The sequence below is a fragment of the Peromyscus maniculatus genome, chromosome 6 (genome assembly GCF_049852395.1).
Source record: "Peromyscus maniculatus bairdii isolate BWxNUB_F1_BW_parent chromosome 6, HU_Pman_BW_mat_3.1, whole genome shotgun sequence".
In the NCBI taxonomy this organism is placed as follows: Eukaryota; Metazoa; Chordata; class Mammalia; order Rodentia; family Cricetidae; genus Peromyscus; species Peromyscus maniculatus.
Window position 1 is genome coordinate 118,284,997 of NC_134857.1, and position 1,118,941 is coordinate 119,403,937.

At 39.9% G+C, this 1,118,941-nt stretch overlaps 4 protein-coding genes, 1 non-coding gene and 3 pseudogenes across 14 annotated transcripts; 5 read left to right on the forward strand and 3 right to left on the reverse strand.

The window, feature by feature from the left end:
* Positions 1-1,650: 1,650 nt before the first annotated feature.
* Tspan5 (tetraspanin 5) lies at positions 1,651-176,641 on the forward strand. 3 transcript variants are annotated; one of them, XM_006995504.4, is made up of 8 exons: positions 1,651-1,790; positions 134,015-134,065; positions 162,580-162,726; positions 166,174-166,344; positions 168,700-168,825; positions 170,558-170,605; positions 170,711-170,827; positions 174,603-176,641. In XM_006995504.4, the coding sequence occupies exons 1-8, from the start codon at positions 1,710-1,712 to the stop codon at positions 174,666-174,668; spliced, it is 807 nt and encodes a 268-aa protein (XP_006995566.1). In that variant the 5' UTR covers positions 1,651-1,709; the 3' UTR covers positions 174,669-176,641. The 3 variants fall into 3 exon arrangements, with proteins under 3 accessions (XP_006995566.1, XP_042135941.1, XP_076431170.1); XM_076575055.1 differs by lacking the exon at positions 1,651-1,790 and adding an exon at positions 16,611-16,761; XM_042280007.2 differs by lacking the exon at positions 134,015-134,065 and having other exon boundaries at positions 1,673-1,790.
* Positions 176,642-193,706: 17,065 nt separating this feature from the next.
* Positions 193,707-193,778, forward strand: LOC121830618 (small nucleolar RNA SNORD113/SNORD114 family). Its single transcript, XR_006073831.1, has one exon. It is a non-coding gene; the product is annotated as a small nucleolar RNA SNORD113/SNORD114 family (small nucleolar RNA).
* Positions 193,779-198,477: 4,699 nt separating this feature from the next.
* Positions 198,478-336,871, reverse strand: Rap1gds1 (Rap1 GTPase-GDP dissociation stimulator 1). Of its 6 annotated transcripts, XR_013052392.1 has the most exons (16): positions 336,667-336,810; positions 312,447-312,554; positions 281,127-281,249; positions 274,001-274,126; positions 250,293-250,439; positions 229,642-229,770; positions 226,446-226,571; positions 221,694-221,837; positions 221,122-221,253; positions 219,926-220,060; positions 218,643-218,768; positions 217,916-218,055; positions 209,016-209,142; positions 204,722-204,850; positions 199,982-200,245; positions 198,478-199,167 (listed from the first exon to the last, which is right to left on the reverse strand). XR_013052392.1 is itself a non-coding variant. In XM_076575056.1 (15 exons), the coding sequence occupies exons 1-15, from the start codon at positions 336,668-336,670 to the stop codon at positions 200,118-200,120; spliced, it is 1,824 nt and encodes a 607-aa protein (XP_076431171.1). In that variant the 5' UTR covers positions 336,671-336,857; the 3' UTR covers positions 198,478-200,117. The 6 variants fall into 6 exon arrangements, 5 of the variants coding, with proteins under 5 accessions (XP_076431171.1, XP_076431172.1, XP_076431174.1 ...); XM_076575056.1 differs by having other exon boundaries at positions 198,478-200,245; positions 336,667-336,857; XM_076575057.1 differs by having other exon boundaries at positions 198,478-200,245; positions 217,916-218,052.
* A 111,663-nt stretch (positions 336,872-448,534) lies between these two features.
* LOC121830571 (small nuclear ribonucleoprotein E pseudogene) lies at positions 448,535-448,829 on the reverse strand (annotated as a pseudogene).
* A 13,628-nt stretch (positions 448,830-462,457) lies between these two features.
* Positions 462,458-929,486, forward strand: Stpg2 (sperm tail PG-rich repeat containing 2). 2 transcript variants are annotated; one of them, XM_042280009.2, is made up of 14 exons: positions 462,458-462,863; positions 468,698-468,810; positions 472,341-472,469; positions 475,088-475,252; positions 499,133-499,245; positions 502,240-502,351; positions 557,966-558,073; positions 560,950-561,106; positions 563,823-563,983; positions 571,926-572,018; positions 636,812-636,971; positions 729,410-729,528; positions 924,639-924,784; positions 929,063-929,486. In XM_042280009.2, coding segments are annotated over exons 1-14 (1,686 nt in total). In that variant the 5' UTR covers positions 462,458-462,754; the 3' UTR covers positions 929,064-929,486. The 2 variants fall into 2 exon arrangements, with proteins under 2 accessions (XP_042135943.1, XP_076431176.1); XM_076575061.1 differs by lacking the exons at positions 729,410-729,528; positions 924,639-924,784; positions 929,063-929,486 and adding an exon at positions 663,666-664,456 and having other exon boundaries at positions 462,477-462,863.
* LOC143274000 (mitogen-activated protein kinase 6 pseudogene) lies at positions 780,303-783,341 on the forward strand (annotated as a pseudogene). Its single transcript, XR_013052393.1, has one exon. The product of XR_013052393.1 is annotated as a mitogen-activated protein kinase 6 pseudogene (transcript).
* Positions 912,956-914,226, reverse strand: LOC102910587 (glyceraldehyde-3-phosphate dehydrogenase pseudogene; annotated as a pseudogene).
* A 92,102-nt stretch (positions 929,487-1,021,588) lies between the features above and the next one.
* LOC143274067 (uncharacterized) lies at positions 1,021,589-1,083,665 on the forward strand. Its single transcript, XM_076575336.1, is given in 3 exon segments — positions 1,021,589-1,022,077; positions 1,022,178-1,023,818; positions 1,083,456-1,083,665. Coding segments are annotated over 3 exon segments (2,340 nt in total).
* The last annotated feature ends 35,276 nt before the right edge of the window (positions 1,083,666-1,118,941 follow it).

Consider the following 1,118,941-nt stretch of genomic DNA (forward strand, 5'->3'; position numbering starts at 1 on the left):
CTCCTGTCTTTTGGGTATCCTGACTCATAACTGGGGCTCTAACCTAACTCCAATCCCTCTGAAGGCTAGGCCCTTGCAGAAAGGGTTTACTGCAAGTAAAGGTAGACTCGCCTTACAAAGCTTCACTGCAGGTTGCCAACTCGAAACCAGTTTATGAGCAAAAGCAGAGGGAGTTACTTAGCAAAACCGTGCTCAGGACTGTTCTGGACCTCCAGCCTCCTTAGACCCCGAAGTTATCACCCGTGGAGCTTATTAAACATGCACATTCCTGGGCCTGGTAAGGCCATCTCCCTGGGTGGTTCTGGATTTTTTTTCTTTATCTCTATCATAGATGTTTGAAGACATAAGCAAATTCCCATAGATGTTGCCACACACTTCTTAGCTGTTCTTCCTTCTCTTCCCACGAAACACTGTCACCTGTTTCCCTGCACTTGAGAAGAGTGTGGATACACAGTTGCTGGATATCTGCTCACCCGTGCTTCTCAGTTTCCACCCTCGGTCCCGTGCTTTCCTAGCGGTCAGGAGTGGTCTGAGTCTATAAATTTAGTTGGGATCCCCCAGAGGAAGATGGTCGGTCGGTCCTGTAACTCCTGGATCCGCTTCCTCAGTTAGGAAGCAGGTGTGTTCCTTGGGCGCTATTCCACCAAGGGTGGGGAGATGTTCGTGCTGTGGAAGTGGACCTGGGTCAAGACTCCTCTGGGTCGGCTTCCCTTCCTCGGCCCCATTTGCAGGATGAAATCGTCTCTGTGGCCAGTGGGAAGGTTGGGTTAGTCACAGAGAGATTCGGAGTATCCTTTGCGACGCCCACACCCCCATCCTCTTCTCTTCAATTCCCTAACTCCCCTTGTACCCTTCAGCAAAGCCCCGCATAACACTCTGCTCTGCTGTTGGGTAGCAAGGCGTCTGCTCTTCCACATAGCGGTGCTGGGGGACGTAGTGGTTAGATCGCATGGGGACCTTGTCCAGGCGTGTATGTGTTGGGGAGGGGTTCATCCAGCCCTCTCGCCCCGAAGCCACTCTCTTTTCTGGGGTCCCTCCAGAGCTGCTGGTGGCCGAGAGAAGGAAGACCCTCAGCTCATCCACCACGGTCGGTCCCTCTGCCCAGGCTGCTCTGGACCAGTGCGCTGCGGGGTGCTCCCTCGGATCCCCGGGGCAGCATGGGGCTCGGGAAGAAGGGCCGGGGAGCAAGGAGTCGAAGCAGAGGGACGGGTGGACCGCGACAGAGGTGGCGCGGCTGCGTGGTGCGGCCGCCTCTCGGGAGCTCCCGGGCACGAGTCGAGCGCGCGCGCGCGCCTGGCCGACCCGGGCGCCGGGCGGAGCTGCGAGCCGGGGCGGGCGGAGCGAGCGGCGGGCGGAGCGAGCGAGCGGTGGGAGGCGCGCGAGCGGGCGGCGGGCAGCGGGCAGCGTCTCCGCCGGCATCTGCGCGGCCGCCTCTGCCCGGAGCCCCGGGACCGAGCGCCGGACCCGCCGCCTGGCGCACGGACGCGAGGCTCCCGCTTTGTGCTCCGTGCCGGTTCGGCGAGGCTTCCCGACGGTTGCGGCCACCGCGTCCCGGCGGCCTCGGAGGCCCGCGGCTGGAGGTGCCGGAGCCGCTCGGTCCGCGCGGCTGAGCCCCGCGTGCCCCGCTGCTCGCCGGGCTGCTCCGAGCCGCGGTGCTCCGGGGCTCCAAACTCGGGCTGGCGGGGAAAGTGTCTTCATGAACCCAGAGGATGTCCGGGAAGCACTACAAGGGTCCTGAAGTCAGTTGTTGCATCAAATACTTCATTTTTGGCTTCAATGTCATATTTTGGGTAAGTTGGAGCGCTCCCGGGCTTCCAAGTGCTGTGGCGGATGGGTGGGCGACGGTCCCCCGCCGTGGTCGCTGCCTCTACTTTTCGCCGCCCCCGGGGCGCCTGCCCTAGTCGGGGCGAGAGGCGTCTACCTTCCGCCTTCCCGGCTCGAGCGCGGGGGAGAGAAACACTTCATCCTTTCCAGGACCCGGAGGAGGTGAAAAGAGGAACCGAGCCGGGCAGGGGGCAGCCAGGCCTCTGGGTGGCTTTTTTGTTTTTTCTTTCTTTCTTTCTTTTTTTTTTAAAAGGAGGGGTAAATAGGTTGGGTACGGATGGGAGGACGGCTCGGCAGTTTGAGAAACGAGCGAGCACACCGATTAGATTTGCTTCCCGTGGGATCTGGATGTTGGGCAGAGCGTGGTGTCATAATGGGGCAGGCTAATCGGGCAGAGCCGACCCCGAGATCCACCTTCCAGCGCCGTTCTGATTGGCCGAGGGCTTGGCTCGGTGTTGCCGCGGCTGGTCTGTGCCGTGCTCAGCGTGTATCTCCTTGCACCATCTCGGGCTTTGTGTAGGATGCAGATGCCGTGGCGTGTGGTTCTGTAATGTGCACGTAAATAACACGTCCTGCAAGCTCCTCTCCGGCTGTAAAGCGCTCCCTTTGCATAATGGACTGGTCAAGTGGGCGTGTGGGGTGGAGGGATTTATTTCTCTGTGTATCCTTGTGGAATAACTAGTCACCAGTCAACATATGTTTCGGTGTGCGCGTGCCTCACGTCCTCCCTTTTTAAAGGGGTGACACACAGCGGGCCGGGTTTTAGTAACCCTCGGAGAAATAAACGCAAGGGAGAAGGTGTGTGAGACCTGTTTTACTGGCCAGGCAGGAGAGCAGCTGCTTGCTTGCACACCGGGTTCAAACCGTGCTCTGTTTGGCACTGCCTTGTGCCGGGCGCCTATTGTAATCAGGCTGGGACCCTACTCTTTTGTTTTGATTCTTTTCTGCGACCTCACAAACGTGTTCAACCAGACAAAGAGTTCCCCAGGACAAGGGGGAAATGGTTGGTTGGAAGACTATGTTATTTTTCAGCCCACCTCTTCCTATTCGGCTGTCTTCCTCACTGGCACCCTCTCTCCATGGGCGGTAAAGATGGTGGCCGTCCGTGGGGGTATTACCAAGTTTCTGCGAGGTAAATAAACCATGATCCAGCGGTCTGAGTACAGGGCATTTTAATTTGGACTGCCCTTAATTGTGGCTGTTTGCTGTAAATGTGCACATCTGGGAGACTAGTTGTAGATCCTCTTCACGTTCAGTTTCCCCCCTCACTTACCAGCTTATTTTATTTTCTGTCAGAGTGGCCATGTGTGTTTTGTGAAAGGAAATGGACTTTGTGTCAGCATGTCATCTGTTCTCAGGACTGGACCAGGTTGATGAGGGGGTGTGGGAATAGATACCATGGCCAACCAGTCAGTTTTTGATTTTTTTGTGTCAGTGATCGTATGTGGTACCCCCACTCTCCCAACACACACACACACACACACACACACACACACACACACACACACACACACACTGCTGTAAATAGAGCAGGAGGAAATGATTTTTTTTTTCTTCTCTCCTGGACCCTTTCTGGAAATGTTTAAAACTGGTGGGTAGGCTATTTCCCAGGGAGGTATTCTGATAGCGTTGAACTATGAGAGGCAAGGGCCCGGAATGGGGCTGCAGGGGCGGTGCGTCCAGGCCTCTTCATTCGCTTGAACACTTCCAAAAGTTGCACATTTCAGCTACCAGGCAACAAAAAGCACCCACAGGCTTTCTCCGCAGTTTCATAGCAGGGAGTGAAAAGGAAATAAAAAGGATTGGGGACTGTTTCCCTGGCAGTTGGGTGTAATTTTGCAGAGAGCACAAAGGCAAATTTAGCCCTGTCTCTGGATTAGGCTGCAGCAAAACCCCTGAGCTGTGGAGAGCCCCGACAAAACTGCAGATTGCTGGCATGGGGAGTTCCAGAATAGGGCCCACAGCTCGCCTGATTTTGAAGGTATTCCCGTGGGCGGTAGGTAGTTTTGTGGGAAGCCAGAGAACAGACTGAGACTAAAGGAGCACTCCTGGGCAGCGCCGCTGAGGAGGCGCCTACTTAGGTGAGTCCTTTCCACTCGCTCCCTGCCCTTTCAGTACCAAGGTCCACCCCTAGTCCTTTTTTATACTGCTCGCTGTCTCCAAATTACCTTGCATTTAAATGTCCCATTTTATCAGGGCCAGTAGCTCTAGCAGAAAGCAGCAGGAAAACGTCCATGTTATAATTAAAGCAATCCACACTAAAATGCTGGTGACTGGGAGCTGGCAGCGGCTGTAAAAACTTGCACACCTCTACTCTCTTGAGCCATCAGCCTGCCTGTCATTGCCAGAAACGGCCGAGTCGGTGTTCCGGCTGTACAGTTAGTTATGAAGGAGAAATTGCTCACAGAGACCACGGGCTCCCAATCTTTCATTTTCACATTGACATGTAGACTAAATTTGAAATTCATTGAAGACATTTGAAAGTAATAGTTCCTGTAAAATAAAAGGGAGCACACAGAGGCAGCTGTGACAGTTCAGATCTCGTGCTAATCACCACTTTGACTGGTAGTCACTTCACGGCCCTGGGCCTTCGTTACTCCGACGTTCAAGTGAAGGATTTGGGTGAATGGCGAGGTTCTTTCTGTTTTTGACAAAGAATTTGTTGAGTTCTAGTATGTCGTGAAAAATGAAATATAAGAGATGAGCAGTAGCCTGGGATGGGAAAGCATTCATGGGAAGGCTTGTCTAGTGATAGACTGTCCTGTACCGAGATGCACTCACAGACTAATTTGTTTTTCATTTCTTCCTCAGTGAGTCTTCCACGAAATTTTCCTTGCTTGCTGAGTTATTGGCGTGGCAGGCATCTTTCCCTATCTGCACCGTGAATCTCAAATGTAGTCCTCTGAGTCATTAGCTATATTTTTATTATTAGAATTACAGTTTCATGTGTAAAACTCTAATTCTTTTATATAACAGTTGTGATATTCTGAGTAACAAAGCCAACATCTTGTACAGATTCCTTTCTTGTTAGTTATTACAGGGTGGTAGGGGAAAACCTTTGTTTTTCTTGTTCTATATTGGAAGAACTCAAGCCAGCAGGGATTGATTTTATTGAGGGTGTCACCATAGGAAGATATTTCTCAGAAACACTGAGTTGTCTTTGGGGGGAGGAGGAGAGGGGAGAAGAGGGGTCTTGTTTTAAGTTCAGCCCTTTGGGGAGTTAATCCTCGTATCTCATCACTGACCAACCATTCGTAGATGTTTTGTTCTGGACCTTGGCACTTAACTGTTTCCCAGCAAGTAAATGAATGTCCACATCCTGGTTATTTATTGCTGCACATAACAACCCCCCCCCCAAACTTTAGTAGTTTAAAACAAGACCTCATTATTACAGTTCCAAGTTTGGCGATTGAACTACTCATAGGGATGATTCTAGGCTGGGGATCTCTGTGCAGTTGCTGTGAACTGTGGCTGGCCTTTTTTGAAGTCTCCTCTGGGTGGGGAGCCCTGGCTGGTGCTCACCTGTGACTGGCAGGTGGTGCTTACTGATGGCTTGGCTGTGGTTGTCGGCTGTAACGCAACATCTAGACTCTGCTGTCTCTCAGACTTGAAGCAGCTTCCAGGCAGTTTCACTGCACTGCCCTTTGGCACATTAATAAAAGCCCCCATGGAGTCTTCTCAGTTATTAGTTCTGTCTTGGATAGGGAAGCGTCAAGGTCACTTTGTAGGAGATTATGTGGTGTTCTGGCTAGGTTTGTGTCAACTTGACACAAGCTGGAGTTATCCCAAAGGAGAGCATCCCAACTGAGAAAACACCTCCATACGATCCAGTTATAGGACATTTTCTTAATTAGGACATTTTCTTAATTAGGGAGGGTCTCGTCCTCTATGGGTGGTGCCGTCCCCGGGCTGGTGGTCCTGGCTTCTGTCAGAAAGCAGGCTGAGCAAGCCATGGGGAGAGAGCTAGTAAGCAGCCCCCTCCATGGCCTCTGCATCAGCTCCTGCCTCCAGGTTCCTGCCCTGCTTGAGTTCTTGTCCTCACTGCTTTTTTTTTTTGTTTGTTTGTTTTTTTGTTTTTCGAGACAGGGTTTCTCTGTGTAGCTTTGCGCCTTTCCTGGGACTCACTTGGTAGCCCAGGCTGGCCTCGAACTCACAGAGATCCGCCTGGCTCTGCCTCCCGAGTGCTGGGATTAAAGGCGTGCGCCACCACCGCCCGGCATCCCTCACTGCTTTTGATGACAAACTGTTACATGGAACTGCACGCGAAATAAATTCTTCCCTTTTCAAGTTGCTGTTGGTCGTGGTGTTTCATCACAGCAATAACCCCGACCAAGATGTGATTTCAGCCATCTTTAGAAAACGACTTATTAGAAAAAACTGACCCCATTGGTCCGCAGAAGCCTTGAGTTAGTTGGTAGGACCACTTGTTATTTTGTTCTCTGTGCTGTCCAAGGACTGAGGAAGCTATTGTGTGTTTGAGGCCCAATGTCTCTGTGGTGTACTTTCAGATCTTACTCTGTGTTGCCAGCAGAGGTTTACCTAGAATAGAAGGCAGAATGTTGCATGTAATTTGTTTCCACGGGGCTTAAATTCCAAGAGGAGGGAGATTCAGGGAGCCTTGGGCTGGGGGTGGGGCATCAAGTCTTATCTTATGATTCAGTATAAATTTCGAGATGTTCTGGAATGATGGTACATCAGCAGTTTATAAGTCATAATTTTTGTTTTAATTTGCTAGACATCTGTTAGCTTCGATGGCAACCATATGGGAGTCTAAATTGCCTTTTGAATTACAGGGAGATGGTAGGAAGAAAGCTAAATGTGGCTATGGGAGTGTCGTGAGAGAGAGGTGTAGGAAAGGTGTGCAGATCTCGAGGGGAAAGTCAAGACGCACGATCTTACCACTCCAGCCTTCGCTCTGGGGCCGCGCATTCTTGCTGCTGGGTGGTGGTCTTGAAGGTTGAGATGGAGCCAACGGCAAAAGCCAGAAAACCAGGTAACATTCGGTCCTGCATGAAGTTGCGGCTGGCAGCTCATTTAGTTGGATCCCTCTGTCCGACATTCAGATTGGCATGTTGTGCCTTACAAAAGTACAAGCAAGGCGCTCTCGATTTCTGTGTGGGGTCTTGCTATTTAGCCCAGCCTGACCCAGCCTGGTTCCCAGCTCTGGCTCACATGATACTTCTTCCTCAGTCCCATGAGTGGCTGGGGCTGTAGATGCAAGCTGTTGTGCCTAGGACTGTGTGCGGTTTCAAAAGCCACAACTTCACAAAGACGTCCTTTGAAAAAGCCCGGAAAGGTATCTATCTTACAAAAACATAGGATGGTATTTTTGTGACCAGTAAAGAAATTGGAGCACAGAGATGTGAAATGGCTTTGTGGTGCTGGGGCGCTTGCAGGGCTTGCTTTGGGGTGTTAAGTCTGTTCTGTGGCTGTAGCCCCAGTTTCTCAGTCTGAGACTTATTTTAGAAGAAGCTTGTTATTCTAAAATTAAACATCAAGTAAGTCATTTACATCTGTTCATAATTGAAAAGTGATAAAGTTTTTTGCATATGCCACAATTAACACCACCCACAAGCACACACACCAAAGTTTAGGATGAAATGTTCTTAAAGAGTATGCTAGAATAGTAAATTATTATGTAGTCTGTTGAAAAACTCATAAATGACAATTAGAGTACTAACGAGGGTATTTTTGAGTCATATGTTTATTTCTACACATAATACCGACTGCCTGAAAATGATTGTCTTCAGAATTCTGACTTTATCACCCTGTATGGGATGATAATGGCCTCCTGTGTGGGGACCGTCTCTCAGTCATTTCCTTAAGCCCAGTATGTTGTCTGAAACACAGAAGTATTTCGTAAATGCTTGTTGAATGAGTGACGTTCAGAATGTTGAGAAAGTCCGTGGGATTCGTCCTTTTGGTCAAGGAAGGCTTCGCTTCTGTAACAGGCCACCCGCATCTAAGGGGAGCCTGTCTTTGGAACATTTGGTTAGAGTTGCATCTGTCTTCAAACCCGATGGAACGCCTCTCTGAAATTGTCAGCCTCCCAACTTATGGTTGGTTCTTTTTTTTTTTTTTTTTAAATTAAAAATACTAAAAATTCTTTATGTATGGGTATTTTGCCTACATGTATGTCTGTGTACCACATGCGTGCCTGGTTCCTGCAGCAGCCAGGAGAGGGTGTGGGTCCCCTGGAACTCGAGTTCCAGATGGTTGTGAGTCACCACGTGAGTGCCAGTGCTCTGAACCACGGAGTCATCCATCTCTCCAGCCCCTAGTGTTGACTGTTCGGTTTAATTTTAAACTGAAACCTGTAGGAAGATAACAACTGATAAAGTTTTATATTTAAAAAAGTTATTCATTTTTAAGTTTCCCAACTTGTTTTTGTCACGGTCAATGACAAAGAAGTTGTCTAGTTGGTGGCTCTCACAAACACTCTCAGTGTCAAGTTGGTCTCCGGGAGTGTTCTCCTTGATAGCCACAGTACCGCAGTCGAAGCCGGGGAACTATACATCTCCCTCCCTGTCCTTGGCCTCCATCACTCTCCCCATCTCAGTAATGCCATTGAAGGCAAAGGCGTGCAGGCCAGAGAGATGCAGCGTGTCTGCTTACGTCTCTTAAGTGTCTTTCAGCCCTTCCCTCTTAGGATCTTGATACTTCAGAAGATGGTAAACCCATGGCGGACTGACTGCTTTCTGTGTGGGTTACCGGCGGGACCAGGCTTAGGTTGCCACTGTGTGTTTGGGGAGGCAGAGTCCAGGAGGATGTTTGCTTCCATGCATCTCATTAGGTGGCGTTGTCTGCCAAGCTTCTCTGCTCACGTAGGTACTTTTGTTGCTTTGGCAACTTGTAACTATTTTTTGCCAAGTCACTTTGAAACTACACAATAGCCCCCTTCTTGTCTTTTCAGCTGACTAATGTGTTATCAGTAACGTTTTATGACTTCCTCCTTTCCATCTTTGTATGGCTTCAACAGTGAACCCAAATTAACTGCTCGTCTCCTGAGTTGCTTCTGCAAGGTATTTGGCCACAGTGATAAGAGAGGTACCAACCCTTTGCCCTTGCCTGCCGGTGCCCAGGCACCCTGGCCCACAGCCCCTTACCCTCATGGGAGCACCCTTCTTCAAACTATGGTGTGAGCTCTAGGCTCCCACAGCATCCTTCTGTTACCTGAACCTCTATGAGAAGCCTGCCTTGCATGGTCCTATCCAAAGACTTCTATCCCTCCTCTGTGGTCCTTCCTTATTTTAAATAGCCGTGATACCATCTCTAAACCCATTTTTCAAGGATCCCAGGTCCTCCTGTGTCTCACGGACAGGCTGTGCTCTGGCCTGGTCACAGGCTCTGGTCATGATGTTCCGCCCAAGGTTTCATTTGCATGCACTCTCATTAATGTAGGAACCGGAATGGAACAAATTTTTCATGAGTTGTTCCCACCCTCCAGAGGGCTGTTACCCTTGAGCTCCAAGCCGGGTCTTGAGCCAGAAGCCTCTACTCTGCTGATTTGGCTTGGAAGAAGTTACTCTCACATTAGAGAGCAGTGTTTAGTTACTCATCGGGAAGACTGGGAAACTACATTTCCAGAGCCATTATCCTGCATTAAATGAGATTATACATGTGAAAGCACTTTGTAAGAAGCAAATCTCTCAGTGCAAACATTAGTTATTAACTCAGGCTAAACTGCAGCCATCTCCCAACAGCCAGGGAACATAGTTGACTCAGGCTGAATTTCTAGTGAAGTTACACCTTCCATCTCCTTTTCAAGTGAACTTCCGCTAAGCCTATGCATCCAGGGTGGGCACTAATCTCGGAAGCCTTACCCTTTGCACTAACGGTTTCAGCTTGGATCTGCTATTGAATAGACCGGCTTAAATGTTTATTCTGGCCCATTGCTTTTCAAACTCAGCAGTACCCATAAGCATCCTCAAGGGCTGTAGGGGTGTTGTGCATGGGGGAGACTGAGCCAGTATGTCTCTCTTCTCCAGAGAAGTTTGGCTGTTAGTTTCATTATTTTGAAATTCCATTAAGTGTTTTGCATGGAGAAAGAGGGAGAAAAATATTAGTCAGCCTTCCATCACTCTGACAGAATCCTTGAGATAACCACTTAGGAGGATGAAAGGTATATTCTGGTTCACAGTTCCAGAGGTCTGTGGTTCTGTGGTCCTGTTGCTTTGAGCCTATGAAAACAAGTACCTCATCTTGGCAGGAGTGTGCAGAAGAAGCCGCTACTCATGCCATGGTGATTGAGCTGTAGAAAGAGGTCAGGGAAAGGGCCATGGTTCCAGGATCCTTTCAAGGTTATGTCTCCAATGACCTGACTTCTTCCAGAGAAGCTCCGCACTTAAAGGCTCCGTCTCCCTTCAACAGTACCAGAAGCTGGCACTAAGATTTCGTACTTTATGTGGTACAGATCATAGCAAAAGGTTCCTGCTTAAATTAGAAGAAGAGGAGGACGAAGAGGGTGAAGAAGAAGAGAAATCATAGCAGTCTTTAGAAGTCCATGGGATTCATCTTTCTAGTCAAGGAAGCCGAAATGGCTAAGGTAGGTTTAAAAACATTGATGCTGGGACTGAGGAAGAAGCTCATTGGTGGAGTTCTTGCTCAGTATGCACAGGACCCTGGCTTGTATCCCCTTCAATGTCAAAAGTCAAAATGGTAGGTAGTAGGTAGTGATAAGACAGGAAAGTAAGCAAATATGTAAGTATATTAAACAATAGCTCCAGTATGGAATTTTCTCATGGATGATGTGACTTCTGTAGGATATGACAAATTGCGATTTCACCCCCCTTTGGACACACCAGCAAGCTAGAGAACCTCAATCTCTTTTTTTTTCATTGGGGAAATCTGATTTAGTAGGTCCAGACAGGGTATAATTGGTGAAATTAGTGTTGTATTAAAAGAAAAAGTCTTACAGATAACTCTTATAACCAGGCTGCAGTTTATTTTTTGGGGTAGGAGAGATGTGTCTTGACCTGGCCCCTCCGTTTTTTTGAGGGAGATAGGTGGTACAAGCGTGAGCAAAGGGTGATTGGCTGCACCAGCACAGGAAGCGGCTGCTGTTCGCTTACTGGGATAAAAGATGCAGCCCATTTAATCCCGCAAGGAATCTCTTATTAATCCAGAAGTGCCACTTTATTTTTAAACCCGAGGGCCCTAAAAACAAAATGAGAGCATGCCTTTAAAGAGCGCATGTGCCGTAGTGAATGTGCCGACCATCAGGGCCATAGAAGGATGGAAGCTAGTTAGAGCAGGCAGGCCAGAAAACTCCGCCTGTGTAAACCACAGATGGCGAGGTGCTCCGGAGCATTGCCGTACACCGTCCTCCCTCCGGAGCACTGCCCTCCTGTCCACAGAAGCTCTTCCTGCTGGCCTCTGTGTCCTGGGCTGCCAGAGCCTCTGACCTTGCTAGCACTCTCTTCAGAGGGAGGCAAGTCAGTGGTGAGGCCAACCTGAGGACCTCACAGGTGACTTCGCTGCAGGGCACGGTATGGAAGGGACGTTTCTTCCCCCAGGTCTAGTTCAGCGGTAATGTCGCTAGGACCGGGACAGCGAAGCAAACATGGAGGACAAAGACGATGTCTCAGCTTTCTTTACAGTGAAGTTTCAGTATAATATCCGGAGTATTCTGTCCGGTGCAGGTGCCCGCCCGCCCTCCCTCCCTCCCTCCCTCCCTCCCTCCCTTCCTTCCTCCCTCCCTTCCTCCCTTCCCTTCTTCTCCATCCCCTAGTTTCTCTCTTTCTTCCCCCACCCCCTTAAAAACTATGTATTTTGATTACAGTCGGGTACCTAAAGTGGAGGTATTTTGAAAGAGTTGAAATTTTCAATTAAAACCTCCATACTTTGAGACATTTCATTAGGGATAGCCCCACTCCTAGAGTAGAAAACAAAATAAAAACAAACGAAAAAATGTAAAACCAGAGTGGCACACAAACCCTATGGCTATCCTTGCGATACTATCCATATATGTGTAAAGGATTGCTAATTAAGAATTTTAAGGTATAATTTAAAAATATATAGTCAGCAGTCTTATTAACAGAGTAGGTTCAAGGATGGGTGGCAGGACAGTTTGCCACCCTTGCCGCGGGCGTGGTGATGTTCTGCCGGCTTCCAGCGACTATTTACTATTTAGATGTAGGCGCACGACATAGGCTTCTACTTGTCCAACGTTCTTTCCAAATTACACTTGGCACCAGAGCTTGAATTTCTAAAAATCTGGAGGGAACAGCTGGTGCTCTAATAAATATTCAGGCCAGCTATTTTAATGCTGTGTACTCAATTAAGTTGTCCTAATAAAAGGGGAGCACTTGCCCTAAGCATTTCTCAAAGTATAACGTTTTGCTTCTAACAAAAATTTTCTCCCAGTGTTGATATTTCTCCCAAGGAACCTTAAAACCTCATTGTGCCCAGTAGGTCTTTTATCCAACCATGATGAGGTTCCGTCCTGAAGTCTGTGTTTGCATGGCCCAGACCTTTAGCTGATGAGGACTGTAGGCCATGCATTCATTTTCCAGGGAAATTCGAGGTTTTTGTTTTTTGAGATGCTCTTCTATGTTCAGACCGCCTTGGACTCACGATCTTTCTGCCTCAGTGTCCCCAGTGCTGACATTACTGGCACGTGCGTGCCACCACATCCAGCTCAGGAGAACCATTTCTATGATTCAGCAGTACAGAGTAATCCGTAGTGCGTTTTGGTTTAGGCACTGGGTGTGCACCTGTTATGCGGAGGAGTCTGCTGTTAAGAGTTTGGGCTTCAAGAATGTGGCAGTTCTTACCCCAGCCCAGTCCAGCCTTAGGACCTTAGACAAATTGCCTACGTCCTGGTTAAGTCTTTTCTCCCTTTGCAAAATGGCATGTTCAGTAGTAGTTTTAATATTATGTTTAGTGCTAGGAGCTCTGTTTGAGTGCAGGACCTCACACATGCCAAGCAGGCAAGCAGGCAGGCAGGCAGGCAAGCAAGCAAACAAGTGTCTTACCATCAAGGTACACCCCCCCCCCCGGCTTAATTAATGTCTCCTTTCTTGAGATATGGTCTCACTGTGATGACTGTCTGGTCTGGAGTTTACTGTGTGGACCATACTGGGCTCCAGCTCCCAGAGATCCGCCTGCCTCTGCCTCCTGAGTGCTGGGATTTAGGCGTGTACACCACTGGTTAATTAATATTCTTAGCAGGATTATTAAGACCTAGAATCTAGCTGGGCAGTGGTGGCAACGCCTTTAATCCCAGCACTCTGGAGGCAGAGCCAGGCGGATCTCTGTGAGTTCGAGGCCAGCCTGGTCTACAGAGTGAGATCCAGGACAGGCACCAAAACTACACAGAGAAACCCTGTCTCAAAAACAAACAAACAAACAAACAAACAAGCAAAAAAGACCTAGAAAGATCTATCCCAGTCACGAGGACGAGAGAACAGATGTGTATACGCAGCCGGGAATATTCTGTTCATATTAGCAGCCACCACTGCTTCTTCAACACCACCTGTCTTTTGATGGCTTTCCCCTCCCTTCCTGGGAACCATTAAGATAATTGTACAGTGTAATATGTATTTTTTGTTCTCTGTAAATGCATTTTCAGAATAACTAAAGAAAGATAGACCCAGCAAATGTTCATGGTGCTCTTTTACTGTCTTAGATGGCACAAAATTCTTATCATGACGCCCAGGCTGTGAACTCATAGCTGTTGTTTGTTTATCGTTAACTTCTCACTTTCAGTAGCCAGTGCATTTGTTACTTTCTCATTGCTGTGACTAATTGTCTGTAAGAGGCAATTCAGAGGAGAGGGATTCGTTTTGGCTCACATTCCGCAGGTGGTGGGCAAGGCATGTCAGTATTCATGGCTGGGTGGTCACATGGCTGGGACTTCTCCCATTTTGATCGGCCAAGATGCAGAGAAAGTAGAATGCTGGCTCTTGTGTTTCCTAGGTAGCCCAGTCAACTGGACAGTGAAGAGGAACCATCGCACCTGGTTATAGTGACTCTTTATTTTCTTTGCAAAACCATACTATACTGCCTGTGTTAGAATTTTGCACCAGGAAGTCACGTTGCAGAAGCTCAGCTCTGGTACTAAGCCTGACATCTGGTATTGGGCTGAAAGATGGGGAGTACTCGATTAGCATCTGCTAAGCTTGGGTATTCTTGAGCTCTGTAGGTAGCTTAACTATAGTTTCAGCTTCTCATTGTAAACACTGCACATTTGGTGTCATGTCATATTCTATATTTTTTGATATATTCTTCAAGTCATAAAAGTGAAAACCCTGTAAGTGATAGCAATGACTTGAGAGTTTCCCTTTGTATGTCCCTTCAGGGGATGCCCAGCTAGGATTTTGGCCCACACCACCTGGATCATTGGTGGATTGGGCCACTCATCTCAGTGAATGAGTGAGGGACTGACTAGCTTCTCCTTTGGTACATAAATGGGATGTGTGATGTTCTTGTATCTCAATATAGCTATCGGACATAGAAGGTACCAGCTGTCATATCTAAGCACGGTCTTCCTCCTGGCTAGGCTCCCTTGTCCCTGGAAGAAAAGGCTAGGACATGCAAGACCGCAGGCAGGAAGAATATCACCACTGGTTCCCATGTAGAAGGTGTGCTCAGTCCCCTTCCAGCCCCCATGATCCCAAGCTCAAGCTCCAAGGAGCAATCATTGCAAGCAAGTAGCATGGCCTTGGACAAACTCTTGTGTCTTCCCAGAGTCTTTCAGGGGCATGCATGTCACATGGGATTCTTGTAACCCATGCTTGGATTCGGTAGTTGAGAAAGGGGCCAGTGATGTGGCATGTGTCTTGAGTAATCTCCTACTTGATGCTTCCAGTTAGCTGATGATATTTTGAGTCGTAGGGATCAGTCCATTTCAAGCTTATTCTTTTCTTTGAAATAAATTCTGTGCTTTAAACCTTAAATATATATTTAAAAGGGAAAAATTTAACATATCTACTCAACAATACGGCTTATTAACTTCTAGGTAGCTGGTGGAACCCACTGGCAGGCTGAGCCAACAGCTTGTTCCCTCTGTTGTAGTGGAAGTTAACAGGTTTAAGAGGGTTTGGCATTTTGGCACCAAATGCAGAATTTTCCTCGACTAGAGCAAAGGATTAAAAGGGAGTTGAAAGGAAACAACTTCCTTACTCAAGTTATTTGCTGCTGTGGTTTGAAGTTGTCTCTTCTGGAACTCTGAATCTCTAGGAATCTTACTTTGTAAAACCCCATGTTTAAACAGTTTGAAAAGTCATGTGTGTATTAAGTCACAATCTCTGGAGGTGCTGCAGTTGTAGAATGTGTTTACGTGTTTGTCTTCCTGTGTTCTTTTTCTTGTAAAGTGCTGGACCTGGGAAGCCAAAGTCTCCTCCACTTCCAGAAATATGTGAACCCCATGGCCACCGAGGAGTTCAGGCACAAAAGGAAAAATAATTTGGGGTATATCTCAGATTAACAGGAGGTTAACTTTAAATACTTCAGAAGTCTGTCTTAGGAGGTCCCCTCCTTTTGCCGCCCCCGCCCCCATCTTACTATTAGTTCAGCTTGGGAATGAGTCTTGTTAATTGATGCATTTTTTTTTTCTTTTTTTTTTTTTTTTGTGATATATATTTTTTATTTTACAATACCATTCAGTTCTACATATCAGCCATGGGTTCCCCTATTCACCCCCCTCCCACGCCCTCCCCTTACCCCCAGCCCACCCTCCATTCCCACCTCCTCCAGGACAAGTCCTCCCCCGAGGACTGTGATCAACTTGGTAGACTCAGTCCAGGGAGGTCCAGTCCCTTCCTCCCAGACTAAGCCAAGTGTCCCTGCATAAGTTCCTGGTTTCAAACAGCCAACTCATGGAATGAGCACAGGACTTGGTCCCACTGCCTAGATGCCTCCCAAACTGATCAAGCCAATCAACTGTCTCACCTATTCAGAGGGCCTGATCCAGCTGGGAGCCCCTCAGCCTTTGGTTCATAGTTCATGTGTTTCCATTCATTTGGCTATTTTTTTCAATAATTGAGTAAAACTGAAATTGATTATATGCCACAGTCATCCTAGGGACCTCCATGCTATATATATAGCCTCTATGGTTCTATGGGTTGTGGTCTGATTGTTCATTTTATATAATTGATGCATTTTTAAACAGGGCACTTTCTGTATGCTTTTCTGTTGTGAAAGCAATACAAAAACATTGATAGAACTTTGAAGGAATGATGCTTATTTTCCCAGTAATACTTCTGATTCAGCTATATTAGACTGGAAACTCCTGCCCAAATGCTGAGAGCAGCAAACAAATGCACAAATCAACTAATCAACTAACCAACCAGCCAACCAACCAACCAACCAACCAACCAACCAGCCAACCAGGCAAACATCTTAGAGTTTCACTCTAGTCATCCTCGAGGCTGTGAATGTAGCAAACCAAGGTTCCTTAACTTGGAAGTGGAAACTGTTACATCACTACCCTTTAAGCATGTGTTTTGACTTTACCAGTGTCTTACCCCTCAGGATAACATTTAGAATAAATGTTTTCAACATACAGAGCAATTCCTTGTGAATAAACACTGGTTTCACTCAACCAGAAAGAGGGGGAAAAATCAATAAACCTCCCGCAGGCATTTGAAAAACTGTGTACCTTTAGAAGAAGGAATTGCCAGGGATAAGAAGCTGCAAGGGGAGCGTCCATCTTTCGTTTCTGTGTTTTTGATGACGACTTTCTGTGGGCGGAATACTATAGCTGCCCTGATCGCCCGCTCTGTTGTTGGTGCTCCATGGAGCCAAGGAAGGGCAGCCACCCCCACCCCCACCCCCGACAGCCCAAGGAGAACAGCTCTGCAGCCTTCTTAGTGTCTGAATGTCATAGCAGGCATCCTAAGGAAAATCGTGTCTCTTTGGTTTCAGCTCCTTTCGCTTTGCCTGTTGGTTTTTGAGAGAATAAATGGAACGAAGAGCTGTCTAGATGATCTAACTGTATGTGGCATTTTCATTTTTTTCCTTGAGTCTGTAATATTTAATATTTCTTGGTATTCTCGCTGTATGCTTGGAGTTTTAAATTGCTGTTCAGTTAGGGTTTGAAACAACTGCATGTAAGTTTGAGATAGCGTTTTACTTATTTTTCCTTAAGATGAAGGAACAATATTTTAGAAATGAAGGCACCAAAACAACAACATGGGAATTCTTATATTTTGTGAAATATACGAATATTCAATTTAAATATAGATATGTATCATTAATGGATATTAAATACCAATTTAAATCCTTGGATTGTCTTAAACATAGGTGTGTATTGTCTTTGTGTGTGTGTGTGGGGGGGGGGGGGGAATGACCTGAATTACTGCTGTCTGACCTCTAGACAGTTTCATGCATGTTAAGAGAATAAAATGTCTTTATCATAGCATACTATAAGATTTCAAACTATATGGGACCCTTGGTTAATTTGTTTGAGACACGCTCGCCCGGGCTAGTCTCATAGTCTCATGGCAGTCTGTCTGCCTCAGCCTCTCCAGTGTTGGAGTTACAGGCACGAGCTACCAGACCTGATAAAATAAACCCTTTTGAAGTTCAAAATAAAGTCTGGAGACAGCTTCAGTATTTACAGTACGTGCAGAAAGAGCACAGTTGTGTTTTTGACTTGTAGATAGGACTAGAAAATAAACCCTGAACTGTGAGATTATTGCATCACAGCCAGGGACAGCTCACAGCTCATTCATTACTGCTAAGCACCTTTCAAAACACAGTTTTAATTTTAAAGGTCCTTCCTTGCTCACTTCCTTCTCTGACTTTAATTCCAGAATTGAGAGACGGGGAGTTTTCTTAAGGGAAGCCAAATCTTCCTTAGTCTTTAAAAAAAGGTTAGCCTGCAGTGGGAAGAATAGAAGGCTGGAATTCTTTTGAACAGGAATGGCTGTGCAAATATTTAATTCATTGTTCCTTGGTTGGTCTATTTAGGGCAGAGCACTGGAAGGAACCGTGCTTTAATTGGCCTTTTGCGGACCTGATTATGTAACCTTGGGACTTATAAGTTGAAAAGGACATGGAAAATCATCTAGTCTCTGTTGCTTATAAGTCACCCGATCCTCTCTCTCAGTGATGGATTTTTGTTGTCCAACCACAAGTTATAAACCAGGGGACAGAGCTTCCTCCTGGCCGCTCAGGGGTTTATGGGTCTAAGATGCCTTCAGCCTCACTTCTCGGGACAGCATGCAGAGGGACAGCATGAGGAGTCCCTGTGGCCAGTGGTGAGAGTGTCTGCACGCCATTTACACACTGAGCTGGGGTGAAGGTGGCGTTTGGTGGGCACTGTTGGTAGGATGCCTGCATCCCGAATCACCCAGGCTGCCAAGTCCCAGCACTTTCACTCCATTTGGCTCGACTTGACAGTTTTGGCTCAGTCGTTTTGATTAACATCAACTTTGCTTATGTTAAGTAACTATTCAGGTTATTTATTATGTATTACTCTTATGCTTTGGAATGAGCGGCCAAAGACTTCTGCCTCATATGGACTCCATATGCAGCTGTTAAGCTAACAGAAACGCAATTAATTGGCACATAAGCTGCATATTGAATAGATTAAGCTAGATAGCACAGGCATTGTTTGAGATTGTTGTCTCTAATATTTAAGAAAGCTATTAGATGTTTGAAGTTGTGGTGGTGATAAACAGTCTATGCATTCACATATGTCCCGTTTTGTATTTTTATTATTGAATGCAAATATCTGTGGAATCTTTGTTGTTTGTTTTGCTCTGATGAGCTCCAGAGAGTATGAGATGACATGGTCTGTGGAAAACAGATGTCTCCTCTTTATTTCCGCCGTTCCCTCGCCCTCTCAGGCTAGACAGAGAGTGTTTCAGTGGGTAGGGGACAGCCTGGGCTCAGGTGTAGGGTCATTGCAGAGACCGGTGTGCTGAGGATCGCTCCAGAACACTGACAGCCAGAGAGCTCCCCGCTGTCACTGTGTGCTCTGGGTCACTGTCCCCTGAGAAGGGTGTTTGTTGTCCATGTCCAAGAATCTCCAGAAGCCGGGCAGTGGTGGCGCACGCCTTTAATCCCAGCACTCGGGAGGCAGAGCCAGGCGGATCTCTGTGAGTTCGAGGCCAGCCTGGGCTACCAAGTGAGTCCCAGGAAAGGCGCAAAGCTACACAGAGAAACCCTGTCTCGAAAAACCAAAAAAAAAAAAAAAAAAAAAAAAAAAAAAAAAAAAAAAAAAGAATCTCCAGAGCCCGTGTTCCCTGAAGGATAGAATCAATCACTTTTCAAGCTTGCTTTATATTGTCCTTCTCCCGTGGAAGGAACTCGGGAGTCCATCTTTTTTCTTGGCTCTTAAGGTTTTCCAGTGGGGTCAGCTGCCACGTGCTCTATGTGGCTCACTTCTTTAAATGTTTAACTGCAGCCGGGCGGCAGTGGCACATGGCTTTAATCCCAGCACTCAGAAGGCAGAGCCAGGTGGATCTCTGTGAGTTCGAGGCCAGCGTGGTCTATAGAGCGAGATCCAGGACAGGCACCAAAACTACACAGAGAAACCCTGTCTCAAAACCCCCACTCCGCTCCCCAAAAAAGGAAAAAAAAGTTTAACTGTATCTGCCCCCCATATCCATGTGTTGCTGTGGTCTTTTCCTGTGTTGTCTTGAAGCTTTCCTCTTCTTATATGGGGGTCCTTGCATGTGTGTATTGTGTGCACATGTGTGCATGGGTATGTAGAGGTCAGAAGTCAACTTTGGATGTCAGTCTTCAGGTGTCATCTATCTTATTTTCTGAGACAGGGTCTCTCATGGGCTTGGAACGCACCAATTAGGTGATGTTACTGGGTATCTCCAATCCCTGCCTTCTTAGTATTGAGATGGCAAATGTGTACCAGTGTGCTTGGCTTACAAAACAAACAAAACAAAACATAGGTTCTAGGGAATCCAACTTAGGTCCCCATGCTTGTATGGCAGGCACTTTACCAACTAAATTATCTTCCTACTAGGGGGTCCTTTTGAGGCCATCTATATACACATTGTAATTAGAATTAAATATACATAAGTATGCCTAAAGATGGCTTAAATATACTAAGTAGTAATTATCTGTTAAAATAATTTAATTAAATTTGAAGTATTTTTTTTTTCATTTAGGAGCAAAATAAGCATCCATTTGGCCCCTACTACAAAAAAAAATTGTTATACACAAATAGGTATGTTTGTGAAATTACTTAGTTTATTAACATATAATTCATCCTAAATATTGCATTCTCTTAATTGAATTTACGCTTGTATGCTTGCAATTTTTAAAATATTTTTAAATAAATGGTGCCTGTGAGCTGCTGAGCTTTAAGGACCCTGGCATTTTAAGTTGTTTTTCTGTTGTCTGAGAAGTAAAATTCTAGGTCTAAAAGAGAAACAGTTGATGTTATAGTATAATATAGGTGTCCTGCTCTCTGGTGCTATCATAGGTGATTTCTCTTCCTTCCTTGACGTGGGGGACTCCTGGAACTCAACTTTGACCAACACTGGGACCAGCTTCTGCCTCCTCATAGTGCTGTAGTTCACTTTCTTGTATTTGGGCACAAATCTCTAAACACAGACAAGTTTCTGAAGGTGAAGAGGTGGGTTGGAAAGGGGGACGAGAGGCCGGAGCTGGGGGAATCACCAGGTTGAGGGAAGTGTGCACCTGAGAAGAGCAGACTCTGCCATTGGCTTCTGTTAAGTTACGCGGGCGGATGTCAAAGCCCCTCCGGGAGGCCTTACTGCCCTCTGCCTTTGCCACCTGTGATGTGAAGAACGCAGCGAGGCTCTTGGGAAGGAACGGCTGGGATTGGGAGCTGCAGAGGGATAGTCCTCTGTATTTGGAAGTCAACACAGGCATTGGGAGACCCTTCGCACAGCATTCCTGACACTTGTACGGTGAGCCAGCTTTACCTGGGCCATTGCTCTGGGTTGTGTTCGCAGGGAGCAGGCTTCAGCCTTCAGAGGTGATATAATGTCTTTCTCCAGACAAGGAGCAGCCTCTGTGGACAGTGAAGCACCAGCATCCCAACCCTTGGTCCTCAGCTGTGACGCCTACCCACTGCACATACAGGTCCCTCTTCGACCTTTAGAGCAAGGAGAAGTAAGGCCAAAGTGATGTTCCTGCTGCCTCCTGTACTCTGTATGATAAGTCCTTAGTGCCAATCCAGAAATCTGTCTTCTTCCAGGCTTCAAAAAGCAGGCTAGTTAATTTATTGCCTTGTCTATGGGATGAGGTCAGATCTAGACTGGACTGGGTCTCCGTGTACAGCTTAAACGTGCTCACATATGTCCTGCATAGGAAATCCTCATGCGGGCCTCCTCCACGAAGAGCGTGGTTAGGCAGTGAGGGTTCTTAACCCGAGGAGACCCCTGAGATAGTTCTTTCTGTGCCACTGTGCTTCCAGGGAAGTGAGGGAGACAGACTGTGGCACCTTCAAGAGTTGTGTCCTGTGTTGGGCGAGATTGAAACTGTCCAAGTGTGACTATTGGCTGTGGAAGAGGAGCCTGAAGCCAGAAGTGTAGGCAGCCACTTCGGGCACAAACTCCAGCCCAGCTGAGGCAAAAATGCAGGACTTGCCAGCTGCCTGGCCCTCGAGGACCGGTGGAGACAGGAGAGTCCTGGCGAGGTGGTTCTAAGGTAGGCAGAGAGAGCATGTCTTGACAGCAGTTGGCCTCTGAGGAAATGGGGCCAGACAGACCTTGAAATCTGCTCTCTGGTGTTTATAAGTTGTGTTCAGGCACTTGGTCACGATGCTGGAGAATGCCTCTGAGCTCACCTCCAACCAGGCTTAGGGAAGTTAGGGAGGAATTCGTGATCACCAGTCACGCAGCTGGCCGGAGCCAAGTGTAGACATTGGTTCAGAGCAATTCTGTGTGCATTTCTTTATGATTTCCCTATAAACATATGCAGTTATCTGCACTGGGAAATTCCCCACCCCCATCAAAAAGAATGATGTCTTTAATTGGGCCTAAAATTAAGGCACTAGATGGCAAGAGGCGCCCAGGTAGGAAATACAATGTTGAACCTTCCTCATATTGTTTCCAGGGTGAATCTTACAGGCATCTTGTCAGATCCTAAACTGAAATAACATTTTTTTTTTGTTCACTTAATGATAGGAGAAAATTATTATCTGTCTGTGGCTGCTAATTGAGATCCAGCAGGAATCGGGCTGGAACCCAGGAATTCAGAAACAGAGTAAAACTAATCATGGATCAGGAAATGGATTTTAATAAGAAGATATATATGGGAGGGGGACCCCTGTGTCTGCGGGCTGCCACATACAGGTTGTGAACTGCACAGCTCTCCTGGATATGATGGTTTCCATTGGAGCTGTGCTGTGTGCGGTGGAAGAGGGGGTATGGCTGCCACCCCAAGCTTTAAGTGGCACAGAAAGGGGACAGACGGTTCTTTTAAGGTTGAATGTCTTCGGGCGTTTCTGTTGGTGTAAATTATATCGTGTCTCCCCCATTTTGACGAGAAGCTTGGTGGTTGGAATGAGGGGCTTCTCGTGGTGGGGCTCCCTGCCAAGGGAGGAGAGAAGGCCCCGCAGCTGGCAGCAGTGGCTCAGAGGCATGGGGACTTTGCAGAATGGCCCGAGAAACCTCCCACTGTGTGTGCGTCTCAGCCAGTCCCCGGGGAACACCAGGCACAGCAGTTGCTGAGGCTGCCCTTGAAGACAAGGAAGTGGTGTTGGCCAGCGCGAATCAGTGTGGGCTTGGTCATTCAGGGACAAAACTGTTGTCTCTTGGCTGTGATCCTTTTCATCTTTAGTTCATGATTTCATTCTCTTTAAAAATTTTACACATACAGCTTTGAATATTTGTGGGGTTGTTTGTAGAAAGCCTGTAATTACCTCAACTCTTGGGCACTGTGTATTTATTATCAAAGTGAAGAGTCCGTGTACTATTTTTTTTTTAAAAAGCAATTTCACTTTTATTTATGCATATGAGATGTTTAAATGCATAGGTTAATAGAAAGATAATTTTTGTCGGTGTTTTTTTTTTTTTTTTTTTTTTTTTTTTTTTTTTGAGGCATGGTCTCTCTTTATAGCCCTAGCTGTCCTAGAACTCGCTATGTAGACCGAACTGGCTTCGAACTCACAAATATCCACCTGCTTCTGCCTCCTGAATGCTGGGAACAAAGGCATACGCCACCATATCCAGTAAAAGGTAATCTTTAATATATAGTTATTTTATGGCAAATAATTTTAGGAAAAAGACTTGAATATTAACATGCTTTTCATTACCACGGAACATAAATTCTCCTAAAAAAGATGAAGCCTTTTCAGGGATTTGGAGAGGCCTTAAAATACTCGGACATGGGACTGGTCCCACCCTCACCTCCAGGTACCATGGTTACCTGCTGCATGATCCTCTTCTGTGCCACCGTCTGAGTTTTGAAGTACCCGTGCTACTTCCCCCAGTCCCTTGGCCCCCGTCTTGGCTCCTGCTCAGAGGAGCTGGGTCAGGCGCTTTGGTAAGAACATGGAGGACCTGTCCTGTTGTTACTGCCTTTCCTCTGCCTCTCTGCAAGAGACTCGGGACTTGTGTAATAGGATTTTGATAGTGGAAGACTGTGAGGCTTGGCATCAGAAAGTCTGAGTTTGAATCAATCAATCAATCAATCAATCTCTGCCTCTGTCTCTCTCTGTCTCTTTGTCTCTGTCTCTCTCTCTGTCGGGGATGGTGGTACTGGGGATTGGGTCCAAGGCTTCACAAATGCAGGACAAGTATTCTGTCACTTTAGTCCTTTCCCCCAGCACTCACTTCTCTTACTTCCCAGGAGTTATTTTGCCTCGGGTTAAACATTTTGAGTCTTGTTTCCCTGTAGATGAAGTGGGTGTTGGGACACCGTTCTCCATAGGTCACTTGTGTTTTTGCATGGGAGCTGAGTCGGGTATTGGTTGCTTTTGAGGTCAAGGATGTCTGTCTGTATAAGAAGCTTTTGTAAAGTCAATGAGTGTCATACAACATGTGGGTTCCTTAAACTCAGGAGTCCTCAGTGACCCAGAGCTCTCTGCGATGTCCTGTGAGAATCTGGGCTCGAGGGACCAGCACACGCCTTCTGGGAGCCAAGCCCTTGCCAGAACCTGGGATGAAACCCCATCATCTAGATCTTCTCCCACAGGGACCCGAACAACCATTGGGAAATGGGCCTCTAATGGAATCAGCACCGTTGGGGGTTATTGGAGCAAGGACTGTAGAGTGCTGTCCACTGCTGAAAAGCTGGGTTTAGGAAATGACTCTTTGCAGTAGTAAACTGTTCTGTCTCTGCCCCTAGAGTCTCATGCGTTGTTTTGGTAGCTAGTTACCGTCCGTGTAGGCTGATCCTTGCATGGTACTGTGAGCAGTAATGCTCGGTCTTGCCTTCATCCGTGAGGGCTCATCTGTGTCTTCTCACTGGACCTCAGGCTCTGGTCATTCTCTCTCACCTATTGTGATGTCTCCTTCCCTCGCCTCTGGGCCATGGAGCTTGAGGAATTGTGTCTTGTAACTTTGTGCTGATCTCTGCTTTCGTTGACATTTCCACCATCTCTGTCTTTTATCGCATGTGTGGTGTGTACCAAGATGAAACTGTAAAGGTAAGAAGGTCATGAGCAAAGCATTGACCTCAGAAGGCAGGCTAGCTGCTGCCATCTCTGTCACTGTTGTCGCTGGAAGAGCTTGGCACTCCGGAACAAGCTTTTTCCTGAGCCTCTGCCCCTCACGCTAGTCTGTCACTTAGGGAGACCCCATTGGGTCCTTCAGCATCTGCCGAGGAAGATTCAGAAATCATCAAAAACATACCTGTTTTTGGTGTTGGGTTGGCGAGATGGCTCAGCAGGCTGGAGACTTCTGTCTGACCTGAGTTTGATCCCTGGGTCCCGCAAGGTGGAAGGAGAGGACGGAGTCCTGAAAGTCATCATCCGACCACCACATGTACCACACCTAGTATTAGGAATGTGGGTCAGTGTGCAGTGTGTGCTAGCCACCTGTAGCCTCACAAAAACAAGACAAAATTCTGAGTTTTTTGTAACATGAAAAAGGAGAGGTAATGTAGTTTCCCACCATTTTGGTCAGTTTGGCACAAAGGGGTCTGGCTATGGACTTCTCCCAGCCCATTCCTACCCCGTGCCCTTTTCAGTATGGCGGGCTCTGGGCAGTCTTCTTTGTTCCGTTCTGTAGTCTGTCCTTTTTCTCTCTGCACCTCCGTTTTTTTACCTGACGATTTTTGAGTCACAGCAGATTGCTTATTGTTTTTAAAGGCTATGTCAAAGTAGCCTTTAAATGGTTAATTTACAAGCTGGCTATTAAACTGAGTTTTACAGGCTTCTAGGTCAGATGGGCTCAGTTCTGTCTGGCTAGGTCCGCCTTGCAATGGTTTGAAGCACCAGTGCAGAGCTGAATACATCCGTCAGCAGCTTGATGCCTCACTGCCTCACGTAGGCATCCAATGGTGGACCGCACCGGCACACTTCCTTGTCTTAATGCTGCTCCCCCTTCCCCTGGCCCCGGGATGATGATTCAGTTAGAGGCCCATATCCCAATCATCTTTCAGGTCCATGTGGGAGAAGATCTAGATGAGAGAGTTTCAGCCTAGGTTTTGGCAGGGCTTGGCTCCCAGAAGGCATTCCATAAATTGTTTTGCATGCTTGAGTGACTACGAAAATATGAAAGTGCTTAGTTAACTGTAAAGGGTTAGTCACATGTGAGTTGCTACCCCGCCCCCCTCCCCGGTCAGCCCCATCTGCAAAATAGATGGATGCTCAGGTGCAGCGGAGGCGAGCTGGCGGAGGAGACCTGGGGGATGGAAAATACCCACGGCACTCACCCTTCTCTCCCCCAGTAGTTCTGTGCTCCCTTGCCCTGCAAGGGTGTCAGGCTAGGCTGTGGAGCAATCTCCAAGGAGCAGGTGGTCCCAGCTCTTGCTTCCATGTATAACAAGCCCAGAGGTCTCTCCAAGGAAGGACATCTTTCGTTTCTTCTACCTCATCTCGTGGGCTTATAACCTCTTGAACCCTTTGATCATCCTGCCTAATTCTCCCTAGCACTTTTCTGTCTTCATCTGTAGGGATTTTATCTGCCACCATCTTCATGTGTCCAAAGTATCTTTTCTTCTAGAGCCGTAGAACCCGTTCATGGTTCTTGGGTGCTTTCTGGAACCCTCTATTGAGTGGACTGGGCTATATCTGGTAAGATGGGGTGAGGTCCCTATGTGTTTTAGAGTCTCACTTGGGGACAGAGAAGCTCCTAAGGAACCCCTTCCGTGTATGGACTTGTTTTTATAGCAAACATCTGAAAACAGTACATGTTAAACTATCCATTTAACGAATAGAATTTATTATCCATTACGAAGAGGAAAGGTGCGTCTCTGTGCATGTAACTTGGTAGTATTTGAAATGGAAGTTGTCATTAGCTTTTACTGTGCGTGATCATTTTATTTTAAGTAACACATTGTTGTGTGTTTGTGTGTGCATGTCTGGGTTAGCACTTAGGCAGGAAGATGGGAGTACAGCTTCCAAAAGTCTCTTCATTCCTTCTGCTGTGGGTCCCAGGGGTTGAAGTCAGGGTGCCAGGCTTCTGCAGCAAGGGCCACGTCACCAGCCCCGTTGGTGCTTTCAGTGCCTGGGAATCCTTGGTTTTGTGTGCAGAAAAGTCTAGATACTGTTTCTTTGCCTGTTTATGACGTGTTTCAGGAAAACGTAGACTTTGAAGTTTCAGGGTGGTGCCACCGTTGTAAACATTGGGGTTCCTTTGTTTATTTATTATATTTCTCTGGAAGGGTGACAGTCAATCATTGTGAATTCTGTTTGAGAAATAAAATTGTTCCTCAAAGTGATGAAAATAAGTGGGGACCAGATGTGATTTTGAGATTTTTCGATTCGGAAAAGCACCCAGGGTTGCAGCGCTTCATCTAAAGCAGAAGGCTGATGTCAGCAGCACTCAGAACTCTAACAACCTCATCGCTGGCTGTGCTGTTGGGTGGCATTCTGAACAGGTCACCACATACACTGAGAACTACTGAGTTGTTTAGGTGAATGTGTCTTGTTTAGGTTGCTGAACAGTACGTTGATTTATGGATGTGGAAAACTGTGGCAGGATAATTTTTAGCGTCTACATTTCATTTTACCACAATCGTCAGGGAGTTTTGAGGCTGTGTGAACAAGATTACAAGGCCACCTTCAGGCAATGGAGGGTTATGTAAGGAACCTTCTTTGCTTTCTTACATCCAAGCCCTGCTTTTCTAGATGACCCAGAATCTTGGTAAACCCCTCACCCATCTCCAGATTTGAAGTGCGTCTTGAAGTCCTCCTACATTGACATCACCCTGGTCCAGCCTCCATCCTACAGTGACATCACCTTGCATTGATATAACAGCCTCCATCCTATAGTAACATTACCTTGTTCCAGCCTCCATCCTGCATTGACATCACCCTGGTCCAGCCTCCATCCTACATTGACATCACCCTGGTCCAGCCTCCATCCTACATTGACATCACCCTGGTCCAGCCTCCACCCTGCATTGACATTACTGTGATCCAGCCTCCATCCTACATTGACATCACCCTGGTCCAGCCTCCATCCTACAGTGATATCACCTTGTTCCAGCCTCCATCCTGCATTGACATCACCCTGGTCCAGCCTCCATCCTACATTGACATCACCCTGGTCCAGCCTCCATCCTCATTGCCCCGAGGGTTCTGTCACCTGCCTCCTGATTCCCTCCTGTGGTTCATACATCACCTGTGTCAGAATGCCCTTGCCCTGGACCCTTTACGTTCCTCGGAGTCACCTTGAGGCCTTATGTCCTTCTTCTCTCACTCCAGCAATTCCCCTGCTTCCCTGTTAGGCTAACCCTTGAACTGTTCTGTCATACTTCCCAGGACTTGTCCTTCCAAGCACCTATCATAACTAGATCAGATCACTATTACATGTTCTGGTTATTATGTGGGAACTAAGCATTCTGTTAGGGGTGGAGCCATAGATGGTGTACACCCCAGGCAGGGGGTGGAGCCATTGATGGTGTACACCCCAGGCAGGGGGGTGGAGCCATTGATGGTGTACACCCCAGGCAGGGAGGGTGTGGAGCCATTGATGGTGTACACCCCAGGCAGGGTGTGGAGCCATTGATGGTGTACACCCCAAGCAGGGGGTGGAGCCATTGATGGTGTACACCCCAGGCAGGGGGGTGGAGCCATTGATGGTGTACACCCCAGGCAGGGTGGTGGAGCCATTGATGGTGTACACCCCAGGCAGGGGGGGGTGGAGCCATTGATGGTATACACCCCAAGCAGGGCCTTAAAATGCCCCGGAAGACTTGGTTTTCAATAACAGTGTGGTTCACACCCGCAATCCCTGAACAATTATTAATACTGTCCCCTTTTGATTTTGATAGTTACTAATTTGAGGTGACAGTATGTATGGTGATCCCTTTTAAAGCCCCAAAGCCACTGAAATAGAAGATTCCATTTTCAGAGAAAGAGAGCTGGGTTGCAGATGATGTGGCTTCATTTTGCTCCTGATTGAAGATACATTCTGCTCTACGCTCTGGCGCTGTATGTAGATGCCCAGGCTTTTAGCATTTTGAGGAAGGAAGAATATTCTCTGTGCACCCGGGACTTTGAGATGTGATGGTGAGGGGCATTGGACTGCTCCAGAACTGGAAATTAGACAGAAGGTAGTGAGGGAGACCCTTCTGCTGGCCAAGGGTAATGGACTTGTCAGAAGGGGTGGAGTCTGCTGCTGTGTGCACTTTGGGGAGATGTTCTCACACCAAAGGGATCTGGTCTCCAGGTGGCCATTAGTAAGGGAGACTATGTGATTAGTAGGGCCACATGATTAATAGGGCCATTTGATTAGTGTGTATGTGGGGGGCGCTGTGTGATTCGTGGGATCTCCTGATTTTGGAGGACACATGATTAGTGATGGGCTCTGTGATTAGTGGGGACCTGTTACTACTGGGGTCATATGATTGGAGAGGCTGTGATTGGTGAAGGCCAGGTGGGGAGTGGACAGACTGTGGTGTGATTAGTGGGACCACTGGATGAGTGTGGGTCATGTGATTGGTGTGGGTCATGTGATGGAGGTGATTAATGGTGCAGTGAGGGGACACAGGCTTCCCTTTTCTGCGCCCATTTTTATACTCAGAGAAGTATAAAATCTGCTGGGTGGAGTGGACAGTGAGCTTGGTGAATCAGAAATAGTAAAAACCTCAAGGTGGCACGAGGCCCCGTTTCTAAGGCCTGCTCTCTGCATGTCCCCGGAGACTCAGTTTCCTCTCTTTGAGTTGGTGTCGACACTGGCCTGCCTCGGGGAAGGCTCTGAAGAATGGAAGCACAACATGCTTTGCCAGGCACTTTCAAATTGCTCGGTCCCTTCAGGGGAAAAGGGCTTTTTGTGACAGCAGTCTGAAGATAATTTTTATCAGATTCTGTAGCCTGAGGACTCAATAACAGCAAAAAGCCCTTCTAGGGCCAGGCTTCCGCACTGCCATTGGACCAGCCCTTGAAGTGGTGGATTCCTCCATGCTGGCCCTGCAGCAGGTCCAGGTGCCCCCGGAATGTTCCCCCGAGAGGCCTGCACAGTCAGAAGGAGGTGCCAGAAAGCAAAATGAACTGCCGAAGCCCTGGCAGGTGGCCTGTGCTTGCTCAGGGCAGGTGTGTACAGGGCTCATGTTCAGCTACCGTCGCAGGGTCAGGGTGGAATTTGCACATGACATGCCCCGTGCTTTTGACCTGCCAGGGTGCACAGGAGGCCGGGTGGGAGGCTCCATGAAGTGTGGCCTGTTTGGTTTTTCTGGGTGTCAAGGTTGCCCTGCCAGGGGTGAGCTGTGCTCGCTCTGGGGAACAGAGCCGCCCCAGCATGAGAATGTGGGTGATTCACAGCCAGCTGGCTGGCTCAGCAGAGTCTTTGCGAGGCCCTGCTAATGGTTAAATGGCTCCAGCAGGCTGAATTTGGATTGGCTGAAGAACAAGGTGAACCGAGGTAATCATAATTACATGATTTTTTTTTTCCCCAAGTTCTGGCATCTTGTATTCTCTGCCAACCAGAAATATTCCAGCAGAACCATGACAATGCCTGTCTGTGGAGCTTTCCAGATGGCACCTTCTCAGCCAGTGAGCAGAAGAGAGCTTTGGAAGCCCAGGGGTCTCTTAGTTCCTCTCCTCCATGTGACCCAGTGAACTCTTGTTCCCTGTCTGTCCTGGGTGCCAGGACAGGCCTGGTGTCTTTTAAAAGGCCTTGCACAAGGCCTGGTGTGGTGGTACACACCTGCTCTCCCAGCATTTGGGAAGCTGAGGCAGGAGGATTCTCAGTTTGAGGCCAGCCTAGGCAACATATTGAGATATTTGTCCCCACTGAAAACAAACAAACAAAAAGCCACTAGGCCTCAGATCTCAAGGGAGGAGTGCGTCATTTTCCCAGTAGTAAATGACCCCCTGCATAGAGCCCTTTAAAGGTTTTCTCAGAGAACTCTGTCGGCTAAGAGGACCTTGTTCGTATGGACAAAGGCACTCCCCCCTGTGGGAAGCATAGTCCCAGTGGTCTACCTGAACACACGTTTCCTAGCTGTGGCCCAGCCTGTGCAGTACCTGGCATCGAGACACCCTTCCCCGACTGAGGGACTGTCCCTCCTAAGCATCCAGTTCAGTGAGGTTTATAGAATGAATTTGTCTGGGGCTATGAGAGAGTTGGGTTGCATCTTCTCCTTTGGGAGTTGTGGTGGTATTGTGTTCCCCAAAATATTGTGTACCCTAATGAATTTATCTGGGGTCAGAGAACAGAACAGCCACTAGACAGACATAAAGGCCAGAAAATGGTGGCACTCACACCTTTAATCCTAGCCTTCTGGAGGCAGAGATCCATTCAGATCTTTGTGAGTTCAAGGCCACACTGGAAACAGCCAGGCATGGTGACTCACGCCTTTAATCCCAGGAAGTGATGGCAGAAAGCAGAAAGGTATTTAAGGCGTGAGGACCAGGAACTAGAGCTGGTTAAGCTTTTAGGCTTTTGAGCAGCAGTTCAGTTGAGATCCATTTGGGTGAGGACACAGAGGCTTCCAGTCTGGGAAACAGGATCAGCTGAAGAATTGGAGAGGTGAGGTAGCTGTGACTTGTTCTGCTTTTCTGATCTTTCAGCATTGACCCCAATACCTGGCTCAGGTTTTTTTTTTTTTTTTTTTTTTTTTTAATTAACAAAACTCTTTAAGATTCCTGCTACAGGGAGTCCATGGTGAGGGGAGGGAAGACACATGAATACACACACACAAGAAAGTGGTGTGTAAGCCTGAGAATGGAGCAGATGGGCGTGTTCAAGGCTGTGTTGTGTGGGTGGAAGGACCATTAAGGATTTGCTGAGCATGACATTGGCCATGTTTCTCGATGGCCCAGTGGCCTGTAATAGCGGCAGGGCTATTGAGGGCTTCATCTTTTCCTCTCCTTCAGTCCCCCTGAGAACCTTTGCAGCCTACCCTGGGGGTGCTCTACACGAAACTCTCCCGCTGTTCCATAGACACTCTGAAGCGACCACTTTCTGTCACTTTCCTTGCCCACCTTGATTGTAACTCACTGAAGGCAGGCCCTGCTCCAGCCACATCAAATACGGTTAGTACGAATGGCAGACTTTCGGGCAGACTTAGGGTCAGGTAGTCAGAGCGGTTTATACAGGTCATTGTGACAGACCACTCAGCACCGCTCTTTCGTACAGCAGCGTGTGACTTTTAAAGCACGGTGCTTTCTGTAGCGCGGGGGCATGGCTTAGTCAGTAAGTCCTTGCTGTACAAATGTGAGGATGTGAGTTAAGTTCTTACTGTTTGCGTAAAAGGCCCAGCCTGTCAGCATGTTCCTGCTCTAAGAGATGGAGACAGGGGCATCCCTGGAGTTCAGTGGCCAGCATTTTAGCCAAATCATGAGCTCCAGGTTCAGGGAGAGAACTTGTCTCAGAAAATAGGTGGAGACCGAAAGAGTAAGACAACCAACATCAACTCTGGTCTCTACATGCACCATGCACACGTGTATGTACACACATATGCACACACACATACACACACACACACACACACACACTTTACTTTGCATACACACACTCTATTGGTTTTGTTTTAGAAAAGCACAAACTTGTGGTTGGCAGCCCATCATCATTCATTTGGTGTCCATTCATTTATTTTTTTCATTTATTCATTTACTCAAGCTATTCCTTTCTTGTAATGCCAGACTTTTTCTTGTGTGATATTTTTTGAATGTTGGATATTTTTACTGCTCTAGGGATTTTCTTTCAACTTGATAATTATTTTGATAAATCTTTATCACTTAGATAGTGGCTTAGAGTTAATTCTTTTCTATTAAGTACATTTTAGAATATAAACCTTTTGAGAAATCACATTTTATTAATGACTTATGAGACTTAGTAGCAACTTACATTGATGGTAGTGGAATGTGCTCTGGGTAGAAATTCTTTAGGCAGACGCACCAAGGTGGAGATTAAGATGTGTACAGCAGTACGTGATTTATTGTTAATTTAGGCCAGCGTGTGAAGGTAACAGAAGACGGGCAATGGCTTTTGTTTACTTTTCTCATGTAGCACTTATGATGTGGTAGGCACAAGCTTGCACATGCTAGCGTGGATTAATTCTCCAGATACCCCTATGAGGCACCTGCACTATTCTTCATGTGGGTATGGTGAGGGCCTGAGACATGGAAAAGTTGTTCATGGCCATGGTTTTATGCCCGCCAGTAACCCCTCTGAAACTGAAGGTTTCTGGTTATACAACATAGATTACAATGAAGATTTTGAAATTGTTGAGAAACAGATTATAATACTCTTTTGCCAGCGTAGGCTCAGTGTGTCTTTTAAAAGGTATGTGGTTATTTAGCAATGTTTCTTTTTTACTTTTTACTGTGCTAAAATATACATAGCCATGATGGTTGGTTTTGAACCCATTTGAAAACAGTATTGTCACATTTTCATGCTAAGAGACATTCCAAACATCATATCCAAGGCAAAGTGTAACCAGTTAAAGATGAAGATCTTCACCACTAGTACCACATAAGAGAAATGTTAAAGTAACGTCCAGGTAATATCGGCCAACACATGCTCTCTGAAGTCTTGTTGGGATGGGGCCTTGTTTTTAAAATCTAAGGTTGCAGGCCACTGGAGGTGGGCAGTCCCGGGGATGCCGTGTGCAGTGCAGGGGATGTAGTGTGGAATTCTGGAGAGTAGGGTGACCAGTTGGCAGTCTTATGCCTTGGAGCGGAGGTGATGCTCGCCTCCAGTTGATAGTTGACCTGGGAATGTGTGCATATGTTGTCAAATTTAACCATTTTCTAGGAGTAGCTAGAACCCCACACAGTTTTCACTTGAGAGTTTATCATCTTTAATACTCGAGAAGGAAGGAAATTCAAATTAAAGCAAACAGCACTGGACAGTGTTGGTGGGGGCACCTGCAGAGAGAAGTAGGAGCATTTGGAACTGTGCCATATCAAATCTGTGGGCTGTCTGTACCGTATCCAATGTGTTGGCACAGTGGTCATATGCCTGCTTTCATTTGTCTTTTGAAGGTTTGGCTGTACCGTCTGCATTTATGCCTTTCCAAGGCTGTTTGCAAGCTAATTTCTTTTTTTTTCCTGAAATTTCTAAGTAGTCTCTTCCACTGGATGGGAGGTTGGGGGCTTTTGATGAGTCTCTGTACAGCGAGTAGTCACTCGGTGTATTTCTTCTGCGCATGTGTGCTTTTGTGTTCAGAGTGGGGAACGCTGTTAGGGATCGCATACAGCTTGAGTTAAGGGGTCATTATCTGGGCCTGTTCTAGATTACACAGAGATTCTTATAGCTGTGGTGTTTGTTGTAATGAGATTTGACCTGCCCGGGGAGCTGTAGATGCTTGGGCTAGTGTTCAGTCCTTAATATTGGCATCTAAATTCTCAGCATGTTGCCTGCAACTTCCAGCCTCAAAAAAAATCTATGTCAATCTGTTCCTTTATAACCTAGTGCTATTGCTTCCCCCTTGTTTTATATTTAATCATTCTCTGTGGCTCACAACGCCAGACCAGCCCAGAGATTGACTTTTTCTATTTCCAACCCCATCATTATTTTTATGTAAAAAGTATGTTTTGAGTTACAGCAATTCCTGGAGATCAAGCTTGGACTCTGTAGGGAGAAGAGAGGTGTCATTTACAACAGATTCTAACAGATGAATGTTCTGCTGCGTGCTGTTTTCCACGGTGATCCAGGGGGTTTGTTTGCATTTACACTGAAAGAAGAATGACCATATTTGGGCTGACTCTAAGCCAACATGATATAGGCCCCAAATCTTTCTTGGAGGAAGGGGGGCGGGGAGCAAGGTGAATAGAAACATTTGGAAGAAATCGTTTATTCTCTGTTTTCTTTGCATTTCATTTAGATTATCTGATGTGTGATGTTTGCTCATATTAGTCTAGTTTCCCTGTGTTTTCTAGCCTCTTTCTTTTGGAAACCCTTTCTGACAGAGGGGGAAGTTACAGAGAGAAGAAGAGCACTATGTTCTTCTATAGATCTCTCCTCTTCAGGTTCGTCTAGTTGGATCGGAAAGGCGGGGCACACAGGCCCACACCTCCCGCTCCTGTCTCCTGCATTCCCTTGGTCTGTGAGTCCTTCCTTCCTTATCTCTCTGGGCAGTCACTTTTCAGAGCGCTGAGACGTGGTCTTCGTGGCCTTCGTCTTCAGCCCAGACTGGCCTGCACTCACTCTTGGGCACTGGCTGTCGAGTGTGAGTCACCATACCTGGCCGTGGTTGTGATATTTTTTTGAAGATTATAGTCAGTTGATGCACACAATGTCCTTTGTTTTCTCCTCTCAGAGGATGTTTTCTGTTCTCTACCGTCCTTCAATACTGGCTGAGCTTGTGTTCTGTTCTGTGGGAGAGGCAGGGTATGCCCACAAAGACCTGTAGTTAGTTCTCTCTCCTAGATTCCTACAAGATTCCTCAGTCAAATGTTCTTTATATGGTATTTATATGATGTTTATTCTTTCACCCAGTAAATACACACACACACACACACACACACACACACACACACACACACACACTACATTTGTAGTCACTGTATACAGATCTTGTGTTACATTGTTCCCTAAACAATGTAACATAATGGGTATTTCTGTACAATTTACATTTTCTAGGAATAATGCATAATCTAGAGATGATCTGAAGCATATAAGGGATATGTATAGGTAATGTGCAAACAAGGTACCATTTTATGGAAGAGACCGAAGTATCCAAGGACTTTGGTGTTCTCGGGAGCCCTGGAACCAATCCCATAAGGATGCTGAGGGACAGCTATGCTTTGGGACTCCTGTGTGACAAATGTCCTACATTTGTGGGGAAAGCTGGTAAGTTATAAAATCCTGCTCTCATGCAGCTTACCTTTTAGTGGGGGTAACAAATGAATAAGATAGTAAATATGTTAGATAGTGATAAATGCTGAAAAAAATCAAGTCAGGAAGGGGAGGAGGGAAGAAGAGAGAGAGAGAGAGAGACAGAGAGAGACAGAGTTCTTGATAAGAGGGCAGGGAAGGTCTTCTGTGAATTTGGTTATGGAGCAAGGGTCCCAGGGAAGTGGTATAAAGGCCACGGCAGGAGAGCAGTCCTGGCAGGGGAAGCCGTTGGAGCAAAGGCTTGTTGAGAGGCATCCTGGTAGCTGGAGATGGGTAGAAACAGAAAGGTGCTGGTCCAGTATTGTCTGTAAGGGAGATGAGAAACCCTTGGAGAGTTTCGAACACAGAAGCTATTCGATCCAACTTGTGCCTGCCTCAGGAAGAACTCCTTTTGCAGGAGCAGAGCAGGTGAGGTGCAAGGTTAAAGGCAGAAGAGAAAAGAATTAAAGCAGGCTGGTGTAAACTGCACAGTGGCATGTCCTCTTGGCATAGCAGAGGCACCCAGTGGTTGTCAGACTTAATCATTATCACCATCACCATTATTGTTATTCTTTTTGAGACAGGGCCTCACTCGTAGCCTTGGCTGGCCTGGAATTTGCTGTGTAGACCAGGCTGGTCTTGAACTCAAAGAAATCCAACTGCTCCTGCCTCTGGAGTGCTGGGACTCAAGGTGTGTAGCACTGTGCTTGTCTGAGGATTGAACCAAGAATCTCATGCATGTCAGGCAAGCATGCTACTTGGAGGTCCTCCTGCTGCCCTGACACAGCAGAAGCCATGAGGCTCACCTGGGCCGTTTGTAAGTGGCATCACCAGGAGTCTGGAATTCTTCGGGCCTCACCTGTGTTGTTGGTGTGAGAGTGCTCCTTGAAGCATATGTGGATGAACACAGGAGTGAGTGGTTTGGGGATGAGTGAATAATTGGGCTTTGGAAAATCCTTTAGAGATACTTAGCTCTGAAGTGTTTTCAGTCTTCCTGCTTTATTTTTCACAAACACATTACTCAGCTTATGTATTTATCTAGTACAAAAGATATCACTAGGCTCAGCATTTCTTTTTTTTTTTAATTTATATTTTATGGACTAAACACGAAACTCTGACATTCTCTTTTTCTGCCCCCTAAATGCATGGTTTTCAAAAAAATGAATAAATGCTACTAACAAGATTCATTGACAAAGAAACTACTAAACGTTTCAACAGGAAATTGGACCCGGAGAGTAGGCTGTATGAAGCCATTAATGATAGATAATAGCAAGTACATAATCTTGGGCCCAGTGGACCAGCTCTGCTTGCCCTTACGTTACACCAGCGCTTCAAGACGGAGAAGGTTTGGCCCTCTGACCAAATGCTGTTAGGGGCAAAGCTTCGAGGGACTTTTGATTCTTTTGTGAATTAACTTCCATTTTGCCTGGATAGAATTGGGTCAATTAAGAAAAACGAGTCCTGATTTAACTCGGGGATACTGAGGTCAGGTGCACACAGCCTTTGGGACCAAACTGGGTCTGAATCCCGTTCTGATGGGCAAGTCGTGGTACCCTGGGTTTCCTCCAGGGAAGGAACAGTTAGCCCCTGCTTCCTAAGTTCACCGAGGACTTAGAGTTAATGCTCCCATGCACCACTGAGTCTGACATAAGCCTCAACAATTAGCCTTTTCTCCTCCTCTTCCTGTGGTTGTCATTGTTATCACCAGGACCACATTTCAGAGACCTCAAGTCTTTGTCTTCTGAAATATAGTAGACTCTTAGTTACCGCTCTTTGGGGTAGCGTGGGTCATGCTTGGAAACGTTCTCCTGCATCCTCCGCTCAAAAGTCATTCAGTGTTTGATATTGTTAATCCCGTGTTTATGATCAGCAGTGGTTGAAAGCAGCTTGACAGCCATACACAAGATCACCTTTCTCCCCGTCAAAAAGGGACTCTCCAACTTGCTTCAGGGACATGTGGTGAGAATTAATGAATAACTTAATGCTTGTGGCCCTGGTCCATTAAGTACTAATGAGCATCAGTTATTTCTCTGACAGTCTCTCCGAAGCAGGGGCGTTGATGAAAAGGACTTTTCTTTATGTAGTGTGGGGAAATTGTCTTTTAAAACGTGTCCTGTTACTTTATGTGACCATCATTCCGCATATCTAAAATTTTATACCTCTGTTGCTGGAGAAAAAAAGAACTCTAATGGACTAACTTCTCAGGGGGCTCTCTGTAAGAAAGTGCTACCTCTTCGCAATTAATTAGATTTGGGAGACCAGCATCTTCCATTTTTGGCATTGTCTTCTTGTAGCATTTGGGTCTGAAGCTGACAATAAGCTTCTGAAATTTCTTAGCACAGATTTATGAATGTCTTGGATGGTAGAGTCAGTCTTAGCAGTGTGTGTGTGTGTGTGTGTGTGTGTGTGTGTGTGTACACGTTTGCTTGTATTGTTTGTGCTATAGAGGCAAGATTAGGATCTTCTACCACTAGAATTTTTGTCTATAAAACAGAGATGTTATTTCCTCTGATTTGGGAATAGATGTTATTGAATAAATAAATGTGATTTTATTTTTTTCAGTGTGACTCTATCTGGTAATATAATACATTTCATCTGCAGCAAAAGAAGGTATTTCTTTGGGTCTTAGTATTGTAATGGGATTTTGCCCCATGTCGAGTTATCTTAAATGACTGGTTTTCAGTGGACACCTTTTCTGACCATTGATGAAATCTGTTAGAGAATGTGAATGTGTGTGGGATATCCAAAGAAGGGACTTTAGTAGGATGCTGTTTGGCACGGACCCTGTACCACTGGAGGAGTACAGGGTGGGTCTGGATGGGTCTGGGTCCTGAGAGGACCGAGGGCTGGAGCCCATGAGACCTTCCTGCCTGGACTTCTCAAAGCAGTATTTGTTTAATCCCTAAACCCTTTGTTCCCATGATGACTAAATTACAATTCAACCTCTTGTATTGTAAACCTAAAGATTAGTTTACACTCTTGAGTGATGCATAAAGAGAGTTTTGTAATCTCTGGAACTGTGTCTTTCGAGGGAAAGAAAAAAAAAAACCCAACAGCTCAAAACTGTGATTTTGTGACAGGACGGAGGATATTATTATAGGTTTGGTCTTAGGAGTCCCATCCTTGATTGGCCTCTGTAATTAAATAACCGGCTCACCAGAGGGGAGGGTGAGTAGCAGAATGAGAATCTCACCGCGCTAATCCCTCCTGATTTCTTAGTGATCTTTGCAGTGGTGTCCGGCTGCTCTTCCAGGTGTCAGGTGCTTTGTGGAGCCAATGGAATTTGTTATGGACATGAGTGGATTCTGTTCACGCAGATCCCCCAGGAAAGGACAATTTGAAGTTAGATAGGATTGGCACCCGCACCGAGACGCATTTATTCACCAGTTCTGATAGCGGGTCAAAGTAGTTTAACCTCTCACACAGCAGAATAAGGAGCTAACAGCTTCCCAGTCTATCACCGCTGACCTCCTTCTGAAAAGGGAAGGAAAAAACAGGCTGGAGCTTATCTTTCAGGTATCGGAATTTAGACCCTTTTCAGGTCTTCTGGTTTTTTAGTAGTCAGGTGAATCTCGTCTGCTCAGCCTCTTATTTCTTCATCACTGATTTATAGTTTTGTGAATTCCCATTTGTCACATTCCTCTCTGTAGACCCATTTCCTTCTACCCTGCCACACAGTTTCGGAGCTCTCGGAAGCCTAGGCCACCCTCCCTCCCCGCCCGCAACCCCTTCTGTATTCTCTTTTGAGGAGTCTTTCCTTGCGGCCAACCTCATTCCTGAGCCAGAGCAACTCTCTTACCCAGCAGGTCTCTTGACTGTTTTCAAGGCTTGTCAGACCCAGCCATGTAAACCCACGGCCTGCTCCTTCATGAAAGCAGGCTCCTGAAGCTTTGGCTTTTCCACTTTCCCCGATGTGCGGGAAGCCGTCCACAGGGCCTCCTCACACACGCATGGCTATGCTGGTGGGGATGCAAGAGTGCAGTCAGTATCGGCCTGTTTAAATGGGCTCTTGAAAAGTTAGACATAGAATTACCGTAAGGACCCGCTCTCATGTGTGTATTCGCAAGAGACCTGGTAGACATTCAGATGGAATGTACATATTTGTGTTCAGCTTTAAAATCAAAAGAGTGGAAAATGAAGGGGGACAAAATATCCATCAGTGATGAGTTTGGGTAAACAAATTGTGATATATTCATATAATGCAATAAAAAGGAGAGCAATAGTGCATGCTACAACATGAATGTACTTGGAAAAAGTTATGCTGAATTATATATAGCAGCCATCTGCAAAGGGCCACGTGTTGTGTGATTCCTTTCTGTGACGTGTCCGGATCAGGCAAACCCACAGAGACAGGGAGCATGTCAGGGTGCAGGGAGAGAGGAATGGGGGTCCTTCGGAGGGACTGGAAAATGTTTTATAGTTGGGGACATATGGAAAGATGTACGATATTGTGAAGCTACTAAAAATCTCTGAGTTGGCCACTTAAAAACAGTCTGTGCGGGTGATTATGCTAGTCCCCGAGGGCTCCTGTAATGAAGCGCCTCCGCCTGTGTGGCAGGAACAACAGAAATCTGTTGTCTTACAGTTTGATAGGCAGGAAGACTGAGATGGAGGTGTGTGAGGGGGAGGGGGAGGTTGCTCCAGGGACTGAGTGGGCAATCTGCTCCAGGCCTCGCCCCTGCTCCTGGGTGAGAACTCTGGCAGTCAGTGGCTTGGAGACCCTTCAGCCCATCTCCGCCTTCATCTTCACGTGAGAGTCTCCCTGTGTATGCCTGTCCAGATTCCCCTGCTCATTAGGACATAGTCATGCTGGAGTCATGTCCACCCTTGGTGTGACCTCCTTTTAGCTAATTATACCTGTAATAACTGTCTCCAAATACACTGTGAAATCCTGGCTTTCGCATATGATTTAGGGGGTATACCATTTAGTCGATAACAGTGACTGTTATATTGTGTGATTTGCTTCAATTGAGAAAGAAGAGGAGGAGGAGGGTGCTGGGGAGATGGCTCAGCAGTTAAGAGCACTTGTTGCTCTTGCAGAGGAACTGAGTTTGATTCCTAGTGTCTGTAACTCTAGTCCCAGGGGATCCAGCACCCTCTTCTGGCCTCCTGGGCACCAGGCATGCATGTGGTGCACAGTCATACATGCAGGCAAAGCACCCACGCACATACGGAGAAACAACAACAACAGATATAAAGACAAAGAACGAAAATAAGAGATAAAGACACCCACAGAAAACAAACCCTCCATGGATTTCCAGCGTCTGAGAGGTTCAACCCCTTATCGTGGTCTGACTCCATGGTGTCTGTGTGCCCCGTCTGCCTGCCTGGCAGCTGGTTCTGTCCGCAGCCTGGTTCTCCTTTACGTCTGATGGAAGTTTCTTCACCCTGACATTACGGCCCCAGTGTCATATTGCAGGAGAACCCCTGTGTGACCTCCCAGCACAGGGCTGCCTCTCTGTCACACACAGCACTGTTCGGGTGACCTACCACTATGTGGCAAAGCACACCAAATACCATTGGTTAAATAGCCACCATTTCCCTACTCATATGGATTTTGTGGGCCAGGAGTTCAGACAGGGCACGGTTACGTGGCAGTTCTCTCCAGTGGCGTGGAGCCTCCTGGGAAGATGTTCCAGTTGTCTGAGTTGGCATGACTTGAGGCGAGGCTCAGTCCTCCTGGCCCAGCTCCTTCATGTAGCTGAGATGTCCTCACAGCAGGTGACTTCAGGGTGTTCACACTCCCTGCCCACCCCCACCCCCCCGGGGGGGGCATTTAGAGTTCTAAGAACTGGAGTTCCAGACATAAAATAAGCAGGAAACTGCATGGTCTCTTCTGTCCTTGCTTCAAAGTCACATAGCATCGTTTCCACCATAGGCCGCCCAGGATGCACAAGGGATGGGCTCAGATCTCACTTCTCAGTGAACCAAGAGTACAATGAGGCCACGTTTAACAGTTTAATAACTGCCCAGATACTCAGTTCTATATTGTCAGAATGTTTGAGGCCCCCCCCACCCCCAATTCATACGTTGACATCTGTTCCCCGGCCCTATACTATGAAGCCCCGGGGGCGTTTCTGAAGTGAGTAGGTCCTAGATGATGTGGGGTGTCTGTTCCTATAAAGGAAGCCCAAGGCAGCCAGCCTCTTGGCACCGTCCGAGAAGCAGTGGGGAGCTCCACTAGACTTGAGAAGTCCGCAGGTGCTGCCGCCCCGGCTTTCCCAGCCTCCAGACTGTGCCAAGAAACGTCGGTTGGGTTTTAGTTACCCCTCCCTGGTAACTTCGTCCAGCAGTCGCCTGAGCAGACAGCCGCTAATCAATCTGTGTTCCTTCACAGTGCCCTTGGTAAACCACTCACTCCTTGGCCTCATGATTTAATTGATTTCTGCTTTTCCAGTGAGACGGTAAGCTTATTTTCCCAACTGTTGGACTCTGAGCCTCTTAGTGGCTGGAACAGAGCAGGAGCTTGGTAAATTGGTGGAAATTGAAAATTAAAAAAAAAAAAAAACAGGACTAGAAAAGCCATACGCATCCTGACCTGTCCAACAGACCGAGCCAGGAGGGACAGCATGTGTGACTGGCGGCTTGGTCGTACCATCGCCCTGCTCTTGATCCTGCAGTCAGTCTGAGGCCGCCTTGTGAAGCTGCCAAGTCCTGTTGACACCTGCAATTAGACAGAGCAACATAAGTAAAAGTGAGGCTGGGTGTTTGCTGAATGCTTTCTACAGAAGCGAATAAACAGAATTAAAAATTTAAGGTTTAAATAGGCCATCGCTAATAGGGCTGTGTGTGCTCATGGATTTCTGTGTTTATTGGGCGAAGGGAAGGTGGGACGCGGGACACTTTTTTATTTTTAACAGACTGCCTTTCTCAGAGCTTTATGGGGCTGATCATGTTTATTTAACACCCCCTGTGGAATTCAGTGTGAGAGCCTCTCATCTGCCTGCCTGGCTCCTCAGTTCTTTTAAGACTTCTAGGTGGAGGCAGAGACACGTGACCGTGCCAGACACCGCTCACTTACTCCCCTGCTTCTGCACAGCTGCCTGGCAGCTGTTTCAGACCTGTTAGATGAGAGCCACTTTCCTTCCGTGGCCTGTACAATTCCAAGGCAGGTTTGCACAGGACCCTCTAAAATGCAGAGTCAGGTGGTTCTGTGATTAACGGTGCAGTTTCGTTTTTTTCTCTTATACAGTGAAGACCCCCCACCCCCCAAGGCAGTGCAGTATAATGTCCAAAAAGCACGGTGGAATTGCATGGACCCACGTGTGAACTTTGACCCTGTCACCTTTTATTGATGTGACCTTAGGCCAGTTAGTCCCCGTCCATATGTCTTCCGTCACCCCCTCACAAAACTGAAAAGGGCTGACAGAGGTGTTAGGACTCGGGTCGGTCATGCCTATAAAGATCCGACTGCGGTTTGTCAAGTGAAGAGTGTTTAATCAATATTAGTTATTAGTTATATAGATGCAGTTGCTTAGGGTCTACTTGGAGTTTATATGGGGGAGTACTTGAATGGCTTTAAAGACGGATTTTATTCTGGCTTTGTTTCTCATTGGAAAGAAAACTTAGGTTTTTTTGGGTCTGGAATATTAGTATAGTATTAGTGAGGAGATCATTCTCAGCTTGTCTTTGTCTAATCCTTGAGGATTTTGCTTTGAAAAGCTTCTATTCAAGAATGAACATGGGCCAGGGAGACGATGGCTCAGTAGACACAGCGCTTACTGCTTAAACGTAAGGACTAGAGTTCAAATCCTTAGCACTCAGGTGAAAAGCCATAGGTACGGCCAGTGCCTATAATCCCAGCACTCAGGATGCCGAGGCGGGGCAATCAGTGAGCGCTGAGTTCAACTGAGAGACCCTGGCTCAATAAATAGAGTGGAGAGCAATTGAGGAAGACAGCCCATTTCAACTTTGGACCTAGGCATGTACACACACACACACACACACACACACACACACACACACACACACACACACACACGAGCGCGCGCGTGCGCATGTAAACATACATATGCACATGCACATCACTTACACATACACGTGCAAAAAAGAATATAAGCTGAAATGAGGACTTTTGGAAACCGAATGTACTTTTCTGCTTTTTTTTTTTTTTTTGTGTGTGTGACAACTGTGGTAGTTCACGCTGCCAGGTAGAATGTGAACTTGTTTGTTTTATAACATTGGATTTAAAGTTGGTGGCTCTTCCCCTTCAGGGCCAGCTCTGAATGAGCCTGGTCGTCTCCCAGGGGGTGGCTGAGAGCCCCATGTCCTCTGTTCAGAAGAGCAGGGATGGCGGCAGATGCTGTGGCTTGTGGAGAAGTGAAGTTGGAGGAGGGAAGGTTTTATAACAGATGGTTTCTTGGATATCTGGGACCTGTCCAGTTCTAAGCTTTGAAAACGATGGGCCAGACCCCGAACTGGCACAGACACAGGCAGGGTTGCCAGAACAGGAAGTGAGGTCCCAGAGTGATGTCTTTGGGGCAGCTGCTGCTGCTCAGCTGGTGGGCTGGCAGTGCGCGTTGGCTTTGTGGGGTTTAGTGAGATGAGTGTGTGTGTGTGTGTGTGTGTGTGTGTGTACACAATAACAACAATGAGATGGGAAACCGGGCCTGGAATCTGAGAGGGTCGTGGCCATGTGGGAGTTGTTGGCAGGCTTAGAAGGGGCGTCAGCTGCTACGCCATGCAGGGCTTTGGCCACCTTTGGCACGGATGGGAAGGTGAGAAGGTAGGAACCAAAGATACACGCATCCCACGCTCATCAGCCTGGAGTTGCCGCTTGTGCGGAGCACAGACTGATGCTTCGTGGGAGGGCTTGGCTGTCCTCTTGACATTAGCCTCTAAAGACTAGGAGCCTATCCCAGACATTGCTGACATCCTCTAATACCCTTTTGGAGTAGTTAAATCGTTCTTGGCTGGATTCTCGTACTTACCCTGACTCTCACTAGCTGCATGTCCTTGGGCAAATTATTTAATCTCTCTGTGCCTGGCAAATTTTGCCTATAAAATGACAACTCAGACTACAATGATGTTTTATGTCCAAATCTGACCACGTAAATTTGATGTTTTTATGTATTTTAGTATTTTCTTTTAAATGTGAGTTTCATGAGGTTTTTTTTGTTGTTGTTGTTGTTTTTTGGTTTTTTTTTGTTTGTTTTTTGGTTTTTCAAGACAGGGTTTCTCTGTGTAGCTTTGCGCCTTTTCCTGGAACTCACTTGGTAGTCCAGGCTGGCCTCGAACTCACAGAGATCTGCCTGGCTCTGCCTCCCGAGTGCTGGAATTAAAGGCGTGCGCCACCACCGCCCGGCTGAGTTTTATGAGTTTTATTTAAGACACATATCTTTCTTTTCTTCTTAATTTTTTTTTCTTAAAAATTTAGAGCTTTTCAATAACTAGCGTTAAGGCGTTTGGGAATTAGAGTTTATTATCATGTTGAGGACCTACATTTTCTCAGTTGGTGTTTGTAAGCAGTCTCGTTCCTTTTGTTGTTGGGACAGTACTACTTGCTCTCGCTCTTGGAGAGCTAAGGCCCAGCAAGCATGCCGTGGAGCCACAGGAGCTTTTTACGGGCACTCAGAGGCCACCTGGTCAGCTATGGTACTGGGCAGAGGAGGAGACTGAGGCCCCAGAATGTTTTCTGGTGAACGCGGCCGCGCAGCACGGACTGCTGAGAGCAGAAGGTGGAGAAGGTGGGCTTCAAGCGTCTTGACACCTCAGCCCCTTCAGAGCTCCTCCAGTGTGCTTTCCTCATGTGGTTTAGCGGCACTGGGCAGAGGGACCTGACAAAGGTCTCTCAGACTGACTCTCCTTTGACGGGAGGGATGCTGTCTGGTCCTCACACAGGTCCAGCAGCACCAGGGAGGGATGCTGTCTGGTCCTCACCCAGGTCCAGCAGCACCAGGGAAGGATGCTGTCTGGTCCTCACCCAGGTCCAGCAGCACCAGGGAGGGATGCTGTCTGGTCCTCACACAGGTCCGGCAGCATCATTTTAAGGTAGAACTAATTTCGGAGCTCCAGGTTTCCTCTTGAGCAGGGCTTTGGGCTTAGTTATATTTTTAGAAGCAGTAACCTCTTGCGTCCTCACCTACAATTCCTTTTACCCGTGGTTTTAACTTGTGGGAGGGAAGCAGAGGTATGGGATGGGGAGAGAGGAGGATTCTGTGGAGTGTGAGAAAGCTGAGGGATTGGTGTTCGCGCGGAGCTCAGAGGCTGTAGTGGATCTGTAGTGGCATCCACACCAGCCAGGCCTTGCTATCCACCCGGTGTCAGGAGATGACTTTCTGGCCAAGTTCTGTGGAGGTGGAAAGCTTCAAAGAGGTCGATGTGCGTCCTGGGAACTGAGTTCTGCCTGCGTCTCGTTTCTTCTTCTACTTCTCAACCTCACCGCAGCACCTAACACCCTGTGACCCAGGGCTCTGGTGCCAGCCCTGTTCCATTATTTCCCCTTCGGCCTTTTCCCCCCTACTGGACATTGTCTTTATGTTAAAACATGAACTTATTACATACGTCTGAAATCCTAGCTCATCCAAGCTCCCGACTCCATCTAAAGTCTCACTTGAGTCACTAAATGGCCTTATCAGTTTGTTCTGTGGGCCCAGCCCACTGTCGGCAGCGCCATCCCTAGGCAGGTGGTCCTGGTCTGCATGAGAAAGCTAGGGAAGTATGGGCCCTGATGTCCATCATGATGGACCGTGACCTGGAAGTGTAAGATGAAATAAACCCCTTCCTCCCCAGGTTGCTTTTGGTCCGAGTGTTATGTCACAGCAACAGGAAGGAAACTGGAAATTGAAGAATCAGCACATATATTTAATGAAGTCATTTTTTTTTTTTTTAACCCAAAACCACTGTTCGGAAGTCTCCCAAGAATCTAGAAATGACAATAAGCAGACACGAGAGTTTGTAAGAAGAAAGAAGGTGAGGAATGGAGAGTGAAATTAGTGGAGAGAGAGGCCAGTGCTAGCCACAACGGAGGGACAGCTTGTTAAGAGAGGGAGGAACTTACCGCGTGCTGTGTTCCACATCCACGTATTCCAGGAACTGCGGATTTTATGTTAATATTTATTTATTTTTTATTTTTTTAAGAGGGAAAACACTTTATTTTTTTCCCATGTCTTATTTATTATTATTATTGTTATTAAGACATTTTTTATTCATTTTACATACCAACCACAGATCCCCCTCTCTTCCCTCCTCCCATCTATTCTGGGCACATACAGGAGTCTTTCCTGGTCACCATTCCCTAGCCATATGGAATAACAGCTATTTTGGTAGTATTTACACTTCATTGAGTATCATAAGTAACCTAGAGGTGATTTCAAACATACCAGAGGATATGTATTGCTTGTCTGCAAACCGTGGCACTTGATACAAAGGACTTGAACGTCCTTGGAGTTGACTGCTGGTGGGTACTGGAGGCAGGCCTTCATGACTACCACAGGACTGTAGTCTTCTCTTTTGCCTCAGGTTTTCATGATGAAAACTTACTCAACAGGAACCTTTCAAAAACTGGCAAGAAAGTTGTGGTGTGAGCCTGGTTTCCAGGTTCAAGGTACAAAAACTGTCCAGCAGTGATGTTATTGTAGCAGATTACAGATGGCAAAGGATGAGAGTTTTGAGGGTAGCTAAGGATAGGAAGGGTAGTCCTTGGCTAGGTCTCCTGGATACTAGACTGACAGATGTTTCTAGATCCACAGCAGCGCTGAGCAATAGTTTATGACTAATAATTTATCAGAATTTCTGCCAGGGTGACTGATGGGCCAGTAACCGTTATTTCTGTGTGAGCAGAACGATCTCCAGGTCCGTGGCCAGAAGCTGCTGGGTGTCAAGGTGTCATCTGTGTGTGGTCAGAAAGGCCGGGTGGAGGTAGGCTGTGGGCAAGCCGGAGCTCAGGCCTCATTCCCACATGCTTTTCCATTATCCTCCTGAACTTGCACACTTAGTCAGAGGCAAGCTGGCAGGACTGAAAGACGATGGCATTCATCATCCAAATTTAAATTTGTTTCTCATTAACAGACATTCTGCCTGTAGCGCACCCTGAATTAATATGTTTTATAACTCTTGTAACTGTCTTATGGAGGGCATAATTAGTCATAAGTGTTTGGGTGTTGAAAATGTTAATTTGCTCAATGTAGGCATTGAAATGTTGTGTCATTTCTTTATTTTTAACATCACTGAAAGCTCTGAGAGGATGAGTGGCCCTGACCTCTCTTGGCCTCTGGGGAGGCCTGCTGAACGGTCTCTGCATTGGCTGGCCTGGGTCATGTGCTCACTTCTGGTCCTATCAGTGATGGAGGCATCACTGTATAGAAACCTTTGCCCCTGGGATGCGAGTCAGCGTCTGCCCTCAGGAAATGCTGCGGTGTGTGTGTGTGTTGGGGGTGACAGGGCTGTGGCTGAGCTGAGGATGCAGAACCTGGAGACTGACCAGTAAGACCGAAGGCTAAGGCAGAATTCTAATTCTGTCCCGAGGCCCTGAAGCTTTGAGCTCCATTCCTTTCCGGCATCTGTGCTTACAAAATGCAGGTGGATCACACAAAACCCGGGGACCCTGTGAATCTCATTTCTGAGAGATCAAGCCACTGCCGAGCTGCTTCCTTAGAGCGAAGTGATTGCTCAGGCCATTGGTCGTTGTCTCTGGAAAGCTACAGATTAAATAGCTCTACGAGAAGAACATTTCCAGAAATCAGGAATGGATAAAGAGATGCAAGGGGCCATTTAGTCAGCTAGACGAAGGCTGAAAGTGATAATTGGCTGTGCTTAGGGAGGGTTAAAACTGGAAAGCAATGTGAACACACAGTTTGAGCCACTTGGGGCGGGGTGAGGGATGAGGGATCACAGTAAACACTTGATATTTGGTAGTTACCAGCGCGCAATTTTAAATTTACCCATCACCATCTAGCACTCTTTCTCCCAGTTTCTATTTACAACTTGTGATAGTTCATACCACAACCACCCTCAGAAGAGATCTTAGGCTGGGCTGGACTGCATCCGTCAACCATTTTTGTTGTTTGGCCAAAACTTTGATGTCTCCAGAAGCGACCAGAGGCTTTTCTAAGGAAGACGGGCTTGTTCGCAGATGACAAAGTAAGAAGTCTGGGGCCCTGGCATGTTATGAAGGAAGGGATTTTGGACCTCAGTGTTCTGCAAAGGCTACATTTGCATGATTAGAGAACACAGAATTATGGATAAAATCTTGGCAGCTGCTAAAGTAGCCTAGTGATGTGGATTCGTGGTCATCCACAAAGGCCTCTTTTCTTTTGCTTATGGAGACCATAATACAGCGGGTGCGCTTTACTTCCCTCACTCATGGGATAGTAAATATACCTTGAGATGCCTTAGGAGAGTGGAGCACAGGCACTTTGGAGGGCCCGCTTCTCTGTGAGGGAGAGGGTACTTATCAGAAATTGTAACATTACTGTGAAGTTTTTTCCAGACCCTTCCTGTTCAGCTGTTTACTGGACCTTGCTCTAGTTCAGTATATTAGTTTGCCAGGGAAATGTCAAGTTCATATTCCTCCACAAAGGGCATCGAACCACCTGTGCGACTCAAAACAAAGCGGATTTTGGATTTAGTTCTGATTAGTTGTGATTGGATCCACAGTGCTGGGCCTGGGCACTGTACTTCAGTGTATGTATTCGTGTGTGCCCCTGGAGGCCAGAGCGCAGTGTCAGAGTGGTCCTGTCATTCTCCCGCTTACTGGAGACGGGATTCCTCCTGAACCCAAAGCCCACACTTTGACTAACTGGTCAGCAAGCTCCAGGGTCCTCTTGCCTCTTCATCCCCAGATCTAAGGTGACGCGCATGTGCCAATGTGACCAGCCTCCACCTGGGTGCCGGGCATTCACCCTCAGGTCCTCCTGCACGATCAGCAAACACCTGGCTGACTGAACCTTCTCCTGAGCCCCGGGCACTGAACTTTTAATTCTTGGGTGTAGCACGAATCTTAGACAGTCTTATTAATAAAAACAAACCCAAGGCCAGTTCTTGGGGAGAATGCTGAAAGGTCAGAGAAGCAGAACAAGCCACAGCTTCCTCACCTTGCAATTCCTCAGCTGATCCTGTCTCCTCAGACTGGATGCCTCTGTGTCCTCATCCAGAATGAATCTCAGCTGAACTGCTTCTCGAAAGCCTGAAAACTTAACCAGCTCTAGTTCCTGGTCCTCACCCCTTATATACCTTTTTGCTTTCTGACATCATTTCCTGGGATTAAAGGCTCTTTTTACCATGCCTGGCTCTTTCCAGTGTGGCTTTGAACTCACAGAGATCTGGAGGGATCTTTGCCTCCCGAGTGATAGGATTAAAGGCATGTGTGCCACCATTTTCTGGCCTCTATGTCTATCTAGTGGCTGTTCTGTTGTCTGACCCCAGATAAGTTTAATAAGGTGCACAATATATTGGGGAACACAATATCACCACACTTGGGTCTCTTCTACCTTCCCGTTCTTTAAGTGAATGCATACTGAGCTTGGTGATTGTCACAGTGCCAAGTCTAAAATAGTGAAAAACAACAAAACAAAACCATAATTCATGTCTGCTTGATGATCGCTGACTGTCTGTCTTAGAGCTTGATAATAAATATGTAAATACTTCAGGGAGGAAAAATCTCATAATTACAAATTGGAGTTATTGCTGTGAGGGAAAAATAGAACACGGGAGAGTGGCAGGATGAGAGAGAGGAAGGGAGTTACGAGGGAGAGAGGATGCCGCTGAAAACCTAAGGATGGAGAGGAGCTAGGCGGTGAGGGGGCGGGGCGAGAGGACTTCCACATGGAACAGTGTCGCTCGCCACGGAGAGCTTGGAGAGAGTTGGAAGAGCTAGGTCTAGGGCCTTGAGTGGGCTGTGAGAAGGGACTGTGACTCTGGGCGGGTCGCAGTGGTCGTTCCATGCTGTGTCTGTTCCCTTAGTCCGGTGCTTGTAGAATGACTTGTCAGTTTTAGCCCTGTCCCTTCTGAGGAAGCTCCTGGCTGTTGGCTCTGTATGAGGGCTTGTAAATGGACTTCACCTGAAAAACATTACAAGTGCTGGAAGATTAGTTTAAGCAAAAGAATGAAATTGAAGGCCGCATCTTGTTCTTGTAAATCCTTTGATGTTTGGCCATTGTCTTGTGGTCTTTTCCTTCTGCTCACTGGCAGCTACCTGCAGCGCTGTCTCCGTGAAGCTTGGCACTGGCTTCCCGCTCCCCCTCTTCCTCCTGGGACAGGAAAGAAAGCTCACCCAGTTATATATACTCACTTTCCAGGGATGGGATCCTGGTGTATTTAGTGATAGGTGGCGGTTGCTTCCCAGTCTGGAATCAGTATCCTAGGGAATCATTAGGTCCACCCTCACTCTGGGACAGGGGCCGGTGTGACCTAGTGAGACCGTCCCCTGTCCCCATGCTCTCAGCTGAGACCACGCAAGGGCAGAATCCACCCTCCAGAGGCCCAAGCCAGGGGAAGGGAGTGTCTTCTGTTTGTTAGGAAACACTCCAGCCACCCAGCCTGGGGAGTTCAAGATAGCCCTGTGTGGGAGACGACCCCACTCAGTAAGCTCTGTGGACCCCTTCTGCCCAAGAAGGCACTTTCCTTATGCGGTGGAGTTGGGGCTGGAAAACAACTGGTCTCCTGTGACAGGACATCCCTGTGGATAGTGGAGACTCAGATCATAGAACAGACTACAGAGTATCCGGGGCTGGAGGGTAGCTGTGCCTTCCTACCAGGTACCACGAGACTACATCGGTCACCGTCTCTTAGCCAGCAGTAGAAATGACTGTTTCTTTAAGAGAATGACTTCAAGGGATAGTGCCCTGTACATATTCAATAACTCCAATATGTATAGGGCCATGGGTTTGATACCCAGTACTGCCCCTCCCCGCAGAACAGAGAGAGAAGATAACTTCAAAGATAGATTCCCCATGTCAAATTATATCCTGCCGATTATAGCAGTATCCAGGGAGCTTGGCAAACATGCCCTTCCCCAGGGGTTGGGGCCACACACCAGGCATGCTCACCTATGGGTGTTTTAAGAGCTAATTAATTTGTGCTCATCTTGAACTCCTTGCCTAAAGCAGTCCCCTGCCTCTGCCTGGGAAGCCATGTCTGTGTCACCATACCAGGCAGCCTTGGGGGAGACAGTACTGAAAAGAGCAAGGAGGCTTTGGGGGGGCCTACCTGCCTCGTTGGTCTCTGCTCTTCCCCCACCTGGCATCACGGTGGTAAGGGTCCCCAGGCGAGGGGGTTAGCTGATAAGGACACACAGTGAGGGGCTGCCGCTGACACCTTACCGCTTGTCGACAATCATCCCAAATTATCCAGGCTGTTCTTTGCACATCAGCTTGAATGTGCTTCTTGGGTTTAGTTCATTCAGCCCACCGATATGTGCTAAGCACCGAGAGGCCCAATAATTGGTGGTGTCTGTACGATGGCCTCCGCCACCCCGGCTCATGATGAAAGCCCTACTTTTATAACTAAATGTGAACCCCAGTAAGAGGGAAGCTGGTTCAGCTGCTGTCAGATCTTAATGTTTTTTCCGACTGGGAGCACTGCCGTGGCCTCAGCTGGAGACAGCGCCGTCCGAGCCCGAGGCCCTTCCTTTCTGAGGAGCGCAGATCACATCGGCCTGCTCGCGCTGGAGGAGGGCCCTCCTGCTCTGCACACCAAGAGGGCACAGCAATAGGCTCACCGTGAGCTTCCTTTGTACTCTCAGGCCTTAGCCACTCTGGCCCATCCCTTCCAAGCTCATCCCTGGCTGTCCCGTACCCCCCAAGTCTGGGTTTGGGGGGCTGGTGGTTCTTCTGCTCTTTGAGGGCAAGGGATAGATAAAGACTGCCTTAACCATCTATGGAAGAAGGATTTAGGGCACTAGTCCCCTGCTGTGAGAAGTGATGTTGATAATGGTGAAGTTGCTGGAAGCATCCTTTTAACACCCCCATGACCAAGCTCGGTCTGTAGCGTAGACTGGACCCAGGCCCTGAGATCACAGAGGAGTGGAGGCAGCCTACACCGGTACTTCTTTCCTTGTCTCCAGGCACAAGACACCACGGACGGTCCACCTCTGTTCCTTAGAAATGGATTTCTACAAACACCCATGTTGGGTGATTGTGTCTGCCCAGAAGGACCAGTGGGAAGGGTCTCACACAGACCGCATCTTAGTTTGCCTTCGCTCCTGAGCAGAGCCTGACCTCTGCCCTGGCCCCTGCCGCACCTCTCTCAGCTTCAGTCTGGATTGGTCTTCTCCACTGTGGCTGTAAGTGGAGTAACAGGGATGCTTTAAATAGTCCTGCTCCCTGCACCTTCCCCAGTACATCCCACTTTGCCTGGTTATCTGTGGGGCTTGGGCAGCGGTATTTCTTATTGAATGATTTCTTTATTTTTAGTTGAATTTAATGTGGCCCCTGGGTTTGAAAATCTTCCTCTCGTGTTAATTGTTGCTGTTTACTTTTTCGCTCTTCCCATTCTGGTGGCCAGTCTTTAGACCACCTTGAACTCACCCCGACTTGCTGTATAAACCCTCCAGCATTTCAGAGTGAGAGAGCGCTTTCTTAGAAACAGAAAACACAGTTTACTGATGCCTGGATTTTTCTCCCTGGAGGAGGAAGGAAAACAATTTAGATGCAGGAATGGGAGAAGGAAAAGAAATGGACGTGGTTCTGATGGTGTTAAAGTTTTGGTCTTAGTGGTAAAAGTCATCCAACAACCAAACCAGAAAACACCGCTCTGGACAGACCCCATAAGGGCGCATCCTGGATGTGGACTATGGTTCAAAGTCATGGACCCGAATGGCCAGTTTCTACTGTAACAGCCTTGGAGTGTTACATGCTCTCCTTTTGGAGAGAGACACGTTAAAAGAGTTTGAAAATTTTTGTAGACCCCATTGGGGCCAGGACACCCGGGCATCATACGACTGTTGTCACCAGCCAGTGTTGGGACGTCAAAGACTGGACCTTTGGTGAGTCCCTGGGGAGAGAGAATGAGTTGGACAGAGTGGGCCTATTGGAACTGTGGGGCACAAGAAGACTCCATGTGACCCATCTCAGAGTGAATTTATTCTGCCTACAGTTGCTGTAACAGGAGGGGGCAACCTCGATGGAACCCAGGATCTCTGAATGCCCCGGACCCATGTTAGCAGCCTGGGCAATAACACCAGTTTGTAGGGAGAAGTTCAGTTGGTTTTCAAAACTTAGATCCACGGAATTAATGGAAAAAAAGAGTCCCCATCATAGGGATCATGTGGGTCCCTGTCACAGGTGTCCTTGGAGAGCAGGTGTATGGATCCCTGTCACGGGTATTTGGTGGCTGTAGGGGCATATAGGTTCTTGTCACAGGTAGCCTTGGTGGGTTATGTGAGTTCCTGTCACAGGTAGCCTTGGGGAGTGCATAGATTGGTGTCACAGGTATTCTTGGTATGTGTGTGGGGGTGTGTTCGTCTGTACCACAGTCTAGAATCCTGTGAATTCAAACAGACTTTTGGTTCATTCACACTCTAGCAGTGTGTCTCGCATGTTACACTATAATGAATCTGGTTCCAAAGCTAAAAGTGTTTTTTGTGAAATCCTGTGGGAAAAAGTGTCAATTTATGGATAGGTGTGGTGTATATAGATTTCATGTAGAGCATCACAAATGGCTTCCTTTTTTAAAATCTTGTACTTTAATTACAGACGGAAAGTATCTAAGGAAAGTTAGACTAAACACACACACACACACACACACACACACACACACACACACACACCCTGACAATTGCAAATAAATGATAAAAGCTGCATACAGGAAAGGGGAAATAATTATTCCAACTGCATTAGACTATCAAACCTAGTGCAGATGAATATGATGCCTGTATGGGAGCTTCCCAGAAACCAAGGCAAAAAGAGAAACATGGTGGGTGATAGATTTCCTTCTCTTTCCTCTTCCCCTTCCTTCCTCCTTCATCCCTTTTCCTCCTTGTCCCCCTCTTCCCTTTTTTTGAAGTACTAGGACTGGGAAGTCATCCTAGTTTCTCACTCATGCTGGGCAAATAATCTAACCTCCCCCTTATTTTTACTTCAAAAAAAGTAAAGATGAGGCAGAGCCTTGCTGTGTCCCTCAGCAAGGCTCTGCCTCATCTTGGCCTTGGATTTATTCTGTAGCCCAGGCTGCTTTTGAACTTTCCATCCATCCATCCATCCATCCATCCATCCATCCATCCATCCATCCATCCATCCATCCATCCTCTCAACCTTCCAGTTAGCTGAGATGAGAGACTTGTACCACTAAGCCTGACTAGAAAGCTTAAAAAAAAAAAAAAAAAGACAAATGATGTCATTAGGTGAGAAACTCGGTTGTTCCGGTCTGAGATTTTATAGTCTGTCACCATGTGTCCCCATCTTGGCTACCTTTACCAGATATCTGGAGGTATCACATTTTGTGACAGCTTCCCACCTGCACGGTTGGTTTGACATGGGAGTCTTGAGGGGACCCTAGCCTGGCCTCGCGCCTGGCCCCTCATGGAGCTTAGTTCTCTTCTCTTGGTTTGCCGACTCAGTTGCAGGGCTGCAAGGAGGTGGGGCGCCCCAGTGAGGGGACTCTGGGAGCTGCCCGCACCAGTGTGTACCAGTGTGGACGATGCTCAGGAAATGGCCGCTCAGAAGCGAGGGATGGGTCTTGCAGTGAAGCAGGGGCCCAGCCCTCCTACCTCAGGGACCTGAGTTGGGGGTGGAAGGCCTTTGCTCCAGCAGCCTCCCTCACCTCTCCACTGAGTCCTGTGTCCTCTGTCTTCTTCCAAATCACAGTCGCCCGACGATTATTCAGGAACGCCTTGGAAAGATGAAAATGTATTTTTAATACTGGAATGAGAACACAGTAAAGCTTTGAGCTTCAGATTGGATTGCTTTACCAAGCTAAAGAGTTTTCTTTTTCTTCCTTTAAAAATACTCACAGAATTTAAGGAATTAGAAAGACTCGGAGGCTGGGAACGTAGCCCAGCTGGTAGTATGCTTGCCTCATCTGCCGAAGCCATGAGTTCTGACGGCGGCAGCGTAGCATCACAAAGACAGTGTGGTGCACGCACACCTTCCACCCTGGCAGTCGGGAGATGATAGCAGGAGGATCAAGAGTTCAAGGCCAGCCTTGGCTTCCTGACACAGGGGCTGTCTTGAAAACAATGAAAAGAACACCTGCACCCCAAAGGCAGGGGATATGTGTCAGTACACGGTCTCTCCCCTTCCCCTAACTTTGGAGTTTGTAGTTGGAAAACCTTTTAGTAGGTAAAAAAAAAAAGTTTTTCCCCACTTTTATGTTATCAAAATATACCATGCTCTGTCTAAATCTCTTAAGTAAGCCCTACCCCAGCTCATTCCAGTCTGTATTTTCATAGATGGAACCACAGACTGCGTATAGTATTAAAATTACTTTAATTGTGCTTTGATTAAAAGCACTTTGACTGTGCTTTGGGACTTATTCTCACGAGCGGGTCCAGACAGGGCTAGCCGTCTGATACGAGGGTCTGGCGCTGACTCATCTCAGTTCCTGGGTTCAGAGCAACATGGTGGCAGAGATGTGGTCAGTAGGGTTAGGACAGCGTTCTGTGTGTGAGGCTGCCCGGCATTACAAACCATTTGTTTTTCCAGAGCATAACCTTGAGGAAGCCCAAGAACTCATTAAAACTGCCGTGCTGTGCTTTGGTACCAGGATGAGACGCAGCCAAAGCCTCGGGGATTGGAGCTGGGAAAGTTCCCGGTAGCCGACTCTCAGCCTCTCGGAGTGACATTCCATCATGGCTTTTCCCAAAAAGAACAAGGCCCCAGTGCAAGGCTGGGTGATGAAATGACTAATGTGTATCCCCCCAACTCCCCCTACACTTTTTAAAAATCCTGACTCAACCTGTTCTCATACCTCTCCAGGTGAGCATCAGGAAATAGCAGACAAAGAGCGGCAGTTCAAATGACGTAATTCTGGATAGTCAGGAAAGTAACTGGGTTTTTTTTTTTTTTTTTTTTTTTCCCCCCGAAACAGGGTTTCTCTGTGTAGTTTTGGTGCCTGTCCTGGATCTCGCTCTGTAGACCAGGCTGGCCTCGAACTCACAGAGATCCGCCTGGCTCTGCCTCTTAAGTGCTGGGATTAAAGGTAACTTTTTTTTTCTCTTCTTCTTAATGTGCTAGTTGGGATGGGGCCTCCCCAGAGCGTGCATGGTAGGAAGGGAGAAGGGAGGTGTGGCTGGCTTTGCCATGTTCTGCAGCCCGGAACCCATGGCCCCTTGCAGGGCAATTAGAGGGTTGAAGGGGAGGTGCGTGCGTGCGTGGGGATGAGGTGGGAAATGAGTCGCAGCCGCGCAGGCACACCGGGGAAGAAGAGTCCTGCCGTGGCCTGGCAGCCCACCTCATTACACTGCCCAGCATGGTTCACGTCGCACAATCCAGAAGAGTTATTCTTGGGGTTGAGATAGCAGAGGATGGAAATGCAGTGGTGTGGCGCAAAGCTTGCCTTTTGTTTCTGTTCCTTACCCTGGTGTGAGGGGGCTAGCTAGTGATCGTTTCAGGTTTCAGATGTCTTGACAACAAACCGGACTTGGTAGCAGAATTACTTCCTTTTAAAATAATTTTTTAAAATGCCTATTTATTTTATACGTATGGGTGTTTTGCCTGCATGTGTGTCTGTGCTGACAGACATATCAGATTCCCACAGTTGTAGACGGTTGTGAGCTGCCCTGAGGGGAATCAAGCCCGGGTCCTCTGGAAGAGTAGCCAGTGCTCTTAACCACTGAGCCACCTCTCCAACCCTTCGGAATTGCTCCTTCCCTTGAGCTTCCGAAATGTGGTTTTTCTAAAAGGTCCAGGGTACATCTCCTCCAGCCACACCGTGGGAATCTGTGATGCTGATGATACGGCCCGGAGGAGCAGTGGCGGCTTCAGCAAGCCACGTACGTTCATTCTGGGACTGGGAACGCTGTGCCTGGCAGGGTGCAGTCCAAGGGAACTGGAAGGTAGCGTGAAGGACAGACACTCTTGTTCTGGTGCAGGTGACAACCAGTAGTTTGTGCATGGCATCTCGTTGTCACTGCCATGATGCAAGTGAGACCATGAGACCGTTGAGAATCCTTGGGTTCTGGGGTGCAGAAGGAGGAAAGAAACCAAAGGGAAATAATGTGTGTGTGTGTTGGGGGGAGAGGGGAGACTATGACGAGGCAGGTCCAGTCTGTAAACACAGTGAACTTCTACCCGGAAATGACCAGGTAAATGACTCTCCGGCGAGCCTCCCCACCTTCTGTGATGTCAGGTCTCCTGGTCATTGCCATGGGGTGCCTGTCGGTTGCTCCGGAACCAGAGCGGCCAGGTAGAATGACAGCAGTGCCTTTCTCTTATACCCAGGACCGCTGTCGTCTAAGGGCCCACCGGTTTGTTGAGATTGCCTTCCTCATCTGTACAAGTAGTTAGCCAGGGGAAGGTGTTTGGATTTTCGTGGGGGAGAAATAGAAAAAAAAAAAAACAAACACTAAAGGATGTGGCTTTGGAAATGGGGCACTCAAGTGGCCATACTCTGGGACTTCATCTGCGTAAGATTGGGCTGATGTGAGCTTTCTGGGTAGCAGGCATTTATGGAGGCCAAGGAGAGGAGAGCTACATGAATAGGACTTGGTCAAAAAAGAAACTTTTGACATGGCCAAATGTTTCTAGTTTTTCCCAAAATGGGGAGGAAGAGTTTGTCTCGTTATCTTGTATACCATAGTGGCAGTCCCTTACCCTGCCAACGATGACGTCAGACATGCTGTAGGTCAAGGGGCACTTGTAGGTCAGCCTTAAATGTGTACTGTTAACCACAGCATAAAATAGTACATTTTCTTTTGAAAAACATTTAGGAGCTACCTGAAACCATTTACAGCACATGCTCACAAAAACACATTTGTGAATATAATTAGAAACATTATTCATAACAGCAAAAAACCTGGACATAATCCAAATATCCATCACACGGTGAATGGGTAACATAGGGTGGCCTATCAACACAATGGAATGCTACTCAGCAGCAGAAAGAAATAGAACTACAAGTGTATACAACAGCATGCATGGAAATTTGGAAGCACCATGCACATTCATTTAGATGATATTCTAGTGTAGACGAAACTAGTCCATGGTTATACAAAGCAGATGGGTAAAATGTCTAGGGTTCAGCATGTAGGATTAACAAGGTAACTCTGAACAGTGATCATGTTCCGGTCTTGATTGTAGAGATGGTTGAATGGGTATATAAACTTGTCAAAAAACTTAACTGTATATGCAGCATGAGTGGATTTTAAGTCAGTTTTACATCAAAGTTTTTTTTTTTTTTTAAGATTCATGTTTAAATGTAAGACATCTGTGTCATTCCTGATAAATTTTATTATCAGTTAGGCTTTTTTCCCCCTATACATAGGAATAAGTTCAAGTTTCAAAAAATGTAAGTGTCGTATTAGATTATAGTCTATATAAAATTGGGAATTGTTCATCTGCTCAGACTATTATTCCATTTTAATTATTTCTAAACAGCCTTCTGGATTCTATTATTTTCATAGGACTTTGGAGACGGCTTAAAGTGCATGTTTTCCCAGGATTTTCCTGTACCTCTTTGGCAAGCTTCACACTTACATTGTTTCAAAAGTATAAATAACAGCAGAAGAGAGTTCTTTTTGGCCTACTCTTTTGTCCTTTCCTGTTGTCCTGCCTCTTTTATGTTAAATCACCCTGCAGTTCCTGTCCCTTCTGCCTTTGAACTTAGAACACGATGAGGAGAAAACATACTGTGCCTGCTGGAAGCTGGGTAGGACAGAATGCTGGCTTCTGAGAGGCCCTGGGCGAGGGCAGAAAAGTGGGGAAGAGAACTGGTACTTGCTACACACTTGGGGATTGGAAATCAGTTGGTGTCACCCATCTGTGTCCCGAGTGGTGCCACCACCTCCTCCTGGGGGCCTGTGGAGTGCTTATTTGGAGAGTCAGCTGCTTGGAGGAACTTGTGGTCTAAAAACCTCAACATCTCATAGCCATCTCTTGTCATGACAAACCTAAATGAAAGGAAATTGTGTTTCTGAAGTTATCAGTCTCTTGAACATTTAGGACAAGGTATGCATTAAAGTAGGCTACTGAGTCTTGGAGGGGAGGGGTTTGATGTCTGGTAGTGATGTCTGGTAGAGTCTAGGGCTGGGTTCATTTACATGGCCAACTGTTGGTGGCTTGGACCTGGCCTTTCCTGGAAAAAAAACAGACCAGAACACAGGCACTTCTTTCTCAGCTTCTTCGAGATCACCTTCAGCCTCTCCCAGACACGGCACTCTGGGGGCATTGTGTAGGTCAGGAGGCTTGGAGTGCCACTCGTCACGACCCTGATCAACTCTGTGACCTCAGGCAGGCAGCTCATTTTGTGAGCTTGGTAATCTCAGCTCCAAGATGAGAATGCCACTTCATAGGTTGAACCTTGTCAAAATCGATGGGGTTTTCGGTCACCTGAGAGACCAGTCTCCGGGTGTGTCTGTGAGGGATTTTCTGGGTTAGGTTACCAAGGTGGGAAGACCCACCGTAACAGCAGATAAAAAGGAGATCTCGAGCTGAGAACCAGCAGTCCTCACGTTATGCTTCCTGACTGCAGATGCACAGCCAGCTGCCTCACGCTCCTGCCACTGTGCCTCCCTGGTAGAACGGACTGCACCCTGGATCTGTGAGCCAAAATCAGGCCTCCCTTCCTTAAGTTGGTTTCGTCAGGGTATTTTGTCACAAAATTAGATGAGATGAAATGAGTGAGCGCGGTAGGCCTTTCTAAACCCTTCTCTGTTGGGAAGCTGGCCCTGGATCAGCTCGCCGTAGAGCTGAATGTCCAGTAACGCCTTGTCACATCTGGTCACACCCTGTTCGTTTTGCAAACCCAGGGACCGAGGAGAGAGCGAGGCCAGATGAGTTTGCGACCACAGGTGCTGTTTTGTTAGCAGCGTGGTATTTTTGAGGTGGGGCCAGTGCCCCTTCATTTCCTGGCTTGTTGTGCTCTTCAGTTTCTTAATACACAGTGATGTGACTAGAATCACAGACCGTGGCTGCCAGGAAAAGAGTAGATCTGCTCACCGGAGGCTCATTACCTGTGATTGCAGACCCGGGGAGGAGATGGGACTGTGGAAATGGAGCTTGATGTACTATAGAAATAACTCGGCCGGTTGGTCTAAAAGGGCGGGGGTGGGGGTGGGGGGGGTACCTTCCACGGTGACATCCCCTCCACACACTGCCAGCCGGATTGCAGCACCACATGGAAAAGTCACTGTCTTTTGTTCTGCTGTGCAGTTTTGTCAGAAAGGGAAACAAACAAGCAAACAAACAAAACCCCATACTTAGCAGGAGGTAATGAAAATTTGGAGGTCATGATAAGTGTTTTTAAAAAGCTTAATTATATGATTGGTGTTCCTGTTTTGGACTTACTTCTGGTATTCTATATGTGGCTGGCAGCCTGGTCCCTGGTTGTAGATTTAGGCAATGGGAGAAAGGAAGCAATTATCCAGCTAATGCAAAAAAAAAAAAAAAAAAAAAAATCCTGCTAAGGAGCAAGAAAGACACCCCTCATCCCCTCGTCAATTACAGAAAATTGGTGTTTATAGGGAATTAAATTCCCTGGGAATCTGCTTTCTCTTCCGTTGTCAGAGGCCGTAATTGAAAGCCTGGGAGTGTTTCCGGCCTCTAAGCTGAGGTGGGGATCCAGCTGGTAAGCACCCGCCTTTGGGAGCTCAGTTGTGCTTTGGGACCAGGATTGATTTAGTTCTAGGAGATTAGTTGACCCTAAAGCACTATAAAGCAAACAATGATTTGCCCCAGTGTGCTGACCATGCTCGCTGTGTGGGAGCTCGGCATTCCGGCGTACGGCTGTCTGGTAGTCACGGTGACTTTGGTCTGGGTTGCAGCCTCTATCAGTCCTGGGGAATTATCTTCCCATATGGGGAGCATTGAGCGAGCAGTGTCCCTCTATGAGCCGAGCATTGGGGTCTGGGGGAGCGGTTCTAGTCCCGACACCGTGTTACCTGCCTGGGATCTGCTCTCTCACCTGAACCAGGTCATGGTACAGTTTGTAGTCTAGTGTCTCATCCAAAGAACAAAATGACATATGGCATTCATGAAGACATCTTTAAAAACAAAGCTTTCCACAAGTATAAGCGGTGATTAATTATACACTCAGTGACATTATCTGAGCGTTTACATTAGAGAGACGGCATTTGCGTCTCCGGAGCTCACAGGCTGTGGTGGGGTTGTGACTTCCCTTTCTGAAGCCTTCCAGGCCACATCAAGGTGCCTCAGGGAAGTGGGTCTGTCTGAGTGACCTAACTGGCTCTTATTTGCCCTTCTCTTCTTTAGTACTCTCTGTCCTTTATTTTCGAATCCTGAGAAAGATGGGAAACCTGTAATGTTTAGATGATAGTAAACATAAGTAAGTGGAAGGCCCGTGGGAAGAGAGGAGAAATTACATTAAACAGTCAAAACTCCAGGAGAAGAAAGTCTTTGAAAGTTGACAACGGCAATCGTACGTTTTTGTCTCCAGAATTGACAGGCGCAGGGAATGAAAAATGGGACTGTAACATTTTTGGAAATTGAAGTTAACGCCCCACGCTGCCCTTTCCTAACCCAGTGAGACACGCGGCGGGAACAGATTTCTGCGATCCTCTGCATTCGTGTGACATTGGCGCATTTGGCTCCTTTTTTTTTTTAAGGCTCAGCAAAGTCTTAGAGATGGAATGCTTTTTACGTTTTCATCCTGCAGGCCACAAGGAAGTTAATTCCTTTTTAACTTTCTGAGACACACTGGTTTTACAAAACAGGAAAATGAAAGGATTCCAAGGAGGGAGACAGAGTAGCCAGTCTGCAGAGTAGACGAGCCCAGCCTGAGCCACAGGACAGGATGGCTGGCAAAGGGCTGAGTGTGGGAACTGACAGTGAGGGCTGGGATGTTGTCTGAGGCCCTGTACTGCATCCCCCCAGGGTGAGTGTAGGAACACCTTCCGGAGAACACCCGAGAAGACCAGTTATTGGAAAATTTGGAAGTGCACATGTTTCTGGCCCAGGTCCGAGCACTGAGGTCTTACGGAGATGGCATTGTACTTGGCCTGCCTGCTGCAGAGTTCCTGGTCAGGACTCAAGCCCTTTTGAGTAGCGCAGTCTTTGCTGACTTTTCATGGAGCCAAGGCGAGAGCAGACAGTCTAAGAAGAGACTGATAATTAGGCTTATTTAGAAGGTGAGAGACAAATTGGCAGTGTGGATGTCCACGAGAACACAAAGGAGTCTTTGTTTGCACCCCAGAACTCTAGAAATCGTGGAGGCTGGGTGCTCCCAGATTCTAATGTAGCTGTAGCAGGTTTGACCTGACTGTGCTGAGCAAGCTCTCTCATTGGATTCCTGGTGCCCACAGCAGGGCCACCCATTCTCCCCCGGCATCCTGGCATCTGTTTGGTTTTGTTTCTGCCGTGCTGTGAATGCAACACCATTTCCCTTCCTTGGCTTCTTCACATTTCTTGGAGGAAGGCTTGGGAAGAGCCCTTAGCCCACAGCGGCGTGCTCTGGGTGCTGGCCATGGCAGGACCATCCGCTACAGGAAGTGCTACTGTCCCTCTCCCTCCTCACCCTTGGCTGGTGGCCCCACCACCTCCCAGCTGCCAGGGGGTTCAGTTCCTTGCCTTTGTTTTTGGGGTAGGAGGGGGTACCTCCTTGGCTCCCCATCTCCCTTTGGAAGCCAGGGTCGCTCCTCCGACAGGGCACTGTGTATTTCTTGAGCATGCAAGCGGCCCAGTGGGAAGATCAGAATGGGGATCGTTACTGCCCGAAGTGTGGGGAGCGGGCAATGGAGTGTGCGCTGTGCCATTGTGGCGGCTGGGACCCCATGCTCCGGGACCCCCTTCCCTGTAGACTTTCCAAAGAAGCTGCTTTTCATCTGATGAACCATCGCAGTCTCCTCTCTGGAGTTTTGTGTTTTAGAAACCACATTGCCCAGAGAGAATCATGACAAATGCAAAAGCATCAAACAAATTCTTCCCGGTGTAAGAGGAAAAGACTTTGTCTTCCTTCTTGCCTGTTTATGAAATAACTAGTGGGTGACCTATCTGTGCTTGTCTGAAAAACTTGTTACCCTGGAAACAGTGCCCCAGCTTAGACATTGTATGAGGCCTGCTGTCTATTTATTTTTTTTAAACAGGAAAAGCAGGGGAATGGGGAAAGGTTACATTTTTTTTTTCTAAAATATCTTCAGGGGTTAGGAGAACAGAGTGGAGAATGAGAAGGAGAGAGACGTGTTCTTCTGGCAACATTTTCAGAATACTCCGTTGAAATTATTTAAGAATTAGATTTAGTTGGCAGCCTGTAAGGAACAGAGACCCACCTTCTCAGCTGAGGACTTTGCCTCCATGTCCAGATGGAGTGAGGAAGCCTTGAGACCGCTGAAAGTTCTTTGCTCAGGGTTGAGGAGCCTGACGTCCAGAGCTGAGATAAATCACCCAGCGCTGGTGCAGATCTGCATCAGGGAAGAATCTGCTCTAGAAACCAGGCTTCCTGACTCCAGGTTTAGTGTTCAATTTTGTTTTTTTCCTCTGCATCCTCCTGACTCAGTTCATCACTTGCTCAGAGTGCAGTGGAAGGTGAGGCTGAGTGAGGAAGCAGTGTGTGAATGAGGAAGTATGTGAGTGAGGAAGTGTGTGAGTGAGGAGTGAGTGAGTGAGGAAGTGTGTGAGTGAGGAGTGAGTGAGTGAGGAAGTGTGTGAGTGAGGAAGTGTATGTGTGAGTGAGGAGTGTGTGTGTGAGTGAGGAAGTGTGTGAGTGAGGAGTGAGTGAGTGAGGAAGTGTGTGAGTGAGGAAGTGTATGTGTGAGTGAGGAGTGTGTGTGTGAGTGAGGAAGTGTGTGAGTGAGGAGTGAGTGAGTGAGGAAGTGTGAGTGAGGAGTGAGTGAGTGAGGAAGTGTGTGAGTGAGGAGTGAGTGAGTGAGGAAGTGTGAGTGAGGAGTGAGTGAGTGAGGAAGTGTGTGAGTGAGGAGTGAGTGAGTGAGGAAGTGTGTGAGTGAGGAGTGAGTGAGTGAGGAAGTATGTGTGTGAGTGAGGAGTGTGTGAGTGAGGAAGTGTGTGTGAGTGAGGAAGTGTGTGTGTGAGTGAGGAAGTGTGTGTGAGTGAGGAGGTGTGTGTGTGAGTGAGGAAGTATGTGTGTGAGTGAGGAGGTGTGTGTGTGAGTGAGGAAGTATGTGTGTGAGTGAGGAGTGTGTGAGTGAGGAAGTGTGTGAGTGAGGAAGTGTGTGAGTGAGGAAGTGTGTGTGAGTGAGGAAGTGTGTGAGTGAGGAGGTGTGTGTGTGAGTGAGGAAGTGTGTGAGTGAGGAAGTGTATGTGTGAGTGAGGAAGTGTGTGAGTGAGGAAGTGTGTGAGTGAGGAGTGTGTGAGTGAGTGAGGAAGTGTGTGAGTGAGGAAGTGTGTGTGTGTGAGTGAGGAAGTGTATGTGTGAGTGAGGAAGTGTGTGAGTGAGGAAGGAAAAGGCGATGTAGCCTCAAATTTCAAGTCCCTCCTTTCAGGTAATAGGAGGAATTACATGGAGTCTGGAACTTTCGATGCTCTGAGCCTAAGTTGTCAAAAATGTGCCTTTCAGGCGTGAGCCCTTCTCTTTGTGGCTGTTGTTTTCCTTGGGATGCGCCTCTCACTATTCTTTGCGGTAGTTGTCTACCTACAGCAGGGGAAATACAATGACTTCTAGATGTTTTCTTCTGAAAAGCGAGTGGGGAACATGTTAGCCCAAGGGAAGTACAGAAACTTTGAAAACAGACTTTAGGAAAGCAGTCATTTTTAAGCACAGTGCCATATTCTGGTGGTGGCTCTGAGGCAGAAGGCCTCATGTCACGGTAGGAACTCTGTGGAGTATCTTCCAGAGTGATTTTATGTATCTGCTCTGCCCTGGCCCCTATGTGTCCTTACCTCCGGGCTCAAGCCTAGGCAGTGTATTTATCTGGCGGGTGCTGAGCTGACCTTAGGTCTGTGCGCTATGGAGTGCTGTGAAGCAGAGATGAGGACTGATCATAGCTTCTGGTTTCTGGAAACTTGGGCATACGTGTTGATTTGGTTACAGGACATCTTCAGATAAAAAGAGGTGCGTGTGTGGTTAGATGTAGGTGGAGATGTAAGTGCCCATGTGTGTGGATGTCTGGTTTCTTCCTCTGTCATTCTCCACCTTATCTTTCCAGACAGTGTCTCTCACGGAAGCTGGAACCCACTGCTTGGTGACGTTCCCCAGCCAGTGGGCCCCCAGAATCCTCCTTTCTCCACCTCCCAGGACTGGGATTACAGCAGTCCTGCACCACCACAGCGAGGCGTTGTACATGAGCGCTTGGAACCTGAACTTAGGTCCTCAGTGCGTGCACATTGTCCGCAGCAGCATCTCCCCGGCCTCTGAGGGGAACATTCTAATTGCTTACATATAACAGGAACGATTGAATTAGTTTTTCATACAATGGAATTAGTTTTTACTGTTCTTCTAGCAAGAATAACTCACGATGTCCCTCTCCTGTGTCTGAAGGTATAGTAGGGACCTGTGGACCTTGGCATGGGGGCCATTTGAGACTGGACAATGGGGAGGGGAGTTGGAACAAGTAGGGCAGAGTCATGGAGTGAGTGTGTGAACAAATGCTTCAAATGCTAGTCCTGGCTGCAGAGGGGAGAGCAGGTGTGGGAGGAACAGTGACCCAGAGGCCACAGCAGGTGCATGGCCCAGTCTTCCCTAGGAGGCACTTAACATAGTCTTACCATTGTTCCCCTGGGTACCATGTGAGGGTGATCTAGTTGTGGGTTGTCTAATCACAAGTAAAGTGGTGATCCTGGGTACTCATCTAACCCAGCCATGATCTGGCATTTAATTCCCAGGTCTTTGTGCTGTTGGACACCCGACCCAACTCTTGCCTTCACATACCATGACCTTCTCTCTTAGAGGCAAATTACTGGTTCCACAGATTACTTAGAAACATTTCTATTATTTTTTAAGGGAAGAAGGTTGAACCGAAGACAAAGGAACAGTCTAATGTGCAGCAAAATTTGTTTTAACGATGCAATTATAAAGTATCAAGGTTTTAATACAATAAATGAAAAGTTAATCCACTTTGGACTCCACTGCGTTGTTCTTGTTTGTGGAGTAATGTAATTGTGATGGAGTAATTAATACCCCACAGAGGGATTAGCAGTCAGAAATGAGATACAAGAAGCAAGGGGAGTTGCCCAGAAGACAAGGGAGTTCATAAAGTGCTGAGGCAGGCAGTTCCCTCAGGTGAGTTTTAGCTGTACAGTTCACATCTATGAGAGCTAAGCACCTAGGCTGAACAGGTGACCCAGATTAGAGGTGATCCTGGTCTGAGACGGATCTGCACTTGCTCTGTACATAGCGTGGTTGCTGGCAGGGCCACGAGCCTGGACTGATGTTCCTTGTTTCACTGTGTGTCCCCAAAGGGTCATCATTTATGCTAACACACATCCTAGAAGACGAAAGCCAGATGAGTAGGAACCCTCTGCCATGGAGTTCCTGTTTGTGTATCACAGCTTGGCGGGTCTTGGAGTACCAACAAATCGTTCTGGTTAAGTTTTCTTGCCCTTTTGATCGGCTCTGGGGTTTCAGATGGTCAGCTTGTGCTTACAGCTTGAAGTGATTAACTTTGACCAAAACAGGAGGGACTGAGAAGTCAAAGGAGAGAGGAGAAAATCCAGAGCCAGTCAGAATCTTTTGTTTTCTAAAAAAAAAAAAAAAATGAGAGAGAGAGAGAGAGAGAGAGAGAGAGAGAGAGAGAGAGAGAGAGAGAGAATTAACTGACCATCTAGCTAGCATTGGGAATAGTCTTAGGTATAACGTTTCATTTATGAATATATACATATGTACATATATACAACATACATATATATGAATTTTTAAAAATTTGTGTTTTAGCTTTAAAGGCAAATAACTTTGTGAATAAATCAGATGTACCTTTTGGTTGTTGGTTTATTGCTGCCAAGGACACTCCCCCTTGGTCTTGGCGTTCAGCTGGCGGCCATACTTGACTCACCACAGGTCACCTTTAGAGCATTGGGTTGCCCTGCCCTCCTCCATCTGCTGGAAGGAAGATTGAAAGAGCAGTGGGTGGGGCCTCCAGCCTGCCTGGGAAGTTTGAGCTTGGGGTAACTTGACCCTCTGAAGCTCTCTCTGGATTTCAAGAGAGTGAGGGAGGTAAGCTGGAATCGGCAGTCTGGCTGAGTTGACGCTTCTGTGAACTTTTTGCTGGGACCAGATTGACTGTGCCGCTTGCACACCGGGTCCATCGGCACTGGCTCGGTGACTGTGGATGATCACAACCTAAAACAGCTTTTCAGAGACTCGACTCTGTGAAGCCGACATAGAAAAATGCATGTTTATAACTGTGATGAGCAAGAGCTTATTTTTCTTAAAGAAGGTAATTGAAATTTTGTTTTCAACTAATGTGTCTGATTTCTTATATAAATAGATAGGATTTTATTTAGAGAAAAGGTCCTATATAGTTCAGGCTGTCCTTGAACTCAATAGGTAGCCAGAGATGACCATGAAACCTTAACTCTCCTGATTCTACCTTCTGAGTGATGTATTGGTGAAATCATTAAGGCCACTCCACGTAGTGAAAAGGGAGGTTTATTTTGTGGGGTAACTCACAAGTGAAGGGATAGGTAACAGGGTCTGGGAAAGGTGTAGCACAGTCCGGCGGTGTTCTCTGGAGAACTCTGCTCGGTCTACCTCCAGCATCCTGGGTCCAGGAATCAAGAGAGCCGGCACATCCAGATCTCAGGTCTCCAGGGTCCTCTCTCGGCCCTGCCTTGTAGGCCTTAATGGGGGTTGGAACTTCCAGATCAAAGCTGGAATGGCTACTCACTGCAGTGATGAGATTACAGGTATGCAATATGTGTTATATATAATATATATTTACACACACACACAGTTTATATGGTACTGAGCAGCTACCAGGCACGCACTCTACCAACTGAGCTTTAATCCTGTCCCTTAAAAACGTTAGGATTGGTTTTTGTCACATAACCCAGGCTGGCCTGGAGTGCACTGTTCTGCCTCTGCTTCCCAGATGCTGAGGTGACAGGTATGTTTGCCACCATGGCTGGAAATGTGAAAGCATATTCTGTATTCTGTACACAAATCACTAGTGAAAGAACAATGTTGTTAAAATCTCACAAAGCAGACACTGTCCTGGCCAACCATCGCATACTGTGGATATGCCAATTCTCTTAAAGGTTGATGGAAACTTTTACTCCAGGTTTGGCAGGTAACACAGACGTACAGAGGATGTCATAATTATTTTCCAGTTTTTAAAGGTCTGCCCTTTACACTATCGACGGAACTCTGAGTTGACTGAGCACATGTCTGCAGCCTTTGCCTTCCAGATAGGCCTGAACCCCCAAGATAGCTGGGAGTAGAGGAGCCTTGAAGAGCATAACAGGGAGACCGCTGTGTGGAAAGCCTTCGTGCTGAAGTACGGCTGTAATACAGTGTTCTTGTCGGCCTCGCTATCTTAATGGTTTTAGTGCAGAAACCGATAACTGTTATTTTTTAAGAGTGGTTAAAAGATAACCAGACTTAGCTGAAAACGGAGCCCTGGCCTTTGTTAAGCATTCATCTCTTTGGCTTACTTCCTGTCAGTTCTCCGAAAACAGAACCGTGAGTCCTTTCTGTCCAGCCAGTTGGTCCAGGTGGTGCCAACCCAGTTCACTGACGGCTCAAGTCCAGGGATGGAGGTCTGTGGGTGAAAACAGCAGCTTTGTCTTGGAGGCCGGGTGCTGTTTTTCTGTCGCAGTGGTATTTGTGTTGGTTCTTCAGCCGGAGGGAGGGGTGGAGGGAGGGAAGTTGAGAGGGGAGGAGAGAGGATGCTGGTGGAGGCCAGGGAAGAGGGAGGGCGGTGGGATCCAGCTGCTGCTGTTCCCCGGGGGTGGTGGGTGGCGGGTCCTCCGCTTCAGTGGCCAGTGCAGAAGAGAGCCTCCCCTTCCCGCCCCAACCCCACTTGTCCTTCTGTCCTTGACATCAGTAGTGACCTCAGGGCTGTGCAGGCCTTAAAGAGCACAGGATACGTGCAGGGTTCTGGGGGTCACCCTCAAGCGAGAAGCAGCCATTGCCTTCCCCCTGGAGCCTTCAGCTGGCCTAGGGGTGGGCAGTGTGCGTCTTCAGAAAGCATCACCCTTGGCTCAGCAGAGAGGACTCCTGAGTTGAGCTGAGCAGGAGACGAGCTGGTGGGCCCGGCAGGAAGGCAGGCCGGCACTGTCTACCCAGTGGGGTTGTGCTGGAGCCATTTTGCTCTTTCTTCTGTGGTCAAGTGCTCCGGGTTCAAGGGTGAAAACTGGGAAGAGCATCCAGCTGTGCGGGCAGGAGCGCATTCTGTTCTCTCTTTGGTAGAAATAGTCACAGACCGCTCATCGCATGGCGTGTAGCTCCTTAGGCTTCCCTGGTCCACGTTATGCTCAGAGAACTTTCCAAACAGAGGAATCATTCTCAGGTTCCAAGACTGGAAAGGGCTTGTAACTGCCTTTTTTTTTTTTTTTTTTTTTTTAAATCTTATCCCCAAAGCCCAGCACAGGACAGGGGCTGGCAAATTATATATATGTATATGTACACACACACACACACACACACACACACACACACATACATGCACACACACTTGTGTGCATATATAGTTGTCCAGGCATGGCTTCTTGGAACAGAGCTGAGAGGAGAATTTGTCTTGGAATAGATGAGCTGAGAGTCCCTTCAGGATTATTTTCTCTTATCGAGTGTGAGTATTTGGGGGCTGGATCCATGAATGAACTCCTTCACAGCTGTCAGCGATAACGGTGACAGAGTTTCCGCTCTTGTTGCAAGTTCCTGCCTCAGGAGGAGGCTCTGTGAGCCTTGGTCTGCCTCCTGACCATACAGCTTTGCATAATTGATTAACTTGGCACTGCTGTTTGCATTCCTTTCCTAAAATAAATTCCACTTTGTAATTAACTCCCCAGAATTAATAAGTGCCGATAAAATAAAACCAGGATGTGTGGTGAGTCTTGTGATCCGACGCGATGCAGGCAGCTCCCGGGGAATAAGGTGTAACTGAGGACTGTGCATCAGTGACAGCGCTCTTAGTCCTGAACTGGTAAACTGGTCTCTAAGAGGGTTTAGTGCTGATGGCTTCCCACCTGCCAAGCACCATGCTGAGGGCATCACAGCCACTCCCTTGGTTTATCTCTTTATACCAACCCAACACCCATCTGAGTAGTTCTGGTGGTAGAGCCTTAGCTACGGCAAGGGACCCTGAGTTCAGTCCCCAGAAACCTATAAACTGAGTGTGGTGGTCCCTGCCTGGAAGCCCAGTCCCTGGGAGTAGAAGCAGGGAGATTGGAAGCAGAAGTTCAAGATTCTCCTCAGCCAGTTCAGAATAAGAATTAGCATTGGGATAACCCCATTTCCAAGTTGTCCCCCAATGATGCACAGCAGCCCTGGATTTGAGCTTCAAGGTCAGACTCAAACCCGTGCTCCTCTAAACCAGGCCACCCTCTCCCCACCCTCCAACTGGTCTTCAGGTTGTCTTTATTGCGGCATCCTTTCTCAGGTCCATTGTGAAGGCTCTGGTCAAATGTGCTAAACATCATAAGCATGGTGGTATAGAAAAGGTCCCAAAATAAATGGCCCCTAATATAGAACACAGCTTAAGAAAGTTCCCCCCACCTTGGGGCAAATTACATAATGGTAGGTCATAGTCCTCTAAGGGCTCGGAGTTAATGTCGGAGAGATTCTGTGAGGGAAAAAGCATGTATTTCATAGTGGCAGAAACCTAGAGTTGAAAAAGCCTCACGGCTGGAGTTTCATGGCTAAAACACAACCACCAGGGATTCTGGTAGGCAGACTCTGGGGGGCTGGAAGAGCAGAAGACATTTCCACTCAGTAGCGCCTCGCTCAGGAGCTCCCGAAGAAGTGCGCGTCTTCACAGGACTCGGGAATGCAAGAGCTTTCAGAGTCAAAAGCACTGACCGGCCTCTGCCTTCTGACTTAACAAATGTGAAAATGCAGATGTACGGGGAATGGTTTCTATTTTTAAATAGACCTTAAAGCAGGTATTTTCTATAGCCACGAATACTGAATGAGGAGACGCAATAAAATGTAGTAAGTAAAGACATGTTTAAGAATCATTAGACGTGACATTTTTTGGAACACAGAGTCTGCACTGTGTGGTCGTCATAGATGACCTACTTTGGTTAATGTACATCTAGGTTATTTAAAAATTTTTTTCATTAAAAAGCAAAATATGTGGATATTTAGACTTAAATTTCATAGTATTGCTGATTAATTTTTTTTATTAAAAAGTGAAATTTGTGGATATTTGCATTTAAGTTCCATAATTGATTTGGACTTATTTGAAGCTTTTTTTCTTAGCACGAAGGAAAAGAGTAGAAGAAAGGTTAAGTGTGAGGGATGAGGAGGGACTGGTGCAGGTAGTGGGCATGAGTTATGATAGAAGATATAAAGTTAAGTGCTTTTCTAGTCCTAATTCTGTTGTGGATTTTGCTCTTTTGGGTGGTAAGTGTGTGTATAAAATAAATTTGATACTGAAGTCTTACTAACATTGGAAAAGTAGATTGTGCATATAAATTGTGAGAGGGAGAAAATAATACTGTTTGATCTTTTTTATCCTCTTGTAAATTATATGATCATCCAGAAGATGACAAAACACTCTAACCCTTCAGAGAGAGAGAAAGGAAATATAATAAGTAGATACATGAAATAGCATCAAATGAAATAGGGTATTTTAGTTTCTGATGAAACAGAAAAAGTTTTCAGAATATTGTGTAGATGTGTAATGTGTTGATTATTTAGGGGAGAGGGAAGCCTTTAAGGAGTTTTTATTTTTAGGAGATTTTTTTTAAAAGGGGATTGTTATTGTTGTGAATTAAGACAGAAAATTGTTGAGTGTTATTCTCTGTCCTGCTGTCTAATGTAAGGAAACAAAGCTCTGGAATTAACCCCGGTTGCTCTGACTGGCTGGAACAGACCTTAACAGGAGAAAAAGACAAGCAGGAAACCTGGGGCAGCTGTTTCCTGAGGCTCCCACTCTGCCCGTGTGTGTGTGTGTGTGTGTGTGTGTGTGTGTGTGTGTGTGTGTGTGTGTGTGTGTGTGTGTGTGTGTGTGTGTATTGTGTTATGTTGTGTGTATCTGTGTGTGGTGTGTGTATGTGGTGTGTGTGTGTGCGTTTATGTGTTCTTGTGCGCATGCACGTGTATACACTTGTGTAAAGAAGCCAGGTTGATGGTGAGTGACTTCTCTTGATGGCTCTCCACCTCATTTACTGAGACAAGGTGTCACTCTAAACCCACACCTCACTGGTTCAGCTAGTCCATCCCCCTTGACCTAGGAACTCCCTGTGTCCACCGCCAGAGCACTGACTGGGATCGCAGACCGGCTCCCACACCCACCAGCCCTCACACTTGAATGGCATGCTTATTTGTTGAGCCATCTCCTCGGTCTCAAGTTTTCCATATTCATTTCCCATTCAGATGCATAAAATGCTCTGGAGAGTAGCCCAAGGCTGTATAGACTGGCTTTTAAAATTTAGACCTATGTACAGAAGAAGTCTTCTAACTCCTCAGGAGTGGTGTCATTAACTGTGTGCTGGGGCTCAGCTCTCTGAGCATTCTTCATGCTTGTGTTTAATAGTCTTAGTTACCTAGAATAGGAATAAGGAGAGGGCATTTCATTTTTAGCAAAGATGAAACCAGGATTGAGAGTATGGTGTAGGCCGTGATAGGAAGCTGGGTCTGTATTGTTTCTTTTAGCTGGGGCATGTTGGGACATTGCATGGGGGAGGGAGACCTTGACGGACCACTTGGATGGCCACTGAGCTTCTGCCAGATGGGGGTGTTCCCAGAGAGCCTACACACAGCCTCTTGGATGCTTCTAATCATCTCAACTGCTCGCAGTACCCAGCATAGTGTACATGTCACAGAGGTGGTAACTGCACTCTGCTGTTTAGGGAAAATGGCAAGGGACAAGTCTGTTGACGTTTGTACAGGGGCTTTTTTCCCTAGGATTTTTGAGGTGTGATTATTTCAGTTTGCAGATAGGGAACCTCTAGGTCCAGGTATAGGCTACACAAATTTTGTCTGAAAACACAGGCAGATGAATGGACAGACTGATGGACAGCAGGAGAAATACTTCATTTCCTCTGGTGGCTTTTCCACCCAGTCACAGGGAAAGGACACTAGCAATGGCAAATGGGTGAAGATACACCAGCAGGGACCTTGGTACACCCTGGGATGTGGGCTGGACATTCCTGCATCAACAGCAGTTGTAAAGTCTGGGATCTGTGCGGAAAACCAGCGTGACCATAAAACAAAACTAAACGATATAACTCAACAGAATGCCGGAAAGGCTGAACACTTCACTCCCCCGTCCTAGAAAAACTGCAGCGAAAGCCTGGCTTGCTTGTGGGACACATACAAACGCTGACTGCAAATCTCAGCTGTTAGCAGAGTGGGGAAGAAAGGGAGCTGCAGGCATGAATACACACAATGCAGTGTGCTCAAGCCATCTGGACACCAGCGTGAGACGGGGGACCCAATCAGAGACGAGAACTCGAGGAAACATCAACAGGAAGCCAGCCTTCCCATGAGTCTTAGTGCTACCATCTGTACCCTCAGTCAGGTTTAAGATCTCATCGGGCCACCTCTGCTCTGGTAAACGTTCCCCCCTTCACAGCCATGCCCCACCTAGGAACCGAGCCCAACCTCCCCGAGAGTGGTGCATGCTATTCCTCACCTGACCCAAGTCCTTGAAAAGACCCAAGGACCCGGCCTTCCAAGGTCTAAAACCAACCAACCAAACCTGTGTAGAGTACATTCCTACAGACCAGTCAGAATGTATCCGACCACGTCCCTCATTCTTATGGGTTCTAGCAAGCCTGACGGTTACTTCATACCAGGGGCGTTTTTACAAAGCGACACATTGAAGGAGAGGAAGAGGTGGCCAGGAGCAGTCCCAACAAATCAAAGTTAGCCAGCCAGCCAGGGAAGAAATGAAACAATGTGAAGAGGGAAACTTCTCAGAGCGTGAGGTGCATTGTGTAGAGGTGGCCGTGGGGGATCGGAGTCCGCAGAGGGCTGGCAAACACTGCTCCAGAGAAAAAGGTCTCCCACCCGCTGTCCTGGGCGATTTCCCAAACTTACAATATTAGTAAAACTAAGAAAAAGTAATTAAAAGGCACCATTGAGCTAACTACTGTTACATAAAGCTTTACATAAAGTTTCTCAATCAGCTAAGTAAGAACTGCATGGACTGCGGTTTTGTGAGGTTTAAGAAACGACACCAGATCGAGAGTCCTGTGTGTGAAGCAGTCAGCCACTCCTGGTGGAGCCGAGGAGGAGGAGGAGGCTGGATGCCGAAGGACCTGGATTCAAACCATGGTCAGTTCCCTCGGCTAACCTATGTAACAGGATGGGCGGGGAAACACCCACCATTTAGGCTGCTGGCAGGAACAAGCCTGCCTAGTGGCCCTCCTCGCCTGAGTTAGTTGGCTCATATGGTTGGGAAAAAAGTGCCCGTCAGAGAGTTGGGCTGGAGATCGAAAACATGGCAGCGACCCCCCTGATCTGTTTGTTCTCAAGGACGGGATGGGACCAACAATCGGAGCCCATGGTCAGTGCGCACACCAGGCCTGTGTGGCATGTCTACACACTAGAAAGGACAATGTTTGTGTTGTAGGGTCTTAATGAATCGCCCCCGTACTTCTGCAAACATTCGACCCAGCAATATGCCTCTCTCTCACAGCAGAGAACACACTGAGACCTTTGCCCTGGTGAAGCTCCCCCTGTGGAAGGGCACCCTCACTAATAAAACTTCAACACACACACACAGTACCTCAGGTCAAAGGTCTCATGTAGAAAATTTAAGCGAGGGAAAGGAGATGCTGAGAAAGAGAAGGAGGGGGTGAGTGACGGCAATCTTGAACAGGAAGGAACAGGCATGGGCAGAGGGGAGCCATGGCAGAACTCTGAGGGATGACCTGCTCACTCCGCTCATCCAAAGCCTGCTGCTGCTGATCTGGACAGCCTGCTTTCAGATGGCAGGAGCAGTCAGAAGGTTCCGTTCCAAGTGATTGAAAGAACGTGGACACAGGTAGAAATCCCCCAAGGAAGCAGTCCTGGTGTGATGGAAGGGTTCGGCTCTGTTGGTTTGTTCGAGGGTAGGGAGCTGAATCCAGGGCTTTACACACACCAGCCCTCCAGGGCCCCGCTGAGCTACGCCCTCCCCTCAGCTGATGGTTTACTGTATTCTCTTTAATTTCTTGACTTCCTTTGTTCTTTTGGCCCGGAAGATCAATATGCAAATGAAAAGACACTATAAATAGGCTCCCTCGGGTGGCACCTTTCCTCCTTCACTTGGCACATGTTTACGTGGTGTGACAATAAACAATCCAGATTGTCTACCTCATGAGTAAGAGCCATGTCACAATTGCAGTGATTTGTTTAAAGAATGTTGCCCACTGCATAATTAGCCTATAGGTTACCATCTGTCTCTAAGTCCTCATAAAAGTAACCATATGTTGTTTTCATCAACGCTGATCCAAAGAAAATGATACACATTTTTCCCATGAGGTGAGGGGTCCTGAGGGGTGCACGCCAAGGCGTTTCTACCCTGTTTCCTTTCAGCGTAGAGCTATTTTCCTTTGTTCTGTCCATGGCTACAACTTAAGCAACATTAAAAATTTCTACGAAGTTCTGAAGGGGCCTTGGGGGCATCTAGTGTGCAGGCATTACATCCAGAATTGCATGTGTCCTCTGTGGTTGGACCTGGAGAGATGAGGAGAAATATGCTTAAGGAAATACATCTCAGGAACACTTCTCCTCACTCCCATCTACTGCATTTTAAAACGCTGCGTGGAGAAACAGCCGGTTTCAAAGCACAGAAAGTCCACTCTAACATAGACAACTGGAAATGAATTTAAATCATCACTTGAAATGGTGCGGAACGGCCATGCGGCGCTGCTTTGATTGACATGGTGAAGAATTCCCAAACTGTTAAATACTGATCTCATATCACCCACTGACAAGCAGCATCAGTACCAAGTGTTATGGATCTCGGGCTGGTTTGTCTGCCTTTTTAAGCAAATTGTGAATAAAGATTATTTCCAGAGTATTTCTGTGATTTGAAACAATACCTCGGGGAACACGTGGGCTCTCGGGGCAGCGGTGGGTCATTAACACAGCTGCTGGATGTGGAGACACCAGTTCTTCAACAACTAGGTCCCTTAGGGCAGCACTGAATTAATCTGACCCACGGTCTACAGACTCAGGCATAAATCATAGTTACAAAACCGGCCACAATGTCATCATTTTAAAAGGCCAAGGGCTTCGGCCAAGGCAAATGGTTCACTTGGCCTGGGAAAATATGTGTTGAACCGAATTGAATGATGCAGAAAGGAGGTTTTTAGCTTTCCAGCTCTCTTAATTCATTAATCCCTAAGGTAATCCTTATCACCAAAAACAGCCAACCTCGAGCCTTTAAAGGTTTAGCTCATATTTCACCTACTCACTGAAGTTGAACTACATTTCCACCCACGCCCCCAAACATAGCAACAGTTAACGATGGACAGATTCCTCCTCGTGGATCTGAGTTCTCCTAAGGGGGCATTCCCCTCTCTGCCCAAGCGGCAGTTACCTCTCTTTGTAATAAATGGGCTAGGCTCATTCCCGGCCAATATTGAATAGTTATTCCTCATAGATCTTGAACACTCTCCCAGGGCTTTCCTAACTCCAGGCATTTCAGACCAGATCTTTAACAAAATCCCCACAGTAAATACAGTAAGACAATGTTTAAGGCAGACCCATGACAGCCCTCAGTGTGGGCCAGTGGGGCCACTGAAGAACATACCCAAGATGCACGGTCTACCAGAGGCCAAGAGTGAGGAGCATAGTTGAGATATTTGCTCCTGGGTCATCAAGTCTGCAAAGACAGCAGGGAATTGTGCAGAGATACGTGGAAATGAGGGTAAGGGGGAAAGACGGAGGCTGGACGACATAGCTTTCTGATTTCTGCCTCTCACTGTTTGTGTTTTTAAAATACCCACTGTGCCGTGTTCTCAGCTGTAATTGCCCCCGCTGTTGATCCTCTCCAGTGATGGAGGAGGTTCTGCTCTATCTAGACCTGACAGGCAGTCCTACTGTGCTCTCCACCATCCATACACTTGACCTTACCCTTGGAAATGTCGTTTGGACCTGAGAAAACCATGTCCTGCGATCGTCTTAGGTGCTCAATGAATGGGGAATTCGCACGAGTTGCAGTTTGGAAATTTAGTGTCGGATGATGAAGTGAACGAGCGTGTGGTCTTTGCATGGGCAGTGCCCCAGGGTTTGTGTTTGGGCCTCAAGCTCCAGCTGTCTGTCTTGCCTTGTGCTGTCGCCGATCTGGCATGTGCCTGTGTGTTATCCTCGGGAGTTTCTCCACATGCTCCTGCAGTGGAGCAGACTCGGTCAGATTTCCTATACCCCTCAGCATTTCTGTCGTCGCCCTTATGATGAAAGGACATAAAGCTAAGATACTGTTGATGTCACATAGGAAAATAGCCATTTCTGTGGATTTAAAACTTCAAACGAAGTGGCTGGAGAGACGGCTCAGTGCTCAAGAGCACTTGCTGTTCTTGCAGAGGACTGGAGTTTGATTCCTAGCACCTACATTATGCTCACAACCGCCTTTAACTCCAGTTTCAGAGAATCTAACACCCTCTTCTGACATCTACAGGATCGTGTGGTACACACACACACACACACACACACACACACACCTCAAAAAGATGAAAAAAATAAAAGACATGGATTCTTCTTAAAATTAAGCTAAATCTTTTGATTGAACAACCCGGTTGTGTCCCCCACAGTGTTCGTTATCTGTGTGTACTCCTGACGTAGCACTTGCTATATTTACTAAAATGGTGAGTTGTCCTGTGAGCCCTGCTGTGCCGTAAGGTTGTGAACATAGGATCCCAGTGAGGCCTGCTGTAAGAACTGAACAAGCACTTATGGAATGGAAGGAGTGGTGAGCAGCTTCCAGAATACCTTTATGTTTTTTCCCACAAGCCACTAGACCAGACAGCTGTGTGCTGGCGTCTCAGACAGGCTCTGCAAACCAAACCCAAGTTCTGAGTCCCTGGGGCGGAAAACCTTAAAGTCATCTTTCCATCTGCCTCCCCTCATGATGGTTAACATTGATTGTCATTGTGCTAGGATCTCATGGCATGTGTGTGAGGATTTTCTAGATAAGATTTGAAGCGGGGAGAATTGCCTTCAGTGTGGACAGAACTGTTTCGTGGGCTGGTGTCCTGGGCTGAATGGAAAGGAGAAATCCAACTGAGCACCAGCGGTCCTCTCGCTCTGCTTCCTGGAGGGGTGTGCACCATGACCGGCTGCCCCGCTCCCTCTGTATGCATCCTGGAGGGGTGTGCACAATGACCTGCTCCCTCTGTATGCATCCTGGAGGGGTGTGCACCATGACCTGCTCCCTCCGTATCCATCCTGGAGGGGTGTGCACCCTGACCAGCTGCTCAGCTCCCTCTGTGTGCATCCTGGAGGGGTGTGCACCCTGACTGGCTGCCCTGCTCCCTCTGTATGCATCCTGGAGGGGTGTGCACCCTGACCTGCTGCCCTGCTCCCTCTGTATGCATCCTGGAGGGGTGTGCACCATGACTGGCTGCCCCGCTCCCTCTGTATGCATCGTGGAGGGGTGTGCACCATGACCTGCTGCCCTGCTCCCTCTGTATCCATCCTGGAGGGGTGTGCACCATGACCGGCTGCCTCGCTCCCTCTGTATCCATCCTGGAGGGGTGTGCACCATGACCTGCTCCCTCTGTATCCATCCTGGAGGGATGTGCACCATGACCGGCTGCCTCGCTCCCTCTGTGTGCATCCTGGAGGGGTGTGCACAATGACCTGCTCCCTCTGTATGCATCCTGGAGGGGTGTGCACCCTGACCGGCTGCCTCCCTCCCTCTGTGTGCATCCTGGAGGGGTGTGCACCATGAACGGCAGCCCTGCTCCCTCTGTATCCATCCTGGAGGGGTGTGCACCATGACCAGCTGCCCCGCTCCTTCTGTATCCATCCTGGAGGGGTGTGCACCATGACTGGCTGCTCAGCTCCCTCTGTATGCATCCTGGAGGGGTGTGAACCCTGATTGGCTGCTCAGCTCCCTCTGTGGGTCCTCCCCACCATCATGGATGGTGCCCTCTCGGAGCCCAAAGAAACCCTTTCCTTAACTTGCTCTGGCCAGGAAGTTTGTCACTTGTCAGGGCAACAAGGCAAACAAACACACTTCCCCGAGGCTCTTCTGTATTGTCTTCCTTTCCTCTGTTCCCACTGCTGTTGCCACTGCCCTGATGGACACTGCTGGTCACCTTCCATCTGTGGCCGCTGAGCTCCCTTGCTGTCTCCAGTTTCCCAACGGCCCTGTACTTCCACTTTCTCTGCCGTTAAGGCATCCCTGCAGGCAGTGTGTTTCAGCAAATGTCTTTGTTGCCTCATGGCCCTCTGCCCCTTACGCTCCACCCTGAACATAAAAAAAGGCTGACGTCTCCATCTTGATAACCCACCCAGAGAGTGGCTGCATAAAACCAGATCATAGCCTACTGACTTAAGCCAGACTCAAGCTGTTTCTAGTTCCCTTCCGTGGCCTGGAATTCTTGGTGTGGGAACGGCCAGGACACATTCTCCTTCTGTTAGCCAGGCCCCATAGGGACTCAAATCATAGATGCTTTGTTTGCCCACGTGGGGTGAAAACAGAGAAGTCTAGTGTCAGATGGCATCGGGTTGAGTCCACAGTGTCTCCATCGTGATGGGGGGGGGGAGTCTCCAGTGTGGCAGGCACTGAGTAAGGTGGCTTCAGCTGCTGTGTCTTGGTCCACGCTGGGTCCTAACATTGCTCGTGACCCTTTTGCAATGGATGCTGGTCTGAGTGCACGGCTGTTGCTGTTCTCTTTGAGTATTTGCTTTGCGTATCTAGTTTCAAGTCAGGCCCCTTCTGATCGATGTTCTCAGTCCTAGACTTCAAACTTTCAACTTTATGGGCCTTGGGGGGTAGGGGGAGTGGGGCGGTGTGTGTGTGTGTGTGTGTGTGTGTGTGTGTGTGTGTGTGTGTGTGGTGTGTAGAGGGGTTGTTGCACATCTGGTTCTTAAAGTTCAACTCTGAAAGCGGATTTGTTTTCCTCATTTCAAAGCCCCACTGTACCCCGGCCCCCATCTTCTTCACCTATAAGCCTTTTAAGGCTCGACTCCCAGAGATGGCACTCTCCTCTTCTTTGCCTGTTTCCAAGATCCTTGGCCAGCCTCTCTGAGCCAGCCAGCCTGCTTTTCTGCTCTTCTCCCTATAAATAAGGGGTCTGGGTCGTGGTCCTAACGTAACCTGTCATTGTGTCTCTGCTGAAGTGTCCTGAGCTCTAAAATCCCACCTGGACCATCTCCAAAGAAAGGGGCATTGGTTCACTCTCCGTATCTGTTCAGGATGCTCCCTAGGTCACAGCTTCATCTTGAAGCCCAAGCACTTTGCATACACTTTCACTTAATCCTCTTAAACAAAGACATTTCTAGTCATAAAATTGAAATCCGAGGTGCTTTGGATTTTCAGGTTAGGGATGTTAAATCTATAAAGTCTATGCAAATAGTCCAAAATCCTAAAGAGCTCCCAAGTCCAACCCACATTTGGTCTCAAACACTTCAGATATAGTGCTGTATTGTTAACGCTGCTTTACAGGTGAAGAAAGTGAAGCCCAGGGCTGGGTAGAACCCAGAGCCTCTTTTCCCCTGCACTGAATTTCCACTGTCTCTAGTGCACCCGGCTGGAGTCTAGGTTGATCTTCTCTCTCCCTGGGGAGAGCCCAGCTTGTTTCTGCTTCTCTGTCTCTCAGACACACTGACCTGCTTTCCCAAGCCTGCTTCCAGCACCTTCTCCTCTCCCCTTCTCCTCTCTGTCATCCCTGAACTCCCAAGGGTCTCAAGCGGGCACTAGAAGCAGACCCGTCTCTTGTGATCCACAGCCAAGCTGTGTTGCTTGGCTAAACTCTGGCTCATGGCAAAATGGGCTTCATGAGTTTTCCAGATGATTCTATAGAAACTTTCTTTGTAAACAGACCCCCTCCTCCACCTCTCCAGACACACGAGCAACCATCCAAACTTCTTGCTAGGTCCAACGGTAACAAGATCTATAGTCAGGTGTCTCTACCAGTGTGGGTGTGCTCTGAGAACTGTATAGTTAGGTGATTTCACTGTTGTTTGATCATAGAGCACTTACCTAAACCGAGATGGCCGCATTTTATCACAGTGGACCCCTCAGGGACCACTCTTGTATATTTGTCCAGCTGACAGAACATTATTATGCAATACATGACTCTTCCTTAGTATTGTGAATTTGGTGGCAGTGAGCATGCCCAGTTTCTCCAGAACATTTTCTTCTGTTCTTCATGTGTTTGCTATAAACAATGCTGATTTGTGCTGTTTAATTGATGGCCGACTGTCCACTGTCAGAGACCACCCACAGTGGCCTGAGTGGCACTAAGCCCCTTCAAGACCAGGAGTACCCTTCACCATTTTTTTAAATTAGCATGCAAAGTAACAGGGTTCTTTATGGAATTTTCATACATAATTAGTTTTGGTTGCCCCCCCCTTTCTCCGTCTCCCCATCTCCCTTTGATATCGTGTGTTCTGTTACCCTCTTCACCCCACCCTTAAAGCCACCTCTCCTCTTTCCTGGGCCCCTCTCTAGTTTCCTGGCTTCCATCTATACTCATACACACACACACACACACACACACACACACACACGCACGCACACACGCACGCACGCACGCACCCACGCACCCACGCACGCACGCACGCACGCACCCACGCACCCACGCACCCACGCACGCACACCGCACGCAGACACATGCCCACAATCATGCATGCACGCACTGGCGCACGAGAAGCTAGGATCTGCATGAGAACTTGTTTTTGTCTTTTCTGAGCCTGGATTACAGCATTTAATATAATAATTTCCAGTTCCATCCATTTTATTTCATATTCATAATTTCTTTTTCTTTGCGACTGTATGAAATTCCATTGTTTATGTGTCCCATATTTTCATTTTCCATTCATTGGCTGATGGACACCTAGGCAATGGAGGAGGGAGGCATCACTTCATTCTCCTGAGCCTTCATGAACCTAGCAGGTGACTAGAGGCTCATCCGATCCTTGCTGTTTAATTTTGGGGCTGAGAGTAGAGAGACTTGGGGGGACAGATTTATGCTAGACATAAATCATTTGCCAGCCACTCCTTTACAAGGGTCTGTTGGGGAGCCCCTGGGGGCAACTTTGTTTCTGCCGGGACCAGGAGCCCACAGGTCCCCCCACACTCGGTGCAGGCTGCTGCAGACAGCTGTTTCCACAGCAATCCTCTGCAGCACTTGCTGCCTCTGCTGGAAGCCAAGCCAGCATTATTGGTCTGCAGGGAGTGCATTCCTGGGCTGGACTCTCTCATCCAGTGTGCCCTGCCCCTGTCCAAGGCCGTCCCTCCCACCGGTCCCTGAGACCAGCATCTCAGTGTGAGTCACCGCATCCCTGCTGGACCAGTGGTAACAGAACCCCAGCCTTTGAGAGAAAGGTGCAGCGCACACAGGCCGCCTGCCTGCTTCCCAGCAGCTGGGCTTCCCCTGTAAAAGCCTCTAACAGCCTCAGCTCCCCGGAGAAAACAAGCCTGCTGCTTGTGGCACCAGAGCACCAATTTGTCGCCCTCTTCACTGGCTCTGGCCGCCACCTCCTCCTCTGTGGCATCTTTCTTTCACGGGGCTGCCGCAGCTGCACTCCAGCCTGACGTGGAAACCACATGCCCTGGCCTCTGCCTTGGTCTGCCCTGGGGGTTGTGGCGTGAGTGAGTCCCTCCTGCTGCCTTCTGGTGCTCCCTTGAGGCTTGTTTTAGCCGACCCCCACCCCTCCTTCACCCCCACCTCCAGCCACTTTAGAAAAACACAGGGCCTGCTCTGCATGGACCCCAGTTAGCACCCTTAACCCTCACTCTGCCCCGATTCTGAGTCCTGCTTCTCTTGACCCTAGGAAGAGTTCAGAATTCCAGGCATGGATTCCAAGAGCCAGAGTGAGGCTAACATTTAGCTTAATTTTTTTTTAATGACATTTAGCTGCAGGACAGCAGCATGCTATGGCAAGGTTGTGGGGTTCAGAGGACAGCGTGCAGGAGCTGGTTTTCTCCTTTTACCTATGTGGGTACTGGGGATTGAACTTGGTTTGTCAGGCTTGGCAGCGGGGGCTCTTACCCACTGAGCCAGCTTCCTGGACCTAGAGGCTTTCTCATTTCCACAGAGCAGACCCAGCCCCTTACTCTCCTCCATCTTTTCCATTTGACCCATGCTCTGCCTTGTCTTCCTCTTCTCACTGAAACCGGAGTGCATGCTCCTCCCCATCCCCCCCCCATCCCCACCGGGGTTCCTTTTGGCCGCTGAAGCTCACTAACTTTCTCTCCAGGCCTACCTTAAATTGTGTAGTGAGTTCCCGGAGAGCCTGGGGCATGGAGCGCACAGACAGCTGAGTAGTGTGGGATAGGGCTGCTGCATGACAGCATTACTTTCTGTCTTCACGGGGCACACAGGTAAGCGTTTGCCCTGGGCCAGCTGAGCGTGATATGAGCAGGGGGCCCAGTCTGGCCAGTCTCAGGGGCTTTCTTGGCTGGGACTATTGCACATGCGATTCTTCACGCAACTGCTGGGGAACTCAGCCGCGTGTGATAAAAGGTACGATAGATTAACTTTGGAGAAGAGGCACAGTGACTTGAGGAAGCAGCAGAGTTAGAGTGGATGGTGTCTCAGTAGCAACAGTGTCTGGATCATGGTTCTCTCAGTGAATTACTTTCAAGAGGATTCAGTGAGTGTAAGAGGTCTATGTAGAATTTCCCAGTCAGCAAATATGTGTTCACAGGGCCTCACTATATAGTCCAGGCTAACCTTGAACTCATGATCCTCCTGCTGTAGCCCCCTGTGCATTGGGATTATAGGCCTGTGTCACCCTGTCTGACCTCAAATCTTCGTAGATAGCTTCTCCCGAAGGAGGCTGAAAAGTTGCTCTGAAGTTTGTGTATAAAATCTTGACAGCAGGAGAGCTGAAACACTCAGAGCCACCACATTAAGCAGTGATCAGCTAAGTATGATTTTAAGAGTCTTGCTGAAACACTCAACGGTTACATGAAGCATGAGCGTATATTTGAAATTTTAACCGACATGTGGGAATTGGATGTGACTGTGATTCTAATAAAATAAATTTCATCATGCAGGGAGAAGGAAAAGTCTGTCTCTAAAAGGAAAATGCCGTTTATCTCCTCATGAAAATGGTCCCCATGCTCACAACTGTCACAGAGGATATGACAAGCCTTATTGTGCAGGATGTGGGGTTCATGAGAAGCAGCTTTGTAAGGTGGCATGTAGTGAGCGAGTGATTTATGTCCCATGAAAATACGTTCAGCCATTGTCACGCTTCCTGGGCAGCTGACACCTAGGGCAGATATAGCCCAATATCTCCCCATTCAGCATGAGGACAGAAGGGCTTTAGGACTGAGGGTGATAGTCTGGGACAGACATAGCCCATCTCTTTTTCCAGGGAAGGCGAGAGCATGGTGATCTAAGGCTTCTGAGAGAAACATTTTTGTTGTATTTAGTGTGGTGACAATACAAATGGAAAGGACCTTACAATTTTAAAACACCATTAATTTCGTGTCAGGATCTGAGCAAATGACAAAGTTAAAGTGGATGCCTCATTAATAAATGTGTAAGAGTCATTTACCCTTGTTAGGAGTTTGAGAATGGGTGTGAATGGCAGTTGGGGTCAGGAATGGGAAGCAGGAATTGGTTAGAAGACGTGAGGACCCAGTGAGGTTGACTCGCCTGTTAGCTTCTGACCTCACTTCCTTCTGTTGAAGCTCTTCATTAGTCATAGTTAACTGGCAGAATATTAATATGCACATATTAATATGCTGAAGAACAGTGATCAAAATGACTCTGTTTATATTTTGTGGTAGTGAATAGGCATTGCTATTATTTATGTGGTCCTTGGAAATAATAGGGGTTCTTCCTAAAGACTGTCTTTGGGGCGAGAATTTGATAGAAATGACAGAATTTGCTTCATAGAAAAGCACTTAAATTGTACTCTTGAGTTCAAAGTGGCTCTGATTACCTGCATAAGCTGTACTAACACTCCGTCATGGAATGGGGTTGGGGGTGGAGAGTTCTCATGGGGCCCCACCCCTCCCTGAGGACTTATAGGTAGTTAATGGTTGATGAGGGAGGGAGACATTTTCTTCAGTGGTCTAGCCAATGGAAAGGTACCTATGCCCTAGTAAACAATCTTAATGAAAGTCATGGGGGGCGGGGGCGGGTTTCAGTGTCTGTCCGTCCGTCTGTCTGTCGGTTTCTGTCTCTCTCTGTCTCTTTGTCTCTGTCTCTGTCTCTCTCTCTCTCACACACACACACATACACACACACACACACACACACACAATCGCACACACATGCTCGCACATAGCATAAAAGTAGAAAGGGCTAGTTGGAAAGAGGAAAGAGATTAATGGGAGTAAGATGGGACAAGAGAGAGTGATGGGTGTGTGTATGTTCAAAATACATCATGAAAATGCCGTAATAAGATCCGTTATTGTGTAGAAATAACATATGCGTATAAAGCATTTTTAAAAAGCACAAACTGAATGCACCCTTTAGATTTCTAATGATCTTAACGTCATTTGAAAGCACTCTCAGAAGGAAGGCAGTTTCTGTGTGGGAAATAAACTGATGAACTTGTTGCCCATTTCTTCATGAGATAGGGGCAGCCATCTCCCATTTGATTTCGTATCATCAAACATTGTTGTTAAGCACCAAGAACTCCACTGGGTCTAGGCATCCTGGAGCTCACAGTGTGACACACATTTTTTTTCCAGCCTCTTCACTGATGGCATCATGGGCCACATCATCCTCTGTTGTGGGACTGTCTTGTGCACCGTATATCGCTCAGTGACACCATTGGCTTCCACTTCCTGGATGCCAGTAGCATCCCAGTCCCAGGCTCCAAATGTCCTCTGTCCCTGGAGGGAAAAGCAACTGTGCTTTCATTTCTAAACATCTGGTTTGATGTGGTGTGCCCTGACAGAGCAACACACCCGTGTTCTGGCATTGTAGGTGTTCAAGTGTTAGAAAAGCCACTAGGAAATGTCCTCTGTGGCTCTTATTCTGGTCTTCCATGATTTCAGAAGGGTGGCAAACTGTGTACATGGCAGCGTGATTGTTTAGAGGTGTCCTGCACCATGACCACCGTCACTGTCTGGCAGGAGTGTGTCTGACCTGTTGCTCACAGGCTGCATGCATTTCAGCATAGGCATGAATACAGCCCAGCACATTTGTGGATGACAGTGTTGTGTCGTATGTGAAAAGGGGGTTGGATACCTGTGGGTGAGAAGTAAAACTCTGGACCCTGCCAGCCAGAGGGACACTGAGCTCTGTAGAGTGGAGGAAGCTTTGTTGTCATTAAACTCTAGCTATCGATGACCTCACAGACCCTGTTAAGACTACTTAAGACCTTATTAAAGTGGTGGGAATCTTAACTGGATGTAAAAACTTTTTTATAGATCAGTTTTAAATGAGACCTACCCAAAGTAGACTTGCTGGGTATTCCTCTCCTTTGTCACCTGCCTTCTCCCCTTCTCCTTCCCAAGTCTCCTCTCGGCTCCTCTGGCAAGCCTGTCACCTGTCAATGATGATGATGAATTAGGAAGAGGTACCCCTCACAATAGAGTATGTTTTTTGGCCAGAAATAACACTATAGTAATGGAACGCAGTCCCAGTGACCCCAGCCAGCTGGAGCCCTGGGAGCTGTGCAGTGCACATCTGTCACAGCAGCAGTTTCATTAACACTTAAGACCTTCTCTGGAGCACCATGGCTCTGTCTAACTACCTCTTGAACATTTCTTTGTAAGTGTCTCAGCTGTAACATACTTGAAGTGTGTTGTTTACTCTAAACCTGACTTTACTAAAATTAGGAGTCATCTTAGAAGCTCCTGTTACAAATATGCCCACAAGCATGTATTTTTGGGCAGACACACACACACACACACACACACACACACACACACACACACACACACACACACACAGTCCTCCCCACATAGTTCTTAAATCCCGTGATGGCCATTCTACCTTTCATTTGTCCTGTTTCACTTTGTCCCATTTTTATGGGGTTCTAGGCATCATCCCCTAAGTGCTGTCCCTTTCTGGGCATCAATTCCCTCAACGCAGGTGCTCTAAAGAGAAAAAGAGAGCTTGCTGGGCCATGGTGGTGGCACACACCTTTAATCCCAGCACTAGGGAGCCAGGCAGGCAGATCTCTGAGTTTGAGGCTGGCCTGGTCTACAGAGTGAGTTCCAGGGCAGCCAAGGCTACATAAAAAATAACAACAACAACAACAAAAAAAAAAAACCCCAAAAAAACCTGTCTCGAAAAACCAAAAAGAAGGAGGAGAAAGAGGAAGAGGAGGGGGAGGAAGAGGAGGAAGAAGAAGAAGAGGAGGAGGAGATTTGGAGCAGGAGACAAGGCTGGAGTATTTGCTGCTCTTCCAAGGGATCCAAGTTCAGTTCTCAGTACCATGTTAGATGAGTCATAACTGCTTCTGTCTCCATAGGATTAATAGCTTCTTCTTGTCTTTGTTGGCATCTGCACACACACACACACACACAACAAAAATATTTTTAATGGAAAGAAAAAGGCTTGCTCCCTGGTGGAGGATGTGATACCCTCTATCGCGCTGTGGTCTTTGTGTCTCTCCTGTCTGATTTCATCCGTTCTTCCTCAGTCTCTGAACATTTCCTATCCGCTGAGCTCAGGGCCTGGTCTAGGCTGAGAGTCAGTTGTGAACAAAGTGAGTCCTCGTCTTTCATGGAGCCCCTTCAGGAGCTGACTGTTTTAGTTCCCTGAACTCAAATGCTCTTCTCAATTTTGTCTGGGGACCTGCCCATGCAGAGTCTGCTGGAGTTTCAAGTCAGGCCGGGGCGATGATGTCCTGACCCTATAGAATTTAGTGCTCTGTGGTTTGTGTCTTTGCACTTTGTCATTTAGGTCTGCCTCAATGTGAGTCCGGCCTTCAGGCTGCCTTTTAATCCCCCAGTAGTCCCAGTGGTCCTTAATAAATGGTCACGTATAAATGCTTCAAGGCAGTAGGAGAGTCTTGGGATTGACATTCCTCAAAGGTGTCATGTTTTCTTCCTCTCCTGCCAGGAATATATACCCTAGTACTTGTTGCTTCTGAGTGGCTTACTTCATTCTTAAAAAGATCCCTGTCATCCAGCCACGTTTTTCGTACATGCACTTTGACAGTTGTGCTCAGGCAGGCATTTATATGAAAAAGGGAAGAGCAAAGGCAAACCCTATTCGGATGGGTTCTGGCGGAATTCGGTGGAGTGAGCGGCTGTTGCTGGTTTAACTGGAAACAAGCATTTACCACTGGTCCCGGAGGATAATGTGCAGATAGAAACGGGCGATCAGTGGTTGGGACTAGCCTTGCTGAAGGATGGCATACTTCTGTGTCCCCTGGCTGTGGTTACAGTGGCACACCCTGGCAGCATGCCCATGTGTATTGATTGGTGTCCTCCGCACTGTGTGACAGTGAAAATGTGTTGGGCTGTCACTGTCACATGACTTTTAATAAGAAACCTTTACCAGGGGGAACATCTTGGACTCCGTTTTTATAACCTACTGAGCCGTGACCTCGACCAGGCTCTGACTGTGGACTTCAGTACGCTGTCAACATAGCTTATGTTCATTCAAGTTGTAAATGCTAGTCCATTTGTCTTCAGTAAGACTGCTGACTTTAAAAAAAAACAGTCCTTTTCCTGCACCCTGGCAGTTCCCTGCCCATTCCGCGGTTTCCTATTGACAGGTCTGTCTGCTTGTTACTGCTTCAGTAGCATCACCGAGTAAATGCCGAGTGTAACTGCATTTAGCCAGAGTCTAGCGCCGTGACTGTTGAAAAGACCTGACCGTTGTCTCAAGGGAGTCCATTTTGTTTTTGCTGCCTGCTTGGTCGGTGGAAGGGATGCCTTCTGTGCAGCGCTTGAGGGACCCAGGCTCTCCTCTTGTGGCTCTGTTAGTGGTATTGCGCTCTGTTTTCTGTAGAAGGGGAGACAATGGAGTAGATCCATTTGCTTCCCACACCATGTCTCTTGCAGTCTGTTGACAAAGACAATCAAAAGGCCATTCAGACTTCAAGAGGAGCTGAGGTATGGACTCACTGGGTACCCCCAAAGGAGGTAACAGAGCGTTTCTGAACCCCCTACCCCGTTACGCTGCCTTTTCCTAAGAGCTGCTATGGCTTACATTCTATCACATGATTTTATTTTATCCACCTGGCTAGAGCTTGATGTAAGTAGACAAGATTTGTTTGTTTGACACTGAGCCCTAGAATCATGCCTGGCTCTTGTCTTCAAAGATTCTTGAACTTTTCATGGCAGAGATTTGCCATCTGTGTGTCAGTAAGTCCCTGCTACCCAGCCCTTATCGCAGGTAGGTCACGGACACCTGCTGGGTTTGGTGAGTAGACCTTTGCCATCCTCACAGTGCACACCCATTCAGTACTTCACTCAGTGATATTTCTCTGTGCTGGGTAGACCTTTGCCATCCTCACAGTGCACACCCATTCAGTACTTCACTCAGTGATATTTCTCTGTGCTGGTTGGTTGTGGCATGAAAGAACTAGTTAATAGTGTATTTCGGGGTCGCCTTGTAAATTAATATATTACTCAGTTATAGGAACTTATGACAATGTAAGTGAAATATTTTGCAGATCATGGAGGGAAAATTTGGGGAAAATTTGAGAAAATAAAATCTCCGCTTTGTTGTAGCCCTTGAAAAACTCTGCTTATGGTCTCTTCGTTGCTAATAATAATGCCACTGGGGGAAGTGGAAGAAAGAGACGTTTGTCGTCAGATGCTGAGCTAACAGCTCGTCTTGTTTGGGTGCAGCACTAGTCATTGAGGGGCAACAGGGCTCAGTCTGGAAGGCCACTTGGATGAAAAGGGAGGAATGCTTCCACTTAGTGAAGCTGCGTTTCTATGTTGGGGTGCTGTGGAGAGGAACAGGGCAAGAATTAACTTGGGGTGAAAGCTTCTTTTGCGGGAAAAATTCAGTTGCGTGTTGGTGGAGATTCCGCAGGGAAGTGACCTCTCTGGAGCAGGAAACAGAACAACTCAGATTCGGAGAGGTCGTGCTGCACCGAGGGAAATGAAGTGCTTGTTGGGTGTCTGCGGGCTGGGGTGCTTGGCTGACTCAGACTTCTGCTTTCCTCCAAGGGTAGAGACACAGTGTGAGGAGACCCCGACTGTCCGGACTCTGAGGACACAGGGTGGAAGATGTTGTGTTGGCATGGTGTTTGCAACGTTTGCGTATGTGGAAGGGCTTTGGGAATCTCCCCAGGTCATGAAGCATTTCCAGCTACTGCTTATTACTTATTACTCTGTTTTCAGGCAAAAAACAGAGCCTAGTGTTAGTAAGAGAAAAAAAAAAAAGCTGCCTTAAAACGGCGTTCAAGAAAATAGAGTGCATACTTAATATTTTTGCATATTTAAAGGATTATGAACCCTCTGGGGCCTCCTAGTTGCTAATTTATTATCCCATGCTTACTCGTTGATGAATTTCCCTTCTTGCAAAAAGATAGATGAATAAAGCTGAATACCAGTCCCCCCCCACACACCCTATAATAAAATTGCCTCATTAGACTATTGTGTGTGGGCTTTTTGTTTTTATGTTGTGCGTTTGTTTTGTTTTTCTGGTGTTCTGGTTGGAAGCCCAGGCTCAATACATACTAGACAATAGTCTACCACTGGAAACAGCCCTGAACAGTTAGCTGAAGCATCCATCTTGACTACATAGTACTATTTAGCCACTTATATATTTAAAGTTATTCCTCAAGATTTCCAAGTTTGGAAGGTTGGAAAGGGAGCGTTTAGGCTGGTGGCTTTGCCTCGTTGCTGTCATTTTACTGCAGAAACTAAATGAAGAGACATTGTGTTGCTGTCATTGAGATTCCTCTGAGATTTCCCATCTGTGCCGCACACATGTATACACGCGTGATGCATAGATACACTCTGGGAACAGATCATATAAGCCAGAAAGAGGGCAGAGCCTTACGTTAGGGTTCCATTGCTCCATTCTAATGGGGAGGTGGGTTCTTGGATTATTCTATGTCATTCTTACTAAAGTGAGAGTATTTGCAAGGCCTACATTGTCAGGCTCCTAAGCAACTTATTCACCACTGGGAAGAAATTAGCATTTTGAATTTGTTATCTAAGTGTCAGTCAGAAAAGTCTCGCTGCCTCTCTGTTGGACCATGGCCCCTGCACTGTCCGATGGGCTTGCCACACGGTTAGAAGTGGCTCTGCTTTGCTGAAATTCTCTGGCACATACAGGTGTCCATGGATGTGGGAGACTAAGGAAGGGCCTAGAAGAGCAGGAAGGATTATCAGAGCCCAGAGGCAGCACCAGCTGGCATGTGGAATTGGTAGAAGGAAGTGCTCAAAGCATTTGGATGCTCTGCGCATGTCAAATGGGGGTCACAAAAGCAGCCCACCTCTGAAGGGCCAGCAGATGGAACTCCCCAGTAAGGGTGGTGGGTGTCAGCACACAGCCATTTCCACCAGCTGCTCAGAGCCTTCCCGACTTCCTGCTGCTAATCTCGGTTCTGACCTCCTGTTAACCAGGAGACTGGGGGCCAGGGAAAACATGAGATTTAGTTTCTAGTTGCTAATTTCTTTAGACATTACCTTCCCAGGTGTAGGAAATTACTCACTTTGTACAAAAGCTTTATCGTTGTCTGTCCTTACAGCCCAGGAACATTTGAAGTGCTTTTAAGCTTTATATTAACTGAAGGCTAGCGTATTACCTAACTGTGAATTATAGAGAAATATTTTATTTTACTCTTTCCAGCTCTAGACTTGAGCCTAGGGCCTTGTATATAGTAGGCAAGTGCTCTTCCAATGAGCTACAGCCCAGCCCATTTGTTCTTTTACATTTGGAATGGGCAGCGTTCTTGAGGCATGCATACCTTTGATTTTTGTCTGCTTGCTTTCAATGGCTGGGTTTGAAAGTCACTATCTGAGTGATTGACAAAATGGCCCATGCCCAAAAGATTCTAAGGGAAGGTTCTGTGCCCTCTTCTGGGTCTCAGCAAACTGAGTTTTGATGAAATAAAACCCTCACCTCTTGGGCTACAGTAGATGATTGACGTATTATACTATAACAAATGTATCTGTAGCTAGAATGGGTTGGACAGGAAGATCACTTTCACTGTTATTTACATAAAATCTAGTTTAAATTCTGGTCCACCATGTATATGCTACACTTATGAGTGTGCTTACTGGAAGGTTTAAATAAAGAAGCTTGAGTATTTAGTGATGGAATTTAAGCAATGGACAAATTTCATTTTTTTCTTGTGTATACATATTAGTATGCATGCATGTTTGCATGTATATGGTCACAGGTGTGTGTATGTGGGTAAGTATGCCTCTATATGAACATGCATATAGGGCCCTAAGACGGACATTGGTATCTGCCTCAGTTGCTTTCCGTCTTATTTGTTGAGATAGGGTCCCTCAGTTGAACCCAGTGCTCACCAGTACAGCTAGTCTTGCTAGCCAGCTTGTTCCTGGGGCCCCTGTCTCAGCACTGGAATTAGAAGCGGGTCACCATGCCACCCAACACTATGTGGTGCTGGGACCAGGCTTCCGGTTCTCTGGCTTGTGTGGCAAGCACTTTAGCTACTGAGTTTTCTCTCCAGCCCCAAACTGAACAAATCTGAGTAGAAGACGTTTTCTTTTCACCAGAAGTAACTCCCAAGGAATCCATCGCTTTCTTTTAACCTCTGTGGATGCCAGGCACACACATGGTACACAGACATACATGCAGAAGAAACACCGTATCTATTAAATAAACTGTGAAGGCGGTCGGTCTGAAGGCTGTTGTGGATCCTCTGAGTTTGCCAGGGACTTGTGTTCTCTACACTGACTGTCAATATTCAGTTTCTGAAGTGTCCCCAATCTACTGTAGCTCTTCCTTACAAATTAAAGCCAGCATCAAAGTATAGTGGTGCCGAGCAGTGAGAAAGTATCTTATCTGTGAGTCTCTGAGTCTCGAATCCTCTTCACTGACTGCCCAGGTTTGAACCCCCACTTTCCTGTTAGAACCTTGAAAGACTCCGGTGTGGGCCCCCTGCTTCCAACATTGGTCATTAAATCTGCTGTGGTGACCACCATGACACCAAGAATCACAGACCTCCGATACCCTGTACAGCCATGGCATGGTAGAGAAGGTAGGCTTCTTCCAGGCCTTCCGAGCAGAGATCCAGCATCCGCCTGCCCAGGATGCAAAAACATCTGCATTTGCTAGAACACTATACGGTGAAACCTCGACTCTGCAGAGCCACCCTCCCTTCAGAGTCAGTTCTGTGCTTACTCGAGTTCAGGGAATACTGCAAAGTGCTCTCTCCTCTGTGCATGTGTTTCTCAGAGATCTTGAGATCTTCACAGAGCTTCCTGACCCTGAGCATGGGATCCGCTCCCTGCCACCCAACACCCTTGCTCCTCTCTGATGTTTTCTTGCATACCATTGGTCCCTAAGGGGAGAGCAGCATGGGTGATTTCACAGCTTCCATTTCTGGGTCCATTTGGTTAAGATCTCTTTTGTTCTAATTCAACATATAATAACCAGTGTCTCAGAAACTGAAAACAAAATTTAAGGATGGACAGAAGTACCAGTGATGAATTTCTGTATTGTCTGTATGTGGAAACCAAAACATCAAACTCAGTGTCTTAGTTAGCTAAGATAATTCTTATAAAGTGGCTTACAGTTTCAGAGGTTTAGTCCATTATCATCATGGTGGGACACTGTAGCATGCAGGCAGACATGGTGCTAGAGAAGGAGCTGAGAGTTCTACATCTGGATCTACAAGCAGCAGGAAGAGAAAGACTTTGGGATTGGAATGGGCATCTGAAACCTCAAAGCCCACCCCCAGTGACACACTTCCCCCTACAAGGCCACACCTCCTAATCCTCTCAAATAGTACCATTCCCTCATGACCCAGTATTCAAATCTTTGAGCCTATGGGGGTCATTTTTATTCAAACTGCCATACTCAATTATATATCTTTAAAGTTAAAGTTAATTTTTAGAAATTTTAGATTAATGAAAAATTTTTCATAGATAAAACAGAGTTCCCATTTACTTAGCACTCAGCTTTCTGTTATTAAGATCTCATATTAATGTAGTGTATTTGCAGTTTATGAACTAGAATTGATTACTATGAGTTGAGGTACAGTACATGCTTTCCCCAGGTGACCTTTGCAGCTTTTTTGTATGTAGATGATATTGTAGATGACTCTCTGAACTAGGGTCATCATTGCTGTGCTGAAACAACATGACCAAAGGCAACTTGGGGAGGGTTTATATATCCTGAATCACAGTCCTTTGAGAGAAGCCAAGGCAAGAACTCAAAGTGGGCAGGAATCTGGAGGCAGGAGCTGATGTAGGGGCCATGGAGGATTGCTGTGTATTGGCTTGATCCACATGCCTTGTACAACCTGCTTTTCAAAAAATAGAACCCAGAACTCCCAGCCCAGGGGGGGCACCACTCACAATGGGTTGTGCCTTTGCCCATCAATCACTAATTAAGAAAGCCCTATAGTCCTGCCTACAGCCCAGTCTTATGGATGCATTATTGAGGTTCCCTTCTCTCAGATGACTCTAGCTTGTGTCACGCTGACATAAAACCAGCCAGCATATCCCTTCTACCTCTAGGCTGCACCCCCAGATTGAGTCCCTTAGGGTTGATCATTTATTCCTTTCAGTCCCAAGTTACTGTATTACACACCATCGTAGTTTCCTGGGCTCCTCTAGGTCTGCAGTTTGTCAGACTGTATTTTATAGGCCTGAGGAATGCTGTTCAGTATTTTTAGAGCGCCCCCAATTAAGACTTGCCTCATGTACTTCTCATGAACATACCACAGGAAGGTCCCAAAGGAAGGACTGAGGAGATGGCTGCGTGGGTACAGTGTTTGCCATGCAATCATGAGACCCGAGTTCGGATCCCTAACACCTGTATAAAGCTGAATACAGGAGTGAGTGTCTGTGATCCCAGCACTCACAGGATGGGAGGTCAAGAGGGGAGAGTCCCTGGAAGATCTTGGGCCAACTAATATGGCATGTATAACGGTGAACAGTGAGAGACCCACCTCAGAGTGGAAGGTGAAGTCCAATGCTCAAGGTTTTTGTCTGACCTACAAGCATCATGGCACACTTACATTCACACTTACGTACGTGAACATGCACACACACACACACACACACACACACACACACACACACACACACACACACACACACACCACACTGAGTGGGAGAGAAGATCCCAGATAAAATGCCCTTTTTTTGTCCTTTCGAGGGCATCCAGTTGGCATGAGTTACCACTGTGTGACCACCTGTCCAGTAGAATCTGTCATGTGTCACTGCTCTAAGTCCCTCTGGTCTGTCCCTCCTTTCTACACTGTATTCTCAGAGGGAAGTCACTGTACACATTTGCTTAATGGAGAACTATCCCCTAGCTGACTTTGGGAAGAGGGTTGAAATACATTATTTGGAGTTCTGCTGTAGTCTAAGCATGTGGCTTTAAAGATAACTTTGATGGTAGAATCTGTTCTGTTTGTTGTAGTTATAAACTCACTGTGGTGGCCATTTTATTTTAACTGGAGGGAAGAAACATCCTTCCACACTGCAGCCATCCAGCCCTGACCAGAGACCGTGGACGCAGAGCGTCTGCCAGGGGTGTCTTCGTGTGCCAAACATGCCAGATGCTGCCCACTTCTGTTCCGGGTCAAGCCCCAGTGCTGTTTGTGTGCTTCTTCTGCTTCAGTTAGCTCCCTGGCATTTTTGGAGATCACAGCCCTGTTTGTCCTGTATATATTTCTGTGGGTATGTACCCTGTTTAGAAAAATGTTAGTAGGAAAACATTTATCATTTTAATATCCCTAAGTATTGTAAGGACGTAACTGTCAACGGGGCCTTTTCATGTCCATTAATTGCCTTTGACTTTAACTGACTCCTAATAAGAGTATATAATTAAAGATTTCCCATGGAGTCAAATTTTAATTACTTCATATTTAACACTGCACATTATGCGATGGTGTGGTTCTAGGGGTAAATATTCTATATCACTTTTGAGAAATTTATTAATTAAAAATAGTTTTTTACTTACTTTTTGTTGATTATATAGTCAGTGTGAATTAGACATTTTTTTCAAAGCATAGAAACCTACATGCGTTTGCTCCTGGGCTGCCGCAGAGAATCAGGAGCGTGGTGACGGGTTGGTCCTCTCACAGTGTTTCACAGAGTGCCTCCTTCCCACAGTCCACTGCCAAAGTGAATAGTGGCTGCTCTGAGCCTCAAGAAGAAAAAAGAGGTTAAGAAAAGGAAGTTTCCAGTGGTAAGATTTTCTCCTGTCAGTTTTCCTTAAACCCTTGGCGTCCAGTCCTACATGCCTACTGGCGAATATTACAAAAATGAATGAATAGGTAACAAAAAAGTGTTTAACAGGAAAATTCAGAGGCAGCAGACAATCCAGCAACTCTATTATTTAAACACAAGTTCAAACTGGAGTGTTGTTTTTTTTTTTCCCTCTGTACATGTCTTTTATATACTGTCAATTATGCCAGAAAAAAAACGAATATTGTTTAATAAGAAGAAACAAAAGTATTGCAGAGTCCCTTTCTCTTCCTCCATGTTGGCTTCATGTCCAGGTGATTCATGCTCTGAGCAAGGTTGAAAGGCACTGTGACTGAATGGGAGGCAGCTCGGGCCTCCTGAGCTTCCAGAGACAGGAAGGCAATCATCCACCGGATATGGAAATGTCATCTGTACATCCTTCTTCAGGAAGGATGGAATTCACTTTTCCACCCACAACATTGGCATGCAGTTCCTCTGCATCTGAGGCCAATACTATGCAAGAATTAGGAGGTCTCAGAGCATTCCCAGCAAGGTTTGTGTGCATGCATCCTGTGTACAGGACATGCATGTGGCTGTACATGCAAGTGCATGTGCCCCAAGTAACTTACTAGTCTTATTGTATGGAAAGAATGAATTCATAACATGTCTGCTTATGATAGAATTAATCAGAATAATTAATAACTCCCCCTGTCACTGTGGTAGGTCTTTTCTGGTTAAAATGTAGGATCAGATTTCCAAGTTAATTTTGTTAGGTTTTTGTTTTGTGTTTGTTTTGACAAGGGTCTCACTCCATTGCTTTCCAACCTCAGTTTCCAAATAGCAAGGACAAGATGTGTGTGCCACTGAGCATAGCTTCGTTTATTCTTTGGCCCTCAGCACTGCAAGTGATTATACTTTTGGCAGTGGGGTAATGGAATATGTGATAGCCATCTGAAGATAGGCATTTTGTATCAGTTCAGGCTACTTTTTTAAAACCCTGTTTACTTATTTGTTTTTACATTTGCCTTGTAGCAGAATACCTGAATAGGTGGTCATGGCGGGGAGCCGACTTCCTGTATTCATTTAGCCTTTTTAAAAAACACCTCCTAGGTCCAGGGTGCTGTTGGGGGAACCACAAGTGGACAAGATGGAAATGGACTCCATTCTCTTGAGTCATACATCCTAGAAAGGGGCTCTCCTGAAAAACAATTGCAAATGTAATTAAAGTGGATTATTTTATAAAGTGGCACCTGTGATAGAGGCGGGTAAGGTAGCACAAGTGGCCAGGAAAGGCGTCTTTGAGGCACCGTCTGAAAACAACCCTGTTAAGTAAGAACAGCCCATTCTTCTAAGAGAAAGATGGCGTCACTGGGTGAGAAGGGGGAAGGGGAGGGATTGCTTGGAATGGTGAAAGAATGAAGAATAGACCTCAACGCTACAGAGAGAGTAGGGTGTGGAACTGTAGCAGGAGTAGGTAGGTCTGAGAGTACCTCTCTTGTGTGCTCTCCTTAGAAAAGGGCACATGTGGACATGTTTTCACACACTGAAAACACCCATGTCGACAAAACCCGCGTCAGGAGGCATCATCTTAGTACTGTGGGGGGCCTTGCTGGGTGCTGTGGTCCTGTTTTATTCTCTCATAGGTGAGGTCCATTTAATGTTCCAGGGCCTCAGCTCACGGAAAGTTCTGGTGTTTGCAGTCTGTTTCTTCCAGCCTTGGGGATCTAGAACGGAGTGCAGCATGCGGGCTGTTTCTCTTGGTCTTTCCCCCAGTGTCTGCCTCAGCCCTGTGCCTGGAAGTACTTGCTAAGTGTTTATCTCTTCTCTAATGTATTTATCATATATTGTCTCTTCCTGAGAAAGCAAGACTTGCCCCATAGGAGGCTCTTTCTCAGATCTGTATATCCATCCTTCAGGTCTAAACCGAAACTTTTGTTTCATTACATTTTATGCATATTTAATGCTTATTTTGACACAGTTTATATTTATTCTCTGATAATAGAATACTTCAGGGTGTGTTGTTCATTAAATCCAGAATTTTATATAGGACGCCTGCAGGCACCCAACCAAATTTAAACTGTAAATAAACTGGAGATAACACAATAATTTCAGATAGCTTTATGTTCAAGATGAAACTTTTTATGTTAGTGCAGCAGTTCTCAATCTTTGGGTCATGACCCCCACAGGGCTTGCATAATTGGACAGCCTGCATATTGATATTTGCATTATGATTCATGACAGTAGCAAAATTACAGTTACAAAGTAGCAACAAAGTAATTTTATGTTTGGGGTCACCACAATATGAGGAGCTGTATTAAAGGGTCGCAGCATTAGGAAGGTTGAGAGCCACTTAGTACATAATGAATCTCTTTTCCCCCTTTTTCTAGACAGGGTCACATATAACTTAGGCTGTCCTCAAACTCACTGTGTAGCTGAAGTTGACCATAACCCTTTAAAAAATTATATATGTGTGTGTGTGTATGTGTGTTTGTGTGTCTATGTGTGTATGTGTGTATATATGTATATATAGTGTGTATATATATATAATGTGTGTGTCTGTCTGTGTGTATATCTATCTATATATAGTGTGTGTGTATATATTGTGTGTGTCTCTGTGTGTATATATCTATCTATCTCTATCTCTATCTCTATCTCTATCTCTATCTCTATCTCTATCTCTATCTCTATCTCTATCTCTATATCTATATCTATATCTATATCTATATCTATATCTATATCTATCTATAGTGCGCGTGTCTGCCTGGGTCTGGGTCTGGGTCTGCCTGCACAGTGTGTGTGTGATGAGCAGAGGGTAACTTATGGGAGGCTGTTCTCTTCTTCCCAGAAATGAAACTCAGTTTGTCAGGCTTGACACTGAACCATCTTGGCAGTCCGACCTTGAACTTCAGACCCCTGCTTTACCTCTTGAGTGCTGGGGTCAGAAGCATGCAGCACCATGTCTGATTTGCAGTGCTGGGACCAAACCCAGGGTGTTAAGGACGCTGGGAGATGGTTTTATGCACTCGATCAGCTGAGCCAACCCCCAGCCCAATAGTGAACCTTGATGGTGAGGATCGTGCACAGTGGTGTGAGCAATGACTGAAGGCGTGAAACTGGTGTGTCAGAATTGGGGTGTGGTATGCCATATGAACCCTCTATCGGCTTGCTCCTTGACGTTTCACACTGTGAACATAGAGAGTGCAGTCTGGAGCCTCACTAAATCATGGTGGGACTTTGGAATCGGTAGACTCACATTTCAGATCAAATGAGTTTCAGGTTTAAAAAACAAACAAACAATCAAAAAGAAAGGCTGCTGAAAAGTTAAAAGCTGGCCTTGGAGCCAGAGACAGGCCTTAAATCTTAGAGAGTGGAGGCAAGATGCTTCTTTTTATAATAGGGACATTTTCATATTAGAAAATATCAAGAATCAGATGTAACTGGCAGTCTATTTTGAAAAAAAGAAAGAAAGAAAGAAAAGAAACCTGTTGATTCCAAGCTCCTGCTAGAATTTAACATCTCACCAAGAATGCTTTGGGCGTTTTCTTTGCCACACCGGGTTTGATGTAAATGTCGTTGCTCATCTTGACCCTTTGAACTGGTCCTCCTCAGAAGCAACTCGGAGGTGCGTCTGCAGATGTGAAGATGGGTCTGTGCTGTTGGGAGAGTCTTCCCATAAAAGCATGTGAGCAATTTTTTCTGGAGTGTGAGTCCATTCTTATGACATTCTAAAGGGAGAAAAGCATATCATTATTTTCAATCTCGGTCATTACCTTGTCTTTTATATCTGAACGCTCATTTTTTTTTTTTTGCCATTATCCAGATAGTGTGATTTAGATGGGACCGTTTAGAAATTCTCCTCCACCCCTTTTCTTTTTTTTTCCCCTAATTTTCTGAAATACTGCCACCTAGGGATAACAGTTTTTAAGCTGTCTAACATTTAAGATGCATTTTAGTGTTTTGGCCTCAATTTTAATTTTCCTGCTTTTTGGAGATTAAGGTTGGTGCTAAAATGCCATTTTATTGTTTCAGCTTTTATTTAATTTACTCTAGTACGTTTAGATAGAAAATTAGGTAATTTAATCCTCACAGTGTTATCTAGCAGTATATTTTACTTACTGTTCCATTTTAAGATGTTGGTTCATAAAATACAGCCTTTAACTTAAAAGCCTATTACATAAGAGGCTGAAAATGTGTACTGTTAATTAAATGGACGCCATTGTTTGTGAGCCGGCATGTGGGCGCATCAAGGTAGCAGTAGGTGGGTCACTCATCATTTTAAATCTGCCACGAGCGTGAGAACTTCGTGTGTCCCAGACGCTCTTGGAGAGGCGAAGGGGTTAGAGGACAGAGATGACGCTCTCCTCAGTGTGTTCTGTGAGTCGGAGGTTCCAGGCTCGTATGCCCGAAATGCCACGTGCAGTGGTCTGCCTGTGTCCTCACACTCTGTCCATTCCTAGGCTTTCCTTTCTCCTGACTGACTTCCTTCTTAGCATCCCGACACCCCAACAGTTTAACAACTCTAATAAGCAGGTTTACTACTTGAGTGAGAATCTCTGGTTTGTGGGGTTAGGGAACAGTTCAGTTGGCGTGGGGGCAGGGATTTGATTCCTAGAACTCATGGGAAAAGCCAGGCATGGAGCTGCCGGCTTGTAACGCCAGCATCGAGGAGGTGGAGTCAGGCAGCCTGGGCACTGTCAGTCTAGCTTAATTGGTGAGCCCCAGACCAGTGGGAGATACTATCTCAAATGAACACCTTAGAAGATGCCTCCTGAGAACCCCAGAGATTGTCTTCTGACCCCTGCCCCCCCCCCACACGTGCCCCCTCCACAAGCATTCCTACATGCACACATACTTAAGTATGTGTACACACAGAATCTTAGGTTTGCACCTTGTATTCCCGTGCCGATTCCCACGGCAAGGGAGGTAAAAGGTGATGATCACCAGAACTGCATCATAGATCTGCTCTCTCACGCTGCAGCTGCCAGAATCCAGCTGCCTAGCAAGAGACAAGAAGAAGGGAAACAGACTTCACAGCATCCACTGAGCCCCAGTGTCCAAAGGATCAGTGAGGAATGAAGTTTGATTCATTAAACTGTTAACTGGACCATTTAATTTAGCATAGGATTGTGTGAGGGAATCGTGTTAGCTTTACTGTGAGGAACTAGGGCTTTCTCTTGGCATCATCCTATGCAAAAGTCTAAATAATTTGGACCTTAAGTACTTCACTGGTCATTTCTGAAGGGTAATAGCCTTAAATAGGTAAATCTTTGTTGTTGTTTTATTGTTGTTTTTTGGTTTGGGTTTTTTTTTTTTTTCAAGACAGGGTTTCTCTGGGTAGCTTTAGCTGTCCTGGAACTCGCTCTATAGAGCAGGCTGGCCTCAAACTCACAGAGATCTGCCTGCCTCTGCCTCCCAAGTGCTGAAATTAAAGGTGTATGCCACCACCATCCTAAATAGGTAATTCTAACAATTTTTTTTTTTTTGGTTAACTGGTAGTTGTTTTTATTTTTGCTTGTTTTGTTTTAGTATCATTGAGAGAAAATAACTCTGTAAGTGGACAGATTTATTTATTTATTTTTTTTGCCGTGAGTATATTATCATACATGACAGAGAGCAGAGCATGCAGCTCAGTAAGGGAGCATCTGCCCACTATGCATGAGTCCTTGGATTGCATCCTTCATGCCATCTAATAAGCATACACATTGAGATGCGATATGGATTAGAACCAAGGTTCATATGCTTTTCTAAGGGTCTGTAAAGGGTTTCTGGCTGTGTGTCCCTTAGAAATCTTAGCAAGAATCTATCACACGTCCACACCTGTGAGTACTTTTCTTGAGAGAGGACCCGCCACTATTATTACATGTACAAAGAGGTATCTCCAACCCACAAACGGTTTCCAACCACTGATGGGAAAATGCCTTTTGTTGATAGAGAGGAAGTGGTTCCTGGCCTCCGGAAGTTAAATAACTCTCGGGTGGGCGAAGTGGTGTGATACCAGTTAAGAAGAGCACAAAAGAATTTAAGCCTGAGGATATACTGTTGGCTATGTTAATGAATTTGGTCCATACAGGATTAGAACGTGATGTATTATGGATGAACCTGTAATAAAATGGGCTTCCTTGGCCCTTCCAGTTTCCCAGTTAATGGCTGGAAATTCGCTGCCAGCTGATCTTGGCTCAGAGCTCTGAACAGGCTCAGGCCCACCTCTTGCCATTTGGAAGAGAAAAGAAAGTGATAAAATGTGGCTTTACTCTCATAAGCAATTTATGACAGCCATTTAATAAAAATTTCAGGAGCTTCCTTTCCCTGTGAGGAGAGTCAGAGAGCTTGGGGGGGGATATCTTAAATTTAAGGTCAGGTGTGGAAGTCCTCTGTGTCTCCTGCCCCCCCCCAACCCCCTTCTTGGCTGCACATGAAAAGATGGAGGGAACATAGGTGGTATGCCGGATGCTTCTGACTCAGTCAAAGCTCCTGTTAGGCCGATCCGTTTTGACACCCCCCACCCCCCAAACTCGCTGAATTCAAGCTTTCCTGGTGAGTTTTGACTTCAGCCTCATGGGGGTGCTTGGGGGGCTTGAGAGCCCCACTTTTATGCAGTCTGACATGACTATCTCACTAGCTAGTGTTCAGCCCATTCGGACTCACTGTCACCATCATGGCTCTCCGAAGTTTCGAGTGGAACAGTGTCATGTAGATTCTGCATGAGCATTGGGTACTGAGGACCGGAAAGGACTCTCCGTCACTACGGTTTAGTTAAGGAAAAAGGTCCCCAGGGAATTCTCAGATGCATGAGTTTAGAGGATTTCTTCTGGCGGATGGATTGCAGTGTGGGTCTGTTCTGATGTTCCTTGCCTGGGGGCCAGTTTGGCTTTGAGATCCGCTTCTGCTGTCTGAGCCTGTGACTCTTGGTTTGGGCAGTTTTACAGCCAACGTTTACATAGCTTCCCCTTCTGCCTTTGTAGCCTTCAAATGGTTTCTGACCACGATATATAATGAAGTATGTCTTGTATCGTGACACCCAGGATAAACATAGATATATGTGTATTTCACAGAGCACTCATAAGAACCATACATACTGTGTTCTGAGAATATATTTCCTGTCTGGGTAAGTACTCTTCCGGTTTCTACTCATTAAACCAGTGCCGTGACTGGTTCATGGTTTGCAACTTATAGTGGGAAAACTGCCCCCAAGAGATGCTCTGGGCACTGTGATCTTCACTGTCGTAGGGATGGCTTAGGACGTTGTAAGTGGCTGAGCACAGCAGAGCCAAACTGGTGGCCTTTCAGTAGCAGCAGAATGTTCTAGAGGCGTGGAATAGAGTATCTAAGAGCAGGTGTTCTGGCTATATCTGCTCCATCTGGGTTCTGACCTCAGCATCTGCTGTAGTATTGGGTAGGTTTCTTAACCTCCCTGAGTCACTTTTCCCTCATTTACAGTGAAGGCAAGAAAACTTTTTATTATAAAATGTTGAGGGTTGACATATAAATCCTATATTAATGCACAAACACTAACAGCATTTATAGTACTAATAGCAAACATTTATTTCACATCACATGTACCTTTTCTAGGTTAGCAGACACTTTCTGTTAGAATTATTAATACAGAATCTTAAGTTTATACACATCCCCAGTTGAGTGGCATTTGAAGTCCATTAAGAGTAGGTGGCTTAAGTATAGGGATAAGCACCATGAACCAAAGTGTCAACTCTAATAAATGTGATTAAGTGAAAACAATAAATTGCAGGAAGATATTTCCAGTTTGACTTTGTTGAAACTCTCTCCATTACATTCCTCAGACCAACTGGTTTATGTACAAACAGGAATTTGTTTGGTCCCATAATGGAAGAGTCAGTGAGCATTTCATTTGGAATTGGTCATATCCAGCTGCCCCCCTGATGTTAGAATCTCTTTCTCCTCACTTATTTCTGTGCCTTTCTGTGTTGGCGTCATTTCTAGGCAAGCTTGTCCCCAGGCAGTGTTAGAAACAGCTCCCAGCTGCTCTAGTTTCACATCCTCCGAGTAGAAAAACGAAGCCCCCAACTAGTAGATTTAGCTCAGTCGCTTGTCTGATGGACACAGAGGGGTCAGCGAGATGCAGGCCACCCCTGTTGACCACTTTAGACACTTGGCTAAGAGAGACAGTAGTTGTTGGATGCCATACAGCACATACCCAGCCTGTGGACACCTCCCTGCTCCAACCACTCTACGGGGATGTCCCAGCAGGCACCCACTGCACACAGGCATCCTTTTCCTTTGTTCTGGGCTTTCTGCATGAGATGTCTGCTTTGAATAACCCCAAATGGTCAATTAACACCTGAGAACTTCTTGCAAGCCCCCCTCATTTCAGTTCTTAATGTACACCCCGACAGTGTCCAAAGGTGTGCCAACCCTCCTTTTCCAGTCAGTGCGGATAAGGTTCTTTAGTAGCTAGCCCATCCGCGTGTTGTGACTTAGAAGTTATCCTTCCTTTGATCCCACGGTATGCCTCTCTCTCCCCTCTGCTTTCCCAAGCTTTCAATCCTTGTTGCCTTCGTTATGAACCACAAAACTCAGACATGGGATAGCCCACCTTTTTAGTGGTTGCACCTTTTCATTTTGTGGTCCAGCCAGCTCCAGGGTCAGCTCTGCATTATGCAGCGTTCCTTTTATCCACTGGCTAAGCGTGAGTCTAGTCTCTCAGTTGTTAGACAGACCATAATTTCCCTTGTGATGTCACACACACACACACACACACACACACACACACACACACACACACACACACGAGGGCAGAGTGCTTTGGGTTTGGTGGGGACTCCAGATGGTGCAATGTGGCTGCCAGGGAATTTAAGAGAATTGTGGGTCTGGAGCCAGAAAAGTTCTGACACACCCCAGAGCCTTTTATCTGCAGTGTGTTAAATATCTAATTAAATTAGAAACAAGGCAAGCATGCCTTTATTCATAAGACCATGTTATGTTGCATCATTTAAAACTGTATAGAATTGGTAAGTCAAATATTGAAAAGTCATATATAAACAAAGCTGAATTCAGATAGTTTTAAAGGGTGTGTTATTTGGGGGAGAAACTGGAAATTTTCTGAAGACATTAAAATTCTCAAGTCCTGCAATTATTATGTGTTCATGTCCATGTGTGCGTACACATATACCACATAAGAAGTGCCAGGTGAGCTGGGTAGTGGTGGCACATGCCTTTAATGCCAGCACTTGGGAGACAAAAGCAGGGTAGTAGTGGCACATGCCTTTAATGCCAGCACTTGGGAGACAAAAGCAGGTAGATCTCTGAGTTCAAGGCTAGCTTGGTATACAGAGTGAGTTCCAGGACTGCCAGGGCTACACAGAGAAACCCTGTCTCAAACAACAACCCTCCCAAAACAAACAAACAAACAAATAAAAGGCCAGGTGAGATAAACAATTATGTTTTGTTTTCTTATGGGAGCTTGAGAACCTAATAGTAGTTATTTTATGCTGCTAGAGTTGAAGTACTGTTGTTATACTACAATTATGACCGGAAATTGGTGAGTTTAAGTGATTAGCCACATTTAAAATCAAAACTGTATTATAAGTGTTTATTTTAAAAGTACCATGTTGATTAGCATTTTGTTTTCCCATTACTGCTCTAGAAACGGAGACCTGGGTGTCCCCTCTCCCCATGGTCTATCACTTACTATAGAATTGTAAGTACCAGGGGTGTTTATGTGTAGGTCTGAGGCCTTTTCCTTGAGATCGTGGCCACTGAGTCGGTTGGTATTTCTTGTATAAACTTTGGCTATAACTTATCAGTGACAAGTCTACAAAGGATCTAGATCTTAGTGATGTTTGTCATAAGCTGAAGATTTTTGCTGTGGGATGTCTTTCTGTATGCTCTGAATATGTGTTGCTCTGATTGGTTGATAGAGAAAGCTGTTTGGCCTATGGCAAGACAGCTTAGAGGCAGGTGGGAAATCCAGGAGAGAGACAGGAAGAAAGGAGAGGCAGGCAAGAGATACCATCCTACCATTCAGGGAGCAGCAGCATGTGATGGCACACAGGTAAAGCCACGGAACACGTGGAGATACATAGATTAATAGTTATCGGTTAATTTAAGTTATAAGAGCTGGCTAGCAAGAAGCTTGCCATAGGCCATGCAATTGGTAATTAATATTGAGCCTCTGAATGATTATTTTATAAGCGGCTGAGGGACTGTACGGCTGGGCGGTACTGAAGAAACCTTCCGGCTACAGATGTGCCTGTTTTTCTCCTCTAGTTTTTTATGGTCACCTCTCACGTCTGGCTCAACAGCAGAGTATTTTCATGGGATCCTTTACAGTCAACAAAAACAGCAATGGATCCGCTTATTTGGGTGGGAAAAGTAGGCATGGGCTGGCTGTGTTGGACATGAGTAATAATTAAGGATTCCTCAGAAAGAATGATGTTCAGCTTGCCATTCTCTGTGTCCACATCTGCTCTGTAGCATCTCAGGACCAAGAGACATGGTGTTCAGCCCGGGAATTAGGCAACGTGAAGGGGAAGTTACCCCTTTCACGGTTCAGCCCTTCCTCGGCCTGCATTGTGATTTGATTGTGTTGGAACACTTGGTCTTCAGCCGGTAGTGCTGTTTTGACGGCTATGGGGCCTAGCGGGAGGAGGTGGATGCCTGGGTCCTGTGTCTGTCTTCAAAACTGAGCCCTCTGCTTATTCGCCTGCCCAGATAGGAGCTGCCTCGATTGCCAACAGTATTCCCTGTACCGTGTCTCCCTGCCATGTTGGAGAGCATCCCCTCAAACAAGGAGCCAAGATAAACCCCTCACCCCCACGCTGCTCCTTTAGATGTTTGTTACGGTATTGAAAAATGCCCCACAACTGTGACGTCACAAAGTCTGCACGGAGTGAAGCTTATAAATCACTAGCTTGTTTTCTTGTTTGCAAAAGTAACTCGTGTCATTACTGGAGAAAGCTCAGAGAAGAATATGAATATTGATGTTTATCAGTTACCTATCACGATCTTCCAAATTACCCCACACCTTGCACCGTAAAGCAAACTTAAATTCTCACGTGGCCTGAGAATGAGGAGTCTGGGAATGGCCTAGCTGCTGGTCTCATGAAGCTGCAGCCAGGGTGTGGGCTGAGGCCCTAGTCATTGGGTGTGGAGGAACTCTTTCAGAGTTGCTCTGAGGGACGCTGGCTGTACACTTTGTTCTTACACGTAGACCTCTCACAAGGGCTGCTTACAACAGGACTTCCATTAGTGCCATGTGCCAGAGAGTGACCAAAACAGAAACCAGCATCCTTCACAAGTTCATTTCAAATTGAGGGTCCATCACACATGCAGGCTGTTGGCCACACCTGCTCTGAGTATGATATCTTAGGAGGGAGGGGTATTACTACATTTCAGGGACCATCAGTGCCTCTTGTGATGGTTGCCAACCACAGTGTAAACGTTATAATTTTATGATTGTAACTTAGGTTTGTACCAATGGTCCCCCTCTCCCTCCCAAAGTATTGCAAACTATAAAGGATCACCAATAGACCTCCAGTAGAACATTGTGATGGAAATGCAGTGATACATGGTAGGTGCCCCCTACAAGCTACTGACTGCTCTCTTGTGCTCCAGTAGCCTTCTGGTTGCCTTCCGAGTCTGCAGTGCACTAAGTGTGTGACTTGGGAAAAAGGAGAGTAATGGCAATAGAGTGAATGAACAGATTGGGGGGCACCTGGGTTTTATCCTCATCTGTCCTTGGAGGATCCAAAGCTCTGCTGCCTCTGACATGGGATGAAGTATTGAGGATTCAGTCTAGTTGAAACTTGTGAGAGGCTCATGACCCCTCCACCTCTTCATTCTTGGATGCAGGTCAAGATGCTGAGACCTTTCTTAGTGCTTGTTTGTTGAGTTCTTTCTATGTCATGGACACCAATCCTCTGTTGGAGAGAGAGCTAGTAAAGATATTTCCCCCTTTCAGCAAGCTGTCTCTTCACTATAATGATGACATCCTTTGCTCTTTAGAAACATTTTAGTTTTGTGAGGTCCCATTTGTCAGCTGTTGATCTTAATGCCTATACTACTGGGGTCCTGTTCAGAAAGTCCTTTCTTATGCCCCTAAGCCAAAGTATATTTTCTCTGCCTTCTGCTCTAACAGATTGACAGTATACCATCTTACTTTGAGGTCCTTGATCCATTCAGAGCTAAACTTTGTGCAGGGTGATGTTAGTAACTAGCATCATTCTTCTACATGTAACTATCCAGTTTGATCAGCACCATTTTTCGGGAGAATGTCTTTCTGTACGCTGTGAATGTATGTTGTTCCCATTGGTTAATTAATAAGCTGCTTTGGTCTATGGCAAGGCAGCTTAGAGGCAGGTGGGACATCCAAGGAGAGAGACAGGAAAGAGAAAGGCAGAGTCTGGAGAGATGCCAGCCTGCCACCCAAGAAGCAACATGTCAGCAGATTGGTAAAGCCATGGAACAGGTGGCAAAAAATGTAGACTAATAGAAATGGGCTAATTTAAGATATAAGAGCTAGCTAGCAAGAGGCCTGCCATAAGCCATACAGTTTGTCATAATATTAAGCTTCTGAATGATTTTTTTTTATAAGTGGCTGCAGGACCGCAGGGCCTGGCAGGACCAGAGAAAACTTACAGCTACACCATTTGGTGAAGATGCTGTGTTTTCTCCAAATTATATTTTTTGATCGGGGAAAACAACCCAGTTACAAATTGGGGCATGAAACTAGACTGAGAGTTCTTAAAAGAAGAAATACAAATAATTGATAAATGTTTTTAAAGCTTTTAACATCCTTAGCCTTTAAAGAAATGCAAATTAAAATTGTTTTGAAATTTCATTTTTTCCCACTCAGAATGTCCAAAATGTGTGTGTGTGTGTGTGTGTGTGTGTGTGTGTGTGTGTGTGTGTGTGTAACACATATTGGCGTGGATGTGAAGGGCAGGAATCACTTATCCGTTGTTGATGGCAGTGCACACTGGTTCAGCCAATATGGGAATTGGTGTGGAGGTTCCTAAAAAATTAGAAATAGATCTGTTGTGTTTGATACCAGCTATAAAACTCCTGGGCACATTCCCCAAGGACTGTATAGCCTACTACAGAGATTCCTATTCATCAATTCATTGCTGCCTTATTCATAATAGCCAGGAAATGGAAAGGGCTTAGCTGTCCATCAACTGATGGATAATAAAAATGTGGTACATACCCACAATGGAATATTATGTAGTTGCTAAAAAAAATGAAATAAGGAAATTCATAGGTAAATGGATGGAGCTGGAAATAATCATTCTAAGTGAGGTAACCAAGCCCTAGAAAGATAAATGCCACATGTTCTTTCTCATAGGTGAATACTAACTTTGAATCCTTAGATATGTATGTTTTTGCACTGAAATACATCCAGAAATAAGAAAACTAGTAAGTGGTCATGAGAGGGAAGATTTCAGGGGGAGGGAGATAAAACACAGGTGGTATGAACAGGGAAAAGAGAATAATGGAACAGGAAGGGTTAAAGTGAGTGGTGTGTGGAGGGCAGGGTAGGGGAGGGAGTGAGGGGGAGGATAATGAATACAACAAAACTTTGAAAAAGCTACTGTAGAAGCGTCCATATTTACATGTGCATAAGGGGTTTAATGGAGTTACCCTATAATAGGAACAAACGTTTCTCCTCAGTACCACAGGCTAGCAAATAAAAAGCCCAGTGCTGGGTATGGGTTACCTCTTCAAGTTGTTGGCCAGTGGAATCCTATAGACACACACAAACATTCAAGTGCTGTTACCCTGCAGAAGTTGATGATTTCAGAAGGTATCACACAGATGAGGCATGGGATGGAGAAATCAAGCTGGTACCCATTTGGAAGCATCATACATACCGGCTACCTTTTATAATGCTGGAAGGGTCTCTGCGTATGACTGGGGGAGAAAATAATTAACAGTCTTACTCAGCTGTGAACCCTGTGGGCTACAGTAATGACTAGCCTGGCAAGATAGCCTCACTGATGTAATAGTCATACCAGCATTGTGGGTGGAACCAACCACTTTGTGATTTGACTTAAGGCCTGCTACACAAGCTGGAGCCCATGCCTTGTACCAATTTGTCCAAAAACCTGTGACTGGATAGAAGAAAAAGTATGCATAACTTTGATAGAGTGTTGCTTAGCATGCACATGGCCCTAGCAGGTCCCCTAACACTTCAGAATATATACCTACCCCCCCCACACACACGATGTAGATTTATGAAATATATTCCCAATTTTTATTTATGTTAGTATTTTTATTATATCACATGTATGTGCAGTGACTGTGGAGGCCAGAAGAGGGCGTCAGATCCCTTGGAGCTGGAGTTACAGGCAGCTGTGAGCCACCTGATGTGGGTGCTGGGAACCAAGCAGTCTTGCTGCTCAGCTCTCTCCAGCTGCTCTCCCCACCAAATTTTAAAATAATTATTTGAGGGAAAAGATTTAAGTATTTCAAATATGAAAGTATTGGAAGTGAATTCCCTCCTTCCGTCTTTGTGGAGAGAGAAGCATTGTGCTTTTGTGGATGCACTGTCCTGAGGCAGGGTAGGATGTCACAGCATCTGTGCATGTCACTGTTCTACAGCCCTCTCCCTCAGCTCTCAAGTCACAGACAGGAGAGGAAACTTACAGGTAAACAGTGGCTGATGTAATTTACAGGTAGAGGACGTTTTGTCATACATACTTGGCTTTTAAAAACAAACATATACTTTGGTGAAAATGGTAATAAAAAGCACGTTGTAATATGAAATAAATTTGAATGAATACTTTCTTAGTACATATAGTTGGGAAATTTATCAGTAACAATCGATATGAAATGAATAGCAAAACGGAATAAATTTGAATAAATTCCTGAACAGGCAGTCATAGAACATGTTGATAAATATTTCAGCTTAAACAGATAACAAAGTATATCATAAAATATTAACTTTGAAGGAATTTCTGCCCTTTGCATTCACTAAAGACTAATATTTTGTCAGATAGCACACACATACCAGACAATAGGGAGACATAAAACCAGTTTTTACTGGATGACTCCACCCTAATATTGATGATCTTGTCTTTGCTATTGAACCACGTGTCGTAGTCACCACATGGGTGTGAATCCTAGACATCCCAACCCTGCCCTCTCCTCCTGCCTGTATCATGAACTCTCTTTCAAACTAAGGGGGCAGTGTGGCACACCGGTGGCCAGGTGGCCACTGGTTTCTGGCTCTGCCTCCCTCAGTCAGAGAGACTCAGAGATTTCTCCAGCTCTGAGAAGATCCTCTGATGACCAAGGGTGAAGAGCAGGCAGGGTGACCACAGAGGTCCTGGTCCTTGCCCCAGGCATAGTGTTCCAAGTCACTTGTTTTCAAAGTGCAGCTACTACTTTATAACTGTTGGTTAAAAACCTTGGCTTTGTCAGGTAGTGGTGGGACACACTTTAATCCCAGCATTCGAGAGGCAGAGGCAGGCAGATCTCTGTGAGTTTGAGGCTAGCCTGGTCTACAGAGCAAGTTCCAGGGCTACACAGAGAAACCCTGCCTCGAAAAACCAGTAAATAAATAAACAAACAAATAAGAGAAACCCTGCCTCAAAAAACAGTAAACAAACAAATACACAAACAAACAAACATATAACAAAACCAAAAAAGCAGCCTTGTCTTTGAGGACTGGATCCCTGTGGCTCCCTACAGCCCCCACAGTCTGTTTCCTATGCAGGATCTAGATGTTTCTCCATATGTGAGTGGAGAACTAGAGAATCCTCTTGCTAGGGATGCAGAGGAAGGTGCCAGGTTGTGACAAAAGCTAGCATCTTGGGTGCTGGTCCCCATATCTGAGAGTACCAGACAGTGCCCACATCAGGGCCACACAAGTGCTTCTGTCTCACTGTTAGCAAGAATCCAAGCAACTCAGCCCAGGGCACAGGAGAGAGAGAGAGAGAGAGAGAGAGAGAGAGAGAGAGAGAGAGAGAGAGAGAGAGAGAGAGAGAGAGAGAGAGAGAGAGAGAACATGCATGTGAGTGCCCATAGAGGCCAGAAGAGGATGTTGGAGTTCCTTGAGCTGGACTTCAAGCTAGTGGTGAGCCGCCTAGAGTAGGTACTTGGGAATGAACTCTGGTCCTTTGAAAGACCAAGTGCTCTTGACCACTGAGCCATCCCTTCTGCTCCATGTTCATGAGTCTTCTCTAAGCCTTCTGTAGAGGGGATGAGATTGAAGAGTTAGATGGTTTGGACATTGGTTGAATCTAGTTTCCCTGCTCATTAGATAAGCAGCTGCTCTACTCCAGGATAGCTGATGTCTCTTAAGCTCACCATCCATAATTGGACAATAGATGGGGTTTACCTCAGATTTTAAGAAATGTATTTTTCTTTTCTTGTAGCACTGGGATCTGAACCTGTAGCCTCATGCATGGTAGCCAAACACTCTGTCACTGAGCTGTATTTCAGTTATTTTTACTTTTACCCTTTTTTCCCTCCAGGGCTGGGATTTGAACTCAGGGCTCTGTGCTTTCTAGGCAAGTGTTCTACTACTGAACTACAGCCCTACACCAGTTTTTGATAGTTCAGTGAGATGATCAAGCCAGATGCTTAAGTAGACCAGGTCCATGGTAAAGACAACAATATTGGCTCTGTTTATTTTTATTTCTAGGGAATATATTGCTTTTGACCTACCTGACTGCTTCTGGCAGTTATTTTACATTTTAGAAATAGCTGTGGTTGGTTTCAAATTTGAATCAGACCCTCTCTATTGAAAGAGAAAGTCTCCAACTTCTTTAACCTTTGAGGGTACCTGTGTTAATTGAACATCGGGGCGCTCTAGTAGACAGGTGAAAATACAAGTGCCTTCAGGATCTAAGATAATGTACATTGTAAGTGAATACTTGGGTAGAGGGCAGTCCCATATCTGTGTGTGTGTTCTCAATGTGTGAGGGGGTTGACGTAACATCACAGAATAACATACCATTTACACCATAGCATGCTATACCATTACACCATAGCATGCTATACCATTTACACCATAGCATGCTATACCATTTAGGAATTGAAGTGGCCATGAGGCTTCTGTGATTTGGAGTTTGGATTATGGAGTCAGACTTTACCACTGTGTGACCCATGTGAGTTCCTTAACTGTCTCCTCATCTGTTAAATGTAGTTCTCATAGTGCCTCTGCCCTAAGATAACTGTGAAGACTGAATGGGAGAAATGAAAATTGATTTGCGCCCCGCTCATTCTGAGTTGGTAGCATGCTTTCATTTCCAGCAGAATGGTGGCCACCCTTGTTGGTGCACCTCACAAAACTGATCATTGCTCATCGCGTATCTGGTAAATAAATGAGGGGAAAGCCTCTTTCTCGTTCAGCGGAGATTGGATTACATCCACATCAGACTGAATCTCACTAATGCTGCCAATGTTAAGTCTTCAAATGAATCTGAGACTCGCCCTCTTACTCCTTGTCGTAATTGGCTTGGGTTAAGGACGAGGGCTAATTACTCCAATCTGGCCTCGGGGTTTGGCTGTTTTGTTCAGTATACTTATGTAAACAGGTGTTTTCTATGTAAACATTTGTGGAAGTCAAAAACAAAACATTAAATATAGAAGCAGACTGGATGCTACATCAGTGTTTTAGCGACAGTGAGAAAACAGCGTCTGTTACTTTTCATTCTTGGGGCTAGTGTGATTTCTGTTGGTTTGATAATGTTCTTTGGAGTTGATTGATCAGCTCATCTGGGATTTTATACCACTCTGCATCTGCACATTTAAGGGCTGTTTTATTGAAATGTCCACATCATGGGTCTCTTTCTTCTGTGTAAGGAGGCACCCTGGACTAGATCACCAAGAATGTGGGAGACGAGCAGAAACAGCTGCTTCTCTGATGGGTTGCAGGACTGGCATCTAGCATATGTCCCGGCTCCTCTGCCCGCCGCGCAGTGGGTTATTCTGGGCATATGGAAGCACAGCTTTGATTCTTTCCAGTGGTGTTTTTAGTAGAAAGGGGAAAACTGATTCCCTTTCATGGCTCAGTAGCCTTACCTCCTGTATTCTATTCATCGGAACTAATGACTTCCAACTCCTTTCTTTTCTCCTTTAGACACACCATTGTTCTGTCTATCAATATTTCTTTTACATTTATTTTTTGGTTGGGACTTTTGGGATTTTCTCAGACATCCCGAGGGCTGGCATCTGGGTTGTCTGTAGCCCTGGCTTTTCCAGGCTGTGCATGGCTCACACTCTGAGTCCTCCGGTGTTCCTGGGGTGGGCAGGATCAGAGAGGATGCCTGTGGGGGAGAATAGAGGCTGCAACTGACTGAGTCTGGGGAAGGCAGTGGGTTCCCTCTTTCATGTCAGGATTTCTGCTTCAGGCTGCCTTCTGCATTTGCACCTATTTTTATATTTTCTTCAAAGCATTTTTTCAAGTGATAACGGTCATTAACTTCTTTGCTGCCAAATGAAGTAAGAGGGATTTACTGCAGCTGGTGAGAAATGAGAGCCTTTGCTCAAACCTTTTTGGGGGAGTTGTTAAGAAAGAACAGTTGAACTCCCGAGGTTTTATGTAATTTTTTTGCCTGAGATTTGGAGAGTATTAAATTGATCTCATATTCTGGAATTGAGTGATCAAAAGACACTCAAGTAATACAGTCATGTGATGTCTATTCACATTAGTCCTTTGAAGGTGCAAGATTAAAATTCCTGAGGCCCCGGCTCTGATCACGCTGTAGTTTTGTATCTCTTTCGGCTATTCTGAGCCTTGGATTCCAAGCCGTGGCCTCATTTTGTGGGCTGGTTGTCAAGTCTCCCTGTAATGGCCACAGTCGGTACTACTTCAAAGGATAGCTCTTGCAATTAAGCAGAAACCTGTGGGCGAGGCGGTCCGTGCTGCAGGTGCCAGTGAAACATAAGGCAGAAAAGGCGAAACACTGATCGCTTCTTAGGACCTCGTTCTTCACCCATTATCCAGTCTGAACGCTCTGATGGCATTTTGTAGATAATGGCATGGAATGACCTCATAACCACGTTCTCTTCTAGCCAGGTAGACATTTTCACTCTTCGTCTCCCATAAATCAGGACACACCTTTTAAGCCAAGACCCTCGATGTTTCATTTTAACGGCGAAGCAGAAGGTTCTTGAAGTAGTCCTTCATCTTGCCACACTCAATAACATCGTATTCCATTTCATTAAGGAAGAAAAGGCTGGTCCTGACCTATTAAACTGACAGCAGGGAGGTTGTGGCCTGCTATTTGAAAAACAGGGGTCTGGAAGCCTCTCCATCCTCATTTCTTGACATCCTGAGCCCTCCCTGGAGTCTCGTGACCCTCATGAAATCCTCCCTCATCTTGGCATCTGGTGCCTTCGATGACCTTATCACTTTTCTCAATCTCATTTACAGCATTTACTGCAAATTGGCTCTTATGCTAATTACTGATTTACAGCTTATCTCTGTGGCTTGATGGTGAGTGCGGTCAGGGCAGGGGCTCTGTGCTAACCTCATCCATCAACCCACACACGCCGCCGCAGAGTGTCCTGGCCACCGAAGCCCTTAGAAGCTGCACCGTGCCCTGGACGCTCCCCTACCTTTGTGCTGACATTTGAAAGCCACCAAATTAGACTGCCTTGCCCTTGCTCCGGTGACATGCTTATCTACGAGGCTGCCTTGATTTCTTACATATCTGAAAAAGATTGACATTAAGTTGGTGTTGCAAATTTTTAAACCTTTGCAGCATGTAACAGGTAATTACTTCAGCCTGGAGGTCTGCCTTTTACCACAGCAGTGACTTTTCATGTGTTTCTGTGTTGATCTGTAGATCCTTGACAGGAGAGCATGTGTATGCAGCATTTTACTTATTTATATTGGAGCCTTTTACCTACAGTGTAAAAACATCACAAGGGGGAGGAAGAATACAGATACCTTAATTATGCACCGTCTCTCACATTTGGAACTCAGATTTGTGCTTCTAATGATGACATTCAGAAAGGAGCAGGGCCTATTTTATGTTTACACAAATTATCTACCCAAAGGCTGACCTTACTTAAAGGAAGTGATTCGATTTAGGAAGGTTGTTTTAGTCCCCACTGATCTAATTTTCAGAAGCTTGCCTGATGTAATAGGACCTGCCCCATAGCATCTCGACTAACAGATGTCGCCGCGGCCCCATCGATCTTGGGGCAGTACCTCGATTACAATACATGCCATCCTTGTACTTCCCAGACTTTATAATTTGAGAAATAAATACATGCTGTTTATAAGTTTCTTAAAAAACTACCTGCCAGAAACATCTAGGAGCTCATCACTTAAGAAGATTACTAAACATCTAATGACGCAAACAGTTAACGGACTGAAATAGAACCCACCAATGACTGCAATGTCAAGTCCAGGAAGGGTTAGTCACTAACGCACACTTCTGGGGGGCCTTTTTATTGGAATTATTCACAATGGATTTCGCTGTGACGTTTTCATACATGAATACAATGTATTTTCGCCACGTTCACCTAGTTATCCTCTTGTTTGTCCTACCCAGCGATTCCCCTGCCTCTTCCCAACCAGCCCCCAGGAACTGCCGTGTCTCCCCCCCACCCCCGACAACCATTAACTATGAATAAACTGGTACACACTTCCTATAATGATTTCTTTTGTAGGCTTGATGGACTTCTCAGCATATTTAGCAAGTCTGCTCATCCATAGGCAAATTTCTCTTTTGAGCATCAAACACTTAACGGAGACTTTGAAATGGGTTTAGTTTAATTCCACACTCAGCGCATTTGCAGACAAGTTGCCTTATTTGGAGCCTTTCCCATCCCGCCTGCCACTTACCCCAGCTAAAATGGATGTCAGAGGAAGCAGGGTTCGTCTTAAAGGAGATTTGGAGGAAACCTTCCTTCAATATTTAAAGTGCCTGACAAAGTCATGTTCGTGTGGCCGTTGGGTCTGAGATCAGGAAGTTAAAAGCGGAGGCTTATTTACATTACTGGCAGAAAGCTGCTCTGATAGGATTGGCATGGGGCACTAATTAATCACCCAGGGTCTCCCCATTCACTAATCATATTGCTCGAACCTTCCCTGCTGGCTGAGGCTGGAGGGCAGACCGTGGGCTTCCCGCCAGCTTCTTTTTCATAGGCATTATGCTACCGCTTGGAATTAATGCAAACCTAATATATTCTGTCGGTGGTTTACTCTCCCATGGCGATCTTCTCTGGTTAAACAGCTTTAAATGAAATTTTATATTAAGTATGAAAAGAACTTTCTTTCAAATGAGGAAAAGGGGATTAAAAAATCCTCTTTGTAATCTTTTCCCCACACAATATATACTCTTTCAGTTCTGATAGAAATCTCCTTGATTAATTGTGTAAGGCACAGATGGCATGGTAGTTTCTTTCCATTAGCTGAGGAGCGACCTGATATTAAGCTTAGGGAACTTACTCCATTACATTTTAATTGCCGCAGCAGTGTGTTTATTAAGCGCCTACTGCACACGCAGTGTTTTAAACACCAGTTCTTACGTCTGCCGTGGTGAATATTGTGACTGCCTGCACGTATCATGCCCAGGGTCACATTTGGTGAGTGCCGGGGCCAGTTTCTAACCGGAGTTGGCCATTCAAGGTCTTGCTTATTGGGCCGTATTACTGTTTCTAATCATGCAGTCCCTCTGTGCTTTTCTTTTACCTTGGAAAGGTTCAGTGGTCTTAATCCTTAAAACTAAAGTTTCTCTTTCCGTATTGACTCTTTACATTTGTCTGAATCAGTCATTTTAGAAGCATGTTGGTTTCAGGTTCGGTATTTCATCCCTTCACTTGACCATCATGGTGCTTTCTTTATTCAGAGAACAGGACGTTACGGATATCTTTGAACCAGGGGAAATAAATATAGCTTATTCATATCCCTCACGCTGTTCTTCATCATTCTTCAAAAAAAAAAAATGTAATAGAAAAGGAAAATTCCAGAGTGTGTTCACATGGCTAGCTTCCAAGGCAGTGCCTGTTGAGCGTTCAGCCTTCCATCTTCTTCAAGCTGCACATGGTTATGACTACAGCTTGTCCTGTATGCAAATGAATTTCCAAGAATCTGGGAAATCAACTCTCATATGAAAGAACATATAGATGGCTGATGTGTCAAAGCCCATTCCCCGTACCCAACTGCAGAGAGGTTGATGTGTGGTGGCGTATGTGGGTTTCCTGTGAAGCTCATTCTCCTTAGTATGCAGAGCCGATGTTCTTGGCTGAAAGGGATCCATCCCGTTTCTTTTTATAGTGTCATGAAAAGTTGGAAAGAGGAAAAACTGAGCTGAACATACAGAATAAATAACTAAATGCTGCCGGCAGGCTGCCCTTTGTTTTCCGGCACCCCGCTCCCTCCTCCTTTGTGAGCCACTGAGCCAGTGAGGCTGATCAAAGATGCCTCAGTGTACAGAGCATTGTATATGGAGGCTGTTTGTCACCCACAACAAAGGCCTAATTGCTTCTGGGCCTTCTTTCACATGATAATCAATGAATTTGGATTTCCTCGGTGCGTTCTCTGTATCTTATATTCATCTCGCCAAGTTACTTTTTTTTCTAGGTTTTGATTGAATGTAAAGGATCAGAGAGATGACGTCAACCCAGTGAAAGTATTAAAGGGATTTTAAACTCGGGCATGGAAATGTAAGAGCGAGCTGGAAGGAAGGCACCTGCCACCACTTTCCTTGTGACTGACTTGACCAGAATTTAACTTGTAATAGCTGTTAACAAGGCCCCGCAGTGTTTCCAGGAAGTGGTTTATTTCTCTTAGGACTTACCATTTCAGAAGGCCCACTGAGGGGTAATGCAGTTCCTGTCTGAAGAGCGACCCAAAGTACTTTCTGGCTTTCTTGGGTGCCTTTGTTACTAATGGGGTCTATATGCATTCACTTCTGGCGTATTCTAATTCCAACGAGAAATTAGATTGTGTTCAACATGGATTTCTCCAGTAGCTTTGTCTGAATGTGGGCTGGGTTTGTGTGATTGTGTATGTGTTTGAGACACATATATGGCTTTATATTTGAGTGTCACAGAGTAAACTGAACGGACAAAAATCTCTACCTCTCTGGAGCTCATGTTTCTATAAATAACCCCATTTCGTGTATTTGGAAACTGGGGAGCAGGGAGGCTGGATGGTTTGGCCACGCTCACGTTTGTTTTGGGGACTCAGACCTACTGTAAGATAGAAAGATGGAAATGTTTGGAGACCACGAGAAGGGAAAGGAAATCCTTCAACCAGGAATCTGGTTGACACCAGCCACTCAGCTGCATCAAAGTGAGAATTTCTGTGCCCTTAATAACTGCTCAAGACCTTTCTCCCTCTTCAGCTATAAACTGAAAAATTCAGTTTTCTAGGAATTTTCCCAGAAACCGCATTTACAGGGAAAGGACCCAGACTAACCTACTACCCTTGGATAACCTCAGTGGCTTCTGGTTTATCATATATAATCCGTCCAAGGCATCTCTGGAGCCACTCTATAATCTTACATATAATAAGAACAAAGGGAGAAAGATATCTTAGCACTTTTGGGATGTAACTTGAGAGTCACCAAAATTATTTATATGTGGCTACTATTAAGACAGTTGTGACTCACCCTTGTGACACGCACACCTACCTATGCCGTTCCTCCGTGACTCTTTAAGAATCCCGTAGTCACACACTTGGGTATGTCTTACTTTCTTGTGAAACCCTCTTTCTCTCAATCCTTATGCTGGAGCCCATATTAAAATCCTCCATTTCTGCTTCCTAAACCGGCTAGTCCCGAATTCTTCTCTGTGTTGAAACTATGAATCCCAGTTTGGCCAGGCTTGAAGCCCAGAAATGTCTAGGAAAAGTCTGACCATGAGTGTGGTGGTGTGGAGCCGTGGCTCAGTCCTCTCACTACCGACAAACCCAGGCACGCCGATGGAAGGGCGGCGGTCTTCTCCATCCACCCCTGTGCCTCCTGTCACGCCGTCCTCTGGAGTCTCCTCGTGGTCTCCACCCGGATGTCCTCCCGCTTTCCCTTGCTGTCAGCAGCCCGGCTCCCTTCTCTTCACTCTCTGCTATAGAGAATACGCTTCCAAGGTGCAAACCAGGCCCCTGTCCTCTGAAGCTAGAGTTTTCCTGCCTGGCCCACAGTCAGGACAAATCTCTCTCACCTGCCAGTCCCACAGCCACTCAGACCCAACCAAGTAAACACAGAGACTTATATTGCTTACAAACTGTATGGCCGTGGCAGGCTTCTTGCTAACTGTTCTTATAGCTTAAATTAACCAATTTCTATTAATCTATAAGTTGCCACGTGGCTAGTGGCTTATGGGTATCGTAACTCTGGTTCTCATCATGGCAGCTGGCAGCATCTCTCTGCTTCAGCCTTCCACTTCCCAGAATTCTCTTCTCTCCTTGTCCCGCCTATACTTCCTGCCTGGCTACTAGCCAGTCAGCACTTTATTTATCAATCAATCATCCACAGCAGGCCTCACTTGGTTTCCCGTGGCTTGGTGGTCCCTGGGTGTTCACACCACATGTGGTGTGCTGACCATGCCCTCAGTTAGCCCTCTAGCCTCAAGGTTCTCAAGCTTAAAAAGCCATAGGGCAGGGACTGGAGAGCTGGCTCAGCACCTCCCACTCTTACAGAAGACTCAGGATTGCTTTCTAGTACCTACATGGTACCTTACAGCTCTCTGCCACTCAGTCCCAGGGGTCCCAATGCCCCCTTCTGGCCTCTGTGGGCACCAGGCACACACATACTACACATTCATGCATGTGGGCAAAAAACGCTCATGCACATAAAATAAAAACAAACCTTTTTTAAAAGCCCTGGATCACAGTGACCTTGAGGGCATGTCACTGAAAGAGCTCGCTGGCCTTTGCCGGTTTCTATGTAGCAGGACAAGTGATTCCTGAGACCTTGCATTTCTAATAAGTCCCCTGGTGCTGTTGCTGGTGCAGAACCGTCCTGTGAGGACCGCTGCCAGCCTGGAGCCTTGCAGGACGCTCGCAGACTCCTGAAGGGACTCTCTGTGTCAGACTTTGATCCTGCTGCACACGCTGCTGCCGCCGCAGGAGAAGGCTGCTTTTGCCTTGCCTTTCAAACACAGCTTCCTAGAAAGCTTCTTCTGACAACAACCCCAACCCCAATACCTCTGTTTCTATGGCAACTTGTCTATGCCTCTGGGAAGGCTCCAGTCCCTGAACCTAAGTTGTGATTTTATTTATGTGCCCCCAGTAGTTCTTTAATAAAAGGCCACATCCATTATCTCATTCACCCTTCTTTCTTCTTGTTCTCTTTCTTTCTTTTTTTTTTCTTTTTCTTTTTGAGATGGGGTTTCTCTGCATAGCTCTGGCTGTCCTGGATCTTGCTCTGTAGACCAGGTTGGCCTTGAACTCAGAGCTCAGAGATTTGCCTGCCTCTGCCTCACAAGTACTGGGATTAAAGGCATGTGCCACCACAGCCTGGCTCTGTCATTCACCTTTCTACCCCTGGCACCTAGCATGATGCCTACTTATTACTGAATATATGAAATTCATTGAAAAATATAACATTTCTTGCGCCTTTAAAAAGAGGAATCCTATTTTGAATCTTGTGTTCTCTTAAAACACGTCTATTTATTATTTTATTTTTATTTTTTAAGTTTACAAGATATTTCAGCACAGAAGCAGTGCACCTTTGAACACTAAACTTTCAGACAGAGTCCGAGGGCTGGACTGCTTGCTGCGTGGCGCAGACGGTGTGAGCTTGTTCCCAGAGGCTCATGCCTGGCCGCAGATGACTTACCCCTCACATCTGTAGTCGGCCACACCCCCAGTCCATTTCAGCCTTCAGGACATCCCTGTGGTGTATTTCCAGCCTTGGCTGTATCTAATGGCTGGGGAGGGGTAACAAATGGAACAGCCCTGTCAGGGTAAGCAAAGATTAGTGAGCTGTAAGCTTTCAGCTTCCATGTTTCTATCCAGAAGTGGATAGCTAATCCCTCACGTTCTTTTTTTTTTTTTTTTTAACGTGCCTGCATTGCCTGGGTAATTTCCAAGAATATGGATTTTATTGCTCACATAGCCCTCCCCCTCCACATCTCGTATTACTAGCTCTTGCTAAAATGTCAAGGTCCAAACTCTAACAAAGAGCTTTCTAAACTAGACTGTCCCAGACTGTGGGCATTTCTTTAAGGCCTTCTCTGGAACAGTGCATGCTCAAAGGCAAAAGCCCTTTCATCATCGCTGGGAAGATACTGCCAGCCCATCATGCTGGGCAGTTCCAAAGAGGCCCCCTTCCTGGCCCCTGATTCCTTTCCCAGGCTCTGTGTGATGTACTGCTTCCGGATCTAGTTCTTGGACTCGAGCCCTGGCAGTCTGTGTCCATAGTTCCATAAACAAGCAGAGGGTAGCCTTCAGGTGGATGTGCAGACTAAGTTATGTATTCCTTCTCATGCCCGGTCACGACAGCTGGCCCAGCAGTTTGGAACACCTCGAAAAGAATAGCACCCTCCTCCAGGACAGGGGAAGACCCTGAGCCCTGTGGTTCCCGGCTGCTTTAAACGTTCTGTTCACAGCATGGGACTTACCTGTGTCTTAGGACTGTGTGGCTGTATGTAGCAAAGTCCCCTGAAGCAGCTTGAGCTGAGGGGGTTGTTGTAATAGAAAACCAGGGGTGCCACATGGAAACCAGCCTCAGAAAGTACATTCATGTTCCCCATATGTGAGGTAACAGAAGCGGTAATGTCTGGTCTCTATTCTCTGCAGCACAGACTACCTCTCCTAAGTTCTTTGAAGTGTAAGGAGACTGAGGTTACTAGAAGTCACTGCATATAGTAGCAGACTTCTGGGAAAGGAGACCGTGTGGCTTTGCCTAGTGTTTTGTGACTTAGGTTTCTCTTTCTATGATACAGCACCAATGACCAAAATCAGCTTGGGAGGAAAGGGTTTATTTCATCTTATAACTCAAGACATGCTTCATCATTGAGAGAAGAAACCTGAGGCGGAGCTGACGCAGAGGCCATTTGCTTACTGGCTTGCTTTGCATGGCTTGTTCTGCCTGCTTTCTTACACAGTCCAGGATCACCTGCCCAGGGATGGCACCATCCATGATATGCTGACCCCGCCACATCAATCACTAATTAAGAAAAATGCCCCCTCAGGCTTGTCCTCGGGCCAGTCTGGTAGGAACATTTCTCAACCAAGCTTCCCTCTTCTCAGATAACTCTAGCTTGTGTCAAGTTCACACACACACACACACACACACACACACACACACACACACACACACACACACAAAACCACAAACAAACAAAAAACCCCAAAACAACAACAACAAAAAACCAAAACCATCCGGAACATGTAGAATGATTTCTTAAGACGTATGACCAGCCCTGGTGTACTCACATGTCTGGAGGAAGGTAAGTGAAATTCATCTCATGCATGTAGGTCATCATACCAAAACAAGACATGACAGGCAGGACGAGCCAGCAGATGTGAAAAAGCCTGTAATAGATGGGGCGGGTGAGGTGGCCTAGTGGACACACTGCCCGCCGCGTGAGCTGGAGGATGGGAGTGAGTTCAGATCCCGGGCAGCGCCGAGGTGCAGGGGGCCTGTGGCAGCCTGCCTGGGGTGCCAGCACTTGGGAGGCAGAGGCAATGAAGGGGTCCCTAGAGCAAGCTGGCCGGCTAGAGCTTGACCAGCCCAATCATCAAGCTCTGGGTTCAAGTAAGATGCTTTGTCTCAATATGTAAGATGGAGGGCAGTTGAGGAAGTCATCGGTTGGCAGTCTCTGGCCTCTGCACGTGTGTGCACACAGAACTATACCTACGTAATTGAAAACATGCATGAATATACAAACACTACACACACACACAAACATAGACAGACAAACAGGCAGGCAGACAGACAGAGACAGAGAGACAGAAATGGAAGATCTGGGAGAAATTTCTTCATTTATTCATTTATGTATCTATCCTCATACTTATTTTGTACTGTTGGGGATCAAACCTAGGGCTTGTGTATTCTGAGCTAACGTCCCCAGGCTGAGAAGTGTCTTTCACTGTGGATCCCCAAAATTTGTGGGTTTTGGAGCGATTCAGTCAGATTGCCATGAGAAGGAGTAGCGAGGATTTCAAGTTCTAGAGTTTGTTTGTGTCTCTTCCTTACATAGATACTTGGTGCACTGTTCTGGAAGGATCCTCAAGCTGGTGACAGAAGAGAATTGAACAGTGCTCGGGTGCTTCGTGTGTACATGTGCTCTGTGATTAGCATAGGTCCTGACCGGCCTGTTGCCTGACGCGTCATTCTTTTCCAGTCCTGTGCGCACCCGCAGACGTGACAGAGCCATCCCTGGTGTGGTAGGGAAGCTCTGAGGAGATGGGCCTGTGCTCATCTTGCACCGGGTGTTTTCTGATGCTGAGAGGGGAGTCCAGGGTTAGGATGACCACTGTGGATGGCAGGAGCTGGGGATCAGCTAGGGGAATGTCTGAGGAGAGGTGGGGGCAGGGGGTAATCTGTATGGAACACTTGCTATCCCGGGCAGTGAGAGCTGCCTGTGGACTCTTCACACTTGGTTTCACAGACCCTACAGTTTGGAACCCTTAGTTATACGAGGCGTTCGTTAGATCTCCTTTCCACAGGCAAGGACTGCAGTGCTCTGGGAAGCCCAAGACCCTTCAGGGGTTCTTGTTTCCTCAGGGGACACACTACGGTCTTCACTGTGGCCCAGGAAGCCTGACACAGCCTGGCTACTGTGCTGTGCTTCCCCGCCCCTGGCACTTGGTGTCACACATTGCTCCCCTCTGTTCAGGGCTCGGCCCAGATGTCTGGCTTCAGCTAGGATGCTGTTCTGACATCCACCAGTCGACTCCTTCCTCTCTTCACGGCACCGCGTTGCTCACAGGTGGTTGTCCTTTAAGATTTATTTTGTTTTTATTTATGTGATCTCTGTGTGTATGTGCCCACAGGGACAAGAAGAGGATGTTTAATCCCCTGGGGCTAAAGTTACCAGTGGTTGTGAGCTACCTAACGTGGGTGCTAGGACCCTGGCTCCAATCTTCTGCAACAGCATAGTAATTCCTGCCCCTCCCATGGGTTAATGGAGACTCCTTGTCAACCCTGGTTTAGTGGCTACACCTCCCTCCCACAGCGCTCACACCTCCTCACACTGCCCTCGCCCTCGGCCACCCCGGGGCAACCCTGCTCACTTATGACTTTTATTGCTCATCTCTCCCCGAACACCCCCGCTAGCAGGCACTTGTCTGTTCAGTTCCCCGACTTGTCGGAAGCCCTCCAGCGGCTGCCCTGCTGATTGTAGATGCCCAGCAAACACTGCCTTTCCCATGGTCTGCAGCTGGGCAGCACTAGGGCTGGAGTTCTGTGAGCAGTGTGTACTCAGGGCACGCTGGGAATGGCCTTGTGACTGTGTGAAGTGAGAGACACTGACCCTGGCCTCGATGAGGAATGTCCTGTTTACAGATTTGAGTTTTTATCTGTCATGCCATCTTATCACGACAGTTCTGGGCAGTTTGTAGAAACGGGGACACCAGAGCCCAGGGGCAAGGGTAGGATTGACTTTTGGTGTATTGAATTTTCCACCAGCCCATGCTTTCTTCTTTGCTGTGGCAGGAGCTGTCCCAGGGACTTTTTACTCCTGAAATAAGTCACCGCTCTAGGACGACAGGTATTGTGTTAGTGTATGCACTTAGCAGACCTCTGTAAACTGGCCACCCATCTGCCGAACCGTAGTGTTGGTTCAGAATAAAGAGGGTCAAAAAGTGTGTGCCGCAGCTTCCAGACAAGACCTTCCCTGCTGGCTCCTTCTGCACTGTCCGGGGACAGCCTTCGGTGTGTGTACCTGTCCTGTTTGTTCAGGCAGAGATGTTGACTTTTTCTTCACACATTTGGCAGAATGTTAATTCTTCCTCCCATTGCTTCCTAGGCCGGTGCTGGGGTTCTACAGCGTGTTAGCTTCCTGCCCTGCTGATCTTGAACTTTGTTTCAGTCTGGGCAGGAGCCTGGGGTGAAACTGCTCCTCTCTAAGCAAACAGGCGTAAAAAGTTCAAGGGTTTAGAATCTGCCTGACAACATTGATGAGCGGCACCCTCGTATGTAGCTGGTTTTTTCTTTTTAAATAAAACTAGCAGAGGTGGTAGAAATATTTAGTGATTTTAAGATAATTTAGTTTTCAAAACTACAAAACGTGAGATTTGCTTCACAGAGAATTCAGATCGCAGCCAAGTACTCATTCAAGAAAAACATCCGTCAGAATTGCCTCTAGGTCCAGCCAGCTCTGAAAACAGCACCCAGAAGTTGATTCCATCCGCAGAGCAGTGGATTTTATTTCCCCTGTACTGGAAATTGAAGGGCCATAGTCTCCCGGTATAAGGTCAACGACTTTCCCATCTCTGTCTTGCCGTTACTGAAAAATGTCACCCAGTAGCTCTTGGTTGTACCCATTTCTCCTCCATATGCTGGACACGACCAGTTCCTGTCTGCGTTTCCAAGCCTCAGCCTTTGGATCCTTGTGGATCCACTCCAGACGTCTGCCACCCACATGGTGATTCTTTTCATCAGTACCAGCCTGCCCCACCCACTCCCACCCACCACACAGATGGTCCCCGAGCAACTTCCTGTCACTAGGGTGATGAATGAGCGCCTTACAAGGAGCCAATGTGCGGTGCCATGCTTGCTTTTCTGAGTGTGTGCCATGTCTCTCCAAGCTGCTGTGTTCCTGCCACACTACAAACTCCGGGACTTGTAACTCTCTTCTTACCACGGGGCAGTTTTGGTCTTTCACTGTTTGATTATTTCCTCTAACTGAACTGTACTCCTATGGCAAACCAGAACTGTGTCTGTTTTCTTACCTCTGTTTATCTTGAGACATGTAAGGTCAAATACAAAGCTGGAACTCAAAGAGACTTGAATTACTGTAAAGGGATGGATTAGTGGCTTTTTGAAGTATCCATTTAGTGCCAGTTAGGATGAGACATTCCAAGATAATGGAGAGCCTGCCAGGCTGAAAATAACTGGATATGGAAGAGGTTTTCCACTTGACAAGGCAGCAGATGCATCCTTCTGGAATCACCCCATTAGACCGTTTTCCTTTCCAGCCTTTGCCAAAGGATCAGTTGTGCTGGCCCTGGAAGCCAAGTCTAGCAAGCTTCCATCATTGCACCCCTCTCTGTTTCCACTGGGGGCCATTCTCAGTTCTGTCAAAAGAATGTGCCTTTGATGCCTAGACTTCAGAGGAGCGACGTAGAGGATCCGTGTGCACATTCCCAATACCCCTCTGCTGGGACTGTAGAACACGTTTTAGCCTTATTAGGAAAGCACAAAATGAGCACCCCTGATCTGGAAGTTTGGGTTCAGTTCCCGGCACCCGACTGGCTATAACTATTTGTAACTCCTGTTCCAGAGGATCTGGTGCTGTCCTCTGGGTTCTGTGGGCATTGCAAGCAAAACACCCATACACATAAAAATAAATAAAATATTTAAAAAAATAAAAAAATCAAAGGAATATTCAATAGTACCTATTCCCCGAATGACCCAGCTCAAGCACCTACCTGTGCAGTGCTGGGAGAAAGACTGAATGTTTCTAGACCTATTTAGTTATTAGTTAAATATGAGTAATCTCAGTTATCTACTGCATCGAATTGGTGTGGGATACTTTAGGCCAATATTACTTTATGCAAATGTAATTTAATGCAAGCTGCAAATACAGTACATTTTCCAGGAATTGTGCTTAAAAGAGAAAAGATAAAGGTTTCTCAGTCCCACCAGGCCCCAGGGTCTGGACAAATCTCTCCCACCCGTGGTCCCATAGACGTTTATAAAATAATCACTCAGAGGCTTATATTACTTACAAACTGTGTGGCCTATGGCTTTAGCTTCTGGCTAGGTAGTTCTTTCATCTTAAATTAACCCATTCCTATTAATCTGTATGTCGCTATATGGTCATGGCGTTACCAGTCTGCTGGCATCTTGTTGCTCCTTTGGCAGTGGCTGGCATCTCCCCCAACTCTGCTCTTCTCTCTCTGTCTCTCTGTTTGGATTTCCCACCTGGCTGTAAGCTTTCTTGCCATAGGCCAGAACAGCTTGATTTATCATCCAGTGGGAGCCACACATATTCGCAACATACAGAAAGACATCCCGCAGCAGATACAATTAATTATAAATTTATATTTACCAAGTAGATCTAAAATATTAACATTTCAATATAGAATAAATAACACAGCCATTAGTGGGGGTTCATATTCTTTTTATTCCTATCACATCTTCGAACCTGGTATACACTTAACGCTTGCCTCCATACCTCAGTTTGAATGGTCACTGAGTAACAACCACATTATTAGTACTGCTTTTGCAAATTTACATTAAAAACAGAATCTCAGGGCCAGACATGGTAGCCCATGCCCTTAATCCCAGTACATGGGAGACGGAGGCAGTCAGATCTTTGTAAGTTCAAGGCTAGCCTAGTCTGCAAAGCAAGTTCTAGGCCAGCCCAGGATACATGTCGAGATGGGTCTGAAAAAACACAAACTTTAAAAAAAGTAAACGAAACATTTTCTTAGTGGTAAGACCCTGTTGCTGAAGGTACAAGAAGACTTTGGTTGCAGGACAGAGAAATTGAGCTGGAACTGACCTGGAATCTTCTTTCCTGATGCATAGCATTCATAGTGACCAAAGGTCCTATGCAGGCTGCTGGGGGAGAAACGTCATCCATGGACTTACCCAGTGCTGAATCCCGAATGCTACCATACCAACCTTACAGGAAAGAATGTGCTCACAGGTATAATAGTGGCATGACTGTTACAGAAGTAACCAACTGCTTTCTGATGAGATTTGAGGCCTACTTTGTGGAGAGAATTCGTGGCTGGTCAAAAGCCTGTGGACTTGGAAGCAACATGCTACTGTTGTTCTGGCCAACAGACATGTTACCAAACTTCCTTCTAAATATATATATGTGTATATATGTTTATACTCATAGGTTAGCGTGACTCTCAACCCTGGTCAGGGAAGCTGTTTGCAGTAGGCAATAGTCGGTGCAGAGTCTTATACCTGGTCCAATGCTGAGAGGAAGTGACTGTCCAGAATACGGGCTCAGCCTTAAGTAGGACACCTCTATCCGTCTTCCTAAGGCCTAGGGAGCATCATGGAGGAGGGACTAGAAAAAGGTTAAGAAGGTTGGTGGAGTCCTGTGAGATGCTCTCCTCTAGACATAATGGCCGTTGCAACTTAGGAACTCAGAGCAGCCGAGGTTACCTGCATAAGACTTGTGCAAGATCATGCCAGTCCAGTAATTTCTGCAGGGGAGAGGGAGGAGCTCATGAAGCTCCACCCCTCCCTGAGGAGCTATTGGCAAGTGAAGCCTGCTAGGGTAGGAGGAGTCATTTTTCTTTGAGAGTGTGGCCCACGTTCATTCAGACAGCACCACCGGGATTCAGTGAATGATGAATAAAAGAAAAGGAGAGAACGCAGAGAAGGGAGAGGCACAGGTTGGGGGCGGGCCTGGGAGAGCAAGAGGGGGTAGTTGGAGGTGGATATGAAACAGACTCATTATATATATGAAAATTTAAAAATCTAGTATCTTGGGATTGAGAGTACAGCTTCATGAAGGACACCTGCTTGGCTGTGTAAGAGACCCAAAGTTGGCCCCAGCCCCACACAAAGAAATGAAAATGAGTATCTCAGCTCGCATTTTGCATTCAGCAAGTTTTGACGAAAGTATCATTACTCATGTTACAACTCCAGCAGTTCGACGGACAGACGTTGACGCCACACATTTGCATACACTGCTGTGTGGGAAGAGTGTCGGGTCGCTTTTCCTTCCAGCTCAGAAGAGTAACAGGTTGCCATTAAGGGTTCTCAGCGTTCTTCCACAGCAGTCTCTCTGGGTTCCAGAGGGAGGTCAGTGTGGGGTTTCTGGGCACCCTCCCTTCAGGAAACGGGAAACTGCTTCAAGCGCTGTGTGCCTGTCTCTGGGGTTTGGCTCTTCTCTCTTAATTGTTTGGAGCTGGAACAACTTGATTTTAAAACAAAACATATGTGCTGAGGGCAGTTGGGAGGACGTTTGCCGCTGATGTGGTGCCGAAGGTATGCAGCAGGCGGGGGCCCTGCCTTGCGCTGTTTGCTCACTTAGGTATGGAACATTTCCATTCCGTCCAAATTATGCCCCCTTTCCAAATTCTCAAACCCGCGTTTGGAAAGACACAAGTCAAACGGGAAACACCGAAGCAAAATTGTAGAGGAAATTATGAGTCTCTTATTTTTTTTTTCCTTTTTCTCTGTGGAAAACCATCTCTTTCCAAGTTTTTTATTCTGATTCTTGAAAGAAAAGAACGATTTTCCCCCAAGTGCCAAGAGGAGAAAAGAGAGCTGTGTAAAGAGAAGAAGGTGCGCACCCCACCCCCAGCTGGACTTCCCACCACTTTTCTCCGTGCTCAACACCAGCATGGAGAATGTCCCGTCCACAGTCAGTCCTTACATGAAGGCAACATTTTGTCTCTTCTTGTTTGAGATGGAGTCCCTGGTAGCCAAGGCTGGGCTGGAACTCCTGATCCTCCTGCCTCCGCCTCCAAGTGTTGACATTGAGGTAGGCGCCCATCTCTTCCTTCAGCACTTCCTCTGCTTGCTGGCATGGTAATATGTTATGTCCTGATCACATGCCATAAACTTCTGGCCAGAGTGCAAGGCTGCTTCCATCCCAGGTGGGGATGGGAATTCATCAGTGAGAGCACTTTCCCTTAGCTAAACCTCCATTCTTCCACTTAGGAGCTCTGTGATCTCCAAAACTTATCCAAACTTGTTTTCTCTTTTTCCTGAAAAGGGCCAGTATAGTGCCAGTTTCAAAGTGAAACTTCTGTGACGCTCAAAAAAAAGACACCGCGTCCAACACAGTCAGCACAGACCCTCGCAAACACTGAAAACGGAAGCGTGAGTGGCTGGCCTGGGCGACCTGCATCGAGACAGGCAGTTAACCACGATACCCTCTGTTCCCATCCCACCCACTGCTGGTGGTGATACTGTGGTGGTGATACTGTGGCTGGGCACTGCATCTGGGCGGCGACTGTTGTCCGCAGAGAGCTTTAGACTTAGAAAGTCAGACATTTCGCCCCGGGGTGCCTTTGGTTTCATTTGCATAAAACAAAGCGTGAATTCTGCCCTCTGGAGTAACCCTGGTCTCCGAGAATCCTGTGTACTCCTACCCACCTGCCAGTTGTGACTGTATTTTGTCTGGCACCTATAAATAGGACACGAACCTGCCAATGTGTTTTCTTCCTATACTTTTATCATGTTTTAGATCAGAAACATAAAATGAAATAGCACACTGGCCAGGCTAGTATGAGGGCTGACCATAGTTTTTCATAGGGTGTTGAAAACAAGAAATCTTTGTAAGCACCTGTGCTGGCTAGTTTTATGTCAGCTAGACACAAGCCAGAGTCATTTGGGAATGGGGGCTTTTGATTGAGGAAATGTCTCTATAAGTTCGGCCTCTAGGCAAGTCTGTGGAGGCATTTTCTTAATGATTGAGGTGGGAGGGCCCAAATCACTGTGGGTGGTGCCACTCCTGGGCAGGTGGTCCTAGATTGTATTTTTTTTAAAAAAAGGCAAGCCAAGCAAGCTTTGAGAAGCAATCTAGTAAGCAGTGTTCCTCCACGGCCTCTGCACGAGTTCTGCCTCCAGACTCCTGCCCCGAGTTCCTGCCCATCTTCAGTGATGGGCTGTGATGTGGAAGTGTAAGCGAAATCAATCCTTCGCTCCCCAAGTTGATTTTAGTCATGGTGTTTCATCACAGGAATAGAAAGCTAATCATGACAGCATTTTTAAGGAAGCTCGCTCGGAGCAGGGGCAGGAAGAATGGAGGCCTAATTTTATTTTTATTTTTATTTTTTTCTTATTTTTGTGGAAGACACACTGACGCTTTTCGATGGGTGCGTAGAATTTTATTTGATCGCACTCTGTTTTATTTGATGTCATATTGTTTTTTGAGCTCTGGGAAGTTCTACATTTCTCTTTCTCCACTGGGATTTACTACCCCCCCCCTTGCCCCCCTCAGTTCAGACTCCCGCGGTGAATGGCAAGATCTTGCTGGGCGGACAATTCTCAGACTTCCCTGAAACTGAAGAATAACCCCCCCCCCCATTGTGCTTTTTGCCCACGCTCTCAGTGGAGAGCTTTTCTGACATTTAACTTAATCAAGATGTTAGTAAAGTAAACAGTGTTCTCACACTGCTGTCCGACGAAACCGTTTGCCACCCCGCCCCCACTTCAGTGTTTGGAAAGTAAAGTGCACGTCTCTGTTGAGAGTAAAGACAAGGAGTGGGTGAGGTAGCCGGTCACGCACGGCACGCTCAGTCCGGGTCATGGCTTCCTAGTGGGTGGGCGGATCTGTACCATTGGTGCCTCAGTTGTAAGACACACTGTTATTTTAAATACTGTCAGAGGTGGGGGACGATACTGTGCGTTTTAAACCACATTTCAGTTTCAGGGATGTTCAGATGTAAAGGGGAAAAGGTGTGTCTCAGCAGACAGGATATAGTGAGGGTCAGTTAGCGTGGCAGGCCCTTTCCACCATGGGTGCTGGCACCGTCGTGGCCCTCCCGTCCCCAGTGTGGCTAACGGATGGAGCAGCAGGTAGTTGGCCTTAATTCGCTCTGTGTGCTGTGTGTGTGCCAAGTTATCCGTGGAGTTACGGGGTCAGCTTAGACCAGGAAGAGGAATGAAGCCTTGGGAGCTACAGTTTTAGTTTCTAAAAAACAAAACAAAACAAACCTCACAGATCTGGGGGTTTCTTTGGATCACTTTGAGCCTGATGGGATTCTTACCGCCTTCGAAGGAGCCATAAAGGACGTGTTGGAGGACACAGGGTCTCCAGTGTCCCCTCTGCTACCCTGTCTGCTCATAATGGTTCAGTGGAACAGAGACCACTGCGTCTCTGAATTCGTGCCTTTTATGTACATGTTGAATGAACAGTGGCTCAGATTCCTGAACATATTCACTCACCTTCTCTACTCTAAATGTTCATTTCATTCAAGATTCTACCTGAAGATTTTAATTCATAATTTGAATGACTTTGAGGCACCTATGGGTCCCTACCCCTTTTCAATGTTATAATAATTTTAAGCCAGGAGGCCATGGTATTTCTTTTCCTAGTTAATGCAGATTTTTTTTTTAAAGCTTTTCCCCCCCTGATCAAGTAATATAGTGAAGCAATTAATTGAAAACTTACTTTCTCTGGGCAGTGGTGGTGCATGCCTTTAATCCCAGCACTTGGGAGGCAGAGACAAGTGGATCTTTGTGAGTTGAGGCCAGCCTGGTCTACAGAGCTAGTTCCAGGACAGCCAAGGACACATAAAGAAATGTCTGTCTCTAAAAACCAAAGAAAAAAAAAAGAACTTATTTTCATGAGTGAAAACATGGATTTTCCCTAACACTTACCCTGATCTCTTTTTCTCTTTCAGTTTTTGGGAATAACATTTCTTGGAATTGGACTGTGGGCATGGAATGAAAAAGTAAGTTGATTCTCATGAAGGCAAACAGGTTTGGTTCAAGGCCACATCTTGAATATTCCCCTTTTGTCTTTGACCACCACAGGGTAAAAACAAGAGTGTCTAATGAAAGGAAGCCTTCTTCAAGACTGTTTGGGTGTCTAAGGTGATCACTACATCAAATTAATCACTATAGTCCCAGTGTAGAGTGTGCAGAGGGAACTGAGTTTGACCAAGGCATGGCCTCCGCCCGCTATGATGATCTCAGTATGCTTAGGAATGTCACTGTGTGACCTGTAACCTTTCACCCCCATCTCGTGTCTTGTGAACCCTTTTGGAAGATGACTTAAATGTTAAAAAATGGTTTGTCATGCCGTGTGGTAGGAAGAAAGCCAAATATAAATTCCTGTTTAAATATCAGATAAACTCATCACTGGTGCTAAAGACTGTGAACAGGCAGCAGCTGGTCATAAATATTAAGAAGTGCTCCAAGTCGATGGTCACATGTAGTATAGAGAAAGGGAAATCTGGAAAGACCAAGGGACATATTTCAAATGGCAGTGAAGATGGGAGTTCTGGGCAGTTTTTGTCTAGGTCCTTGTCTCTCCTCCTCACTGCAGCTTTTGATTTTCTCTCGCTTTCCCTGGTCACTGCTGAAATTCAAAAATGAGAGCCCCGCCCCCCCCCCCCCCCCCTGTTCCTTGTTTGGAGGTGAAGTCACTCGCAGCATGTTTTGGCCACACAGCAAAGACTTCTGTCTCCTACCTTGTGAGAGTACAGTGTTTGAATTGGTCAGTGTCCTAGCAAACTGAGGACTTAGCTAGTCTTCTCTCATCTCCTGGTGTTTGTCCTCTTGAGTCTGGCTGTACTTGAAGGCAAAGGTTCTTTTGAAGTGTTAAATGTGTTAAGAACCATTATCAGTAAATAGAAAGGAGACCCGAACCAAGGCTCCTGTCAAACAAAAGACTTTCAGATGCCACCAGGTGAGCTTTCTCTGAGTAGAGCCTCTTGCAGATAGACCACAGGAGGCAAAGAGTAAGACCTGAGTCTTCCCATTGATTGGGGGTTTTACTCAGTGGTAGAGCATTGTCTGAGTCAGTCTTAGCACTGCATGAAAGGAGGGGAGACATCATTCTGTTGGTATAATGCTTGTCACACAAATGTGAGGACCTCAGTTCATCACCACACTGATGCAAAAGCCAGGTATCATTGCACCTGTTTTTAATTCTGTACCGGGCAATAGAGACAGAAGGATTCCTGCAGCCAGGCTGTGAATCAGTGAGCTTCAGGTCCCAGTGAGAGACCGTCTCAAACATGAGATGGATAGCAACTGAAGAATGCCACCTTTGACTTCCACATGCATGTGCACACGCACATGTGAATGCACACTTGCACATACACATGCACTCTTCATATGTGAATGCACACACACACACACACACACACACAAACACACACCTTTCTTTTTCTTTTTTAAGAAAGAAAATAGGCTTGGTGAAATGGTCTAGAGCAGTGGTTCTCAGCCTTCCTAACGCTGCAACCCTTTAATACAGTTCTTCATGTTGTGGTGACCCCCAACATTAAAGGTATTTCATTGCTACTGCCTGACTGTATTTTTGCTACTGTTATGGATAGTAAATTTAAATATCTGATATGCAAATGTGGAACCTCCAAGGAGTCACGACCCACAGGTGGAGAACTACTGGCCTAGGGGGTAAAGGCATTTACTGCCGTGCCAGACACCCTGAGTTCAATCCACAATTCTCATCCAGTGGATGGCGAGAGCTGACTCCTAAGAGTTGTTCTCTGACCTCCATGGCATGTATGTATCACACACACACACACACACACACACACACACACACACACACTAAATGCATGAACGTAATAAAATTTAAAGAAAGAATAAGGAGAAAAAGGAGAAAAAGGCACCACCCCTTTTATATTTATAGAATGTGTCTATAACATATAAAGTACAGTCCAGAAATGCACTGCTGCCCAGCAAACAGTAACCTTTGAGACAAAGCCTCCCTTATACAAAGTAAGACAAATTAAGTTCCCTGAACAGATAAGTTCATCCCTCGAAACTTCTCTGTTGAATACCAATCTTCTCTTGGATTGTGGTTAGCTTCCTCTTCATCCCAGTTAAGCCTTGAGATTTGTCCGGGTGGAATCTCAGAAATTCTCTCTTTAGAACCCTCTGTTTGGTTAAATGCCAGATAACACAGCTTCTTATAACCCTTTAATAAGAGCCATTTGTGGCCGCTTTGAAAAAGATACTGGAAGGCATTCAATGAATCGGTTGTCTGTCCTAGCAATAAACAGGCTGTTGGTCATTTTGAAGTTTTTTTTTCTCTTTATGAAAGACAATTATGTTTTTATTTTGTTGGTGGCCTCACATATCTCTTTTCTGATAAAATAAAAAAAAACTTCCAAAAGTGGCAGCGTCTTCCCAATAGAAGAGGCACCACCAATGTTCAGAAAGGGATGGCATAGCGGTCCTTTGTCAGGGCCGCTGCCAGTAAGTGGAACCTTTTTCTTGAGAACTGACGATTCATGGTCCACATCACTCAGCTACTACCTAGCAGAACTTGATGAGCAAGGTGCAGGTCAGAGGAGCAAGGACTCAAGGTATCCGGCCATACAGGAGCCCAAACTGTGGCGCACTGTGCATGAGCCTGGACCTCGGACACAAAGCTATAGCAAGGTTGATGCGGGGTCCCTGCCTCATGTTTTGATGAGCACTTGCATTCTGGGAGAGACACTCACTGGCTGGAAGGAGGTCACTGGCCAGGAACTGCGTCCAAATGCTGGCAAGAAACACTAAGCACAGACTACGTAGAGAGTGGCAGGAGACTGGTGTCTACCACTCTACAGTTTGATTGTTACAGTAGTAAGGTTTACACCCAGGGCTTTGTGTGTGCCAGGCAAATGCTCTGTTACCGAGCCATAACCTTAACCGAGATGTCCCTCTTACAGCTCAGAACCAGCCTTCCCGAGGAGGTGGCATTGGGATCTTTAGGATGTAAGAGAGATCTACGTAGGAACAGGTTGAGGACATTCAGGAGGAGGGATGACAGGGCCTTGCTGATTCCACCTTCGGAACTGCAGAAGCCCCTTGTCCCCCCACCAGGCCAGGTCTCTAGTTCAAGGTGAACCCCAGTCAGGTTGAGGGTGGAATGTAGTTTGAAGCTGCTGAGCTAACACCAGTTTGCATCAGTAAACTCCCAGACAAAGCTGTGGCATTTACTTGAAAGGAGGAGTCAAGGACAAAGTTTTGAACTGAGTCAAAGCTGGAACGATGTTGAATCCACAGCAGGGCTCAGATTTCTGTAATACACAAAACACACTTACGTAGAACACAGAGGCAGCAGAGGTAAAAATTACTACCCTTCAAACTTACTATCTATGAGTCAGAGTTAATATTGCAGGTGAGTGCTGGAAATAATTATTAAATAATTGTATCTAAATTCCAAGTTGGCCTTGAAGATACAGAGAATGGCTGTGTCTCCAGGGGAAGCTGGTCCTCTTAGTTTTCCATGATCTCAGGATCTGCTCCTTGGAAGGAATGTTAGCAGTTGTCCAGCGTGAACGCCTCTCTAACACCCTCGGCAACACATAGCCGGAGTGAACTCATTTATCCCAATAACATTACTGAGCACATAGCTCATGATGGGTCCTAATGCTGGGTCTAGGAAGATGAAGCAAAGAGTTGGAATCCTCAGACTCAACCTCAGACCTTAGATGCAGGAAGGGCATGCATATATCCACAAAAGGTATGCGTACGAGAATATTGTAGTAAATGCTGGTTGGGACCGAACATGCAGGTAACAGTTCCCAGGGTTCCCTACTCTCACCATTTCTGTCTTTGGGTTACTTTTACTATTAAAAAAAATTTTTTTTTGCATCACATGAGGATCATGTACTGTAGATTTTTCCTTCTGTTTTGGAGCACTCCTGTCAGAATCCACAGAATAAATCCTTCCACATGCTTGCTCCTGAGGTTTCTCAGGAGGGAGCTCGGCTTCCTTTGAGGTTACCAGATGCAGCATCTTTTCTCTGGGTGGTCCTCACGTGCCACCACCATCCTCTTGGTCACGTTCCTCTGGCCTCCCCATAGTCTATCCTCTCCATCATTGAGAGGCTACTAGAAGAGCCATAGAAAGAATGCCTAGGGGCTGGAGAGGTGGCTCAGCGGTCAAGATCACTTGCTGTTCTTGCAGAAGACCTGGATTCAGTTCTCAGCACCCACATAGTGGTTCACAACTGTCTGTAACTACAGTTCCAGGGGACCCAATGCCCTTTCTGCCCTGTGCAGGCACTTAATGCACTTGGTACTCATGCAGACAGAAACATGCCCAGACACAAAATATAAGCAAATGAACCCTCTCAATATTGAAATATGTTTTGTACAAAAGAGAAGAGACCTGGCTCGTGTCCCATCTCCATTTTGCAGCGTCCACACGCTTTGAGACCCCCTTCCCCTCCCTGAGTCCACAGTCTGCTGACAGTTCCAACTTGTTCTCAGACCCAGCTGGCTTACCACATCTGCCTCACATCTAGCTGGGCTTGGGGGTCAGTGCAAGGTTAAGCATGCCTATGGTAATGTGTGGGTCCACCTTTCCACTCCTACATCCCGAAGCTCTCACTTGGAAGGCTGCCTTTCCACACAGTGTGGCTTCAGCTGCACATTTTGATCAGTCTCCCTCAGCTCCTCCTTCTCAGTGACATCTTGCTCCTTTCCCATTTCCTCTACCTCCATGTCTATGAAGACCTGATTCGGAAGGGCTGGGGTGGCCTGGGACCGCTGTTTGCACAGGGCCTTCTCGGTTGTTCTAGTAGCAGTGACTAATAAAAGCCCTCAGAGTGTCGATGGGGGAAGGACATGACTTTAGAATTTCCCTTTGAGACTGGTGTTGGATCACTTGGTGTGCACCCTGGGGGGGTCAGTCACAGGGTTTCGACTTGTCATTGCGTCGGACCATCTTCTGAGTCCTGTGTTTGATAGGCGACATCCTCCACGTGGTCTTCTCCCGTCCCTTTGCCAGCCTGGGGAGTTGGCTGAACCTTCCCCTTTCTCACGGAGCCCTTGCTGGGTCCTGCCACAAACCTTGTTCTCATCCCCCCGACACTCAGAGCCCATCCATGGAGCAAGGACGTGGCGCTCCACTCACCTCATCTGCTCCCTGGCTCTGGGAGACCCATGCTCTGCCGCTTTTCCCTCCCCACGGCTTTGCCAACTCCACCTCACTTTCTTGACTTCTAAAGTTTGGGATGCCGCTGCCCGGAGACGGCTTCTGCCTTCACGCATGCTCTGAGGAGTCTCCGTGGGTGGGGGTGGGGCTGCACGTCATAAATCCTGGGGCTTCCAGGTGCATTTCATTGGCCCTATCCTTGTCTGAACCTCGGATTCGCACACACAGTGGCCTACCCAGTATCTGTATTTAATGCTCCCAGTGGGCTTCTAACGCTCAGCATATCCAAGACAAGACTGCCCTGCCCCAGGCCTGTGTTGCTAGTAGACCCTTCGCTTTCTTTTCTTTTAAAACTGCGTTCATGTCGTCAACAAATAGTCACCTTTACCCTGCAGCCATACGGGTCCCTTGTCCTCTGTGCCCCTTTCGTAACAACGTTATCAAAGTCCAGCTGTGGGACTTGGCCTGCATCAGTATGGAGGCTTTGGTTTCTGCCCACCCTCCCCCGCGCACCCACCTAGGTCAGGCATCTTGTAACAGCTGAGTGATCCCCAAAAATGTGAGGCAGATTCTGTTGCTTCTGTTCCAGACCGTGCAGTAAGCTTTCGCCCCAGAGCTATGGGGGAGTGCCTGTCACTTCCGACCTTATCTCCTGCACTGGGACCTCCTTTCCTGTGCACCAACCCCTGCTGTCCGGTCCTCTACCACCCAAACCTGGACCCAGCACACCACGGCCCCTCAGCTGCTCTTCTTGGCCCGGTACACTTACCCCGGAGATCCCCGTGGGCCCTTTCCTTTCCCTTCTGATCTCTGCTCTCATGCCACCCGCCCACAGGCTTCCTGTCTGTTGGAGGGAGACACTCTCCCTGTCTGTAGCCTGCTCCTCCCCCTCCCTGTGTTTTCCCACCTTGGAGGACTTCTGCTTATGCTGTAAAAAACGTATTGCTGGGTTTCTCCCTGGGACGAAGGCAAGCTCAGTTGGGGGCGGGGAGCCTTGATTTCCTGCTGGGCTCCAGTACCTTACTACATTAAATGGCACATTTTTATTTTATTTTAAATCATGAGGGGAGTGGGCAGTAATGTGCATATGAGTGCAAGTATCTACAGAAGACGTAAGAGGACATCAGATGCACTAGGACTGGAGTATGTATGAGCTGCTTGATGTGTGTGCTGGGGACTGTACTCAGGTCCTCTGCATGAGAGGGACGTGCTCTTACCGGCCAAGCCGTTTCTCCAGTCCCTAAGCAGCACATTTTAGTGTGATGCTTAAGAAATACTGTCTAGGGTCTGGGGATGTAGTGCAGATGTGCAGGGCTGCCCTGGGGTCCGTCTCCAGTACATAAACCAGATGTGTTGATCGATGCCTTTAATCCCATCACTCTGGAGGTGGATTCAGGACGATGAGGACTTAAAGTCAGTTGGGGCTATGTAGAGAGTTCAGGCTACATGAGATCCTGTCTCAGAGACAGAAAAAGTAGGAAAGGGGGAGAAGAGAAGGGAAAAATACCATCTACACAGCCCATGCCTGTAATTCCAGCACGTGCGGGCTGCGTGGGCAGGATGATTACAAACTCAAGGTCAGCTTGGACCACTTGGTAAGACCACGAATTAAAAACAGCGATAAGAAATAGGATCTTTGAAACAGTGAAAGGTGAATAATGGACAGTGGCTGCATTCTGTTAAATCCTGGCCATTCCATGACCTCCGTCATTGAGCTGCGGCAGTCATCGATACCTAAGAACTCTAGTGAACTGACTGTATTCACACTTCTTACTGCATGAAAGGAGATAAAATTGTGTCTGGTTTGTCTCTGGTCTCTGATATGAGGGATACGGCCTTCAGAATAGCCGTATTTGTGAGTGCTGGGAAATGGCCTTTCACTTCTATTGTTAAGAATGGGAATCTATATGATCACCTTGTTTCATGGGAGAGTTAAGGTGCTTCCCCTCTCCTGCTCTGTCCAACTATCCTGCTCAGTACTTAGTTCTGGGCAAAGCCAGGAGAGGGGGGTTGCGTCACTGATGACTGCAAGAGGGGGTGTGACAGACAGTTGTTGATGGGGAGGAGAGGATTCTGCTCCCCTGATCCTGCATGTGACTGGGGTTTCCAGTGTCCCCTGCCTTCTCTATCTAGCACAGCTCCTGCCACTTGGCAAACCGAACTCCTTGAGGACAGTAGTTCGTGCCCTTGGCCTCATGGTCCCCTCCTGTGGAGTGGACATCCAGATGTTCAGAACCACACGAATAAGGTGCGCAAAGAACTCTGTGCTTGCCAAGTGCTGGTTAGGATAAAAACATCCTCATAAGGAGGTTTCATTTTCAGTCCTGTGATCTATGCATTACCTTGGGTTAAATTTTAAGAGGAAGGTAGTGTTCTTTTTCAGAAATAGGGAAACTGAGGCCCTGAGATGTGAAGCTGGGATTCCTGCTCTCTCTCCCTGTCCCTCCTGGTCCTCTGTCATCCTCCCTCACGTTCTCCACCAGTTCCCTGATGGAGAACAGGTACACAGCCCTGATCCCAGGAGGGACATGGGAAGTGAATCCTGTACTGAGGCTGTCTCTGCCTTTCCTGTGTTTAGAGATAATTCTGTCTCTTCAGGGCCTTTTTCCCTCTCTGGTGTCTGTATCTGGAAGGCTCTCCATCACCATCTTGTAGTAGACTTATCCTGGAAGAATGCCCCTGTGTTCCCAGGAAGGGGAGTCAGGAATGCTGGGACCCGGACAGTCAGGCAGTTCACTCAAGGCAGAGATCAGGTTCCCATCACCGAAGAATGTGGTAGATAGAAGGACTTGGCTACCCTGGCTGTGGCCACTTTGAAGGGATAGTTGTAAGATGCTGCAAGTCGTCTTCAGAGGTTTCCCTTTATTGACTGAAGTGTGGTAAGTCGGTCTGCCTCCCTCCCTCAGCTGTCCTTGTCATCCCCTGAAGTTCCCTGGTATGTCTTAAGCGCTGCCCACAAGAAAGCCTTTGGTCAGAGCCTGGAAGGTGACCCTGTGATCTCAGTTCTGAAGCAAGTACAGGACATGATGAAAAATCTCTGGTTTTGTATGTAACCCTTGAAATGGTATTCAGACAAACTTCTTAGGTACAAAAATCCAAACTGGTTAAAGGGTCAGTGCCTTGGTTACTAAGGGTCCGATCTCCATTCCTGGCCCATTCTGAGACAGACTCTTGTCTGGCACGAAGATAGTATCTTTTCCCCATGCTGAACTGCTTTGGGCCCTGAGACGAGGACAGGGATAGGGACCTTGGCTGTAGTTCCTTAGTCTAATTCCTGTCAGCTCAGAGTAGAGATGAGGCTTTGCCCCCCAGCCTGGTGGTGGCTGGTAAGGGTCTTATTGAAGCTTCCCTGCTGAGTGTCTCTGTCTCTTGGTTGCTTTGAGCTGGACTCTGAGTGGCCTTCTTACCCCCACCAGCTCCTCTGTCTGTCTTAAGTCCATCCCTCTGAAGTCTGCTGATGCCGCATCACACCATTGTGGGCACCTCTGTGTGGTGGGGTCATCGTGGCCCAAGCTGCCTCTTCCACGCTGCCCTCATGATTCCTCTTGGCTACACCCATCTCCCGAAGAGGCCAGAACAGCCCTGGCCCGCCTCTGACAGCAGAGCGGTCAGCAGCCCCCTCTCCTCAGGAGGTTCCCGGGGCAGGAGTGAGTCCTCGGGCCCACCTCCTTTCCCTGGTGAGCAGGCCCTGTGTCTTTACCACAGACGGCCACCTGCAAGCTCCCTGGCTGTCCCCTTGACACTCAACATAAGCAGTGAGTAAAAAGAGAAGTCTCACCGCCCCCACACACCCCCAGAGTGGTTTCATTCATGAATCACTTATTTGGGGTCTGGGGTCTGGGGATCTGGCCTCAGATCGTCCCAGGCAGCAGAAACCTCACTGGCTGAGCCATCTCCCCGGTTCCTGCAGCAGTCTCCTCTGGGACAGTTTAAGTCCCCTCCCCAGGCTCTCTCTCGCCACCTTTTGCATGCCTGACTTGGCTGGAGGGGTGTCTGTGGCAGGGGTGGGTGCAGAACAGGAAGGGCTTAGCTCCTACTCACTTCGGTTGTTTGTTCCGGTGAAATCTGAGACAAGAATGTTCTAACACGTTGTCTGTGTCTTGACTGAACTCTGCTACGTTCCTGCTGCGGCGGCTGCTGCGTGCAGATGCCATTCAGTAGGGCATCCCGAGAGGATAGGACATACAGCTCAGTGGCCAGGCCAGCTAGCTGCAGATCCCCACTCGGCCCCCTTCTCCCTTCAGTGATTTGGGGGCCTTGCTCTCTCTCACTTGGTGTGTTTGCCCACCAGAGTGCTCAGTTCGGCACGAGGATGAAGTAGTGCAGGCGTCCCAGGGCCTGGCGTAGCCGGTGTGCAGCAGGGTGACGCTCAGGATAGGGTTGAGCTTTCCCTCTCCGCAGCAGGTCCACCGGCTGCTTCCATGGTGCCCGGCCACTGCCTGCACAGGGTCTCTCAGCACAGAAGTGCCCGAGTGCCTGAAGGACAGATCCAGTGGCACCCTGACATCCTCTTCTGCTTCCGTCCCTCGGCACACACTTACACAGACCCTGTTGGCCAAGTTCTGTTTCTTCATCTCCACACGTGCTGATAATGTGAGCGTCTGCAGGAGCTCCTCTCTGCCCACATGGCACCACTGTGGATCTCTGCCCCAGTGTACCCTCTCGCTGTAGACACGCTACGGGGTGTCACCGGATCTTCTTCTAAATGCCCACGGCTGACACAGAACTTGGCGTCTCACCTTTGGGCTGCACACTAAGACAAGATAATAATATACTGTGGACTAAAGGACTTGAATGGTGATCCTTCATTCCATAGTTCTGAAGGCTGGAAGTCTAGATCAAGGTGCCGGCCAACTGTCCCAAGAGAAGGCTGTCATCCTGGTCTGCAGATGCTCCTCACTGCATCTTCACATGGCAGGGTGAGAAGGGAGAGGCTCTGGTGCCCTCCTCTTCTCACAGTGACACCTGTCAGGTCACGGGGAGTCCAGCCTCATGAACTTCTCCAAGCCTAATTTCCTTCAAAAGACTTCACCTTCAACAACTATCCCATTGGTGGTGGTTATGTTTCATCATATTAGTGGGGTGGAGAGATGTTCAGTCCTAAACAGAGCCTTTATTATTACTTCAGTTCAAACATGCTGCTGAAGACTAGAATGCTCCTAAGCATGCTTTCCGCATTCTGAATAGATACATGAAAGTGTCTGACAAGTGGCAAGGGACATGAGGACCTTAGAACACGGGACATTTCTGTGTTGGGCTGTTTCTGTGTCTGCAGGGCAGCTGCTCACTAGTGTGGGTGGGGACTGTGCCTTGCAGCCAGGCAGCTGTTGGGAGAGTGGCTGGGCCAGGTTCCATGGGGCCAGTATTGCTCACAGGTAGAGTGCACTTTGTATAGGCTAAAAGATGATCCTCCTCATCCTCTCAAAGATACCCCGTGAACAATTTTTTTTTTAATGTGCAAGAAAGGATTCCTTGATTCACTCTGATGGCCTTTCTTGACAAGGGAAATGGAAAGAATCACATTCCTTTGAATCAGCTCGCCTTCCTACAGGTGAGCTTTTCTACTAGGCGTGGACTAAGCTGCTCTCACCCCAGCGTATCTCCTGAGACTGTTCAGGTCTGGCAAGCTCTCCTGCCGCCGCTCATCCCCTCCCCTCTCCGGCCTCTGCAGCAGCAATTCATCAGGTAGATGGAAAGTTGGGTTTTTACAAAGTGGCTTTGCCAATGGAACATTCTCGGAGGGTCTTGGATAACATAGGCCCCTGCCTGGTCCTTCTGTGGACATCGTTCAAAGCCACATTTCCAGTTTTCCAGGACCACCCACTCTGTGAGTAGCTGCAGTTTCCTTTGAAATGTTGCACCTGTCACTGTCTGTCAGCATGGGAATGTTTCTTTCCCCTCGAATTCTGGGGAAGTGTTCAGGCCCACCACAGTAGGGCCTGGTGTGTGGAGGGGTAGGTGAATCAGGTCTCAGTGTCATAAATATCTCAGAGAGGTCCATCTGGTCTGGGTTTGCAGACACGCTTCATGTGCCTGTCCCTCTGCCTGTCGTCCAGCAGTTGGAAGGAATGTGCTTGTGTATGCAAGGCAGGAGAGCCCTGGACCCCGGGGTGCGTTCGTGCTATTTTTGCATTTCTTCTCTGTGTGGGTTGACAGAGGAGAGGCTGCAGGCTGCCAGGTGGCACACAGAGGCTGCTCCGTGCTGGCGCTGAAGAAAACCACAGACACTCCTGAAGTGTATTGGCTCGGAATCCTCCAAAGCTTTGTTTGCCTTTTTTTGTTTCTGGCGCTTGCATAGCAACTTCTTTGAAGAAGAAACCGTTACCCAGAACAGACTCCTTTATTGTGGAACCGCGAAGGAGAAGCTGCTTGGATCGCATAGATGGCTGGCTGCAGGAGGGGCTGATGAGGCGGGGAAGGTGGGCAGGAAGGGTGGCAGATGTTTCCACATTCTTCCTGAGACATACTATGTTCATCAAGCCACGGAACAGCCAGAGCTCATGGGGACAGAATGTGGTGTGAGCGACTCAGAAGGTCATTGCAGAGTTCTGATTCCAACAGCCGACATGTACAGTCAGCTGCCTGGCTGCAGAAGTATCCAGCTGCTGAGTGTGCGACGTCACATGACTTCTGAGCTCTCTATCCCAGTGTACCACATCTTTGTACCCACAGAAGCTCTTGTTTACTCATGGTCTCCCCTCTGCCTTTCTGTGCACGGCTTAGATTATTTTCTCACACACCCTCAAGATTCAATTAGCATGCTCCAGATACTGCCACCTCACTAGGCGTAATCGACACATGTGGCCACAGATTTCTTAGACCGGCTTCAGGGAGGGCAAGGACTTGGATCAAGAGATTCTCCTCCAGGGTAGCAGGGTTAGCACTCCAGGGGTCCCTATGGATGCAGTGGCTTCCTCTTATTCCAACATCATAGTGATGCAGATGAGAGAGATGAACTTCATTGAATTCTCTTTTTGTGCCAGGCACTTAGCATGGCGCTTGCATTTACTTGATTTACTTCATTTTCATAATAACCTTATGGCATAATTTCACAGGTGGTATAATTTCACAGATGTGTAAATTGAGGCTTAGGCAGGTGAGCTGTCCGACCTATGATCACATAGGCAGTAAGTAGAGAAACTGAGATGCAAAACGGTTTTGTCAGATGAAAGATAATAACAGGTGCTAATGAGGATGTGGCAGAGGGAATCCTGGCACAGTGTTGGCAGGAATGTAAATCAGAGCAGCCATTATGGAGAAAGGCGTAGGGGTTCCTCAAAAGATTAGAGGTAGGAGCCAGGTGAAGTGGTGTATGCATGTCATCTCGACACTTGGGAGGCTAAGGCAGGAGGATCACACTGAGTTCAAGGCCAGCCTGGATTGCATGGTGAGCTTGAGACCAACCTGAGCTACATACTGAGAGTGTCTCAGAAGGAAACAATGGAACTGTCATGGCTGGGGAGACGGCTCAGTGGGCCAAGTGTCAGCTGCGTATGCACAAGGACCTGAGTTCAGATCCCCGGTGTCTATGTAACATCGGACAAGGTGGTTCACATCTGTGACTCCAGCACTGAGGGGCGGGGTACAGACACAAGGCAGTTCCAGTGTCTTGCTGGACAACATAGTCAAAATTGAGGTTCAGTGAAGGACTCTGTCTCAAAAAAAAATTATGGAGAAGCAGTTGAAGAAATAATTCTAGTGTCTATGTCTGGCGTCTACACACTCCCACATAGCAGGCAGGCACACATACATGCATATAACATGCACACATACACACACACACACACACACACACACCTATCATTTGATCCAGCAATCACACTTCTGGATATAAATCCCAAGGAAGTGACATTGGCGTGTTGAAGAGAAGCCCACACTCCCACATTTATTTCAGCACATTCAGAATAGACAAGAAAGTGAGCAGCCTACGTGTCCATCAGCTAGTGCATGGATGAAGAACATGTATATACTCAGTGGAATACTATGCAGCCATAAACGGAGCCCTGTGACTTGTGACGGCAAGGATGGAACTGGGGCATTATTTTCTTAGTGAAATAATCCAGAGATAGAAATTAAAAAACTACCTGACCTCAGTCATACTTGAGATATAAAAAGTTCATTTGCAGATGCTGAGAGTAGAATGGCAGTTGCTAATTAGAGGAGCAGAACTACTGTGATGAGGAAAATTGACGCGTGAGTTCTAGGTGTGCATCAATTCTCCTGCGCCAGCACAGTCATGATAGAAAAAGCACCATGCAGTTCAGAGAGCTACATGAAACATTCAGATGTTTGAATCGTGAAGAAATGTTCAAGATAGATGTTTACCTTGAATTCAACACAACGGTGTGTGAAATGTGATCCTAATTAGTCTTAACAAATAAAAACCTGAAGTCAGATAGCAGAGTGAGTCAGATATCAGAGAAGCAGAGCAGCCAGCCACCAGAGACTTCTTACCTCTACGAAATCTCAGACCAAAGGAGGCGATCCTATCTCTATGAATCCTCAGACAATGGGGCAAAATCCTGTCTCTACCCACCTTGTATTCTCTGTCTCCACCTCCTGGGTGCTGGGATTAAAAGCATGAGCCTCCCAGGTGCTGGGATTAAAGGTGTGTGCCACCACCGCCTGGCCTCTATGGCTCACTAGTGGCTTAGCTCTGCACTCTGATCTCCAGGCAAGCTTTGTTTGTCAGATCACAAACAAAATATCACACAAGTGTGTAAATTTGTTGACACATTCCATGGGTATTCCATAAGTACACACAAATTTTATGTTTTTAATGTCTTAGCTTAAAAGTAAATATCTAGTATTTTTGAGACAAGGTCCCATGTAGCCCAGCCTGGCCTTGAATTCACTGTGTGCTGAGGATGACCTTGAACTTCTGAGCCTCCTGCCTCCATCTCCCAAGTACTAGGATTACAGGTGTGTACCACCACACCCAGTTTATGGGGGCTGCAGGTGAACCTAGGGCTTCATCCATACTAGGCAAGGCCTCCATTAGCTGAGCTAAACTCCAGCCCTGACAGAAAATTCTGTAATCCAGCCATTGTCTGGGCTGTCCTACTTGTGTTGAGGACCACAGGGAAATTGCAGATTGAGGACTGTATGTAAGAGGGTGGCTCTGGAATGTTCTCTGCCCCACTGTGGTGTAGACGTTCCAACTTGCTGGAATACTGTAGATGTAACGGTCTTATTAAGTAAGAAACACAGAGCCAAATGCAGAGTTAAAAGCCCAAGAGGTCGGAGCAGTAGCTAAGAGCTGAGACTTAAAACCGCCTTCTTACCCTTCCTGCTGCTGCAAAAGGGGAAGTGCTGTGGATATCGCTCTGTATAAATAAAATGCTGATTGGCCAGTAGCCAGGCAGGAAGTATAGGCGGGACTAACAGAGAAGAGAATTATGAGAACAGGAAGGCTGAGTCAAGAGACGCTGCCAGCGGCCACCATGACAAGTGAGATGTAAGGTACTGGTAAGCCACCAGCCACGTGGCAAAGTATAGATTAATAGAAATGGGTTAATTTAAGATATAAGAACAGCTAGCAAGAAGCCTGAGCCATTAGGCCAAACAGTTTAAATAATATAAGCGTCTGTGTGTTTATTTTATAAGTGGGCTGTCGGACTGCTGGGGCGGACCTGGAGAGAACTCTCCAGCTACAGAATACCACTCTGTTTGGTACCACGATGAACATAAGTTTGTCAGCTGGTTCTGTTACTGTAGATACCTCTTCAGACACTTTCCCTGAACATGTCTTCCTTTTCAGCACACACTGGTGTCTGCTGAGCTCGGGTCCAGTACTTTGTGGATGATGGAAGTCTTGTTTTTACAGGAGGGTTGTTTCTTTGCAGCTTCAAATTGTTACATCAAAAGCCAGTTGTCCAGTTTTTGCAATATTGATTTGTTGAATTTTTTTAAGATTGCATTGGTGTTTTGCCTGCATGTATGCCTGTGTGAGGTGTCAGATCCCTGGGAACTGGAGTTACAGACAGTTGTGAGCTGCCATGTTGGTGCTGGGAATGGAACCTGGGTCCTCTGGAAGAGCAGCCAGTGTTCTTAACCACTGAGCCATCTCTCCAGCCCGGCTTTCATCCTTTTTAATGAACTGGTGTGTACCTTGTGTTTATAGTGTTACTTTATGTTACATAAATGATTTATTTTCTTCTCCTACCTGCTCTAGCAGCCGTGCTAAAAGCAATCTAGGCCAGATTGCATCATGAATCTGAGACATGCTTATGAATGAGTGCTCATTTATATCAGCTCTTATTAATATAATCTTAATGTCTTACTAAAATATATGTTTAGGAATACCCAGTATTGTTAATCTCCTTTCATATTTTCTTCTTGTGATCACTGTTTTAGTCTCTCATTCTCACACTCTCTCTTTCTGTCTCCGCTCCCCGTGTTCAGAACTGAAAAGAAATGTTCAACGGAAATCAGTACATGTGACCAGCCGCCCCACTTCTCAGTCCACTTAGACTCAGCATCTCAGGGTGGTGTTTTCTGACAGTCTGCCAAGATCAACACCTTTGGCATCACTGCAGGAAGCAGGCAGAAGGATAAGAACTCGTGACATTCCAGTGCTAGGCCACCTGTGTGCTTGTGATCTGCTCTGGTCACGGAGGACAGTTGCCAGAGGATGGTTTGTGCTCATTTTTAAAAATGAGTTTGGAAATTTTAAAATGGGTGTTTAAACTCAAAAGCGAAACATTCAACTCTACGTGCAGCATTAGAATTTAAGCCAGGTTAGGTATTGTTGGTCAGCAATGTAAACAAAATCCTTTCGGTTTCCATTCAGAACTGCTCATCTCATGGATAATGCTAAATTGAGAGTGGGGTCTCATAAATGAGACTGGACCAGCCTTCATTGCTGTGAACTTGAAATATCAGCTACCCAGCCGAAGTGATTAGTTAAAATCTAGCACTTTCCTCTTCCCCTTATCTGATCCCCGTAAACAATACTCTCCTCTTCCCAGCATAAGTGTGAGCTTTAGTTTTAGACATGCATGTGCTCCCCAAAAATTTTCAGTAGCATCGAAGCAGGACTTCTCGGGTCCAAATGAAAACCAAAATAGAACTTTCTTTTTTAATCCTTGGGTTTTTTTCTTGATGTTTTGTTTTGTGTTTTGAGACAGAGTCTTGTATGGCCTGGCTTTGAACTCACTATGTAGCTAAGGATGACCTTGAACTGCTGATTCTTGCGCCCCCACCGGCAAAGTGCTGGGATTGCAGGCTTGCCCACTAAATAGAGTTCTCTAAACCTCCAGCTTGCTGCAAAAATCCTGAGTGACAGGAAGATTCAGGACTCTGGACCAGTTATCTGTAATGCCACCAGGATTCCCCCTCCCTGCTCTTGGGTGTTTCTTAAGCACCGCCTTTACATCCCCCTCCCCCCACGGTGAAAAGCCTGACACATGGATGTCCGTGGCTACATGGCTCTGGGGTGTGCGGTTCACAGATTCATTCCCCAGAGAGAAATCCTGTCCTCAGTGCGGGGTACTTGAGGCTTCTCTGCTCTCTGGGGCCGGGGCTCTTGTGTTGCTGTGGAGCATTGACAGGCATGAAGAGGATGAGGAAGAGAAGTCCTCACAGAAGAGGCTGGTGCTGCAGGGTTCTGGTAACCAGGTGTCTGCCATGTTCTTCTCAGGTTTCTCAGGATTTACTACAAATCTAAGCACCGACTTTATACTTGTCTGACTTAACTGTGACCTTAGAATTCTGTTCTTCCAGCTTGAATTATAATCACTTTTTAGCAGGCATGGACTAGCACTTCTTCCTAATTTGTCACATTGAGCTTCAGTGAGAGACCTCATGGTTATGACACCAGAAAAATGATGCCTTGACTCCCCATCATTTTTTTTTAATACTAAACTGTTGTTCCCAGGAATATGCGCAGTGTGTTTTGAAGTTCTGTGTACTCAGAAATAGAGCAGATCTCTGAAGCAAGTGTTGTACAGAGCGCACATGGGAGCGTCAGCCTGCTTCCCCCACATCCATGTATCTAATGTCATTCCAGGCGACTCAGTGAGCATAGTTGATAGGCGGTATTCTTGAAAGTACTGTGTACTTACCACCAAAAAATTAGAACCATGTGAGGTAATATATATTATCTGGATTTCGTCATTCCCACATACATGTGTGCACATGCTCACACACACTTAGTTCAAAAACATTGAGCTTATTTGGTAATATATAATAATAGTACAGTGTAAATACATACTTGCTGTTTTGGGAGCATTGTGTTGTCATCCCCCCCCCCCCCCGTGTGTGTGTGTGTGTGTGTGTGTGTGTGTGTGTGTGTGTGTGTGTGTGTGTGTGTGTGTAGCCCAGGATACCTTCATAGTCTCTAGTCCAGTGTGGTCTCCAATGTGAGGCCCTTTGCTGTTGCCCTGAGTGCTGGGATTAAAGGCACATGCCGCCACATTGGCAGCATATGTAAGGTCATCTGTTAACTTCGTTTTAAGTTTTTTCTTTCCACTCTGGGAAGAAGAAGTCGTCATTAATTTACAACCGATACAGCCCAGGTATGTTCTGAAGCCATCAAAAGTGAAGTCCTCAGGGGCCCTACCTGTGCTGAGTAGCTCCAGCCTCCAGCACTCAGTGGTACCTGTCTCCAGCCCTGTCTTTTGTTGGAATTTAGAATTAGATAAGGAAACTGGGCCCTCAAATTATCATCGTTTCCATGGAAACAGTTGAAAGCCTCTCAATTAAAAGTGTCCCCGCAGGCTAGGGAGAATATTAAAATGAGTTTCTCTGAGAAGCCAAGTTATCCTCACAGAAAAGAGAGGACGAATGAGTGAGGAATCTGCTCTATACTAGTTGGGGTTACTTTTTTTTTTCCATCCAGGAAAGAATTTTATCTTGATATTTCAGTTACACCCAATGTGTTGGCTTTGGCCGAGCCATCTAGATAATTGTCCTGTTATCTGCTCAGCTTTTTACATTCAACCGTGGATCACAGAAGTGTTTGGGAACAATCTGAGCTTTGCTCACACTTGAACATGAGTCACAAATAAAAAGCCCATTTTTTAAAAAATTGATGACATCCCAGTAGAATCCTAAGTTGGAAGGAGCCTGTAGGTCATTAAGTATTAACTTCCCATCCATTTGGGAATCCATCCTAGAATCCAATAACAGAGGTTCACAGTATACTTTTCTTTTTTGGGGGGGAGGGGAGGGTTTCTCTGTGTAGCTTTGCGCCTCTCCTGGATCTTGCTCTATAGACCAGGCTGGCCTCGAAATCACAAAGATCCACCTGCCTCTGCCTCCCAAGTGCTGGGATTAAAGGCGTGTGCCACCATTGCCCGGCCAACAGTATACTTTTCTTAAGACTGATTTATGTTATATGTCTGTGTGTTTTGTGTGCATGTATATCTGTATGCCACATGCATGCCTGGTACCCTCAGAGGTCAGAAGAGGGAGTTGAATTTCCTGTAACTGGAATTATGGATGATTGTGAGCACCATGTGGGTGCTGGGAATAGAATCCAGGTCCTCTGCAAGAACAGTGAATGCTTTTAACCACTTAGCCATCTCTCCAGCCCCCTCACATTGTACTTCTAAGGAAAGCATTCAGTGTTCATTGACAAGACTTCTGGATAACCAGTCGCTGTTTAGGATGGAACTTAGCTGAGTGTGGCAGTGCACACTGACAATCCCAGCACTCAGGAAGCTGAAGCAGGGGCATCATGAGTTGAGGCCAGCCTAGAATACATATAGAAACTTCAAGGACATATGGGCTGGCTTTAGAAAAAGAGGAATTGAAGTGTAGAAATGCAAGAAAGAAGATGAAAAGAGATATTAAAAATTTTGTGATGAATTCTACCATACACACACACACACACACACACACACACACACACACTACATATCTACTTTCTTTTTCATGGTAAGTGGCTGGAGATATGGCTCAGTGGTTAAGAGCACTTGTTGATCTTCTGCAGGTCCTGTGTTTCTAGCATGAACACAGCAGCTCACAAACCACCTGCAATTCTAGTTCCAGAGGATCTGACACCGCCTTCTAACCTGACACTAGGCATGCATGAGGTACACATACATACATGCAGGCAAAGCACTCATTAATTTTTAAAATAAAATCAAGGAAAGACAATAATTGCATACTGCTGACGGGCTTCTATTGCTGTGAAGAGACAACATGACCACAGCAACTTTATATAGAAAAACATTTCATTGTGGTGGCTTACATTTTTAGAGGTTTAGTCCAGTATAATCATGGTGTGATGTGGTGCCGTGCAGGCAGACATGGAGGTGCTAGAGAAGAACCTGAGAGTCCTACATCTTGACTAGAAGGCAAAAGGAAGTAGTCTGTCTCACTAGGTGTAGTTTGAGCGTAGGAGACCTCAAAGACCACCCCCACGGTGGCACACTTCCTCCAACAAGGCCACACCTCCCAATAGTGTCTCCCTTTGGGGGCCATTTTCTTTCAAACCACCACATGTACCCATGAAGCTAGGTGAGATCTCTGCTTGGAAGTGGGCAGTAGAGACTGCATACCCAGGGCCCAGCTAAACCAGCACCAGGTTTCCCGCAGAAAACCTGGGTGCAGGAGCACATTCCTGTACTCAGCAGTAGGGAGGCAGAGACGGCAGAACCTTGGGGTTTGTTGGCCAGCCAGTCTAGCTGAATCTCTGAACCCCATGTTCAGTGAGAGGCAGTTCTCTACACTAAGGGGGAGCATGATTGAAGTAACAGTCTGGTCAGCAAATACAGGCGCGTACTCATCCACACACACACTAGCACAGATACGTGAACACACACATATGCATGTGTACACAAGTGTAAGTACACACACTCACGCTCGCAGAAGCATCCATCTATTTGTTGTCCCAAGAAACATACCTTACCATCAAAGATAAAACCTTAGGGTGAAACAGTTTTCAAGTCTATGGCACTAGAAAGCAAGCAGGTGCTGTTGCTCCAATATCTGACAAAATAAACTTTAAACCAATTAGTCACAGTAGATAAAGTCACTTAATGCTGATTAAAAGGAAATCACAACTTGAAACATGTATGCACCAGACATGTGTGCACCTAATTTCATAAAATAATCACTATTTTATGCAAGACACAGATTGACCCTACCATGATAATAGTGAGTGATGTCCAGACCCCACTCTCACCAATAGACAGTCCAGTAAAACCCAGGAACATCTAAGTTAAATGGCACAGATCAAATGGACCTAAGAGACATCTGTAGAGGCTTCATCTAAACACTGTAGAATACAAATCCTTCTCAGAAGCCCAAGGAGCTTTCTCTAAAATAGATCAATATTCTACCAAACATAAAGTGAGTCTTAACAATTATGGGAAAATTGAGTTTATTTCTTACATACTGTCTGACCACAATGGAATAGAGCTAGAAATCAACAGCAAGAAAACCCCCAGCATGTGCACCAGGACATGGAGACAGAACAGCACACCCATGGATGATGAATAGGTCACTGAAAAATTAAGAGGAAACTTTAAAATTCCTAAAATTGAATGAAAATGAAAACACAGCCCATATAAACTTACGTGATACAATGAAAGCCATCCTAAGAGATGAGGTCATAGCTACAAGTATGTACATTTGGAAATTAGATCTTAGGGGCTGGAGAGATGGCTCAGTGGTTAAAAACACTGCTGCTCTTCCAGAGGACCTGGGTTCAATTCCCAGCACCTTCATGGCAGCTCACAACTGTAACTCTATTTCCAGGGAATCTGATACTCTGTTCTGACACCCTCCATGGGCACCAGGCATGAATATGGAGCACAAACATACATTCAAGTGAAACACCCATACATATCAAAAAATTAAAAAGCAGAAGAAATCAGATCTCAAATAACTTAATGATGCATGTTACAGCCTTGGAAAAGCAATAATAAGCCATACATAAAACCAGCAGATGGAAAGAAAGAATCAAGATCAGGGCAGAAATTAATGTAACAAAACCCTAAAATACAAAGAATTAATAGCAGTTACTTCTTTAGAACAATAAACAAGGCTGACAAATGCTGTGGGATGTTCTGTATGGCAAATGGGTTGCTTTGATTGGTCAATAAATAAAATACTGATTGGCCAGTGGCTAGGCAGGAAGTATAGGCGGGACTAACAGAGAGGAGAAAAAGAAAGAACAGGAAGGCAGAAGGAGTCACTGCCAGCTGCCACCAGGACACATAGCATGTGAAGGTGCCGGTAAGCCACAAGCCATGTGGCAAGGTATAGATTTATGGAAATGGATGAATTTAAGCTATAAGAACAGTTAGCAAGAAGCCTGCCACGGCCATACGTTTGTAAGCAATATAATCTCTGTGTTTACTTGGTTGGATCTGAGCAGCTATGGGACTGGCAGGTGACAAAGATTTGTCCTGACTGTGGGCAAGGCAGGAAAACTCTAGCTACAGACAAACTCTTAGCCAAACTATGTGGTGGTAATCTAATTGTACTGAATTATTATTTTGATTGTATGTTAATAAATAAAGTTGTCTGGGGGTCAGAGCTATTAGAGCCATAGCAAGAGTGTGGCGGTGGTGGCACACGCCTTTAATCCCATAAGATCTCTGTGTGTTCAGGGATACAGTCAGCATTGGAGACATATGCCTTTAAGACCTAGGGGGCTGTACATTCAGACAGTGACGAGGCAGTCATGTGTTTGGGTTTACAACCAATGAGAAGGCAGAACAACATACTATAAAAAAACGAACCGACAGGAAGTAGGTCTCTTTTCGCGAAGCTGGGACAGCAGGAGGAAGGGTGAGATTTTAGCTCTGAGCTCTGACCTCTTGGCTTTCTCCTTTACATTGTTTCTGTGTTTCTTATTTAATAAGACGGTTGGTTACATCAATAAAACTATCCAAAAGAAAGTTGACACAAATTAATAAAATTACAGATAAAGAGGGAGACACTGTAACAGACACCAATGAAAATCAGAAAATCATTAGGACCTATCCCTAAAACTTTTAGAAATGAATGAATTTCTTGACTCATGACCTACCAAAGTTAAACCAACAAATAACTTAGATATATTTTTTAAAAATATTCAAGCAATAATAATACAAATAACTATGAACTAAAATAAAGGCCAGTCCCAGATGGGCTCCTGCTGATTCTACCAGACCTTTCAAGAAGAACACGAGTGTTCCCCAAACTATCCCATAGCACAGAGGAGGAGGAGGAAACACTGGCATTCTATGAAGTCACATTACTGTGGCTCCAAAACACGACAAAGACACAGTAACAACAAAATCAAAAACTGTAGACCAATCTCCCTGATGAACAATGAACATTCTCAATGAAATGCTTGCAAACCAAATTTAAGAACACGTAAAAAAGATCACCCACCATGATCAAGTTGGCTTCATTCCAGAGATGCAAGGGTGGTTCACCATACATAAATCAATCCATGTAATCACCACATACATGACCTCAAGGACAGAAATCACATGATCATCACAATAGATTCAGATTGACAGAGCCCACTCTCCCTTCATGATAAAAAGCCTTTGAGGGGGCTGGGAAGATGGCGCATCAGTTTAGAGCACATACTGCTCGTGCAGAAGACAGTTCAGTTCCCAGCACCCATGTCAGGCTTGTTGCCTCGAACTCCAGTCCCAGGGGAATCTGACATGACTGACCTCCAGGCACCTGCACTCACTTGTACACACACTACACATATTTTAAAATGATGAAAATTAATCCGAATAAAGTCCTTAAGGAGCTCAGTGGATGGAACATAGCTCAACATAATGAAGGCTATATGTAATAAACATATACCCAGCATTATACTAAATGGAGAAAAGCTCAGTGCAGGTCCACTGGAATTAGGAGCAAGATGGGGCACCTACCTTTTCCACTCTGGGGTTTGGGGGTGTGCACACACTTGTGTGTAGTGTACATATCCAGAGGCTAGAGGTTGAAGTTGCCTCTCTCTGTTTTTCACCTTAGTGTGCAGGATAGGGTTCCTGACTACACACGCAGCTTATCCTTGCTGCTAGTCTGGCTCCCGAGCCCCAGGATCCACTTGCTCCCACCCCCACCCCCACCCTGGAATGAGTCACATCTCACTACACCTGGCTTGTATGTGTATGCTAGAGAGCTCCAGGCCTTGTGCATAGCAAGTCCTTTCTTCACTGAACATCTCCTCAGGCTCTCCCCACAACACTTTTCTCCCTCTGATGAAATACGCCACTTGAAGTTTAGCCAGAGCAATAGGATAAGATGGGAAAATAAAAGATACAGACAGAAAGACAAATCAATTTTCTTATTTGCAGCTGATATAATCAATACATAGAGACTGAGGATTCCACCAGAAAACTCAGAGCTGATAATCACTTCCATCTAAATAACAGGATGCAAAATTCTCATATAAAAAGTAGCCTTCCTATATACCAATAACAAATGTACTAAGAAAGTAAACAGCCCCGTTCACAATTGCCTAAAGAAATACCTTGGAATAAACCTAACCAAGGAAGTGAAAGACCTCTACCTTTAAAACACTGAAGATAGAAAAACCTCCCATGCTTGTGGATTGGAAGTTTTAATATTGTGAAAATGACTGTGCCACCAGAAGCAATCTACAAATTCAGTCCAATCCCCATCAAAATCCCAATGTCATTTTTCACAGAAGCAGAAGAAAAATTTTCAGTTCATATGGAAGCATGAAAGACTCCTGATACACAAAGCAACCCCGAGGAAAAAGGACGACAAATTGATTCATAGCGTATCTCAGGGACTCGAGAGCCAGTGACAGAACGGCTCGGGACTGGCACAGAAACAGCCACCAAGATAGTCACAGAACACAGGGTCTGGATATAAACGCGTGTGGTGACAGCTGCCTGAACCGTGACAAGATTCCCAGACTGTACGATGGAGAAGAGTCTCTTGCAAATGATGGAGGAAAGCTGGACATCCACGTGGAGGAGAGTGGAGCTAGAGCCTTAGCTCTTGCCGGACGCGAAGATCAACCTCAAATGAATCCAAAACCTTAGCATGAGCCCTGAAAACTCTGACACCTGTAGACGAATTTCTAAACAGTCTTATTAAATAAGAAACACAGAGCCAAATTCAGGGGTGATAGCCGAAGAGATCAGAGAAATAGCAAAGAGCCACTGACTAGCTTTAACTTACCACCATGCCGTAGCTTCCCAAGAGAGAGCTTCTTCCTGTCTAACCTGTGCTTTTATTGCCTTCCTGTTCTGCCTTCTCATTGGCTCTAAGCCCAGCCACATTACTTCCTCGTCATTGCCTGTCTATACAGACCTCCAGGTCTCTATGTTTGGTACTAGGATTAAAGGCGTGTGTCACCATGCTTGGCTGTGTCCTTGACCACACAGAGACTCTGCCTGCCATGTGATTGGATTAAGGGCATGAGCTGCCACCACCTGACTTCTGTTTATGGCTTGCTATGTGACCTCTGATCTCCAGGCAAACTTTATTTATTAACATACAAATAAAATACCACATTTCAGCACAAATAAAATATCACCACAGACACCAGTAGAAAACATTTCTAGGTGTTGGCATAGGGGCTGGAGAGGTACTTAGTGGATGAGGGTGCTTGCTGTTCTTCCAAAGGACTGGGGTTTGGACCCCAGCACCCACATTTGACTTCTTACAGCTGCCTGTGTGACTCCAGCTCCAAGGGCTCTGGCACCTCCTCTGGCCTCTACAGGTACTGCATACAGGTGTGCATATACACGCATGTAAATAAAAAAAAATCTTAAAAAAATACGCTGGCACTGGCAAGAACTTTCTGAATAGAACTCATAAAGCAGTTGACAAGTGTGATTTCATGAAATGAAAATAACTTCTGCATAGAAAAGGAAACAACAGAGAGAAGATATAGCAAAATGGGAGAAAAATCTGTGCTATGTGAGAGAGAATTAATATCAAGAATATACAAATAAATAAAAAATACCCAATGAACCAAACAATAAATGGACTAGTGAACAAACAGTTACCAAAAAAGGAAATACAAATGACCAATAAACATGAAAAATGTTTACCTGGCCATCCGCAAAGTGCAAATAAAAACTACATGGAGATCCCATCTCGTCCAAGGCAGAGTGGCCGTCAGAAAACAACATCAAACAGTGGTGTGGGTGTGAACCAAAGAGGACCTGTAAGCTCTGCTGGTGGGATGTGGACTAGTCAAGCTACTGTGGGAATCAGTGTGGAGTGTCCTCAGAAGACAAAAAACAGACCCACCCTGGGACCCCACTATATTCTCCTAGATGTTTACTTAAAAGACTCCAGTCAGCATAGCATAGAGACATCGACACATCAGTGTTTGTTACAGCACCGTTCTCCATAACTACATGGTGGTACCCATACCCATCAATATAGGAATGGAGAAAGAAGATGCAGTGTGTGCACACAATGAATTGTTTTCAGCCGTGAAGAAGAATGAAGTTGTCATGTGAAGGAAATGAATGATGGAGATCATCATGCTAAACAAATGAGGTGGTCCTCAGGATGACAGATTCCAATGTTTTCTCTCACTTACAGGTCATAGATATTATAAATACATAAAATCATGTGTGTATAGATGTTTAGAGAAATTCAGAGGACTAAAGAGAGTGTGGAGAGCCAGGAAGGGGAGGTTAGGGAGATGAGGGGGGGTGTTCTGTTCAAAGTACATATAGTTACAAGTATATACTTGCCTTATGTAACCAAATTAAAAAACAATAAAACTAATGAGGCTGGGAAGATGCCTTAGTCTATAGGATGCTTGGTGGACAAGCATGAGGACCTCACTTCCATCCTCAGCATCTATGGAAACAGCTGGTTGTGATGGCTTATGCATGTAATCCAGGACTGGAGAGGCAGACAGATAGAACCCTGGGGCTTTTTGCCCAGGCAAGCTATACTAATTAGAGAGCCCTAAGCTCCAGTGAGAAACTCTGACTCAAAAAGATAAATAAAATTTAAAAATAAACTGAGAGGATGGTGCCTGAAGAATAACACCCAAGGTTGGTCTCTGGTGTATACATACACTGTACACACACACTGCACATATGTATGCACACACACTGTAAATGCTTAATAAATGTAAAACTGCTGAAAAGGAATGATGAATAGCCAAGGTGATATTATGCTAGTTACTTCCAGCTGATCATCGCATACTATAATGGATTGTATCCTAAAGTAACATGTGCATTTACTATGTATCAATTTAACAATTGAAAAAATTGTGAGGGAAAGGAACATGTTTCTCTCTCCCCCACAAGGTTGCTGCTTTGTCTTTCATACCAAGTAAATCAGGTCTACTTTTCCCCCATTGAACTTTCCAAAGTGCATCATGTGCACTCCAAGCCTGCTTGGCCACTGACTGAACAAGTCCAAACCGTGAAGACTTGAACATCCGTGGCAAGCCCAGTGGCTGGCCTCCTTCCAGCTCTGGGGCCGGAACTCCCCTGCTGCATTCTAGTTCATGTCTCCAGCAACAGTTTTTTCTCAGCATCATTGTGTAAGTGCAGATTTGTTTTGGTGTTTCTGCATCTTCTGTCCGGGTTTTCCCTCCTGGGGTGAGTGTCCAAGTTTAAGCACAGAGCCAGACCTAGCCGTGGGTCTGTGCAGTGGCCTGAAAGGTGCAGCTGCCATGCCACGTCCTGGTCCCCACACCCTCCTTCCCCTGGCTTTGAAACTTTCAAACTGCCCGGCTCTCCTTTGTGACTTTATTTAAGCCCTGGGCCATCTTTGCTAAGTTAAAGCTTTATTGGTTAGTGTTGTAGCTTCTCTTCAGACACATTCTGTTGTCCTCAAGTTGACACTCCTGAAAAGAAACAACCCCGCCCCCCAGCCCTAAAATGCTGTTCCCAAAATGTTTCAGCAACTTTCAAGTGGATAGAAAGTTAAACTCCTACACTCGGGTGTGACAGGCAGTGCCTGGGAAGCACAGGCAGGCAGACGTGTGGCCCGCTCCATCAGGAAGTGCTGAGATAGACATCTGCTCCCGTTCTGAAATAACCCGTGACCTTCAGCCCGCCACCAAACTCCTCCAACTCACATTTTCCTCCTCCAAAATCAGATGCATCAGCTCTGTTCCAGGTTGGTGGCAGTGCTGTGCAGACAGGTATTCAATACCTATTTTAAGTTGTGTGGCAAACAATACTGCAGTTGTCTATAGGTATTTTGATTTGAGAGCTCAAAAAAAAATGTAATAGGAAAATAAAATATTGGTGATTTTGAGTATTTCAGACTTTGGGTTCCAAAAACAGTGTCACTAGTCTCCACAGGGCCGAATCTAAGTATGTACATTACATTCTGTCACGGACGTCCATAGGACTGAATCTAAGTATATACATTACATTCTGTCATGGACCCCCATAGGACCAAATCTAAGTATATACATTACATTCTGTCATGGACCCCCATAGGACCAAATCTAAGTATATACATTACATTCTGTCACGGACCTCATAGGACCAAATCTAAATATGTCCATTACATTTTAGAGAAACAGTATCATCATTTCTGGCAGGTTTCGATGTGTTCTCACACTTCAGAAAGGAGTTCATTTAAGTGGGTATTGTTTGTGGAGAAATAACCTTATTTTGGATTCCTTGTGTAGTCTCGGGGTAGAAGAATGAAGGAATTGAAAGTGAGGGAGTGCCTTCTGTTGTCTTTTCTCTCCACCTCTGAAGTGTAGGGAATGCCTCCAGCAACTAAAGAAGCACACGAGCACAGAGCACAAAGTGGGCCTTGGGGACCTGACCCTGATGGGGCCGCCCACGAGGCTCAAGGGTGGATTCTGGGGGATCGCTTTTCCTGGGAAGCTTTGGGCACTTATAGCCAAGCCAGCAAAGTTCATTTTCAAGCTCCTAGCTCCCCCTTACCCCCATATTTCTGGAGACATGCCAAGGCCTTCCAAGTGGTCCTGGGGGGCTTAAAATGATTGCTCTTTTTACTCAAGGTGGTGTATTTATTGTTACATCCACTTTTTACTCAAAACCATATGTATTTGAGGGCATTGAAGCAAAGGTATCATCTATATTTTCGGCATCCACAGTTTGATGATGATGCTTTAATTATTTATTATTCTTTTGCTGTTTATCATTTTACCAGAAATATAAGCACTGTTGATCTTGCGAAGAACTCTGTTTCTCTCCCTCCCTTTCCTTTGACTTTTTCCCTTCTTATTTTCCATTTCCTTTCTTTCCCTTCCTGTTCCTTTCCCCCTCCCTGCTTGCTCCCCTTCCTCTTCCCCTTTGTGGTCTCTTCCTGATCACCCCAGATTGTCAGGTGACTGCCGAGGGGTTTCTTTGGGAGGGAAGGGCAAGAGACTAACCCTTCCTTGTTGGCAGTGTGGCCTTGCGTTCTGACCCCTCCTGTGCTCTTTTCCTCTCCCAGGGCGTCCTCTCCAACATCTCGTCCATCACTGACCTCGGGGGCTTTGACCCCGTCTGGCTCTTCCTCGTGGTGGGAGGAGTGATGTTCATTCTGGGGTTTGCAGGGTGCATCGGAGCACTTCGGGAAAACACCTTCCTTCTCAAGTTCGTAAGTATCGCCAACCCTGCTCTCGATTTGAGATCCAGACTATTCCACCAAGATGGCACTCTTAACTGCTGGCAAGATGGTAAGCACACCAAAGGCCTAGGCAAGAAATATGGCCCGGTCCATTTTTCCTTCAGGAGGGCTCTCCGATCCTGCCCCGCCCCACGCCTCTCTGGCAGTATGAGTGCCACCCAGTCTTGCCGTGCATGGAGGTTTTGTGTATATATATATATATGCAACAGACTCACCTCCAATCCCTGACGTAGCCTCAGGAGGGATTGAGATGTGTAGGGGTGTGTGTTGTATGTGTGAGAGCGCACACGTGTGGCTGGTGAATATTGGACATAGAAAGCTGTGCAGAGAGTGATCCAGAGAAAGTAGGCAGTGGCCCAGCTTCAGTAGCCCGTCCAGCTTGCGTAGTTTGGATAAACATGGCGATATGTCAAGGTGAAAACTCTCCTTTGTATGAGCAGCACTTTTTAGCTGCTTTCCAGTGTGTGGCTGCTGCATTTGGGGAGGGACTTCAGCAGGAGGTATGTGGGGATTGGGGCAAAGAGATAATGAATAGTGAAAGCCGCCCCTTTGGAGCACATTTAACATACTTGTGTCTTAAATAAGACTGGTAAATGTGGCAGCTTCCTTGTTGATGACCTCAAGTGGATCTTCAAGTTGCTTTCTATACTTTGGAAAATGAGAAGTTAGCTCACAACATGTCTGTTTCTGCCAAATATTTGGTATGGATTGAATTTGGCCTCATTTTGTGTGGGGGTTGGCATTCTAGTGATTTCTGTAGGAAAAACATTCACTCTCCTCTCCAAAGATAGGAAAGATCAGAAGGACCTGCCTTCCTGTGAGGAGGGAGGACCTGGAAATTTCCAGAGAACAACTTTGTGTGATATTGCCTGTTATTATAGCCTTCACACCCCTACTGACATATCTTCTCGGGTCATTTTCACTTAAAACCGGAGCCTATCCTAGAACCAGCCCGAACAGCCACATAGCGTGTCTGCTGGACTCTTCTCTGACATGTTTTCTTGATCTTCTCGAAGAGGAGACTCGCCATTCCAATCCTAGGGTAGCCCATTTTCAACTGGGGCGGCTCCTGCTCCCTGAGTATCCTGGTTGATGTTTCCTTTCATCTTTTTATGTGGCTCACTCCAAGAGGGAAGACCTGGGGAGTCCTTGCTCTCAGATGTAGTTTAATGAGGAGCTAGCTCTTTTTCCTGTGTGCATGGTGGGAGTGACTAGTTTCCCATGGTTCTCGCTGCCTAGCTACCCCATCTTCCAGAATGACCCTTTTCTACACAGGCACACACAGAGCCTTGTGTGACGCCCCCCACCCTCATCCCTACCCCCACTGCCGCTTTCTTCACGGAGTCAAAGACCTGTGGAGTCCCTTCAAGGGGTGTTTGTCCCTGATCATGACCTGCCAGCCTGCCAGTCTTCTTGGTATCAAGCATCTCTAAATGCTGGCCTGGTTCACTCAGCTTTCCTGTAAACCATGATCTGCCCCACTACTCAACCAATGCAACCTCCATGCTCCCAAATGTGGGGTCCCTTTACTATGGTTTTCTTGAACATGGCGTTATTCATTATAGCAATCCCCTTCCTAAAGCCTCATATTAGATATGAAAAGAGCCATGTTCTTAACTTTTCATCTTAGAGAATATTTAAATGTCCTCCCTTTATTTAGTACTAACAATAGAAGCTGGCCTAGAACTCTCTCTAAGCAGGAGCTATGAGATAAGTAGGAAATAATGTCACCATGCCTCCCCACAACCTCAAAGATCATGTTGCCCAAGACTAGGAAGATTGCTGGGGGGGAAACCCAAGAGGTAAGTGTGAAATAGACGTGGCGTTTCTTGGCTGACTGATGCCCTCAAATGAAGCTGCAGGTCACTTTCTGCACCTCTGGAAATGGGGGAGTTAGCTCACAGCTGGGCAGGTCAGCCCCTGCCAAATATTTGATAGGGATTGAATTTGGATTCCATATTTGATGTGTATATTATGTAACTGGAGAACTTACCAGGCAACTGGAAAGGGGACTTCCCTAACCTTTGTAGAGGTGAGAACAGAAATCTGGAGTCTTCATGCAGCTGTCCAGCTGTGTCACACACAAACATGCCTGTTCGCATTTTATTCCTTCTGTGGTGTGAGGCCTGTATGTGTCCGCATTTAGGGTGATACCATATGCAGGGAAGAGGCTTGTTTTATAGGAAGAGGGAGGTAGGGGCATAAGTGCTCATTTTTTTTTTCTTGTCTAAGGCAAACTTAATTTGAAATTATTGGTACCACTGAAAATTGAGAACTTGGCATTTTACTTCATTGAGGACAGATAAACAGCAGCTCAGGGGGAGATCGGAAGGCTGGGCCGAAGAGCCTGGAAGCGGAGCCTGTGCCTTGGCATCCTAGACTTTGTCAGGCACTGGTTTTGTCCTTCTGCCCCTCTTCCCTCACTCCCCTATAAAGACACACTTGTCACTCCATGCCATGAAGAGAATGGCCACACCCCACTGTCCACCCAGCATGTCCTCCCCGCCACGCCACGTGTCACCTCCAGGTCATAGCTTGAGGAGGGTTAAGATGCAGGAGGAGGGAGGTGTGGAAAGGCCCGTGGGCGGAGCGGCAGTCACGATGACTAACACGAAACTCTGAAGTATCTGGGTGGAAGGGAAATTTCCCCAGGGTCCTGATGGGTTACCTCAGGGTCTCATGCTCTCTAGCCTTATACCTTGTTATCAGCCTTAGCCAGAAGTCTCCTTTTGATTGCATTGTGGTGTTATTTAAAGTGTTTCCTGAGGCTGCTGCTTCCCAGACGGGAGTCAAGAGCGGCTAGTGTTCCTGAGAAAGCCCTTAACCCACAGTTTCATTTTCACGATTGGAAATTGTTTTCCCGTCACAGCCACCCCCTCCTACTTCCGCTCTGACCTCTTTAAGATGAACAGATCTACTTCACACTCTATAGGAGGTGCAAGGAGGGATTAAAATGGGAATCCAGAACAGGATAATGGAGTGCGTGTGGAATCAAGCCATGGTAGCAAATGACAGGCGATCGTAAAACATGGGATAATCTACCTTTCAAGTTAGGAAAAAGGCTTCCTGGAGGTCAGGCAGAACATTGTTCATATGTCTGGTAGTACATTAATCAGGAGCAATTCATTAGGCCTTAATGTGGGTCTAATGAGAAATTCCTATTACTCATGTTTGATTTGGGCTTTGTTGGTTAATTATCAGATGGAACACCAGAGACTCTAAAATGTGATTATGAAGTGATCTTTAATTTTTAAAAGTCCTTTCTTGAAGTGTAATATTCCATTAACAAACCTTAAGAAACGGAGGATTCCAGTTCAGAGATGCGTCCCGGCTGAATGTAACTACAGCCCTTTCAGAGCCAGCCCTAACTCCTGGGACCTCACCCTTGTGACCATTCCGTTGTTCCTCTCGTTGCAGTTTTCTGTGTTCCTGGGGATTATTTTCTTCCTGGAACTCACTGCCGGGGTGTTGGCGTTTGTTTTCAAAGACTGGATCAAAGACCAGCTCTATTTCTTTATTAACAACAACATCAGGGCTTACAGAGATGACATTGACTTGCAGAACCTCATAGACTTCACCCAGGAATACGTAAGTTCAAGCTTCCTTTCCTTTCCAGTGGAAACAGCTTCTCACAAGGGGAACTCCCATAATGCCTTGCGTGCCTTTGACTCCCATAATGCCTCATGTGTCTTTGACTCCTATAATGCTTTGTGTGTCTTTGCTGGCTGGAGACATCTGGCTGACTTTTCTGCATAGCTTCCACGGTTTACATTTGTATCCCAAACAGAAACGTTCTGATTTCACTTGTTTCAACTTGTATTAAATTAGAGGAAGGAAGACATAATTGAAAATGTGATCATCATGGCTGTACCTTTGTCGGCCCTTGGAGAAAACTGCTTTTCTGTATGTTTAAAGTTCTGTTTGACTAAATATGAATTTTCCATGTTCCTTTCCCTACAGCTCACAATAATTGACAGGGTATTTGTTCATAAAGCTGCTCAAATGTGCCTATCCAGCTACCACATGTGTGCAGTCCAACCCAAAAGTTAGAGACTTGTAAAAGCTTGCTAGCTTCTAACAAATGGGATAGGCGGACCCCTGCCAGCCACACAGGGGTCTGAACACGGCCGTGTGACTGACTGCTCCTGTCCTGCCAACACAACAGGCACATGGCATGCCACTCAGAATGCAGATTGGCACAGACAGGGAGCCAAGAGACGCACAGTCTCATTGACTTGGGACTAACAGAAGCCTGAACTCTTTCCCTGATAGTAAAATGAGAGTAAACGTGAGCTATTGTCTTAATTCCTGTGGATATTCGGACACTCTACTGATGCGCATGGTCTCATATTAGGCCCACGATGTCATTGTCCTGCAGATTACGGGGCTCTCACACACCTGCACTGGAAAAATAGGAGCAAGCCAAGCAAACTGGGTCAGTGGTGTCCATGGCATTGATGTTTAGAGCAAGATCAGGGGCCACACAGAAGCTCAGTGGACCAAGGTCTTGCTTTGAGTTGGAAAGGCTGAGCTGGATAACATTTACCTCGAGTCAGGAAGGCATCACCATTGTTGAGAAGGCCACCCTTCTCAGGATGCTCAGCAGTCAGCTGGGGTCTTAGTCAGAACAGCTGCCCTCTACAGCACGCTGCCCTCGGTGAAATGAAGCCCTGTTTGACCTGCTCAGCAGACCTCCCTGTGTTGTTGGGTCTCAATGGGTGCAAGCTCACAGCTTCCCAGCTCTTCTCCCTGAGTAGTTTGCATGGCAGAGCTGATTGGGCTTCGCAGGGAGATAAGCCCAGAGAAGCAGCCGGACCTACAGAGCATGTGTTCATGAGTGTTCCTGACACGCTGCCTGCTGTACTCACCAGCACTGCTGTTTTATGTGATTCTGGTCTTCTGTTCTAGAGTTAGAGTTTTGACATCGCTTTTGGTCCTGAAAGTCTTAAAATGGCCAAGGGTTGGTTTTTATTTAAGAAGCCAGGATAATCCAGGACAGGGAGGTTGTGGGTGGGTTATATTGTAGCTGGAATAAGTCTCCAGTTAAGAGCCACTGAATTGAACATCTTGGTTAGTATATTTTAATTAGCTAATTGATTTTGTAAAGTTGAAAATATAAAAATATGTTCTTTAAAAAAAAATCAGAGTCTGGAGAGATGGTTCAATTCTCTAGTTCAGTTCCCAGCACCCACATGGCAGTTCACACCTATCTGTAATTCCAATTCCAGGGGACCTGACACCCTCACAGAGACATACATGCAGGCAAAACACCAGTGAATATAAAATAATAAAAAATTATTAAAAAATAAATTCAGCATAGAGACCAAGATCATGAAAATTAAGCCTCTAAGGTTGTATAGAGGTGGGTTTCGTTCACTCTGGTTTTTGTTTGTTTGTGGTTGTGGGGATTGGACCCAGGGCCCCACCATGTTTGACCACTGCACCACTGACCATCAGCCTGCTGTGCACGGTCTTGTGAAGGGTGACAGCTCCACAGCCTTCTACACGATCAGAACTTCCCAAAGTGTCTGATGTTCATCTGATGCCGCTACACTCAGTAAAACTGTTCAGGAACCATTCAAATAAGATCAGATCCTCAGGCACGGCCAGATTGCCTCATTTGACCTTGCCATTGCTGTTAGTGTTTTATTTTTCCTTCTAGAAAGTTCTTGTTTATCTCTCTAGAATCTGACCAAGCCAAATAGATCTGGAGCCCTACGTCCCCGTCGTCCCTACCTCATGTTCCATGCCAACCCATCTGCAGAACCTTCGGTCTTAATTATTTTGCAGGGCTTTACAAGGCCATTTAGGTTGATTTTAACTAAAAAATGAAATTTGAGGTGCTGGCCCTGGCAGGGGAACGGGTGTCGCGTGGGTGGAGCGTGGGTGGCTGGTCACCTCCCGGCCTGGACGTCCTTTCTAACTCTCTCCTCTTTGCTCTAGTGGCAGTGCTGTGGGGCTTTTGGAGCTGATGATTGGAACCTAAATATTTACTTCAATTGCACAGATTCCAATGCAAGCCGAGAGCGATGCGGCGTGCCGTTCTCCTGCTGTACTAAAGACCCCGCGGTAAGGGTGACTGCTGGCTGACGGCCGGCTGCTGGGCCCCGTGCTCACCGGGGGTGTGGCGGCACAGTGATTTTGTCTCAAAATCTCTTCTCACAAGCTCAGGCCTGAATACAGCTCCTAGGTGTGGGTGCTGTGCCCCAGCCTTCCCAGTTGAGACAGGGTGGCTGGTGTTTATTTAGCAAGTGTGTGTGTTGGTTGGTTTCTGTTCTCAGCCTTGGTGTGTATTGGCTCATGGGAGGTCAGAAAAGGAGCTCCTTTTCTCGGGTGAAAAAAAAAAAAAAAAAACCATGGCGTCACGTGGATTACAGATGACTTCTCCCAAATCGCAGTGCTGACAGGTGACAGAGTTGGGTGCCAGACCCGGGCAGCCTGCCTGTGACACTCACTTGTCCCTCTTTTATGAGACTGTGGGGCTCCCAGGTGAACCGTCTCTTCCCATATGATTTCTGGGAAGAGGACTGGGGTAGGAGGAGAGACTGAGGCATGACAAGGTAGGAATGCTGCTTAGGGAGCCACAGTGACCCCAAGGGAGGCCTGAGGATGGCCACAGCGGCCGTCATTTGTGTTTCACTTTGAAAAGAAAACAGAGAACCCGCCCACAGGCCGCATCTCCTTACTGCGTGTCACACTGTGTGCATGGCTTACAGAATTTAAAAAAAAAGAACAGAACCGGGAGCTGGTGTGGCCCCTGGGAGGAGACAGGCCCGGCCTTCCCCACAGTGGAGCACTGGGCGCTGACGGTCTTGCAGGCTGCCCATCGGAGGGCAGATCAGCCTGGGCCGAGCATCACTTAGAACTGTGCCACCCTGCCTGTGATTCCGTTCTAGCCAGCCTGTCTTCCTCCTCTGAGGCAGGTCAGGAAGCAGCAGGATGCCCAGGTTGAAGTCTGTGGTGCCCACTCAGTATGTGCAACCTGGGCGCATACTGGCCAGCGTGCTCTCTGTTTTCTATCTCTGTCCTAAATCAGCTGTCCATGAGAAATATCGTAGAGTGGGCAGCAACAGTAGTCTGCCTTACGCCATGGACTCTGAGCTGACGAGGTCCATCTCTGACCCCGGAGGGGAGGAAGCAGCTAACCCACAATATTTCCAGCCAGATCCTGGAGATGCCTGTTTGACACGTGGCCAGGCCGTGTTTTGCTTTGTAATTAGTAACATAATGCTTTTTCATTAAAACAAAAAAACTTTAAAGACAGAATTTTATTGACGAAAAGGGACAAGCACATATTTGTCATGCTTAAGACCCTACATCTTTTGTAGATTTTTTTTTAAAGGGAGCGCATATTTGGCATGCATAAAACCCTAGATCTAATGTCTCCTGCTTTTTTTTTTTTTTTTAAGCAGAAATTGTGAAAGAGCATAAAGATGGTCATTTTGTCCTTTAAGTTTGATTTTTGCCTATGTCTCCACTTCCCCAAACTCTTGAAGCCTTCTGAGGTTGGCAGTCTTTTGAATCTTGTTCCTTCCCAGCATAACGGGCCTGCTAGGGTCTCGGTTTTCCTCATTTCTAAGGTGGAAAAGTTTTTACTCCATACTTCTGAAGCTGCTCTCGTATGCACGCATGTGGCATCTGATGCACACGGCGCCTTGAACTGTGCTGCGGTCTGTGTGCCCTCATCGGGACTCAGCACTGATGTTGCGGGGGGGGGGGGGGGGGGGGCTCCTGCTCATTCTTAGACGGGCTTTCTGTTGAAGAAGAATGAGTTTCACTTTTCTCTTCCTTTCTCCCCCAGGAAGATGTCATCAACACTCAGTGTGGCTACGATGCCAGGCAAAAACCAGTAAGTGGAAGCCGCCCCTGTGTCTTAGCACACAGCGTGTTGGGAGGAGCGTTTGCGCGTGTACAAGGCTGTATCTGTGACACTCTGCTCTCTTCCCCTGTAAAGGAAGTTGACCAACAGATTGTAATCTACACGAAAGGCTGCGTGCCCCAGTTTGAGAAGTGGCTACAGGACAATTTAACCATCGTGGCTGGTATTTTCATAGGCATTGCATTGCTGCAGGTAAGGTGTGGGTCCTTGGTGGTGTAGCTCAGACAGTGATGCCCAGAGAGACCTCACCAGGACAGGAGCTTTGCTCAGCCTCCTCAGCGCCAGAGCTTCTGAGACCCACTGGAGGTCCTAGGAACAGACTGGAACTGTTAGGTTTGTGTTTATTGAAGGTCTGGTTCTAGATCCGGAAACACGTTAGGAAACCATGCCCCCTTTTCACCATGAAGAGGTTGATCGAATCACTGGCATCCCATTGTTTCCATGGGCTTAGAGGACTGCATTGTGACAGCTGCGGGAGACATGGCTGCTCAAAGTGGATCTCAGCAGCAAGGCCGAGGCTCTGTGGAGTTGCAGAAGTCTGTGCTGTGTCTTTTGTCTCTCTGGACCAGCTTGCCAGAGTGCCTTGAGGGCAGTCTCAGAAGTGACTCGGCTGTTGATGTGATGGTTTCTGCGGAGGTCACAAATGGGCACACGGTGGAAGGAAGTTAAAGAAGTCTTGAGTAAATAGAAAGGCATCCTGTGTTCACGGATCATAAAACTCAGTATGATTCGCGTGGCATCACTACTCTTGATGGCCTAGAGGTTCCGTGCAGTCTCTAGCTCAGTCCCAACCTTCTCAGTCCCAGCCGTGGGCAAGCTGGGCCTGAAATCACAAGGAAAACCAAAAACAAGAATAGCCCGACACGTTTGAGAAAGAACAGAAGACAAAGAATTTCATGTTTCCTAATTAAAACTTCCTAAAAAGTAACAGGACTCAAGACAGTCTTGTAAGGTTAGCTGTTGTAGACAAATGGGGTTCAATTCCGGACAGAATTTCTGTGAGCTTTGTTTTGATAAGGGAGTCAAAACTATTCAATGGGGAACCAAAAAAGGTTTTTGAGGGATGGAAAAATGGCTCAGCAGTTAAAGAGCACTGGCTGCTCTTCCAGAGGACCTGGGTTCAAAATTCAGCCTCCACAAGGCAGCTCACAGCTGTCTTTCACTATAGTGCTAAGGGATCTGATGCCCTTTCTGGCCTCCATACACGCTGTATGAATGTGGTGTGCAGGCATGCATGTAAGCAAAACACCTATACACATTAAAAAAAAAAAACTTAGAAAAGTTTTTTCACCGGATGATGTAGGGATACTGATTTTCTGTCTGAAAAGACTGACTTTTAGATACCTGTTTCATATCATATTTAAACATTCACGTAAAATAGATGAAAGACTCAAATGTAAGTGTGGTGTACTGGATGCCTGTAATGCAAGCTGTTAAAAAGATTGGAGCAGAACGGTCACTTAAGACAGCACAACCAGCCTGGTCTTCATAGTTGGACCCTGGTGTAAAAACAAATGAACAAAAACCCCAATATAAAAACCAAAGAAACTAGAAGAAAATAGGGTGTAAATTGGTGATTTTTGTCTTGGACATTTTCCTTCAAAGAGCATGACAGCAAAAATATAACCACCCAATAAAACCTAAGTAATGGGACTTCATCAAAATATGAAACTTCTACACTGAAAATGATGCTATTTACGGTTACTCATAAAATAGCAGAAGATATTTGTGAGTGGTTACCTGAAAGGGATCTTAATGCTTAGAACATGTGAAAGGGGCTTATACCAAACAACAAGAAGAAAGGACAACCTGAGCTACCTAGCAAGACCCAGTTTAAAAGTGACGGAGAATTTCAGTAGACATTTCTCCGGCATAGATAGAATTGGCCTGTTACATATGAAAAGATGTCCACAGCGCTCGTCACTAGAAAACTTCCAATCAAAACTATAGTGAGCTCACCATTGCATACCTGCTAGAGTGGCTATAATAAAAAAGACAGAGGATGTTCATGAGGGTGTGAAACGGAACATTAATACGTTTCTGGAGGGAGGAAACAGAAACGGCTCAGCTCTTTGGAAAATATGGAATTGCCATGTGACCCCACCATTTCTCATGAATGCAAGCAGAGGGAATGAAAACTTACGTTTACCGAAACATTTGCACACACGTGTTCAAAGCAGCAAGTGCTGGAAACAGCGGGGAACCCGTCAACGGATGTTAAAGACCTTGGTATATACTTCCAATAGGGTTAGCACTCAGCCGTCAAAAAGGACTGAATTGGCTAGGTGTGGGGGTGCATGCCTGTTAACTCAGTCCCAGAGAGGCAGGAGGATGACAACTTAGACTGTATAAGAAGACCCTGTCCCAAGAGCAAAGCAAGACAGACAGAACAACTGGCCGGACATTTCTTTGTGAGAGTCACTGGCTTCTTTCTTCAGCTGCTTCTGTATAGAACCCAGCACTTGTCTCCCTGCCCCCAGTCCGCCCCCCTGCCCCGTCTGAGTCAGCCACCCGCCGCATCTTCCTTCGCAGTGCCTTGGGAGTACTCCAGGGTCTCGCCATCCCCACCTCTGGGGCTTCTCAGCCCAGCCCATGCCCCTGCCTCAGACTTGCACCCACCCAGTCAGCCTGGAGCTCCGCCTCCCTCCCGCTGTGACCTTGTTGATGGGGACTGACACTTCCTAAGGAGAGCCAGGAGGAGGGAGCTAAGGAACTGATGATATTGCAGCCCCAGGGAAGTGGTGGAATCTTCTCCAGCCTGTCACAGACCTGACCTCAGCAGGGAGAGCTGGGCAGGTGCCTGGATCAGACAGGCTGATCGTCGACCTTCGCGTGGGACGTTGTAGAGGTTTACTACCTGAAAGATCAGGTGAAATCCATAGAAAGATTGGGTGGCCTTGTGACCCAGCTGAGCTTCAGACTGACCTTCTCATGTACCCATGTGATTTCCCTGGTCATGAAGGCAGGATGTGCATGTTGAGGTTACCTCAACTTTCTGTACATTGTATCAAAATGTTCACCTAAGTTCCTTAATTTGTGTCATATAAAGAAAATGGGTAGTTGGGTCATGAAGTTTTACAACACTGTGATGATCAATGCCTTGCAGAACAAAGGAGGAGAGGTTTGTCTGGGCCCATGAGAGGCTAGTGCCCAGCATGGCGGCCTAGAGATCAAGGCAGCTCAGAGGGAGAGAACACCTCTGTGGTCTGTCCCTAGCAACCCACTTCTGCTTGCTAAGCTACAGTCTCAAATGTCCTAGAACCTCTCCAAACAGTGCCATTAGCTGGGGGCTAAGTATTCAAACCCATGAGATTGTATGGACCTTGCATTCGAACGGTATCAGTGGATGAACCTGGAGAACCTTTTGCTACATGGAAAAAGTCACCACATACTTCCTCTCTGATCCCATTTTCATGAAAAGTCCAGAGCCGGCAAAGCCGTAGAAGAAGAAGGTAGATGAGAGCTGTCAAGGCCACAGGAGGGTTGGAAATGACTTCTCTTGGTACAGAGTTAGCTTGGGAGCAATGAACATCTGTATTTAGTATTGAAGAGCTAAGGTCATACTAAACTTAGGGATTTTATAGAATATTAATTGCATCTCAGTTTTTATTTTCTCTCTCCCGACTCTCCTTTTCAGCAGTTTTGAGACAAACTTCATGTATCCCAGGCTGGCCTCAAGCTTGCCGTGTAGCGGAGGATAGCTTCTGATGTGCCTGCCTGCCTCTGCCTTCTCAAGCACTGAGATTATAGATGTGCACAACCATGCCTGGTATTCTGTGGTCCTGGGGTTAGAATCCAGGCTTTACGTGTGCTAGGCAAGCATTCCACTGATTGAGTTACATCTCCATCCCTTGTCTACAGTTTAAGAATCAGATTACCAAACAGGAAGCGGGCAGACCCAGTGGCCAAGGAAAAGCCCAAAGCATTTGAATTCTGCTGTCTAACTTGGTTTTCTTTCCTCTTTCAGATTTTTGGGATATGCCTGGCACAGAACTTGGTGAGTGACATTGAAGCTGTCAGGGCTAGCTGGTAGACCTCGTGGACCCCTGCTGCAAGACACTGGACTGACCCCCTCGCTGACTCTCCTGTGCTGGCCGATGGCGCGCTGCAGGGACCTGGGCATGGGCCTGCCGGCCTACCTAATGGAGCTGCCGAGAACTTACTTTCTGTGAGGGTAAAACTGGGAAATGCTGTTCCCAGATGGAACTTTTCAAAAGAAAAACAGAACAGTGTGAAAGTCACTGAGTGCCGTGAATCTCTACTGTAGCCATGAGTTGATGGACAGATGGATGCCACCAGAAACGGAAACGGGGGAGGCCGGGCACTGCATGCACTTGAATTTGTGGAGAATCCAGTGCTGTCCACATCTTGGCTAAAACGGAGGCCCTTCCCCGCCAGGACCAAGTGTTCTGAAATCTCTCAATGCACATTTCCAGAAACTGCTCCAACTGATGTCTGGAGGGAAAAACAGCTGTCCCTGTGTTCAGATTTTGAGATGGCTGGAATGGGTCACTTCCAGGATGCATATCCTAGAGAGCCCCTTAAGAAAGGAAGCCAGGTGTTTGGGCGTAGCAAGTTAGGGTAGCAGCGATTGTGACCCGTGTTTCCACAGGACTGATCTTTCCTCTGAGTGGCCAGCCTGAGCTTTATCAGTGACATCCGAGGAGAAAACGAGGTTAATGAGAGGCACTAATTCAACGCCCCCCTCACCCCCCCTTACCAAACCAGTGCTTGGGTTCTCCTGATACTCTGGAATACTCTGGGCTGCGTTTTTGTGTTTTTGCTTCCTTTTTTATTGGTTGTTATTTTGGTTCTTCTTGTCTCCCAAAGGCAAAGGCTATAATACAGTCCTGCGTAATGTTTTCTTATTCAGCTTAAATAGTGTGTGTGTGTGATCCTCACCTGCATGTGCTGTGACCCTGAATCCACCATGTTCTTTTCCAAGAGATACTTGAGAACATCAATCAGCGTTTCTGTCATAGGTCCCAGCCTTGGGTGGTTGTGGCATGTTGTTCCAGCCATGTCTTCTTATGCCCCGTGGACTCACTGTCTCCCAGCATCCAGCTGAGCTTTTGTACAGCCTTGTCTTCCACACTGAGTGATATAAAGCCCAGTTCCAATGCAGGGATGACAGAGTCAAAAAGCATTTAACAAGGGTTTTTTTTTTTTCTTCTTCTTCTTGCATTTTTTTTTTTTTTTTGCCAAATATTAAAAAAAAAAAAGAAAAACAAACCTAGCGTAGTGCATGGCCAGAGCTGTCCTCATGAGGTGGCCTCAGGGTAGTAACAAAGCACAAATACTTGAGGGGCTGCACTGAGGCCCAGCCACGGTTCTGTGACAGTTGATGGGAAGCCACCTTCAGGGCCTCCTCTGCCTTGTGCCCACTGGGAGGGTGGATCTGGGCCCCAGATTTTCACCCAGTTTGAGGTAGCTCCTGGGTGTCGCCGTCCTGGGGGCCAGATTTAGACCGTGGGTTTCTGGGAAGGCTACAGCCTCTATGGTAGCAGGTCCGCATTCGCCCGCTAGCCTTCTGAGACGTTCAGCTCGGCTTCCCATTTCCACAGCCTGCCTGTGCGCTGCCGTGGCTGGTGGACAGTCGGCTCAGAGGGAGGAGAGGCACTCCTTTAAAAGTCCCATCTCAGCAGTTTGGGTGCGTGTGGCTCTTGCATGTATGTACCTGTGTCTGTTGTAGGTAGAGATAGTCATTCCATGTGTGGATGTGAGGTCACGTGACTTCGCCCCTGTCCATACCGTCGTTTGTGATGTCCTTCAACGCGGACACTTGTGCTCTCGGATTGGCACTTCTGTCTTCTTTATTACCTCATTCTCCAGTGAACTGCATCTGGCCAGTTGATTCAGAATCAGGCAAGATCCCCACCCTGTGGCACACCCAGTGAAAGCCAAGCCACAAGCCCAAGTGAGTTTTAAATTTTAATCACCCTTTATTTTTTACACTCGAGAGTGATTGTAATAAAAGCTGTCATTAATAAACTTGGTTCTACCTTACATGGATTATGTTGTCTTATTGTAAAACATTCTGGAATGGCTGGTTAAAACACAAAAGGCCTGGGCCCGGGGGGGGGGGGGCGGGGGGTGTCATTAGTAGTGCGCCTGGAACTTTGGGTTCAATCCCATGTCCCAACAACTGACACCATCCCCAGAATTCCTAAGGAGGTAGGTCAGAATGGGACTCAAGGCCCTGCACTGCTGACGTCCTAAGATCCTGATGAAATCACATGTTGATTTTGAGAAATACCGATCAGTCCTGAGAGGGAGGGGAATCTTGTGGTCGTAGGGACTGAGTCTCTCTGGGTTGCTAAATTGGACAGACAGACAAAGCACCCTGTAAGTAGGCATTCTCTGTCCCAGGGTTGTCCTCTACTTGTTACAGATACCTTGGGAACCTTGGGAAACACAGATCCCAGACCTTGACCCTGCCATTCTGGACTGTGTATTTTTTTTTTTTAAAGAAGCGTTATGAACATTTAATACACAGTGGACCTAGGTAAAAGTTACAGTGTTTATAAGAAAGTAATTGCCAGTAGTCCCTTGAAACTGTCGTCTTAACCCATTGGAAAATACCAGCATATGTGTCTTTCTGTTGTGAATTGTCACTGCATAATACTTTAAGAACAAATGGAAACAAAACCTTCCATTTCTTGTAGTACTGCTCTAAGACAGGACAGAACAGTGTGTCCCCAAGACGTAAGAAATGCCCTGCCTCGTCTCCCTGGGTATAGAAAACAAAGGTATTTTGATTTTGAGATTTGTCCATAACTGAGGTTGGGCAAGTCCTGTTGATGTCCCTTATCGCCTGGTGTTATGGGTCCCGGTCAGTCCCTCCACGCTCCGGCAGCAGGGGAAAGGTTCCAGCTACAAGGATGCCCTGTTTACAAGGCTTGAGACTAGCAGAAGCTTCTTCCTTGTGTAGACTAGACTTTAGGGAATGGTTCCCATTTCTTTTTATTTCTATTGTTTACTGGTCCTCACAAAGATTGCCTCTGTAATATAAAAAATGTTCTATTCATAAAAAGAACAGTAAAAACCAGAACACATCAGAGAGTACTTGATCTCCCGCTCCTTTTCCCAGGGTCTCACCCCTTGGCATTTCTCTGGGCTTCCTTCCTGCTTCAGGTCCCAGGTTCCCCGCCTCCAGGAGATTCGTAGAAAGGACTCTGTCCAAGCTTTTGCTGCTTTGGAAAAGCACTTGATGGCTGGGGGATCGTGTTTGTGTGGGCAGGAATGGAATCATTTTGTGGTGTATGGCTCTCCCAGCGCCTGTTTCCGGCTCTCTTGGAGAAGAGCCCTGGGAAGTGGGTGGGCTGAACAATGAGGGTCAGAGCCCAGTGACCTGGCAGGCCTTCCCCAGAAAGCTCTGCCATTTATACATTGGTGCTTGCTCCTTCCCTTGGGAAATCTGTGCAGACCTCCAAGGAAGGATGGGAACCAAACCTGGTCACAAGCACTGGCCACTGTGGCCAGCGCACCGGGGCAGGGGACAGTGACAGTGAGGTACTGGCCACACTCAACAAGTGGAAACCAAGTGTACAGCACGAACAGGCAGGGCTGAGAGATGACTTTTAGTGGAAATGTGGTTAGGGGCATAGCAGTCGTGTTCCTGGGTTTGGGCACAGGAAGTGGGGGAGAGAAACTGAGCTCCGAAGGCGCCAAAGCCACCTCAAGGTTCCCCTTGACCTTTATTTATTTTAATTTTTTGAGAGACTTGCTATAAAGATAGAGCCTATTTATTATTATACTGGGGTGTTTAGGACATTCTTGATTTGAGGAATTGATTATGGCTTCCCTCTGGAAGCTTGCTGTACCCTTGTAAACTTTTTGGAAAGTTGGTCCGTCCCCTCCCAGTTAGCCTGAACTAGCCCCCCAGGTCTTACACCTCCACTTCTGGGAACGAGAGCTAAAGTAGTGTACAGAAGAGCGGGTGAACTCATGGTTTTCCACGGTGGGTACGAATTCCAGGAAGAATCCGTGCCGCACGAGGCAAGCTGCCCACGCGGCTGTCACCTCCTTGAACCTGTGCACTGGTTAGAACAGAAAAGTTTTAGTGGCCTGCCCTCTAGTGTTGGCCATGGAGAACCACAGCAGGCTGCAGTTGGAGATGGAGCTTCCTTTGGGAAACTGAGTACTGGTATGGTGGCAGGTGTGTAGGGAAGGTAGGGGCATTCCTTCATGCTCCTGAGACCTGGGGCTCCTTCTGAGAACCTAGAGCACGGAGCGTTTTGTTCTCATCAATATCTATGCACTGATCTTGCCACTGGCATTTTATTTATTTATTTATTTATTTACTTACTTGCTTATTTATTATTTATTTATTTATTTATTTATTTATTTATTTATTTATTTATTTATTGGTTTTTCAAGACAGGGTTTCTCTGTGTAGCTTTGCGCCTTTTCCTGGAACTCACTTGGTAGTTCAGGCTGGCTTCGAACTTACAGAGATCCGCTTGCCTCTGCCTCCCGTGTGCTGGGATTAAAGGCGTGCGCCACCATCGGCCGGCGCCACTGGCATTTTATTGCCCTGTAGCAGCAGGGCTGTGCAGGCCTGGTGGAAGCCGGCTCTGCCTCCTGTGCAGTCTCAGATCCAGCACTTACTGGCACCAAGTGGTTATCTGCCACTCTGGAGGTGCTATGTCTTACAGGCATCCATCATCCTGGTGGAAGGTGGCAAAAGCCGAACCCCCTCTCCCAGGGCACAGAGTCCTCACTTAAGGGGTTTGTGTGAGCCAGGGTCCCAGGTCCTAAGCTGTACCTCAGTTCTTCAGCATAACTATCCAGAATAAGGGAGCAAACTTTGCTGAATTTTCCTCTAAAAACATGACCAAGGGGCTGGTGGAGTTGGCTTTGATTTGAGAGTTTCTAACTTTTTGTTGTTTTTGGTTTATGGTTCTTGGTTTAACAAGGTCTTATTGAGTAGCCCCAACAGGCCTGATACTTCCTGTTCTGTATCTCAGTCTGCCTTCAGTCTTGCAGCAATCCTCCTGCATCCAAGAGCTGTGATGACAAACCTCATGCCATCTGGCTACAACTTTGATTTTAGAGAATACGGAAACCATGCTTACATGCCAGGAGTTTATCACGGGTTAAACTGTCTTTCAATATTTCATCCCCTGAGAGTCTACACAGGACCTCAGACACTGGCCCACAGAGTGTAGGGAATCCTCCTTTACAAGAAGGCAGATTCAGGTCATATGTCCCTAATCGGAGGAGCACCAAGCTTGACAGCAGCCACCAGAAACTGGGAGGCACAGGGAACGTGCAGTTCTAGCCTCTAGAACTCTGAGGGAACAAATGGCCTGTTGAAGCCTTCCCATTGGTGTGGTTTTTCTGATGGGATTGGACAGAGCTCAGTGCCTGTTGCTTTTAGGCTTGAAGGGGTATGCTGCAAGCTGGATGCTTTCCCTGGCAGTCAGGAGTCCCCATGTTCTATTGATTGGAGGGAGCTGAACACTGTGGGGTGCATGATGTCTGTCTGCTGTATGCTCTTGGAGAGTCTTGCTGCTTTCTGGTTTTGTTAAGATAGGGTCTCAGTATATATACCTGGGGCTTACTGTGTAATTTAGGCTGCTTGGCACTCATTCCTCCTGCTTAGGCCTCCCAAATGCTGGAATTCCTGGTATGCACCACTATGCCTGGCCAGTCTTGCCACCTTTTTTGGGGTTACTTTAAATAAAGAATGCGTTATTACATTATATTTAAGATTAGGGTGGTGCATTCTGTATTTATTTGAAGCAAATTATCTGAAATGCCACCTGCTGCAATGATTCAAATCACATAAATAAAATACAAATAAAATGACCTGTGCCTTCGGGAGTCCCTGACATTGTCACCAGATCAACCCAGCAGTCCACCGACTCTCAGTTGCAAGCCGTTCTGGGGTAAATGACTCATCTGTCCCTTGAACTAACAGTCGTGAAAGTATACCGTATTCCAGGTACTGCCACAAGCTCTGAGGTAAGTTTCAGAGGTGTAACCACAGTGGAATCTCCACAGGCTGAAGGTCTGGACTTGTTCAGAGTTAAAACGCCATTTTTTCCCAGGGAAGAATAGACTCCGAGTATCCAAAGTGATAAGGCCTGGGTTGTGGGGATGCTTAATCATTGTGGGGCTATGATTTCCAGACTCCAGGCAGTAAGGTCACGTGTGGAGCCTGGAGGGGTTGTGGAGCACTCAGCAGAGGAAGGTAAAACTGTGGAACCAATGGCCTGGTGGTTGTGGATTTCATTTGCAGCAAAGATAACCTAAAAAGGTAGAGTTTTCCATACATCGAGGGAACAAACTCACTATGTCACAGCAAGGTTTTAAAAATAATTCTGAAAACTTGCTAGGATTGTCCACCACAGCATGCCATTAAAGACAAAAACAGTAACAGTCTCAACACCCCGTCCCACTCAAGTTGCCCCCAAACTTAGTTAATACAACCACAAATCAAATGGGCTCCTAGCGCCGTGGGCAGCGCGCAAACTCTCTCTAGTCTTGGAGGATACGAGGGAAGGCAGCCACTGTGGCTCAGAAGACTGTATCCTTGACATTTTTCTGTGTTAAAAGTGATCCCAGGCTTGAGCAATGGCTCAGTGGCTAAAAGCACTTACTGCTCTTGCAGAGGACTGGGATTCAATTCCAAGCATGGCGGGTCACAACCATTAGTAACTAAAACTCCAGCTCCAGGCAATCTGAGCCTTTCTTCTGACCCTGCAGACACCCCACAAGCACACAATACACATACATACATGATGCACATACAGGCAAAATACTCATAAAACCAAGAAAGGCAAGCCGGGCGGTGGTGGCGCACGCCTTTAATCCCAGCACTCGGGAGGCAGAGCCAGGTGGATCTCTGTGAGTTCGAGGCCAGCCTGGGCTACCAAGTGAGTCCCAGGAAAGGCGCAAAGCTACACAGAGAAACCCTGTCTCGGAAAAAAAAAAAAAAAAAAACCAAGAAAGGCATCTCTAGGGAAGTAGTAGGGGGAGGAGCTTCAGGTGATTGGTGCACGAGGACTCCACGGTCTTAAGTAGGGGGAGGAGCTTCAGGTGATTGGTGCACGAGGACTCCACGGTCTTAAGTAGGGGGAGGAGCTTCAGGTGATTGGTGCACGAGGACTCCATGGTCTTAAGTGGGCTGAGTGCCTTTATGAAGGATCCCTGGAGGCATTTGTTCCTCTCTTCCGGCAAGTCCAGAGGCCTAGGACGTGCTGTGAGGACTGGGTCTCCACCAGACACTGAAACTTCAAAACTTCGGTTGCCCTGACCTTGGACTCCTCCGCCTCTAGAAAAGTAAACAATACTCTTTGTTGTCTATAAAATACCTAGCCTGCAGCACTTATTTTAAAAGCATGAGTGGACTAAGCCACCATTCTCCACCCACTTCCTCTGTCCTGCTGAAATTTCTGGGACCGAGGAACCGGCAGGGAGGTTCCCACATGTGGGTGCTGGGACGGCTGCGGAGCACAAGCTTCAGAGCAGTGGTTATTTACTGGAGGTTTCAATTTGACCTTTTTCAAAGTTGAAACCAAGATCTTCATTTTCTGGATGCATTGGTAGAATCAGCTGAGATGATTCCCAGCAGCCCTCCCAGGCGTCTGCCTCTTTGAGCTCCCAGGTGGAGGCAATGCACGGCCAGGGCTTTCACAGCTGCTGGGCACAGAGAACAGCGGGTTCTGAGCACAGGTTCTGACTCGGTAGTTCTTGAATGGGGCTGCAGAGCCACAGTTCTAGCAAGCTCCAAGTGAAATGGTGCTGGGGAGTGTAGACAAGCCCGGTTGGCCTCACCGGGCACTGAGGGCGTAGCTGAGTGGTAGAATGTGTACCTAGCACAGACAAGGCCCTGGGCTCAATCTTCAGCATGGAACAAAGAAACAAGTGAGCGCCTTATTGTTGGTCATGTCTGCTGGTGTCTTCTAATAACTAAGCTAACACTGGATTGCAAAAGTAAAACAATCTCATTGCAGAAAACCAAAAGAATAAGTGTTTAGCATCTAGAGCTCTGTGCTTGTAATACACTAGAAGTCGACTATTTAAGAGTTCTGTTTTAAATTGTACAGTAAGAGACAGTGTGGCTGTGCCTCCCTGTAAATTTCAGCACTTCAGAGACAGGATCAATGCAAGTTCAAGGCTACCTGGGTGCTGGGGATGTCTTTCTGTATGTTGTGAATGTGTGTTGCTCTGATTTGGTTGATAAATAGAATGCTGATTGGCCAGTAGCCAGGCAGGAAGTATAGTATAGGCGGGATAAGCAGAGAGGGGAATTCTGGGAACAGGAAGGCTGAGTCAGGAGTCGCCAGCCAGACACACAGGAAGCAAGATGTGAAGGCAGAACTGAGAAAAGGTACCAAGTCACATGGCTAAACATGAATAAGAATTATGGGTTAATTTAAGTGTAAGAGCTAGTCAGTAGTTAGCCTGAGCTAATGGCCAAACAGTTTTAATTAATATAAGCCTCTGTGTGTTTACTTGGTCCAAGCAGCTGCAGGACTAGCGGTGAGGGAGATTTGTCCTGACCCATGGGCAGGTGGAACACAGGAAAACTTCAGCTACACCTGGGAGACTGTGCACAATCACATCCTTAAATGTTTTGTCTCTCGTTGAATCAGGATTTTTTTCCCATATCAGTGAGTAGTTTATATAGTAATAGTATGTGGGGTTGCATGGTGTTCAAATAGATTGTGTTCTCAAAATTTGGTCCATGGATGGACTTTTTGCAGTTCTTAGTGGGAAAGAGTCTCTGGGGTTTAATCTGTCTTCTAATCCTAAGCTGTTAGGTCCCCTCTCTGCTGCCACTCATTCTGTGAACATGGAGGTCTTCAGAGAGGGTGTAGCGCGAAGAAGTCCACTCTCAGGATAGAAGGGGTGTGTGCTTGCATTTTCAGTGTTCTTAATATTCCTCCCTTTTGATTTCTAACATGATATCCACAGGAATTCCACACAAACAAGGGTTCTTCAAGGCCCTCAACCTTCTTTGAAGGAGTAAAGGGGCCCAGAGTCTGAGATGTTTGAGAGGCAGTATGGATTAGCTATTGCTTAGCAGACCCCTATCCACCAGCTATTACAGATGTGGGCTCTTCACAATTGAATGCAGCTGCTGAGACCTTTGTTACATTTCCAACACTTTGCATGTAGCTCTAGATAGATTATGATAGTGGAATAACTGAGTCAAATTATTAGAAGTAGATACGTACTTTTATGTATACCTACTGATTTATGATAACAATAATTTATCATAAAACAATTTTATGATACCTACTGATGTCTTAAAGCTGTGTAAAACAGAGCTACATAATGTGTAAAGTTTTAAAGTAAAAAGTATTTTAAATTTTTTTATGTGTGTGTGTGTGTGTGTGTGTGTGTGTGTGTGTGTGTGTGTATGATGGCACACATGTGGAGGTCAGGAAACAACTTATGGGGAGTTGGTTCTTTCCTTTTACCAAGTGGGTTCTCTTTACCCACTGATCCATCTTGATAGCTCCAAAATTAATTTAAATTTTTTTATTTTCAGTGTGTGTGTGTGTGTGTGTGTGTGTGTGAATACAATGCCTGTGGAGGCCCTCAGAGGCCCGTGGATCTTCTGGAACTGTAGTTACAGGTAGCTGTGGGTACTGGGAACTGAACTAAGGTTCTTTGGAAGAGCAATACATGCTTTTAACCACTGAACCATTTCTACATCCCCTGTCCACGCCCCCGCCCCGCCAACAATTTTTAAGGCTCTGTACTTAAAAGGGGACAACTGTGGGTGTATCTCAGTGGTTGGATATGGGTGTAGGATGTGCAAGGCTCTTGAATTCAATTTGAAGCATTGCAAAAAAAATTTAAGGAAAAAAATCATTTTAATGTGTTCTACATACACCATATTAGCATTGTTGCCAACTGGTAAAATAGTAGGTTGCCCATTACACCAGAAGCCAAAACTCTGCTGTGTGATGGGCACAGTGGTCCCTGAGAATCCCCCTCAACCCATACAGAATCTACTGATGTTCAAATTTTTAATAAAGCGGTATAATGTTGGTGTGTAACCTAGATACACCTTTTCATAAGTAATCTCTCAATTTCTTAAATTTCTTATCATACACAATACAGTGTAAATATTGTGCACATGGCTAGGTTGTATTCTTTGAGGAATAATAAAAGGATGGGTCTGCTTGTTTACTACAGATGTAATTTTGTGTAGGCAGCACTTCCGGTGTCTGCTCGGCTGGCTCAGCAGAGATGGAGCCTCTTGCACACACACACATTTATATTCTCTCTTCTCTCAGTCTCAAACACAGACATGTGCACGCGCGCGCGCGCGCGCGCACACACACACACACACACACACACACACACTTCTCCCAGTTACTTGGTTAGAGTGTGAGAAAATAAGAAAATAACCAAAACACTAGTCAAGGCGACATGCCTGTAATCCCAACCCTGGGGAGGTAGAGGCGGGAAGTTCAGGAGTTCAAGGTCATCTTTGGCTATAGAGCAACTTCAAGGGCAGCTTGGGATACATGAAACCTTCACTCCACCATATAAGAAATGGCTCTTAAGAGTATATAATATCTTTTTAAAAAGGAATATCTGGGACTCTGATTTCAAATCCCAATTCAATTTCTGCTGTTTCCTTGAGGAATTGCTAATGCCAACTCTCAACGTACATCTTTTGAATCCCATGCATGTCAGACATTCTACTCTTTTCCAGGATATGAGAAGGAGGTCAGGAAGGCACTCAATTAAGAGTGGGTCAGACATGTTCCTCCTCCTGCTTTGCTGCAGAGGGAACCTTCAACGTATTGATTTCACTAGTGCCTATCACGGCCAGGCCACTTTCCTTCTCCTAGCCTCAGCGCCTGCCCTCATAAGGCATGGCAGTAGTAATACCTTTTGGTAAGGCCTCTGCAGAGATGAAGAGTTCAAATGTTCTTACTCTCTAAATCCAGTTCATGCCTCAGCCTGTCCTGAGGCGCTTTCTCAGGAAAGTTGATGAACTCTATTGTCCCCCACCCTCCATGGGCTCCTGTGGCTTCCTTTTTTTTTTTTTTTTTTTTAAAGACCCCATGTCTTTGAACTGACATGAATGACATCTTTTCTGTTAGAATGAAGGCTCTGCAGGCCTGGCCTGTGTTGCTAACCTCAATGTCAGTATTCCAGTGCCGTGGACTGGAAGTGTCCCCCCAACACACACTCCACCAAGTTCATGTATGGAAGCTGGAACCTCTGTTGAGGTGGCATTTTGATGACCATTGATGGGTAATTAGGTTTGAGTTTTGAGTGTTGATGGCCTGAATGTCCTTATAAAAAAAGAGAGGAGACAAGAGCCTCCTCCCCTCCTCCAAGAGTCTATCTAGGAACAGAGGCCTCAAAAAGAATCCACCTTTCCTGGCACCCTGAATTGGACTTCCCAGCCTCCAGAGCCATGAGAAATCTGTGTGTTGTTCAGATTACCATGTCTATGTCTGAGCTGACTGAATGGCAAGGCAGATGTCAGGGTAATTTGGTTTTGTGTAGAGAGCCTGTGTTCTCCTAAAGCATGGGCTTTTATTCTGCAACAGAACGGTCTCCACTTGTCTCTAAGTGGGTTTTTAGAATGATAATACAATTTCAGTAACTGTCAGTTGACCCTAGAATAGCCCAAGCCTGTTCCTGAGAACAGAAACTATCTAAGCCTCCTGGGCATTGGAACATCTCTGGCCCCCTCCATGTCACAAATCCTATTTAAACATCCAACTGAAGAGGTAACTATGAGTGGGAATTCCATATTAGAAGGAATAGTTTGCTAATAAATTGGGAGTTTCTCCAGGATTAATGGATTTCTCAACCAATTGCTCTTTGGAGCTGCAGTGTTGCAGGGAGTGGAATTCAGGTTAGACCAACAGAACACTGTTATGTTGATGGGCAGAACAGAGACTCACATGAGTCCCATGCTCTTGGATCAAGTAGTAAGGATGGATATGCATAAGACTAGTGGCTTCCAAGACAGGAGACCTGGCTTTTCAAGACAGGGACAGCGAAGCCTCACATGGGGATGCTGTGGACCACACACCGACACATGGTAAACTCAAGAGGAAGGCTAGGCACTGATTAGGGGTACTACCATGTCCTTTGCCTGCCTTAAGAGTTCCAGGCTCCACAGGAATCCTGAGAGGTTCTGATGTCTGAGCAGACTTGGCTTTGCATCCACAGTGATGGGGTCCATGAAGGTGGGTAGTGGTCCTATCTGGGGCCATTCCTAGGAAGACCGGCATGAGGCATCCCAATTATTTTGCTGGAGGATGGTTTCTGAGGGTCAGCAAGATTTCTGATAGATCCTGTGGGACAGTGTCTACCTTAGACCAACACCTGGAGCTGCTGGTTAGGAAGTCCATTCATACAAAGATGTGACAGCGATAATGGGTCCCTGAGTCAGAACCAAAAAGGATAGAAGTTGAACAATGGTCACCTGGCTATTGGCCATCCCACTTTAGGTGGGCAGTTTGTTTGTTTGTGGTTTTGTTTTGTGCTTTTGAGACAAGGAGTCTCACTATATACTGCTATATATGGCCTTAAACTCATGATTCTTCTGCCTCAGCTTCCCATGGGCTGGGGTTACAGACAGGAACTACCATACACAGTTTCCTATGTGAATTTTGAGGACTGCGTGAATGCTCTTGGTTTTTAACAGGCCAGAGCTGTCTTAGGGTTTCTATGGCTGTGAAGAGACACCATGACCATGACAACTCTTATAAAGGAAAGCATTTCACTGGGCTAGCTTACAGTTTGGAGGTTTAGTCCATTATCATCATGGTTGGTGGCATGCAGGCAGACATGGTGCTGGAGAAGGAGCTGAGAGTTCTACATCTTGATCCGCAGGAAACAGGAAGTAAACTGTGTCACTGGGTGGGGCTTGAGCATACATGAGACCTTGGAGCCCGCCTCCACAGTGACACACTTCCTTCAACAAGACCACACCTCCTAATAATGCCACTCCCTATGTGGGCCATTTTCTTTGAGACTACCACAAATGCTTTCCCACTTACCACAGAAAATGGATAGCCTCATTTTAAATCCTTAAATAATCCAGCTTCACAGGCTCCAGTATTAGGAATTTGATTCCCTTATGTGCTTCATAAAGTTTGACTTAAAAAAAAAGTCTGCGGTTGGCATTTTGAGTGAACTCCAAGGCAGCGCAGAGACTGAGTGAGAAGGCACCCAAGAGCTTGCTGTGTTTATAGAGCTTGCCTAGCCAAGGCTGCAACACGGCCCTGCCCCCTGGACTGCCCCCTGCAGACCCTGCACTGTTCCTGCCGTTGGTCATCATGTCTCTCTCAGGGTTGACTCTACCATCATGTTCTGCCCTGGAGTTCCACACCAGTCTCCTCCTCTTCCGTGTGTTCCCAACAGTCCCCATCTGGGCGAAGCATTAAGGACTGAGAAGCAGCCGGAAGCCGACCCCACTGCTGGCTCACAGGTCAGCAGCCTCACTCTCAGATGGTTCCTGGGCTAGAACGGCCTGGCTCCCCGGGAACTGTGTTTGGTGTTTTTGTAATCCTTTCCGACTGAGGGAAGGTGGGTGTGACAGACACAGAGTTGAACATGATGAGCCTGGGAAGACCAACCTAGGAGAGAGTCTGCAAACATTCTTGGCCCAGTTTTGCCCACGAGAGACTTTATCTTATTCGCCTGTACATTATAAAACAAAATAACAACAACAAAAATCTGCTCTTGGTCCCGGGGAGAGGCTGTATCTCTTACACAAGGCTGCTTGCTATCTGAATGGCCTTGAAAAGCACTTCAAACAAAAGCTTTTCTGTCTTTTCACAGAAGTACAGAAACACAATGCACCCAAGAAGAATTGTCTCCCAGGGTGAGGCACATCCCTCCCTCCTGCCTCCCCATTAGCAATAATTCTGGCTCTGGAACAAAACACAAAAGAAACATACCAATCCTCTACTCGAAAAGCGGGGGTTTGCCCCTCCCAGTATATAGCAAAGCATTAAGGCATCTAAGGTTCCATCTGTGGTCCAAGCCCAGTCTTTTGCTTCCATTTCCCCCTCCCTAGTGTGGATGCTAAGAGCCCAGAGTCCTTTCCTGTCACCACAACACTGTCACTGTCTCTGCCTCTGTTAACAGACTTGAAGGCTCCAGTCTTCTCCTGCAGTCGACAGCCAGTGAATCTCGGATGTTAGGTCGGGAAGGTGGCCCTTGGTGGGTGAAGTCTGGGAGTTCTGGGTTCTATAGCTGTGACTACAGGCAGAACAAGATGACCCAGAGTGACCTTGATGCGCTAATGACGGCCGTGTGGCACCCTTCCTCCGAGGGCAGGGTGCTACCTGTTTCACGAGTACTCCTAACATCTGGGTTCTGTGTGACTTCCTTTCCCTGGGTCTTACCGTCTACCCCATCGTCTTCATGCTACTTAATGGTGGCGAGAAGAGAGGGCTGTTGTACTTGTGGGGCTCCGGTCAGCATTTTAAAATGACAAGAAAGGAAAGACGAGGACAAAGAGGGCTGTCTCTAGCAGGATTTTGCCCTATTTCCCTTTCTGGACATCTATATTTCTGGGAATCATAGCTTGGGTTTGGCAAACTGGGAAGACAGGAGTTTTCCAAGCTTGTCATATTGTCTCCTGAACAAAGCTGGAGCTCTGTGAACAGGGAGGACCGAGATGGATACTGAGTAAATAACGTGCAGTATCACTACCAAGGCACTCGGCCCGCTCCCCGGTGCCAAGTGTCTTCTCACACAGAGCAGTGGGGTGAGGAGCTTGGGCACCTTTCCTGACCTGGGTTGGTCAACCCCAGGAAACTGGCTTTTGACAACTGCCCTGTGTGATTGCCGCCTTCCAGCCTGTGTGCCCTTTGGTAGCTCGAGGCTTGAAGTATGACTCATCCTTCATTTTCTGAGTCTGTTAGGCCTTTCTTCCTCAGGCGCACATCCTCCTATGTGCCTGACGCCACCGGACAGTTTATCAGCCGAGTGTCCTTGTCACCAGGGCCTTGGCTGGATGTGGAGCAAAACTTCTCGTTTGGTTAGCCACTTAACACAAGGAGGCTTCTTTTCCTAGGATTGTCCATACAGGGGAATTGGAGATGCTTGGGTCATCCTGGGGGTTTGGCAATGCAGTGCTGTGGGATGGAGTCTCCCAAGGCAAGCCTCAAGGAGTGGAGAGCAGTGAGTTTGGCTTTGCGAGATACTGGCTAAATCACAGTATTTGGCAGGCAGGGATAAGGGCTGTAAGATAACTAGTTTTTTTGTTTGTTTGTTTGTTTGTTTTTGCTTTTTTTTTTTTTTGAGACAGGGTTTCTCTCTATAGCTTTGGAGCCTGTCCTGGAACTCTGTAGACCAGACTGCCCTCAAACTCACAGAGATCCGCCTAGCTCTGCCTCCCAAGTGCTGGGATTGAAGGCATGCCCCACCACCGCCCGGCCAGCCAACTAGTTTTTTTGTCAACTTGACACAAACTAGAGTCATTTGGGAAGATAGAAATTCAGCTAAGGAAGTTACTCTGTCAGCTGGCCTGTAGACATGTCTGTGGGGTATCTTCTTGAGTGATGACTATGTAGGAGGACCCAGCTCACTGTGGCCCTGGGTTGTATAAGAAAGCAGGCTGAGGAAGCATGAAGAGCAAGCCAGGAAACAACTTTCCTCCATGGTCTCTGCTTCAGTTCCTGCTTCCAGATTCTTGTTTGAGTTCCTGCCTTGATTTCCCCCAGTGGTGGACTGTGACATAGACATGCAAGACGAAATAATCCCTCTCTCCTCCTCGTGTCTCGCAGTCATGATGTCTATCACAGCACAGAGAAACCAGGCTAGAACAGGCTGCCTTCTCAACCTAATCAAGAAGGGACGTTGTAAATTCCTGCCGTCACCACGGGATGCTGCCAGGGTTGTTGGGGACAGTGGTGCCACTCCGCTCCCTCCTGTTGGCAAGATGGCTGGGCCACTAGCTTGGGATGGCTTGCTGCTCTGCGTTTGTGTTCCTGTCATTTCTCATTCAGCCTGCAACTGTCACCAGCCTTCAGATTAAAGGAACAAAACCCGTGAGACTCTGCACAAGCCGTGGAAATGTCCCTGTCCAGCCTCCTGTGCGGGTGGCAGGTCATGTGGCACTGCTCTTTTGTCCCTAAAACCTACTTCCTTCCTTCTGCTGGAAACAGCCCACATGGGAGGTCTCCACAGGTCACCCTCCCATGAGCCTCCAGGGCTGAGTTAGGTGACATGAACTGAGCAAGGCCTCTCACAGGTGGGATGGGCATGCCCTGCCCACAACAATCCCAGAGCAGCAGGCTGCTCCTGAAGTGCAGGCTCCTGGTGGCTAGAACTCCCCCCCGCCCCCCCCCCCCCCCCCCCCCGCCCCATCTCCTTTTCTTGGTTGAACCCAGGGCCTTACACATCCTAAAGGTATGTTTTACCACTGAAGTGCATGTGCAGTCTACAGACCTCCCGAGTTTGTGTATGTGGCATACATGTGTGTGTTTGTGTACATATGTGCGGCCGGGCATGTGCATATGGGGGCCGGATACCAACATGAGTTGTCTTTCTTAGTAGTTACTGCCCCAGAACACAAAGTTCATCAGTTCTGCCAGGCTGGCTGGCCGATGAGCTTCAGGGAGCCTCCTGTCTGTCTCTCCAGCGCTGGGACTACAGACATGCGCCATACTGCGTGGCTTTTATGTACGTGCCAGAGATCTGAACTCAGATCCATGTGCAAGCATGCTCCCAACTGAGCAATTCCTCTTACCCTGTAGATTAAAAGAAGTCAGAGAACTAGATCTATATGAAGTCATTCAAAACTTCAATAGACATATCCATTTTTGTTTCCCTTTAAAACTGCTACGTGGACCAAACAGGCATGTATGAAGGCCTCCGTGCCATATCTGGCTTATAGGGAAGGACTGTCTTGGTTGGATCATGGAGGGGAGAGCGCTAAATGATGCTTCTTGTAAATGAAGGGACATGCCATCTCTGTCCCCTTTTCACGTGAGCTGTGCCTGCAGAGTGCTGACTGGGCAGAGCAGATGGGAGTGGTGGGTCACAGGCATAGTGGATCACAGGCATGGTGGGTCACAGGCATGGTGGGTCACAGGCATGGTGGGTCACAGGCATGGTGGGCCACAGGCATGGTGGGCCACAGGCATGGTGGGCCACAGGCATGGTGGGTCACAGGCATGGTGTTACTGTGGGATATTAATGTATGTCCTGTGGGAGCCCTTCTTGGGTTCCTTGTGGCGTTACTCAGCAGGTTTGCATAGAGGATGATTAGGACCATGGGCCTGAGTGCAGGTGTCTGAGATGGTCTGCACTTGGCTGTACTGGGGGATGGTCTGTATGTCAAGTTGCTCTGATTGGTCAATAAATAAAACCTGATTGGTTGTGGCTAGGCAGGAGGTATAGGCGGGACTAACAGAGGAGAAATAAAAGAACAGGAAGGCAGAAGGAGGCGCTGCCAGCCACTGCCAGGACAAGCAGCATGTGAAGATGCTGGTAAGCCACGAGCCTCGTGGCAAGGTATAGATTTGTAGAAATGCGTTACTTTAAGATATAAGAACAGTTAACAAGAAGCCTGCCACGGCCATACAGTTTGTAAGCAATATAAGTCTCTGTGTTTACTTGGTTGGGTCTGAGCGGCTGTGGGACTGGCGGGTGACAGAGATTTGTCCTGACTGTGGGCAAGGCAGGAAAACTCTAGCTACATGGTAGGTCACAGGCATGAGCATCAGATGACAGTGTTGAGAGGCAGTCACGTGCCGGGAGCTGAACACTGGCTCTGTGTGCGGTGACAGCCGAACTCTGCTCTTCAGCCTTTAGGCCCTCACACTGATATGCTGGATGGCGGTAATGGGGAGGGAGGTGGTCAGAGCCAGATAACTAGAGGGAGGTGCTGGCCGTCTGGGCTTAAGGGAGTAGGGTATCTGGGAGTTGAGTCCAGGAGGGCTGAGAACAACAGGGCTGTTGAGATTAGCGACTGAAAGTACAGAGTCCTGACATGGCAGATTTTTTTATTTTTTTATTTTTTACTTTTTCTTTTTGGTTTTTTGAAACAGGGTCTCACTATATAGCTATGGCTGTCCCAGAACTCACTATGTAGACCAGGCTGGCCTCAAACTTACAGAGCTCTGTGTGTCCCTGCCTCCCAAGTGGTGGGATTAAAGGCGTGCACCACACCTGGCCAGGTCAGATGGTTTTGAAATGAAGAAGTAGTAGCATCTGAAAATACAACCTAATACTTGGGTTTTTTTTTTTTTTTTTTTTGGTTTTTCGAGACAGGGTTTCTCTGTGTAGCTTTGCGCCTTTCCTGGAACTCACTTGGTAGCCCAGGCTGGCCTCGAACTCATAGAGATCCGCCTGCCTCTGCCTCCCAAGTGCTGGGATTAAAGGCGTGCGCCACCACCGCCCGGCCTTGGGTGTTGTTTTTTAAAACTCAATATATCTTAAACATCCAAATGTAAGGAAGAGGTTAGGTAACTATGATACATCCAAGTAATTGAAGACTCTGTGGTTATATGTCACATGAATTAAAATTATAGGCAATATTCCGGTAGTCAGAATAATGGCCATTTGTTTGTTTAATAAGAACATATAGCAGTGCAACGCACATGTAGATGAGATGAATAATAATAAGAGCAAGATGAGAAAGCAGAGAGCATGGATGAGTGAACAGAATGCCAGTCTTTTTACAGTTCCTTCCGCTTTACACTCTCAGAATGGGTTTTCCCTAAGTTGATGTACAAATTCCCACTTGGATGTGAGCTTCATGTTCAGCTTTTGGGGTTCATAATGTAGATACCATGTGAGTACAGTCAGCATTCCTGTGTTGGTTCATGTTTTTAATGACCGTGCATGTATTGCTAAAACAACAACAAAAACCCACTTGTTATCTGAGCAGAGCAGCCATCACTGAAGGGTTAACATGGCATGTGGGGGAAACAGTGCTTAATGGTTTTCCAGATTAAGAGTGTCTAAAAAACAGACACTAATTACGGCAAGAGACCCTTGGAAGCTCTGGAGTATACTCAAGGGTCTCGTCCTTAGATTCTTGTGGTTCATCATGATCTCAGTAGTAGTGGCCAAGTACTCATAATCCAATAGGGAAGTGGAGGGGTAATGTTGGATTAATAATGGCTGCTGGTGCTGTATGAGTCATTGTTTGTGTCTGCAGGTCTGGGAGTCTGAGGTCCACATCGTTAAAAAAAAAAACAAAAAAAAAAAACAAAAAAAAACAACGTGGGAATAGGAAGGAGGGAGAAGAGGGAAGAGTGTGCCATGAGGAGTCGACTAGACCAGGCATGTGTGAAATGCTGCAAGGAAACCTGCTACTTTTTAAAAAGATAAAAATTCTTACTATACAAGTGGAGAAGAAAAGGTTTAGCCACACATGGCATAATATTTTAATGATATGGGGGCTGGAGAGATGGCTCCAGAGCACTGGCTGATCGTCTAGAGGACCCCGGTTCAATTCCCAGCACCCACATGGCAGCTCACAACCGTCTGTAACTCCAGTGCCAGGGGATCCGGCACCCGCACACTGACAGATGTGCACATAAGATTTTAAAAAATTAAAATAAACTATAAAAATATTTTAAAGAAATAAGGTACAGGGCACTTATACAAAAAAGGCATGGCAGAACACTGTGGTAGAGCTCTGCTTTGGACTTCAGTCCCAGATGTAAGAGAGCACACTGACTGTCTTTCAGATGAGGGCGTGATACACAAAGACGCCTGGCTAAGTTTTCCTGGTAAAGCAACCCGAGGTGAGTTTTCATCAGATGCCTTTCTTCACACGGTGCCTTGTCTTGTTCTCTGGAGGCTCAGGAGACGTCACTGCGCTTCTCAGTGATCTGACGGGGGAACAGGAACGGAAGGGGTGAGAGGGCAAGCAGAGAAGTTAGTGGTTATTAGAAGCGGCCACTCTGCTCTCCCTTCCCCTCCTTTATGCTGGACATTGGGATGACGCAGCAGGGGTGAGAAGAGTGTGCTCCGTATGAGGGGTGTCTCTGCGAGTATGAGCCCGTGTACGTGACGCAGTGTGTAGAGATCAGAGGACAGCCTTGCCTGTCCCTCCTTACCTTCCACCTTGAGACGGGGTGCCTGTTCCCTGCTGCACACGCCAGCTCGCTGAGCCGCCCTGTCCTTCCCCACGCCCACCCGTTCTCTCTGTAGAAACACTAAGGTTACAGATGGGGGTTGCCGGGCCTAGCTTCACCTGGGCTCTGGTGATTTGAACTTGGGTCCTCATGTTTTCAGGGCAAGCCCTTTACTCACGGAGCTATCTCCTCAGTCCAGGATGTGATTACTTAAGGATGCCTAGTTTTGTTTGTTTTCTTTATTCACTTTTCATAGTGTTGAAGATCCAAGCCAGAGCTTTATGGTTGCCGGACAAGGGTTTTACCATGGAGCCATACTCCAGCCCCTTTCTCTTGCTTACCTTTCTTGCACAAAAATGAAATCATTGGAGAGGGAAGGGCTGTGTGTTCTGGAGACCGAGGGAGGAGAGGAAGGTGGAGTGATGGAATCGTCTTATGGTTGGACGTGGTCGAAATGAAGGGCAATCACAATCGCCTGTAACGTTTGGAGTGTCTTGAACAGCCTGACCAACAACTCAAAGGCGGGCTTCTCATGCCTGGGGTAGGGGTTTTGTTAGGTCTTCGATTCTCCAAAAAAGCACTGCCAGTCCAGATGAGAGAATTTCATATCAACCATATATGTAGGTAGGTAGTATGATTGCTTATGACTTTTTCAGGCATTCTCAATGTTACATTTTACTCTCCTCTCCATCTTCCTCATAACTAGAGGCCCCCATTTGTCCATTTCCTCAATCAGATCATGTGTACCTGCTATTTCTCTTACTTCCTCCATCCTGAACCCTTAACAATGGCATCTTTTACCTTTCCTGACTTTGGTAGTTACTCCATAACATGTACTCACATCTGAAGATTTGGAGCTAGGAGCCTCCAATAATTGAGAACATGTGACATTTGTCTTTCTGGGTCTGGGTTACCTCCCTCAGTATGATCTTTTCTAGTTCCATCCTGCGAAGTTCATGATTTGATTTTAATTTACAGGTGAGCGGTACTTCATAGTGTATCTGCATCACACTTTTATTATCCAATTATCAGTTGAAGGCCATTTACGTTGTATTGTTTGTGTTTCCTAGCTATTCTGAGTAGAGCACATGGCTGATCAAGTGTCTGGAGTAGGGTGTGCAGCCCTTTGCCTATGCCAAGGAGTGGTACAGTCGTCTCCTGTGGTAGATGCAGTTGTAGCCTTTGGAGACGTCTCCACATTGACTTCCATAGTGGCTGTGCCAGTTTGTAACCCACCAACAGAGAAAGAGGGTTCACTTTCCCCTGAATCCTTTCCAGCATTTGTTATCAGCGGTTGGCTTGAGCTTTGCCATTCTGACAGGGATAAAATGGAATCTCAAAGTTGTTTTGATTTACGTTCCCTAATTGCTAGGAATGAGGAACATTCTTTGAGATATTTCTTAGTCTTTTTTTTTTTTTTTTTTTTCTTTTGAGAACTTCCTGTTTGGGTCTCAGGCCCATTTTCCCAATGAGTCCGTTTTTTTTTGTTTTCACTCTGGTTTTGAGTTCTTTATGTATTTTGGGTATTAGTCCTGTCGAGTGTACAGCCAGCACAGGCCCTCTCCCATTCTGTGGGCTTCCTCTTCGTGTTGTTGTTTCTTTAGGGGTGCAGAAGCTCTTCAGTTTCGTGAAGTCCCACTTGTCCATTGTTGGCCTTGATTCTTGGGTAAATGAAGTCCTATCCAGAAGGTCCTTTCCTACCCTATGTAATGTAAGGGGACTGTTGTCCATGTTTTCTTCTAGCTGTTTCAGGTTTCATGTTTAGGTCTTTGGTCCATTTTGATGCAAGGTGATAGTTTTTGTGCAAGATGATAGATACAGGTCTATTTTAATTCTTCTATACATGGCCATCCAGTTTCTCTAGCACCATTTGTTGAAGATGCTTTCTTTTCTTCAGCTTATATTTTTGTCAAATATTAAGTGAGACTGAAGTATAAGATGGGTATTTTGATCGTAATTACATCAAATATGTAAATAGCTTTGAGTAAAATGGCCATCTTCACAACCTATGAGCATGAGATGGCTTTCCATTGTCTAGTATCTTTTTTATCTCTTTCTTCAGAGGTTTAAATTTTTCATTGTAGAGGTCCCTCCCTTTCTTGGTTAGATTTATTCCTAGATGTTTTATCTTCTCTGAGAATATTGTGAATGGAAGTGTGTTTATGATCTTCTCTGTATGTTTGTTGTTGGTGTATAAAAATATACTGATTTGTACAAGTTGATTCTGTATCCTGTAATATTGCTAAATTTTAAAAAACTGTTTCTAGAAGTTTTCTGATAGAATTTTTGGATCACTAATGTATAGTGTCATACCATCTGCAAAATGGGATAGTTTGGCTTCTTCTTTTCCTGTTGGGATCCTTTTAATTACCTTCTCTAGCTTTGCTACTCCAGCTAGTGCTTTGAGCACAGCACTGAAAAGGAGAGGGGACTTTTTTATGACTGACTTCAGTGGAATTGCTTCAAATTGTTCCTCCATTTAGGATGATGTTGGCTGTGGGCTTCTCATATATAATTTTTCTTATGTTGAGGTGTTCCCTCTAGTCCTATATGCTATATGACTTTTATCATGAAAGCATGATGGATTTTGCAAAAGGCTCTTTCTTTTCTTTCTTCCTTTTTAAAGATTTATTTATTTATTATGTATACAGTGTTCTGTTTGCATGTATCCCTGCCCACCAGAAGAGGGCACCAGATCTCAATGCAGATGGTTTTGAGGCACCATGTGGTTGCTGGAAACTGAACTCAGGATCTCTGGAAGAACAGCCAGTGCTCTTAACCTCTGAGCCATCTCTCCAGCTCCTAAAGGCTTTTTATCTATTAAGATGATCATGTGATTTTTGTCTTTAAGTCCATCTAAGTGTTTTTTTAAATATATATTTTATTTTATAATTAACTTAATTTCACATATCAGCCACAGATTCCCCCGTCCTCCCTCCTCTCCCCCCTGCCCCATGCCCATCTCCTCCAAGGCAAGGTCTCCCCTGAGGAGTCAGTCCAGCCTGGTAGACTCAGCTGAGGCAGGTCCAGTCCTCTCCTCCCTACACCAAGGCTGAACAAAGTATCCCATAGGCCCCAGGCTCCAAAAAACCAGCCCATGCACCAAGAACAGGTCCCATCTCCACTGCCTGGGGGCCGCCTAAACAGTTCAAGCTAATCAACTGTCTCACTTATCCAGAGGGCCCGGTCCAGTTCCATGGGGGCTCCTCCGTCATTGGTTCACAGTTCATGCATTTCCGCTAGTTTGGCTATTAGTCCCTGTGCTTTTTCCAATCATGGTCTCAATATCTCTCACTCATACAATGCTTCCTCTCTCTCGATTGGACTCCCGGAGCTCCACCTGGGGCTTGGCCGTGAATATCTGCATCTGCTTACATCAGATACTGGATGAGAGTTCTATCATGACAGCCAGGGTGTTTGGCCATCCAATCACCAGAGCAGGTCAGCTCAGGTACTCTCTTGATCATTGCCAGTAGTCTACAGTGGAGGTATCTTTGTGGATTTCTGGGGACCTCTCTAGCACTCAGTTTCTTCCTATTCCCCTGGGGTCTTCATTCATCATGTTATCTCCCTCCCTATTCTCCTACTCTGCTCCAAAGACCTCATCATAGATCTAGTTACTCTGGACCTGACAGAAGAGAAAGTAGGAAGTAGTCTGGAATGCACTGGCACCGGAGATCACTTCCTAAATATAACACCAGCAGCACAGACACTGAGAGTCAATTATCAGTAAACCCTGTTCTTGGATGTGAAAATATAGACAACACACACAAAGAAACCAAGTAATACCACTGCAGTTTCATATACTATTTATTTATTAAGTTATTAATATGGACAGAATTCTGCAACATTAGTCCACGTATCCAGCCCAGGAGAAAGACATTGAAGAGCTCATTCCTACAAGAAGTGTAGCACAAGCGCTCACAACAGTTCCCTTATTGGGACATCAGAGGGAATTGTCAGTCAAGTTTTTACTTACATTAAGTAAATCTTCCTTGAATTTAAAAGTGTGAAAACCAAAGTCCGATTTAGATACTGCAGAGATACGTGTATCTCCTGTCGGGGGGGAAGGAGCTGTCCCCTCTCCAGCAGCCCCTCTCACTGCCCTCCAGTCCTGGGAAGGAGCCCCCACCCTCCCTTGTGTATCAGCAGGGGTCAAACGGGTGCAGGAAGGCAGGTCACAGGGAGTCCTGATTAGTTTATAAAGACTGTGTGTCAAAGCTCTAAAGACTCACTTGGTGGTGGTTAGTGGCAGTGACGAGCACACTACATTTTGCCAAGAAGGTTCCTTACACCGAGTCCCGGCTTGCAGCCTGTGAAATTACCATGGTTCTCAGCGGGAAAATGCAAGCGAGGAACTCTTAACAGTGACTGCTATGAGGCCATCTGCAGAATGTACCGGACTGGCTACTATGGCTTTTAAAACTGGCCTTCCTTCCTTTAGCGTAGACAAGCTTACATCTTCATGTTTCCTCTTCTATCCACCTAGAATTAGCACAATAGTTAAAAGGAGTATGAAAGATGAAACTCCTTGCTTTCAGCCTGAAAGATGAAAAACGGGGAGAAAAAGTCCTCCACTGAACAAGCTGTACTCAGTTTCCCTTAGCTGAAGCAAATGGCAAGTAAGGTTCAGAGACAGGTGTGGGATGACGCTAGTTCACTGATGGGAGTCCTAGATGTAACTACACACAAATCAGAATGTAAAATACAGGCAAGACCCAAAGTGGTCCAGTACCCTAGCTAGGGTTTCTTTATCCCCTGTCCCGATCACACTGAAAACCACCTCTCAGCATTGGGCCTCGGTACCACTGTCCGTTAAAGTCGGAGGGAGATGCCTAAGGAAGTTTTGCCACGTTGTTTGGCAAATTGCCTACACAGTTCAGAAAAAGGAGAAACCGTAGGGAAAGAGAGTATTGAATCTATTCAACTCCAGGCACAAGGGCCTGACATTAGTAGAAGACTAATGAATGAGCAGCCATACAGTTTTTGATCACTGTGCTTCCCAAGCACCAAAACCTATGGTGGTACTTTTACTGTTCAGTCTCATCTTTAAATAAGCTAGACAGATCCTGCTGCATTCTGTTTCTAATTTACCAGTACATTATTATGTAGCTTACTGCATGTGAGGAGCAAGTCAGCATGTAGTACCAAGTTTACATCATCATAGGGCTACAACATGCACATTCTACTTAATGTAGCTCAAGCATCAGGGATACAGGATAACAGTTATGGGTGGAGACTTGTTTGGACGGTCGTGTTCACATTTACTATGGGTTGAGAAATCTTATTAGGCAGGTACCTATAGAGTTCTTCAGTTGGTACTGGAACATTACACGCATGCACAAGTGATGTAGAGGATGGAGCGGAAGCAGCAGCTGGATGGAGAACAGTGGGGTAGTCAGCTGGGGTGATGCCTGTGCCAGGAGGGGCCGTCCTCAGCTTTCCACGGTAAGTCTCTGCTCCGTGAGAGAGGCCTGCTGGGCGACACTTTTGTTCTCGTGACTTCGAAGTTTGGATACAACGTCTAGAAAGGCCAAGTCCTGCACTTCCTTGTATAGAGACTCTGGAAGAGAGAAGAGAAGGCTCTGGTCCCGCTACATTGTTCTAACCGCACTAGGTAACCTTCTCTAAACATCCACCTGATGATTTGACTAGACAGAGCTATAACGCCAGGAATAAATCAGGTAAGAGTCCAACAGTACCTAGCAAGGTCTTTTTTAGGAGTGCATTGTCATTTATAAAGATTTACATTAGGTTCTGCAGTCTAAGTTGTTCAGGGTAATAAGCTGTAATTAATATAGCTCACTGGATAATCTCAACATCTAGTAATCTACAACTTAATCCCACCAGCAATTCAAACAAAAAGCTAAATAGTTTATTTAAAACCTGTTAAATTTTGTGATAAGTGAAGTTTTTACTTCATATACTTTGAATAAAATTTGCAAAACGCACCTCCTTGTTAGATTCTTTTCCAGATTTCTTTTCTGACCTTTTTGGCTCATTTAGCCTTAACTGTAAGAAAGTGTAGATTCCCAGGATAATTGGGGACCTGCTATTGGGAAGAATAGGGTCTAAATATGTTCAATATAATCAGTATTCTGCAACTTAAATTTTTATTTATTTTTAGTTTTCATTTAAACCACAAGCTTATACCACAGGGCATGAATTGTGTTTGAAGGACAGTGTGTGGGAGCTGATTCTCCTCCTTCAGCCATGTGGATCCCAAGAACTATGCTCAGGCTTCGGTGGCAGGCAAGTACCTTTAACTGAGGGGGCATCTCCTTGATTCCTGGTGTATTAATTTTGGTATGTTCAAACACCACAACTAATCTTTTTGTAGAAACAGGAGAAATTCATCCTAAAGTCACATAGATTTTTTTTTTTCTTTTTCTTGTTTTGAGACAGGTCTCTCTACATAGCCCTGGATGTCCTGGAACTTACTATGCAGACCAGGCTGGCCTCAACTCACAGAAATCCACCTGTCTGGGATTAAAGGCATGGGCCACTATACTTGGAAAGTCACATAGAGTCTTAAATAGGGAGCTGGAGAGATGGCTCAGAGGTTAAGAGCAGCAATGGCTGGCTGTTCTTCCAGAGGTCCTGAATTCAATTCCCAGCAACCACATGATGGTTTATAACCATCTGTAATGAGATCTGGTGCCCTCTTCTGGCCTGCAGGGATCTATGCAGGCAGAACGCTGTATGCATAATAAATAAATAAATCCTCACATTTGATTTGATAAGGGGCCCAAGATTGGCTAGGAAAGGGCAAGGCTTTTCAACAAATGGTGGTGACAAAACTGGATTGTCATATATAAAAGAATGAAGTTGATGCCTATCCTACACACAAACTCACAATGGAGCAATAATCTCAAACTTAAGATTTTATTCTCGGATACATTAGCACAAAGAGAAATGAACTAATGGTATTTCATCAAAATAAAAAGCTTTTATACATCAAAGAACATTATCAACAGAACTAAAAGAAGGGGAATATTTATTTATTTATTCTGCATACAGTGTTCTGCCTGCATGTGTGCCTGCAGGCTAGAAGAGGGCACCAGATCTCATTATGGATGGTTTTGAGCCCACTATGTGGTTGCTGGGAATTGAACTCAGGACCTCTGGAAGAGCAGCCAATGCTCTTAACTACTGAGCCATCTCTCCAGCCCCCGGAACGGGGAATATTTATAAATCACACATCTGATAAAGGATTAATGTCAGAACACATGGAAGAAACCATACAAATCAACATGCCAAACAACTTTCAATGTACACAGGAAAAGATTCCCAGCATCACTGATGACTACAGAAGGCAGATCAAAACAATCACCTCACATTCACTGAGTGGCGATTACAGAAAAGCAGGGTTAGGTGGAGTGCTGAGAACTGGAACCCATATGCATTACTGGCAGAAATGGTACACAGTGGAACCCTTTGGAAAACAGCACTGCAGCTGCTCCTCAGAAACAGGAGCAGATTTAACATAAGATCCCAGTTTCCATCTCTTTGTATAGACCCAAAGAACCGAAAGCGGGGCCTGAAGAGTGACTTTTATACCGGTGTTAAGTGGCTTTATTACAAAAAGGCAAGGTAGAAATAAGACAAATGCCCATCAAGGAGGGAATGCTGGGGGATGTCTTTCTGTATGCTGTGAATATGTATGGGTCCCACTGCATAATAAATAAAGCTGCACTGGCCAATGGCAGGGCAGGACAATGTTAGGGAACACATTCAAACTGAAGACACGATGAAAGGAGACTCCAGCTGCCACGGAAGGAGCAATAAGAGGACAGCAGACTGGTAATGCCACGGCCACGTGGTGACATACAGATTAATAGAAATGGGTTAAGTTATGAGCTAGCTGCCAAGAAGCCTGACCCATAGGCCATACAGTTTGTATAATATAAGCCTCTGTGTGTTTACTTGGGACCGAGCAGCTGAGGGACCAGGTGAGGCACAGGAAAACTCCCAACTACAGAAGGAATAAATGTCATATACACACACAACAGAACGTCGCTTAGAACAGCATTTAGAACAAATCTGTTGTTATTATTCATGATATGCCTAGAATTAATAATAATGAACAACTGGGAGTTACTGCTTAGTGGATATAGGATCAGTTTTGGAGGATGGCAAACAGCCTGGAGACAGATGGTGGTGGTCAGGAAGCAAAGTGACGACACTTCCTGCCACTGAACACTGAAAAATGGCTAGTATGGTAAAGCTATGCTTACACATTCTATTACAATTAAACTGTCTCAACAGAAAGCTATGAATGTGCTTCAAACAACTGGACAAAACACCCCAGGAAGAAAGCAGAAGGCAAAAGCAGCCAATGGATTTCAGCACTAAGGTAACTTTCAGAAAAAAAACCAAAATAAAACTTAATACATTTAATACTTGAATAAAAGGATCTGTGGAAATAAGTGCTAAACTTTAAGATGAGACAACATAAATTACTGTTTGAACAATAGATAAAGTGCCAGGAGCCTATAGGAATATGACTGAAGATCTCACATCTGCCCCATCAGAGACCTTGAACAAGAAGAGAAACAGGACAGAGCTTTAAAGAGAGTCTCAGGAAATAATGGTTAAAGACTCTTCCAATTTAGTAAGAGACATGAACTCATATAGATTCTAAAAGCTGAACAAACTTCAAACAGGATAAACCCAAATCTGTGCTTCAAGACACATTTTACAATTAAGAAAAATGAAAGCTAGAAACACTGTATAGAGTAAACAAATAGAACACAGTGGATTTCTCATTAGAAACTGTCATGTATAAATGGAATGAACAAAGAATCAGTTGCCTATAGACAATTTATGAATGAAGGGGTTAATAAAACATTCTTAAATGAGGGAAAAGTGAATTTGTTGCTAGGCGATAACTTAGAATGGCTGGTGGTATTTATGGTGGTAGTTATCTCAAAAAACACCGGCAGAGCAGACTGTAAATAAAGACTGTCTACCAGATACTTCAAACTTATCAACACTAGACTCATACTAAGAAAAGAAAAAAAAAATGAAAATGCTACTTAAAAATAAGCAGGAGTAGCTATGTTAAAACCACATAAATGAGACTTCAGAGCAAGAACGTTAGTAGAGACTGAGAGGGACATCACATGTGACAGAAGAGTTACTCTACCAAGAAACTGCAAGAGCCCTAACATTGTATGTGCCTACCAACACTGTTTACAACATTCTAAGAAAAAACTGACAGAGCCGGAGGACAAACATACAAATGTATTATTATGGGGAGGAGGGCTCCAGTACTCTTCTCTCAATAACTGACAACACTCAGGAAGTCAGCAAGCATACAGGAAACAGTACCACATCACCCCACAGAATCAATCGATATTTCTAAATTGTTCCATTCAGTAACAGCAGAATGAACATATATCCAAGTATCCATGGTACATATACTGATACACATCAATGATTTCTTGAATAAAGTCTTTAGTTAATATGACAACATGTGAATCCAGAACTTGTTCTTTACATAAAAACATATTTGGGTATTAATAAACACAAGATGACGCCGGGTGGTGATGGCACATGCCTTTAATCCCAGCACTCAGGAGGTAGAGCCAGGCGGATCTCTGTGAGTCCTGAGATCCAGGACAGGCACCAAAACTACACACAGAAACCTTGTCTTGAAAAAAACAAAAACAAAAAACCCACAAGTTGATTTTTTGCTGTATTTACTGTATGACACTATTTTAGAAGAATGCTTTGGGGATGGTTTTAGTTTAGAAGTAGTCTAGGGAGCTGGAGAGATGGCTCAGCTGTCAGGAGCACACATGCAGAGAGAAGAATGAGTTTGGTTTTGAGCACCCACATATGGCAACTCACTACTGCCTATAATTACAGCTTCAGGAGATCTGACACCCTATTCTGTCCTCAGAGGGCAAGTTCTTGTATCGTCTAAAAATTAATGTCTACTGCTTTTTAAACACAGTCAACCATTTCCTATGACTATCATTTACTATCTGATGGAAGCCACAGACTGATATCAAATGACAGAAGGAATACATACCAGATCCCATGAGGGCACAGATCAGGACCATGGAGTTATATTTGATTTCTGGGGCACTTCTCTCATCTGCTAGCAGTCGGTGTAGAATCTGTACAAGCTTAGCACTTTCAAGATCTTTCTCAGCAGGACCTACAATATGAAACAGAGTGTCAGCCACTGGATAGTAGTGGTAGTAGTGCCATCAGGTTAAACATTGTTTCCCCTTCTACATACTATTTACAAAGAACTTCCCAAAAAGGAGCAGTGAGAATTTCTATGAAAAGAATTTCTATGAAAGGCTACAGTATGGGGAAGAAGAGAGCTGCTTAAACAAAACATACAAAAAACAAACAAAAACCCCAAAAACCTTTACCTATTTTTCTATATTAAAAAACATTCGTTGTTACTTAATATTCTGTGCTTTAACCTTACTCTCATAAGAAAAACCACCAAAAAGGACAAGACAAAGCAGAAAAACAAGAAAATACATGCAGACATGTACAAAAAGAAACATGACAAAAGCTCCCAAGAAGCCTAGGATACATTCAAGAAATGAAACCTAAGAATCCATGGGGCAGGAGGAGCAGAGTCAAGCAATTTATTCAATTAAACAACTCAACCAGTGAAGAACCTCTGCATGACTTATCATAGGCAAGATGCCAAGCATATAAAGAAACAATATTAAAAGCTGTAAGGGGAAAAATACAAAAATATCATCTTTCATTAGCATCCTTAAAAACCAGGAAAGCATAGAACAACACAGGTCAAGCCCTGAAAGTAAACGACTAACACCAAAATTACTACATCCAATGAAACTATTTCTTATTCTCACGGAGAAATAAGGACAGTTCAAGACAAACTCAGATTACGGCAATTCATGCCAAGCAGGCCAGCACTGTAGAAGATTCTTAAAGAAGTGTGTATAGAGAAAGAAGACAGCATCATCCACGAACACACAGGAAAGCAAACATTTCATGAGACGAACACAGAGATGAACAGAGAGCCAAGGTGGGGGATCGATCACACCCAACACAGCAAATTGTTAATACTAACAGAAGGAAGATAACACTATCACAGGAAACAGCAGACCCTTCTAAATGATACCTCTAAATGCAAATAACCGAATTTGCCAATTAACAGATGCAGACTGAGTGGATTGAAAAAAGTGATCTATCTGTTGTCTCCAAGGAACACGGGTAAGATGCACAAACACTGAGAATCAAAGGCGTATACTTCCAAGCAAACAGCTGTAAAGAAGCTGGTACAACTGACAGGTTAGTATTAGTCCTTTGGAAGGTAAGATAGCCAGGGAAAGGGTGCCCTGGGGTGGAGAGTTTCTCTTGGCATGTCCTAAAATAGTGGAGATGGTGCCTACTTCCTCTTTCTTTTTCCCTGAAGCTAGAATGTGCAGGCTTGTTTGCCCCAGGCATGTGCAGTTGGAGACAGGCTACATACCAACCAGCCCTTCTGTCTTTGAGTAAACCACCTGGGAGGCTCCTACACAGGAAAAACTTACCTTCTCTGACAGAGATACTCAACCAACTAGACTCTTGCCTCCCCTGGAGAAATGTGTGTTCCAGTTCTCTCTTCCTCGAAGGAGGAGTCTGCTTCCTCTCCTGCTTCCACTTGAAATCAAATCTGCTCTGCAAATTTTCTTTCCTGCCTTTTAATCCTTTGGCAGAAAAAACAAATCTGTCTCTACACTCTAGTTCAGTAGACTCCAGCTCTGACCGGTCAGGAGGAAATGTGGACTACAGTTCATCAAGACAGGTACAATCCGGGAACCAAATTTTGGGGCTTTGAATTTAAGCATGCACACAAAGGCACAAAAGACCACACAGGTCCTCACACTGTCATAGCAGCGGATTCCAATATTCCATGCTCTTGACAGATTTGCCAAACAAACCAGCAAAGCAGCTTCAAAGCTAGATTATATCACAGACCAACTGGATATTCCATCCAACCAATAAGGAATATGCACACATTTTCGTTAGTGGCATATGGAATCTTCTAAATCTGATCATGTTATAGGCCACAAAACAAGCCTTAACAGATACCCCAAAAGCAACAACACCAAAAAACAAAGCCTGAAATAATTCCTTCTATCTTAGCAGACCATAGTAAGCAAAATGAGAACTCAATAGCAAGAGAAACATCAGAAACTATACAAATACTTGTATGCTAAAAAATTATACTATTAAACGAACAATAGTCATTGAAGAAACAAGGAAGACATGAAATTCCTAAAATCTCATGAAAACAGTACTATATCTTATCACAACATCTAGAATACAGTAAAGATGTATTAAAATGAAAAGGTTATAAATACACACACACACACACACACACACACACACACACACACACACACACACACACACACAGGATATCGGGATCTCACAGTTCTAGGAAACCAAAGAAGTGACCAAACCTAACACAGCAAGATATAACCAAAAAAAGAGCACATAATCAAAGAGCTGGCTCCCTAAATAAAATAAACAACACCCCCAAATGTTCAATAAATCCTTAGCCAAACTAGAAGAGAAGACTCAAATGAGTAGGATTATTGATGAAAAGGGAGTTGTTATAACACATGCCAACGAAATCCCCAAGATCACTGGAGGCGCTTGCCTTAGCTAGTGCAGTAAGAGAAAGATAGAAAAAGTGCGACAAATAGAAAGGAAGAAGCCAAATTATCCCTATGTGCAAAGATCATGATTCTATATTTAAAAGACCCTATGGGTGGGGTGTGCTGTAAAGCAGTTTTGGGTCTTATCCAAAAGTTATATGGCTCTGATACACCATCCCTGGCTGACAGTTATCAGGGTCTGGTTCTATTCGTGTCTTGGCTTCTCATGGAGAATTCTGCCCACATGGATGCTGTATACTAGACAGCTACCAATCACACACAGAAACTAACAGTTTTATTTAATTTTGCTTAGTGGGAGGTTTTGAACACACACACACAAAAGACAGAGATGAGAGTTTAGATAAAGAAGTACTATAAAGTGATGGAAAAACATTTTTAGGGGTTATTAAAAGGGAGAATCAGTAGAAACAGCAGACACAGAAAGTCTGGGTCAAAATATGAGCACCCCTCTCTCCTCTTCTGTCCTTCCCTCCCTCCATCTCTTACTTTGAGACAAGGTCTCACATAAGCTGTAGGGTGAAAAGGACCAAGGAAAAACATCCTGCCCCTGATTACTTGGAAGACCTAGGCCAAAGAAAAACATCTTGACCCTGAATTGACCCCAGGACCCAGGTTTGAAATCCCACCAATCCCTGAGCTTGCCCCAGAATCAGGCTACAAAAACACACCAATCCCAAGCCACCCCGGAAAGCCTCCCCTCCCCCTCCCCCCCAAGAAACCCTATATAAACTCTGTATCCTGTTCAGTTTGCTACCTCCCACCCTAGTAGAAGCAGCCAGCCTCCTGGATTTTTCCTTTCCAATTTGTTGGAAAAGCGGAGCCCAGCTTTACCAACTTTCACCAGAGCCTGATTGGAGCAGAGCTGTAACGCCCGCTGGGGAACTATCCCTTGGAGGAGCTGAGTCCTTACACTCCACAGGACCTGAGGAGAGCTGTAACAACCTTGCTGGGGAAACCCTCCTGTGCGGGAGCAGAGCTGTGACACTTGCCCTGGGAAAAACTTTCCTTGGAGCAGAGCTGTAAGCTGCTGTGTTTACAGTGACTGTGTTAGTCCTTGGCTCCCAACTGCCAGATACCTTTCCATCTGAGTTGCAAGGCTTTCATTATATACACAGTGGGGCCTTAAACTCACTATGTAGCAAAGACGATGTTGAAGTTCTGATCTCCCTATCTAATACCTTGGGAATGTTGGGATTTACAGATATGTACCACCAGGCACATGGGGACTGAAACTCAGGACCTTGTGCACGCTAGGCCAAGTACTCTGCCAACTGAGCTATAACCCCAGTTCCAGATTCTTCTTCCTGTGATATTCCAGGTTTCATTTCAATGACATAAAGCCTACTGAAAATGTTTTATGTATCTTCCAAGAGTCTGTGGCTGTTATGTAGAACTGAATAGTATTGTAAAATAAAATAAATAAAAAAATAATAATACTTAAAAGTTAAGTCCTAAAGTATTGATCTAAAAATGTTACACAAAGCATAGCCATAGGTAACACCTGTGACAGCAACTTACATATGATTTTCCATACACTTGGATTTGAGTAGACACTAGCAAAATACTTCCACAGCCAAGGTTCTGTTTCATTTCCATTCCACTCCTGGGCTTCCTTTCACCCAAGATAAAAATAGTAAAAAATAAGTTTGTCAGCGAGGTACTTACCCAACTCCAAAGCTGCTATTAGTGCCAAAGCAACAAGAGCTTCATTCTGCATTATTACATGTTCACTGGTTGCCATGGTAACTAGATGCTTGATGCCACCACTCTGTACAATGGTTTTAATTACATCCTACAATAAATAAATATCACAGAATTATAAACTTTAATTCTACACATAAAGAGATGACATAACAATCAGTCAGCTCCTTGTTGAGTAGTTATCTGACAGTGTCCTGTATGAATCATTACATTTTAACCATACATTTGTTTTTTTCTTCACAGAAAAAGAAAAGCTTTTAGCTTTAAATAAACTCATCAAAAAGTGACAACTTAAATTGCCTAAGTGAAAAAGACCATTGCATTTCCTATCAAAGAACAGAGAGGCCTAGAAGCTACTGAAACTAAAGAAGTAAAAGTGTCATTTCCCCAAATGTATGTGTATCAGGATCAATAGGGAAAAAAATGAAATTTGGAATTAAAAAAGCTTTGCAATAGTGCCAGGCGGCTATTCTCTAGATACTCTGGATATATATATATATATAATCTTTTACCCCTTCATTTAATTTGACAAATTTGAGAATATTAAATGTCAAAAGACTGAGAGCAGGAGAAACAGCCTTCCCCAGAAGAGCCCACCAACTGCCTATCAAACACCAAACAGTCCTGAAAACACACACACACACACACACACACACACACACACACACACACACACACACACAGAGTTAGTGAGAAATGAGGCCATGAATTTGAGGGACGGAGGGAAGGAGGGAGGAAAAAAGGGAGGGTATGGTACATATGGGTCTGAAGAGAAGCAAGGGAATGGAAAGACTAATTGCAAAAACAAAAACAAACAAACCAAAAAACAAACCAAACCAAAAAACCCCACAAAACAGAACAATAGCACATGAACACACACACACACACACACACACACACACACACACACACACACACACAACTTTAGTCACAATTATTCTCGGTCCCCTTTCTCACTCCGACTTTAAGGCAGGGGTGGCAGAGGACTCTGGAGTGGGGAAGTCCTAGTACTAACACTGACTTGACAAAGCAAACTACTGAGTCTGTCTTTGACAAGTGACTTCATCTGTGACATGATTTACCTTTCATGTGTTTCTGTAATAACTATAAAGCTATATAAAAAGGACATATAAGAATGTGGCAAAAAGTCACATGCAGTAAGTAGTCACAGTTCTTCTTAGCAACTCTTTTGTCTTCATTCTGCTACAAATTTTGTTTTCTTACAACTCGTAAGCTAACTAATTTTGTGGAAAATCACAATTTCAGAATAATTTACTTTCTGTTAGCTTCAATGATGTACAAATCTAATTATGACTACTTTTCTAATTTTCTGAATTATTTAAAACATGGCTTCCTTTATGTTTCTATCTTACATAAAATTTTAAGTCAATTGTTTATAGAAAATACGGCTTTGAGCCCTGGGATAACATTCCAGATCAGTGTCACCTAAGAACTGCATTTTCATGGGCAGCTGTGCTGTCAGCTCAGGTCTTTTCCCTCTGGTCGCTTTTAAAATTATATTTACTGTGTTTGTGCATGTGAGTGCCAAGTGTGCTTACAGAGGAGTCAGAGAACAACTCTTGGGAATTCTTTCCTGCCACCTTGTGGGATCCTGAGATGAAACTCGGGGAATCAGGCCTGTCCATAAGCCCTACTTCCCACTAAGGCACCTCACCTGTGCCAGAGAAACAATACTTTAAAGCCTTTCTAAGTGTGGCCAACTTGGTAAAAAGTAACAGTTGATTAGAACTTTCAGAGGAGCTGACTGAGCTTACAGAAAACATTAATAGATGCATGTAGTTCCCAAAGGAAGGCCTATAGACTGTTATTTTCTCTTTTTCATTTTTTAATGGCTAGTTCACTGTGGCTATATAATAGCGGGGAAGGGAGGAAGTTTGTAATGAGAACAGTCTCCAAGTCCAAGCATGGCACCTCTCTTACTAGAACAGGCATCTGAGTATTTCCTTTTAAAAAATGTCTACTATCTCTCCAACTATTTCAACAAATGACTATTAAACTGCTTCTCCATATGGCTGATTTTCCTGATAGAATATGATAAAAGTTTATAGACAGAGCTAATTTTTTATCCCCTAGAGAATTCTATGAGCAAGGTATTATCTCCAGTTTGTAAATTAAGAGTGACATCTGCCTAAATCAGACTGGGACCAAGGTTCAAATCCAGAATTTCCAGATCCCTGCTTTAAACCAATTATGTTCAAAGCAAAACTGCACTCAGCTGCTTTACATGATCCAAAGAGGCTCCACAAATGCATTTCAAGTTATATTTTAACTGCAAGGTTCCCCCTACCCCCAACTAAAGGCTAAATTAGTACCATTTCAGAAACCAACAAGGTTCATCTGGAGTATTACAACTTAAATAATATTCTTCAAAAAATAAATCCAGCTATTCAGTTAGCTTCTCTCAGATCACCTCAATTACAATGAATAAACTAAATAACATGACTTTATAAGGAGTCTTTTAAAAAAAGTATTTTTATTTTATTGTCATTGGTGTTTTGCCTGTATCTGTATCTGTGTGGGGTGTCAAATCTCCTATAGCTGGAGTTACAGACAGCTGTGAGTTGCCATATGGGTGCTGAGAATTGAACCAGGGTCCTCTGGAAGAGCAGACTCTTAACAGCTGAGTCGTCTCTCTAGCCCTATAAGGAGTCTTATCTAAACCTCAGATGTCTGCAAAATCTCTAGAAGTTTTAGGTATATTTTACCAAGTTTAAAACTGTTTTATCTTATATTTTATTTCTCAATGGGGCTTTTTGGTTTTGTTTTTTTTTTAATCAAAAACCAAGTTTTGGAACACAGAAGACAAAGGCAAACAATCCCCACTGACAGTCTCACCTCTAGCATTTACCCTTAATTACTTTCCCCTTAATTACTTTATACCAATGTGCACATCAGATGTTCTGTGATAGGCTTGGATTCTGACCACCAATTTACGGACTGTAATGTGGTGTAGCCAATGAATCATGTAACAACAATTCTCATCTTACGTTGTATCAATGCTTGCTCAGAAATCTGAATAAATGTTGGATGAGTGAGCCAATGACTAAACATGTTAGTCTGAACAGGCTTTCAAAAGCTTACTACCCAGGGACATTAAACTTTTCTAAGTGATAGGCCAACTCTGGTAGGTGGCTGACTTGGGAAAGGCAGCATAGACTTCTCCTCCTGTTTCCACCCTCTGCAGTTGGGAAGTATATGCATTCACCGAATGGTATAAGCACAGGAAGCTACTGCACATGGCCGAGATGACTAAGCATGTGAAACCTGGTGAGTCAGTGAAGACTTCTGGAGGGCTAAATCTTAAGACAGCACTCAAGACGGCTCTGAAAGGACTACAACATTCCACATGTAGACTACAGAGGTCACCACAAACATGCATGTACTCTGCTGTGTGCTGGTTGATCAGGGGCCTGCCAGTCATGGAACTGTCTGTTAGGTATAGCATTAGTGGACAGGAACAGCTCAATATGTTCAAAGTATAAAACTTCACACTCAACTAGACAAGACAAATTTGAAAATAGAATAATGCTGCTAAACCTGCGAATCTATGAAATCCTCAGAGAAGTTCATGGCTCCTTCCTAATTATCATCTTGGACAGAGATCTCTTGATGGTTCCTGAGCCCTACTTATTATTCAATTACTGAATACCCCAAATTAAGCTTTATGTAATTACTGGATATTTTAAATTCAAGTGCATGACTGGTGGATGTTTCCCTCACAGGTAGACTTCCAAACAAAAGGGGTAGCACGAAGCTGCTGGGTGAGCTGGCCTTTGACAAAGCCGCTCAAACACTAACTACACTGGTTTGGCACAGGGTCTTTTAGTAGCAATTAAAGAAATGGAATGAGACGGATTACAAAGGACTGCTGCTTCATGCAACATCCACAATACAGCTGCACTACCACAGGCGGCAGCTTGAATACCACGTACAGACATTACCATGGGGTGAGAGAGGCACAGGATGAAGGATTGACAGCACTGCTGACTGGCAGCCCCACATCTCCTGTTCATCCAATTCTTTGAAGACCACAGTCTAACATGAGAAACAAGGTGCTCATTCTGAGTTTTGCTTATTCACCACCAATGCCTATGGTCAGCAGGCAGGCTACCCACCCTCAAGAAATAGGCACCAGCATTTATAGAGCCATGCCAAAAAGGAAAAAAAAAAAAGTGAATGATTTGGGAAATGACAGTTGTTCTGATGACCTGGTTTGAGCTCTCAAACAGACAAGAGTATCAAAAGGCTTTGGGAGAAAGGCGAGAGAATACTCTTTTGGTTCTAACAGCATCTACTGACAGGTGAGTGGAATGCGGTATGAACTAGATATCAAATACGAGTTTTCACCAATGAATATGGATATGGAGTTGAAACCACCAGAAGAGGAAAGGATTCGTGAGTGGAATCTACTGTTCTCTAAGTAATCTGTGATTGAAGCATTTACTGAATTGTCTCTCTTCAAATTCTGTCTAGAGGGAAACTAAATCCAACGTGAACCAGCAACTGTGAGCCACATTTGAAAACCTCATGGAATTAGACAAACGGTCAACCTCCAGACACTTGCAACCTGGGAACAACAGTAAGGAAGGAAGTTCTATTAGTATGTGTGCAGCCTTTGGTCACAGATTGATTTCTTCACACAGCTGAACAAATCATAAAATCCATATGGAAGCAAAAAGATCTGAAAAAGCAATCTTTAAACAAAGCTTGAATGTATGTACCACATTATCCCTCACCTCCAAAGTACACACTTCAAAGCTATAGTAACTCAAATGTTACAATAATGGCATAAAGTAGATACAGAACAAAACCTAACACCCAGAAACGACCTCTGCATTTACAGACAAATGTAATGGACAAATATCAGAGGAAAATGATATTCACAGGTAAAAGACTAGGACTTCTTTCTATATAAAAATTAAAGGGGGGGTCAGAAACCTAAATATAACCAGAAACTGTGGAAATACTAGAAGAAAATACAGGGCAAAAATTCAAAACACTGAGATAGGGAACAGGTGTTTTTTGTACAACTCCAAAAGCATAGAAACTAAAGCAAAATCAGAGAAAGGAAACTATCCAACACCTTTGTGCAGCAAAGCTGATCAATGACAGTGGAAAAAGATTCTGCACATTAAGACAAGATTAATACTCAGAATATATAAAGATTTGAAAAAGCTCACCCCAAATCACCCATTTAAAAATAGTAAATTGATACTTCTCAAAAATCGAACAGCCAATAAATTTATAGAAGGGGGCATGATTTCATTAGCTCTGAAGGAAATTCATGTCAATACCACAGATACCACCCATCTCACTAATGATTATCAAACAATGTGGAGAAAAGGAAAGCATCTTCATTTATATTCATCTACCATCCACGGGACTGTAAATAAGGACAGCAATCAAGGACAACACTATAGAGGTTTCTCAAGAACTTCAGATTGGAAATAAATAATTTGGTTTTCTTATTCCGAGGTATACACACAATGAAATCAGTTGGAACAATGTCATCATTTATTAAAAAAAAAAAAAAGGATGAAACTGAGGAGTTATATGTTAAGCCAAATACCTCAGACACAGAGATCTCAAGAGATCTCCAGGTTCTCTTTTATATGTGGATATAAAAACTAAAAAGGCAACCAGAATGTGTAACTGTGATTAACTGTAGGCTAGAAAAGTAGAGAGGCTCTTACAGGGCTTACTGGACAGTCAAATCACTGGGTACCTCTACACAGGTGTGAGGAAGCTACGGTGTTCCATGGTATGGCAGCGGTAGTGCCAGTTCACAACTGGAATTACAATTACTGTATATATTTAATGAATAACTACTAGTGAGGAGCCCAAAAGCTTTAGATACAAAATAATGATAAAGAAATGGACATATAAATTATACCAATTAATCAGTATCTACTATATATACATTGGAATTCCACCTTCTAGCCTATAAATATGTATGATGATGTTAATATTTGAAAATGTTTAAAGGAAATGTTAACTGCCTTACCATTACTCAATGTGTATGCATCAAACATCATACTGTACCCTTTATAAATTTGAACAATTAATAACTTCACAGGTTCAGAACATGCATGCTCACACTATTAAGTGGTAGTGAACTGTCTCCTTCATAATGTATATTAAACATCTGCCAAGTCGCAGGCTTATAAGGTAGCAGCTGTCACTAGCTCGACACCTGGTATTCAGAACTTTGGACCTTCACCTTTTGGGGTTCTGTGCATGTAATAATTTGGTGAGGGATTTTGAAATTTCAGGTAGCCCAGCTGGGCTGGAATGTGTGATCCTTCTGCCTGAGCGTCATGAGTCCTTGGGCGACAGTGGTGTATGACCACGCCTGGCTAGATGGAAACTTGAACATAACTTTTCTGGCTTTAGATCCATTCCTACCCAGGACAGTAATCAAAGGTGGTTAGATTTTGCTTTATTTTGGTTGGTTAATGACTCAAAGCACCAATTAGGACTTACAGAAGTGTGAGGTTTTAGTAAAATAGTTGCTAATGGAATTTTGTAATCTCTCAATTCTTGAAGCAGTAATAATGTTGCCAATTGACAAAAAAGCAGTAATTCTGTTAACAAAACAAACAAGGAGAAAGATAACAACTGAGAAAATTCTGTAGGGATGTATCCAATGTTTAATTATTTCAAAGCTTTATTCCAAAGCCTTTCCCAAAGTATGTTCAGAATATAGTTTAGAGATACAACTTGTAAAACAAACTCTTGGTCAAATCAGTTTATTAGTGGATTACAGGGGGTTCACTGAAATGTTTGAATCTATGCTTTTAACCCCAAAGTAACAACAGGGATTAACAACATTAGACTATTTCTGTAATTAAGCCTACCATATAACCCTGTGTCTGTCTGTCCATCTGTTCCTTTTTGAGACACGGTCTCACTATGTAGTCCAGGCTGACCTGGGCTGACCTGTGCTATGTAAGCCCAGCTGGCATCAAATTCAGAGAGAGATCCTCATGCCTTTGCCCACCATGTACTACCACACCCAGCCTTATACAACCTTGATATTTTGGTAACATCTCTTGGATAATTATTTAATAGAATACATTTTATAGTCTGTTCTCTACGTCAATGTTTGTATATTAAAAATAATTTAAACGAACAATCCTGATTTAGACCTCATGTAATGACCACACCCTAAAGGCGGATCACAGACATATGTAAACTAATGTTCCTATTGCTGTTGAACAGCTTATTCTCGAATGTGGGAAAGACACAAAGAAATACAGCCATGTGCACTAAATTGTGAACCTAAACCCAAAATTATGTGACCTTAGGCTGCAATTCCTATATAGTTCCTAGTAGTTTTCTGTTATATATACATGCACCTGTACATCCACATCTTCAAAGATACAGGCCACATTTTTCATCTTTCCAAGAACCTACATGGTGTTGGATACTTAATGGGGACTTAAAAATGTTCTGGGGGCGGGGTGGAGGAGGAAGTAGAAGTTAGGTGAAGTAAAGGGGTACCTATAACAAATGAAATACATAAAACATTTTAATATTTATATTTCAACTCAGTATTATAGTATTTGAAAAGTTTTGGCTCCTAAATACGGTTGTTTTAAAAGTTGGTATGAACTTTTCCATGTACAACTGAAGCTTGTTATTTATTTTGCCTTACTACCACACGGAACAGGAATTTATCCAAGAGTTCCATGTTCAGATGGAAGAACTATTTTGCTGTTGTATGTAATACAGTAAACAGAGTTTTGGTTTCTCTAAACTCTAAACTGTTGGTGGGAAGTCTCATGGGGCAAAGAGAGTCTAAGGGGACACTCTGAAGTTTGGGAAGGTGGGTCAGAATACAGAAGTGAGGGGGCCTGGGCTGCTCTTCTGTGCTTGTTTGAATGACTGGCGTGCCCTATCTGGCACCAAGCCCCTCACTCGCTCACTTAAAGAACTGCTTCCTCCTGTATCTAGCATAGAGCCAGCCGATTCTATGCCTACGTCTTGTCACGTCCATTTCCCATCTCCGCTGCTACCACCCAGCTGGACCGTGAGCTGAACCAAACGCTTGCTGGAACAATGAGATGAGTGTGTCAAAATGACGATCGGCAGTCTCAAAGCTCAGCCACAGTGGCATCATCTCTACATACATTCTGCTTTGACTTCAGCTTTTTTTTCTGCTCCCATTAAATGCTAAAGTGATTTTTCTAAATAGAAATGAAATAATGACACTCTGCTGGTTAAAATCCTTCAAGAAGTTTATTTATACTTCTTCTGGGTATGGTGTCCCGTGCCTCAAATCCCAGCCTTTCAAGGCCGGTCTGAGCATGACAATGAAACTCTGTCTAAAAAAAAAAAAGAAAGAAAAGAAAACCACAGAAAGGCTGGGGATGTGGCTCAGTGATGGGGTGTGTCCTAGTGTATCCAAGCCTGATTTAATCCCCAGTAATATCAGAGGGAAGGGGGTGGCAGACTTACTTTTCTGGAGAATCTAACACCCATACTTTCTTTGACATATAATTCTTCTTAATTCGAATAATCAATCCCCCGTCCACTCTCTCCAACAGATCTGCATTTGCTGTTTTCAGTTCAAACTGTGCCTTTTGACCTCTGGATGTCCAGATATCCATGTCTCTGGGGGAAAGCTCTTCTCCACTTTCTCTCTCAGCCCCCACTACCAAAGCCTTACCTTTAAGCATGGTGTACTAAAATTGAGACAGACCCTCAGTCTTTACTTCCTGCTGGCACTGGAGACGAGCTATTGATAGAAGAGACATGAATCTGTAGGCACATGGTGCAGAGTCCACACCGACACTCCAGTGCTGGTCAGTGTGCGCACGCCTGCTTCCTGGGGAACTTACTTTTGATTTACTGTGTCGGATGAGGGCGGAGAGCAGTCTGTTGGACTCTCCCATCACACCAGCATGGTCTTTGGCTTCACACCACTCAACCAGACGCTCCACCAGCTTAGCATTCTTCCCCAGTTGTTCAGCAGCTTCTGCTGTAGGAAACAAGGCAAGGCAAAACCAGACGGAATCACTGGTAGGCGATCCGCAGACAGGAACGCAAGTGCAGGAAGGGGAAGTACAGGTCTACAAAATGGCAACAATTTTACAAAAGCAAGCACTACAAATGCTTCTTGCTGATGGCCTATTTAGCTTATTCTACATTGTCACAGGCTTTCACAAAAACATAAAAACAAGTAACTTCATAGTCCTGGTTAAGCTGAGCACTCAGTCTTCAAAGAGAAAAATACAAAATAAATCTTTAAAAATGGTGACTGTCACTGTACTAAAACATGGTTTTTAAGACAAAGCAAATATGGGTATGAAATGTCTAAGCACAAAACCCCAGGAACCAATAGTAAGACATCAACCTACAGAGAACTTAGGTATTAATAATAATATACAACATAATTTTTACTCAAAATCATTTAGCATAAGAATTAAGTCTAAAATCAATCTCTCTTTAACTTTTGTTTTCGATTTACTTTTTCAATTCTATAATTCTGACAACTAGAAACTAAAGTCCCTTTTAAACACACAGAACACTATACCAAGACTGTGACTTGGAAACTATTTCTTTTACCTTGTGCATCTATTAACATTCTTAGCGTTCCCAGGAGTTTGAACTGAACTGGTGGCATTTCAGATTTAAGGAATTTCAAAACTGTCTCTGTGACTCCAGCTGATAACATCTTTGCTTTATTTACAACTAGAAAGAAAAAGAGACTATAGTTAAAATGGTGCTAACATTCTCAATGAACACTCTATTCAACACACATCTAGTGCCTACTCTTTTTAAGACCCTCTTCTATATTTTCCTATGTAGAAATGTTAAGAGTGAGGCTGTTGGGCATGCTGGTGTATGCTAGCAGTAAGAGTATGGAATGGTGAGGCAGGAGGATCAGGAGTTCAAGGTCCTCATAAACTACACAACAAAATTGAGACTAGTCTGGGATACAATCTGTCTCAGTCCCCCTGCCCAAGGCAGGTGGACAAACAATATGATTGGGTTTATGTAAGTATCCTGCTTACAGGAACACAACACACAAAAATCATACTAGTTTTGAAAAACATAATTTTAAAGCATTTAGTAAAGAAAATCTGAAAATGTTGATATCTTATGAAATACACATGTACTCTTCAGTGTTTTTCTTTATCACTGTATTTGACTCAACTATACTAATATGTGATAGACACTATTAAATATTATCAATATGCTATACAAATCAAATATATATGGATTTACTTCATGTTACTATACTATTTTACTCTGTCAGAAATTTAGTTAGTAGAATAAAAGAATTAGCCTTAAAAATCACCTATGTCATTTTCTCTAAAAATAACATTCTATGGCTCAAACTGTTAATGCAAAGATATATCAAGGCTATTTTCAAAAATATACATATCTGCCCGTAGGATGAAACAAAAGGGACCCACTACCTTATGAAACTAGTCTTTAGGGGACCCTGTTCATTGATGTCACATCTTACTTCACCTGAAGATGCCCAAGAAAGCATAGGCATTGTAATATAATGAAAGCAAAGAGCTCAGAAAAGTTGATCAATTCATTCAGTCATCTCAAGAGATCAGTTTTGTACTGTCTCAGAAATATGTTTAACATATGGTCTCCATTTCTTAGTTAGGAAAAAGGTAGAGAACCTGAAGACTCTTCCTTGCCCCGACCCTCTTTTGAGATAGCTTCTCACCATGTAGCCCTGGCAGGCCTGGAACTCACTTATACGAGATTGACCACTAACAACATTTTTGCCTCCCCAGTGCTGGGATTAAAGGCATGTGCCGTAACAGCTGGCTCCCCCGCTTTTGCTGACAGGGAGGCCCACAAACCATGCAGCTGCTTCATTTTACCTGGAATGGCTAAATTCCTGAGGGCACTTAGTGCTGCGTGCTGTACAGTCACATTCCCATCTTCTACGTGTCTGTCCAGCAAATCCATGAGTTTTTCTACAATTCCATTGTCCACCATATGAATACAATTTCCATCTACACGAAACAAAGGCAAATTTTCTCCTTTATAAAAATGTGTTTAAGTATCTTAGAGCCCAAAATCTTAAGCACTAAATCTTTTAAACTATACTGATCTACATCACAAGCTTAATATTCTGGCAGTCTTACATTATTAAATAGTTCTAAAGAGAAGGAAGGAGGAAATAAGTCAGCCATGATAGTCTATAGGTTTTTTGAAGCAAAAACCTCAAAGTCTGAAATGTTCTAAATTCTGAAAATTTGTGGTAGAGATAGGAATCTGTAAGTAGAAACCCTATAATTGAATTGATGGGATCAATTAGCCACAATTAGGACACACTAAAGATATCATCTAAAACTACTTTCAGACAATGTGCACAAGGTGTATAGGAAATAGATAAATTTCATGTTTAGGCTTGGGTCTTCTGACCAAGATATTACCTAATGTCTATATAGATATTCCAAAATCTGAGAAAATCCAAAATCTACAATGCTTCAGGTCTAAAGTATATTGGATTAAGGGACATTAAATCTGTGCTATATATGAATAGTTCACATCGGAGTAAAATTGAATTATAAAAACAGTCCACATTTCTTAGATGTAAGAGTTCTTAGATTAACTATCAAGGGTATCAGATTTACAAGCCGGTCTAGTACCATTGAAATATTATTAAACTAAATACTGTACACCATAGGATTATTTGTATGTAAATTTCATGGACATAAGGGCATAACCCAAGAACCCAAGAATGAATATTCAGGTTATTAAAGCCAAAATAACATGACTGGAAAGGAGCATATCCCCCATCAGATGTATATGCTCAAGTTCACCAAATTTGAAGTACAAAGTATTCAAATCCAATGCACGATCACTGATCTTTAAATTTCAAAGTTCACATGACTATATAAAATGTGTCACTTGTTAGTAAAGTCACTACAAATATTTCAGACCTCTAAAAGATTAAGGAAACAACACACTAAGCATTTCTGGACTGTATACTTTTGGAATATGTGATAGAAAAGTAGAAACTTAAAAAATGCAGAACACTTTATTCACAAGGAATAACTAATATGCATACCATTCCTGGCAAAATTTGCAATTGCTAATGCCCCAGCAAGCTGCAGCTGGTGGTTATTCGATGGAATCCAAGAAAGCACCCTTTGGAATACACTGCCCTTTCCTCCTTCAAAAAGTTTCTGCATGGATTCATCTGGAGGGAAATGAAACAAACAGATAAACATAATTAGGAATAACAAACCCATGTTCCAAAGTGGATATCCAACTAGGAAACTAGACACCTCACAATAGTAGGTTATTAATAATAATAATAATAATAATAATAATAATAATAACAAAACAGGTAATTAGTAGAGATTAGACACTAAAGTTTATAAACTGTGTAGCTCAATTTCCAAGTACCACCTGGCTTTTAGGACCCTGGTGCCATAATTGTCTATTCCATATGACAGGTCTCCAAACACTGGAAGACAGCAAAGAGTTTATCGCTTGTTCTTTTCACAGGGTGTATAAGGTTTCAAAACCACCACAGCAACAGTAAGCGAGATAAGAAAATAAGATGCTTAGTGTAGTGTTTCCGAAAGGCACAACAGGTCTAAAAAAATCTGATGACTGGCAGAAATTCAAACTCACCTCCCAGAAGTAACAAAACCATGAGATCTGAAGCAGTTTTAAGCTCAGCGATATCGTCCTCTTTGTCACTGTCCACCTTCTGTTGAACAATCTCCAGTAGACACTCGACCAAACCTGCTTCAACCAGCTGTAGTTTAATAGCATCTGAAAAACAATGGGAACAAAATCATAAGTTTTGATGACATGGGGCCTCCGGTATAAATGACCTGTCATAAAGAATTTGAACTAGTGTATTTTAAGCTTAGTTAATGCACAACTTAGACAACAACAACAAAAAACCCAACAAAACACCTTTGAACACTTGAGTTTCAAGATGAAGTACTTGATGGTCCAGCTTGATTACACAAAACTTACTTCATTTTTCTATTTGAAATTATTTACCCTCTCAAATGTCTTATAGCATCCAAGTACACCAGGTCTTTTTTAGCTCTGACAATAACCAATATCACTATTCTTTTAGATATGATGATTATGTTAAAAGGCAAATGTATAGATTATAGAATATACATACATATTTGTTATGTAAAATTAAAATATACCTACTACTGGTTTTGAATAAAAAGCTTTAAAAAATTATGGTATTATTAGAAAATCTGAACCTACACAGAAGTATACTTAGTTTGGTATTTTGTATAGATCCAATTTTTCTAGAGTGGTTTATAACTTTGTAAGTCTTATTTTCAAAAACAGCTTTAAGTTTTCATTAATGTAAACTTTTTTTTGGATCACAGGTACATGGTGGTTCCTTGCACTAAACTGTATTTCCTAATGTGTCTTTAAAATGTTTATAATATAGCTGAAAGGAAAAAAAAATTAAGTCCCCTCATGGTTAATTGATAAATTTTGATATTTCAGAAAGATGATTTATAACAGTTTCATTTTAAAACCTGACTGTAATAGTAACTTCACCCCCACACTGAGACTATTGTTTTATAGTGCTAATATCCTATTATTATACCACTTGTGTTGTTGAGGGTTTTATATGTGTAGCCATATTTATGTCCTCTTTGTAAAACATTCAAGTGTATATTTTATTGTTTTAGTTGGGTTTTACTTGGTTGCATTTATTGGTTTCCTAAGCTGTATGTGTGTCACATACAGCAATGGCTGTTTCAGTCTGTCATGTGGAAGAAAGAATTTAAAATACACATATATTTAACGTTTATTCTTTTAGGTAACTTCAACATGGGAAAATTTAACTTTTTATCTTTACCAGGGTTATTAATTTTCCTTTGAATATCTTTAAGTACAGAAAATATACTGTTTTTTTTTTTTTTTTTTTTTTTTTTTAAACATGCACCTGTATTGGGCCATACTTAAAGTAGGATGTTTCCTTGGTTACAGACCACTAGGGCTAGAGAAGTGCAGGCACTAGAATTGAAAAGTATGATTTTAAAAAGTCTTAGAAATGTTAAAGCCTTGAACTACACAGATACAAAGTCACAATTATGCTTCTTGTATAGTGAAAGAAAAAATTATAAATAGGATACAATTAATACAGAAACAAGTTTTCAAAGGTCTGTCACTTGGTCCCCTGTACAATTATTTAACAGAATTTAGGTAAATGAGAAAGCATGTAATAAATAAAAACTCTGCTCTATGGGAACTCTGGACGGTGGGTACAGTGATCCTTTGGCATAAGACTTGAAGATCAGGGTAACATTTTCCCTCAGTAGAGCTACCTAATGAGATGAAAAGGAGTTTCTCTCTGAAGAATGAGATTTAGGTTCTTAGAACATGTAAAATATGTGGGATAAAGGTTACAGACCTTTCTGATAGTCTGACTGGAACCATGGATTTAGAGACTTCAAGTTGCCTTTGTTAAGATCAGCCAGACATTTTGGCAAAGCAGATTTTCTAGCACGTTTATCAACACCATTTTACCTAACGACTATCCTTATCACTTGTTTATATGATATGCAAGAATGTATATTCACAGAAGGTGTATCACATATGCATATACATACACATTATATAACCTGCAGTCCAGCAAATAAACGGAGGCAGGCAGTTTCTTTGGGCTCATGCTTCACTCGGCCACACCGCGGTGGGGTACTGTCACTAGGAAGCCTTTGCACAGTTAGGGCAGGTCTCTGCCCGCTTAGTTAGGCTCCTCTGGACCCTGACACACACACACACACACACACACACACACACACACACACACACACACACTCACTCACTCACTACGCTTTAATCCTAGGAGCTTCTCAACCCAGGCCAGCCAATCTAGCAATCAAGATTCTCTATCATACAACCTTTATTTAAAAGCCAGGGAAAAGCCATCCACGCAGAAAATACACATATAAACATAAGCAATTGCGAAAAAGACAATTGCTCAGACCAAGAAATTGCCCACAATCTAAGGAGTCCCTTTATACATTTCTCATTCTGACCACAAGCTCTTCCCTTTTTATCTCTCATGCCAATACCCTGGCTGTTACGATAAATCACCTCCATACTTTATTACCTCACCAAATAAATAAGCATTCTTTAAAGCTAGTTTAGTGTTGTCTTTTTCATTACTATTTATGTGTGTGTGTGCTGGGGATTGAGCCCAGGACTGCATGCCTCCCAGGCTACTGAGCTATCAGTCCTGACCCACTTTTCATTTAACTTTATATAACTAAAACGCGTATTTCTTAGTGTTTGTTTGCATTTTCCTTGAATTTTTTGAAGAAAGAGATATTGATTTTGTGTATGTGTGGGTGGGGAGATGTGGAATGGAGAGGGAATGAATGTCCATGGAGAGTCAGAGGACAACTTGTAGAAACTGGTTTTCTGCTTATGCTATATGGCTTTGGGGATTGAACTAAGGTTTTCAGGATTGATATCAGGAATGCCTTCTATATTTTAATATAAATGTTTTTAGCTTTAAATTTCAAATTGAAACCAGTACCTTATCTAAAATCAATTAAAACATATATGCAGACCCGGGTATAGTGGTACATGTATGTCTTTAATGCTAGCATTTGATAGGCAAAGGCAGGTGGATCTCTGTGAGTCTGAGTCCAGCCTGGTCTACATAGTAAATTCCAGGATATCCAGTGCTACATAATAGAGACTCTGTTCCTACCCCCACCCAAGCCCCCAGAAAAAAGGGCAATGGGATTGCCTCCAACTCTATTTTCCCCTGTGTTCTTAGTACTGTTTAGCAAAAATTCTGTCTTTTCCTTCTGTGGTGTATTTTAAATTATGTGCATTTTTGAGACAGAGCCTCTCTGTGGTGGCCCTGGCTACCTACAAGAATGTGGTGTCTTTTGCAATTTCAGATCTTTTCCACCACACTCTGCACTGTCCCTTCCCAAAACATCTCCTCTCTTTTGGGACTAAAAACAAGAACAACAAAGGAACATAGTGAGTTACCTTCCTTTTTGTGACTGCTCTTCTCCTTTTCTTTAGACTTCCTTCAGGGTTTCTTTTCTCCCTGTGTTTCAGTGCATGGTTCCATAATTCAACTATATCTAACCTGTGTTAAAGCTGCCATCAAGTACTTAATTTTGGTTGGAAATTTCAATTTGGGAATTTCTATTTGTTGACTTTTAAATCTGCAGTGTTAAATTTTTATTATTTATAGTTTTCATTCTGGTTTTTTTAACTCTTGCTTTTCATCTCTCTAATACAGTAAGCGACCTGTTTTGATCTTCTGTATGTGTACATGTGTCCCTGAGTGTGGGTGTTCATGGTGCGCATGTGGTGGTCAGGACAGCCTCAAGTGCTGGTCCTCACCCTTTGCCTTGTGTTGCCGTCTCTCTTGTTAACTGCTGGGCACACCAGGCTACTGCCTCCTATTCCACTCCAGCAGTACTGGGGTTACAGGTGCATGTGGGATTTGAACTTCAGTCCTCACACTTGTCCGGCCAGCACTTTACCTAGCACATACACTCTGTCTGGCTTCCACTCTCCCTACTTTAAGTCGATGGAAAATAACTGTAGTACCAGGAGGTTTGCTGCTGTCTGTTCTGTTCTTAGTTAGTGTGGCGCCTTGTCAGTGTCTGGCTCCCCTGAATATGCAGTAGATGTTATATTTGAAAAATCATTTTACAGTGGGTTTGTTTCCTGATTTGCTCCTATCTTTTTGGGTCCATCACTTAGGCTGTTTTTGCTAAAGAAGGTGTGATTCACCAACATCCCCATTGGTGACAGGCCCAGAACTCCGAGCTGTTTTCCTCTTGTGCCTTTATAGGGTTCAGAAGTAGAGTTCAGTCTCTTACTCCACTTGTCTTCTTACAACTGTGTCTGTGTGAGAATGCGTGTGGGGGGCAGGTGTCAACCCTGCGTGCTTTCCTCCAGCACGCCCCACTCTGTTTCTTCAGACAGGACGGCTCACTGAAGCCGAGGCTCACTTAGCTGGGCTGTCTGTCTGTCTGTCTGGCCATCAGCATCCAGGCATCTGCCTGTTTCCGTACCGCCCTGCTGCCACACTTGACTTTTACATGGGTTCCGGACCTGACGCTTGAGTGGCGGAGACCTTATCCATTGAACCCTCTTCCCAGCCCTCCTCGCCTCCTCCTACATTAGAGCAGAAGGAACTGCAGAAGCATCTTCGCTAAGACTCTAAAATCAAACGTGGAAAGTGGCTACTCTAAATTTAGGCACAGTCATGGAATAGATAATAAAGCTGAAGTTAAGGGTACAAAAATAAAACATAACAACATTAATAGCACAAAGAAGGGCTTTGAGTTAAGAACTGGCATTAAGGAACCTGAAAAGCCCTACACGATCGAACAACAAAGGGTGGGTTTTCCTTACCATTTTCTGCCAATGGAGCTAGAACTTCAAAAATCATCTCTCTTTTATCATGTTCTACTTGTTTCTTGAATAGTTTTACCAGCTCTTCAGCAATGTTTGTACTAGCAAACTGTTCTTTACTCGACTCTGAAAAATAAGAGAAAAATTTAGAGTAAGTAAACAAAATTAAACCCAGAAATTTATTTCCTATTACTTTTAGTATTCAGGCATTTTGTACTATTCATGAACACAAATGCTCTTCAGACACAGGAAACAATCAAACTGATTTCTAATGCCCCTGAAAAAGAAAGTGTCTAAAGCTTTAGAGAAAATGTTCTGACCCAGTTACATTTGAGGCCATAAAAAAATGTTCACTGGAATAATAATATATAGGTAGCTATAGCAACGATAAAATTACTGAGTCATAAATTCATACTTTCAGGGCTTTCATGCAAAGTGGAAAATTGTTCATAACCAATTATATTTTACATTGCTGAATAAAAGATGACACCACTGTATCTTTAGTATAACTTAATGTTTTTGTGCTGGTTCTGACATGACTACTGTATTTTTGTTATTTGTTTTTGTAGTGTTAGAAATTAAATGTAAGGCTTTGTGCATGTACTCCATCACTGAGACACAAGCTCACAGGTATTATTTCAAAGCCAATTCATCAGTGTTCCGGAAGCCTTATCCCCTGTCCTCTTCAGCGTGTCTAATCTCACCCTCTCCAGAAATCCACTCTCAGTCAGCACTGAAATGTCTACATTTCTCACATCAACACTCCCTCTCTTCAACTGTCATTCAAGTTCATTGTTATAAACTAGCTCCTTAAACACATCCTCTATTTACATGCCTCCACGTTTTTGACAAACACAAATCAGACGCATCCCTAAATGCTTATTACTTTCTGTCAGGAGGTCACCTATGCATGAGCATGCTTTGGTAATGCCTTCCTTCCCCTCTCCTCAAAAGGTAAAATGGAGTCAATGCAGACACACTCTCCTGTTCAACTTTTCAATCCTTGAAATTCACAACACTGGCAAGAAGGTCAAGATGACTGCTTAACTTCCTTACCATGAAGTCATGTAGTTCTGCACATTTCTCAAGTTAACGCATTTACAAGATGTAGAAATATAACCATGAAAGGATTGAAATTGGTCCTCAGCAAGCAATTGTATGTGCTTGTACACTCCAGCCTATCAAGGCTATCACTCTCCCTTCAGGTCAGGTGAGAAAGAGCTCACCAGCCTCTGATTTCTTACTGTACTCTCTTAAACTTTAAAAGGAAGGGACTTCCACAGGTGAAGGACACCTGTGGTAGACAGCTTGTTCTCTGGAGCACCACTGTCCTACAGAAACAAGCAAAGCTCATCTTTATATTTTACCCATTAGCTTTAAATTATTACCCATCCATCATGAAATGAACACAAAATATTGGCAAAACATCTATTTTTCATGCCATCGTTAAAACTGCCATATTTTAACGTTCAACACCACGTGTGGCCGGTGGCTACTCTGTTACCGTGCAGTAGTCCTAGTAATGTGAAGTAAAGCACGAAATTGAAGGTGAGTGACATGAGATCTGAACCATTCTGTTATGTTTGGATATGAAGAATGACATCAGTATGAGATTATAAGGTGACTTCTACAACTCTACTGGACATAAACTCCTATGACCCACTTTGTTTTATTAAAGGAAAATAATACTTCTAAATACTAACTGAATGTTTTTTCCTTCTTAGCCTCACTAGCATGAAAAAGAAAAGTAGAGGAGAGACGCATACTAGAGTATGGTTTTTGAGCTAGGTGCAGTGCACGCCTTTAATCCCTGCATTGGGAGAGACGCAAGGAGATCTCTTGTCAAGGAGACCAGCCTGGGCTACTTAGCGAGTTCTAGGCCAGCCAAGCGATAAAGTAAGATTCAGTCTGAAAAAAGAAAAGGAGAAAGACTAAAAAATATTTCCAGGGCAGGTCAGATAGCTCAGTAGGTAAAAGCAATTGCCACCCAAACCTGATGACCTGAGTTTAATACCTGGAACCCACAGTGGAGAGAAAAGGCTTGCCAAAGTTGCCATCAGATCTCCAGACAGACACACACCCCTTATTATTTTAAGCTTCGAGTCAAACTGAAGTACTGAAAATTAGTGTGCAAAGAACACAAACTTTTAGAAAGATAAATAGCAAAGTCCTGGTACCTTGTGTTTCATTATAAAGTGTAAGATTAATAAATATATTTATGCTTTAACCAGTGCATTGTCTAGGACAAAGCACCAGTGACATTCCTATAAATATGATGAAGAATTATAAACATGGCTGTGGGGATGATTCATCCCAAAGGTTGGAAGGGAAGCAAGGGATAGAGAAGAAGGAATTAATGTAGAAAACAGGGTGGGGAGGAAAAGAAACAGAAACAGAGATGAAGGGCAGAGGCAGTCAGTCTTTTTGTTATGACAAAGAAATGTCTGCAGCATTGGCATTGTTCTACCTGTCTTCCAATTTTCAAAAGTTTCTTGAATTTTGCTCTATAATACTCTTACAAATACACAGGAACCTGCAAGGTGGCTCAGCAGGTAAGAACACGCTGCCAAGCCTGGCAACTGAGTTCAGTCCCAGGGAACCACAGGGTAGAAGGACCAAGGCAGCTCTTACAAGTGACCCTCTGACCTCCACACTCATGCTGTGGTGCGTGTACAGGCATACACATACTCTCTAAATGTAAAATATTATAGATATAAATATATATTTATATAAAAGATATATAATATATATACTTATAGAAACCCCCCTACACTTTTAGGGATTTTGTGAAAAGATGTAGAAACACCTTAGTTTGCTATGCTTTTAAGGTTCTATAATCAAATAATTTATATTAAAAAAGAAATTATAATGTTTAGTTTGTGTGTGTACTGGTGTAAGTAAAACCACAGGCCTCTTGCAGGTTTTACAAACACACTATTTTTCTGGGCTATATACTCAAAGTTCTTAAAATTTAAATCCTAATATATAAAATAATTAGAGAAGCAAAATAGTTGCAATTGTAAAAAATGTAATAAAAAAATCTAATTGGATTTATTTCTTTAACATTGAACAAAGTACCTTGAATACATGAAAGAAAAACTGAAATTATTTAAGTGGATCCCAAGTTCATAAAGAAATAGCCACTGTACGAGCATTAGAAAGTTAATGACACTTATGGCTTGTGATGTAGACTTACCAAGTTCTGCTAAATTCCCAAATGCAACAAGACACATTTCTGTAAGAGCTGCATTATGGCAGTGGATACCCAGTAATTTCACTAAGGTTGGGATAACACCCATATTGATTAGCTGAGCTTGAAGAGAATCTGTTAAAACAGAAAAAGAAAAAGGGAAGAAGTGTTTATATTATCAAATATTATCAAACAGAAAACATCCGTTACTTTCTATAACTCAATTCTCTTTGAATTATAGCAAAGGCAAATGAAGTCCACTCGTTTTGTTTTGGTTGTGAGCCTAGCCATAACTTGCTGAATCATCTCTCCAGCCCAAGTATACTCATTTGATTGACTTGAATATTTAAGTCACATCCATTCAGAAGAGCTGAGATTTTAGTCTTTTCAATGATTAGCAGAAATTTATTAATAATTTTAAAAATATATCAAACCATTATTCTTTTTCTTCTAAATGGGGTCTTCATATACCTTTAAATATGCTTAATAATGAAGCTTTTAAGATATATGAATAAACACGCCATTGGTTTTCAATAGAAAGGTTAGAAGTATCTGTGTAACAGCAACTCACAATACAATGCTAAGAAAAACAGAAAGTGAGACCAAGAGAGAAGAGAAGAATCTTAGAATTTAAAAAATACAGTTCCTTCTTAATCAGGAAAAAACCATCAAAAGTATGTAACAAGCAAAGCAACTGGTTCTGAGTATTTGCAAGCAGAGTGGTTCTGTGATGACGGCTAGGAAGCAGTGCAGTTCTAAGACGGGAAAGAGTCACCTAAAGTATCTTTCTATCAGTTTTCCTTAATTATAGTGACAGGTCATCTCAGTCGGAAGGATGACTTGAGAAGTGAAGAGGAGGACATCAACACTGTCATTGTTCATTCATTTTCTAAGTAACTAATTAGTGTTAAGGCGCTAAACATGCCTTGTGTCTCCACAGGGTTTCCTCATGGACACTGTTAATAAAATACCTGTAGCAAGGCTGAAGGTAAATTAACCCAATGAAAACCAGAAGTAGTCCCTCTTAGAATGAGCTAAGAAGAGTGACAGACACTCATGCGTTTACACAGAACATTACTGTCAATAATGGGCTCATCTGAAGACAGGAACGTTCTTTCCAAGTTGTTTTTTTGTTTGTTTGTTTTTCTACTTTAAAATTAAATGCTATTTAAAAGCTAATTATTCTCTCCAAAATTTTAAAAGTTATCTATCTGGGATGTAAAGATAAAATTGCTTCTTACAAAATACATTTTCTTTCTTCACAGCACAGATCCCTTGACAGCTGCCCATCCCTTCATTACTCTTCCCAATTCTTGAGATGTGGATGTGAGTGGGTGGGGATCAGAAGAGAAGACAAACGGAGGGCTGAGCTCTCTCACATGCCAGAGTATTACTTGCCTGGTGGCTTTTAGAATGAATTATGAAGAGATGGTCAAAGACTACTAATTGCCCCTGAAAACTGAGTAAGTAATTATGGCCAATTATCTGGTTTGATTACTGGAGCCTGTCTGTATAAGAAAGGGGCCTATTATCAAAACAAGAATAGAAAATAAACTGGACAAAAAGGCAGGGCCACACTTATAGTTCAAACAACCTAATAATACATTTCAAAATCAGCAGTGGAATTATGAAGCTTATTCTAAATGAAGGAAAAAATATATTCAATGAAATGATTTGCTTTTGTACTTTTAATGCAAAAACTTCCCTGAATATACAATAAAGCATTTAAATGAATGATTCTCAATACTTACAGGCAAAACACTTAGGTTAGACTATACAGTGCAGTATGTTACATGGCCTGAATACTTCCATTGTAAGTGTATTACTTATAATGATCATGCACCAAAAACCTCTCCAAGTTAAAAATTATTCTGGTTACTTACCAGCAGCATTTTGCACAGGTAGATCAAGCCAGCATATCTTTGCTCTTTAGCAGTAATTTTACTCATTTTGACTATCTCATCACATACTGCAAACTGCCGTATACTAAAGACATCTCAGGTATGTAAGCGTGGGCACTAGCGCATGCATTGAGTGTGAGTCAAACTCTGTTCTATGTCTGCTTACGGAAGGAAGCATCACACACCCCCTCAGTACTGTCAGTATGAACTTTACAAATACCCAACAATGCAGGGACATCAGGTAACTCAACAGGATGATGCCGCTTAGAAGATGACCTTCACATTCTAACTTGGCATCACTATAACTTCCTTGGATTACTTAAAAAAATGTCATAAATTTAGGTGTCAGGGTAAAGAAGAACAAAAAGAAATGTAGAACTTAATAAAATCTTTGGAATACAAATTGCACCAGTAACATCTGAATTATAGCAAATCATCAGGAAGAGTAGCATAGCCAAATAGCCAATGGTGTGATTCACCATGTTTTGTGAAAACTGCTTCTCTCTGAGAGCATGTTTAAAAACTACTCAGGAGCCAAAATAATTATATGCTCACATAGAACACACATACCACACACAAGAGAAAATGTACAGTCATCCGATTGGACAGACTCATTTTGGACCAACTGGGTGCGTTCTTTTATATCTATTTTTCTGATGCTAACTAAAAACAATAATTATACTCAAATAACTCTGAAATTTGTCCACAATGTATGTAAGTTTTCCTTGGATACTGAAGACCCAGAAAAGAAAAAACGGAACTTAAATAAGCAGGCACAAACTTTCACATTGTGGATAGAGGCGTTCTACAATACTGTTTTCTATGTGGGATTGTTGAAACCCTTCTAGAAAAACTACCAAAGGAAAATCTGTTTTATAAAAATACCAGAATTTTTACTTGTCTTTTTCAATATATTGACATGTGTGCTGATGATGTAAAAAGAATGGTTGGTAAAAATGCTGGCACTCTGTTTGAACCTAGGCAGTGACATCAAAAAATAACTACTATATTCGTTTTTTTTTTTTTTTTGTTTGTTTGTTTTTGAGACAGGGTTTCTTGGTATAGCTTTGGAGCCTATCCTGGGCCTTGCTCTGTAGACCAGGCTGGTCTCAAACTCAGAGATCTGCCTGTCTCTGCCTCCCAAGTGCCGGGATTAAAGGCGTGCGCCACTACCACCCGGGTGTTTTCTTTATAGTAACAATATTCACAGTAAAAATGCTGTTTTTCTCAGCAACTTTATTTTTGAAAATACTTTATAGATTGTTCATGTTAACATATCACTTCATCATGATAACATATCACTTATCACTTTAAAATGTTATAAGAAACACCTAAAATTTTAATTTCTATCACTATAAGCACTGCTAGTAATAACCTAGACACAATAGTAATAGCCCAGACACAATAAAAAATTTTCATCTTTTTAGGTGTTTAAAAGGGCTCAGAGGACAAATGTTTAAGAATCACTATCAAAGAATTGCCCAATTTTTATAAGAGTTGGGGATATGGGGGAAGAAATCAGGGGAAAATATCCTGAATTTTAATGAAGGACTTGGCAGATATAATAAATATGGGAGAGAGGGGAAGCCCAGCAACAACAGAAAGCATGTTATAATTTAGGTTTTGGTTTCAGATATTTTTGAAAGAAATTACTTTAATAAAGCATCTTAATTTCTCATCTCTTTTATCTAAACATGCTCTACTTGGGCCTAGGAGACTACTCCAGATCTAGTTTATTTCAGTTGTAACTAACTATGTATGTTACCACTAGGTAAGTCTTCAATTAAATGGGAATATTATTTGTGTGGGGTATTCTTAGTCATGGAAGCAAACCAGTATATAACTGATATTTTTTAATTGTCCAAAGAAAGCTTGTGGATGTTCTTCAACAGATAACAGTTGACATTCATGCTATCATAAATATGACGAGAAGCAAAACTTTTAAATTAAAGAGCAACAGGAAGAAATTCGTAGAACCACAGATAATTCATGTTTTCTGGACACACTGAAAAGTACATGAAACAAGAGCAAGACTAAGACGTTTGCATCCCTCAACCAACACCAGCAACTCTAGGTGAATTTGTATCAGAAGTTCTACAAACACAGAACTCAAACAGCACAACCCAGGCCGAGACACAGCAAACACGTATGTGTGAGACAGTCTTTAGACAACACAATGCCATCCATGTCTGAAGACTTTCTACAACTGCTCCTGACACACATCACAGACAAATACCAACCAAAGTACAGAGTTACAAAACTACGTTATATCAAGATGACACAGGCCCTGCATGACCGATCTATGGGGAGGAAGAGGAAAAAGGCACTGAGGGGGTGCAATACAGATGCATGTACAAAGAGATAAAAGGCAATCAACGCATGCGCTGGTGTGAACACTTACCTACCTACATTTGAATTTCAATGGTTCCAAGTTCTTCAGGTCACACTCAGGGAAACTCCAAAGAATGGAGATCTGGAGAGAAGATCTCAAGTTGAGGAACCTTTTTCCCCCTGAGTTTTAAGTTTAATGTTTAAAACATTGGTATAGACTACAGGTGCACAAAGTATGCCGAAATGCTAATAACTCAATTATTAATTAATTACTAAAAATAAGTTTAAGTTTATAACATATTTAGCTAATTCCTAAGGCTTCTACAGACAGTGCTAAAAGATTATTAACCCTAGTGGTAAGACTTAAAGATGAAACTTTATCAAAAGGAAATGCCCAATTAGAAATACAGCCTACATATTAGTATGTATGTATGTATGGTATTTCTATTAGTTACAGAATAAAGGTAGGATATTGCTACCTAGAGGCTTTCATTAAAACCCCAAGCTAAAGTAAATGAGCAGCACACAAGTGGTACAGCGAAAACCAAAAGGCAGACATCTTAATGAAATGCTCTATTACAAATTAGTTACAAACTATTTGAGCATAATAGACTGAAAACAAAAAACCAAAAACCCACCTGTGACTTAATGAAACACCCGCATTCCCCAAACCAGGATATGAATATTAAAAATTAGAAATGATTTCAGTAATGTAGCATTTCAGACTTTAAGCTGGTTTTAGCTCATTAATACTGAGATGAAAGCTGCTGTAGATACACTTACTAAGAGGGTGAGGAGTGTTAACTGGCTACACCAAGGCACCTGTGCAAGTAAAGATGTCCCTCTACTTTACAAACAGTGCCCTTGTGCTGATTACCAGGAACACAGAGTTTTATTCTAAACCCAGTGCTGAAGGTATAAAACCACAACTAAATATTTAAAAAATAAACTTCAAATCTATTTTAAGAGGCTTTAAAAAACAAAACATGCATATGTGTTTCACATCCAAAATGCCCCATTAATTCTAACGTTAGATAGTTCAATGACATATAGTCATTTCAAAAAGAAAAGAAAAAGCAAATCAAGATGCATTAGTCATGAGAATACTGGAAGCTTTAACCAATATATTCATACTCCAAGTTAATAAATAGTAAAGGAATTCAAATAAGTTCTTTCGGGGTTTTGAAAATAAAGCAGTCTCAAAATAGCATGCCTTGTCTTCCATGGGAGCTCTAAGGTTAAGCACAGTACCATAGGCAGGATTGGAAACTGCAGTCACAGACCCAAAGAGACTTGCAAGAGGAACTGGACAGCATTCCATTATTCCCAAGCCTAGCACATGTTCCCAACCCAATGATATGCGGTGATTACATCTTTATTGAGTAGACAACTTTTCTCAATACCATCTTCAGGTTAAATTATTTAGTGCAGATGAATTCTAGTTTAAGTGAATGCTGCAGCAAATGATAATTATTTTTACAAGTATGCCTATTTTGATTTTAAAAGTATGTTCTCATCTCAGAGATTGGCTTTTAAGACTAGAAACCCGCCCCCCCCCCAAATTTAATGGATTTCACATCATGCATCTCAATCCCACTCATCTCCCCGTCCCTTTCCATCCACCATGTACCCTTGCAACCCCTCCTTCAAGGATAAAACAAAATAAATGCCCTGGTGGCTTAGGTGTGAGTCAGAGGACATGAGCAGGAGAACCTGCCCTCCCCTTGCTGTTTCCTACACAGGGTGAGCTAGCCGGGGCAGTGCTGGAGAGCTCACCCTGGTGTTGAGGATGAAGGAGAACTGGTGGGCTGATGAATCCAGCAACCACTTGGACCCAGAATCAGGGCTATGTGTTGGTCCATCCCATCATCCACCCCATCTATGATCTGCTGGAGCACTTGAAGGGGCTGGTCCTGCAGACCCAAAGTTGCAGGGTTTCCTTGACACAGGATATCTAAGAGGAGCCCCAGTGAGGGCCAGTACTGATGATGTAGCAAAATCCAGAGGCCTTGAACCAGCCCAATGACCCTTTGCAATGAACACTTGCAGTAATCATATATAGATAAAGGGTTTACTGAGTGACTCACTGTGTCATAGTACAGCTTCCACAACGAGATTTACTTTTCTTTAAAACTCTTTCCAGAGCAACGTTAGCAGGTGTAACTGAAAAGCCTCTTATGAAGAAAAACCAACCAACGGCTCTACCCTCATATGACAGTGCTGAAATCATCTCAGTTTTTTGTTTAGCAAACTAAGCTAAATGCCAAGCTAACTTACACCTTAGTATGAATACTTCACAAGCAGGGGTATAAATTATCCTAGAATAATGTAGTTTTTACACTTCAATGTTACACAGGCTTATTTTTAATGTATAACTTAGGTTAACAAGACACCTACCCTATCCAAAGCCTTTGAATTTCTAGCTAGTAACCCTAGTTTTCAAATACCTTTTCATTTCTTCTTCTTCTTCTTTTTTTATTTTGAGACGAGGTCTACATAGCCCTGGCTGGCCTAAAACTTTCTATAGACCAGGTTGGCCTCAAACTCAGACACTAGCTCTGTCTCCCAAGTGCTGGGATTAAAGGTGTGTGCCACCACACCTGCTACATATTTTTTTTGTTACAAACTGTGATCATCACAGAATTTAAAGCTACCCCCTCTCTATTTAGCAAGGCTGTGGAGTGGCTTGGAGACAGGGCTGTACAGCTGACATCTTCTCTCCCTCTACACCAGTCTCAGCACTTGCAAGGCCAAGAAGCTGAAGGTTTGCCGCAGAGCCGTCTCCAGCGGAGCCCCATGCTTGATCCAAACGTATTTCAACTAGTGTGGCAACGTCGGCAAGACTCGCCCTTTACCTAATGGCCATTTTCAGAAAAGGTAAGCACTCCACACAGCACAAAAATCTCCCACTGTGCTTCAGATGCTGTGAATTTGTTACGTCAAGGAAATATAAATGTTCACTATTGAACTATTAAAATAGAATTGAACCTGGGTGGTGGGCACACACCTTTAGTGCCAGCACTCTGGAGGCAGAAACAGGCGGGTCCCCGAGTTCCAGGCTAGCCTGGTCTACACAGCAAGTTCCAGGATAGCTAGCACTACACAGAGAATCATCTCAAAAAACTAGTCTCCACCCATCCATCCCCCCAAAAGGCCAAAAACCAAACCAAAAACAAAGCAAAAAAAAAAAAAAAAAAAGGATCAAGGTGTAGCAAGAAGGTCTTATTAATAGAAACAAACCTGGAGCTGGGTATTGGGGTGAACGCTGGAAGATCAGAGAAACAGAACAAGCCACAGCCACCTCGCCTTGCCAATTCCTCAGCTGATCCTGTTTCCTTAGAATGGAAGCCTCTGAGTCCTCATTCAAAGTAGATCTCAGCTGAACTGCTGCTTAACCAGCCAAATGCTTAACCAGCCAAAAGCTTCTAGTTTCTGATCCTCACACCTTATATACCTTTCTGCTTTCTGTCATCACTCCCTGGGATTAAAGGCTCACTTTCTGGGATTAAAGGCGTGTGTCACCATGCTTGGCTGTATCCAGGTAGATCTCTGCCTCTGGAATGCTAGGATTAAAGGTGTGAGAGCCACCATTTTCTAGCCTCTGTATCTAGTGGCTGTTCTGTCTCTGACCCCAGATAAGTTTATTAGGGTGCACAATATTTTAGGGAACACAATACCACTGTTTCCTTTAAAAATTAGAACACAAAATGGAGTCTAAAGAACTTAAAAAATAACTATTATTTTTTCCGCGTATGGGTATTTTGGCTGCATGTATGTCTGTATATTACATGCGTGCCTCTAACCCACAAAGGCCTGAAGAGGGCACTGGATCCCTTCAAACAGGAAATACAGATAGTTGTGAGCTGGAAGTGAGTACTGACAACCAAACCCCTGCCCACTACAAGATCAGGAAGTGCTCTTAACTGCTGAGCCATTTTGATAATAGATTTCCCCCCTCACATAACACATCCTGACTACTATTTCCCCTCCCTCTACTCCTCCCAGTTCTTTCCCACCTCCCCTCCCATCCAGATCCACTCCCTTTCTGTCTCTCATCAGAAAACAAACATGATTCTAAGGGGTAATAGTAAAATACAGTAAGATGAAGTGGAAACCATCTCATCAAAGTCGGACAAGGCAAATCGACAAAACACGGAGCCTCAAGAGAAGACACAAGAATCAGAGGCCCACTCATTCACATACTCAGGAGTCCCATAAAAATACTAAATTGAAAGCTATACTATATACGAAGAGGACCTGATGAAGATCTGTAGAGGCCCTGCGATTGCTGTTTCAGTTTCCATGAATTCACATGAGCTTTGCTCATATTGATTTAGAGGGCCTTGTTTTCTGGGTGCCCTCCATCACCTCTGGCTCTTGTACTCTTTCAGCTTCTAATTCTGAAGGGTCCCCTGAACCCTAAGGAGAGGGGTTTGATGGTAATATCCCATTTAGGGCTCAGTGTTCCAAGGTCTCTCACTTTCTGCATATTGTCTGGCTGTGGGTCTCTGTATGTGTTCCCACCTGCTGCCGGAGGAAGTGTCTCTGATGATGGCTGAGCAAAGCACTGATCTATGAGTACAGCAATGTGTCATTAGGAGTAATTTTATTGCTACACTTTTCTTGGTTCGCTTTAAATATTTAGTTTTACCCTAAGTCCCTGGGCTATCTAGTTTCAGGTTCTTGGTCACTCTAAGAGCGTCAGGGATGGGTTGCATCTTGTGGAGTGAGCATTAAGTCAGATATTGGTTGGTTACTCCCAGAAGTTTTGTGCCACCACTGCAGATCAAACAATTTGTGGCAGTGCTGGCGTTTACCTGTGTTAGCCTGCAGAGTACCTTCCTACACCAAAGACACCAGAATGTAAGGGTGAAGGCCCTATATGTGCGGGCACCAGCCTGACTTCTCCACGTTCACTGAGTTGTACAGGTGCTGCCTTCAGCAACGGGGCCTTGCTGTCAGTTTGGGGAGAGGGAACTACACTCTTGGGAACAGCCTATGCTGTGTGGGGATTCCAGTGGATCTCTTTAGCCAACAGCTCTATTAGATGTAACCCAATCCCAGGACTGGAAGTATCATGTGGTGACAGGACATGTCCAGTCTCCTTCATTATTTGATGATTTCATTTAAATTGCCTTCATATGTGTATATACTTCAGGAAGCTTCTGCTGTATTGTTTCCATACTATCCCTCAAATGGCCCAAATTTTATGTCTTTCCCCATATTTCCTCACCCCTCTCTCCACTTCTCCCTTGAGCCTACCATTCCAGATCCCACCCAGCTTTCAATAACTATTCTATTTCTCTTTCCTAATGAGAACTATCTGTTGTCACCCCCCCCCACTCCCCACTCCAGTCCTTTACTCTACCTCTAATCTCTGTGGTTCATTAGGTTGTAGCTTGCTTATCACTGACTTACAAGTGAATGCATACCACATTTGTCTTTCTGGGTCTAGGACACCTTACTCAGGATGATTTTTCCATTTACAAGTAAATTTACTTTTTTTTAATGGTAGAGTAATACTCCATTATGTAAATGTATCACATTTTCTTTATCTCATCTTCTGTTGAGTGACGTCTAGGTGGTTTCCAATTTCTGGCTATTATGAATAGAGCGGCAATGAACATGGTTGAGAAAGTGTCTCTGTGACACTCCTTTTGCTATATGTCCAGGAGTGGTATAGGTGAACTCAAAGTAGTACTGACTTACATTTCCTGATGGCTAAGGATGTAGAACATTTAAGTGTTTCTCAGCTAACTGGGTTTCTTATTTTGAAGATTATATTTAAGTATGTACTCCACTTTTTTTTTTTTTTTTTTTTTTTTTTGATTTTTCGAGACAGGGTTTCTCTGTGTAGCTTTGCGCCTTTCCTGGGACTCACTCGGTAGCCCAGGCTGGCCTTGAACTCACAGAGATCCGCCTGCCTCTGCCTCCCGAGTGCTGGGATTAAAGGCGTGCGCCACCACCGCCCGGCTGTACTCCACTTTTTAATTGGGTTATTTGGTATCTTGATGTTTTTGTTTTTGTTTTTAAGTTCTTTATATATTTTGGATATTAGCCCTGTACCAGATGTGTTTGGTGACAATCTCTTCTCATTCTTCAGGCTATTGGTTTGTCGGTATGATAATGTCCTTTGTTGTGCAGGAGCTTCTCACTTTGAAGAGGTTCCATTTATTAATTGTGGACCTTGGTTCCTGTGCTAATGCTGTTCTGTTCAGAAAGTCTTTTCCTGTGCCAATGAGTTCAAGGCTATTCCCCATTTTCTCTTCTATCAGGTTCAGTGTATCTGCTTTTATATTGAGATCTTTGATCCATCCAGACTTGAGTTTTCAAGGTGACAGATATGGATCTATTTGGATTCTTCCTGTGGACATCCAGTTTGACCAGCACCATTTGTTGAAGATACTGTCTGTTGTGAAATATTAAACTATGTAAAGGTGTATTACATTTGTTTATGCTGCATTTGTTTAAAGATTTAAGGATGTGTGTTTAATTATGCAAAGATGTATTGCATTTGTTTTACCTTGCCTGCCTAAGGTACCTGATTGGTCTAGTAAAGAGCTAAATGGCCACTAGCTAGACAGAGAAAGACAGATGGGGCTGGCAGGCAGAGAGAATAAATAGGAGAGAAAGAACAAGAGAAGGAAGGAGGAGAGAATGAGGAGGAACAGAGGGACACATTTGGGGCTAACCAGATAGTCAGTAGCCAGCCAGACACAGAGAGAGGCAGTGAAGGTAAGATAAAGAGAAGGAAGGTAAAAAGCCCCATGGCAAAAGATAGATGAAGAGAAATGAGATAATTTAGGTTAAAAGAGCTATCCAGAAACAAGCCTAAGCTAGACCGAGCATTCAAAACTGAAAATAAATCTCCATGTCATGATTTGGGAGGGGGTTGGTGACCCCAAAAGAAAAAAACTTGGTACACCTATCTTTTTCAGTGTGCATTTCTGACTTCCTTATCAAAAAATCAGGTGTCCATATGCAAGTAGATTTATGTCTGGGTCTTCAATTTGATTCCATTGATCAACAAGTCTGTTTTTATGCCAATACCACTGTTTTAATTACTATAGCTCTGTAGTACAACTTGGAACTGGAGATAGTGATACCTCCAGTATTTCATTTATTATTCAGGATTGTTTTGGCTAACTTGTTTTTTTTTTTGTTTTTTGTTTTGTTTTTGTGTGTTTCCATATGAAGCTGAAAACTATCCTTTTAAGATCTGTGAAGAATTGTGTTGGAATTTTGATGGGATTGCATTGACTCTTTGATGATTGCGTTTTCTACTATATTAATCCTACCAACCCTAAGATCCATAAGCATGAGAGATCTCTGCATCTTCAAAATCTTAAAGTTTTTATCATACAAGTCTTTCACTTGTGGTTAGTTACCCCAAGATATTTTATATTATGTCAGGCTACTCAGAAAGGTATTGTTTCCCTGACTTCTTTCTCAGTCTTTCCTTTGTCTACAGAAAGTCTGATTTTTGTGAGTTAATTTTGTATCCAGATACTTTGCTGAAAGTGTTCATCAGCTGTAGGAGTTCCCCAATGGAATTTTTAGGGTCACTTATGTATATTATCATATCATTGCCAATAAAGATACTTTGACTTCTTCCTTCCCAATTTGTATTCCCTTTAACTCCTTTAGATGTTTTATTGCTCTTGCTATGACTTCAAGTACTATATTGAATAGATATGGAGAGAGTGGAAACCTTGTCTTGTTCCCAATTTTATTGGAATTGCATTGAGTTTCAATTTTCTTGTATCTTTTGAGAATTGCTTTGTGTCTGAGTATTCAGTCAAATTTGGAGAAAGTTCCATGAAGTGTACTAAAGAAGGTGTTCTCTTTTGTGTTTGGATGAAATGTTCTGTAAATATCTGTTAGTTCCATTTGGTTTATAACATGTTAGCTCCAGCATTTCTGTTCAGTTTTTGTCTGGATGACCTGTTTATTGGTGAGAATGGGATATTGAAGTCTCCCAATATCAGCATGTAAGCATGAATATATGATTAAAGTTGTAGCAGTTTTTCTTTTATGAACTGGGTACCCTTGTGTTTGATGCATAGATAATTTGATGAGTATGGAGTATCCTTCCCTATCTCTCTTCTGGTTAGTTTTGGTTTGAGGTCTATTTTGTCAGATAATTAAAATGGCCATATTAGCTTACTTCTTAGGTCTATTTGTGTGGAGTATCTTTTTCTAACCCTTTACCGAGGTGATGTCTATCCTTGATGTTAAGGTGTTTCTTGAATGTAGCAGAAAGATGGATCAATCCTGTTTCTACACCCATTCTGTCAGTTTGTTTTGAAACCACCGACGTTAAGAGATATCAATGAGCAAGGTTTGTCAATCCCTGCTATTTTGTTGTTGCGTGTGTGTTGAGTGCTTGTGCATGCATTCACCTCTCCTCTCTTCTGATCTACTTCTTAGGGATTCTTTATTCCCTGTGTTCTCTTGGGTGTGGTTAGCCTCTTTAGATTGGAGTTTTCCTTCTAGTGCCTTCTGTAGGGCTCAATTTGTAGATAGATATGGTTTAAATGGCTTTATCATGGAATATCCTATTTTCTCCATCTATAGTGATTGAAAGTTTTACTGGGCTACTGACTGTGGTCTCCTAGAGATTGTGGCACATCTATACAGGCTGTTCTGGCTTTCAGAGTCTCCACTGGCAACTGAGGTGTAATTGTAATAGGTCTGCTTTTATATGTTAAGTGGCCTTTTTCCCTTGTAGCTTTAATATTCTTTCTTTGTTCTGTACATTTAGTGTTTCAACTATTACATGGTAAGATGACTTTTTTTTCTGGTCCACTCTATTTTGCTTTCTCTATGCTTCCTGTACCTTGATAGGCATCTCTTTTATTAGGTTAGGGAATTTTTCTTTTATGATTTTGTTAAAAATATTTTCTGTACCTCTGACTTGGTTTTTTTTTTTTTCCTTCCTCTATACCTGTTATTTTTAGATTTGGGCTTTCCATAGTGTCCCAGATTTCCTGGATGTTTTGTACCAGGTGTTTTTTTAGATTTAACATTTTTTTTGAAGAAGGTAATCTATTTTTTTTTTTTATCATATCTTCAAGGCCTGAGAGTCTCTCTTCCACCTCCCGCATTCTGTTGTTGAGGCGACCCTAAAATTTCCCTCTTCAGATTTCCCTTAGTTTGGGTTTTCTTTTTTTTTTTTTTTTTTTTTTTTGGTTTTTCGAGACAGGGTTTCTTTGTGTAGCTTTGCGCCTTTCCTGGAACTCACTTGGTAGACCAGGCTGGCCTCGAACTCACAGAGATCCGCCTGCCTCTGCCTCCCAAGTGCTGGGATTAAAGGCGTGCGCCACCACCGCCCGGCAGTTTGGGTTTTCTTTATTGACTCTATTTTCACTTTCAGGTCTTAAATGGCTCATTTACTTTCATTATTTGTGTTTATATAGCCCTTAAGGATTTTTTTCCTTTCCTCTTTAAGGACCTCTATCATATTCATAAAGGCTGTTTTAGGGTCTTTTTCTTGTGCTTCAGCTACACTGGAATACTCAGGGCCTGCTGTGGTGGGGTTGCTGGGCTCTGGGGGAGACACACTGTCTTGGCTTGATCTGATTGATCATGTTTTTATGCTGGCATCTAAGCATCTAGGTTTGGGAACACTGTAATTCTAGGCGCTGATATTTGTTTGGTCTTACCTTTGTTGGGTGAGTATTTATGGTGATATTTTATTTGTGCTGAAATGTGATTTTATTTGTATGTTAATAAAGTTGCCTGGGGGTCAGAGCTAATAGCAAGCCATAGCAGAAGCCGGGAGGTGGTGGTGCGATCACATGGCAGGCAGAGTCTGTGTGTTCAAGGACATGGCCAGCTTGGAGACACATGCCTTTAATCTCAATACCAACCATAGAAGATCTGGAGGTCTGTATAGACAGGCAGTGATGAGGAGATCATGTGGTTGGGTTTACAACCAATGAGAAGGCAGAACAGAAAGTTAATAAAAGACAGACACACAAGAAGTAGGTCTCTTTCTCAGGGGAAGGAGGGCAGCGGCAGCAAGTGGTAAGAAAGCAATTTTAGTCTCAGCTCTCAGCTACTGCTCTGACCTCTTGGGCTTTTAACTCTGCATTTGGCTCTGTGTTTCTTATTTAATAAAACCGTTTAGAATTACATCTACAGGTGTTTTGTTCCTTGGTTTCTGTTGCTCTCCTGGTTCATAGGGGAGTGTGGTGGCTGTGTGGTGCTTGGCAGAGAGTTCTTATGGGATCCTGATAGGTGTGTCCACTGGGGGTTCCTGGTGAAATGCGTTTCTGGGTATTGGGTGGTGACACTCAGGAATGGGGATGGGATAGGAGGAAGGAAAGTGGGTGTTCCACCAGGATCTGCTTAGTCCCCTGGAAATGGGGGAGAGTAAGAGGAGGAAAGCAGAAAGTCTGCTACAGAACGAGATGTGAGAAGGGGTGACTGGACTAGGAGGAGAGGTGAAGCCCTGCAGTCAGCCTATCTGCTTTTCTGAGCAAATGGCCTGCAGTCCCCAGAGAGTGCCCGTTGGGAGTATGGATTGAGATGAAGCGATGAGTGCGGTGACGGAACATTAGAGAGAAACGTCTGGGTGATTCACTGGAGATGGGGTGCAGAGAAAGGGGAAGTTGAGGCAGGTGGTCTGCTGCTTTTGTTTGTTTTTCTACTTTTAGTTACTTAATCACATTTATGCCACAGTCTTCTAATTAAAAGTCCAACTTGGGAATTCTTAGGTCTTGTGAAGATGAGGGGAAAAAAGAAATCAGAGAACCAATCGTGCCACTTACAATTTTCACAATGATGAAAATCTTGAAAATAATATCCAGTGGCCTTGATTGTCTGAAATCCAAACTTGAGGCGAATACAGAAAAGAAAACCAGCTTAGAGAATGCACATCCACACAGCCTTTGCTCCTTCACTGTCCTGAGTTCACACTGGGCACATTTTGCAGCATTACAGTGCTGAATGTTCAGTCATCACAGCAAGAGCAACCTGGACTCTAGTGAGGCCAACAGAGTATTAGTCCTGTAATACAGTGCCAAACTTTGTGAGTCATTAAAAACATGGACGAAGTAAAAGTAGCTCAACCATTTCGTTTTACTAAGATAAAATTTAAAATTTTTACACTCAAAAGTTAATGCTAGAATGGGTTAAGCTGAGTATTTGTGCCAACACTTGACCACATGAGATTAAGAACAAAGCATTTGTAAATAAAAAGGTATTTGTGGCAGAATTTCATTAATTCTACCGATTCAGCAAAGGGATTCAAAAGCTCTGTTACACAGGAAGAAAACTCAGAATTTTTTTAGCGACAAAAACAACAGCCAGAAGGTAGTTAATAAAGCACAACAGCCAGCAGAGCAACAAGAATAAGAATCCCAAGAACTCAGCTGCACACTAGAAAGCCCTAAGGCATCTTTACTGACCATACTACAACATTTCAACGTGACAAACTGGATTTAAAAGATGTGAACTTAAAAGTATAAGGCCCATGTCTTTATAAACAGACAAAATTTAGAGAATATACTTAATGTAGTAACACTGGAAGATCCAATATTATGTTTGGGGCTATTTTTTTGTCCTATAGATATATGTATAAATCTAGTATGTAGAAAATATACAGACACGCCAGTTAATTAAACTTTGGAAGTAATGCATCAAGTGGAGCAAGAATTCTTCTAAACATCTAACATTTAGGAAATGTTCCTGTGTGTTATCATCAAAGAACACCAAAACACAGGATAAGCACAGCTTAGGACAGAATGTGTTTTAATCAGCATCATTCCTTATTTATTTTTATCTCTATTTTAAATGTGAAGAAGCTGATCCAAGTTACTGAAGGAAAAAAAAAGAAGCTAATCTAAGTTACTGGATAAGATTCACTAAGGAAATGAACTTCATGATAAAAAAAAAAAATGTGGGTTTTTTTTGGGGGGGGGGGGCAGGGAGAGTGGTAGGAAAAGTTTATTACATGCCCTGATCACATTCATTACTGACAGAAGCTGAAGTCAGAACTCAAGCAGGGCCCATGGAGGAATGCTGCTTACTGGCTTGCTCTCTTTACTTTGTCATAAAACCCAGACCACCTGCCCAGGGATGGCACCACCCACAGTGGCCTGGGACCGCCCACATCAATCATTAATCATTAATCATAGAAATGACCCACAGATTTGCCTACCAACAAATCTGATGTAAGTATTTTCTCAGTGGAGTTCTTTCTTCTAATGACTCTAGCTTGAGTCATGCTGACAAAACCTACCAAGCACACTTTAAGGGAATTGCTTAGCTCACTACTCCACATCCTTGGACTGTAACAGACACTGTATATAACCATTTATCATATATAGTAAAACTTGGGCTATAACAAGTACGATAAACATTTTCTTCTTTTAAAAATATAAAATAAGTATAGCCACCATGATTAAAATTATTTAGAGCTTAGAAATTCTTTGTTTCTGGAATTTTCTTTTAATTAAAATTTTTCCACACAATATATTTTGAGCATGTTCTTTCACCTCTCTACACTCCTCCTTTATTTCCCCCATCTCGCTATCCACCCAACTTTTATGTTCTTTTTCTCTCAAAACAATGAAAATGAAACCTACAGAAACAGGTATTAGGTAAAATTAATTACACGTGTAATCTTTACATTAAAAAACACTGTGTATGGTGTGTGTGTGTGTGTGTGTGTGTGTGTGTGCATGCAAGTGTCCACTGTGCATGTGGGGGGGAGGGTCCGAGGGCATTCCTGGGAGCTGGCTCTCTTCTGCCACCTTTTGGGATCCAGAGATCAAATCAAGTTGTCAGGCTTGCTCTCACCTTTCTACTCACTGAGCATTCTAGCCAGACCAGCAACAAATCTAGACCAGAGACAGAAAATACCCTAGAGACCTTTTCAGCCAATTGATAGAAGTACCAAGTTTCACTTAAACACAGTTATTAACCCTTACCTAAAGTACCCAAGGAATAGCATTCCCTACCTCATAAGATAGCCTCTTTTAAGGAGATATTGGGGATACTAGAGAATGTTAGTGCTACTGCTTATTAAAAGCATATATTCAAATATATAGCTACCACATGTATATATAAGGTCACATGAAGAATCCATAGATTGTATACTAATATACTGAGAAAGAACTACTCCTGGTGGCATGTTTATTACCTTTACTTTATATATGTTTGTGTTAAAAAAAAAATCAGTCTTTCTTGTTTATTACCATTTAGAACTTTGTTTTAAAGTTGTAACAATCTTTCCCTTCTTTTTTGTGTCTTTAATACAGTTGTATTAAGAAATATATTAAGCTGGGCACGGTGGTGGTCACTGTTTTTTTTTTTTTTTTTTTTTTAAGATTTATTTATTTATTATGTATACAGAAGATGGTGCCAGATCTCATTACAGATGGTTGTGAGCCACCATGTGGTTGCTGGGAATTGAACTCAGGACCTCTAGAAGAGCAGTCAGTGCTCTTAACCTCTGAGCCATCTCTCCAGCCCATGGTCACTGTTAATTCTAGTACTACCGAGGAAGAGGCAATGGATCTCCATGAGTTTGAAGACAGCTTGGTTTATATAGAAAGTTCTAGGCCAGTCATACATAGTGAGACCAGGTATCAAAATCAACCAACCTACCAACAGAAAATTATTAAACCGTTAAGCAGAGTATCTATTACTTACTGATTTGTCATAGCTACTTATAATTTTAACAATGGTGACCACGAACTGACAGATTCCTACACAAGGTGTTATTCTAATTTCTAAATGGTTCACTTAAGATTATGTTTGTTTGTAGTTTCAAGATGTGCATATATACATGCTTACCAAGTTTGTGGATAAAATGGGAAATAGTACTTGTTTTCAGTGTCCCTCCCTGCTACTGCCTCCTTTTAACTAATACAATAATAAAGAATTTACAGTGTTTCTAGCTTACATAATGAAGGGTTGCTTTTGGACAGCACAGTTTTCCTCCAACTACTGATTTTATTAATGAAAATTTAGGAAACATTGAAGTATCCAGTGCCTGGACACGACATAACCAGAGGAACAATATACTCAAACACTATACTACAGATAGTCTTTGACTTAAAATGGTCGATTTAAGGTTTTTAACTCTATGATGGGATGGAAGCGGTATGGAGTCAGGAGGATCTAGGAGAACTTGACATTTGTTTCTGCCCAAGCCAGTGATGTGCAGCCTGACTCTTTTGTGATGCCGGGCACAATGGTTCTTCATCCGCTCTGTGGCCATGGGTGAAATAAGTGGTACTTCACAGCGCTTGGTGCGAAGTGTAGTGTGGGTTAAGTGTATCAAGTGTAATGTCCATATAGGCTATTGTCAGTTTTATGATGGACTGATTGGGATGTACTTCCATTGCCAGTCAGAAAGCATCTGTGTTAACAGCTGGACAACTGAGCAAAAATATTTAGTGTTTTTGCAAGTGTTAAAAAAAATAGGAAAAAATTAGTAAAATAAAATATCACTAATTAAAGATCTGAGCTCCTCATTTAAAACTCGAGTCGTATCCAGGAAAAGGAGATACCACCACATTCCCTCAAGCTGAATGCCAAATCCTTAACAAGCTTTCTATAGGCAGAACTATCAAATTAATATTCAGGTTATTTTGGAGGACTATATAATGAGTATTTTTGTTTGTTTGCCACATTAAAAATGGTTGATTTTTAAAAATGTTAAGTGACTTTTAGTAAATAAAAGTTTTTCTGTCATATTCAAATAGGGTTCTATACATTATCACTCAAACATTTCTGGCTCAGCGATACACATTTTATAACCCAGACACTCTATGCTTACCAGTCTGGATATAAAAAGTTCTAATTGCTTCAATTATAGGTAAAAATAAGAATAGCCCATAGCTTAAAAATGTAGTCCTAAGCTAGTCTAAACTTTTAAACTAATAAACAGTTCGTCAAATGGTATGAGGATGCTTCCACTGAGCAAATGCACTCATAGCACAGACATCTTCCTTATGTTTAGGAAATGGTTTTGTTCTTTATTTTTTAAACTGAAACCTTGATGTACTGACAGTTTCATGATAAAAACAAGTATTTGAATGAATATACTGCATAGCGTCATTGCATTTTAAAACTAATAATTCAAAAATGTTATCATCGGGGCCTATGTTGAGTTGTTTGTGATCAGTTTCAATACTATCTTATCTTAATATTTTAAAAAAAATTATGCAGCTAAAAACATCTTATGGATAAAGCTTAAGTTATTAGGCTCAAAGAAACAATTAATTCATTTTTTTCTTCCACAGGAGAAGTGAGATGTTTATTACTCATATTCTACTCACAAATTAGCACAAGAGTATGCACTAAGCAGCTTCCTCAGGAGATGACAATTCCTAGTTTAGATGCAGAAATGTGTCTATCGTATCTAAAGCTGCGTCACGAAATGCTCTCCCACTTGGCATTCTTCCATTTTCTTGAGTTGATTCCCAATTGAAGTTTAAAAGAGAACATGAACAGTTGACCAATGATGTCTTACTATAATTCAGATACCTGTGTAATCTAGCTAAACTCCAGTTAGAAACTAAAAACTGGATTTTACCCAGACTCTGTTCTGTTTCTGTTCATGTTTAGGATCCTTCAAAGGGATTCAGTGAAGGTGAAAGAAAATAGAAATTACTGACCATATGAAAGCTGCCAACTGTTCTTCTGTAAATTCAGTATAAAAAAAAAAACCCTACATATTCAATATACAATGTAAAACTTAAAATACCCTACAAAACAAATCACAGAAAGACCTCTGTTAATGCAAGGACATTTCTATGAAATTGGAGCATCCCACTCACATAACATTGTACATAGATAAAGAGAAATGAGCCATTCTTCAACACAGAAGTACTATGAAAACTGACTATTATTGCATGGATGGATGTTCCTATAACAAACAACCACAGGCTATGTGAAAGTGTGTCATCTGTTGCTAGTCCTAAAAATGCCATATCGGGAAAACAAATTGTTTTACAGACTAATGTTTAAAATGAGCTATTTCCAGTTACTCTGAACTGTTATTTTAAAGCTGTTTTATTGAAGCGTTTTAATTCCAAATAAATATGGTAACTAGAATAAACTAATTTCCATCTAAAAGCAATGTTTATTTAGAACTACTCCTGGTATTTAAAGTCATAAACATGAGCCCACCTTAACAATGCTTCATTTTAAAATGTCCACAGCAAGAAATTTTAAACTATTCTGTCCATTTGATTTTTAGGGTTAAATATTAACATTGGCAACCTTCAAAGCCTAGTTCCAATCTGTACCTCAGGCCATTCTGTAATTTTCAAACATTGTAAAGTCAATTCTTAATTTTATGCACCACTTACGAATCTGTTCAGTTTTCAAGTATCTGTCATATAGTATAGTAGAAATTATTTAAAGTTTCCCCCACAGAGAAAGCAAGTTTTCAGTTTTGTTTACCATTCTCATTGCTATAGTTCATCAGCATGCCACAAAAGACAGTCAAGAGCTTCTCACTGGCCGGGTCTGTTCTACTGCACAGTGACCTTAAATGGGCAACTACAATCTGGGCACCACCTGCTTGGTCAACTGCACCTCTGCCCTCATCTGTAAAACAAAGAGTCAAATTAAAAATAAAATAAAAGAAAGAAAGGTACCTTACAATTTCAAATACAAAACACAACACTCTTTGTTAGTCTTTATTTAATAATTCGAAAATAAACCCAAGCAGGGTGACTGAATGTCTTGTTGAAAACCAGACAAAAGGAAAACAAAACAAAGAACCATGAACATGGGAGTGGGATGGGGCCGAGACAATCGCTTTTTAAGAGGAAAATAGTGTCTCCTCACTGGCCTAAAAACAGGAGCTTAAGGAACCTCTGAGTGTCCATTTGATGGTGAGAAAATCCACGGCCCTCTTTCACAATGAAATTGTTAAGATTTTTTAAAAAGCAGGAATAAAATGCTTCTCTTCTGAAGGGACAAGTCTCCTGAGGAAGAGAGCCCAGGGCCTCACACATACAAGGCATGTGACAGCCTCCCAAGTACTATTAATTGGTGAACGTGTTTGTTCCTTAACTTGGAAAACAATAAATATATCTTCCTATGAGTGTTTTTCAGAGTCTGCTGTCAAGGAACAGTGAATGGAACACAGTACAGTTGCACTACGCAGTTACTAAACACTAGTGCTAGGGTCTAGCAGCGTTTTCTGTCATCTACAAACATCCTTTTCACTCTTGACTTGTGCTCTATTTTTCCATATCTCCTCTCCTAGCTTACACCATTATATCTCAACTTTTAAGTGATGGTCAAGTGATGGTCAAAAATACTTGTGAACCTACAATACACAAATGCCATTCAGCTGCCGGAACGTGTGAACAGCGTTAGAATACTTTCCAACCCTTGAATACAGGAATGGAAGGAGTGAAAAGGGGTATATACCTTTTAAAATCTGACCTCAGCCGGGCGGTGGTGGCGCACGCCTTTGATCCCAGCACTCGGGAGGCAGAGGCAGGCGGATCTCTGTGAGTTCGAGGCCAGCCTGGGCTACCAAGTGAGTACCAGGAAAAGGCGCAAAGCTACACAGAGAAACCCTGTCTCAAAAAAAAAAAAAAAAAAATCTGACCTCTTCATATAAAAAGACAGTCTATAGAATAGTGCTGTCCAACAGAATCATGATGGTAACATATAAAAGCCACATGTGTAAGTTACCAGAAGCCACATTAAAGAGTAAAATAAGGCGAGGAATACATTTCAATATGATTGTATTCAACCAAATGTCTAAACTATTACTACTGTAACAAACAATCAGTGTTATTAGTGAAATTTTTATGTTCTCCATAATAAATCTTCCAAATCCAATAGTATTTTACCCTGGAGATACTTCTCAATTAAAACTAACCACACTTCAATAGTTCAAGAGCTAAACTGGTGACCGGATGCCATAATGGATAACTCAGCTATATGAACAGAAGGGTAAGTACAAGGAACACCTCACAAAGGAGCTACTGCTAAGACGCTCCTAAATGCAAAACGTTCAGTTTTCTACTAATAAAAGCCCCGGACTAGGCCATTTATTTCTATGTGATGCTCAGTCATCTTATGATATGGAACTTTATACATATTTTCTTTTGGCATAGACCTATACGCACTTATAACACACTAATTTCTTAATTAAAAAAATTAAGGAAATAGGTTAAATGAAAATGATTTCATTTATTTAGCTTCATAACATGTCCTAATAGTTATACTGTTATACAGATGCACAACAATGCCCTATGCCCTATGTTAAACAGCTAAGACTACAAAAAAATTATATACTTCTATAGTAGGGTAACCAGTCAGAGAAAATGGCTGAGATGTTGTACTCTTAGAAATTTAAGTTCCAGGGATAGGAGATTGCTCAGTGGATAAAATATTCATGCAGTTTGAGGCCTGGATTTAGATTTCCCAGAACCCACACAAATGTTGGATGGGCATAGCAGCCTACCTGTAATTCCAGCACTCAGAAGGTAGGGACAGGGGATTCCCCAGGACCAGCCGGCTACCTACACTAGCCATATAGGTCAGCCCTGGGTACAAGTGAGAGATCCCGCCTCAATGAATAAGGTAGAGAGCAATAGGAGAAGATACCCAATATCAACCTCAGGCCTCCCCACGAACACATCACATACCTGTACACAGACACTCAGACAAACATACATACACACATCCCTTTACTTTCCAGCCTGGTCTGGCACACACCTGTAACGTAGCACTTAGGAGGTTGAGGCTACTCCAAGTTCTAGACAGCCTGCCCCACAGATCAAGACCCTGTCTTAAAACAAAAAGCCAATATAATTTCCAGTAACAAAAAATACGTAAGAATGAGTCAATATGCATGTGATGGTATTTTAGAAAATGAATACTTACAGTTAACAATCTAAATATTCACTATATGGATATACAGCATGCATATCCCAACCTAAAGTTTACATGACTCAAATAGAATTTGATGTCAGTTGCTGAATAGATGTGAGCTTTCAAAATATAAATTGTGAATGCCAAAGAAATCTTAAAAAATACCTAGAATAAACCTCAGTTTCTTAGTACACAAAGCTATGTTGAGCCCATTTAATTAATCTTGAGACAGGGTCTCACTCTGTAGCTCAGGCTGGTGGGAAGCTCACTCTATATCCAACTTTGGCCTTGAAATCCTATCAATATTCTTCTATCAGCTACCTAGCTGCTGGTATTCCATGTGAGTTACCAAGCTCAATTGTGGTCTGTTAAATCAGCTCCCTATCAACAGAACCCATCAGGGTTAAAAACTTACTCAAAAGCTCTTTCAGGGTGGCACTTACAACCTTTCCTTACAGCCCATGTCCATGCCTCTGTGATTTCTACAACACTAGACACATTCTCTACAGAGACCCCTGTGGTAACTCTCGGCTAGGACTTGGGTAGACAGCCTTTACTACCACTCCTGTCCTCCAGCAGTCTCTGCAGACTTACTCTGAATCCTGCTGCAGCCTGATCAAAGTCCTGGATACAAGGGACATACCTCAACATAATAAAGACAACCTACAGCAAGCTCATAACATCATCTTAAATGGAGAGAAATTCAAAGAATTTCCACTAAAATCAGGAACAGGACAAGGCTGTCCACTCTCTCCATCATACCTATTCAATATAGTACTTGAAGTCTTAGCTAGAGCAGTAAGACAACTGAAGGAGACCAAGGGGATACAAATAGGAAAGGAAGAAGTCAATGTATCTTTACTTACAGACAATAAAATTCTATATATAAAAGACCCTAAAGATTCTATTAGGAAACTCCTACAGCTGGTCAACATTTTCAGCAATGTAGCAGGATACAAAATTAATACAGAAATCAGTAACCTCCCTATACACAAATGACAGTCATGGAGGAAGAAACCAGGGAAACTACAGTACCTTTCACAAGAGCCTCAAAAATGTATCTTTAGATAGTGCTAACCAAGCAAGAGAAGGACTTGTATAATAAAAAATTTCAAGACACTGAATAAAGAAACTGAAGACACCAGAAAATGGAAAGGCCTCCTCCCATGCTTAGGAATTGCAAGGATCACTACTGTGAGAAATATCCATCCTAACAAAACCAACTGATAGGTTCAATGCAATCCCCAACAAAATTCTTCACAGAAATTAAAAAAACAAAAACAAACAAACAAACAAAACAACTCAATTTTATACAGAAACACAAAAAACTCAGGCTAGCTAAAACACTCCTCAATAATGAAAGAACTTTTGTGCCTGCTTGTATCTGAAGGGAAATAGTGGAGGAGTGGTAGATGGAGCTGGTGTCGGGGGAGGGCGGAACTGAGGTACTTGCTCATCCATGTTCATGCCTGGCCTACCTTTTTAATTTTTATTTATTTTTCTTTACAATAGATCCCGACCCTAGCTTCCCCTCCCTCCACTCTTCCTAGCCCCCCCCACACACACACACACATCTTCCCCCAGAAAACGGCAGACCTCCCAGGGACATCAACTCAACATGGCGCAAGAAGATACAGTAAGACTGGGCAAAACCCTCACACTACGACTGGGAGAAGCAGTCCAGTAGGAGGAAAAGGGTCCAACCAAAAAGCAGGCAAGAGTCAGAGAGCCCGACTCCCACTGTCAGGAGGCCCCCAAAACACAAAGCTAAACATCACAGCGTGTATGCAGAGGACTGAGCTCAGACTGTCAAGCTCTGTGACTGTCCATGAGTCCTGCTTAGTGGATTCCACAGGTAGTGCTCTTCCCGTGTCCTCAACCCCTCTAGCTCCCACAGTTCCTCTTCCCCTTCTTCTACAGGGTTCCCCAAGCTCCAAGGAGAGGGACCTGATGGAGACCTCCACCCTGGGCTCTCTCCGCTTCATATCTGGCCATGGGTCTCTGCGGCCACTCCCACCTGCTGCTAGGGGAAGCCCCTCTGACCACACCTGGACTAGGCACTGACCTATGAATGGAGCAGAACACCATTAGGAATCATTTCATTGACTTTTCTGAGAGGGCAGGCAGTCATGTTTGGTTATACCCAAGGCTTCTAGGTTATCCAGCCTCCAGTTCCTGGCCATCTAGGCAGTGTTGGGCATGGGCTCCCTCTAATTTGTGGTGTGGATGTCCACTCCCACAAGCTCAGAGCCATCATTGCCCCAGCACATCTTGCACACAGGACAGATAGTAGGTCAAAGGTTTTGTGGCTGGGTTGGTATCCCAGTCCCTCCACTGGAAGCCTTGCCTGGTTACAGCCTGTTTTTAATAGCTCCAAAGTGGAAACAACATAGATGTCCATCAACTGAGGAATGGATGTGGTACATTTACACAATGAAGTTTTACTCAGCCATTTAAAAAGTGAAATTCACAGATACATGGATGGATCTAGAAAAGAAAAATCATCCTGAATGAGTAAACCAGATACTGCCCCCCCCAACAACAACAAATACTGCATGTTTTCTCTAATATGTGGATGGTAAGTTTTAAGCTTTCCATATGTGTGCTACAATCTGAATAACCACAGAGGTTAGGTACCAAGTAACAGATTAGCAGGTAGGAGAGGATCTTCCAAAGATGGAGAAAAAGAATATAGTGTTATAAAAAGATAAGGGGAAACCAGAATTGCAGGATAAAAAGGGGAGGGGGATGAGAGAGCAGGTTAAAGGAGAGCATATGGGGAGAGACAACTAACACCAAAGGACTTAAAAAAAAACCAAAGAAGTCTACTGAAAAAGCTTCCTATAATAAAATATATATTTGATTTATGGTGAAAGAGAAGTCACCATGTAATGGGGAAACACAATGTCCCAACCAGATGTCTTATGCCAACAGTTAAACCTCTAGTACCAGGAATGGATTATATATATCTAGTGGAGCTGTTGGCCAAAGGGATCCCATGGAACACCCCAGACATCACAGGCTATTGCCAAGTCTATTTATTGCTCTCCACAACCTATGGTAGGCCCTATTGCCGAAGACAACACTTAACTTACTTATGTCTTTCAACATGGAGAAGTCAAGTGGTGACTGACTAGAAGCTTCACACCTTTTGACTACCATTCATGGTGCTGGAAAGGACTCCACACAATGGAAGGAGAAAGGTTATTGTCACTACCTCCCAGCTACAATCCCTGCTACCTACAACAGCCACCTCTCTGCAGGCCACACTGGTGCAGTGGTGGTACAAATGTTATGTGATGAGCCAACCACTTCTGGATAGGATTTAAGGCTGCTTCATGAGATGGAACCCACACCTGATATTGCCAGAGTGGCCAAGACCCTAGACTAGACAGATCATGTACCTAGGGGAAAACCCAATACTATTGTTCTGCTAAAGGAGTAATAAAATGACTCCCACTGACATATTGCTGTACCCATATATCAGTGCCTTACTCAACCCTCACGAGAGAAGCTTCTTGAAGTTGATAGGAATTAACAAAGGAACCCACAGTAGACAATATGCCAAGAGTGAGAAACTTAGAAGCACTCAGTCCTCAATGGGATGTCTTTATCCTTCCCTCTAGGCTCAAAGATCCATGCAGAAGAGGATGTGGAAAGATTGTAAGAGGCAGAAGTAGTGGATGACTCCAAGGAAACAGTGTCTTCCAGACACAACAGTATATATGAACTCAGAGACTGCAGCAGCACGCATATGACCTGTACAAATTCAAGTTAGATGAGGTCCCATACTTAACCAAGAAGCTATTTGCAACTCATATCTCTGGGAAATGGATAATCAGTGTGCTCTAATGGAGTGTCCCTGGGTATATCAACCCCACCCCAGGGCAGGCCAGTTCAGGAGCAGCTGATCAACACAAAATGAACTCCATATGTTTTTATGAGATTTTCTGCTTTATTTTGTTTTGGTGTGTGTGTGTGTGTAAACACACACACATTATGTATGTATGTATGTATATACACATATATGAACATAGGAAAGAAATATATATTTATATATACATAGAAAGTCTCTGTGTGTATATATTAAGAGGGGAGAGGGAGAGAGAGAATGGAGTTTGGTAGCTACGAAGCTGGGGAGGATCTGGGAAAAGGTGGGGAGGGAAAATATGATCAAAATATAGTGTACAATTTTTTAAAATTTACTCAACCATTTTTGTAATATAATAACTAAGATTCTGAGTATGATCAGAAGGTCATTATGTAAGACTCAGCATAAAGCTGCTTTCTTTCCTTTCCCCTCCATTCCTGTCTTGTTCTTGTGTTTAAGTTATGTACACATAGCTCCTTTCTCAGAAACTACTCAGAATACAAACTTGATTTGTGCATTAAAAGTTTCGCTATCAGTCTGAGAGGAAAATATAAAACACATATTACAAGAGTTGCTATTTTATCATTAGTAACATCTAACTTGTGCAGCATTTTGAGGTGTTAACTATAGAAATGTAATTTACATCTTAATTTTTAATAATTATAAGACATATAGCCACAGGAAGAACCCACCAACACTTCTAAGGCTTACCTCATTCTTTAGTAATGGCGTGCCATAGAATATAGTTTCCAGTCCCCAAGTCACCTTTTTTTTCATACTAATAGTGTCTAAGAGCAAAATGTACTTCCAATACCTTTCTGTAGCCCACAGCAAGAAACAATGAAATCTGAATGTCATGATTATGTCTCACAGATGTTGGGGAAAGCTTCCAAGTTGGCACTTTATTTTCAAGTATGAGTAATACAATTAAATTCAAGAAAATAATAAAAAGCAAGCTCTGGGTCTAACTACTGTGGTGTTATTACACACACTTACTTCTGTGTTTTCCAACATGCTGTATGCTGAATGCATCCTTGGCTTTCAGTATGTTTAAACAACCAATGGGACCACTGGCCAGGAGCTGACAAATTATCATTTACTTTGCAGACAGAGGATGAGAAGACAGAGAAAGAGGAGGAGGAAAGAAAAACTTCTGAAAGCTGATTTTCTTTATGCTCTTACTACCACATATTTCATTCTTTCATTTTACAAACAGAAAAAGAAATATAATTAATGAGCTATCAGTTGATCCCACTAGTTTTCTACATGCTGCCTGGGACTCAGCAAACCACAGTTTTTCTTTGTTCAGAGAGGCACATTCAGGTTATTTATTTATTAGAAATGGTTCCCTTTGTTTCCATTCTCCATTTCACCTCTCTTGTCCCCTACTATAACAGACTGAGGATACTTACATCTTTATTCTATCAGTTATAGAACATGGCTATTTTTCATGAGTAGTATGGCTTCCCATGTTTCACTTATTTCACATAGTATAAGTCTTCAGGGTTCACTGACAAAGGCAGCTGATATTGACAGTGACTCATAAATCTTGATGACTGGTTAATATTCTTGTGAATAAAATATGGACTTACTGTATGTACCCTGCACAAAGAATTAAATATTACACTATACCTACTCTGGGATATACACTGTATTAAAGATCATGGCTGGTGCCTAATGGCATCAGTCAGTCTTTGACCTCATGCTATTTGGGTCATCCAGTTTTCAAACCAAACATGTGAATTATGTTTGACTTTTTGTTTTTGACTATACCAAGTAAACAGATGAGAACTAGAGGCACCAAATTAAAAAACTCTAGGCTTATGATCAAGTGAACATTGTAACTGCAGTGATGATTATAATAAAGCAGAACAGAAAATTCTAAGTCTATAAGAAATAAACAGTAAAAACTATTCAGTCTAAAAAGCTTTCATCTGAATTTTGTTTTAAATTACTCAGAAAAAATAAAATTACTGAGAAAGTGTGTGTATAAGGTCATATTGATCCTATTACCTCGTTCTCAATGAAGTTTCAGCAAATAAAAAGCATGTCTGTGCCCATATGTATGTGGAATCATATACCCTTGGGTATAGAGACCAGGATCAGTCTTGGAGTGTGCATCTTGTTCTCTTGAGAGGCTCTCACTGGGATCTGGTGCTCACCAACTAGGCTAGGCTGGTATATTAGTTACTTTCCCATAGTCGCAACAAAAGAGCATGAACTTAGAGAAAGAAGAGTTTATATGAGTTTCCATTTCCAGAGGGAAAAGAGTCCACTGTGATGACAGCAGGTAAGTATGGCAGCAGGCAGGCCTGGTGACTGGAGCTGCTGAGAGCTCCCATCTCCAGCAGGAAATCGAGATTGCAGAGAAGCAGGGAATGGCACATGGCTTTTGAAGCCTCAGAACCTGCCCTTAGCAACATACTTCCTCCAGCAAGGCCACGCCTCCTAACCTCCAACACCCATCCAAACTACTCCACCATGGGGGACCAAGTATTCAAATGCCCAGGACTGTGGGAACATCTCATTCAAACCACCACAGCCAGATAGCCAACAAGCCTCAGGGATGTCCTGTGTGCACCTCCCAGTGTTGGGATTACAGGACAACACTACCATGAGGCTTTTTACATGTGTGCTTGTATGGCAATCGCTTTTCAAACACAACTATCTCCCTAGCTCCAGAGATTTTCTTTCACACATTCAGTGTCTCGTGTCTGTAAATGCACTGCCTTATTCACTCTGAGAGGGGTAATGACACTAACTCTGTATACGCTGTGTGTGTATATTTCCACACACCAAAGGTGACAGGGGACACAAGTCCCTGAAGTCACCAAGCCAGAATAAAAGCTAAGCACAGAGAAGCTGCGTGCAAATATCTGAGTCTGAGTATTTTTCAGAGCTAAGAACATGGTGATTGGTAAATTAAGGAATCATACTTTTTGCTTTTATTTTAACTTGTACTTGGCTTAAAGAAGTTACCATGATTAAATATCACCAAATGGAATTTGGAAAAGTCTGAACGCTAATTCAATGTTCTCTTATTAAGTATCTTTTTGAAGAAGTATTTTCCTTGCCCATTTAATTTAGAAAAGTTGAAAGCACTTTATTGTTAGTGATTCTGAGGTAGCACAGGCTGCAAGCCTCTTGTCTCAGCGTTCTCAATCCCGGAACTACAGGCATGTGCCACCAAGCCTGGTGGTCACAGTGTAACAGTACTGTGTAATTTTCAGCATCAATTGAGAAGACATTTTAAGAGTCATTTCTGCAGAGTTATCTCTTCCCTTTCTCAAGAAATCTTTTTGGGACATGCAATATGAAGTCATCCAACAGCAGTCTAAAATGCACAAAAGCACCAAGTTGATCAACACATTATTTCACAAATAATTAGTTCAGAGCTTAAAGTAACAAAGCACAATAACACAGTTTTTAGATTCATATGCAAATCCAGTTGGGTGCAGTGGAAGGTAAGCATAGTCCAGGTGACAGAGGAGACAAGAGGTAGGGCTAGGCAAGCCACAACACAAACACTTCCTACTTCACAGAGAAAACAGTCACGAGGAGAACAGTCTTTACTTTCTACTACCATCTACTGCTAGACCTGGGGTTAACTATTTCAAGTTCAGTAATAGTTAACAGTAAATAAAAGAAAGTAAACAGAAGGAAAGACATTTCAGTCAAGGGGAATTTTAAGTATGTCATAAACTAAGGTCTCTGAAGAACTGAAGAAAACACTGGAAATCATAAGATTACTCCTCATTGTCAAAAAGGGCATTTTTTTTCTTTGCTAAGACTCAAAATGTTAAGAATTTCAGTAAGAATTTAACATTAGAAAAATTGTTATCACTAAGGTAATGATTTATAAAATAATTAAAATGCAGTCTCCATGAGTTGATAAGCTTGCCTGTGAGCAAGATTTCAACATCTGTCAGTTTCCTGGTCTGGGTAGGAAGCGGGAGGAGGTTACACTGAGTTGCCACTAGCTACGATGCTTCTTGCTCCTTTTTTTCCACACTGTGTCTACTATGGTCTATGTACAGAAAGAACCTACTGTGTGTTGTGTCTGGTAATGGGAAACAAACCCTCAAATCTTGCTACTTTTAGCTTTCTAATCACTAATCATTATAATTCAAATTCTGTTTATTTTTTAAAGTAATTCTTCCTATACAAAATAATGGTAAATTGGTCAGAAATTCTTTTTCTCCCCCAAGAAGAACAAGGAGTGACTTTTTATGCTGATTCAGGAAAAATTATAGCAACTATAAATTATTTTTGTGTCCAGTTTCTTCTCAGAAAACAGAATATAAATGATTGATGTCAACTTAGGCCCTACTTTACTCGTACTGGTTTGGCCTGTCCACTACCAGGAGAGCAGCAGGAACGTGAAGAAAACCCCTATGACACAGCAGGGCACCAACTGCTAAGGGCTGCAGGGAGGGCAGGGACCCTTAGGAAAGTCCCCCCGCGCAGGCAGTCTAAACCCAGGAGACAACAGCACACCATTAAGAGGGTGTGAGCTGGGGCTTAGCTGACGGAAGGCAGTGGTTCTCCACCTTTCTAATGCTGTGGCCCTTTAATACAGTTCCTCATGTTGTGGTGACCCCACCCCCCAGCATAAAATTATTTTGTTGCTAGCTACTTCCTAACTGTAATTTTGCCACTGTTATGAATCATAATGTAGATATCTGATATGAGCTGCAGGGTATCTGATATGAGACCCTATGAATGGGTCATTTATCCCCAAAGGGGTCACGACCCACAGGTTGAGAAGTGCAGATGAAAGGGAAGAACAGAAAAAACCCAGTTCCACTCTTGACTGTACTTGACTTGATCTGTATTCCACACTAACAATCCAATATATAAGAAAGTGTGTTCACTTCCAGAGATTAAATGCTATTCATCACATCTACACCATCACTAAAAAATGTGAGAAAGAGTAAGAGGATAAGGGAACGAAGAATAGCTCAGATGTCAGGAAGCATCTGAAAGATGACTGCATCAAGGCTAAGTCTCTCACTTAGAAGGCAGAGCTAGTCAGATTAGACACAAAACATAAGCAAGCTCTATAAGTCACCTACTTGAAGTAGAAGAACATTCAACAGCATTAAAAAAAAAAAACAGTTAAAGCCGTACCACATAAACACTAAACAAATGAAAGCTAATGTCTATACTGTCAGACATAGTTGACATCAAAACAGGAATGATGATCACAGTTAAAAAGAAACATAATACGGGATTAATCCAAAATAGACAAGGACTAATTTAAAAAAAAAAAGCTTTAAAATACGCACAGTGAAAACAAACAGAACTTAGGAGAAATGGACATACGCACAAGTACAGAACAGGTGCTCACTGCTTGACATAAACAAGAGTTCAGAAAGGCTTTGCTGTCAGTTTCTAATCTACTGGGGCCCACAGAGTAGTAAACAAAATAAAGGCTTCAGCAGGATTTACAGTGTGCAACTGATAAGCTCTGGTATTTGTATATTATCAAGAGACCGTCACACTATGGTCAAGATACTGAATATCTTCATCATAACCAACAGATTGCTCGACTGTTCAGAGGCCATCTCTCCTTTGGCCTCTGGTCCTAGAACCAGTTTTCTGTCCCTACAGATTAGTTGGCCTTTTATAGAAATGGATTTCTACATTATATGTGCCTTTATATCTGGGTTCTTCCCATGACTCTGAGGATTGCAACAGTCATCTGTATCTGTTTTAGTGTGTTTTCTATTGTCACAGATTATCTGAAATTGGGCAATTTATAATGATAAGAGGTTGCTTTTGGCTCAGAATTCTGAAAGTATAGAGCATAGTGACAGCATCTAATCAGCATCTTCTAAGGGCCTTCCAGGGATGGTAGGAAGCAGAACAAGCATGGAAGAGAAAGGGGAAGAGAATGAGACACTCTAACAGCTTACTCCTGAAGTAACTAATCTTCATGTTTATTTACAAGTATAATATGCTTACTGTACATTGGAACATTTAAAAGAACCAAGTGAAAAGAGCCTAGGCACTGTAAACAGGGAGTATTACAGGCCCGTGTATGAAGTAAATGCATCTAAATTCCCTGACGCTTCTTCACCTGATTTATTCCCGGACCATATACATTTTGAAAAGTACCAGCCCTATTACACTGCAAATGTAGTATACATTACATAGTTATTTTAAAAATAGCCCAGTTGTACAAATTATGATTTGATTTTAAAATTCACAGTTAGAAAAAATAAGAGTTTAGAATTAAGATACTAGAAATAGTTATGGAGGAAATATTTTATTACTTAGAAATAAAAAGATAACAGGAACATTATACAAGAATGATGCAACTGCCCTCACTTTAAAATTCATTATTTTTAATCCAGAGGTTTGATCGTCAATCAATTTTAACATCAAAAGTGAGTTTTTAAAAAAATCAGTAATGATTCTCATTTACTTATGAATTCAAGAAACACGTACCAATCAGAAAACAAATCTTGGCTTATCATCACCATTCTTTTCCTTACCACAAAGAATTATATAACATTATATCTAAATAAGATGAAATTATGCTGATACATTTATTTTTCCCTCTTTTTAGTGAAAATATTTTTTCTCACATAATATATATCCTGATTATGGTTTCCTCTCTCTCTACTTCTCCCATATCCTCTCAATTTTCCCTCTCATCCAGATCAACCCCCTTACTGACTTTCATTAGAAAACAAAGGGGTTTTTAAAGGATAATAATGAAATGAAACAGAATAAAATAAAGTGCAAGAGGAAACAAAAACTAACACACTGGAATGGACAGACAAACAAACACATGGAGAAGAGCCCAAGAGAAGGTACAAGAATCAGACCCACTCATTTACACTTTCAGAAATCCCACAGAAACACTAAAGTGGAGCCCTTAATATACACTCAGAGGACCCGGAGGATCTTGAGGTAGAACAATTCCATTCTTCCCGAGGAACTGCCACACTGACTTCTACCCTGGCTGTACAAGTCTGTAATCCCACAAGCAATGGATGTGTGTTCCCTTACTCCACATCCACACCAGCAGGAACTGTCACTTGTTTCAGTGATCTTAGCCACTCTAACTGGTGTAAAAGGAAATCTCAGAGTAGTTTAGACTTGCATTTCCCTGGTGGCTAAGGATGTTGAACATTTCTTTAAGTGTTTCTCAGACATTTCAGACTCCTCTATTGAGTCTGAACAATTCTTTGTTTAGATCTGTATCCCTTTTTAATTGGGTAGTTTTCTTGATATCTTTATTCTTAAGTTCTTTATATATATTGGATATATATATGGATATAGAAGGTATATATATATATATGTGTGTGTGTGTATATATATATAGAAGGTATATATATATATATATATATATATATGTGTGTGTGTGTGTGTGTGTGTGTGTGTGTGTGTGTACACACACACACACACACACAGACAAAGGTAAGAAGCCAAGGCAAAATGTTATAAGAGCTAGGGAGAAATGAACATAAGATAAGGCCTAGCATTCATACCTAATATTAAGTCATGATTTGGGAGCTGGTTGGTGGCTCAAAAAAAAAAAAAAAAAAAAGCCTGGTATATTAACTATTTTTGTAGTGCTTGGACCAATGGTGTCTGTTCAGAAAGTATTTTCCTGTGCCAATGAGTCCAAGATTATTCTCCACTTTGTTGTCTATCAGATTCAGTGTATCTGGTTTGGATGCTTCAAATAAAATTTATTAAAAACAAGTAACTTCTGAAAGACCGATTTCTAAGCTCTATAGTCTGCAGGAGACAATTCCCTGGGAGGGCCAGTATTTTTTTTTTTCTATGGGGGCTTCAACAGCATGAAGAATGGGGTAAGGTGCTTTATTCTATGCACTAACTCCTAACTACCTTATAGTACAGTGTTGGACCAAATATCAGTTTGGTCTGTGGTGCAGTAAGCTGACACGTAAAATGATAAAGATTTATTGCAGCTTTGTATGTATGTGTGTTTTGTCAGCAGAACATTCACCAGGTATATGCCCAGTGCCTGTGTAGGCCCAATGAGGGTGCCGGATGCCTTGGAACTGGAGTTAGACTGCCTTGAGCAGCCGTGTGGGCGTGAGCTGCCGTGTGGGCGCTCTGACGGAATCCTTACCCTCTGCAGCAAGAGCAGCGCTCGTCAGCTGAGCCATCTCTCCTGAAGTCTCCATTTTAAAATCATGAATTCTAGGCAGCTTCACTCCCATTACCACTAGTGCCTCACTGTTCCCTTCATTCTATATATCCCATCTGATCAAAAGTATCTGAATCTTTTGCTAAATGAGAAGTTTATTTAACTCTTTGAACATTCATTCTCAATGTATAAGTAAGCTACTGTTGACCTATGTCCTGGTCAGCCTTAACTGTCAACTTGACACAGCCTAGAGTCATCTCAGAGAAACCTCAAAGGGCCCACAGAGATCAACTGGCCTGTGGGCATGTCTTGGCTGGGGGGGGGGGGGGGGATTGGTTTTCTGAACAGGAGGCCAACTCCTTATGGATTATTCCACTCAATGGGCAGGTAGTCCCAGGCTGTGTGGGCAAGCTAGCTAAGCATGGACCTAGAGTGAGTCCACAAGCAACATTCCTCCATGGTTTATGCTTCAACCTCTTGCCTGAGTTCTTGCCCTGACTCCCCTCAATGAGGGACTGAGACCTGGGAGTGTAAATAAATCCTTTCCTACCCCAGCTGCCTGCAGTCAGTGCTGTAAAATTATAGCAACAGAGATCTAAGAACACCTATTTCCTCCTCCATGTGTCAGTTAAGAGTCTTAGACTCACGATTCTCAGCAGAGAAATGTAGGAGTAACAATAAAACCCAGAGGAAGAAAGCAACCTCTGCTCCACCCTCCATGAGACACTTAAGCCCCACACAGGCCATTGTACAAATGTCTTTGGTGACAAAGGTGTTTCTAATTTCAAGCTGACTCATTAGAGATTAATTTTTCTTTGTGCTTACAGAAGGCTGATTAAAAATAGGAAGCTTCGACAGGTTCTGTCTTCTTTAGTTTAGCGGTCTACCTTCCGTGGTATGATTCTCTTCTCATGACTATACCATCAGCTGGACTTGAGATACATGTCCTATCAATTACAAAGACGCATCCTCCCATAAAGTACATCTGGAGTCCCAGTTTGGAAGGGGCTGAGTCTGAAGTCAGTCTGGGCTACCTCATAGAGATAGTCCATCTCACCCCTCAACCAAATTCTAGATTTCATGCTTCCACAGTATTAATGTATTTTCTCAATCCTTAAATTTTATAAGTATAATCTTTATTATGTGATTAATATCCTCAAAAGAAGAGTGGGAAAACATTGCTGGTGTTAAAAAAGAGGCCTTTATACTTGAAGAAGAGGGCAGCCAATGATCTAAACCACTCAGAGTGGGGTCACTGTTTTGTGAACCACATAAATCTGCCATTGTGAGCTGTATGCTCATGAAGGATTTTTTTTTCTCTTCCCTTTACATATACCACTATTTAATTTTACTAACTACAAAAGAAACTACTTTCCTGGATTAATAATAGGCATATCTATATTGTTTTTAAAGACAAAGTCAAAGATATTCATGAATTCTGCTAGGGAAGAAAATTTCCAAACACTGAAGATTTATGTGCCTAAAGGTATGTTCAAATTTTTATAATAAGCTTTCAAATAAAGAAAAATTACCAAACACATTAACATCATTTTTCAAATTCAAAACTCATTTTTTTCATGGTCCAGGTGCAGGTAGCATCCATTAAAAACAAGATTGAAAAGCAAAAGTTATAAATATTCCATTAGTGGAATTATAAAAATGAGTCATGAGGATAAGACCATGATGACTATTAAATACTCATATCAGAGGCAGAAACTCACATTCTGTGATACATTATATATTCAGATTTAAATGATGCCTTCATGTAGGAATATATCAAAGTTTTAATAAGTATTGACACATGTAATACCAGATCAGGAAAAGAAGAGGTAAACTCTGGTCCCCAAGCTCTGGTACTGCTGATGCAGTTTAAAATGAGGTCACAGCATGGCATCAGATGGGTACATCAAAGCTGTGCCTGCTGCAATTAATATTAACTCTGAACACTACTACACGTCTCATATCAGTTACAACTATTGGATAATGCTTCCTAAAAAATCCTTCCTATAAGCGGATGACTTAAAAATTGACATTATTTAAATACAGCAGGCTAGTATGGATTAACTGGTTTCAACAAGCAGTAGGAAATTTATGTCTAAGCTGAAACTTCAGCTTTAACAGATGAAATCAAAGTGGGAAAATAAGAGTAAAAAAGAGTTAAAACACACAAACTTCTTTTTCCAGGGCTTGATAAAGTGACCTTCTCTATGTCACCTAAATCTTAATAATCAGGAAAGGTCTAGCCAATGGCCATCAGACTTTTTGACTCTGGCACAAGGAAGTAATCTGGCATCCAAGACACAAAAACAGCAAGTGTGAAGAATGCACGAGATTTCTTATTGGCTCCCCCCACCCCAAAATCATCTACTTTTGTCATATCCAGTACCCTCAACAGGTCAGCTCCACCATCGTATCTGTGAAATTACAAACAATTACTCAAAAAACTACTATTCCATGTTTTAGCAAACGTGCTGCTTTTTATAATGTGGTGCTACTTAGAAACTGATCGAGCATGGACAAACACTTGTTTATTCTTCTCTGATATTTTTGTTAACAGTAAAAATTTACTCTGTGTTTCTTAACACCATTTTAATAATAAGAGATTTCAAAGTGTAAACTATCAGTTACCGAAGTATTCAATATTATTTAAACCTGGTACAATGCTAACCAAGAACCAACCAAATGTGTAATGCTCCAGTCTTCCACTTCACATTTAAACTTATATACCGCATCACAGCTGGCCCATTAAAATAGCTTCCTAAACCTCTGTCTCACATCTTTTCCCACATCCACACTGTATGCTGCTATGAAGGTGAAAATATCAATCACAGCTACACTGGGAGATTTTTGTTGTTGTTGTTGTTGTTATACCTTAAAATATACAAGGTGGGGGTGAGAGGAGGGAGGGGGGAGGAGAGAGCGTTCCCATCCCACGAAGAGATAAAAGAAACAAGTATTTGTCATAGAACAGAGGTTATGTATACCTTTTGGACATGTGAATGTTTTAAGCTTTTTACATAAGTATGTAGAGACTCACAGCAAGCTATTGGAGATACAGATGCACACAGGCATGGGCATATACACGTGCAGACACGCATGTATGTATGCACTCACACAAACAAAAACCAAACATCCCAACCCCTCCAAGGCTCCCAAACCACAAGCATGCTCTTGTTGACTACTTCTTCCTGTGTCCCAGTGGGGTATCACATGATTCAGGTACAATATCTCCATCAGGAAATCAACACTGGTAAATGTCTAAGGACTCTATATTCAGATTTTATTTTGTGTGTGTACATGTACATATCTAAGCAATTTATTTATGCATAGATTTGTGCAATAGAACTAGTATAGTGTTTTCAGTACTCACTTTTAAAGCAAATTAAGATTCTTAGGAAACTGGCTACATACACAAACTAATACACAAACTTACTTTTTTCTTTATAGAGACTTCAACCTGGACATATCATACAAAGAACCCTAGGTTAAAGTTAAACTAGTGGAAAATTAAGTCAAAATTTGTTCGAAGTTTTAAGTTCCATACTTGAGGTAACCACCCAAACTCATCATATTAGGGCTATGTCTTGCAAACTACACTAACCTCACTAAGTACATAGTAGTATTTCTTGGACTCTGTTAAAGGGTAACACAGAAGTCATTAGATGGAGCACATGAGCAGAGTCTGCAGAACCACCATCAGAGAACCACACTTGCTGTCAGCCTGCACTGTTACATAGTTTCCCTAAGCCCACACAGGGTTATCCTAGTAACCCCCTGCTCGCATTTTGTCTCAAGGGTCTGTTTAAGAACTACAACATTCTTCCTTGGGGTAGGAATCATATTAGACAAATTTTTGTTCCCTGTGGGCTGCTGAGAAGCTCGGGTTTTATTAATGCCCACATATGGTCAAGTGTATTCCTGCTTCCTACAGTTTTCCTTTGCCCTTTTTTATAAGATTCCTGTCTTTTATGTCTTCATTGTAAATACACAATATATGTTAATGTATATACATTAGGTTGCATTACTGTTTAGAAATGATTATCACAGTATTTATTAGCTTTGCATTATAGTTTATAATCTACGTTCTGCTTTCATATATAAATCCTATTTGGAGGTGGAGGGAGAGACAGGGTCTCACTGTGTAGCCCTGGCTGTCCTGGAACTTGCTCTATAGACCAGGCTGGCCTTGAACTCACAGATCCATTTGCCTCTGCCTCCCAAGTGCTGAGATTAAAGGTGTGTTCCACCACATCCAGCTATAAATCCTATTTAATCCATGAAACAAGTAAAATCAGATATATTAAATGACAATTTAGTAAATGACACAGCTGAAATTATATCTCTTTACATTACCTGCCTTCCAGGGGGCATGTTAAATGTTTATGTATTTATAGATCATTTATAAACAAGCTATTCCTTTCCTTACCTAGAATGCACTAATGGATCTATTGAAAAACAGCTGGAAATCATACTCTCACCATCACTGTGGTGAAGTCACGTACTTAACATGTGCTCTAATCACCCTCAAGGTGTCTGCTTTTGTCCATGTTATTTTCTCTACTATGTTTACAGCATGGCCCTTTTCCATTCATGTTTTTTGGAGCTTACAAGAACTATAAGATAGCATCTACTTCAATCCACACAGGACATTTTTATTTAGTATTGTCACATGATAACAGTCATTAATAAAATCTACGTTTCATTGCAAAAGTTATTCATTCTCCTATAAATGGCACACTTTGAGAGTAAGTTGAGTTTTAAGATAAAACAGATTGATTAAAGTTGAAGAATCTTATTTGTATGCTACTAGCTGATAATTCAACTTCTTCTCAAACTAAACACTGAAGGACAAAAGGAAACAAAACGCTCTAACAGTGTAACCAAATAATCTAATTGATCACTGAAATAACTATTTCCAAGTGCCAACATAAACAATTCTATTTAATAAAGCTGCTGCAAGTACTGATTACCTGCATAAGTTCAAAGCATTTCTATCCTATATTAATCTAACCAATGTTCATTATAAAACACTTTAGCTATTATTATTATTATTTCTTGGCATTTGCAGCTAAAACTAGATGATTTGGCCCTTATATAAAAATAATACAATAGTGGGGCCGGGGGGTGGCTTAGTGAGCAAGAGTGCTTGTCTGCAAGCATGAGAACCTGAGTTCCAATCCCCAGGGCCTGTGTAGAATGTTGAGCATGGTTATAGGTGCCTGTGACCCTGACATTGTGGGGTGGAGACAGCGGGATCCTGGCAGCTCATTGCCTAACAAGCCTGGTCCAAACAGCAAGTTTTTGGTTCAGGAAGGGAACCTGTCTCAGGCAATCAGGATCCCGGTCCATACATCCACCCATCAATCAATCAGTCATGTAACACATTAAGAATCACTAACATACAAATGGGTACATGTGTGTATTTGACTATTCTTTTGTATACTTGAAGTCAATTAAATAAACAGTTTTTATTTCACTTCACAAACACTGACTTTGGCAAATCTGATTATGAACTCATTTTGATTATTTTATTCATTCAGGAAGTAGGACTATAATTTTCTGTGTGAGACAGTACATCATGTAAGACTCTTAAATATGCATATCGTTCTAATAGAATTATATAATAGTATTTCTTTATTACTATAAGTAGCATATTTGTTTAATTTTAAATTTTGACTAATGTGTTGATCTTGCTCTCTATATAAAAAGGGTAAGAACTTAATTTTATGTAATCATTTCCTGCTAGCCCCTACTCTTATCTTTTAACTAGCACACCAAACTATTTCCTAAACTCAAGCAGTGATATCAACAAGCAGAAACTCAAGTCTCCAATAACCAATGTATCCCTGGAAATGACAAATGCAGATGAGAAATTACCATGGGCCTTTTTGAGCTTTAGGAACACTCAATCATAATATAAATTTAAATGTTTGTGCATCTATATAAATTTTAAAAAATCAATGAAAATAGGGAATGCTACAAAAAATTCCAAGTAAAGCAATCATACTCTTAGTCTTAAATACCAGCCTTGAGGGGATGTGCACACAGGACAAGCATTTCTGAAATATAACTTTACTTTTCTGTTTAAAACAACATTCCTGAGCAGGTTCTACTATACACACAGCTTTGCTCATTTCTTTCCAAACTGAAATACAATTTTTCTGTCTTCTCTGAAAGATGGCAAACTTCTCAAAAATGGTTACTCTAGCAAAGTTAATAGTTAATCTGGCACACGAATTTTAACATGTTGCTTGCATCAATGCTCTATTTGGATGGTTTGAAAGAGGAATCCATAATGAATGCCTGGAGGTTACATGAAGAAAACAAACTCAGTAATTTTAAATGAGTACTGTTCCCAGGCAGTGACACTTTTCCATCTCCACATACAAAAGGGAGATGGATTCAAAAGAGTTCATCGGCACCAAAGGCCCACTTCCTTCACTTGGTAGATGCGTCAGTCAGTTCTTGGTGTGGGGATTAGATAAGAACATTTTCTTCCATTAGGAAGAACACCTATGATGGGAACTGACAAGGCTGTTACTAAATCTGAAGTCTGACCATACTTCTTTGTTAGGTTCCATGAATTTTATGGTTACTTCTTTCAAATAAACTGTAAGCTAAAGACATGTTAGCAGACGTCTATCACATAGACACAGATTCCCAATTTCTTCTCCGACAGTGAGTTGCTTACAGTAACCCCTGTAAATGCTCGTTTGCTATCTACGGCACACCTACTACCACCCCAAATAAAACCACACTGAAAAGGCACTCATCGAGAGCACACTAACATAACTCATCCCATTGGGCCGACAGGTTAAGTTTGATAGAACAAGTATGAACTTTAAAACATGCCGTATTCTGAAGAAGCAAGTCTCTTAAATTTACTAGTTGATAATATTTTCTGTTCTCGCTCAAAAAAAAGCATCACTTTCTTGAAAAAGGGGAAATGGTTGATTAGGTAAAATAGAAGCCATTACAGTATTTTTAAGGTAAGTCTTTCAGGTTTCTTAAAATCGCAATTATCACAAAATAAATGATGAATGCATTTCAAGTAACTTCACTAGTAACTAAATAGTATTGAATTTATACTTCTATATCTTAGAATTTAAGTATAAACTAGTTTTTCTAGAATAATTTTGGAGAAAACATTAAAAGTTGACACAAATTTAATTTAAAATAAAAGACTAAGAAAGTAGTCTTAAGTTACATACTCATGACAACACAGTACAGTGAGAATACACTTTGTCACATGATTTACAGTACTAAATCACTTAGGTTTATTTTTCAAGACCGTTAGCTTCACTTTCCTTAGCCAAAGCTGAGAAGTGAAAACTATGGCTTAGAGTCACTATGTTGACTTACTGATTTAAGTATAATTTCCACTCAAGTCATTAAAGGACGAAGTAGTTACAAATGCTTCTACATAAATGAAAAACAATGTCACAGCCTGAAGCACGCCAGTAAAACTTTGTACTGTATATTTCATAAGACAAAGGGACAGGCTGTAAAAACTGTAACAGTGAACTTCAGTTCCATCATGGGATAGCCATATTATCTTGACATCTACCACCCCGACTTCAAGGTTTTTTAGAATACAAAGGAAATAAATGACTGTGTGTTCATGAAAACCACAGCAGAATCAGGCGAGAGATCCCTGTGTGTTTTCTATTTTGTCGTTGCAAAGTGAAACTTCAGGACAGAAGACTCACGAGAGGAAATAACCCCCAGTTAGAGAAAACAATTCAGGAGTAATGAAGCTGAATACGATCTAAATACTTCTAGCAGCTTTAAACTCTTCAGCAAACACCGGAGAGCAACACAGCAAACTGTAACACATAGTATCTGCAAGTGCATACAACCACTCCAGAACTACCACTGTGCACAGTTTATAAGTACTGATAAAAATAATTTGTATTTAATTGAATAATTTTTGAGAGCTGAGATTACAATCTATGATGCTGAATAAAAACCACACACACACACACACACACATACACACACACACACAGAGGATACAAAAATTACAAATATGAAGAACTATCATTTTGTAAAGGAAGCTAATACCTTAAGACACAGAGAATGAAAACAGAGCAGAACATATGATACTTTATGTGCATTATCAGGGACTGGAAAATGGAAGCTAAATTTCACATTAAGATGTCCCGGACATCATTACACACAGTAAAGAGAAATAAACAAGAATAAGATAGTCTAAGGCTATAGAGCAATTACAGCTAATAACTGGAGTTTCTTTTTGCTCTACAATAAATATGTGTCTACTCTCACTATCTGGTTCACAGATAGAAATCACATTTTAAAACATCGTTTGTTATAAAAAAGAGCCAAATATTTAATGTTCACAGCAAAATACAACTCACTTGAGGTACGGACTCAATAGAGAAAACCTGGTAAAATTATCCTGGTCATACAAATATAACTGAATTTGTAGATGGTATAAATTTGAATAAGAATGTAGTTTCTGTCTCCGAAAATAAAAATCTAGGGAAAACCAAACTATGCCTAGTTAATTTGAATACACTAAAAGTCTCGGGTTTTGTCTGTTGAGGTAAGTTCTTGCTAGATAGCCCAGGCTGGCCTTGAACTCATGAACCTCCTGCCTCTGCCTCTGGAGTGCTGGGATTAAAAGTGCATGTCACCACGTCCAGCTTTATACTCAGAAGTTTTCTGTGTATATGTGATATGGGAAGTAGAAATTATAGTATGTTTGCAATAAATCCACACACAAATTCTTGCTTACTCTGTCTAGAACTGCGTTCCACAAGGTGATAAGGATGGCAATGATGTAATAAGAAACTGGAATGGAGCTAATGCAAATGCAGTGGGCCAATCTAGCTTTGGAGATGATGGGTTTTATGAATGGTTTTATTGAATGGTAATTAATTAAAACTTTATTTGGACAGACTTAGAAATCAAAAACTTCCCTTAAGTATCATTTAGATAATAATACCTCATAAGACCTAATTTAAAGATCTGTAAATGGATTTTTGTGAAACTTAAAGGTCTCAGTTTCAGCAATGTACTTTACTTAGGAAATAACTTGTGAAAACAGGGTAATTTACTCCCTATAACTTCTTAGTTAAGAATATGATGACCCAACTTTCCACCAATTCTGCTACATAAGCAGAGTTAAGGCTTACTGGCCCAACTAGAAAAGTCAGTCCCAACACCAAATTGAAACTAATTTGAAAATGATAAAATTTATATTTTAAAGAATGATGGAAGTATTAGCGCATCCTTCCCACTTACGGCTATCGTAGCATATGTTTCCCAGTGCCCTGCCCGTTTGAAGCAGCACTTCCTGGTCTTTGCTATTTAACAGCTGTACCAGTGGTGAAATCAATCCGGCGTCTACACATGGAATTCGCATAAATTCTGAAAAGGAGAGACATATTTAATTAGAACTTGAAAGATACATATTTTACATACATCATCTCCCCTAATAAAACAAACACATACTATTGAAATGTTCAAAGTGCTATTTGAAGAACACATTTCTGTTCAAAAGCATCCAGCTACAACCCTATTATATACCTGATGAAAGAAATAAATAAACATACAAAAATGAGTAGGATTGTATTATCCACTGTTGGTAGTCTCCACATAAACCAATAGTATTTTTAATTAACTTTCATTACAGATGAGCTGTCACATCTTCTGAGAATGACTGATGTGTTTTAGAAACAGTATATGAGGGTGGTAGAATTCTTTCAAAGAGTGTGATAATTAAAGGATACGCTATAAACTAAGCTATTGAAAAAACAGTCCAAGTTATTACTATATGGTCTCTAAAAGCTCACAGTTAAATTTTAAATGTTCCAATGAATCATTTTAATAGGTCTTTTTCAATTGTTAGGGCCTGGGAGAATCTTGAATTCCTCATCTTCATGCAAGCATTTACAGGTCTCACCTGCAAATATTATGCTTTCTTGTCATCCAAATCTGTTTTTCTCTCATCTTTATAGTTTACTATCCTCCGCTCACTGACTCTCAGTGATACCACCACAGTAACGGTCAGAAATAAACTTCATTTTTGCAGTGTCTTACAAAAAAAAAAAATCAAAAATGCAATAAAGAAAGGGAGTTGATGAAAATTCTCCAAAAGTCACTATTCAAATTATCCTTTTAGACTTCACGCTTACTATCAGAATGTTCTGATGAATAAACAAAGAGCTGTTCTTCATGGTAAAATTGATCTCACTAAACGATAACCAACTTTCACTCCCACTGTCAAGACGGTCCATTCCTCAGTCCATTTTTGTCCTCTTAAGCAATCTTTCTCTTTTCCTTAATTTAAAACTTCTCAAAGAACGACCCTTTTAGCCTCTGTGAGGGACCTGAAGGATCCCATTCCTCCTGTCTCTCTTACTGCAGCACTCCTGAAAGCTTCTTACAATTCCAACTCCCACGGTTGAGATTTTTTTTCAACTTCAAAAGCTAACCTCTAAATTTATCATGGGCAGTTTTAATAATGTAGAGTATCCTACGATATGTTGAGAAAAAGGAAATTATGTTATACACACCCACGAGCTAGGGAGACAACACCATCCATCTACTTATGGGCTTCCTTTCACATTAATGCAAATTTCAGAAATATCTATAGATCTCAACTGTTAAATTAAAATGCAATCAACTAAGAAAGGTATTCATTTCCTTTTCACTAAGCTATACCTAGCTTACCGTAGCTGAGATAATTTCATTGAATGTCATTTAAATATAAAATTTTAAAATGGTATAATTTAGATTTTTATTTCAAAAATGGTACCTCTTGTTATATTGCTGCTTTGTTACTGTCTTCAAAGAATGCAAACATCAAGGAATTATGATTTTCTTTGCTTTTGTGTGCTAATTGTTTATCTGATCCCAATTTTTCAAAACTTGGACTCTATAATCAATATGTATTTGTAAAATGAGGGAAAATAAGTAGAGGAAATTGTAAAAGGTTCTGGTCACTATAACTAGGAAGCATACAGCCAGAACAAAGATGCTAGCAAGGCCAATTTTCAGTTACTATAAAGACCACTTGCCAGCCTTTGAAGAAAGTAAGCTCCTAAAAATCTTTTTGATTGAGAATGGGCAGCAATCCTTACATAATTTTAAATAACCAACCTGTTATTTAAAATTCTTCCTACCCTTCCTCCCTGCCTCCCTCCCTTCCTCCCTCCCTCCATGTGTGTGTGTGTGTGTGTGTGTGTGTGTGAGAGAGAGAGAGAGAGAGAGAGAGAGAGAAAGTGTGAGTGTACACGTGCATGTGCAAATAAACAACTCCACAACTTAGCAAGAATGTTTGAAATGCGTGCATATGATATTGGAAAGGCTTCAGAATGGCTACGATGGTCATCTAAGTCCAAAGCGGTCCCCATCACACACAGAGCTATGTCAATATTACATGAACCAGTACCCAAACACGTCAGGCTGGATTCTAAAACACATCCAGCCTGGACAGCACCAGTAAAGAGCCTACTTTGAGAGATCTGCTAAACAGAGCAATGGTGACAAAATGAGATAAGGTCGGACTCTCTCCTCAATTTGAACTCCAGAAAATGGAGACTATGGAGTACTGTACGGGAAGGGAAGAAAGGGTAGTATGACTGAGCACAAGCTGGGGGAAGCCACAGAGAGCAGAAACTACTACACATTTGTAAATATGCCTGCTTGTCTATAAACCTAGATTTTACTTTGGTTTTTTTGTATTAAATGTGGACTTCAAAACAGGAATTCAATTCAGAGGCACTGATTTAGCTCAGTGCTAATAAAATTCAAAAACAAAGTGGATTCCCACCTCTTTGCACCTTTGATTTAGTAAAAATATTAATAATTTCTTATTTTTAACTTTTCCTTTGCCAAACTTACTTCAACTACATATTTATTCAGTATTATTATAAAGTATAGGCTGAGATGAAAACCACAAAATAATTTTCTTTGTATATACACAGATTCATGAATTTTACATCAACTATTTGAAAATGAGATTTGTGTGTACCTTTCTCACTTTCATTTACCTGAAGAAAGCAAGTAGGAAGCCAAAGCTCACAACCAAAGACAAGGAGTGCTGGAGTGTGCCTGGAGTAATGCCTGGACTCCAGATGCTGCTCCATCATCAGAGTTTGCATTTTCTAGTAACCTTCCTTCCTTAACTCCTAGCTTTACACAACTTTCTTCCAACCAACAACCTTCTGTTTCGATGCTCACTCTCTTTAATGTTCGTATCTCTAAAGATAATGTTGATGGCTATTCTTCCACAGTCACGGGCTAAGGTTCCAACACTTGAAGTGACAAGGTAAACTTTAGCTACTCGACAACATGATACATATCCCCTCCCCATCCCCTAACCCCCACCCTCCACCCCCCGGGTTTCAAAGCGCTGCTTCTAAGGCAAACATATTTCACATTAAAACAAACAACTATCTGATACGGAATGAAGGACAGAATTAAAATACATTAAACTACAACACTGAATGAGAAACTCTCATGTTCCTAGTGGCCAACCCCTGAACTCCTTTCATTATTAATGTATGAGCATTCTGGTAGAAAGTTTGATACAGAAAGGAAAAGCATAATGCTGATTCATGCTGCGGATTCTGTATTGTTTTGGACCAAGACTTGGTTCTTAACCTTACACTTATCAGAATCACCTGGAATACTTGTTAAAGCAGATAAACCACAACAAGAATTTGGGATAATGTAACACTATTATATGTAAGCACATACTAGTGGCTAATGTCGACAATTACCAGTACTATTATGGATAACCACCAAATACAAGTTTTTATTATTACTGCATTTGTATGCATGCTCATACTTGCACAGGACCATGTGTACACAAGAGTGTTCATGCACAGGTGCAGAGGCCTGAGTTGACATTGGGTGTCTTCTCAACAGCTTTCCAGTTTATTTTCCAATGGTGGGTCTCTCCTAGAACCTGGACTTCATTGATTCTGGCTAGTCTAGCTGGCCAGGTTGCTCTGGGAATTTCATCTCTGCTCCTGGAGTGCTGGGATTGCAGGCAACCAACACATCAGTCCAGTTCTCACAAGGGTTCTAGGGACCTGAACTCTGGTCCTCACACTTGTGCAGTGTGTACTTCACCTGGTGAGTCATCTACCCAGGCAGGAAATACTCACAGATTACCTCTGCCTTTCTCTACTGCTTCAAGTCAGCTGTAAGTCTACCATACACTGGAATAATTTATTTAAAAGGTCTATGTTGAAGAATATTAATTCAAGGTAAGTTACTTTTGTTTATGCTCTGGAACATTTCTTTAGTGATGCAAAGATATGTTTGATGAAATAAAATTCATCTGTGGTCAGGAGGCTGAGTCAGCAACTAGCTGACAGGAAGTGGTAGGGAGGAGCCAGGGGAGAAGGGTTTGTAAGGAGGGGTGAGGAGAAGCAGGAGGTGAGCTTCTTGCTATTCAGCCTCTCTGAGGGGCAGAATTAATTTCACCTTAACCTTTGAATCTTGAGTTCTTTAGAGGGACAGAGTTTTAGTTAAGCTTTGCAAGAGTCCAAACCTGAGGAAACAGAATTCCCTCCAGCTAGGCTACGGCCCTTGCCGCTTAGCCGCTGCTGGTAGCGGCAGAGTTGAGTTGCTGATTCGGACAGTTAGGGCTTAAAAGGCAGCAACAATTAAAAGGATAACAGGTCTAAATGTCTACTCCTCGAATTATAACTATACTCCACATCAAGCTTGAATGTCTCATGGAATTTTGAACACAGTTGGGTATATCAATATTCATATTCTTTTATATGCAAACAAAATTTAAGCACATTTTATGTTGAATCTGAATCTAGGAGTTATATGCTAATATTTCTTCCTTGTAGTTACATAATGTGCATAGCAATAAAAAAAAAAAAAAAACACCTCTAGCCTCATTTTCCTCTGGTTTAAATGATAATCTTTTCTTATGGTCAATGAATATGTTGTTGTGTTCTAAAAAAATGTTAAAAATAATCTTTCATTAAGAGTTTATTCCATTTTATCAGCCACTCATTTTTTTAAAAAATAATGAGGTTAATTAAACAATAAACATCCAAGGGTGTCCCATTTATTTTCACTAGTAGAGTAACATGCCTTTTATTAGCCTGATTGAGAGTGCTAATGCTAAACATTCTATTCTGTCTTTAGTACACAGATACCACCCTCCAGAGCACCTCTAGAAGAAACCTCTGCTATTAGAACTGTCGTGAGTATACTGAATGCTATAATAAATAAATATAATATACTATAATAAAAAAGAGGACTTATGATAAAAACGAATCCTGTCTTCTGAATTCTCCAAATCTATACTGTGACTCTATACTGTGACTCGGATGAGGTTAAAAATAAATCACTTATCTTAAAAATCCAAGTTGCTTTGTATAAAAAGAGGTTGGTTTAAGTTAACAAATAGTACCTCAGGAGGCTCTGGCATATAAATCATAGAGAGCCAGTTTTCAGTGAACAAACATGATCTGCCAATACAGAGAAGGTCACTGACACGTGAAAGGCTCTGATGAGCTTTAAAATAAGCAAAGTGTCTTATGCCAGTTTCATTTTTGGTAATTTACATAAATGGACAGTGCCTTACCAGCCCAAACAGTTCCTTGAAAAATCAATTAGCATGGTAATTATTCAAATGAAATCAGAAATTTTTAAATTTTCTGTGAAAAGCATTGGTCTATGAAACAGAGTAAAAGGCACAATACCAAATTCTGTCCAACTGAAACATACCAAGTATTGTAATTACTAGAGTTTCCCTCATGCTTATAGGTTGCTTTACTTATTTGGTGTTTGCTAAAACCAATTAAATTGAAATTATGTAAATGCAATTCTGGCTTAATTCTTCCAAGGGTCACTGGATATAAATAACACATAGTGGGGTGGATTAAGTATTAGATAATTTATATTATCACTTTTGTTCCCCAAGTGCTTTCAGTAGAGAATTTCAGACATAGTTTTTTCTACGAAAGCAAGAGTGGGAAACAGAGACATACATCCCAACTGCAGCATTGCTATCAACTGTCAGACGAAACACGCTAAACTGAGGCGGTGAAGACAATTAGCCAGGCTCTGTCGGCCCAACACCCACCAACACACCGCAGATAGACACCAACACACCACAGACAGACACCAACACACCGCAGACAGACACCAACACACCACAGACAGACACCAACACACCAACACACCGCAGATACAACACACCGCAGACACCAACACACCGCAGACACCAACACACCACAGACACCAACACACCGCAGACAGACACCAACACACTGCAGATAGACACCAACACACCAACACACTGCAGACAGACACCAACACACCGCAGACATCAACACACCAACACACTGCAGACAGACACCAACACACTGCAGATAGACACCAACACACCGCAGATACAACACACCGCAGACAGACACCAACACACCACAGACAGACACCAACACACCACAGACAGACACCAACACACCACAGACAGACACCAACACACCGCAGACACCAACACACCGCAGACACCAACACACCGCAGACAGACACCAACACACCGCAGACAGACATCAACACACCGCAGACAGACACCAACACACCGCAGACAGACACCAACACACCGCAGACAGACACCAACACACCGCAGATAGACACCAACACACCGCAGACAGACACCAACACACCGCAGATAGACACCAACACACCGCAGACAGACACCAACACACCGCAGACAGACACCAACACACCGCAGATAGACACCAACACACCGCAGACACCAACACACCAACACACTGCAGACAGACACCAACACACTGCAGATAGACACCAACACACCGCAGATACAACACACCGCAGACACCAACACACCGCAGACACCAACACACCACAGATAGACACCAACACACCGCAGATAGACACCAACACACCGCAGATACAACACACCGCAGACACCAACACACCGCAGACACCAACACACCACAGATAGACACCAACACACCGCAGATAGACACCAACACACCGCAGATAGACACCAACACACCGCAGACAGACACCAACACACCGCAGATAGACACCAACACACCACAGACAGACACCAACACGCGCTGCCTGTGATACAAAATGGACGAGTAAGTGAGACTAAAATCTCTTAGACCTCAACTAAGAAATGATAAAAGGACAACGGAGACAAACAGTAGTTTTCCTTAATTCTGTTCTGAGTAAGTGGAAATATATGAAGAAAATAACTTAACTAGAGTCATCTAAAAGAGTAACACAAAGTCAAAGAAAAGAAGTAGAAAGAGTCTAATCTATTAAATCAAAACATAAATTAATAAAACATACTGACAAGTAAGGTGTAAAACTGAAGATGTCCCGAGCAGAAAATTCTGGATGAAAACCTCACCATTTTTGGCTACTTCGGCTATGATGTTGGCTACTTTGGCTGTGCAGGAGGACTGTGGCGTCAACAGATTTGCAAACAACTGAAGTATTCCACTTCCTTGTATTTTTTCACTTGTTTCTGTGTCTGAAAGAAAGAAACAGGGAGGGGGGCGTCTATGAAATTCTGTAATGCAGACATGAACTACGTAAATGACAATCAGTTATTCAAGAACTTTCTCTATCCTGAATAAAAGTTGGTTTCATATACACTGAACCATTTATATAAATTGCCTTGCTATATAAGCTGCTTTCACTGTGTTTTAATTTTCACAATACACTATAGTACCATTTTGTCTCTCTGTTCACACTACAAAGGGGGTTTTCTTAATCTGTCAACTACAGGACAACCACATTTTTAATATAAATCATTAGAATCACTACTTATATAAAGAAATAGGAAATAATCTCCATGATATTCAAAGCTCTGCTTCGTGATACAGAAATTCAAGAGCTCCTTACTTTTAGTTGTTAAACTTTTAGTGTTAGTTTCAATAGTATCAATTTGGAACAGGAATGCTTTTTTTCCATACCCTTTGTAAATTCCTAGAGCTATACCAATATAATTTTATGTTTTTTTTATGGTTCCCAATAAAGGTATAATAACTTGAAAATAGCGATTATGAGTAAAACCTATACCTCATATAATTTTTTATGTACTGAATGATAGCTAAGATTACACACTTCCATATGATGACCACATTTTTAATATAACTCATTAGAATCACTACTTATATAAAGAAATAGGAAATAATCTCCATGATATTCAAAGCTCTGCTTGGTGATACAGAAATTCAAGAGCTCCTTACTGCTTTCCCTAAAGAGTCTTAAAAAAAAAGCAAGCTCCTTCATGTATCTATTATTGACATAACCTATTAAACCAAAGGCAATAGGGTTATTTAGATGACAGAAATAAAGAAAATTCCCCGAATATCATATTTGATTATAGGCAATGAGAAATTATGTATTTAATGAGAAGATTATACGGCTTATTAAAATGTTCAATTAAGCCGGGCGGTGGTGGCGCACGCCTTTAATCCCAGCACTTGGGAGGCAGAGCCAGGTGGATCTCTGTGAGTTCGAGGCCAGCCTGGTCTACAGAGTGAGTTCCAGGAAAGGCGCAAAGCTACACAGAGAAACCCTGTCTCGAAAAACCAAAAAAAAAAAAAAAAAAAAAAAAAAAAGTTCAATTAAAATTTGACTGTATAATATGCTTTTTTTTGCTGTAGGTCTTTGAACACATAAGTAATAGAAAATACTAAGAGTTTCTTAAAAGACAGGTAACATAAATAATGGATTATCAAACTCATTCTTACTCAAATTCAAGAAAGTATACAAAATGTCTCTATAGTTAATGCTTACCGCTAGTGTTTTTTTGTCTTGAAGACACTTTCATATTTACTTATTTACATGTGTGTGCATGTGCATAGGCATGCTTTTACATCAGTGTGTTTGTGGAGGCCAGAGGAGAACTTATGGGAGGTCAGTTCTTGTTCCCCCATGAGAGTTTCCGAGATCAAGCCCAGGGATCAAGCCTAGGTCATCAGGCTTGTGGAAGCACCTTTACCCACAGAGCCATCTGAACAGCCCCTAAATAGTGTTTTTCAAACTGTAGGTTCCGATCTGTCAGTGAGCTCTAAAATTTTATTTTGGAAAGAGAAATAAGAAGTATGACCTACAACAACAAAAGAATTAAAAAATCCACATGTTAAGCTAAAATTTTTATTTTTTATGTTTTGGGTTAAATTATATATGTAAATATGATTGTATGTACACGTGTACACACACACACACACACACACACACACACACACACACACACACACACACGTTATTTTTGCTATACTAGGACCCAAACTCAGAGCTTCTCACATGCAAAGATTCTACTACTAAGCTATACCTCCAGTTCCTGTAAAATATTTTTAATCAAAGGTTTGGGCCAAAAAATTAGAAACTGCTATTTCATGTGCTCCTTATCTACCCAGGATTCTAAGTTAAAGGATCGTAATTCTTCCAGGATATGCTTTCATTTTGCATCTTTAACAAAAGTGTAAGTTTTAAGGTACCATCAGGAAATCTGACACTTAAAATCTATTGTGTGTGTGTGTGTGTGTGTGTGTGTGTGTGTGTGTGCATGTGCACACAGACAGACAGGCAGGCAGACAGGTAGACAGACAGACACATATACCCTCCACCACACCAGGAAGCGGTAAAGTCATTTCCCATGTTACAATGCTTTGTTTCCTGACAACTGCCCCGGAGGAGCTACAGCTGAAATCACTGGGTCAGAGAGCCCGCGGGGCCCAGCCCACCATCTGCTCAAGCCCGCTGACAGCAGGATCTGGCACAAGCCAGCATGCAGACTGGATGTGAGGCTCAGGCACGTGCGCATGGATGCAAATGTTAACTGCACGTTATCCACGCATAGTTCATTTTAACTCTAACTTAAGGATTATTTGAGTGTGACAGCTGAGTGTCAGGGCAAGGGAAAGACACAACTAAACGGTGCAAGCCTCTCACTGTGACAGAACTTCCCACAACCATGATCCAAGTAACTGGCAGAATAGTTGGATGGAAAAGAAATCAAGAATTTGGGAACAGTATTTATACTATTATATAACAGATTTCTACACAGGTCTAGAATTTAAATACTTCAGAATTATAATTTCTTTTGCTATAAAACTATAACAAAATGTGCTATGTCACTAAAATGCCAATGTCTAATAAACATGAAGTTGATGCTGTTTTTTCACACAGGGTCCCTCTACATAGTCCTAGCTGGCCTGAAACTCACTATGTAGACCAGGCTAGCTTTGAACTCAGACATCTGTCTGCCTCTGCCTCCCAAGTACTGGGATATGAGCCATGTGCTACCACACCTAATTAAACAGTTTCAATGAATCAATCTCTGTCTCTCTCTGTCTTCCCTCCTCCCTCCTTCTCTTCCTCTCCCCTCCCCATTAAAGCATACAATTACCTATATGTTCTTAGGTATCTGTGAGCATCCTTAAAAATGGCTTTTAAAGGGCAGTAACAATAAAAATGACATTCTCTTCATGAGAACCTTTCCCAATGGGTCTTAAATAAAAGAGCACTGATGCAAGAAAGAAAGGGGCATGCACAATCATCAGAAAGGGAGCAACACTCAAAGTGTATTGTATACCTGTACAAAAAAAATCCCCTCGTGTAACCAAGTACTATGGAGAGTGAACACACACACACACACACACACACACACACACACACACACACACACACACACACACACGCTCAGTCCAATGGAAAAAGTATAAAGAAATAATAGAACAAAAAACCATTAGAAGCGGGTCTTCCTAAGTGATTAAGCTGTGAGACTCATTCTATAAAATGACAGCAGATGATTTTGATAATCTTATCATTATTTCCATCCTAAGGATAACATAAACTGTGGTTAAAGCTGTGGTTGGAAATCATCACTAGAATAAGCAGGGTGTGTGTGCTAGCTTTGCCTCTTTAAAATGATCACTAACTAGGTCATAAAGAGATTGCTAAAAATTGAAAGGTGTACAATAAAATGACAAAAGGCATTTATCCATAAGTAAACACCACAAGAAACTGTGTTAACAATTGTGGGAAAGCAGACTACATAATGCAGTATTTATCTCAAAGGTAAAAGTAATGATTGAAGAAATGGTCCGATAAAAAAAGTGGATTTCCTCATTCCACGCTCACAGAATTTGGATATAGTAACAGCAAAGGAGCACTTTCCAATACAGCTCCATCTGCATTCAGATACCCTGGAGAGAACCAGGAAGTAAACAAAGATACAGAAGTCTGGCATCTGAAGGACTTTAACGTCCTGAATTTAGTAATATTTATAGCGAGCTTAAAAGATTATATTCTGCTTCTCAAGTAACTTAACAAGGGATCTAAAAATGAGTAATTCAAGGAAAACAATGAAAGGAGTAGTATTTCACACTGTTATAAGTCAATGATGATATGACATTTACTCCAGTTTCAAGGGGGAACAAAAAAGTAATAAGGGATGCAGAAAACTTTGTTTTTTAAGGCAAACCACTGAACACTGATAACACTAAAATTTTGGGAAAAGTTAAAAAAGAGATGAATGTTTTTATCACTTAAGATGTAAACAAGAATGCTATGTAAGGGGGTGGTGGCTGGTTCCTCAGCCATGGCATAGTTTAGGCAAGCAGGGTTGGGGATAGAATGGGTAGGCGGTGAGACAGGCAAAGAGAAGAAGACTGTTGGTTGGCCCAGTTTGAGAGTAGAGCTGGGAGGAGGGTCCTTGATCTGCTGCCCCCATGGTACCTGCAATGCCCATCCATGTCAGTCATTAAGGTGTACAGCCTTGGGCATCCCTGGGAGCTTGAGTCCTTCAGGGCCCTGCTTGGTTCTGGTCCCACAGACTAAGTGTCTAAGGGTAAGGGACCTTAAGTGCTGTGGCATCTAGTGCATTGGCGAAACCTTGAATACCTCCACAGTTTCATGCTACTGGTGCAGTCACTGTGGTACGGGCAGCTGCAGCTTCCTGTAAGTCTGACATGGCTGATTTCTACAGAATTCGTGACTCCACGAAAAGATTCTGAAGATGCGAGGGAAGCTGGTAGAATAGTTTGAATCTGAAGAATTTCTTTGGATTGAGCTCCATAAGAGCTTTTCACTGACCTGTGTTCCTAAACTATGAACTGTGAATTATGTGAGCTAAAGACTCATTTTTTCTCAATAAACAAACAACTCACATGTAGAAGAATGAGCAACTCTCACCCTTTACAAAACCCAACTCTAACAGGATCAAAGACCTTGATAAGAAACCTAAAACCACTGGAGGAAACACAAGGGCAACATCTCAATGGACTGGCCCAGGTCAGAATTGCTCAAGAGGCCTCTGGTCCCTCAGAAAATCATTCCCGCAGTCACCGATGGCACCTTATGAAATTAAAAAGCTTTTGTACAGAAGAGGGAAAATCAAGTGAAATAACAGCCAAAAGAATGAGAGAAAATCTTTGCTAGCTACACATAAGCCAGACTGCTATTATGTAAAATATACAAAGAGCTCACAAAACTAACCAAGAAATGGAACAACCAAATCAATAATAAGTGAACTAATGAAATAAACAACAGTTCTCAAAAGATGAAATAAAAACACTCAGTAAAGGGCTGGGGAGATGCTCAGTAGATTAAACACTTGCTGCTGAGCATGAGACTGGAGTTCAGGTCTCCAGAACCCTCGTCCAGGAGGGGCAGGGATGGCGGCCAGAACTGGTGATCTCCAGGATCAGCAAGACCTGCCTTAATATAAAGTGATGAGTGATCAATGAGCCAAACAACCAATGTCAGCCTCCAGCCTCCACATGCAAACACAACATGTGTGTGCATACACCAAAACACACATGTGCACCCACACACATACAGAAAAAAGAGAAAAGCAGAGACAATGGGCAATAAATATACAAAAAAAAAAGTTCAATCTTCCAGCTCTAAGAGAAATAGAAATCAAAACTACAATAAGATTCTGTCTCAGCCCAGTCAGAAGGGCATGTTATTTAAAAAGACAAAAACAACAACATGCTGGAATGGACATCAGCAAAAAGGAACATTTATATACAGTTGGTGGGAATGCCTCTGTGGAAGTCAGTATGGATGTTTTCAAAAACCTCAAAACAGATGTTCATTCGGTCCAGCTATCTGTAACCCCTGGGTGTTTACTGGAAAGACTTCAATCTAGCCTATCATGGAATATTTGCACAATAATCCTTACCATGGTACCATTCACAACAGCTGTTAGAGAACCAACCTAGATGTCTAACATCGAAAGAACAGGTTAAGAAAATGTGGCATTTGTACCCAACAGCATTGTTTTCACCCATAAAGAACAACACTATGTACTTGCAGGAAAAGTGGATGCAACTGGGGATGATCATATTATGTGAATTAAGCCATACTCAGAAAGACAAATACCATGCTTTCTCTCATTTGTGGTTCCTAGATTTTTATAGTCATGCATGTTATACATACAAAGCAAAAATGGTCTGAGGGAAACTAATGAAATAGAGAGGCCGGGCGGTGGTGGCGCACGCCTTTAATCCCAGCACTCGGGAGGCAGAGCCAGGCGGATCTCTGTGAGTTCGAGGCCAGCCTGGGCTACCAAGTGAGCTCCAGGAAAGGCGCAAAGCTACACAGAGAAACCCTGTCTCGAAAAACCAAAAAAAAAAAAAAAAAAAGAAAGAAATAGAGAGAAGAGGGTGGAAAAGAAGAAATCACGTACAAGATAGCCATCTGAATATTAAAAAAAATAATTTTAGTGTGGCCAAAGAATCACTCGGTATAATGTGGACAGCTGTATATATCTAAGAGGACAAGTGAGCCTCACCACTCTGAGAAGAGACAAGATCATATTGTCTAAATGTGCTGTTAAGATTGTGGTTACAGTAACAAACCTGCTCCATTAAACTAAACAGAGAAACCTGCTTCAGACTACCACACTAGCAACACATGGGAGTGCATGTGCTAGCTTTGGTTAGCCTTCCAGAACGCTTACTAATTGTGCCCCCTTGGAGTCTTCAAGATTGTAAGCAGAACCTAGATATTCCCAAAGCCAACCATCTCCTCTTTACCTTTAGCCTGATTCTGCTCCAGACTTTCTTCCCTCCAAGTACTCCCATGAAGACATCCTAAACTCTATTTTCTTACTTATTAATTAATCCAAGGCTCACCAGGTAGAAATTGAGCTGCTTTTTCATAACTTAAAAGCTGGCAGGATGGCTCAGTGGGTAAAGACACTTGCTGCCGTTCCTGACGACCTGAGTTCCATCCCCAAGAACCATATGGTGAAAAAAAGAGCAATCTGCTACTATTCCTGGACCACGTTGAATCTACATGAATGGTTTAAAACATGGCATCACATTTCCTGACTTTAATGGTCCAACTGTGACTGTTATTTTGACAATCCATCACAAAATCATGCCCAGGACCTCTTAGAGGACACCTTTCTCTTCTTTGTGGCCATCATCCAATCTGCCATCAACCTGTCACCACAGTGTCTACTTATTCTTCCTTGCAAGTCTGACATCTGTCTAAGACATTTTTACAACAGTCTCAGCATGGCCTCAAAGTCCCTTCAGAACTTGGTCTCTTAGACAACTCCTAGCTTCCATTTCTTGACCACCCTGCATGGACTATCTGCTGGCCATGCCAGTCTCCTAAATTTCTTACTGGACGAGCTGTTCCCACCACTGCGGTTTTCTATATCTTCCTTCAGTTGTTTGAGATGTTCTTTCCATCTAGATGAAGTACACTCCATTTTAAATTCATTATTCCTTCTTCTTGCTTATTCCCAGCACTAAATACACAGAACCCTGTAATTGTTTTCCAGCTGTCAGGCACAGGAGTGGGAAAATACACTTTTACAAAGTCCTTCTTACAGTGAAAATGTAAGATCAAGAGGCCATAAGCTACCGTCAGAAAGCTAAGCATTGAGCTGGAAAGAGATACAATTTTTAAAATTATTTAATGTGGTTCATACTACCTTGGAGGTTTATGTATGAAGGACAGAGGGAGGCTATCAGAACTTCATAAACATCATGGAAAATTCCCAAATGAGTTAATTTCTGAGCTGAGGGGTGTGTGTATAGATGTGTGCAAGTGTGCTTGCCCACGAGGTCACTTCTGGAGGCCCGTGGCTGATGTCAGGATGCTTTCCTCAACTGCTTCACCGTCTTATTTTCTAAAATAAGGTTTGCATTTATTTCTATTGTATGTGTACATGCACTGCCAATAGCATGCATGTGGAGATCGGAGAACAACTCCGAGGGAGTGGATTCTCTCCTACTGTGTGGGTTCTGGGAACTGAACTCATGTCATTTGGCTTAGCTGTAAGTCCCTCATCCACTGAGCTACCCTGTCACACCTCCACATTAATTTTTGAGACAGGGTCTCTCTCTGACCCTGGAACTAGCAGCCGTGTACCACAATGCCTAGCTTTTCCCATGGTTGTTGGCAGGCTGCCCTCAGGTCCTCAGTTTACCCAGCAAGTCCTTTACCCACTTGGCCATCTGATCAGCCATCAGGCGAGTTTGTAAGGATGATAACACACATTCTAAGCAGACAAGAAGAAAGATATATTTTACAGGGAATATGTGAAAAGCTGAAATGGGCAATTCATCATTTGACTGGATGAAGAATTGTCAGTGAGACTAGAAAAGGGCAACTCTCTGTGTATCTGGGAGGACATTTCCAGAGAAGACTGGAACTGACCATCCAGGTACCACCTGACAAGTTGGAGGCTAAACAGAATAAGGGGTGGGGGCTGCTGTGGTGGTATTGTGTTCCCCAAAATGTTGTGTACTCTAATAAATTTATCTGGGGTCAAAGAACAGACAGCCACTAGATACAAAGGCTAGAAAATGGTGGCACTCACACCTTTAATCCTAGCATTCCAGAGATAGAAATCCCTCTGGATCTCTGTGAGTTCAAGGCCACATTGGAAATAGCCAAGCATGGTGACACACGCCTTTAATCCCAGAAAGCCAGCCTTTAATCCCAGGGAGTGGTGGTAGAAAACAGAAAGATATATAAGGCGTGAGGACCAGAAACTAGAAGCATTTGGCTGGTTAAGCATTTGGCTGGTTAAGCTTTCAGGCTTTTGAGCAACACAGTTCAGCTGAGATTCATTCTGGATGAGGACTCAGAGGCTTCCAGTCTGAGGAAACAAGACCAGCTGAGGAACTGGTGAGGTGAGGTAGCTGTGGCTTGTTCTGTCTCTCTGATCTACCAGCATGGACCCCAATAACTCGCCTCGGGTTTGATTTTATTAATAAGAACTTTTAAGATTCACGCTACAGGCTGCCAGCACAGGGAATGTCTCTGCTTCTTGGCTTCCATAAGGTGAGCTGCTTTCCCCACACATTCCTGCCACTGTGAGCTTACTCTTACCATGGATCCAGAACTAAGAACCAAAACCTATGCACAGACAGACACACTGGAAGCCGAAATGGTCCCCTCCTCCTTTCAGCTGTTTAGGCCCGGAATGCTGTCAAAGTGACCCAAAGACTGACTGAAACACAGCTGGAAAACTTTAATTAGGAATGGCAGTATTCCGTACGGGCTGATTTCTTCCCCAGCAGCTGGCCAGTGCTACGACGGCATCAAAGTGCTAAAAGGGCAATGGCTGGCACTCTCCAAGAGATGAAGAAACATTAAGCGGAATGAAAAGGATGAGCGTTTACCCACACAATACCTATTATTGACACAGGTAATGTGTCATTCCTTCTGTGACAGTGACTCTTAAATTTGTGAATTTTAAAATTCTTAAAACTGTTGAGTTGAATCTAACTCTTTGTACGTGTTTTGTAATCAGTGCTATTAGTAATACAGGCAGCTCACATATTTAATCTCAACACACGGGAGAGGCAGAGGAAGGCAGATTTCTGTGAGTTCAGGGCAAGCATGGTCTATTTAGTGAGTTGCGGGTCAGCCAGAGTTACATAGTAAACACCCTATCTCAAAACCAAGCAAACAACAAAAACCCCCAGCTAGGGGCTGGTAATGTATCTCCGCTGGCAGTGATGGCCTAACATGCAGGAGGCCCTGGGTCTGATTCTCAGCACTGCAGAAACTGGGTATGGTAGCAACATGCCTGCAATCTCCTCCCTCTGGAAGTGGAGGCACAGGAAGTTCAAGGTCATCATTGGCTACATAACAAGTTCTAGGCCAGCCTGGGATACAAGAGACCTTATCTAAAAAAACAAAACGAAACAAATTGTCTAGAGCAGAACACAGTGACACACAACTGTGATCTCAGCAAACTAGAGGTTGAGGCAGGAAGACAGAGACTCTAAGTCCAGCCTGGGCTAGACAGCAGAATTCCAGGTCAGCAAAGGCTAGGCTATATACTGAGAATTGTTTCAATAAATGATCATATTACTTATTCACTTAGACTACCAACTTCTCTAAGGTAGTTACCAACTACTGTATTGTGGTTTATAATTAATGGTAAATAAGAACTGTATTCATGCCTATTTAAGTATTTACAATTAAAGAAATGAAAAAGGCATACAAAATAATGAATATACACTGATACAAACTTGAATAAAGTGATGTATGAGTTGTTACAGGAGGGAGTAATAAAGATCAATAAATGAGCTATCTTATTGATGCCATTATAATTATATAATTACTTCTCACTGAACTCATAAAGAAAGTATCTTATATTTTAAAATCTTCTCAACATTTGTTCCCCCAGTACCTAGGGCCTTGCATATACTAGCAAGCTTATTAAGGATTCTGAAGTCAAAACCAGAAGTTTCATAGAATTACTAGTCATTAGCTCATACAGGACTAATTTTTTAGTTTGCATTAGAGTAATCAGGTCTTAGATCATATTTTTCAAATGCAAAGATATGCAAAAATATTCTTAAAACCTTCAGAAATCACTTTAGAAAACTGCCTTGCTTTTATACTATTCTTCCCACATACACACATCACAAAGAAAAGATAATCACTCCATGACTAAGTTATTATGAGTCAAAGGAAAACATTCTGTTTGCTCCTTTAGTATAATGAAAAGATATGGAACATTCAACTATGGGAAGAGAAAATTACAAGCATCTAAAATAAATTCACCTCAAAGAACACTGTGTGCTAAAATCTAGACTCTGAGTCCATATGTTCCTACTTTAAAAAATTACCCTGCCTTTTGGAACCTCATTTTGGGATTTAACAGTAGGTATTGAAAAGTAGGTCAGGATAATTCTCAGTAAAAAATCAATTATACATTTTTTGTATATAAAGCTATCACTCTAATGGCATTCTTCCCTTGCAATTGTTCCAAACACATCTATTGTACCATATAATCCATTTTCGTATTTCAATAGAAATGCATATTCTACTTGTCATAGTTAAATTTTTTTTGTCAATTTGGTTTAATGGCAGTTTCCAGGTATTTAGTCAAACATTGTTCTGGATGTTTCCACGATGGTGCTCTTAGATAACGGAAATCAATGGGTCTTGAGTAAAACACATTTGCTTCCACATTACCAACTGAAGACAGAGAGAAAAAGACAACTGCCCTAGCAAGAGGGATGCCTGTGAGCTGCTTTCCAACCTGGACTGTAACATGAGCTCCTTGAGTCTCTAACCCCTGGTCTACTCTGCCAATTGAGGTTTGCCAGCCTTCGTAACCGCACACGTCAATTCCTTTTCCCTTGTGAACCTAAGGCTCCTGGAGAAGAGAACACCTTTGTCCTTCCAACACGTATCTTCAAGTAAGAATGCAAATGTCCACAGATACACTAGGAAAACATGGCGCCACCTTTGTTTTTATAATACCCTAGGGTTCCAAAAGAGGCAACAAGGGATGAGGTAGTGACTCCCCAACACAGAAGTTTGACTAGAAAAAAAAAAAGAATATTTATACATTTAACCAAGAGCTAGAACCAGGACAAATAAATAGAAACTGCATGGAAGAAGATTAGGGGGTCAATCAAAATGTTTTTAAAAGCAAGCACAGTGGCACAAAATGGTGAAAGCTGGACGATCAGGGATTCGAGGCCAGCCTCAGTACAAACAAGAGACCATGTTTCAAAAACAAACAACAAAAAAAGCGGTTTTTAGGGTCAGGGTTGTTGAAAACAAGTAGAATCCCTCATAAAAACGAAGCTTGGTGGGGGTAAGGGAGCTAGCAAGCCGGCTCAGGTGAAGGCAGCTGCTGCTGTCTTAGTTAAGGTTCCTATGCTGTGATGGACACCATGACCAGAAAGAAAGCTGGGGAGGAAAGGATTTATTAGGCTTACACTTCAGCACTGCTGTTCATCATTGAAGGAAGAAGTCTGGACAGGAACTCAAACAGGGCAGGATCCTAGAGACAGGAGCTGACACCTGTCCATGGAGGGCTGCTGCTTACTGGCTTGTTCCCCTTGGCCACTCAGCCCACCTTCTTATAGAACCCAGGACCATCAGCCCAGAGATGGCACCACCCACCATGGGCTGGGCCCTCCCCATTGATCACTAGATGAGAAAATGCCTTACAGCTGGATCTCATGGAGAAATTCCTTCAAAGGAGGGTCCTTCCTCTCTGATGACTCTAGCTTGTGTCAAGCTGACGTACAAAACCGGCCAGTACAGCTGCCAAGCCTGACAACCCGAGTTCAAGAGCGGGGCTCACACAGTGGAAGGGGCAAAGTGACTCCTAAGAGCTGCTCCCTCACCTCCACACACGTGTTGTGGCACTTGTGTGAACACATACAATAAAGTAAATGCAATCAAACATTTTAAATGAGCCTTTTCATGAAGGCTATTTGCTAATGACGAGACTTCTGGGGGGGATCATTAACAAGAGACTAGGTCAGTAAGCTATTTTAAAACAGTAAAATTAGATAATAAGGTGGTGAAAATATCTTCACTCACTGAGGACAGTGCCCAAATAAAGAAGAAAGTATTTTAGGGGACACTAAAGGCTTTGTTTCCATACTTGCAGTGCTGGGGACTAATCCCAGGGCTTTACACACGTAGGCAAGCATTCTACCACAGTGGAATCCATGACCCTACTCCCCAGACTTTAGAAAACCGTGTTTCTCCTAAGTGCTTTTTTCTTGTTACTCACCATTACGCATTCTTCCCTCTGTCACTCTGATTTCTAACTGATTGATTTTTCTCTCCATTCCAATTTCAAGATTCCTGGTTTTGTGTGCGTTCGTATGTGCAGTTACACATACAGACACCACAGAACAATCTCTGGGGTCATTCACTGGGGGCGATCCGCAGGTTTATATTTGCTTGTTTGTAAAAGGGTCTCTCACAGGCCTGGAGCTAGCCACATAGGCTAGACTGGTTAGCCAGCGGGCCCAGGAGGAACTGGCCAGTCCACCTCAGTGCCAGGATTACAAGCACATGCTACCTCTGACTTTTAGTTTGTCAATACTCAAATGAGAGAAATAATCTAGAAAAAACGTGTTTTACATAAAAGGTCTCTATGTAATTGGACCTTCATGGGTGTGTTTTCCTATGATTTTCTTCTTTAGATTATATCACTAAATTCCCATAGTTAAAAATAATGAGTTATGTCTTCCCCCCTATGGAAATATTTTTATTTTCATTTGTATATGAAACAGTAACAAATATATATTAAGACTTTTATGCTCCATGATGAAATTTCACAATTTTTTCTTCACAAGCCTGTTTCCATACTTTCCTATTCCTTTAGACAGTACGTCAGCATCTTCTTCATAGATAACAGATTGTGAGAACATTTAGTATCTCCTTTGACTCATCTGAGGCGGCCTTCTTTTCTATCTACTGAAAAGATAACTACGTTTGAATCTTGTGACTGTAAGTGTGATCCACAGATTAGCACATCAGCATTCTCCTAACACTTATTAAAAATGCAAATTCTAGGCTCTAACCTGAGAATTACTAAATCAGAATCTTTGCAGCCAGAAGTCCTGGGGTTGTGTATTAACAAGATCTCCGAATAATTACATGCGTGAGAAACTTCAAGCAGCACCTACCTGTCTAGGATGCCAATTTCTATACTGTTTACTTCTCTGTTGCTGTGTAAAACACCAAGGCCAAAGGCACTTAGGGCACAAAGTTAACCTGGGCTTACGGTTCCAGAGGGATGTGACAACGAGGCGTGACAGCAAGGGGCAGGCATGGTGGCAGGGGCAACAAACTTAGAGGTCACATCTTCAATCCCAAGCATACGCACAGTGTGGAGTCTGGGACAGGGGCAAAGTGATGAACTCTCAAAGTCTACCCCAGGGATGCACTGCCTCCAGCAAGACCCTACCACCTCCTCCACCACCAACGGGGACCAACTGATCAAAGTCCGTGCCTGTGAGTGACATGCTCATGTAAACCCCCACACTGTCCAAAGAAAATATAATGTAAGTCACATGTGTAACCTTAAATTTTCAAACAGACAAGTTTAATATTTATGTTAACTGCTTCATTATGAAGTCAAAACAAGATTAAGTAACTGAATTTTTTTAAATAACTAAGTACTTGAAATAAGAGCTAACTTCTTAGTTAGCTGCCCTTTCAAATGTCCAATGACCATATGTGCCTTAATATCTATTAGATTATAAAGCAAAGATCTTGAACCACCTTATTAAAAAGGCAGTCCATCACCAGGAGAGAAAGGGGGCCTCTAAAACAACTGAGCAAAGTGCATATGAGCTCACAGAGACTAAAAGCAGCAGGCACAGGGCCTACACAGGTGTGCACCAGGTCCTCTGCCCATACACTGTAGCTTCCAGTTAGTACCTTTATGGGACTCCTGAATGTGTGAACAAGTGGATCTTTGATTCTTGTGCCTGTTCTTGGGGCTTTTCTTTTTCTGTTGGCCTGACTTGACCAACTTTGATATGATTTTTTTTATCTTCTTATATTTTATTTTATTTTATTTTTTGTTATCTCTTAGAAGCCTGTTCTTTTCTAATGAGAGACAGAAAGGGAGTGGATCCAGCTGTGAGAGGCAGTGAGGAGGAACTGGGAGGAGTAGAGGGAGGGGAAACTGAATTTAGAATATTGTATGAGGAAAGAATCTATGGTTAGTATGTATATTTTAAGAGTTATTTTGAACATAAGACAGTAAAAACTAGTTCATTCTGTGGTATACAAAGCAACTACATCTACTGTTGTATAACATGATTGAAACTACTCAAAGGCTGAATATTAATAAATTGAACTAATTACAAAAGTCGGATTATTTCCGATTTGCCTTCCATTTTTTCATGAATGAAAGGTCCTTTTGACCTGACAGTTGATTTTCCTTTAACAGTAGCAAATTAGCATACCCTCATCAGACATTAAACATATTTCAACTGTAGCATTTCTGACGACAAATTTTTTTTTAAATAGATTTATTTATTATGTATACAGTGTTTGTATGCCTGCAGGCCAGAAGAGGGCATCAGATCCTATTATAGACGGTTGTGAGCCACCATGTGGGTGCTGGGAACTGAACTCAGGACCTCTGGAAGAGCGGCTAGTGCTCCTAACCTCTGAGCCATCTCTCCAGCCCCTCTGACGACAAATTTTAATTTTACATTTACCTATCAGTTTCCATTACCAAATAATCAGCTTCGATCTTCTTATGGAAAGAGTATTTATTTAGGCTGCCTCAAACACTGTGCTAAGTGACTTGAAAATGGGTAGCTATGTATTTATGTATTTGCTTCATAAAAGCACAATAACTTTATGTATTTCACGTCTGACCATAGCATTGCAGCACAAAATGAACTCATCTGCATTTGAATTGTTTCCAGATATTATAATGGATTCACCTACATTCAGTGAGTGGACTGCTTTTTATTCTCGACATGAATAATTGATGTGCAGGGCCATGACATTCTGCACAGCATTCTCTTTCGCTGCCCTAACAGCCTATAATAAATGGAATAAGAAAAAGGAAATAGACTTTCACTCTATCTGAATAAGTTAGCCTTCTTAAATTTTAAGAGATTACACACTGTTTTTCAAGTGGCAATGAATAAGATTAAATACTATTCTATTTCAAAAAATAAATCTAACTAAAGATCTTCCATATTAAATGGCCCAACACAGAAATATTAGCTTGGAGATTTGCACTCGACCCTTAGATTACTAAAAATATGAGATATTCAATGGGATCTTTGGAGGCTCCTTTTCTCATAATGTCATGTCAGGGCTTTTTTTTTTTTTAATTTAATTTTATTTTTTATTTCCATTTTTTTTCTCTCTTTTACCATACAGGTCCTTTGTGTATACATATTGTGGCTTCCAGTTTAGTATTTTGATGGGATTCCTGAGTGTGCAAATGAGTGGGTCTGTGTTTCCTGTGCCTTCTCTCAGGTTCTTTTCCTTCTGTTTTTTCTGTCCAATTCTGATGTCTTAGTGTTGATTTTATTATGCCATGGAAGCCTGTTCATTTTCTAATGAGAGAAGGAGCGGATCCAGGTGGGAGGGGAGATAGGAGGAGCTGGGAGAAGAGGAGGAAGGGGAAACCTTAATGAGGTTATGTTATGAGAGAAAAAAAATATGAGATATGTATCTTTCTTCAGTTATGGTTGATTTATGAGGGAGTAAAATGACCATATCCACATAAGGATGTAGCTTAGTTGGTACTGCGCTTGCTTAGCATGCACAACAGCCTGGATTCAACCCCTTCACTTTGTAAGGCAAGCATGACAGCTAGGCCTGCGATCCAGCATGTGGGAGACAGTAGGGTTAGAAGTTAAAGGGATATCCTTGGCTACATGGCACGTTCGAGGCCAATCCTGAATACATGAGTCCCATCTCAAAACAAAGGAGGGGAAAGAGTAGCGCATAATACTGTTTTGGACTTACCAGTTTTCATCAAGATCTTATTTTACAGCCAGCAAAATTCTATCTTACATTCAGTTAGAAACTATGTACCTGACCTGTGTGTCTATGAGATAAAAATCACCCAGTCAAAGTGTGTTTCTGCGATCTTGGTTTTCGGTCCTTTATTTTGACTATTTCAGGCAAACAGCTAACTTCCTTTCTTTTTCTTCTGAGAAAGGGTCTGGGCATACAGTCCAGTCTAGCTTCCAACTTAGTTTCCCTGCCTGATTCCTGACCGCTAGGATTAGCCACGTGCTACCAATCCCAACTCCAAAAGCTCCTTTCTTACTCTCCCCCATCTTCAATGTTTCCATTATTTTTCTCATTTCAACCATTTTATAGCTGGTGATAATACTCACAGACATTCATAACTCAAGAAAATTAAAATCAAATAAGAAACAAGGAAAATGGAGTAGCTTTGCTTTTACTGACTTCACATGAAACATACAATTATGATGAGACATTCCCTTACATTTTATTTAATGAAAAATCTAGAGCTTTATGTTGAGGCCCATATCAAATTTTTTCCAAGGGAAAATAATTTATTTTAATTACTTATTTTTCTAGCTAGAGTAAAGTCTTTTTAAGGACAAACATTAGAAACTTTAAATAATTTTGTATTAATCTATAATTTCTACTCATATTTATTAAATCTTAAAATACAAAAACTCACATGACATTACAAATACATTATGAAAATCTAGGCAAAATGACATTTTTAAAAGAAAAAATTATAAGCAATCAAGTTTACATTTTCAATGTGGAGTAATATAAACAAACATACTTAATTCAGTCAGGGGTTTAAAGGCTGCATGACCACAGTTATGAAAATATTTTTACCTTGGCCATTGAAATGCTGGAGAATTTGAAATATCTGATGACATTATTTGTGTGTGTGCATAGTAGAGCATGAATGTAAATCAGAGAACAGCTTGCTGGAGGTGATCGTATCCTTCCACCATGCAGCCCTGGAGATGAAATTCTAGACACAGGACTTGGCAGCAAGTGCCCTTACCAGCTGGGTCACCTCACCACCATTATACAGAATTTTCTGGTAGTAAAATTAATCCTTTATGGGATGTAATTATGAAGACTTTGGTAGGTACATATTACTATCTGGAGAAATTTCCTATGCTTACCAGGCCACTTAATAAACATTTCTTTTATTACATTAAACTCATGATATAAATCTTAATTATTCTTTACTAATTTAGGTCAGCATTTATTTTTAAATAAAGGACATGCAAATTATCTGAACCTCACTATACATTTAGTATAAATGTTCTATTTTTTTCCCTTAAGAAAAAGTACCCCTATTGTTAGTGTTAGTCAAAAATAATTTTATTGGCTTAAAATAGTAGACATAGCCGAGTTTACTATTTTTAATAGTAACTGATTTGGCTAAGGGCTTACTGTTTAAAAGGTTTGTTTTGTTTTGTTTTTTTAGCCACTCTATTCACAATGTTTTTTTTTTTTTTAAAGAAAATGGAGTTTCATATAAAATCAAGGTGCTACATTTAATTTAAAAGACTGCTATTAATATTAGAAACTAAAATACAGAACTAGGCATCTCCCTGTTTATTACCAAGTTGAAAGTTCAAGCCAACTTTAGTTTAATGGGAAAGAAGTAGGAATATTGCTTTGTGGAATCCTGGCTGAAAATTCCAAAGAAAATATAAGTTCAGAGAGTAGAAGAAAAACTCCTGGTACTTTGAAAGAGATCATCTTAGTTACGGTTTCTGTTGCTCTACTGATTAAAAGATGATGAATGAGCAAAGGCAACCTGGGGAGGGCAACAGTTCCACCATCAGTTCAGCATCAAAGGAAGTCAGTGTAGAAACTGGAGGCCGGAACCCGGAGGCCAGAACTGAAGCAGAGGCCATGAGGAGTGCTGCTCACGGGATTGCTCCCATGGCCTGCTCAGCAGGCTTTCTTCTAGCAGCACCCAGAACTACTAGTCCAGTACTGTGTGCACTGCCCACAGAGAGTTGGGCCCTCTTATTCTGATCAACAATCTAGAAAATGGACCACACGCTTGCCCACAGGCTAATCCAGTGGGGCATTTTCTCAACTGAAGTTCGAAAACGACTCCATCTTGTGTCAAGTTGACACGAAACCAATCAGCACAGAGATAAACCAATCAACACACACACATATATATGCTCAAGTTCCCTGTCTGCAGCCAGGTGATACTTTGCCCCACCTCAGGCCTTTGACAGCAGAGTCATCACCAGATGAAGCACCTTGACTTGTGACCCCTAAGCTATGAGCCAAAATAAATGCCTCTGCTATAAAGCAGCCTGTCTCAGGTATCCCATTGTGGTCATTAAAAAAAATAATGGCCGGGCGGTGGTGGCGCACGCCTTTAATCCCAGCACTTGGGAGGCAGAGCCAGGTGGATCTCTGTAAGTTCGAGGCCAGCCTGGGCTACCAAGTTAGCTCCAGGAAAGGCGCAAAGCTATGCAGAGAAACCCTGTCTCGAAAAAACAAAATAATAATAATAATAATAATAATAATAATAACTAAAGCATTGTGTTTGCTCAAATTTTCATATTTTGAAACTTAATCTGTTACATAATAGTACTGCTTTTGGAGAAGCTATTAAATCACAAAGATCAAGGAGATGTAGTGGCTCATAACTGCAATCTCAGTACACAGGAGGCTGAGGCAAGAAGGCACCTCTTACATTAGAGGCCAGCATGAGTTACACAGTGGGTCCTAGGCCAGTCTAGGATACAATGTAACACCCTGTCTCCAACTCAGAAGAAAAGAAAACTTGAGAAAAGGACAAATAAAACCACAAAGCTTAGGTCTCTTGAGGGGATTGATGCCATCTTCAGGGAGCTGCATACTCTCTTACTCTCTGCCCCTTGTCTGCCATCACGTGAGTGCCAAGGTACTAACAAGAATATATGGTAGTTCAGTAATCTTCATACCTGCTGGTACCTTGGTCCTGGGTTGACTTGACTCTGCCTCCATAACAAAGCTACCACAACAGCTGGGAGGAGAGACATCTGCTCTACCTGGATGGAAATCATCAACAGGCAAGGGTTGGAGATCCCTCAGGGTTGGCTTCCTGAACTCCTCGGCACCAAACGCTTGAAGGCCAGGCTTTCATACTTCAGCATCTTATAACCCCAAGCTGTGAAAGCTAGAGATTTATGGCTCCAAGCTCTCAAAGCCATAAGCTTACTGCTCTAGCTGTTCAAGTCAGAGCAGGTTCGAGGCTTTCAAAGCACTCACCTTGCACAGGCAGTCGGCACTGCAACTTCCAAGTCTCAGGTGTTGGTACTCTGAGCAGTTCTCTAGAACTCTTCCAGAGACTAAGTCCTGACTCTATTAACAGTGTTGTGGAATATTATTTTAAGATGTGTTACATTTGTTTATGCTGTGGATATTTGTTTTAATGATGCAAAGATGTGTTACATTCTTTTATGTTCAGTTTGTTTAACTCTGTGAAGCTGTGTTACTTTGCCTGTCTAAAACACCTGATCAGTCTAATAAAGAACTGAATGGTCAATAGCAAGGCAAGAGAAAGGGTAGGCAGGGCTGGCAGGCAGAGAGAATAAATAGGAGGGAAAATCTGGGAAGAGAAGATCAAGGAGCAAGAGAGAGGAGAGGAAGACTCCAGGGACCAGCCACCCAGCTACACAGCAAGCCATGAAGAAAGTAGCAAAGAAAGGTATACAGAAATAGAGATAAAATTCCAGAGACAAAAGATAGACGGGATAATTTAAGAAAAGTTGCTAGAAACAAGCCAAGCTAAGTCTGGGTATTCATAACAAAGAGTATGTCTCTGTGTGTGATTTATGTGGGAGCTGGGTGGCAGGCTGCCCAAAGAGTCAAAAGAACAAAGAATTTAAAAAAACAAAAAACACCCTGGAGGAGGTGGGAATGGGGGGTGGGCTGGGGATAAGGGGAGGGGTTGGGAGGGGGGAGAATAGGGGAACCCATGGCTGATATGTAGAACTGAATGGTATTGTAAAATAAAATAAATAAAATTTTTTAAAAAAAGAAGAAAAAAAAACTACATAAAAGTTTTCCAGAGTTGGGGATTTAGCTCAGTGGTAGGGCAAGCACTGGGTTCGGTCCTCAGTGCCAGGGGAAAAGAGAAGTTTTCCCTATACAATATATTTTAATCACGTTTTTCCTCTCCCCCAACTCCTCCTAGGTCCTCCCCACCTCACTCTCCACCTAACTTCATGTTCTTTCTCACTTGCTAAAACCGAAAAGGAAAAAAATCAAAAATCAAACCAGTAAGACACAAGAAATGCCAAAGCCAAACAAAACCTACTGACCATCCACTGGAGTAAACGGATTTCCCTTTGCCGGTGAGTATCGGTTACAAATAGTTCCTTGGTTACGGGTGGGGTACCCTGTCAGCTTTCCCCTCTCAGTGCTGGAACCCCATCTGACTTGACCCTATGCAGGTCCTGTGCATGCTGCCACACTCTGTGAGTTTATATGTGCACTGGCCCTGTTGTATCTCAAAGATACTTTTCTTTGGAGTCATACCTCATCTATACCTCTTATAATCTTTCTGCCTCCTCTATGGAAAAGATCTTTGAGCCTTGAGAGGAATGTGATGAAGAAATCCCACTTAGGAATGAGTGCTCCAAAGTCTGTCATTCTCTGCTTATTGTCAAATTGTGGGCTTGTGTTAATTCCCATGTACTTCAAGAAGAAGCTTCTCTGACGAGGGTTGGGCCCTATAATGGTCTACAGATATAGCAGTAAGACATTTCATCACTACGTTCCTTTAGCAGAATAACAGTTGTAGGCTTTCCCCTAAGCCCATGACCTACCTAGTCTACGATTCTCAGCCACTTCAGCAGTGTCATTTCTGGGTTCCATCTCATGGAGTGAGCCTCAATTCCAACTAAAACGTGACTGGTTACTCCCTAACATGTGTGCCACTACTGCCCCAGAGTATCCTGAAGACAGGTTGGTGGTGGGAAGTCTTGACTCTTTGTATCCACGTACAGTTTCAGTTCTGTGGCCTCTTCCCATATTAGTACTTCAACAGCCCATCAGTCTATACTTCCAGCCCCTTTCAAGAACTCTTCAGTCAGCTCCTAGCTGCTGAGTGAGCAGGAGTTTCAGCCCCAGAAGTCATGCTCCTGTTGCTGGGTACCTGGGTCTGGAGTCACAGGATTCCATCAGCTTTTAGGGATACTAGCTTTAACAGCTCAGTCTGCTTGACTTACATTAAGGATTACAAGTAGGCAATAAAAGACCATTTGGTAGAAACCTTGTTATTGTGGCCTGTGCTGCAGCTGTCTGGAGCAGTTGTGACTGCACCAACGCCTCTTAAAGCACAAGTCACAGCTTCAGTTATAGCCACTGGGCATCGATCTTGACAGCTACAGTAAAGTTTCCTAGGAGTAAGTACTCAAAGCATTCTATCTGTTAAAAAGGAGGCTGCTTGGTTGAGATGTTTTTCCTCCTCAATTCAAGGGATACAAGGGAAAGGTTGAGCAGCTACCCATCAAAGAATCAAAGTGGTAATCTCTAGCATCTTAGTTTATGAGATGGAATATATTCTTCAATATTCTTCAGTGTTTATAGTAAAGATAGATCATGATTGTCTTAGTTACTTTTCTATTGCTATGAAGACATAATGACCAAAGCAACTTACAGAAAGGTTTATTTAGAGCTTACAGATTCACAGGGTGAGTCTATGCCATCACGGTGGGGATCATGGCAGAAGACAGGCAGTCATGGTACTGGAGTAGTACCTGGGAGCTTGTATCTTATCCACAAGCAGCAGGCAGAGATAGAGACTGAACCTGGTGTGAGTTTCTGAAAGCTCAAAGCCCACCCCTTAGCGACAGACCTCTTCCAACAAGGCCACACTTCCTCATTCTTTCCAAACAGTTCCATCAACTAGGGAGCAAGCATCCAAATATATGAGCCTATGGGGGCCATTCTCATTCAAACCACCACAATGGCATTAATATTTTAAATGTATTATTTTATTTTATGTGTGCCTGAACATATATATGTGTACATGTCTACAGAGTCCAGAAAAGGGTATCAGATCCTCTGGACTTGGAAATTACAGGTGGTTGTTTAGTTGCCTGATATGGGTGCTGAAATCTAACCAGGTCTTCCCCAAGAACAGCAGTTCATTTAACCCTTGGCCATCTCTCCAGACCTGGAATTTAATTCTTAATATTACTTAACAGTGACCAACTCCTAAGCAAATGCCCTTATCAAGAATTAGATTCCTCTGATCTGAGTGAGAAAATGAATACCTGTTACTTATAAATTACCTAATCTATCATATTCTCTTAGAGCAGAACAAACTGACACATTGAGTTAGTGCTTATAGGAGTTTCTCCTTATGTGCAAAGTGTAAGTCCTAAGACCTCTAAGATGTCTGAAATTGTAGACAGTACCAAATTACACACACACACACACACACACACACACACACACACACACACACACACACGTTTGTGACTTCCCCGTAATATATCCAAAATACCACAACAGATAATCTGATACAGTATATACACTTACATAAAATAATGTATGTAATTAATATGTAATATATATTTTCCCCTAAATACATACATCTATGGTGAAGTTTAGCTTATAAATGAAAGGTTAGCAATAAAAATAACACAGTAATTAAACCAAAAGCTATGTAAATGTGCTCTTGTTCTTTCACAGTATCTTGCTGTTCTATACTCATTTTTTTCTTGTGATGACGTGAGATGATACACTGCCTACATGGCAAGATAAAGTGAGGCTTAACACTTTCTGGCATAATACACTGCCACCCATCCATTAGAACACAGTTTCTGTTCATGTTTCCACCCACAAATTTAATGTCATTTCTATTTTCTATCACATATTGTTCTCTAGCTTAGTTTGAGGTACAATAGCAGAATCAGTATGAGTTTTTCTTTCTCCACAATTTTATGGATGAAAAAGGTTTGTTCTTACCACAGACCTTTACAACAACAGCATACAATGTTTTCTTTCCTTGTTTAGTGAGAACCTTCCTTTTCACCTAAATGAGGTATTTCGTGGGCTTCCTTTAGCATAATCAGATAGCAAGCATCATCACTTCTGAATTGGGGGCTATTATTAAGTTACGTAAGGATCAACCTTACAGACAGACAAGCTGATCTAATACACAGTAATGAGAACCAAGACAGTCTGAAGGGACAAACAGGCAAGTAGCACACATATCACATGAATGACTCATGTGCCAGGAGGAACGGTGCGGAACTTCATAACGCTAAATAAATTGTATGCATTCTACAAGTTATGAATTCTTTACTTCTAGAACTGTCATATTTGTGTACCATAACCAAGAGTAACTGTATCTTCTAATAATGAAGACTCTTGCACGTCATTTATGATGTCAGTTTACTTCAACCATAGAATACTAAAGCTACATGTGGTCTTTATCAACAGCAACTCGGTGCTGAAACAATCAATATTAAAAATCAAATCAAATCTAAAAATACTAAGAATTTCACCATGGGTCATTATGACACCAGAGGTCAATTTTCACAAGTACCTGCTGGGACCTTTCACAACAGAGTCCAGCCTTCCTTTACCTGTAGGAAGGTTATCATTTTGAGTATTGTTTCCTTTCACTGTTGTATCTTTAGGACTCTAACCACATGTATCTTTACAGACACAATACAGCTCTAGCTTTGATATTAATCATCTCTTCTGGATTCATTCTTCTCACCCTGTACTGTATTTTCAACCCTTTCTTTCCCATATTTTCAGTCCCCTTTAATTTGTGAATTTCCAAAGTGCCTGTCATGTCCTTTCCTGTCTTCTGGCTAATCTGAACTTTCCATCTTCCTGTTGTTCTCAAGTTTCTAACTTGGTTTCTCCTTTTCACATTCCAAACGCTTACTTAAGGATACTAGTACGAGTTACAGTGGGTTGTTTTTGACAATTGCTTCATAAAACTTCTTCATTGGGAAAAAGAATGTTTCCAGTAGCTAAAACATTTGGTTTATTTTTTTTCTGCTTTCTTCCTTATATACTTCACCTGAAATCTCTATTCAATGATTAATTTAATACAACTTTATATAGTAAGGGTAAAGACTTGAGATGAATAGCTAGATTTTAACTTCAAAAGCTCTCATGTCTAACCAAAACCCAAAGCAGTATTCAGTGTACGTGGCAGTTAATCTTCATTGACAACTTGACTGAATTTGCAATGATCAAGGAGGCTGGGGACACCCCTCGGTGTCGGAGAGGGTGTTGTTTCCAGGGACAGTCAGCGGTGTGAGAAGACACAGTCGAGTGCGGGCAGCCTTCCCCCTGACTAAACAGGAGTCGGATGGAAGAGCTGTGGAACGCTGGCCACACACCCCTTCCCTGCTTCTCCTGATGGAAGCTGCTTCACCTCCCTGGACTCCTCCTCATCACGACAGACTGAACCTTCGGAAATCCGAGTCAAAAATCATTTTTCCTCTCCTGTTTCTGCTTAGGTAGTATGGTCATGGTAACACAAAATTAATTAATGCAGCACGTCTTCTAATTTTGTGCTATTCTTATTTCTACAGACACTTAACTTCTCGTTTTTTCACAGGTATCCAAGAGGAGGAACTCCTTCATTCCCCAAAATAGTCCTCTTGATTGGCACATGGGAGCCTATGCACTTTTTTTCTTTTTGTGCTGGAGGGGTGTCACGGGGACTTGCTATGCTTCCTGGGCTAGTCTTGAGCTTCTGGGCTCCTGGGTCAAGCGATTCTTCCACCTCAAGCCTTTAACTGGAACCCCAAACAAGCGCCACTCTGCTTGCTTTCCTACGTACTTTCAAATAGCCAATGCTCCAATCTAGCCTTAGTCAAAGTGTAAAATTTCCCTACCAAGTTAGGACTTGTCCTTTCTAAAGAAGAATGTAACTGTGCTTTCGCCCTTGGGCATCTGCTTCCTGTCCTTTTCTCCTCTTGTGCAGTTTGTGCGGTCTTGGCAGAAATCTCGCTAGCGGAGTGTCTGAGGAACTACATTTAGAGGTTTACTTCTTTTCCTAATAATCTGAAATCGATCTCCTAGTTGTGATGAAGGCACAGACAGGCCTAGCTGGTTGACCTTATTTCCTAACTGAGCTAGCTATATGGAGTTTTAATGATTATTACTCTGTTGAAGTCTAATTCATCAGGAATACCAATGTCGTCTCACTTGACTGTTAGTTTAGTTGAGATGTTCATGCATCATCTTTCTTTTTTTCTTTTCTTTTTTGCCTGCATTATGTATGTGTACCATGTGCATGCCTGATGCCCACGGAGGTCAGAAGAAGGTATTGGATACCCTGGAACTCATTTTGAGCAGCTGTGACACCCATGTGGATGCTGGAAACTGAATCTGGGTCCTCGGCAGGAGCAACAAGTGCTCTTGCTTGTGGGGTCGTCTCTCCAACCCTCTTCTACATATTCTTAAATGTTCTGTTTCTTTGGTAAAAACTGTAGTATGTCATCAGTATCAGTTGTAAACATTCATGAGCCAAAGAAACAACAACTAAGAAATGCAATATAAATAAAAGTAAACCACTGAATTTAGCTTGCACAGCGTTTCCCCCTGCATTTATTAATGGGATGCAAAAATAAAATCTATTCTGGATAATGCTATGAAAAAGTAAAACAATACTTTTTGTTTTCATTTCTCCAAACAGCAACAAATCTATGTTCATTAAGAGTAAATTTAGTGGGGTTTTTGATAAACATCTGGTGTTTCAGTCCCTTACACAGAAGCTAGTTTTGCTACTACTAAAGGTGTACATATCATAGACTAAAACCAAATGAAGACACAAAAGACTTCTGTTTAGAGAAGTTACATGAACAACTCACACAAATTAATAGTGTGCTTAGAAATATAGCCTGGGTGGAAGCCAAAAAAAACCAAAAACAAACAAACAAACAACAACAATAACACAATAGGATGAGCTAAAGAAAAGGGCTAAGAAATAAACTAAGAACTTACCAAGTCAATAAGATTAGCAAGAGGAAACAAACACTGTTTACTCACAAAGACAAATCTGAGTTGTCTAGCAAAGTCATATATTAAACAAACAACTTTGTGATTTTTATTATGAGCTATTTATCATCAGGCAAGTGGCTGGGAAGTTACACACACACACACACACACACACACACACACACACACACACACACACACACACAGAAGCAGATGAAGAAGACCTAACTCTTCAGCAATAAGAGTTTAAGGTGATGACCACACTGGGGTTGTTTCACAGATGACTCCCCACCCCAACCCCCAGCTGAGAAGTACAGTTCTCACGCTTTAAAATGGAATAAAATTAACAAGATTTTTTAAAATATGAACAAAATACTAATTTTTCCCCCCTTCGGCCTTGAAACTAGTAGCTCCTTTGCAAGGTGATTGAAACTCCAAAATGTTTAGGCAACCCCAGGTAGCTCATTGTTTTAAATTCTCAAATGAAAATGAAATAATCATACTAGAATCTGACAAGCATTTACTAAAAGTCATGTAGCTATAAGCAGAATCAAATGAAACCAGAACAAGCAGGCTGATTTCTTGGCTGGTGGCCTTCATATATTTACTAAAAATATTTAAAAAGTGAGATCAAAGTGTTTATATGAGTGAATGTTATTAATTTAGATCAGAGATTTTTACAGAATACTTGCTTAAGCAAGGGGCAGAAATTTTTAAGTGGCACAAGTTGGGGAGGGTAAGGACATGTGACGTGACGGATGTAGTCACAACTCACAGTGCTCTGGTCACCTGCATAAGACCAAGCCAGCCACCATTCTAGAATGGAGGAGGAAAGGCTCACAAGCTCCAACCCCTAGTGGAGAAGCCATTGGCAATTCACGGTTACTAGGGGGAGGAGAGTCAGTTTTCTTTATGGGTGTATTTCCTGGTAGGTAGATCACATTCCAGTGGATGGCCCACTCCCATATGTATACAGATACTACAAATTAGATCCAATCATTAACTAAAAAACAAACAAACAAACATGAAATTGGAGAAGTAGTTAGAGGGACGGGCAGGAGTGAAAATGATCAAAGTATACTGTATGGATGTACAAAATTCTCAAAGAATTAGTAAAAGGGAGCCTGGCATGGTGGTGTACGCCTTTAATCCTGGCACTTGGGAGGCAGAGGCAGACAGATCTCTGTGAGTTCCAGGCCAGCTACTACTACCTAGTGTGACCCTGGCTCAACACACAAGAAGCAAAAGGAAAGCAAAACTAACAGCAAAGGTGTCTGAAAAGGTCATAAGGAGTCATACTATCATTTACTTACCTAAATTTCATATAGTACATATACATCTATGTGTATACATATAATTTTAAATGAAAATTTCCACCTGGCCTGGCAATACTTAGTCCTTGCTCCAAAAGCTACAGACTATTGAACAAAACCCACAATACCAGGAATGAGAAACTCCCTTATGAGTTGTTTGTCAGGGTGTCCAAGAGACTCCCCGAAACATAGAAAGAATGTGTTGTCTTTGTTGCTTCCTAGAGGTTGAAGTTAACTCCCTACTGCTGAAGACACCATGCTCTTTGGACACAGAACCCAGAGGATCTGAGCCTTACCAAATCTGAAAGCCTCTTCCCTAAGGACTAGCTTTCACATTACCAGAAGGTGCAGGCATGCTTCCAAGGGAAGGAAGCTACCAACAGTCCTACCCCGCTATGATGCCAATGAACTACAACAATGGCCACCATGGCATGATGACTCGAAGGATGCAATGGTGACATTCATGTCTTGACAGTGACCAACAGCTCTCTAACTGGACTTCAGGATGTCTCAACAATTGGGAAATCACACCCTGTCCTGGAAACCTAACCAACTCCTTGGGGCTGAGGATGTCATGAATCTGGAAGACCCTATAATCACCACTTTTCTAAACCAATGTAACTCCTAGTTACATTCTAAACATTTATCCTATGCCCACAGGTAAATGTGGTCCTCAGCCCTCAAAAGAGAAACTTCTCTTTGCAATAGATGGACACCATTATGGAAAACCACAACCAATTAAAATTGCAAAGAGTAGAGTTCAAGGCCAGCCTCGCCTACAGAGTGAGTTCCAGGAAAGGTGCAAAGCTACACAGGGAAACCCTGTCTAGAAAAAACAAACAAACAAACAAACCAATAAATAAATAAATATGCAAAGAGTAAGTGATCATGAGATCCCTAACCCCAGCTGCCTGATCTACAACCCAACTCCTGCACCTGAGGCTCAGGTAAGGAACACAGTGGAAGAGGAGGCAGAAAGACTCTAAGAGCCAAAGAAGCAGGAGTTTGCCATGAGACTGTGTCCTAGAAATGTCAGAGAAACTGCACCCATGATATCCCAGCAACACGGCTGCCTAAATAAGACCTGAACAAGGACAACACCAACAGACATGCTGCCATGGAAAAGGGAAATCTTACAGGGCCCTACACACAGGCAAAGAACTACAGGCAACCAAGGAATTCTGAGAGCAAGAGAAATAGTCCTCTCCAGGGTAGGGCCTCCAGATTGATAAACCAACACCAAGTGATCAGCCCTACGATCATGCACAGACAAGCAATACTATGCAGACTGAGCAGGCTTTATCTATATATTTAGGAATGAACTTGAGAGTAAGAGGGGGATGGGAAGAGCTGGAGGGAGGAAAGGGAAAGAGGGTAAATGATGCAATTATATTTTAATTTCAAAAATTAAAAAATCTAAAAGTATTTTACAGTTCTAACTTCAGATTGTAATCAATCATAATACACAGTTCAAATATGCCAAATCACAGGTGTAGATACTTCAAAATTATATTTTCTTCAGTAATATGCTTTTCAATGACTTTTTAAGTCAAATACTGAACAACTGCATGAACTTCTTCCTGTGTCAAATTCTTTTAGTAGTCTTAGAAATGAGAACATTTATAAACTTTATGAGACTGCTAAGGAAACACTTTTTCATTATCTTTAGTTCATATTCTGTTCGTTCTGTTAAACACCTTATGGGTATATGACCTTAAGATTCTGTTTTACACAATTCTAAGACCATTTTCAATACATAAGTTCAACAAGCCTACATGCCGGTTTTGAATTTAATCCCACACTCATACCAGGCAACATTTCTTGAACCTGTCATTTAAAGGGCTCGAACCTTTGCTTCCCTTCATCACTTTCCTCCCTCAACTCTGGCCTTTCCACACGTTACTAAGGAAACCATCTTTATGTCTTCTGGTTTCTAAAGCTAATGGTTTCCTTTAAAAAGTCTTTTTTTCCCCCTCAAATAAACATAGAGTAAAAAAATGAGCTGACAGTGGAAAACAGAGGAAGGTTATAACAACACAACTCTTTAAAAAAACTCCGCAGACCCTCGGTCCACTTAAGAGAAGTGTGGTGTTGTGCAAAACCACCGACAGAAGCACTTGGAAAATCAGGCCACCAGGTTCCTTCTGGTTTCTAGACCAAAGCTATTCAAAAAACTTCCTATGGTTGTGGGAATGTTCTACATCTGTGATCTGCATAAGTCATCGCTTGGCAGGCTACTGAAAAACAAAGTTCATCTGAAGTTTTAGTGGATTTCACGAAGCCTGACCAGCCAAGCTCCTACTGTGATGGGCAGTACAGGATTAGACATTTCTTTTTTCTTTACCATCTTGAACACTATGCAAATGTTCTCATTGAACTTCTTGTCTCAACTTATCTGTCATCTCTGCATTAAATGGCTAGACAGAGTTACAATCTCAAAAGGAAAGGTTACCAAGACTCAAATTTAAAGGCTATGTTACAGTATGAATCTGAAATGCCACGAGCATCAGCCTCATGTATGTATTGAAGTCTGGTCACCAGCTGGCAATGCTATTCAGGGAGATGGTGGAAACTTCTAGAGTTAGCACTAACTAAAGGAGGTTGATGAGGAAGGGGTTTCCTTTAAAGGTCCCAATGCCTTCCTTTCTCTACTTCCTGGTTGCTGGTAGCTGAACAACTCTATCCTACCATGACCTGCCATGATGGACTGAAATCATGAGCCAAAAGAAATCTTTCTTCAAGTTGTTCTTGTCACAGTGATAAGAAAAGCAAATCCAGGTTAGATTCAAAATGTGCCCTTTTACATGAAGAAAACTGTAATCAATTATTTTGTGTTTTCTAGGCAGTTTAAGAAAAACTAAAAAAATACACTCACCTCTGAGTACTTGAAATTAAAAACATATCAATATACTCTCTCCTAAATTCTTGGACAGGGCTACATAATTAGTCCATGAGGAGAATAGCATCATCAAATACAAATATGGTACAACCAAGTAGGATTATAGAAACAAATGAAGATCATTTTATACATATCCACTCACTATGTTAACACAAAAATTAGTGAATAGAAACATGTTCTACCAAATGCAATAATACATTGTGATAGTCAATGAAGAATTATGTGATTTCTCTCTTAGGAATTATTTATCAGACACTGAATGCCAAACTTGGTCCTAGATTTTCAGAAATTTGTGTGACTGCTGATAGCTCTTTCCAATTTATTCTATGTACAAATATATGATCTTAAAATAAAATTCTTTTAAAAGCAAAGAGAAGCATGAAGGAAAACAATGCTAGGTATTTTAAACCCCCTTTGGTTTCTGCTGTCTCTTCCTTACACATAACTGTTTAGTCTTTTGTTTTTTGTTTTGCTATAAAAGCACAAATGTAGGTGTAGGGAAAAAGCCATAATGGCTCCTCTCTGGAGCTGGTATAATGTCATCACCCCCAATCAATTTCTCTTTTCTCTGACTATCAGTTGGGTTTTGAGTAGTTTTTGGTGAAGGGTGGGTAGGCGGACAGAACATTGAAAACAATTTCAGCATTCAAGAATAAGATTCAAAAGAATTCAAAATATGTGAATACGAGTTATGTGACTAACTATATACCAATTTCTAGACAATGCTGATTTGATCCTTTTTCCGTCTGGAATTTGAATAAACAATGAAACTTACTATTTTGAGCCAAGGCTTGAAGCAGACAATCCAAGCATCCTTCTAAACAGTCCTCTGTCCTGTCAACAGCTGTTATCTTCAGTTTCTTTAAGGTGTCACTGAGATTATCTGTTTACAGAAAGAAAAAAAACCCAGAAACTTCAATATCCTAACCATCACACGGTGAAAGGAAAACCAACAGCTACTAGTATACAAAAGTTCCCACTACACCAGTGACTCTTGGCCTTCCTAACGCTGGGATCCTTTAATACAGTTCCTCATGCTGTGGTGACCCCCAACCATACAATTATTTTATTGCTACTTCATAACTATAATTTTTCTACTGTTATAAATCATAATGCAAATATCTGATATGTCGACGCCTATGAAAGGGTTGCTCAACACCTCCCAAGGTTGTTAACCACAGATGAAAACCATTGCACAAGATAGAATCAGCCTCCATGTATATTCCAAATGGCCCTGAACTCTGCATGTAATAATCTACTGTAAATTTTAAAAATAACTGTCCATTTAACTCAATTATGAGCTAGTAACTCCATATGTAGTTAAAACATCATGAATATCACAGATTATCAATGACTGTTTTCTAATTGCTAATGCCTTATAGAAGAAACCAGATACACTTGAGAAAAATTAGTAATGAAAGCATAGTTTTTTAAATTATATTTAGTTTCATAGTTTGCTTCTATTCTCTTATTTTACATTTATTTATTAACTCTGTGTGTGTGTGCGTGTGCATGTGCGTGTGTGTACACAAGTATGTTCATGGCAGGCATCTTTCTCCTTCTACCCTATGGGTCTCCCAGGGACTGAACTCAAGATGTCAGGCTGGGTGACAAGCACCATTTTACTACTGAACCAGCTCACCAGCTCTGTACCTTTGTAAAGACAGAAAATAAAAATGAAGGTTTAGCAAACTAACAGGAACTCATGAAAGCTGGGTCAATGGCTGTGGAGCCCTCATGGGACTAGACTAGGCCGTCTACATGGCGAGACAGTTGTATAGCCTGATCTTCTTGAGGGGACCCCTGGTGTTAGGATCAGAATTCATCCCTGGTGCATGAGCAGGCTTTTTGGAACCGACTCACTACCTATGATGGGATACCCCGTGAAGCCTTGAGGCAGGGGGAAGAGCTTGAACTTGCCTCTACTGGATGTGCCTCCCCATGCCTTGCCTTCTTGTGGGGGGGGGAGTGGGGGGGTTGGGAGGGGAAGCTGGGGGGGCGGGAGGAGGGAAAAGGGGGATCTTTGATTGGTGTGTAAAATGAATGAAAAAAATTGCTTAATAAAAAATGAAGGTTTAGAAAAGTTGCAATGATTTCAACTAATATTAAATGTGATACAAAGCCTATTTTTATACTACCATTGAAAAGCACTTCACAGAGTATCGCTTTAAAAAGCAACACATTCTGGGTTATGATGTTCATGCTCTGTTCCTGAATTCTAAGTTGACTGTCCTAGACCACGGAATCTCAGAATTTTAAATTTTATTGGGATTTACCAGAGAACTTTTGTTTGCATTATTTCTATTTAAAATACAAAAGTAAAAACTAAGACTTTTAAAGTTTTATTTTGTAAGTCATCTAAACGTGTTTTAAATGAAAAGTAGTAGTATAAAAAACAAAACAACAAAAGTGGCTTGTCATTATGGGCTCAATGTGTGGCTCAGCAGAAGAGGGCAGAGTCATCTTTTCTCCTACAGTCAGTCTTTTATAATGTGTTGTTTTGATTGAATAGATGTGGAAGACAACCATGTCTACTACAGACAGCTGGAAAGGTCGTATTTTATGCCCCTCTCAGGTAACTGTGGATATACTGTGACAGTATAGCAAAGTTGTATTTCTTCAACAGTTAGCTGCCATGTGAAACCAGAACCAACACTTGATCAATTCCAACTATTACATTAAAGTCTGCTGGTCTCTTGCACATTAAATCTTTTGTGTACACAGGCTGTTTATATTTCTGCATTAGTCACTTAAAAAAACATTAGTCACTGAATTATGTTTATCTCCAAATGCTGACATACCTCAATAAGCTTTTTACTAAATTGATTATATCATCACCAATCTTATTTTTAAAGCAGCATATTAAATATTGGAAGCTATCAATGTAACAAATGTGATTTAAGTTTCCCAAATTTTTAATTTTATTTTGAAAATCTAGTTTTATCACCAACAATAAATCTAGCTAGTTTTTTTTCTCCTTTAATCGACAAACTATCAGTGAGAAAGTAAACACATTAAAGACACAGTCCGTTCTTTCTAATTTAAGGAGACAGGTTCTCCACAGAATGACAAGTTCTCCCAACAATCTGCAGCTGCACAAGTCTTCACAGCCAACAAATGTGTCTTACACACACTTCCAGTTTCCTATTGTAGAACTTTTAAAATGTAGCCTTAATGGTTGTTTTGCAAAGTATTTTTCCTGGGGTAGGAGAAATGGCACAGCAGTTAAGACTACTGGCTGCTTTTTCAGAGGACCCAGGCTTGGTTCCTAGCACCCACACGGCTCTTCACAACTGTCTGTAACTCCAGACCCAAGGGATCTAAATCTCTCTTCCGGCCTCCAAAGGCTCCAAAAATGCATGCAGGGCACAAACATACAGGTAGACAAAACATCAATACACATAAAATAATAAAAGTCTATCGTGAACATTCTTAAAGCTTTTTTAAGGCTTATAAAACAGGTTAGTATAGACTTAATACTAATACAATCTGATGGATGTACACTAAAACATCGGCAGTATTTTTTAACTCATAAATACTACACAACTGTACCATTTTCAGTGAAGAAAATCAACACAGTAAAAACTGAAAATAGTAGGACCAATAATAAGATCTTACTTCCAAATAAGACTGACTCTCTCTCTCTCTCTCTCTCTCTCTCTCTCTCTGTGTGTGTGTGTGTGTGTGTGTGTGTATGTGTGTGCTCACACACACTAGTGATCCAACCCAGGGCCTATACAAGTCTTCCATCACTCAGCTAAATCTCCATCCCAACAGCATATATTTTAATCAAGTTTTGTACATGGCAAGTTTATGGTAATTCTAGAAATACGGTATCCCCACTTTAAAGAGTGGAATGATGTACTCTTTGGGAAAGATTAAATTTAAAAACTTGTATCAAGAAGTTTAAAAACAAAGAGCACGCTCTGGTTCAGTGGTTTTCAACCTCGTGAAGTTTTAACACTTTAATAGTTCTTCATGTTGTTAACTCCCAACCATAAAATTATTTCATTGCTACTTCCATAACAGTAATTTTGCTACCGTCACAGATGGTAATATAAATATCTGCTATGTAGGATATCTTTTATGCGACCCGCAAAGGGGCTGTGACCCACAGGCCAAGAACTGCTGCTCTTCTTAACGCCCAAATTTTCTTTCAACCTGTATGTCATACTGTTCCCCTAATACTTAGCAAGTACTCAGCTAAAGACTGTCCTATTAGATTGTACTGGAGAATCATTTAAAAATAAGTCTCTAAATATAACATTTCTAAACTGAGTAAAAACAGGGCTTTTTTTTCTTTTGTTTGGAGTCTCACTATGTAGCCCTAGCTAGCCTTGACCATGCTCTAAAGACCAGGCTGCATTGAGATCAAAGATGCCCTTGCCTCAGTCTCCCAAGTGCTAAGATTAAAGATATGCACCATTGTGCTTACCCAGTAAAAAGTTTTAAAGAAACAGTTCAAAATTACAAAACAAAGCAATGCAGTACACTGTAAGAGTAACTCAATAAGCACTAATTTGCTGAATTAACTGATCATGACTACAAATATTATTAATATCCATGCCTCCAATCCAATCTCCTATATATTTTGCAAACATAACAAATTAAGTAGTCCAAAACTAAATACACAGCCTTTTCTCTAAATGTATTCCCCCAATTTGCTTTGTAAAGGTCTCTCACCATCTAACTCCACACACACCTTTCACTGACACTGATGTCCTTCTGAGGGCTTCCCATCATCACATCTTCAGTACCACGCTTGACACCCCTCTGATCAAGTTGCTTTCCCATGTCATCATCACCTCAGGGGTCATCCCTGCCCATCCTACCAAAGCCTCCTCTTCCTTAATCCTCCAGGGTCATTCTTATGAACACCCCGGGTCTGACAGCTCATTTTCTATACTGTTGGTAGACACTCTCCAGTACACTGTATGGGCACCTTGATGGTTGTAGTCAACGCACTATACTTGTCGATTAGCATAAAGGAGGTGCATAGATAATGTTCCATTCGGAAGCTCAACACTCATTAAGTGGGTAAATAAAAGAATAAATTATTTAATTCCAGAAGCTATCTATTACTGACTTTTGTCTCGCATACTTACAAGTTATGGTGTGCCAATGAAAAAGGAAAGGCAAATGATGCCTGGAAATACTTGCTATGTACTCCATAGTCTCAGAAATACTAATATGGCATTTTACATTTTAAAATGAGAGCAACAAGGCCAATTTAAGAATCTGGGGTTTTGAGCTTTTTGTTTTAAGATTTATTTCATTTTTAATTATATGTGCATACATGCATGCATGCCTGGGCTGGGGTGCCCCTGGAGGCCAGAAAAGGGTGTCAGAGCTCTTGGAGCTGGAGTTACAGGTGGTGTGAGCCACTAGACATGGGTGCTGGTCACTGAACTCAGGTTCTCTCCAGCTTCTTATTTTGCTTTTTGGAGAGGGGTCTCACTATGTATCACAGGTTGGTATGGAACTCAATCCTCCTGCCTCAGCCACCCATATGCTGGTTAGAGATATGCATCACCACTTCCAGCCCAATTTATACATTTGAAGATACAAAGTATTTAACTAAACCCAACACAGAACAATCCATTTGCTTAAGAACTCTTAATTAAGGCCAGGTGTGGTGACGCACACCTCTAATCCCAGCACTTGGGAGATTTAGGCAGTTGGAGCTCTGTGAGTTCTAGGCCAGCATGGTCTACAGAGAGACTCCATCTCAAAAAAAAAAAAAAAATCTTAATTGGTTCAAAATAAAAAAAAAATAGTCTTTCTATAGATATAATTATTGCCCTATAGTAATGTGAAAACATTTTAGGGAAAGTTCATTAAATTCTTCATCCAGAGCAATTCTCAACCTGTGGGTTGTGGCCCCCATGGGATTTGCATAGCAGATGTAAATCAGACATTTACATTATGATTAGCACAGTGGCAAAATTACAGTTATGAAGTAGCGATGAAAATAATTTTATGGTTGGGGGTCACCACAACATGAGGAACTGTGTTAAAAGGTCATAGCATTAGGAAGACTGAGAACCACTGATCCAGAGGCAGCTAAAGCTATGCTAGATGCCAGCATTTTAAATAAATTAAGATCAATACTTAAAGAAATCTTACTGTGAATCTAATATCAAACAGTGCTAAAATGTTTCACATCATGATTTCAGTGGTGATTACATGAACACATTTATCAAAACTCACCTAACAGTCATTTAAAATCTGTACATCTGAGCACATGTGAATTATCTCTCAATTTTGAAGGCATATATTGGAAAATAAAATGATTAGGCTAACAACTTTTTTCCTACTGGCCTCAAGCTTCCTAATGGAACATTATCTATCACAGTGGCACCTCCGGCCCTCTCTGGCTCCCTTGGCAGCTACCTCCATCGGCTTCATTCCCGGGACGGGAATAACTGATGAGATTAACACGCAGAGAAGAGCCAGGGCAGGGCTGCGCGTCTGCAGGCCCAGCTAACTGGGAGGTGAAGACAAAAGGGTCCTGTGAGCCCAGGGTCCTGTGAGCCCAGGAGTTCAAGACATCAACCTCAGCAACACAGCGAAAGTCCAGTTCTAAAGCTGGTTAGCTAGCTAGAGGAGTGGATATGGACACTTCAACCTCTTTTGTGGTCTTGTCTGTTTGTTTTGTTTTTCAAGACAGGGTTTCTCTGTGTAACAGCTCTGGCTGTCCTGAACTCTGTAGACCAGGCTGACCTCGAACTCATAGAGATCCGCCTGCCTCTGCCCTCTGAAGTGCTAGGACTAAAAAGCATGTGCGCCACCACCACCTGGCTTATCCCTTTTGTGGTCTTACCCTTTTGTGTTAATCTTTTGGAAAAGGTAACAATTTTACTTCTCCAAAGCTTTGGTTGGCCACCTGCACCAGTGACAAATTTAGGAAATAGGAAATGCAGCAGTGCAGTTACCAGCAATTTCATGTGACAGTAGGAGTCAATAACTTCTATCAATTTTAAAATCTGTATGATTCCATGGTATATGTCTCCAGAGGTTCTAAATCTGAGTAGGAAACACAGGGCAGTATTTTTAGACTCTTTCATATACACTATGATAAGAAATCTCAGTGTGAATCCTTACCATACAAATTACTGTTCATGTAAATTCCATTTCTGTACTTTGTATTTACTGATAATTTAACACAATGAAATTGTGCAGTGAAAATCTCTCAACTTCCTACTGCTGATAAGTATTATACTAAGAAAGAAATGGATAATCCCCTTCAATAAAAAGAAGTAGTCTTTTAAATTTTTTGTATTTGGAGTGCAAGAGAATCAAACCAAAGGCCTTGTACATACTAGGTAAATGTTCAAACACTGAGTTATACTCCAGCCTGAAAAAGTATTTGTAGATGAATTTCTAAGCAGCCTTATTAAATAAAGAACATGGAGCCAAATGTAGGAGTGAAAATCTTAGAGATCAGGGAAATAGTGAGAGCCACCAACCACCTTACCTCATTAGTCTATAGCTTCCAAAACGTGAGCTACTTCCTGTCTAACCAGGGCCTTTACTGCCTTGCTTTTCTGTCCTCTCATTGGCTCTTAGCCCAGCTACCTCACTTCCTTTTCACTGCCTGTCTGTACAGACCTCCAGGTCTCCACGGTTTGTACTGGGATTAAAGGCGTGTCTCACCACACTTGGCTCTGTTCTCTAGTATGACCATGAATACACAGAGACCCTGTCTGCCAAGTGATCGGATTAAGGGCGTGTGCTACCATTGCCTGACTTTTGTGTTAATGGCTTGCTATTTCCTCTGATCTCCAGGCAAACTTTACTTATTAACATACAAATAAAATATCATCACATTTCAGCACAAATAAAATATCACAAGTATTAACAGCAAAATATTTCCTCCCAAATACCTCTTTCATCTAAGATAATGCATGACTTAGTTTGTTATAAAAAGAAAACACATACCTGATAATCAAAGTAGATAACCCTAAGCAAACGCTCACTGCATCAGAACGTCCACTCTACTGGCACAGACATTCATGGAGACCACAGACTGTGGGGCTGGGCAAGATTCTGAGCAGCTTCCTTTACAACACTGTCCTGTTTAAAACCATAGGATCTGACTACATAACCACTGGCTGGCTTGGATCTCCTACGTAGGCCAGGCTGGCCTCAAACTCCTGAGTCCTGAGATCGAAGGACTGGGTTTTCAAGCAGAGCCCTATAATGCTTCTATTTGTGATTTTACTTAAAATTTTATTTAAAAAAAAAAATTAAAAAGAATGCAGGCCCTGGATCAGACCCTTGGACTCTGAGCAAAGGTTTTGATTATCTTTTCATATATGACCTTTCAGTTTTAATGTAGGTCTCTTTTTTCATTATTTTGAGATTTTATTTACTTTTATTTTATGTATATGTGTGTCTGTGCACTGTGTGTATGCAGTGCTCATGGAGGCCAGAAGAGGTCATTGGATTCCCTGGGACTAGAGTTATAGAAGTCTGTGAGCCACCACGGAGGTGCCAGGAATCAAACTCAGATCCTCAAGAAGAGCAGCCAGTACTCTTAACTGCTAAGCCATTTCATTAGCCCCTTTACTTAGGTCTTTAATTCAGTGGTATTCATTTTTTGTATGCTCTATGATTGATGTTTATTCTTATTTTCCTATATGTTGATAGTTTTACTATTTTATCCTTTCCTTAATGAATTAAATAAGCACTTGTCTGTTACACACACAACTATTTCTAAGTGTCTTGTTTCTAACAATCTTGACACAACTATACTGACGGTCCCATCTTGCAGTATCTCCTAAGTCGCTGCTCATTTTTCAGCTTTCTGAGTCAGATTTTAAATCCATTATCATTACAAGCATCATTCCACAGTGAAGGCCTGAAGGACTGGATGAGCAAACAAACATGAATTAAAATCCCCTAGGGTCTATGATTAGAACACATGAACTCTATACTTTTATTTTAGGAACACTCATGCGTTAGTTATTAAGTCTGCCTTTCTACAGCATGAACTTACATGATTTTATCCAGATCTTATTTTGGGTCTCTCAGTGAAATAAATGGACTACTTTAATTCAGATCCTGTGACATAGTCTAGCCATATTGTCTCCTCCTCTGAAGAGGTGGATCAAATCGTGAGCCTCATGCATGCTAGGTGGGTGCTCTACAACAGAGTGACATCTCTAGTCCTTCTGACAAATTTTAAAACGATCATCAATGAAAATTATTCAGTGTTCTCATTTCTATGGGTAAACATGTCTGGAGTAAAAACAAGTTACTGTGCAAAAGGATCCCATAAAAAAAAAAAGATCAATATCCAGCCATCGTGCACATTCTATTATTTGTAAGTGGTTTGTCTTTAAGTTTCCTAAGTTATCTATGCATACAATTTTATCAGCAAATCATGGTTTTCCTTTTTATCTGATGTTTATAACAAGTGACAATCATTTCAATGATCTACTAAGTAAACTGTTAGGTTAAGTTTAATACAGAAAATTTTCCCTGTGCTCTGTCTTAGGGTTTCTATTGCTGTGATGAAACACCATGACCAAAAGCAAGTTGGGGAAGAAAGTGCTTTCACTTCCACAGCACTGTTCATCATCAAGGAAGTCAGGACAGGAACTCAAACAGGGCAGGAACCTGGAGGCAGGAGCTGATGCAAAGGCCATGGAGGAGGGCTGTTTATTGGGTTTCTCCCAAATGGTTTGCTCAGCCTGCTTTCTTATAGAACCCAGGAACACCTGCCCAGGGATGGCAGGGAAAAACCTTGAATATTAAAGAAGGTAATATGAGTGAACCAATTTCCTAAAATAAGTTCTTATGACACTGTCCTACAGAAGCAGCAATATATTAAATATGCTTCATAAGTACATATACATACACATGATGTGATAAAGATTCATCTTAACAAAAATTACTATGCAGAGTGTATATGTGCAGACAATTAGAGAGGACAATTTAGAAAGCATTTAAGAAGTAGGAATGTTAATAATGTTTGAAGAAAAAATTAATTAGCATTTCCATTTAATGAAAACTCTAAACTTCATAAATTATACACTCCTTAGTTTTGGTTTATGTATAGCTCTAGCATATACTATAACTATTCATATGCATGAATTGGTTCCCACTACGGGCTACAAGTGGCAATGTCAACACGTATCCACTCTAATGTTAATCTTGATTGTCAACTTGACAGGACTTAAAATCATCTGAACACAAAGATATGTCTAGAGTGCATTTCTAGTAATGCTGAACTGAGGAGAGAAGACTCAATATGAATGTGAGCAGCACGATCTCATGGGCTGGGGGCTAGGACCAGAGGAAATTGCGAAAAGGCAGTCAGACATAAGGCTGTGAGTTCCAGGCCAGCCAGTTATGTAGAGAGACCCTGTCTCAAAAAAAAAAAAAAAAAAAAAAAAGCAAAAAGGTGATGGTGGTGGTGGTGGTGGTGGTGTGTGTGTGTGTGTGTGTGTGTGTGTGTGTGTGTGCGCGCGTGCTGAGCATTCGCATTCATCCCACTCTGCTTTCGAACTGCAGGTGTGACTGATCAGCTGCCTCCAGTCCCTGACACCGTGACTTCCCTGCAGTGATGGGCTGTGCTCTCAGCTGCGGCAAAAAGGAGTCCTCTTTCCTCCCGATGCTCTGTCAGGTGTTGGATGGCAGTGAAGAGAAAGGGGACTAATGCATCCGTCATTTATCTCCGGGGTGGAGCTCTTTCTTCATCCTACAAACTAACTGTAACTGCACATCGCCTATCACGTACCCCTTCCACTGCAGATAAAGCTAAGACTTCACACAAAATGAGACCAGATGAATTTAGTCAGCTTCTAAAAAGTGACTGAATTCCACAACTTAAGTAACTTTGTAAGTTGACTGATTCAGACTGAATGCAAATTGATTCAGAAAATTATTTTTGTAGAAATTCATACAGTTCCAATTTTGTGGGTTTTTTCATTTCTTTAAGTTTTATATTTTTGTGTATATAAAACTCTATTAGTATATTTCTATTAGATGGAAAATTCGAACATTTTCATATTATCCTCCTGAGTGAAAATGTAATAGATCCTGACAACCTATCATTCATTTTTCCATTTCCTGTACTTACATCTTGTTACAAATTATGATATAAATTGCCTTGACTAAGAAATATTTTTATTATGACAAAAGTAATGATGTCATATGACTGTGGGGCTGCTTCTCTTGTTATTTCAGAAAGCTGGTTTTTGAGCAACCTTCTTTCTTATAAAAAACATTGTGAGCAGCCAGGCGGTTGTGACATACGCCTTTAATCTCAGCACTCGAGAAGTGGAGGCAGGCAGATCTCTGTGAGTTCGAGGCCAGCATGGTCTACAAAATGAGTTCTAGAATAGTCAGAGCTACACAGTGAAATCCTGTCTCAAAAACAAACAAACAAATAAAAACAAAAAACAAAAACCACCATTGTGAGCAATAACCACCTCCTAGCCCTGCCCCTTTTTTTCAGGCCGTGGCTGAGGGCTTTGAGTTCAATCTACCCTAAGTAAATGTTCCAACAATGAGCTACGACCCAGGCCTCATGCATTCTGAAAGGGAATGAAGATTATTTCAGTTAAGAGAGATACCACTGCCTTACTATAGTCGCGTTTAAGTAGAGAGCCAGAGAGTCAGCCGTTCTTCATGATTTCAATACTAAACTTTAATGCTTAAGAGCAGGGCACAGTTAAATTTTATTTCACATACACCAAAGAGTTCTATTTCCTGTTTTACACTGTCAATATGGTTTTAGCATACAACATGATAGAAATTACAAATCAATACATTATCTTTTGTATTTAGTCACAGAGCAAGTCACAGTAAGATCCAGGCTTAATTCTTTAAGAACTGAGCAAGAAAAATATTTGGGGTAATGTATTCTCTACAGGTTCCTAAATGGAAAGATTTACTATAATTCCTTACCAAATAGTGGTCAATAACCAAGATGTTATAAGACAATAAAGAAAAATCAATGCAGATAAATTAACAAAGCTTGATAGCATGTTAACATTTTAAAAAGAAAGCCAAGAAACATACTGGCACAATGCTGATGAAATGTAACCTGCCATTACCAAGCTGCTGTGGACTGCTGAAATGACTACAGAGGAAAAGCTCCAGAAGGAACCAAATGGGAGGAATAGACTTTCGAACCTCACTTCAACACACTGGTGAGCTAGCGTTCACAACAAAGAGCTGTGTAAACACAAAAATAAAATAACCACTTAAAACAGATCCACCCTGTTACAAGTTCCTTACACCTACGGTGCCTGCAAGACCACCGAAGACCTCATAATACCAGCACTGGTTCACAAAGATTCTTCCAGAATAATGTCTCAGCAGTTCATTATCCTGTGCTTCCCAGCTAAGGCTCCATTTTATTTTTTTCTTAACTCTCACATTCCACTTAGCTCCTCAAGTTAGTACACAGGTTTAGACTTAATACTGAGGCTGCAAGCATCAACTCCTTCAGCATCAACTCAAGCACCTGCTTATGATGCATTGTTGATTCCTGGCCCTTAAGGTTCAAGTTCTGCCCCAGATCCGAGGATATGTCTGACAGCAGAGGAAAACCACAGAACAGATTCAGACAAACTCTTAAGCTTATAATGGAAACAGAAGGCATGACTATTAAAACACTAATACATCACATATTTAAAACAAAAGAATGGAATCTGAACAAAAGATTACATCAGGCATCAACTAACTTATTTGCACTTCATATGCAAGTTCACCTTAAGGCCTGACCTGGAAACACCAAGCTAGAGAGAGGTAGGTCTGAGGAGGGGGCTCAAGCTATGAAGACAGGAGCACAGGAACCTGGGTGTGCTTCTGGAACTCCAGTGCTGGGCACATACAGGAGCAGATCCCTGGAGCTCTCTGGCTAGCCAGGTTAGCTGAATAGGTGAATCACAAATTCAATGAGACTCTCTCTCTCTCCCCCAAAAAGAAAGGAAGGAAGGAAGGAAGGGAGCAAGCAGAGGCTGGAGAGATTTTTTTCCCAGTGTCAAATGCCTGGAAGTTACGGCTTTTACCACATCCTCCCTTCTCCTGTAACTCGTGCAGTTCTGCACAGTAGAGTCCACACCAGCTCAGCTCCGCCTCTACACTCCTTGAAGTAGGTACGCTGGAGGCCTGCCTCAGTCATACACAGAAGCACTTCCCGTTCCTGCAGGATGCTTCTCCAGCTCCAGCTTCTAGCACTACCTTGTACAGTTCTCACTTTCTTTTACAATTCTCTGTGTCCTCACCGCAGCACGGTGAGCCTTTTTTCTTCAGAGCTGTTCTTATAGGTCAGGTGACCATGGATGAGCTTTGGCCTGTGTAAACTCAAGTAAACTGTTACTCAGAAGGCTGGCAACTGGGACTGTAGCTTAGTGGAAGCATGTGCAAGTTTAGTATATGCAGGGCTCTGGGTTTGACCAGAAAGAAAGGTCAGAATAATGAAACTGCATATTTCAGTGAAAATCAGCTTTCCCCTCCCTTGGATACCCTTTCTTGGGTGTATCTTATCCTTCAGAGTCCCCTAGTCTATCACTGCTCAATAATTTAACAGTAAATATTCTGTTTAATTTACTGTGTGCTGAGCTGGGAAAATAGCTCAGCATGTGAGAACATGAGTTCAGTCCTCAGAGTTGACAGAAAAATGTTGGGCTGTTTGTGCTTCTGATCCCAGAGCTGTGAGGCAGAGCTGGTAGGGTCTCAGGATTGCTGGCTAGACAGTCTGGCCTAATTAGTGAACTCCGGACCAATGGGAAACCCTGTCTCAAAGGAGGAAGATGTAAGCATATAGATATATATGCCACACACACACACACACACACACACACACACACACACACACACACACTCTCTCTCTCTCTCTCTCTCTCTCTCTCTCTCTCTCTCTCTCTCTCTCTCTCTCTCTCTCTACCTAAAATATTTACTATATGGAAGAGATCATTTCCCCTAGACTTCTTGGCATTTCTGTGCCATTATAATTATCTGAAGGGGAAATAATGTAAGGTACAATAAAAATAAGGCTCCCTCTCTGGAGATAATCCACAACTGCATAATACCCTCTTCTTTCTGGAGATTTGTTTTTAACTCATTTTTAAGGCAATAAACAGAGCGATGCTTTCTTCTTCGCAAGGGAAGATTTATGTAACAGATAAAGGTATGTGTGTGTATTTATTGGCTGGCACCCTACATAAGCCTTTGGTGTCTTAGGTTTAGCATTGTTCTTCTGCAGTACATTCTTCCATGTGCAGATAAGCACCAGGTTCTTAATCACATCACCCAACTGAGATTTGGGCTTAAAGAGCAAGCATTAATATGCTCGGAGTGGGGCCTGGAGAGATAGCTCAGCGGTTAAGAGCACTGGCTGCTCTTCCAGTGGACTCTGGTTCAATTCCCAAGTATCCATCCACCTGGTGGCTAACAACCATCTGTAACTCCAGTTCCAGGGGATCTGACACCCTTGACCTACTTGGGCACCAGGCACACAAGTGGTACACAGACATACATACAAACACCCAAATAAATATTTTTAAAATGCTCTGAACAATAAGCTATGTCTTCAAGCATATATATTTTGTGTTTCCTGTAATAGTATCTATCTAACGAATATTCTGTGGTTTGTCTCCTGATTGGACATGGACAGATACAGATCCATAAATAGCCTTCTTGAGAATTGAGGAGCTATGTGAGGAAGGACTCAACATGTTATGTATAAGATGATCAAAAATTAAGACGATAACATCAATCTTCTATTTATTCCAATATGAACTGGATGCCCACCAATCACTAAACATCACACTCAATGCTAGAGACACAAAGATGAACACAACACAGCTCTCCCCAGTTTTCACAATACAGAAATTACTTTTTTATTTTTATTTCTGTGAGCATTGCCTTTGCATATTCCAGTTAATTCCCAGAGGCAACTTGTTTTAGCACTTCTCATGTATCCTTCCAGAAACACTCTGTGCCCATGTACACAGTACACATACACCCCTTCAAAACATAAGCAACCCAAATGCTAAAGATGACTTGTTGACTCACTTTTTTGGAAGATGGTGATTACTAGTGAATGAAATAATCCTCTGCCATACAGTGACCAGTGTTTATAGGCAAAAATCTCCATATGCAACACCCCAGAAAAAACACAGGAAGCATTTGCTTACTTCTATGATGAATTTTAGTATCAATCTATTTCTTACTAAGAAAATGCTCCAATTATCATCATTCAACAAATTATACCAAACTTACTGGCATGAATCAAGAGCTATATTATGTGCACAGATTCTTTGAGCTAGCAACATGCACATTCACGCTGTGGATTGCTTATCTTCCCACAAAGTTCAGACTTTCTATGCTGAGTCTTAGAGACTTGGGGTGACTCTGAAGTGCCCCAAAGGCTGGATCTCGAACATCATCTCAACCATGCAATGGGTTCATTCACTCACAGGTCTGATGACTGGCCCAGAAGGGCTTGAGCACAGGACTGCTTTCCTAAGGCTGGACACTAACACTTCTCCACAAAGCTTCATTTACTTCCCACAGCAGCTCTGAGGTACACAGACTTCCCAGGGCTGTAGACAGACCAGTGTTGCTGCAAAGAAGCATCATTAACTTCTATGACTGGCACAAGAACGTCACTCAGAATCAGTCCTGCTGAGTTCTGCGTTCAACTGATCAAAACCGAGTCCTAGGTGTATTCAGATTCTACAGAAGTAGAGCCTAACTCTCAAAGGGGACAGCAAGTTACAGACAATTATGTGCGGCAAGAGCTTGTTATGACCATCTTTGAAAAATGTAATCTGCTGTAATAATAATGTTCACTGCATGGCTACTTAAGTACAATAAACATGACTCTCTTTGTTGGTTTAACTTCTGAATGTAAGATCAAGTTTTCCAAACATTGTTATATTTTCAGCTTTGGAAACAGGCGTTCATATTCACATATCCTATAAAATGCCTGCAACTTTCTTGTGAGGTAAGTATTGTCAACCAAGTTGAATACAAAAGCTGAATAACTTGGCCAGAATTCATCCCAACGCTGGGGTGAATCAAAGTTCTGGCCCTTCTTCTGTCCCGGTAGTTAGCAATTTGTACAGGTAAGTGAAACTCACTCTGTGCAGACCAGAACTGTGCAAAAATAAGGACTTTCTGAAGGCTGCTTTATGTAGATGGAAGTTCTACAAGAATGAAAATTTCCAGCCAAATTAACCAGTTGTACTAGGTAACAACTGTCTATATGTCTGGATTTGTAATTAAAAACAAAACAAATAGTGAAATGTGGCAGGGGACAGTCTCTGCCATAGTACCAAAGGGGATGTCTAATAGATATTCAGATTTCTATAGGTGTTTAACTCATAAAGGGAATAAATTCTAGGAAAACAGTCTAGATCTTTACAAGTAATAAACACATATATGTGCCAGAGAAATCTGGGCTCTATCATTATTTCAGTTTTTGGAGTCTGTGTTTTCTCTGAGGAATCAAGGTACGGCCTTATCCGTTTCTATTATTCATTTCTTTACATTATTCTTTATCTGCAGTTAAGAGTTTGAGCTTTTCCAAAAGGGGAAAAGGACCATTTGCACAAATTGTTTTGTCGCTTTCTATTAACACCAACTATGGTAATGCCCTGCTTCTGATTTCATGGACAGTGCTTGTACAAACAGTGTAAAAGCCGGAAGCATGTCTTATTGGACAGGTGTTAATTCTCTCTTGCAGCTTATCATAACCTTTCCAAAAATGGATTTTTGCAGATAAAAGGAAATTAATCAGTTCACATGAAACTTTATATTTGTTCTGATTATATTTTAAACAAACCTATTTTCCAATTTTATGAAAGTCAGTTGGCATTCACATGTCTGTAAGGTATACATTCACCAATTTTTTGCTTTGTTTATAATAATCAGCACCAACTCCTTAATGAATTTTGAAACAAGAATATTTTCCAAGACTTACAGAAAATAGCTTTCTTCAACCTGACACAGCTCTTAATTTCACAGTATCTAAGACAGTGTGCATGTCTCCAGCTTTCAAAGAATTCTGCTTTGTCTGTTCTATTAAAAAAAAATCTCAGCACAAATGAAGAGAACATATTATTTTAGATTATTTTAAATAACGTGTATAGTCTTTTTCAATAACTTGAAAATAACAGAGTAAGTAACTTAGCCATATTATTGTTTTGTTATTCTCTTACAGGTAACAATTTTACGTTGTCTTCTGTGTTAGTGAAGTCTTTATTAGACAAAATAAAATAATACTCTTTAGAAACAATCTAATAGCCCTGTTATACGCTGATGATCCCATGATTTCCCTAGAAAATAAAGTCCATGTTCAAGGCCGAAAGTAAAGGAAGACTACAGCAGCACCTGGTCTGAAATAAGGACATCGTTCTCATTGAGTGTCGTCAGAGGGGTGCCCCCCCTTCATCTCTCCCTGTATCTGCCTGCATTGCCCACCTGCCTCTAAGCTGCCTTGCCACAGGCCAATGCAGCTTTATCAACCAGATATCAACTTTGCAGGATATAAAATGTTAGAAAGTTCATAGAGTTTTACATTAATTCAATTCCCTAAATGAATCCATGATATCAGACTTTCATGGCACTCATGTGTGTCCAGCCTTAATGAAGGAGTCTCCACTCAATACTAATCAGTTATGTCATGCAGGAATGCAGGTCCAATGAAGCCACATTTTTGGACTGTTTAAGAAGTCAACATTTCATTTCCACCAGCACATCAAATCAAGAAGTTTATAGACAGACCTCAATTTATACGTTTTAGCATTAGGATGGTGCAAAAGAAATACATATTGGGGACAAATCACACTTTGAACTGTTCCCATGCCAGTGAACATTAGTGCAATCCTTATTCTGAGTACCATGGATCTAAAGCTAAACAGGAGATAGTTTATAGTTTACTGGGTTGCCATAGTATTCTGTTGGTAAGTTAGACTACAAGTATTAACTTACTGTATTTTCTACTTATACCAGAGTTCTCTTTCAGCAAACCAATGTAATCACACTGTAAATTGAGGACCATCTTACCTTCAAATATTATGCTTTCAAGAAATTTAAAGTGTTATGTAGATTATTTTGTCATTAAGTGGATAGCAAATCATGGTATTATATACTAACACTGTAGCTACACTAGAAAAATACAGAATGCATAAATATCACCAGACTAAACATTCATCACATTCCCAACTCACAGGATAGCAATCATCAAAGAGATGATGATAATAAAATATCTTGTCACAGCAGAATTTCTTCATGAAAATTAGGGTCCAAACCAAGTTAATTTCCAAGTGGCACATTTCTTACTCAGGCAAGAAAAAAATTACTTACCCATGGTGAGTTAATTATATTTGACTGCAACAACCAAATCTCAACATGCTTATTGAAGAATAAATAGCCTTTTAGGGTCTGGGGAGGTGCTTTACGGCAGCTTTTTCCCTAGGCATAATAGGATTCCATCCTGGGCTTTGCCCTGGTAGCTATGGTAACTAGAGCAGAAGAATACAGTGCTAGCCTGGTCTATGGTACTAGAGTTATTGGGATTCCCTAGGGAGTGGAAGCAAGAGTCAGAACCTCACCTGGGATTCACCACCAACTGCAAGCGAGATGCCAAGAGTGTAAGGAATTAGAGGTTTAAATAAAAGCAGGACTCTATGATGATGCTTCCATGTAGTAGCCATTATGATGGGATGGCCTTGGCAGTGACGCAGCTGTTGGGGGATGGGGGAGGGGGAGGGGAGGAGGAATCATGCATGTGCCTGTAAGCAAGCCCTCAACCTGCAAGCCCTGCAAACTCACCGGCCTGACCAGGTCGGACTCTGGTCTACCTTGGATACATCTGGGTGATGCGATGTTCCTTTGTGCCTTCCCGAGGAAAGTCAATGCAACAGGGACCAGCTCAGCAGCCGCTTTGCAAAACCAAAGGCCTGAGTCTGACCACCAGTGTCCTCTAAACCAGCAGGGCATGGGGTGAGTGCTTGCAACAGGCAACTGGGAAGAACAGCAAAGCCTAACTGAAAACTAAACCAAAAGAGTTTTGAAGAATTTTCCCTGGCTCCTGGTAAGCTACCTGTTAGCAGTTTGTTTGTTTGTTGTTTTTGTTTTGTTTTCCAAGAAGTCAATCCCAAACTACTAAAGAATTTAGTTCAATAAAGCTTTTACATAGAATAATGATATGAAAGATTATTTTCAAAGCTAAGAAAAAGCTAATCCTGTATCACCTGGAATGGAATCCACTAAGATGTGTTACAACTAGGTGGCAAAAATACGAAGATCACAAAGAGGCCAGTTTAGCCAACTTCTAAACTACGTTTCCAAAACACACCATCTTCGAAGCTTACTGTTCTGCACTAACCGGTTTTTAGGGAGAAAAACATTTAATCCATCAGGGTATCATGTGACTGTACCACAAGTAGGGACCTTCGTTTGCAGTCACAGGCTTAACCACCCCACTACCGGCTCTGTCTCTATCAGAGAGGAAACTGAAAACTCAACTTGCCTTACCATAAGAAAGCCTAGTGAATCAGCATTTGTAGAGCTGTAGTTAATTAAAAACAAAATCAGGACACATGGGAGGCTCTAAACCGAAAGAAATGCTCGCTACAAATAGCAAAGAAAGACAAGACAGACAGAAAGACAGAGAACTAACCCAAACCTGTGTCTTTGAAAATTAGATTTCCCTGCAAATTTGCTGCTTCCTAATGCATCTCATCTCAAAGTCAATATGAAACTTATATGAGAGATTTATATCACAGCAAAGCCATCTGGACAACACTGCTCACATCAGAAGTAACAACTGATCTGTTCTGGGCAGTTCTTGTGTGGTCAACCATTAAACAAGACCTCCACGGACATACAAAACTGAACAGGTATATTTTTCAAGCTCAAACTACAGTTGCAGCTTTTCACAAACTCACCAGGAGCTCCCACTGAGTTTTCAATTGGAAGTAGTTAATCTGAATGCAAATTGGGAAATATCAAGAGAACAGGGAAGAATTCTCAAAATGCCTCACATATAAGCAATACGTTCATTAAGCACGTATTAGAGCACAGAACCCTGTGTTTAACCCTCAACACATCCAAAACAAGAAAGAAAGAAAAGTGTAAGTATCTGGAAATATCTATGTAAAAAAACTTCAAAGACAAAAGTCATAAAATTGCTTTCAAGACCTGCATTAACAGGTGAAGATGTGCAATCAATTCTGATAGTATAAATTAGAACCATAATTAAGTGAAATGTAATCCTTCAAAACAATTCAATCTTTTCAATTTGTACTACACAAGCTGTGTTCAATCAATGTTACTGTGTTTTTAACTACTGCAAAAGATTGCAGTTGTTTATTTTCTTTCACTGTATATTTCTTTTATCTGTTAAGTACTCTTTACTTTGCCTCCTGGCCGGAAAAGTCTAAAATACTTACCATATGGCCCTTTACAGAAAAAAGTCTGCCAGTCTCTGCTATGTGGTGGTGTTATTCCCAATACAGCATCACCTGAAACTGTCTTAACGCAAACCCACTGAATCAGAATCATGGGCTGCCAGCCTCCACTTTGTGGTGGTGTTATTCCCAATACAGCATCACCTGAGACTGTCTTAACGCAAACCCACTGAATCAGAATCGTGAGTTGCCCAGTCATTTTTTTAACAAGCTCTCCAGATGATTCTTATGCAAACTAAAATTTGAAAACTACTTTAAAATCAAAAATTTTAGAATGTTCTATCCTCTTGGATAAACTATTTCTTTGAATCAGTAAAATATGGCATGTCACCCAATTGTTTAACTGTTGAAAAGATTTTTAAATTATATAAAGCGTAGCATGGTAACTGATAACAACCATTGGTAATTACCACCTCAATGGTCTTCTGAAGACTCCTGTACTGGCCCATGAGACAGGTTTATTTTTTAGAAATCCTGAGTTACTAAAATCACTACTGAAAATTAATCAATAAGCATGTAGGTGAGACATATTAAAATAGGTATTTATATAATGCAAATCATCATTACTTTTTTACTATATTTTATTATTATTTGTGTCCATGAAATTATTATTTCTATAGGGTGAGTATACGATATAATCATGTAAGGAAATCAATAATCACTAAAAATAAATCCAATTACATATTGAACTCAAATGAGTTTCAATTAATTTTTCATATACTGATGTTAAATAATCTAGTAGATACAAAGTTGGAGAGAGGAGAGTATACCAAGAGGTGTATCTAAAGTCATTCTGGGAAAACAGGGGGAAAACGTCTGGAATTTTGGAACTCTGGAATTTGCAAATACTGCTAGTCACAGCTAGTAGCCCAACTTACCATTCCCACCATGGCTGTCCTCATCCCTGACTGGATTCCAGGAATTCTTTAAGTACCAGTACTGTACAAACACATGCACTGAAAGAATTCTACCCCTCTGTGGTTTGAACATAGGCCCCATCTCAGCCCACATTAGAAAAACTTTGTAGGCCGTTTATTTAGACAGAGCTAACAAACTGGTTCAAACACTTGAGTTACTTTGTTAAGGAGAAATTGACATTTTAAAACTAAGAAAAACCATCGGACAGAGATAGGAATGAATGTAAGACATCAGAGATAGTGGGTACTTTCAAACTTAAATTTTAAATATTGTAAAATTTTGTAATCAAAACAGACTTTGTACTGCTCTGGTTTGAATGCTTTTGCTCTCTCCAAAGCTCACATTAAACCAAAAGGTATGTCTCTAAGAGAGAGAGACATAAAAGAGAATGTCAAAGAAGTGTGAGACACTCTCGTGAAATGACCATTATGGCCAAGTAAGAGAGCAGCAGCAGTCTACGGCATAAAGACATCTGAAGGTTCCCTCAACAGGTCCAAGCTCGCCAGCTTAGCATTTACCATCTACTGCTATTTGGTAATTGCTAATATTTTTTCACTTCTGTCACCCACCATTTCTGAAATGTTTCTCTAGCTAAAGGGGCTTCTTAATCACACCCTAGAAACTTCTTCAAAATTCCCTATTTTCACTTCTGTCACGCCCCTCTTCCTAGTATGCAGTCTGAGCGCTATCTTTTAACAGAGTAACTAACTAACCTTTGGTTCACCTAACTCTCCTCTAAAACCGCTACAGCCCGGCACCTTTGTACTACATGCAAAGACATTTTGTATCATTTGCAGATGTCTTCATGTTAAAAGAAGATTTTATGTTGCTGTTTGAGACAGTGTAACTCTTCCTTTTAATCCTGCCAAGCAATCCAGGCTTGCCTCAAACTCATCAGTCCTTTTGACCCTCCTGCCTCAGTCTTTCCTCCAATGTAGTGTGGGATTATATATGTGGGCCATTACAGCCGCTACTAATATATTTACTTCTATTACAGTTATTAGTGGGTCATATAGTTCCTAAGAGTGAAAGAGATATGAAGTATTACTCATTTTTCTCCTCCCCACAGTATATTCCATCGGATCAATTTTCAACCAATATTGGATTATAATAACATATACACATAAAATAATAGCTGTCTGAAAGGCTACATAGAAAACTACCTTTGTTTCTTAGGGAGAAAAGTCAGTGCCATAAAAGTATCCTTTTAGGGTTCCACCTGGAGCTCAAACATGCACAAGGCCCTGGTTCAGTCCCCAGTACCACAAAACCAAAACAGACTATCTTTAAAATAAGTTAAATACACCTTACTTATTTCTTTAAAAGAGAGTTAAAAGTAACTCCCCTACATTAATTAGTATATCTTAGGAGCTGTTATAATTTCACTGGCTCAGATATAAAATTATCTTCCAAGGTTTCAATGTATTATTTTATATACCTCCTGACCATAAACAAACATCTTAACCACTGGAAATAGCATTAGAGAAGGAAAGGAAACAACTTAGTTTCCTTAGAAGTAGGGTTGACTTCAAAACCCATACCCGAGACAATGCAACTTTTCTTTCTGTTTTTAAATGAGAGGCCTTACAACTGGACTGTTCTGCTCCTGGTTCATCTATACCTCTGTGTCTACCAATCGATGTATTTGTTCAGGACCTACATTTTCAAGTTCAAGAGCTGGAAGAAAATGGTAGTATTAGGAATAATTTGACCAAATTTTACTAAACACCTACCTACTATGTGAAAAGCACTAAAAGAGATACAAAAATTAAGACATAAAATTCATCTTCTTAAACTCAAGATTAAGTGTATAAAACATAAATAACCCCATTAGAGATTATGTAAGTGCTAAAAAAAATTTCTAACAAGGCACCCAAAATGCTAGGAGGAGGGGGCATAAGTTTCTGAGAAGCTCCAAAAAAAGATGGGATTCGATTTGGCTTCTTCTCGTGTCTTTAATTTTAATCAAGCATTCAAGATTTGCAGGATTATTAAATAACTTAATCTGTCTTGGGTATTTTTATTCCCCAGTTTACGACAGATTTCGGATACTTCCCCCACTGAAAAAATACTGATTCAATATTTTGAGTGCTTAGTTAAAATGAGTTTTAACTAAATCTCACCTTGAAAAAAAAGATTTTTTTCTACACTAAACCTGTAATTAAAAATCCCTTGAAATGCAGATTTTAATCTGTAATCATTAAAAATTCATTAAAAATTCTATTCCTAGAGAAAGGGACATATAAATGGGATTATGCTGGTTTTTTTTATAAAAAAAAATTGTTCCAAGTGTCAGTAGTATTCAATTAGAAGAAAAACAAGTAAACATAAAATTCAGGGTCATGGTTAGTTTTTTTTCTCTTCAAACCACCTCCTCCTTCTCCAACTGTCTTTATCCTACTGAACCGTCAAAGGTCTGCCTCGAAGCTCCGGGCATTTGCTCTTCCGGGAAACTCCTACCACATCATTTCTAGATCAGATACTTCCTTGCGGATTCAGAATTGCCACGGCCTAACCCTGAACATACGTTGTGCACGGTCCTGACAGATGAAACGACCACACTCATAAATAACTTGCACAGACGAGTGGGGAAAGCCAAAGTGGAGGGACGCCAAGAAAGCCCATTTAAAAAAGAGGAAATCACAGACAGAGTGGAAGCAAACGGGAACGTGTGCTGGGAAGATGATCTGAGTTGTTACTATCCAAGGAAACTTTTCGCTCTTAATTACAGGACAGAATGATCAGGTGTTTTGGAATTCTACACAGGTAAACAGTATCTGATGAAGACTTCAGGTTCAAACATATACCGTTTTATCAAGCATTGGCTTTGAAATATGAATTTGCCATCTCTTGGGATTAAGTAAATAGAATGGAACTAGAATCAGATTATGCAGATTTAGGCAGGGGGAGCTGGGAGAGAATAACCAGCGTGTCAATTCCGTAACCTGCTACAATGGGTAACAACGTGTTACAGTTTCCTGCTACTGTAGCCAGGAGGAGGAAATCCAGAAAACCGCTTGAGCCCGGGAGCCGGGCACACCGCTGTCAACCCCGCACTAATTCAACAGCTAGCGGCTCCCGCCAGCCTGGCGTGGCCCACGGTCATCCCCCTCCGGCTCGGAGGCTGTCCCCTCTCGCGTTCGGCTGCAAGTCGCCCTCTACCCCGAACAACTTGCCGGCTCTCCCCGCGCCGGCGCCCGCTGCAGGCAGGCAGGCAGGCTGGCTGGGGAGAGGTCGCGCCCACGGGCAGGAAGTTCCGCCAAGTGCCCGGGCTCGCGGCGGGGACCGAGCCTGCAGCCGCCGCCGCCGCAGCAGAGCAGCAGCAGCACGGCGGCCTCCCAGCCCCGGGGACGCCCCGCGCGGCCCGGCGCCGGCAGCAGGCGTGGAGGAAGGGAGGGAGGCCGCCCGCCCGCCCGCCCGCCCGGCCGCCGACCCCACCCCGCGCGCGACCCCGCCGGCCCGGCTCCCCGCGTGCGCCCGCGGTCCCCGGGGAGGGCCGCCGCCCGGCACCCCGAGGACGGGGAGGGAAGGGGGGGGAACCCGGCAACTTTGCACGAGAAAATGCTTTGCCACCCTTGCTTGCAGCACGCTGAGGGAAAAAAAAAATGTCAGGCGATGACGGCGGGGAGGACTTACCCATGTTCCTCCTACAGAGTGAGGACCGGCAGGGCGAGGCGAAGGGTTCGGGTGCAGGCGGACGGACCGGCGGGCGGGCGGGCGGGCGGGCGAGCGGCGCAGCGGCGTCCTCCCTCTACCTCCGCGTCTCCCGCAGCCAGGGAGGGACCCGCGGGGGGCGGCCGCCGGGGAGGAGCAGCGGCTGCGGCTGCGGGCCGGCGGCGGCGGCGGCGGCGGCGGCGGCGGCGGCGGGGACGAGCGGCGGGGGGCGGGGCGGGGCGGGGCGGGGCGGCCGGGCGCAGCCTGCGGCGGGCGCGGCTGCGAGCGTGCGGTCGGGCGGGCGGGCGGGCGCCGAGGCGCCGAGCCTTCCCGAGAAGCGCCCTCCCGACGCGCGGCCCAGCGCCCCGCCCTCCCCGCCGAGCATGCTCAGTGAGGCCAGCTTCGCCTCCGGCCCACGGCGGGGCGAGCCTGAGCTCGCTGGAGTGGGGCGGGCGGGGTGGGGGGCGGCGTGTGTCTGCGGACCGGCGCCGAGGAGCCTGACCGGCTGTCGCCTAAAGGGCGGAGGCCGGACCGAAGTCGCCAGGCCGTGGGGACAGAGCTCGTCCCCACCCACCCCCCAAGCCCCCGGGGAAGGAGCGTGCAGGGCAGTGCATGCAGCGGACGCCCCTGTCGAGCACGTGCGGGGCGGAGGAGCCGGAGGATGCGGATGCCCGCGGGCGTGTCCCCGGGGCGCGGCAAGCTGTCCCGCAAGGCTGGCGGGAAAGCCGGTCGAGTGGACCGCGGCCGCAAGGCAAGGTCACGGCCTTCCACCGGGCAGCCGTCGGGCCGGGCCCTCCGGGGTGTGCCCGCCGCTCTCTCGGCGCAGAGCCGGGGAGGGAAAGACGTGCTCAAGTCAGAAAAACGACAAGTCCAACTGCGGGCCGGGGTAACCCGGTGGAGGGTGCGCAACCCCGGGACTGAGGTGCCCCCATCGCTGGCACCCTCGCCACCGGGCATGCGCGTGGGGCTTGGACCCTCGCTGCGCTCCCTGCACCGAGAGGAGGCTTTGGGAGACCTGCACTTGTCCTGACCCCTGTGTGGTTGACTAGGACCTGGACTCTGGCCATCTGTAGAAAGGAGACAGCTGAACCCCAGGTCTCTTTCCTCAGCGGGGTCTGTGACTCTCACAGACCGGTCTCTAATATCACATGCACAGCTCAGAAGAACCTCTGGATGTGTTAGGCACTGGGTTTTTATGTAATTTTCTGAAATAAAAATGCAACATAATTAAAGACAGGTGTGATCGATAGACTGATGTAGAAGTTAAGCACTCCGTTCTTGAAGAAAAATACTCTTCCTATTTGCCTCAAAAATCATCTTGCAAAAGTTCCCTAGTGCTGTCGTAATAATCACTTCAAACGGGATTCGAACAAGGAAATGACTGAAATTATGGAGGACAAAAGACAAATCAGGGCAGGGCCATGCATCTTCCGAGGGCTCCTCAACTTCCGGTAATTCTTTGGCTTGTGACAGCGTGACTCCAGCTTTCACTTATTCTCCCTGTGTGCTAATGAGTCCAATTTTACCTTATTTATAAGGACACTGGTCATGTAGACTGGGAAGATCGCTCTATGACTCGGGTGTCGGCAATGACCTCATTTCTAAACAAGGTCCTGTTCTGGTGTGTTAGGGATTTCCGCACGACGTCTAGGGCACGGTTCAGCCAGTAAGACCCCAAGTTCCGTCTTACAAACGTAACGTGCCATTTGCCACTTCCTTTTTTCTTTTTCAAATATTTCCAAAAGACCACCCTAGACCTTTGTGTCGCTTGATGTGTGTCCCTCCTTCCTTAATATTCACAAATGTCTTCTAGATTCTCCATTTCAGCTCGTTTTAATTTTTCTGTTACTTCCATCGCTAATTATATATCATAGTCATTTCAGGGTATCTTCTAGCTTCATTTGCATAGATGAGTTGAAATTAGAAAAGCAGCTGGGTTTTTTTTTTCTTTTTGTCTTCCCACCTGGCATTAGTTGAAGCATGATTTTTGATTTTTGCTCCCCTTGCATCCTCAAGCCTTCCCTTTAACTTTCTTACCAATTAAAATCCCAGGCAGCTCAAGCATAGTGTTTACATTCAACTCCAATACCACCCTGGCATGTAACTGCAGTGAGACTCTGTGCACTACACCTACAAGTGACTAGTTTCATGAATAACACCTATTGTGCTGTTTTATTTTGAGAGATGATCTTGCTATATAGTCCTGGCTTGCCTAATGACTGTGTAGCCCAAGTGATCTCACAAACATCAGTTCTTCTGTGGCCTTTCAAGTGATGGGATTAAAGGATGTGCCCCCACACACTGACTCATATTTTTCCCCACACAACTCTTTCTTCTGCTTTTATAGGAATATAATTTTTCTTATTTTTTTTTATTTAAAAGTTACCTTTATGAGACCTCCCATAGCGGTCTCATCTAGACTTTCTGTGTACCACTTTATATCCTCAGTTCCATACTTTATTTTCTCTTTAATGTTGTCACTAGACTAGTATGTATTTTGCTTTTTGGCATTGCCATTACATTTCCAGTACTGAGAACAGAGCTAACACAGCAAATGTTTAGTGAAAGTTGCTGTATGAATAAAAGTCTTTCTATCCCCCCCCCCCCGCCCCTCCCAGCTCCCCACCTCTGCCCCAGTGATTTTATCCCAAAAGAGAACAAGAATGGTGCTCAGGGCACTGGCTGCTCTTACGAGGACTTGGGTCCCATTCCCAGCACCCCATGGTGTCTCACAACCAGCTGTAACTCGGGTTCCAGAGAACCTAATGCCCTCTTCTGGACTCCGAGGGCACTGTGCACTCATGGGTACACACAAGCATATATTCCAGCAAAACACTCATATACATTAAAAAAAGAATGGTGTTGAGATTTTTCCTTATAAGAACAAGACATTTTAAAATAAAATAAACTTGGCATCTCACAGTAAAAATAGTTATTCAATAACTTTGATATAACAACCACACTGTAGTATTCTGTTTTAAACAATGAGTCCTCTACTGGGTTGAGTGTTATACCGTGTTCACTCTTTGTGTTCATAAAGGTTGCTGCTTTCAAACAAGGCAATAGACTAGAAAAATTGCCTTTCCTTACTTGCCATTACATCCCCAGTGCTCAGAACACAGATAACACAACAAATGTTAGGTGAAAGTTACTGCATGAATACAAGTCTCCCTGCTCTTTTTTTTTTTCGTTCTAGTCACAAACAACCAAGAAAATACTCCTTATGTAAGAGGTCCTCTCAGAAATCAGTTCACTCTTCTGGTGCTGCAAGTTAGGAAGTGGTCAAGAGCAGGCCTGTTACAAAGTGAAATGTAGAGGTTTACAAATTCCCTCCATGAAATATGTTGATAAACATCCTGTTCATTTGGATAACAAGTTCTTTTAAAAGTTGACATGATTCAATACATGGTTTTTATTTGAGGGGGAAAGCATCAAGGAAAATGTCTCTGAGAAAGAGAACTTAACTAATTAATGCCTGTTAGAACGTGATCAAAATCCTTTAAAGAAAGCATGCTGGGAGGGGCCGTGCCAAAAAAAAAAAAAAGAAAAGAAAAGAAAAAAAAATAGAAGAGAGAGGCTGTCATTCCAAGAATAATAGGGAGTTGATTGCCTCTTCTTTGCCATGATGCTCTGAATATCATTTGAAGGGATCTCACTGGTATAGTTAACTGAACTTTACAACAATAAAATGAATTATTTCACAGTGAAGTTTTCTACCTAAACCCTCTTTTAAAAAGACCTCATTAGTGAAATCATGCTCATCTGGATTGAACTACTGAAATGTTTTAACCTTATTTTCATCCCTGATTGTTATCCCCTATACCATTTAATTAAGTATCAACAATTCCCTAAATACATTGAAACCTAAATTTTCTTTTTCATATTTTGTCAACTCAAGCTAATGTCTATAGATTTCAAAAAAGTATAGACCTACATTTCTGGACATTTTGAGACAGGACGTAAGAGTTAAACATTCGTTAGCCTGATTAATGAGCATCTCCTCTGAGCGCTGTGCTATGCTAATGTGTCCATTACTTTTCTCATTGCTGTGATCAGCTAGCCGACATGAGAAACTGAAGGGAGGTTTTTTTGGCTTAAGAAGATACAGTCCATCGTGGCATGGAAGGCATGTTGGCAGGAGCTGAGGCAGCTAGTAATATGCCTCCGCAATTAGGAAGAGGGTGATGGCTGCTGGTGCTGAAGGACTTCTTTTTCTTCAGTCCAGGGCCCTGGGCTGTGGAATAGTGCTGCCCAGAATTAGGGTGGCTCTCCCCGCCTCACTTAACCTAATCTAGAAGCTCTCACAGACAGGTCCAGAGGTTTGTTTCCACGGTGAGTCGAAAACCCATCCAGTTAACAATGGAGATGCAGCATCACAGGTTAGATCTAACTGTACATATATATTATGCAAGGTGAGGGTGAAAACAGTCCATTTTAACAGTCTATTCCTGTTCAAAAAAAAAAAAAAACCTCCTAGGTCTGTGAATGAAAAACAGACCGAAAAGAAGCCAGAGGTGACTCCATAGGAAGGTCCCGAAAGGAAGGGTAGACTTGTTCTTGAGGAGGGAGGAGAATAATTCCATCCTACGAGAAGGCTACATGGTGACCCCTGACACATCTATCTTGTGAATTAGACCATTAAAAGACCATCTGTTGAGAAGTAAGATTTGAAATTCATTGTGATAGACAAAAGGCGAAGGACCGAAGAAAACCAGACATAAGAATTGAAACTTGATAAAGTTGGAAATAAGGAACCTCTGAACGTTTCAGGGTAACGCAATGACATGGTTAAAAGTAGTGAGGAAAAGGACAAGTCGTGTCATTTACGCTATACTGAGAATACGGGTCCTATTTAGGAATTAGTGCACAGGATGCACACAACCAAGTCTTGGTCCTTGAATGTACAGGAAAATAAAGGCAAATAGTTAAAAATACATTGCCATGACTACTACAACAGGGTAACATGGAAGAACTACCAATAGGTGGAATATTGAGCTTATCAGGGAAAACCTGGAAGGGGATACTATTAACTACGCAAGGTCTGTAGTGCACAGGCCTAGGCAGAAGGAGCTGAGAAATCTGCAAGAAGTTCCTGTGGCTTCAGGGAAGCAAGCAGAACCGGAAGAGAATGGAGTTTGTGTGGCAGAAGTGGACAAGAGGGCACCAGTCCTGTAGGACCTCGGTAGCGAAGGTAGTGGGCATGATTCGGATGCAGCAGCGAGCCGGGCTCAGCAAAGTTTGTTTGTTTGTTTTGGTTCTTTGAGGCAGGGTTTCTCTCTGTTGCCCTGGCTGTTCCGGAACTCACTCTATAGACCAGGCTGGCCCCAAACTCACAAAAATCTGCCTGCCTCTACCTCCTGAGTGCTGGGATTAAAGGCATGTGCCACCACTACCAACGTACCAGAGAGTTTTTAAGTTTGAAAATGTTAAATATATAGTTAAGTCATTGCCAGAAGAAAATAACTAAGAAGGGAATCCATACAGGAAGCTGGGAGAATGTTGAGAAACTCTAAAATATTCTAGATGAGACTCCTCCCCTCAAGACTCAAGAATCTTTGAGGGAGAGAGGGCAGAAAGATTGTAAAAGCCAGAGGTGGTGAATGGCTTCAGGGAGCAGTGTTTTCTAGACACAAGTGGACTCACTGGGACTGTTACCGTGTTACAATCTCAAGCCAGACAAAGTCCCCGCATGGATAAGGAGAGGGGCAAGAAGTCCACTGCTAACTGAAGAGTTAGTTATTGGCACAGGAAAGCCGCTGGGAACGGTGGAGTCTGTTTTCTCTAATGCAGCCTTTGCCGTGTGGACCACACTTGAGGGGAGGCCCCGTGCTCAGGAGTATTGGCCAATACAAACTGAGCCGGATGAATTTTTAAAAAGAAATACAAAGTTAGTGAGTGGACCTAGGGGGAGATGGGTGGTAGGGAATGAATATCAGCAAAATACACTGCACTAAGTTCTCAAAGAATTCAAAATGTATTTAAAAGGAAGTCTCAAGAAGATGGTTGTAAAACATGGACCACTCCACTTACTAGGAAATAACAAGGAAATTAAGCATAAAAAAAGAAGAAAGGCAATGTAATTGCCGGCTAGTTTAGAAGTTATGTAGCATTGTTTGTAGCCACCACTTAAAAGCCACTATAGCTCATCAAGTGGTTCAGAATAGAACAAGCTCACAAAGGATAGAACTACACATTACACAGTAAGGCGTAACGAAAAATACAATATATGTGTATATGTTTAAAAAAAAAACACAGTCCAGGTGTGAGCAGAATTAAAAAACAGTAAGGTTGAAGAATAACAGACAACCTTGGGAAATATTAAGAAGGATGTGGTGGTTTATTAAAGATTGAATGACAGTCTTTTTAAATAAAATGTCTTTTTACATGTATGTATTTATTTGCTGTGTATGTACATGTCTGTGTGTATGTACATGTGTGAACACGAATGCTACAGTGTGCGTATGGAGGTCTGAGGACAACTTGGAGTCTCTCCACCATGTGGGTTCTTGGGGTGGAATTCAAGCCACAAACCTTGGCAGCAAGTGTCATTGCCTTTGAACCATCTTGCCAGCCTTATGTAATGATCTTAAATAATAAAATACCATATATAAGGTAGTGCCTCGGTTTTACAAATAACAGAACATGCTCAGAAGCCCCACCATTTAACTTAGTGTCTATAATAGGAAATGGAAGCGGCAGAAGTAAAACATGATTCTATCTCAAATTAGCATTGTGATAAAATGTAGATAGACACAGTGAGGAAAACTGCCTTACACTTCCTGTGGCCTTAACTAAATAAAGGCTACCATTATAAAGTAGCCTTATTTGAAGCAAGAGTTTCAAGTCTTTAAAATATATCTGTGTTCCTGTTTCTCTGAAATTTACAAGTATGAAAGAATCTGCATTACTATAATATTTTATATATAGCTATTTACAAAGCTCCTTTTCCTTAGGATGTAGGTCATTTATTCTTGAAATAACCAAGAAAAATGTACAAAATTTCTTACCTCATTTTATATATTGCATTTTGTAGTGATGATAAAGTTGTGCCAGAGTAAGCATGTGGCTTGAGAACACCAAGAGATTTGATGGTTGAGAATGTTACCACAGGGAGGGAGGGAGGGAGGGAGGGAGGGAAGCAAGGAGGGAGGGAGAGAAGAAGGGAGGGGACTTCAGGAGACAGAATCAAGTACCATTCCATGGCTTCCTTCCTGGAGCTTGTGTTCTCTTCCTGAGCCAATGACTTCACCTCTGACTTTCTGATACCTTCCCTACAAAAACTGTGAAGGAGCCAAGGATGCTGATGTAATTTCAACACTCAGGAGGCCGAGACAGGAAGATCTTGAATTTGAAACTAACCAGGTTGTACAGCAAGTAGTAGGCCACCTTGGAATACATAGGGAAGGCTGTCAGGCAGAGAAGAGGAAGGGGAACAGGAAGGGAAGGGAAGAGACGGAGAAAAGGGGAAAAAAGAAAGAACTGTGATTTATGGCCAGGGGAAAAAACGTGAACTGTCACTTAATGTAAGGAATGTCTGTCCCATGGAGCTTGATCTGGTTGAGGCATTTAGTGCTACCATTTAAAATGATTGCCACTCTCTGCCCCTCCACCACAAATGTGCATACAGACTCACCCCAAGTATTTCTTCCAGTCTTAAAATCTTCCATTCCTTTGACCCTGGATTGACCTAAAGCAAAACTGGGAAGTAATTAAAAACTAATTATATAAATTGGGCAATTTACAGATAGTTCCTAATTTAATCTCATCCAGTCCTTGTGAAATAATCCATACTACCTATGAAGATTCTGTAATAAACACTGGCTCATTCAGCCTTCTGAACCGAAAAGCCTCATTAACCAGCATGTCTATTTACTTACAGTTCACTGATAATTGATTCCCATAATGATGACCCAGAGGGGCTACACACATCTGAAGTACTAAAGACTATATAAAATTTGCTTAATGCCTCTGTAGTAGTTTCCTATGACTGCTGTAACAAATGACCCCAAATGTAATGGCTTCAAATGACACAGATTTATTGTCTTACAGCTCTGGAAGGAAGATGTCCAAAATGGATTTTACTGGGGTAATCTTAAAAGTTGGAAAGTACTTTATTCATTTGGGAGGTTTAAGGAGAGATCTGGGGCTGGAGAGATGGCTCAGCCATTAGAGGCCAAGCTCAGAACCAGAGAGAGAGAGAGAGAGAGAGAGAGAGAGAGAGAGAGAGAGAGAGAGAGAGAGAGAGAGAGAGAGAGAGAATCTGTGTCCTTATCTTACAGCTTCTGGAGGCTCCTGGCGTTCCTGCATGTTTTCCAGCCAGCTCACTTAAGCCTTGTTTCTGTCACCAAACCTCTCTCTTCCTTCTCTTCCTCTCTTTCCCTCATAAAGACTTTTGTGGTCATACTGGACCTGCTCTGACAACCCAGGGTAATCTTCCCATTTTATGACCCTTCACTTAAAGGATCTGCAAGAATTCCTTTGTAAGGCATCATAGTCCCAGGTTCCCAGGACTAGGATATGGGCATCTTAGGGGGATGCTGTAAGCATGTTATGTCCAAAATATAGATGGACATCTTTATTTCTTTCCAAAACATGAGAATTTATTGAATAACAATAAATTTGCAAGCTACATTAGTTTTATTAGCTGCAATTTGTCAAGTAGCCCTGATTTTTCCTTGATTGCTGGCTGTTGCTAATATAAGTTATTTAATTCCAATTTTAATTAATAATAGCAACTCAGATCCAAATTATCCACTACAAATCTCTCTCTCTCTCTCTCTCTCTCTCTCTCTCTCTCTCTCTCTCTCTCTCTCTCTCTCTCTGTGTGTGTGTGTGTGTGTGTGTGTGTGCTACAGAATGGTTGCGAAAAGGTTAAAGAGTCCACTGCAGAATTTAGAGAGTTCAAAGACATCTTATTGTAGACACTGCCAGAGAGCTGATAGAGATGGAAATAAAAAAAAATCTCTGCAGGTGTTAGATAACTAATCCTGTTGGAGAGGGGAGTCAGAAGTTTAAGTCAGCAGAGCTGTATGGTTTAGTTGAGCATCAGAAGCAAAGTGTGGGACTGTGGAGGCCACCGAGGCAAAATGTAGGACCAGTTCTAGACAGACAGATGAGGAGGCAGATGGATGATGTCATGGTGAACTTCTTTTGTCAACTTGACCCAAGCCTATAGTAACCTGGGAAGAGGAAATCACAGAATTGCTCTGGTCACAGTGTCCCATGGCCATGTCTATGAGGCATTCTCTTAATTACTAATTGAAGTAGGAGGGTCCAGTCTACTGTGGGTGGTGCCACCCATAGGCAGATGGGTCTGTGTGATGATATTTTGTTTGTGCTGTAACAAATAAAGCTTGCCTGGCCATGTCATTTTCTTCAGTGACATCTGTTGCTTATCCAAGACCCTGATGTGCCCAAGAATAGTTACAGAGCAGGTAATAGCACACATAAGCAGGAAGCATCACAATTTAACCTTGTACTGCAGAAGTGGTTTGGTTTATAGATCCTAATGCATGAAAATGGGAGAGGTGGCTGAAGATGAGGGGAAGGATGGCTAGGAAATAGGGAAATGGAGAGAAAGGGTGTAGGCTGTCATCCATGTGATTGCCGAGAGCACTGGGGTCATCCATGTGATTGCCTAGAGGACTGGGGTCATCCATGTGATTGCCTAGAGCACTGGGGTCATCCATGTGATAGCCGAGAGCACTGGGGTCATCCATGTGATTGCCTAGAGCACTGGGGTCATCCATGTGATTGCCGAGAGCGCTGGGGTCATCCATGTGATTGCCTAGAGCACTGGGGGTCATCCATGTGATTGCCGAGAGCGCTGGGTGTCATGGAGAAAGGAGGAGTCGAGCGTGTGGCAGGAGTGAGGTTCTCTGTGAGTAAAGAAGAACGGCACCAAGATTAGCAGAGGGCAGCCACAAGATTTGGAAGTCCAGGTAGCCAGATGGCATGAATTTCAAGAGATCAGAGGTCTGTACAGATGACAATGGGGAGCGAGGAGACCAGCTGCTCTCTCCATTGGTCTTGTGGGCAGTGAGGAACTAAGCACATGTCACCCCATGGGGTATGGGATAAAATGCCCTTCAGTGAAAAGTTACTTTATACTCAAGAGAGGAGAGAAGGTTCCCAGAAGATTGTATACACAAAAGGAGTTTGTTATATATTATTGAGGTTTAAGATACCAGAACAAACAACTATTATTTCTCAAAATACTGTAGGCTGACTGAGTCCAACTGAGAGAGTTCTGATTTGCAGTTCTCAGATGTGGCTAAAATCTTATGGAGCTTTGAATGGGCTAGGGCAAGAGTCATTTGTGTATCTGGTGACTATGGAGATGACTCAGTTTTCTGCTCTCTTCCTCCTGGAGGTCTCTCCCTCCACAGATTTTCCATACATACATACATACATACATACATACATACATACACATGCATGCATATATACATTTCCGTAAGTACAGAAGCAGAAGCCACTAGGCCTTCCTGAAACTTTGATTTAGAGTTGGAACAGAGCAGCTGTGCCACTCTCTTCCTAAAGTGAGTCAAGGGTCTGGACAGCGTCAAGGAGAGGGACTCACAAAGACAATAGGAGAGGGACTCACAAAGACAATAGGAGAGGGACCATGGGACACAGCTAAGGGTATTAGCTACAGATGGAAGTCTGTTGTTCTTTGTGACAGAATGTCTGAGAGTAGAGTGGAAAGGCTGAGGTAGGAGAAGAGATCAGGGCTTTAGGAGACTGAAGAGGAGTCTAACAGTGGGAGAGCAGATGGAAAAGGATCACAGGGATCTGAGGCAAGATGAGACTAATTCCACTAAAGCAGCAACCTCCAAATCCCATTTCAATCTTGTACTCCTAAGGAAAGCATTTTGAACACTTCTCCAGTTTAATAATTATAATCTTGATTGTGTGTTCAATAATGTTCTACTGTAAAATACACTTTGTAAAATGAGTGGGAAAATAGAAATCATTTTTGTCAATGGCATGACAAATCATTTTTTGACCTGTCTAGAAAAGAGCAATTTGGTTAAAAAGGCTTCATCAATTAAGTACCTCAAGTTATAGTGGATCAGAGGGTCTTGGTTTAAAGCTTGGTATTTTGGCATTGTCATTTTTGATGAGCACTTTAATTGAAAGAGTAATCTCACAAAACAAGGATGGTTAGAATGAGGAAGGCACCATTGCTGAATTCTATCATTTTTTAGTACCATCCCGTGGGAGAAATTCATCTACCAACAATGCAAATGTTGAAATTCAAGTAAATAAATCTATATTAATCTTAATGCCCAGTTCTTACAACTCATCAGAAATTGCTATGTTTTAAGAAAAAAATTTGAAGGAGTGGGTTCCAAACCCACTGAAAGTATTCATTTAGAAGATTTTTTTTTTTTAGTTTTAAAAATGCCATTCTAAGACTTTAATTATGCAGGTATTAAAAGTTTTTTATATTTAAGTTGTCTTCAATAACAAAATTACATAATGATGGAAAGTTCCTTTTTTTTTTTTTAAGGTTTTTCGAGACAGGGTTTCTCTGTGTAGCTTTGTGCCTTTCCTGGATCTCGCTCTGTAGAACAGGCTGGCCTCGAATTCACAAAGATCTGCCTGCCTCTGCCTCCCGAGTGCTGGGATTAAAGACATGCACCACCACCGCCCGGCTGGAAAGTTCCTATTTTTAAAATGTTGTTTTTGTAGCATAAGTGTCCTGAAGAGCAATTGTTTCCTCCATCTTTGTCAGAAGTGTTACCCTTGCCTGAAGGAACTGATTAAAAATATTATTGTTTTAAAAAAATGGCAGTCACTTGTGTTCATAGCAAATGTCAGGATATTGGGAATATGTCAACTCTTGGAAAAAATAATCATTTCTTAGCCTTTAGTTTGGGAATCCTTCCTATAGGATGTCAGTAAGCTTCCATGTGACTTTCATGGTCAGCGCATATCTTTTTACAAAGTCTCTGTTATTATGTGAAAAGATCTTATTTTAAACATTTGCTTCACTGGCAACATCCTGCAGCACATACGGCACATATAATACACGAGAGGATGATAGACTCGTGAAGGCGTCACTGCCAAGCTTTTCTGGAGCTATTTCACATACTCAATCTGAGCAAGTGAGGAAAGCAGTGTGGTGGTATTGTTTTCCCCAAAATATTGTGTACCTTAATAAACTTATCTGGGGTCAGAGAACAGAAAAGCCACTAGGTAGGCGGTGATAGCACACACCTTTAATCCTGGCATTCCAGAGATAGAAATCCCTCTGGATCTCTGTGAGTTCAAGGCAGCTACAAATGGCGCCCAACGAGAGGGCAAGAGTTTCTACCTAAAACCTGAGAAAAGAGTCTAAAACGGAACTAAAAACAGCTACAAATGGCGCCCAACGTGTTGGCAAGAGTTTCTACCTAAAACCTGAGAAAAGATTCTAAAATGGAGCTAAAAACAGCTTCCTAATTGTCTCTCTCAAAGGAGCGGCAGCCTGCCGGTTTGAGCTACTGGCGGGTTCCTAGCGTGCGAGCTTGATCTGCAGTATGGCGGGAATGAGGCCTCTGCAAGTGGCACATTAAGCTGCATGGTGGATTTAACTTTTGCTAGTACAAAACAAAAAGAGGTTTCTGGGCTACACACTGCTTGGATAAAAGCATAGACCCAGGATGGCTCCCAGAGCTGGCGGAAAAGGTACCACCGCCATGTTGGGAAGCTGAAGTGGGCGGAGCCAGCAGCCGCAGCGCCGTTTCAGGCTTAAAAGGCTGCAGTTTAAGCAATAGGCTCAAGGTAATATAAAAAATAAGCCATGTAAAGATGGCTACCACACAGAGAATCTGGATTATGTTCTCTTTGATATTTGTAACTGAAGAAAAACATTTGATTGCAAAAGCTGTTGAGTTATGCCAAAATGTGTATTTTAAAGGTACCTTGACTTCAAAATTTGGCTATAAGGATATGTTGCTTTGGAAAAGAGGCTCTGCTTTTGTTTCCACAGAAAGCCAGAGGCTATGGATTTGTTCCAGATTAAGATACATCAGGTTTGACCAGCCAAGACCACCTGAAAGGTCTCCGATGACACCATGGCTCAGATGATCCAACATCCAGAATCGTTTCAAGTCACGGACTACTCCATGATCCTAAAATTTTCTTCGTGTCCCCATAAGATACAGCGCCCCCCTCCAGCAGGAAGTAGTAAGAGAAGCTACGCCCAAATTCCCAAATATACCAAGCTGACTTTGGAGATGTGTAAAAGTTAAAACCTTCCGGGCCGGGCGGTGGTGGCGCACGCCTTTAATCCCAGCACTCGGGAGGCAGAGGCAGGCGGATCTTTGTGAGTTCGAGGCCAGCCTGGGCTACCAAGTGAGTTCCAGGAAAGGCGCAAAGCTACACAGAGAAACCCTGTCTCGAAAAAAACCAAAAAAAAAAAAAAGTTAAAACCTTCCTTTTAAAAAAAAAAGAAAGGGGAAGTGCTGTGGGACAGTCTGTATGTCAAATTGCTCTGATTGGTCAATAAATAAAACACTGATTGGCCAGTGGCCAGGCAGGAAGTAGGTGGGACAAGGAGAGAGGAGAATTCTGGGAAGCAGAAGGCTGAGGCGGAGAGACACTGCAGCCGCTGCCATGACTAGCAGCATGTGAAGATGCCGGTAAGCCACCAGCCACGTGGCAAGGTATAGATTTATGGAAATGGATTAATTTAAGCTATAAGAACAGTTAGCAAGAAGCCTGCCATGGCCATACAGTTTGTATGCAATATAAGTCTCTGTGTTTACTTGGTTGGGTCTGAGCGGCTGTGGGACTGGCGGGTGACAAAGATTTGTCCTGACTGTGGGCAAGGCAGAAAAACTCAAGCTACAAAGCAGTGTTTTTAATATATTGAGTGGCATTAGTAAAGTGTAAGTCCATTCTTATAGATGTAAGCAAATATCACTGTAAAGCGTAATTTTTCCTTTTGCCCCCATTGCTAATTTTAGATACTGTGTTTTGTAAACTACATTCTTTGAGGAGGATGAGGAAGGAGCATGGATCCACTGCACTAGTGATGGATGTGGCTCTGTGTACACTGGCTGAACAACGGCTTCAAGGTGACTATCCTTCTAGAGACATGGAGAGTGGTGAGGGCTTCATACCAAAGAGCTTCAGTGCAGCACAATAACTTGGTACCAACTCTATGCAAACAATGGTCTTAACTAAGACTTTTACACTGAGCGACAGAAATTGGGGAGGAGACTGATATCAGTGGTGTATTTTTCTCACAGAAAATCCTTAACTACCAAATGAGAGAGAATGGAAATTGTTAATGTTAAGGTATGGGAAGACATCTCAGTGACTGCTGTGAAAGCAAGAGGACCTGTTTGAGTCAGCAGCGCCCACAAATCAGCCTGTAGTGGCCGTGTCTATCACCCCAGCACTGGGAACTTCAGGGCAGAGAGAAGCAGATCCTGGGAGTTCACTGGCCAATCATTCTAGCTGAACCTAAGAGCTTTGGGTTCAGAGAGAGATCTTGCCTAAAACAAACAAACAAACAAACAACAATAATAAGACAGATTCTCTGAATCTGGTATAGGAGAAAGTACAGAATATGCTTCAACTCAGGCACAGGAAAGGACTTCCTTAACAGGACTCCGGTACAGCAGGCACTAAGCCGAACAATTGACAATTAGGATCCCATGAAACTAAAAAGTGTCTGTACAGCAAAGGATGCCATCATTTGAGGGAAGAGGCAGCCCACAGAATAGGGAAATATCTTTGCCAGCTATACATGTGACAGAGCGCTGGTGTCTGGAATATACAAAGACTCCAAAAAACTAAATACCAAGAAAACAACCTAATTAAAAATGAGGCAAGGAACTGAACAGAAAATTCTCAAAGGAAGAAGTATGAATAGCTGAGAAATGTTTTTTTAAAACATCCCTAGCTATGGGGGACATACAAATTAAAACTACTTTGGTATTTCAACTTACTCTAGTCAAAAATGGCTAGATTAAAGGAGAGAGAGAAAGAAAGTGCTGATGTGGATGTAGGAAAAGAGAAACACTTACTCTTTGTGGGACTTCAAACTGGTGCAGGTACTCTGGAAATCAGTGTGGGGCATCTTCAAAAGCTAGGCATAGATCTGCCATCTGATCCAGCTATACCATTCTTGGGCATCTTCCCAAAGGACTCTGCGTCCTCTATAGAAACAGTTGCTCATCCATGTTCCCTGCTGATCTATTCACAACACACAGAAAATGCAAACAACCTAGATGTCTGTCAACCAGTGAATAGATAATAAAAATGTGGTATATTTAAACAACGGGCTATAAAGAAACATGTAAATTATGAAAAGAAAAAGGAAATTGTGAAATTTTTGGGTAAATAGATGGAGGCAGAAATAATTATTCTGAGTGAGGTAACCAAGACATGAAAAGATAAATGCTGCATGTTCTCTCTCATGTGTGGGTGCTAGCTTTGAATGTTTAGATATGTGTGTTTGAATTAGACTACCCACAGAAGACAGGATGCTAGCAAGGGAGCATGGGGAGGGCATCTCAAGAGAAAGGGATGGGATGCAGGTAGTGTGAATGGAGAAAGAGGAATAATGGAACAGGGAGTGTTACATGGGCTGAGGGGCTAGGAGAGGAGGCCAGAACATTGAATCTGGAGAGAGATAACTAACATTAAAGACCTTTGAAAATGCCATGTGGAAACCTTTTCCTTTAGAAGCTTCCTAAAATATATTCATGAACATATATAAAAGGAGTTTAAATGACAGTGTCCTATAACAGGAGGACAATGCCTCCCCCAAACACCATAGACTATTAAATAAAAAGCCCAATGACAGGTAGGGGTTGCCTTTTCTCAAGTTATTGATCAGCATGGTTCCATAGACCTCTGCAAGCATTACAGGATATTGCTATTGCTTTTGGTTATCTGTGCAAACTTAATGTTAAGATCCTATTGCTGAAGACACCATATACTCGAGTCATAGGACATGGAGAAATCATGCTGGTACAGTCCTAAAAGTTTCATCTCTACTGACTAGCTTTCATAGTGCTAGAAGGTGCAATGCATGCAGGGAGTGAAAACCAGCAGTCTTACCCAGCTGTGAGCCCTGCAAGCTACAATCATGACTGGCCTGGCAAGACAGGCCCATTTGTACACTAGTGGCATGGACGTCATGGGAGTGACCAAGTACTTTCCGATTAAATGTAAACCCTACTTTATAAGATGGAGCCAAGAACTCATGGGTGGCTAGATCATAGTCCCTAAGTGAGAATCTGAAACTATGATTTGGCTTTGTGGACACTCTAATAAACTGACCCCTAAGTTCTCATTCTTCTGTCCATAGATGAGTGTATATCTCAACTGTCCAGAAAAAGAAGCTTCTATGCACAGTAGATAGCAGCTAATCCAGAGGCTCCCAGTGGTCAACATGCAGAAAATAAGAGGCTGTGGAGTGATCAGATCTAAATGGGAAATCTATACTATACCTTCTCTCCTCAAGGCTCTGGGATCCTTGTGGAAGAGGGGGCAAAAAGATTGTAAGAGCTAAATTAGCTCTTACGTCTGCAGCGAAACAGTGTTTTCCAAAAAGGACAGTGTTCACAGTGGCTGTGACTGCACCCATAAGGCACACACAAGATCGAGCCAGCCAAAGTCTCGGCATTTGTGGAGGAGGGGCTCCCGACGTTCCACCCTTAGCTGAAGAGGAGCTGTTGGCAACTGATGGCTGCTGGGGTCAGGGGAGAATCAGTTTTCTTTAGGGATGTGGCTCCTGAGAGGCTACCCATGTTCCAGTGGATGGTCTTACACCCATGTACATACAGGGACACAAAGGGAACTCAGAAGGACTAGGAAAAACTTTTAAAAAGAGCACATGAACTTGGGAGGGAGGCAAAAATGGGAGTGGGGGGGGGCGGGGGGAGGGAGAATTGGAGAGGAGGGAATGCAGAGTGATTTTTACCAGAATTCACATTTGATCAGAACTCATATGCATGTATGAAATTCCCAATTAATAAAAAAGGCAACCTTCAAACACACGCACACGCACACATACACACACAGGCACACGCACACGCACACGCACACACACAATGTCCATGTCTTGCTGACAAGACTCTATGTGAAAAAAAAAACATACCCAAACCACTTATTCACCTGATTCCCCTCCCACCCCCAGGACTTTGCATCTATCCATTTTAGAAGTGAGACAAATGAGCTTCAAGCACTTATCAAGTTTTACTGCGTCTGTGGTGCCACTAAGCCAAGCACCCCAGTTTTCTATCCCAACACCCATCTTAAGAAGCACTTCAAATCACTGCGATGGAATTTAACCAGGCATGAAATTCTAGAAACAAAAAGAAAGCACATATATCCTCCTCAAACAAGGCACAGCAAGATTTATGCCATGAGGGGAAGCCTGAACATCTAGATGCCAAAGTCAGGTAACAGTATGCTGAGTTAGAAAGGATGGGTGGGTGGTTTGCAGCACACGCTGTATCATTTAAATGAAGGAAGTTGTCAGAAACATTTGTCTTGGAAGAAATAAGCACATTGGACCAGTGGCTACCGGTCAAATCCTAGAATTTCTACCAGCAGGAAGATAGGAAGGGGGTTTTGCTGGCTGATCTAGGGTGATTATCAAACTGGCAATGGATATAGATGTCTGAGCTCAATAGAGAAGCACGCTTTCTTCCTCAGAACCCTGAGGTGCCTTCTCTGTTGACCTCTGATATTGGTGGGCCCCTTCCCTTTCCTTTTCTCTGTAAATCTCCTTTGAATATGTCTACTTTGTTTCAAGGCCACAGGCATCTTCCATCCAAACATAGTTCCAAGTGTGCCTATCAGCTGCCCATAGTACTATGTCTTCTAGATGTCAAAAATTCAAAATGCATATGATTCAAACAGGAAGTCTGATTGTTTCCCAGCTCCCAGTCGGCTCTTGTCTGAGTTGTTATGATCTCATTTTGTTCAGACAATGACCTGGAAATTGCTGTTCTTTGTTGTCTCTGGCCCCCTCTAATCTACCATGTTCCAAAATATTTTCACGACATCTATGTCTGCCATGATGCTATCTTGTACAAGCCACTATCTTCTCATCCTAAGACCTCAAGAGCTTTCTGGATGTTCTGCCTTGTTTACGCCCCTATGTCCCACTCCAGCCACAATCTAATCACCACACACCAAGCAATCACCATCGTGAAATGGAAGTTAGACCTGTTACTGTAATGCTGCAGGTCTCCCCAGTATTTCTCACCATACACAGAAGAAACTCTAAACTTTGTACCCTGCTTCTAAGACCCCCGAGTAATCTATCTCACACTTCCCTCTGTGTCATCTTTTGAAATAGCTCCCTACATTGAACCATCTTTCTGTTTCCTTAGCATGCCAAGCACAGTGCTGTCTTGCAGCCACAGAAAGGGCTCTTCCCTCAGCCAAGAATGTGTTACTCCTATATTTCCATAACTGTCTCATCATTCAGGTCACAGATCAAGCATCTCAGAGAATAATTGAGTTGTTTCACTTTTATCAACGATAATACGCACAGACAAATGAATCTAAAATAGCCACTGTATCACTCTGTTTCATTGTTCAACTAGGTAATTTCTTTATTGCCTAGTAGTTTGATATTTTTTTTTTTAATTTGTTTGCTCTCTCCCTGCCCTAGAATATAGCAGCAACGAGAATGAAGATTTTGTGTTTCCTGTTGACTAGCACTGTCAGGACAATGATTTCCTTTCAAACACCAACTGCATGCCTAATTGACTGCAGTGGAAGAGGGAGCCTTAAAGACAGACTGTTAGAACCCTCATTAAAAGTATCTCATATCTATTTCTATTTAATGGGAGAAAGGGCCATATCCAGCATCAGCTGTTTGGTAGCGGGAACAATGTCTAATGGAACAACTGTTTTTGAAAGAATCTTAATAGCTTTAGACTTGTGATCAGGGACTGAATGAATAGGCTTGGGAGTGCTTCTGAGCAAGTGCTATGCTGCTGACTGTGATAGGCTTGTGTAGAGATAAGACTGTGGCCGGGGCTAACTCATCTTTTCTGCTGATTGTGTGATGAAGGATTGGGAGAACAGAGCAGAGAGGTAGCATTAATGTAGCAATTATAAGAGAAATACAAGATAAAGCAAGGTAGAATACAAACCAATTGCACATCTAGAGATCAGTTCCTGCACAATATGATTAATGCCTTCCTGGGAATTTACAGTGTGAAGATGGAGCAACCATATTCTTAGTTAAAAGGAATCCAAGTTCTTGAATTCATTTTACTCACACCTTCTAGTCAAGCTATTGTTCATTTTTAGTTCTTAAATAATTTCAGCTATGAGAGTAGTGCTTAAAAATATAGACTTACTAAATATATAATCAGAAAAACAGGGTAAAATGCAGTTCTTCCTGTGAAATTCATCTCTTGAAATGGTTTTATTCCTTCTGGTTAGGGCTCAGAATACCATCAAAAGCCTTTCTAACAACATTGTTCAGGCTTCTTTTTCAAAGGGCAACTAGCTTTCATGAGTTTCTCCACAAAACTTTCCAACCAACACACACACACACACACACACACACACACACACAAAAAAAAAAAAAAAAAACACTGTGTCAACCAAACTATGACTAGTTATTGTCTTTCAAATGCATGTCTGATGACCATCCTACATGGTGTGTGTGTGGGGGAAAGGATCAGATTCTTCTTGGGCTTAAGTTTCACACTGGGATTTACTTGGAAATAAATCTGAAAAGGTGGTTGAGGACATAATTATTCTCTAATGCCACTTCAAACAGTTTTTATTTTGTAGGTCACTGGGAAATCTTGAAGATTTCCAAAGAGATAGGCTTAAGGATCAAATTTATATTACAGAAAGATAACTCTGGAGACACTGGGAGAAATAAAGCTGAGAAATAACAACCCAGGACAGGAACACAAGGCGAAACTCTTTTAAAGGTATTCAGTGGTGAGGGCATAAAAGAAGAATATAAATGGCATGGAGGAGACAATTTCTAAATATATTTCAAACTGGAGAACATTTACAATTTCAAGTTTGATGGGAGGTAGATGGTGAGAAATTCCCGTTTCTGGTTTTAGCAACCTGTGGGAGAATGATACAATTAAGTCAGGACTATGAACAATGAATAGTTGTCTAGTTTCATATGTGTTTTTGTGATTTGTTTTTGTGGGCAGAGATTATGTTTTAGATGTCAAACCAGACGAGTGTGAGCAGAAACCCCATACACCCACGTGAAGACGTGCAGTCTTTGGAAATGCCGCTGTGAGGTTTTAAGGGAAGGTTCAGTGAGCGGAAATTAGTTGTACTGAAAGCCGTGGAAGCAGATAAATGAGGCCTGAGCAAGCGGGGGAGCTGGAAGGAAATGTGCTGGAAGAGCTTTGGTGTGTACTGTACTTTAGAAGATGGTGGGGGAAGAGGAACATTGAAATGGGTTGAGAGAAGGAGGATTGTCAATAAAAAGAAGACTATTGTTGTGAGACAGTGAGAACAACGAAACTTCAGGGACAGAAGAATTGGGTTGAATGACAAAGAGATAGGGAACCGTGACATCCCATGGGTAGAATTTATGCAACAGTTCGTGGTCGTAGGTCCTCATTGCAGTGATGTTGCTGGGAAAGCAGAAGGGTCAGGAAGTTTTTGCTCTGAGGTAGATAAGGGGCAAGAGAACCCCAGCTCTCAGGGCCTCCCTGTCCAGCGCCAGAAGTCAGACTGCTCTGCTTTCTCTTTTCTTCTCCAGTGCAAGCATCTGCAACTGTCTGCAGAAGAACAAATAGTTACCTCTTTTCGTGCATTGTGAGCTATACTCCCCACTGAACTCACAGCTAGGTTGCAAAAGCAGTCACACACGGACAGTACCTAAACAGTTGGACAGTTTTATTCAATAAAATTGTAGTTGTAAAAACAGATGATGAGCTGTTTTTGATTCATTGGCTAAAGTTCTTCAGCATCCATTTCTGACAAATTGATGCCCATGAGATTCCTATCTGGTTATATTGGGACAAGTTTGATCTTGATATGAGCATTTTTTTTTGAGGTTTTAAATTTTTTTTAATGTGTGTATGAGAGTTTGCATGAATGTCTGTTCACTATGTGCATGCAGTGCTTCAAGGGGGCGAGAAGGGGGCCAGAAGGGGCTGTTGGGTCCCCTGGAACTAGAGTCACAGACAGTTGTGAGTGGCCATGTGGGTACTGTGAATTGAACCCTGGTTCTCTGGAACAGCAGCCAATGTTTTAAACTTCTGAACCATCTCTCCAGTTCTGAAATAAATATTATTTAATTATAAATTAACAGAATTGTTTTTTTGGTTTTTTTTTTCAAATTTACAAATTATAAATTAACAGAGCTTGGGTATATTTGTCTAGGTAAAACTCACATTTGTAGTTTCAGATTTTGCTTTCTATGTGATAACAATCAATCTGGTGACCTTTGAAGAGGAAAGAAAGAATGATGGTATTGTTGAACTTTTGGGTTTTTGAAGTAAAGGTCAGTGTAGATAACTGTGTAGCCACAGGACTCTTGAAGTTCCCTGGGATCTGGCAGCCACATGAATTGCAGCTCCTTTATATTCTTTTGTAGTCTTGATTTTACTGGATTAATCAACATGGTAACAAACAGACCAAGCTCACTGATGATATGTTGAAGTTATGCTATAATATTTGCCTTAACTGATATAATTTGCTTATACAGTATTAATCATTGTCATTAAATCAGGCTTCATAAAATGGATTACTACAACTCTTTATTATTTTTTAACTAACATTTCCTATGTGCTTTAACCCTCAGCTGGTAATATGTACTCATTCATTTATTCATTGAAATCTAATTGAGTAACACGTGTCAGGCAGAATGAAATGCTCTGAGAATACAACAATAATTCTGTTCAGTCTTTAATCTCCTGGATGTCAAAAGAGAGTAGAGGTTCTCCATGGACGGAAGTCTTTGCCTTACTGTGACCAAAATACCTGAGAGAAGAATGCAAGGGAGAAAGGCTGTATTTTTGCTCCCGGGTTTAGTCCATCATGGTGGCCAGAAAGTAGAGCAGTTGACATCAGAAAAGACAGAAAGTAGAGAAAGGGAACACAGGAAGGGGCCAGACAAGATATAACCACTAAGGAAGGACACTCCTCCCCAATGACCTACTTCCTCCAACTTGGACCCACTTCCTGTATTCACTATTTCTCAGTAATGCCACCATCTTATGAAACCCTCAAACTAATAATCCACTTGGCGGGACACGGCTCTCATAGTCTAATAGTCTAATCACAGAGACCTGCCTAGGTATGCTTTACTTATCTCCAGAAATTTCTCAGTTCACTCAAAACAAAAGTTAAACCAACCACCACTGACAAAGTAGTCCAAAGTCTCAAATATGGCAGAAAGGTTGATTCAGAGGAATAGTTAATTTTAGGAGGTGATGTCAGAGAAGGAGGGATTTTAGTACAAGTGGGCACAATTTGTGCTCTACTTTTCTACTCTTATATCTTTTAGAAAATAGCTTTCTTGGTCTGAGGATGTAGTTTAGTTGGTAGAGTGCTTGCCTAGCACGATGAAGCCCTGAGCATGTTCCCTAATTCTATGAAGAAAGCTCCCACCAGCACCCCATACCAAGAAAGAACATAACATTCCTCAGAAAAGAATGTTCAAAATTGTTTCAAATCCAAGACTCCTCAAAGGACCCCTGCAAGATTCCTTTGCCCCAAAGATAAAACCCAGGGCCACAAAAGTAAAAAGACCAAAAATCTGTGGCTGCCTTGGCTTGTCTTTGTCTATGAAATATTGTAGCAGGATCTTGAATGTCTCTTAAAGATACCATGTTTTGAAGGCTTAGCCCTAGCCTTTGACACCATGGGGAGATGCTAAAACCTTCAGGAGGTAGAGTTTAATAGAAGGAAGTTAGGTCAGTGGGGTTGTAACCTTGATGGGGGCGATCTGGAAATCCTGGCTCCTTCTAGACTCTAGTTTTGTTCTCATCTATCATGCCACAAGCAATCTTCTTCCACCACGTGCTGCTTACCATGAGGTACTGAACTACCATTGGCTCACAGCAACAGCATGAGGCAATCATGAACTGAAACATCTCAAACTGTGATCCTTTAAAAAAAACATCCTCCTTTCAAATAGATTGCTTTGTGTAGTTTGTTATAGCAGACTGTCCAAAGCAAAAAGAGTTCCACCAATTTGTCCCATTTTCTAAAGGCCTTAGTGCTAAACCTGGAGTTGGGATATTTTATAGAGGATGGCTCTTCATTTCTTCATCTATAACTTTGTCTTTGTATTTCTTATGTTGTCCCTTTATCTTTCTCTGAGGTTAATATAAGTGGTGCAGATGTGGGATGGATAGTGAGCATGATTCTTAGTAATACCAATGTTTCTATTGCTGTGATGAAACACCATAACCAACACAACTTGGGGAGGAAAGGGTTTATTTGGCTTACACTGCCATATCACTGTTCATCTTTGAAGAGAATCAGGACAGCAACTCAAACATGGCAGGAACCTGGAGGCAGGAGCTGATGCAGAGGCCATGGAGTCATGCTGCTCACTGGCTTGTTCCCCATGACTTGCTCAATCTGCTTTCTTATAGAATGTAGCACCACCAGGCTGGGGTAGCCCTACCCACAATGGGCCGGGCCTTACTCCATCAATCAGTTAAGAAAATGCCCTATGTGCTTGGCTGCAGCCAGATTTTATGGAGACATTTTCTCAACTGAGGCTCCCCTCTCTCAGAAGCTGTGTCAAGTTGACATAAAAGTAGCCAGCACAACCAGTTTCAGAAACAAGTTGGTAGTTCTTGTTTTCCCACAGCCTCATCCCCCATGTACATCATGTGTTAGACTAGATGGCCATGAGCATGATCAATGATCAGACCTTCGAACATTATTGCAGTTGGAGTCAATTGTCTGTAGATGTTAGGCTGTAGTCAGCGTGATTCTTTAACTTACCCTTCTCATCCTTGTAGCAATGAGTATGGAAACTTTGTCAATGAGTATGGAAAACCATTGTTTTTATTTAATGCTTCTTTTTGTTAATTAAGAAAAAGGTTTTATTCATTTTACATACCAATTAAAGATCCCCCTCTTCCCACCCCTCGAGCCTCCCCCCTCCAAACCACTCCCCATTTCCCCCTACAAGAAGGTAAGGCCTCCTATGGGGAGTCAGCAGAGCCTGGTACATTTAGTAGAGGCAGATCCAAGCCCCTCCTCCTGCCTCAAGGCTGTGCCAGGTGTCCCACCATAGTTAGTGGGCTCCAAAAAGCCGGGTCATACACCAGGCATGGATCCTGATCCTACTGCCAGGGGGCCCCTTTAGCAGATCAAACTACACAACTGTCTTGCTATACAGAGGGCCTAGTCCAGTCCCATGCAGGCTCCACAGCTATTGATCTAAATTTCATGAGTTCCCACTAGTTTGGTTTGGTTGTCTCTGTAGGTTTCCCCATCATCATCTTGATACCCCTTGCAGATAGAATCCCTTTTCTCTCTCTTCGACTGGACTCCTGGAGCTCGGCCTGGCGTTTGTCTGTGGATCTCTGTATCTGCTTCCATCAGTTACTGGAGAAAGGCTCTATGATAACAGTTAGGGTATTCACCGATTTGATTACTGGAGTAAGCCAGTTCAGACACCCTTTCCATTATTGCTAGTAGTTTAAGCTGGGGTCATCCTTGTGGATTCCTGGGAACTTCCCTAGCACGCTGTTTCTCCCTATCCCCATGAAGTCGCCCTCTATCATGTTGTCTCTTTCATTGCTTTCCCATTCCATCCCTGGAAAAACCATTGTGTTAATAAGAGTTGATTACTTCACAGTAGTTGTGATCATCTTTCCTTTGGATCTCAACAGTGGTAACTGGGAATTTTCTAAAAATTCTTTTTATTTATCTTCATTTTCTCTGTTTTCCAACAAGATAGATATCTTTATCTCTAGATAAGCTGCAGACAATGCGATGCATTTGATCAGACGAGCCTTTGTGAGACCCAGGCTCCATGGGATTTCAGGCTTGCCTGTTCCTGGAGCCTGTGCTCTTCCTCCCGTCCCCCACCTCTTCAGTTCCTGCCGTGTCTTATGAACACTTCGAGTCACATCTGCCAGCTTGCCACCTATCTTTAGATCTGCAGCAGACTCCTTCCTGCTGGCAAGATTCAGATAAGCCGTTCACAAACTTCTAAAAATCTGGATCATCTATGGCTATCACATTTGACTTCAGAGGTGTTTTGGAAATAAATATATTTTGTCTGCCTTTCCTAACGACCAAAAATAAATAAATAAATAAAACCAAACCTTTTTCTCTTTTCCTCTGCCCTGGTTGGAGATGAGCCTGCATCTCGGTCAAGGATATAAATGGCACACTGGATTGAAGCCATGTTCTCCAACTCTCTTCTGCCTCTCTACCCCTTGGCACCTCATTCATGCCTTTCTTCCTGTCACTGGAATAATGAAAGGAAGGCTGGATGAGTTGTCAAGCACTGCTTGTTTTGGAAGGCTACCTAGAGGAGGTAATGGCCCACCTTTGATGTGACCTCGTGATAAAGGGCCCAAAAGAGTCCTTGAGGCTTTTATGGAGCTTAGGTGTATTTTATCAGAGTGAGAAACAACCAACACACAATCAAGAGAGCTTTTGCCTGAAATGCTCGATGGGATTTGAGCATGGCAGCTGGCTGGGAAACAGGGCTTAGGATGCGAGCCATATGTCTTCAGAGACAGGCTAAAAACACATTCCATTTCCTGGACTTTTAGTCATGGTTGATTTGCTTGCTATAAAAGACTCATTCTGTCCTATAATTTTATACTTTCTATTCTGAGTGTCTAATTTCTATTATAAAATGCTAAGGCAAACTTGCCCCAATTCCAATAGTGTCCTGCTTGTGCTGCTGAGAATGATTTTCTGATCTGTTATGCTGTTACGACCTCAGAACAACAAAAACTGACTTAAAAAAATATTTTCCTTAGTCATCACTGCCCACTTTCTTTTCTTCCTTTAAATACAAAGGTAGAATGTAACTATTTTAAATTTGTACCTTCATGCTAAATTTCTGTCCCAAAATTAGACTTTGATCTTTTTTTGCAGTGTGCCTTCAGTCTATCTCCCCTAAATTTAAGATAGGTCCTTCTCTGATCCCTTACTTGACTAGCTATTATATGTGAAATTATTTCTTCTTCAAGATAATTATTCAATATACATATACTAGGTTTTTCTAATTGTAGAAGATTCATAATTTTATTTATTTTCCACTTTTAATTCTAAAAAGTTAGGAGCCCTTCTGGAGATAAAGAAAAACAAAAGCAAACTATACCAGTACTATCTACTGAATTTCCTACAATAATAGAAATGTTTTATAATTGTGCTGCCCAATACCATTAGCACTAGCTGTAGTGGTGATTGAGGATCTGGATGGTGACCAATGAAATCGAAGAAGCAAACTTCTAATTTAAATTAAATTGGTTGTGTGTGACCACACTGGTGGGAGATGTTAGAAAATGCTATACGTATATTTCTAATTGTACTTATACCGTTCATTTAACAATGTAATGCAATTTTCTGATCCTCGAATGTTATTATTACCAACTATTAGGATAAAAAAATGAAAGTTAGTAGTTAGACATTACAATAGAACTTGTAGTCATATTAGGGATGTTTTCAAGATTGAGCAGATATATTTTAGATATACAGGTCATCTTCAAACCCTTCAGAGATCTACAGAATATGGCATTTAAAATGTTTTAATAACTTAGAAAAATTTTCTTTTTGTTATGACTATGAAACATGTCAGCTCCTGGCAGTACCAATCTACTTCAGAGAAAATATGGGCATTGAAGAAACTGCATATGGAGTTAACTTTCATTGTGGCAAAAGTTAGCCACTGGACAACAAAGTATCCTCGAATCAACTGTTGACAAACAGGGCAGACAGGACACGAAACAAAGGACTGCCGATTCTTGCCAAAACAAGTGTGGTTATGGCTTTATCAAAAGGCATCTTCTGAGGCCAGGACAATATGACACCATCCCTGAAGTGGCCTTCACAATCCAGAAGAGGTACAGTGCCCTTTTCTTCGAAGGCAGCTGAACAGGCAGTGGGCCGGTGGCTTCTGTTGTGCAACAGAACAGCAGCTGAAACAGTTATTCTTGAAGAGTAACTAAGCTCACACCTCTCAATAGTAGACTGGCATTTAATAGAGGGATGTGGAGAAGAAGGGGATGCTGAGATGAAGCCATATATACACAGCCAAGAAGAAAGGACAGCTGAATTCAAAAACCGTCAACAATTTCCAGAATTTAAAATCCTGAATCATGACATGACACTAGTGGAATTCAGGTGTTTCTGGTACATGGACTGCTCTCACCCAATGTGAGGTTGAACTGTTGACCTTGTATACATCCTACTTCACAAATGAGTCTGTCAGATACACTAAGCCTATAGACTGAAGATGATACCCCAACACTGCGGAGAAACCTCAGGTGAATGTCCAGGCAGCTGGCTATTTCTGTCAACTCACAAATTTTTTGGAAGTTGCTTGCATGCACTTCCTATTTTTATTTTTGTTAGGTAATATTATTACCTTCTTGGGTCTCTGAGGGAGTTGAAGATTAGTTAGTTATAGTTGAAGATTAGTTAGTTATAGTTGAAGACTAGTTAGGATAGAAAGTGAATTAGGTACATTTTGGACTTACCAAAATAGGATAGATAAGGGAATTATTTTCTCTGAATTTGTCAAATACAAATGGACTAGACATTGTTTAGGTATTTATTACTTGTATATATTGTATATAGTTATTGTACTTTTGTATATAGCTTTTCTTATGTTAGTTATAACCTTTTTCCTTTTTATTAAAACAGAAAAGGGGAAATATGGTGATATTTTATTTGTACTGAAATTTGATTTTATTTGTATGTTAATAAATAAAGTTGCCTGGGGGTCAGAGCTAATAGTAAGCCATAGCGGAGCTGGGCGTTCGTGGTGCACGTCTTTAATCCCAGCAGGGAGATACTGAAGAGATGGAGGCAGGGGGATCATGAGTTCAAGGCCAGCTTGAAGTACTCCTTAGGGGTACAAGAGGTAGCTCAATGGGTACAGACACTTGCTGTCCAGTCTGGTGACCTGAGTTCAACCCCTGTCACCTACATAGTGGAGAACCTTAGATTCCCACATGCATTGTGCTGTGGTACACATACCCCTACACACACACACACACACACACACACACACACACACACACAGAGAGATACAATAAACACAACTAAAAATGTAAATGAAAATAAATTTAAATAGTCATGCAGAACTAGTAGCTTATTGGGCAGTAGAACACACTTTTTTTTTTTTTTTTTTTTTTTTTTTTTTTTGAGACAAGTTGTCTCTGTGTAGCTTTGCGCCTTTCCTGGATCTCACTCTGTAGTCCAGGCTGGTTTCAAACTCACAAAGATCCACCTGCTTCTGCCTCCCGAGTGCTGGGATTAAAGGCGTGTGCCACCACTGCCCGGCTAGAACACACTTTCTGAATTAGTATTTTATTTTATGTCTCTCATTTCTTCTTTCACATTTAAATGATGTAGCAAGAAAATATTAACCTTTCACTCCCCCACCCCCAGCCTGTGGAGGGAGTGAAAGCGACAGTCTGGGAGTAGTGGAGATTAAAAATGCTAGTGTAAAAGACAAAGTTCAGGTTTGAATGATTCTTTTGTTTCTCTGTATTCCCAGGAACATTCAGCTTCAATTGAATTGAAAAGCATGAATAACCTCATTTCAAAATCGAGTGGTACAATCATGGTTTTCATTTTTGTTTCAAACCAGCATACATCTCAGTCCAGTGCAGGAAGCAGTGGAAAGAACACCGGGTAGCCTTAGAAGATTGGTATTCGATTTGCACCTCACACATCCAGTTGTGTGGCTTTGGCTAGATTCCTCTCTTATCTGGGTCTCGAGTTTCTTTACCCAAAGCATGGGGATAATAATCTCTGTTCCATTTGAGACAAAAGCATCTCAAAATATTAAGTATTGAATAAATACACACTAGTTACATTAAATAAGTAATTCTCATTGTAAGGGTTGTAGTTCATAACTTTGGGATTTTATTTGCTATTTTCTCAAACCAACTGTGGGAACAAATAAGTTTTTAAAATTTCAAGTAATTTTAGACAAATCCAAATAAACAAGAAGTATTAGAAAAAATAACAAAAAGGTATTTCTTAGATTCAGCATGAATAAGATTTTTGTCATGTTGCTGAAAATGTCTCCCGAACCACAGACCACTAACAAGATTATTCCTCATCCCCAGAACATTGTAAGCTAGAAGATACATAGTTAAGAACATGTTTCATAATATTGACACCAACTCATCCATTATACTTAAGCTATCACATTATTTATCCAGTCCAAATGAAAGAATTATAGATGAATTGATATTTTTATTTCTTTAAAAATCATTTTCTTACTGAGCCTCGAGTTCATATTTTCTCTCTCTTTCTCTTTTTCTCACATACATTTTTGCTTTCTATTTTGGTGATGGCAAGAATAAAACCCATATGAGCCCAGAATCCCTCGCCCCCACCCCCACCAGTTCTGGGAATTGAATCCAGAACCTTATGCATATTAGGGAAAATCTATATCACAGAACAATATCTCCCCCACCCCCCAGGACGATAGAATCATTATGATTTGTGTAGAACTTGTCATTGAAGTAGAGAAAACATAGCCCTATTAAAAAAATGAAGAACTTGGAAATCAATAGAACTGTGGAAAATATAGACATTAGAGAAGCCTACCTCCATATTGTCCATTTTAAACACACAATTATATGATATCCAGTAATGTTTGTTTACACAGATTTTAATAAACCGTGTTAATGAGTTGAGACAATTGCTTGCACAATAGCACTCAACACAGCTTCTGTTGGTATAAAATCCAGCTTCTGAGTTTTATATTTCCCTAAATGTCATGATTAGAATTTGTAGATGCTAGAAAAGCTTACATTTTCTCTGATTACAGTATAGTAAAATAAGCACGTGTACCTTCTTCCCAGCTTATTGATTTCTTGTTCAAAACTCAGCACTGATGATAAAACTATGTAAATCTTGCTTTTTAATCAAACTTTATGACTTGGATCCAGTCAGAGAAAATGATGCATGGGTTTGGCTGAGTTTTTCTTAGTAAGTCACGTGACTAGATATATTCTGTTAGTTCCTTGTTTCTGTTTTGTTTCTATTACTGAATAAGATAACACGACCAAAAACAGCATGGACAGAAAAGGTTTTATGGTGATATTTTATTTGTGCTGAAATGTGATTTTATTTGTATGTTAATAAATAAAAGTGCCTGGGGGTCAGAGCTAGTGGCAAGCCACAGCAGAAGTCTGGCAGTGGTAGCACACTCCCTTAATCCTGATCACATGACAGGCAGAACTCTGTGTGTTCAAGGATACAGCCAGCAGGGAGACACACACTTTTAATCTCAATACCAACTATAGAGACCTGGAGGTCTGTGTAGACAAGCAGTGACAAGGGGGGTCATGTGGTTGGGTTTACAACCAATGAGAAGGCAGAACAGAAAGTCAATAAAAAGACAGACACACAGGAAGTAGGTCTCTTTCTCAGGGGAAGGACGGCAGTGGCAGCGGGTGGTAAGAAGGTGGTCTCAGCTCTTGACTACTGCTCTCTGACCTCTGGGGCTTTTAACTCTGCATTTGGCTCTGTGTTTCTTATTTAATAAAACCGTTCACAATTACATCTACAGGGGTTATTTTAGCTTATTGGTTATAATCCATCGCTGAGGAAAACCAAGGCAGGAATTCAAGGAGGGGACCTGGAGACCATGGAGCAAAGCTGTTTCCTGGCTTGCCCCTCATGGCTTGCTCATCCTGCCTTCTTATGTAACCCATGACCACATGCTCAGGGTTGGCATTGCCCACACTATGCTGGGCCCTTCCACATTAATCATTGATCAAGAAAATGCTTGACAGACTTGCCTATAGGACAATCTGATGGAGGCATTTTCTCAGTTGAAGTTCCCTCTTTCCAAATGACCGACCGCCCCTTGTGTCATGATAATGAAAAACTCCCCAGCACTCCCCTCCTCATCTAAGCCTCCTTGCATTTAGACTTTTTAAACAACTGGGTCTCAAAAAGACATAAAGCCGAGTGCAGTCTGGGTAGTGGCTTTTGTGCAGGTTCCACTTTTTCAGTTCACTGGAAAGGCAAGCTTCAGCAGCTCATTGAGGGCCTTAAAGAAAATCTAGACTTCAGATGAGTTCTAGTACTATGTTTAAGTAAGTATAAACCTTTATCTGGAAAGTGCAATGCCTGCTTTGGCGATTTGTTACAGTTTGGTAATTAGTGAATCTAGATGACTATAGTTACCAATCCTGTAAACATTTTCATCTATTTACTTAAATTTTTGCATATTATTATTCATTTATTAAAGGTGTTTAAAGGACATTTGTTCATTTATATTATATGACACAATTCAAAGTCACAAAAATACAAAGAATGATATAATGAAAGCCCTCAGACTCATCACCCAGATTTATGAAATTCTAACATTTTGATAAATTTGCGTTCATTTTTTAAACATCATAATTGAAGCTTTCCATGTATTCTTCCTTGTCTCTTTTTCTTTTGTTTTCTGGCTTTATAGTTTACTCTTGTGGCAGAGAGCAGTACAGGATTATCCTCTGAGCCAAACTGCCACCATCTTCAGGAGTCCCTGGGGGCCTGCTCACCAAAGATCATCACAGCTGGGTTTGTTGACTGCTGACATTCCCTCTTAGAAGGACAGGGTGGGGATTGTCATAGGATCCTCACCTAAGTATCCAGTTCCACTTCCCAACTAGTTACATTCAATTTAACATCCTTGCACATGGCCTTGGGGTCTCTGAGAGGGGCTGGAGTATATAGATAGGGAAGGATGAGAGGACGTGGGAATGAGAGGACGTGGGTTCCATCTACGCCACCATGGGAAAGCCACTATCTCTGTGGAGTGGAGACTTTCCAGAGTGGGTACTTTAAGGTCACTTACCATCCTGCCCACCACCTGTTGTCCTGTAAGTAAGCCTAATAAACTCATTGATTCCCCCAGGTAAAGTTCGGTGGTGTGGATTTTGGTGGAATCACCTCAGTTTGTCACTGAGACCTTAGGGGGAGGAGCAGATATTGTCTATGTCCCTTCCCGGGGGAAGACATTTTAGCAGCACAGAGAGAGCCAGTGGGGCCCCAGAACCTCAATGTGCCGTCAGTTCGTTCTTCCCAAGCATGTAACCACATGAATTAGTCACATTTCTCAGCTTCCCCTGCAGCAAGGGCAATGACTGGGGCATGACTAAAGCTGGGACAATTGCTTTAAGTTGCAATGATGCAACCTTTCAGAAGATGCTTGCACTGCAGTTCTTCCTGTTCCAGCTGTCTGGGGATGTAACCCAAACAACCATTCTTGGATAACCTCATGGAAAAAAATAAATCTGCCTGCCCTGGAATGCTGTGGAGACAGAAGTAATCGTTGGTCTCTTTATAGAATGTTCACATATCTCTGAAGTGATAGGTCTCTATGGATTTATATTGCATAGCCATTAGCCGTATAATAGTATTTGGTCAACAGTGGATCACATCATGTATACAACAGTAGTCCTGTAAGAAGATAATAGTGCTGAGAGTTTCCTCTTGCCTAGTGATGTGTAGCCAATGAAATGCCAAGAGAAAAATAAGAGAAGACAAACTTTTGGAAAATTTACAGAAAGAATTCTGAAGTTTCTTCCGACCCCTAACAAAGTCCTTTAAAAGTCTGGAAACTTTGACTGGAGCAAGCAAAAGGTCTCCATTAGTAGGGAGTGGGTATCCACAGGGCACGATCCGCTCTCAAGCAAATCCATGGTGGGAAGTAGAACAAAGCAGGAAAGCCACTAAGGATGGACTTCTGCTTGGGGAGAGCTCAGGCTGGTCCTTCAAGACGTGCCCAGAAGAAGAAGCCGCTGCCCTAGAACACAGCGCTGTGTGTGATTGCCCACAGCACTTCCTGTGGGACGGAATGTGGAGGGGGAAGACAGGGATGCTGATGATGCTGTCTCTGCTAAGGTATGTGTCTGAATTCTAACCAAAGGATAATTAAAAGGCACATTTAACTACATGTATATCTTAACATACATATAAAACATACATATAAAATATCAAATGAATATTTTAATTTTATGAAGTGAAAGAAATATTTTTGTCAAGTTATGCAATGTGCTGTTTTAAGCTATTATTACAAGATAATGAAGAAGTTTAAAATTTAACAAACTAGCCAGACTGTGATGTCACACACCTTTAATCCCAGCACTGGAGGCAAAAGCAGGTGGATCTTTGTGAGTTTGAGGACAGCCTGGTCTATAGAATGAGTTCCAGGATAGCCAGAGGTACAGAGAACCTCTGTCTGAAAACACAAAAATAACAAACAAAACAAAATTTAATATTTAAAAGTTTTAAAGTAAGTTAAATTTAATCTATTGTTGGGGACAATTTTTTTTAACATAAATTTAGTATATAAAGGTGCAGTTCTTACATATTCTATAGTGATGTTCAGTAATATCCTCAGCCTTCCTTATTCACTCACCCTAACTTGCCCAGAGTGGCTGCTAGTCCTGCAAGCTTCACTCATATAAATGGATATGTCACAGGTTACAGGGACCCTGCAAACATGGGCTCTATAGAATTAACATTTCCCCAAGAGATCTATACTGGGAAGAGAATGTCACAGGTTACAGGGACCCTGCAAACATGGGCTCTATAGAATTAACATCTCCCCAAGAGACTTTATACTGGGGAGAGAATAGGCTGAAGTCCTGAGCCTAGAGAAGGAAGTAATCTCCTGGAAGACTTCCCTCATTCACAGCTCATTCTGCATATGCATATGTTTTGGGTTGTGTTCCATCTTTTCTATAAATTACCGCAGGAAAGGCAGAGAAAAACTAAGAACTTTTCTCTTCCTGGTTCTGACCAAATCATAAATGAACATATTTCCTTTGCCAGTCCCTGCCTCCTGGTTTTCTCTTGGTAACAAGATGAGCAACAGGTCTCAGATTCCAGATCTCCATGACAGATGTACATTTAAAAAAAAAAAACAAAACAAAACTTCATACCATATTTTCCTTTTTGTCTTGATATGTTTAGATATACCAACACTATATATTTATTTATATAGCATATATATTTATATAGTCTATTTACATGTTATAACTGACTACATTATTTAGCACAATACCATGCTGGGCAGGTTGGTAGCCTAGGAGCAGCGACCCAGCCTGGCTGTGTGGTGGGCTATACCATCTGGGGTTGTGTGAATACACTATGATATTCCCACAACCATAGGAGTGTTAGTTATGGTTACCATTGCTGTGATGAAACGCCACGACCAAAAGCAAGTTGGGGAGGAGCGGCTTTATTTGGCTTACACCTCCGCATCATCATCTGTCATTGAAGGAAGTCAGGACAGGACCTCAAACCGGGCAGGAACCCCCAGTGCCCTCTCTCACCCCTCCACTTCCACTAAGCTCCTTTCCTCCTACTTTCACATCTGTTTTGGTGCAGGTCCCCTGCAGGCCACCACAGTGGCTCTGCATTCGTGACTGCAACAGTCATGTCATACCCAGAAGGCAGCATTTCAGAGCACTCATATGATGAGTGAGTTAACAGATGAATTGACAATTTTATTCTCTCTTTAAAAAAAAAAAAATCAGCTTTTACATAGCACAAGTGTCTCAGTCTCTCTCCCTCTCCCCCACCCCTGTGCTTAAATCTCAAATTTGTACTGTTTTCTTACCTCTACTTAATAAACGCATTACTTTGCTCTGATTTCTAAAATTTTGCACCTTGGCTGAGGTCTGGCTTTATTTGAGTGCAGTTCCTCGAGGGGGACTCCCCCAGGATGCTGGCAGCCATGCTGGGCTGTTTTTGCGCTGTGCTGACATTTTTCATGTCTGTGCTCGTCCTTGCTCACCTGTCAGCTTTCTGGTTATCTCTACCCACATTCCTTGGCTTCAAGAACAATCATTACGTTTTTATCACATTCACTTGGAATCCTTGCTACGTGCTGACTTGGCAATGTTGCTGCTATGATCATCAAGCCCTCTGGTGGTTTGCTTACTTTATAGCCAGGGACCTAGAACAATTTTCTCTTGGCCTAAACTTGAAGCTTCATGTGTATTATGGGCAGAGTAGCAGACACAACTTGAAAAAAAAAATTTTTTTTTTTAGTTCTACCTGATCTTTGAACACCAAGTCCATGTTTCAGTGGGTAGTTTCTGTCCTTGTCAACCTTCAGAAGCCAAATTTCAACCATCAGTGTTTATTTTTTTATTTCTAGTCCATGGGAACTTGTGGAACTTCAGCTACTTAATCCATGGATTTATCTTACATTTCAGTCTGACGGGATCTTTTTGGCTTTCTCTCTTCATGCTCCATCTATTGCTGATCCATTTTTGGTGCTGTTTTGGGATATGAAAGTCAATACTTTCAGTGTCGTTTTGACTGTGTCTCAAATCTCTGTTCAAGCCTAATATTAACATTTTCCCTGCACCAGAAAGGTTAGCACATTTAGAGAGAACCCTCTTAGACTACAGTTTCGCTGGAATGAAGAGTTAGTCTGTCTAACCTTCACGTGGAAAGGAAATCATATAGATATTTGTTTAAAATAATGGCCTATACACACTATAGTTGGAGGCATAGAGAAATCAAGCAGGAACCGGGATGAAAACTTGCTCTTAGCTTTCTTGTGTAGTGCTAGAAGATACCATGCACACTGCTGGGGAATTGTCATCGAGTCTTCTCAGCTGTGGGTTCTGTGTGCTCTGCTATTGACCTGCTAGGCAAGCAGGGTCCGAGTGTGCAATAATGACATGACTATTATGGGGCAACTAACCACTTTCTAACTGGACTTGAGGTCTGCTCCATAGGAGGGAATTCATGTCTTGTAAGCCACTCCCCACCCCCACCCCCCAAAAACCCTATGGCTGGGGTAGTTGTAGGTCCTGATAGGAAAGGTACTGCTATTGTTTTGCTATACAGACATAGTGTGCTGGAAAACTTCTTCTAAATATTCATGTTTAACGCCCATGAATTATCACTTCTGTCAGCTTTGGTTGAAGAAGCTTCTTTTTGTGACAGGCACAAATTACTGTGGAGATCCCTGCACTGGTCAGACTGCAGAGAACGCGTGACTGTTGAAAGCTCATTCCTCAGGGGATATTTCCTGGTCAGGGAGCATCTTGCAAGTGGGGAAGGAGAGAATGTATAAGCTGGAGGGAGGGGTGGCATGCTATGGAATGCTGTTTTCTGGGCATGATGTGGCCACTTCACTCTTGAATGCTTGGCTTGTAATTATTTGCAAAATATGTACAGGACTGTCTGTGTCTTGGGGTTTCCTGCTGTAACTCTTGTAGCAATGTTGGACTTTACAGTAGTTGCCTCATGTCTTGGTTACTTTTTATATTGCTTATTTTATTATATGAAAAGTTTCTGGGGATCAGAAGTCCAAAATAAATATCACGGACTGTAGATGTAACCATCTTGTTAAATAAGAAACACAGAGCCAATGCAGAGATGAAAGCCCAAAAGGTCAGAGCAATAGCTAAGAGCTAAAAACCTTATCCTTCACTGCTGCTGCTGTCCTCCTCAGCAAGAGACCTACATCCTGTGTGTTTGTCCTTTTTATTGACTTTCTATTCTGCCTTCTCATTGGTTGTAAACCCAACCACATGACCCCCTTGTCACTGCCCATCTATACAGACCTCCAAGTCTTCTATGGTTGGTATTGAGATTAAAGGCATGTGTTTACATGCTGGCTGTATCCTTGAACACACAGAGATCTGCCTAGCTCTGCCTCCCAAGTGCTGGGATTAAAGGCGTGCACCACCACTGCCTAACTTCTGCTATGGCTTGCTATTAGCTCTGACCCCCAGGCAACTTTATTTATTAACATACAAATAAAATCACATTTCAGTACAAATAAAATATCATCATAATGGACTAAAATCAGGATATGGGCAATAGTCACTCCTTTTGAAGAATCTATAGGAAAATTTTTCTTTTTTCTTTTCTTTATTTTTTTCCTTTTCCAACCTTGGAAGGTTCCTGGCTTATATTTCTAGTAACTCCCTCCTCCATCATCAAAATCAGCAGCAGAGCATCTTCAAATTCTTCTCATTCATTTGACTCCCTCTTCCATGATAAGCATCCTGAGATAGGTTGGACTCACCTGGCTAATCCAGAATATTCTGTGCATTACAGGTTCATGAGATCAGGAATCTTCATTCCATTTAAATCCTATGCTGACTAATTTTATGTCAACTTGACACAGGCTAGAGTCATCAGACAGGAGAGAACCCCAATTCAGAAAGTGCCTCCATGAGACTGGGCTGTATCTGCAAACCTGTAGAGCATTTTCTTAATTAGTGATTGATGTGGAAGGGCCCAGCTCATTGTAGGTGGGTCCAACTCTGGGCAGGTGGTCCTAAGTTCTACAAGAGAGCAGGTTGAGCAAGACATGGAAAGCAAGTCAGTAAGCAGATCTCCTCCATGGCCTCTGCATCAGCTCTGCCTCCAGGTCCATGCCCTGTTTGAGTTCCTGTTCTAACTTCTTCAGTGATGAATTATGGACGAGGAGCATAAGCCGAATAAAGCCCTTCCTCCCAACTTACTTTTGGTCATTGTGTTTTATCACAGCAATAGTAACCCAAACTAAGACCAATCTTTAATTCTCATCTTGCATGTGACTAAACAGACTTACAATTCCTGGGAATTAGGACCTGGGGAAAACCAAAGAGTAAAGAAATGTTTATATACCAGAATAGGTCTTAGTGGTTTAAGCCAGAGGGGGAAATGCCATTATAAATAGTTAGAAAGGAATAACTTTGTCATATATAAATGAAAAGAAATATATGCCTACATTTATGGCTGCCATATTTTTAGTGAGTCTGTATACAAATTCACCAAGTACTTCAGTAGCAGTATATATATATATACAATATCAGATTATAGCACACATATATTACATACACACATCCAAAGTAAATAAGACAAATATATAAAAAAGAAACTTTCATACACACGTTTCTTATGGCAAAATTCAAATGCTAAGATACAGAATAAACTTAGATGCTCTGTAATGAATGAATGGAGAAAGAAAATGTGGGGTGTATACCCAGTGTGATAGTATTAACCTATAGAAAATATCTTATGTTTTATAGCAAATTGAATAAAGCTGGAGGCTCATTGTATTTATTGGAATAAGTCAGACATAGGAGACAGTGTGTGTTCCCTTTCATTTGTGGATGCTGAAAAAGAGTTGATCTGATGTAGTAATTTTATAGCAGCTATGAAAGAAGAGAGCAAGGGAAGGACTGACTGAATAACAGGTGCCAGAATGCAGGTAAATGTAGGTTGTAGGGGCTGAGGAGATCACTCGGTTGGTACAGTGGACATAAGCACAACTATCTGAGTTCAGATTCCTTAGCACCCATGTAAAAAAACATGGTATGGTATCACATGCCAGAGCTAGGATGATCCTAGGGATCCCTGGGGAACTGGTCTCATTGGGTCTGTACAACTCCTGGTTAGTGAGAGATGAACAGGTACCATCTATTATTTTTCTCTTATTTTTAGCACCGCTTATTTTTACACTTCAGAAGCCAGTTTTATATAGGTTTCCTAGTAAATGACAGAGTTCTCCATGCTCTAGTAAGGCTTCCACGTTTGTTAGTACTGTGTGCAGTTACCCTCCCTACCCATGTAAGGCGCCAGTATCTATGCACTAAATTATGCATACAAATTGTACATACAGAAAGTCTCACAAGATTGTTAGATCTTGCCAAATTCACAGAACAAAATTTTTATCAGATGCCTTAAAGGAGACAAACACCAGAGTGGTTATTTTCTGTTAGTAATTCAGAAAGTGGACTCATTATCATATATTAACATTTTAAACTGTAAATCAAAATTAGATTGAGAACTCTTTATGCTTCTAGAAAGTTACTTCAAATTAAAGCATTTTTTTCTGTGATAACTAGTCAATGATCACTTCATCATAATGGTTTGGTAGATGTTCAAGAATACAATTTAGTGAAAGGTTTTTAATTAAATTTTCTCTACCTTGTTCACATTTTTTCTCTGTTAAAAGGCAGGAGAAAAATGTGACTGTTTCTTAGAAGAATATTACTATTCAAACTCATAAACACCTTCTCAAATCCCGTGGGATCTATTGTGAACATTACTCTTGAATTAAAATGTTTAGGTGGGAACAGCCGAAGTAGGAGCTTTCTCTATATACCCTTGCAAACTCTTTCCTTTTTATCACTTTGTGACCCAAATGCTATCAGAAAAGCAATACTATTTTGATGAGCCAGGAGAGACAAATAACTACTGCTCTCAGTTTTCAGATAAAGGATGTGTTCTTGTAACCACAGCAGAGTCCACACAGACTGACCTAACATGGACAGCATGAGGTCATTTTACCTTTACGATCCAGTATTGCTTTTAGAGTTGAGACTGGGGTTTCAGTTATTGGGCTCAATTCATTTGTTCCTTTGTTTTGTAGATGTTGTTTTCCCTGGTGGGTTTTTCTGAGTATTGCATCAGCTTTGTTTCCTAGGTGCCCATATCTGAGAAATGGAATAAAATCTCCCAATGAGATCTCATTACCTAAATATTTTGGGTGTGAATATACACAGTAGATTTGAATCCATTATTGTCATCCCTTTTCTGATCCCAATTATTAAAGTAACTCAATCTTACCTAGTCATCATTTTTGGTAAGAGAAAGATAGTATAAAAATTAAAGAACACATCTATCTTATCAAGAAGGTACCTAAATATAACTCTGTTGTCATTAAAATAGAGAAAGATGACATGTTTATCTATTCAACTAAAACACTTGAAGTATATTAGGCCTTAACTTTAAATAATTTTCTAGCTAGACATCAATCAGAATAAATAAATTGTTCCTGAGAGGTCCAATAGATTCTTGGTTCTACCCAAACATGCAGGTATCCAGCTGTCGTGCAGATGGGATACAATGGAACAGATGCAGGCTGTCCTCTTTCCATGTAGTAGCACCTCTATTATTAAAACCCCCAAAGTATTTCAATCACTTAGATTTTCTTTTTCTTATTTTTAAATTAAAGATTTTTTTTTTTATATTTTGAAATTAAAATATAGTTATATCATCTTCCTCTTTCCTCCCTCAAACCCCTCCCAGGTACCCCCTTGCTCTCTCTCAAATCTCATTTTCTTTAATTGTTGATACACACACACACACACACACACACACACACACACACACACACACATTGATATGTATATATATTCCTAAATATATAAATACAACCTGCTCAGTTGGTATAATGTTATTGTATGCATATGATTTTAGAGCTGACCATTGAATGTCATGCAACTAAGAAATGCTAAGAGTCTTCCCCAGAGAAGAGGCCCAGTTATGGAATATTATTTTAACTGGGCAAAAATGTGTTACATTTTGTTATGCTCCAGAATATTACTTTAACAATGTAAAGATGTGTTACTTTTGTTTATGCTGCATTTGTTTAATTATGTAAAGATGTGTTGCATTTGTTTCACCTTGTCTGCCTAAGGCACCTGATTGGTCTAATAAAGAGCTGAATGGCCAATAGGTAGGCAGAGAAAGATAGGTGGGTCTGGAGGGCAAAGAGAATAAACAGGAGGAGAAATCTAGGCTTGAGAGAGAAATGGGAGGAGGAGGGGGAGGAGAGAATGAGGGAGACGCCCGCCCGGGGCCAGAAGCCAGGCAGCTACCAGCCAGGCAGCCAGGAGAAGCAGTGAGAGTAAGATGGAAAGGAAGGTCAACAGCCCGAGGCAAAAGGTAGATAAAGAGAAACAGGTTAATTTATATGAAAAGAGGTAACCAGAAACGAGCCTAAGCTGGGCTGAGCGTTCAAAACTAATGAGTCTCCATGTCATGATTTGGGAGCTGGTTGGTGGCCTCAGAGAAGAAGCCTGGAACAAGCCCCCAGCTGGCTATCCAATACTGAATGGTCAGTGTTTAGCTTTTCTTCACAGAGCTGCATGTATTTGAGAGATGTTCAGGAACTGTGAACTTTTAGCTCTGAGGTGTTTTTAAAATATAGTCAAATGTTATGCTTTTCATTTCTACTTTAGCCTGAATTATATTTGTTCTGTTCAATGAAGGGAAGGCATGTGGCTGTTAGCTATGGTTTGGATCTGGGAAAAAAGTTCAGAAGTTCATGTAAATGTCAAGTTTTCCAACTGTGAGTTAGAAAGAATTAACTGTGTCATACATATATAATAAAAATTTAGAGAAATACATGCCTGGCTGGTGATGTGTACAGATACACAAGTATGTGTTCCAAGCATAATTGGAATTCAAGTATTAATATATTGAAATGTGTATTGTTTTATTATAGATGACTTTTTTTTTTCATTTTCTTATATATGGTCTCCCCGTTTTCCATTGTGCTTCCTATGGGCCATCCTTCACATCACATCCTAAACTATCCTCTTGGGTAAAATACACCCCTATGTGTGCTGCCTCTTCATTGACTCCCAACTGTAATAAGAATAAAACGTGACTTGTTACCATGGCCTCCAGGCTGCTATGTCTTCTGGCTTCTGTCCACTTTGGCTCCAGCTCCTGCCACCATGCTCCCCATAGGCAGCCATCTATTCCACTTCAGATCCCTTTTTGTATCTTCATGCGCTGCTGACTTTTTATCATCTGGGGCTCCATGCCAAAGCTGCTTCATCTTGTTCATCTCTGTACCCTCACACCAGTGCCTCGGCTGATTGGCTCATCTGTTGTAGAGATTCCTTCATTACTGGTGACCATCAAACATGAGGTTTGGGTGGCGATGGGGTGACATTGGCTCAAGTTTTGGCATGTGTCCTAGACCTTAGAGTCCCCCCACAAAGTGTTCTCTCTGTGGTGACCTTAGACAATGCTCGCTTGGTGGCCTTATCAGCCAGTTTCTGTCTCTGAAGCACTCAGGAATATCTGAGATTCCCTAAATCCTACCCATTTTGATATATTTGATGCAATTGGTAGGATCTTCCAAAACATTGAGAGATGTAGACTACCTCTCTGTTATCGATCTTTTCCTATGAAGTGGAGACAGTCATACATCACTAGTTCTCAGTGGAGTTTGCCTTGATCTCACGCCATGTTGTTATTGCGTTGAAGAAATGAGTGAGGTTCTTCCAGGCCTCATGACTTCCTTGCCACTGTTCCTCAGGCATCCCTGCCTTCAACGTCCTTGTCCTCCTTTTCCAAGTGTTCTTACCCCCAGTCCCCTCCAGTCCTTCTGTTGTATCAGAGCTTGTGGAGGTGGGGAGAGGAGATGTGCTGTGCGCACTGCCCTCCTCACGCTTCCTGTCTCTGTTCTCTCTGCTGCAGCCCACAGAGATGAAAAAGGCAGAGACTCTTTGACTTGAAGCTTCGTGCTTAAATGAGATCTTTCACATACAAACTATACACAGTAATCTTTTGAAGTTAAGGGGAGAGATCAAAGAATTTAGCACACCCCTTTTATATCTCTTACAAAACAGGGCTCTCTCAAATAGTATCTTCCAAAAGGCGTTTTAAAAGAGTCTGCTTTGAGACTCAAAGGTAACCAAAGCCATTTTGCTCATATTTCTGGTTTAATAGGCCTATGGCTTGACTTTTTGGACGTGAGGGGTGGGGTGTAGAGAAACATACTTAAACAAAAATACTACAGTGGATTAGTTCTTATAAAGTATTATCCCTACCACATGGGTAAATCACATTAAAACTTCATCTCAATCTGCTTTGCCATCTTATCCCCCTTTCTTCTCAGATTCTGTCTGCACAACCCTGTTCTTTGGGAACAATACAATTCTTGCCATTTTTCTGAACACAGCCTAGATAATGAATTTTGTCTAGACTATTCTCTGCCAACATACTCTCTGCTTGGCACAGTTTTTCTTATCCTTTCAGATTTAGCTGAAATGTCATGTTCCAGTGATGCCTTCTTCAGCCACCTTATCTGTAAGAGCAAAATGCAGATATCGTAACAACGATATGTAAATACCCCCACTGGCGAGCATCGCATTGTGAACCTTATAACTATTTGTTTACTGCTAGCATCTTCAGCACTTCGGCAGCAGGGCCAGGGTTGAGCTCATCTCTGCACCATCAGCCCCAGGTATTCTGTGTCCTCTCTTCTTGTTTAACTAAGACAGCAGAACAAATTCAACCTTACATTTAAAAAGGCTACTTGGTTTTTCCAGTGATGTAATTGTTTTTCTGAGTTTGCTACATGACAATGTGGAAGCAATAAAGACTAGGAAGGTAGTCTAAAATCCCTTTTCATAACTCCCCCTTTTATGCAAGAATAAAGAATACATGTCATGCAAAAATTGTGATGAATTTTTAAAAACCCACCATTTTATGCAAACTTCAAAAAGAATTATAAACTAAAATCTTAAAAGTCCTCTAGACTCTATTGTACATTAATTAACAATTAGAATGTGCCAGATAAAATATTCTAGATATGTGTGGATTTGCAAACTAGAAAAATAAAGGAAAGCTAGAGATATTAACTATTTGTACATTTTAAACACCAATTAAGAAAAAAAGGCTTTTATTTTACTAAAAGATAACATATCGGTGGAATTATAGCCTATCTTCTGTCATATTTTTTCTTTCATGATGAATGACACCAAGAATGTTTCGTAATGCCTCAAGGAATCATATTGTTTTATATTTACATAAATTATACACAATAAATGTGCATATGTAAATGAAGCCATGCCACTTGAGTTGACAATGCTCTGCACAAGAGTCATAGAATACCTAGCAAAACTCTAGTATCAGGCATGAGAAACCTCTATTTGAGTGGTTGGTCAGGGTAGACCAAGTGACTATCAAACAGTCTAGGCTATTGCTTTTGTCCTTCCTTGCCTTTCAGAGACTAAATGTAAATCCCTACTGTTGAGGACACAGAAAGACTTGAGCTGGGTCTAATCTGAAAGCCCTTCCTGCTGTCTAGCTTTCATAGTACCAGAAAGTACTATGTAAACAGCCAAGGGAGGGAAGCAGTCAACAGTCCTCCCCAGCTCTGATGAACTGTAACGACCAGCATGGCAAGATATCCCTAAAGGTGCAGTAGTGGTACTCATATCTTGACAATAACCAACAGCTCTCTGATTGGACTTAATACTCATTCAATAAGAGGGAAATCATGCCTGGTAGTAGAAACTTAGCCAATTACCTAGGGTTAGTGAGGTCATGGATCTAAAAAGAGGACCTGCCAGCATCACTTTCCTGGACTACCACAACTCCTATCTACATTCTAAAACTTATCCTTATACCCACAGATAAGCATAGCTCTCAGCCCTCATCAAAGAAGCTTCTTTTTCCAGCAAATGGAGAGTCCTACAGAAAACCACAATAGTTCTTCATGCAGAGATGAACAGATCGTGTGGACTTAGCTGATATGTCAACAACACAATCTAAGGCTCAGGGAACATCATGGAAGAAGGGCAGAAAGATTGTAGAAGCCAGAGGGCCAGGAAATCTGCTGTGAGATTGAGTCTCCTAGAAATGATAGGGAAGCTTTACCCCTGATACCTCCACAGTATGGCTGTCTAAACAAGCCCTGAACAATGATTGTATGAGTAGACATGCTAATGGGAAGGGGGAAATCTCATAAGGTCTCACTCACTGTGGTTGATACATTGTATACCCCAATAAACTCATCTGGGGGTCAGAAAACAGAACAGCCATAATATTAAACATAGAGGTTAGGCAGTGGTAGCACATGCCTTTAATCCTAGCATGTTGAGTTCAAAGCCACACTAGAAATAGCCAGGCATGGTGACACACGCCTTTAATCCCAGGAAGTGATGGCAGGAAGCAGAAAGGTATATAAGGCATGAGGGCCAGGAACTAGAGCTGGTTAAGCTTTTAGGCTTCTAGCAGCAGTTCAGCTGAGATCCATTTGGGTGAGGACTCAGAAGCTTCCAGTCTGAGGAAACAGGATCAGCTGAGGAATTGGCAAGGTGAGATAGCTGTGGCTTGTTCTGCTTCTCTGATCTTTCAGCATTCACCCCAATACCTGGCCCTGGGTTTGTTTTTATTAATAAGAACTTTTAAGATTTGTGCTACATCTCACCCCTTGGCAAACTATGACTACTAAGAGAGAATCAGCCTCTCTCAGGGATGAGCCGTCTACTTGATTGTCCAATACAAAGTGGTCAGTCCTGAAATCATATACATATAAGCAACACTAAACAGACTCAGCAGTTTGTGTCTATAATTTATGCATTTATGTATAACAATAATAATTTTAAAAGATGATATTAATTTTAAAAGGAGTGAGTGAGTACATGGGAGGGGTTTGAGAGTGGGGGTGATATAATTACATATTAATATTTATTTATTTTTTTACTAAGAAAAGCAGGACTTGTCTATTACAAGTAAGGAAAAGTATGTCAGAAGACTGCATGGCAAACAGCATTACTCAAGGGAAGGCGTGTGCTGAAGAGGTTAGGACAGTAGAAGTTGGAGATCTTGACCTTTCTCCATGCTTTGTGCCACTTTGTTCAAGCCAAGCACTCTTTTTGTGATTTTACATCCTTACTGCAGCACCGTGGCAGTTATTTTCCTGTTTGAGCCTCAGAACCAAGATAGACTCCTTCTGCATCTTTACAAACCCCAGAAACTGTAAAACTGTGGCATTCTCGTTAAGAGACATAGAAACATAGCTGTGAAATACTAGAGTTGTTCACATAGATGTAGGAAGTGGGTTCAATGGTGTTCGCCCGATATTCCTGTCCACCCAGACTTCCAAATGTAACAGTGCCTAGAGTATTCAGCAAAGATCTTGAAAGGAGATAAGCATGGACTAGGTGAGCCCTAAATCCAATGACACATTTTTTTTTTTTTAATGAGAATTGCAGGTTGTGTGAGGATGGGGTGATGCAGCCACCAGCCGGGGAACACTGGATTGCTGCAAGTCATCAGAAGCTGAGAAAAGTTGGCAGTGAATTTTCTCTGGATCCACCAGAGAGGGCAGGCCCTGCTGACAGCTTGATTTCAGACTGTAGCCCTCCAAACTATGGGAAAATAAATTTCTAGTGTTTTAAGCCACCAGAGTTTGTGATAAGTGGCCCAAGAAAACTTTTACGAGAGAGTACATAATTCTTACCCTCAACTTTATCTTGGCTATGATTTTCTTTTAAAAAATGTACTTACACAAAAATAGCCATTTTCATCACATTAATAACTCCAGAGTTTGAGGCTTTCTTTTGCTCTTCATATTGTCATCCATGCCAAGCATCCCCTAAGCTCCCTATGTCTTCTTCGCAGTGTTTCTTGAGTGCTACTCGCCCTCTGCGTAAGGGCTCCCTGTCTCCCGGTGTTCGGCGTGGCTACTCCTACCAGATCCCTATGCCATTTAGTTTCTTCTTTCTTGACCACTGTTTATTTGTGGCTGACTTTGCAGAGTCATCTTCATAGCACTAAAGACTGTGATGTCAGTCCCCAGCTCAGAACCTTCCACTGGCTTCTTCTTACTTGTGCTTAAGTGGCCTGATCTTCCACTCAGAGCTGTTACTCATTTTCTCTGAGCCCGTCCTCTCCTCTCTCCCTCTCCATTCTCTCCCCCCTCCTTCTCCATTCTCTCCCCCTCCCTCTCCGTCCTCTCCACTCTCCCTCTCCATCCTCTCCACTCTCCCTCTCCGTCCTCTCCACTCTCCCTCTCCGTCCTCTCCACTCTCCCTCTCCATCCTCTCCCCCCTCCCTCTCCGTCCTCTCCACTCTCCCTCTCCGTCCTCTCCACTCTCCCTCTCCGTCCTCTCCACTCTCCCTCTCCGTCCTCTCCACTCTCCCTCTCCGTCCTCTCCACTCTCCCTCTCCGTCCTCTCCCCCCTCCCTCTCCGTCCTCTCCACTCTCCCTCTCCGTCCTCTCCACTCTCCTTCTCCGTCCTCTCCACTCTCCTTCTCCGTCCTCTCCACTCTCCTTCTCCGTCCTCTCCACTCTCTCTCTCCATCCTCTCCACTCTCCCTCTTCATCCTCTCCACTCTCCCTCTCCATTCTCTCCACTCTCCCTCTCTGTCCTCTCCACTCTCCCTCTCCATTCTCTCCACTCTCCCTCTCCATTCTCCCCACTCTCTCTCTCCATTCTCTCCCCCTCCCTCTCCGTCCTCTCCACTCTCTCTCTCCATCCTCTCCACTCTCCCTCTCTGTCCTCTCCACTCTCCCTCTCCGTTCTTTGAAGCTAGCAAACTGACTTCCCAACCATGTTAACTAGCAACAGCAAGTCTCTAATTTCCCTCTGCCACTTCCCTTTTCAAGTTTTCATCCTGTCCACTTCAAAGAAAGTTCTAGAAGGAGAGAATGCAGCACAGTCCAGAGATGAAGATCTGGCTCCAAATGGCTTATTCATTTAGACTTTGGAGAGCCTGCCTTGTTTGAAAAGAAACATACAAATGCACAGAACTGTGTTTTGTTGAAACAGATAATGTGAATTACATACTTGTCAGTAACCACCAGTTATTAGAATTGATCACAAAGTAATGAATTAAAATTAGATTTCTTGAAACTTCCTATGTATTTTGGAAGTACATGTCTTAACTTTCAGAACCTATTTTTTTTTAAACCCTAAAAGCATAATTCTCATGTAATCATGGACTTTCAAGGTTTTAGAAAGATGACAGCATTATTACCATTTCCCAATAGTTTTATGATAAGAAGTGCATTTTGCACTTCTTTTCCACTAGGAGAGAAAAATAGATCTTACCACAAAAAGCAGTCCTTCTAAGGCTATTTTAATGCAACTTTGGAGTTTTCTTGCAGATATCTCATAATGTGGTTTATCATATGTGAAATGTGAACTACTAAGAGATGTCATTTGTGTAGTGCAGCCTTACTCAAGTAGGGGGTTAACATGGTAAAGAAGTTGAGAAGTTTCTCTGAACAGTACCCTAGGTATACACTCGTCAGTTCCTGTTAATATGATGGTTTATAATGACTGTCAATGTGACAGGATCTATAACCTCTCAGGAGACAAACCTCCTGTATCTGTAAGGGGGTTTCTAGAATGGAGCGCTTGAGAAGGGAGCCCCTACCCTAAATGTTAATGGAACCATACTATTCGCTGGGGCCCCTGACTGACTCCTTGCTCTCTGTTCCTGACTGGTCAGTGACTGGCTGCATCACACCCCTGTAGCCATGCCCTCCTTGCCCTGGTGGACTTGGAGTCAGAACTAACCTTTTCTTAGGCTGCTTTCGTCAGTTACTCTGTTGTAGCAATGAAATGTAACTAGTACAATTAGCATGTTTTAAAAGTGTAGGGGATTGAAGGAGAATTCTGTGTAGAACCTGAACATGCTCAGCAAAGCAGAGATCCCGAAGACTACAATAAAAGGGAATAATGAACAGTTAGGTCATAAGGGCAATAATTGCTAAAGTCTGCTCTAATGTTCAAAACTTGAAGGAAAAAAATTGATGACTGCTAGGTACAGTGACGATCTTAAATACATGGACACTGTTCCCCAAGACACAATCATGTTCACAACAGCAACCTTTTCCTCCATGAAAGGTTTGGATTTAACCAACTGAAGAATTTGTTTTCTATGGTAATAGGATTTTACCAAATTATCTTTTAAGAACCTTCAGTAGGATCCCACCAGCCTTTAAAGAGCAGGTTTCTTTTGATACAATTACTGGAAGAATAGTTGTGTTTGGCAGCAGATATTCACATGTATTAATTGGCACTTCAGTTCCACAACTGACACCAGCAGAGTCAGAATACACACACACACACACACACACACACACACACACACACACACACACCAAAGCCATATGTTATTTAGGCTGGTTGTGAACATCTGTTTTTTCCTCTGAAGTGTTTATCTACTTGAAGCTCAAGGAAGTAGAAAGGCCAAACAGGAATCTGACAGTTATTCAGCCAGAAGATGTCAACAAATCAGAAAATATTTTAGCTGGAAAATTGCTCAGAAGTAGATGTTAAAAATAAAAATCAGAAAAAAATGTTAGAAAAAGCATGAAATGAATTTAGACATCAAAAAACCTTACAGGTACACCACTAGGCCTTGTATTATTCCTTGTGAAAATGCCCTAATGCTAACAACTCAACTGAGCCTCTCACTGTAGAGACAAGAAATACACAGACTGAGGTGGGAGTCTTGGTCAAGAAAGAGATGCTTAGTAACAGAGAGGAGAAACCAGCTACAAGGTCGCAGACAGCAGTCTCTATAAACTACAGATGGCATTGCAGCAGCTGCCTTTAATTCCAGCACCCAGCGGACAGAGGCAGGTGGATCTCTGATTTTAGGGCAATATCATCTAGATAGTGAGTTCCAAGGCAGCTAGGGCTACACAGTGAGACTTTTTCTCAACAACAACAACAATAACAAAACCAAAATGAAACTAGCCAAACAAAACCCCACAAAGCTCCCTCAAAAACAAAAACACCAACCTCCCCTAAACCCCAAACTACAGATGGTCTATCTCATCTTGATCTAAAACAGTATTTTCACATCCTCTGACCTAGGTTGTATAAAAGTGGGCCCCGGAGAGCCAGGAACAAAGCCCCAACCAGCTTTATGCACAAGTCTGCTCACAAAGCCGGAAGCCATAGAAAATCTGTAATTACCTTACAATTGCATAATAAGAGCTTAACAACTGCTACCAATTTTTATTTTTATTTATAAATAAGATGCAATGCAGTTATTAAACATCTTTTTCTTGAAGTATGCGTCTGTGGGTGTGTTCCTGTGTGTACATGCACGTGTGTATATGTGTTGTGTAAGGGTAGAGACCAGAGAACAGGTGTTGTTTCTCAAATACTGTCCACCTTGGTTTCTGATGTTCTCTAAGGAGTCTGGAACTTGCTGAATAGGTCAGACTGTCTGTCTCACAAGTCTCAGGGATGTGCCCATCTCTGTCTGTCCAGCACTGGAATTATGAGCAAGTGCCAATGTGCCTGGTTTTTATTGAGAATCTTCTTTAAAATTTTATCAAGAATTTCATACATGATGTGCATACATTTCCACCCTTCCCTCTTCACACATAGCCTCCTGAGTTCATTTGATGTTGCTTGTATGTAGATGGGTTTAGGGCTGACCATTTGGGATTGGATGACCTATCAGTGGCCTCATTCCTGGAGAAAATGAATTTTCTCCTCTTCAGCAGTCATTAGCCAAGAGCCTATAGCTCTTCAGACATTTGGGTTGTTGTTACGCAAGTTTACTTAGGCAACCTTGTTACTAACATTTCTTGGGTTCAATCTCCCAGTCATGTCTAGAAGACACTATCTCACAGCAGGCATCCTGGTCCTCTAACTCTCTTAATGGGTTCTGCCTCTTTTAAATATTAAATTAGTATTTCTTACAGGCTGCTGTTGTTCATAATTGACAGTTTTCTGAATTGTTGACAGAAGGCTAGGTGGGTAGATGGATCACAGGTTGGATCCTAAGAGTAGTCACTCACAGCTCTAGGAGGAGTAGATGCCTGAGTGAATGCAAAGAGAGCCTTAGAGAACTATAATAACCAAGACAGCCAAATGTGTTTGTATTTGATCCAGGTCATCCTGGGAGACAAGGCCATGAGACAGCTTAAGCCGCTGATTGAAGAATTGCTCCTCAAACACCACTTCTCCATACACTGTCCAGCGACAACCACTGGCCTTCTGGGAATTTCCCAGTCATATACAAACACTGACATTTTACTTGAAAAATTATCAGATTTAATTAGAAAATTATACTTAAACAAAGGGTTTTTTAAAATGTCTTTAAAAAGATGAGTTATTGGAACTGGAGAGAAGGCTCAGTGGTTGCCAACACTCAATGCTGTTGCAAAGGACCTGGGTCGAGTATACAGCACCCACATGGGGACTCAGAACCACCTGCCACTCTGGTTTCAGGGGTTCTGACACCCTTTTCTGTTCTCCTTCAGCATCAGGCATGTATGTGATACACATAACTACATGCAGGCATTCACACATACACATATAATTAAAAAAATTAGAAAGCAGAGTTCTCGAATGTACATCTACAAAAACTGAACAAAGACAGAAAAATTAAGCTTCCATACAGAAGGAAACTGTTCATTAATGAACATTTTCCTTATGCTCAATGAAAATTATAGGAAACAGACCACTTAATTGGAATCAGTTATGAAGAAGTGAATACACTGAGACCAAGCACATGCATTTAAAATAACAGTGGGGGCCGGGCGGTGGTGGCGCACGCCTTTAATCCCAGCACTCGGGAGGCAGAGCCAGGTGGATCTCTGTGAGTTCGAGGCCAGCCTGGGCTACCAAGTGAGCTCCAGGAAAGGCGCAAAGCTACACAGAGAAACCCTGTCTCGAAAAACCAAAAAAAAAAAAATAAAATAACAGTGGGACTATACCACAAGCCGGTTGGGACATAGTTTTATCATTCTTTTTTTTTCTTTTTTCTTTTTTTTTTTTTTTGAGACAAGATTTCTCTGTGTAGTTTTGGTGCCAGTCCTGGATCTCGCTCTGTAGATTGGGCTGGCCTTGAACTCACAGAGATCCACCTGGCTCTGCCTCCTGAGTGCTGGGATTAAAGGTGTGTGCCTCCGCCACCCAGCCAGCTTTATCTTTCTTAAACTATAATACTTTTTTGGAGATCACTTACATAGGTTTATTACTGAACAGTTTCTATTAATTGTCTTGTTATGATTTTTACAATCAGTCCAATGTTAGTCAATGCTGACAAAATGCCAGTTTTGCTACTTTAAATAATGTAATGTTAACAGTCAATTTTATGATATGTTTGCACACATGTGCAGGTAGAATTATGCATTAAGTTCTTTGAAATGCAATTACTGCATCAGTTTTTAAAATTTAATAGGTATTGACAAATTGTCCTGCACACAAATGTTCCCTTACCTCTATGGAAAGCAGAAAAAGTCACTTGGTTCCCTAAAAAGTAACTGATATTTTAGCTTTCTAATCTTTGTTAATGTCCCAAGTGGGAAACATGCTACATCAATTTTTTAAAGTCCTTTGAATTAATTAAACTGAAGTTGATTATTTTTTCATAAGATCCTTGGCTATTTTTATTCACTTTTCCTCCCTATTAACATAAGCTAGATCCTCTCAGTCTTCTCCCAAATCCCCTATGGAGTTTTGTTTTACCCAATTGTCTTAGTTAGGGTTTCTATTGCTGCAACGAAACACCATGACTAAAAAGCAAGCTGAGGAGGAAAGACTTTTTCTTACCCTTCCATATTGCTGTTCATCACTGAAGGAAGTCAGGACAGGAACTCAAACAGGGCGGGATCCTGGAGGCAGGAGCTGATGCAGAAGCCATGGAGGGGAGCTGCTTACTGGCTAGCTCAGCCTGCTTTCTTACAGAACCCAGGACCACCAGCCCAGAGATGGCACCACCCACCATGGGCTGGGCTCTCCCCTATCAACCACTAATTGAGAAAATGTCTTACAGCTGGATCTCATAGAGGCATTTCCTCAACTGAGGCTCCTTCATCTCTGATGACTCTAGATTGTGTCAGGTTGACAGAGAACCAACCAGTATTCGGAGTTTTTCTGTGACCCTAGATGACTAAAAGATCTGGTGCCTGCTTTCCTCTCTGACCCTATTTGTAAATTTCTTTCTCTGTCTCTCTGCTGACACCCATGGGTCCTCACTAGTCCTTAAACATGCACATACATGCACATTCCAGGGTCTCTGCCCTGCTATTCCTTCTGCCTGGAGCTCCTTCTTGCTGTACAGCAGTGGGGGCTCACACGGTCTGTCCTGGCAGAGAGCTTTCACCTCAGCATTCCAGTGGAAAGCAGTGCATGCCTCCTTTCACGCTACCCTTCCTTATCCAGCTTTATTTATTTTTTTTCATAACACCCTACCTGGGATGTTAAAAATACATCAGTTGTTGTTAGCTTCAGGGCAGCAGCTGATGGTGTCTGGAAACATTTTTGAATGATACAACTGGAGTTTGAGAGTTGCTTCTACTAGAATCCAGTGGGCAGGGGCCAGGGATGCTGTTAAGTATTCTACAATGCACAGGACTGTCACTGCACAAAGAGTCGTCTGCTGTACAATGCCAGCACTGCAGAAGTTGATAGATTCTGTTACACCCTTTTTTATGGGTTGTTGTCTTCACCTAATAGCAGAGCTTCTACTTAAAATAACTGGGAGGGATCTGTCACTGAGCATCGGGCACAAGCCATAAAAATCATGTGTGGCTCTTCAGATGCTCACCAGCTAGGTAGCAGTTCTGCTTGCTAGAAATCAGACTCCTCGGGAGATGGTTCCCTATGTGTGCCAGTTCTTTATTAGACACATTTAAAATAGAGAGGCTTGTCTGGGCCATTTTTGTCTTATTTGTTCTTTTCCAATTGATTTGTGTTATTCATATACTAAAAAAATTATTTAAAAAAACTTTTTCTTTCAGTGAATTGCTGTATTTTGTCTTTAGTTATAGATATATACTGTTGCTGTTTGTCTTTTGGGACCTCAATGCAGTGAAATATGTGTTTCTGAATGACATCCAGGTTTCAAGTCATTCTGAAAAAAAAAAAAAACTTGTGCTCAGCAGGGCATGGTAGCACGTGTCTGTAATTGCAGGATTCAGGAGCCCGAGGGAGGACGTTTGTGAATTTATGGCAGCCTCAGCTACATAGTGAGATATTATCTCATCAAACTAAAAGCTAAGCAGAACAAAAATGTCTCCTACTCCAAGGGAAAAAAAAATAAGAAAGACGAGACATTACCTTTTTCTTCCTTTATTTCTCTTATTTCTTTTTTTAACAACTAAATATTCATACATCTAGAATTTATTCTGAGATTATTCTAAAATGCTAGCCCAATTATCCAAAGTTCCTCACTAGTTAATCCATTTATTAAATAATATGAAGACTTACATTAATCATGTGCTGGTTTTCTATATGTGGATTTATTTTTGAACTCTGTTTTATAGATGTTTTCTAACTCTATTCATACATTTGTTTTTATAGGTTAAGTTGGCTGTGTGTATTTTTTTTTATTTTGTCAACTATAGCTGTTGCATTTGTTTAACTATGTAGAGATGTGTTGCTGTTTTACCTTGCCTGCCTAAGGCACCTGATTGGTCTAATAAAAAGCTGAACAGCCAATAGTGAAGGAGGAGGTAGAGGTGGAACTTGCAGGCAGGGAGAGTAAGGAGGAGGGAGAGTTTAGGCTGGGGGAGAAAGAAAAGGAGTTGACAGGGCGACACCAGGGCAGCAGGTCAGTCAGTCATACATAGAGGAAACAGGAAAGTAGGACATACAGAATGAAAGAAGGGTAAAAAGCCCCAAGGCAAAATGCAGATAAATGGAAACAGGTTAAATTAAGTTAAAAGAGCTAGTGGAGCAAGCATAAACTAAGGCCAAGCATTTATAATATAATAAGTCTGGGTCTTTATTTGGGAGCTGGCTGGTGGCCCAAAGAAAATGCCAACTACATATAGCATTATTTTCCAATGTCAAAAAAAAAAAAAAAAAGAAACTTTAGAATTTTATTGGGGATGACAATGAATTAACTTAATAAACTTTAAGAGAATTTTTGTTCTGGTTGCACCTTCTTAGATTAGAGCAGAGCAAAGCATTTTCTTTCATTTTTAAAAATAAACCTTCCATCATTTCTCAAGCAGTTATATATATATATTTTTTAATCTCAAGTTTATTCCTATGTTGATTGCAGAATTTGATTTTGAAAATGGGATCTTTTTCTTCTTTTATTTCCTAATGTAATGACTTGTTTTCTATCAGGTGCCAGGCAATAAGGATTAGAAGAATGAATCTCACTTAAAAATAAGGGTGAAGACCAGTCTGAGGGCTGTCTACTTACTCTTGTTGCAGTGGTGGGTCTGTAGATACATCATAGTCAGGCTTCAGGTTTATACTTACGTATATTTTGTCTTGTCCCCGAGCTGACAGAATGCTTGGTACATAGGAGCCAAAGTAGCACTTGGTTATTCTGGGTAGCCACAAGTTTTGAATTGCCTGGTTCATAAGCTCAAACCCCTAAAGCAATTTTCTGCTTCAAAATTTTAGTATTCAAATTTTAGTATTCAAAACTATAGTTTATTGGTGAAATTATTAAGGCCACTCCACGTAGTTAAAAGGAAGATTTATTTAGTGGGTAACTTACAAATGAAGGAATAGGTAGGTCACGGGGTCTGGGAAAAGTGTATCATAGTCCAGCGGTGTTCTCTGGAGCTCTGCTCGGTCAACCTCCACTGTTTAGGGTCCTGGAACAGAGAAGCCACACACCTGATCTCAGGTCTTCAGGGCCCTCCCTTGGCCCTGCCTTATAGGCGTGATAGTTACTGAAGCCTCAATGGGGGTTGGAACTTCCAGACCAAAGCTGAAATGGCTACCCACTACAACAGTTTAAATGTAAATGTCCCCCATAGGCTCACGTGTTTGAATACCTGGTTCCCGGCTAGTGGTGCTATTTAGTTATAGAAGCTTCAGAAGGGCATGCATCATTGGAGGAAGTAGACTGCAATGGGTGGATCTTGAGGTTATATTGCTGGGCTCTGCTTCCTGTCTGCTCTCTGTTTCTGGATTGCAGATCCAGTGTGACCAACAGGCCCAGCTCTTGCTCCATGCCGTTCCCATCAATTTTGGACTCTACCCTCTCAAATTTATTTTGGAACTCGGCACAAACCTTCCTCTCTTGAGTGCTTGTTGCCAGGTGTTTTTTAAGTCAGAGCGATGAGGAAGGCTAGCACTGCAGCGCCATTTGCCAATTAAAAATCCTGGACAAAGTCACCTCAAACTTAGAAATCCGTAAACTGCTAAATCTCAGCAAGAAATTGCTTGGCTCCTGAGTCAGGTTTTTTTTTTTTTTTCCTCAAGGGGCTCCTTCATTAGCATGAAAAATTTCCCTCACTGTACCCTAGAGGCAAGCTTTGTATACCAGAAGACTTGGGGCAAACATCAGGATATGAGACTCCCCCCAAGAGAAGAGGCCCCTGAGCATCTCACACAACTAAACAAAACAAAGATCTCCAAGGAGGCCGGGCGACCGGCACCTAAAGCAAGAGGTACCTTCACTGTATCGCTAGTGTTTAAGTTTAGCCTCACCAGGAACTCTGTCACACAAGCAGGCCAACACAAACCAAAGAAGTCTGGGGAGATGACCCAATCAGTAACGTGCTTGCCACACAAGTGTAAGGACCCGAGTTCAGATCCTCAGTCCCCACACAAAAAGCTGAGCACTGAGGTGACCCCAGAGACAAGCCGATCCCTCTGGTTCACACTGGTCGGCCAAACTTGCTAATAGATGAGCTTTGGGTTGAGGGGTTGAGAGAGAGAGAGAGAGAGAGAGAGAGAGAGAGAGAGAGAGAGAGAGAGAGAGAGAGAGAGAGAGAGAGAGAGAGAGAGAGATCCTATAAAAAAAAAAGGTGGAGAGTGACTGAAAAAGGTATCTGATGATGTCATCCTCAGGCCTTCCCACTCACATGTACACATGTACACATGAAGACATACAGAAACCACATGTATACAAACAAAAATCCAAAAGGAGTTCATAGACATGGGAATGTGCAGAAACATTTGTCTACAGCTTCTAAACGTTCTCTAGGTGTGTGGGTAGATCAGCCAGGTGTTAAAGATTGCAGACCGAAGGAATGCTGTAGAATCCGAAGGTAGTATGCAGGTTGCTAAAACTGCCCATGTTATGATTAGAATGCAGATGCCCTCTCTGTCATGTTAACCAAATTACACTCTATCCCACATGTTGCTTTAGGCTTCTCATTTACCAACACACTTGGACATCAGATAGACATAAATTAAATACTTTATAGTGCATCAAACTTAGAGAAATATTTATTGATTCCTAAATTAGAATATTTAGGATATTTTAGCTGAAGCAGTCTTTTATCAATAAATCTTAATTGAATTTTCAAGTAAAGAGCCTACAGGGAAAATGTACTCTAGTTGTTTTTTTTTTTTTTTTTTTTTTAGGTTTCCCAAATGTTGTCAATAGTCCCTGACTAAATGTAACTGGATAACTTTGCAAGAAAGATGAGTCAATTCTCTTAATTTACTCAAATGAAAATTATTTATACATTCCAGGCATGAGGTTTTCACCTACTGTGGAAAAGTAATTAGCTTTTCTTGTAAACTGCATTCAGTGCAGTAGAATGCTGCTGAATAATACTCCTTTGGATGCATTGTTAAATATTAGTATTTTCAGTGCAATATTGAGGAACCTGCCTGACTCCATTTTGAAGGCAGGGGCCATTATTCTGTATTGTTAAAAATAAGTTGCTCTCTGTTTCCTGGAACCTGACCTTCCCCAAGCCATGACTTTGACTTGTTTTGGGGAATACTCTTGCCCTTCCTGACCTTCCCTGAACCCTCCCCAGTCACATGGTGACCACATGATGTGCTTGGTTTTATTTTTATTTTTATATTTTTTAGATTTTTTTCTGTATATCTGTCTCTCTTCTGTGAAACTACTAGTGATTTTACTCCTTAAAAGGAACTCAAGGAATGGATTTGTTTCTTTTATTTTCTTTTTTTTCAAAATAGTGTCTCTCTGTGTAGTTTTGGAGCCTGTCCTGGAACTCACTCTGTAGACCAGGCTGGCCTGGAACTCACAGAGATACACCTGCCTTTGCCTCCCAAGTGCTGGGATTAAAGGGGTGCACCCCGCCCCGGCTGGGGCTGCTCTCTTTAACTGGACTTAGGAGGCAGTCAGTGGCCAGCTTTTGGGTGCACCCCAATAAAAATCAAGCTTGCTTCAAAGTTGGCTCAAATTGTGGTAGTGGTCTCATTCTCACCATTGGTATTAACAATATACATTGAACTTTTAGCTCTATGATGAGCAAAAGGATGACTTGATATGTGTATCAGTTACTTTACTGTTGCTATAATAAAATATCACGACCAAAAGCAACTTATAAAACAAAGAGTTTATTTTAGCTGTTGTTCAAGAGGGAGCTGTTGTTCAAGGCCGTGAAGGCATGACATGGCTGCAGGAGCAGAAAACTTGGTGGTTACATTTTCATGCATACACAGGAAACAAAGAGAACAAACAGGAAGTGGGGTGGGGTATGGCTATAAATCCTCAAAGCCTACCCCCAGTGATATACTTCTGTCATTGGTTATTTTTATTCTTTGCTCTTTTGGGGGTCCACTACTCAGCTCCCAAATATATGCACAGAGGCTTTTTCTTTCCTATGAATGCCCAGCCTTAGCTTGGTTTGTTTCTGGTCAGCTTTCCTTAACATAAATTATCCCATCTGCCTTTGCCTCTGGGCTTTTTCCTTTTCTTACTTCTGTGTATCTTACTTTCACTCTTACTCTGTGGCTGGCTGTGTGGCTGTGTGGCTGACCCCTAGCATCCTCCTCTCCTTGTTCTCTTGTTCTTTTCTCTTTTCCTCTTGGATTTCTCCTTCTATTTATTCTCTCTACTTGCCAGCCCCTCCAACCTCTCTCCTGACTCACTAGTGGCCATTCAGATATTTATTAGACCAATCAGGTGCTTTAGACAGGCAAAGTAACACAGCTTCACAGAGTTAAACAAATGCAACGTAAAAGAACGCAACACATCTTTGCATCATTAAACAAATATTCCACAGCATAAACAAATATAACATATCTTAAAATAATATTCTACAACATACTTCCTTCAACAAGGCTCTAAGTCCTAAACCTCCATAACCTACCCAAACTGCAGGACCAGCAGGCCAAGTGTTTAAATACACAAGCCTATGGGGCCCATTCCTCATCAAAACCACCACAATACGCTACTTTCTTGGAGGAATAAATAATGCACTGTAACTACATTAATGTAATGATAACTCATAGGAATTGTTTCACAATTAAAAAAATATTAGGTGTTTAGTGCTTTGACATAAAGAAAGTAATGGTTGAGATATTCTGCTGGGGGTGTCTTTCTGTGTGCTGTGAATGCATTGCTCTGATTGATGAATAAATAAAACACTGATTGGCCAGTAGCCAGGCAGGAAGTATAACATAGGTGGAATAAGGAGAGAGGGGAATTCTGGGAAGTGGAAGGTTGAGTCAGGAGATGCTGCCAGCCGCCACTGCTGCCGCCATGAGAAGTAAGATGTAAAGATACTGGTAAGCCACAAGCCACATGGCAAGGTATAGATTTATAGAAGTGGTTTAATTTAAGATAGAAGAACTAGATAGCAAGAAGCCTGCTTAGGCCATACAGTTTGTAAGTAATAAAAGTCTCTGTGTGTTTACTTGGGTCTGAGCGGCTGCAGGAACTGGGTGGACACAGGAATACATCAGCTACAACATTCCTTTGGAATTGCAGTTTTAAATGCCTCTGAAATGTTCAAAATTAAGGTTTATTTTTTCCTTAAGACTGGTTTTCCTTCAGTCTGATCTGCCTTCACTGGTTTCCCTCAACAGCAGACTCAGTATTTAGATGCTGACAGTGGATTGGGGAGATGATCCAAGGTAGCAGGCAAAGTAGAGAAGCCAAATTGAGAGAAACCAAGGGGGAAATGCCAACAAAGGGAACATTGGTAAGCAGAGTACAGCAGCAGGCGGCTGGAAGTTCAGAGAAACTAGGCAAACAAAAAATATTTTATGAATTATGTTACATGAGGAGAAAAAGCAGGCAAAATTGATATATGGTTAACAGAGATAAGGATAGATTTGCAGTGGCAAAATGGAGGGTTGGTGGTGGTGGTGTTTGTTTGTTTTGTTGTTGTTGTTGTTGTTGTTATCATAGTGCTGGATATGTTCCATTCCTTTTGGGCCACATTTACATGAGAGTGCTTATATCAGTCTGCTTTCTACTCCTGTGACAAAATGCCCAAGATAAATTCCTTTAAGGAAGAAAGGTTCATCTTGACTCACCTTTGGCTGCTGCTTTGAGGCCTGTGACAAGGCAGGGCATGCTGTGGAGCTTGTGGAAGCAGAGACAGAGGAGGTGCCAGGACTTCAAGCTAAGTCCCTCTAGGGCGAGTCCATAATGGCTCAATTTCCTTCCTATGATGTTCCACCAGCTCCTAACTGTGCCACCAGTGGGGCCAAGCCTGTGGTACCCAAAGCGTTAGGAGGCACATCAGATCTAAACTGCAATTGTGTTTATAAGGAAAAATTCATCTAGCTACATCGAAAGACTTTCAAAAACGTGAAACTTGGCTTGGTGTTCTAGTAGATTTGCAATGAATAAATAATGAAGCGTGTTCTCCAGTTATACTGGAGATGCCTTGGGATGGGTTCATGGAAATACAAAGAGTGGTAAAGAATAACAGAGAGGGTCATATGTGGGGGAATAGTGGCTGCCTAAAAGCAATAACAGCAATAATAACAGCAATGGTATTTATACCATAGAGAATTAAAGTATTTGACAGCAATAATACATAAGGATGGGAGAATTACCTAACAGAGTTAATGGTATTTGTTCAACTTTGTTGTTCTTTTTTTTAAAATATTAATCTTTAAAATCTGATTTCTAGTTTATCCCTTGTAGCACCATCTCCATTTAGAATAGACACATTAAAGTTCTCACAAGTGGCTACTACTAGGATATCGGACAGCTTGTCCATTGAGCAGAGTTATCAAGAAGGAGGATTTTGTATCCAAGGGGATATTTGGCAATAACCTAACACAGTTTTTGATTAGTGTAACTTTGGAGGAAGGATGATGCTAGTGATGTTAAAAAGCAGGAGCTACATATGCTGCTAAGAATCCTACAGTATATGTAGATCATCCTTCCTTAATCCTAATAAATAGCTGTTTGGTCTAAAATGTCAATATTCTGGGGATATAGCTTAGTGGTAGAGCACTTGCCTAGCATGTGCAAAACCTGAACTTCAATTTCAAGAGCTGGGAAAGTTAACAAAATAAAATGTCAATTGCGACACAGCTATGAAACTGCTGCACAATCATCCATAAGCTAAATAACATTTAAAAATGTATAACTAATGATCAAATGGTGGTAAGGGGAGAAATGATGAGTAAAAATTGCTTGACTAATACAAAAAGAGCAGAAGAATTGAAAGAAAAAAATGTAGCACAGGCGGGTTAAAAACAGTAATAGGAAAACTGCATTAATAAAAATGAACAAGTATTCCAACTCAAGACTAACATTGTTAGGGAGAGAGCAAGTCTCCAGCAATATGTTGCAAAGGGAGACTGATTTACTACTTATTTACAGTGCCTTGGCCTAAACCCTGGCCACATACATTACAGTCAAGAGCTTTAACACTCAGTTGCATTTTCCAGCCTCCAAAGGAAACATTTTATTTTATTATTTTTTTTATCTTCTCTCGAATATTACATTCCTTCTGCAGTTTCCACTCCCTCCACTCCTCTCAGTTCCTCCCCCACCTCCTCTCTCCCCCAGATCCACTCCTCCTCCATTTCCCTAAAAATAAAAAAGAGCAGGCCTTCCAGGAATATCAACCAAACACAGCATAGCAAGTTTCAATAAGACTAGGCACAAACCCTCCTATCAAGGCTGGATAAGTCAACCCAGTAGGAGGAAAAGGGTCCCAAGCACAGGCAAAAGGTCAAAGACAGTTACCCCCACTGTTAGGAGTCCCACAAGAACGCCAAGCTACCCAACCAAAGGAAACATTTTGATACAAGGAGATGAGAAGTTAAAGGTAAGTGCTTGAAAGTCTGGATCATACAAACTGTATCCACAACAAAAGTGGCATGGCTATTCTTCTATCAAAATAGATTTTAATGCAAGATCTACTATTACAAGCAAAGGAGATATTTTGTATTTGAAACAAGGTCTTCCATTAGAATGGTGGACATGAAATACCAGATGGTAGTACTTTGCTCGTGTAATCTCTTCCAACATCTTTGCATTGACTTTGGATAAAGCTTAGCTACAATTGTGGTGGATGTGATCCTCTGTCCATCACCTAAGTTGCCTCTAACAACTTACCACTTCTTTTCCTTAAAATTTATCTTTAAGGGTGATGAATCACCTACTCTTTTTATACTCTGTGCTTTCTGCTCCTACTCATTGGGGCACCATCCTACTATGTAAAAATATTTTTTAAAAATGTATCCTGCTCTCTCCTGTCCACACTCACCTGGTTTCCCTCACACAGTCCTTCACTTAGCGTACACCTCTGAACTGACTTTATAAACACTTGAAAAGAACCATTTACTTTACTGAATTTGTTATAACTTCTGCCTTTCAGCTAGGCAAGAGAAAGATAGTAGGTACTGGGCAAATTTTAGTGAAATTAATTTATACATATTGGTAAATGCTGATACTTACAGAATTACTTGTTATAAAATTGCTTAATTTTTTCTTAGTGCAATTTGGCAGTAATCATAGCACTCTTATAAACTATTTAAATTAATATATATTACAAATGTATACATATGTTGTTTATATAACTTTGGTTAGATTTTAAAACTAATAGTTCATGATTTTTTTATTTTATTAATTTTATACTGAAAATAGAGTCATTAAATAGTGAATACTAATACTATGCCCGTACAACATCTAAAAGAATCTGTTTATATTGTTCTTCTGCTATGATTTGTTTATGAGTGAGTGTGTATGAGCATGTATGAGTGAGTGTGACTGTATGTGAATATGTGTGTGTGTGTTTGTCTAGACTAGAGATACATGTCAAATGTCTTCTTTAAATAATTCTCCCTTAATTTTTGAGACAAGGTCTCTCATCAAACCTGGGGCTGATGGTTGTCTAGCCTGGATAATCAGCAAGCACCCAGGATCCTTGTACCCCGATTACAGGCACACATCGCTGTCCAGCTTTTTGACTTGAGTGCTGGTGTGCTCTGTCTGGGATCCTCCTACATGTGCAGCAAGCATTCTACCAACAAAGCTGTCTTGGTAGCACACTTGTTTATTTTGTTTTCATAATGTTGTTAGTTTTCCAAGCCGACTTAGCCAAATTGTAGTCAGTACATGAATTCAACTGAAAATTTACAATTCTGGGAATTCTTATAAAAAGTATAAACACGTACATTTTGAGAATTTAGAGTAGAATTTTCAGAAATTACTTAATACGGGGCACTGTTATTTAGAAAATCTGTTTAGAAGAGGTTTGAATTTCTGGATATATTTCAAAAGGTATTTGGTTGATTCTACAATTATTTTTGCTAGAATTACAAATTAAAGTAATTTTGAATTTGAATTGGTTTTTAACCTGACTTATGCTGTTTTTATAAGTAGTAGCATTTCATATTTGTGTTGTAGACTGGTTTAAGGATGAGACCTTGAGGTCAAATTGCCTGAATCTTAATTTATGTTTTCTACATCCTTACTCTAACCTTTCTTGTTGTCTGTTCTTTTTATTTGTAAAATTTAGATAATACTATTCCCCATCTCATAGGTTATTTTAAGGCTTACAGGACACTTCCTTGGTTTCTATTACATAGTAAATGCTCAGTGAAGATGAGTGACTGTGGAAGAGAGAGCCCAGTGAAATCAATAAATCACATAACTAATTAAAAGGATTGTTTCACTTGTCCTATGTATCTGAACAGTTAGGGCTGGGATTCAGCTCCATTGGCAGAGTGATTGATTGCCTTGCATGAGCAGAGCCCTGGTTTAATCAGCAGCACTCTGTAAATTGGGCATGGTGGTGCATACCTGTAATCCTAGCACTTAGTAGGTGGAGGCAGTGGATCACAAGTTCATGGTCATCCTTAACTATACACAACTTCTGGTCCAGCCTGGACTACATGAGACCCTGTCAAAGAAATGAATTAAAAGCAGAACAAAATAAAAGTAAATACCCCAAAACAAAGTAGAAGAAAACCCCTAGTGTTTAGTGAGTAGTGTGTTGTTTTATTTATACCATGTTGCTTGAATTGTATCTCATTATGAATAAACTTGGAAGTTAGGGAAAAATCCTTGATGTATATCTAAGTTAATGGAGGCTCAGAGAATTTACACCCAAAGTTCTGTATTCAGTTAGAATATTTTGACAGAATCATTTAAAACTGACATTTTAATGTCAAAGATATTTTGGTGAAACCTATAAAGGCAAGTCTTTAAATTTTCTGTTTCTTGTTGAAAAACAGAAACAGCTTTATTATGCTCTTTTCACGTTAGAAAACACGTGTTAAAAAAGTTAAAACAATTCAAGAACACACAAGAATCACCATAATTTTACCATCAAAGGTAGTGAATGTTAATACCTTTGGTAGGCTGAAGCCCGGACACTGCCAGCTGTCTAATGCAAACCTATTTTTTCCCCTGCATTTCTTGATAATAGAACCAAATTTTATATGGCTCAAACTAAAATGCCCAAAATGGGGTGGGTGAGATGTCTCAGCAGGTAAAGACACCTGCCACCAAGCCTGATGACCTGAGTTCATTCCTGGGACCCATATGGTGGAATTCCTACAACTTGTCTTCTGACCTCCACACATGTTAGTCAAAGGTACCCTTGTATATTTTATTTGTACATTTACATATTATAATTTTGTAATAAATATTTATTTAACTATATTTCACTTAGGTAAGTATGGTTGGCTCTCCTTCCTGTCACCAATTCTTTAACAGATTTCCAATTTTGTTTAAATGGCATTTTGTCCAGCCCTTGGAATGCATCCTAATTAGTATATATTTTATCTATTCTCTGTTGTCAATAATTTATGTGAAAATGACACTCGGGTACCGTTCTGGCCAATGAGACCTAAGAAGTCTACTGAAGGCATTTGGAGAAGACTTACTACCCTGAAAGCACATAGGCAAGAACATTTCCTCCTCCTTTTGCCCTTTCTTCAGCCTGAGACTTTAGGAAGATACAGTGTTTGGTGCTAAAACGGTTGCTTCCAAAAATAAGGGGCGTTAACACTGACATTCACATGCAACAATGAAGACTCTCTGATGCTAACCAGCTTTTCTTGTCACAAACCATCGATGGAGTTCTTGAGCTTCTCCTGACTGCTTTTCATCTGGAGACAAAAGAATATTGCTGCAAAAACACCACGACCTTCTTCTATATGTCAGATACTGTATTATACATTGGGAATAGATCAGCAGACAAAACAGATTTTTTCTTCTCTTATAGAACTTACTTGCAAAGGGAGACCTATGTTAAAGAAGTACATTATAGGCTGGTGAGCTGGCTCAGTGAGTGAAAGCACTTGCTATATAAGACTGACAGCCTGCTTTGGATACTAGGCGAGACAGTTGTTTAGCTTGAACTGTTGGAGGGCCCCCAGGCAGGGGGATTGGGATCTGTCCCTGGTGCATGAGCCGGCTCTTTGGAGCCCAGTGCCTAAGATGTGACATCTTGTGCAGCCTTGGTGCAGGGAGGAGGGTCTTGGACCTTCCTCAACTGAATGTACCAGGCTCTGCTGACTCCCCATGGGAGACCTTAACTTGGAGGAGGTGGGAACAGGGCGTGGGTTGGAAGGGGAAGGCTGAGGGGTGGGAAGAGGGAGGAGGGGGATCTGTGGTTGGTATGTAAAATCAATAGAAAATTTCTTAATAATTAATAATAATAATAATAATGATGATGACTGACAGCCTAAGTTTGATCCCCAGAACTCAGAGTAGAATGAGAGAACCGATGCCCAAAAGTTGTTTTCTGACCTCCACATGCATGTGTGAGCGTGTGTGAGCATGTGTAACATGAACACCAACAAATAAATTAAAAATAAATATATGTTTAATTAATCAAGTGGCATTATATACTCAGAATCAAAACAGGCAATGGAGGAAAAAAGGACAGTGCCCAGGAAGTGTGAGAATATAAGGTACCTGGGGACAGTCCACTGAGTAAGGCACAGCTGAAAAAGTCTCTATGAGTTGGTAAAGAGTTAGCTTTGTGGCTCTCTGGATATAGAGAGTTCCATGCAGAAAGAATGGCAAAAGGAGATGCCCTGTGGTGGTGGAGTACTCGGCATGGCCAAAGCATGCCAAGCAGCCTCCTTTGGCTAGAGCAGGGTGACTGGGAACAGAAGTCATGCCAAGTGATGGAAGAAGACAAGGCCTGGTCTTACTAAGAGTTTGGCCTTGACTCTAATGAGATGAATAAATCACAATATACATATAAAACAATACGACTTACATCTTGCTGGATTTTTAGTGGTCAGCAAGTACAGTTTAGTGCTGGAGTGCATGCTTGGTTTGTGTCAGGTCCTTGGTTCAATCTCCAGGACCAAAAAGAAAATAAAATGAAAGGAAGAATTTTGTGGGCTGCTATTTGGAGAAGAGATGGGGAAATGAAACCCATTAGCTGTGGTGAAGTATGAGTTTGCCTCAGTTCTGGTAGTATAGTTCTGGTCATGAAGTCAGAGACAAGATTCCATCTACTCTGTTTCCTTCCATCCTTTAGACGTCGTGTGTTCACAGGATCATGGCATCTTAAAGAACAGGGAGCAATAGTTTCCAGGGCAAGTGTTTTGCACTGTGGGAAGAGTTTAAATTCCGTGAAAGAAAGAGAAACAAAACTGTGGAAGAGCTGGCTAGAGTTTGTGGGACGAGGGTAGAAGTGGAGGGACACTGAACTCTTTGACAATAATGCTCTGTTATATACACTGGTGTTCTCGGACAGCAGTGGCCACAAAGAGAATAGTGAATAGGAGTTAGATTCTGAATGTGCTTAAAAGGTATGGATAACAGATTTGCTGATAAATTGGATGTGGTATATGAAAAAGGGACTCAGGAATTTGCCTATTGTTTTGGCCTGAACAGCTAAAAGAAGATTGACTGAAACTAATACAGGGTGGGGTGTTGGCAGAGCTGACTTAGGGAGGAGGTGGGGTATAACTTTTAGAATTAATAAATGTTTATCAGTTCTGTATATAAATGGAAATGAGAAGTAGAAAGTCAGGTATTCTATATTAAGAAGTACATATACCATTTATTTAAAAGAGCTACATTATTTAATTTATTTTGTAAATACTGACTAATGAAAGTCTAGTTCCCACCCTTGCTTTATTTTTAAACCGTTATCAACAGTGCTCTAATTAATATTATCAGACACTCATTTTGTGTGTCTGCTGAAGAAGGGTGTGGTAGTTTGAAAAAAGGGCCCCCAAAGTGCTGGGGGATGTCTTTCTGTACACTGTGAATATATGTTGTTCCCACTGGTTAATAAGCTGCTTTGGCTGATGGTAAGTCAGCTTAGAGGCAGGTGGGAAATCCAAAGAGAGAGACAGGAAAGAGAAAGACAGAGTGGAGAGACACAAGACTGCCATCCTAGGAACAACATTTAATGGGATGCAGGTAAAGCCACGGAACACATGATGATACATAGATTAATAGTTATGGGTTGAGTTAAACTATAAGAGCTAGCTAGCAAGAAGCCTGCCATAGGCCATACAGTTTGTAAATAATATTAAGCCTCTGAGTGATTATTTTATGAGTAACTGTGAGACTTCGGGGATGGGCAGACCGGAGAAACCTTCCAGCTTTATCAAAGGGAGTACACTATTAAGAGGTGTGGCCTTGTTGGAGGAAGTGCGTCACTGTGGAGGCGGGCTTTGAGGTCTCTTTTCTCAAGCTTCCCTCAGTGTGACAGTCAGTCAACTTCTTGTTGCCTGCAAGATATAACACTGTCAGCCCCAGCACCACATCTGCCTGCATGATACCATGTTCCCCTTCATGATCATAGTGGCCTGAACCTCTGAAATTGTAAGTGAGCCACCTTTGATTAAATGTTTTCTTTATAAGAATTGCTATGGTCATGGTGTCTCGTCACAGCAGTAAAACTATAACTAAGGCAAAGGGCTACTATAACAGGCTCAAATTGATTTCAGAAATGACTGCTTATGAGTTCGTGCCTGTAATCCGTGGGAGGAACATAGGTTTAAGGCCAGGCTGGGGTACACAGGAGTTTCCAAAATGTTCCCTTTAAAAGCTCACCTTTTCAAAGGCATCTAGGAATTTAGGTTTGGGGTGGGTTCCAGTCAATAACAGAGGCTCACTGAGCCTAAACCATTTGTACAAATTTTATCATTTATTTTCAACACATGTATGTAGCTAGAGTTTTCCGCCTTGCCCACAGTCAGGACAAATCTCTGTCACCCGCCAGTCCCACAGCCGCTCAGACCCAACCAAGTAAACACAGAGACTTATTTTGCTTACAAACTGCATGACCGTGGCAGGCTTCCTGCTAACTGTCCTTATCTTGCTAACTGTGCTTTTATCTTAAATTGATCCATTTCCATACATCTATACCTTGCCATGTGGCTGGTGGCTTACTGGCGTCTTCACATGCTGCTGGTCATGGTGGCGGCTGCAGCATCTCCTTCTGCCTTTCTGTCCTTTTATTTCTCCTCTCTGTTAGTCCCGCCTATCTTTCCTGCCTAGCCACGGCCGATCAGGTTTTATTTATTAACCAATCAGAGCAACTTGACATACAGACCATCCCCCAGCACAGCCAAGTGCAGACCATCTCAAACACCTGCACTCAGGCCCATGGTCCTAATCATCCTCTATACGGACCTGCTGGGTAACGCCACAAAGAACCCAAGAAGGGCTCCCACAGGACATACAGAACATCCCACAGCACATGTTGCCTCTTTCTGTCTGCTTTTATGATGAATCTACTATCAACAAAATTGCCATTGCTAACTTTTTAAATACCTATATAATGGCAAAAATTGATGTATCTTTGTTGCTTTAATTCCTAATTTTTATTTCTATTCAAAACCTCTTCTATATTTGATTATTTATTTCTTAGCAAAGAAATATACTTTATCTTTTTTATACTCTATTTAGAAGTTCATTTGCTTGTGTGCATGTGCAGGTAAGTATGTATATGTGTAAGAGAATATATGTGTCCATGTGTGTGCATAGACTGATGCACCTGTGTGCATACAATGTACTCGTGTGTCATGTGTTTAGGGAGGTCAGAGGGCAATGACAGGTGTCCTCCTCAGTTTTTTCCCACCTTAATTCCCCACTCATTGCTTTGTCTGGCTTGCCACTGAACCTCGGGGATCCTCCTATCTCTGCCTCCCAGTTCTGGGATTACATGTGTATGTCATCATGTCTGGCCTTTTAATGTGGTTTTTTGGGATTGAATTCTAATCTCTGTTGCTTATTTGGCAAGCATTTTAGTGAGCCATCTTCCCAGACCCCATTTAAGTTTTTAATCTCACAATTTAATCTTTTTTTCCCCTTCAAAGCTGTTTACGGTCTAGAAACAAAGTCAGGAGCTGCTGGCTGCTCTTAAATGTGACTTTGCCCCTCCTTGCTCCCACTTGTCATTATCAAATAGCTAAAAGATAGAGGCTCACGAGGAGCAGGGCTTTTAAATCTTCCAATTGTTGTTTCTAGGTTGAAAGGAAAGCTATCAGCTGGACATAGGCTTGAAAGGGGTCTTCAGCTGCCAGGGGCCATGTTGACATCTGTGGTCTGTGCTGCCACCTGAGGCCATGTTGACAACTGTGATCAGGATGAGACCATGTTGATGACCATGGTCCACACTGCCACCAGAAAACACATAGAAGTCCACGATCCATGTTGCCAGCAGCGGCTATGAGCAAGGAAGCTTCATTTGCTTGGTGTTGGTATCAATGACCTCGGACTCATAACTGAGAATATAGAAGAGAGATTGAAGGCTTCTGTGACAACCACCCCCACCCCTGCCAAAAAAAAAAAAAAAAAAAAAAAAAAGGAACAGTGGAGACAGGAAGCTATTGAAGAGAGTCCTTAAAAACTGATAAAGATAAAGATCTTTACAGTGTGGGTGGGGAAGACTAATTTTTCTTTAAGGAGCTGGCCATTCTTCAGTGAGTATATGGGTAACACAAATTAGACCTGGAGTATTTTTCTTTCTGAAGCAGGGGGGGGGGGGCAAGAGTGGGTGGGTAGACCTGAGAGGAATGGAAAGCAAGTGTGATCAGGTGCATTGTAGGAAAGTACCAAATAATAAAAATATGCTGGGGGAAAAAAAGGAAGGGGTCTTCAGGAGTTCTAAGTGAAAGGGACCAATGAAAAAGCTTCATCATTTCTCCTGAAAGTTTGTTGCTTCATTAGTTTTGAAATGGGAGCTGATATATGGAAGTCTGAAGTATCCGTGCCAGGCTCTGAGGCCTGCTCATGATAAGCGTTAGGCTTCCATTTGACACGCTGCACACCCTCAGCTCTCCAAATGTTTGCCCTTCCACCACTTCCCAAAATATCTGCGAAGATTAAGCTGTGACACCTGCCCCTGGACTTCCATAGCACCACAGAAAACATGAAGGGTGAGTCGGCTCAGGGCCTTTCATGGGGATTGCCCACAGAGCTTTTCATGATCTGGCTTGCTTTACTCTGGCAGACCTTTGTTCTCTGCCCCCTTGTCTGATCCTGTCTTCCAGAGGCCCTTTGCTTTTTCTTTTTAATAACCTGCTGCCCTCCCAAAGCCCAGGCTCCTAAGCTCTCCTGACTCTAAAAGCAAAAGTCTTTTCTTTCGCCCCTTGTGAGATCTGCCCTGGAAGCCCTATTTTCACTGGTCCTAGGAAAATTCACACCAGGGATGCAGTACAGGGCAGCACCTCAGGTCAATCCTGCCCCTGACAGGTGGTCTACCCTCAGGCTTCCCTGAAGTGTGAGTGCTCTGTGGTGCTTCCGCTTATACAACTCACAGATCTGCTTTCCTCTGTCTTGAAGAATGCCTGAGCGGTGGCCATAGTGCCACTTGCCATTTGTAGAGGTCAGGCCCAACCTAGTGTTCCCAACTTTAAACGCAACAAAGAACTGCTTTGTCTTGCATTGTGCTTAGACAGCTCCTCGTATATTCAAGAGATGTAAGGACTGTTTGTAGTTTTCTGAGCCTGGGACCTGACACTCTTTTATGGATAAGCAAAAGTATTTCCAGGAGGTTTTTAATACGTGTGGAATTTTTTCAGGAATGCAAATACTGGGCATATTTTGGGAAAACTGTATAATTTTTCCTTTTAAACTGTACCAAGAGTTGTTTCTCATTGTGGAAAATCATGCCACTGACATTCAACACTATTCAAGGCATTAAAATTGCTACTATAACTCTGATCAGTTTGCATTTGTTGTTCTTTTCATGGTGATTTCAAATGTCAAGCAAATAGAAAAGTGTCAAAAGTATTCAGCTAAATATTTCCATGTGTCTTTTTTTAATTGTGACCTATTCTTTCTTTCTTTTTCTTTTCTTTTTTGGTTTTTTTGAGACAGGGTTTCTCTGTGTAGCTTTGCCCCTTTCCTGGAACTTGCTTTGGAGACCAGGCTGGCCTCAACTCACAAAGATCTGTCTGCCTCTGCCTCCTGAGTGCTGGGACTAAAGGCGAGAGTCACCACCACCCGGCGACCTATTCTTTCTAAGTAAGCATGTAAGCATGATTTGATATGCCTTCTTGTTAGTTGTGTTCATACATTTACAAAAGTTTTACATATATCTGTAATATCATTATATGTAAATTGTATGTATAATATATATGTACATATAGCTTTATTTTGAACTAAATCCCCTTTATTTCTCTTATGTGCTGTTGCCTTTTGGGGTGAAATTATATATTTATGGTCATGCCAGAAATGAGTTACATCGCAAGATGACAGTAAAGTGCCTTGATTTAAAGTATTTCTTGTGCTTCAAAAGAAAGGGTGTTGGAACTGATACAATTAATGACCACTAGTGGAAAGAACTATTTCTCATTGTTGTGAGGTACTGACCAGCACTTTCTCCATTCTTTTCTTTTTTTTAAAAAATAACTGTGGGCAGATGACTATGCAACATGAGAAAAAAAAGTCTTGACAACCAAGACCAGAAATAATCACACTGAATTTGCAAAAAGTAAATGTGACACTTAGTTAATAATAATGTATAATGTTATTATCCTGGAATGATAATTAAGAATCTGTGGTAAGCAATTTTAATGACTATAATTATACTACTGTTGACAAGTCAAACTCTCCCTCCCTGCTTCTTTTTTTAATCATGGTACAAAATTTTTTAAAAGAGACACATAGGTACAGGAAAACACATAGTTTGTCATCCATCCTATAAAACTAGAGAAGTCAAAAGTCAATACAGATTTGTGACTTTTTTAAAAATCAAGTGTACACATTGAAACTGAACTACTGTGCTGTTTTCCTTCTAGACATGTCACATATGTGTATATTTTTTCCTCTAGACAATAATGTTCTACTAAAGATTGAAGTAACCCTTGGAAAATTTGACTAGCAAAGCTATTCACTACCTCCCACACCTGCCAAACTTGTATTCCAGAGGAGCACTATCTAGGCAGGAAAGATCTTGGCAGAAGCAATAAATTAAAGTCTCATGTATCCAACAGAAAACCAGTTCATACAGAAAGGATTTCAAGCAAACGCGCCCAAATACATTTAACCTCATATAAGAAGAGAATAGTCTTTAGTCCATCTCTTGCATCTAACGTCAGACATTCACTTGTACCCAGTAAAAGAGAAGCCAACTTGAAATCATTTTCTCATTCAGAGCACCAACAATGAAAAAGCACACTGAATGTATTCCACTTTGACCACTAAGTGGCATGTTAATAAACTTTCTGTGGGTTTAACTATTATCTCAGACAATCAGCTCATAGAGAAAACAGGCTTATTTGGGCTCACAGATTTGGTAGATTCAGTCCGTGATTAGTTGATCTGGTGGTTAAGAACTGTAGAAGATACTATGATACAAAGACCATAGGTATAAGACTAGGGGAATTTTCAAATGTAGCTCTTAGGTAAAAATGTCTCTCTCAGTTGATTCCTACATTCCGTTCAAGACATGCTCAAAGGAGATTCATAATTATAGGACAGGCTTCAGCTTCAAACAGTTTTATCGACAAACACTTCCAACAAAACCTCATGGAAGCTGAAGGTCTGACATTCTGATTCAGGTTTAAAAAGAGCTTTTTGGGTGTAGGCAGAGTTTTCCCATCCCAGGAGCCACTTCCAAATTACCACACAGTGGCTTATATTAATTGTAAATGCTCTTCCAATAGCTCAGGCTTGTTACTAGCTAACTCTTACATTTAAATTAACTCATTTTTATTAATCTATGTATTGCCACATGGCTTGTGGCTTTACCTGTCCTGTAGTGTGTCTTGCTCCCTTGGAAGCTGGCTGACATCTCCCCAGACTCCGCCCTTCTTCCCTGTCCTTAGTTTGGTTTTTCTACCTAACCTTATCCTGTCAGCGATTGGCCAGTCATTTTCTCTATTAGACCAATCACAGCAACATATATTCACATAGTGTAAAGAATATTCCATGGCAGTTGGGTGTGGTGGCTCATGACTGTAATCCCAGCACTTGAGAGGCTGAGGCAGGAGGACAGCTATGAATTCAAGGCCAGCCTGAGCTACAGAATAAGACCTTATCTCAAAACAAAACAAACTGACTGACAATAAATCTTAAAGTACAAAGCATTCACACAAAGCCACTGGAACCAAAGGGCTCACAATAGTGGGTTATTCTACACTGTGGATAGACCAGTACCAACACACTGGTAGAGGAATGATCCTCCCAGAGAGAACACATCATGGTGGGCTTGCTCCTAATGAGAATGACTCAGAAGTACCTGGGAAAGGTGTCCACTTGGATAGAAGAAGAACTAGAGTCTGCTGTGGGATGGTCTTTCTGTATGCTGTGAATATGTGTTGCTACCACTGGTTAAAAAAGAAGCTGCTTTGACCTATGCTAAGACAGGTTATAGCCAGGCAGGAAATCCAAGAGCCACCAGGGGAATAAGATGAAATGGAATGCAGGTAAAGCTACGAGACAGGTGGTGATACATAGATGAATAAAAATAGGTTAATTTAAGATGAAAGAGCTAGTTAATAATAAGCCTGAGCCATAGGCCAAACAGTTTATAATTAATATTAAGCCTCTGAGTGATTATTTTATAAGCAGCTGCAGAACTGCAGGACAGAAGAACTTCAGTCTATAAGAGTCAGCAAATACAAAAGGGTGTTTGTGATGGTTATCATTACCAACAGGCAACAATGGAGAATCACCAGAGAAAGGGGGCTCAGTGAGGCATTTTCTAGGTTAGGTTGGCCTATGGGCATGTCTGTGGGAAATTGTCTTGAATGCTTTAATTGAGGTGGGAAGAACCACCACATCTCCCGACTGTGCCTTGTGGGTAGCACCACTCAGTGCATTTGGGTCCTAGACTATAGGAACAGAGAAAGTGGGTTGAGTGCTTGCAAGCTGGAATTCATTTTCTCTTTCTCGACTGTGGATGCAACCAGCTGATTCAGGTGCCTGAAACCTTGGTTTCTTCTGCATGGAATGTTTCAGGATATGTGGTTGTACTGTGACACCCCGAGACTGTGTTCATAAAGGGAACCTTGAATCAGGGGGTGGAGCCAGTGACTAGTTGACAAGAATTAGTCATAGACACTGTGGAAGACCCAGGGTATGGATAGAGAGGTACAGGAAGGAGTGGAGAGGGACTTGGAGAGTCTCAGCTTTTGGTCCTTCCTTTTTGGTCTGGGAAGTAAGGAGAGAGGGTCAGTTGGTCCCTCCTCTACCGCTTCTTTGATCTATCAGATTTTCACCCCAGTATCTGATTTCTGAGTTTTTATTGATAACAGAATAACTTAGATAAACACAGTAAACTGTTAACCTGGAATTATAAACTAAAATAAACCCTTTCTCCCCAAAGTTGCTTTGTCAGGTTGTATTTGTTACTTTAAGCTGCTGTGCTAAAACACTGACCCAAAGCGATTTATGGAAGAAAGGTTTCATTTGTGTTTATGGTTCCAGAGGGATACGAGTCCAGCATGGTGAGGAGGTGCGGCAGCAATAATGGCGGGAGCTGGTTGCTGAGTGACCGTAATTTCAACTGTAAACACAAAGCAGACAGAACTAGAAGTGAGTCAAGACTATAAACTGCCAAAGCCCCGTTTCAGTGATTACTGCTTCCTGCAAGTCTCCACCATCTACACCTCCCCAGACACCACTACCTACACCTCCCCAGACACCACCACCATCTACACCTCCCCAGACAGCACCACATCTACACCTCCCCAGACACCACCATCTACACCTCCCCAGACACCACCATCTACACCTCCCCAGCCAGCACCACATCTACACCTCCCCAGACAGCACCACTAACCATGGACAAGGTGATAATATACATGAGCCAATGGGGGCCATTTCTCACTCAAACCTCCACAGTAGCCCAAGCTGGGGCTAAACCTGAGACTTGACATCCTCCTGCCATAGCACTGTTCATGTTTATCATACTGAGTGTGGTGGCACACACCTTTAACGAAGCACTTGGGAGGCAGAGGCAGGTGGGTCTCTGTGAGTTCATGGCCAGCCTGGGCTACATATTAAGTTCCAGCACAGCAGGGACTATGTAGTGAGAGTATATCTCACTAGACAAGACCAGATTTTCATCTATTTCTTCATTCTCAAGTGTCCTTGTGCCCTTCTCAATGCTCATGTTCTAACAGATGTTAGAGTCTTCCCTTCCTTAAGGGCTTGTCTGAGAGCCGCAGCCCAGGTGGGGCTCTGAAGCTGTGCTACATTCGAAGAGCTGGATATAAATCTTACTCAGCTTTTCACATAATGCAAGCGCTATTGTTTTTAGCTGCCAAGTACATTTGGTCAGACCATCAGCTGACTTGAGTGCTTTCTGCTGACAAGCATCAAACCCCTGGGCTGTGGCTCTGCCCAGATCCCCAAGGATGCTTGTTTCTAGGCAATAGAGGCCCTGTGACCCTCCTCAGACCATCTCAGCAGGATCGTCACAGAAGGAGCTAGCAAGGAAGAACCTGATTTTGAATACTAAAAATAACAGAGTTCGAAGTCTGTGAAAACTGATGCTAGCAGTCCTGCCTTCCATGCTTGCTTTCAGTAGGAAGTAATAACACCAGATGTGGTGGGGGCAGGAGAACCAGAGGGAGGGAGGGAGAGAGGGAGGGAGGGAGGGGGGAGAGAGAGAGAGACAGAGAGAGACAGAGAGAGACAGAGAGACAGAGAGAGGTAGTGAGTGCTGCTTCTAGTTCTGAGGTTCTAAACGCCGGCAACAGTCCTCAGGGGTGGTAGCTGATGAAAGCTTCTGGGCAGGGGAGCTGCCTCCTCAACTCCATGTGACATTTCACCATCTGGAGCTCAGAGCTGCACTGTTCCCGCCCAGGGCTCAGAGTGTACCTTATGTAAACAGTTCCTCAACCTCTGGCCCCAGGTCTTCATCTTCCATCAGCAATGCCCTCAACTTATGCTCCTGAGAAATGTAGCCACACCAGGGTGCAAAGGAGTTCATCTCTAGGGAGACACCTCCTCTTGGGCGTGGGGAAAGCCTTGGGTATAGAATTCCTGTCTGCCAAGTAAGCAATCATTTATATAATTAAACAAACCCTTTCTTTGTTAATTGTGCTGTATATTTGCATAACAAAATTTCAAGAACAAAGGAGTCATTTGTCCCAAATCTATTTCCATGTCTTCCTAGAGGAAAAAAAAATTAGTTGGCAGGTTTGAAATGACAGCCCCCATGCGCCCCCCCCCCCAGCTTTTCCTCTCCTAAAATCTGGGTGCCAAGATTCAGTTCAAGCTCCAGCTCAAGGGAGCTGGTGTTGCTCCGTTTCAGAAGTTCTTTGAGGTTTATGCCATATGAACCAGAACTGGGCCCGCAGGGATGGGAGAGCACTCAGCTTTCTGTTCCGTTTTATCCAGCGATCGGTGCACTGTGCCTGTGAAGATCATAAATACCCAGTGGGGCTGTAAGTTGCAAATTTAAGACTGAAACATAGTAAAATGCCAAGGAAGAAAAACCAGAAATGTAGGGAACTCCAGCAGAGGCAAGAGTTGGCTTAATCTGTTATGTAGCGGTTTCAGAACACTGTGACTTGCAGGACAGTTTGGGGCTTTCTTGAGACCATGCCAGAAGCCTGGTGGTGCTCATCCTTGTCCTCTTCCCCATCTCCTCACACCTTTGCCAAATAACAGCTGCAGTCTCCCTCGGCCTCTGTCACCTTCAGTCCTTATTACAGCCCTCTACTTAGTTCGATTGCTCTTGCATTTGGTCTGGCTGCAGAACCAGCCCTACTGATGTGTCTACTTTTGATTTGATATTAATAGCATAAATGGGCTTTGAATTACTATGTGACATGCTATGTCACATGGCAGTCTAAATAGTAGCTTTTTTTTTTCTATGATGAAAAGAAACGGATATTTAAAAGGTAGATCCATGATACCATGATGAAAAGAAACTGATATTTAAAAGGTAGATCCATGATACCACAATTAAGATTATGTTGGGTTCAATCAGTAATGTGCCTGCTGTGCAAGTGTTGAGTACCTGAGTTTGGATCTCCAGCACCCACACAAAAAGTCAGGCATAAATAAGTAAAGCCTCCAGTGTCAGGAATGAGTTACATCTTGTTGCATCATCGTCCAAAGAGGTTCCATGGACAACCCCCCACCACTACCAAAAAAAAAAAAAAAAAAAATCACAGGCTAGGCTATTTTCAGGGCTGTTGGGTGATCTCCACAACCTGAGTGTCACCCCTGGTTTTGAAGCCTAAAGGTGTTTGGTGACCTAGGCAACTAGTAAGAAAACAGATGACAATATGGTGAGAATGACGGACCAAAACCGTAGAATGTGTGTATGGGCCCGATGGTATTGTAAACACCAGCTCAGAACTGCTTTCTTTGGGATTGTCTCAGGCAAGCATTAAACCCGTTCTCTTAAAGCAATGCTCTGGTCCTTTCTCAGCACACACAACCCTGGACCGCATGTGTGTGGATAGACGAAGAGGCTCAGGACTGAAGACACTCTCTTGGACCTCAGCTGGCCACATCCAACAAAATGACCACTTTTCTCAGCTTGGTTTCCACAGTTTGCAGCATTCACGGTGTTGTGGTTGGAGCCATGTTCAGTCATCGCTTTTTTTTCTCGGAGGCTGAGCACTTCATAGACACATTGGCGTTTGAGCGTCTTAGGAGACAAGGAGGTCACCTGGGCAAGAGGAGTTGGCTTGGTGCATGAAAGTCATGTAAACACAAAAAGCAGGAAACGACAGGGTAGGAAAGAAATTCTGTGAAGTCAGTGGTTTCTGATTTCAGTAATCTGAAGGTTGGATTTTGGGAGGAAGAGACTCTCAAAGGACAGGCTCTGCAGGTGCCTGGCTAAGAAAATGGGGAGCAGAGTACACACAGTCAAGAAGGAAAATGGTGTGGACCACAGAAACCCGAGCTGTGTCCCTCCCTCAGGATGGCCGAGCGGCTGTGAGTGGGCAGGAAGATGTGCTGCTGTGGGCTCAGATACTGAAGAAGGAAGAGGTTTCAGTTAGAGGAGAATTATGAGTCTATGACGAAGAAGAAGGGATTGAGACCAAAGAGGTACACGTCAAATGCCGCAATGGGGGCGGGTGTGTGTGTGTGTGTGTGTGTGTGTGTGTGTGTGTGTGTGTGTGTGTGTGTGTGTGTGTTCTGGCTACACAGTCTGGAAGTAGCACTGGGTATCTAGAGAAAACTAGTTCCAAGGAGTGAGCCGCATTTTTTTACCTTCTCTTGCCCATGTACCACTTATCTTCTCACTTGAATTTTTTGTTTTTCTTCCCGCGGCCAATTCAGGTCAGATAGTAGCACTACAAATAATACAAATAGATGAGCATGTTTCTCTGTATTATCTTTCCTATTTAGGAGTTAGTTAACATCGATTAAAAATAATTATTACCTTAATTCTAGTAGAGATGTGTTATAAATACATTTAGGTAAATGATACGTAGGTACTATAGGTATCACAGACAAGTCAGACTGGAGTATAGTTGTTAGGCCAATTTAAAGTGGGGTCAGGAGGACTTTGTTGTTCAGATCTCAGATGCACAGCTCAGCCTTTGAACGGGGCTACAGAAAAATGTGCCCTGCTGATGGAGCTAACTTTAGACTAGGCTCTGCTGACCATTTTGAGCAGTGGTTCTCAACCTTTGTGATGCTGCGACCCTTTAATACAGTGTCATGGTGACTCCCAACCATAAAATTATTTCATAGTTACTTCACAACTGTAATTTTGCTAATGTTTTGAATTCTAATGTAAATATCTTATATGCGACTCCCTATGGGGGTTGCAACCACAGGTTGGGCACTGCTGATCTAGATGTACAACAGAATACTAGTCCCATGCTGCCCAAAGACTGAGACCACATCCAATCTTTCTTGTAAGCCAACTTAACCTTTGACAGTACCAATCATAATCCTTGACTAACAAGTAATGTAACTTCTGACCCCTCTTACAATTTAATCTGTTATAGCCACCATTTTTAATTTATTCATTCAAAATTTCATATACACATATAAAGACCGTTGATCACGTTATTCTCTTATCTCCTTTTGCTCCCACCCAGCCCTCCATCTTCTTCCCAGTAAGGACCCCCTCCTACTTTCATGTTTATTTGTTTTTGTTTTTTGTAAGCCACTGTGTTTAATTATGGTGGTCTGCATGGACATGGGTAGGGGAGCTGTTTATTTGTACTTAAGCAAAGGCAATTTACCAGTGGGCCAAGCCACTGATGAGTGTAACTCTCCTCCTCCTGCCCCCAGCAACCATCCCCTGCCTATAGCGCCTTAGGGAGGGTGGACCTCATAAGCTCTTCCTCAGTCCCTGATGGGACACTGGCACCCAGTGTGGGACTTACTGGTCCAGTGCAGGAAACCATAGCCGCAGTAACAGTTTTAGGAAGTCTGGAAGGACATTTTTAAGACTCCTGGATCTGTGTTTTCCTAGATTTCAATCTAATGACTCCCAAATTATATTAGTTTGCTTTCTACTGCTGTGATAAGACATGTGGACGAAAGCAGCTTGACGAGGAGAGGGCTTATTCGGCTTTCAGGTTAGAGTCCCTCATCAGGGAAGCCAAGACAGGAAGTTAGGGTGGGAACCTGGAGGCAGGAACTGAAGCAGGGACCATGGAGGAGAGCTGTTACTACTGTCTAACTCCTTATGACATGCTTAGCCTGCCTTCTTGCACAATCCAGGACCACCTGCACAGGGGCGGCATCACCCTCAATGAACTGGGCCCTCCCACATTAATATTAAACAAGAAAATACCCCCACAGACTCACCTATGGGATAGTATAATAGAAGCATTTTCTCAATTGAAGTTCCCTCTTCCCAGGTAACCCTGTCTTGTGTCAAGTTGGGGAAAAAATAAATCTAACCAAGACACAGCTTTCTTTGGTCTGTACTTGGTTGCCATGCTCTAGATTAACATAGATATTACAGATAATTTCACCATTGAGTACATAATAGACGTTGAACACCATTCAAAGTCTATACATGTGTTAACTGTGTATTAACTATAATCCTCATCAAAACACTGTCAAATCTGTGTGTGTGTGTGATTTGGTGTGTGAAAGACCAAATGTACTGGACAATTGAGATAATCTTATTTGAGCAAATAGCAGTAAGGAAAACATTTGTTAACAAGGACACCTCGAAGAACAGGAAGGAGCTTACAGGTTTGTTTTTTTTTTGGGGGGGGGGGATACTCTCTCACTTGGAGCTTGCTGATTCATCTATTGTCTGGCTCCGGGGATCCTCTTATCTCTTCCTTCACAGTGCTGGAGCATACTGTACCTTGCTTTTACATGACTGTTGGGTATTGAACTGAGATTTTCATGCTTGTATAACAAACATTGTACCAATTGAGACATCTATCTCTTTAGTGCCCTATGTTTCTAGTGTCGAGCTTTTGTTTGTTTGAACAATGTTTCCATGTATGTTCAAACATACATGCATGTATGTCTCCAGGACAGAAGAGGGCACCAGACCTCATTACAGATGGTTGTGAGCCACCATGTGGTTGCTGGGAATTGAACTCAGGACCTCTGGAAGAGCAGCCAGTGCTCTTAACCTCTGAGCCATCTCTCTAGTCCCAGAGCTTACAGTTTTATGATGGCAGATAAATAAAGGAGCAGGAGGAAGGATGGAGACATCTCATGATGTGGGAAAAGTGGGTCCATGAGATCAGTGGTGGCTTTCTCATCAGTGGTGATCTGAATGAGAATGTCCCCCACAGGCTCATGTGTTTGAAAGCTCAGTCAGGTGGAAGTGCTGTTGGGCGAGGTCTCAGATGCACGGCCCTGGTGGAGTATGGCCCTGGAGGTGGGCTTTGACTCATGCCATTCCCAGTTGCTCTCTCTGCTTCATGATTTTAAGGTAAAAGATGTGTGGGCCTGAGCTTCCTGTTCCTGCTACCAGCTGCTGTGCTTCCCTCCCACGACAGACTCAGCCCTCAGGAACCGTAAGCCCAGATAAACTCTGTCTTCTATAAATTGGTGTTTTCTCAAACAATAGAAAAGGAACAAATACACCGCTTCAGGTATGCAAGCTGTGACAACCAAGGTGGACAAAAACCAGTGTTTACTGGGGCCAGTGTGTTCTGATTCTGTTGTCTCACAAACTCAAAGAAGGAAATTTCATGGACAGTGGTAAGATGAGTTTAGACAAGAATTTATAGGTTTTGTTGTGCCCAGATCGTAACCCCCAGAGAGACCACCAAGGACGAGCATACCAGAATGCAAAAGTAAGGTTTATCTGTTACAAGTCATGACAGGGAACTCATCTCAAGCCATCTCAAGTGAGGCAGGGAAGAGTTACTCTTTCTTGGGGAAGTTAGTTTCTATAGGCAAAACCCATAAAATTTCTTAGAGGGGAGGGGGTTAGTACGGGTCCATCCTTGATTGGTCCAGTTTTTCCCGGGCCTGGACTCTATCTTATTCTAGCTTATCTGTTTGCCCTGTCAGGAGTTTTACAACTCATCTCTGGGGTCTGGTCATGTTATCTCCCGAGAGGGGCATTTTGTGGTTAATTGGTTACCATCAGACATTCTGACTCTGTTCTTTTGTTCCTGGGGCTGGCGCCATCATTTCTGGGGACTTGAAACTGGCCTGGGTCTATCTATATTGAGATATCTTTGTCTAAGGCCCCCTTTTTGAGACAATAGAGTGAGGGTCTTGTTGTGCCTAGATTGTGTCCCCAAAGCCGTCACTGGAGACTTTAGGTACAGAATGCAAAAGTAAGGTGTATTCTAAGTTTACAAGCCTCCAGGGAGGCTCTTCCAAATCTCTCACTCACAGCAGGGAGGTTGGAAGGAGCGCTCCCCTTTCTTTGTGAGGCTAGTGCTTAAAGGCACAGACCATATAATTTATTTTAACCCGCCTCCCTTTTTTTAGTCTTTTGGTTGAATATCCTGACTCTGTGTTTTCCAAAGTCCCTGTAGCAGATACAGCCACCTGGGGAAAAGGGGTCTAAGTTCGTATCTACACTTAGGAATCCTGGTTTAAGCTTCTCTTTCTTCGTCTGTAGGGGATAGAGTGGGGGGTTTACTGAGGTATCACAGTTTATAGGTAAAAAGAAAGAAGATAAAGCAACAAGTGCTCTCAACCACTGAGCCATCTCCCTAGACCCAACTTAAAAGTTCTTAAGAGGTCATCCAATGATACATTTTTGGTGTTAACAGTGACACACCACCAAGATCAAAACAATAAGAAAACTAAGATTGCCTTCTGAGAAATCTACTCTAAGTGGCTTAAAACAAAACAAGACAAGAACTCTAAATCTAAACCAACCACCCAAACAAGCAGATATCAAAGGAACGATGCCCACTTAGGTTAGAGGTTATTCTCAGAGCATTAAATAGAAAACTGGCTATTTCCTTAACTTGCTGACTTTGTGAGAATAAATGTGTGGGCGATGCAGAACCACAGAGTTTGTGAGCACCCTAAACTCCAGCTGGACTGCCCTGTGTGCAATCTCATGAAGCTAGTCTGGAGTGTGCTGTTCAATAAGTAAAACTCTAAGCAGCACTATTATTCTTCACTTAGAGAGATTATATAAATGAAAAAAAAATCAGTTCTATTTGGAGTAGAGAAAATGGAAAGGCTAAATGAAAAGTTGCTAATATTCATCAAGGCATTGTCAGGCAGAGAATGCAGACTGATAAAAATGGCCTGGGAAGGTGAGAGCTCCCAGCCTCAGCCTGAGGCCATTAACCGTGTGAATTGTATAACTAATGTTCCTATTCTAATTCAGTGCTTATTAAGCACTACTGTAATTCTAATTTGGCTTCCTGTGGCTGTCAGGGAAACAGATCTTGGATGTCTCCAGAATGTATTGTCTGTACTAACCATGACAAAATTGAGCTGCGCCCATGCAGTCAGCTATTTCTTTTCAGATATTAACTATTCTACCTTGGAGACTCAGAGACTGAAAAATAAAGCAGTAATTTGGCAAAATTATATTTCAGAAATATATCTCAGATTTTAGGGAGGGGATGGGAATTAAGAAATAAATACATGACAGAGCTCAGGCAAACAAGATAAATAAGGTGAGAAATTCTAGTCTGGAGGACCTAAATTAGGAGTGTGTAGAGCTATGAGAATGTGGACTTGAAGAGGAATATTTCTCTGCACTCTTGTTAGTAATAAGCATTGTTTCTGAAACCTGCTAATTTTATAGCTGAGCAATATTATTTCTTTATTTAGGATTTAACACATCTTATTACTGATGAAGTTGGGGAATTATTTGGCTAGTCCTTATGTTTAATCATTGATTGACATTTTATTTGATCTTATTATTACTATTTTTTTTTGTGTGGTGCTGGGGGTTTAACATAATGTTGCCCATGGAAAAATTGTATTTCACAATGAGCTATAGCTTAGTCCCTTGTTTAATTCTTTTGAATTGAATTATTTTTTTCATAGATGTTTTTGGCCCTTAAATTTAAAGAAATTCAAACTATTGAGAATAACCAGTAGTGGCGATGAGAGCATTTAAACATTGCAAAGCCAAAGGGAACCCACTGAAATACAAAGCAATCCTATTTTACTTTAACGGAATGCATTAACATTGCTTTGACCTTCAGTTTTGATTTACAGAAAGCTGCCTGGGAGACAGAATTTACTGACTCAACATAGACCAAAGGACTTGTGTGCTCAGAGTAAAAAAAAAAAAAACAAAAAAAAAACTAAGGAGTTGAAACTCTCTCAAATTGAATCAGTTTTAAGATTTTTGTTTGTATATTTTTACGACTATTAAATGAAAGTAGGAAAATCATCTATAATCAATCCACTGCAATATTTTTCTTTCTTGTGTTTATTTATTGCATAATAAGCAAAGATAATAGCAATAAAGGACTTTTTCTTAAAAAAAAAAAAAAAAGAAAGAAAATTAAAATGCCCGTAATTCCATCCACCTTATTTTAATTTTTAAAAGCTTGGGTCTTTGTGCTTGTGTAGTTCATATACCTGATAACCTGCATAACATCTGGAAATCCACTTAATGGATATCTTCTCTCTTAAGTGCCTACTTTTTCGAAGCTGTGGGATTTTCTGGAGCAGTAATAGCTGCTATTCCATTAACACTAAAGTGGTACGATGAACAGTTTCTTTCCACGGACCAAAGATTTTTATCACCCGAATTTAAATTTGAAAGATGTACACATAACCTCTTCTAATCACATTACAAATCACTTTGCCCTTAGCAATTTCTTTTTTCCCATTGCTTTCAAACACTTATTAGTATGAAAGTAACGATGTATCCAGTGTAACATTTTGGAAGAGCCTAGAATCAGGTCTGGGCTTTTATCTCAGTCCCATAACTTTTAAGTCCCATATTCACAGCAATCCTGGTGAACTTTAGTTTTGTCTTCTTTTTGATTGATTGATTGATTGATTGATTGATTGATTGGTTAGTTGATTGATTGATTGATTTATCTGAGACAGGGTTTCTCTGTGTAGCCCTAGCTGTCTTGGAACTTGCTCTGTAGACCAGGCTGGCCTTGAACTCATGTATCCACCTGCCTCTGCCTCCCAAGTGCTGGGATTACAAGCATGAGCCACCACTGTTGTGCCCAGAGTCCTCCAAAGACCACCAAAAGACTGAATCTGATGCAAAAGCAAAGAGTCTTTTTGCTATGAGTTAACTCGGGACTCTCCATCCATATGATGCAGCAGCAGAGCAGGAGAGACCCAGATTCAGCAATGGGGGAAGGTTTTTAAAGCAAGGGGGCTTAGGGTCTACAGACTTCATAGAAACAGACTCAGGATTGGTTTATGCGAGTGGCAATCATGTTAGTAGCTTTTAATTGGCTAGGGTTAGTTGGGGGTTACAGTTATCCACTTTGGGGCAGACCTGGACAAGTCCCAGGCTTTGTTTTTGAGCTGCCAAGGAGGCTGGCTGGCCTAACATGTACTGACTGTGGAGGCTGACTCAGTGACCCAGACTCTGTCCTTTAGCCTACCACAGTCACATTAACCCATGCATGTAGCTCTAAGTTGGTAAGGGTGGGGTCCAAGACAGTAAACAACTGGCTGAACCTTGAGCAGTCAGAGTACGTGCAGAAAGGGAGCTACTGCAAGGACTATGTCTTTTGTTCATGGCCCTCCCAGAAACTGCTTGTTCAAGTCTCAGGAAACTGAAATTGAGGCCTGATGTCAGAGAAGACTGAGCAGCCTGTTATGGTGTCTGCTTGGTCCTTTCACTACTACCTGGCTAGTTTTGTCTTCTACAAACAGAAAAGTTACATGTTTTTTCTATGGATTAGACAATGACAAATCATATTTTATGAGTTCAGCAAATGTCAAGTTTTTTAATCTGTGAGTTGTTTTTTAATACATTGTTTCTTGATATTGACCTGTGAATTGACCTTGGATGCCAAAAGATTAATATAGAAAAACTCATACACATTTTAGCTTTCCTGAACACTTATGAATATCATCAATATCCAAAATGTTTTTACCTTCTTATTTTTCTAGTATTGCCTCCATCTCTTAGGATTGCAAGACCAGCTGCAAAGACCAGAAGATAAAAGAAGAAAAAAAACAAGTAAGAGAGAGAGAGAGAGAGAGAGAGAGAGAGAGAGAGAGAGAGAGAGAATTATAAAAATTCTTCGGATCTATCAGTGCATTACTAATCATCTCTAAGCTTTCTTAGTCTTCTCATTTGTGTGTGTTGCTGCTCTCTAGCTCTGCGATGTCCCCACATTGGATATAGCTTGAAGAAGTCTGGAGCTATATTTATTATTGCCCATCTCATAAAAAACACAGCTCTCACCTTCTAGGAAACAGGAGATAGTTTGTTCTGGAGCCATTTTGAGATTGCATGGCCTGGGAACAGAGGTTTATGTTACCCCAAATTCCGTGTCCCAATGTGGAAGCAGTTTCATGAAGTTTTTATAGTTTTATAGAACAACACCAACAAAATCATAAATCAAAGCAAGTTTAAAATATATTGGTGGGTACTTTAGAGAGGCAGAAACATCACTTTCATTTAGGCCTAAAATGTTATGTGACATTCTTAGCTCTTGGTTGGTGAAAACTAGTGTTTTGCTAAGTTAACTTCTTCTTCTTCTTCTTCTTCTTCTTCTTCTTCTTCTTCTTCTTCTTCTTCTTCTTCTTCTTCTTCTTCTTCTTCTTCTTCTTCTTCTTCTTCTTCTCCTTCTCCTTCTCCTTCTCCTTCTCCTTCTCCTTCTCCTTCTCCTTCTCCTTCTCCTTCTCCTTCTCCTTCTCCTTCTCCTTCTCCTTCTCCTTCTTTCTCCTTCTCCTCCTCCTCCTCCTCCTCCTCCTCCTCCTCCTCCTCCTCCTCCTCCTCCTCCTCCTCCTTCTTCTTCTTCTCCTTCTTTTGGTATTTTCGAGACAGGGTTTCTCTGTGTTGTTTTGTTGCCTGTCCTAGATCTCACTCTGTAGACAAGGCTGGCCTCAAACTCATAGAGATCCGCCTGTCTCTGCCTCCTGAGTGTTGGGATTAAAGGCGTGGGCCACCACTGCCCAGCAAGTTAACAGCTTCTAAGAGGCTTTATATTTACTATCATGAAGTGTTAGTTCAGATGCAGAGTGGGGCAAGGAATGGCTCTTCCAAAAGGCTAAAACTAGCCCAAGATAAGTAATTAGCCTGTAAACCTACAGAAGTCCAATCTCCCCACAGTACTGAAATTCTGCTTGGTCCATCCATCTCTGGAGTCACAGAAACTCCTTCCAGGGATTGTTTTGTTGTTGTGTTCACAGTCAGACAACAGCCTCTTTTCAGGAATTTTCATTCCTAGAAGGAGGAGAAAGAACATCCAATATTATTTGCAAACAAGGTTACAACAGTCTGTGGATTTGGTTTTTATTGATGCTAGTGAAGCAGGTGCCTTTGCTGAAAAGTGTTGACTCTTCACTTGGCTCCATAAGGGAACTGTCTTAGTTAGGGTTACTATCACTGTTATGAAACACCATAAGCAAAGCAACCTGAGAAAGAACAGGTCTGTTACACTTATGCTTCTTCTTCACTGTTCATCATCAAGAAAGTCAGGACAGGAACTTAAACATGGCAGGGACCTGGAGGCAGGAGCTGATGCAGAGGCCATGGATGGGTGCTGATCACTGGATTGCTCCTCCTGGCTTGGTTGGCCTGCTTTCCTATAGAACCTAGGACCAGCAGCCCAGGGATGGCGCCATCCCCAATGTGCTGGGCTTTCCCACATCAGTCAGTAATTAATTGTAATTTCCTACAACCAGATCTTACAGAGGCACTTTCTTAATTAAGTTTCCTTCCTCAGATGATTTCAGCATATGTCAAGTTGGCATAAAACTAAGCCAGTACAAGAACTAAAAGCAGAATGAAAACCTGGCGTCTTCACTTTCCCTTTTCAGTCTCCTCTACTTTGGTTGAAGGCACGGGGATCAGTCATCGTCCTAACTGCAGTCACCTTGTGTTACTGACATCTCCCTCTGGCCTTCTCTCAGCTATCCAATCCTTGTGAACTCTGTCAAGAAGAAGTCAGAGGAGACACATAAAATGTACGGTAGATTATAGGGTGGGACACTCTCTGAGGGGTTATTGTAAAGTGGGACACTTAAGGGATCAGAGTGGGCAATATCCAGGGAGACCATTGTGAAGCCAAACACATGACCAGGAATAAAGTCCTGTAGTTTCAGTTTACAAACGAGTGACTATGAAGGAGTTCATTCATAATGACTTTAAACCAGCTAATATCTGATTTGCTAACTCTCTTATGCTTGGATTCCCAACAAAACAAGCCATGGAGAACAGAGCATATCCTGGACAAGGATCATTATTTCTGTAGGCAAGGCTGTGCCCTGGGAGGAGAAGAGATCACTTTGTAGGAATTAGATTGATTCACTCAATTGATGACAGTGACAAGTCAACCACCTTGTAGAACAGAAGGATCACAATGGCCAACCAGACCAGACCTTGACCCAGTGTTATGAGTACACCATGTTAGAAACACAGACTGCCATGTTTGTGTTTAACTGATTTTTCTTTGGGGTACCAGCTCACAAAAAAAAAAAAAAAAAAAAAAAAAAAAAAAAAAAAAAAAAAAAAAAAAAAAAAAAAAAAAAAAAAACCACAGAGAAAAAAAATACACAAAGATTTATTATTAACTATGAAAGCACAGCCTATAGCTTAGGCTTGTCCTGATAGCTTATATAACTTAAATTAACCCATTTATATTAATCTGTACTTTGCCTCGTGGCTTTTTACCTCTCTTCCATCTTGGACCTCCTGTTTTCTCTCTGTGTCCATGTCCCCTTTTGGTGTCTCTTCTGCATCTAAATTCATCTCCTCTTCCTCTCTCTCTCTCTCTCTGCCTGGAAGTCCCACCTAACCTCTTCTTGCATAGGTATTGGCCATTCAGCTCTTTATTAAACCAATCAGAAGGTGCCTTGGCAAAGACACATCTTCATAGTGTACAAAAAGGTTATTCCACAATATTTCTGTCTTTCCCCAATGTCAGAATTGATTGGATAACAAATTCAAAAGCTGCATCAATCTTCTTGACAGTTTGCCAAGTACTCCTGATTTCCCATGATAGATGGCCAAGGGAAACTATCTTAACTGCTAATACTAACTCTTAGATCACATATAACATACATTACATATTAAATATATGTAGGTTACAAAATGGAGGACTAGAGAGGCCACATAGAGTTCAAGGAGTTTGAATGAGGCCCAACTAGAGGCAAGCAGAAATCCGAGAGTGATGCAAAGAAAACCTTTGAGAGAGTAGCACAATGAACCCGGGAAGAGGTCAGCTGAAGGCACTGTTGCAGTCAAGCCACAGCATTAGAGCTGAATAAAGAGTAGGGCCAAGCAGAGATGAGAAGCAAGATGCAGGGCCGTGCTGATTATAAAGGCAAAGGCAGGGCAAGACTCATATGGACGAATGGGTTGACAGAGCAGTCATTTAAATAAGTTGTATCAACAGTAGACATCAAGCTCAGCTGAAGCCCCTTGGGCAGTTGACAGTTCTCTGTCTGTCTGTCTCTTGGCTTGCATGCCAGGTAGATGACAAGTCAGTGGGAGCCACTGCCATTATATTATTAGGTGCTCTCCTATTTAGGAGGTTTGTCCTTGGTTTGTTGTGTTTGGTAAGTTCTCTCACCTTGGTTTTCCTTGTATGATTTTTAATAAGCTTATATGGTCCTAATTTACTTTGACAAATCTGTATGGTGGCATTCTTTTTTCTTTTAGGAATAAGTTATTTATTGTTCTGGGTCTCATGGGTGGTACAGATGGTGTTAGTTGCATTCATACTAGGACGCAAAGTCATCTTACTTTTGCATTTTCACTCAAAATGGGGTCAAATGTTTCTTGTAAGATAGAGTCTACAGGGCAAGGCACAGCCTGAAACAAAGTGTCTGTTTTGCACAATATAGAATAACTTAGAGCACAACACAGCTTGATTTCAACAGCTTCTTCTCATTAATGTCTTTAATATCCTACAGCTAGTTCTTTCAGGGTTGAAACATTTGCTTTCTTCAGTCTCCACCATAATTCTCAGTTTTAGTCTGCAGGGTTCCTGAAGAACTTGACTCAGCTGTCTATCAGAAGCCACTGAGACCAGAGTTCAAGGAAGTCTCTGACTATTGAGAAATTGAGACATCCTTTTGCAATGAAAATGTGAAAGGTCTATTAGCAGTCATTGATGTAATCAGCTAGGAGACAAAACTATTCTACTGACAAAGAACAGGGTAATTTTACCATGTGGAAACCTGACAGATACTACTTCCATTGAATGTTCAGACTTATCTCCAGCAATGGGGCAAATAGACGCCAGACACTTCCAACTAGAGACATGAATAATACAAGAGCACTTTACACATCATTTCCCCCTCAAATGCACAATCTGTATTAGTATCACAAAGAAACACAGGATAACTCTAAAATGAGAACCATAATATAAAATGCTATGGGTATAGTTTAAAAAACATCAGTGTTATAAGGGGCTAATGTATTGTTCCAGGTCAAAGGAGAAAAAATAGACATGAAAAATCATAAAGAGTGACCCTGGAGATGTAGCTCAGTGCTAAGACTTTCCTAGCACATGGAAGGCTCTTGGTTCAAACTCCAGCACTGTAGAGAGAGTGATTGATCCTCAGTGAATGAAAAAAAGGACATGACCACTCCTAGGTGTGGTTGAGGAGAAGGTTTTTATTATAGATATGAGGGAGAGAACAGCCAGAGGCATTTGGAAAATTCCAGAGTAGAAAGAGAATGAAGCAGACTGAACATGGCCAGCAGACTGGACTGGGCCATGAAAGGAGAGAGAGAAGAGAGAGTGAGAGAGGAAGAGAAGAGAGAGGGACAAGAGAGGAGACCAGGAGAGAGGAAAGAAGCACCAGAACAAGGACGAAGAGAGCATCTGGCCAAAATGGCTGGATTATATAAGAACCAGAAGTTGGGAGAAAGGAAGTAAAGCTCAGGGGATGGAGAGGTTTAGAGACGTGTGTGTGTGTGTGTGTGTGTGTGTGTGTGTGTGTGTGTACACGTGTGCGAGTGTGTGAGTGAAATACTGAGAGGAGCCATTTGTTCTTGGTTACTTTGGGACCTAACAGTCAGACCATGGTTTGATTTTGTCATAAAACAAACAAAAAAATTGGAATAATTGATAAAAAAGAATATTAATAATAATGTCCAGAGTTGAGCTTCCTGATTTTTGTCATTTTAGTTTGGTTACATAAGTGAATTCCCTTGCTAAGAAACATATTACGGGCAGTAGTGGCATATGCCTTTAATGCCAGCACTCAGGAGGCAGAGACAGGCAGATCTTTGTGAGTTCAAGGCCAGCCGGGTCTACAGAGCGAGTTCCAGGAAAGGCACAAAGCTACACAGAGAAACCCTGTCTCAAAAAAAACAAAAAAAACAAAACAAACAAACAAACAAACAAAAAACAAAAAAAAGGAAAGAAAGAAATTTTGCCAGGCGGTGGTGGCGCATGCCTTAATCCTCGTACTCGGGAGGCAGAGGCAGGCAGATCTCTGTGAGTTTGAGGCCAGTCGGGCTACAGAGTGAGTTCCAGGACAGGCTCCAAAGCTACACAGAGAAAACCTGTCTCAAAAAAACCAAAAACCAAAAACCAAAAACCAACCAACCAACCAAACAAACAATAAAACAAACAAAACATATTACATTAAGGAGGTAGAGGTGAGAGGGTGGGGTGAGGAGTGGGGGAAGTGGGGGTGGAGGGGTGGGGGGGTCAGGTATTCAGGGACCACCTTGAGTGCACTATGAATTCAGGGCCAGCATGGGCTATGTAAGATCCTGTCTCAGAACAATTTAACCAAAACCAAAACCACAAAACCTGAACCACTACCATGACTACCACCTATTGGTGAAATTATTAAGGCCACTCCACGTAGTTAAAAGGAGATTTATTTAATGGCATAACTTACAAATTAAGGAATAGGTAGGTTGCGGCGTCTGGGGAAGGTATATCACAATTCAGCAGTATTCTCTGGAACTCTGCTCAGTCCACCTCCACCGTTCAGGGTCCCGGAACAGAGAGAGCACTGGCCCATCCAGATCTCGGGTCTCCAGGCACCTCCCTTGGCCCTGCCTCGTAGGCGTGACAGTTGCTGAAGTCTCAATGGGGCTTGGAACTTCCAGATCAAAGCTGGAATGGCTACCCACTACATCTCCCCCTTTTTGTCTAAATAAGAAGGTTCTAACCTAATACAAGACTATATACAAAGGAATGGTTATCAAATATTATCCAGGAATAATGAGGGATAATGGCCTAGATAAGATGGAACTACAACCAATGCAAACAATATCAAGCAAGAAACACATACTAAAGTCCAGAGAAGTATAGAGCATAGGTAAATGGCATGTTACAAAGATCATTCCAAAAGGTGTCCTATCCTAAAGAACCTGAGTCTAGTACTTAATATGTTCTAAGATATTATATATGTGTGTGTGTATATATATATATACATACACACACACACACACACATATAAAGTTGTAACTATAACTGCTAGTCTTCAATACCATTAAAGACCTGAGAAGGAATATAATGGTACCTGAGAAATGGTAGATGGATGCAAGAAACTTCCGGGAATCTTGCAAGAGTAGACCGAGACAGCTGGCAGCCTGGACAGTCACCTAATGTTTCTCAGCATTGTTGGTGCATTCAAATTGGCTACAGGCCTAGAGTATCTGACAGACCATTTTCAGAAGCAGGAATTCTGAAAGACCATCTTACCCTGTCTTGGCAGAGTACAGTGGCCGCTTTCCTTGTGTCCCGCTTGTCCAGAAAGGACAGCATTGCATTCGTACTGTCAGCCATCAAGGCAAGGGCAGTTCTTTGCCCAGTAGGCCATTTTGTGCCAAGAAAACAAACTTCCAAATGGAAATGTCTTAGAAGACCAACATTCTCTTGGGATCAAATTGGTGCAGCAAGGAGCAATTGTGTTTCACGTCTGCAGAATTCTAAGTTATTTCAATGCCATATCCTCTAGGTCTATGAAGTGTTTGAAGATTACCTGTCCATCTGACCTATGTATCTGTAAATCTGGATAACCTAACTAACATAATTATACAGATGGCAAGCATAGGTGACTATAAATCTATATGTCTTATCTGCCGAAATAACCTAAAGACTAAGGCTTCATGTAAACAAGGTAAACAGTCTATAAGCAAATGTATGGTAAAGAATGATGACTTCAAAATTGTGACAATATACAAGATATTTATAACAGAGGTAGGAATATATAGTGCGATATGTAATATGACAATAATCTTAAATATATATCAATATACCGAATATCCTAAACAGAAGTAGAACATACATAAAGTATGACAGATATAAATTTACATTTGTATCAATATAAAAATATTTCAAATAAGAGTAGAAATATGTCTACATTATAACAAATATAGTTCTGTATTTGTATCAATATACAAATTATCTTAAACAGGAATATAAAAATAGTTTACATTTGTATCAACATATAAGAATCCATAACAGTGCAAATTATCTATCATTGCTATTTTACTAAATTTGTTTACAAGTATATACAATAATCTACCATAATATCTATACCTATCTATTCCATTTCTTCTCCCCTCCTTTTTTTTAGAATACTGAGTCTAATATTTTCTTCTACCCCCAACCCTATAACCATCATCCATAACCCTGATAATTATGAAACCTAAGGGAGAAGGGGCGTCGTTTTCTTAGAATTGCTTCCTGCTGTTTAGGGGGTGATGTTATCTCTGTTGGGTACTATGAGAAAGCTCAGATAGTTGAATCTCAGTTAGACTAACTGTAGGTTCTGCATCAAGTTTTAGAGTAATGGTTAAGATTGTCTGAAATTCTGGCAAGAAGTGTAGTATGATGATGATTACCATGGCATCATTCTGGATTGGGTCAAGTTGTTGTTGTTGGGTCCCCATCTTCCTTCTGGAGACTTCCGAGATTGCTATTGGAAAAACTTATTTGTTATCAAAAATGGAAGTTTTGGATTTAAAGAGGACATAGCATGTAAGAAAGGATTCTGAGAAATCAAGAGTATGCATGGAGAGAATTAGAATTTAGAAGACAATGGTCCCTTTTTATGGTTTCCTTCTGTCCCACACCAGAGGACTCTTCTGATACAGGACTGAAGAATCTCTCAAACTTTTTTTTTTTTTAGCAATATGCTTGGGTTTAGAGAAGAAGTGAGCCAATTTCATCTCCAAAGCCAGCTTGGCTTATAATTGAATTGGAACCACAACTTTTCTAGATTGATAGAGAGATAGATGTTAGACAGTGAGACTTTACCGTGTGTAGATTGGTACCAATAGATTCTTTCTTTCTGCTGTAAACATCCGCATATCCAAGGCCTTATGAGTTTTGGAAGATGGGTATTTCCATTATCCTGGAAAGACAAAAACAGAACCCTACCCCAACCTTTGATTGTTAAATTTTTCTTACAACTTGTAGAGATGTCACATTGGTGGATGATCTTTTACTTCTCTTCATCAAGGGGTTTTTCCTGTTCGAATCAAATTTTTATTAATTTTGTTGGTATCCATAGCTTTTCTTCTCCTGCAGAAACAAAGGCAAAACCCTTTCCCCAACGTAGAACATATCCAGGTCTCCATTCTGAGGTCAACACATCCTTGAAATAAACTGGTTGGTTTAGCTCAGGAGTTTTGTCTTCATCCAATGTCTCTCCGCAGCTGTTGTTCCTTTCTCATCAGCATTGAGAAAATTCAAGGTTAATGAAGCACTATGCAGTCTGTTTCTAGGAGTCATTGTTACCTGTTGTTGTTTATTTAGCATATCCTTTAAAGTTTGGTTGGATATTTCTATAACTGCTTGGACTGTGGGATTGTGTGGTATACCTGTAACATGCTTTACATTGTAATAAGCAAAGAATTGTCTCATTTTATTGGAGACATATGCTGGGGCATTGTCTGTCTTAATTTGTACAGATATTCCCATGATGGCCATAACTTCTAATAGGGGTGTAATCACAGAATCAGCCTTTTCAGAACTCATAGGAGTTGCCCATTGAAATCCTGATAGGTGTCAATGGTATGATGTACATACTTTAATCTTCTATATTCTGCAAAATGAAACACATCCATCTGCCAAATTTCATTTCTTTGTATACCTTTTGGATTGCTACCTGCAGGTAATGGAGTTTGGTTATAGATGGAACAAGTAGGACATTTTTTTTCACAATATCCTTAGCCTGTTGCCAAGTGATGGAAAAATCCTTCTTCAAACCTCTGCTTTTTACATGGTGTTTCTTATGACATTCTGAGGCTTCTAGCACATTACCTATTAGTAACTGATCATTCTCATCATTACCTTGTGCTAGAGGTCCTGGCAGACTGGTATGGGATCTTATATGTGTTATATATATAGGATGTTCCCTTTTTCTGATGATTTCCTGCAGTTGTATGAATAATGAAGTTAATTCTGTATTATCAGGAATAAATTAAGCAGTTTCAATATGTAAAACAACTCTCTCTGCATATTGAGAGTCAGTGACTATAATGAGGGGTTCTGTGAAGTCCATCAGTACCATAAGAATGGCATACAGTTCTTCCTTTTGTAGAGAGCTGTACGGACTTTGTATTACTTTACATAAGTCTCCTGATTTATATCCTGCTTTCCCTGATTTATTTGCATCAGTATATAATGTGAGGACTCCAGAAATTGGCTTTTGTTGTACAATGTGAGGAAGGACCCATTCAGTCTTCTTTATGAATTCTATTCTCTTGTTTTTGGGATAGTGGTTGTTAATCTCTCCCAAAAAGTTACTGCAGGCTCTCTGCCAGTATTCATTATCTTTCCATAGTGATGAAATTTCCTCATTAGTTAAAGGTGCTACAATTTTATTAGTTAGCCATTTTAAAGGTAAGGCAGTTGGTACTTTTGAGAGTTCAACAACAGTTGTGCTCTGTTTGTGAACAGCCTGAATGGTTGGTGACTGATTTTTATAGCATGTCATGATATTATTCCTAGGAAAATGCATTGGTCTGTATTCCTTTTCTGAAAGTGTAGGAATTTTAATCTGGGTATTCCACTGTTGTAACAGATCTCAGCCCCAAAGATTTACTGCTACATTTGCTACATATGGCTTCAGCCTTCCTCTCTGTCCTTCTGGCCCTATGCATTCAACCCATCTTGAACTCTGTTTTATCTGAGATAGGGTGCCAATCCCTAAAAGTTGGACATCTACCTCTTGAAGAGGCCAATTAGGATGCCATGATTTGGTGTAATTATAGTCACATCTGCACCTGTGTCTACCAGGCCATCCAGAACCAGGCCATTAATTTAAATTCTAAGCTTTGGTCTTTGTTCATTTATGGAAGTCTGCCAAAATATTTGTTTTATAGTGTTCTTTGTAAACTGTGATCAATCTATCAAAGCTGTTTTATTATCCATTGCAGTATTGGTTTTTACATTAGGCATTGGTTTATTCAGTTGTCCTGGAGAGGAATTTCTTCCACAGTGGCTGGGAATGTTCATACTATGTTTGATTTGGGGGGCTGCAAGAGGCCGCCTGAGGCATTTCCCACCAGTAAAGGGTTGCCTTGTATATCTATTTTTGATCTGCACTCATTGGTCCAATGCCGGCCTTTGCCACACCTTCTACATAATCCAGGAGGTGGTTGGGGTCTCCTGTTTTGGCTATTCCTAGAAGGAGTATTACTTCTAGGAGTATCCCATGTACAGTTTTTACTTATATGACCTGGTGTACCACATTTAAAACATTTGGTACTATGGAGCCTTCTTTCACCTCTGGGATTTGTCTCTCCTATCCAAGCCTCATTAATGTAGTTAAGAGACTCAACACCATTAGTATATTGAATCCATTCTTCCAAAGGAGCTGATCTGACCTTTAATGGTGTAAGTATTCTTCTGCATTCTGCATTAGCATTGTCGAACGCCAAGGACTCAGTTAATACTTTTCTTAATTCTTTATCTGACACAGCTCTTGTTATAGCTGTGTTCAGTCTTTGTAGAAAATCAGTGAAGGGTTCATGCAGTCCCTGAAATATCTTTGTGTATACCTCAGTTGGTTTTCCAGGTTCTGGAAATTTTTCCCAAGCATTTAGAGCTGCTGTATGGCATAGGGATTTTGTATGCTCATCATAAGTGGCTTGTACATTCCTGTCAGCAAAACATCCCTCACCAAGTATTTGATCTTGGGAGATCACAAAACCTCTGATTTTACCTTGTTCTAATTTTTTTGCCTTTTCTCTCAACCTTTCCACTGCAACTGCTGGCTATATTCTAGAATAGCTAAAATTAACTGATGCCAGTCATCTGGAATGATTCTATGTGAGGTAGACCATGAATTTAGCATCTGTTTTATGTATGTGGAGTGTATCCCATACATAACTACTGCTTCCTTTATATTTTTAAAGTCCCTTGTTGAAATTAGTTGTAATGTATATGTCATATATGGCTCAGGGTGTGTGTCATCTGCTGGCTTCTCATGGGTGATAACAGGATAAGCCATTGTATAAGAGCCATTTGGAGATGTTACAACCTATATGGTCTTGCGCTTCTGCTTATTAGGTCCCTTGTCATGTTTATTGAGAGTTTCTTCCAGGGCTTGCAAACAAGCACTTAGGGTCTGTTCTAGTGAGTAAACCTCCTCTCTTGCAAGGGATTCCAGATTTCTCATGGAATCATGGAACTTTTTATGTTCTTCTGAAACACATGATTCCATGGGCCTTATCTTATCAATTAACGATAATCTTTCTTCCTTATATACTGTCTGAGTAGCCACAACTTTACTCAGGAGAGTTAGTGTTCTATCCATTAAATATTCATATTTATTATCTATAAAATCAATTTTGGGTACAAGCCTGTTTTGTAAATCCTGATTAGCAGATTCTAGAGAAAGAATCTTTTTCTGTAAGCCTTCATTGCTATCTTTGAACCCCTGTAAATCCTGGTTAGCAGATTCCAGAGAGAGAATCTTTTTCTGTAAGCCTTCATTGCTATCTTTTAAAGCCTGTATCAGTCCCAATAATGACTCATCTTTGTTCTTGTTATTAAACCAGTGTTTGAACACTGTGTGAGTTATTACAACGAATGCCAAAATGGTACAGGCCAGATATGCCTTAGGAAAGTCACATATTTCTAGGAAGACGTCATTCATCATACAGGCGAAAAGGTTTTTAAATTCTTGTGAGGTAATGTTGTCAGCCATATTACAAGTATTACTCAAAATTTGTTAGTCAATTTTAAGATATGAAATTATCAAGTACTTTTACTTGAAATAAGACACTGCTTTACCTTTCCGTGGTTCTGGGGTTGTAGTAGGACTTTTCAGCCAAAAGGTGGCGTTGGTACAGCTCCAAAGCAGGGCCTGCTGGTGACCTTGGCTGACTGCAACTGCAGGCAGGAATCCAGATGGCAGGGGAGGTGGAGCTGGAGCGGGAATTGAGACTGGACTAGCTGCTCCCTTTTTTTGGGAATGGAACTGTGTAGGCATTCCCTGGTTATATGGAACTTTGGAGGCGGGTTTAGGTACCCGCAAGCCAGGGAGGAGGTTGAGGGTGGGAGCCACCCAGGCCTTTGGAATTTGCCCCAAGTGAGCGCCCGATATTGGTGAAATTATTAAGGCTACTCCACGTAGTTAAAAGGAGATTTATTTAATGGCGTAACTTACAAATTAAGGGATAGGTAGGTCACGGGGTCTGGGGAAGGTGTATCGCAGTCCAGCGGTGTTCTCTGGAGCTCTGCTCAGTCCACCTCCACTGTTCAGGGTCCCAGATCAGAGAGAGTGCGGGCCCATCCAGATCTCGGGTCTCCAGGCGCCTCCCTTGGCCCCGCCTTGTAGGCGTGACAGTTGCTTAAGTCTCAATGGGGGTTGGAACTTCCAGATTAAAGCTGGAATGGCTACCCACTACAACCACCAGTCACCCCAATAAGACCCCCAAAACAAGGCAAAACAACAACCACAACAACACTAAAATAAATAAAAAACAATGAAAGGTACATCAAGGGACTGATGGATGAAGGACTAAAGGAGGCAGCATGTTTGAGATCTTGGGTTTGATCCAGGGGAATGATGTCTGTCTGTACCATTCTTTCAAATGGTTGGCTGACCAATCAACACCTTCTTCTTCTTTTTATCATTAGCTATGTTCAATGGAGTGTAATAAAAGCCTCCTGACTGAACAGAAGTTCTGTTATTTATGTGTCCATCTACAAATGGATTCTGTGAAAAAACAATTTAACTCTTTGTGTACAATCTTATTTACTCAACATTTAAACTTTTGTGAGATTGATAATCCAGCCTACCACTATATTAGGTTCAAAAGCCATTTTATAGTAAAAACAAACTAGATTCATTGCTATTTATGATTCATCTGTTTCTTGAGCTATGCTACACCTGTAACCTTAACTACAAATGGTTCTACACTGCCTGTCCCAGGAAATGGCAACCATACCGTTGTTTCAAATGGTTATTATGACTATTTTGTTATGACCAACTTCTTTTTTTTTTTTTTCCCCCGAGACAGGGTTTCTCTGTATAGCTTTGCACCTTTCCTGGGACTCACTTGGTAGCCCAGGCTGGCCTCGAACTCACAGAGATCCGCCTGGCTCTGCCTCCCGAGTGCTGGGATTAAAGGCGTGCACCACCACTGCCCGGCATGACCAACTTTTTATGACCAATTTGCTATGGCCATCTTGCTATGACCACCTTGTTGTGACTACCTTGTTGTTATGACCACCTTGCAACCGTGAGAGCCTAAGTTACAGTTACAGTTTTAATTACTATGCCTTAGAGATTCATGAAACAAAAATGCCTCTGATCTGCAAGCCCCTTGCCCAAGGACAGATAATTCTTGGATTGCTGGAGGCTATTGTTTATGTGAAATAACAAGCCACATGTTTTCACTCTGCTAAACAAGTTTTTTTGACCCATCTGCACAGGATATGCTTGATCACATGTGGGTGGGAGGTACATAGGCAGGAAATACATTTTTGCCCCTGATTGGACCTGGTGGGAAATGCAGTGAATTATGGATTTTCCTTCTTAAGCCCTTGTAAAATTTGATTGAGACTATTTCCTGGGAACCCAGGTGTAGACTTGGTCAGAGCCCATCTACCTGGCCAGTATTTAATAAAGCTTGATTCAAATTTGGCTTTAAACTATTATAGTGGTCTTATTCTCAACTGACTGCTGGGATTAACACAACCATGTCTTTGTTTTGTCAAGTTGTTATGACCACCTTGTTATGCTTACATCCTGCTTCTGTAACCCTGCCTACTTGCCTGCCAAATTTCCCATTTGGAAACCTCTACTCCTGGACTATAAAATACCCTTATCTTCTCCTTGTCCAATGCTGATATCTTGAACACTCCCTTAGGGAGACACAGCCCATGTATATGAATAAAAAAGCTTGCTTTAATTTGGCCATGATGATTTGTGTTGGTGGTCTTTCTCCTCACATCTGTGAGATTAACAAGATCACAAACTTGAGCACTCTGCACTGACAACTGGATAAATTGCTGTTTTACTTACAACTGTATTTGAGTTCTGCGGATCTGCCATTTCCTGGACACAACAGCTATTTGGAAACCTCTTCAGTATTGTTCTGCCCTGTAATTACTTCTTTTGAGTGTAGGCACCCTGTTGTTCTACATTTGCAAATCTCCTTTGTGCTAAACATCTGCACTTATCCTTGCTTCCTCCTTCCTGTCTCAGAAGATGAAGTATCCCTCCTACTGCTCAAGCCTCCAGGGCTTGGCTTCTGCCAGTTCCACCCTCTTCCCCTACAGACTGAAATGATTGTTCCTGAGATAAAACAATGCATTAAAATCTCCAAATGCACTGGGGCCTTCTAAAATACTCTTTCTACTCATCTCCTGTATGTCCTCTCACTACAGAAGCACATCTCAAAATTCTCTTCTTACAGTTCTTAGTTTAGTTATTTTAACTCTAATCACATATGCCCACAGACCTAACCAAATTTATTATTGTGTTTCATAGGCTCCTCCAGTTTTTTTTTATTTAAAATTTTTTTTGATTCATTTTACATACCAACCACAGACTCCACCTCTCATCCCTCCTCTCACTCCCCCCTCATCCCTCCTCATCTTCCCCTCCAGCCCACCCCGATCCTCTTCTCCGAAAGGGTAAGTCCTCCCACTTGGGGGGGGGGGTGGACCGCAAAGCCTGGTACATTCAGTTGAGGTAGGATCAAGCCCTTCCCCCCTGCATCAAGGGTGAGCAAAGTATACCACCATAGGTTATGGGCTCCAGAAAGCCGGCTCATGCACCTGGGATAGATCCTGATCCCACTTCCAGGAGCCCCTCAAACAGACCCAGCTACACAACTGTCTCACTTATGCAGAGGGTCTACTGGTCCCATATAAGTTCCACAAATGTTGGTCTAAAGATTGTGAGTTCCTATGAACTTGGTTCAGTTGTCTCTGTACATTTCCCCATCATGATCTTGACTCCCCTTGCTCATATAGTCCCTTTTCCCTCTCTTATACTGGGCTCCTGGGGCTCAATCTGGTATTTGGTTGTGGATCTCTGCATCTGCTTCTATCAGTTACTGGATGAAGGCTCTATGATGACAGGGTATTCACCAATCTGATTACCAGGGTAGGCCAGCTCTAGCACCTTCTCCACTATTGCTAGTAGTCTAAGCTGGGGTCATCCTTGTAGGTTCCTGGGAATTTCCCTAGCACCAGGTTTCTCCCTTACCCCATAATGTCTTTCTCTATCAAGATACCTCTTTCATTGCTCTCTCACTCTGTCTCTCCCCCAGCTCGACTATCCCGTTCCCTTCCCTCATGTTCTCACCCCTCATCACCTTCCCTCTATTGCCCTCCTCATCCCCAGTTTATTCATGGAGATCTGCTCTGCTTCTCCTTCCCAAGGTGTTCCATGAATCCCTCTTAGGGTCCTCCTTGTTTGCTAGCTTCTCTGGAGCTATGGGTTGTAGTCTGAGTTTCCTTTGCTTTACATCTAGTATCCACTTATGAGTGTTTGTCTTTCTGAGTCTGTGTTACCTCACTCAGGGTGATATTTTCTAGTTCCAAATTTGCCTGCAAATTTCCTGATGTCATTGTTTTTCACAGCTGAGCAATACTCTATTGTGTATATGTACCACATCTTCTTTATTCTTTGGTTGAGGGGCATCTAGGTTGTTTCCAGGTTCTGGCTATTATGATTAATGCTGCTATGAACATAGTTTAGCAAGTGTCCTTGTGGTATGATTGAGCATCCCTTGGGCATATGACCAAGAGTGGTATCTGTAGCCAGAAGTTTCTCCAGTCTTGCCTGGTCTTGCAGTTGGGACAAATTTATCCCACCTGTGTCCTGCAGTCACTTGATCTCAAGTAAACACACAGAGGCTTATTTTACTTACAAACTGCATGGGCTATGGATCAGGCTTCTTACTAGCTAGCTCTTATAACTTAACTCAACACATTTCTATTAATCTATATATTGACACATGGCTGTAGCATTACCAGTCTGTGGGTATCTTGTTGCTCCTTGGGCGGTGGGTTGGCATCTCTCTTGACTCCACCCTTCTTCATCTTGTCTTCAGTTTGAATGTACCAGCTAACCTTATCTGGCCCTGCCCTAGGCTAATGCAGCTTTATTTATCAACACATATTTACAGTGTACAGAAAGACATCCCATAGCAGGTATCCTTGGGTCCTGAGGTAGATTGAATCCTGCTTTTCTGAGAAGTCGCCATATTGATTTCCAAAGTGGTTGTGCAAATTTGCACTCCCACCAACAGTGGAAGAGTGTTCCCCTTGCTCTACATCCTCTCCAACATAAGCTGTCATCAGTGTTTTGATCTTTGCCCTTCTGACAGGTGTAAGATGCTGCCCTACAACTGGTGCTGCAATGGGTGGGGGTATGGGAGCAAGGGTTGTGCCCCTGGGCTTAAAGCCTAGAGGCTGGGGTGATCGGCTAGGAGAACAATGACTCATCTCTTGGTCCAATCAGAGCCTGTGGAGTCTGTGTCTCAGGGAGCAGCTGTGGTCTTGGTGAGTGGGTGGATTTGGGGTGGTGGTGGAGTGAGGTTTCTAGGTTACAAGGTCCAATGTGTGTGCGGGGGTGGTGGTGGTGGTGGTGGTGGTGGTGGTGGTGGTGGTAGTCAGGTCTGCCTGCAGGAGTCTTGCCTGCTGGCCTGCAGCTGGGGCTGCAATGGGTGGGGTATCAGCTCCTTCAGTTTTGTCTGCAAATCTTTAACCTTGTTTTTGTCTGTAAGCACATCTACTCACTCATTTTGAGTTACCAGTAACATGATTTTAATAAGTCTTGACACTCACTTCCAAATCTGTACTAAAACACATATTATTACTTGTATTCTGATTGATAGAGCTGTCTAGAAAATTCCCAAATTCCAAAACATTTAGCAACGTTTTAAGGTTTCACCTATAAAAACAAAACATTGCTTTTATTGAATGAACTTCAAATTTACAAGTATGTTCACTAATATTAAGTAGAAATTTTTCACATTATCTCAGAGATATCATTTATATAATCTTTGAATTTGTTCAATTCAACTAGGTATGAATATTTGAAAAGGAGGAAAATTAGTACTTTCCTCTTTTTCCTTTTATTGAAAATAATTTTCCTCATACAATATATCCTGATTACAGTTTTCTCTCCTTCTACTTCTCCCTTCCTCCCCTCCCATCATATATACCCCCTTTCTGATTGTCATTAGAAAATGAACAGGCTTCTAAGGGAATATAATATAATAAATATAATATAATATAATGATGAAACAAACAGAATAGGACTTAGGTATGCTATCATGTCATCTGCAAATAAAGACACTTTGACTTCTTCCTTTCCAACTTGTATCCTCTTGGTTTTCTTCATGAAGGATCCAGGAGTATAGGAATATAGGAATATAAGAATAAGACAGGAATATAAGAATCAAAACTTATAAGCTAAAGAGATAGAAGCTGACAGCCATCAGTTCTGCCAGCAAATAGGGATTAACTTTTAACTAAGCTTTTCTTTGTTTTACAATGGGCAGTTCTGTCAGCAACCTAAATGTTAGGCTTTTTATTTTTTTATTTATTTATTTTTTTTATGATGGCTCTCTGCAGCCTTGGGGTTAGCTATCCTCAACAATCCCCAATGTTATGCCCAGATTTTGGAGACCCCCAAAAGACCACCATGGAGACCAAATACCATATGTAAAAGCAAAGAGCCTTTATTTTCAAGCTCAGAGCTTAGACTCTCTGTCTGACACAGCAGTGAGAGCAGAGAGCCCTGAGCTCAGGCAGGGTGGGTTTTTTATCATAGCAGAGGTTGGGGTGATGGATTTCCAGGGCTCAGGACCCTGATTGGTTGACATTTGTCTAGGGGTATAGGGAATGTTTGGAATGTCATGTATTTTCCCTTAGATGCAGGCCCTCCCTGGGTAGGGTCAGCTCATGGCTTTTTCTGGATCTGGGTGTTACCTACCAGAAAGCCTATTACAGAAGCTATTTCTGGGTCCCTAAATTTGTCATGGCAGTTGTGTGGTCAAGCTGTTTTGTGCCCCCCCCCCCACTCCTTGGAGGAGCTCCAAAGTAGCTTGACCACACAGCTGCCATGACAGGCCCAGAGGCCCAGACACAGTTTCTGTGACAGGTTTACTGGCAGGCAACACCAAGATCCAGGAAAACCATAAGCTGACTCTACCCAGGGATCCACCCAAGGATGGGAAAGTACCTAACATCTCAAACATTCCAACCATTAGATAAGGTGGCCAGATGTCCCTAAGTCTAGCACATACCTGTTTTTGTTTTACAGATACCCCTAGATAATTGTCAGCCAATCAGGGTCTTGGACCCTGGAAATCCCCTCACCCCAACCACTGCTATGATAAAGACCCCACCCCACCTGAACTCAGGGCTCTCTGCTCTCACTGCTGTGTGGGACAGATAGACCAAGCCCTGGAGCTTAAAAATAAAGGCTCTTTGCTTTTACATGCGGGATTCAGTCTCTGTGGTGGTTTTTTTCGGGGTCCCCATGATTTGGGCATACCACCCCCATTACCACTCACAACCAACAGCTGCTGTAAACCAAAGTTAACTTTTAATAGGTTCTACGTGACAACCTGCTTTGCATTGTTTCATATTCTCCCTGCTATGGGACCCAGCTATGTCAGGAATAGTTGCAGGAAACTCTTTTTGCAATAGAGTTTGCTTCTGTTTTTAGACTTGGGTGGTCTGCACCCCATTATTTTGCCTGCTCCCCCTGGATCCAACACTTTTGTTGTTCAGTTATTTCTCTAGCTAATACTTCAAGTACTATATTGAATAGGTATGGAGAGAGTGGACAACCTTGTTCCTAACTTTAGTGGAATTGGTTTGAGTTTCTCTCTATTGAAGTTGATGTTGGCTGTGGGCTTGCTGTAAACTGCCTGTATTATGTTGAAGTATGTCCCTTATATCCCTAATCTTTCCAGGCCAGAACAAGCAGTTCTACAAAGCTGAGGATGAGACTTGGAGACTGGAATTAGAGGAGAGGAAGGAGAAAGAAGAGCTGAAGCTTGTCTACCTGCTTTGAGGGTCTATTTACTACTACTCTGGCAGGCTTGGCTGGTGAGTTTCCAGGGAATACCTGCTGGAGTTGGGGGCTGGGATAGCAGGATAAGTGGGGAGAAGGTTGGAGAGGAAGATCTGTATGATCCTCTAAAGATAGGCAGAGAGGAATGGGGCCACAGCAGGTAGTCTGCTAAAGAGCTGGGGTGAGGCTGGGAGATTGGATTTGGAGGAGCTGCCGGAGAGGTGAAGACCTGCAGTTGGCCTGTTTCCCAAATTGGCAGGACTGGTGGGTTTCCAGGGAATGCCTGCTGGTTTGGGTGGCGGGGATAAGGTCGATGAGCAAGGGGGAAGGAAGGTTGAGTGGAAGATCTGTGATACACTGGAGCTGTGGGGGTGAGACTGGGGGATTGGAGAGGAGCAAGAGGCGAAGATTTGCAGTTAGCCTACTTGCTTCCCTGGTGTACTGAAAATTATTTCTTAAATGTTGAGAAATTTAATGTGCACCTACAGCTAGATATATTTATATTAAAGTAATTTTCCAACCACAAAGTGAACAGTAGTTTAATTCAAGGAAATATTGAGAGTTATTACTAAATTTCTTCATTTTGGAAAACATCCGTTTGACATTATACCAAACATGAAAATGTAATTGCTGAATTATTGATACTATTACTATCATTACTACAAAAGAAACTTCTTTGTCTTAAAAGTTTATTAAATATAAGAAATAGAATAAATTTTTATGTCACATTTTAAGGTAAAAAATCCCAAGAAGGCTGAGAATGTGTCTGGGTTATGAAATGGATTGTTTCTTCTCCAAATTTGTTTAGATGTTGAAATCCTAATTGCAGGTACCATAAAATGTGACAGTTTGGTGTGAAGTCATGACAGAAATAAATCTTTAAATAGGGTCACCAGGATGGTCTCTAACATATGAGTAAATTAATTAGAAGAAGAAGAAGAAACTTGTAAAGAGGCAGACAGAGATGGAAAACAATGTGATGAAACTTTGGGAGAAGATGACATTCTACAAGTCAAGGAGAGAGGCAGATCCTTCCCTCAGACCTCAGAAGGAGCCAGTGATGCTGCCATCTTCATTTGGACAATTAGAACTGTGAAACCAAACATTTCTGTTGCTTAAGACATCGAGTTCATGGTACTCGGTAACAGCATCCTTAGAAAACCATTATAGCCGGCTGGTGATGGCACACGCCTTTAATCCCAGCACTCGGGAGGCAGAGCCAGGTGGATTTCTGTGAGTTCAAGGCCAGCCTGGGCTACCAAGTGAGTTCCAGGAAAGGTGCAAAGCTACACAGAGAAACCCTGTCTCGAAAAAACCAAAAAAAAGAAAAAAAAAAAAAAAAGAAAATCAATATAGAGCTGAGTCGGGTGGTCCATGCCTGAAATCCTATCAGGAGAACTGCCCAGACCAGCTAGGACTGTATAGCAAGATCCTGCCCCAAAGATACCCAAATAAAACAAATGAAACAACAACAACAAAACAAAAACAAAAACAAAAAACCCTGAGATATCTAGGTGACCACGTAATAGGACTGGTTCTTTTGAAACTTAACAGCTGCTTCATAATTAGTTACTGCTGACATCTTTTTAATCACAAAACAGCCAGTGAATTCTTTAAAATTTAAGTAAAATAAGCAAGTAACATAATAGAAAAACTAACCAGTCAATATACCTTTGTTTTATCAATTGCTTTGGTTGCAAACTATATTGATGACTTTAGGAAATTATCTTTCTTTTAATAATGAAATTTGATTTCTATCATACATGACATTTAATACTTAAAATTTCTCTTTGACAGTTTTATATACTTTATTCAGCATTGAACCATTTTAAGTAACAATAACATATTAGATAATATAACAATATTAGATTATATAATAATAAGATTACATCATTGAGCTCCCATATTTAACATTTGACATTTATATTTGACTATACTTTTAAAAAAGCTTTCCATTTTTCTTAGTTAACTTTACTCCTTGTGTCTATTTTTTTCTCTTGCTCCATATTTTATTTGTATTTGTGACCTCTTAAAGGAAAATTGAATAATTACTGGGTTTTAGATACTCCCTGTGCTCCATAACTTCATTCTTTTAAAACCGGATTCAGTCATTACAATAATACAGTGATTGTAGAGTAGCATGAATCTTAAAAGGTCTTATTAATGAAAACAAACCCAGGAGCCAGGTATTGGGGTGAATGCTGGAAGATCAGAGAAGCAGAATAAGCCACAGCTACCTCACCTTGCCAGTTCCTCAGCTGATCCTGTTTCCTTAGAGTGGAATCTTTTGAGTCCTCATCCAAATGGATCTCAGCTGAACTGTGCTGCTGAAACCCTGAAAGCTTAACCAGGCTCTAGTTCCTGGTCCTCATGCCTTATATACCTTTCTGCTTTCTGCCATCACTTCCTGTGATTAAAGGCATGAGTCATCATGTCTGGCTGTTTCCAGTGTGGCTTTGAACTCACAGAGATCCGGATGGATCTCTGCCTCCCAAGTGATAGGATTAAAGGCGTGTGTGCCACCTTTTTCTGGCCTCTAGATCTAGTGGCTGTTCTGTTCTCTGACCCCAGATAAGTTTATTAGGATACATAATATTTTGGGGAACACAATACCACCACATAGTAGTTATTATTGCTTCCCCCTCCTTAATCCAGGAATGAAAGATCAGTGAGACTGCATGGTTTGCTCAAAGTTACGTGGATAATAAATGGCCAGTCCACTGGACCATGATATTTTTAAGCAGTTTTTTTTTTGGGGGGGATGGGGGTGGGGAGACATGTTGGGGATCTAGCCCAGGACCTATGCATGCTAGGTAAGCACTCTACACTGAGCTACACTCACATTGTTTCAAGCTTCTGATTTTAGTATTTAGTGATCTTTCACCTAATACATGTTTATAATACTAGTTGTTATCAATAGTCCCATTCATTAATTTGAGGAGTGGGAGTGAGACAGTTTTATGTAGCCCGGTTTGATCTTGGCTACATGGTTATGATGGCCTTGAACTTCTGATCCTCCATCTCTACCTCCCAAGTACTTAGATTTCAGGCACATACTCCCCACCCCACTTGAGACAGGGTTTCACTGTTAGCCTAGATTGGCTTGGAACTCTATGTATCCCATACTGAACTTGGAGCAATCTGCTTACTTGAACTTGGAGCAATCTGCTTACTTAAAATGTCCAAGAACTGGGATTACAGGTGTGAGTCATTATGTCTAGCATTAACATTTATCTGTAAGCTACAGCAACCCTGACTCAAACTGGCTTAAACAGTAAATTTCTTCTCTATCATAATCCTGGTTATATGGTGAACTTCAGGGTTAATCTCTTCAGTGGCAGGTAGATTATAGGTTTGCTTCTGTTTCTAATTTATCTCTGCCCTAGGCATTATGACCAAAAGCAGTTTATTCTTGGCTATGAGAGTGCTTCAGTGTTCAGGGATTATATCATACAATCTTTTTCATCACAAGTCAGGTCTAGTCATTTAGTTCAGACACAGAAACATCCAAAGAACAAGGAGACACAATTTTATCCTGAGATATATACTCTTTTTTATTACTTCTTTTATTTTTTGATATTATATTATAATTTCATTGTCCTTAGAATTATAATTTCCCCAGAACTCCTTGCAGAATATTACAGCTGTTTGATCACTATATCGTGCTTCTATTCTTACCCAAAACAAATTACCACATACCAAAATTAACCAGACACAAAGTCTATATAACTCAATGAATGTCTGTACAATTAGGATAGCCATTTGGAATGGAAGCTGTGCAGTTTCACATTGGATTTTATACTTTCATTATTGAATACATATTTATGCTTTTATCAACAAAATTCACGACAGAATTAGAACTAGAAAACATTTATAGCATTATAACTGATGTTCATTACCTGCATTCATTCATTCCTCATCACCTAATATTAGTCTTTCTTGTTCTCTTTTCTATGTGTTATACTATATCCATGTGTCCAATTCTTTACATATAAACATGTATTATTAGGTAGATTCCACATTTAAGCAAGAAAATGCATTTTTTCTTCCTCTGGGATTATATGACTTTACTTAGTTTAATACATTCTAAGTCCATCTAGTTTCCTGCAAATTTTATGATTTCATTTTCTTTAGAGCTGAATGGTATTTCATTACACACACACACACACACACACACACACACACACACACACACACACCAAATTTTCATTAAAATTCATCTGTTGATGGACAACTAGGTTTATTCAAAGTCTTTGCTATAGAAAGTAAAGTAGCAATAAACAGAGTTTATTTCATTTTTTTATTTGCAATTTTGTTTCCTCTCGTAAGGCTTAAGTCAAAGCATGGGCTGGGTTGGCCTCGGTTTCTATCTGGGGAATGAGGAAAAATCTGATTTCTACTTCAACCAGGTATTGGCAAAACCCCTGATCCTATGCAGACAGATGTCCCTAATTCCTTGCTGACTGTCAGCTGTGAGTTACTGGAGGCAGTTTCGGGGAAAGGGGTGCCTACATTAGTCAGCAATTGCTTGCTTTGAATCCTTCCTCTAGTGTCTTGCCTCAGCTACATTCCTTTACTTTTCAGACTTGTGTGATTGGATTAGTGTCAGCCAGCTCTTCTTCTACTTTAAGGCTAACTGTGCCCTACAACTGATCCCAATTATCATATTCATAGCTTTTAGGGATTAGAATGATCATTCTTGGTGTGGTGGATATTTTAGGCAGGCCTAACACAGCTGCAGTTGGCTTTTGCTGAACAAGTCACCACTGGCAACAGGGATGGATTATTGTAATTTTCTCAGATAGTCTTCAGGGATGAAATGGAAACACTGGGGAGTAAGACACACTGCTCATTATGTACCCACATTACAACACTTCTTTAAAGAATGTTGTCTTCTGAAGAGCACTCTATGTTCTTTCTCAGTTTCCATAATAAATTGTACATGTTGTCTAGGATATTATTTAAACATTATTTCACCAAGGACAAAAAAGAGACTTTAATGTTAAAGCTGCATTTGAGAGCAAAGTTCCGTTTCCCAGTGCTATTGGGGTAAATGATCTTAAAGAGAAAAGTAGTTATCGTGTTGAGTTGATGGATGGGAGCAGTAGTACAATGGCCTTTGTAAAACTTAGAGAATTCTGGCAGCTTCAGAGAGAATTTTGGTGCAGCTGTTGTAGGTATTATCTTAGGTGTTTGGCAACAGCTTTCTACGAGGAATCTGTCTACTTAGCATGGCTATTGAGCAGTCACCATAGACTCACCAACTTTCAATGGCTCTAGGATTCCTCTGAAGTCTCCCACCTTCTCTTCCCCTCTGTCTGCCATCTGTCGGTCTAGTGGGCAGGGATTAAGGGCAGTCTGTCCTTTTATTGATATCTAGTGTGGCTTCAAAAATCTAGCTCATCAGGCACTGTAATTGTTCCCATTCCCATCTTCATAGGTGACCTTTCAGAATCTATTTTTTTGTGCAAGGTGATGACTTTCCTCAGAACAAGGAGGGCTTATCATGAGGCAAGAATATCTAAGTGGGGACTTTCCCTGGCAGAGCCTTACAAGCAAGGACCTAGCACTGTTGACTGCCCCATCTGACAGTGTTCACAAATAACAGTTAGGAAGGACCATGTCAGGAGCCAGAGGGGTGGCAGGGCTGGTTCAGGTCAGGTATATGGTCTCCTTATTTGGTTCAGGTGAGGTATATGGTCTCCGTATTTGGTTCAGGTGAGGTATATGGTCTCCGTATTTGGTTGATGGATTGCTTCATGTCCCAAAATGGTGGTTAAACCTTCTGAACTACAAATAATTCCAAAAACTGAAGTGATAATGAACACATTAGACAGATCTGGGACTTTTGCTACAAACATGATATTTAAGACAAATTAAAGGTCAAATGGATGTGAAATCTAGTCAACCTCTATCATTTCCCATTATTTATGCACTATTTCTTTTTAATTTTTAAATATGAGAAAATTTAGGTCACATTTGGGTATAATTATCTTAAGCAGTGAGGCAAAAATAATTCATACTTTTAGGCTCTTGCTCCTAATACCTCATTTTAAGCATTTATCAAGGGAGTCACTATCCCACTTTATTACATTAGAGTCTTACAATATGTCAATATTATAAAAATATATATTTGATATAAATTAATGCTCAATAATTTTTTTATGTCTTAAAGAGAGATATCTATTTTCTTTGGAATATTTAAATTATTAATTCAGTTTTAGAATTGCCACTTTCATATTCAGGAATAAACATATAAAACGTGGGGTATATGAAATACATTGTCGATAACTTTTAAAAAATTAAACTTACCATATTATTTTTATTTTTTAAATTAAAAATTAGATTTATTTTACTTTTATGTGTATGACTGTCTTACCTATATATTTGTCTATATACTAAGTGTATACATGGTGCCCGCAGAGGTCAGAAGAGGGTGTCAAACCCTCTGCCAAGGAGTTATGGATGGTTGTGATTTGCCATATGGGAGCTGGGAACTGTACCTGAGTTCCCAGCTCTTAATCACTGAACAATCTCTCCAGCCCCTAGTTTAAAAAAATGCATTAAAAATAATTATTGTTATCTGATAAACATAAGTGCCATGAAAAAAATATGAACACATGTTTCAGAACCATATTCTCTGCATTGCCTTCTCAACTTCTCAATCCTTTGATCATGTCTAGTTGGAAAATCTCTGTAGCAGAGAAATATTATCTCCTGTTAGCCCAACCCAAACCAACCGCTTTGTTGACTTTGTTTAAGATTGAATCTTTTCTGCATCTTTTAAGTGAGGTTCAGGTACTCATCAAAACCAGTATTTGACCACCCACACATTCACTTGTTCACAAAGCCACACCTGGACTTGGCAAGCGTCAGAAGATGAAGTTGGTGGACTGCACCATCGCCTTCTGCACCTTCTGGCCCTGGCCATGGTATGCCAGTGTGGAAATCACAGAGACCACATAAACGGGCATGCTGTATCAGAAAGCTTTTTCTGTTGTTCTTTTTGAGACAGGGTCTTATGTGTCCTTTGCCTTCGATAACTTACAAAATTGTTATATAAATTTCAGTTGCTTAGATGTAAGTATAAATCTACATTATTTTATATGGACTTAATAGGAGGATGAATATTTTATTAGCCTAAATTGGTGAAATTGTGCCATCTAGTGCTCTTTACTAAAAAAAAAAAATTCTTGTAGGTTTTAAAGAGTGTTTCAGTTTGTAGACTATTAAAAGTTCACAACAAATCTAGAAATTTATTTGTCTGATGTCTATTGTAAATTTTGGGTATGGTTAATTTTCATGGGTGATGTTCTTTATTTGCACGTTTTCTATGATAAAGTTTATAAAATTAAAGAAAGAAAAAAATACAAGCACAAAAATGAAACAATATCTGATGCAAGTACAAAGGGGTTTATTAGTAACAAGGAGACCCAGGCTTGGTCCGCATCCAACACACTGGCTAGCCAGGTGAATGAGGACAGCCCTGAGCTCTCAGAGTGAAGGGTTTTTAAAGGGAAAAACCACAAGCCAGGGGGTACAAGCCTTTGCATTTCAGGGTCATACTTCACTTAACAGGAACATTTAGCCAAGAGAAGAACTACAGAAGACAAAATACATTTGGAGACTCTCCCAGTACTATTGGAGACGTTGATGCCTTTGTTTTAGCTTCATAACTATTTCTTGGCCAGCAACCTACCCACTCGTGGGAGGGGGTCACCTTGATCAGAGTCTTAGCTGGGTGTCTGTGTCTCTGGAACTTGGTTCAGCTTTCATGTGAGTATTGCTAGAAATGAAGTTTTCTTTAAAACGGAGTTTGTCTTGCTCTCTCAACACATGGCTACCACAGCACATTTTCTGAGAGCCGTTGAAGTCACTTTTGCCTGTGTTTTATAGGAGGAAAACTGTTAGTTGGTTACATTAGGAGGAAGAGGAGGAAACTGAGGACAGTGGAAAACTTTTACTTTATTGTTCTAGCAGCCAAAATTGATGGATATAAAGCTTTGATCCTTTGTCTAGTCTTGGGTTTGTGTAAATCTGGAATTGTGTGATTACTTTTGGAAACCTAATTTTCATGTTTCTTCCCCCCCCCCTTTTTTTTTGGTTTTCCAAGACAGGGTTTCTCTGTGTAGTTTTGGTGCCTGTCCTGGAACTCACTCTGTAGACCAGGCTGGCCTCAAACTCATAGAGATCCGCCTGGCTCTGCCTCTCGAGTGCTGGAACTAAAGATGTGCACTACCACTGCCCGGCTAGTTTTCATGTTTTTTTTTTTTTTTAAAAAAAACACTGTTCAGCCAGGTGTGGTGGCTCATGCTGTTAATCTTAGTATTCCAGGTTCTCTGAGTTCCAGACCAACCTGGTCTACATAGTGAGTTCCAGGCCAGCCTGATCTACAAAGAGAGACTGTCCCCACAACCCCCACCCCCACAAAACCTTGAAACAAACAAAGAAAAACCCTAACAAATAAAAAAATAAAAATAAAAAACCCTAATAAACCCTAACAAAAACTAACAAACAAAAAGAAAAACCCTATAGGTTGAAGCAAAACCAAGTAAACTTTGGTGCTTTATAAGACAGGTGTGCAGAAGTATCAACTTCCTTGTAAAACGTTGTTTTTAAATAACAAACTTTATAAAATAAAAAATGTAATTACCTAGATATATGCATAAGACATATGAACATCATTATGCTCATTATTAGGCCTATTTGGGTTATCTAGTAGCTTTCATTTAAATAGTCATCATATGCTATTCCATTGCAGTTATTAGTTTCTTAACATTGAATTGCTATTTAACTTATGCTTTTAGAGCTTGCACCAACAATTGTGGGGGTTCCCCTTTGTCTTTCTGGCCAGTTGGCCATCAGTCCATGAGGACAAAGGGGCAGAAGTGACGACAAAGATCCTTGTATGGCCTGTGAACATGACATAGACAGCCCTCTGGGAGACAGACTTCAGTGAATCAGCTCAACTTTATTTGAGAGTATAGGAAATATATAGGGTTGGGGACAAACCTAGTTTGCATTAAGTGGCACAGTTCTATCATAAAGCTTTGTATATGGCAGTAGGGTCCTATAGCAAAGCACAAGTCTTAGTTACTATATGTGCAGCAGGTGAGGCTTCTAGTAGTTATCTGTGCCAAGGGTCATGCTAAAGATAAATCAGGCATCTGATTTAGAGACAGCTTTCAGACAAGGTCAGTCCTCTGGGCCTAGGGACATTCTCCAGATAAGGGTAAATAGAGAACAGGAAGTTTCTCTGGAGAGGGAGGGAGTCCCATGTTGTAGAGTGTTGGAAAAAGCTATCAGGCCATGATAGACTGACTTCAACCTCTGACTAGCCAGTGAGACCTCCCAACAAACAATTGTCTACTAATGTCTTATTAATATATGTGGATCTATGAAATATTTTGCATACTTGTAAATGGTTTTGGCAGTAGATAATCAACACACACACCTGTTACTGTTGAGATTCAGTTGAGTTTTTCTCTACCCAGGTAAAAGATATGTTGTCAACATATCCTTTACATTACAGATGTGATAAGAAAGTATACTTCATCAAATATTTGTGAATTTTCCAAATCATACAACATAAAGTAGTTATTTCTTTTTGTAGTAAAATTAATTACATGACAGTTAACCATTTACGTGTATGGGTCAGTGCATGAAGTGTGTTCAAAGTGTTGTGCAGTGATCAACAGGAAATTTTCATCTTACACAACTTCTTAACCCTTACATAATTCTCAGTTTTACCCTCTCTCAGCCTTGGCAACCATCATTACACTTTCCTGTTTCCATGACTTGAGTAGTATAGATATTTCATGTAAGTGATACCACATGCCTTTTAGAAAATGGCTTACTCACTCAACATGGTCAAGATTCAACTAAGATTTCCTTCCTAATAGTATTTAATATGTGTAGATGAATTTCTAAAGTCTTAATAAATAAGAAACACAGAGCCAAATACAGGGGTGCAAGCCATAGAGGTCAGAGCAATAGCCACCAACTAACCTTAGCTGACCACCTCGCTGTAGCTTCCCAAGAGAACCTCTTCCTGTCTAAACTGCACCTTTATTGCCTTCCTGTTCTGCCTTCTCATTGGCTCTAAGCCCAACCACATCACTTCATCATCACTGTCTGTCTATACAGACCTCCAGGTCTCTATGATTGGAACTGGGATTAAAGGCATGTGTCACCACCTTGGCTGTGTCCTTGAACACACAGAGACTCTGCCTGCCATGTGATTAGATTAAGGGCATGGGCTACCACTGCCTGACTGCTGTTATAGCTATGACCTCTGATCTCCAGGCAAACTTTATTTATTAACATACAAGTAAAATATCATATTTCAGCACAAAGAAAATATCACCACAGATATGACTATTTTTAAATGTTTTATAATCAAAGGATTTATTTAATCAGCGAGAACTGTAAACTGATTGAATATGCTGTACATAGGCAACAGAAAGAAACCGGTACTTATATTTGCAAACAGTCCTTCAGGAAGCCAGAGATCAGGCTGTTGTATTTGCTTTGATTTCAAATCCAGTTTCCACAGGGCACTAGAAGAGCCAGCAGTTGCTATTTCTCCCAGCAGATGACTTGCTACAAATGTTGATTTTACTCAAAGTCAGCAAGAGAAATATTGCATCTGCATTTTCCAAGAAACCTCTGACTCTACAAATGTCACTTAACTAATTTCTTCATATCTTAGATATCACCCTCATGATCCTAAACCTTTCCAACTGCCTGTCTACGTTGTTCCCCATTTGGGGGCACATGTGGCTGCGCCTCCAGTTAGTGTTTACTTCATGAGGCTTTAAGTTTTTAACTTTAGTCTCCCGCGAATTGGGTGGGATTTGACTATTTCCCCAAGCAACCCAGACCATCTGTCTACATTCCTGCACCTCACTTAATCCCATCTAGTTTAACTCTGGCAGGATCCTTGTTTTGTCACATTTGTTCCAACAAAATAATGACATCATCTCACAGCTCCGACTGCTCTTTTCCTGTTTTGTCCCTTCCAACCAAAATTTCACACATTAAATTTTAATGAATAACATGCAAACATTTCCCTTGTTTTACAAATAATGCAAAAATGTGTAATTTTTAACTTCTCTCCACTTAGGCTAATTTGTACTAATAGCCTAGCATGCACCCATTCATATTTTCCACATGCATATACATACATTTGACATGTATATATAGGTTTTAGGATTTCTTGGCTTTAAAAATTGTGCCAAATATTTTTGAATCTTTTTCCTCAACAATATCTCATGGGAACTAGGTTTATTAATGGGAATGCTAAGTGTTTTAAATGCCTACACGGTGTCTGAGTTGATTTCTTCCCTGTATTAAGAGGCATTTTTCTTATTCATTTGTAACATTTTGGATGAACAGAAATAAAACTTAGCCTTACACAGTTAGATATGTTATTTTGTGCTATAGCATTAAAAAAATTTAAATTACATTTTGCTTATTTATTGTATGTGTGTCTATGTATATGAGCACATGCATATGTGCCATGATATGCATGTGGAAGTCAAAAACCTTGCGGGTCTTGGTTCTCTCCTACCATGTGAGTCTCAGGGACCAACCTCATACGGTCAAGTTTTGTGGCAACCTCCTTCTCACTAGCCTACTACAGCATTTTAGTGGGAGACATCCAAAACAGTAAAAAGTCACAATTCTATCATATATAACTACAAAATTGTAAACTTCTTGCATTCTTTCAGAAAAGAGTTTATCATTTTTTATATTTGAAAATTTTTTGAGTTAAAAAAAAAAAGTCATTTCATTGTGACCTTGTTATAAATGTCCTCATTACTAGTAAAAGGAATGTGTATTTCTGGAATGTTTCAAATTATTATTCTGCGAATTCCTATTTTTATTATGTTCCATGTTATATTGATTTTATTTGTGATAATTCTTAAGATTGTATGATTGATACAGTTTGGGTATGGTGTGTGTGTGTGTGTGTGTGTGTGTGTGTGTGTCCACATCCCAAAGTCCTCAGTCTAGCACTGCTGACATGGCAAAGCTGTCAAGCGGCGGTACCCGGTGAGGTGATTAAATCATTGGGGACATTGCCTACAGAAGGATTAATGTAGCTCTCAGGTGCCCCTACCTGGGCCTTGAATTTCTCTTTCCTCCTGTCTTGCCATGTGACTGCCCTCTCTCCTTGTGTTGCTACAATGATGCCATCTGCCATGTGTGACATACTGGGATGACAAGCATTGTTGATATCATGCTTTGGAGTCTCCAGAACTGAAGGAGAGCTAAACAAAGTTGCTGCTTTATCTATTTGTATGTATGGCCTTTATATGACACAAAGTTTTAAATGGTGATATTCTCTTATGATTATCTCTTTTCTTAAAGCTTCTAAATCCCTCTAGTTAAGCAACTCTTCTTTGCTCACAATGTACTTTTCTAGTTTCTTCTGTGTGCTCCTTTTATTATTTTGCTTGTTACATTAAGTCTTATGACATTTCAAAATTATTTTTCTAAATGTGCAATATGTGGGTGAATTTTATTTCCTTTTAGATGGCAGGCAGTTTCATTAGCGGAATTGCTGAGTTAACCTTTTTCTTGATGAAATAGAATGTTTACATACACAGGAAAACATTCAGAATTAATTCTTTAGTTCCTTTAATCTATTTGTTTAAGTAAATAGCACATTAGTAATGATTACAAAATGTTTATGATCATTGTATCATTTGATTTTGAAGAAGAGTAGTTATCCCTCATTATTTTTCTTTTTAATAATTCTCTACTCTCCTGCATTTACTATGTGAAGACATCAACAAATGAGAATTGTTTAAGATCATGTATTAATTTTTAGATAGTTGATATTTTGCGACATTGGTTTTGAATTTGGTTTTGACATCTACTTGTTCACAACTTCATTTGTTTCTCTGTGTAGTCCTGGCTGTCTTGGAATTCACTCTGTAGATCAGGCTGGCCTCGAACTCACAGAGATCTGCCTGCCTCTGCCTCTGCCTCCAGAGTGCTGGGATTAAAAGCATGGGCCACCACCACCCAGCTGTTTTGTTATTATAAGTGAAATTTTTTTTGAGCACTCTGGAGATATAGTTCAGAGGTAGAGTGCTTGCTTATATGTGGCATTACACTCAATCTTTAATACTGCAGTAAAACAATAGGTATGTAAAAGATATTTATCTAATTATGAAGATCTTGCTATGATAGGCAAAATCAGTGATTTTCAGCTATTTAAACAGAATCTAGTCACTTCATTTAATTTTAATACTAATCTATGGCATTTTAAAATACATGTTTTGATCTCTTTCAGTATTCAGTAACATCATAGGTAAATAGATACTTTTATCTCCTGTTTTCCAGTTTAATACTAGTTATTTTATTTTGTTGTATAAAACAGACATCCACTAGTAAATAATACTGGTAGAGGAGTCTGTTTCCTTCCTTCCTTCCTTCCTTCCTTCCTTCCTTCCTTCCTTCCTTCCTTCCTTCCTTCCTTCCTTCCTTCCTTCCTTCTTTCCTTCCTTCCTTCCTTCCTTCCTTTCTTTCTTTCTTTCTTTCTTTCTTCCTTTCTTTCTTTTTGGTGGATTTTTGAAACTGAGTTTCTCTGTGTAACCCTGGTTGTCCTGGAACTTGCTTTGTAGACTAGGCTGGCCTTGAACTCACAGAGATCCATCTGCCTCTGCCTGTTGGAGTGCTGGGATTAAAGAAGTGTGCTATAATTGAATAGTTTGAGTGTTTTGCTATTTAAAATAATATTTTCTATTTTTGTAATTTTTTTAAAAGATGTATTTATTTATTATGTATACAGTGTTCTGTCTGCATGTATGACTGCAGGCCAGAAGAGGGCACCAGATCTCGTTACAGATGGTTATGAGCCACCGTGTGGTTGCTGGGAATTGAACTCAGGACCTCTGGAAGAGCAGTCAGTGCTCTTAACCTCCGAGCCATCTCTCCAGCCCCTGTAAATATTTCTCATTATATTTAAATAGTACCCTTCAATTTCCATCAAATGCACAATCTTTGTTAGGAATGACTTATCAAGTGCCCTTTTTTTGCATTTATTCATATGTATATATAGTATTTTATCTGACAATTTGTTTTTTGTTTATGTAGAGGAGTATGATTTTTTTAAAATGGAATTATCTTTGAAATCAAAGAATGTAGTCTTCATGTGTTATCCTGTAAAGACATTGTTAGGAGATGGCTGCCTACCAAAAAGATACAAGAAAGTGAGAAAGAGTTTCCTGGGGAAGGGTCTCAATTGGGGGATTACTGTGCCAGACTGACCTGTGGGCATGCCTGTGAGGCACTTTCTAGACTGTTGGTTGATGTGATCTTGTTCTCAAAGTTTTTCTTCCACTTCTTCCTCCTTCTTTCATGACCTTTTTTTGTGTTTTAAAAACCTATTATTTTGGTATCATTTGGCATATCAATTATTTTAGACTTATCTTTCAAGTTTCTTTACAGATTGACATTTTTACATTCCTTCATCTTTATGTTGACACACTCATTTCCAGTTGTTTTTTGTTTTGTTTTGTTTTGTTTTTTGAGGGACAGGGTTTTTCAGTGTAGTTTTGGTGCCTGTTCTGGATCTTGCTCTGTAGACCAGGCTGGCCTTGAACTCACAGAGATGGGCCTGGCTCTGCCTCCTGAGTACTGGGAATAAAGGCGTGGGCCACCAACGCCCAGCTCTAGTTTTTTTTTTTTTTTTTTTTTTTTTAAGATAACTTGTGTCTTAACAATGGCTAACTGTCCTCTAATTAATCCACATGTTTGTGTAGCTGGAGAGTCAGTGTTAGCTTCAAACTTTCTTGTGCTGCCTTTAAAATTCCTCACATCTGCTTCTTATTTTGCTAGTTGTTACCTGTCTCATTTAGCACGTTCATTCCATAGTCTGAATTCTATACATTTTGAACACATGTTCCTCTTTCAAAATATACATCCACACACACACACACACATTTTGTTAGCAATGGAGTAAGTCTCTGATAGAATACTCATGGCTGTCTTGAAATCATGGAAGGTAGGCCAGTTCCATGTGGAAGGAAGTTCTCATCTCATTTTACCTATTGTAGCATTCCTGCAACCTCTGGTTTGACCTGAACATGCCTTCTTCTTTTTCTTTTTTTTTCTTTTTTTGGTTTTTTCGAGACAGGGTTTCTCTGTGTAGCTTTGCGCCTTTCCTGGAACTCACTTGGTAGCCCAGGCTGGCCTCGAACTCACAGAGATCCGCTTGCTTCTGCCTCCCGAGTGCTGGGATTAAAGGCGTGCGCCACCACCGCCCGGCTGACCTGAACATGCCTTCTAAAGGCCCAGAAACTGTTACACTTAGAAGGGACTCAGGTATATTAAAATTGGTAGTGGGACAAAGGTAAGCCACATTTTGATTACTGTATTCCCAGATTTCTTTTTTTTAAAATAATTTATTTTATTTTTATTTTATGTACATTGATGTTTTTTCTGCATGTATGTCTGTATGAGGGCACTGGATCCCCTGGAACAGGAGTTACGGACATCTGTAAGCTGTCATGTGGGTGCTGGGAATTGAACCCGGGTCCTCTGGAAGAGCAGTCAAAGCTCTTAACCACTGAGCCATTCTCCAGCCCCGTATTCCCAGATTTCTTGTGTAATAAGACTCATTCATTTAATTACCCACATAAGTCCACTTGCTTTCTAGATACTGTATTTAACTTAAGCATGTTAAGCATTCTTTTGCATGAATTTTAAGACTCAGAATGAGAGTATGATAGGGTAAGTTGATAGTCAGTGTATTCTGTGCAAGACCCTTTTTCTTAGACATGTGACTTTATATCTTCATACTAATAACTGCTAGTTAGCTACTGCAAGTTCTCTTAATAGTACAAACATATCGGATCTAATATCATAAGTAGAAAACTCCAAGTCTTGGTATTGTGTGCAAAAAGCTGGTTCTTTTCTCCCTAAACTTTGCTTCTTAGTTTCTGTTACCTTTTAACAGACAAAATAATATTTTTACGAATGCAAACACAGAGCCTCATGGTGGTGATGAACACCTTTAATCCCAGTACTCAGGAGGCAGAGGTAAGTAAATCTCTGAGTCTGAGGCAAGTCTGGTCTACAGAGTGAGTTCCAGAACACCCAGGGCTAAACAGAGAAATTCTGTGTCTGGGGGAAAAACAAAAACAAACAAACAAAAACAAAATAAAACAAAAAAGAAATGTATTAATTTCTCTAATTGTGGTTCATTTTTTTCTTGAAAATATTTTAAAGACTTGTTTATTTCTCATCAAATTTAATATACGATGCAGGTATCACAAATAGCATTGCTTGCTTTTATTCACTATATATTTTATTTTGCTTCTAAACATGAATTCAGTCAACATTAAAATTTATTCTTTAACGTGTACTATGCTAAGTGCTATGGGACTAGAAAACAATGCTTACTAGAACTTTACATTAATAGATGAGCAGCAGGAGGAGGGCATTCCCAAACTCTGAGCAAATGCAGAGGTCTGTGACCAATATGTAACTTGTATGGGAGGGGAAGACACAGGGAGAGAAAGGTAAAGAGGACGGATTAAACAGCCAGTGCTAACTTTATTCAGAGTAAGCCATAGGAAATTTCCAAGCAGGGGAGCAACGTTCTGCAAACTGTACTTGGCAAGATTAACCTAGTTGCACTGTGTGGGATAAGCTCCAGCAGAGAGACTGGAGGGAGGCATTCCATTTGAGATACTAGAAAAAACCAACAGGCCTGAGAGCATCAACCAAATGACAGTGGGAATGGGGTGAGGAGGTGGATTTCAGAGAGATCACAGAGGTGGGATGTAACAGCACTTGGCAGTTGTTTGGATGTGGGAGGAGAAGTCATCTAAGAGCTTTGCACCTTATCTACGGGATGAAGTTTGTTCTTTAGAACAGAAATAGGGAGTGAGAGGGAGGATCAGGCTTTCTAGAGAGAATTTAAGATTTAAGTCTGGGAATATTCCATTTGAAGTGGTGGTGGGACACATATATTAGGCATTAAACAAACACCTGAACATATATGTATTCAAAGCATATATGAGTTGTGACCAAGAGTAAAATATAATGGAATAAGAAGAAAAGGGGTACAGAAGAAAGAAAGGACTCAGAGACATGAAGTTTCCATGAGAGGAAGAAGAGCACACTTCTGTTCTTCCTACCTGCTATCTGTAGCAGCTGGGACTATAGTAGGCCTTTTGTGGACCATGAAATGACTGACGTCAAGAACAGGAGTCACTCATCAACGTATAGAGAGCACTGTGATAGAATATGGTTTGCTGTGAGAGCAGAGCATGGGGAGGACCATGTACCTTTTAATGCCCATGATACTAGGCTATGGACTCAGACTGGCTTTAAAACTACCTCCAGCATTTAGTAATATGTGACATGCTGGCCAGTAAATGTAGTGGCTGTAAGTTCCAGTATGGAATGGAGAAATTAATAGCATTTGCTCCACTGAGCAGGTGAGTTCTTCCTGTCAGTGTTCATCCACTGCTTGGCCCAGAGCAGGTGCTCAGTAAGTGAAAAAAGGACAAGTAATTTCTAAAATGCATTTTCTGAAGTGTAGAGTCGTAAAATTTTATATTACACAAAATATGTAAGATATACTTTGTAATCTTTGAAACGCAAGTCATCATTTTGAACATATATCACTTATAGTGGGACCTCCAGCAACATTGATAGGGTTTATTTAGCCTAGTGTGATAAATGTAAAATGATGAATTCTTTTTTTTTTACAAAAGAGCAAAACAATGGAAAACCAAAGTCACAATGAGCTGAGGAATTTAGTTTTAAGCTGGATGTGGTGGCATATGTAATTCCTGTACCTGAGAAAGAAGTATTCAAAGTTAAGGCCAGCCTTGGCTACACTTCAAGATCAAGCCTCAAAAAACAAAACAAAATAAATCAACAAAAAGACGAAATTATTTTCAAAATCATTTTGGCTTATTACATTATAAGGTATTCAGTGGCTATTGAAGGTAGAATTCTCAGCTTTCATTTGACATTCGATATATCACACTATTTACTTAATCATCAAAATGCCATAAAGAAAAATTGTAGTTCTTCACTGCATAGTTCCACTGCATGTTTGATGAATAATCAAGCTGATTTTCTGATGTCTTATTAAAAAATTCTGCTTTTGTTTTTTAAATTAAAATATTATTTTAAATTTTATGTCTATAAATTTTTTTTTACAGGAGTGTTTTTCCTGCAAGTTTATCTGTATACCACATGCATGCCTAGTGCTCACAGAGGCTTAAAAGAGGGCTTGGATACCCTAGAACTGGAGTTAGAGGTAGCTGTGAACCTCCATGTGGGTCCTGTAATCCTTAAGAGCAGCAAGGAATTTTAACTACTGAGCTATCTCTGATGCTCTTATTTTCTTGAGAAGGGCCTCACCATGTAGCCCTGGTTGGCCTGGACAGAGTCTTTTTTACAGGTTTGTGAATGATCTTGAGGAGATGCTACCCCTAAGAATTTATCTAAATTATGTTAAGTTCAATGTTCAAAAACTTACATCAGACAGAAGGCACATAAAGTGCTACCACTGCTATTCCTAATCTAGCCCCAAACCTATTCAAGGAAGGGGTAAATTTGTGTCATTAAAGACAACAGCCAGAGGAAGACATGACTATACCTCACTGTTTACAGGAACTATGGCCCTGTGAATCATTTCCCAGAAGGACACTTAACTACCATGTCCCTGAAATGACCCGTTCTTTCCCCGAGACTCTGAGCAAGGTGACAAAAGAAAGCAGGCGAGATCAGAACGAGGGCTATCTAGAGAGTAACGGATTCCTTCTCATACATCATGGGAACAGGGGCCAGCTAGGTTATATTCAGAGGAAACCTGCCTGCTGCACATAGGGTCGTTCAGCAAATCCTTGGCATGTTGGTCATACAAGGACAAAACCAACCAGGAACCAATGAAATCATTGCTTATGTGGTCTGACTTACCATGTCCCTTTGCTGGTGCTAACTAGGTGCAATACAAAGCACCATGAACACAAAAGCTCTTGGTGTTCACCATTGCTGGCCACCACTGCACAGGGCACCCCTCTGCAGCTGAAAAGGGACACTCAGCTGCAGAGAGGTGCTCTGGGCTGTGATATGTTCCTCTGTACACTCACTGTGAGTATGGTCGCTCTCTCCCCTGCTAGCATCCCTGCTGGTGGATTTCAATAAATCCCCATCTGACTTGCTGACTGTGTATTTTCTTCATTTCTACCCCACTGCTACAGCACGACCAGGCTGTGAATGCTATACTCTGCATGAACTTGCTGTCCAGGTTGACATACTGGTTTGGATCATCAAGAGCAAATGATGTACAAGGAATGTCCAACAGGTGGTTAAAGGAAACAACACCTTTAATGACACAGATTTTCCTCCTTTTATCTGTGACTTTTCCTAGTATGCCATGGTAAATTCATTCTAGATCTTCTGATTGGGATCTTGCTATAGAGGATAAATGAAGTTAAAATAACATTGAGAGAACTATTATGGGTTTTCTAAGAATGTAGGAAGCACTCAAGTCAATAAGAAAGTTTAACAATTCATTACAAAGAAGGCTTTCAAATGCTGTTATATTCTGTACATATTGCTTGCCACTTCTTGGATTATTCATGTCTTTTCCAACTAGAGAACAACCAAGGACATAGACTTTAGTTGTATTTGTATCCTGGTAAACTTAGGGGAGTAAGAGAACTATACACTTGCCAATAAGAACTTTTCAAGCAAGTAAATCATTCAGCTAGCTGTTTGGTAGAAGACATCAGGAGACTCATCCTTAGGAAACACACCTTTATGGAGAGCACTGTAACAGAGATGGCACAATTAATCCAGTCTATAATGCAGAGAACTAAGTAGCAAAGTAAGTATGACAGAATTTAATTATGTTGAAATTTTTATTAGGGATAAACTAAGGCATGGGGTAAGACACAGCGGGTTAAGACTTGGCCATGGTAGGACTGTCTAAGCCTTTCAGGATGTTCAGAAGAAGCTGTGCAAGTTTTGGAGAAACAGCCAAATAGATATTTGGATTCTGATACTTTCCTTATGCCTTTTGCAAAAGCCAGGCTCTTGTTGCTGAAGGTTAAAAGGCTCAATGAGAGTGGTTTGGGCTTTTTCAATGCCTTCGTTTTGCTTTATAGACAATGCTGCCATACCCAGGTATCCAACACCAGAAGCACCCTTGTTTGTTCTCATCCACAACCCTCTGCACTCCTGGGTTTCCTTTAGAAGTTTTGGTTGCTCCCAGGTTAGGATTGGGGGTGACTCTGTTACGTGGATGCATGTGTGGCAGGCATGAAGGTTCCCGACGTTTCCTATTTTTTTTTCCTGAGTTTTTCCAGTCACCCTGATTTATAGGGAGAGCAAATAAAGGTCAACTTAATTCTCCTCCTTCTAACGTTTTTAGGGCTTTTCTGCACAATGAAAGTAGTTGGGGACAGGAAGCAATAACTCAGGTGAGCAAAGGCACAGCGACAAAGGCAGCGTCTCCCTGCTCCGCACAGAGAGCCACCGGAGCCCCAAGCGCTCGGCCGGAAATGCTCCCAGGGCCGGGCCGGAAACGCACCTCCCTATGTGAGTCCCGCCCGCTTCCCCCCTTCTAAGACTTCCGGGAGGCGAGGAATAGGCGGAGCCAGAACCGGAAGCTCTGGAGACTAATTCCCCTCTGTGAGCGGCGCTCGAACCCGGAGTTGAACTGGCGCTGGCTGTAGGCGGGAAGTTCGCCGCTGTCCGCTCCATGTTACCTCGGCGCCAGAGGCCCGGGCGGAAAGCTGGCGCCGAGGAGCCGGTCGGCCCGCGGCCCGCACGCTAGCTCCCCGGGTGCTGCGGTCTCAGGCTCCGCCCGGCGCCCGCCTGGTTTTGGGTCCCGCGAGCCCCGCCCCGCCCCGCCATGTATGATCGTGCTCCGCGCTGGCTCGGGTTGGCCCACGGTGGCAGCACCCAGGAGCACGTGGGGCCTGGGTCCTACCAGGTACCTTTCCCTAAGCAGGGGCCCACAGGTAAGGTGCCGAAGGGCAGCCTCCCCGACAGGCGTCCGTCCTGCCTTCAGCTGCCCTTAGGAGTCAAACCCAGCAATGTAACAACCATGAAGTGGGAAAACACCAGAGCTAGGCTTTTGATTCCTTGGCCCCACGTTGACTTTTATGAAAAACGAGTCTTGTGTAATTGCTTCTGCCCTTGTCTTACGGTTGTCACACACCTTAATCAAATTTATTTCCTACGATATAACTTTTCACATTTCTAATTTGTATTATCACTTACAGATAGTCTCATTCTCCCCTCCACCCCCCGACAGTGACAGTGAAATTATCTGACTGTTCCCAGCTTCATACTTACTGAGAACCCCTTTCTACATTCTTTGAAAAGTTACATTCTTGAGAGGTGGCCTAGGGACTGATAATTTAAGTAGTTGTTTGCGTTTTCTTTTAATTATTTTTCAGTCCATGAACTAGGCTCACCTTGCAATAAACATTTTTAATTTACTTTCTGCTTTTGAAGTTCTGATTTTTTTTAAAAAAATTAATACCATCCAAATTACAGTATTATTTTCTAAGCCTACATTTTCAATATATATAAAATGCCATGTTTTTCCCCTTAAAGTCCAGGAGTAAGTATTCTATTTACATTCCTGCTCAGATTATGGTTGGTTTAAGTTTCTCTGGACATGGTCAAGTTTGTCACCTGTATTTCAGATCTCAAACTTTACTGCTTTTTTTCTTCTGTCCTCGGCATTTATGAAACATATGTCAAATACAGTTGAGCTGTTATAAGCATTTATTCCTCAACATCTTAGTATTTACCCGCGATGGGCACCCCTGTGATGCTTTTATAGCCTTTATTTTGGTGCAGCTGACCACATTCTTGTTGCTTTCTCCTGGTTCTTTTTCCTGCTGCTAAGTACCTGACACATCAGTCAATGCTGATCAAGGAACCTTTCTTTTCTTTCCTACCAATCATACATAAAAGACGTTGTACTTCCATGTTTGTCTTGTTGCTTGGCTCATTATACATTCTTACTGATAGCTATAACTTCAATTACTGTTTATGTTCAGCTACTCCCAAAATCTTTACAGAGGCCGGGCGGTAGTGACGTATGCCTTTAATCCCAGCACTTGGGAGGCAGAGGCAGGTGGATCTCTGTGAGTTTGAGGTCAGCCTGGGCTACAGAGTTGAGTTCCAGGAAAGGCACAAAGCTATACAGAGAAACCCTGTCTTGAAAAAAACCAAAAAAAAAAAAAACCAAAAAAAAAAAAAGAAAAAGAAAAAAAAAAAATCTTTACAGAGATAGACGTATATCTCCAAGATAAGTTTTGTCCTGTCTTAAAGCCTGCAGGATTGTTCATCACCTTCATCGCCATCTCGGGCTGGTCTAAGCTTTAGAACTCCAGCTTCCTTTTTTGCCTGGCCATTTCTCTTGGCCCTTAAGACCATTGGTTATATCTTCACAATCTCTCAGAAAGTCATTCCCTCTCTTCATAACCACCCCAACTTAATACAAGTCCTCATCATTTTTTCTCAACACTAGCGTGTTGCTTGTATCTCAGTGTTCAATTCATCTTTTCATCTTGTGGATAGACTCATCTTTTTAGAAAACATACCTTATTTGAAAAACAAAAACAAGCTTTTGTAACACCAGAGTTAAAAATCTGAATTCTTCAATGGCAATAGAATTTTTTTTTAATTTTTTTGAATAGTTCATTTTATTTATTTTTTTTTAATTTTTTTTCCCTTTTTCTGGAGCTGAGGACCAAACCCAGGGCCTTGCACTTGCCAGGCAAGCGCTCTACCAACTGATCTAAATCCCCAACCCTGGCAATAGAATTCTTTATGTTCTCATCCTTGGTCTGGTGTTCTACTTAGTCTGACCTTTCCAAACAGCTGCACATTGCTTCTGCACTTGACCACAGTTCAGCAATTCTAACTTGATAATTTTCTTAAGATCATTCTCTGTCACTTTTGTGCCTTTCTACCTGCTAATACTTGTATCCAAAATGTTCTGTGTTCCTCCTTCACCTGGCATGTTCCTATTTATTTTTGATAGTCAGCTGAAATAAAATTCTTACTTTTTTCCTCTTCTGACTTATGGTGACTTCTTTTGGATAGCAGTTTGGTTCTATAATTACTGTTAATATATATGAAAGTCCCACTAAACTGTGAACTACGTGAGAGCAGTAATCATGATATTTACTCCCTTTTAGTAAAGTATAAACTAATGAACTACATTACAAATTCCTATGAGGTAGGTGAGATGGCTCAGTGGGTAAAGACATCTACTGCCAAGCCTGATGACTTGAGTTGGATAACTGACTCCAACAAGTCTGTCATCTGTCACCCATATGTGTACACACATACAACAAACAAAACAATAACAAAAACAGTAAGCCCCCTATACAAACTTAAAGGATTATATTTTATTCACCTTTAAAATAAATTAAGAAATTCTGTGCTTGGGAACTCTTAGGTATGTGTGTTTGTGCACGTGTGTGTGTGTGTGTGTGTGTGTGTGTGTGTGTGTGTGTGTGCTTGTACTATTCAGGACAGCATATTTATAATTGATGGAATAAGTGTTTCTGTCCATTTCTTTGCTGGATTTCTCGGCAAGACAATTTATAATCAGCTACCATGCTACTTCATGCATCTTTATATTAGGTATCTCACCGGACCGTGCAGATATGTGCCTACTTATTTAAATGAAAGATCAGGTATATGCTAAGAGTCCGATGTGGGAAGGGTAGATGTTGGGACTTCATATAACTTAATTGTTACAGTAAGCCTCACAAGAGTCACAGGTTTTTGTAGCCTTAGGTGGTTATTCTCAACCTCTTTTTATCTTTCTTGGCTAGACCTCTGGTATACTAGTTCCACATTCTCCTCAAGAAATTCTACTTAATATACTAATTGATTGCCTTGGTTTTAGACATTTGATCAGGAATAACATGTAGATGTAACCAACCATCTTATTAAGTAAGAAACACAGAACCAATGCAAAGAAGAAAGCCAAGAGGTCAGAGCTAAGAGCTAAAACCTTACCCTTCCTCCTGAGGTGGTCCTACCTCTCTGAACCAGAGCTACTTCCTGTGTGTCTGTCTTTTTATAGTGTTTCTGTTCTGCCTTCTCATTGGTTGTAAACCCCCAACCACATGACCGCCTCATCATGGCCTGTCTGTATAGACCTCCAGGTTTTCTATGATTGGTATTTGAGATTAAAGGCATGTGTATCAAATACTGGCTGTATCCCTGAACACACAGAGGCTTACCTAGCTCTGCCTACCAAGTGCTGGGATTACAAGCATACACCACCACTGCCCTGCTTTCCTATGGCTTGCTAATAGCTCTGACCCCCAGGCAACTTTATTTATTAACATACAAATAACATTTTAATACAAATAAAATATCACCATACAAACATATCTAGGATTTGCATCCTGAATGGACCAGGACTGAGCTGCTGTGGTTTTATGAATGGATAAGAGAATGGATACTCAAATTTCACAGAAAACAAGAGCTGTGCCTTGTTTTCTCACAATTAATCTGAGAAGGAAGCGTATCTTCTCAAAACAAAATTTCCCTAGAGACAGCTATTCTAGTCTAAAGGCAGCTTTCTATATGTCTATATGGATTAGCTATCTAAGTTGGACAACTTCATCTAAATATTTTCTTTTGTAGATTTCTTCTTTGAAGGAGAAGGCTTATCTGCCACCAGAGCAGGGTGGAAGTAGATTGTCTGTGGTTCTATTGATGTACCTATGTGTATGGCAACAAGGATGATTTTTTTTATACTAGCTAATCAGAATATGGAGAATCCGCATCAGAGAATGCAGTTGATATATAGATTTAAATAATTATTGTTTATGTAATTGCTCTATAGATTGATGTCTTCCCAGATGAGTGTCTGCTTCAATGACCTAGTTGTTTTGTATGTGAGTAATGCCTATTGCTTTGTGGCTGTCATTGTGGCTACATAGCTTGTCTTTTCATCACATACTGGACATCTTTTTCCAAATGGACTTTTATTGCTTTGTGCCAGTTTGATTTATCTTTTGCTGTTGGCACATCAAACTCAATATATCCCAGACTGAATTCATTCCTTTCAAATCTTTTCTCCTCCTATGTTCTTAATTTCTCCTTTCTGTCAGTTTGCAGTTGGCCCTCCATGTGTCAGTTTATCCCCTTACCCGGAAACAAACTCTACTCATGTGAATTCCCTGGAGCCCTCGCTTATATTTTGTACCTTAGTTATTGGCAGCACAGATAGTAATATAATTGTTTCTTTACCTAATTTCTCCATCACTTGGTTTTTGTGTTATTACTGTGCCTTCATTATCATGCAGACTTATAGTATACATAATAAAATATTCAGTATTTTTGAATGAGCAACTAAATGTGTAATGTAGAATACTAGTTATTCTTTATTGTTGATTGTGCAGAATATTATGATAAGATGATCCATCATTCTGGTTGTATGGAACTGTTCTAGTTTTAGCACTCTCAGTCCCAAGTTTGGGGAAAACTAGCACAGTTGGAAATTCTGAGAAACATGTAAACATGAGTACAAAGCTACAAATAAAACAGAAGAGAGCCTTTCTGTGTGGAAATTATCATCACAACTGTCTTCATTTTCTTGTGCTTTTTCTTGTATTCTTAACTCCATGTGTCCTCCAGTTGATTAACAGGAGAGTCTGTGTGACTAATTTTGGAAAACTTCAATGAAGATTTTATGAATACCAGCTTTCTTTTTCATTGCCTATCTTTATATACATAGTTTTAAACCACACATATTTACTATATACTCTAACATTGATAATATGAATAATGGGGATATTATTAAGTCCTTTTTCTCTTCTTAAAATGAATTTATCAGGCTACCCAGATTTGTGTAGTACCATGATTGCTTGTTCCAATGAAGTTTATTAGGCAGTCAAGAAATATTTGCTGAGCACTAACTGTGTGCCAAAGCATTACCAATAACCCATTGTCAATTTGGTTTAAATTCTTCGCATCTTGGATGTTTCTCTGAATTTTTTTTTTTTTTTTGGTAATGCGATTGAACCAGGGCCTCATCCTAGACAGGTATTCTAACACTGAGATACACCTTTAGCGCTGTCTATATGTATATTTTTAAAAAGACAATATTTGCTATTTAAAACTACAAAGCATTGGTTTTCTGTAGATAAGATGCTTTGCCAGCCAGGTCACATACGATTGGAAGAGAGGAAGGCTGGCGAAGTGGCAGGATGGCTAAAGTGCTGGCTGCACAAACAGGAGCGTCCGCGTTTGTATCCCCAGCGCCACCTAGAGTCAGCCACAGTGGGGCCGCTCTGAAACCCTAGTGCAGGGCTAGCGTGGCCCTGAGGACTGGGGGAATGGATTCACTGGAAAGCTAGGCTAGTCAGACTTTGGAAATTTCTAGGACCACTGAGAGACCGTGCCTCAAAAAGTAAGTTGGAAAGTGGTGGAAGACGACCTCTGATACCGACCTCTGGCTTCTGTGCATTTATGCAGAAACCCGCACACCTGGATACATGTATGCACACAGCTGGGTAATACACACACACACACACACACACACACACACACACACACACGAAAAGAGAATTTTATTTTTTTCAGTTGTTCAATATGTTCATTCCTATAGGGTCTTATATTTAATAGATATTAATAAAAATTATAATCCTACATGAGAATTAAGAAAGTTACAACTTGTATGAATAGCTGTTCTGAAAATATAGTCTTAATTGTGAGGGTACTAAATGATTATATATATTGAGTATATTTTCTCAGACATCTTTCTGATCTAATATTATGCGTTAGTGGTGATTTTTTTTTTTTATAGGTGGCTATGCACCATTTCTTTCTTTGAGTTCCAGAGAAAGTGCTTATGCTGTTGCCTCCGACACTGGAAAAGCTGCTCCAGGTCCAGCACACTACAATGTATCACAAGCACAGGTGTGTTTATGGTGTTATAATTGGCTGAGTTAATGACAACCATGTTTTCTTAACCAGATGCACACATTTATAATCCCAGTACAGCAACTTCAAGACTAACCCAGGCTTAACAGTGGCATACATTTATAACCTGAGCATTGTAAGTTCAAGGCTAAGCTTAGGCTAAAAAACAATTAAAATCATCATACAAAACAACAACAACAAAACCTAAAACCAACAACAACAACAACAAACCCATCCAAGAACAAAACAATAAAAACCAACCCATATTTCTTGTATCAGTAATATAAAGTGCCACTTGTATTATTTTCCCTCATATCTACCTCTTTTAAATCTGTATTTGTATAATTCAAATAATAGAAGGTGAATGCATTTGACCTTGATTGCCTATGTATTATTCATTGTTCTATATATGCTATGATACAAAAGATGGTTGTATGTTTCAGTGGTCCACAAGAGTGGCAGAATTGGAAAACTGTACAAATGGTCAAGATATACAAGTAGCAGTGGCGTACTTTTGTGCTGTACTTTAAGGCTATAACCATGCCATGTCTCATTTGTTTCCTGTTTTTGCATAGCCTCATAGGTCTCTGACCAAAATAACTTAAATGGCTTCATTAATGCTCAGAAATGATGTATATTCCAAAGATATTACAGTATTTTCTTACAATTAATATAATTTTATAACTTTTGGAATTTTATTGGAATGAACTTGCCATTAGTCTGTTGGTAACATTTTGCACCTGGAGAATCTAGATTTTTTAGTATGTGACCCATGGAAAATTCCTTCTAATGTGTTCTATGAATAAAGAGTTCTTAAGACTAAGATGAACAGAAAGCTATTATCCAATAAGCCTGTATAAAATTCTCTGTAAATAATCATTATGTGCATTATAAAAATGACTAATCATGAACAAGCTTGGAAGGCATCTTAGTTTGGGTTACTATTGCTGTGATAAAATACCATGACTCCAAACAACTTGGAGAGGAAAGGGTTTATTTGGTTTACACTTAAACATCACTGTTCATCACTGAAGGAAGTCAGGGGAGGAACCTGTAGGCAGGAGCTGATGCCTGGAGGATGGTGCTCCTTCGTGACTTACTCTGCCTACTTATAGAATCCAGTGCCACCAGCCTAGGGTGTCCCCTCTCCCATCATACACACACCATGGGCTGGGCCCTCCCACATCAATCCTTAACTAAGAGAATGTTCAAAAGGCTTGCCTAAGCCAGAGTTTATGAAGGCATTTTCTCAATCGAATTTCCCTCTTCTCAGCTGACTGTAGCTTTTGTCAAGTTGACATCAAACTAGCCAGTACAATTGACTCCTTAGCAACTTGACATGCAAACACAGCACCATTGAGCCACATCCTTTCCTTTCTTGGTCTCTCCCAAGATCATGCATTAATATAAATATCACAATATACAATGATTTGAAAACTTACAAGTTTCAGTCTTTACAAATCCAAACACTTTCAAAATTATTCCCTTAAAAAAAAAAATCCAAACTCTCGGTAAAACCCCAAACTCTCCTTAAAAGTTCAAAGTCCCTCAACTGTGGTCTCCTGTAAAATCAAAATCAGTTAAATAATTTTTGTTCCAGGAGGGAAGAACAAGGGCACAATCTAATATGAACAAAGCCAAACCAAAGTCCAACAGTGTAAATCTCAGTATCCAACTTCTGCGATCCACTCACCATGCTTTGGGCTCCTCCAGAGGGCCTGGGTCACTTCTCTGGTCCGACTCTCTACAGCCTACACAGCTTGTCTCCTACACCCAGGCTGGCTTTACACCATGGCTGCTGCTGTCCTTGGTGTTCATCCCATGGCCCTGGAGTCTCCAAAATATTGGGGTCTCCTGCTGCAATTGGGCTGCACTTTCACTAATACTGTATTCTAGGATTTCTTCAAGGTGCCAAGCCTCAACTCTCTGCATGACCCCTTAAACTGGGGCTCCGACTGCTAATGAGGGTGAGCCCATCAGTGGCTTCTTCTGGCCTCTCAAAAGTGCTAAGCCTCAGCTGCTCTCCATGATTCTTTCATGCCTTCAGAACCAGTACCACTTGGGAGAGACTCTTACACATGACTAAGTTTGCCTGTCAGCACGAGGTACAACCTTGGCCATTTCTGGAACACAGCTTCTGTGTGCTGACCCTGAGGATATCCTTCCCAGAAGACCTCACCTCAGTGATGTTGCTCTCTTCGTAATCACCACTAATGTCTCAGCTCTAGTTAACCAGCATCAATTTTCCCAGTAAAGCATAAGGTTCACTTTAGTAGTGCTGGCCTCTTGTTAGTCTCAGCTGATTCCTCAGCCTCAGCTGACAAGAACTACAGATTCCAAATAGCAAATGGCCCCCATAGAATATTTTTTAAAAAGATGTATTTATTTTATTTTGTGTGTACAGGTGTTTTGCCTGAATGCATATGTATGTGCACGCCTGGTGCCATGGATCCCCTGGAAGTGGAGTTACAGACAGTTTTGAGCACCATGCAGGTTCTGGGAACTGAACTCAGGTCCTCTAGAGGAGCACCCAGTGCTCCTAAATGCTGAGCCATTTCTCCAGCCCACCCCTACCCCCCATTAAATATTTAAGAGACTCTCAAACTTCCCTCTGAAACTTCACAAGCCAGGCCTCTATCATCTGCATTTCACTCCACACTTACCATCCAAATTCCCACAGAACAGTTCACCAAGCTTTCAACACTCAGTGGCTTTTCTAGACTAAAGTTCCAAAGTCCTTCCACAATCCTCCCCAAAGCAACACGGTTAGGTCTGTCACAACAATTACCCTGCTATCCTGGTACTTATTTGTGTCTTACATTACTGTTGCTGAGATAAAACACCATGATCTAAAGCAGTTTGTGGGGAAATGGTTTGTTTGGCTTACATTTACACATCACTGTTCATCTTTGAAGGACAGGACCCTGGCGGCTGGAGCTGGTGCTGAGGCCATTGAGGAGTGCTGCCACTGGTTTTCCCCTTATGACTTACTTATCCTGCTTTCTTATAGAATCCAGGACCACCAGCCCCGAGATGTCCTGCTGCCCACAACAGGCTTGCCCACAGCCATTTCTTATGGAGGCATTTTCTCAGTTGAGATTCTCTCTTTTCAATGATTAGCTCTTGTCTAGTTAACATAAAACTAGTTAGCACAGAAGGTCAGACTTGTTACTGAAGTACTCTGAAAGTCCAGTTCATAAGTATCCATTTTTCCAATGATCTGCAACACAGTCTATTTTAACCCTACTTGGGAGGTTGGAAATTCCTGTTTTTGATTCCTTTATTGTACTACCTTAGAATGCTCTAAAGTATAGTAAATTTTGGTCTGAGCTTAGAGTCAAAACTGATAACTATGATTATTATCTCAGTATCCTCTTTTAGAAGAACTTGTTTTCAGTAAGGGCCTTAACTTTCTCAGATTTCATTTTAAAACTTTGTTAATATTTTATATTGATAAAATAGGAATCATAATCATAATGGGAATCCATAATCTTGAATTACTTCATAATTTTTAACCTCCAATTTAGTATAAGATAAAAGGAGGCCGTAGTCTGCAAAACCGAGAGAAGCGGTTTAAGAAGTTTGTTTCGGAAGGTCCGGGACCTGCCAACTATAATCAACCTCATCCTGGGTCATTGTGCACCACAAGCAAGCAGGTACTCCAAACTAAAGAACATCTTCTGCAGTATGTCACTTTTTAAGTTATGCTTCTAATGACTGTTCTTTTAGATAAAATAAAAAGAAATCCTAAGCAGTTTGTTTGATATTAAAAATGTTAAAAAACAACAACAAAAACCTTACTATAAAGCTTGGTATATTTTTACTATTCATGTTGTACTTATTTTATAATTAAATAAATACTAAGTAATTTTTATAAACCTTAGTTTTTAACTAGAGTAACATCATACCTCATTCTTTCTTCTTTTTTATTTTATGGTCCTGGGGATTGGACCCAGGCCCTGTGTGTACTAGATTATTGGTCCCCCACTGAGCTACATGAGTGGGTTCTTTTTTCAGTCCTGTTATTCTGTAGCCACAGTGTATGCAGTGACTAGGAAGAAGGGAGATTTAAAACATGGTACCTATATAGTTCACTTGTTTTTAGTGACTGTGTGTAAATACCTGTTAGCAAAAGAGTGATTTCCACATGATTCCTGGGCTGCAGGTGTAGCCTGGTGTTGGAGAGCATTTGCCTAGCCTGTGTGAGGCCCTGAATTCTATCTCTAGAACCACACAGAACAAAGCACGATGCCTGAAGGAAGAAAGCTGAAAACTGAGATGGGGGACAGCGGTAGTTGCTATTTCAAGACAAGATTTGAAAAGTGATAGATGCATGATCATGCAGTGCAATGCCTTAGGGACCTAAAGGACTACTGCGTGATAGCAGACACACAGGACTACTGGAGGTGGTTAGTGTGGAGATGGGCCTTCGAGGGTGCTGTTGGAATATGCATTCTAGGATGGAGTGGTTTATGAGTGATACAAAAGTTGGCTTTTTATGGAGGGCAAAAGGAAGATTATTTTATTTTGAGTGAAGAATTTCTTTAAGGGAATCATAGATGCTGCATTTGGAAAAATAAATTCATGTTATAGAATCAGTTATTTTTACACCAAAGCCATACACTGTTGAGATAAATAACCCAAATATGGGTTTGGTTATGTTTTATTAGGTGTGATTATTTCACATAGCTCAAATTAATTATATTTTCAACAGTTCTCTGACAAAAGAGTACTTTGCATTTTAGGATTAAGGTCTTAGTTGAATAATGTTAGTGCAGAGATGAGATTGAGTTTTATGTCATGTATTTAGATATTAGGTATATTTCATGTGTAAGGGCAAAATAAATGTTCATTTACTGATTGTCAAACATTGCTAAATGACCAGGTGTGTCAGTTGATCAACGTAATGTTAGACACTCTTTTTTTCATAGAAGTCAAATTCCAAGAGCCACAATTTTAGCAGAGAGCAAAATTTGGAACAATATAGTTGATGAAATACTATCTTAGAGCCATAGTGAAGTGTTCACCAGTATTCCAAAGGGAGAGAGTCTTTGGAGGGGATTCACATGGTGAATTCACACGGTGGTCTGTGGTCCCAGAAGAGCACATGAGTGACGGCACTGCAGTGTGTGTTGGCATGGCATGCTTAGGGAAGTGTAGCATTCTGTGGACTGCTGGAAACACAAGATCTGAGGGAGAGGAACATGAATAGAAGCTTAAGGAAGGGAAGGCTATTGTTTTGGAAACCTTTGGTGTGTCCTTTTTGAAAGTACTGAATAGAAGGAAAGCTGTTGAAGGTATTCTTTTTAAATTTCTTTTCATAAGTGCCACTGAAGCTACTTAGCTGATATCTCTAGTGAAAAATCATGTCTAGCAGTGGCAGCTTTTCATAGCACAGTTGTGTATGGACATGTGTGCATTCACCATTGCAGTTATTTGTTTGCCCAGAAAATATGGGGATCAATATAATCCCATGTTATTTTTTTCTGTACAACTAAATCCTTTAAATGTCCATGTTTTGTTTGATAGATACATTTTTAATTTATGATACTACTTCCTGTTTCTATTTATTTCCCATGGAACTAAAACCTTTTTAAAAAGGCTAACCAATTTAAAGCTCTGACCTAATGTTAAGAATGTCAATATTGCCATAGTTCTTTCAGAATTAAAGCATACATTTTATTGCTGTATTTACATCTGATACACACCGTATTTATAAATGAGTTTGATTCATTTCCATTGGCTTTAACATTACCTCATAGACATATTTCTGCTCTGTGGCCTGTGCAGTTAGCACATGTGTATAAGTTATGGGTAATATACAGAGAAGTCAAGAGTTGCAGGGAATGAAGGCTGGAAATGTTACTAGATGAACTCAAGGAAAGAACTAAGGATTGTTCTGTATAGCATACACTGTCATAATATCGGATGTTGCTGCAGGAGCACCTTGCTTTTATTTTATTTATTTATTTATTTATTTATTGAATCAGTACTGTTTGCTTTACTAGGAAAGATAAGTAGCTGACCAAGTTAAGAGTCAATCCTTGGTTTTTATGGTGGTTTTAATAGTGTCTATGACTTAGTCTATAAGATGTGCTAAAGCTTGAATGCATTCCTTCAACTTAGTTCTATAAGACTTTTTTGGTTAATATTATGTAATTCATTATGTCAATATTTAATGATTGCCTTTAGTAAATTATAATGTTTTGCTCTTATTCTTTCTTGACTCTGAATAACATAAAATGTGTTCCTCACAAACATTTTATGCTTAAAGAAAATTTCTAGAACACCTGTAATTTCCAGAAGCCTTGATGTTCCATCAATTCCCTCTTCTGGAAAGTCTCACGGCTACCATCTCAATGACGACGACAGTATTGAAAGGCGGACACCTCCTGCTAGTGATAACACAATAGGTCCAGCGTACTACAAGCCTCAGTTTGTAAGTGTGACACATTGATCATGACTGTTGGAAGACTGCTTATTGTTGTATGTTTTCATTCATGGGAATAGTAACTATGAGTAACAATTAGAAGACTGGGTTTCAGTGGCTATTTACTACAGGATTGTTCTTCATAGATGTATGCTTGCCGTCTGGCTGGCAGAAGAGAACAGAGAAAATGAATGAAAAGAATTTTAGGCCAGACTTGGAATCTAGAGCTCAACAGCATGGCCAGCGTTAGCCACCTGGAACACTGGGGTGTGTAATCTGACTCCACATTCAGGAAAAAGGGACAGAGGCAACTGCTAGAAGTCTCAGCCACAGTGTGTAGATGGAATGCACAGACTTTCCCTCTGCTTCTTAAGGAGGATCATGGACATTTGATTTATAATGGAATTTGATTTGAGAATGTATCAATCATTCTACAAATTAGTGTAAAAATTAAAAGAAGCTTCTCTGATTGAAGTACCAAACATAGTTTATCAGGTCCATCTCATGACGATCTTAACTTTCAAAACAATAAGTTGTCAAAATTTCATTCATCCAGTTAAAGTATATGATTTATTCATAAATATGTATAATGAGTGTAAATAGTAAGTATGGTTTTACTCAGTGACAAGGCAGAAGTACATAGTACTCTGATATTACTGTAATTTTATACATTTATTAGATCTAAGAGATGGAGTCACAGTGAGGATAATGGCAGAAATGAAGGCTAGCCTTAAGGAAAGCCCAAAGGGAAGATTTAAGCAAAAAATCAGCCTTCTCACAATTTCACTGCTCTCGCTCCTAATACACTTACTTGCATTTGTATATGCCTTTGGACTTAGGACCAAGTATCTTCAGAAACTATCTTGTTTGGGGACATTTGCATACAGGGGAGTTTGGGGGGTATTAGATACTTTGAATTGTTAAAAACTTTAAAATATTTTACAGCAATTTATTAACATTGTCAAACACATAGTACAGTAGTAAGGATGGACATTAATGCAGTCGTCATCTAAATATAACACATGCTTCAGTTTTGGCAGGAGTTCTCAATGGGTTACAGAAAGAGAAATAACATACCTGTCTATCACGTTACTAATGATGTCAAGTAATGGTGTTATCTTCTAACTTTGTTTCCTGTAAGGTACTAATTTTCCATTTTGAGTTTATAGGTATTTTTGGAGAGGTACTTTAAGACTACATAGTTACCCTATTTCTTGTCAAACTCTCACTGGAAAATCTTTTTTTTTCATCTATTGGTTTTATCATTTACTAATGATATTTGGATGTTTTAGTGTGATATTTATCAAATATTGGTTTTCTAACTTCATCTTCTCTGTGATGCCTATTTTTGGCACTTTAAAAAAAAAAGCTGGGTGGTGATGTCATACACCTTTAATCCCAGGACTTAGGAGGCAGAGGCAAGCAGATCTCTGTGAGTTCGAGGCCAGCCTGGTCTACAGAGTGAGTTCCAGGACAGCCAGGGATGTTACACAGAGAGATTCTATCTGGAGAGAGAGAGAGAGAGAGAGAGAGAGAGAGAGAGAGAGAGAGAGAGAGAGAGAGAGAGAGAGAGAGAGAGAGAATATTTTAGCTTCATTCTTGTTTATGTATTTATATCAGATTCATGTATTTCTGTTTTCCTTAAATATTTATTTTTGAATCATAACTTATTCCAGATTTTATTCCTTGAAGCTCCTGTGAGCTGTTCTTTGTGTACTTGACCTATCATATCATCTTGTGGCTAGAGTTTTCCTGCCTTGCCCACAGTCAGGACAAATCTCTGTCACCCGCCAGTCCCACAGCCACTCAGACCCAACCAAGTAAACACAGAGACTTCTATTGGTTACAAACTGTATGGCCATGGCAGGCTTCTTGCTAACTGTTTTTATAGCTTAAATTAATCCATTTCCACAAATCTATACCCTACCACGCGGCTCGTGGCTTACCAGCATTTTTCATGCTGCTTGTCAGGGTGGCGGCTGGCAGGTAGTGAGTCCTTCTGCCTTCCTGTTCTTTTATTTCTCCTCTCTGTTAGTCCCACCTATACTTCCTGCCTAGCCACGGCCAATCAGGTTTTTATTTATTGACCAATCAGAGCAACACATTTGCCATACAGACCATCCCCCAGCACAGCCAAGTGCAGACCATCTCAGACACCTGCACTCAGGCCCATGGTCCTAATCATCCTCTATGCAGATCTGCTGGTTAAAGCCACGAGAAATCCGAGAACGGGCTCCCACAGGACATACAAAACATCCCACAGCATCGTCTTGCATATTTGACATGTCATATCGCTTCTTCCCACTGGGTTTGCCATTAGCCATTTCTTTAAAAGACCCTGTTTCTCCAGGTAGAGATTTGGTAGTATCATTGCTTTGAGGGCATTTCAGGACAGAGTTAGAAATGAATAGTTAAGGCTTACTACCACTGACTCTGAGTCTGAGCTTATAAATATACTTCTGTTTACAGTCTAAAAGCATAGTCTTTCCAACCTTTCCTTTTTACATCTGGACTTCTCACAGCGAGGAAGCTGGCTCTCATTACTCCAATGAATTTACTTATCCTAATCCTGTGATGTAATGAAAGTATTGATGGTTTTATAACTGATAACTGAGCATTACAAAAGAAATAATCTAGAGAATGCTTAAGCTTTACTTGTAGGTCTTGAAGTGCTATCCTAGCAGGAGACAAAAGGAACTGTAGGCTCCATTCTGGCCTTGAGGGTCGGATGGTATAGACCCATGTACGACTGCCTCGCATTGCTACTGGTGAAATATCTAGTCATTTCTGAAGACAAGTTTGTCTCCAGTTTCTTTGTTCAGGTTTGTTTGTTACCTCACAAATGCACTAACCTGTAGCACCTCTCCACATGCTTTTTTTCATAAATTATTACAAGTTTAATGAATATTCAAAAATCTTGGTTAACTCCAAAGAAATAATAATAATAATAATAATAATAATAATAATAATAATAATCACATTATGCTTTTGAATAACCACTGGGTCATTGAGAAAATAGGCAGAAAAAAAAAACTTCCTAGAGTCAAATGAAAGGAAAAACACAACTTACCAGATCATCTGGGGTATACCAAAGGCAGTTCTGAGAAGAAAGTTTATGGCAATGACTGTTCATATTAAAGATTCTGGGTGCCAGTGAAATGGTTAAGTAGATAAAGGTGCTTGACACTAAGCTTGGAGAACTTAGTTTGATCAGCAGATCCCACATGGTAGAAGGAAAGAATCAGTTCCTGAATGTTTTTCTCTTCTCTCTACATGCGCCGTGGCATACATACAAACATAAACAGGTGACAGTAAGACTAAAAAAAAGATCTTAAATAAATAGCCTAATGTTGCCCATGGTCCTAGAAAAACAAGAACAGTCCAAACATAAAAGCAGCAGATGACAAGAAATTGTAAGATCAGGGATGAAGACTGAAAAAGAAATATATAGATTGAATCAAACATAGAAGTAGATTAAAAAAAACAAACAAAACAAAACTGTAAGACTGACAAACCCTAGCCAATCTAATCAAAAAAAAAAAAAAAAGAGAAAGAAAAGATCAGATTAATCAAGTTAGAGATGAGGGAGCTAGAAGGATGGCTCAACAGATAAAAGAGTTCTTGCTCCCTTTCCAGAGCTTTCCAAAGCAGTTGCCGTCTTCTGTATCAGGTAGCTCACAGTCATCTGTAACTATAGCTCCAGGGGATATAACTCCCTTTTATAGCCTCAGTGGGTACCTGCACACATATGGGGCACACACACACACATACACGCACACACACACACACACACACACACACACACATCATAATAAAATAAGATTAGACATGAAAAAGAGAATGTTTTCACAGTTTCTCATGAAATAAGGACAATCATTAGAACGCATTCTGAAAACTTACTTCACTGTCTCAGGGGGCCATATTGATGTGAGTGACCTGAGGCCACATTGATGTCTGTGGTCCTGGCTACCTCGAAGGGCCTTGTCTGGGTCAGTGGTCCTACTGCAGCAGGGGTTTGTGCTGTTGCTAGAAAACATGTGGAAGCCCGTGACCTGTGCTCCCATTGACTGTAAAGAGCAAGAAAGCTAATTTTGCAGTGATGTCAATGATTGCACTGCACAGTTGAGAGGGAGGGACATGGAAGGCCTCTGTGACAACCCCTACCTCCCAACCTCTCCCCACAAAAGGGTAATAGCCTAAACAGGAAGCCATTGAAGAGAACTCGTAGGGAGTGTGATAAGGATGCTGAAGTTATCCCTGCACAATTGATGGCTTCTTGCAGGAGTGTGGGAGAGGAATGACTCAGTTTGACGTAAGGGGCAGGCCATGAGAGTTTGACCATGCTCCGGTGAGTGTGTGGAGAACACAAATTGAACTTTTTTTAGTGTGGGGGTGCTGTCAAAAGGGAAAGGGGTTGGACATGGCAGGACTGGGAAATAAGTGATCAGGGTGCATGATGTGAAATTCCTCCCCCCCAAAAAAATCAATTTAAAGAAAGAAAGAAAGAAAGAAAAAAGAAAACTTGGAAAACACAGAAGAAATTCCTAGACACATATGAGCTACCAAAATTAAATCAAGGAGATTTAAACAACCTAGAAGACCTATGACAGTGTGGTGGTTTGAATAGGAATGGCCCCCACAGACTCGTATTTGAATACTTGGCCTATAGGGAGTGGCACTATTTAGGAGGTGTGGCCTTGGAATGGGTGTGGCCTTGTTGGAGGAAGTGTGTCACTGTGGGGGCAGGCTCTGAGGTCTCCTATGCTCAAGCTATGCCCAGTGTAGGAGACAGTTAACTACCGTTGCCTGTGGAGCAAGATGCAGAACTCTCAGCTACCTCTTCAGCACCATGTCTGTCTGCATACTTCCTTGCTTCCTGCCATGGTGATAATGGACTACACCTGTGAAATTGTAAGCCACCCCCAATTAAGTGTTTTCCTTTATAAGAATTGCTGTGGTCATGGTGTGATGGTCTCCTCACAGCAATAGAAACCCTTACTAAGATAGATAGTAAGTAAGATTTAAAACATCATCATCAACAATTATACTTCCTCAACCCCTTAACCAAGGAAAGTCAGGGTCCAGATGTGTTCCCTGCTGGATCCTGCCAACCCTTTCTAGAAGTCAGAATATTTCTCCTAGTGCTCCATAAAATAAAATGAAAGGACATGACAAAATAAAGGCTATCTATGACAAAACACCTGTATATAACATTGTACGAAGTGGGGACAGATTGAGAGACTTTCCTTTCAAATATGAAATAAGACAAGTATTTCTACTCTCTCCACTCTTATTTACTATAGTGTTCAATGTCTTAGTCAAAACAAGACCAGAAAAGAAACAAAAGGGTTACAAATAAGAGTGTAAGGAATCAAATTATTGCTATGTGCAAATGACATGGTCCTTTACGTAGAAAACTTAAAGGCTCCTCCAGAAGACTGTTCTTCTAAATAAATGCTTTTAACAAAGTACTGGTAAAGTGAAAAAAAAAAAACATATTTGCTAAATCCTGACCCAACCTCAGACTAAAACTGAGGTCAGATTGATCCTCAGGCATGTAAAGGTACTTATAGGAAAACTTGCAAACTTGCATTGTTCTATTTCCGAAACCACAAGGCTTTCTGCTCCCTATTCAAACAGAAACACCGTAGTACAAATCTGTGCCCTATACTCAATAAACATTCATATGCTGTCATGTGCGCTAATAGTCATCATAGCTACATTGAAGGGATGTACCAAACTTGTGGATTTACCGTATAAACCCCTTGCTTACTCATCTCAGGGCCACCTCTTTTGACTGGTAGTCACGAGAGTGCATGCCCCAGGTCTGTGTGACTCAGTAAAAACTTCAAATTTATAAAGAGCTCATCCTGATATCCTTCTCTTGGGTGAGAACAGTCTGACTACAACATTTGGAGCTCATTTCAGATCTATTCTCTCCCTAATGGATGCCCTAATTCGACCCTCTTGAGCCTTCTGTATTGGCTGGTCTTCTGAATTCTAGTGAGTGCATTCTTCTGGGTAACTCAAGTCCCGGGTTACATGTCATCGGGGTACTCTGTTCACATTTGGGTAAGGTGACTCCCCACCCTGGGACACCCTCTGTTGTCAGTCTGCTGTGTTGAGTGAACGATAGCATGGTGGCCAGCCTTTGCTTGTCTGATTATTATTACTATTTGTATTTATTTTGTTGCAGTTCTGGCTCCCAGCTTGCTCCCCGAGCTTGCTCAGTCTCATGGGTTCAATGAAGCCCCATGAAATCTCTCATCTCTGAGCTTTCTTTTTTCTCTGTTTGCCTTCATCCCTCCCTTTAGTCACTTTATTGAATTTTGCAAGAATTCAAGCATCTTTGGGGTATGGATAATATTATTTTATGCTGTTCTGCTTTATTAAAATGCTAGTTCTGGAGTTGGGTTATGGTCCTCCTTCTCCTGACTCAAGCATGCTTATTTGAAAAGTTTCTTCAAATATCTGTCCTAGCTTAAAAGGACACCTAACTCTAGGACAGAGAATGGGTGGCGGGGTGGGGCGGGGTGTGGTGTGGAACAATATAGGAAAAGACACTATGTGCTTTAAAACAGCTAAAAAACAAACTGTTCCCAATAGAAATTACTGTTGTTTATCTCATATTCATTTTCTTGGTTTTATTTAACTCTCTAAAACTTTTGCTAAATACAAACTTCTCAAGATTTGTAAGACTATTATGTAACCCTTGTACCTTAAGATCTATAAACTTATTGCATATGGTTAATATCTGTAAAGAATACATACTAAGAATAAGAAAGGGGTTTGCCTTTGTAGCAATGGGAAAGCTGTTATTTATAATGAATAAAAAGTCCAGATATTGTCTAACAGCTCCTTAGAGAAAATTTCTTACAACAAATGGTAAATTTATTTGTTACTATTATGTCTCATGTTATTTAATTTTTTTTAATCAAAAGCATTTCTGTAAAAAAGATGGAAAAAAAGGATGGCTACAAAAAAATGTCCCCCCATTCAAGGTCATGGATATTCAAAACTCTTGCGCTGAAATGTAACCTTTCTTTTTCTGAGGATCGGTAAGATTGTGTATGTGTTGGGGGACATAGAGATAACCTGAGTAAGAAAGGTTAATTTAACAGGAATAAAACTTTAAATTCTAATCTTGTAAAAACTGCTAACTTGCTGTAAACTGTTGAAGATAATTAGGACATACAATTTAATTGTAAGTCACCTTATAAATGATTGAAACTTTAATGTATTCAGAACTTGTGTTTGTAGTCATGCTAAGTACAAATGTAATTCATTTACAGGGCCAAGCTTTATTTAACTTTTTGTATATATTTTCAAGAGTAAGCCTAAAACAAGTAAACAAGTAACTAAAAACAAGTAAAATTTGTTTAAAATCAGGTGTACTTAATAGATAGCCCTCAAAAATCTTAAGAAATCTGCTGAAGATGGTATTTAAAATGTTCAATTAACAAAAAGGCTTCCCATGATAGACAAAAATTCTAGCTCCTAACAACACTACCTGGATTATGGTAGTGCCAACAACCACTGGGAAAAACTACACCATGCCTTGCCTACTGCCAGGACTCTGCCCAAAGTGTGGACAAGCAGGCCATTAGATAATGGACTTCTTCATTTTGCCTTGCCAAGGTGCCAGTCTCTCAAGTTCCTCATCTACAGGAAAGTATCTTGGACCTTCTGGGTCAGGCAGCCAAAGGCTGATGCTGCCTTGTGTGACAGTCAAAGAGTTAATGCTGTCCTGTGTGATGGCTGAGGACTGATGCTGCCCTGGGGCCACCCTGGGAACTCTGCTCCCAGAGACCAACAAGATCACCATGGAGAAACCTGGGGTAACCATCCAGGGAGTTTCAGGTAGCTGGCAAGTCTCTGTGTGGGGGTGGGGTGGGGTTTCTCTGGACTGCTGGCTCACAAATAACCACACAGAGACTTATTATTAATTATAAATAATTAATTATAAATGTTCAGCCAACAGCTTAGGCCTGTTACTAACTAGCTCTTATTTCTTAAATTAACCCATATTTCTTATCTATGCTCTACCATGTGGCAGTACCTTTTTTCAGAAGGACATGTCTATCTCCTGTTTCTCTGTGTCTGGCTGGAGACTTCTCGTGATGCTGCCCTCCTTCTTTCCAGTGTCCTCTCAGTTTGGCTGTCCCACCTAACCTCTTCCTGCCTACTATTGGCCAGTCAGCTCTTTTTTAAACCAATGAGAGTAATACATATTCACGGTGTGCAAGAAGGATTATTCCACAGCATCTGTCATCTTAATTAATAAAATGATCATTTGGTTTATACTTTCTGTATAAATTTATCCTTCTCATATCTTGGTGGTGTTGATAGCTAACTGTATCTTTTTCAGTTTAGCAGCAGCTGCTTGGTCAGTTCATTTCATATATGAAAATTAGGCCTTGCTTTTTTCTAGAACTACTAGGTCCCTGTAGCAGGAATCTTAAAAGTTCTTATTAATAAAATCAAACCCGGGGCCAGTTATTGGGGAGAATACTGGAAGGTCAGAGAGACAGAACAAGCCACAGTTATCTCACCTCACCAGTTCCTCAGCTGGTCCTGTTTCCTTAGACTGGAAGCTTCTGTGTCCTCATCCCAATGGCTCTCAGCTGAACTGCTGCTCGAAAGCCTAAAGCTTAACCAGCCAAATGCTTAACCAGCCAAATGCTTCTAGTTTCTGGTCCTCATGACTTATATACCTTTCTGCTTTCTACCATCACTCCCTAGGATTAAAGGCTTGCTTCCTGGAATTAAAGGCATGAGTCACCATGCCTGGCTATTTCCAATGTGGCCTTGAACTCACAGAGATCCCAGATGGATTTCTGCCTCTGGAATGCTAGGATTAAAGGTGTGTGCTATCACTGCCTAACTAGTGGCTTTTCTGTTCTCTGACCCCAGATAAGTTTATTAAGGTACACAATATTTTGGGGAAGACAATACCACCAAAGGTCCCCTGGTAAGAAAAGGCAAATTCACAACAGATTTGCCTTGCTGACAGAATTTATATTAAAAAAGATAATACGCCGGGCGGTGGTGGCGCATGCCTTTAATCCCAGCACTCGGGAGGCAGAGCCAGGTGGATCTCTGTGAGTTCGAGGCCAGCCTGGTCTACCAAGTGAGTCCCAGGAAAGGCGCAAAGCTACACAGAGAAACCCTGTCTCGAAAAACCAAAAAAAAAAAAAAAAAAAAAAAAAAAAAAAAAAAAAAAAAGATAATACATGATATTAGGACTTCAGAGGACGAGAGTACTAACAAGTTAACCAGTAGAGTTCTAATAAACTTTTAATCTAGCCCTGGCAAAGCACTGGCTACTATTATCATAGTCACAGGCTCAAAAGTTTAAACTTTCTTTGGTTATTTTCTAAATATAAACTTAAAAGTGCTTCTCATCATGCTGAAAACATCTCTGTCATATATATATATATATATATATATATATATATATGATTTTTTGTCTTTTCCAGCCATCAGACAGAGGAAAGAGTATTCATGCTTTTAACTCAGAATCTATTTTTTTGTCGGGGAGGAATCCCCAAACTTTTGCCATGGCTGAAAGACATGAGCCTACTCCAGCTGTTTACAGACACTTGTCAACTGTTTTTTCCCACAGTGAGGATTTCAATGCAGATTACAGAAGACAATGTCATGCTAATATATCTAAAACTTTGATCTTTTTTGTGAATTTTGGAAACTTCATGTAAGTGTCAGAAAGTCATGACTTGGGTCCACCAGTTCCAGGTCAGATGGACTCCAGATTAGTGCCTCCGTCATGTTAGCCAGCTGTCTGTCCCTGAAGGGGGACTTTCTCTTTCCTCTGGTCTTCCCAGGACCACAGGCCTCAAAGTTTCAAATCTAAGGATTTCCCCTAAGCTTTTAGTGTTAACTTCTGCCCCTAGTCTCTGTCTGTCTCATGAGATTTCTGCTTGGCTGACAGACATAATCCAGGAATCAGCTGTGGACCACAAACTTCTCTGTAGTAGTTTAGTCCTACAAAACCCAAGATCCCTGAGCTTGCTGAAAGCTGATGTAAATCAGTCCAGCCAATATGATTGTTGCCTGTCTCTTCAGGTTGAGTCAGAGAATCAAATGCTTCTGATGAATGCTCTACCCCTACCCCAAATTACCCAAATCCTCTCCCAGTCTTTAACTAGTATTTCAGCCTTCATGGGCCTTAACAGTGATATCCTATTTTCATCTGAGAAGCAGTTCCAGAAAAGGGTATGTTGCCCTTATCTTTAAAATAAGGCTGGAATGTTAGATCCAAAGGAAACTAGTTCCCCTCTGCCAAAAGGAGTCACGTACCCTCTCTCTGGTAGATTTCAAAACATAAGCTGGAGAAAAGAAAGTATCTTTGATAAATGTTGCTGGGAAACTAGATGTCCACATGCAGAAGAACCAAGTCAGGCTCATCTCTATCATCTTTCATGAAACTAAAACTAACTCCAAGTAGATCAAAGACCTAAATGTGAACCCCCAAAACACCAAAAAACTGCTAGAAAACAACATGGGCAGCACCTATGAGACATAGGCATTTCTTAAGAAAGAACTTTCTGAATAAGACTCTATTTGCTTAAGAACTGAGGCCAGCAATTGACAAGTGGGTCTTCATAAAACTAAAATCAATTGAGGAGTATCACAGAATGGGAGAGACTCTTTGCTGACTATACATCTGACATAGGATTAATATCTGAAATATATAAATACTTTAAAACACAAAGAGCCAAAACAAATGAAGACTGGCTTGGGACCCAAACAGAGAGCTCTCAAAAAGAGAAAAAATTGCCTAAGAGATATCTTGAAGAATGTTCATCATCTCTAGTAATTAGGGAAATGTATGTTAAAACAGCTTTGAGCTGGGTGGTGGTGGCAGACACCTTTAATCCCAGCACTCCGGAGGCAGAGCCAGGCGATCTCTGTGAGTTAGAGGCCAGCCTGGTCTACAGAGCGAGATCCAGGACAGGCACCAAAACTACACAGAGAAACCCTGTCTTCAAACAAACAAACAAGCAAAAAAACCAAATCAAAACAAAAAACAAAAAGCCAACTTTGAGTTTTTAATTTTACTAATTTAGAATGGCAAACACCACTTGAATAACAGACAACAGATGCTGGAGGGAATGTGGTGATATTGCAAACCTATTCGGCCACTCTAGAAATCAATGTGGAGAATCCTCACAAAGCTAAAAATATGTCACGCAGCTATGCCATTCCTTGGCATATGCCCAAAGGACTTGAAATGCTTTATATCTGCTTGCTCAGCCATATGTATTTCATATTTTATTTTTTAAGAATTTCATACAATATATTTTTAAGATTTTAGTTAAAATATAATTACAACATTTCCCCTCTCCTTCCTCCTACCCATGTTTCCCTGGAATTCACAGCTTCCTCTTCTTTAACATTGTTGCATATAATATAACTGAATATACATATAAATATAACCTGCTGTGTCTACTCAGTGTTACCTGTATGTATATGTTTCTAGGCATAACTTTGGGGCTTTTCCCTGGGAAAGGCTAATTCTCCCTCTCTCAGCAGTTAAATTGCATGTGCCTCTTCATCTGTGTTGGGATTTCAATTGGTGTTGGAATTGTTCACTTCTTGTTTAGGAAGCCATGCTATTGAGGTTTTATCGATGCTCCCCTATCATAGCTAAAAGGCACAATCTCACAGCATATTTCCTTGTTCCCTGACTCCTGCCATCTTCCATCTCTCTTCAGTGATGTTCCATGAGCCTTGGGTGGAGGATTTTTATGGTGAATGTGTTAATTGGGGCTAGGCATCGTTCTTTTCATTTTGAGCAGTTGTGGCTTTCTGTAATGTTTTTTTTTTTTTTATCTGCTGTAAAAAGAAGCTTCTTTGATGAGAGGTGAGATCTACCCGTATCTGTGGGTACTAGGGTAAGTATGTAGAATGTAGTTAAGAATTATACTAGTGTAGTAAAGTGGTGGTAGTAGGGTCTTCTCTAAAATCCATGGCCTCACTAGTCATATGATTGGCTAGGTTTACAATACCAGGCATAATTTCCCTCTTGTTCAGTGGGACTTTTATCCAATTAAAGAGCTGTTGGTTATCAACCAAGATGTAAGTGCCATATTGTACTTTTAGTGGTGTCTTGCCATGCTGGCCATTGTGGTTCATAGGGATGATACCTGGGTAGGACTGTTGATTGATTCCCTCTCTTGACAACTTGTATATCATTTTTCTGGTATTATGAAAGCTAGTCATCAGGAGGAGGCTTTTGAGTCACTTGTAATGCTAATCCTCCAGTTCTTATGTCCAAAGCTCAGGGTGTCTTCAACAATCAAAACTTACCTTCAACTTTTGGGGGCATCCAAGGGCAATAGTCCCTTGGATTCCCTTGATCAGCAACTTGAAAGGAGAGTTTTCATGCTTGGCATTAGCATTTTTGTTAGTCCATGACTCTTGGGGGGAGTGTTATCCCAAGTGCTATAATATCATGAAAAAAATATATTTACTCACATGTATTATAAGAAATTTTTTTAAAGGAGAGTATTCTACAACAGAAGGTTACAAAACCAGAAAGGAGATCATGAAAAGGGAAGAAGAGATATCAAGGGAAGTTGAAATAATAGATGAGAATTAAATACTTGTTACAGGAAAGCTGATGAGGGACAAATCTAGAAGAAAGGGAATCAGCTGGAGGAGGATATAGTGGGAAAGGAGAACAAATGAGAACAAAATTTAATGACACTTGTCATTAATGATACTTAGGGCTTTTAGTGCTGGGAAGAGACACCATGACCAGGGCAACTCTTATAAAGAAAATATTTAATTGGGGTGGCTCCCTTACAGTTTCAGAGGTTCAGTCCATTATCATCATCATAGGGAGCATGGTGGCGTGCAGGCAGACTTGGTACTGGAGAGGTAGCTGAGAGTCCTTCATCTTACAGGCAACAAGAAGTCAACTGAGACACTGGGTGGTATCCTGAGCATAGGAAACCTCAAAATCCATCCTCACAGTGACACATTGCCTCCAATAAGGCCATTACCCACTCTGGCAAAGCCACACCTCCTAATAGTGCCATTCCCTATGATATTATGGAGCCAAATACATTTAAGCTACCACATTCTACTCTTTGGCCCTCAAAGACTTTTAGCCATATCTTAATGCAAAAATGTATTCAGTCCAACTTCAAAAGTCCCTATAGTCTATCACAACAATTGTTTAAATTCCAAAGTGCAGAGCCTTTTCTGAGATTCATGCAATCTTTTAACTATGATCCCCTGTAAAACCAAAATAAAAAAAAGCAGATCACATACTTCCAACGTATAATGGCACAGGGTATACATTACCATTTCAAAACATAGGGAAGGAAGCATAGAGAGGAAATATTGGACCAAAACAAGATAGAAAACCAGCTGGGCAAACTCCAAACTCTACATCTCCATGTCTGATGTCAAAACGTTCTTCCTATCTCCAACTCCTTTCAGCTTTGTTGAGTGCAACACACTTCTTTCTTTTGGATTGGTTCCACTCCCAGTTAGCAGTTTTCCTCAGTAGTTATCCCATGACTCTAGCATCTCTAATGTCTTGGGGTCTCCAAGTCAACCCAGGCTTCAACTTCATAGCATCACAAAATGACCTCTTTACTTAGCCTCCACTCAGGGACACCCCTGATACATTCCTGGCTTCAGCAACTTTCCATCACCCATTTCTTCTATCCTTAATTCTAAAGCCAGAATGATGTGACTGAAGCTGCCAAGTTCTGCTGCTTGCTGTGACTGGAACATGTCCCCCTAGTTCAATTTCATCTTCACCAGCCTTTTGTCTTTCATTGCCTAAGCTTGGCTGTCCTGAAACTTGCTCTGTACACCAGGCTAGCCTCAAACTCAGAGATCTGCCTGCCTCTGCCTTCCAGGTGCAGGGACTAAAGGTGTGTCCCACCAGAACTGCTCTAAACTTTTCTTTAGTTCCTTTTCACAAGTTGGAAACTTACCTGGGTGGGACACTATAAAGCTCCAGGTTATTTGTGGTAAATGGAGAGGAGGACTATTACATGTTTAGTACTCTTATCCTGAGGATCCATGTTTCAAGAGATCTCACTCTAGCTCTCCATGCTTTGTTTGGTTTCCATGCCTTGAGTATCTTATTGCTTGTCAACAACAACCTAAAAATGAGACATTTTCTATGTATAGCCAGTGGCATGTATCATACATGACTGGCTAATTTATGTCTAGTCAGTCACAGAGATCAATTTATAAATGTGAATGGCCTTGGTAGAAGTCCCCTCATCTGTTAGGAGGATATTCTCTACAAAGTGAAGGACAAGATAAGAGAGTTAGGATACCTGAATTTATTGACTCCATTGCTTGATAGCTATTTGCTCATTGCTAAATTTCTTAGCTTCATTGTGCTTAGTTGTTTTATCTTAAATGTCTTGGGGAAAACTTATAGTATACTTCACTTAGTACTTACTTTTTATAGTAGTCATGGGTCATTGGCCTTAAATTATTTCCTGATTACTTTTAAATCTTTAAATAAAATTTTAACTTTAAAATGATATTTTTTAGTTAAACTATTTCTTTGTTCTATAATAATTTGTCATATCTTAACAAGACAAAGTAATGCCTCTAAGCTTTCCTAGATTCATAACATTTTTTTCACATGAATAAGCAATATATTGATATATAAGTTTTATTTCTGGTCATATTATTCATAGAAAAGAGAAGAAAATTATTATGTCATAATAGATCATGAATAGGCCCATTTTAGGTGATGATTTATTTTAGTAATCATTGAGTCAATCCCACTAATATTTGCTGGTCTACAAGTACAAATATATTTAATTAAGCAAGTCATTTAAAAACAAAGGTTGCCGGGCGGTGGTGGCGCACGCCTTTAATCCCAGCACTCGGGAGGCAGAGCCAGGCGGATCTCTGTGAGTTCGAGGCCAGCCTGGTCTCCAAAGCGAGTGCCAGGAAAGGCGCAAAGCTACACAGAGAAACCCTGTCTCGAAAAACCAAAAAAAAAAAAAAAACAAAAACAAAGGTTTACACATGAATTAGAGGCATCTTTCTCTATATTTAGGAAGATTCAATTAAGCTCAGTTGCAATTGAATTGTGATGGTCTATGAAATTTACATCTTGAGTTTGAGACTAGGTGCAAAGCTTGGTTTCTTCTGCTTTTGTAGAAAACAGATTCTGACACTGTTGTGTAAATGATAATATAGTAATGCTTAATCAAGTCATTGTCCAAATTTCTGATTATTCTTTGCAGTTCTTTTCCTGCTTTTTGTGAGTAGTACTGTTTTAATATTAGTGTCCAGATGGAAACACAATGAAACATTAGCAAAATAATATAATAGATGGGTAACTATTATGGATTTGTCTAATGAATAAATCATGTCTACTGAAGGCATATGGTAAAGCTTAAATATAGAATTGTTTTATAGCCAACAAATGATATATTTCTGCTAAGTTCATCTGCAGAGAACTTCTATATATAATTTATTTAGTATAACATTTTGAAAGATAAAATACAGCCTCCTCTAATTTCTAAATAACAGCTAGACATGTATTTCTAGATTTTTTTTTTCCCACAAGGAAGCTGGAACTGAAATCATGATGCTGACCTCTGAGCTGCCACAGAGCATCCCATTAGTGCTTAAGCTGATGCACCTTGAGACTTCTAATTCTTTACAAGTCTATTTCCATATTTAATGATGGAAAGATGAGGGGTAAAAGTCACACAGTCCCCTCTTCATTCATTTAATTGTCAGTCAGAGTGGCAGTCAGTAATTCTTTTTCAAATTTTATTACAGCATTCACTTAAAGTGTTACAGCTGCATGCTGAGTTTGCTTCAATTAAGTCATATTTTATTTGTTAATAACTTCCCACAGTGACAGTGACCTTGAAATTGGCATTGGCAACAATTCTTAACATAAAAGCTCATGTGATTGAGAGTTAAATTGCATCAATTTATCCTTTGTTTTTTATTTTTTAAGCCTTTCAAGTTAAATTTGAGATTGAACGTTTAACGGAGTACTATGGAAATTAGTGAGCTCCATTGTTAGTTGTTAGTTCACCTGGCTTAAATAAAATGCCCTTTATTGTTCATACAGGAAAATTATTTTGCTTATGTCTTAAATTTTGTGTGTGCCTGTGTGTTTATTCACATGTATATGTATGTATGTATGTATAAAGGATTTCATTTTGAAGTGTTCAGAGGTTGAACCATAAAATCTCAGTAATGATAATTTACTTGAATAATGTACATAATTCTACTCAAGGTCCTGAATTGTACTGAAATAATTCTTTGTTAGGGGTGTAGTTCAGTGATAGAACACTTATGTAGCACATTTAAGGACCTAGACTCAATCTCTTAACATGGGATTAACCTCTATCTGGGGTAGTGGTTAACATGATTTTCTTCTTTTTGAGACAGGGTCTTATTGTGTAGCCCTGGTTGGCCCGATAGTTAGCTATGTAGATCAGGCTAGCTTCAGATTCACACAGATCTGCCTACCTTTGCATATAAAGTGCTGGGATGAAAGGCATGTGCTACTTCACCTGACTTATGATCTTTGTAAGATTAAAAAATGTGATATAAAAGCTTTAATTTTTCTTTTTCTTTTCTTTTTTTTTTTTTTTTTCAAGACAGGGTTTCTCTGTGTAGCTTTGCGCCTTTCCTGGATCTCGCTCTGTAGACCAGGCTGGCCTCGAGCTCACAGAGATCTGCCTGGCTCTGCCTCCCGAGTGCTGGGATTAAAGGTGTGTGCCACCTCTGCCTGGCCTAATTTCTCTTTTTTACAAATTGATAGGCTAGAGTAAATATATTAGATACATTGCTGTGTGTAATACAAATATCCAAGATATTCAACATGGCCATAAGTTTGGATTATTACTAGTACATGTCTACACAATTATGAAGTTCTGCCTCATTTTTAATTAAAAACAAAATGCAACGTAAGTGGGAAATGATGGTTTTCCCACCATTAGAACTTACCCTGTAATTTGAACTTTGGTTTCCATCTTGCCTTGGATGCAGACCATCCTGTGTCCAGCATATCTACATCTAGGTTTCTTAAGAGTCATGTTAGCTATCGGAATAACTGTCATAATAAATATTGGATGCTTGTGTTTAAGTGACCCTTATTTTAATAACCTCAAAGGGATGATGCCAAGAAGACACCATCAAACACTTCCTCCAGGTGAAAGGTGAAAGTTATCCTCACACATATGGAGTTTGCCATGGGTTAGAATTAATGTACTTTCAAATAAAAGCTTCAATTTTCAGTTTAAAGTATAGACATTAGTTTTTGAGAATACAGCTACCAGTAAGCCATTTTGAAGAACTTGGAAAGTAATTCATGTAACCTTGTTTTGTTTTACGGCCTTAAGATACCTTTTCTTATTTCCTTTTGTATTAGGCTTTCTGATTTTTGTCTTTGTTATCCTTAAGAGTCCCATAGCATGGAAACACACACACACACACACACACACACACACACACACACACACACACACACACACACACAGTATTACAGAGTTTGGTAGACAGCTCTTTCACTTTTTATTCATAGACTTTTCTTTCAAGGATCTGATAAGAGGCTGAGATTCATCATCATATATCAGTTGAAACCCCTACTTGTAATGACAATAATAGCAATATATCTTTCTTTGATGTAATGCTTTATGGGACTGATTCACCCATCACTTATGGTGTTAAGGCTGAATGCCCATAGTGAAGAGAAGAGGACTCTCTCCCTTTGTGTTATAATTCATATGAAGGTATCTGCAGCTCAGTCATACAAGCACACTGAAACACATACCGTACTAAAAACATTCCAGAAGTAATAAGGATGAATCTTATATATATATTTCCTAGGCTTCATCAAATGGCAGGAACAGAAAAAGACTAATAATATGTATCCTTCAGACATCAGTGTTTCATCTTTTTTATCTTGGTAGAGGACCTCTAGCCTTCTGTAGAGTTTCCTTCCTTTCCCGGGTGTTTCCTGAAGTCTTTGGGAACTCTCTTCTGTGCTTCTGCTGTAAGCCTGTTTGCACTGAAAACAGCTTCTGCTCCACCAGGCCCTGTGGTCTTTGCCAAATGGTGCTTTCTGCTGACCATTACAACCAGTGTGATCTATCATGGCTATGACAATACCCATTTTATATATTTTTGGTATTATGCTCTATTAGAAGAACCAAAATAACACTAATTTTTATCAATGCTTTTTTATTTTAAGACAGGCTCTCAGTATGTTGTCCTGGTTGGCATTTAACCTACAAAAATTTGAGTACTTCTACTTTCTGCGTCCTGGGATTAAAGGTGTGCCTTACCACGTTTGACAATTTTTTTTTTGTCACTGCTTGAAAATTTTTTTTTTTAAAATTCTAATGTTTTTGAGTATTTAATAAACTAGTATTGTTTTTACATAATTTCCATCCTTCTCTCTCTCCCTCTTCTAACTTTTCCCCTATCTGTTCCACCAATTCCCTCTCAAATTGATGACTTTTCCTTTGTTACTTACACACACACACACACACACACACACACACACACACACACACACACAACTGAATCCATTTAGTGTTACTCATGTGTAAATGTATTTAGATTTGACAACTTGGGGTTGGGACCTTGTGACATGTTACCTGTTCACATTGGCATGCCAGCTTGTGTTGTCGTTATGAGCGTCCTGTTAACTATATTGTTCAGATTTTGTGAGTGTAGATTCCTTATCACACCTAGAAGGTACTATTTATTAGTAGGCATTCTTGTTTCTGATTTTACCATCTTTCTGCCCTGTTTTCCTTGAGTCTTAGATACAGGGGTTGTGTTTTAAATGTACCAGTGGGGCTAGACACCCCACAACCACTTATTTTCTGCTCTTGACTAGTTGAGAATCTCTCTCTGTTTGCTCTATTTATCCCCTATTTGCTGCACAAAGAAGTGTTGATAATGGATAAGCGCTAGACTTTCTTGTGGATATAATGGAAAGCATTTGTGATATAGTTAGCCATTATATTGGTTTAGGAAAATGAAGGTAGTAAGTGCTCCCCTAGGGTCTATGACTTTTCCAGCCATGGGTAGTGGACTCGATTTACAGTACCAGGCATGAGTTAATTCCCTCCTATTGACTGGCCTTTAAGGCCAATTAGATGGATGTTGCTTATTGTAAGGATTCTGTCCTTATGATGTCATCAGCCTGCTATGCCCCAGCCTAAAAAGCGGGCGTGCCCTCCTGCTCTCCCTCTTTCCATATTTTCTCTGTACTTCCTGCCGTGCTGTCTCTCTGTCTCTGTCTCTCTGTCTCTCTCTCCTTCCTCCTAATAAAGCTCTAAAAAGGTAACCATGGTTGGTGATTCTTCTGCCACTGCAGCATCTAGCGCCAGCCACTAGTGCTGCTTACCCGTTGCGATAGCTGTGGCCAGCCACGAGTGCTGCCGCTTAACCCTTCAGCTATCCCCAGGATAAAAGTGCCACTGTTGCTCCATTAGAGATATCTTACTGGGCTGGCTATTGCTGCGGTTTGTCTTAGGCTTTAGGGCTGGGTAGCACTTTTTCCATCAGCAGCTAGCATAGCATACTCTGATACTATGAGAGCTAGTTCCTCAAGGAGGTAGCGTTTAAGGTCAGTTCCACCTTGATAATAAAACAAGTTATTTAATTTTTTCCTGCTGTGAGATATAGGCATTAATCCACTGGAGAATGCAAATTCAGGCATCAGAGAATACTCAGTACTTGATGTTAGCGTCCGAGAGAAGCCCCCAAGAAAGGCCAACAGTCGCATATACAGGTTAGCAAGAGTGTTTATTTCTAGCTTGTTGGGGTGGCAAAGAGACCCCCAAAGAAGGTCACAAGTTCCTTTTAAGCAGAGTTAGGGGAATTCCAGGGAGGAGGGATTAATCTGGTGCTGATTGGTGGAGGAAAGATTAGTCTGGGAGCTGATTGGTGGGAGGCTGTAGTGGTTAGGGGTCAATTGGTGGTGGTGGGTCTAGTGTCTAGGGGCTTGTTGACAAGAGGGTAGGGAAAGCTATCTTTAGCTAGCAGAAGTCTGGAAGACATCTACTGAGCCAGCAGAAGGGGCTTCTGGGGCCTGCTGAGCCTGCAGGAGGCTGGGGGGCACCTGTTGATTGGTTGCCCCTAAGTTGTGGTTTTCTTGAAAACTGCTTTCTCAGCTCCAGCCCCTACTAGTTAACCGAAACTAAGGCCTGGTCCATGTCAGGGCTGCTAGGGGAGTCTGTCATGGCCCTGGTTTGTCCACCAGGTTCTCTCATTTGGCATGGCTATTGCTCTGATTTTAAGATTTCCTTATTAGCTGGGTCATCATGATTAGTTGATTCCCAGAGTTAGTTTTCATAGTCACCTTCCAAGTGGTTTGCCTGTTTAGATGGGAGACATCCCCAAACATGTCTGAATCCTGCCTGAATGTAGCTGGTGTTATGTGACACTATTCCTGGGGTGATGTAAACAGACATCTACCCACCCCAGACAGGGATCCAGGACAGGCCAAAGTAGGGATCCTACTAAAGTCTAATGTGGTGAACCAATGAGTTTTCCTGAGGTTACTCACATGTGTATGGTGAGGGCTCACCTACAAAAGGAAAAATGGTGCACAGACAGCTGCATCACCCAAGGCCCGCCCCGGCATGGGGACAGCTCATGACCCCGGAGTGCGCTGCCTGCCAGCCTGCAGGCAGGTTAAGAGGCTGGAGAGTGTCAGGCAGCTTAGTTGACTTAAACTCAGGCAGTTCCGCTGTCTCTGCCCTCCTGCAGTCAGCTCGACTAGTCTCTGTTTCTTCTAGGTGGGTTGTTTCATCTGTGTCTGTTCTAGGGAGCACAGATGAGTCGCTCAGCACTCCTTACTGCATATATTCACTTGGGAAAGGAGGGACCTAGTGAGTGTTCAGTTTCAGTGACTTCCCAAGGCTATTGAGTTGTTTACTTCGAGAGCTTAATGAGCTTCCCTGCAGAACAGAATGTTAGAACATCCTGTTGGTTTTGTGCCTTTTCACACCCTGTGTCTTTACAAGCTTCCTCCTTAGCGCACCCTGCTGTTTCCTCTCTCCTTTAACATCCTGTCTCTTAACAAGTTTTCCCTCTAAGATGAAAGGTTTTAATCTCAGAGGAAACTGCCACACAACAGCTGGTGACTCCGTTTTTCCACACTCAGCTCGCTCTCCTGTCCAGATGCAGGGGCTTCTTTTTACAGCTTGTCACAGCCTCCCAGAGCTTTTGAATGTTGCCTCTCTCACTAGGAATCGCTGCCTATTCATTACCAAAGAGTCCACCATCATCTCCAGCCTTTGCCTTCCTGCAATGTTAACAGCGTTCAGCTGCAGATCTTTTCACATACAGTGGGGCCTTTCCTGTTGGGGTGCATGTTCCAGAAATCCTTTAAAGTGTGTGACGTGTGTCTATTTTATACAACCCTTGAAGTCTGGTGAGGTGCACGGAAATTGTGCTTTGTGGTGCTAACATTTCTATCTGTTGCATTGACATTGTTTGTAATGATAATTGATAGTTTGTTACAATGTGTTTAAATAGTAAGTCACCTAGAACACTTGACACACTGTTTTATGTAGTTAAACTATATGTTATAGGGATTTTATTCAATATATAGTAATGGGTTTAGTATTCAAGCTTATTTAAACTGCTTTATGGTCTGGAGAGATGCTCAGTGGTTAAGAGCACTGGTTGTTCTTTCAGGAGACCCAGGTTCAATTCCCAGCACTCACATGGCAAGTCACAGTCATATTTAACTCTAGTTCCAGCTCCAGGAGATCCAGTGTCTCTTCTGGCTCCTCAGGAACTGCATGCATGTGGTACACAGATATGCATGCAGGCATAACAACAAACACATAAAACAAGACCCCCATATTTTTTAATTAAAATTTTAAAATTTATTTTGCATACTAACCACAGTTTCCCTTCCCTCTTCTCCCCCCCCCCCTCCCCTCCTTCCACCTCCTTTCCACCTCCTCCATCCACTCCTCAGAAAGGGTAAGGTCTCCCATGGGAGTCAACAGTGTATGGCATATGAAGTTGAGGAAGGACTAAGCTCTTCCCCACCACTGCATCAAGGCTGAGCTAGGCATCCCACCATAGGGAATAGGCTCCAAAAAGCCAGCTCGTGCACCAGAGACAGATCCTGGTCCCACTGCTAGGGGCCCCACAAACAGGCCAAGCTTCACTGCTGTTACCCACATGTAGAGGGCCTACGTTGGTCCCATGAAGGCTCCCTAGCTGTAGGTCTAGAATCTGTGAGCTCCCACGAGCTCAGGTCAGCTGTCTCTGTGGGTTTCCCCATCCTGATCTTGACTACCCTTGCTTATATAATCCCTCCCTTCTCTCTTCAACTGGACTCCCAGAGCTAGGCCCAGTGCTTGGCTATGGATCTCTGCATCAGACCATCAGTTGCTGGATGAAGATTCTGTGATGATAATTAGTATAGCACCAATCTGATTAAGGAGAAGGCTGGTTCAGGCATCCTCTCCACTATTGCTAGGAGTCTTAGCTGAGTCATCCTTGTGGAATCCTGTGAGTTTCCCTGGCACCAGGTTCTCTCTAACCCTATAATGGCCCCCTCTATCAAGATATTTCTTTTGTTGCTCTTCTTCTCCAGCCCTCTCCCCCAACTGGACCATCCCAATCCCTCATGTTCCCATCCCCTGCCCTTTACTGCCCCCTCCCCCCAGTTTACCCAGGAGATCTCATCTATTTCTGCTTTAGGATCTTCCTTATTACCTAGCCTCTCTGGGGCTGTGGATTGTAGCCTGGTTATCCTTTGCTTTACATCTACTACCTACTATGAGTGGGTACATACCATGTTTAAGACCACCATATTTTACAAAGACAGCTTTCAGATGAATTAACAATAAGTAATCTAGAGTTTATCTTCTACCTTCAGTTAAAACAGTTTTGTTAAAAATTTTTAAATCATTTATTTCTTATAGAATTTATTTATTGTGAACTTATATATTGAGTGTTTTGCCTGCTTATATGTACACTGAATGAGTGGAGTACCCACAGAGGCCATAAGAGAGCCTTGGATCCCCAGGAACTGAAGTTACAGATGGTGTGAACTGCTGTGTGGGTACTAGAATGGAAACCAGATCCCAGAGCAGCAACCGCACCTAACCACTGAGCCATCTCTCCACACCTCTTAAATAGTTCCTAGAGAGGAATGTATCACAACAAGAGAAGAGATCCCTTGGAATGGTATTCACTGTCCTACTGCATTGTATTTTCTTGTTTTGGTTGCTGATGAAACCAGTGCTTTAACTTTTTGTAGTTCATACTTAAGTTTGACATCTGTTCTGATCAATGTTAGAGGAAAAATGTTGGTTGGCTTTTTCCTGACATAAATAATTTCTTTGGCATTAAAAGAATAATCCTATCCTCATATATTAGCAATATCATGAACTAGGATAGTGTTTAATTTTTTTACCCACTTGTTATTCTTATAAAACTTTACATGAATGTATTTTAAAATATCATGTAATTAATTGCCTGAGGTCCCTTGGTGTTGTTTGTATTTTCTCAATCTCTTTAATTAACATATTTTAAATAATTTTTCCCTTTTTCTAAGTAATACATTCAGCCTCTTTGTAGAGGTAGAACGGTACTTCATTGTTCTGGAGGCATTAAGTTGCCAGTGTAGTACCAAGAGCAAAGTGCTCACATTGGGTCAGTGTGGACTAATGTTAGAAGCAGTTCTCGGAGAATCCTGGTTGACATAGGACACAGATGGGCAGAATCCAGCTTAAAGAGTTCCGATTTGACTGGTGGAACTTCTTTGACTAAGGATATCCTTGCTGTGTAATTAGACCTCAGTCGATTTTAACAATGTTTTTTAATTTGTCTCATGCTCTTTTTCTTATTTGCTCTTTATTTTAGGATTATCCTAAATCTGCTTTGAAATACAGAGGTACCAGTTTTGGCAATGCTACAGGAAGACAAGAATTGCTCAAATATTCAGGTCCTGGTCCTGGACAATATGATATCATCGAGTAAGTAAAAACTAATAGCAGTCTGGCAGGGTGGTACACACCTGTGATTCCTGCACCTGGGAGGCAGAGGAAGGATTGCTGCAAGTTCAAGACCAGCCTGGACTCCGTAATGATTCTCAGGTCCTCAGGATTACATAGTGAAAACTTAGAGAGAGAGCAAGAGTGGAAAAAACTTCTTAAGCATCATTAATATAGCTGCTGACTATAAAGTATTGCACTTAGTCTGGAGTAGGCTATCCTGTTAAGAAAGGAAAATTAGTATGAAAAACTCCAAAGAGAATTGTATTTTGAATAATCCTTAAGAAACTATTGCCTTCTCATGAGCCAGATTTTATCTCTTGGTTTATATACATTACTTCATTTAGTCTTCACTAGTCTCTTTGGAGTTATTATTATTTACCTATTTAGTAGTGAAAAATTCAAGCATCAGAGAAGATAACATGCTTAAACTTATGGGACTGTTGAAATACCAGAATTAGACTTTAACTGAGACCTGTTTGAGTACACATCCCATGCACCTAGTCATTAAGATGGACTATGCTTCATTTAAAATAGACAAAAGGTCCTAGCGTATAAAGAAGGTAGATCAGAATTCCGCATCCTTTGGCTTGTCTCCATTTTTTTTTGACTAGATAAATGTTTGAGAAGACATTCTGAGTTAGTGAGATTCAATGACCATGACATTCTTAGATATAAGAATAAGTGGTTGGTTTGAAAAGGAGTTGACAGATAATTACCATCAGGAATTGGCTTTATTAGGAGAAAGGGCCATGGACCATTATAAGGCCTTGAGATGAGAAAGCATTTAGAAGGAAATAGTAATTATGTTAAAACCATTGTCAACTGGGCCTCAAGACAAAGAGATGCTTCTCTCTAGAAACTGGAAGAGCTTCATTAAAAGGGGTAGCTTAAAGTATGAGTAAAAGAGAAAGCTGCCGTGGATAGGATAGCATAGGTAACCAGAGAAGCCTTCTGAGAAACCCCGCGAACAGAGAAAAGACCTGACTTTCAAAACCTTTCAGGGGTGCTGGGAAGTCTCACGTCCTTTGATTTAGTAAAAGAGCACACAGGACAAAGAACGTGGAACATAAACCAGGGCTGTGGTCAGGCCATAGCACAGCAGGGATGCTTGAACTGACCTGGGGAGAGCTGCAGGTCCATCTGCTACTGCTCTGTAAGGTTAGCTTTAGCTGTTGTTATTCTTCTTAACCATTGTGTATGTGTGAGCCTCCCTCTCTCCATGTACACCAGAGAAGAACTTTCCCGTGCCTGCTCTCTCCTCCCACTATTGGTTCTTGCTTGGTAGTTTATTCATCCAGTTCATTTTATTTCTTCTAATATTGATTCATTTTTTACTATTCATCTACTTTTATGCTATTTTTAAAAATCTTTTTTTTTTTTTTTTTTAATTTCCCCATTTTACCTCTTTCTACTGTATTTTTTTCCATGTTGAACTGCAGGATACAATCCTACATTGTCTTCCTGACTGCTTCAGGTCTGCACTATTCTCGTTTTCTGCTTTTCAGCTTCATTGCCTGCGTCACTATAGATTTTATTTGGAGTTGTCTTGATTCATTCTGCAGTAGACATTTTCTCGTAAATATTTTCCTTCTATGTTAGACATTATTGAGTTAGAATTCTTATGAGAGATTTTACACATAACAAAGGGATGATTGGCCACTTTGAATGGAGAAATGCATTTATAATCCTCTATGGGAAAGAAATGGACATGAGTAATACATAACAATTTAATATAACAAATGTACATCTATTTCATGGCCTCAAACTGAGTTTGAAGCTATGAAAGATAAGCTTATTTTTTTAAATTGTGTACAAATAAAATTAGTGGATATGTGAGCCAGAACGGTAAATGCGCATTGAAATCCTAGCACCGAATACTAGAATTAGTGGTAATTATTACATAACTTAAAGTTTTGTTTTTCTGTTACCTATTTTAGTTTAATTTTATGTAGTTAGTATAGTTTTTTAAAAAGTTGAATATTGAATATCTTTGAAGTTTTGTTCAATAAATAGGAAATATGGCAGGTATGGTTCATTTAAATATAGTTCTAACAATGATTAATGCCCAAAGCTATTGTGGGTTTATAATGGGCCATGTGAGGCACTAAATACTTCACAGATGTTTTCTGCTCTTTTCATTGTGTTATAAAGAATTAGTTATTAATATATCTAATTATAGATGAGGAATCTGAGGCTAAGAGAAAGATGGCTTGTTTTAGATCATAGAGCTGGTAGGTGGGATTCCTGTCGGGCTGTCTGACTTCAGGATTTGGGACTATTAATTATTGCTTTATTTTTTCTTTAAATTGTCTAATCCCAGTGAAAATAAAGTCACTCTTTCTTCTCAAAGAACTTTATGTTCTTCTGCTTACTGCTTTATGATAAATAGAGAAGACTATTTTTCTTATTTTAATCAGAAATTAAAATACCAAGTGATTTTGGATTTCAAAGACTTTTTTATGGTAAGTAGAATATCAGAAGACTGTTTTGGTTACCTTTGATGATGTCAGTTCATGCTGCCATCCTCATATCCCATTTTCCTTATGAAATAATTATTAGAACAATTTTATAACAGTGCTCTGAATTTTAATTTCCTTCCTTTTCATGTGTGTTTGTATGTATGTGCATGTATACTCATACCCATGCTGAGGTCAGCGGACAGCTTGCAGGGATCCTATTCCTCTACCATGTGGGCTGCAGGGATTAATTCAGGTTATCAGGCTTGACAGGAAGGGCCTTTATCCTCTGAACCATCCTTGTAGCCCCAGTGCTCCAGATTGAAAAAAAAAAATAAAAGCAACCAAATGGAAATGCATTTTCATTAGAATTTAAATTATTGGCCCAATCTATTGATCTTATCAAAGTCATCTAAAGCAGAACCTGTTGCTGTAAAAAATTATATTTGCTTCTTTAAAATTTGTGTATGGAAATTTAAAATGGAAAACTCATAAATTCTATCTGAATTTTCCAAAGGAAAAGGACATTACCTTGTGAAAATGTTAACATCAAGAAAGATCAACAGCAAAATTATTGTACATTTGTCCCACGGCTTTATGAAGAAATAGTATTGCAGGAGGAAAAAAAGGTGAGTTGAAGGAATATTTCATCTATTTTCCATATTTTAATATCACTGAGTCATTGTTATCAGGTTAATGTTCTTTCAGGTTTACAGTACTTGATACGTGTCACTCACTGAGTGCTGTAGAAGGGCCATAGTACACTCCATGCAAGATTCTCTTCTTTTTTGTTCTGAATTGTGTTTATATGCACATAAAACTCTTTTAGATGTATACTCCGTTTTTAGATGTATATTTAAGTTTTTTATTTGAAAATTATAGACAAATAAAATTCTTATTTGTACTGTATAGTATGTTTTAACTTAATAGGTAAAGACTGTAATGTGAAAATTTAAAAAGCAGTACATTCAAAGTAAGGATATTGGAAAAAATCAGTAACTATTTCTGTAAGAATTTTTATTATTTATTTCATGTACACTAGTGTTTTGCCTGCATGTATGTCTGTGTGAAGGTGTCAGATCTTGGAGTTATAGACAGTTGTGAGCTGCCATGTGGGTACTGGGAATTGAACATGGGTTCTTTGGAAGAGCAGCCAGTGCTCTTAACCACTGAGCCATCTCTCCAGCCCCTTCTGTAAAATTTTTTTCCCTCAAGGTTTTCTTGTTATTTGCTTAGACATTAACTATGAAACATTTGCCTAAAATAAGATACAATATAATATTAGAAAAAAATATAATCACAATAATTATGCATTTGTTTTAATAAAATAACAATTATAATTTAAAAAATTGATAAAAGTATTAACTTTGCTTAATAAGATCTAATGGATATATCAAGTAATTTTATAATATAGTTTAACAATATAATAACATAACAATATAGTACTCAAAGAAGGTTAAAAAGCTTTCGGCTTCTCTTAATGTTTTATTTATCAGTGGAACTTACTTATACATATACATAATCCTTTATCATCAAAATACATATTAACATCAGAAAATTATTTACTAAAATAAATGTTAAGGTCAGAAAATTATTTACTAAAATATAAATTAAGTCAGAAAATTATTTTATTTTGCATTTTCTGAGTATATTGAAGACAGAATCCAAGGCCTTGTCATGTTAGGCAAATACTCTCTCATTTCATCTCAACCTCAGTCCTCAAGATTTTTAGAAAAAATGCTATTACATTAAAAAACAACTTCTTTTATAATACTACATTTTCTTAAATGAGAAAATTTTATATTAGATGATTTTCAAGTTAAAATAAGATTGTCTGTATTATTATTACATTGCTTACTATGCTGTTGAAATCACTATGGCCTAAAGTGATTTAAAAAAAATTGTGAAATAGGTAAAATAACAGCATGAAGAATTGTAACCAATAGCAATGGAATGGATTTTGAATATTAACATTTTTTTGTCTTTTCTCTTGATCATATTTCCTGAGTTTGGGACCATGCATTGTTCAACATTATGCTCTTAGTACTTACCATACTGCCTAGAACATGGTAAGGACTTGAGTGATAATTACTTTATAAAAGCATGATTTCCTCATGTTTTAATGTCATTTTATATTGGTTAGGAGCATGTATTTTTAATAAAATAGCATTTTGTGTAAAGATTTTCATGTCTTAACTTTTAGTTTACATTTAGGAAGACAGTGTTTTAATATAACAGTCCTTTTTTATCTACAAATTTGATTTCTTCTTAAACATTCTTTTTCATTTATAATAATTATGCTAATTATACTAGATATGGCAAAATAGTATCTCATAAACGTCCTATTTTATATCACTATTACATGCTGCCCATGGAAAACTCTGGAACATAATCGATGGTAATACTAGAATTTCACTGTGTCAAGGGAGTGGTTGGCAGAAGATTTAGATATTCTATTTTAATATAATGTTTTTATTAATTTGTTGAAAATTTCATATAGTGTATTTTGATCACATTTGCTCCCACTTCTTCTAACTCCTCCTAGATTGATTCCCACCACCTCAACTCCAGTCCTTCCTAACTTTGTGTTCCCTCTTTCTCTAAAAACATTAAAGCACTGAGTCAGATTTATGTTGCCCCTATACTCACCCTTGTGAAGTCAGTCATTCACTAGAGTGTAGTTAACCTACCAGGGGCCACACCCTTAAAGACAACTAATTCTTCTTCCCTAGGGAACCATCAATTATAGCTATTTATTATAAAAATAGCTCTCAGTCAGGCTAGGAGTTTGTAAGCCCTTCTCCCCTCCATTTTAGACCATTGACTGGCTTGATCCTGCACATGTCTACTGCAGGCAACCATGGTTGCTGTGAGTTCATGGGTGTGCTGTCATGTCTTGAGGACACTGTTTGGCCCTGATCCTTTCCAGCCTTTGGCTCTGTAATCTTTCCACTCTATCTTCTGTAGACTTGGGTGTAGTTGTAAGTTTACTTCAGTCCCACCTGGGCCCACAGCAGTTCAGATCTAAATAAACACACAGAGGCTTATATTAATTACAAACTGTATGGTCATTAGCTCATGCTTATTACTGACTAGCTCTTACACTTAATTTAACCCATAGTTCTTATTTATGTTTAAACACATGGCTTGGTACCTTTGCTCAGTTCCGCCTTGTCATCTTGTTTCCTCTGTGTCTGACTGGTGACTCCTTACTCAGCCCTTCTCTTCCCAGAATTCTTTTCATCTGTTTGGCCCGCCTATATTTTCTGCCTGGCTACTGGCCAATCAGTGTTTTATTTATCAACCAATTAGAGCAATACATATTTACAGTATACAGAATGACATCTCATAGCACATGGGTATTCTAAAGAGCCAAAGAGATCTGGAGAGATGGCTCATTGATTAAAGTGCTTGCTGCACAAGAAAGAGGACCAGAGTTCTTATCCCAGAACCCGTGTGAATGTTGGGTGGGCATGGTCTGATACACCTTGCCTCAAAGAACAAGGTGAAAAACAACTGAAGAGGATTCCTGGTATCACTTTTGGCCTCCATATTCATGTGCACCTGTATATACACATGTGCCCACACATATGTGAATATTCATATACACATGTATGCACATTACACACACACACATGAAAAGAAGAAGAAAAAGAAGAAATAGTTCCTTATATATGAAAAAGAAAAATGGTTGAATAGTTAAAGGTCACAAACTTTTCAAGTAAAATCCCAGAGAGTACTTAGTTTGGATATATAATCTATCACAACTACACAATTCTATGGTTATAAGTAAGGAGGTATATTCAGTGTGTAATAGTGTTCTTTAATACAGTACATTTGATCTGTTGATGGGTATAACAAGAAGTCATTATGAGTCAGTTTAGTAAAATGTCTATTTAGCAGAGCAGTCATAGTAGGTTATCCCCTAGGCTTTAACATGTTTACTTCTTAGCCCCAATAACTATACCAACTATGGGTTTCACCGTGTCAAGTGGGCCTTAAGTCCAAACAAAAAGTGTTTAGACACACCCAAGACATTTGTGCCACTCTTGCACCAATGAGTATATCTTGCTAGGCAGGGCATTACTGTAGCTTGCAGGGTTCACAGATGGGTAGGACTCATCATCACTTTTATCCTCCAGAAGCATGCATAATACCTTCCATCACTATGAAAGTTAGCCAGTAGTGATGAAGCTTCTAGGTCAATATCTGTATGATTTGCCATGTTTTATAGTACAAGTATATGGTGTCTTCATCAATAACTATTACTGTCAAGTTCTGGAGGATAACCAAAAGAAATATCAGTAACCTGTAATATTTGAAGTCTATGGCCACTTACTGGCACAGCTCCAATAGAAGTAACCCATTCCTGACATTGGGCTTTTTATTTGTTAGTTGGGAGGGTCTAGTTGACTGTCATAGGTAATTCCATTTAAATTTTTAAATATTTGTATGTGTTTTTATTGTAGGAGGCATCTACTGTAGTAGTTTTTCATATAACTTTTCTAGGTTTTTAGTGTTAGTTATCACTTCTCATATTTCCTCATTTACCCTGAACCTCTACCCCCCACCTCATTTAATGCTTCCTGTTCCATTATTTCACTTTAGTCCTTGCTCTATTTTTCCTTCCTTTATTGTGCCCACTCCACAGGAGTTACTAGTTTACTGACCTCTGTGGAAATTGTAAATGAAACACAGAAATCTAAATATTTAAAACTAACATTCACAAATGAAAGAAAACATTTGACATTTGTTCTCCTAAGTCTGGGTTATCTCACTTAGAAAGATGTTTTCCTGGAAATATCATAATTTCATTTTTCTTAACGGTTGAATAATATTTCATTGTGTGAATGTGCCACATTTTGATTGCCCATTCATCTGTTGATAGACATTTAGGCTGTTGCCATCTCCTGGCTATTGTAAATAAAGTAGCAATGAACATGGATGGTCAATATCTCTTTCGTAGGCTATATGCCCAAGGGTGGTATAGCTGGATCATGTGGTGTGTTTGTTTCTAGATTTTTGAGGAGCTTGATTTTCATAGTGCCTGCATCAGTTTGAACCCCCACTACTAACGAATAATTGTGTTCCCTTTCTCTGCATTCATGCCAGCTTTTGTTGTCATTTGTTTTTAGATCATAGCTGTTCTGACTGGGGTAAGATGAAACCTCAAAGCAGCTTCATTTGTATTTTCATGATGGTTAAGGATATTGAACATTCTCTTGAGAGCTTTCTGTTTAGTTCTGTGACCCAGTTTTTATTGGGTTGTTTGTTTTCATGATGTTTGTTTTTTTTCAGTTCTTTGTATATTCTACATTCTAACTCTCTGTCAAATGTATAGCTGGTAATTTTTCCTCTTCTATAGACTGCCTCTTCATTTGAGTAATAGAATCCTTTGCTGTACAGAAAGTTTTTAGTTTCATGGGATCCCATTCACTTATTGTTGGTCTTAATGCATGCAGCATTGGGACTCTTCTTTTTGTTTTTTTCTGTTTTGACCCAGTTTTCATTCAGTGGTGAGTTGTTTAGCTTCCATTAGTTTGTAAGCTTCATGCCATTCCCATTGTTGCTGATATCCAACTTTAATCCATGGCGATTAGATAGGATGCGGGGTGTTATTTCAAATTTTTGGTAATATATTGAGACTGACTTTGTGTCTTAATCTGTGGTCAGTTTTGGAAAAAATTACATGGGCTACTGAGAAGAAAGTATATCCCAGAAGATACAGTAGTGACTCTTAAATATACTGAGAGTAACCAACAGCCACCTAATTGGACCTCAGGCCCACCTGATAGGAGGAAATTCATGTCTGACATGGAAGCATAACCCAGTACCCATGGCTGGTGAGACCAATGACTCTAGTGGAGTACCTCCAAATTCCGCTTCCCTAAACTAGTATGATTTCTAACTGCATCCTTAGTACTTAGCTTTATACCCTTAGGTAAGTGTAGCTCCCACCCTTCATCAAAGCAGTCTCTTATTGCAACAAACAGCACTGGGGTTCTCACCACCACTTGATCCGTTTACAACACAACCCCTACATCTAAGGAGGGAGAAGGGCAGAAATAGTGTAAGAGCCAGAGGACCAGGGCATCTTCTGAATGACTGTATCTTCTATATGTGACAGGGGAGCTGTACTCATGAAATCCCAACAATATGACTGCCTAATCAAGACCTGAGAAACGATACCACCAGTTGACAAGCTAGTGTAGATAGGGGAATATTAGAAGGCCTCTAGATGAAGAGTTATGGGTAACAAATGACTATGGAGGGAGAGAGAATCAGTTTGTTCCAGAAATAGCCCGTTGATAGGTGATCTGTCCCAAGCAGTCATCATTAGTCATTCCAGCTAATACATTTAGTGTATTAGCAACACTAAATGAACTCAACGGGTTGCATTTATATTATTTATATATTTATATGTGTATTTATATTATTTATATGTATATTTATATAGGTGTATGTTTGTATGTATGTATATATATGTAACAAAAAGACCAAGAGGCCATGGATGAGAAAGAGTGGGGGGACACTAGAGGAGTTGGAGGGAAGAGAAGGAGAGGGGATTAATGTCAAACAGTACAGTACATATATGAAATTCTCAATAAATGAAAAATATTTCAAAAATCCTGAGTAAAATTTCACTAGCCAAAAACTTTGGCTTTTTACTGGCATAACATTCATTTCTAACTTCCATTAAAACAAATGTTTAAAAATTACTTGGGAAGATGTGGCAATTTGTCATGTATTCATTTGAGCAAATACTAGTTGTCAATTTTAGTTCTTTATAAATTTGGCCTAGCAAAAAGAGCTTGCAGCTGTGTATTTTGTAGTTTCCTTTAAATTATGGTTCCAATCTCTTGTTTCTACTCACATTTTTAAAAATCTTAAAGTTACATTTTAAGATATTTATAAAGTAGGATATTTTATGTAATTTTAGTATAATGTTGTCTAACATAATTTATTAATAGTAAGAAGTTTTTAAGTTGGTAGTTGCAGTTTGAAATGACTAAAAGTATGCTGAAGAAAGGCTTAGTTATAAGGATATAAAAGGTAGAAAAAGTTTATAGTCTTTCATGATATCCTTTCAGCTTCTCTTATTGGTAGATTACTCATTGTTATTATTATTATTATTATTGTCATTACTATGTATTTTTTTGAGACAAGTTCTCATGTAGCCCAAAATGGCCTCAAGCTTTCTACATAGGCAAGGATGACCCAAGGAGAGAACTTATGTCCGGTACTGTAAACCTAACCAAGAATCCGTGGGTAGAGAAGTTATAGATTTAGAGGAGAAACTACAATATTGTTTTCTTAAATCAATATAGTTTCTGTTATAAATACTCACCTTATACCCATAAATAAATGACGCTCTCACCCCTCACCTGGGTAGTTTCTTTTTGTAGCATACAGAGGCTAATACAGCTGGTCAAAAGTAGAGAATAAAGGACCATATGGTCCACATCCCCAGGAGGTTCATCTACAATGCACCCATATACCTAAAGGCTCAAGGCACACTACAGGAAGTGGGCGTGGAAAGACTGCAAAGGCCAGAGGAATGAGATGCCTGCTGTGAGATAGTGTGTTTTAGGCACTCATGAAATATGAACAGGATGGTTTCCCACCCAAGACCTGCATGATAACCACATCAGCTGACATACCAGTGTGGATTGAAAATTTCACAAGGTCCCACCCTGAGATGAAGAGCTACAGGTGGTCATCTGCTGTTGAGTGATAAAGAGTCCATTTTATCTAGGGACAAGTCTTCTGATAGGTTTCCCAATCCTAAGTGGTTAGCTATAAACACATGTACCTTTGGATAACACTGATGGGACTCAGTCAATTTTGTATGTGTGTATATATGTTTATATAAATAACCAATAATTATGTTTATATAAGTAACCAATAATTATAGTAGAAGTAATGTTGGAGAAGGGGTGGTGGTGGAGATAGAAAGTGGATAGGGATGGGTAGAAATCATATAAGTACAGGATATTTATGTATGAAATTCTCAAAAAATCAAAATAAAGATACTACAGGAATATTAATTATTGATTTTGAAAAAAAATACTTGCCTGCTTTTCTCTTGGTAATGACCTAATATTATTTGGGTGTCTGAAACTGCCATGTATCCTTTATATGAATAAAACCATTCTCTTCATATTTTTTGATGCTATTGATAGAAATATATTTTGAGTTTGATATGGTCCTATGGTAAATAGTCCTACTTACTTTTCCTTTAAAAATTCACATTTGGGTTTTTTATTGGGTAAGGTAGACTTATTAATTCAAGGTATTAAAGTGATTAAGGGATGGGGCCAGAGCATTTGCTACTGTTGCAGAAGACCTAGGTTTGGTGCCCAGCATCCCTACATGGAGGGTCATAGCTGTCTGTATCTCCAATTCTAGGCAGTGTGATGGCCTCTTCTGGCCTCTGTGGGCACTAGCCATGCATGTAGTGAGTATACACATGTTGCTGGAGGGCTTCTGTGGAGCCCCGCAGTCCCACAATCCACGTATAAAATAATCACTCAGATGCTTACATTATTTATAAACTGTATGGCCATGGCAGGCTTCTTGCTAACTGTTCTTTTATCTTAAATTAACCCATTTCTATAAATCTATACCTTTGCCACGTGGCTGGTGGCTTACCGGCGTCTTACATGTTGCTTGTCCTGGCGGTGGCAATTCTCCTCTCTCCTTGCCCCGCCTATATATACTTCCTGTCTAGTCACTGGCCATCAGTGTTTTATTTATATAGAGTGATATCCATAGCACTTCCCCTTTTCTTCTTTTTTTTTAAAGGAAGGTTTTAACTTTAACATGGTAAAATTACATATAACAAAACAATTATTGAGCAAGAATTGCAGTTACAATATTAAAGAAGATGTCCTATCTATCTTACATTTATGAGTTTAAGGTTTTATATCTAACTTATCTTTTATCATAACTGAGGAAATTACAACTATCTAGTCTTTAACCACATCAAAGACCTGAGAAGGAACATAATGGTACCTGAGAAATGGTAGATGGATGCAAGCAACTTTCGATATTGGTGAAATTATTTTGGCCACTCCACGTAGTTAAAAAGATATTTATTTAATTGTGTAACTCACAAGTTAGGTGATAGGTAGGTTGCAGGGTCTGGGAAAGGTGTATCGCAGTCCAGCAGTGTTCTCTGGAGCTCTGCTCAGTCCACCTCCAATGTTCAGCGTCCCGGCACAGAGAAAGAGTGCACAGAGAGAGTGCTGGCCCATCCAGCTCTCAGGTCTCCAGGCACCTCCCCTGGCCCTGCCTCATAGGCATGACAGTTGCCAGAGTCTCAATGGGGGTTGGAACTTCCAGATCCAAGCTGGAATGGCTACCCACTACATACACATATGCAGGCAAAACATTCACAAAAATTAATAATAAAATCTATACATTGATATATATATATATATAGAGTCTGTGTTTGCATGAATTGTTACTGTCATGGGTTGCCAGATAATTTCAGTGAAGTTCAGGCATAGTTGCTTACTCTACTAATAGTCAATTTAAGAATAAATTACCCTAGTGACTGAAGCAACAGCAGTTATCTTAAAAGTCTGGAGCTTAGGTATAATGTGATACTTTATTTTAAAAGCAACTGACTCTTGAATTCTCATCTACAACAAAGTTAAGTGGTCATCTTTGTAATTTATAGATGCTGATATGTATCTCATTAGTTGTTCTCAATAAGTTAACATTGTTTTTGAATAGAGTGAAATAATTTTAAGGAAGCTAGAGATATTCAATAATATTTTAAAAGCAGCAGTTAGAAAGATTTATGTTGATAATGAAATTATATGTAACTATTTGTAAATATTTTTATGATGGACAAATACTACCTGTTGTGTTTTACAAATCTATGGTGCTATATCATAATGTGGAGTTGATAACTCCCGTCAGTCAGTAGAGAAATGTAGGAGGAATTAAGTTCTCAGCAGTGATATCAAGGCTGTCGGAGAGGAGTGGGTGTCGTGTACAGTAATGGCATTTTTCAGACTGGATAGACAATGGTAGAACTCAGTATGTAGGAAAAATGAGAGCAATGTCTTGGAAAGATGAATGAATACCTGCAAGAGTCATCTTTGCTCCTCAGACTGAACCTTTTAGGTGATCCATCAGTCTGGAGAGGTAGGCAGTGGCCGCTAGGTGGATCATTAGCACTCTGCAGCCTGTGTGCCCAGGGTGACCCACATCTGTCTTCATTAGAAGTTTGCTTGCTGCCAGGAGTGAACAGATGGGCCATTATTGCCAACGCTGCCCTCTGGGCCGACCTGGAGGACATGCAAAGTCATCTCTTCCACACACATCCACATTTACCTGTTTTGATGTGGGAAAAACACTTTAAGAAATGATGAACATTAACATATTTTCCCTAGATGTTCTTATATAGATTCACATTTGTAAATAATTTATACAAAATATTATTTTGGAGAGAATGGAAACTATTTCAATGTCTTATAAAATATGACTATTGTGGTTATCTGAAAAGGCTTGGTTATATTTAAATTATAAATTAGGTGTGGGTAGTTGTAAATTTTTATTCAGACATCTTATTTTAATGGTATTGACTGAATAGAGGCCTAATATCTAATAAGCATGTTTACATTTGATGGCACATCTGCTTCAAGATACTATACATTTCAGCATTTTCCTCCATTAATCTACGGGACTTCAGATAGGATAATGCTTTATAAGAAGGTGCTAAGACTCCACATTTAAGATATTGCAAGCATGGCATATATATGTATATGTATATGCATATGTATATAAAGCCATATATATATATAATGTGATTTAAACAAATGGAGGATCATACTTGAACTATTAAAATATGCAAATCTAACTATGAATTCTATCTTTAAAAGACTTTTGGTCAGTGATAGCAAGCACTTTGCAAGAACATCATGTCCACCGTAAGCCCTGGGGTGTGAGCAACCAGACTCCGATGCTGTGCATTGGTTGGTGTGTTTTCGCTTGCTTCCTTTGACTCCGCAGAGGAGCTTCTCTTCATTGTTTCCCAGGGCCACAGTGCATGCATATACTTAGAGCTCTACATTTATGAAAATGTCTTATTCAATGTTTATTCTTCACATCATGTTGTGAACAGGACATCAACTCTAGCATTATTTTTTTTGAAACTTGGAGCCTAGTGTCCTGGAAATATGATGTACTTGTCAATTCTAGGAACCATTTTTTCTCCCTTACATAAAACTAGCTTTGTATTTATTTTCTTTCATGTAATTTTCCAAGAGAAACATACTGTAAGGACTTTCAAGTTGTAGTATTAACAACATCAAAAGTAATTCCTTTATAATATTAGGCAAATGTATTTTCACCTAGGAGTTCTTATTCATTAGAAATTTATTTTTTTTTGTAATTGTCAATTTGAATTAACAGTTGGGGAGGGAAGTGAAATATATTTTTTCTTTTTTTTTATTAATTAATTTTTTTTCATTTATTTAACATCCTGACTGCAGTTTCCGCTCCTTCCTCTCCTCCCATTCCCTCCCCCCACCTCCCTTCTATCTCCCCATCTGCTCATTCAGAAGGGGCAGGCCTCCCATAGGCATCAACAAAGCATGGCACATCAAGTTGAGGCAGGACCAAGCTCCTCTCCCTGCATTAAGGCTGGGTGTAGTAACCCAGCATTGGAACTAGGTTCCCACAAGCCAGCTCAGGCACTAGGGACAGTTCATGGTCCCACTGCTAGGAGCCCACAAACAGACCAAGCTACACAGCTGTGACACATATACAGAGGGCCTAGGGCGGTCCCATGCAGGCTCCCTAGCTGTTGGTCCAGAGTCTGTGAACTTCCACGAGCTGGAATCAGCTGTCTGCGTGGGTTTCCCTGTCATGACCTTGACCCCCTCTGGCTCATACAATCCTTCCTCCCTTTCCTCAACAGGACTCCTGGAGCTCAGTCCAGTGCTTGGCTGTGGATCTCTACATCTGCTTCCATCAGTTCCTAGATGAAGGCTCTCTGATGACAATTAGGGTAGTCACCAATCTGATTATAGGAGAAGGCCAGTTCAGGCATCCTCTCCACTATTGCTAGGAGTCTTAGCTGGGCATCCTTGTGGATTCCTGGGAGTTTCCCTGACACCAGGTTTCTCCCAAATGCACCCCCTCCCTCCTGAGATCTCTTTCATTACTCTCCCCCTCTGTCTCACCCCCAACCTATCTCCTGTGCCCAGCCTACCCAACCCAATCCCTATTGTTCCCATATCCCCGCCACCAGTTTACCCAGGAGATCTATTTCCCATTCCCAGGGAAATTAATGCCTTGCTCTTTGGGTCCTCCTTGTTACCTAGCTTCCCTGGGGCTGTGGATTGTAATTGGATATTCTTTATTTTACATCTAATATCCACTTATGAGTGATACATACCATGTTTATCTTTCTGGGTCTGGGTTACTTCACTTGGAAGTGAAAGATTTTAAGGCCCACATTTGAAAATACATTCACGTTCTGTGTCTTAAGATCGAGTTTGTTTTCTGTTGGGGAAAGTGTCCTTGTACTGAGTTTCAAGATGTCTAAGGATCAAGAGAGTAAAAGAATAGGACACATGCACAATATATCTTTTATACTAATATGATTCTTAAAGTGACAGAGACCACATCCATATTATAAGAATTCTTGGTCCTGAGAGTTGGTGAATTTGGCTTTTTGTTTTTACTTACATTGTATCTGATGAGTATTCTTGGACCCCTAAGGCCTATTAATTAAATATGATGATTGTTTATTATTTTATGTGCAAGGTATTTGCAAAAATGTTTCTCATTATGCATAGTAACATTTATTTGTCATTTTCTCTGTTAATTTGCCTTTTAGCTCATTGGGCACCAATTTTCAAACTCTTTGTTTTAGAAATTCTTTTATTTATTTATTTTTTATTATTAAGAAATTTTCTATTCATCTTACATACCAAGCACAGATCCCTCTCTTCTCCCTCCTCCTGCTCCCCATCCTTCCTTGCCAATCCACCCCATATTCCCACCTCTTCCAAGGCAAGGTCTCCCATGGGGAGTCAGCAGATCCTGGTACATTCAGTTGAGGCAGGTCTAAGACCCTCCTCCCTGCACCAAGGCTGCACAAGGTGTCCCACCATAGGCACTGGGCTCCAAAAAGCTGGCTCGTGCATCAAGTACAGATCCTGATCCCACTGCCTGGGGCCCTGAAACAGTTCAAGCTAAACAACTGTCTCGCCTATCCAGAGGGCCTAGTCCAATCCCATGGGGGCTCCACAGCTATTGGTCCACAGTGCATTTCCACTAGTTTGGCTGACTGTCTCTATATGTTTTCCCATGATGATCTTGATGTCCCTTGCTCATAGATTCCCTCCTCTCTCTCATCGATTGGACTCCTGGAGCTTGGCTGGCTGTGGATCTCTCTGTATCTGCTTTCATCAGTTACTGGATGAAGGCTCCCCAGTTTACTCATGTAGATCTCATCTATTTCTCCTTCACTGGGCAATCTATTTGTCCTTCTTAGGGTCCTCCTTGTTAGCTAGCTTCTCTGGAGCTGTGGGTTATAGTCTGATTATCCTTTGCTTTACATCTAGTAAAGTTTGACTTCTTCCTTTCCAATTTCTATCCCTTTGATCTCTTTTTGTTGTCTTACTGCTCTAGCTAAAACTTCAATTACTATATTGAATAAATACAGGGAGAGTAGACAGCCTTGTCTTGTTCCTGATTTTAGTGGAATTGCTTTGAGTTTCTCTCCATTTAATTTGATGTTGGCTGTTGGCTTGCTGTAAATTGCCTTTATTATGTTTAGGTATGTTCCTTGTATTCCTGATCTCTCTAGGACCTTTTTTATGAAGGGGTGTTGGATTTTGTCAAAAGGCTTTTTCAGCATCTAATGAGATGATCATGTGTTTTTTTCTTTCAGCTTGTTTATATGGTGTATTACATTCACAGATTTTTGTATGTTGAACCATCCTTGCACCCCTGGGTTGAAGCCTACTTGGTCATGGTGGATAATTTTTTGATGTGTTCTTGGATTCAGTTTGCCAATATTTTATTGAGTATTTTTGCATCAATGTTCATGAGGGAGATTGGTCTGTAATTCTCTTTCTTTGTTGCATCTTTGTGTGGTTTGGGTATCAGGGTAACTGTAGCCTCATAAAAAGAGTTTGGTAATATTCCTTCTTTTTCTATTGTGTGGAATAATTTGAAGAATATTGGAATTAGCTCTTCTTTGAAAATCTGGTAGAACTCTGTGCTGAAACCATCTGGTCTTGGACTTTTTTTTTTGGTTGGGAGACTTTTAATGACTGTTTCTATTTCCTTAGGTGTTATTGGTCTGTTTAAATAGTTTATCTTGTCTTGATTTAACTTTGGTATGTGTTATCTATCCAGAAAGTTGTTCATTTATTTTAGATTTCCCAATTTTGTGGAGTACAAGTTTTTGAAGTATGACCTGATGTTTCTCTGGATCTCCTCATTGTCTGTTGTTATGTCTTCCTTTTCATTTCTGATTTTGTTAATTTGGATGCTTGCTCTCTCTCTGCCTTTTGGTTAATTTGGATAAGATTAATTTGGATAATTGTTGATTTTCTCAAAGAACAAACTCATTGTTTCATTGATTCTTTGTATTGTTCTCTTTGTTTCTATTTTATTGATTTCAGCCTTCAATTTGATTATATCCTGGCGTCTATTCATCCTGGGTGAGTTTGCTTCTTTTTGTTCTAGAGCTTTCAGGTGTGCTGTTAAGTTACTACTGTGAGATTTCTCCATCTTCTTTATGTAGGCATTTAGTGATATGAATTTTCCACTTAGCATAGCTTTCATAGTGTCCCATAAGTTTGGGTATATTGTACTTTCATTTTCATTGAATTCTAGGAAATCCTTAATTTCTTTCTTTTTCTTCCTTGACCCATTGATGATTCAGTTGGGCATTATTCAATTTCCATGAGATTGTAGGCTTTCTGCAATTTTTGTTGTTGTTGAAATCTAACTTTAAGCCATGGTGGTTCAACAAAATACAGGACGTTATTCCATTTTTTTTTTTTGTATCTGTTAAGATTTGCTTTGTGAATGAGCATGTGGTAAATTTTAGAGAAAGTTCCATGGGGTGCTGAGAAGAAGGTATATTCTTTTGTGTTAGGGTAAAATATTCTGTAGATATCTCTTAAGTCCATTTGAGTCATAATGTCTGTTAGTTCCCTTATTTCTCTGTGAAGTTTCTGTCTGGTAGATCTGTCCATTGGTGAGAATGGGTGTTGAAATCTCCCACTACTAGTGTGTGGAGTTTGATGTGAGATTTAAGCTTTAGTAATGTTTCTTTTACAAATGTGGGTGCTCTTATATTTGTGGCATAAATGTTCAGAATTGAGACTTCATCTTGTTGGATTTTCCCTGTGATAAATATGTAATATCCATCCTGATTTTTTGACTGATTTTAGTTTGAAGTCTATATTATTAGCTATTAGGATAGCTATACCAGCTTGCTTCATAAGTCCATTTCATTGGAAAGTCTTTTTTTTTTTTTTTAAAGATTTATTTATTTATTATATATACAGGAGAGGGTGCCAGATCTCATTTCAGATAGTTGTGAGCCACCATGTGGTTGCTGGGAATTGAACTCAGGACCTCTGGAAGAGCAGTCTGTGTTCTTAACCTCTGAGCCATCTCCAGCCTTTTACTCTGAGGTAGTGTTTGTCTTTGAAGTTGAGGTGTGTTTCTTGTATGCAGCAGAAGGATGGATTCTGTTTTTGTATCCATTCTGTTAGCCTGTGTCTTTTTATAGGTGAAATGAGACCACTGATATTAATGGATATTAATGACCAGTGATTGTTAATTCCTGTTATTTTTTGGTGATAGTGTTGTGTGTTTCCCTTCTTTGGTATTGGTTGGTGTGGATTATCTATTGCCTGTGTTTTCATGGGTGTATCTAACTTCCGTAGGTTGGATTTTTTCTTCTAGTAAAAGGAACATCCCTTTTCTATAGGGCTGGATTTGTGGATTGGTATTGTTTAAATCTGGTTTTATCATGTAATATTTTGTTTACTCCATCTATCGTGATTGAGAGTTTTGCTGGGTATAATAGTCTGGGCTGGCATCCATGGTCTCTTAGCATCTACATAACGTCTCTCCAGGACCTTCTGACTTTCAGAGTCTCCATTGAGAAGTCAGGTGTTATTCTTATGGATCTTTATATGTTACTTAGCCTTTTTCCTTTGCAGCTCTTAATATTTTTTCTTTATTCTGTACGTTTAGTGGTTTGATTATTATGAGGCAAGGGGATTTTTTTTCTTTGGATCCAGTCTATTTGGTGTTCTGTAAGCTTCTTGTATCTTCATAGGCATTTCCTTCTTTAGGTTGGGAAAGTTTTCTTCTATGATTTTGTTGAATATATTTTCTGTGTCTTTGAGTTGATATTATTATCTTTCTTCTATCCCTATTATTTTCAGGTTTCATCTTTTTATGGTGTCCCAAATTTCCTGGACATTTTGTGTTATGACTTTTTTGGCTTTAGTGTTTTCTTTGACTGATGAATCTATTTTCTCTATTGTATCTTCAATGTCAGAGATTTTCTCTTCTTTCTCTTGTACTCTGTTGGTTATGCTTGCATCTGTAGTTCCTGTTCATTTACTCAGATTTTCCATTTCCAGCATTCCCTCAGTTTGTGCCTTCTTTATTACCTCTATTTCAGTTTTCAAGTCTTGAACTGTTTTCTTCACCTGTTTGATTGCTTTTTCTTGGTTTTCTTGGCTTTCTTTAAGGGATTTATTGATTTCTTCCAATTTTTTGTTTGTCTTTTCCTTGATTTCTTTAAGGGAATTTTTCATTCCTACTTTAAAGCCCTCTATCATCTTTTTTTGTTTGTTTGTTTTGTTTTGTTTTTCGAGACAGGTTTTCTCTGTGAAGCTTTGGTGTCTTTCCTGGATCTCGCTCTGTAGACCAGACTGGCCTTGAACTCACAGAGATCTACCTGGCTCAGCCTCCCAAGTGCTGGGATTAAAGGCGTGCGCCACCATTGCCTGCTATCATCTTCTTAAAGTCATTTTTAAGGTGGATTTCTTCTGCTTCTTCTGCGTTGGGATGTTCAGGTCTTGCTGATGTAGAAACACTAGGTTCTGGTGGTGCCATATTGGTGTTATGTTGTTGACTCTATTTTTGCACTGGCATCAACCCATCTCTTCCTCCACTAGGTGCAAGTGGTGTCTGTGTCTGAGGGAGCCTCTCTTGGTCCTATGGGAGCTCTTGGTCTAATTGGGGCTCTTGGTCCAAATAGTGCTGATGGCCTCTGTGTCTCATGGAACAGCTCTTAGTCCAATTGGTGCTGGTGGGCTCTGTCTCAGAGAGCAGCCATTCCCAATTGGGGCAGAGTGGGCTTATGGCTTCAGTGGTTACTGGTGCCACAGGGGATGGTTGGCTTAGTGAATGGTGGGAGAAGAGGCAGCCACCCCGTCCCTGGGGCTCCAGTGGCTGTGGGGAGGGGTATGGAATGTGCCCCTAGGGCATAGGGGCTAGAGACCTGGTTTGCCCAGTCCAGAATTGGGGCCTTACCTGTTCCCAATTGGTGCAGGGTGGGCTTATGGCTCTTAGAAACTCTTAATACTATTGATGACTCCAAATACCTTGAGTTAATTTTTATATATTGATACAGACTATATTATAAGTTGAAACTGAAAAGTGACAATAATGTAGAATAGCTAAGTGTACATAAGAGGATGAGTAAATAGGTAAATGACAATTTAATATTACGATGAAAGTAATTTTGGTCTTAAAGGTTCTGTGAAAGAATAGCAGGGCCTTGCAGGGGTCACTGAAGTGAACATTGACAGCAGCTGTTATGGGTTGTGAAGTGAGAAAGTATCATTGCAATTGCTGATTAAATGCTAGGACCAGAGCCCTTTCTATACACAGTGGCTAGAGCTTAGTAGCAGTGCCCATTATGTTACAAAGCTGTGTGTTTGATGTACATCCAGCATTTACTGGAAGTATGTTTTAGTTTAGAAGTTAAACACACAGTGAAGTTCTAACAGAATGAGCGTAGGTCTTCTCACTGTACCTTTTAGAAGTACAATGACCTTTACAGATGTTGCTGGCATTTGCAAGTCCTTATAACATGCCTTCTAATACTATACTGTCAGCAGGGAACATGAGGATGGGATAGTTTGAAATGGCAGTTGTAGGAAAGACATAAACTTTGGAATACCCATAACTGCTTTTAATGTCAAAAATCACACATGGCCAGTTTCAACATTTAGCACCTGTGGAAAATTTCAGTAATTTTACTTTATACAGCCTCTTCTTTTTCTTACAGTTTAATATTTATTTATTTAAGCAGACATGTAAGCTGGCACCTAAAATCGTGTTTTTAAAGTATAAATATGCTCTAGAACTGGTGACTCTGACTAATGAACAAATGTAATACTTTATAGTTCCCATTACAGTAGTGAGGACACTGTCTGTCTACTCTTAGCATCCTTCAGGAATGGAGCATATCATTTACTGTCATCACTCTGCTTTACCAGAGTCCTTGCACATATCCCTCATATACAACTGGACATGTGTCCTTGACCCTGACTCCTCACGCACCTCTTGTAACCACCATCTTCCTATATCAACTTCCTGTATTTTATAGTGTTTGTTTTTCTGCTTGTTGTTTCACTTAACATAATTCTTTGGTTCATATAGAGTATTGCAAATGACAGGATTCCATTTTTTTGTGGCTAAGTGATATTGCAATGCATATATTTTCATTATCCAGTCATTTGTTGATAGGTTGATTCCATATGTCAGCTCTGTGAATACTGCTACAATAAACATGGGAGCACAGATACTTCTGCAGTGTGCTAATTTAATATCTGTTGATCCTGGCTGTGTGATTGTTAGGTAATGTGGTAGTTAAATACATCTATTCTTTTTTTCTGGACCAGCTGTAGTGATTTACATTCCTACTCAGTATGCAAGGGTCTCATTGTTCTGCGTTCTCACAGATACCTGTTACCTTTGTATTTTGGAGACTATGCATTCTAACATGAACAAGGTGATATTTCATAGTGCTTTTGATTTGCATTAGTCTAATACTTAGAAATGGTGAGAATTTTCTCAGATTTTTGTTGGCTCTTTGTATACCTTCATTTGAATAATGTCTGTTTAGTATTTCTTTGCCCATTTTGAAATTGGGTTGTTTGTTTCTTAGCTGTGAATTGTTCAAAACCCTAGTGTCACAAAGCATGTCCCTGAGCCTTTCTTTAGTATTTTAATGTTTGAGTCTTATGTTGTAGTCTTTAAACCATTTTGAGTTTATGTACAGTGTGAGACAGGGTCCTAATTTTATTTTTTTGCAAGTGAATATCCAGTTTCCCCAATGCAATTTATTAAAGAGGCTTTCCTGATTATGCTGCTTTTGTGGAAAACCACTTGGCCACTCCAGCGTAGATAAGGAGGGGGCTCATGTGGAGCCACCCAGAGTTGAGGAGGTTTTGGCAGGTGATGGCTGCTGAGGGAAGAAGAGTCAGTGTTCTTCAGCAGTGTGACCCATGTCAGGTTGCTCATGGTCCAGTGGATATTCCTACAGCCATGCACATAGAAACAGCACTAATTATCGTTAGCTTCAGTAGGTTAAGAAAAGGTAAGATGAGGGCATGAAGTTGCAAGGATATGGGTGGAGTGAGTGTGGGAGGAGGTGGAGAGGGAAGAAGGGAGTGGAAGTACTTTAAATACATTGTCTGAAATTACCAAAGAAGAAAAGTACCCAAATATAATGATAGTAATATGATAGAGGCAGAATTCTTAAAAAAAAAAAAAAAAGTTGTGTGCGGATTTGTTTCCATGTTCTCAGTTCCCTTTCCTTTGCTCTATGGAGCTGTTTTTATGCTAAAACATTTTTGCATATTTGTGCAGGTGTGTGTACGTGTGTGAGCTCATACATGTCTGTGGGTGCATGTGGATGCAGAGGTCAGCCTTGGCTGTGTTTCCTCAGGATTACCCACTTCATTTGTATTGAAATAGGGTTTTTATTTATTTATTTAAATTATTTTTAAATTGAAAATAGATTTTTTCATACAATATATTCTTATTATAGTTTCCCTTCCCCCAACTCTTCCCAGATCCTCCACACATTCCCAAACCAACACTATTTCTTTATCGAATTAGAAAACAAAGGGTCATCTAAAGAAATAAAAAAAACAAATCAGAATAGGACAAAATAAACAGAAAAAAGTACCAAACAAAAAGCTCAAGAAACAGAAACAGACCCAGAGACACCCACATTCACACACACACACAAATCCCATAAAAACACAAAAGCAAAAACCATACTATATAAGCAAAAGACTTGTAAGGCAGAACCAAATCAAACCAAACCCAAACCCTGACAAAGCAGAATAAGACAACAATAGCAACAACAACAACAAAAATCCCTCTAAAATTATCATTGAATTTCTTTTGTTTTGGTCATCTCTAGCTGGATATGGGACTGGCCTTTAAGCTTGTTTTGTACACCCTGTAAGATTCCACTGGAGAGAACTAATTCTTTCTTGCAAGTGGTTATCAATTGGAGACACCTTCTGTGTTAGGGATAGGGGCTTTGGGGGCTTATGTCCACTTCTCCTCTCAGTGCTGGGACCCCATAGGACACAGGCCTGTGTAGGACCTGTGCATGCTGCCACAGTCTTATCTAAGAGTTTGTATGTGCATTGGTCCGTCCTGCTGTGTTGATAAGGCCCTGTTTCCTTGGTGTTCTCCACCACTCCCCTCCTTTCCACTTCCTCTTCTGCAGGGTTCCCTGAACCCTGAGGCTGAGGGTCTCTTGTTATTTGTTCCATCTACTGCAGGAGGAAGCTTCTCTGATGATGGCTGAGCCACATACTGATCTGTGAATATAATAAAATGTTGTAGTAGTCATTTCATTGCTATGTTCATTTAGTAGAACAGTAGTACTTGGTTTTCCTCTAGGTCCATAGCTTACTCTAGTTAGAGATTCTATGCTGTGAAAAGACCATGGCAACTCTTATAAAGGGAAACATTTAATTGTGGAGGCTCGTTTACAGTTCAGAGGTTCAGTCCATTATCATCATGACAGGGAGGATGGTGGTGTGCAGGCAGACATGTTTCTCGAGAAGTAGCTGAGAGTCCTACATCTTGCAGGCAACAGGAAGTAGACTGAGACACTGGATGGTACCTTGAGCATATATGAGACCTCAAAGCCTGCCTCCACAGTGACACACTTCCTCCAACAAGGCCACACCTCCCAATAGTGCCACTTTGTTTGGGGGCCATTTTCTTTAAAACCACCACACTTATTTAGTCTCAGGTTCTTAGCCACCTGAGCAGTATCAGAGATGGGTTCTATCTCATGGAGTGGGCTTTAAATCCAATCAAACATTGGTTGGTTACTCCCACAAGCTTTGTGCCATTATTGCACTAGCTTGAGATAGGATGTTTCAGTGGAACTAGATTTCACTGATTTGACCAAGCTAGCTGGCTAGCAGGCTTAAGGGATCTGCCTGTCTCTTCCTACGTGGTGCTGGGATTAGGAGTAGCCCTGACCATCCTGGCTTTTTTTTTTTTTTTTTTTTTTTGGTTTTTCGAGACAGGGTTTCTCTGTGTAGCTTTGCGCCTTTCCTGGAGCTCACTTGGTAGCCCAGGCTGGCCTCGAACTCACAGCGATCCGCCTGGCTCTGCCTCCTGAGTGCTGGGATTAAAGGCGTGCGCCACCATCGCCCGGCTTCATCCTGGCTTTTTAATGTGAGTACTGGGGATCAAACTCAGATCCTTTTGCTTGCATGGCAGCAGTTACCAATTGAGCTGGTAATTGCCCCAGCCCCTGATTCTATACTGTTTTGTAATATATTTTCAATTCATGTTATAAAGAAACTATTATCACATTACTAAATTTTTTATTTGCAATTTAAAAATTAAAATATAAAGCTTGGCATGGTGGTGCATGCCTTTAATCACAGCATTCTAGAGGCAGAGGCAGTCAGATCTCTGAGTTTGAGGCCAGCCTGGTCTACATAGTGAGTTCCAGGACAGCCAAGGCTACACTGGGAAACTCTGTCTCAAAAAAACAACAAAACAAACAACAACAAATATATATATATCCCCTTCTCTACCTGTAGCAGGAATCTTCAAAGTTCTTATTAATAAAATCAAACCTGAGGCGAGTTATTGGGGTCCATACTGGTAGATTAGAGAGACAGAACAAGCCACAGCTATCTCACCTCACCAGTTCCTCAGCTGGTCCTGTTTCCTCAGACTGGAAGCCTCTGAGTCCTCATCCAGAATGAATCTCAGCTGAACTGTGTTGCTCCAAAGCCTGAAAGCTTAACCAGCCAAATGCTTAACCAACTAAATGCTTCTAGTTTCTGGTCCTCACGCCTTATATATCTTTCTGCTTTCTACCACCACTCCCTGGGATTAAAGGCTGGCTTTCTGGGATTAAAGGCGTGTGTCACTATGCTTGGCTATTTCCAATGTGGCCTTGAACTCACAGAGATCCATAGGGATTTCTATCTCTGGAATGCTAGGATTAAAGGTGTGAGTGCCACCATTTTCTAGCCTTTGTATCTAGTGGCTGTCTGTTCTCTGACCCCAGATAAATTTATTAGAGTACACAATATTTTGGGGAACACAATACCACCACATCTACCCTCCAGCCCCTCCCATGTACTCCCTTATTCCCTCTCAAATTCATGGCCTCTTTTTAAAAATGTTATTGTTGTATACACACACACACACACACACACACACACACACTGACACACACACATATATCCTACCCTTACACACATGAATATATAAGTATAATCTACTGAGTATTAGTGTTTATTTTCAGGGCTGAATACTTGGTACTGGATAAAGAATTACCAGGGTCATCTCTGGGGAAGACTTATTCTCCGTCTCTGAGTAGATTTTAATTGCCTGTAGCTCTTCATTTAGGGGTAGGGCCTTGTGAGATTTCCTCCTTCCATGTTAGTGTGGTTGTTTGTGTAGTCATTGTTCAAGTCTTGTGTATGCAGCCATATTCCTGAGGTTTCATGGGTGCAGCTTCCCTATCACAATCTCACAGGAGACTTCTCTTAGTCCTCTGGCTCTTGCAATTTTTCTTCCCACTCCTCTGTGATGCTCTCCACTGTTTCCCAAGGTGTAGGAGTTGTATTGAGATGTATTAGTTGGTTTGGGTGCTCCAAGATCAGTTGTTCTCTGCCTTTTGACCATTGTGATGTTTTGTAATGGTCTCTGATGCAGAGAGAAGCTTCTTTGATGAGGGGTGAAAGCTATGTGTGGGTATAAGGGTAAGTATTTACAATCAGTTAGGAATTATTCTGGTTTAAGAAGGTGGCAGTAGTAAGTTCTGTTCTAACATTTATGACCTCAGTAGTCATGGCTAATTAGCTAGGTTTATATAGTACCAGGCATGAGTGGGCCTTAAGTCCAATTAGACAGCGGTTGGTTAGTTCCAAGATAGAAGTGCCACGATTGCACGTTTAGGGATATTTTTTTTCCCCATGATGGTATTATTGTTATTCATGGGCATCATAGCTGGGTAAAACTATTGATTGCTTTTCTTCCTTGACAGCTTTCCACACTTGGCATTGGAGTTTTCCTTAGGTAGTCTATGGCTTGGGGAGCATTACCTCCTCAGGTGGCACAACTTTTGAGAAAGAAATGAAAACAGAAAGCTGTTTTGTATTGGTAATTCAGTGATAAATGATTGATGGAATTCTGGATGATAATATAAAACTCCATGAATTTAAAATCAAAAAGCTTTGTATTTATGACAAGTGAAACATAATACTAACAAGACTCTAACACCTTGCTTATTGCTGAAAACATCTCAGCTCTCTTGTTGACTTTGTTGACTTACACAGATCTGTGTTTGAGAGACTGGGGTCGGAGGACCTGAAAGAATTAGGCAGAATACAGTTTTATGTTGTAGACAACCTTACTTCAGTTTCAGCGTACTTTTATACATGATGTAACTAAAAAAAGCAGTGATTCAAGGCAAGCTGTTTGAATTCAGAAAAACATGCGCAGAAAAACATGCAAATAAGTGTCAGTAAGTACATACTAAATATTAATAGGACAGCCCTTCCCCAGAACTTCTTAGGACAGACCAATTTAAACACAGTTGCCTGGCATGTACTATAGATTATGTCTGGAAAAGCAGGAAAGCAAAGCAGAGGCCATATCCAGATTCAGGGTCCACTGACCAGATGGGGTTCTATAGCTATGTTCTGACATCCAAGAAGAATAAACGTATCATATAAGTTGAATGTAAATGTTTGTCGCAGGAGGCACAAAAATCTCGTCCAAGAACAATCCAGGGAACAAAATGCACCTGAGGTAAAAGGCCCTCTGCCTTTTATCTTTTTTCTTTTTTAATTTTTTTATTCATTTTACATACCAACCACAGTTCTCCCTCCCATCCCTCTTCCCGTCTCCCTACCCTGCCACTCCCACCTCCCCTCAACCCATCCCCCACCCACTCCTCCAAAAGGGTAAGGCCTCCCATGGGGCGTCACTAAAACCTGCTACATTAAGTTGAGTCTTCTGCCTTTTTTTTCTGGAGCCCTTCTCACAGTTCCCAAAAGCATTGTTCACCATGCATCATTCTTTTTACTGTATTCTGCCACTTGTCCCTTTTCACTTTATATTTAATACTTTAATACAATCAATAGAATAACCTGAGTGTGGCTTCTTTGAAGGTATACAATAAAATGTTACACATATTTTATATTTTGATACTTTTTCCTTTTTTTGTTCCAAAAGCGTAGCTGAGGCAATTTAATCTTTGTGATATTGTTGACTACAATACTATTAAATATATATAAATAATTTATATATATAACATGTGTGCGTGTGTGTGCGTGTGCGTGTGTGTGTGTGTGTGTTTTGCAGGATATTTGATAACACTGTGAACCCTGAGTTTACATTTGCATTGATTAAATAAAATTAACCTTGTATTAGGAGGCTGCATTAGCAACTAGTTGACAGAAAGTCATCATAGAGCATCAGAGGGCATCCAGGAGAGACAGACACAGGAAGAAGGTAGCATGGGGTTTTGGAGTGATGCAGCTTTTTCTGGTTTGGCAAAGTGGAAGCATGGGTTTTTAGGGGATGCCAGCAAGGAGGGAAGTTTAGCTAATTGCAGCCCAGCCTCTCTGAGCTCACAGGTTTTCACTCCAGCCTTTGAATCTCGAGTCTTATTTGTAAATAGAACGATAGAGATTTCGTTCTGACCCGTCCAGCAGGCCAGGTTATTCGAGGGTCTCGAGGAGGGGACACCTGTGAATCAATGGGGGGCGAGAGGGAAAGGAGACCAAGCGCGTGAAGAAAGACAAAGCAGTCTGAGTTGCGTCAAGGCCTCGTTTATTGACTGGGTGTTAGAGCTTATAAACAGGGCTTCAGGTAGGGAGGGGGAGCAGGAGTGAGGAGAGGACAAAGAAAATTCCTAAGGAGGGTCAGCAGGAGGTCGCTTTGGTCCCAGGACCCTGCAGCTAGCTGATTTAAAGAGGTTTATTCAATCCTACATTCCTAGGTTAGACTAAAAGCCTCCTATTTACACGAGGCTTGATAAATCGTGGCAGGTAACACAAGGTTCAAGACACCGCTGTCCAGAGTCGGTCTCCAACAGTTCCCCCTCTTTTCTCAAAAATGGACCAAGTCCATGTGATCGGGGTTTCGGAGGTCCGAGAGAGCCTCTGTCTTAGGCTATACAGGGGGACTCCCACGCATGGCAGGTGCCATGTTGAACCGGTCTCAATGACCTCTGTATGCTGTTGACTCCGGCGTGGGCCCTGTACTATTCCCGTCATTGAGTACTCTCTAGCAAGACCGTGGGGATGTTAGGGCTTTAGGACACTGAATCTGAGTCCTTGATGGGGCTCCTGGCCGGCCTCCTCGGAATCTACTCTGTGATAATGAATCGAGACGTGTCGTGGTAAGGCCGAATCAATCTGATTTTTGATAAACCGAGTCAACTGCTGAAAGGCCCAGGGACCAAAGGTAATGAGAAGGAGAAGGAAAATAATCAGGGGTCCAGGAGGGTGGGGATCAGGGTAGAAAGCTAAGGGGATTCTTTAAAGCTTTTGTATAGAAGAGCAAACCCTGCTCCTAAGAGCAAGAGCCGCATCTTACTGAAGCCCCATAAAGGCTAATAAAGGAAAAACCCACAAGATTACAATTCCCATACAATTTCATTTCCCAAGATCATGGTCTGGGTACAGAGTGATCACAGATGGGTAATTTGCATCAACAGGTACATTTTTCCTGAAACCTCAAGGGAGGGGTATCAAGGCGGGAGTGGAGTTTACACAAAGGTCACAGTGGTCCTTCCTGGAACACCTGCAACTATCCCAGTCACAGTTGAGCACATCTCTTAGCAGAAATCTCTTTACATTGTTATATGGTTGCAGGGGAGATTGAACAATGGCTAAGTCAGGTTGCTCTTGGAACTAGATTTTTAGTTTCTCATTTCTTGGTGCTTGAAGTTTTCTCTTTTCCTGAGGCTTGGGGGTGTAAGCCTGAAGGGCTAGGGTCTTTCACTCCCCCATTTCTTTTTGGCAAATTTTAATCTTAAAATTATGGCATTACATTTGGTACCTCATGGCCTATTTTAGTAACTCATGGCCTGTAATGGCCATGCATAGTTCATGTATAATTAGCCATCTGGTCTCTATGCCAGGGAGTTTTCTTTTGACCCAGCATTTCAGCCTTTTTAGAACAAGGAAAATGGGACGATGTATTCTCTTCTGGAACTGCTTCAAGCTGGCATTGGGGTGTCGTTATCAGGGCCCCTCCCCCAAAAGGCTGAAAATCTGGTCAAAGACTGGGCAGGGGGCATTTGTCAGTAGCATGTAGCTGCCTGACACCATAGTGACAGAGAAGAATCATGTTAGCTGGGCTGGTCCACGTTAGCCTTTAGCACGTCGGAGTCCACAGTCATCTGGAGTGGTGGAGTCAGCAACTGAAACTTGGAGGTGTCTGACAGCCAAGTAGAAATCTGTTGAGACAGATTTAAACTAGGAACAGAGGTTAAAATTTGTGAACTTATTTGGAACCCTTAGGTTTATACCCTTAGTAATAGGAAAAGCACTAATCCCAAGACCATGAGAGAGGAAAAATACCATCTTTAGGAATACTTATCTGGGTTCTTTCGACCTCTGTGGAGTGGGTCTATGTTTTTATGACTCTTTTGATCCTTTGAGGCCTTTTTGCAGAATGACATAAAAGTTTTAGATACATTAGTATTACCAATCTGTACTGAAATCCATATTGTAGACAAAGCAGATAAAGGGTATCTGTAAAACAGCAGAAGTAGACTTATACCTTTGAGTCCCAACAAGAACTACAGATTTGGGCATTTTACTTCTGTCCAGAAAGCCAGGTGTAAGTTGGACAGAGATTTTAAGCCTGGTGAAAAGCACTTTTAGGCTTACATTAGACATATCTATATGACATCTAAAACAAATCCAAAATGTTGAACTTGTGACTGAACAGTAAGTGGTCATTGCTCTACCAGCTCATCAGGACTCCTAAATGTTAAGCTCTGAACCATAGAACAGGAGAGTAATCTGAAACATATCTTATTTTAGACTCATATCCGAACCTTTATGATTTATTTAAATTTTTACATCTTAGAACATTTTCTTAAAAGTGCGCTTACAAGCTAGCTATGGCCTTGCAGAAAGATCTGGTTGTCTGATGCTGCCATGCTGACAAAATTAGAGCTAGCCTAGTCATCAGCACTGTCAGAGATCTGAGAAGGATAAACTATATCTGAGTGCAGACCAAGAAGCTTCCAATCCTATAAATTACAGTGATCAACCCCTTACCCAGGTTTCTATAGTGTTGGAGGTACCAGTCAGAACAACATCAATCTTTTACCACCATCAAGCCCATAAGGCAGAGTACCTTTTCTGTGGAATAGGGACACGGAAGACTGACAGTGTCCTACTACTTGTCCACAGTCTGGGCTGGGTCCTGGAGGCAGGTGTTGCATTGGGGCATCTTGCCCTGTGGTCAGTGTCTTTCGCAATTCAGGTGGCATCTTTTTGTCATTCCATATCTTCTTTGGAGACCTTGGGAGTCATTGCTAGGAGCTGGGGAGCTAGGAGTCTCTGTTTCTGATAGTAAGTTTTTAATCAAATAATTTAAATGTCATATTCATCAGATCATTGTCAGGTTTGAGGACAATTATCTATTAAATGTATCTGAGCCAAATAAATCTAGGCCTAATCTTGAAAATATCTCTAAGTTTGGTAATAATGACCAGGCTAATTTGTTCTCCTATAGATATATTAGTCAAATATACCTCTCAGTTTGTTTTATTTTAAATAGAACCGTTTATGCTTTAAACTAGTATCTGGATAGCCAGATGACTAGTATTAACTTGTATTCCTAAACACAAAGGACATGCATGCAAACTCAGACATTCAAAACCAAACATACATGTGGCCACATTTTCATTCATACCTGCAGAGTAGACAGACATTTTTAAAACTATGACCCTTTGGAGTCTCCATGTAACAGCAGAATAGCAAGAGAAAGAAATCTGAAACATGTTTACTTAAACTTTAAAGTTAGACCTTAAAGTTTCATTATATTTTTTTAAACTGTCATGACATGCTTAAGCCTTTAAATTTTTATATCTTAAACTGCTTCCTCAAGTCAAAAATTCATTTATTTAAACTTTTATTTTAACCAACAATAATTTGAAACCAATTTTCTTAAATGATGGCAAGTATTTGTAACACATTCAACTCAAATGACCAAAACCCATGTAAATTTTTATTTTTCCTGTGAAAACAAAAGCATAATTTCCCCAGTATCTTGAACTGGTAATTTAACATTTCTTTATTAAGCAATATCAGTGTTATGCCCAGATCGTGTCCCCAAAGAAGCCACTGGAGACCTCAGGTACAGAATGCAAAAGCAAGGTTTATACAAATGAAGTTTACAAGCCTCGGCAGGGGGGCTAGTTCCAAACTTCTCACACACAGCAGGGAGGTTGGAAGGAGCACATGTCTTTCTTTGTAAGGCTAGCACAGACCACATAATTCATCTCCCACCGCCCACATCCCTCTTTTAGGTTCATATCAGTAGTTTTTTATGTTATGTTGGTTCATATCAGTAGTTTTTTATGTTATCTTTATTTCTCATTAGTTTAGCAACCGTGTTTAGGAGTTTTATGAGCTGTCTCCCGGGTTTGGGGAGTTTGGGGAGCTTGGGATGTTTTATGACCACTTAGTCTCTGTCAGATGGTCATATATCCTAACTCTGTGTTTTCTTAAGTTTCTGTAGTTGATAAAGCCACCTGGAAAAAGGCGTCTAAGTTCTTATCTACATTTAAGAATCCTGGTTTTAGCTTCTCTTTGTCTGTAGGGGATGAAGTTGTGGGGGGGGAGGTTACTGAGGTTTCACAATCAGGACAGAGAAGGGTTAACAAGAGAAATTCCTAGCTGGCAGAAGAGACTTTGAAGTTATCACAGTAAAGGAAGGGAGGGGGAGCAGTGGTCATAAAGTATCTCCTTGGCTGCCAGTGTTCCTGAAAAAAAGTTTTTGTTAACTCCTCTGACTAAAGTCAGATTCTCTGTTCAGTGTTCACACAGTTTTGTCAGTTGCAGGCAGCCATTGCCCTGTCCAGAGCAGGACATGAGAATCTTAGCCCACCTGTACCCAGAGCACGCACCCCCACCTTCGTGAGAGCAGCCAGCTGCCTGCAGTCCTGATAGCAAGAGAGCTAGGGAGGGAGGGAGGTGGCCCTCGCTGTGCCTCTCTCTCCTCCCCGCAGGAAAATAAGGGAGATGAGTAGTAGAAACAGATGACATTTACACAGACAATCCAAGTGCCAGCACATCAGCACTGAGATGATGATGGCCTCACTCACAGCAAGCAAGCCCCTCGATTGTGGCTCGCACATCCTTCTGGTGGGCTAGGCAAAGGTCTAGTGGAGAAGAAGGGGACTGTCCCATAGCGTCCGTCACAGTCAAGTCAACAATGAAAACAGTTAACACACTACACACAAGACCAAGGGCACATGAAAGAAAAACTTTGCCCCAACGAGACAACCAACAAAGCTCCAAGAACAATGACATCCTGATGTGCTCTGTGGAGAGTGACCCTCCAGGCTCAATCACACCAAAAACAATCCAGATCAAACAGACATCAGGGGGCTTTCACATCCCTGTCAGTCAGACATGTACCTTATTTCTTGGAAGAGAAACAGAGTGTAAAGTAACAATGACCACAATAAAACATACAACAACAAAAAAAATCCCCCACAAAATGGCTCTAACAATTTCCCGGAACAAAATACAAAGTGGCACTTCCTCCCACCATGGGGAAAGGTACCCAAAAATGCTCCTCTCCTGAGCACTCCCTGGAGGAGACTCCTAAAATCAAATGGTCACCTCTGAGGTGGCCCCAAATGGCTCGGGACTAGGGGGTCCCTTGCCCAAATCAGGGAAAGAGACGTCTCTCTTTCCCTCCCAGGATCACTGTCCGGACACGTCTGTCCCAGTGAGAGCCTGCAAAGTATAAATCAGTCGACTGGCACAAAACTTAACGAGACAAGACAGAGACAGAGACAAGACAGAGAGCGCTCTTACCGGTAGATGTCAATAAACCTCTGGACCCTTGAGGGTCCCTGTGGGTCTTTTGGTCTTTTGTTCAATGTGATTTGTGACAACCTCACTCTTACCGTCTTCTGGGATGGACACATCGTTTAATAGGTCCTCAGCAAGTGCCAGAAGATGTGACACCCTACTATCCTTTTCTGAATCCTTTAAAACATCTCTGATTACTCCATAGAAACTAAAGAATGCATCGGGGACGTACTCTCCGTCCTTAAGCAAGTTATTGATAGCCTTTCCAACTTTATTCCACGTCAAAGGGTGGATGCCCGGGCCATTAATAACCAGCCAGGGACATTTTTCTTCCACAAAATAGAAAAACTTAATTAAATCTTTTTTTTCTTTCTTTCTTTTTGACTCTTATTCCCCTCTCCCTGATTTCTTCATTTCCTTAATGAAGAGAGCCTCTTTAGAGAGTGCTTTACCCATTGATTGATGAACGGCACTTACCTCAAGGCTGCCCACGGCGCACGAGTGATGCTGTTGGGGCACCTCTACCCTAGTGAGTCTGGCCAGACCACGTTTTCTCTTCGCCGTCCAGTAGTGAGCCGCCGTGCCTCGAGCCCCACGTTCGGGCGCCACTTGACCCGTCCAGCAGGCCAGGTTATTCGAGGGTCTCGAGGAGGGGACACCTGTGAATCAATGGGGGGCGAGAGAGAAAGGAGACCAAGCGCGTGAAGAAAGACAAAGCAGTCTGAGTTGCGTCAAGGCCTCGTTTATTGACTGGGTGTTAGAGCTTATAAACAGGGCTTCAGGTAGGGAGGGGGAGCAGGAGTGAGGAGAGGACAAAGAAAATTCCTAAGGAGGGTCAGCAGGAGGTCGCTTTGGTCCCAGGACCCTGCAGCTAGCTGATTTAAAGAGGTTTATTCAATCCTACATTCCTAGGTTAGACTAAAAGCCTCCTATTTACACGAGGCTTGATAAATCGTGGCAGGTAACACAAGGTTCAAGACACCGCTGTCCAGAGTCGGTCTCCAACATCGTTCAAGTTACCTTTAGCGGCAGCAACAGGGCAGGTGCCTGCAGGAACAGGATTCTCACCAGGCTGCTGCCTGACACTGCTAGAGAAGCAGGCCAGTGACTGCGGAGTTGCAATAGCTGGCAAAATAGCAGTAGATTAAGACGCAGCTACTGTGCCAAAGATAGAAGAGCAAGTATATTTATTTTAATGTCCAGAACATACTTCCTGGCTTCCAGGTATGCAATAATGAAGAATGGTATTAGAGAAATTAATGCCTATACTTACTATTTAAATTGCTAAATAACTCTTATTGGCTCATTGAATTAAAGTTGTCTTTAAAATTGAGTTATGGCACCTATAATATAGTTCTACAGTGTTTGTGTCAGGATCAAGTATTTTCTATAGCTCTTATTATGGGGTTTTGGACTTTGACCAAAAACTCATTTAAAATTCAGATCCAGAATTGCTTTCTGCAAAATACCCTAATAATCAAACGCACAGTCTCAGTCTTCCATTACATAATTGTTTTCATCTGAGAGTGATTGACTCTTAGCAAACTAGATGGATTACTTAGATTCCTACAGAAAAAGGTGAGAAGAAAACATTTCCTCAGTGTGCTCTTAGGATTGATGAGGGCATGTTTGAATGCAGCGTCTTCTGACATCCATAAATACTAGCCTCTTAAAAAGGGAATTGGATTTTTTCACGTTTCTGAATACATATTATATGGTTAATAAAAAGAACTGTAACTGATATTGATTGTCAGAAATAATAAAGTTGTGAATAAATAAAGTGGGTCACTTGTATACCTACAGGTGAAGAGAATAAATTAGGCAATTTGAGTACATGCAATACTCTTAATAGTGAGAGTGATTTATGGATATTGCATCTTCTTGATTCATGAATAGTAACATTAATAGTTATTCTAGTAGAAAGGCCATTTCTGCTGGCTTTTGTCCATGTGCCTACAGATGAAGACATATTTTTTCTAGTTAGATATGGATAAGGGAATGTGACACAAGCTCTTTTCCAAATGGAATAAATATTAAAGCATGTCTCTTTAGATTTTGACAAATAGCTTCTGCATTAATTCATACTAGAGTTCCTACTGGATTTCCTGAGAGTATGATTGTAAGTATAAAAACTTTCCACCAAATGTACAGTTTTGGAAAATTCTTGGCCACTGAGGTAATTTGCACATTTATGTTAGAGTCTGTATTTAATCATATTATAAGTAGTATATTGATATATGAACCAAACTTCTCTCAATGTTGATAAATATGTTGAAATTCATATTACTTCTGAAAAGACAAAGACTCTTAGGCATCAGATTATTGAGTTCCATATAAGTAACAATATAATCTAGTAGAAAAAAATGAAGTGAAATTAATGGTTCATTTATTTCTACTCATTTGCTCATAAAATTTGTTTTAAGCAGAATTAAAATCAGAACTATACATTGTAATTGGTTGATATATTTCTTATATTATACATTTTCTCTATTTTTCTATATTATGTTCTTTGGGAAAACATAGGTTATTATTTTTTAAATAATTACTTTTTTTTTTTTTTTTTTTTTTTTGGTTTTTCGAGACAGGGTTTCTCTGTGTAGCTTTGCGCCTTTCCTGAAACTCACTTGGTAGCCCAGGCTGGCCTCGAACTCACAAAGATCCGCCTGCCTCTGCCTCCCGAGTGCTGGGATTAAAGGCGTGCGCCACCACCGCCCGGCTAAATAATTACTTTTATTTATGTGCATGTGTGTCCATTTATGTGAATGTGTGCCACAATTGAAACACAATGTCTTACTATACTGCAGATATTCATATTGAGGCATGGATGTATACATTATCAAATTTACTTACAATGCAGGGGGTTGTAGTTATAAAAATATCCCTGAGTTGGAGATATGGCTCACTGGTTAAGTTCTCCCATCTTTTTTACCTGTGTAGGATATCCCTAACATGCCCATCTTACTTTTGATGTAAGCATTACCTTGTTATTTCTAACTCCTGGCCTTCTGTGTGCCCCATTTGTAGAATTACCTTGCATTTTTATGATCAAGGCAAAGTTCACTAGTATGCAATAGTGTGGGTTGAACACAGCCACATACTCCATACATATTGATTTAATGTGTGTGGGATGTTACCTTGAAATTCTTAATAATTTTTGAACAAAGAATCACCTTAAATTTCTATTTTTCAGTTTTTCTAATATTAATTAAAATTTCTAAATAAAAAAATGAAAGTTATATTTTTATTAGCATGTTAATTATACAAGAGTATGAGTTTCTTCCTCCCTTCCTTTCCCTTTCTCTCCCTCCCTCCCTTCTTTTCTTTCTATCTTTCGTTCATTTGTTTTTTGTTGTGTTTGGTTTGTTTTTCCAAGACAGGATTTCTCTATGTAGTCTTGGATGTCCTAGAACTTGCTCTGTTACTAGACTGGCCTTGAACTCATAGAGATTTGCCTTCCTCTGCTTCCTGCATGCTGGGATTAAAGGTGTATGCCATCACTGCCCAGCCAAGAATGGGTTTCACTGTGGCATTTTTATATTTATATACTATAGTCTGATCAGATTTCTGTGTCTTATTACCCTCCTTTTTATCCAGTAGCCAAGGTACTTTTCTTCCCAAATAGTCCCTATTATAATTTTATGTCTTCTGTAAAAACCCATATTCTATACACAAAAGAAAACAAATAATATTTGCCTCTCTGCATCTGGCTCATTTTCTAATATGATGATCTTGACTTCCACCAATTTTTCTGTAGCAACATAATTTTGGCTTTCTTTATGCTCCCCCCTGTAGCTGAAGGTTTTTCTGGTCCTGCCCAGGTCCCACAGACCCAAGGTCCCGCAGACCCAAGGTCCCGCAGACCCAAGGTCCCGCAGACCCAAGGTCCCGCAGCCTCCACTCAGACCAAAGTAAACACAAAGAGGCTTATATTAATTAAAACTGTATGGCCTAATGGCTCAGGCTCCTTGTTAACTAGATCTTACATCTTAAATTAACCCATTTCTATAAATCTATACCTTGCCACGTGGCTTGTGGCTTACTGGTATCTTTAACATCTTGCTTCCTCTGTGTCTGGCTGGTGACTCCTGACTCAGTCTTCCTGTTCCCAGCATTCTCCTCTCTCTTTGTCCCACCTATACTTCCTGCCTGGCTACTTGCCCATCAGCACTTTATTTATTAACCAATCAGAGCAACACATTCACAGCATACAGAGTGATATCCACAGCACTGCCCCCATTGTATATACAATATATACCACATTTTCTTCATCCATTCACCTTTCAGTAGTCATGTAGGCTGATTCCATATCTTGGCTATTGTAGTGTCTTCAATAAACATGATGTACAAGTGTCTCTGCTATGCTGATTTGAATTCTTTAGATATATACCAAAGAATGAGACAGTGGTGTCATGTGGAATTCTATTTTTATTTATTTATTTATTTATTTATTTATTTATTTATCTATTTATTTATTTATTTACGTTTTTTTTCCTTTTTTTTTTTTTTTTTTTTGAGACAGGGTTTCTCTGTGTAGTTTTGGTATCTGTCCTGGATCTTACTATGTAGAACAGGCCTGCCTCGAATCTCACAAGAGATCCACCTGGTTCTGCCTCCTGAGTGCTGGGATTAAAGGTGTGTGCCACCACCACCTGGTGGAATTCTTTTTTTTTTTTTAATATTGCAGAACTGCCATTCTGGTTTCCACAGTGGCTGGACGAATTTGCATTGCTACTACTAGAGTATAAGGTTCCTGGTAAGCCCTCCCTTCTTACTAGCATTTGCTCTTTTTGTTTTCTTGATAGCCGTTCTTAATAGAATGAGATTGAATACCAATGTAGTTTCATTTACATTTCCCTGATAAAGATATTGAAGCTTTTCCCATGTACTCATTGGCCATTTGCAATTTTTCTTTTGATAACTATCTGTTCAGTTCATTTACCCATTTATTAATTGGGTTGTCTGCTCTCTTGTTTGCTTCGAATTCTTCATTTGGGTGATGAACTCCCTGTCAGAAGTGAGATGACTGTCTGATAAAGCTTCTCTCTAGCTGTGCTGGCTGTACTGTCACTCAGGGAATTATTTCCTTTGCTGTGAAGAAGTTGTTTAATGTGATATAATCCCAGTTGTCAATTCTTGTTATTTCCTGAGCTTCGTGAGTTCTATTTAGAGAATCTTCATTTTTGCTTCATGTTTAGATCTTGTAGCATTTTGTAAATTTCTTCATATTAAAAACTTTGTTTCAACTAGAATTAAAATCAGAACTATATAATTACTTGATATATTTATTTTATTATAAGGCTTTTTCTACATATTTTTCTACATTGTATTCACTTAAAAGATAGGTTTTCTTTCTAAAAGTAATAATTTTTTTTTACTTATGTGTATGTATGTGCATTTCTGTGAACATATACAAATGTGTATAGGTGCTCATAGAGCCCAGAAGATAGCACTGTGTAACATGAATCTTAAAAGGTCTTATAAACAGAAAACCCAGAGCCAGACATTGGGGTGAAAGCTGAAAGATCAGAGAAGCAGAGCAAGCTAGCCACAAATTCTTACCTCTTTGAAATACTCAGTCTCATGACAATGAGTTCCAGTTTCCTCATGCCTTATATACCTTTTTCTGCCCTGCTATCTTACTTCCTGGGATTAAAGGTGTGTGTGCTTCCTAAGCAAAGGCATGAGAGCTCAAGTGTTGAAATTAAAGGTGTGTGCTACCATGCCTGGCTCTGTTCCCAGTGTGGCCTTGTTTTATTCCAAAGCTTCAAGTAAAATACTCAGTTCTTGTCTGGCATGACTTAACTAATCTATGTTTTGGCAAAATTTACCTTAAGGGAAAAGATGACTCAAAACTTAGGTATTTTATTTTTTATTTTTTGATTTATACACCAAAGAGCATACATATGATATTACCTGTTCTTTCCATTTGTGCATAAACTTTTTTCTTCAGCTAGCATTAATTGCCTTTCTTTTGTCTCTAATTGTACTGAATTTTATCAAGTAGAGTATCTTCTGATTCTCAAGAGTCTAGAGTTCCATTGTACATTCTCTTTTCAATGTTCTCTTCTCTTCTCTTGAGAGTAGAAAGAAAAAGCCAAGAGAACTTGGGCAAGTCATATTGCTTCACCTGTTGTCATATTGAGAATTAGTGCTTTGGTCCCTGTCTTAGTGTTCTATTGCTGTGAAGAGACACCATGACCACAACAGCTCTTATAAATGGCAGCCTTTAATTAGGGACTACTTACAGTTTCAGAGGTTTAGTCCATTATCAGCATGGTGGGAGGTATGACGGAACTATATCTCAGACAGTCATGGTGCTGGAGGAGTAGTTCAGAGTTCTACTTCTGAATCTGCAGGCAGCAGGAAGAGAGAGAGCCACTGGCTTGGCCTGGCTTGGGCTTTTGAAACCTCAAAGTTCACCTCCCAGTGACACACATCCTCCAACAAGGTCACACCTTCTAATCCTTTAAATAGTGTCATTCCCTATGAACCTATGGGGCCCATTTTCATTCAGACCACCATAGTCTACCCCCAGCCCCCATAGACTTTAGCCGTATCATAATGCAAAATGCCTTTAGTCCAACTTCAAAAGTCCTCGTAGTCTAGCACAGTCTCTATTTAAAAGTCCAAAGTTCAAAATCTCTTCTGAGATTCATGGCAATCTCTTAACTGTAATCCCCTGTAAAATCAAACTCACAAAACACATCACATACTTTCAACATACAATGACACAGAACATACATTATCATTCCAAAAGAGAGGACAGGGAACATAATGAGACAATACTGCACCAAAGCAAGACCAAAAACCAGCTGGGCAAACTCCAAACTCTCCATCTCTAGTCTGATATCAAAGCACAATTCAGTCAACAAAGCTGAAATTAGCTGGAAATCTGAATTTTCCACTCCCTGTTAGCAGCTCTCCTTGGCAGGTGTCCCATGACTCTGGCATCTCCAACATCTTAGGGTCTCCAAGGTAATCCAGGCTTCACCTTCATGGCTTTACACAATGGCCCCTCTGTGCCTCCATGCAGAGACACATTTGTCACACACTTGGCCTCAGGAGCTTTCCTTAGTCTAGGAGGGAGATTCAGTAATGTCCTTCTTTAATCCTTGATGCTAAAGCCAGAACCATGTGGTCTAAGCTGCCAAGTTCTGCTGTTTACTGCAGCTGGAACATGGTCCCTGTGTTCAAATATATTTTCATCAACTTTACATTTTTGATGGTTTCCTTCAGTCCTTAAGCTTTTGTTTAATTCCTTCTCACCAGCTGGAAGCTTATCTGGGTGGGTCTTGCCCTGGGGTCACCACTCCATTTATTCCATTTAGCATCAGGCTTTTCTTTAGACTTTTTATCTCCTTGAGCACAAGACTTAGCTCCATTACACTTTCTGATGCTCCGTTTTTCTTCAAACTGTTTTTTGTATTTTCCTTGCTCATCTTGCTCCTTTTTAATTATAAATATGTATACTAATAACCACACAATAGAGTCAATACTGGACTGTCTTAAAATTTCCTTTGCCACTGTGATTAATCTGTCTTTAATTTAGCCTCAGGCAATTTTTTAGGACAAGGGAAAAAAAAGAGCCATATTCTTTGTCAAAATATCACAAGAATGATTTCTAGGCCATTGACTAGTATTTTTCTCCTCTGAAGCCTCTTGAGCTGGGTTGTCATAATTCACCCTGCCTTCAGCACCACTGTCTTCCATGTTCCTACTGGTATTGCCCATTAACCCCCACATTATGCTTTCCTAATCTACAGTCCCAAAGTCCACATTCTGCCAACAAGCAGCATGGTCAGGTGTGTTGTGTCACAGAAATACCTAACCCCCTGGTACCAATTTCTGTCTTAGTAAATGTTCTGTTGCATTGAAGAGACACCATGACCACAACAACTCTTATAAAGGAAAGCATTTAATTGGGGCTTGCTTACAGTTTCCGAGGTTTAGTCCATTAGCAGCATGGCAAGATGCATGGCAGCTTGCAGGGAGACATGGTGCTGGCAAAGGAGCTGAGGGTTATACATCTGGATCTGCAGGTAGCAGGAAGAGAGAGCCACTGATACTGGCTTGGGCCTACCCCCAGTGATACATTTCCTCCAAAAAGTCCAAACCTCCTAATCCTTTTAAATCGTCACCCCCTAAACATGGAAAGAACTAGAACATTGCCTAAGACAGTCCCCCTACTTTGTGTATTGTCCAGTGCAGTTGTTCTTTACATGGCTTGCACATTAGAGTCCTACGTTTACGTTTGTCCCCAGCTCCTGAGTCAGGGTTGGTAGAAGGACTCCTTTGTGTAGTTTTAGAGTTTTTCCAGTGATGCTGATCCAACATTAATTAAGAACTGCTATTTCAGGGGTTGCATGATCTCTCTGAGTTTCTTTCCCATCAGAACTTACTTATCAGATGAATTTGTGGATCACATATCTATTCAGTGCTGAGCTCATTATAATTTTGATGAAGGTTTCATTTCATCTGTAGATTGATTTGGATAATATAGGCATATTTGGGTGATTCAACAATGTTAATTCATTCTATTCATAAATAGGGGATATATTTCCATTCATTTGCTTATTTAATGTACTTCATCAATGGTTTGTAATTTTAAGTTTAGAAGTAATCCCCCCTCCCCAGCTAAACTTATTACCCAAATGCTTTAATGTTATTTTCAATGCTATTATAAGTGGGGCTGTTTTTCCAGCTTCTTTTAAAAATGCTTTATTATTCAAAGACACACTGGGTGTTACATGTTTTGTTTCCTGCTGCTTTTTCAGTCTCATCCATTGTTTCCAGCAGTTTTTTGGAGTCCCTAACCTTTTCTATATGTAGGAGCTGGTTATCTACAAACAATTCCCCTCTCTTCTGAGTTAGGGCAGCTTTAATTTTACTGCTTAGAAGCTATGGCTAGCCCTTACAGTGACTATAGTGAGTAGAAATTATGTTGAATTGAAATCTTTTCCTTGTTCCTCATTTTAGAGGAAAAGATTTCAGCATTTTTCGCTGTTGACTTTGATATTACCCATAAGCCTTCAGCATATGGTTTTTGTTGTATTTATGTACATTCCTTGCACACTTTACTTGTTAAAGAGTTTTTAATCATAAATAACTATTTAATTTTGTAAAATTAAGTTTTCTACATTTATGAGGTAGGTTTTATCTTATATTTGGGTCATATAGATCACAATTTCCCAAATACTTTAATGATGTAGCTGAATAGATGCAAAAATATTTTCTTGAGGAGTTTTGTGTCTGTGTTCATCAGAGGCACTGCTCTATAATATAATTTTTTTATAATATAATTTTTTTCCTTTTCAGGAAGGTAACACTGGCCTCATAAAGACCACTGGCCTCATAAAGTTGGATACAATTTCTTTCCTTTTAAATTTTTCTGTGAGAGTTAAAGAATGACAGGCATTGATTTTTCTTTAAGTTCAGTAGAATTCACCTATAAAACCACGATATTCCTAACTTTTTATACTAAAATTTTATTTTTAATTATGTGTATATGTCTCTGGGGTTATCAGTGTGCATGCAGGTACCCCTCAGGCCCCAAAGCATCAGATATCCTGAAGCTGGATTTGTGGGCAAGTGTGAGCAATCAGACTGATGTGGGTTCTAGGAACTGAACGCAGGTCCTCTCCAAGAGCAATATATTATCTAAGCCACCGAGTAATCTCTCTTATGTGCTCTTAACTCCAGCTATGCTTTTGGTTTTCATTTTTTTTTATTGCTGATCCATATATCTTAAACATTAATGGAATGTTCAATTATTTTTATTTCTTCACAATTCCAATGAAGGTTATCTAAGAAGTTACACATTTCTTATCAGTTATTCAATTAATTGGCACATAATTCATAGACATTGTTAATATTTAGCAGGTGTGTTCCCTACAACATCCTGTGTATGATGATGCAGTCTCCAGCTGATACTACTCTTTGGGAGGTACCTCTGGGGATGTGCCTACTAAGCATAAATGGTGGGCCCTGCAGTAACTTTCCACATGGCAGTCAGGCTCCCAGAAGAGTTCATGTGCTCTATTATCTCTATTATCATGTATTCTGTTATCTCTGTTGTCACACTAATTAAATGAATGACACAGACACAGCAGCAGGAAATGTCAGGACCTTAGGTGTGTAGTTAAACCCTTCCAGGAAGAAATAGGAGCTAGATATGTGTGCGTGCTTGTTCCTGTCTTAGTTAGGGTTACTGTTGCTGTGAAGAGACACCATGACCATAGCAATTCTTAGAAAGAAAACACTTAAATGGGATGGCTTGCTTATAGTTTCAGAGGTTCAGTCTATTATGATCATGAAGGGGAACATGGCAGCATACAGTCAGACATGGTGCTGGAGCTGACAGTGCTACATCTTACAGGCAACAAGAAGTTGACTGACTGTCACACTGAGGGAAGCTTGATAAAAGAGACCTCAAAGCCCGCTTCCACAGTGACACACTTCCTCCAACAAGGCCAGACCTCCTCTTTTCCCAGTTCACCCACACAGGGTTCCCCCACTGTTTCTCTTTACATACAGGCAGACCTCCCGTGTATATCAACCAGCCATGCTATATCAAGTTGCAATGACTCTAGGCACTTCCTCTTCTCTTAAGGCCGGGTAAGGCAATCCAATAGGGAGAATGGATTAAAAGTCACTGTTAAAAGTCTCACACGAAGACCAAGTCACACAACAGTAACATATATGCAGAGGGCCTAGGTCAGTGCCATAGAGGCTCCCTGGTTGTCAGTTAAATCTCTGTGGACTCCTATGAGCCCAGGTTAGTGGATTCTGTGGGTTTTCTTGTGGTTTCCTTGACACCATTGGGACCTACAGTGCTTCCTCCCCCTTTTCCACAGGATTCCCTGAGCTCTACCTAACGTTTGGCTGTTGCTGGTGTCAACCAAAGAATGGATAAAGAAAATGTGGCACATTTACACAATGGAATAGTACTCAGCTGTTAAAAACAATGATATCAGGAATTTTTCTGGCAAATGGATGGAACTAGAAAAAAAAATCACCAAGTGAGGTAACCCAAATGGGAGCCATTTCCTTTCAAACCACCACAGTTCCATACTCAACTAGTGAGACTAGTAACTAGATGTGATCACATACTACTTTAAACCTACCTCTTTGTTCTCCTTAGTTCAGGAGAATTCACAAAAATTACGTAGCAATTTGTTCATAGATTTGTCTTCTTCAAGATCCAGACCTCATCACTCAAGTGTTCATGTGTGGACATACTATTCTTTCTAGACAAAAGCATTATGTGGGCCCCTCCCTCCAAATGGGCCCAAGCTGGGGTGAGAAGGAATGAGGAGTACCACACATAATTATGTTATCAGGAAGTCTAGTTGACGGCTCCATCATCTCTAGATGCAGCCAGTTAGAAGCACAGCCCTTAAGTAGCAGCTTTGGAGAAGTGCTAAAGTGAAGCTTTTCCAGGGAGAGCCAGAGGGCAGTTTCTGCCTGTGCATTTCATGCAGCCCCGTGCATGTCATGTAGCTCAGGATCCTGCTGCACATTCTTGTTCTGTTAGCACACATCTTTGTTCTGTGTGTCCCTGAACAAGGCAGAATTCAGAACTCTGCTCAGAGGTACATGGTTTAGAATTCAGATCCTCAGGTATGGGAAAATGTGATCGGGATGTAATGTATGTAAAGAATAAAACTTAAGCTTAAAATAAAAAAGAATAAAACCAAAAGCTATTGTTAAAGAAATTATAATGTCATTTTTCAAAGAAAAAGAATAGATAATCCTAAAATGCATATGAGCCCACAAAATATCCTGAACAGCCAAAACAATCTTGAGAAGAAAGAACAAAGCTGAGGTTACCATACCCCATGGTTTTAAAGTATGCTACAAAGACATAGTAAATACAACAGCATACTTCAAGGATAAAAAGGGACATGTAGAACAGTGGGACAAAATGAAAAGCCAAGAATTAAATGCATGTATTTGCAGTTAATTGAGTTTTAAAATAAAGTTTCCAGGAATATATTTGAAAGAAGAGTTGATCGTTGGATGAATAGTGCTGAGAAATCTAGGCCCCATATACAGAACGAGACTGGGTACTCATCTGCAGCACAAACAAAAGCCAATCAGAATGGGTAAAGATTTCAACATAAGTGTAACTGGAGTTTTCCTGTGTCTACTTGGCTCCTGCAGCTGCTCAGACCCAAGTAAACGCACAGAGACTTATATTACTTATAAACTGTATGGCCATGGCAGGCTTCTTGCTATCTAGTTCTTATATCTTAAATTAACCCATTTCTATAAATCCATACCTTATCACATGGCTCATGGCTTACCAGTATCCTTACATCTTGCTTCTCATGGTGGCAGTGGCTTGCTTCTCATGGCAGTGGCTGGCAGCGTCTCCTGATTCAGGCTTCCACTTTCTAGGATTCTCCTCTCTGCTTATCCTGCCTATACTATACTTCCCTAAAAAAGGTAGATATAAAACTTTAGACTCACAAATATAGGATAGATAGAATATTTTCTTTAATTTTATAAAACACAAATAGACTAGGTATTGTAACTGTAATTCTTGCTTGATAGCTGTCTATTATATATAATTTTTCTATGTTAAAAACCTTCCTTTTTGAAAAAAAGAAAAGGGGGAATGCTGGGGATGTCTGTGAATGTGTTGCTCTGATTGATTGATAAAGTGCTGATTGGCCAGTAGCCAGGCAGGAAGTATAGTTTGCTTTTCTGGGTTTGGGTTATCTCACTTGGTGATTTTTTTTCTAGTTCCATCCATTTGCCAGAAAAATTCCTGATATCATTGTTTTTAACAGCTGAGTACTATTCCATTGTGTAAATGTGCCACATTTTCTTTATCCATTCTTTGGTTGACACCAGCAACTGGTGGAAACAGATACAGAGATCAACAGCCAAACATTAGGTAGAGCTCAGGGAATCCTGTGGAAAAGGGGGATGAAGCACTGTAGGTCCCAGTGGTGTCAAGGACACCACAAGAAAACCCACAGAATCCACTAACCTAGGTTCATAGGAGTCCACAGAGACTTAATTGACAACCAGGGAGCCTGCATGGCACTGACCTAGGCCCTCTGCATATATGTTACTGTTGTGTGACTTGGTCTTCGTGTGAGATTTTTAACAGTGAGAGCAGGGGCTATCTCTGACTCTGTTGCCTGCTTTTGAGACCCATTCTTCCTATTGGATTGCCTTACCCAGCCTTAAGAGAAGAGGAAGTGCCTAGAGTCATTGCAACTTGATATAGCATGGCTGGTTGATATACACGGGAGGTCTGCCTGTATGTAAAGAGAAACAGTGGGGGAACTGTGTGTGGGTGAACTGGGAAAAGAGGAGGGAGATGAAATTTTGGTTGGGATATAAAAACATCAAAAAATAAACGAAAAGAAAACAAACAAACAAATAAAAAAGTGTTCAAGCTTACTTATCACCAAGGCTATGGAAATCAAAACCACAGCGAGATATAATTTAATACCCATTAAAGCTGGTACTAGCAAAAAGTTTAAATAAGATAGGTGTGGTTGGTTATATGCAATTCAAATACTGTTAAAAGGATTATACTAATATAGTTATTGTGGAAAGCAGGATGGAAATTCCTCACAAGTCTTAAGACATAACTACCAAATGATCCAACATCTCGTTTCAGTGAATTTATCCAAAATAAAATAAGCAGTACATTACAGTGATGTCTGCCTTCCCCTGTTCACTGCTGTGTTAGTTACAACATATATAATATATAGTTAGCCTATCACCCACTGAAAGATGAATACAGACATATTGCTGTTGTGTGGAACAGCATGGAAGGTTCTGGAAAATGTTGCTAAGTACAATAAATCAGATACAAAGAGACAAATACTGAAAACTCTCCATCAGGGGATTTTCAAAGTTCATCACATAGAAACAGATAGAATGGTGATTGTGTTTGTGGCGAGATCTGGGTATCAGTGATATATATTTTCAGTTAGATAGGAATAATACATTTAAGAGATCTTTCTTAAGCATATCAAGGAAGGGTTAATGACATCAAACTTACACATAAAGTTATTAAGAGCATATTGTAAATATTCTTACCCTACCTATAAAAATGATAGTATTTGATATGTTGTTTCTTAGTTTGATGGTTATAATCATTTCATGATATATATGTTTATCAAAATATCACATTATATGTGTTAAGTGCATAGAACTTTAAATGTGTTAATTATATTTCAGTAAATTTAGACAAACACAATATCATAAACTCACAGCAGTTGTGGCCACCTGTGTGCATGCCTGTGTATATGCACATGCACACACATGCACACATATGCACATACACCTGCACACAAAGACATGAACATAGGAGGGAGACTAGTTGAAAGAAGGAGGTCAGTGTGTGTGGGAAAGGGTAAGAGCAGATAGTGCAGAGTGGGTATGATCACAGAAGATTGGAGTCATGTTTAAACTGTCAAAATAAATAATAACTCCCCTCCAAACCTTTATTCTTTATGATTTTTACCTTGGATTTCAAATAAAGTCAAAGTATGAATATGGTTAACACTTATAGAGTGTAGATAATGAGGAAATATTTTCCATGTAACATAGGAATGTTACATGAGAATGAGGAGGGAGGTGATTATATGAGCTGTTGAAATGAAATATAAGTGGGTGGTGGTGGCATACATCTCTAATCCCACCACTGAGGATTCCAAGGCAGGTGGATCTCTATGAGTTCAAGGCCAGTTTGGTCTATATCGTCGGCTCTAGGCCAGTCAAGAAAGCATAGTGAGACCTTGTCTAAAATTACCAAAAAGAAAAAAAAAAAGAAATATGAAGCTAATGTCAGTACAGACCATATTGTCTTTTTATATGGAATATTTTGTATCTTCTGTGACTTTGATTAATCACCTCCATGCCAAAATAGTATGTTCTTCAATGTTGAAGGTCTTTTCTGATGACTTGGAAACAATCAAATGCAGGTACAAATAGCTTGAGTCTGAGATTTGGACACTTTCCCCAGCTCAAGGTTTCTTCCACTCTTTGGAGAAAGAAACTGATGATGTGTTATTTAGACATCATATAAACCACTTCCATATGTTGCAACAGAGCATGAAGAAATATTTTTTAGGACTACTTAATAGTGGATTAGACATGCATTCAACTGTTTTCTTCCCAGTGGAAACTCGCAACCTTCCAGATTTTGCTATAAAATATTACAACTTATTATCTGCTAGAGAGCTGACAGTAGTCTTCATTGAGCCATCTCTCCATAATTTCTGGGCCATTTGTGTTTAATATGAATAGGCAGACTTGACAGCCACTAAACTTTTGGTGCAATTTACAGTGATCTATGGTTATGAATTTAAATTATCAAATTTCACATAGGAGCTAGTACAAGGAATCAATTTCAAATACAACCGAAATTTTGCTATCTATTGTTGAGGTGCATATAGCTACACAGTGAAAGACTACAAATGTTATTATTATTCATATTGAAATATAACTACTTTGTTACTAGTTCTCAAAATGTACAGCTGATTTTAATTATCAAGAGCCTTAAGAAACACCTTTAAAACGACCCCAAATTGGTGATCTTACGGCTACTTACTGCTCATATAGGAGGCTGCAGATAGTAAATGTAAAGAAATTCTATTATTGAAGCTATAAATGAGTACTCTCTTTCATTTTAAGTTTCCAATTCCATCTTAGTTTATTATCTTTTGCTGGATAATTTTTAAGGAAAGGAGATTTATCTTGGCTAACATGTCTAGAGATTGGGAAGCTCCAGACTGAGAAGGCACATCTGGTGAGGGTTTTGTACTTTTTTGGTTGATGTAAATAAAAGCAGAAGGCAAGTGGGCACATGTAGAAGAGAGGAAGCTGTCTCATGACAGCTAACATATTTATATGAAAAAACACTGGTGAATTCCTGAAGGTTACTCATCATGACCCAAACATTTCCTACTACTCTGCTTTCCAAGATCACTGCATTGATGAACTTACACCCCTCCACATACACTTTCTAGAGACACACTCAAACCAAATAAACACTTTGTTTCAACAAACATCAGAAATTAAAATAGCTTAATGTATTGAATCATGACTTACCCGATGATCATGACCTTACAAATTTATATTGTTATTATACCACACAGGATCATGGAAGATACTTACTCTGGTAATTTCATTACTTGATGACTTGATCTACAACTGTGTATTCACTTGTTCATGACATCTACCTGTTGGGCTTGCTGAATCCACTTTTATAACTTCATTTTTTGATTGCCTCCAGCTGATCTCCATATACTTTGTAGAGGAATAGTGCATGAGAAATTCTAATCTGCCATGTTCATTTGTTTGTGAATATAATAGGAGTCTGTGTTCTGATCATAACAAGAATTGTGATGACAAACATAGCCACTTTATAGGATTAGGTAATGATTATTGTGAATCAGTTGTCTTTTCATGGCACAATAATTTACCTAAATTTAACAATAATAATTCTAGTTTCACAACTATCAGTTTCTGAAAATCTCACTGACAACTAGTAATTATGAGCATCATTATTTCACCATGGAAACTACTATAGTCATACATAGAAACACTACATCACTTCCCACACCTTTTATATTCCAATGTTACAATTGAATGAATATTTCACAAATGAATATATAAAAGAATATACGTGAAATTTATTTGAAATAGACTAAGATGTTAAAGAATAGAATGTGGAACTTAGTGGCTGAAGGACTGAGTTTAATCTGCACTTATATTTTTATGTCATAATTAAAGTGTTAAAATTGAGTTAGTTATCAACACTTGTAGCTTGTTAGATTTCATATCAAATCCAGATTTTCTGTTTTTAAAATAAGAAATCACAAACAAAACACTCCAAACCCACTCTTACAACAGTCAGTCAAGTTTGATTAAATATTGCTTCTGGGGATAAAGCAGAGTGATTTCCATTTGAGCCAATTTCTATTCAACACTTACTTGCTGCCTGGTCCCAGTAGGCATTGGATGCTCTTTTTGTGAATATATTTATTAATTAATCTTACATTGCTCCTTCAATTCAATTAAGATTTGTAATCCTTAATATTACTTCATTTGTATGATTTCAACTGTCTATTATTCAATTAATGATAACATTTTTCTCTTTGAATGGGGAATATAGGTTTGTTAAAAGAAAGAGGAATTAAGTGACTGTATGTGGAAGTTCACATGCATTGCACACTAATAAATATTGAACTCTGAACATTTACATTGTGCCCATTTGCCAAAATAGGCATTATGATCCTTTATTGCTACTAGATACTTTACATACAGGATATAGTAATTGTGAGAAAACTATAAAAATATTTGTTTATGTTTTTTTCCTTGGTAAAAAAAGTTAACAGAACAATCTTCTGTGGTGGGAGTCCCAGGATGGTGTCCTTCATCTTACCTCAGACTTGAGAAGTGTGAATTTAGCCTGCTATTTACAGTTTTGGCTCAGCTGAGTTACAAATTCCAGTGTTGACATGAATTGTTATTCAGCAAATGTATTATGGAATCTAAACAGATTTCATGAGCATTACTGAGTTTCATGCTGTTGTCTGTATGATACTCTATATTACAACCTCTATTCTGGAGGAGTAATATATGGCCAAGCTCAGTGACTTATATTTACATTTTTCCTCTTTTGATTTGCTTGCCTAGATTTATATTAGAGCGCTACTTTTGTTTTCTATTGCTGTTACTAAACATATGGCTGGGTAATAAGTACAAGATTTTTAGCCTACAAAGCACTTCCTGTCTCTAATTTAATATTCTGACCCAGAGGACATTCAACTGAAGTGTGGCATCTGAGGCCCAATGGCCATTGTAGTGCTACTGTTGATTAATATAATGATACTTTTCTAATTGCCTTAGAGTTTGCTATACTATGTTTATTTGGTTTAGTTATGTTTAAATCTGACTAGTTAAAAATAGAGAATCTTTGCTTTCTAAGATCAGAATCAAATCATACATTAATTTTTTTAAATGAATCAAAAGTTTACATTGTAATTATGCAAACAAATGTAATTGACAGATGCTCTCTATGGTCCAAATCCAAGTTACATGCTACTCTGTTCAATCCATCATGAGGATGAACTATGAGTATTAACTATATCTGGGACATACTTTTAAGATGCATTTTAGCTCAAGTGAAGGGGCTGTTTTTTAATATTATAAACATAGTATCAGGAATCACATAAACATCATATGGTATGCTAGCCATTTTATCTTTTTAATTTATAGTTTTCCCAGAAAATGTAGTTTTATGCTTTCAGATATTACTGTCTATATATATTGCTTCCACTGTGTGTTTATAGCACTGACTCCCCCTGAGTTCCAACCTGTATAAATTAATGCATGTATGACTCCACTTTGATGTCATGTAGGAACTACAAAACTAATATTTACAATTAAACTGATCTTTCTCTCAACCTTGCTCTGCTTCTAGCTTCACTGACTATCGCTTGTGTTTCTTAGCCAGGATGTTTCACACAAACATCCATCCATGTCTGGAAAGGAAAGTTGGGCATTGCAATATATCAGTCCCAACCACTTACACGCTATGGTACTTTGGGAAATAATTTATTTGTATTGTGGTTTTCTTAACTGTGAGTTGAAATCAAAATAGCGCCTGGCAAATAGTAGGTGATTGGTAAACGTTAGCTGTTCTTTTAGTTATCTGTTACAGAATACTAAATGATCTCAAAATGTAGTATCTTAAAACAATAATTTGCTACTTTTCATGATTGCACTAGTAAAAGAAAATTGGGCCCATTTACTAAAGCGAAACAACACCAATAAACTCTTATTTTAGACAAAGAATACAAATAGCAGTGGCATTAAAGAAAGGGTATTCATCATCATTATCACAATTACCATCATCATAATTACCAATAATTGTTATTTATTAATTATTTTTGAGATAGGGCTCATTACATAGCTTGTCTGGAATTCACTTTGTAGAGCAGGTTAGCCTCCTGATCCTCCCGCCTGCCTCTTTCTCTTATGTTCTGGGGTTACAGGCTTGTGTCTCCTGCCATGGCTAAGTTTGCTTTCTTCATCATACTCAGGGGGCTTAGCTACTGTCCTGAGGTTTGTTTTTTCCTTTAGTGACTCTTGAATGTGGTATTTAGTTGACCTTGTCATCTACCCTCTTATTCTTCTGCTTGATCACATTTTGGCAGTGTCTGCATTGTTTTTTTTTTTTTTTTTTTGTTCAATTCAATTTTTCATTTACTATGGTCATATTTTTTTGTTCGAAAATGTCAATTTCCTTGCTAAATTTTTCCCTTTGTTGCTTAGATTTTCATCAGTATCATTGATTTTTATATCCATTTTGTAGCATCATCCAAACTTGGCTGCTGACTTTCCTCTCCAGGGCCACTGAATTAATCTGCTTGTTTGTATTCTTTTTGAGGTCAATGATTATTTTTACTAGTAAACTCCATTTGGATTTTATTTATTTACTGTCTGACTTTAGTTGTTGATTAGTTATGGCCTTTGTGAGGGTTCATATTGCCTTGTTTTTAAGTATTTCTTGTGTTTCTGTTAAGATTTTATTGGAGACTTTTTCCCCCATCAAGGGCAAGTTTTGCTTCCCAAATGTTCTTGGTTCTCTGGCTCTTACAGCAGTCCCCCACATTTCCATAATGATTCCTGTGGGTTGGGAGGAGGGAGTTCAATATATAAGTACCATTTAGGTCTGAGCATTCTGCAGTCTCTTATTTTCTACACCTTGACCGGTTGTGTGTCTTTGTGTTAATCACTATCTATTGCAAATAGATGTTTCTGTATTAAGGAATGAGAGATACATTTATCTGTGGGTGTAACGTAGTGATTAGGTATTGGTTTAATACTATATACGTTTAGAAGAGTAATAGTTATAGCTCCACTTATGAACAAGGACTTATGAACTGTCTAGCTATAGGTTTTAGGCCTGGTAATGATGCCAGGTATACCTTACACCTTGTTGAACAGGAATCAAATGCAGTCCTGAGTGGTGGTTTCCAACATGATGCTCATGCTGCTGTTGCAGCAGTGGTCATGCACAAGTCAGTCATTAATATCGATCACGGGGTTCACTGCCGAATGAGAGTTTTTCTTTTGATAATTCATACCTTTTAATACAGAGCAGCAACGAAACACTTGGTTTTGGTTGTGTGCTCACTAATTTGGTGGACTGGTTCTCACAGGCCCTCACGGACAGTGTGGCCCCTTTGCATGTTCAGGCTCTGTGAGTTGTTTCAAGTCTGGCCCTTCAACTGGACCCCACACCTAGTCATTGTACCCACAAGCTACTGAACAATGACGCTCTAAGTTTCTCAGCTGAGCACTGTTTTTGGAGCAGTCCTGGGGTTTGCCTCATGCCTTTGGCTTCCATGTCTCACAAAGTCTTAGAGCCCTTGAGCAATTCCTTTGTTCAGTGATGTACTTATACAGTTCCACTCTCCAACTTGCCCTGTATCTAGTCCTTCATCTCATAAGTAGACTTTTCCAATATAGAACCTCATAAACTTCAGACATTCACTAATAGTCATCTTCCTTTGTTGCAGGAGCTTCTGAAAGATGGCTGGAAGTAGCTAAAAGTAGGGGTATAGGAAAGACCTTGAATAATAAGTTTGTGGAAATGACAGAATTTACACCAAAATTCAACTATTTCACAATGTTAAGACCTAATATCAGATAAGATTGTTTCTGATATTTACACAAGCTTGAGACAATGGAACCTCAGGCAACATTTTACCCCTGAGCTCACAATATCTATAGCTTCCATGCCTCTCTGAGAAAACTGCTGAATTTCTAATGAATTGAAATACGAGAATATTGTAGGAGCCAGTATTGACTCAAGACATCCTACAAAGGATCTGTAAGGTTGAGAGAGAGAGAGAGAGAGAGAGAGAGAGAGAGAGAGAGAGAGAGAGAGAGAGAGAGAGAGAGAGAGAGAGAAAGAGAGAGAGAGAGAAAGAGAGAGAGAGAGAGAGAGAAGAGAGAGAGAGAGAGAGAGAGAGAGAGAGAGAGAGAGAGAGAGAGAGAGAGAGAGAGAGAGAGAGAGAAATACCCTGATAAAACACTATGAGACACAGACCAAAGATGCCATTGAGTGTGTGTGTGTGTGTTGGCCATTTATTTGCCCTTAAGAGTGGTTTGTGGCCCTAGTGAGACTCTGTTAGAGAAAACAAATTTTTTGTTTGTGAGTGATTAGCTTCTGGGTTAGGGATGGGTCTTGTTCCACTTCTCACAGCACTGGGATCTCATCTGGCTTAGACCTGTGCAGGTCCTGTGCAGGCTGTCACTGTCTCTGTGAATTCATATGTGCATTGGTATTGCTGTGTTTAAAAGAACTTATTTCCTTGATGTTTTCCATCCCCACCAGCTCTTACAATCTTTCTGCCTCCTCTTTTTCAAGGCTTCCTGAGCTTTAAGTGGAGGGATTTTATGGAGACATCCCATTTAGGATTGTTTAAAGGTCATTCACTCTGTACATTTTGTGGCTGTGGGTCTCAGTATTTGTTTCCATCTATCATAGGAGGAAGCTTCTTTGATGATGGCTGAGCAAGATACTGGTCTATGAGTATAGCAGAATGTTGTTAGGAATCCTTTTATTGCTATATTCCTTTAACAGAACAGTAGTATTTGGATTTACTCTGTGTCATGGGTATTTGATTGCACTGTGAAACTCTGAGACTGTGTAAATAAAATTAATCTTGCACCGGGGGCAGAGCCAGCAACTAGTTGACAGGAATTAACTATAGAGAGGACAGAGGAACCAGGAAGACAGATAGAGGGACACACAGGAAGGAGTAGGGAGGGACTTAGAGATTCGCTGTGTTTTGGTTTGGGATGAGTAGAGAGACACTTTGCTTTCTGGGTCTCCAGCCAAAAAGGAAGGTCAGCTGGTTGCTTCTCAGCTTCTCTGATCTAGCTGGTTTTTACTCCAACATCTTACTCCCGAGTCTTTATTGGTAAATAGAATGATAGAGACTTAGTTAAAACCTACATTTGGTGGCTGTGACCTAGTGGGTAACAGTGGGACTGGAAATCCCACCAGACCATGGTCTGAGAGGCAGGGTGCTGACTGAGAGGATGTGGGGTGCAGACAATAGTTAAAATATCAGTAGATTCAGGTGTGGTCACTAAGCCAAGAGTAAAACAACACTCTTGGGTCTAGTGTCAGGTTCTAGGCCACCTGAGCAGTGTCAGGGATAGGTCCCATCTTATGCAGTGGGCCTTAAATCAAATCAGATACTCCCATAAGCTTTGTGTCACTGTTGCACAGGCTCAGACTGCATGCAGGTCATCATTGTAGACTGAAGGGTTTGTAGCTGGGTTTGTGTTTACCGCTCTCCTTTGGTAGTGTGCAGAGTACCTTTCTGTACCAATGGCAGTAGCATGTAGGGCTGAAGAATCTATGTAGGCTCCAGCCTGACTTCTCAAGTTCAATAGGTTGTGTAGGTTTTGTCTTCAGCAGTGGGGCTTTACTATCAGTTTGTGGAGAGCAACCAAGAGCCTTGGCAATAGCCTAGGTAGTTTGAGGATTTCTATGGGACCCCTGTGGCCAACACTTTGATTAGATGTAATAAAATCCAAGATATTGGGAGCTTTATTTTGGTGACATGAGATGCTTAGTTGGGGCTCCATTTACTCAGTTATTTGGCGATTTCAATTAGATCACCTTCACACATATGTATTTTAGGAAGCTTCAACTGTAGCATGTTTCCATATGACTCCTCATATGGCCTGTAATTTTTGCTCTTCCTCTTCATAGTTTCTTTCTTTTCTCCTCCTTCCCATTTGATCCTCCCATTCCAGTCCCCCACCTCATCTATCCATAACAATCTATTCTATTTCCTTTTCTTAGGGGAAAATCCTCCCTCCCCACTAGTCCCTTACTCTATACCTAATCTCTGTGGTTATATGGATTGTAGTTTGCTTATTAGTGACTTAACAGCTAACATCCACATATAAGTGAATACATACCATATTTGTCACAACTCAGTAGTACAATTAGTTGTCAGGGTGAGTGATAACTCAAGCAGTTCTTTTATTATTCAAGATTATTTTAGCTATCCTATCTTTTGTTTGTTTACATATGAAGCTGAAAATTGTTCTTTCAATTTCTGTGAAGAATTATGTTGGAATTTTGGTAGGAATTGCATTAAATCTGTAGATTACTTTTGATAGGTTGACCATTTTTGCTATATTAAACCTACTGATTTGTGAGCATAGAAGATCTTTCCATCTTCTGATATCTTCTTCAATTTCTTTCTTCAGTGTCTTAAAGTTTTTATCATACAAGTTGTCTTAGTTTGGGTTTCTATTACTGTGAAGGAGACACCATGACTACATACAGTATCTCTCATAATGGAAAACATTTAATTGTGGCTGGTTTACAGTTTCAGAAATTTAGTACATTATTGTCATGGCGGGAAGCATGGTGGTGTGCAGGCAGACATGGTGCTAGAGAAGGAGCTGAGAGTTCTATATCTGGATCTGCAGGAAGAGACCATGAGCTATTGGCCTGGCTTGAGCATCTGAGACCTCAAAGCCTGATCCCCAGGGACACACTTCCTCCAACAAGTTCATATCTACTCCAACAAGGCCGCACCTCCTAGTAGTGCCACTTTTTATTATCCTATGGGGACATTTTCATTCAGACTACCACACAAGTCTTGCAGTTGCTTGGTTAGAGTTACCCCAAGATATTTTATTTGTCTTTGGATATTGTGAAAGGCACTGGTTCCCTGATTTCTTTCTCAGTTGATTTGTCATTTGTATATAAGAAGGCTACTAATTTTTGTGTATTAATTTTGTATCCTGCTGCTTTGCTGGAAATAAAGTAAGTACTTTACAGCTGAATAAGATTGATGAATACTTTTCTTCTCTGGTAGCCATCTTTTCCTATATAACTCCCACCACAAAAGTTACTTTTCTCCAAGTAACATATTTTTGATTTTTTTGTGACAGGGCCCTTGTTTACCTGAAACTGGCTATATAGCCTAGGTTTGCCTTGAACTCATGGAGATTCAACTGTATCTACTTCCCAACTACTGGGATTTGCTTTATTTTGTAACTTGCTGAGTTTAACTAGGTTTGTCTATGTGGCCATGGGTTTGGAATTGAACATAGGAGTGTGATGCATCAGTGGTTGAGTTACTGAAATGATGTCTACCCCTCTTCAGTATCCATTCTTTGTTAATAGTTCAGTAGTGAAGGGTAGGGCCCTATGAACCTTTCATTGATCTGTGATTGACTGTTGACACATCTAGTCTTGTGTAAGCTCACTGGAGGTAGCCACAGCTGCTGTAATGTTATGATTGCATTGGTTCTGTCATGCCAGGATGGCAGTATTTCACAGCCTTTCAGGAAGAAATTCTTTACCTGTGGAAAACCAAATGAGAGATATATGAAAAGATGTGAATTTAACTTTATTTACTTATTTCTATCACCAAGAATGCTGTACAAAGATAATAAGTATTTGCTCATGAATATCTATCTATCTATCTATCTATCTATCTATCTATCTATCTATCTATCTATCTCTATCTATCTATCTATCTATCTATCTATCTATCTATCTATCTATCTATCTAGCTATCTATCTATCTATCACCTATCATCTTCTGTCTATCCAATCTATCATCTGTTTTGTCTTGTCTTACTATAATAATAAAGAACTCAGTTCTGTGATTAATAAGATTAATTTTTGCTGTGGGATGTTCTGTATGCTGTGAATGTATTGCTCTAATTGGTTGATAAATAAAACGCTGATTGGCCAGTAGCCAGGCAGGAAGTATACGTGGGATAAACAGAGAAGGAGAATTCTGGGAAGAGGAAGGCTGAGTCAGGACGCCAGCCAGCCTGCAGTTCAGATAGCAGCATGCAATGGCACACAAGTAAAGCCATGGAACACGTGGCAATATATAGATTAATGAAATGGGTTAGTGAACGTGTAAGAGCTAGTCAGTGGTAGGCCTGAGCTAATGGCTGAGCAATTTTAATTAATATAAACCTTTGTGTGTTTACTTGGGTCTGAATGGCTGTGGGACCACGGGGCCACCGGGTGGGAACACAGAAAAACTTTCAGTTACAAATTTTTATTTATTGAAAAGTATTCAAGTAAAAGTTTAGCTTTTTACATTAAGCATTTGTGTTTAACATAAAATATTTCCTGTTGCCTATTGTTTGGATATTGATTAATGGGAGTTTGGAAGACTGCACTTTTTCCTGCTGTTGCTGCTTTGTGATGAACCCCGTGCCCGTGGTAAGCAGGAGCTCCCCCGCCGAGCTCCACTCCAAGCCAGAGACAGTTTTGAGAGGAAAGGCTAGCTCTATACCTTGAAATGAAGTGACAATCGAAGTCATTTTTCTTTCTTTCTTTTTATAGTGAGCCATGTGAAAATCTAGGAATATTTTTAGACTTTATCAGCAGAGGGCAGCAAAGCTTCAGGCAGTGTGCTTTCAGGACCAACTGAAGCTTTGCCCAGGAATTTGTTTTTTTCTTCTGTTAGGAAGTTTTCCCCCTTGCTTTCCTCTTAATGACGAGCTTTGCTAATAGCCTGTAAGAATTACCCAGTATTTTTTTAGGTATTGTAGAAGAAGAATCTTTTCTTAATGTATTTCTTTCTTTCTGTAATATAGGGAGTACCAGGACCTGGAAAATATGAAATTAAAAGTCAATTTGATAAGACAGAAAGTATGACAGCAAATGTAAATGATGCATCTTCCGTTTTTCTTTCTGAATCAGAGGTAATTGTGTATAGCTATTTTCATATACATAGTGTAACAGGTATGATGTGAATCCCATAAGAAATCCAAAGGTGTTTAAGGAAACTGTAAAAAGCAAAATAACATACAGCAAATTAGAAATGGGCATGGTCAGGCCAAAACATTGCAAAATTATGGATAGAGTTTTTTGAAATAAGATCGAATATTAACAATAATACATGAATGAATATTTCAATTGGGAATATCTATTAAACATTTTCTATTAATCAAAATTTGCATATATGAACATTCAGTTCAGATGATCAGAAATACCAATTTTATTCTGAATCCTAATATGTGCTTTGCTAATGCATGCATGGAGTATTAAGTGTAGCCCATGTGGAAATATCTCACTTTTGGAGAATGGCATAAAGGTGTCCTGTTATACCTGCCATCGGTCACACATGTAACTGCCACGGGGACCTTTACCAGTGATACTGCAGTCAGAGCATCTGTTTCATAGCAACCACTTCACATCATTCAAGGAGTATCCCAAGCAGACTAAGAGGTGTTCATGCTATTTCTAGAGCAAGAAAATGAAGAGACTGACAAACAGTTATGATGAATGCAGCAGCCTCCAGATAAGGTGGTCGTGAAATTTATCCACTTGTGCTATGTGCAGCTCTGATTATTTTATTTAACTTGGGAAAGTTATTAACTTTCAGGTGACTATAGACAACTACTTTGCTTTCAATATATTTAAAATCTCCTTGGAGACAGGTAGATAGATTAAAGATATATTTTATAGATATAATTAAGATTGCATTTTAATGAGTTAGATGTTGTACTAAGGGAATGGAGAGGCTCAAGAGTGAATTTTAGATTTTAGTCTTGAGCAACTTAATAGTACTTAAGGCACTGCACAAGAGGGATATATAAAGGGCAGTGTGTGTGTGTGTATGTGTGTGTGTGTGTGCGCGTGTGTGCGTGCATGTGTGTGCGTGTGTGTGTGTGTATGTGCCCTTGATTTTTAAAAATACAGTTTATAACTAGCACTTTTGAGTTTTATGCAACTTCCATTCATCTAATATATATTTCTAATTTTATGTCATTTGACATCATTCATAAATTATATCTTATAGATGGAAAAGAAAAATAATAATTTTATTTAAATTAAAGATAGTGAAAGATGGATTAATGGCAGAAGACACAGGGGAGATAAAACCAAACATAATTGCCTCATAGAGGTAGTATGTTTAGTTGTATATGAAAAGACAGATTAATTATCACAATAGAAAAAGAAACAATCCAATTAAGAAGGTAGACTTAGGGGTCAGATTTTCTGCTTTATACAAGTAAATATGGTTATATTTCTGGGAAATTTTAGACATATTTCAGGAATGGTCTAGTGTTTTATGAAAATGCAATGAATCTTCTCATGTTTTCACATAATACCTTACAAAACACAATTATTTTCTTTGTAACCATGGTTCCAAGTTCTGGATGCACTTCAGAATTGTCCATGGCATTTAAAAAATCGACACACCCAGTAGCCAACCTATTCTTCTCCTTGTTTCTCTTAGAGATCAATTTACTTGGCCTTAGAATTTACTTAATTTTACAAAATGCAAAAAATATTTGATACACTGAAATTTTGTAGAAGGAAGAAGGACAGAAGGAAAACATGCACGTGACTGCTTGGTTTTATGAACACACACAGAGGGTAGAAGGACAGAGGGAAACATGCACGTGACTGCTTGGTTTTATGAACACACAGAGGGTAGAAGGACAGAGGGAAACATGCACGTGACTGCTTGGTTTTATGAACACACACAGAGGGTGAACTGGAAAGCAGTGTTATCAGCTCTGTGGAAAGGACTGTGAGGGCTGGGATGGCCCTTGGATGCTTCAGTGCATGCATATCTACTTCCAAGAGGCATGGTGGTTTTCAGGACTTCCGCAAGTTGGTTGATATTATTCTTGGAGTGTGAAATTAGGCACCCTGTGGGTGAATTTCCACCATGGAAATAAGAAAATGTTATACATTGTGAACCCCTACCCACCACAAAGGCAGGATCACAGAAATAGAGTGAAAATGAGAGTCAGCAATGAGTGCTTCTTTGCACCTTTTAAAAAAACATGGTTTGTCTTTTGGAAGCATGTCAGTGTTTCATAGATTCACAAATGGTAAAAATCAATAGGAATAGAAGAGTTAAAAACCTTTCTAATCCTAAAAGCAAATGGAAACATATGAGCAATTCTTCATTTTACCACAGCATAGGGTTAAAGATAGAAATGCTCCAGGAAACCAGTATTTAACTACATCAATATTAGAAGGAAAATACAAGAGGGTCTCTGGGCCTGCTGGCCAGCCAGTCTAGGGAGCAAGTGGGTTCCAGGTTCATGAAAGACCCCGTCTCTAAAACTCAGGCGGAGAAGCAGGTGAAGAAGACTTCTGACTTGACCTCTGCCCTACCACTACATGCAGACATTTGTACACACACACACACACACACACACACACACACACACACACACACACACACACCAGCTCCCTCACACATGTGTGTACACAAAAATACAGCACAAACCATGTTAGATCATATAGTTCTTTGCTAAGTGAAGAATATTTAAAAGTTAAAATTATCCATATACTGTCATCTGGAACTAGAATCTCATCTCAACATTATTTCTTTCTAAATGAAGTGAGGCACACACAGACGTAACAGTATTAGTACATCAGAGACTTTACCAAAAGCTACCTAAGTATTTTATGTTTCAGTGACCAAAAGATCTTAATTCATCTGTATTGTCTTGCTGCATGGAGAAATAGACTCTAGATGCTGCATCACTCAGAAGGCAGCTTTTAACTAATCAAGTGTGGCATCTTCTGTTTCTTTATTGGTCTATTTTCCTAGAGATTTGCAGCCATCAAATCAAGTGCCCCAGCTCCTGGCACATATAATGAAACACGAACTGCTTTGAAGTACTCAAAGAAAAGATCAGGGGAGAATTGTCCATTTGGGCAAAGTGCTGCCCGATTCATCCATGACTCCAGGGCAGAGGAAATGCCAGGTTTGCTGTTAATATTTTACTCTAATTGTATGTAACTTACTGTCCTTAACAGGATGGATACATGAGAGAATTCAATTTCTTAAAGTTCCGTGTTTGGTGGTACTATGTAAAGTAACAAATATAAGTACTGACTATGTGGTAAGCAGAAAAATCAGTATGTAGTGAAGTTTTAGTAAGATCAAGTAACAGAGCCAATTTAATAGAACACACATAATTTGAAGGACTCATTCAAATATGTCCTATTTTGCTAATGGATATCTACTCACCTAAATGGACTTCTCTTGAAGAAAAATTGAACTATTCAGAGGATACTTACATTTTTTTTATTGTAAGTATCTGAGTATCTTTTTTTTAACTTAAAAATCACTTTTATATAAAGTGTTTCTGAGTATCTTAACAAAGAACTTTTAAAATCATAGAAAGTTGTTTATTTTCTTTTGAGGGAAAATACGTGAAAATCAATTTATTCAGACTACCACTATAGAAAATACTCTGAGTTATAGTGTTTTACTGTAAAGAAGGAGTGAAAAACTAAAATAAGTGTGGTGACAGGAAAATTAGATGATAGATTTTTTTATGTTAAATACATTTTACACCAATCTACTATTGTTTAGCTTTGTGATTTATTCATGTATTTTCTATTGAGGTTTAGTTTACACATAATAGAAGTAATTTTAAATGTAGATCTATGATCTTGATAGATATATTAGTCAGCTGTCATTCAAAGAGGCTCAGATGCTATATTAAGCAAAACAGCACTTACAATTAATATTGAGTAGCACAGATTCTAGTTGTCTTGGCTAGTTTTATTGTCAACTTGACACAGCCCTAGCTGAGGAGAGGCATCTCAACTCAAGAATTTTCTCCACCAGACATTTCTCTTGATTGCTACTTGTTGTAGGGCCCAACCCACTGTTGGGTACCATTCCTGGATATGTGGACCTGGACTGTATAGGAAATGTAGCTGAGCAAGCCAGGGGAGGCAAGTCACTCAGCAATGTTCCTTTATGGTCTCTGCTTCAGTTTCTGCCCCCAGGTTCCTGTCTTGAGTTCCTACAGTAAAAGAAACCAAACTAGATCAGAAAGCCAGTGCTGAGATCTTGGAGGTGTTGCTTTGATGGACCTGATTGTGTTTCTTGGGAGGGTTTTGGAGCTTAGGGACAGACAAAGCCATTGAATGCTCAGAAGTTATGGAAGCTTGGAAGACAAGATGTTGAGAGAGATGTGGAGGTTGGAGTCCTGGCTTATGAAGTTTCAGAAAGAAGCAAAGACTCTATTAGGACCGTTAGTATGACTGGATTAAGAATCTGTGGAAGTGGAATGTTTACTTTACTAGGACAGTTGGTTCTGGTTAGCATTGGCTGAAGAATCAGTTGTGATTGGTATGATACCAGCATTCTTGAGGTGAATATTCTGAGATGTAATCTCTCAGGGTCAGCACACAGACCATGTGGGCTAGGGAGTCAAGGCTGGATCTCATGCTGTTAGCTGCAGTTGGTAATGGGTAGTAAGTCTCCTACATGGTACTGAGTTGGAAGGCATAAAGGGATCATAGAGAGTAGATGAGGCTTGGCACTATTTGGGAAGGTTGGAATCCCCACAGAGAAGCCAGGGGGCCATTGAGGCAGGTGTAGCTTAGGTTGTAGTGGAGGCCCCACCCAGGCTTGAAACTGTTGAGGAGAGAAGTTGAGGTTGGCACTTTGAAGCAGGGTTTTGAGTCCATGAAGAGAGCTCAGGAGAGGCAGCCTCTGTTGCTGTGGACATCTTAGCATTTGGAGATGCCAGGAGTGTGGGGTGACCACCAAAGACAGTGGAAAGTGTAGAGTGGAGCCAGCCTGAGTCTCCAAGACAAGCTGTGTGTTATGAGTAACAGGGCAGGAGAGGTGGAGCTGCCCAAACTCTTTGGGTTCCAGAAGATTGTAAGTCTCAGAGGACAGACACTGAAGTGTTTGCATTGGTTTCGATCTGACTGTTCCTAGGCCCTGGTGACTTTTAGTCAATTTTTTTAAATCACTGCAACAGAAACCAATCTAGGACAATAGGAAAGATCAGAGTATGTTTCATTAGGTAGGGATTTAGGGAGTCTTATTAAAAGCAAGAGGAGGATGTTTAGGTAACTTAGGCTGTGGAGAATGACTACGGAAGAAATAATTTCCTTTGGTAGCTCTGCTTTGATGTCTTCTAGGTCCAGAATGTTGTCACTAGGGAAGAATGTAGCTATTCCAGTTCTCAGGATGTTCCTTCTCAGCACACTGAGGATTTCTTTGGTTGTGATTCCCTGAAGTGGCCACTGCAGCTCAGGATAGTGTGTGGCTTTCAAATGGCATCAAGCTGCCAGCTTTCTTTTGCACAGGCGACCACTGTTATTATCAAGCTTTGGGACAGTCCCGTCTCTCTTTAAACTTTCTCACATGCATTAATGTCCACACCCATGCCTGTCCCCAGGCAACTGTTCTGAACTTGTGTTTTCTAAATTTTTGTATAAGTAGAACCATTTAGAGTTTTGTTACTGCTTTCTTTGCATGTTTCTGACATTCATTTATATTTACTCATTAACTTTGTGAGCATTTGATAAATTTTAAAAAAGTGTCTATACCATTCTATTTTAGCCCGAAATATATGGACCTCTCTCTACGGATTTTACATAATGTTACTGAGTTCAAAAAGTTTTTAAAAGTGTGCTTATTCTTATACATAATGTTCTTCATAATTTTAGGTCCTGGTTTTTATGATATTTCAAGCAATACTACAACTGCCAAGGTTCGAAACAACCGCTTGAAGAAGCCAAAGAAAACTGGATTTGTTTATTCTGCCCCTCAAACTTTGAGCATAGCTGAGAAAGAGGTTTCTAGTGGTCCAGGACCTTGTGATTATCAGGTGATATGTTAATGGTTATTCTTTATATATAATGCATTTATATGCAGCACTAAGTTGTTAAAGCTCTCTAAAGTTTCATGTTGTACTAGAATTGCTAGCAAAGTATGGTAAGCTATTCTTATTACTATGTTCCATATGTGAAGTCCAATCACATTAATTAGTAGATGAATGACAGCGGAAAAAAAATAAGTTGCACACTGAAGTTCTAGAGATTACAGATATCACATCTGAAAAAAATCTGCACTAAAGATATGTTCAGGGAAAAGTAATCAGAAAGGTGAAGGTCCATAACTTCGAACCAAGAAACAGAGATATTTAGCACATAATAAATATTTAAGGGTTAGGGAGAGTTAATTAGACAGCTAGTTTAAAAATGGTAAGTTTTCTAATAAGGAGAAGGTTATGTGTGGGAAAGGCCAGCAGTGGGGCCAGGAGGTGAGAACGGGAGCTTGAGATTCTGATTCAGTGGAGGTACTAGTGCAGCTTTATGGAATATATTTTTATAATGTATAATGTATGATATATAGTTATATAATATCACACAGATTATACACAAGTATGTACAATATAATTATGTAGAATATAATATAATTTATAAAATTTTTATTAGTGTATATTCACTGTAAATGGTACTGGATTACATAAGGGTATTTTAAACATTGTGTGTGTGTGTGTGTGTGTGTGTGTGTTCACATGCCATGGGATGGCTGTGTGGGCCAGAGGATAACTTTCAGGAGTCAGCTTCCTACCTTCACCATGAGCTTCAGCCTTGGGAGCAAGTGTCTTTCCCCACTGAGCCATTTCTTTGGTTACAAAGTGGCATTCTTGTGCAAGTGTTTAATATGTATAACATGGTTCTAAGGTAAGGCAATAGCACTAACAGTGCAAATAAACTAGAATATAATATGTTTAAGGATTTCAAGACCTAGCTATACCACTCTTGGGCATATACCCAAAGGATGCTCAATCATAGCACAAGGGCACTTGCTCAGCTGTGTTCATAGCAGCATTATTCATAATAGCTAGAACCTGGAAACAACCTAGATGTCCTTCAACTGAAGAATGGATAAAGAAAATATGGTGCATTTACACAATGGACTTTTACTCAGCAGTTAAAAACAATGACATCAGGAAATTTAAAGGCAAATGGATGGAACTAGAAAAAAATCATCCTGAGTAAGGTAAGCCAGACCCAGAAAGGCAAATATAGTATGTACTCACTTATAAGTGTGTGGCAGCCTACAAAGATTGCGGCTTGTGGTTTGTTTCCAGGTTTGAGAGTTGGAGTTTATGTTGCTATCTAAGGCATGTACATAATAGGGTGCAAAGGCATGGTTACCAGTGTCTTATACTTCAAGGTCTAATTACAAGATCCTTTGCCATGGGACATGGTTAACAGGTGTTTTGAAAGGTCTGCACTTGTTGGTACTTTGTAATTTGATCTTGAAAGGGGGAGGTATTTTGCCCCTCTCTTATAACTGATATATAAGAAGCCTATCATGAATAAACTGAGAGGCTGAGTAACAAGGAAGGCCCAAGGGAGATGCAAGGAACTCCCTGGGAAGGGGAAATAGAAGGGATTTTGTGGGTGGATAGGGGACCGGTAGGTATGGAACATGAAGGATCAGGTTGGGAATGGATGGAGGGGGAGAGTACTGAAAGAGATGACTGGAAGGGGGGTGCATTTTGGGGTCAGATAGAAACCTGGTGCAAGGGAAACTCCCAGGATTCTACAAGGTTGACTCTCACTAAGAATCCTGGCCAATAGTGGATGTGTAGCCTGAACTGGTCATCTTTTGTGACCAGGCAAGACTTCCAGTGGAGGATTGGGAAGCCAACCAGCCACACAATCTTTAACCTATAGTCTGTCCTGCCTATGGGATGTGCTAGAGTAAGGATGACACAGAGATTGTGGGAGTGGCCAACCAATGACTGGTCCAGCTTGAGATCCATGTCACAAGAGTGAGCCCACCCCTGACACTGCCTGGAGTGCTAGGACCCAGAGGCTGGATGATCCAGAGACCTAGGTTAGAACCAAACATGACGGTACCTATTGGTCCCACCTGTCTGGTCTCTAGCGTGCCCTCTGGACAGGGAGGCCTGGAACAGGTCTGCTGACACATGCTCTGTTAGGATGGGTAACAAGCCCTTTGTCTCTGGCTCGGAGCCTGTGTCTTCTGTTAGCACCCAAAACTAACAGTACTTGGTAATTTCTAACAGGATATAATAGGAGACTCTGGTATCCACATTTAATTAATATATAGACATTTTTATTTTATTGTTTTTCCTCTCATACCCCACCCCCACAGTGTATCTGATAGTCTTCAATAACTATCTGGTTTTGTTAACCTATTTCCCATTAAAGCCATCAGTTTATTAAGGAGTTGCTGAATGAACAAGTTTAACATGACTATGTCTGTTCTAAAGGTTTTTAGTCTTTTCATTGGTGGATTTTTTTTTAAATATTTCTAAGCCTCATTTCAAACATTTTCTCACATATTTTTTATGTATTTTTTCTTTAATAAAGATTCAGTTTGATACAAACATATTTTAATTATGAGTATAAAAATAGCACATTAAATCTACCTTGGTGGTTTTAAGGGACTTGTCTTGAATTTTAGTAGTTTTTAGAATATTTTGCTATGCTTAGTGTAAATTGTACCATGAGTTCATTATTTTTAGTTTGGCATTGTTTTTCCCATTGGAGTCTTGGTGGCACCATTTGATCATTGTTATTCAAATAAAAATAATTAGTCTTACCATTTCTTCAACAATCCCAACTTAGAGCATTTTCACTCCATTTTGCTACAATGTCACAGACTCTAAATTTGTATATTTTATGCTCTTGGAATATTACTGCTTTGCATCATTTGTACCCACTGATACGCCATCACTATGTGCTCACCTCTTTCTGCATTTTTATGCTTCTGTCTGGAATTGTCTTCTGCATTACTGAAAAATGGGCACCTTGTGTTTCTCCTTGTCTAGGTCGGCTGAGCTATTGTAGGCTTGGTTTGTTTTAAAAGGTCTGTTTTGTATAAACTTTGAATTTTTTTTTGGGGGGGGTGTAAATTTTTAGGTTGCTAGTTACTTTCAGCACCATAATGACGTTAGTTGTGTGGCTTCCAGTGAAAAGTGGGTTGTTTTGCATATTGTTTTTCCTGTGAAGTGAGTGGATGTTTTTGTGTCTCTCATTTGTATATTCAGTATGACTAAGTGTTGCTTTCCTTTCAATACATCTGTCTCAAAATTGCAGAGCTGTTACATCTTGGCTTGCTGTGTGGCGTCAATTTGAAATAATTCTTGTCTGTTGCTTCTTCATATATTTCTTATGCCATATCCTTTCCCACTTCTTGGATCCTAATACATATGTATGTTGGATTATTCATCATGCTCTGAACATCTCTTAGCATACCTCTGTGTTGCACCTTTTCTTCCCCTCTTCATGCTTGGGTGTATAAATTTTCTGTTAGGAGAACCTGTGATATTTTAAGTGTTTTTCAAAATGAAACTATTGAATTACTTTATAAAAAACATTTTCTTTTTTTAATTGAAAAATTCTACTCATACAATATATTCTAATATGATTTCCTCTTCTTTAACTCCTCCCAGACCCTTCCCATCTCCCCAACCACCCAACTCTATGCCCTTTCTTATTCTTTCTCTTTATGAAGCAAACAAACAGGCAAACAACAACAAAAATTGCCCAAACAAACCAAAATTTAAAAAAAAGCAAAGAAAAAAACATAAGGAACACATGTACTCAAACACGCAATTAATTCCACATATTCTTATTTTCTATTCTAGAATTCTTTCTTTTGTTATCATATATTGATTGCAAAAACTAATGTGTTTCATTTGGACATTCTCATACATAAATATTATGCACTTGACTATTTTAATTTTTCCCTTTAATCTTCTCCAGTCCCCACTTTGTTACTGATGGTCTCCTTATGCTGCTCCATATAGTTCTCCTCTAATTTCAAGTCTTGTTTTTAAAATAAGTTTAGATTGTACATATGAGAGAAAATAAGCAGCATTTGTTTTCATGGGCCTGGCTTGTGAAGCTCAATGAGGTGATCTTCAGCCCTCCCAGATACCTTTCTTACAACCCCTCCAGTGACTCTCACTCTCAAATTGATAATATTTTTCTTTGATTATTATTGTTACACACACACACACACACACACACACACACACACACACACACACACATGCACAAATATTTAAATACACCCTGCTGGGACTAGTTTTGTCATTTGTGTATATATGGTTTCGAGACTGCCCACTTTGTATTAGACAGTCAGTACAGGGGCTCATCCTTGGGAGAGGCCAATTCTCCATCTCCCAGCAGTCATTAATTGTCTGTAGTTCATTGCCTAGGGCTGGAGCCCTGTGAAAATTTCCCTGTTAGCTTGTCTATTGATATTGGCATTGCTCCTTTTTTGTTTATGTAGCTATTTCTAGGAGAGCCTGTTCCATAGCCGACTTCCTGATATTCTAGCTCTGACAATCTTTCTGTTCTCTCTTCTGTGATGTTCCCTGGTGTGGCAGGGTCCTGTGCTGTTGTTCCTTTTGAGGGAGGGGCCCAAGTAGGCATATAGTCAATGACACAGACTCTGAGAGAATGTTGAAACAAACAAGCTCAGTTTATTCAGGAAGAAGCAAGCCTTATATACCCTCTACCTGACCCTGGGGGAAGGTCTGATGAATATGCATCTGCTGGTGTGATATGGCTGCCTCTCATTGGTCCAGATCATCTTCAGATTATATTTCAGCTGTTGTTGCTAAGACCCTTAGGCAGACCCAGGTTGGCTCTCAGAAAGCATTTTTTTTTTTTTTTTTTTTTTTTTTTACTGGTTTGGGCCAGATATCTGGTCCTTAAGCCTGTTGGGGATGAGTCATCCCACACCCTGTACCATACATTCATTGTGTGGTGCATTCATTGGTGCTTGGCTCCTGTAATCCGTTTTCTATAGTGGCCTCTATTTGCTGTAAAGAGAAGCTTCTTCAATGAGGTGTGGTAGTTATACTTATCTGTGGGTATAACGATAAGATTTAGAGTGCAGTAAGGAATTATGGAGGTATGTTAAAGTGGTAGTAGTTGATTCTTTCCTATAAATTCACTAGCTCTAGAAGTTGGCTAGGTTCTAATTCCAGGCATGGTTTTCCCAATGTTGAGTGGGTCTTACATCCAGTTAGACAGCTGGTGGTTACTACCAGTATATGTGTGCCACTGACTGCATTCTTTGGATGTCTTGCCATGCTGGCCAGTGCTGTGGTTCATAGGTGTGGCATCTGGGTAGGACTATGCATTATTTTCCTCCCTTCACAACTTGTATAGTATTTTCTGGTACCATGGAAGCTGGACTGAAGGAAGGAGGCTTTCAGGTATCCAGCTTGAATCCCAGTTTTGTGTCCTAAGTGAGTGGTATCTTTACATTAGGGGCTTACCCTCAACTTCCAAGAAGCAACCAAAGGCTACATCAATAGGGTATATTGCTTTGGGAGTCATTGTTTAATAATTAAATAGTATTTCTCATGCCTGGCATTGGAGTTTTTGTTAATCTGTGGTTCTTGTGGGGGACATTGTGAGCTCAAGCACATATTCCATATTCAGCTGTTGGTGGTTACCTTGGATGATTCTATAACTCAAATATTTGGCTGCAATAAATTTATCAGTACTTCTGCTGGTATTCTGACTGTGATTCGTTTGGATCTTGTCCTAGGAGTGTATACCAGTAGGTGGATCATATGGAAATTGATTTTAGTTATGTGAAAGAGTCTTGATGGTGATTTTCCTAGTGGCCATATTACTTTATTCTCTCAATAATAGTTTATAAGGCTTCTTTATTTTTTTGCTTACATCCTCACCAGCATTTGTTGTTTTCTTATTTCTTCTTTAAAAGGTTTTATTCTATTTAACTCCTTGTTGAACATTCTTCATGTATATACTGATCATTTAAACTTCATCTTTAATTTTTCCTTTTATTTAACGAATGATTTGAGGAGCATTACTGTTAGTAGTTCTTCTCTAAGGTTCTGGAAGAATTTAGTAGTGATTTTGTCTGGTCTGCAATTTTTTTTTTTTTTAAGTTGGGAAACTCTTCCTTAGTGCTTCAGTTTCCCCAAGTGTCAAGTATTTGTTGGAAACAGATACCTCCAACTTTCCCCAGTTTTAGTTGAAATATTTTAACTTTGTCTTTGTTTTCTCTCATGTTGGGTTTAAGTTTGCCATGTATAGTTTTTATTGTCATGAAGTATGTTCCTCTGTTTCAATTTTTTTCAGAGCCTTTATCACTATACTGTTAGTTTTTTGTCATTTTGACACTAAAATTGGGTTTATTGCTAGAAATAACCTCCTCAGCATTTTGGCTAAAGGAGCAGATAGTTTTACAGAGAGAGCATGTAAGGATAGATTTAGCTTCTTAGTAAATTAACATTAACCATAAAATGAATAAAGAAATAGATATATCAGACCATTACCTACTATGTGTCAAATGCTGAAATACTAAATACAAATATGAAGTTATGAAATGAAAACAGTGAGGCCCATAAAGATGAGATATAATCCTTTATCCCTTTTGTATAAACTTAGAATGTTGCAACTGTTTATACAGTTTAAATGAATACAGATGAATAAATTAGATTAAATTGGAAACAGTATTTCACAGAGATTAATTAATTGTAAATTAAAATTGTAGATTACCTGCTTCTAGCCTATTAATTTACATCTTCAGTGCATGCGAGGGTTTATCATATTAAAAGAGTATTGATCACTTTACTTAGAAAACATATTAGTTCAGAACCGCAGATAATTGAGTTAAAATTTTAGCTACTATGTTTCATGCATTAATAATAAAGTGTTAACAAACAATGCTATATAATTGAACATATAAATTATAATTGTATATTGTTGCGATTAGAACATACTGGTTGTGATATTGAAAAGTAATTGATATCTAAATGTTTGAGTATAGTTAAAATTTATTCTAGTGTGTTCATTTTTTGCATTTATTTATTTATTTATTTATTTATTTATCTGTTTTTTGGGACAGGGTTTCTCTGGGTAGTTTTTGTGTCTGTTCTGGAACTTGTTCTGTAGACCGGGCTAGCCTTGAACTCACAGATATCCACCTGCCCTTCCATCCCAAATGCTGGGATTAAAGACGTGTACCACCACACTTAGCTTGTTACTTTTAATTTTTGAAATTATAATATAAGTACACATTTCTACCATCGTTTACTTCTTCCAAACTCTCTCATACATCCCTACTTGCTCTCTTTCAAATCCATGGCCTCATTTTTCAATAATTGTTGTTACATGCATATTTGTATATGCAAATACATTCCTAAATATGTATGAACAACCTGCTCAGTCTATTTAATGTTACTTGTATGCCTTTCTTTTCAGCGCTGATCATTTGTTATTGTATAACCAGTTGATGTGCTCTTCACTAGAAGCTAGTATTACCCTTGCTCTCAGTATTCCTTAATGCTTGTAATTCTTAGTGTATGTTTGAGGACTCATGGCTTTTCCCTACCCACACTAGTATGTCTGTTGTGGCCCTTGTTCAGCTCATGTTTAGGCAGCAATGCTGGTGAGACATCATGGTGTAGCTTCTGACATTCCCGGGAGACACAACCTCACAGTAGCCTCCCTTTATGTACTTAAATAACTTATAAGGATCCAGTATACTTAACTATAGGCTTCATAATCAACTATTTCCATTGTATTAATTCATTGAATTAAGGTTTTTACTTATATATCCTATGTAAAAAAATTAATTTTGAATGTCTGTCTACTTCTATTAGTGGGGCGATAATATTGCCAAGCTTCACTTATTGAAACTTATTATTTCTAGTGCTAATTACATAGATAAAAATAATTTATATACTCTTTTAACTCTTTGTTTCAACATGCTTTTTTTGGAATTCACAGGTTGGTAGACTTCTTGATGAATTACCTAACTTGACTAATCAAAACGCTGCTTTCTTGTCAAGAACGGAAAGAGCTCCGATAGTTCCAGATACGGTAAGAAGCCTCCTTAATCAAATTTACTTGTAGTTTTAGAAATGCAGCAGACTGTGCAACATAGAGACTTAGATAAGGACCTCGATAACCTGCTCTAATGTGTTTGACCAGCTTAATGCTCCTACATTTAGCAAAAGGACACATTGCTGAAAGACATCATGTTACATGGATTTGTAGAGTCAGAGGATATTTTACCAGGTCATACATGAAAGCTGAACTTAACGTGTTGAATTTGAAATAAAAAGTTCACTTTAGATTCAGCTCAGTTTACTCATAATGCATTATCCCTGTATAATTTAATTCCATTTTAAAATATAAGGCTCACCAGTGATTCTTTAGTACTGTTAGCTCATACTTTAAACTGTATTTATTTGAATTTTTCTAACAGTTATCAACTTTACAAATAGCTTATACTGGATAAATGGAGAAGTACAGCAAAGTAAACTTAAAAATGAAGTTGACTATTTTATTCAAATTGAATTTATTAAAAAGTTCTCAAAATAACACAGTTAAAAAGTTAGATCAATTAATAGTGTTGCTATACTCTAAATGCTTGTGTGTGTTTGAATTCATATGCTGACATCTGAGTCCCAAAATGTTCACATTAGATGAGACTTACTGGGAGGTGATTAAGTCAAGGCCAGGAGCTTCTTGGCTCTTCCAGGATATTAAACCCAAGAGAAGCTGTCATTTGTGGGAGGTAAGCCATGTCACTTGCTGAACCTTTTTGTGCCTTGATATTGTCCTTTCCAGCCTCAGAACTGGGAGAAATAAATTTCTATAGCTTACAGTATTTTATTGTATTCCAAACTAAGACAGGTGTTACAGTGTAACTATAGGTATATATATGGCATCATTCAAATATTGTAGAAACCAGACCATCTTTAAAATATATTATTAATGACAAATTGGCAAAATAGGGTCATCAACCAGCATTAAAAAAATACAGATAAATACCCAAGGCAGCTGAGATCAAACTGCTAAGTCAAAGATGGGTGAGTTAATTTAGAATCTTTTTAGGGACAAAGTGACAGGCTCAAGAACAGGGTGAATGATGTTAAGGAAGAAGCAAGAACAATAATAATTACTATAGTTGTGAACTTTTAGGAAATAATAGGAATATGGTAAAATTCAGAAATGAATTTTTTCAGGCATTAATTGGCAAGCTGAGATAGGATCAAAATTAACATCAGATTCTATGAAATTGTTATGTAATTATGGATTCAAAATATGGTCCTGTCCCTTTATGAAGAGCAAGAGGTCAGTGGCTGCTGAGAGGGAGGATCAGTTGCGTCCAAGGGACAAACTCCCACAAAGGTTGTCTAATCCCAAGTGGTCAGCTCTAAACACATGCACATACATGCAAAGCCTACCAAACTCAGCAGGTTATATATTCATGTGCACACATACATACATATTAATAGACGTATAAAATAATAATTAAAGAAGAGGTCATGAATTTGGGAGTGGAAGAAGGAGCTAGAGAAGAGTAAGAGGCAGGAGAGATATAGATGTAGTGCTCATGTACAAAATTCTCAAAAAGTACTATTAAAAAGACAGTTTAGAATCGTCTAGCGGCTTCGTGGTTTTCTGTAGCTGATCTGTGAGTAAGCCATCCCAGTAGCTCGTCCCTCTTGTGGCGAGTTCCGGGGTTGAGCTGTCTTCAGTGCTCCTTGTCATATGTACATGGGATCCACAGTGAAACATGCCAAAAGGAATCTGCGGCTGAAATGAAGACCCTGCTTCGAATGGCTTTAGAATTGTGTTATCATATTGCAGGCATTGGGGACAAACATGTGATGTCCCTAAGGCACATGTGCGCATGTGCGCTTTGCTGTGTGGAGAAAGATTCTGAAGCCGAGGGTTACTTTCTCCTCACCACACTCAGGTTGTTGTTACCTTTCTTTGTGGATGGGGACTTCTTTTTAGTATGGTCTTACATTTTTAAAAATTTCTTTTATTTTTAAATTTAATATAATTATACCGTTTCTCCCTTCCTGTTCCTCCTTTCAAACCTTCCTATATCCCCCTTCTTGCTCTCTTTCAAAATCATGGCCTTCTTTTTCATTAATTGTTATATATGTCTATGTATCTGTATAAGCATATGTATTCCTAAATATATAAATATAACAAAATTAGCTTGTATGTATGTTTTAATACATAAATTTGTTAATTATAGATTTATAAATTTTTATAAATTTATATTATAAATTTGTTATTTATAGATTTGTGTGTGTGTGTGTGTGTGTGTGTGCGCGCGCACATGCATGTACTCATGTGTGCCACAATGTATGTGGAGGTCAGAGAACAATTAGAATTAGTTCCCTCTTTCCATTCTGTGGGTTCTGGGGTACTGAACTTAATTTTTCATGATGATCCTCTTTTCCAGCCACTTGGAGTCATCTTTTCAGGTATCAAATACTTACTAGTAAAATATTGAACATAAAGGAAATTTCTCTTTAGTCAAGAAAACATTGTTTTTTAAGACTGCTTTCTATAAAGAATGACAATACCATGGGAATAAATGCATATATAATGAAAGACACAAATTACTACTCTAAAAACATGTTTGAAATAACCTCACATGTCTGAAACAATGGGATTCATTGTGCAATTTTCACTTCAGAATAAAAATATTCGAATTTACTCTCTCTATACATACATACATACATACATACATACATATATATGTATACACACATATACATATATGAAACAGGAGGATATATTATTTTAAATTTTCAAGTAGTTTTGGATAAACATACAAAAATCTCTCAGACTTTTGGTTTCAAATAAAAGACAACTAATATGCATGCATCTCTTTCTTGTATAAAGTCTCAGTGAAATACTTGCTGTTTTAAAAAAATACAAACATTAGTTTAATGTTTGTATTTTTTTAAAACAGCAAGTATTAAAGGCAGCTATTAGGTAATGCAAAACTAGAATACAAGAGATGACAGGACCATTTGTTGCAAAAAATGTATAATTATCCTAAGGTGAGTAAAAATATGAATTTTTAAAATGAGGACCCCACTAAAATGCTAACAAACATGGGATTCAAGGCCTGTGCTCTTTGTACATTCTCATTCATTTTCAGATGAACATAAATAAAAAAATACACATAAAGCTGCCACAGAGGAATGTAACTGGGCCATTCACAGAGAGATGGGAAACACACTGAGAACAGTGGTTGCTCCATAGTGTTAGTAATGTTTAGAGCTTACAGAAAATAGAGGGATGCATTTGGTGATTTCTGGGAGGAAATAATTTTGGATATAGAATTTTCCCTCTACTTGAAATTTCAATGAAGTGAACAAATAATTTAGTTTTCTGTAGCCAGATTTTTCTTTGGGCCATGAGCTCACAAAAAAATGACACAGAGACTTATTATTAATTATGAAAGCTCAGCCTATAGCTTAGGCATATTTCTAACTAGTTCTTATAACTTAAATTACTCATTTCTATTTATCTACATGCTGCCATGTGGCTTGTGGCATTTACCTCTCTTCCTGCATATCTTGCTCCCTCTGTGACCAGCTGGTGACTCCACCTTTCTGCAGGCAGATTTTTCCTGTCCTGAACATTTGCTTTCAAATAACCAGCAGCTGCTTCCCAAATAACTGACTCAGAGACTTAATATAAATTATACATGCTTGGCCAATAGCTTAGGCTTGTTCCTACCTAACTCTTATATTTAAATTAACCTATATTTCTTATGTATGCTTTGGCAAAGGCTTGATATTTTTTCTCAATTTAGCATGCCCATCTTGTTTTTCTCTAAATCTGCTGTTGACTCCTCTGACTCCACCCTCCCTCTCCTGAGTATCCTCTTAATCTGGTTTTCCTGCCTAACCTCCTGCCTGGCTATAGGTCAATGAGCTCTTTATTAGCTAATGAGAATAATACATATTAATAGTGTAGAAAAAGATTGTTCCACAGCACATTTTTTCTTCCCTGAGTTCTCTCTGTCTAGAAGTTCCTGCTATGCCTTCTGCCTAGCAATTGGCTCTTTAGCTTTTTATTAAACCATCACAGTGACATATCTTTACATAGCATAATCAAATATCTCACAAAAATTTTCTAGCATGCTAGAGCAAAGTAAGTTTAGTATCTTTGTATGCCCATGGATGGAGTTGATCTAGTAAAAATTAAGAAAAGAGACAAGAGGAAATTAAAGAAGGGTGATATGAGCATAGAGACAAGTAACTGAGCATTTCCTGCATAAAATGAGGAAAAGTGAAAACAAATTTAAAAACATGTATCTTAGCTGGTGTGTGAATTATATATACATCCAGAGGCGGGTATGGAGACAGATTTCATTTACGTTTTTTTTTTTTTTTTTTTTTTTTTGTGTGTGTGTGTGTGTGTGTGTTTAGTTATACTACTTGGTTCTATACAGAACAATAATAACTAAATGAACCTATTATAGATCAGAAATCTGAATTAGAATTAAAGATGGAATTCAAACATTAGAAACTTAACTACTACTACTAAAAATACCAAAATCAAGTGGTTGAGAGGCAGAGAATGTGCCAAATTTCTCATTTCATAGTGCAGTGTATGGCTATAAGAAATGGAACAAACACTGTTAGGCATGATTTTAACATGTAATGATTAGTGCAAAGAACAAACAAAACCCCACATAGTAAACAAAAGAAAACCCTCAAAGACCCAATTACTGTTAAAAGGAGTTATTTGTTAGAATGGAGCCAGGGAGATGTGAAATGAGGCATATTTTATAATTTAGCTTAGATTCTGTGTATGACTTGAATTTTATTTATGAAGTGAATATATTTTAAAATAGAAGTATAAATTGTACTCAAGTGGTTGAATATACATTTAGACTAGTATGAAGATATACCGAATCTCACTTGACTCCTTCTCTGAAAACAAAAATTCTGAATAAAATGAAAACAGAACATATTCCTGGACTCTTTTAAGAGCTGAAATGAAAAGATCACACAGGCCAAAGGCTAAATTCAGGAGGATGGAAAATGGCAAGCCGAGCTCTGAGGCTGACATCACCCCAGGCATTTGTCCAAGCACATGAGCTTCAGCTTTCATTTTATAGGCTCGGAAATCTCCTTGGGATAAGGTGACGTCTTAGACACTCTTGATGGGAAATCTCAAAGAAAATTCATCAATACATTAAAACTCCAATGCAGTTTTAGGAGGAAAATGCACATATATCTATGTTTCCTACCCACTGAAGAATTTACAGGATGGTTGCTTATCATGAATCTTTTGGTTTTCATTCTGTGATAGAAGGATTGCCCCTGAGAATATGTAATATTTCATTTATTTAATGAGATGAATTATTCAAAACATTAAATACTTGTCTTCCACAGACATTAATGAAATTGAGTTTATTAATATCAACAAGACCTAATACTTACTTAGTGTTTAATTCATGCTGTACATCATTTCAGATGATACTAACTAATTTGAATACCATAATTATGGTCATCTTTTATTGAGAAAATCAAGGCAGAGTTTAAAAGGGAGACCCCAAATTTAAACAGAGACAGTTTAGTGACAAAAGCCGCCTTGATGTTTTCATGGAATTTTCCTATGAATTAAAAAAATAATTTCGATCAAAATAAATATAGCAGAGGTGTGATTTCTGTCATCTACAACAAGAGCTGTCTAAGTGTGAGTGTTTTGGGGATGTAAGGGCTTCTCACTTGCTGTTGGTTAGTGGAAACAGACAGAGGAGTCAAGTTCCAGCCATATTGCTGAAGTTAATTTTGCTCTAATTGTTGAGAGACTAGAAGTTGAGCAGTATAAATTCAGTAGAGAAGTCATAGGAAGAGTTTCATATACTTTCTTAGGTCAGTTCATATCTCAGAAAGGACCATAATTTGGGGATAACTGGTATCAAACTTAACAAGATTCATAATAATAATGTTTAAAATGAAAAAAAAAACCTTGGAATTTATTAAAGTATGTAGCTGGAGTTTTCTCTCCAGGTCCCGCCAAGCCCTGGCAGTCCTTTAGCCCACTTATAAAATAAACATACAGATGCTTATATTATTTAAACTGCTTGGCCATTAGCTCAGGCCTATCATTGTCTAGCTCTTGCTCTTATATTCAGCCAATTTCTATTAATCTATACTTTGCCATGTGGCTCTTGGCTTACTGGTACCTTACATCTTCCTTGTCCTGGCGGTGGCTGCAGTCAGTCTCTCCCTCTGCCTTCCTGTTCCCTCAATTCTCCTGTCTGTTAATTCCACCTATACTTCCTGTCTGGCTCCTGGCCAATCAGTGTTTTATTTGTACAGAACAATATCCACAGCAAAAGTAATTTCTTGAAAAATTTTACTGTACTTAAAAATATTTACATTTTATCCCATGTTCTTTATTATGTATGTGTGTGTTGGGGCTGGGGGGAGGTAATGTCATGGTACACCTGTGAAGACAATTTGTAGAAGTTGCTTTTCTCCTTCCAGCATGAGGGCTCTGGTTATTGAACTCCAATTTTCAGGCTTGGCACTGTGGCGACTAGTTCTATGTAAACTTGATACAAGTTATAGTCATCTGAGGCTAGCCGAACTTGGTAGTGTAAGAGTCATCCAGGTGGTACTAGTTTTGAAGGCATGAAGATGTCATTGAGACAGCTGAGGCTTGGCACTGTGAGAGGCCAGGAGAGGCCATTGATGAAGGTGGTGGATCAATAGCAGTTGAAGGCCCAGGATTAAGGGGTCATGCAGAGAAGCTGAGGCTTGGCAACATGCAGACATTTCAGAAGAGGCTATTGGTAAAAGTGCAGCTTATTTCAGCAGAAGAGCCCAGCTGAAGATGCTTGGAGATGCTCATAATTTGGGACAACCACCAAAAACAGCAGCAGTGGTGGAGTGGAGCCAGCTGGATCCTAGAAGTTAAGCTCTGTGTGCTGCAGAGGGTAGAGCCAGAGAAAAGACCCATGCCCTTTGGAGGAGCCCAGAAGACTGAGTGAATCCCAGAAACTGGACATTATTTACACTGTTGGAGTTTGGTTTTGCTTTGTTCAGATCATGACCATTTCTTGGTTCTTTCTTCTTGAAGTAAGAAAGTATTTAATTTATTTTTGATTTCCCTGGAGCCCACAGTTGGGAAACTTTAAGATTTAAAGCAAAAAGAGAAATTTTGGGGTTTTGATCTTAAAAGAGACCTGGTAATTTTAATGAGACAACTTTTAAAGTGTTTGAATATGTAAGGCTGTGGTACCTTTTAATTTTGTAAAATGTTTTATATTGTGATGTCTTTATTAATGTGTAATCTTGGGAATGAACAAGAAAGGAAAGGTTGTGGCTCAACAGATAAGTGTTTGTGTGTCAGGCTGACAAGAGGTCAGTTGTACTGGCTAGTGGGATGTCAACTTGAGACAGCTATAGTCATCTGAGATAAGGGAATCCCAACTGAGATCCCTGAAGATGAGGCTGTAGGCAAGCCTGTAGAGCATTTTCTTAAATTAGTGATTGATTGGGGAGGGCCCAGCTCATTGTGGGTGGAGCCACCCCTGAGCTAAGGTTCCTGAGTTCTATAAGAAAGCAGGTTGATAAAGCTATAGGGTGTAAGCCAGTAGGCAGCACCTCTCCATGGCCTCTGCATCAGCTTTTGCCTCTAGGTTCCTGCCCTGCTTGAGTTCCTGTCTTGAATTTCTTCCATAATGAACAGTGATGTGGAAGTGTAAGCCAAATAAACCCTTTCACCACAAATTGTTTCTGGTCATGGTGCTTCATCACAGCAATAGTGACCCTGACTAAGAAACCCACTAAGGTATCTTGCTGGTTTAATCACTTGATAAACACTTGTAATACAGAAACAATGTAAGGGAATAGTGAAAATAATTTTCATTAGTATATTAATTTTGTGTTACTTTAATATCCTGTACTAGATATTCTGGATATCACCCGTGACTATATTCAAGCTTAGGAATATAAATGCCAGTGATGGTTTATATACTTATCTTTCCACATAGTTATACTAACATGAATATATTTATTGAAATAGTCTTAGAGTTTCATGTTTTAAACAAATTACTACTTAGAAAAAAACACAGGGGAGAGGAATACATCCAATATAGTGTTTTGTTTGATACTCATAATGACGCAAAAGGTACGTAGCTCAAGAGATGGTTTGCTCCAATATGAGCAGCTTAACACCCACTGTCAGTCATAGACCCCACCTTTAATATTTTCAATCCATGCTTAGCCTCTCTTGACTTATGTGTTTGTCATATGATAAAATGAAATAATCACACATGTGCATACTCGTCCATAATAAATGTGCTTTTTTTCTCAAACAGTTTTGAGAACAAAGCTGTGGATTAAGAATAAAACTTTTCTAATCTCAGCTGTACCTTCTAGCAACTCGAGTTTAGGCAACTTTGTCAATCTGTTTCCTTACTGAGCCTATCGTGGTAAGAATTAAGTGGATTCTTTTACTGCTACTCATAGTGCAAGTAAGTTGGTTGTAATCCTTTTAAATGGGAGACTTGTGGTTAAGAGCTAAGTCAGTATCGTGCCTATACTTTCTTCTTATCACTCCAAAATATTAATGAAGAACATACTGAAATATGACACTCTTTTTTCACACTTCCTTTTAAGTGAAATTGCTCCTTTGTTTTGCAGTCTGGGGCTCTATGTCATAATGGTAAAGGAATGAGAAGAAAATATGCTTAGTTGCAACTTTTCAAACATTTCTTACAGCTCATTTCAGAGACATTATTTGTGTGTATGGTACAGACAAGACTTATTAAGGCTGTGTATCAAAGAATTGTCCATGTTTTTTTAATTTTCAAAAGCTCACCTTTAAGTATTCTCAAACAGGAGGTCAGATAAAAGTTGTAGCATTTGGTTTAATTATCACTGAACAGTAAAGTAACACAAAACCTTACTAGATAGCAACAACACTGTTTATTATATGGTCCTGTGTTTGTTGTTGAATTAGACATGCTCATCTCTGGCTGTAGCTTTTTGGGGAAACTGCTTTATACTCACATTCAATGGGGGTGGCTCTTGTGAACAGAAGGACAGCGGAGGTATGCTCTTGTCATTGTGATGACAGAGTACCAAGGGCATTGCTATAAGAAGAGGAGTAAGACATTGCAGTATATATAGACAAAAAACCTTTCCTATAGTGAAAAGCAAAGAAGCATAGAGGATGGTGTAGCTTGATTTTTCCGCCTTGCCCACAGTCAGGACAAACCTCTGTCACCCGCCAGTCCCACAGCCGCTCAGACCCAACCAAGTAAACACAGACACTTATATTGCTTTCAAACCGTATGGCCGTGGCAGGCTTCCTGCTAACTGTCCTTATCTTGCTAACTGTGCTTTTATCTTAAATTGATCCATTTCCATACATCTATACCTTGCCATGTGGCTGGTGGCTTACTAGCGTCTTCACATGCTGCTGGTCATGGCGGCGGCTGCTGTGTCTCTAGCCATGGCGGCGGCTGCAGCCTCTCTGGTCATGGCGGCGGCTGCAGCGTCTCCTTCTGCCTTTCTGTCCTTTTTATATCTCCTCTCTGTTAGTCTCGCCTATCTTTTTTGCCTAGCCACGGCCGATCAGGTTTTATTTATTAACCAATCAGAGCAACTTGACATACAGACCATCCCCCAGCACAGCCAAGTGCAGACCATCTCAAACACCTGCACTCAGGCCCATGGTCCTAATCATCCTCTATACGGACCTGCTGGGTAACGCCACAAAGAACCTGAGAATGGGCTCCCACAGGACCTACAGAACATCCCACAGCAGGATGGAGAATGTTGGGATCCAAGAGTAAGGCCTGTTTTATGCTCCAAAAAAATGTGGGTGATCCTGGAAAGACTGGGTATTGGGAACAGTGGTAGCTCATCAGAGGCTCTTTTGTAATACTGACAAGAATGATGCTTCAGGTTTCTATGTGACCCTTTGGAAGGTGTTTGAGTAATAACTACCTTTCCTGCTAAAGACAAATGGCATAGTAGTACTTTTTAGCAGCAAGAACGAGGGAGTACTAAAAAGACAAAACCTACGTTTTTCTGAAGATAATGTAATATGAGGAATTATGAATAATAGATAATTGAAAAGGCAAATAACACTGACTTATTGTGGGGACAGCAACACAGAAACTGCAATCATTTCTAGATATTGAGGAACAAAAGGAACCAGGGCACAATTACTTAAGCTTGGAAAGCTCTGAATTATACTTTAGACCTCTGAAAAATGGTCCCAGTTAGTTGGTAATAGTGTCTTAGAGCTCAAAACAAAATTATCTTGGCCTGTGACATAGATCATAAGGATCTGGGAACAGTACAAAAACAGACAATTTCAGTGGAACTAGTCTCTGAAATTGGAATTATTCTAAAGCCTGTATTCACTGCCCTCACCTTCTTGATTCCTTCTGTCTTCTACTAGAACACACACACATACACACACACACACACACACACACACACACACACACACACACACACACTTATGTATTTCTTTATTAGATTCTGATATCCTTTTTAGGTTTGCTTTGCTGGTTGGTTGGTTTGCTGGTTTTCTTACTGTACTCTAAGAAGTGGTGCAGAATATATTACTTCAGGACAACAGGAAAAGTAAAGGATTTTTAGACACACTTTCTGATGTACTGAGAAGGCCACCAATCACAGTATACTTGCACATGTCATATACTTCCATTTTAAAGTCTTTATAACATTTTTACTTAACTATATAACTTCATTAGTTCATAAAGTAGTTTTTCAAAAGCCAATAAATAGCCATGTAGTTTCCATCGTTATTAAGATTTAGAACTAATACCGAAGACACTAATCTGAGAGGTATGATGACAAGCCTCACTCTAAATTCCTTCTTCCTATTGGACACCCATCAATACTTAATATAGTGAAGAGAATAGAATTACCCAGTTCTGTACTAGTGTTATAAACTGAAGCTTTAAATCACTTTTATTTAGATTATATAATTCTTACATATATAATAAATTTATGAAGAACTCATTATGGTTTTATTCTTTGGCTGATGAAAATTTTTGCTCTTTCATGTGTTTTGAGAATGAAAACTGTCCATATTTTGAAGGTGTTACACTAATTCAAAGTGAACAATAGATGACATATATTCTACATAGTATCAGAGACTTAAACTATACTGTAGTCTTGGCATCTATTCCAGTCTCATTCCCACATGTATGCTAACCAGCCAGTTTTTGTAGACTGTGTGGGAGTTAAAAGGACAGTGTGTTTAAAACGACTTCCAGATGATTAGTTCAGACCTTGGACTTTCTCTTTAATGTCCTTGATGCCAGGATAACTGTATCTGCCACCTCTTTACTTGGTATAAGATGGTATTAATGTCATTAAAATCTCTTTACAAGAATGCCTGATTAATGAAACATGACATTTAGAAGTTGACTTTAAATGTCTAATTTCCTTATCCAAGATGAACTTACTCATGAGAAAATAACTTTATCTCAGTATATTTGAGCATTAGGACTTCATTTATCTTTTCAAAATTATATTTAATGATAAAGAAACAAATGCTATGAGCTCAAGCACACAGGCAATAAATGTAGAAACCGATTCCTATAGTTAAAGTGAGATTGGTAGACAAATAAAACTCTATAGGTGAAAAGAAAGCAGAGTCCAGAGAATTGAGAAGGAATATCAAAAGAGAAAGAATGAGAGAGATGTGCTCACGTTAAAAAGTTTGTGTGTAAAATGGCACAAGAAGCACAAAGCAGAAGCATGCTGGAAAACTGCAGCTCTGGGAAGAGCTACTGCTTCTGTGGTGAGGGGACGGTAGGTAGAAGCTCTGGCCCCGCTGTGCGCACTGTCCAGCCTCGGGTTGCCCTGCTGTGCACACACTGTCCAGCCTCGAGTTGCCCACTGTGCACACACTGTCCAGCCTCGAGTTGCCCACTGTGCACACACTGTCCAGCCTCGGGTTGCCCACTGTGTACACACTGTCTAGCCTCGGGTTGCCCCGCTGTGCGCACACTGTCCAGCCTCGGGTTGCCCTGCTGTGCACACACTGTCCAGCCTCTGGTTGCCCGCTGTGCACACACTGTCCAGCACCTCGGGTTGCCCGCTGTGCACACACTGTCCAGCACCTCGGGTTGCCCCGCTGTGCGCACGCTGTCCAGCACCTTGGGTTGCCCGCTGTGCACACACTGTCCAGCCTCGGGTTGCCCGCTGTGCACACACTGTCCAGCACCTCGGGTTGCCCGCTGTGCACACACTGTCCAGCACCTCGGGTTGCCCGCTGTGCACACACTGTCCAGGCTCGGGTTGCCCTGCTGTACGCACACTGTCCCGCACCTCGGGTTGTCCCGCTGTGTGCACACTGTCCCGCACCTCGGGTTGCCCACTGTGCGCACACTGTCCAGCACCTCGGGTTGCCCGCTGTGCACACACTGTCCAGCACCTCGGGTTGCCCTGCTGTACGCACACTGTCCAGCACCTCGGGTTGCCCCGCTGTGCGCACACTGTCCAGCACCTCAGGTTGCCTGCTGTGCACACGCTGTCCAGCACCTCGGGTTGCCCACTGTTCACACACTGTCCAGCACTTCGGGTTGCCCGCTGTGCACACACTGTCCAGCCTCGGGTTGCCCCGCTGTGCGCACGCTGTCCAGCACCTTGGGTTGCCCGCTGTGCACACACTGTCCAGCCTCGGGTTGCCCGCTGTGCACACACTGTCCAGCACCTTGGGTTGCCCGCTGTGCACACACTGTCCAGCCTCGGGTTGCCCGCTGTGCACACACTGTCCAGCCTCGGGTTGCCCGCTGTGCACACACTGTCCAGCACCTTGGTTTGTCCAGATCTCACAAGGAGCCATCTAGCAGAGCAGAAACAGGATTTGTGGATTCTGAAATTCACAGGTAAGAGACAGTTCTCCAGAGTCTGGCATATTCCACTCTTTTGGCTGCTCAACATCTTTCAACATAAATAAACTTCCACACATCATTGCAAGCAACTTTGCTCTGCCTCATGGGTTCTAATGACCTTTATATTACAAAAACATTCTCAAATTTTCTCCAAAACGAGGAGACACAGCACTATATGATCGTTTTGTCAATTTCTGGGGAAATTAATCATTGGTAACCTAAATTTTTGAATTTATAATGACCAATTATGACTTAAATACTAAATTAGTCAGTTATTTTTGCTGTTCTATACAACACAATAACCAAGATGGGTAATTTATAAGGAACAGAACTTTATTTCTTGCAATTCTATCAACTAGGAAGTTCAAACCCAAGAGCTTTATGGTTTGTGAGGGTTTTCTTACTGTGCCATCTCACCGCAGAGCAGAAGGCAGGAGAGTGAGAGACAAACACAGAGCACAAAGGGAATGTTCCAAACTCATCGTTTTTATCAAGAATCCACTCCAGAAAACTAAACTGCCACTCGGGTAACAGCATGAATCCATTTATCTATGATTACTTCTTCAAAGTCCTTTTAAAAATTATTATTATTATTATTATTATTATTATTATCATTTTACATCACAACTGCAGCTTCCCCTCCCTTCTCTCCTCAGTCCTTCCATCAGCCTCTTCTCTGACCCCCCCAGACTTCTCCCCTCTACTCTTTCATTTCTGTTCAGAAAAAGACAGGCCTCCCATAGATATCAACCAAATACGGCATTGCAAATTGCAGTGAGACTAGGAACCTCGCCTTGTGGACAGGGCAACCCAGTATGAGGAATAGAGTCCCAAAAGGCAGTAAAAGAGTCAGAGACAGCCCTTGTTCCCACTGTTAGGAGTCCCACAAGTAGACCAAGCTACACAATTGTCACATATATGTAGAGGGCCTAGGCCAGCCCCACGCATGCACCTTGGTTGTCGGTTCTCACCTTTTTTTTTTTTTTTTTCTTTTTTCAGACAGGGTTTTTCTGTGTAGACTTGGCTGTCCTGGAACTCACTCTGTAAGCCAGGCTGGCCTCGAACTCACAGAGATCCACCTGCCTCTGCCTCCTGAGTGCTGGGATTAAAGGTGTGTGCCACCATGCCTGGCTTTACCTCTTCCTCTTAACACTGTATATTGGGGTAACTTTCCATCAAGTAAACTTTAGTCTATCGTAACATGAACATTATTACTGTTTTTTTTCTTCTCTTCCCCCAGCTTCACAAAGGTATAGTTAATAAGTTGAAACTGTTTATATTCGTGGTATACAACATGATGCTTTGATGTACACAAATAGTATGAAATTAGTAAAACCAAGCTAGTCAACATATACATCCCTTTATATTTTGTAGCAAGAATATTTAACATTTCTCACAAAAGTCTGCTTTCTTAACAATGTATACAACAAACTATTACTAACTGTGGTTACTATGTTGAACAACAAACCTCCAGAGTCCTCCATGTTGTCTAACAGAGGATTCATATACTCTGGGAACTACTTTGTTCTGTTCACTGTCTGAGTTCAGGTTCTCCTAATAAATGGGATCATGCAATATGTATCTCACTGTGCCTGGCTTATTCTACTTAGCATAATGTCACAATAAAGTATTCCTTTGTCTTTTAGGGTTGAATATTATTCCACGGTATATACACATATTTTCTTTATCTAATTATTTGTCAATAAATGGGTTTTGATACCTTGACTATTATGGGTAGTAGTGAAATCAGCATAGGAGTGCATAAATGTATATGTACTCAGAAGTGAGATTTTTGGATCATATGGCAGTTCTATTTTTAGATTTTTAAGGAACCTCCACACTGTTTTACATAATGGCTGTATCAGTTTACATCCCTACTACTAGTGTGCAAGGATTCTTTCTCTTTTCTTCATACTTTTGTTAATATTGTAATAGCTTAGTTTTTGAGGATGATGTTTATTGCAGTTTTCATTTACATTTCTCTGATGATTCATATGTTGATAAACTTTTTGCATACATTTTCATGTACTTAATAGGGGTACAGGTGCTTTGTAAATTTGAGACAAATAAGCATTTGATTTTGTCATGTTGGGTGCTCTGTACATCTTTGTTAGGTGAAGTTTGTTTTCTTATTGAAATTTTATTGGGATCATGTAAGTGTTGTTGAAAGTGGAGGTATCAAAGTCTTTAATTTTCTATTAGTATTTATCTGTATATACATTAATATATGAATATCATATGATATATCCATTTCATAATGCTTGTGCTTAATATTAAAACACTCAATTCATGAAGAGGGCATAATAGTTATATATGTACCAAATAGGACATATCACTAACAATTGTTATGTTCTATTGATGAGTGTGGTAGTTTGAATGTAATTGGCCCCCAAAAGCTCCTAGGGAGTGGTACTATTAGGAGGTATGGCTTTTTTGGAGTAGGTGTGGCCTTGTTCAAGGAAGTGTGTCACTGTGGGGGTGGGCTTAGAGGTCTCTTTTGCTCAAGGTTTGCTCAGTGTGACCCACAGCCCTCTTCCTGTTGCCTTCTGATGAAGATGTAGCCAGAATGTCTGCCTACAAGCTGCCATGCTCCCCACCATGATAATAATGAACTGAACCTCTGAACTGTAAGGAGCTACCACATTAAATGTTTTCCTTTATAAGATTTGCTGTGGTCATGGTATTTCTCCACAGCAATAGAAACCCTAACTAATACAATGAGTGACTATTCAACATTATAGAGTAAGTGTCTTATCTGTCTATCTATCTATCTATCTATCTATCTATCTATCTATCTATCTATCTATCTATCTATCTATCTATCTATCGTCTACCTACCTATCTCCTTTTTCTAGTCCTTATTCAAAGTTTATTTTGTATAATATAAATCTAGATCCTCTTGTTTTCTTTATATTATGTTTCACATGTAATTTTTTTCTTTTTCTTTCTTTTTTTTCAAGACAAGGTTTATGTGGTATGTAGTATCCTATGTAGATCCAACTGTCCTGGAACTTGTGTAGACCAGACTGGCCTCCAATTCATAGAAATCCATCTTCCCCTGCCTCCCTAGTGCTGGGATTAAAGGTGTGTGCCACTGTGGTTGTTGTTTTTTTTTCCCTTTTTACTCTTTACTCTTTTGGGATGCCTGCCACCCAGCTCCCAAATAAATCACACATTGAGGCTTATTCTTATAAATACCTGGCCTTAGCTTAGCTTGTTTCTTGCCAGCTTCTATTAACTTTAAATTATCCCATCTACCTTTTGCCTCTGGGCTTTTTCTTTTCTCTTACTTTCTCTCTTACTCTGTGACTGGCTGTGTGGCTAAGTGGCTGGCCCCTTCTTTTTGTTCACCTTGATCTCTCTCCTACATAGTCCTATTTATTCTCTCTGCCTGCCAGCCCTACCTACCCTTTCTCCTTCCTTGCTATTGGCTGTTCAGCTCTTTATTAGACCAATCAGATGTTTTAGACAGTCAAAGTAACACAATCTCACAGTGTTAAACAAATGCAACATAAAATAATGCAACACATCTTTGCATCATTAAACAAATGTTCCACAGCATAAACAAATGTAACACATCTTAAAAATATATTCCACAACATACCACGATGCCCAGTTGTGGTGATATATTGTGTACCCTAATAAAAATTGCCTGAAGATGAGAGGACAGAACAAGCCATTAGATTAAACATAGAAGCCAGGCAGTGGTGGACATGCCTTTAATTGCAGTACTTGGGAATTCCTTTAATCCCAGCACTTGAGATCTCATGTCTTTGCTACCAGTATCTGGTAAGCACACATACCTTTAATCACAGCACTAGGAAGGAAGTGATATGGATGGGCAGAGAAAAGTATGTAAGGCATGAGGAGACAGGAACCAGAGCCTTTTTGGCAGAAACCCCTTTTGGCTGAAGCTTTTTCAGCTGGGGACTCAGAGACATTCAATCACAGGATACATGGAGTTGGTAAGGTGAGAAGAAACTGTGGCTTGTTCCTTTTTCTCTCATTTTACCCCAATATCTGGCTCCTGGCTTTTTATTATAAGACAACACCCAGTCACATGTAATATATTTTTATTTCTTTTAAAACTGTTTTTAGTCTTTAAAGTTTGATTAAGGTACTTTAATTTTTTTTCCATTCTTCTTAGTTTTAAATGATATTGTGTGTGTGTGTGTGTGTGTGTGCGCGCGCGCGCGCTCATTCATGCCATGATACTTAGATGGCAATCATAGTGTATCTTGTAATAGTCAGTTCTCCTTTTCCACTGTGTGGGTCCTGGGGATCAAATAAGGAAGGCTGTTAACCTTAACCTCCTAAGTCATTTTGCTGATCTTCCTTTTTTTTCCTGTTTTTTTTTTTTTGGTTGCACATGATCTCACTGTACAGCCTTGGCTGGCCTTGTACTCATGGTCCTTCTGCAGCCTTCAGAGCACTGGATTACAGACATGGACCACTAAACTGGGATACAGTGAGTTTTTAAAAGGCACCGTGTAATTAGCTTAAACAAATCAGTTCATTTGTCCTGTATCTTGAACTTGTTTACATTTAAAGAAATTATAGCTAGGTAAAGATTTATTGCCATTTTTGTATTATTTTTAAATCCTCCTTTCCATTTTTTATCTCTGTTGTCTTTGTATTATTTGATGATATTCTGTAATGTTATATAGCTCAGTTCTTTTCTGTATGTTTTGTATGTCTACCATAGATTTTATTTTTGTAGTTACTATAGAGCATGCATAAGGTATCTTAGATAGTAATCTGATTCAAGCTCTCCTTTCTCTTCCCTTATTATTTTTGATATCACTGTTTATATCTTTTGTATACTGCAATCCACTAATAAGGTATCATAGCTATAATTACATTTAGTACTGGTCCCATTTAACATTTATGCTAAAGTGATTCAGTATAAAGATTGTCAGCACAGGGGTGGTCTTCAAATTTGATTCTCTTCTTATCCTTACAGTAGGCATTGTGGTTTCAAGATGCCTTGTGTCCTATTTAGTATTCTTTGATTTCAATCTAGTGAACTCTCTTTATCATTTTTCATATGGTTACCCAATAGTAATGAAGGAACAGAGCTTGTGTTTTTCTGAGAGGGTCTTTGTTTGCCCATTGTTTCTGAAGGATAGCCTTGGTAGCTGTAGTATTCATCTCTGTTTTAAGATTTTAGTTCTTCTAATACATAACCCCATTTTCTTCACGTCTGTGAAGATTCTGCTGAGAAATCCTATGATGTCCTTACAGAGATTTTCTTTCATGTGATGAGGGTCTTTAAAAACAATGACTCAGAAATACGTTGTCTTTTACTTTTGGGAACTGGATTAAACTATGTCTCAGTGAAGATTCTTTATGCTTAATCTGTATGCTGCTGTTTGATCCCAGAGATGCAGGTTGGGAAACTTTTTCGTTAAATAAACTTTTGTCCCTTTTTAATACTTTTGTTTTTTTCTGTAGCACCTATAAAACATTTACTGATCCAGTCGATGGTGTCCTGTGACTAGGGTAGGCTTCCTTCATGCTGTTTCACTTCAGAAGACCTTTTGTCTTTCTAAACTGATGATGTCACACGAACAGCTCCACCCCTTTTCTTGTTTACAGCTTCTTTCATTGCTTAATTTCATTTCTGCTCTGTAATTCCTCCCTTTTCATGGCTTCCTCCTTTTGGTGGAAATTCTAGTTTTGTTGTTTATTGTTTCTCTGGCTTTTTTTGTTTAGATGTCCACTGCTGTTCATATAAGTCATTGCATTTCTTTTAGATTGGAACTTTGAATTTATTGTCAGGCTATCCTTGAACTGGGGACATGACTGGGTCTTGTCTTTAGTGCGTAGTGTATAGTGGAGGCCTTCTGGGACAGGCTTGACTTTAGTTGGTCCCTAAACATAAGGGCATAGTTTCTTGACACATGTGTCTGTGGCCATGTGCTCATTCATTGTAACTCCTTCATGAGGAAGACATTTCTATTTATGCTGTAGTGTCTGGGTAGGTTTAGAAATAGAATAGAAAGAAAATCTGAAATCATTCTTTCTATTCCAGTGATATAAACCCATTACTATAATTTATTTCTTTTGCTGTGAAAATGTTCTGGTCAGAATAATGTCTAAAATAGAATGGCAATAACATGTAATTCTATAAGTCTAAATAGGGGAATCTTGACAAAAGAACCATGGACAGGGAAGGTGAATGTCCTTTTTATGTAAATATTTTATTTTGTAATTTTGTTTTTAAATACTATTTTATAATTATCTTATAGGTTTTGGAGTCAAAGTTATGTTGGATTCCTAAAAGATAGTGTCTATGCTCTCCACCCCATCACTAAAGAATTCTGTTTACTATTTTGTATAAGACTGAATTATTCTTCATTAAATTTTTATATAAATTTGCTGGTAATGTGATGGAGATTATCTTGCTGGAAGCTTATTTTCAAGAGTTTGATTCCTTTAGTAATTATTGGGATTTTATGTTTTATAATTTTTTTTTTGCATACTTTTATTGACTCAATTTTCTGAGAAATGTGAGTGTGGGTCACTAATCCAGCATTTCAGATTGGGCTTTAGTAGTTTTTACTTCTATGGAATGTCTAATACTATTATTTAATTTAGGATTTTATTCAGGTCAACAACTTTCTCTCAGGTAAAGGTTATTCTGAAAACAACTCTATGGAGGAAGTTTTCTTATACACATCCAGTTCAGATGAATCATTTCAAAGGTCTGATTATCTGGCATGTATGCCTATATTTCATGCTTATTATATATTTTGGAAATTTTATTTTTAGTACCTTGTTCTAAAGGTACAGCTCTGATTTGAGCTTGGAAATTCTCAGAATTTGCAATTATAATTTTGTTATTTCAGATTAAAATAAACACTCAAAATCAGGAAGTTACCTAAAAATGTTATTATTATAAGTGTTAAATTTTTTTCTTCAACTTACTCATTTAAATTTGCTTATTAAATTTAAAATATTCCAACTTAGATTTCAAATTTAGCATTGAATTGCATGAAATATTTTGAGGTTTATGTATGCACTATGAAGTTTTAAATTAAAACCCATTGATTCTGTCTGATACTCATTATATTTAGTCCTAGGAGGAAGTCCTTAGTTCAAATGGAGGTATATATTACTCACTCTGTAACATTTACCAGTTAATGACCCTTGGGGATTTGCCAAACTTGCAATTATATAACCATAGTTGAACGTTTGCTTTCATTTTCTTTTGTTTTTCTTTACTCTTCAGGGACAAAATTTCCCTATCTAGCACAGACTGTCCTTGAACTTGCTGTGTGTCCCAGGCTAGTCTCCAGTTCACTGACATTCCCTACTGTAGCTTTCTCAGTGCTGGAGTTACAGGTTGTGTGTACCACTCTGCTGAGCTGTTCTGGTTTGCTCTTCTAAGGAAGAGGGTCTTCTCCATACCAAGACCTGTTTATGCTTACATTACCTCCCTAATTTTAGTCGTATGTCTGCTGCCTTCATGACATTTCTGGTTGGATTTCTATTTTTATGACAAATATAGAGCACTCTAAGCAGGAGCTCCAAATTTTAGATCTTATATCTTCTTCATTTGCTCTAATTCCAGAAAAATTCAAATAATTATTATACAACAGAGCTTATATCATATATTTAGGTAGAAGACATTTTTGAATAGAGTAAACTTTAGTCAGATTTTTAGCTAACGCAGATTAAACATCCTATTGTGAAACTAATTCTGAAATTAGTTCAAAATGGTTCAAAATGTAAAACTTTTGAGTGCCAATATGTTGTCACATGTGGAAAATTCTATTGCCGATGTCATACTTTGGGTAACAATCAAAATTCAGGTATATTAAAATTTGTATAAAATTAGCTGGACGGTAGTGGCACACGCCTTTAACCCCAGCACTTGGGAGGCAGAGCCATGTGGATCTCTGTGAGTTTAAGGCCAGCCTAGTCTATAGAGTGAGATCTAGGACAGGCTCCAAAAGTACATGGAGAAACCCTCCCTCTCGGGAAAAAAAAAAATTTTTTTTTTTCGAATAAAATTACTTTCAGGCTATATATACAAAGCATGTAAGAATTACAACTGAATTTTGTGTTGGACTTTGGTTCTCTCTACAACATATATCCTTGTGTACATGCAAATATTCCAATCACCCCAACTCAAAAATTCAAAACTTGAGGCAAATCTGATGCCAACATTTAAGATAATGGGTCCTTAACTGTGGGGATCCACAACGGCTTCTTAGTAAGGCCTTACTCAAGGTCAGAGAATCTGAGCTTGCTTTACCTAGCAGGGCTGCATAGTAGGATGATTTGGCCAACGGTGTGGTTACCAGGCGTTTTGAAGGGTCTATACTTTGCTGTATGTTGTGCTTTGATCTTTTTTTTTTTTGCCTCTCCCCTTGGTAGTGTATAAAAAGCTCATTAGAGTAAATCTCGAGGCAAGAGGGCCCTCCTGAAGCTCTCCGGTGTCTCTGTCTTTCTTGTCATCTCCTCCTATATTTCTATTTAATACTTCCTCATTCCTCTCTCCTCCCCACAAGAACCCTCGGACAGGTCGGAGCTGGACTCTTATACTCAACCTACATAGTGATTGATGGAGATGAAGAAAATAAAGTCAATTGCTACCTCTCCAGAGCAACAATTTGTCATCCTTTTTTTTCCATCCCTGATTTCATGAGAACTAATTAGATTTTTATTAAAGCTCAATTTATACAAATTTCTTATAGAAATGAAGCTTGATTTTAGTAGTATTATGAAGTACACGATGTGTCTTCATTTCTCTTAGAATGTAAATACCAAATTTAAGTTTATTTTGCTAATAGGATTTTTTTTTCTTAGATATGATAAGCTCATTCCAAGCTTTGTAATTAAGGTACAGATTTCTCTTTAGAATTGTTTTATCGGGTCATTATATCAACCATATTTCTTTATTGATGGTGTTGTATAGCCATTTCCTTTGAGATTAAAACCTTCTCTCTTGGGAGGAAGCTTGTTAGGACACAGGATGTTAGAGGGTAGGTGAGACAAACATTACATCCTGCAGGGAAGCTCATTAAACTTAAGAAGCAAACAACTCAGTGGCTTCAGGAAATTCCTGAAAAAGACCAGAGTTAATAAGCTCCTCCCTCTCCAAGCATACATAAACAGTAAGAATTGTTGAAAGACACTCATAGACAAGCTGAACTGCCTGGAAGAAGCAGAGAACAGTTAAGCTACCTGGAAAGGATACTCTCAACCTGTTAAGCTGCCTCCAGATTGTGTATTGTACTCCATGTTTCCTGTTTTAATGGGCTCTCACCCATGCTGGCATGGGCTTTGGTGATGCAGTTGTTTTGAGTTATTTCTGCTCCTGTAAGTAACCCCAATAAAAACGCATTTGATTTTCAAAGTTTTTTTTTTTTTTTTTTAAAGTTGGACTTTGGTGGTATTCATAGTTAGATCTGCCATTGTTCCCTTTCTGAGGTGAGTAGATATTTGTCCATGTCTCCTCAGCAATAGCAGTAGATCCAATGGATACACCTACTAAGTAGTCCAGTGATTCTTAGTCCTGGTCTACATCTATAGAGATTTACATAATGTTAGTATAACTACAGTGGTGAAGGAGATGGCGCAGTAGATACAGTGCTTACTCTGAAGACCTGAATTTGATCTTTAATATCCACATTAAAAACCGGATGCAGGAATACACTCTTGTAATCCTAGTGCTGGGTGTGGGCAGAGAAAGGAGGATCTTCAGGGCTTGCTTACCAACTAGTTTAGATGAATCTTTGAGCTCCAGGTTTGGTAAGACTCTCTGTCTTAAAAAAAAAAAAGCAGAAATCAATTGAAGATGAGTACTGATGTTGACCTTTGACCTCAGTCTTAGTATTCTATTACTGTGAAGAGATAACATGACCAAGGCAAGTTATAGAAGAAAACACTTAATTGGGGACGTGCTTACAGCTTCAGAGAATTAGTTCATTATCATCATGGCAGGGTGCATGGTGGCAGGGAGGCAGGCATGCATGGTGCTGGAGCAGTAGCTGAGAGCTTTACATCCTGATTGAAGGCAGCAGGCAGAGAGAGAGAGAGAGAGAGAGAGAGAGAGAGAGAGAGAGAGAGAGAGAGAGAGAGAGAGACTGAGACAGAGAGAGAAACACAGAGAGAGAGACACAGAGAGAGACAGAAAGACAGGGAGAGAGATGCCCAGAGAGAGATATTGGACCTTACATGGGTTTTTGAAACCACAAAGTGCACCCTCAGTGACATACTTCCTATAACAAGGTCACACCTCCTAATCCTTCTAAAGCACTTCACCTACTGGGAACTAAACATTCAAATATATGAGCCTATGGTATTCTCATTCAAGTTGCTACAACCTACATGTGTGTGTGCTTGCCTGTGCGCGCGCGCACACACACACACACACACACACACACACACACACACACACACACACACTAAAATTATGACTATAAAAGTACTAGTTCTCTGTTATCTAATTAATGGAGTCTATCCAGAATTATATATGCTTTATGATCTTTTCAGTTGGATATGAAATGCTTGTTGTCATAAAGTTGATTATATACTTTGAGAAACTCAGTAAACTGTGCTTTCAGTTACAACTTTACTTTTTACCCTACAGAAATTACCTTCTCATTTCCTTTGTCATGATCCAAATGTAGATGAGGCAATTAGAGGGCGACATCTCAGCAAGGATTCTCTTGCGAATGTCTTACTGCCAGATGGTGTCACATTTTGCATTTCTCTCTGCTATTGGGAGATCATCCTCAGGCTTTCAGTTTCTTAGTGCTGCATTAGAACTGTTCACTCTTTTTTTCCTGGTTTTTCTCTTATTCTTTGAAAATTTCATATATATTTTTCATCTTCTTTCCTGTCCTCTAATTTCTTCCAGATCCTACTTACCTTCTACTAATCCAAATTCTTATTATTTTTCTCTCTTAAGCACAAAACAAAAGATACTAAAAACCATGGAGTTTCCCTCCCCTAGATGATATCATTTTTAAATAGGTCCTTGGCTAAGAGTAGGACTTTATGTCCACCCCCCCTTTCATGTTGAGCTTTTTATCTGGTTTGAGCTTGTTCAGAACTTGTGCATGTAGTCATAGTCTCTGTGAATTCATATGTTCATCTGCCTTGCTGTATCTGAAAAATACTGTTTTCTTAAAATCATTCACCACCTCTACCTCTTACAGTCTTTCAGCCCCATTTTCCACATAGATCCCTGATCCTTGAGCTGGTGGGTATGATAAAAGCATCTCTCTCAGGGCTGAGTACTTCAGCATCTCTTACTGTCTGTTTATTGTCCACTTGTGGTTCTTTGTGTTAATCGTCATCTACTGCAAGTAGAAGCTTCTTTGTTAAGGGTTGAGTGATTCACTGTTTTATGGGTATAGCAATATGTCGTTGGGCGTTGTTTTATTGCTGTGTTCATATAGCAGAATAATGGTAGCTTTTCTTCTGGGCCCAGGACTTATATAGTCTCAAGTTCTTATCCTCAATAACATCATGTATACATCTCACATATATCATGTTCCATCTCATAGAGTGGTTCTTAAATCCAATCAAATGTGGCTGGTTGTTTCCCTAACATCCATGGCACCATCACAATAATGGGCATATCTTGCAGGCAGGTTGCTATAGTTTACAGGTTTCACACTTGAGTGAAAATGATGATTATTTTTCCCTCTACTAGTGTTTATAGTACCTTTTAGCACTATGGACACTTGCCAGTAGGTGTGAACCTTCCAGCTGAGTACCAGCTATATTTTTCCATATTCTATGTCCTGAGTATATAGTGTCTTCAGCAACAGGGTCTTTTTTTTTTTTTTTTTTTTTTGGTTTTTCGAGACAGGGTTTCTCTGTGTAGCTTTGTGCAACAGGGTCTTAATGTGGAAGGTAAACAATAACCTTAGCTATACCCATTAGTGTTGAGGGGCCTATGGGACCCCTTTGTCCAATGACTAAAAAAGTTGTAACCAATTCCTGATACTGGGGGTTTTACTTCTGAATCATATGAAGTCTAGTTGGGGCATTGTCTCCCTCATTACCTGGTGAATCCATTTAAATTCATTTATATATGTGTGTATTTTAGAAAACTTCTTCATGGTAAGTTTTCTTATGGCTTTTCAAAAGTTCTTCTTTATCTCTCCCCATAATCCCCCCTGTGCACTGCCCTCCATCTGCACCCCTTTTACTCCTCCTGTTCTAATTTTCCCTTGATCCCTTTATAACACGGTATTTGATAAAATGCCCCCCCCCCATGATCTCTTACTAGTTAACTAACTTCTCTGGATATTCTAAATGAGACACATATCTAAAACATAAAGCTAACATCCATATATAAGAAAACATACAGCTGGGTATAGTGGCATATACCTTTATCCAAACACTTTGGAGGCAGAGGCAGGTAGATCTCTGCGAGTTCAAGGCCAGCCTGGTCTACAGAGTGAGTTCCAGGAAAGCCAGAGCTCCATAATGGGATGCTGTCTTGAAACACCCCCCCACTCCCACCCCCAGTCACCAAGGTAAACATACAATGTTTTCTTTCTGGGTCTGGTTTGCCTCACTCAGGATAACTCTTTCTAGCTCTATCCATTTACCTACAAATTTCATTTTTCTTAATAGCTGAATAATATTCTAGTGTGTAATGTAGTACATTTTTTATTACCTATTCACCAGTTAATGGTAGTTAAGAATAGAGCAGCAAGGAACATGGAATAGCAAGTATCTCTGTAGTTCTTTGGGCATATGCCCAAGTATAGCTGGATCTTTGGTAGATTGATTTTCACTTTTTTGAGGAACTTCCACACTGATTTTATACTGGCTATGCCAATTTGCACTCCCACTGGCAATGAATAAGTGTCCCCCTTTTGGTATCATCACCAATATCTATTATAATTGTTTTTATTAATTTTGGCTGGAGGACACCAGGAGAACATGGCCCACAGAATCAACTATGTACATATGGGCTCACATAGACTGAAGTGGCAAGCACCGGGCTAGCATGTGTCTGCACCAGGTCCTCTGTGTATATGTTATGGCTGTTAGCTTTTTTTTTTTTTTTTTGTGAGACTCCTAACAGTGGGAGTAGGTGTTTCTCAGACTCTTTTTCCTGCCCTTGAAACTCTTTTCCTTCTATTGGGTTGTCTTGTCCAGCCTTGCTATGAGGGCTTTTGCCTTGTCTTATTGTATCTTGCTATGCCATGTTTGGCTGTCATCTTTTGGAGGTCTGTGTTTTCTGAAGAGGAAACAGAGGGGGAGTGGATCTGGGAGAGAGGAGGTCGGGAGAGAGCTGAGAGGAGTGGAGGGAGAGGGAACTGTGATTGAAATACATTGTATGAGAGAAGAATCTATTTCCAATAATTAAAAAAATAATCTTGGGCCATTCTGACTGGGATAATATGAAATCTCAAAATAGTTTTAATTTTCATTTTCCTGAAAGCTCAGAATATTGAACAGTTTTTAAAGTATTTCTCAGCTATTTGTGTTTCCTCTTTTAGGAACTCTGTTTAGTTTTATACTCTGTATTTTAATTCTTTTATTCAGTTTCTTGATATTTAATTTTGAGTTCTTTATATATTTTAGGTACTAGCCCTTGGTACAGATTTTTTCCTCTTGGTAATCCTTGGTACAGATTTTCTTTTTGGCTTATAGGGGTCCTATTTATTCATTGTTTGTCTTAATTTCTTAATTCCTGTGCTATTATGGTCCTGTTAAGAAAGTCCTTTCCTGTTCCAATAAGTTAAGGCACATTCCTTATTTTGTCTTCTATCAGATTCAGGGTATTTGATTTTATGTTGAAGTCCGTCATCTATTTAGAGTTGAATTTTGTGCAGTTGAATATTGGAGTATTTTCATTCTTCTACATGGAGTTATTCAACTTTAACAAAATATTGGAAAAGGGGTCAACTCCCTCACCCGTGGAGGCGGTAGGGGCAAGTGGGGAGGGCAGTTTCCCCTTGCTTCCACCACCACATTACAGAGGAGGGAGGCTAGCACCCGGCCAACTCCGGGAGTCCAGTCTAAGAGAGGAAGGAGGGACTATCTGAGCAAGGGGCGGCCAAGATCGTGATGGGGACGTCTACACAGACAGCTGAACCAAGCTCAAAGGAACTCTTGAGCTTTAGACTGACAGCTGTGGAACCTGCATGGGATCGGGCTAGGTCCTTTGCATACAGGAGACAGTTTTGTAGCTTGGTCTGTTTGAGGGGCCCCAGGCAGTGGGGTCAGGATCCATCCCTGGTACATGAACTGGATTTTTGGAGCCCATTACTTATGGTGGGATGCTTGGCTCACCCTACATGCAGGCGGAAGTGGCTTGGTTCTGCCTCAGGTAAATACACCAGCCTTGTTGACGCCCCATGGGAGGCCTTACTCTTTTGGAGGAGGGCATGGGGGGCGGGGTCAGACAGGGAAGGCTGGAGGGGAGTGGGAGGAGGGGTAAGAGGGGGATCTGTGGTTGGTATGTAAAATGAATAAATAAATTTCTTAAAAAATACAGGGTTAATAACTTCTATATGTACATATACAAGCGTATATGCTTGCATGTATGTGTCTGAATAAGTAAATATATTTTAGCATAACTTTGGTGGTAACATTAATATAGTAGATTGGTTTCTCAAGTGGGAACTATTTATCTAATTGACTGATAGTCTTTGTTTTGTTAGTTCTTTGAAAGTTTCATATGATGTTTTTTGATCATATTTGACTTTTCCCTCAACTTTCCTCAGTTTATTCCTCTTCCCTACTCACCCAACTTTGTGCTATTAAAAAAAATACTGCAAGACCAACTTGTGCTGTTTAAATATTCTTGGATGTGTGGTTTTCTACTGGAGAGTGGTCGACTTGCCAAGGGCTACACACTGTTAGAGAAAACTGTGTCTTTCTCTCCCAGCAGCTAACAGTTGCCAATACCTCCAGGAATGGGGTAGGACTGGGTGGCCACTTCTCTCTTCTTGCTCAGGCTTGCACAGTTTTTGTGCATTCTGGTGCAGGCTCTGTGCATTCATATGTGTGGCTGCCCTGCTATGTCCAGAAGACAATGTTTACTTGTAGTCATCTTTCTCACCCTTCCTACCCCCTCTTCTACAATGATCCCTGAGCCATGGGAAGGGAGTTGTGGAGTTGTGGTATATATGTTTCCTTTAGGGCTGACTCTTCTGCAGTCTCTCATTCTCCACACCTTGGCTGTATGTATTAATCATATTACAAAATAGAAACTTACCAGAGGAGGGATGAGAGATTCATTGATCTATGAGTAATCCATTAGCATAAGTCATGATAAGTAATAATTTAATACTGTGCCCACTGAGCAGCATAATAGCATGGAGTTTCTTCTAGACCCTGTCTAGTTATAGATTCTTAGCCTGAGTTACAAATCATTACATTTTTATATTCTTGTTATGTTGGAAAGAACAATAGATGTTCAAATACTTCATCTTTATACATTAAAGAGGTGGCAATAAATACTTGAATGAAATTTAAAACAATCAAAGAGATTTATGGGGAAAAATTCTTAATCTGAAATCAAATTGTGTTCCACAATCCTGTGTAAAGTATAAATTTAAGTTGTATAGATTCTGCTTCCTTTTAAACATATTTATAGCAATAGATTTTTATCTAGTTGGTAAGGGAAAACTCGGGAAATTGAATGCTGTACTAGTGTTTTTAAAATAACTTTTGCTGAAGCTGTTTTCATTTGAAATCTGAAAGCAGTCTAAACTGGGCTGTGGTTATCCTGCCTGTGTGAATGTCCATTCTTTAGGCTGCTAGGAACAAAAGCAGCAAAACTCTTTGATGTTAACAATATAGTGCGTCATTTTTTTGCTCTGATAGCTACAAGATAGGCTATTACACTTTTAAGAACTTTCATTATTTTGGCATATGGATCCAGAGGACACACAGGGACCCTCAGATTTTATCAATGCATGCAAGCTGACAAGGAAACCATAAACAGATTAATGACAAATCACAGAAATCTTGATTTTGAACTCTGTGATCCTGTGTAACTGATCTTCTTAAATAGTGACTATCAAAAACATGTGGATTTGCTACTTGGAATTAGGTACTCAGTTTGACTCATGATGTAAAGTCCTGAGTATGCCACAGAAAAAGAATATAGTATATGCCATCTAAACAAAAAAGTTGGAAACTTTTATTTGCTTTAATCTGTTATTCTGCCATTTAATTTAAATAAGATATAAGAATAATAATGTAAAAATAAGGTGAAATTCCTAATATTTATGCTGAGATATGGGAAAGTAACATAACATTCAAAATAGCACTGCATCTATTATTTTATTATTGTTACCTATAGAAACTTTCATTGATTACTTTTAAATTAATGAATTGTGTTCAAGAGCACATGACACATTTTCTACTACTGACACTTTCCTTGGCTGTTTCTTGTGATCTTTTGTTCTTTGAAGTTTTGTTGATGTTATTGCTTCAGTGTGTCAGTGTTAAATATGGAAAAATTCTGTTCTGAGTATTTCCTCAGGAAGTGACAGCTCCCAATACAGAGCATTACAGATTGTGTTGCCTTCATTCACACAGAACTTCTGAGCCTGTCTCGTGCCCTGCAGCGTTCTGAGGCTGAGTCCGACTCTCCTAAGGTTATGCTATAAAGCTCAAAAGCAATCCTGTGTCAAAAAATCCTGATTCCAAGAGGCACGTTTGATCTACAGGGCAATGTCTTGGGAGTTATAAGAAGTTTCCTAAGGTGCTGGTTCCATGTCCAGAAGTATACATGTTTTTCCATAATGCAAAGGATTCCATTTAACAATACAGGATTTTTGTTGAAGCAGGTCAAATTAGCTAAATCCAATTGCAGTAACTTTGAAAGTCATTGATTGACCTGGAGACCTTTTACTCATAAATCAAAAACATCACATCTAGTATCTAACATTCGCCAAACAAGTGAATGTAACCCAGGCATTCCAAGCAGAATGAGAAATGCATTTATTTGTCATTGTTGACTTAGACTAAGAACCTGTGCTTCTACTAATGGTTGGTGGCTAACTGTGCAAAGATTTTATAGTCAGGCCAGGGCAGTATATTATGAAGTTACTCATGGAGCCACTACATTATTTAGATTATAAAGCATTTTTTATTCTTCTCTTTGAGCTTATGTTGTACATATTACATAGTAGATTTTCCTTTTATCCAATCTGTTGTGGATCCTGGATTATTTTCATGCAACAAATCACATTAATTAATAAATGTTTTAAAAATTATTTTTGAGACATCACAAGTAGCCCAGGTTGTCCTTGAACTTTTCATACAGCTGAGCTCAGATGCTCATGATCACCTTATCTTACTTTTCTGTGTCCCAAGTGCTAAGATTACAGATGTGCCATACCACACCTGGCACATTAATAAAAAATTGATTAGAATTATTCATAAAAAAACTGAAATGCCCCCAATTTGACAAATTTATGGTAGTTTTTAAATATAATTTTTTATGCAATATATTTTGATGATTTTTTTCTGTCTCCAAACTCTTCCTAAATGCTCCTCACCTCCCTATCCACCCAATTCCATGCTCTTTCTCTCTCAAAACAAACAACAAAAATAGAAATAAAAAGTTATATTACAACAAAATTCAGTGAAGTTAATAGAGTTGTGTCACCATCCCTCATGTCTTGCTGTCTGACTTCTGTCTCTTGATACTTCTCAACCAACCTAACATCTATAAATCTAGTCAAAGGAGAATCGGAAGTGTGAGGGGCCTTTTATAATACAGTTCAAGTAAATTTTCTATTGACTACGGTATTACCTGAAATTTTTATTACATTTTTAAATCTGTGTGTGTGTGTGTGTGTGTGTGTGTGTGTGTGTGTGTGTGTGTCCCCACATGTCAGAGGACACCTTGCAGGAACCCATTCTTTCTATCCACCATGTGGATTTCAGGAATTGAACTTAGGTTGACAGCCTTGATGGCAGATGCCCATTCCTGCTGAGCCATCTTGTTGCCCTACTATTTTTTTTGGATTATTAAAAATTCCATCTTGTGGGTGTGATACAGATATACAGTCATGATTTCAGAGCAGCACCAGCTGTTTGCACCGGATGTTGGCAGTCATAGATGTGGAGGAAGCCCATGTGGCTATCCCTTCCTGAGGAACTATTGGCTACTAATAGATTCTGGGAGAAAGGCAAAGAGTATTTTTTATTAATAAGACTTTTTAAGATTCGTGTTACAAACTCTTACAGAAGGGGTGTTAGGACATAGGGATGGGAGGGAGATTAGAGATGGTGGGAATGATGTTAATAAGAATGTATGTGTGGACAGAAGATGGCGGAGACAAGCAGACGCAGGTAGGCCTGTGGCTGCGGCCTGCGGAAGTAGACGGGCCCAGAGGCAGCCGACAGGGACGTTCAGGCCCGGCGGCAGCCCACAGAGGTGGACAGGCCCTGCAGCAGAGATAAGCAGACAGAGGTGGACAGGCCCGGCGGCGGCGGCCGACAGAGACATTCAGGCCCGGCGGCAGCCCACAGAAGTGGACAGGCCACGCGGCAGAGACAAGCAGACGCAGATCGGCGACCTGCGGAGGTGAACAGGCCCAGTGGCAGCGGCCCACAGGGACATACAGGCCCAGCGGCGGCCGGCAGAGACATACAGGCCCGTTGGCGGCCCGCAGAGGCAGACAGACCCAGCGGCAGCTGACAGGGACATACAGGCCCGGTGGCGGATACAAGTGGATGCAGGTGGGCCTGTGGCGGCGGGCCGCTGGGGTGGACAGGCCCGGGGACGCAGAGGGGCGGACGCAGCTTGGAACGGGGATACCCCTAGCCCCAACACCTGGGGAAGAGGCTATCTCCGTGGGTCGGAACCAGGGCGAGTCTGGGCACTCTGTCTGGGGACAACCCAGGGCCCAACTGCTGATCCTGTGAAACCCAACAACTTGGAGGTGTTGGTGAGACTACCCTGCTCAGCTGAAACCTATCTGGGAGAGGATTCAGATGCCTACAGTTTGAAGTCTGAAGAAACAAGATCAGCTGAGGAGTTGACAAATGAACAAAACGTGACCTGGGAACACAGAAGAAGACGTCACCCAGCCACTAAACCAGATCACCAGAATCATAAGTATATAATTCACCAACTGAAATCAGCTGTCCCTGAAGAAACAGCCCAATAGCACCAATTTAACCAAGAACCCCTACTAAACCAAGACTAAAAATTAGAACAAGAGAGGCACTCTCAGACACAGACACCACCTGCACCGCACAGAGGAAAAGATGAGTAGACGCCAGCGCAAAAATACAGGCAATAACATAAAGACCTATATGACAACATCAGAACCTAGTGATTCTACACCTGTAAGACCTAAACATACCATGACAGAAGAAACAGAAGAAATCAACCCTAAAAATGACTTTAAGAAGATGATAGAGGCTCTTAAAGAAGAAATAAAACATTCCCTCAATGAGGAAATAAAAACTTTCCTTAAAGAGGAAATGAAAAACTACCTTAAAGAGGAAATAAAAACTTTCCTTAAAGAGGAAATGAAAAACTCTCTTAAAGAGGAAATAAAAACTTCCCTTAAAGAGGAAATGAAAAACTCCATTAAAGAGGAAATAAAAAACTCCCTTAAAGAAATGGAAGAAAAAACGAACAAAAAATGGGAAGAAATCAAATCAAGCCAAGAAAAAGCAATTAAACAGATGAAAGAAACATTCCAAGATCTGAAAAATGAATTTGAGACAATAAAGAAAACACATGCTGAGGGAATGCTGGAAATAGAAATCCTGACTAAACGAACAGGAACTACAGAAACAAGCATAACCAACCGATTACAAGAGATGGAACAGAGAATCTCTGACACTGAAGACACGATAGAGAAAATAGATTTGTCAGTCAAAGAAAACGCTAAAGACAAAAAAGTCATAACACAAAACGTCCAGGAAATTTGGGATACCATGAAAAGACCAAACCTAAGAATAATAGGGATAGAAGCAGGAGAAGAATACCAACTCAAAGGCACAGAAAATATATTCAACAAAATCATAGAAGAAAACTTTCCTAACCTAAAGAAAGAAATACCTATGAAGATACAAGAAGCTTACAGAACACCAAATAGGCTGGATCCAAAAAAGAAGTCCCCTCGCCACATAATAATCAAAACACTAAATACACAGAACAAAGAAAAAATATTAAGAGCCGCAAAGGAAAAAGATCAAGTAACATATAAAGGTAAACCCATCAGAATAACACCAGACTACTCAATAGAGACTATGAAAGCTAGAAGATCATGGACAAATCTCATGCAGACACTAAGAGACCACGGATGCCAACCCAGACTATTATACCCAGCAAAACTCTTAATCACCATAGGCGGAGTAAACAAAATATTCCAGGATAAAACCAGATTTAATCAATACCTGTCTACAAACCCAGCCCTACAGAAAGCACTAGAAGGGAAAATTCAACCCAAAGAAGCTAAACACATCCATGAAAAATCAAGCAATAGATAATCCCACACCAACATACACCACAGAAGGACAACACAACACAACCACAAAAAATAACAGGAATTAACAATCACTGGTCATTAATATCCATCAATATCAATAGTCTCAACTCACCTATAAAAAGACATAGGCTAACAGAATGGATAAGAAAACAGAACCCATCCATCTGCTGCATACAAGAAACACACCTTAACTTCAAAGATAGACACTACCTCCGAGTAAAGAGCTGGGAAAAGGCTTTCCAAGCAAATGGACCTAAGAAACAAGCTGGTGTAGCTATCCTAATATCTAGAGAAAAAGGATGTTTCAAAAGAGAAGAAGTCTTGTGGCAATGCCTCAGTGGTCCAGGTAACTACCAGGACTCGTAAATCCGAGACGGAGACTAAGGCAGCAGAGATCTAGAGTGGAGTGCTGAATTCTGGCAAACAGCTGCATCTTTCTTCCAGATGTTGAGAAAGATGCATCACAAGCACAGACTGGAGGCTGGGGGCTAGATGGTTTTGAGGAAGAGGTCTTGGTGGACTCTTTCATAGATCAAAGGGAAGCAATGCCTTCTGGGAAATGAGCTAAGTTTGAATCTAGTCTTTAAGATTAGAAGTCAAAAACAAAAATATTAAGGAAAGGAAAACCTAATTGATCTTTGAAGTATTGTTATGTGGAATTGAGTGGGACTTTTGAGGCCTTTTTTCCAGAAAACAAGGACTTGGTTGTCAGGCCTACATTAGGCCTAAACCTTGGTGCCATGTAGTTGTACTTAAATCATTTCAATGGAAAGTGTCTTAGTGATTGGAACTTCTAGTGCAGTTTGGAGTTCTTCCATTTGAAAAATGTGATATTTGCATGGGATTTTTTGAATCTTGTTTTCTAGTCCCTCCCCATCACCACCCTCATAGTCTGAAGGTAGATTTTTCTCTTGATAAAGGAACAATAAAAGTGAACATCTTGTTTGTAAATAGGTATCTAGTAACTAGTGGTAAACTTGAAATGGTAGAATTCTTTAAAGCCTAATTCTAGGTAGCCTTAAGAAAATGTATCTTAATTATTTTTGAACCTGTATTTACCTTGTTTTTTTCAAATATCTTAAGTTATATTTTCTTTTTCAGAGCTGCTTCTTATTTGGGGCTACTTTTTTTTTAAATTGAGGCGTAATTCATAAAAGGGTATATTGTTTTGATGAGACTTTTTACAACTGTGGCTAGATGTCTTTCTTTAGTCTTCCAAGAAGGGCCATTTTACTTTTTTAGAGTTACTTTTTAAAGTCATGAGGTCAACAACTTGGACTACTATGCTTGTAAGTGCTAATGCAAATTAAAACCCAAGTTGACCTCCAGCAGCAGTTCATTCTACGTTGACAGCGAGAGAACACTTTGCCTGTTAGGATACTGTTACTCGTGGACTGAAATGCTGAAGAAACCCCTCCCCCTATTTTGTTTTTTGCAAAAATCAAGGTATATTCTAGGGTTTCCTGGTTGACCTCAACAGATAAACTGAGCTGATAGTTTTAGTTCAGAAATGATCTGAATGTAGATTTACAGTCTACGTGTACAGCTGGCTAAGTGAGATCGCTTTCACAGTTCTGCATGTATCCCATCGGCTCCCCAATAGTCACTGAACTCTTAAAACTGGTATTGTAACATTATCACAATGTTTTGTGCCAATTTTATAAACTTTACAGTGCAATATGTGTTCCTTTTCTGAGGCAAACCAAAGGTATATTTCTCAAGGTTCTGCTGCTAACAGCAGCGTTGATGGAGGATTTTTTATACATTTGTAATAGATAGAGATAAACCAGAAAGAAAGAAGAAAAAAAAAAGTGGTGGAGGAAAAGGTGAACACTGCAAAAATACTCAAAAGGGCTGAGAGTTTCAAACGCCAAGAATGGCTTTGCATAGTAAATGGAATAGAACAGCTCTGAACTATAGCTTACTTTTCCTGGTTTGGTCTGACAGAATGATTGAATGCTTTTGTACAAAAATCAGAGCCTTAAAAACAAGAATTTGGTGAGATTGTAAAATGGTGTGCCACTTTGGCAAAACAGTTTGGTGGTTGGTCAAAATGCAAAACATTGTTACTCTGTTACTCAACAATTCTACCCTTAGGAATATATCCTCAAACTACTGAAAATGTGCACCTATGAAACATGTACATGAAAGTTTATGCAGTATGTTGCTAATAGTAAAAAAGTTAAAACAACTCAAATAGCTATCAAATACTGGAGAAAAATAAAATGTGGCTTATTCATACAATAGAATATTACTAAGACATAAAAATGAATGAGAAACTGACAGATTAAATGACTTTGGTGAACCTTCATAATTTCATTTGTAGATCTTTCCATTTCTAATATATAAATACATTTGGGGTTATAAATTATAAATGTACTGCCTCCTGTCAACATTGTATACTTCTATTTGATGATTTCTGTGTCAAACATTATATGGAAATGTTTCCAAGTATTTTCTGTATTAACTGTGAATGAATAGAACAAAATAAATTGCCTGTGATGGAAAATAAAAAAAAAAAAAGAATGTATGTGTATATATATATGAAATTGTTAATAAATTTAATAAAATATAAGAAAATACAATAAATAGAAGAATATGTTACTTATATCCTGGAAGTAGTTGATTTCTATACCATATACCCTATTGTCAGATTAAATGGAAATAAGCATGGTATTGAATCAGCTAGTATATGAATTCTGCTACTATCTTCATGACAGAGATTCAATTAATGATAGACTAATATCTGTGTTGTGTTCCTCATGCAGTCAGGAAGGAACATGTGGATCTTTGGTCAAAGTTCTCTCTTATTTGTTAGTAATCTGGTTTCCTTTTGTTTCTGAAAGTGTACTGACTCAGTCTTCTTTTTTCAATTTAGTATGAATATTAATGCAGTCATGCTGAGATATTCAAATAAGATTCAGTGATTTGACTTTGTGCTATTTGGGATAAATGCATGCATGGTATATGTTTCCATCTATGTTTTTATTCATTGATCTTCATGGACATAATTAAAATGGAGAAATAGTAATTTCAGTTATTTATATTTATAAACAATCAGTTGCCTTTTAAGCTTTTAAATTTTTAAAATGATAATCAAAATGTCATGTATCTAAATAGTTATTATTTTTTAAAATTTAATATATGAGTACCATATTTACATATTTGACATTTGACAAGTCTTGGCCTCCAAAATAACAAAACCAAAAAGTTGTTCTTTGAATAGAATGCATTTTATTCTTAAAAAATAATTCATAGCTGGGCAGTGGTGGTGCACACCTTTACTCAGCACTCAGAGGCACTCAGAGGCAGAGGCAGGTGGATCTCTGTGAGTTCGAGGCCAACCTGGTCTACAAAGTGAGTTCTAGGATAGTCTGTTACACAGAGAAACTCTCCCTTGAAAAACTAAAATAAAAAATTCGTATAGTTAAAACTTAGTTTTGACAAGTCTTATGAGTAGCAGCCATATATTGTCTTTTAGTTTTCAGTTATGGTTCCATTTTTATAGACCCTTTTGAGATTTCTCCCTCTTAGTGGTCTTGTCAGGCAAGTCATGAAAGACCTGATCTTTACCACATTTGACATTTGGATGGAAATATATCTCATTCCCATGGCAACATGTGCAACATCCTGACAAATCCTGGATTGAGAAGCTTTACTGAAGAGTTAGCTAGAGCCTGAGTAATGTTTTGAGGAAGCTAAAAGGAGATCTTGAGTTTGATATTCTGTACTTAGAAAAGGAACATGTAGCCAATGAAACAAAACAAAATACTGTCAGACACTTTTAATGTAATTTAATTAGTACAAATCTGGTCTGGAAATATAGCTCACTGTAGAATACTTTCTTAATTTTTATAAACCTAGGGTTTGCTTCCCAGCCAGCACCACATATAAAAATTGTGATAAAGAATATAGTAAATGCAAAGATATAGTGTCTGTTTTGAAGGCAGAATAAATTACATCACCAATTTTGAAAAATTAGATTGTGTTAAAAAACTTACTGTTTCATTTTGCTCCTGAGCTTGTCATAGTAGCACACACTTGTAGTGCTGGCTCTCAGGAGGCTGAGGCAGGAGGATTGCCACGAGTTTGAAGCCAGCTTGTAATAGAGGGAGGTCCTGTCTTTAAAAAAAAGCATAAAACAAGACAAAACAATAAAAAAGGCTATCCCAGTGACTTCTAGTAGTTTTTAATCATTGCATTACTTAAAATTTGATCTTCTAACTTTTTATGGGTCAAGCATTGTCTGAACTACATTGAAAACTGAAACATCAACTTTCTGTTGCGTAGCTTTAGACCAGTGGGGAAATGGGGCCTAGGACAGTTTCCCAGTATATAATGGCAAATACTTCTGTAGGAACAAGGAAGGTAACTTTCCTGATCTGGCTTAAGGTGCTCTGAAGTGGTTGCAAAAAAAAGCAAACATGGGTGCAAAATTGAGGAACCAGCATCTGGCATTCAAATAGAGAATGAATTGTAGTTGCATGCATGATCTGACCAACAGGGACTGGATTAACTTTCTCTACAGTAACAGACTACCACAAATTCACTGTCTTTTTTTATTATTATTATTTTAATTTATTTATTTTATTTTACAATACTATTCAGTTCTACATATCAGCCACAGATTCCCTTGTTCTCCCCCTTCCTGCCCCCTTCCCCTTCCCCCCAGGCCACCCCCCATTCCCACCCCTCCAGATCAAGGCCACCCCCGAGGACTGAGATCGACCTGATAGACTCAGTCCAGGCAGGTCCAGTCCCCTCCTCCCAGACCGAGCCAAGCGTCCCTGTATAAGTCCCAGGTTTCAAACAGCTATCTCATGCAGTGAGCCCAGGACCTGGTACCACTGCCTAGATGCCTCCCAAACAGATCAAGCCAATCAACTGTCTCACCTATTCAGAGGGCCTGATCCAGTTGGGGGCCCCTCAGCCTTTGGTTCATAGTTAATGTGTTTCCATTCGCTTGGCTATTTGTCCCTGTGCTTTATCCAACCTTGGTTTCAACAATTCTCGCTCATATAAACCCTCCTCTTTCTCACTAATTAGACTCCCAGCGCTCCACCTGGGGCCTAGCCGTGGATGTCTGCATCCAGATTCCCCAGTACTTGGATGGGGTTTCTGGCACAACTATTAGGGTGTTTGGCCATCCCATCACCAGAGTAGGTCAGTCCCGGCTGTCTCTCGACCATTGCCAGCAGTCTATTGTGGGGGTATCTTTGTGGATTTCTGTGGGCCTCTTTAGCACTTTGTTTCTTCCTTTTCTCATGTGGTCTTCATTGACCATGGTCTCCTATTCCTTGTTCTCCCTCTCTGTTCTTGATCCAGGTGGGATCTCCTGCTCTCTTTCCCTCGACCCTTGCCGTTCATTGCTCCCACTCATGTCCAGGCTGTTCATGTAGATCTCATCCATTTCTCCGTCATTGGGTGATCCCTGTGTCTTTCTTGGGGTCCTGTTTTACAGGTAGCCTCACTGGTGATGAGAGTAGCAGTCTAGTCATCCTTGTTCCACATCTAGTATCCTCCTATGAGTGAGTACATACCATATTTGTCTTTCTGAGTCTGGGTTACCTCACTCAGAATGATTTTTTCTAGATCCATCCATTTGCCTGCAAACCTCATGATGTCATTGTTTTTCTCTGCTGAGTAGTATTCCATTGTGTGTATATGTGCCACAATTTATTTATCCATTCTTCAGTTGAAGGGCATCTAGGTTGTTTCCAGGTTTTGGCTATTACAAACAATGCTGATATAAACATACATACCATATTTGTCTTTCTGAGTCTGGGTTACCTCAGTCAGGATGATTTTTTCTAGATCCATCCATTTGCCTGCAAACCAACTAAACAGAGAATTCTCAACAGAGGAAACTCAAATGGCTGAAAGACATTTAAGGAATTGCTCAACATCCCTAATCATCAGGGAAATGCAAATCAAAACAACTCTAAGATACCACCTTACACCTGTCAGAATGGCTAAGATAAAAAACACTGAGGACACTTTATGCTGGAGAGGATGTGGAACTCAGGGAACTCTCCTCCACTGCTGGTGGGAATGCAAGCTTGTACAACCACTTTGGAAGTCAATATGGCTCTTTCTTAGAAAATTGGGAATCAATCTCCCCCAAGATACAGCTATACCACTCTTGGGCATATACCCAAGAAATGCTCAATCATACCACAAGAGCGCTTGCTCAGCTATGTTTATATCAGCATTGTTTGTAATACACAAATTCACTATCTTAACAACACACCTATTTATTATCTCCATTTTCCAACATGTGGGCACAGCATAGCTCAGGTGGATTATAGGGTATAATTAGGCTCAAAGAAAGCTCTTGACAAAAGCATGTTCCTTTCAGAGGTTCAGGACAATAGTTCATTCAGAGAGTTTGACACGGGGCTGGCCCTGGTAGTTGTAGGTGAGCTCTGTCTCTTCTTGGAATTAGCTTAGAACCTCTTTTCCCTACTGAAGACTTAGCTCTTCATGTGACCACTCCAGCTTGAGTTTGGTGATGACACCTCAGCCCCAAGTTATTGCACATTTCAAATTTCTCTGACTTCTGTCACAAGCTTATCTGGTTTTATACTGACCATCACTAACCATCTACATTTCAGGGTATAATACGGTGTTTTGAGGGATGTATTTACATTGTGGGATGACTAAATATAGTTGATTAGCATCTGAATAACCTCTTATAGTTATTACTTCCTGTGGTAGAACACTTTTATCTACTCAGCATTTTTCAGGAATTCAATATATTATTAACTTTTGTCACATATTTTATGATGGATTTCTTAACCTTATTTTTCCTATCTAATGAAAGTTTTATTATTTGATTAACATCTCTCCAATCCATTGCCACCAATGTCCCCAGCCCTTGGTAACTACCATGCTGTTTAGTACTTCTTCAGGATTGCAAAATTAAATTTTATACACAAGCAAGATCATATAGTGCTTGTCTTTCTTTACTCAGGTTATTCCCTTTAATGTAATGTCCTCCAGGCTATCTACAGTGTGATAGATGACAGAATTTCATTTTTTTAAATGGCTGAATAGTTCTATCTAGATTTCATTTTCTGTTGCTGTGATATTTTGAGAAAAATAGCTTGAGAGAAAGGGTTTACTTTGTGTTACATTGAAAGTGTAGTTTATCATAATTTGGAAATCAGTGCAACATAAATGCGGACAGGATCACATCCCACCCATAGTCAGAGAAGGATGAAGTCTTGCTTCTGCTCAGTTACCTCTCTCCATTTATACAGTTCGGGATCTCAGTCATGGAATAGTGATACTCACAGAGAGTGGGTGTCTTATCTTAGTTAGGGTTTTCTATTGCTGAGAAGAGGCACCTTCACCATGGTAGCTATTCTGAAGGAAAACATTTAATTGGGGTGGCTTGCTTACACTTTCAGAGGTTCAGTCCATTACCATCATGGTGGAGAGCATGGTGCCATGTAGGCAGATGTGGTGCTGGAGGAATAGCTGAGAGTCCTACATCTTTCAGGCAACAGGAGTTTGACTGACTCACTGGGTGGTATCCTGAGCCTAGGAAAACTCAAAGCCTGCCCCCACAATGACACACTTCCTCCAACAAGGCTATACCCACTCCAAAAAGCCACACCTCCTAATAGTGTCACTCCCTATGGAATTATGGGGGCCAGTGACATTCAAACTATCACAGTGGGTCTTCCCACATCCGTGAACATAATTAATACAGTCCCCATAGGTATGCCCAGAGGCCATCTCCCAGGTGATCCTAGATTCTGTCAAGCTGACAATTAAAACTTGCCATCACTTGTCTGTTTGTCCCATTTTCCGTGTGGACTCATCCTTTGTACGCAGCTTTACACCGGAGCCTCAGACCTGGGGTCCAGAAGTCTTTCCCCATAAATTGTCTCAGATATTGTATTACAAAAATGGAAAAGTGACTAATGAACTTACTTTCTTCACATTTGAACTCTGATCTTCCTTCCTTCCTTCCTTCCTTCCTTCCTTCCTTCCTTCCTTCCTTCCTTCCTTCCTTCCTTCCTTCCTTCCTTCCTTCCTTCCTCCCTCCCTCCCTCCCTCCCTCCCTCCCTCCCTCCCTCCCTTCCTTTCTTCCCTTTTGCTATTTTGCTCTGGATTCTTTTTCATTTTAATTAAAAAAAATGGTGTTTATTTTTATCTTAGGATATTTCTATATGATATCTATTCATGTTCTTTCACATTATTTTTATTTCTAAAGTAGTTTTTGCTTCATTTTTATTATTGTTACTGTTTTACCACCTCATTTATGAGTTTTTCTAATTGTGGTTTATATAATATTTTCATAATTTATATGCTTTTTGTTCTCTTAAAAATTACTCCAGGAGAACATGATGAGACCCAAGCTAATTTTATTTTATTAAGTCTACATAACCCTGAAACATGCTGTCACCAAGAGAATCCATTCTGGACTAACACTGACCTGAGTTCAAATTTCGATTCATTAGACATTTGGTGGTCATAAGTAAGCTACCCATTCATCAATTATATCATATATAAAGTAGAAATAATAGTGTCTAGCTTCACATTAAGATAATATGCCTACAACGCTTAGCCTACACCTGACTTGTAGGAAGTGTTTGATAAGTCATGACTTGAGAGTTGTTGAGATTTGTACATGTCAATGCGTAGCAGCATCTTTACAACCTCAGGGGAGGAAATGACATAATAAATCATATCCGAAAGAAAACAATTACTTAAAATACTCAATTTTCCTGGATTGTATATGGTGGACTTAGGGCCACCAGTGTTTTCTGATGTAACTGAAAAATACACTTTCCAGAATACTGGAAATTCAGTGAGTGGCTTGAAGTTGGATGTTTACAGTGATAGCATGTCACATGGCACTCAGGAGGGAATAAATTGGGAGTCGTTCCCAAGGGATGCCATGGTGCTGCCATCACTGTGGTGACATTAGGGATTTCCCTCACACTGTCATTTGATAGCTATGGCAGTTTCCCAGCATTGCCCATTGTTCTGGCTTTTTCACCAACTCCTTTGTTTCAGGATAAACTTGATAGGGCCATCCTTCTAGCTCCGACTAGACTTTCCAGATTTTCTTAAATTCTACGTAAAAATTTGCTCTTCTGTAATAATTTTGGTAGCTCTGCTTTCTTAGCCAGTCCAAGAGAGGTGTAGCATGTTATGTTTTTATTTGTAAAGCTTTATTCTCTTCCTCTCCCTTTCACCACCTCCCTCCCTCCCTCCCTCCCTCCCTTCCTCTCCCTCCCTCCCTCTCTCTCTGTCTCTCTCTCTCTGTCTCTCTCTGTCTCTCTCTCTCTGTCTCTCTCTCTCTCTCGTGTGTGTGTGTGTGTGTGTGTGTGTGTGTGTGTGTGTGTGTGTATCATAGCTTTGTCTTACTAGATTGCTGTCTTTGTAAAGATGCATCTTGGTTTTTTTTTTGATCTTATAATGTCTGTCATATATATGAATAAGTATAAATGAATATATAATATATATGAATGATAAATATAAATGAATATATATATATATATATATATATACACACACACACACATACCATATATATATTCTTCTAAAAGAAGAGAATGGTGGCTCAGGAAAGTTTTCTGGTTTGTAACATTAAAGTTACATAATTATTTAGTTTTAAAGAATTAAAGAATTTTGAGCTTTATCTTTTTAAAAGTTATTTTAAGCCTTTTATTATTTTTTAACCCTGGAGTTACTCTTTTTTTCTTTTCTTTTTTATTAAGATTTTTTATTCATTTTACATACCAACTACAGATTCTCCTCTCATCCCTCCTCCTGCTCACCCCCAGCTTCCCCCCTTCCCCAACCCACCCTCCCATTACCTCCTTCCAGAGGGTAAGACCTCCCATGGGGAGTCAGCAAAGCCTGGTACATTCAGTTGAGGAAGGACCAAGCCCCTCCTGGCTGCATCAAGGGTGAGCAAGGTGTCCCACCTTAGGTAGTGGGCTCCAGAAATCCAGCTCATACACCAGGGATAGATCCTGATCCCACAGCCAGGGGCTCCTCAAACAGACCAAGCTACACAACTGTCTCCTGTATACAGAGGGCCTGGTCTGGTCCCATGCACGTTCCACAGCTGTTGGTCTAAATTTTGTGAGTTCCTATGAGCTTGGCTCAGTTGTCTCTGTAGATTTCCCCATCTTGATTTTGGTCACCCACCCTTTGTCCCATTCATATAATCTCTCTTCCCTCTTTTCTACTGGACTTCTGGATCTTGGCCTGGTGCTTGGCTGTGGATCTTTGCATCTGCTTCCATCAGTTACTGGATGAAGGCTCTATGATGACACTTACACGGTATTCACCAATCTGATTATTAGGGTAGGCCAGTTCAGTCACACTCTTCACTATTGCTGGTAGTCTAAGATGTGGTCATCCTTGTGGATTCCTGGGAACTTCCCTAGCACCAGGTTTCTCCCTTACCCCATAATGTCTCCCTCTATCAAGATATCTCTTTTATACCTCTCCCACTCTGTCTCTTCCTCTGCTCGATCATCTTGTTCCCTCATGTTCTCATCCCATATCCTTTCCCCTCTGTTGCCCCCCATCCCTAGTTTACTTATTGGGATCTCATCTGTTTCCTCTTCCCAAGGTGATCCATGCATCCCTCTTAGGGTCCTCTTTGTTTCCTAGCTTCTCTGGTGCTGTGGGTTGTTGTCTGATTATCCTTTGCTTTACATTTACATACATTTACATGGTATGAGTGAGTACATACCATGATTGTCTTTCTGAGTCTGAGTTACCTCACTCAGGATGATTCTTTCTAGTTCCATACATTTGCCTGCAAATTTCATGATGTCATTGTTTTTTTATAGCTGAATAATACTCCATTGTGTATATGTACCACATTTTCTTTATCATTTCGTTGGTTGAGGGGCATCTAGGTTGCTTTCAGGTTCTGGCTATTACAAATAATACTCCTATGAACTTAGTTGAGCAAGTGTCCTTGTGATATGATTAAGCATGCCTTGGGCATATGCCCAAGAGTGGTATCATTGGGTCTTGAGGTAAATTGATTCCCAATTTTCTGAGAAGTTGCCATACTGATTTCCAAAGTGGCTGTATCAGTTTTCACTCCCACCAGCAGTGAAGGAGTGTTCTCCTTGCTCCACATCTTCTCCAACATAAGCTGTCATCAGTGTTTTTTTGATCTTAGCCATTCTGATAGGTGTAAGATGGTATCTCAGAGTTGTTTTGGTTTACATTTTCTTGATGACTACGGATTGAGCAATTCCTTAAATGTCTTTCATCCCTTGAGATTCTTCTATTGAGAATTCTCTGTTTAGATCTGTACTTTATGGCTCTCTTATTCTGGTTTTCTTTCACCAATATTGAGGGTTGAACCTGAGGCTTTGTCCACTTCAGGATTCTATTCCTTTTTAAAGAACCACACTTTCTCAGTCCTTTTCCCTGGGCTTCTTTTGTTCATCCTTTCCTTAGAGCAGGCCTGTGTTGAGAAGGAAAGTTCAGCTATGCATTATTTTTCTATGGCCACTATACCAAATGCCAGACACAGTGACTTAGACATCAAAATTTATTGATCTTCAATTCTCAAAGCTAGAAGTGCAAACCTAGCCCTTCTGTACACATGGTTGGTTTCTTTAAAGTTATTCCTTTTAACTCTATATGGGAAGTCTGCAAATTTTCCAGTTCTTTAAATTCTGCTTCCCCTTTGACTATACTTTTGCATTTAAATAATTTCTTCCCTCTCTGTGTGGCTAAATGTGGCCTCACAGAAACATGGATGCTTTGCTGTTTAGATGCTTCCTTCACTGGATAGCCTGCTTTATGCCTCTTCACTTCTTTATTTTGTTAAGTACTAGGACACAAGTTCAGTTCCACCCTGTTCCGTGTGAGGGAAATGGTATTTGTCCAGCTTCTACTCCCTTGTTACTCATTCCCTCCCAGGACTTCAGCAGATAGCCCACAGGGAAAGTTTTCTACCATCTCCCCAGTCCCGACCATTTAAGAAATCTTGTAGAAACTGTACACTCCTCTCATAGCTTTGCTCGTCTTTTTAATCCATTGTTGTGGCAATCTAGACCTTTCCTAGCCTGCTCTTCTGGTTCCTTTTGTGTAGTACAAAAGCCACTTCCACATCTCACTACTTATTCCAGAACATTCAGCTTCTAGCCCATATTTTCTTTTTTACTCTGTTTTCTGCTGCTATGACAGGAAAGGAAAGGCTGCATAATTTATGAAGAGCAGAAATTTGTCATAGTTCTGGAAGCTTGGAAGTTCAAGACCAGGAGGTTGTATATGGTGAGGTTCTTCTTTCACATGACCAATGAGAAAAAGATGATCAAACTCTTGTTTCCTTATAATTATCCCAATTGCCTTCATGATCCTATTGCCTCTTAGAGTACCATCTTTGAATACTGTTAAATAGTAATGTATTTTAACCTGGTTTCATACATGGTATGTAGAAGAATAAAGAATGATATGGATAAAATTTATATCTCCAGTGACTTACCCTTTTATCTGGTAAGGCGTAACATGGAGGGTTGTTACTATTTTTCAGGAATTGGGCTGGTTTGGGGTTTTATTGTTGCTGTATTTCACTCTGTAGGGTGAAATGGACCAAGGTAAAAATACTCTGAGCCCGAGTTGATCCCAGAGCCAGGCCTTGAAATCCCACCAATTCCTGAGTTTGCACCAGAGTCAGGCTGCAGAATCCCACCAGTCCCTGAGGACCCTGATCTTGAAGTACTACCATTTCCTGTGCACAAAATCCCACCAAACCCAGAGCTTGCCCCAGAATCAGAACACAAATATCCACCAATACCAAGCCACCTGGGAAAGCTCCCTTGCCCTCAAGAAACCCTATATAAGCTCTGTACCCTGCTCAGTTTGCTGCTGTTTCTCACCCAAGGCAGCCACCTTCCTGGATTCTTCCTTTCCAAGAAATCTCTTGAGTGAGGTGTTTTGTATGATATGACACTTTCACTAGAGCAGAGCCCAGCTGTAACAACTTCATTGGGGAAACACTAGAGCAGAGTTGTTACACACCAGAGATGGAGCAGAGCAGAGCAGAGCAGAGACAGCTTCACTGGGGAAACCGTCCTGTGCTGGAGCAGAGCTGTGACACTTGCACTGGGGAAACCTTTCCCTGGAGCAGAGCTGTAAGCTGCTGTGTTTACAGTGACTTTGTGTTAGCCCTTGGCTCCCGACTGCCAGGGTATCTTTCCATCTGAGCTGTGACACTTACAACCTCCGTGCATTGCTGGTGTCTCCTTATTCTTGAGTGTGGATGTCGGTTGCCAGAGGTTTTCTTTAGTATTTATGTTCTTTCCTTAGTTTTCGGCTATACACCAAGTTATTTGTGACACATTTTGCTAGTGATGTGAGGCCATAGGATGGATGTTTTTACACTGTAAGATTCAGCAGAAGTTTTAGGCAGGATCAAGTTTCTGAGTATCTGGGTTTACCTTTTACAATCATTTTGAGCTTCTGGACAACTTTATGATTTTTCTGCTCCTCTTGCAAAAGACTTCCCTCCCTGCTATGTTTCTGTCAGCTGTAGGACTCGTTTGCTGGGGGCAGCGTGTTCAGTGTGCTCCCTACTACATGTAGCAAATGTTCAGATGTTTGGAGTGGAACATTTGGCTCCTTTACTGTGGCAGATAGTTTTCTCTTCAGTTTGTACCATGAGGCATTCTTTCTGTAGTTCCAGTCTCTGCCCCTAATATTCTTTGTGAGGTTACAGACCATAGCACTGTGTGTAGGTCCCTGGCATCCTATAGTCTTTGTGTCTGAGGATCCTAATGTCTTATAGTCTTATACTAGTCAACACTTACCCTTATACAATCCATTACAACTTCTTCACACTTGTATATGTGGTGCTCCCCATCCTTGCTTATTCCCCACTTCAGATAAACCAGTACTTACAATAACCTTTTCTTGAGACCCTGGTCCTTCTTTACATTTCACTATAATTTTGTTGTACTTGATGTTAGCTTTCTCTGATATATCCAAGAAAATTGGCCATCATGGAAATCATTTTGCTTTTATTTGTAGTGTGGAGTGATACTCTAGCTCTCTCTATCCAAAGCAGATTCTGAAAGTTTTGATATTAAAATAATTAAGTCTGACTAAGCAATAGAGACCATAGCTGAGGCTTCTGATGGAGCACTCTTCAGATTCTACTCTAGATGTCTTTGTATTGGATATAAATGACTCAGATCAGAGAAATGGAAAAGTATAGCAGCCTGTAGGGACTTTAAAATGTAGAGTGATAAAGCACACTTAACAAGGGAATTTCCTCTGAGAATGCCATCCTTTGAAACCATATAATTCATGCTTGAGTGTCAATTCTTCATGCTGAATGAGCAAAAATATTAATTCTTCTATTCCATTTCCAATATATTTTAAGTCACTTTATTTGTGATCATAAGAAGGCTTTAAGTCCTTGAATAATTTATTTTTTGCTTTCCTGATTATGAGTTAGTTTGATTATATATTTCAAGAATGCTACTGATAATAAAAAATGCTTTTGAGAAGTCTAATGAGAGAAGATTCAAGGGAATAATAATTAATCAACAAGCAATATTTTGAAGTTGTAAGGGACATCAAGAAAAACTATATTTTTTCCATGATGTATACCAACTTATGATCATCTCTCATCCCAGTTCCAGACAGAATCTTGTTCCCTCTGAATCATGATGTGGACCATTCTTGCCAGTGTTACTCTTAGCATTCCAATCTACCTAGCTCTTACAAGATCTGCACATTAAATTTTTCACCTAGGGGTTAGGCTTTGTGAAAATTGCCTCATCCATGTTGGCATGTCAGCTTGAAGTACCAGTGTTTAGATCTTGTTTAGGTACCCATGTTATTGAGATTTCCTGGGTGCAGACATATATAGAAGACAGTATCTTGCAGTAGATATCTTGTCCTAGTCTTCTGGCACTTACAATCTCTCTGCCACCTCTTATTTGATGTTCTGTGATATTCCCTAAGCTTTAGGTGTAGGGGTTGTGTTGTAGATGTAACAATTGGGGCTGGGCACACCACAGTTGTTCTCTGTATTTTGGCCACCTGTGGCTTTTTGTAATGGTGTACTTTTCTTTTTGAAAATTTTAACTTATTATATAAGGATTAAATGTATGTATACAATATTATGATTATAAATAACCCCCAGTTTCCCCTTTGAGCTGCCTATACTCCCACAAAGTGTCTCCCTCCCAAGTTTACTCCCTTGCTGATCTTGATGGTACACATTATAATTCCAACACTCAGAAGGTTGAGGTAGTGAGCCTTTGACTGTAAGGCTACCCTGAGCTAGTAACACATTCTGACTAGAAAAACACAAAAATAGGCTTACCATATGACCCAGCTAGACCACTCCAAATCAACTTACTTCAGCAGTGATTGCATATGAATGTTTATTGCAATACCATTCATATAAGTTATTTTATGGAACCAATCTAAGTGTCTAACAACAGAGGAATAGAGACAGTGCAATTTATATACATAATGGATTTTTTCAGCCATAAAGAAAAATGAACAATTTTGTGGGGGGCTTATGGAAGTCTTGGAACCTTAGGTTATAAAAGTCATTGAGTGCTCAGAATAATTAATGGTTTTTGAGAAGGAGAGAATCAGTCTTCTCTAGGGACAAGCCTCCTGATAGGTTTATCTAATACCAAGAAATCAGCCTAACTGCATATAAGCAACATTAAATCATCTCATCAGGTTATGTGTATGATTATATATATATATAAAACAGTTATAATTAAAGAAAAAGAGGCCATGGATTTAAAAAGGAGTTGGAGGTAGGAAGTGTAGAGAATGATGTAAACATGGGATTCTCAAAAGATAAATAAGAATGAAAAGAAAAAGAAAAGGTTAAAACAAATTTACAGATAGTGGTATATTTGCAACTTTTAAATACATTTTATTATTAATATTGAAAAGATGTTTCAGGAAAGTAAAACCGTTCCCTAAACACCAGAAAATCAAGGAAGCAGCATATATGCTAATGATAATATCTCTCAGGCCTTTATAATTACCCCTTAATATGGCATTTATACTTAGAAAATTAATTTATGCATTTTATGGCCCCATATAAAATTCTATAAAAATGGTTTTAAGATACCATTGCTTAATTATGAAAGAAGCATTAGCAGAATAGACTTTTTAAAACCTGAATTTGCACATTATGCATTTACACCAGAGTTTAAAAATCTTTCCTAGACCTTTGATTTGCTATATACCCAAAATAATTCACATATTAAAAATTTTCCAGCAATTTGCTAATGTGCATAGTAAGTACCTGATTACATCTGTTTCTTCATAAGAGACTCATAGTGTACACTTAAGGGGCTTTTCTTCTATTGGAATTCAATTGATTTAATTAGGCAAGTCCCACTAATGTGCTAGTTGGAAGACAGTTTTTTCTTTTAGCATTCACTTGAGATTACATTACATTCACAGAATCATAATTATATTGATGCTTGCTATAGTGAAATAGATGTATGCCTGCTAAAATTGTAATGAAGTTAACTTTTGACATAAATTACTATGTAATTTTTATTGCACATAAGATCATTTCTTCTTTTTTTGTTTTAACACACTGTATCTCAAATACTTGAATAACATTTTGCTGTATATTTACCAGACCATGATGTGAAATAAAGACAAAAGAGTGTGATCCGAATGCATCCTGGGAAATAGCTGGAAAGTATTGTATGTTAGAACCTAATTATGACATAGGACATTCTTCCTTATACATTTTTATATATTAAATACTAAATAGCTTCAGTTCATTTATATTCTATACTAGCTTATCTCAATTTAAAGTATAAGAAAATAATATTGAGACTTTGTTATAGTTTTTTATTACAGCTCGCAGGACACAGAGAGCCATGCTCTTGTGGAGGAACTTCAGAAAACATTAAATTAAGATCTGTAAAAATCCTCTGGATTATAACATTTATCTTACATTATCCAAAATAATTATTTTACATATATGCCTAATATAAACAGTATACTTTAAGATCATGAAAATTATTCAATATATTTTCTTATACTTTAAAAGTCATTATGTTCTTTTTTTTTTTTTTTTACTCATTCTCTCGTTTTAGAAATCAGTGGTCATCAGAGATAAATATATAAAAGAGCCATGTAATTATGTAAATTAGTATTTAAAAAATAAAAATGTACAACTTTAGAAAACAGTTTTGTTATTGCTTCTTAATTGGAAAATTGACATTATTACCATTCAGATTTATTTTTGAGAATTATGTAATAATTTGTCATTTTGCTGTTTTTTGTGATGATTAACTCTTTCTCAGTCCCTATATACATTCTCATGGATCTTTCATGTATGTAGGATTTCTTAAAGTGTCTTCTACGGTGCTGGCTTATGGATATGGATTTCCGCAGCTTCTGTTTTCCATGGAAGGATGCACTTATTCTTCAATTACAAATAATTATATTTTTCAGCATAGTAATATAGGCTTATAGCTGCTTGATCTTCCAGGGACTGAAGTTCACCATTCCATGCCTTCCTGGCTTTCAGAATTTCTGCTAAGGAATTTGCTGTTTTGATAGATTTTTCTTTTATGTCTCACTTGGAATTTTTGTTCTAGAACTTTCATTATTCTTTCTTCTTTATGTGCGGAGTTTTTACTGTAATATGATGTGGGAAATTCCTTTCTAATATTTTTGTCATACTAAAGACCTTGTATATATCAATATCTTCCTCTTTCTCATTACTTGATTTTTTTATTTATTTTTTGCTATTTCCTTATTAGCTCATACCTCTTTATTTTTCTACAGCCATCTTTGATACATTCTGGTCTTTTAATGGTAATTCACTGATCTTGTATGTTCTGCTCACACTTTCTTTTTTCTTTATTCTTGTCTGAATACTTTAATTTGTGTCCCTTTTCTTCAAGCCCTAATAATTTGTCATGTATTTATTCTAGCAGGTTAATGAGGTTTTCAATTGGATTTGAACTTTCACTTCCAAAAATTCAAATGGATTTTTTAAGCTCTCCTATTTATTGGATTTCTCTTTCATATTCTGCATTGTCTTCCTGATTTCACTCAAGTTCTTTTGTGTAGGGAAGGGGCCATGCACACATTTGTGTGTGGTCATGTGTGGGCTAGAGGTTTCTCTGTCTTTCTCAATCACTGCTTTATTTTTTGAGATAGAGTTTTTCATTGAACTTGGAGCACATCAATTTGGCTAGGCTGGCTGACCAATGAGTTTCATGAATCTGCTTGTTTCCTGACACCTCCCACCCCAGTGCTAGGGTTATAGAATGTGCCATGTGGCCCAGCCTTTACATAGGTGCTGGTGAACTGAGCTTAGGTTCTCATGGATGGGCAGAAGGCACTTTACCAGCTAAGCCTTCACCCCAGCCTGCACCTGCTCCAATATCAATTTGTACTCTTTTAATTCATTTAGGAATTCTGTTTCCTGAAAAGCAAACAGAAGTGGAATGGGGTACTCATTTTGCTCTCATATGGCCATTGTAAGGGTGAACCTCATTAGCTTGGCTGATAGAAGATAGGAAGGTCTCGGGCATTGGTGCTATTAGCCCTGGAGTGGAGTCTCTTAGATGTTGAGGATGGTGCTAAAAACTTTCAGGTGTCATATTTTGTTAATAACTAAACCGAAAAAGTGATTAATGTACTCATTGGAAGAGAGACCTAAGAGAGTTTCTGAAAATGTACCAAAGAGATAATCAGTTGTAAATGCAGTAGAAACATTAGGAGAAAAGACAGGGAATTTCAAGCCTATTTAAAAGGAATTCTGCAGGCTGTTCATTGACAGAATTTGTGAAAGAAAATAGGGAGAAATTTTTCCCCCTCAATGTAAATGAAAATATGAATCCTCCAATTCAAGGAGCTGAAACAAATTTTCAGGAAGATGAGCAGGAAATACATTGAGATGCGTGCACCAAAGGAAAAGTAGGTTATCAAAAAAAAAAAAAGCAGTGGAGACAAAAGAGTGTGCATAGTTTTAGGGAAAAAACACTATAAAGTTTAAGCAGGAATTATTTTATTATTAGTTAGCTGTTTATGCCAATGTTAACTGGATCAATAAACACTTGTCTGCAGTTCAAGAATACATAGAAAGCAGTACTTGGTCACCTGGCCTCCACAGGAAGTGTTTCTGCTTTTGTGCACTTAGGAATTTACCTTGGGATGAGAAGTTGCAACTATAAGCTACTGGCCCCAGAGCCCCTCTGCTGCTTCGTGATTAGGAAGCTGCATGCCTGAGTTGTTTTCTTTTGCTGAAGCTGTCAATTTGACTCATACTGCCTTGAATATATTTTCTCCAGCAAAGAATTCCTCATGCCCAGCCTCCCCTTACACATAACTCTGTTCCACATCCAGACTTACACAAATGCATTTGAATAACAAAAACAAATCATCCTTGGATCACTAGCAGTGACAGTTTTCATGAAAAATAGTTTTCAGCTTTATAGTTTCTAAAATACAGAAAGGCAGAGTAGAAGGAAGTTGAAAAACATGCAAATGAGGTAACCCATAGTCTCTGCCGTACATATCAAAGAATAATTCTCTTAACAGCATCATTTCAGTACCAAACATGAGCCACAAGACAGTGAGACAATGCCCACAGAGTGCTGTTCTGAAAACAGATATTCAGAAGTATGGAACTTACTCTTAATAGATCTGAGGAGCTACTGAACAATGCACTTTGCTAACTTCATGTGTATTGAACACATAAGGAAGAGTAACAAGCAATGACAATGGACTGCCTTTAACAAAGACATACCACTATCATCATAAGAAACTTCATAAGTTAACATCATAAGTTAACTTCAAAATATACGCACAGGTGGAGGTCAGAGGACAGCTTGTGCTCCCCTTCACCTTGGTATGGTTTCCAGGATTGAACTTGGGTTGTCAGGCTGTGCAGTCAGCACCTTTACTGCCCAAACCATCTCAGCAGCCCTGAATTCCAGAATCTAAAACACTATCCCTGTGGACTCCTTCTGGCTTTCAGATAATAGTATTTTGTGGATTTTATAATCACATTTCTCCAGAGTGCAGGGACACCACCATCTGCCATCACTGCATCCTTACTCAGGAAAATGGAAACAGGATTGTACTTCTTCTACATTTCTTCCCAGTACCTCATGGCCACCTATAATATTTTTATACTTTCAAATCTCTTCTTGTCCATAATTGTAAGAATTAAGCTGTAAAACTTTATGTGACAATAGATTTTCCATGGATATTTCATTCAGTTACTTAAAGCATACTATACTATATTAATGATTGTAAACCCATTTTAAGTGGTTTGCTTAAAATGGTTTGAACCATTCTGAAAGCCAGACTCAAGATATATGAACTATTAATGGGTGTGATGCTTCTCATCTTGTGAGCAATATTCCATTTGTCACAGATTTCTAAAATGTTTCCTAACAGTGCTGATCCAAATTTCTGGATCTGTGACCATAATGAAACACCACTGCCTTGGTTAAATTATAACACAAATTGATTTTAAAAATTATTTATTTTAAAATTTCCTATGATTTACATAACTTTCTCCCTTCCCCCAGCTCCTCCTGTGTTTATTCATGCTGCTGTCTCTTCAATTCATGGCCATGCCCATTGTCTATTTTCCTTTAATTATTATTGTTATATATACACACACAATTATATAGTGATGAGCTAAATGTACAATTTCACAATAGAGTGTATACTCCTATGTGTATACCCCAAGTACATATCCCTGCATGTATATTTCTATTTGTATATCTCTATGTGTATATACCTATGTGTATATCCCTATGCACATATTATTCCTTGATTAGAGAGTTGTTCAGTTTCCATGAGTTTGTAGGCTTTCTGTTGTTTCTGTTTTTGAAAACTAGCTTTAATCTGTGGTGGTCTGATAAGATACAGAGAGTTTTCAATTTTCTTATATCTCTTGAGATTTGCTTTGTGGCCAAGTAAGTGTTCAATTTTGGAGAAGGTTCTGTGAGGTGCTGAGAAGAAGGTATATTCTTTTGTGTTTGGATGAAACGTTCTGTAGATATCTGTTAATAATGTTATTAAGTTTCATTATCTCCATGTGTCATTTCCATCTGAATGACCTTTCCGTTGATGAGAGTAGGATGTTGAAGAGAAGACGACTGTCCCTGAATATAGTGATCAATGATTTTTAACCAGTAAGCAAATGCATGAGTTAATGAATGAATCTATGGTAACATCTCACATGTTTAGCCTTGTTCCTGAGTCCCCCATGATAGCAGGCCACTAAGTCTTGAAAGCACTTTACACAAATACAGTACATAGCTGCTTTGGCTGTAAGCAATCCTATATTGGATATATGTTCAGTTTCTCTTTTCCCTAATAAGGTTCCTATTTTCAACACAGGTTAATACAATGTTGACTCCATCAGCTAAGGAAAAAAAAACTGAAGACATCCATTGAGATTTCCCTCAGGGATTAAACTCTGAAGAAAAATTATACTGTGTCTCTAGGTAGTGAAATCTGACTATTTCACTGAATATTTGATGTGAGATCAATTTTCTCCTCTTTGATATCAAAAAGTAGACTTTTATTTTTAATGACAACATTTTTGTAACATTGGTTTTATAGAAAAGCATGAACAAAAGTGACCCGTATAGACTTTTTTCTCACATACACTAATCCTACTGAGCAAGAAATTAAAGCAGTTATCACCAATAAGAAGTTTTATTTTTCCAGTGTTTTCTTTTAGTTCAGTTACTTCTTTTATAACATTGAATGTGATAGGAAGAAAGTGACAATGAAAAGGACATAATTATCTCAGAACTGGTTGGACATATGCAGACACTAAAATAATCCTGATAAATTTAGATATAAATTTTGAGTGTGATTTGCGAGTAATGTATGGATTTGAATATCCAAGCTTAATATTCATTAGCTGTGGAGAAAATATTTACCAGTAAGATGTCAGAAATTTGTTATGTTCAAACTTTTGAACTCAAATGAGCCTTACTTTTATGTACTCTTGTCCAGGAAAGCAAGAGATAATTTTATATGAAATACTATAGAACTGTAAATCAAAAGTATATATTTATAGAAATAGGTTAATTTAAGATATGGGATCTAGCTAGCAAGAAGTCTGCATGGCCATAGTTTAAAAATAATATAAGCCTGTATGTGTTTATTTGGGTCTGAGCAGCTGCGGACCAGGCGGGACACAGCAAAACTTTCAGCTGCACAGAAGCCTTTTAGTCTCTCGCTATTAATGTGTGGGATTCGATGTATAATTTAAGCTTTAGTAATGTTTCCTTTACAGATGTGGGTACCCTTGAATTTTGCATGTAGATGTTCAGAATTGAAATGCCATCTTGGTGGACTTTTTCCTTTGATGAGTATGAAGTGTCCTTCTCCATCTCTTTTTAAAAAAAATTTGGTTGGAAATAGACATAGATGTTGTTAGATATTAGAATCACTACACCAACTTGCTTCTTGGTTCCATTTGCATGGAAAATTTTTTCCAACTGTTTACTCTGAGGTAGTGTCTGTCTTTGATGTTGAAGTATGTTTCTTGTATTCAGCAGAAGGTTGGATCCAGTGATTGTTAATTCTTGTTATTTTTTATTCTGGTGGTAGTAGTGGTTGTGTGTATGTCTGTGTGTGTGTGTGTGAGAGAGAGAGAGATAGAGATAGAGAGAGAGAGAGAGGAAGATAGATAGAGAGAGATAGAGAGATAGAGAGAGATAGAGAGAGAGAGTTTCCTTCATTTGATTTTGCTCATGTGAGATTATTTATTTCCTGTGTTTATATGGGTGTAGTTTAGCTCCCTAGGTTGGAATTTTCCTTCTAGTACCTTCTGTATGTCTGGGTTTGTAGACAGATTCTATCTAAATTTGACTTGGTCATGGGATATCTTATTTTCTCTGTCTATGGTGATTGAAAAATTTCTGTGGTATAGTAGTCTGGACTGATATCTATTGTCTCTTAGAGTCTGCAAGATATCTGTCCAAGCCCTTCTGACATTTAGAGTCTTTATTGGGAAGGTGGGTGTAATTCTAATAGGTCTGCCTTTATATGTTACTTGACTTTTTCCCCATGCAGCTTTTCTTTCTTTGTTGTGTACATTTAGTGTTTCAATTATTATGTGGTGGGGGAACTTTATTTTCTGGTCCAAACTATTTGGTGTTCTATAAGCATCTTCTATCTTTATAGACATCTCTTTTTTTAGACTAGGAAAATTTTCTTCTATGATTTTGTTGAAGATACTTCCTGGGCCTTTGAGCTGGGAATCTTCTCCTTTGATTCCTATTATCCTTACATTTGGTCTTTTCATAGTGCCCCAGATTTCCTGGATGTTTTGTGTCAGGAACTTTTTAGATTTAACATTTTCTTTGACTGCTATATCAATTTCTTCTATTATATTTTCTGTGTTTGAGATTCTCTCTTCCATATCTTTTATCCTATTAGTGATGCTTACATCTATGGTTCCTGCTCATGTACCTAGATTTTTATTTCCAAGATTCCCTCAGTTGTGTTTTCTTTACTGCTTCTATTTTCATTTTCAGGTCTTTAACAGTTTTTTTTTTAATTTTCTTCAATTTTTTTCTTGGCTCTTTTTCAGGGATTTATTCATTTCTTCCAATTGTTTGTTTGTATTTTCCTGGATTTCCTTAAGGGATTAATTCAGTTCCTTCTTAAGGTCCTTAAATATTTACATAAAGTTGGTGTTAAGGTCTTTTTCTTGTGCTTCTGTTGTGTTGGAATATTCAGTGTAGTTGGTTGGTTTTACTCTTTACTCTTTGGGGGGCCTGCCATCATGCTCCCAAATAAATACATGGGGATTTATTCTTTCTTATGAATACTTGGCCTCAGCTTGGCTTATTTCTAGCCAGCTTTTCTAAACTTAAGTTATCCTGTCTGTCTTTTGTCTCTGGGCTTTTATCTTTCTTCAATATACCTTTCTTTACATCTTACTTTCTGACTGGCTGTGTAGTTGGGTGGCTGGCCTCGTTTTCCTCTTCTCCTTTTCCTTTTCTCACTCCTCAATATTTTCTTCCCAGATTTCTCCTATTTATTTCCTCTGCCTGCTAGCCTCACCTATCCTTTCTCCTGACTATTGGCTATTCAGCTCTTTATTTGACCAATCAGGTATTTTAGACAGGCAAAATAACACAGCTTCACAGAGTTAAACAAATGCATCATTAAAGAATGCAACACATCTTTGCATCATTAAACAAATATTCCACAGCATAAGTGAATGTAACACATCTTAAAATAATATTCCACAACAATGTAGGCCTTGTTGGTTCTGGTGGTGATATATTGTTTTGGCTATTGTTGCCTGTGTTCTTAGTTGGCCTCTAGACACCTGTTTGTGGGATAATAAAAGGTTTAGGTACCAATTTCTGAATTTGTCTTTGTTGGATGGGTGTGTTGTTCCTTGGTTTCTATTTCCTCACTGGTCTTCTAGTCAGTGTGTCCCGGGCTTCTTCCAGTCTGTTTGCTTTCTGGTAAGTCCGTTTGCTCTCTGAAAGAGCAGGGCATCTCTGTCCAAGTTGGATGCTGGGAAAAGGCAACTAGGAGGGCATGGGACTGGTGATAGGGTGTAGGGATGGTGAGATACTGAAAGAGTCGGAGAGTTTGGAGAGCGAGCAGCCTACCTGGACTTCTCCTAGTTTGCTTAGTCTCTGACAGTGGGAAGACTCTGCCCCAATTGAAGGTCGGGGTAAGGCAACTAGGAGGGTCTGCAACTGTAGGATATGGTGGGGGGAATGCCAAAATAGTGAGATAGTTGGGGAGTTTATATGGGAGAAAGAAAATGAAAGGCTGGGTTTTTTTGTTTCTGTTTTTGTTTTTGTTTTGTTTTTTCCTTTTCTTTTCATGTTAACAAGGTCAGGGCCATATTAGAAAGGCTAGTTTTATATTGTTAGGTCTGGTCAAATAAGGAATCACCACTGCAAAAAGGTGAAGAAGAGCAGAGTGTTGGATTGTTGTGGGTAAAGGAGGCAATAAAGTTTATTTTGAGATGAAAAGTTGGAATGTCCAGCAGTTGGAAATTTGTGGCTGAAATGCCATGATAGAGAAACCAGGTGGAATCAGCTCTTCCTATGACATCAGTTCTGCCTATGACACTTTTTTTGTTTCTTCCTCAGGATTATGTGTCATGTGATAGCACATAGTTCTAGTTCCTCTAATAAAACAGAATCGTTACATAAGCTACTGTCTCATGTGTCAAGAGAGCATGCACAATAAAGCTAGGATTTTCTGTTTTTATCTATTGGCTATCATTAACAATGCAATTGCATTTGTCTTTAAGTATTTTTTGTCTTCAAAAGTAAGACTTAGTGTTTTCAAATTCATATATCTCCACAGGTGTATGTTTACAATGATGAATATTAGAGATGCTGAAAAAAAAGCAAGGACAACATGCTCTTAATTACAATCTGCAGTGTGTTTAACAAAGATGATCTGATTATCATCTGAATGTCTTCTCTCTAAAGCCTCAATTAAGCAATGTGGATAAGTGTACTGGAAATTGCTTTAATCAAAGCTTTCTGCATATTCAAACAACTTCACTGTATTATGACCTACACTGTAAAGATTTTGATTGAAAGCTTTGGTTGAAAGCTTGAAGTCTTCTTAAGTCACTTCACAAGTATGACAAATATTTTGTCAAATAATTTCTTAGTGACTTTTATGGTTATATATTTGAGATACTTAAGATGAAATCTTAGGCTAAAATCTTAGACTATTTTAATATACACTCTTAGCCATGAAATAATAACTAGAATGAATTACGTATTAACCCAAAGCATAAAGTCACTTTTAGTGTAAATCATAGTGAGTGACTTTTAAAGATAAAATATGTTATGGATAATAGCTATCCCTAGAAACAGAAATAGAATGACATGTATCATATAACTCGAAAGAATTAGTTCTTTAACTGCCTAGCACTTTACCTCATGTATGGCATGAGTGTTGCTGCATGGTTTTGATATTAAGTGTGTGCAGGCTTTTCCCCTAGTAACAGTCAACTCCTCCCTTAGTCATTACTCTGTTACTGTGAAGCCATACAATGGCCATGGCAACTCTTTAAAGGAGAACATTTAATTGTGTCTGGCTTACAGTTTCAGAAGTTTAGTTCATTATGTTCACAGCAGGAAGCATGGCCGCACACAGGCAGACATGGTGCTGGAGAGGTAGTTGAGAGTTCAACATCTGGATCAGCAGGCAGCAGAAAGAGGGAGAGACATTGTGCCTGGCTCGAGCATTTGAAACTCCCAAACCCACCCCAGCCACACCTCCTAACCACTGTCAAGTAATGCAATACCTTAATGATCAAGCATTCAAATATAGAAGTCTATGATGGCCATTTTTACGCAAGCCACTCAAACTCCTAAGCAAGTGCTCCAGATCCCACACTCTACCTTTTAGACCCCACATCTCTCATCTCTCCTCTCCCTCAGTCCTTCCACTTTCCTCTCTATACTTTCCAGCTGGCATCTAAAGATCTTTCTCTTCTCTACATCAGCCCTTCAGATATTTTCAGCTTTACTTTTTAGTTCTCTTCCCCATTATATTCAAAACATGGCAATCCATCTTGATAAAGAAGTTAGTATCTGTCTGAATTAGAGTTTCAATTGTTGGGATAAAAGAACATGACCAAAAGCAACTTGGGGAGGAAAGGGTTTATTTCATCTTGTAGCTTGTTGTCCATCATCCAGGAAAGTCAGTGCAGGAACTAAAGGCAGGAACCTGGAAACAGGAACTGAAGCAGAGGTCATAGAGGGGTACTACTTGCTCATGGCTTGTTCAGTCTGTCTTCTTATAGAATCCAGGACCAGCTGCCCAGGGGAGCATGACCCACAATGGGTTGGGCACCCCCATATTGATCAGTAATTAAGAAAATGCATCTTAGATTTGCCTACAGGCTACTTTTATGCAGGTATTTTTCTCAGTTGAGAGTTCCTCTTTGGAAATGACTCTAGCTTGTGTCAAGGTGACATAAACTAGCCAGCACAGAATCTATTTGGCCCTTGCAATAGTGTGGATCCTCAGAACCACTTATCTGCAGGAGAACTGTCCACCTTTCAGAGCTCAGTCCTTTTCCCACTTGCTGCATTTTTCACATGCTCCATAGTAAGCTTCAGCTGTGGTTTTAGCTTCCCTAGTTTTTATTCCTCTATTCTAATCTATGTGGCCTTGAAAAGCTCTGTTAATTCCACTTTCCCTTAGACCAATCCTTCCAACTCTTGACAAACCCATTCTTTGGACCTTGCTGAGAACTAGTAAATGCCCACAGGGAAGCAAACGACCTGAAATCTTGGTTGGCTCAGGAAGTGCTCCTCCTCTTCTTGAGTTTGGTGCATAAAATCCCCCTGCCTTTACAGCTCTCCCATAGCCTTAAAACTAGGATTACCGTGTTACCAAGTTGATACATCAGTAACAGTGTTGAGATAAAAATCAATTTAGAAATAAATAGTCTCTATCAGTATTACTCAAAGATTAAATTTACCAGAACAATCTCATTTTAGTTGCAAATGCAGGACTCCACTCACAGGTAAAGTGAAGATTAACGTAACTGTACCAGGAAGTAAACTCACAAGTAAAGATGCATTTACTACATTTCCTGATTAGATAGGTGCAGTTTAAAGGTTGGGATCCCACAGGCGGTTCCATAGTGCTCCATTTCAGGAGAAAACAGTAAACAGCCTAAGTAACAAACGTCAAGAATGAAAAGCTTTCTTTCCATCTGGCAGCTGCCATCAAATGTGCTGAAATGGCTGATACAAGTATATTCAGGAGCTATGGAGAAAGAAACAGTCCTGTGGGGTGCACTTTCCATCGAGAGTTCCCTCTGGGCTCTGCTCCACTCAGCCTGGAAACTCTTCAAGGCTGGACTACAAGGCCAAGAGAGGTTGTATAACATAAGGATGGTTATGCATCCTGGTGGCCGGTTTCTCAGCGTGCAACTTGTCGTAAGCTTGTCCATCATGATGTTAACCAGCTAAATTTTCCCAAAACCATTTCAGTCCATTTCAGAGAAGAGAGACAGACACTGCTGTGGGATTCTGAGGGTCTTGAATTCTTACTGGGTTAATGAGGATTCCACATGTATACTTTTTTGAGGTTATCTTCGAGAATTTATTTTATAAAGCTCCCAGAAGAAATCCTGGATCACAAGAGCAGTCCACAAGCACAGGTAGATATAGATCAATACGATACTAAAACTCAAGTCCAACTTTTGTTTCCAGTTTGTTACAGTGTGAGACAAATCATGGGTCAGATGTTCACTTGAGTCTTTAGCTGGGCTGAGGGTGTTAACAGTTAAGTCAGTGCTGGTAACCACAGTTTGGCAAGATTAGAATCCAAGTACACTTTCATATGGCTAGGGTCAGAACATACAGGAAATTTCATATGTCAAAGTGTAACTGCAGTTTTCTCTAGTCCCACCCATGCCTGTAGCCGCTCAGACCCATAAAAACACATAGATGCTTATATTAATTAAAACTGTATGGCCTAATGGCTCAGGCTTCTTGCTAGCTAGATCTTACACTTAAATTAACCACTAATTCTTTTTTATGTTTATCCACGTGGCTTGGCACCTTTTCCCAGTTCTGCCTTCACATCTTGCTTCCTCTGTGTCCGGCTGGTGACTCCCCACTCAGTCTTCCTGTTCCCAGAATTCTCCTCTCTCTTTGTCCCGCCAATATGTCCTGCCTGGCTACTGGCCAATCAGCACTTTATTTATTAACCAATCAGAGCAACACATTGACAGCATTCTGAGCGATATCCGCAGCATCAAATCACATCAAACACTGGAATTAGAAAATTCTGATTTTAGATGACATCAGGAAAGTGAGCAAATTTAACAGTTCTGAATATGAGGAATTTCCCAAAGGTTTTCACCTAGAGAGTATTGAATGAGGTCACAGAGTTTGTGAAATCATTTGAACTGAGTGCTAACAGGTTGACTCTCCTACCTGCGAGCTGATTGGAACCAGTGAGTTTGTTTATCTTCCTGGGATTGAATTATGTGTCCTTTGTTTGATTGTGTGTTAACATATTGGAGGGTTTTCCTATCAGTGTCCAGCCAGCATTTCTGTCTGATATGGGCATGGGTATCACTGAGGGTTTCATCAGGACCATCCCAGTGAAGGTGATGACAGTGATGTAGTGGTGCCAGCAGACCCCAGCATGCTATCTAAGAATCCTACAGACATTAACTGGACCAGTGTTTGGTGGGGTCCTTGACTTCCAGACAAGGAGATCAGGTACATTCAACGTATACTTTATTTTGTCAGACCTCTTAAATCTCTCTTTTGCTCTCTCATTTCTGCTTCTGCCTGTTGTCCCTGGGAAGAGTTCCTACAAGTTCTGTTGATCTTCTCACTAGAATAAAATGTTAATGTTCTCTGTTTCTTTGAAAGACTAGCATTTAAGCCTATGACCTAGATTTGTGTCCCAGTTTTAAAAGAAAATGAGATCAGGAAAATGAGAATCAGATATTTTTAGCTTTTGTGTTGGGAAGGAAATTCTGCTGATATATGAATAGGGTTCAAATAGTGGGCATGGTGGTGAGTTTTAACGATCAATTTGACACAATCTGGAATCACATGGGGAGAAAGACTCACTAAGGAATTGTATGGATTGGGATTGCCTGTTGTGTGTGTGTGTGAGGGAATTTCTTAGTTGAGTTAATTGAAACAGGAAGACTCACCCTTAATGTGTCCTGGGATGGACCCTGGACTCAGTGGAAAGGAGAGAGTAAGCTGAACTCTGGCAATCATGCATATATTTAATCTGTCTCTCTTCTTGACTATGGATGTGACTAGTTGTCTCAAGTTCCCGAAATGACTTCCCAGCAATGATGCGAGTTACCTGGACTGTAAGCTAAAAACAAAACAAAACAAAAAGACAAAACAACAGCAACAACAACAACAACAACAAAAAAAAAAAAAAACAAAAACCAAAAGATTATAAGAGAGTGAGGATGTTCCTATCTACAAGGCACTCTTTTCCAGCCATGGTGCTAAACTCATTCAGGATACTAAATACTGGAATAACTTACATTCTTGCTACTAGACAGAGTTCTATCTCAGTCATACAAAGCATCATTTTGGGATAGTGACTTAGCAGTTATTACCTTGTTCAGTTAAAATGCAAACTAAAGTAAATAAGATAAGTCAGGTTAATAAGCAAGTAGGGAGTAAGTTTTCAGGTAAGCATAACTAGTTTTTTTTTTTTCCTCTGTGGAAAACACACCAACAACTTCTCTACTAGCCTAAACCCTGATTGTTTAGTCTTGTGTTTGAACTTGCATTGAATTAGGTTTTTCTAGAATGGTAAGATGCATTAACGTTCCTGTACAGTCAGGTACCAGTCTTTGACTTTTGTGGACTGTTTTGTCCTTGTACTCACCCTATGATTTATATAGCTATTTTCACTTTATGAAAAAGAGACAGAGGATCACAAAGTTGAGTTGTTAGCTTAAGGCCACACAGCAAGCAAGCAACAGACATTTGAAACACACACTCAAACAAAATACTCCCTTGTATGTCACTAAATCATTAATACTTAAAAAAATTTTAGTATTTTATCATTATTTTTATGTCTATGGATATTTGCTAATATGTATGTCTGTATACCACATACAGGCCTGGTGCCCAGAAAGGCAAGAAGAGGGTGTCAGATACCCTGGAACTGGAGTTAGAGATGGTTGTGAGCCACTGTATGGGTGCTGGGACTTGAACTTCGGTTCTCTGGCAGAGATTCTATTGCTCTTAACCACTGCATCATCTCTCCAGCCCCCAAATGTTTTCGTTTTTAATGCATAAGGCGAATAGATTTCAAAAGTAACACAGCATGCAAAAGAATTTGTGCAGAATTTTAAAAAAAGTTTTCATTGAGATAATTAGGTAATACTTTAAGGCATTAATTATGCACCTAGTACATGACATTTGTATTTTAGTTTAGAATTATTGTTATAATTAATATGTGGTTCATATTGATTAAAATGCAAATGTAACTGCATATCATATAAAGAACAGTAAATGATGAAAGCAGAAGCTTTCCAACTTAATTGGAACCTATTAAAAATGAAAGAAGCAGCCTCATTTTGCAGAACAAGTCAAGTATGCTGGTTCAGAATAGTACGGCAGGGGTGTCTCTGCCGTCTGTGAAGACACATACATACTCGTTGTTCTGAGTCCTGTATGGAATTCAGTGTTCATCATTGAAGTTAAATCTGAGCATTTGATCAGTGTCATAAGGTCTACTCTTTAAAGTATTTTGAACTTAAATTTCATGATTCTCTTTTCCTTACTTTTAGATAATTAGTTATAATTGTATTATAAAGATGATTTGGTGGAATCTATTTTACAATTTCTGTTTGTAATTCAAGACATTTTCATATATTTCTAATGACTGCTTTTGCTGAGGGTGAACATTTATCCAGTATGTAGCTGGATATCTTTCATATAAAATGTGCTTATGCTTATCTTTCACATTTTTTCTAGATGAGTCCACCTCCAGGCAGCTATGATGTTCAGAAATCATATGATATGTCCCAAGTTAAACACAACTATATGCCACCTCGTAGTCTAGTGGCTAAAATAAAACATTCCTCCTTCTTGAGTGGAACTCCTCGGTGCCTGGGGAAAATTGAAGATGGGCCAGGTAAGGCTGACTATTCTTTGGGGCCATGGGGAAGTCATAGTTTCATACCGACTCTTCACAGTGGGGGTAATTAAAGTACATCAACTTTCCCTCCCCAGGAAAACAGGGAATAGAGAAAAATGTGAGACTTTTATTTTCAAATTTGTCTAAGGGCTTGTGTTTCCTAATTATTCCAAAGACTTTTTATCTCTTTTAGTTAAGATAATAAAATGCTGTTTGTGAAAAACCCAGAACTCTGAGCACATAAAAAGTTATTCAGTGAGAAAGGCACTTTTCCCTGAATCGGAAACCAGGATAATACAAGACATACATGCCGGTTATACAAACCAATTGGGTATTTTCAAATATCAAGAAAGCAGTCTCAGTGGTTAGCTTTGTCAACCTACTGGACCGTGAAATGCCTGAGACATTGGTGAAGCATACATGTAGTGTTTTGTGAGTGTTCTCAGACAGGATTCAGGCCCGTCTTGAAGGAGGATGGTGGGCTCTGATGGGCTGTGTGTGGTACTGGGATGAATGAAAATGTAAAAGGAGAATGCCAGGTGAAAACTGGCCTTTCTCTTGCTGTTTCCTGGTCCACTGAGAAGTGCTCTCCATGTACCATGGACAGCAGCTAGTGCTGTGGCCATGTCTTCCCTACCATCGTGAAGTGAGTTGTCCAAACCATAAGCCCAAGTAACTCTTTTCTACCTTAAATTGTTTCTTGTCAGGATTAGGTCAAAGCAGTGAGAGAATTGAGTAGTCTGGCAGCCAATATAAAGATAAATACGTACTTGAAGGTTGAGAGATATAAAAATGATTTTGATTCTAGAAATGGGGACGGATCTGTTATTAGTGGTGTTGGTCTAAAGGTGAAGTAAGAGTAGGGCAGTTAGTCTGCATCCACACAGCGGACCGGACACACGGCAGGGCCAGCGCTCTTCTGCAGTGCCTCTGTTGTCACTGAGTAAGCAACTGATGCTGGATCTCTGGAGAATACGGAGGAAAATAGCCCAGGAGGATTAGGAGACTTTTCCTTTTCCAGAGTGTTCAGTGAAAAACCAGAGACTATCATCTGTCATACAGTGGCAGAGCGTCTAAGATCCACTTCAAGTTGAATTTTAACTGTCTGCCTGCCTGCCTTCTTTCCTTCTGTCCTTTTTCCCTGAGCTTTTGTACTATTGTTACATTGTCAGGTTTCAGCTTTGCTCTAAGTCAAACTTAAAATCATAGCTGGTAGTGGTGATTCTTCCTCACTGATTAGTATGACAAAAGGATCTTTCTTTCTTTTGATCTATATCATCATTAAAGGAGACCCTGCACCGTGGGTTCTTCCTCCCAGACCCTGGATTAAGATTAGGCACAAACCACACCCAAACATCTGTTTTCACAGAGATCCTTTATCAAGTGGGGAGAAAAGTTAAAGTGGCTGCTTTCTGACTCAGGCAGAAAACAGCAGCAAATGACCTTGCAGGTGTAACTTCTAAGAGGAGGTAAAGGGAGTTCTGGGTTAGAATGGGCTCAGATGTGGTGGTAAAGGAGACAGAGGATGAAGGAAAGGGGAAGGGAACAAGGGAAAGGGGGAAGGGATATTTGTTCCACAGGGACAAAGGACTGCATCGGGATAGAGAGGAGACAGACTTGGCACATAAGCGAATGATGGTTTATAAAGGTGAAAGGGGAAAGAACCTCATGTGACTGGACATGTAATTGGACATGTTAATTAGGTGAACCAAAAGGGACTTTTGGTTGCTGGACCTTGGTAGGCATCCTCAGGAGGAGGAAGTGGCCAAATAGGGGAATAGACCTTGGTGGCTAACTTTAGGTATGCAATACAATGGTTTTTAGGAAGGCAAAGAGAATGGGGAGAAGGGCAAGTCATGCCAGAGGCCTGCTCACCAGGCTCTAGCTTGCCAGAGTCCTTTCAATCATCATCAATGTATTTTCTGATTTACTACCTCATTTCTACTTGCAGTTTTTAATAGTTCTAACATTTGCCAGAGACAAGCAGATACAGTTGATACTTTTCAAGAATAACCATCTTACAATAACATATAATAACAGGACTATTTGTCTTGTGTCCCATGTCAGTGCTTGTCTTATGAGCGGTGTCCTTTCATATCACCCACTTGTTAGAAATAAAGTAGTGACAAATTGTGTACTCAGCTTGCCATTTAGCCATTGGTGGTTTTGTTTTACTTTATTAATTTTAGAAAGGATTATTCTTATGTATTTACATAAGTGCCTGTATGTATGTGTATGCACCTGGTGTGTGCATGGTGCCTGTGGAGGCCAGAGAAGGGCATTGCATTCCCTGGAGCTGGAGTTACAGGCAGTTGTAAGCCAATGGAAGTGGTTGCTGGGAACTGAACCCAGGTCCTCTGCAAGAGCAACACATGCTGCTAACTGTTGAGCTCCCTCCCCAACCCCTTGTTTCACTCTAATGTCTCTGGAAAGGGCTTTTTCATGTAAATGTAAAATTCATTATATGTCAAATTATTTTGTAGTACTGTGCTATATATAAAAATGAAACCGTAGGATTCTTTGAGTTTAAGAGTATGGTATACATATTTGTTATTATTTTGAGGGCTTTGCTTTATAGTGTTAAATAATATATAGCATTATCTTTTTTACTTGTAAATAAAATTGAAAATTAAAACCAATTTCTTGGCTTTTTATATATGTATATAAGAATTAAAGAATAGAAGCTGATAAATATATGAATAATCTTATAAGAGTCATAGATTTATAAAATATTTGTCTATTGATTCACATTATGTTGCCATGTTTTTATTTTAAATGGCTGTACAACTTTAACAGGTATGGGAGGATTTTGTCTTAATTACAAAGGAAGTCTTTTTTTGACTGCATATATTTAAGAAAGATAAAACTCATTTTCATTAGTCTAAATTAAACAGGGAGAGAGTATATTTGCAATCAGTATGCTGTATTCCATTAAATGTTGTGTAACCAATAAAAACACATTAGAATCATTTAATGAAGAAATTATTAAATGAGGTGTATCACATTATAAAGCAATCTCCTTTTATTACCCCAAGTTTTAATTCATGGGTATGTAAATGATTTTGTGATTGATCCAACTCAGGTAATGTGAAATTGCTAAGTGGAAAAGTACTTAAATATTACTTTACCTCTTTTATTGACCTGCTTTGGAACATTTAGTGGGGAGAATGCTTAGCCATTTTAAAGAAAAAGTGGGTGGTGAAAACATTGTTGAGAGGACAAAGTTGGAGGCGGATGTATAATTTGCTATCAGTATTCCTCAAGAATAGGCCCGAAGAATGTTTCAAATAAATACAATGTCTGACCCCAAATTCTATTTCTAAGGTTGCCCTAATGGAATTATCAATGGGATGCTCACACTTTCAGCATCAGTGATGACAGCCATCAAATTGAAGTTTAATTTCTTAAATGAAAAGTGGGGTTCAGTTAATCTGAGTATCAACCTTAACAGAGTTGTATAAAAATGTGGAAATGCCTTATATTTTATAAAATTTGGAAATCTTGGCAAAAATGTAGACTTAATTCCTTTGTTCATTCATTTCATTATATTCTGAGAGCTGTGTTCTAGGCCTCGTGATGCAGTAGCAAATCAAGACAAATACCCTTGTTCCTCAGTGCTCGGCGTCACGTGTAATATTCATTGACAAAGTGAATGAACTGGATAGAGAAATGGTTAGAGACAGGGAGGGATGGTGTGGCCAGATAGACACATGGAAACCTGTGGGGAAAGGCGAGAGACACAGAGGGCGGGAGTTTAGTGTGGCATGTGAGTCCCTTTAGGTAATGTTGTGAGAGCAAGTCTCACTGAGAAAATAACCTTTGAGTAACTACCCAAGGCTTATTAGAAAGTTAGTTTTTCTTTTTTTTTCCCATCAATTTAAAAATAGTTTCTCAGGTCAGCAAGATGGCTCAACAGGTCAGAACATTTGCCCAATAAGACTATGGCCGGAGTTTTGTCTCCAGATCCCGTGTACCGGTGGAAGGAAGGAACTGACTTTACACAGTTCTCTCCGACCCTCACTCTGATACTGTAGTGCCCATGGCATGACACTCATGATACACACACTCCCACAGTGAATAAGTTTAAAAGTCATTCTCTCTAGGAGTATGCATTACTTTATAGTAAGTAGAACATTTATTTTTAATTAAAATAATATCTTGAGAAAAAATGAAATACCTAATTTCAAAATAAAATACAAAAAATTTTAATTCTTTTTCTTTTAGGCTTTTTTTGTTTGTTTGCTTGAGACAGGTTTTTGCTATGTAGCCCAGACTCCTTACAAAATCATATACTCTAAAATTGTCCTGGTTAAGCTCCCAGAGTGTCTGAGAAAGGGCAGATGTGCCATTATTCCTGTTTTTTTTTGTTGTCATGACATGGTGCCCAAAGCTGCCTCAGACTGGAGAGGCTCATGGTTTTGTCTCCTCAGTACTGCAATTGGAGGCATGTGTTATCATGCTCTGGATATTTAAAATTAAACAAAAGACTTTTATTACATTTTATTTTTTGATATCATGTGTGTATCTCTGTGTATGTGTGTGTGTGTGTGTGTGTGTGTGTGTGTCTGTGTATATGTATGTGTGTATGTGTGTATATGTGTGTGTGTGTGAGAGAGTGTCTGTGTGTGTGTGTGTGTGTCTGTGTGTGTGTGTGTCTGTGTGTGTGTGTGTATGTGTGTGTGTGTGTCTGTGTCTGTGTGTCTGTGTGTATGTGTGTGTGTGTGTGTCTGTGTATGTGTGTATGTGTGTATGTGTGTGTGTGTGTCTGTGTCTGTGTGTCTGTGTGTATGTGTGTGTGTGTGTGTGTCTGTGTGTCTGTGTGTCTGTGTCTGTGTGTCTGTGTGTCTGTGTCTGTGTGTATGTGTGTGCTCTCACATGCTCTTGCTACAGTGTTCGACTTGCTGGAGTCAGTCTCTCTACCCTTTGGGTCTGTCAGGTTTGATGGCATGTGCTTTTACCGGCTGAGCCATCCCTTTTCATTCCCTGTCTCATCTGTCCACGTCTATCTATCCTATTTTGCCTTCCTAGGGTCATCTATCCCTCCTCCCTAGACCCTTACTCTGTGCCTAACCTCTTTGGTTATATGGATTGTAGCTTTCTTATTGAGAACTAAACAGCTACCATCCACATAATACTCCAATGTGTAGAGGTAACAGATTTTTCATTTTCAGTTTTCCCTCAGTTTGAGTTTTCTCTATTGATTGTATTTCTGCTTTCATGTCTTAAACTGTTTTCTTCATTTCATTCCACTGTTTATATTTTTGTAGAATTCTTTAATGATTTATTCATATCTCTTTAAAGACCTCAAACATATCAACAATAGCGAATTTGAAGTCTTGGTCTTATGTTTCAGTTATATTTCATTTTTTTAATCTTTTTTTATTTTTTTATTTTACAATACTATTCAGTTCTACATAATAGCCACAGATTCCCTTGTTCTCCCCCTTCCTGCCCCCCTCCCCTTCCCCCCAGCCCATCTCCCATTCCCACCTCCTCCAGATCAAGGTCTCCCCTGAGGACTGGGATCGACCTGATAGACTCAGTCCAGGCAGGTCCAGTCCCCTCCTCCCAGATTGAGCCAAGCGTCCCTGCATAAGTCCCAGGTTTCAAACAGCTAACTCATGCAACAAGCCCAGGTACCACTGCCTAGATGCCTCCCAAACAGATCAAGCCAATCGACTGTCTCACCTATTCAGAGGGCCTGATCCAGTTGGGGGCCCCTCAGCCTTTGGTTCATAGTTCATGTGTTTCCATTCATTTGGTTATTTGTCCCTTTGCTTTATCCAACCTTGGTTTCAACAATTCTCGCTCATATAAACCCTCCTCTTTCTCACTAATTAGACTCCCAGCGCTCCACCCGGGGCCTAGCCGTGGATGTCTGCATCCAGATTCCTCAGTCCTTGGATGGGGTTTATGGCACAACTATTAGGGTGTTTGGCCATCCCATCACTAGAGTAGGTCAGTCCCGGCTGTCTCTCGACCATTGCCAGCAGTCTATTGTGGGGGTATCTTTGTGGATTTCTGTGTGTCTCTTTAGCAAAAGAATCCTGTACAATAAAACAACCTCTGGAGGCATCACAATCCCTGACTTCAAGCTCTACTATAGAGCTACAGTAATAAAAACAGCTTGGTATTGGCATAAAAACCGACATGTGGACCAATGGAATCGAATTGAAGACCCTGACATTAACCCACACACCTATGAACATATAATTTTTGACAAAGAAGCCAAAAGTGTACAATGGAAAAAGAAAGCATCTTCAACAAATGGTGCTGGCATAACTGGATATCAACGTGTAGAAGGCTGCAAATAGATGCATATCTGTCACCGTGCACAAAACTTAAGGCCAAGTGGATCAAGGACCTCAACATAAATCCAGCTACTCTGAACCTGCTAGAAGAGAAAGTAGGAAGTAGTCTTGAACGCATTGGCATATATTTATTCTTTCAGGCCTACTGCCATAGGGTTGCTAAGCTCTAGTAGAGACGTACTGTCCTGGATGTTATTTATTGTGTTTTTATGCTGGTGTCCAGGGTTTTGGGTGTGTGATGATTGTAATTCGATGTGTGATACCTGGTTTTGTCTCTGTTGGGTTGGTGTTCCATTCCTTGGTTTTTGTTGCCTTCTCTGGTTCTTAGGAGAATGTGGAGGCTGTGGGTTGCCTAGTAAGGAAAGCCAAGATTCATCCAGGTATGGCCACTGGGGGTCCCAGGTAGAACTTGTTTTTAGGTATTGAGAGCTTACAGGTAGGTCTATGATGAGGACGGTCTGGAATTGGGAAGCTGAGAGGGCCTATAGGAAGGAGAAAAGCTGGGTGTGCAACTGGGATCTGCATAGACCCCCCTCTCTGTAGCAGGTAGTCAGCTACAGAGCTGGAGATCACTGGTGGATTGGAACTGGAGGACAAGAAGGAGTGTGCCTATGGACTGCCAGATTCCCTGGCAGATGTGGTCATCGGGTTTCCAGGAAGTTGCCTGCAGGAGTTAGTGGTTGAGAGAAAGGGATTGGGTGACTGACTGTGGGAGGAGGCCTGTGTGAGTGATCCCTGGCAGTGGGATGGAGGGAAAGAGGAAGGGAAGGCTGCAGCAGGTAGTCTGCTACAGAGATGGGGACAAGACTGGGGGACTGCAATTGGAGGAGAGGAGGGAGAGTGGAAGATTTCTTGGCCAGCGTTATAGTCTCAAATGTTTGAATGAAGAAAAAACTTGAAATTTAAAGTATAATTTCTATTAGAAATTCACTGTTTAACTGAGTGATTATCACTGTAGTACAATACATGTAAGATAATATTCATTGCTTAAACCTATCAGGTACTGACTGACTTTACTGGGCAAGTATAGATTATTTCTCAGGAAGATAACGTTGTGATTTCTGCATTGGATTCTAAAGGAAATTATTTTAAGGAACAAATATAATTTATCCTAGAAGTTAATTGAACATATTCCACAAAGCTAGTCTTTTTTCACTCTTTTAATAAACATAAGTAATACCTTTGATATAAAAATCACTGTAGTGTGAAAACTAATTATTTCTTCTATTTTCTCAGTGACATGCAATATTCTAGTTCCCAAAGTATCATAAAGCTTGTCCAAATGCAGCGCACACTGAGTGCTGTTAACAGGTTGCGGTAAACATGGAGTGGTTTTCATTTGTTTGTTTGTTTGTTTTTTCCTTCTATAGCTTCCAGGAATGTTTCTGAGCTGCTGAATGCATGGTAATTCTGGCATAAGGAAAAACAATTATGAGACTCAATTTTTGGATTATGTTTATTTTTTTGTTTTTTAGGTACCTTTGAATTTTAAATACTTTCTTTTTATACACATGATTGATTTTGTTAATAAGCATAGATTATAGATAGAATTAACCACATTATTAATTACATGCAGGTTACTGATTTTTTAAAAAAATATTTTTCAGAGAACATATTTTGATCATATTCTTACCCTTTCCCAAACTCCTCCCAGATCTTCTCCACTCTCTACCCACCCAACTTCATATTCTTTCTCTTCAAAAAAATAAAACACCAAAAGCTAAGGGGAAAACCAATCAACCAACCAACCAACCACCCACCCAACCAACCAGTCAGCCAAGCCAACCAGTCATCCATCCATCCATCCATCCATCTATCCATCCATCCAAACACACAAATAAGAGCACATACAGAGTAACATGGGGTCTGTTTTATGTTGGCAAACTACTCCAGAGAGTAAGGCCTGCCCTGGATTGTGGTTGATGTACCCAATAAATACCATTCTGCTGAAGAAAATTGATTGTCCCTCTCCCAGAAGCTATTGATTGCAAATAACTTTTCATTTAGGTTGGTATTTGTACTCACTTGCCCTTTTTTTATTTTATAATTTAATTTAATTTTACATATCAGCCACAGATCACCTTTTCCCTTGTCCCCTCCACCACCACCTTTCCCCCAGCTCACCCGCCATTCCCATCTCCTCCAGGACAAAAACTCCCCTGAGGATTGAGTTCAACCTGGTAGATTCAGTCCAGGCAGGTCCAGTGCCCTCCTTCCAGGCTTGGCCAAGTGTTCCTAGATAAGCCCCAGGTTTCAAATAGGACCTGGTCCCACTGCCTGGATTGCCCTTCTTACACTAGGATTTTGTCTGGCTTGAACCTGTGGAGGACTTGTGTGTAGCAGTGTAGTACAAATTGTTAGGTCTTATTAATAAAATCAAACCTGGAGCCAGGTATTGGGGTGAATGCTGGAAGATCAGAGAAGCTGAACAAGCCACAGCTACCTCACCTTGCCAATTCCTCAGCTGATCCTGTTTCCTCAGACTGGAAGCTTCTGAGTCCTCATCCAAATGGATCTCGGCTGAACTGTTGCTCAAAAGCCTAAAACCTTAACCAGCTTTAGTTCCTGGTCCTCATGTCTTATATGCCTTTCTGCTCCTGCCATCACTTCCTGGGATTAAAGGCTCTTGTTACCACGCCTGGCTGCTTCCAGTGTGGCCTTGAATTCACAAAGATCCAGATGGATCTCTGCCTCTGGAATGCTAGGATTAAAGGTGTGTGCCACCATTTTCTGGCCTCTATATCTAGTGGCTGTTCTGTTCTCTGACCCCAGCTAAGTTTATTAGGGTGCACAATATTTTGGGCAATACAATATCACCACACTTGTGCATGCTGTTACAGTCTCTGTGAATTCATTTGTGCATCAGTCCTGTTGTGTCTGGAAGATGCTCTTTCCTTGGGGTCATCTACCACCTCTGGTTCTTATAATTTTTCCACTTCTTCTTCAGTGTAGATCCACAAGTCTTGAGTAAAGGAGTGTGATAGACATCCCATTTTGGCTGAGTGGTCCAAAGTCTTTCACTCTCTGCACATTGTCCAGTTGTGTGTTTCTATGTTAATTACCCCCTACTGCTAGAAGAAGCTTTGGTGAGGGTTGAGTGATAGATATAACAATATATCATTAGGTTTTGTTTTTTATTTCTATGCCCATTTAGCAGAATATTAGTAGTAAGTTTCATCTAGGGCCCATAAAATAGTCTCAGGTTCATTGCTTCATTAACAGTGTCAGATATGAGTTCCATCTCATGGATTATGCCTTAAATCAAATTAAAAAGTGGTTGGTACTCCCATAAAATTTGTGCTACTATTGCACCAGTGCTGGGTATATCTTGCAAGACTGTCACTATTGCAGCTTGCAGCGTTTGTAGGTGGGTAAGGTTGATGATTACTTTTTGCTGTTGTGAGGACCAGCATTCAGCAGCTCAGGAATTGAGGGGGAGCCACTGAGTCGACAAACAAATTACTCATTTTGACTTTCCTATCTGAGGGAGTAAAACTTAATTCTCTGGGGCTGGTGAGCAGGGCAAAACTTAACTCTCTGGGGCCACCAAAAAAGGGAAACACACACACACACACACACACACACACACACACACACCCTTCTTTAGGGTGTTTCTATCATCTCTCTCTCATCTCTTTCTTTTCTTACCTCTATCCAGATATATCCCCCTGGGTCTCTCTTGATGTCTTCCTTCCAACTAATTTTATTTTTTCCCTTACAGCTTATATACCCAAGCAACCTTTCAAACAATATAAAAATTAAAATGTGGTTACATTCTATTTTTCAAGTGAATGATTACAATGAATACAAGTAAAAAATGACATGTTTTCCATTTCCCTTAAATGATTAAACGTTTTATGTATTACAGGTGAAAAACAAACTATTCCCAAGAACCCATATACATTCATGTCCAAGCAACTTGTTATAGATTAACAGAGTGTAAGTAAGTGATGTATTTTTCTCAGCCAGTTCTTTTACTGGCAGGTTGCATTTTTATGGTTACAAAGAAAGGATCATTTAATTTATTATTTATTTTAAAAGATAATCTTATGAGAAAATCGTAAAAGAATCACAAATCAATACTTTCATATATGAAAAACAATCAGTCAACTCTACTTTAAATCCTCAAGGTGCATACCCACTCATCAACAGTTTTTTATATCAGGAAGCTGAGAACAGAAAGGGTACAAAGAATTAATCATCACCTTTGATCACCAATCCATCCTAACAAGAAAGGTACATCAGCCAGCAATAGCCAGACTGCATTGTTCCTGTTCTCTGACCTCAACAAGTCTCTTGTTCAGCTATTAAAAATGTATCTTTCTAAACTTTAAATCGTTCCCCAAGATTTTCTACCTCAAAGCCATTAACAGAAGCATCTTAATGTAATCTTAAATCATTATTTAAAGCATTGTTTTATCCATGATGCACCTGAAACCTATAAGCACATTTCCCGACATTAGGATTAAAAGAACTTGAGCTAATCAGGGAAATGCAAACCAAAATGTCTTTGAGATACCATCTTACACCTGTCAGAATGACCAAGATAAAAAACACCAATGACAGCTTATGTTGGAGAGGATGTGGAACAAAGATGTCAGGAATGCAAACTTATACAGCCACTTTGGAAATCAGTGTGGTGACCTATCAGAAAATTGGGAACCAATCTTTCTCAAGACCCAGCGATACTACTCTTGGGCATAGTCTCAAAGAATCCTTAATCATACCACAAGGACACTTGCCCAGCTGTGTTCATAGCAGCATTATTTATAATAGCCAGAACCTGGAAACAACCTAGATGCCCCTCAACCAAAGAATGGATAAAGAAAATGTGGTATATCTACATGATGGAGTATTACTTATTGGGAAAAAACAATGACATCATGAAATTTGCAGGCAAATGGATGGAACTAGAAAAAATTATCCTGAGTGAGGTAACGCAGACCCAGAAAGACAAACATGGTATGTACTCACTCATAAGTGGATATTAGATGTAAAGCAAAGGATAACCAGACTACAATCCTCAGCCCCAGAGAAGCTAGGTAACAAGGAGGACCCTAAGAAGATGTATGGATCTCCCTGGGAAGAGGAAATAGATAAGATGCCCTGGCTAAACTGGGAGTGGTGGGGGAGGGGGAGGAGGGAGTAATGGGGAGGAAATGAGGGAATGGGAACATGAGGGATCAGGATGGTTGAGTTGGGGGTGGGACAGAGGGGGAGTGTAATAAAGGAGGTATCTTGATAGAGAGGGCCATTAGGGATTAGAGAGAAACCTAGTGCTGGTGAAACTCCCAGGAAACCACAAGAATGACACCAGCTAACTCCTAGCAGTAGTGGAGAGGGTGCCTGAACTGGCCTTCCCCTGTAATCAAATTGGTGACTACCCTAATTGTCATCATAGAACCTTCATCAAGTAGCTGATGGAAGCTGATGCAGAGATCCATAGCCAAGCACTGGGCCGAGCTCTTGGAGTCCAGTTAAAGAGAGGGTAGAGGGATTATATGAGCAAGGGGGTGTCAACATCATGATGGGAAAATCCACAGAGACAGCAAACCTGAGCTTGTGGGAGCTCACAGACACTGGGCAGACATCTAGGGAGCTGGCATGGGACCCACTTAGGCCCTCTACATCTGGGTGACAATGTGTAGCTTTGTCTTTTGTGGGGCCCCTAGCAGTGGTACCAGGAACTGTCCCTGATGCCTGAATTGGCTCTTTGGAACCTATTCCCTATGGTGGGAAGCCTTGTTCAGTCTTGATACAGGGGGCAGGAGCATGGTCCTGCTACAGCTTGATATACCATGCTTTGTGGATTCCCAGGGGAGACCTTACCCTATCTGAATGGAGAGGGATGAGGAGTAGATAGGGGGGTATAAGGGAGGTGGGGGTAGGGATCAGGAGTAGAGGAGGGAGAGGAAACTGGGGTTGGTATATAAAATAACATAAAGAAAAACTATAAATGAATTAATTTTAAAAAGAACTTGAGCTAGGATAGCGAGGTTAGTGGACATTTCAGACACACTTGGCTTTGATTCATCCTCTTCTACATTCATTTCTCCCACCCCCTTACTTTTAACTGATATCCTCAGTAGTCCCTTCCACTTTTATCTGACATGTGTTATATTAGTCTTTCAGTCTTCCTTATACCCTCTTTTCACTTGCTAATGGTCCTCTCTCCAGTGTCATAACCTATATCCACACTTACACACATATAAAATATATATGTAATATATACATACATAAAAAGTATAAGCTAGTATTGACAAATGAGGGAAAATGCACAGTATTTGTCTTTCTGAACCTGGCATACCATTCTTAATATAACGATTTTCAGATCTAAACACTGTTTTACAATGTTTCTAAATTTATTTTTCTCTCTATCTGAAAAAAATTCTGTTATTTATATGTACCTGATTGGCACTAGGTTGTTTTCATTTTGTTATTGTGCAAAAGGCAGCAATGTACATGGATGACCAAGTAGAATATAGAATCCTTTGGATAGATGTTCAGGAATGATATAACTCAGTTTTATGGATGTTCTATTCTTAGTCTTTGTTTTTTTTATTTATAAGCTTTATTATAAAATACTTGCAAATAAAAAACAATAACACACTAACATTTATACCAAAAGATTTTTACCTCTCTATGAGCTTCTATACAGTCCTTGGGTTTTTTTCTTGTGCAACTAGAGTCCTTTCTAGAATGTTCTTACACATGCCTATATTTTGAAGTGTTTTCCCTACATTTACTTCTCTGCATGTGGATATCCACCTTTTCTAGCACCATTGCTGAATGAGCCATCCTTTTTTCCATTGCACATTTTTTTTTACACCATTGCCCAAACATATGTGACAACAACTATGTGCTGTGGGATGTTCTGTATGGCAAATGTGTTGCTCTGATTGGTCAGTAAATAAAATACTGATTGGCCAGTGGCTAGGCAGGAAGTATAGGCGGGACTAACAGAGAGGAGAAAAGAAAGAACAGGAAGGCAGAAGGAGTCACTGCCAGCCGCCGCCAGGACAAGCAGCATGTGAAGATGCCGGTAAGCCATGAGCCACATGGCAAGGTATAGATTTATAGAAATGGATTAATTTAAGATATAAGAACAGTTAGCAAGAAGCCTGCCACTGCCATACAGTTTGTAAGCAATATAAGTCTCTGTGTTTACTTGGTTGGGTCTGAGCGCCTGTGGGACTGGCAGGTGACAGAGATTTGTCCTGACTGTGGGCCAGGCAGGAAAACTCTAGCTACAACTCTGTGGACTTACTCAATGGTTCTCTATTACCTATTGGTGTACATGTCTGTTTTATGACGTTTCCTTTTTGTCTTTTCACTATAACTTTATAGTGTAATTGGATGTTAATAACTGTGATATCTCTGGTAGTGTTGTTTTTGCTTAGGATTTTTTGGGCTATTTTTTGTGTTTCCATATGAGTTTCAGGATTATTGGATTTTAGTTCTGTAAAGAATGCCATTGAAAATACCCAATGGGGATTGTATTGAACATGTGGATTACTTTTGGTAATATAGTTTAATTCTACAGTATTAATATTGCCAATCTGGAAGTATGGAAGATCTCTCCAACATCTTGTATCTTCTTCAATTATTCTTTTCAGTGTCTTAAATCTTTACCTTCTGCTGCTTTGTTGGCTTATTGTTAGGTTCTTATATGCAATTTTGAATGGGACTTTTTTTTTTTTTTTTTTTTTTTTTTTTCGAGACAGGGTTTCTCTGTGTAGCTTTGCGCCTTTCCTGGATCTCGCTCTGTAGACCAGGCTGGCCTTAAACTCACAAAGATCTGCCTGCCTCTGCCTCCTACGTGCTGGGATTAAAGGCGTGAGCCACCACCGCCCAGCCCGGGACTTTTTTTTTTTTTTCTAAATTCCTTCTCAACAATTTGTTATTGGTATATGAAAAAGCCAATCATTTTTGTTTGTTGATTTTTGTGTAATGCAATTTTACTGAAAGTGTTTATCAGATATATTTTTTTCTGGTGGAGTCCTTAAGGTATTTTAAGTATAGAATCATGTTACTCAGTGTAATATTGGCTATGTGTGTGTTATATTTATCTTTCTGGTATTATAGAAGCTAGTGTTTAGGAGGAGACTTTCAGATCAGATCCAGTTTGGATTCTCTAAGTCCTGTGTCTGAAATACGTGTCATTTATACATACATATAATAATAGTAATCAAATTCAAAGAGGGCATGAGTTTGAGAAGGAGATAATGAGCTATTAGGAGGGAGGACAGGAAAGGAGGTAAGTGATGTAGAAGAGACCAAAAAAAAGAGTGTATAACAATGGAAAATCTGCATTAAATGTGAGATTCTATGACTTCAAAAGAAGATTTATTTTAATTACTCATGTGTCTGTTTGTGGGTATGTGCACTAGATCCCCCTTGGAGCTAGTGTTTCAAGGAGTTGTAGGCTGCCCAATATGGATGCTGGGAATGGAACTCAATTCTTCTGTAAGAGCAATATATGCTTTTAACTGTTAAGCCATCTCTACAGTCCCTTTATTTGACATTGAAGTAGTTTTTGTATATATGCAGCTCACACAAGGCTGAGAGAGTTGTCTGGGTTGAACATAAAAAGGAAATATTTAATGGATATTATTAAATCCTTGATATTGTAAATAATCACAGGAGACTATATCAGAAGCAAAAGGGGGAAACACCCAGACTATTGCATCTTTCAGATTGTCATGTAGACAACGCAACACAAGAGGACCAATATAGACTAGACATGTATTTGTTGTATATTTTTTACTTAAAATTTTAAACTGTCAAAATCAAGCCAACCAATGTTTCAGTGCACTGGTAATCACAATAGCCAGACTTACTCAAATTATTTATTCAAGTTTATTATAGAGAATAATTGGGAGCAACCTTTTATAAAGACTGATCTAAAATTGCTTTTGAATCCACAGTTTTAGAAATATGCATGGAACAGATATATAGATTATAATAAAATTTCTGTATATTAAAGGATAACATTAGAGAATAGTCTTAAATCTGTTTATAAACTGTCATAAAATATCCAAGAGAGAATAAAAGGCTTGCACATAATGATTTGGATAAGAAACTGTGCTAAGTTGAACCTAAGGCCATTAGAAGAGCCAGTATTCATGAGGAAATAAAAGTGACTGTGTACAAAGGAGTGTTCAAGGTTTACTTTTATCTCTCCACATTGAATGTAGCTGTGAAGGACCATGACATTTCTTCAAATTTTAATGAATTGTCTATTTAAAAACTTTTTTTTTTTTTTTTTTTTTTTTTTTTGGTTTTTCGAGACAGGGTTTCTCTGTGTAGCTTTGCGCCTTTCCTGGAGCTCACTTGGTAGCCCAGGCTGGCCTCGAACTCACAGAGATCCGCCTGGCTCTGCCTCCCGAGTGCTGGGATTAAAGGCGTGCGCCACCACCGCCCGGCTTTTAAAAACTTTTACTTCTGTTGGTTGCTAAAAAAGCATGCCATTTTCAAAAGGCAACAGATAAATAAACTTCTTTTCAAGTACTTGATTTTTATTAATTTATTTCGAGAATTTCATATATGAGCATACTCTGTTTACTTTATTTATACCCCTCCTCTCTTTCTCCAGGTTTTCTCATGTTCTCCTGTAGATAGACTTTTCTGTACTGCCAGCCAGCCCCCAAATCAAAACACAGAGACTTCTTATTAACTATGAAAACTCGGCGTATAGCTTAGGCTTCTTTCTAACTAGCTTTTATAACTTAAATTAACTCATCTTGATTAATTTATGTGCTGCCATGTGGCTCATGACTTCTTACTTCCTCTCCTGTGTGTCCTGCCTCTCATGGCATCTCTGCCCTTCTTTGTCCCAGCATCCTCTGTGCCTGGAAATCCTAACTAGCTTTTGGCCTTTCAGCTCTTTATTAAACCAATCAGAGTGACACTTCTTCACGGTTCACAAAAAGATTATTCCACAACATCCTCTGTCCCACCTCTCCTGGAATTTATGACCTGTTCTAAAAGTTTTATTTTTGTCTCTGTCTCCTGAGTCTAGTTAGTATTGACTGCATAATACTAGTATTTTCTAAAGCAATAAAATACTTTCTCTTTTATGTGATAATTTTAATAAAAATGCTTCCTGGAGCATGTTATTTAAATAGAGAGGCAATGGTACAATAATCAAATTGTGAGATTTCTCACTATATTTTCATGAGGTACATGTTGGCTTCCTGTTATACTTTATTAAGAATTCATTAATTCAACAAAGGATTATTGAATAGTGTGTTTTATCATGCATTGACAGCTTCTTGCAGGCAGGGGCTATGTCTTTTTTTTCTTGTACCCCAAAGCCTGATATATGGAGAATATTAGGTAAATATGTAAGTATGTATTCTATTGTAATCTGTTGTGGTAGTATTGTGTTCCCTTGAAATATTGTGCACTCTAAGAAATTTATCTGGGGTCAGAGACAGAGCAGCTACAATATTAAACATAGAGGTTAGGCAGTGGTAACACATGCCTTTAATCCTAGCATTCCAGAAGCAGAAATCCCTCTGGATCTCTGTGAGTTCAAGGCCACACTGGAAACAGCCAGCCATGATGACTCACGCCTTTAATCCCAAGAAGTGAGCCTTTAATCCCAGGGAGTGGTGTCAGAAAGCAGAAAGACATATAAGAGTGAGGACCAGGAACTAGAAGCTTTTGGCCTGGTTAAGCTTTTAGGCTTTGAGCAGCACAGTTCAGCTGAGATTCATTCTGGATGAGGACTCAGAGGTTTCCAGTCTGAGGAAACAGGACCAGCTGAGGAACTGGTGAGGTGAGGTAGCTGTGCCTTGTTCTGCTTCTCTAATCTTCCAGCATTAACCCCAATAACTGGCCTCAGGTTTGATTTTATTAATAAGAACTTTTAAGATTCCTGTTACAATCTATACTTCCAGTTCTTTATATGACAGTATACTTCATGAAGCTCTAGGGTAGTATTCTTGGGTAGTACTCACTAGTATACTCGTTGCTTACTACGGTTTTGAGGTTGTCTTTACAAGTGGATAGTCCCCACAAATACCATCCTTTCAGTGGAAGTTTTTGGAAATCAGAAATTTCAGGAAAGCAAATGTCATTATAGCAGGAACTATTGAATTCAGTAAGACCACTGAAATTATGTGGAGTTTGGGGATACCATGTTACAGAGGAAAGTTGCTGTCAAATTGTCTTTATAGTACGATGAGAATTACCAGGCAATTGTGTGTTTTACACATATACAGAATGGAAAATGAAAGTGAATTATTATTGTTACTGCCAGGATAGCTGTCACAGACCAGGGCCTCCCTATTAGAGTGTGGAGTTGTCTGTGGGAAGTGGTAGCCTCCACATAGACATAGAACATTTAAGTTTTCCTTGTTTAGGTGGGACATTGTGATTCATTCTTATCCATAGATTTGCATAGAAATAATGCAACATTTAAGTTGAAGTGATTATACCATTGCCATTTCTCTTTCATTCTCTTTTTCTATCTCTTAGCTGGATATTTATAGCCAAGAAGACTTGGAAGGTCTCTTCTATATTACAGCGGAAACACTGATGATAGCCACAGTCTTTGAATACTAGTGTAAAATAGATCTCTTACGCCTTTACTCTTGCCTCTCTTAACTGGGATGACATGATGTTTTGGATACAGTGATCCTTAAGCAAACTGTGTCTGGGGGGCATTTGAGTGTGACTTGATCATGAGGATTTTGCCTTTATCAGTGAGGTAGTGCATTGGTGAATTCAGAATTTGAACAGGTATTTTGAAACTGACAGATCAGTAGAAGTTTGGGCCAAGATGGAGGACATAGGTCACTGGGTGTGTCTTACTCAGGTTCCTCCTGTCCATCCCTTTCTCTGCTTCTTGGCTACCATGAAGTAAGGAATTTGCTCTGCCATATGCTCTCTGCAATGACTTCCAGCCTTACTACAGACTTAGAACAAAATGGAACCAAGTGACATGGACTGAGACTTTGAGCCCGAACCAATTTTGTCATCCTTTATCTTATTTTCTCAGGGATTTGCTACAGGGAGGAAACATCTAACATACCACGTGAGAATAAACATGTGGTTCTCTTTGTTGTCATTATCCTAATATTATCCTTAAAAGATGTTAAGGTGTGTTTCTTAGATGCAGCAGAAGGATGCTTATTGTTTTAGAATCCATTCTCTTAGTCTGTGTCTTTGTATTGGGGAATTGAGATCATTGATGCTGAGAGCTATCAATGAGCAGTGTTTGTTAATTTCCATTATTTTGTTGTTGTGTCATGGTTCCTCCCCCTTTTGATTTGCTGGTCTGATATTATTTATTCATTGTGTTTTCTTGTGTGTGGTTAACCTCTTCAGGTTGAAGTTTTCCTTCTAGTGCCATTGTAGAGCTGGATTTGTAGTTAAATACTACTTGAGTTTGATTTTATCATGGAATGTCTGTCTTTCTCCATCTACTGTGATTGCAAGTTTTGCTGGAAATAGTAGTCTGCACTGGACTCTATTGTTTCTTAGAGTCTGCAGTACATCTGTCTAGGTCCTTCTGGCTTTTAGAGTCCCCATTGAAAAGTCAGGGGTTGTTCTAAATAGGTCTGCCTTTATATGTTACTTGGTATTTTTCTCTTACAGCTTTAAATATATTTTTTCTTCTGTACATTTAATGTTTTGAATATTATGTGGTGAGGGGACATTTTTTTTTTCTGGTCCAAACTATTTGATTCTCTGTATGCTTCTTGTACCTTAATAGGCAACCCCTTTTTTAGTTCAGGGGAATTTTCTTCTATGATTTTGTTGAAAATATTTTCTGTGCCTTTTACCTGGTTTATTCTCTTCCATCTTTTACTATTATTTGTAGACTTGGTCTTTTCATGGTGCCTAAGAATTTCTGTGTGTGTTTTGTGCCAGGAGGAGTTTTTTTTTCTTTTTTCTTTCTTTTTTTTAAGTTTTTTTGAGATAGGGTTTCTTTGTGTAACAGTCCTGGCTGTCCTGGAACTCACTTTGTAGACCAGGTTGGCCTCAAAATTCACTGAGATATGCCTGCCTCTGCCTCCCAAGTGCTGGGATAAAAGAAAGGCATGAGCCATCACCACAAGCTGTGCCAGGAGTTTTTTTAATTTAACGTTTTCTTTTCCTGAGGTATCCATTTCTTCTATACTGTCTTCAATGACCGACATTCTCTCTTCCCTCTGTTGTATTCTGTTGGTGAGGCTTGTCGGTTTTCCTTCAGTTTGGGTTTCCTTATTGATTGTATTTCCAGGTGCATGTCTTGAAATATTTTGTTCATTTCCTTCTACTGTTTGTGTTTTCCTAGATTTCATTAATGGATTTATTCACATCCTCTTTAAGGATCTCTATCATATTCATAAAGGCTATTTTAAGGTCTTTTTCTTGTGCTTCATCTGTATTGCATTTCACAGGGCTTATTGTAGTAGAGTTGCTGGGTTCTAGTGGAGATATGTTCTTCTGGATGTTTATGCATTTTTAAAAATAATTTATTTAATTTTATGTCCATTGGTGTGAGGGTGTCAGATCCCCTTGAACTGGAGTTACAGACAATTGTGAGCTGCCATGTTGGTGCCAGAAACTGAACCAGAGTCCTCTGGAAGAGGAGCTAGTGCTCTTAACCACTGAGCCATCTCTCCAGCCCCTGTTAATGTGTTTTCACACTGGTGTCTAGGCATCTGGATTTGGGATGATTGTAATTCTAAGTACTAATATCTGATCTTGTCTTTGTTGGGTGGGTGTTGTGTTTCTTGGTTTCTGTTGCCCTCTTTGGTTCTTAGGGAAAGAGAGTATTTCTTCTAAGTCCGGGAAGCATAATGATAGAAATTAGTGCATTCAAAAGATTGTTAAGTCATTAAGTTACAAGAAAAGGTTAAGGAAATAGGGAAGGATAAGAGAACTAAGGATCATGATGTCCTTGACATGCTCCTACTTCTTATACATAATCATTGCAACTTTTCCACCAAGAGATGATCATTTTTGCCCTGTTAATTTAACAGTCCAGGCATTAGAAAACTGGTTTCTAATTCCAGTTTAATCATTTTCATGTAATTTACTGTTGTGGTAGAATGCATGAGACTGTTTCATCCAGGTATGATATTCCTTTCAAGCAGGTCCAGTTTTATAGAGTGGCTCCTTTTTGGAAATTCTATACTCTTGTTCTAAAATGAAATTAAAAATCGAATACTTGGAACAGTCAAACAACTCTTGTTTTATTAAAAGATATAGTAAAGTTTAAAAAATGGTTCAATGTAGGACAGTTGTAATATAAAATGCAGCCAGACAATGCTGGTGCTTATAAAAAGGCAGTGGCCTCTAGAATGCTAGTTTATATGCTAGCCATGTGGAAGGCTCAGATCATCCACTTTGTTATCCTTATCATAGCTGCATTTCAATTAAAACATGTTGCAATTTCCTTATTCTTTTTGAAATATTTTGAGATCCATTAGTGTGTCAGTGCCTTGGCATTGCTCTCTAATTGCAATAGATTTTGAGTGATAAAAATTGATTTTGGTAGATATTTTGTAGAGTCAGCATTGGTTACCTGAACACATTAGAGTACCCTATAACTTAAAATGCTGTCATGCTGTTACAAGTTTTCATCACCTGAACTTGAGATTAGGAGGGCAGTTTGTTCTTTATTAAGAAAGATGTGCATTTAGGGGAAGTGTAACGAGATGTTGAATTCTAAGAAATATTGAGCCCTAAAGTGTATTTTAAAAGTATTCTTTCTACACATAAAGCTAAATTAAACTAACATAGTTTCAGTGTATCTATTTTACCAAATGGTAGCATTTTGGGACTCATATTTTATATGTAATATTTTATTGTAGTTTTGTTACAAAGCAATTAACCGGAGTTGTAATTTATATTACTAGACATTTCTATATCTTTACTTATTAATGATAAAACATAGCCTCCAAACCATCAATATTTTAAAATAAACATGCCTGTGTATGCCCTGTAATTCCAGCACTGGGGGCATAGGCAGACCCCATGAGCTTCCAGGGCAGCCAGCCTAGCCAAAGCTTCCAGTTCAGTGAGAGACATGAGCAATAGAGGAAGGTACATAAAGTCCTGTTCTGACCTCCAAATGTGTATGCATGTGTGTACATACCCACACACTCATGTATGTACATAGATATACATATAAAACACACCACACATACAAATATTCACATTAAATATGGATAGATAAACATGAATTATCACTATATATCTCAACGTGTTTCTTTCTGTGAACCCACAATTGTGGTGATATTGTGTTCCCCAAAATATTGTGCACCCTAATAAACTTATCTGGGGTCAGAGAACAGAACAGCCACTAGATACAGAGGCCAGAAAATGGTGGCACACACACCTTTAATCCTAGCATTCCAGAGCCAGAGATCCATCTGGATCTCTGTGAGTTCAAAGCCATATTGAAAACAGCCAGGCATTGTGACTCATGCCTTTAATCCCAGGAAGTTATGGCAGAAAGCAGAAAGGTATATAAGGCATGAAAACCAAGAACTAGAGCCTTGTTAAGCTTTTAGGCTTTTGAGCAGCAGTTTAGCTGAGATTCATTTGGATGAGGACACAGAGGCTTCCAGTCTGAGGAAACAGGATCAGCTGAGTGGGGTGGCTGTGGCTTGTTCTGTTTCTCCAATCTTCTAACATTCACCCTAATACCTGGCTCCAGGTTTGATTTTATTAGTAAGACCTTCTAAGATTCATGTTACACACCCCTGTAACCATTGTCAAGATGAGGGAGCATATAGCACCACGGTCCCCTAGCTCCAGGCTCTCCACTAACTTTCTCCCACTGTTTTGTCTCTGTCACCACTGTTTCTCTTTGGCTGTTTTCAACGTATGTATAAGGTGAATAGTAAAGTGGGTATTAGTCTTTGTCTGGCTTCTTTCTCTCTTGCAAGCTGTAATCCATGTTTTTTCCAAAAACAATGATAAACAATATCTAGTCCAACCTAAGTAGAATAATGTACTACAATTTCTTTATCCATTTTACTGCAGATGGAAATTTGTTTTGTTTCCTTGCTGCTGTTCAGTGTTGTAGTGAACATTCATATATATGTATATTTGTGATACATATAAGTAATATATAATATTTTTTTCTTGATACATATAATTATACATACATTTCCTTTCATTACATTCGTGGGGATGAAATCTCTGAGTCATATGGTTTGTGGATGTTTCATTTAACAGATCTTGCCTAATGGTTTTTTCCAAATGAATCTAGTGATTACATTCCCCCAGCAGTATACGAGACTTGCAGTTGTTCCAGGATTCCCCAAAGCACAGTGCTGTCACTTTCGTTTGTTTCTTCTGACTTAAAAGCATTTGCCATTTGCTGAATGAGCCATCCTTTTTTCCATTGCACATTTTTTTTTTTACACCATTGCCCAAACATATGTGACAACAACTATGTGCTGTGGGATGTTCTGTATGGCAAATGTGTTGCTCTGATTGGTCAGTAAATAAAATACTGATTGGCCAGTGGCTAGGCAGGAAGTATAGGCGGGACTAACAGAGAGGAGAAAAGAAAGAACAGGAAGGCAGAAGGAGTCACTGCTCTCCCACTGACTAAATGGCTAGCCAGTGAGCTCTGTGGATCCAGGGCTCAGGCCCCTCCCACAGTGACCACACCTATATTTTAGTGTGGGAGCTGTGGATTCAAACTCATATTCCCATGCTTGTGCTTCACCAATAGGCCCTTAACCAACAGAGCCATCACCCCAACCCCTCACAAACACTGTGTGTGAGGCCACTTTATGGTCCTCTTGTGGTATTTCCATGGGAGACTTGGTTATCAGATTTTGATTGTTCATGTTTGGCTGAAGAGAAAAGCAGGGAAACTTTTTTTTTTTTTTTTTTTTTTTTTTTGGTTTGGTTTTTCGATACGGGGTTTCTCTGAGTAGCTTTGCGCCTTTCCTGGGACTCACTTGGTAGTCCAGGCTGGCCTCGAACTCACAGAGATCCGCCTGGCTCTACCTCCCAAGTGCTGGGATTAAAGGTGTGCGCCACCATCCCCGGGCTTGCAGGGAAACATTTTTAACTAGATGTTGCTCTGATTTAAATAATTTCAAAGCCTTACTCTCTGAAAATAACAATTATTATTTAACTAGCTAATTTTACTATTTCCAATTTGTTGGTAGTGTTTCAGTATGATTCATTTCTAAATATATCTTAATTTGTGATATCATCTCTCTTTTGATGTATACTTTTTTAAAATTAAATTAAAAATTTTTCTATGTTTGTGGTTTTTCAAAAATCACAGTATATTTCTTTCTTTATTAGACAGGGTTTTACGTGTGCCAGACTGGCCTTGAACTTGATATGTGTATACACACACACACACACACACACACACACACACACACACACACACACAGTTCAGGACCATCTTGAATTTCTGATCCCTTTGCCACAACTTCCCAACTAAGATTGCAAGTACCTGGTTTATGTGGTGCTGGGAGTGGAATACAAGGCTTAATGCATGCTAGGAGAGAAGTTTGCCAACAGAGGTAGCCTTCCATCCTCATCCACACCTATCCAGTCTCTGACAGTTGATTAGTAAATGTCCACATTTTGGCAACTGTTTGTATATAGTTTATAGTCAAGTGCTTAGCACTTTGTAAGTTCTCCATTTGTGTTTAAAATGATGCCTATCTGCAAGTAGTTGGACCCAAAGTCCTATGTCACCTAAAGTAAAGCTTATTAGTTGAAATTTTCATATTGTCTGTATCTTGTTGAATAAATTACTTTGAGTGAGTATTAAAAACTCGTACCTTAGTGATATAATTTATATTTACTGCTTTGCTTCTATTTAACTTTGCTTAATGATTTTGGATTCAATGTTATTACTTGACTATAAATTATAGCCTTCTGGAGAAGTGAACTATGTATCATAATACAATGAATACCCTTATCTTCTTTATTTCTACTCACTCTTACTTTTTTCCTCCCTCCCTTCCTTCCTCCCTCCCTCCCCCTCTCTTTTTTGTTAGTAAGAGGGTAAGAACTCAATATTTCATCCTCTTTTATTTTAAAATGTTATCTGAATGTTTTAAGTTGGGTTCCATTTATTATTAACATATTTAGGAAATAGAATTTTTTTTGTTAGCAAGTCAAGCAATCTGTTCTGTTTCCCTCCACCTTTTTTTCTTTTATTGAAATAAAATATCCCTTTTCCCCATCCTACACCCTCACCCCTATTTCATTTGCTTCCTGTTTGGGAATATATTGGCAAATACTCTGATTTTGCATTTTAGTAAATACCTTTGTTTTTGTTATGTGCACATGTGATAAAGTTTATATAGCACTAAAACTTTTGTTCCTCCTGAGCCATATTTATCTATAATCTCAAATTTGTTTAATATGATAAATTTGTTTGGATTTATTTATATCTGTTGCTTTTTCATGTATTCTTTTCTTTATTATTTTGTATATTGGTCCATCCTTTATTTACATTTTACTTGAATGAAAAGGCAAAATATCTTTGGTGAATCTTAGGTATCTTTTAGAGATCCCCAGCAATCTCAATTGTTTGTCCAAGTCAGTACACATTGTCTGCTGAATAGTTATAAGTATGTAAATGATAAACATTTTTGTGGAACTAAAATCCTAGTACCTGACATAGGCAATGAACAGTGTAAAGTGTAAAATAGATACTAAATCATGTGTTACTTATTAATTATCAGAAAAAAATGAGGTAAAAGTGAGATTTTTCCAGTAAGGAAGACTGTGATCATCACACTAGGGAAATGACTTCTGAATTTGGGCGAGAGAGACTTGAGGGAATTGAGGAGCTTGCCAACAAGGGGTCATATACTACAGTAAGGACTGGGTAGGGCAGGACACGAGTGGGAAGCTGGGAAGGCTAAAGTAGAAAGATTGAAAGGATTCGATGTGTCTGGAGAGGTGCCCACCTCAGGACAGGGTTCTTCTCACGAGAGGGATTGAAGAGACCTAAGAATCCTGCTCAGATAAGGAGTTCTAGACCCCCTTAGGTCTGTATTTCATACTTGTTTTCTTCTTTCCTGAATGTCCTGGACTGAGGGCTTCCTTAGCAATCTTGCCTATTCTCATTCTGTCAGTTGTCATGCACACTAGTCTATTATGCACTTTTTGCTGTGCTTTTATATGTAGCTATCCAAAAATTTAAAAATATATTGTGTATATATATTTGTATCATAAAGCTTTTAATTTGTAGAACTTGTACCTTAAAATGGACAGCCACTGGATGAACTGTTTCTGTGGTTTAGGAGGTATTTGCAGCTGTGTGGTTAACCCCATCTGTTCCCCATGTGCCACAAGAAACCTGGGAGCTGTGCTTTACTGCTGCAGTGTATTCAGAGTAGTTGATTTTTATCTCCCATCTATATCTACCAATAATCTATCATCTTCTATCTATCTATCTATCTATCTATCTATCTATCTATCTATCTATCTATCTATCTATCATCTATCTATCAATCATCTATCTATCATCTATCATCTATCTCTATATATATCATGGTTATCATACTAATCATCTTTGTGTGAGTATCTATCTATATGGGAATTGTTTTACTTTTAAGGATAAGTATTGATTAAGTTGTAAGTTTGATGTACAGGCCAATTCATAAAAAAATCACAAATTATAGATTCACTGATAAAATGTAAATATATATATATATATATGTATATATATATATATATAAAACTGGGCTGCTATATATTGATATTTATTGCAAATAAAGCTTTTTAATATGGTTTCTATCTTCATAACTTTATAATACTTCTATTATTTGATTAATTATCTTGGTTAATGTGTTGAAGTTTGTCTAATCTTTGGTTTTTGAAATAGAATACACCAAAAAAAACTTCTTTTTGTAAAAAATTGGGAGGATACAGTTTGAGACCTTATTGTGATATAACCTAAATTTAACAGAGATTATTTGTATTCTAAACTGTTTTTGACTTTGACAACTTTAAAATTGCATCCACTGCTTGGCAGAAAAATGGTGTTACATAAAATCAAACATCAGTACAGTGTATAAAGTAGAGATTATAGTTGTTCTCTTAGCCATTTTATCTTAGTATAAATGAAATTCATTGTTCAGCATGGCCTTGTGAACTATGTTTTCCACTCAAGTTATTTCATAAAGATTAAATTAAATTCATTGCAGGGTACATTCTTTCAGAGATTGTAACAATTCCTATCTGTTTGAACTATACAATGATTTTTCTTTTCTTAGAGTGAGAAAAAGTTCAGAAAGACAGTTTTCCATCTCATTGCACCTTTTCTGAACAGTTCTCATACCTCAGCCATAAGGTTTTATTAAGTATAAATTGAAGTGAACCTGTGTCAGTAACAAATAATGAAAACACACCTTCAAATGTCTGCTCCGCTTTCCAGAGGATCTGAAAGTGTGCTTGCAGGATGGCTGAGAGAACCTGGGAAAGTATGGCTGAATCTGAGGAACCTGGTATATTTAGAATATTATAAAAGCCGAGCAACTGATTGCTTCAAATCACTGCTTTATGGGGAGAAAAATGGCTTCCTTCCGGATGCCTAGTCCTTAATTTCCGAACTGTGAATGTGTCAAGTTTTACCTGGTGAAGGGATTTTATGGATGGAATTAAAGACTGATAGTTTGCTGCTATTAAAATAAGGAGGGCTACCCGGATAGTCTCATTGAACCACATAATCCTTACGAAGAAGTCAGAATTGTTAACAAGAGGTGTGCCGCAGAAGCAGGAGGCAGAGGGAGACAATCCAGAACTGTGGACATGTGTGGAACAGAAGAAAGGGGCCAAAACAAAGCGGTGAGGGAAGATTCCCTGAGAGAAACTGGGTCCTAGTCAAGAACTCAAATGATTTATTAAATCTGAGTCTTGAAATGACTACTCTTCTGGACCCTCCATTAAAGAACAGATCCCCTCAGAAGCTTTTGTTTTGACCTTGTGAGAAACAAGCAAACACACAAGCTGAGACTAACAAACTTCTTACCCAAACAATTATGGGTTAACTTATCTGTTCTAGTCATTAAAATGTGGTAATTTATTATAACATTTTGTAATACAAAATGTAATAGAACACTTTACAAAACTGAAATGATTGGTGGTATTCTTTTTGCTCAGAAAATAAGAATTCTCTGAAAAAGACTGAAATGTCACCATGCAAAATAAATCAATGATTGTATTGTTATTTTGTTATTTCTCTGTTGAATCAATACAACAAAAGCAATTTAAGGAGAAAGGATTTATTTTGGCTCACGATTCAAGAATGCAGTCCACCATAGCAAAGAAGTTTTGCTGGCAGGAGTTTGAGGCAGCTGGACACTCTGAATCTACAGTGAAGAAGCAGGAAGTGATGAGTATTCATTCTTAGCTCTCTAATGAGGCTGCTGGTCAGAGGGGATCCTTCCATTTTAATGAACACAATGGATAATCTAGATAGTCTTTCTCAGGTATGCCCAAAAGCTTGTCTTTCAGATGATTCTGTCAAGTTGACAGTTAATGTTAACTATCACAGACAAGGAAATACTACACTGCAAATAGTTTCAGGTGTAGTTTATGAGGCTCTATGAAAACAAGAAAAGAGATCTCACTATGTAGAGTTTACACTCTGGTGGGAATAATAGACAATGAAAGAACAGAGGAATTCATGCAGAGTCACAAGTTATTCTAAAGTCCATGACCTTTTTTTAATATGTAAAAGGTTTTTATGGTTTGATGCCCTCCCCCCACCTTAGTTAGGGTGCTTTTCACTTAAATAAGAAATTAATTTGCCTTGAGATTTTACATTTTTAGGTATAAGAAGGAAAATAGCTGAAAAGAAGGAGATTTTGAAAGAAAAAGAAACAGAGAAGAAACCATTACAAGGTCAGTATTCAGGGCAGTGAGTTGGAGCCCAGCCAGTTGTCCAGATAGCCATAGAGTCTCTGATGTCCCTACTCTAATCTTCATTGGGAGAACTTAGATGAGAAACACATTAGGGAAAAATGACATTTCAAAGTCTTTCCCTAAATGCTGGAGGGCTGACCCACTCAGCTCCCTCTCAGGCCTAGAACCAGGGTATGAGTTGGCCCACGCCAATATCTACCCCATCCATGAACTGATGCAGCATGTGAAGGGGCTTGTCCTGCAGATCCAAAGCTGTCGGATCTCTGTGACACAACAAAGGGATGTCCAGGAGGAGTCCCAGTGAGGGCCTAGTATCAATAGTGCAGCAGAAGCCAGAGGCCTCAAGCCAGACCAATGACTCATTGCAATGAACACTTGCAAGTAAAGATAAATGAACTAAAGGGTACACTTTGTGACTCACTGGGCCACACTACAGGTTCCACACTGAGATTTTTCTTTTAAACTTTATTAATTCAAGGGGGTGTTACATAGAGCAGAGGGCAGATACGAAGGGATGGGGAGATGAAAAGATGAATGGGATCGGTTGTAGCAGGAATCTTAAATGGTCCTATTCATAAGAACAAACCTGGAGCCAGGTATTGGGGTGAATGCTAGAAGATCAGAGAAGCAGAACAAGCCACAGCTACCTCACTTTGCTAATTCCTCAGCTGATCCTGTTTCCTCAGACTGGAAGCCTCTGAATCCTCATTCAGAATGAATCTCAGCTGAACTGCTTCTCGAAAGCCTGAATGCTTAACCAGCTAAAAGCTTCTAGTTTCTGGTCTTCACGCCTTATATACCTTTCTGCTTTCTGCCATCACTTCCTGGGATTAAAGGCTCACTTTCTGGGATTAAAGGCGTGAGTCACCATGCCTGGCTGTTTCCAGTATGGCCTTGACCTCACAGAGATCCAGAGGGATTTCTGCCTCTGGAATGCTAGGATTAAAGGTGTGAGTGCCACCATTTTCTAGCCTCTGTATCTAGGGGCTGTTCTGATTCTGACCCCAGATAAGTTTACTAGGGTGCACAATACCACCACAATCTTGATGTGTGATGTGAAATCCACAAAGAATCAACAAAAAGTTAAAAAGTTTTCATATAAAATTAAAGTAAAAAAATTCCACACCCCCCAAGCCCAGTATAGTGACATTCACCTTAAATCCCAGCACTTGGGAGGCAGAGGCAGGTGTATCTCTGTGAGTTTGAGGACAACCTGATTTCAGTAGTGAGTTCCAGGACACCCAAGGCTACAAGGTTACATAGAGAGATGTCTCAAAAAACTAAACAAATAAGCAAAAACTCTCCCAAAATGATCATAATTTTTAATCACACAAAAATAATTAATTTTAGCCATAAGTAATCATTACATAATCTATACTTTTAGGACTTGAAAATTCATAAAAGTTGAATACAATGATTATGCATAATTTTATCACTGATTGATAGAATGATGGTGTAAATGTAGATTCAGTAGAAGAGGACAGTGATTGATGATTTTTATTTCCTAGTTAATACACACCATGTAGTTGTGAAAGAAGACTAAGATGGTCTTTATTATTTTTGTGTTTGACTTAAAGCAATTTACATACTTTGCTTGATGAGGAACTAGATACAATGGTTGTTATTGGAATTATGATTTTTCCTTAATCACATTTTATTAATATATCTATTAATAGTTATTTTAATTTTAAATAGCCTACCTTTTGTTTGATCTCATAATCAAAAAGGAAACTTGGAGCTACTTTTAGTTTCAGTGATCTAGTTAACATATTCACATAAATTAATCATTTCCTTCATTTATTAATAGAAAAAATAGAGTAATAAAAACCTATAACTTCAAGTTTAGCACCTAAGTCTACCATAACTTTGAAATTGGTGATTTTCCCTGTATACCATATTGCAAGTTTAAGAGTTATTTCAGAAAACAAAAACATACTTGAAATCCAGTGGAATAAAAAAATAGAACCTGAAAAAAAATCTAGTTATTAGGAAGTTATTAAGATTGATAAATTTTAGGTAAGCTTCTCAAGTTAAAGAGATACATTAAACTATTAAAGGATGAATACAATAAAATCTAAATGTATTTTTATATACTACTATTAGATACTCAGAGTTCTGAAATGTAAGATTGCTTAAGATATGAGAATTAATAAAATGTGCTAAAAAATACACTGAAAAACTTCAATGACCATTTACATTAAAAAATATTCTCACTTTTCCAACCTTTCAGACCTCTCACATCATTTTCCAGGGTCTAGCTTGTGAATGTGACCCACCACATCCCTTCTCAACTGTCTTAGGGTTTTTATTGCTGTGAAAAGACACCATGACCATCACAACTCTTATAAAAAAAAACATTTAATTGGGGTGGCTTGCTTACAGTTTCAGAGGTTCAGTCCATTATGATCATGAAGAAGAGCAGCATGCAGGCAGACATGGTGCTGGAGCTGAGAGTGCTACATCTTGCAGGCAACAGGAAGTCAACTGACTGTCATACTGAGGGAAGCTTGAGAAAAGAGACTTAAAAGCCTGCCTCCACAGTGGCGTATTTCCTTCAACAAATGCCTCCTCATAGTGCCATTCCATTTGTGGGCCATTTTATTTCAAACCACCACATTCTACTTCCTGTCCTTCAAAGGCTTATGGCCATATCATAATACAAAAAATGCATTCAGTCCAACGTTAAAAGTCCTCATAATCTATAACAGTCTCACACTTATTTCAAAGTCCAAATTCCAAAATCTCTTATGAATCTCATGACAATCTCTTAACTGTAATCACCTGTTAAAAATCAAAATCAAAAAGCAGATCACATACTTACAACATATAATGGCACAGGATATACATTACCATTCCAAAACACACGGGGGGGCGGGGGGGGGGGGGGGGAGTATAATGAGGAAATGCTGGACCGAAGCAAGACCAAAAGCTAGCTGGGCAAACTCCAGACTCTGTATCTCCATGCCAGATGTCAAAATGCTCTCAACATCTCCAACTCCAGTCAGCTTTGTTGACTGCAATACACTTCTTTCTCTTGCGCTGGTTCCACTCCCTGTTAGCAGCTCTCCTTGGCAGGTACCCCACAACTCTGGTATCTCTAATATCTTGGGTTCTCTAAGGCAATCCAGGCAGCAACTTCACAGTTTCACACAATTGCCTCTTTACTAGGCCTTCATTCAGGGACACCTCTGACACATGCCTGGCTTCAGAGGCTGTTCTTAGTCAGGGAGGCAACTTTTATAACTTGTTTCTTCTATCCTTAAATCTAAAGCCAGAACTGTGTGCTGAAGGTGCCATGTTCTGCTGCTTACTTTGGCTGGAACATGGCCCCCTTGTTTGATTACATCTTCACTGGCTTTCTGTTTTCCTTTACTGCCTACCCTTGGCTGTCCTTGAATTTGATCTTTAGACCAGGCTGGCCTCTATCTCAGAGATCCACCAGCCCCTGCCTTCCCAATGCTGTGATTAAAGGCATGCACCACCACACCTGGCTTTAAATTTTTCTTTAATTCCTTTTCATATGCTGAGTGAGATCTTGCCCTGAGGTCATCACTCCCTTTATTCCCTTTTTGAAAAACCTGTTTATCTCCTTGAACAAAGAACTGAGCTCCATTCTTCTTTCTGGTGCTCTTTTTCTCCTGAAAATATTCTTTTTGTAATTTACCATGCTCAGCTTGCTACTTTTCATTATAAATCTTCATTAGAGGTACTACTAATACCCACATGACAGGATCTACTATACTAGGCTGTTTGAGATGTCGTCTGCCAACAAATTAATCCAAAATTCTTCACTTTAGCCTCAGGCAGACTCTTCAGACAAGGGCAAATGCTGCCATTGTTTCTTCACCAAAGTATCACAAGAACACTCTATAGTGAACATACTGAAGAGAGGAATGCATATAACTGAGAGACTGTGGAAAGGAATAGGAATCCGTAATTATTAAAACACAGAGTACTACTGAAAAAACAAATACTACCACCCAAAATCAACATGGTGACTGCAATTAACACACATTTCGATAATAACATTAAATATCAATGGACTCATTTCTCCAATCAAAAAAAAAAAACCCTGAAAAACAAAAAAACCAAAAAAAAAAAAAAAAAAAACCCCACAGGTTGACTGAATGAATCAATCAAGAAACAAAATCCACCAATCTAATTTCTGCAAGAAATACATCTCAGTTTTAAAGGTAGTAGTAGGTGATTTCACATGCCACTTTCTCCGATAGACTGGTCATCTGGACAGAGACCAGATGAGAGAGACAGAGACAGAGACAGAGAGACAGGGGGGGGGAGAGAGAAAGACATCAGAATTAATTAACATCATACATCAAATGGACTTAACAGATATTTACAGAATATTCTGCCCAAACACCAAAGAATACACATTCTACTCAGCTGCAAATAAATCCTGCCTATAACAGAACACATCCTGGAACACAAAACAAGTCTTTACAAATTCAAAAAAATTGAATCCTTGTATCCTATCTGACCACAATGCAATAAAACTTAAAGTTGAAGGGCCGGGCGTTGGTGGCGCACGCCTTTAATCCCAGCACTCGGGAGGCAGAGGCAGGCAGATCTCTGTGAGTTCGAGGCCAGCCTGGGCTACCAAGTGAGCTCCAGGAAAGGCGCAAAGCTACACAGAGAAACCCTGTCTCGAAAAAAAAAAAAAAGAAAAAAAAAAAAAACTTAAAGTTGACAGCAATAAATTTCTATTAAATACAAAAACTCATGGAGATTAAACAACTCATTACTTGAGTGATGAATGTGTCAAAGAAGAAATCAAGAAAGAAATGAAAAAAAATTCCTGGATCTAAATAAAAACGAACGCACAACAAATGAAGCCTCTGGGACACGTTGAAAACAGCCCTTTAAGGGAAATTTATAGCTTGGAGTGCCTATATTAGAAAATTAGAGAGACCACAAATAAATAACTTATTTATAAAATTAAAAAATTTGGCAAAAGAACAAACCAAACACAAACTCAGTCAATGGCAAGAAATAATCAGAAACAAAATAGAAATCAATGAAGTAGAAACAAAGAAAATAATACAAAGAATCAATGAATCTAAGAGTTGGTTCTTTGAGAAGATTAATGAAACTGGCAGACTTTTGGTCTAAGTAACAAACAAAAAAAGGAAAGAGAGGGCCAAAATTAAAAAGAAAAAAAAAACGAACAGGGAAACATTACAACAGACACCAAAGAAATTTAGAATATTATAACGGAATATTTTAAAATCCTGTACTCTATTAAGATGGAAAGCAATCTAAACAGACTCTTAACACAGAGACTGAAATAGTAATAAAAAGCCTTCCAGCTAAAATAAATTCCAGGTCCAGATGTTTTCACTGAAGAATTTTGCTAGTCATTCAAAGAAGTTCTACAGCCAATCCTTCTTAATCTTAAAAAAAAAAAAAAAAAAAAAAAAAAAAAAAAAAAAAAAAATTAAAAGGAGCAATCCAGAGACCCTTGAGCTGGAAGTAGTCTGAATGCCACTTCCCTGAAGACTAGCTTTTATCTTACCAGAAGATGCCAAGTAAGCTACCAACAGAGGGAAGCAAACAACAACAACAACAACAACAACAACAACAACAACAACAACAACAACAAACCAGTCTTGATTAGCAATGATGCCTGTGAACCACGACAAAGACCTACATGGCACAATAACCCCCTGAGGATGCAGTAGTGGTACACATACCTTGGTAGTAACCAGTATGTCTTTTAGTTGGAGTTATAACCTGCTCAACAAGAGAGAAACCATGCCTGGTCCTGGAAACCTCGCCAACTATTCAGGGCTAGTGAAGTAGAGCTTTTGGAGGAGAACCTACAACCACTACTTTACTAAACCAGCATCATCCCCTACTACATTCTAAATATTTATGCTCATACTTACAGATAAGTGTTGTCCTCACCCCTCATCAAGGAAATTCATCATTGCAACAGATGGAGACCATTGTAGAAAACCATAATCAACCAGACTGCAGAGTTGTGGAGCATAGTCCTAGTGGATACATGTACAGAACAATTCCAACACCAAGGTTCAGGGATCATTGCATAAGAGGGGCTGGGCAGAATGTAAGAGGCAGAGGATCAGGAAGTTTACTGGGAGATTGTGTCTTCTAGTAATGTTGGAACCTACGTCAACGTGATGGCTTTAATATAGCTGAATGAACAAGAACAACAATAGTCATGCCAAAATGGACAGAGGAAAGTCCACAAGGCCTCAACCATACACAAAGAACTATAGGCAACTAAGGAATGCAGAGAACAGGAGTAATAGTTTTCTCCAGGGAGTAGCACACTAATTGGTTATTCAAAACCAAACATACATACAAGTAGCATTATACAGACTGGGCAGATTATATTTAGGAATATATATCTACATATAATCCTAAATATATTTAGATATTCCATATATATATTAATATGAATATAAGAACAATTGATTAGAAAAGAGGCCATGAATTTTGAAGAGAGCAAGGAGGTTTATGGGAGGCTTTGGCAGGAGGAAAGGGAGGGAGGGAATGATATAATTATAATATGAAAACAACTAGTGTAATTTAAGTAAATCTCAAAAATAGGATAAATATTCTAAATAATTATTTACAGCAAAGGAACCAGTTAGTTTATTGATGAGACAGCCAATAGGTTGGAAGAAAAGTCTTTGCTACATATACATCTATTACTATCTAAAGTATACAATGAACCCATGAAACTAAATAAAAAATAAGACAACCCATTCAATACACAGATTCCTGAATGAACACAGTTCTCAAAAGATGAAATCTAATTGGCCAGTAAACATATAAAATGTCAGTCTCACTAGCAATCAGAGAAATAAGTTAAAAATACATAATGACTTAATCTCAGCCAGTCAGAATGGCAATCACTCAGGAAACAAGCATAGATGCTTCTGAGTATCTAGACAAAAGGGCAGCACTATCTTCTGCTCCTGGGAATGCCAAGTCATTCAGAAGTTGGATGTAGCATGAATCTTAAAGAGTCTTATTAATAAAATCAAACCTGGAGCCAGGTATTAAGGTGAATGCTGGAAGATCAGAGAAGCAGAACAAGCCACAACTACCTCACCTTGCCAGTTCCTCAGCTGGTCCTGTTTCCTCAGACTGGAAGCCTCTGAGTCCTCATCCAGAATGAATCTCAGATGAACTGCTGCTCGAAAGACTGAATGCTTAACCAGTCAAAAGCTTCTAGTTTTTGATCCTCATGCCCTATATATCTTTCTGCTTTCTGCCATCACTCCCTGGGATTAAAGGCTCACTTTCTGGGATTAAAGGTGTAGTCATTTGAACTCACAGAGATCCAGAGGTATTTCTGCCTCTGAAATGCAAGGATTAAAGGCGTGTGCTACCACTGCTTATCCTCTATGTTTAATATTGTGGCTGTTCTGTTCTCTGACCCCAGATAAGTTTATTAGCATGCACAATATTTTGGGGAATACAATACCACCACAGTTGGAAGTCATTAAGGAGGTTTCTTAAAAACCAAAAATAGATCTACTATATATAACCCAACAGAATCATTCCCAATATGTGTCCAAAGGACTCAAAGTGAGCACGTTACAGAGAGACTTCTACTTTAATGTGCTAAGTTGTGGACCCAACCTAGGTGTGCACAGAGGGATGAGTGAGGAAAATACGGCATATACACAAAATGGATTTTTTTTCATCCATGGATCATGATTATGTAGTTGAAACAAAAATGGAATACTACTGGAAGTAATTATAGTAAGCAAATTAAGCTAGTTTCAGAAAGACAAATATGCATGCTTTGTCATTATTATTAGAGATCAGTTCCTCGTATTTATAACAGAAATAATGTTTGTACATATTATATAAAATTAGAAGTGAGATTTTCAGTTTAACAAAGAGGGGTAATAAAGAGGATGACACCAAAGGACAGGTGACAAATGGGGAGAATATGTTCAGCATGCTATATATGTATGAAAAAGTTTAAAGTCAAGTAAAATAATGAAAAATTAAAAACAAAAATTTCAACAAACTAGGACTAGAAATTGTCTTTCTCAATATGAAAGAAGGAAACCATGGAAAACCCATAGCTGTAGCTGTTGTCTATGCTGAAAGATATAATGCTATTCCCCCAAAACAGGGAATGAATATATGTAATGAATGAATACACACACACACACACACACACACACACACACACACACACACACACATTGGTTTTTTTGAGACAGGAATTCTTTACGTAGCCTTGGCTGTCGTGGAACTAGCTCTATAGACCAGACTGGCCTCAAACTCACAGAGATCCTGTTGCCTTTGCCTCCCAAGTGCTGGGATTAAAGGTGTGCACCAGCACCAAACAGGGAATATTACAAGAATATCCTCTTCTCCATTTTTTTAATCAATGATTTTATGTGGAATCCTAGTTTAGGAATTTGAGGAAAAACTATAGTTTATAAAGGATGACTAAATCATCTGTTTGGACAACGCAAGATCTTGTTTCTTCTCTGATACAAGGTAAATGAGCTAAAAACTTGATAGGACTAACTAGTAAATGTAGAAGGTCACAGAACAAAAGGCCTATATAAAATTAATATAATTAATTAGAAATGCAAAAGCTGAAGATTGCAGTGAAAATATGACTTACAATTGCACCATGACACATAATACTTAGAGATTTTAAGTGAATATGCATGCTCAGTCCCTGGAGAGACAGCTCAGTAGTCAAAGCTCTTGCTGAACAACAGGAAGCATGAAGCCTGGAATTTGGATCCATATTTTTTTTTTCAATCCTAAAGACCATGGTTACACAGTTTGAAGGAAATGGAATACTCCTGAAAGTCATTGTGTTCAGCAAATTGAGCTAGTTTCAAGAAGTACATGTTGATGGGTTGGTGGCCTGTCTGTAATTTCAGAGCTTAGAAGACAGAGAGAGGGAATCCTTAGAGCAAGTTGGCAAGTCAGACTAACCACATTGACAAGCTCTGGGTTCAGTTAAGAGACCTCACATTAGAGAACAGGCAGAGAATGACTGAGGAAGGCTCTGATATCAAGCTTGAACCTCCACATGCTCACATATATACACACAGACCCACATACACACACATACACAAGGAAACAGAAATATAAAACATCTGAATATCAGAAGCTCAGAAAATACTACTTCCATATAAATAAAGAAGGAAATACATATAATATATTCATATGTTAGAAAAAAAGTGATACTGTTAAAATGAAAATTATTTGACAAATTCAGAGAAACTGAGCATCTGCAAGATCTTTTTCAAATTGACAAGTGTGTACATATGGAAAGGAAGGTGTTTGGATAAAAAGTGATCTAAGGATGCTTTTGGTAGATTAGTGTATATCTTGAGTATGACATGTAAATTTAATCAAATGTGTGAAACAATATGTTTAAATTATTAATGTTGATTTTAAACATAAAATTATATATGTAAATTTTTGCCTGTTCTTGAGTCTTCAGCTGCATTATGGAAGCACTTTTCAGAGAAAACCATTCATTCAGTTAAATGCATGAAAATGCATATAAATTACAGGTTAATATAAATTATAGTATAACTTGACATAGAAAACTCTTAAGAAAACCTGCTTTCACCACTGACTTGACTTAACAATCATTCTTTTCATGATGATAAGAGTAACCTGTGGTTGTGCCCTTTAAGGTTAAATCCTCTCAAAAAAATGGATGCTCTATTAGTGCACAGTGCTCTGATACATCACATATTTCTAAGAATGCTGCTTGACATTGTTACTGTTTTCACAGTCCTGTCTGTTCAGGGTACTCTGTGCTTCTTCATAACTAGTACTTTATAATAGTTACTGCAAATTAATCTAATTTCCACTAATTAAACAATCTCTACTTGAAAAAATTTATCATAATTATATTCTTCTTAAAAGATGTGTCTGGGTGGTTGTGATGTGTTGTGTGTGTTTTTTTAAATAATTCAGGCAAAGTGAAGCAATTATAAGAACTTTGTGGTGCCTCTGTTTTTTCCCTCATGCAAACAGTTTCTTTTATCTATGATAAGAAAACTTAGAAGCATCTCAGATTTCTTTAAAGCACATTTTTATAGTTGAATTTCCTTTTGAAGAATTACAGAAAGATTAAATTAGAATAAATTTAGTCAGAACATACAGATGCAATTCACAGAAGACTTTTTTTGCATTTCATAGCATAGCATTATGCTTCATCATAATGTTGTCTTTATGCTTTAGTAGTTTTTGAAACAGATTTCAAGGAATGACATAATAAAGATCACAATTTCTCTATACTTCCTATCTCTCCTTTTTTATTTATTAAGACAAATATTATAAATACCATTGCTGAGCTATCTCAATTGTTTTCTATGCTTCAGAGTTAAGTTCAGCCATTGGAGTCCAGGGAAAGAAGTGAATCATTTATCTTTGGAAAATAGCCTTCTAGTAAACATGAGTAGAACATTGGTTGTATGTATTCTTTTAATTATATCATTCAAAATATTTACAAGAATAGTTTACATGTGGTAGCACAATTTTGCTAAGGTTATATGCACTTCTGGAAGCAAAGCTATAATCTCCATTGAAGTGGAATCAACTAAAATAAAAGTTTCATTCATGAACACTTTATAGTGGCTAAATGTAACTGGTGGACTGTTAAATCAGAAGTTGTATTTGATACGCATCTAGGTCAGAGTTGATGGAAAGCCTTGTCATGATGACAAATTGGACAAATTGTTTTTATCAGTTTTAGTCATCTTTGATCAAAGTGAAAGAAAAAGAGAGACAACTCTTGAATTTTATATAAATGACATAAAAGCTTCTGACATCTCTAAATTATATTGCATAGAACTGTAGATTCCTTGAGGCAGGCAGGATCCAATCTCCCCTTACTTTCAGAAATGAAAGAGTACAAGGGTAAGGGTAGGGGATGCACAAACTGTCACCAGCTTTTGACAGAGAGAGAGCCAGGACTGAAATTGAGGTCTGTTAATATTTAGTCTCATAGCTTTTAGACTTTCTGAGGGGAATTTTATATATGTAGATATATAATGCATAACTCATGATATATAATTGTAAATATACATGTATATATGATATATAGCTTTTGCTTTGATTACAAACAGGTATATTACATTAGATATATACAGTAAAACAATATATAACCATTCATATTTTATGTTCTAGGGAAATGTGGTTCAATAAATATGTCCACTGAATGATTAGCAAGAACTCATTAAAAGATTATACATTAGCTCATTCTATAACTTCTCTAATCAGCACCCATTAGAGAGGTCCGCAATTATCTGAACTAAGAAACAACATAGATAAATTTTTTTAATCTTGACTTTTTTATTAAACATTTTTTATTCATTTTATATACTAACCGTAGATTCCTCCCATCCCTCTTTCCACTCCCCCCACCCCCACCCTCCTGCCTTCCCCTTCTCACCTCCCTTCACTCCTCTATCCCCTCCTTCAAAAGGGTAAATCCTCCCATGGGGGACAGCAAAGCCTGGTACATTCAGTTGAGGAAGGGCCAAGCCCCTCCCCCTTGCATCAAGGCTGTGCAGGGTGTCTGACCATAGGTAATGGGCTCCAGAAAGCCAGCTCATGCCCAAGGGATGGATCCTGATTCCTCTGCCAGGGACCCCTCAAACAGACCAAGCTACACAACTGTTTGACTTATGCAGAGTCTAGTCCGGTCCCATGCAGGTTCCACCGCTTTCAGTCTAAAGTTCATGATGAGTTCCTACAAGCTTGGTTCAGTTGTCTCTGTAGATTTCCCCATCATGATCTTGACCCCTCCTTGCTCATAGAATTCCTCCTGGAGCTTGGCCTGGTGCTTGGCTGTGGATCTCTGCATCTGCTTCCATCAGTTACTGGATGAAGGCTCTATGATAACAATTAGGGTATTCATCAATCTGATTATCACGGTAGTCTAGTTCACGCATTCTCTCCATTACTGTTAGTAGTCTAAGCTGTGGTCATCCTTGTGGATTCTTGGGAACTTCCTTAGCACCAGGTTTCTCCCTTACCACATAATGTCTCCCTGTATCAATATATTTCTTTCATTGCTCTCCCATTCCGTCCCTCCCCCAGCTTGACCATCCCATCCCCTCAATTTTATAAGACTTCAAAATGCGTATCACTGAATTATAAGGCAAGAGATTCAAAGGTCAGGTTATGTCATATTCCTTATATTTCAATGTGTACAATTTTCTTTCCTCCTCCTCCCCCATTCTCTACTTCTTTCTCTCCCTTCTTTTCTTCTTTTCTTCTTTACCATTTTGTATACTTGTTTAAGTCTGGAAAAGATATATTCAGAGATGATGAATGAAAGCTTTATTACCAATGCATTTTGGTTCTGATTCTATTGATTCAAATATTTTGTGTTCACTGTAGGAACATTAGAACAGAAAGAAGAAAAAAATCATTCTTTAAATCTCTAATAGTGTAATTTATTATCATACATATTTAGAAGAGGCAATTTAACAGCAAATTGAGAAAATTCAGATCAGAAAAATTGTAAATAGTTTATTAGTAAAAATGAAATTCCTGATGCATAGGAAATTATTCAAATTATAGAGCTATTCTGTTTGATCTAATTTTAAGCAATTAAAATTTAATTTTATAAACAAAATAGGCCACAGATAGAACATATATGCCCCATTTTTTGCTGATAGCTTCTAAAAGCAAAAATTTATCAGGTAATAATTTAATATCTTAGGATAACTATTAGAGACATTACATGAGAAAGAATGGAGAATAGTTAATTCATTATGAGCTAAACAACTGAGTAGATATTTTAAACTTAGCTTTATTGAGACTTTTGTAAATGTGTTTTGATGATATTCATCCTGTATACCAGTTCTTCACCCGCTACTCCTATCCTACCACCCAGCATTGAGGCCTTTGTGTTTAATCCTTCAAGTCCAATTTGTATGCCCAAATATTTGTGGATGTGTGATCTTCTACTGAAGAGTGGTCCCCCTTATGGTTACATGCTTACAGGAAGCGTTCTGTCTCTTTTCACAGAATCTAATAATTGCCAATAGCACCTCACCTAGGAGCAGCAGTGTGTGCCCAACTACCCTGCCCATGCTGGGATTTAATATAGATTGCTCTTGCACAGGTTTTGTACATGCTGTACATTTTAAATTCATATGTGCAGCTGCTCTGCCATTTACAGAAGATAATGTTCCTTGTAGTCATCTACTGGCTCAGACTCTTACCCTCATTCTAACATAATAAAAAAGTAGTTGACTTCAAAGGCACTCCTAACATCTAACAAGGGTCATGATTGTATGGTATTCTGTACATTTGACTGCAAAGTACTAGCTGTTCTATACAGAAGAAGGGAAGAAACAATTTTTTTCCATTAGCTTTATAATTATTTTTCTCATTCCCTGGGGATAACCATATCTGGTCATGTAACATGGGCTGTTCCAGGAAAGTACACTGTTTTCTTTCAGGCATGGAATCTATATAGGAAACCCATGATAGGATTTGTATTTTCCCCTTCAATTTTAGCCTGTTTTGGAGCATAATTAAATTATCATTTGTGTCAGTTTTCTTTAGAGTGGGATCTATATGAGACCTTTAGGTTTTAGCCAATAGAGAATTATTTCTTTATCTTTCTGTACAGAAGTTGACAGGGAAAGAAGTCTATAAGCCTTTGTAGGCTGTTGCTAGTACAGTTTAACTATAGGCTGAAGGTTCATCAATTTCCTTTAGATAAGAACATCTATTATTGCATTTTGAAGAGTTCTTGCATTACCAGTGTGAAGTACATCAGGACTATTCTTTTTTTTTTTTTTTAAAGATTTATTTATTTATTTATTATGTATACAGCATATATGACTGCAGGCCAGAAGAGGGCACCAGATCTCATTACAGGTGGTTGTGAGCCACCATGTGGTTGCTGGGAATTGAACTCAGGACCTCTGGAAGAGCAGTCAGTGCTCTTAACCTCTGAGCCATCTCTCCAGCCCCAGGACTATTCTTACGTTTATTTACCAAGATCCACCAGCACAATGCAGGGATGCATGCATCACTGTAATCCAGTTTTGTATGTGTTTAGTACTTGGTTCTTTTCTCTCAGTGTTTAAAGCAGAGTTGTGAGGTAGGCAGCGCAGCTTGAGATCGTTTTTCTCTCACTGTTCCTAACATTAGAAGGAACAGAACCACTGTAGGGTCCTGGGCTTTCACTGCAGTGCAGTTTAGTCCCAGTGTTGCTTCTGCAAATCCCATTGTACTGAAAAAAAACCAGCAACAACAATAATAGAGGGAATTTATCTCCTGGAGGTGTTCCAGGAGTTTTCTGTGCTTGATTGATCTATTTAATTTTATTAAAGTGGTGGATATTAATGGCTTCAATACTTTCAAAATTATTCATTTTCTCTATAGGCTACATTTCCTATGGGAACCCCACTTACCACTTCAGAATTATTACATGCCACCTCCTACAAACATTTGACAGATCTTGCCAAATAGAACTTTGTTTTTCTTATTCCCCTAATTCATTTATCTCCCTTTAGTATTTTGTTTAGAGAATAGCCACTTTACAGTCGCTGAGGTTAAAGAAAATTTAATAGTAGCAAAATTAAGATAAATGAGAATGGAAACCACAGTCAAGGAAATGGAATAATGGATACAGAGAAAGGCTAATGAACTAGCTGAGAGCATAGAGTGTGGAATGGTCTCCCAGAACTTAATCTCAGCCCTGCCACTGATGGGTCATGTGACCATTGACAGGTTATTGTGTAATACCTTGTAACTCAGTTTTCTCATTTGTAAGATGGAATAATATTAATATTATTAGCTATGTTATATGGTTAATTGCAAATAAGATTTAAGTTTTACAAATAAATATACAAACATATTTACATATTTAAGAATCTATACACTCATAAAATGAAAATCTTTGTCTTTTTATCAAAAATAAGTAATGAAAACAATATTTCAAACATCAAAATTTATCAGTGATATTTTGAATCATTTAAAATTACAATACTGATTCATATTAACTATATATTTACATTCATTAACAGTTTAAATGTCTCGTCCTGTGATAAGATTTTGAAGATTGATTTTACTTTATTGTAGGTAATAAAAATATTGTGAGACATTTTATTCTGTGGCAAGTTTTCTAGGTGACTTTTTAGAGCCATTGTATTTTATCACCTTCAAAATACTGAAAGTGGGTTCCATGAAGGCAAATATTGTATCTCTTATTTGTCTCTGTAAATAGTAGGTGAATAAGTGCACATTTGCTTTTTATTTCGTCTTATCTTCTTCATTTCTCAATAACTTCTTTTGTTGGAATGTGCTGTGGGATGTCTTTACGCTGTGAATATGTGTTGTACACTGTGAATATGTGTTGCTCTGACTGGTTGATAAATAAAATGCTTATTGGCCAGTAGCCAGACAGGAAGTATAGGCGGGGCAAACAGACAAAGAGAATTCTGGGAAGAGGAAGAGCTGAGTTAGGAGTTGCCAGCCAGACCCAAGGAAGCAAGATGACAAGGCAGAACTGAGAAAAGGTACCAAGCCCCGTGGCTAACCATAAATAAGAATTATGGGTTTATTTAAGTGTAAGAGCTAGTCAATAATAAGCCTGAGCTAATGACCAAGCAGTTATAATTAATATTAAGCCTCACAGTGATTATTTTGTAAGAAGGCCACAGGAATATGGGGGCCTGGTAGAACCAGAGAAACTTTCTGATTACAAGAGTGCTGTTCCCCAAGGATCCTGCTTACTTATCTTCCTGCTTTTTAAATTATTCTCAATAACCTATTAATAATCTTTATTAACAATATATATCTTTTATTTATTTTTGAGTTGATCTATTGTAATATGGTAGACAGAACAGACTGATTACAGTTCAATTTTCCTTAGTAGGATAGAATTTTATTCAGAAAAGTGTTAATGCAACTTGGTTGATATAACAGCAGGTGTGGCTGTGGTTTGTGTCTAGCCACCATTGTATGAGATGCATGGGAAGACTCTATAATGTGGAGACAGACAGCTGCAGGTGCTGCATTTTCCACTGCCTACCCTTCCTCCTCCACCTCTTTTGCCTCTCCTCCTACTTCCTCTTCTTCCTTTTCCTTTTTGTTTCTTTCCTCTATGGAACCCTGGTGGTTTGATGTGATTTGAGCTTAAAAGACATGTCGCATATGTGTAAGGGGGAAAAACACTGGGTTCCTCACTAAATGAAGCCAGCTCTTTATTTTCGTAAAGAAGAGATAAAAGCCATTTTCTTTTAGGGTGTAAGTTATATCTACTCAAATCTAATACTAATTGTAATAGTGTACAAAGCAGTCCAAGAGGAAGGTAGGGGGATCGGTAAGATGGAGGACAGTATCCAGCCAGCATCATGGTTTACATACCATCCCTTAAGTGACACATCATCGTCAACAAAACTGCAACTGTGGTGTGCTTGCTGTGAGTGGATTTCTAATGGGATGCCACAAATCCTAGGGATAAGTTGCTGAGTGTTGGTTTGTTTGGAGGAAGAGGAGTAGTGAATGTGAGGAAAGTTAATGGGTCACTGGTTCATAGAAATGACGAATGGGAAGTATAAGGGAGAATCTCACAAGTACATTTATAGTGATGGAGGAAAGGTCCTGTACCCAAGAGGCCATAAGATATGATTTGGTGCCAAATTTACTTCATACTCAAAGTGACACAGAGGTCACTCAAAGTAAGCTGAACAAGGAGACATCAAAATGGATGGGGGAAAAGCCCATGAGGCCTCAACCATACACAAAATCGACAGGCAACCGAGGGAAGCTGAGAGTGGGAGAGGTAGTCGTCCCCAGAGAAGAGTACTCCAATTGTCTGTCCAATACCCAATGAGCAGCCCTAAAAGCACACATGCAAACAACATTATACAGGTGAAGCAGGGTGTATTTATATATTTAAGCCATCATGTTGGGAGATTTTATGGGTGTAAGGTTGAGGCTTCATGGGCTTTCCCTCATCTGTGTTAGCAGTCTGTTGGTGTTCTTGTTAATCTCATGTTTATGCAGTCATGTTGGTGAGACTACGTGGGTGTAACTTCGGACATTTCTAAGAAGACAGTCTCACTGCAACTAACCAGTCTTCTGGTTCTTACAGTCTCTGCCCCATCTTCTTCAGTGATCTCTGAGCCTTAGGTGCAGGAGTTGTATTATGGATGTGTCTTTAGGAACTAGGATTCCCAAGAAGTGAAAAGTAAGTTCCTATTTCTGACACCAACATTTCAGACACAGGGTGTAAAGGCCCCTCAGCTAGAACTGATTTGAAATCCTCCACCCTCAGGACAAACATATTATTTTAATTCTTTTAACAAATGACATAAAATTTAAATAATTATCCAATGAAATGATTAATTTTTAATGTCACAATTCTGGTGTGAAATGTATGGTTTAATTATTTTTGCATATTGTGACATATGAATGGCAGTTAAAGATTGATTTGCTTTCTACCATGTGTTAAATGATAAAATAATGGTATAAGTAATTTTAGTTTACTTTGTTGCTTTTGGATCAGTGTGGTTGGAAAGGCATTTGTATTAAAGATTATACTTACCATGGAGTGCTTTTATCTTTCAAGTCCTAAGTTCCTGTTGTCATGTGAACATTTTTATTTATAAAGATGGCTTTTAAATACTGCAGTGCATCTTACAATGGTAATGCAGCTATTTCAATGTCATTGTTAGAAATAGCATCAGCTGCAATTTCCTTGTCAAATCAAATAAGTATGTGATTGAAAACATACTCCTTTCAATCATGGAAATCAGTCTTGTGCTTTCTAAAGCAGAATGTAGAAAACTCTATCTGAGAGGAAATTAAAAGTAAGTTTGAAACAAAGATATAGAAGGCACACAAGTATTTGTTGACTTCATGTGAGATTTATGATGATGATACATCTTCACGAGTACACCAATTGTAGATCTTTCATAGTGTTTCCAACAACTGCCCCATTTGAGTGTACCTGCTGCCCTGCATGATCTCTGGAGAAAAAAATTGTTGTCACTGCCCCACCACTGATAAAAATATAGCATTGGGACAGACTTCTCAAATGAGAATTTGTCTGCAGAATTTTACTTGTATCTCTAATGTTTTATTTTGTTTATATGTTTATAGCCCTTGTTATCTTTTGAAGATAATTAGAAAGAGATGTATTTAATTTTGGCAGTTTTCTTTTCTTGGTTAATGCTGAGATAGCAAAGTTAGTATTCTGACTTTACTATTAATGTACTTTCAATTTTAATTCATACATTGTAGTTTGATTACATTCACCCTCCCCCAAATCTTGCAGTATCCATCCCAATTTCAAACTCACCCAAATTTGTGTCTACACACACACACACACACACACACACACACACACACAAATTGAGTACTATATGTACTGCCTTTATACCTTTGGGTGTGTGACCATCCACTGAGGTGTGTTCAACCCACCAGATGCCGCACAATTAAAGACAACTGTATCTCTCTCTTCTAGGAGCTGCTAGGTATGTGATCATTGCCACATGACTTTTGGGAAAAATTCCCAAATAGCTCTGTAAGATTCATGACCTATCAATTACATGTGATCACACATGCCTGTGGTCCCAGCCCTCAGGGCTAAGTCAGAGGATTGCTGGAAGTTTAAGCCAACCTTACCTAAGTAGTGATTTCCTGACCAGCCAGGGCTACAGTGTGAGACTCTGTTTTACTCCCCTACCAAAACAAAATGATTTATGACCTCAGCGAAATTAATTAGCTATAAAATAACTCTAACTCTATGTTACTTAGGTTTATTTAATGTTATGAAGCTAATACTGCAAAATTTTAGAAATTTTAAGTATTATATAAGCTAATACTCAAATACTGCTTTTTAATTTAAATTTCTATAGCTAAAATATTTCTGATAAGTATATTATGGACTGTCAGACAGTTCACTATTTAAATATTTGACAGTTCCTAATAGTTGTTTTTATACAATGTTATATATTGTACAAATACCAGCTTTTACTCTTTTTTTTTTTTTTTGGTTTTTCGAGACAGGGTTTCTCTGTGTAGCTTTGCTCCTTTCCTGGGACTCACTTGGTAGTCCAGGCTGGCCTTGAACTCACAGAGATCCGCCTGGCTCTGCCTCCCGAGTGCTGGGATTAAAGGCGTGCGCCACCAACGCCCGGCCAGCTTTTACTCTTGTAACAATAAATATCAATTATATTTTGATTGAAGGATAGAAATCCACATACACATACATACACACATGTAATTGTACTGACAGTTATTTAGGGAATGCTTGCCATTATTATTAGTTGCTATTCAAATATTAGTAATGAATATCACTTACATGTATGGTTGTTATCAATTCATTGTCTCTCAGCTCCAAATTCATCCCTTACTACATGATTCTGAAATGCACCAATTCCTTTTAGAATTCCTCTCTGCAATACGCATAATACTGAGTCTTCTCCATAGATAGAGGGCATTGCAGGGACATTCATTAGCCTCCTAGCTGATTCAAGGCCTGTCTTGTGAGAAGGGAGAAAAGCAAACAGAAGCAAACATCTGTTTGCTTGTGGCCTTTTCAGCAAGAGTCAAACCCTACTTATCCACATTGGAAACATCTTTTTCCTTTTGCTTTTGCTTCCTTCTTTACTTGTCTCTACCCTAGGTATTTTCCATTGTCCTCCAAGATGGACACTTTGTGTTCCAAGCCTGTGTCATTCTCCAGACTCCAGTTTCCTCTACTCATGCAAGACTGAGCACTTAGCTGTGGTTATTCTGCATGCCAGCCTTCCATTCTGTCTCCAAGTCTGCATTCTCAGCTCCTCACAGGGATTACTCAGGGGCATTGTATACTCTGTGCCCTCCCCTGTGCCAGAATCCTCATGGTCTATGCGCTCTCTCATCTGGGTCTCCTCCACTGTACTCTGCCTGCCTCAATTTGTCTGTGGTCTACCTGTGTATCTTGTCATTTTTTTTCACTCTATAGAAGGTTTCTTTTCACTTGGCAGCCAACTGCTGGTCAACTCTGGATGGAGAAAGCCAGCAAGTCTGTCATCCATGAAACAATTCCAAACAGCCGAAACTCTAGTTCCTCAATGTTATCACTATGTCTGACAGTATTTTTCTATTCTGCCTGTGCTAGTTTTGAACTCAGTATTTCCTTTCCTGCACCTCTTCAGTGAGGAGGTTACAATTGTGAATCAACACATCCAAACCTGAACCCAAATTTAGGTGAGAGGGTTCACTTTCATGTTTATTATATAGCTATCTCTTTAGACAAAGTGTAACTTTTATGCAAAAATGCTTTAAAGTTGTAGTTTTTATTTATGCTGTGGATAACTTCACAGAAATATAAATCATGCCAGGTGGTGGTGGCACACGCCTTAATCCCAGCACTTGGGAGACAGAGGCAGTCCGATCTCTGTGAGTTCAAGACCAGCCTGGGCTACAGAGTGAATTCAAGGAAAGGCACCAAAGCTACACAGAGAAACCCTGTCTCAAAAAAAACAAAAAAAGAAAGAAGAAAAAAGATATAAATCATATAATATTTATTTCCTTTAATTTGTAGTTAAGTATACAAATATTGTGAAATTGAAACTGTAAGAGAATTAATTTAGTACTGTTAAAAATGATATACTTAATTGTTAGAGCAATCCATATTAAAATATTTTTTCCTATTACGTGAAATGTGTTTATTACAACAAATGGAAAAACCTTAGAAACATCAATTAGGAGGGAGAAACATTGAATCACATGTTCCCAGGTGCAGCTGCTATACTCCTGTGTGAGTTTGCTGTAGACATAGAAGAAAGCTCTAGTGAAAAGCTACATACTGTATCCATCAGTTTAGATGAAGAAATAATAGCCATTATTAGAAGTGGAATAAACACTAAAGTGTATCTCAAGTTGCCAACAATTGAGTTTATTTACCTTTTCCACTACAAAATCACCAGTGTTCTAAATTTGAGAGCTGTTTTTTCATAAATCTCAAAAGTGTATTCTAGTGACTTGTACTTAATATTTTGAAATTTTAAATGATTGTGTTCATACATCCAATGATTGTTTTAAATATATTGAATTTATTATTGCAATTCACAAAAATGTAAGAAATTATAAAATTAAATATAACAAAATAGAAGAGTTATAAACAGGTATTTATGAACATCTTTTGTACTAATTTGTTGAAATGTTGCCAAATTTGTTTGTTTGACAGAAGCAAGCCCACAACACTATTTTCCTACTAAAAGTTCATGCAAAGATTGTTCTGATCATTTTATTTATTAACTTTTTGTTTAAAGTTGTCTTATTTTGGAATCCAAATTCTTTAACTTTACAATTCCTCTATTAGAAGGAAGAGTCATTACTAAAATGACTGATAAGTTGTGTGCTAGGGCTTTCAGATTTGCACAACCTCACATGAGAAGCAGAGATGCTCCTCTCCATATGCACAATGCAGAGCAGTTGGCTGTTTACTGTGTGCATGTCAGTAATATCGCTTGAATTGAGAACAATATTTAAGATCAAAGGAATGATAGATTTTTATTTCCTATTTTTCAGTATAGTTGTTTGGGGTATTTAGGAGTTAGTAGGTTACATTTGACTGCTGTAAAGGTACAGCACTAAAGATATGGTTTGTTTTCATTATCATGATTCATCATAGTTGTGAGGATCTGATGGCAATATCCCCCAGTCTCAGTACCAGAAACACTGCCAACCTCCAGTTACTCTCACTTTTCCACAGATTTATCTCAAAACCGAAGCTGAAGCAGACTTGAGGGTAGAGTCCTTCCATCAGCTTTCCATTCCTGAATTTCTACACTCAAGCCTGTGCTTCTGTCCTGGTCTCCAGACTTATGCATTGGTGTGTCTGCTATACCTTTTATTGGTGGACAAGAGCCCTCTCAAAAGCAACTCTAAATACAAACAAAGATGAAAAGCACATGTGGCTTCTTCAGAATAAATCCTTTCATCTCTTTGTTGCTTACTTCTGTTAATAGTAGAGCAGGAACACAGTGAGGGAAGAAAACTGAGACACAAAGGTCAGGGCCTCTCATGGACTTGACTGTTTGTCATAGGTTATGCTAATTTGTCTGTAAGCTAAATTTCAAGTTTTCTCACTTTCTGGGGGTATTAACATGGTTTGCTACAGTCACAGAACTTATGGAATGTATCTCTATTTATATTAAAAGGGGACTTATTGGTATGACTTACAGCTAATCCAACAATGGCTAGCTGTGAATGGAATGTCAAAGAATCTAGTAGTTTCTCAGTCCCACGAGGCTAGGTGTCTCAGCTGGTCTTCTTTATGTTGGAATCCCAGAGAAGTTGGATCCAATGCCAGTGAAGGAAGGGATGTGCTAGTAAGGCAAGGGCAAGCAGGCAAAAAGCAAAAGTCCCTTCTTCTATGTCCTTATATAGACTTGCAGCAGAAGATCTGACCTATATTAAAGGTATATCTTCCTGCTCCAGGATCTAGATTAAAGGCCTGTGTCTTCCTGCCTCAAGATCTGGGTCAAAGGTGTGTGTCCTTCTACCTCATAGGTCTGGACTAGAAGTGGATTCACTCACTTCAAATCAAGCAGAAAATCTCTCACAGGTGTGTCCTCCATTTCTGGACTGTAGTTCATTCCAGGGTTAGTCAAGTGGACAACAAAGAACAGCTATCACATGGGGATATATTTCAATAGTAGACTGTAATTTCTTATCTCTATGTTTTTGAGAACATAGGTATTTCTGTTTTGAGAACATTTGTCTTTCTGTTTCTTTTACTGTCAGACTATTTCTTTCTGTCCACCTCCCTTTTCTTTTGAGATAGTGCTTCCGCAGCTAGTCCGAGAAGGCTTCAGACACCAAATCTTCCTGCTTCACTCTCCCACGTGGTGGGATTACAGGCAGGCACCTCAATATCCAGGTTTTTCTGCCTTTTTAAAGTATAAAAACTACATTAGTTGACAATACAAAATCCATCTTAGTCTTGAAGCCAATTTGGAGTGAAGGGCTTTGCTACTTCTGGCTGCTGACATGGATACTGTCAATATATCATTAATTCATTCACGAAGTTTCTCTTTTTAGGTTTCTTATTTATTTATTTTGGTAAGGAGAAGTCCCAGCTTAAACCATCAGATCATAGCCACCAGACACCAGCACTGCCAACAATCAAAGGCTTCATGACTACGCTGTTGGATGTCTACCATAGGGAACACAGAATGGCAATCTCATTGTGTGTCTGATAGTGTGTTTTACTACTGGAGCCTAATTAGGTGTATTATTATTATTATTATTATTATTTACAATTATTAATGCAACTTTAAAGATTGTTTATTGAATATACAATTTATTTAGATCTTAATTCTCCTAATTATATTGTTAGCTGAATGATATATGAGATGTCACATTTCCCTCATTGGAAAGCTTTGAGATAAATGCAGCTCATGTTGAAGTTGGAGTTAAGACTGCCCAGGACAAATTGGAAATTAATCACCCTACTTGTTCGTTTTATATTTATCTTTGGTTGTGTGCTTACTCTTCCATAGAGGAATCCAGAAAACCAAACAACAGAAGCATGTTAGAGAATTGCCATTTAAATACACTTGCAAACTTTGAGTTGACATTCTTCCAGTAGAATTGGAATTATCTCTTATAATTCTTTCATTTTTCTTTATGTAGTACATGATATTTTTTGATTTCTAGAATCTAAGGTTAAGGTAAAATATTCATATGACCCCTTTTACATATACGGTGAGCAAGTACATGATATAGAAAACTGTATGCTAGATCTTATTAATACTTGGGTAGACTGAAGGCTCTTATTTTCTTATGTCAGCATTTGTCTGAAAATATAGCATTCTATTGTTAAGTGAGAGAACATTAGGAAGATTTAATATGTAAGCTTTGAATATCAGAGAAAAGAGATAGACTAACATTTATGGGTTTTAGTGATATGATTTGGAGAGTAATATCTTTTCATAATCTGATGATAATAGCTAAGGAAATTAAAATATTTCTTTAGTATAAAATACTTTTAAAATCAAATGGAGTCATTAGTATTGATTCCTTTCTCATTGCTATTGTCAAATAAAGTTTTTCCCTTGACATTTCCCCAGACATTTTAGTTGTATGTTCCTCATTGGTGAAGTCAGTGTGCATATTCATTAAAGGTGTACACATGTATATAGTAACAGGCTCCATACAATAGGGAAAAGCTTTCTACTAGCTTGGAAGTGTTCTTTCCTTGACCCTTTTCTGTTCACATTCTCCTGTCTCTGCCCTTATCAGCCACTGACACAGTTAGATCAGGTCTGAGGGGAATGCTCTATAAACATTGGTCTCTAGGGAACAGTAGGGAGCATGCCTCTGTGGTATTGTGTTCCCCAAAATATTCTGCATGCTAATAAACTTATCTGCAGTCAGAGACAGAACAACCACAATATTAAACATAAAGGATAGGCAGTGGTAGCACATGCCTTTAATCCTAGCATTCTAGAGGCAGAAATCCATCTGTTTAAGGATATAGCCAAGCATGGTGACTCACACCTTTAATCCCAGGGAGTGATGGCAAAAACAGAAAGATATATAAGGCATGGAGACCAGAAACTAGAAGCATTTGGCTGGTTAAGCATTTGGCTTGGTTAAGCTTTCAGGCTTCTAGCAGCACAGTTCAGCTGAGATTCATTCTGGATGAGGACTCAGAGGCTTCCAATCTGAGGAAACAGGACCAGCTGAGGAACTGGCAAGGTGAGATAGCTGTGGCTTGTTCTGTCTCTCTGATCTACCAGCATTGACCCCAATAACTGGCCTTGGGTTTGATTTTATTAATAAGAACTTTTAAGATTCATGCCACATGCCTGATCTTATCATGGCAAAAAGTAAATAAGTTTGCAGATAATTTGACTATAAGGTGGAGAATTATTTTTTGAATATGTAAATAGATCAAGTAGAATCACAGAGGCTCCTCTAAGTCAGAGAAGGAAGCAGGGGAGCCAGAGTGATGCCTTGGTAGAAGGTCACTTGTCTTTGCTAGTTTTTGAAGACTGAAAGTGGACATAAGCCAAGAAATGTGTGAGGGTTCTGGAAACCAGAAAGGCAGAAAAATGGATTCTATCTTGAGCCTCTAAAAAGGAATGTAGCTCTGCTTGACAGAACGGACTCCCAGTGAAGGTGCTCTACACAGTGCTGACAGTAGTTGGGAATACTTCCAATAGAAGCAGATAGAATGGATCCATTTCCTCTAGTTCTGACAACCAGTTATCTGGAGACTCACTGGCATATTCTACAGATTGAGGAACCCAGCATCCTTTGTACCTTGAGACTCATTCAAAACTCCAGGAAACAAGTTCCTGTGACTCCCTAAGCAAGGACTGTGCTGGCTGGTCGTCTTACTCTTATACTTTATTATGTGTATTTGACTTTTCTCTATGAGACTGACACAACACTAAATATCTGACTGTTAAACTCATCAACTTTACCCATAGATGGACAAGCCCAGCCTTCACTGCTGCCAGTGTGGTACTTCTTAGCCGACGTGATGCATTGCATCATTTCTGACCAAAATCGTTTCTGTTTACTCTCCCCTTTTTGCTCATTCTGTGCTTACCATTTGTAACTTTTTTTCTCCCCAAATCCATCGTTCAGTGTATCGAATCCCAGCCCTTTTCTCTAGTTCTCCACAGTTACATATAGGGCAGTAACATATAGGGCATATAGATATAGTTAGTAACAGAGCATTATTTCAAAGAAATGTGAGAAAGCTGACCTCATTCTGAACCTTGTGCTGTGGAAAGTCAGTGACAGTTATGACATACACAGTTTTGTATTCAGGGCAAAGGCTCAGGGCAAAGGGTGGCCTTGCTGTCACCCTCCATCCGTTAGCATGACTGAGACACAGAGGATATTTGTCTGCCCTGTCTCTCTGACACTCTAAGAATTTTTCTCTTTGATACTTTCTTCATTGATGCCACTGTCTCTGCAGTGGCTTGGATAAAACATCTCAGTTGACCAGTGCATTTTGCCCTTTTTATCTATAAGCAGTTTAAAAGTAATTATATCTCTTTTAGGAACCTTTTGTGTTCTTCTCTGATATTTGTCCCAGCTTCTTGCATCTTGCTAAATTTATTTTTATTTTTTTTTCTGACTAAAATTTCCCTGTATCTTTAATTTCTGAGGTTTTTTAAATGCTTTTCATATGGAACCCTGGAAAAAATGAACTGCATCCCTGTTATTTCCTAGTAGAGTCTTTAGCTCCCACCCCTTTGTTCCCACTTCCCTCACAGCTCCCTCTCTAGGCCTTCTGCACTGTCACACACATGGCCACTAAAATGCTTTCATGAGCAAAGGTCATTCATTTCAGGAGTACCAACCACCATGGCAGTTCTCATTGAAAGATGGCCATTTCCAGCACTTGCCACCCAGACCAAAATCTTCAAATTTTGTATAAACATAGCAATGATAAAATTATAGTTAACATTGTTTAATCCTTTATGCCTTTTCATTTAGCAACATTTCTCAACAAGTTTGTAAAGTAGATGCCTTATTGAAGGTGGCTGTGTTAGCGGTATTAATTATGTTGATCTTTATATTATGTGATGAATTGGAGCTTGTCTCCCAGTAACTTTGTCACAGATGTCATTCTCACAACTTATTCTGACTGTTGACTTGTACTAACAGCTCTGGCAAATATGAACAAGAAAAGGAGAAGGAAAGTAGATTACAGAAGTGGGATGAACTAACTAGCCGTTCTGGCCATTAACAGTATATGAATGTGTTCCTTTGGAAACGTCATGATTTTGAACTGGCATACATTCTAGTTTATTTGTGGATAGGGTGCTGCTAATATAAATCAGAAAAAAGATCTATTTTGTATTAAAGATATAAAATTTGTATGTAAAAATAAAGTCAATTCATTCAATCTTAGGAGGCATTGAGTAAAATAAAGAACACTTGTGGTCTAGTCTGAATTAAGCCACATTACACCTGGGAGTCTAGCTAATGGAATGGAGCCGTCACCTAATTGCCAACCAGAGCACCTCATCCTAATAAAAGGAGAGGATGCATTTGTGGTTTAAGTAAGCTTAATTAGGAGATGAGCTGCTTGTGATATAATTAACTTCATTTGTGGGGAGGGTCTGGTTATGAGGAAAAGAAGAAAGGATGAGATAATTAGGGAAGAGGTAGACTTGAATTGTATGTGGAGGGGTGTCCCAACTTTTCAGTTTCGTGTATAGTGCATGTGACAGGCTTCAGGCAGTGTAAGTAGTGTGTGTGCGTGCTCATATTTTCTAATGTATTTCCCTTGAAGGTTTACTGCTTGGAGAGAAGTCCAGGGACTGTAAAATGGTGAGGTGAATACTTGTAGTGGCTCTTATGAAAGTATTGCTTAGGGTAAAAATCTACTGTATTACCTTGCTGACCTAATCATTCTCTGCCATTGCTGATACCAAAAGAATGTGTTTTAACTGAAAGCAGTCTCATGAGCAAATAGAAATGTAACTAAGCCATGCCTGCCAGAAAACCAGGTAGGCTGCAGACCTCCTTCTGTCTCTGTTCCCCTAGACCCAATCCCACACCCTGGTCACTAGCACTGCAACAGAGCACCAGCTGCAGCTGCCCTTCCCGTGCCCACATCTTCTATGGAGCCCACAGACCATCCCTTCCTAGATTCCTTCCACCTACGCATTACTGCATCCCAGCCTCCAACAGCAGCAGGCATTCCCTCTGAACATACCAGATGAACAGGCCAGTAAAACAGGTAGCACACAGCAATCACACTCTCCAAAAATCCAGAGAGGAAAAAGAATCAAGGAACAAAATACTCACCCAAAAAAGATAGACCTGGAAATTGGTACCTAGACCTATAATCATCCCAAACCCAGATGCCTAGATGCCAGTTTAAGAACAAAATCAATAACAGCCAGGGCAATGTATCTTCACTGGAGGCCAGCTATCCTACCACAGCAGGCCCTGAATATTCCAAATAAAAGCAATAAAGAAAACACACAAACTGAGGGGATTCTGGAAACAAAAAAATTAGGAATTTGAACAGGAACTGCAGAGATAAGCTTCACTGATAAATTGCAAGAGATGGAAGAGAATCTCAGATATTAATGATACAGTAGAAGAAATAGATTCACCCATCAAAGAAAATGTTAAATCTAAAAAATTTCTGACACAAAACATCCAGGTATTTTAGGACACTGTGAAAAGACCAAACCTGATAATAATAATAGGAATAGGAGAAGGATAAAAATCTCAGTTCCAAGGCCTGGAAAATATTTTCAACAAATCAAAGAAGAAAATTCCTCTAACCTAAAAAAGGAGATGCCTATAAAGTTATAAGAATCATTAAGAACACCAAATAGATTGGACCGGGAAAGCAAAAAAAGCCCCTTAACCACATAATAATCAAAACACTAAAAATACAGAATAAAGAAATATATTAAAAACGACAAGAGAAAAAGACTAAGTAATATAAAAGCAGACCTATTAGAATTACATTTGATTTCTTGATGGAGATTCTAAAAGGCCTGGACAGATGTACTCTAGACTCTTAAGAGACCACAGATGTCAGTCCAGACTACTATACCCAGCAAAACATTCAATCACCTTAGTTGGAGAAAATAAAATATTCCATGATAAAGTCAAATTTAAATGTCTGCTCATAAATCCAATCATACAGAAAGTGCTAGAAGGGGAACTCCAACTTAAGGAGGTTAACTACACCCATGAAAACACAGTAAATAAATAACCTTATACCAGCAAAATGAAAAGAAGGAACATATACACACAGCCACTACCACCACCAACCACAAAATAACAGGATCCAACAGTCATTGGTAATTGATATCTCTCAATGTCAATGGTCTCAACTCCCTAAGAAAAAGACATAGAGTAGCAGAATGAATGCAAAAATAGGATCCATCCTTCTGCTGAATCCAAAAAACACACCTCAATACCAGTAGATAGGTGTTACCTATCTAGATAGACATTATAGATAGATAGATATTATAGATAGACTACCTCCCAGTAAAGGGTTGGAAAATAAGGGTTGGAAAAAGATATTCCAAGCAAATGGGACTACGAAACAAGCTGGTATAGTCATTTTAATATCAAATGAAAGAGACTTCAAATAAAAACTAATTAAAAGAGATTATATATATATATATATATATATATATATATATATATATATATATGTAATCATCAAAGTAAAAAATCCACCAAGATGATATTTCAATTCTTAACATCTATGCCAAAATGTAAAGGCACCCAAGTTTATAAAAAGAAATACTACTACAGATTAAATCATATATTGAACCTCACAGATTGGTAGGTGGAGACTTCAGTACCCCACTCTCATCAATAGAGAGGTCATCCAGACCAAAACTAAACAGAAATGGTAGAGCTACCTGACCATATAAAACAAATGTACCTAACAGATATTTGCAGAACATTTCACCCAAATATAAAAGTATATGCCTTCTTTTCAGCTCATCATGGAACTTTATTCAAAATTAACCACATGCTTGAAAATAAAACAAATCTCAACAGAAATTGAAATTCTCTGCATGTTATCAGCCCACCACAGATTAAAGCTGGGTATCATCAATAATAGAAAGAAAGCTTATGAACTGATGGAAACTGAGTAGCTCTCTACTGAATTAAAAATGGGTCAAGACAGAAATTAGGAAAGAAATGAAAGACTTTCTAGAATTCAATGAAAATGAATACACAGCATACCCAAACTTATGGGACAATGAAAACTGCTGAGGCAAGTTCATAGCGCTAAGTGCCTTATGTAAAAAAATTGGAAAGACCACCTTTACTAGCAACTAAACAGCACAGTCTGAAAGCTCTAGAACAAAACGAAGTAAGCACACCCAAGAAGAGTAGATGGCAAGAAATAATCAAACTGAGGACTGAAATCAATAAAATAGAAACAAAGAGAATCAATGAAACAAAGAGTTGGTTCTTTGAGACAATTAAGATAGACAAAACCTTACCCAAACTAAGTAAAAGACACAGAGAAAATACCCAAATTAACAAAACCAGAAATGAAAAGGGGACATAAATGACAGGCACTGAGGAAATCCAAAGAATCATTAAGTCATTCTTCAAAAACCTGTACTCTACAAAATTGGAAAATCTAAAAGAAGTGGACAAATTTCGTGATAGATAACCACTTACCAAAGTTAAATCAAGATCACATAAATAATTTGAATAGACCTATAACCCCTAAGGAAATAGAATCAGTAATTAAAAGTCTCCCAACCCCCCTCCCAAACAAAAGAACCAAAACAACAACAATAACAGCAACAACAAAAACAAAACTCAGCTTGAGATGGTTTTAGCATTGAAATCTATCAGAATTTAAATGAAGAGTTAATGCCAAATTATTACTTCTCAAATTTTTCCACAAAATGGAAACAGAAGGAATATTGTTGAATTCATTTTATGAGGTGACAGCTTCCCTGATAGCAAAACCACATAAAGGATCAACAGAGGGAATTATGGACCAATTTTTTCCCTATGAATATAGATACAAAAATACTCAATAAAATACTTGCAAATTGAATCTGAGAACACATTGCAAAGGTCATTCACCATGATCAAGTAGGCTTTATCCCAGAGATATGGGGATGCTTCAATATAAGGAAATCAGGAAATGTAATCCGTCATATAAATAAACTAAAAGAAAAAAAATGTGATCACCTCATTAGATGCACAACAGGCCTTTGACAAAAGCCCACACCCCTTCATGATAAAAATCCTGGAGAGATTAGGGATGCAAGGGACATACCTAAACACAATAAAGGCAATCTTCATCAAGCCTATAGGCACCATCAAATTAAATGGAGAGAAACTCAAAGAAACTCCACTAAAATCAGGAACAAGACAAAGCTGTTCTTTCTCCATATCTCTTCAAATAGTACTTGGCATCTTATCTATAGCAATAAGACAACTAAAGGAGACCAAGGGGATACAAATTGGAAAGGAAGAAGTCAAAGTATCTTTATTTGCAGATGATATGATAGTATATGTGAGTGACCCTAAAAAAAATCCACTGGGGAACTTCTACAGCTGATAAACATTGTCAGCAAAACAGCCAGATTCAAAATTAACTAAAAAACAACAACCACCAAAGGAAAAAAAAAACCCAAACAAACAATAAGTACAAATGGCAAATAGACTGAGAAAGAAATCAGGGAAACATCATCCTTTACAATAACTTTTAATAATATAAAATAATTTTGGGTAACAATAATCAACCAAGTGAATGATTTGTATGATAAAAACTTCAAGTCTTTGAATGAAGAAAGAAGTTGAAAAAAATAACAGAAGATGGAAGGATCTTCTATGCTCATGGATCAGTAGAATTAACATAGTAAAAACAGCCATCTTATCAAAAGCAATTTACAGATTCAATGCAATCACCATCGAAATTCCAACAAAATTCTCTACAAACCTTGAAAGAACAATTCTCAACTTCATATGGGAAAATAAAAAACCCAGGATAGGTAAACAGTCCTGAACAATAAAAGAACTGTTAGAGATTCCACCATTACTGATCTCAAGTTGTATTTAGAGCTACAGTAATAAAACCTTCATGGTATTAGCATAAAAACACACATGTTAATCAATGAATTGAAAACTCAGATATAAAACCACATACCTATGGATATCTGGTTTTTGATAAAGAATATACTCTGGAAAAAAGACATCATTGTCAACAAATGGTGCCGGTCAAACTGGATGCCTGCATACAGAAGAACACAAAACTCAAGTCCAAGTGGATCAAAGACCTCAACATAAAACCAGACACAGGGAACCTGATAGAAGAGAAAGCTTTGGATGCATTGGCACAGGAGACTGCTTATGGCACTGTTTCCAACTTCAATATGAAAGTTTTTGTTTCATCTTATTATGTTTTTTATTTTGTTGGTTGTTAAAAAATAAATTTAGCTAAATATATGGAAATATTCTTAAATGTTTTGCAAACTATTTTGTTTTAATTTTAAAATTTATTTTTATTTTATGAGAATCACTTTATTTTAATGAAATCACACAGATATTTTAAGGTAGCTACTCAAAGAAAACTTGCCCATTCCCAAAGTCCATCTCAGTGAAGTTCTGCACCATTAGAATGGCCATTCTGAAGTTGTAGAGCTTTGCTCAGAGTGTCACACTGGTATTATCAAATTACATTTTAATGCATTTATCCATTACAAAACAAGAAAAAATAACAGAGTTGAAACTAGAAAAACAATTTCCCCCCCACCAAGACAGTGTTTCTCTGTGTAACAGCCCTGGCTGTTCTAGAACTTCTCTGTAGACCAGGCTGGCCTTGAATTTACAGAGATCCACTAGATTCTGCCTCCAGGAATTAAAAGTGAGCACCACCAAGCCTGGCAGCAATTAGTTTTTTAATCCTCTTTCTTGACATACTTTCTAAATATTGTACTATGCAACACACTTAGCTGGTATACATTATTGGTTAGGATGAGAATATGAAGGACAATGTGCAGTTTTTTTTTTCTTTCCAAGATTGGGTGATCTCACTTAATATTATACATTCTAAGCTCACACATTTTCCTATTTACTGTTAAATGTGTAAACTTCTGTTGATGATAGACAACTAGTTTTATTCTACTGAAATTGCAAGGAAGAGTAAATAGTTGAAAAAATGCTCTTGGAATGAGGAATGAACACAAACAAGAACTTGATTGAGCACCTGCTGGAGACACTGATTTCTCCATGAAGCAGGTGGCAAAATCATTTATGTATAGAGAATTGTCGCAATCTATAATTAAAGACAAACTTCTTTTGTACTTTTTAATGTTTTAATGGATTTTCAATAAAACATTAAAATATGACATGGAAGACTATACCATGGAATTGATTCATTTATGTCCTGTAAGTGGAAGTCTTTGAACTAATTTTTACTGAGAAATGAAGGTATGAAAAGTGCAAATTTGAGAGAAAGAGGGGAGGGGAGGTAGAGAATGTGAGTGAATAAATATAACAAGACTAGAAACAGTCAAAAGAAAACCCAGGAGAAATCACAGATTTGAAGGGTGAGTTAGTTCATGTCATGAGGGCCCTCTTCATCATGTGAATCCTAGCTAGGTGTTAAACCTTTGATCGAACTTATTAAACATTTAAAATAGACCACCAAATGAAGATATGATTCTTAAAACAGGAGTAAATTCTTATAGTAACTTTTTAGTAGAGGATGTTTTAGAAACTTAGTTTAATCTGTTTTGACAGCCTCACACACATTTTTAATGCATCCTGTTTATTCTCATTCCCTGCCCTCCCTTACCTTCCAATCATCCCTGTCATCTCCCCATTCTCTCACAAGTTACTTTTCCACATTCATACCTTTTTTTTATGGGTAACACGCTTGTTTTAACCAGGACTGTCTGTGTAATTAGGAGTTTGGGACTATCTATTGAAGTCTGGTAGGCTCACCATTGAGTACACAATGGGAGACAATAACTATGCTTACCCCAGAATTCATCAGTAGCCAGTAGTTCAGTAAGGAGGAGTAGGTTCCCTTACATCTCTCCTGTGTCCATGATGGGCTGTTGACAAGCAAATCTTCTGAAGCTCTTGTGCTGCAGGTGCTCTGAGATCTTGTTTTCAATGGCTGTATTGTATTTTGAAGATAGTATGTCACATCACTTCTGCCTTCTCCTGGCTATTTATAGTCTTTCTTCTCCCCCAGCCTTATATGGGGTGGTATAAATGTCCTATTTAGGGCAGAGTCACTCATCACTTATTCTCTGCACCTTGAGCAGCCATGAGTCTCTGTATTCACTGCTTTTTATTGTAAAGAGAAGCTTCTCTGATGAAGGATGAGGGTAGCATTTGCCTATGGTATTAAACATTAATATTTAGAATGCAGTTCAGTGACATGTCAATTTGTCTAAAAACCAGTGAATTCTCCATAGGCACAGTGGCTTCATGAGCCACATATTTTTACCTTCATTACAGCACCAGTTATATGCGGTGTAGAATGGGCCAGAGGGTAGTTGGTTACTCCTGATATTGTTGTCAACTTTATAAATGTTAGAATTATCTGGGAAGATGAACCTCAGTTGAGAAAATACCCTAACAGATTTTCTGTTAGCAAGTCCTCAGGAGCATTTTTTTTTAAATTGGTAGTTGATAGTGGAGGGCCTAGCAAGTTGTGGGCAGTGCACCTTTGGGAAAGTAGTCCTGGGTGGTATAAGAAAGTGAGCTGAGAAAGGCATGAGAAGCAAGCCAGTAAGGAGACCTTATTCATGGCTTCCCATTCAGTTCCTGCCTCCAGGTTCTAGTCTTCAGTTCCTGTCCTGACTTCCTTCTCTGATGGACTGTAGAAGAGTAAGCCAAATAAAGCCTTTCCTCTCCAAGTTGCTTTTGTTTTTAGTTTTATCACAGCAACAAAAACCCTTACTAAAGCCATATAATAGTCATGCTATTATCATGCCAGTGCGCGCATCTTGCTAGACAGGTTGGCTTTGTAGTTTGTATAGGTCATTGCTGGGTAAAACGATTCATTCCTTCTCTATGCCCTAGGAACCTGCATAACATTTTCCAGCACAGTGAAAGTAAGCTAGCAGGGAGGAAGCTTCCAACTCAGTTTGAATTATATTTCACTATATATTATAATCAACGTACATGATATATTCAGGTATAGGGTCTTGTCATCTGGTTCTGGTGGGCAACTAAGAGGAATAAGGGAACCCTGTGTCATGTGGGAGCCCTCTGGGTCCTCCTTGACCAACAACTCATAAGGAAGTACTCCACACCTGACAGTATAATATTTGTCTAATAAACAATAGAGTCTAGAAGCACTATTATAGAGTTATGTAGGGTATCTCTCTTTTAACTCTTAGTTTTTTAGTTGACTTACAAAGTAGTAGGCTTTCCTATGGCTTTTTTATACTTTCTTCATTTTTGTTAACCCTTCTTTCCCACCTTTTAATTTCCCCCATCCCCCAGTTTCCATGGTTGTTTAAAATTTCCCACCCTCAGTGTTTCTCTGTTCACATCACCTGTGCTCTACTACATCCTCTATTAGGGAGCCCTCTCAACAGCCCCTGGGAGTCAGGGGCCACATGTTTTCTCTCATCTCTGTGACCTTGGAACCATTGGGTTTGTGTTTTTAACTTGTAATTGAGCACCCATAGAAGTGAGATCATTCTCTAATACAAACTTAGATCCTTTTGTCAATCTGGATCATATCTACGGATATAAGTAAATATAAATTAGTGAAGAGTTTTAGCTGATCCAGTATGAGTTAAATCTAGGTGCACATATTACTGATGGTTTCTCAGAGCTAAATATTTTATAAACATTTAATGTGAAATTGAAAATAAATGAAATAAATGCAAATGCTTTGTTTTTATTAAGAAAATGGATGTTATACCACTAAGGATAAGAAAATGTAGGATATATGTGTGGGAAATTGGCGTATGTCAGAATAGGTCAAAATACTCAGTTATGGAACACAGTACCATGGGCTTCAACAGAGAAGAGTGCTGGACTATCCAGTGTGAGCACTGTTCCTTTCTGTTATCCAATAATTTGGGTGGAATAGTTTCCAGGATTTGATGTATTAGATTCTCAAATTACAGCTTTCTTGTTAGGGGGCATTCTTGAATTACTTATAAATACCACTGTCATTCTCTGTTAGATTTATAGGTACAGACACCTACTATTTTTATTAGATTGATTACATTAATACAAATCTAAACTATGTGATTTTCTCTTTACAAGAATATCACAAATAAAGCATGTTTTTAAAGTTTCAAGATGCACAGAAAACTTGATGTTAACTTATTTTTCCTCTTAACTTCACTTATCTTAATTACCTATTTACCTAGAGTGGTGTTTCAAAAAACATCCAGCAAAGCCAGACACAGGTATTGTAGCATGATAAATAGTGTTTTAATCTGATTGACCACAGAGGTTAGCGACCAGGGAGGAGGAAAGGGTCTCACAATGAGTGAGAAATAGAAGACACTCTAATGGGGAGATAAAGGTTAAACCAAAATAGTAGTGTTAAATAGGAAGGGGGTGAGAAAGAAGGGTAAAGGAAGGAATATGGGGAGGGACAACTAACACTAAAGGTCCTTTGAAAAAACATGGAAATCTACTACAGTAGAAGCTTCTTCAAATATATGCATATATGAAAAAAAAATCTAAGTGAAGTCACCAAATAATAGTTGGGACAGTGACACCAAGTAAAGTCTCCAGTGCCAGGAGTGGGTTACTTCCTGTTGAATCGTTGGCCAAAGTAGTCCCATGAATTCCACCACACACCACAGATTCTTACCAAGGCTATTGATCGTTCCCCACAACCTGATGGTAAAGCCCTGTTGCCGAAGACAACACTTGCTTATGTCATCCAACACGGAGAAGTCAAGCTGGTACATGGCTAGCTAGAAGCATCACACCTGTCGACCAGCATTCATGGTGCTGGACGGTACTCTGCGCACGACCAGAGGAGAGAGGTAATCATCAGGATCACTCAGGTACAAACCCTGCCACCTACAACAGAGGCTTGTCTGCAAGATATATTGGTGCAACGGTGACAAAAATGTTATGGAAGCAAAAAAAATTGTTTGATTGTCTTTAAGGCCTCTCCATGATATGAATCCCATGCCTGACACTGCTAAAGTGGCCAAGAGCCTGAGACTACATAGACTTAGGCTGGGGGAAAGCCTGATACTAGTATTCTGCTAAAGGAACAGAGCAATAAAATAACTCCTAATGACAGTGCTCTCCTCATATATTAATGCCTCATCAACCCACAGCAGAGAAACTTCTTCTGGCAGTAAATGGGAATTATACAAAGACTTACAACTGGACAGTGTACAGAGAGCAATAGACTTTGTAGCACTCAGTCCTAACTGGGATTTCTTTATCAGTCCCCTCAAGGCTCAGAGATCTATGCAGAAGAGGATGTAGACGGCCTGTAAAAGACAGAGATGATAGATGACTCCAATGAAACAGTGTCTTCCAGACACATCAGGATTGGTGCATATATGAACAACAACTGAGACTGTGTCAGCATGCAGAAGATCTGCATAGGTTCAGGCCAACAGGGTACCTCCACACTGAGAGAGAGAAGTGGACATGGGTCCCACCACCCCTAACAAAGATACTATTTGCATTTGATATCTATTGGCAAAGGGAAAAATCAGTATTCCCCAATGAAGTGTCACTGTGTATATCAAGCACACTTCAGGGCAGGTCCCATGCTAAGAATTATTTGTACAACACCAAAAATATGAAAGCGTTTTTTTTTTGTGTGTGTGTATGTGTATATTTTGTTTCATTTTGTTTTGTTTTTACAAAGCCACCATAAGATATGGCATCTTACCCAGTTGGATGACTACAGTCCCTAAAGTTTAAGCTGTAGGCAGAAGTTGGAGAAAGAGGAATTTTTGCACAAGTTTGGTGGATTATATAGTGGTATGTAAAATGTGGGAAAGAGTTTTATGGTTTTTTATAATGTTTAAATATAAAACTGCCATATGTCTCAACATTTCAACTCTAGGAATCTAAAATAATTGAAGCTAGACACGCGAATCAAGATTTGTATAATGTTGTGTACAGCAGAAAAGGTAACAAACCCAAGGGTTCATCAACAGGAATGGATTAGCAGAGTATATTACTTGACTGTAGAATGATACTAATCTATGAAAAGAAATGAAACTGTTACATTGCAACATGGATGGACCTTTGAAAACACTGTTTAGTGAAATAAATTTGGCACAAATGAACAGCTATTACATAGTTCCTATTATATTAGCAATCTTCAGGTATCTGGAATAAACAAATACACAGTCAGAAAATATAAGTTACCAGAGGCCGAATCAAATGGGGGAGGGTAAGAGAGTTATTATTAATGCAAAAGTTTCATATAGAGATAACAGTTATGCTAAAATACATTGCAAATTAATTTAATGCCATTTGAAAGTACATTTACAAATGGTAGGATTATGGTATTTATTTAACCACAGGAAAAAGTACACCATTTACATTCATGATTTTGAAATGAGGGCAGTCAGTACAGTTATTTCTTTGCATTGCAGGGGAAATTGACATGGGAGTGAATAATTGAGATAGTTTAACTCTAATGGGAAGATACTTTATATTCATTTGAAAGGGGCATTATGAATTCAGAGAATGAAAAAGATTAGAGTGGGGTTATTGTGATTGAAAAAGGCTTTATGAAGGATACAAGATCTGAACAGAGCCCTAAAAGATTTTAGTATTTCTATGTATAACAGAAGAGGAAATTAAATCTTGGCAAGGGAAACAGGTGCATAAGTATTAGTTTCTGCAACTAGCCTGCTAGCTTGCAGGGTATAGTGCAGGGTCATTCCGAGCAAGCGACTGACGTAAAGGGTTTGAGCATTAGAGCACTGGAAGGCAGTCCAAACTACTCTGTAAATGGTCTTGAATACTCCTGTGAAGACTGGGCATTTTCTTCTATGGGAATGGGAACCAGTGCTTTAAATAGAGCAGAGAGATGCTGCAGTGCATTTGTTATACCAGGACCAATAGACAAGCAGCGTTATGCAAGGTAGAGTAAAGTGAGGTCAGAAATATTATGTGAGAAAGCTGGAGAAACTCTGTATAGGTTTAATGTGACTAACTCTGACTTCCACAACCTTTTGGATCTTCAGTAACTTTGTGAAATGAAGGAATCAAGTGTTTTGTCATAATGGAAAATAATAAAGCCAATTAAAGGACACTTCAACCTGTATTTAGGAATGTTATGGTAAAATATTAACTACAGAAATAATTTATAAAAATTTCTGTGGAATATGACTGCTGAAAAATGCATATAATTAAAATGTGTATTATAGTGAATGTTCAATTTTAGAGAATGTAAATAAAAATTAATAGTTGTATGAAGAGGTGGTTCCTTCATTATGTATATTTTATACTTTCTAAGTATAATTGCTGTGTACTTCTTATTTATTAGAATTAAAAATTATGTAGTTAGAAATTACAAAGTGTTTTCGTGTTGATTAGAATTTGAACTTTTAGAATTCTGTAGAATTATTCCTGGCAAGCTGAATTGAGGACATAAAGGAGGAGGATGGTGATGTATGCAGAGAAAGAGGTATGACAGAAGCTGCGGCATCTGGAAGTTCCATTCAGTAATTAGAGGAAAATTAGAAGTCCCTTTAAGGACAAATGTTTCTTCCTGCAGTTCTTTGCTGAGAGGAGTTCTTAGCCACTTACATTCATGGAACATGTCCATCACATCCAACTGTGAAGTATGGCTTTGATTGATAGTTGGCAATCAGTGGGTTCTCTCCACATTAGTATTATGAAGTTTTGACTCTTAAGACGTCCAGATACAACCATGTAGACGAATTTCTAAATGGTCTTATTAAATAAGAAACCCAGAGCCAAATACAGAGGTAATAGCCAAAGAGATCAGAGAACTAGTGAAGAGTCACAACTAGCCTTATCTTACCACCTTGCTGCTGTTGCTTCCCTAGAGAACTTCTTCTTGTCTAGTCTGTGTTTATATTGCCTTCCTGTTCTGCTTTCTCATTGGCTTTAAGCCCATTCACATGATTTCCTCGTCACTGCGTCACTCCCTGTCTATACAGACCTCCAGGTCTCTATGGTGGGTACTAGGATTAAAGCCTCATATCACCATGCTTGGCTGGTGTCCTTGATCACACAGAGACTCTGCCTGCCATGTGATCAGATTAAGGGTGTGTGCTACCACTGCCAGACTTCTGTTTTATGGCTTGCTATGTGACCTTTGATCTCCAGGCAAACTTTATTTATTAACATACAAATAAAATTACCTTTCAGCACAATTAAAATATCACCACACAACCAAATTCTTTTGTCATTATTGTTTATGGCAGCAATTTCTTAGTGAGAATATTGTCACTAACTGCAGCAAACACATAGGACTCTTGTCATCAAGTGAGCAGACCCAAAGACCACTCAAGGCTGATTGTTTGCTATCAGATCGCTGGACCCCAAAGCTGCTAACCACATACCCAGTGCTCATTTTAGGAAGAGAATACAGTGTGAAATTTAAAACAGGAAAAGGCACATGAAAAAGGTAGAGGAAGTGAAAATCCTTACAAGGTATAGGCATTTTCCCAAGGGAGGTTCCATTGAACATCCTGGTAATTCTCTGTGACTACCAGTGAGAAATGTTACTGCCCAAGGAATCCCACCCACTCAAGGGTCCATGCAACTTATTTTCCACACGGGCACATTTCTGAGTATGAAATGTCACCCTATCAGTAATCACACACAAGACAGGAATTTTAGTTTATCTCTAGAGTGGGCCCACTGCCAAGTAGAGTCATCCTGTGTAAAATAAATCCTACGAACATTCAGAGTTCCTCCATATTAACAATAAAGTATGTTCACTAAATTATTCCATTTAATTTTTAAATTCATTTATTCAGAATGACCTATTTCCTGATTAAAGCCTGTAAGTTTTTTATCATCTTACTTTTAAACCTTTGATAGAAATATTTTTCTTAAGATAATTACCTACTCAAATACAGAATAAAATGGTGAATAATGGGTGAATTGAAGTCACTGATAGAAATATTGAATAAGAAAATGTAGTGGGAACTTATAAATTATAATTTATACAACTAGTGATATATAGTGGGAAATACTTTTTGACTCTTTTGCTTTATCATGGATGGAAGTTCCATATTTGAGTAAAGCAACATAAACAGCAAATATAAATCTGACTTTTTACCCATGTAACTATGCAGAAGATTTTTCTACTTTATCCATTGACTTGATCCAGCACATTAAACTTCCTTGTAATGAGTTCTATAGAAACTAATTGAGAACAATTACATTATGTAGGACTCTTTCCCAGAGAGCAAAGCAGACCTCTAAATCCAATGTTATGTGGCATTGTAGTTCTTTTCTTTGGACTGGGGAACTAGATGTAAACATGTCAATTTGGGAGAACTCTTTATCACATACAAGGGGCTGTCAAGCTAAGGCTTCTAAACAAAACCTGGTTGTATTTGTATAGCCCACAAGTTTAAGATGTGAAAAAGAACAAAATAAGAAAACTATTTTGCATTGACTTACATAAAATTCAAATTACATTGTTGATACATAGAAACCTTTATTGGAATATAGTCATGCTCTCTTTTTTTTGACACTTGCTCAACCATGTTTATTGTGGCTTTATTACAGTAATAGCCAGAGACTAGAAATAAGCTGTCATCAAATGAATGTGCATTAATATTGCCATTACAGAGTTGTATTTGTATTGTTTCCAGGAACTTTATAGTCATGCTCTTTTATTTGCGTGTCACCTGTTACTACTTTTATGCTGCTCTATCACAGATGACCCATTGTCTCCGAGACTGCATGGCCTGAGTAACTTAGAAAGTGTACTGTCTGGGCGAATACAGAAAAGTCTTACTGAGCCTGATCCAATTGATTGGGAATGTCATATTTTATCCCCACCCCTTCTGCTCTATAACTTCTGTAATTAGAAACTTTCTCAAATCAAAAGTGAAATTACCCTTGTGAGGAAAGCTTTTGGTTAGTCAAGTAGCAATTCAATTTCCTTTCAAAGCACTAACCTTTCTGTGCTTTCTAACTTGTATTTCTATTATCTGGCATCCACTGTGTACTTTAATAAGATTCACTTTTCACTAAGTCAAACAATGAAAAAATAATAGCATTCACATTAAAACTATGAGGCATGTTTGCTAAGGGTTTATCTTTCTACTTAGCAGTAATACTTGAGATTTGGCCTCTGTAATGCCCCTTATCTTGTTCTTTCTCAACTATTCACCACCTAAAGGTAAATAATCTCTTTTCTATCCCTTTCTCAGAAAAGATTGATTACATAATCATGCTTACATATAAAACTAAAGAGAAGTCTTTAGAAGCATTTGTGTAGTGTGTGCCTGTGTGTGTGTGTGTCTGTGCACGTGCATGCACACTAGAAGTTGCGTTCATGACTGAGACACATGCTCCAGCAATAATGCTTTCAGCGCATGTTTTGGCTTTTATACAAAATGAGAGAGATCATTGATTTTGTTCTAATTCCATTTTTTCTTATCAAAGTTTTATTCTTTTTATTTATTTGTAGAGAATCCATAAGACAGACACTGTCCTCTGCAATAGACAGTTACCTGAAAATGTAATGTGTGTTGAAGGAGGTTTGAGATTCTTCATTTTTATGACACTTGGTGGGATATCTTTGAGTTGGGCAGATATTAAGGAAAAGCTAAATGAAACTGAAACATTTTCTGCCATGGTAACTAGTTTTAGTCTTTTATAATCCCCTTTATTCTCTGGTAGTAATGCGTACTTATGTTTTGGCTAACTAGAGTCGGAAAGACTACTTGCTGAACAAATTGCTTACCCTGCAAACATGACCAGTCATGATCCCCAGAACTCACATAAGAGCCAGGCAAACATAGCAGCTGCCTGCTGTGGATATCGCTTTGTATGCTGTGAATGTGTATTGCTCTGATTGGTTGATAAGTAAAATACTTATTGGCCAGTAGCCAGGCAACAAGTATTGGTGGGATAAGCAGACAAGGAGAATTCTGGGAAGAGGAAGGGCTGAGTCAGGAATCACCAGCCAGACACAGAGGAAGCAAGATGACAAGGCAGAACTGAGAAAAGGTACCAAGTCACATGTTTAAAGAATTATAGGTTAATTTAAGTGTAAAAGCTAGTCAGTAATAAACCTGAGCTAATGGCCATACAGTTCATAATTAATATAAGCCTCTGTGTGTTTATTTATGGTCTCAGTGGCTGTGGACTGGGCTGGACACAGAAAAAACTTCCAGCTACATTTGGCATACCAATGCAGGGCTCTCGAATTTCCATAAGGCCTAAAAGAGTTTTAAAAGGACTTCTAAACACATAATAATGGAGCCAAAAATAGCTTTCTACTTCATGTCTCATGTGGGTTGAGATATAGAGACACCAATGTACAGAGATGCTGTGGTGTGTGGACTTGAGCTACAGTATGTGAGTTCACGGCTTATGGGCTTGAGTGCAGCATGGTGGATTCCTGCCACTGTACACAGTGGCATCTACAAGCCACACAGCATGGTGCATGGTGGATATAGCTTTTGCTAGCACAAAAAGAAAAAAAAAAAGAAAGGAAAGGTTTTTGGGCTGCATGCTGCTAAATGGAAGCATAGGCCCACTGCTTCACAGAGCCAGCAATGAGCATGGTTCCCCAAAGAGCTGGTGGTAAATGTAGTTCCACCATGTTGGAAAACTGAGGTGGGCAGAGCCAGCAGCCAAAGCTGCCATTTCAGTCCTAGCAATGTAGCAGTTGAATGCAATAGATTCACAATAAGACAGATTTAGATGGTATAAACCCTAAACAGTTTACAGTATGTGTAAAAATATACATAGGCTTAGAAGAGAGAGGAAAAGGAATATAGACAGCTATATAAAGAAATAGAGAGGCAGAGGCAGGCGGATCTCTGTGAGTTCGAGGCCACCCTGTCTCGGAACAAAAAAAAAAAAAAAAAAAGAAATAGAAAGATAGCTGGGCGGTGGTGGCACACGCCTTTAATCCCAGCACTTGGGAGGTAAGCCAGGTGGATCTTTGTGAGTCCGAGGCCAGCCTGGTCTACAGAGTGAGATCCATGAAAGGCACAAAGCTACACAGAGAAACCCTATCTTGAAAAACAAAACAAAACAAAAAAGAAAGTTTTAAAAAATAAAGTCTTTAAAGAGAAAGTAAAAGTAATATAAATAAGCCCTGTAAAGATGGGAATCACACAGAGAGTCTGGATTATATTGTCTTTGGGATTTTTAACTGCAGAGAGACACTTGATTGTAAAAACTGCTGAGTTAAATATATGTGTGTGTGTGTGTGTGTGTGTGTGTGTGTGTGTGTGTGTGTGTGTATATATATATATATATATATATATATATATATATATATATATATATTTAAAGTTATCTTGACTTATATTGCTTTGGAAAAGTGGTTCTGATTTTGTTTTCTCAGAAGATGAGACCCTATGGATTTGTTCCAGGTTAAGATGGATGAGATTTGATCAAGCCAGACCTCCTGAACCTTAACAGATGGTACCTATCAACAAAGGTTATAGCTGGTCTTTTCAGAACTTGACCATAATTCTTAATTTTCTCAGGATCCCCATAAGATTGCCAGCACTCTCAATCAGCAGGAAGTAGTATGAGAAACTATACCCAACTCCCAAAAAATTGTTTATAAATGTTTGTTTTTATTTAAAGAGGGTTGATTATAAATGCAATCTCTTTCTAAAGAAGAAACGAGAATATGGATATGATGGGATGTAAGGGTAGATTATTGATTCTGCTTTTAAAGAACAACTTGTTTTGAATTGCTATGGATTTTGGTTTATTGATGCAAATTTAAAATTAATTTTGTTATACTGTATGTATATTTCTACTCTTTTTTGTTAGTTTTCTTTTTAAATTTTATTCTATAATTTAATTTAATTTTACATATCAGCCACAGATTCCCTTGTTCTCCTCCCCCACCCTGCCTTCCCCCAGCCCACCACCCATTCCCATCTCCTCCATGGCAAAGACTCCCCTGAAGATTGAGTTCAACTTGGTAGATTTATTCCAGGCAGGTCCAGTCCCCTCCTCCCAGGCTGAGCCAACTGTCCCTGTATAAGCCCCAGGTTCCAAACAGGCAGCACATGCACTGAGGACAGGTCCCAGTCCCACTGCCTGGATGCCTGCCAAGTATTTTGTTTGTGAAACTCATTTAAGATTGTAATATATAGTTGAAAAATATAGATTAATAATTAGTCATCTATGATAATCATACTTTTAGTCATGTTAGTTAAGTTTTTTAGATATACATAGATATATTTCAATTAGATGGGTAATCTCCAAACACTTCAAAGACCTACAGAAAATGGCATTTAAAATGTTTTAAGAACTTAGGCTTTTCTCAACAATGACACATTCTGTTTCTGGCAGCACCAATTACTTCAAGGAGAATGATGGGCATTGAATAAACTCATTATGGAGTTTGCTTTCTTTATGGCAAAAGTTAGCCACTGGGCGAAAAAGTGCCCTTGTGCCAACTGATTGACAGTATGTTGTATAAACTGGACATGCAGGACCCATAAGAAGGTGGCCACTGAACTTTACAAGGCGAAATGATCATTCAGATTCCTGCCTCATAAAGAAACTGCAAGACATTCTACAGGACACAGAGAGAAGCGATTGAGAGACTTTAGGCCTATAGGCTGAAGAAGGATACCCCAACGTTACAGAGGAACTTTGGATGACTATCTAGGCGGGCAGCTGTCTTTGTCATTTCCAGAATTTTGGAAGTTGCTTACAGTGCATTTCCTGTTTACTTAGGTAATATTGTTTCCTTCTGAGGTCTTTGATGTAGTTGAAGACTAGATTGTTATAATTATGGTTTTCCTTGGTTATGATAAGAGATAAGTTAGATATGAAACCTTGGACTTACAAATATAGGATAAATAGAATATTTTCTTTGAATTTGCTAAATATAACTGGACTGGATATTGTAACTGTGATTCTTGCTTGATAACTGTTGTGTTGTATATAATTTTACTATGTTGAAGTTAAAGACTTTTTGATTAGATAGAAAATGATAAATGCTGTGAGATGTCTTTCTGTATACTGTGAATATGTGTTGCTGTGATTGCTTTATAAATAAAGCTACATTGGCCCATGTCAGGGCAGAATGGAGCCAGGTTGGAAAATCCAAGAGAGATAGAAGAGAATAAAAGAGAATGGGGCAGATGCTGCCAGCTGCCATCATGAGAAGCAAGATGTAAAGTACTGGTAAGCCACAAACCACGTGGCAAAGTATAGATTTATAGAAATGGGTTAATTTAAAATGTAAGAGCTACTAGCTAGTGAGAAGCCTCAGCCATTAGGCCATACAGTTTGAAAGTAATAAAAGTCTCTGAGTGATTATTTTAAAAGCTATTGTGGGACCACAAGGCTGCAGGAGCTGGGTGGGTCCAGAGAGAACTTACAACTTCAGCTGCCTGTAATCCCAGCACTGGGGAGGCAGTGTCAGAATGCCTCCAGGGACAGTTGGCTGTCCAACAAGCTGGAGCCAGCTCCAGGTTTAGCAGAGACCCTGCCTTAATAAGTAAAGTAGAATGATGCCTCGAGGAGATCCAATGTCAACCCTAGCTTCCAGGTGCACGCTTGCACACACACACACACACACACACACACACACACACACACACACACACACACACACACTGTACATACATATGCCACAGTAAAAAGTGTTTAGCTGCCTATATTTGGGCTGTATTCCTATTCCCCTTCTATTAACTGGGCACAATCCCAACATAAGAGTTCTGCATTTTGTTTTTTACTATTCAATTAAATTTGCTTATCAGTGTTTTACTTTACCCACCCCAGTTTTTGCTAATAATTTTATCAATAGAAGCAGTTTAACTATGAGATTGATTAGTCACATAAGCATATTGCAGAGGGAGTGCACTCTGTAAAGCCTGGGAAAATAAGGGTGTTTGATGTTATAACATGTGAACCTGACATGAACATCGGACAATAGAGTCATGTACAATTTTTAAAACTTTTTAACAAAAACTTTCATTTTAGAATGTCAAAGATCCAAATTGATATTTATTTCTCTATATAAGGTATCAGAATATATTGAAGATCCACCAGTAAAGGAATGATAGTCTGTTTCATAACTGTTTATTCAACCACGTTGATCAAGGTTGCCATCTGTGTGCAAAGGTTATGGTATTACACACATGCAGCTACTGGGTCATCCAGAAGAGTGCAGAGCTACAGAGATGGCACTCAAGCCCCCAAAAGATGTTGGCTTTGATTACTGCTGTTGTCTCCTCTTACGCCTTATAGGGGAGGTTAGCATCCAGATGTTAACTCTGTCTTTTTCCAATAAGGGTTAAAAGTGAGATTTAGGGAACCTTCATTTTGATACATTTAACACATATTTAAATGACTCAGATAAATGATTAATGAACATAAAATTGTGTACTTTCTTCAGGTTTCTTATTTGGATTTTAATGTAGGTTCACTGGGCAGTAAAGTCCTGTATAAATTGGTACTAGAACTGGGGTGTCTTTTTCAGCTAAGAGCTTGCTAAATTCTAAGCATACTTACTTGTCCACATTCACACAACAGCTTTTCTGACATTTCAATCATAGCAGTATTAATTTTACTGATGATATTATATGGAAATGTTTATTTTAATTAGATATACCAGACTATAATATTTTATTATAGTATAGTTGAAAGGCCCTTAGAATTAATATGAGATGGTTTCTGATGAAATCAATAGACTAAGGAGGAAATGAAGAAAGAAATCTTTTAGTTAAAAAATACCTTTTGTACAGAAATTAACACAGAATTTAATGAACTGATTTAAAATGGAATATGATTAGATATGTAAGAATGACTTTTCCCTGATGAGTTTGATTTGATTGGACCAGATAGGGACATTTTCTGTACAGTTGTAGTTTTGAATGATGGTTTCTGGAAGAGAAGGTAGAGAGACTTAAATTTACCTGAAAGCATACCTAACTAAGGTCCATGTTTGGAGTGTTAGTGAAAGCTCGTAAATTATACCTAAGCCACTGGTAGCCTATTTCTGGATTGACTGGACAGGCAATTTTATAAGGAGGACTTTCTGGAAATACCTCCCAGCATTACCCAGAAGGGAAAGCCCTCCAGTAACTGGAATAACACTTCTAGATGATAAAGAAGAAGAAAGGGATTTACTGCCATCTTCCCTTTGAACTTTATAATTTGATTTAAATCTGACTCTGGTAATAGAAATATACCATAAATAATCAGCTCATCCAGTTAAACTATTATTAAAACTAGCTCTTTGGGGCAATGCTTAATATAATGAAAATGCCTCTGTATACATTTTGCAGCTCTTCTCTGCTCCCCCCTAGCAATTAAAGAACCATGTGATTTCAAAAGAAGACCCCATAATAATTGCCTTGTGGCTTATTCTGCCATAGCTTATCATGTATTACTCAAAATGCTGTCCATAATAATGGTAGAACTGTTAAATTTAAAGTATAAGAAATAAGATTATTGAAGACAGAAAGAACACCATATTCTTAGAAGCCTTTGCTTATTGTTCTCACGTGTGGAAAGACAAGTGGTTTAAAGGCATTGTAACACACAGCTCTGACTATGCCATTCATATTCCCTTGGACGTATTTCCTGGCTCACTGTTGTGTTATGTAAATGCATGGTCTTCAGCTGCATGTTCACACCCCAAACTTTCCATGCCTGCCCTGGCTTCTCCATTCTTCATTTTCCTTACATGCTAGTTTTCTGTTATACCATATGATTAAATTAGATATTTCAGTTCTCAAAATATGCTTTTGCTTAGTCAGAACTTCAACTTATTTCTTTTAGCAATTCTGAGAACTTTATAGCTATTCAGAAAATGAAAAAGTTCCTAATGTAATTTACACAAACACAAGTTTGTTTGTTCTCAGTTTCCTCAAATTCATTTGATAACAAAATTAAGTATGATAGCTATTAACATCCTATGCAAATGAATCTCTGATGAAGAAACCTGGGGGAATAACTAATGCTTAGGGAAAGCAGAGTCTCCATTTTTGTGTGTCAGAGCAGTGATAAAATAGATGTTGTCATCCTCATCTGACTCTAGTCTATTCATACAGCAAACCTGTCATTCTTTCACTGATAGAGTAAAACTCACATGGGGAGTTTGGGAATAGGTGAGCACACTTGCATAATAGGTAGTGCATTTTAATTTTAAATTTTTATTAGTAAGGAGAATGAATATTAATATGGTAAACATTAAAATAACAGGAAATTATTAGATGAGAGATTATTATGTAACACTGTAATATGATGCTTTTATTTACTTACATTTTTTACAGTAAAGTATTGCTATATGCATAATGCATTTATTTTATAATTTTACTTTTGCAACGATATTATGCGATATAAAGCAGGCTGTAAATAATCATGCCTGTAGCTAGAGTTTTCCTGCCTGGCCCACAGTCAGGACAAATCTCTCTCACCCGTCAGTCTCACAGCTGCTCAGACCCAACCAAGTAAACACAGAGACTTATATTGCTTACAAACTGTATGGCCATGGCAGGCTTCTTGCTAACTCTTCTTATATCTTAAGTTAACCCATTTCTATAAATCTATACCTTTCCACGTGGCTTGTGGCTTACCAGCATCTTCACATGTGGCTTGTCATGGTGGCAGCTGGCAGTGTCTCTGACTCAGCCTTCCACTTCCCAGAATTCTTCTCTTCCTTGTCCCGCCTATACTTCCTCCTGCCTGACTACTGGCCAATCAGTGTTTTATTTACTAACCAATCAGAGCAACACATTTGCCATACAGACCATTCCACAGCACATGCCTAATGCTCTTTCTTTCTTAGGACTTTTGAATTCAAATATACTAAAGACTCAGGTGCTTCTGCATGTCCCTGTATGACTCACTTCCCTCTCTGTGACAGGATACCTGAGAGGAGAAATCTAATGTTGGGGCAGTTTTCTTTGACATGGGGTTCCTCATAGCAGCGGTATGGTGACAGAGATGGTTCAGTTCATGTTGACATGAATTTGTATCACTGTTTGTCACATTTGGCCAGATGAAGAAGTGGTTTTTAGGCTGGAAGTGGCAGAAGTTGACACCTTCCAGGACCACCCCCAGCTTCCTTTCTTCCAGCTTGACTGTGGTTCTCAAGTTTTGGGCACCTCCCTAAATAGCACCATAGGCTGGGGCCCCATGCTCAGACACCCAAGCCCATGCAGGACATTTCACCTTTAGGTTCTAACAGAATCGTAACCTCTCTTCAAAACTCACAATCTCCCTGCAGGACATAGTTTTAGAAACACATGCCATAGAGATGAGAATAGAGCTTAACTGATACTTCATACTCTGTAGGTTTTTTTTTCTATATCAAGCTTAGGAAACATCATAGAAGATTGGATGAGAGGACTCTATTGGAGGACACATCTGGGAACACTGATATAGTGTATGTGCAGATAGGTTTGTACTTAGTGAGTATATAGGTGTGTGTCCCATGCACACAATATCAAGCAAAATGCTACAAAGAGCTTACTGAAAAACAGAAAATGTCTGCTGTAGTTCTTCAAACACAGAGTCAAAGTTCACCCAGTGATGAGGCTGGAAGAGCACAAGTGTTATTTTATTTTTCTTTCTGTGGCTTCAGAGCCATGATCTTTAGATTTGCTATAGGAAAAAAAAATCACTTGGTTTTCTTTCCTACAACTAATATAAATTATCTGGTTACTTTTTTTTGCTACATTTTAAGCTTCACATACACACCATTACTGTCTTACATACAGTCAATGAGAACTTTAAAAAAATGTAGCACAATAGGAGGTAGAATATATTCACTTAGCCATTTTTTAAGTGTGCAATTCAAGGGCATTGAGTAAATTCAGGACACTATCATCATTGCAGGCTTCTCAGGAACGTTGTCATCTTTCAAACTTGGGGCATTATGTTTGTTTGTTTGTTTGTTTTGGAGTTGGTGCGTCACTATAATGTAGCACAGCTGACCTCAAATTGTTGATCCCTCCCCCTCTATCTCAGCTCCCCAGTGTAGGCAACTGTATGAAATTCCATAGTTTTGCACTCTTGTCCATTCATCTGTTGATGGATATCTAGGCTGGTTCCATTTCTTCATCATATTAGTTGCTGAGGCAATATGCATGGATGTGCAAGTACCTACCTATCCGTGTGGTATGCTGACTTAGAGGCCTTTGGATATATGTCCAAGGGTGATACAGGTGCGTCATATAGTTATTTTACTTTTACATTGCTCCATACTGATTTTCATAGTGGCTGTACCAGTTTACAAGCCATAAATGTCGGGTTTTCTCTTTCTCTATAAAATTTTCAGCATTTTTTATCTGTAAACTGAAGTTTGGAGAAAAAATAAAAGCCACACCTGTGTTCAATTTTCTCTAATATAATTGGATGTGGGGGTGGATGCCTGTCTTTCTAGCGCTTGGAAAATGGGAGCAGGAGAATCAGAAGTTCAAGGTTGTCTTTAGCTACATAGCGTGAGTGTAGCCTGGGCTGCAGGAGACCCTGTTTTAAAAAGAACCTACATTTGGCATTGGATAACCAATTTGTATGTTCTTCCCTAGGGAAGGCCATTTTCTCCATGCCACCATTCCTTAGTTGCTTTGTCCAAGGCTGAGGCCTGTGAGCTTTCCCCTTCTATGGTATCATGTCAATTGGTGTCATCTTTGTTCAGATCATGCTTAGTGGCCTTGTTAATAAGACGTTATGCTTGTAGCTTCTCTGAAATTTCTAGGAGACACAATCTCAAAGCAAACTCACTGGTCTGGTTCTTACAGTCTTTCTACCTTCTCTTTTACTGTGATCCCTGAACCTTCACTGCAAGAGTGTTTTGTAGATGTTTCAGGTGGAACAAGGCTCCACAACTCTGTATTTTGATTGGTTATGGTTTTTCTGTAATGTTCTCCATCTGTAGCACAGGGAATTTTCCTTAATGAGGGGTGAGAACTGCACTTACCTGTGGGTCTAAGGACAAACATTTAGGATGTAGTGAGGGATTGTGCTGCTTAGTGAAGTAGTGGTTGTAGGATTTCCCCCAAGATCCATGACTACTAGCTCTGACTAGTTGGCTAGATTTCTAGTACCAGGTATTATTTAAATCTTGTTGAGTAGATCTTAATTAGAAAGCCATTGATTAGCCTGAAGATACATATGCATGCTACTATTCTACTCTTAGGGTTATCATGCCATGCTGGCTGTATCTGGGTAGAACTATTGATCACGAAATATACATATAAATAACATTATTTATACTGAGTGGATTATATTTGAGAATGTATTTATACATGCATATATGTAACAACACTTAAAGAAAAAGAAGCCATGGGTTTGAAGAGAAAAAGAGGTAGGGGTTCTGTGGGACAGTTTGGAGGGAGGAAAGGGAAGGGTGAATATGTTGTAATTATAATTTCAAAAAAAATTTAAAGAAATACTAAAAAGAATAAAAAAAAATCTACAAAGCCAAATGACTGAAATTCATGTTACAGAGGTTAAATGTTTGCAGAAAGAGCCAAATTGTTTTGGGCTATTTTTATTCCTTACAAAAGCTCCTCATTGCCCACTGCTAAATCTGACCTAATACTGTTCTTAGCAGAACCCTACCTTATACTGACCCAAAGCTGAGAATGTCATCAAAAAGCAAAGCACCAGAATGAACAGACATTTCCCTGCTCTGCTGCTACCAGCCTACAAGTGTCCAAACAAATGTGTTTGGGAAATGCTTCAATTTATGCCATCTTTTCTACAATGTATGGTTTTAGCACCTCTGTAGTCACGTGGGTTTTCTTTTTAAATGAGTTCTCTATTCCATTCTGTTTCCCCACAGAGACACCCACTTGTACTATATCTTTTTAACTAAGTCAGATGCTTGTATTAGTTCTGTAGGACAGAATGCTTAAGATAAGAACACAGAAGAAAAAGAAAGTTTACAAGGAAAGACAAAGCTCCTAGAATCTGCAGATTATAGAATCTTGTAGCAGTTGACTTTTAGTTTACATGTATAAGTGTTTTTGTCTGCATGTATGTATGTGTATTGCATGTATGCTTGGTGCTGAGATCAGGTGTGTATTATGTGTACTGTGTGCATGAATGGTACTAAGATCAGGTGTGTATTATGTGTTCTGCATGCATGCCTGGTGCTGAGATCAGGTGTGTATTATGTGTTCTACATGCATGCCTGGTGCCAAGATCAGGTGTGTATTATGCATGCTGCGTGCATGCCTGGTGCCAAGATCAGGCATGTGTTATATGTACTGTGTGCATGCCTGGTGCTGAATCAGGTGTGTATTATGTATACTGTATGCATGCCTGGTGCTGAGATCAGGTGTGGATTACGTGTACTGCATGTGTGTCTGGTGTCAAGATCAGGCGTGTATGTATCTGTACTGCATGCGTGCTGGGTGCTGAGTTCAGGAGGATCCCCTGAAACTGGAGTTACAAATAGTTGTGTTTCACCATGTGATTCCTGGAAACTGAACCTGGGCCCTGTATAAGACAAGTGCTCTCAATTTTTCATGGGATTACTTTGTATCATAAAGCTAGCAGTTTTTTTCACTTTAATATGTAAGTGTAGTAACTTATGATTTCTGTTGGAGTTTTTGAAGAAATCGATAAATACACTAGAATATATACAAATTAATGGGTACATAAAAATCTAAGAAAGGAAAGTATGAAGAATGAATCACTGCACCACTTATTAAGACACAAGACAAATGCATATTAATAAAAATATCATGGCTTTCATATAAAAGCAAGATGAATGGATTACAAAGCAGGAAAAACCCAGATAGACCCACACTTATGAAGACAATTGAATGTAAGATGTTCCACATCCTGAGGGTTAAAAAACTAATTGTTTAGTAGGACATACTGTTTATTATGAAACTTTTACTGAAGAAAATGAAATTAGATCCTTACAAAGTACGATGTTCAAAGATGGAAGAAAAAAATTAGAAAGACATTGGGAGGAAACATCAGAGAATAATATTGCAATAAAAAATGTCAAATGTAAAAAGCTTAAAAAAGTAAGAGCTTATGTAAAGATGAGGATTTCAAGTCAACTTTGGACATATTATGCAGGATTAAGGAGATTGCAGAAGAAAGAGATACCTGCAAAGTTAAATACAGAGACACCTCTACCAAAAGCAGAGCTTATAAACCAAACAACAAGATAAGAAACCCAGAAAGGAAAGGGACAGGACATATCACATTACATTATAGGTCTCTTAGTGATGATCTTCCTTATTCTTCTCCGTGGAGATTCAAGTGGTCCTTATAAGATTCCCCTTTCTTCTTACACTCATCTAGTTGTACATTTCTACTGTTGCAGTGTAAAAAAGAATGTTAATGTTTTAAATCCAGAGAGTAAAATGGTAGCAACAAAGCAAACTCCAAAGTCTGGCAATTATGTGATAAACACACAGGCTTTGATTTTAATGATGAAGTTCTCTGAAGAGACTTACTGGAGTTCCATTTGTCATTTTTTAAGCAAAGGATAAATGAATTATATAAGGCAAATTGGCATGGGAAATAATGTAGTATCAGGTTTCATCGATGTGCAGAATTCCACCAGTTCCCCTCGAGGCTTAAACAAATATTACATGAGTGAGGGCTCTTGTAAAATGTTGTTTTGAAATAGATTTCATTAATGGCTTCTAGTGATAATTTATTTCTCTCTTTATGCACAAGTCTCTTCTCACAGTAATAATGGATAAGTTATTTGCATATAAATAGATTTCAGCTGAAGCAGAAACCAAATATGTTTTCCCCCACCCCCTGGACATCGTTAAAAAGAGAAAAAAATAGGCCGGGCGGTGGTGGCGCACGCCTTTAATCCCAGCACTCGGGAGGCAGAGGCAGGCGGATCTTTGTGAGTTCGAGGCCAGCCTGGGCTACCAAGTGAGTTCCAGGAAAGGCGCAAAGCTACACAGAGAAACCCTGTCTCGAAAAAAAAACCAAAAAAAAAAAAAAAAAAAAAAAAAAAAAAAAAAAAAAAAAAAGAGAAAAAAATAGAGAAGGGAAGGAGATTTTGTAATAATTAGCAGGCAGGATTTATAATAATATTTTTTCATCAAAACTTTTTGCAGGCAACCTTCTTTAGTGTTTCTCTTGGTACACTTCATGTCTTGACCTCTGTTAAATCCGTAAAGGAATTAACCTGCCATCTACTGATTGCTGTTTTTGTTCTACCTGAGACAGAACCCACCTAGAGAGGTAGACTATGATTTTGTCTCCATTGTCTCATAGTTATCTTTGTTTCTGAAAGAGGAAGAATGTTCTGTTTTAGAGAGGTAGATGTCAATCCTTTGTATTCTTCATTAAATAAATCATTTATTTGTGAAGAGTAATGAAACATATGTTTATAATGGAGAGAAACTTTTTGCCTTTCAGTTAACAGTGTATAAATGTGTATCTTTTGGCTATTGTATAGTATATATTATCAAAATATTGAATTTTTTATTATAGAGTATGTTTTTTGCAAGTAAATGTTATATATAGTAGGACCTTTTGTGTATACATTCATTTCAAGTAAGAATTGTCACTAGGTGAGAAAGAATAAGAAACCAGTATTTTTAGATTTATTTACTTGATATATGCCTTTGTCTTTAGTATCTGAGCTATGATACATCTCTGTACCATTTTACCCTAAGTGAATAACAGGCAACATGTATGACACAGTATATATGAGTCATTTGTTGGCAAAATTAAGATACCAGCTGCTTTCTGGTGGGTAGGATGTCTATTAATGTGTCTTTCTGACCAGTAGAGGTCACTCAGTGTAAAGTGAATAATGACTTCTATTTTCAAAAGAGACAGCTAATGTGACCATTCTGTTTGAGCAAGTCTATTATACTTGGTGTCTGTTACCTGTGGAAATGTTGCTTCCAGCTTTGGTTGTGCATGCTTGCGTAGGTGAGTAAGGCTGATTCACGAGGTTCACAGACATTTTTAAACAGGAAGTCAAAGATATGACCCTGATCAAAATACTGTATTTAAATCTTTGCACTTTTGAGCATTATGCAGATTTTTTGGAAGTTTAAAAAGGAGTGAGATATTAATTTGTCCCACATAGAACAGAACACAGTTGGATTCTACCACAGAGAGGCAGCCTTCCCCATAAAATAGAGCAAAGGACTTGGGTGCAGGGAGAAGCAGCACTTACCCTTCGTTTTTCCCTCATTGTCTGTGGAATGGAGTTAGAAAGCAGCTGTGTGTGGCAGCCTGGGCGGCCAGCATTGTGGCAGTTTGAAAGGTTTTAGAACTGTGACATTTTTGTTTTCTTTAAGTGTGTTTATACTTTTAACTTTTTAAAATATAGTGTAAAATGAAAAGTACACCTAGGGGCAAAATTGCAGAATTTACCAGCTTACTCCAGCTTGTGATAATCATCCACTAGACTTTACCCACGGTCAGGACTATACCTCATTCAGGCAGTGGGACATTTTCAGCTCGTCTTTTTGACATTCTTCTGGCAAGTCTGCTGTTTGGGGAGGTTCTAGCAATTCTGCAGGCAATGTTCAGTAACTAAAAGCGGCAAAGCACAGTGTAGCTTTTGAAGTCAGTTCTTGTAGACGCTAAGTGATGTCCACTCTGCTTTCACTCAGGTATATGCTAAGGGCTGCATCAGCTTAGCTGTGTGCTCGTGCTCACAGGATCACATCGTGAAGGGTTTTAGCTGTGTGCTCATGCTCACAGGATCGCATCGTGAAGGTGCTTACCTTCTCTGGACCATTTTGCCCCTCTTTCACAAAAGAAGAAACTAAAACTTCGGACATTTAGAGAATTTGCCTAGGTCACATGGCTAGTACAGAGAAAGCTTGAACCTGAAGTCAGATTTAAGATTTACTTTGGAAAACATCAGAGTAAGATAATGGAGGGATGAATTCTTAAAAGAATTAAAACTTGAATGATTGTTAAATACATTTATAAATTTTGCCCAAGATGTTGTGTAGACGAATTTCTAAATGGTCTTATTAAATAAAAAACATGCAGCCAAATACAAGGGTGAAAGCCTTAGAGAAAGATTAGGGAAAACCACAGCTAACCTTACCTCACCAACTCGGCAGCTTCCACATGTGAGTTACTTCCTGTCAACCACGTCTATATGCCTTGCTGTTCTGCCCTCTCATTGGCTCTCTTAGCCCAGCTACCTCACTTCCTCTTCCTACACAGCTCTGTCACTTTCTGTCTGTCTGTACAGACTTCTATGGTGGGTACTGGGATTAAAGGCATGTGTCACCACGCTTGGCTCTGTTCCCTAGTGTGGCCTTGAACACACAGAGACCCTGCCTGCTAAGGGATAGGATTAAGGGCATGTGCTACTGTTGCCTGACTTCTTTGTTTACTTAAAATGGCTTGTTATTTCCTCTGATCTCTCTCCAGGCAAGCTGTATTTATTAAAGCACAAATAAAATATCACCACATTTCAGCACAGATAAAACATCACCACAATGTTGCCTATGACAACATCAATACTGTTAAAAACAGCAAAAAGCAGGTCACAGAAACATTCCTGTTTCTAAAATACCAGTCTCTATCAGTTACTTCCTTCTTCAAGACCATTGTTCTTAAAGTACTTACAATATGAATATGGTTTTAACATTTGAAAGAGAAATATGATTTCAAGCTGTTTCTGCATTAGACAGTTACTGAGAAGAAAGTAAAACACATTAGAGTCCTATGTGTAAATCAAAGGGACTCTTCCTTGCCTGGTTCTGGCATGTCCTGCGGTTATTGAATCTCTACCATGGGTAGGTGTGACTCATATAGATTTCTAGAAGCAGTTATATCTCACTCATCTGAATTTTCAGAAGATAGATTTATTTTAGGATCACTATTTCTTTTGATATTTGAGGGGAGAAGTTTTTGATACTTCAATATATTTTGGACAGAAAAATTCTAAACTGTATCTCAGAGGTCTAAAACAGGGTTTCAGTGAAATTGTGTTTTCTTGGTCTGAATTGCAGAGAACACCGCTTATTCTAGGGGTATGGATGGCTGCAAAGAACTTGCCTTTGGGCACATCTTTGTGGTGGCTCACACCTTAATCCCAGAATTCCAGAAGCTAAAAGCAGCAGCATCTCCAGGCTGAGGCCAGACTAGGCTCAGAGTAAGATGTCTCAAACCCCCACAAAACAAATCCCACAAAGACACAGTTGGGTGATTCTTATGCCTTTGATCTGTGCACTACGTTTTGAGGAGGATTAGGTAAAAATACACAATGCTAGATATGAATATCTTTGTTTTCAATGTCCAACATTTCAAGCTATGTAATAGCTTTAGGTAGAAATGAGTGGTCTGTAACAAGCAGGCCCGTAGATTATAGGTGTGATGCATGATAAGAAAACCCCTAGCTATTTGAAAGAAAATATGATATAAAAAATCCTACTATCATTATTGTTGGTTGACCTGAACCTGTAGTACTTAATTGAGAAGAAGTCTTGGAAGAATATTTGCAGAATTCTCATGGTAGTGATGCCCTCTATAATTATGGGATAGAGTTCATATTCTCTATGAATAAAGAAAGGCATGAAATAGGTGTTACCAGGAATTCTGGGGAGTCCAGGTGGAGCCATCACATGATAGCTTAGAAATTGGGTAGGTATCCCTATTGGGGTTCTTAGTTTCATTAATGAAAGAAAAATTAAGAGGACTCAAATGGAAGCTCAAGGACAGAAAATTTGTTAGAGTTTAAAAAGAAAACCCCAGGGCAAGCAAACTGTTCACTTGGAAACTGTTGCCAGGGGAAGAGAACAGAGAAGAGAAGAGAAGAGAAGAAAGCTTCGCTGTATGAGATAAGCTGGCATGAAGGTCTGCCACCATATGGTGGGGATGCTAGCATTAGAGAAAGGACAATGAAGCCCAAATCATTGGAGGTTTAAAGGCAACTTAGACTTCACCTATCATCTGAAATAAAAAGAAGACAAGGAAAGGGAATGATTACACCGTTGGTAGATCCAGCCAACCCTCAGGGCCACTTGTAGGACGGCTAACTCTTAACAGAGATGAGACCTAGATGTAGATTCCATTCTTTACTATAACAGTGGTCTGTGGTTCCTTATTCTAGTAGAGCATGCTCAGGAGATCATGGTAATCACAGGGCTCTGTTCCATGAAGAAAAGGTCTTATTCGTACTTAAATCTACACATACATTTTGGCCAAAAAAGAGCACAGAGCTTTCTGAGATACTAGATGTTTGTTAGTTAACCATTTACTTACTTATTTTTTGAGATAAGATCTCTGCATACAGGCCAGACCAGCCTCAAGCTCATGATTCTTTTGACTGTAGGCATGTACCACCACATCTCAATTAATGTAAAAATAGATGATAAAGCACAAAAGCTGTTCTATTATTTTAGTTATTGATGAAAGCCATTCATGAGTTGCATACTTGTAGACTGCCACATAGTTTTAAATGAGGGTGGCTTCCTGGGTTCCTATAATTCATACTGGAATGCTGTGTTATAATGTATACATCTTTAAGTCTAGTGAAATTTGCTTACAAAATACTTATATTACCAGAGAGTAAAAATACTTTTGTTTTAGAAGCAGTTTAAAAATTCATTTGACAGGGCTGATAGATGCACATTTTGATAAATATATACTGTAAAGGCCCACATATAAACAGCCATTGGTTCCTGAAGCATTATGTTGGTCAAGATAGAGCCATATGATTATATATTTATATGTTATCACAGCGACAGCCCTATTGCTTGTTCATTGTGAAGAACAAGTGTTTTAACAGGAACATGGTTTAGGTAGACTAATCCCCTAATCTACTTGGTTTGGAGTATACTATTATATTCCATTTCTTAAGGCCCCTTTGACAGGAATTCCTTGGTACTCTGTACTACTTTAAGATATTATCCTAAAATATTCAATACTTAGGGAAGTATTTAAAGAATCATTATCCTTATGCCTTCTGTCTTTGAATATGTAATAGTGCTGGGCAGGAGAGATGGCTCATTTGTTGAAAGGCTAAGATCCACAACCAGTAGAACAAGTATGCAACAGTATTTTGAATTTGGACAGCAAAGTTAATGAGATAGTGAACACAGACATGAGAAATTTCTTAAAATTTATATAGGTTTAGTCTGCATATTTCCTCATCATTATCTGCAAGCTCAGTTTCATAGACTGAAACACCTTGGTCATAGTCTGAAGTGCCATTGGATCAAATTGAATCTTAGATACAGTAGAAAACAGTAAATCTCAATATGTCTCTAATATGATGGTGTGGTTTAAGGACTCCTCTTTTCTTTGGTATTTCATAATTTGTAAAACCAAATAATAAAGTCACAGTGATAAAATAAGTTGTACGAAGTATGAACTCTATACTTGATATTTTAAAACCATGTTACTTAAGTGAGCTTTTTTCTCATTTAAAAAAAATCCTAAAACTGTGCCTACAGATGGAATATTTACTTTTCAATGGGTTTTTAATAATCGTTACATGATGTAGAGTTCATTATTATTGAGTAAGAATGATTTCATGATTTCTAAGTATTGACTCAGCATAGAGACAGTCATTTTTAAATCAGAGATTTTCAGATTTATTTATAGAAGTGGTTATTTTAGTGTCCACTCTTATGTACCAAAATGGTCACACTGAAGGACTGTGAGAACAGATTTTATTTTAGATTACTCAGTGTTTCTGTTCTCTACTGTTTTTGCCCTGTGGCATTGGCTGACATTTCATAGAGACTGAATTGGCAGAGGGCTGGAAAATATGTAATTATAAGAATCACCTGCTATGGAATTTCCTATTATATACTAGTCATGATTCAGGCAGACTTTTCATAGATGTTGGATGAGAAGTTTTCTTCTTCCAAAACCTGTGATTAAAACATGGCATTTTGTGTATAAATAGGAGATGAATTCTGAACAATCCAGCTGTGAATTGGAGCTGGTGTAGTGATGTAAGTCTTTGACCTGTATCATATAAACAGCAGTATACATAATTGGAATTTTATTTTAAGATTAAGTGCAATAAATCTTTTTAGACTCCATAGCTTAAAACAGACCAAGTGCTAAAATGCAGGAAGAAGAATGGTGAGGTATTTTTTTTTTACTTGATACCCCTCAAAGGAATTCCAACAAAAAGAAATAAATCTACCAAATTACACTTGAAGAATTTCATATATATATATATATATGTATATATATATATACATACACACACATATATATATACATATGTATTACATGTGCAGAATATGTAAAGAATCTGCTTAATAATGAGTGAACATGTTTATCAGTGTAGCATAGTAGTAAGTGCAGAGCACAGACTCTGTATTTTCATAATTGAAAATAAAATGTCCCCATACAATATTGTTTGGATAATAGCCTTACCTGTTGCATTGACCTTTGTATGTCTGGGTCAGTAACATTTCAATTGTCAATTAATTAACTGGAATTATATAGCCAGTTCCCAAAGGCAGTTCTTTTCTGTTTACTACAGCAACACATGAAATTTTGTGCATAGCTTAATTTGCATATGAAAGTCTGTCTTTTACAATATTTTACTCAAATATTTGTGTTGTTCTGCTACATTCTAAATACATACAAATATCATCCTACTGTCATCTATACTGTTATTTTACAGTAAGAAGAGATATGAAAAAATACACGTGCCTTGGTAGATCATTACCCATTAGCTTCCTACAATGATCTTTTAGCTTTGGATAGCTGTTAAGTTGATAGGGGTTGTTTGAACTAGAGACTGGACGTTTTCTTCTCCATATTTTGAAATGCTCTCTACAATGAGTCAAAACATTAAAATAATTCATATGAATGTATTAGTTCTAAAAAGATATTGGACTTAAAAGCATAAGGAATGCATGCTCATAAGTATATAGTTTTGAATGAATGTTGACTAGAGAGATACAGAAGCATTATATTTAATATCTTTGTATTTACTTTACTAGCTCACTGTTTATGTTCATTGATGATACCCTATGCCCCCAAATTACTTTTATAATCCTGGAGTGACTCCTGAATTCTCCTGTTATAATTTCACTCATTGCAAATGTTCTGAAATATTCCACACATCCATGGTAAGGAAATCTTCATGAAGTCTATCTTTTCAAAGTGTTTGATTTCATAGAGCTCTTTCTTGAAATAGAGTATTTGGCATGGGGCAGACCTAGTGAACATTGGTTTGACTAGGAGAGGAGCAAATTAACCAGTCTATATTTACACTATCAACTTTTGTAATCTAGTCACAATCTGTTCATCTGTTCAATAGATTCTCTTCCCCCTTTTCTTCACTCTCCTTTCTTCTACTGCTTTCTTAACGTTTAGTCTCTTGTGTATCTTTCTATTTCCATACACCATCACTGAGAACAGCTTCAGCCATTACTCCTGTGTGATTAACTGGATTCTTTGTCTCCAGATCAGTTTCCTATTGGGCTTTTGAAGTTACTATTGTCTTTTTGGTATCATTACTTGGATACCCTTTCAGCTATTGCAGATAACTCATTCTCAGCAAACTCAAGATGCCCCTCTCTAATGTCTTTTTGCCATGCTTCCCTTGCTTTGGTCATAAGCTTAATATTTTCATAGATATTGTATATTTTTATTTTCTCCATTAAAAAGATTTGATTTATTTATACCTGTGCATGTACAAATGTGTGTGGGTGCTTGAAGAGGCCAAAAGAAGGCTTTAGATTCCCTAGAGCTGGAGTCATAGGTAGATGTGAGCCACCTTACTTGAATTCTGGGAACCAAACCTTCTTTCTTCATCGTTTGTGACAGCTGCAAGTGCTTGTTAACCACTACGCCCTGTGTAACCCAACCACCTAAGGCCATCTCTCCAGCCCAGCCACCTAGGGCCATCTCTCCAGCCCAGACACCTAGGGCCATCTCTCCAGCCCAACCACTGTGGTGGTATTGTGTTCCCCAAAATATTGTGTACTTTAATAAACTTATCTGGGGTCAGAGAACAGACAAGCCACTAGTTAGGCAGTGATAGCACACGCCTTTAATCCTGGCATTCCAGAGATAGAAATCCCTCTGGATCTCTGTGAGTTCAAGGCCACATTGGAAACAGCCAAGCATGGTGACACGCCTTTAATCCCAGAAAGCCAGCCTTTAATCCCAGGGAGTGGTGGTAGAAAGCAGAAAGATATATAAGGCGTGAGGACCAGAAACAAGAAGATTTTGGCTGGTTAAGCATTCAGGCTTTTGAGCAGTAATTCAGCTGAAACCCATTCCGGATGAGGACTCAGAGGCCTCCAGTCTGAGGAGACAAGACCAGCTGAGGATCCGGCGAGGTGAGATAGCTGTGGCTTGTTCTGTCTCTCTGATCTACCAGCATGGACCCCAATAACTCACCTCGGGTTTGATTTTATTAATAAGAATTTTTAAGATTCCTGCTACAAACCACCTAGGGCCATCTCTCCGACCCAGCCACCTAGGGCCATCTCTCCAGCCCAGACACCCAGAGCCATCTCTCCAGCCCATCCACTCGAGAGCCATTTTTTTCCAACTGTATCACTATAGATTATTGTCTTTTTCCAGTCACTCTCCATAATTAATGTTTTTGTATTTCTTAGAGAATACTGACTTTCTCTTCCACACTTACAAATGTTCATAAATACCTTATTGGCATTTCTGAAATGGACCATCTTCAAGTTGTCTCTTCCTATAATGTACTGTCAGATTTTGCTTTTAAACTACAACTTTCTCATGTGTCTCCTTTATTCTAAAACACTTCTTAAATAAATTTAGATGTTTTAGAGAGTTACTGTGTGTGTGTGTGTGTGTGTGTGTGTGTGTGTGTGTGTACACTCATGTGCATGTATGTACAGGTCATTGGAGCTCAGAAGACAACTTGTAGTAGCTGGTTCTCTCCTTCTACCATATGGGTTTAAAGAATCCAACCTAGGCCATCAAACTTGTTGGCAAGTTCCTTTATCAACTGAGCCTTCTCACTGTCCCATGTAAAACTTTTAAAAGATACTTACTATCTAGGAAAGTAGAACATTTTCTTTTTAAACAAAAGACTGTGGGTAAAGCTAACATAGAATCCAAGCAAGTGAAGAATGGAGTCTGTATCTATTTAACTTAGTATTGAATTTCCTATACTCAGCTTTATATGCAAAATAGCTTCTTATAACTTTAGGGGCATTATAACATGGAAGTTGGGACCCATTAAGTTAGGTACAATATTTATTTTAGGATAATGTGATTTCCACTCAAGTAATCTGTGATACATTGTTCCATTTAAACTGTCTTTGAGCTGTGATATATATATATATATTATATATATGTTGTCCAGAATGCTGTTAAATCATCTGTCTGCCTCTTCAAATCTTCATTCTTCTAAATGAAGCTGCCACTACTCCCTCACTGAATGTGAATGAATATTTGGGAAATAAATGAATTAAGTATATTTTTTATGATGTGTCTCTTGAGGAATTACAGCTTTGTCTTCTTTTAGGAAATTGTTTCCATATTACATTTAACAACTGAGCAAGTAGACATAATCATTTTATACTTATCATGGTTCAAATTCATTAACTATTTAGAGAAACTTTATAAGAACAGTTGTTTCTTATTTTGTAGATTACAAATACAAACCTAAGAGTCATAGCTAATTGACTAAAGTCGGGAAGTATAAACCTACTTTAAATTTATGTTCTTTTCTCTTAGGACCTGCAACATACAATCCTATCAAAATGAAGTCCTCTGTCATAATCTCCTTTGTTAAAGGAACAAAACGTTTTGAACCTTTTCCCAAAGAGTTCTCTCCTGGCCCAACGACATATGAGGTTGGTGAATGCTTTCTTTCACCTATGACATGAACAGAATCATTTCTGTAAAGTATAGGACATGTGCACATTAAGTTATTTCTATGTGTTCACTAATACTGACTAATCAAAACCTTTTACTTGAGTAAGATATTTTTGAAGATGTATTTTCACATTTTAAGAAAAACGGTTGAAGAATTATAATTTTAACATTATATTAATTTTATATTTGTCTTTTATACCATTGATATATAAGACATCCATACTTTTCTATAAATTTAAAAACTATATGGATATTTTTTTATTTGTTTTAATGTATATTTATTTTTTTAATATTTTAATATATATCATTTGGCTTCATAATGAATGGAGGTCTTCTAAGCTGAGGACCTTATGAGTGTATGGCTTAAATCTATGTAAACATTTGTGGCAATTGTGCTTATGTTAGGTCTTTATAATCCTTTTGAGTGTATTTTATGGGATTCATTTATCTATCTATCCATTTATTTATTTATGTTTGGTTTTTCAAGACAGGGTTTCTCTGTGAAGCAGTCTTGGCTGTCCTGGAGCTCACTCAGTAGATCAGGCTGGCCTCAAACTCACAGAAATCTGTCTGCCTGTCTCCCAAGTGCTGTTAATTAAAAGCATGCACCACCACCACCTGGCAATTTTATGGGACTTTAAATGAGCAATTGTAAGCACCAGTACTTACTTACCCGGCCACAGTTAGCTGGTGGAAATGAATCTTAATGAGGCCATGATGTAGAAGTCTTAGCAAGACTGGGGCTGAGACAGGCTTATTGTGAGCACCCAATCTTTTTATCCCCCATATCAGAAACAATACAATGGTGGTCGCCAGGATCAATTCAATAGTAGTTGCCAGGATGCAATGATGTTTGCAAGCTACACCAAGAACAGAAGATTAGTGTCTAATACCAATTGCCCTGTCAACCTTCTATGTGCTTCGCTGGCTTCTAGGGAATACAGGGAATCACAGGGTGGCCTGAATGATTCACCGACTGAGGGAATGCCTTGGTTTCTCAGGAACTGAAAGGCACCAAGTGCCCAAGAAGCCATGGACCTTAACATGAAAAACCTTTAGGTGTGCCTCTCAAGACAGCTAGACCAGGCCAACTCCATGATTCCCCGCAAGCACTGGTATTAGTTATTTCTGTGTTTTGTAAGGAAGCTCCTTGTGCTGTACTTAGAGTCTACTTCTGGTGGAATGAATGCTGTAGCTCCTGCAGGCTTTATTGGACACATATGCAAACACTCAGGCCGACTTTATGGCACATGCGTCACACCTGTTTCTTCATGTGTCACTTTCTAAGTAAAGTGAAGTTCTTGTAGGTAGCATATCATTTCAGCTTCTATCTATGTTCAGGTTTTATAAATCTTTAAATGAAAGAGCTTAATATTACATTTTCATTCAAAGCTATTATTTGACAGGTAAATTTCTTTTTCTTGTAATTTTAAAACTTTTTCTGGATGCTTAACATGTCCTTTGCTTCTTTCTTTCTATTCTAAAATGCTATTTTTCATTTTGGTTAAGCAGTATACATCAGAAGTTTTGATTCCATTCTTATTCTTTCATTTTGTCCATGGTAACAGTAACTTTTGTGCTTTCTATATTGTAATGATGTTTATTGCCCCTTCTCTTCCCAATCTAGGCCTCCTTCAAGCTGTGAGTGTGTGTGTGTGTGTGCAAGACTCCTCTTGTGGTGATGTGTTTCTTCTGTTCCTGATTTATTTCTCTATTTCTGAATAAGTTCACTGTTTCATTTCTTCTAAGAGGAGTTGTTGTTTCATTTCCTTTAAGACCGTGAGTATATAATACTCTCTGCTCCTTCCCTGGTGAGAACTTGCTTAGTTTCTTTGAGATTTCTGTAAGTGTGGTTTGATGCTTTTCTCTTTGTGTTGGATTTTGAGCTTCTGAGTACAAAATACCTCCAAGATGACCTTTTGTCTGAATGTAACTAAGGCCTTTGGTACTTTGTGGACCTAGATGTCTATATTTTTTCATGATTTGAGTAAATTTTTGCTATTATTTAATTAAATAGGTTCTTCTCCTTTCTTTTTAGAACATTAGTAATGAGAATACTTACTCAGTGGTATCTCATAAGAATGTTTTCATTATTTTCTTATGTTTATTTATTCTTTTTTTATTGTTCTGGCTATTCTTTTTTTTCCTTTTATTTTATTTTACAATATCATTCAGTTCTACATATCAGCCACAGATTCCCTCGTTCTCCCCACTCCTGCCCCCCTCCCCTTCCCCCCAGCTCAACCCCTATTCCCACCACCTCCAGGGCAAAGCCTCCCCTGAGGACTGAGATCAACCTGGTAGACTCAGTCCAGGCAGGTCCAGTCCCCTCCTCCCAGACTGAGCCAAGCGTCCCTGCATAAGCCCCAGGTTTCAAACAGCCAACTCATGCAATGAGCACAGGACCCGGTACCACTGCCTAGATGCCTCCCAAACAGATCAAGTCAATCAACTGTCTCACCTATTCAGAGGGCCTGATCCAGTTGGGGGCCCTTCAGCCTTTTTAGAACATTAGTAATGAGAATACTAACTCAGTGGTATCTCATAAGAATGTCTTCATTATTTTCTTATGTTTATTTATTCTTAAGGGTTATATTTCAAGACCTAATCTTCTACCAAATTAAATCACTTCTTAATTTTCTACCTGGGGGTTAAGATTTGGAAATATGATTTGACAGTGGGCAAGGATTTTTTAAGGGTAGAGGTGTGGAAAATTAATTTTCCTAGAGAACTTGAGAGTCTGTATTGGTTCCAAAGAATTACTTTCAAGAAATAAGAAGATGTTCACTACATAATCTAGACTTCCGTTTTAAGCAAACTGGCTCCATTTTCTAAATTTAATATGTATATGTTAGTATACAATTACATTATAAAAATAAGTTTCATTGCTTAAAGTCAAAAGAGGAAAAATTTAAAGCTACATATATAGAAATGGCAGTTTTATTGAATTAAGAGAAAACGGACAAAAAAATTTTAATTAACTTAATTTTCTGCAACAAGGATTAAAAACTCTCACAAATATGGATGATATTTGTGATATCATTCATAAAGATATTTGTTGTAAGACTTGAGTGTAGGAAGACCCATGAGTTGCTATTATTATTATTATTACTTATTATTATTACTTCTAGCTCATGGTTATATCATTTCATTTCTACCTTCTAAATATTGACTCAGTTTGATATAGGCTCTGAAAATCTGAAACAAAAATGTTCTTTAAAGTCTATAGTTATTCGGTAAGGGAAATATATAAATATTTTCATTATAATAAGATATTTGTAGTATTGGGAATAGATGAGGCATACAAAGGTGTATAGAGTGAGAAAGCTGGTCAAAAGGAATCAATAAAACTTGACAGTATTTTTTATAAAATATGAAAATGTTATGGGACTTTTCTTTTTAGAGAAGCAAAAAAACATGATATAGAAAAATGAAACAAGATATACAAACTCATAGAGGCACCAAGAAAGACATGGGGATCGCCCAGTGACGGAGAAATGGCTGAGATCTACATGAACAACCTGGACATGAGTGGGAGTAATGAAGGGCGAGGGTCGAGGGAAAGAGAGCCTGTGGGAGCGGGAGATCCCAGCTGGATCAAGAACAGAGAGGGAGAGCAAGGAATAGGAGACCATGGTAAATGAAGACCACATGAGAAAAGGAAGAAACCAAGTGCTAGAGAGGCCCACAGAAATCCACAAAGATACCCCCACAATAGACTTCTGGCAATGGTCAAGAGACAGCTGGGACTGACCTACTCTGGTGATGGGATGGCCAAACACCCTAATTGTCATGCCAGAAACCCCATCCAACGACTGAGGGATCTGGATGCAGAGATCCACAGCTAGGCCCCGGGTAGAGCTCCGGGAGTCTAATTATTGAGAAAGAGGAGGGTTTATATGAGCGAGAATTGTTGAGACCAAGGTTGGATAAAGCACAGGGACAAATAGCCAAACGAATGGAAACACATGAACTATGAACCAAAGACTGAGGGGCCCCCAACTGGATCAGGCCCTCTGAATAGGTGAGACAGTTGATTGGCTTGATCTGTTTGGCATGCATCCAGGCATTGGTACCGGGTCCTGTGCTCAGTGCATGAGTTGGCTGTTTGAAACCTGGGGCTTATGCAGGGACGCTTGGCTCAGTCTGGGAGGAGGGGACTGGACCTGCCTGGACTGAGTCTACCAGGTTGATCTCAGTCCTCAGGGGAGGCTTTGCCCTGGAGGAGGTGGGAATTGGGAGTGGGCTGGGGAGAAGGGGAGGGGGGCAGGAGTGGGAAGAAGAAGGGAATCTGTGGCTGATATGTAGAACTGAATGGTATTGTAAAATAAAATAAAAGGAAAAAAATTAAAAAAGAAAAGAAAAGAAAATAGAAAAAACATGATATAGAAAAATGAAACGAGATATACAAAGTCATAGAGGCACCAAAATATACAAAATTCTTGACAAACAGCAATTTTCCTTTGTACTTAAAATAAAATGAGTGGGTGAGTATTGGACCTGTAAGGGTATAAGAATACAGTTTTAAAATAGTGATTTTCTCTTCTCTGAACTATGGACATTGACGATTTCCTTTGTTACTAGATATTAGATTGTTACTAGGTATTTAAAAATGCTGAGAATTATAGTAACATGAATCAAACTAAATAAAATTTAGGTTTTTAATATTTAAAACATGACTGACTCTCCTCTATAGTTTCCCGCTAAATTGCAAATATATAATAGTAAAGCACACAGATACACACATGTACACATACAATTTTGATATTAGATAAAGATAGTTTCAAGATTTATTTTCCCCAAAACATGTATTAATCGGTGCAGAAATGGTTTATTAACATTTTAATTTTAAAATCTGACAAGCTTGCTACTAAAATTTCAATTGCTTTAAGGTGTGTAGGTCAGTATTTCATAGCCCTTGGAAATGTGTCCTGTAATTTTGCTTTTAGGATTTTCACTTCACGCATAAAAATCATCACGTATTGCTTAACGAGAGTTGTTATATGCTACCTGTCACCCGTCACTATAAAAAGAATGTCTCTAACTCTCCATGGACTCTGGCCTTCCTTTAATTCACCCTCAGTTGTGCTTAGAGCAGCTTGGTTTTTTTTTTTGTTGTTGTTGTTTGTTTTTTTTGGTTTTTCGAGACAGGGTTTCTCTGTGTAGCTTTGCGCCTTTCCTGGATCTCACTTGATAGCCCAGGCTGGCCTTGAACCCACAGAGATCCGCCTGGCTCTGACTCCCGAGTGCTGGGATTAAAGGCGTGCGCCACCACCGCCCGGCGCACCTTGATTTTACTAGTCCGTCGACTTTCCATTTTCTGCATTTTGGGGAGACTAAGTTATGTTGTCGAAAATATATTATTAGCCTGTCATTGTGGGAATTCTGCCCCAGTCCAGCGTGTGATACGCTGTGTGTTGTGGTGAGAAGTTTCAGGTTATTTATTTTAGTAGCTCTTGTATTTGAAGAGAGATAGAGCAACTGGATCCTAAAGATAAATTTTTAATTTAGGCTATTGATTGATTACATGTTTTAGATAATTTTCATGGAGTCATGACCTCCATGAAATATTCTTTTTTTGTTATTTTCAGATGTATATTCATAGATATATATGAACATGTACATAACCTACTGTGTTCATTTAGCATTGTGTATATGTAGGTATGTTTATTGCTGACTACTTGTGATTGGATAACCTATTGTGGGCTCCTCAGGAAATTGATTCACCATCTCTCAGCAGCCACTGATTAATTTATCTCCTCATGTGAAGGTGAAGCCTTGTAAAATTTCCTCCACCATTATTGGAATTTCAACTGGAGCTATCATTTTGCAGTCTTGTTTAGGCAGCAATATTGTTGAGATTTCATGGGTGGAACTTTCTGCCATGTCTAGAAGATACTTCTCAAAGCAAGTGTTCCAGTCATCTGACCCTTACAATTTTTCTTTCCCCTCTTTCATGATGTTCCCTGAGTGTTATGTGTAGAGGTTGTTTTGTAGTTGTATCTGTTGAGGTTGGGCACCCCACAGTTACAAATTATCTGAATTTTGAACTATGGTGATATTTTATTTGTACTGAAATGTGATTTTAATTTTATGTTAATAAATAAAGTTGCCTTGGGGTCAGAGCTATTAGAGCCATAGCAAGAGCATGGTGGTTAGAAGAGCTAGGTAGATTTCTGTGTGTTCAGGGATACAGCCAGTATTGGAGACATACGCTTTTAAGACCTGGAGGGCGGTACTTACAGGCAGTGATGAGGCAGTCATGTGGTTGGGTTTACAACCAATGAGAAGGCAGAACAGAAAGACTATTTAAACACAGACAAACAGGAAGTAGCTCTCTCTCGGGGAAGCTAGGAGCACTGCAGGAGGTAAGATTTTATCTCTGAGCTCTGACCTCTCGGCTTTCTCCTTTACATTGGCTCTGTGTTTCTTATTTTAATAAGACGATTGGTTACATCTACATTGAACAGCTTTGAATCTCTGCAGTGGTTTTCATCTACTATATGAAGAAGCTTCTTTGATGGAAGGCTAAGATCTACATGTGCTATGGGTAGAAGGATGAGTGTGTATAAAAGCTTCAGAAATTGTATTGGTTTAGAAATATGGTAGTACTAGATTCTTCTCTATTGTCTATGATTTCTCCAGCCACTAGTAGTAGTATTCTAGGTTCATAGTATCAGGTATGAATTTGCTCCTATTGAGTGGGCCGTAAGTTCAATTAGACAGCTATTAGTTACAAGATGAAAATACCAGTATATTACCACTGGTGATATCTTTATAGGCTGATTATTGTTATGATTATTATTCTATTGATGAATGAAAGTATGGTACATGTACATAATGGAATTCTATTCAGCTGTAAAGAAAAATGAAATTGGTAAAAAAATTGATGGAAGTGGAAGAATATATTGAGTGTGGTAACTCAGACCTGCAAAGAAAAATGATGCATATTCCCTCTTGTTTGTGGGTCCCAGTTCTAAATCATTAGATTCAGGTGTGTAATCTGAAGTAACTGTGGAAGCTGGAAAGATGAAAGGTTCTAGGAGGGGAAAGGGGTAGAGGGAGCTTTAGAGAAGAGGAAGGTAGGGCACAGATAATGTGAAAGGGAAAATGAGAAAAACTGGATGGAGGGTGTTAACTGGGAGGTGGGAAAGGGAAGGTAATACAGAAAAAGAGGGAGGAAGAAGAGATGAATAATACTTAAGGATGTTTGAAAATGTCATAGGAAATTATTTTATAAGCTTATTTAAATACATACATCGTGTGTGTGTGTGTGTGTGTGTGTGTGCGCACGTGCGTGCGCGCATGCACGCACGCACATTATAGTTTTCATTGAGTTATAGCACAAGGGGTGATAATACTTCCCCAAGGAGCCATAGACTATCTCACACAAACACCTGGGTTGGACATAAGAAATGTCTCTTTTTGTTACTGGTCAGAAAAGTCCAAGAGATTCCCCAACCTTATAGGTTATTGCCATTGCCCTTGTTGCCTCTCAGAGCTTGAGGGTAAGTCCATGGTACCAAAGTCAAGCACACTCTGGACATAGATCTTGGGGATTCCAGTTAGAACTGACCTGGAAATGTCATCCCTGAGAACTAGCTCTCATAGTATTAGAAGGTTCTATGCATGTAGCCAAGGAAGAAAAGCAATCAATAGTGTTTCATAGTAACGGATTTTTATGTCTGGTTTTCATAATTCATTTTTTTCACTTTCATAGCCTCATAAACTTTGGTTTACCAGACTACAAGTTTTATAAGATGAGATATATGGATTAGAATCTTTGTTAGAGGTTGGCCAGTGTTAATAGATGTAGTGAGGAAAGCAGTTTTTTAAATGAACTTTTAGTAGCTAAATCTTAGAAATATCAGTTATTTTCTTCTATCCAAAAGTCTAAAAGGAGACTTTTTGAATTTTTGATGGGCAAACGAAAAATTTTCTATGGAGCACCACCCTTTTAATCCTTTCTTCTGATTGTGCTCAGTTCCAATGATGGAGCCCCTCATGATAGGTGTGCTTAATCCTCTGTTATTAAGTAACTCTTTACATTCTAATTGGACATTCATATCTGTACTTGGTGTAGTATGGTTTCATTGTCACTGGGTGGCATTCTTACAACCTGTTAATTGTTCCTGGAACAGTTAGAATTTTGACCATGCTGATTTTCAATAATTTTACTCCAATAACAAGAAAAGCAAGTATGATCTGAAAATAATACGTTCTTCTACACATACTTTTTTTCAAGTCTCAAGTGTTGTTGTTTTCTTTCTTTACATCTTTTATTATATCTTTTAAAGTCTGTAATGAGTTAGAAGAAAGATTTTTCACAGGATCATAAATCCACAGTCATCCATATGGTGTGAATATGAAGTGGTTTAACCCATATCACCAGCTGGGTTTGTTAAACCATGAGTGAGCGCCTGAACTTGCCATCTTCCCTTAAGCTACAGTGCTGCTGACCTGGTATGTCATAGGAGGCTGTTTTCAGCAACAGTATTAAGAACATTGGACCTTGAAGTTGAATTTTTCCATTAATTTGTGTAATCCTTACTGATCAAGGATGGTCTTTGGCTTCTTAACAGATAGGGCTGCCTACCAACTCTTTTTCCATTCCTGTGTTGTTACTTATGTTGTTAATGACTTGCTCAAATAGGTTGAAGGTGTTGCCCCGAGGGCTGAAATTGGCCAACTTTGACTACCTCCTGTGTCAGCAATCCTACAGTCTTGTACATAGTCTATTTTATGTCTTGCAAAACACTGATTTCATGATAACTGATTCTGATATACAATTAAAACTTAACTATCCTCACCCTGTGTTATGTTGAAGAGTTGTTGTCTCTGTACACTGTATAAAAATAGTACTGCATGCATATGCTTTACTGATTTTCTTTATTCTGGACATACATTAGAGAAAATATTACACTATTAAATATCTATTTTGAAAGAAAATTTATATTTGGAAAATTAGTCAAAAAACATTTAGAGGAAAAATTAAATGACAATTTCTAATACCAAGTGTGAAATATATTTATTATACCACTCTGAAATATTTCATATACTATGGGAAGAAGAGTCTTATCTAACTGGAAACTCCAGGCCATTGAGAGACTTTGTGTCAGGTAGGTAGATGGCATATATGAGGATGATACCCAAGGCTATCCAGTGGCTCACATGTGTGTGCATATGTGCACACCTGCAAAATTATTCAAAATAATGAATTAAATATCAATGAAATAAAATCATCTTTTGTCAAACAATGACTTTAGCATTGTTAATATTAAAATATATATTACTATTAAAATTATATATATATATATATTATATATATGTGTGTGTGTGTGTGTGTGTGTGTGTGTGTGTGTGTGTGTATGACCAAGTAAATGAATACTCATCACAGCAGGGGATACTAGCCCATTCATTTACTCTTGGATTCTGACCTCTATCAGGAGAATGAAAGATTCTCCTTTAAGGAAATAGTCAGTTCTGAAAACAGACAAACAAAAAACCCCAAAGCTACCCAATTTCCAGTATGAGGTATTGCTAATAAAATGTCTGAGCCATCATCCAAGATCAGGTTGGCAAGTCCCAGGCATGTCTAGATAGCTTCTAATTAGCTTTCAGGGTCATGAGAAACAGGACAGAAATATGAAATTGACAACAAGAATCAAAAGACTCTTGCTACAACATGAAGGATTGAGAAAAAAGAAAATAAGCAACGATTTTTGAGTGAAGCACTGTACATATTGTTTTTTACATTTTGTAAAAAAGTTATTATTTTTATGGAGTTTATAAGGAATCTGTGTATTGATTTTAGTACCTAGCCAATCTTAACCAAGGACTCTTATGATGAAAACTACTATTCCCCAAAGGATGAAATTGTAGAAGACACTAGAGGATGGAATGACCTGCCTTATTTGTGGATCAACAGGACTCATGTTAAAATTGCTGATCTTTTTGCCGTCTTCATAGTTTTTTTTTTTCTTGAGAATATAGATGATAGGAAAATGTGCAGAGATGAGCAGCCACACTAGTGGAATCCCCAGAACTGTGGACTAATAGCTGTGGAAACCTCATAGGACTAGAATAGGCCCTCTGGATATGGGAGACAGTTGTTTAGTTTGAACTGAAGGGAGGGTTGGGAGGAGGAAGGCTGGGGGTGGGAAGAGGGAAGAGGGAGAATCTGTGGTTGGTATGTAAAGTGAATAGAAAATTCCTTAATAATAAAAAAAAATGAAAGAAAAAAAGAGAATAGCATATACTTGGAAATGCAATAGATAGCTTTTTTAGGTTGGCTTCTTTTACTTAATAGGCATGTTGGTTTCCCAGATTTTTTCATAGCTTGATGAACATTTCCTTCATTGTCATAGATATTTACATGTGTCCAGGTACTTTTCAATTTATTTGAGCAGATAGATAGTTGGAAGACACAGTGAGATTATATTTGGTGCCTGGAAAACTGAAGACTGTCTTTCAGAGCACTGAAACCATTAGGTCCAAAGTGGACTGCCAAAATGGCAGGTCATCTCAACTTCTTACCAAGTATAAGGAAGGACTGTCAGGTAAACAGAAAGCAAAGCTCAGCATTCCTCAAGAATCTCATGAAGTGGCTCTTTTGGTCAGGAAAGGTATTGCTTCCCTTATTCTCCTCCAGCTGTTCTGGCCTGTGCCTGTCTCCCCTGCTCTAACTCCCAGACTGTCCTGGCTCTTATGCTCCTCTACCCCAACTTCCTGTTCCCTTAAAGCTGATAGGTGTTTCCTGCTTGTTTTGCTGTTTTCGGTCCCAGGGAGAGAACCTGGCAGCTTGATTCCCAGTAAGCCTTATTTCTACCCCATGGAGTGGTGTAGTTTGGTGGTTTCACTACACCCTTACTTAGAGGGACTACCTTTAATTCCCACCATAAATGAATGAACTCTTGTCTTTCCACATATCCATCATCAATTTGTGGTGTTTTGTTTGAGGTTTTACATTTCATTACTGTTTTAACTTGAAAAAGTTTAAAGTCACGGCTTCAGGCATTTGTCCTATGCTATATACCAAACATATATATCTTCTTTGATGAAATATCTTTTTAGTTCTTTACCCCATTTCATACTTAAAATTTGCTTTCACTGTATACTTTTGTTGTGACAAACTTTTCTTGGGGAGACCTAACACACATGTCTACTCAAGAAACAGAGCCCACGACAGGCCAAAGTAACAATTATACAAATGTCCAGTCTGGTGAACTGGTGTGAGGAGGGTTTTGTTGTTGTTTGTTTGTTTGTTTGTTTGTTTTTTACTGGGGCTCTAACAGGAGTATGGCTAAGGGATTGCTTCCATGGAACAGGAATGACGCAAAACCAGTCACATCACCAGAAAACCCATCCCAACATGGATGAAGAGAAAAATTGCCACCCAGAGCTGTCTTCACAGCTTGCAGGGAGCTCCATAATCAGAATACACCTTTCTTTCTTCAGGTTGCCTGGTCAGACTCTCCACCCTCTGCAATTATTTACCATAGCAGGCTTTCTCAGACTGCCAGCCCTCAAATCATGACATGGAGACTCAAAATTAGTTATGAATGCTTGGCCTTATCTTATGCTTATTCCACTGGCTCTTATGACTTAATTTAACCTCTTCTCTTCATCTATGTTTTACCTCAGGACTTTTTACATTTCTTTCATTCTGTATTTTCTACTTTTCCTGCTTCTTCTGTGTCTGTCTGGCTGGTGGCTACCTGGGTGGCTGGCCCCAGGTGTTCTGTTCCTCTCCTCTCCTCTCCTCTTCTCTCCCCTCCCCCCTCTCCTCCCCTCCCCTCCCCCCTTCCCTCCCCTCTTCTCTTCTCCTCTGCCCTCCCCTCCCCTCCCGTCTCCTTTCCTCTGTCCTCCCTTCTCCTCTCCTCCTTTACCTAGATTCCTTCTCCTACTTATTCTCTCTGCTGATCAGCCCTGCCCATCCCTCTCCTGCCTAGCTATTGGCTGCTCAGCTTTTTAATAGACCAATCAAGTGCTTTAGGTAGGCAAAGTAACCCATCTTTACATCATTAGACAAATGCTTCATAAACAAATGTAGTACATCTTTAATCATTAAACAAATGCAGCATAAACAAATGTAATCCATCTTTACAGCTTCTACGGAATAATAATAAAATACAATAAAATAAAACAAAAACAAACAAATCAGAATAGACCAAAACAACCAAACAAGAAAAAAAAAAAAACCCAAAGAAAAAGCCCAAGAAACACTTGTACATGTAGAGACACACACATGAGAATCTCATCAAAACACGTAACTGGAAGCCATAATATACACAAAGGACCTGTAAAGAAAAAAAGCCCTGATAATATTATCAGACAAAGACCCTCCAAAGATGTTGTTGAGTTCATTTTGTCTTGACTATCTACTGCGTGGTTTAGGGCCTACCCTTAATAGTGCTTTGCTTCTCTGGTGAGACTTCCTTGGAGATAACTCTTTTTTTTTTTTTTTAATTTGCAAGTAGCTATCAATTTGAGCTAGGTTCTGGGTTAAGGATGTGGGATGTGTCCACTTCTTTCACCTCTTGTACCCCATCTGGTGCAGATTCTCGCAGGTCCTGTATAAGCTGCCTCAGAATCTGTGAGTCATCTGTGCACCAGTCCTGTTTGTCTAAAAGGTCTTGGTTTTCTGGTGTTTTCCATCCCCTCTGGCTCTTACATTCTTTCTTCCAACCCTTCTGCAGAGTTCCCAGAGCCCTGAGATGTGGGATTTGATGGAAACATCCCTTTTAGAGCTGAGTGTTCCAAGGTCTCTCATTCCTTGCATATTGTCTGGCTGTGGGAATCTGTATTTCTTTTATCTGCTGCAGGAGGAGGCTTCTCTCTTGAGAGCTGAGCAAAGCATTGATCTGAGCATAGCAGAATGTTGTTAGAAATCATTTTATTGCTATGTTCCTTTAGGAGAACAGTGATACTTGGTTTTCCCTTAGATCCCTGTCCTATCTAGTTTTAGTTTGTGGACAGGTGAGCAGTGTCAGGTATGGGTTCCATCTTATGAAGGGGGCCTTAACTTGAGCTACATATTAGTCGGTTACTATCACAAGCTTTGTGCCACTATTGTGGGAGCGTGTCTTGCACCATGTTACTTTTGCAGATAAAAGGGTTTGTAGTTGGGTTGGTGTTTATTTTTTTCCATTGGTAACATGCAGAGTACCTGACAGTATCATGAACGCTAGTCTGTAGGGGTGAGGGCTGTAGGTAGGACTGAGCTCAACTACTCTGTGTTCAATGATTTCTATGTGTTGTCTTCAGCAAAGCAGTAGGGCCTTACTGTCAGTTTGGGGAGAATTGCCAAGAGCCTTGGTTATTGGAAATGGCCTGGGTTATTTGGGGGGTTCTCATGGTACCTCCTACTAAAATAATTATTGAAAGATACAGTTAACTTATGTGTATTTGTTTTACAAAAAGGTCTAAATATTTTATAAAATAAAGTATAAAATAGTATGTGACAGAAGAATCATGCATGCCTTGCATTTTCATTATTTTGTAATTATTTAAAGGACCCTACCAGTATGGAAAGAAAGATAATATAAAGCCTCATATTCTTTGCTTTAATCCTTCTAGAAAATATATAACTGAAGCCAGAGACTAGAGCCTCCCTTGGCAGTTTAGTGAAGACTTAAACATATGGGCAGCTGTGTGCTTTGAGAAAACAAACCTGGAGTTGGTCATTACAACAACAACAAAAATTGGTTTATACAAATGTCATGTACTAGTTACGAATAGGTTGGTTTTACCCTGTTATCTTGATTTTTGAATACATTTCAAAAAAGGTGGAAGATTTTTTTCAGTAATATTGAAACATTTGTTTTTAAAGTTCCAGTGACTATTGATCTATGACTGTAAATTAAAAACACTCATTTTATAAGACTAAATGCTGAAATGTTGTTATAGGGTATGTCTATATAGCCTATATTTTATTTTAGATACTGATTGTGTCAACCACACTTAGAACATCAATAGGGAAATCCTTGATGCTTTTTCTGATGATTTTCTTAGTATGTGGTGTGAGGCTGCTTTTCAGGTTCAATTATGGATTTCTCCCTACAAGCTTGCATATAATACAACGAATGACTCTAATGCACGGATTTCTGGAAAGCATCACCAGTGTGAGTTTTCCTCAGATGTTAAAGTGTATCATGACAATATAGGTTATTCCTCTGGTTCATGCTCAGAACTGCCACCACTGTAATTGTGTTGGGAATTTCAAAAAGGTAGCAAATGATCTCTTAGTTTAGAACCAACAATATAACTCAGTGACAAGCTGCTTTAACTCCGGTTTCTCCCTCTCAGTGGTGGTGAATTTTAGCCTGAGTTTTAAATTTATTATCATCTGTGCTCTGTTGTCACATGTATGGGTGTGTCGAGAGAAGATAACTGCCCTATTCAGGTAGTTAATTGCATATTGACTTCCTTAGCCTAAACAGTCATTCTCTTGAGTTCTAACCTTTAAATTCCTTCGTTTTGACTTTATATATCTCTATTCCTCTCTTAAAAGATTATTATTTAAGAATCTTTACTTCAGCCTTCAAAATATTCTGAAACTTTATAAAATGCTCATACAGTGCTATACAGGCAAAACTTTATACTTCATCTTATGTGACTAGTTATAGTCAAAAGGCAGGTGTACTAAAGATACTGTCTAAAATTGCTTGTAGGATGTGTGCATAAAGTGTATATGAGACATAACTTTTCTACTAGACTTAGGTCTTATACTCAAGGTTTTTCATTATCCACATTCAAACAGTCCCAAATCCAGCTCTTCACCCCTGTCCCCCCACCCCCAAAAAAACCCTGCTGAAATCACAGATACTGTTTTTCTCAAGTATTTTGGATAAGGGATACTTTATATTACTACCTGATGTCATAGATATTTATAGACATGTTTTAGATTGCTACTCTTTTTATTTCATCTTGAAATATTTAATTGGTAGAAAAATACATGTTTTTTGAATCTTTGTTTTGAAAATATTGAAAAAAAGCTTGAAAATTCCTAGCAAATAATTAAACCCTTAAAGATTTCTCATTACACAAAATGGAAATAATAACAGCCTATCATTCAAGTGTCTTACAGCAATCAAAATCATTGAATTAGCCTTTAGTGTCTGATGTGTAATATAGTACAAGCAACAGCAGCAATTCCATGGTGGAATTGACTTTTATCTCTCTTATCTGTCTATCTATCCATCCATCCATATCTATCACCCTGCCTAGCTTAGTTTTTAATATTTAATATTACAAGGAAAATGGTTTCCTACTTTTAGTTTTTAGGAGCACAGTACTATTTTAAAACTACTATTTAGGGTTTTATTTGTACCTAGCTATTACTCTAGTTGTTTCTAGCAATAACCCTAAGAAGTGGAACCCATCAGATGAGGCTCCTAAAGATATAGACCTTGAAACACAGTTTAAGTCTGTGTAGTGACAAAACAAGGATTTAGCATTATGCAGCCCAATTCATGTGAAGGCCACATGCCACCTGATAGGGATTTAAAAATAACTGTTAGCTATTAGGAGTCTGAAGTAGGAGGACTGACTGTCACAATTTCAAAGCCACAGAGAGCTCTAGGTTAGGCTGGGCTACAGAATAAGATGCTTTCTAAAACAACAAAACTATCTCAAACAAAACAATGCTTAACAAAAATTGTTTATTGAGGCTGTTCTTTATATGGTACAAACTTGTTTCTTTTAGTAATCTTTCTATATGTATACATTTTATATCATAAATTCATTTTGTAAAGAATAGAAGGGGAGTATCAGATGTATAGATGCTTGTTCAAAGTCGCTATTACTTTCCTGATAGGAAGCTTTGGTTGCATATAACTTTCTCTAAAAATATAAAGCCTGTATGTTTTTATGTATGAAGCTCATAAGAATATTATGTACTTACTATTTATTACTGTTGCTTGTGTAATTCACATGAGAAAATTGGTCCCATTAGTTTTCATTCACATCTTTCTTCAAAGTATAGTTCATGTTTATGGCATGAGCTAGCAGAACAAAATATTTGAGATTGTGGGTATAAAATATGATTTGCTTTTCTGATGGAATCTTTTGATTTTGTTTTGTGACAATTGGATCCACTTTTAGGAAAACCGAACATAAGAGGCAGGGTAGAGACTCTATTGTCCTGGTCTTATTACAGCCATTAACCGCAGTCAAGGTGCCTTTCAGGAAGAAAGGATGATAGATAGGCTGCATTCTCATGCTCACATTCATTGTCATGGAGAACAAAAGTCAGGTAGGCGGGAGGCAGCAGAAGACAGAGTGCAGTGGGATACAGGTGCAGCATCGCCAGAGAGGAGAAAGATGAATGTTCCCATTGTCACTGCTCCCTGCGTTTCCTCAGTCATTAGTGTGACAGGTCCATAATTGATGACATGACATGGGACCTGTTGTGAAGCCTCTTTCTCCTCTGTTGAAGTCACCCTGTGTCCAATATCCACTGCATGGTTATCCAGTGTGTCACTACATCTGCTCTCATGTCTTAATCCAAGCTATCTCAGTAATGACAGAAAATCACACCATTTGTAAAAACTGAAGATGGTATTAAAGTTTCATAGCTGTATTAACTGCAATTCTCAGCAGTGGCTTCTTATGTAATAATAGGCAAGGTCAAGAATAAATTATCAGACTAAGAGAAAATAGTATCGTTTGAGCTCTCAATGCACTGCAAAAGAATGCATTACAGGCTAAAGCTTATCTTTTACTCCTGTGACTTTTTCAGTTGCAGTTTTTAGATTATAGTTTCAAAATTCTAATTCAAGAAATGCACCACATGGAATATTTGGGTAGATTATTTAAACCAAATTCTTTATCAAATTCACAAAATGTCCAAATCATGACTAACTATTATTTCTTCTGTTTTAATAATTGCCTGAAGATTATTGAATCTTTCAGGAGCTACTGGAATATATTTGGTTTTAATTATATACTTATGTTTACAATTACTAATTTATCAGTATTATTCATCTGAGAATTTATTAAGAAAATCACTATGAGAATTCACAATGCTGTAATGTATGTACCATTATAGTAAATATATATTGTAAAAACTTTAATATGAATCCTAAAGGTTGGAATTTTATTACTAATCCAAAACTGTTACCAACAATTTACTGAAGTTTGTTTTTCTTGAATAACTTTTTTTTTAATTGTTATAGTAGATACCTTTGCTGGGTAGTTTATGCCAACTTGACACAAACTAGAGTTACTTGAAATGAAGGAATACCAATTGAGAAAATGCCTCCATCAGATCTGGCTGTAAGCCATTTTCTTTATTAGTGATTGATGAAGGAGGGCCCAGAGCATTATGGGTGATGCCATCCCTGGATTGGTGGTCCTGGGTTCTATAAGGAAGTAAGCTGAGAAAACTGTATTGAGCAAGCAACACCCTTCTATGGACACTACATCAGCTCCTGCCTCCAGGTTCCTTCCCTGTTTGAGTTCCTGTTCTGACTTCTTTCAGTGATGAACAGTTTAAGTGTAAGCCAAATAAACTCTTTCCTTTCAAGTTGTTTTTGGTCATGGTGTTTCCTCACAGCAGTAGGAACCCTAACTAAGACAATATCTTTTTCTCTTTGAGTTGTAATGAACATAGTAGATAATAGTAAAAAAATGTGCTTCACAGAACAATTATTTATAATAACAGGCTCTCCACTTTGGGAATAGATCCAATTTGTTACATATTAAATTTGGCTCCTGAACATGTAGACTTTCTTTCATGTAGCTCTTTTAATATGTATAACCTCATTACTATATAATGACTTCATGCTGAAACTTGATGCAATGGGCTTTCAAAGAGAAAATTTTCAATAAAGATAAATAAAAAATCAGTGATGATGTCAGAGTCACTTTATATCAGTCCTCCACTTCTGCTTCATTGTTCCCCAAACTCTACTGCCATATGTGATTCTATGAGTTATGTCTTCAATGAAGCATTTCAAGTCACATGTTTCAGACATATATTCAGTCAGTAATGTATGGAATACAAGACCAAAACATATGCCATGCATCTGACCTTTAAAGTCCTAAGAGGTGCAGGCCATGTCACAAGGAACAGCTCGAGTCATGAGGCAGAGGACGCTGCTTGACAAAGTTCCAGAGAAACTTCACCAAGAGATCCGGTGGCAGGTGCGCAGCTTCTGCTTTTCCTTTTAGGAACAGTCATTCGTTTAATGGGGAGTTTTCTACTCTTGCAGCCCCTGGGGAGACACATTCATTTCTGGAGAGAAAACATTGAAGACAGCCTGAGAGGAGAGTTACAGAAGGAAGACTCTTCCTTGTGCCCCAAGGATCGTGAAGCCAATAGGGTAGATTCTGGGAAATTTCATGCTCGGCTCTGGATACAAAATGTTACAAGCATATCGTTGGCACCGTTCTGGAACCTATATAGAGGAAATAAGAATAGTGTAGGTTGATGGAAAAAGAATAGTCATGAGGATCTTCCTTTCTGGGAGCATATGAAAAGAACAGACCCCTGCTATAAAACTGAGGAACAGAAAAATGCTGTAATCAGCCAGTTAAATGCTTGTTATGAGATATTTTGTAAAGCTTACATTTTAGAAAACATAAAATGATTCTACATGTAACTTGGTTAAGGTAATAATAATTTCAGACTGTCTAACATATTGTAACTGCATGAGCAGCCAGCGTAGACATAGGCTGTAAAAATAGAAGGTCTACACTTTGCAGACCCTGAGAAATTTGTAACTTCCTGATTTGACAAATGCTCTCAGAAGATGTTGTTTTGGATAAGACTGTTTTGTACTTTTCTTTTCCACTCTGGACATTTAATGGGGAAGTAAAAGTGAGATACAAGCCTCTGATGCTTGCCAAATGACTTATGTAGTCAATATGTTATATAAGGAGAGAGAGAGAGAGAGAGAGAGAGAGAGAGAGAGAGAGAGAGAGAGAGAGAGAGAGAGAGAGAGAGAGAGAGAGAGAGAGAGAAGAGCTGCTGAAACCTCAGGTGTGTGTTTGTTGCTGTCTTCCCCGCCAACTCCACACCTCGTCTTTGGGACCTGAACCCTGTTAAAACTGTACTTGGGCACCTAAGTGTGGTGATACTTTATTTGTGCTGAAATGTGGTGATACTTTATTTGTATGTTAATAAATAAAGTTTGCTTGGAGATCACAGGTCATATAGCGAGGTCACATAGCCATAAACAGGAGTCAGGCGGTGGTAGCCCATGCCCTTAATCCGATCACATGGCAGCCAGAGTCTCTGTGTGGTCATGGACACAGCCAAGCATGGTGACATGAGCCTTTAATCCCAGTACCAACCATAGAGACCTGGAGGTCTGTATAGACAGGCAGTGATGAAATCATGTGGCTGGGCTTAGAGCCAATGAGAAGACAGAACAGCAAGGCATTAAAGGCACAGGCTAAGGTTAGTTTGGTGGCTATAACTATTGCTCAGATCTCCACAGCTCACACCCCTGTATTTGGCTCTGTGTTTCTTATTTAATAAGACTTTAAAAATTTGTCTACACCTAAGACTATACACTTGTTTTTTTTTTTATTCCTGCACTCTAGTTCTGCCACAGGTTGTGAAGTATTGTCTTAACATTCACCTAGCTAGCCACTTATTTGAAAAGTTTCTTCAGACACATACAGATATTCACTTCCTTCCTTGTTTGCTCTTTTACTTGAGATTTCTGCCTGGCATTTGTCTACCTTTCTGTCTTCCATATTGTCTCTTCCTTTGTCTTGTTTGAATAATGGTCTACAGACACTCTCCAGGTTCTGTCCTCGGCTGCCTTATCTCTGCTGCCCTAGCTTCATGCCCAGTTTTACAGCCCCTGTGCAAGATTCAAGAATTATGAGTGTCTTAAATTTCTAATCTTTTATTATGATTTGCTCCTTAAAAATCTCCTGATGATAGCATTCCAAATCCCTCATTAAGTCTCCTCATTCCCCTGCCATCATTTCTAATTTAAAATCTTGGTGTCAGCTTACATTTCTTCTACTTTCCTGACTCTTCAGTTCTACTGACCATCAAGCCTTGTGAAGTTGGCATCCACAACTGTTTTTGAATTCATGACACTTTTCTCCTCTGTGAAAGAAACACTTTTTTTTTTACTTATTGTACAAGCTCTTAAATCTGTTACTGGCCTCTCCACCAGACAGTTATCTTTCTAAGCCATTGATTTGATCATTTTATTCTTTTATGAATTCATTTTTCTGACTCTCCAGTTTTAATAGCAAAGTTCAGAGTCTGTAGTTTAGCCATCATATTACTTCATATTCTAGTTAATATCTATCTGTCCAGCCTCATTTCCTGATAATTTCCTATAGAGGACTACTGCTAACCTTAGAGTCTCTCTCTCTCTCTCTCTCTCTCTCTCTCTCTCTCTCTCTCTCTCTCTCTCTCTCTTTCTCTCCCTCTTTCTTTTTCTCTATCTTTTCTCTCTCTCTCTCTCTCTCACACACACACATACACACTTTTGATCATTTTCTTTAATGCCTTCCTTATTTGCTTCCAACTCTCCTCCTTATTCAGTTTCTAAACACTCATTCTGTTTATTATTTTACACATTTAGTTTTCCACATACATTTACTCATATTTTGCCTAAACTTTACACCTGACTCTTGGACTTCTTCTGTTTTGAGGTTTATCCATACCAAAACACGGAGACTCTGTTTTTTTTTATTTTAATGGCTGTGTCATCCAACTGTATAAATAAGTCACTGTTTTTCATTCTGCAACTGAAGAACAAAATAAGGTGCTAGTACCTTTTATTTTTATGTAAACAGTGCTGCACTGAACAGTCTTGCCATTATACCTTTGAGCATATGTGAACAATTCATGAAGTAATTAATAAATTAGCTTCAAGTGGCTAACCAGGAACTTAGGGAGAGTGATGAGAGGGTGCCTCAGTGTAGACACTTGCCATCAGTTTGCAAATTTTCTTTACTTGAAATGTCCGTGTATGAAATATGACAGTGCCAGAATACCTATGATATGCTTGGTTTGGCATGTAGTTATAGAATGCAAATAAATGGAGAGAGCAGAAGGTTTGAAAAAACTCTTTTTGTATGGTATTTTCTGTACCATGTCCAAGGATGATACCATTTACCTCACATGGCTCTCACTAATTTGCCTCTGCTATAGGTACAAATACAAAAATATTGAAAGTTAATCATGTTGCATTGTTTCTTTTGTTACAAACTTTGGAAATCAATTAGTTGGGCTTTTTTTGGTTGAATTTTTTACCCCAGACCTTACCATTTACTCACCTAAAAATTATAGTACTTCTGTTCCAAATGCCATAAATTTAAAAGTGATAAGAAATTATATTAATACTTAAACACTTTGTGCTTTATGTCATTTTGTAGTCTTAAATAATATTTGTTTGAAGTATTTTAGCAACTGATATGTATAGAATGAAAGATGATTGCATATTGTAGTGGTTTCATTTTATTCAGTGTAAGAATTGTCCAGTGACTGTGTTCATGCATTTATAACTAGTTTCAGTTAGGAAGGTTCTCTTTGATTGGTTTGGGGGGATTATTTTAATTTGTAACTTACTGCACTTATGTCAACCACTCCCACAGATGTGCTCTGGAAACCAACTCCTGAGGAATACAGGCTGAGGGTAGGGCATGGAGTATTGATGACTGTGATAGTTACGGGGTGGGTGGTGGTAGTGGAGGTAATGGTAATGATGGTGATGGATATGCTTTGGGTAGTGGAAATTTTGGAAGTGGTAGAATAGAGCTGGAACAGAGCAGACATTTAGAAACATCCTTATGTCTGAATCACAGATATTTAATATCTTTATGTTATTGCTTAGCTGAGTTAACTTTTTGAGACTTCACAGTTCTCATCTGTAAAAAATCTAATGGTTTTCATGGTCACATCACTAACCTGTGTAAGTTACTTGTTATGTATTTCTGAAGGATGTTTTTTCCATTGATTTTTAAAATGTCACTTTGAGGGTGTATTTTCTATGGAAGAATGGAAATGAGTCTGAAACTCTAGGTTTCTGAGTCTTAGAAACAAAAGACAGAGAATATATGAATCCTTTAATATTCTTATTTCTACAAACGTTACTGGCTAGTGGTATAAAGTGTTTCATGGGGACATGACTGCCTGTCTGCTCAACTCAGACAGTGTATTGCAGTAGACTGAGGAAACATTTCATCTATGTGTAGCTGGTGAGTCAGTGAGTTTATTGCAATTACTTGTAAGACCATGGGCAAGAGGTTATTGACTGATCATGGGAGACTCAAAAGGCAGCTGCCTTGTTCAAACATCTCACCTTTGTCCTGCATATAAACTGATAAGAGGACTATTATAGTCTTGCATATTCAGTAGACTAAAATTTGCCTAGACCTTTCAGTCCATGAGTATCATGCTTCCTGACAAGATAGTATGTGCTGAAATCTTCAGACACACACACACACACACACACACACACACACACACACACACACACACACGAGAACTGGAACACTTTGTAGGAGAACTTGCTAACATCTCTTGCCCCCGCCCCTCGTCCAAGCCCCTCCCTGCTGCGTCAAGGCTGAGCAAGGCATCCCATCCTAGGGAAAGTGTTCCAAAAAGCCATCTCATGTACCTGGGATAAGTCCTGGTTCTACTGCCGGGTGCTCCCCAAGCAGATCCAGCCACACAACTCACATTCAGAGGACCCACTTTGGTCCCATGCATGTTCTCTAGCTGACAGGCCAGAGTCCATGGGCACCCATCAGCTTCGGTCAGCTGTCTCTGTGGTTTTACCAATCATGAACTTTGCCTCACTTGCTCCTACAATCCCTCCTCTCTCTCCTCAACCCAAGTCCAGGAGCTCAGGCCAGTGCTTGGCTGTGGATCACCACATCTGCCTTCATCAGTCACTGGATGTAGGTTCCAGTTCCACGGTGACAACCAGGGTAGTCGCCAATCTGATCACAGGGGAAGGTAAGCTCAGGTACCCTCTCTATAACTGCTAGGAGTCTTAGCTGGTGTCACCTTGTGGATTCATGGGGATTTCCTTAGCACTAGGTTTCTCCCTAATCCCCTAATGGACCCTCTGCCAAGATACCTCTTTCACTGTTTGCCCTTTCTGTCCTTCCCTATAACTCAGCCCCTCCTGTTCCCATCCCCTATTCCTTCCCTTCTATCCCCTCCCCCCAGGATATCTTAAATATTTTCCCTTTCTGGGGCCCTCCATGTGTGTCCCTCTTAGGGTCCTCCTTTTTACCTAGCTTCTCTGGGGTTGTGGATTATAGCCTGGTTACCATTTAATTTGTACCTAATATCCATTTAAGAGTGAGTACATATTGTGTTTGTCTTTGTGGGTCTGGGTTACCTCACTCAGGATGATTCTTTCTAGTTCCATCCATTTGCCTACAAATTTCATGATTTTTTTTTTAAACAATTGAGTAATACTCCATTGTGTAAATGTGCCATATTTTCTTTATCCATTCTTTGGTTGACTAGCATCTAGGTTGTTTCTAGGTTCTGGCTATTACAAATATTGCTGCTATGAACATGGTTGAGCAAGTGACCATGTGGTAGGATTGAGCATCTTTTGAGTGTATGCCCAATAGCGGTATTGCTGAGTCTTGAGGAAGGTTGATTCCAAATTTTCTGATAAGCCTCCATACTGATTTCCAGAGTAGCTGTACAAGTTGGCACTTCCACCAGAAGTGGAGGAGTGTTCCTATTACTCTACATCCTCTCCAACATAAGCTATCATCAGTGTTTTTTTATCTAAGCCATTCTGACAGGTGTAAGATGGTATCTCAGAGTTGTTTTGATTTGCATTTCCCTGATGACTAAGGATGTTGAATAATTCCTAAAATGTCTTTCAGCCATTTGAAATTCTTCTGTTGAGAATTCTCTGTTTAGCTCTATACCCCATTTTTTAATTGGATTATTTGGTATTTTGATGTCTAGTTTCTTGAATTCTTTATATATTTTGGAGATCAGCCCTCTGTCAGATATGGAGTTGGTAAGGATCTTTTCCCATTTTGTAGGCTGCCGTTTTGTCTTGTTGACCATGTCCTTTGCCTTACAAAAGCTTCTCAGTTTCAAGAGGTCCCATTTATTAATTGTTGCTCCCAGTGTCTGTGCTACTGTTGTTATATTTAGGAAGTGATATCCTGTGCCAATGCATTTGAGGCTACTTCTCACTTTCTCTTCTGTCAGGTTCAGTGTAGCTGGATTTTGTTGAGGTCTTTCATCCATTTGGACTTGAGTTTTGTGCATAGGGATAGATAACTTTTAATACTTTTAAGTAACAATTTCTTTTGAATTTCCTGTGCTTTACAATGGGAAAAATTGATGTAGTACCTGGCATATATTAAAATGCTGTTAATTTTATTGTTCTGGTGGAAGACAGGTAGAAATCTTAATCAAGCCTAACTTCTTGCTCTGCTGCTGCTGACGTAAGTAACTTAAACAGCACACAGGTTCACTGTGTGCAGATTACTGATTTGTGAAGGGAGAGCGATAATTATACAATATTTTACAATTTTTGAAGAGTAAATGAGATATGGAATACAAAAGTTTTGGGGGGAAATTCTACAATCTAGCTGTACTAAAATTTAGGTATTTCTCTTCTTTTTTCTTTTTTTGAGACAGGGTTTCTCTGCATAGTTTTGCAGCCTTTCCTGGAACTCACTCTGTATCCCAGTCTGGCTTCAAACTCACAGAGATCTGCCCGCCTCTGCCTCCCGAGTACTGGGATTAAAGGCGTGTGCCACCACTACCTGGCTTAAATTTAGGTGTTTCTAAGACCAACAAAATTACTATTTCCTTTTACTCCTATGGGAAAGCACTAAACTATAGTGTATTGCCATATTAAGGAGACTCACATAAAAATGAATTTATAAGTCATAGTGTATTGTTTTATTACTAACAAAAGACAGTTTATATAGGCTGCATTATATCATCAATAATTTCAACAAAATATTAACATTTTGATTGTTATCTATGTCAGACTTTGCACTTACACATTCATTGTATGACAGTGGATCCATACACTCCACTTTTGGCTGCTTTGGCTGCTTTTGTAAATGCTATCAAATGATATATTCCACAAATTGTATGATTAGGCCAACAATGAAAAGACTTAAGACTATTAATATTGTGAATATTCCAAAAATGGCCCCTTAACACAGTTCTGTCTTTGACATTAAGAAGAATGTGTGTGTGTGTGTGTGTGTGTGTGTGTGTGTGTGTGTGTGTGTGTGTGTATGTGTGTATCTGTGGTGTTGGAAATAGAACCTAGTGCTTCAGCCATGCTACATTTTTGCTGTAACATTCAGTCACATCTCCAGCTTGCTTGTATTTGTATTTTAAGATAACTGTTTTCTTTATAGTTCTAAAACATTGTAAACTTTCAATATTCTCTCTTTCAATTGTCTTACATTTAGTGATGCAACAAGGTGGTTGACATTCTGCCAATAGTGAGAGACTTTGGAGCACTTACCCCTAAATGAGAGGTCTCCATCAAATCCCTTCCCTCAGGACTTAAGGATCCCAGGGAAGAGGAGGTGCAGAGGAGGGGATGGGGACACCAAGAAAACAGGGTCCTCCAAATCAACATGAACAAAAGCTCGTATGAACTCACAGAGACCGAGGCAGAGTACACAGGGCCTTCATGGGTTTGCACCAAGTCCTCTGTATATATTATGGCTTCCAGTTTAGTGTTTTTATGGGATTTCTGAGAGTGCAAACAAGTGGGTCTCTGATTCTTGTGCCTTCTCTTGGGCTCTTTCTCTTTCCTTTGTCTTGTCCAACTCTGATGTGATAGTTTTTGTTTTGTTTTATAATATCCCTTAGAAGCCTGTTTCTGTTTTTTCTAATGAGAGACAGAAAGGGAGTGACTCCAGATGGGAGGAGATTTGGGGAGGGACTGGGAGGAGAGGGAGGGGATGTTGTAATCAGGATTTATTTTGTGAGAAAAAGAATCTGTTTTCAGTAGAAAGCAAAGAAAAAGAAACGACAGAGGCAGATGTCACAAATTTGTTAAGGAAAACAATAATTTCATAATCTATATAAAATATTTAACATAGTGATTATTAAAAAACATGTTTCATAATCAGAATGCTAATAAATTTCAGAAGAAAAAGTTACTTTTTTTTAAAACAAAATACAAAATTTGACAATATTATGCAATTATTATCTATTCTATTGCCCAAACACATTTCAAGATGTCTGGGCCTGGAGAGATGGCTCGGTGGTTAAGAGCATTTACTGCATATTTAGAAGACCCAATTTTGGTTCCTAGTACCCAATTCAGAGGCATACTATAACTCTAGTCCCAGGGTATCTGATGTCCCTTCTGGCTGTTAAAGGTACCTCTACACACACCGACATACACAGACACACACACAGACACACACACACACACACACACACACACACACACACACATACAGAGAGAGAGAGAGAGAGAGAGAGGAGAGAGAATATATAATAAGTCTTTTAAAAATTTAAGCTCTTTGGAACCGAATTATCAATTTGAAATGCATTATTTTGAATTGATTTAAAATATGTCTAGCTAGTCATATGTGTAGCTATATAACTGTCTTTTAAACTTTATTTGACTTTTACTGATTTACTTTACTTTCTTTGGTGTACTTCCTAAGAGTCTAAGAACGGTTTATATTTCTAGCATGAAATCCCATTAACAGTCACCATGGTGATAATAATGGCTGACATATGGTAACTGGTAAATGTGCTCAGGTACGATGCAGAGGCCCTCACCTCCATTATCTTAGTTTATTCCCAGAATAGCACTAGGAGTTAGATACAATTATGATTTTATTCAGTGTGATTTAAAGTGATAGAACGTTCATACGAATGTACCTTTTAAAGTGACAACACAAAACCTTATTAAATAGAACCAGGTTGATTTCTGTAAAGACTTGCCTACTGGTATTATTATCCTTAGATGGCTCAGCCATTAAAGGCTAAGACTCACAACCAAAATGTGAATTTCAGTTCCTCTAAAACTAAGAGAATACTCCAGTTTGTTAAAGAAGTCATTCTTGACATTTTACAAAGAAGGATTTAGTTATAATTTAATTATGTGCAATTAACCAATAATCTGTTATCATGCTTTTAAGAATTTGTGGAACTAAATATGATATATTATTTATCAGAGTTGTTTTTAATATAGTTTCTTCAGGTTCTCAAGTAAATCTATGAAAATAAAAGACTTAGAAACCTTTAATGTGACTTGCTATATTTATCCAAAGTCTTAGAAACCTTTAAAGTGACATTATATTTATACATATATTTAAAGAGAAAATGAAAATGGACATACCTAATATTCTGAATCAGTTTTATATTATTGATTGTTTTATATTTGATTTTTTTCAAGCACACATAATTTGAAAAAAACTTATTAGGTTTCTAGATCCAAATTTCATTTGATCTATTATATAAAAAAATTTAAAAAAAGAGAAGTCACAATTTTCTACAAATCTTTTACATTTTTAACTGTGCAAAACTAGCAATGCTATTTTATATTATCTTGTATGTAAGAGGTAATTGGAATCATGACAGTATTTGCTATTTTAAGATGTTAATTGCTTTTTTTTAATATGGTGGGGATGTTTTATCTTTTTTTTCTCATTCTAAAATTACAAATACACATTAATTAAGAGGATTTACATCCATGAAACGTCTTAAAGAGTAAAGTCGTGAGTGTGTAGGTGACAGGAACAGATGAGGTCTTTAGAGAATAGAAAATGGCAGGGATGTATGCTGGAGACCTCAGCACTCAGCCTCAGGTACAAATCTTATCAAGTACAACAGGATGAAGAAAGTGAGAAGATAGGGATATGTTTAGAAAGTGCTATCCAATATCCAGTTGTTAATTCCAGTTAATGATGCTGATAGGATATTGTTTTAATATATATTAATAAAATGGCAAAGAAATAAATACTGGCTAAGGTGATGAGATAGGGATAAAAAAATTCATTCAGGTTCTTTTCCTCTATCTTTTCACTCAATATTTCTATTTTGAATATCAGTCCTCTCTATGAATTATGACTATAAATATATAGTCAAAATGTAGACTTTAACCATTTCTAACTTTATTTTAAAAAATTTTTGATGGCATGTATTTGGTGTTTTCCAACTTTGTTTTGGAATTATTGAAATCCTTGGTTGTTCTTTATAATAGAAATTTATAAGAATTGTTAACCACACAATAAACAATTGTTTTATATAATTCATAATGGAAAATAACATGGTGATTCTGGGGACCTGATAATGTCATAAAGACCTTTGCATCCAGCTACTAACCTGAAGGTCATCTGCCACATGGATGCTTAGATCTTCATTCTGTTAATGAGAGACAGGGTTAGAGTGAGAAAGGAACTTGCCATATGTGTGTGTTTCATTGACAACTAAGCCAGGTGGGATTTTGTTATGTTTTTAATCAAACTAAACTGTCTCTAAATAAATTGTTTCCTTATTTGTTAGGGATGACTCCATTTTACTTACAGAATTACTGTTTTTGTGATGGTTACAAATGGGTTTTATCTGAGATTACTTCAATCTTTTCAACAAGTTTGCCATTTAGGACATCTGTGCATTCAGAGGGATATTTTGGCATAGAAGTTTTAGAAAACAAGCTCTGTCTTCTGTTTGCTTATTTTCTGTGGTTTAGCCAAGTTCGCTTCATTTGTATATAATTGGGCACTCCTAATTGAAATCAATATCAATTGTATATTGTTAAAGCACACACAACATGTGAATGATTATAATAAAAAATCCACTAAGCTAATCTTTTTTATCCATTAACTTTGTGAATGTGTTTTCTCATTTCTGTGATTTAAATGCATGGCAACAGTAACTTACAGCGGGTGGCATTTATTTTGGCTCACAGTTTGAGGGTACAGCCCAGCGCATGGCAGAGAAGTCATAGCAGCAACAGAACCTGAGGCAACTGGTCACAGTGCGTCTGCCATCAGGAAGCAGAGAGTGATGGGAACCTGGGCCTATGGAATAATGCAGCTTACATTTTGTGAGCATCAAATCATCTCTGTTATCTTAGCCTAGAAATGACTCACAAACATGTTCAGAAGCTTGTCTTTTCAGTGATTCTATCTAGGTCAACACTGAAAACTTGATAGTCAATATTAAATACCACAGTGATTTTGCTTAACTTTTGGACCCTCTATTTTTTTATCTATAAAATTAATATGAAAAGAATACCAATTTCTAAGGTTTCTGAATATGATGAAAAATACATACAAATCATTTATACCTCCCTAACTCATAGTATGTGTTCAATGAATCTTTTAACCAGACCCTATTCAATTTGTATGTGGTTTGGACAATTATAGCAATAGTCTCTTATCTAGTAATATTATTATTTAGTAGATATATTTCACGGAAAAGATATAAATTAAGAAATTACCCCTTTCATTCATTATGGGAGCTAAAAAATCCCCTCCATCATGTGTCACATATCCTCTCTAATTTGCTGGAATCACTGTTGTATTTGGTTTTATTAAGTTTATATGATGAAGCATGCAATTCAAGTAAAAATATGTGTGGGGAGCTGTCTTTGTAGCTCAGTTGCTCAACAACTACCAAGAAAAACCTAATTTGATGGATCCATCACTATAATACAACACTTCATCTGCCAACGCCCCTTTTCTCTCAAGAGAACAGGTCCAGATTACTGGTCACAGGCTGAGAGGAAGAATATTGTGATGAATTGTCATTTGGATGATAGATGTGTTCAGTCTCAAGTTAACAGACTACACTCCAGTTTATATCAAAGTCTTTTCAACACATGCCCATTAGGTGTAGCCAGCTTTAACAACTCAGCTTCTTTTCCTCCTCACCTACTATTTATTATGTAACTAAAGAGGTCATGTGCAGTATTCTAGGTAGACTTTTCAGAAGCCCCAAATAGTCCTTATTATACCACTGAATTGGCACTGAAACCTGTCAGGCATATGGAGAGGCCAGTGCTCTGCTTGCTGTACAAACAGATAAAGCTTTGTCTGAAAGAGCTATTTCAAAAGCAAAAAGGTCATCTGTTCACATATGTTCCAACATGCTTTATGAGCTGACATAAAATGAGGGTATGTGAGGACATGTTGCCATGTGAGATCATCTTCTGTAAGACTACTTCTGTCCATGAAGTAGACTATCCAGTTCTGTAGAGATCTGGTTAATTTTGTAATGAAATGACAAGACTCTTGAATTAAGCTATAATTCTATCCTTAGAATACTTTGCCAAAGTTACTTTGTTTTGTTTTTGTGTTCTATTTTGCCATCTGTCCTTCCATCCATCCATCCATCCATCCATCCATCCATCCATCCATCCATCCATCCATTCATCCACCCACCCATCATCTCTTTATATCAACCTACCTTCATTTTTCTATCTCGCTAATGGAATCTGATTTTGGTGGTGATGATCTATTGTAGGTCCTCTTTGATTCCATTTAAATAAAGATATGAAGTCACTTTGGCTTCTGTAGGAGTGAGCAAAGCAAGAGATTTGCTTTCAGAGTCACTTTATACTCTATGAGTGACTGAAGGCCTCATTGAGATTTACTTTATGTGAGTTTTATCTATTAATATTTACTATAGGAATTAAAACAATTAATTATTTATTAAATCATTTTTCTGTCTGAACATTCCTCTACTATGTACTGCTTTCTCAAATTTGTAGGAGAAATCTAGATGTGGTAGATCATAGCTGTGATCCCAGCACTTGGGAGGCTGAGGGAGAGAAATATGAAGTTTGAGGATAGCCTGAATATGTTGTATGAACCTTATGTTTTAAAAGGATAAAGTCACATGAAGTAGAAAAGAATAATTGGAACAAAAAACGTACATTTTTATTTTTTAAATGTTATCCCCCATAAATTGATTGATTGACGTGTAGCTAGAGTTTTCCTGCCTTGCCCACCATCAGGACAAATCTTTGTCACCCGCCAGTCCCACAGCCGCTCAGACCCAACCAAGTAAACACAGAGACTTATATTGCTTCAAACTGTATGGCCGTGGCAGGCTTCTTGCTAACTGTTCTTATAGCTTAAATTAATCCATTTCTACAAATCTATACCCTGCCATGCGGCTCATGGCTTACCAGCATCTTTTCATGCTGCTTGTCAGGGTAGCGGCTGACAGTGACTCCTTCTGCCTTCCTGTTCTTTTTTCTCCTCTCTGTTAGTCCCGCCTATACTTCCTGCCTAGCCACGGGCCAATCAGTGTTTTATTTATTGACTAATCAGAGCAACTTGACATACAGACCATCCCACAACACAGCTAAGTGCAGACCATCTCAGACACCTGCACTCAGGCCTGTGGTCCTAATCATCCTCTATGTGGACCTGCTGGGTAAAGCCACAAGGAACCCAAGAATGGGCTCCCACAGGACATACAGAACATCCCACAGCACTTATGTTTTTATTTCTTTACAGTGGCTACAATAGACCCTATTATGTTAATATTTAAATTTAGTGCATAGTTTTACATTATGTATATGTATGTATGTATGTATGTATATGAATAATGATGTTCATTTTGGTGATTTTTCTTTAAAAGACAACTTAATTTTTTATGAAGAGCAACTGTCTACATTCATTTCTGTGAAGGTAAATACTCCTTGCAGCATAAAGTGTCATTCTACTGACCATTTTCTATTCTCAGTTAGGCCTGATGTCCAGACTCTGTTGGCATCTCTCTTCATCCAGATAACATGACTATTTTTGAGATACCCTTTGCTATGGCATGCTTTATGAAGAGGCTGGGTTTTCAAGAAAACAGATGGTACAGTCACTCTGAAATGACCTCTGAGAGGCAGGTGTCTATTTATAGATGTTCTTTTTACCCTTGTCACCTTTTCTAGATGTATCCTAGGCCGTGTCTGTCTCATACAAGGCATAGCTGTATTTTATATGTATTGATACAGACACAAATTAGTCAGCTTTACCTTGTATCTTTCAAAAGTTTTCAACTGCATCTCATAGACTTAGAACTAGAATGGTAAAACTGATTAATGATTCATACACTGGAAGGGAATGGCTGAAATTTATCATATATTTTCCCTAAAGAACAAACTCTGAAATGTTGACAATTACAGTCATATGCCATATTTAACACTGACACAGAATGGGGAATACATTATAGCAGCCATTTGTTTATCATTTTGAAATACTGGCATGCTTATTGTTAGAAGGCCTGCCATGGAATAACGTGAAGGAAACAATACAGTTTGGGATTTTATAACATCCAGTGCCATGAAATTTTCCATCTTGTAATCTCCATGTAATACATGTATATGTTTTGTATGTAGTTTTATCATTCTGTACAATTAGATTTCTTGAAGAATCAATGGTCTTAACATGCCTTACACAATATGCTGTAGCAGATCATGCTATTTTGCTCTGATATTCAAACATAAACAGAGACACAGATACCTGTAGAAGTGTTATATCAAGGCATCTTTCTTTATTTTAATAATTGGTTATGAAATTATTCTTTAAGATAATAATCTACTTATAAATAATTTAATTGATATCTTTGAGTTGTATATCAGAATTTGTAGAATACCATGAAAATAAATAGGCAGAGGGAAAACTTGCCATCTACCTGGTAAGAGTTGACTAAGTGAGTCTATAAATTATACTGGCAGTAGAAAGATTAGCCTGTGGTGATATTGTGCTCCCCAATATATTTTGAACACTAATAAACTTATCTGGGGTCAGAGAACAGAACAGCCACTAGATAGACATAGAGGCCAGAAAATGGTGGCACATACACCTTTAATCCTAGCATTCTGGAGGCAGAGAGCCATCTGGATCTCTGTGAGTTCAAAGCCACACTGGAAACAGCCAGGCATAGTGACACACACCTTTAATCCCTGAAAGTGATGACAGGAAGCAGAAATATATATAAGGTATGAGGACCAGGAACTAGAGTCTTGTTAAGTTTTTAGTTTTTAGCAGCAGTTCAGCAATTTTATCAGAATGGAGTAGTATTCATCTATATATTCATACATATATTTTTTTTGCAAATTTTTGTTTTCCATTTATTTGTTGATGGCATCTAGGTTGATTCTAATTCTTTACCTTAGTAAATAAAGCTGTAAATATGGCAAAATTCATAATTTTTAACACTAAGTTAAATGTCATTGAACTGCATTTTGAACAGTTTTTCATGTTTCTAATTATAAAGCCATGGAAATATACATATTCAATAACCTTTGTTAACTAATAGTTATGTGTTGGCCTCTTAGTTCTAGATGGTAATGACCAAGGAAGACAATGATTCTTATCTACAAGTGGTGTAATACCTTGGGACAATATTGAGTTGAGCTATGACCATAATCATATAATTAAGAAGCAATGCCATTACCATATGGTGATTTTTGCTTTGCAGAAAAAGGAAGTGTGTTGATAGAAGTGATAGAGTAGTACAGGGGTCACTGGGTAGGATGCAGCTGTAAATAGGATTGTGGGGAGATAGGAATATAGGATCAATATGCCTCAGATATTATGAAACAAATGGGTGGTTCTTTCATAGAAACATTTACCAATTGCATACTTATTTACAGTGCATGAATGTATATTATCTCATATCATTAAGAACAGTCTTCACAAATTTAATTTGAGTATGCAAAATTCAAATACCTTAAACTTTTCACTTCTTGATTACTGATTATATTGCCTTTATCTTTTCATGACTGCCAGCCGTTGTTGCATATTAAGGTATACTGTAGATGAATTTCTAAACAGTCTTATTAAATAAGAAACACAGAGCCAAATACAGAGGTGTAAGCTATAGAGGTCAAAGCAATACCTACCAACTAACCTTAGCTTACCACCTTGCTGTAGCTTCCCAAGTGAGCTTCTTCTTGTCTAACCTGCATCTTTATTGCCTGCCTGTTCTGCCTTCCCATTGGCTCTAAGCCCAGCCACATCACTTCCTCATCACTGCCTGTCTATACAGACCTCTGGGTCTCTATGTTTGGAACTAGGATTAAAGGCATGTGTCACTATGCTTGGCTGTGTCCTTGACCACACAGAGACCCTGCCTGCCATGTGATTGGATTAAGGGCATGTGCTACCACCACCTGACTTCTGTTTATGGCTATGACCTCTGATCTCCAGGCAAACTTTATTTATTAACATACAAATAAAATATCACCACAGTAAATGGCCAGTTCTTTTCTGCTTTCTGGAGCAGGTGCTACATTTATGTTACACCCTGTCAGTAATTGCCACATGTCTTCCAGCTGTCAGGATCCATAGCTCTTCCATTGAAGGAATTTTCAGAAGCCACTCTGCCTTACCATTCAGCTGAGAATGAGAAAGGAAGCAAACTAAAATATTCTCTATAGAGGCTGCTTACTCTTAGTGGCTAATATCTTTCTTTTCCTTTGAATTTGTTTTTGTGGGGTTTGTGTTTTGATCATGTCCTTTGTTTTCCTTTTAAGATTTAAGATTTATCTTGATTCATTGAGAATATCGTACATGCATACAAATGTACTTTGATCATATTCATACACACTCCTTTCTCTAACAATTCACACACACACCCCAATCTCATCACCCCCTTTCAACATTGTGAACACACACAAACGTGTGCATACACATGTGAACTGAGTCTAATTTGTGATTCCTGATGCTCATGCTTGTTTGACCAGTCACTGGAGTATTAATGACCTACCAGGTCCTATATCCTTAGAAGAAAATGTTTCTCCCTCTCCCTGAAGCCGTCGACTGCCAGACTCTGCTTTTGTATACACAAAAAGCCAGAGGCTATGGATTTATTCCAGATTAAGACACATCAGGTTTGACCAACCAAGACCCCCTGAAAGGTCTATGATGACACCATGGCCCAGATGATCCAACATACAGAACGGTTTCAAAGCAACTGGCTCAGACAATACACCCTCACAGACTACTCCATAATCGTAAAATTTTCTTTGTGTCCTCATAAGATAGAGCTCCCCCTCCAACAGAAAGTACTAAGAGAAGCTATGCCCAAATTCCCAAATATACCAAGCTGTCTTTGGAGATAAAATTGGCTCACTCCTTCTCTAAACCCAAGCATATTACTAAAAAAATTTAAGAGATTTTTGTGTCTCATATCAAAAAAGCCCTCTGGTGTGGGGCAAAGAAAAATCAATATTTCTATAAATACAATCTCTTTATAAAGAAAAAAAAGTGGATATGATATAGATATAGTAGGATGAAAGGATAGATTAATGAACCTACCTTTAAAGAGCAACAACTTGTTTAGAAATGTTTTACATTGCTATGGATTTTAGTTTATTGATACAAATTTAAAGTTAATTTTGTTATACTGTGTGTATATTTCTACTCTTGTTTAAGGTATGTTTGTATAGCTCATTTAAAATTGTAATGTATAATTAAGAAATAGATTAATAATTAGTCATCTATGATAATCATACTCAGAGCCATGTTAGTTAAGTCTTCTAGGTATACATAGATATATTTCAGATAGATAGGTAATCTTCAAATACTTCAAAGACCTACAGAATATGACATTTAAAATGTTTTAAAAATTTAAACTCTCTGGACAATGAGACATGTCTGCGCCTGGCAGCACTGATTTACTTTAGAGAGGAAGCTGGGTATCAAAGACACTCCAAATGGAGTTTATGTTCTTCTTGACAAAAATAGCCATTTGTGCAAGAAACTGTTCTTGCCTGGACTGCTTGATCGACTGGACATGCAGGACCCATAGGAAGGTAACCGCTAAACTTTGTTTGACAAAATGGTCCTTCAGGTTCCTGCTTCACAGAGGAAACTGCCAGACATTCTACAGACACAAAAAAAGTCACTGATAGACTCTAGACCTGTGGGCTAAAGACAGATGCCCCAACTTTACAAAAGAACTTTGGATGACTGTTCAGGCTGCCAGCTATCTCTGTCCTCTCTCCCAAGACTCTCAAAAGTTGCTTGCGTCCTTCTCCCATTTCTCAGGTAATATTATATCCTTCTGAGTTCTTTGATGTAGTTAAAAACTAGAGTTATAATTTCCTCAGTTATGATAAAAGATAAGTTAGATATAAAACCTTAGACTCACAAATATAGGATAGATAGGATATCTTCTTTAATTTTGCCAAATACAAATAGACTAGATATTATAAATAGACTAGATATTGTAACTGTAATTCTTGCTTGATAATTGTTTTATTATATAATTTTACTATGTAAAAGTTAAAACCTTCCTTTTTTTTTTAAATAAAGAAAACGTAAAGTGCTGTGGAATGTTCTGTATGTTAAATGTGTTGCTCTGATTGGTTAATAAATAAAACACTGATTGGCCAGTAGCCAGGCAAGAAGTATAGGCAGGACAAGGAGAGAGGAGAATTCTGGGAAGTGAAAGGTTGAGGCAAAGAGATGCTGCCAGCCACCACAATGAAAAACACATGTTAAGATACCACTAAGCCATGAGCTACATGGCAACTTAGATAATAGATGAATAGATTAATAGAAAAAAGTTAATTTAAGATATAAAAACAATTAACAAAAGTCTGCCATGGCCATACAGTTTGTAAATAATATAAGCGTCTGTGTGTTTATTTTATCAATGGGCTGTCAGACTGCTGGGGCTTGGCGGGACCCAAAGAAAAAAACCCAACTACACCTGAATCCTCAGTCAGATGTATATTTGGCAATATTTTTTTCTCATTCTGTAGACTTCCTCTACAGTCAATTAACTGTTTGTTTTGTAGTACTGAAGCCTTTTAGTTTCATGGAGACCCATTTATTGGTTGTTATTTCCATTGCTTCATGACTGGAGACCTATTGAAAAACTTTCTCTGAGTCTATATCCTGAATATATCCCTACTCTTTCTTCTAGAAATTCCAGGGTTTGAAGTCTAACATTGCGATTTGATCAGTTTGGAATTGATTTATTTACCCATGAGAAAGAAGGATAGCAGTTAGTTTTTAAACATAGTTACAGAGTTTTCCCAGCACTATTTGTTGAGGATGCTCTCTTTCCTCTATTGTGTAGCATTATGAGCAATGACCTGTGGAAGTTCTAGCCATGATACTATCCCTTCTTTGGAGATGTTCTTTTCTCTATCTCACTGTTGGTCCTCTACTGCCATTAAGTTCAAGCCTCTTCCACAAGGAAATACAGGTGTATTAATCCTTAGGCTCGTCCTCTGGAGTGCAATTTTCTCACAGTTACTTTCCCATTTCTTTTCAACAACTCTCAAGGTACACATAGAAATTTTTTTTTATCAACTTCATGTAATTTTCTAGTATTTACCCTAGTAATGGTGTGTTTTGGAAAAAATGTTTTGGAATTTTATTCCTCTAAGTGCACCAACTATTATCTCTATGTTTTATAAATTTAGAGACATGTATTTTTACAATATAACAAACAATTCTCTCTCTGGCTCTGTCTTGGTCTCCACCTCTCTCTCCCTCCATCCCTCCTTCCCTGCCTCCATCCCTCCCTCCCCCTGATGCCCTCCTTCTCTGGTGTATGTGTGTGCTTGTGTGAGTGTTTGTATATGTGTGCACATGGGCTGATCAGAGGACAATGTCAAGTGTCTTCTTCAATTTTTCTCCAACTTATTTTTGAGGTTGGGTCTCTCACTGAATCTGGAGCTCACAAATTTGGATAGGTCAGCTGGCCAATGAATTCCTGAAATCTTCCTGTCTCCTCTCTCCAACACTGAGATTACAGATGTGCATTGTTGACTTAGCCTTTATCTGGCTTCTGGGGCGGCACTTTATTGACTAAGTTATCTTCCCAGCCCACTAATAATTCTTTTGCTGTTTTGCTAGTCATTATTATTTTATTTTCCTCCATGTGAAAGATGAGAAGTATAAATTCATGATTATATTTTTAAACATTGATAAGTATGTCTCAATACTGTTGATTTCAAATCAAAGCTAACATTTGGCTAGCTGATAAGTAACAAATTAGATCCTCAAACCACTTTGTGTTTCTTGTCCAATTCTGTGCTGCTGTGTTGTACCCTAAGTCCTGATTCTGTGAAGCTTGTGGAAGACTTGCAGTATTGAGTTCCTAGCACCCAATGACAGCATTAGGAGAAAATCTCATATTAAGTATTTGATTACTTTGTAACTGAGTTCTCTGATACTGTTTCCATAGTTAAATTTAACTTGTAGTAATGAACAAAATTCTGTTTTCTACAGTGGTATCTCAACATCCCAATGTTACTCTTGTACAGAAAGGCCTCTCTGTACCAGTAGATCAAACTCAGCAATAGTAACATTATTTGATCTGGCATTAAGAATGACCTATAAGAATCAGTCATGAAGTTATTAGATAACATACTTAGTTAACACTAATCTCATCCTGGACGTTTCTCTTAGGGTTTAAAGTTCTCATGCTGCTATCCAGTCTCATTTTCTGTTCTGTTGTATAAAATTTATCTCCTTCCTTTCTTCCTCTCCTCTCTGTCTTTTCATTTTTCTGTGTGCCATAGTAAGCAAATGTAGGACAGGGTGCTGAGGATGTCTTTCTGTATGCTGTGAATGTGTTGCTCTGATGGATTGATAAATAAAATGCTGATTGGCCAGTAGCCAGGCAGGAAGTATAGTATAGGCAGGATAAGGAGAGAGGAGAATTCTGGGAAGTGGAAGGCTGAGTCAGGAGATACTGCCAGTCACCATCACCATAGGAAGTAAGATGTAAAGATACTGGTAAGCCATGAGCCACATGGCAAGGTAAATTTATGGAAATGAGTTAATTTAAGATATAATAACTAGATAGGAAGAAGCCTGCCACAACCATGCAGTTTATAAGTAATGTAAGTCTCTGTGTGTTTACTTGGGTCCGAGCAGCTGCAGGAGCTGGGTGGACACAGGAAAACTTCAGCTACAACAGGGGACAACTGGCGATTGGTTCTCTCCTTCCTGTATGTGGGTTCCAGGAATTGAACTCAGGTCATCAGCTTGACAACCAGTGTCTTACCTGCTGAGCCATCTTATCAGACCTTATTTAAACATTTAAGAATAATAGTTTTATTATCTTTAAAATTTTGTGTGTGTGTATTTACATCACTTCTCCCACCTCTCCTCTCTTCAATCTCCCACATCATCTTTCCTACTTCCCTTTAAATTCATGGCCTCTTTTCCTTTAATTATTATTGTTTTACACACACACACACACACACACTGCTGAATCATTTAGTGTTGCTCATATGTGTATGTTATAGAACTGACCATTTATTCTTCATTAAGATTTTTAATGATAGCATTTATGTTGTTCTGTGGCATTATTCTTCATCTATGTACACTGTTTATCCTTTAGGATATGCATTTAATTTTATTTCTAGTTGTGTTCCAATATGCAGTGCTGAGAGTGAGCTAGAGATGTCATCTCATAACTTTTAGATACAATGTGTAAATGTAAAACATCAAAGCCACATGTTTCATTTAACTAAATACCGTTCATCCTAGGTAACCAGCTCATGGGTGAATGTTAGTTGGCAGTGATTTCTTTCCCTTTAAGAACATGTGCCTACAACAGTTTTCATTACTTTGTTCTTTATTTTTTAAGTCGTGAGTAAAGGGTTAGATCGTCAGAGCAAAGGAGTTAAGGATATGACTAGTTACAAAGATGTACTCTATAAAGAAAAAAGATACACGGTATTATTTATATTCATCAGATTTCCTGTTTTCTACTCACAGGCTTCAGAACAGTTACTGAACAGGGTATACCGAGTGGTAAATGGTGTGCTAGCCAATTCAAAAATCTTTCTTAGGCCCTGCTATCTTCATTACCATGTGAAAATGGAAGTATTTGTCATAACTCCATGAAACTTTGATCGTAAGTGATACCTCAGGGTATTTAGGTACAAGCACGTTTGGACTGAGACAAGCCTGAAGTGGTACTGTTACCACTGAGAATCTGTTTATCTTATATCTTATATAAGTACTTATATAAGTATAAGATCATATACTTGTTTTTATTACCTGTCAGGACCTCCACTCCAATTCACACTAATGAGCAGACTGAAAATCTCACTCATAGCATTTTCAGCAGAATTGTTTTCCACAGAATATGAATCTTTTCTAAAACAAGAATAATTTAATGTGGATTTATATAGTAGTCAGTGAAGAAATTTCTGGCTTATTTTATATTATGCTACATGTTTTAAAATGCAAAAGTCTGTTAAATTATGTAAACCTGTTTTTTGTTTCTTCTGTATTTGCCTTTTAGATTCAGTATACACATTTTTAGTTATTGCAGCCATCACAAGTTTACCTCCAATTATTGATCACCTTTCATTGCACTGCCACCTATCTTGCTTGGCTTACCTATTATCCATACAATGATCAAAGAGAAGGAGCTCTATATTTTAGGTTGGAAATAGAAAATCTATTGTAAAACTTGGAATGAAAATTTATTTGAAGAGTATGATTCTGTTGTTTAGATTTTCTAGTTAAAACATTTGCATTATCCAGGTATTTTTATTTTTTCAAATTCTACATTTATTGTATAATTTTAAATATTCTAGATATCATTATTAGTGATACAAATTAGTGCAATGTAACTCACTTTAAAATTCCCTCATTATTTTAAGTTTGAACTACTTTGTATTGGAGTAGGCTTTAAAATAGTCACTTGCTATTAGAATTTAGGTGCTGATTATTTGTGGTTATATGTTTTTTCTCATCTGATACAGCCTATTCATAATTCTGTTTAGATATATTTTGTTCTACAACTAAAGAGATATAAACAAAAGCAACTCTTTTATATTTTGAATACAATAGTTGTCTCAGAAATTGTATGTATATACATGCATATATGTAGAAGTAACCGTCTTATTCAGTAAGAAACACAGAACCAATGCAAAGAAGAAAGCCAAGAGGTCAGAGCAATAGCTAAGAGCTAAAAACCTTACCCTTCCTCTTGCGATGGTCCTACCTCTCTGAAAGAGACCTACCTTCTGTGTGTCTGTCTTTATACTTTCTGTTCTGCCTTCTCATTGGTTGTAAACCCAACTACATGACCACCTTGTCACTGCCTGTCTGTACAGACTTCCAGGTCTTCTGTGGTTGGTATTGAGATTAAAGGCATGTGTCTCCAATGCTGGATGTATCCTTGAACACACAGAGATCTACCTAGCTCTGCCTACCAAGTGCTGGGATTAAAGGCGTGCACCACCACCACCCAGCTTTCGCTATGACTTGTTAATAGCTCTGACCCCCCAGCAACTTTATTTATTAACATACAAATAAAATCACATTTCAGTACAAATAAAATATCACCATATATATATATATATGTATGTATATATATAAAACCATTACTGGTAAATGTAAGATTTAAAAATAGGAATTATTTTAAGAGCCTAGTAACTTCATTTTTATCATTAGAAAAAAAATGGTGAGGCCATGGTTTGCCCTCACTGCTTTCTGCATACACACAACTAGAAGTTTAGAAGGAGCATATGTGATTAAATGAGTCAATATCATAGCTGAATTGCCGTTAGCCAAACTGGCCTTAGTTTTAGATGTGCAGCAGCCTGAGACCCTGTGTATGTAAGCTGGAAAGGAGTCTACCATTTAGCTAAGTAAAGATAAATTCATGGCAAATTGAGTTGAATATTAAATCTTGATGTTTCTAGAAAGGCAGTGCAGACACCATACATGCATTATATTGATAACATTACTAGTAGTGCAACATCAGCAAGGGCTACTTCTTTTGCTCCAGGTAGTAGTAGTTCATATACATCCTAATATTCCCTCAGTCTCCAGAGAGCTTGTATAGTAGATATCGTTACTTTTAGTAAGCAGAAGTGTCTCATTGTGTCACAGCTTCAAGCAGCAATAATGATTTGTCCACAATCACTATAGATGGTAGAAACATTGGTGGGATTGGAGCTATGATGTATTTGAATTCAAAACATAGGCTCATCTTGTCAGCCTTCTGTTTCATTGTTAAACACATCTCCAACATCAATTCTGTTTGGGTGTCCACACAAATATTGGTGCTAAGTGGCATAAGCGTCGTAGGAAGTTAAGGCAGGAAGGATTCCTTTACATTGGCATATTTTAACTCCATCACTAACTGAGCCATTGAAGGAATTCTGTGTACCCAGTCATGTTAAAAAGGTAGCTGGATATTGGCATTACAGTTCTTCCAGGTTTGTATATTATAGCAGAATCCTTGTTTGCGCCTCAGGGACAGGGTGTAGTGGAAAGTGTATGCTGTTTCTAGGTAACAAGGATGTGTAGCAGGAATCTTAGAGAGTCTTATTAATAAAACAAATCCAGAGCCAAGTATTGGGGTGAAGCTGGAAGATCAGAGAGAAAGAACAAGCCACAGCTAACCTCACCTGGCCAACTTCTCAACTGGTCTTGTTTCCTCAGACTGGAAGCCTCTGTGTCCTCATATATGAATGGTTCTCAGTTGAACTGTGCTGCTAGAAGCCTGAAAGCTTAACCCACCAAATGCTTCTAGTTTCTGGTGTTCACACCTTATATACCTTTCTGCTATCTGCCACCACTCCATGGGATTAAAGGCTGGCTTTCTGGGATTAAAGGCGTGTGTCACCATGCCTGGCCGTTTCCAATGTGACCTTGAACTCAGAGATCCAGAGGGATTTCTACCTCTGGAGTGCTAGGATTAAAGGTGTGAGTACCACCATTTTCTAGCCTGTGTATCTAGTGGTTGTTCTGTCTCTGACCCCAGATAAGTTTATTAGGGTGTACAATATTTTGGGGAACACAATACCACCACAAGGATGTTTAGTCACTATACATTGGGGTGGCCCTAAATGTTTTTGAAATGTGTCTGGGTCTCTTAATAAATAAACTTTTACCTTAAGTTCACCTAGAAAAATAACCCTTGCTGTTCATCTACCTCAGCCCTCCATGAGATCACTTTATAGATCACTTTAGGCCTCCCCAGATTCTAAAGGTTTAATGCTGGCTTTGTTTTCTTTTATAATATGTATATTTTTTGAAATTATAGTATAATTGCATCATCCCATCTTCTGTCTGTCTCATGTACACCCTTGCGTCTTAAATTCATAACCTCATTTTCTTTGTTTTATGTGTGTGTGTGTGTGTGTGTGTGTGTGTGTGTGTGTGTGTGTGTGTGTTTCCTAATACATAAAAATACAAACTACTCAGTCCCTCTATGGTATTTATACATATATGATTTTAGGACCAATCACTTGTAACTGCTTCCTCTAGAACCCTAAGACTGATGTGTTTGGTCAGTGGATTCATTGACTAATCTCTAATCAACCTTGGGGTGGGAACATGGGCTAGCCCTCTATCAGAGTTTACTGTTGTCTTGTGTTCACTCATGGGCCATGTTCTAGGGACTTGAGTTTCAGGGGCCATGTTGAACTGCACTTGCACCTGTCAGACTGCCTGGTAGCTCACTGCATCACTGGACTGCCTCATCTGCTCCTGTTTCTCTGCCTCGTGTAGATCCAACTACTCTACTCCAACTTCCATTTTGGGGGAGCAAATCAAATTAGTGTCCTTGTGTTGCCATGAACTTGTGATGATACTTGGCTTTCCAGCCCTCCTCGTCCTCACACAGTTCTTGAGTAGACTGTAGCCTCTGCGGAAATTAACTCCTAAATTTGAGTCAGAAAGGGAGCAAATTGATAGAAGGAACTGGGAAAACCTCAGACAAAGACTGTGGACTGCTGACCTTTGCGGCACAGTGGCAGGAGGAAGAAGCAGAAGATTAGAGGCTGTGAGGTAGTCCATTGCTAGCAGGTGTTAGAAATGCACATGCCTGTTTTCAACCCACTTGGCTAATTGTCACCTCCAGGTAATTTACTGCATGAAAGCTAGTCATAGTCATTAGTAGTATTGATGTTTAAAATAAATAAAACCGAGTGTAGTGGTATATGCTTGTCATCTTCCATTATCAGGAAGCTGAAGGAGGGGCACTGTGAGTTCATGACCAACCTGGGCTAAGTGGTAATGCCTTGTGTCAATGATTCAACCAGTTAATAAGTGAGGGCAAAAGATCATAAGAGTATGTTTGAATCTTTTCCATTCAATAAACAACAACCAGTGAGAGCCAATTTAAAAGTTGAACAGTTCAGAAGAAATTCAGTTCTCTACTTCACTCACTTTCTCAAATGACTAGAATAATTAGCTTACTTTTGTAAATATGAGATTACGATTTATTATGCTTTGATTATAGAGTACTAAATATACAATTCTACTTCAGACATGTGCTAGAAAATAAGTTAAATGCCATTTAGTGAAAGCTGAAAGGAGTCAGCATTAACAGTGTTAATACAGAGAGAATTCTCTATATTGAGACCCAATGGCTTTTCTCATAATGCTTCATAATTATCAATTTTCTGGATAAATTATGAGAAAATATTCTCTACCAAATTGTGAGCCAGATAGTGTTACTTAGTTTAAAATCCTTTCAAAAGGTTGTACTAAATTTTCCAAAATTCAACAAATGACTGAAATTATTAAGGTAATTTTGACCAATTTTTAGGGTAATTTATATTACTCATAATTGTATTATTTTAATATATATTATTCTTTTAAATTAAAGAATAAATGTAAAGTTATTTTGATATATATATGTATATCTTTGCATAAATCATGAAATATTTTGGTGAGAGTATTGTGTAGTGTAGAGAAATTAGGAAATAATAATAGGATTGAAAGTATAGGTGAATACAGGGCCTTTATAGACACTTATGTTTCTGGTTTCCATTACATAGGCAGGTTCTATTGTGGTTAATGTATTATTTAAGTTTCATGTAAAATACAATGTTTAAAAGTAATGTATTATTGATTTCCTTCATGAAATGAAGCAGTTATACTAAAATGAAAGACAAACATTAGTGTTCTCTTTCAATTTGAAAAGAGCACCTGATAAGAATGTGACTAGTAAGAAGCGACTGGCATTAGATTGCTACAAGGTTGGGGAAAATGCATTTTCCTCATTGGATTGACACTTGGTCTATGGACCACACTCCGGAGCACCCACACCCAATACTCAGCAGTGATTGGCAACATAAACTGAACTCATGACTTTTGGGGGGATTTTATATTTTGTTTTTAAAGACAGTGGAGGAATATGAAGTCAGGGGAGCAGGGAAATAGGGAGGCTCTGGGAGAATATGTAGAGAGGAATATATACAGTCAAATTATAAGTGACTGCTTATGCTGGAGAGGATGTGGAAGAAGGGGAACACTCCTCCATTGCTGATGGGAGTGCTAACTTATACAGCCACTTTGGAAGTCAATGTGCTGGTTTCTCAGAGAACTGGGAATCAATCTACTATAAGACCCAGCTTTACCTCTCTTGGGCATATACCCAAAGGATGCTCAATCATACCACAAGGACACTTGCTCAACTATGTTCATAGCAGCTTTATTTCTAAAACTTGAAAACAACCTAGATGTCCCTCAGGTGAGTAATGAATAAAGAAAATGTGATACATTTACACAATGGAGTATTACTCAGCTGTTAAAAACAAGGATACCAAGAAATTTGAAGGCAAATGGATAAAACTAGAAAAACCATCCTGAGTGTGGTAACCCAGACAGAGAAGGACAAACATAGTATCTGCTTACTAATAAGTGGATATTAGCTGTAAAATAAAGGATAACTATGCTGCTATCCACAGACCCAGAGAGAGTAGGTAAGAAGGAGGGCTCATGGGGGTGGGGGAATGCCTGGATCTCTCTAGGAAGGGGAGATAAAAGATATTTCCTAAGTAGACTGAGGGCAGGTGGGCATGGGAACATGAGGAATCAGGTTGGGGTGAGCAGAGGGGAGAGGTTACTGGGAAGGGGAGAATTTCAGGGTCAGGTGAAAACCTGGCACAAGGGAAACTCCCAGGAATCTACAAGGATGACCCCAGCTAAGACTCCTGGCAATAGTGGATAAGTAGCTTGATCTGATGGTGCCTAGCCCAATTGGTATCAGAGAGGCTTCATCCAGCAACTGATGGAAACAGATGCAGACCCACAGTCAAACTTTAGGCAGAGTTCAGGAAATCTTGCAGAAGAGTGGAGAAGGCATTGTAGGAGACAGGGGGGTCAAAGACACCACAAGAAAACTCACAGAAGCAACTAACCTCGGCTGGTAGAGGCTCAGAGAGACTGAACCAACAACCAGGGTGCCTGTATGAGACTGACCTAGGCACTCTGCATATCTGTTACAGTTGTGTAACTTGGTTCTTTTGTGGGACTCCTAACAACTGGAACAGGGGTGGTCTCCAACTCTTCTACTAGCTTTTGAGACCCTATGCTTCATACTAGGTCACCTTTCCCAGCCCAGCCTTAAAACATGAGGAGATTCTTAGTCTCACTGCAAGTTGGCATGCCATATCTTGTTGATACTCATGGGAGACCTGCCCTTTCCTAAACAGAAAAGGAGGAGGAATGGATTGGGGGTGGGTGGGAATGGGGTGTGTGTGAAGGGTGGGGCTGGGAGGGATGGAGGGAGGGGAACTGCTGCCAGGATGTAAAATAAATAAATATATAAAAAGCAAAAAACAAAAAAAAATCTGAGTAATATTAGAAGTGCCCAGCAAGTTTTTTTTTTTTTTTTTTTTTTTTTTGTGTGTGTGTGTGTGTGTGTGTGTGTGAGAGAGAGAGAGAGAGAGAGAGAGAGAGAGAGAGAGAGAGAGAGAGAATGTATGTAACAATGTAATAATAATAATTAATTGAGAAGAGGCCATGAGTTTTAGAGGAGTTGGGAGAACATGGGAGGAGTTACAGGGAGGAGAGACAGGGATAGAAATGATGAGAATGAAATATTTATGTATGGAATTCTGAAATAAAAATTAAAATCGAGAAACAAGCAACAAGACAAACAAAACCAAAAATCTATGGAATTCTTAAAGAATAAATAAAAATATTATTTCAAATAATTTAATGGAAATTTGCAAAATATAATAATATAACACAATAGAAGTTCATCATCAAATAATGTAGAAAGTGCTAGATATTTTTTCACAATCAATCTGACAGTATATGCAAGCACAATTTATTCCTTGGGAAACTAAAAAATACTACTTGTAGAAACTTAAGGGCTCTCAAAGAAATCTTCAATTTCTCACATTTTAATTTGTGTAAATGAAGCAAGATTCTACATGAAGAAAATAAAGCATGTGACTGACTTTTTGTAGGAGACTGGCAGAACCTTGATGCTTTTATACTCAGGAAAGATTAGATCATTGGGCTCTCCATCTTTACAGACATGTTTATTTTGGCACCAGGTATGAATCCTCACACATGCTAAGTATGTGCTATATTAATGAGCTTGACCCTCCTTCTTCCATTCATTTGAAAGGACTGATTAGGGACTGAAGCAGCAGAGACCCAGCAGGATGATCCCTGGGCTCATAAAGTGTCTTTGTTGCAGGACTTATTTGGGATTTATGTGTAATGGAAATGCTTTTCAGTGTAATGGAAATAACCTTTTTACCATGATAAAGATAATAGAACCAATGAAACTTTTAAAAATAGTAATTAGTTTTACCTTAGTGGAATCTAGACAATTTAGAAATAATCAGTATTTGATAACCAATTAAATGGCTTATCCCTGGGGAAGATTAATTCTCCCTCTCTCAGCAGTTGTTATTTTCAGTAACTCTTCCTCTAGTGGTGGATCTCTTTGAGATTTCCTCTATCCACAATGGCATATCATCTGTTGTTGTAATTGTTGGGATTTCATGGGTGAAGCTTCCCTATCAGATATAGAAGCACAGTCTCATGGTAGAGTCCCCAGCCCTCTTCCTCTTATGATCTTTCTGCCTCCTCTTCTGTGATGTTCCTGAGTCCTAGGCAGGAGTTGTATTCTAGATGTATCAGTGGGGGCTGGGCACTCTATGGTTGCTTTTCTTTGTCTTGACAGGTTGTAGCTGTCTGTAATGGTCTTAGTCTGCTGTAAAAACAAGCATCTTTCATGAAGAGCGAGACCTATACTGGCCTATGTGTATAGGGATAAGTCTTTAGAATGCAGTGATGAATTATACTGACTTGGAAAAGTGGCAGTAGCAGGCTGTCCTTTAAGACTCATGACCTCACTAGCCAATATATTGATATGTCTTGTGTTATAGAATTAGAATGATAGCAGAACTAAACGTATCTTGTATGTTGGTTACAAAACTTGAAAGAGTTAATATCTGTAAACAAAGATATCCTGACAGTTAGTGAGAAGTAGCCAATGGTTTCATTATTATCATAGTTTCCCTATTATTACTTGTGTGTTATAATTTTCTTTTCAATGGACTATACATTTGAAAATTTATCAGTGTATATATTGATATATTGGTATATAAAGATATAGTGACATATTTTGATATCTTTATATATGTGTATAAAATCAATGACATATGTATATTCCTAGATTTGTTATCATTAAAAACCTTAAGATAGTTTCATAATTTTATAACATTTTATAATGTTAAATATTGTATGATTTTATGTGGTTTTATTCTTTTAAATATACATATGGCTATGTTTTGTTTCAACACTTGACTAAATATCAAAGTGTTTAACAATGTTGCCCTAGGCTTTTAAAGTCCTTAAAGTTAATCTTTTTCATTTTAAGAGTTTAATGTGTTTCATTTATAAACAAGAGAATTTTATATACAAATTTATTACCTGATAAGTTTCTAAATCTTCTACTGTAGTTTCCATGTGAAAATGGAAATAGAGGTTTGGATTTTCTTTTGGGAGATTGTGTTTGAAACAATATTTTACCTCTTTTGGTTATATTTGGAATTAAAGCAATAAAAATAAGCTTTAGTAGAATATGTAAATTTTTATTCAAAACTTAAAAGTATCAGTATCTTAGAAATCCAATGGTATCTCTTTCTGTATGCTTTACATTGATTTAATTGTTGTATTATTATAAGAGTTTATAAATAGTAGGGAAACTACAATAATTGATAATGTGTATAAGGTTATTTCCTAATACTTGGGGAAATACCCCTTTCTGCTTTTCTGTTTACATATCTACTTGTCTACTCATCCATATCTATGTCTCTATTAAATATGACTGAGCAATGCTTGGCTTATGTACATATTTAACAAAATGAAATGAAAAATTGTGTGAGTAAATGATAATGCCTGTATTTCATGGGTCATTCTGCATTTATTGCATGTCTTTATCTGCGTGTGTGTGTGTGTTTGTGTGTATGTGTACCTGTGTGTGTGTGAACATGCCCCCATGCTTTTACAGGCTAGCAATCAACCTCCAGGGTTGTTCCATGGGGCCACCCATCTTATTTTTTGAGGCAGTGTCTCTCACTGGGATTCTGGCTTGCTGATTGGAAGGCTGTCTGGCCAGCGAGTCACAGTATTGACCTAGCTACACTTCTGCTGGGATTATAGTCATGCGCATACTCCTGTGTCTCTTTTTCTGTGGATGCTGGGGATCTGAACCCATGTCATCATGCTTACACATTAAGATTTCTCCAGCTGAGACATCATTCAACCCTGTCATCATGATTAGTAACATTTTCAGTTATAGAATATAAATGTTGCTTTCTGGTCTCCATTGTTTCATTACTGTGTTATGAATATAGGAGCTGGTACTGTTTTAACATCCTTTTCTACATATGGCCATGTTGCCCATAAGATCTTTATCTCACTGCCTCTTCATTTACTTATTCTGCAGCATACTAACTTATACAGCATTTTTGCTGATGCATATTAATCACAGCCTTAAAACGATCTTGGTTGTGATAGCTCAATAAATGTGTTACATTATGGTCCTTAAAGGCTGAATTTTGCATGCGTTTATATTATATTTATGAGCAAGGACTTGAGATCATGAGAATATCATTTTATTGATACATGTAAAGCAAAGAATAACACCAGCAATTGCATTTCTCTCAGTGAATATCAACAAGAACTCATGATCCTATTGATTTTTTCATGAAAATATTTTGCTACTTTATCTTTTGAAATTATAGCTTTTACCCAACTGTTCTGATTTTTTTTATGGCAGTAGAAAACTAAACAGTAAAATGTATGATAATAATTTAGTGAAATTTAAAAAACCTAAAAATAAAACAAAAATGCTATTATTGCTATATATGTTAAAGCTTAATAGTTATTTTAAGAATGACATTTTTTCATGAATGATTTTCACATATTATAGATTGAAGAACAAGTCATATTTTCAGTGAAGAAAGAAATTTTGTTCTTAATAAATATTCATGTGAACATAAGGAATATTTTTATTTAAATCTCTTTTAAATAGACCAATTTATATGATATTCCTCATTAAGATTTCCCGACAAAGGCTCTCGCGGGTCGGGGTTACATGGCGGCGACTGCGGCAAAGCGAGAGCCTCGGAGACGCCGCCGCTGCCGCCAGCACAGCCGGAGACCTGAGCCGACCTTGGGGGCTGTCCGCGGGCCCCGCACACTCTCGATGAGTCGGAGGAGTCCCGTTGTATCAGAGTAAGATGGACGGTAGCTTTGATTGTGATTGTGGTGAGCTGGAGCCACCTGATCACTAACAAAAGATACCTGTCAGCCAACATCACCAGGGCTTCCTGTTGAAATACAGCAACAAGGAAGAGAGGAAGCAAAGGGAATAGTGCTTTCAGCGCCTTAGGATGCTGCTCAGGACCAGTCCAACACTGAATGTATCTGCACTGTGAGAGGATGTCCACGGAGGCCTGCCGGGTGCATATTTATTCACAGTTTTGTCCCATGTTAAGTCGGTTAGCATAGTCTATCTGAGTGCATAGTATGTCATTTCATTCCGTTTGAGTTTCTTGAGTGTTTTCTTTAAATGTCTGCAGAGTTGCTGCCCTTCCTTGAACTATGAGCACTGCAATCTTTTTGATTCTCAGTATGAATAGAGATTTTTGAGCTTTAAGTCTGAGGGGAACTCAGCGGGCCTGGTTGGCGTCTGCAATGAACATCAAGAAACCATCGTGCTGTGGAAACGGAATTGTTTTTCTCCCTTTTTGAGAGATCTTTCCTTTTGATGCCAGTTGTCTTCCTTGTTTACACAAGTTCAACAATTTGAAAGGAAAAGGCAATTGTAAGGGTTTCAGAATGGCAGAGAAATTTGAAAGTCTCATGAACATTCATGGTTTTGATCTGGGCTCTAGGTACATGGACTTAAAACCATTGGGCTGTGGAGGCAATGGCTTGGTTTTTTCTGCTGTAGACAATGACTGTGACAAAAGAGTAGCCATCAAGAAAATTGTCCTCACCGATCCCCAGAGCGTCAAACATGCTCTCCGTGAAATCAAAATTATTAGAAGACTTGACCATGATAACATTGTGAAAGTGTTTGAAATTCTTGGTCCCAGTGGAAGCCAGTTAACAGATGATGTGGGCTCTCTCACGGAGCTGAACAGCGTCTACATAGTTCAGGAGTACATGGAGACAGACTTGGCGAACGTGCTGGAGCAGGGCCCTCTACTGGAAGAGCATGCCAGGCTTTTCATGTATCAGCTGCTACGTGGGCTCAAGTATATCCATTCTGCAAACGTACTGCACAGAGATCTCAAGCCAGCTAATCTTTTCATTAACACTGAAGACTTGGTGCTGAAGATAGGTGACTTTGGTTTGGCACGGATCATGGATCCTCATTATTCCCATAAGGGTCATCTTTCTGAAGGATTGGTTACCAAATGGTACAGATCTCCACGACTTTTACTTTCTCCTAATAATTATACTAAAGCCATTGACATGTGGGCTGCAGGCTGTATCTTTGCCGAAATGTTGACTGGTAAAACCCTCTTTGCAGGTGCACACGAACTTGAACAGATGCAGCTCATCTTAGAATCTATTCCTGTTGTGCATGAGGAAGATCGTCAGGAGCTTCTCAGTGTGATTCCAGTTTACATTAGAAACGACATGACTGAGCCACACAAACCGCTAACTCAGCTGCTTCCGGGAATTAGTCGAGAAGCACTGGATTTCCTGGAACAGATTCTGACCTTCAGCCCCATGGACCGGCTAACAGCAGAGGAAGCGCTTTCCCATCCTTACATGAGCATCTACGCTTTTCCAACGGATGAGCCAATTTCCAGCCATCCTTTTCACATAGAAGATGAAGTGGATGATATTCTACTTATGGATGAAACACACAGTCACATTTATAACTGGGAAAGGTATCATGATTGTCAGTTCTCGGAGCATGACTGGCCTATTCATAACAACTTTGATATCGATGAGGTTCAGCTTGACCCAAGAGCTCTGTCTGATGTCACCGAGGAAGAAGAAGTTCAAGTTGATCCTCGAAAATACTTGGATGGAGACCGAGAGAAGTACCTGGAGGATCCCGCCTTTGACACTAGCTACTCTGCTGAGCCTTGCTGGCAGTACCCAGATCACCACGAGAACAAGTACTGTGATCTGGAGTGTAGCCACACCTGTAACTACAAAACAAGGTCACCATCATATTTAGATAACTTGGTATGGAGGGAGAGTGAAGTTAACCATTACTATGAGCCCAAACTTATTATAGATCTTTCCAACTGGAAAGAGCAAAGTAAAGAAAAATCCGATAAAAAAGGCAAGTCAAAGTGTGAGAGGAACGGATTGGTCAAAGCACAGATAGCGCTGGAGGAAGCATCCCAGCAACTGGCGGAGAAGGAAAGGGAGAAGGGCCAGGGCTTTGACTTTGATTCCTTCATAGCAGGAACTATTCAGCTTAGTTCCCAGCAGGAGCCTGCTGACGTTGTTGACAAGTTAAACGACTTGAATAGCTCAGTGTCCCAGCTAGAATTGAAAAGCTTGATCTCCAAGTCAGTCAGCCAAGAGAAGCAGGAAAAGGGGATGGCGAACCTGGCCCAGCTGGAGGCCTTGTACCAGTCCTCTTGGGACAGCCAGTTGGTGAGCAGCGGCGGGGAGGAGTGTTTCCTCATCAGTCAGTTCTGCTGTGAGGTCAGGAAGGACGAGCATGTGGAGAAGGAGAGCACGTACACCAGCTATCTGGACAAGTTCTTCAGCAGGAAGGAAGATTCTGAAATGCTAGAACCTGAGCCAGTTGAGGAAGGGAAGCGTGGGGAGAGAGGACGTGAGGCAGGGCTTCTGAACGGCAGTGGGGAGATCCTCCTGAGCAAGCAGCTAGAGTCCATAGGCACTCCGCAGTTCCACAGTCCAGTGGGGTCCCCACTCAAGTCCATCCAGGCCACGTTAACACCTTCCGCTATGAAATCTTCCCCTCAAATCCCTCACAAGACATACAGCAGCATTCTGAAACATCTGAACTAAACACTCAGCAGACATTTCTTTGTTCTTCATGAGATGTGTTGTCTTTTTTTATCACTAATGTTCTAAGTCAGTTTTTTACTTGAATCAGAAGGTGTCATTAATTTGCAAGGAGTTTTCTTAGTTCTCAGTTTGTAAAATGCAGACTTTTTCTACATGTGAGTTAGTTTTCATTTGAACTGGCATGTCATTTGCACACATACACACAAAGAATAGAGCAAAACAATGCAGTGCAGGAGGAGACGAGATGCGCTAGGGTGAACAGACATTCTCATAGACCAGTGACCTGCTTTACGGGAAACAAAACCTTGCCTTGAAACTTACACAGTGAGACTGTACATAATTGCATGAAAAGATCTATTTTTTTCCTGAAACATTTTTCATTCATTAGTATTTTCAAGTTTTTCATACTGTACACATTTCTTAAGACACATGATACCAGCAGCAACTGAAAACGAATGCCGAATTTGGTACACATGTGTTATCTACCTCAAGGTAACAAAAGTATGTGGCGAAACATAAACCACCCATAGTGCTCCACGGCATCTGCACTTCTATCCAGCCAGCGTTTATCGTAGTAAACTATTGAGACCCGTTCACCGTTTATAAATGTCCTGGTATTCATTCTTAATAGTGAGTGTTAAATACATCACATCTTATTTATTTTTAGCGAATCAGTATATTTTCTGTATTTAATTATAAAAGTTAACTTAGTTTTAAGTTTATTTGCAACTGCCCTTTTTTCCATTTGGCACTATGGTTTGTTGCCTGCCAAGCTGATGACGTCAGCTTGCCCTGAGGCTGTCCATGTACGTTAAGTAAAGTACTCACTGTGTATAGGAATCTGTATTTTGGAGGTGCTTGATCTATCTACAAAGAAAAATTAGGAATTTATTATAAAATGCTCCTAGAAGTCTTAATTGTGTTTATTTTTTAAAAACTTGTAATGTTAGACTTGTGTGCATGGAAGTAATTAAGGTACATCATTATTGTAGTTTAAACATTGTACATGATAAGCCTCCCTCCTCCGCGCCCCCCCCCCTGTTTTTACTGTATGTTTTTATTGGATGATCTATTTCCCATCCCTAGGCAAGCATGAATAAAATTAGGTTAAATGTAAAAAAAAAAAAAAAAAAAAAAAAAAAAAAAAAAAAAAAAGATTTCCCGACAAAGGATGAGTTTTTGCATCTAGTAAGAAAACACCTATTATTCAAGGTAGGCTTCTTCTGGTTTGTTGCTGTCTTTCGTGAGAACATTTCACCTATCTTTTTTTATTTCTATTGTAAGTTGAAAGATAGCAAAGGAAGAAAGGCAGCTTTCTCACTGCACATAGCCTCGCCCTGTCAGAAATGTCACAGGTTAATGGCACAGCCCAGCTCCATTTATCTTGTTCTGACAACTCATCCAACCTTCTACAATCTAACAAAAACATTCCTCCTGGACCAGGACGTTCTCTGCCTCTTCTCCCTTACTGTGGTGTCTGGGGGAACATTTACTGTGCAGAAACTTTGCAGAGAAACTTCTGCTTCAGGTTGCTTCAACACTCCTCACTAAGGATAAGGTGTTTTAGAATTTCAAAATTATTCATCAAATATAAGTTAACAGAGCATTCTTTACTTCAACTAAGCTGAAGATCATGTAAAAAGAAGTAAAGGTGTTTTCAATTTTTAGCTTTCAGGAAATGTAAATGATTTAAGGGTATTTTTTAAATTTTAACATCAGGATTGCTGTAGAGTTTTGCATGCATTATCTAGGTCACTTGGTAAATGTATCCAAGTAGTTCAGGGACACGTTCTCACTGTTTTGATGGATTGTCACCAACTTATGTTCCTTGAATTACTTTAAACCCATTTCTTGTCTGAATTTGATACTTAGCAATATACTGGTTTCTCTTGGATTAGATCATCATACATTAATGGTGTCTCTACAGTATTTTCTCTGGTTTTGTTGAGCAAAATTGATAAGACATATATTCTCCACTGAAATAGAAAAATCAACCCCAACAATTAGAAAATGTTTTGGGTGTTGGAGATGATCTCTGCATAAGTGGAAGTGTATATGTGTTGCTACTATTATTAAGAAAAGCTTCATATTTTAAAATGAACTTAAGGTTGTAATCCAAATGAAATTTTTCTTCTATCCAGTCACAACCCCCCAGCATTTCTTTTGTAGCATGAGTTCATTATTAATAATAGGGTCAGTATACAAATTTGTCATTTACTTTTCACACACACCATACAGTCCATCACCTTTTCAGACATTGCATTTGCTTTCAGTGTTATTTTCCTTTATATGTGTTTGTGAGTTTCAGGACTGATGGCAAAAAGAGGCAAGCCACTTTTGATTTTGAATGTCTCCTTTAGCAGAATATTTTCTTAAATCTGTATTATGATGAACTTAATTTGACATCTTTGTTTTCTATCTATTAATTTTATGGAGAAAACTACTATTTGTTTTAGAAGTATCTCAAATTATTTTCTTTCTAATATGAATTTCATGTTAATGTTCTAAAAAAGATATATAAATGCAATTGTAGTTTAAATGTATACTTAATAACATGTTAATGGAATTTTTTGTATTAATGAAAATAATGAAGAATAAAACATTAAATCAACAGAGCCATACTTAAATATATTCTACAGTATTTATGTTGTTTAAAAATTGGACTGGTTTCTTCCTTATTATATAATAGGTGTAGTGCCTTATATAATTGAGAATTATAAGACAACAGTTAAAATTGTTTTACATTTCCTGTTGAAATAGACTTTAAAAATATTTTTCTTAATTCTTTGAAAACTTTTATTAGTTCTTGAGGAATTTTGACCAATTGCTCCCTCCCCCACCTCTTCACAGATCCACTGTTGCTGTTTCTTCCCCGGGATCATTGGTGTGTTGGTCCAGGAAGGTGGAGGGATCAGAAGCAGGGAACAGGGTTTGGACAGCTGTGGATACAATGGAGATATCCCTCCAGGATATGACTTCAGTGAATCAGCTCAACTTTATTCTAGAATATAGGAAATATAAAGGATTGGAAAGCCTAGGGACAAATACTAATTTGCATTAAATGGCACACTCCTATCATAAGGCTTTATATGTGGCAGCAGGATCCTATAGCAGAGCTCCTAGTACAAGTCTTTAGTTTCCATACTTGCAGCAGGGGAAAGCTTCTAGCAGGAAACTGTGCCAAGGGTAACACTGGATGTCATAAATCAGGCATCCAGACTTAGAGACAGCTTTCAGATAAGGTCAGTCCTGTGGGCCTAGAGACATTATCCAGATAAGGGCGGGTAGAGAGTGGGAAGTCTCACGGGGGGGGGGCAGTTGTTGAGCATTGGAGAGAGCTGACAGGCCATGATAGACTGTAACATCTGACCATCAAGACCTCCCAACAGTCCACTTATTCCCTCTGCAGACAACTTTGTGACATTTTATGTATTTTAAAAGTCTTTCAAGACCAATTTGTGATGCCCAAATACTCTTGAATGTGTAGTCTCTCACTGGGGTATGGTCAGCTTATCAGGGGCTACACTATTAGAGAATGCAGGCTCTTCTTCACAACATCTAATATGCTAGTGGGTGGGACTGTGTGCTCAACTTCCCTCTCCATAATGGTATTTGGCCTGGCTTACCCTTGCACAGATTAAAAAAAAAAATTTTTTTAGATCTCATCCACTTCTCTTTTGCTGGGTCATCTATGTGTCCCTCCTAGGGTCTTTCCCTGTTAGCTAGCCTCTCTGGAGCTGTAGGTTGCAGTCTGGTCATCCCTTTTTCACATCTAGTATCCACTTATAAGTGAGTACATACTATGTTTGTCCTTCTGAGTATGGGTTATCTCACTCAAGATGATATTTTCTAGTTCCATCCATTTGCCTGCAAATTTCATGATAGCATTACTTTTTACTGCTGAATAGTACTCCATTGTGTATATTTTCTTTATCCATTCTTCAGTTGAGGGGCATCTAGGTTGTTTCCAGGTTCTTGCTATTACGAATAGTGCTGATATGAACATAGTTGAGCATGTGTCCTTGTGGTAAGATAGAGCCTTTGTAAAATGACTGATGGAGGTAGATGCAGAGATCCTCGGCCAGGCACCAGGCTGAGCTCCAGGAATCCAATTGATGAGAGAGATAGAGGAGGGATTCTGCAGGCAGGGGATGGTGAGATCATGATGGGAGGATGTGTAGAGATGACTGTCCACACTAGTGGAAGCCCATGAACTGTGGATTGGTGGCTGTGGAGCCCCCATGGGACTGGACTAGGTCCTCTGGATATGGAAGATGGTTGTTTGGCTCAAACTGTTTGGGGGCACCCAGGCAGGGAGATGGGGATCTGTGCCTGGTCTATGGGCAGGCTTCTGGAACCTGGTGCCTGTGGTGTGAAGCCTTGCGAAGCCTTGGTGCAGTGGGAAGGGGCTTGGACCTGCCTAGGCTCAGTGTGCTGGGCTCTGCTGACTCTTCATGGGAGACCTTGATTTGGGAGATGCAGGGATGTGGGGTGGCTTGGGAGAGAGGGCTGAGGGGTGAGAGGAGTGAGGCGGGGGGATCTGGGGGTGGTATGTGGAGTAGAAAATTTCTTAATAAAGAAAAATGAAAAAAAATTAAATTCATTTTACATACCAACCACAGATCCCCCTCTCAACCCTCCTCCCATTCTCTCCTCAACTCCCCCCTCCTTACCTACCCCTCATCCCTCCTTTAAAAGGGTAAGTTCTCCCTTGGGGGGACAGCTAAGCCTGTTACATTCAGTTGAGGCAGAACCAAGCCCCTCCTCCCCTCTGCATCAATGGGAGCTAGGTGTAAGACCATAGGTAATGGGACCCAGGAAGCCAGCTCATGCACCAGGGATAGATCCTGATTACACTGCCAGGGGCCTCTCAAACAGATCCAGCTACACAACTGTCTCCCAGATGCAGAGGCCCTAGTCTGGTCCCATGCAGGTTCCATAGCTGTTAGTCTAAAGTTTGTGACCTCCTGTGAGCTTGGTTCAGTTGTCTCTGTAGATTTCCCCATCATGATCTTGACTCCCCACCTCCCCCTTGCTCATATAATCCTTCTTCTCTCTCTTCAGTTGGACTCTCAGAGCTCAGCCTGGCCTTGCACAGATTTTATATATTTTTTTTAACATTCTTTTTATTTACTCTTTGTATCTTTCACATCATGCATCTCGATCCCATTCATTTCCCCTTCCCTTTGTATTCACCCTCTACCTTTGCAACCTCCCCTCCAAAATAAACCAAAATTTAAGAGAAATAAAAGAAGAAAAAGGAAAATCAATCTTTTCATGGAAACTGTAGTATGACACAGTAAGTCACGCAAAAAAAAAAAAACCCAACAACCTTTTATCTATATATCTTTATTTGCAAGTGTTCATTGCTAAACATCATTGGTCTGATTCAAGGCCTCTGGTTTCTTCTACACTATCAATGTTGGGCCCTCACTGAGACTCCTCTTGGATATCCTGTTGTTGCCCTGTGTCATGGAGATCCTGCAGCTTTGGGTCTGCAGGACCAGCCCCTTCATGTTGTACAGGTTTTATATGTGCTGTCACAACTACTATGAGTTCACAAGTACAGTTGCCCTGCTGTGTTCAGAAGATAATATTTCTTTATAGTAATCTACAACCTTTGGATTGTACAGTTTTTCTTCCCCCTCTTCTGCAATGATTCTTGACTCTTGGGAGGGAGGGTGTTGCTGTGAGATAATGCTTTTGTACACTGGTTCAATAAAATGCTGATTGGTCAGTAGCCAGGCAGGAAGTATAGGAGAGATAAGCAGACAAGGAGAATTCTAGGAAGAGGAAGGCTGACTCAGGAGATGCCAGTCTGCTGTTCAGAGAGCAGCATGTAATGGCACACAGGTAAAGCCACAGCACACAGGTAAAGCCATGGAAAATGTGGTGACATATAGATGAACAGAAATGAACTGAGTTTAAGTGTAAGAGGTAGTCAGTAGTAGGCCTGAGCTAATGGCCAAGCAGTTATAATTAATATAAGCCTCTGTGTGTTTACCTGGGTCTGAGTGGCTGCGGACTGGGTAGGACACAGAAAAACTTTCAGCTAAAGGGTATAGTCTGTATGTTCAATTTAGGTGTTAAGTATTATGCAGTCTTTTATTCTCTGCACTTTAGCCAGTTGTGGGTCATGGTGTTACTCACCATATACTACAACTGGAAGATGATGATTGATGATGAGGGATGAGAAATGCATTGATCTATTGATATAATGATAAGTCACTAGAAATAAGTTTAATACTGTATACATTTAGCAGAATAATAGTAATATGTTCTCTCCTATGGCCTATGACCTATCTAGATCTTGGTTCTTGGTCAACTAAAGGTACCAGGTATAGGTTTCTTCTTGTGGAATGGGACTTAAGTCCAATCAGAAATGGTTAGTTACTCCCAGGATGTTTATGCCACTATTTCACCATTGGACATGTCTTGCCAGGCAGGTCAGTCATTATTGCTATTTATGGGATTCATAGCTGAGTATGATTGACAATTATCTTTCTTCTCTGGTAGCTTGCATAGCATCTTCCAGCACTATGAAAGTTAATCAGTAGTTATGAAGCTTCTAGATCCTTATCAGTTTTGTTTCTGCTATGTTCTATTACTCAAGTATGTGGTGTCTTTAGTTTCAGGATCTTACTTTTATGTTCTGGAGAGTAACCAAGAACAGTACAAAGAGCCTATAATATTTGGGTGGGTCTATGCAAACTCTGGCTAATAACTCAGAAAGAAGTATGTTATTCCTGATACTGGGCCTTTTATTAGTTAGCTCCTAGTATCTATTAGTGTGATTGTCTTCCTATAATAACGTAAATTTGTTTATGTGTGTATGAACTCACTTAACTCATATATCTATATCTATAAGGACCTCTCTATAATCTATCAACTATCAACTATCTATCTGTCTGTCTGTCAGTCTGTTTGTCTGTCTACATGAAAGCTTCTGCAGTATTAAGTTTCCATATGTCTTTTTTTGAATGGTCTTTAGTGTTATTGATCTTTCACCATACTACCTACTCTACCCTACTCTCCCTGAAGCAGACTTTTTATACACAAAATAAACTAAATTTTTGGGGGATGGATTTCTAGTAACTGTAAGAAAATTATAAATCAATTAATTGTAGTTCTTAGATTTTTGTGTTTTTAGTGAATCTAAGCTTTAATTTGTAGTTTAAGAAAATCTACATGCTTCTCTATGTCATCATTTTGTGTTTGTTGAATTGGTCATTGAGTCCGATTGTTTTAAATAGTGACATACTGAGATGAAAGTTCTAATATTTGTATAGACCGAACAGATGATGATGCTTACTATGTGGGTAATCATTAATTTGTTTCACAGTCAGTCAATATTGGTGAGATTGATTTCCTTCAGGATGAGCAGTTTTATCTATTGATTAATAAACACATTTGTTTCACACCAAGCTTTCTAATTCTTTAGTCCCTGTGCAAATGCTGTTTGACTTGGAGAATTTCTTTTCCTCCTGATAATGTTCCTGCCTGCTGCCTCCTAGTTGGTTCTGCAGCTGTGACTTCCTTCCTGCACTGCTCCTTCCACATCTCACAATGCCGTTGCTTCTCCTGTGTTCCACGGGTACTTCTTCAGTTGCCAAAATGTCTGCTCTCTGCGTTCAGTGCTCCTGTAGCCCCATCATTGCTTCAGACTTCATTCTGCTAATAGCTTTAGAATACTTAGTTGTTAATTGAAAAATCAATGTTCTCATTAATTCAATGTATTTGCTTAAAGTATTTTTAGATTCTTAGCTGATTTAATATGACTATTACCTTTTATAAGTATGGTTAAAACTGATAATTTGGCTTTGCCAGAAAATAACCCTTAGTGTTATCTTTACCATGTTTTGTTTCTAAAAGGACTTCCCACTTGTTCATCAATCTATAGAATTTTGTATATGTGTTTTAATCATTTTTATTTTAACAGTTTAGTAGTAATATATTGCTAAAGCAAAGATCATAGAATTATTTTCACAGTGCTAATGAAAGCCATTGTATGTGCCTTTTGTAATGTACACCGTGTTACTAATTCTACTTTCAAGAAGTAGTTGGCATTCTTATATAACATTCAGATTTAAACTAACTATTCAGTTCTTTCAATGACTTGTGTTTTGATCAGTTTCAATGCCCCCCTTTAACTATTAGAAATTCATGGCCCCAAATTTATTTTTGTACTTCTGCAACTAACACTATATGACACATATGTATGGTGTTTGACTGAGAAAATCAAATCAGGCAACACTATTATATTTAAATATTTAAATATTTAGATGTCCAGGCAGAGAGAAAATACTCCCACTGAGTTTCCTTTGGAAATCTTGGTGTGTGTGTGTGTGTGTGTGTGTGTGTGTGTGTGTGTGTGTGTGTATGTGTGTGTATCAAAGCTGGATGTGCTTATAATTTCAAGCACTCAGGAGTGTGAAGCAGGAGGATCTCTGTGAGTTTGAACAGTCTGTGCTACACAGTGAAAACCAGTCTAGGCAACAAAGTGAGACTTGTCTGGAAAAACCCTCAAACTCAAACCAACCCCCACCAAAACAATGTAAAGGAATGATGAAAAATTAAATTACTGCCCTGTGGCAGCTATCCCAATTCTAAGTTTTATTGAAATTTACTCAAAAGTAACTGGGTTATGAGTAAGAACACTGTATCACTTGCTGTCTCATCTATCAGTAAAAGGGAAAGCAGTGTGTGATCAGTTTTGTTTCTTTCGTTTTACATTGGTTTATTTTGGTGTAAGGTCTTGCTATGGAGCCCAGGCTTCCTTCAAGGGCACTCTGTGTGGCCCAGGCAGGTCTTGAACTCACATTCCTCCTCCCTCAGCAACACGAATGCAGGGGTTATAGGCATGCACCATTCTTTGTTGTTGTTCACATAACTTTGATTCAGTCAGATGTCTAACAGTAATTATAAGATGATCCAGATTTAAAGCTTTAAAATAATAAAAAAAATTAAGTATTTTAGAATCAATGGATTATTATAATGCCTATGAAGTGATGAGTAGAATGCTGGACGCAAACTAACATTTAAAAAATATTAAAGTACTATTATTGAAAACTAAGAAACCTGTTTATTTTAACTAGGTGAAACTGTGGAAGCCTCCAGCTAGGGTGGGGAGTCAGCACTCAGAGAGGAAGTGGAACGCCCCACTCACAGCAATTTCGCTGGTCTGGGGCTAAACTTGACGCAGAACTGAGACAGGATTAGCTCCTTTTCAGGAATGGTACCTTGTAGGTTTTTCCTTGTTTTATGGAACTCTGCAGGTGGTAACCTGCAGCTTCCAGCGCCTGCCAGCTGGGGAGGAAGCTGAGGGTGGGAGCCACCCAGGCCTTTGGAATTTGCCCCATGTGAGCGCCAGATATTGGTGAAATTATTAAGGCTACTCCAAGTAGTTAAAAGGGAGATTTATTTATTGGCGTAACTTGCAAATAAAGGGATAGGTAGGTCGCAGGGTCTGGGAAAGACATAGTGCAGTCCAGCGGTGTTCTCTGGAGAACTCTCCTTGGTCTACCTTTAACATCCAGGGGCCAGGAAACAAGAGAATGCAGCGCATCCCGATCTCGGGTCTTCAGGGCCCTCCCTTGGCCCCGCCTTGTAGGCATGATGGGGGTTGGAACTTCCAGACCAAAGCTGGAATGGCTACCCACTACAGAAATCTATATTGCTATAAAATTTAAATTAGTGTTAGCAGTATTTGTATTTATCGATAATGCTTAATAAAATCTAGATTTAACAATCAGAACTGTGTTGTGTAAGTTACTTGACTTGTCTCAGCTTTCTTTCTAAGTAAGCAAAAATAATTAACAAAACATAGCCATATGCTAACAATTTATTTTCAGGTTAAAATATTTTTTAATATCTGATCCAATCACCCATGGTTATTGTTAGTTATCCTGTTCTATTATTAATAAGCTGTTTTTCTCAGAACTGTACAGCCAGGTTTACTGGGTCTTCAGCTTCTACATCAGGTGAAAGATCTTATCAGCCTCCCCAGATATGTGAGTCAATTCATATAACACATCATGTCCTGTTGCATCTCTTTCTCTCTCTTGAGAATTCTGAGATAAAAATTCTCCTTCCTATTAACAATTAAATTTAAACATTCTCTTGTGGAGCTTAAGAAGAGAAATGGAAATTGAGCTTCATGTAGGTTAATGAAGCAAAAAGAAATATACACCAATAAATGTATATTGTAGAACTTGTCCAGAAACTTGACATTATATTTTATCCTCACATGTTATATACATACTTCAGAAATGGGCATCTCTTCTCATTCAGATTTAACTTTACATAACTATGCTAGTTTCAGCAATTGGATTAATATAGAAAAATTGCTTTCCAATTACACTGAAAAACAATTTTGGAACAGTAGATTGGCTTACTAAAATGAATACTTTTTCTAATTTTGGATTGCCATTAATAGCTTAAAAAATTTAGGCTGTTGAAGGCTTTTCTCCCTGGGTTCATAGCGAGTTACTGTGATGGGTCATCTTCTCTGTCAGCTTGACTAGACTTAAAACCACCCCGGAGCTTAGGGAGGCAAATCAGTGGCACATCCATACGGGCGGGTCCTCAGGGCTAACTGGGGAAGGAGGGTACACCAGACTGCGGGTGGTGCCCTTCCATCAGCTGACAGGAAACGTGAGGAAGTGAGCTGAGTGCCCTTTTCAGCTTCCTCGACTACCATCATGTGAACTTCCCTGCCTGGTAACTCTCTTTCTCCATGACCAGTGAACATCTCTATAACCGTGAGCGAAGGTAAGCTTTCTGCTCCACAACAGAATTTTTGGTTGTTTCTTTTGCCTTAACTATAAACATCCCTGTTTATTGTGGCCAAGTTTATTCAAGTATATCTATGATAAAAATAACTATTTTCTTCATTAAAAATGAAGGTACAGTTCCTAAGATGCTTGCCATATTCATCTACTTACTGCCGTGACAAAATGCACCAGACTTCATTGCTTAAGCATGCAAGTTTTCATTGTCACAGTTCTGGAGTTTGGAAGTTCAAGGCTAAGCTTTTGCTTAGTTTGAGCTCTGGTGCAATCACTTCATGCCTGTTTTCCTCAAGTAAGTCCTCATGTTACCATTCCCTATGCAACCGAGGGCAGGAGGTCTCTGCATACTCACCAGTCCTGTAGGAATTGGGCTCTAGCCTATGGTTCAATTTAACCATACTCATCTGGAAGGCTCTATCTCTGATTACTGTCATATCAGGTGCTAGGGCTTTTATGTCTGGATGTTAGTGGGTTACAATTGAGGTCATGGCACCTGGAAATCTCTATTTCATTGCTTATACCCATCTATTAGACTTTTACCTGACAGTCTCATAACTGCTCTCATTGTTATATTTAAAACTCCACTTCCTTAGAAAATGTCTGCACTTAATTTAGTAATTAAAAGTAACTCAAAGGCAGAGAGGACATCTTTCAGATCTTAAATTCAGCTAACTACCTAGGAAAAGGCTTTTTGAAAGAAAATAACATAAGAAAATATTGGGACTGTACCTTTTATTACTTACCATGTCTCCCGACATAACACTGTGTACATTACACCACTGTTCAAACACCACTTGTTTGAAAAATATCAGCCAAAACTGGACATGGTGACACACACCTTGGATTCCAGCAGTTAGGAGGTGAAGGCAGGTAGGTCTCTGTGATTTTGAAGTCATCGTGGTCTACAAAGTGAGTTCCAGGCCAGCCAGGACTACATAGTAGTAGTTGTCTCCACCCCTAAAAATTAACCAAACATATCAGAAAGAAATTATTTTTCCTACAGTTTCATGAACTCTCTTTTCAACAAATATCCAGTATAAGTTTATTTTATACCACTGTTGTCCAGGTAATTTCTGTGGATTGAATGTGAAATGTTCCCATAGTCATATGTTTGAACAGTTGGTCCTTAGCTGTTGACACTGTTTTGGGAGTGTTTGGAACCTTTGGGACAGAAAGCATGTATAGCAGTGATGGGTCACTGTGGGTGGGCACTTGAGTGTGATAGCCTGACCTGTTTACAGCTTGAAATTTTTCCTTCATGGTCAACTATGATATGAACAAGCTACATGCACTCACCATCACATACCAAGCTGCTTTAACCACTATGATGGAACCATCCCCTAAATATATTGAGCCCAAGTTAACTTCTCCTTCTTTTATTTTTTTTTATTTTTTTTATTACTATTATTATTATTATTTTACAACACCATTCAGTTCAACATAATAGCCACAGAATCCCCTGTTATCCCCCTCTCGCCCACCCCTCCCCCCAGCCCACCCCCTATTCCCACCTCCTCCAGATCAAGGTCTCCCCCGAGGACCGGGGTTGACCTGGTAGACTCAGTCCAGGCAGGTCCATTCCCCCCTCCCAGACCGAGCCAAGTGTCCCTGCATAAGTCCCAGGATTCAAACAGCCAACTCATGCAACGAGCCCAGGACCTGGCACCAATGCACAGCTGCCTCCCAAACAGATCAAGCCAAATGACTGTCTCACACGTTCAGGGGGCCTGATCCAGTTGGGGGCCCCTCAGCCTTTGGTTCATAGATCCTGTGCTTCCATTCATTTGGTTATTTGTCCCGGTGCTTTATCCAACCTTGGCTTCAACAATTCTCGCTCATGTAAACCCTCTTCTTACTCACTAATTAGACTCCCAGTGCTCCACCAGGGGCCCAGCCGTGGATGTCTGCCTTCAGATTCCTCAGTCCTTGGATGGGGTTTATGGCACCACTATCTGGGTGTCTGGCCATCCCATCACCAGAGTAGGTCAGTTCCTGCTGTCTCGCGACCATTGCCAGCAGTCTTTTGAGGGGGTATCTTTGTGGATCTCTGTGGGCCTCCCTAGCTCTCTGCTTCCTCCCCTTCTCACCTTCTCATGTGGTCTTCATTTACCATGGTCTCCTATTCCTTGTTCTCCCTCTCTTTTCTTGATCCAGCTAGGATCTCCCACTCTTTCCCTCGACTGTCGCCCTTCATTGTTCCCACTCATGACCAGCCTATTCATGTAGATCTCGTCCATTTCTCCGTGTCTTTTTTTGGGGTCCCGTTTTCCAGGTAGCCTCACTGGTGATGTGAGTAGCAGTCTAGTCCATCCTTGTTCCACATCTAGCATCTTCCTATGAGTGAGTACATACCATATTTGTCTTTCTGAGTCTGGGTTACCTCACTCAGGATGATTTTTTCTAGATCCATCCATTTGCCTGCAAACCGTGTGATGTCATTGTTTTTCTCTGCTGAGTAGTATTCCATTGTGTATATGTGCCACAATTTATTTATCCATTCTTCAGTTGAAGGGCATCTAGGTTGTTTCCAGGTTTTGGCTATTACAAACAATGCTGATATGAACATAGCTGAGCAAGTGCTCTTGTGGTATGATTGAGCATTTCTTGGGTATATGCCCAGGAGTGGTATAGCTGGATCTTGGGGGAGATTGATTCCCAATTTTCTAAGAAAGCGCCATATTGATTTCCAAAGTGGTTGTACAAGCTTGCATTCCCACCAGCAGTGGAGGAGAGTTCCCCTAGTTCCACATCCTCTCCAGCATAAAGTGTCTTCAGTGTTTTTGATCTTAGCCACTCTGACAGGCGTAAGGTGGTATCTCAGAGTTGTCTTGATTTGCATTTCCCTGATGATTAGGGAAGTTGAGCAATTCCTTAAATGTCTTTCAGCCATTTGGGATTCCTCTGTTGAGAATTCTCTGTTTAGTTCTAAAGCCCATTTCTCAATTGGACTGTTGGTCCTTTTGATGTCTAATTTCTTGAGTTCCTTATATATTCTGGATATCAGTCCTCTGTCAGATGTGGGGTTGGTGAAGATCTTTTCCCATTCTGTAGGCTGTCACTTTGCCTTGTTGACCGTATCCTTCGCTCTACAAAAGCTTCTCAGTTTCAAGAGGTCCCATTGACTGATTGTTTGTCTCAGTGTCTGCGCTACTGGTGTTATATTTAGGAAGTGATCTCCTATGCCAAGGCGTTCAAGACTATTTCCTACTTTCTCTTCTAGCAGGTTCAGAGTAGCTGGATTTATGTTGAGGTCTTTGATCCACTTGGACTTCAGTTTTGTGCACGGTGACAGATATGGATCTATTTGCAGCCTTCTACACGCTGATATCCAGTTATGCCAGCACCATTTGTTGAAGATGCTTTCTTTTTTCCATTGTACACTTTTGGCTTCTTTGTCAAAAATTATATGTCCATAGGTGTGTGGGTCAATTCGATTCCATTGGTCCACATGTCGGTTTTTATGCCAATACCAGGCTGTTTTTATTACTGTAGCTCTATAGTAGAGCTTGAAGTCGGGGATTGTGATGCCTCCAGAAGTTGTTTTATTGTACAGGTTTCTTTTAGCTATCCTGGGTTTTTTGTTTTTCCATATGAAGTTGAGTATTGTTCTTTCCAGATCTGTGAAGAATTGTGTTGGTATTTTGATGGGGATTGCATTGAATCTGTAAATTGCTTTTGGTAAGATTGCCATTTTTACTATGTTAACCCTGCCTATCCATGAGCATGGGAGATCTTTCCATTTTCTGAGATCTTCTATTTCTTTTTTCAGGGACCTAAAGTTCTTGTCATATAGGTCCTTCACTTGCTTGGTTAGTGTTACCCCAAGGTATTTTATGTCATTTTTGGCTATTGTAAAGGGTGATGTATCTCTAATTGCCTTCTCAGCTTCTTTGTCCATTGTATATAGGAGGGCTACTGATTTTTTTGAGTTGATCTTGTATCCTGCTATGTTGCTGAAGGTGTTTATAAGCTTTATCAATTCCTGGGTGGAATCTTTGGGGTCATTCAAGTATACTATCATGTCGTCTGCAAATAGGGAAAGCTTGACTTCTTCCTTTCCAATTTGAATCCCCTTAATCTCCTTATGTTGTCTTATTGCTCTGGCTAGAACTTCAAGTACTATATTGAATAAGTATGGGGAGAGTGGACAGCCTTGTCTCGTTCCTGATTTTAGTGGAATTTCTTTGAGTTTCTCTCCATTTAATTTGATGTTGGCTGTTGGTTTGCTATATATTGCCTTTATTATGTTTAGGTATGTTCCCTGTATTCCTGATCGCTCCAAGACTTTTATCATGAAGGGGTGTTGGATTTTGTCAAATGCCTTTTCTGCATCTAGTGAGATGATCATGTGGTTTTTTTCTTTGAGTTTGTTTATATGGTGTATTACATTGATGGACTTTCGTATGTTGAACCACCCTTGCATCCCTGGGATGAAGCCTACTTGATCATGGTGGATAATTGTTCTGATGTGTTCTTGGAGTCTGTTTGCCAGTATTTTATTGAGTATTTTTGCATCAATGTTCATGAGGGAGATCGGTCTGTAGTTCTCTTTCTTTGTTGCATCCTTGTTTGGTTTAGGAATCAGGGTAATTGTAGCCTCATAGAAGGAGTTTGGTAATGTTCCTTCTGTTTCTATTATGTGGAACAATTTAGAGAGTATTGGTATTAACTCTTCTTTGAAGATCTGGTAGAATTCTGCCCTGAAACCATCTGGTCCTGGGCTTTTTTTGGTTGGGAGACCTTTAATGACTGTTTCTATTTCCTTAGGGGTTATTGGACTATTTAAATAGTTTATCTGGTCTTGATTAAACTTAGGTATGTGGTATCTATCCAGAAAAATGTCCATTTCTTTTAGGTTTTCCAGTTTTGTGGAGTAGAGTTTTTTGAAATATGACCTTATAATTCTCTGGATTTCCTCAATGTCTGTTGTTATGTCTCCCTTTTCATTTCTGATTTTGTTGATTTGGATTCTCTCTCTCTGTCTTTTGGTTAGTTTGGATAAGGGCTTGTCTATCTTGTTGATTTTCTCAAAGAACCAACTCTTTGTTTCATTAATTTTTTGTATTATTCTCTTAGTTTCTAATTTATTAATTTCACCTCTCACTTTGATAATTTCCTGGCGTCTATTCTTCCTGGGAGACTTTGCTTCTTCTTGTTCTAGAGCTTTCAGATGTGCTGTTAATTCACTAGTGTGCAATTTCTCCAACTTCTTTATGTGGGCATTTAGTGCTATGAATTTCCCTCTTAACACTGCTTTCATAGTGTCCCATAAGTTTGGGTATGTGGTGTCTTCATTTTCATTGATCTCTAGGAAGTCTTTAATTTCTTTCTTTATTTCTTCCTTAACCTATTGGTGATTCAGTTGAGCATTATTCAGTTTCCATGAGGTTGTAGGTTTTCTGTAGTTTTTGTTGTTGTTGAAATCTAGCTTTAAACCATGGTGATCTGATAGAACACAGGAGGTTATTCTGATTGTTTTGTATCTGTTGAGATTTGCTTTGTGGCCAAGTATGTGGTCAATTTTAGAGAAAGTTCCATGGGGTGCTGAGAAGAAAGTATATTCTTTCTTGTTAGGATGGAATGTTCTGTAGATATCTATTAGGTCCAATTGGGTCATGACATCGGTTAAGTCCTTTATTTCTCTGTTAAGTTTCGATTTGGGAGATCTGTCCAGTGGTGAAAGTGGGGTGTTGAGATCTCCCACTATTAATGTGTGGGGTTTTATATGTGGTTTAAGCTTTAGTAATGTTTCTTTTACATATGTGGGTGCCCTTGTGTTTGGGGCATATATGTTCAGAATTGAAACTTCATCTTGGTCGATCTTTCCTGTGACGAGGATGTAATGTCCTTCTTGATCTCTTTTGATTGATTTTAGTTTGAAGTCTATTTTGTTGGATATCAGGATGGCTACCCCTGCTTGTTTCTTAAGACCATTTGATTGAAAAGTCTTTTCCCAGCCTTTTATTCTTAGGTAGTGTCTATCTTTGAATTTGAGATGTGTTTCTTGTATGCAGCAGAAAGATGGGTCCTGCTTTCGTATCCATTCTGTAAGTCTATGTCTTTTTATAGGTGAATTAAGTCCATTGATATTAAGGGATATTAATGACCAGTGATTCTTCATCCCTGTTATTTTTGGTGGTAGTGTGTGTGTACTTCTCTTCTTTGGGGTTTACTGTTGTGGCTTTATCTATTGCCTGTGTTTTCAAGTGTGTATCTGACTTCCCTCGGTTGGAATTTTCCTTCTAGTGCTTTCTGTAGGGCTGGGTTTGTGGATAGGTATTGTTTAAATCTGGCTTTGTCTTCGAATGTCTTGTTCCTTCCGTCTATGATGATTGAAAGTTTTGCTGGGTATATTAGTCTGGGCTGACATCCATGGTCTCTTAGTGTCTGCATTACATCTGTCCAGGTCCTTCTGGCTTTCAAAGTCTCCATTGAGAAATCGGGTGTTATTCTGATGGGTTTACCTTTATAGGTCACTTGACCTTTTTCCTTGGCTGCTCTTAATATTCTTTCTTTATTCTGTACATTTAGTTGTTTAATTATTATGTGTCGAGGGGACTTTTTTGGGGGGTCTAGTCTGTTTGGTGTTCTATAGGCTTCTTGTATCTTCATAGGCATTTCCTTCTTTAAGTTGGGAAAGTTTTCTTCTATAATTTTGTTGAATATATTTTCTGTGCCTTTGAGTTGGTATTCTTCACCTTCTTCTATCCCTATAATTCGTAGGTTTGGTCTTTTTATGGTGTCCCAGATTTCTTGGACATTTTGGTTCATGACTTTGTTGGCTTTAGTGTTTCCTTCGACTGATGGAACTATTTCTTCTACTGTATCTTCAATGCCAGAAATCCTCTCTTCCATCTCTTGCATTCTGTTGGTTATACTTGCATCCGAAGTTCCTGATCTTTTACTCAGGTTTTCTATTTCCAGCATTCCCTCTGTTTGTGTCTTTTTTATTTTTTCAATTTCCCTTTTCAGTTCTTGGACTGTTTCCTTTGTTTGTTTCATTGCTTTTTCATGATTTTCTTTCAGTGCTTTATTGTTTTCTTCCAGGACTTTAATGTTTTCTTCCAGGACTTTATTGTTTTCTTGGAGGGCTTTATTGTTTTCTTCTAATTTGTTTGCCCTTTCCTCTAGTTGTTTACAGCGTTCTTCCAATTTTCTTGTCTTTTTCTCTACACAAGCCTCTACCTTCTTCATGAAGTTACTCATAAGGCTACTTTCTTCTGCTTCTTCCAATTTTTGGTGTTCAGGTCTAGATGTTGGAGGCGAGCTAGGTTCTGGTGATGCTGTGTTGCTCTTCATTTTGCTGTATGTACTTCTGCCTTGACGTCTGCCCATCTCCTTGTGGTTCCTTCTTGGTCTTATCAGTGTACTTGTTTCACAAAGAGCTGACAGACTCAGGAAGACTCTCTCTCTTGTCCAAAAGGGAGTTCTCTTGTCCAACTCTTTGGTCCAGAAGGGAAGTCAGGGGCAAGCTCTGGTCCAGAATGGCAGTCGGGGACAGGCTGGGAGCTGGGGGCCGGTCTCTAAGTCTCAGGAAGTGGCTGGGGTCTTGGGCAGATGGGCGTGGGAGCAGGGCGCGGAGATTGCAGGGGCTTCTGGGGGGGCTGGAAAAGGGGATCCCTCCTGGTGGGGCTAGAAGGGGAGCTGTCCGGTGGCCAGAACCTGGTGCCAAGTTGGGCAGGTCCTCCCGGAGTGGCTGGTGCCCAGGGATGGGGTCCGGGCTGGACCCAGGCACTCACCTCTGGTCCAGAAGGGAAGTCGGGGGCAGGCTGGGAGCAGGGGGCCGGTCTCTAAGTCTCAGGAAGTGGCTGGGGTCTCGGGCAGATGGGCGTGGGGGCAGGGCGCAGAGACTGCAGGGGCTGTCGGGGGGGGGCTTGGAAAAGGGGATCCCTCCCGGTGGGGCTAGAAGGGGAGCTGCCCGGTGGCCAGAACCCAGCGCCAAGCTGTGCAGGCCTCCCTGGAGTGGCTGGTGCCCAGGGATGGGGTCCGGGCTGGACCCGGGTACTCACCTCTGGTCCAGAAGGGAAGTCGGGGGCAGGCTGGGAGCTGGGGCTAACTTCTCCTTCTTAAATTGCTTCCACTGAGTACTTCATCATAGAAATATGAAATTCTAAATAATATAGTTATATTCAACTTCAGTATCTACTTTCATGGAATTTAATGTCTGGTGGATAAAATGTTATGTGATACCAGGTGTAAAAGAGAACAACTGTAATCCAAGGACTCAGGAGGGCTTTATGCCAGCCTGGACTACAGCATCCTACATGCATGGGGAAATTGTATATATAGGACATGCAATATGATGGAGGCTCAGGTGGGGGAGTACAAGACATTTTACATTTTAGCATTACTTAGAAAAGAAAAAGGTTCAAGAATCCAAAGCAGGTGTCCTAGTTAGCTTTTTCTTTTGTCAATTTTACATAAACTAGAGTCAAATGGGACAAGGAACCTCAATTACCTGTAGGCAAATCTTTGGGATATTTTCTCGATTGCTAATTGATGAAGAAGGGCCCAGAGCACTGGGGCAGTGCCATACCTGGGCAGATGATCCTGGGGTGTATATATGAGCCAGCCAGAAAGATCAAACAGGTAAACAATGTATCTCCACGTCTTGACTTCAGTTACTGCTTCTGTGTTCCTGCCTAGGCTTCCCATAATGACATCCTGTAACCTGCAGGCCAACCCTTTCCTACTCAAGTTGCTTCTGGTCATGTTGTTTTATCACAGCAATAGAAAACAAATGAAGACAGTGGACATGGATAGCTTCTTGGAATGGCTTACAGCTCCTTAATGAGAAATGGTTAACCTTCATTTTGGAGAAATGCTCCAGAACCAAAACATATAATATGGATATGATATTAACACAGCAGTGTCAAAATTCCCCTTTCGGGGTATAAACAGATTTGTTATATATAGTTGCAAACTATTGGCCCACCCCATTTCACGAGTGCTAGTAAGCAGAAGAAAATACCCAGGTCTGAGACATAAGATTAGGTTTTACCTAAGGCAATATCAGATATGAGTATTTATGTCATTTTCCAAAAGCCTATTTTCTGTATCTCAACACAAAAAGAGCTGTGTGATAATTGTATGCAGATGCATTATAGGAGGGACTCATCACTTTGGGGGATTTGATTATATAGGGCTCAATCAACCTACCTGAACTAATGATTCTCCACAGGTGCTTGCCCTGAGGAGATTTCTACCAGGGTCCAATACAGAAGGTACATGTGGCTAGGATTCTAATCTGAGGGATATAAAATGAGTCTAAGCACACTGTATTCTTTAGTTCATTCACTTTATTCTTCTAAGTAAATTCTACCTACACAGTTTCTTTTCTGTTCTCATACGTAGCTCCTCCCAGCCCCTCCTGCTCTCAGTCCCTTCTGCTGTTCTCTCATATCTATCTGGTTCTTTCCATCTCTGTCCTCATCTTTGTTCTTCTAAATCAGTTTCCTCAGGTGCTGTGGGGTAACCAGTATATATGCATTGTGGGGTAACCAGTATATATGCATAAGCAGTAACTCTTTGGCAAAGCAAAGCAAGGCTTGAAGTTTTCAGGGTTAGAGAGAGAGGTGATAAGAATCCATACATAAAGTAATAATTGTCAGCTTACAATTACAACCCAAAAGAGAGAGTGAATTTGCATAAGAAATGATGCTTGGTACCTATCATCCACCTGGCCTTATCAGAAATCTCCTTCGGTCAGTGGGAAATAACTACCTTAACTCAATAACTAGTAAGTGGCTAAAACATCACCCCAGAAATGTGAGCCATAAATCTCTTAAATTAGAATATTGTGTAAATAACCTGGGATGAAGGTAAACAAATGAGGATTTAATTGTTAGTGGTTATTTTCTCTTATCTGTAAGTGAGATGAACTAATGTTTATCTACCTGCATTTGTCCTTGGATAAAAAGGAATCTTAGCTAAAATACTTTTGTCTGGAGAATGGCCCTGACCAGATGTATGTTAATGAAAAATAAACACAGCTGGGGAAAGTTATCCAATTACCCCAAATGTATAGGGAAAGTTGTGCCCAAGATTGAGATGCAATCATGAGATTACATGTACACATAACATGGAAATGCACGGTAATTGGAGAGAATCATAGCTGTTATTGCACAAGAAGTTTACAACATGAGACAGCCAATTCATTCAAAAGGCGGTATTATTTCCATAACTCCTTGCAGGATGGTTTCCTCTAATAGAACCTTTAGTTCTGATAGGTTGACCTTCTGAACTCTAGTTGTTACTTGCTGTATACTCTCATGGTCTTTTGCTACCAGTGGCTCTCAATAATGAACATTGCAACAAAAGTGAACATTACCATCATTACACTGAACAATAAACAGATCTGGCCCTTAGATGGACATACTCTACCAAGGCTGTTCTTTCTTAAAATATCTATGAAAACTTAGAACAAGAATAATATCCCTGCTTCAAAGCAGTGGAAGAGACCCAAGCAAAATAGGTTCTAAACAACTTTAAGGCCTTATATAGCTATAGTTTACTGAGTGCATAATTTTGTTTTTGTTCTAGAGGTGAGCTTAGCCTGGTAAATGTTTAAATGTTATATCAGAGACAGAGGGCATTGATATTAATCACACAAATGCCAAATCAGTCTGTACTTTAGATATCTCATGGATTAAAAATACAGGAGACACAATTAAATGTGAATTTTAGTGAAGTATTTTCTCATTATTGATAAGTGCAGTGTGATGTTTGAAGCACACTTTCCCTAAAAACATCACAGTTTATCTGAAATTCACATTTACATGGACACCCTTTATTTTATCTGCTAACAGTGTTGGGGCTATGTAGGATTACGAGGGAATGCACAGGCTGTGTCACAGGAAAGATCAAGGCATGGTAAAGTAACAGCTTTTATGTTAAGTGGAAGCAGTTTGCTTTTGGGGAGAGATGCTGTATTGTTTGCTTGAGCCAGAGAAATTGGGCAAGTAAAGAGTGGTCAGGGCTTTGTATTTCTTGAATGTACAACATGTATAGGCACCTCCATGACCCATGGTGGATTGTCTCTCATCACGTAAAAACTACCAAGTGAGCTCCAGGAAAGGCGCAAAGCTACACAGAGAAACCCTGTCTCGAAAAACCAAAAAAAAAAAAAAAAAAAAAAAAAAAAAAAACACAAGTGAATCAGTCTGAATTCTTATGTCAAGAACTGTATTTGTACTATATGCTTGGTAACTGTGTCTTTTAGGATGGATCTAGTTCATCCTATTTTCCTTTTTAATATACTGTGTAACTAAGGTTAGAGAATAATCCCTGTTTACATTTCAAAATATACTATAGCACCTTTTCTGCTGTCCATGTGCTCCTGGATGGTTTTAACATGGACTTTTGAGTTCCACATTTTGTTTACAACTTTAGTGATAGTAGTAAACCAAGAATAAATTCTTTGGAAAAGCATTATCTGCATCTACTTCAAAGAACATTTATTTTTTACTTAGCATTCAGGAGTAAATTGCCTTAAGCCATGGTCTATAATAAACAAAGCATTTTTTCTCAAGTACCTAACACCTTTCTATGTTATGATTTCATATATATCAGCATGTGAAAATGAAAAAGCCCTCATATTTGAGTTTGGTTTGTGAAGTTTAGTGGTCAGGTTATAGTCTTTCTTTCTTATGGAACAAAATGCAAATATTTTCCCATTGAGTGTTGTGATAATCAGGTGTATTAGGCACTGTGTGATCTTTTTGCATCCTGTTTCATGTCTCTCTGAAGCTTGGTAATTCATAAAGGCCAGAAATGTGTTTACTTCTGTTCTGGAAGAATAGAAGTTCTAGAGCAGGTAAAGTTGTATATTAAGGGATTCATATGTCAGGGATGGATACTGTGTCTTCACAGAGCAGAAGGCAGAAGGACAAGCTAGTCAAAAGTGTAAGGGCCCTTTTTTAAAGCAGTTAACCATATTCATTAGGAAGGAAACCACATGAGCTGATCACTCCACAAGGGCCCAACTCCTAATACTAACACAGTGACAACATCTGACTTTTAGAAAGGACATATTAAATCATATCAGAAATCAAATGCACATGTAAACACAGAGTAGATACACACAGAGAACACACACACACATACATACATTCATCCATACATTTCTTTTTCTGTTTTTCTTCTACTCATTGTCTAGAGTTTCATCAGTGTCAGATGGTTTATGACACTGTTCTTTATGCAAAAGCAGCTTTTTAGATGCTCTTAAGCTCAAGACTTTCCATTCCCCAATAGAGGGCACACACAATGTACATGCTCTTCATCTCAACCCTTTCCATCACTCAACAGAGGGCACAAGCAGTGTAGATGCTCTTAAGCTCAAGCCTTTCCATCCCCAGTAGAGGGCACACACAGTGTACATGCTCTTCAGCTCATGCCTTTCATTACCCAACAGAGAATACACACAATATACATGCTCTTCATCTCAAGCCTTTCCATTCCCCAACAGAGGGCACACACAGTGTAGATGTACTTCAGCTCAAGCCTTTCCATCCCCTATAGAGAGTACATACAGTTTTAGGGCAAGTGAGAAGCAGCATCTGCAGTAGTAGAAAAAGGAAAAGAGAAAAAAATATTTGCTCAGATTTTACAACAGTCACAAGCTATTTTGAACAGATAATTCTAATCGCCCTAGTAATGAATCATTGGTATTTGCTGTGTCTCATACATATGAAAATGGGCTTTATCTTCTACATACACCTAACCACACTGTATTGTTGATGTTAAATAACACCACAACAGTAAAACTCTTCCTGTTAATGATTACCATAGCTGTATGTTCCAAGTTACATAACAATAAATTAGACTAGATAAAAATTTTAAATTAAAAGTATTTATTTGTTCATTTTATATGAAAGGGGTTTGCCTATGTCTGTGTCTATGCACTAAGTGTGTGCAGTTCCCAAAGAAAACAGAAGAAGGGATCACATTCCCAGGAACTGGAATTATAAACAACTGTGAGCCCACATAGGGGTACTGAGAATAGAATTGGGGTCCTCTGGAAGACTAGCCAATACTCAGCATTGAGCCCTTTCCCCTGCCCCTGGGTAAGAATTCTTATTGGAGTAATAGAAAACTCACACTGCAGAAGTGGATGTTGGATGGTCTTTGGTAATACAATTGCCCACAGTTACCTAGGGTTACTTGGATTTACAAGCAAATGTGAAATTTTATTTAGAGGTTACTTGCTACTAATGCTGACTACACAAAAAACATGAATAATAAGAGACCTACCTGGCTACCATTCTTACAAACTCTGAGGTGGTATGGCTATAATTGTCTGCAGGTTTCTATTATGGTTAATCTCAATTTCTACCCTGATTAGGTCTGGAATCACTTAGGAGACACACCTCTGGGTAGGTCTGTAAGGGTGTTTCTAGGGAGATTTCAATGGGACTGGAGATAGAATAATTTGATCAGTGAGCTTATAATCTAATATATTTAAATAAGATAAATTTAAAAATATTTAAGCCATAGGCAACTTGGCATTTGCTTAATTGTATTTATAATATTTTTACAATTTTTACACTTAAAATTATATACTTTTCTCCTACTAAGAAAATAATTCATACTCTTGATTATCTTACAACCTAATGAGAATTTTCTGAGGACATATATGACCTGGCACCTTTCAGATTTTTCTAAGAAATATAACTCTAAAAAGTTGTTTATGTTATTGTCCTAAGTTAAATCATGGGGTGGGTGGCAAGGTGAGAATTCAGAAGTAATGCACAGTTGAGCCTAAGTTAGCAAGTGCTCATCCCTAAACCTTACCGATGTGTTTTTGACAAACAACAAATTAAACAATCAGTTCTCGTGCAGTTCTGTGCTCAGAAATAAATGGAGTAGAGACAAATCAATAATGCCAAATAGAAACAGACAAAGGCACTAGTACAATAAAAGTGATTTCCTAGTCTCCAAGAGAGGGCTACAAATAATAGAAAGAAAACTTGTAAGCATGCCCCTAAAGAATTTTCTTTCTAGATAGGTGAGAAATCATGTTATTTTTCAAAATTTGTTATGGATAGTTACTGTTGTATTGCCACTTTGCCTGTGAAAATAAAACTATAAAAATCGAAACTTCTGTAGGGGGAGAAAATGAAAAGTTAGGACAGTATTGATTCCATTTCTTTCCTTACTAATTAAGGTTATATTGCATAATATTTTTTCCTCCTGATCTCACTAAAAGGAATTAGAAAATAGCATGGAATGTTTCTAAAAAAACAAAATATTAACTGGATATTTTAATCATCATGACTTTTTAAAGAACCTTCATATTTTTCTATGATTTTTTTTAAATGATCTCATCTTTATTTCGTCTTCCACTAAAGCCACAGAGTGAATGGCTTAATTTAGTCTTGCTATTTAAGAATGCTAAATCTCTCCTATTTTTTTTTGTCAATTCAGTAGCTCAAACTGTGTTATCATACTAACTATTCCAAAATTTCCTTAACAAACACTTGAGATGTCAATAAAATCATATAATTTACTATATTCTGTGCAAAGGTAGGATTCAAAATATTATGGTTAAAGCAGTGAATACAAATTTTGAAAAATGAGAACTAGGCATAGTACCACAAAACTGGGTTGAAATCTCAGCTTTTAAGAGGCTAATGCAGAAGTATCATGAATTCAAGACCAACCTGAACTGCATAGTGAGTTTAAAGCTAGCCTGTTCTTCATAGACAGAACCTTTTTGGGAAAAAAAGAAAGAAAAACTAAATTAAACTATAAAACCCCAGGATATATTAAATTCATGAATGAAATTGTCAAAGAAAAATTGTAAAAATTAAAATTAAAAAGACAAAGAAAACTAAAAAACAGAAAAAATACTATAAAATGAGGCAATTTTACTACAAAAGAGTGGAAATGGAAAGCTAGATTTAGTTCTCAACCTTTGGCATTGTATGCACACAGTACCTATTACTACACAAGAATGGAAAGCTAGATTTAGTCCTCAACCTTTGGCAGTGTGTGCACACAGTACCTGTTCAAGTTGATGAATTTCCATTGATGCTACACTCTTCTCAATGTAGCTGTCAGCAATACGCGTTCACTATTTGTAGCTGTAAATGAAGACAGGTATGGACACAGACCTTGGTTTCCAGATGTCATTTTTCAATAAAACAAACCAGAACTCCTCAGAAAAATTATTGATTTTTAGGACTGTGTTAAGAAGAATAGGGAATTATTGTAGAAAGTCTTAAAAGGCCAAGGACTTAAAATATGCTAGGAACACCCAAGGAATAGCAGTACCCTATGGCTTGCACTGATGTCTAAGCACTAAGTAGTAGCATTTTTTTTGATATTTCATTAAAATCCACAGTATAAGATAAATACTGACATTAATAATTAAATAAATGAAAGAGGGATGATTTTTCCTCAGGGAAATTTTAAATATTCTAAATAGTTTTCCCTCCAAGAGGGAGCCCATAAGTCACCTCCCCTTCCATGCCAATATGCACACACATGTATGTTCTTTCTCTCAAACACACACACACACACACACACACACACACACACTTGAAATGTAGTGGGTTTTCCACATATTATAAAGAGGAAACTATATAGTACCTCTATTTGTAATCAAGGTTATTGCCACCTGTGTTAATATCACTCATGTCCTTATAGGTAGTGATGATAACCGCATTTCAAATTCCAGGTACTCTTCCCCAAATCTGCAATATCACCTCAGTCCTGATAATAGTGGCACAAAACCACATAGCTCTTGACATTCACACTAACACAGATCTGATTACTAGTCTTCAAAGGGTAGACGGGCAGACTGTCTATGCCACAATGGACAACTAAAGAATGAGAAACTCTGATAGACCAAAGGAAATTAAGGAAAGATGACTCATGCACAGTGTCTTCCATGCACACCTGGAACAGAAAAGGGACATCCATAGAAAAATTTGTGGAACGAACTTCTGAAATTTAATTGACAGTGATATGATAACATTAACTTTGTAGTTTTGATGAATGACTATGTAAGATATGAAATGTAGGTGATAACCCTCTGTATTATCTTTACAATTTTTATCTAAACTTAAATTAGCCTAAGTAAGCAGTTGGAGTATTTAGTGAAAAATAAGCACTTTAGAGTATTGTGGATAAAGGCGCTTTGCTGTGCATGTCTCATTACTTGAGTTCGATCCTCAGAACTATAAAGGTAAGAGGAGAGGACTAACCCCTCAAAGTTGTCTTCTTACTTCCATACTTTGTCACCTCACCTACATACTCATAGTGTAAAAACACACAACAATAATAAGTTAAATAAAATAAACAAGGTAAAATTCCCTCAGCATTGATTATTAAATAAAACAGTATTTCAGATGATGAAGAGAATTAGTCAGTAGAGCAATATCAATGAACAATATACTATTGTTATTTACTAGTCTCCTATCCTCAATACTTTTTTGTTTCCTTACCTATTTACATCTATACAATCATTTTTGGAAAAGATGGTGTGACAAGTTTTCCTATATGACAACTAAAACCTGTTTGATTCCCTTCTGGGCATCAGCTCACTGTGTAACCTAACCTCTTTTGTAGTTAGAGAGGGCATGTGACTTGTTTGTGGACAGTATCATGTAGACAGAGGAAATGCAATACCACTTTAAAGCAAGACCACATAAGCCTCATATTCATGTTCATAATTTTCTTCTTCACCAGTTAGCTGGGGAGAAAGAGAGAGAGAGAGAAGGGAGACAGAGATAGATATAGATATAGATAGATAGATAGATAGATAGATAGATAGATAGATAGATGGATGGATGGATGGATGGATGGATGGATGGATGGATGGATGGATGGATAGATAGATAGATAGATAGATAGATAGATAGATAGATAGATAGATAGATGGATGGATGGATGGATCTGCTGTGCCTTAGATGGCAAGTATCCCTCAGAATTCTGTATGTGACTTCATCTTGATTGTGATATTGATATTGGGAAGTAGTTTCTAAGAGTGGTCCTTAGTTGATTGGAGAGATGGCATCAATAGGAATTGTGGGACCCTGCTGTAGATGTAACCAACCGTCTTATTAAATAAGAAACACAGAACCAATGTAAAAGAGAAAGCCGAGAGGTCAGAGCTCAGAGCTAAAATCTCACCCTTCCTCCTGCGAGCTCCTAGCTTCCTGAAAAGAGCTATTTCCTGTCTGTCCGTCTTTTCATAGTATTTTGTTCTGCCTTCTCATTGGTTGTAAACCCAAACACGTGACTGCCTCGTCACTGTCTGTATGTACAGCCCCCCAGGTCTTAAAGGCATATGTCTCCAATGCTGGCTGTATCCCTGAACACACAGAGATCTATGGGATTAAAGGCATGTGCCACCACCGCCATGCTCTGTCTATGGCTCTAATAGCTCTGACCCCCAGGCAACTTTATTTATTAACATGCAATTAAAATCACATTTCAGTACAATTAGAATACCACCACATTTCCCCTTTTCTATTTTAATAAAAAGAAAAAAAAGCAAAAGGTTATAACTAACATAAGAAAAACTATATACAAAAGTACAATAACTATATATAATATATACAAGTAATAAATACCTAAACAGGTATTTGACAAATCAGAGAAAATAATTCCATTATCTATTCTATTTTGGTAAATCCAAGATGTATCTAATGCACTTTCTATCCTAATTAATTTTCAACTATAACTAACTAATCTTCAATCATAACTATCTAATCTTCAACTCCATCAGAGATCCAAGAAGGAAATAATATTAGCTAACAAAAATAAAAACAGGAAGTGCATGCAAGCAACTTCCAAAAAATTTGTGAGTTGACAGAAACAGCCAGATGCCTGGACAGTCACCTGAGGTTTCTCCATAGTGTTGGGGCATCATCTTCAGCCTATAGGCTTAGTGTATCTGACAGACTCATTTGTGAAGTAGAATGTAAACAAGGTCAACAGTTCAACCTCACATTGGGTGAGAGCAGTCCATGTACCAGAAACACCTGAATTCCACTAGTGTCATGTCATGATTCAGGATTTTAAATTCTGGAAATTGTTGACAGTTTTTTAATTCAGCTGTCCATTCTTCTTGGCTGTGTATAATATGGCTTCATCTCAGCATCCCCTTCTTCTCCACATCCTTCTATTAAATGCCAGTACACTATCAAGAGGCATGAGCTTTCAGCTGCTGTTCCATTGCACAACAGAAGCCATCGGCCCTCTGCCTGTTAAGCTGCTTTCGAAGAAAAGGTCACTGTACCTTTTCTGGATTGCGAAGGCCACTTAAGAGACGGGGCCATATTGTCCTGGCCTCAGAAGATGCCTTTTGATAAAGCCATAACCACACTTGTTTTGGCAAGAATCAGTAGTCCTTTGTTTCGTGTTCTATCTTTCCATTTTGTCCTGTTGATTCGAGGATACTTTGTTATCCAGTGGCTAACTTTTGCCACAATGAAAGTTGACTCCATATGCAGTTTCTTCAATGCCCATATTTTCTCTGAAGTAGATTGGTACAGCCAGGAGCCAACATGTCTCAAAAAAGAAAATTTTTCTAAGTTATTAAAACATTTTAAATGCCATATTCTGTAGATCTCTGAAGGGTTTGAAGATGACCTGTCCAAAACATCTCTGCTCAATTTTTAAAACATATCTAATATGATTACAAGATCTATTGTAATGTCTAACTACTAACTTTCATTTCTTTATATCCTAATAGTTGGTAGTAATAACATTCAAGGATCAGAATATTGCATTACATTGTTAAATGAATGGTATAAATACAATTAGAAATATACATATAGCATGTTCTAACAATATCAATTTCAAATTTGTATAAATATAAAACAATCCAATCCAATGTAAAGTATTTAAAACTAGTAATTGTCTTCTTCTTTTCTTTCTTTCTTTTTTTTAAACAAGAACCTTAAATCTAATCTCCTTTGCTTAGCCTTTTTCCTAACCCTTGACAACAACTTGTAACTAACCCCCCTAAACACTGAAAATTATCCCAGAACCAAAACCCATTAAAAAGACCAAAAAACCACCCGCTTCACACCACCTCTTTGGGAATGTGGGCATTGTATTCTTAAAATTGCTTCCTGCTGGATATGGACGAAGTTATCATTATCCTGAAAGAAAAATTTTAGGTTAATTGTCAAATTCTAGGAAAGGTAACTATATCCTTCACTATCCAGTCTGTGTATAATGCCAAAGTTCAGGGTTTATCTCAAGTCCTTATTCAAGTAGTCTCTGAGCCTGGATCATCTCAGCTAGTTATCTCAAAATTGCTCTGAGCACCTTGTAGTTCAAAGCTGATTTGTGGATGATGTTTGTCAGCTTAATGATATTATTATTGTCCACCTGGAATTGTTGTTGTTGTGGGGCCCCATCTTCTTTCTGGAGACTTCAGTTGATGTTAGGCCTGGCCGTGATTTCCTGCAGAAAACTGGTAAGAGACTCGAACACAAAGACATTTATATGCAGCTAATTGAAGCCTTTTTTTCTAGAATTAGTTAGTACTCTCTATCATTCATATCTTAACAAAGTTTAAAATGTATATATATCTATATATGTTAATCTTGTAAATTTTGATATAAAATTCATACTTTAAGAAAAGTTTAAAGAATCAGAATAGAATCAAAGAGTTGAGATTAGTAATAGAATAGTCCCTTAATTAATTTGGCTTTTGTCCTGTCCCATAGCAGAAGATGGCTCTTTTATTCTGGCATGATACAGGGAGTTTGCTTTTTCCTTTTAACAACATGCTTGATTTTAAAGAAGGAGAGAGCCATTCTCCAACTCCAAAGTCAGCTTTAAATTTTAATTGAACTGGGACTATTAGAAGACCAATAGTGTTAAATCTTTAGAGAAGAGCAGAATCAAACATTTAGGAAGACATAAAATTTTTTAGATAATATATACCCATATGCCGTTTCACTCTGTTTCCTGGGATAGATGATTTATCCCTTTTCTTCAGTTGTCTCATTTGTCCAGTGTTCTTCAGATTCCTTAACCTTCATTCTTCTAAAAGACAAAAACAAAAACCTTTCCCCAAGACTAATTTTGGGGATGTTCCTTTTTGACAAGTTATTATCTGATTAAATGAAAAGGCATGTGTTATTGATAGAAGTTAGTTTAAATTGGATGCTCATGCTGGTTGATGAACTATCACCTCCTCTAAATAAGAGGTTTCTCTTGTTCATATCGAACCTTTATCAATATTCATGGTACCCACAGCTTATCTTCTCCTGTAGAAACAAAGGCAAAACCTCGTCCCCAATGTAATACATACCCTGGTTTCCATTCTGAGGTCAGCACATCCTTAAAGTATATAGGCTGATTTAATTCTGTAGTTTTTTCTATTATCCAGTGTCTCTCTGCAGCTGTTGTTCCTTTCTCATTGGCATTGAGAAAATTCAAAGTTAATAGAGCATTATGCAGTCTATTTCTGGGGGTTTTTGTTACCCCTTTCTGTTTATTTAGCATATCCTTTAGAGTTCCGTTTGATCTTTCTATAACTGCTGGACCTGTAGGATTATGTGGTATACCTGTAATATGCTTTATATTGTAATAAGCAAAAAACTGTTTCATTTTAACAGAGACATATGATGGAGCATTGTCAGTTTTGATTTGTGCAGGTATACCCATGATGGCCATAACTTCTAGCAAATGAGTGATTACAGAATCAGCTTTTTCAGAACTCAAAGCAGTTGGCCATTGAAATCCTGAATAAGTATCGATGGTGTGGTGTACATATTTCAATTTTCTAAATTCTGTAAAGTGAAACACGTCCATCTGCCAGATTTCATTTCTCTGAGTACCCTTTGGGTTACATCCTGCTGGTAATGGTGTTTGATTGTAGAAGGAACAAGTAGGACATCTCTTTACTATTTCTTTGGCTTGTTGCCAGGTTATGGAAAAATCCTTTTTTAAACCTTTACTATTGACATGATGTTTTTTATGAAATTCTGTGGCCTCCAGCACATTTCCTATCAATAATTTATCAATCTCATCATTGCCTTGTACTAGAGGGCCTGACAGACCAGTATGGGATCGAATGTGAGTTATATATAAAGGATGATTTCTTTTCCTGATTGTATCTTGTAATTGAATAAATAGTGAAGTTAATTCTGAAGCATCAGGGATAAATTCTGCAGTCTCAATATGTAACACCACTCTTTCAGCATACTGAGAGTCAGTTACTATGTTGAGAGGTTCTGAAAAATCCATTAATACCAACAGAATAGCATATAATTCTGATTTTTGAACTGAATTATACGGACTTTGAATCACTTTACTTAAATTTTCTGATTTGTAACCTGCCTTTCCTTCTTTGTTGGCATCTGTATAAATTGTACGAACTCCAGATATGGGTTTTTGCTGTACAATTCGAGGCAAGATACAATCAGCTCTCTTTATAAGATCAATTCTATTGCTTTTGGGATATTTGCTGTTAATTTCTCCCAAAAAATTACTGCAAGCTCTTTGCCAAGGTTCACTTTCTGTCCATAATTTTTCAATGTCCTCCTTAGTTAATGGTAAGACAATTTCTGCTGGGTCTATTCCTGCGAATTGACGAAGTCTCGATTTTCCTTTGCAAATAAAGTCAGAGATTTTTTCCACATAAGTTTTTAATTTTTTTTGGTTTATTTGGTAAAAATATCCGTTCCAATATAATATCTTCCCTCTGCATTAATATTCTAGTAGGAGAACGCCTAGAAGGTAAAATAACCAAAATGCAATCCAGCTTTGGATCAATATGATCCCCATGCCCTTCATGTACTTTCTTTTCTACCAAGGCCAATTCCTTCTCAGCTTCAGGCGAGAATAGTTCAACAATAGTTCTCAGCTTCAGGCAAGAATAGTCCAACAATAGTTCGTAGATGAGAAATATCTCCAAATAATCTTTGAAAGTCATTAAGAGTCTGTAGTCTATCTCTCCTAATTTGCACCTTTTGGGGTCTAATTTTTTGTAGCTCTATTTTATATCCTAAATAATTAATAGAATCTCCTCTTGTATCTTTTCAGGAGTAATTTATAATCACCAGCAAGGCAAAATTTTCTTTACTTCTTCAAACATTCTTTCTAAAGTATCTGCATTTGAGTCAGCTAGTAAAATATCATCCATATAATGATAAATTATAGATTTAGGAAATTTTTTACATATCACTTCCAATGGCTGTTGTACAAAATATTGGCACAGAGTTGGGCTATTCAACATTCCCTGTGGGAGGACCCTCCATTGAAATCTTTTAACCGGTTGAGAATTATTATAAGTAGGCACTGTGAAAGCAAATATTTCTCTGTCTTTTTCTTGTAAGGGTATAGAAAAGAAACAGTCTTTTAAATCAATAACTATGAGAGGCCATCCTTTTGGTAACAGTGTAGGCAAAGGCATCCCAGATTGTAGAGAGCCCATTGGCTGAATTATTTTGTTAATTGCTCTAAGGTCTGTTACCATTATCCATTTACCAGATTTCTTTTAAATAACAAATACAGGAGAATTCCAAGGGCTGGTTGATTCTTCAATATGCTGAGCACTTAACTGTTCTTCTACCAGCTCTTCTAAAGCCTGGAGTTTCTCTGTTGTTAAAGGCCATTGCTGGACCCATACAGGCTTGTCTGTTAACCATTTTAAAGGTAGAGCTGTTGGTATCTTTGGAAGATCATCAATTGTTGTGCCCTGTTCTTGTATAATATGGATGGCTGGTGACCACTCATTAGAACAATATCTTCTAATATTTCTCTCAGTAACATGTGCTAGTTTATGATTTGTTTCTGAGATTGGAGGGATGTTAATCTGAGTATTCCATTGTTGCAACAAGTCTCAACCCCACAGGTTCATAGTTATGTTAGCCACATATGGTTTTAATTTTCCTCTCTGTCCTTCTGGACCTATACATTCGAGCCATCTTGCACTCTGTTTCACTCGAGATAATGTCCCAATTCCTAACAGTTGAACGTTTACCTCCTGAAGAGGCCAAGTTGGATGCCAAAATTCTGGTGCAATTATGGTAACGTCCACACCTGTGTCTACTAGACCAGACAAGAAAACACCATTTATTTTTATCGTTAATTTTGGTCTTTGTTCATTAATAGAAGTTTGCCAAAAATTTTTCTTTATGTTTTCTCCTGAATTTTTTATTCTCTCTGTTTCATCATCCTGACCAGCATGATTTATTCCAATAGGCATTTGGTTATTTAATCGCTCAGAGCAGGGATTTCCTCTATGGCTGCAGGAAAGGTTTGAACTGGATTTGCTATTGGCACCTGCATGAGGCCCCTCTGGGAGTTTCTGGAAGACTGAGGCAAAGGATTACCCTGTCTGTCCTTTGTTGATCAGCATGTAATGGCACACAGGAAAAGCCATAGAGAATGTGGTGACATATAGATTGACAGAAATGGGCTGAGTTTAAGTGTAAGAACTAGTCAGTAGAAATGGCTGAGCAGTTTTAAATAATTTAGGCCTCAGTATGTTTACTTGGGTCTGAGCATTTGTTGGGCTGGGTGGAACACAAGAAAACTTCAAACTACACTTAATCATTTTATAAAATTCTGATATTAGTTACCTTGTGGTCAGCAATAATAAATTTCTGTTTCATAAAAGTCCCACTGTTTTTTCTGAGTACTTGTTGTTTAGTTGTTTTAATTTATGAAGTTTTCTAGTTATGATTAAAAATGTTTACCTTTTTTAATTGTGTAAATGTTCAACTTTTTCATTATTCAATCATCAGTTAATGGACATCTACACTGTTTCCACTGGCTTTTGTGAATAGACCATTGAATTGAAAATGAATGTGGTTGGATATAGAGTCCTTTGGTTATATGCCCAACAGTAGTATAGATGGATCACATGGTATCTTTTTGGCATGATCTTTTATTATGATAACATATTGTTCATGAGTATTAATTTCCTCAATTTAGCATCATTCATCTTAAAATTATTTAAGATGAATTAAATAATGTGTGTTTTTGTAAATTATCATAAGATTTAAAAAATATTATTAAGCAAGTGAAGGAATTTGAAAAGTTTCAAGTTTTGGAACTGGGATCCATAAATAAGAGAAAATATGTGATGTGGAGTTTGTCTTTCTTGGTCTGGGTTACCTCACTTAACATATTTTTCACTTATGTTCATTTCCTTGCAAATTTCATGATTTCATTTTTTTACAACTGAATAATTTTCTGCTGTTTATATTCACCATAGTTTGGTCATTTACTGTGGTAGAATATTACTTTAAGGAATGCTACTTTTGTTTATGTTGCTTGTTTAACTCTGTGAAGCTGTGTCATTGTGTGCCTATCTAAAACACCTGATGATCTAATAAATCGCTGAATGTCCAATAGTGAGGCAGGAGAGAGAAACAGGTGAGGCTGGCAGGCAGAGAGGATAAAAAGAAGGAGAAATCTGGGAGGGCAGAGAAGGAGCCAGAAATGTTGGAGTGAAAAGAAGAAGTAGCCTTAGAAGGAGGAGGACTCCAGGGGCCAGCCTTCCAGCTATACAGCAAGTCACAGGGTAAGAGTAAGATTTATAGAATTAAGAGAATGGGAAAAGTCCAGAGGCAAAAGGTAGATGGGATAATTTAAGTTAGAGAAAGCTGGCAAGAAATAAGCAAAGCTAAGGCCTAGCATTTATAATTAAGAATATATCTCCATGTGTGATTCATTTGGGAGCTGGGTAGCAGGTCCCCCAAAGGAGCTGAAAACTACTAACAACATTTTGGCACCCAACATGGGACACCAATTGTTTTCCTTTTATTAAATTGTTGCTGCCTTTTAGGCCATGGCAATCCAAATCAGCATCTGCTACTCTGTCACTACCAGCAGTGGTTAGGATGCAAGAGCCGTGGCCTAAAAGAATTCTGTTCCCTCAGGCTCTGACTCTTCCAAAGCTACAAAGGAACTTAACTAAATATCTGTCCCTCTAAAGAACTCAAGATTCAAAAGTTGAGGTGGAATTCTGCTCCTCAGAGAGGCTGAATAGCAAGTAGCTCACCTCCTCTCCTTGCTTGCATCCTCCAAAAAAAAAAAAAAAGACCACCACCACCAACAAAACTCTCATGCTTCTCCTAACCCCTCCTTAGAAACCCTTCTTCACCTGATTCCTTTCTACCACTTCCTGTCAGCTAGTTGCTGACTCAGTCTCCTGACTGCAAGTAAATTTTATTTAATCAAACACATCTTTGCATCATTAAACAAATGTTCCAGAGCATAAACAAAAGTAACACACCTTAAAATAATATTCTACAACAATCTGCTCAGCAGTTGAAAGACACTCAGGTTTTCTTCACTTCCTAGCTATTGTTAACAGAGCAACAATAACATAGCTGAAAAAGAATTTGTGTAGTAGGATGTTGAGTCCTGTGGGCATATGCCAAGGTGTGGAATAGCTGAATCATATGGTAGATTTAGTTTTAAACTTTTGCTCTTTATTAGAAAGAAGTATCCTTTATCCCATATGATTTATATTTTACTTTGGCTTCTGTTTTATACCCCCCTTTTCTTTTGTTGTTTGGGATTGATGGTTTCTCTACATATTAGATTGTAAACTTCATGAACATAAGGGAATGAATATTTTGTTCATCACACAGTGTTTAGTGGCCAAGCAAGCACCTCATAAATGACATTCCATGAGCAAATTTACAAATTTCATTGTTATTTGTTATTTTATGGATAAAAATAATGTTAGAATTCTGAGCTGATAACCTCATAAAAGTAGATATTCTATAACATTAAAGATCAATCTTTCATGAAAATTTTGTTTCATTCATGTCCTATAACATTAGCATAGAATAACAAATACTATCTTATGTACAAATATTCATCTGGTTTCAGAAATTAATCTTTATTGATTATATTTCACATTGTTAAAGAACAAAACTTTAATTCCTACAACTCAGACTCACTTCTTTATATCATAATTCATTTGTAAGTTTTGTTCTAACAGTTGAATGGAAACAATTGTATTGCCAATTCTCAGTACATTAGTGTAGTTATCATCCCTCACTATTACCTGAGACCATTAGAACCTTACTTCCAGATCTCATATTAAAAGGCTTTATTGTTTAGTCACTAATCCAGTGACTTTCACTGGATTGGGCTTGCATCTCCTCCTTTACTACCTCATCAGCGTTGTGATTGTACAGACAGGATTCATTTTAGAGAGCTGGGAGCAATTATGGAAGCTGTAGTGCAGAGTGTGTGCAATCCTCTCATGCATTTTTCTGCCTTCCTTTTCCTGTTGTCTTTCTGGATTTAAATTTTATTTCCAGATAAGGTCTTTTGTGGGTACTATTGACTATTGGATTTAATTTGTTGTCTCAGTTACAGTAATGGCAGACAATGGAAACTATCATTGAGTTGCTTGGGACACTGTTTCTACTCATTAAGACAATGTTTTTGTTTTCTGTTCTCAGGGATGTTACCATGTCTCTGAGGCAAGAATATACATTAAGAGTTGATGAGCATAATTTACTTCTTCTTTCTCAAGCAATCTACTTAATGGAGCTTTCTAACCTTTAGTTATGTGAAATCCAGTGAGACCTGGCCATTCTCACTGACTGTCATTGCTTCCAAAGCTTTGCCTTTTACGTTTTAGTATCTTTTCATAGGAGAATTGAGGAGGGAAAATTAGGACTTCTAAAGTATCAAACATTTAATCTGAAACTGTTTAGAATTATTTTTCAGTTTAACAGTATTTTCTTGGTGAGCTGTAAGTAGTCCTTATATTATATATGCATACCTATATAATAATGAAAATAGACATGTATTTTATATACATTTTGATCATTTTTTGGTTATGATAAACCAAAATGGCAATCTTTTATTTGTGATATTTAATTTAAACTTACTTAAGGATAGAGAACTATTAGCTATGAAATTAATTCAATATATAAATGAACCTAATTAAATGTAAATTTTAATATAACCAGAATTATTTTTGATCCCACACTTCTTGATGATTACTTAGTTGCACAGAAGGAATTTTATTTTTATTTTTAAATGTCTATAAGTTATATATAATAAAGTGTTATTTTTATTTATAAAAATTTGGAAATAGGTAATTTTATTAAATGAGCTTTTAATAAGACGTAGTACCATTTGTTTAGACAGATGTCAAGTAGCAAACCAGAGAAACTGGACTTAGCAATGTCTAGTTTTTCCATTTTAGCTTAGGACTTTGGAAGCTTTTGTATACTCAATGACGATTTCAAGCTTTGATGGCATTTAACCCAGTGGTCATCTGCCATTCCTGTTTTCATTTCAGAGTGGACAGCAGAACAGAAAAGGTATCTGTGCAGGTAGCATGGTCAGTCAGTACAATGTGGAGAAACTGTCCTTTACTTTCCTTTTGTGCCTTAATCAGGAGTGACACTCTCTCACCCCTCTCTGAAAACTCCACCACTTGAAGTGCTAACCCCTGCTTTAAAATTTTGCTTAAAGATCTTATTACTGACAACCATTCTGCTGTAATCTGTAGGGCTTCCTATCCATTTCAGGCAGCTGAGAATCTGGCATTTTGAAGGCCTCAAGAACTGCAAAGGTGACATACAAATTCAGAATTCAGAACCTTTCCAAACATGTATTTAAAACTATGAGTTATCCAAATAAAGGAGAAACACCACACACACACACACACACACACACACACACACACAATTTCAAAATGAAAGATAGTATTTGCTAGTGTTCTCAGGTGAGACCAGGCACATCCTTGATGGTATGTGGACAGTCTTCAATGGAACTGTCAAATGCAAAATGTCACTGAGTGGCACATCACATACCATACATGCCTTCTGCTCAGTTTGGTGAGAACAGGCTCCTTGATGTCCTGGTCCACTCAGGTAAATGATCTCAAATATAGGTTATGAGAAGCTCAGTGGGCTTGCTTTACTTTCGCAGTAGAATCTTAGCAATCTGAGTGATTGAAGCTTAAGGCACTCTTGGTTCTAGAAGGTGCTTTGAACAGAACTGAAAGGAACCAGAAGAAGGCAGAAATGTGTACAGTGCTAGCACATGGCTGGACTCATCGCTGCATCCTTGCTGCTTGTGGTTGTTCTCACCATACCTAGGGCAGTTACTCTTCTCCAAGTTAAGGCATGAAGGCTGGTTTCGTTCTTAAGCGATCAGGAATGGAAGTTTCTTGTTGTACCACTAGTAACACAGTGGCAAGTCTGACTGCGATTATTTTCCCTCCCAGATCTTAGATAATGCGATGCTCTACCATATACTGAAACAAGCTTCGGTTGAGAAATTAAGAAATTCTGTTGTCACCCACAGTCCCCCAGGAAAGCTGACTTGCTTTAATTACTTTTTCTTCCCTTCTCCAGCTTCAGTCTGAGGTGTGAGGAGGCTCTGATGTGGTAGCATTCTTTCCCATTGTTCTGAGTGTCTCCTCTGTTTTTCATCACTTGTTAGTGGTTTGGAGCTTCACCAGGATGGAAGTGTGGGCAGAGAGAAGGGGCAGAACAGAAAGGTTCCTCTCTGGAAAGTCCCATAGCTCGGCTTTAAGTCCTGGGCTGACAGAACAAAGCTGACTCTCACGTGTACTTTGTGGAATCTGGGAATTTTCTTAGATCTATCTGTTTTCTTGAGGCAAGCACATAACCGCCTGCCTTTTCTCTTCTGTTGTATCCTCTTTCACTGATGTCCCTTGTTATGTAAGACTGGCAAACAACAGTCAACATGCTCCATTCAGGTTTCCCCTCTCTTCTGACACAGATCTAATTTATGAGACGATTTATGCATTTTAAGTCATTCAAAGCTAGATAATAGAGAACAACTCCAGTATCATAGAGGGGATAGGGGTAGGTAGTTCAGAAAATGGTCTGCAAAAATCTCAAGTGCTTTTGTGAAAGTTCCTTCCTGGATGTGTTAGAAGAATCTTAACTGCCATTCTAGGAGGGGAGGGTGCTCAGTGCAGTGATGACTTTTCCACAGAAATCTACCCAGCCCTCTATAATACCTTTCTGTCTTCCATGTGAGTGTTGAACCTAGGAGTCATGTCTCTCAACATTGTTCATACAAATTTAGCTGAGAGAACTCTTCTTCATGTCACTGTGGGGGAAGAAATAAGGAGGAAAAAAAGAGGGAATATAGCTATGAAAAAGTGTTTTAAATTTCTAGATTCTGAATTGGTCATTGCTATCATGACAATTTTTGCTGTTAATGCAACAAGCAAAAAAATATAATCCAAATCAAATTGTAGATAAAATCAATTTCTTTAAGGGAAGCTTTCAATGCAGATTCAGTTATGTTGAAACTGAAACGTAAGCACTGCAATAGTTTTAACAGCAGTTATGCATCAGTATTGTTCTCAGTCTGTCATCCAAAAGATAGACAAGGGCAGACTGTCTGTAATGGTACAGGAGATGTTACCTTTAGTCAGACAGTACTTTTTAAAATTTAATTTTAATATCTGAGCCACTCATGCTTGCTCCTGCCTCAACTGAATGTACCAGGCCTTGTTGAGTACCCATGGGAGCCCCTACCCTTTCGGAGGAGGGGATGGGGAGTGGTGGGGAGAAGGCTGCATGGGAGCAGGAGGAGGGATGACAGGGCGAACTGTGGTTGGTATGTAAAATGAATAAAAAAATATATGTAAAAAAAGATCTTTCACAGATAACATATCAAAAAGCTGAGCTTCAGTTCTTTATTTCTGTTGAAAATATCTGTTTAAATTATAGTGATACAGCTATAGGCATTATTCTATATATGATAGTGGATATGAGAATATATAATAAAATGCATATAAAATACTTTTGGAAGTTAAAAGGCAATAATAATAATATGAAGACCTTCAAGTAAATAAATTATGATAACTTATTTAATAAATTAATTCACTTTGACTCAATATAAAGTGATGTTATAAAGAATATGGTAGCACATTATATTTAAATAACATCTTTCATAAAAAAATCTTGTGTTAGAAAATAAAACAGGCAGTCTGTGGATCATATATGTATTCCATTGAATTAGTTTTCAGGTTGAAAAATAGCTAACAGAAGATTTTTATCAAAGAACTTATCTTTGCATTTATTTTGTAAACTATGCTTTCACTTTACTATATTTTGGCATAATGTAGGTCACTGGTTGACAGCACCCCTTCTAAATTTGTAGAAAATGTGAGGCCTCATAGAACAGGCCTTCTACGTGTACACTGGGTATGGTGGTTTGAAAGAAAATGGCCCCAAAGGAAGTGTCACTACTGGGAGATGTGGCTTTGTTGAAGCGTGTCACTGTGGAGATGGGCTGTGAGGTCTTTTGCTTAAGCTTCACTTAGTGTCACAGTCTCCTTCCTGTTGCCTGAAAGATGCTGGACTCTTAACTACCTCACCAGTACCACATCTGTCTTCACGCCATGATCATCAATCATGATGATAATGGATTGAACCTCTGAAACTGTAAGCAAGCCACTACAATTAAACGTTTTCCGTGTAAGAGTTGCTGTGGTCTTGATGTCTTGCAAATAGAGGTGTATGAGAGTTGTGATTTAGCAGGCAGTGTGTGCCCAGAGAGCATGGACACTTTTTAGACACACATCATGAAGCTGCAGAAGTTATCCAGGAAACCACAGACTCAGACTCCAGCCACCTCTGTGACACTTTAAAATAGATACAGTCAACATTGTGTGTTCTGGAAGGTCTTGGACTATTTCAAATTGTTTTGCAAAAGGTGACTAGAGCTGAGCTTCTTCTTAAAAGTAATTTGTCTTTCAGTTCTTATCTGGAGATGGAAATTAGATCTAAAAATTCCATATTGGAAGCTTTATGACACATATCAGACTCAGCAATGAAATTGCCATGGCTTTGAACTAGCTTTCATATGCTCCCCGAAAAAATGTTTTGAGATGGGACAGAAAAACTTCTTTCTTATTTTTATTTATTCAAGTAATAAACAAATATTTTCATTTTTAGTTTCTTGTAAAAATGCAAATGAAGTTGAAGTCTTTGAGTCACTCCTAATAACTGCCTGAATTAATTAACAGACATTGAATCTCTATTAGTATTAAAATACCATTTCTGATTTCAGTTTAAGACTCATACTTATTCTATTATATTCCTACATTTTAAAATTATTTAATTTGATATTATCGTTAATAATTTTCTGTTAGAAATAATACCATCATGTCAAAAGGTACATAATTTATTTAAAATGAAACATACAGGGTTTTAGAATCTTGGACTAGATTTTTGTTTTAGATCTCTCAATTAGAAGTTTTGAAATGTTGGATAACTAAGAATTTTCTGATAGGCAGTTTTTAAAAATATTTCTTGGAGCCTGTTCTTTCCTTTCATCATGTGGGTTCTGGAGATCACGCTTGGGTTTTCAGGCTTGGTTGCCAACACCTGCACCTGCTGTAATGTCTTGCCAGCCCTAGATGTCATATATTGGCTATAAATACACCCTAGGATGTATTGATTACAGGTACTTATGGGATTCAATGTGATATATCTACCTATGTTGACAGGTAGCACTGCTGAAATCCAAACTCCCTTTTTCTACCTCAAATCCTCTCCCCGAACTTTAACAGTCATGTCATTTTAAATACCCTAATACCAAATTTATTAATTAATAAGTAAGTTTGGGTCTCACCTCTCTTAAAAGAAGTTTCTTTTTGGAGCAGACTAAGACCATTACAGAAAACCAGAACTGGTCAAAATACAGAGAACACCAACATTATATATTTGTGAATTAATTACTTGAATTTATGAATTGATATCTTGTAGGCATGAATCTAAGTATAGAAAGGATATGTGTATAGTTATTTTATTATCATACTAAATAATAATCATTCTATTTTGTATATATGTAAAACAAATGATACATAAATGTGATCTATATAAACAAATTAAAAGCAAATAATATCTATATCATCTATCTACATTCATATGTAATTTTGTTGTTGTTGAGTCAAAGTTTCATATAGCCTCAGGGCCAGCATCAAATTTGTTCTCTAGCTGACAATGACCTTGAACTTTTGATCTTTCTACTCAGCCACTCATATTCTGTGATTATAGGCCTCTACCACCATATCTAGTTTTTTAAAAGTACTTATAATATATTTAATTATGTACATATATGTCTGTATAGGTATGTGCATGTGAGTGAAGATGTCCACAGGGACCCAAGACCTCAAATACCACTGGAGCAAGAGGTATGGTGGTTGTGGACCTCTGATATGGTGCTAGGAACAGATCTCAGGTTCTCTGCTAGAGAGCTACACACTCCTAACCTCTGAGCCATCTCCCTTGTCTCTTAAAGCCATTTTATGTGGTGCTGGATAGAAAATCCTGGGATTTGTGTGTATGAGGCAAGTACTCTACCAATTGAGCTCCACCCCAGCCCTGCCACATGCATGTGGAAAATGAAATGAAATGCTTTAATTTGGGCTCTCAAGGACCGTATTTAGATATTGTAAATTTTGACATACATTATTTAATTATTTCAAGCTTAATTTTATTTATTAGGATGGTTATTATTTTTCTTTTTCCCTTTCTAATTGCTGTTGCTTCTGAACTCCCATTCAGTAAATTATTTCTTAGAAGAATTTTGGTATTTGTCTTTTATACTTCACATTTTGAACCAGATATTTTACTTAATTATAAGTCTTTTTAAGTCACTAGAATATTTTTTCTAAATTATTCTTCCAAAGAATAATGTCCTTGGGAAATTACTTAAAAGTGCAAGTATATATCATTTCGCACAGAGAATATTTTCAAACATTCCTTGAGATTCTGGAAATCTTCATGTATATCCTGTGAGTGGGAACATGGATCAGCCCCCAGTAGCCTGACTGATGACATTCACAGGATTAATGAGAAGGTTAGCAGATGCCTTCTGAGCAAACCAAGATTTGGATATTGATACAAGAAGAGAAAACCAATTTGATTTCAGTGAACCATGGCAGATGGGGGTCCAGCATGTGCTGGAAAGAAATGAAAGGGACCTTGTTCAGAGTTCTATCCCTCTGTCTGATCTCACATCATTTTTCATCCTCAAGTGTGATGATCTGTGGAAGAATCAGGTTATCCAAAAAATGAGCCATTTATTTATAACTACATTTTTTTCTAAACTCTTAAACCTGACATTTTGTGTCTCAAAAGTGGAGTGAATGTGTATGGGTTGACTTGCAGGAGATCATGTGTTGTAATTTGGCCTTCAGTGTAGTGTAAACCGACTATGATTGGAGAAAGCTGAAGAACAGATTCTCATTCTTTGCTGTCAGAGTTGTGTTTTTTAGATATATATGTATTCAGCAATGATTTTTCTCTGGTCTAATTCCAAATTGTAGAGTTTATTAGTAGAAATTAATTTTTAAACCACAAATATTACAATTTTATGCCAATTCTTAAAAAATTACAACAGGTAAATCTGTTATTATCTTTTTTCTTTATTGTCATGTATTCATTCCTTAGTTGCAACTTTATCATTTCATCTATATTTCTTCTTCAGTCTGTTTTTTTAAAATCATTCTCTAACCAGCTTATTGGCTGGTGTCTCTGCTATTAGTACTGTCCTTGTTTTTCAAAATCTGATAATAAATCTACATCATGTTTTTTATTTCTTTTTATGTTATTAATGAATTTTATATCACTTCAGCTTATGATAATTGTTATAATACATGTTTACACCTTTTCAAATTTTTCATCTGCTTTCCATATTTGAGTCATCTTAAATATCTTATATAGTCTCTTGGTTGGCTTTTTCACTCTGTGTGTGTGTGTGTGTGTGTATGTGTGTGTGTGTATGTGTGTGTGTGTGTGTGTGTGTGTGTGTGTGTGTTGTAGGACTATTTAAATTTTATAATCATGTTTTTTATTATAAGTGTGAATACCCATGATATTTGCAAGCTAAATACACCTGGACAGACTAAATATAGGATCATAGGCTAAATCTGATCATAGCAATTGTCTTTATAAGTTTGGCAGGAAAACATGGCACCCAAAATCAGCAAATTTACTTTTGCAGATAAAATGGCAAGATGATAAAGGCCTAAAAAGTGGCATCACAATGTAATGTATTGTCAAGATGTATCCTTATGAAAAAAAAAATCATGCCTCAGGATATTTACTGATAAGATTTTGACAGTATTTCAAAGCCATCAAGAGATTCTCACAGTCTTGATATTATTTGTCACTTTAAAAAAACTTTTCCCACAGTTTCTGATAACATTTCAGATAAAAATGACCTCATTTATCTCCATGCTGCAGAGTAAAGAACACAGAGCTTGCCAGTGAGTCAGTTAACCTAACATTTATATTTGATTAACTTTTAGTGTTACTATTGACATTTAGATGCATTTGGTAAATACAATAAGTGCTGATAATTAAGTAATTTATTGTTATAGACTATCATCTTTTAATTAGTTATACACTGTTGTGTGATTTAGACTGTCTCATCCATATACCTCAAGGATATTCTATTCTTGGAAATCATAACAGATTTGATTAAATTGATTGATTTTTGTGGTGCTGGGCTAATCTATGGCCCTCAGAGTGCTAGGGGAGAGAATTCCTATTTAGCTGTTTACCTGGCCCTTGGATTTAACATTTGTTAAAACAATACATTTATTAATGGTTTATAAGGATCTAAATTAGAGGAGGCATCTTGTCTTAGTTGTTGATGATTGTATTTTGCCCTAGGACCTAGGTATCTGGAATTATGATGTTGAAACAGATATGTGGTCTTGTCTTTGTTGGGTGGGCGTTCCATTCTTTGGTTGCTCTTGGCTGCCCTGTGCCCTATCCATGTATTGTGGCTATGGGTTCCCTAGTAGAGGGTTGTGATCAGTCCCAGTCAAGTGTAGTAGGTATGGTGTCCCCAGTAGGGTGTCTGTTCTGTAGGTTTGAGGAGTCACAAAGGAATGGGAATGGGCTAGAAAGGAAAGCTGCATGAGGCTCAGGAAAGAACTAGGGAGCCCTGGATTCACACTAAGAGGCTGAATCTTAAAGGATTGGAGGTGGACTTGGAGGAGGACTTCAGGAGGGCAGGCTGCATGAGTATAAGTTTGGAGAGACTTGTATGCAGATCACAAAGAAGGATAATAGCTGAGTCACAGTGGAGTGTAGTCTGTGGGCTCCTGGTAGAGAGCATTCTAGGGGTTGGAAGTAGTGGAGATGGACTTGAAGCAAAGGTTGAAACTAGTAGCAGGAAAGAAGGAGAGCATGCTGAGTCCTCACCAGGAGGCTGAAGCAGCAAACTTACTGCAATGAACCCTAATGAAAGCAATTTAGCTGAGGTACAAGACAAGGACTTTCAATAGCAATTATGAATATATTCAAGAATATGAATGAATTCGTCTAAAAAGGCTGTGAGAACACACACAATTGAATGAAATAGTGAAAACAATTTAAGAAATGAAATTAGACATTAGTGAAGAAGTAGAATCACTAAAGAAAACTCAAACTGAAATAAAACTGTAAATCAAAAGCTCAGGATATCAAACAAAAACTTCAGAGGTAAGCCTCACCAGTAGATTAAAAGACAAAGTAGAAGAAATGGATCTCAGTCAAAGATAATGTTAAATCTAAAACAACCCAGGTATAAAACATCCAGGAAACCCAGGACACTGTGAAAAGGCCAAACCTATGAATGCTACATGTAGAAAAAGGTAAAGAAACACAAGTCAAAGGCATAGAAAATATTTTAAGAAATCATAGAGGAAAATTTCCACAATCTAAATAAAGACATGCCTATCAAGCTACAAGAGCCATACAGAACAACAAGTAGAAAGGAGTAGAAAAGAAACAATAGAAGGCACATAGTGATCAGAACAGAGGAAGGATTTTAAAAGAAACAAGGAAAAAGACCAAGTCACATAAAAAAGCAGGCTCCTAAGAATAACACTGGCTTTTAAATGGAGATTCGGAATGCCAGAAGATCTTCTACAAGATCCAGGCACATCTACAAGCTTTGAGAGGTCACAGATGCCAGCTCAGACTATAGCTAGCTAAACTGCCAATCAGGATGGACAGGGAAAGAAAAACATTTCATGATAAAATAAAATTAACCAATTTCTGTCCACCATTACAGCCTTACAGAAGGTAATAGAAGAGAAGGTCAGTCTGAAGAAAAGGTTGACTGTACCCAAGAGGATACAAGGAGTTAATAATTCCAGGACAGTTAATCAAAAGAGGAAAAAAATGACATACCACCACAACAAAAATAACAGGAATTGACAAACAGCATTAATGACTATCAATATTAATGATCTCGATACCCCAATAAAAAGACACAGACTAACAGATCAGGTTAGAAAACAGGGTTCATCTTCCTGCTGCAACCAAGAAACACACTTTTCAAAGTTTTAGCTAGAACAATAAGAAAACTGAAGAGAGATCAAGGGAATACAAATAGAAAGGAATTATTTCATTGATTTTTTAAAACAGTGTAAGTGGGGACTATCTCTGACTGTGTTGAATGCTCTTGGGACACTTTTCTTCTTACTGGTTGCCTAGCCCAGCCTTGATATAAAGGTTGTGCCTAGTTTTATTGCATCTTGTTATAACATGTTTGGTTGATATCCCTGGGAGGCTTGCTATTTTCTGAAGGAAAATAGGAGGATTTTATCTGGGGTAGAGGAGAGGTGGAGAGGGAAAATGGGAGGTGTGGAGGGAGGGGAAACTGTGGTTAGGATGTATTATAAGAGAAAAGAATAAATTAAAAAAAAGAAAGGAAGAAGTCTAAATATCTTTATTTGTACATGATATGATTTCATATAAAAGACCCTAAAAACTTAAAGGCCCTACAAGAAAAAGTCTATAGTTAAACACTTTAAAGTTTAAAGATAGTGTTTAAAGATAAAAACTTTCAACAAAGTAGCAGAAAGCAAAAATAACACACAAAATTGTATCAACTTCTCTTTATGCAAATGATAAGCTTATTGATTAGGAAATCAGAAGATAGTATATTTCAACATAGCCTCAAATATACCTTGGGATACTTCTAACCAAGCAAGTGAGTGACAGGTATAATAAAAACTTATGCCATTAAAGAAAGAAGTTGAAAAAGACACCAGCATATAGAAAGAGCTTCCATATTGTTTGATCAGTAGAATTAATATTGTGAAAATGGCCATCCTATCCAAAAGAATCTACCAATTTAATGCAATTGCCAACAAAATTCTTCTAGAAATTGAAAAAAAATTTTTATCACCATGTTGAATAAAAAACCCATATAACTGAACAAATCCTGAATAATAAAAGAACTGATGGAGGTATCACCTTTCCTGATTTCAAATCTGCATTAGAGTTCTACTAATAAACATAAAATAATATTGACATGTAGACAGTTGATCACTGGAATTAAATTGAAGACTCAGATATCATTCACATACCTGGAGAGGAGTGATTTTTTTTTAAATTAAGAAGCCAGAAACAATGCACACTGGAGAAAAGACAGAATCTTCAACAAATGATGCTGGTCAAACATGGTAGCTGAATGTAGGAGAATGAAAGTGGACCTATGTCTATCACCCTGTACAAAACTCAGGTTCAAATGGAACAAGGTCTTCAACGTAAGACCAGATACCCGGAGTCTGATAGAAAACAAAGTAGGGAATAGACTTAAACTCATGAGCAAGGGAAGGGCTTCTTGAACACTGAGGGCACAGACATTAAGACCAGCATCAATGGGACCCCATGCAGCTAAAGTGCTTCTCTACAGCAAAGGACACCATTATCTGAACAAAGCAGCAGATTACAGAATAGAAAAAAATTCTTTATCAATGATACATCTGTGGTAGGGTCATTGTCTGGAAACTACAAAGAAATGAAAAGCCCCAAACATCAGGAAAACAAACAACCCTATTACAAATGGAGTATGCAACATTTGGGAAGCAGAGGCAGATACAGAAGGATCTCTGGAAGATCAAGGCCAGCCTTGTCTATAAAGAAATCTTAGACAGCTAGGACTTCATGGGGATATGCTGTCCAAAACAAAACAAAACAAAATTCCTGCATTATATTTCAGGGAAATTTATGTGCTTCATTAGAAAAGTACATTATTTGCAGCATACTCTGGGCATCTGTTTTGATTTTATAGCAGCTATTTTATAACACTGTAAGATGTAGACAACTACTAGCAATACAACATTCATGACAACCATTTGTCTAGCCAAGACACTCTCTCCACTGCACCATGGAAAAACCCAAACAGTTTTGCTTTCATTTGCCATTCCTTAAAATATTCCTGACCTATAAATGTGTCTGTTCTTAGGGTTCACCTCTGGACAAATTGTAACATTTTAATAATATAATGCTAATAATAATAACAATCTCTTATTAATAAATTAAATGAAAATTTAATTACATTTAAAATATGGAATAAACATAAACAGGATGTTCTCAAAGATGAACCACAAATGACTAAGAAACACTTAAAAGTGTTCAGCATCCTTAGCCATCAGGGAAATGCAAATTGAAACTATTTTGAGATTTTATCTTACTCCAGTCATAATGGCTAAGATCAATATAATAAATGGCAGTTCATGCTAGCAAGGATTCAGGGAAAAGGGAACACTTATTCATTGCTGGTGTGAGTGCAAACTTGTTCAACAACTATGGAAATCAGTGAGATGGTTCCTCATGAAGCTGGAAATTCATCTGTGTTGGGATTCAACTCTTATCACTCTTGGGCATATATCCAAAGATTTCTACATCCTATTACAGAGATACTTGCTGTGTCTATGTTCATTGATGTTTTATTCATAATTTCCAGAAACTGGAAGTAGCCTATATGTCCATCAAATGATGAATGGATAAAGAAAGCATGGAACACTTGTACAATAGAATATTATTTAGCTGTTAATGAAATTACAAAACTTGTAGGTAAATGGATGGATCTAGAAAAAAATCATCCTGAGTGAGATAACTGAGACCCAAAAGACAAATACGGCACATTTCCACTTATATATTTGAGCTTTAGATATGTGTATTTTAATTCAAATAACCACAATTTTCAGCTAGCTAGTAAGGGACTGGATCTTCCCTTCCAAGGAAGGGAAGAAGGAACATGGTATTTTAAAGAAATATGTGGGACATGAGAATAAGAAGGTATGAGAGGAAAAGGTATAACAGGGAATATGGGAAGGATAATGAACACCAAAGGCCTTTTGAAAAGACTTATGCATACTGACTACCATAGAAGCTTCCTAAAATATATAGTGTATGAATAAAATTTAAAAGGAGTCACCATAGAATGCCCAAACTAGACATCTTATGCTACTAAGTTAAATCTTCAGTGGATGAATGGGTTATATCTTGTTGAGTCATTGGTGCTAGGGGTCTCATAGACATCCACAAACACCACAAGCTATTGCCAAGTCTATTTATTACTCACCACAACCTCATGATAAGGCCCTATTGTTGAAGACATATCTTACATGTCTTTGTACAGAGTAATATTGAGCTGGTGCCCAACTAGAGGCTTCATCCCTACTGACTAGCATTATTGGTATTGGAAAATACTTTGTATGCTGCCAGACTATAAAAATAATCATCGATACCACCTAGACACAACCTCTGTGGCCTACAATACTGACTTGCCTGATATACTACTGTAATAGTTGCACATATGTTATGGAAATGACCATCCAGTATTTGACTGGAGTTCAAGCCTACTCCATGAGATAGAAATCATACTTGACACTGCTCAAGTGGCTAAGAACCTGAATTACACAGGTCATGTGCCCTAGACGACAACGCACTATTATTATCCTAAAAGAAAATATCACCAGGGAGGCTACGCGGAAAACAGGACCCCAAGAAAGACACGGGGATCGCCCAATGATGGAGAAATGGATGAGATCTACATGAACAGCCTGGACATGAGTGGGGGTAATGAAGGGCGAGGGTCGAGGGAAAGAGAGCTTGGGGGAGTGGGAGATCCCAGGTGGATCAAGAACAGAGAGGGAGAACAAGGAATAGGAGACCATGGTAAATGAAGACCACATGAGAATAGGAAGAAGCAAAGTGCTAGAGAGGCCCACAGAAATCCACAAAGATACCCCCACAATAGACTAAAATGGTCGAGAGACGGCCTGAACTGACTGACCTACTCTGGTGATAGGATGGCCAAACACCCTAATTGTCATGCTGGAAACCCCATCCAATGACTGAGGGAACTGGATGCAGAGATTCACAGCTAGGCCCCGGGTGGAGATCTGGGAGTCCAGTTGGCAAGAAAGAGGAGGGCTTATATGAGCGAGAATTGTTGAGACCATCAAGGTTGGATAAAGCACAGGGACAAATAGCCAAACAAATGGAAACACATGAACTATGAACCAATGGCTGAGGGGCCCCCAACTGGATCAGGCCCTCTGAATGGGTGAGACAGTTGATTGGCTTGATCTGTTTGGGAGGCATCCAAACAGTGGGACCGGGTCCTGTGCTCATTGCATGAGTTGGCTGTTTGAAACCTGGGGCTTATGCAGGGTCGCTTGGCTCGGCCTGGGAGGAGGGGACTGGACCTGCCTGGACTGAGTCTACCAGGTTGATCTCAGTCCTCAGGGGAGGCTTTGCCCTGGAGGAGGTGGGAATGGGGCTTGTGCTGGGGGGAAGGGGAAGGGGGCGGGAGGGGGGAGAACAAGGGAATCCATGGTTGATATGTAGAACTGAATGGTATTGTAAAATAAAATTAAATTAAATTAAAGAATAAAAAAAATGACTCCTACTTATTTGAAGGAACATAGCAATGAAATGACTCCTAACATACGCTATACTCATAGGTCAGTGTAATGCTCAACCCTCATCAGAGAAACTTCTTTTTGCATTAGATGGTAGTTAACACAGATACCAAAAAACTAGACAATAAGCATAGAATGAAAGAATTTGGAGTACTTAGCCCTAGTTGAGATGTCTTTATAAAACTCTTTCCCTCAGTGTTCAAGGATCTATGCAGAAGAGGTGGAAAGAGTGTAAGAGCCAGAGGTGATGGATGATTCCAAAGAGACACCCTTTTCCAGACACAACAGGATTGACACACTTACGAATTTACAGAAACTGTGACATCATGTGTAACATGGACATTGTTTCATACCTGTTTTATTTGATTATTCTTTTGGAGAGAGAGAAAGAGAAAGGACATGAAGTTGGATGGATAGGGAGGTAGGGGAAATCTGAGAGCATTTAGGGGAGGGGAAAGGATGTGATCAAATATATTATATTAAAATATTTCAAATTAAAAAAGAAAATTAATGACAGGGAAAAGGAAAGTTTAGTATATTTGCCACATACTAGAGAAACATCAGACAGAAAAGCAATTGACTGTTTATTATTACAGCAAAATAATATCTTCTACTTAGTGATGGATTGCTTCATTTTAATTTTTAGTCACTATTATGTACCATGAAATTATTTTAAAATGTTTGTATTGTATCTGGTGTTTGCTTTTTTGCAAAGTTATATGTCACTAAATTTATTCTCTAATCTATCTGCTAAACTGATTCAGCCTAAATTTTGATGTACACATTCTCTACAGGCCTTGATTGTGTTGGAAAAAGTAGAGCAAGATATTACTTCTAATGTCAGTGTTTGAGTTGTTTTACAAAAATGGAACTGTGGAATATCCCTAGATGTGCAGAGAGCTTTCCCGTCAGGTCCAAGGCCCTTGGTTCAATTATTAGAAGCCAGAAAAGAAACACACACAAACCAGAGTAGAAGTATGGAAAGGAATGTTATTATTATCCTAGGAATGTTATCGTCCTAGGAATTAATGCTGAATGTATTTACAGATCTTAGAGCAAAAGAAAATTCTTGAAAATTCTAAAACAGAAAGGAATCAAACAATAAAAATGATAAATAATTATGAAGCTGGGATAGACTAAATGAAACACTTATCTTCATATTTTAGAAACTTGTAATCTTCTTAGGGCTAATCAAGGCAGGGGACATGAGCTTATGACTGTTCAAAAGTTTCCCATCAGGTCAGCCAAAATAAACACAGTGCTCTGGGACCTTAGCCATGCTGGCTGTTGTTTTACCAAATGACCTCATTTTTCACTGGAAATTAGAGAAACTACTCAAGCACTTTAAGGATGTGGTTTAAGGGCACATAGTCATCTTTCCACATTTGTCTTTGAATGTCTAACTATAATAATCAGTTTCTACTTGATGGACAGCAAAATGAAATTTATAAAACAATCAAGTTACATTACAAGTGTTCTTACAAGTTGCTAGATATTTAGACTTTATTAGCAATAGAGCTTAACCACTTTGGAGAATAGACTGAATCCTGATTTATTGTGTCCTATTATATATATTAGTAAAGTGTAAATTAATTTAAACCTGATATGGTTTTAAAGTATTATGCACAGGTTTTAGCTTTCCAAGTAGACCAAATAAAAGTTTCTAGTGTTTTTTTTTTTTTATCATTTTCTCACATTTAAGTTTTGCTGAGGCTTTACAAATTAACAGAATCTTTGTTCATGGTTAATATTGTTTACCAAAAGGCCAGGTGCACTGGGAAAACTCAAAGTTCTTTTAAAATTTCATTAACATTTTTTGAGACTTTCATATGTGAATACTGTATATACCACCACTCTTTCCCTACCCTTCCCTCCAATTCCAGTATGTCCCTCTCTGCAGATTCTTGGCTTCCTATTCTTAATTCTCCCTTTCCCTCCATTTCCCTCCCTCTCCCTCTCCTCCCCTCTCTCTCCTTCTTCCTCCCCTTCTCCTTCTGCTGACCTCCCACCGCCCCACATCCTTATAAGTACAATCTGCTGAAATCATATAGTCTTGCTCATATGTTTTTAGAGATGACCTCTTGGGATTGCTTAACCTAATAGGGAAAGAAAAGACTTAACCTATTCCCGGAGAAGGCTGATGCTACCTCTCACAGAAACCATCAGTTGCTTGCAGTTCTAAAGTTAGAGACTCTAAGTCACCCCTGGGCTTCAGTCTTATCTGCATCACTCAAGAACCACCAATTGCCCAGCCTTAGGAACATGTTACTGTGGCACTTGTAGAGGAGCAATGCTCAAAAGAGTGTTCTGAGATAATGGAAACATTCCATTTAACTTGCCAACTGAGCATCTAATGTGTGATTAGGCTAATGAAAGAAATGAAGCTTTAATTGTGTTTAATTTTAATTAATTTGAACTTAAATAGCCATTCATGACCAGTATACACCACAGCTGTAAAGGATAAAAGTGATTAAAAAAATGTTGATGATCATTGTAATCATACCCCAAACAAATCAAGTGAGGAATGAGGTTTTTATCAAAACTTTGATTTTTTATAGTTTATTTATTAATAGATAAATGATAAAGTATTTTCAAAATATGAATGTGAAAATGAGCTTTAATGCTTATTGGAATTAATCTTCATGAAATTTTAATTATGTTGCACTTAATGAGTTAGAACTTTCATCAGTACATCTGAAGAATTAGTAAGGACAAAGTATTTAATGAGTCAATCCCCATGAAATTATTATTGCTTTACATTTAAATATTTATCTAGTATGGTTTAGGATTACATTCATACATTTCCTTGCCCTCTGAAACATCTTGTAGTTTCAATGAAACTGAAAACATTTATTCTTGATTAGGAATTAAAGTAGAATTTTCTCAGAGAACTTAAATGACTGCATGGATGCGCGCACACACACACACACACATACACACACACACGGCCTCCAATATGTCTTCACAGCTTCAAATAGTTCATGTAGCATACCATCAGAAATTGATCCTTTTAAAGCAGTAAAGTTAATATATAAAGAACTGTGTTAATTGTCTTAAGAGATAAGTACACAATATTTACTCAAGTAGTGGTCTATCAAATAATTCATATTATTTATCCTGTAGCAATAGTTATTATGAAATCATAAATTATATACATGTATAATCTGGCAGTCTTGATAAGATGCCAATAAAAGAACTGAGTAAATTGTGTTAAGACTTCATTGTGAACTTACCAGCATTACCTTTATTTTGACTGCTGCTAAAGAATTGAGTAATTAGTAAATGGGATGCTGCGATTTAACTTTATGTGTTTACTATAATGTATGATACTCTAGTGAATTAGTCATTGTAAAATATACTTATCTGAATGATAACTGTTGTAAGAATGTTACCAAATCACACTTATTTTCCTTTTATCTTTTTACTCATTGATTGTACATTTGTAATAGGTGATAAACTCTTCATATATAACACTGTTTAATAACTTCATATGTAAGCAACACAGTGTCTGCTTATATATAAGATGCCACAGCCTCATAGGTACTGGTATTTGAGTTGTGTGTGATTACATCCAGAATAATTATATTTAATTATACATTACATTATTGAAGGCCATGAGTTGAATGACCATAATCTTATTACTGCAGCATACTTGAAAACAAAGTGAAACCCGAAAGTTCTTTTATTGTTCAGGACTGTTTTAGCTATCCTTTTTTGTTTTTCTATATTAAGTTGAGAATTGTCCTTTTAAGGTATGTAAAGAATTGTGTTGGAATTTTGATGGGTATTTCACTTAATCTGTGGATTGCTTTTGGTAGTATGGCTATTTTTACTATGTTAATTCTACTGAACCATGACCATGGAAGATCCTTTTGTCTTCTGATATCTTCTTCAATTTCTTTCTTCAAAGACTTAAGATTTTTTCCTTCTGTTTCTCATTTGTACATAGGAGGGCTACAAATTTTCCGAGTTAATTATGAATCTGGCTATTTTGCTGACAGTGTTTATCAGCTGAACAAGTTCCCCAGTGGAATTTTTAAGGTCACTTATGTATACTGTCATATCATCTGCAAATAAAGATGCGTTGACTTCTTCCTTTCCAATTTGTATCCCATTGATCTCCTTCAGTTTTCTTAATGCTCTAGTAAGACTTCAAGTACTGTATTGACTAGATATGGAGAAAGTGGACAACCTTGTTTTGTTCCTGATTTTAGTGAAACTGCTTTGGGTTTCTCTCCATTTAATTTGAAGTTTGGTATAGGCCTTCTGTAAATTGCTTCTATTGTGTTTAGGTATGTTCCTTGTATACTTAATCTCTCCAGGACCTTCATCATGAAGGTGTGTTGGATTTTGTCAAGACCTTTTCTACATTTAATAAGATGATCATGTGGTTTTTTAAAGTTTGTTTATATGGTGGATTATATTTCCTGATTTTTGTATATGGAACCATCCCTGCATCTTAGGGATGAAGCCTGCTTGGTCATGGTTGATAATCTTTTTGATACATTTGTTGTTGGATTCTGTTTGCAGTTATTTTATTTAGTATTTTTGCATCTATGTTCATAAGTGAAATTGGTCTGTAATTCTCTTTCTTTGTTAGGTGTTTATGTTGGTTTGGGCATCAAGGTAACTGTGGCCTCATAAAATAAGTTGGGCAATTTTCCTTCAGTTTGTATTTTTTGGAATAATTTGAGGAGTATTGGTATTAGCTCTTCTTTAAATGTCTGTTAGGAGTCTGTGCTAAAACCATCTGGCCCTGATGGTTTTTTCTTGGTTGGAAGACTTAATGACTGCTTCTGTTTCACTAGGGGCTATAGGTCGATTTAAATTGTTTATCTGATCTTGATTTAACTTTGGTAAGTGATACCTATCAAGAAATTATCCATTTTTTATACTTTTCAATTTGGTGGGGTTTTTTTGGGACAGGGTTTGTCTGTGTAGCTTTGGAATTCACTCTGTAGCCCAGGCTGGCCTTGAACTCACAGAGATCCTCCTGCTTCTGCCTCACAAGTGCTGGGATTAAAGACGTGTACCACCATTGCCCAGCGGGAATGCAGGTTTTTAAAGTCTGTCCTTATGATTCTCTGGATTTCTTCAATGTCTATTAATATATTTCCTTTTTTCCATTTTTGTTTCTAATTTTGTTAATTTGGATATTCTCCCTCTACCTTTTAGTTAGTTTGAATTAGTGTTTGCCTATCTTGTTGATTGTCTCAAAGAATCAATTAATTGTTTCATTGATATTTTTGTATTGTTCTCTTTGTTTTTATTTTACTAATTTCAACCCTCAGTTTGGTTATTTCTTGCCATATACTCCTCTTGGGTATTTTTACTTTTTTTGTCTATACAGGTGTTATGTTAAGTTGCTAGTCTTTAGTTTTACATGTAGACACTTAATGCTATGAACTTGCATTGCCTCTTAGAACTACTTTCTATTCCAAAAGTTTGGGTATGCTGTGTATTCATTTTCATTTAGTTCTAGAAAATTTCTAATTCAGTAAAGAGTTGTTCAGTTTCCATAAGTTTGTAAGATTTCAAGTTGAAATTTAGAGGTATAGTGTAGTGTTATAATGTACATATATTTCTACTCTCATTTGAAACATATTTATATTGATACAAATGTAAATTTTTATCTGTCATACTTTATATATGTTCTACTTCTGTTTAGGATATTCGGTATATTGATATATATTTAAGGTTATTGTCATATTGCATACCACACTATATATTCCTACCTCTGTTATAAATATCTTGTGTATTGTCACAATTTTGAAGTCATCGTTCTTCACCATACATTTGCTTATAGTCGCCTATGCCTGTCATCTCTATAGTTACGTTAGTTAGGTTATCGAGATTTACAGATACATAGGTCAGATGGGCAGGTAATCTTCAAACACTTCATAGACCTAGAGAATATGGCATTTAAATAACTTAGAATTCTGTTGACATGAGACACAATTGCTCCTGGCTGCACCAATTGATCCCGAGAGAATGTTGGGCTTCTAAGACATTTCCATTTGGAAGTTTGTCTTTTTGGCACAAAATGGCCTACTGGGCAAAGAACTGCCCTTGCCTTGATGGCTGACAGTACAAATGCAATGCTGTCCTTTCTGGACAAGCGGGACACAAGGAAAGCGACCACTGTACTCTGCCAAGACAGGGTAAGATGGTCTTTCAGAAATCCTGCTTCTGAAAATGGTCTGTCAGATACTCTAGGCCTGTAGCCAATTTGAATGCACCAACAATGCTGAGAAACATTAGGTGACTGTCCAGGCTGCCAGCTGTCTTGGTCTACTCTTGCAAGATTCCCGAAAGTTGCTTGCATCCATCTACCATTTCTCAGGTACCATTATGTTCCTTCTCAGGTCTTTGATGGGATTGAAGACTAGCAGTTATAGTTACAACTTAGTATATATAATATCTTAGATGGAACATATTAAGTATTAGATTCAGGTTCTTTAGGATAGGACACCTTTGAATGATCTTTATAACATGCTGTTTACCTATGCTCTATACTTCTCTGGATTTTAGTATGTGTTTCTTGCTTGATATTGTTTGCATTGGTTGTAGTTACATCTTATCTAGGTCATTATCTCTCATTATTTCTGGACAATATTTGATAACCATTCCTTTGAATATAGTCTTGTATTAGTTTAGAACCTTCTTATTTAGACAAAAAGGGGGAGATGTAGTGGGTAGCCATTCCAGCTTGGTTCTGGAAGTTCCAATCCCCATTGAGACTCTGGCAACTGTCACGCCTACGAGGCGGGGTGAGGGGAGGCGCCGGGGGACCCGAGAGCTGGATGGGTCAGCGCTCTCTCTGGGCGCTCTCTCGGTGTTGGGACGCTGACCAGTGCAGATTGACTGTGAAGAGCTCCGGAGAACACCGCTGGACTGCGTTACACCTTCCCCAGACCCTGCGACCTACCCATTACTTAATTTGTGAGTTACTCCATTAAATAAATATCCTTTTAACTACTTGGAGTGGCCAAAATAATTTCTCCAATAGTATAGTAATAAAACTACATGGTATTGTCATAAAAATAGACACATTGATCAATGGCATCGAATTGAAGACCTAGACATAAATCCACACACATTTGGACACCTGATTTTTGATAAAGATGTGAAATACACGGACCTCAACAACAACAACAACAAAACAAAAACCAGACATACTAAACCTGATAGAAGAGAAAGTGGAGAATGGCCTTGAATGCATTGGCTCAGGAAATGACTTTCGGGACAGAACAGTCATAGTGTAAACATTAAGATTAACAATTAGTAAATGGGATATCATGAACATGAGAAATTCTATAAGACAAAGGACACTATTATTAGTACAAAGTGGCAGCCTATAGAATCAGAAAAGATTTTTATAAACTCTACAACTAATAGAAGACTAGTATCCAAAATATATAAAGAACTCAAGAAATTAGATATCAAAAATCCCCAGATAATCTAATTAGAAACTACTGCAAAAGAGAAATCCTCAATAGAGGAACACTTCAAAAATGCTTAACAAGTTTAGCCATCAGAGAAATGCAAATAAAAATTCCTTTGAGATGGCCAGTTGTTGGAATAGCTAAGATAAAAAACACAAGTGACAACTTGTACTGGGGAGGATTTAGAGCAAGGGGAACATTCCTTCATTGCTGGTAGGAGTGCAAACTTGTACAGCCACTATGGGAATCAATAAGGCAGTTCCTCAGAAAGTTGGGAATCAATTTATCTCAAGATCCAGCTATACCACTCCTGAGCATATACCCAAAGGGTGTTCCATTTTACCATGAGGACACTTACTCAGCTATCTTTATAGCAGTTTTATTAATAGCCAGAAACTGGAAACAACCTTGATGTCCCTCAACTGAAGAATAGATTAAAAAAAATATAAATAGTGATACATTCATTTGTTAAGAAATGGCATCATGAAATGTGCAGGCCAATTTTTGGAACTAGAAAAAAATCATCCTTAGTGAGGTAATCCAGAGCCAGAAAGATAAATATGGTATACATCCTCTTATAAGTGGACATTAGCCGTTAAGTAAATGATAACCAAGCTACAATCCATAGACTTAGAGAGGTAAGGTATAGAGAATAGGTCTGTGGGTGACACATGGCTCTCCATAGAGTGTGTGTGGGGGAATAGAATAAGTTTTACAGGTAGATTGGGGCTGGGGAGCAGGAACTGGAAAATCAGGTGGGGAGGGGGACAGGAGATAGGGTAAGGGGAGAGAATGCAGGAAAAGACAGCTGGAATTGAGGGACATTTGAGAGATCATATGGAAACCCAATACAGTAGAAGCTTCCTAGAATATAAGAAGGTTATCCTGTTGAGGTCTCCCAATAATGGGGGATATGGAGTCTCAACTGGTCATCTCTTTTCACCAAACAAGGCTTCTAGTAGCTGGACTTTGTCGCATTCAAGTAAATTGTTATCCAAGCAGGTCCCATGGGAATTTCCAAACAACCCATGCTGTTGCTAAGGCAATGGGTTGCTTTCTGCAGAGTGATTTCAGGGGCCTCATTGGTGAGGAAAATATCCACAAAACTCATTGAACATGGAGAAGTTGAGAGGGAGCCAACATAGATCTTTCACCACTGAGTCCTAATGTCTTTGATGTGGGAAGGCACTCTGCAGGCTAACAAAAGAGAAACAAGGACACCAACCAAGCCACAAAGCCTTTGTCTTACAATCTGTCCTGTCTATAAAATTGTTAGGGCAATGGTGATACAGAACTTATGGTAATAACCAACTGATGTCTTATGTCTTGACCAAGATCCCCTCTACAAGAAAGAAGCCAACCAAGACACTGCTTGAGTGACCAAGAACCAGAAACTAGATTGTGAAGATACTAGGGTAAATTTAAACACTATTGGTTAAAAAAATCAATAAAATGACTCCTAACTATATTCTGCTGTACTTATAGATCAGTGCCTTATCTAATCATGATCAGAGAAGATTTCTCTGACAACATATGTGAACAGATGCAAAGGCGCACGGCCAGGCGTTATGGGGAGAGGGAGTCTCAATGGGAGGTCTCCATCAAATCTGCTCAAGGAACACTGCAGAAGAGGAGGTATAAAGAGTTTAAGAGCCAGAAGGGATGGTGAACACCTGGAAAACAAGGGCCTCTGAACCAAGGGAAGTAGCAAGTACAGGGCTTACGTCCATCTGCACCAATCCTCTGTGTGTATATTACAGCTGTCAGCTCAGTGTTTTTATGGAACTCCTGAGTTTGAGAACAAATGTGTCTCTGATTCTTGTGCCTACTCTTGGGAATCCTTTCTTCCTGTTGGCTGGCATGTCCAACTTTATCTTACTATATTTTATTTTATCATGTTTGGCTGTTATCTCTTAGATACCTGGTCTTTTCTAATGAGAAACAGAAAGGGAGTGGATCTGGAGGGGAGGGGAGGTGGGAGGAACTGGAAGGAATAGAGGGAACAGAAAGTATAATCCAGATATATTGTATGAGAAAGAATCTGTTTTCACTAAAAGGAAAGGAAACAAAGCTGAAGCAACCTTTTTGAGTAAGAAGATAAGTGGTAATAAACAGAGTTGTTTCTTTTGTAAAGTCAGCCATATCAAAGTCCCATCTTCCTATGTAGGAGATGAGAGGCCATGATTTTGAAATTTTAACACAAAATATTTCAATCACTTTAAACCTGTGAGTATTTAAAAGTGGAATTCCAATAAAAGCAGGCTCTTAAAATGAACCAGTAAATGAAGCAGCATAGACATATCTCAAGCAAAAGAGAAATATATATATATATATATATATATATACATATATATATATATATATTCCAACTCTTCTATTGAAGCATATATACAAACCTATAATTAAACTTTTCTCTGTGGTATTGTGAAGGCACAGTTCTAATACAAACTAAAAAATACATTTTATTTTGAATTTCAACAAAAAATCATTTTTAAAAATAACTATTAAAATAGGTAACACTTTAGCTCATATATATAATATTTTATATTTTCAGATTATGAGATTTCTCTGGGTTTATGATTAAAACATAAACTTAGTGAGTATCTTAATTACTGTCTTTATACTTTCTATTGCTGTGCTGTGACACCATGACCAAGACACATTATAGAAAAAACTGTTTAATTTGGGACTTATGGTTACAGAGGGTTAGCGTCAATTTGCAACATTGCCAGAAAATGAGTGTATCAAATTTGTAAAACAAATACTAATAAATGTAAATATATAGATTATCTTCAACATAACAATAGTGAGTGAATTTAACCCTTCTCATACTAAACTAATAGATGTTTAATTTTTGTCAGAATACAGTGTTAAATGACACCATAAATCAGACATCTGTAGAATATTCCATCTAAGTCCTGCAAAAAACCATATTCCTCTCAGTCTCCCATAGATTACCTCTAAAATAGAACACATGCTAGGACACAGATAAAATTCAAATATAGGAACTTAAAACAAATTATTATACACACATATGTATGTAACAATAATTAATGAAAAAGAGGCCATGAACTTGAAAGAGAAGAAGAAGGGGTGTGGGAGCGTTTGGGAGGTGGAAAGTGAAGGAGTAAATGACGTAATTATATTATGATCTCAGAAATAAAAGAAATAATGAAAAAGCATGTTAAAGTAGCTGCTTGGGTAAGCAATGAATTGCTAAAGAGAGCGCAAAGTACTTTTGCATCTGTGTCTTCAACATTTCCTCTCTACATGATCACAAAATCCTACCTTTTCAATCAACCTTGCAGAATTTTTAATGTAGGTGTGGATTTTTTTTATTATCTGGGAATTTGTGAAGATCAAAAGATTATTTCTCATAATTGTAGAAGGTATGCAAAATAAACTATTGATTATATTATTCACATATATAATTAAATTTTGATTGAAATTTTAACAGCCTTTATTGTTTATTTCAATTTGTTTTATTTACAAACTTTATTACTAATTGTCCAACAATTATTAGTCTGTAGTAATGTTTAATTACTGATAATTTGACACAGAATTTATAGCAACAATTCTAGCTTCTATGGTGTTCTGATGTTTGTTTCTCATTAACATTTACTTTTACATACAGCCTTAAAGACATATTTGACTTGTTCAGGAATTTGCTTAGTTTCTAGTAATTATGTGATACAGTTAGAGGGAAACAAACCCAGGTAAAACAAGACTTTCAAAGAATGAAGTTGTGTAATTTGGTAATCATTGGTTAGTAGTTCACTCAAGCCTTTACTGTCTTCTAGCCACACTTTTATTTAACTGTTCCTTTGGTTGAGGGCTCTGTGTGCTCTTAGCCTGGTGCTCTGGCACAGAGTCATCTGCAGAGATGTGGTCCAGGTGTCTCCTTGTCTGTGCTCACACTGAAATTTGATTGGGTAGGATATCATTTCCAGTTGGCAGGACTCAACTTCCTCCCATGAATTTTGAACTGAGATCTCCCTTTCTCTCTACCTGCTGGCTGAGGGTTGCCCTCAGTTTTTTTGCCATATGTTTTTTTGTTATATAGCAGCAACACACAAGACAGCCAGCTACCCTTAGGAGAAGTGAACAGGAAGAGTCATTTGTAGTGTAATCAAGGTGGAAGTCACACACTTTTGCAACTTATGCTAGACAGTGAGAGCCCATCCTTTACTTCATTACAACAGAGTCGTTAGAGTCAGTCCACACTCAAGGAAGGGATTATAAAGGTGGTAAATAAGGATAGTTGGTGATCATTGAGCCCACATTAGAAAGCTGTATGTCTTGGAAATTTAACTATATTCTCTCCAGTATGGGATGTTGACTACAGGATTTAAAAAAATTCATAAAGCTTTGAGTGACATTTTTCCAATTATCAATTTTTAAACTAATAGATAATATACATTAACTGAAAAATATTTGAGCCTACATTGTAGAATGACACTGTAGATTACATTATATGGAGTTTATAACATGATATGATATACATATACACATATATATGCATAAGTAAACATTATGTGTATTTATGAGGAATAGATATATACTCTAAGAAATACACTATAGAGTTCTGATACAAAGTTAAAATCTATCTTTATAAAAAATTTAACAAAGGTTAGTTTTGGTTTAAGAAAGTCTGCATTCTGCTTTAATTTGTATCCTTCACTTTTGTCTGGTCTTCCTGCCTTTTACTTTGGTGTTCATATCTCTGTGAAGATCCTGTTCTTTTGGGAAGAGAGACTCAGCTTCTGCTAATACAATTGCTCACAGGTCATTCTAAGTACAGCCTTCATATATTGATTTCTGTAGAGTCAGCTAGCTTTCTTTGCCCCAATATGCCCTGCAAAATGGTTGCTGCCTGAATTCATTGTTAACCTGGGAATGACTTTAGTTTGTTTGTTTTGGCCCCACAGCTCCTTGTCTTGCTTGAAAAAATCTGTGTCTGCCTTTTCTGCTGTCTCATTTCTCTTCCTGGTACTGAGGTTAAGGGATGTTTTACATTCTATTCCCTTTGGCAAGATGAATCAGTTTTAGGGTATCTGAGTTGAAATGTCATCCTTCTATGCTTTTAAGAGCATGACACTGGAAGAATCGCAAAGCAACCTGCATTAAAGCATTGGGCAGTCACTGTTGTTGTATGCCACATTGTGATGATATAGAAATGATAGGCATTGTGCTATTCACATTTGGAAAAAAGTATGAGAATTACAGACAATGGTAGCAAATGATTGACTTATTTGACGGCTGTCTATGAAATGACACACCAAGAAACTTCACTTGCAAGTTAAATTTTCTAAATGAATAACTATATCCATTTTATGTAATTTAATGTTTGCATAAATAAGTGAAGCAGAAAAAAGCATTATATAAGAGAAATATGTATCAATAAAGGAAATTCACCTTTGTTCCTTTGACTCACTCTGTGTGAAGAAGAGAATGGATGATGAAATACCTGGATCCTAAATCAGTGGGGAACACATCTCTTTCTTTGACTCTTACTTGATAGTCTTTAATTCAAAGGAGTCTGGATTTAGTAATATAGCTATATACATGCTTTAAGTCCTTTTCTTTTTATTCATTCAATATTATAAAATGACTGTAACGATAAGGAAAGACATAATTTTATTGTGAAAACTGGAGAGAAATCATTATAGTGTTTTTATAGTTAAACCATTTGTTTCTCAAATCAAGGTAGATATCTTATCTTCTGTTTCAGTGTAATGTAGTAAAGTCTTTAAGTTAGTGTTCTGGATTGTTAAAGACTTGGTTTTTCATTGAAAGTACCATATAAAATATGCAGATTGTGTGAATTCAGGTGTATGATGTTTTCAGCAGCCTGCAAATCATAAAATGCAATTTTCTCCTTTTAGTGCCAAGTTCATGATACTAAATGGCTTAGAAAATTGTATTAGGTAATTTTCTCTAGTGCATTTGATGCAAATTGCACTAATATTGTGAAGTGCCTTTGTTGAACACATTTTAAGTTAGATGAATTAAAATTTCTGAAGGACAGAATTAGATCAAGATGATTATGATGAGAAAGATTGCTTATTCTCCAATAACATTAAATATGGTTAATTCCATGCATTATTATGTAAATCTAAGTAAGTTCACCATTTACTCTAATGACCACTTTCTTGCTTATCTGTTAGTAAGTGAAGAGTGCTTTGTTTAATATTTATACAATAAAGCCTCTCTATTTCTGTAGATGTGTGTAAGAGATGATACTAGATTTTTTTCCATAAAAATGTTTTCATTACTGAAGATAACTATGTTCAGAGACATATAACAATGAATCCATTATTTTAAGGCTTTTAAAAAACATGATGCAAGACATGCCTCTTAGACTTAGAGGGGGATAGCTATATGTTATGTTAAAAAACGATGGACTGATGAAGACCTTGTAAATGACAATTTTCTTTTAGCTGATGGTATAATACTGACAGAAAAAGAGTGACTTACACAGAACAGAATTAGTCTTTGCTACCCTGATTCTGTAAGAACCAGAATCCTCCTACCAATCCATTTCTAGACAACGAATTTCATGGTGTTCTCAATCTGTCTATCATACATATTTTGGAGATTTAATTAGGCAAGAATTAGAGTATGTTGAATGATTATCGCTCAGTGATTAATCTCAGGAAGTATAATTTCCTCTATTCACAGGACAAAACAACCATAAATAATTATTCTTGTCTAGCTTTTAAGTGAAAATTATGGCATTAAGTTACTAATGCTGATGTTTTATTTCTCTCAATTCTATGGTTATTCTTTCAACATTGCTTTTACAGGGAAGAAAACTTATTCAGCAATAAATAAATTTGCATAAATTTCTCTCCCTTAGGGAGATGAAGGTTCAGTATGCTCCACCTAACATTTGTAGTATTATATTACCTAGCTTAAGAGAGAAAAAGTAATCTTTCCTCTATACTTCTTAAGTTGTTGGCTGGGCTTTGCTGTAATAAGACATGGGTTAGGAAAAAGAAACAGAAGGTTAACGTGTGTTCCTATGCACATGGATGTCCCCTGGAGAAATTAGGAAATCTCTAGAATAGGTCTCTAAGAGTTCTTGACCTCTGGCTTAATTTTCATACTTATCTGAAACAAAGGCAGGAGAGCTTGGACTTCCTAGAAGAAGGCAAACAACAGAAGCACAGAACTATGCTATGGAAAGTCAGGCACACATGTTCCCCATTGATTTAGTCTAGAGGGACTTCATTGCCAGCTCTCTGTTACATACAGGGAATCACAAGAACAGAAGTGGATTTCCTTTATAGGGAGATATTTCTCTTATAAAAGGCTGACTTTTCAGAGCTTCTCTTGTTTGTGCATTATCTCAAAGTAACCCATTCAAAGTATCCTTATTCAGAGGAGACCTATTTACCCTGCTATGTTCATATCTCTTATGATCACGTTTTTAATGTAATATTGTGAGCCTCAGAATTAGCAGTGCTGCCCATGGAGATGAAAGGAGAAGGAAAAAAAGGAAAATTTGTCATCATGACCACTCAAAGGAAAAGTGACACACATCTTAAGAAATAGAAGTTATTTGAGTTCTTCAGTTGGATAGTATTAGCTGCAGTCATCATAGTTTTAGTACTAGAGTTAGAAGCTTTCTTTACAAGTTAAGGAACTTGTAGGGCATGTAGGTTTACATGTGGCCACCAGCCATGGAATAAAAATGTCTTCTCTTTTCATTAGTTGTTGAGAGATATTAAAAAGAAGATTTGAGTCTTAGATTTAATATTAGGCACAGTAGAGTGGTAACAAGATGGCAGAGTCAGAAGCTCTAATCTTCCTCCCAACACACTGATAGAACCAGAGCCGTGGGCAAATCCCACCGTGGGGCATCTAGAAATGAAGATAAAGGTTTCTGCACTTTCAGTAGTACAAGATGACTCATCATAGCTGGTTAGTACATTTGGGACCCCGTTCACCATAATCCCTGTGCATGAAGTTCTTGACACTCAACCTCCAGAATCTGTGACAGAGAAGGGAAGGGTTTAGTTTGTACAAACAGATCCCAACCTCTCCAGGGGGGCATCCCTGGGTACTGTCTTTTATATAATCAGAGTTGGAAATGTGATGAGATAGCTGTATTACTGCTGACCAGGAAAGAAAACATGCAAATTTGTGAGTAGTAAATAGGGAGAGAAGAGTTGAAAAAACTCCCAGTTTTTCCCTTGGAGAGGTAGCAAATTGTTCTATATTTTGAAAATATTGACTTCTGAGCTAACAACTATAGAATAAAACTAAAGCAGTTGGATTTGGGCTATTTTTCTTTCTTTCTTTTTTTTTTATTTTTTATTTTACAACACCATTCAGTTCAACCTAATAGCCACATATTCCCCTGTTCTCCCCTTCTCGCCTCCCTCCCCCTCCCCCCAGCCCACCCCCCATTCCCACCTCCTCCAGATCAAGGTCTCCCCCGAGGACCGGGATCAACCTGGTAGACTCAGTCCAGGCAGGTCCATTCCCCCCCCTCCCAGACCGAGCCAAGTGTCCCTGCATAAGTCCCAGGATTCAAACAGCCAACTCATGCAACGAGCCCAGGACCCGGCACCAACGCACAGCTGCCTCCCAAACAGATCAAGCCAAATGACTGTCTCACCCATTCAGGGGGCCTGATCCAGTTGGGGGCCCCTCGGCCTTTGGTTCATAGATCCTGTGCTTCCATTCATTTGGTTATTTGTCCCTGTGCTTTATTCAACCTTGGCTTCAACAATTCTCGCTCATATAAACCCTCTTCTTTCTCACTAATTAGACTCCCAGTGCTCCACCAGGGGCCCAGCCGTGGATGTCTGCATCCAGATTCCTCAGTCCTTGGATGGGGTTTATGGCATCACTATTTGGGTGTCTGGCCATTCCATCACAAGAGTAGGTCAGTTCCTGCCGTCTCTCGACCATTGCCAGCAGTCTTTTGCGGGGGTATCTTTGTGGATCTCCGTGGGCCTCCCTAGCTCTCTGCTTCCTCCCCTTCTCATGTGGTCTTCATTTACCATGGTCTCCTATTCCTTGTTCTCCCTCTCTTTTCTTGATCCAGCTGGGATCTCCCACTCTCTTTCCCTCGACCGTCGCCCTTCATTGTTCCCACTCATGACCAGGCTGTTCATGTAGATCTCGTCCATTTCTCCGTGTCTTTTTTTGGGGTCCCGTTTTCCAGGTAGCCTCACTGGTGATGTGAGTAGCAGTCCAGTCATCCTTGTTCCACATCTAGCATCTTCCTATGAGTGAGTACATACCATATTTGTCTTTCTGAGTCTGGGTTACCTCACTCAGGATGATTTTTTCTAGGATTTGGGCTATTTTTAATGACATTTAAAAATATTGTCTAAAGGTAATGATAACTCAAAGGGAAAATTGGCCCAGCCAAAAAGGATCAGCCACGTGGTTGATGACAGCTCATTGCCATTGGTCAGGAAGATTGAGGTTGACTTAGGCTAAGACAGTATTAGACAAATGAGAGTTCCAAAGAGGGGGGAGAGATTTTTCCAAAGATTATGCATATTCTGTGTAGATGAATTACTCTGAGAATAGTAACTGAAAATCCAATCTGTGGGTCCTTTTTTCTTGGTGTCTAGATTCCTTTCTCACCAAGACAAAAATAACTAATAAGCTTGTAAGCTAAAAAGGCTTAGAAAGGATGTGCTCATAAAAAATTGGTCATGGAAAATACTAACAATTATTACGGTTTAGAATCAACATTTATAAATATTTTGTATAGATAATAAATCAGTTTCACATTAAATTTTTTATAATATTTGATACTTATTTAAAAAGAACAGCTTGCCTTCTGTGGATATACACCTCCAATCTGGGGAATCTCTTCTTGTGGATGTATAGCAACATGTTATTTTATAACAAAAAAATGAAATAGTCATGAAATACAAGTATGATAGACATTAGAAGAAATTAAGAAGCCATTTCATTTTCTGTCATGATTTTGAATTTTTCCGACAAAGCTACTCAATTCCAATTTAGTCATGTGTCTTGCAGACCTTTGTTGTTAGTATTCATGTCATATAGAAATAGAATGTAAGCCATTAACTGCTTTCATAATAGAGAAAATTGGAGACATACTTGAGAACTCCAAAGGGGACCATTGCTATGTTTAGGTAATGGGGCTGGATTATTCAGAGAACAGCTCCATTGAAAAGAGCCTCATGATTGCACTTACCACTCTGGTAGAAAGCAATTAAATGTTAAGATGGTCAGTCCAGCTTGATTGGCTTTAGAATGTAGCTCGAGACCTAGCTTGAACTTTTGTAAAACTTGAGGACCCAAAATCAGTAGTGTTCAATAAAATAACTTACCTGAGCTGCTGCTGCTGTGAAAAGCAACTGCTGACATGCATTTGAAAACTTGAAACAAATGTTTTCAGGTTTAGTGTACTGTTCCTTTCACATTTTTCTTTTTTAGTGTCTAAAGATATATGATTTAAAGTTGTGGCTTTTATGGATTGAAGAAACCCAAGTCTAATATATTTTACATTTCTACAGAATATTTTCTCTGGTCTATAATTACATTTGTTTTGTATGCAACTGCTTCTGTGAATAACTCAAATCCACTTTTTTATAACTATTTTTGTTATGATATTTGGTTACAGAAAAATATATGGTTAATTAGAGACCATAATGAAAGCTGGCCAAATTTACCAAGAAAGAAATAGAAAGATGTAGCATTGGCTAGCAAAGGTATTGACTGTCTGAATTTTCTAGCACATCATATTCTAATCACTCAGGTATATGTTTATCACATGAGCATCTGTTCCTGGTGCTTATACTGTGTTATAGCACTCTAAGAGCTGTTCAAGTTTTCCCCTTCTTGTAGCCTTATGTGGTAAGTATGCTTATTACATGGAGTTTATGGTAAGGCAACTGAGACCAAGAAAAGAGGTTTCTTACATATGTGGTTGGATTGTTGTTAAATCAGTCTCGGGCTCTGTTCCATCTTGGCACCATTAGTGCACTTTGACAACCCAGTATCCAAGTCCTTTTCAAATGAACCTTTCTAATAAAAATGCTTATTATATTTTATTAATATTTTTAAAACTCTGTATTTGAATTTGTTATCATGACATTTAATTTCAAGACATCTCATATTACAAATTTCTGAAATATTAAGAATATCATGTCATAATACTAATTAACTATCGTTTTTAGGTCATCTGTGAAATTCATTTAATGAGCACAACAAAAAAAAACTTCCTGTCAAAGTACATAAAACAAAGTACCTAAAACATGTGAGTCCAATAATCATAGAAAATAACCTGAAAGTTTTTTAAATCTATATTTATATCTTTGACCATTGCTAAAGAACTCAAGAAAATACTTCAAAAACAACAATAAGACTCATTTTCTTCCAGGATCAAGATTAGGAATTCCTCACTTTGAAATGATGATTTGCATAATAAAGATCACAACTGCAAAGCTATTAATAAAGGAGCTGAGATTAGAATTAGGTCTCTTATGGGGCTATTCAATAGGAATTGATATTGGCTTTGTTATACTACAAACTGAAAAAATGTACAGCAGCTGTTGTTCAAAAGCGATTAGGAAACTGCATTTTAAGAAAAAAATTATAAGAAAGACTCTCCAAAACAGCATGGTACATAGTCCATAATTGGGGTGCTTTGCATAAATTTATTTTATCTAGAATTTATCATAATTCTATCCCAAAATACCTTTATTTACTGCTTTTCACATTCAATCATAGATGCACTTAGATTTTTATTATTAAAACTTAAAATCATTGTATTAGTTTTTATATGTATTGGTGTTTTGGCAGCCTCACATGTTTGCCTGGTACTCATGGAGGACAGAAGAAAGTGGCAGGTCCTTTGGAGTTGTCGTTATGGATGGTGATGACCTGCCATGTGGGTGCTGGGAACAGAACTTGGGTCCTCTGGTAGAGCAGCCAGTGCTTTTAACCACTGAGCAATCTCTCCAGATCCAGATTTTTATTAATTTTGAAATGAGCTGGCTTCTCTTTTAGAAGTCATAAGATATGCATTATTTTCTCCATCTGTGGGTAACCCTGACACCTACCTGTTCTGTAACATTCTATATATGATGGCAAGTAAAGAATTATAGATTTTCCTAAACTGTTACAAATTGTACATCTAATCCTAATATCTCTGTACTCTTTTTATCCCATATATACCACTAGATGATGTAAGGCATATACTGTATTATCCAATTTTTATGTTTCTTTATTCTTTACTTATTTCTTCAGCATATGCTATCCTTGCCTCAATGTATTACAAATATTGACACTCATTTAATTTTTTTCTCATATCTTTCTTCCCTATGCATTTTATAAAGACTTCATACCACAGATTAGAAAACACAATAAATCTTTAGTATTAAATATCACTCAAGATACTTTTATATAAATAATTTCATTTAATTAACACAACAACCCTATGTGACAGGATATTATTTTATTATTTTATTGAGAAGGAAATTGAAGCCCAAACAAGTTAAAATTCTTGCTCCACATCATGAATATACTGCATTCATCCCCTCAGCTGACATAATAAATTATTGTGAACTTGGCTTAAAATAGAAATATATTCTATCAAGATTCTGAGTCTAGAAGTGTGAGATCACTTGTTTCATCCAGTGATGTTCCATACTAGAGCCCTGAAGAATGCTCTCTTCCTCTTGCAGTTTTCCTGTTTCTTCTAGCTTCTGTGACTCTTAGAATCCATTGGCTTATGGAAGATTAACCCCTGGCTCTGGCTCTGCATCCATTCTCCCACTGCCTTCTTTTCTGTCCACCCGTCTTTCCTTTTGTGTTTCATTTATTTTATTATATATTTTAGTTTTGACCTTTTAATCATGAAATCTGAGTTCTCTGTCTCAGCTAACAGGCACTTTTAGGTTCTGAAAACAAGATGAAAAATCTTTAGCACACAAACCCTCCCAATGAGGGCTTTCCATGTAGAGTTTGACCAACATTCATCCAATTCACAGCACACAACTAAATCAAAAGACCAGAAAAATCTCAAATAACTTCAATGAATTAAAACCACAAAACCAGAACAAACACTAAATTAGTAGAAGAAAAGAAAGAGTGAGTAAAGGAAATAAAATAAAATAGATAAAAAATAAACATGAAACACCAATGGTGCAGACATGGTTCTCAAAAGTAATGAACAAACCAGATAAACTTACATAAAACACCAATTTTGTACAGATAAGGTTCTTGAAAGAATGTACAAACCAGATATACAAAGACCAATGAAAGAAAAAAAAAGTAAAAAGAAGAGGTGATAAAATATAAACCATTACAAATGATCAGCATTATGCCAACCACTTTGATGATGTGGAAAACTTGAACTGGTTTCTGGACATATATCCTATCAAGACTGATTCTTCAGAAACAGAAAATATGAATAAACCAAAAATATGTAAGGAGGGTAAATCCATAACAAACACCCATGCAGGATAACCCCAGGATGAGATGCCTCCACTAATGAATTCTACCAAACATTCAAATAATAATTAACACAAATTATTATTAACATGTTTAAAGTTGACAGGAAAGGAATTTGTTGCCAAATCATTCTCTAAATCCAACTTTTTCTGGATATGAAATCCAAACAAATATGCAACAAGAAAAGAAACTTAAATGTCATTGGTGAACAAATTGAGGGTGTCCTCACCAAAATGCTAGAAAACCAAATCCAACAGCACATTAAAAAGAGCATTTATGATGGGGGAAAAGCGGGGTGGGGTGCAGTGGGGAGGGTGGGAGGGGGGAGAACAAGGGAATCCGTGGCTGATATGTAAAATTAAATTTAGTAATTAAATTTAAAAAAAGAGCATTTACTAAGGGATGTTTGGATGGTTCAATATATATAGATCAATACATGTGATGTAACACATTAACAAATGAAGAGCAAATCCATCTCATCATCTCAGTCGATGTATAAATAACAGTGCATTAAATTTAGCATTAATTTGTCATAAGGTATTGAATGAGTTATGTATACAGTTTATGTCTCAATAAAATAAAGTCCATATAGCAAGCCAACAGAAAACATCATCCTGAAGGGGTGCTAGCTGAAAGCTTGTAATCTAAAATCTGTAACAACCCAAGGAGGCCTACTTTCTCTAAGTTTATTTAACATCATTTTAAGTCCTCTTTAGAGCCATCAGAATCAGAAACATAATAAGCATCCATATTGGAAAAATTACTATATTTGTTAGTGCTAATGGTATGATCATATATATAGAAAACCCCAAGATTCTGTCCAGAACTTTTACAGCTAAATAATAAATTGAGAAAAGTTGTAGGTTATAAAATCACCACATAAAAACTAGTAGTGCTGACAAATAGCAAGTCACCTGAAACACAAATCAATTCCACTTACAAAGGCAAAAACTACATAAAGCTCTGTAGATGGGATTTCTGAATAACTTCTTTGCAACATGGTTGTTGTAGCAAGTGATTAGTAATATTTGACCCATGAATGTGAAGGACTCTGGATTTCTGCAGTTCTGAGCTCCATTTGCAAGCCTGAGGCAAACCTCTTGTGGGAAGAGTGAAAAATCAGACCATAGACACACTCTGGACATTCTGAGTCCCCATATGCTCCCTGTTTACACAATTTTATAAGCAGGTCTGTCCTTTGTTGAGTTTCTGGTATTTAATTCTTCAGGAAATTGTTTGCAATCCCTCAGTGACACTTGTAACAGTTATTGACTTTAAAAATTATTACTCTTTCAAATGAGCCTTGCATATTGGTCATATTGTCTCTCACACCTACCACTAGTCCTCGAATCTCTCTCTCATGTCATGTCTATTCATTTTGTTTTGTAAACACAGTGATTACCCAGGATTATCTGTGTGATTATCAATTTGTAGCTATCTGTTGGATCCTATTTGCTTTTCTTTCTAATTTAGACATTTATCATTTGATTGATGGTCCATCCTAATCCAAGATCATCTGGTGTAGCCATATCTGATGCTAATGGCTAAAGTCATAAAGCCAGCACTGTAGATGTAACCAACCGTCTTATTAAATAAGAAACACAGAACCAATGTAAAGAAGAAAGCCAAGAGGTCAGAGCTCAGAGCTAAAACCTTACCTTTCCTCCTGCGGTGGTCCTACCTCTCTGAAAGAGACCTACTTCCTGTGTGTTTGTCTTTCATATAGTCCTTCTGTTCTGCCTTCTCATTGGTTGTAAACCCAAACACATGACTGCCTCATCACTGCCTGTAAGTACAGCCCTCCAGGTCTTAAAGGCATATGTCTCCAATGCTGGCTGTATCCCTGAACACACAGAGCTCTGCCTAGCTCTGTCTACCAAGTGCTGGGATTAAAGGCATGCACCACCACCCCCACACTCTTGCTATGGCTCTAATAGCTCTGACCCCCAGGGAACTTTATTTATTAACATACAATTAAAATCACATTTCAGTACAAATAAAATAGCACTGTACAGCACAACTGCTTGACAAAGAGCCAGCAAAGCTGAGCTGCATGGTCGCCGCCATGACACATTTGGTTTTGGTCGCCACATGTTGCATGGTTGGGGGACTCTTAATATTTGTATGCTTGGGGATATTGGATTGATAGAAAATTTCTTATGAATCATTTACGCCTTCTCCCAGGAATACTGCTGCTAAGCTTCCCCAGGAAAGTCCTGATCATAATACCTCTCCAGCTTTTAGGAAGATATCCTTACCTACTTGAAGGTCTTCCTTACGCATTGGAGGTTGTGACATACATAAAGAAGCTAGAGATCTCTATGAGGTTCTGAGATATTCTTAAAACATCTGCCCCTACACTTACTCTGGAACAAGATAATCAAAACAAAGTAAACTTAAAAAGGTCAATGTTGCAGGAGGGCTTCTCTCCAGGTTCCCCAAGCCCCGCAGTCCCACAATCCACTTATAAAATAATCACTCAGACACTTATATCACTTATAAACTGTATGGCCATGGCAGGCTTCTTGCTAACTGTTCTTTTATCTTAAATTAACCCATTTCTATAAATCTATACCTTGCCACGTGGCTGGTGGCTTACCAGCGTCTTCACATGCTCCTTGTCCTGGCGGTGGCTGCAGTGTCTCCTCCTCAGCCTTCCACTTCCCAGCATTTTCCTCTCTCCTTGTCCCACCTACTTCCTGCCTGGCCACCTACTTCCTGCCTGGTCACTGGCCATCAGTGTTTTATTTATATAGAATGATATCCACAGCATTTCCCTCTTTTTTTCTTTTTTTAAAAAGTAAGGTTTTAACTTTAACATGGTAAAATTACATATAACAAAACAATTATTGAGCAAGAATTACAGTTACAATATTAAAGAAGATGTCCTATCTATCTTATATTTGTGAGTTTAAGGTTTTATATCTAACTTATCTTTTGTCATAACTGAGGAAATTACAACTATGTAGTTTTCAACCACATCAAAGACCTGAGAAGGAACATAATGGTACCTGAGAAATGGTAGATGGATGCAAGCAACTTTCGGGAATCTTGCAAAAAAAAGTAGACCAAGACAGCTGGCAGCCTGGACAATCACCTAATGTTTCTCAGCATTGTTGGTGCATTCAAATTGGCTACAGGCCTAGAGTATCTGACAGACCATTTTTAGAAGCAGGAATTCTGAGAGACCATCTTACCCTGTCTTGGCAGAGTACAGTGATCGCTTTCCTTGTGTCCCGCTTGTCCAGAAAGGACAGCATTATATTTGTACTGTCAGCCATCAAGGCAAGGGCAGTTCTTTGCCCAGTAGGCCATTTTGTGCCAAGAAGACAAACTTCCCAATGGAAATGTCTTAGAAGCCCAACATTCTCTCGGGATCAAATTAGTGCAGCCAGGAGCAATTGTGTCTCATGTCAACAGAATTCTAAGTTATTTAAATGTCATATTCTCTAGGTCTATGAAGTGTTTGAAGATTACCTATCTATCTGAAATATATCTATGTATACCTAGAAGACTTAACTAACATGGCTACAAATATGATTATCATAGATGACTAATTATTAATCTATTTTTAATTATCCATTACAATTTTAAATGAGTTACATAAACATAATACCTCAAACAAGAATAGAAAAATATATATACAGTATAACAAAATTAACTTCAAGTTTGTATCTATAAACTAAAATTTATACCAATGTAAAACATTTTAAACATAAACTAAAATCTATACCAATGTAAAACATTTTAAACAAGTTCTTTTTTTTTTTTTTTTTTTTTTTTTGGTTTTTCGAGACAGGGTTTCTTTTGTGTAGCTTTGCGCCTTTCCTGGAGCTCACTTAGTAGCCCAGGCTGGCCTCGAACTCACAGAGATCCGCCTGCCTCTGCCTCCCCAGTGCTGGGATTAAAGGCGTGCGCCACCAACGCCCGGCTCAAGTTGTTCTTTAAAAGTAGGTTGGTTAATCTATCCTTTTATCTTATCATCTCTATATCCTCCTATATATCTATATCAAATCCCATTTTCTTTTTTAGAAAGAGATCACATTTATAATCAACTTGTTTTAAATAAAAATATTGGTTTTTCTCTGTCCCATACCAGAGGGCTCTTCTGATTTGGGACACAAGAATCTCTTAACCATTTTTTTTTAAAACAATATGTCTGGGTTTAGAGGGGGAGTGAGCCAATTCCACCTCTAAAGCCAGCTTGGTATATTTGGGAATTTGGGCGTAGCATCTCTTACTACTTCCTGCTGGAGGGGGGTGCTGTGTCTTATGGGGACCCAAAGAAAATTTTAGGCCTAAGGGGTAGTCCTTGAGGCTGAATTGTGTGAACCAGTTGCCTTGAAACTGTTCTGGATGTTGGATCATCTGGGCCATGGTGTCATCGGAGATCTTTCAGGGGGTCTTGGCTGGTCAAACCTGATGTATCTTAATCTGGAACAAATCCATAGCCTCTGGCTTTCTGTGGAAACAAAAGCAGAACCTCTTTTCCAAAGTAACATATCCTTATATCCAAATTTTGAAGTCAAGGTACCTTTAAAATATACATTTTGGCATAACTCAACAGCTTTTATAATCAAATGTTTTTCTTTAGTTACAAATATCAAAGAGAACATAATCCAGATTCTCTGTGTGGTAGCCATCTTTACATGGCTTATGTTTTATATTACCATGAGCCTATTGCTTTAAACTGCACCATTCTAAGACTGAAACGGTGCTGTGGCTGCTGGCTCCGCCTACTTCAGCTTCCCAACATGGCGGTTGTACGTTTTGTGCCAGCTCTGGGAGTCATCAAGTCTCAGAAATAATGGGTCTAAGCTTTTATCAAAGCAGCGTGTAGCCCAGAAACCTTTTTTTTTTTTTTTTAATACTAGTAAAGACTAAATCTACTACACAGCGTAATGTGCCACTGGCAGATGTCTCATTTCCGCCATACTGCAGGTCAAACGCACACGCCAGGAACCCGCCAGTGTTCAAACCCTCATTTTGCGGCGTCTAGCTGCCCATATGAGACAAGAAGCAGGAACCTGGTTTTGGCTCTGTTTAGAATTGGTTATTAAATATTCTCAGGTTTAAGGTGGAAACTCGAGCCGTTGGGCGCCATTTGTTGCTGGAGGGCTTCTCTCCAGGTTCCCCAAGCCCCGCAGTCCCACAATCCACTTATAAAATAATCACTCAGACACTTATATCACTTATAAACTGTATGGCCATGGCAGGCTTCTTGCTAACTGTTCTTTTATCTTAAATTAACCCATTTCTATAAGTCTATACCTTGCCACGTGGCTGGTGGCTTACCAGCGTCTTCACATGCTCCTTGTCCTGGCGGTGGCTGCAGTGTCTCCTCCTCAGCCTTCCACTTCTCAGCATTCTCCTCTCTTCTTGTCCCACCTACTTCCTGCCTGGCCACTGGCCATCAGTGTTTTATTTATATAGAATGATATCCACAGCAGGTCAACAAGATTTGGTGGTATAGAGGAGTTGACAACAGATCAGATCAGATTACATGCCTCTTCCTACCCTACACTCAGGCGATTCTGTGACATATATAGCAGCAAAGTTAAATTAGCTGAAGTAACCTCTGCCCTACACAGAGACGTACGTTGATGGGCAAAGAATGGTGTGGAAAGATGATAAAAGAATGAGATGTCAGGACCTCCCTTTCTTAGAAAAATTAGCTCATGCAGAGCCACTGTGATGTCATATGACCAAGAAATAAAAGAATACTAGGATTAGACATATAAATAAATTCTATAAAGATATAAAATGTAAACATTGTGTTATGCCATAAATTAAATAATAACTGTAGCAGCTTTAGCCTCAGAATTTTTCTTGGGTACTCTGATCATTAAGAGTTAATAATAAACTGCTCAGGACATGGCAATCTGCCCAGGCTGGCTTGGAGATTTTCTGTCTAGTGTCCTTGAAGCCAAAGAGCTACCAGACTGAGAACCAGGCTGTCATATGCCTCTAGATTTTTAAAAATTGGGTTATGGGGTTGATGAGTGAAAATGATTATAAAAGATAATTCTGTGTAGTGGGTAGCAATTCCAGCTTTGATCTGGAAGTTCCAACCCCCATTGAGGCTTCAGCAACTGTCACGCCTGCAAGCTGGGGCCAAGGGAGGCACCTGGAGACCAGAGATCTGGATGGGCCAGCACTCTCTCTGTTCTGGACCCTGGACGGTGGAGGTGGACCGAGCAGAGCTCCAGAGAACACCTCTGGACTGTGATACCCCCTGACCTACCTATCCCTTCGTTTGTAAGTTACCCATTAAATAAATCTTCCTTTTAACTACGTGGAGTGGCCTTAATAATTTCACCAATAATTCTGTTTATCAGTGATGCCTAAACTTGAAGAAAAATGATTATAAAAGATAACTCTCTTCTGTCATGGTTTATCAACAATGACTAAACTTATAACCCCAAATGTGCAAGATAAAAAGTTAAACACATATCTGGAAACAAAAATGATATGACTTGTGTTTTGGAACAACGTGAATCTATCTCTGCTTACTGAATTCTGTATTGCTACTAAGCATCCTGACTGCTAGCCAATCAAGCTGCAATATTTTCCTGACCACCATGGCCTGCCTCAGTCTGTCCCTTTCTTACTCCTTGCCTCCTGTGGGACCTGTCAACTACCAGGACGGGCCCCTGGCAATCATCTCACCTTGAGAGCCTTATTTTAATTACAGCCACAAAGATCCTTTTTCCAAGATCAATTTGCAGGTTCTGGGGTGTATTTTTTTGGGGGCTATCCCCAATTCAATCCATTCTGTTTATGTGTACTAATAGACAAAAACTAGGTCTTAATCATAGCCATTCATGCTTGAAACCCAATGTTATTTCATTGATTCTGGGTTCCAAAAGTTACTTATGACAAACAGGACATTCAGAGTGACTGTCATTTGTGTAGATATGTTACAACTATTTTTAGTAGGTCAGAGAAAGTTTACATGGTTGTTCTTGCTCTTACATAGTTTTAACAAGTTTAGACATTATGGTAAGAAATTTTATATATTATATATATGACATTTGAATCTTATAACAAAGTATAGTTTACTTTAGATTTATGGAGAAAGAGTTCAGTTTCAATGAACACACAAAGGCTGCAAATTGGTAAGTAATAGTCATTAAATTTGTACCTTCACTGCAAGATTCACTGACAATAGTATCTCTAAACTTATTTCCATATTCTGAGTACAGTCATGTTAGATGTTTCCTAACCTGCTAAAGTGAGTTGTCCAGTGACAATTCTCTTTAAACTACTCGGTTTCCTATGGTAGCCCACTTCACCCTTCTTTCACCCGAACCCCTGTTGTCTACACTCCATCTGTGTAAGCTCTCTTTTACTCTTTTTCAGCATATAATGATCCACTTACAACAGGTCCCTTTCACCTTGTCAGTCCATCCAACTCCTATTTTCTGTTTCCATTTGAATCAGGGTTTCTCAGAATGTGATCGTAGAAAATGGCAATGCCCCACCACTTCTTTCAACATTATTGTGATAAACATAGTCTAATCATAGTAGATCATCACAATAAAATTGTTAAGTTTGAAATACTTTAATAATCTGGTATAGTGAGGCAATTTTAATACATGGATATTTTAGTGGGGCTGAGCGGGTGGCTCACTGAGTACTTGCTACAAAAGCATACAGATCTCGGTGCATATCTCCAGCATCCATGTAACATCCTGCAGCAGCAGTGAATATTTATAGCCCCAGAGGTTGGGGTAGGGTAGAGATAGACAGATCCTTCAGGCTTATTGGCTAACTAGCATAACCTAGACTGAGGTTTAGGTGTAACTTGTCCTAACGTTAATGTGGAGAGCAGTGGAAGAGGATACTGACATTGACCTTTGGTCTCCTACACACACACACAAATGATTGTACCCCCATGCATACATGTGTACACCACAGACACACACACACTAATTAAATACACAAGTAAATAAATAAAAAGTAAATGTATTTTTAAGTTCTTATACATAGAAAATATTAGGTGTTGTAAATAAAAACCCTAAAAGTTATACTTACATGTCTTTCTTTTCATACAATCAGAACTTATGAAATATTTTTTCTATCTAGAAATGTCTGCTTAAATTTTAAACAAGTAAATCACTTTTCTTTACAAAACTCACACTCGTATACGAAATTGAGACAAAAATCATATAGAATGAAGTCTACATTCCAAAAAAATAGAAGATAAATAATGTCTGTCTGTCTGTCTATCTATCTATTTTGGTTTTTTGAGATAGGGTTACTCCGTGTAGCTTTGGACGTTGTCCTGGAACTTGTTCAATATACCAGGCTAGCCTTGAAGTCACAGAGATCTGCCTGCCTCTGACTTCCAAGTGCAGGAATTAAAGATGTGTTCCACCACTACCCAGCTTGAGTAATTTATTTTTTTAATGATGCCAATGCCTATGGAGTTTGTGTCAAATCAAAATGCTGTCCACAGTGGATGTGGTGTTCAGATGCAAAGTCCCCTCTGTGACCTTTCCTTTCTGCCATCCTGCTCTTCAATCTTTTATCTTACCTAGCTGTACTTTTTAGTTTTACTTTATATTCCACAGCTCAAAGGTTATTATTAGCACTGTTTCTTGAATGTTTTTATTTACTAAGTTTCCTGATGGTAGTTGTACTTTGAATGAAAACGATCCCCATATGCTCCTTTGAATGACTAGTGCCCAGTTGATGATACTGTTTGGGAAGGATTAGAAGGAGTGGTTTTGTTCTAGGGTGTATGTCACTTGGGGGTGGGCTTTGAGGGTTCAAAAGCTCATGCTACTCTCAGTTGGCTTTCTTTGTCTCATTGTTGTATCTCAAGATATGAGCTCTAAGCTACTGCTCCTGTTCCCTGACTGCCTGTCTGCTGTCCTGTTCCTGGCCATGATGGCATGAACTCTAACCCTCTGACACTGTAAGCTCCAAATAACCTTTTTCTTCTACAATTTGCCTTGATCCTGTTGCTTATCATAGCAATAGAAAAGTAAGACAGACAATAGATAGTTGATCCGGAACACTTTTGTTTTATTGCAGAGTTAAGTCTTCATATTCAAGGATCTGCCCTTCAAGATGATCTTTGCATGTCTCTGGGACTATTTGAAAGTAACTCTGGCTCAGTGTATCTTTGCTCCATTTCCCTCTTCCATTTCATCATACACCTAGATTTTTTGTCTCAGCAAATTTTACCACACTTGAATTTGGGAATCTTGTGTCTTCTTTTCTTTAATACTAACCTTTATGTTTACTCACTTGTGAGCTAATATATTCTACCTACTTAGAAGAATTTAAGTTAATTAAGAATCTGTCTGCATATATCCAAGTTCAGTGTCAGCTCTCCCATGATCATCTGCCCCACAGAAGCTCTGTGAGCTTCCAGCTTTTCCTATTTATAAACATATCCACTCCTGGTCTATATTCCACACTATGGGCAGAGTTCGCTTAAAAATAAAAGTTCAGGTAGACACTCCTGCTAGTTAAATACCAGTCAGGAGTTTCTCAGCTATCCAAAAATAGAGCTCAAGCTCTCATCAGGACTTGATTTATGACCTTATCTCTCATCTTTTTCTTTTTTCCCCCTTCTTTTTAGTTTGAACATACTAAATTTTAATCTGCATAAACATTGATGCAATTGCTTCTGCTGATAAAGTGTCTTCCTGCTCTTTCCTTGAACAATGTCTTTTGAAGCCACCCCTTTAATCATATATATATATATATATATATATATATATATATATATATATATATGTGATTCTAATATATATATAATATAATCATATATATATATTGATATCCCCAAAGGCATTATGTGAAACCCTCATTTTGGGTTCTGTGTCTTCTCCGTGTGGTCTGTAGCATCATCCATTCACACACATCCTTTGTGGTTCTGTTCTCACACTGTAATGTAACTACCAGTAGGGTTTGCTTGAAGCAGTCACAGACTCTTTCTTCCTGTCAGTGTCTAGCCAGTACTTGCTATTAGCACATCATATGCACTACTTGATTACTGGGTGATTAGAATCTCATGGCTTGACCTTTTTCAATGACTTCTACTTAATCTGGATTTTCAATGTTCTTATTCTTTTATGGTGCTAGGGATTAAATTCACGGTCTTGCACATGTTAGGCAAATCTTATTCCACTGAGCTATATCCCCACCCCCAACATCTACTTAATTTTTAATAATTTTCCTCTGTAAATAGGAAATTCCCTAGAGCTGGAGTTGCAGGCCATTGTGAGCCTCCTGATGTGGGCGCTGGGAACCAAACTCAAAAGTTTTGGTCCCCTGGAAGAACAGAATGTTCTTAATCCTTAGACATCTCTTGTAAATGGCTTTTAAAAAATACTTTTTTGGTTTTGCTTGAGAAATAGTATATCCAGGAAATTATATCCTGTGTACTTTGTGTGTTAATCACAGACACATTTTCCTTTCTCTGTTTTCATTTTCTTTTTTCTCTATGCTGCAAAGAACTGTAAGAAGTGAAGAAAGAATATTTCCCTATTTCTAAGTGATAACATTACTTACTACTCTTTACATCATCTTCAGATGTTGCTACAGGCCATTACTTTTAAATAATGTCTGCTAATCTTATTCTGTCATTTTATTTACCTTGATAATATAATACCATTGCAATGGACTTTTCATAGAAAGATACTGTTAATACCGATTATACTCCTTGCCTATAATATTTATCTATATTCTAATATAATTGAGTTATATTTTTTCTATTACCAGAAAATGGTCTTTAGAAATATGGGTAGATCAGAGTTCCCAATTGGCTTTGCCATTAGTATTCATTACCTTATATACTATTATACCCTTTAATTTTCCTCTTTCTCAACTAAATGAGTCCTATGTGTCCTTCATTTTTTATTGTAAAAGGTACATCATTTTTCTTATGAGTATAACAATTTCTCGTTGCTCACCTTGTTTTCTGGTTTTCATTTAGTTTCAAAATAATGAGATAACTAAGATAAATGCTGTTTTACCATAGCTAAGATAAGGAGATATTATTGATTTAGAAATTGGATATCTTTGTGTGTCCTAGTTTGGCCTATTTTTAAATATAGCTTAAAGCCTCATTCCATTTTCATTGCCTGTAGGTAGTGAACAAATATCTTCACTGCACAAAGAGACATACAAATCTTATCCCTGAGAAAACCACATTTAGTTCAGACCTCATCATTGTGTGTATGAGTAATTTGAATTTATTTTTCAAATGTATTTTGCCTTTCCATATTTTAAATGGATTTTATAAGCCTTTGTATTTCTTAATTACTTCACATTGTTAAGACAATCTGGAATTCAACCAATTTCCCTAATCTCAAGAAAATTACAATAAAATTTTCCTGCAAATTTCAAAACCTCACTTTCTTTTCCAGATCATTAAGAAAGTATTGAATCAAAGGCCCAAGGTTCTGGATCCCCGACTAGCCCTGATAATTAACCTCTTGCCTTCTTGAGGATTTGAAACTTATTTCCACTCAATTTCTACCACTTAACCTGTTTTTAATGGCTTAGGGCCATTCCCAGGTGGGTAGAGGGCCCTGAGCAAATCATTTTGCAATCTCATTGCCTAACAGTTTTATTCATTTTAACTCCTGTGAAAGTTAATATAAAGGACATTTTAAAGTATAAAAGCTCCCAGGAGGGAAATGCAAAGAAGGCTATTGTTTATAGGTCACAAGTCCCCTTCTAGACTCTTTAGTGTTGCTCCCCACCCCCTCCCCTGCTCTGCAGTGCATCTGAACTTTTAAAGTACAAGAAAAGCATGTGAAAAATGTAGACCTTTCCTTGATTGCGTTATGTTGAAATCTAGCATGGTTTTGTTAAACGCTTTCTACTAACTGAAACATTTAGATGGGCTCCAGTCACCTAAATGTTTACTGAGATTATGGTTCAAAGATCAGAAGAAGCAGAATCAACTGGGATTTTCTTAGACGTGTGGCATTGCAAAGCCCCTCCAGACCACTGAGTCAGATGTGAATGGGGACTGTTTTAGGTTCCTGATACACTCTGTGGCCCACACTTGGAGAAACACAGTACAAGAAAACAATGAACTCATTATGCAGGAACTGCTGTAAATGTTACTTCATCCTCAAGTTTCGTGCCTCTAATATCAGTTTGTCTAGACATAGGCTCTGAAGTATCTGAAGTTCCTGCTGTTTGCTGGGTACCAAGCTATATGCCAGGCTTAAAATTCTCACTTGACAGAATTTACTACCTAGGACATTATGTTTGACTTCATGTTACAACTTTTTAAGAATATTTAAATAGATTACTAACTTGTCTTTTTTATACTGGTATTGCATGTATATTTTATAGCTTTTGTTATATTGGGAAATGTACAATTCCATGTTAATTCCCTGCTTTTATGCTACTCTGGATACATAAAAATTGCCCTCTTTTCATGTTTTATAAAGTATGTGTGCACAGAGGTCTAATTGCACAAATGTAATTGCCATAGACTATTTATTTTATGTAGTTTATCTCAGTTATCATTTTCAGTAGTTTTGCTGCAGTGTACATAATTGCTCTGTTTCCTACATGAATGTCCTTTGAATATTTGAAGGTAATGGTGGTATTCCCATTATCCTTAAAATTTCCTTATCCTTGTATCATGACTTTCTTCTCACATATAAATCTCATAATGAGCTCAACAATTTGTAAATGTCATCTGCGAAGCCTCAATCCCTTCCAGCACTGTGATCTGAATTTGTACTGTGTACTTTTATGGTGATTTCCTTAGCGTCTATTAACTTTGAGATCTTATATTCTCAGATGCTGACTTAAATTTAAATTAATTGTAATTATGATTCCTAATTTTGTATTCATAAAATTTATTTTATAAAAATTATTTCCAAACAAGTATTTTCACATTGTTTAATTCCATAATCAGGAAGCTATTTTGTAAATATGTTTAATTTTCAACCTCCCCTTGACCCCTTCTTCAGAATTTCATTTTTGATAAATCATGTTACGATGGCAGGCTTTCTGTCGTTCAGCATTTATGAAGTGTTTCTCATTGGGTACATTTATCAAGAGGATGCCAACTGAGTAAGCCTGGAACCCTCCGGGACAGACTGAAGCTATTCATCTGTGTATTGTATAAGTTCTCCCGGTTATTATTACTAAAATGATTATTACTAAAATGTGGTAAACTTCAAAAGCTCAATTTGTGCTTTCAAGAAGACTAGAAGAAGGTTCATATAATCAACTTATGTTTTAAAATGAATTATATAAATAGTGCATATTTGAGAGCATAAAAGAACAATGGCTTTAATAAGTCATTTAATACTTGAGAAATCTGAAGTTTCCTTTAAGTTTAAAGTTTTATTACTATGTTAAAATGATTTTTCAGGGTGAAAGCAGGAATAAAGTTTAGGTAGGAAAATATTCTGTAGATGCATGTGAATCTATTTTTTCATAAATGAATTTCTAAGAGATAAGCATTCAGTTCCTTTCTAATGACAACTCAGAAAATTTGTTTTATTTACATTTTTCTCACATAGGTCTGCCACAGGGAATTTCTTTTTTCTTTCCATTACTTTTTTATTATACTAATATTATACTAAATATTATACAACAGTGAAATAATATTATAAAAGTATATATTCTTTTTTTCCAACATAATATTTTTATTGATTATTTGGGAATTTTCACATAAAGCATCTGGTCACATTCACTTCCTAGTCCTCCTGAGTCCAACCCTCTGTCCTTGTGATCTCCCCTGTGGAAAACAAAAACAAAACAAACCCCCACAAGTCCAATTTGTATTCCCCATATACTCACTGGAACATGGTCAAACTCCTAGTGGAGTTTGAAAAAAACTGAGTTTGAAGAAAATGTAGTAATCGTTTATGCAATTAGACTAATTCAGAAATATCTAGAAATTTTCCAATAGTTTCATAGACAAATTTTAACATGAAAAGATGTTTGAGTCAGTGTTCTTTTGCTCTGAAGAGATATTATGACCACAGAAACTCTTATAAAACATTTAACTGGGGTTTTATTTATAGTTTCAGAGTGTGGTGGTTTGAAAAAAAAAAAAGGCCCCCAAAGGGAGCGGCACTATTAAGAGGTATACCTTTTTTGGAGTAGGTATGACCTTGTTGGAGGGAGTTTGTCCTGTGGAGGTGGGCTTTGTGGCCTCATATATGCTCAAGCCATGCCCAGTGTCTCAGACCACTTCCTGTTGCTTGTGAGTCAAGATGTAGGACACTTGGCTACTACTCCAGCACCATGTCTGCCTGCATGCCACCATGTGGCACTGTGATGATAATGGACTAAACTTCTGAAAATGTAAGCCACCCCAATGGAATGTTTTTCCTTTGTAAGAGTTGCCTTGGTCATGGTGTCTCTTCACAGCAATAGAAATCCTAACTAAGATACAAAGGTTTAGTCCATTGTTAACTATGGTGGAGCACACAGACTGACACAGTGCTGGAGAAGTAGCTGAAGAGTTCTATATCCACATCTGTAGGCAGCAGGAAAAAAGAACTATTGTGCCTAACTTGGGCTTTTGAAACATCAATGCTCACCCACAGTGACACACTTCCTCCATCAAGGCCTCACCTACTTTAGCAAGGCCATGCCTCCTAATCTTTTCATGTAGTGCCATTCCCCAATGAGTAAGCTTTCAAATATATGAGCTTATATGCCCACTATTTAAACCACCACAAAGGTCTAGCAATAGTTAAGTAGGATTCCATATCAACTAAATGCAGTAGGAATGTGCACTTATTTTAATTGAAGCATATTAAGTCCCTTGTAGTGACTCCAAAGGACATGTTTTAAAGCATCATTTATATAGTTCAGGTTTCTAAAGGTAAAATGTTCATATAACCTATAACATGATTGGAAATGTTCATTTTTCTACCAATAAACACCATATTCTCTTTCTTTTTAAATAAATTAGTTTTCTTTAGTTTTTAATTAGCATACAAGGTAATAGGTTTTGTTATAGCGTTTACACATATAATTTGTGTTTTTGAACCCCCCTCTCCTACTACGTTCACCACTCCTGTCTCTCTGACATGCAGTTAGCCCTGCTAGTTTCCCACCCTCTTCTGTCTTTTCTATTGCCCCTCCCCAGATCCTTCAAGCCTCTCCTTGCTCCTTGCTGTCCCCTTTCTTCTACTTTCCATAAAGCAGCACATGGTGAAAATGAAATTAACTGCTTTATTATCAGTCACACAGCCAAAAATAAAAATGTGCTTTCTTTAAATTAAGAAAAGCAAGTGGAATATGTGCTTCTAGGAAGACATGCTGAAATGTAATATAGATTAATTATCCTCATTATAGCACAAGAGGGAAATAGAACGTGCCCTAAAGGGGTGATAGAAATGATTTGCTTTACTCACATGTGCTCATGCCCAGTTAGAGTTGACTGAAAATGCTTTATGTTACTAAACAATGGATCAGAAATCAAGTTTGGTTTTTTTCGTACAGGATAAACATTTAAATACTCATAGCAATTAGACAATATATACTTGATACTATTTAGAAATTCCCACTTATTTAGATATTTTCTTTTAGAATACTGAAATATAATCACATAAACAGATAATTGCATGTTAGAGACTCGAAACACAATGAAGCACATGAATAAAACAATTAATGAGTATATTTTTATTGAAACTTATTTACCATACATACCTAACATCCATAGCCTCTAAGAATATCAGGTTTCTTATAGAAATTGAGGTAATACTTATCATATAGATTTTTCCATCTGTAATCTTTATAGTTTCTAAGTTTTTTAAATGTCAGTTATATACAGTAGAATCCTATTAATTTTTTATGCATTTGAATGTTTTCCTAAATGTATGTATATGCATCAAGGGCATGATGACTACCCATAGATACTAGAAGAAGGTTCTGGATCTCCTGAGACTGAGGTTACAGATGGTTGTGAGCTACTAAGTGGGTTGTAGGAACTTTTCTATTCTTTCTGTTAATAAATTTTAAAGATTCTTTGAATTTGATATTCTTTTAAAGAAGTAGCATGAAAAATTTATATGCAAGTTTTTGAGTATCAATATATTCTAGTTTTAGTAATTTGAAATGCAATTACTGGGTCATGCAATGGAATATTTATTAAAAAGAAATTACAAAATTTATTTTTGGTTGTGCCATATTATATGTCTACCAACAACATGCTAATTCCAGTTCTATATTCTACCCATTACTGTTGTTTTTGTTGATTTTGGCTTTGCAAATATGGGTTTACAGTGAAAATTTAATATGATTTTAATTTTCCTTTTAAATGTATTAAGCATCATTTTATACTATGCATTCATCATTCTTGTCTTTTGTGAGGTATATGTTAACTAATGTGAGTAATCTTATTAAATTCTTTTTATTATCATTGAGTTACAGTTATCTGTATATCCTCAATATATGTGGTGTTTTTCATGTTTGAAAAGAATCATCCCATATAAATTCACAAAGATCTTATTTTAAATTCTCTAGACATTGTATTATATTGACTTTTACATTACAGTCTATAATTGATTTCAAGTTAAAATTTTGAATGTTGTAACTTAGGGATTTATGCTCATATTTTTGGGAGGTGTCTTTAATAGTACCAGTAAATTTGGTATAGATATGATTTGAAGAGATATGGTTTCCCTATAGAATTACTTTGAACCTTTTGTACAGATATGTTGCTTATGGGCCCATTAGAAGTTTCTATTCTTGCTTTATTTTAATTTTATTGTCATATAATTATTATGCCTTAAAACTTTACATGTAATTTTATGAACTTTGAAAAATTGCTGAAATCTTGAAATCATTACCACAATTGAGATATGTAGCTTTAAAAATATGTAATTTTTCCTTGGCAATTTCATACAAGTATATTTTCATTCTCATTATTCTGCTTAAATCTCCTAACACTGTGGCTAGCTTCAACCTTCTTCCATACAGATCTACTTTCCTTATTCAAGTCCTGTTCATTTCATGTTTTCCTACAGAGTTGGTCTAGATGAGTTTTTGTGACCATGGATTTGGATCTATCCATTGGTGTGTCTGAACTTGCTACTGTGCCTACCCCTCTCCAAAATCTGTTAATTGCCAATATGAGGATATTTTGCATCCATAGCTGACTGTTGGGTGGAGCTAACTTATATAACCCAATGTCAACAGAAACAGCTACTATGAGATCATGGCCATATTGTGCCGAGAAGATGGAATTTCCCAGCCTTTCTCCCTCTCTTCCAATTCATGCATTTTTTCCATTCCTTCTTCAACAACCTTCCTTGAGACATTAATAGTTAGTGTAAATGTTTTGTGTACGGATGAATCTTCAACTTTCCTTTGCTTGTAGCATTTTGTGTGCCCATGTGTCTGTTTATTCTCATTGGTTCACTGTAAATAGAGGCTTCTCTGATTAAAGCTGGAGTAGCCTTTGTCTGTAGATAACATATATTTAGATGTGGTTTGCTACTATCTCAATTTATTTAAGCAACAATATCAGGTTACTCCCTAGTACCTGAGACTCGGAAAGTCATGGGTATTTGGCTGATTTACAGTGCTAGTTGCAGGCTTCTTCCTGTGTAGCAGGACTCAGATCCAATCAGGGAGCAGTTGGTTACCTCATAATGGTCATGCCACTTTTGCACCAGTAGACAGACTCATCTGGTGTTTTGGTATTGTAGTTCATAGAAGTTACAGCTCAGTAAGACTATTGATGTTGTCTACTCCCTCAGTAGCTTGCCTGACAACATCTGGCAGCATGAAATATCAGTATTGATGAAACTTGCATCTTAGTTCCAGCTTCATTTCTTTGTATTGCTTCCAAGGTATCTTCAGCACTACATTTTTATCAACCAATTCTGTTGGGAGAGCAAGAGGAATGGCAAAGGCCTGTATGATTTTGAGAGCTCCTGTAGTATTCCTTACCAATAACTTCTACAGAGGTATCTCATATTTTGAGTTTTTGTTTAGTAACTCATTACAACTTGTAATGTTATTGTCTACCCTTGTAGGATATCGATCTTCAAACATTCCTTTTGGGGGGGGTGTTAAATTATATAACCAGGGTTTTCCATAATCCTTCCTTTTGATGAACTTTCCCTACCCACTTTCTCATCTCTCACTATCCTTCCCCATCTATCTGCATTCCTGCATTGTTCTACTTTGCTTTTTGCCAGAAAACTCACAAATTTATAAAGAAGACAATTTTCTACACTCACCATCCTTAAAAACACAAGTCTGCTACCTGTGATGGTTTTCCTTTGATAAAATAGTTTATCAATATAAATGATAAAGTAAGAAACCCTTTGAAGTATGCTATCTTTTATTTATTGTACACGTGAAATCCTTCCACTCTGTTACATGTTTCAAGCTTTGATAATCTATGAAATTTTTTTTGTTTTATAAATGTACCACAATTTATGTATCCACCAATGTTTGAAGAATATTTGAGTTCTTTATAAATTTGAAGGATTGTGCATAAAAGTACTTATAAATATTTATATAAAGGTTTTTGTGTGAACATAATGTTTGGATGAAGTTGAGAAAATGCTTCGAACTGGATTGCTCATATGTGTGGCAGATATTTAATCATGTAAGAAGGTGCTAAACTGTTGTCTTCAATCACTACATGATGTTGAATGTTTCATGTGTTCAGCAACTGTAGGGTTTCTATCAGTAGGTTTGTTGTGGCTAAAGTAACTTCAACTGAAACGTTATCATTTCTTTGTATAAACCAGAATTTTCATTTGTAATAATGTTAAAGTTTTTCTTTAACTAAATTGATTTATTTTATATTTAGAAGTTCTGTGATGAATTTTAGATTTTTTTTTACTTTTATTAAAATATGTTGTTTTAACTTCTGAATATTATTTTCTCCCTTTGTAGATTATTAGACGTATTTTTTTTACCCATTTAGCATTACAAAGATGAAGATTGATTACCTCTACTATGTAATGTTCTGAAGATGGCAGTTAACTTGTCTTTGTTCTGATGTGTAAGGCATGCCCCTTTCTAATATGAAGAAATTAGGGTATTTTCTTTACATAGTTACAGTTACTGTGGATGGCTGGTGTCCTGCTTCAGGGTATCTGATCTTGGCTGTATTTGTTGGGATAAGTTTCCCTTATGCTCTTTGGTACTTTTCTGTCTGAGATTACAGCAAAAATACTTCATATTTAGGGTACTGCATACCAGGTCATTGGGACTGTTTTTCTCCTATGTTTTGCTTCATTTTCTATTTGGGTTGTTATTGCTCTGTCCTCAATGTTACTGATCTTTTCTCCTGTAGTATCTTTATATTTAACATGATTGGAGCATCATGAGTTCAATCCTCTATGGCTTTCTATTTTTGTTCTAACAACAAATCTAGAAAAAAAATTGACCATTGATTATTAAGGCATTTTTTTTACTTATCTCACTTTTTAAAAATATTTTTTAAAAGGTTATTTAATTATTATTTAATGTACACTGTTATTTTGCCTGTATATATGCTATATGAGTGTGTCAGATCCCTGGGACTGGAGTTACAGGCCTGTGTGACTTGCTGTGTGGGTGCTGGAAATTGAACCCAGGGCCTTTGGAAGAGCAGCCAGTGGCTGAGCCATACTCCATCCCTGACTTATCTCACTTTTATATTCCTTAGTATATTTAATTAATTTCTTAAGGTATTTGAATATACTTGTAGTAGATGTTTAAATGTCCTGTGTGTAAAATTTAACTACTCATTTTTTAAAACCTGTTTCTGTTTTTTCTCTTTTCTTGTGAGACAAGTTCTCACTAGATAACTCAGGTTGGATTCAAATTCTTAGCCTTGCTGTCTCAGCTTTCAGTGTTCCATCACAGATGTGGGCTATCATACCTTGTCTTGTCTCTTGGATTCAGTTCTATAGAGTCCTTTTTTTTTGTATAAATTGTAGCTTTTTTTTGCTTATGACATGTGCAATTTTTTTTTTTTTGTGGAGTGGAATTAGATACTAAGCAATATGGCTATTGTTTTGTTTAAAAGTTTGATTGTACTGTTTTTTTAAAGAGTTTCTTAAATTTAAGCTGTCAAGCAGATAATTTATTTACAGATCAGTTTAACTATTTTAAAGAACATTTGAGATCTTTTACATTAGAATAGCCTTACTCTGAAGTGACTATTCTATCCATGCAATGTAATCCTTCTGCATTACTGACATATCAATTGTTGTCAACCAAGTCTCTTTCCTTGGGCTTGTCTGATACTAAACTTCTCTTAGCTCTGTATGAACTCTAGGTATTGTTCAGGTTATGATGCCCTTATGTTTTTCTTTTCAGGTAGTTCATATTTAAGGAGGCTTATCATATTCATTCACTATTTACAAATTAAACAGACACAAGGGACACATTTATAACCTTTGGGGTTTTTTCTCCCATAGCTTTTGAGTCTTCACATTTTTCTTATTTTTAGTTGCTTTAGAGTTAGACTGCATGGTTATATGCTTATTCCATGAACCCTCAGTGAGCCCAGTAAAAGCCCCCAGACAGAACTCAGGTACTTCCCAGGTTCAATGGCTTTGTTCTTCTGCTCTCAGGAGGTACTGTGTTCCAGTTTGTCTCTTTTGTATCATCTCCAAATTGTGGGTTTGAAAACTTTTTGTTGTTGTTGTTTTTTACTCAGTAAGATGAGTATGGTGCCTGTCACTGACTGTTTAAGTTTTATTAAAGTGTATTTGTATAGAACTTTCAGAGGCTTTGCTTAAGTTTTTCGTGTTTTTCTATATTACAAATCAAATATCAGGCTTATAATTTATTTTTGCTACAGTGACATGTACTTGAATCAAGGTCATCAAAATTTATACATTGTTTCAGGCCAGCATGAGATTAAATATGACCACTGCCTTGCAAGGAAAAGGGGATTCATAGATGAGTTGGCTGTTGAAAACGCTATCTTTGAATAATGTATTCTACCTCTTGAAATAGCTGCAAGTGATGATCCATTTACTAAATTTTCAAGGTTTAATTCCCTTGCAATCACAATTCTTATAAAACAGCAGTAGAAATGATATTTTTAAATAACAGTAAATTATACTCAACTTAAAAATACTCATACAAAATCACGGATGAATTTAATATTTTTGATTGAGTTTTCTAAAGCATATCATGGTAAAATTAGAGCAAAGAGGCTGGTGTGGTCTGAGATGTTGATCTTTCTGTAAACATCTGCAAAGAATCACTCTTAGAAAGAAGTAGATCACGTCAGTATGGTTTTAGAGAATATGGGAAGATCTCAGATGAAATACAGTTTGTTTTTAGCTGTTAAGTGATTCATTTTTCAGAGTGCAAGTTCTATGTTAAGACAGGTTTGTAATTTGAAAGTCAATTTATATTTCACTCTGCTTGAGGTACTGAAGTTGAATCTTTGAAAGGGAAGGGCATAAACATGGGTCACTGGAAGGATGAGAACAATTTTATTTGAAGGATCATTTTTAACACGCTAGCTTATGTCATCTCAGAAGTCTGGTGATTGGTTATATAGAGTTTATTGAGAGTGAAACTCTGAGGTGGAGACAAGACCATCACTAGTAAAAAATCTCAAAACAATGATTCTGTTAAAGAGGAAGATGCTGTAGTGTGTGGGCTACATCATCCCTTCCATTTCAGCAAAGGAGCTTATTTCTTAAAACCTTGCTGGCTTCTACCACACAGCAAGATATGGTGACTGACATGAAGTTAAAGCAATGAGAAACTAAGGAAGAGCTAGTGGAGAATAAAGAACCCCAACACAAAATGGATCTTGCTCCTCAAACACATTAGGAAATGTTCCCTCAAGATCACAAATACTACAAAACTGTGATACATTTAGTTTACTTTCTGTTATCAAGTTCAGACAATCAGACCCCAAAGGAATAACTGTGATTCTACTGTTGTGATTGAGTGAAGCAATGTATTTAGAGATAATGGCTACAGACAAGGCACAGCATGCTTATCCGTAGGTAAAGTTTATCCTTAGGTCAAGTTTATCTGAATTCCCCTTGCTTTATGTTTTTTTTAATGCAGAATAAACACATCCAATTCCTTCTTTTCTGTTGCTCATCTTTGCAGTTTACTGTGATATTTTAATGGGGTCTCCATTGTGTCTTCTACCCAAAACTATTTGCTGGATACCTCATTTTAAAATCCTTGATTCAGAAAGTCCTCCACTTTCCCTACACAGCCTGATCTCTCTGTTAGAGGCCCAGGTTTCTTAGCTGTGGTTTTAATTATAGACTTATTACTATGACTCTGACTGGCTTCTGCTGCTTATCTTTGTGTTTCTTCTATGATCGTAGTGTCTGTGCTTGTCACTCTTCTGTGAACATTGTGTGCAGTGAGGATAAGATATGGTTGCTGAACTAATGATGGTAAATGAATGACCATAATTTGATGTGGGATGAAACAAGTGATTTTTTTAAGCCAACGTATTTTTTCTTATTGTTTGTTTTTCTATAAAAATTGAGTAAGTACTATTCAAATAATATTGTCAGGTTATTTTCTGAGCTCTACTTTCAAATATAATTTAGTGAATAATCAAATAATTACACAATTACATTTATAGCAAACATTTTTTCTAATATTCTTGCTTCTTAAACTAGCAAACAATGTTTTATCATTGATTCACCTGTTACTAACTAGTAGCAACATCCTGAGAATCACAAAATCACATTTTATGAAGCTCTATCTTAAGAGGATGTGAAATTGATAGAATACAATCAGATTTCTTGAGCATCTATTTTGTGCTTAATAGGTCTTTATGTAATACTTGTTTTACTTAGTAATTACAACTACCCAAGGCTATATTGGCACTGTTGTTATCTTTACAGAAGATGAACATGAGTCTAAATATTGAAATATTTATATTGTAGATATAAAATTTATATTGTAGACCTATATTTTAATCCAGATGATTTGATACTAAATTTTTAGAAGGCTTTCCACTCTTCTAGCACAGGGACTCAACTTTTATACTGAGAATTTCAGGTTGTATATCTAAAGCTGTAAAACAGTAGGAAAATGTCAAGTGTCATGTGCTATTTATATAATGGATGAAAATGCTTTGCATCACATTAAAGCTGTAACTTTAAAAGCAGCATGACATTTTAAATTGTTTGACTAGTTCAGTTCTAGAAGGAGACACTTCACTGCAGTGGAGGAAACCCTGTTATTCTCAGGTGACAAGTGCCTTATAAAGTGCAACAGTACACAAGATTTCAGAAAATAAAAATTGTGATTTCATAATAATTCATAAAAATTATTCTATAAACTCTTTCCTTTAGATGTATATAGAATTTAGTCAAGATGATAAGCCATTGTCCCCAGGCTTAAATCCCCTTCAGGCCATAATCATATTCCATTCACTCATCATATATGCACTGTTGGTACACAGCAGAGTGTCCTAACATCACTCTGCATGTATGCCTCAGTCAGCCCTGTGTGTGTGTGACCTAGGGCATTTAAGGTCAGTCAAGGAATGCACAGTCTCTGCATTGGGTAACCTGTCAGGCTGAATAGTAGAAAAGTATATTTTAGCAAAGGTTACTTTTTCTACCACATTCTAATGTAAAATGCTGGGGAAAGCGTTTAACTTCTTAGTATTATAAAAGTCTTCCAACCTATAAGATAAACTTTGAAGATTCTACACAAAGGAAAATATGTAGTGGTTTTAAACAAAACAGTAACTTCCTTATTTTTCCTCAATAAAAAGAAAAACTATGATGAATTATGTACTAAAATTCTGATAGTATTTGTTTTAACACTGATGCTCACTTCCTGTATTAGTTATGACATCAAACCTCAAATGGGCCCCATACAATCTGGAGCAACTATTTGAGTCTTATAATGTTCTTATTCCTCCATGGCAGGAATTATAAGTTGTCAAGTTTAAAGGAAATGGCATCTGTCTCTGATAGAAGATAACAATGTCTGTGCTTTAGCTTAAAAGGATGCTTACTGTGTTATTCATTGGTGTTGGCATATATTGCTTCATAACTGATATTTGGTAAGGTATACATGGATTAGCAGTATTATTTTTAACTTACTTTTTAAAGTTGAAAATTAAGTTTGCATCTAGAAAATACTTTTGTTAAGCACCTTTCCCTTTATCCTTTCTTTTTACTTCAGCAGTGTGTTCTAGATGCTTGAAGCATACATGTTACTATTGGCTCCTTTCTAAATATAGGTGTGATGTAAATCTATATGAACAAATTGGGTAATAGGTATATTTCTGTTGAAGATGAGATTCTAGTTGAATTTTTCAAATGTTCCACTGTCTCAAAGTACTATTGCTGTGAAGAGACACAATGACCATGGCAACTCTTATTAAAAAAAAAACACAAAAACATTTAATTGGGCTGGCTTACAGTTTCAGAGGTTTAGTCCACTACCTTCATAGCAGGAATCATGGCTATAAGCAGGCAGACTTGCTGCTGAAGAGGTAGCTGAGAGTTTTACATCTGGATCTGCAGGAAGCAGAAAGAAAGAGTGACACTGGGCCTGGACTGAGCATTTGAAACCACAAAGCTACCCCCAGTGACACACTTCCTCAAACAAGGACTACACATCCTAATGCCACTCCCTAAGTATTCAAATATATGAGCCTACGGGGGGCCAATCTTGTTCAAACCACCACATCTACTAAAGAGAATGGACTAAAAGGAAATAAGTAGCAGGTCTCTGTTGTCAATACCCATTTTGTTATTGTGTTTATTTCATGGTATATCTATACTATAGTTTTGAAATTTAATTTGATCATTTATCAGTTCTAGACAATGGAACTGAGGACTGAGAACAGCATGCTTGTGAACATTGGGAATCTCACTTCTTTACCAGCTCTGTTTCTAATTATACCAAATTTGGCAATTTACTGAACAGTTCAGTGGTTATAGCCTGTGAGCTTAGTGGGATTCATTCTCCAGTTTTGCAAGTTTTTGTAATCTACAAACTTCTGTAAATTACTGATGCTGATTCATTAGCCTAATGCCAGGTTACTTGCTATATGTACAGGTGAAAATGAATAGTCTTCTAAAGATGAACACAACTATCTCTAAGTTCAGACTCATCATGGATTACATGGAGAGACAATATATCTAGTCGTCATAGCTTAGATGTGAAATGTCCCCCAAAAGACTCACATGTTTAAACAACAGGTCCGTAGCTGGTGGTGCTGTTTGGAGAGGTTGTGGAACCCTGAAGGAGAAAGTGGATCATTTGGTGTTGACTCTTGAGGCTTTACAGAGCAGTCCCACTTCCTGTTCACTCTCAACCTCCTGAATGTGGAAGCAGTGTGACCACCCAGCCTCCTACACCTGGTAGGTCTCCCCTACCATAATGGACTGTTTCCCTCTGTAGCTGTGAGCTAAAATAAAGCCTTTGTCTCATAAGTCACTTTATCAGGTTATCACAGCAACAGGAAAAGGAATTAATACACTAGTTATTCTCTTCAATATATATTCAATAATGTAAAAATCTTTACAAAAATGTTGATAAAAGATATAAAATATCACAAAAATAAAATATAATAACATAAATAGCAAAAGCTTATACTTTGTGGAGAAAACTTATTGTTTTTACCTTTATCTTTGTTTGATGATTCAAATCAAGATCACTTGTATTATTCATTTTGTTTTATATTTAAGCTTACTTTTAGAAATAGACCTATTCTTTGATACTGTGGCTATTCTTTAAATTTAAGCACAACATAATCTTTAATAACTTTCAGATCTAGAATTCCAAACCTAAACACCTTTCATTTCTCAATGCCAATGGATTAAGCATAATGTTATGGAAAACTATGTGTATCTTCTGAATTTACTTATTTTAAGCTTGTCTCCTAGTCTGAATCTAAGTTTTCAAGATACTTCCAAAACCTAGTTCTTCATTTAAATTTATTTAAATGCCTTTAGCAGCATCTCATTATATTTATTTCTGCATTTACCCATCTCTCCACCATTCTCTTTCTCTGTCTTCATGTTCACTCTTCCTTCTCTTTCTTTCCTTTTGCTTTTCTTTTGCATTTTTCTGAATCTAAGTTCGTAGCTAGGTTCTATCTTGACTAGAAGAAGCCCCATGGCATTTCATTTAATGCCTTTTTGGGGTCTGAGCTATCATTTGCTGAGTTAGTGAGTCTTTGGGGATTGTGCTTCTCTGGTGGCATTTTCAGATGTCTGTATCTGCTCTTACACTGCTTTCTTCTGTCATGTCCGTTGCCATGACCAGGGCCATACATGTCAGCTAGCTCTGTGTTTTACTTTTCTCTTTCATTGCCTTTTCTTCCCTCCCATTATCCATTTTCTTTCCCTTTTTCTTTCTTTCAATATATTTCATAATAAAGAATATTCATCAGTTTTCCACACCTTGGTAGAGTTCTGAGTATCTCTGTGGGCTTACCCGTAAAGATCTCCTCATATTAAAGGATATTTAGCAGTCTTTCCACACCTTGGTAGAGTTCTGGGTTTCCCAGTGGGCTCTTCCCTACAGATTCCCTCATACAGCTATCTCAGGGCTATTTTGCTGTGACCTGAAATTTTAAGGGAACTTTCTAGAACTTAATTCACTCTCAGAAAAAGCAGGTCAGAGGCAAGCACTGATAGCTCCCATTCTAGCTTACACTAATCAGAGAAGCACTACGCTTCCCCATCACTTTTGAGGTTTCCCTGCTGTAGAGGGAAGGGGAACATGCGGTACCTAAACTTTTCTCCCCTCCCACTTACGCTTTGTAACTCTGTGCTTTGCAACTCTGTAGTCACCTTTTAAGTTCTCTTTCTTAAACACAAATCGGTGCATTAGTGGATTGGTTTTTATGTCTTTATTGGAATTTCAGCGTTTTTGTAGCAATCTGCTACAAATCCAGGTTGTTCACAGCATAGGAAGACGGTGGGAGCAAAAAGCACTTCTATGACAGGGCCATCCTGCTACTTGCTCACACCAGCATCAGACTGAGCTAGGAGAGTGTGCAAGTGGCAAAAATGTGATCAAGTAGATGATAGAAATGCTTTTTTTTGCTATTTTAATGGAGCTATCATAATACATTTATTTGAAGAAATTTTGTTCATTTTGCAGGAATCTGACAAGATAGAAAAAGGAGAGTAGAGAAGGCAGATTACTCAGTAATCTGTTGGCAGTAGCAACTTTATTTCACATGTGGACTGTATTTACTAATTTATGTTCATGTTTTGTTTGCTTTCACAGAAGAACTGTATGTATGTTACCACTAATGGGGTATGATTTCTAAACACAATTACAATTTCATCAAAATCATGTACTTCTTAAGCATTCAATTTTTAAGACTGCCAGTACCTCAGAGTCTTAACATGTAATATGTGATTGTGTCTGAAATTTTATTCTTATTTAATAAAAATAAAAAATATAAATATATGTGTAATTTAAATGACAAGAAATATTTGAATGTACCTTTCCCCTTATTTCTAAGTGACTGTCTCTTTTATTCATGGTTTGTTTCCTCTGATGAAATTCTTAGCAGACAGTTTTTATCTTGAAGTTTTTATAGTTTCTTAATTATTCACTGTCATTTTAAAATGGGTGCTTCAGGAATTCTTGAGTATTTACATACTCTCTGTCACCTTGCTTAACTTTGCATGTCTCATAGGGTCCTGATAATTATTGTAATAGAACTCGCAAGAAGTTATGTCAGCCTGCACATACCATTAGTGCATTAATGTGTCAAAATAGCAGTGAATGACACACTCTCAGCAGTCTTAAAAGCGCCTAATGGCAGTCCAGGTCTAAGGAATTGATTTGTAAGCAATACGAAAGCTATAAAACTTTCTTCTTGATATATAGTTTCAGAAAGCTTGCTCTGTTATTCACCTTATTTTTAGTAGATGAGTAATAGCTATTTGAATAAGTGAGCAATCTATAAAGACAACATGGTTGATGTTCTCTCTGCTAAGCAAGGATAGAAAGCTTCAAACAGGAAAACCAACAAGATGATCGCATAGTAAAGTTAATTCAGTTGTTAACATTTTAGCTGCAATTTAATCATGAGGACAACCTTTTAAGTTATTGTTTTGTGGCTAATAGAAATAAATTTGGTAATGCAGTTTTTCAAACTAATACCTTTTTGACATCTAGAATTATTGAGGAGAAAATATTTAGAAAATAGAGTGTACTTAATAATTATAAATTTATGGTAAATAATGTAATAACTATAATGAGGTTATGTATATTATGTTTGAAATCTGAAAAAGGTATTTTAAAACTAGTACCATACAAAGTTCAAATGTGAAAAGGCCCGAAAGAGTTGAACTTCTGGTATAGTTTAAATTTGCTTCATTTTCTATACAATCGTGAGAGATTCTCAGGACACTGCTACTACTATTTGGATCTAGATGTACCCCTGTAAGGAGCCCCATATTTGCCTTTTCCTTTGTGTTTACCACACTGAAGCTTCCAGGGCTCATCTCAGTGTTTTTCAGCAAAAAGTAATCTAGTTTTTTAAAAAACAAATTTGCATCCTTTTGGCCGCAAGCTTATAGATTTAATAAAAGGGCAGATTTTTCTACATATCCAAGAATGGTATAAAGGAATTAAACAACATTAATTTAGGTGGTCTAAAATATGTCCTAAGTTTTACTGTTTACTTTTTTTATTGTTGTGACAAAATACTTTTCAAAAGCCATGTGTGGGAGGAGTTTGTTTTGCTGTACAGTTTAAATAGAGAGGAACAGTAATGGCAACAGGAAATTGAAGTAGCTGGTCACATTGTGGCCCTAATCAGTAAGCAGAAAGACATGAATGCTGATGCTCAGCCAGCTTTCTGCTTTTTATTCAGTCTTGGACTCCAGGCTATAGAATGGTGCTATCCTCACTTAGGGCATATCTTCCCACCTGGATAAATCCACCCTAGAAACTCCTTCCTACACATGCCCAGAGTTTTTCTCTTTACTGAACCTAGATTCATTCCTTAACAATCAGTATTAACCACAACGAAGATGACAACCAAGTCAATACAAATATTAGTAGTGATGCCCTGAGCAATGCAATTCCCTTCAAATTTCTGTTGGTAAAGAGTCCATTAGATTAAATTTTTCTGCAAAGTTACTTTTATCCCTTAAATTTCTGAGTCCATCACAAAAGGTAATGCAGATAAATAAAAATTAGTGCACAAAATGGATATTTTAACTCAAGACAGAAATACTTTATTCATTGGATAGTAACTGACCTCACAACATAGCACTTTCCCCAATGTAATTTTATTTCATGGTTAATTACATGGAAGGAGGTTTATCAAGTGTGCTCTAAAGAACTTTGGAATTTCTCAAGGTATACTTGAAGCCAATCTTGAACAACAAAGAAAGACTTATTTGGCCTAATTTTATTTATACCCTCCATTCCTGTCCACACCAGTTTTTCATGTTTTTTCATTAATTATTAATAACATAGTGACTTTTTCAGCAATGTCTTTAATCAGTCTAAAAGTATTGTATACATTAATTTAAAAGTAATAGAGGAAAGATTTAAATCAGTATTTTAAATTTAGATGCCAATAAAATTATATATTCATTTCTTTTTATTTAAGAATTTTAAATTCATTTTACACATCAACCACAGATCTCCCTCTCATCCCTCCTCCTGCTCCTCCCAGCCTTCCCTTCCCCAACCCACCCCCCATCATCTTCTCCTAAAGGGTAGGGTCTCCCATGGAGAGTCAGCAAAGCCTGGTACATTCAGTTGAGGCAGGGTCAAGCCCTTCTGCCCTGAATCAAGGCCTAGCAAGGTGTCTCACCATAGGTAATGGGTTCCAGAAAGCCAGCTCATGCACCAGGAATAGATCCCAATTTCACTGCCAGGGGCCCCTCAAACAGACCAAACTACACAACCGTCTCTAGTATGCCGGGGGCCTGGTCCAGTCCCATGCAGGTTCCATAGCTATGGATCTGATGTTCATGAGTTTCTATGAGTTTGTTTCAGTTGTCTCTGTAGATTTCCCTGTCATGGTCTGGACACCTCCCCACCCCTTGCTCATATAACCCCTCTCCCCTCTTTTCATCTGGACTCCTGGAGCTCGACCTGGTGCTTGGCTGTGGATCTCTGCATCTGCTTCCATCAGTTAATGGATGAAGGCTCTATGATGACAGTTAGGGTATTCACCAATCTGATTACCAGGGTAGGCCAGTTCAGGCACCCTCACCACTATTGTCAGTAGTCTAATCTGGGGTCATCCTTCTGGATTCCTGGGAGTTTCCCTAGCACCATGTTTCTTTCTAATCCCATAATGTCTCCCTCTATCAAGATATCTCTTTCCTTGCTCTCCCACTCTGTCCCTCTTCCAGCTCCACCATCCTGTTCCCTCAGGTTCTCATCCTCCATCTTCTCCCCTCTATTGTCCCTGCTCATCCCTAGTTTACTCATGGAGATCTTCTCTGTTTCCACTTCGCAAGGTGATTCTTACATCCCTCTTATGGTCCTCTTTGTTTCCTAGCTTCTCTAGAGCTGTGGGTTGTAGTCTGGTTATCCTCTGTTTTACCTCTAGTATCCACTTATGAGTGAGTACATACCATGTTTGTCTTTCTGAGTCTGGATTATCTCACTCAGGATGATATTTTCTAGTTTCATCCATTTGCCTGCAAATTTCCTGATGTCATTTTTTTATAGCTGAATAAAACTCCATTGTGTATATGTACCACATTTTCTTTATCCATTCTTCAATTGAGGGGCAACTAGGTTGTTTCCAGGTTCTGGCTATTATGAATAATGCTGCTATGAACACAGTTTAGCAAGTGTCCTTGTGGCACGATTGAGCATCCTTTGGGTATTAACTCAAAAAGATAAGTAGTCCTCCTTTATACTCATTAGTAATTGTTGAAAATAAAAAAAATTCACTAATGTGCTTTGCTAACAGGTTGAGTTCATAGGCAATGAACTGAGGTGAGGGAAGGAGGCATCACAGAACTCAGATATTAGGGAAAGAAAAGAACATGGCTCCCAAGGTTTTCATGGTTTAGCATTGCCTTAAAATTCCTTACTTGAACTTTACAAACCATGGATTCCATCCTAAGTTCCTGTTTTAAATTGCTCCCTCAACTTTCCTACAGATTTACTACTCCAGAGCCTCTGGTAGACTTTTTATGGGGTAATTATTTTCCAGTTGTTTTGTCTTTCAAACACCCTCCCCTACTGTTCCTTTCTGAGCTCCCATGTTGTGTCTGTGTCTTTTCTCATTTACTTGGTATGTGGTCTCTAGAAAGGTGGGGACCTTCTGTGAAAATAAAATTTTATATCTTGTTCAAAATCTCTGAATGCTCTGTCCCAAATGGTTGTACATTTCTGTATACAGGACCCTAAATCTGAAAATCCAGAAGGATATATGGCTTGCTAGTAATATCCATAACTATTAATAATAATGTGACCACATGGATTTACTAAAGTCTTGATTTACAGACATGTAAATTCCTACAAGTAAGTAATGTTTTCATCTCTGAAAGTGTTCTACAGGAAAACAAAACAGATGTGTAGCTCAATTTATAACATTAAGTCCTCATAACATATATTAGTCATGTCTTAATTCACTTTTGGGAGATCATGACCCACAAACATTTTTTTAGTTTGTTCAAGAGTCTAGTTATTTTGTAGTTCACTTGATTTCATTGAAATGGCTGAAAGGCCAATGAATTTTTCTTTAAATGTAAACTCTAAATCTGCATTCTTTTTATTTGAGTAGTGAGACATTTTTATCTACTTTATTTGTGTGCTAGGATTACATTTTTGAAGTAAATTTTTGGTGGCTTTGTTATACTGAAGTTTATAGTACAATCTTTGTATTATTGCCTGCCATATTGCTCTTTGAACCTTGGACTTTCTGGACTGAGGCATGTCCAATACACATAAGTTAGAATATTACTAGTCAGTGGTCTCTTAAATGCTTTCAAGATAAAGGCTGATTATGAAGACTAAGATATGATTCCTAATTAGAGTTGGTCATTTCAGCTCTATCGCTAGCTTCTAGGAAGGTAGTAGTCACTGACTGAATTGATCACCAATGGTCATCAATTTGTGACTGCATAAGGAAGTCTCTGTAGGACCTCAGAAGAGCAAGGTCCTAATGAGCTGAACGCTTGTAAATTTGTGTAGAGTATACTCAGGGAAGAAATAGAAGATTCGTCCCTCCTTTCCTCTTTACCTGCATCTGCTGTACATCTCTTCTATCTGGAAATGCTCATGTCTCCTTTCCCTATTCTTTATTATAAACTTGAGTTAAGTATTTTCCTGAGTTCTGTGAGTGGCTCTAATAAATTTATAGACTATAACCAGGGATCAAGGTAATCTTGATTTATAATCATCCAAGAAGAAATACAGAACACAGCCTGGGCTTGCAAATGGCATCTGAATCGGAGGGGGGGGGGGATCTTGTGGGACTGAGCCTGTGTGGTGTGATGGTCTCAGAACTGAGTTAGAGGACAACCAGCTGATATCATTTGCAGAATTGCTGGGATGTGTGGGAATTTTCTAGGTTCATAGAAGAGTTCTGATAGTATAGTTTTTAAAAAAAGACTGCATTACCTTCTAAATCATTTTATTATGTTAAAATACACATAAAATTAAATTTACCACAGCAAGCATTAATTTTTCATGATGAGGCTGGAAGCCAAGGTCTTGGCCATGATAGGTAAGCATTCTCCCATTGAGCACTTGGTCTCTGAATGGAGCAATGTAACCATTTCTTTGTGACATAGGATGTTGGTTCCTTTGACCTCGTTCCTTCATTCTCCCTTCAGTGTCCCCTCTCTTTAGTGTTCTCATATTTGCAACCGTGATGACTGCTTTAGGGACTGATAAATGCAATATCTATTGATTTGGCTCAAATTTTCTTCATAAATGTACAGACTCTATTGATTTTTGCTAAGGATTCCTTCTGCAGATTTCCACACATGCCTCAAAGATAGAATGTTCCACCTGGATGTGAACTGGCTTAATTTCCTCTTACACCTGGTGCTTTGTCCATTTGTCCTGCATTAGCTATGGATACAGATCACCTAATACTATACATTCTCTACTGCTACCACCACTTGAAAATGAAACACCCCTCCATACTTTTTCTCCCTTGTCTTGTGTAGCATGAATCTTAAAAGGTCTTATTAGTAGAAACAAACCTAGAGCCAGTTATTGGGGTGAACACTGAAAGATCAGAGGAGCAGAACAAGCCACAGCTGCCTCACCTTGCCAATTCCTCAGCTGATCCTGTTTTCTCAGACTGGAAGCCTCTGAGTCTTCATCCAAAATGAATCTCAACTGAACTGCTGCTCAAACGCCTAAAAGCTTAACCAGCTCTAGTTACTGGTTTTCATGCCTTATATACCTTTCTGCTTTCTGACATCACTTCCTGGGATTAAAGGCGTGAGTCACTATGCCTGGCTGTTTCCAGTGTGGCTTTGAACTCACAGAGATCCCGATGGATCTCTGCCTTAGGAATGCTAAGATTAAAGATGTGTGTGCCACCATTTTCTGACCTCTATGTCTAGTGGCTGTTCTGTTCTCTGACCCCAGATAAGTTTATTAGGGTGCACAATATTTTCGGGAACACAATATCACCACAGTTTTTTTTGATCATAGTCTTATTATTTTTGACCCAAATTACTGCAGTGACTGACTGTCTATGACCTTATGCATTTCTTTTTTTTTTTTTCTTTTTCTTTTTTTTTTTTTTTTTTTTTTTTTTTTGGTTTTTCGAGACAGGGTTTCTCTGTGTAGCTTTGCGCCTTTCCTGGAGCTCACTTGGTAGCCCAGGCTGGCCTCGAACTCACAGAGATCCGCCTGGCTCTGCCTCCCGAGTGCTGGGATTAAAGGCGTGCGCCACCACCGCCCGGCCCGACCTTATGCATTTCTAATCCAATTTCTAAATATTGCCAGCATGAATGAAACATTCCAACTGCTAGCTTGATTTTCTTCCACATCTCATGAATATTTTATTATTTTTCTATACAATCTTAGAATTGAAAAAAGAGACATTCTACAAACTTTGCAAGTCATGCAGGGTGACTGCCTGTCACTGCAGCCCCATCTCAAACCCTCTTCCACAGGTAAAAACTGACTTGCAGGCCTCAAGAAATAACATGCTTTTTATACTTCTGTGCCGGAAGTAATATTTTCTTTCTTTGATTTACCTGTATAACCCTATCCACCCATGAACATTCATTTTATCATGTTGAAAGATAATCATATAATTAATTGCTTTCTTTTTATATTTATTTTTGTGCTTATTGTCTATTTACTATGTGATCCTTTAGTAATACATTTTGGCCAATGTTGTACTTAGATATTAGATAAATACTAGATAATTGTTATATTTACTATATAACCTGTTATATATATATATATATATATATATATATATATATATATCCCTTATATTAAGCCAGCTTTTCAGATAATTTAACTTTTCTGTGATGTTATAACTTTATTTTATTTTTTTAGAATTTTTTAAAAAGAATTTATTTAACAATGTAGTGCTTTTCAAGTTTACATTTATAAAGGTTCTAATTCTAATTGGCAGCATGACAAATTCTAATGTAGACCAGAAAGTAAATAAGTGGCCATTTAATTAAAGGTCAGTCTTGATTGACTGAGTGGAGTGGCTGACTGATTAATTCATTCATTTTGCAAACACACACTGGACCCAGGTATGCAAAGGAGAATTGGGATGCTGGCATTAACACAGAGTTTCTCGAAGGTATTTTTCAAAATTAGTAAGAACCTGGGACTGAGAAAGCTGAGAGGCACAAGGATACACTGCAGGTCCTCTGAAGGACTTTACATGGGTCATACAATATAGTTTTACTGGGAGGAAAGAAAGAAAGAATAGGTCAGACATGGCTCCCCTTCCATGACTTTTCATGGGAAGATGTGAACAAACATGTATTCACCTTATATAGGGTAGTAATGGAAGACCAAAGGAATGATTCTGCTCAAGTCTAGCATGATGAATGCAAGAGCTTATTGGGATTCCTTGTGGAAGCATTAGTGGCTCAAATGCAGCTGCATCACCAAAAAGGCCAGTCCAGCATGGATGATGACTCATGAAAGTTGCATCCTGGAGCTTCCTGTACAAATTGCTTGTGGACGCACCAGTTGGAGACAGAGGTCAATGGCAGACATCTCCCTGTATCATTTTCCACTTCACTTTTCGAGATAGTTTCTCTCACTGAATCTGGGGCTCACTGATTGGCTAGACTGGCTAGGCAATTTTAGCTTCTAATAATATTTTTATCCCAATCACAGAAGGATGTTTTCAATCTGTTAAAATCTCCAGAGGTTTTTTGTTTGTTTGTTTGTTTGTTTAGAAGTTATTTAAAACCCTTACAGTTTTCAGCATATTTTATACTGCCTTGCATGTTTCTGATGATGAGTCAGCCATCATTTTTACTGTTACTGCGTTAAGAGATTGTTTTGGTCTCTTGATCAGCCGCAGTCTTCATTGTATGTATCCTCCTTTCTGCTTGTGATCTTCAAGAATAAGTGTATTTGTAGTTGGCAGTTTCCCTGTGTCCTGGCCAGCCAGCAGTCAGAACAAATCTCTCTCACTCATATCCCCCAAGTCAATACACAGAGGCTTATATTAATTATGAACTGTATGGCCATTAGCTCAGGCTTATTCCTGACTAGCTCTTACACTTAATTTAACCCGTAATTCTTATTTATGTTTAGCCACATGACTTGGTACCTTTTCTCAGTTCTGCCTTGTCATCTTGCCTCCTCTGTGTCTGGCTGGCAACTCCTGACTCTGTCCTTCCTCTGCTTGTCCTGCCTATACTTCCTGCCTGGCTACTGGCCAATCAGCATTTTATTAAACCAGTGTACAAAAGCATTATCCCAAAGCATGTATTGATACTTTAAAGTCCCAGAAAAATTTGGTTCATTATTAGTTCAGAACTATCTTTGGCTAAAACTCTGTTCTCTGTCCTTGCCTTCATGTAGTGTAATTAACATGGCCTGTATTTCATGCCTCCTGTACTCTTTTGTACTCTTTCTGGTTCTTATCTATGTTTCAGTTTTCAGTTTTTACTGACCATTTTATTAGTCCATGCATTCTGTATTCTTCTCTGTATAGTTCACTCTTAGCTTCATCAAACAGACTTGTGTGCATTTGATACTGTAATTTTTAAAAGTATAAATGTCTACTTGCAGCTTGTTTATGGATTTTACTTCCTTGTGGAAGTTTTCATTCCTTCTATCAATTTTGTCGGTCTTTACCTTAGTTCTTAATAACATATTGATCTTAGTTATTTTAGTGTTCTTCTTGGATAACTTTCATGTCTAGGTCATTTGTTCATGTGCTTCTATTGCTCACTTCTTGTCTTGATTGATGGTCATATTTCCCTGCCTCTTTGCATGACTAGTACTTCTGATTGTATGTCAGATTGTGCGTATAAAACAATTGTAAAAGCTTCAATGCCGTAATTTATCTGGTGAGGGGAGGGTTTTCCCAGGAGAGCCCAACCATTTTGTGTCCATCCAGAACATTGAAAGACCAAATCTAAGCTCCAGTTTTAATTATGATAATTCACTTTGGTCTACCTCTGCTTATTGGCATGCCCTCCCAGAGCTTCTGAATGGGTGTCAGAAAAACTTTGTCTCCTTTCAGCTGAAAGAGTATGTGAGATTTTGCTTTGGATTTGGATCCTTTCCAATCTCAAAAGGTTGTCGAATGAGCACATGCAATGGGACTCTCAGCAGCACTTTGATTCATAAAGAAGTCCAATGCAAACAGTGTCATTCTGCCTTTCAGTCTCAGCTTTATATTTGACTGCTTAGCCATGTAATTGACCCATGGATACCTGAACACTTTTGTGGCTTTTCTAATATTCCAGTGTCTCACTACATTGCTATAACCTACCTAATGACTTACTTTCTCCTTATTTCAGTGAATTACCTTTTGTGATCATTCTCTGATCCTCAGATTACACACATGAGTGCTCTTAAAATATAATCAGTTAGTGATCTAGGTAGGTGAAGCTCATCAGGAAGTTAGTTTATCCAGTCATTGTATAATAGCACTCCAGTGTCTTGAGACATAGGCAACTATTGCAAATGACAGTTCCATGTCTTATACAGAGAAGAAGCTCATGATCGTGGTTGATCTGGTTGTGTTTTTCAAGTGTATTGGTAGCATGATAATAATGTGTGCTATCTCTGTCATGGGATTTATTTGATACTAATGATGCTTTATGGAAAGGTGCAGAGGCAGGGATGTTGGAGGTGAGTATGGGTTATATTTATCAGCCTCTACAGAATCTAATGACTTTTGTCCAGTGTCCCTGGCATTGTTTCTATACTGCCCAGAAGATGAAGTGGAAACATATGCTAACATAATTATCTTCCTATGAGCTCAAAGGTGACAAAAATTCTTTCCTTGTAGTTCCCTACACTTTTAGTAGATGTTATCAGTTGAAATATCTTAGATGGCTTGTTGAAGAGGTTTTCCAGTGTAATTTATTGCTCAAACTGCAACATTGACCTTGACAAGAGTTAATCAACTTAGTCTTCTGGTGATAACACTTTCATTCCCTCTTAATCTTTGATTGTACCCACCAAGTGCATTGTTCCTAGTGGCCACTTGGTCGTGTATACAAGTCAAAGTTCTTATTTTCAAAAATTAGTTATATCAATCAATGTAATAACATATGGTACCTGAAATACATCCTTATATTGCTATTCTATAATTCTGAAATACTAACTACTGCTTTTTCTCCTAAAGGTGGATGAAATCTTCCATTTATTTAAAGTGTGACAAATATATGGTAAACAATGGTAATACAATAAATTTTGTTTGGTCTTTAAACACACAAATTGAAAGTTCAGGTTTATATTCATGTGTGCCTATTAGTAGCTTTCTAAAGTTAACACCTAAAATCACTTTTCAGATTTTCTTCAAATTGTATAGCACATGTCCTCATTAAGCTGTTTTTTTAATCACATTTTCTTTCCTATTTGTAACTTCTATGACTTCCTGAACAACGTGTTAATGAAATTTTACTATTCTTTACAGTTTATTTTGAGATAAGACAATGTAACAATTTCTTACAAGATTTTTTTCTGAATATAATTAAAATTTAGAACTTCAAATCCTACTTTTATGTATTATATTTCTAAAGTTCATAGTGATAAATATGGTGTTATTTTCAAAACTTAAATAGAAACTTTTTACTGTTTTATAAATTTGTATAAGCTTTTAAAATTTTTCTTGTAATTTAGAATTAATTGGTCAATTGTTTTAGGATGCATATGTCTCATATTGTCACCATTATACTTTGCTTTCTTTTATACTCAAACTCATTTGATTATCTAAAAAAAATCTTTTCAGTAGTTCTTTAGGAAGGTAATACTTGGAAAGTGAGGAATAATGAAGTATTATAAGTGTGTCAAATCAGAGTCTAGGGACTTTCCAGGAAGCTTCCTAATTTACTCTTATGAAAAATTACTCAACTGTGATGTAGATCATTTAATAAACTATGACATGTGTGCTACTGTGCTGTGCTGTCTGAATTACTGTTTCAGTGTGGATATCTCCTCTTTCTGGTCCTTACCATTCTTAACACTACACCACCACCAACATCTTAACATTTCTGGGAAAGAAAGAGCTGTATATAGACTCAGGAATGTAAAGAGAAGGAAAAGGAATGTGAGAAGCCTATGGGCTTATGTTGTTCTAGAATCATGTTGTCCAGCAGTGTAGATTGTTCCATAGTGCTATAATGTTTCTCCTAGTATGTGGCTACACATTACAGGGCTAATGTACACAACAGGAAAGCAGCAATCTAATTAGAGTAGGTTCAGAGGTGCAGCATACAGACCTAGAAAGGGAATGAAGAGTGTACAACTGTGACAAATGTCCTTGGTGAAGGGTGGATGACCACACAGTGCCGATTCTCCACACAACATCAAATCATAGACCTTTCTCCTGTGAAGCAGCATGGGCACAGATTTTGTGAGATGATTATTTTATTCTAAAAAAAATTATCTCAAAATATTGAATTGTATTAATATTTTCACACTGCATTATAAAATTAGTTCAAAAGACAACAAATCCCACTTATTTTTGTAATTTATTGTAAGTTCTAAGCAAATTTATTAAGTGAATGAAATGGAAAACAGAAAGAAATATTTTGCACAGTGTAACATCAGATTGATTTTTGTTGTGGGATGTGTGTGTGTGTGTGTGTGTGTGTGTGTGTGTGTGTACATGTGCTTGTGTGTGTTCATCTGAGCAAGTTCCTGTAGAAGTCAGCTATCAAAGGTGGATCTCTTCCTGGGTTATTCTACACTTGCATCAATCAATTTGTGTCAGTTTTAGTTTGTCTTGAATTGCTTTTCTACCTTCCCACGGGAAAGATCTTTCACCTGCGCTCAGAATTTAGCTTCCAAGTTTCGCTTCCATTTTCCTTCTACCTCCTGGTTTTCTTGTTCCAGTGCTCACATCAGGATGTTAGTTACTACCTTGCCACTCACTCAACACACAAGAGCAGTTGCTCTTCCTATTTTCTGTTGCTTACACCTGGTTTCAAGCAGTCATGGTGGAGATGGAGTCCCCAGAGCTGGAGTTATAGGTGGTTGTGAGTCACCTGATGTGGGTGCTGAGAACCGAACTTGGGTCTTTGGAAGAGAAGCACATGCTGGTAAGCCACTGAGCCCTCTCTTCAACCTCTATGCTCACCTTTCATTGTTTCTGATCCTTTATCTTTGTGAGGCTGCAGAGTGTGGTGTGGTTCCCTGGCTCTAAGCAGCATCTGTTGGCTTCTTAACCTTTTGCATGAAAAAGCAAATACTTTGAGAAGGAGAAACTGGATCATGTTAAGCTCATGTTTGGTATATATGGTAGGGTTTTGTCTCTATGAGGCTTTACTGCCTTTCCAGATCTTTATTCTCTTATGTTTTTTTTTCTGGTTATTTTCAGTGAAAGCAGTGATGTGCTATAATGCAGTTTATTATGACAAAACAATAAAAAAACCAGATTTTTTTCCTTTAAAAATAATTATTTGGTACATTTTTAGGAGCATTTCATTAATATCTTTAGGATACTACATATGGATGTTTTGTGGTTTAACCTCCTACCTATGCTGAAGGAAGATAAGTAGTGGGGTGGGAAAGCAGCTGGCTAAAACCCTGGCACCAGGATGGGAATCCTTCTTTGAGTTGTTGGTCAGAGTTGTCTAAGAGACTCCCAAAACATTGCAGAGTATTGCTGTTGCTCTTGGTTGCCCCACACCCAGAGATGTAAGGTAAGCTCCTAGTGCTGAAGACACAATGCACATCAAATACAGAGCCCAGAGGTTGAATTCCAGCCCTGGGAGTAATTGATGTGAATGTTTCTTCTCTGAGGACTAGCTTACAGGGCACTCAAAGTGCCATGCAAGCTTCCAATGGAGGGAAGCAGCCAACAGTCCTATCCAGTCATGACATCTGTGAACCACAAAAATGACCAGCATGGTCTGACATGATAATCCCAAGGGTGCAAGAGTGGCATGAAAACCTTGAAGGTAACCAACAGTTTCTAATTGGACTTAAGAGCCATTCAACAAGAAGAAAACCTGGCCTGGTACTGGAAACTATTATCAAAAGCATTCATTTTAGGTGTGTACATTTAAAAAATCCCACAGGAAATTCTATAAAAGCAATTTCATTATTAATTTGCAATATTACAAATGATATTGGCTATGGATTTCTTTTTCTTAAAGTCTCAGTATAAGTGGATAAAATTCAGAACATTCAGACATTAAAATGTTAGAGCAGTAAAGTTTACCAAAGTTATATATATATTCTACTAAATGTATTGGGTTATTTGGAATAATATAGCTTAGAATTTTGAATAAAGCTTAGAGTAATTTTTCTCATATTATTCCCCATGGGTATAATTTAAGTTGTTCTCATTTACCAGCCTTATTGGTTTTTGTACCATGTTTTTTCCAAGCCTGAAGTTCTCCAGTTTATTTCAGTGCAGAAGTATAATTTGATGTTAAAACTTGAATCTGTTGAGTAGACTAGAAGGCCAGTTTTAGTTATATGTAGCAATAAACTTGAAGTTAATATTCCTTCACTATGAGTGTAAGTTGCAAGATACATTTTAAAGAGATACCAAAAATAGAAGGAAAATGTATAACTGTGAATATACTGAAAATAATGATGTATTTCACAAACCCAGGAAAATTATATCACTATTCATACTACTGTGGAATATCTTAAAATATTTCTTAATACTTAAACAAAGGGAAATATTTATGTTATAGCATAAACTATAAAAAGTTTAAATTACATTTAAATTTATATGAAAATACATATTAACATTTAATAAAGAAATATACCAGAGATTTCCAGCATTATGATTAGGGGCTGCATTTTGGCATATATGTTCTAATTGTTGCTGAAAAGGTCTTTTTAAAAGCAAGTATTACTTAAAATATCAGATCTACCCATTGCAAACAAATGTAAAAAATTATCTAAATGTAATATTTATAAATTCTGCCTTCTTGGCCTATAACTTCTTCTGATTTCTCATTAAACAATTAGGTAGTAGAAGTTATTAGTATTTGAACATGGATGCATGAGCTGGTGTAACAAGTCTTTCATGCTATTGTATGTGTCCTATTATTCATTCTGAAAATTAGGTTTCAAAGCAGTATAATATTAAGAAGTTACCATTTTATTACACTTGAATTATATATTACACTATAAGTATCTTCTTATAAATTACTAATCCATCTATAAATCAATATAAACTAATACAGTAAATAAAGCAGCTATTCTGTCCTTAGTGAATTATGGGAGCCCAGCCTTGAGCTTCACTGGGCTGAGGAGAGTGATGGACAGATTGTTTGAGAAACAGCAATTAAAGAAATATTTTTGAATTTGACTTTTATCATATTCTTCTAAATATGATTAGGTTGAGAATATGCCGTTAGTCATTGGACTATATTTGACTTAATTTCACTGTCTCTTAGAGATAGAATATAAGGGTAGATTATTGAATCTACTTTTAAACCAAAAGAGCAAAAATAGTCTTTAATATTTTACAAGATTATTTTTGTTAGAACATATTATATATACATTTCTAATCTTGTTCAAGGTATTGTACCTATACAGCTCATTTAGCAACGGAATGCAATTTTCTAGTCCTTGAAAGTTATTATTACCAACTATTTAGGATAATAAGGAAATGCAGGTTAGTAGTTAGTCACCTATTAACAATTAAACTTGTAGTCATATTAGGTATGTTTTCAAGGTCAAACAGAGATGTACTTTAGGTAGATAGGTCGTCTTCAAACACCAGAAATTTACAGAATATGGCATTTAAGATGTTTTAATAACAAATGTTATTAACATTGCCCTCTCTCAAATCCATGGCCTCTTTTTCTTTAATCAATGTTATATAACCTGTTCATTTCAGACAGTGTTACCTGTATGTATATAATCTAGTTGCCTGTAGTTGTCTTGTGTTGAGGCCTCATGAGCTTCCCCGATTCCATGTTAGCATACCCATCTACATTCTAAATAACTTTATTTTTATATTCCTGCCTTTTAAACAATGAGTAGCTTTGTTGTGGCCTTTGATTTGACTGTGACTGCATGTAGCTGAATATCTTTGACACATTTTCAAAAGTTTAGGCTGATTTTATATGCACCATTGTTTGCAAGGGCTAAGTAATCTCGTATCCAAGTTTGCCTGCCTTGTGTGTTTGTCAAGGTCCTGACATGTCTGCCTCTTTCAAGGACTTCCTCTCCAGCAGTGGACAGCAACACGTCCCTCCTCATGTGAAAACATTGCTTTAGAAAAGTTTCTTCTTCCCTATGTAACTAAGTTTTTCTTTTCTGCTGTCAGCAGTATGCAAGCAAATTCTTATATGTCACATTGTAAAAGTGCTTGGTGGACTGCTTTCCCATATACCTGTCTCCAGTCACTGAGAAATCCAGTCATGTATAGTTTATTTTCTCTCCCTAACTCCTCTTATTCTTGCTTGAGCCTAGGAAGGTTACACTTTTTGCACTACAGGCAAAGAACTTTATTATGGTGCACAGCAATCACCATGTGACGAGACTGTCTCTTCAGCCCTCAGTCCTCTCTTATCTAATTATCAGCAGCACTTAACACAGTACTTGACATCCATTCTTTCTAGAAACTTCTGTGCTTAACATCAAGGATTACATTTCTTTTTCTGATTCCTTCTGATCTTTTGAACTTGTTGAAACTCAAGTGCCTTCCAGAAGTGGACGGTCTTTCACTTCTTTTACTTATGACTTTGGTGAGAGCTTTAGATGTTGTCTGTGTTGGTCCCACATTTTATCTTTAGTCCAGAAATCCGAACTAAAGCCAATGGCTGTCTCTGCTTGGTTGAATAATAGGCATTTCAATGTTTGAAATAGAGGTTAAAGTCATTTTCACTAATTTTTTAATGCATTTGTTTATTAAATGTGTGGGTGAGGGGTGGGTATGCATGATCTACAGCATGAAGATGGAGGTCAGAGAACAACTCGCAGGAGTCAGCTGTTGCTTCTACACTGTGGATCCTGGGAGTCAACTCTCTGGAAGCTTAGCAGCAGTTCCTTGTCCGGCTGACCTTCTCAACATAACAGTAAACTCTTGATCCCCAAGACCTGCTGTCTGCTGTTCGTCCTCATCTCACAGCCACACGATTCTTCCAGCTTTAGGGGAACATTTTGCAGACAAACATGACTTCTCTGTCCCCTCTTCTTGCAGTCAGTGAGTCCTCTTAGCTCTACTTTCCACACGCACACAGACTTTGAGGTCTTTGTACAGCCTCCACATCTCTGTTGTCATCATCTCTTCTTTGAATTATTTGTGCATCTTTATAACTGGCCCTGTGTCTCCTATGCTTATTCTTACTGTTATTTATTATGACAACAATGATCAGGAGTATTCCAAACAAGATGTACGCATGCACGTGTTTAAATATGACATTGTGCACACTAAAATGTATGGTTACCACATGTCAAACATAATGTCTAAGTTTAAGAAACTGTGTGTCTCACTTCAAATTCTTCCTATCTTCACTTCTGACTCCATGTGAGAACTAAAATAGTTATAGTGGCATAATGCATGCACGTTATTTTTGTCCCATCGCCAGCTCAATTCATTTCTATCTCATCATTACCATCTCACCTAAGTGGCACCTCAAAGGTTGTTTCACACCTGCCTTTGTATCAGCTGTTTCTGCTGGATCTTCCACTTCCCGCTGTCCACATGGCTTGCCCACTACCTTTCAACCTTTGCTCTTCTGTGACCTTCTCCAAGGCCCTCCTAAGCCATTCCTATTACAAGTTGGAATCCTTTGCTCCAGATACTCTTTCTCCTCTCTTTGATTTTCTTCACAACATTCAAAATATTCTAGTAAGCTGTAGTTTTAACTCATTTCTGTTCATTTTTAGTATCTTTATTATGGTATAAATTCCATGAACTTGAAATTTGTGTCTTTTGTATTTGCTGCTATTTCCTTAGCACCTAGAATCATGTTAGATAAATGCTAGATTCTCAAGAAAGAATGGCTGAAGAAAACAAAAGAATGAGTGGAGGAATTATGGGAAGAGTAGGCCTATGCTGCAGCTACGTGTGACACATACTCTGTAACATGGGTGTTTTCTCACATAGTCACAACCTGCCTTTCAGGACACACTCCTGCTAGAAGTCCTGGTGGACCAGAAACACTGTTTGTTTGCAGCATAGGAGTTTCTATGTTCTTGGACTTATCCCAATTTGCCTTTGCTTCCCTCAAAATTAGAAAACATTACTGGAAAAATCTTTTAGGCAAATAGTACCTTTTCAGTGTGTGAGTGAGCTGCATTTTTACTCAGATGCCAGTTTTCTTGCCTTAGCTGCTGCCTCTCCAGCTTGAGCTCTGCACTGGGCCTGTCTCACAGTCTGAGTCCACTGCAGTACTCTGTAATTTGTATCATAAAAAAATACTGTCTTTGCATTTTGTTAATATTAAGGGAAGCATTTTTAAATCATGTCTTCATCTCATCTTTGTAAGAAGTGCATTATTTTATTAACTTTTAAAGTTTAATATTTAAAAGAACACCAGTAATCTCTGTCGTTGGTAAGGTTCTGTGTCATGGTTGAGTTAAAATGTGTTGACTAATTACAAGTTTTAATCTCATGACTTCTCTTGCAATTAAAAAAAAAACATTTTCCAGTTTTAGATTCTAAGCATTTCCATGTAATGTTGATTTCTAAACTATATGATTATGCATTTGTTTTGTTTAATTGTGTACAGGCATGCTTCTTGACTCATAACAGTCTTTACAATGAACACCATCACTGTTTCATTGCAAATAACACGGCATTTCATATAATCAAGGACAAAAGTCAGTTTCCAAATGCTAAGGGAGATGTTTGTAAGGACTGACTTAGCCTTAGACTTAGTAATATTATGCAAAAGCTGGGGAAAAACTTAAAAAAATAACCCCACGGGTTTTATTAAGATATGTTTAAGTCATACATGGAAATGACATTCATCAATAAAAATACTTTAGCTACTCAAGGAACACTGATTCGGGGGAACATTCTCTCATATGTGAAGGCTCCCAGCAGGGTTTTCTTTAGAAATGAAACTTAAGTTATTAATTGACAGTCTGACTCACTTACAATACATGTCCAAGACAAGGTTAGTGCTCACTGGATTGCTTCGTTTTAAACACACCCACAGTGGTCACATACCCCCTCTCTTTAGGAAGGAGAAAGGCATTCCTGAATCCTGGCTTTGCTTAGGACATACGAAGGGTTATGTGCAGCTGCAGCTTCTTGTTGGACTCTGCACATACTAGCTGGGAACTCACTCTTAATCTGTCTCCATTAAACTTTATTCAGCCCTCCTGCCAGGAAAGCACACTGAAGTTGCACCAACGCACAAAATAGATTAAATAAGAGAAAGCAGACATAATGAAAAATCTAGGAATCAAGAGACTATCTCCGTGAACATGAGAATCTTGGGAAGATTTGCCGTGTTAACTTGATGATCGGTGTGAATCTCATCAGTGTTAAAATCAAACACATTCACCTGATAAACTATACTGCATTGCTCTCAGAATGTTGTAATTAGGCCGAGTTTTATGATATAGAAAATTAAGTATTATTGCAGAATTTGATAATTATTTTAAAATCCTCTAACAACATAACACTCTTTGTTTTGTTTTGTTTTTTGTTTTTGTTTTTCGAGACAGGGTTTCTCTGTGTAGCTTTGCGCCTTTCCTGGGACTCACTTGGTAGCCCAGGCTGGCCTCAAACTCACAGAGATCCACCTGGCTCTGCCTCCCGAGTACTGGGATTAAAGGTGTGTGCCACCACTGCCTGGCAACACTCTTTAATTGTAGTTCCTGAGAAATTATTTTGTATTCTGTGTGAGACATTCAAATTAACTTAATAAAAAGAAACTGATTGTAATGTGTGGCTATGTAAATTGAGTATTTAAAAATTGTGTGCTTGCGTGTGTGTGTGTGTGTGTGTGTGTGTGTGTGTGTGTGTGTGTTCATTCACCTGTGGAGAGGCACATGTGCATTGGCATTTGTGTGAAGGTCAAAGGGCAACTTGCCTGAGTCTGTGCTTTTCTTCTACCCTGTAAATTCCAGAGATAGGGCTCCGGCCATCAGACTTGGCCATGAGCGCATTTACCTTACCCTAAGCCAGTGATTCTAAACTGAAAAGTATGGCTGCTATATTGATTGGAAGATTTCTATTGCTATACGGTTCTTCAAGTTTGAAAACCACATGGAAAACATAGCAGGACAGAAATGTGTTGCCTTTTCTACCATGGAAAACTTGTGTTAATATTCTATATTGTCTTTATATAATGTAATTAATGATATTAAAATTTATAGTTATTAAGAGGCCCCTACACACTGTAGTGAAATGATTGTCATAGGAGACATGGTAACTATTGTTAACAGTTTTGTGTGATCTAGCTTTTATACATAAAGTTGGCAAGTAGTCAGAATATGTTTTTTCTGCATATGTTGTTTCCTGTTTGAATTTTCCTTCACACCTGAGAATATATAGAAAAAATGACATTCCCAGATTGTTTCTTCATTTTCACTTTAAACAATTAAGCAATTCATCTCAAATTTTCTGTATCGATGGTCACAGGAGCTTCTTGTGTTTAAAAAGACAATGGGATCCATCATGGACATTTGCTTACTTTTCTTTATTCTTTCTTTTTTGTAACCTTATTTCTTTTAGTGACCCTTACCCATCACATGTTACTGATAGATGTGCAAAATTATTTTAGTATTTTAATATGGATATTGTTTTTCCCCCTTTCATGAAATTTTGAACTTCTATCTAAAGTATAACAGCAGAAAAACAAACAACTTCTGAGGAAATATTTGGCAGGCAAAATGGATGCCCCACAGAGAGTCTCACCTCTCAGGAAAGTGAAACAACAGCTGAGGGTGTATTTGCAGGCAGTTATTAGATAAGATGCAAGATTCAGTTACTGCTGGGAGACACTTTGTGCTCTGTGGGAACTTCCTTCAGGTTTAAGATACTCCTGAGAGAATGTGTGGAATTGTACCAATGCCTGCAGGAGCGTAGGGGGCAGAGCTGTGACTTCCCAACAGATCATTTTATTTTCCAAACCTAGTTCTCTGGCTGCCTTCTAGATTATTCAGTCTATTTCACTTGGCGACCATGGCACGCAGTAATTCTCAGGTTAAAGCTTTTCTGAAACAAAGCTTACATTTTTTGCAGCAGCAGGACACAGTTGACTGAAAAGCAAATCACCATCTTTTGTGACAAGAAGTTACGGTGAAATTCTGAGTTCAGCGTGTGTCTTGGGGGGGAAGCATGTGTGATAATTCCCCCTCTGGGCAGCTCTATTTTGTTTGCCTAGAGTTACAAAAGACATTCTGTTCAATGTTGAAACTCTATATTGATCTAGGTATGAACTTACAGTTGTTAAAATTAAAGGAAAAATTGGAAATTATTTTAGTCATTCTGTTTAAAATATATGGCTATAGAAAACCCTTCCTTATATGGCAGTGGAATCCTTAGGAGTTGTGCCATTTTCATGTTCAGAGTAATAATGTAAGCACAGTGAATGAACCTACTCAATAACTTTGCCTTTATTATTTTAACATATACATAATTTATGAATGAATTGTTATCTCTGAATTTTCAACATATATATATATATATATATGAAGGTGTGTGTGAGTGCATAAATCATTTTGAACTCATATCTGATGTGTCCATGACATAGGAGAACAATGATCACTCCTTTCTCACCTCTTATCACAGCAAAACCTGGGAGAAACGGTTGTATAAATCCAGGGATTACAGCAGTTCATTGATGTAGGGATGTTCAACACTCAATACAGTAGAGCACTATAATTTGCATTTGTGTGTGTATTTGTGTGTGTGTGTGTGTGTGTGTGTGTGTGTGTGTGTGTGTACATGCATGTGTATCAGGGTGGCAGCATGTGGATGTCAGAGAACAATTTACCGATTCTGTCCACTCTTTCCCCCATGTGGGTTCTGGGGATTGACCTCAGATTTTAGCAAGTAATTGGACCTGCTAAGCTATCTTGCTACCCCAGCACTGCACTGTTTTAGGTTGATCTTCTTAGATGGAATTCAGTGGAAGGGAAATGTTATGTATAGTTTCATTGGTTACATTTTTTTTTTTTTACTTTTGCTCTAAATATCACTTTTTAAAATAACTAATTTATAATATTTGGTAAAGGCAAATGACTTCATTGGAAATAGAATTTGCTTTAAACATTTTAAATAAAGATAGTTAATATCTTTATCTGCCTTTATACCATTTTTTGATCCAAATTTTAAATTTTCAAACTAAAATGTATAATATATTCCCCTCAAAGAATGAGAGACAGTTTTACTACATGGAACTCAATACTGAGAAAATAAATTTAGAAAGAATAACTTGCCTGATTTAAAATGACAGACAAAATTTATATGGGTTATTTTAAGGTTAATGAATATCCATCCTAATACTTAAAATTTTGACATTACAAAATGATGTTTTATGTTTTTTATTTTATATTTTATGTTGTATTTTAGTTTAGCTAGAATCATTGAAGACATAAGGATAAGATCAGAGGAAAAAAACAAATGCATAGATAGAATTTGTTGATTTAAGAAATTATTTAAGAAGAAAGCACTAAAGGTAGTAGAAAAGAAAAGGAAAATCCACCAGAAATACTATCTGTATAAAACAAATTCAACCAGAAGAAGCAAATAGTCTCTGTCTTAGTTAGGGTTTCTGTTGCTATGAAGAGACACCATAACCATGACAACTCTTATAAAGGAAAAACATTTAATTGGGGTGGTTTACATTTTCAGAGGTTTTGTTCATTATCATCATGGTGCGACATGGTGGCATGCAGGCAGATATGGTGCTGGAGAAGTAGCCGAGTGTTCTCTAACTTCCACCCCATTATAACATTAGCTTGATGTTCATCATGTATGCTGTAACACTTAATAGAGGGGAATGTTGGGCCTGGTCCTTGCATTCAGTTCCTGAATGTAGCTTCTTTTTTTTTTAATTGAAAATTTGCAAACTAAGAGAACAATTTATCTGCCTTATTTTTCTCTCACATAAAGTGGGAGACAATAGCAAGATAACTTCACTGGGCAAATAGGAAAAGAGGTATGCAGAAAACATTGCTCCATAGCAATTCTAAACTTAAATTAGGCAAATCTTGTAAGTTTTTTGAGTAGGCCAGTTTTGTTCTTTGGAAATATTTCTTTATTTCTCTTTACCCTGCTATTTGATGGATCCCTCATTTTCTGAAAGGATGCCACTTATACAGAGTTCACAAGATTTCTCAGCATACCATCATTGGGTAGAATTTGAGGCAATTCATATCTAAAATGCCTGTTCCTCTCAGCTTGTATATGCAGTTGTGTCTGTAGTTAGAGTTTTTTCTCTGGGTTCCGCCAAGCCCCTGCAGTCCCACAGCCCACTTATAAAATAAAAACACAGATGCTTATATTATTTAAACTGTTTGGCCTAATGACTCAGGATTCTAGCTATCTAGTTCTTACATCTTAAATTAACCCATTTCTATTAATCTAAAAGTTGTCACGTGGCTCGTGGCTTACCAGTATCTTAACATCTTCTCATGGCAGCGTCTGGCAGCGTCTCCTGACTTTCTGCCTTCCTGTTCCCAGAATTCTCTTTTCTGCTTGTCCTGCCTATACTTCCTGCCTAGCTACTGGCCAATCAGCATTTTATTTATACAGAGTGATATCCACAGAATGTGTCACTTAACTATGTGGGTGTGTCCTAAGAAATGCAGTGTAGGTAATAGCATTGTAGAGTGTACTTGCATAGATCTAGAATGTACAGCTGTCTCTCTTAGGCTAAAAACCTATGTAACATGTTAATGTATTGACTACTGTATATCATTTTAACATAGAGGGGATTATATTTCTATTTAAAACATTGTGGTAGTGTGATGATATATTGTGTACCCTAATAAAATTTGCCTGAAGATCACAGGACAGAACAAACTACTGGATTAAAGATAGAAGCCAGGCAGTGGTAGCAGATACCTTTAATCCCCATACTTGGGAGTAACACACCTTTAATCCCAGCACTTGAGATCTCACACTTTTAATCCCAGTATTTGGGAAGCACACATACGATTAATCCCAGCACTAGGGAGGAAGTGATGGCTGGGTGGAGAAAGGTATATAAGGTGTGAGGAGACACGAACTAAAAGCTTTTCAGGTTGAGGAATCCTAGAGGTAAGACATGGCCGTGGCTTGTTCCTTTGTCTCTCTGATCTCAATATCTGGCTCCAGATTTTTTATTAAAATACCATTTAGCAATTTGTATTACATGGTAGTTTAAATGTAACTGGCCTCCACAATCTATAGGGAGTGGCACTTTAGGAGGTGTAGCTTTGCTTGGAGTAGATGTGGCCATGTTGGAGGAAGTGTGTCACTGTGAGGTGGGCTTTGAGGTTTCCTATGCTCAGAATACCTCTCAGTGTTTCAGTTGACTTCCTGTGTCCTGCAAGCCAAGATGTAGCCAATACCATGTCTGCCTTATGCGGCCATCCTCCCAACAATGATGATAATGGAGTGAACCTCCTAAACTGTAAGTGAGCCACCTCAATTAAATGTTTTCTTTATAAGATTTGCCATGGTTATGGTGTCTCTTCATAGCAATATAAACCTAAACTAAGACAAATATCTAACACTGTGTTCACATCAACATCATCACATCTGTGTAAGTATTATATCATTCCATGACTATTTACTCATTGACTAGAATTCTCCAACTCAGTCATGATATTATGGGGTCAATGTCATTTATGCAAACTACTGATTATGGCAATGTTCCTATGCGGGGTCTGACTGTATATGACTGTTTAAAGAGTTTTGAGGTTCCTCTGTGCAAAATTATAAAATCACTCCACCTGATATTTATGATACCAAATCTCTTTGAAATCATCTTTTTACTTGCTATAATTTAAGGTGTTTTGTCTTAGTTCACTGTGATTTTTTTTTCATTTAGAAATTCTCAGATGTCTGACTTCCTAGGTTAAATCATTACAAAGAGCCTTCTTCAATCTCTGACACCTTAGCATAGGGCTGTACAGTATTCCTTTGATTTGATTTTCACCTGGGCATCATTATTTCTTTGCTATGAAGGCTCTTTTTATAATTTTAATTAAAATCTAATAACATCAGTCCCTCCCTTTCCTTTCTCCATCCAACTCCTCCCATGAACCAACCCAACTTCCTCTCAGATGATGGGCTGAGACCTCTTTCACTATGCTAGTTGTTTGCAAGAGAGCCTAGTTTTGAAAAACGGGTCTTTTATCTCATGAAATAAAGACTCTTGTACGTTTTCACAAATTCTGCTTGTGATGGAACAGTTCCCCTTTACTGCATCTTGTTCTCCCTGATTCTCAATGAACAGTGAAAACAAGACAATTGGTGTTTTCAGTATTTTGTATAATAAATTTGTAGATGTAATGGTCTTATTAAATAAGAAACACAGAGCCAAATGCAGAGTTAAAAGCCCAAGAGGTCAGAGCAGTATAAGAGCTGAGACTAAAACTGCCTTCTTATCACCTGTTGTAGCTGCCGTCCTTCCCCTGAGAAAGAGACCTACTTCCTGTGTGTCTGTCTTTTTATTGACTTTCTATTCTGCCTTCTCATTGGTTGTAAACCCAACCACGTGACCTCGTCTATACAGACCTCCAGGTCTCTATCGTTGTTATTGAGATTAAAGGCATGTGTCTCCAAGCTGGCTGTATCCTTGAACACACAGCTCTGACCCCCAGGCAACTTTATTTATTAACATACAAATAAAATCACATTTCAGCACAAATAAAATATCACCATATAAATTAGTTATATGCTTGTGCACTTAGTAATGCTTTTGATCTTCCATGTAGTTCCAGACAACACTTCCCTCTATGCTGCTCATATATAATGTATATATCCTACTTTTCTTCACACTTTCTCTAGTCCATAGAACAGAACTTTATTTCTCCAATAACCCTGGTGGTTTCCTTGTATAACCTCATAGCTACATGGTCTATGTTTTTATTGTCATTGTAGTACAATTGTAGACAGCAATTCAAGTTCCTTGTCTGTTTCTACATACAGATCACCTCAGACTTAACTAACTTAAAGACTCAGACCTGTCAGTAACTCAGAACAGAATTTACCAGGCTGTATGTTGTTTGGGCTCAAAAATAGGAGAACATTATTTCTTTTATGTTCTTGTCCTGACAGTTTCTGTGAACTTTCTAGATTTGAAGGAAGGAAAGAGACTGAATTGTTTGATTGGAAAATATCAAGACAGCATTTCCAGAGAAGATCAGGAGTGAGGAATTATAGAATATTCATCTATAAGTACAATTTATATATACTTATATAAATTATATATATACTTATATAGAATATTCATCTATAAGTACAATTTTACAAAACACATAGAATACTATACCAGTATAGCTCTTTGAACTTACTATTTCTTATTAAAATCACATTTCACTCTCTTCAGACTTATTATAATACTAAATGCATTTACTCTAACTTCAAAAAACCCTACAGTCTTTCACAGTCTGAACAGTTTCAGTGTCCAAAGCCTCATCTGAAACTCAAGACAGTCTATTAAGTATAACCACTTGTAAAATCAAAAGGCAAATTACATACTTCCAACATACAATGACATAGAATAGACATTGCTATTCCAAAATGGAGGAATGGGCCATAGGGAAGAAATACTGGACCAAAGCAAGACTGAAGCATAGCATGGAAAACTCCAAATCCTGCAGTTCCAAGTTTAATATCAAAGGGCTTAGATAGTGTCACCATTCCATTCCAGCTTTGCTGACTGCAGCATACTTGTATCTCTTGATCTGATTCTACTCCCTGTATGTAGACGTCCTTGGCGGATATCCTACTACTCTGGTACCTCCAACATCCTGAGGTCTCCAATGCCATCTAAAATTTATTTCACAGCTTCACAGAATGGGCACTCAGGACATCCATGCAGGAACGTCACTAACCACACATCTGGCCTCAGGGGTTTTCTTAAACCTATAGGAAGACTTCACAACCCCTTTGCTCATGTTTTGTTTATGAGTCTATGGCCAGAACCACATGGAGGACACTACCAAATTTGGCTGCCTACTTGGAGTGGAGTCTGGCCCTCCCTCTAAACTATATTTGTACAAACTTTCCTTTGTAGATGCTTTTCTTGTGCGGAGAAATTTCCTTGGGCATTTTCCTTTCACAAATAGTAGGATTAGTTGGGTAAGGTCTTTCCTTGAGGACACCATTCACCTTATTCTATTTCACATCACCACAATCCTCCACTCCAACATTAAATTTCCTGTTGCTCATTTCCTCCCAGTACTATATATTTCATATTTCTCTTTGCCCTATTTGTATTTTTCATTTTAGACCTGTATAAGAGTGTTCACTAATAACCATACAACAGAGTCAGTATTAGGCTTTCTTGATATTGCCTCTGCCAAAAAAAAAAATACTCCAAAAACTCTCAATTTAACATCAGGCAGATTCATAGGATAAAGGCAAAAAGCAGCCACAAGCGTCCCTGCATAAGTCCCAGGTTTCAAACAGCCAACTCATGCATTGAGCACAGGACCAGGTACCACTGCCTAGATGCCTCCCAAACAGATCAAGGAGGTGGGAATAGGGGGTGGGCTGGGGGGAAGGGGAGGGGGCAGGAGCAGGGAGAACAAGGGAGTCTGTGGCTGATATGTAGAACTGAATGGTATTATAAAATGAGATAAAAGGGGAAAAAAAGCAGCTACAATATTTGCAAAAATATCCCAAGAATTTTGGTCTCTCTCTGAGTTGTTCCCTCTGAAAGCTTTTGAACTGGACCTCCATTGTCTATATTGCTCTTAACACTACTGTCTTCCAAGCTCCTATTAGGATGGCCCTTAAGCCCCACTTACATCACTCAACTACTTTCCTAGTTCAAAGTCCCAATAAATAGTGGCTGGGTTATTAAATTAAAAGAATATTTCTCATCAAATAGAATTTATATCTTTGCTTGGGAAGGACACATGCCTTTAATCCCAGGAAGTGATGGCAGAACAAAGAAAGGTATATAAGGAGTGAGGAAACAGGAACTCACGCTCTGGAGGTTGAGGAGTTGGTATGGTGAGGTTGGCTGTGGCTTGTTCTGTTTCTCTGATCTTTCAGCATTCACCCCAATATCTGTCTCCAGGTTTTTTTTTATTAATAAAACCATTTAGCATTTCATGTTACAAACATTGCATTATCACACTCAGGCATTCATAAATTTAATAGGTAATTTTTCCACTCTCACAGTCTTAAGAAGTCATGAAATTTGAGAAAATGTTAACACAAACATCTTATTCACAAACTAATGTCTTAGAGCCTTATAAACATTCATCTTGGGGTAGAAGTATTTCTATAATCTTTGTTAGTTATAAGTGAAATCCACAACAGGTTTTGTTTATAATTTAGCCATAGGATTCATCTTTAAGGTGATATATTGCGAAAGAATGCAAGCATCTTAGTGTCATTTCCTATATTCTGATTTTTTAAAGATAATTTGTGTTTCTAACTAGACTAGAAAGACTACAGTCTATAGAAGTTTACATACATGCCTGATAGATATATTGCGACCTAGAAAATCTATTCTAATGGTAATATATTGAGTTGCCTCTTTAAGGAAATTGCAAAAGCAGCCTTAATGACTGTCAGAAATAGTTCCATTCAGACTATGTGATGACTTTCATTTCATCTATACTTCTTGGCAGTGTTCCTTACTTACAATCTAATTATTTTGCATTAGTTTACCAGGATTTGCATATATATCTTGACCCAGTCAACAAAAGTCCAAACATTTTAACCTATTTGCTTGCTTTTTCATCTTTTCCAAGTTCTATTTGTAGTATAATCATCTAACAGACTGGTCTCCTTTTAATAGGGTTTTTAAATCACTTTATTATTAATATACTTTTTGTGTCATATAATATGCATGCTGTATGAATGTAAAATGAATTCTTGAACTCATTATACATGTAATTTATTTTAATTTTGAACATGTCTTTTGTGGAGTCATCTGGTTATTCTGTTGTACTTTGCCATTAGTATTGAAAGATGATGTCTTCAGTTTTTAAAATGTAGGTAAAATTAGAGCCTTTGATTAGGCTAATGTATAATTAAGATTTTACAATTAAGAATTTGATATTTAAAACATTAAAACCATCAAAGTAAAACCTTATACTTTTAACATTTTAACTTAAGAAATGAAAAATCTCTTACAGTTGCCATGAAAACCAAAGAGTAATAACCATGTTAAGTTCTGAATATAATCAATGGACCTGGCTTATCTCCTCCACCTGTAATAATGTCAAAGCTCTTTCTGGTTATGGCTTTCCGGCGGATGGGTGGATTCAGTGGGTAGGCAGTCCTCATGACCTTTTTCACGTACTGGAGATAACTTAGTCATTTTCCACTTCTCAGCTACAGTATTTCGTTTGAATGCTGTGAACTTTTAAAAAATGTCACTAAAATGTTAACTATTTTTTTCTTTACACATGTGAATTTTGACTACACTAGCATTGGTACCAAAAAAGTCTACTGCAAATATCTTTAACAAACACTATAGTTATTTCTGAGTTTATAGATAATCACATTTCCTACTTGAATGTATAATTTACTACATCTGAGAAGATATGGAAAGTGATCACCAGTTTAGTTTCTTATATTAATTAATTTCACAGTTTTATTGTAATTAACTCTTTTTTTTTTTTTTTTTTTTTTTTTTTTTTTTTTTTTTTTTTTTTGGTTTTTCGAGACAGGGTTTCTCTGCGTAGCTTTGTGCCTTTCCTGGAACTCACTTGGTAGCCCAGGCTGGCCTCGAACTCACAGAGATCCGCCTGGCTCTGCCTCCCGAGTGCTGGGATTAAAGGCGTGCGCCACCACCGCCCCGCATAATTAACTCATTTTATCTTACTTTTTTTTTACTTATTGACAGTTTAGTGTGGGTGTGGGTATGTGATTGAGAGACAGAGAGACAGAGAGACAGAGGACGGAAGGGAGGAAGGGTACATGAGCTGGCTCTTTGGATCTGGTGGGATGCATTGCTCAACTTTGATGCAGGGGGAGTAGCTTGGTCCTGCTTCAACTTGATATGCCATGCTTTGTTGACTGCCATGGGAGGCCTTTACCTCTTCTGAGGATCGAATGGGGTCACATAGAAAGGAGGTTGGGGGAGGGGATGGGAGGAGAGGAGGGAGGAGAAACTGTTGTTGATATGTCAAATAAATTTAAAAAAAAAAAGGAGTTAAGAGCACAGCACAGGACATAAATGTAGCCATTTTGAGTTTTTTTTATCCTGTTACTATTATTGCATGTCGATTTGAACTGAGCATAATGACCAGCAAGTAAGCATTTTAAAACATGATCCACATTTGTTAAGAATTAAAGATTTAAAAAGCGATACCATTCTACTACACGCTCATAGGAGTCACTGATAGAAAAATCTGATGAGAGGTTGGGCTGGTAAGGCTGCAGAGCAATAGAACAAGGACAGTAAAGGCATTCTCCTTAGGAAGGCACCTGGGCAGTGGTGTTGGAAACAATTCTGCGTTTCATAGTGCAAAATGATTCCACCAGCAAACTGTGTTTGTGGGTTGAAGCAACTGATCGGCGACATGCTTCCATGGTAATTCTGAACACCTGAAAATGAGTAATCCTAGGGACTGCAGGCTCAGTGAGACGCAAAGTGACTCTTCTAGAGGTTTTCTGAGGGTCCTACTTAGATCTCCCCCTTTGAAGTGGATTTTCTAGGATTTCCCATTCCACAGAATAGAAAGCTGACAATTACATTAACTTAGGGTAAAAACCACACACCCTCTTAGACTGAGATAGAAGGCCACTTATACAGTTAAGGGTCGGAAAAAGAATAATGACCCTAAAATGTAAAAGCTTAACATTAGGAATGAATGTTAGTTACAACTTCTATTTAACCTGGAAATCTAGGTAAAAAAGGAAGTAGAGCTGGGAAGTGGTGGTGCACACCTTTGATCTCAGCACTTGGGAGTTTAAGGCCAGCCTGGTCTGCAGAGAGAGAGATCCAGGACAGCTAGGACTACACGGAGAAACCCTGTCTTGACCCCACCTCCCCAAAAAAGAGGAAATAGAAATTGAAATTACTAGTCTAAATATTGGGAAAAATTAAATTGTGGTCATTTTCTGATGATATACCATGAGTTACCCGATTAGACCTGATGGGAAATGCAATGAATTATGTATGGGTTTTCCTTCTCAAGTTCTTACCATACTTTATTCTGAGCCATTTCCTAGGAACCTGTGTATGGACCTTGCCAGAGTCCATCTACTTGGCCAGTATTTTTATTAAAGCTTGCTTCAAATTTGGCTTTTGGGGAGGGGTGTACAGTGAACTTTATTGATGGTGTTCAAGAGAGCAGGGCTCCCTAAGCCCCTCCTGTTGTTCTGGGGGTCTGGGATGGAAACTGTGAGGGAGATGCTCAGTATCGGGGGCTGAGATGGGACAGGAACTGCTCAGCAGCCGAGAGTCTCTCTTGTTGTCCTTGCTGGGGTGGGTGGTCCAGGGTGGGCTTCTTACTCCTTGGAGGCCATGTAGGCCATGAGGTCCACCACCCTGTTGCTGTAGCCAAATTCATTGTCGTACCGGGAAAAATAAGCTTCACAATGTTGTCATTGAGAGCAATGCCAGCCCCAGATCGAAGGTGGAAGAGTGGGGGTCACTGTTGAAGTCGCAGGAGACAACCTGGTCCTCAGTGTAGCCCAGGATGCCCTCTAGTGGTCCCTCCGACGCCTGCTTCACCACCTTCTTGATGTCGTCATACTTGGCAGGTTTCTGCAGGCGGCATGTCAGATCCACGACAGACACATTGGGGGTAGGAACACGGAAGGCCATGCCTGTGAGTTTCCCGTTCAGCTCTGGGATGACCTTGCCCACAGCCTGGGCGGCACAAGTGGATGCAGGGATGATGTTCTGGGCAGCCCCATGGCCATCACGCCGCAGCTTCCCAGAGGGGCCATCCACAGTCTCTGGGTGGCAGTGATGGCGTGGACTGTGGTCATAAGTCCTTCCACAATGCCAAAGTTGTCATGGATGACCTTGGCCAGGGGGGCTAAGCAGTTGGTGGTACAGGAAGCATTGCTGATAATCTTGAGTGAATTGTTGTACTTCTCATGGTTCATACCCATCACAAACAGTGGGGGCATCAGCAGAAGGGGCTGAGATGATGACCCTTTCAGCCCCACCCTTCAGGTGGGCCCCAGCCTTCTCCATGGTGGTGAAGACACCAGTGGACTCCACAACATACTCGGCTCCAGCCTCACCCCACTTGATGTTGGCGGGATCTCGCTCCTGGAAGATGGTGATGGCCTTCCCGTTGATGACCAGCTTCCCGTTCTCAGCCTTGACTGTGCCGTTGGACTTGCTACGGGTAGAGTCATACTTAAACATGCAGACCATGTAGTTGAGGTCGATGAAGGGATCATCGATGGCAACAATATCAACTTTGCCAGACTGGAAGGCAGCCCTGGCCAAATCCGTTCACTCTGACCTTCACCATCGTGTCTCAGGAACGAGGCTGGCACTGCACAGAAAGATGCGGCTGTCTCTGGAACAGGGAGGAGCAGAGAGCCCAAATTTGGCTTTGACTTGCGGTAGTGGTCTTATTTTCAATTGGTGGACCCGCAAAATGACTCAGCAGTTAAAAGTATTGATTTCTTTTCCAAAGGACCTGGGTTTGATTCCCAGCACCCACAGGGTGGTTTACAACCACCTGTATTCTAGTTCCTAAGGGTCCAATGCCCTCTTCTAGCCTCTGTGGACACTGGGCACATAAGTGGTGCGCGCACACACACACACATACACACACACACACACACACACACACACACACGAAGACAAAACAGACATGCACAGAAAATAAAACTATAAAAAAAATTAAAAAGAATATTCCCTTATAAGAAAGAAGAAAATGTGTGGCTTTGTGTGCATGCTGGCCTTAATGTAAATGATAGATTTACCCTACAATGAGAAAATAATTACAAGTGTTTTGAAAAGCAAGGGTATTCAACTCAAAGTATTGTTTCAACTCAAAACATTTCCTGTCTAACAGAACAATAAGTTTATACCTGCCTAGATTTCATGGAAATAGTTTTTACAGAGGTATATTTAGCTCTGTGTATCTCATCTTCCTTTGAGAGGATTGCTATATTCAGCATTCTGTCTTGATCACATGAGGCAGTTCCCCAGTTGGCAGCCCTGTTTGGGAGGTTTGGGATATGTGACCTTACTGGAGGAAGTGAATCACAGGTGACAGACTAAGAGGTCAAAGCCTCATGCCACTGAGAGTTAACTCTCTCTGCTTCCTGCTCCTGTCACCATACCTTCTGGGTGCTGCCATGGCTCCCCATCATCACCCACCATGACTCCTATCACTCTGGGACCATAAACCCAAATAAACTCTTCCTTATCTAAAAAAAGAAAAAAACCCAAAAAACTAAAAATAAAAATTCACAATGATTTAAAATAAATGATATGAATCAATAACTTGAAAAATCAATAAAATTTAGTTATCAACTATTGGAAAATAAAAGGTAAAGCTTTCATTTTAAAGATATAAGATTATAAAATATAAAAAAACTGCTGAATTGAATATTATAATGTCAGATTTATGACTGACACAAACTGGAAGTATATATTTATAGGATGGGATTTAATACATTAAGGACATGATTTTAACTTGTCCTTGTTAATAAATGTAGTTTCTGGTAAAAGTTTTATCAGTTTATGTGTGTAAAAAACTGACATGGTGACTTCTAATTTATTTGTTTCTGTACATGGAACTCTTCAGCCAAAGCAGCCATGTGTAAAAGCATCACTAGTGTGTGATTATAACCAGTGCCCAGATTTCTATAAATCCACTTTTGATAAGACAGTGTCATAACTGACATAGGGGTAAACAAATGGAAGAGTATATTTAACGGACATTGCTATAGAGATTCTAAGAAAATACAGTATCGCAGGGAAGTTGGTCTCATCAACACTCATACAGTTGGCCTTTCACATGGGAAAAAAGTAAGAGCTACCTTACGGTCACAAACAGAACCAGGTCTAGATGTGTTGTGTATTCAAGCATGAAAAGTAAATTCAATACAACTAGAGAAAATGAAATAGAAGAATGTCTCTAAGAGTCTTTGTTGCTATGAAAAAATACCCCAACAAAAGCCATTTAAGGTGGAAAGGGTTGATTGTAGCTCACAGCTGAGTCCATCATGGCAGTGACATCAGGCAGCTGAGCCTGAAGCAGCTGGTCACATTGCATCTGCATTAAAGAAGCAAAAAGTAATGAATCCATGTTGCTGCTCACTTCCTTTTTCCATTTATACAATCTAGAATACAAACAAGGGAATGGGTGCTAAAAACATTGGGTAGGTCTTCCTGGTTCAATTACTGTAATAATGATGACTTCCATAGGCATGCCCAAAGTCTTATAGCCCATGGGATTCTAGATTCTGTCAAGTTGACAGTTAACACCAACTACCATAGGGACATTTTATACATACATACATACATACATACATACACATATACATTCATACATATATGGCTTATGACATTTCATGATGCTGTAACAGAATAATATAGAGTGATTTGCTTATAAACATAATACATTTGTTCCCCAAATTTTGAAAGCTGGAATTTTGAGATCAGACTTTAGTGTCCTTGGGTTTTGGTAAGAGCTTTCTCAGGCTTGCATTTGAGTTCCTAGGTTTTGCATCTTTATAGAGCAGAAAGCTAGCTACCTGCTTCTCTCTCATGTAAGAGCACTGATCACTTTCATGACAGAAGCCTCTACAAACAAGTACTTATTTATTGAACCACTTCATACCAACATATCAGGGAATAGAGTTTCAGAATGTGGACTTTGGGGAAACACAAACATAAGTGGATTCATGGTAGTGTCATGCCGCTTCATTTCTATTAACATAGCTAAAATACAAGAAAGAGATAGAGACAAGAGACACAGGACACTGGAAAAAATGTAGAAAAAAATGAAATTCCTAGATACCTGCAGAAACTGCTTGTTCAGTTCTGTAAATCTAAATGTGTAGATATTTGTCCCATTAGTAATTATTCCAGGTATATAACAGTAGTGTGTAGATGTACACATTAGCAAACATGGACATTGATGGACATTAGTGCTAATTTTTATAGCTGAAACTGAAAACTACTCACAAGTGTCAATCAGAAACAGAGTCTATAAAGTACTTTATTTTAGTGTTTATAAATTGAGTACAGGGAAGAACTGAGAAAGAATGTCATACTTAACCACAAGGATCTATATCCCAAGCCTAATGTGAATGCATGGAGCCAGATACAAACAGACATCTCTCTGTGGATCCATCAGGTGAAGACATGAGGTAGATTGAGGGGCTGAGCTTGGATGGAGACATAGGAGCTTAGATGAGTCCTGCTTCCACAGCAGTGCTTTTCTGAAAATCATTGTATCTTGTTTGCATACCTTTTCATATGCATGTCATACTTTAAAATAAATATTTATTAAGTAAATACATGAGTAGTTGTGATAGTTAAGTTTGTGTAGCAGAAATCTAAAGTGAGAAGTAGAGAAAATAGAAAAGTTATACACAATATCGTCTTACCTGAGAATTTTCTAGAAACTGACAGTGACCTAGTGTTCTCAGAACTTAAATCAAATCAAAACAAAACAAAAAACTTCAGATGTTTTTGTGTCAGATATAGTTTGTATTGTAGGAAGTATTGTAGGAAGGAATGGAGAAAATCAGCTTCTGGAATAGGTAAGAAATTAAACAGGAGCACAGATAATTCAGACTATGCAATCAAGTAAGAAGCAGAAACAACAGAGGGAGGCCGTCACAAGTTAGGTGTGGGGACACTACTGAGATCTTCCCAGAGGTTTGGGAGGAAGCTTTCCTGTATGTTAAAAGACAGTGCAGAAGCTCAGCTGCAGCTGGTGAGTAAATGGGGTGGTTTGTGAGGTCCGGCGACAGAGCAGGAGAGAGTGTGAAATTTCCTCTTTCAATACTGCTTCAAATTCTCTGCAAAGGACAATTCAGTTTCTGTGTAGCTGAAAGTTTTCCTTTATTGCAGCTGCCAGCAGTCCAGACAAATCTCTCCCACTCAAGTCCCCCAAGTAAACACACAGAGGCTTATGTTAATTATAACTGCTTGGCCATTAGTTCAGACTTATTACTGACTAGGTCTTACACTTAAATTAACCCATAGTTCTTATTTATGTTTAGCCACGTGGCTTGGTACTTTTTCTCAGTTCTGCCTTGTCATCTTGCTTCCTCTGTGTCTGGCTGGTGACTCCTGACTCAGCCTTCCTCTTCCCAGAATTCTCCTTGTCTGCTTATCCATCCTGTACTTCCTGCTTGGCTACTGGCCAATCAGCATTTTATTTATCAACCAATCAGAGCAACACACATTCACAGCATACAGAACAATATTCCACAGCATTTCTGGGTTCCTGACTCTGAGGTATACCATGATATTGCATATCATGTTGCTTCATTGTATCCTCTAATTATTTGAAAGAGTGAAACTTTGAAGGACCATATTCTATAACAATGCTGACAGGAAAAATAGAAAACATTCTGCCAGTACTTTTAGTGTTGGGTAGAATTGGTAGAGTTATAATAGATGATTAGAAGGGCCATAAAATAGTTCAGCAAATGCAGATTTTTGAAACTGTCTGACATCAAAGCATATATTGCTGAGTCTGGAAGTAGTTTAGTGCTAGGCCACATGCCTGGCATATATGGGATCTTGGATAGAATTTTGAGTATCAAAATTGAATACGAATTTAATTGAAATAGAATTACATAACTTCCCCCATCTCTTTTCTCACTCCATCCACTCCCAGGAACTCTCCCTCCATCTCGTCCCCTGCTCAGAACACTCACAAGTTGATAGCCTATCTATATACATATGTGTGTGCATCTGCATGTGCACAGACATGTAAATGCAGCCTGCTGAGTCCATTCGTATTGTCTGTGTGTATATAGCTTCAGAGCTGACCACTCTGCATTGGACAGCCAATGCTGGGGCTCATCCATCCCTTCTCCCAGCACTCTCTAGGAGCCTGTATTCTTTGTCTAGAAGTAGGAACCTCCAAAAATTTCCCTCTTCCTTGTTAATATGCCCATTAACATTGCCATTGTTCCAATCATGTTTGTGCCTCCATTTCTAGGAGTTACTGTTTACAGAGGACTCTCTGGTATTCTGGTTCTTAAACTCTATCTGCTCCATCTTCTGTAATGTTCCCTGAGTAACACATGCAGGAGCTGTGCTAAGGATGTTTCTGTCGGGGCTGGGCTCCCCTTCATCCATTGATTTCTGCATTGTGTCCAGTTGTGGTTTTCTGTGATGATCTCCATTTGCTATAAAGAGAGGCTTCATGATGACAGATGGTAGTTACACTTATCTGTGGGTATAAGGGTGAGATTAAGAAAGATTTATGTCATAAACTAAGTATATATGCTGATCTAGTAATGTGGTAGTGGTAGATTATTTTTTCAAGTCCATGACCTTATTAGCCCTGGGGATCTGGTTATGTTTTCAGTACTGGAAATAATATCCCTATTGTTGAGTGTGCCTTCAGTCTAATTAGACAGCTGTTGGTTACTACTAACATGGGAGTAACAATTATTGCAACTTTAGGGATATCCTGCCATGTTGATATTTGACAAAGTGCCATTTTCTTTATTTAAAAAATATATACTGGAAGAAAGAGAACATCTTTAACAAATGGTACTGGGAAACTGGATGTGCTCATGCAGAAGAATAACATTATACTTATATCTATCATCCTGAGCAACATTTAGATCCAAGTGGACCAAAGTCCTCACTTTGAATCCTAAAATACTAAAACCGCTAGAAGGAAACATAGGCAGTTCCTTACATGATGTAGTTGTGGGAAAGGGCATTCTCAACAAGACTCCATTTGCCCTGGAATTAAGGCCAACATTTAACAATTGGGAGTTCATAAAACTAAAATGCTTCTGAAGAACAGCTAAAGCCACAGTCAGTTGAGTGAAGAAGAAACCCACTGAATGGCAAGAATCTTGTCAGCTATATACCTGGCAGGGGATGAATATCCAGAATATTCAAAGAATTCATAAAAAAAAGTCAAGCAAACAAATGATGCAGTCAAATATGGTGTAGTGATCTAAAGAGAATTCTCAATCAAAGAAATAGAAATGGCTAAGAAATACTTCAGAAATGTTCATTATCCCTAACAATTAAGAAAATACAAATTAAAACAACCTTGAGATTTCACATCACTCTAGTCAGAATTCTGAGATCAACAGAACTGATAACAAAGGCTGGCAAGGTTGTGGAGAAAGAGGAGCACTCATTCATTGTTAGTGAGAATACAAATTGGTGCATCCACTCTGGAAATTAGTGTGGAGAATCCTCAAAAACAACTGCAAATAAATGTACCACATGAGCCAGCTCTACTTTTCCTTGACCTTTATCCACTGAACTAAACATTGTACTTGACAGCCAGTGTTCTTAACTACTGAGTCAGTGCTCCAGCACAGAACTCCATTTTTGGAGGAAGACAGACCATAACCACAGAAGCGGAAGAGTATTGGACTGCTGGAAATCCAGAGAAGACACCTCACTGTAACAGTGCCTGTTGTGGGGCTGAGGAGATGGCTCAGGGTTTAGAGTGCTGGTTGCTCTCCCATAGGACCCAGGTTCAATTCCCGGCATCCATATCATGGTCCCAAACCAGTTGTAACTCCAGTTCTAGGGGATCCTACTCCCCGTATTCTGGCTTCTGAGAGTACCAGACACACTGTGGTACACTTACATATGTGTAGGAAAAACACTCAGACACATAAAATAAAAATAAAAAAATAAGATTACACATTGTTACATTTGTTTTGAAAAACATCCAAAGATTGATATCCTAATTGTTAGCATGAAATATGTTTTAAACTTCCCTCCCTTCCTTCTCTCTTTTATTCTCTCATACACATACATAGCTCTGCATTTTTATATACTGTATTTTATGACATTATTGGATATATAATATATCATAATCTTTCACTTTTAAAGACATCAGAATTTATCTCCTTTCCAGGAAGGTATTCTCTTCTGCAACCACAGAGCAGTGATAAAAATCAGGGATTCTCATTGTTACTATTTTATTATCTGTAATATAGATCTTATAATTCTCTGTTTGATTAATATTTCACATCCAGGACCATGCATTAGTCATTATGTTCCTTTAATCACCTTTACATTGGAACAGATTTTCAATCTTGGTCTTTTCTGGGCAGTGACTTTTTTGAAACTTTATTAATAGTTTCAATATTCTATCTTTTAACATGGATATACAACAAAAGCTAAGAGCTCCTTACCTTCTCATTTTCTTGTCTGACAAGGAATAAAGTGCTGCACCTAAGAAAAAAGTATTTTTTACTGTGGTTTGGAAAGACACTCATCATTCTCAGAAGAAAATGTATACTTTTAATCCTAGCAAGCATTTGAACAAATATGCACTAATAACCTCTCCTGGCTAAAGTGATTTAAGCAATATATTTTACAGAACATAGTGAATATATGCCATATTACTTAAAAGTTTACTGAAATCTATAACCAATGGAAGATTAGAGTATATTCTAATTTATTTCATTAGGCATTTGAGACAGAAACACAGCTTTAAAAATGTATTGATTCTCCCTCAACTGTAATTCACAGTTCAAGTACATTCATCATCATTTAGATGAAACATATATAAATTGTTCTTAGTTCAGATTAATTTTAAATCAGTTTTGCAAGCCATATGATACAGAATATAAATCTCCTAGGTGCACATTAGGCTACTCTTTGCTACAGGGATGCACTTTCAGAGAATTTTGGATTCTGAAAGCCATAGTCTGCACACGATTTCAGGAAGCTCAAATTCATAAAGGGCCTATCTTATGTTCAACACCATCTCTAGGCTTAAAATGGTGGGAATACAAAATGACTGATTTCCAATCTCTAGTGAGGGTGCCAGGCTTTCTGCTTCTCCTACATACATGTGAGTTAGGAAGAACAGAATTGTTACTTGATGTTTTCTCAATGGTTTAGAATTTCAGATTAGGTGTGGTCATCCATATCACTTCAGTTTTCTCACTGTGTCAAATTCTTAATAGCTGTCTCTTTGGTCATCACTACATCCTTACAGTTAAATCACTGATTCTGTTTCCCTCTGGCTTGCTGTAACTCTGAAGACTGTCTTTGTTCTTCCACTGTGTTGCTTTGCCCCTTTGTCAAAGGCTATTGATGTGGGCTATATTCCATAAACCTGCTGCTGTCCTTCGGTGCTTTGTTGCTTCAGCTTTCTAGCAAGTCTTCAAGTCCTCTAGTGCCCACATATCCTTTGATGTTAAACAGTAGCGTATTTGGAAGCCTTCCACTCTTAGTAAAATAATTATGGCAACATTTTCATTTCCTTGTTTTAGTAAATGTAAAAACCAGTGTGCAAAGTTCTTCCCAGACTTTTAAAATAGTATTCACTTTCTTGTTTGAAGCAATGTGATAAATATGTTACCCATTTTTATAATCAGGATGACTTTATAAAATAATATCCTACGTACAGTAACCAGTAGTATTTTCATCTATTGATTTTATGATAATACTTTTAAAACATTTAGATATTTTAATTTTCATAGCTACATAATGTATAGATGATGTGTAATCATTTACATTTACAAAGCTGCTCATTCCAACACTTGTGTCCTTTGAATACACCCACTTTTTGTTGCTTGAATCATAACTTTGTAATATGATGCTAAATGCTGAAACTTTAAGAAAAATTTCTGTTACATTCACACTGTGTTTGCCAAACGAGTCACTCTATTTTAGATAATATAGAGCTATGTTTTTCTCTAATGTATGGTGTCATCAACTCCTTGTAAGAAAGACTTCCAATATCATAAGTCTTTAGCATGAGGAGCCTTTAGGGAAGGGCATAGAAAGTGTCTGTGCCCCAAGTGACCTTAGTAAATTGTTCATTTCTTGATTCTGATGTAGATGGAGCCTTTGAACATCCACTCTATTTCTACTTTCTTGTCCCCAAATTCAGCTCTGCTAGTATCTCAGCTTCATGCTGAGCCTGTTAGAAATTAACTTCTATGATTGTGCTGTGTATCTAGCAGCATGCAAACTTAGGGCCTCACAAAATATTTCCCCAGCCTTTGGCTCCTGATGGTCCTCCTCACTTCATCATTTCCTAATAATGACAGACTCTCAACCTTCTGAAGTCAGTGATTTTTGCTTAGGAGTTGGTAAGGAATAGGCAATAGGTGATTTGATTTAGCTCTCTGTTCTCTTCAGTCCACTGTGGTCCCCAATTTTACACACACACACACACACACACACACACACACACACACACACACACACACACACTTTGAGTTTTGGAAAATCAGTGACATATTCTAGTTTTTCAGAATTAGGATCCAATTTCTCTAATCCTGTATTTCCTGTGTGTAAGGTTGGTAGGAGGAGAAACAGACAAGGGAACAAGTGACTTAAAGTCACCACAGGCTTTATTTCAGATGAACCAGTAGAGGGGAGAAAAAAAACTCCAGAGCATCAGTTCTTAACCTGTGGGTCACCCTAGGGGCCTGAGGACCCTTTCACAGGAGTTGCCTAAGACCATTAGAAAACACATATGTTAACATTATGACTCATAACAGTAGCAAAATTACAGTTATGAAGTAGCAATGAAAATAATATTATGGTTGGTGGCCACCACAACATGAGGAACTGTATTAAAGGGTCTCAGCATTAGGAAGGTTGAGAACCACTGCTCTAGAGTAAGAAACCAGAGACATTACAGGCTGGTAGGGTAGTAACCTACAGACTGGGGCAATTAGTTACAGGGAAGAAACATGGAAAGCAGGAGAGAACTGCTAAGGACTACTTCATATTTCCTAACTGAGTTAATTTTTCCAGCAAATATAAGGTAATATAAGGTAAAACAGCTCTGACTCCATTTCAAACATGAGGAAATTAAAGTTTGGGAGCCTCTGTAAGCCTCACTGCTGATTATCCTCCTGTTCAAAGCTGATTTAACGTCTGTTACTGTTGTCTTATCACAATCAAACCTCATGGAAAACTGGAAGCCCTAGAATGCAAAATTCTCATTTTGTTTGCTGAAACTACTCCCCTCAGTTCCCAGCTCCTCCATCAGTCCTACTGTGTGTGTCCACAGGGAAGGCAACGGAAATAAGTTGGTGGGGGAGTGGAGGGTGGGGGAGTGAGGGGGTGGGGGGGGTTGCAAGGGCTGTGGGCTGTGTTACCACTGTGTGTTAGGCTTGCTCTGCTCATGGGGATGACTTCAGCAGAGTTACAATTTCATCATCCTGATTTTTCAAATCTCTCCAAAGACTCTTAGATATCAGTGAGTGAATGGACATTGACTTAATTTTACTTTTAATCACCTATAAAGTTGCTTCAAACTCTTTTTCTTCTCAGTGTTTTCATTGGTATATTGCCTGGGAAGTTAAATGGGCTGTATCTTGCTACCTCATGTTCACATTACTGAAATAGTCTTGGAAAGATGATATTTACATGTTTATATACCAGGTATTTGTCAGGAGGACAAATGTTGGGAGAAAGCATGTGTGAAAAAATAGTATCTGCTTCCACTGGAAACAAAAGATTTTAAAAAATAAAGGTTACAGGTCATAATACACGCAAAATATGTATTTCATTTTAGAGAGCTGTGGATTTCACTAAAGAGTTTGGTTTCTCTCAAATATATATAATGTTTGGCAAGAATATGAAGTACAATTTAGTTAAGATCATGATTAATAACTTTTTTACATGTTAAAGAACACTTATAGATATTAATCCAAACATGTAGGGTATTAATGAATGATATCAGTGAGTTAGTTTGTATCAATGAGATCACTGTTCACTTATCTAAACTAATCCTTTAAAGTATATGGATGGTGTAATTAAAATAAGTTGCTCTTGTTTTCTCCTCAGCTCAGTCCATTTTTAAGACATAGTGTTCTGAAGAGAACATACAATGTCACTCTGCCATGTTCATCTTCTAAGAGAGGAAATGCCTGTTGTCCAGAACAAAAAGCCAGACCAAAATATGGAAGAGATAAATTGCAGCATTCTAACTGGTGAGTATAATGGGCCCACAGAGTCATAGAGACACGTATGTGTGACACCACTTCCACTGAGGTATCATCCCTTGATCAGATTCTTCACTTTGCCCACAGTGATTAGTTGATTTCATAGCGCCAACCAATCATTAAGAGATTATAGGAAAGATCATCTTCATGCTTCTACATTTGACTGCTAATCTGATTTTCATAGTCCGCTTTTCCTTTTGCTTTTACTGCCAAGACAGGGGAGTTACCTTAATGTGATTAAGTTACTAGCTCTTAGTTAACATAGGTTTCCATTAGAAAGAAATACATTGTATCATACTAAATTATAATAAATTAATATTGTGATTTAGCCAGCTATTGTGGGATTATATGATATGGCAGCTTGAGCATTTTCTGGACAAATTGTAGTTCTAGGTACATTTAGACGAACAAATAGATCTTTTCATATAAAGCATTAGTAGACAGTAGCTGGAAACCAATGAATGCATCATGATGACTGTGATAGTGCCTTAGGCACTGATCTTTTTTTTTTTTTTGTAAGGTAGGACTGTATTTAAACAACTTGATGCTGCTGTATCTAAAGATTCTTTCTCATTTCAGTGTCTATGCTATTAAAAGCTATTGTACTTTAGGAGTATTTTCTATAGAAAAGTAATGTCCTTATTTCAGTTTTTGGACGATTTTTGCTAAATTAAAAAAAAAATCCAGGTTTGAATATATTTTCTTTCTGCATATTGAAACTGCCAGTATATTATCGTCTCTGTCTCCCATAATCTTAATGAGCTGTTTTTGCTTTGAAGATTGTGCCTTTTATCTGCTTTCAGAGATCAGAGAAAACATAGCATAAGCCAACACACAGACCTAATGTTTCCAGGTTTTCTTACCCTTAGCGTCTGCCTCAGTGTTCTTTGATGTTTGCAATATTTTAAATTGTGTGATTTGGTGGTTTTTATCAGACATAAAAATTATCATCTATTATTTTTTCAAGTATTGCTGTTCCAAATCCTGGCTCACCCATATTTCATAGTGTGGTTATGAGCATGATTTGTCCTATGTTTAATGTATCCCACATGGTCTCATGTATTGGAGACTATTTTCTTTATATTTCACTCTATGTTTTGTTAAGAACATCTTGTACTCATCAATCCTCCATCATCTAACCTGAAGTTAAGTACATCTACTGTATTCTTAATTTAAATTATTGTGCTTTTTCAGCTCTAAAACTTCCATTTGACTAGTATGAATAAACTCTTTGTCTTGTTAACATCACTTCCTGAGATTAAAGATGTGTGTCACCATACCTGGCTGTTTCCAGTGTGGCCTTGAACTCACAGAGATCCAGGTGGATCTCTGCCTCTGGAAGGCTAGGATTAAAGATGTGTGTGCTACCATTTTCTGGCCTTTATATCTAGTGGTTGTTCTGTTCTCTGACCCAGATAATTTTATTAGTTTATTAGGGGAATACAATATCACCACATTCCCCCTTTTTTTGTCTAAAATTTAAAAAAGCTTATAACTAATACAAGGAAAACTATATCCAAAAAATATATACAGTATATACAGTTAAGAATTACATTAACAATGTTTAGTCCATTAGCATTTGGCAGATTCAGACAAAAACTTCATTATATATATTAACAATGTCCAGCCCACTAACAGTTGACAAATTCAGACAAAAATTTTCATTACTTATCCTATTTAAAACAAGTAGTTCCTTTTTAAAAGTAGATTCATCAAAAGGAGACAACCTTGGACAACTGAAAAAAAAGTAGATTCAATAATCTCCCTTTTTAATCTTATCATATCCATATTCTCTTTTTTTCTGAGTAGATCCAAAAATCTACCTTTTATCTTATCATTTCTATATCTTCCCTTTTTTCAGAGTAGATTCAATGATCTACCCTTTTTTATATCTTCTTTTTTCTTTTTTTAAAAACAAGAACCCTGTGTCTAATCTCCTTTGTTTAGCTTTTTTTGACCATTAACAATTAATAACTTGTAACCAACCACCATAAACAATAACAATTATCCATAAGCCATTGAATGATGAGAAAACACCCACCCCACCTCTTGGGAATGTGAGTGTTGTGTTCTTAAAATTACTTCCTGCTTTCTGGGGGTGAAGACATTTTTAGGGAACCATGAAAAGAAAATTTTGGGGTTAATTGTCAGGTACTGGGAGAGCTAGCTGTATCATTTGTTGTCCAGGCTCTGAATAATGGGAAAATGTAGGGCTTTTCTCAAGTACTTGTTCGAGTTGTCTGTGAATCTGGATCATCTCAGCTAGCCATCTGGAAATTATCCTGAGCAGTTTGTAGTCCAAAACTGATCTTTCCATGGTGTTAATCAGCTTAATGGCTTTACCATAGTCCATGTGGAATCATCTTTGTGGGGTCCTGTCATCCTTTTGAAGATTTCAAAGTTGCTGTTAGATGTGGTCATGGGTGTGTGTGTGTGTGTGTGTGTGTGTGTGTGTGTCCGTGTGTGTGTGTGTGTGTGTGTGTGTCCTCTGAGGTTTGGAGCAATCACAGTCTGATAAATGTCTGTCTCTTGGAACCATGAACGTTCTTCCCTAGAAGAGAATATCTTCACAGCAATTTCTCCCCACCATTTGTTTTTCCAAACTTTTCCAAACCGACCTTTGCTGATGCTTTCTTGTAACACGATGGTTCTGGCAATTCTTCTCTGAACAAGCAGCAGTAACCCTTTGTCCCAGGTAGCAGCATCACCACAGTCACCAACACGATGTGAAGAAGCCAGCAACTCAGAGCAGCAGCTGCTGCCTCCATGGTCCCACCACAGCTTGTCCTTAGCAAGCCTCCTAGGCCAGCCTCAAACTCCAGATCCTCCTGCCTCTGCCTCCTTCAGTAAATCCAACCAGTGTGCCACCACAACTGGTAATGTGTAGCTCAGGCCTGCACGGCCACAGGCAAGTAGCTTTTTCGTGAATTTGTACCTGACAAGTTGGGCACCAGATGTAGCAGGAATATATTCCACAATATCACCACACATGCCTACTTATTAGTTAAATTTACCTCTAGATTTATTATTTTTGAAAGTTATATTGTGATGGCACATGTCACTATTAGGTGTTTATTGACCTCTTCTACATGGTATGATACAAAAAAAGTTCCTTTAGAAACATTCTAGTGCTCTAGACTTGCTTGTCTGAAATAAAATCCCCTGAGAGAAGGCTCCCTCAAACAAAGGCCCTGTTTAGCTTCACCATTATAGATGGACAAGAAGACTGCCTTCCATCTTCTCTATGTTTAGGCATTTCTACATTGTCATTGCAATGTAGAAATTGCTCGCAAAAACTACTGTATTTGCATGCAGCATTATTCTGTACTCCAGTAAATATAATGCCACTCGGAGTCTCCATCCTTTAATTAACTTTCATGAGAAGCACATGGTTGGTTATGACACAATTAGAGAGACATTTAAAGCTTGGCTGAGCGACTGTACACTAACTCTCAAGGAGATAAGTGAGCTAATACATTCAAATACTGACAATAGTCCAACCCATGTTTGTGGAAAAGGGAAAATCTAGACAACAGAGCAGTGTCCTATACTTGAAAGTGAGAAAATAACCACCTCCTGAGTTGGGAACATGTCAGACAGTAAGAGGGGTAGAACCTGAACAAGCTCTCATGCTGTTAGTTTTCCCTGTGCCAGCTCATCTGTATCCAGCTGTTCGTGGCTGTAGAAGGTATCAAACCACTGTTTGTTGTGTGTAATCCACAGACACAAAGCTTAGAAATAGATTAGCATTTCTCCACAGGTCAACCCTAATAGAGCCTCTTACATATTGCAAGTATATTATATAAGTAACTGTATTGTAAAGAACTTCACTCCCAGACCATTTGTCCCTGGTAAAAAGCAGTGTATTAAGTTTATCATGAAAAATTCAAGAGCTTATTTGCTGATATTTTCTCTTTTCCTCTCTCTGGAATTGTTTTATTAGATGTGCTACTGTTACAATACAACATACAGTTGCAGATACAACTCACAGACTAACGTTCAATTTTAGGAAGCCCAAGTCTCCAACAGACCATTAGGACAACCCAAAGCCAGGACTTAGAGCAACTACTTGAAGGCACTTAATAAATTTAGCTTTTAACAAAGAGCACATTGTAAAATTTATCCCACAACTATGATGTTTGGCTGAGCTGCCACGCCGGCTTCTTGGTTGGCATAATAACAAGTAATCAGAAAGCATATTTGGGTCTAGGTAGAGATGTGTACAGTAGAGCATCAGTTACTGAAACAACTTCTCTGTCCTCACAGATGCATCCCAAAGGTAACGTCTGTTGACAGAAAGGTAAGCTAGCAGTCTTCACAGAGACGTACACCAGTGTGATGATGTCATCCATCAGCTGCTTAAAGAACAGTTTCCTGTCTGACTTCTAGAGACAGAGATGCTTGTTGCTGTAACACATTTAATTCCTTTTCTCCATGGCATTCTTTCTAAACACATACTGCTGATGCAGCCATAGGAAATACAGTGCTAAATAAAGACAGCCAATGAGAGCTTTTCTTTTAAGCTTTAGAATCTTTCTCTAACCAGAGAATGTGACAACATTCTGAACACCAACATGTAAAAAAAATACTTGTTGTTACTTTGTGTGTGTGCTAGCCACCTGACTGATTTTCTTATGCTTTGTTTCTCTGAAATTCTGAGTATAAAATTAAAAAAAAATCTCAAAAAGAATATTTGCTGTGTTTTACTTTGTGCTTATTTTATGTGCAAATAGGAAAACAAGGAAAAAGTAATTAAGTCGTGACAAATTCTTTACCCTGGCCTATGTGTTTGGGAAAATGGATATTCATTTGATTTTCTGTAGCAACACTATTTGAATATCATTATGGGGTACTTTATGGCAATTCTGCACACTTTATGACATATGCCTTCATGATGGTGATTATTATCCTTGATTCCTAGGACAAGACTCAGTAAGTATTGCTTATAGAGCTGATCTGGTGGTGATGAATTCCCTCAATTTACACTTATTTGAAAAAGTCTTTATTTTGACTTTGGTTTTGAAGGATGGTTCTGCTGAGTACAGTCACCATTGCTGGCAGGATCTCATGCATTTGATGCAAGCCTGTGAGTTTTCTATTGAGAACTATGCTGGAAGTCTGATTGGAATTTCTTTGTGTATCTTGGCACAGGGCTCTTCATGTTTTTTTTTTTTTTATTTCTCATAATTTTGACCATGACATGTGTCAATGAGCATGATATGATATGTGCAATGATGGCCCATTTGAGGGTAAGTATACTTAGTTCTGCTCCTTTGAGCTGCTTATATGTAGATATGCATATCTCTTAAACTTTTTAAAACCTTTAGCCATTATTTCATGTGAATTTCAAATTCCTGTTTTCTTTACCTTCTGAACTGATAATAATGGGAAGATTCAGTTAATAGTATCACTGCTATTATATTTTGTCAGGTTTTTTAAAATCCTATCCCATCCCTTCTCTTCCTTTCTTTTCTTCCTTTCTTTTATCTGTTAACCTAAACTCAGACTTGTCAGGTTCTGAAATTCTTTCTTTGTTCTAGTACAAATGTTATCGCATTGATTCCAAACTAGGCTCCAAAGTTCTGACATTTTAATATATATATATATATATATATATATATATATCTTGTTGTTGAATTTCAAATTCACATACCACTGTATTTTTTAAACTTATTTGTATTGTCTATCTGTGTTCTCTTGGCATTTCACTGAGTTTTCTTAGTATCTTTATTTTGATTCTTTTGGCGGTATTTCAGTTTGGAATCTACTGCTGGAAAGTTACTGTTGTTCTGCTCTGGAGAAGCCATGTTTCCTTTTATGTGAGTTTCCCTGTGCTGGTGTGCCTTCTTACGCTCTGATAGTCACTTTTTGCAGTTTTGTGTAGTCACTCTTGTGGGAAAACAGTTTGGCTCTGAGGTGAGATACAGGACTTGAGTGGGGTCGGTGTTTGGTGTTTCAGCTTTGGTAATAAGGTATCTCTGAGATTTTTTTCAATGCTGTTAGTCTCTCTGAGTGTATCATTAGTCTAGACTACAGCAATAAATGAAGTTAGTTTTATAATTTTGTCACGGATATGGGATCCCATGCATGTATTTCCTCAGTTTCAAAGACATGAACACTTGATGACACTTGTTTGTGTCCCTGTAGCTGCTATAGTTTCAATTGTGTGGCAGTACTATCTATCACCAAGTCCCTTGGGAAGTATCAGTAATGCCAAGTGTTATAATTCCAGCATGCATGGTTCCTGAGCGCAGTGATGTAAAGTTTATTTTTTCCAGGGTACTCATAATCAGTCAGAAGTTGTGGCACCAGCAGTTACAGCTCTGGAACTACAGAAGGGGCACATGTGAGTAGGACTCAAGCTTGTGGCTATGAACCTGCTAGACCTAAAACAAGATACTAAACCAGGGTACACCAGCACCTGATTCTGCTTCCATCAGGACTCATCTTAGTTCCTAAGGAAAGGCAGCAATAGATGTGACCTTTGTGGCAATTTGTCTTCTATAGGATGAAAATGTCTAAAGTGTATTCCTAGGTTGCAAAGCAGATAGGAAGCTCAGCAGGCCCCTAGAATGGATGCACTGTGGGACCCTGAAGTTCTCCAGTGCTTAGAGCTCCCTGCAGCTATGATTGGAAATGGTGATACTGTTCTACTTTCTTTTTCCCTAGCTGAATTGGTGGGCACCCTGCTGAAAGGTGGGGTTATAGTTGGAATTTTGTGAGTGTTTTTCCTTTGCATTTCTTTTCCAACTCTCCTAGCTATGAGGGTTCCAGGCACTTTGCTGATTTAGAGTTCTCTCTTTCTCTCAATCATTCTCAACATTCAGTTTTCTTCTATTACTCTGGTTCCTGTGCTGTCAGATTCATGTTCAGCACACACATAAGTTTAAATATTAAATATAAAAATCTTGGTAGATGCTCTACTACTAATACTATTTTAGAAGACAAATCAGTCACAGAGAATGATTTAAATCATTGCTCACATTTCAAAAGAATCGACACTTTGAGTTTTGACAAAAGCTATAGAACTTACATAGACATGTTGACTTATCCCTGTAACCTAAAATTAATGTAATTTTGAAAAATTCAAGTACTTTGGAGATGTTCCAGTGCATTCCAACTCAAGAAAATCTGTTATAAAATATCTTCATTAATGCATCTAAGATGAATCACTAATGACTAAAATAACAAAGAGGATAATTCATTAATGAAGGCATGTTCTTCCATTGAATTGAATAATTGAACTAAAATAACTTTTAGAAAATACTTCAAAACTACTAGGTACTGGAGAGGAGATCTTGACTTCATCTCCTAGCCATGGAATCCTAAGCAAATTGCTTAATCACTTGTGCATATGTTCTGTGGCCAGAACATAAGTCGTTCAGCATGGCCATCAGTAATTCTCCATCATAGAGGTTGAACAACTTTATATATCATAGAACATGTTATAAAGGAAATAATTCAAAAGACAATACAAATCTTTCTACAAAATGTGGAGTTTGCATTTTTTAAAACAATAATTTCAAGGACATTGTAAACCAGAAAAATGCATGTCAAATATTGAGTTGCCTGAATCTTCTGAAAGAGGATTATAGTTTACATGGTTTATATGAGACAGAAAGAGGCAATACTTGAAAGAAATTTATCAGGAACAAGTGAGATCTTGAGAATCATGAAATTGGGGCTTACCTGTGACAGTTACATTCTTAGAAGAAACAAGAGACTCTGGAGCCCCATCTATGAGCACATTCTCTATGAGTAAGCAATTAGCAGCCTGTGCGATGGAGAATGCTGGTAATCACAGTGGAGGCTAACTCCGTGTAACTGTGTTCTTCTAAAATATGCATATTTGAATACAGAAACATGCACAGGGAGACCATCATACCATAATGAAGACAGAGGTGATGGTGGTGTAGCTAAGGCTGAGAAGCACTGAAGATTTACAGCAGTTCACTTGGACCTGGGAGAGACATTGAACATTCTTTTCTTCACAGCCCTGGAAAATCAACCCTGATGATGATTAAATCTCTAACTTCTGCCCTCTAGAAACAGGAAACACAAATCTTCTGCTCTTTGGGCTCTTGTATTTGTGATATTTTGCTATATCCACTCAAGTATTCAAAAAATGTGTAAGACTCACAAGTGACTTGAATTTATAGATGTATTTACCTAAGCTACAGAAGATGTATTCAGTTATTAACTATTAAAACAAGCTTTTGGAAGTGAAAAAGGAATGGGAGTAATTTATAGTCAATCAAAATCTGTGTACAATATTAAAGCAATTTTATAAACTAATATCAGAAATGAAAATAGAAATAAACCACAGATGAGCCAGTACTATAAATTCATCATAGACTTTATTTCTTTTTTTTCTGCTTTTACATTTTATGGCTTTTTTCATTATATTAGTATTTTTCATTTTGTCTACTAGCAGTGAAGTACACATGTACATGGAGGAGAAGCAAATTTATAAAACAGTGAGTGACATTGCTCAAGGTAAACTCAAGCCTATTTCCTTTGACTTCTATATTTGAATAGCTTGAGCCTTAATTCTCTGTCCAATATTATCTATGACCTTAAATTAAAAAAATCATTCCTCCTATCATCTATTACAAGTGATTTATTTCTTTACTTGCTTATTTATTATTTTCTAATTTTTCTTCCCTTTCCTCCCACCAAATCCTGCTATATACCCCTCCCAGTGTTCTTCAAACTCATAGCCTCTTTTAAAATTAATTATTATTGCATTGCATTGATGTATATACTTATATATGCATATATATTACTAAATATAACCTGTTGAGTCCATGTAATGTTACATGTATGTATGTTTTTAGGGCTGACTATTTGGCATTGGACAACCAATTGATGTGCTATTCCCTGGAGAAGTTTTACTCGGTTGCCTCTAGTTTTTTTTTTTCTTTTTTGCAGTGTCAGGAAGGAGGCAAACAACAGTCCTGCCCAGCTATGGCACCTGTGAACCACATCAATGACCAGCATGGCACAAAGGGTGCAAGAGTAGCACACAGACCTTGGTGGTAGACAAATAGTTCTCTAATTAGACACAAAACCTGATCAACAAGAGGAATACCTGCCTGGTCCTGGAAACCTAGGTAACTACTCAGTGCTGGTGAAGTCATAGTTATTGGAGGACGATCTATAGCTGCTAATTTGCTAAACCAGCAGAATCCTAACAACGATCTACAAACAGGTGTCCTTAAGCCACTCGTAAGTGTCGTATTCACCCCTCATCAAAGGAACTCCTCTTTGCAGTGACAGAGACCACTAAAGAAAACCACAGCCAATCAAAATGAAGACTGCAGAGCTCAGTTCCAATGGATACATCTACAAAATATTCCTACACTGAAGACTCGGGTACCCTGCAGAAGAGGGAGAAGGAAAATGTTAAGAGCCAGCAAATCAGGAAGTTTGTTGTGAGATTACGTCTCCTGGTAACATCAGAAGCTATCCCCACAAAGTCTCACCAACATGACCAACAGAACATGAGCTGAATAAGGGTACCAGTGAGCATGCCAAACTGGATGGGGAAAAGCCCAGGAGGCCTCAACCTTAGGAATGATTAAAAGAATAACAATTTTTCTGTAGCCTGCTTTTTCTTGGTTATCCAGTTGAACATGGTGTGTGTGTTGGGGAGCTCTTTGAATTCAACATTGAGAAGAGTATGTGGAAGAAGAGAAAAAGAACCAAGCGAGAAGCAAGGTGTCACTCTAGATTCTATGACAGCCCCGTTTTTTTAACAGGGTGATCTGGAGGTGAGATGGGACAGAACTGCAGAGATACACTTTTGGGCTAAGCAGGCTGGCCTTCATACTTTGAAAACAGCCACCCTATAGACGAGTGTGATCTTGTGCCAGGTGGCTCTTTGCCACTGAGTCAACCATTTGAAGGGTCTGACAAGACAGAGCTATTTGGTAAAATCTGCCCTCCGGCAACGGAGCGCTGCATGGCAGCATCTATCAACTGTAGGAATATCAGGAAGGTTCTCTTAATATGGTTTATGAATTGATTTTTTAAAAGAACACACAATAGTTCTAAGTCTCAGATGCATTATGTCTTATTTTTTAAAAATCTCTATAAATGAAGAACTATTTCTTTCATGAATAATATATCTACCAATTTAAACTTTCAATTTCTAGATCACCAGTGTGTTCACATTAGCTTTGCTACAGGCAGAGTTCACCTCTCCACATAATTGCCCATGAGATGTTGAGTGCTAAATATCTTACTATGTGTACAGACTGACATAAACTTTCAAATGCATTGGTCTAGCATGATATGTTCCCCCAAAGAGCAGACTCCATGTGTTATTCTGAAGCCACTTATCTCTTGCCATTATCCAAGAGAATTTTGGCTGTTCCTTAACCATAATTTATTGTAAGTCATGAACCATTGATGGCATCAATCGTGTGCTTACTTTACTATTTATGAAGTATTTTTCAGGCAGTTACTTCATGCTTATGCCTGAGAGACCTCAGGGGCTTCCTGTGTTTCAGCGAGGTAGATTTACAGATTTATAAGGATGTTGGTTAAGATTGCTAAACCCATTGCTGAATTAGTTCATGAAGTGTTTACTTGAATCTTGTTTCATTCCCAGTTTTCGTCTCCTATACCTGCACATGATTCATCTTATTTAGCTCTTCCCTGTGATCATAACTGAATAATTTATCCATCCTTTGAGCTCTTTTGTCTTTAGTGATAGAGAGTTAAATTCTTTTTTTGTTCAAAGCTGAGGACCGAACCCAGGGCCTTGCACTTGCTAGGCAAGCGCTCTACCACTGAGCTAACTCCCCAACCCTGAGTGTTAAATTCTTATAACTCTCACTTCTAATCATAAAATTATTCCTGAGTTATATTATTATTTATATGGCATTTGGTAATTTTTACTTATGCTTTTAATTTTATTTTATGAATAGTCCCTGATTATTGACTACATTTGTTTATCCTTTTATAACATGATTTTTTTTTTGTATTTTCATTGTAGCAACATTTTCTTATGTAGAATATCATTAGGAGTCATTTTATAACTATGTTTTGTTTGATTTTAGCCCAGTACAATAGTATTTGGTTTTATCCCAGGTCCCTGGGCTAACTGGTCTCTGATCTTGGTCATTCAAGCAGCGTTGGGTATGGTTTGATCTCATGGATGGGCCTTAAGTCAAACAAGATATTAATTGGCTACTTCCATAAGATTTGTTCTCCCCTCACTCTAGGGTATGTTGCAGCCAGGATAGATCAAAGGGCTTATGGCTGGCTTGGTGTTTCCATTTCTCTTTTGGTGGCATGGGGCCTACATGGGTTGTCACCAGGTCCTCCGAGTATATATTATGGCTTCCAGTTTAGTGTTCTTCTGGGACTCTTGCGTGTGAGAATGAGTAGGTTTCTGACTCTTGTGCCTTCTCTTGGGCTAATTTCCTTTTGTTTGTTTGTCTAGTTCAACTTCAGTGTTATAGATTTTGTTTTATCTTATATTTTATTTTAATTAATTATTATCTGTTAGAAGCCTGTACTTTTCTAATGAGAGACAGAAAGGGAGTGGATCTGGATGTGAGGGAATATGAGGAGGAAATGGGAAGAATAGAAGGAGGGGAAATTGTACTCAGGATTTATTATGTGAGAAAAGAATTTATTTTAAATAAAAAGAAGGGGGGAAGAAGAATACGACCTAAGATGTGAGACCTTCTACTGTGACATCATAGCCATGCTCATCACATCTGATTACCAAAACAGTGGCTGTGGACATACCCTGAATACTATCACCTCCCTCCCTCCCTCCCTCCTCCATCTCTCCCTCCCTCCCTCCTTCCCCCCCTCCCTCCCTCCTTCCCCCCCTCCCTCCTTCCCTCCCTCCCTCCCTCCCTCCCTCCCTCCTTCCTTTCTTCCCATATCTTGGTCTGGTTTGGGTTTGCAGTACTTGGGGTTGAACCCAGGACTTTGCATGTGCCAGGTAAGCATTACCTGACAAGATGCATCCCTACCCATATAATGACTCCTTAGTTTGATATAAGGTCACAGTAAGTTAATCAAGCTGGTCTGGAACTCACTCTGAAAACCAGGAAGGCTTTGAATTTGTGATCTTCCTCCTTAAGCCTCTCAATAGGTTGGAATTATACCAGGGAACTCCAAGCCTGGCTCTGTCTTTCTTGTATACTATAAGTATGTTTAAAATTTTCTATAAATCTAACCACTCTAAATCTGGGTATTTAAAAGAATCTAAAGGGGGAAAACTAATAATAAAACAGGAGCTAAAGTAAGATAAAAATTAATAAAATAAAAACAAATGAAATAATGAATATTTAATAAGCATGAAAACTATAAAACATTAAGTCAAAAAGCTAACTAGGTGAAAAATCATCCTGGACTCATGAATTTTAACATTTAATCCTGTTTTAAATAGAAATCTTTCCCCAAAACACAACATAAATTAACATAATTACTAACAAGTTTTTAATGATTTATGGATGAGAAAAATCTAAAATTCGTGTAGAATTTAAAATGTGATCTTGAAAATGAACAATGAAAATTTTCAGTTCAATTTTAATTCCAAAACTTATTACAAAACTATATAAAAAACAGTGCTATACTAACATAAGGAAAGATAGCTACATCAATGGAATAGAATTGAGAATGTAGAAATAAATAAATAAATAAATCTATTATCAACTCCCTTTTATCAAAGTATCAGACCCATTCAATGAGGAAAAACTAGTTTCCTTATTTAATGAATTGGGTACTCTCATACAAAAGAATTTAACTGGGCCCTTTCTTCATGTTAAGTATGAAGCTTAAGTCAAAACAGAAAAAATAAATAAAAGATTTAAATCAGCTGACACTATAGAAGAAAATTCTCTATAATTTTGGATTCATTCTTGGATTTTTGGGATACGGTATTAAATATAAGTGACAAGAGAAAATATATACACCGGACAAGCAATTCTCTATCAGAGGGAAAGCAAATGGAACTTCCTAACACTAAGAAGCTTCTGTACAGTGAAGGAGAGACAGTCTGGAAGATGAGAAAGATCTGTACCTGCAGTGCATCCACCTCCACCACAGGGCTACTGTCTGGGACACACACACATTAAAAATTAACATAAAGGAAAGAACTCAATTAAAAACGAGGTGTGGAAATAAACAGAGATATAAAAAGATGAACTATAAATGGCTGGGAAACATTTTAAAAATGTTCAGTGTGCTTAGCCATCAGGGAAATGCAAATTAAAACAACCTTGAGTTTTCATCTTTCCCAGTCAGAATGGCAAAGATCAACAAAACAACTAGCAACAAAAGTTGGCAAGACTTGAAGAAAGAGTAAACTTCATTTACTGTTGGTAAGAATGCTAATTGATGCAGCCACTCTGGAAATCAGTATGAAGAATTCTTAAAAAAAAAAAAAAAGTACTGTATGATCCAGCTGTACCACTCCTTAACATATACCCAAAGAACTTGACATTCTACTCCACAGTATGTTCATTGGCAACTTATTCACAATAGCTAGGAAGCAGGAATAACCTAAATGTCCTTCAACAGGAGAATGATCATGAAAATGTGGTATGTGTATATGGCGGGACACTGTTCATTTATAAAGAAAAACGAAATCATGACATTTTCAGATAAGTAGATGAAACTAGAAAAGATTACATTGAATGAGGCAACCAGACCCAGAAAAGCAAATGCCACATGTTCTCTCTAGTCTGCAGTACCTCACTCTAAATCTTCAGATGTTAGTATGTAATCTGAAATAACTGCAGAAAAAAGGAAAGTTAAGAGAGACCACTGCAGTGCATGGGGGAGGAATAATAAAGAAGGGGACGGGAGGGTGTAAGTGACATGAAAATGGAGGGATGTGACATGAATCTTAAACGGTCTCATTAATTAAAAAAAAGTCAGAGCCAGATATTGGGGTGAACGCTGAAAGCTCAGAAAGACAGAACAAGCCCCACACCTAACTTCTCAGCTGATCTTGTTTCCTCAAACTGGAAGCCTCTAAGTCCTCTTCCAGCTGAACTCCTGCTAAAAGCTTAAAAACTTAAAAAGCCTCTAAGTCCTGCTCATCATGCCGTATATACCTTTCTGCTTCCTGCCATCACTTTCTGGGATTAACGGCGTGTGTCTTTCTCAAACAAGACAGGAGATCTCAAGTGCTGTGATTAAAGGTGTGCGCTACCATGCCTGGCTCTGTTCTCAGTGTGGCCTTCAACTCACAGAGATCCAGATGGATCCCTGCCTCCTGAATGCTAGGATTAAAGGTATGTGTTACCATTACCTAACCTCTATGTTTAATATAGTGGCTATTCTGTTCTCTGATCCCCCAGATAAGTTTATTGGGGTGCACAATATATCAACCACAGTGGGAGGCTTTAATTAGAAAGGGGAGGGAGATAAATACAGAAGAAAGAGGGTAGACATAAAAATAGCAGTAAAAATGTCTGCAAAGGTCCTAAGGAATAATACTATTAACTACTTATCTGAAAATACAATTATTACGTGTAAGATTTTGCATACATATATGGTTGAAATGAAATTTGTAAATCTTGGCTGCTCCCAAGATTATCTAGCAAAAATTCCAGCACCAGACACGAGGAACCAAAGAACTCCCAAAAGATTAAAGCTATTGCTGTTGCCCTTGGATGCCCCCAAGAGATAGAAGGTAAGTCTTTATTGCTGAAGTCCCCATGAACTTCACATACAGGATATGGAGCATTCAAGCTGGATCTCAACTGAATGCCTCCTCTTTGAGGACCAGCTTTCATGGTACCAGAAGGTGCCACAGAAGCTTACAAAGAAGAGAGGCAATTATTCCATCCAGTTAAGATGTCTAAGAATCACAATAACAGTCAGCATGGCAGATTACCCTAAGGGTGAAATGTGATACTCATACCTTGGTGGTAACCAATAATTCTCTAATTGGAATTAAGGCCCACTCAACAAGAGGGAAATCAATCCTGCTGCTGGAAACTTATCCAACTACTCAGGACTAGTGAAATCATGGACCTTGGAGGAGAACCTATAACTGCCATTTTACTAAACCAGCATACTCCCTAACTACATACTTATATTTTATCCTTAAACCCAGTGATAAGTGTAGTCACCACCCCTTATCAAGGAAGTTTCTCTTTGCAACAGACAGAGACAATTACAGAAAACTACAACCTATCACAATGAGGTGAAGAACACAGTTCTACATGGTACGTCTACACAACCAGCTCCTGTACCTAAGGCTCTGGGGTAATGGTGGGAGGAAGGCAGAAAGATCGTGAGAACTAGAGGAACAGGGAAACTGTGAGATTATGCCTTCTAGAAATGTCAGAGAAGCTATACCTGTGAAGTCTCACAGCATGGCTGCCAAACATGATCTGAACAAATACAGCACCAGCAGACACACTGATCCAGAAGAGGGAAGATCACTAGACCTCAATCCTGGACAAAGAATTGCAGGCAATTTAGGAATGCTGAGGGCTTACTTGGGAAAGACCACACCAATTGGATATCCAGCACAAAATAGTAGCCCTGGAAACATATACTGACTAGTAACATAATACAGTTATATTTATACATTTATGAATACACACACACACACACACACACACACACGCGCGCGCATACACAAAAGCAATTTGAAAGACAGCAAGGGAGTGGGTGCATGGAGGGTTGGAGGAATGAAAGGAAAAGGAGCAATGATGTAATTATATTATTTCAAAAATCATAATTAAAAATCATAAAAAGGAGTGTGGAAATAAACTATGAGTTCTCCAAAGATGAAACACAAATGGTTAAGCATTCAACATCCTTAGCCATATACAAATTAAAATGACTTTAAGATTTCATCTCACCCCAGTCAGAATAGCTGAGGTTAACAAACATACAGACATGCTATTGTTAACAAATACTGGTGTGGATGGGGAGATAGGGGAACACTTACTCAGTGCTTCTGGGAGTACAAACTCTGGCAGCTATGGAAATCAGTGTGGAGTTTTCTCAAAAAGCTAAAAACACACATGATTCCACTGTATCACTCTTGAGTATGTATCTGAACTACTCCATACCCTACTCTAGAGACATCTGCTCATCCATGCTCATTACTGTTCTGTTCACAATAGCTAGGAAATTAAAATAAGCCTAGATGTTTATCAACCGATGAATGTATAATGAAAATGTGGCATATTTAACATTGGAATATTATTCAGCTACTAAGAGAAATGAAATTGTTAGGCTAATGGATGGAGCTGGAAACAATCATTCAGAGTGATGTAACTCAAACCCAGAAAGACAAATGTTACTGTTTTCTCTCATCTGTGGATGTTAGCATTGACTCTTAAGACGTGTGTGTGTGTGTGTGTGTGTGTGTGTGTGTGTGTGTGTGTGTGTGTTTTATTTGGATTAACAATAGAGCTCTGGAAATTACTAAGGGTATCTAGAGTTGCATTTGACAGGGGAGGTAGAATGAACTGATATAAAGAGTTAAAAAGGAATAATAGAACAAGAAAGAAAAAATTGAACAGGGGTATGAGAGTGGAGGACAGGATAGAGGAAGGAGTAGGGAAGGGATTAGTAATACTGGAAATCTTTTGAAAAAGACATATGGAAGCCTACTACTCTTGAAACTTCCCAAAATATACTAATTTTCACTTAGCTGTATATTTTAAGAAGGGAATCTAAACTGAGCTACATGGTATCTGGTTGATAAAATGAAAACATTCAATGAAAGCATGTCCTACAAATAAAGGGATCATGTGAAGTCTTTTGAGGTTTAGTTTCTCTTCAAACAACTTCTGTCAAGTACTTACTATAGGCAAGATTCTGTTTTAAAGTTAAATTGTGTCAGTATCAGGAGACGCATAGCTGTTATTACATGTGACTAAATGATATCAATTGCTTCTTCAGTCAGGAAGTTACTTGGCTTATCACATACTAGGTGATTCTGTGAATCCAGGAATTCTGGAATGTATTGAAGGGGATGAACTAGATGACAGAACAAATTCTAATTTGTGTTCCTCTTATTAAATTGTAAATTAATTGGAATGAAGTTGGTATATGTTGTGCCATAGGTTCGCATCAGTTATCCCTACACTTGTCAGCCACCAAACTGTAAATTCAATCTGTGCATCTACACAACAGTAGAAACTGAACAGCTTCATCATAATTAGGTCATCACATTGATTCTTAGCTCTTCTGCTTCATTGTGGTAAAAATTGATCAAACTCCAAAGGACCACCTTGCCTGTGCAGCTTGCTTTGAAAGAGCAATCATACTCTTAAACACCAGAGTACAGTCATTGATTTTAGAATCAATGGAACATCAGGACAAACCTATGTCTCTGATTGGCAGGGGAAAACTGGGTTAGAACATTTGAAACTTTATGAAGCCAAAACAAGTAAACATTAAATTACAAAAAGTCTCATCTCCTTTGGCTGTCTGCATCTCTGGATTCAGCTTAAAATAGATATGAAATGTTCAACATTCCACCTAAGAAGTGTGAAATTCAGCTAAGCACCTGTCCTCTAGCCCAATGCTTGGATTCCAGTTGAGAATCAAATGTTGACTCACTCTGAAGGGGTTTCTCAGACACTACGTTTTAAATTTTTGTAAGTTTTTAGGAACTGGGGCCTTAGGAATGTACTTCCCTCAAACACCATAAAAAGTCTATCATTGTTTGACACTCAGTATCTGGACAATTGATGGTTTTATATGCTGCCAAAGAAGGTAAAATGCCCTTTTTGGAATGCTTAATCAAAGGTTGATCTTAACATTAGTAACACATTAGAAACTGTGGTATTTTCAGGTTTATATAGTTTTTTAGATGGAATTTACTAAATAATGGAAAACTCCATCCTTTCAGTTTTTTCCTAAGCAAACAGAAAACTCTGTTCTGATTATTTTAACTATTCACAGTCAAAGCAGCATAAACAGTAAAGAATTTTTGTCCTTACTCCTCTGGTACAGTTTCAGAGAGTCAATGCTAAGTTACTATATATTTCGTTTTAATTTTATATGCATCTCTAATCCTGAGTAGCTAAAATTTCAATACAGTACATAAATTTGTGCTTTACTTTCTGTATACCTTTAGTCTTTGACAGATGGTTGCTGACAAGAATCAGCTTGGGTGGGTTTCTAAAGTTCCAAGAAACATAAGAACCTGTATGCATAGCTGATCTCCCTTAGGCTTATTCCTGTACTTCACATGATGAACACAGACCTTAACCTTCCCTTCTGGGATGGCCCTTACCAATGATGGCTTTGTCTCTTGTTTGAGTCCCAGTTCCCCGGTCTGTAAATCAGACATAATTGTGTTTGTCATCTCCTTTCCTTCACTAGGGGATTTTAAGGATTGCAAAACCACATAGTGCTTGACAATATAAAATGCCATGGTAATGGTTAAAATGAAGAATGACCTTGTCAGGCCAATGAGCGATCTACTCCTAGGGAGAGAGTGAGTCATCTGGGATATGAATTAACTCTCTCTGACCATTGGGGCACCATTTTTGACTGAGTGCTAGAGGGCATGAAAGAAACAACATAGTATTTCCCTTCCCACTGTGCCTGTCTGAATTTTTTAAATAACTGGATATATACACAGATATATTAAACACTCTAAGAAGGTTCAAACCATTAAATTGGCAGAACCATCTTTCTCTTACACAGAATTACTAAAGGAACTAATCTCCAAGCCTCATCCCTTTAAAATATAAGTTAAATTTTGCATGCTTCCTATCAAGTTCCCTCTGAATTTTGGCTTCAAAGCTTAGATTCGGAAACAGTATTGCATTTGTCCTTCACAGCTCATTATGTTCCTGGGGTTTAAGGCAGAAGCCCTGGCTAAGGGTGTCCCAACAGAGGAAGCTGGGCCACCTGTCCCAGTTACGTCAATTAAAGAGAAGAGTATTGGTGAAAGGCAACTAAAGGAGATTTAACCAATGTAGCTGCACAAGGGAGGAGGAGCAGATAAAGGCTTCAGTGACCTCCGTTCTGTCAGTAGGGTACTGATTAGAACTTCAGGTTTAAATAGAGAAAGGATTGTTGCTGGGACCAAGTTGTATGCACACTGTTGAGCAGTCCTGGTTAGTAAGGCCTGGAGAATTACTGTATCACTTTTGGTTTGGCAGGGTCTCTCAAAGAGTCTTCATTGCCTATGGGGGGGTAATCTGATTCCCCTAAAGGGATCATTTCTGCTCTAGGGTACAGCCTCACCACTGCACACAAATGCCCTCATTTGGGGCTTGATGTACTCCATAAGGCTCTCTGGACCTAAGGTGTTACCTTTGTCATGTCATAAAGATGTTTATTAATCAGCTCTTTCTTCCTAAAATCCAAGGTAAGGGTAGAGAAGCAGGACTCGGAAAGAAATATTGAAGAAACAAAAACTGAGCCAGACAAGAACAAAATGCATTGAGTTGGACCAGTTACTCCTTCAGTGACAGTGTTGGAAACTATACTTTTATATAGATTTCTTCTTGTGTGTAGTGTTGTGAATGCTTTATGTTTAAAATCTATAGTCTAAGCTGATCATCAGTTTGCACTGGTGTTCTAATAAAGTAGTCTGTGTGCTTTAAATGAAAGAGACATTCTGCCTTGCAGTTTTGCAGACAAAACAAACTGCATTCAAGTTGCTCTGAGGGTGGTGAGGGATAGCCATGGTCACTGTCACTCTCCTAGCTTTCTTCTGGTTGTTAATAGACAGGCTGAGTTTCTACTGCTGAGTAGTACTCCATTGTGTACATGTACCACATTTTCTTTATCCATTCTTCAGTTGAGGGGCATCTAGGTTGTTTCCAGGTTCTGGCTATTACAAATAATGCTGTGATAAACATAGTTGAGCAAATGTCTTTCTGATAGGATAGAGCATCTCTTGGGTATATGCCCAAGTGTAGTATCATTGGATCTTGAGGTAGATTGATTCCCAGTTTTCCAAAAAACTGACATACTGATTTCCGGAGTGGCTGTACAAGTTTGCACTCCCACCAGCAGTGGAGGAGTGTTCCCTTTGTTACACATCCTCTCCAACATAAGCTGTCATCAGTGTGTTTGATCTTAGCCATTCTGACAGGTATAAAATGGTATCTCAGAGTTGTTTTGATATGCATTTGCTTGATGTTGAGCAATTCCTTAAATGTCATTTGGCCATTTGGGATTCTTCTGTTGAGAATTCTCTGTTGAGATCTGTAGCCCATTTTTTAATTGAATTGTTTGGTGTTTTGCTGTCTAGTTTCTTGAGTTCTTTATGTATTTTGGAGATCAGCCCAAGTCAGATGTGGGGTTGGTGAAGATTTTTTCCATTCTGTAGGCTATCATTTTGTCTTATTTAATGTGTTTTTTGCCTTACAGAAGCTTCTAAATTTCAGGAAGTTCCATTTATTAATTATTGCTCTCAGTGTCTGTGTTTCTGGTGTTGTATTTAGGAAGTGGTCTCCAGTGTCAATGCATTCTAGGGTACTTCCTACTTTCTCCTTTATCAGATTCAATGTAGTTGGATTTATGTTGAGGTCTTTAATCCATTTGGATTTGAGTTTTGTGCATGGTGATAGATATGGATCTATTTGCAATCTTCTACATGTTGATATCCAGTTATTCCAGCATCATTTGTTGAAGATGCTTTCTTTTTTCCATTGTACAGTTTTGGCTTCTTTGTCAAAAATCAGGTGTTCATTGGTATGTGGATTAATGTAAGGATCTTCAATTGATGCCCTTCAACTGAAGAATGGATAAATAAAATGTGGTACATATACACAATGGAATACTACTCAGCAGATAAAAACAATGACATCATGAGGTCATCCATTTGCAGGCAAATGGATGAATCTAGAAAAAAATCATCCTGAGTGAGGTAACCCAGACTCAGAAAGACAGACATGGTATGTACTCACTCATAGGAGGATACTAGATGTAAAACAAAGATGACTAGACTGCTACTCACAACTCCAGGGAGGCTACCTAGAAAACAGGACCCCAAGAAAGACACAGGGATCACCCAGTGACAGAGAAATGGATGAGAACTACATAAATTTTCTATTTAAAAGGGACAGGGACAAGTACAACCTTGTGAGCCATAGCTTTAGTGTCCTAAGTATCCTTCACCCAGACTACATCTACTTATCATTGAAGGAGTCAGGACCCTCATGATCCAGTCACCTCTGAATAGTGTCAGGCTAGGAACCAAGCTTTCAACACTAGAACCTTTGGAGGAGACATTTCGTATATAATCCACAACAAAAACTCTGTGTTTTATTTCAGGATGTGCACGAGAAAGGAAAGTATGCCAGTCTGTCCACTCTCATTTTATGTTCTTTGACATAAACAATGTTAGGGCTGACATTCAAAAAGTTTATGTCAACTGTGCACTTTTTTGTAAAAGAGGGAATCCCAATAAATATGTTAAAAATAGCAATGGTAAATATGTGAAGTACAATAGAACCCAAAACAATGTTTACTGGGAACTAGAAATGAAATTAATATGTTGTTTTTATTTATTAATTAAGTATATTTTAAGGTAGAAATTATTTATAAATGGAAAGTGCTGGGAGCCTGTTATTAAACTGTAAGGCAATTGTGTCTCTGAAAAATAGTCCTCAGCAACATCAAAGAATGGTTTGAATCTAAAACTGCTCATTAAACATGTCCAGCCTAATTAAACATGTCCACTTACAAAGTCAGTAATTGCATTTTCTCAGTTTGGGAAGGAGAGACAGCTATTCACCCCACTCTGTGTTCATGTCCTTAGCACAAGGATGTTGCTCCTCCTCTCTGATCAAGAGTCAGACACTCTATTCCCTGCTGCCTTCTGTACATGGCTTTTTTTTTTAATTTTTCTTCATTCTGCTCACACACTAGCAGAGCAGGCTAGTTCATTTAATCTCCTTTTTCCTGATCACTTATTTTTGTCTGTTTTGAGAGTTAGTTTGCTAGTGGGAAGTGGCATAGTTCATTCTATCATTTCAATTCATCCTTTGATGGATGCTGATTCTTATTCATGGATTAACGCACACACACACACACACATTATATATATATAATATATATATATATAATGTGTGTGTATGTATGTATGTATATATATATATGAGCTCTACTACATATTCACATATATAGTTTTTCTAATTTTCTTTGACTGATAATAGATATTTTATATAATATGTTCTCATAATGTGTTTCCCTCCCTCAACTCCTATGAGATACCCTCTATCTCCCCTCCCATTGAAATCCACAACCTTTTTGTCTCTCCTTGGAAAGGAAACAGACATTTGAAGAAGAAGAATAAAATAAAATAAGAGAAAACAAAAAAAATAAACAAATGGCAATAGGACAAAACAAACAAACAGAGGAAAAAGACCCAAAGAAAAAACACTAGAAACAAACATAGATGCAGATACAGTACTTTTGCACAGGCACCTCCTAAAAACAAAACCGCAAGCTATAATATATATGCAAAAGATATTAATGTCTTAATGCCAATATGAAAGTGACTCACTATGCAGCTATGCACTTTCTCTGGAAAATAAAAGCTGATATGAAGTTTGAAAACAGACAGAGTGCCAGTTTGTTGTGTTATGTCTTTGGATGTTTCAAATTGCTGCTTCCTGCTTCAAAATTCATTTGGAGGAGCAAAGCTAAGAAAAGTACATGGGAAAGATTAGAACCAGAAATGGTAACGCTATGAGCAAAACACACGATATTCTTCAGTATGGGTGTGCAAAAGGAACACTGATTATCTTTCAGCTATAGTTTATTTAAAATTTATGTCTTCTATTTTTTGAGATTATAGCCTAAATACATCACTTCCTCTTTCCCTTCCCTCCCTCCTAACCATCCCATAAATCCTTCTTGCTCCTTTTCAAAATCATGGCCTTTTTTCTCACTAGAAATATTACATATAAACGTTTTTATGTATATATATACAAATATGTAATATTTCTACGTATCTAAGTACAACCTGCTCAAATTGTGTAATGTTACTCATATGTATGTTTTCAGGGCTGACCATTTGGTATTGGATGACCAATTTGTGTGCTCTTCCCTGTGGAAGACATTTCTCCCACTTGCACACAGAATTCCTTAGTTGCTTGTCGTCCTTTGTATAGTATTGAGTTCTTATGTTGCCCCCCCCCACCGGTCCACTTTTGCACACCTATTGTTGTTGTTCGTGTTCAGCTCATGTTTAGGCAAGTCGTGTTGATGAGACTTTGCACGTGTATCTTTTAACATTCCCCTGTTCCTCTGGCTCCTACAATCTTTCTGCCCTCTCTTCTTCAGTGGTCCCTGAGCCTCAAGTGCCAGAGTTGTATTGTAGATTTATCAGTTGGGACTGGGCTGCACAACTCTTCATTTTGATAGGTTGTACTTTTCTATAACAGTCCCTGCCTGTTGCAAAGAGAAGTTTCATTGATGAGGGGTGAGGACTACACTTATCTGTGGGTATAAGGACAGATGTTTAGAATGCAGTTAGGGATTATGTAGTTTAATAGGGGTCAGTTTTGGGCTTTCCTCCAAAATTAGCTCTGAGTACTTGGTTGTCAATAATAAGCATGGTTTCTCACTTGTTTTGTGGCCCTTAATTCTAATTAAGGAACTATTGATTACTGTCAAAGCATGCATGTCACCGCTGCATCCTTAGGGTTATTGTGCCATGAAGGTTGTTGTTACGGTGAATAGGTATCATAGCTGGGTAGGACGTTGTTTGCCTCCTTCCTTTGAAAGTTTTTATGGGGCCACCTGGTACCATGAAAGCTAGTCCTTGGGGAGAAAGTTTTGCAGCCAGTACCAGTTCTGGAGCCTCTGGGCCCTGTGTCTGAAGTGCATGGTGTCTTCACCAATAGAGACTTACCTTCCACTTGTGGGGTCAACTGAGGATGATATCAGTAGCCTGTTAAGTTTTGAGAGTCTCTTGGACAACTCTGACCACTACTCAAAAGAGTTTTTTCTGCCTGGAGTGGTTTCTGTTAGATGGTCTTTGGCTCCTCAAAGGAGTCTTTTCATCCCAGATTGAAAATTTTCATTAAACTATATATGTATAATTATAAATTCACTTAGGTCTATATAGATGCTTTTAGGTAGATACATAATTGTAGGATTGTTTATGTTTTATATCAAACATCCTTACTGTTCTTTCACCATAGAACTTGAAGAAACAACCCACCTCTTTCTCTTAATTGATTACGCTGATGCATTTAATCACGCTGTGAGTTTGTGACAAGCATTTTGGCACATTGTTTGTCTAGAATCCATGGATTTCAGCTATGAGCTCCTTGCCTCTCTTTTCTTTCTTTCATAGTTAATCTTGTGGCCAGTGAAATACAGATTCTAAGACCTCATATCAGAAACAATTTCCAGCTTGTTTTGCATTTATGAGTGTCATTTGGAGACTTTAAGACAATGAGATACAAGAACTCCCAGACTACCTCAGTCTTCATCCCACCAAACTAATCTCCTAAATATTAGGGGTTACCACCAGAGAAGTTATTTATGAAACGTTCCTTTGATTTCTTACCATTTCCAGTGTTGAGAGTAGCTGCTTACAGCTGAACTCGCTAAAGGCTTTTCTGATTCAATCCTAGACTTCTTACTGTGGCCCTACTATGACAGTAAAGCCAGCCTGAAGGGCCTTGTGTGGCATGATACGTCTCCAGTGATTTATGCAATGCCACTTTCTTGATGATTAACCTGAATAAATCATGTTGGTATTTTCAGCAGTGGTCAAGCTGCCCTTTATGTTCTTATCAATTCTCAGGGCGAGAAGAAATTAGCTCAGTCTTCCCATTGATCTTGTGAGGGAAATTGTTCTTCACAGCAGGGGTTCTACTGATAAACAGTGAACACTACAAATAACTTGCCAGTTCAATTTTAATCAATAAAGTTTCTGACGATGCATTATTCTAGAGTTCCGTTTAAATCATGGTGACTGTAACTGTTGTTTTCTAAACCTTTTAATCTAATTGGAAAATCTTCCTTTGTACTAGTAATAAACACTCACTAAACTGTCTGTACCTAATTGAGCCATAGTAATTTATGGGTGCTCCCTACTGTTCCTTGCCTCTTTAATCAGACAGACTACTTTATGTCTTTAACTAATGAAACCTCAGCATCCACCCAGAAGATCTGATCAAATGTCATGAGTGAATAAATCTTCATTAGCACTGGAGGGTTCCAAACCTGGTCTCCATTTTGACACAGTTATCTTCTCAGGACTCTGATCCTGTCACATAGCAAGCACCTTTCTTCCCATTTCCTCAAAGGATGCCGTCATCACCATGGTAGCAGGAGTCTCTGCTGGCCCTCAGTGTGGAAGCAGAGCTGACTGTGAACAATAATGCAGTGTTGACTTCAGCTTCCTCTCCCCTGCTTCTTACCTCACCATAGTAAGAGTACACTCTCTTAGACCACTCACAGTGTTCACACTCTGGTAGAATGTTATATGCTACTCATATGGAGGAAAGAATAATAGATACATCAAAATACTAGTAGGAGAAATAGAATATTCTAGCAATTGAGTCTTTATATGGAAGTTTTCCTGGGGAGGACTCCATTGACTATATTAAATTAAGATGATAAAGCACCAACTTTTGCTAATTCTCAGAAAATGACAGAAGAAATTTATTTTCAAAGTTCTTTTATCCCATCTGTTTCATTTTATATCATACCCTTATGATATCATTTATATGATCCCCCAGAGGCAGGGTAGCCACTAATGACTTGGGTACATGAAATTAATAAAAGAGAAATATATACTGACAAGCAAAGGTCAAAAGACCAAGCAACAATATCAGCCAGCAAAATTGGTTAAATTCTCTGTTAATGTACACTGTGTGCTGTTTATATAATTCCACATGGTATTCTAAACATGTCACAAATGTTCATCTTCAAAACAGCTCTAAGAGGTTGTTCTTATTGAAAAAATACATTTTCAGAACTGAGGACCAAGACATAGAAAGTGGAGTGTCTCACAAGTGAGTTATGAGTACCTAACAAGTGATAGAACCGGCCTTTGAAGGCAAGCACTCAGGTTTTGCTGTGAATTCTCTTCCTTCTATGCCATGCTAACTCTTCACACACCAGACCCTAGTTGATTCTGCATCTTAGTATATAAGGCAAAACTGTAGCAAAAAGATACCCCAGGGTATCTTGATGTTTAGTTATATAAGTATGTCCTAATATTTACTCCACAGAACCCCAGTTCTATGGTTTGGAGGTTTTTGAATCCTTCAGGGTTCATGTGTCAGAGGCTTATTCCCAAGCATCATGGTGTTTGAATATGATTCAGACTTTTAAGAGGAAGAAACTAGTGAGAAGCCCTTTGGCCACTGGGGCTATGGTTTTGGAAGGAATCGATGTACTTCTCTAGCATGTCTGTTAGGGCTCATGAGATAGATGTTTAAAGATCTGATCATGGCCCAAGCCAGACTCGCTGGCTTCCTGTCATGTCCACTCACAAGGCCCTTTCCATAGCTGTCTGTCACCAGAACCCAGTAGATACTTGTGCCCTCCTCTTGAATCTTAGAACTGTAAGTTACTTAAATCACTACTTTTCTTTACAGTTGTCTTATGGTGATATTTTATTTGTACTGAAATGTGATTTTAATTTTATGTTAATAAATAAAGTTGCCCTGGGGTCAGAGCTATTAGAGCCATAGCAAGAGCATGGTGGTTAGAAGAGCTAGGTAGATTTCTGTGTGTTCAGGGATACAGCCAGTATTGGAGACATACGCCTTTAAGACCTGGAGGGTGGTACTTACAGGCAGTGATGAGGCAGTCATGTGGTTGGGTTTACAACCAATGAGAAGGCAGAACAGAAAGACTATTTAAACACAGACAAACAGGAAGTAGCACTCTCTCGGGGAAGCTAGGAGCATTGCAGGAGGTAAGATTTTATCTCTGAGCTCTGACCTCTCGGCTTTCTCTTTTACATTGGCTCTGTGTTTCTTATTTTAATAAGACGATTGGTTACATCTACATTGTCTTGCTTCAGATGTTAAGTTATTAACACCTCAAATAAATTAATAATCTCAGTATCTCACAATGATCATTCAAAAATGCCCCATGCATTCGAGGGTTTTTTTTTTTTTTTTTTTTTTTTGGTTTTTCGAGACAGGGTTTCTCTGTGTAGCTTTGCGCCTTTCCTGGGACTCACTTGGTAGTCCAGGCTGGCCTCGAACTCACAGAGATCCGCCTGCCTCTGCCTCCCGAGTGCTGGGATTAAAGGCGTGCGCCACCAACGCCCGGCTGCATTCAAGGATTTTTATCCTAATACAATTTCTATGAAAATTTACAAAACACACTGTCTCGGAGAAGACTTACATCAGAGACATAAATACAAGTGTAATTGAATGTTTATAGTCCTATTCAACAGAACAGTGATGTTTCCTGGAAGATTCATTAAACTTTTGTGGAAATAGTGTCTCACTGTGAATTACCTTATAGAAAAGTCATCCTAACCTGATGTTTTATATGAGTCTTTAGAGGGGTACTAAATGTTATATCCAGCTTTTTAAAAATAAAATTCCTGAAAACAAATGTCATACTTTTTGTTGTTTGTTTGTGTTTCCTGCTTTTTTAAAAATCTCAATATACAATGTGTCAAAAGTGGTCTCCAGGGGAGTTGACCTACATATAATTGCCCTGTGGTCACTAGATAGAATGAAGACAGATGGACACAGGGGCTACCGCTTCAATTTTAAGAGTGTAAGTGATCAAATTTACATGTAAGAATTCCTGCCTCTTTCTTGAAATTTGGGGAATTCTTGTTTGCATGTTCTTAAATCATATTTGAAAATTGGACATAGATTTTTTAATGCAATGCAGGGGTTTATATTTCTGTCATAGAAGTGATTTCTTGCTCATAATTGTGTCAATCATTAATTCTTACTTTTTTTCTATATATAGGAAAATAAAACAACAAATATATAACATATTAATATAATAAATATATTAAAAATAATAAATATATTATAAAATAATAAATATATTTATGGAAATATATTTTTTATTATTTTAGGTCTGAACTTGCCTTTTTAAAAAACTTAAGTATTTCTATACAAAATTGAAGGGATTATTATATTTTCCTTTGGTTTATGCATATTGTTAAGCGGTTAAAAGAATGAGCAAGTGACTTTCTACTGGCAATTCTGAATCCTGGTCTATAAATTTGAATAACAATGCTTGTCTACTTAGTTCCTGTGAGCATAGCCCAATTCAATAGTTGGTTGGGAATCTAGCATGGTGTGCAGCACCATCTGATAACTAACTATATTTCTATTATTATAACTTTAGATTTTAGTTGCTTAAAAGCTTTTGCCCACCAAGCCTCTCTTTCCCTCTGTTACCACTGTTGCCACCTCCTTCATCTGCTGCCATTGCCACAGCCATAGGCTCCAGACCCTTGGCCTCTAAACCTGCCTTGTCCAAGGGCCACTTTGACAAGTAGTTAACTTCGGCCCTTTCCCATTTCACCCACTCCCACTCCTGACACCATCTCCAGACCCATAGGCCCAGCTCCAGACTCATGGTTTGGAGCCATACTTGTCTGGTCCAATAAAACAGTTCAGGCACCAGGTTTGGTGACTTAGCTCTGATCACACAGCTTCTGCCCTGGCTCAAGCTAAGGCAGACCAGATTCTCACATCACACAATCAAAGGAAACTCCAACGCCAGGGTCAGATCCCCAAATCAAAGACAATGTGAAGGGCCAAGACAGCACGCCTCCCACGCTGGAGGATTGTTAAAACAGATTTCTGACGCTATCCCCTGGGTTTCTCATTGAGCCAAATTGGGTGAAGCTTGATGAGTACGTTTCTAGTAACTTCCAAGATTGTACTGAAGCTGCCACTCTGAGGACTGTTTTGGAAAATTGCTACTGTAACTAACTGGCAAATACCTATGCAAAGAGAAGCTTAAAGTGATCAAGCTGCATTGGGGACCTTCTGCAGGGGAATTTATCAGATGCTTCTATAAGATAAGATCTTTGAGTTATCATCTGACAGGAGTGTTTTGCTTTGTGAAGGGTTGTTGAGAAGTTTTCACTTCTGCACTGGTCTTGGTTGGTTCCTCTCTCAAGTGTGCTGTTTTCCAGGGGGTATGAAGTGCAGTCAGCTGTCTCCTTGTTGTTTGTCCTCTATGCTGTGAGTAATGAACAGATTTGAGACCATTTTCCTTTTGCAGGTCTGTGTCAATGGAGTCTAGGATTGCTCTCTCCTAATACGAAGTAACACTCATGAGTCACCGTGGACTTCCTGAGTGCTCAGTCTAGACTAGAATCATTTGGATAGTTCATCTTTTCACCCTAGAGCAGATGGAAACAGCTAGAGTAAATGATAGACAGAAGGGGAACAGACTTCATTATCCCTTCTGAGTTATTATTGACCTGGGAGAAATATGAAGGAGAAATATTTGTCCTGATAGCTGAGACAGCCTTCTTAATTAGAAGTAATGTCAAAAAGGTGGCTATTACCCCAAATTCTTGCTCACCTACCATCTGTTACTAATGAAGATTTGTCAATTAAGGAATGTTATTTCTGATTAAGGAGTAAGTTCTGATTGCCTTCCTACCCCCGTGCCTTGTTCCCTTGATGCTCTGTGATGGCCTTAATTGAAGCTCATATATGAATCATATCTTCTGTTACATACCTATGCCTGGCCGATATGCAGAAATAATCTTAAACCAGGAATTGCCCAATGGTGAATGTCTAATATACAAAAGCACGATTAGCCTTCCCCCCTTTTCTCTGGCTACTTACCTTATTTCATGTGAATCCCTCTGAGTGTGATGTTGATATCAGTCCTAAACTTAATTTCCTAGAAACAGAGCTTGTCAATTGGTCTGATCCTCATCTTTGGTAAATTTGCTGATGCAGTAGAAAGGCCAACTTTTCCTACAAAGCCGTATGGATTTAGATTTCTGTTATCCTGGTGTATTGCAATTAGCTGTTTCTTTCTGACACCACACAAACACATTTAAGAGTCTTCATTTCCAGTAGAGCACTTTTGCTTTCTGTGTTTTGGGTAGTGTTGGTAGAAAACAGAAAACAGAGCAGCACTATTTTGAAAGTAATTGAAGATCGCTGAGTCTCTGGTGGTACAGAGATAAGAGCTTGCTCACCTCCCCAGTGCTAGGTAAAAATGATGACATCCATATCTTTGTTGTCTTAGTGTTAGAGTGAAGAAGTTCACCTCACTGCACTGATCTGGAAAAGTAAAAAATAACTATTTCACCAAAGGCATTATAAGAACATTTCTACAAGTGATGCGTAGGATTCACAAAAGTTCCCACATGTGTGAATTTATGAAATTTATTTATATATTGCATCTGTTCGATTTTTTCAATAATTAATTTTGCAAAAGCTAGAAAGGCAGTTCTTGATAATTTTCTACTTTATAGCAAAATAAAATAAATGCAGCAAAATAAGGCAGCTATTCTTCAAGAAATACTTATAGAAGGAAAACCGTATGTTGTTCTTTTTAAGGAAAATTATAAATCTCCCAAAATATAAATGTTTGTTTTGAAGCTGGTATCAACTCCAAAACAATTTAATGTGAATAATTCAACAAAAAGAATATCAATGAGAAAAAAAAAATTTAATTAGGCTGATGCATGTATTCACATAAAAAATTACAAATGGCATTTAAGTGCCCACGTGAATAATCATGGTGGAACAACAAATTAATACACTTTAAAAATTCCACAAGGATTGAAGCTATTGAAGTTTAGATTTAATGTTTCCAAGTCATCTAGTTCAGTGGTTCCTAGCCTGGGCTATTCATTATTAGCTGTGAAGTTCAAATGTGTATACCTTAGTCCCATGTTTGAAACTCTTATTCATTATGGCTTTTAAATAGGACTCTGGTATGTATATTTTGATATATTGCATAAGTCAGTCTCAGATAATCCTATATCATGTCCTGGAGTTGCAATAATAAATTGCATAATGGTCAACTTAAGACAAAAATCTATTCTTCTATAGTTCTGAATCTTAGACATCCAAAATCAAAGAGCTGACAGCCACATTCCCTTGGACTCTCTCACCCACCCTCCAAAACCTCTCCTATTTTTGGCAATGGCTCTTTGTGGTTCTCCCGACCCTGATCTGCTATTGCACACTGGAGGTCCCAGGATGCAGAGTAGCCAAGAAGCAGGGTCTCAGGCTGCAGTGAGTATGGCAGTTATGAATTACCCAGGGGACTGTATCAGAAGTGCCACAGCAGGGGGATGTAGGGAGTGTGGGGGTGTGGGGGTGTGGGGGGTGTGTGGGCTCTCCAAGTATATCAGTCAGATTAGCAGATAGCAGGTCACATAATTACTGAGAAGCCAGCTCCCTGGGGGATGCGGGGAACAGAAGCTTGACTGACTGTTTCATGACATGGCCTTTGTCTCTTTTGGTTAGGGAGTGGCCCCACTCCTGCTGTGCTCTCTGAGAGATGTCCTGGTATGGGCAATGTTCTGCCTTCCTGTCCCTATCTGGCTTAGGAACCCACAGCTGCTAACCCTTGACCTTCCTAAGCTTGTGACTCCATCACTCCATCTTTTCTTTGTTATAGTTGTCAGGCAGCCTGCTTTCCCATGTGTCTGATAATACTGAATTTAAAACATAGAAGTTAAGGAATGAATCAGTTCCCCATGTGTAAGACATTATCCCCTAAATTTAAAAAGTAAATATTTTCTGTTCTAGGGATTTCTGAGGGTCAGGAACTTAATTGAGTGTCTGTAGCTCTGGTTCTCTGTGGAAGTTCTGAGGGTTCAGTAGTTACAGCACCATTACAGTTCCCTGTTGTCAGTTAGTCCTTATCAGGTAGTTGATATCTAGCTGTGTGATCATAGGTAGAGAGAAAAAGAATTAACTAAGGCTGAAGCCACAGAACCATTAGCAGCCAAATCTTGGATCCACTATTTTGTCTCATAGAGCAGCTCTGGTACAGTGTTGGTCTGTGTACAAATGCTACGGATTGTGGATTAGTAGGAGTCACTTGGAAGTTGGACACCATAGTAAGAGGCCAGCAATTTTGATGTTAGAGATAAGACTGAACCTAAAAGTGTGATCCAAGAGTGGTCCTATGTTTAGAACTGAGTAGAAATGCTTTCTCTCAATAGCACTTCAGACATACTGAATCTGGGCTATATTTTAGTATTATCCCAGGTGATTTTGTGTATACACTATATTTTAAGAAGTTCAGGCTAGAAAAATTACTCACCCAAACATACTGTCCTTTATAATGCCATTGCTTGACTGTTACTCCAAATCTAAAGATATGGTGATTGCTTGAAATCTTTTATGGAACATATGGCAATTTGAATGTAATTGGCCCCTATAAGTTCATAAGGAATGGCACTATTAGGAGGTAGGAGGCGTGGCTTTGTTGGAGTGGTTATTGCCTTGTTGGAGGAATATGTCACTTTGGGGATGGTCATTGAGGTCTCATAGATGCTCAAGCCACACCCAGTGTCACAGACCAGTTCCTGTTGCCTACTGAATCAAGATGTAGCTCCTTCTCCACTCTCAGCTTCTTCTCCAACACCATGTCTGCCTATGTGCTGCCTTGCTTCCCATCATCATGATAATGAACTGAACCTCTGAACTCTAAGTGAGCCACCACAATTGAATGTTTTCCTTATAAAAGTTGCTGTGGTCATGGTGTCTCTTCATAGCAATAGAGACCCTAAGACAGGACAGAACCTATCACACATGAAGAAAGAGGCAGTGTGTGTGTGTGTGTGTGTGTGTGTGTGTGTGTGTGTGTGTTTGTGTGTGTGTGTGGCCACAGTACCCCACTGTAATTGTAACAATATTTTTTTTCCCTTTGGACATATCCATTTTAACAGTGTTGATGATAAGATATTTTACTGAGTTTTTAAAAATACTTTTGAAACACTGAAAACATGTTTAAATAATAAACATGTGTTCTTCAGTAAGAATTTTAAAAGTATGTTAAATCTTTGTAAGCTCATGAATAAATCATAATGCTGTTTTCAAAACAGTACCCTTCATTTCTAGCCTCTCTACTTCTAAAGGAGTTTATGACATTGCCAGGTAATGTGAAGCCAGTGGTTATTGCAGCTAATTGGAAGTACAAGAAGGTGCAAACCCAAATACATGCCAATTTAATGCACATTAGCAGCCTTGTGTCGACAAAGAAAAATACATATTTTGGGGTGATAAGGGCAATAATTCAATATTGTAGGGTATCTGGTGTTTTTAAACACAAAACTATCACATAATGAAAACTTCTAATGTGGTGGTATTGTGTTCCCCAAAATATTGTGTACCTTAATAAATTTATCTGGGGTCAGAGAACAGATAGCCACTAGATACAAAGGCTAGAAAATGGTGGCACTCACACCTTTAATCCTAGCATTCCAGAGATAGAAATCCCTCTGGATCTCTGTGAGTTCAAGGCCACATTGGAAATAGCCAAGCATGGTGACACGCCTTTAATCCCAGAAAGCCAGCCTTTAATCCCAGGGAGTGGTGGTAGAAAGTAGAAAGATATATAAGGCGTGAGGACCAGAAACTAGAGGCTTTTGGCTGGTTAAGATTTTGGCCTGGTTAAGCATTCAGGCTATGGAGCAACATAGTTCAGTTGAGATTCATTCTGGATGAGGACACAGAAGCTTCCAGTCTGAGGAAACAGGACCAGCTGAGGAAGTGGCGAGGTGAGATAGCTGTGGCTTGCTCTGTCTCTCTGATCTACCAGCATGGACCCCAATTACTGGCCTCAGGTTTGATTTTATCAATAAGAACTTTTAAGATTCCTGCTACATCTGGCGCCCAACGTTCGTGTTACGAATTCATGGAAAAGCTGTTTGCCTGTGGCCTTGTGAGCCCTAGCTCAGGCCCAAGCTACACTCAGCCGGTTTTGGTGGTGATGCACGCCGGTAGGATTTGCTGAAGGAGGCAGAGGCAGGAAGATCCCGAGTTTGAGCCGGCCTAGGGGGCTTGGGAGAAGCTTTGGCCCAGACTGAGTCACAAACAGTGGTGGGACCATGGAAGCAGTGGCTACTGCTCCACGTTGCCAGCTCCTTCTCATCATGTTGGTGACTGCGGTGATGCTGCTACCTGGGACGAAGGGTTTACTGCTGCTGGTTCAGAGAAGAATTGCCAGGACCATCGCGTTACAAGAAAGCATCGGCAAAGGTCAGTTTGGAAAAGTTTGGCAAGACAAATGGTGGGGAGAAATTGTTGTGAAGATTTTCTGTTCTAGGGAAGAATGTTCATTGTTCCGAGAGACAGACATTTATCAGACTATGATTGCTCCAAACCACAGAGGAGGCACAAAAAAAAAAAAAAAAAAAAAAAAAAAAAAAAAAAAGTCTGCATGGAACCATGACCACACCTAACAGCAACTTTGAAATCTTCAAAAGGACTATGGTAAAGCCATTAAGCTGAAAGATCTGCTTTGGACTACAAACTGCTTAGGACAATTTTGAGATGGCTAGCTGAGGTGATACAGCCTGACAGACTACTCGAACAAGGACTTGAAACAAGCCCTGAACTTTCCTTTTATGCAAAGAATGGACAAATGATATAGGACTTGATGATTAACCCAAAAATTTTCTTTTCAAGATTCCCTAAAGATATCTTCACCTCTAGAAAGCAAAAAGAAAAAGAGAATATAGATATGAGATAGATCATCGAATCTACTCTGAGAAAAAAGATAAAGAAATAATAGGATAAATAGGTGGATCATTGAATCTACACTGAAGAAAAAGGGGAAGATATAAAAATGACAAAAGGTAGACTAATGAATCTATTATGAAAAGAAAAAAGAAAATATGGATATGATAAGATAAAAAGGGAGATTATGGAATCTACTTTTAAAAAGGAACTACTTGTTTTAAATAAGATAAGTAATGAAAATTTATTGGTCTGAGTTTATCAGATGTTACTGGATTGGATATTGTTAATATATATAATGGAGTTTTTATCTGAATCTGTCAAATGTTAATGGAATAGATATCATTAATGTAATTTTTGGCTGTATATATTGTATATGCTTATTAGATAGTTTTTCTTGTATTAGTTATAAGCTTTTTTAATTTTAGACAAAAAGAGAGGAGATGTGGTGGTATTGTGTTCCCCAAAATATTGTGTACCTTAATAAATTTATCTGGGGTCAGAGAACAGATAGCCACTAGATACAAAGGCTAGAAAATGGTGGCACTCACACCTTTAATCCTGGCATTCCAGAGATAGAAATCCCTCTGGATCTCTGTGAGTTCAAGGCCACATTGGAAATAGCCAAGCATGGTGACACGCCTTTAATCCCAGAAAGCCAGCCTTTAATCCCAGGGAGTGGTGGTAGAAAGTAGAAAGATATATAAGGCGTGAGGACCAGAAACTAGAGGCTTTTGGCTGGTTAAGATTTTGGCCTGGTTAAGCATTCAGGCTATGGAGCAACATAGTTCAGTTGAGATTCATTCTGGATGAGGACACAGAAGCTTCCAGTCTGAGGAAACAGGACCAGCTGAGGAAGTGGCGAGGTGAGATAGCTGTGGCTTGCTCTGTCTCTCTGATCTACCAGCATGGACCCCAATTACTGGCCTCAGGTTTGATTTTATCAATAAGAACTTTTAAGATTCCTGCTACATTCTAAGATACACAGAGAAGGGGTATAATAGTGAAAAGTGGAAAGAGTCAACACAATTAGATTCAAAGATGGGCTACATACTGGAATTTGCAAGCAGGAACTTTAAAATAGCTACATAAAATATGTGGCATGTTCTAGAGAAAAGGTCAACAACCCAAGGGAGCAGCAAGAAAGAGATGGAAAATAAGTAAATGGGATTGCCAAGAATAAAACAATTATATAAATCTTAAGGACTTGATAAGCTAAGGTGATCTTGGTGTAGACAGGCAAGGATCATGAATTGAACTCTCACAAGAACTTATCAAATCTGAAGCCTATGAAATTAGACACAGGTTTCAACAAAATGTCAGCAAATTAAATTAAGCAATGTGTGAAAAAGATGATAATATCATGAAATCATAAAAAAGATGATAGATGAACAGAGTTTATCCCAGGATGCTAAATTTATCCAGCATTAAAGTTTTTGGTTTTGGTTTTGGTTTTTAGCAATTTAACTCACAAGATTAAGAATAAAATTAAAGATAACCCTAGTAGAATTGGAATAAGCATTTGATACAATTTAGCACCCCTTTACATAAGACTTTTCAGAAAATGAAAAAGAGAATCCTTTTAGTATGATTTAAGACATCTCTGAAAGACCTACAGACCATACTGTGTTTAATGATGAAACTCCTGATTTTTCTGTTGGGTTGAAAATAATGCAAGAATATCAGCTGTATCCTCAAGTTTATGAAATAATGCTGGCTATATGTTGAAATTTAGGTTCTTCATTGATGTAAAAATACTCAGTAAAATACTGGCAAACTGAATCCAAGAACACATCAAAAAAATTATCCACCATGACCAAGTGGTGGCTTCATCCCAGATATGCAAGGATGGCTCAACATACAAAAATCTGTCAATGTAATACACCATATAAACAAACTGAAAGAAAAAAAAAACCATGATCATCTCATTAGATGCTGAAAAAGCCTTTGTAAAATCCAACACACCTTCATGATAAAGGTCCTAGAGAGATCAGGAATACAAGGAACATACCTAAACATAATAAAGGCAATTTACAGCAAGCCAACAGCCAACATCAAATTAAATGGAGAGAAACTCAAAGCCGTTCCACTAAAATCATGAGCAAGACAAAGCTATCCACTCTTACCATATCTATTCAATATAGTGCTTGAAGTGCTAGCTAGAGCAGTAAGACAACAAAAGGAAATAAAGGGGATACAAATTTGAAAGGAAGAAGTCAAATTTTCACTATTTGCAGAGTATATGATAGTATACATAAGTGACACCAAAAATTCTACCAGGGAACTCCTACAGCTGATAAACACCTTCAGCAATATGGCAGGATACAAAATTAACTCAAAAAACAAAACAAACAAAACAAAACCAGTAGTTCTCCTATATACAAATGATAAATGGACTGAGAAAGAAATCAGAGAAATATTACCCTTTACAGTAGCCACAAATAATATAAAATACCTTGGGGTAACTCTAACTAAACAAGTGAAAGACCTGTATGATAAGAAATTGAAGAAGATGGAAAGATCTCTTATGTTCATGAATAGGTAGGATTAACATAATAAAAATGGCAATCTCACCAAAAGCAATCTGCAGGTTCAATGCAATCCCCATAAAAATTCCAACACAATTCTTCACAGACCTGGAAAGAGCAATACTCAACTTCATATGGAAAAACAAAACACCCAGGCAAGTTAAAAGAATCCTTTATAATAAAGCAACCTCTGTAGGCATCGCCATCCCTGACCTCAAGCGCTGCTATAAAGCTATAGTAATAAAAACAGCTTGGTACTGGCATAAAAACTGACATGTGGACAAATGGAATTGAATGAAAGACCCTGACATTAATCCATACAACTATGAACATGTAGTTTTTGACAAAGAAGCCAAAACTGTATAATGGAAAAAAAGAAAGCGTCTTCAATGAATAATGCTGGCATAGCTGGATGTCAACATGTAGAAGATTGTAAAAGGATCCATATCTATTACCATGCACAAAACTCAAGCCCAAGTAAATCAAAGACCTCAATATAAATCCCGTTACACTGAACCTGATAGAAGAGAAAGTAGGAAATAGTCTTGAATGCATTGGCACAGGAGACCACTTCTTAAATATAACACCAGTAGCACAGACACTGAGATTAACAATAAATGGGACCTCCTGAAACTGAAAAGCTTTTGTAGGGCAAAGGACACAGTCAATAAGGCAAAATGACAGCTTACAGAATGGGAAAAGATCTTCACCAACCCCACATTTGAAAGAGGGCTGATCTCCAAAACAAGAACTGAAGAAACTAGACATCAAAATACAGAGCTAAACAGAATTCTAAACAGAAGAATCTCAAATGACCAGAAGACATTAAGGAACTGCTCAGCATCCTTAATCATCAGGGAAATACAAATCAAAACGATTCTGAGATACCATCTTAGACCTGTCAGAATGGCTAAGATCAAACACACTGATGACAGCTTATGTTGAAGAGGATGTGGAGAAAGAGGAACACTCCTCCACTGTTGGTGGGAGTACAAACTTATACAGCCTCTTTCGAAATCAGTATAGTGTTTTCTCAGAAAATTGGGAATCAATCTACCTTAAGACCCAATGATACTACTCTTGAACATATACCCAGGGAATGCTTGATCATACCACAAGGACACTTGCTCAACTATGTTCAAAGCAGCATTATTCATAATAGCCAGAATCTGGAAACAACCTAGATGCCTCTCAACCAAAGAATGGATAAAGAAAATTTGGTACATATACACAATGGAGTATTATTCAGCTATAAAAAATAATGATATCATGAAATTTGCAGGCAAATGGATTGAACTAAAAAATGTCATCCTGAATAAGATAACCCAGACTCAGAAAGATAAACATAGTATGTACTCACTCATAAGTTGATACTAGATGTAAAACAAAGGATAACCAGACTACAATGCACAGCTCCAGAGACGCTAGAAAACAGGGAGGACCCGAAGAGGGACTCATGTAATGCCCTGGGAAGGGGAAATAGATAATATCTCCTGAGTAAACTGGGGGTGGGGGGACAATGGAGGGTGGGGGATGGGTGATGGGAGCATGAGGGAATGGGTCAAGCTGGGACAGGGGCAGAGTGGGAGAACAATGAGGGAGGTATCTTGATAGAGGGAGACATCATGGAGATAGGGAGAAACCTGGTGCAAGGTAAGTTCCCAGGTATCCACAGGAATGACCTCAGCTTAGACTACTAGCTGTGGTGGAGAGTGTGTCTTAGCTGGCCTATCCTGGTGATCAGATTGGTGAATGCCCTAACTGTCATCATAGAACCTTCATACAGTAACTGATGGAAACAGATGCAGAGAGCCATGGCCAATCACCAGGCGGAGCTCTGGAAGTCCAGTCAAAGAGAGGGAAAGGGATTCTATGAGGAAGGGGCATCAAGACCATGATGAGGAAACTTACAGATACAACTGAACCAAGCTAGTGGGAGCTCATGAACTTTGGACTGAAAGCTGTGGAGCCTGCATGGGACTGGACTGGGCCCTCTTCATGGACAAGACATTTGTGTAGCCTGGTCTGTTTGAGGGGCCCCTGACAATGAGAATAGGATCTATCCCTGGTACATGAACTAGCCTTTTCGAGCCCATTGCCTATGGTGGGACACCTTGCACAGCCTTGATGCAGGGGGAGGGGCTTGGACCTGCTTCACCTGAATGAATGTGCAGGGCTTTGCTGACTCCCTATGGGAGACCATACCTTTTTGGAGAAGGGGATGGAGAGTGGGCTGGGGAGGAAGGCTTGGGGGAGTGGGAGGAGAGATGAGGGACGGATCTGTGGTTGGTATGAGGAATGAATAAAACATTTCTTAATTAAAAAATAAGAAAAAAAGGAAAACATGTTTGTGAGATCAAAAGCATATTTAATATAAAAAAATTTAGGTTCTTACAAGTCATTTAAGACATTCTTATCCAGGGAATCACTCATCCTCTTATTTTGCTCCCTGCCCCCCACAATATGAGAAAAAATATTCCATTGTGGTGTATTGTGTTCCCCAATGCACCCTAATAAACTTATCTGGGGTCAGAGAACAGAACAGCCACTAGATAGACACAGAGGCCAGAAAATGATGGCACACACACACACACCTTTAATCCTAGCATTCTAGAGGCAGAGATCCACCCAGATCTCTGTGATTTCAAGGCCTCAGTGGAAACTGAGCCAGGCATGGTGACACACACCTTTAATCCCAGGAAGTGATGGCAGGAAGCAGAAAGGTATATAAGGCGTGAGGACCAGGAACTAGAGCCCTTCAAGCTTTTAGACTTTTAGCAGCAGTTCAGCTGATATCCATTTGGGTGAGGACTCAGAGGTTCCAGTTTGAGGGAACAGGGTCAGCTGAGAAGTTAGCAAGATGAGATTAGCTGTGGCTTGTTCTGTCTTTCTGATCTTTCAGAATTTACCCCAATACCTGGCTCCCAGGTCTGCTTTTATTAATAAGACCATTTAAGATTCATGTTACATTCCATAGCGATTGTTCCAAACTTTGAAGTCATTTAAGGTCTCAGGACTTCATTAAGTCAGAAGTAATAGTGTATTGGGCATGTGGGAGATGATAGAGCATTATTGATAGTTGTCCTTAAGTAAAACACAGACAAATGGGGAGGGAAAATATTAAACAGTTAATGGCAATAGAGGCTGATGAAGCCACAGAGATAAGCACTGGCTACTGAGCAGCACACAGGTGGGGCTATCACCTAGCCAGCAGAAGCAGCAAAGAAATCTTCCAGGAGCAGGTGAGCAGCAGGTGTTAGATGTGACTACCAGCAGTTTTCTACTGTAAGGTTTCAAGTCACAAGTACCAAATGCAACACAGTCATTGGATTCCCGGGAAGTCTGGGTGCACTTTGCTGTGGAATAATCCTCTTATATGCTGTAAAGATTTGTCACTCAAATTCATTTAATAAAATGCTGACTCAGCTGTAGCAGGGCAGGAAGTATAGGCAGGGTGACCAAACTAAGAATGATGAGAAGGAGAAGGGCAGAGTCAGGAGTTACCAGCCAGCACAGAGAGAGCAGAAGATGAATGTGCCATGCTAATAAAGGTACCGCTATATGGCAAAGCATAAATAGAAATATGGATTAATTTAAATGTAAGAGTTAGCTAATAACAAGCCTGAGCTATTGACCAAGCATTTTATAATTTATATTAAGCCTCTGAGTGATTATTTGAGAGTGGCTGCAGGGCACAGGAAAACTTCCATTTATAGCACTTAGGCTTTTTTTTTTTTTTTTTTTTTTTTTTTACTGGCAATAACTCCAAGACAACATAAAGGGAAGTATATCCACTGATTTCCACTCTGAGCAACAGAGTAGATATCCAGCCTAAAGTCAGCGGGTATTATTGGGATGTTCTTCCATCTGGGTATTGTGTGTGAATGGTTGTACACATCAGTTCTTCCTGATCTGTTCTATTGTCATTTTGTATGGAACCATCTTACTCACTTACAGCTTTGTGTATTCACTATCCCAGTTCATGTATACAGAGGACCAGATGGGCCATAACTCCTTTCTAGGCTTCCACAATAGAAGACAGGAGTGTGCTGACAGAAAGAAATATGTGGTGATATTGTGTCCTCCAATATACTGTGCACCCTAATAAACCTATCTGGGATCAGAGAACAGAATAGCCACTAGATAGACATAGAGGCCAGAAAATGGTGGCTGAGATCCATTTGGATGAGAACTCAGAAGCTTCCAGTTTGAGGAAATAAGATCAGCTAAGGAACTGGCAAGGTGAGGTTGGCTGTGGCTTGTGCTGTTTCTCTGATCTTTCAACATTCATCCTAATACCTGGCTCCAGGTTTGATTTTATTAATAAGACCCTTTAAGATTTGTGCTACAGAAGTACAAGGGCAAAGCTCAGGAGGAAAGAGAGGCTGGCTGTACAGAGACTGCTATGGAGATGGTGGCTTCAGGTTGAGTGGGGAGGGCTGGAGCTGGGAGTGGGGTGTTTTAGGCCTTCCCTTTTAGGCCCTAGATGTCACTCCAGGGAGTTTATGCTTTTATTTCCCTCAGCGCATTAGAGAGCTATCGAAGAGTGTTAAGCAGGGGATTGTGTCACTGTATGCTTCACTTTCGTTTTAAGAAATATTACTCAAGTGACAGTGTCAAAATTGAACTTAAAGGGGCAAGAGGAGAGTCTTGGAAACCATTTAGGAAATTGTTACCTTAGTGGTCTACAAAATAATGATGGCATAATTCAAGGCACAGTGCTGGGTGGAGAAGAATGGACAGACTCAAGATGGAACAGATAGCACTTAATGGTTAATTGGACACGAGACATGACACAGGATAATTATGCCCTTTTTCCTTCATCATTCAGCAGAGGGCATTTTTGTAACAATGTATGATCCCTTCCAGCGTTTTATACTTCTTCACGAAAGCATGCATTTTTCAATTACCTTGTTAAAAGCCTGAAAATGTTCATCCATTTATACTGTTTTTTTTATTGTCAGTTCCTAAGATAGTAAAAATAAAATGTATCTCTGAGCAGCTATCACATCACTTTCTCACACAAATTCTGAACACGATGTTCAAGCATAGATAGGTTAATGCAAGAAGTAATTTTCATCGACTGCGAGGAAGGTTCACATGCTTACCTCAGTGGAGGTATGATTAAACGAAATACAAGACTAGAGATGTTTAGGATTATGTTCTGCTTGGCCCTGAACTAACCAGAATTATTTTCATAGATAAATATCTATTGTTGAGATTAAATGTGAACTCCTTTCTTGAATAATTATATCATACAAAATAGTTTAATTTTTATGAGTCAAATATCTTTTCATACCCTTGAGTCATTATTGTAAATATCAATGATAAATTGCCCTTCAACTCACTTTATATTCAGTAATGACTTGATCCATTAAGCAAACCAAAAGAAGAGGGAGATTAAGTTTCCTTAAGAAATGAATAATGGAGTATACAAAATAGCTTAGCTTCTGGGGGCTTTTTAGATTTCACTGGCAGGCACAGTATTCGTACCCTGGGCGGCGTGTGTGTGTGTGTGTGTGTGTGTGTGTGTGTGTGTGTGTGTGTGTGTGTGTGTGGCATTTTCACTTAGCATCTAGAGGGAAGAGTAGTGCAAGGGACAAAGAGCAGATGAGCCTACAGTGTTGCAGGGACAACACAGAGGCAAATAAGGTTAGAAATAAGGAAGAATCGCTCTTCCCCCTCTTCGACTGGACTCCTGGAGCTCAGTCTGGTGCTTGGCTGTGGATCTCTGCATCTGCTTCCATCAGTTACTGGATGAGGGCTCTATGATGACAGCTAGGGCGCTCACCAATCTGATCACAGGGGAATGTCAGCTCAGGCACCCTCTCCACCATTGCTAGTAGTCTAAGGTGGGGTCATTCTTGGGGATTCCTGTGAAATTCCCTAGCACCCTGTTTCTCCTTACCCCCATGATGTCTCCTTCTATCATGGTACCTCTTTCCATGAGCAAGGGGCATCAAGATCATGATAGGGAAATGTACAGAGACAACCAAACCAAACTAGTGAGAACTCATGAACTGTGGATCAATAGCTGTGGAGCCTCCATGGGACTGGACTATGCTCTCTGCTTAGGCTAGACAGTTGTGTAGCTTGAACAGAGGACTTAAGGGGCCCTTTGGAAGTGGGATGAGGATCCATTCCTGGTATATGAGTGGGTTTTTGGAGCCCAATACCTATGGTGTGACACCTCACACAGCCTTGAGGCAAGGGGAGGGGCTTGGACCCTTTTGTAAAAACAAAAGACCCTGACTACATTCAGCAAATATCTTTAGGTGACTGTGAGTCTTTGTCTTTGTGAAAGAAACTGACAAGTTTAAGCTGCAGAAAGTTTTGCCTTTGGGGTGGGTGGGTGGGACTTTTGAAAGACTCACAAAAAAAATATTAAAGTGTGGCAGGAGAGGGAACTCAAATGGTGATGTAATTGAGTCGCAAGCTTCCAATGATTTGGACCAAGCTGGTTGCTTATGTCTATCAGGACATGGTTTAAGGACGACTTTATGTACAGACCTAAGGATTTCCTGAAGATGTGAAGGTGAGAAAAGTCCCTATCAGTATACCAATGCATTCTCCCAGGACCGAATCTCACTTATAAACATTCTCTTAGCCCAGACCATGAACTCATATTTCCAGCTTCTGTTAGTCTTTTATGAACACATTTAAAGGAAGCTTAGTTGTTCAGCCAGATGTTTTCCTATACATTCTGTTTGGTTCTATGGAGTGTAGTTCACCTGGCCACTGGAGACTACTTCCATAGCTCTCTTTAAAGTTCCACAAGTAAGTACTCCTGGTCTCTCTTTGTTTAAAGTAAGATGGATGACAATTAGAGACAGAATGGACTGGGTGCTGCCTGGAGCCCACTTACGTGATTTCCCTCAGTATTGATCAACTGGAGGAGAATTTCTTTACCGGGCTTCTTTTCTTTCAGCAACGCCGGGCAAATGTTTCAGCAGGTCATTCTGTTCAGTAGAAAAGAAATACATAATTGAGGCTTCTGGGAAATTGGGCACACTTGGTAGGGGAGTCTGTATTTATTATATCCTTGTAAAAATATAGTAAACCAAGGCAATAATGTGCCTTCTATGAGCGTTTTGTCCAAAAATTGAGAAAAAATGCATAAGAACAATGGCTTAGGAGATTAAAAATGGTATTGGAATGAACACATAAGTAATATACAATGACAGAGGAAGGAAGGGTGGTTTGATTTGAGGTATGAGAATGTTTAGAAAAATGGAGCTAATCAAATTACGACCTGTCATCAAAGATAAATAGCTAAGCCCTTTGAGGCCAACTGCTCGCAAGCTGTCTTCTGACACTGAAGGGCAAACGTGAGGTTTGAGGTATTGTCATGTCCTACCTGAGCTCAGTTTGTCCCACTCACCATGATCACCAAATCATTTCCATAATTATTCACAGAACTTTTAAAACTCAACTTCCCAACAAAGAGAACTACTAGCCTACTGAGTAGTTGTTGAGTTTTACTTGGTAAGATCTCAAAATTCAACCCCTAGTGCACCAAATAAGAGGTTCCATCACATTTGGCATCTGTAAACATTAATCATAGACTACAGAAAGTAATCATTTACTCAGACTTTGCATCTAAAAGGTAACTAAATTAATATTTCTACTCTAATACCACATATTAAAGGAAAAATTGATATCTCATTAGCATAGCTGATGTACTGTGAGCAACAGCATTTCAGAGGGGAGGTGTGTATGAAATGAAGCTTAAAAATATGGTGGGGCCTCCATCAGAGAGCCACTCAAAAAATCTTTTGAAATTATAACCTAATTAGGCCCCTGGGCAGAGAATGCCTCCCTAAATGCAGGTACTCATCTATCATATTCTGAAATAGCGTTTTCTTCTCTTCATTATTCAAATGTGTATATATAGAATAAGCATTGTAATCTTTGTCAATTAAGAAAAAATGAAACACCATATGGTAAAAGAAAAATTAATAGAATTCTAGACCTTTGTAATTCACCACTTATCTTACTAGTTTCTCTAGGAATAACACTTCTTTTTCAGTATTCTTTTTTACACTCTCCCTAGTTGTCTGTTTTTAGGCTGGCTATTCTAGAAATGTATTAGGGGGTTCAAGTTGGAGTAACTGATAGACAATGTGCAAATTCTTTGGGCCTCATGGTGATCTGGCTATATTGCATTAACTCCTCTCCAAGGTAAATCCTTCCATTTCTCCATACCTCAGTGTCTCCATCTCAATCCATCTATTCATCCAACCACTCACCAACCCACCTCCCCACCCATCTATTCACCTACTTTTCCATCCATCCATCCATCCATCCATCCATCCATCCATCCATCCACCCACCCATCTATCCATCCACCCATCTGCCCACCCACCTATCCATCCATCCACCTATCCACCTACCCATCCACCAACCCATTGAGATACATGCTTTAAAACTTGACTCTTGGTTATGGAGAATGGCAAATTTGGAATTTGTGGAGTACACCAACAGTCTTAAAATTCTAACCATATCTGTTAAATTCTAGAACAGATCATGTCAAAACTGTAGCACAGGATTTGGCAGGAGTCAGGTTGCCTCAATTCCTCAGGGATCTCAGTCTTTCCTTTCTGTGATGACTTAATGCTTGGGTCTGTAAGATTCATACTTTGAATCCTAATAATAAGACAAGTGTTCAAAGGAGCAGTGAGAGGTCATTAGATCATGTCTGCTCTGCCTCACTATTGCCCTTACACAAGACACCCCTGAAAACTAGCTAACTCTTCTCTGGTAAAGATTATCAGAAGGTTCCACATGTTGGCAAGATAAACTTCAATAGAAGAATCTGCTAATGTCTTGATCCTGGATTTCATAACCTCCAAAAAAATGAGAAGCAATTGCTGTTGTTTATAAGCTGTCAAATCTGAGATTTGTTGTGTAAGTATAAAAGACTTTAAATACCTTATAGAAGCTATTATGAATTTGCATGTTAATCACATCAGAAAGTATTTCTACAACATCTAGACTGACATTTAAACAGTAAGGTTCCATTGCCTAGCCAACTAAGTTCACACAGAAAACTACCTATTGTCTTTGTTTATCATCTATTGTACATCTTATCTATCTTCTATCTAATCTGCCTATCAATCACTCACATATCTATCATCTATTGCTTATATGTTTATCATCCATCTATCTTTTATCTATCTATCTATCTATCTATCTATCTATCTATCTATCTATCCATCATCTACCTATCTACCTATCTTTCTATAATCTGTCCATCACCACATACTGACTTTTGCCAGGGACATTGCATGTCACTCTTGGATGGGAGAAATACTATGTAGTTTTGGCTTTGTATCTGACAGGCCACTGTCAGCCATTATTCTATGGATGCTCCTTGATAGTACAAGGTGCTATCTTCTGTATACAAATCATATCTTATTCCATTATAGTGGATATACATGACTACTTCAGGTATTATGTATAACTTTATTTTGTGAGCTTTATTTTTCCTGTTCTTTCAACACAGCTGAACAAATTTTGCCAATTTCCCACAAAAGTAGTATGATAATTCCAAAGAGAATGCAGAAGGACAAAGCAATATTTTTTGTGTATGCTTTTTTGGTCATTCATTAAGTGATATAAAACAAGTCTTTTGTGTTTTGAAAGAAGAGTAGTTATTATCTAGTATACTAGTTTCTTTCATTGATCCCATTGTATAGTATATAGAAGTTTATTATAAGGTAACAATATGCAATACATACAGTGATTCTCACATGTGAATATCATTTAGAATCTTGAAAAAAGTGAAACTCAATATTAAATAATGGGCAAAGGCCTAAACATTAAAATATGTTTTAAATCCTTCAATATATTTTATGAAGGTACAGAAAAGTTCATTTAAACCTATTCAGTTCATTTAGAATTTCTCAATATGAGTATCTACAACATTTCAATGATGTAAAGAGTGCACAGATTTGAAGGACTTTTAATGAAGAACACAATGTTTATTGATGGCTTTCATCTTTTGAATAAAAACAGTATGAGTGATTCTTTTATTATTTATATTATGTTTGTTAAAATAACCTTCATACCATATACATATAACTGAAAATAAAATTATCCTACAAGTGAAAGCCAAAGAAGCTAAACTTAAATCCTCAGTCCCCATGTGGTGAGTATACATGTTGGATTTTGAGCTAATACCTTTCCTTTTCTGACGCTGTATTTTATACAAGAAGATAACAATATGCTGAAGTACTGAATTATAGTTAGCAAAATATGATATTGCTATTAAACTCTTACAGTTTAATTAAGTTTGGTTTGTATTTCTTATGGAGAGATTCCAAGAGTAAAACCATTTCCCAGTTTCCACTTGGACTACTAGCTCTTCACCTCTTAGAGCTCCTGTAAAACAGATCTGCAGCTCTCCTAGTACCTTCAGAATGCTCCCTGCCCGAACCACTGTTCATCTCTTTTTCTGTCTTCACCATCTGCCTTCAAGACTCCATGCAAGCATTACTCCCTCTGCAAAGCCCTCGAGGATTCCTCCAGCACAGAGCAACCTGGCTTTTCCTTCTTCAGTGTACCATGTCTTCACTTAAGTTATGAGACCTGGTCCTTTAGTCAAACTTCCCATCTCATTGCAACCCCCTCCCCCTTTGTCCTTTCTTTCCTTTGCTCTGTCCTTTAGCTCTCCAATGGGCCTTTTCTTCAGCTCACACATGAGTAGCCACTCATTCCTTGTCCTTTCAAGCAGTCCTGCTCTTCTCAGCTAAGCTCTGCCTTACTCTTTCTCCTTGCTGCCTCTTCATTCTTGGTGTCAAGTTTTAGACTAATGATATGACTGACTGAAAGTCACCTTCAAGTCTCCTAACTCTCAAATCTGAACATCAAGTTTTAGTTGTTCTTATGAATGGCAAGTGGCACTAAATTAGCTGCCACATTGTTGAAAGACACTCATAAGCTATACCTCACCCTTTTCCTTATTTTCTTTCTGCCTTTTGGGTTATTATTCACAAGTCCTTCCTAGATTCTCTGTCATGTCCTCAGTTTATAGTAGATTTCCTCTGGATGACTGTTATTTCTTTCCTTGTCTCTGGTCCATCTCACCTTCTTTCTGTGTGTGATTATAGGTGACTATTTGGGTTATTCAACTTGATTAAGTTACATGAATCACCATGTAGGTTTTCTTTTGATTATTACCTTTACATCTAGATCTGTCCTGTGAAGACCTACACTGGAATGTCCACTGGTGTCTAAATCACTACATATTAAAACTGAACTATTTAATGACTACTCTTTCCCTGATCTTGGTCTAGTTGGGTTTATATACAATAATATTATAAACTGGGCTGTTTTAAAAAACAAAACAAAACAAACCAGGTGCTTATTTCTAGTTATAACTCTGAGATCAAAACACTAGCAGATTTAGTGTCTACTGAGGGCCCATTTTTATTTAGCTCATAGTCAGTGTTCTTACTGTGTTCTTATTAGAAGGAAGGAAGGAAAGGAGGATGGGAGAGAGAGGGAGGGAGGGAGGAAAGAAAGGAGGAAGGGAGGGAAGGAGGAAAGAAAGGAGGAAGGGAGGGAAGGAGGGAGGTAGGAAAGAAGGAAGGAAGGAAGGAAGGAAGGAAGCTGTCTTGGATTTCTTTTATAAATGACACTAATGTCATCATGGATGCTCTACTCCTATGATCTATTCTTCTACCAACACTCTCATCTCCTAGTACCATCACCTCCAGGTCTAGAATTTCAACATATGAATTTGGGTTGGGATATGTTTAATCTATACTATACACTAACCCAGTCTTCAGTTACTGTTCTTTTGTATGATGGATGCCATTGCCATTGAAGATCAAATCTTTGTATGACCTTCAGTTCAATTCCTCAACTTTCTTAATCTGCTCCTGTAAATTCCACTCACAGTTATTTAGCAAGATTATTTTAATAATCTTTGTCCTAGCTAGCTTTAATTGTCAACTTGACCCAGTCTAGAATCATCTGAGAAGTCATCATTGAGGAGTTTCCTAGATAAGACTGGCTTATGGGCATGTCCATAGGGAATTCTCTTAATCATTCATTGATACAGAATAGCCTCCCTCAGTGTGGGCAGCACCACTCCGAGGCACGTGGTCCTGAGTTGTATGAGAAAACTAGCTAAGCTGGGGCCTGAGAGCAATGTATCAAACAGTAGTCCTCCATAGATTCTACTGTTCTTGTACTTTGGCTGTGAGTGAGGTCCCTGGCCAGAGCTAATGCTGTGTGGAATAGCAAACAGTCCTGCTTGTAGGGTCCTGTCTCGACTTACCTTTAAAGGGTAAGATGAAATAAGCCCATTCCTCTCTGAAGTGGCTTTCTGTCATAGTGTTTATTAACAGCAACAGCAGGAAACTAGAACAACTTCTTGTCTCCCTGCCCCCTTTCCACTCTTATCTAGCTCTCTTCCACAGTATAGCTGCAGTTTTTGTTAAGCCTTTAATTAACTACTACTATATCACAACAACTCAGGAGAGCAGAGGGGATCCTCCTGGACTGAACTTCTCCATGCCTCATTGCGTATCATTGGCCTTAACAGTGTCTCACTAGTTTCTACATTTGTTATATTTCCTGTTTGAACTATGTTTCCTTTTATTCTGACACACTCTGTTCTGACTAGCCCAAATACACTCCCAGCCCTGATTTGCCTATAGTTTGATGTGCATTCGTCTTCTTAGAAATGTCCTCATACAAATCCTCTCATAAAATCCTATTTATTATTAAGTAATTACTCTCAGGTGTTTATGTACTTGCTCATTTTATAAGTTTCAATATATTATACCCACACATATTTCCCACATTTGTCTTTATTGTGAAAATGTATTACAATTTGATAAGAATTATAAAATAATTACATATAAACATCATTTCTGAATAATCTGATTTTTGAATATTCTGTGCAATTTAGTACTAGGGAGAAATACTGCTCAATGAATATTTAATGCACATGTTTCACAATTCAGTGAGGCCCTTTAGTGTGTCACATGAATGTGTTTCACAGTTACTCAGCTCACTTGTCTATAATAGAGGAAGCATTATAGCCACAAGCGAAGGCCACTGGGTTGCACCGCAAGTTTATTGTTTGGGGCTGCTCTGCCCTTTTGATGCTATCTTTCTTAAGGGGAAAGACTTTAGACATTCTTACAAAAGCAACATAAACATCCATTGTATTTTATATGGATTTTGAGATTACCAATCTTCATGTAAAAATGTATGGTTAGCCTCAGGCAAAATGATGCAGCTTGTGATCAGCTGTGATGATACTATGTCATGCTTGTCCAACATTTTGCCCCTTCTCTTTACAGCCTCATGCTTCTAGAGCATCTGATGCCTTCTGGGACTGGAAAATCATCATATGTCAGCATTCTTCCTAGAAGTGCTTATTCTTCACATCATCTGCACCAGTTTCTTGGCCTCATCTCTCAGAGTAAATGGCTTTAGACACAGGTGATTAATGACATACTGATGTGTTTTCAATCACAGCTACATTTAGAAGTTTTTTGTGAATTTCACATATGAATCCTGTATTCACATCATTTCCTTTCCCTCCCCTTCTTCCAACTCCTCCCATGATCCCATTTTCCCTGCTCCTCTCAAATTCATGGTCCCCTTTTACAGTTATCATTATTATATATTTATAATATGTACATACACACACACACATAAACCTGCTGAATCCATTCAGTGTTGGTCACATACGCATGTTTTTAGGGTTGAACACTTGTTATTGAACAACATTTAGGGTGCTCGTCCCTGAGGAAGACTGATTATCTTTCACCAGCAATCTTTAATTCCTTATGGATCTTCATACAGGGATAGGGTTTTCCTACAGGTGTGTGACTTGCCCCTCTCAGGCTGGCTTGTCATCTGGTGCTGTCATTATTTGGGTCATATTTAGGTATCCATATTATTGTGACTTCATGGGTGCAACTTCCCTCTCATACACAGAAGGCACAGTCTTACGGTAGACACCCTCATATTCTGACTCTTACAATATTCCAGCCCTCTCTTTCAGGAATTTCCCCGAGTCTTAGATATAAGGGTTGTGTTATGTATGTATCAGTTGCATCATTTCATGGTCAGTCAGTTATCTACATTTTGATCAGTTGTGACTTTCTGTATGTGGTCTCTATCTGCTGCAAAAAGAAGCTACTTTGATGCAGGACAAGAGCTGCACTTATTTGTGGATGCATGGATAACTGTTTGGAATGCACTTACAGATAATACTGGTTCTAGGAACGCATGAATGGTAGTTTCTCCCCTGGGTCAATGGCCTAAGCAGCCACAGGTAGCTGGATATGTTTATAGTACCAGGCACTAATTCTTTCATACCAAGAAAAAATTTATTTTAATGACACAGTAGTAGGTTAAATCCAAGATATAATAAGTTCTACTATTGAGCCTTTGGAAATATTTTTACATGGTGGTCATTGCTAAGATTTGCATATGAGAGGTAGTACTCATGGAAGATACTGCCAGATAATATCCAGTTAGATTTCTCCAAGTGCTGTGTCTGAAATATACAATGTCTTCATTAATAGGGGCTTACTGTCAATTTCTTGGAGGCAGCTAAAGGCAATAGCAATAGCATATATTGTTTTGGAGAGTTTCTTGGATTCCTTGACCAACAATTGGAAAGGAGTTTTTTCATGTTTGGTTCTCTCATTTTTGTTAGATCATCTATAGCTTCTGGGGGAAGCATCATCACCCCAAGTGACACAATTTCATTTAAACCACATGTGCATAAATATATTATATGTAAAATAAATATAATGACTTCCCATGGCTTTTCAAACACACTTAATGTTAGTTATCCCTCCTCCCTCTCATTTTTCCTATTTCCCCTTCACAGCACTCATCTTCTTTTGTTCCGCTCTTTACAGTTCCTTCTCCATACCCCCCAACATCCTTTTGACTTTCTGAGTTTTCGTAGTTATTTCATATTATATATTCACTTCTAAAGATTCTGAGCAAGAAACACAATATGTTTTGTATATATGTAACATTTGTCCTTCTGGGTGTGGGTTATCATACTCAGTAAAATATTTCTAGCTTCTTCCATTTGCCTGCAAATTTCAGTTTTCTTTACAGCTGAATAGAATAGCAGTACCCCTGGAATATATGTACCTCACTTTCATTATCTGTTCATCAGTTGGATGACTAATAAGTTATTTTTATTTCCTAGCTATTTTAACAGATTCCTCTGGGGATACATGGTTTTCAACTATATCTCTATAACAGTGGCAATTCAGTTGCTTTGGATTTGATGTGAGTGAGTGCATACAGAGCAATATGGAAATTTTGACCCATGAGTAGCTTCCTATTTCCTCTGGTGTTCAGTCTTTGAATTGGCACCAGGATGTGAAAAACCAGAACAAGGGCACACTCTTCCAGAAGACTAGCCCAGGCTTGGAGATTTACTACATGTTTGAGGTTCTGACCAGTTGCTTCATGCATCATGGTAACAGCCTTCATATTTCCTGATTTATGAAAACCACAAAACTTACTGAAAATCTATATAGTTTTATCATAGAAATAGGATACAACTTAGAACCAGCCAAACAGAAGAAATGTAGAACATTTGGGAGAGGTCCCAATGTTTGGGAGAGATGCAATACTTCCATTGTACCCAGAGACATCGTCCCATTTCTTGTCAGTGTGATGTCCTTAGACTTCTGCTAAGGTTATGTCTGCATAAGTCTCCCTCCACCAAATAAAAATGTCTTGAGGCAAAAAAATGGACTTAGCCAACATTCAAATATTATAGGCTGCCCAAGTGGCCCCTGTGCTCACAATACTTGTATTAGCCTAAACCAGAGCAAAAATCACCTAACACAAACCCTTTGTATAATGAAGTACTGAATATCATGTATAACTTACTGAATGCAGCATTTAAGAATGAACACAGAAGTCATATGATTGTGTGATTATATTTTTCATACCTCTGTGAATTGAAATGTCATAATACAATTCTGGAATTGGAGACTCTGTATTGACAATAAGGACAGTACCTCAATCTCTAGTATCCAGAGACTTCCTGATGCTTTGTTTTGCAGGCATAATTGACTGAAACAGTGGCCATATAGCTGAGTTTAATCCATAGCCACCTTCCACCTTTCAGAGGTAGGATTGATGCCCACTTGGTCAAAATATTGTCCTATAATCATATAGGATGATAATATGGATGGGCAGGGCCCTTCCTGTATTAAGCAATTTCATGGGCTTAAATTATCTAAGGACATTCTATAGTAAATATTGGCCCTGTTAGTACAAACTACCAAATGTTGTCCAGGGCTCAATAAAGGATAACAAAGGAATTGCCCATTGTTTATGACATCTCATGAGATTTCAGGTTATGCTATGACTGGATGAATATACCCCTGCATTCCATGTGTTAATAACTTTCTAACCCTGATTGCTAGTGGCATATAGTGGAGCCTCCTGGAGATGGGACCTTTACTTAAGACACTAAGATCATCCCTTGGAAGAGATTGTGGGACCTTTGTCTCTTTCTCTTTTCTTTGTTACTGGTTCATGAAGTTTCTGAGTCACTTCATATGTATTCCCCCGATGGTGTCCTCTCTTCACCATGGGCCCAAACTAATACAACCATTCAATCTGAAAGTTTAGAATTTTCAGCAAAAATAACCCATTTTGTTTGTAGTTAATTGCCTCATCATAGAAATGGAGAGTTAATACAGTCATCTTCAAAGGAAAAAAATCAGACAAATTCTTAATTATGCAATCGTGAATATTCAAATTTAAGAAATTTCCCATTGGAAAAAAAACATAGATCCTTCTATTTCTCTTCATGTTTCTTGAAACCATGTAAGAAAAACTGGGCAGCTGTAGTTTAAAAACTCTCTGATCTTCATTCCCTCATTTATTTATGTATATAGCACAGTAAAAAGCCATACTATTCATTCTTTAGGTTTCCCTTTGAAACAAGAGAAGAATTCAATATTTATGTCAAGCTATTACAAATAATAATGTATTAACAAGATATTTTGTTATCTGAATTGAAATCTTAGAGAAAAAAAAAAAGAAGTTGAGCCAGCAATATGGCTCACTGTGTAAAGCCTCATTGTGGAAGCCTAGTGGCCTACATTCAATCCCAGAATCCTTGTAAAGCTGGGAAGAGTGAACTAACTTCATAGTTATTCTCCACCCTCCATGCACATGCCATGCCACACATACCCATAAGCATATCACATGCACAATAGTAATAATAATGATAATGATAATAAATTATATTTTTAAAAAGAAAAAAATAGAGTCAATGTGAATTGTACGTGGATCAAAGAAAGACCTTCATATGAGAACTATAACTGCAATATTGATATAGAAAAAAGAAATTTCAACCATGATGATCTTAGATTTTGAAGTAGTTTTCAAATATGGTACCAAAGTTATATGCATCAAAATTAAAAAAATACATAAATTGTATTCTAAATTTAATTTTTTATGTATAAAATGATCATATTGAAAGAGAAAATAAAAGACAACTCACAATGGTAGGGAATTCTTCTAAATAATAAATTTCATGAAAGTCAAATACTAACAATAGGTAATTGTAACTAAATGAAGCAAGCTGATTTAAGGAAGAAGAAAGGACTTGAACAGAAATTTCCTCCCAAGAAGATAAGCCAACCAACATCAAACAAATAGAAAAGACTTCAATGCCACAGATTATCCTAGTCTCTTCAGGGTCCTGTAACAAAACTAGGACTAATATGCAAAAGGAAATAAATGTAATAAGTATTTGAGTATGAGCAAGAATGTAGAAAAATTAAAATATTGTTCCTTGCTGATGGGAATGCAATTGTCATCAAAACCAGTTCCCATAAAAAAAGGACAAACAGCCGGGCGTTGGTGGCGCACGCCTTTAATCCCAGCACTCGGGAGGCAGAGCCAGGCGGATCTCTGTGAGTTCGAGGCCAGCCTGGGCTACCAAGTGAGCTCCAGGAAAGGCGCAAAGCTACACAGAGAAACCCTGTCTCGAAAAACCAAAAAAAAAAAAAAAAAAAAAAAAAAAAAAAAAAGGACAAACAAAGTATATTCTCACTCATAAGTGGATACTCGATGTAAAGCAAAGGATTACCAGACTACAAACCACAGCTCCAGAGAAGCTAGCTAACTAGGAGAACGATAAGAGGGATGCATGGATAACCCTGGGAAGGGGAAATAGATGAGATCTCCATGAGCAAACTGGGGGTAAGGTGGGGACAATGGAGGGAAGGGGATGGGGAATGAGAACATAAGGGAATGGGATGGTCAAGCTAAAACAGGTACAGAGTGGGAGAGCAAGGAAAGAGATACCATGATAGAGGGAGACATCAAGGGAACAGGGAGAAACAGGGTGCTAGGGAATTTCCCAGGAATGTACAAGAATAACCCCACTTTAGACTACTAGCAATAGTGGATAGGATGCCTGAACTGGCCTACTCCAGTAATCAGATCAGGGTATACCCTCATTGTCATCATAGAGCCTTCATCTAGTAACTGATAGAAGCAGATGCAGAGATCCACAGCCAAGCACAAGGCAGAGCAACAGGAATCCAGTTGAATAGAGAGAAGAGGGATTCTATGAGTAAGGGGCAAGATCATGACGGGGAAACCTACAGAGACAATCAAGCCAAACTAGTGAGAACTCATGAACTGTGGGCCAATAGCTGTGGTGCCCCCATGAGACTGGACTAGGCCCTCTGCATAGGCCAGACAGTTGTTTAGCTTGACCTGCTTAAGGGACCCCCTCAAAGTAGGACCAGGATCTGTCCCTGGTGCATGTGAGGGCTTTTGGAGCCCAGTACCTATGGTGGGACACCTTACACAGCCTTGGTGTAGGGGAAGGGGCTTGGACCTGCCTCAGCTGATTGTACCAGGCTCTGCTGAAACCCCTTGGGAGGCCTTGCCTTGGAGGAGGTGGGAATAGGGGGTGGGTTGGTGGGGAGAAGGCTGAGGGGCAGGAAGAGAGGGGCATCTGTGGTTGGTATGTTAAATGAATAAAAAATTTCTTAATAATAAAAAAGAAAAATTAAGAATAGAATTTATCACATATTCTAGAACCAATTAATTCTAAGCCAAGATTACAAAATTAAGTCACCGTTAGATAAATATGAAAAATATGTTCTATACATACTGAATAGAATATTATTCACTCATAAAGAAAAATGAGGTCCTGTTGCTTTAGTTACTTGTCTGTTGCTGTGATAAAACACCACAGCCATAGCAGCTAATAGATGAAAGTGTTCTTTGACTTTAAGTTCAGAGGTCTAGAGCCCATCATGGTAGGGACCCTGTGGCACCACATGGAAGTCATGACTATAAGTTCCGAGAACAAACTGGAAATGGTGATGAAGATCAGGAATTTCTTAAACTATAGCTGCCCAGTTTTTCTTACATGGCTTAGAGAGGCATGAATAGAAATGGAAGATCTCATGTAGATCTCAACCATTTCTCTGTCTTTGGGCAATCCCTGTGTCTTTCTCAGGGTCCTCTTTACTAGGTAGCTTCCTGAAGTTATGAGTTGCAGTCTGGTTATCCCTTGCTTTACATCTAGTATCCACATATGAATGAGTACATACCATATTTGCCTTTCTGAGTCTGGGTTACCTCACTCAGGATGATTTTTTTCTAGTTCCATCCATTTGCCCCCAAACCTCATGATGTCACTGTTTTTCTCTGCTGAGTAGTACTCCATTATGTATATGTACCACATTTTCTTTATCCATTCTTCAGTTGATTTCCAGGTTTTGGCTATTACAAATAATGCTGCCACGAACATAGTTGAACATGTGTTCTTGTGGTATGATTGAGCATTCCTTGGGTATACGCCCAAGAGTGGTATAGCTGGGTCTTGAGAGAAGTTGATTCCTAATTTTCTAAGAAAACTCCATATTGATTTCCAAAGTGGCTGAGCAAACTGGGGGTGGGGGATTAATGGAGGGCAAGGGTCGGGGAAAGAGAGTTTAGGGGAGCGGGAGGTACCAGCTGGATCAGGAGCAGAGTGGGAGAATGGAGAGGGAGATACCATGATGAATGAAGACCCCAGGGGAATAGGAAGAAGCAGAGTGCTAGAGAGGTCCCCAGAAATCCACAAAGGTACCTCCACTGTAGACTACTGGCAATGGTTGAGAGAGTGCCTGAGCTGACCTGGTCTGGTGATCAGATGGCTGAACACCCTGGCTGTCATGATAGAACTCTCATCCAGTATCTGATGGAAGGGAATGCAGAGATTCATGGCTGAGCCCCAGGTGGAGCTCCAGGAGCCCAATCAGCGAGAGAGAGGAGGGATTGTATGAGCGAGAGATATTAAGACCATGATTGGAAAAAGCACAGGGACAAATAGCCAAACTAGTGGAAGCACATGAACTGTGAACCAATGGCTGAGGAGCCCCATGGAACTGGGCCCTCTGGATAAGTGAGACAGTTGATTAGCTTGAACTGTTTGGGAGGCCCTCAGGCAGTGGAGCCAGGACCTGTCCTTGGTGCTTTTTGGAGCCTGGAGCCTATGCTGGGACACTTTGCTTAGCATTGGTATAGGGAGGAGGGGACTGGACCTGCCTGGGCTGAGTCTACCAGGCTGGGCTGACTCCCAAAGGGAGACCTTGCCTTGGAGGAGGTGGGAATGGGGTGTGGATTGGGGGAGAGGGCTCAGGGGTAGGAGGAGGGAGGACGGTGGAATCCATGGCTGTGAAATTAAGTTCATTATAATATATATATTTCATATATATATATATGAAATGGAAGATCTAAATTTTATTCTCTCAATAAGAAATTTCTCAATTTGAATATTTATTCTTGCATAATTAAGAATTTGTCTCTTAGAACAAAATAAATTGCCTGTGATGGAAAAAAAAAAGAATTTGTCTCACTTTCCTTAGAAATAACCAATGAGCATTCTCTCCAGCATTGATAACAATTTTTTAAGTGAAAGAAAAAAGTTTGATAAAAGGTACATTCTTTACTCCAGGCAGATTTGACCAATTCTAAATCAAGATTACATAATATAAACAATAATACTCCTTTGGGACACTGTTTCTCAGAATTTAAAGATCTTTCTGGTTCCATTGAGCTCTTTATTATTTAGGTTGTTATTTTTATCTTAATTTAAGAATCATTTGGTAGATAGAACAATGACTTCCTAAGGTACCCTTTCTCTAATCCCCAAATCTATGAAAATAATAGTACAATTATCTGACAAAAGGATGTGAAGAAGGCTCCCATCTTTGAGGTGGGTGATTATCTTGGTGATGTGTACTCCACTCACAGCATCCCTGAAAACCTGAGGAATTTCTCTCTTTAAATTGACAGAGATGCAGCGGATGAGAAAGGTTGGAGAGAGATGAAGGTAAAGCTGAAATATGAGAATGCTTCAAGTCACTGTTTCTGGCTTTGGGATTGGAGAAGGTGGCCATGAGCGAAAGAACACTGTCAGCAACTAGAAGCTGAAAATTGCATCCAACAGCCACAAGGAAACAGGGTACTATAGCCAACCCCATGGCATTGAGTTATATTAACAGATGGGATTCTAAGTGAGGCAAGGAATGGATAGTATACAATGACTTCCTAAGGTACCCTTTCTCTAATCCCCAAATCTATGAAAATAATAGTACAATTATCTGACAAAAGGATGTGAAGAAGGCTCCCATCTTTGAGGTGGGTGATTATCTTGGTGATGTGTACTCCACTCACAGCATCCCTGAAAATAATATCCTAGTATCTGGTATCCTAATAACTAGTATCCCAGTTAAAGCATTCCCAGGATACCTAGGTTTTGACCTTGTTGACTCAGGGCAAAGCAACAACCAGGTCTTGCAGATTGTTTACTTGTACAAGTATAAGCTAATACAATCTTGTTGTAGGATTTTAGTTAGACTTGTGCGCTCTTGTGACCATGAGAGAAACTGGACATGAGGTATCAAGACACTTTGCACTGCTTGTCAGTATCCCTGGCTAAATTTCTTCTGGATGCTCTTCACAAATTTACAATATCCAAAAATAATAGTAATTTACAAACACTTTTAACCTTCCTTCCAGATGATTTTCTGACATTTAATGGTCTATGCAACTAGGCAACAGAACTCCAAAGTCTCTAAAATTCAGTCCTTTTCCCTCGGTATGTCTTGACTTTTTATAAAGGGCACCCAAGAAAATGAAGGGATACAATAAAAACAAAAGAATAGTATTATTTTTTCCCCTCGAGCTAGTGCAAAATCTCAATTCAAACATTTCATTCTTGATGCTGAATAGTAATGACTCAGGAGATGAGTTTTCATTTTTCTGAATAAAAATACTTGAACTTGAGAAGAAGGAAAGCCCCTGTACACTTGACTGGACTGTCGTCTGAGCTCCAGTCACTTTGGATTTGTTCCAAAACCATAGCTAAGACAGCTGAGGAAACACCACCTTTGCAGAACTGTTTTCTTACGGAAAAAGAAATGTCTTCTTCATTCCTCCTTCTGGAACATTCTGACTTGCATTTTTCTCATCCAGAGTTTTATATTGCTTCATATTAAATTGCCACAACACTAGTGCTTAAAATAGCTCACCATTATAGCCTCATAGTCGAGTAGATCAGGAGTCCCAACACAGCTTGAAGGGCTCCCTGGACAAATTCTCACTGGATGAACGCCAGGTAGTGGTTGAGTAGCATTTTCATTGGAAGGCTCACTTGGGAAAGTACTCACTTTCAGATCATTACAGAATATATTTCCTTGTGACTGCATGTAATAAAGGCCCTGACATAATCTGGCTGTCATGTTGGGCTGGAAGCTGTAGGTTGTCAGCAGTTCCTTGCCATGAGGAAGGGTATTCTCAACAGAGCACTGCCTGTATCCTTCATTGGTCCAATGAGAACAAGTCAGTCAGCTTACACAAGGGTAGTAATCAGAGGAGGGACCTATTTCAAGTAGTAGAAACAAGTCATTTTCTACCCCACTTTTGGGGAGAGGATTGAAGCAGAGTGTGAACATCAGCAGGCAAGATATTTATAGCGAAGCACCAGTCACCAACTATAGACAGATCATATGACTTCATGTAGCTTCTCAATTCTTTGAAAATGAATAGATGACTAGGTTTCTTTCAAAGAAGATGTATGCTCATTTAAAGCAAATATAGCAAGTGCTGGCTTGGAGCACTGAGGCAGAGTGTTTACAAAGACAAGATTAATTGCCAGATCTAGATCTAATATGGGATTTTGAATTTTGGATTATATATATTGATGTCAAACAGCTACAGCTTGGTGAGATATGTATGGGCTGCTAGAATATGACTGAAACACCATTTATTGGACAAAAATTAAAAATGTGTGTATCAGCAGTTAATTGACAAAGTCAAATTCAGGTTGTATGTGAACTCATACCTGGAAAATAGCTTTGAACTTAACAACTTATGTGAAATGAATGTATCCAAGGATGCAAAATAAAACCATAGTAGTTAGGAACACTTTACCATTTACTGACCATTGATTTCTATCTTTAAGGATTTAACATGATTTAATATTTTGGGCATTGCTGAAAGAGGGACCAATGAAGAACTAAACTAAACTTTTACAAAAGTTCAACTATATTGTATATCTGTTAAATAAAGTATTAAATCACCAAAATTTAAATCAAATTTAGATAAGGTAATGTTTTAATGTGAACTTATTTTTTTTTTAATTTTGGGTATTTCCTAAAATAGAAATTTAAATTTCTAAATTTTATACTAGTTAATTTCAAGCAATAAAAGATGCCTTAAAATGAAAAATCATAATCAGGAGACTTTTTTTTTTTTTTTTTGGTTTTTCGAGACAGGGTTTCTCTGTGTAGCTTTACGCCTTTCCTGGAACTCACTGTGGAGACCAGGCTGGCCTCGAACTCACAGAGATCTGCCTGCCTCTGCCTCCCGAGTGCTGGGATTAAAGGCGTGTGCCACCACCGCCCCGCTGAGACTTTCTTAATCTAGCACAAATCACACCAATTTGACAGAATGTTACAATACAGATATCATAGTGAACATGCATGATTTTGTCTGGTCTTCTAATTCTCACTCTTGATTTTAAACAAAAATTATATAACATGAATCTGTATTTTTAGAATTTTATTGCCTCATTTGCAAAATATGTTGTATGTATTCTACCATTTAATTTTCACAGAAAAGACTAGTAAATGGGTTGTTTTAGCTGCTCTTTCCATATGAGTAAGTCAAAATATACAGCTGATATATAACTAGTGCAAAATCTCACATCAGATGCACCTTGTGCATGCCTGTTACCTACAAAGACATCTGATCCCCTGGAACTGGAGTTACTGATGGTGGTGAGCTGAACCTGATTTCTCAGCAAGGTTCTCTTATTTGCTGAGCAGTCTCTCCATCTCTTACACTATAGTTTACTCGTGTGTGTGTGTGTGTGTGTGTGTTCAAATGCATGTGTATGTATCATGGTGTCTGTATGGAAGCAATAGCACAGTTTTCTTTTTATTTATTTTTTATTCTTTTGGTTTTTCGAGACAGGGTTTTTCTGTGTAGTTTTGCACCTTTCCTGGAACTCGCTTTGTAGACCAGGCTGGCCTCAAACTCACAGAGATCCATCTGCTTTTGCCTCCCAAGTGCTGGGATTAAAGGCATGTACCACCACTCCCTGGCAAGTGCAGTTTTGAAAAGTCAATGCTCTACTTCCATACGTCTGTCTAGGATCTGACTTAGGCTGTCACTGCACTCACAGAGCTGTCTGGGTGTCCTGTCATGGCTGTCTTGTTGTGAGTAATTTCACTGAAGTCATTATTGTAACCAAGAAATATTTCCTTGTAGATTTTTATTCATATACTTTATTCATGGTAGACATATAGAAAGTTAGAAATGTAGGTAGGTATATTGAGAGATTATGATAAATAGGTAGATAAATGTTCATGTAAAAGATTTATGTTTTATCTTATGGTAAATGAGCAATATTAAAATTCCCCTACTGATGAAATTTACTGAAATAAATCTTTATTAATCATAAAATATGTATGTAAGCATTAGGCAACAGCTCTAATTCCCAATTCTACTCCTGTCTGGGTTTTAGCTCCTTTTTTTCTTTATGCTTCCTTCTTTGTGGCTACTAAAAAACATACAAAATTTAAGAGATGAATTCATACTGATAGATCAAAGACCTAAAATTGGGTTTCGTATTTCATAATTCACTACCTGGATTCCTGTCCTCAGTTTCCTCTTTTGCACAGATGAATCTAACAGTTCCTTGCTTGTCTACTAGATGCCAGTAGAAGGGTTGAAATTGTATCCAGTGTATTACCAGTCTCCTCCCTTCTTATCTTTCAAAGCTCTATGGGTGTAGACAGGTCATGCATGTCTGTGAGAGGACAGCTAACCTCAAGTCAATTTCACTAATAAAATTTTTCTTTATTAATTTTTATATGGAAAATATATGCAGCTTTTAAATTCTACTCCTTACTATATTGCATTAGCTTTAGTAAATCTCTGTTGCATATTTACCTCTGAGTAAAATTTATGTCCTGCAAAGATGTGCTTAGGCTAAAAGAAATTTCTGGCATATGGTTATTTTATAAATGCAAGTGCCCTATAAATTAAAAAATATTTACACATCTGAATTGCTGTTATAGATAAATAAAGATGGATAGCATGGCCTTCCTCTGAGAAATGTTAATGATGTTTTATTTCTCTAATAAAAGAATATTCAAAGATGAAATTTTGGAAAGCCATAAATATATGATAGAATGATAAATATGAATATTTGATAATGGTTAGTCAAAACATACTCTGAGTATTGTGCATGCCTGTTACCCACATTTTTTTAAATTACAAGATTTTTTTAAAATTATAAGCCAAATCCTGTGAGATAAATGTAATTTTAAGCAAAGGAGTGACAAATATTACCTACATCTTTTGTACAATATCATTGGATGCCATCTTATCAAAAGTAGCAAGCCCTTTACTTGTCATGAAATGGGAATTCAAGAGACAATTTAGTAGCAATTTAAACAATCCAGTCTGATTGAGAGTTGTCTACATTATTTCGAAGATCACTCTGTATATAACCACCTTAACTTTTGACACTCAAGATGAAGGATTGTTCAAGATATAATGCCACTTACTTTTGTTGGGGGGAGTCCACTGTGTTATTCATGACTCCTACTAGCTGCCTGTTGAACGTCTAGGGTTATGTTGATTTCCAAACGTGCACATTCATCCAGAATCCTTGCTTATCCACAAAAAAATCTCAGCTTAGTGAGCCTCCAAATATTGCCACTTGACCAATGCCCACGGGACGTTTTTTCACTTTAAAGCCTTGCAAGCATCACTACAAGGCTGTCTGGAGCACGTGGGAGGGTAGGTATTTTCATATTTCTCCTTCAGAGTTGCATGGCTTGTGTCCTCAGTGCTATTCTTATAAAAATGGCTTTCTAAGAAAGCAGAATAATTTGATATATGATACAATAAATAGAAGAGAGGGCATAAATATGAAATGGAGAAAATTTACAAGGTGGCTATATTCTTTCAATTTTTATGCTTCTACATTATATCATTATGAGTCCATTCAGCTGCTCATTCTTTTAAAGTTGGTTAAACTGTTCCATTTAGAGATTTATGTACTAGATTTCTTACAAATATGGAACATAATTGTGTGTGAATTATATTCTGAATACAGCACTTCTGAATCATTGTGATATGGGCCTCAGAGATGGAAATAGAGGTCGTTTGTGTTTGCTTGAGCTCACTGTGTAGCAGATGACTTTCATAAAATGTGATGAAAAGTACTAGCCAGTGATCTTGTAAAATATAAAACTAAATGCAACTTTTCAATCCCACTTTCTAATTATTTACTCCCTTTTTATGACCTCAACCCTGACTGTACAATGTCTTTTCCAAAATGATTTCCGGCCCAGTTAAATAACTTCCAGTGCAAAAGACTCCAAGGACTGTTTTTATTTATTCTCTTAGAAATATCCTCATTACGTAAACTGGGGCATTGAAACACACAACCCTTATACTCAGTTAATGCTGGAAAGCCTTGTTTCTAATTCATGCATCAGCTGGAAAAAGGCTGTGATGGGAGCTATTTGGGTGTGGCAGACTTGTCAGAAACTACCAATGCAAAAGGGTGTGGGATCGGGAGAGATTTGGGCAGTGAGGCTGGTAAACGAGGAAAGTGAAAATAAAAAGGCTGGTAGTGATTGATTATTGCTACTTAAGCCATTTGATAAGAAAAGTCTTGCCTGCAGGTCAATAATGTACTTGAACAAACTCGCTACTTCCCATCCTATCTCCCCCTGCTGTTATGACCCCACGGGTGATTCACATATCCATTTACTAAATGTTTGGTGTCAGCTCTGCCCCCACAATGTGTTCGACACTTGCAATGCAGCAAAGCAAAGATACCCTGTCCTCATGATGCCTGTGATGGGAGGGTGGGATCAGATGCTAAATCAATTACATAAAAGTAGCAAGAGAGGAAAATAGCGGAGGAAGTATGGTGTGTGTGTGTGTGTGTGTGTGTGTGTGTGTGTGTGTGTGAGAGAGAGAGAGAGAGAGAGAGAGAGAGAGAGAGAGAGAGAGAGAGAGAGAGAGAGAGAGAGAGAGAGAGATGGATTTTAGCCTAAATAGTCGAGGAAGGTCCCGACCGAGAAGAGGTCAGCTTGAGAGGAAATCAGGCAAGAGTGGATGATAATTAGGAAAGAGCTTCTACAAAGTCAGAAGTCAAAGTGTGTTATATAAGGAATGACAGTGCACTTTCTAGGAGGGAACAGGAAATAAAGGCATAAAAGTAATGGAAGGGTCTTGAAGACTAAGGTTGCTCTGAGTGGAACAAGGTACCAGAGAAGAATTTTGAACAGTTTGGAACCACTTGACTTAGATTTTAACAAGATTACTCTTGTCTCTTTTGAAACGATGTGTGAGTGAAATAAACAAAGAAAGAGAAAACCAGGATGCCATCCTAGATGTGGGCCTAAGTGTCTGAGAAAATGGAATTGAAGACACTGAGATGAACAACTTTGGGAGGAAGTCTCAGGTATGCAGTTTGAAAGTGGTGAATTAGTTGACACCCGAGGGAAGAGAATGGATAGCAGATGACTATGGGCAAAGCTGTAGCTCAATGATCAAACACTTGCTTACCATGTGCACAGACCTGGGTGCAGTTTGCAGCATCCTAAAACCTGTCTGATTTTACTAATTAACAAAAATAAACTATAAAAGTTGTCAGGTAAATGGTAAATCAATGGGATTTATCTGTACCAGGAGGTATTTAGATGGCTTTCTTGGAATTCAATAGATATTATTGAATAAACAAACTAATCTTGAATTTAAAAAAATATTCCTTGGGTGGTTTATAGGAACAGAGTAGTGAAATTATGTATGAATAGTTTACAATAGTTTTCCCCAATAAGTCAAACATAAGTAACTAGGGAGACTGAGTCCCCCTTCCCCGGTGTTCTCTCAGCATCGTGGCCGTCTGTAGCTCCCACTCCTTTATTTATCAGCACTTCTAAGGAACTTTCCACAGCAGATTTTGATTTGTCTCATTTTTTCTATCTCAAAATCACTTGCAGATTCAGTTCCCATTTGCTATCAACCATGAATATTTTATATTTCTTTTTAATGTACAGTTTTCTAACAAAAAAGTTATTACAGAAGAACTGATAGTTCTGTGTACAGAGAAAGAAATTGTATATAACTTTCTGTATCATTCCTTCAAAAACTACATAATGTATATGCTAATTATTTCAGAGTTCTGCCAAATCATATAAAACAGTGGGGGAAAAAAGGAAAAGTTTTCTTTTTAATTGGTAACAGCCATGATGATTGATTATTCCACCACCAAGATTTGACACCTAGTGGGTATTCAATAAACACTTGCAAATATAAGAGAATTAACTAGGTAAAGTTGAATTGAAACTCTGAGACTTACTAGTTGTTCATATATTGTTGTTGTTATTGTTAATTTATTTTATTTGCTGTGACATTGAACTACATCCTAACCCAATGTATATGTATTCAAAAGATGTTTTTGAAGACTCCATATATAAGCATTGAATCTTCATTCCTCCTGCCCCTTCATGTCGTGTGTGTGTGTGTGTGTGTGTGTGTGTGTGTGTGTGTGTGTGTGTGATGGCTGACTACTTGGAAATGGCCAAGCTATGTGGGAACTCAGCTCTAGAGGAAAAGGATCCTCCCTCTTTCAGCAGTCCTCAGTTGCCTGTAGCTCTCTTCATCTAGGGGTGAGATGTTTTGAACTTCCTTCCACATTCGCATGGCCACTTGTACTGTCATCATGCGGGTCTTATTGACACAATCATATTGTGGAGATTGCATGGATGCATTTGCCCTATCATGTCTAAGGGATGTTATCTAGCCACAGAAGACCTCCTGGTACTCTGTTTCCTACAATCTTTCCTCACTCTCCTCTGTGATTTTCTTTCAAACTTAAGTGCATTGCAGATGTTCGAATTGAGGTTGAGCACTTCATGGTCAATTATCCTCTATAGTTGACCAGTTCTGGGTCTCTGTAATTGTCTCCATCGGTTGTAAAAAGAAACTTTTTATTCGAGACAGAGTTTCTCTGTGTAGTTTTAGTGCCTGTCCTGGATCTTGCTTTGTAGACCAAACTTTGTGGCTTCGAACTTCTAGAGATCTTGCAGGCTCTACCTCCCAAGTGCTGGGATTAAAGGAGCATGGCTTTAATCCCAAAAAGAAACTCTTTTGAAGAGGGGTGAGAACCACACTTACCTGAGGCATAAGGATGAATATTTAGAAAAATTTAGCAATTTTATTTTATTTTATTTTTTAGGAAAATGGCAATAGTAGTTTCTTCTCTGGAGACCATGTCCTTTCCAGCAACAGTTTTCTAGGTTTACAGTATAAGGCATGGATTCTCCATTCTTTCCTCCTGAAAATGAAAGTGCCACTATTTCACAATTGTGAATATCTTTCAGGTCCAGTTGTGGTTGTGGTTCATATACTTTACAGCTGGGTATGATTACCAATTTCTTCCTCTCACTTGGCCGATTACATAGTATCTTCTGATGCAATGAAAACCAGTACTTAAGGTGGAGGCCTCCAGGTCAGTTTTTGCCCTGTTCCTTTAAGTTCTATGTTCAAAGTGTATGGTGTGTGTTGTACCAGCCTGCACACATCTGTTCTCATCTGTTCATTTCTTTTTAACACTGTGCATTTATAAAGAAAGCAACTAATCTATGCAAAAGAGTCATTGTCTCTGAATTCACAAACTATAGTACAGCATTCATTATTAAATAGAAAGCATTTTCTCATGCTGTGGAAGTTATACATAATACCACTTAGAAAAAAATCCTGACACATATATGATTCCTTAAGTGAGTCTCATAGTAATTTTATCTTACCTTCCCCAGAATCTTGCTTTCTATTCTGTGTATAGCCATCACAAATGTTACATTTAGAAAACAATATTCAAATAAAATCAGGAAGTCAATGTTTATTTGTTGAAAGTAAAAGATAAAACAGGAAAACTAAAAACAAAAATAAAACAACAAAAAAGCCAACAATAACAACAACAACAACAACAACACACACACACACAATGACTCTCAAATCTCTAAAGATTGTTGGAGTCTTATTTTTCTCCATTGAGTTGCTAATTGTATATTAACCCTTATAATGACCATGGAGAAAAATGTTAGAATTGGAAGTTCCTTCTTTCCTTATCATAGTTACTCAGACAACAGGTCTAGTTAGGCTTCTATTGCTGTGATAAAATAATAACCAGAAACATTATCAAGAGGAACGGGTTTATATAAACTTTTAATTGTAGACTTCCATGAAAGATAGTCAGGGCAGGAACTCAAGGCATGGATCTGGAGTCAGAAACTGAAACAGACAATGTAGGAACACTGTTTGCTGGCTTGCTTTCCTTGGCTTGCTCAGACTGCTTTCTTATACAGCCTAAAACCACCTGCCTAGGCGAGGTATTGCCCACAATGGGATGGGCCTTCCTACATAAATTGTTAATCAAGATAATACCCTGTGGACTTGACTACAGGCCAGTCTCTTTGAGATATTTTATTAATTAAGATCATTTCTTCCCAGATATGTCTAGGTTTGTGTCAAGTTGACAAAAGCCAATCAGCACAATTGACCCTTTGTCAACTTGAAATGCAAATACATCCCTTAATAAACTGCAACATTTGCTTTCTGATATATCCCCAAGGTTTTATATTATCATAAGATAAAACAAAGTATAACTTTAAAAGTCCACAGTCTTAAAAAGTCTTTTAAAAATTTATTTTGTTTGAAATATCCAACATCTCTCTGAAAGTCTATGTTTTGGTGCCTTACAGTTTCTAAGGATCTCCTGCTTGGTTGTCTATCTCTGGTGGTTTGAGTTGGCACATGATGGTGGGAACACATCTTAAAAGGAATGTGATCACCTCAGAGCTACGTGGCAGCAAAATAAGAGAGTAAGAGAACTACATCCTATTGTCCTCTTCAAGGGCATGCCTCAAAGTATGCCCTATCTCCTAAGATCTTACCACATTCCAGTAATACCAGAAGCTAATGACCAAGCCTTAACATACATACATGCCTTTGCAAGACAGTTCAGATCTAAACAAAAGCAAAGGCTGAGATGGCTACAGCCTAAATACCATCTTTGCAGGATAGAATATGGAAGAGTTTGTGTGAGGGCTAGTATTGATTTTATCAATAATGAATGTGTGTGGTGGTATTGTGTTTCCCAAAATATTTTGCACCCTAATAAACTTATCTGGGGTCAGAGAACAGAACAGCCAGTAGATATAGAGGCCAGAAAACCGTGGCTCACACACATTTAATCCTATCACTTGGGAGGCAGAGATCCATCCGGATCTCTGTGAGTTTAAAGCCACACTAGAAACAGCCAGGCATAGTGACTCATGCCTTTAATCCCAGAAAGTGAGCCTTTAATCCCAGGAAGTGATGGCAGAAAGTAAAAAGGTATATAAGGCGTGAGGACCAGGAAATAGGCAGGTTAAGCTTTTAGGCTTTGAGCAGCAGTTCAGCTGAGATCCATTCAGATGAGGACTCAGAGGCTTCCAGTCTGAGGAAATAGGATCAGCTGAGGAACTGGTGAGGTGAGGTAGCTGTGGCTTGTTCTGCTTCTCTAATCTTTCAGCATTCACCCCAATACCTGGCTTCAGGTTTGTTTTTATTAATAAGAACTTTTAAGATTCATGCTACAAATGTGTCCAAAGCACATGAAACTTCCACAGGCAGGAACTTACACTAACTAAGCTATAAGTTTAACATTTTGTTTTTAGTCACTTCCTCAGCATCAGTAATTTAATGTCTTTAGTTCATGAAATTTCAGTGAGGCCAGAGGCAATTGTGTTTTTCTTTGGAAAAAGTTTTAAAAGATAAGGCAACTTTAGAAAATACTGGTGTGTGTGGTGTGTGTGTGTGTGTGTGTGTGTGTGTGTGTGTGTGTGTGTGTATGAGTGTTATGTCCTGACAGAAAAACATCATTCTGGGTGTGATGGCATGCACCCATATTCACACCACTCATGACATCAAGTTTGAGGGCAACCTGGGTTACCAAAAATTCACTCAACCTACCAATCATCACAGCTAAACTAAACTTTGGATTACCAGTTAGTTGACTCACTGCCAATATGCCTCAGCCTAGCAGGCAGGAAAGTCTGTTGCACTTAGCTAGCCTGGAAAAAGGTTAACATTCAAAATTTGAAATGTTATATCTATTGAATGCATATTCATTTTTGAGCAGATGATTGCTTATATCATATGGTATGTTTATTTCTCAAAATCATAGAAACGTTAGATAGTATCTTTTAAATTTTGGATTAAACAACAAAACTATCATTGTTCATGTAATATTAATTTTTATACTAACAATTTTTAAATTCTTGCCATATGCTAGTTAAACATATGTTCATATTTTAATATTCACAGAGCTCTGTGAGGTAAAACCAACAAACAAAGACACTGTCTTTCAGATTATCGTCACCATCTTCTTGTCAGTTTTATCACTCAGAAACACTAAGCCAGTGGCCTCTCTTACTAAATAAACATTTACAGATTATATGGATTTGTTGTTGGCTTTTTATAACATCTTTTCATGCCTCTCCACTCCCAAGAGTGTCCTTATTTTTTTCTTTTAGTTTGAAAGAAAACTTTAAACCTAAGGCAAAATTAATCCTACCTTATTATATTTTGGGTTGCATTTTGGACTCATTCAACTTTGGGGAAGAATTCAGTTAATCCACAGATATTTAGAGGATTAACATGCAATGGAGTTTATTGGTTTAGATTTTTCAAGATTTGTAACATGATGGTAATGAACCACTGTTTAAAGTTTACATGGTTTAATGATTGAATTCCATCAGAAGGATATGATTTAGCTAGGATCCATTTTTAGGAATATTCTACATATAAACCATGCATTTAGCAACTAAATTTTCTTCCACAATTTTCCTTTCATAAATACTAAAGTTTATCATAACATATTTTCCAACAAAATATATTCTTTAAAAACTTAGTTTTACATTTATTTGTATGTATGTATGTATGTATGTATGTATACATGCATTTATGTGGGGGGCAGGGCATACATGCTATAGGGTAGGAGCAGAGGTTAGAGGGCAAACTGCAGGTGTTGGTTTGCTCCTTCTATCATACCTGTCCTAGGGATCAAATCTAGGTGTCTGGTTGTCAGTGATAAGCACCATTCTCCCCTGACCCATCCTACTGTTTTGTTTTGTAAAAAATGTTCATTGACATTCTAGAAACTATTACCAAGGAAGAATGATGTTGTTTAGAAAGTGTGTTTAAGGCATCATTATAATCTCTTCTTATTTGCTTTCTGTGCTATGACAAAACCCTCACCAAAAGCAACTTGGGGAAGCAAATGTTTATTTCATCCTGTAGGACCAAGAGTAGTCCATCACTGAGGGAAGTCAGTGAAGGAACTCAAAGTGAGAGCCTAGACCGAGGAGCTGAGGCCAAGGCCGTGGGAGGAATGCTGCTTACTGGCTTCTTATGGGTGGCTTGCTCAGCTTGCAAATTTAAAAAAAAATTTTTTTGTTATACACTTCAGGACCATGTGCCTAGTTATTGTACTACCCACAGTGGCCAGGACATCCCCACATCACTCATTCATCAAAAATCCCAAATTCCTACAGATATGTTTCCAAGCCAGTCGTCTGGAGGAAACTCTTCAATTGAGGCTCCCTCTTTCCAGGGGACTCTAGTTTGTGTCCAGTTGACAAAAACTAGCCAGCACATGATCTTTAAATTCCTTTGTATTAGACTGAAAAAATAGGTCAGTAAAGTAAGTTTTGAGCAAATAAGATCTGCCTCGTTGTCAGATGAGAAGTTCTATGAATGACTTGGTGCACATGAAGGGAAAATGCCTGGTCACAAAGGTCCCTAGAACTACTTACCCAGCATGAGATAGCTTAATTTCTATGTCATGAGATATGCAGTTTCTATCCATAATTAAGGTTCTCTGTTATTAATGCCACTGTAAGTTTATCAACAGGCTTCCTGTTTTTGTTCATCAATTCTGTCGAATACGTCTGTAACCCACTTTCCTCTTCTGTCATCCTCAAAGAGCTAGAGGACACTTGTCCAGTTGCTTGTCCTTGGAAGAGCACCTGCTGGCAATCATGTTCTCTGCAGCGATACCTCTTGTAAGGACAGCTGGCTCTTATTAACAGATCTGCATTATAGAGCAGGCAAGCGTAACACGCTCTGGGACTTGTGCATCCATTTTTTCTCACTTCTTACTTTCTAAGCAGGTGTTCCTCCCACAGAGGCCAACTCCCAGGAACCTGGTTTTAATCGTGAAAGAGTTACAGGGAACATGAGGTCTCCTTTTGAGAGCAATGATTAGCTTGAAATCTCAGTTATTCCAATTCAACCACAAATATGCAATGCTTTTCTGAAAGAGGTAAAATAGGTCCAAGTTCTCTTAGGGAAGAAAAATGAAACAACTACATGGAAAAGTTGTATAATAACACTAATAGTGAGAGAAATAACCATCAAAGGTTGCGTTTTTTAAGTATTTGGGTAATTCAAGGATAATTTTTCTCATATGGAACTGCAGTATTTGAATTGATTAAAGCCACAGAGTAGCCATACATATAACTTATACCATTGCAAAGGAATGTATTAGTTGCATTTCATTGAGACAAGAAGGCACACCATGCACTTCAGGAAAGGCCACATTAAGGAACAGTAGGATGGAAAGAAGGCAGAAGCCAGGAGAAGCCACCAACAAGACTCTTTTTTCCCTCTGAGAGTTCTGGTGGAAAGGTAGTTAGCAGAGGGAAGAAAGTCCAGGGCAGGCTAGTTTGACTAATTCTGGCGGACAGAGTTATTGTCATTGTGAGTTGCTGTGTACTCAGTCTTGGGAAGATACAGGGTAGAGGGACTATTAAGTCAGTGTACATACTATGAGAGTAAGATGTGGGTGTGTTTGGGGTATAGATGCCTCAGGGTTTGATTCCAAATAAAATAAAATGCATGTCCCTAAGTAAATTGATAACTATGCTTTGCATTAACTTTCCCTAGAGAGGCAGTCTTCCTTAGGTCTGCAAGGCTCCCAAGTGCCAGGGAGCCAAGAATGCAGATTGCAGCACCGATTCAAAGTAAAAGAAGTTTAAATGGCCACAGATAAGAGCTTAATTAGATTGGCCAAGGCACATAGAGACATTGCAGGCTACTAGGTGGGTTCAGGGTAGTAAGAGACTCTGTTACCCTGTGTGATGTGAGCTTTGACAATTCAGCCGATCTCTTTATTCTTCATTTCTCTCAGAAGTAAATGAAGATAGTCATATCTAACACACTGATTATTGTAAAGAAAAAATCAGCTAGCCTTTGTCAAGTGCTGAGAAAAATACTCAGCATATAGATGTTATAAATGACAGATATTATTACCTGCACTGATTCATGAAATATGGCTTCCTTGTATAGCTGATAATATAAATACATTAGGCTATACATCAGGATACTTGCAAGCACATGTATACATGTGACACTTTATAAATATAAATATACACATTTGTCCCTAATTTTGTTTATGATCTAAACAAATATGGATTGATATTTACTGCCTGTTAAATGTATTGGTTTCTAGGGTGACTCCAGGAACTTCAGTTTTTGTTTCATACAATTCTTCAATTTCAACTTTTTCCTATACAGAACACGTATGGAAATCTGTTTAGAAAAATGCATTGCTTTTTCTAAATAGAGCAAAGAAATTACTTTGACTATATGAACAGTCTATAGAGAAAACATTTTCCAAATAAGGAGTTAAATTATACACAAAAATATTCTATGTATACCCATTGCTTGCTGATAATGTAAGAAAAATACTTGTAATCAGGTATTTTTTATTGATGAGATATCAGAATCTGATACTTTAAAAAAATTATATGGATTGTTCGTTTTTATTTTGTTGGGTTTGGAACCTTGCACATGCTAGGCAGGAGCTGTGATATTGAATTACTCCTCTTTTAGCCCCATTCTGTGGGATTTGACAAGTGTATAATGACATGTGTCCAGTGTAGTATCATGGAGAATAGCTTCACTGTTCTGAAATTCTCTTGTCTCCATGCTTGTTCATCTCAAAACACCCATTTGCTCACCAATTGTAATAAATAAGCCCAGGATCTTAATAATAGTGAAAATGTGTGTCAAGGATCCAATACTTCATCTCTGTACTTTCTAGTCATTTTCTTCTTTAAGTTACATGAAATCTGTCTCATTTGTTACAACCACATGTGAATTTATAATCATCAAATAAAAAGGAAAAGGAAAACTTGTCTGGGTTATAGCCCAGTACAAAAGAAAAAAATTACATGTACTATAGTGGTTTCCATCAAATAATCTTTAAAAATTGTTTCTTGAGATTACAGTTACATCATTTCTCCCTTCCCTTTACTCTCTTAAAACCTTCCCATATAGACTGGACTAGGCCTTCTGGCATATGGGATACAGTTGTGTACCTTGGTCTGGCAGTAGGATCAGGATCCATCCCTGGTGCATGAGCTGGCTTTCTGGAACCCCATTACCTATGGTGGGAATCCTTGCTCAGCCTTGATGACGGGGGCAGGGGCTTGGTCCTGCCTCAACTGAATGTACCAGGCTTTGCTGACTCCCCCTGGGAGCCCTTACCCTTTTGGAGGGGGAGAGGAGGAGTCAGTCACGGGTGGGAGGGGAGACAGGAAAGGCTGGGGTGGGGGGAGCGGGAAGAGGGATAGGAGGGGATCTGTGTTTGGTATGTAAAGTGAAAAAAAAAAAACTTCTTAAATAAAAAAAGAACCTTCCTATATAACCCCATTTAATACAGAGTCATGGAGCCCATTCCCAAAGATACAACAACACAACTCCACCTAAGGCTCAGGAAGCATTACTAAAGAGGGGGATGTAAGAGCCGGAGGAACAGGAAGTTTGCTGTAAAACTGTGTGCCCTAGACGTGTCAGAGAAGCCACTCCCATGTGGTCTCATCATCGTGACTGACTGAACCCGAGCTGAATAAGGACTATACCAGGAGACATGCTAACACGAGGGGAAAGCTCAGGAGGCCCTAGACAAAGAACCACAGGCAATTAGGAATGCTGGGGGGCCGGAGAAAGAGCGTTCCCCAGGGAATAGCACACCACCTGACGAGCCAATAGTCCTTAAGTATTCTTCAAGGGGTCAAAGTAAACATTTTTGTGAATATTCGTTTCATGAAATGTGTTGAATAAGTCACTGTGTTTTTTCTGATTAGTTCGTTTTAACTGGATATACTTATCAATAGTGTGGGCTTGTCATGTTCAGACTTCATTCTGCTTTTCTGAAATGTGTTTGTAGCCCACCCGACTCATGTGTTGTTAGTGTACATCATGTATTTCAGTACACCATTTTATCATCTGCATCAGCTTTACAGCCATAACTCCACGTGTCACAACAGCTATAACTAATTTATAACAACATGCCTAGAATAGTATCCTATTTCATTAGCGATGTAAAAATGTACAAATAGAATGTGTTCTTATGGTCACATTTTTTATTTCTATAATGCTAGAGACATTGCTTTAGTAAGTCAATATTCTTTTGAGATTTTAAAAAATAAACCTACATGTCTATGTAGATTAAAAAACCTGTATAATATTTAATCATAATTTTATCCTACCTGGTTCTTTACTTATTCCAATTCTTTCTAAATGTTACCATTTCCTGAAAGATGTGTGATTATGGTGCGCAGTGCAGGTAGCCTAGGGAGGAATTTTCTCAGCTTCTGTTACTCAGAAAGTATCTGCCTTTTGCCTTTGGGGAATACTTTCACTTGATGAGGAATTCCACTGCACAGTTCTGTCTCTTTCCTTCAACACTCTAAAGATGCCATTATGTGTAGTTGGCCCTTCCTGTGTTGGATGAGAAGCCAGACAGCCATAACAACATAAGCACTCATTTTCTCTGGTTGCTTCTAAGATTTTCTTCTCTTTATATTTACTTGTTTACTATGGTGAAACCTGTTAGAGAACTTTCCTTGCACTTATGCTCTGTGGCTTACTGATGGCTTTCTTGTATTATGGGTTGCCATGATTTATTTCTTTGGAGAAAATCTAAGCCATAATTTCTTTAACTATTTCTTTGGCTATATATATATATGTATATATATATTAAGGAGTCCCCCCTTTTTTCTTAAATATGTATGGGTATTTTGCCGGCTTATATGTCTACGTTCCCCCATGCATGCCTGGTACCCACAGAGGCTAGAAGAGGGCACCAGATAACCTGGAACCAGAGTTATAGGTGGCTGTGAGCTACCATGTGGATGCTGGGAATCAAACTTGGATCCTCTAGAAGAACAGACCAATGGCTGTTACTTGAGGAACCATCTTGCCATCCTTCTACTCCCCCTGAATATATTTTCTAACCTCTGGTATTATAACTGGAGTTTTAGGGCTCCAGAAGCATCAGCAGACTAGGCTTGGCCTTTATCCCAGTATGCTAATTAAATGGAGGAGAGATGGTGAAAAGCAGAGAAAGGAAATTTAATCAATGTACATATTTGGGGGAAAGACAGATGAAGGGGCCCAGACTGTCTGGGGTCTGTCTTTGAGCTACTCATGTGGATTTTAGTTTTAAACAGCTGAAGGACTGGAACAGAAAGTAAGAAGCATGCATTATGAACATGGTCAAAGTGGTCTCGATTGATCACCATCTTGGCTCTAGTTCTGTGTAGTCTCTAAATAAAAGTTGCTATTGCTTAAGGAAACACTCTGGTTGCCATAAGAAGACTGCTCCTGCTACAGGGTGAGGCCTCATCTCTGTGGATAACTGTCTTGTCCATAGTGTCATCTGCCTTTCAACACGTTACTGTTCATGGAGTCCAAGTTGACTGTAGGTATAACAGGATTGGACAGCTTTGGGGTCTGGAATGGGACTTGTAAAGGCGTGACAGCAGGATGCCTCCTCACTCCAGTCTTTCTCCTTCAGCTTTGAGAAAGAAAAGAGATAGGTAAGCTATTACCAGTTTTCAGTAGGCATTCGTTGAGTAATTAACAAGCCTATTAGCAAGGTTAAGTAGCTGACCCAAAGTGTAAAGGGCAGAAGGAAGAAGGGAGGCAGAGTGCTAGCGCTTGGTCACTGCAGAAGGAAGAAGGGAGGCAGAGTGCTAGCGCTTGGTCACTGCAGAAGGAAGGAGGGAGGCAGAGTGCTAGCGCTTGGTCACTGCAGAAGGAAGAAGGGAGGCAGAGTGCTAGCGCTTGGTCACTGCAGAAGGAAGAAGGGAGGCAGAGTGCTAGTGCTTGGTCACTGCAGAAGGAAGAAGGGAGGCAGAGCTAGCGCTTGGCTACTGTGTAGTTGCAGGTGAGGGGCCAGTGAGTTTCAGCACCCGCAGTTCTGAGTGTCTGTCCTAGGATCTCGGTGACCCAGGCATCGCACTGTTTGATGGGGTCCCCCAGATTTCACATGTTCTGGACCCCTTTCTTCCTTTCATTTTGGTTTGTGCTGTGTATCATCTCTGCTGACAGTGATCTTCAAATTCTCTGTTTTTATTGGGATTGTTGTCATTTTTATAGAAATCTCATATTACTGTGCCCTCCCCTTGATGTTTGTTTATACAGTGTTTGTCCCTCTGCTAAAAATCTCGCTGTGTACATGCATGCTGTCTGCCTTTTCCTCTGGACATGTGCCTCCTGGTTCACTTCAGGCTCCTGCCGGATAATTGCACCGGCAGAACCACCCACTCCATCCCTTATTCGCTTCTACCAAAGGTCCCTTGCTTGTTCTTTTCTCTCATCGTTATCAGTATTTTTAAACGTCAGACGTAGGTAAAGAGGGAAGAAACCAAAGTAAGAGTTCCTATCCAGAGCAAAGTCGCCCTTCAGTTTTCTGCCTTTAGTGATGAGGGCTAAATCAGACTATTCTGTTTTTAACCTCCATCTGGGTTTCCGTGCAGCTTTAGTTAAATGCCTTTCAGTAACGGTTTTAAATGCTTTGAAGAACCCGGTTAAGACGCCCGTCTATAGCAAGGCTTGTGATGAGAACTGGCAAGTGGCTGATAATCTGCTTTTCATTTGCTCCCACTCTCCAGCTTTCTGGGTCACTGTGGAGCTCCCTTTCCCAGGCAGTCCTGCCGCTTCAGAAATCCTGTCCTGAAGCCCAAGCTTCGGGCCTTCAAGGTCCAATGCTGCCACCCTGGGGAAGGGCCAGTGGTTAAGAGGCAGCTGCTCCTGGTCCCAACACTTTGCCCTTCCTTTTGATGTGCTACAGGAGGTTTGCCAAAGTTATCTCTGGGCCCTTCCTCCTCCTCATTCTTCCATCAGGGGTGAAAGAGCTTCCCAAGTGTGCAAAACTCTCTGTGTCTCAGTTCCGTTAGGTTCTTTACATACTCAGTTCCCGGATTTCTTTTATTTGTGCAGCTACGATGTTTCAGCTCACTGGCTTTTCTAGTTGTTTGGATGATGTGTCCTCTACTGTGACTTTCTACATTCTGACTCAAGTTGTGACTTTGAGGGATGAAGTCATAAGAGCTAGAGTTAATTTGAACCCTAGTGCTCTGGGACACTGTAAAATCCATAGCCAACTTCAGGAAAATTTGAGAAAAATATTAATCATATAAATGAGTCTATTCCCAGTCTCCTCCTTTGTTTCATACCATGTTCCTCTTCCATGCTCAGCCTTTATTGATTCCATTTATTTCTTCAATATAATTCTTTGTGATGATATGATTAACTGACTTGGATCAACAGTTCCTTTATGGCACGTTTTCTTTGTAGGATAAACACAAATGACTTCTTGATCTTAAATCTGGGTTTATGGTTAGATTCTTGGAAAACTCTTCCCTTTGTCTTGGTAACGTCATGCAATTAAATACTCAGCACAGTTTCTACTCCGAATATCATGTATTCTACTTCAAATAATCACTGTATAGGTCAACCATATAAGTCTATTTCTATAATCTAGCCACACATATTTTCTCAGTAGCTTTTTCTTGACTTAATTCCCTAGAAACTGTTTGCCAAGAATCACAACAAGAAAAAGAAGTGATCAGCACTAGGAACTTTCTTTATACTTTTCTAGGTATCTACACACACACACACACACACACACACACACACACACACACTGTTTGATTTTTGCCAATTTACAATTGATATTTTTATTTCCAGTATTACTAATGATTAAATATTTTATTCAGTAGTGTAAGCTAGGATCATTTCAATCATTGTTATAGGTTAAATTAAGTATGGAGAAGATAAGTAAATCTGTTCATTAATTTTAAAATGCTCTGTTGGTGAATTTACTGTACCATGTGGATGGAATATCTGATTTCTGAAACAGGATAGCAGGATTTAGAGACTAAAGCATGTACAAGAAATATGTGAAGGTAAAGTTACATAACTAGGTGTTAATTCATGGGTGTTTAAGGAGAAAATTCAGGTCATGTGATCCCATTCAACAAAACACCACTTAACTAATTCTTAATAGATACTGACATGTGAATACTCATTTCCTCTATAGACCTCAATATATCAGACTTGTTCAATGCAGCAATTCCAGTTACATTTTTAATATCTATTTTTATTTTTAACTATGTATAACCATGTGTTATACATGTCTGTGTGTGCATATGTGCATGTGTAGGTGCAAGTGCCCACAGAGTCCAGAAGAAGGAACTGGATGCCCTGAAGCTGAACCCACAGGTAGTCATGATTCACTTGATAGTGGTGCTAAAAATTGAATTTTGGGTCCTCTGAAGAGCAGCAAATGCTTTTAACCATTGAACCATGTCTCTAGGCCCATATCCAGATATTTTTAAAATTTGAAGAACAATTGGCAAAAGTTTGAGATTTTACTAATTTCCAGATGTTTGAACCTCACTATTACTAATCAAATAGAGATTTGGATATAGGTGATGTATGTGTGGGTTTTAATTACATTATAATGCCAGACTGATCAGAGATTAGGATGTCTTGTACAGTTAATACAATAACTTCTAATCCCTCCTTGTTTAGAAGAGGGGAAAACAATCCCTTTTCGTTATGTTGAGTGGATCATTTTAAGATGAACGGCCTCTTAATGAAGCCTGGAATGAGAGCTGCCATGCATTACGGTCCAGGGAAATGTTACACCAGGGGAAGTAGGACTTGTAGAAACATCTGGGTTGGATTTTTGGCACAAACAACCAAACATTGCTCTCAAGGGGAACAAGGCTTCCCAAAGGAAAGACCACAGAAGCTGTCTGTTTTTATTAATGTGCCTGGTTGGTGAATCTCCAGTGGTGATGGATCACCCTCATTTAAGGAATGATGTGCTGGAAAAACGCATTATTTTCAAGAATAAGGGAGTGGATTAATGCCAGTGTGTGTTGAAAAGAATGCAGAACTCACTCGTGCTGTAGGCTGATTTTTGGGTGTCACCCATTTGCACGGCTGTTTAAGCAAGCACTCTAAATGGAAATGTACTTGACATTTTTGCAACTGGATGTAATCTAACAACATTAGAATTTAGCTGATTTTTCAGAAAATGATTAAACCAATTTCTTACTCATCTCTAGCCCATGCAAAAGGAAAAAAAAGATGAGTGAAAGAAACATTAATAAAATTCATTGTAAATGAAACACTGCCTGGGAACAACGGAAGAGGTTGACATCTCTTTTTCTTGGCCCCCCTCCCTTCCTTTGTCCGTCACAATAGTTCTGGGCTGCATGCATCATCAGAGGAGAATGTTCATCACCTGTTTGCAGGCCTTGGTAAAGCAATTCAGGATAAATGTTCCACAAGGTACCTTGAGACTGAATTATGCTCTCCATTAATGTTTATGTCAAAAGAACTGGTTAATATAGAAATACTCTTAAACACACCATAATAAATGATTTGGACCTTGCCGTTCCTGACAGTGGACAACTGAGTATTAAATCTGCCAGGGGATTAGAAAGAATATGGTGAGCCTGCGTCTACTATCCCAGATCACAATGTAAGTGCTTCTCCTAGGACCCACTCCAGCACCTTTAAGCAGCATGTGAAGCAGGAAGGCAAGAGGAAAGGTAATTGTTAAGCATGCTTGCACCTTTGACACAGGAGGGGATTCCAATTGTTTTATTGAAAAAAGATGCATAAATAATTGCTTAGTAATCTATCACTACAAACTAAATTATCATAAAGTCGGAAGTTTAAACCACAGTTATTTTTAGTGTATCAGTTCCTGTAGTTAATAGTCAGAGTCTGGTTTACTTAGGGCCTCTGTGTGAGGGTCTCCAAACAAGCTGTTTCAAGGTGAACTCCATCACAGGGATGGAAGCTCTTCTGAAGATTGCTAAGGAAAGATCCACATCCAAGATCATGTGGCTGTTGGAAGGATTCAGTCTCTCTGGCTAAATACCACAATCACTAAGCCCTAAAGTATTTCTTTAGTTTTCGAATCCAGTTAAGTATAAATAACTTCATATTCCTGTTTGACTATTTCTGTGAAAGAGAGTTTGTAGGCATGAGGCATTCCAAGTGATGTATTGCTGACTTTGTCCAGGAATCAAAGAACATATATATTATTTCAATCCTGCTTATATATCTTTCTAATCTCTCTTCACTTCTTGCCAGCTATATAACATAGAGTAATTAATTCTTAGCTTTCTATGCCAGTTCCCAATGTGTGGATAGTAAAATTCTTGTTATTCTGTCTATTCACAGATATATTCTTGTAATTAAATGATGTAAATAAAGAGTGCCTTAAACAAATAGGTTGCTTATAACTGTCACATGTGTATACAGGTCATCTAAATTTTCTGGGCCTCACTATTTTGAGACTTCATGTAGAATAATGACTTGATGTCATTTGATCTATAGCCCACACATTCTTACAGCCCTTCCTGAGATTTCCTCTCTAGGTTTTTCTCTGACTCTCCATTGCTCTTATTTTTAGTCAGTAACAAATGCCATTTGAAGTTTCTTAGTTTTTCTCACTCTGACCTTCTCTTTGGGGCCTTGCACAGCAGCCTGTTCCATTGTCTTCTATGTGCACAGTACCCCAGAGAACTGAATGTGGCAGACCGGTGGGTAAGAACCAATAGACTTCTTTCTTCTTCCCTTCAAGTTTAGACCTCGCCCCCTGCCTTTAGACAGCTGAAACTTTCTTGTCCTGGGGGTGTGATATGAACACAGCATGAGGTTTTGATGTGTGTGAACAGCTTTATCAATTGCCTGAGTTCCAACATTTGGACACTGTGTTCAGGATTACAGGGTAAGTAGGCTGTTCACACAGATAAGTTACAATTAGGAAAATTAGAGTCCTACATCTACTGAGTCCTCATTATAGAGACAGGAGATTAAAGCACGGACCTCACTAACCCTTTGTGAAATGGGCAGCCAAGGATGTGAGACCCTCCTTATCTCACTAGTCAAAGTGAGTGGGTTCTTTATGGAGCAGAGGTAATAAGGGAAGGCAGTCCAGCTGCAGGAAGAGGGCTCATGTTAGCATCCCCCCCCCCAGTGCTTTGCAGTACCCGGAGACATAGGTGAGAACTGTCCTTACTTATTTGGTTTCTCTAAGACAGAAGGTACCTGACAATGCTGCTGTTGATCTGATGAGGCGTTTGAGGAGCACATGCCAGCCAGGATCTGATTCTACTGCTCGTATGTAGCAGAGATGAAGCCTTACTTGGGTAGACTGCTATGTAGTGTTTACACCCTATGAAACAGGCTAAAACAGCCAAGGGCACTGCAGTGTCCCGATAGCAGCGAACTTTGCTGATACAGAGATTCCCTGTTGGTTGTGTATACAAGGTACTGTTTTCCTTTTTGATTATCTAAGTTGCAAGTTGATTCCTGGGCCTCAGGAAGAGTTTTGGAAAGATCACAACACTGCTACAAAATAACAAGTGAAGCACTGAGGCAAAGCGGGATGCCTCATACCTAAATTATTTTCACACTATCAGGTGTGACTGACAGAGGAACTAACAAAGCTCAATTTTAAAACAACACAAGGAAAAAATCTGTGCTTCATTTTTGTGTTAAATAAGTCCTGGATGGAAGTTGCTGTACATGTTGTTTGCAAAAAGAACAAATAAACCAGTCCAGGGAATTAGCAGGTTTCACTTTGTCTCTGCCTGTGTTTTCACAGATTTTTGGGTGAATAGATTTTGGGTTTATTTTCTTCTCACTTTTGGAATATCCCATTTGACTGCTTACACATTAAACACAAGTCTCATGATTGGAGCTCTTTGCTCTTTGCCTACAAATAAAAACAGCAAGTCTGATTTATTTCATGGAAAATGTTAGTCTCTCATAAGGTTAGGCTTCTTAGTTGCCCAGTTATGACTGAATCCTAACAGTCCAGCTTTAAGCCAGAGCTTTTCTCTTCTTCCCACTGCTCTTGCTGTTGGAAATACGGTGGTAGAAACACCACTGGAATTAGGAGATCTAAAAATTGTGGCCAGCGAGCAGGTTTTCTATGGATGGGCTTGAGAGAAAATGGAGGTTCTGTCATTTTGAAGAGGTGATTTTGAACATAACTAAATCTTAGCGTATCAACAAATACGCTAAAAACTGCTCAGAATTTGTCTCATTTTCTTCCTATGAATGCTGGAGCCAGGTACTTCACTGTCACAAGGACAGTGAAGTCACTATCACAAAGACTCCACAGAGCTGGTGGTAGAGTAATCCAGTGTTTCACACTTATGCATGGTGATCTTATCTTTGAAATTCCAAAAGAATTCTGTGACAGGTATTGTCCTGCATGTCGCAAATGCAGTGAGAATGCACCCTATGACAGGAAAGAGAGCCAAGCATGCTCCCTGCTGTGCTTATGGGTCTGTCAGCATTGCCCATTAGTCTTTGTAGATGGCTTTATTGGCTTCTTTGCCCCATAACTCTTTTGCTAAGCACTTCTTAACTGGAAAACAACTCAATCATCCACCTGCCTATCAACCGTCACGAGTCCTAGAGTGTCAAGATTAGATGGAAAATTGCTGGAAAAAAACCCTCACTTTCAATGTAGACTCAAAGCAAGACAGTAGACTGCATTTTGATCCTCCCTAAATTGACTGAGTCCAGCCAACCTCTCTAATAGACTTTGTAGCAGCCGAGGCTGTCCACTAACTGTAGAGCTTGGTGCACAGGCTTGTTAATTTACATATTACTCCCAGAGGCTGACAGGGCAGTAAGGAGGAGAGGATCATACAGAGAGGGAAGAGAAGAAGAATTTATCTGGGAGCTTCCTCATTTCACTCATTTCCTGTCACACACATTCAGAAAGCACTAGTGTGGACCAGGATTGGGTTGTTGCTCCAACATATCACTTTTTACAAAGTCACTCATACTGCGATTTTTTGATTTGATAGATGTAAATTAGAGTACTGAGGAAGAATGAAGTAGATTTGCAATTTGTAAAAGAATGAAAACAACCCTCGTTTTTATTTTTAACACAGATCACAAATCTAGGGTTATATGATATGTGCTCTCATGCCAAACACTGTTTGCAAAGGACTCAACTGAAAGCAGCAGCCATTAGCATCATAGAACTTGTCGCAACAGCAGGGTATCATACCCACCCTCAGCAAGTTTTGATACTGGCTTCGACGACGACAACAACGACAACGACGACAACGATGACACTGTTGCACTGGTTTCTGACAGTGAGCAGAAAATAATGCAGCCATAGCACAAGTCTGAGCTGCTGTAGCCTGGGAGGTCATTCAGCTTGTTCGAATAGAGATTATACTTTCACTGAAGAGGTTTTAAATCCTGGACCATGTGGTTTTTACCACTGGTCTGCTTTTTCCCATTGGTCTGCTTTTGTTTTGTTTTGTTTTGTTTGTTTGTTTGTTGCCTCTTATGACCTGGGAACCTATATTTAGTATCTGGGGAAAAAAAAGAAATCTTTCCATGGCTTTTTCCGCTGATAGAATTTTTATCTATTATGAATGAAACTTTGGATTCAATGACAGCATCATATAAAACTGGATGTGATAGTGCATTCTAGCATTTGGGAGGTAAGGGCTGGGTGCTTAGATATTCAAAAAGAATCCTCTGCTATGGGATGAATTTGAAGCCAGACTGGGGTACATGAGAACATGCTTCAACCATGAATAAACAAAAATATAAACAAACAAAAAGTATAACATGGCCTGGAGAGGTGGCTCAGTAGGTAAGAGCTTTTGCCACCTAATCTGGTGATGTGAGTTTCGTCTCCTCAATCTATAGATGGAAAGAACCAACTCATGCCTGCACTCACACATACACGGAAGGCACACAGGTACTGAGAAAATTAAAATATATATTTCCTGTGTGTACTTTTAAAGTCACCTTAATGTGACTTTAATGTGGGTGTGTATGTATAGTTTCCCTCCTACTAAAAAAAACATATAGATCTATACATACACACATACATTCATACGTGTGGATTTTATGTTTTGCACACCAGTAATATGTTATGAATAAACATTGGCCAATAATTATTGTGTTAATTAATTGCCAAGTGAGTACACAATCACACTGTAATGCAATCATCCTCCTGCTCAGAGTGTCTTTGTATCCCTGTCATTGTTTGAAACCTCCAGAGAGACAGTGCTGACGATTTTACTCTGTTATGCAAATGTAGGGTCAGGTATCTCTTTGTTTTTCCTTTTCTCCAGATCTCATGGGCTTTGATTTTGTTTAATAGATTCTTTCACCGAGGTGGGATCTTGCCCTTGGTTTCTAAGGAAGCCTTTTGTGAAGTTCATGCCCAGTAACCACAGATAGTGCAGGAAGTAATGGAGTGTGGTAGAGGCAGCTTGCTCTCCTAAGGATTCCCGTTGCACTTCAGTTTTTATACACAGCAAAGGAGAATGCCTTTGAAACCCCTCATCTGGCTATAAAAGTGAGTAAAAAATGGAAAAGAACAGGGGTTAAGGCTGCAGCGCTTGTGGTAGAACTAGAGTGCACCAGTCCATGAAAGAGAAATGCATTTTTAATATTTTCATAGAAAAGCACTTCAGATTACAACTTGCATCACATATGTTTAGTAGAGATAATTTGAAAGCATGTGGGATGGTTCTGGAATCATAATCAGCATTGCTGGTACAGAAGGGTCGGCCATAATACAATTGTGCATGCACTCTATTTTCCCTCTCTGGAAGCCCACAACCAGTCCTTCAAGACTGGGACTTAGTCACTGGAACTTAGTCCAGACTTGTAGGACCCACTGTTTAGAGGCAGGACTGTCTCCTCTTCAGTGACACAGGACAGTGTGTTTTTGCCAGGATTTTAAAGTCCTAATAGGAGTTGTTTAACTTTTATCATCTATAGAAGTCTTCGTCCCTCCCTCCATCCCTCCCTCCATTCCTTTCTCCCTCCTTCCTTCCCATCCTCTTTTCTTCCCTCCCTATTTCTTTCTCTCCTTTCTCACTTCCTGTGGTTCTGGGGATTAAACCTAATAAACATGCTGTGTATAACTGAGCTGTACCATCATCATGACTGTAGACTTTTTTTTTCTAAACCAAAAGTCTCCTTAGAAAAGGATTAAGGCAAGGAGAATGTGGAGAATTTAAATTGCTTTCATTCTTTTTAAAAACCAATGAGAAAGGAAGGAGGACAGTGACAGAAGCAGACCATGCTAGCCTTCAGGACCAGGACTTAGAAGTGAAGCCTGTAGAGCCTTGACCACTACCTGGAGACAGTGACATCACCATGTTAGATTGTTCCTGAAGTGCCAAATGCTCAGCGTGGCATGCCTCTACTTTTCTGTTGAGTCCTAGGACCATTTTTCTGTTCTCTGGGTTGAACTCATCTGAAACAGGCCACTGGATTATAAGCATTTTGAACGGAAGGAAATTCAGTTACTGAACTCCTTTCTCTGTAGAAAAGCAGTGCCCCACCCCAAAGAAGTCAAGACTGAATGTCATGATTTGCCCTTCCAGTGAATGGCCAGTGAATGGTCAGGAGAGACTGAGGCACCTAGAGAGTTGAAGGGTTGAAACACAAATGCACAGATGCTCACAGAACCATCCCTCCCCTCCCCTCCCCTCCCCTCCCCTCTCCCCTCCCTTCCTGTCCCCTTCCCTCCTTCTCCAGTCCTCTCCTTTCAAATCCTGCCCTCCCTTCTCCTTCCCTCCTCTCCTTCCTTCCCTTCCCTTCTCCTCTCTTCTTCTTTCTCCTGCTCTCCCCTCCCCCCTTCTCCCCTCATCTCCTTCCCCCTGCCCTCCCCTCATCTCCCTTTCTAGGGGCTCATTTATCTCCCCCCCCCAATGTGACTTGATTTCCTGTAAGTGTGTCCTTTTTCCTGCCCCTCACCTTGTATGAAGCCCTTTGTCTTTCTATAAGTGCCCTTGCCTCCTCCTCTTTACCCAGGGACAGGGTGGACAAGCCCCAGACTCCGGCCTCCTCTTGTCCGGCCCTTTCCTTTGTGAACTCTCTTATGTACATAACACCCTTTACAATGAACCAGGTTTCTCCCCAGTGTAATGCGCATATGACCCCACCTAAGGAACTTGAGTGTGCAGAGGGAAGTTCGTCCTTCTATGACGTTCTGTGCTTATACTTAACAATTTAGCAAAAGTTTCTGTCAATGTTTTAGTTGGCTTCCAAAGTTCTCTCTCTCTCTTGCTCTCTCTCTGTATATGTGTGTATACATATAAATGATATATAAATACAAATACATGTTTTGTAACATATACTCACAATATATATAGACATAAATCTGTTCTATGAATTTTCATGTCCATCCGATATTATTTTTCTGAGCTACCCTTGAGACAGGAAGGATAATGATAAAACTGTGTTTATAAAAACTGTGAAGGATTCCTTACAAATCCTTTTAACTGTTTAGCCCAGTGGTTCAAAAGGAGGATTTTTAAAAAATATGTCAAGTGCATAGAAAAACTTTATATCAATAAAGTATCTTTGAGTTAGTATGTACTCTTTCTATTTTTCAAAGCTTGATATCTAAAAGTAATATAGATACTTGGCCCTCTATTTGCATAGCATCTGTTTGTATTGGACCTAACTGTCTATTTTATGGAAGATGATAAAAAATACATGCAAGCATCATCCAGCAAAGACCACATTCTATGTTCGTGTGAAAACCTGGACTTGTAATGGTAATATGTTGTGGACAATGCATGCTGAGATACTCTTCAATCTGTACTACATCTCCCCAGGCGGCTGCTTTTAGAAAAAAAAGTTCAGTCATTTCACTTGGCTGTATTTATAATAATTCCATGTCACTTAACTGGATATTCAAGCCTCAGTATTTTTTTTTCTTTACCTGTTTCAGAGCTCCTTCTGAGCAACTATCCCATTTCTTTATGATGAACAGTTTACTCTTCTGGGTTCCTTGCTAAATTAACATTTCATCAACATAGACACAGTTAATGTCTGTATCCCCAGACACAAACACAGATTACATCAGTATGCCAGCTCCTAACCTTCACGTTTACCACACAGCAGGTGCTCAATATATGTATGTTGAATGTTCCTATGTTTAGGATGTCTTCTCTGATCTTTCTGCTTGTCTAGCTCTCATACACCCACAGTACTACATAAAAAAATGATCTTGCGTTGTTTTGCTTGATCTCACAAGCTGAATGAATCACACCTGCATCTGTGTTCCCAGGGCGCTTTACCAGTGCAGTATTACACCTAAACATTGTACTTAAATATTTGTTTCTATATCTCCTAATAGGTAAGGGAGAGATTCAGGTCATTTTTGCTGTTCAGAACATGTCATTATGCCAGAAAAGAATGGCTGAATAAATAAAATTTAAATGAAAAAAGAAACAATATTCATGACTGAAAATTTATCTAGCTGTATTTTCAGAATGTGTGGTTTAAAATTTCCCCACAAATGAAATCCAAGTCCCAGTATCTCAGACTGTGATCTGATTTGGAAATAAAGTTATTGAAAATGAAGTTAAAGTTACATCATACTGGAGGAGGGTGGACCCAGCATCCTGTGTGACTGCTATTCTCTTAAGAGAGAGACAGACACAGGGACAATGGGTTTTGAAAGCAGGCAGAGATGGGAGTCGAGTGGCTACCAGCCAAGAGCACCAGAGGCCACCAGAGTCTGGAAGAGACAAGAAAAGAGGATGAAGGGGTCTTGTCAGCATTTCGGCTCTGGAATTCTAGCCTGTCATAAAATAAATTTATGTCATCTACAGCCACACTTTGTACTTGGGAAACAAGGAAGCTAATGTATCTGGGAAATATGTTTGTGTTAATTCTTAAAGTTTGTGCATATGTGGTATATGTGTGTGCTATTGTTAATGTGTGCATGTGTGCATATGGATAGGGATGCACATGAGTTCATGTGCATATGGAAGCCAGAGATAGTTCCTGGTTGAATACTTCCTTAATCTCTTTCCATCTGTTTTATAAGACAGGCTTTCTCATTGAACTTGGGGTTCATGCATTGGCTAGGATACCTGGCCAGCAAGTCCTAGAATCCTCCTGTCTATGTTGGAGCTGGGGATCTGAACTCCGGGCCTCAAGCCTGCACAGGATGCACTCTACCTGCTAAGCCTTCTCCCTAGCACCTTTGTAGCACATGTCAATAATCGTGTCTTGATTCCTAAGGGCTACTTTTAGATTTAAGTATATTAAAGTATAGAACAAAAACAACCGTGACTATTAAGGTTTGCTTGTGGTTGGTGAGGTGCCCAGAAGAATTAATGGTCTCCCAGCAAGGTGTCCACCTGGAGAATAAGCTTCTTGGTGAGCAAATAGATGAGCTTCTGTGTATATATCCTATAGGATGGCTGACCTTGGTTTTTAAATGTCTCCAAACTGGTAGCAAACTCCCTTTAATATAATAAAAATGTGGTCATACTTTATCATTTTTAGGTGAAAATACTATATTCATTGACATAGTTATACATGTATTCCTTTATTTCTTCATAAACTCCTTTCTCAGAGATCTAAAAATAAAGATAATATTCAAGACCTCCTATCATGAAGATTTATTCTCTTATAATTGAAGAGAAAACATGAAATATAGGTGAAATTGTATGTTGTTATGTAACTGAAGTAGGATGAGGAGGAATAGAATGTTGGGGAAAGTATTCTCTCTCAAAGCTGATAACTGGGGTAGCATGCATTTTAACTAGTGAGAGAATCATATCTGCCATCTATCTATTGTCTGTCTGTCTGTCTGTCATCTATTTATCAGCCTGGCTAGCTGGGGATCAGATCACACCACATGACAAGTAACACCCTGATATGATAATTATTTTAAGTCACATGAAGAAATGGCAGGGAGGGCCACCTGGCCTATAGTTTCCTTCCTGAAGGCAGATGGTAAAATCATGTGTGAAAAGTACCCATCTCATACCTGGAGGAAGAAAGTCCAAGAATACTCTTCATAAAACAGACTTTTAATTCCTCACCATTCCCACAAGGAGATCTCTGAAACCAGAGTCCACTGTCTTCTCAGATTTTCTACTGCTCATTGACAAAACTAGCATATCAGGGCAGGAGATGTCTCAGGCTTTAGGAGTAACTTGTAGCTCCTGCAGAGAACCCTGGTTTCATTTTCAGCACCCACATGATGCTCACAACTGTCTGTACCTCTATTTCCAGATAATCTGACATCTTTTCGCCTCTGCTTCCACCAGGCATGTGTGTGGTGAACAAATACACATGCAGACAAATACTCATAAAATAAAAATAAATAATATCAACAAAGAGCTGGTGTATAAACTTTAAGCTCTAACTTCTTCTGTGTGTGTCTCTTTCCCTGTTTTATACTTATAAACATTACTAAATAAAATGCATATGTATGCTTTTCAGTTAATATATTTAATACTAATTCAATTGTAGACCTAGTTAAGCAACTCCATGTGAGGAGGAGAGATTTCATCTTCGTGTGTGTGCGCGCGCACGCGCACGCGCGTGTGCATGTGCGTGTGTGTGTGTGCATGTGTGCGTGTGCTTGTGCATGTGCGTGCATGCGTGCGTGCGTGTGTGTGTGTGTGCATGTGGGTGTGCATGTACGTGTGTGTGTGAGTGTGTGCACGCGTGTGTGTGTGTGTGTGTGTGTGTGTGTGTGTGTGTGTGTGTGTGTGATCTGGAGGAGTAAGGTCATCAGATGGAAAAATGCAAAGGCAGAGGTTCCTTGCCGTGGCAGAAAGACGTCTTGCTGTTGGTATAATGTGAATAAGGAGAATTGGGACAGGAAAGAAGAAGCGAGGTAATTGTTCACAAGGTCATGTGAACAAGGTCAGGTGTTTGAAGAAACTGACTTTGCCAAAATCACGTATGTCACTGGAGTGGAGCTAGTCAGTATCCATTTTTGTTTTCAAGGTAACTGTTACAGTATTGTTCTTATATTCATGTAGCCCTTATTTTACTTAGCAAAGATCTCTAACATAAAATGATGATTTGATTTTGTATATGACAAAAGATGCTGTAAACTTTTGAAATTGAGAAGGCAGGCATATGATACTATGTTTTTGGAAAGAGTGAGAGATGGAGAAAAAGAACAAGTGAGTCCTCTCAGTCAGACAGTTTCACATTGTCTCAGCTTACTGTCAGTTGTTGTTACTTATTTCTTTGTGTCTCTTATTTGTAAAGAGCTTTTGTGGTTGTTTCATTTTTAATTCCTTTATTTTTAACATTTTATTGAAAAAAAAATTTAATACAGTGTATTCTGAACACAGTTTTCTCTCCCTTGTCTCCTTCTAGATTCTTCCTGCCTCCCCATCCTTCCAATTCCACACCTTCTTTCTCTTGTCTTCAAAAACCAAGCAAGCAAATTTAAAAATATCAGAAAAGAACCACAAACAGTAAAGAAAGAAACGAAAAGAAAAACATAAAGATCAAAAGAAACATGTACACGGGTGGTCACACACACAATCACACAAAACCCATAAAACCACACATTTTTGGAACCATAACAGATAAGCATCATGATGCCTGAAAATGGAATCTGTGAGGTCTGAGGTAAGTTGTATGTGGAAATCTCAAAAGAGTTCTGTAGACTAGCAGACACTGTAAAAGATTTGTTTGAAAATGAATACTATTCCACACAGTTTGGAAAGCATACAGGTTTGTGTAAGTGGGATGTGGTTGAAGAACTAGAAGTCCTTTGAGACTTAGAAAGAAGTAAAAGCAGAAATAAATGAAATCTCGGAGTTTGTTTGGACCTTGCTTGTCTTGAGTCTGTTGCTGTGCTGTGATAGGTGGAGTTTATCTGAAGGTGTTGAGAGGGTATTGAAGGATTTTTGAGGAGTCAAGCAGCATTATATTTATCTGTGATTTAGTTGGTGATACTGGAATTCAGAATAAACAGGAAAGAACACAGTGTTTGACATTAGACACTAGGTTGGAGACTTTTATATGTAAGAGATGTTGGTAGAAACAGCAGTGAGCTGGAAAACCAATAGGCAAGAGGCATTTAAAGTGTAGAAGCAACAGTGCTCAATCATGTGCTGTGTAGACTGTTACTAAGGGGAAACAAGCAAAGAAAATTCCACCTTTTCCAATGAGTAATCATGTTGTGGTGAGCTATGACTAGATCTGCCTACAAATAGCACTTGGGAGATATAAATGCTTGCAAAGGCATAGATAAAGGACCATCACTAAAATGCTGAGACATTAACAATGCTAAGTTCAAGGTATCAGAGTAACAGAGTAACCAGAGGTGAGAGTAGTTCTGATGTAGCAATAGGTTAAAAGCTCACAAGACAGAGATCATTTATTATATGCCTCAGAAAATATCTTCTTCTCTGTGGAGATCTAAAAACACCAAAGCTTGAGCAGTTCTATTCATAAGAAAAATGAAAAATATGCAACTATGTATATAGTCTCATGTTTGCTTCATTTGTAATGAATAATTTTGTTCTAAATTGTGTGCATGTATGTGTGCCTGTGTGTTCATGAGTACACATGCTCAAAAGGAGCAACATTGAGTGTCAAAACACCTTCATCTAGAGTTACAGGCAGGTGTGAGCTTCCTGACATAGGTGTTGGGAACCTGATTCAGGTCATCTTTAAGAGAAGTATATACAAGTATATATAAGACATACAAGCTCTTAACCACTGAACAATCACTCCAGCCTCCTTTGTACCTCTTGTTAGCATTTCATTAATAGACCAGAGAAAAGTTCATCCTAGCCAGGGACAAAGCCTAAGTATCTCTTGTCTTTAAACATAACCAGACTTTGTAATCTGACTTGCTTGTTGGTGGGTACTGATGCTATTTATCTGGTCTCCAGCTAACAAAGAGGGATATATTTCTGTGTGGGCATACAAGGTGATGGGAAGAAAGGCAGTGCACTTCAAAGAGATTTCAAATCTGCAATGTCCATTCAAAAATCTGTTTCTGAAATTCAAGTGAGGACTTGATCAGTTGTTGCTGGAGAAAATCCAGATCCCAAGAAAACATCAATGTAGATAAGATCCAAGGGTTGATCTTAGAAAACACTAGATTTCATGCCCTAAAGAAAGAAAGAACATACTAGAATAGGAGAATGAAACAGAATACAGAATAGCTACTCAGATGGGGCGGGGGGGGGGGGGGGGGAGCAGCAAGAGAGAATCTTGGTGCTGCAAAGACTTAACTTGAAGAGCTCCAGTGGGGTCAGCAGAGGTATGAAATGAAGACACTCTGGTGGGTTAGCAATTGGAAGATGGGAGATGACTTTGAGAGTGAAATACAGAAAGGATATTCGGTAGGTTTCCACCATGGATGGGGAAGCTGCAAGGACAGTGTTGAACAGTATTTTAGAGGCACAAGCATTAAAGGTATGGAGATATGGATAATGGTAGCATGGAAGCAAAGATTGGTTAAGCATCAGAGAAACTATAGAATGGTTATAATTTGAAAGAAGCAAGCCTTCAACAAGTGCTATATTGCATCATTTGAATATTCTAGGGATAAGCTAGAACATGAATGATTGAGGAATAAAGAGGGCTTTATTGCTTTACTGTTAACTTTCCACCCAGTAAGTTTGTGGGTTAACAGGAGTTTTATACCATGTTTATGTAAGTAGAAAAAGAAATCAACAGGGGATCGTTGAAATTGTTCTCCCAGACTGGCTACGTGGCCCAGCCAGGAAAGCTTGCTTTGTAAGTGTGAGGATCTGAATTCAAGCCCCAGAATCCTTGTGAAAACACCAGGCATGGTGGCCTATGCTTGTATTTCTAGCACTGGGAGCCAGAGACAGATGCATCCCTGAAGCTTGCTCTTCCATAGTATAGCCGACTTGTCAAGCCCTAGTCCAATAAAAGACCCTGTCTCAAAGAAAATGAATGTCATCTGAGGTTGTCTTCTGGCTCCCCATACATGCACACACATGCATCTGCATAGTCATGATCATGCATGCACACATAAATACACATATAAATATTATATTTTTATTCTCACAAATATTGGTATATTAAACAAGATGTAGTCCTTTGACACATAGTCCATGCTTCACAATGTAGTTCTTTCTGAGCATCCAGAGATCAATGAGATCAATATGACATCATAGGATGCTAAATGTGACAAAACTAGAGAGTTCATTTTAACTCCCAGCAAAGTATCTGACACAGGATTCTGTAGAACTGGATGGGGAACGAGACAAAGGCAAGTCAGTAAGTCAGTCCACCCATGCACCTTGATAAGAGAAAGGGCTCAAAGGCAGGTGCCTCTGACAGCTTCCTGGGAGTTCACACAATGCTGCACTTTTGAGTGTACTGAAAACACCAGAACTGGGAGAAAAAGAGCCAGAAATGCAGCAAGTGATCTCTGAGGGAAGTGGAGCAGAACAGTCCTGTGACTGATTCAGGCAGTCCTTTCTGCCTCAAGGCAGATGCCAGGAGGTGTGGCCCCATCCACACTGAGGAGTCACTGGCTGTCCCCAGGGCTGCATTCTCAAATAGGCTTTCATAGGAGTCACTGGCTGTCTCCAGGTCTGCATTCTCAAATAGGCTTTCATAGGTCTGGCTCAGCTTTACATCTCATACTTTCATTTTTTCTATTTTACATTTTTTTCTCAAAAAAGCTTTTTATCAAAGAGCCTTTGTAACTAACATCTTAATTTCAAATAATCCACCTCTTCTAACCTGAAGCTGCTCTTTTGGCTGTCTTCTCCTGGCTCCCTGGACCATCATCAGCTTGGTCCTTTGCATCATTCAGGACATCACAGAATTTTACAGACAGATGAAGAAGGTGGTTTGAGAGATTTGGAGCTCTGCACTGTTTTTGTCCATTTGTCATGAAGACTTCTGAAGGCCTTTATTAGAATCTAAGAAAGGCAGAGTTGGAAAATCAATTACCTGAAGCCCCATTTCGCATTTTCCTTTGGATGGGCAAGGTCTGAACCTTAAAGACAATCAGAGGCAGAGCTCTTTGGCAAAAGTCAGCTTTCTTCAATGGAGAACATAATCAGATGGCTCTCCCGCCTGTCCTTAATGTAAAATTGCTTGTAAATGGTTAACATCTGAGTACTAGCCTGTGCCTCCACAATTGTATTTCCAAAACTGAATGAAGTATTCTAAACTGAAAATGTGGGCTTGTTACAAGGTTAATTGCTTGATAATGAATTACCACTGCTCTTAGGAAAACTTGTCTGCTTATTTATTATTTTGGCTGCATTTTCTTGAGGGGTTTTGACATTTGCAATTCAAATACACTCGTAAGAAGTCTTCTGTGAAAGAATCATTCATCCCGTGATAGTGGCTAATTTTGTTCCTAATTGGGGCTGTGAAGCATTAAAAGACAAAACTCAACCTTGTCCGAAATGTACTGGCTTGAAAGAAACGCAGCTGCCATAAGAGTGGCAGTGTTCCCTGGCGGTCTGTGTGGAGGAATAAAGCATTTTGACTTTTAGGGAATGTTTAGAAACTATGATGTCACAGCTTCTCTAATGCTCCATAGCAATTTACTTCATTATATTTTAATCTGATTATTTCAAACCCCATGGTTCAGTCATTAGTGATCTCATATAAACCAAAGGGATGCTAGATAGATGGCATCTTTCTAAAGACAGTTTTGGGTTAGCCACTGGCACCTACAGCACCTTAGGTACTGGATAGTTATGAATAGAGCAACATGCACGTGGTCCTGATTATAGACTATGTTGTTTTGAGTGTAATTTTTATCACTAAAAAATGATGTTGGAAGACATGGGTGTCAAATCTGTAACTCAGATCATATTCGAACCCAAATGCATAGCTCCCCATTGTCAGACCAATAAAACACATTTTTGACAATAAATAGTGAACTTGAAAGACCCCAGCATACTAGCTTAGCCTAACGCCATTTCAAGTAAGGTCTGAAAAGCGCGGGGTGTCTACGGCCGGCCTCCTAGCCCCAGAAAAGGGTACTAAAGGTCAGAAAAACAACTTGGAGCCAGACAGCAGGCGTGTCAAGCTCGGGGAAAAACCACGAGCTGCCCTGAGTTTGAACCCGACCTCATTTGAATCGTCCAATCAGAACCCTGTAAACCATGAGCTGCCCTGAGTTTGAACCTGCCCTCCTCGTGCTCCTGCTGCCCGACCCTATAAAAACCCTCCGCTCCAGCCCGTGGGCGCGCCAGTCTCTTGAGCTTCTTGAGGGACTGCGTTGCCCCGGGTACCTGTGTTCCTGAATAAAGCCTCTTGCTGTTTGCATCTGACTCGTGGTCTCGGTGTGATCTCTGGGCGAGGGTCTCTCCAGAGGGAAGACTGCCTTCGGGGGTCTTTCATTTGGGGGCTCGTCCGGGATTAGAGACCCCCCCCCCCCCCCCCCCCCCGCCTCGGGACCACCGACCCACTGTCAGGAGGTAAGCCGGCCGGCCTTGGTGTATGTCGTTTCTGTCCTGTCAGAGTGTTGTCGGTTTATCTGAATGTTGAATGTTGTCTGTTTGCGCGCCTGAATCGGTCTGGAGTCAGTGGGGCTGAAGGAGCTGACGAGCTCGGACTTCGCCACTGCGACCCTGGAAGACGTTCCACGGGTCTCTGAAGTCCCCTTCGGGGGCACGGGAAGTCCCCTTCTGGGGCACGGGAAGTCCCCTTCTGGGGCATGGGAAGTCCCCTCTGGGGCACGGTTTTTCGGGGCCACCCCCGTATCAGAAGGATACGTGGTGCTGGCAGGGGACGGAGAATTCAAACACTCCATGTCCCCATCTGAGTTTTTGCTTTCGGTTTTACACCGGAGCCACGCAGCGAAACTGTTTCTTGTTTGTGGTGTCGGTTTGTTTTGCGTACTTTGTCTAATCCTTCTCCATCCAGGAATTAATATGGGACAGACTGTCGTTACCCCCTTGAGCCTAACTACTGACCATTGGTCGGACGTTAAAGGCCGGGGGAGCAATGAAGGTGTTGTCATCAAGAAAAACAGATGGATGACCCTCTGTGAGGCCGAATGGGTCATGATGAATGTAGGATGGCCACGGGAAGGGTCATTTAATCTCTCTCTCATTTTACAGGTTGAGAGGAAGGTGTTTGCCCCTAGCCCCCATGGGCATCCAGACCAGGTTCCCTACATCACCATTTGGAGATCCCTGGTTGAAAACCCATTCCCCTGGGTCAAGCCCTTCCTCCCACAACCCCCTCTCACTCCCCAACCTTCGGCGCCTCCTAACCCCCTTTCTTCTCTCTACCCAGTCCTTCCCCACAGGGAGCCTTCCAAGCCCCCTGTCCTTCCCCCTGACCCTAACTCTCCTCTTGTAGATCTGCTGGTAAATGAACCGCCGCCCTACCAGCCGACCCCGGCGGCTGCGCTCGCGGCGGCTCCTGCTGCGAGCGCAGGCGCCGGCCGCGAGCTTCCCGGCGGCCGCCCCCCCCCCCCCCCCCCCCGTGATGACCCCGCTCGCTGGGGACTCGGAGGAAGAAGAGGAAGCAGTCCAGTCCCCCATCGCGGGCCGCCTCAGGGGCCGCCGAACCGGCCCCCCCACTAAGTCCAAAGCCTTCCCGCTTCGGGAAGGCCTCAACCATCAGTTACAATATTGGCCCTTCTCTGCCTCAGACCTTTATAATTGGAAACAACATAATCCCCCTTTCTCCAGGGATCCTGTTGCCTTGACCAGCCTAATTGAGTCCATCCTAGTGACTCACAGGCCGACTTGGGACAACTGTCAGCAGCTCCTGCAGACCCTCTTAACAGTAGAGGAAAAGCAGAGAGTTTTCCTGGAGGCCCGGAAGCAGGTTCCGGGCGATGACGGGAGGCCAACCCAATTCCCAAATATCATCGATGCAGCTTTTCCCTTGACCCGCCCAGACTGGGACTTCAATACACCTGAAGGTAGGGAGCATCTACGTCTCTATCGCCAGTTGCTCTTAGCGGGTCTCCGAGCGGCCGCCAGAAGGCCTACCAATTTGGCTCAGGTAAGGAATGTGATACAGGGAAAGGAAGAAACACCAGGTGCATTTTTAGAGAGGCTGAAGGAGGCTTATAGGATGTACACTCCGTATGATCCAGAAGACCCAGGGCAAGCACCAGGTGTCATCCTGTCATTTATATACCAGTCTAGCTCAGATATCCGAACCAAATTGCAGCGGTTGGAAAGTTTGCAAGCGCTAGGTTTGCCAGATTTATTGAAGGAAGCAGAGAAAGTGTTCAATAAGAGAGAAACTCCTGAGGAGCGTGAGGAAAGGAGATGGCAGAAACGTGAGGAAAGGGACAAGAAACAACATAGGGAGATGAAAAAGGTTTTGGCCGCCGTTGTGTCTCAGGGACAGCGGAGAGAGGGAGATAGGTCGGGAGAGCGAAGGAGGTCACCCCTTGATAAAGATCAATGTGCTTACTGTAAGAAGAAGGGACACTGGGCCCGAGACTGCCCCAAGAAGCCACAAGGACTCCACCGACCCAAGCCCAAAACCGTGGACCTCCTTAATCTAGAGGACTAGGGGAGTCGAGGCCAGGAGCCCCCCCCTGAGCCTAGGATAACCCTCAAGATCGGGGGGCAGCCCGTGACCTTCCTGGTTGATACTGGTGCCGAACATTCAGTCCTAACCCATGCCGGAGTGCCTCTTAGCCGGCATTCTGCACTGGTGCAGGGGGCAACTGGAAACAAGAGGTATCACTGGACTGCCGAGAGAAAGGTTCAACTAGCATCAGGGCAAGTAACTCACTCCTTCCTGCATATACCTGAATGCCCCCATCCGCTGTTAGGACGGGACCTATTAACCAAATTGAAGGCACAAATCTACTTTGATGAGAAGGGACCAAGAGTCACAGGTCCTAAAGGAGACCCCCTACAAATCCTTGCCCTCAGTTTAGAGGAAGAATACCGTTTGTTTGAGGCAGAACCCACGGAGACGTCACCTGAGGAGCTACAGAACTGGCTGAGAGAGTTTCCTCAGGCCTGGGCAGAGACTGGGGGCTTGGGGTTGGCACGCGATCAGCCACCGCTGATGATCTCACTAAAGGCCTCCGCGACTCCCGTTTCAATCAGACAATACCCAATGTCACGGGAAGCTCATGAGGGGAATCAAGCCCCATATTCGGAGGCTCCTGGACCAAGGGGTGTTAAAGCCCTGCCAATCACCTTGGAACACCCCTCTCTTGCCTGTTAAGAAACCGGGGACAGGAGACTACAGGCCGGTCCAGGACTTGAGAGAGGTCAATAAGCGGGTGGAGGACATACACCCCACGGTGCCTAACCCCTATAACCTTCTGAGCACCCTACCACCGACCCACGTCTGGTACACTGTGCTAGACCTGAAGGATGCCTTCTTTTGTTTATATGCTGAGATTCCTCCATGCATTGACCCATTTGAGCAAAAACAAGATGAAAACCTTAATAGACAGAGAAAACACCTGGGCAGTGCTGCTGAACCAGGATCAGGTACTCCAGCAGGTAACTTCTACCTGCCCAGCCTGTGCTCAAGTCAACGCAGGAAAGGTTCATCTAAACAAGGGGGCCCGCCAAAGAGGCCATCGTCCTGGTGTTCATTGGGAAATAGACTTTACAGAAGTAAAACCTGGACTCTACGGGTACCGGTATCTCCTGGTCTTCGTGGACACCTTTTCTGGATGGATCGAGGCATTTCCAACCAAGAATGAGACGGCTAACGTGGTAACAAAGAAACTGTTGGAAGAAATCTTCCCCAGGTATGGGATGCCTCAAATATTGGGGTCGGATAACGGGCCTGCCTTCGTCTCCCAGGTAAGTCAGAAGGTGGCCAAACTATTGGGGGTTGATTGGAAACTCCATTGTGCATACCGCCCCCAGAGCTCAGGACAGGTAGAACGAGCTAATAGAACAATTAAGGAGACTCTAACCAAATTAACGCTTGCAACTGGCACTAGAGATTGGGTGCTCCTACTTCCCTTGGCTCTCTATCGAGCCCGAAATACCCCCGGCCCACACGGCCTAACCCCTTTTGAGATCATATATGGGGCCCCACCTCCTGTTGTAAACTTTCTCCATCCTGATATTTCCTCTCTTGCCACCACCCCTACTTTAGAAGCACATCTTCAAGCCCTCCAGTTGGTGCAGAGGGAGGTCTGGAAGCCCCTGGCCAAGGCTTATCAGGAGCAGCTAGACAAGCCGGTGGTGCCCCACCCCTTCCAGATCGGGGACTCCGTTTGGGTCCGATGACACCAGACCAAGAGCCTGGAATCACGGTGGAAGGGGCCCTATACTGTCTTGCTGACCACCCCCACTGCACTCAAGGTCGACGGGATTGCTGCATGGATCCATGCCTCTCATGTGAAGGCTGCCAGGGAACCCAACCCAGCAGGATCCAGAAAGTCAACATGGACAGTGCGCCATACACGAAACCCCTTAAAAATAAGGTTGGCCCGCGGCTCCTCTTCCTCCCCCTCCTCTTAATCTCTACCTACCCCCAGGGGACTAGGGCGGCAGAGAGCCCGCACCTAGCTAAGAGGCTCACTTGGCAGGTCATCTCACAAACTGGGGAGACGGTCTGGCAAACGACCGCCTTTCACACCCCCTTTACATGGTGGCCTAACTTACATCCAGATCTCTGCCAATTAGCAGCAGGGTCAGAGGACTGGGACATCCCTACCACTGACCCCATGAACCCCAGAGCACCAGACGTCTGTCAGGATGGTAAGGGAACTTGCAAATGTAGTGACGGGAGATACGGATGTGGCCACCCTGAAGCCAGGGCAGCCCTGTCACAACTATCCTTCTACGTCTGCCCCCGGGATGGTAGGGACAGAAAGCTGATTAGCCAATGTGGGGGTTATGAAAGTTACTTCTGTAAAGCATGGGGATGTGAAACAACTGGCAATACCTATTGGAAGCCTTCATCCACTTGGGACCTCATTAGGGTAAAAAGGACTACCCAAGGGGAAAGCCGCACATGGCGCCCACTCACCCGAGCACATTGTTGGGGTTTCCCAGGCGAGCTTAGTACATACTGGGAGGGGGAGGGCCCCTGTATAAACTTCACCTGCAACCCCCTAAACATATCCTTTACTCAGAAAGGAAGGGGGACGGCACAAGATTGGATTAAAGGAAAAACATAGGGACTTAGATTTTTCATGACAGGACAGGACCAGGGATTTACCTTTATGATTAAACTTAAAATTGAGGAGCCCTCCGCCTCTATAGGCCCCAACCAGGTTCTCTCTGACCAAAAGCGCCCCTCTTTACCTGCTCCAGCACCCCTGAGAGCTACCACCCGACCCAATTCGGCCATTTGCCCAAGCACGGCTCCGAATGCCGCTGTAACCCCAGTCACCCTCCAACCACCCAGACCCGGTACGGGAGACCGGCTATTGAATCTTATAGAGGGCGCTTACTCAGCCCTCAATGTTACTAGCCCAAATCGGACTCAGGAGTGCTGGTTATGCCTAGTTTCCACACCTCCCTATTATGAGGGGGTGGCCGTAGTCGGAAGCTTCATCAATTCCTCTTCACCCCCATCAGGATGTGCCTCAACACCTCAGCATAAGCTCACAATCTCCGAGGTGTCAGAACAAGGACTATGTCTGGGGACAGTACCCTACACCCACCAACACCTGTGTAATCGCACCCAGGTACTTGTACCAGGACCCCATTATCTCGTGGCTCCCAACGGAACTTACTGGGCCTGTAGCACTGGACTTACACCATGCCTCTCCCCCTCAATACTAGCTAACACGGCCGATTATTGTGTGCTCATAGAACTGTACCCCAGGATAGTCTATCATACACCTGAAGATATCTATGCCCGATATGAAACAGGGGTCCCCCGTATAAAAAGAGAGCCAGTCTCACTAACCCTGGCCCTGATACTAGGTGGATTAACAATGGGAGGGATCGCCACCGGAATAGGCACAGGTACCACTGCCCTCATGGAAACCAACCAGTTCCGACAACTCCAGGTTGCCATGCATACCGATATCCAGGCACTGGAGGAATCCGTGAGTGCCTTGGAAAAGTCACTCACCTCCCTGTCGGAGGTAGTTCTGCAGAACCGGAGGGGATTAGACCTCCTCTTCCTGCAGGAAGGGGGGTTATGTGCTGCCCTTAGAGAAGAATGTTGCTTCTATGCGGATCATACTGGGGTGGTGAGAGATAGCATGGCTAAGTTAAGAAAGAGACTAGAACAGAGACAAAAACTCTTTAAAGAACAGCAGGGGTGGTTTGAAGGATGGCTCGGAAGGTCCCCCTGGCTCACCACCCTCATCTCCACCCTTATAGGGCCCCTTCTGATTTTATTGCTCCTTCTGACGCTCGGGCCCTACATCCTAAACAGACTTGTCCAATTTATCAGGGAACGTGTCTCTATAGTTCAGACCTTGGTATTGACCCAGCAATACCAACGACTCAACCAGGTGGGAATGGAGCCACATCCCTATTCTTCCCCATGAATGGAGGATTCCATTCCCTGAGATAAGAAAATGGGGGAATGAAAGACCCCAGCATACTAGCTTAGCCTAACGCCATTTCAAGTAAGGTCTGAAAAGCGCGGGGTGTCTACGGCCGGCCTCCTGGCCCCAGAAAAGGGTACTAAAGGTCAGAAAAACAACTTGGAGCCAGAAAGCAGGCGTGTCAAGCTCGGGGGAAAAACCACGAGCTGCCCTGAGTTTGAACCCGGCCTCATTTGAATCGTCCAATCAGAACCCTGTAAACCATGAGCTGCCCTGAGTTTGAACCCGCCCTCCTCGTGCTCCTGCTGCCCGACCCTATAAAAACCCTCCGCTCCAGCCCGTGGGCGCGCCAGTCTCTTGAGCTTCTTGAGGGACTGCGTTGCCCCGGGTACCTGTGTTCCTGAATAAAGCCTCTTGCTGTTTGCATCTGACTCGTGGTCTCGGTGTGATCTCTGGGCGAGGGTCTCTCCAGAGGGAAGACTGCCTTCGGGGGTCTTTCAAACTATAAACAATAACTTAATCATTTGTTATTTAGCAGCTAGTATATGCTAAGAATTACGTTAATTGTATATATTTTGTTTAAATTTTCCATCTTAAATAGTGTTATTTTGTTTTTGCAAATGAAGAGAATGAGGCTTGGAGATGTCATTTCCCTGAGTTTTAGTTAGGCGTGGCTCCCAGCACTGAGAGTGACCATGTGTCTAAAGGAATAACTAATTGCACCATTGCCATGGAAGCTTTTTCTATCAAATGTGCTGAATTTAAACTTCAATGTGAACAGTATGTGGCCACACTGTAAATAGTAGTTTATCTTTGAAAAAGCATGTCTACTTTCTTATTATTATTTGTCATGCCTAATCTCAGTTGTCAGCTTGTCTGTATTTGGACAAGACTAAAATGCTGAGAAGTCCTGTGTGGGGCTTTCCCGGTCAGCTTATTTGAAGCAGAAAGACCCATGAATAGCACCTTCTGGTGGCTGACAAAACATGGGGGAACATAGAAGGAAACCCCATTTTTGTTTTGTTTTATGGTTGTCTTTACTCTTACTGCCAAGTCCATCTAGCTAGTGTGGCTGCTGCATTCTTCATCGATACTTAAACCAGTTACCACAGGCTTCCAACATGAACTGAAGACCAGTAGCTCACCAAAAATCCTCCAGGCCTTTGGTGCTAGATAAAACTACTGCAACATCCAGTAATCTACTGGACTGGGCCACTCTCAGACTCTTGGCTTTGCCAGAGTGAGACAGTCAGTTTTGAACTACCTGGACAATATCGTTAAGTCAATCTAATAAATTCCATACATATATGATATGATATTATATTATGTGTGATAATTATGTGTTCTATCAATTCTCTAAAGTTATCTCTTTAGAGAATTCTGGGTAATATTGACTAACATTATTGTTTGATATGGGTTTCTTACAGTCTTGGTAGCTGAGGATGACTCTAAATTCACTTCTCCACTTTCTATCTCCCTGTGCTAGGATTGAAGATGCATGCCACCTCATCCTACTAATTATTGATAAGGAAGAGCCCAGCACTTACCGTATGCTAGAAAGACCTCAGAGCAACATCCCCAGAAACACACACACACACACACACACACACACACACACACACTCACACAAAGTCTGATCACTTAATACTGACCTAAGCAGGGTTCTTTCTCTGTGAATAGTTTGTTTAAAGTGTAACTAACTGGACATTTATTTTAGGTTTATACATAGATGAACATTTTTTTAGTGCTATATGCTCCTTTTATAGAAAGTGAAGATAAATTTTAATACTAATAAAGTTTATGTTTTTCCCTTATATTTTTCTAGTTATTGCACTTTTAGAAATTTTTAGCCTATTTTATATTGTCGAGCTATATTTTCTTGTAATAAGATACCTGAAAAACTTTCCAATTCATTCTTTACTAGTATGTGTGGCATTTTTATAAACCCCTATGAGTACACACAAGCACATTTATCTTATATTTACTTTACACCAATTACCACCATTATGACCACCACCACCAATTAGTCAATTAACTGCACTCATGAAAATGAAAATGTTTGGAGTAGTGTTGGAGGATTCATGTCGAATCAGAGGAGATTATAGAGTTCACAGAGGATGCAGGGATGTGCTAAGAATGGGATTGGTTAATCTGTTGCTACTTTTTAAAAATATTTTGCACAGAATACAAATATTACAGGTATCAATTTGATTATTTCACAAATCAGTGATCATCGTATCATAGTAATATAAAAGACATAGTGAAACTTCACTGTAATGGTGGGAACATCTATTAAATCTTTTCTTCTCACTCTGGGACATTGGATTAACAAAAGGCAAATAAACCAAGGAGCTCAGGACTTGAGTAACTGCCAAGTGGTGGGGGCCTTTGGTAGTTTTCTTTTTGTCTCACATCCCTGACTCAGAGCAGAAGATGTTGGCAACCCAGAACACCTGGTTGACAGAATAAACTTTAACAAATGTAATATAATTAAGATCATTCTCTGAGTGTTCTCTAACCACTACAGAATCAGATTAGAAATCAGTTAGAGAGCAATGACAGAAAAATCTCTCAATGTTTGAGACCTAAGCAACAACTTCCAAATAATCTCTGACTTAATTCATGATACTAAATGAAAATTAAACTATGACATATAAAATTTGCGTGCTACAGCTGAGGTAGTATAGCTAGGCAGTCAATAAGGAACTATAAGTCAATATTTAAAAATCCCCCCAAAGGGAAATTTTGTATCAGGATGATGTCACTGGAGAGCCCTACCTAAGTTTGAAGAAAAATTAACATGAATTATATGAATGTATATCAGAAAAGAAGAAAGGAAGGGACAATTGACTATTTTATATAGCTGTCATTTATCTACTGAAAGACCCCCGAAGGCAGTCTTCCCTCTGGAGAGACTCTCGCCCAGAGATCACACCGAGACCACAAGTCAGATGCAAACAGCAAGAGGCTTTATTCAGGAACACGGGTACCCGGGGCAACACAGTCCCTCAAGAGGCTCAAGAGACTGGCGCGCCGACGGGCTGGAGTGGAGGGTTTTTATAGGGTCTGGCAGCAGGAGCACGAGGAGCATGGTTTACAGGGTTCTGATTGGACGATTCAAATGAGGCCAGGTTCAAACTCAGGACAGCTCGTGGTTTTTCCCCCGAGCTTGACACACCTGCTGTCTGGCTCCAAGTTGTTTTTCTGACCTTTAGTACCCTTTTCTGGGGCCAGGTGGCCGGCCGTAGACACCCCGTGCTTTTCAGATCTTACTCGAAATGGCGTTATGCTAAGCTAGTATGCTGGGGTCTTTCACTACTACAAAACTAGGTAATGGCACTAATTTTCAAAGAAAAGAAAAAAGGAAAAAAGCTATAGGCATATATTCACCATAAAAGTAGATGCAAAAATCACTAAAAATATTTTCACACAAAATTCAACAATGCATAAAGTTAATTAGATTCCACGACTAAGCAATGTTTACTCCAGAAATTCAACAATTGTCCAATATAAAATTGAAAACAATAATCAATGCTATCTCCCAATTAACAGTCCTAGTAGAAAAATCATTATGATTGTGCCAGTTTACCATAGACTGATAAACAAAACACAGTATCCATTCCTGATAAAAACTTTTGAAGGCACATTTGTTCAAATGATCATGAAAATACAAAAACAAGCAATTGCCCAAACAAAGCTCCCTGCCCTTGTTGTTGTTCCCTTTGGGGGCGAGGGCCAAGTAGCGGCAGCATCAAACCACACAGACTCTGGGAGAATGTTGAAACAAGCTCAGTTTATTCAGGAAGAGGCAAGCCCCAACTTTGTGGGAGGTCTGATGAATATGCATTTACTGGTGTGACATGGCTGCCTCTCATTGGTCCAGGTCATCTGCAGCTCATGTTTCAGCTGTTGTTGCTCTCAGAAAGTATCTTTTTCACTTGTTTGGGCCTTCTGAACCTCAAGCCCGCTAGGGATGAGTCATCCCACACCCTGCAACTAGCCTTACACTTAATATTGGGAGTGGGAATGATTTCTTCTGTTACCACATCAAAAGAAATTTTGTATAGCATAAGAAAATAAAATAATGAAGATTGGAAGAAAGAAATATAAGTATTTTTATTTGACATCATTATCAACAGAGAAAATGCCAAGGAACTTACAACACTGTCCTAGAAATATAGTAAGTGAGTTCAGTAAGGTTATAAAAAATCAGAGACGGTAACTTGTGTCTCCACATGCCCTAATTAGTTGTTAGAATTAATATATCATCATCTGTGATCACTGATAACAAGATAACATTGAAAATCACACAAAAACCCATGGATGATGACACACACCTTTGATCTCAGCACTTTGTGGGTAGAGGCAAGAGGATCTTTGTGAGTTCAAGGCCACCCTAGTCTACATATCAAGTTCTAGATTAGCCTCAGCTACAGAGTGAGATCTTATCTCAAATAAAAAGCTTCTTCAAATACCCACACTCATGTGCCTATGCATTTTCCCTCACATAATACACATAATTTAAAAAACAAAAGCAAAATGATAAATCAAACAAAATTTTCAGCAAGATTCTATTTATAGATAATCACAAGATTGTCTAAAATTTTTTTTTTTTTTTTTTGGTTTTTCGAGACAGGGTTTCTCTGTGTAGCTTTGCGCCTTTCCTGGAGCTCACTTGGTAGCCCAGGCTGGCCTCGAACTCACAGAGATCCGCCTGTCTCTGCCTCCCGAGTGCTGGGATTAAAGGCGTGCGCCACCAACGCCCGGCTTTTTTTTGGTTTTTCGAGACAGGGTTTCTCTGCGTAGCTTTGCGCCTTTCCTGGAGCTCACTTGGTAGCCCAGGCTGGCCTCGAACTCACGGAGATCCGCCTGGCTCTGCCTCCCGAGTGCTGGGATTAAAGGCGTGCGCCACCACCGCCCGGCTTAAGATTGTCTAAAAATTTAATATGGACAAGGTAAATAGAATAACACAATGTTGTAAAAGACAGAAATAGTCCTGCACAAGTCTGACAATGATATTATCACATAATAACATAATACATATTTATTTAATCTCTTCCTCTGGGTTTTGGCATAAAGCTTGTAAATCTGTTGGAGTTTTATGACTTATCAGAATACCATTTAATCTAATACAGTGTGTGTGTGTGTGTGTGTGTGTATGTTAGCACATGCACTTGGCTCCAGGATAAGAAACATATGATCAGAGCCGTGGAACTTGGGACTCCTGTAACCTCTGTGGTGGGTGAGGGGAAGAAATTAAAGTTGAATACCATGACCAATGATGTCACCATCAGTGACCACGCAAGGGTACCTTCTTGAAACCCCAAGAAGACAATTTGGAGAGTCCCAGGTGGTTAAGCAGATGGAGTTGCCTGAAGGGTTCTGTTCCAAAGAGAGTGAGAAGCTCTGTTACCCCTTTTCTATCTGTCCTCAGTCTGGCTATTTATCTCTGTTCTTGGTGTAACCTTTAATAATAAATTGGTAAATATTAATAAAGTGTTTTCCGAGCTAGTTTAGCAAATTAACTGAATACAAATATGGAATTGTGGTGACCCTGATTTATAGTCAGTTGTTTAGAGGCATGGGCCTCAATCTGGAGCAGAGATTGATATCTGAACTAAAGGATCAGTCCTGTGGGACTGAGTTCCTACCCTGTATGATCTTACCACACTGCCATGCAGATATTATCAGAATAGAGTTAAAATGGACAACACTTGTCCCATATTTGATGGAGAATTGCTTGGTTGGAAGAAACTCCCACCCACATCCTGTATCAGAGTGTTTGGATTCATAGAATGTGAGAGTGGAGGGGAAAATAATGTGTATTCATTGGAAATACTCAACAAGTACTGAAGTAGAATGAGTTAGAAAAGACCAATTGTTAGATACCGATTTATTGATTTACTTAGTGATTTACTTACAGCACTGCATGTGCTGCCGATTTGCCAAGCACGACTTCACTTGCTATGTGGAACAGGATGACTTGCAGAAACAGATAAAATAAAGATGGTTGCCCTTAACAAGCTGCTGACTGCCATATATGCTTCTGTAAAATCTTGCTTTCTTACCTGCCAACTTTGTGGTTTTAGAATATAAAATGATAATATAAACTGGACCTGGGGCAGAAGCTTTTCAAGAGCTGTCCTGGTGTTGGTCCACTGGCAACACCTCCTCTCTTCCACACTCGTTGGTATTTGAGTACTTACTCCAGAAAGATTCCCACAACTATACTTGACCATAGTGCAAGCACAATTCATTGCAGAAGAAATGACATTTCAAAATATGGCATGGGGCACTTAGTTACCTATAGACTCATGGAAACAACAACACAAACATCTCCACATCAACAGCCAGATAGCCTAAGTCTCCTAACTTATGCAAAATCCCAGACCTAAATACAGAATATTATACAATGAAAATGAATATAGGAAAATATATGGCTACTTTAAAAAGTTTGTGGATTTGGCATTAAAATATAATCCCTAGTAGATAAAGAATATTTACAAATCCCATACTGCCAATGCACCAAAGGAGAAAGGGAGAAGGGAGAGGAGGAGGACCCAAAGGAAGAAACATTGCACCTAGATAATCAGCCAAAGACTAGAGGAGACATTTTATCAGAGACTACACAAAGCACAAATAACAGGAGAATGCCTCCAAAGGCAGTTAGTTTGTCTTTGGGGAGATGCAAATTAAAACCACAATGAGAAAACATGAATACATATCAAAAGGCTAAGATAATAATTCCAAAAGAGCCATCATAAAACTGGCAAGGATGTGGAGAGCTGGAGCAGTCACACTCTGATGAGAATAAAGAGCAATGTAGCATCTCTATCAGGCAATTTGCTAGTTTCTCAACAAACTAAACTTATAATAAGCATGCTTCAGCAACTATGAGCACATACTAATTCCACAGAAATGAAGACCATGTGCAGATAAGAAATCTACATATAAGAATTTGTAGCGGTTTTATTCACCCCAACCTAAAGTCCAGATCATTCAGATGAATGAATACTTAAGAAACTGAAAGGAACCCTTTCCTCCTGCAGCAATAACCATAGCCGATCCTGTGTGAGGCCGAACAGCATCAAGTCCTGCATGGTGAAGCAATTAGTCAAATGAAAGGTGATGTATGAAAGGGGCAAAGCAGCAAGAAGAAAAGTTTGGAACCATGAAAGATGAAGAAGGACAATTGGTGCAGCTAAGGAGCTGGGAGAGATCTTGCAAGATCACCAGGTGCTGATCTCTGGGATGCTACAGCCTTTCCCATGGACAATGTGTAGGATAAATTAGGTTGGAAAGTCATGACTGTGATCTGTGGTTGTTATGCAATGTGGTTGTTCAGGCAGTGGAGTGATGCTCATGCTATTCTGATAGTGAGCCAAATCTAAAGTAATATTCTATTTGTTATTAACTTACTGTGAGGTGCAAGAAGAGAAAGAATATATAGAATTTCTTCATGCCCACAAATGGTGGATTTGTGTAACTAAAATATACAATGGCTATTTTTATAAGTCACAAATAATTAAAAAGGACACAGATCCTTAATCCCTGTTGTTTTACCTCCCTAAAGGTGGGCATGGTAAGGCAGCTAAATAATGGCTTCAGCAAAGGGATATCAGACCAAAGGAGCCTGGGCAAGGATGCAAGTATTTGTGAAGAGTTCCTTCATTAAACTTCAGTCATTCTTGTATATGTTAAGCTTTATAGTTTAAATTAGTTATTTTTCCAATGGAGAGCATCCCTAATATTTTCATCAGTGAGTATTGTGTCATTGATATAAAAATCATTAAGGAGAATACCTAGGATGCCTTGTACTTAGTATATGAAAATTTTGAAGAATGAATTTTAGATCTGTACTATGTTTCCCATGTACTGCATAGTGTGTTTTAAATATTATAAATACTGTCTTTTTTTTGCAAATCTCCTTGCAAATGTATTACATGCTCATGTTATCCTCCAAGCATGGAACAAGAAATATTGGGAACTTATCTTTGTGATTTCACACAAGTATTGTGGTGGTATTGTGTTCCCCAAAATATTGTGCACCCCAGTAAACTTATCTGGGGTCAGAAAGAGAACAGCCACAATATTAAACACGAGGATAGGCAGTGGTAGCACACGCCTTTAATCCTAGCATTCCAGAGGCACAAATCCATCTGTTCAAGGATACAGCCAGGCATGGTGACTCATGCCTTAAATCCCAGGGAGTGATGGTAGGAGGCAGAAAGATATATAAGGTGTGAGGACCAGGAACTAGAAGCATTTGGCCTAGTTAAGCATTTGGCTGGTTAAGCTTTCAGGCTTCTAGCAGCAGTTCAGCTGAGAGCCATTGGGATGAGGACACAGAAGCTTCCAGTCTGAGGAAACAGGATCAGCTGAGAAGTTGGCCAGGTGAGGTTAGCTTTGGCTTGTTCTGGTTCTCTGATCTTCCAGCTTTACCCCACTACCTGTTTCACAGGTTTGATTTTATTAATAAGAACTTTAAAGATTCCTGCTACAAAGTACAATCTAGGATTACTGTAGCTGAAGTTTTTTTGTGTCCCACCCAGTACATAGCCACTTAGACCCAAGTAAACACACAGAGACTCATATTAATTATAACTGCTTGGTCATTAGCTCAGGCTAACTACTGACTAGCTCTTACACTTAAACTCAGCCCATTTCTGTTAATCTATATGTCGCCACATATTCTATGGCTTTTCCTGTGTGCCATTACATGCTGCTCCCTGGACAGTGGGCTGGTGTCTCCTCCTCTCAGAATTCTCCTTGTCTGTTTATCCTGCCTATACTTCCTGCCTGGCTACTGGCCAATCACTGTTTTATTAAATCAGAGTACAAAAGCAGTATTCCACAGCAGATCACAGTGGACATTGGCGAGTGCACACAGTAGGTACAATCTGGGATCACAGTGGACCTTGGTGAGTGCACACAGTAGGTCAGTCTGGGATCACAGCGGACCTTGATGAGTGCACATAGTAGGTGCAGTCTGGGTTCAGAGTGGACCTTGGTGAATGCACATAGTAGGTGCAGTCTGGGGTCAGAGTAGACCTCGGTGAATGCACACAGTAGGTACAATCTGGGATCACAGTGTACCTTGGTGAGTGCACACAGTAGGTACAATCTGGGATCACAGTGGACCTTGGCAAGTTGTACACAGTAGGTACAATCTGGGATCACAGTGGACCTTGGTGAATTGTACACAGTAGGTACAATCTGGGATTACAGTGGACCTCGGTGAGTGCACACAGTAGGTACAATCTGGGATCACAGTGGACCTTGGTGAGTGCACACAGTAGGTACAGTCTGGGATCAGAGTGGACCTTGGTGGGTGCACACAGTAGGTACAATCTGGGATCAGAGTGGACCTTGGTGAGTGCACACAGTAGGTACAGTCTGGGATCACAGTGGACCTTGGTGGGTGCACACAGTATGTACAGTCTGGGATCAGAGTAGACCTTGGTGAGTGCACACAGTAGGTACAGTCTGGGATCACAGTGGACCTTGATGAGTGCACATAGTCGGTGCAGTATGGGATCAGAGTGGACCTTAGTGAATGCACATAGTAGGTGCAGTCTGGGATCAGAGTAGACCTTGGTGAATGCACACAGTAGGTGCAGTCTGGGGTCATAATGACTCTGATAAACACATTATGGTTTTATGGTTAATAATCTCTCCCTATTCACAAGCTAGCTTCTGTATATCTAGCCCATTGCTCAGTATACATGCACAAATTAAATGGTAAAATAATATAATAGATGATTTTTAGCCATATTATCTCCAACCTGTTTCTGCCCACTGACCAGTTCAGTGTCTTAGAAATTATTCTATTATTTAGATAAAATATAAGAGAAAGTGACTTTAATGCAGGTGAAATTTTATCTGATGATATAAATTATAGCTTAAAATACCACAAGAAACATTAGTACATTTGTCTGCCTCTCTGTTTGAGCTACAGTCTAACTTTTATGGTTGTTTATTTTTTTCAGGGTCTTAAGATTTTAAATATAGAAATGCTTAGTGTTATTTACCTTTTGTTGCATCCAGGGACTAATAAACACACTCTCTCCTCTCTCTTTCCCTCTCCCTCCCCACTTTCTCTCCCTCCTTCCCTCATTCCCTCTATCTCTGTCCTTCTCTCCTTTTCTTTTTCCTCTCCAAACCCCTCCCCCCTCTCTCACTGTGTGTGTGTGTGTGTGTGTGTGTGTGTGTGTGTGTGTGTGTGTGTGTGTGTCTATGTGTGTTTTTGTGATTGATCAATGGATGTACCATGGGGCTTTTTTCTTAATCTATGTTTTCAAGAGCTTGACAATTGCAATACTTGCCTTTGGCACATTTGTGCTGTACATTCTACCTTTTAACTGCTCCTCTCCATGGCTAGTCCCTGGTGTCTGTATTGTCAGCCTTTATGCTGGTTTCAGACAGTGCACAACTTCTGACTGCAGAAAACTGGAAAATCAGTCCACACATGAGCACAGATGAAGGAACATGGTGAAAGTCTAATCAATCACTTCCTTTTGCACGACGCTGCTTCCCAGAAACTAATAAAGATTAAGAGGACAGTAGTATAAATAAAGGATTCTCATGAATGAGGTTCTTTTCAAGTGCAGTTTTTAGTTTAATCTTTTTTCTCATGTTTTCCAGTTTTAGAACACACAAGAAGAGCAGTATCTGACAAGAGTAAAGGATCTTAACATACAAAAACACAATAACTATAATGAACAGTGATTTTAAAGAAGTTCCTTGGAAAAATAGATAGTAAAAAGTAAAAACCATTTTCTAGGTTTTGAGTTTCATGATAAATTTATGTTGAAAAGTTCGTCTTCCACAAGTGCCGATAAATACAAGAGTAACTGTATCAGTTCTTCATGAAGCCAGACATGGATGAGCTATGGTCTTAGGTACAAACAGATTGCACTAAGAGAAATGTACATACATGCATGGTCATATGATCATGCCACTCAATGACCTATAACTGTGAAGTTATTCTTCCACCTCCAAGTGTCTAAACCACTGTCCCAGTGTCTCAAAGTAGCTTTACTTGGTTTTCTGCTGGTTTGTTCTCACTTCTGCTGCCTGGAATGCTTGCTCCCAGATTTTCCCACCAAAATTCTCTCTTGTCTTTCAAGCTTTATTTATATGACTTTCCCTGGGAGTGAAAAAGGAGCCACCCTATAAAATTATCAGGATAAATTGGGATTTTAGAGGAAATCTTGTATCAAGGAAGCCATCTCAAGAGCTTATCAGATACACCACACCATTGAAAGGGTCAACTCCTGACTTGTCCCATAAGCAATGGACAGTTAGCACTGAGATGGCTGGAAACACATCAACCCATCATCTCCTACGTGTTGTGTGCACCGTGGACCGACAAGTAGATGATTCTGAACTTGTCCTTGGACCTTCAGTTCTACTCAGTCACCTACTGTTGATACAGCCTGCTGTCCTGCCTGTCTATCCACCTGTTCACCTATCATTTCCTGATGGCAAATCCTGGTTTGGCCTCTCCTTGCATCTGGATTCTGAAACTGTGACTCCAGCTGCTCTAGGAGTAGTTCCTTTCTAGCACTGGCCAAATTATCATCTTACCAATACAGACTTGCTCTTGGCTCACTTCTGAAACTATACTTTGCGACAGCCTTTTAAATCTTTATTCATTCTACAAACCACACATATAACATACAGAAGTATAGACATGGGTATTGTGTGATATATGATATGAGAGATAAAATATGAAAGTTAAAATTAGTAATTAAGATTGGAGTAAAAGAGCCAGGCAGTGGTGGTGCACGCCTTTAATCCCAGCACTTAGGAGGCAGAGGCAGGAGGATCTTTAGGAGTTTGAGGCCAGCCTGGTCTACAGAGTGACTTCCAGGACAGCCAGGGCTACACAGAGAAACCCTGTCTTAGAAAAAAATGGAGTGAAAGAATCTGCATTTTCCTGGGCTGTATTACCAATGTAGAGGAGATTGTATGACAAATTGCTGTCATTAAAACCACTAAACCTTGTGAATTCATTGCTATTCAATAAATCCTGAAACTGTGAAAGACATAAACACATTCATCTATGTCTGTGGCATAATGTGGTCACAATAATCACTCCCATGCTTCCCCCTTTTTTTAGTTATAATTCTAATATAAATGATCCAATATTTAGTTATTGTTAATGGCCTCTTCCACTTAGGTATGACCTCCATCAGAAGGGGAACTTCCCACTGTTCTGTGTGCAACCAAATGACTAGAACATAGAAAAGCTTCTGGCTGGAAAAGTGTGTTTCCAGTCATTGAACGTATATCATCTGTGGTTACCTGCACTGGGCCTGCACAAAACCTTGTAGATGGGGAAGGAGTTCATGGCTCCCATCCACTACTGAGGAATTGCTGGCTAGTAATAGATTATGGGACAAGGGAAGTCAGTGTCTTCACATGTGCACCCACAGATGAGGTCACCAGACTCTTGGAGACAGCTACAAACCAGTGGCCACACAGAAATCCCTGGTCTAAAGCACAAAGGCATGGAGGTAGGAAAGAGGTGAGTAGGGAAGAACTAAGGAGTGTGGATTGACAGGGCCCAAAGGGAGATAATGATGGAGTGAGAGGGATCAGAATGCATTTTATACATATATGAATTTGTCAAATAACAGATTTAATTAATTTTTTCAGAAAAAATGTGTTGATATCAAGACTAACTGTCATAGTAATATTACTACCTTTGATCAATGTTTAAATCTGAAATTACAGAGTGTGAAATAACTTGAAGTTAATGTGTATGTTGCCTGAGATTTTTATGTTTGATTTGGATCTATGTTAACTTGAATTTTAAGGTTTGAATACATTTGAATGAGATACCTTTTGTGATTTAGAGCAGAATGTATATTGGTGTTATTCTCAACGTGTTCAGTTTATTATTTACCTCTGTGAAAGATGTAAATAATTACAGGCTTAAAACTTAGTATTTCAAAGATGTGTGTCTACCATGCAAAGACCTGAAATTATTTATAATATGTAAAAATCATTCCAAGTTGTCAAGGAGCTATACAAATAGCCAATTACACACTCTATCAATGGAAAATGTAATGCTGTGCTTGGAAACCCCGGGAGGTTTCTAAGTTAGTTTATCAATATACAATTACAAACTTGGAACTTGTCGATCAGCTACTGATAGTGAAGTAAAAGCTGAAGTTCTAAGTGGGATTCTGGCCACGCTTCTTGAACATGGGGCAAGGAGAACTTCACAAGTTCTCGAAGCTACGCCGGCACTGATGATTGCGTCAGGGTTCTTCAAGGGACACATTATATGCCATTGAAAGAAAGAGAAGCTTTTGAGATGGGCTTCTTTTTCTGGAGGCATTGTCTTATTGTTAGAGCTAAATGAAATATGGAAAAAGGGTCAGCTCATGAAAGGTATGGTATTGCACCCAGCTCAGCAGGAGAATTGTCAATTTGAGGTTTGGGGCCATCCTGGCATGTATAGAGAACTCCAGGGCAACCTGGGCTGTATAACTAGATTCTGTCAGAAATAAAGAAAAGGTAGAGGGAAGAAATAAGAAAGGAAGGGAGAAGAAATGAAAGAGAGAATAAGCTCATATGTTATTACTTCTCAAAATTTTTCTAGGTTTCAGGGCTCTAAAGAGCACCAGAGGAGAAGAGTTATTAGAAGCAGAAACTGTTATCTGTGGCTGGCCCAGCTTTGTCTAAATCCAACCCTAGACTAAATAAACAAAGAAGGCAATATGCAGCATTGAAGGGCTCTGGAGGGCAATCCTGTCTAAAAAAAAAAATCAGGTGGTATTATCATTATTTTCCCATTTTTGCATTGTTCCTAATGCCTCTGTTAGTTAAAAATTCCATCCACGTTGTGTCTTTGCTAAAAGGCTCTTCTTTCTTGCTGTTTGTTTCTCTCAAGAAACTGCCCTCTCACTCTCTCTTACACTATTAACAAAAGTATTTAAGTTGTTAGCCTACCATCAATTCCTAGTGATATCTTTGCAAACAACATTTTTAAAGGTTATTTTTACATATGAGTTACATGTCATCAAGCCTTTAGGGAAAGTGACAAAGATACCTAGTGGTACAGAATAAGAATCCTTTAAATATGGTGACATTTTTCAGTAATAGTTGGCATGAAAGAAAAATGCTTCTCATTCCTGGCCAATCTGGCTATCTCTCAGAAGGAAATCAGATAGAAAAGAGAATGGCAATGTGGATTTGAGGACCTAAGACATTCTTCAAGGAACCCATGCTGAGGGAGGATGCTTAGGACACCACCTGCAATAGGCACCCTGGGAGTTATATCAGAGGAGAACCAGGTGCACACACAGGGAAGAACACTGCAGTTTACAGGGCAGAGAGGTCAGCTTAACTAATCTGAATCTGAAGTAGCACAGTAGAGCAAGCCAGAGGGAACACTCAGAGAGGACAGCTGGGGTCCAGCAGAAACTTCAGTAAGTTAACATCTCAGCATATAATTGGCTGAGAGTTTTCATCTCCTTGCTCTTTGTCTAAGAGTTGATTTTTTTCCTTTCTTTTTTTTTCCTTAGAGAAACAGTCCAGGGCAAAGGACAATGTCAGAGACCAATATCAATTCAGACAGAAGCTGTGATGATATTGATTTCAAACTGAATAAAAATAGGATCTAAAAAAGAAAAATAGAACTCCATACTGCTCTGAGTGTAGAATTTGGAATTTGATGTGGGTTAAGGTGAATTTAGAAGGTAGAGTGAGAAGGACTGGGTCAGAGGTGGCTGAGCAGATTATAGTAAAAGACTCTGGCCCTGAGGTGCTGTTCACATGTCATACCCTCAATTACCAGGAGGCAAGGTCTCTGAGGCACGGCTCCTCCCCTCAGTGGCCAATAATCAGTGTAGTTGATTGCAGTTAGAGACATAAAGGATCACAAGAAAATACATACTTAAACATGAATAATGCATTAATTAGCACAAATTATTATAGGTACTCATGATTTAAAATATACATTAACTATATGTTTCTTTTTATCATATTACATGTACAACTGAAAAGGAATATCAGAAAATGTAAACTTTTTTGTAGACATATCCAGTTATTAAAGAATAATACATGTAACAAAATGTATAAAGAACTCTTAAAATTTGATAATGAAGTACAACTCAAAGAAGAGTAAAGGGTCTGAACAGAAACCATCAAAATGGCCAATACACACATTAGACATTAGAGAAATGCAAATTTAAGACACAAGGGAAAAATCAGGATGACTACAATTCTTTATAAGTGATAACAAGCATTGTTGAGGGTGTAGAGAAATTAGACTCCATGTATTTAGCTCTTTGGAGTAAAATAATGGTATAGATTTTAGAATTATCTAAGAGAGTTTTAATACAGTAAAACATGAAGACTACATATAACTCAACAGCCCCATCCTACATATATAACCAAAAAAGAAGCACATATACACACATAACTCCCTACAATGATATTGATAATAATACTACATGTGATAAACAAACACACATATATATACATATATATGCATATATAGCCAAAAAGTTGTTCAACTCATGAATTGGTAAACAAAGACTACCTAAACAAGAAATATTAGTCACCAATACAATTAAATTAATTAAATGTTGATATATAATAGGTAAGATTTTTTTGACTCGATGCCAATTGAAAAAAATGAGGAATGGAAGGTCACAAAATGATTATATGCCTATGAAACTGCAGCCTTTTAAAATCTAAATAGGCAGTGACTATATCAGAATTGCCTAGTGTGGAGGGAGTTGGGGAGAATTTGGAAGTGAGGAAGGTATATGACATTTTGTATTTGGTATAGTTGGAATGTTCACAACTGATTTTGTTGATGGACAAATAACTGCGAATATGCCAAACAACATTGAGAACTAAGAGGGTGAATTGTGTGTGTGTGCTATATCTCAAATAAAGTCATTATTTACAAATAATGAGAAAAGGGACAAGAAAAGTAAGCTAGTGGTTTTAGTGATTATGTGAACGATTTTCACAAAATATTAAAAAAATAGAAAAAGACAAGCTCTGGGAAATTATGAAATTTACAGAAGATAGACTAAGGTCAATATCAAAGATGAAGAGTCCTGGGGAAATAAGGTTAAAAATTTCAAGACATGTACATGAAGGGAGGGGTAGACCTGAATGATATGAGAGACTGCAAGGATATCTGTTTTGAATGTGAGCATTAAAAGTCACAATGATAAAAAGAAATGTGTCATTCAAAGTATCAACAAAACAGCTCTAAAAATGTAAGGAAAAGACAAAAATAGAAGGCAAACCTAAAGAAGTACACAATTCAAAGTATCAATGAATAAATATTTCTAAAATGAGGAAAGACAGAAAAATAGAAGAGTCTGAGGGAAATGGATAATGTGAAAAGAGATGTCAAACATATTCCAATTTGCATTAGTTATTAAATATCTGACAGAAGCAAATTAGAAAGGGAGGTTTATTTTTGGCTCGTATTTTAGAGTAGGAAGTGTGTTGCAGAATTCACAACAGTGGGTATGTGTAGGAGAGGCTTGTTCCCATGGTAACAGACAGGACACAGAGAACTGGGATCAAAACCAGGGCTGGTGTCTTCTCCAAAAACCCATCCCCAGTGACACACATCTGCCTGCCAAGTCCCACTTCTCTTTTTTAAAAGGCTTCTTTTCTTTTACTTTATGTGTGTATCCCTGCATATGTTTATGACATGTGTGTGGATGTACCAGTGGAGGCCAGAAGAGAGAATAGGATCCCCTGGAACCAGAGTTACACACAGAGCCCCTCTCTGTGTGTGCTGGGAACTGAACCCAGGTCCTCTGGAAAAAACAACATGTGCTCATAATTGCCGAGCCATCTCTCCAGCTTCAGTCTCTGGCTCTTAAAGGCTCCACATCTTCTACGTATTTGAAGAAGTTGGATAGCAGAATTAAACATGTGCCCGGGTGGGGATATTTTAGACACTAAGTGTAACAACAACAAAAACATGATTACAGTAAAATAATAGATATTAAACCAAACAATAAAACCCCCTAGAGATTCTGTTTCAAATGTTAAATCAAAACATGTTCCACAGGTTAAGTATTGTGGGATAAAGAAGGTTGATTCCCATTTTATTTCCTTGTAAAATGTCTTATTTGATATTAGGTTTTGTTTTAGACACTGGAGGTCAAATAGATGACTATTCAGTTCAATATCACTCTGCCGCCTCATCTTGATTTACATTCACATAAGATTTTCAAACAAGATGAAATATCAGGTTTTACATATCTAAGAGACTGCTTGAGGGAGATACGTTCTTTAATACCATCTTAGCAGAATTTATTAACAACACAGTGTGGCTTGCATAAAAAACAGGTGGGTTGTAGTTACCTGCTGAATCGTCTTTGCTTTGATGGTTCAGATCTTTTCCTCCATCCAACTTTACAAATATTCTTGTCAGCAGATTCAAAATCAGTTCTCTCTATTCACTTCAACATATTTTATATGTGACAAATATAATTTGAAAGAATATATTTGAAAGAAAAAACTTATTCAAAGAGTATAAGAAACCTTGGTACAAATGTACAAACTGTATCACACCATCTCATTGTTTACAACTGGATTTGAAAGAGCCAAAGCTTTTCAGTGTGGTAAAGTGACTTTTCCAGTATTACCATCCACAGAAGCTTGTCACATACCACACCTCATGGGAAGCAGGCATTATTTCAATAATCTGTGTGCATCACAAATGTAGGAACACTAGAGCAGCCAACAACATTGAGAAAGAATTTCCACTGAAGAGTATCAAACTCTTCAAATTTGACTAATAAATGATATTTCAATAATGTCATAAATACTAAAACAGGAGTGTGGCAGAGTGGAAACCCAGTGTTCAGATTTTTTTTCATATATTTTTTTTTAATTTTATAACACTATTCAGTTCTACATAATAGCCACAGATTCCCTTGTTCTCTCCCTTCCTGCCCCTCTCCCCTTCCCCCCAGCCGACCCACCACTCCCACCTCCTCCAGATCAAGGTTTCCCCGGAGGACTGGGATCGACCTGATAGAATCAGTCCAGGCAGGTCCAGTCCCCTCCTCCCAGATTGAGCCAAGCGTCCCTGCATAAGTCCCAGGTTTCAAACAGCTAACTCATGCAATGAGCCCAAGACCTGGTACCACTGCCTAGATGCCTCCCAAACAGATCAAGCCAATCGACTGTCTCACCTATTCAGAGGGCCTGATCCAGTTGGGGGCCCCTCAGCCTTTGGTTCATAGTTCATGTGTATTCGTTTGGCTATTTGTCCCTGTGCTTTATCCAACCTTGTTTTCAACAATTCTCGCTCATATAAACACTCCTCTTTCTTGCTAATTAGCCTCCCGGCACTCCACCAGGGGCCTAGCCGTGGATGTCTGCATCCAGATTCCTCAGTCCTTGGATGGGGTTTCTGGCCCAACTATTAGGGTGTTTGGCCATCCCATCACCAGAGTAGGTCAGTCCTGGCTGTTTCTCGACCATTGCCAGCAGTCTTTTGTGGGGGTATCTTTGTGGATTTCTGTGGGCCTCTTTAGCACTTTGTTTCTTCCTTTTCTCGTGTGGTCTTCATTTACCATGGTCTCCTATTCCTTGTTCTCCCTCTATTTTCTTGATCCAGCTAGGATCTCCCGCTCTCTTTCCCTTGACCCTCATCCTTCATTGCTCCCACTCATGTCCAGGCTGTTCATGTAGATCTCATCCATTTCTCCGTGTCTTCTTGGGGTCCCGTTTTCCAGGTAGCCTCACTGGTGATGTGAGTAGCAGTCCAGTCATCATTGTTCCACATCTAGCATCTTCCTATGAGTGAGTACATACACAAATATGGTATGCAGTGTTCAGAAATTTGATGCAAGAGGAAACAGAGGTTGAGGGTAACACTGGATACATAAAAATTTTTCAAGACAGCCTGAAATACAAAGTAAAACTCTTGTCTCAGTTATATCATTGTCTATTTGTGCCTTATCTACCTATACATATATAGTAAATTCCAAGCTTTCATGGTTATTATTTACTGCTGATATTGAACTTTTGTCTGAGTCTTGGTCAAATATTAACTTTACACTTAACTATTTTTTATTTGAAGAAAACTGTATTTTAATATATCTGTAAATAAATGTATAGGAAATAGGCATTAAGCAAATATTCAAAAGAAAAGGCATGGAAGTAGAAATGGAATTCACAGCAAAGAAGTTCAAAGGGAGGAGCAACAGAGGGCAATGTGGAACTCAGGAAGAAGATAAATGCCACAGGTTTTCTTTCATGCAAGCAGAAAGGGAGTATTTGGAGAAAGAAGATGGCATGAATTGACAAGGGGGCATAAAGGGTGTGGTGATCAGCAAAAAGCATGACAATCCCATAAGGAAGCCAAAAATTTTGGATGCAAATGGAATAATATTAACAAAGTAGAAGCCTGAAATAATAGAGTAGGCGTAATTAAATCAAAGGAATGAAACCCTCACGGTGACTCAATGTTCATTCATTTCAGGGCCTGAGTAAAAAAATCAGGCCATATTTAAGATCACATATAAAAATGAATTAAAATGCTAAATAACTGTGAAGGAACAATAATGGTTTAATTTCAAGGTATTAATCACAGAAAAGGCTATATATTTCAAAATCTAAAGTTGTGCCCAGTGCTCAGGTAAGATATTCTAAAACTGACCTTGATGTGAGTGAAATATTTAAGTCTTGAGTTCCTCAAAACTCCCTATCTGTAAGCACATTTGTGTTATTTCTTCATATGTATTCCTATCTCTGAGGTTGGGTTTTTTTTTAAGCAATCAAATAAAAAGAAGCCCTTTTAACCACCTTAATTCTTTTTATTTATCATTCATTGTGTGGTGGTAAAATTTAAATAAAACCATTTTTGATTTTTTTTCAAATTAGTTTAGAATTGTATCCCAACATTATCTCCCAATTCCACACACAATTGGAATTGAGAGATACAACCTTAATAAGAATATTGTCTGATCTCACAGTGATTTTTATGAGAAAGTGAAACAGTATTGCTCTATCCTAGACTCAGTGTTCTAATAAGCTACTAGGAATGAGGCAGGAACTAATTTCCTATGTAAAACTTGCTGATTTCCCTGGTAGAAATACTCCCACAGGCCACTCTCAAGCTTGTAATAGTTTATAAGAATTCCTTACCGTTCATGGCTTCCTTGACACTCACAGCCTGGCACACCACTCTGTATTTTCACAGCACTCTTTTCCTTGTCCCTCAGGGATTCCTGTTCCCACTCTGGTTAGTAGATGTGGCAGAGATGTGTTTTTGCCCTGTATCTTACTTTTCATGTTTGATAGGAACCATTTTGCAGATACCATCTGAGGTATTTGAAACCTGTAATAAATGAAACTATACCCTTAATACTGTTCATATTTAATTATTTTAATGTTATGGACAAGATATGTGCATAGGTTTTCTATTTGTAATGATATAACTTCTGCATTTCCACAGAGAGTAGTTTTATGCTTTGGAGGTTAGTCCCCTCTGAGAGAAATCCCTATCTTCTCAGTGTCCTCTGGCCTAATTCCATTTTCTCAAAAAAAAAAAAAAATTAAAAATTTGATACTCACATGAAAGAAAACCTCGAGTGTTTCACAAAATTTAGTCCTTAGTTGTAGACCACTTTGAAATCCTGGAGTGTAGATTTATTTTTGATATGAATGTTTGTACTGAAAATAATTCTTTGTTACAATTGTTGCACTGATGTTTTTTCATCCAGCTTTGGAAGATCTGCCTGTTCTCTGGGAGCTCTTTAGCATAACTGTGTAAGTACCTCATGCAAATAGTAGTGTCACCTGCTTTGGGCTTGTGGTATATTGAAAGTTGAAGTAGACAGTTTGACTCTATTTAATTCTAGCTCTCTACTTGCCGTGTATGTGGAGATATAAGTTTGACACTCAGATTATTTTAGGTCCTAGGAAAGACTATGAGGGATACATTTTTACATTGTGAGGAGTTTCACATTAAGCCTTTTATTAAAGTCTCTACCGTTTCGTGTTCATGGATGTCTGTAAATCAATAGGCTAGAAGACAAGATATAGCACACAGTATTAATGTGCTTGCCAATAATGAGGATTCAGATTTAACAGTAGTGAGGGAAAATATTCTATAGTGTAGTAAAATGACTTTATGTCAGAGACTTGTTTTAATTGTTTAATTTTGATATTAAAGGAAAAAAAAACTCATTTACCTTAAGGGATACAAACATAAGATATTTTGAAATTTCTGAGCAACAGCTCCCTGGAAGAATTTTTTTTTTAATGTTTATGGCCTAGAATAAGCCAAGCTAATGAGGAAAGGTGTAAATATGAAGAGGAATGAAAGCATGAGGAAGTATTTACATACCTTTAAGACATTATTTGAAAGAATTAAGGTAGGAAATGTGCCAATTTCTAATTAAATTAAAGAGTAATTATTATGTAAGAGATTCAAATTATTCAACCTGGTTATTGACCACTGGCTCAAATGCATTGCACCCTTATAACCATTAAGAACTTACGGTTTATCAGGAGAAACAAAAAGCTCACAGAACTAGTTTTCTGTGTGTCAGGGTGTGACATGAACTGTGTAATGGAACAACTAGGCTATGAGAACCTCAAGAAAAACTTAAATTTTTGAAAAGAGGGCAGCTAGAAAAATATTGGTGAACATGTGGCTTTGAAATGGTGTATTAAAAAAGTCCTAGGAGGGTGAGAGGGAGACGGCTCAGTGGGTTCGTGCATGTGGTACTATTGCAGAGGATCCAGGTTTGATTCCCGCACCTGCATGGCAGCTCAAAGCCCTCTGTGATTACAGTTCTCTGTGATACAATGCCCTCTTCTGACCTCTAAAGGCACTAGGCATACATGTGGTGCATATTCATTCATGCATATGATCCATTCACACACAAAAATAAAATAAATAGACTTTAAGAGCTCAATGAGTTTTATAAAAGTTATGAATAATAATTAATGACAAAAAAGACCATGAATATAAAAGAAGGCAAGGAAAGGGCATATGGGAGGTTTTGGAGGGAATAGATAAAAGGGATAAATCATGTAATTATATTATAATCTCAAAATTAAAAGAAATAAAAATTGTAGTTATTTTTAATGTTAATTTATTAATCACATTTTATTGGTTCCTTTATTTGAAAGCAGTTGATTGCTTCAGTGCTGGGGATAAAGTAGACACAGTTTTATCCCTGAAGTAAGAGTAACCATGTTACTAAAGTGTTACAGGAATCCTGTCTCCAGTCAACTAACCAAATGCAAGGACCATTTTGGTCCAAGAGGCAGAGTTTTCATGAGGAGTGGACATGACTCAAAGATAAGGTGGGGCAGAGGGACGCGTGGGCCTCTTGGAAGGAGGAATGAGTGGCAAGCGGGCAGCAGGAGTGCCTGGCAACTCAGTTCAGATTCCTCATGCCGTATTGTGTGATATTTGTGCACAGATTTTACTGATGATAAACAGTAATCATTTGATTTCCTTTACCATATGGCGCCCCATGTTGGGTGCCATCTACTAATGTGAATGTCAATAGTCTCTCTCTCTCTCTCTCTCTCTATATATATATATATATATATATATATATATATATATATATGTGTGTGTGTGTGTGTGTGAGTGAGTGTGTGTAAATTTGTTAAGGAGTTTTATGGGGATAACAGACTCACTGATACAGGATAAGGTAAATCCAGTTGAAGTGTCCTTGAAAGCCTGGGGATTGATCACATGCTGCATCATGCTGCCTGATCCAGTCTTCACCATCCAAAAGAGTGACCTCATGTGACCACCTCAGATTTAAGCACTCAATAATTTAAGCAGTCAGTACTCCAAAGCTATTGTGGAATGAATACTCACTACACTAAAGTAATTTATCTTCTTGCCTTTTATCTTATAGCATTATAACATATTTCTATAGGCATAATTAAAATAATTATCCCAGTCATTTAGCATTATAATGAAGATGATAATAAGGGGGAGAGAAGAGCTAAGAGAGGATATGGAATGGGCAGGGTATGGAAGGCAACTTCTTGCTGCCAACAGAGCTCTTGAAACTTAGTATTAGTGCTATAGATAAAGCATATGCCACATTCTTTTAAACACTTCTGACTTGCGATAAATATTTTGGTAATAATAATTATATTGATTTTCTCTTTGCTAATAAAATAATTGCCATTTTAAAAAAGAGAGTTCCTTTCAGTTTTAATCATTCCAATAGGATATTCATTTCCTATTATCCTGACTTCCCATTGCTGTTGCATACAGTCTGGAAAGTAGAGGTATAAAACAAGTCTCATGGGGCTAATACCCAGCTGCTCAGAACCTAGTGCCTTCAGGACCCTCTGTAGGAAAACCCCATTTCTGGCACTTGACTGCTTCTAGAGGCAGTCCCTGACTCCTCCAAAACCCAGCAACCTAATGACCCCCAATCTCTACTGGTTCCTTCTCACCACCTTCTCCTGAGCTCTCTCAATTCTAAAAGCACTTCAAGGCCAGTAACTTAATCAAACCTACAAAGTGTATAATGCTCTGTTAGTGATAGGCACAGGCTCTGGGAATTAGGGTCATATTTGTGTGGGGAGGGGGAAATCATCATCCCCTTATTACTTCGAACCAAAGTGTGATGTATTGCATTTCTCTCTTTGTATCACTGCTTGTTATTTTATGCACAAATAAAAACTCCAATTGCTCACACAAATCCAGAAAATTAAATGAGCCCAAGTTCTACTTCTTTGACTTCATAATCACTGTTCTCTGTTTGTTCATTTCTAATCTAACAAATAACACTCAAGAATGTGTTTATTTTCAATCTAATTAAGCAGAAGAGGTTTTGTAGCATTAAAAAGATGAATTGTACTGAAATCCAAATTGAAAGACTCTGAACTGCTATGAATTTGCACTATTATGTAGACACTGTATATGTGTGTGTATACACACACACAGTGTATCAATTAGTGCAAGCTTCATAAGTAGACTTTGCCTGATCACTTTAATTCAGAAAAATATTTTGTCATTGAATAGGCAATAAACAATATGATAATGCTAATCTTATTTTTAGATGAGGGAAATGGTAGTAACTATAACAATTGTTTAAAATTCAGGCTATCAAAGTCATTTTTCATGGAAGAGTGATGTTTTTACATCATTGTTTAGCATCTCTGGTGCCTGATAATGTATTGTGAAGTCTCTTTTCATGGCCTGAACAACTTTTACTGTTCCACCCTGGCATGTTGTTGAGTTGACTGTATTCTTTCTGGGTAGAGTTATAAGACTTCATGATGGTAACATCTTATTTGGCTCATCTATACACAGAAAATGCTGCCTTGAGGAGACACTTAGATTCCTAAAAGTCATTGTTCAAATCCTCATGTTCGGAATCTTTGGTCTTTGGGGGAAAAATTGAGTGGCATAATCCTCAAGAACCATTTCAGTTCCTCATTAAAAAAATAAGGCTCTAGGAACCAAGGTAGCAGTCCTTACATATTTAGATGGCTTAAAAAATGGTACAATATGGCACTTTATTTTGATAAAATGTTGATTTGGAAACTGCAAAGTACATGAGTGGGAGCAATGAAGGGCAAGGATTGAGGGAAAGAGAACGGGAGATCCCAGCTGGATCAAGAACAGAGAGGGAGAACAAGGAATAGGAGACCATGGTAAATGAAGACCACATGAGAAAAGGAAGAAGCAAAGTGCTAAAGAGGCCCACAGAAATCCACAAAGATACCCCCACAAAAGACTGCTGGCAATGGCCAAGAGACAGCTGGGACTGACCTACTCTGGTGATGGGATGGCCAAACACCCTAATAGTTGGGCCAGAAACCCCATCCAAGGACTGAGGAATCTGGATGCAGACATCCACGGCTATGCCCCTGGTGGAGCTCTGGGAGTCTAATTAGTGAGAAAGAGGAGGGTTTATATGAGCGAGAATTGTTGAAACCAAGGTTGAATAAAGCACAGGGACAAATAGCCAAACGAATGGAAACACATGAACTATGAACCAAAGGCTGAGGGGCCCCCAACTGGATCAGGCCCTCTGAATAGGTGAGACAGTCGATTGGCTTGATCTGTTTGGGAAGCATCTAGGCAGTGGTACCAGGTCTTGGGCTCATTGCATGAGTTAGCTGTTTGAAACCTGGGACTTATGCAGGGACGCTTGGCTCAGTCTGGGAGGAGGAGACTGGACCTGCCTGGACTGAGTCTATCAGGTTGATCTCAGTCCTGGGGGAGACCCTGCTCTGGAGGAGGTGGGAATGGGGGGAAGGGGAGAGGGACAGGAACGGGGAGAACAAGGGAATGTATGGCTGTTATGTAGAACTGAATAGTATTGTAAAATAAAATAAAAAAAAAATCTGTCAGAGAGCAGCAATGTCCTTATGGGCAGGTGTGACTTTTCAGGCCTGTCATGATTGGAAATCACTGATATATGGTGATATTTTAATGATATATGGTGATATTTTAATTGTACTGAAATGTGATTTTATTTGTATGTTAATAAATAAAGTTGCCTGGGGGTCAGAGCTAATAGCAAGCCATAGCAGAAACTGGGCAGTGATGGTGCACTCCTTTAATCCCAGCACTTGGGTGGCAGAGCTAGGCAAAAATCCATGTGTTCAAGGATACAGCCAAGCATGGTGACTCACGCCTTTTAGCCCAGAAAGTGAGCCTTTAATTCTAGGGAGTGATGGTAGAAGGCAGGAAGGTATATAAGTTGTGAGGACCAGGAACTAGAAGCATTTGGCCTTGTTAAGCATTCAGGCTTTTGAACAGCAGTTCAGCTGAGACCCATTCTGGATGAGGATACAGAGGCTTCCAGTCTGAGGAAACAAGATCAGCTGAGAAGTTGTCCAGGTGAGGTTAGCTGTGGCTGTTCTGTCTCTGACACCATATAAGTTTATTAGGGTGCACAATATTTTGGGGAACACAATACCACCACACTGATATTTCATGAATCACCATGTATGTGTTTTCTATGTGACCATGTGTCTCCATTTGGGGGGCATAGGGTTCTGTGCCTTTACTTGGCCATGCTCACTGAAGAAAGACATGAACAACTGTGCACTTACATCATGCTCAAATTGTTCCTTAGGCTATCTGCCTTTCTTGAAAAAAATCCCTTGTTTGCAAAGCATCGCAGTCAAGCCCACTGCTATGCAACTTCAACTCTGAGTGGCAGCATGCAAATATATAAAACCTTGTTTTCCAACAGATGAGAGGACCAGCCTAGCACTAGGAGATCAAATATTAACATAGCAATTATACAGAACCCTGACAAAACTGCTCCTTTTACTTTTATTAAGCTAGACTCTCCTTTCTTTGGCCTTAACTTGGCATAAGTTTCCTTTAAAAGACAAACTCCCTAAAACCCTCTATCAACCACTGAGATCTGTAAATCAAGATATGGAAGTGTTTTTACCATTATTAATAGCACAGAAAAATTAGTTCTACAGTCATTTAGACTTGGGTTCAAATATTGCCTCTTGCTTGTATCAAAGAGTTACCTAAACTCTGGGCCTATGTTCTTTCAACTGTAATATTCAACTAATGCTGCTACTTTAGATGACATTGGGATGGTATGGTCATAGGCTATGCTGTCCACTTCAAATGATGGCTGTGAGACTGAAGCACAACCATAAAACTAGAGATCTAAATACAACATCTGCATCTCTCTGCTTTAAAAAAAAAATGTCCACAATGGGTGGGAGCAATGGCTCAGAAGTAAGAGCATTTCCTGCTCCAGAACACCCAGGTTCAGAATCCAGCATCCATGTAACTTGGCTCACAACTATTTTCAGTTCAAGCTACAGGGGATCTAATGCCCTCTTCTAATCTCTATGGGGGCCTGCCATACAGGCCATGACATCTATATAGACACAGACACAACACATACAGATGTACAAAAAAAAGTTCTTAAAGAAAAAAAGTGTCTTTAACATCCTTTTCACCAAATAAGCAAAAGATTGAAAGTAGCTTGAGTCTTAGATGGAGGGCAGAGAGAGGATGGAAGCATGCCAGAAAACAGAAGCCTAACAACTTCTGTTTTACACGGCATGACTAACTGTGCCTTGTGTCAGAAGGTTTACTTACCTGGTGGATGTTGGCAAACCAGGGCACATGGACAAACCTGGGTGAAATGTTGATCATTTGGGAATTTGGTTTTCAGTTCTTGCAACCTGCCTCAACCTTATCAGACAAGTCTCTAAAGGACTCAAATGTAAACAAAACGTGATGGTTGTTTCTCTGTTGTCATGTGCACATGACATGGAATTTATGCTAATTCCAAAGATTAAGATTCCAGTGGAGGATGCTTGTTTCTTTCTGTCTATATATGTTGATGATTTATCATGTGAACTCAGGCACTTGAGACTGAGTGGTTATAAGAATTCCTCGATGGGCAGTGGTGGCACATGCCTTTCTTTAATCCCAGCCCTCGGGAGGCAGAGCCAGGCAATCTCTGTGAGTTCCAGGCTAGCCTGGTCTATAAGAAAAAGAATTCCTCAATGGCACCCATTGATTCTAGAAATAATGAAATAGATAGCCATTAAGACAAGGTTTAAATACGCCAATGAAAAATAGTCTGAGTGTTTTTTTCAGCCAACAAAACAAACTAATTTGAAAATGATTACAATCTGGCCAAAAGTAACAACTCTTGCTTTGGCATAGCCGTTACCCAGCTACACATTTTGCTATCAAATGTACCACATTCAAAAGCTTTAGTTTTACTCTCAAAGGCAGAGACCTTTTTCCTTTGTACTGGAATCTTTAGACAAGGAAATTCATGTTCATAAACATATGCACAGCAATAAAGCTGCCCAGGAAAGATGAAACAGAGTGTTGGCAGAGAGAAGCTTTGTGTCTGCCATGGCCATTCCAGTTACATGGTGTCTACTGGAATTGGCTGAAGCAGTGATTCAATTCAAAGGATTAAATACCAGTGAGGGTTCATGTTCTGGTATGAAAATGACTCTCTGGGCTAAACTCAAACAAGTCAGAGTTCCAGGGAAGTAGGAGGGAAATGAAATCTGTCGCAAATTCATGCTAAGCGTAAGTTTATGTCATATTTACCCTGAGCTTAAAGTAATTAAGTCATTAGGTAAGAATATATATAATATTATATATATTATAGTGAAATATATATGTTGTGAAATCAATCTATCTATAAAATATATATTGTGAAAACATTTACATTCAGTTCAGTTATTTTAAGCAAAAACACATTCAATGAACAAATGACAATATTGTGTCACTCTGGTTTCTCAGCCAAACGTCATAATTGTGTATGACTGATATAACAAAGTACACACTTGCTGACCATTAATCTCATAGTTCTTCCAGACAATGAAGTTGTGTTTCACTCCCCCGTTGAAGCAGTTAGAGTGCATGGGTTCACCTAGTAGTTCAGGTGTTTGGGATAACCAGGTTGCACTGTTTGACTATTCCAAGACGCCTACAATTCTGTTTTCACCTGTCAGTGGTACCGGGTTTGGTGAATTGCCACAAATAGGCTGGTAGTATGTGAAAGGGGCATCAGCATCCAATGAAACTGCGTTCCTGCTGAAAGATGTCACTTAGTATGACATTATCTAGACTATTCACCTAAACCCAGTTGACTTGCCATCTGCTCCACTGTGGAACTGCCACAGCCTTCATGAGAAAACACACTGCCCCGTATAATGGCTTTGGGATGGAAATCTCATTAACCATGATAAGTTAAATTGATTAATTGCTGCTGACCAAAAATGCAGTCACCACACACAAAACTCAGTGTTAGAATCTTGTTTATTGGAATTTGTTACTTTCTGAATTTTTGTGCTGAAAATAATTTGTTTTCTGTTAAAATATTCTATATTCTATTTTTAGAATCCACTTGCAGTGAAGTGCTTCTATTATAGATACTTGTGATTAATAATAAAGTTTGTAAAATTATTATTGCATACTGCCAGGTTTTGAAATAGAATGCTAATTCTGTGGTTTTCTGAACACTACACACCACAAATACTGATATGAATACATGGGATCATTTGACTTATTTGAACATTTGGAGAGCTCTTAACAATAGGCAATTATTCTTCTACTGTGAGAAAATGACCTCTTTAACTACTGCCATTAATTCACACCTGTGTAGTCTTTCCCAAGCAGTTGTCTGTTTGAGGGATCAGTTTATCAGAACTGCCAAAGCACCAGGGATACAGCATGGGATTCAGACTGTCATTGTCTTTGATACCAATAAAATGATCTTCATGTATTTCTCAGGCTATAGTCAGACAATACTTGGCTTGTACAGTCACCAGAACCTCTGTGTTCCTAAACCACCTTTTCATCATGTGCTATTGTTATGTCCTCACAGGTCAGGGTTAGTTTATATTTATAGCCACTTTATAGTTTAACACTATGCCCATTTGGGCATTTGAATAGTTTCTCAGAGTATAGTTAATATACTTTACTTTTCTTCTATTTGGAATAGATTTAAATTCTTGTATTGGTTTCTTTATTATTTTTAATGGATCCATGTTTCATTTCAATGACAGGTGTTTGGGTCTGAAGGCTGCTCTAGTCTGCAAGAGCAATAAGATAAAAGCAAATCTGAATGGCCTTTGGTCAGCTGTGGCCAGGTGTGCCCATCAACCCCACAGTGAGAGAGCCATAATGATGAGATATGTTATACATTTCTTGGCTTCAATTCCATCAATTGTGGGAAACACTGAGGGCAATTAGGACTGACAGTGATAGACCTTCAAACTCAAAACTCTATGGGGAGGGATTCCCCTACCAACTGCTTACCAAACAAGATCCTCCACTGTCCTTCTAAAATGCTAGGTTCCTTAATGAATTTTCTGCATTCCCTGGGGACTTGCAGACCACATCTGCCGGGGGAACAGATCTGACTGTAGACCCTCATCTCTCCCTTTGTTCCTCCAAATCCAATCCATCAGTCACATCCCCATCTCTGCAACAGAGCACCTCCTTCTGCTTCCCTTCCCTGCACTGCCCCCATCTCCTACGGATCCCACATTCTTCTGCTCCTAACCTCCAACACCCCCACTCTTTGCTCAATCACAGCTCCTAACTTCAGCAGGCACCCTCTGGGAACCCACAGGTCACTCCTGCCAGAGAAGCAGGTAGGCAACCTGCAGAGCTTCACCTCACTCTCTATCCCTCCAAGTCCAGTCACCTAGTATCATCCCCAGCTCTGCAGCAGAATACCTGTGGTGGCCTTAGTTGGAGCCCACCTAGGTTTCCTAGTGGCTTTACCCAGCAGGACTGCATAAGAGGATGATTAGACCACAGGCCTGAGTATCAGATGTTTGGAAGGGTCTACATTTGGCTGTATCTAGCAAGGGGGAGGTCCTTAGCCCCACCCCTTGGCATTGTTCTATAAAGCCCCTTGGAATAAAGTTCTGGGCCTGATGGATTAGGATCCAGGCCCAGAGTTTTTTGCATGTCTCTCTCCAGCTATATTTCTGTATAATATTTCCTGCTGCTCTTGCTCAAGAGTATCCTGGGGAAAAGTGGGGGTGGGATGCCCCCCCATAGGTCTGACCTCACCTCTGGTGGATCACACAGCTCATTCCCTCTTAACCTCCCTTCCCCCACTCCTTGCTTTATTCCCCCTCCTGAACACCAACTCCATCAGGTACTCCCTAGGAACCCACAGACCACTCCAACTGAGGAAACATGTAGGCTAACTGCAGATCTTCACCTCTCTTTCTGTTCCTTCAAATCCTGTCCCCCAGTCTCATCCACAACTCTGAAGCAGACTTCATGCTGTGGCTTCTCTTCACCCTCTTAGACCTTAGACCATTTCCAGGGGACTAAGTAGTTCCTGCTAAAACACCTTGCTTTCCTCCTTCCTATTACTAAGTGTCAGCTCCCCATTCACAGAAACACATTTACCTGAAACCGCAAGTAACCACACCTATTCAGACCATGGAAGACTTTCTTGCCAGGCAACACTCAGCCACCATACTCTCCTAAGAACTGTAGAGGGAACAAAACTAAGAAACAGAACACCAACCCAGCAAAGACAAGACTAGATATCAGCACCTAGGATTAGCCTTCCCAAACCTTGATACCTACACGACAGTGTGAAAACACAATAACAACCAGACAATGTCTCCAGCAGAGCCTAGCAACCCTACCACCACAGGTCCTGAGTATTCCAAAATAGCTGAAGCACAAGAACAAAACCCTCAAAAGAACTTTTATGAATATGATAGAGCTCTTTAAAGGGGAAATTGTTGTAGAATATTATCTTAAGATGTGTCACATTTGTTTATGCTCTGAAACATTTGTTTAATGATATAAAGATGTGTTGCATTCTTTTATGTTGCATTTATCTAACTCTGTGAAGTGGTGTTACTTTGCCTGTCTAAAACACCTGATTGTATACTGAAGAGCTGAATGGCCAATAGTGAGGTAGGAGAAAGGATAGGTGGGGCTGGCAGGCAGAGAGAATAAACGAAAGGAGAAATCTGGGAGGAAAAGAAGAAAGAGCAAGAGAACAAGGAGAGGAGAATGCTAGGGGCCAGCCACCCAGCCACCCACCCAGCCACAGAATAAGAGTGAGAGTAAGATATACAGAAGTAAGAAAAAGAAAAAGCCCAGAGGCAAAAGGTAGATGGGATAATTTAAAGTTAAGAAAAGAGGGCGAGGTACAAACCAAGCTAAGGCTGGGCATTTATAATTAAGAGTAAGCCTCCATGTGTGATTTATTTGGGAGCTGGGTGATAGGCCCCCGAAAAGAGAAAAAACAGCCAACAACAGGAAATGAATAAATTTCTTAAAGACACCAATGGAAACATAAACAAACAATAGAAGAAAATGAATAAAACAGTTCAAGACACAAAAGTGGGAAAAGAATAAAGAAAACTCAAACTGAGGCAAATCTGGAAGTGAAAAATTTAGGAACTCAAACATGAACCACAGAAGCAAGACCCACCATAAGAGTACAAGAGATGGTAGACAGAATCTCAGGCACTGAAGACATGATAGAAGAAATGGATGCATTGGTTAAAGAAAATGTTGAATCTAAAAAAAGTCCTGTCTCAAAACATCCAGGAAATCTGGGACACTATAAAAAGACCCAAACCCATGAATAATAGGTATAGAGGAAGAAGAATAAACCCAGGTCAAAGGCAAAGAAAATATTTTCAACAAAATCATAGAACATTTTCCTAACCTCTCTCTTTTTACCCAACAGGTCCTCTGTATACATCTTATGGCTTCCTGTTTAGTGTCTTTGTGTGTTTCTTGAATGTACAAACAAGGAACTGGGCTCTATATCTGTTCTTGTGCTTTTTCTTGGGCTCTTTTTCTTTGGTATGTTTGTTTTGTTCTATGTGTTTGCCTTTATCTTTATATTTTATTTTATTATTATTCCTTGAAGATTTCTTTTTCTTCTTCTTCTTCTTCTTCTTCTTCTTCTTCTTCTTCTTCTTCTTCTTCTTCTTCTTCTTCTTCTTCTTCATTATTATTATTATTATATTTTGGCTTTTCAAGGTAGGGTTTCTCTATGTAGCAATGGCTGTCCTGTAACTCACTGTATAGACCAGGCTGACCTCAAACTTAGAAATCCACCTACCTCTGCCTCCTGAGTGCTTAGATTAAAGGCATATTGCACCATTGCATGTCTGCCTGTTTGTTTTATAATGAGAGACAGAAAGGGGGTCGATTCAGATGGGAAGGGAAGTAAGGAGGAACTGAGATGAGTAGAATAAGAGATAACTGTAGCTAGGATATATTATATGAGGAAAATAAAATCTATTTTCAATACAAGAACTCCCCTCACCTCCCCCCCAACCCCCCCCACAATCTACCTCTAAGTTGTGTAAAGTATTGGTGAAGTAAGAGGTAACTTAAGATTTGAACAATGATTTATCCAAGAGATAGGAGATAGTAGCTGCCTATCTCTACAGTAATTTCCAAATAGCACAACATATTCACCATAATTTAGTCATACGAAGAAGAATGCTATCCTGGAACTGGACAGGATTTAATACTTTCAGGGCTTATAAGAAAACTTGTATTAAGTTTAAAACAAAACAATATATTTTCTTAATTTAAATATCATACAAATTCAAGATGATATATGGTATTTGTCCTTTAATTCAATATGACAAAATTTTTTATTATTTGATTGTTTTTTCCTGGTATTCAATAAGTCAGAAAGCATAAATATGAGAAATTAGCTTTCTCATTGTTCTGGAGCTTGGCCAAGTTCTCTTCGAAAGTAGATTAACTTATGGACAACCAGTATTTTGACAGGTTGCTCACCTGATCTATCTTGATGTATAATACACACACACACACACACACACACACACACACACACACATTTTTAAAGAGCAGAGTCATTTCTTATGAGGACACTAATCTTATTGAATCATGGCTACATTTTATGGCTACATTTAATGTAGGTGTTACTTGTGGGTAGAACTTCAACTTAAATATTGGGAAGTATTATCCAAATATTAAGATAACCAAATATGTTCTCTCTCAATAAATAGTCTGCATCACCATATAAATATAGAATAATAGCACTAATTCACCAGAGGTAAAACAGAAAATAAAAGAATGACAGATGAGGCAGAAGAGGGAACATAATTATTTCTTTTTAGATTCTGCTGCTAATAGATAGATATAGTTTCTCCAATAACTTAAGAACCTATGAATCTTTATTTTATTTCTTTCCTCTCTAGATTTGTTATTATGTACTATAAGTAGAATGTTGAATGCATAAACAATTTTCTATGAAATACGTGGTCTGACATCAATTTGCCTCCATTGCTTTTGATAATGTTAAAGGCACAACGCAACACCACAATTGTAAAGAGTTCACTTTCACTCCTCATTAAGCTTATGTTTATTGGGCGTCTACATACTTCAGACTCTTTACTATTAGGGCAAATAGATAAATATTAAAAAAAAAACCACCACAAACATAATTTCCATTGATATGCATGTCTCCCCTTAACCTGGGAAAGGATATTAAATACCATTTCCATGGGAGATTAGGAAACCCCTGATGAGTGTCACTTAAGCAGAAATATGAAAGGAAGGGGGCAAGATGACATGAAAATATGAAGGGAATAGTTTTCAGACAGGAAAATAACAAGCTTATCACCTTGATGTGGATCCGTGTGTGTGTTGAATCTCAGGATCAGCTTGAAATGATAAGAAGGAAAGGGATTGAGTTGGGTCCCTTTGTTAGGACTTCCTTGACTTGACAAGTCCTTTTCATATACATTATGGTTTCTGGTTATTTGTTTTTATGGGATTTCTGTGTGTGAGAATGTGTGTGTCTGCATCTGTATATGTTTCTTGAGTTTTTTCTTTGGCTTTTTAATCTTCTGTTTATTTGTCTTGTCCTATTCTGGTTTATTTGCTTTTATTTCTCCTTTTCCTCCTCCTTTTCCTTCTTACTTTTCCTCCTCCTTATTATTATATGCCTATTTGCATCCTAATAAAAGAGAGAAAGAAAGGGTGTAGATTTGGGTGGGTGGGGACATGGCAGGATTTGAGGAGAGTTGGGGGATGGGAAATCATAACCAGAATGTTTCGTACTTTAAAAAAACTATTTTCAATAAAAAAATACTTAAAATAAAAGAGTTGAATTAGAAAGATATTGTAGGGTTTTATATATGATTTGGCATTGAAACTTATTCTAAGTATATAGGAAACTATTTCAGCATTTTGAGAAAGAGAAAAAGATCATAGACTATATGTTTTAAAGATATTTAGAATACATGGTACATGTTTACTCCCACCTTATCTTATTTTGTCTTTGAAAATACTCTTCTGTCCTCCGATACATCCCGACCACAGTTTCCCATTCCTCCACTCCTCCTAGCTCTATACTCCCACCGTCTACCCTCTCCCCTGAGATCCACTTCTCCTCCATTTCCCTTCAGAAAAAAGCAGGCCTATAAGAGACAACAACCAAACAGGACAAAAAAAATACAAGCCAAGCCAAAAGCCTTTATATTGAGGATGGATAAAGCAACCCAAGAAGAGAAATAGAGTCCCAAAAGCAGGCAAAAGAGACGAGACACCCCCACTCTCACTGTTAAGAGTACTACAAAGCACCAAGCTAACAGCTATAACATATATGTAGAGGACCTAGAGCAGTCATTGCAGGTACCATGGCTGGTGTTTCAGTCTCTGAGAGCCCATATAAGCCCTGCTTAGTTGATTCAGTGGGTGTCTTAGTTTGGTTTCTATTGTTATTAAGAGACACCATGACCATGACAACTCTTATAAAGAAAACATTTCATTGGGGGGACCCACTTACAGTTTCTGAGGTTTGGTCCATTATCATCATGATGGGGGACATGGTGGCATCAGGCAAATGTGGCGCTGGAGTAGCCGAGAGTCCTATACCTTACAGGCAACAGAAAGTTGAATGAGAGACTGACTGGGCAGTATCCTGAGCATAGGAAACCTCAAAGCCCATCCTCACAGTGATCCACTTCCTCCAGCAAGGCCACACCTACTCCAACAAAGCCACACCTCCTAATAGTGCCACTCCCTATGAGATTATGTGGGCCAATTACATTAACACTACCACAGTGGCCATGTTCTCTAGATATCTTTCATACTTTCTGACTCCTAGTCTTTCTTCCTCCTCGAAGTGGAGGGACCCATAGAGGCCTCCATTTAGACTTTCTCTCCACATAATCTCTGGCTGTGGCTCTCTGCATCTACTTCCATCTGCTGCCAAAGAAGCTTCTCTGATGAAGATTGAATAAGGCACCCATCTATGAGTGTAGCAGAACATCATTAGGAATTCTTTCTTTCTTTTTCTTTTTCTTTTTCTTTTTTTGTGGCCAGTTGTGCTTGGTTCTACCCTATGTATCTGGGCTATCCATCCAGTCTCCAGTTCCTGGCCATCCAAGCGTTGTCAGGCATGGGCTCCCTTTGGAGGCATGAGTATCATGTTAAACCAGACATTGGTTTAACCTCACACAAGTTTAACCCACAAGTTCTGCATCACCAATGCCCCAGCACATCTTGCAGGCAGGACAGATTGGAGGTTAAGGGGTCTGTGGCTGGGTTAGTGTCCAGTTTTCTCTTTCCTTAGAGAAAGTACCATCCCACAGCAGAGAGACTAAAATGTAGGGGTGAAGGCATTCTCATTTTCTTAAAATGAGTTAATATGCCTTGGATTCATTGTGAGTGTTAATGAAGTAAGACAGCCAGAATATTTCTTATGGTAGAATGAGAGTTCATTGAACATTCACTTCCAAAGATGAGTGTTAGCTGTGTGGTGTAGAATTTGCTTAGACTTAAGGGCTGCACAGTAACATTATTTTCCTCACAGTGATCCTATAGCACACAATCACAAATGGTGTACTAAATAACTTTCTCTATCAGCTCAACATTCTCATATAAAAGAGGTAATGAATGTTTATCACTTTGCCCAGTAACTGGACTGTAAGCATTATGGTTATTATAAGTACATTTAGCTAAATTAAGGCCCTCATTATTTTAAGGCTACATGTTCATTTATATACAGAAGACTGTTGGAGAGGCCACAGTGAGGCATCTACTAGCCAGGGAAGAACTACTTATCTCTCCTAGCTCTAGACAATTCTTGTCAAAGCACAGCTTGCTAAAAGCCTAAAAACCATTCAACCCAGTTTTCCTCTCAGTGTCCATATGGATGATGGTAGTTTGCAATATTACCCACCTGACCGAGAAACAATGTCATTTTCAGAAATTGGAAAGGGCTGTGTTATCTGGCCAGCATTATTTGTGGCTCCCTTTCATCCATCAGTAAGCATAGCAATAGGAAAGTCTGCAAACTGTGGCAACTGTGTGTCCAAAAGCGTTGAGTCCCCTTCACTCAGAATTTGGAAGCCTGTCCAAGCTTTAAATGCCATATAGCAGCTGGGTAGGAGGAGGAGATAAGAGCCAAACCAGAAAAATTCATCCCAGACCACCTGAAGATGGATTTCTAAACATATCGCTTGACCTGAAAATGTTTTACCCGAAATGAATGCAGGCACCACCTAGCATGAATGGGTGTGCAGCACAACTCATTCTTCTATAGCAGAACGAAATTGAATGTGAGTGTGTGAACAGTCGGGCGTGCTCAGGTATTTGGCAGTAGTAGTTGCAGTTGATCCTACTAGAAGCTGGCACTTGGGAAGTTCATCGAATTTCTACGCATGTGTATGCAGGTGTGAGTATGTGCACGTGTTGTCGGTGGCCAGCTGTGAGCCCCCTCAGTTCAGAATGTGGGATTTAAGGGCTAGTCTATCATTTTCAGTCACTCCAAGTCAATTCGTTCCCCCTTTGTGGTGCTGAGGTATTCTGTCTTTTATGGTAATTTTTTTTTTCAAAGTACAGTTTGGTAACTATTGATAGGAAGTGATTGGATTTCATTTGAATTAATAAAAAAAAAACGGAGGTACAAATAGGTCAAAGTTGTCAAGTTAAATCTTAAGCACACATCTACACACAGGCAGAGAGAGGAGGAGGGAGGGGGAATAACATTGACTAGAATTCATATCCTCTTGAAATATATCTGTACTGTTACACACCCTTCTCTTTAGAAAAAATAATTTATCTAATAATCCCCTCTGTGAAAATAAAGTGTGCCTCAATTACTTAGTGAGCTTGTTTTAAATTTAGAAATTCTTTCTGCTCTTTGAAATTCTTTGAAATGTCTTTGTTAAAACAGTTTTAATCATGGAGAGACTGGGTCAACTTGTGACTAAAAGTCCTTACGAGTTTAGCCTGAAATGTTTGGCATCATATATCCTGAGCAGTCTTTCTGCCTTGGAAAATGATTTATTAACCAGAATTCCACTGCCTCTTGCTTTTGTTGTGAATGACAAAAGGCATGTTTAAGCATGTTAAATTGGCTTAACCCAGTGGACAGAAAAGATGGCTTGCCCTAGGAGAATCTGCTGCCAATGCATATTTCTTCTTTGTGTTGCATATAGGAATAGTTAATCTGACCTCAAAGAAAGGAAACATATGCTCCTCCAGATAAGGCTGTGGAGATGAATGAGTCTGTCTGTTACATGGCATTTGTTGGTCAGGGAGAAGGGAAGAAAGGAGGCAGAAAATAAGCAGAAAATGAGACTCACAGAGAGATTGCTTTCCGAGGACAAGAAGCAAAGGAAAACAGAAATGGTACCTAAAACCAAATGGAAGCAGTAAGGAGTGGGCAGGGAGTGTGGGCTGAGCTCAGGCCCATGCTGTTCACAGTGTTTCATCTTCATCCTTTAGCTAGTGATTGTAGGATGTAGAATATCAACGTTCTTGCTCTAATGAATTAGGCTGTTGAAAATAAATAAATAAGCTCAATTTGGGGGCCACAGACTATCAATGATATAATTCCAGCAGTCACAAGCATCACACAGGTTCTGTTTGGGGCCCGTTTGCTTGTACTGTCTGCATGGAATTAAGACAGAAGAGCCCTAGGCTCAGTTCATGGTTCCTGTACCTGGAAGAGGTGATTTCACCTAACTTAGCCTTAGGACAGTTCTGGATGGATTTATTCACACTGTATGACTGTTCTCAGCCATGACACCATCTCATTCTGTGCCCGTATCTCTTTCTTCTACCTTCTTCCCATTTTTTCTAATCAACTTTCTGAACTGTTTACATTGTTTTCTTAAGAAATAATGACACTATTCAAACTTCTTTGAACTTCCACAATTACTTGTCTATTTGACTTTTACTTTACAAGATTTTTTATACACATTCACTTTTTACCCCTTTGATCAGTTTTTACTTAATTTCTCTTTTTCCCCTTCTTAAATGTTGACTAGTGAGAAAGATGTTTTTATCAGTCAAATACATTTAGAAAATTCAGCAAATTTCATCAACTTGAAACTTCACTATAAAATTACATTATTTTCCAAGTCTAATAATCACACCATCTTAAATATGCTTGTTTCTTCTTATAGCACTATTTTAAAATTAATTGTAGCTAGCCCTGCCCAGCCTCATAGACCCCCACAGCTGCTTATAAAATAATCACTCAGAAGCTTATATTAATTAAAATTGCTCGGCCATTAACTCAGGCTTATTATTGACTAGCTCTTACACTTAAATTAACTCATAATTCTTATTTATGCTTAGCCACATGGCTTGGTACTTTTTCTCAGTTCTACCTTCACATCTTGTTTCCTCTGTGTCTGGTTGGTGACTCCTGACTCAGCCTTCCTCTTCCCAGAATTCTCCTTGTCTGTTTATCCTGCCTATACTTTCTACCTAGCTACTGGCCAATCAGCATTTTATTTACCAACCAATGGGAGCAACACATTCACAGCATGCAGAGCACCATCACCCATCAATTAATTTTTGTTTTCTTGATTGAAACTTCTCCCATGGATCATGTATTCCCAGGCATCTCCAATATCTATATCATGAAACCATTTATTTTATTTTATTTTTGTGTATATATGGTGTGTGTGTTATATGTGTGTGTGTTTGCCTGTGTGTGGATGCACTTATATGTACAGGTGTATAAGTGTATGTGTGTGTGTGTAGGCTACAGGTTGTTGTATTTTCTTCTCACTCAGTTTGTTGAGGCAGGGTGTCCTGCTGATCCAGGAATTCCGTGGTTCTGATTAGTGTAGATAGCCTGCTTGGCCCTTGGGATCTCATGTCTCTGCTGTGGGAATGCTGGGATTATAGGTGGTAACCATACCTGCCTTGCTTTCACCTGCGCACTGGGGATACCAAGTCTGCTCTTCATGTTTGCTCAATAAGCAGTTTCATGAATCAGAATGCAAGAACCCAAGTTTCTATCTCAAGCTTTAGCTACATTTTTATAGGTGTGTTTGTCTTATGTTAGGTCAGAACTTTGAATTCAGATTTACAAACACACATTTTCTCTTTAATGAAAATATCTATCAGTATGCTACAATAAAGTAGGCACAGCTTGGTGCAAAGGATGAAGCAGTCAACAGGACGATGTTTTTTTGGTGGATAAAAGTAAGAGAAAGTTAGGTGATAGTTACAAGTCTGGAAAGACAAACAGATCAAATCATGAACAGTGCCGACTGTGGAGCTTGAAGTTTTTTTTTTTTTTTTTTTTTTTTTTTTTTTTTTTTTTTTTTTGCAACAAATGGAAGCTGTGGAAAGGTTTTAAAGAAAGCAGGGATCTGAATTGCATTTTTAATATCATTATGACTTCAGGGTAGGGTAAACATTAAATCAGGGAAGAGTAGAGGCCATGAAACCAGTGTCCATTAGTCAATAATTTGATTACTTTAGGGAACTTACCAGAATCTGTCTCATATCATTCTTTGGTGTGAGCATGTTGTTATTTTTCTTAATATAAGGATATAAGATCCTTAGGGACAATAATTTTATCTTGTGTATCCTATGCTTATCATCCTTAGCATATTTCTTTGTATTTTGTAGTTATCTTTTATGTGGGTACTAGGAGTTGAACTTCAGACCTTATGCATACCAGGCAAATTCTCCACCACTGAGTTATATCTCTAGCCCTTTTAAGTTTGAGACAGGACCTCTCTAAGTTGTTCAGTCTGATACTATACTTGGAATTCTCTTGCATCTGCCTCCTGATTACCTGAGAGTGTAGGCATGTGCCACCACATCTGGCTTGTTGTGCCTTCCTCATATTTCTTTGCTAAGCAAATGAAAATGAACTTGCTACTATCAAAAGCATTTTGTAATGCATATTTCCTCAAAGGACAAGTAAAGAAAAAAATGTAATAGAAAGAAAGTAGTGAGAACTAAGAGAAATAGAATGAATGATGGATGAAATGTAATTACAAGGAAATAAATGAAACTTGATGATCAGAATTGCCTACTTAGGAATTTGAGTATTCAGCTGATTGGCAATTTAATATGAAGACTTTTAGCTCACAGAACCCAGGTCCTCTGGTGGGGATAGCATTACTCCTCATGCTTGATGAGGACCCTGGGCAAAGCCAGAACTAAGGCTTTACATCTTCCAATGATCTTTTTATTTTTTATTCTTCTATTTTTAGTTTTTAAAATATGGTCTCAGCCTCTGGGTGAACACAAGTGCAAGGGAGATTGGTTTTGTGTATCACACTTAAAGAAAACAAACGGGCTGCCTTAAAATGTCACCAGAGGTGTCTGGAAAGATGGCGAGTAAATTACTCTCATGGAGGGTAGAGAAGTCAATCAGGCTGGATCGACGTGGTAAAACTACCCCATCTAGAATCACAAGCAGCCCTGGGAAAAATCTCTCATATCTATTCTACAAACAAGAAATAGCTCTGTCATATTTTAAAGGAAAAACATTGATCCTTTTTTTTCAACCTTGAAATACATAATAAAGTACAGTAGACGAGAAGAGGGATCTCTGGTCATTAGTTTTCCTGAGACGAGGGTAGAAAGGCCTGGACCTAAATAGACAGGTTGTCTTGGAAAACCTATGACTGCTTCAGATTCAAAGCAGGGTGAATAGATGGCCAACCTTGGCCAGCTTGAAGGAAACACTGCAGAACTTCTAGAAGGCCAGGAAGCACAAACAGAAGACTTAATATTGAGCAGGACTTTAAGTGCAGGAAACCTGTGTTATATTCAGTATTCTGCTGAAGCTGAAGGCCAGAACAGAATAAAAATAAATAATGTTTAACTCAGTCACAGAAAAAAAAAACTGGTATGACTCTAGCTCATTTCACACAGTATCAGAAACAAAACCTTTAAATCTTAACTGGAAAGGATTTGTAGAAGAGGGTATATTAAACGAACACACAGAACAAGAGCCAACACGTAGTAACTTTGAAAGCACAGTTCAGATGAGTTTTGTAGGAGAATTTTCTTACATGAATCATGGTGCAATTTTCAGCTTGCATTCTGTTAAATACAGTTGTATTTTTTTTTTTTTTTTAAGGAAGAGCCATGAAGTTTTGTTTCCACAATTAAAGAAACTGCTTGGATATCAATAGAATTCATTCATAGTCACTTAATATGGACCCCTTTTACAGGTTTGCAGGTTGAAAGTGATGACTTAAAATCAGAACTTTTTTTGAACTTTGAGAAAGAATAGAAAAGATAGGAAATAGGAAAAGCACACAGGAAACAGAACATCAGGGTAGGGAGACGGCTCAGTCCATAAAGCGCTTTCTGTGAAAGCCGTGAGTACCTGGGATAGGATCCCCAGCACTCTTGTAGAAAAATCCAGTGTGGTGGCATGCACCTGTTACCCAGCACAGAGGAGATAGAAACATCTGGATCTACGGAGGAGATTACCTGGGTAGCCAGCCTAACCATATCCATGAGTTTTGGGTTCAGTGTGAGAGCCTGTCTCAAGAAGACAGCGCGCGAGAGAGGCTGAGGAAGACATTAGATGCAGACTTCTGGTCTCCACATGTGTGTGCACATATACAAAGAGAGAGGAAGGGGGAAAGTGAGCGGGGAGAGGAAGGAGTGAAGAGGGAGGGAAAGAAAGAAGGCAGGGAGAGAGAGAGGGTCTGGAACTTACAAAGGGTGGTAGACATTTCTCTAGCAATCACAGACTTTCAGAGACATTTAACATGGAGAGTTTTTGTGTGCTGCATTCATGTAAACTGATACAAGAACCAAGTCACACTCGGTCCATCCATCTTCACAAAATTAAAGAGAGAAGCTTGTATGTGCCTACTCCCCAAGGAGACATCTTCCCATGGTGGTGCTCCCTGGAAGATAGGAGCTGTTGCTCACTGCTTTGAAGGGACACTTCCCATTCCTCAAACACAAGTTCTTGCATTGGTTACCTAGGAAAAGGACCATTTCTCCTCAGTAGTCTTTTAGAATACAGTGGAAAAATAATAGTTCTGCCATGCCTTAAGAAATTTGCTAGTATTGCATGGGCAAGCAATTTGAGCTTTCTTTAGATAATACTAATAATTTAATTTTGGTTTTGTTCCCAAGGAGACCTTTGAATTTCATTTTAAAAGCAACCACGTGAAGGTATATGTAAAGGAAGGATATAGAAACATGTTACATTAAAAAAATGAACATTATTCTTGTTCTTAATAATTCACCACACTTTTTGAAAGATTACCTATAATTTAGATAGAGTGATTCCCCAAAAATAATATGAAATTTTAACCTCTAAGTTTCCATTTGCCACAGAAATTTGTTCTGTGGTCTTCCAGCTGGTACATCTGGCTCCATGACAGGCCATATCACAAGGAATCAGTCACTATGCTTCACATGACACGCTGGATCAGAGAAGGGCCATAGTGTCAGTGCACGATACAGGGTCCCAGCTGAGAAAGTCTCAGAAATCCTCCATCCTATCATTAACTATTATCAGGAGGGACAGAAGCAGGAGGTGAATGATCAGCCTATGAGGCTCCTTGAATTGATTGTGTAAAATTTTATCTCAGAAAAACCCAGGGCACATGGGAACAAACAGAGATTACAAAGTTGAGTCAAGATAACTGAGTTTGGTGCTAGATTATGGAGTTTTCTCCCTGTAATGGCTGAGTTTTCATTTCAAAAACCGTTTGTTATACTTGTGATTTCAATTGAATGATATTTTAAAAATGTATTCCAAGTAAGATTTTCCAATTGATGGATGGTCTGTTTTGTTATTACTTGGATAAGCACAGACTGACTGCCATTCAGAAACCGTGGCTTCTGAATTACAGTTTGCTTCAATGATGTTGCCAGATGTTCCTTGTGATCTCCATGCTGGCTATGCTTATATGACATCCCTAAAGTAAACTGAGTCTGAGAAAAACACCGTGATCTAACGACAAAGGGAATTCAGTTAGCTAAGTTATGGCCATAAAATTTAAAATATCGGAATTCAAAATTTTCTTAGAAACCATCTATCTACTTTATAATCTTCATAGATTTAGATATATTTTCTACAATATGCTCTGGGTGAATCAGTTTCTAATCAAGAAAATAAATGTTGCCCTCTATATTCTCCTATTGGTGAATATTCCAATATTCATCATATTGGTCTATGACATGGTCTCAGAAATAGTTTTACACCTTATCTAAAATTTTTTTTTAAAACTAGTGTGTTTGTAGTTTTATTACTCACTAGAACTCTAGTGAGATGATAAATTGAAGGAATTTGGCTCTGAATCATATCTTTATTATCTGTTAACTATTTTGTCTGGAAAATGAATTAGCACCTCTAATATTCAATTTCCTTATCAATTATTCCTTAAGTGGAGGATGCTAATATTCCTCATGAAGGGTTATAGGTGGCGATTAAATGGGTGGGGGCTATTCAGGGAAGAAAGACAGAGGAGCTCCTAACACAATAGAATACTGTGTCTTCTTCGAAAAGCTTCACTTTCCTAAAGTCTAACTGATGAACAATTCACATTTCTGTGGTGCAACCATAGTTTCTGTGTGTGTAGACAGCAGTACATAACGTGGGAGGGAAATTAAATGTCATCTGTGAACCTCAAGGATGTGTCTTTTGCCCTTAAATGCTGCCTTTCGTCTCTCACGATTTGGTTGTGTTCCATGAGATGTGGGTCAGATGGCAGAGTAACGCTAAGGAAAAACAACATGGATTTATACCAGTTAGGTTCAGCTTCTATCCGAGGTACCACTTGTAGTGGCTTCATGCATCTGCAAGTAACTTCAAAATTTAAGCTGTGTATTGTAATTATTGAAGTATTATTCCTCTTCACCTTAGGAGCTTTTTAAATTAATAAAACTATCAGCAGTATTGTTAATGAAGGACTTAGCATATTTTGCTCATATTTCAAAGTCATTCAATACATCACAGTGAATGTTATTCATGGAAATGCTGCAAGCCATGTAGATAATAGTCGTCTCAGATAATGCACCATGTTGTGGGTTTTGAGTACTTAATTAAACATTTGTGTGCTTTTAGTGTTTAATAATTATGTGGTAAAAGAAAAGTGGACACATTCAGTGCTAAGTAATTTTAATTCTTACAAAGGTTTAAAAATATTCTCTTAATAGCAAACTCCAAGCAATCCATTGATCCAGCTGCTTTGCTGGAGTAACATTTCCCCACCCACCAGTGCAAATCTTCAGAGCACATACCTCTCCATAATTGTTGGTCTAGGTCTGTCCAGATACACTAAAACAATAGAAATTAGAATATGTATCATCATTTTAAAGTATCAACTCTGACTCTCAGATAGAGAAGCTGAAAGAATATGTAAAGCCAGGTCATGAATGGCATTATAAATTTCTTGTTATAAATCATCTCCTAAGTGTTTGGGGGTATACATTAGTGTGAAGTATGGTAACTAATCTTGGTTGCAAACTTGATTCAATTTGGACTGAATTAGAAGGAAAACCTTTTGACTGTATTGTAAGGCAATCTATTAAATTCCCTTTTAATATACCATTGTATCCATTTTATTTTTATAGAGAGTTCTGACTAATACAAGAAGAAAATGTAATAGATAATTTACAGAAATCAAACTATCAGATCAGTATTTTTAAGATTAATTTAAGCTGATTAGCTATTAAAAAACAACCTCTGGACATATAATATTGATCAGAAAAGTAAATATATTTTAAAATGTTTCACATAAATTTATTTCTTTAGATTTATAAGAAGTTACCATGAACACTTCTGCCAAGGCTGTACATTTTTGGAGATGATAGAAGGTGAGATGGTTAAATATTTATTCAAATGTAAGGCAACACTTGGGAAACATTTTATTCATTTTTTCAACATTATGTTGTGTTTGTGCTATTCACACTGATTCAGACACATAGACATTTGTGTACATTTGGAATCCAGAGGAGAAACTCAAATATTGTTCCTTGTGCCCTCCACATATTTTTTTTTTGAGACAAAGTTTTATGTTTGCCTAGATTCCCTCAGTAGGCTGAGATGAATGTCCAGTGAATTCTAGGGATATGCCTGTCTCCCTCAATCCCCAGCCCTGAGATTACAAGTGGTCCCCACCATGTTCTGGTTTTTATAAGCAGGTTCTGGGTATCTGACTCATATTCTCATGCTTGAAAGGCCAGCACCTTAATGAATAAATTATATCCATAGCCCCCAATTTTTATTGTTGAAATTAATTTAGATTCACAGCAAAGCCGAGAGGAATGGAGAGAGATTTTTCTGTGTGCTGGGCTCCTGCACACATTCCTAATCTTCCCTCATTCTCATCATCATGTAGCACAGTGGTGACTTTGGTACAGCTGCCTCTCTGCTTATGTTGACATATCAACACTAAGGTGCACAGTTCCCATAGCTTCTCTTGATTCTACCAGGTTGGACACATGTATGATGGCATGCATCCATTATTATAGACTCACACAGATTAGCTTCGTTGTCTCATCCTCTTTACATCCTGGAAGAACACTATTTACTCATAGATTTCATAGTCTGCTTAAGCAAGAATATCATAGAATAATACAGTATATAGTGTTTTCCACTTATTATGCATTTATATTTTCATATATTTATTTCTTGTTAGACTATATCCTGCTAATGGTGAATAAAAGTTCATTGTCCGTCTGGGTATGTTGCTGTTCATTTATTCATTCACCTACTAAAATACATCATGGTTGCTCCTACATTTTAGTAACTATGAGCTAACCTTATATCTGCCTCTGTGAGCAGGTTTTTGTATGAAGATGTGTCCAACATTTTTGGCTAAATGTCAGGAAGTATGATTACTGTATCACATAGGAGGAGTGTATTGATTTTATAAGAAATTTTCAAACTCTAAGTAGTTGTATCATTTTGTATTCCTAACTGCAGTGAATGACTTCATGGTCTCCCAATCCTTGAAGGTATTTGGTGTAGTATTTAAGGTTCTGTAATTTCAACCGGTGTGTAACCCTGTCTCCCTGTTGGTTTAACTTAAGTTTCCTGATGAATGGTGTGGTGCATTTTCCTATATGATTATTTGCCATTTTTCTCTTTTGGTGAGATGTCTGTTAAGGTCTTTGACCTATTTTTCTGTTGAGTTCTTGCTTTTAATTGCCAAGTGTTAATAATTCTTTGACTATTTGGACGACTTGTCATATATGTTCTTTTGTATGCATTTTCATCCAGTCAGTGCCTTATTTTTCATTCTCTTTACAGTGTATTGTGCAAAGCAAAGTTTGAAAGCTCAATGTAGTCTGGCTTGTTAATTCTTTCTTTCACAGATCATGCTTTTGTTGTTGTACCTAAAAGTCATCACAAAACTCAAGGCACTTTTAAACATTTCTCCATGATTTGCTTTAGGTACTTTATAGTTTTATGCTTGCATTTAACTCTGTGCCTTAAGTTAATTTGTTAAGGGTATATGATCTCTGGCTAGACTAATTGACATACATATGGATGTCCAAATATTCTGCCATTTACTGCAAAGAATATTGCTTTCATTTTTTTGCCAAAAAATCAGTTGACTATATATGTACATGGTTCGACATCTGGGCCTCTGACTGTTCCATTGAACTGAGCCTATTTCTCCATAAATATCACATGACCTAATTGCAGTGGCCTAGTCAGTTTCCAACCAGGTAACCACAGGCTTCTATATTGTTCTCCAATATTCTATTAGATACTTTTGGGTCTGTGTCTCTTTATATAAATTTAGAATCACCTGTGCAATACCCTTTTACTGTTATTGATGTTTTTTAGGATTATATCAAATCTATACATAAATTTACAATAACTCACATCTTGACAATATTCTGACTATAAATGAGAAGTGTCTCCCAACTCAGGTTGTTCTGTGAGCTCTTTCATATAGTATATGTTCCTTTATATTGATTTTGCTTATATTCTACTATACTTGTATGAAATTATATTAGCATTTTATTGTAATATTTTATTAGTAAATAAATTGTTAAAAATTAGTGCTTTTCAACACTAATGGAGATGGAATTCCTTGCGTATGTGATGCTGGAGATTTAACCCAGGTCCTGTAACATGCTACCACTGGACCATATCAGCAGCTGGAAATGTGTTTTTAATTTAAAGTTCCACATGCTGGTTCACAGTGTGTATGCAAGCAGTTGTCACCGTTGCCAGTCTTACATCCTGAAGCACTGCTTATGTACTTTTTCTTGTGTTTTTTTCAAGGCATGGGCTGATTTCATCTATGTTGTCATATTTTGGTGCTATGATTCACATTTTGTTTCTCTAGTGAATTCTCTTGAAATCCTAGTCCCTTTTTTTGACAGTAACGAAGCATGTCCCTTGGCAGTTATTAGAAATCAAGGGTAGAATCTTTGTGGCGGGGATTCATGCCTTATTAAGACTGGAGAGCTATCAAGCCCATCCATCTTGCAAAAATACCTTGAGTAGGTGCAATCTGAAATCAGGAAATGGCTCCCTACTAGACATCAAATCTGCCAAAAAATAATATTTTCTTTCTGATAAACATATTGTTTATGAAATTTTCTTATAGCAATATGAATGGACTAAGACAGGCACACAGATATTTTCATAAAATTTCCATTTTAATATCCTTGGGAGCTGAAGTAAAGTTTCATTTTCACTTCCAATTTTGGTAATTTGTGTCTTCCTTTTTTACTTTGTTAGCCTGGTTAGAGGCTTATTGATTTTAATCATCCTTCAAAGAGCCAGCGTTGGATTTGATTTTCTTTATTGATATTCTGCTTTAAATTTCATTGGAGCTGACCTGATTTTTATTATTTTTTGTTCTGTTTACATTTGATTTAATTTGCTTTTATTATTCTGGTTTCATGAGGTAGGAACTTAGATGATAGCTTTTGGAATTTTATTATTTTCTAATGTTTGTATTCAATGTTGCAATATCCTGCTATACACTGCTATAGTATATATCTACAAATCTAGAGGCTGTATGTTCTTTTCACTTATTTACAAATGTTTTGTTAAATTGTTCTTACGTTTTTTTTTTCTTTGACCTATGGTATAAAACCCATGATCATCCTTTGCCAGCCTCCTGAGCATATGCCACCACTCCAGCCATGGTTGGAGTGCATCTCTGAGGATTTTCTTTTTCTCACTTGCCTTCCACTATTGACTTCTCACTGAATACTACCGTTGTCTGGAAGTAATCATCGTGCGAGTTCTGGTCTTTGAAATCCTTAAGTTGTGCTTTACCTTCTTAGAGTGTGATAGATGTGAGATCCCACGTGAGCTATGGCAGGATGTTTGCTCTGCTGTTGTTGGATGAGGCTCATTAGGTGTCAGTTACCTGCCGTTGATTAATGGTGACTCTCTGCACCTGTGTCTCACCACTTTTCTACTGTAGGCTGTCTATTTTTGATAGATGAGTATTGACATCTCCAACTACATTAGTGGGTTGACCTATTTTTCTCTCAAATATCTACCATTAAAAACAAAACAAAAAAGCTCAATCTTGTTTTAATTGAGACATAAAAACAAAGCTATACAGAGGGATGTGGCATTGAGATAGTTTGAGATGTGTATACAGTGAATGATGTGCAAGTTAACTTAAACACACCTTAGATCTCAAACATGTCTCATTGTTCATGGCGGAAACTTTCAAGACCCTTGCAGCTTTTTCAAGCTGTAGTTCATGGTTGCTACCTGTAGACCCTGGATTCTGCAGCAGCCACACAGCTTGCTGCTGAATCTGAAAGTGAATTCTTCCATTTTCATTGGACATGTTGTCATGCGCCTGGGCTAGTGCTCATGAGAAAATCATGTATCTTTTGGAGCCTTGACTCTGTTATCCTATTGTAATGACTTCCTTTACAGCTGATAACTTCCCTTGCTCTGGAGTCAGCTTGGTCTGAAACTAATAAAGGTACTTTTACTTTCTTCTGGCTATGGCTGCCATGGTTTACCCTTTTCCGGCCTTTTCATTTATGTGTGTCTTTTTGTTTAAAGTTAATTTACTGTGGAAATCTGTCTTTTGATTGATGGCTTCACCAACACTGCTCCCAGTAACTACTACTATATATAAACTTATAGCGTCCATATTTTCTCTCTGTTCCTATTTTTGGTGACTCTCTCCTCCCCTGCGTATTATGGGTAACAAGCACTTAATAGGGGTATATTTTCTTTCTTTTATTAACAAATCAGTTGTACATTTTCTTCTTGTACAGGTTGCCATAGCATTTACAATATGTAAATTAGTCAAATCCCATTTTCAGAAAACCTTGTGCCATTTCCTTACTGTGAAATACTCAGAATTACCTCCTCTTACCCTGTGTATCACTGCTGTCATTCATGTCACATACATGATGTATGTGTGTATAATTAATGGTGTGATATTGTTTTTTGAATAAATTATTAGCTGTTATGATCAACTAAAATTAATTTTTCATCTGTCCCCATCAATTTGTTCTTAAACATTCTACCATTCTTTTGTGGATATGACTTTCTTTCCTTCTGCTATCCTTTTATTTCCTTCCCTGTAGCTGGAGTTTTCTTGGTCTTGCCTGGCCCACAGTCAGGACAAATCTCTCTCACCTGCCAGTCCTGCAGTCGCTCAGACCCAGACAAGTAAACACACAGAAACATATTTCTTATAAACTGTATGGTTGTGGCAGGCTTCTTGCTAACTATTCTTATATCTTAAATCAACCCATTTCTATTAATCTATAAGTTGACACCTGGCTCATGGCTTACCAGTATCTTACATGTTGGTACTCATGGTGGCAGCTGGAAGCATCTCTCTGCCTCAGCCTTCCTGTTCTCAGGATTCTCCTCTCTCCTTGTCCTGCCTATACTTCCTGCCTGGCTACTGACCAATCAGTGTTTTAATTATTAACCAATCAGAGCAACACATTTAACATACAGAACATCCCACAGCACTTCCTGGTGCAGGGATCAAGCCCAGGGTTTTGTGCATGGTAGGCAAGTGCTCCAGCAAGGACGATGACCCTAGCCATGGGATTCTAGAATGGATTATGTTTTCTTTCTAAAGAGGTCTTGAACATTTCTGCAAGGCCAGTGCACTAACAGCAAACATCTTGCTTGAGAAATTATTTCTCTGGCAGTTTTATTCAGAACACAACATATATTTTATTTTTTGATTATCTCAGAAGATTTCAATAGGTCGATCTATTCTTCACATTTTCAAATGACTTTTGCCACAGTTTGGAGTCTGAATAAGCCTTAAACATGCATAAATTTATAGCTGGTTGTGAGCCTGTGGTGATATTGATGAGGAGGCTTTATAGAAGGTGGGCCCTGATGGACAGGAGCTGGGTTATTGAAGGGCATAAAGGTTGGATCTCACTCTCTCTTTGTCTCCTTCTTTTCTTTCTGGCTTTTTGAGACAGAGTTTCTGTGTATACCCTGGCTGTACTGGAAAATGCTTTGTAAACCAGCCTGGCTTTGAACTCATAGAGATCTGCCTGCCTCTGCATTCTGAGTGCTGAAATTAAAGGTGTGAGATACCACCACCCAGCCAGTCTCTACTCTTTTTGAAACTTCTTCTGTCCCATGTGCTACCTCAGCAGAGGCTCAGAGCAGGGTCAGCAGACCACAGTGAGCCTGTCCTCTTAACATAGATTATCTCAGTTAATTTTTTACAATAGCAATGAGCTGTCTAATAAGATAAACTAGATTTATTTATTTTTCTTTCAAGGCTTATTAATTTTTATTTAATGTGTATCAGCATTTTACCTGCATGTATGTGTAGTATGTGGGTGCAGTACCTGAAGATGCCAGAAGAGGGCATCATATTCCCTGGGACTAAGTTACATATGGTTTAAGCCACCATATGGGTGCTGGGAATTGAAATGGTTTCCTCTGCCAGATCAGTATGTGCTGCTCAGTTTGGTCTCCAAGTCTCTTATATTTGCTTATATAACCATTTATATATCTTTATATTCATTGATATGAATTTCCTCCTAAAAAATTCTGGGGGATTGTTTCCATTTGCTTTGAATTTCTGTAGTTTGAAATAGATATGCTGATATACACCATCCATACCTTTACTCTACTTGATATTTTGTGAGATTATTGAATTTGTCATTTACTCTGTGACAGAGTAATTTGGGGGAAATTCTGTTATGAAAAAAACTTGTTCTTTTCTCTTTCTAGAGAATTCTCAAATTTTGTTCTTTTCTTTTTCTAGAGAATTCTCAAGTTTTGTTCTTTTCTCTTTCTAGAGAATTCTCAAGTTTTGTTTATTATATCTTATGGTTGTTTCATATTCCGTATGTTTTATTTTTTTCCAGTTACTTTTTACTTTTTGCACCTTGTGCTTTCTGCTGAAATTTCCCCAAGCTCAGTGTTCCTTTTCTAGCTGTGTTTGCTCCGCCATTGAACCTATCTAGGCATTCTCTACTTCCAATACAGCATTATTGATTTCCAATGTGTCCCTCTCGTCCTTCTTGGAATGTCTGTCTCTGTGCTTTTGTTACCCACCTCTTCCCGCATGGGCTCTTCCTTAACCTTTAGTAGTTTTGAGGTAATACTTACAGTCTGAAAACTATCCTTGTTATAATTTTTCTTTTTCATTTTATTTGAGAAAGGGTCTCACAACATAGGTCAGGCTTGCCACGGACTCCAGACTTTCCTGCACAACCCCCAACCCCAACCCCACGAGCTTGAATTATACGTGAGTCAGGCAACCTAGTGATCCTTTGTGAATAGCCAGACATAATGTACTGAGTCAAAGGAGCCAAGATAGGAAGGGTTTTAAGGCATGTAGAGAGAAGGCAAGTATTGCAAAGTCCCATGATTGGTTCTTCGTTTCTAATTAAGGCTGCGCACCAGAAGGATGTCAACTTCCAAGCACTTCTCAGTGCTCTTACTTGGGATGTGATGCTTGATGGCCCTGTTCAGTATTTCCTTTCCTCACGCAGATAAAACACAGCCACGACATGAGACTTTATGTGAAATGTTTCTCTTGAGGGCAGACCTTGTTAAGGGAAACAGGATGTCCTGGCTTATTTCAAAACGTTTCATATTTCATTCATTGCTAGAAGAACAAGAGGGTCTTTCTCTGAGCTGCACCGTGAAACCCCGTGGAGCATCAGAGTAACGCCCACAAGGGTTGAATGGAGCCTTGTGACTGGGTCTCCCTGGAGTGCAGAACTCAAAGCTTCTGCCACACCAGACCTCCAGTGACTTGCCAGTCACTGCTCGGATTTCCTAACTGGCATCGCTGGTTCTCCTTCAGGGTTCCACATTTGGACTTTTGCTCTGTGGACTTCAAATGACCGAGGCACTTGAAAATACTGGCACATTATGGAGTAGCTGACAAGAGAGGCCCCTGCTGTCAGCAATGCTCCTAAAGCATGTCCAGGCTTCCTGAACCGATGCCCAGATAAACACAAAGAGCCAGCAGTAATTATGTGGTTCTCGGTTTATTTTTATTTCTCCGTTATCCTCACCTGCTTGTGATTGTGCATGTCTCTCCCTCTGACTGGCTTCCTGATAGGTCGGGGTCACCTCATTGAGGACTGAGGGGCTGATGACACTGGGTTGGTGCACCTGCAGTGTGGCCTGAACACTGATTCACATTAGCTCCAGGTCACTTGTGTTTCTAGAAAGGGCTTTAACCCTTTGTAGACTGGGTCTGAGGTAAACCTCCTCTAGGAGTCCCCTCTCCCTACTACTCAGTCCTGCATTTTCTCCCAAGAAGGCCATATTTTCCCTTCTCAGCCTGTGTGCTTCTGTTTTCTGCCTGGCTGAGCTCACCGCCTTCCTACGGCACCTCGGGGAATTGCCCTCTTATTACCACAATTACAATCTGTACACATTTCATTAAACTAATATCGCTCAGCACAGGCTTTCTCCACAGAACTGCACAGCTGGAGGCCCATTTCTTTTCCTCAGCTTAAACACTTTGACAGGTTAAGAAAGCTATTATGGCTGAATAACAGGTGTTGCAAAACAATGTGCATTTGATGTTTAAATGAGAGAGCTTCTTTATTGACTGCCTTTATTGCAGCTCAGGCTTTCCTTCTTTCACAATGGCTGAATTTTTATTGTCTTTACTGCTTTTTAAAGTCTATTCTGTTGTTTCAGAACAGATCCAAAGTGACTGTGTGTGGTTATTTGTTATTCTGCTGGCCTTTCTTTATTATTATCTTTCGTGCTTTCTGCTTTCTTTTCCAGGTAAAAAAAATACCTGCAGAAGTGGAAGAGTTTTATTTGGTTCTTTCTCTAATAGAAATGCATCTACTTCGTGAACAATTCTAAAAGGGCCCCTAAGTCTCCGTTTCCATCACTTTACCTCTGTCTCTACTGTCTTAGTCACCCACCCACCCACCTACCAGTGACTGTAAGAACTGACTCTCAAATGAGAAATGATAAACTACAAACGGAGGGATGCTTACTCCTCAGGCTTCCTTGTGTGAACATTACTGTCTCCTTCTTCATTTATTACCTCACTGGAAAGGACACACAGCAGTGTGTAGTTTTGGGTGTTTATTCTTCCCTCTAGGCATTTTGTTTGTGTGTCTTTAAACCCACCAACCTTAGGCAAGCCTCTGGTCCTTTCCCCCATCTCCTTGAGGAATATCATGCTCAGCAGGATACAGTCTGTTTTATTATTTCAATAAAATGACTTTTGCTGAAGAGACAGTCGAGTGTTAAAATACCATTTTTTCAAAGATAAGTGCTCACTGAGTGAGAACATGCGATTATGAAAGCATAGAAATGGATGGGGATAAAAGAGGGCCTTGAAGTATGCCAATACATGCATCTACAATGTGTGGGATAGTATCTTTTATAACATAGTCACTAAAAAATGCTTAACTCTACTATAAGCGTAACATACTTCTTAAAGCAAAATTTAGATTTCACATTTTCTTATGTTGTTATCTGATAGCAAAAAGCAAGAAGGAAAGCAAAGGAGAAAAAAAAATAAAGCTATTTCTTTTAGCTTTATTTTCTCAACGTTTCTGCTCCACTAAAAACTGTCATTATTAGAGTTGTTTCTTACCCATATTTGCACAGCCAGATGATATCATTCTTGTGAGGGGATGACACTGATGCCTTATCCAACATATTGTGTTGCCCACTAGGTTGGAGCAGTGCTTCTTTTTCCAGCTTTCAATTTCCAGAGCATTTCTGAGCACAAATTTGTGGGTGGAGATCTCAAATGGATGAAGGCCTCTTAAAATTCAAAATTCAATTTAATATTGGGGGCAGTGAAAATTCTTGGGTTTTATTTGATTCCCAAGAATTTCCAAAATGCTATGTGGACAGAAGTGCTTCGTCTGATCATTAGGAAATAAAAGATTTGGGGAGAAAGTACTATACATTTTCTCTTTTGCAAAATTAGGTCTAATTGTACATAGGCTTTACTGGATTAAAAAAAAAACAACCATACTGTTAAATTGCTCAAAGATTTTCCCCAGAGCTGGGGACTATCACACTCAGCATACAATTGTGACACAGATGTATATTTTTAATAATAACATCCCAATTCATCCGTACTTTCTTTAATCTCTTTTTAGTTTAAAAAGTGCTTTCTCATTTGAAACACTCAGAGTCCACCCCAGTAGACTCCCTGAGTCACCCTTCCTTGGGAACAGGAAGGCCAGTCCTATTTTCAAGGTTTGCCTAGTACAGTATGTGTCTTAGTCCCCATGGTGTGTAGCACAATTATCCTTTAAAAATGTTAGCAGCCTTGCATTTATGAATCACATTTCTCCTGAGAATTTTAATAGACAACCTAATATAAAACAAAACTATTACTCCACTCACTTACCAAACAGAGGAGCCGAAATGTAGATATTGCACAGTGATTTTTCTTGTGGCTGCTGGAACCATGAGTGAAAATGCAATGGAAATATTAGCCATGAAGTTTTAGTTAGTTGGTCATTTCTCCAATACCAAGCATAGAAAAATAGAGTATGCATGTAAAGCTTTTATATGCATTATAGCTTTTAGGAAAATGTTAGCAAAATATTTCATAAAATGTATCTTACTTCTTTCTTTCCAAAATTAGGAAGTTAATTTTAAATGAAAGGAAAGCAAAAATATTTTAAAATGTGAACTAATAGAGTTAAAAAAATGTACAGATACCTATTGACATTGCAAAGATATAGTAAAATAGCACATCATGCAGTAGCTTATGGTAATCTACTATGGTAGGTTTTACTAATTATCTGCTGTCTTCGTATAATTCCATAGATGCAGATAATGCAAGGATTTAGAAGGGATTTTGTTTGCATAGCTATCAGATTGAGAGAATTTTGATATTTTGATTTATGTTTCAATTATGCTACTTAAATGAGAGATAGGTACCATTTATTTACCAAGGTTTTTATCCTGAAATTTTGTATCCTTGGCTATTATGTGAAAGAGTATGGCAAAAGTTAAACCGAGAAAAGAAAACTAAATTCAGTTTTGCCTCTGTGCATCTTTCTCTTTTGAATATCATTGCAAGGTATGAAGTGTTTGGGCAGGTCCTCTGATTCAGCCTATTGAGCGTAATAGAATCAGTTGCCCATAGCAGTCCGTCAATCGCATTGTGTTTCTGCTGTCTTCCTCTTGTCCTAGAAATTCATCTTGTTGAAAGCATTTGTGTTATTGAAAGCAACGAAGCCTGGTAGTGATGGCCTTTACCATTACCTTTACCTCATTTACATCTTAGCCCAGTCCTCCATCCACCCGCTCCCCGGTCCGGCTCCCCTGAAGCCTCCTTTACTCCAGCGCATCTCATCAGGCACCACTTCAGCCACACAGAAGGAGCTTGCTGTGCGAAAATGAGTTGCATATAAAACACAGGTTCTGGGGAGTTTGGAACTTGCTTGGCTTCTTCCCAAGCCAGCAGCAGCTGGATGACCCAGATCCAGTGATGGCTGTCTGTGCTCTGTGCTTTCCCACTTCCGGGATGACCATTGTTGCATTTCCACCAGGATGGGAAAACACAGCATGCATTCTGCGGGTGGTGTAATTTCCTCTGCTGGAAGAATGAGGGCACAATGGGAAATTTAAAACCCCAAAGAGCAAGAGGGTGAGTGTAACAAAGCAGAAAATATGTGCCTGGTGTTCCATTATGCTAGCAAGTATTGCTTCCTGTGTGTGTGGGAACAGCAAGAAAATTATATACTCACCTGACTGGTTACAGGCAACAGGCGCAGCTTAATGCAGCCATCTAATACAACAGGGAAAACTGCAAGATTTATTTTGTTGAAAAGTTCAATCAAAGCAAAAAACCAAATATCAGAAATTAAAATAAATAATCATTCAATTGCCTGGCCATTTATTTAATAATAAGCGATTGCTTATAATCTAGTAAATGCTTAATCACATTAAAAAAGAAACAGCCCCTAGTCATAGAATAATATTTTCTGACTTCCGTTGAAAAATTATCTTTGCTATTAATCAATACCCCTAAAATGATGATTTATCTAAACCAGTGGTTCTTAAACTAGAGCATCTGCTAAAATCATCTGGAAACCTGCTGAAGCTCCAGCCTCTCCAAACCTATGCCCGTGAGCTGGGCCTCCACATGCTCTGTCAGGCCTCCAGGTGGTCCTGTCCACTCAGGTGTGAGCTACTGACCCAGACTTTGAGGATGACCAAAACTGATCTACACTGATCTGTTTAAAGGCTTGGTGTCATTTGTAAGTAGCCAGATTGAGGGATTTGGAGCCACTTCTGACTCTTTCTTTGTTATCTCATCTCTAACCCGGGGTTTTTGATCTCCTTATTTTCATTAATATAGAATGACAAAGCATACTTGCACATATGTGTGGGATGCACATGCAGTTAAAATCTATGTATTAAATATTCAGTTATTAAATCAAGCTGATTAGCATGACTATCATCTCTATTTTCAGTGGAAAATGAAATTTACTCTTAACTATTTTGAAATACTTTAAATTTTGGACCTCTCACCAAACACTCCCCACTTCTCAGAATCTGGTACTGCCAGTCTACTCCCCAAGCTGTTTTAAGCATCACACGTAAGTGGGAGCATGCCTGCCTTACCTGTCTTTCTGTGTCTGACCTACTTATTTAGCATAAACATTTCTAGGCTGATCTCTTGTCTCTGGTCACAAATCCTTTGCTTTTATATTACATGTCCCATAGAAGTGAGGTTTTCTCATTTTATATTCACTTTGCTTTTGATTTTGAGGAACTGAAAATATCATATTATATAGTTTTCTACGAAGGATATATTAGTTTACATTTTCCCCCACAATGCACAGAGCGTCCTGTCTTCTACACCCTTTCTCCCCTCCTTCTTTAAGGGGGCTTTTTGTATTATAATCATTATGAAAGTTGTGAAGTCTTGGCTCATTATGGTTTTAGGTTGCATTTACCTGATCATTTACCATGACATATTTTCCAGTTATTTGTTCACTGTATGTCTTTTTTGAGAAATGCCTACTAATATTTTTTGGAGTGTTTTCTTGTTACTGTGCTCCTTGTGTGGTTTAGATATTTACTCCATATTAAATGTGTGTTTTTAAACTATTTATCTTGCTCTGTAGCTTGTTGGTTCTCTGTAGTAATCATTTCTTTCTCCATGCAGACTCTTATTCTGGTTTGATATGACTTTATTTATCTCTATTTGCTTTCATTGCTTATGTATTTGCAAGCAAATCCAAATTTCATTGACTAGAATCTATATCATGTAATTTTTAACCTGTTTTTATAAGCAGATTTATACATTCAGGTCGTCATTGGCACCATCAATTCATTTGGAGTTTTCTGTAGATAGTTTGAGGTAAGTCCAATGTCATCTTTTGCATGTCTATATCTAGTTTAATCAAAATCTATCATTGAACAAATTGTATTTTTATTTTGTGTTCTGCTCAGAACATTTGTTGAAAATGAACAAACAATAAATTTGTGAGTTTTTTTTTCTAAATTCTGTATAGAGTTCTATTCTGTAGCTCAGTTTGTCCACTATTTCCTATTAGCATGCTATTTTGATTGCTAGAGCTTTTTAATACAGCTTGTCATCTGGTATGGCGCCTCTAATTTTATTCTTCTGGATGGAAAAGTGCCTTACCTACTTGGGACTACTTTTGTAATTTCATGGTGTTTTTTGGCACTGAAATAATCTATACCATACTTAATCTGCATAGAACCTCTGTTAGATTGTCTACTTTAACATTTTTAATTCTTCCAAAACATAAGTAGAATATCTTTCCACTTGTTTGTATTTATTCCATTGTTTTTTGCTAGTGTAGTATGGTTCCCAGTGTTCAGATATTTTACCTCCTTTTTTGCATTTATTCCTAAAGAATTTTAGTTGTTGTGAATGAGATTATTTTCTTGAATGTTTTGTATTGTTTTTCATTACAGTATAAAACTGCTACCCATTTTTAGGTATTGACTATATTTTATCACTTTAGTGTCTTCTTGTGTCAGTTTTGCTAGTTTTAGGTATTTTTTAAAATTTAATATCATGTCAAATTGTCAATTCACATATTACTTTTCTATTGGATTTATTATAATGATTTTTACCTAATTACCCTGGAAAGGAATTATAGTAATATATTATATAGAAATGTTGAAGATAGTCGTTCTTCTCTTGCCCCTGTTTTTTAAAGCCAAGTTTTCAATTTTGTATTATTGAGTATAACACTCGTTATTGCTTTGCTAAATGTGCCTTTCCTCATGTTGAAGCACATTTCTTCTGTAAGTACTTTATGGATAGTTTTATCAGGTAAATATAAAGAATTTTATCAAATAGTTTTCTGCATTTAATGGTGGAACACAAGTTATTGTAACATGCAACATATTTTATTTGTGTGCAATGAGCTGTTCTTACATCCCTTATTTCACTTGATCATAGTGAATCATCCTTTGAAGGTGCTGTTGGATTTGATTTCTAATATTTTCTGAGGAATGAGTTCTCTCTTTGATACAGAGAAAATTTGACCCCGTTTCCCAGTTTTCACCATGAGTCCCACGCTGTCACCATCAAGGCTATCACCCTAGAACGCCTTCCTTCATCTCACACTTTTATCTAGTACCCCATGTCATTCCCCTACCCCTGCCAGGAACATGAATTAATACCAAAGTAAAATCATGCTCTTCTCACTTAAAAATTCCTACACAACTTGCTATATAACTATTTAATTTTTGCTATTTTAGCACTGATCACTGAGTTGGGCTTTTGAATCTCAGATCCTTGGGTAGAATACTATCAGGCAGAAAGAGGCTAAACTGCCATGGATGTTCATGACACTGAATATAAACAAAGCAAGAAAAGTATTACAGATATGGCAGTAGAGCATCTACATTGACTAAAGGTAGGATTCAGTAGACTAAAATACAATTTCTTAATGGAAATTGGGAAGTAAATAATAGTTAACTTTTCTTCTAAAAGAGAATTTTCAAATAGTGACAGTCTGATTTTCAGGGATCTGTTCTTAACCCTTAATTTTTATCTCCCCTTGAATCTATTTAGAGGGGCTAACGCTAAAGCGCCAAATTCACACTGGTGCTATCTTGAGAGTAAGGCAGGCAAGGGCTAAGAGCCGGCTAGAATATACATCACCTTGCAAGCATTTGCACTGAAATCCATAGAGCAAGATGTCCATTATCAGCAAGAATATTAGCACTGGTCCTTTTAAAAAATTATAAACAATATAAGAAAACTATTGCAAATAAAATAAATGTCACACACCAAAATTAATACGAGCTTCATTCTATATATCTCCATGAACTTCTGTAATGTTGGAATAGCCATTTTGAGCTTCCCAGTTGATTTCCCACTTTCCTGATTGAATATATTTTTTTCTGCTCTTCAAGACTTAGGATAGGAAACAACTTTTTGTATGGAACACTAATATCACAGAAATTAACCCTAGGTACTGACAGATCGGCCTGTGTGACAGTTAAAAGTTTCTGTAGAGCAAAGGATATCATCAGCAAAGTAAACAGTCATTCCACAGAATGGGATAAAAATCCTTGCCAGCCACACTGCAGACAAGGGGCTAACACTGTGAAATTAATAAGAATTATAGAAATTAAACACCAGGTAAATAAAACTGTCAATCAGCAAGCGTTCAAATGAACTGAATAGACAGTTTTCATAAAAGAAACACAAATGGCCAATAATTATTTTTAAATTAATTCAATACCCTTAGCCACAGGGACTGCTATTTGAAACTACTTTGAGATAGTACCTCATTCAGCATCGCTGTTATCAACAAATATGACAACATACATTGATGAGGGTGTAGAAAGAAAGGAAACCTGATTCACTATTGGTAGGGATACAAACTAATACAACCATTGTGGAAATTATTTGGAGGAGTTCTGAAATATTTAAAAGCAAATATACTGTGTGACAACTCTTTCTTTCTGGAGCATATACCCCTAAAAATATGTGACTAAACAGATATTTTCACCCTCGTGTTTATTGATGCTTTACTGAGGGCATCAAAGAATTGGAATCAACCTATTTTCTCTCAACAGATGAATCAATAATGAAAATTTGATACCATTGAGCCCTAAAGAAAAGTGAAATTATAAAATCTTCATAAAAATGGATGGACTTAGAACTTATAATAAATGTGGCCAAATAACCTTATAAAAAACCACAAATGTACATGTTGGTACATTATAAAATGTAGAAAAGGGAGCAGTAAAGGCTATTAAGGCTATGAAAGGACTGAGCACAGATAATGGACATGAATTATAAAATAGGAGATAAAGCTGATTGTTTTTCTAGTTTTAACTTTGCCATGGACTTTTCATTTCCAGTGTTGGATAAGTGTAGAATTGGTTCTAATAAACTTTACATTTTTGCTATTCTGTTCCAGTAAGTCTACATAGTTTCATTTTGTGAAATGTGAGTGTATATATTTCCATTAAACAAAACATATTTATGAATAAATCAGTTGTGGAAAAACATCCATGAATGCTGTCACCTGAAAGAGAGTAAGGCAGAAATGAATGAACAAGCAAAGGACTATTTTTTCACAGAATAATTGCTAATAAAATTTTAATATAATTGTGCATTGATATTTACTAAGAAAAATAGCTTCTTATTAGATTAAGAACTTCTTTTATTCCACCATTGAGCATTAAATATACAAATATTTTGCAGAATAATTCACAACGTTGTCCAAACTGTTTCCTGGTCTGAGATTTCAATAGAAAAAAAAATTCGTGAAAAGTAATTATAAAGTAGGCCATGTTCCTCTCCCATTCAGACTGCAATTATTCAACTCTTTCCACATATCAGTGAATAAAGTACTGCTTGTGATAGTAGTTAATTACTTTAGATAATAAGTTTTAGGTAGCCTAACAAGACTTATAGTTCAAAAATTGGTTTACCTTTTAAAATAAAACTGAGCAAAGTTGGCCATGAATCCCCTGTTATCCCAGATAGCAGTGCTAAAGCAAGATAAGTAGGCACAGGAGTTAACTCTAAGTAATTGTCTGTCAAATTGATAAGGTTCCTTTTGGGCTGTGCATTTCTAGCCTAGTGACTTGCAGTTTTTAGAGATGGAGTGTAACCATTTCCACTTGCCATGTGCTCTTCTGTTTGCCACCATCCTAGACCTGAGGTGAGAATATTTGCCCTCCAGTTAAAATTAAATCAGGGTTTTATGACTACTGTGACAAATGACCTGTGGTAGATGAAGTACTGTATAAAATCTAAGCCCAAGCCAGAGGAAGAACAAGCCCTCCCTCTTATTCCCCCCTCCCTCCCTCCCTCCCTCCCTTCATTCCTCTTCTTATGCACCCAACCCAATAGTTCTGGGCCTCATTCACATGTCTTCACTAATATCTATGGCTAAGATTTCAAGTGATTGACAGCATTTATTTCCAGGCACATGCACCATTAACCCTTTATATGATTGCAGATTCAGGCTCTTAGCTATTTGACTGGTGCTCAGTACAAGAGATACACATTATTCCTACAGGGTCCTAAAGAAATTGCATATTATAGAAAAATTAAGTATTGTCTGAGTTGTCAAGATTCAATCTCGTTTGTTTTATAACATTAATCACCTAAAAATAATTTGATATCCAGAACCACGATCATAAGCTCATTATTTTGTATATTATATTATCAATTCATTTATTGACCTTTCCTCCTTCTGTTGACATCCACTAAGAATGCTTCAAGAGTCTCTATCCACTGTCTTTAAGCTTATACTAGATAAGTTATAAATGCAGGTACCATTTTGTGAGATGTGAAAGTTAACAATGAAACAGATTTTAACAACACACCGCTAGAAGGAGTCCTACATACTTGAAAAAAAACTGAGGACAGATCAGCAAAGAGTATAAATGCCATGATTCTCATAGTTTACAAAGAGGGGTGTCAATCCATATACAGCATGCCATATTAGAGGGATTACACCATGTGGCTTCTGACATATCACCAGTGGTTATGTTCCTCTGGGTTCCCAGAGGATTCATCATTTACCAAAGCAACAAGGTGCATGTTTGTGGTGAAAGGACCATATCACTAAAAAGCTCACTTCTACTTTTCCATTGGACTAAGTTTTATGGTGAGCTCTTCCATTATGGGACTATATTCTCTGGGATCAAAGGCAGATTATAGATCTTTCAAACAATAGAGGAGAGCTGTGGAGAAATAACTGAGAGAATTCAGCTGTATACAATTGTAATCAGGTGTAGGGTCATTGGTGGAGAGAAAAGGAAGTGTTTCTGACACATAGCGGGTTGTGGAAATAGTTAATAGAACATGGTTCACTTAGGAGCAAGATGGATGGTAGCTAAGAGTGAAAATTAATATGAATAAACAAAACCAATAAAGGATGATGATCAGAAGGCTGTTGTAATAAGAGTTCATTACACAATGAAGATGTTTCAGAGCAGGAATGTGCTTCCTACATCGTATAGCACAGTGCCCAGGAGCTTCTAGGAAGACTGTGGAGAGGCAATCATGATAGACTTGTCTCTCAGTCATGTTTGAAGTACGAGCATGTAGATTAAACCTTAAGATTATGGGCAATCATCCCTCAAAGGATTCCTCAAACACCAAAGGTAAATGTATGGCCTAGAAGTGAAGCAGATGTTCCCTCCACCCAATCATGTTGGAAGTGCAAATTTCTCATTCTATCAATTTTCTAAATTTTAGAGTGATATTTCTGATTTTCAAAAGGATAATATTTCCACCAAGGCCTATAATTTTGCTGTGGGGTTGTGTGTGTGTGTGTGTGTGTGTGTGTGTGTGTGTGTGTGTGTGTGTGTGTGTGTGAACTTGATACAAGTTAGAGTCGTTTGGTAAGAGAGACTCTAAATTAAGAAAATGGCTCTAAAACATTGCCTGTATTCAAATCTGTGGATGCAGTTTCTTACTTGCTGATTGGTATGGGAAACTCAGCTCACTGCAGTTTCTTACTTGCTGATTGGTATGGGAAACACAGCTCACAGGCAGTATCCTGTGCTGGTGGTCCCAGACCATGTAAGAAAGTAAACCGAGTAAGCCATGGGAGCAAACCAGTTAGCAGCATCATTCCATGGCCTCTACATCAGCTCCTGCCTCTCCATTTTGCCTTTATATCCTGGCTTGGCTTTCCTGGATGATGGACTATGGGCTGTAATTTTAAAAATACTCCATCAAGTTGTTTTTGTCATGGCGTTTTATCACAGCAATAGAAACCTTAACTAAGACAGCACACACTGAAATCCTCACGGCATAAGTTGTGACTGTTATCTGAGAATAGAGTTCTCCCTAGGCCAAAGGTCAGGGGAGAAGTCAACACCCTGCCAAAACCAGTTGACTCTGTTAGTCAGACTTTTTTCTCATAAAAAGTCAGAAAGGAAATTGTCACCTGTGATTCAGTTTAGTACCTATTTCTACACTTTTGCTCAGTTTTTACAGGGGTTAGAATATCACAGACATAATTAATGGCCTGAGAAGTTATGCTCAGATTGCATATGGGTCAGTCATTTCATCTTACTGGGTAAGCAGCATAGTCCAACTGAAGTGTTAGCTGAGAAAAGAAAGCTGTAGAGCACGATGTGGTAGGTAGAGCATGATATGGTAGGTAGAGAATGATATGGTAGGTAGAGCATGATGTGGTAGGTAGAACATGATGTGGTAGTTAGAACATGATGTGGTAGGTAGGACAGGATGTGGTAGGTAGAACATGATGTGGTAGGTAGAACAGGATGTGGTAGGTAGAACATGATGTGGTAGGCAGGCCCTAAGTATTTTTTGTCCTTCCTGAAACTAGGGGCGCTACAGTTTGTCACACTCTTCTTCACCTTCTACATTCTCTTAAGAAAAATAGGAAGCACAAATCTTGGAAGATCTGTTCTAAAACATTAACAAACAAACAAACTAACAAAAAACCCAAGCTAAAGTAAGCCAAAACAAACCCCTTGATTTCAGAATACAAAGAATATACTGTAGAAAATGCTACCATGTTGACTATATATGTTTAGGACTCAAAGAGTCAATCTTCCAGCAGCCACTCAGATGTCCGGTCTAAGAAAATTGCCCTTCCTTCCTACAGGGAATCTTCTCTCAATGGATGCAATTGTATAAAACTACAAAGACTCCATCCTGTTGCTGTATGTCTGAAGGTTCATCTTAGCTTTAGAGCTTTGACTAGGGTCAAGTCTGGCTTTATTGACAAAAGTTTGTAGCTCATATTTCATCTCTGTTCCCTCCTTTTCTTTATTGTCATAGATGCCAGTTCCCAAGAGCACCCTTTCCTGCACTTTCTGAATGCTAATGTGTTAATGCCCATTTCTGCTGCACAATTTTCTTCCTGGGTAAGAAGATGCCTTCAAATTCTTTATATTCTCAAGCTGTCTCACTCAGGCAGGTTAAATATTTCCACCAGTCTCCTAATTCATAAACTTTGCTCAGAGTGGCTGAACAAACACTTGTGTTTTTTAAAACCTTTCTAGATTTATATGTATTGAGTATTTCATACATGCATATGCTGTATTTTAATCAAATCCACAACCATTTCCTTCTCTCCAATTCTTCCCCTATGCTCACAAAGCACTCTTTCCTCCTAATGTTATGTATTCTTTCTTTTAAGCCCACAGAGTCCACTTAGTGTTGCCAGTATGTACATGGGTGTTGGGTCCATCTACTGTAGCATAGGTAGCATTAAGGAGTCATATCCCTGAAGAAAACTGACTTTCCTGCTCCAGCAGTCATTAGTTGCCAATAGCTTCTCAGGTAGCGATGAGACTTTGTGAGCCTCTTCCTCATACATGCTTGGATTTTTGTTGGCTTGATCTTGTATAGATCTTGTGAATGCAGTCATAGTCACTATGAGTTCACATGTACAATGGCCCTGTCATGCTTGGAAAACACTGTTTTATTGTAGTCATCTACTACCTCAAGATCTCTACTAACTGCTTTTCACAATCTTCCCACCACTTGGGAAAAGGGGGTATGATATAGAAGTCTGTTTAGTAATGAACAGTCCACACTCTCTTATTCTCTGCATGTTGAGCAGCTATGAATTGCTCTATCAACCACTATCTACTGTAAAAATAAACTTCTCTGATGATGGTTGAGAGCTTTACTAATCTATGAGTATAAAGATAAATACTCAATGGAAAATGTATTACTATGTCCATTTAGCAGGACTATGGTAATAGAATCAATCCTAGGGTCTATTACCTGACCAGCTAATAATAGTTCTTGGCAGTTAAAGGAACTAGGCATAGTTACATATTGTGGCACAGGCCCAAAATCTAATCAGAAAATGGTTGATTCCTCTCATAACATTCCTGCTACTATTGCATCCATGGATAGATCTTGCCTAACCAGTTGTTGTCTTAATGCTTGCCAGTCCCAATCATATTCTATTTACAAAGCACAGTTAAAGACTCAATTGAGTTATAAAATTCCATTCTCTGATCTCCATGGTTGTTTTTATTCCTTTCTTCTTTACGTGGGAATGTGTGTGTGTGTGTGTGTGTGTGTGTGTGTGTATTCCATGTACAGTTATTTCTCTAATAAATGAGTAATTTCTTAAAATTCTATTTTTGAAACTTAAAGTTATTTTTATTTTTATGAGTATGGATGTTTTGCCTGTTTATATGTCTGTGTAACACCTATATGTCTGGTTCCTATAGAGGTCAAGAGGCATGAGATCTCCTGCAACTCGGGTTACAGATGGTTGTGAGCCATCATGTAGACACTGGGATTAGAACCTAGGTCCTCTAGAAGAGCAGCCAGTGCTCTTAATTCTCCAGGTCACAAATCTATAGTTTTAACTATTCTTGAATTTTTAAATAAAGCCTTTGCAAAACTAGATCACTTATAAAAGGGCAACAAGAACTTATTGATTCAATTATCCAAATGTATATTATTCCCTTACTTCTCTTTACCTTCTCTTACATCTTGCTTCATTTGAAACATATATTTGAGAATATTCCTTCTCCCACACTAGTCCTCCTACCATTTATCTCCAGTACCAACCAATGATTAACAGTAGGAGAAAGAATCTTGCATTGTGTTTTTCCCATACATATTCTCATTTCATTGTCATCTGAATATTATAAATTAACTAGATTTATTTAAATACTCCCAGACCTAGAGTCCACTGAATCCTTATCCTTATTAGATCTCTATACTTGCTCAAACAAACCTTACCTCTTTATCAGTTCTCTAACAGCCTGTTGTCTTATGTGTGGACACTTAGATAAAATATCTGATGTGCTGAAAGGGAGAGTGATAAACTAGAAGGAAGTGAAGAAGATTTGTTCTACCTCGGGGTTATAGGATTTCCTAACTTTACCTGCCATAGGGAGCCCATTTATTTACTCTCTATTCTAGCCTCCCTGCTAACCAAAACAAAGGCCCTTCTCTCAATCTCAGTTAGTGTGAAAGAGTCTTACTGGACCTTCTCATCTTGGACTCAAATCCTTATTATCTTACTCCCAACTCATGTCAATGGGGCTTCCTCTTTAATTTCTTTGATTTTATATATTATATGATAATTACATCATTTCTCCCTTCCTTTCCCTCCCTCTAAACACTCACACCATATACTTCTCTGTCTTAGTTAGGATTACCATTGCTGTGATGAAACACCACAACCAAAACAAGATGGGGAGAAAGTGGTTTCTTTAGCTTACACTTACACATTTTATTCCATCAATGAAGAAGTCAGGATAGGAACTCAAACAGGGCAAGGACCTGGATGCAGGAGCTGATGCAGATGTCATGGAGGGGTGCTGCTTACTGGCTTGCTTATCATGGCTTGCTCAGCCTACATTCTTATAAAATCCAGGACCACCAGCCCAGGGATGGCACCACTCACAATGGGCTCTGCCCTCTTCCATCAATCATTAATTAATAAAAAAGTCCTATGGCCAGATATTATGGAGGCATTTTCTCAATTGAGGTTTTATTCTTTCAGGTAACTTCAGCTTGGGGCAAGCTGACATAAAACTATACAGGACATTCTCCTTCAAATTGTTGGCCTCTTTTGTCTTTATTAATTTCTGTTTACATACATACATGTATATGCATATACATATTTATCTTTTAATAATAAATACAACCAGCTTAATTTGTATAATGTAGTAATATTGTGATGCATGTATGATTTTAGAGTTGACCATTTGGTATTGGATAACTAATATGTGTGCTATATGATACTTACATAATTATATAATATAAATACTCGTCCCCTGAGAAAGAGTATTCCATGGGGAACAGTATTTCTCCAACTCTCAGCATTCTTGAGTTGCTTATAGTTCTTTGTGTAGGACTGAGGTCCTGTGGGCTTTCCCACACCCACCTGCGTATTGTGTCTTCCTTGTTCAGCTCGTGTTTAGGACGTGCTTTCATTTTATGAACAAACTTCCCTACCACAATACAGCACTCTTCTTATTTTAGCTCCATTTGCTGCTTAACCTTCCTTTAATACTAAAGGTCAGAATGCAGCTTGGGACTCATGTCTTGCACATCGTCCAACTCCATATGCTCCTTGACAAAGGGTTTCAATGGAAACTCTTGTTCTCTTTCTTCCTTGTTACAGGAATTAGGTAGATGGACTTTGTGCAAGGTATTTGTTAAATTTGTCAGTTCCATTCTGGATGCCATTGATTTATAATGAGTTTGTGTTTTGCTACCACTATATTAGGTGGCCAAGTAATTTCTTACAATTCTGGGGGTTTTGAAGTCCATCTCCTAGGTGTAGGCTGGTTAGCTACTTTGAGTCCTTGATCCTTGCCTTGCAGTCAGCTACCTTTGTCCTGTAGTCTTTGGCTCTGCATCTTCCTTGGGATCATTGGTGCACTGGTCCATGAAGGTGGAGGGAGCAGAAGCAGGGAACTGGGTTTGGACGGCTGTGGATATGATGGAGATGGACCCCCGGGAGATGACTTTGGTGAATCAGCTCAACTTTATTCCAGAGTATAGGAAATATATAGGATTGGGAAGCCTGGAGACAAACCCTAATCTGCTCTAAGTGGCACACTCCTACCATAAGGCAGCAAGGTCCTATTGCAAAGCTCCTAGTACAAGTCTTAGTTACCATATGTGCAGCAGGGGAGGCTTCCAGCAGGAAACTGTCCCAAGGTTCACACTAGAGATAAATCAGGCATCCAGGCTTAGAGTAAGCTTTTAGAGTCAGCTTTTAGATAATGTCAGTCCTGCAGGCTTAGAGACATTCTTCAGATAAGGGCAGGTAGAAAGTAGAAAACCCTTGCTGGATGGTGGAGAGGGGGTTAAGGAGGGAAGTCCTCCATGTTGCTGAGCTTAGAGAAAGCTGCCAGGCTATGGTAGACTGCCACACCTAACCAGCAGGGCCTCCCAACAGTAGTCTTTCTTCTGTGGGCTGAGTGTTGCTGGAGGGGTTCCCCAAGCTCCACAGTCCCACAATCCACTTATAAAATGATCACTCAGATGCTTATATCACTTATAAACTGTATGGCCGTGGCAGGCTTCTTGCTAACTGTTCTTTTATCTTAAATTAACCCATTTCTATAAATTTATACCTTGCCACGTGGCTGGTGGCTTACCAGAGTCTTTACATGCTGCTTGTCCTGGCAGTGGCTGCAGTGTCTCCCCCCTCAGCCTTCCGCTTCCCAGAATTCTCCTTTCTCCTTGTCCCACCTACTTCCTGCCTGACAACCTACTTCCTGCCTGGTCACTGGCCATCAGTGTTTTATTTATATAGAGCAATATCCACAGCAACTGAGTGTGTGTGTGTGTGTGTGTGTGTGTGTGTGTGTGTGTGTGTGTATGTAAATATGTGTATAGTTCTCCTTCCCTTAAAAGGAATTTCAGCTTAGATAAAGACTTATATTGTTTCCTTTTAATTACCTCTAAACTCTGTTGAGATACACTTACATTCTGAATTACTAGATGTGGTTGATATATTGTGCACCCCAATATACTTATCTGGGGGTCAGATATTACTATCCCAGTATATGATTATTTCTTTTTTTCATATTTATTACCCTTGGCCACAGGCTTCCCTGATTCTGACTGCCCCATGTTTTCTGTTCTCTTTTCTCACCTACAAAAGCCCCCTGTTCTGTTTTTATCAACACATCTTTGGAAGGGGCACAATTCAGCCTGTGACATCACATATGTACTGCCCTATCATGCTACCTAGCAGTTCTTACACGCCAGCTGTTCCAGAAATCATCTGATCTCTCAAAAAGCTGTTCATCACTACTGGAAAACAAAGGAAACATCTTCCTCTAATACATGGAAGTCATTGTTGTTTTTAGCCTAGCTTGGTTTTTGCAAATGATTTATTTAATATCCTAGCCTCTAATATGATCTGTCAAAAGCAAATTGTTAATTCAAAACCATAAATTCCTTTCTCCCCTTGGATCCTAAGTATAGTTCAATCCTTTCAAATTCTAAGAATATTTATACAGTTCATGAAATGTCTCAAAGCCAGTGACAATCTACATTTGTACTTTTGACCTCTTGTGTTTAAAATGTTTTCCACTTCAAGCTGTCCTCATTCATGCTTGAAACATACTCTTTAAGACTTTTCAGTGGGAATGAATAGCTTGTGTTTAGATCATCAGACTAAATATAAGATACTATTAACAACATAATGAGAATTGGAGAAAGCATGGGAATTTTGAATATTTGGAAATATTCTAAAATAGTCTAAAATATTGTATATTCATACATTACAAGTTGATGAAATCCATGGCTGAAAGTCAATATATGTGTGTATATGCAGATACACAGGGAAGGTTATAATAGTATTTAGCCACAATAAGGTCTAGAAAGATTGTCCCTTTGTTACATAGTTAAGGGAAATACTAGAAGTTGTGCCGTTTTATCACAGCTCTGAGGCTGACTATTCTTGATGGTAAATTTTAGATGATAGATTTGTCAGGAAATTAAAATACCCAGGAGTGGATATCAAGGGCCATCTGAAGGAGCCCCATTACTGACATTGGAGAAGTGAAAGCTTGCAATGCTATATAATTTAATTGGACTCTTATGACACTGACCATTTGCCAATGGCTATGCTAAGGAAACATAACGTGATGGGCTGTAAATTTCCTATATATCTCCCAGGTTGCTTAGAACAGTTGTGACAGTTTTTAATTAGTTTAAAATGTCCTTTGTCCTGGGATTTTATTCTTAAAATTTCATTGACAAAAAGTAATAGAGGAGGGTATGCCAGACAGTGTCTGATGAGGAACCTGGGCATTAAATTTCATATGAGAACTGGAAGTAGCTTTTCATGTTTTCTCATTTTGATTTTTAATCCCTGCCAAATGAAGTGATTTTTTAAAATTTTCTGTCTAAAAATGTATGGTGTTAGGAGTGAAAACTAAGCATGGCATATAATCAAATGGAATGGTGGATTTACCATCGACCACACTGAGTTTCAGGGAGTCATGCCAGTTGAGCCATTTGAGTCATGGTGAAGGCAGAATTTTACTTCATGGTGTCTTCAGTAGAACAAAGGTGGTTCTCCAGACTTCCAGTTCATTGTTTTGGCCAACAAGAGGTTGATGAGCATAACGTAAAAACAGCAACAACAACAACACTATAAACAGCTAATTTTAGATAGGGACTACTTTGATGCTAAAAGAAATTGGGAAGATTTGATAATATTGCTTCCTCATTCCTGCCTCATCGGTAAGAAGATACCACCTATGACCTCATCCTTAGAAAATTCAATTCCTTAGAAAATTCAAGATGAAATGAGTCTGCATTTATTTTGCTAACTATAAATCTGCCTCCAAATATAAAATAGTATTGATAATCCAAGTTTGAGTTTTACCTTAGTTCATTTCTACATATGATGTAAGTGAAAAATAAAATGTTCATTACCTTTTGTCTTGAGGTCTTCACAAAGATGCTCCACTAGAGATCATGCTGGAGTCCATCACCCTGTGCTTGAGGACTTGTGATTTTGGGCTTTGACTTGTGATTTGTGTGTGCTGTTCTTTTCATTCCAACATGTCACTATCAAACACCTATTCCAAGGTCAAAATTGTGGCATATCATTGAAAGATGCAAAAGGGTGAAGTAATAGAATTGCCTGGAACAGAATACTAAATGGAGTGTGGGAAAGATGAGAGGAGAGAAAGTGAAGTGGGGAAGTCATTTAATTATGTTTTAATTAAAAAAATTAACAAGAATATCAGAAAATTTAAAAAGAAACAGTAAATGTACAAATGCAATTACAGTAAAATAATGAGGACTTGCATATTTAGAAACCAAAATAAAAATATCAGCTTGATATTATAAGTTGGAAGAGGTAGGCCAAATCCCAATGAATAGTAAAACTTTAAGGAAAAGGTGATTCATAAATAGTATATGGTAGATCTATAGTCTGAGAAAACAGGAATAAATTTTTTCAAGTAGTTTGAATTTGAATGCTTCAAAAAATACATGTCATGGAAAAATTCATAATAAAATAAAAGAATCAGTTCAATTCCATAAAACCTATGTTAATCAGCCATGTTATGATGATGGATATGATGTGTGTTATATATGGTATGGCATATCATGATATAATGTTGATGGTACACTAATGAACTTCAGTCTCTGTCTGATATCTGGATCTTAGTACTAGCTGTAGTGAAAAGGAATATAATACAATATATATGCCATTAGCAGTCATATTTATATTCATTCAGAGATAAAGAAGATAATTCCTCAACTTTAAGGACTACACAATATTGTAGCATCTCTGCATATAAGGAAATGTGCTGTTTCCAGTAATATAGCTAAGTATATAGCATGAAACAATGTGCAGTCTACGGTTTGGCAGGATTTATAAAATGCTTCAGTGGAAAAGGTGAGTCCCGATTAGGACTTAAATTAAGGACAATTTATGTTACACACTGTGAAGTAAAATGATATTCTAGGCAAAGGAAATGGTTTGTGAAAACGCAGAGAAACAGTCATTACTTATAAATTTAAAGGGATTTGGATTTGGGAACATGGAAAGCTAAAAGGGTTGTGTAGGGAAGGAGTAGTGGAGTGGATCACTGCAGACTCAGAGCTCATTCTCCTGAGTACAGAGAGCCTCTGAGGCACGTGCTTAAATTTTGGAGGAGAGCCATCATGCTTGCATGTCAGCAACGAGATTCTGCAGGCAGTGAATAAAACACACTAAAGATGCTGCAGTGGAGGGAGAGTTATAATCCTCAGCTAGGTCACCATTCCAAGAATCAAAAAAAAAAAAAAAAAAAAAAAAGACAGTGTAGGTTGAACTAACATGCTGCCATGTGTATGGAGAGGAAAATACACGTATGAGATTTATTAGGAAATAAAAATTCCAGGACTTAGTCATCATTTATAATGGTAATGACAATAGCCACAAGAATGTGTGAAGTTTATTAAAGAGTTATCACAGAGCAGACACTAATGACTGGCTGCAAATTCACATGTAACATAAAAAAAAAACCTCTGATATTTTGAATCCCCCCAAATTATCCCTTCCCCTAATGTGTCCTAGCTTGGCAGTCAGCATGACTTTTCACCTAGAAGCTGTGAGCCAATGTCACTATATTTGAAAAGTCCTTTCCTTCCATCCTGTATCAAATTCATCCTCAAATAATGTGCCACCTGTTACCACCTTCATGGCAGCAGCCTTTGTCAAAGCGGATGTCCTTGCTCCAGCGTTACCTATGACTGCAAGAGAACTGCCTCCCCTTTCTTGCCTTGATTTTTGCAGTCTGCTCTTTTTACAGTGTTTGGAGAGATGATCTCCAGGACCCACAGGAGGGAGTAGGTCTCCATCTCACACGTTACATGGAGCTCTTTTATGAGACCATCAAGGCTAGAGGTAACCCTACTTACCTATCTGATTATTACTCATCAGTTTCCTCGGAGTCTCTTCTATGACTCTTACTATATCTCTTTGCTCTTCCTCAAATGCAAAGAGACACAATGTATTTAATTTGTTAATTAAGAGTTATGTATTTTTTTTTCTCCCCACCTGGAATCCTCTTCATAGGATTTCCTCCCACAATCAGCTTCAAATGACTAAATGTCAACTCTGAAAAGAATACTTTCTAGAAAATTCCATCTAATACAAAATTATTGTTCCTTTTTCATTACCTCTGAATTCCCCATCCTTCTATCCTTGTTCATTGTAATATTTCTACCTAAAATATATACTATTTACTTGTTAACTGAATTTTCCCTAGTATTATATTTGGCTAATTCCTTGTTACATTCCAGAGACTGAGAACCTTTTTACCATATATATGGACATAGAATACTTACTGAGTGGATGCAGAAATGAATAGATAGAACCCTTTACATAGAGGAAGAAACTGAGGTGCAAATAAACAATTACTGCTTCTAAATTTTCTGCTATTAGATGTTGCAATCTAGGTTTCAAATCCAGCAATATCAGTATTAAACCCACATGTTTAACCTCTATAGTAGCTTGATGTTCCTTGTAACTCATAGGAGAAACTCCAGTTTATAAAAGAAAGCATTGGGGGAATTAATTAGAACTTTCATAGAAAAAAAATATTCCACGTGGTAAAATATGATGAAAGTTGAAGACAGAGTCATTCATGACCTAGAGTAAAAATGTTGCTTTTATATTAATCTGAAACACATACACACACACACACACACACACACACACACACACGCACGCACGCACGCACGCACACACACACACATTCACACACATGTATAGTCAATTCTTACATTAAAATTATGATATAAAATTCAACAGTATAATATTGTACTTATTAAATCATTTATAAAGCATTATTATAAGGATAGTTGTTTTTCACCTAGAAGGGGACATGCTCTTGTCTGGATATACAAAGACTGTGAGCCAGAGTGGATAATTTACCATGCAGTCCTTTGTGTGGGTGTGATAAATGGAGAAAACTGCTGCTTTTGGCTCTTGCAGACATAGTGACTCTCCTGAGAAGCCACTTACATACTGTAGAAATTTGGGTCTGGATATGCTAACTAGGTGATGTAATTGACCTTCTGTCTTATGTTTGCATAATTGCAATCCTCATATCAGCTCTTGCTAACCATGAGAGCGACACTGAAATTCAGAAACAAGCTAGTCAGTCCCACTTATTTTTTCCCCTGTTGAATTTATTGTAAATTGTTGTGACTGCATAATATAAGCAAGCAGAGAAAGAACCTCTTATGTGCATAAAAGACATGAAAAGCAAAATGTTGTCTCCAGAACTGCTTAATGTTTATTCAAATCAGAGATTTCTTAAAGGATGCATTTCATGTGGAATAAGGGGAAAAGTTTAAAAGCTCAGCCATGGCAATTACAGGGAACATGTTTTCTGTCTCTTCTCATAGCAACACATGCATCTTATCCTCAATGGCTGCCAGCCTTCTTGTCAGACCAATTACTTTAAAACAATTGTTTTATTTGGAATAGATGCCACAACCCAAATGATTGTGCCTTGTCAGTGACACATTCAATTAAAACAGTTCTGAATAGGAGTTCTGGAGGGCCCACTGTGCCTTGTCCAATCTTATCAGTCAAGAAAGAACAACCTCAGAGACTCAGTACCGGCTGGTTCCACAGTCAGGTGGCTGGAACATGTTGCACCTTCCCAGGGTTCCTCCGAGTCTCTCCTCCCTGTACCTTTTACAGCCAATGACAGGAGCCATCTCAGCAGTGTCTGAGTCCACAATGCCAAGAAAGCTTATGGCAGTAAATAAGATGGCAGCTGTGGCAGTCCTGACAGCTGGCTGGAGCTCAGGGTGGCAGGCTGAACCGGACTGTGAGCAGTTGGAGTGGCAGTGAGGTATGACCACCATTACTTGTTGGCAGATGACAATTTCCACACTGCTAGTTATACTACAATGGGACCAATGTGCTCGCATCATCACTTAGTCAGACAGAACTTTAAACAAACTCCGAATGCCTAGCAGTTCCACATCTTCTGAATGCCAGGAAAGCCACAAAATTAAAACAAAATTTCTTCAATTTCGTAAAACTGGAGAAGAATTGTATTGAGTAAAAACAGGAAAGAATTGATTCTTCCTGTGTAAGAGCAGGAATCAATGAGAATTAAACCGATTTAAAAAAAATTCTCATGTGTTTGCCACCATTTTAACAAAAGAGACTGTTGATTCATTGCTATAAATTAGAAGGTTTGTTGTTGTTGTTGTTGTTGTAGAAATTGCATGTTCCAATATCTGTGAATTCTCTTGTATTTTTCCCCCACAGGCAAATTCTCACACCTCCACCTCTTAATTATTTTTCCTATACTCTGAACAACTGATGCTAAGAGTAAATCTTATCACAGGAGACAATGTCTGAAATGTGCATTACCAAAGCAGGCAAAATGGAAAGAAGCCAGAATCTTAAATAGAGCATATCAGTTTCAGTTCAAAGCCAGGTCGAAACAGACTTCTCTGCTCTTGTCAAGGTTGTGCAGAAAAAAAGACTTGCCACATGGCTCTAGGGTCAGCCAATGTGGCACACAGGTTCCAACTCTGGAAATCTGTCACGGATTTGAAGCTAGCAGTCCTCATGTTGAATAGAACAGTAGATTGAACCACAGCTGAATTTCATCACAAAGACAACCCATCAAAATGACGTCAGTTCAAATTGACGGTGCTACTTTCATACTCAATTCTTTAAGAGATTTTGGGGTCAGCTTGTCTAAAATCAATTATTCTAATGTCCAATACCCTGAAATATCCATTAGCTTAATAATCATATTACAAATAAAAATTATCATAGATATATCATTTCATATACACTATGATGCCACTCTTAATAATTTTTAATATAAATTGTTTCAGTTTTTATAATTCATTTACAACAGTTAAAACAGTTAATCGCAGTTGGGTGGGAATGCTTTGAAACCTTCAAAAGCAGGCAAAACAGACACTATGAAAGTTCACCAAAATCCCTCAAGTTAACACTCTCATAGCATAGATGAAAGAAAGTATATTTGATAAATGAGCATTTTAGATGAATGTCATTAGGCAAATTGATAAATATGCCAATTGATTTAAAGTAAATTCACCTTCTGCAATTCGATAGTCTCTTCCTAAAAGTGCCTTCCTATTCTGAAGTTCTCGGATCTCTGAAATGCACAGCAAAACACCTGCCTCCGACAGCATTTACAAAGAATTAGGTTTTCCTTGATGCTATTCCTAAACGAAGCCAAGACTTCCATTCTCAAGCTCTGGTAATGCAAGTGAATGAGTATGTACGGTGGGCCACACATATACCTATGCACACCTGTTTATTCAATATTCATTGAAACAAAGCCTACTGAGAAATGCCACTCACTGGATTGCTTTCCATGGCCTACTCCTCCTATCTTATTATACAGTGCAAGGCCACCTGTCAAGGGGTGACATGACCCACATAGACCCGGGCCCCCCCACATAAATCATTACCAAAGAAAATGACACACAGACTTTCCCACAAGCCAATCTGATGGAGATATTTTCTCAGTTGTGGTTCCCTCTTCCCAGATGACCCAGTGTGTTCAAAGTTGACAAAAATCTAACTAGTATATCACGTTTCTTTTTTCCACTGTCTACTTGGTTAGGGAGATGAAAACTCCATTTCTTTACCTTTGCATTTATGCTTCTGTAATTTAGGCAGATAGGATGTTGGAAGGGTGTCATTTCAAGGACATCTCATCTGCTACTATGAGGGATGTGCCCTTAGCAAGAGCTAGTGCAGGAGATTGTTCTTGTGTCCTTTAAGCTGCTGACCAGGTGAGTGACCAGAGCCGCCAGGAAACTACTACATGATCTTGCACACAGACAAACATTTTCGGAAAATAGAATCTATTTGTTTCAATACTGTTACTGGCTATATATATATATATATATATATATATATATATATGGTGTTTAATAAATAATGATTAATCTTAATATGTAATTCTCATATACATTTTTAGTAAAACAGAAAGATTACTATTTGAAAAGAGAGACAAAAATAATTTAAGAAGACAAAAATCAAAGTTCAGATTGTAATTGCTTATAACTATAGTTGCTTATAGGATTGCTTGATGATCTGAGAAATTTATAACATGAAGAGAGAGGTAATAAAATACATTTGGGGATAGCAAAGAAATATTTGCAAAATAAAAACCTTGCAGCAATTCATTTGACCTCTGGGAAGTCTTGTCATGGGAGCAAAATATCTTCCTGAGCTCAGCTGGTGATCAGTGTATGCCCCAAAGCATGATTATAATCTTAATACTGAGAAGTCCTAATGAAATGAGTTCAGTGGTCTCAGCCTGTATATTTTGTGATGCACTGTGCATGCTTTGGAATGTATCTTCATGGACTGCCTGGTGAATAGCACAGCACATTTCTGAGATTGCAATGTGATGCATGGTCTCCACACCATAACTCCCATTTTTCCCCATATGATGGACCTCTCAAAATTCAGCCCAGAAGGAAGAAATGACTTCTTAATGACAGTCTACATTATTGATGGGGCAATGGCATGGTAAAGAGATAACCCTAGGTGTCTTGTTTGCCAGTTGATTAAGCACAGTGAGTACATTCCTTGGGGAAAACACATTCTGCAGAAATCCAGTTATCCACTTTGCCTCACTAATAATAACATTCCAAAATTTGAGCCACACCCCACCTTATTTCCTCAAACCCTTAGTAGAATTGAACTCTTAAAAAACTATAAATGATGGTGAAAAAAATAAAATAAAATTGAGGTGTATACCCCCCTTGTGTCAGCAGAATACTATCAAGCATATATAGGTCAAGGGGATGACAGAGTTCTATAACAAGCCTGTCATGAGGAGGGGGCAGCTTTTCTCAATGATCTCTCCTGGATTGAAGGCAAGAAATTGTTACATATCTGGAAGGGATAGGACACTGCTATTTCTAGTACAGTGCATTGAAATGAAATATTTAGAAGTGCATCAATCTCCTGGGAACATTAAAGATTAAAAGCTGTAGAAGTTGAGGGATCATCTATTGAAGTTCTACCATCTGCATGTCACTCATTGTCACTCATTCACATAAACAAGGCAAGTCAAGCTGTAGCTGTCCAGTCTTCCACATTAACCTTGGAATCTGTCCAGCAATGCCTAACAGCTTATTCTCTCCTAGTAGGAAGATATTTAATTTCTCTTAAGTCCATGGTGTGATGACAGAAACCAATTTAGGATGTCCTTCTGCTATACCACTTGGGATGCAAATGATGGGCAAACTTCTGTCATGAGTTTTTTTTTTTTTTCAACTTAAGAACTTTGTATGTTTTGCTTCTTTGAAAGTGAGTGCCAGGCTGATAAATAGCTTATACTCTCGGCATTTAGCTTCTCTAAATGGAATTCAAGATTTTGTTGTTGTTTTGAAACCACCAGAGATATATATGAAGCATTTTTCTTCTTTCTAGTATACAACCAAGAGTACAGGGAAGACTCCAAACACTTTTTATTTTATAGAATGAACTTAGTGGGTAATGTACAGGACAATTTTAGTGGTTTAGAGGAAATGTGAAATAGGGGTATGTATAATTAAGGACTATAGAGGAGGAGTAAGGTTGCAACTTTTTATTCTTTCTCTTTGAATATCATTGATGCCTACATACTGTATCTTATAGAAAAGGCAAGTTATAAAATGATCCAGATGTTAGTAACTCTTTAGATGATTTACATCACTTATCCATATTCTGATGGTATCTGCACACACTGTTCTTGTTTACTATTACTTTTAACACAATTAAGTAATGTTGGATTTTAAAAAATGGCCTGTGCCTTCAGCATTTCTCCTTCTGCTTAATGCAAAAATCCCAGACATGACTAAAGTAGAAAAGGGAGATGAATTATTTAGCTTACAGAAGAGAAAGCTAAGTGGGTTTGAGGATCATGAAGGAAATTTAATAATAGTCTTCATGTAAGGAACAGATATAGTACAAAGATTGATTGCTAGATATTCTCTACATTACTGAGACCATAGTAAGGGGAAATAAAATAGGAAGGACCTAGAGTAGCAGTGAGGAAACATTTCCTGACGTCGAAGATTGTTGGTTATGAATGGCTTCAGTTCATCATTCAATATTTATTGCATTTCTAGTATAGAAGGCTGTACTGGCTTGAGGTTGCATGCCTTAGTTCAGGGCCTTTTAAGAAATATTTACATTTGTCTGAAGTGATTGAGCTGGTCATGTTTGGAGACAGAGCAAGAGATTAGAAGCCTGATGGTCTTATGATTCCTTTAAAGACACTAAAGAAAAGTGTGATGTTGATAAACATGTTAATACTAAAGTAATATGGGTTTCTTCACATGCATCTCCAGAAGCACAAGAAATAAACTAAACCTTGCTAGAATCATCACCAAAGATACAGTATGCAGGCATCAACAAGGCAGTCTGGTGGCAAATTATTGTGTGTACTATAATGATAGGAAGTTACAAGGTTGTAGATTACAGGCATAATTTACACAGGACTTTGTACCAGTTAGGGACTAAGGGATTGTCAGAGGTACAGATGACACTGGAAAAAGTTTTAAGTTAGAATTAAAATATAATGACCAAAGGAAAGAGTGCTTTTGATCCAGGTTGATATGTGAAGCAAATGGGCTGGATTGAGAATTTGAGTGTTACTAATGAGCTGATGCACAAGCTGATTCTGGACTGCAGGGCCTTGTTAGAAAAGATGTAGCTGCATGTTCACAATGATGCTCTGTCCTAAAAGTCCTTTACTGCAACTCAGAGAAACAACAAATAAACATCTATTCTCCGATAGAATCTCTTAAGTGTTATCCATCAGGATAATTCAGTGGTTCCCTGGGCCCCAAAACTTCTACAAGACTCCTTTTTGATTGGACTAATGTATCACTGGGAGCCACTCTGGAGCAATGTTGCTAATGTAGTTTTAGATTTTGTGCCAAGCTTTGGGAGCTAGATCAGAAATGAGCTGATGCCCTGTGAGATTTGAATTCATAAGATGCCCTTATCATAACTACAGCAATCATCCTTTACTAAGTGTGGGGTATGTTTGTGCTCCTAGAGAGCCTTTACCACTCCCATGGGGCTTCTGTACAGGCTGAAGCCCTCTACAACTCTGGGGGATAGCCCTTAGATACAAAGGATGAAATGTCTTCACCATCCTATTTATCTTCCAGAGAGCACTTCAGAGTTTATTGATGCAAATACTTTATTAAGTAGTTTGGCCTAGAATGAACTATTCCATCTGTCTCTATTCAGGCTGCAAGCAATACATCAGTATCCCTCTATATTTGTTTGATTTTAACTTGCTTAGACACCCTGGAGTTTATCTACACACTAAAGTTAATCTAATCAATTGCTTGTTTGACTTTTCTGTATTCAATAATCTTCTTGCAAGGGGGTTCTTTTCCTCCTTAGCCAATTCACCACCTCTTCTTTGTGCCAAACCACTATTCACCTTCCAAATCATGTCATTTGTTGTTATATCTTCTACCATGAAATTAGCAGAATTGACTTATTCTTCTTAACGAAAACATTTCTGGTATATCATCTTCACTAACAATTATGGTGGTTTTTTTTTTTTTGCAGAAATAAGAGATAGATACTAGTCTTTCTTAAGTTAATATGTGGAAAAGGATCAAACATTATTTGAGTAAAAATTTTCCAAGATTTATTTTAAAATTGATCAAGCCTTGGCACTAAAGTTATGGACCCTGATTTGTTCTTTTCAATTTGTTATAATGTAATTTGTGAAATGCCAATTAAAACACTAAAATGGGTAACACATGATGGCTGTCACTTTTGTTTCTGTCTATGACTGTGTGCTTTAAATAAAAGATTATTAATAAAATATCTGTGTACATTTTTTTTTTATTTCTTAAAATTTCTCATTTTTATTAGCTTTGTGGTTAGACTTTAGTGCATGTGCATGTTGAAGCGAGAATGTAAGTTACTTGAGGAACATCCTGGACGAATAATTTACAATCCTTTACTTAATAAAAAGCTAGTGTTGGGGCCACGGATTCAAGGACATAGCCTCTGGAATCTAGTCTTGCTAGACTGAGATTTCAACTCTACAGAGAATGTGTTTCATTCCTCAAGTGGGAAACTGATCATATCTAGATGGCATGTGCATCTCTTGTTGCCTTTGGAGTCAATACTTGGCATGATTTGTACACATCCCACCTCATTCTAAAGCACAGAAAGTGTTTCTTTTTTCACTCAACAAATAACATAGTATTTTTGAGAAATGTATGCACAATTAATTTAATTAAGTAAATTATGCATAATCTGTGAAGTGCATACAACTAACATTGTTCCAGTTCTACCAAAATTTATAATTCTTGAGCATGTGGCCAAATGGCCAACTCAGTTCTTCATTGATTTCTTGTCAATCATTAAATTCATATTTTATTGCTCCATTTTACTCCATTGTTCAGAATTACCCATTTCAGGCATAATTTATGAGTCCTGCTTGCTGGTTCTAAGTGGATACAATATCATTTTACAGATATATTTCATATGAGATAGAAAGCTTAATATAGCTTCTTAACATTTGATTACTTCATAATGTCATATTTTTAGATTAATGGTATATTGTGTCCTATTTCACCAAGTTAGAATGAGAGCTTAATAAAATTATGGTTGATAAAAGTTATAATTTTAGTATCTAAGATAACTAAGATAGCATATATCTAAAAGTCACACTTTTCCAGTAGTTGATCCCTGGATAAGCGTTCCATATTAACGTGATGTCACTGTCAAAGAGTGTGATTTAGTAAAAAAAATTACATGTCGCAGAGGCAGATGTAATATGGAATTGATTTTTCGAGAATCTTTCTGTCTTCATTGCATTGCAAATAAATGTATAACTACCTAATTGCATCTTTTAACTTCTCATGAACTTTTTACACTTGGAACCAAGAGATTTTGACAGACAAAACTGTATGAAATCACTGCGTGTCTTTCCAATTTGGGTCAATTCATTTGCTATGTTATAATATGAATGCAAAGTTGAACAAATTTCAGAGAAATACCATCTTCAAATGCATAATCAACAAATACTATGTCCACAAAGGAAAAATTATAGCAGTGGTTAGGCTAAATAAATTGGGTTATTATTAAAACCAACGTGAAAAAAAAACTCAGCAAAGACAGAATAGTGCGGAAAACCATAGTATGACTGATATAAAGATGGAGTCTACCTTCCTAACCAAGTAAGTTTCATAAGTCAAGAGAGTCAAGGAGGTCTTGTCACAGGCAGAGAAATATGCATAATTAACTTGCATATATACAATCCCTTGCACATGTTACCACATCGTAGTCAGAAACATGAAGTTAGCAAGTTATGTAACAGAAAGTCATTCATCTGATTCCACTGCATAAAGAAGTGCATGATGGTGCAGAGCATGGTCAGACATTTCAGAGCAGACTGAACTAGAATCTGAAGAGAAGGAGAAGGAATTCAGGTCTGCTGTGTGTCATCTGCTCAGACATCCACTAAAAATAACACAATTGAAGCTTAGGAGGAAAGTGACATTACCAATCAATAGTATTATCAATGAAATTACAGTAAAATTGGTTCTTTTCTTAGCCATTTATTTCTCTGTTTCCCCACTGACTTTGAATTCTTTAGAAAACATTTAAGTTTCTAAAGAATAATAGACACATCTTTCATACTAAACTGGATTTCACCCTAATGGATGCGTACAAATTGTGCCAAGTGTTGATGCAGAAGGAAACATAACACTCTGTTGAAAGGTGTAATCAAGTAATGCTGCATCTCCTGTACTTCAGTGGAGAGTCATGCATTTATGTTTTCATGTACCTGTCATGTATCTATGGATATTTTCTCCTCTCTCTTCTTCAGATTATCCACAAACCCAGCCTAGGCCAGCATTGTCATCCACATCCTTTGATAGCTAACTCCACTGAGGTTACATATATATATATATATATATATATATACATATATACTTGATCACATTCCAACTATTTTATACTTAAAACTGTTAATTGTTTCTAATGCTAGGGACATTCTGTTTTGGGAAAGGCATGGTGATATAATGTATCAATGCCTTGGTAACCATTACATAGTACAGGCAGGCCTCAAACACCAGTGGATCCTTCTACCTCTACCTTCCAAGTGTTTTGTGTGTCACCATGCATGCAACATTCTTAAGCATGCAACTCCATGCTTAGTCCTTTGTCTTGCAATTTCAGTGTAGGTTAATGATATAATCCCACAGAAGGGTCCTTCAGATGCCTCCTTTACCTTCTCTTCCCTGATCTATTTAATATCTCTGTACTTCCTTCCCCATTATTCTCGAACTAATTTGTTAAATTACCTAATATGTCTAACAAGTATTATTATAATTGGCAATACCAGATTCCAATTATATATGTAGTCCATAAAGTAGGCATTGAGAAAGTGATTTTACAAACATTATTTTTTATAGCATTCACAATACTGCATCTGGGAAAGCATTACTATACTTATTTTTACAAACAAAAGGCAGAATACAGAAAGACTAACATATAGTTAGCAAAAGTAATATCCAGATCACAAAACTCTAATGACTTAATGTGATGTGTCCTGTAATTATTCTTTTTATCTGTTTTCCTTGTGTTCTATAATAGATCCTTCATATTATTGCAAGAATATTTTTGAAGAAGATTGTTTGACTTGAAATTTAAATCCTTTCACTGCAGCCTACTTCTGTCATCCACATGACCTCCTGAATAAAGGCTATTCTCTGCAGTGTGTCAGAGTAAGCTCTCAAGGATCTGTAGACCTCATTTCTCCCCTGACCCCACTAAACAGTGCTAGCCTTAAACTACTACATTCCTTTCTGGTAGAGTCATTCTCCTAACCTTTATGCTGTTACAGCTCCCTAGAAAATCCTCCCTCATTGCCCACAAGATATATCATAATTTCATCATCTCTGCTGTATTACTCTGTTGGTTTGTATGGTTATTTCAGGGCAGAACTCCCACATATTCCTCTGAACCCAAAGCTAAGCACAGCTCCTATCATTTGAGACAGTCAATGCAAGACTGCTGTCCTAACATATGAATACGTCCAGTGATTTCTCTTTGTTTTAAATGTATTATGTTTGAAAAATTTAATACCTATTTCTATTCTGAACTTTTGAAATATTGTAGTTTTGAGTATTCCTACTTTTGTCTGTCTCTATTTATACATATTTTTTATCCACTGATGTATTCAACATTATTATGCATTTTCTGCAATTTCTTTAGGGGGATGCAGATTGCTTCTTGTTAGCATTTTGAATATTTTCTTGTTAAAGAAAATCATGGATAAAACTGTAATGAACATTTGGGGGAAGGTATTTGAATGTGTAGTGCTTGTATGTGTATGACGTGTCTATGCATGTCTGTGGCAGGTGAGTGTGTCTATCTATGCACATATGGAAGAAAGATATTGACATCAAATGTCTTTATCGCTCTTCCCTTTATTTTTTGAGACAAGGTCTCTCTCTGAACTTGAAGAATATCGGCTGGCTAGGCTTGCTGGCCAGAAAGTCCATGACATACTGTTTCTTCCTCCCAGCACTGGGATTGCGAGTACCTGCTTCTATGCCTAGCTTTTTAGATGGGGGCTGGGCTTCTGAAGTCAAGTCCTTATGCTTGTGGGACAAGCCGTTTACCAGCTCAGCTACCCACCTAGTTCCTAGAGGGTAAACCTTATTTATTTATATTTTGCATATCAGTGTGTGTGTGTGTGTGTATGTGTGTGTGTGTGTGTGTGTGTGTGTGTGTTTGTGAGTGACAGAGGGGCGGGTGGAGGGAGAATAAGAGAGGGACAAAAAGAGAGAGAGAGAATCTGTGGAGGGTTGAAGTTGACCTTGAATGTCTTCCCCTATCATTGGTTAATGAGGTTCTTTGTGCAAGTCTGGAGCTTGCTGGTTTTGGTTTTGAGTGCCATGTCTTGTGAAACATCTCCCCAGTCCAGGCAAACACTTTAAAAATTAGTGTAAATGCCTTGCTTTGGGCACAACATAGCAATAGGTTTAGTGGATCGAGGCTTTAGCTTTTGCATGGCTTTCTAGAAGGGCATACAAAGTATAGGCTGGAAGCCACTGCTGCTTTTATAAATAAAGATTTAATGTAACAGCCATCCTCATTCATTCTGATTCCCTGTGTGTCTGCTTTTAAAGAGTAGAGTTAAATCATTAAGCCTACAAAGCTGAGACTATTTTCTCCCTAGCCTTTCAGAGAAGAAAATGCCAGACCCTTCAGAGAACCATACCTCTGTGCTACAGTTTTCAATTCCAAAAATATGTGTAGAACAGTTCCCCCACATTCTCATCAGTGATGGGAATCACAACTGTACTAAAACACTTTACTTTTTCTGAGCTAGTCTTACAGCTTTGCCACTTAAGGTCTTTTGCTACATGTAGACTCTAGATACAGAGCTCTGCACCAAGAGAACTGGCAGATTAGAAAGCTGCCTAGAGCATGGCTAGGCTTTCCTTCCAAAAGAACTGTTAGTGACTGCCAGGTGATTCCTACCTTCAGCTATTGAATTCTGTGTGACCACACCCTCAGCTTCTTTGCAACAAATCTAAGAAAGCTTAAGAACACTGCTCATCAAACTGTGCTACTCGATCTGTTGGAGCAGACTGAATGCTTGCAGGTATTTTGCCCTCTAAGAGCACATTTCAATATACATAAAAGTGCCTTAGAGCAAAATTGAGGTTATTGCATAAAGGTCTGCTGACTTGCTTCACCGAGATATTCTGCTGGGGCCACATGCCAGATGCAAAGGGGCGATCACATTCCATCATCTCCCTGTTTCACAATCACGGAACGTGAACATGTTCTAGGACAGATGATCATCTTGTAATACAATGTGACCCAATTTGCCAAATAAAAATTGAATGAAAACAGCAGCTTGTAGCAACACCTAAAATATCTTTTGAGTCATTATCTCTTTAATGAAAAGCAGCACTGGACAATTTCAACGCAAATTGTAGTTTAGCATCTCATTAACTGAATAATGGCTTATACACACCATGCATTTCTAAGTACCTGAAGAGCTATAAAAAATGCACACCAAAATGAATCCACAGTCCATTCTTCTATCCATCCTCAGATGGCAATTAAGATCTTTCTGCCCTTTATTATTTCATAATTGCAATTTACTTCTTTTTATCTTCCTCAGATGTTAAGTAGACCAGAATGAGCTTTCCAAGGAGCCCATTTACCACAGTCCTAGGTATTTACATAATTTATCCCACTGTGGCTTATCTGGATATTTGTTTCTCATTTGCCATTTGACTGCATTCTTTTTTTTTTTCTTGGAGACTTAGGGGGTCTGAAATAAGAGATGAGCTAACTCTGTATAAGAAAGTCCTCCCAGCACATAAATTACTACTGGGCATCTCCTACTGCCACTAAAACAAATCTTGCAACATTTTATTTGAAGCCTAGTGAGACCAGAATGTCTCTCTTTTTTAGTTTACTTAGAGCATCCTCTTCCATAAGTGATAGTTTGCTTTCGGTAATCAAGTCATTACTAGGCCGATTTCACTTCTTTTGCACAAACTTTGCCTTGTGTTCATCAGTCTGGATCTTTCACCCTGATAAGCTTGGGCTAGTGGGGCTTTTATGACTGATCCCTACCAGGCTTGGATGTCTGCAGGCATTTTCCTCCTGTTTCACACTGAGCTTGCAATCAATCCCATCTGTTCTTCACCATTAGGAAATCACAGTGTATCCAAAGCCATTCTTCAAGGGAGGCTTCAAACTTTCAAGGCATCATTTTAGATACATAGATGGGTGCTTTCAAACTAAGTTTTGATCTAAATATTAGGGAGATTTCCTTAAGAGATCTTATGGCACTTTTAGGTAAATGTCTACTGAAATAAGTGTAGGTTTTCAAGTCCTACAATTGCACACAGACATTGATTAATAACATTGTGTAGGTATCTAGAAATTATATATATGCCTTACTTATTTATGTACTGATTGATGAAAAAGAAAACGGTTTCCTAAGCAGGTCTGTCTTTCTCCATGAAATAGTATCAGGTGACTATTGTGTGATGAGCACAGTTTGTGGGATTAGTAAAAGAAACAAGTTGTTTTTTTTTTAAATACAATGGACATGAACCAAATAATCAATCATAAATTAGCACTCTTTGATTTGGGTTTCAAGCAAGTATTCGTTAACTTAAGCAATAATCATGTATTTGGTAGACTGTCAGAGTCAAAATTAATCAGCACTAAATTCTGGGTATCAATATTAAAATATAGCATTTTATAATTTTTATGTTAGTTAATATATTGCACATATTTTCAAGTAAATATAAGAAAAAAACGAAATTATAGAGTCCTACCAAATAGTGCCTTCTAGCTTAATAATTAATTAAAACTAAAATGATTTACTTTATAATGTAGAAATAACCTCAGCTGGTACAGGTCATTTAAGCACTGATCTATTCTGTGTAGTGTGAAAAGTATTTTAAATCAATATTTTCCTTGGTACAATGAATCTTTCACAGTTTTGCATACAGTGTGTTTCAAATGAATAAAATTTCATAATCTCTTATGCATGTCAGAGAATATCTCGCACAGGGTAATCATAAACTCACAGGGATTGTAAAACTAAGTTTAGTTAAAAATACTAAACATATTTCCATAAGAATTTAATTATGTTTCTATTGCAAATATCATTTCCAACTTTAATTTCTCAGTATTTTTATAACTATAAACTTTTAATCACATTAATTTACCAAGGCCTAGCAAGTCAGCCTATATTTATATTCTGATTTCCAGTTTTGTGTTTTTATGGGATTTCTCTGTGGGTAAGTGTGAGTATCTACATCTATATGTTTCTTGAGATTTGGGGCTCTTTTTCTTTTTTATTTAGTTTGTACTATTCTTGTTTGTTTGATTTTATTTTATCTAATTATTATTTTTATATGCCTGTTTGTATCCTCATGGGAGAGAGAATGAAAAGGTATGAATCTTTTTGAGTGGGGAAATGGGGAAGGTCTGGGAAGAGTTAGGAGATGGGAAACCATATTCAGAAAACACTGTATCAAAATCTATTTTCAATTAAAAAAGTAAACAAAAAAAAGAAATTATATAATCTCTTGGAAATCGGGAACAGAAATATGGGAACATCTAAAGGGTGAAAAGATACAAACTTTAGACAAATTGTATTTCCACATCTGAGTAGATATATAATCTAGCTATTTTGGTGTATCATAGGAAATATCAAACAATAATTTAATTTTGTCCTAAATATGAAAAATTTTCTTTGAAAAATAAAAGTGTATAGGTTTCTAGAGTTATTACTCGGGATAAAAATATCTATGAGAAGCAATTAGCACTACAATTTTTCCCACAATTCTTTTAGGAAGGGAGGAAAAGGGCAAAGAAAAATAGAGGAAAAGAAGAGAAATCAGAGAGGAGCATGTAAGGTTTTTTCTCATCTTCCTTTGTTTCAATCCATGATAAAGGAGAGAAAAAAGGTTGTACCAACATTCCCCTCAAGTTTTCATGTTCCAGCTGGGGAGAGGAGAACACATTGCAAATGATCTCTTTCTAGCTTGTCTCAATTTGGCTGTCTCCATGTATTAATAAGCAAACATTTGTAAATCTCTTAGTCTGCGTTCCAGCTCTTCAGCTCTCCTCCAGTGTCCAAAGTTTAAAAAGATACATAAGTCATGCAAGCCCTTCTTTTTTCAGCCTTATGAACTGCTTAATTCTATCAAGTTTTCTTTCCTAATATCTCTTCTCAAACATTATTCATTTTAATTTCAAGGCCAGCATCCTAAGCTACAATTTCATTACCTCAGAAGACATCAGCTACCAGCCTAACCTGGTGTTATCTCTAACTCTTGTCTCATCTGATTCAATCTATGTGTATCTAACAGCAGAATCCTTTGAAAACAACCCCAAACGGCATCATTATCTACTTCAGAGCAAATATCAACAGCATGTACCATCATGTTTTTTGCCAAGCAAAAAATAGCATCTACTGCGATTTCCCTGGTGTAATTTTAGTTGGGGTTAGACAAGCTTCTACACGTTAGGAGTTTCCTGTATATTAAACTTTATTTGGATTTGATGTTGGAGGTAAGCTTTCCACACTTAGAATTTATTGCTGGAATATGATGGAATTTTCCTCAAATTGACTTTCTCATGAGAGACAGAAGAGGTTCATTGATTGTTCCCACAATTAGGTTCTAGCACTAATAACTTACTCATTTATCTCTCATTCAGTAACTTTCAGGATATAGATTCATTGTAGACTCTGTTGTTAAAACTAAATTAGAACTAGTGAGGTGATCACAGATTAATCTAGATAGGATCTTCCCCAAGGTTATCAAAATGTAAAACGACCATTTTTTAGAAGTAATTTGACATTTTAAGACCAGGAAGCACTCATCTCCCAAGTCCTGCACTTACAGTGTCTGCATGATGAATTAAATCCAGATGGATTTAATTGTCTTATAGTTAAACAAGTACTTATGGGTAGTCATTCTTATATTAGAACTTGAAGAAGCCTGATGAAATGAAAACCAACCATAGCACATCAAATGTATTTCCAGTTTAAATTGATTTGTGTGTACCAAAAATATGTTGAATTATTACCCTCATACCAAGCAATGTAATATTATTTGGTACATTTTTTTTTTTTAGTTTCTGGGGGACAAGGTACTGGAGGGAAACACCTTATATTTTCTTTGTTTCATGGTTTCCAAACATTACAGTCTGTCCTGATTTGCTATCTGTTGCTGTGATGAAGATAACGATCAAAAGCAACATGGGAAGGATAAGGTTTATTTCAGCTTACAGCTTGTAGTCCATTATGAAGGGAAGTCAGGGCAAGAACTCAAGGCAGGAGCCTGGAGGAAGGACTAAAGCAGAACGTGGAGGAATACCACTTATTGACTTGTTCCCCATGGCTTACTCAGCCTACATTTTTTTATACAGCCTAGGATGACCTGTCCAAGGTGGCACTGCCTGCAGTCAGCTAGGTCCTCTGACATCAATTATTATCAAAAAGTGCCCCCACAGACTTACCTACAGGGCAATCTGATGGAGACATTTATTTGACTGTGGCTCTCTCTTCCCAGATGACCACAGCTTGTGTGAAGCTGACAAAAAGACTAACCAGCCCAGTCTATTGTAAAGGTTACCGTGGCAGAGGAGTCTAGTTCTTCATGGTGTTGGGAACCTGTCGAAGTAGCTATTCACATGGTAGATAGAGCAGGAGGCAGAAAGTAGCTGGAACTAGAGGCCCAGCTGGGACCTTCAAAGCCCTGCCTATAGAGTTCTACTTCAGTCAGTCATTACAACTACACAGTCCTCTCCAAATAGCACCATCCAGCTGAGAAACAGGGGTCAAAAACATGAACCTGTTTGGGGACACTTCAGATTCCAAAGGCATCATTTGGAAATTGGGTATTTGTAGATGTAATTGAGTTAAGATGAGTTTTAAGCACATTTTAGAAAGAGAGGAGAATGCCAAGTCTCCTTCAGAATTGTCTAGAAAGCCATATCCTCCCATCACTGAAATTTTAAATTTGTAGCTCTAGCAGTACGAAACAATAAATTGTTATTTTAAACTCCCTGGTTTATGATACTTTGTTACAGCAATCCTGGGAAATAGAAATAATTTACACATGTGTTAAGTACTAATCTATATATCTCCCTATCTACCACCTATCTATCGTC

Excerpts from the sequence above, each read along its gene's own strand:
- Tspan5 (XM_006995504.4), top strand. The coding sequence starts at position 1,710 with ATGTCCGGGAAGCACTACAAGGGTCCTGAAGTCAGTTGTTGCATCAAA. Across the intron at positions 166,345-168,699 it reads TAGACTTCACCCAGGAATAC|TGGCAGTGCTGTGGGGCTTT; the intron begins GTAAGTTCAAGC and ends TCTTTGCTCTAG. Across the intron at positions 170,606-170,710 it reads ACGATGCCAGGCAAAAACCA|GAAGTTGACCAACAGATTGT; the intron begins GTAAGTGGAAGC and ends TCCCCTGTAAAG.
- Rap1gds1 (XM_076575056.1), bottom strand. Across the intron at positions 281,250-312,446 it reads TCAAGCCTTGGCTCAAAATA|ACACAGAAACAAGTGAAAAA; the intron begins GTAAGTTTCATT and ends TCTTTCTTTCAG. Across the intron at positions 221,254-221,693 it reads GGTTTTGTTACTTCTGGGAG|ATGAATCCATGCAGAAACTT; the intron begins GTGAGTTTGAAT and ends ATTTCCCTCCAG.
- Stpg2 (XM_042280009.2), top strand. The coding sequence starts at position 462,755 with ATGTATGATCGTGCTCCGCGCTGGCTCGGGTTGGCCCACGGTGGCAGC. Across the intron at positions 475,253-499,132 it reads CGTACTACAAGCCTCAGTTT|GATTATCCTAAATCTGCTTT; the intron begins GTAAGTGTGACA and ends TCTTTATTTTAG. Across the intron at positions 502,352-557,965 it reads TATTGCAGGAGGAAAAAAAG|GGAGTACCAGGACCTGGAAA; the intron begins GTGAGTTGAAGG and ends TCTGTAATATAG.